This window comes from Peromyscus maniculatus, chromosome 11, assembly GCF_049852395.1.
Source record: "Peromyscus maniculatus bairdii isolate BWxNUB_F1_BW_parent chromosome 11, HU_Pman_BW_mat_3.1, whole genome shotgun sequence".
NCBI lineage: Eukaryota > Metazoa > Chordata > Mammalia > Rodentia > Cricetidae > Peromyscus > Peromyscus maniculatus.
In genome coordinates this window covers 69,002,473-70,120,812 of record NC_134862.1, presented here as the reverse complement: position 1 = coordinate 70,120,812, position 1,118,340 = coordinate 69,002,473, and the positions used below count along the sequence as shown (strand labels likewise).

Here is a 1,118,340-nt window from a genome sequence, read left to right as displayed (position 1 = left end):
TATCAGCACTCCATCCAAGGTCAGCCACCAACATCTTGAATGGGGTAGAGGTTGCTGTATTCATGTGGAGGTGTTAGGCATGTTTGGGGGGTCCCCCTCTGTTTTCACTCATTTCTAATAGGTTTTTTACTGTATTGATACTGTGAATAGAGTGCTTCCGGTCCTAGGACCACATCAGCACAATCTTCTCTGCTGGTCTCTCCTCTAATTGGCCTAGCCAGAGCCATGAAAGTCATGAGACTTCTAGCCAGGCTACCTTTGAAACAAAGTTTTCAAAAATAATCATCTGCTTTAGTTAGAAGTGATACCATTCTAAATATCCAGGATTCTTATCCAGATTCACTGTGACATTGTCCTACTTCTTTGCTAGCATCACTGTAGGGTCATAAGGGTTAGTAGTGTACTATCTATGTTAATGAATACGGTGTGTACAAGGAGTATGCTCATTAAGGGTGTACTAAATGAACTTTAGCTGATGCTGAAACTTACTACCAAATCTTGACTTGCACACGTCACCTTGTAAGGGGAACTGCATTAGCAGTGAGAGCTAAATCAGTAGATAACCTAATGCCGTGAAATTGCAGTATCAGGACTATTATGATTGAGAGGCACTTAGCAGAGGGGCTATCCAATATTGTCATAGAAAGCAGAGAGTTGACCACATGTGTGTATCTATTTTCACTCTAAATAGACTTATTCTCTCTGAATTCTGATACTGATATAAACTGTGGCATTAACATGGCAGTACACTGTATTTACTCAGAAAGGCTCTTCCTAATGAATTCTCTTTTTACTCAGAACCATAATTACCTCTAAACTGAGTTGAATTTTATTTTATGTAAATTCCAAGCAATTCCATAGTTTGGGGGGGGTTTTGCTTTGTTTTTGGTATTTGAGGCAGAGTCTTTGCTATGTAGCCCCTTGCTGTCCTGGTTTTCACTCTATAGCTCAGCGGGGCCTTGAACTCATAGGAATCCTTCTGCCTCAGCCTCATAAGTACTGAAGATTACAAGCATATTCCACCACATCTGGCCCTCATTCCTTTTTTTTTTTCTACTAAAGAACTAAATCTCATCTTGACCACATAAAACTGAAATAGTTTGTAAAAGACAAAGAAGAAAGAAAGCAGTTAAGAAAAGTTTTCTTGTATTTTTGCGTTCTTTCGGTTTCCAGTTCCCTTGATATCAGTGAAACAAAGATGGTATGAGAGTAAACAGAGACTGTCCGGGCTTCTTCATAGTGGAAATACAGCTTTGGTTGGAATTGTCTGGTGCAAGAGTGATGTTTGGAACTTCGTTTCCAATAGCTGAGTAGTCCTTTGTCCAAGAATTAGCTTTTACACAGTCTTACTACCAACTCACACTAGTTGTTTATTTTAACTGGTGTAATTACTTTTTGTTTAACACGGAGGTCTACTTTAAAGAATAGAAACAGTAGAAAATGGAAAAGGAAAGACTTTGTTTTGTTTTGTTTTCCTCTCTCTTCTTTTTAGTTTTTGAGACAGGGTTTCTCAGTGTAGTCCTGGCTGTCCTAGAACTCACTCTGAAAACCAGGCTGGCCTGGAATTCAGAGATCCGCCTGCCTCTTCTGGGGCTAAAGGTGTTCACCATCACTGCCTGGCAAGGGAAGACTTCTTAATGTAGTAGAAAAGCTCTTAATCAGAAAGATTTGAAATCCTATCCATAAGCAGATATAATTTATTTTTCACTTCCAAATATGCCCTTTTCCTTATTTGTACACTTATTTATTCAAGGAATATTGGATGAGTCATTATTGAGCAGTCTTTGGAAATGGAGCTTTTTACATAGGACCACAGTGGAAAAGAACTTAAAATACTAAAATATTCTCATAGCTGAGTTAGGAAAGGAACAGCAAGCTATTGCCAGGTTAAATCACTGACTTTGAGAGAAGCCCTCAGCAAAGCAGACCCTAGAGCTTATGAGTTAGATCAGGGTTCAGCAAACCATGGCCCTGGTTAGATCAGGGTTCAGCAAACCATGGCCCTGAAGTCAAATATGAATATTTGCCTGCTGTCTATATGAAGACACTTATACCCTAACATCTGTTTGCTTGGTTATTATTTACTGTTTCTTTGTACTGTAATGATAAAGTTGAGTACATAGCCAGCAGGGCCTAAAAACACTGTGTCTGAAGGTGTCAAAAGGTTGGCATCTTCTGCCTTACTTCAGAAGTTAACTCCAAACAACTACGCCTACCATTTCACCTTTAGCATAGTGTGACAGAGGCTTTAAATTCCGAGTCACATCTGCATTAGATACTTTGAGAAGAGTTGCGTCATCTTTTTCCACCTCCACATAAACCTCTTGGCTTTTCTTCTGCTTCATTCCCATTCCAAAAGGGGCAGTTAAAATGAGTAATAAGCCAAAAGGAAACAGGATTATGTTTTGCCCTTGCCCAAAGATTTAAGTTTAGAATAGTAATTGTAACAAGATACCTCTTATAAGAAAAATTCCCACACTTTTAACAATGTGGAGTTCAAAAGTTCATGCTTTTGTAAGTTTTGTCATTTCTCATCTTGCTTAAAATGATTTGTATAATAATGACAAATGAATTTAATCTCCCTAGAATTAAAGAGTAATTTCTGTTATGTATAGTTATTACTGGTTGTGGTGACTCTTGCCTGTATCCCAGCACTTAGGAAGGAAGGTGAAGGTAAGGATCAGGAGTTCAGAGTTATCCTTGGCTACATAGAGTTTGAGGGTAGCCAAGGCTACATGAGACTCTGTCTCAAAGAAACAAAACAGGCATTTTGATTCTTATCAGATATACTGTTTTTCTAGATTAGACACCCATACTTTTCCCTTCATTTTAATCTTAAATAAATTCACTCTATCCGCATTTGGACTAAAAAATGTCCAATCTTTTTCTTTTGGATGTTTTGAAACAGTAAAACATCAGGATTTCAATTTTTTCTTAGGCCCATTCTTGCATATCTATTATTGTTAACATGTTGGACCAGTATATATTTGTTTTGTGAACATTCAATCTTAGTGTTACATAAGATGTGGAGAAATGTGAAATGTTAAATGTATTCATAGAAATCCTTGCAAGAGAAGATATGATTTCTCTCCATTTGGAAATAATACACAGGCTTCAGAGTTTCATTTGGACAGTTTTCTAGGTTATGCTAATGCAGTACAGTTAGTTTGATTTGTTGTTATAAATCCTATCGTCATAGAGAAAGGTGGGATGAGTCACTAGTCCATGTAAGACATGTCTTTGGTTCTTTTGGTTTGGTTTAGTTTTGTTTTGTGACAGGGTCTCACTATGTAACTCTAGCTGGCCTAGAACTCCCTGTGTAGGTCAGACAGGCCTGAAACTCACAGAGATCTCTCTGCCTCTGCCTCCGAAGTGCTGGGACTAAAGGCGTTTGTCACCTCAGCTGACCATCTCTTTGTTCTTAAAGCTGCCTTCTAGTAAGATATTGCTGGGGTTTATGTGACATAGCCTCTGAAGAATAGATAATCCTCATTGTGAAGTTTCAGGATGTTCATCTAAGTTAAATCTACTTGTCTCAGAGCACATTACACATAGTCATATGGGCTTTCTATTGATCTGGGCCGTGCTACTTGAGAGAGAACTTGGCTGCAGATAACTGAATCATCCAGCTATGCTGTGTTTGAGGTCTTGCTAATAGATGTCATTTAAGTAGGAATTGATTGAAAGCATTGGAGTTTGCCAAGCATCATGACTAATTCTCAGTGGTTTTGCTTCTCTGCTTTCTAGTGTTTTTCCTGGTTTTCAGACCAGGACTTTTTTTGTTGTTGTTTTTGTTTTTGTTTTTCGAGACAGGGTTTCTCTGCGTAGCTTTGAGCCTTTCCCGGAGCTCACTTGGTAGCCCAGGCTGGCCTCGAACTCACAGAGATCCACCTGGCTCTGCCTCCCGAGTGCTGGGATTAAAGGCATGCGCCACCACCGCCCAGGCAGGCTGGTATTTTTACTTAGATAGTAAGTGGGCTTTCTTCCTCAGGACAGGCCAAAGTTAAATAGTGTGAGTATGTTAGAACACCTGAGCTTGTTGCATTACAAAGAAAGTAATTATTGCTAGGGACAGTGACCTCAAGCCCTTAGAGAAGTCTGTACAGATCATCCATTTCTAGTGTGTTAGAAGATCATCTTTTCTCAAATGACACACAGCAATGCTAGAAAGACACATAATTACCTGAAATCCACATTATCTTTACAGAGGCTACAAAAATAACTTTTATAAATAATTTCTAATCTCATATCCTTCCCCTTATATATCAGAAACACTTCTTAACGCAGTTAAAAGAACTCCAGTAGCTCAAATAGTGGAAGCTTTAAATAGCAAAGCTAACTTACAAAGGCAGAGCATGGGGTGGGGACAGGGGCTTTTCTAATGCTTGTTATCTGTGTCTGCTCAGTAGGCCCTGTGGAGGGACTCTCAAGTGCACCACCCAGTTAAGGTAGTCTTAGTTTGAGCATCTCATGTGACCAACACCATAAGTTAATGCCATGCATCTTAGGATGTGAATTATACTATAATGCCAGAAGTTAAATTAGCTCATGGAAACATGCAATTACTTATCTTCACTGGTAGGTAATATATAGGAAACTATGTCCATTAAATAAATGTTAAATACCTTTTGGTACCAGACAATGTGGTTGTCTCCCCTACTAGCATAACTGCAATCATATTGAAATAATCCTGAGGTGATAAAAGTAATAATAAAAACAGCCCACTTTTTTTTTAGTGTTTATGTGCCAGACACAGTTCTATTAATTTATCTGCTCCTCATGTCAGTCTGTTGTGGTTATTGTTTCCTTCATTTTAGAGAGAAGGACAACCTTTGTCTTTACATAGGCAGCCTACCACCAGATTCTCTGGATAGCTTCTAGTGCCTTTAGTGAGTATAATTATGGCACATGTTATAGATAAGGACACTGCTGAGCCCAAGGGTACATAACAGCTCGTATTTACCAGTCCAGTTCCAAAGTCCAGACTACCTCCACTCTGTCACATTTATTTTCTGTGCAGTGGCTAATGCTCTTCCTACTCTTACTGAACTTGCAATAAAGAGTAGAGGCTGGAGAGATGGTTAAGGCTCAGTGGTTAAGAGCACTGGCTCTTCTTCCTGAGGACCTAGATTTTGTTTCCTTAGCACCTACATGACAGGTCACAACTGTAACCCAAGAGTAAGTTACTAGCAGATTTCTTCAAAGGGTCGTGCAGTTGGTCTCATGCAGACTTGAGTAGGAACATCGCCCACTTAAGGAGAATTGCCCCTTTGGTATGTCTGATTTTAAGTTGAGTGAGTTACTATTGAAAAGTGAAATGTTTTCTGGTTATCTATTGCTGTGTAACAAAGTACCCTAAAGTTTAACTCTAAAGTGGCTTAACAACCATTTTATAAATCTTACTTTGCAAAAAGTTAGAAGTTAAGGAAGGGGCAGTTGGTTGAACTGGTCTAGAAGGTCCAAGATTACATGCATGCCTAGTGTAGGGAGACCTGAAAAGCTGGTTTAATCTTTCCATTGAAGGACTTTCGGGGGAGGGGGGATGAGGGTGGCAGGGTTTCGAGACAGGGTTTCTCTGTATAGCCCTAGAACTAGCTCTGTAGACCAGGCTGGGCTCAAACTCAGCGATATACCTGTTTCAGCCTTCCAAGTACTGGTATTAAAGGCATGAACCACCACTGGCTGGCAGGTAGTTGGGCTTCTTAATATGCAACTCAGGCTACTAAAAGCTGGGCAAACAATCTGGTCTTCTTAAAGGCCAGGCCTACAGTCATCATGGGTTCACTGCCATACTTTAGTCAGTGGTGAGCCCAGATCTAGGGAAGAGGAAATACCCTAACACTTTATGAAAAACATGAAGAGATCTGAGACCATGTTTAATTGTTTACAGGTAACATTAGGTTCTCAATTTTTTTCCCTGAGCTTTTTGTGGTCAGTTATTAGTGTTGTTTAAGCCATTATTACATCTACTGTGGGACAGTCAAAGATCTAGAAGGAGAATTAGACAAATACTTGAGGCTGTTTTATTAGTTGCCTGCCTTCCCTCAAGTTGTGCCTGTTTGAAAGCAGCAGCCATTCCTTTTCTTCTCTGTACTTGGGTCCAGGTTCCGAGCTTCGGCTGTACTGTGAGACCATGATATCTACACAGCCTGAGCCAGAAATGCTCTCGAGGAAATGAGAAGCTTACTGTTTACAATTCTGACTTCTTGGAGACAGCTGTAAGTTTATAAATAGGTGGAAAACTCCCATGATATGGCTGCTAAATCATTTTCAGGAATTTCTGTTGTGTGACTTCATATCATATTATTGAGACCATAAGAAGTTCTTGTGCTGAGGTTTTACAATGGCAGGGAAGTGCTCTAACCACTGAGCTACACCTCCAGCTTATGATAGTAAACATCTCATCTCATCTCTCTTTACCACTTCTGTCATATAATTTCGTGCTTAAAGATGAATTGGCTGATACCATTCTTACTGCTTTTCTTACAGGAAAATCAATTTTGTGTATCATTAGTCTCTTAGGAAGTATACCAGCCTCTCTCATTCAGTCATAGATCATTGAAGTTTTTTGAGGCTGGAGTTGCCAGTTTTATAATGCTTTATTTAAACTCCTTAAAATAATTAGACTAAAAAACTTAAATAGTCCTCCATTGAGAAGATAACAGAGAAAGAACTGTACTAATTTTCCCCAGATCAATACCCTTCCAAGAGAAGAAAGGTCTGAGATACCACGTCAGTAGATTCCCAGAGAAGTAGCTGTAAAGGCTTCTGACTCATCATCCCTAGTTCTTATGCAGTGTAATGATCTCTGCCTAGGGAAATGAGGGGTACTAGGAGCCAGGCACTTACAGCGTGGATAGATATCCAAAGGTACAGTGGAGATGAATTAGATTTTTATCATGTAAAGATTGGGGGAAGTTTGTAGTGAATAAAAAGAATAGAATTTAATTTAAAACTTTTTTTAAATACTCATTTCCACCATGATATACTCTCTCTTCCTCCCCCCCCACCCCCCCCTTTTTTTTTTTTTTTTTTGATATTTTGAGACAGGGTTTTTCTTTGTGTAGACCAAGCTGGCCTTGAACTCACAGAGCTCCACCTGCCTCTGCCTCCCTAGTGCTGGGATTAAAGGCGTGCCCAGCAAACTCTTCCCTTCTTGACAGAGAAACTTTGAAATTACAGTCCCAGGAAATGACAGTTTTGCTGTGATAACCTGTGTTTCAACTCGAATGTTGTTTTTTGGCTCATTGGGAACTTCTCTGGAATTCTGTGGTCTCAAGTCTGGAGTCATTGGTTGTTTGCGTAGAAAAAGAGAACAGGATGAGAAGAGAGAATCATATAGATTGACAATCTTTCCTTTCCTTTCAGCGTCACAAATCTAAACGGTTTCAGCCAGTCGTGACAGCCCGAGTGAGTAGACGCTACCTGAAGGTTAGAGTTCTACCCTTAGCCTCCTCTTGAAGCAGATGCTGATGATATTTGAGAACGGTCTGTTTCCTATAAGTCAGAGAAACCCAACTGTAGTGGTTAAGAACCACTCAAAACCAGAGATGCTATGCAGGAAACAAAGCTTAAATGTGTTTCCTCTGGAAGCCAAATTACTAAATAGGTCACTAAAAGTGTGCTGAAAGTACCCTCTGAAATGCTATCAGATGGCAGACATACTTAGAATTTATATGGAGTTTCTAGTATTTTTACAAAAATGACTTTAAGTCCGGTAATGAGTTTTGTTGTTGTTTTTTAATGAGCCCGTTTTCTTTTTGGAAAAATGGCTCAATAAAAATATCACTAAAGAATTCAATTGTATATGCATGTGCGTTAAACACAGAATGGTATACTAAAGATAGTTCATGCAAATAACTTTTATGGAAAGTTTAGCTATTTTCTTAATGTCATTTTCATAAATGTATGTTTATAAATCTATTTACTCACCACCATGATCTTGGTAGCATAGAAGCATTTCATTAGTTGTGTTGTACTAAAAATTAAATTCTTGGCATAGTAGGCTATGAGAGCTTTAGTTAACTTTGTATTGGGGCTGAAAAAAAATTTCTTGCACTTTCTGTTTATAAAGATGTTATAACACATCTAACAGTACAGCTGCTTTTTTTAGAGCTGGCAGATGTAGGTATTAAAGTGATATATATGCTTAAAGCCCTCGAAAGAGAAAATATGCTTATAGCTACCTGAGAAGGGTTAGGGATCAGTACACAGAATACATCCTGAAAGTAGTTGTTGGGATAAACATACTGTCGCTGTGAATTGCAATATATCGCTGAGTTGTCAGGTATATGTGTGCAAATTATGTGTATGTAAGGAAAAGATGTTTAATGAAGGCAGATAAGTCAATGTAAACTATCCTACCTCCCGCTAAATACTGAGCATAGTCAAGATTGTCCTGTAGCCCTTGGCCATGAGCCTGATTCCTTAGCCTCTCTACCCCCATCCTTTTCTATATACATTTCAGCTCCTCTACCTCTGAGCATTTGCCTGAAAAAGTAGGGTGTAGCTTTCTATAGCAAGCAGAGGAAAGCTAGACTCAAAATACAGAGGTTACCATGCAGATGTTAATGTTTGATCTGTCTGGTAGAAGTGTCTAGTGCAGGTAGAGAGAGGCTTTCTTGGTTTTGCTCTTCTGTGTGTGCTGCACATGTGCAGAGTTTTACTGTTACCCAGATGAGCCTCAAACTCTCCATCCTCCTGACTCACTCTCTGTTTTTGCTGTTTGCTTGTGATGTTCCCAAGGACAGAACCCCAGGCCTTGCTTTGTAGCTCAGGCTGGCCTTGAACTCTTACTGTTCCTGCCTTGGCCTCTTGAGTGCTGCCACTTCCAGCATGTGTCACCATACCCACTCTTTGTGTTTGTTCTTAAAGATGTCCCAACTCCTCTAAATGATGTGAAACATCACTGTTCTTCCATTGCCAGTCCCAGTTCTTTTTTTTCTTTCTTTCTTTCTTTTTTTTTTTTTTTTTTTTTTTTTTTGGTTTTTCAGGACAGGGTTTCTCTGTGTAGTTTTGGTGTCTGTCCTGGATCTCGCTCTGTAGATCAGGCTGGCCTCGAACTCACAGAGAGCTGCCTGGCTCTGCCTCCCGAGTGCTAGGATTAAAGGCATGCGCTACCACCACCCATCTCCCCAGTTCATTTTGTGGGTACTGGAATATTAACTACATTTTCCTGATAATGATCCTGCTACCAATATCTTACATGGGTGTACATGATAAGGATTTTTTGGAAGATCTGTTTTGCTTTTGATTATTCCAAAGAGAGATATGTTTTTTTAAATGCCAATTACTGTTGTAATAGTCAGGATTTGGATTTCTACATGGCAGAAAAGTTCATTTCAACAGGAAAATGCCACCTGATTAGAACTGATTTCTCCTTGAGGTAGTAGTTCTGTAGCCAAGTTGGCTTACCTACCTTTTAACCATTTGTTACTGCTGAGGAGTAACTATTGGCTCTAACAGCTATCTTGGGAAGCTTTCCACCTTTTCATTCGAATGCTCTGTCTGGGTTATAATGTCTAAAAACAGGAATTCTCTGGTTAGAAATGAAAACTAGCAAATTATCTATTTTCAGATCTCTAGGGTTGCCACTGTTTTTCTGGGTACTGTTTTCTTTTCTTGTGACATTAGGTAATGTGAAATTCCCAATAGAAAGAGAAGCATTCCATGTAAGTGACTGAGCAGTTTGTGAATAAATCCATATGAGGTCCTCCAGGGAGAAAGATGGGCTGTTTCCTTGCTAAACCATAGAGTGGTTCTCAGTCTTTTAGCCGTGCTAGTATTTCAGACTTGGGAATTAAATTGTGCTTAGGAAAGTATCTTCCTGTAGCTTGCTGTTTGTGCACAGTCTTGTCCTAGGCCTGCCCTCAATGTCTGACTATAAACTGTACTTTAAAACAGATGCTTAATTAAGTCTCAATAATACTTTATTGTCAGTGTTGTTGCCTTTTTGGCCAGACTGATCTATTTGGAAAGAAAAAAAAAAAAGAGTAAAGAAGTGCCCAGGTTAATTAAATTCATGAATCTAGAAGGAAACAGATTCTTACCCTCTTCCTCTGGCTTGAATGAGCATTGACTTTATGTTGTCTATTTAAAATCAGACCAGGTTGACTGGTCTGTTGTGCAATCTGGGCTTAGAAAGATCCCTAGGAATGGAGCGGGAGTGCAGTGTGGCTTTGGTGGAAAGCTCCTCCTTAGCATGCACAAGACCCTGGGTTCACTTCCCTGGACGACAACATGCCCAGACGATTCCGATGTGCAGCCAGGGTTGGAAATCACTCTGTGGGTAGTCATTCGTACTCTTGGGCAGGAAAACCTGAAGCTAGTATTATTTCTTTCCCCAACTCCTCAAGCAAAATGAAGGTGGGTTTGTAGTTGCAGATTGAAAAGAGAAAGAATTCCTTGGAGTGGAAGGGACTCCAGGAGAGAAATGCCTAAAGCTAGATTTCTTGACCCAGGTACCTTTGCTGCTATCCCAGGCATGGCTCTTGGCTTAAAGCTGACAATGAGCCAGAGCTCAGACTCATCTGTTTCTTCTCAGAGTAGGTCTGGAGGGAAATGTTACAATCAATCCAGTATCCTCTGTTACAAATACAGGGTGTGCGTAAGTAAATGAAAGCAGTTTTCAAGGCCTGTTCTCTAGAGTCCTTTTCCTCTGCACGTGTGATTTAAGTGAAGATTGTTCAGTTCATAGGGAAAGTAGAACAGTACTTCAGTGTACTGTAAAAATGCAGAACCAAGCCCAAGCTGTCTACAGCTACTTTTCTTTGTAAATCAAGCAAGCAGTGTTGCTACTTTATAGAGGAAAGAATAATCCTGCCTTGGGTGATTATAACACTTCTGATTATTTGTCCCTTAGCCTAGTAGGATTTCTTTGTCAAGTGACTCTTGCTTTTTCTTAGCTGTTTCTTTCTGAATGAAATAACTATCCAAGGCTTAAATATTCTGACTAGTATGTGAAATTTTAACATCTTTGTTTTAGGATGTTAAAAAGACCTAAACCAATAATTCCCGAATAAGATTCCATAGCTTCCATTCTTACCCTTAGTAGAAGAGATGCATAATAGCCATGACAGTTTATTACCTGCCTGTGGCAACCTTCCACATGATAATAGAAAACCACTTTTCAAAGCAGCTCCTAAGCAGCTTCTAGCTGCTGGAAGAAATGTGTGCTTCAAGAGCAAGTTGAGTGTAGCAGACTCTCGAGTATCCTGGACATATAGAAAAGTCCCTTCATATATTGCCCATAAGTCATTGATAATGTGGATTTCAGAAATAGATTGTGGAAGAAAAGATGGACTAAGGGAAAAGTTGATGAGAGCAGAGGACTAAGTAGCATCAGAATATGGACATGTGTTCTGAGCAGCATTAAGGCCTTGGTGTTGATTGGCTGTAAATGCTGCAGGTCAGAGAGCCAACTGGCTCCCTAGCCTTAGGAAGCTCGCCGAACACCTGCTGATAGTGAGTGGGAGAGGAAAGCAGTTCCTGTTGAAAACCCTCAGGCTGCCATGCTAGAGAAAAGAACTTTATGCAGATGATACCACACTGCTCTTTAAGATTTGGAAGAGACAAAAAAGTGGGGAAGTGTTAGTAAAAGGTAAATGTGTCAGCTTTTGGTATTTTGAGCAAGGGATAAAAGAAATTTCTACCACAACTGTGAAGTCAGATCATCTTCTGCCCTGATGCCTTGTCTTGCTCATCCACTCATTCATTCTGCCTCCCTTGCGCTCGCTCTCGCTCTCTCTCTCTCTCTGTCTCTCTCTCTCTCTCTTTCTTTCTTTTTCTTTTAGTACTGGGTATTGAACCCAAGAATCTGGAGCATGCTGGGCAAGCATTCTGCCACTGAACTATATAGTTCCAGATCCAAATCCTTTCTGAAACAGCTAAGCAACTGCTGGCCTGATCCCAGTGTGACCTTGCTCCATCTGGCAAAAGTCATTACCAAAAGCAAGTGTGCTCTCAGAGTCCGTTAGCTGTTCAACTACTGTGGTCTCTTCACAGCTTCAGCCTGTTGCATTGTTTTGTGTTCTAATGGATTGATTACTCAGGGCCCAGTGGCTTCCTTTCCCTTTAAGACATCTTAAGAACAGCACTCCAGACTTGGGCTTGTTGCCTACCTACGTGAGGGAAAAGCACATTGGCAGAGCACTTAGATTTCCGGGTTTCTGTCTTTTAGGATGGGGCCCGCTCAGGCACTGCCTCTGAAAGGCTGAGGGTTGAAAGAGGAAAGTCAGTGAGGCAGAAATCTGATTCCTTCAGTGGACCTATTCTGAAGGAACTCTAACTCTCCTCTATGGTGCTTATTTAACGGGTGACAGCTGTCTCCCATCTACCTGTCCCTGGCACTGTGCCTTCCCACTGGTCACTGTGAAAAGTAGATCACACTGGACTCAGAGGCAGAATCCAGGACAAGATCCCTCTTCTTGAGCCCATTACTTCTTCATGCAGCTTATAATGTAGCATTAACTTCTCTTGGAGAATTTCCAGGGTTTTCTTGCCAAGAAACAGTAAAACATTTACAAGAAACCAGAAAAGTAGATTTGGGTTAGAGCTGTCACAATAAGAAATCACAGAAAGATTTCATTTCAGCTGCTACTGAGTGACAGCAAGAATCAAACTGTGGTCTCGTCCTGTTTCTGAAGCTGACACAGTAGCGTTTGTAAGCAGCAGACTCACCTAGACGGTTTCCATAGCTGTTCATCAAGGAGAATTTGTACTGAAACAGACAATCACTTTCTAAAACGTTTAGTCCTGCACGGGAACGGGGTAGAGTATTTTTAACTATAAGAACTTAGCAGTCTGTTTTCTCCCTATGAGAAAAGTCTTAACATTTGAGGTTTGTGTCTTTCATCTGTAACAATTACTCCGTTAATGGTAAAGATGCCTCAAAAAAGAGTGCCCCCAGGAAGCTTCCACACCGCTGAGAGCGCCGGGCTGGCTGTGTGCATCTTACCTCCTAAGACTTTTGTTTTTGTTGTGACCTTGATTATAAGGATCTATATGTAGGAGTAGGATTTTCTCTCCCCGGCCCTCCTTCAGTCATCACTTAAGTGTAAACCCTTCCCCTTTACTGAGAAGACAAAATATGCACTTTAATTCCTAAGGAGTGTGGCTGTCGTGGGCCTGAAGCCAGAACTCAGGAGGAGAGCTGAAGAGGGAAACTTGCCAGACCCTGTAAGATTGAACCAAATCTCTGCCCTACCCCCTAGTGCTGGGGATTGAGCCAGGGCCTGCCTTCCACATGCTAGGCAACTGCTGTCCAGTATCTTAATGTGAACACGAATTACCACCTATTTAAGCTGCCCCCAAGCACTCCTTGCCAAAGGGGCAAAGAACCACTAAACAAAGGAGTTCAGAATACCTACCCTGATTTTGGAATTTTTCCTGGGGGAAATTTTATTTTTATTGAATTACTTTTTAGCTACCAAATTAAAAAAAAAATCTGTGTTGTTTTGTGATAAGCTTTTTTTTTCTTTTTTTTTTGATTAAAAATCAAGTAAAACTACAAGAGCACTAGAACATCATTCAGAAGTGTATCACATCTAAGGACCGGGTTCATTCCCCTTAATTTGACAGGTGTCCTCAGACTCTCCTCCTGTCGACTGACTCTGTCTTCCCCTGGTGAAAAGCCAATCGTTCTTGGAGGGATAGCATGTCTCCTAGAGCCCTGTTGTGTCGGGGAGGGGGGAGGGCAGGAGGGTCAGGGGAGGGGAACTCGAAGAAGAGTTCAGATGTGGGTTTATATAAACATATTTAAAGCAGTTAGCAAAAGCTTTCTTGTTGAACAGCTTTAAGAACAATGTGAATGAAACCTTAGCAACTTGGTTAGTAATCTGAAAAGTCTATTAATGTATACTTGAAATTCTGTTTGTATAAAAATGCATTTCCTCTTTATTTTGACACTGTGTATAAGAACATTATGCATGTGAGTGGTTTGAGAAATAAAAGGTTTAATACTCATTTGAGTCTCTGTCTTTTCTATATAAAGATTATTTAATTTGTTTATACTCTTTTGGAGTTTTGTAGTATGGTAGGAATACTGAGAATGTAAGGGCCCTCTACCCTTTCAAGATGCCTGCTATCCTCCAAGATGAAATAGTAACATATTTACCTCTTTTTTTTTTTTTATGGTTTTCTTTTCTACTTTGGGGGGAGAGGGAAGTCATCTTGAGACAGGGTCTCTCACTTTGCAGCCCAGCCTCAACTGGCCTCAATTCCTAATCCTCCTGCTTCTGTCTTCCAAAGTACTAGGATCTAGGTGTGTGCCGCCATGGCTGGACTCTTCCCAGTTGTTACTGGGTAGAGAAGAATTGGAGGTCATTTTACCAGATGCCCCAACAGCATCTTGTCTGTGCCTCAGTCTCTTGTCTTCAAGTGGAAAAGTCCATTCTTGTGAGGAGGCAGTCGTGTTTATTTTTACTTCTATGACAAACACCAGAATGGGGAAAGGTGCAAAGATTAAGAACGTTTTAGTTCCCCCGTACAAGGATTAGCCACTCTCCCCATGAATATAATGGTGTTCAGAGCAACTTCCCTTATGAGAACCAGGAAGGGCCTGTTGGCCTTGAAGGTCACCCTGTTGGGGTTCAGTGAACGGCCAGCAATCACGACAGCAGTGCTCGCTGCTGCCTCGCTGCCCTCCTCATTCACCTGCGGGTCACACAGGAAACAAGCATTAGCTACCCACAGTCCATCACAGGCCTGTAAATCACACACACACACACACACATACACACACACACACACACACACACACACACACACACACACACACACACACACACAGCCTGCAGCTCCCCGCACTGATGCTCTCCACACAAGCGGCTCCTTCCAGACACCTACTCATTCTTACACCCAGTGGATGTCATGCACTGGGCTCATCCAAAGCCTTATAAGAGTTCCACAAATGTAATTCCTGAACTAGAAGTCACATTCTGGTAGCATGGTTGAACACAATCACAGAGCATTGGTTTGAACCAACTGCTAAGAGAAATTCGGGATTTAAGATCGGAGATCTGTACTTGAAATAGATTCACTCTTGAAGCTTAAAAAAAAAAAAATCCCGGGTATATCTACCCCAAACAGCTACGCAGAACCTGAGGCTTATGAAAAGACAGTCCTTCAGCTGGATGAGATGTTTTTCTTGGAGTAATAACCTGAGACAACGGTATTTAAATGACACGTCTGAAGAGCTGCCTTCAGAAAATGTCTGACACTTGGTAACGTTACTGGTACTTACCTCTACTCTGCGGTAGGATCTTGCTGTTTTTCTGTTTCTAGTAGCTGAGGCTAGTCTGTTGTTCATGATCCTCCAGTGTCAGCCACCTACTCTGGTTTCTTTTAACAGTCTCACTATGTACCCTCCTGGCTGGCTTTTAGCTTTCTTTTTAGACCAGGCTGGCCTGGAACTTACGGCAGTCCTCCTGTCTCTGCCTACTCTCCGTGACTCTTAATAAAGCACCTGTGTGTGATCTCTGTGCTTTGTGGGGCTGGCTAATGTTTTTTTCCCTTCCCTTTGGCTGTCCCACATCTATTTCATGCTCATTCGCGAGCTAAACTTCCAAGTAGTGTGAAGATAAGATATAGCCAGCTCCAACCTCCCGTCTCCTCATCCTCTGCTTCCCTCAGATTCCACTAAGCTTGGATCTTACAGTTAGTTCTCTGGCACTGTACTCTGAACCTTTCCCTCTGATTGCAACCTTTCTTGGCAAACTCAAGTCCTGTAAACTGTAATGCTGGCCCATCTCCTGCTCAGTCTTAGCATCCATGAAGAACAGCCTACACCTTTGGGTCTCAAACCCGAGTGTATGTGGAAATCCCCTGAGGATCTGTGTAAAGACACAGATTGTCAGGCTCCACCCCTCGATCTCCAAGGGTAAAGATCTCCACCTAATGCTATGGATCCACACTTCGGCATCTGAGAACCAGCACTTCCACAAGGTGTCACGACTTACTCTAACACAGTTCTGTACTCACCTCAGTTGGGGGAAGACAGGCTGAGTAATACTCCGCCATTTTCCTCACTGGGAGTCTCAGATCCCAGCACACCATTGTGGGTAGTTAGTCTCTCAAGATCAACATGTGCCCACCTAACTAGGCTTCCTGAAATGCTGTATATCTATGGCATCTAGTTCTCCTAGAACACGCCTGAGGACACTAAGGTGACCCCTTTCTTTTGTCCCCCCACTTCACTTAAGCATATGCCTTTCCCCATTCTGTCCAGATTAGGTTTCAGTCTTTCCCCCCATGCTTTGGATATTCTTGGAACATCTCAAAATTCTCAGTGACCTTTGCTGGCTCCTTTGCCTTGGGCTACTCACTAACTCTGCTTCTCTAACAGGAGAGGTCAAGCCTCGGAAGCTGGAATGCCACACAGAGGCGTCACACTTCTCCATGCGCTGCACACGATTAAAGGAAAACTGCAAGCTTGCCTCTTCACAGTTCTTTCTGTCCTGCTGCTAACAGACCTGCTGTCTCTATCCTAGAGCCCAGCAGAAAACTCCAGACACTCATGCAGACTGATAAAATGCAGAAAAGACAGAGGGTCAGGGGAGATGGACTCACCTCAAGAAATGCTTTGTGGAAGGCATCAGACACATAGAGGTCATTCCTGCCTTCTGCAACAATTCCTGGAAGGACAAACAGGGAGGGGATGCTGTGATTTGGCTTCAGGCCACACACGAGATCGGTCTGAATGAAGACATCCTTTTGGGTGGTGTGAGAAATAGAAGCTAAACCTCCTCTAGTAATAACCTCCACCCCCTCGGTGGATACCTCTTACAAACAGGGAGTTACGTGGGCTTCTTTGGTCTGGATCTTGTGAATTTAATTTCATGTCAGCTTCTTGGGGAAGGTGGAAAGATGGGACTCTGTTCTTAAAGAAAAACCCAACTATGTCTAGTAAAAATGTTTTTCCATATATTAAAAATGTTCCAAAAATGGTAATATTTCTGAACAGTTTGGCTTTCAAAGCTAGTTTAAAGGTAACCAGTAAAGATAAATCTAATTACCTGATTGAACTCTTTTTAGACAGAATCTCTTTGTGTAGCCTGGGCTGGCCTTCAACTGTCACCCTGCCTCAGCCTTGACTGCTGAGGTTAGAATCGTGTGCCACCATGCCCAGCTCTGGGCTTCTTTTTGACAAAGATATGTGGGTGCCAGTGAGACTGCTCATCAGGGTAAGGGCACTTGGCACCAACCCTGACAACCTGAGTTCACTCCCTGGGATCCACATGGCTTTGAACTCCTGAAAGTTGTCCTCTGACCTACACACACACACACACATACACACACACACACACACACACACACACACACACACACACACTGTGGCACTTGTGCATCCCCCTATACACATCATATATAACAGTAAATAAGTGTATGGATAAGCAAACGATAATGCCAGATATGGTGGCACACACCTATAATCCCAGCACTCAGGGTGGAGACAGCACAATCAGTTCAAAGCCAGTCTTAGCTGCACAGTGGGTTCCAGGCTAACCCTAACCTGGGCTACATAAGATCCTGTCTCAACCAAAAATGGGAAAAATGAAAAAGGTGTTTTAAGGTCCATTTTTTAACTTTAATTGACTATCATATTTCATTTTACTTTATTCAAGATTTATTTTCTTATTTCTAAGTGTGTGCATGGGTGTGTGCGTGCATGTGTGTACACGTGTGTGTGTGTGTGTGTGTGTGTGTGTGTGTGTGTGTGTGTGTGTGCACGCACGCGCATGAGTACAGGCACCTACCGAGTCAGATGCCCTGGAGCTGGAGTAACAGGAGGTTGTATTGTCTGCCTTGGATGCTGGAAACTGATTATGTGTTTTCTGCAATAACGGTCCATGCTCTTAACTGCTAAGCCATCTCTCTAGCTCCTGTTTTATTTCACTTTTGAGACAAGGTCTTGTTAAATAGCCCAGGCTGACTTGGAACACTATCTTCTGCCCCACTTCCCAAGTGCTGGAATTATAGGCATGTCCCAGCATGCCTTGCTTTTAATGTCTGTCTCTTTGAATTCCGATGCTTTTTCAGATCCTTCTCCACCTGGTTTCATCTCCTCTATTAGAAACAGATCCATAGGACGATAGTACTGACTTGACGCCTAGAAACAAGAAACCTTTCGCAGCGGGGGGGGGGGGGGGGGGGGTAGGGAGACAGGGGGCTGGGAGGGGGCTGAGAAGGACAAGGGATCACCACAGCTTATCACAGAGCAGCATCAGAACCCAGGTATCCTGACTCGACACTCTCTATGCTTTCCTCCACTCTCCCACATTTGGTCAAACCTTTATCTTGGAGTAGAGAGGAGGCGCTTCTCTCCTATACCAACCTGGGAGTTGGGACTTCTCAGGGCTGAACAGATCGATGAGGCCCATGTCTTGCAGCTGCTCCTTCAGACTGAAGCTATCCTCAATGCGGAAACGGGGCATGTGGACCACAAGCAGCGTCTCCGTCAGCTCGTCTAGCCACTCCTGCAGCACCTCTGGGGTGAGTTCCCGCTCCACCTTGTCCAGGCTCTTTTCAGGCTTGGGAAGGATGAGCACCATGGTGATGTCATCCCCCTTGAAGGGCAGCTCCAGCACCTGGGTGCCTTCTGCCACACGCCGGTACTTGAATTTGCCTTCCTGGTACATCATAGATACTAGGCATGACTGCCCGTCAGCCTTGTAGAAGGACTCCTCCCTTGTGTTCTCAGGGCTAAATTTTGACTTCCACAGGCCCTGAAAGATGTCAGATTGGAGAATCATAAAGCAAAAAACAAAAACATCAGTTGGGCAGTGGTGGTGCACGCCTTTAATCCCAGCACTCAGAAGGCAGAGGCAGGTGGATCTCTGTGAGTTCAAGGCCAGCTTGGTCTACAGAGCAAATCCCAGGATAACCAGGGCTACACAGAGAAACCCTGTCTCAAGAACCCAAAATCACAACCAAAAATATCCTAGCAGAATATTTACTCATCTGGGACATAATCATATTATCTGATTACATCAACATATAAATGTAGTTATTAGAAAAACTAGATATATGTTAAAAGGCTAATAATTATGCCTGAGTGGTACAGTTATTTCTGTGTGTTTCATTCTGTGTTTTTTTCTATATTTTTCAGATTTCCAGCAATAATAATAATAATAATAATAATAAATTATTATTATTTACATTTGAGATGAAGGGTGTACCACTGTGAGTGTGACATCAAAGGACAACTTATCAACATGGAGGAACTGGTTCTCTCCTCCCACCATGTGGGCTCCATGATGGAGCTCGGGTTGCCAGGCATGCCGATGAGCACCTTCATCAGCCGAGCCATCTTGCCAACCTGGTATCGTTTTCTTCTTTTTAAATCAGAAAAGTCTAGATCCAAGAATAACCTGCAGTCTTCTTTGCAAGTTTGTTCTGTCTGGTGTTGTCTGTTGTCCACCCCCCTTTCCCCAACAACAGCCTTGGGCTCTGTGCTCTGTCCCCGGTGAATCAGAGGCCAGACTCAGACAGCAATCCCAGGAATTTGTCTGGAAGTCCCGCCAGGCAGAGAATTCATCCTGGCTGGCCCCCCACACCATCCCTTATCATTTTTGGCTCTTTGCTCTTGTGATCAGTCATTGAACTCTTTTTGAGTGGCGGTTTCTCACCAGCCAGTTAGGCATTGGAAAGAGCCGATGACTTAAGAATGTTAACTGTGTACTCTGAGGATGTACAAACACCTCACTGAGCAGTTCACCTGTGTTCACCTACTCTGTCCCTTTGATAATCCTAAAAGTAAGTGGATCCTCATTACCATTCAATAGATACAGAAATGAGGCCATAGCAAAGTCTCCAGTAACTCCCAAGAATTTGTACACTTTCAGACAAGGAGTCAAGCTTTGCAACAAAGAAATCATACTGCATAAATGGCCCAAGGTCTCACTTGCAGTGATATGAGGCTCAAGAGTGCTAATAAATAGCAAGTTGCTCCATCAACTGTAAAGGGTAACACACTATGGAAATTCAGTCTGCTGCTCTGGAGGAGAGGGAAGCTCCGAGAGGCAGAGTGATTGACACTAGCAGTGACTGCCTACGTCGCTGGGCCACAGGGAGCAAGGGGGAATGCCAACGACACGTATTTAAGGATAAAATACATATGTCACAATTCCAGCAGCTCTGCAGGATGCTCCTCCAGAGTGTCCATGGTGTCTGTTCCCATTGTCCTCTCCCTCTCCTCAAATGTAATCAAACTGAAGCAGTCCTTAGAGCCCTGGACTCTGAGGAAAACAAGCCATTTACATGGTCACATCACAGGCCCCTTCTTAGTCTGAGGTGAGCCCAGCACCTGGAGCTTCAGAACCCCAAGAAGCTATATATGATAGAAGTTGCTCCAGGCCGTGGGAAATTCATCAGTAAAGTCACTTTGTTTCAAATTTTAAATACACTAACTGAGCTTAGTGTGATAGCATGCACTTTTTATCCCAGTACTCAGGAGGAAGAGGCAAGTGCATCTCTGGAGGCCAGCCTGGTCTACTTAGCAAGTCCAGCACAGCCAGAGCTCTGTCTCAAAATTAAAAAAAAAAAAAGAAAGAAAGAAAGAAAGAAAGAAAGAAGGAAGGAAGGAAGGAAGGAGAGAGAGAGAGAGAGAGAGAGAGAGAGAGAGAGAGAAAGAAAGAAAGAAAGAAAGAAAGAAAGAAAGAAAGAAAGAAAGAAAGAAAGAAAGAAAGAAAGAAAGAAAGAAAGAAAGAAGGAAAGAAAGAAGAAAATAAAATAAAACATTAATTGGATGACAGAAATTATCACACAAGTGCAGAAGTTTTATCACCATTCATACCTTGAAGGATGGTGGGTTGGCTGTAAGCCCCTGGACCTCTGGGCTCCTCAGAAATTTATATGGTTGCCTAGACCACGCATGAACCATTTCTCAGAAGGGATCTGACTACACATGCCCAAAGATGTGGAAGAGGGTGAGCTTAATAGCGAGGGGAAGACCCTGGGGTCTGTCTAGGACCAGTGGAGTACCTTGAAGTAAATGGTGTTAACCAGCACCAGGGCTGTGAGCTCATCGATGGCTCCCTGGGGGATGACGTCTTTGATGCGGCCTTCAGTCTTATTAGCTATCCAGTTGTTGATGGTCAGTCTGGACTGCTCTGGATTTTCCTAAAGAAAAACAGGAATAGCCCTGTCACCTGTGCACCTCAATGAGCCTTGAGTTTCAGTTTCCACCTGCAGACTGTATTATAGCTTGTGTGCTTCAGGAATCTCCAAGGGAATGTGACATGTACCATGCACCAACGACATATTTGAGCATGGTAGATGAAGTGAAAAAGGAATTCCTTATACAACTTCTTTGTAGTACCATCTATAACAGAAGTTACCGTCTATAACATTGCTCTCTGAAGTTTTAAGTAAGGGTTAGTGTGCCAAGGGTTTTGATTTGTCCCCGGCCTCCATCAACCATTGATGAGTACGGGAGTGTTAATTTGGATCCTGTCTCTCTCCCTTCTCAGGATGAGTGGAGAGGACTCTGACATCTACAACTCACCTTGAAGTCCAGGGGCTTGAGCTTGGCTCCATAGACAACCTCACTAATGTCCTGGTAGGTCTCGTTGAAGGTAAGGGACTTGTCTCCAAACAGGCGGTTGGCCGCTACCAAGTTGGAGGACTTATTGGCTTTGCGATAGAGTCGACAGTTCAGTTTGGCAAAGAAGAAGTGGATCTGATCTGATGTTTTCTCCGAGATGGTATCAAATTTAAAAACCTACAGATGACAAAAGCCAACAGTGGGAGGTGTGATCGGGCAGCCCAGTCACCGTGGGTGCCAAGTACAAGGCTGGACCAACAGCTGTCTCAGCGGCTAGTTCCCTCCAGTACAAGGCTGGACCAATGACTAGTTCCCTCCAGTACAAGGCTGGACCAATGACTAGTTCCCTCCAGTACAAGGCTGGACCAATGACTAGTTCCCTCCAGTACAAGGCTGGACCAATGACTAGTTCCCTCCAGTACAAGGCTGGACCAGTGATTAGTTCCCTCCAGTACAGTGCCCAGTGTAGCTTAAACACTCAGCTCGTGTTTGGAAAATGACTATGCAAGAAAAAGAAGAAAGGGCAGGAAATGTGATGGGGAAAGAGCAAGAGAGAGGAATGCCACCTGCTCTCTAAGGGACTATAGAAGAGTACAGGGAACTTTCTGACTGTGAAGGGAGAAGGCATCTTGGTAATTCTCGACAGATAAAGGGACCGAGATGGCATATCTCATGGTAACAAGCATTTCCACAGCATCTGCTTGGGTCAGCACCTCTTGAGGGCTCTGGAATACCGGTTATAGAAGAGCTGAGAAAGCCAAAGATTGTGTCAGCAAGGAAATAAATGAACCCAGAATCAGAGTCTCGGGTTAAAAGGGACTTAAAAGTTCCCCCGTACCAGTCAGAGCTATAGACGCTGTCACAGACCCACACACCCACCTTCTCGCCAGCACGCATGGTGAGGCTGCCCACCCCCGTTCTATGCTCTGTCCTCGATGGGAAAAGGCTTTTTGGTTTTATTTATTCTGATTCAAGTTTTCCTGATTTTGTTCTAATGTGTACTCTGTGCTTGTGTGTGTGCTGTGTGCGCATGGGTATGTATGCACAGGCATGTAGAGGTAGAGGACAGCCTTGAGTGTTGTTACTCAGGCACCATGTGCCTTTTTCTCTTCCTTAAAAACATGTCTATTTGGGGTGGTGAATGAATGCCTCATGTGTGGGGGTACCTAAAGACTCCAGAAGGAGGCACTGGATCTTCCGTAGCTGGAATTACAGGAGGTTATGAGCTGCCGGATGTGGATGCTGGGAATCTAACTTGAGTCCTCTGGAAGAGAAGGAAGCTCTTTTAACCACTGCGCTATTATCTCCAGCCCCATCTTTTCCCCTTTGTGAGACAGGGTCTCTCACTGGCCTGGAGCTGGCTGATTAGGGTAAAATGGCTGGCTGCAAGGAATCTGCCGGTCTCTACCTCCACAGTTCTGGAATTACAAGCATGTGCACAATCCCAGCTTTCTGTACATGGTGTCTGGACTCATGCATGCAAGGCAAGCATTTTACCCCTCTCCCCAGGTTCCCTTTTATCACTCTTTTGATGAAAAGCTCTGTGTGTTTCTTTGAGAGAGAGAGAAATCTGTTCTTCTATATTTCCATCACGTGTTTGGAAGATCTGGAGAAGAGACTCAGAGGACATATTAGGATTAGAAGTGATGTTCTATCTCTGGGTCTTTTCTTTTTGTTTTTATTTTGTACCAATAGAAGCTAAACCAAGAGCTCTGCACATGACTAGTCAAGGGCTCTACCACTGAGACTCCAGCTCTTGTGTCTTTTTATAGGAAGGGTCACATTTACGCTCACATTTGGGGACAGACACGGAATATTAGGAAATGCTTGAGACTGATGCCAGTGTGGATGAAGCTTACTGATGGGCCTCAGGAGGCGGCATTGGTGACGGGAGTTTCTGATGTGCCACCGGCTGTCATTCACAAGAGCATCAGGAACACACCAAGGACAGGACAGTCTCTTATGCACTGTGCTGGCGACATGGAAGAGGCAGAGTAGAGCCTCTAGAAGCCCAGCCCTCTTCTGTGGAGTGGAGGTGTGCATTACCTCATCCCTGAGTCTGAACAAATGAGTCAAGTGTGGTGGGAACTAGCCACTTGTGCAGAGGTAAACCTTCCTAACTTGCAGAATTCGGTGTTGGATTCACAGGACCACTGTATGCCATGCTGGAGGCTCTGCTGCCTCCCTGCCATTTGTCCTTGTTTCCAGAGTGAGGTTCAGCCTGAGGAAGCCAGCAGTCGCTGAAGCCACTGGCAGAGCAAGGGGCTACTCCATTCATGGCACTTCTTAGCTTACTCCACTTTCATCTCCCCTGCCCTGCCCAAAGGGGAAGTCACTGCCCCGAAATGATCAGTACTGCCCATAGCTCCAAAGTGTTCTTTATGTTCGAGATTTCGAGGCTTCATGGGACCTAGGTCTCAGTACAGAGCCCTAAAACCTACCCCAAGAGCCAATCTGCTTGAGCTCACCAGATGGCAAATTGTTTTTCCCTAGGACAGGAACTAGAGTCTTCATAGAGTCTTCACCCAGCATATGACCCACCATAGAAGTAATGCTTGAGATATATATATCTTTTATATATATAAAATCAGGTAAATGAACATACAAATAACTGGACATAGTAGTACACACCTGTAATCCCAGTACTTGGGAAGTAGAGACAGGAGGACCACAAGTTCAAAGACAACATGAGTGAGACATTGTCTCAAAAAATGAATGAATGAGAGAGAGCGAGAATGGCTAAAAAGAGAAGTTGTGACACCAGCCTTCTCCCATTCATGAATGGCATGGAACATGGGCCGGCAAGAGGAGTGAGCAGACACAAGCCCTTCTCAACCCTGACAACCTGCATTTGACCCCAGAGCCCATGAAATCCGCACGGAGTAGCTTCCCTCTGTAACCCCAACACGCCTATAATAGCACTATGGGGAGGAGAGACAGGAGAACCGCCTGGAAGCTTACAGGGCAGCTAGCCTGGACTATGCAGAAGGTAGAAGGAGAGAACCGACTCCTGAAAGTTGACCTTGGACCTACACACACATGCCACAGCACATGTGTGCTCCCCCTCAAATACTTACAAGTAAAATAATTTTTAAATAGGAGAGACTAGGAAACATTTATAAAGAAGACATCCAGGTAGTAACTCATTGACTACTTAAAAAAATAATTAGCCACATGGTATCTAATACTTGTTATTCTTCTATTCATGAGACTGAGGCCAGGTGATCATCACAAGTTCAAGGCCAGCCAGAGCTACCTATAGTAAGTGTGGGGTCAACCTACGCTACATAGTAAAAGCCTTCTTCAAAAACCCAAGAGTCATTTTAAAAATAGTCCTGGGCTGGAGAGATTGCTGAGCAGTTAAGAGCACTAACTGCTCTTTCCAGAGGACCCAGGTTCAATTCCCAGCACCCACATGGCAGCTCACAACTGTCTGTAATTCCAGTTCCAGGGGATTGACAGACACATGCACGGGGTGGGGTGGGGGGACCCAATGCACATAAAATAAAAAATAAGTCATTTAAAAAAAGAAAAATAGGGGGCTGGAGAAATGGCTTAGAGGTTAAAAGCACTGAGTGCTCTTCCAGAGGTCCTGAGTTCAATTCCCAGCAACCACATGGTGGCTCATAACCATCTGTAATAAGGTCTGGTACTTTCTTCTGGTCATACATGCTGTATACATAATAAATAAATAAATCTTTAAAAAAAAAAAAAAAGAAAAATAATCCCAACCCATGAAGTAGTGATTCAAAGAGAACCATAACGCACAGTGGATTCACCACACAGCCTGATGCGTTGTTTTAGGCTCATTAGACATAAAGAAGTCCAAGAGATGTTCCCCATCCAGGAAAGAGAGAGGGCTTTTCACTGTACCTCCATCAGCTGCTTGAGGGTGTCATTACAGGCACCCAGCTTGGTCATAGCAAAAGCCGTGGAGATGCTCAAGGGTGACAAGAAAATGTTGTCATTGTCATTCTTGGAGTCTGCGAGGTGCTGATAGAAGGTGGTGGCGAATTGAGAATTAGCCTTGGACAGTTCCCAGACCCGACGGTTGGTGGCCTCCGGGATTTTCGGGACCTTTGACTCTTGGCCATCCTCCTCAGTTGCCTTCTTGCTTGGAGAGCGGTAAATGCACATGGGATTCACAGGGATGTCCCGGGGCTTCGCTATGCAGATGTCATCCACAGGATTTCCATGACAGATCACACAGCCCCAGGCACTGATGAGCAGCAGGGAGAGGAGTCGTACCTTCCTAAAAGGGGACAGAACCGTGACTACCCATCCCCACTGGACGCCACTTATCCCTGAGAAGCATAGGAGTGTAGCCTTCTTTGCATTTGAGCTAAGCATCATTGTCCAGGATAAGACCAGTCCTAGGCTCCTTGCCTGAACACTTATATACTAGAAATAGGTGTGTGTTCGTGCTCAGAGAAGAAGAATGCAGTTTCCTTTGGAGAGTGCCCTGTGGAGAGTCAGAGAATAAAGGGAGCCACTGAAGGTGTTGAGAAGACCCCCAGACACAGATGGAATACAGCCCCAATCTTAAAGGCCAGAAAGCCTTTGGACAAGAGGGGTGAGAATGAACGCAGCAAAGGGAGCAGCTGCTTGCTCAAGAGTCGGAGATCTGTGGCTCAGGCTGAACTCGAACCTCCAGACTGACTATCGGCCGCCGGACAGTCCCGTCTGGAAGGCCTGCCACTTCCATAGTGAGATGGGACCTGCGGAGCTGGTATTCCCAACACACACCTGCTCTTCCATCCTTCGACCCATGGATCCTGACAGCAGGCCAGAAACCTGGAAGTCACCCTGGGTCCCTCCCTCCTCATTTAATCTGACCCCAGACTCAGTTAACGCTTCTTCCTTACCCTCTGACCCTCCCTGCCTCCACCTTAGTTCTGCCTCCGCCTTAGTTCTGCCCTCCTTCTTTTCTGTCCCCTCAGGTTTTTTCCAAAGCTTCTAACAGGGGTCACTACAAGTAAAGATAAGCTCATTTTGAAGGTGTTAGGGATTCAGATAGGGTCTCAGTGACCTAGTGCCTCATTCTCACTCTGTAGCTAAGGATGACCTTGAACTTCTGATTATCCTGTCTCCCAATCCCCAATGCTAGGATTATAGGCATATGCTACCATGTGCAGTTTGATATCTTTCTAAAAAATGAGATAGTAGCCAGGTGTGGTGGGGTATATACCCTTAATCTCAACATTTGGGAGGCTGAGGCAGGAGGATCGTGAGCACGAGGGCAGCCTGGGCTACATAATACCTCAATTTCAAACAGGAGGTAATGAGATTGGCAAGAGAATCTGGACACTCAATAAAGTAAAGCAAGAAATATTCTCCAGAATATATGCGTAGCTAAGAGAGTGGGCCAGGCTACCCCCAGTTGCTCTGGGGAACCTGAGTCTAGAGAAAGGAGTCTGTGTCTGGGCCCTGAGCCTTTCCAGTCCCCTTCTGGAAGAAAAAGTCAGGCAGAGTGCAGAAAACACTTGCCAAGGTAGTCTGCTCGGTGAGAAGAAGGGCTGACGAGGTTGAGGACAGGTGAAGGGTACGTGGATTGTGTGGTCGGAAACCAATTCTACCGCTCCAGAAGTGGACACTGAAGGGCAAGGAGGAGGGTAGGGTGACAGGAGGGAGGAGGGGGAGGGAGGGAGGGAGGGAGGGAGGACCACCGCCCATCTCCATTGTCTTGTGTTTCCCATTTTGTTCTTCTGGCCGTGTGGAAATGAGACCTGGAAGCTGGAGGGGCCCTGGAGCTCAGTTGGCATAAATAGAAACCACCGTGGCCAGGCTGCCTCGCTTCCAGCTCCTTCAGCCCTTACATCAAGAAGGGTGTGGAATCCAGAAGGGAGTCTCTCTGCAAAGGGAACAGGGCTCTGGGAGTTAGTCAGAGGTCCCCGAGGCAAGGGGCGATTGAGTAGGAGAGGGGCGTAAAGCAAATGAGGAGGCTACCCTGGCCATGTCCTCTGGGTTGCCCATCTCTTCCCCCGGGAAGGCACCCCCTTGCTTGGGGAGCTGAGAACCTAAGATGTGGCTTTGGTGAAACGAGATCTTCCAAATAGGCCTTTGACTTAACTACCAGAGAGAGGGCCTGGTCTTCTCAAAAGCGTCAGAGGTCATCCCTGTGAGTCCTTCGGAGGTCAGAAAACGCAGCAAGAGCTGGCCGAGGGATAGCCCACCCTTACCTCTCTCCCGCAGCCACACTCGCCTTCCCATTGGGATCCATGGCCGATGCGCTTCTACAGAGACAGGCAGGAGGGGACGGAGCTGTCTGAGACAGGAACTCCGAGAACTGCTTCTTTCCTCTAAATCTGACAGAGGTCCAGAGGCCAGGTGGGGGAGGGGGAGGGAGCAGGTCAGGAGAGGAGGGCTGAGGTCAAAGGCCGATGACCACTTCCCAGGGTTAAGCAAAGTACAGCAGCCAGTGTTGTTTAGTTAGCAGAGAAGCTAGAGTTCAGTCGGGCCGAGGGAAAGTGTGGCCTCCCTTTCCTGCCCACAGCCCCATTCTCCTGTCACCTTTAGAAGGAAAAAAAGGAGACCGTGGAGAATTCAGACCTGCTCAGGAGGTACCTGACTCAGGAGGGCTCTGCAGGAAAAAGTTCTGATGAATCAAATCAGGAGATAGCAGAGTGGAGGGCCACCATTGGGAACAACTGCTTTTATTATTCTCGCCCCAGTGGGCAGGCCTCACCTTTGTTAGGAAGCCAAAGTTGACCTTGAACTCCTGATCTTCCTGTCTTTACTTTCCAAGTGCTGGGATTACAGGTGTGATCCCCCACGCCTGTTTCCTTTACTGTGAGCAAGGGCAGCAACCATTGAAATATTTCTGTCTTTTTTGTTTTCAATCACAAAAGCTTATGTAGCAAAAAAGTGTCATGACAATGTACACGACCCAATTCTACACCACAGTCAACAGGCCCTTTGGGGAGGGATGTGGACTCCTCTGCTGACCAGCCGTTGTGTAGACTCTTTCCAAGCCTTCTAACCTGATGATGCTCTTTCCTCTTATGACCGCGGTTCCGATGTCATTCTGTCGCCCACTGGTTGCCATCTCCACACACTCATCAATCACAAGATTCATAAAGGGATCAGAGCCCCATAGTCTTCCTTGTACGTGTCGGCCACCATTTAACTTCAACGATAACTTCTTGTCCAGACCTTTCTTCAGTTTTGGTGGGGAGGGGCCTTGCTAATGGTGACTCCTCAGTAGGATCTGCACGACTCAAAAAATGTTTCGCTTTGTTTGCTTTGTTTTTCAAGACAAGGTTTCTCTGTGTAGCCCTGGTTGTCCTGGAACTCACTCTGTAGACCAGGCTGGCCTCGAACTCAGAGATCCGCCTGCGTCTGCCTTCCAAGAGCTCTGCCCACACCATTGCCCGACTTTGAAATATTTCTTAAAGACCAAACAAGCCAAGTTATGTCTCTGTGTATTATTGCTAATATTTTTAGGAGTTTGGGGGGGAGCTATTTATTTCTGTTTTCCTCTTCTAAATAGCCCCAAATCCTATCACCAGGATGGCTGTTCCTGTGTTCAACATTCTATGATGTGAGGACTTGAGTTGTCTGGAATGAGAGAAACTGTAGGGAATGCTTCACTATCTGGACAGGAAAGTATCAGGACTGAAGCCATGTTGAGTTCTTTCCTGATGGAGCAGGATACTTCAAGGGCAGATGCTGGAGTTTGTTTCTCAATGGCTCCCCATCACCCTTCACTAAAGACAACTAAAAAGTCGCCTGTTTGGCAAGTAGAGGGGTGTGACCCAGCACAGGCATGTGCTAGAGACCTCATGAGGTTCTCCTCAAGGTCAGGGAGTAGTCATGAACAGAACCAATAGACACGAAGTGGGTATAGGGCCAGCGAGATGGCTCAGTGGGTAAAGGCACCTGCCACCAACCCAGTGACCTGAGTTTGGTCTCTAGGACCCACATGGTGGAAGAAGAGAGCTGACTCCCACGAGTGTCCCTTGACCTCCATACGCACTGTGGCATGTTTGTAAGAACGCACACACAACAAATAAATATATAAATATTTTAGAGTGTGTGTGTGTGTGTGTGTGTGTGTGTGTGTGTGTGTGTGAGAGAGAGAGAGAGAGAGAGAGAGAGAGAGAGAGAGACTATAGGTACACATGTGCAAAGCATGTGTGCGGGCAGAGGGCAGCTTTGTGGTGCTTTCTCTGCGCCCTTATGTGGTTCCTGGGGATTAAACTTGGGTTACTAGGCTTTCTGTAAGAGCCGGCTCCCTACCGTCCAGCTCTGTACTCTGTCCATCGTGAGTGGTGTTTTTGAAGTGTATAGGCCAGTCAATTTTGAAGAAAATCCCTGTTTGTGTGCAGTAGATAGCCTCACAATTAGGTTCCCATGATCCTTTGGAGGACAGGATGACTGTGACCTGAGCCTGTCACTTTGGAAGGCACACAGACCATCTTCCCAAACTGCTGCCGCTGGTCGCCATTCCTTGGCTGAGAGAGCTATCAGCCACATTTCTCTGCCGTAAAACCAGTTCTCTCCTTTTGTTAAATAGCATTTTGGAAGCTTATAAGTAGCATACAAAACAACATTATTAATCTATGTATAACATTAGTTCTGTTTTTTATCAGCTTTTCATCTGTTAAGCAACTTTCAATAGTATCCCCCCCCCACACCCCCCTTTGGGTTTTTGAGACAGGGTTTTCTCTGTGTAGCTTTGGAGCATGTCCTGGAACTCGCTCTGTAGACCAGGCTGGCATCGAATGAACTCTCAGAGCTCTGCTTGCCTCTGCATCCTGAGTGCTGGGATTAAAGGCTTGCGCCGCTGCTGCTGCTGCTGCTGCTGCTGCCGCCGCCGCCGCCGCCGCCGCCGCCGCCGCCGCCGCCACCTGGTGATTCAATAGTATTTTTGCATGCTATTTTAAGCACTATTTCTCCTCTGTTTTTTTCTATCACCCTAAAAGGGGTTCTCTCTCTCTCTCTCTCTCTCTCTCACACACAACACCCAGGAGACTGAGACAGGATTTGAGAGTTGGGAGACCAGCCTGGGCTACACAGTGGCCACCCTGTTTCTAAAAGAAAAAGGAAAAAATTCAAAGAGTTCAAACTAGAGGACACAAAGCTAAAGCTATGAGGAAGCAGGCCCTTTCACAGATTGCTTTGGGGAATGCAAATGGCTGGAACTCCTTGATAGGAAATTTGCCCTTCAAGCTGCCATGCCACATCGGGAATCCAACCTACACAGAGGCATAAACACCATCACCAACTGGAACCCGATTTGTTGTTGGTTTCGAGACAGAGTTTCTCACTGTAACAACCCTGGAACCCGATTTGTAATAGAAAAGACTGGAAATGATTCCCAGTTGGAGGGGACCAGTTTGGCTGCGTCCCTACAATGGACAACTACCATCCTGTGATAACAGTGGGGGTTCTCTCTCTGGGCAGATGAAAGATCTCTAGAGCATCTAAGTGGGAAGACTGCAGAGTGTTATATATAGTGCTGCACCTTTGTAACAGAAGGGTGAAGAAGAAAAGGGTGTAAGACCCAATAATATGTAAGCACCCCTTATTTCTTTGAGACAGGGTCTGCTCTATCTCAGGTTGGCCTTGGCTGACCTTGAAGTGTGCCATACCCAGCTTACACAGTGCTGAAGATCAACACCAGTGTTTCCTGCATGTCTAGGCAAACACTCTACCAACTGGGCTTTCTATTTTTGTTGTTGACGTCTGTCTCGGTTAGGGTTCTATTGCTGTGATAAGACACCATGAAAGCAACCCAAGGAGGAAAGGATTCACTTCAACTCACGTGTCCCAACCCCAGTCCCTCATCCAAGGAAGTCAGAGCAAGGACTCCAAGTAGGAACCTGGAGGCAGAAACTAAGGCAGAGCCTAGAGGGATGCCCCTCCTGGCTTGCTCAGCCTGCTACCTTATAGCAGGCTGATATAGCATCTTCCATCCATGACCACCAGCTTAGGGGTGGCTACTGCCTGCCCACAGTGAGCTGGGCTCTCCCACATCAATCAGCAGTCAAGAAAATGGACCACAGGCTGCCCACAGGCCAATCTAGTGGAGGCATCGTCTCAATTTTGATATAATAGTATATTATACTTCCAAAATAGTAGTTTATCTCAAGTTGATAGAATACTAGCCAGCACAGCGTTCACTTGTTTTCAAGACAGAATCTCTAACATGGTCCAATCTAGGCTTGACTTCATGATCCACCTGCCTCAGCCTCTTGAGTGCCGGGATGACAGGCAGATACCCACCATGCCTGACTTAGTTTTCTAATTTTTTTTAACCCATCAATTTGTCACTGATGCAAAAAAGGTTTTGACTTGATGAGCAACAAGGGTGTCAATGCTGTGCCACAGAGGCTTGAGGAGAGGGGTCCTAGTGCAGGATGAGGGCGGCAGCACCTAGGAGGAGGTGGTGGGAGGGGAGAGTAGAAGCCCACCTCAGTGTCTGCTGGCCAAAGAGAGGTGTTTAGGTGCCTGCCTGCAAAATAATTCCGATTAGCTGATAATGTTCTGTTGCCTGTAATTAACCATTACTTGCTGTTGGCAATTGGATCTTATCAAATTCCCGATATTCAAGGGTGATAGGTGCCATTTCAAATACTATGTGTACCAGAATCTCTGCTGGCTGCTTTCCAGACACTGCCTCTGCTCTACTGGGATGTTACTGTCTCTGCTTACAGACGGGAAAAGAGCTGTTTACTTGTTTTGAGTGCTTGCCCCCATCAGTTAGGGGAGGTAAGGGGAGGTATGATACAAGCCCCTCTTTAAATACCAGTTTTCCTTTTTTTTTTTTTTTTTTTTTTGTTGTTGTTGAGACAGGGTTTCTCTGTGTATCTCTTTGGCTGTCCTGGAACTCAATCTGTACATGAGACTGGCCTTGAACTCACAGATTCACCTGCCTCCCAAGTGCTGGGAATAACCACCACCACCCAGCTCCGAGATCTTTTTACTGTGTGCTCTTAGCCATGGAGCCATGTCTCCAACCCCTTTTCTGTGTGTTACTAAGGAATTGTCCACATCTTACCTGGCTACAATTCAGGGTCCACTTGATTTTCTTTCCCCTCTTCCTGCACTTTGAGACAAGGCTGTACTTGATATGTAGCCCAGGCTAGTATCAAAACCCTCCATCTTTTTGCCTCCCACTGGCTGTTTTCTTCATGCAAAGCTTAGAACTTCACCCACCACCACCCGGTCACAAGTTTGTTCATAATATTCTCAAAATCAGGTCCCAGAAGTGAATGCAGAGGCTTTTTCTTTGGCTCCATGTATTGTATTAGAGCATCCTTGTCTCCAGTATGCATCCCAGAGGGGCACAGCCACACACAGCCTCTGCGTTCCTGTAACCAATTCTTTTTAGCAGCTCAGCTTCCTGCTGCACGATGAAGCTCTAACTACTTCAAAGGCCTGGAATTTACCAGCCCAAACATTCCCTGACTCTCAGCTCTTGAACCCAACATTTTTGGGATCTGCTACTGGGATTCCACTCCTGAAAGAAAAGAACCTGACCATGTTTCTTGACCAATCAGGGAGACAACATGGCCAGGAGACAGTCCTGCCTTTTTTTTTTTTTTTTTTTTTTTTTTGGTTTTTCTAGACAGGGTTTCTTGTGTAGCTTTGCGCCTTTCCTGCTAGCCCAGGCTGGCCTCGAACTCACAGAGATCCGCCTGGCTCTGCCTCCTGAGTGCTGGGATTAAAGGCGTGAGCCACCACTGCCCAGCGACAGTCCTGCTTTTTATGAAGTTCCAGGAATGGAATTCGGGCTAAGTGTGCATGGCAAGCACTTTTATCTACTAGACCATCTTGCTGGCTTCTGAAATACCTGTATCAGGTGAAAATGTGGGAGAGAATCCCCCCACACACACTTTTCTCATTCTAAGTGGAAACAAGATTGGAAAGCACACATGAGGTCTTCTGGTTCTTTGCTGCTAGGGTTGGCTTGACAATCCATTGAGAGAAAAGAATATCACATTTGGGTCCCCTCTCATTTTTCTATCTCTTTCGGGTCAGTAGTTCCTTTCTTCACCAGCCTCCAGTGTGAATAGTAACTCCTGTGGGGAGGTAATTTATGTGGCCTTTGCCTGTTGCCTCATTTCCTGGGCTATGTGTTCATCATGTCTTTGGCCCCCACAGTAATACCTTGGCAAGGAGCAAACAGTAGCCGGATTCCCCTGTGGTTAGTTACTGAGTAACTCAAGGTTTGGCCTTCCATGGAGCTTTGGCACAACACATTGCACAAACGCAAGGGCTTCTCCAGCTCCTCTGGAGTGTCCAAAACGGTGTAGGGTAAGGATAGCATCTTAGGGTGATAGTTAAGGTGGGACAGAGCTTATCAAAAACAAACGGTGCATTATCTCGTTGGTCCTTTTCACAGGATCTTGAAGTGTCTTCTTACTGGAATTTGCCTCAATCCTCAGAACAGTTAGAAAGTTCAGTTTGAGTTTCAGGGAAATCAAACCAAACAGCAAATATTTATTGAACACGTCCAGTGCACACAGCTGTGGGCCTTGAGGTATTAGGACTCAATAAACACATTTGAAGAGGTGCAGATTCTGAACTTTTGCTGAATTATCGGATAGTGCTTCCTTGATGGAAAGATTATCAAGACTTTTTTTTTTTATTTTTTATTTATTTATTTTTTTTAAAGGGGCTTTCCCCCTCCTTAAGGACCGGAGTACTAAGCGAGGTTGGGAGTTTGCACAAGAGAGTTGCCTAGGGTCAAAGCTCACTGCATGCATTAGTTCAGAGTTGCAGGTGGTAAGAGAAGCCACAGAGAAGAGGAAAAGCAGAGCCAAAGGTAGTGGGAGTGAAAGAAAGTCTCCAGAGACACTGGGTGATCTACTCTGCCCTGGAAGCCGCAGGAAGAAACACGGTAAAGCTGGGGCTGGTGTCCTGTGATGACTGCAGACCAGTTCCAGGACTCTCTTAGGCAAGTCTTCCAAGTCTTGCTCTAGAAAATCTCACCAAGTTCATCTAAGGGACAAGCAGGACCTGAGGGTATGTGAAGGAATGCATCCTGGCAGCTTGGATCCTATTAGAACTCAGTTAAAGATCTGAGGCCCAGGGCTAGAGATGGCTCAGCAGTTAAGACCACTGACTACCCTTCCAGAGGATCCAGGTTCAATTCCCAGTACCTACATGGCAGCTCTAACTCCACTTCCAGAGGATCTGATGCCTTCTTTTGGCTTCACTGGGTACTGTATGCACGTGGTTCAGTCACACATGTATGCAAACAAAACAAAAAAAAACTCAGATTTAAAAAAAAAAAAAAGAGAGAGAGACGGGCGCTGGAGGCACAGGCCTTTAATCCCAGCACTCGGGAGGCAGAGGCAGGCGGATCTCTGTGAGTTCGAGGCCAGCCTAGGCTACCAAGTGAGTTCCAGGAAAGGCGCAAAGCTACAGAGAAACCCTGTCTCAAAAAACAAAAACAAAAACAAACAAACAAACAAAAAAAAACAAAACAAAACAAAAAAGGAGGCAGACACGCCTTGAGTCTAGGTACATCCTAACTATCCAGGGAGTTAAAGGTCTAGTAGACATTTGACAGGCGTGTGTAGAGACAAAGGGGTACAAGAGGGGCACCCTCAGGGTTTAACTGGACTTGGAAGGTTTTGGAGTATGGCAGACCGAGAAAGCTATAGGTTTTCTCTGCAACTATTTCAAAGGTCTTTGATGTCACGAGAGTGATCTGCTTGGAATGTGCCATATGTCTTCAAGTTACCACGCAGATCTGCCAGTCTCTCAAACCCTTTCCTCCCACTTCATCCCTCTGCCGGTTCAGGTCTTCCCTCCTTGTAAATTATTTACAACTGGGAACCATGCCTCACTTTAAACAGATTAATCACATCAAGCCCCAGCCTGATATCTGTATTGGTATTTAATTGTTCAAGGACAAAACTCAAATGACTCAATAATTTTAATCCAGCCTCTTGAAACTGTGCTCAACTCTGGGTAGAGAGCAGGCTCAGTAGTTAGGTCCACTTGTTCTTGAAGGGAATTCAGGTTTCATTTCCAGCATCCACATGGTGGTTCACAACCATCTGTAATTCCAGTTCCAGGTGATTCAACACCTTGATTTCCATAGGCACCAGGCACACACATGTACATGTATAATAAATCTTTTTTTTAAAAAGACCCACAACAAACAACAAACAAAACTACCTAAACTCCTGAAAACCTAAGCGAGACTCATTCCTTGTTGCATCCACTTGCTCTTCCCATTTATCCCCCCCCCCTTTATTTCTGTTTTTTTCGACACAGGGTTTCTCTGTGTAGCTTTGCGCCTTTCCTGGGACTTACTTAGCCCAGGCTGGCCTCGAACTCACAGAGATCCGCCTGGCTCTGCCTCCTGAGTGCTGGGATTAAAGGTGTGCACCACAACCGCCCGGCCTTTTATCCCTTTCTTAAGATGTAAACCCAGCCCCCGCTTCCCCTTAAAGTCTCCAGGTAGACATAATCTTCTTCCCAAGTCTTACACCTCACCATGTCACTAAAATCTACGTCTCGGATAGCCAGAATAGGATGGTTCTAAAGTCACCGGTCATGCTGAGCCTTACACATGCTCTTGGACCAAACAACACCAGCATCACCTGTGACCGTGTTCCTCCAGGCCCACCTGCGACCAGCTGAAAGGGGCTGAACCAGGCCACACTGAACGCCATGCATGTGTTGCATCGTTTGTTCAGGAATGGTGAATAAAGAGGCACAAACCTAGATCTTTTATTCCCTGCATTTTACCTTCTGCTTATATTTTCTTTACTTCAGAACAAGCCCATTTTATTTTTTGTTTTGATTTTATTTTATTTATTTTTTTGGTTTTTCAAGATAGGTTTATCTGTATAGCTTTGTACCTTTCCTGGAACTCACTCTGTAGCCCAGGCTGCCCTCGAACTCACAGAGATCCACCTGGCTCTGCCTCCCGAGTGCTGGGATTAAAGGGACCACCGCTATTTTTTGTTTTGAGACAGGTTCCCATATAGCTCAGGGTCTTCAACTTGCCATGTAGCTGAAGCTGGCTGGCCTTGAACTTGATCTTCCCAAGCACTAACCTGAATTGTAGAATAGTGCCACCACACTTTGGCATGGTCTGCTCTCCAGCCGCCCTCTCAAGAGTTGACTGTCCCTGTTTCAATTCAGTCTGTTCCCTCAGAATTCACATACCTTACTTTTCTCTTACTGGGAATCTCCATCTCTAATATCCATTCCTCTCTCCATGCTCCACACCTCACCTTGACTGCAGTTGCCTCAGGAAATCTTCACCAGCCACGCTGTGTAAATTATTATAATTTTTGGCTTTTGTCTTTTGGGATTGTGCTAGGATTCAAACCTAGGGCCTTGTACAACGAAGTTAAGTCTTGTTTAGTCTCACAGCTTCTTGTTCTGAAGATAGTTGCCATTCTTTGATAATTCTGTTTACTGTTGTTATTTTATTGAATCAAAGTCTCACTATGTAGCTCTGGCTGGCCTAGCATTGAACTCTCTATGTAGACCAGGCTGCCCTTGAGACTCACCTGCCTCTGCCTCCTAACAGCTGGGAATAAAGGTGTGTACCATCATACCCAGCAAGCTGACGCTATTTAAAAAGCCTGTCAAGTTCTGTTATCAGAGCTCATTGAGAGCAGATGGCACTTTGCTCGTCTGCCATTTTGTTAAAGCATAATAAACTATAGGAATGGTTTAGTAGTTGGTAAATTCACTTTTTGTTTTGAGACAGGGTGTAGCCCAGCCTCACCTGGAATTTAACTATGGAATGTAAATTGGCTTCCAACTCTTGTCTCTGGAGTGCTTCATTTGTGGGTGTATGCCACCATCTCCAGCCTACTTGTTTGGGGAAGGGGCAGGGAAACAGGGTCTCTCTATGTAGTCTTAGCTGTCCTGGAACTTGCTATGTAGACCAGGCTGGCCATGAACTCAGAGATCTGCCTGCTTGTCTCCTGAGCGCTGGGATTAAAGGCATGTGTCACCACAGCCTAGCACCTATTTCTTTCCTTCTTTCTTTCTTCCTTTCTTTCTTTCTTTCTTTTTTTTTTTTTTTTTTAAGATTTATTTATTATGTACACAGTGTTCTGCCTGCATCCCAGAAAAGGGCACCGGATCTCATTATAGATGATTGTGAGCCACCATGTGGTTGCTGGGAATTGAACTCAGGACCTCTGGAAGAACAGCCAGTGCTCTTAACCTCTGAGGCAGCCCAGCACCTATTTCTTATATGTTAAGTGTTCAAAACAAAAAGAGGTTGGTATGCATTTTTTAATAGCCAACCAGGTTGCAAAACATGATTGAACTAGCTGACCATCTCAGATTAGCTAGTCACAGGGATAAAACATTTATGCACACAAGACAAATTCCCTTTAGTCTATGTGAGTTTCAGCCCAACAGGTCAAACAGTGACTTTTATAAGCAGGGCAGGTCTAGTTGAAGTGGCAGACAGGCCTGGTTTTGGAATTTCCTCTCTAGATTTCGTCCTCTTTCAAGGATGGCTCCAGCACTATCTCATACCTTCTGAACTCCCTTTACTAGGGCTCCTCCTGTTGAGGTTCAATAGCGGTGGTCCCCGAATTTAGTAATTTGTTGACAGGAGGTATTACAACTCCTCCATTGCTGGCGATGACTATTAATTTCATTAGGAAGTATTTTAAAGTAAATTCCAAACACGATCAATTTATGCATCTTAAAAAATATGGGGCTGGAAAGACAGCGGTTAAGAGCACATGCCATTCATCCAGAGGACCCAGGTTCTAGTCTCAGCACTCATAGTGGCTCACAACTGTCTGTAACTCAAATTCCAGGAAATCTGATGCCTTCTTTTGGCCTCCACAGGCACTCCCTGTGCATATGGTATACAGACATACATATAAGCAAAACACTGGTACATATAAAAACAAACCTCTAAAAGGTATTGTCTTACGTAACTGTGTTGTTACTATCAACTGAACAAAAAGATTCCCTTGGTTTTACCATCTAATATCCAACACATGAACATTCTTAATTATAGAAATGTATCTGTGAAATTGATTTCATCAATGTTTTGAAATGTGTAATAACTCATTTCCCCGTTTTAGACCTTAAATATGTGCGTGTGCTCCTGAGGAGAGAGAGCAGTGCTGGATCCCTGGAGCTAGAACTACAGGTAGTCCAGAGCTGCCTGATGGGAGTGCTGGGAACGGAATCCTGGTCCTCTGGGAAAGCAGCCAGCACTTTCAACTGCCGAGTCCTCTCCAGCTAGTCACTCCCTTCATGCCATAACTGTTAACTAATGCATGGCCTATAAGAGACCATATAACTTAGGTCTATTCCCTGCCAGAAGTGACCAACAAGGCTTCAGCATAACTGGGAGTCAGTAAATAGACAGACAGGTGTTTTGTCTGGAAGACCATTTTGCTTCAGCAGAAAGATGCTCTTGGCTTGATGAGAAGCCATAAACTCAAGCCGTGACAGCTTACTGAGTGCTGGCCCTCGCAATCTCAGAGCACAGCATACTGAGGTGCACACTAATTCCTACGTTAGAGAAACTGGTGACTCCCAGTATTGGTACTTGCACAAATTAGCTTTTTTAAATTTTCATCAACAGTCCCCAGGAAGAGAGTAAGATGACAGACTCCTTTACAAGAAAAAGACTACACATTGTTCCTCCTCATTAATTATCATTTAATATAAATGCGGACAGAAAGCAGATAAAGACCTTGTAGACACTTTCATATATTTACAATCCAAAGGTGAATCACCTCCTTCTACTTGTTAAAATGAATCCTTTTATCTGCAACTCACAAGAGCCTTAAACCCTAGTTAGGAGCAACGAGAGGCTGAGTCAGTTCCCAAGGTAATAAAGGAAATAACATTTTAACAAAATGTGGCATCTTTAATAGAAACAACATGCACACAAATACAAAATTGAGAAAGAAGGCCTTAATCTTCTCAAAAATATGCAACAAGTGGAACATGTACTCATTCAGACCCAGAGTCCTGTAGCCCTAAACACACTCCTATTTCTTTTCTTCCACCTCATTGTTTTGAAGGCTGTTTAAAAGAAATGGAAATATTAAACAGATTAAACACGAAAGGGAATGTTCCATTTCAAGCAAGGCTTTTTTATCCTATTCAAAAAGAACTTGCAGAAGATAATACTCCAAATAAAATCTCAGGTTGGCCAGCTGCTAAGTAGTCACGGGTTGGTGAGTTTCAACCCATCCTTTGTTCTCTCTCAATTGGAAACATTTGGAAAACGTAAATTTCACAAACTTCATTAATTTAAGTCAGCTGTTACTTTAAGGCTCAATTAAAAACAGTTCTGAGCAGGTGGGTAGAGAATGACATGCAAAGAATAGGGAACTGAGGCAATGGGAAAACACAGGATGTGGCACTGATTCTGAGATGGGAATTCACACTATCCAGAACTGCAATTCCATAGTCATTTCTATTCTGACTCCAATCTCATGGGCTCCTTTACTAACTTAGATTACTTTTGTTAAGTATACCTCTGCAGGGCGCAACCACATACAATCAATACGATTGGTAAATTACACAAGCTCTATCCCAAGCAAATATGAACCAATGTTAAAGTCATTTTTTAAAAACAAAACAAAAGAACGAAGTAAAATCCACCCAAAAAGGTGATAATGACTGCAGAATGTCTCAGGAGACTGGTATGAGCCAAGAGACCAACTGACCAAAGTCAGGGAAGGGTGGCGGGGGTAGAAGGGGAGGCACACACCAAGAGAACCTCACAACTGGAAAACGTTAGGTGGGTGAAAGGTCTGTTCAGAACCTGCTCTCTGTCTGCATTACTCTGGAAAGTCACAGAGTACGTTACTGAGGCCCGTGACCAGCGAATGCAATTTTCTCATTCAGTTCTTTGACATCCACATGGTGGGAAAACAAAGAGTGGAAAGCTGGCAAAAATACGTATGGGGGAAAATCTCTCAGGACTGTCTTGGCTAAATAGGGAATGTAGAGCTGAAGAGCAAAGGCCCGTCAGTAGAGAAAAAAAATTTTATGGGGTATAGTAGGTACCTGTTCCCACTACAATGGGGTGTTTGGATATGACTGTGAAATGCCAGCCAACCAACAGATAGGCTATACCAATAAATTATAGAAATGACAATTGTTAAAAGGAAAACAAACAAAAACCCCAGACCATTATCCACCCAGTATTTGTTTGCATCCATTTCTCAACCTTTCACGCCCTCATTGGAGTGGGACCACCTGACAGTTTCCAGTTATAAGATGACTCTGTGTGTGCGCACACACACCCTAACTCGGGAGCCAAAGACTTGTGATCTGTCTACTCAGCATTAAAAGACAAAACACAAAACCAAATAAAGAGTCACCAGAAAGTGAGTCTTCAATACAAAATAAAAAGTCATCTTATCTACTAAATAACATACATCAAGATAACAAACTCCACAGGATTTCATTTTTCTAAATACACATTTTTTTTCTGACGCAGTATTGTCTTTCAGTTTAAGTTTTCCACCTTGGCTTACTTTCTTGTGAAAATGAAAGTTATTTTGCTCAAGGCTAAGTTCAGAGAAATTCAGTGTCTGGAACCAGAGGCTCAAAGAACAATCCCAGTGCTAAGGGAGGTCCCTTTATCACAGTGGGGTTCCCAGAGCGCTTTCCCACTTCATTCAGTGTAGCAGTGAAAACCTGCCCACTGAGAACAGACCTAGTAGAAGGTACTCCTAGGCTGGCAGTTTCCTCTTCTTTATTAATGTAACTACTATTACTAATCAATTAGAATATGTTACTTAGGAAAACACTGTTAGCAATTACACAAATAGAATCTTAAAATTTCAAGTAACAAAAAGGTTTTATTTGAAATTTTACCTTTTGAAAAAACAAACAAACAAAAAAACCCCAAACCAGCTCTCTCTGAAGAGGCTCAGAAAAGCTGAATAAGAACTTAAAATTTACCAAAAACTCCCAGCAAGTCATTTCAGCAGTTAATTTTAAAAAGCTGAGCTGGAGAAATAAATATAAAAGCCTTAGCTGTCCAAGGTAGACATGGACGTGTTTCTGCAAAACAAGCATGCAGATAAAATGGTGACAGTTGTAGACTCCTGCTGTGTTCAACTCCATGGAGGAGACTAAATTGTCTCAGTGAAGTCGGTTAATCTGAGCTCTATTTTCAGGGGATGAGATCCCTTTGCAACACTAGAAATATGTATTAACAATTAAGGTTTTAACACACTTGAACCTTTTATAGGGCAAGAATGTAATAGTGTGTAATACTGCAGTTTATTTGCAAGGTCATTGATTCCTCCTTAAAACTAATTAGGCCATATCTTTTAATAAAATATAAATCATTACAGATGATTTTTTACACCAAGATTTTACATATTGAACTTTACTTGATTTTTAAAAGCCCAAATGGAGAATATGGTGAAATTGAATTCTGTCACCATTTGTGCACATAAATAATAGCACATGAATCTCATTTAGTGAAAGTAAGCTGTCCCTGAACACAGCTGAACAGGTATTAACTACAGTTAATTATGTCTCACAAGCCTCAGGCTCAGGAAAAATCCTTAGGCCCATGACTTGACCATAGTGAAAGTACATTGTCCTGTAGGCACAAGTGAAAGCACAGAAAAACACAGAAGATGCTATTACATCAAGATAATCCCCAAAAGGGAGAGTGAGTTGCTTAAACAAATATTGTCAAGGATGATATTTACTGGTCTAGAGAAACTGATGAATTTTCATTACTTTTACATTTTATAAGGCCAGCTAACCTTACAGTTAACTTTAGACATCTACACAGTACAATCAACTTACAAATACTACCAGATTTCATAATCAAAATGGCTACTATTTCCCCTAAAACCAAAACAGAGTAAAGCACAAGTCTTTGGCGCTCCTTAAAGAAATAGCAGGTTATCATTCTTTACCAGACCTTTGCTTGCCTGCCAGTAGGGCAAATACCACATCTGTGCATCACTGAGTAATAACGCCATTAGAAAAGGCAACTTCACAGAAGTCATTGGCTAAGCGAATTCATTTGAATGCTCTGTTTAGAGGCAGCAAACTGTCACTGTTACAGATTGGGTAAGTCAAGGGGAAACTGCAGAATGGCAAGGGGTCAGGAAGAAAAGAAAAAAGACAATCATGGGAAACTTAGGAACTAAATTTCAAGCTTCCACATCGAAGCTCATGGGAGTCTGATGGGATCATGTATCCAAGTAGCAAGTGAGAATTGCATCAATCTTCTGCTTTTAGGCAAAAGAATAAATACATGGAGGAAAAAACAACAACAGAAGGGAAGGAAGATGAGAGAAGGGACTAACCCACATTAATGCCATATCAAACGAGTTCTTACACATTCTGAGTAGTTGAATATTTGTAACTGATATTAATAATAGTGTCTGTCACTTGAACATTACTATCAAAAACCTATGCTACAAGTTCTGTTTAATTAGAAAAGTAGTAAGGATGGCTCTTTGGTCACATCAGACTCTGTAAGTTATCCGGGTGAGGGGAGCTATTAGACTAATCTTGTGACTATAATTAGGGAAGTGAGTCCAGATATTTCATTCTCAGTTCTTTTATCATTTTCCAGAGACTCACTGAAAACAGAAGGAAGCAAAGTACTTTTCTATATTCACTACAATAACACACTGGCTTTGTTTCTGAACAAGTATAATGCTCCTTAACCCTTCCAGAATTGTCCATGTTCATCTTAGATGGTTCTTGCTTTTAAATACAGTAAAAAGCAAATAGTCATCTTCAGAAGAAACCATTGAAGTAAAAAAAACATACATATTGCTAAGCATGGTAGCACATGCCTGACATCCCAGGGCTCAGGAGACTGAAGGATCTTGAGTTCAGAACCAGCTTGGGCTACATGGTAAAACTCTGTCTCAAAAAGGGGTGCTGCTGCTGTAAAAGTTCTATTTTCTATTTGACGAGTTCATTTTTTAATGTCTCTAAAGACACAAATAAAAATCAACGCTTTCCAGATTCTGACAAAAACAGCAGTTAAGAGTCACGAAGTTATGCTTCAATTTATTGTTGCCTCATAACACAAGATTTGTTAAAGGGAGAAAACATCCCCAAAGTTGTGGGGGTTTTATTGATTCCCTAAATCTGCCAGTGGGCACAAACAACCCCCGCCCCCAACACACAAAACACACCTAAGAACTGTAAGGGAAATGACCAATTACTAAAACAGCAAAATTGTAGGCACAGCATCTTCCGATTTCGAGCCCACCCACTGGTTATAGAGAGCGGGGCTTGGGGAACTTAGGCTACCATTTAAGAGACCAATTTTCTCCCTACATGAAAATAACATCTGAAGAGATACTAGTGCACTGCAGCAGAGTGCATGTGGGGGTTTCACATACACCACAAAGGAAATTTACTTTTATTCTCAACTCCAACAAAACCAATATGAAGATATCCCCCCCTAGTCATTCCAATTTCCAAAACAAACCACTTGCTTCTAAGACTTAGGAATTATCTGACATGTCCAAAAGACCTTATGGTCTGCCCAAATCTTGTCTACTGAAGGCAAGAGGCCAATAATGTGGCATTTTATAGACGTGCAGAAAAATAAAAATCCTGTCAGACATAACATTTTTCCTTCTCTCAATAAATAATGAGTATTTAAAGTATCTAAAGTATAAATGTAAGAGATGTTTTATCTTAAAAAAAAAAAAAGGCCAAAAAAGCAAATGTACAAATGTATATTTAAAATTAAAAGGAAAATGTATGCATCAACTGAAAAATGCCTCACCGTCATTCAGTGCTTCTACCTCCCAATCAGTCATTTTATTGCAACAGCTGCGCTCATGCGAAGAAATCTTTAAAACATACCCAATATATATACAGATATAGCCATGTATATATGTATATATATATAATATATATATAAATTTTTATTTAAATAAAAAAGAAAGCTCGAATCCCAAGCCAATATGTGTATATCAAATCCTTGACCAGCCAGGTCTGTAGGGCATAATCAAATTCAATGTGAAATAGTATATAAACACGGTGCCTTGACTGGGCAAATTAAATAATCGCTACTCAAATGAGTGTTCTGTTTGGATTTCCTACTGGTAGGCAATGGCAGGACTATTTTACCCTTCCCACCCCACCCCCACCCACTTGTTTCCATTAACAACATGACAGACATAGAGCATAGACTGAGGTGGCTCTGACCTCAGCAGGAGTTAATGGGTAAGAATATAAGAAAAATATAAACTTTTGCTTTTACCCAACCAAAGCAATGCAGTAACTTATTACATAACCAGTGCTTTCTTGTTTAGTAGTATTATCTAGAAAGGGAAACTGGATGTCAGGCGATCGGAGGGACAGAGTGACTATGAACTAGTCCCCCAATGAACTCATTTTACAGGGGCTTAGTAAATTAAGCATACAGTGGTAGCATTAGAATATGTGCAGCAGAACTAAGCAAAAAATCCCTCCTTACTCTTTCATAACATTTTCATAAATATTTTTAATGTCAGAAAGCCAAGTCTAAAAGTCCATTTCAAGTTATTTAGTTATGCTAGTAATTCTGAGCAGCACAAGTAATCAACGCATAAACTATCTTCAAGACTCAGTTTTTATCTGCCAAATCTTTTTTGCTTTTGAATGGAAAAACAAAAATTCCATTGAAATAATGTGTCCCCATTTATTGAAGTTCCTATCAAATGTTAAGTTTAATTTTAACATTGTATGTATTTTATGTTTGTGTATGTACATGGACCCATGTGTGCCTGGTGCCCACAAGGTCAGAAGAGAGTGTCAGATCCCTTGGAACCAGAGTCACTGGCAGTTGTGAGCCACCTTGTGGGTGCTGGGAAGAACCTGGGTCCTCTGGGAGAACAGCCAGTGATCCTCTGCTGAGCCATCTCTCCAAGTTTTAGAACTCGGTTCACTGTCCTGACTTTTTGAGCATTCTAGGGTTCCAATAGAAGTTTAATTTGTAAGCACAGCTTCAATTTTCCAATGTGAGTTCAACACAGGAGAACAGGAATTGTCTGTTTTCACAATTGAGTTGAAGCTCCTTTTTTTTTTTTTCTTCTCTTTATTTTGGTTGTCTCCTGCCTCAGCATCTTGAGTCCTGGGATTACAGGAATGAGCCACCATGCTCACTTTAGAGTTCATTCTTAAGGTAATCTACATTCAAATCTAATGAAGCAATGTAAACACCAAATAGGCTTTCAGATTTTATGGAGAGAATGCAAGGAATTCTCAACATGGAACTGTGTAGCTCTAACAATCAACTGCCTGTTGAAATCGCTGCAAAGTGGAAACTAAAACCCTATCTTACTCAAAAAGTCATGAAGCTAGTGATCCAGAAACGGGTGGGTGTGGGTGTGGGGGCACTGAAGAATAGCTCTAAGAAAATTAGTTTGCTGCACAGTTTCTAATAACCCAATCTAATATCACAGAATTCTTGGAAACAGTGCTTTTAGTTTACAGGGTTGTGAGAGTTGGAAAGGACTGGGAGAAAAGAATTATACACTGGGTATGTAATAATACCAAAATACAAGAAAAACCTACTTCATTAAGATCATACAATTAATCAAACAGAGTGTATATATAATATCTTCTTTTTTTTTTAAAGCCCTGGATCCAAGGCGTCCAAAGTTATTAAAATAAAGTTCATTCACAGAACAAAAACAAATTTAATCTGAATTGCTTGCAGATACTGCTAATTTTCTTTTTCTTTAAATTAAAAAAAAATGCATTAATGTGAACTATGTGCAGGGTTTGTTTAGTAGTGGTGTTGTGCACATTGCCTCCGGTGCTCTTCCTGGATTTCACTGACCACTCAGAGAAAAAGTTAGAAGTTGTCCATTCTTCTATCCTATGTCCCATGAGCTGATGAGGAGCAGAAGGTAGAAGCAGGGCACCCATGTTCTAGGGGGCAGAACTGGAAGTAACTCCTGATCTCTGGGAATCATTGTTATGGCCTCCTCCCTCAGGGTCTTCTGATAGGTTCAAAGAGCTGGTCTGGTTTGATAGGAGGCTGAGATTCTCTTGTGTCAAAGCCGATCCATTCGGTACATCACTATTAATTACATGAAAAAAAGTTGGAATTTTTAAAAGGAGAAAAGCAAACACTCTGAATAAAATCGAGTCAACAAGGGCTTATCATTTAGTATTGTACCAAAAATTTGAGTCACGAGTGGTTAACACATGCATTTAGTCCAAGCAGGAGCCAGAATCAGACTGATCTCTACCAACTTTAGGCTAGTTTGGTTCCAGGCCAACCAAGGCCACACAACAACTCCGTCTCAAATAACCCAAACAAACAAACAAACAAAAACTAGAAATAGCTTCCAAATTTTGATTATAATTCCTCTTCCACATTGTAGCATATAGTTGATAAACTAAAGCTGGCAAGCTCCTGTTCATATTCCTATTCAAAACCTATAAATACAGGTTTTGTCAGAACACAACCTGCCTATTTGCTTATGTATCTATTACCACTTACACATTAGAGGACAAACAGGCATGATGATACGAGACTCCCTCTCAACCTTCAACATCAAGACCGACAACCTTAAAATAGTTGCTGCTGGGCATTTAAAAAAAAAGTGCTGACCTCTGATTTACCAAGCTTATTTGTATAGGAATTTATTTATTTAAAAAAAATTTTTTAATTCATTTTACATACCAACCACAGATCCTTCTCTCATCCCTCCTCTGGCTCCCTTTCCTTTCTACCCACTAACAAGGTAAGTTCTCCCATGGGGGGACAGCTAAGCCTGGGACATTCAGTTGAGGCAGGGCCAAGCCAAGCCCATTCCCTATGGAAATTTATTTTTAACCTAGGACAGCATATAAATTTAAAATAGCTGAAACCCAAGAAGAGAGCAAGAGGACAACTAGAAATTCTTTGTGTTTGTTGTTGTTGATTTTGGGACAGGGTCTCTACATAGCCCTGGGTCTCTTGAAACACACTATGTTGAGCAGGCTGGCCTCAAACTCACACAGTGAGTGCCAGAATTAAAGGCATGTGCCACCACATCTGGCAACATTAGGAATTCATGTTATAGGTCATGGGGGGGGGGCGACACAGGACTATGCATTCAAATGCCTCAAAGATGCCAAAGAAAATAAATAAGGATAAAAAGCAAATTAATTAGCATGTTATGAGAGATCAAATTAAAGACATGGCTAGGAATGGCCTAGAGATAGTGGTGCACACCCTTGATCCTGCCTTGTTTCAAAAGACCAACAAAAACCAAATCTACCCACAACACTAAGCAAGGCTAATTCATTGCTAAATGCCATTAAAAGACAGGCAAGATAACGATGGGAGGTAGAATTACAGGTGCTTTGAAAAACCTGTATCCTGTTAAAAAGTCTATCCCCCATGGCTTATTTGTTGTGACATAACTAAGCTGGGGAGGAGGAGACCCTGGAATAGAGCCTAGTGGTAAAATGTGCTGAGAATTTCTGAGGCTCTGAGTTCAACACCCAGCATGAAAACAAGATAAAAACAATACCAAAGTGGGGGATGTGTGGGCTTTTATTTATTACATTTATTACATTTCAATTTTTACAGTGAGCCTATATTTTGTTTTTTTAATTCAAAAGCTATACTTAAACGAGAAGGAAATATAACCAGAAAACATATTTGTTAGGAATTAACAGATAATTCAACCCTGGTTAGTGCTAAGTTTTAATGTGCATGTGTGAGACAGTCTCAAATGACTGTCTTCCTACCTCAGCCTCTCTAGGGCCCACAGTTACATTCCACCCCAGCTCCCAAGGTAAGTTTTATGATTTCTAGATTTAGTAAAAACATGTTCTCTTTTCCTGTTGGGAGGTGGTGGCACACACCTTTAATCCCAGCACTCAGGAGGCAGAGGCAGGAGGATGGATCTCTGTGAGGAGGAGGCCAGCCTGGTCTATAAAGCTAGTTCCAAGACAGCCAGGGCTACCCTGTCTTCAGAGAGAAGACAGAAGAGAAACCCTGTCTTCAAAAACCAATATATTCATATTCTTTACTCACTATACAAAAAAATAGTTTCTAAAAATCGTAACGTACTTTGGGTATGGTCAGATAATATAACTATTCTCTTTCATATATGGTTAATAGGACTATAGAGGGATCCTCTTACCTGAATGTCAATGTAAGGTCTTCAGCTGGGACTTTGTTGTGTGGCTCTGGCTGTCCATTCTCTGCTTGCTTACTTGTGCCCAGTTTGCTTTTCATGTCCAAAGAACACTGGCTCTCCTTGAAAAGAAGAGGAGTGAAGTCAGTAATCTGTGTGTAACAGGATAGTGCAGACACAGACAACACAAAGTGATGACCAAAGAACAAATCATTCTTAAGTGTTATTAACAAAAACAAACAGGCAGATGACAGAGTATACACAAAAGCGTAACAGTACAACCTACCTTGTCACTATCTTAGAAACATGCCATAAACTAATACTGAAAAACACCACAGAGAACAGTGTATAAGCTATAACTCCTTTATAAAACTAGGTCATCAATACCTTAAAGGCCATGAAAACTAGCATTTTAGTGTGTGTGTGTGTGTGTGTCTGTCTGTCTGTCTGTGTGTGTGTGTCTGTGTATACACACACACACATAAATTTTTTTTGGTTTTTCAAGACAGGGTTTCTCTGTGTAGTTTTGGTGCCTGTCCTGGATCTCATTTTGTATACTAGGCTGACTTCGAACTCACAAAGATCCGCCTGGTTCTGCCTCCCGACTGCTGGGATTAAAGGCGTGTGCCACCGTCGCCCAGTGTATAAATATATCTTAATAGTACACAAAAGTGCAAAAGATTTAACATCATCTCATCTGCTTCTCTAATGTGTATGTTAAACAGAAACTTTAAGATTTCCAATTAATTGCCTTGTTTTCCCCAAATGTGACTAGAGAATCAAGTCTATGACAAAGGACAAACCCAAAACAACAGGAACTAAGAGAGGAATGATGCAACCAGTTGACAACTCATCTTTTTGAGAATCACCCTAAGTATTAGTTATTCTTCATGGTATCTGGATGATTCTAAATTCTGGAGTCATACAGAATTCACTTCAGCTGCCCACCCCCCGACCCCAACCCGACAGCAGCACATACCATACTCAGTTCCCGGGTTCTCTTGCCAATTTCCCTCTCCACCTGATGTAGTTCCAAGCTTAGCTGCTCACTTGAGATCATTCCAGGCCATTTTGGAGGCAGTGGAGGGGGCTGTGGCTGGCCTGCCAGGGTGTTCACCTCCCTCTGTAACACCAGTCGGTTATTGATAGCCTAGTGCACAAAGCCAAGCACACACAACACAGAACACTTCATGACATACAGAGAATGCAGCATCCCAAGTATTCACATTAAACTAGCCATATGTTCACAATAAAAATGATCCAACTATAAATACAATCTCTTTTTAGTAGCATTTGAATGAAAATGGCTTTATTTTTAAGAGATGTATTTTATTTATTTATTTTTTTGTTTTGTTTTTTTGAGACAGGGTTTCTCTGTGTAGTTTTTGGTGCCTGTCCTGGTGTGCCACTACTGCCTGGTGATATATTTTATTTTTTAAAAAAAAATCAGTGTGTGTGTACTTAAGTGCAAGTGCCTATGGATGCTCAAAGAGGGTGCTGGATCCCCAGGAACTGGAGTAACAGGCAGTTGTGAAACAGGAACCAAACTTAGATCCTCTGCAAGAACATTAGCCATTGCTGGGTGTGGTAGTGCACCCCTTTCATCCCAGCATTCAGAAGGCAGAGGCAGGTGGATCTCTCTGAGTTCGAGGCCAGCCTGGTCTACATAGTGAGTTCCAGGACCACCAGGGCTGTTACACAGAGAAACCCTGTCTTGAAAAACCAAACAAAAAGCCCAGTGCTCTAGCACCTGTATTCACATGCACGTACCACTCCACCAAACACATATAAATTCAATTTAAACTTTTTGGTAACCCTTCAAAACTGAGGTACCAAACAGTTGCAGTGCTGAACCTCTGTAATCACTCTAAGAACTAAGGACGGCCAACACAGGAAGACCATGAGTTTAAGGCCACTAGGGCTGCACAGTGATCCTTGACATCCAAACTCCCAACACAAAAGTGTCTGTAGGCCTGTACCTCTAGTCCACGGAGCTGGGTCTGCTGGCTGATCTGATGGTTCAGCTGCTGCAACTCTAGCCGCAGCTGTTCTCTTTCAGCAGAGAGAAGGGGTTTTCCATGACTGGCCACTTCTGCCATGGACATTTTCTCCCTTTGGTAAGAAAGAAATCACGAGGCAAAATTTTGAAGTTTTATTCTGTGAAATCATTACCGACTAGAAAAATAAAGTAAGGAAAGCTGTATGCTTTTAAGTATTTATAACAAGTAAAAAGAACAACTTTTACCTCTCGATGAAGTGTCCCTGAGGAGGTATGTTTGGATGAGGTGAGTATGGAGAATCTCCCCAGCCACCATGAGCTCCATATGGACTATAATCTGTAAGGGAACAGTTTATGGTGGTAAGATGTAATTCACAAGTTTGATTCATCTTCTATGGCACTATAATCAAAAAAGCAAAGGCATACTGTATTTATATCTCTCTGTCTAGAAAATTATCTGCCAAAATGATAATCATGTTGTTTCTTCCCCCACTGAACCTAGTTTTCATATATGTTCTTCTCAGTGTGTGCATGTGAGTGTTTGAATGTAGAGGTGATGGTTGATGTCAGGTTACCTTCCTAAAGCACTGGGATTATAGATACATGCCCACACAAGTCTGATTTTATATGGGTACTGGGGATCCAAACTCAGATCCTCCATTCTATCAGTCACCTCCTCACACTCCAAGAATCTGTTATTTTAATAAAGCAAGGAAGTATTTAAAGATAAAAACCACAGGCTTATTTTTTTTTTTTTTTTTTTTTTAGACAGGGCTTCTAGCCCAAAATAGCCTCAAACTCACTATATACCCAAGGATAAACTTGAACATTCTGATACCTTGTCTCCATCTCCCCAGTGCCGGGATTACTGGCATGTGCCATAACACCTGGTTTATGTGATTCTGGTTTCATATATATTAGGCACACACTGTACCAACTGAGCTATAAATACTCCAGCCCCTCAGGCAATCTTAATATATAGGCAGTTAATTTTAGTTTATATTCCCAAAACTTCCCTAGGTGTAATTGCTTTCTTACAAGGAAAAGTTTAAAAACCATTGTCTTGAAGAGTCCTAAAAGCACTGACAGAATTACACCGAGAGTCATGACTTCTAGTCTGGGATTCTTACCTGAAATGCTAATAGGTTTTGTGGGTGCTCCCTGAGGTGCCATGGCCTGCATTGGGCCAGCACCCTGATACAGTGTTTTGGATGTTCGAGAGATGGCACCAAACCGAGATACTGTTGGTCGGTCTCCGAATGGGATGAGGTCATCATCACTAGTTTCCACTGCTCTTCTCTGAAGATCCAATCTCTGGTCTCTCATTCCTTTACTTTCTACATTCTGACAAAAAGCAAAAATAAGATGCTATCTAGCATCATTTCCACTAGCTCTGTAGAGAGGTTAATAGGAGTATGATGCTCTTATTAGTAAGAATAAGTCATTAGTTGTCTTTGGCTGTCATAGAACATTGCTTTTAGATCACAGTAAGAAGAAATACATGTGTAAGTACAGACAGATGATAGAAAATGAGAGATCCATCTATTTCTAAGTACTATGAACAAACATTCATTTGTCAGGCAAGTACTTTACCACTAAGCTATATGCTTAGCCCACACATCAATGCTTGAGAAGCACTGTTACAACTTCTTCTTTCACATATTTGGAAAAACTTTTAATGGCATCTACACGGGTTAGTAATTTTGTTATTGTTTACTGATGTAAGGACATTCATTTTTTTTTTTGCTAATGTTACTGCAGTGTGATAGCCCTCTGGAAAGCACCTTATATTACGATTCTACTTCCGTGCATTCCAGTGAAGGACTCCTGTGGTGCAGAAACATCTATTTTGCTAGTCATAGCCCACAGAAAGGCGTTATGCTTAAATTTAATCTCATCTCATTTGGTGCTGGGGACTGAGCCCAGGGCCTGGCTGTGTTACTCTCCCAGTCCCCTTGAAGTTTCTTTTCTTTTCTTTTCTCTCTCTGGCCTGCCATCAATTGGTTTTATCTTAGCCAGCTAGGTAAATATTATCTATGAAAACCTCTATAAATCAGTAGGGAACCATTTTAGAATTAACAGGGAAAATGATGTTAAGGGTACCTTTCAAGCCAGTAATACCACACTTTTTTTTGGAGACAGGATCTCACTATTGTCACCATGGGTAGAATAGAACTCATGATGGAGACCAAGTTAGCCTTGGACTCAGAGATCCACCCATCTCTGGGATTAAAGGTGTGCAACATCACATCGAGCTTTTTTTTTTTTTTTGTAAATATAGTTCCAGCTGACTCTGACCTTGCCACCCTTCTGCCTCAGTCTCTTAAGTGTTGGAATTATAGGCATGAGTTATCTGTCCAAGAATACCATGTCTAAGCATAACTTTCATGGATGTGCACAGGGAGACTCTAGAAAGTGTCCATTACATTATATATAAGGGGCTGGAGAACTAGCTTAGCAGTTAAGAACACTTGTTCTTGCAGAGGACCCCAGTCTGAATCCCAGCAACCACATGGCAGCTCACATCACCCCTAACTCTAGTTCCAGGGTACCCAATGTCCTTTGACCTCTGAGGACATCAGAACACTTGTGAAACACTGACATACATGTGAGTAAAACACTTATGCATAAAACATATAAATAAATCTAAAGAAGTCTCTTAAAATATGAAAAGCTAAAAATCATCCACAACAGTAAGATTCAGTAGCACAGATCTGTAATTATAGCTATTAGGAAGGCAAGAGTACCACAGTCTGAAATTATGAAATTAGCTTGTGCTATGTACAATGAGTTCCAAGCCAACCTGAAAATTCAGTGAGGTTCTGTCTCAAAAAGAAAAAAAGGAACAGTTGAGCTTAGTGGCACCTGCCTATAGTTCCAGCTACTCACTGACAGACAGAGGGGAATACTTTATGCAAGGTTATCCTGGGCAAAACAGGAAAATCCAGTGAAAGGAAGGAAGGGAGGGAGGGAGGGAGGGAGGGAGGGAGGGAGGGAGGGAAGGAAGAGAGAGAGAGAGAGAGAGAGAGAGGGAGGGAGGGAGGGAGGGAGGGAGGGAGGGAGGGAGGGGGAGAGGGAGAGGGAGAGGGAGAGGGAGAGGGAGAGAGAAGGCTGTGTATGTATGTGTCAAAAAATAAGAATTAAAATCAGGGCAAGAGGCTATTTACTGACAGGGAGGAGTAAAGAAAAACTGAAATTAGGGAGATTAACTACTTTTGCAAAGTTTTATTTCTATTAAGGGACGAAGGGCAATTAATATGTAAAACACTGATACATAAGATACATTAAACCTTCACTTATTAGCTACACAGCTACATTATTTCTCATTAAAAAAAAATCCAAAAAGCTAAATATAATGAATTTCAGGATCTTATAAGCTCACATCAACAATTATAAGTCAAGCAACTATTCTGACTCAATTACAATTTTTTCTTTAACCAAAAATAAAAAGTACTTTTCATGCATAAATTAAGGAATTCCCAACTATGTATATATTCCTAAAAAAGAAAAATTAACATGCTTTTAGAAAGCATTGATTTATTTTATTTATTTATTTATTGTGCAGATGCATATACCCTCATGCCATAGTACATGTGCAGAGTGCATGCCAGAAGACAATTTTCCCAAGTTTGTCCTCTCCTTCCATTGTATGAGTTCTGGGGACAGCACTGAGACATCTCTCCAGCACTCAATGTGATTTTCAGATTTTATTTTACAAACAGGGAGGGATCTATATTGAGGTCAATATTTCTACTACTTTTCCCCAACTGATTGTTGAAGATAGTGTCTCTCACTGACCATGGAGCTTACTGATTGGTTGGACTGGCTAGCAAGCAAACCCCTGGGGTCTTCTCTGCTCCCCAGTGCCAGGATGACAGACACCCACCATCATGCCCAGTTTTGTTTTGTTTTTTTAAATTTATTATGTTTACAGTATTCTGTTTGCATGTATGCCTGCATGCCAGAAGAGGGCACCACATCTTATTACAGATGGTTGTGAGCCACCATGTGGTTGCTGGGAATTGATCTCAGGACCTCTGGAAGAGCAGCCATTGCTCTTAACCTCTGAGCCATCTCTCCAGCCCCTGTCCAGCTTTTGATGTGGATTCTGAGGACCCAAACTCAGGTCCTCATGCTTGTATGGCAAGTACTTTAACCACTGGGCCTTTAAAGTTACATTCTGCTAAAGGTGACCCCTTTACCTAGAAAATCCCTCAGAAAGATTCTTTTTCTGTGAGCAAAGTTTTTATAGAAATGAGAAACTCGGGGCATAACAGTTCATGCTGGTAATCTCAATGACTAAGGAGCATTCAAAGTTTAAGGCCTGCCTGGACTACAGAAGTGAGGACTCAAAACAACTGAATTTTTAAGACTCTAAAACATCAACCCCAACACTCTTACAGTCTGACACTACCACAGGCTATCTCTCAGTGTCATAAAGTTGGGGCACCTTACCACGCTGTCATTCACATTTATGGGGTCCGTGGAAGGAACGCTCCAGACTCTTCAAGTTTACTGGTCATTTTACTCCCACACTCTTCAGACCTGACACTGTCTTTTTGTTTAAAGACATAATGATGGTGACAGGAATACAAGTCATGGTGATGTGTGAGCTCAAGGCTTTTGCAGTATCCCCATATAGCAGGAAAAGTAGGTTTTTAAACCAAGAAAAGAGCTTAACCTTACTTTCTGACCCAAGTTGATTCAAGTTAGTTGTTTAAACTACTGACTTGGAAAACGAGTTTTAATTTATTTGGTGAATAGATCTAAATTTTTGTTTTTGTTTTTTTGAGACAGGGTTTCTCTGTAAACTTTTTGGAGCCTGTCCTGGAACTCATTTTGTAGACCAGGCTGGCCTCGAACTCACAGAGATTCACTTGCCTCTGCCTCCTGAGTGCTGGTATTAAAGGCGTGTGCCACCACCACCCAGCCTAAAATATTTTTAAAAATTATTATTATTTTTATTGATTGATTTGATTGATTGAGATAGGGTCTCTTTATACAGCCCTGGCTGTCCTAAAAATATGTAGACCAGGCTGGCCTTAAACTCACAGAGACCTGCCAGCCTCTGGATGCCTGGTGCTGAGATTAAAGTATCACAATACCATGGCTGGCAAATTATTTTAATATGTGTCTTTGTACATCTGTGTGTGGGTATGTGCACTGAGTGCAGGTGCCCACAAAGCCCAGAGGATATTGGGTCATCTGGAGCTGGAATTACAGGTGGTTGTGGACTGCTCAACTTGGGGGCTGGGAACAAGACTCAGGTCCTCTGCAATAGCAATACAATCTCTTAACCACTGAATCATCTCTCCACCCTGAAACCTAGGATCTTGTTTAAATACCTAAAAATTATTTAACTTATGTTTATTTGGGAACAATTGCTGGGAAATTGCCCCCTAAAATGATATACAATATTCTTCTTTGTCGAATAATAAAATAATTTATACTTAAATGAAACAAAGCAAAACTCAATTATTTGTCCCTAGCCTTCAATAGATGAGAATTTATGCATCTAGATTTGTATTAATTATGGCTTAGCCATTATACATACCATCATTTCCACACTCCCTGCTGCCACATCTTTGGGTTTTGCATCTTTGGTTCCAATGTAGGAGCCGATGGTATCACATGACCAAGGAGAATATTGGCTATAATCATTTGCTTTGTATTTCCCAGCTACCTTGAATTCTTCATCCAAAAACTATAGATGGAAAGGAGGAAAAAAAGAAAATAGGAAATGGGTCTATGAGTTAATAAAACAGGGAAAGCAGGGACCTTCTTAAAACATCAAATTGAAGCAATATAATGACAGTTATTTGATTATTAAGTGTCAGAATAGATTTTTATAGACTGAAAAATATGAAATTATTTTAGCCTTCATAATTGTTATTAGCAGAAAAAAAAAAGAAGTATTTCAATATCCTTCAGTGAATCAAGCTAGGATCTTGAGAGGTTTAGTTAGCATTTTACCCACTATCTTAGATGCAGTCAACATTTAAGTGTATACCATGCTACACATTTGCTAGATTGTCCCCAAGGAGCCTTAGTAACATCTCAGGTAAACAAGAACATTCTAAGCATCTCATATGCTCTATGAGGTGGGTGGTGATGCAACAAAGCTTTGCTGATGTTCTTCAACAGCTGTGTTCCCTGTCTTGAATACATTCTGGCCCTGGGGTTGATTAAGTAAAAGGGTAAGATGCCTCATTTTTACCTTTTTGACTGAAGTGCTATAGTTAACCAATAACAATACCCATTCCAAGGCCAATGCATTTTTTTTTTTTTTTTTTATTAAATTACAACATTTATACTATCCCCCTCCCCCGTCTTTCGAGATAGGGTTTCTCTGTGTAGCTTTGCACCTTTCCTGGATCTCCCTCTGTAGACCAGGCTGGCCTCGAACTCACAGAGATCCGCCTGGCTCTGCCTCCCGAGTGCTGGGATTAAAGGCGTGCACCACCACCGCCTGACATTTATACTTTTGTAATGCTTAACATTTTTAAAGTCCTTTCATATACACTCTCTCATGTAGAACAGATAACTTTTAGAATATATTACCACCTAACAAGTATGCTCTTCCACCTGAATGTTATATATCATGCAGCTACAAAGAAGAATGAGATAAATGCACATTAATATGTACATCCAAGTTAAGCAAAAGAAAAAAAAATCCACACAAACACTAAATGTGTTCAAGCACATAGAAAAGTTGAAATACGTAACAAAACCTTCAGTCATTACAGGAAATGGGAGTTTGAAGAAAGTATTCTTTCTATATCATGCATTCCTGTAATGTATAAATTTAGTACAACTATATGTAGGCTGTTCATAATCAGAATGGAAGTTTAAATATAGAGCAAACCAGGCATGATGATGCACGCCATTAACCTAGCACTCTGGAGAGACAGTGTTAGCATAAATGTCACGAGATTACCTCTATACATTAAAAAAGTTACTATTTGTTGTGCACAGTAACCTTCACTTTACTGACTTTTTTTAAAAAATGGAATCTTGCCATATGTAGCTCAGAGCATCCTTGAACTCATGGTGATCCTCCTGCCCCAACTTCCTGGGTGCGGAGATTATAGGCATGCACCACCACACTTAGTTTTCACTTTCCAACTTTCATTGTTTATTATGCATAGTTTTTCAGTTAGCAATATTGTTTAGACTCATAATTCTACATATAAAGAATGCAAAACATATTATTTTTATTGGTTTGTTTTTCGAGACAGGGTTTCTCTTTGTAACGGCCCTAGCTGTCCCTTTGTACAGCAGGCTGGCCTCGAACTCAGAGATCCAACGGTCTCTGCCTCCTGGGTGCTGGGATTAAAGGCATGAGCTACCATGTCTGGCATAAAACATATTCTTTAAACATACTATTTGACTTGGAAAAAAAACCCGATACTCTAATTAGATACATTATGTATAACATAACATATTCATTATGAATGAAGTATGAGATGAGGTTTCATGTCTCCCAGGTTGCCTTCACACTTGTTATCTAGCCAAGGATGACCTAGAACTTTTGATCCTCTTGCCTCTTTGCCCAGTTTATAAGGTGTTATGGATTGAACCCAGAGATCTGTGCACACAAGGCAAATACTCTACCAATTGAGCTACATTTTCAGCTTAAATTGTCTAATTAAAAGGCATACAATTGATAAATTCCTAGCAAGACTAACCAATGGAAAAAATATTAATATCAGAAACAGGAAAATGAGGACAACACACACTCATGACAACTATCAGCCATGTTTTGCTGGACAGAGTTGGTTTCGCCTGTAATCCCAGCATTCCAGCTGAGGCAGGAGACCATGAGTTTGAGGCCAGCTTATGCTACAAAGTGAATTTAAGGTGAATCCAGGCTACAGTATGAGATTCTGTTTCAAAAAAACCCAAACTCAAACAAATCTATTAACACTATTTTATAGAAACATTAAATGCAATGCTCAAAACTGTAGCACTATGGTAAATAAACCAAGCATCCCCTCCTAAGTTTTACTGTCTATGCTAATTTGCACATCTTTCCTAATTGTTTTTTTTTAATTTATTTATTTATTATGTATACAGTGCTCTGTCTGCATGTGTCCCTTCAGGCCAGAAGAGGGAGCCAGATCTCATTACAGATGGTTGTGAGCCACCATGTGGTTGCTGGAAATTGAACTCAGGACCTCTGGAAGAACAGCCAGTGCTCTTAACCTCTGAGCCATCTCTCCAGCCCCTCCTAATTGTTTTTAACCACACTGTTGGTTTATTGCCAAATTAAAATACATCTTAATTTATGCTTCAATTATTTAAAAATTATGGAAATAGAAACAGAGACTTTTTGCTTTCTCTACACAAAGACTAAAAATGAGTCAGGAATACCTATTACCACTCTTAATTCAACATCATACTGTAGAGCAACAAGATAAGAAAACGTGTAATTCTGAAAAGGAAAAAAAAGGTGATTATATACTAGGACACAACAAATACTAGAATTAAGAAGGAAATTTAGCAAACCTGTTGAATAGAAGAGTCACTAAACAAAAATCTAATTCTTTTAAAAAATGTAATTATATTCACTGTGTAAGATCTGTGTGTACACTTAAAGTCTATTTCTTTTAAATAAAAAACCGAAATTGTGGGTTAGCAAGATGGCTCAGCACATCAAGGCACTTATCAAGAAGCCTGATGACTTGAGTTTGGGCCCCAGGACCCACAGTAGGAAGAAGATCTATTCCTAACAACTGTTCTCAGACCTCTAGACACGACTCCCTAGCCCCCAAATAAGTAAGTATAGTTTAAAAAGAGAATTTTCAAAAAGAATTACATTTAAAGTAGTTTTTAAAAGTCAGTTATATGACCAGGAAGTGGTGGCGCATGTCTTTAATCCCAGCACTTGGGAGGCAGAGGCAGGTGAATCTCTGTGAGTTTGAGGCCAGCCTGGTCTACAAAATGAGTTACAGGACAAGCTCCAAAAACTTTACAGAGAAACCCTGTCTTGAATACACAAAAAAACAACCAAAAAAAAAAAAAAGAAAAAAGAAAAGAAAAAAAGAAGTTAGTTATGCAAAAAAAATTAAGGGTACATCATGCTGACAGAAAGGTGTAGTTTCTTTGAATACTGATTTAGAGCAACACTGTCCAACAGAAATAGAATGTGGTCCATATATGTAATTTTAAAATTTCTAGCAGTCATACTTAGAAAAGTAGAAGAAGCACTAAGGTCTGTAATCCCAACACTTGGTAAGCTGTAGCAGGACTGCTGTGAGTTTGAGGTCAGCCTAAACTGGCCGAACTCCAAAAAAGACCCCAACTTCAAAACAAGCCAGCAAGCAAGCAAACAAGGAAAAAAACCTAGTGAAATTTAATTTAATTAATATATCTAAGATATTAAAAACATGAACTGTGGTGGTATTCTAATTGTACTGAAATGTGATTTTGATTGTATGTTAATAAATAAAGTTGCCCGGGGGTCAGAGCTATTAGAGCCATAGACAGAGTGTGGCGGTGGTGGCACACGCCTTTAACCCCATAGATCTCTGTGTGTTCAGGGATACAGCCAGCATTGGAGACATACTCCTTTAAGACCTGGAGGGCTGTACATACAGACAGTGACGAGGCAGTCATGTGTTTGGGTTTACAACCAATGAGAAGGCAGAATGACTATGAAACGACTTACACACAGGGAAACAGCTCTCTTTCGGGAAGCTGGGACACCGCAGGAGGAAGGGTGAGATTTTAGCTCTGAGCTCTGACCTCTCGGCTTTCTCCTTTACATTGGTTCTGTGTTTCTTATTTAATAAGACGGTTGGATACATCTACATCTGGCGCCCAAAGCCAGCCTGTCTTGGTCTACTCTTGCAAGATTCCTGAAAGTTGCTTGCATCCATCTACCATTTCTCAGGTACCATTATGTTCCTTCTCAGGTCTTTGATGTGGTTGAAAACTAGATAGTTGTAATTTCCTCAGTTATGATAAAAGATAAGTTAAATATAAAACCTTAAACTCACAAATATAAGATAGATAGGACATCTTCTTTAATATTGTAACTGTAATTCTTGCTTGATAATTGTTTTGTTATATGTAATTTTACTATGTTAAAATTAAAACCTTCCTTTTTAAAAAAAGAAGAAAAGGGGAAGTGCTATGGATATCACTCTATATAAATAAAACACTGATGGCCAGTGACCAGGCAGGAAGTATAGGCGGGACAAAGAGAGAGGAGAATTGGGGAAACAGGAAGAAGGAGGAGAGACACTGAAGCCACCACCAGGAGAAGCAGCATGTAAAGATGCCGGTAAGCCACCAGCCACGTGGCAAGGTGTAGATTTATAAAAATGGGTTAATTTAAGATAAAAGAACAGTTAGCAAGAAGCCTGCCACGGCCATACAGTTTATAAATAATATAAGCATCTGAGTGATTATTTTATATGTGGATTGTGGGACTGCGGGGCTTGGTGGAGGCTGGAGAGAAGCCTTCCAGCAACAATGAACAAAGGCCAGGTTTGGTCATGCTGTTAATCCAAGCACTCAGGAGACAGAGGGAGGCGAATCTCTGTAAATTATGGCCAACTATATAAGTTAGTTTCAAGCCAGCCAAGGACTGTAGTGACACCTAATCTCAAAAAGCAAAACAAAACAAAACAAAATTAACATACGATTTTAGTTTGGGGTATTGAATCTTTATATCTAGTGTATATTTTATGTTTATAGAGATTCAGTATATGTTTTATGTTTACAGCATATCATATCTGGATTTGAATCAGCCACATAATTATGTACTCAACAACCACATGTGGCTAGTGACTACCATATTGGCCAGCATCAATCCATCTAGAGTCAATAAATCCTAATAGAAATGGAGGCAGGTATTTTTATGGAAATCAACATGCTGATTCTTTTGTGGGTTTCTGTTTTGCTTTAAAAGTGCTGAGAACTGAACCTCAGGCCACACACATGCTGGTCAAACGACATTAATGTTGAACTAACCCCCTACCTCCTAACATGTTTATTCACTTTGAGTTCAATACTGAAAATCCTATGTCAGTAAGTCAAGACTTAAGTAAAACTCTATCCTTAGAATGAAGGGTCAGCCAAGTGCTCAAGTAAAGCATGTGCTATGCACACTGACAACCCAAGTCTGGATCCTTGGAACCAAAGAACTGACTCCTACAAGCCATCCTCTCATCTTCACACTTTATTTTACCCCCCAAATGAATGAATAAACAGAAATAGGTCAATGAGACAGAGCCTCTTTCTATGTAGACCAGGCTGCCTCAAACATATAACCCTTCTGATTCGGTATCCCGCTGTGCTAAATAGAATGACAGATATGTGCTATCATACCTACTCTAATAAAGTAATCATGCCAAAGCTGACTGCAAGACATTGAAAAAACAATGCTCAAATCATTAAATGGTATAGGGCCAATGAGCTATCCCTATAGAGAAAAAATAGACCCTGATTCTAACTCAATTCTAAATGGGTTATGGATCTAAATGTAAAATGAAACAAAAAATCTCTGGAAGAAAAAAGAAAAATAGCCTCATAATTTTGAAACTTGACAAACATCTCCTCGTGAACAGATAATTTCTATCTTTCTTTTTTTTCCAAGACGGTTTTTCTGTGTAGTCCTGGTCATCCTGGAACTCACTCTGTAGACCAAGTTGGCCTCAAACTCAGAGATTTGTCTGCCTCTGCCTCCTGGTATTAAAGATGTGCATCACCACCAACCACCCTGCTCTCATTTCTTAAACAGGCTACATTACCATTAAAAATGATAATGGCAAAATTAACACACAGGATTAAAAATGACATGCTTACTTCTTCTTGATGGAATGTGGGAGGCAATGTTGGTGAAGGCGCAAAAGGAGGTGGAGAGATAACCTTTCTTTCCTCGAGCTGGGCCATTATTTCCTTCCGTCTGCGATGTAGCTCATCCAGGCTAGGATGAGGTTGGGGAGGAGGAAGCCGACTGTAAGGAGACTCCTGAAAATTGAAAGATTATTTAAAGTTGACAAAGAATTCCAGCACATATTAATTAAGCATACATATTTAAATCAGAAGAATATATAAGCATCTTAACATCCAGAAACATCAACACTAAAGAGAATAAAGAAAAAGAAAAAGAAAAAAGAAAGCCAACCCAAACTCTCAAGATTTTCTAACTTTCCTAGCTGATCTAGACTTAGTACACAAACTACCAATGTTTAGACTGGTGAAGCTTCCATTATGTTTTTGCTTTTTTTTTTTTTAAAAAAAAAAAAATACCACATTTCAGGACCAGGGAGATGGTCTAACAGGTAAAGCACTGGCTGATACTGCCTAACAATCCCAAGTTTGAGCTCTAGAACCTCTGAGGAGAGTCAGATGTGGCGGGGCACACGTGTAATCCCAGTCCGCTATGGTGATATGGGAGGAATAGACGGAAGAATCAGCTGGAAGCTTACAGACAAGCTAACCTGGGGTATGCTGAGCAGCAGCAAGAACAAGAGAGACCGTACTGAACAAGGTGGAAAGGAAGAACTTACTGTCAAGAGTTGTCCTCTGACCCAAGTGTGCAGTGACACACATGCACCTGTGTTCTCACAAATACACCAATTACACACACATGCATACATATACAAAAAATAAGAAAGTTTAAAAAAGTATTTAAGAAATAAATTTTGGGGGAACTGGAGAGATGGCCAGAGGTTAAGAGTACTGGCTGCTCTTAAAGAGGTTTAGAGTTCAATTCCTAGCAACCACATGGTGGCTCACACAACCATCTATATATAATGAGATCTGGTGCCTTCTTCTGGCCTGCAGAACACTGTATACATAATAGATAGATAGATAGATAGATAGATAGATAGATAGATAGATAGATAGATAGATAGATCTTTAAAAAAAGATAAGAAATAGATGTTTTCATATAAAGAGAACCAATTAAAAAGGTTATTACCATAGCACAGTAAGAATCCTCATAAATATAAATTAAGTCTATGTAATAAGTAAAAAAAATACAGCATACCCTAGGGTATGAAGGTCTGATCTGAGCTGGATGAGGAGCCACTGGATAGTAACCCTCTACCTGTTGGTATCGTTCTCTGGACTCGGGCATGTAGGATGGTACTGCTGCAGATGGAATCTCAATAGGTATAGGGCTTTCCCGGAAAATCTCCTCTCTTGTATAAGACTGAGCAGGGTACACACGGCGGCCATCATAGTGAGGTGGGTACATAGGTGGGTATTGTGGCTGTGTGCCATACTGAGAGTTTATAACACGATCTTGGAGGTAGGGTGGATAATGATCCAAGTATGGAGGACCAGGTTCAGGAGCAGATGGTGCAGGTCGAACAAAGCGGGACACACATGGTGGTGGAGTATAGTACATACCTGTACAATATAAAAGAGGAACCATACAAAACAATAGTGAGCACATCTGCTTTTTATATAAGCTTTTGTTTTTCCTTTTAAAACACTAAAATGCCTAAGTGTTATAACCTACTTATTTCTTTATAAACTTTCACAATACTTGTACAGTTTAAGCTAGCTTTATGAAAATTAGCAAGCAAATACTATCCTTAGGGGCAAGAGTGCAGCTCAGTGGTAGTGTTTGCTTGGAACTCATAAGGCCCTGAATTTAATCCCAGAGAAACTTCCTCTTCCAATAACAAATAACTATTAAAAATAAATAGAAAAGATCAATCTACATATAATCTAAAACAGTAAATTGATCCTTCCTTCTGGTTTGTCCTAATGCAACAGTCACTGGAAAATTTTCACAAGCCATCCTTGACACTCAGGGTCTACTTTAGTTTCTCAAACTCTGTACACTTTTATATCCAAGACTGCATGAATACTGGTCCAGCACTTTATTACTGAGCAAGATTTTTAGCTCCTTTTTAAATATTTCATTTTGAGATGGTCTTCTGAAATTGCCCAGACCAGCACTGAACTCACTTTGTAGCCCAGGCATGCCTCAAACTTGAGATCCTCCTGCCTCAGGCTCCTTAGTAGCTGCAATTATAGTCCTGTTCTAGCAGGCTCTGCTATTGCAGTGTTTCAACTTCAAAACTATTATGTGCTAGATGTGACATGCTACAGGTTCACTTTTCATGATATAGCATGCACAAGACCTGCACCAGCTCCAGCCAGTCCCAGCATAGAGGGGAAGGTGGACATGCAATTCTCCCAGTGGCTCAGGAACTGTTAGCGTTTGAAGCTGCTGAGAGGGAGAGTCAGTTCTCCTTATTGATATGACCTCTGGTAGGCTGACTACTACCAAGCAAGTCCCACTCTCAAGATTAGCTGAGCAACATATCCTGAACTTGATGGGGAAAGAAAAGAAACAACAACAAAGAGGCAACCTCAAAGTTGGGTAGGAAGGGATGGGAGGGTGGTAAGGGGAGGCACCGACAGAAGTGTGTTCAAACAGCCGGGCGGTGGTGGCGCACGCCTTTAATCCCAGCACTCGGGAGGCAGAGCCAGGCGGATCTCTGTGAGTTCGAGGCCAGCCTGGGCTACCAAGTGAGCTCCAGGAAAGGCGCAAAGCTACACAGAGAAACCCTGTCTCGAAAAACCAAAAAAAAAAAAAAAAAAAAAAAAAAAAGAAGTGTGTTCAAACATATTGCATCAAACAAACACTCCATAATTGTTTTTAAAAAGGTCCAGTTTGCTGTATACATACATCTAATGGCTCCTCTGACTCTAGAGTTCTTAAGACAGCAACTGTGGCAGTAGACTTTCACCTGGAACCACCAGCTAAGACCAAAGCTTTTACTTCTGCTCTCTACACCAGCCATGTAGTGCTTTTCTAGGACTCCTTTTCTAAAGACCTAGTTTAAGCCCGCTTCCCTAGTACTTCCACCAATTTGAAAGAAGCCCATTACTCCACTAAACCTTTTTATGCTTAATACAGCTACGAAGATTTCTGTTCTCTGTAACTGAACCCTTCCTGATAAAGTATAACGCTATAAACTGGCTGCCTCAACAAAAACAGTTAGTTTTTCAGAAGATAAAAATCAAGTCAGATTCTTTTATATAGATATATAATCTGTATCAGTCATGTGTAGAGACCCACAAAGGTTTCATACTGAGAACTTACGCAGGGTCCGAGAATCTGAGCTTGCTTTACCCAGCAGAGCTACATAAGGGGATGATTTGACTACAGGCATGGTTACCAGGTATTTGGAAAGGTCTACACTTGGCTGTGCAGTGTGTTTTGATCTAACAAGGGAGAGGTCTTTTGCCCCTTGGCATTGCTATAAAAAGCTCTTTTGCATAAATGGAAAAGGCTGTTGGGTATTGACCCAGAACCTCCTGAAGCTATCCTGTGTTTTTCTTCTCGTCAACTAGGCTCTCTTTCTAATATTTTCTTATCCCTCTCTCCTCCTCATAGGAACCCTGGAAAAGGTGGGAGCTGGCTCCTACAGTCATGTTATAGCAATCAAAATCTATTCTTATGCTAGGTGCCTGCAATCTTGGCACTTAGGAGGGTGAGGCAGAGGCCAGTCTGGGCTACAGTAAGTTCAAGGCAAGCCTGGTATACACACTGCAAGCAAACTGCGTCTCAGAAAACCAACCAACCTTCCAATAAATAAGCAATAACAAAACTATAAAAATTCACTAGTTTTGAATGTAGAGGTGACATGTGACTTAAAGGTGAAAGCCTACAGGAAAAAAGAGGACAAGAAAGATACTTTATTACCATTAAAACAAAGCTAAACCGTCTCTGACAGAACCAATCAACACTTCCGTTTGAAATATCAGCATCCCCTTTAATCTTTTCTGCCTCTGCTTCAGGAGTGCTGGGATCAAAGGCATGCAGCAACACATTGAGCTAGTCTTTACTATTAAGCTGACTCTGTACTATAGAACTTTTAGATCAGTGGATCTCAACCCTCCTAATGCTGTGACCCTTTAATACAGGTTCCTCATGGTGTGACCCCAATCATAAAATTATTTTTGTTGTTACTTCATAACTGTAATTTTGTCCCATTTATGAATCGTAATGTAAATATTTTTAGAGATAGAAGGTTGCCAAAGGGGTCACAATCCACAGGTTGAGAACTGCAGCTCTAAAGACTTGTATTACAAAGCCAATGTGGAAACTGTGCCAGCTAGTCTTATGTCAACTTGACACATAAACCAGAGGGATATGAAAGGAGGGAACCTTAACTGAGAAAATGCCTCCACAAGATCTGGCTGTAAGGCATTTTCTTTCTTTTCTTTTTCTTTTTGGTTTTTCAAGACCAAGTTTCTCTGTATAATAGCCCTGGCTGTCCTGGAACATACTTTGTAGACCAGGCTGGCCTCAAACTCACAGAGATCCACCTGCCTCTTCCTCTCAAGTGCTGGGATTAAAGGTGTGCACCACCACACGAGGTTGTAAGGCATTTTCTCAATTAGTGATTAATGGGGGAGGGCCCAAGCCACTGTGGGTGGTTCCATCTCTGGGCTGGTGGTCCTGGGTTCTAATGAAGAGCAGGTTGAGGAAGCCATAGAGAGTAGGCTAGTAAGCAGTACCCCTCCATGGCCTTTGCATCAGCTCCTGCCTCCAGGTTCCTGCCCTGTTTGAGTTCTTGTCCTGACTTCCTTCAGTGATGAACAGCAATGTGGAAGTGTAACTCAAATAAATCCTTTCCTCCTCAACTTACTTTTGGGTCATGGAGTTTGGTTGCATTAACAGTAACCCTAACTAAGATAGAAACCATAATGTAAATTTAGCTTGCATTCACTACATGTTGGTTTTTTTTTTTTTTTTTCCCATTCTTGGTCAGCTTTACACAGTCTGCTTGCTCAGCAAATGCTAATCAGTCTATAAAATTGATAGACTTGATCCTTTTTACCAATATGATAAATCTGGGTGACTTAAATGAAAGACATTACCCTGCTGATAAGGTGCTGGCTCAAATGCTGGGGCAGTTCCTCGAGGGTCCTGATAATAAACATCCGCTTGTGGTGTTGGATATAACTGAGAACCTCGAGGTACCATCTGAATTGGTTTGGTGACAGGCATGGGAGGCAGATCTGTTGGTCCCCTTGGAGGTACAGGATGTGAATTCACAGGTAAGGCAGAAATACTCTTAGGGGCAGATTCCAGCCTAAGGAAGCAAAATTATAGAAGACAAATTTAAAGTCTTTAAACTATACTTTTAATGTACATTAAATGTTTCACATTAAAAGACTGCCAGTACTTTGAAAACTGATATATTTGAATGTTAATCTCTCCTACAAATAAAAAAAAAAAATTAACCCCCCCTTAAAAAAAATCCTTAGTGCAGGAAAAAGAAGTACAAAGGCAAACAATTTATTTTGGGGGGCCAGGCTTTAGCTCAGTTGTTGGGTTCAATCCTCAGCATAACATAGCTAGGCGCGGCGCTACACGCCTGCAATCCCAGTATCTGGGAGTGAGAGCAGGAAGATCAGATCTACAAGGTCATCTTTGGCTATGCAGTGAGTTAAAGGACAGACTTTGACTCAAAACAGAAGAAAAAACAATGAAACCCAGTAAGCATATCTTTAGAACCAAACATTTTTTCCCTCTACTCAGTTTACAAGGAAGAAATGTGATACGTACAGGTCTGGAGGAGACCCAGGAGCACTACTGCTCAGATGGTCTAGCTTTCCTGGCTTCAGACTAGAGTCAAAGCCGGGGTCTGTCCCACGGGGAACCAGCTGTGTCACCGTGCTCCCTGCCGATACAATTCCATTTGGTAGTGCAGGCGGCTTCCTGCTGGACAAATCCACTGCACCTTCTTCAGGAAGTATAGGTGCCGAAGGCAGCCCCACCTCATTAAGTTGACCCAAAGAGGCACTCAGGGGTCTTCTGGGAACCAGACGTTTGTTCATTTTACGAAATCTATATGAAAAGCAAATGTTTCAACCAAAATTAGTAAATTTTTTAGCAATTAGTAAAAATCAGTTAAAATTGTTAAAAAGTACTCAAACTTTGTGTGGAAATGACTCATTTTGATATTTAGTTAATGATAAAATAGCTTCCCATAGAAACAATGCAATAAAAACTTTAAAAAACTTAAGAAATGTACTTAATTCATAAAGATTTCTTATGCACTGACGAGAATTCAGTGATTCTTTTTGTATTTCTTAAAGCCAACAAATTATTCCTTATCCCAAAGTCTGCATCCCATGATTCTCACACTTACTTTTCCAGTTCTTCTTGTGAGTGTGCAAACGTACAGCTGGCCCCACGAGGGCATCCTCCTCTCTGCTTCATATCTCGACACATGTATGTTTTGTATTTGCTATGCTGTGGAGGCTAAGACCAAGACCAAAATATCACACAGTAACAAATGTAATTTTTATGTTTTACAGTTTAGGATTCTGATAGCACGAAATAATTTAAGCTAATTCCCATATTTATCTACTATCTACAAAGCAAAAGTACGTGGAGGGGGAATCACAGAGTTTAAAATTAAATTTTAATTATTATTTGGGGGGTGGGGAACACAGTGGGGTGGTGGGACACCACTGGAGATCTAAGGACAATTTTGTGGAGTTAGTTCTTTCCTTACACTTTTACCTGGGTTCCAGGTGTTGAACTTAGTTTCTTAAAAGCTTTTGCCTGATAAGAGACCTTTTCAGGTCCAAAATTAAAATTAAAAAATAGTATAGGAGCTCAGAGTTAGGGCTGCTCTTCCAGAGGATCTGGGTTCAATTCCCAGTGCCCACACAGCAGCTCACAACCATCTAGAACTCCAGTTCCAGGGAATTAGACACTTCTAGCCTTCACAGGCACCAAGCACATACATGTACATGCAGACAAAACACCCATACACATTGAAAATAAAAGTGCTTCTACTAAAACAACACAGCCCGAGGGGTGGAGCAATCCTGAACTGGGGTCAGTACAGCTCTCAGCCCGCATCAGAGAAGCTTCTCTGTGCAGTGGATGAGGTTAACACAGAAACTCGCAACTGCTCACAGTGCAGAGAATAGGTGACTATGGTGGATATGGATAGTACAAATTGCAGTTGATGGGCCATCAACTTTAAATTTTAAAAAAGAGGATATAAGTTGGAGGTGTGGGTAAGTCTGGGGAATGAGCAAGATCATCACTGTATAAACTTCTCAAAGAAAAAGAAAAAAGTTTTTAAAGTCCTCATTTTTTCTAACATGCTGATATTCTCAAATATATGTATTATCAGAAATTAATAATGAGCTAGATATGACTCGGTGGTTAAGAGCACTGTGTAGAGGACTGGGATTCAGTTCAGTTCCCTGCACCCACACAGTGACTTACAGCCATTTGTAACTTGAGTTAAAGGAGATCCAGTGCCCTCTTCTGACTTATGGCACCAGGCTCAAACATGGTGCACGCACATACACAGAAAAAAAAAACACACACACATACATAAAATATTAAACATTTTTCCTCAATAAATTTCAAGGTTCTCTTTCCAAAGAGTTGAAGACTTTAAAATGTATATGCCAGACACAGTGGTACACACCAGCAGTCCCAGCATTTAGGGGTAGAGGCAAGAATATCAAGGAGTTCAAAGTCTTTCTCAACTATACAATGAGCTCATAGCTAGGATGGCGATGGACCAGCCTGACCCCATCTTGTCACAAGGTCAAAATAAATTCACTCCTATTTTCTGTAAAACTTGGGTTTGACCATGTCTTGAGCCATTTTCTGGAATTTGACAGGTTCCATACCCTATACCCTGATCTCCACCCTGATAAGATGTTCTGACAAAAAAATATTTGAGATGTTCTGCCAAGTTCCTATGTAACTGAAACCCACCTAGCCTTGCAGTTTAGTGGCTAATATAAACCCCACTTAAGGAAGATAACCCCAACAAAAAAATAAAGCTTGCATAATTTGACCAAAGAATTTAGTTAATGGTCTTCACACTCATTCAGTGGGATTAACAGTGGGCTATGTGAGACCCTGTCTCACAAAATAAGACCAAAAAGACTTCCAAAATGTATACCCTTGTAACATTTGTGTAGTGATCATGTAACATATAACTGTCTACTAACAAAAACCACAAGATGGTTCAGTGGGTGATGCTGCCAAGTTTGATCTTTAGGACCCACAAGGTTGTCCTCTCACCTCCACATGTATACTACTCACACATATACACAAATAAGTGTAAAAAGATACTTTTTTAAATTTGAAGATGCTTTGGCAAACTAGTGTAATAAACATTATTAATGAAATTTCTTAAAATACTAACATTAAAAAAAATCTACAAATATATGATAAGTACTAGTGGTACAGCATTGGTACCCAAAAGGTGACATTATCAAACCGAAATGTAATATGAAGTGAAGAGAGTAAGCATTTTTGAATGGAATAAGCTTTACCAAAGAATCTATTCCCTCCCCACCCCACCCCCCCATACAGGGTTTCTCCGTGTAGTTTTGGTGCCTTTCCTGGATCTCGCTCTGTAGACCAGGCTGGCCTCGAACTCACAGAGATCCGTCTGGCTCTGCCTCCCGAGTGCTGGGATTAAAGGCGTGCGCCACCACTGCCTGGCTCAAAAGAATCTACTTTTAATCCATCAAATGTTTCTATATCTGATGTGAAATGATCCCAGAACAACGACCAATAAGAATTAGTGTTAGATAAAATTATTTGAACAAAACTGACACACTAATTACTAACCAGGCTAACTTAAAATTTCTACAGTCAGAGTCTTTTTGTTAAACAATTTTAACAATTTTAAAAATTATTTTATATGTATGGGTGTTTTGCCTACATATATATCTATGAACCAGTGCATGCCTGGTACCCACAGAGGCCAGAGCAGGACATCTGATTACCTTGGAACTGGAGTGACAGGAGGTTGTGAAACACAATGTGGATACTGGGACTTGAACCTGGGTTCTCTGGAAAAGCAGCCAGTACTCTTAACCACTAAGCCTCTCTCCAGCCCCTACAGTCTTAAAATATTCATATCATTATTTCATATCATTATTTTCTTCCGCTCTGTATCTCTACCTACACTGACCAGTTTCTAGATATACCCAGAGTGGCTGATATGCAGATTTCAAACAGCAACTCCTTACCTGTTGTTGGTCTGCTCCTTTTTTGCTGTGGTTCTGAATATAATCAACCAGTCCATGTACTACTGTACGTACAGCAACAAGGCCATTTTCTAGCTGTTCCCATGTTGGAGGAGGAGCATCTATAAAATTAAAAATTAAACAAAACCTATAATCTTAAGCAATGTTTTATCCAATATTAAACCAATGAAGGAAACAGTAGCATTTTGATGAAACCAAGTTAATCATTACAGAGCTTTCAGACACTTATTCATCTTAAAGGGTATCAACTTAAAAGGACCTAGAATCACCTGTGAGATTAGTCTCTGGGTGTGCCTGTGAGGTATTATCTTAATTATGTTAACTTCTCTAGAAAGACCCATCTTAACCGTGCCAAGACCATTCCCTAGGCAGAAGATCATGGATTATATAAAATGGAGAAAGCAAGCTAAGCAATAGTTTGCATTCATCCCTGTTTCCTGATTGTGGATATGATATAAGCAGCTGCTTCAAGCTCCTACTGCCTTGACTTCCCTGCCATAGTAGACAGTACCTTGAGCTGTGAGAAAAAATAAACCCTTTCTCTCTTAAACTGCCTCCAAACACAAGCATGCACGTGCGCGCGTGCGCGCGCACACACACACACACACACACACACACACACACACACACACAACACATAACACATTAACACATACTAACAAACACAAAATGAAGTGAGAAGACATTTTCATAGATGAATTCTATATAAGACTACTATTGATGGTATTTGTACTGGGTTTTAAAACACAGATGGCATTTCAACTCTGGGAGGGAGAATCAGGTTTGAAAACAAAGGAAAAGTCAGCAGTTACTCAAAAAGACCACTTTTTTTGGAATGGCCTTGAAAGGGCGGGCCCAGGCAATCTGCTGATGAATCATACATACATTATGAGAAAATGAAGAGCAGGGTTTCTCTAAGGATTCTGGGCCAACAAATGGAAGAACAGAGTAGCCACTAGGAGGACAAGGTTTAAGGTCTCACATTTGGACAGATGAAGTCTGAAATGTTTACTAGACATTCAAGAGGACTGCTAGACTGGGCCAGCAACATGATGGATACAAACAAAACACAGTGCTGGGGAAAAGGGTCTGGACCTAAAAGACCAATTGACACACATGCCGTTATATTCTGTGTCACCAAAATTGGGGAAAAAGATAAATTTATACCACTGTACAAAGTACAAATTTATTTAAGTTTTAGAAAAACTAAATTGAAAAACTAAACTAACTGGCAAGCAAGCAAACAAACCCAACAACATAGTGGCTCACAACCATCTTTAACTCTAATTCCAGGAAATCTGACACCCTCTTTGACCTCCAAAGATACCAGGCATGAAGACACACAGTCACACACATGCAAGCAAAACCCTAATATACAGAAAATAAAAATAATAAATCTAAAATCAACTTTTAAAAAGATCCCAGAACTGAAGAAATGTGGCAAATTTGTTCAATAATGATATTTAAAGATATAGGATAATCTTGGCTGGGCGTTGGTGGCACACGCCTTTAATCCCAGCACCCGGGAGGCAGAGGCAGGCGGATCTCTGTGAGTTCGAAGCCAGCCTGGGCTACCAAGTGAGCTCCAGGAAAGGCGCAAAGCTACACAGAGAAACCCTGTCTTGAAAAACAAAAAAAAAAAGATATAAGATAATCTTGGGGATGAGTATAACTCATTCAAAAGGTCAGAGATTATGGAAATGTAAAATCAGCAGATGGTACTGACAAGTGAAATTAAGAGAATGGGGTGGCCTGGAAGTCGAGAAAACTAATTCAAAGACAAAGAGTAACAAGCCACATTGTGGGGCTAGAGAAACAGTCAAAATGAGACTGCACTTCCGGAAGACCCAGATTCAGTTGCCAGCATCCACACAGGGCAGCTCACAACCAGCGGTAACTCTCCTGCTCCAGGGGATCCAATGCTTTCTTTTGGCCTCAGAAGGGCTTAGCAAAGAAGAACAGATAAACCCTATGTCTCAAAGGGTATGTAGAACAAGTGAAAGAACTAACATTCAGATGACAAAAGAAACAGCTAGAAGGGTGGGCACAAAGATGAACTCACTCTGAAACACGAAACAGATGACAATGAACATCAGGAACTTTTGAGAAATGGCTCTGAAGTGATAACACCAGCATTGACAGAGCTCTTTGGAAATCTATTTTATACAGAGGTAACACTTGATGCCAAGGATGCAGAGGAAACAGCTCTAACGGTACAGACACCACTTTTGTGGATGGGGTAGTGTGTGGTGATACATATAAAAATAAAGCAGCAGAAGCTTTTCTGTATCAAAGAGGCATCCAATATTAGTAAGTACTGAAAATATAGGAAGTAGCTTAAGGATTTGACGTCATCTCTGGAAGTAGTGATTAGCAAACCGTAGTAGCAGTATGGAGTGTTAGCTCTGCGTTCGAAGTAAACCCTGAGAAGACAGAAGCTAAAATATTGTTCAGCTAACAGGTCATTGGGTACATTTTCAGGTCAAGGAGGGGTGAGAAAGGAATGCCCAAGTAAAGGTATAGAGAATAATTAATGGAACAAGGTATTATGAGAAGAAGGGATAATGGGTATGCAGCTAAAGGAAAACTGAGAAAAGGAGTTGTGACAGATGTCACAAGAGGAAGATGTCAAAAGAGGAAAATACAGCATGCTGTGGCAGGAGAGTTATGAAGGAGAGCTATTTTCTTAGTGAGGTAAGTAGTACATTATAAAGTACCATTATAAACTACTGAATGAATTTTAGTTAAGGTGAACTAATGAGATAAAGAGGATATTATCTGGGGCAAAACCTAAAATACTGCTGAAAATATCTGGGAAAATGACTCTGGGAAACTTGAGATGAATGTAACAAAAGATAACTGAAGAATCACCAAGCAGTACTGAGGTACACATAAATAGCCCATTAATTTCTCTTGGCTTTACCTGGACTAGGGTCAATGTTTGCTAGTAACTCCAAGTGGGGTCTTAGTCGGTTCAAGTTTGCCGGGTCTCCAGTCCGCTGGAGAGCAATTGTTAGCTCCTGAACACTCTGTGCAAAAGAGGCAGGGGTCTGCAACTTAAAAGAAAAAGGACAACATTAATTTCCCTTTTCAAACACAGTTTATTTACACCTGCATTTTTGCAATTTATTAATTTTAGTTTGTGTCTATCCACCTAATCTATGCTTTGGCCAGATTGATTACCCTGCTACCTAAACAAGATTTCTCTATCCACAGCTTGGTACATTGTGTACAATACTGTTTTCTCTGCTATCACATACTTCAAATGTGAGGCCTTTCTTCCGATACCACCTTTTTGTTGGGTTCTTGGTAATCCTTCCAAATAACTGAATTTTGGAAGTATAATCTAGAAATCATATCAGATGATAGAATAATACTACTGAATACAGTCATACAGAATGAGTTGAAGTTCTTAAGACCAAAGATCATGACACTAAATATATATTTATTTATTATACAAACAGTGTTCTGTCTGCATGTGTCCTTGCAGGCCAGAAGAGGGCACCAGATCTCATTACAGGTGGTTGTGAGCCACCATGTGGTTGCTGGGAATTGAACTCAGGACCTCTGGAAGAGCAGTTAGTGCTCTTAACCTCTGAGCCATCTCTCCAGACCGACACTAAATATATAAACCATACAAACTGAATTTCATTTATTAAATAGTCTAAATAATTTCAAATGTCTAGACAGCTGAAAAAATCCTATTATATTTTGATTGCAGGAAGGAGAAATCAAACTGGAAAGCTAGCCAAAGGAGGTAAGATCCACGTCAGTTCCAGTTTGATTTCTCCTTCCTGCAATCAAAATATAATAGGATTTTTTCAGCTGTCTAGACATTTGAAATTATTTAGACTCACAACCACCTGTAATGAGATCTGGTGCCCTCTTTGCTTCATTTGAAGTAGGAAGATCTACTTCTAATCCAGATTTTTGAGGTAGGAAGACAGACCTTTAACCCAGATCTTTAAGGAAGGAAGACAAACCTCTAATCTGAACCACATCTACTGCTGGAAGCCTATATAAGGTACATGGAAGAAAGAGGGAAGCTTTTGCTTTTTGTCTGCTTGTTCTCTCCTTTGTAGCAAGAACTTTCCTTCACTGGCATTAGAGCTGACTTCTTCGGGATTCTAGCATATACTGAAGACCAGCTAAGACATCCAGCCTCATGGACTGAGCAATTATTGGATTACTGGACTTTCAATTCATAGCCAGCCATTGTTGGATTAGCTGGACTTAGGCCTTTAGGTCATTCTAATAAAACCCCGCCCCATGTATGTATGTATGTATGTATGTATGTATGTATGTATCTATCTATCTATCTATCTATCTATCTATCTATCTATCTATCTCTACATATATATATGTATATGTATATGTGTATATATATATATATATATATATATATATATATATATAGAGAGAGAGAGAGAGAGAGAGAGAGAGAGAGAGAGAGAGATTCATTCTTTAAGTTGTTACTCTAGAGAACCTTGACTAACACAAAGGTATTCAAGAAAGAGTTACAAACTGAAAGTTACAGACCAAGCAGAAAAAATAAAACTCATTTCTCCATTCTCAATCAATCTACTAGTTATTCAAAAAGTGTCATGTTTGGGGTCAAGGAAAGAGACAAAGTCTAGGTGAGAAGAGGTCTAGTAGTCAAGAATTCATTCTAAAGCCAGCACACCAAGATTCAAATGACCTTTAACATTCATAACTGTGGTGGTTTCAATAGGAATGGCCCCCAAAGGCTCACATATTTGAATGCTTGGTCATTTGGGAGTGCAATACTTGACAGAGATTAGGAGGGGTGGCCTTGCTGGAAGAAGTATGTCACTAGGGGTGGGTTTTGGGGTTTCAGAAGCCCAAGCCAGGTCCAATGGCTCATTCTCTCTTCCTGATGCCTGCAGATACAGATGTAGAACTCTCAACTACCATGTCTGCCTGTGTGCCACTATGCTCCTCACCATAAGGACGATGGACTAAGCCTCTCAAACTATAAGCCAGCCCCAATTAAATGCCTTCCTTTTACAATCATGATGTTTCTGCACAGCAATACAACACTGACTAAGACAATAACCTAGGTGATTTGCAAAGCATACAAACTTCTCTGACTCTATATAGAAGGGATAATATAAGTTTGCTTAAGGGAAACAATGAATTACTTAAGATCATCCAGACACACTGCATTTAGTGAATGCTAAATATTTTTAAAATACTCTTAGGTTTTGATTCTATCTCTAAATTAAATGTACTGTGGACTCTTAAGCTGGCAGTTATTTCTGAAATTCTAAGTATTTAAGGAAATAGCAAAAACTAAATACTATGATTTAGCATAATACAACATAATATTGTACAGCCTGTTAAGACTTTCTGTACCACATTCATACATTTTAGGTTGACATGCAACAACTCTTAAAATTATCACTGCAGTTTAAGAGAAATACTTATTTCTGCATTAGATATAAATAATAGAGCTAGACCTAACAGTCACTTCTAGTGGTCTTTACATCAAACAGACAAGTAGATAAAATGAGGTTCACTGAAAATTTCAAATTCACCGTGGGAGGTAGTAACTTTAGTACATGTAAAATTATTCTGAGTGAGAATCATGAAGCCTCAAGTAATACATTCAACAGATCATTCATTAAAAGGCATTAGATAAAGGCATTTGGAAATGGTTTGGGGGCTGGAGAGACGGCTCAGTGGTTAAAAGTACCAGCTGCTCTCCCAGATATTGTTCGATTCCCAGCACCCATGTGGTAGCTCACAACTATCTTTAACTCCAGTTCCAGGAAATCCAAAGCCCTTTTCTGGCTTCTTCAGGCACCATGTGAAGCACAGACACACATGTATGCAAACAGCAATACACATAAAATAAAAATAAACACATCCAGAAATATGCTGTAACTATTACAGAGATCAAAATTCAAAGAGAACAATAAAGGAAAAGGGGCAGTGAGAAGGGACATGGGAGAGCACTGGCTGAGGCACTGCACACTAACCAAATGTTTACAATGTCATTCTGATGGTCTAGCTATGACATAATACCCAGCCACACTGAATCTCATTTACAGAAGCCTGACAGACACCAGTCACAGTAATGTTCAATACAAAATAATAACTTATCAAGACTCCAAAATTATTTATGAAGTAAGGAACAATAAAGACCCTACCTTGTCAATAATGGACTGCATATGAGATTTATGAGACTGGTCTCCATAAAGCAAAGAGGACCACTGGTCTGGTGCAATCCTTAAGCCTGCTTCCATAGCAATTTGCACTATCTGGGAGTCATGTTCTCGTCGCAGAGCTTCGTAAGTCCTAAATTCTTCTTTCAGCTGCATCAAAGAAGAGTCTTCATCACGTTTGGTGACCTAAAAAGACATACACAAAAAAAAATCTAATAACACGAGTCTCATACTTTATATAAACACATACAGACAAAAAAATGTAATGTAGAATAATTCATTTTCCATGTCTTAGTTTGATGTGCGCAAGCACTGTATGTATGTGGCAGACATACAGAGGACAGACAACTCCCAGGAATCAGTTCTCTTCTTTATGTGGGTCTCAAGATTACTAATGACCCACTGTCCCAACAAAAAATATCAAAATAACAACTTTCTTTTAGCAGCAATAGCAAGATTAAAATGGGTTACACTATCCTGCCTGCAAAATATCTCCCAGTATAGATGTCAAAAATCATACCCCCTTTTTTGAGACAGGTTTTCACTATGTAGTTCTGGCTGGCCTGGAACTCAAAGATCTGCCTGCCTTTGCTCTCCAAGTGATGGGATTAAAGACTTGCAACACCACACCCAGCCATAGATGTCAAAATTTTCTTATAGAAACTATAGAATTTATCATGCATGTACAGGGGCTTTTTTAAAAATAAGAAAATATTTAATTATTGTAATTTTAAAAAACTATGTGTTTCTTCTTCATAAAGAGATGACAACTTTAGGGCTTACCTAGTAGTAAGTTATCTGACACTAATAACAGAGCTTTCAATGAGTGTGATTTTAAATATGACTAATTTTAACTATCTTAATTTCTCCATAGTTTTGTGAAACAGGCCATAACCAGAAGGTGTAGAGTATGAAATGCTGGACAAAAACAACGATAATAATAACTTTTAATCATAAAACTTGCAGCTGTATATGGTTAATACTCAGGGGTGAAGGCAAGACCACAAGGAGTTAAAGGCCTACCTTAATCTACAAAACAAGTTCAAGACCAGGGAACGCTACAGAACCCTGTTGCAAAAAAACAAACAAAGAGTTCGAGGCCAGCCTGGGCTACCAAGTGAGTTCCAGGAAAAGGTGCAAAGCTACACAGAGAAACCCTGTCTCGAAAAACCAAAAAAAAAAACCAAAAAACAAAAACCTACTCTGTTTAAAAACAAAAACCAGGCCGGGCGGTGGTGGCACACGCCTTTAATCCCAGCACTCGGGAGGCAGAGGCAGGCGGATCTCTGTGAGTTCAAGGCTAGCCTGGTCTCCAAAGCGAGTTCCAGGAAAGGCGCAAAGCTACACAGAGAAACCCTGTCTCGAAAAACCAAAAAAAAAAAAACAACTTAAAAAAAAAAAAAAGAAAGGCAGGGAGGGAGCTGGAGAGATGGCTCAGATGGTAACTGGGGGAGGGGAGGAGCCAGGCCTAACTTTAGTGCCATGTCTATAAAGAGCACTGTACAGACAGACAGAATCCCTTAGGATCACACCCAGCTACCTCAATCAGTAAGCCCCAGGTTCAATGAGACCCTCATAAAAATTGAAGTAGGGAGCGACTGGGGAAGACGCCTCTTGTTGGCCTCCAGCCTCTACGTGTATCTGCACTACACATACATATTTACATATATATGGTTTACCGAGACAGGGTTTCTCTGTGTAGCCCTGGCTACCCTGGAACTCACTTTGTAGACCAGGTTAGCCCCAAACTCAGAGATATGCCTGCCTCTGCTTCCTGAGTGCTGAGATAAAAGGTATGTGCCACCACCGCTCGGCTCAAAAACATTCTTTTTAAAAAGCCACTTTTATTAGACACTTGGTACGTGCTAGTTGGTATGTTAAGTTACCTAATGAAACCATTATACTACTATATTAATTCACTTTAATTTCTGCAGCACATCTAATATTCATGCTATTGTTATCCTAGTAGCTTATACTTTAAGTCGGGGGGGGGGGGGGGGGGGGGGGGGGGGGGCGCGCCGCAAGATTTAGGCCAAAGGCCTAAAACTTAAAATAATTCTAGCCTAGAATTACCAATTCCTTACGACATTTTAGAACGTATTTGGAGGTTGGAACTGTAACTTGTGGCAGAGTGGTTTTCCCCATACTGCCAAAAATAAGATTGTATTCTATTAACCTTTTATTCCCATAAGGACCCATATTATAATAGTAGAAAATTCTCTTTTTTGAACTTTTTACCAAAAAACACTCCAGACTACAGTCAGAAATTATAGATCACACTTAAAAGGTTTAAAAAATGTATTCCTATTTTTTTTTCTAAAGCAATACTGGGTGTTATTAAACAAAAAGTAGAGTCTCAGAGAAAGACTCACGTGTGGGTTAAAAGAAACAACAAAACTTCATCCTTGTAGCAAAGTAAGGTCTAACTAAAGCTTTCATTAGGATGTCAGGTGAACAAACACAAAATCAAGTACTGTAGTCAGAAAAACTTAACTATGCCATTTTCCAAAAACAAATTAAAAGCCCAAATAAACATGGACATGTATAAAAATATTTCTTCAACATAGGCTAACCCTCTTTAAAAGGCAGAATAAGCTTTCTACATGATACACTGATTCCCTGGACATTTTATTTGGATTGTGGGTACTGAGGACAGAACCCAGAGCTTTGGATATTTTATAAGCACTCTATCACTGAGTTATATCCCCAACACCTTCATCATTCTAAAAAATAATCAAGAACTTTCAAGACATTCCATATAACACTGGAGCTGCAGTGTACTGAGAGAGGTCAACTAGGAGAGCAAGATGGGCCAGGCAGTGGTGGCGCACGCCTTTAATCCCAGCACTGGGGAGGCAGAGCCAGGCAGATCTCTGTGAGTTCGATGCCAACCTGGGCTAGAGAGAGAGTTTCAGGAAAGGCATCAAAAACTACACAGAGAAACCCTGTCTCGAAAAGCCAAAAAGGACAGCAAGATGGCTCAGCAGGTAAAGGCACTTGCTGCATAAGCCTGACAACTGAGTTCAATCCCCAGAACCCACATAAAAGTGGAAGGAGAAAACCAAGTCCACAAAATTGTCCTGTGACTGCCATGGCATAAGAGTCCCTATGCACGCACGCACGCACGCACGCAAACACAGACGCATGCATGCACGCACGCAGGCATATACACAGTAAACTTTTTAAATTTTAACTTTTTTTAAAGGTCAGGGGCTGGAGAGATGGCTCAGAGGGTAAGAGCAGTTGCTAGTCTTTTAGAGACCCATGTTTGGTTCCCAGCATCCTTTCTTGTCAAGTGGCTCACAAACACCGGTAACTCCAGCTTCAAGGAATCTGATGAAATATGGCATGCACTCACACATATATGTACATATTGAAAGTAATAACTAGGGTCTGGAGAGATGGCTCAGAGGTTAAGAGTACCGATTGTTCTTCCAGAGGTCCTGAGTTCAATTCCCAGCACCCACATAGTGGCTCATAACCATCTGTAATGAGATCTGGCACCCTCTTCTGTATGCATAATAAATAAATAAATAAATGAATGAATGAATGAATGAATGAATAAATAAATAAATAAATAAATAAATAAATAAATAAATAGTTTTTTTTAAAAAGAAAGTAATAACTAAATGAATAACATGAAACTTTAAATTTTTCTAGGGCCAACAATATGGGTAGTGGGTAAAGATACCTGCTGCCAAGCCTGATGACTTGTTGATCTATTGACCTGATGATAGACCTGATGAAATTCCTGGGATCCACATGGTGAAAAGAGAGAACCAACATCCACAAGCTGTCCTCTTTTCTCCATATGCACACAGTAACACATGCATAAACACCTACCCCCGACCCCCCACATTATACAAAATAAGTAAAATTTAGTATACATATAATTTTTAAAATCTTATAGCTAGATACAGTGGCATACAACCATAATTCTGAGACAGAAAGATAACTGAGTTACCTAAAGCCAGCCAAACTACACAGTGAGTCTGTCTCAAGAAACAATAGTGACAACAAAATTCCATTTAAAAACTTGTTAATGCTTTAGTAGTTGACTGTAATAATAGCTCATCCAAGGAAAATAATAGCTCATGCTAGGAAAAGACTCCAGCTAATTAACTTCTTATAATTTGTATCTGTCTTTTTCTGTTGATAGAGAGAGAACATATAACATGGAAAGCATACAGATATTCTGAAATAGTCTAAATTATATTCACTGATGAACTACATTATTCTTTCTAACCATTACAATAAATGTGAAATACTTATTTAGATACAATCTGGACTGGAGACAGTAGTTTTGGTTACAAGTCCATACAAAAAACTGAGACCCCTATTCAGTAGAATGAAAATTGAAGAATTATGGTAATTTCAGGAATAGATTTCCTCATAGTTAGCTATATCAGAAGAAAGGAAACTTTACTAAGAAGAAAGGAAAATAAAACAGATGAACAATAAGTGACACATGGTGGACATCAATGTTTGAGAGTGAAGATTCAACCTGGAATACAAGACAGTACATCCAGCATTATCATTTATACTAAAGCCAAATGGTAACTGGATGTCTGGAACTGTACAAGCACAATTACATGAGGAACAGCCTCCACCCCTTGTTTTTGAGACAGGGTTTCACTCTGTAGCCCTGGCTGTCCCTGACCTCACTCTGTAGACTAGGCTGGCCTCAAACTCAGAAAGATCCGCCTACCTCTGCCTCCTGAGTGCTGGGATTCCTGGGATTAAAGGCACATGTCACCACCGCCTAGCTAGGAACAAACTCTTACATTCTTGGTGGATGTACTGGCTAGTTTTATGTTAACTAGACACAAGATAGTCATTTGGGAAGATAGAACTTCACTAGAAAAAAAAAAATGCTCCCACTAGACTGGTGTGTAGGCAAACCTGTGGTGCATTCTTTTGAATGACTGATGTGAGCAGGCCCAACTCACTGTGAGCTGTGTCACCTCTGGTCTGGTGGTCTTGGGTGCTATAAGGTAGCAGGCTGAGTAAACATGGACTCTGCTTCAATTCCTGCCTTGAATTTCTTCAATGATGGACTGTGGTGTGGAAGTATATGAAAAATAAGCCCTTTCCTCCTAAGTTGCTTTTGGTCATGGTGTTTTATCATTGCAGTAGAAATCCTAACTAACACAGTGGGAAATAACAGATGAGTAGAATCTTCATTTAAATTTAAGGGTTGAGGCTGTACTTCAGTAACAGAGTATTTGTCTAACATATGTAAGGCTCTGGGTTCAATCCCTATCAGTGCAAACTGACAAACCAAAACCAAGCAAAAGAAATACAATAATACGATAGGATTTAAGTACAGTATTATACAATCTGCCTTCTTTAAAAAAAAGCACAGCAAATTTCATTGAAGTCCAAGTTCAATGTTTAAGTTTGGAGGAAGGGCAATGTTCCAAGCTGAACTCGAGCTTAGGTTCATACCTTGAAGCAGGAGGCTCTGTAAAGGAGCTGAACAACATGCCCAATGCTAGTTTTAGAGGCTTGAGGAAAACGTGGCTCCAGTCTTTGCACCACAAACAGAACCAACACTTTCCGTGACAACGCAGAACCATCCTCCAAGGCCAGCAAGACAAGCTTCAGAGCTTCCTCCTGCATCGCTAGGAGGAAAATGGTACAATCAAAGTATATCATGAGCAAAGATGACATAAATCCATTATCTGAAGAGCAACATAATACCATGCAATTAACAAGCAATACAATGAGCTGGGCATGGTGGTGCACATCAATCCCAGCACTCTCTGGGCTCGATGCCAGCCAAATCTACAGACTGAGTTCCAGGACAGCCAGGGCTACACAACAAAATCCTGTCTCAAACAAAAACAAAAACCCAAGCAATGCAATGTATTTAAAATTACATGTTAAAGCCATGCTTGTGGAGAATTCCATCTTATTATGTATTTTATTAAGTAGATAAGTGATTAATATAGAGGAAAACATTTCAAAAAGAATAAACTTTTGTTATCGAAAAAAATCTGAATTCTCTGAAAAATTAACATCAAACTAGGATTATAATAGAATGGTAATTTATAACAGAATTTAACAAAAGATAAGGGTTTGTACATTACACAAGGGTTTTTATCCTATACTTTTAGAATACCTTGTAAGGGTGGGGGTGGGCAGCCAACAGCAACAAACAAACTTTAATTACATACCTGGTCCAAGGAACTGGCAGCCCCTAGCTCTGACTGCTGCCCAGAGATTAGAGGAAAGCTGCTGAGGATTTTGGTGCTGGAGAATGAGCTCTGTAACTGTGCGTTCCCCTAAAGATCGAGCAGCCCTCATAGCACGGATCCTGCCTTCTTCTTCCACTAGCTGGCAGTGGACTAAAGTCACAAGCTTCCTCTGCATTGGGCGACTCAGAACACTCTGAGTAGTGCTATTCAGACCCACTCCTGCAAAGGAAAACAAAGAAGCAAGCTATTTCTAGGTTTACCAGGCAATTTTATGATCCAGGACCATTTCCTCTAGAATGACTGATTTGCTGACATGTGACTAGTTCCTGGGCCTATTAAGAGTATTTAAAGTAAACAATAAGCCAACAGTTTGGTGTCCCACACCTTTAATCCCAGCACTTGGGAGGCAGAGGCAGGCGGATCTTTATGCATTAGAGGCCAGCCTGGACTATAGGGAGAGTTCTAGAGTAGCCAGGGCTACATAGAGAAACCCTGTCTTAAAAAAAAAAAAAAAAAAAAAAAAACAACAACAACTAAGTAAATGAATAATTAACCCATACAAGACTGTCATTTAAAAGAAAAACAAATGAGTGTGTGTGTGTATCATTCATTATGACATTCAAAATACTATCATTCATTTTAATCAAAGAAGAAAACTGACAGAAAACATTAGACCCAAATACTGATTCCTAACAGTGAAGTATATTATTTCATAGTGGTTAATCTTACTGAATAGTTAAACAGTAAGCAGGCCCTTTCTGGAAGGTAATGACAACTTCCATTTTCTCACCACATTTCCTATAAATACAACCTAAAACTAGACAAAGATGGACTATTGAGAGTTATCAATAAGAGCTGGAGATGTAGCTTCTAGTGTGCTTTACACCTGGGCTTAATTCCCAGTCCTCCATAAACTAGTAATTTTAGCACTTGGGAGGTAGAAACAGGAGGGTCAGAAGTTCAAAGTCATCCTTGGCTACAAAGCAACTTTAAAACCAATCTGGGCTAAATGAGATCCTGTCTCCAAAGGAAAAACAAAACTGTCAACTGATGCAAAACCCTTCCAAATCACTATTATATACAGTCATTTCCAGTCATTACTATTTCTAACATCACATAAACCCCTAGATTTAGTACTATTTTATTTGATGTTTTTTATAATACTATTTAGCATGAGGAAGGCTTGGTTTACAATGAATAAATTAATTCCATTAGCATTCAGTAGGGCGGACAATATAGACAACTCAGTGGTAGAATTCATGCCTAGTGCTGAACACTAAGTAGGGCAAAGAGTGCAAGAGGAGGAGAGGGAGTGAGGAAGGGAGAGAGAGAACAGGCTTTCATACCTTAGTATTCATTTACAGCAATAGAAATATCCTTAACAGATACTTGGCCAGGTGTGGTGGGGTCAACTTTAATCCCAGCATTTGAGAAGCAGAGGCAGGTGGATCTCTGTGAATGAGGCCAGCCTGGTCTATATAAAGTGTTCCAGGCCAACCAGGACTACATAGTAAAACCCTGTTTCAAAAAACAAACCATTGTTTGTTTAGCATTGGTTTATAATGACATTTACCTCTAGCGCTGCTGAGTGGTTTCAGGTACAGTGCTAATTCTTCTACGCATTTCTTGGCTTCCTCATAATGCTTTGTATCTTCAACCCCACTACACAAAGTAATGGGCTGCTGCTCAGGGATCTGGAGGCCAAAAGAAAAGTTTTGAGTATTTCATTAATTTATTAAATGCTTTATTGAATACAATTTATCTGCCGATAGTCCTGGTGCTCCCAACATTAAAACTTCTAAATTTGCTAAATGCTTCAAAAATTTTTTCTTGTACATACACATCCATTATTTTTCCATAGCAGCCTTATTAAAAGAGAATTCAAATACTATATAATTCACAGTGTCTGCTATGGCAGGCTCATGCCCACACATAAATAAACAAATGTCCAAAAACAAAACAAAACAACCCCTAAAGTATAAGCACCACTCTGTGGCATATAAAAAAAACCATCTGACACAACTTGAGCTTGTTCTAGCAAAAATGTCTAACCTATTCCAGTGTTCTCTTCCCTACAAAACAAGCTACCATATAGGCTCAAACAATATTGAAGAAAAAAAATTTTTTAGTTGTTATGGACTTGAGGCAACAGCCAGAGGTGTATGGGGAAGAAATCAAATTTTAGGCTAGTCATGACTGGAATTAGAGAAGATGGCCATGCTTCGTGGAAAGGCTTTTCTCTGATCCACCTTTGGAACTTCTTGTACTCTGTATTTGACTGGAGGACAAGTCCAGTTGAGGCTAGATGCCACTAGCATTAGTGCCACTAGGTGCTTGCATTCGTCACACCCAACTCTTACTAAACTATGATTCTAGAGAATCAAAGACTCAGCATTTTCAACTTCATGTCACATTAACAATTGGAGTTAATATCTTCTAGTGCTTAAACAGTCTCCCATTAGACTTACAATCATCTAGTCCAGAACTTTTACATTTTATCTGTGAATACTAATTTTTCAGTATCTTGTGCATTTGCCATTATTTAATTTGCTATTTCCCATATGGTTCTGAGTCAAACCACCCACTCAGTATACAGCCCTCTGAGCCCATCTTGTGAGAGACTATGTGACTACTGAAGAATAAAAATGTAACAGCTGCCGGGCGGTGGTGGCACACGCCTTTAATCCCAGCACTCGGGAGGCAGAGCCAGGCGGATCTCTGTGAGTTCGAGGCCAGCCTGGGCTACCAAGTGAGTTCCAGGAAAGGCACAAAGCTACACAGAGAAACCTTGTCTCGAAAAACCAAAAAAAAAAACCAAAAAAAAAAGTAACAGCTAATACTGAGCATGTGAAATGTTGGGGGGGGGGGGGGTTTGTACACCCTCTTCTAGAATCTGCAGGCACTTGCAAACACACTTAATTTTTTTTTTTAAGATTTCTGTGTATGAGTGTTTTATTTGCAGATATGTTTGTATATCACGTGCATGCCTGGTGCCCATGGAGGTCAGAAGAGGGTATTGGATCCCCTGGAACTGGAGTTAAAAGATGGCTTCAACCCACCTAGATGGCTGTGACCCACCATGTGGGTGATAGAAACCAAACCTGGGTCATCTGTAAGAATAAGGGCTCCTAGCTAGGTGGTGGCACACACCTTTAATCCCAGCACATAGGAGGCAGAGGAAGGTGGATCTCTGTGAGTTTGAGGCCAGCCAGGTCTACAAAGCAAGTTCCAGGACAGCCAAGGCTATTACACAGAGACACCCTATCTTGAAAAAGACAAAAAGAATAAGAGCTCTTAAATGATAAGCCATTTCTCCAGCACAGAGATTTATTTATTTTATCTGTATGAGTGTTTTGCTTGTATGCATGTAAGTGCACCATGAGCATGCCTGGTGTCCAAAGAGGCCAGATGCAGGTGTTGGATCACAAGGAACTGCAGATCGTTGTGAGTGACTTATGTAGGTACTCAGAACTGAACCTGGGTCCTCTGCCAGAGCAGCAAGTTCTCTTAACCACCAAGCCATCTCTCCAGCCTTGCTTTAATAATAATAATAATAATAATAATAATAATAATAATAATGATAATAAAGTATGTATATATATATGTAAGAAATGTTTTGAGACTTGCTAAATGTACTTGTACTTAATCCTCTGACAACCTGACATGATTTTACAGATGGTATACAGGATGAAGAGGTTAGAATCAGCGATGAAATAGAACACAAAATACTTAAACTAAAACATGCAGGTGGCAAAACCAAAGCTGAAAACACTTGATATTGTAGACAATACCAAAGCGAATATCTTGGATTAAACTGTATATATTTTAACCTTCATTAGAGCTTTATTATAAAGAACTTCCAAATAAGCATCACACATAAAAATGAACAAGCTAATTTTTTGTTTGTTTGTTTTTCGAGACAGGGTTTCTCTATGTAGCTTTTGAAGCCTATCCTGAAACTTGCTCTGTAGACCAGGCTGACCTAGAACTCACAGAGACCGCTTGTTTCTGCCTCCCGAGTGCTGGGATTAAAGATGTGTGCTACCACTGCCTAGCCGAACAAGTTAATTTTTTAAAGATTTAAACTTTGTTTTTCCTTATGTGTTGTGTCTACATGTGAGTATGCAGGCCAGATGAGCTGCCTGTTGTGGAAGCTAGGCACTCAGTTCGGCAGCAAGCACTCTTAACTATGAACTCTCTCTCCAGTCCCTAATCTGTAAAATGTGATGGATTGCCCGCAAGCCTTTGTTTCTCATGAAGCTCATGTGTGTTGTGTGAATTGAATCATTTAAGGAGTGGAGACGTTTTTGTGCCACTAGAGGGAGCTTACACAACAAAGAAGTAGAAATAGCTAAGGAAGGTCTATGCAATCCTTATTGCTTATCCTTAGGTAAAAGTTACTGAGGTTATAGCAAAATGGTAGCTACGCAGACAATCCACTTCACAATAGGGTATATTTAGTAACTTTTTAAAGGGTTGGAGAGATGGCTCAGCAGCCAAGAGCACTTGTTGCTCTTCCAGGACACAAATTCAATTACTAGCACCCACAATAGGTGGCTCACAATCACCTGTAACTCCAACATCAAGGGATCCAATAACCTCTTCTGGCTTCCAAGGGTACCTGGACACACAGTGCACACACACAGTTACATAAATTACAATAAAATATTTTTGTTTGTTTTGGTTTTTAGACAAGGTCTCACTATTGTAACCCTGCTGCCCTGGAACTAATCAAGAGATTCACCTGCCTGTCTCCCCAGTGTTATGAATAAAGGCATGCAGCACAACGCCCAGTGAAAATAAGCTTTTTAAAAAATAATCCTTTCAAAATGAGGCTTAAAAAAAAAAAGCCAAGAAAAGAAAACAAAAAAAATCAGGGCTCTGGGACAATGACCTTAAATTTCCTAAATAAAATTAAATGATAGGCATAAAGGAAGGAAGGGAGGGAGGGAGGAAGGGAGGGAGGGAGGGAGGGAGGGAGGGAGGGAGGGAGGGAGGGAGGGAGGGAGGGAGGAAGAGAAAGGGAAGGACAGAAGGAGGGAGGGAGGGAGGGAGGGAGGAAGGAAGGAAAGAGAATAATGAACATCTATAATTTTATCTGCATAGAGCCTTTGATTCTTTTTTAAACTCTGTTACAATTCAACGCATGACTATTTATTTTACTCAAACCCTTCCAGCTTTGGCCACTGGGAGCTCTTTCAACCAGATCTAGTATGCCTTTGACATGGTCCCATCATTTTGAATACTTGCACAAGGTACTCTAGACTTGTTTGAGTACTTGTCCTAGCCCTAGAACTGACCATTTCTCCCAAGAGTTCTGGTTCCTTTTATTAGAGAACTGTTTAGAAACCAACATCTAAACATGAGGTATGTACATTGCTATTGGAACTGTGGTGCCCTTAAGATTACCTTGGCTGCCGGGCAGTGGTAGTACATGCTTTTAATCCCAGCACTCAAGGAGGCAGAGGCAAGTGGATCTCTATGAATTTGAGGCCAACCTGGTCTACAGAGTTCCAGGACAGCTAGGGCTGTTACACAGAGAAACCAAACCAAACAAGACAAACAAAAAAGATTATCTTGTCTAATGGGGTAAGGAAATATGCAAATAATCAAGGTATATACATGTCTACAAATATTTCTGTATGCAACCATCTGTATCTACATTAAAATAAACACACCCAAACATAGACACACACTAAGTCAATTAAAGACAATAACCAGCTGGGCGGTGGTGGCACACGCCTTTAATCCCAGCACTCGGGAGGCAGAGCCAGGCGGATCTCTGTGAGTTCGAGGCCAGCCTGGGCTACCAAGTGAGTTCCAGGAAAGGAGGGAGGGAGGGAGGGAGGGAGGGAGGGAGGGAGGGAGGGAGGGAGGGAGAAAAGAAAGAAAGAAGGAAGGAAGGAAGGAAGGAAGGAAGGAAGGAAGGAAGGAAGGAAGGAAGGAAGGAAGGAAGGAAGGAAGAAAGAAAGAAAGAAAGAAAGAAAGAAAGAAAGAAAGAAAGAAAGAAAGAAAGAAAGAAAGAAAGAAAGAAAGAAAGAAAGAAAGAAAGAAAGAAAGAAAGAAAGAAAGCAGACCATAACCAGTATTAAGTTACTATCTTACCTGAGCACCCACTAGCTGCAGTAATGCTGAGTTCACAGGAAGGAGCTCAATGTCTGTGTTGATAGTGGTCTGGTCAAATGGGCAAGCCTTACGGTGGAGTTTATTCAGGCACATTTTGCAGACAGTATGGCCACAGCCCAAACTGATGGGCTTTCGAATTGTTTCGTCGAAAGTCTGAGTGCAAATTGGGCAGGAAAGGAAATCCGTCCATTGTGGAGCTTGTACAGGCATTGCTTCTGGAGTTACAATTCACTAACATACACACACACACACACACACACACACACACACACACACAAAATCTAAAGCAAAGATTCCACTGGAATCAAAATCTTGGAAAAAAGTTTATCTTTTTTTTAAATATCTTCTGTAGATACAGTCAGCACATAGTGTGAAATATAACCTGGAAAACAGAGAAAGGAAAAAATTAGAATGATCTATTTTTTTATTTCAATTAACCTGTTGAAATGAAATTGTAAGTCCAATTTTGACTCTACAGCTTTCCATATCACTTTAATATCACAATAACCTTTTTACATTTTTACAAAATAAAAACTATGATAATCAGTTCTATGTTCCATTTTAGAGGGGAACATATTTCCAAGAAGGATGAATTAGCTTGCCCAAAGGCATGACCTTTGAAGTCTATAGGAGGTTGGAATTAAGAACTCATTCTCTTAGAGACACAAATGACAAAAACAGTCGGAGCACAAAACAAATCTCTCTATAGTCTTGGTTGGCCTTTAACTTGCTGCGAAGAAGAGAATGACTTGCCTCTGTCTCCCGAGTGCCAAGATTAAAGACTGTCACAACACCTGGACCTCATTCCTTTTTAAGGAAACTAATAATTATGCATTTCTTGATCTACAAGGGTCTGTTGTGAGAATTTATTGAACTTTCAGGTGCATGCTTTTATGTAAGTTATGCATCAACAAAGAAGGTTTGTTTTTTTTTTTTCTAATTTACCCAGGATGCACAAAGCTCTTCAATCCCTAGCACTGGACAAGTTAAAGAGCATCCTTAGCTCCTAACAAATTTGAGGTAAGTCTCACACTTACCTCAAACAAACAAACTTTAACCAAAAACCTCCACTACTTTTAAATACTTTATCAAAGCTGGTGGGAGTAATAAGATAAAGGAGACTGTATGCAGTTTTTAATTTTTTTTTTTAAGTTTTAGACATTGCTAAAAGTTTTATATCCTGATAGAAAAAAATTTTCATTGTATGACCTACACTTCTTTGCTACATAGTGTATTGTTAGAACAGGATGGTTAAAACGTCTACTTCAAAAGATTTTTTTAAATCCTCAAATTTACAAACCAGAAAATTACAATTAGCTAGACCGCACACATAGCTAAATTTCCTCACGTATTCTTTGTTTTTTGGTTGAAGATAAAAGCTAAATATCAGAAATATTTACATTTTTAAAATTACATCTCATTTATCCATGGGAGAAGGGCACACACACTATGGAAAAGGTGTGGAAGTCAGAACACAACTTGTAGGAATCAGTTCTTTTCTAATGCATGGGTCCCAAGGATTAAACTATGGTTGTCAGTCTTGGCAGTAAGCCTCTGCCCTCTGAGCTACCTTACCCACCCTATTAGAAAATTTAAAATAAAACCCAACCTAAAACCTTTAATACATGTCTTTTCTTTTATTTTAAAGAGGTTAAGTCAGGATCTTACACATGCTAGGCAAGTGCCCCAACCAACCGGCTATACCTCCAGTCTTCCAAACACCTTAAATGTTACTTATTTTTTTTACCAATAATTTTAGGTTTTTATTTTGGGGGAGGGTAAAGCAATGTTGGTGATCAAGGTCTTGCTATGTGCCCAGATTGGCCTGGAATTCACCATAGTCCACACTGGCCTCAGACTTGCAGGACAACCCTTGCCTCTATCTCCTCAGTGCTGGGGTTAAACCTGTGTCACCACATCTGGTATGCCAGGTGTTTTTATGAATGAGAAAAGTGACTAATAATATAATATTACACATTATTAATGATTTGATTATGCTCAGTAGTATGCTTACAAATATGAAAACAAATATTATTTCAACTTGTAATTAAACAGAAAATTATCCACTACATCTTATTTTTAAAGTAATTACAAGTAATTCACATTTTACTGAACGTTCTCAATACTGCTAAGTATGGTGGCTCAGAATTGTAAGCCCAGCACTTGCGAGACTGAGGCAGGAGGACTGTTGCAACTATGAGGCCACTGCAAAGTACATGGTGAGTTCTAGGCCAGACGGGGCTATAGTGTGAGACCTGTCTCAATAAAACAAAAACAAAAAGAAAGAAAAAAGAAATTACTCAACCGCAAACACAAGCCCACTGTTGATGAGAGAGAAGTTTCTATTACTCGGTATGCTAAAAACCTTATCCACTCACTCAACAAATATTTACAAATCATATTGTGTACCAGATTCTTAATTAACTGTAGAGAACATAACAAAACATCACAATCACAGCATGTGCTTCATGTAGTCATCAGCCTATCAAAATGAAAATCTGGTTTTAAAAAATATGCTGCTAGATAATTCAAATGAAAAATGAAAAATTATTAATAGCTTACTAGGCCATTAACAAATTAACTTTTTTTTAATACAAGGTATGTAGCCTGAACAACTCACTGTGTGATGGGCCTCTAGCTAGCAGTGATTCGTTTATACCTCTGCAGGTGTTTACTTCCACACTGGACTCACATTTTTAAAAAATTTTATAAACACTATTTTAAAAAAAACTTGCAAACAAAACATCACACACTGAAATCAGTTATTTGCATGTGTTCAGATGGCTTTCATAAACACAAAATGGTAAATCGTGAAATTGCCTACATTTTAATCTTTGTAACATAATTACTTTAAATAAAACTCAACTATAAATAATGAGTACCTAACAGGTTTGTGTTAAATTATTACCACTTACTATTTGAGACGTCATCTGGATGTTAAAATAGACAGAACTATTAAGAGTCAAATGCCGCCGCTGGGTGGCGGTGGCACACGCCTTTAATCCCAGCACTGGGAGGCAGAACCAGGTGAATCTCTGTGAGTTCGAGGCCAGCCCGGTCTACAGAGTGAGATCCAGGACAGGCACCAAAAGTACACTGAGAAAGCCTGTCTCTAAAAACCAAAAAAGAGCCAAATGCCACAATGAAACATGTTTATAGCACGTTCCAAGATAAGAACAAGAAGGTGAGTGTTTAGAAGACGAGCTATTCAAGGTAAGTGCTGGGCATTAAAAAATGGTGGGCCAGAGGTGGCTCAGCAAGTAAAGGTGCTTCCCACCAGGTCTGACAGCCTGACTTTAATCAGCAGAACATACAGAGTGGAAGGAGTTAATCAACTCCTTAGAGTTGTCTTGACTTCCACACATAAACCATGGTACTTGCACACTCATATATTCACACACAAACAAATGTTACAATGTTTTTAAATAAAATGATTGCTAAAGTTCATTAAATTAATAAAGTATCTTCTATATTACCTTTTCTAAGAATTTAATCCCATGCAGATATTCCACACAAAGTTAGTTCGTGCCTTTTTGCTGGTATGGATTTTGTAGCTAACAGTACTTTACTCCCTTAAACACCCTCCATATCCAAATACAACATACCTCATGACACATCACTTAATTATTATTTATTCAGCCATGTGCTAAATTGTACTAAATGCTTCACACTGAGCAAATGTATGAAAGTACATATTATCAAGTATATCCCACTTGATAAAAGAAATGGAAATTTAGGGAGGCTGCTGAAGCTTTAAAAAAAAAAAAAGATTGAGTAAAACTGAAATTTATTATATGCCACAGTCGTCCTACGGACCTCCATGCTATATATATATAGCCTCTATGGTTCTATGGGTTGTGGTCTGATTGTTCATTTTATATCTAGAATCCACCAATGAGTGAGTACATACCATAACTGTCTTTCTGGGTTTGGGTTACCTCACTCAGGATGATATTTTCTAGTTCCATCCATTTGCCTGCAAATTTCATGCTTTCATTGTTTTTCTCTGCTGAGTAGTACTCCATTGTGTATATGTACCACATTTTTTTCATCCATTCTTCCGTTGATGGGCATCTAGGTTGTTTCCAGGTTCTGGCTATTACAAATAGTGCTGCTATGAACATAGCTGAGCATGTATCTTTATGGTACGTAGGACGACTGTGGCATATAATAAATTTCAGTTTTACTCAATTATTGAAAAAAAAATAGCCAAATGAATGGAAACACATGAACTATGAACCAAAGACTGAGGGCCTCCCAGCTGGATCAGGCCCTCTGAATAGGTGAGACAGTTGATTGGCTTGATCAGTTTGGGAGGCATTTAGGCAGTGGGACCAAGTCCTGTGCTCATTCCATGAGTTGGCTGTTTGAAACCAGGAACTTATGCAGGGACACCTGGCTCAGTCTGGGAGGAAGGGACTGGACCTCCCTGGACTGAGTCTACCAAGTCGATCACAGTCCTCGGGGGAGGACTTGTCCTGGAGGAGATGGGAATGGAGGGTGGGCTGGGGGTAAGGGAAGGGGGTGGGAGGGGGGAGAACAGGGGAACCCGTGGCTGATATGTAGAACTGAATGGTATTGTAAAATAAAAAATATATATCACAAAAAAAAAAAAAAAAAAAAAAAGATTAAGAGATCGAGATTAAACAAAACCATCTAGCTCAAACCCCAAATTCTTTTCCTCTTATTCCTATCATCACAGACACAAGGAGGACTAAAGGAGAAGGGAGCTCTACTTGCAATCTCATTCAAAAGCGGCATAACAGATAAAGCTGCATTCTGACAGTAAACCTCACTGCCATTGTGTATAACAAATCTATCAGGCCCATGCTCCAACCTACAGAGAGGAAGCAAACAACTCTACTCTTCCCTCCCTCCCCACGATGTCATTCAGGCTTATCTTGAAGTAACAATTCTGACATCATCTCAACCAATCTTTGTGTATATACTGGGGATAGTAGAATCTAGGGCTTGTGCATGCTAGGCAAGTGTGCCACCAATGTGCTATACTGTCATCCCTCAACTCTCTTATAAAAAATTTCCAAGTAACATTCGAGTCAAAATGTTTTAAAAATGTTTACAGTAAAATGATCTCCCTCTTACCCTATCACTCATCTCTTCAATTCTATTTTTGCTCTAAATCCATAAATAAAACACCTCATGACTTCTGTTTCTTTATGCATGTAAATATACAATATATTAATTGGAAAGAAATTATCTTACATGTTATTTACAACTCTTCTCTTTTTTTATAATTTATTTTTATTTTATGTGCATTGATGTTTTGCCTGTGTGTATGTCTGTGTGAGGGTATCAGGTCCCCTGGAACTGGAGTTACAGACAGTTGTGAGCTGCCATGTGGGTGCTGGGAAATTGAACCCGGGTCTTCTGGAAGAGCACTGAGTCATCTCTCTTCTGGCTCTTAAGTCAGTTTTTTTTTTTTTTTCTTAAAAAGTATAACTAGAGAGAATAAATGACTATCGAGTGAAATCCTAACTAAGACATTTATTTTTATCAACTCCTCCAGGCTCGGAGGAAATGTCAAGATGTTAGAATGGGTTGGGTCTTTGTTGTTGTTTAAGGATAGCCTAAAAAGCTCAGTAAATAAACAAAAACAAAAAATGAAACTTGGATTACATCAATTAAAAAGCTTTGAGGATGTGCCTGGAGAGATGGCTCAGGAGTTAAGAGAACTTGCTCTTCCAGAGGACCTGAGTTTGATTCTCAGTGCCCAAGCAGGCCAGCTCACAACAACCTCTAACTCTTGAGGTTAGATTTCAGAGACCTGACTCCCTCTTCTGTCCTCTGTGGACAGCTCCATAGACATGCTCATAAACACACACACACAAAAAGTGGAGACAGAGGTTAGATGGTGCTTGCTGGTCACCAGCCTAGCTCCAGGTTCAACAAGAAACCCTATCTCAAAGGAATCAGACAGCGAGTGATAGAGCAGGCGACCCTAAGTCCTCCTGTGGCCTCAAAGCTCAAATGCACAGGCACTTGCGCTCATAAACCATAGTCACTCATATTTTTCTCTCTCCCTAATTAAATTAAAAATTAATTAAAAAAAAACCTGTAAGTCACTCTTAGATATTCTATTGCAAGAATGATAAACTACAAAACAAAAATTTTTTAGGGACTCAGTTTGAATTAATTGTAGAGAATGACCCAAGAATTACTACATTCTCATTTTTTAAGTTTCTTTCTCCAACTTAATCTTTTCAAATATTCAAAGCTTATCAAATATAGTTGTTCATATCATCTTTAACATATATACGATAATACACACACATATACACACACACACATATATATATATACACATACACACCACACAGGATATATGATTTAATGAATGTAATAAACATTCTTCTATGTGGGCTAAGAGTAAACACATAAAATATTCCAGACAGTTTTACTACCCGTAACTTACCAGAAGAATATGAGTTGAAATCTACTAGAAAGGGCTGTAAACGATACTGGACCAAAACAATTGAGAAGAAATTAGCTAATCTTATAAATGCTGAAGAACGTAGGGACACATCTTTGAAGGACTGCATGAGGCGGCTATTCTATAACTTTGATAAAAATTACAAGGACTGGCAGTCTGCTGTAGAGTGCATTGCAGTGTTGGATGTCTTACTGTGCCTGGCTAACTATAGTCAAGGAGGTGATGGTCCTATGTGTCGACCAGTAATTGTGTTACCAAGAGAAGACACACACCCTTTCCTAGAGCTTAAAGGGTCAAGGCATCCCTGCATTACAAAGACCTTTTTTGGAGATGATTTTATTCCTAATGACATTCTAATAGGCTGTGAGGAAGAAGTGGAAGAAAATGGCAAAGCCTATTGTGTGCTTGTTACCGGACCAAATATGGGGGGCAAATCTACACTCATAAGACAGGCTGGTCTGTTGGCTGTGATGGCCCAGATGGGTTGTTATGTACCTGCTGAAGTGTGTCGGCTCACACCAGTAGACAGAGTGTTTACTAGACTTGGGGCCTCAGATCGGATAATGTCAGGTGAAAGTACGTTTTTTGTTGAGTTGAGCGAAACCGCTAGCATACTTAGGCACGCAACAGCACATTCTTTGGTGCTTGTGGATGAATTAGGAAGAGGTACTGCAACTTTTGATGGGACAGCGATAGCCAATGCAGTTGTTAAAGAACTGGCTGAAACAATCAAGTGTCGAACATTGTTCTCCACACACTATCATTCATTAGTAGAAGACTATTCTAAAAATGTTTCTGTGCGCCTAGGACACATGGCTTGCATGGTAGAAAATGAATGTGAGGATCCCAGCCAGGAGACTATTACCTTCCTCTATAAGTTCATTGAGGGAGCTTGTCCCAAGAGTTACGGCTTTAACGCAGCAAGGCTTGCAAATCTTCCGGAGGAAGTTATTCAAAAGGGACACAGAAAAGCAAGAGAATTTGAGAAGATGAATCAGTCATTAAGACTATTTCGGGAAGTTTGTATGGCTAGTGAAAGGCCGACTGTAGATGCTGAAGCCATCCATAGGCTGCTGGCTTTGATTGAGGAATTGTAGACTACATTGGACTTTGACAAAGGTGGTAGATTCAGACAACATTATGATCTAATAAACTTTATTTTTTAAAAATGAAAAAAAAAAAATAAAAAATAAAATTATTAAAATACCAACATCCTGATTCTTGGACAAAGTGATGACTCATCTCCCAGATGGCACAAAATTCCATCATGTTACTCAGAATAGAGTATAATTTAAAATTTATAACTTATTTCTGGAATTCTCGTTTAATATATTTTGAACTGCTGCTGATTTATATTGTATATGCTACCTGCTCATTACTTAATAGCCATCTTGGTTGTCAGATCCCTGATTCAGATTCAGAGAAAGATCAAATTTAAAATTTATCAAATATCTGATTTAAATTAGTTGTTCTCCTGAGGCACCATGATAGCTATTTATAAATAAACTCTTGGTGTTGGGCAAGGGTCTGACTATGTAGCCTTTGCTAGCCTGGAACTCATTATGTACCCATTTGTGTTGAATAACCTCTCAATAAATGGCCCTGAAGTACAAAATCAATGATGCAAAGGAGGTATCAGGGTATGAACCACATTAAGACAGACTATGTACTATGCTCTATCCATAGAGTAGCATTACCTATGATTCAAAGCATCTGCTGAGGGTCTTGAAAAGTATCCCCCGAGAATAAGGGGACTGTAATGAAATGCTATCAGTGCTGTAAGATAGTTATTAGCCAATTTAAAATTTTAAAAGGCTACATACAGAGAGGTACTCAAAGTAAATGGCAGAACTATGATTCAAGGAAGTCAAACTCCTAAGTCGCTACATTTAAACCTATAATTTGTGTTATCTTACAGATGGAAGTTAATAGTGGTTAACATTAGGAAACTTTTGTGAGTCATAGGAAATCTAAAAGCAGATTAACTGTGACAGCTGCACAGCTCTATAAATTAAAGTCAATGAATTCTACACTTAAGTGAACTTTATTTTCTGTAAATTATACATCAATAAACCTGCTAAAATCACTAAAAATCTTTTTATAGCTTTGTTTCTCCAAAGTTTATAATTTTAAATTGTCCACTGGTCAGATTCTATGACCACAGCAACAGCCCTAATGGACAGCTAAATTATACTGCTGTAAAATGTTAAATATTACAACCATATTACCATCTCTTACCATAAAAATACAGGTTAATTTTATATGTCCCTGATTTAGAGAAAAACAGAAACTAAAATTCATAATTATCTGTTGTAAGTGAGTTCTTCTCCAGACATAAGTATATCTGTTTATGGATGATAAACACTTGATAGTGGGCAGCATTTTCAGCCCAGGGCTAATTAACTCGAGTTAGGACTAAAACACAGGTTTTAGTTTCGTTTAGGTTTAGGCTGCCTTAGAAAACTGTTTAAAGAAAAAAAAAGCCTTATTTATGCAAAGAAAAATTCTTAGATCACTTCTCATCCTACCCCACATGGCAACTGTGGTGGTTTGAAAGAAAATGGCCCCCAAAGAGCGACACTATTAGGAGGTGTGGCCTTGTTGGAGTAGGTGTGGTTTTGCTGGAGGAAGTATAACTCTGTAGAGGCAGGCTTTGAGGTCTCACATATGCTCAAGGTATCACCCAGAGTCTCAGACCACTTCCTGTTCCCTGCAATATGTAGGACTCTCAACTACTTCTCCAGCACCATGTCTGCCTGCACACCAGCACGTCCCACTATGATGATAATGAACTGTGAACTCTGAACTGTAAGCAAGCCACTCCAATTAAATGTTTTCCTTTTATAAGAGTTCCCATGCTGGGTTACCTCGTCCAGCCTTGATGCAGGGGGAAGAGCTTGGACCAATCTTAACTTGATGTGCCAGGCTTTGTTCAAGCCCATGAGAGGCCTGCCCCTTCCTGACGGGGGAGGTATGATGAGGGAAGGGACATATGGGAGTCGAGGGGGAGGGAACGAGAGGAGAAGAGGGAGGGGAAATAGTGGTCGATATGCAAAATAAATGAAAAAAGTTAATAAAAAATGGAATATGAGCTTATTTCTTATGCAAGTATATATATTACTGAATCCCAGAGCTAATAAAAATGCTTTTAATACTTCTAACTTAAAAAAAAAAAAAAGAGTTGCCATGGTCATAGTATCTCTTCACAGCAATAGAAATTCTAACTAAGACAACAACTTTTTTAAAATCACTATTCTTGACCTTAACCTAATTGGCCACTTCTCTGGAAAGAACATTTCTATAGCAACCAGCATGAAGGGACCACATCAGAGAAGAGAAAATTTGTAACTGTCCTGAAAACTGAAGCTAAGTAAGAAATAACACAAAGAAAATTAAAGGCTTATTATTACATTTAAGTGTTGTAAATCCCAGTGGAGCATCGGTAACTTACAGAGGAAATTATAGTCTAGGATTTGAAGATTAGAAGTTTCTAGTAATGATACCCTTTTGAGGAAAGACACAATTATGATTGTAACAATATCCCTTAATAAAATATATGGATTGAGTTCTAACTGTATAGTACACAATACACTAGATATAATTTCATATGCTAACGTTTCTATAAATGTACAACTACCCAAGACATACGTGAAGTGAAATGTACTGAGTCAGAGGGTTAAAAGCCTGACAACTGGAACTTGCTTTATCAGCCCCCTTAAGGGAAAAAGCTAATGGGACTGATTCAAGTGGGTTTTGCTTTTGAGGCAGGGTCTGTACCTTGAACTCACAGAGATCCACCTGGCTCTGCCTCCCAAGTGCTGGGATTAAAGGTGTGCGCCACCTCTGCCCCCAGTATTTTTTAAGCTTTCTATGTTAACATTCTATTAAATATTACCTATACTATACTGACAAGTACATAAAACAATGTTCTCTAAATTTAATGGTAAGCCAGTGAGAATTGATTACTAAAATCAGTAATATTTTAAAAACACATTCACTATGAATTTTATTTAAAATCTTTGTCACTGCTTTTAAATAAAACATGAATTTCCAAAATTGGTTTTCTTTGTGAAAACTGTTGTCATCTTTTCAATTTTTAAAAAATTTATTTTTAAATTATGTCTCTGTGTGTGTCTGTGGGGGTATGTATGTATGTGTACGTTGCAAGTGCCCACAGAGGCCAGAAGAGGGTGTTGGAACCCATGGCACTGGAGCTAACTGACATGGATGCTGGAAACTGATCTCGGGTCCTCGCAGAGCAACATAAACTCGTTTACTTATTTATTTTGGTTTTTGTAGACCAAGTTTCTCTGTGTAGCCCTGACTATCCTGGAACTCACTTTGTAGACCAGGCTAGCTTCCTCTATCTCCACAACCGGTTAATTAACTCTTGATAACCAAGCTCCCCAGCACTTTGCTACTTCTTAATTACAAAGCTTTTCTAAATCATAATATTCCAAAGTAAAAGATTCGTGAAAGCTTGGAGATTTCAACAGATTTTTAGTAGTTCAAGTCACCTTTTAAAATCAGCCCTTCTCTGCAAAATATGTTTTTTTCTTAGGCAAGGTCTCATTATGTAGCCCAGGCTAGCCTCAAATTCATATTCTTCCTTCCTTTGCTTAAGATAAGATTTAGACATATGCCATCATGTCTGGCTCTAAAATGGTAAGTTTTTGTTTGTTTGTTTTTAAGAGTCCTCCAGTCCCAAAAGTTATTTTGAGTCACAATAACAAATCTGATTGGAAAATGATAACTCTGAATGTAGAAACAAATGTTCACGATAAAAAGAAAAATCTACTTATGCCCAGTTCATTTTTCAGGTTGAAAAACATCAGCTTTTAATTCTGTAGTGTTTGTCTCTCATTACTAGATCTTGTCCCAACAGTGTATATAAATGACTGCTCAGAATGACTGGGGGTGGGAGAATATCTCCAACCTTATTTTAAAAAACAAAAATGTCCTTGGGCACAGGTCTTTCTTTCAACCTTGACCTGGCTGAAATTTAATGATTACCCTTCAATTCTTAACTGTTTCTAGAATGCATTTAATGTCAGTTACTCCTACAAATGCTGCCCAAGTAGTTACTAAATGCCAAGCCGCTCCTTGACTCTTAAACGCTGCTTCTCTTCCCCACATCGGATTGATTGTTGGTGGTTCCCCTAATTTCTTCAATTCTCTTTTCTAAGTTTCCTATGGTGATTTAGTCTATTTTTATGCTTTCTACTACCAACGGTCCTGCTAACTTTGAAAACGGTATCTCAAGTTCAGATATTTCTTTTGAATGCCAGGACTATAGTATATATAAACAAATGAGGTCCAGCTAGGGTCTCAACCTTCCTAAATCTAAAACCACCTCAGTCACTAATCTCCAATAAACCTGCTTTTTGTTTGTTTAATTTTTAAGACAAGGCTTCTCTGTGTAACAGTCTTGGTTGTCCTGGAACTCTCTCTGTAGACCAGACTGGCCTCAAACTCACAGAGATCCACCTGCCTCTGCCTCCTGAATGCTGGGATTAAGGCTGTCCTGGAATTCAGAGATTTACCTGCCTCTGCCTCTGGGGTTAAAGGTGTGCACCACCAGCACCAGGCTCAATGAACTTTTATAATAAAAAATGCCAAAGAACTTGTCAAAAGAAGGGAATTCCCTCGATTTTTATTTTAAAAATCCAGTCAACATCATACTCAACAGGGAAAGATTTAAAGAATCCCCTTTAAACAGATCAAGCCAATCAAACTGTCTCACCTATTCAGAGGTGAGACAGCTGGGGGCCCCTCAGCCTTTGGTTCATAGTTCATGTGTTTCCATTCGTTTGGCTATTTTTTTTTTCAATAATTGAGTAAAACCGAAATTTATTATAAGCCACAGTCGTCCTAGGGACCTCCATGCTATATATATAGCCTCCATGGTTCTATGGGTTGTGGTCTGATTGTTCTCTGTTTGGGAGGCAACTAGGCAGTTGCTCATTGCACGAGTTGGCTGTTTGAAACCTGGAGCTTATGCAGGGACGCTTGGCTCAGTCTGGGAGGAGGAGACTGGACCTGCCTGAACTGAGTCTACCAGGTTGATCGCAGTCCTTCGGGGAGGCTTTGCCCTGGAGGAGGTGGGGATGAAGGGGTGAGCTGGGGGTAAGGGGAGGGGGTGGGAGGGGGGAGAACAGGGGAACCCGTGGCTGATATGTAGAACTGAATGGTATTGTAAAATAAAATAAAAGAAAAAAAAAAAAAAAGAATCCCCTTTAAGATTATGAACCAGCAGGGCCAGGCGGTAGTGGCGCATGCCTTTGATCCCAGCATTTGGGAGGCAAAGGCAGGTGGACCTCTCTGAGTTTGAGGCCAGCCTGGTCTACAGAGCAAGTTCCAGGACAGCCAAGACTGTTTCACAGAGAAACTCTGTCTTAAAAAAATAAATTAAAAAAAAAAAAAAAAGGGTTAGGAACCAGTGGTTAGAAAGATAGCTCAGCAGTTAAGAGCACTGACTGCTCTTCTAAAGGACCTGAATTCAATTCCCAGCACTCACACGGTGGCTCACAACTGTCTAATTCCAATCCTAGAGGATCTGACACCCTCCTCTGTAGGCACTGCATGTATGGGCAAAACTTCCACACAAATAGAAATATATGAACACTTTTAAAAAGGATTAAGAACCAAGTAAGGAAGCCTGCTTTCGTCACTACTACACAATGTATTTAAACTAGAACTATCAAAAAAATAAAAGGCTCTCTTCTCACAGATGTCATTATCCTCGAGAAAAAACAAGAACTAATAATTTGACAAAGTGCAAAGTACAAGATCAACACTCAAAAACAATGTTTCTATACATAAACAGTGAACATCTGAAAAGAAAATGTCTAAAGCCATACCAGGCAGAGGTGGTGCATACCTTTAGTCCCAGCACTCAGGAGGCAGAGGCAGGTAGATCTCTCTGAGCCCAGCAAGAGAGTTCCAGAACAGCCAGGGCTACACAGAGAAACTCTGTCTGGGGCTGGGAGGTGGGGAGAGAAAGAAAAAGAAAAAAAAAAATTATATGCATTATCTAACTTAATCCTCACAATGACCCTGAAAGCATTATTATATTAATTTCACAGATAAGGAAACTGAAGCAAAGGTAATATGTTAAGGCATTTTAACATTTAAAAGCTCTATGGTAACCAAACATGCATACTTTTACTTATTTCTTTGGCTTTTGTTTTTTGGGTTTTTTTTTAGTTTTTCAAGACAGAGTTTATCTGTTTAACAGCCCTAGTTGTCCTGGAACTCACTCTGTAGACCAGGCTGGCCTGGAATTCACAGAGATCCACCTGCCTCTGTCTCTCAAGTTCTGGGATTAAAGGTGTGTGCTGCCGCCGCTGCTGCCACCACCATCCAGCTTCTTTGGCTTTTTGAGACAGGGTCTCTTGTAGCCCTGGATGACCATAAACTCCTGATCCTTCTGCCTCCACCTCCCAAGACCTGGAATGACAGGCATGTGTTAACACATTCAGCTATTTTCCTTATTTTGAAAAGGAAATTCCTTCTTTGCTGATAACACTAGCCAGCTTATCAATGTACATAATATGATAATCATTTCTCTTTCTTAGAGGAAAGGAGGGGATATTATCTATTACAGCAACATCCTTTCCCATCCCTACTTCAAGACTGATGCTCTTACCCATTAACAAACAAAAAACTTGAGTATTTACTATGTCCCAGACAGTGTGCCAGAAATGATACATCCCTGGAATTCTCTGCCCTCAGAGTATAAGTATCACCTGAATTTATCAACCTATTAATTGATCTGTCTTCAATCTAAAAAAAAAAAAAAAGAATTTATTGGATTTATTTTTCAAACAATTAAAATATAAGACATATTTATAGTTCCAGGCCCTAAAAAGCAATCATGGTAGTTAAGAACAAAGTTTTAAGTCATTACAATAGAGGCCAACTTGAAAAACATCTCTAGTGAGATGATATTCAGAAAGTGGCATGAGAACCTCAGACAACCACCCTCAAAGTGTTGCAATCTTTTTCACATAGAGGAAGCAGGCTGGCACAGAGGAGTGGCCTCAGCATGGTCAGGAAGACAGCTCCCCATAGCTGCACTCCTGTTCTCTTGGGCTGCCACCGCCTGGCCTCAAGCCTATATTTCACTACAATTCTGTCCATTTCAAACACAAGAATGCAATTTAGTTTACATGCCACTTTCTTCAAGAACCTGACATTTTAGATACAAATAATTTGAGGATCCTGTTAAAAAGAAGTTTCAACTTTCTCATAATCAACTACTTTATGTGGAAATGGCGTTATTAAAATGGCTCAAAACCATTCTTGAACACATATGACAGATTCAGTCCAGCTTCTAACTAGCAAATGTCTTGCCCAAGTCCTCCTTCCTTTTGTATCTCCTCTTTCTCTAATCATGTGCTTTATTTGCCTCTTCATTGTAATACAGAAATGCATGATGAAGTCTATCACCAGGATTGGCCAGAAGGTTGTTGTGGCATATTTGTACACTGTGAAGATGTACTGCTCTGATTGGTGTAATAAAAAGCTGATAGGCCAATAGCTAGGCAGGAAGGGTAGGTGGGATTTCCAGGGAGAGAGAGGAAGAGGAGGAGGAATCTAGGGGTACAACTTATACCAGCAAGCCGCCAATGAGACACAGAGGGAGTTGGACATACAGAATGAAAGAAAGTAAAAAGCCACACGATAAAGTGTAGATTAATAGAAGCAAGTTAATTTAAGTTATAAGAGCTAGTGGGACAAGCCTAAGCTAAGGCCAAGCTTTCATAATTAATAATAAATCTCTGTGTCAGCTTAAAGAAAAATTCAACTACACAAGGTAAAGACCATAGCCACAGAATGCCTTTCGCAGCTGCATGGCAAAATTAGAATTCTTATGTAAGCCTTTGAATGAAAGGACAAAACTCCTCACTCTGGTTGGTAATGAAGAGCCGTTGTATGAGTCTTCCATCAAAGAAGGATCCACTTTGAGAGAAAGGAACACTATGAAAAGATTTAGGTGGTACATTCCCAAGGGAGGGAAAAAAAGTACCAACCCGGTAACATGTAAACTCTAATCATGGAGACAAAATCAGGCCCAGTGTCACGACCCACTGGACTGCTGTGAAAAGGGTAGAGTTGTCCAGCCATGTGAAAAATTAGCACACCACTGAGGGTTTCCCATGGACACAGTCTCCAATAGTGTCCCCTTTAGACATTCTGGGACTCTCAGCTCCCTGCAGAGCCACAGTCTCTCACAGGGCTTCAGGATGGCAGGTTGGGCAGGAACCTGAACAGGCATTTCCGATTTGACCTGCAGCACCACCTCCAGCTGCCAAGATCAAATTGATTGATTGACTGATTTTTATGTGTAAGAATGTTTTGCTGGGCTGGAGAGATGGCTCAGGGGTTAAGAACCCTGGTTGCTCTTCCAGAGGTCGAGTTCAATTCCCAGCAACCACATGGTGGCTCACAACCATCTGTAACGTGATCTGGTGCCCTTTCCTGGCCTGCAGGCAGAACACTGTGTACATAATAAAGAAATAAATCTTATATATATAAAAAAGAATGTTTTGCATTCTATGTATGTATCTACGTGCACCATGTGTGTGCCTGGTACACCAGAGGCCAAAAGAATGTGTATGACCCCCTGAAACTAGAATTACAGGTGTTTGTTGAGTCTTCTTGTGAATGCTGGGAATTGAACGCGGGTATTCTAGAAGAGCAGTCAGTTCTCTTAACTGCCAATAGTGCTCTATCCTCAACCTTGTTTTCTGAGACAGGGTCTCTGTAGTACATAATAAGTCCCAGAGCCAGAGCAATGACTCACCAAGTTAAAAGCACCTACCTTCTTAAGTTTGACAACCTGAGTTCAGTCCCTGGAATCCACATGGAAGGAGAGAACCAACTACTCCAAGCTGTCCTATGACCACCACACATGCACCATGTAACACATGCAAACACATATGCCAAATGTCGGGGAGAACACTGAGTTAGTCCAGATGGCACACACCTTAACCCTTAACTCTGGAGGCTGAGATGAGAGAATTGTGTATTCTAGGCCAGCCTCAGCTACACGGTGACAATTGATCACAAAACAAAATAAAGTATTACAGAGGACTGAGAACATTTCCTCTAAAATCAAGAATAAGACAGGGTTGTCCACTCTCCCTTTTCTTATTTGATATAGTGCCCCAAGTCTTAGCTATAGCAATTAGACAAGTGCAAGACAGAAAATGGATAACAGGAAAGGGAAGAAGTGAAACTACCCCCATTTGTAGATGACATGGTTCTCTACTTAAAAGACCCTATTGGGTCTACCAGAAAGCTCTCAGACTAACAAACACAGTAAAGTTGCAGTATACAAAGTCAATGAAAATAAGAAACGTAGCCTTCTCTATACCAACAGTGTACTCACAGAGAAAGAAGTCAGGAAAAAAAATTTTATTCAAAATAACTCCCACGCCACAAAAAAAAAGTATTTAGGAATACATCTAACCAAAGAAGTGAAAGACCCCCCATAACAAACTTCAAGATACCAGACATTCCATGCTCCTGGATTGGCAGAATTAATATTATGGAAATAGCTATACTATACTACCAAAATTAATTCAGGTTTAATGCAACACCAACCAAAATTCTGATATATTTCACAAGTTTAGCAAAAACAAAACAAAACAAAAAACAATACAAGAATACATATGAAACCACAAAAGACCATGTGTCTTAATCAGGGTTTTATTGCTGTGAATAGACACCATGACCATGACAACTCTTGTAAAGGAAAACAGTTAATTGGGGCTGGCTTACAGTTCAGAGGTTTAGTCCATTATTGCCATGGCAGGAAGCATGGCAGTATGCAGGCAGACTTAGTGCTGAGGAAGAGTTTTACATCTCAATCCATAGGCAGCAGGAAGAAGAATGAGCCACACTAGGTCTAGCTTGAGCATCTGAGACCTCCAAGCTCACCCACACCGTGACACACTTCCTCACACAAGGCCACACCTACTCCAACAAAGCCACACCTCCCAATAGTGCCACTCCCACTGGGCCAAGCATTCAAACAAGAGTCTAAGAGGGCCATTATTCCTATTCAAACAACCACATCACGAACAGCCAAAGAAGGAACAAAGAGCAAGGTTTTTTTGTTTGTTTGTTTGTTTTTGTTTTATGGGACAGGGTTTCTCTGTGTAGCTTTGTGCCTTTCCTGGAACTCACTTGGTAGTCCAGGCGGGCCTCAAAATCACAAAGATCTGCCTGCCTCTGCCTCCCAAGTGCTGGGATTAAAGGCGTGAGCCACCACTGCCCGGCTTTGTTTTTTGTTTTTTAGAGACAGGTTTTCTCTATGTAACAGTCCTGGCTTTCCTGGAATTCACTCTGTAGATCAGACTGGCCTTGAACTCACTGAGATCCACCTGCCTCTGCCTCCCAGGTGTTGGGATTAAAGGCATGCACCACAACAGCCCAGCAGAGCACTTTTTTTTTAAAGATTCCTTTTTATTTTTTAAAACTGTCTGTGTGTATCACATGTGTATAGGTGCACTAGGAGGCCAGAAGGTAAGATCCCTTGGAGTTGGAGTTATAGGCAGTTATGAGCACCAACCTGGGTCCCAGGATCCAAATTGGGATCCTCTGAGAAAGCAGTACACATTTTTAACCACTGAGCCATCTCTCCAGCTCCATGAGCAGACTTTTATCAACAGAAGACCTAGAGAATAAAATGGCATTTCCTAAAACACTCAAAGAACCCATAACTTTTTTTTATGTTTTTTACTTTTGGATTTTTATTTTCTCACTGTGTAGCCCTGGTTGACCTGAACTCTCCATGTAGACTTGACTGGTTTTGAACTCACATGTCTGCCTCTGCTTCTGGAGTGCTGGGACTAAAGGCATGACTAGCTCAAAGCAGCAGCCACTATCTATGCATGGTTATTAGTTCTCTGAAATACGCTGATGCAACTGAGGAACTACATTTTAAATTTTATTTAATTGATACTTAAGTTGATGCAAGCAAAAGTATTATTCAATAGTAAATGGATGAGCATTGAGTCATGAAAAGACATGAAGGAACCTTAAACACAACGTACAGTGTAAGGCAGTCTAAAATGCTACATACTCTAAGATTCCAACCACCTGGCATTCAGGGAGAGGAAAAACTATGATGACAGTGAAAGGAGCAGTTGTTCCCTGAGGCACAGAGGAATGGGAAGGAAATACATAAGTGCAACACATACACAGATACAGGGTATACACACAGGATATTTAGCATTATGTAGTTGGTAAAACAAGTTACTGCAAAAATTTATCTTTTTGTACAATATTTCTATAAATTCAAACTTCTCTAACAGAAATCTATATAAAGGCTTAGTGAGATGGGTCACTGGGTAAAAACCTTTGCTGCCAAGCCCAATGACCCTGTGACACATACATATAAACTAAACATAATAAAAGATTTCTTAAAAATAAAATCTATTGCCAGGTGTAGTGGCACACATCATTATTCCAGCACTCAGCAGGCAGAAGCAAGTGAATCTGAGTTTGAGGCCCACCTGGTCACATAGTGAGTTCCAGGACAGCCAGCCTTACTACATAGTAAGACCCTGCTCAAAATGGATGGATGGATGGATGGATGGATGGATGGACGGACGGACGGACGGACGGACAAAGAGACAGAGACAGAATCTATTTAAAAGTTTACATTCAAGATGCTGGAGAGATGGCTTATTTGGTATGAACACTTGCTGTAAGCAGAAGTTTAAATCCTCAGTTCCAACATTTAAAAAAATAAAACAAGCCAATGCCTTTAGTACCTGCACTCGGAAGAGAGGCAGAAGGATCTCTGTGAGTTTGAGGCCAGCCAGGTCTACAAAGTGAGTTCCAGGACAGCCAGAGCTACACAGAGAAACCCTTTCTCGAAAAGCAAAATAAAACAAAAAATCCACAAAAACTGAGCATTGGCTACACCTGTCTATAAGCCCAGTATTCCCAGCCAGCCAGCCCGCCAGCCCAAAGCAGCCAGTCAGGTTCACCGAGAGATTCTGTCTCAAGGACATCAATGGGCACAGAATCATAGAACACCCAACATCATCCTCTGGCTACACATTCTGTAGGGTGCATGTATCACAGACATCACATACCTTGAGCCAGCACCCCAAACTTCATGTTTCTAGCAGCTAATATCAAACAACAAATTCCAAAATAAAATTCAAAGACTGGGGGCTGGAGAGATATCAGGAGCTAAGATCACTGGCTGCTCTTCCAGAGGACCCAGGTTTGATTTGCAGCACCCACACAGTGGCTCACAACCTTCTATAATTCCAGTTCCAGAGAATCTGACATCCTCTTAGTGGCCTCAAGGGCACTAAGCACACAAGACAAATAAATAAATAAATAACAAATAATTAGACTGAAATGGGAAGAAAATGAGAATGGCAATACTAAAAATTACTTCTTTTTGACCATTACTCCCTGAGACAGTTAATCCTAAACTCTAAGATTTTTTAAGTTTAATTTTTAAAGATTATGTGTTTATGTTTATCTCTGCAAGAATATATACACATGAATGTGGGGCCTGCAGAGATCAGAAGATCCCCTGGAGTTTTAATTACAGATAGTTGTGAGTCACCCAATATGGGTGCTAGAGAACTCATGTCCTCTGCAATAGTGTGCACTTGGATTTCTTTGATTTTTTTAGACTGGACCTAGGTAGTGCCAGCAGTCCTGGAACTTGCTACGTTCACCAGGCTGGCTTCACACAGATCCACCTGCCTCTACCTCCCAGTACCCTTAACCACTCACTAAGCCATCTCTCTAGCCCCTATACAAAGATTTTTAAAATGTAGTTTGAATATTAATGTTTACAGAACTTTCTAGCTAGACTATCTGCGAAAGTTCTGTAAACATTAATCTTCCCCTCTTCATTCCGATAACAGTCTAAAATTATTCTGTTAACGGAATGAAGAAGGAATATAACATTTATTGAATGGGACTGGGTATGAGGTATATTCTAAAGATAGACTTATGCCATCTAAACTTCTAAATAATCTTTAGAAAAATGTATTACCACTTCTGCTTTTAAGGATGAGGGATTATACTGGGTGGTGGTGGTGGTGGTGGTGGTGGTGGTGGTGGCGGCAGCAGTGGCGGTGGCGCACGCCTTTAATCCCAGCTCTTGGAAGGCAGAGGCAGGTGGATCTCTCTGTGAGTGTGAGTTTAGCCTGGTCTACAGAGAGTTCCAGGACAGCCATGACTGTTACACAGAGAAACCCTGTCTCTAGAAACTTAAAAAGGATGAGGGATTATAAAATGTAAATCTTAAAAAGAACTCCAACTCTAGAGGATCCAGCTCCTTCTTCTGGCCTCCATAGCCACCTGCACCCATGTAGTATGCATCACACACACATACACATGAAAATTTTTGAAATCATTGAAAAGAACACTCGGACAATTTTCACTTGAAAGTTTATGTTCTAACATCTTTCTCTTACTTATGTTAGAGATGTGGCCTAGCATGCATAAGGCCTGGAATTCCAGACCTAGCATAAACTATAGCTCTTCTACTCTCACACTTAATTTACAACTTTTATTCTGCTTTAGAACTATACAAAAGGTAGTCGAGATTTGTATAATTATGAGTAAGGCATATCCAAAGAAGCTCAAGTAAGTCCTTTGGTCCAGACTGGCCTGGAACTATCTATATACCCTAGACTGACTTCAAATGTGTCATCCTTCTGACTCAGCTCCTCCAGTGCTGAAATTATAGGAATTTACCACCAGGTCTGACTTCTTTGTTCACATTTCAAGATTCCTGTATTCATTAAGAAATACTAAAGAGGGGGCTGGTAACATGGCTCAGCACTTAGGAGCTAGTTCCTCTTCCAGATGACCTGAGTTTGGTTCCCAGCACCCATATTGGGTGGTTCAGAGCAGTCCATAACTCCAACTCCTGGGGATCTGACACCCTCTCCTGGACTCTTTGGGCACCTACAGTATACACACACACACACACACACACACAGAGAGAGAGACAGAGAGAGAGAGAGAGAGAGAGAGAGAGAGAGAGAGAGAGAGAGAGACTGACTTACTTTTAAAATACATCTTTAAAAAAGACAGACAAGGAGCTTGAGGAAATGACTCAAGCCAGTAAGTGCTCGCCATGCAAGCATGAGAACCTGAATTCAGATCCCTAGAACCCGAGGGCACAGTGGCATGTATGTGCCTGTAGTCACAGTGTTGGTGGCATGAATCTCACTGGCCAGCCAGTCCAGCTAATAATAGATGAGCTTCAAGTTCACTAAGAGACCCTGTCTCAAAAATTAAAGGTGGACAGGCCTGAGAGATGACGGCTCAGTGGGTAAAGGCACTTGCCACCAAGCCTGACAACCTGAGTTCAACCTCTAAAGTAGAAGAGAACCAACTCTTTCAAGTTGTCCTCTGACCTCCACATGCATGCTGTGGCATGCACACACCCACACATGTGAAGGTTATAGTAATATCGGAAAGATTCTCAGCACCTTCCTCTGGCTTTCCCCTGCATGCACACACTCACACCAACAGGTAAATGCACACACACAAACATATACACACAAGAAAATACTAAAGGGCTAAAGAGTTTATATGGCAACACTGCTGCAGACTGATAAATCTCATGCCTGAAAATACAAAAAATATCTTAAACTCTGAAGTAAAACAATTCCTTTATATAAATGTCTGACAAAACTCTTCCTACACTCTAACGTCCAAAGATAATTCAAATCCAGCCTTGACCAGGAGATATTAAACTGAACCCTAGGAAGCATACTGATTTTGAAATCTCTGAGTGTTCTGGTACAGGCCAATCTGAGAAGAGAAGTCTTTCTGAACCCAATCCTGAAGAATACCTGACCCCTGAGCATAAATATAGTCAGAGCCAAAGCTAAACCAGGTCAGAAAACCCTGCCAAGGAACATCCTGACCTCAGACAGTCACCAAACAGGGATCACTTAACAGTTTATTCATTTTGTGGGAGACTGACCACTGACAGATGAAAAAACAGACTAATCAAGCCCTATCAAATCCCTATTAAGCCCCTAAGGTCTTGAAGACATTGCAATATTCTAAATGAGTTATGGCATAAAGAGGGGAGAAAAACGTTATCAATGAAGAAGCTCAAGTATCAAATGACCTAGCTTAATATCACTGACTATTTATTATAAAAAATATTTTTAATTTTTCATGAAGTAATTCAAAGGTACAATTTAGTAATTTAGTAATACTATAGCAATAGTAATACTATAGCCAAAATATAATATAGTAATATAGTAATACTATAGCCAAAAATCTGTCTTGCTAAAAATGTGAGTTTCTAAGTGCTGGAGGAGATGACTCAGGTTTAGGGCACCCATTGCTTTTGCAGAGAACCTGAGTTTGGTTCCCAGCACCCATATGGTGGCTCACAACCATCTGGGAGGTCTATATCCTTTTCTGACTTCTGCAGGAACAAGAATGGTGTACACACATACACTCATACATATAAAATAAAAATTGGAGGATAAAAAAAATGTCCATATTTTATAGCATTTGGACCTGCTATAAAGAAAATTAAGCATTTTTTTTAAGAATTCAAATTTATACCTTCTTGATCTTATAAGTATTTGGCAGTGTATAAATAACAGAAAGTTAGGGGTCAAGTACAATATTATAAACATAATTCACAGTAGGGAAAAGGTATTTGTCAATACAGAAGATGCTTCTAGGTTTAATAATGACACATAGGGTGGCTGTGGTAAAACAGCTAATCTGTGTCACAAGACCTAGGTGTGAGTTCATTCTTATTATTAATTACGGGATCTTTTCGATATTTACTTAGCTGCTTCGAACCTCAGATTCTGTGTGAAATATGGATAACAATGCAACCACTAAGGCACCATAACTAGGACTAAATAAATGGTTTTAATGACTATGCTCTCAAAAACTACAAACACACACACACACACACACACACACACATACACACACACACACAGCTTTGTTTGTTTTCTTGAGGCAGGCCTCATTCTAGTCCAGACTTATCTGGAATTTACTCTGTAGCCTAGAGTTTCAAATTTGCAGTGATCCTCTTGCCTCTGCCTCTAAGAGTGATTACCCACAGCTTTGGGGATTTTCTGATTTGTCCTGGAACTCTGTAGACCAGGCTGACCACGAACTCACAGAGATCTGCCTGGTGCTGGTATTAAAGGCTGGTTTGGGTTTTTTGTTTTTTGTTTTTTGTTTTTGTTATTGATGACAATGTTTTGTGCTGGGGCTAGAACCCAAGCCCACATGAATGCTAGGCAAGCACAGAGTCACACATCCCCTGACGCTATAATTTTTTTTAAATGATATACAATATTCTCTTTTCCAGTCTCTTCATAGAATTCAACAGATTTTTTTAACTCTTAATATTTCTAAGAAAACGCAAATCTAATGGCTAGACATAGTACAAGCCTTTAATTCCAGCACTCAGGAGGCAGAAGCAGACGATCTCTGGTCTACATAGCAAGCTCCAGGAAAGTCAACACTTACATAGTAAGACCCCGCCCTAAAAAATTAATTAATTAATTAAGCTGGGCAGTGTGGTACACACCCGTAATCACAGCACTTGGGAGGCAGAAGCAAGTAGAACTATGTGAGTTTAAGACCTGCCTGATCTATACAGCAAGTTCTAGGACAGCCAGGACTGTCACACAGAGAAACTCTGTCTCAAAAAACCAAAATAAATAAATAAACAAAAATTTTAAAACTATTTTTTTCCTTTGTATTTATTTTATTTTTTGAGACAAGCTCTCACCTTGTAGCCCAGGGTAGTTTCAAACTTGTGACAACCCTCCTGCCTTTGTATCTTAAGTGCTGGAGCGATAGGCACAGGCCATCACACTCAACTGTAATTTAATCCTTCAGTTAGTCTCAAAGCTTCATACAGGAAATGCTTAAATATTTCTTGAGAAAAATCTGAACTAAAATAGTAAGACTACACTGATACTGAAGATAAGAATACTAAGGAATCATATCTTAAAACAGTTTTGACAAAAAAAAAATGCCCTGAGACAATTTAATGTTTAATAAAAATAAGTATGCTGACTCTAAAAAACAAAACAAAACAAAAAGAAAAACAAAAGATGCTGACTCTGTCCACAGATGGTCAATACCCAATTTCAGATTAAGAAAAGAAAAATTTACCATTTAATGATTTTTAAAAAGATTTTAGCCAGGTGGTGGTGGTGGTACATGCCTTTAATTCCAGCACTTGGAAGGCAAAGGCAGGCGGATCTGTGAGTTCAAGGCCAGCCTGGTCTACAAAGCAAGTTCTAAGACAGCCAGGGCTACAGAGAAACCCTGTCTCTAAAAATAAAAAAACAGATTTTAGTGTGTGTGTGGTTAATATGTGCATGTGTATATGCAGATACACAACGCACAGCCAAGTGCTCATCGGGAAGCCACAGAAGGTCTCTGGGTAGGTAGCCTGCTGCTCTAGCACTCTGCCTTATTCCTTTAAGACAGGGTCTCTCACCAAACCTGGAGCTAGGCTGGTGACCAGTAAACCTCACTGATTCTCCTGTCCTGCCCCCATCACAAAGAGAGGTTACAAACATGCACACCAACTACACCCTGTGTTTTACATGAGTGCTAGGGATTTGAACTTACATCCTCACACCTGCTACCCACTGAGCCATCTCTCCCTGGTTCCCTAGTTGAAGACTTTTGTTTTCAGAAAAACTGTATCAAATGAAATTAGCAAGTCCTTGATGAAACAATGTTGTTGTTTTTTTCATAACTTAAAATCTACAAACTCATCAATTAGTATTATGTAACTGTTATAATATGTTTAGGGCCACAAATGAATATAAGTATCATTACAATACACATGATAGTCTATCTGTGCCTATCAAAATTCAGTATGAAAAGAAAAACCACCAATTTGAGTCTTTCAACAACAACAAAAAAAAAGTGTTCTGAAATTCTTAGCCACCCCCTCTAAGAGTCACAAGTCACATTAGCAGGAACCATGTAATGTAAAAGTTGTTTCTTCATTATTCCAAAGATCAAATCATCCATGACAATGCTGTGCCAAGGTATAAAATAAGGTTACTGACATGAATCTGCTATACTATACCTCAAATCCTAAAAAAGATGGCTTAATTTACATATTTTATAATTATTCACCACCAATTCTTGCAGCAGAACAACAAACTAGTACTGCTAATTAAATTTCATATTACTGAACAATGCTTTTAACAATGACAAAGACAAATTCTAATTAGGAATTTACCCTAGAAATTGGCAAAAGCTATCAATCAGTATTTTCTTTGTATAGGTCAACCTTCCTTTTAAGAATGGTAACTCAGCTGGGTGGTGGTAGCGAACACCTTTAATTCCAGCAACTATACTAGAACTCAGGAGGCAGGGGGAGGTGGATCTCTGTGAGTTTGAGGCCAGTCTGGTCTACAAAATGAGTTCCAGAGCAGCCAAGGCTACACAGAGAGACCCTGTCTCAAAAAAAGCAAAAAGAAAAAAAAGAAAAAAAAAAAAAAGAAAAGAAAGTTAACTCAGCCCAGCATTCAGGATGCTGAGACAGGAAGATTGTTAATTCCTGCCCAGCCTGAGCTACAGCAAGACCCTGTCTCCAAAACAATAAAAGAAATACAAAGCCCCTAATAGATCCTGCAAGTGAATATTAAGCAGTCTTCTTGAATGCATTCAAGCTTTTTAATATACTTTTCTGCATACACAGGAGAAACTGGAATAGAACTCACTTCTCTTTACTTGAAAATACATGTGGTAAAAGACTTGAAAAATTACGGAGAAAAAGTTAACTTTATGTTTTAAGATATTACTGCAGTACAATATACTAATATAAAAGAAGAGCTGTCTCACCCTAAGCCTAGCTACTTAAAACAGAAAGAACACAACTGTTTCTTGTTTTTGAAAATTATCAGTAAAAGTTTCTACTGTTTAGTGTTTGGTTGGTTGATTTGGTTTTTTGAGACTGAACTCAGAATCCGGAGTGCTACAATTACAGGCATGCATCATAACGCCATGCTAAAAGTTTCTGAAATCTTAGAAAGTAGGCTTTAAATGTGAAATTTCAGAGAAAAAGGTTCCTCTCCAGTGATTTTTAGGGCAAACTGGCGAAAATATAAGAACATGGATGGGACCGACACAAAAAATCCTAAGGGGACAGATGAACCACTTCTCTCCTGAGTAAGTGCTTCCAGAAGATAGGTACTGTACCAGAATGGTTAATGCTATTTCCTCTGCCCTACACAATTCAAAACGGCTAGTTGGAAAAGTTCTGCTCAAACCTTAACAATCTGTCTCCGCGTTGCCAGTAAGTGGCTTTGTTTCCAGTTTCACAGACTATTCTGGGATGTCCAGAGTTATATTATTGCTGCTTCAAAAGAGCCCTTGTTTCAGTTCACTGACCAGGGATGTGAGTACAGGGATGTTTACAGAGACCTCATGTTTAGAACGATGTTGGGAAAGGTCCACCCCTTACCCCTCCATCCTTTACCAACAACCGTATTTTGTGTATTTTTGTTGTTGTTGTGGCACTTAAGTCTTTTTGAAAAAGGCACCTGCACATGGTTTCTCCTCGGCCAATAGGGTTTATCTACAAGGAACTCCAGGGAAACCGACACCCTAAAACCCATTTGGCCCAGGAAGGGGGCTGGGGAGGGAGCAGCCACGCCTGGCAGCCAGGCAGGAGCGGCGGCTGTTTACAGGCGCCTTCTCCCTCCCCCACCGCACAGACAGGGGTCCAAACAACATTTCCTGCGAGCAACTCTCCGCCCGCCGGCTGTCCTCCGAGGGACCGCGGAACCGGCCAGCCTCGGACCCCCACCTCTCCCGCCCCAGCCTCCCCAGCCCTCCTTTCGTCCAGGGCGGTGTCTGCACCGCCCCTCGGCCTACCTACCCCGGCAGGCCCTCCGGGCGGCACGCGGAAGCCTGAGGCCTAAAGGACGCCGGCCACTGACAAGCCCCGGGGCCGGTCCCGAGCGCAGGGCGGGTGAGGACAGCCCCATCCCCGCCGCCGCTGCCTATTGTTCTCGGCCGCGGCCGCCCCGCTCCCCACGCTGCCGCCCGCCACTTGCTCACCGCGCTGGTCCGAGCAGCAGCTCCTCTCAGCTCCGAGTCCCTACGGCCGTCGTCACCGTCGCGGCAGCCGCCGCCGCCACCGCTGCCACCATCGACTCTGACTCTGTCCCAGGCCGCGGGAGCACGGCCGTAGCCGCCACCGCCAGCGCCGCCTCCAGCCCCCCACCTGCTGCTGCTGAGGCTGCTCCTGCAGCAGGGGCCATCTTGTTGGTCGGCCTCCCCTTCCTCCTCCGCGTCCTCCACCGCCCGTCGCTCGTTGTCCTCGTCCCCTTCCTCTTCCTCAGACTCCGGCCCGCCCCGGAGTCTGGGGCGGAGATGAAGGCGAGGCTCCTCCTCACGGGGTGGGGCCAACGGAGTGGAGGGCGTGGTTAACGGCGCGGGGCGTGGCCGGCGAAGGGCGTGGCCCGGAGGAAAGCTCTGAGTCACCAGCCCCAACGCCCTGCCCGAAGCCGGCGACGCGCCCCGCCCGTGTCCCGAGCGCTGTCGCGCCCTGAGCTGAGAAACTGGTCCCACCTCCTCCCCCGCCGCCCGCCGGGCCCGTGGCCACAGTGCCTGCGGTCCCGGCAGGGAAGTGGCCAGGCGGTGCCGGTACGCTCGCTCCTCCGGAGTCTCGCGCTGCCTCGGAACTTGTCACTTTCTCAGCTCTGGACCCTTCTACTCTTGCATCTTTTTCCGCTTGCATCCCACCTTTCCCCAGCCGTGTGTGTGTGTGTGTGTGTGTGTGTGTGTGTGTGTGTGTGTGTGTGTGTGTGTGTGTGTGTGTGTGTGTGTGTGTGTGTGTCTGTGTCTGTCTGTGTCTGTCTCTGAGTGTGTGTGTGTGTGTGTGTGTGTGTGTGTGTGTCTGTGTCTGTCTGTGTCTGTCTCTGAGTTCCCCAGCCGTGTGTGTGTGTGTGTCTGTGTGTGTGTCTGTGTCTGTGTGTGTGTCTGTGTCTGTGTGTCTGTCTCTGAGTTCCCCAGCCGTGTGTGTGTATGTGTGTGTGTGTCTGTGTGTGTGTGTCTGTCTGTCTGTCTGTCTGTCTCTGTCTGAGTCCCCAAAGAGCTGTACGAGATTGCTCCGAAATGTCTTAAACTGTATGAACAATGAAGTACTCTGTACCGAAAGGAGAGAAAAAGACTTGGAGGAAAGAACTACTAAACTCTGGGGCTTTCTGCAGACGGTTTTGACACTTGCTGGAATAAAGATGCTGGTTTAGTTTGAGAAAATAGACAAATCTTTGACAGAATTGAGTTTAGCCAAACACTTGTTCTGGAGAACTGAAAGCAATGGAACTCTAATACAATGCAGTACTAATTTCTCATTGGAACAATCCTCAGATCAACACCTGTTTAAGACTCCCCACACTGCACTCTGCTTTTTGCTTCCGGCTTTGGCTATGAAAGCAGAGAATTTGTGGTCCTTTCTTTTTTGTTTTGTTTCTGTTTTTTTGTTTGTTTGTTTGTCTTTAGAGAGAAGATCTCTCTATTATGTAGCCTTGACTGTCTTGGAACTTTGCTCTGTAGACTAGGCTGACCTCCAACTCAGAGATCCTCCTGCTTTTGCCCGGGATTAAAACCATGTGCCCGGTGTCCAACCTGTCCTGCCTTCCCTGTGAAATCGCCAACATTAATTAAAAAACAAAACAAAAATAAATTAACAAACAACTTCTAACTCACTCAATAAACAATTACTGGGTGGTTATTGGTTGGTTGGTTGGTTTGGTTGGTTTGGTTTTGGTTTGGCTGGGTTGCTTTTTTTTTTTTTTGGTTTTTTGAGACAGGGTTTCTCTGTTGGCTGGGTTACTTTTGTTTTTGTAACAAGGTATCCTGTAGCCCAGACTGGCCTAGAAGTCCCAATCCTCTGCCTCGTGAGAGCTGAGATAAGAGGTGTATGTCCCCATGGCTGGCTAGGCTTTGGTTCTTGAGACAGGCTCTTACCCTGTAGCCCAGGCTAGCCTGGAACACACAATGTAGCTCACGGGGCTAGCCTCCCTCTTAACTTCGGGGTACTATAGGTGTGAGCCAGCACATCCAGCCCAGGTAGTTTTTATAATTATTTCTAAAATAGCACATACTTTCCTAAACATCTAGGAAAAGTTCTTTGTAGTTGAATATAACTTCATGGTGGTAAAATTTCAGCTTATTTTTAGACTTAGTAGTGTCTTTTTTTTTTTTTTTTTTTTTTTTTTTTTTTTTTTGGTTTTTCGAGACAGGGTTTCTCTGTGTAGCTTTGCGCCTTTCCTGGAGCTCACTTGGTAGCCCAGGCTGGCCTCGAACTCACAGAGATCCGCCTGGCTCTGCCTCCCGAGTGCTGGGATTAAAGGCGTGCGCCACCACCGCCCGGCTCTTAGTAGTGTCTTTATTGATTGTGTTTGCTGCTTTTTTTTTTTTTTTTTTTTGGTTTTTCGAGACAGGGTTTCTCTGTGTAGCTTTGCGCCTTTCCTGGAACTCACTTGGTAGCCCAGGCTGGCCTCGAACTCACAGAGATCCGCCTGCCTCTGCCTCCCTAGTGCTGGGATTAAAGGCGTGCGCCACCACCGCCCGGCGTGTTTGCTGCTTTTGAAGTGAGCTAAATCTGTAATCTCTTTACTGAATACAGTAGTTCCCACTTAATATGGAATTTCTATGATTCCAGTAACCTCTGGACAACTGCAAACCAAAAATGTTAAATGAAAAATCCCAGAAATAATTCACCAGTTTCCAATGGATTGCTATAATATATTGTTATAATTGTTCTACTTATCATTAGCGGCTAACTATGTCCAACTTGTAAATTAAACCTAATTGATCTTATGTATAGGTAAACACATAGAGGATTCTATACTATTTTCCTTCAGTTCAGTCATCTGCTGAACTCCTGGGAACCCATCTCCCAGATAAGAGTCTGGCTCTTGCAGCAAACCTAGGCCTAATTTCTAGCAGTCATAGGGATTAGGCCTGCAAGGATTTATCTAAAAGCTATCTCTTGGAAAACCTTGCCCTCCTCAAACAGCCAGGCCTCTGTCCCCTACTAGAAAAATCAGATTAATCTATCCCTCCTGCTTCTCCTCCTCCTCCCTTCTCACTCCTAGGGAACCTTCCACAACAGAAGGCTTTTAGCTGCTGTTGCTAGGCAGACATGCCAACTTCTCTGTTTAGGTGAAAGCAAGCAACTCAGCTTCCATTACAAACAACCTAGATAGGAAAGTCCCTTAAAATAGGAATAGGGATACCTCAGTTGGCAAGAGTCCTTCAAAGTGCCCTATAAAATATGATTTTTTTAAAAGTTAATTTTGTTTCAATATTTCAACTAAAAATAAGTTAAAAACAGAGGTTGCTCAAAGTTCATTTTAACTATATAATTAAGCAAATACTTGACAGAAAAAGAAGGCCATCGCTGAGGAAACAACTGTTTATAATAAAACTAACCTCGTTTATGTTTTGAATTCCACAATTAGCTAGAAGTGAGATATGGAAGATAATATGTCCCTTGAGACCAAGTCTATTTCAAAGAGATGTGGTAATACACCAAGGGGAAAAAACAGATAGTGTGAGTTTTATTCCCAAATTAATAACTATTTATGAATTTTAGCCAGTAAATTAATCTCTCTTCCTAATTTCACTGTTAAGTTTTAAAAAAACATTACTAAGGTCTTGAAATTAGTTAGAAATTGATTAAAAGATTGAATTAGATAGTATGTTGAAGTTTCTATGTGTATATAATTTAAATTTCAAGTTTAAAAATTGGAGCCAGGAAGTGGTGCCGCATGCCCTTAATCCCAGCACTCAGAAGGCAGAGGCAGCGAATCTCAGTGAGTTCGAGGCCAGCCTGGTCTACAAAGCAAGTTCGAAGACAGCCAGAACTGTTACACAGAGAAACTCTGTCTCAAAAAACAAACAAACAAACAAACAAACAAAAACTTTAGAAATTGAAGCCAGATGTGGTGGTTCTCACCTTCAATCTAGCACTCAGGAGGCAGAGGCAATTATATCTTTGTGAGCTGGAGGCTACCTTATTCTACATATTGCACTCCAGGCCACCAAAGACTATCTAATGAGACTTTGTCTCAAAAATAAGTAGTCAGGCAGTGGTGGCGCACACTTTTAATCCCAGCACTCAGGAGGCAGAGGCAGGCGGATCTCTGTGAGTTCAAGGCCAGACTAGTGACATAAAAAGTTCTAGGCTACAGAGTGAGAAGGCTTCAAAACTGTTACTTAAGGCAAACAATTTAAATGTTTTATAGTCATGTGCTTAGAAATCTAAGACACTTAGTTTTATTTACTTTTGGGAGGGCTGGGAGTTCAAGGCAGGGTTTCTCTGCACCTCTGGCTACCCACTCTGTAGACCAGACTGGCCTCAAACTCAGAAATCCACCTATCTCTGCCTCTAGTACGGGGATTAAAGGCGTGTGCCACCACACTCGGCTTACTAGTTTATTTATCTTTAATGTGGAATGGCCAGAAATTTAAATTCTGCCTGTTTCTCCACCACTAATATACTACTAAAATGAATCACTTTGTGTAAAATCATTGGTTCGCAGCATACAGTAAATACTCTAGCAAATTCCTCCATCTCTATTTTCCTCTGTGATTTTTGTGCAGTGAGATAGGGTCTCACTATGCATCCCTCACCGGCCTGGCACTTACTTTGTAGACCCAGCAAGTCTCTAGTTTGCAACAATTCTCCTGCCTCTACCTCCTAAATGCTAGGACTGCACGTGTGTACCACTGTCTTAGTTGGGGATTTTATTGCTGTGAAGAGACACCATGATCACGGCAACTCTTATAAGGAAAACATATAATCGAGGGAGCTTGCTTACAGTTTCAGAGGTTCAGTCCATTATCATTATGGCTGGGAGCACGGCAGACATGGCGCTAGAGAGGTAGCAGAGAGTCCTACATCTTCCAGGCCACAGGAAATCAACTGAAACAATGGGTGGTATCCTGAGCATAGGCAATCTCAAAACCCGCCCCCACAATGACATACTTCCTCCAACAAGGCCACACCTCCTAATAGTGCTACTCCCTATGAGATTATGGAAGCCAATTACATTCAAACTACCACAATCACCACCTGCAGCTCAATAAACACTTCAAAATTCATTTTTTTTTTCTGATGCAAAACACACAGGGGTTTATTGATAACAAGCAAGCTCGGGCTTGGTCCATGCCCAACATCCAACATACCAGGTGGAGGAGGACAGCCCTGGCTTTTTTTAAATTTTTTAATTTTTCTATTATCAGCTTGATAAAATATAAATTCTTATCCTAATAGTGAAATGTTTCATTGAGGCTTGCCCAGTAATTAAGTAAAACCAAAACTTACTATAAGCCACAGTCATCCTAGGGTCCCCCCTGCTATGTAGCCTCTCTGGTTCTGTGAGTTGCAGTCTGATTGTTCCTTGTTTTATATCTAGTATCCACTTATGAGTGAGTACATACCATGTTTGTCCTTCCAGTATGTGTATCATTAAAATCATTATTTTTCTGATTATGCCAAGCAGAGTGGATAATACCTTTAGTACTTGGAAGACTGAGGCAAGAGAATTGCCCCAAGTTTGAGGCCAGCCTAGGCTATAGAGTAGGATTCTGTCTCGACAACAACAACAAAAAAGCAAATAATGATGATAAATTGAGTGGTGGCACATCCTTGTAATCCAAGGACTCAGGAGCAGAGGCAGGAGGATCTCTAACTGAAGCCTGGCCCAGGCTATCTACACAGCAAGACTGTCTAAAACAAACAGAAATCAACCAAACAACTGAAAGCAAAGTAAAACAAAAATCAATGACAAGGCCTTACCTACAGTTAGTACTTATTGCTGTTCTTAATAGGGTCTTGTATGACCAAGGCTGGCCTAAAGCTCACCATAACACCCGAGTCCCCTGCCCCCACCTCTCAAGTACCATTTTATAGGTCTGCAGCACCACACTTATTGACAATTTTGTTCTTACCTTGAACTCTAAAAGAGACCAATGCTATATTTAGATATGCACAAATCTGTTAATGCCTTGTGAGTTTTTCAACATGTTTTCTAATATACGTGTGCTATACTGTGTACTGTCTTTGGTTTAAAGACTAAAAATGAAAAATTAATTTTGGACTGCTAGTGGGAATGCAAGATGATACAGAGGCCATGAAAATCAGTGTGAAAGTGTGATTATTCAATGGGAAATATTCCCCATAGGCTGGACTTGAACACTTCATCCTCAGTTGGTGCTGCTCCTTGGGGAGGTGTAGATCACAGGAGGGGGACCTTGAGGATAAGAAACCACAGGCCAGTCTCCATCCTTTCTCTCCCTCTCCCTTACGCCCTCACCTTACCCCACCTCTGCCATATCTGCTCACCCACCATTACAAACTCTTCATTCTTCTGGAACCCTAAGCTAAAACCAGGTCATGGTGTTTTAGCACAGCAACAGAAAGCAGATCAATCCAGGAGGTTACAAAGGAAACAAAACTAAACAAAAACCTAAAAATAGAACTACTTGTATGATCCAGCTTTAATAACATAGTTAGAGAGATACAAGGTACACATTTGAACAATCAAAGTATGGAATGTAACAGGGGTGTGGGTGGTCATCAAGGAGGGGTACCAAACTCATCCCCTTGAACGGACAAAGAATGGAATGTCTGGGAAAGATCCGAAAAGGGAAAACAACCTTTTTTCCCCTTCAGATAGGAGGGTTCTAAGTCTGGGACTCCAGTTGGATATTTTACAGCCCCCTCCCATTCCCGGACTCTCCCATTTCCCTATTGGGCTAGGTTAGATACTGGCCCGTGCCTTCCCACCCTCTCTCCTCACAATGGCTTCTGGGAACAAGAAGCTGCCATCTGGGAGACGAGGGGAGCACTTTGACTTTGTCTACCTGTGTCCTTCTAATTCTCCTTTATAGAGTGCAAAGAAACCGTAAAGTTTTTCTAGAGTTAAACATCTTCTCTTTAATGTTTTAGAATGTTCTGACATGTGAGAATACTTTGGCAGGTCTCAGTTTGAGGCATCAAGGGGATGAAAGAAGATCATTGAAATAATGCTTCAGGGAGATATCCTAAGCAATTACACTAAGGACATATGAAACTGATGGTGTCTGTCACACCCTTCACCTCTGAGTCCAGTCCAAAGCCAGGCACAAATCAAATGTGTAAGTGATGCCTAAAGGGTGGCCTTAGGTTTAGCATAACAATCTTTAACAGACGCAGCCCAAGTAGAATTTCTAGAGCCATATCCTTGTAGATGTAATTTCGAAAGAGTTATTAAAACAAACAAACAAAAAGGTTTCTGAGCCATACATGAAACTGTTGCTAAACTGACTGTCCTGCCTTTCTTGAAAGTCTCCAGCCCCACACGGAGCAGTCTGAACTTCAACTGACCCCTCTGAGAGTTATCTCTTGGTGAGAGTAAACAGACTGCCTTAATGAAAGCGTCATTAGTCAACGGCCAGCATTCTAGGCACTTCCCTAAACAGTGTCAAAGAGAAAGCATTTCCACTTCCCCAGGCCAAATGCACTGGAATGTCCTGGCCTTTTCCTTGTGCTAGTTTGCTGGGTCAGCCTTACTCAACATCTCTACAGCTAGACAACATAAACAGTTTTCTTACATGTTGGAGGCCAGACTTGCAAAGTCAAGGTCAGCAGCTTAGACCTTCAGAGGCCACTCTCCTTGGCTTGCAGATAGCCACTAACTCACGTCTCACTCACAGGTCTGTGGGATCTGTCCTAATCTCTTCTTTTGGATTAGGGCCCACCCACATGACCTCATTTTACCTTAACTATTTATTTATTTTGGTTTTTTGAGACTGGGTTGCTCTGTGTAGCCAGGGCTGTCCTGGAACTTGTTCTGTAGACCAGGCTGGGCTTGAACTCAAGAGATCCATCTGCCTCTGCCTCCTGAGTGCTGGGATTAAAGGTTTGCATTACCACCACCTGGCTGCCTTAATTATTTTTTTAAAGGTCCTATCTCCAACTACCTTGTCTGAGATACTGGGAGTTAGAGCCTCAACATATTGATGGAGGGTGTATTTCATTCCACAGCAACTACATTATCTCACCTTAAGGCCTCTGTCATGTAAGTGTCTACTGAGGGGACCCTTAGGAGATTTGAATAAACATGGATTTTTGTTGTTGTTGTTGTTGTTGTTTCCTCGAGACAGGGTTTCTCTGTGTAGTTTTGGTGCCTGTCCTGGATCTTGCTCTGTAGCCCAGGTTGGCCTCAAATTCACAGAGATCCGCCTGCCACTGCCTCCTGAGTGCTGGGATTAAAGGCGTGTGCCACCACCGCCCAGCAAGATTTTCTTTTTATTTTATGTGTACATATGTATCTATGTGAATGTATATATCTGGGTGCCCAAGAGACAAAAAAAAAAAAAAAAAAAAAAAAAAAAAAAAAAAAAAGGCACCTAGAGTTACAGGCCATGGCTGGGAACCAGATTCTTGAAGAACAGGAATGCTTTTTATAGATGAGCCATCTCTCCAGCCCCTCTACTTCTTTATTATGATCCCCATCTCTTCAAAGCTTGTCATGAGCCCGGTGGGAAAATATGCCTCCAGTAGAAGCCTATCGAATATTCAGCTTGTGCTTGCTACTTCCATTTATTCCTCTCTGTTTCCCTTGAGGTTTGGATCAAGTCTTCTTTAAATGTCCCCATCTTCTCCCACCTGTGCTGTCTGTTCTGCAAACGTACTAGGCCAGTCACTTTCCCACAGGCCAGAGAAGCAATGGTGACAGGATATATCTCTAACACCCCCAGAGGCACACACTTCACAAAAAGAACCCGAGTCCTCATGCATCTTGTTTGTGGTTTTTCCGTTGTCAATCTCAACAGACAAAAGGACTGAATCCAAATCCTTGTTCCCCTACCTACCTCATAAGTTCTCATTCCTATGGCTATGTAATTTTACTTTTATTTAAGATTTTTCTTTCATGCTTATATGTATGCAGGGGAGATATATGTGCATGTACCTGCGCATCCTTGGAAGCCAGAAGAGAGTGTCAGATCCACATGGCTCTGGGGTTGAAAGTTGTCTCAGGGAGGTGCTGAGGATGGAACTCTGGTCCTCTGCAATAGCTGTACATAATCTTTACTGCTGAGCCATCTCTCCAGCCCCGCTATATGATCCTGTTACTTAGAAATGTGATTAAAAGTTAACTTTAGAAAAGTTGAATTCAAGCCAGGCAGTGGTGGCACACATCTTTAACCCCAGCACTTGGGATGCCGAGGCAGGCAGATCTCTGTGAGTTTGAGGTCAGCCTGGTCTGGAACCGAATGAGTTCCAGGACAGCCAGCATTACATAGAGAAACCCTGTCTCGAAAAATAAAACAAGCTGGGTGGTGGTGGCCCACGCCTGTAATCCCAGCACTCGGGAGGCAGAGGCAGGTGGATCTCTGTGACTTCAAGGCCAGCCTGCTCTACAGAGCTAGTCCAGGACAGGCTCCAAAGCTACAGAGAAACCCTGTCTTGAAAAACCAAAAAAACAAAAACAAAAAAGTTGAATTTTTTTTATAATAAAACAAGTATTATAATATGTATTTCATGAATATTAAAATGAGAAAATACATGTAATACAATGTCTGATATCTGTTAGGTACTTGATTGGGAGTTATTAAAATAATATAGTATCTTTACTTTTTTTTAGATTTAGTGAGTGATCTCATCTGATTTTCTTAGGTAAGACCCACAGACATAAGTGGTCAGCAAGCCTTTGTGCTACATGACTAGAAAGCAAATATTTTAGTCTTTCCAGGCCATATGGTCTCTATCAGAGATACTCAATTCATCATTGTACAGCGGGAGCAGTGTAGATAGTATGGGAATAATGGAGAATGACTGTTTCCCAATAAGACTTTGTTAATAAAAATAGTTGTGTGCTGTATTTGGACCCCAGATCACTGTTTACTAATCTTATCTTATGTGAAGAAAGATTTTTTTTTTTGTTTTGTTTTGTTTGTTTTTTGAGACAGGGTTTCTCTGTATAGTTTTAGTGCCTGTCCTGGATCTCACTCTGTAGACCAGGCTGGCCTCAAACTAGCAGAGATACTCCTGGCTGGGATTAAAGGCAGAGTAAAGGTGGATAATTATCATATGAATGGATGTCCATGTAAGACCAAAGGTGAAATTGAGTTCAGAGGTAGACAGATTTTTCTAATGTTCTTGGTTTACAAATACTAGATAAAATTTTAAAAAAAAAAGGTAAAATAAAAAAAGCCTAAGAGATTAACCACGATTATATGTGAAGAACAGAATAAAGTCTTAGCTTTTAAAAAAAATCTTTTTAAGTGGCCTTATGGAGCATCTCACAGCAGCTAGGTACTGAAGTTCCCTCACTTCTTGACTTTCAAAAGAGGGCTAAATTTGCCTTCTCTCAATCCTAATTTCTTCTCAAATGCATTTGCATGTAGGTGGAGTTTTCCTGTCCCAACAGATCGCCTGCTCCCAAATAACCAGCAGCTGCTCCCCAAATAGCTGACTTGGAGACTTAATATAAATTATAAATCCGCTGCTAATAGCTCAGGCTTGTTACTAGCCAACGCTTACATTTAAATTAACCCACATTTCTTATCTATACTTTGCCACGTGACTCATGGCTTGTTACCTCATTTTCTACATTTCCTGCTTCCTCAGTGGCTGGCTGGTGTCTCCCGTGACTCCACCATTCCTCATCCCATCATTCTCAGTTTGGCTTTCCTGCCTAACTTTATCCTGTTCAGCTACTGGCCAATCAGCTTGTTTATTAAACCAACCATGGTGACATATTTCACACAGTGTACAGAAGGATTATGCATAGTGTTGGTATTAGTTTTTTCTCTTGAGTTTAGGGGTTACGTTATGATTGGCTTTAATGATACCAGTAACACAGCCTTCTTTAGTCTAGAACAATGAAGTGTCTCCTTTTTTCAACAGGAGTAGCAGAATTAGGAGAAAAGTCAGTGGATCTGTTAGTGTAGGTGTATGTACCTATATGCATGATTATGCCTGGAAATTTACAAACTAGCAATTTAGTGACCTATTTCCTACTGTTATAGAAATGAAGCAATGTTTCTCTGTTGGAAAGATGTAAAGATGTAAACATTCGTAAATTTGGGACTATCCAGATTCTGACTCCTTCTTCCTTCCACTAAGAACTCTCTACTTGGGAAATGCAAGGGGTAGTAAGATGTCATCTTCCATCACAGGGGTCAGAAGTCCAGACACTTGTCTGGCTTTCTCCAGTCACCTATTTAATACCCAATACACTCTCAGGCCAGTGTAAGAGAAAGTGATAGGAGCTTGGTTAACTATATGTCCTTGGTTTGAACTTTGAACTTGCAGTGAGTTACAGGAAAGTAAATAGAATTCATCCCACAGCAGATACGTACCCAGAGACTAGCAAGAAGGACACCACTGGCCAATGGCTGTAATGTCTGGAGTCATGCTCAGTATCATTTCAAGGCTGACTTTGGTTCCCTCTCTTCTTAACTTTAAAAACCACTTGTTACTCAATCTTTTTCCAGTAAATTCCCCTTTTGATTACATTAGGCACTGGGATGGTTTAACATATACAAGGAAAAGGGCAGAAACCAAGGAGCTACAGAAATAATGTATTTTTCCATTTCTTATAGAGTTACCTTTTTCTCAGCTTAATGGAATCATCTATATTTTCCTATCTGTGCTCTGATTTTCATGACCATAGTCATCAGCCTCAAAACTTAAAGCTCCACCTGGATTCATTTCACTGTAACTGAAATGAAGGTATCCCAAATTACATGTTTCCCCCTGTGAACTTAGCTGATTGATTATCTCCAAATATAATAAGCACTCCTCTCACAATTTGATTTGAATTTTTAATTCATCAGGCAAGATTATTTAGTGTTTAATTTAAAAACCAATATTGCAGATTTCTCACAGGGAGAAGAGCCGTCAGAATCTCTCTTTGCTGAAGATCATTACAAGCACAATGTGCTTCCTATTCCTTTTGCCAACAAGAAATTTCTTAATCAAGCACTTCATCTGGGGCAATCAAATGTTCTTCATTAAAATTACATGAAAAAGATTCGTTTTTAAGTTTTTGCAAAAATATTTAAATTGCCAAATTGAAATGTTTGTCTATAGTTCTTTTGTGCAGAGAGTTGAAATCTTGTTTCTGTAGCATCTAATCAAAGCCATGGCTGTTCTCTAGTGAGCACGTTAAAAAAAATCATAGAAATTGATTTTTAAGACATGGCCTTGCTATGCAGCCCAGGCTGGTCTAGGACTCACTCCTACCTCAGACTCCAAAGTGCTGACATTACATGCTTATGTCACCATATGCCTTAGTTACTTCCCTACTGACCTGACAAAACACCATGACCAAGGCAACTTTGCTATGGGATGTCTTTATGTATGCTGTGAATATGTATTGCCCTGATTGGTTGATAAATAAAGCAGTATGGCCAATAGGGAGGCAGAATAAGGTTAGATGGTACATTCCAACTGGAGGGAGAGGAAGAAGAAAAGAGAAGCAGAGAAGACACTGCAAGCTGCCAGCAGGAGAAGCAAGATGTGAAAATACTAGTAAGCCACCGCCATGTGGCAACTTATAGATTAATAGAAATGGGTTAATTTAAGATATAAGAGCTAGCTAGCAAGAAGCTTGAGCCATAGGCCATCCAGTTCATAATTGATATAAGCCTCCGTGTGTTTACTTGGGTCTGAGCAGGCTGCAGGACCAGGCCAGACACAGGAAAACTTCCTGCTATACAACTTATTAAAGAAAGCATTTAATTTGGGGATCACAGTACCAGAGGGCTAGAGACCATGACCTTCATGACCCTTGTGGCAGCAGGCAGGCAAGAACAGTGCTGGAGTATTTTTGTTTAAGATTTATTTATTTGTATTTTATGCATATGAGTGCCCTATTTGCATGTATTCCTGCATGACAGAAAGGGACATCAGATAGAAGAGGGTAGACAAATTGCTAAACGGTCTTATTAATAAAAAACCCAGAGCCAGATATTGGGGTTAAAACCTGAGAGATCAGAGGAATAGGAAAAGCCACACCAACCTCACCTTACCAGCCCTCAGTCTCCAAAGAGACTGTATACCCATGCCTATATGCCTTTCTGTTTCTGCCATATCACTTCCTCCCTCCACCCAGCTATATCACTTCCTCTCCTGCCCAGCTCTGTCACTTCCTGTCTGTCTGTACAGACAGACCTCCAGACCTCTGTGGTTAACCAGTGTTTGAATTTAAGGCATGTGCCACCATGCCTGGCTCTGTTCCCAGTGTGGCTTTAGACTCACAGAGATCCACATGGATCTCTGCCTCCCAAATGCTAGGATTAAAGGTGTGTGCTATCATTGCCTGACTTCTATGTTTAATATAGTGGCTGGCTTTTTATTCTGATCTTCAGATAAGCTTTATTGGGGTGCACAAATAAAATATCACCACAGAAGAGGGCATCAGATCCCATTATAAATGGTTGTGAGCCACCATACAGTTGCTGGGAATTGAACTCAGGACCTCTGGAAGATTAGCCAGTGTCCTTAACCACTGACCCATCTCTTAGCTCCCAGCAGCTGAAGTCTTATATCTTGATCCACAAGTGCAAGGTACAGAGAGTTAACTTAAATGGCTTTTGAAATCCCAATGCCCACCTCCAGTGACACATATCTTCCAATAAGAAGCCACACCCCCTAATCATTCCCGACAGCCACAGTGAGGTCTGAGAGACAAAAGAGGGATGAGATTTGCTTGTTGAGGAAATAATTTTGTAACTAGAGAGTAATAGAAAGTATATTGGGCTGGGCAGTGGTGGCACACGCCTTTAATCCCAGCACTTGGGAGGCAGAGGCAGGCAGATCTCTGTGAATTTGAGGCCAGCCTGGGCTACAGAGTGAGTTCCAGGAAAGGCACAAAGCTATACAGGGAAACCCTGTCTCAAAAAACCAAAATAAATAAATAAACAAACAAACAAACAAACAAATGTATTGGAAGCAAACGAGTATGTGAGAAGATCTTTATCACTCCATTTCTTGAAAATCTCTCTTCCTTTCACTCAGGAAATTGCAGCTGGTTTTTGTCCTACACTTGGTGTGTGTGTGTGTGTGTGTGTGTGTGTGTGTGTGTGTGTGTGTGTGTTGTTGTTCCTGTTGTTGTTTTGAGACAGGATTTCTCTGTGTATCCCAGCTGTCCTGGAACTCACTTTGTAGACTAGGCTGGCCTCGAACTCACAGAGATCAGCCTGCCTCTGCCTCCTGAGTGCTGGGATTAAAGGCGTGCGTCACCATCACACAGCTTCTCACTACTTTTCTTTAAGTGATCTATCTCAATTAGACATTTAAATGTTGCTGTTCTAAGACTGGCCACACATGAAGTCTGCAGGGATATGGGGTAACTAGCTCTCTTAGGCATTGTCAGTGGGGGTGTGAAATGCTTTGAAAAAGTCTTGTGGCAGGACTTTGCTTTGTTTTGATTTTTGACTTTGCTATTTTATTGTTGCTACTGTAGGATTCCTATGATGTGCAGTCTCTCAAGTAGTCAGACTCCTGGAAGTTGAAAGTAGAACCGTGGTTACAGGAACTAGGGGTTTAGGGAAGTTGGGTAATGAGTATGGAGTTTCTAAGACAAATAGCTCAGGAGATTAGAACAACACAAATATAGTTAATACAACTGAACGATACACTTAAAATGATTAGGATGATGAGTTTATTTATTTGTTTGCTTATTTATTTACTGGAAACAGGGCCTCGCTATGTAGTCCTGGCTGGCCTGGACCTCTCTCTTAGACCAGGTTCGCTGTGAACTCACAGAAATCCATCTGTCTCTGCCTCCTGAGTGTTGAGATTAAAGATATGTTGCCACCGTGTCCAGCAGGATGGTGAATTTTGTTATGTGAGTTGTTATTGCTAATATTAAAGATATTATAAAGTATCTGAGTTTGAGGCCAGCCTGGTCTACACAGAGAATTTCACATTAGCCTAGTCTATAAAAAAAGGTCCAGGCTAGCCTTAGTCCCATATGGTGACACCCTGACTCAAACAAACAAATGAAAAAACCAAACCAAAGATCCCGTTGTTGAATGATCCCCAAATGCTGTCTACACAAGGGACTTCCTTGATTCTTTTAGCCTTGATCTCCATGTCATAGGGAGCACCTTCCTGTGTCAGTTGTCTCCTGGAATGAGTTTAGAGCCAACAACAAAAAAGCATCCAGGTTCCTCCCTATCAGATCCCTCCCTCCCACTCAGGTGTTATCAGGACACCAGCTACACCCCCCACGGCCATAGGTGCAGCAGCAGGTAAACGTAGACCTTGAGCTCTTTCTGCTCTTCTTCCCTTTGTCCCTTTAGCCTGGTGGTGTTTGTGGCTCATCTCTGGGTTGCCTTTTCTAACTGGATGAAAACTGATTGTTTTAAATACTTAAGTACTCTTCTACATCTGATGGGGTTCTACCTGGTACAGACATTACATTGGCCAGCAACACAGACAGGATATTGCTAGTCTGAGCTGAAGGTCTCCTCACCCTGCTGGTGAGATGATAACATTATTCTTATCACTGCTACTTGTGTGTATATGTAGTGTGTGTCTGTGTTCTGATGTACTTTGTCTGTTTATCTATCTATCTATCTATCTATCTATCTATCTATCTATCTATCTATCCACCTACCTACCTACCTACCTACCTACCTACCTACCTACCTACCTACCTACCTATCTACTGAAGCAGAATCCCTTACTAGCCTGGAGCTCAGCAAGTGGGCTCAGCTGATTGGCCAGCAAGCCCCAGAACTCTGCCCATGTATAGATTGACATGACCTCTCCATGGAATTGTTAAGGGGGAGGTTTTTTTTGTTTGTTTGTTTGTTTCTTTCTTTCATTTTTCTTTATTAAGAAATTTTCTACTCACTCCACACACTATCCACAGATCCCCTCTCTTCCCTCCTTCCATTCCCCAGCCCTCTTTCCCAAGCCACCCCACATACCTATATCCCCCAAATCAAGGTCTCCCATGGGGAGTCAACAGAGCCCAGCACATTGAGCCTAGGCAGGTCCAAGCCCCTTCCCACTGCACCAAGGCTGTGCAAAGTGTCACACCACAGGCACCGGATTCCAGAAGCCTGCCCGTGCACCAGGGACAGATCCTGATCCACCTGCCTGGGTGCCCAGGGGGAGGTTTTTATTGTAAATATGAGTGAGAGAGAAAGAACAGCCAGAGGCATCTGGAAGAGTCCAGAGCAGAGAAAGTAGACTAGACCTGCCAGGATGAGAAGCAAGGGTAGACAGAGAGACGGAGAGACAGCGACAGAGAGACAGAGAGGAGAGGAACATGGTGGGGCAAAGAAAGAGGGCAAGAAAGATAGAAAGAGAGAGAGAGGGAGCCCGTATATGGAGGAAAAACAGAGTTATAAGGAGAATGAGTAGCCGTGGGGAGTAGCTGATAGCTGAGGAAAGCCCCTGAGCTGGAGGGAGTGAGAAGGGCTAGGATGCTAACTTTGAAATGGGTACCTGGTACTTGTGATACTGAGGGAGCCTGGAGGCCAGCATGCACTTTGGTACACACTACCATGACTGGCTCTGTTACTTAGGTTCTTTCTGGGGATCAAACTCTCATCCTTATGCTTACAAAGCAAGCTCTTTACTGGTTGAGCTATCTCCCTATCCTTATCGCTATTATCTTTTTAGCTTAAAGCTTGGAATTCTGAGTCGGGCAGTGGTGGTACACGCCTTTAATCCCAGCACTTAGGAGGCAGAGGCAGGTGGATCTGAGTTTGAGGCCAGCCTGGTCTACAGAGTGAGTTCCAGGACAGCCAGGCTACCCAGAGAAACCCTGTCTTGAAAAAAAGAAGAAAAAAAAAAAAGCTTTGTATTCTGTCATTAACAGTAATACCACTCAACACTATTTTTAAATGTGCATACATGGTGTGGTAGTTTGAAAGAAAATGGTGCCAAAGAGAGGGGCACCATTAGGAGGTATGGCTTTGTTGGAGTTAGACATGGCCTTATTAGAGGAAATGTGTCACTGTGGAGATGGGCTTTGAGGACTCATATATGCTCAAGATACCTTAGCCCAGTGCTTCAGATCACTTCCTGTTGCCTGCAAGATGTAGAACTCTCAGCTCCTTCTCTAGCACCATGCCCTAGCCATGATGATAATAGACTGAATCTCTGAAACTATAAGCCACCACCTCAATAAAATGTTTCATAAGAGTTTATAATAACTTTATAAGAGTTGCCATGGTCATGGGTCTCTTCATGGCAATAAAAACCCTAACTGAAACATGTGGTTTTCCTGCATGAATGTCCATGTACCGTGTGCATGTACTGTCCACAGAGGCCCGAGAGGGTGTCATATCCCCTGGAACTGGAGGGATAGATAGTTTGTGAGCCACCATGTAGGTGCTGGGAATTGAACCCAGGTTCTCTGGAAGAGGAGTCAGTGCTCTTAACCATTGAGTCATCCATCTAGCCTTGCATCAAATTATTTTTACACATTCCAAATATACTGAAGAACAACCAGTTTCACTTGAAATATAAGTTGTACCCATAGTCAGCCTGTCTGCCTGCCTGCCAGCCAGCCTCTCTCTCTCTCTCTTAAGATTCCTTCCTTCCTCCCTCCCTCCCTCCCTCCCTCCCTACCTACCTACCTACCTCCTTCTTTATTTCTTTTCTTTCCGAGACAGGGTTTCTCTGTGTAACAGCCCTAGCTGTCCTGGAACTAGACTTCTTATTTTATCTTTATGTGTATGCCTGTTTTGCCTGTATGTAAGTCTATGCACCATATACATGCGTGGTGCTCTTGGAGACTAGAAGAGGGCTTCAGATCCCCTAGATCTGGAGTTACAGCTGGTTGTGAGCCTTCATGGGGGTGGGCTGGAAATCAAACCTGGGTCCTTTGGAAGAGCAGCCATTGCTACTGAGCCACCTCTCCAGGTCCATCCTAATCTCTTTCTTTCTTTCTTTCTTTCTTTCTTTCTTTCTTTCTTTCTTTCTTTCTTTCTTTCTTTCTTTCTTTCTTTCTTTCTTTCTTTTTCTTTTTTTTTTTTTCCCTCGAGACAGGGTTTCTCTGTGTAGCTTTGCGTCAGTAGCTGAGCATTCAAGAAAATAGAGACCAATGGCTAGAGTAGAGTTTATGTGTGCTGAACCTTAAAGAAATTTTAGTTCAGGACTACATTACAGACTATTTGGTTAGCTGTACTCAGGTTTGTTTGTTTGTTTGTTTTAATTATTTCATTTTCTTATTTTCTGTCTGTTGATATTTTGTTTGCCTAAATAGGTGTATGTCTGAGCACCACATATATGCCTGGTGCCTATGGAGACCAGAAGAGGCCATCAGATCCCCTGGAAGTGGAGTTACAGAGGGCTGTGAGCTCCCACGTGTGTACTGGGACTTAAACCGGGATCCCCTGAAAGAGCAGCCAGTGCTCTTAACTACTGAGCCGCCTTTCAGCCCCAGGACTCAGGGTGTGGCCATTCTTTCCGCATGATCAGGGAACTTGCCATTTTCTGTTTTCCTGGTTGTCTGAAACTTGTGGCTAAGACTTTTCTTGTGAAATTTTCCATGTAGCTTAATAACTTTCACAACGTCACTAAGTGTTAGGCGGCAAGACAGGAAGGCAGGGAAACACAGGGTACAGGAATAGAAAGAAGTCCCCATTCTGGAATCTGGCTGGAAGCCAGAAACTTCTGTACAAATGACAACATTGAAATTGCCTACGGGGGTAATGTGGTCTTCCTCAAGACATTTCAAACCAGGGCACGAAGCAATTAAGTGTGCTTTCAAAGGGCCAGAGTGTGGATGGCCCTGAGTTCCAGGGATTAACATTCCTCTCTCCTCACTAAATCTAGATAATTCACCTCATAAAATCTTACAGTTTCATTTACAAAAGCAAATCCTTAAGATTAAAAAAAAAAAAACTGCACCAACCCCTCCACGGTTAGCATTTTAAAGTGTAATTGTAAAATGTAATTTAAAGTGTAATCTTTATTTATTTATTTATTTATTTTGGTTTTTGAGACAGGGTCTCTCTATGTAGCCCTGGAGGTCCTGGGACTCTTTATGTAGACCAAGCTGGCCTTGAAGTCATAGAGACTTGTCTACCTCTGCCTCCTGAGTTCTGAGAATAAAGATGTGTGTCACTACCCCTGGCTTTTTCATTTTTTTTAATTAAAAATCTTTTTTCATACAATGTATTTGGATCAGATTCTTTTCTTTCTCTCAACTTCTTCATTTTTAAGCTTTGTTTTTGCATGGCATCCTTTGAGCAATGTAGCATAAAAAGCCACAGAAATATGTGTGTATGTATGCATGTGTTTGTGTGTGTGTGTGTGCACAAATACTGTGAAGACACCTAAGTGTGTGTTTGTTGTTAAGACACCTGATTGCATGTCATTCTTTAAATGCCCAATTTACCCCTATCTGAAACATCTCTACTTAATTAACTATTAGCTTTGCTTCCCTCTGACTCATTCTGAATTTCTTTTCTTCAGGGCAGTCAAACATCTGACTTTACCTGAATGGAGTCCCCTGAGGTGGCAATGCTAGGCTGCGTCTTCCTGTTGCCACTGACAGAACTGCAGTCCAGATGTTTTGCTACTCATCTGTAATTCCCATGAGCATACAAGCCATCTATGGTTTGCATAGTAGGAAAACAGATGTTCAGATACACTAAATATCAGATGTAAACAACTGAGTATTCAAGTATCTTCTGAAATCATGGGAAATCTACATTTCTAGACATCTTTTTTTTTTTATGATAATGACTTTCTTGTTGTTGAACAGAAGATCAAGTTGAGTTAGATGTTCTACCAGTGGGCCACGTGCATCTATTGAATCTATTTCAGAAACATTTATTGGAAAAAGACTCTGTGGTAAGGATTCACTAAGAGTTGAGGATACAGAGATGAATAAAACATCCTTGTCCACACGAATTTTCATCCCAAAGCAGGAGACAGAGAGAGGTAGCAAATATGTATTAGCATATCATAAAAAGGGAACAGAATCACAGACAAAGCACGGATACACACAGACTAGATGAAGGTGTGTGAGCTCTGTGAGAGAAGAATGCAGGAAAGGCTTTCTTGGGGAAATAATGTTTGACATAGACTGTGAATGGAATGTAGAATGTCCTCCAAAAGCTGTGTCAGGTGCTGGTCACTGTTTGTGGTGACATTTAGAATGCTGTGGTACTTAGGGAGGTGGGCTCTAACTGGAGGAAGTAGATCACGGGGGTCAGGCCTTCATTCCCACTTAGAATGTTTTGCTTCCTGGTTCATTTTTTGTGAGCTGCTGCTGAAGTCACTCTGTCAAACTTTCCCCACTGTGATGGGTGGAGGCTTGAGTGAGAATGGCCTCCGTACGTTCTTATATTTGAATGTTTGGTCCCCACTTGGTGGAACTGTTTAGGAAGGATAAGGAGGTGAGGCTTTGTTGGAGGAGGGGTGTCACTGGAGGTAGGCTTTGAGCTTCCAAAAGCCCACACCATTTCCAGTTAGCTCTCTCTTTCTCTTTCTGCCTCATGCTTGTGGATCAGATAAATATAAGATCTCAGATGCTATTCCAGTGCCATGCCTGCCTGCCACCATGGTCCTGGTTATGATGGTCATGGATGCTAACAATCTCAAACTGTGAACCCCAAATTAAATGCCTTCTTTAATAAATTGCCTCGGTCTTGGTGTTTTGTCAAAGCAGTAGAAAAGTAAATAAGACAGATGGGTTGAATCCCTGTAGATCATCATCAACAACTGATATAGAAATATAAGATAAATATTTTATATTGCTATAGATTTTAGTTTATTGATACAAATTTAAAGTTAATTTTGTTATACTTTATGTGTGTGTGTGTATACACACACACACACACACACACACACATCTCTACTCTTGTTTAAGGTATTATGTTTATGTAACTCTTTTAAATTGTAATGGATAATTAAGAAATACAATTAATAATTAGTTTTCTATGATAGTCAAACTTATAGTCATGTTAAGTTTTCTTTTTTTTTTTTTGGTTTTGTGAGACAGGGTTTCTCTGTGTAGCTTTGCACCTTTCCTGGATCTCGTTCTGTAGACCAGGCTGGCCTCCAACTCACAAAGATCTGCCTGGCTCTGCCTCCCAAGTGCTGGGATTAAAGGTGTGTACCACCACCGCCCAGCTCATGTTAAGTTTTCTAGGTATACATAGATATATTTCAATTAGGTAGGTAATCTTCAAACACTTCAAAGACCTACAAAATATGGCATCTAAAATGTTTTAAAAACTTAAGACTTTCTGGACAGTGAGACATGTCTGCTCCTGGCAGCACCAATTTACTTCAAAGACAAAGATGAGCATCGAAGACACTTCATATGGAGTTTATCTTCTTCTTGGCAAAAATAGACATTTGGGCAAAAAACTGTTCTTGAAAAAAATGTTGTATTGACTGGATATGCAGGACCCATAGGAAGGTAACCACTGAACTTTGCAAGACAAAATGGTCCTTCAGGTTCCTGCTTCACAGAGGAAACTGCCAGACATTCTGCAGGACACAGAGAAAAGTGACTGAGAAACTCTAGGCCTATGGGCTGAAGATGGATGCCCCAATGTTGCAGAGGAACTTTGAATGACTGTCCAGACAGACAGCTGTCTCTGCCATTCTAGAGATTTGGAAATTGTTTACAATGCTCTTCCTATTTACTTAGGTAATATTATATCCTTTTGAGGTCTTTGATGTAGTTGAAGACTAGATAGTTATAATTTTCCTTGGTTATGATAAAAGATAAATTAGATATGAAACTTTAGTCTTTATAGGATAGATAGAATATTTTCTTTAATTTTGCCAAATACAAATACAAGTACAAGACTAGATTTTGTAACTGTAATTCTTGCTTGATAATTGTTCTATTATACATAATTTTACTATGTTGAAGTTAAAAGCTTCCTTTTGAATAGAAAGAAAAGGGGAAATGATGATGATATGGTTCTGTATGCTGTGAATATGTGTTGCTCTGATTGGTTGATAAATAAAGCTGTTTGGCCAATGGTGAGGCAGAATAAGGTTAGGCGGGACATTCTAACTAGAGAAAGAGGAAGGAGAAAGAGAGCAGAGGAGACGTTCCAAGCCACTGTCAGGAGAAGCAAGATGTAAAGGTACTGGTAAGCCAGGAGCCATGTGGCAAAGTATAGATTTATAGAATGGGTTAACTAAAGATGTAAGGGCCAGCTATGGAGAAGCCTAAGCCATTAGGCCATATCATTTGTAAATAATATAAGCCTCTGTGTATTTATTCAGGTCTGAGTGTCTGTGGGACCACAGGGCTGAGGGAGCCAGGAGAGACCAGGAAAACTTCAGCTACAAAAAACAAAAACTCGCCGGGCGGTGGTGGCGCACGCCTTTAATCCCAGCACTCGGGAGGCAGAGCCAGGTGGATCTCTGTGAGTTCGAGGCCAGCCTGGACTACCAAGTGAGTCCCAGGAAAGGCGCAAAGCTACACAGAGAAACCCTGTCTCGAAAAACAAAAAAAAAAAAAAAAAAAAAAAAAACAAAAAAAAAACCAAAAACTCAGGCCGGGCGGTGGTGGCGCATGCCTTTAATCCCAGCACTCGGGAGGCAGAGCCAGGTGGATCTTTGTGAGTTCTAGGCCAGCCTGGTCTACAGAGTGAGATCCAGGAAAGGCACAAAGCTACACAGAGAAACCCTGTCTCGAAAAACCAAAAAAAAAAAAAACCAAAAAAACCCTCCCTCAAACAAACTAAAACAAACACCCAGACAGATGATTTCCATGACCAGGGGAGATGGTTTCTGGCAAAACTGTGTGATATGTAAATAGAAATACACACATACACACACACACACACACACACACACACACACACACACACACACACATATATATATATTCATATTTATTAAGATAGGAATAATTGACACGGCAAATAGGAGATCCTTAACAAATTCCAAGGTGTTTTCAAAACAAGGAAGAAGAATCAATTAATCCAGAATGCCATAGGATACCAAATAAAGAGGATGGGTATAGCAGAGGTACTATATAGGAATTGTGTTCCAGGAATCTCAGAGATGATGGATATGTGCCAGGGCTCTTTCCCAAAGTTGGTAAATGGTCAGAAAATATTTAAAAAAACACAGAGGCTGGGCAGTGGTGGCAAACGCCTTTAATCCCAGCCCTCGGGAGGCAGAGCCAGGTGGAGCTTTGTGAGTTCAAGGCCATCCTGGTCTATAGAGCAAGATCCAGGACAGGCACCAAAACTACACAGCAAAACCCTGTCTCAAAAAAGCCAAAAACAAAAACAAAAACAAAAACAAAACAAAACAAAACACACACACCAAAAACAAACAAACAAACAAAACAAACACGGAGAATGAGAGACATTTGAAAGAATATCTAAGAAACCAATGTACACTGGAGAACCTTTGATTATTATAGTTTTCCAATATGTGCTTTGTTTAGTAGACAGGACTACATTGGCCTACTTGTCTTTTCCTTTTTCCTACCCTCAAATTAGTACACATTTATTGTATGAGACACTTTCTATCTTATTCTTAGTGTTAACTATGGAGAGTGTATAAAAAATAAATTTAAAAAAGTCTCATACAAATTGGAAAGGTCTAAGGAAGTAATTTGAGGTATGAAAAATGTTTCGGTTTTCTTTCCCTCTTTATGCCATTGTTATACCAAGACTTCAAAAGTTCAGAGTTTTAACATTAATCAATGATGTTCTGATAAGCTATTAACTTAGCCCTGGTAAAACACTGCTATTATTATCATAGTGACTGCTCCTAGGTATGGTTGGGGAGAAGGTTCGTTGTAGATATGAGGGAGAAAACAGCTGGAGGCATCTGGAAGGGTCTGGACTGAACACGACCATGAGAGGAGAAGTGATGGGGGAGAGAAAGAGTGGAAGAGAAGAGAGAGGGTAGCAAAGAGAGTACCTGGGAAGCCAGAGACCAAGAGGTAAAAAGGATCGGTAGCCAAATTGCTGAGGTTTTATAGGGATCAGAGGTCAGAGAATTTAGGGTAGGGAACAGGGTATGCCAGCCAGGATGACCCTGTAACAGGTAGGGATTAAGAGAGACTGGCCGTGAGGGGCCGCTTTGATTATGTTAACAGGCACCACAGTTAGCCATTTGTCCAGAGTTTGAGACCTAAAAGACTGTAATCTACCAACGTCTATGGTCAATGACCACTTGACAGATGGCTAGGCACAGAGAGAGCAGACTTTGGATTCTCGTTTCAAATCCTGGCTCTACCTGTGTGGTCTTGCACAAAAACACAATCTGGTTTTTTTTTTTTTCACTCCCTCATCTATAAAACAAAGATAATACAGTATTACTCACTGCTGTGGTCAGTCTTCATTTCCAACTTGATTAGTTTTAGAATCACCATGGAAACACATCTTTGTGTGTGTCTGTTGAAGTGCATCCAGAAAGATTTAATTAAATAAGGGAGACCGATTCTGAACGTTGGCAGCAACCATGCAATGGGCTGAAGTTCCAGACTGAATAAAAAGGCGGAAGAGCCCTGGACCGGCATTCATCTCTCTCTGCTTCCTGACTGTAGATGGGCTGTGACCTCATGTTCCAGCTGCCATGTCTTCCCCACCGTGGTGGACTGTATCCTTTCTCATCCTAAGCTGAAAGAAACCCTTCCTCCTTGAGTTATTTAGTTATTTATATTGAATATTTGTATCTCTCTCTCTCTCTCTCTCTCTCTCTCTCTCTCTCTCTCTCTCTCTCTCTTCTCTCTCTCTCTCTCTTTTTCTCTCTCTCTCTCCAAGACGGGGTTTCTCTGTGTAGCTTTGTCCACCTTTCCTGGAACTCACTTTGGAGACCAGGCTGGCCTCGAACTCACAGAGATCTGCCTGCCTCTGCCTCCCGAGTGCTGGGATTAAAGGCGTGGGCCACCACCGCCCGGCTTTGTATCTCTTATTAGATATTTGCTCATGGCAATGAGAAAAGGAACCAATACACTTAAATTTTAGGGTTGCTAAAACTGAAGATGAATTCCTGGCACATGATACACATGACAGTTGTTTATTAGTACTGATATTACCTGCAGAAACAGTAAAACAATGTTTTTAAAATTGGAATCACATTCAGAAGTCTAGAACTGGATTTTCCAATTCCCTGTTGTAACTAGTTTAAGGCAAAGAGTGAATGTCTTGGCACATGCTGATTGGAGATGAACATTGTTCTGTCTGGATCGTAAGACTGTCACTCTTAGTCTGATGGCATTATTCTCTTTGGTAATAAAATAGAGAGCAATAATATGGCTGGCAGTCCCAGTCTTAAATGATTATAGATCATACTTCACGCCTTTAATCCCAGCACCCGGGAGGCAGTGGCAGGCGGATCTCTGTGAGTTTGAGGCCAGCCTGGTCTACAGAGCGAGTTCCAGGAAAGGTGCAAAGCTACGCAGAGAAACCCTGTCTCGAAAAACAAAAAAACAAACAAACAAAAAAAAGATTATAGATCATACTTCAAAGGCAATGGGGGTCTCACTTCTCCCGCCCCAGCCTCAACACAGCAAGAAGGACAGGAAGGGACAGGCCTCAGTTGTGTTATGCACCCATCCTAATAGCTAGAGAAATGGGAACCTTATTAGTAATTATGCCAAGACCGCAGAAAGGCAAATGGACCAAAGCAGATAAATACGATTTTTGTCACATGAGATAGTGTCTCTCAGAACCACATGCTCATGTACTTTGCATCTTATGAAAATTATATTAAAATTTATTTTTAGAAAGTTCTACAAAACAAGGATAGAAGTATCAATAGTGACTACTCTTTTTTTCCCCTTTTCTTAGTATTGGGGATTGAATTTCGAGCTTGGTACAGGTTAGCGATGACTTCACTACTGACCTATATTCCCCACTCTCATCCCTATTTTTCCCACTTTTTGTTTTGAGACAGGGTTGCACTAAATTGTCCATTGTGGCCTTGAATTTGCTCCGTAGCCTCATTGAACTTTTAATCTTTCTGTCTCAGCCTTCTAAGTACCTGAGATTACAGGCCCCCATTACTGACTGACCCTTCTTTTCATTGAGTGTCTACTATATGTCACATATAGGTTTGGTTTTTTGTTTGTTTGGTTTTTGGTTTTGTTTTTGAGACAGGGTTTTTCTGTGCAGCTCTGGCTGTCCTGGAACTCACTCTGGAGACCAACTAGCCTCACTCATAGAAATCTGCCTGCCTCTGTGTCCTGAGTGCTGGGATTAAAGGCCTGAGCCACCACCACCCAGTATCACATACAGTTCTTAGTGTACTAACTCATTTAAACTCCTTTTTTCTTAAATTATTTTTTTGCTTTTTAAAGTTTTATTTATTTTATTTTATGTGTATGTGTGAGTGTTTGCCTACATGTGTGTATGTATACCATGTGCAAGCCTCATGCTCACAAAGGCTAGAAGCCAATTTCAACTGCCCTTGGAGCCGCAGTTACAGAGAGTTGTGAGCTGCCATGTGGGTGCTGGCCTCTGAGGAACAGCCAGTGTCTTCACTTTGTAGCTACCTATCTAGCCCTTAATAAAAAGTTTACAACGGCCATTATAAATGGGGAGCATAATTGTTTTAGTTTGGTTTTCTGTTGCTGTGATAAAACCCTGTGACCCAAAGCAACCTGGGGAAGAAAGGGTTTATTTAGCTTCTATTTAATTATTTAGGTCACAGTCCATCACTGAGGGAGGTCACAGTAGGAACTTACGAAGGAACTGAAGCAGACTTTATGGAGGAAAGCTGCTTGCTGGTTCAATCTCTTGTTCACTCAGCTTTTCTTTTCTTTAAGAAAATATGTTCATTAATTCTTTGAGAACTTTGTATAATATATTTTGATTATATTTACCCAACTCTTCAGATCCACCCTACCTCACTGCCCTAACTCGAGCTTCACATCTTATTTTATTATCTACTAGTAGATTATTTATTATCTACTAATTTTTTTTTGTTTTTTTGTTTTGTTTTGTTTTGTTTTGTTTTTCGGTTTTTCGAGACAGGGTTTCTCTGTGTAGCTTTGCACCTTTCCTGGAACTCACTCTGTAGCCCAGGCTGGCCTCGAACTCACAGAGATCTGCCTGCCTCTGCCTCCTGAGTGCTGGGATTAAAGGTATGCGCCACCACCGCCTGGCCTATCTGCTCAAATTTGTTCTGTCCATATGCTCTGGGTATTGGGCCATCCACTGAAGTGTGGTTGATTTAACAGAAGCCTTAAAAAAAAAATCCTGACTCAAGCTGGGTGGGGTGATGGGCACTTTTTTTTTTCTTTTTTCTTTTTCTTTTTCTTTTCTCTCTCTCTCTCTCTCTCTCTTTTTTTTTTTTTTGGTTTTTCAAGACAGGGTTTCTCTGTAGCTTTGGAGCCTGTCCTGGAACTCACTCTGTAGACCAGGCTGGACTCGAACTCACAGAGATCTGCCTGCCTCTGGGATTAAAATCGTCCATTACACCAGGGCAGTGGTGGCGCACGCCTTTAATCCCAGCACTCAGGAGGCAGGTGAATATCTGTAAATTCAAGGCCAGCGTGGTCTACAAAGTGAGTTCCAGGACAGTCTGTTATAAAAAAAAAAAAACCTGTCTTGAAAAACCAAAACCCTGACTCTCCAAACCCCAGAATCCATGAACTGTCCATAGCACCCTCCTTAGGGATGAAGGTTTATAAACTTTTCTGCTCTGTGCTAACCTGTTGACTGGCTTGATTTTGTGTAGGTCTTGTACAGACCCGCTGTGCCTTCATGAATGCAGAAGATGCTTTTGCTCCGATCCTCTCTGGACTCTGGCTCTTACTGTCTTTCTGCTCTCTGAGCGTTGGGAAGGGGTTGTGCTGCAGATGTCCCAGTTGTGACTGAGCATTCCACACTCATTCATTCTCTTCACTTTGACAAGTGGTGAGTTTCTGCATTAACAACATCCACTGCACAAAGAAACTTCTCTGATGAGGTCGGAGAGCTGCATGAATCCTGGTGCAGAGCAGCCCACCCCTGGATATATGGAAACTGCTGGAGCTGCTGGGAGATGTGCAATCTCCTGAGTGCCTATGGGTCTAAACAAGAGCCACATCTAGCCCTTAGCCCTGATCTGCAACATCTAGCTTTCTTTTATAGCTTGAGCCAGTTTTTCTAGGGATGGTGCCACCCACAGTGGGCTGGGACTTCCCACATCGAATCATCAATCAAAACAATCTCTAGGTATTGCAGAGATAGCTCAGAGGTTAACAGTACTGAGTCTTCTTCCAGAAGACCAGGTTTGATTATGAGCACCCACATGGCAGTTCACAACCATTTGTAACTCCACTTCCAGGGTATCCAATGCCTTCTTCTGGTTCCCACAGGCACCAGGCGCTCACATGGATAAACACACATGCAGACAAAACACCCATACATATAAACTAATTCTTTTTTCAAATGTTCTTTAAAACAAACAAAAGGTCTCTCGCTGACATGGCCACAGGCCAATTTGATGAGGGCCATTCTTCAACTGAGACTTCTTGCCCGGTGACTCCAGGTTGTGTCAAGTTGACAAAAGCTAAGCAGCACCATTATTATCCCCAGATTAAAAACAAGGACGTGGAGGAAATAGAGAGGTTGTTACTTGCCCAGAGGTCATACATCAAAAAAAAAAAAAAAAAAAATGTGGCAGAGCTGGTAACTGAGTCTTGGTAATGGCATTCAGAATCTGGACTCTCAGTGTAGGAGCCAAAATACCCAATGATACTGGATATGGGGGGGGGGGAGAGAAGAAGAGGAAAAGAAAAAGAAAAAATATATACTTAATGGAGATTTTGAATCTAAACCAATAGACCAATTTGATTTTGGATGCTCAGAAGATGTTGAAGACTTAGAAGTATTTGCTGAAGGACAATCAGACTGCAACCCATAGATCCAGGGAGGCTACCTAGCAGGGGGGACCCTAGGATGGCTGGGGCTTATAATAAGTTTTGGTTTTGCCCAATCACTGGGCAAGCTTTAGTGAAACATTTCACTATTAGGATAAGAATATGTACTGTATCAAGCTGATGAAAGAATATGCTGGCTGTACTTTCAGGAAGGAAGGCTAAAATCTTTTTAGATTATGAATTAGCCTATAGAAAAATATCTGCCGTAAATCAAACAGTGAAGGGGAAGATGAATAGGAATCTTACTTACACAACTTAAGTAAAACATAGCTCTCTGAACAGATGAAGATAGGTTTCTTCTGTATCCCAGAATCTAATCAATATTTATATGTATAATTCAGCTATTATTTGACTTAAAAGGGCTTATTGGGAAATGTTACCATTTTTACTATTTTCTACATAGAAAATATTTTCCAGTTTCAAATAACCCTGGACTTTTGAATTATAACCTGTTTTTATGTTTAAAAACAAAACAAAACAAAACAAAAGAAGTGTTTGCTGATGGCCAGGGTGCATTTGACAAAGATCTATCAATGTTCTAAATCACCCAGAGAATGCATTTGACATGATGTATTTTAATACCCTAGGGAAGTGTTCACAAAAAGCACATTTTTGGGTATTAATCAAGAGTTCACTTGTATTATAAAAAATTTTTATCAGCTAAAGGTTTAGAAACTATTCAAAATGTAGAAGCTGAGCACGAAAGCAAGCTTTGGGCCCGTCTTTAGTCAAAACATAAGTTGTTGTTCATAAGGATGTTGTGAAATATTTCTGAAGGTTCAGTGACCCCTCTGGACACCTGGACACCTCTCTTTTCTCTGGGGTCTGTGGCATTCATCCTGCATTCCTGTGTCTTCATAATTGCCATTCACCTGTTTATGCATCATTTCCTTACAAGACTATCTGATGGACTTCACTCTAGCCTTCTCTAGCTATTCTTAATTACTTCAAAAGACCCTTTTCTTTGAAGGAATTGGTTCTAATTTATGGGAAAATACATTTACAGTAAAAAGAAATTGACAAAAGAAATGAGGAAGTAGCAAATCTTCACCAAATTTTAACAAGTTTGACAAGCCATGCCCTTCCATTTTACCAAAATGAGTCAGTCGGCTGACACTAAGGTAGTTTTTGTCATCATAATTTTTCTTGGAGCTTGCCTTTTTTCATGACCAGTATTTATTAGCTTTTAGATGCTGGGCACTGTATGAGTCAGTCACCTTACATATACTAACTCCTTGGAATCCTATTTCACATGATACAGATACAGAAAGGTTGGCTATTAGACCAATGTGGTTGTTGCTGTTTATGTCTTCAATATCCCCCCAAAGGCCCATGCTTTGGAAGATACTAGTGGGAGCTTGTGCAAACTGGAGGGGCTGAGAAGCCTTCAGGTCACTTGTAGTATTCCCTTGAAAGGAACTGGTGGAGCGGACCCCCTTTCCTTTCCCCTCCCCTTGCTCCTCGGCATGTGAGGACACGAATGTTTTGCTTTTGTTATGCATTCGAGCATTATGCTACTGCCTTACCACAGGCCCCCAAAACAGTAGGGACAGCCAATCATAAGCTGAAATCTCTACAAATAGGAGCCAGAATCAATCTTTGTTCTAAGTTGATTATCTCAGGCATTTGCTTTGGTGACGGAACTCTGACTAACGCTGTGACTTACTAAATCACGGTGATCTATGAGTCACAGTTTGTGAGGCTGCCTGGCTCTTAAAGCCTGTGGCCTATCTGGAGTAGCCCACGCCAGGACAGAAGCTTTGACAAGTCTTGTATAATATTAGAGGGACCAGCCTTAATATTATACATCCCAGGGGCTCAGGAGAGAGAACTACTAACGGCGAGAACTATTATCAGGAAATATAATCTCAGCACACCGAGTTCCATAGTCCACTTGCTTTAATTCCTCTGGCATAACATCCTTTATACACAGCTTCAGTTCTGTTCTTATGTCTAGCTCCTTTCTTGTCTGATTTCTCTCTATATTTATCTACTGTCCCCTCTAGGTTCTATCTTAATTCCTTCATCTAGTTCTGCCCCTTCTAGGTTCTCATCCATCTTGTTCCTTCCCATATCATCTCCTCTCCCGTCTCCTTCTCCCTCATCTGGCTCTTCCTCATCTTCCATCTCGTTCCTCTAGTACTCTCCTGTAGCCCTTCAATCTATTTCTTCCCCATCTCAGTTTGTTCCTCTCAAGTTCTTACCCATCTCGTTCTTCCATTCTCTTCTCCCTTCCTCTCTTCCTGTCCTCTGCTTTACAGTTATATATCTCCCCAAAATCACAATCCTCCCCTCCACCCAGGACACTCAGCCTGAACTTCCTCAGGCAGTGATTGTCCGCTATCAGGATCAAATGGAGGGTTGATAAGAATTACAAAGAGGGGCACAAGTTGTTAATTACCATTTGTGACCCAAAGGGGAAGTGACTAATGAATTAACTAAAGGCTAAATATGGGTAACATCTAAGAAGAGGGATCTTACGTGCACAGCTATAACCTTAAATGTGTTTGGTAAAGGATGTTAAAAATCTATAAGTTGCTAGGTCAATGGGAGAAAATAAAACTGTCTTCTTTTTTCCTGTGGCTCCTATCTGTCCAAGCTGTCTGCCGTTTTTCTGCAGGGTGGGGGAAAGTGTGCTCAGTCTCTAGGCAACCTGTGTACAGCTAGATGCCTCTGGTGATAGCTAAAGGGAGATCTGGAACTGGAGGTAAGGTTTGGGAAAGGAGGAAGTTAAGCTTAATTAGCACATCCACCAGGCCTTTTCAAACAGGTGGCCTGGATGCTTAAGTCTGTTCTTAGAAAGTACAGAGGTATCTCTGATAAGGTACTTTCCTCCATCCGGTGATGGACCTGGCTGGATGCTACCAATAATGATAATTACAGGGAAGCCTGAACTGGGAGTTCTGGCTGAGCATAGCTGTTAGCATAGAAGGTTATCTAAATATTCCTAGAAGTGGTTAAGTAAGTAATTAGGGATCTATAAAGTTAGTAAGGCTGTAAGAAAGGAGGGGTCTGAGCTAAATTGTGTAAAGCTATTACTTAATGTCTACCTGACCCAGGCGGTGTCCCCTTGTGGATTTTACCTTAAGTCAGGAGACTCACCTGTGGGTTGCTATCACTGTTAATCCTCGGAAATTGGGTGACCACCTGGGTGATGTCTCCTTGTGGAATTTATCTTAAGTCAGGAGACTCACCTGTGGGTTGCTATCACTGTTAATCCTCGGAAATTGGGTGACCACCTGGGTGATGTTTCCTGTAGTCCTTGAAAGTGGCTAAGGGAGATAACTGGTTCCAGAGAAAGCCTTTCCTGAGGCTGTTCTCAAAATGCCTGGAATATGTATGTCCAGAGAGTGATCAGGCCACACTGTTAGCTCTTCTTGGGGAAAAGTCAATTGGGAAAGCTATGAAGGCACACATGATTTTCATAACAGAATACAGCTGATATATAACAAGCCAAGTAACACCAAAAACTCCTTGGGATTTGGCTTCCTCTGGAGGAATTCCCTGATCCCTCCAGGTAGTGACTTTGCCATAACCAGCTGAGTTCTTATGATATATTTCTGCGGCCCGCAGCAGTTCCCCTTTTTTCATTTAGTTAAAAAAAATTTTTTTTGTAGGACAGTGAATATGTAGATAAACTTAAGTTTGGAGATTTCTGAAAAATGATAGTAATGATTAACATTGATATTTAATCAATATTGTACCTATGATATATATATTTATAACCAATAGTCTATATAGATGGCAGGCTGAGGATTAGTTTAACCATCTAATTGGCATAGCTGTATATAATTAGAATAGCTCTGTCTCAAAAAGGGAGCAGAGGAATAACATAAAAATCTATCCTTAGCAAGTATTGCATGATGTGGTCAAAAGTGTCTGAATACTATGATTGTGACTTATCAAAAAGAAATGGTTAGTTTGGAATATTAACTCTATCTATTATTCTTTGGTTAGTGGTATTAATTTGGCTAACCTGTATTTTAAGGAGGCATAGTTAACAAGTTACCTGAGTCATGGGCACCTGTGGGACTAAGGCTGCAGCTGAAGCTTACCTAGTTAAATTTGTAATCGATGCAATGTTAAACCACTAGTTATGAGAAAACAGTAATAACCTGTGTCAGGGTATAAATGGCAAGAGTTACATACAGAACAATTGTCATAAGTACATGAGGAGAATATCTGGTAGTACATACATTTCAGGATCATGGGCAGAACTTATACAATTAACAATAGAGCATTTTTAAGGGCAGTCCAGCCCCTGGGCTGGAAAGTTCAGTTCACAAAGAGGGGTACGTGACAAAGGGGGCTGTAGAAATCTCTCATGGTTACTTTCTGCGGATATGGGGGCGAAGCTGGGGGTCTTGAGGCCTGGGATGCAGTGGAAACCCACGAAGCGCAGGCTGTTTCAGGCTCTGTGAGACAGGCAGTGTAGCAGAATTTTCTGTCTTGTGGGCTGGAGGGCGTGACGCAGGGTTGGGCTGGACAGCACATCGGTGTGGCCTGGAGGGTGGGATGCAGACCTGCAGCTATACAGCATGTCCATGGGCCAGAGGATGACAACCTGTAACTCTTTAAATGGTTAGAATTTCTGCTGGAGACAAATATGTGTATTAATGGTAGAACATGCAGCCGAAGAGTTTTAAAGATGAGGAGTTTTAAAGAGGAAACTTTTTCTCTTAGGCATACCTATGGGACATTAAATGCATGGTTAGCAGATAAGAGAAGGGGATACCAGGCCAGGGAGAGGCAAGGCTCCTCCTCCACCCAGAGGAGAAAAAGAAATTTTGTAAGCGGGAGATAAGAACTGTAGTTAGGTTGCATTCCTCCCAGTCCTTCTTGGTTTGTGAGCATTGGCAAATTTTGATTTCCTGAAGCTTGTGAGAACCTTCTTAATGGATAAAATCTTAAGACATGTTAGCAATATAACAGTGGTAAATTTTGTAGAAGAGAATTATTATTTCTAATCATATTTAACACTCAATATTTAAGAATCTAGAGGTAAATAACAGTCTGTATTCAGTCTGGCAGCTTTAGAGTGCCTTTGTCCTGCAGTGGCCTAGTATATGGTGTGACCAGGCGATCCAGGATTCATAAAGGCAGGTCAATGTCCTGTGAAGACATGTAGGCATATCCTCCTCCTGACAGTATGAAAACATCAGGACTTTTTTAAATACCAGTGAGAAGATCACAGAGGCTTAGGTGTGACTTTGTGGCTTGGCCTGGGAGTAATAAGGAATGCCTGTAGTGGGACATATGAAAAATCTAAGCGCCAATTCTTAAGAGTTCTTGAAGTATAAGTAAGTCTATTGTCTATATATGAGTTCTAGGCATTCCTAAAATTGAAAAGCAGTAAAATAAATGGTGTATTACTTCTTATATCATAACCATAAATCATAAGTAAGCCTCATGGTGAGCTTCCATAGGGAAAGAATTTGTAATTGTTGGACAGACATAAGAAAAGGTGCCAGTATATCCTGTAGAGTTATTTGCCATTCTATAGACTCATAAGTTTCATAGTTTGGCATCATCTGTGCAATAAAATTATTGTAACACACACACACACACACACACACACACACACACACACACACATACATATAATTATTAGGTTGGGGGACCGTGAGGAAGCTATAACTGACCGTTAGTTCTGAAAGTTAATCTGTATGGATAAAATGAGGAATTCTGTTCAAAGAATGAGTCCTGGATAAACAGAACTCGCATTTATGTCGGCTTTGGCCTCCATCATGGCAGGGTGAGTAGCAAGCTACAAGTATTTGAAATGCTGACAATCTTTAGGGTGAGGAGGCATGGTAAAGAAGCAATCTTGTACATCTATGACAATTATTTTTTGGTTTCTGGGGATGGCTGTGTTAGATGGGAAGCCAGGCTGTGAGGTTCCCCTTGGCTTTAATAAATTATATTTAATTTCTTAAGGTCTTGTAACAGTCTATAATCCTGATATTCCTAAATAAAAAGATATTGGGGTGATTTAAAGGCTGGTGGGGGGCTTTATATGCCCAATATTTAAGTTTTTCCTCCACCCGGCAGGTAGCAATTACAATTCTCTCAGCATTTAAAGGTCACTGCTTAACCCAGATAGGAGCATCAGATTTACAAGTAACAGAGTCAACAGTGGACAGTGGCCCCTAGGATAAATTTTGATACCTTAGGCTATGTCTGTCATGTATGATTTCTGGAATAAAGGGCCCAATTATGCCTTGAGCTTGTATACTCAAGTTCCTTTAAGTTTAAAACCCATATAATGCATTTGAGATGATATTAGTTCATAGCAGAAATTAATGGTATATCCATTTGTTACAGTATGTCTCTTTCCCATAGTGTGTTAGGTATGGTGGATGACATATGGTCAGAATATGTCATAATTTTATCTATCTGACCATCTTAATATTTTTGAGTTGCTAACAATAATATTAGGTTGACCTAGGCCTATAAGAGACCAAAGAGTAGTAGTCATCTTAAGTACTTGGCAAATCTTTTCCTGAAATATAAGAAACAACCGTGCTTATGTCTAGCAAGCCAATTATTTTTCCCCCTGTATTTTAAGTGTTTAGTTGATTTGGAATATTTAATTTCCTGAATCCAGAAGGCCATATCAGTGGAATTCACACCAGTAGCTCCCTTAGGCTCTGCCCTGCATGAATCTGAATTGTTTTTGTAGAGGGTTGTACAATAATCTTAATTTCTTTAGTAAAGTCAGGATCAACCTTTACTGGGACAATTTTTATACCTTGTACAGCAGAGGAGCTACAGCCTATATTTAGCCCCAGTGTCCCTTCTGGGGAGGTCCACAGACTCTTGTATTAAGACATAAAAGTCCATTCCTAAAGCTTATATATCTCAGACCTCAATAAAAACTTTATCCACAGATCTAACTTAAGCATACCTCTTCAGTATCTCTAGGTTATTACTGAGATTCATATATCATTAATAACATCTAGATGTTTATGTGTTACATTGATCTATCCTAATAACTGGCAATTCATATATCATAAATTATTTTTTAACTTTCCTAAACATTCTCTAAATCTAAACCTCTATATCCCTTTATAAAAACTTTACATCCAAAAGCATCTATGTCATTTTGAAATCTGTTAGGTGAGCTGTCTTTCACTTGAAATTGGATAGTAAGGCAAATTATCTTTAAACCTGATAAATGGAAATATAATCTAAATTATCTCAAAGCATAGTTTGGAAAAAACCCTGGCAATAAAGGGTACGACAGTTTTGTCCAAAGCTTAAACATTTTAAATGCTAGGGGCTAAGTAATGAATTGATTATATGAAATTTAGCATACATAGCATGTACATAAATATGATTTTGTATACGTTAGGGAATTTGATCATTTATGATGATCAAGTTTTAATTTGTATCCTGAAAATTACCTTTAATAGCTTATAGCTTAAATACAACTTATCCTTAACAGTTCACAGTTTAGGTCGGCCAAACAATCAACAAGTTTTATTTCTTAATTATCTTTAATTAAAGTAAACATATTCTTAACAATTTATAAGTTAGTTGCCCTTATAAGCTTAGAACTTTGGTTTTATACCTGTCAGTTTAGCCTTAAAAATATTAAGTTTGTACTGAAATTTTTTTAATATAGAAACAGGAACTCTTATTCAAAAATATAGTATATGAGGAGAGTAACAATTTAATAAATCCTTTAAGGTGTATCATGAAATGAGATAAGCACAGTAAATTTACAGGCCCAAACTAAAACAAAGGAGGAGGAATTTTTTTTTTTTTTTTGTAGCAGTTGCAGCCTGTTTGTCCAGTCTGTATCAAGCCAGATAGCCACGCCACCGGGAACGGCAAGGTGAGGAGAAGGGTGGAGCCCAAGTGAGCTGAGATGCAGATAGCAGATACTTAGGTTCAGAGAGAAGAAGGCAGATGTTTAGGATTCCGACCCCCAAACGTCTTCAGGGGTCTGATGAATCCATACAGGTCGTAGTAGGGCGTCCCCTAACCAGGACCTGTTTTTTTTTTTTGAAATGGGTTAACTAAAGTTCTTGTACTTGGCCAAGATTTTTGTAAATTACCAAGAACTTAATAGTCAACCCAGAAAAAGGAAAGAGAGAGAAAGAGACACTTTTTTAGGAGAGCTGGGAGTTGCCATTAGTTTTTAAATCGGCACTGGCTGTGAGGCTTGCATTAATTTAAATGAAGGCTGCTGGAGCGGAGCTCCTAGTTAGCTGCAGGGCAAGTTTAGGGCTCAAGTTAACCCTTAGATTCCAGTAGTTTTAGCAAAAAAGGCTGCTTGTAGCAGGACGCTGCTGCTACTATGGAAAACATAGTGAACTTCATCAGCTCTGGTTTATGCTCTCAGGAGGTCTGGTAGTGTGAGAATATTGTGTTACCTCCTTGTAAGACCCTGAATGAAGTAACGGCAGGTTTCTCCCTAAAAGAGAGGGGTTAGAATCTCTGCCGCTTATCATATTCTGATGGTAAATCAATTTCATAAGGTTGGTGGCTTTTAGGGGTCTCCTAAATCTTTCCTTACATTTTTTAGGGGGGGGCTTTATGGAATTAAGATAGTCTTTGCTTCCTTATCTAAGCCTGTAAACAGACTAGAGCTGACTGAAATGCCTTTCGTCGTAAGCCTGTGTCCTGTAATTTCTATCAAAAACTGATTCTCTTTTGACTCGTTCTGACTCATGGTGCAAGAAGGATGATTTTTTTTTTTTTTTTTTTTGAGACAGGGTTTCTTTGTGTAGCTTTGCGCCTTTCCTGGATCGCACTCTGTAGACCAGGCTAGCCTCGAACTCACAGAGATCCTCACAGATCCTGTGGCTCTGCCTCCAGAGTGCTGGGATTAAAGGCATGCGCCACCACCGCCCGTCTGCAAGAAGGATTCTTAATAGGGAAGGGAGATATTTAACTATTCACCTACTCACCACAAAGAGGCCTGGGGTTCCTCCCGGTCTGCAGCACCTTTGGTGAGGTCCGTCGGTAGCCGGCACTTCAGGGGTCACCTTTACGACTCCCCGGAGAGACTGCCTCGTCTCTGGACAGCCTCCGCCAAGCACACCACTGCTTTTTGAGTGTGCTTGGTAGATTACTCTTCCTGAGACTGGGTACCCAAGGGCGCCAGGTCTTGTATAATATTAGAGGGACCAGCCTTAATATTATACATCCCAGGGGCTCAGGAGAGAGAACTACTAACGGCGAGAACTATTATCAGGAAATATAATCTCAGCACACCGAGTTCCATAGTCCACTTGCTTTAATTCCTCTGGCATAACATCCTTTATACACAGCTTCAGTTCTGTTCTTATGTCTAGCTCCTTTCTTGTCTGATTTCTCTCTATATTTATCTACTGTCCCCTCTAGGTTCTATCTTAATTCCTTCATCTAGTTCTGCCCCTTCTAGGTTCTCATCCATCTTGTTCCTTCCCATATCATCTCCTCTCCCGTCTCCTTCTCCCTCATCTGGCTCTTCCTCATCTTCCATCTCGTTCCTCTAGTACTCTCCTGTAGCCCTTCAATCTATTTCTTCCCCATCTCAGTTTGTTCCTCTCAAGTTCTTACCCATCTCGTTCTTCCATTCTCTTCTCCCTTCCTCTCTTCCTGTCCTCTGCTTTACAGTTATATATCTCCCCAAAATCACAATCCTCCCCTCCACCCAGGACACTCAGCCTGAACTTCCTCAGGCAGTGATTGTCCGCTATCAGGATCAAATGGAGGGTTGATAAGAATTACAAAGAGGGGCACAAGTTGTTAATTACCATTTGTGACCCAAAGGGGAAGTGACTAATGAATTAACTAAAGGCTAAATATGGGTAACATCTAAGAAGAGGGATCTTACGTGCACAGCTATAACCTTAAATGTGTTTGGTAAAGGATGTTAAAAATCTATAAGTTGCTAGGTCAATGGGAGAAAATAAAACTGTCTTCTTTTTTCCTGTGGCTCCTATCTGTCCAAGCTGTCTGCCGTTTTTCTGCAGGGTGGGGGAAAGTGTGCTCAGTCTCTAGGCAACCTGTGTACAGCTAGATGCCTCTGGTGATAGCTAAAGGGAGATCTGGAACTGGAGGTAAGGTTTGGGAAAGGAGGAAGTTAAGCTTAATTAGCACATCCACCAGGCCTTTTCAAACAGGTGGCCTGGATGCTTAAGTCTGTTCTTAGAAAGTACAGAGGTATCTCTGATAAGGTACTTTCCTCCATCCGGTGATGGACCTGGCTGGATGCTACCAATAATGATAATTACAGGGAAGCCTGAACTGGGAGTTCTGGCTGAGCATAGCTGTTAGCATAGAAGGTTATCTAAATATTCCTAGAAGTGGTTAAGTAAGTAATTAGGGATCTATAAAGTTAGTAAGGCTGTAAGAAAGGAGGGGTCTGAGCTAAATTGTGTAAAGCTATTACTTAATGTCTACCTGACCCAGGCGGTGTCCCCTTGTGGATTTTACCTTAAGTCAGGAGACTCACCTGTGGGTTGCTATCACTGTTAATCCTCGGAAATTGGGTGACCACCTGGGTGATGTCTCCTTGTGGAATTTATCTTAAGTCAGGAGACTCACCTGTGGGTTGCTATCACTGTTAATCCTCGGAAATTGGGTGACCACCTGGGTGATGTTTCCTGTAGTCCTTGAAAGTGGCTAAGGGAGATAACTGGTTCCAGAGAAAGCCTTTCCTGAGGCTGTTCTCAAAATGCCTGGAATATGTATGTCCAGAGAGTGATCAGGCCACACTGTTAGCTCTTCTTGGGGAAAAGTCAATTGGGAAAGCTATGAAGGCACACATGATTTTCATAACAGAATACAGCTGATATATAACAAGCCAAGTAACACCAAAAACTCCTTGGGATTTGGCTTCCTCTGGAGGAATTCCCTGATCCCTCCAGGTAGTGACTTTGCCATAACCAGCTGAGTTCTTATGATATATTTCTGCGGCCCGCAGCAGTTCCCCTTTTTTCATTTAGTTAAAAAAAATTTTTTTTGTAGGACAGTGAATATGTAGATAAACTTAAGTTTGGAGATTTCTGAAAAATGATAGTAATGATTAACATTGATATTTAATCAATATTGTACCTATGATATATATATTTATAACCAATAGTCTATATAGATGGCAGGCTGAGGATTAGTTTAACCATCTAATTGGCATAGCTGTATATAATTAGAATAGCTCTGTCTCAAAAAGGAGCAGAGGAATAACATAAAAATCTATCCTTAGCAAGTATTGCATGATGTGGTCAAAAGTGTCTGAATACTATGATTGTGACTTATCAAAAAGAAATGGTTAGTTTGGAATATTAACTCTATCTATTATTCTTTGGTTAGTGGTATTAATTTGGCTAACCTGTATTTTAAGGAGGCATAGTTAACAAGTTACCTGAGTCATGGGCACCTGTGGGACTAAGGCTGCAGCTGAAGCTTACCTAGTTAAATTTGTAATCGATGCAATGTTAAACCACTAGTTATGAGAAAACAGTAATAACCTGTGTCAGGGTATAAATGGCAAGAGTTACATACAGAACAATTGTCATAAGTACATGAGGAGAATATCTGGTAGTACATACATTTCAGGATCATGGGCAGAACTTATACAATTAACAATAGAGCATTTTTAAGGGCAGTCCAGCCCCTGGGCTGGAAAGTTCAGTTCACAAAGAGGGGTACGTGACAAAGGGGGCTGTAGAAATCTCTCATGGTTACTTTCTGCGGATATGGGGGCGAAGCTGGGGGTCTTGAGGCCTGGGATGCAGTGGAAACCCACGAAGCGCAGGCTGTTTCAGGCTCTGTGAGACAGGCAGTGTAGCAGAATTTTCTGTCTTGTGGGCTGGAGGGCGTGACGCAGGGTTGGGCTGGACAGCACATCGGTGTGGCCTGGAGGGTGGGATGCAGACCTGCAGCTATACAGCATGTCCATGGGCCAGAGGATGACAACCTGTAACTCTTTAAATGGTTAGAATTTCTGCTGGAGACAAATATGTGTATTAATGGTAGAACATGCAGCCGAAGAGTTTTAAAGATGAGGAGTTTTAAAGAGGAAACTTTTTCTCTTAGGCATACCTATGGGACATTAAATGCATGGTTAGCAGATAAGAGAAGGGGATACCAGGCCAGGGAGAGGCAAGGCTCCTCCTCCACCCAGAGGAGAAAAAGAAATTTTGTAAGCGGGAGATAAGAACTGTAGTTAGGTTGCATTCCTCCCAGTCCTTCTTGGTTTGTGAGCATTGGCAAATTTTGATTTCCTGAAGCTTGTGAGAACCTTCTTAATGGATAAAATCTTAAGACATGTTAGCAATATAACAGTGGTAAATTTTGTAGAAGAGAATTATTATTTCTAATCATATTTAACACTCAATATTTAAGAATCTAGAGGTAAATAACAGTCTGTATTCAGTCTGGCAGCTTTAGAGTGCCTTTGTCCTGCAGTGGCCTAGTATATGGTGTGACCAGGCGATCCAGGATTCATAAAGGCAGGTCAATGTCCTGTGAAGACATGTAGGCATATCCTCCTCCTGACAGTATGAAAACATCAGGACTTTTTTAAATACCAGTGAGAAGATCACAGAGGCTTAGGTGTGACTTTGTGGCTTGGCCTGGGAGTAATAAGGAATGCCTGTAGTGGGACATATGAAAAATCTAAGCGCCAATTCTTAAGAGTTCTTGAAGTATAAGTAAGTCTATTGTCTATATATGAGTTCTAGGCATTCCTAAAATTGAAAAGCAGTAAAATAAATGGTGTATTACTTCTTATATCATAACCATAAATCATAAGTAAGCCTCATGGTGAGCTTCCATAGGGAAAGAATTTGTAATTGTTGGACAGACATAAGAAAAGGTGCCAGTATATCCTGTAGAGTTATTTGCCATTCTATAGACTCATAAGTTTCATAGTTTGGCATCATCTGTGCAATAAAATTATTGTAACACACACACACACACACACACACACACACACACACACACATACATATAATTATTAGGTTGGGGGACCGTGAGGAAGCTATAACTGACCGTTAGTTCTGAAAGTTAATCTGTATGGATAAAATGAGGAATTCTGTTCAAAGAATGAGTCCTGGATAAACAGAACTCGCATTTATGTCGGCTTTGGCCTCCATCATGGCAGGGTGAGTAGCAAGCTACAAGTATTTGAAATGCTGACAATCTTTAGGGTGAGGAGGCATGGTAAAGAAGCAATCTTGTACATCTATGACAATTATTTTTTGGTTTCTGGGGATGGCTGTGTTAGATGGGAAGCCAGGCTGTGAGGTTCCCCTTGGCTTTAATAAATTATATTTAATTTCTTAAGGTCTTGTAACAGTCTATAATCCTGATATTCCTAAATAAAAAGATATTGGGGTGATTTAAAGGCTGGTGGGGGGCTTTATATGCCCAATATTTAAGTTTTTCCTCCACCCGGCAGGTAGCAATTACAATTCTCTCAGCATTTAAAGGTCACTGCTTAACCCAGATAGGAGCATCAGATTTACAAGTAACAGAGTCAACAGTGGACAGTGGCCCCTAGGATAAATTTTGATACCTTAGGCTATGTCTGTCATGTATGATTTCTGGAATAAAGGGCCCAATTATGCCTTGAGCTTGTATACTCAAGTTCCTTTAAGTTTAAAACCCATATAATGCATTTGAGATGATATTAGTTCATAGCAGAAATTAATGGTATATCCATTTGTTACAGTATGTCTCTTTCCCATAGTGTGTTAGGTATGGTGGATGACATATGGTCAGAATATGTCATAATTTTATCTATCTGACCATCTTAATATTTTTGAGTTGCTAACAATAATATTAGGTTGACCTAGGCCTATAAGAGACCAAAGAGTAGTAGTCATCTTAAGTACTTGGCAAATCTTTTCCTGAAATATAAGAAACAACCGTGCTTATGTCTAGCAAGCCAATTATTTTTCCCCCTGTATTTTAAGTGTTTAGTTGATTTGGAATATTTAATTTCCTGAATCCAGAAGGCCATATCAGTGGAATTCACACCAGTAGCTCCCTTAGGCTCTGCCCTGCATGAATCTGAATTGTTTTTGTAGAGGGTTGTACAATAATCTTAATTTCTTTAGTAAAGTCAGGATCAACCTTTACTGGGACAATTTTTATACCTTGTACAGCAGAGGAGCTACAGCCTATATTTAGCCCCAGTGTCCCTTCTGGGGAGGTCCACAGACTCTTGTATTAAGACATAAAAGTCCATTCCTAAAGCTTATATATCTCAGACCTCAATAAAAACTTTATCCACAGATCTAACTTAAGCATACCTCTTCAGTATCTCTAGGTTATTACTGAGATTCATATATCATTAATAACATCTAGATGTTTATGTGTTACATTGATCTATCCTAATAACTGGCAATTCATATATCATAAATTATTTTTTAACTTTCCTAAACATTCTCTAAATCTAAACCTCTATATCCCTTTATAAAAACTTTACATCCAAAAGCATCTATGTCATTTTGAAATCTGTTAGGTGAGCTGTCTTTCACTTGAAATTGGATAGTAAGGCAAATTATCTTTAAACCTGATAAATGGAAATATAATCTAAATTATCTCAAAGCATAGTTTGGAAAAAACCCTGGCAATAAAGGGTACGACAGTTTTGTCCAAAGCTTAAACATTTTAAATGCTAGGGGCTAAGTAATGAATTGATTATATGAAATTTAGCATACATAGCATGTACATAAATATGATTTTGTATACGTTAGGGAATTTGATCATTTATGATGATCAAGTTTTAATTTGTATCCTGAAAATTACCTTTAATAGCTTATAGCTTAAATACAACTTATCCTTAACAGTTCACAGTTTAGGTCGGCCAAACAATCAACAAGTTTTATTTCTTAATTATCTTTAATTAAAGTAAACATATTCTTAACAATTTATAAGTTAGTTGCCCTTATAAGCTTAGAACTTTGGTTTTATACCTGTCAGTTTAGCCTTAAAAATATTAAGTTTGTACTGAAATTTTTTTAATATAGAAACAGGAACTCTTATTCAAAAATATAGTATATGAGGAGAGTAACAATTTAATAAATCCTTTAAGGTGTATCATGAAATGAGATAAGCACAGTAAATTTACAGGCCCAAACTAAAACAAAGGAGGAGGAATTTTTTTTTTTTTTTTGTAGCAGTTGCAGCCTGTTTGTCCAGTCTGTATCAAGCCAGATAGCCACGCCACCGGGAACGGCAAGGTGAGGAGAAGGGTGGAGCCCAAGTGAGCTGAGATGCAGATAGCAGATACTTAGGTTCAGAGAGAAGAAGGCAGATGTTTAGGATTCCGACCCCCAAACGTCTTCAGGGGTCTGATGAATCCATACAGGTCGTAGTAGGGCGTCCCCTAACCAGGACCTGTTTTTTTTTTTTGAAATGGGTTAACTAAAGTTCTTGTACTTGGCCAAGATTTTTGTAAATTACCAAGAACTTAATAGTCAACCCAGAAAAAGGAAAGAGAGAGAAAGAGACACTTTTTTAGGAGAGCTGGGAGTTGCCATTAGTTTTTAAATCGGCACTGGCTGTGAGGCTTGCATTAATTTAAATGAAGGCTGCTGGAGCGGAGCTCCTAGTTAGCTGCAGGGCAAGTTTAGGGCTCAAGTTAACCCTTAGATTCCAGTAGTTTTAGCAAAAAAGGCTGCTTGTAGCAGGACGCTGCTGCTACTATGGAAAACATAGTGAACTTCATCAGCTCTGGTTTATGCTCTCAGGAGGTCTGGTAGTGTGAGAATATTGTGTTACCTCCTTGTAAGACCCTGAATGAAGTAACGGCAGGTTTCTCCCTAAAAGAGAGGGGTTAGAATCTCTGCCGCTTATCATATTCTGATGGTAAATCAATTTCATAAGGTTGGTGGCTTTTAGGGGTCTCCTAAATCTTTCCTTACATTTTTTAGGGGGGGGCTTTATGGAATTAAGATAGTCTTTGCTTCCTTATCTAAGCCTGTAAACAGACTAGAGCTGACTGAAATGCCTTTCGTCGTAAGCCTGTGTCCTGTAATTTCTATCAAAAACTGATTCTCTTTTGACTCGTTCTGACTCATGGTGCAAGAAGGATGATTTTTTTTTTTTTTTTTTTTTGAGACAGGGTTTCTTTGTGTAGCTTTGCGCCTTTCCTGGATCGCACTCTGTAGACCAGGCTAGCCTCGAACTCACAGAGATCCTCACAGATCCTGTGGCTCTGCCTCCAGAGTGCTGGGATTAAAGGCATGCGCCACCACCGCCCGTCTGCAAGAAGGATTCTTAATAGGGAAGGGAGATATTTAACTATTCACCTACTCACCACAAAGAGGCCTGGGGTTCCTCCCGGTCTGCAGCACCTTTGGTGAGGTCCGTCGGTAGCCGGCACTTCAGGGGTCACCTTTACGACTCCCCGGAGAGACTGCCTCGTCTCTGGACAGCCTCCGCCAAGCACACCACTGCTTTTTGAGTGTGCTTGGTAGATTACTCTTCCTGAGACTGGGTACCCAAGGGCGCCAGGTCTTGTATAATATTAGAGGGACCAGCCTTAATATTATACATCCCAGGGGCTCAGGAGAGAGAACTACTAACGGCGAGAACTATTATCAGGAAATATAATCTCAGCACACCGAGTTCCATAGTCCACTTGCTTTAATTCCTCTGGCATAACATCCTTTATACACAGCTTCAGTTCTGTTCTTATGTCTAGCTCCTTTCTTGTCTGATTTCTCTCTATATTTATCTACTGTCCCCTCTAGGTTCTATCTTAATTCCTTCATCTAGTTCTGCCCCTTCTAGGTTCTCATCCATCTTGTTCCTTCCCATATCATCTCCTCTCCCGTCTCCTTCTCCCTCATCTGGCTCTTCCTCATCTTCCATCTCGTTCCTCTAGTACTCTCCTGTAGCCCTTCAATCTATTTCTTCCCCATCTCAGTTTGTTCCTCTCAAGTTCTTACCCATCTCGTTCTTCCATTCTCTTCTCCCTTCCTCTCTTCCTGTCCTCTGCTTTACAGTTATATATCTCCCCAAAATCACAATCCTCCCCTCCACCCAGGACACTCAGCCTGAACTTCCTCAGGCAGTGATTGTCCGCTATCAGGATCAAATGGAGGGTTGATAAGAATTACAAAGAGGGGCACAAGTTGTTAATTACCATTTGTGACCCAAAGGGGAAGTGACTAATGAATTAACTAAAGGCTAAATATGGGTAACATCTAAGAAGAGGGATCTTACGTGCACAGCTATAACCTTAAATGTGTTTGGTAAAGGATGTTAAAAATCTATAAGTTGCTAGGTCAATGGGAGAAAATAAAACTGTCTTCTTTTTTCCTGTGGCTCCTATCTGTCCAAGCTGTCTGCCGTTTTTCTGCAGGGTGGGGGAAAGTGTGCTCAGTCTCTAGGCAACCTGTGTACAGCTAGATGCCTCTGGTGATAGCTAAAGGGAGATCTGGAACTGGAGGTAAGGTTTGGGAAAGGAGGAAGTTAAGCTTAATTAGCACATCCACCAGGCCTTTTCAAACAGGTGGCCTGGATGCTTAAGTCTGTTCTTAGAAAGTACAGAGGTATCTCTGATAAGGTACTTTCCTCCATCCGGTGATGGACCTGGCTGGATGCTACCAATAATGATAATTACAGGGAAGCCTGAACTGGGAGTTCTGGCTGAGCATAGCTGTTAGCATAGAAGGTTATCTAAATATTCCTAGAAGTGGTTAAGTAAGTAATTAGGGATCTATAAAGTTAGTAAGGCTGTAAGAAAGGAGGGGTCTGAGCTAAATTGTGTAAAGCTATTACTTAATGTCTACCTGACCCAGGCGGTGTCCCCTTGTGGATTTTACCTTAAGTCAGGAGACTCACCTGTGGGTTGCTATCACTGTTAATCCTCGGAAATTGGGTGACCACCTGGGTGATGTCTCCTTGTGGAATTTATCTTAAGTCAGGAGACTCACCTGTGGGTTGCTATCACTGTTAATCCTCGGAAATTGGGTGACCACCTGGGTGATGTTTCCTGTAGTCCTTGAAAGTGGCTAAGGGAGATAACTGGTTCCAGAGAAAGCCTTTCCTGAGGCTGTTCTCAAAATGCCTGGAATATGTATGTCCAGAGAGTGATCAGGCCACACTGTTAGCTCTTCTTGGGGAAAAGTCAATTGGGAAAGCTATGAAGGCACACATGATTTTCATAACAGAATACAGCTGATATATAACAAGCCAAGTAACACCAAAAACTCCTTGGGATTTGGCTTCCTCTGGAGGAATTCCCTGATCCCTCCAGGTAGTGACTTTGCCATAACCAGCTGAGTTCTTATGATATATTTCTGCGGCCCGCAGCAGACAAGCAGAACTGTGGGACAGGTTTGCTTGTTTGCCCTCTGTTTTGGTGGAGGTGGTTGCTGCCGTCGTGAAGTGAGCTGTAAACACTGCTCTGGCAGCCTCTCTTGACCAGAATACTTGGCAAGGTCACCATTGCCTTGGTGATGGCTCCTCGGCTTTGGAGATTCATCAACTTGATTTTCTCAGTTAACCAGAGATGACATATGTCTTGAAGGAAAGCCACTCTGACAAAATGCACAGGGTGCTACTGTCATAATCTCACAAAGGCATGTTTTTCCAGTCCGAAAATAATTTCTCCTATCTGGGACTCAGTCTTCTTGCTTTCAGGGAACTTGAAAAGCCTGCAAAGGAATTTGTGTTATTTGTTTGTTTGTTTATCTATTCATCTATTTATTTTGTTTTTTGAAACAGGGTTTCCCTGTGCTGCCCTGGTTGTCCTGGAACTCACTCTGTAGACCAGGCTGGCCTCAAACTCAGAGATCTGCCTGCCTCTGCTGCTCAAATGCTGGGATTAAAGGTGTGTGCCACCACTATTGGGCTACCTGGGAGTTTATTAATGAGAGTGGAACTAGCAAGAGAAATAGAAAATTTTAGGGGTAATCTTTCCCTTAGTGTTAAGCATGATAAATAAAACATTCCTTCTGTGCCAGAAAACACAGCCAATGGTCTATATTTTCAGGTTTGAAGTCTTTCTTCATGAGTCAGAAACTGAGGTGGGCATGCCCAGTACTTGTCAAAATATTTGTCCAGTTTTTTAAAATAAGGACCTTATCCACACTGATGATTCTCTGTAAGTCTTTAAACTCCAGGGCATGCTACCATGTGTATAAAGAATGGTCCTTGCAACCAGGAAGTTACAGCTTCACCACATAATTTTACATATGTAAAATTAACAAACAGGAAAGCCTGTGGTATGAACCCTAGGTGTCCAAAAGCCAACTAGGACAGAAAAGAAAGATGACCGAGAGCTAGAGTAATCATGGAAAGCTTTAAAAATTGACAGGAAACCACAGGAATGAGTTAAATTTAGACTAGTGAAGGAGAAATATGGGACACCCTGATGACATGAAAGTTATGAATGAGGCCATTCTTCCCAGGAGAACAATGTCAATGAGTAGATGGTCACTGTGGGATTGGTAGAATGGGCTTGATAATAGCAGGCCTTCTAAGGCAGAAAGGCATTTCGACACAATTAGTTGGGAATGCTGGCTTAAAATAAGGTCCGGTGTGTAGCCAGGAAACTATTGTGGTGGTCCCTACCTGAGATGCCAAGGGACCCAGCTGAGGTTGATGGGAGTGCATGGACAGAACAAACAGCTACTTAGAAGGTCTTATCATTAGGGGAATAAAATAGGAGAACACTCACGTTTGGGCCTGGAGAGATGGCTCAGCAGTTAAGAGTGTTTTATTTGCTGTCTTGTGAAGAACACAAGTTTGGTTCCCAGCATCCACGTTAGGTGGCTCATAACTGCTTATAACTCCAGCTTCAGAGAACCTAATCTCCTCACCCCCAGCACATGGCACACATGCACATGGGGATACATACATATAAACATAAATAAAAATTAAAAATAAATCTTAAAAAAAGAATGGGTTAAAAAAATAAATGGTGGGGCTGGAGAGATGGCTCAGAGGTTAAGAGCACCGACTGCTCTTCCAGAGGTCCTGAGTTCAATTCCCAGCACCCACATGGTGGCTCACAACCATCTGTGATGAGATCTGGCAACCTCTTCTGTATAGATAATAAATAAATAAATAAATCTTAAATAAATAAATAAATAAATGGTTTCTCACTGGGTGGTGGCAGGTAGATCTTCGAGTTCAAGGCCAGCCTGGTCTACATAGCGAGTTCCAGGACACCGGGGCTACCCAGAGAAAACCTGCCTTGAACAACCAAAGAAACAAACAACAACAAAACACAAAAAGCCAACTGGTTTCTCCTATGTCCACTGATATTTATATTTACACAGTTTTCCTCCCCCTTTTCTCTGTCCTGTTTCTTTAAATCTTTTTCCCACCTACATGTAAAACAATGAGGAATAAAAGATTTGTGACAAACTAGTTCCTGACAGTTTATAAATAAATGTTTATCTCAGTGAGGAAAGTCTTAAGAATCAGTTTTGTTTTATCATCTATCTATCTATCTATCTATCTATCTATCTATCTATCTATCTATCTATCTATCTGTCTGTCTATCTACCTAATCTATCCATCTATCTTTTTGAGACAAGGTCTCATGTAGCTCAACGTTGTCTTTGAACTCACTCGGTAGCTGGGTAAGGTTTGGAGCTGTTGGTTGATTCCCCTGTCTCCCTTCCCTCAAGGGCTGGGATTCCAGGTGTGCGCCCTGACTCTGGGTGATGGATCTTCATTATTGCTCACTAGCTGTCTTCTTTCATCATTGCTTACATGCTCCCCCCTTCGTTTCTTTCTTTCTGTCTTTTTTCTTTTTGATATTTACTATACAAAAGCTAAGGTCTATAATACCTTTTTGATCAATTGTATATTCACCTGAAGAATCTCTTGAGTTTCATGGTGTTCCTTCAATACTGTTTCATTCTATTTTAAACAATAAGAAAGACAATGTAGTTAATACTCAGTACAATTCTTTGTTCAGAAAGATTCCTCTCATTCTTTATAATGTGTCCCAGTGTTATTATTTTATGTAGACATACTGCATTTCATCTTGTGCCTTTCATCTGAAGATCATAAAGCATGCAGCAAACATTAATTAATTCTTACAACAACCTTCTGAACTATAATTTGTATGCATACAGTGTAGATGAATCACCCCAAAGACCAGCAAAACATAGCTTTTATGGGGAAGAATAGGCTTGGCACGACTTAGTGCATAAGCAACCTAGTCAAATACTTTAGGGCAGGGAAGGATGCATCAGTTTTTAATTTAAAATAGAAAAGAGTCTGGGTGTGGTGAGTACTAAACTTTCAGCACTCAAGAGATTGAGGTGAGAGAATCTTGAGTACTAGGCCAGCCTGGACTAGGTAGGGAGTGGGGGCAGGGGAGGGATGAAGCAAAGAAGGAAAGAAAAAACGAACAATGGGATTTAAGTAATAAAATACCTAAATAATGACTTCTCTAGGTTTCCACAAGCAACAAACAATTGAACTTCTTGCAACAAATATCATCAATAAAACAAAGAAGTGTTAGAGGCTATTAATGCCTATCCCTTCAATCTTATTGTCACTCCCGAGACAAGCTCTTTAGAAACAAAGAAAGCCTTGTCAGTAGCTGAATCTTTGATTTAGGACCACGCAGAGAAAGTGTGCCATGGGCTGACTCATCAACCCTGCTTCCCGCACAGATTTCCCTGGAGTGTCTCTCTTTTGGGTGTGCAGCAGCAGGCCAAGAGCAATTTAGCTGAAGAGAGAGAAAGATCTTCATTACTGTTTTAGGATACTCTCTTTAATAAAAAACAAACAAACACCCCCCCCCCAAAAAAAAAAAAAACAATAATAGGAGACCGGAGAGATGGCTCAGTGGTTAAAAAAATGCTTCCTGCTTTTTCCAACAACCTGAATTCAGATCCCAGCACCCAAGTCAGGTGGCCCACAAATGCCTGGAGCTCCAGCTCCAAAATCTGATGTCCCCTTCTGGCATCTTCAGGCACAGACACATGTAGTACAAACAAACACATGAATAGAAAGAAATCTTAAAAAAAAAGCAAACAAGTCAAGTGTGGTGGTACATGTCTTTAATTCCAAAACCTGAGAGGCAGAGGTTAGATCTCTGTGAGTTTGAGGCCAGCCTGGTCTATATAGCAAGTTTCAGGACAGCCAGGGCTGTATAACAGAGAGACCCCTGTCTCAAAAACAAAGAGAAAACAATAAAACAAAACAAACAAAAAAAAAAACTCACCAAAAACTAATATATTTTATTTTTATTTTTAAGTGTGTGTGTGTGTGTGTGTGTGTGTGTGTGTGCTATATGCTTATGAACACAGGTGCCCTAGGAGGCCAGAAGAGAGTGTTGGATTTCCTGGAGCTGGAATTATAGGTACCTGTGAGCCATGTGATGTGAACTTAGGTCCTCTGCAAGGGCAGTATGCACTCTTAACCACTGAGCCATTTCTCCAAATTTATAGAATTTATAAAGAAAAATATTTATGAGAAAATAGGCTCTCACTTTGTAACTCATTGAACAATACAGACTATGTACCAATAATTGCTTTAGTCATGAAATGGAGTTAATAACTTTTCCTTTTGAGGGAAGCTCATCTTCATTCTAGCTTTCTAATATGGAAAAAATTAAATTTATTAAATTTTTTTTTGTTTTTTTGTTTTTTTGTTTTTTGTTTTTTTGAGACAGGGTTTCTCTGTGTAGCTTTGCGCCTTTCCTGGAACTTCACTTTGGAGACCAGGCTGGCCTCGAACTCACAGAGATCCGCCTGCCTCTGCCTCCCAAGTGCTGGGATTAAAGGCGTGCGCCACCACAGCCCGGCTAAATTTATTAAAATTTATCAACATAAAATATATAGAAGAATATCATAAGACCCTAAATATCATCTTTTAAATATAACTATTATCTCCTTGGCCCCTTAGTCAAGCATAATGGCTAAGAAATGAGTATTTTGCAGAAATCCCCAATTCCTTGCTTTGTTAACAGCTTAACCTTCTGAATGCTAGAATTATAGGTATGTGTATAAGCAGCCTCAAGTGGAAATCTTGAAAGCCAAAATTTAATTTATTGAAATTGAGTTTATAAAATAAATATACATATACATCCCATAGTCAATTTATTTATTTGCTTGTTTATTTATTTATTTTGAGATAGGATTTCTCTGTGTAGCCCTGGCTGTCCTGGATCTCACTCTGTATATCAGGCTGGCCTCAAACTCAGAGATCTGTCTGCCTCTGCCTCCTGAGTGCTGGGATTAAAGGCATGTGCCACCACCACCCTGCTCTCCATAGGCAATTGATAAGATGAGAAACATTGCTATACACTGAGACAAAAGGTCCAAACTCTTAAGTAGCACGATTACTTTTTACCTGTCATCTATTAGATCAGTTGCCAGATATTTGAGTAGGCATTTACTCAACATGCTTGCCTTTTGTTTAACTTGTTCAACAATATTATATGGTAAATATTAATATCCCTGTGTAAAAGGTGAGGACTCAGAGGTTAAGAGAAGTTAAGTGACCTAAAGTCATCAAGCTAATGGTAGTAGAATTCATCGCTAAAGTATCGAATTTCCAGGTTCTGTCTTTGTTTTACAAACTGAAGATCCACTAGGGCACAATCCAAAAAAAAAAAAAAAAAAAAAAAAAAAGAGTTACTGTTAAGAGGAGAAAGAAAGTGGTTACTTAACACAGGGGTGGGGGGGGTGGGGAAGGGGGAGTGGAGGGTGTGTGTGTGTGTGTGAGAAACTCATAAAAGTTGTCATAATGAATCATTAAAGCTAAGTTAAAGGAATGAATCAAGTCTTCCTTACTTCAAAACTACATAGCTTAACATGACCTAATGAATGCTCAAATTGCTCATTAATACAATTTAAAATGTCCATATTTGCATAATAAAGTACAATCTAATCTTGCTCACTGTCACCATGCTGTCAGAAGTTATATAAAATAAACCATGAATTACTTAGTTCTCTGAACTCTTTGCCTATGCTGTTCCAGCTCAGGGCTTTAGAACCAGCTCAGTGCTTTAGAAGGTGAGTTTTATTGGCTTCGTCATCCTTATCTTTCCTAAGATAAACTGTCAATGTTCCAGTAAGCAGGATTTTGTTTGCCTCATTTTTTTTTCAATTTAATTTTTGAGAACTTCATACATGAGCACTGCACATATCATTCCTTCCCTTCCTGCTCTCCCCTCTAACTCCACTCATGTCCCCCAATTCAAAATCTTCTCTTTAATATTATTGTTACATATATAAGCATACACACACACACACACACACACACACTTCTATATAACCTATTGAATCCATTTAGCTTTACCCATATGTACATGTGTCCAGGGCTGACTTCTTGGGACTGGACCACCTATGTGGGAGCTCATACCCTCATTCCCTTTCTCAGTGGGTATTGACCACCTAGAGCTCTTTATCCAAGGGTAGGACTAGGTAGACTTTCCCTTGTCCACACTGGCATGTGCTGTTGTCATTATGCCGGTCTTGTTCGGGCAGCCGTATTGGTGAGAGTTCATGGTGCAGTTTGCCTGTCTTACGTAGAAGACACTATCTCATTCAGACGTCCCAGTCTTCCGGCTCTTACAATCTTTCTGTACCCTCTTCCCAGAGCCTTAAGTCTACTGGTTGTGTTGCAGCTGTATCAGTTGGAGCTGGGTGTTGTGTTATTTTTTTATTTTTGTCAGCTTGACACAAATGAGAGTCATTTGGGAAGAGGGACCTTGGTTGAGAAAATTATTCCATCAGATTGGCTTATAGGCAAGTGTGTAGGGGCATATTCTTCTTACTATTCTTTTTTTTTTAAATTATTTTTGTTTGTTTGTTTATTTGTTTTTGAGACAGGGTTTCTCTGTGTAGTCCTGGCTGTCCTGGAACTCACTCTGTAGACCAGGGCTAGTCTCAAACTCAGAGATCTACCTGCCTCTGCTTCCCGAATGCTTGGATTAAAGATGTGTGCCACCAGGCCTGACTTTGGAGGCATGTTCTTCATTATGATTGATATGGGTGGGCCAAGCCCACTGTGGGCAGTGCCACCTCTGCTTAGAAAGTCCTGAGTTGTATAATAAATGTCATAGCCATCTGCAATTCCAGGACCAGGGGATCCATTACCCTTTTGGGGCCTCTACTTGGTAACTGTATACACATGGTGCCCAGACATACATGCAGGCAAAAATACCCATACACATAAATATAAAGAAATAAAAATTTAAAAAGAATATTTAAGTAAAAGTAAATAAATAAAAGCAGCTGGGGCAAGCCATGGGGAGCAGGCCAGCATCATTCCTCCATGGCTTCTGTTTCAGTTCCTGACTCCACATTCCTGCCATGAGCTCCTGCCATGACTTCTTTTTATGATAGACTCAACCTTCCTAGTGCTGTGGCCCTTTAATACAGTTCCTCATGTTGTGGTGACCCCCAGGCACACAATTATTTCATTGCTACTTCATAACTGTAATCTTGCTCCTGTTATGAATCACAATATAAACATCTGACGTGCAGGATACCTGATAGATGACCCCCAAAGGGGTCATGACCCATAGGTTGAGAACCAATGGACTATAAACTGTAAGATGAAATGAAATCTTTTCTCCCCAAGTTGCCTTTGGTCATAGTGTTTATCATAGCAATAGAAAGCAGACTAACACTGTCACCCCACAGTCACATATTTTCTGCCTTGACCATTTGTGGGTCTCTGCAATAGTCTCCATCTATCGCAGGAAGATGTTTCTTTGATGACGGGTGAAAGCTACACCCATTCGTGAGTTTAAAGATAAGTATTTAGAATGCAGTTAGAAATGTATTGGCTTGGAAAAATGGTAGTGGTAGGCTTAGATGCTCCTCTTGGAACCTCTTTCATAGTTTTTCTTTTTCTTTTTCCTGAGCTGAGGACCAAACCCAGGGCCTTGCACTTGCTAGGCAAGTGCTCTATCACTGAGCTGAATCCCCAACCCCATATTTTTTTCTTAATGAGGGATCCACTACCATTTTGTATAGTTTCTATTGCAAAGAATTTTTTTTTATAAATATGTTGTTAGAGCAAAATAATTTTCTTGACTTAATCTCATGTTGTTTTTGTATTTTTCAAGACAGGATTTTTCTGTGTAGCTTTGGAACCTGTCCTGGAACTCATTTTGTAGACCAGTGTAGCTGTAATTCTGAACGATCTTATTAAATAAGAAACACAGAGCCAAATGCAGAGTTAAAAGCCCAAGAGTTCAGAGCACTATCGAATAGCCTTTAGCTTACCAGCCGCTGCTGTCCTTCCCCTAAGAGACCTACTTCCTGTGTGTCTGTATTTTTATTGACTTTCTGTTCTGCCTTCTCATTGGTTGTAAACCCAACCACATAACCTCCTTGTCACTGCCTGTCTATACAGACCTCCAGGTCTCTGTAGTTGATATTGAGATTAAACGTGTGTGTCTCCATGCTGGCTGTGTCCTTGAACACACAGATTCTGCCTGTCATGTGATTCGGATTAAGGGCGTGTGCTACCACTGCCAGACTTCTGCTATGGCTTGCTATTAGCTCTGACCCCCAGGCAACTTTATTTATTAACATACAAATAAAATCACATTTCAGCACAAATAAAATATCACCATAGACCAGGCTGGCCTTGAACTCACAGAGCTCCAATTGCCTCTGCCTCCCGAGTGCTGAGATTAAAAGCGTGTTCCAGTGTGCCACCACCGCCCGGCTTCTCATGTTGTTTTATTCACTATGGTCCTTGGACCAATAGGCTAAATCATAAATATATGATGTAGCCTAGGTTTGTGTAAGTACACTAATGTACGATGTTCACACAATGGCATTGCCTCATGGACTTCTCAGGCTATAGCACATGGTTATGTGACACATTGTTATAAAATAACTTTTAGTTAAGCTTCTCATCTGATCAGGTACACATTACCCCTACAGCATTTCAGATTATTCTTAATTATGGTTCTTCCCTCAACTCTTTAACATTTTTTTTTTTTTTTTTTACAAAACAATTTTGAAGTTTTTAGGCCTTTGTGCTGTTCTGACTAAATATCCTTGCCTGGGGAGCTTATGAACATGGAAATTTATTTTTCCACTTCTGAGACTGGAAAATCTAAGATCAGGTCACCGATACCGATCACCTGGTGAAGGCCATTCATGCTGTCTCCTCTCGCAGCAGGAGTGGCCAAAAAGCGATGAATTTTTTCTTCCCGTCAGACAGAGTTCACTCTGGTTTCCATGCTTTCTCGAACTCACCGGGTAGCTCAAGGTTGGATCTCATAGAAATCCTTTCGCCTCAGCCTCCTGAGTGTTGGGATGACAGCGTTGCCACTATACTGGGCTCTGCAGGTGTTGGTTCTGTTTACAAGGAAGGAGTCGTGATGACCTAACTGCTTCCTGAAGGCACCACTATTTAATACTGTTGCATTTGAGAGTAAATTCAACCTGAGTCTGCGGGACACCATCAGACCGTAGCGTGCAGTCCACTGCTCAGTTACCATCATCGCGAGCCGGGTTTCTGTCTGACTTCCTATTTCCCTGGAGACACAGTTTTATTTCTTCGCGCCTCTGGCTCTCCCAGGCTGCTTCTTCCGTGCTGCATTGCACTGTTCCTTGACTTTATGTCTTTTGTCTTGTCTCTATCCCTTTCTTGTTGGAGTACATCCTCAGGAAAATCTAGAGAAGGATAGATGTAAAACAAATTTCCCGAGTCCTTGAATACAAGATAATGTCTTTATCTTTGGATCTGAAAGATACCCGGCCCCCTCAGGTTTCCGAAAAAAATGTTGCTTCACTATATTTTGGCATCTAGTATTGGTAATACAATCCTGGCAACATTTCCTGTTTTACTCTTTTAAGTGTGACTCACTTTTCCCCCCCAGTGGAAGTCTCTAGAATCTTTCCTTATTTCTCACGTTTCTGAAATAGTTTAAAATTTCACAACGACAGCTGGGGGTGGCAATGTGCACCTTCTAGAAACCCTGGAGGCAAAAGCAGACAGATCTCTTTGAGGTCCAGGCCATCTTGGTCTATGTAGAGAGTTCCAGGCTAGGCAGAGCAACACAGTGAGAACATGTCCCCCAAAAAGGGTGTGTAGGGGCAGCTTGGGAGATGTCTCAGAGGTTAAGAGTGCCGGCTGCTCTACCAGAGGACTCTGGTTCAGTTCCTAGCATCCATACGGTGCCTCACAAGGTTTTGTTACTCCAGTTGCAGGGGATGTGATGCCTTCTTCTGGCCTCCATGGAAACCAGGCATGCAAGCAGTATACAGACACACATGCAGGCAAAACACCCATTCAGATTTTAAGAAAATCGTGAGCTGAAATACTGGTTCTTTCTTTCATTTCTGTTAGATATCAGTGAGGAGAAAATGAGCGATTCTGTGGCAAAAGTGAAAACTATATTTAGAGTGGAGAGGAGCAAAGAACCAGGAAATAATGAATGGAATAAACGTTACAGGGGGTTGGCTATTTTATTCCATTTTTTCTTTCTTTTTTTCTAAGACAGGGTGTTATTTATCCCATCTATTTGTAGATGAGGATGACTTTGAACTCCCAGTCTTCCTATCTCTACCTCCCAAGTACTAAGATTACAGTGAATGCTACCATGCTTAGCTATTAAGGACTCCCCCCCCCCCCCAAGACAGGGTTTCTCTGTGTAGTTTTGGTGCCTGTCCTGGATCTCGCTCTGTAGACCAGGCTGGCCTTGAACTCACAGAGATCCGCCTGGCTCTACCTCCCAGTGCTGGGATTAAAGGCGTGTGCTACCACCACTGGGTTTATCAAGGACTTCTTAAAGTTGGTTAGGCCAATCCTATTTAAAAGTCAACAGTGAGCCAGGTGTGATGACTCATGTATTTAACCCAGCACTCGGGAGGCAGAAGTAGGTGGATCTCTGAGTTGGAGCCCAGCATGGTCTATGGAGCGAGTTCTAAGACAGCCAGGACTACATAGAGAAACCCTGTCTAGAAAAGTAAAAAAACAAGCAAAATAACAAAACAAAATCCCACAAAAGTGAACTGTGCTATGATATAATTACTGCAATGAAGTATAACATGTTCAGAGTGCTTCTGTAGGGGATGAAGAATTTGTTAGGCCGTCCCAGGATTCTGCCTGCTACAGGAGTGTAGAAGTGTTCTAATTTGTGATCCATATTACACATCCTATTTTAACCTCTGGAAGCTTATGAAATTTTCCACTGTCCTCGGTTTCTGAGATTTCATGACATGACTTTGTATGGGTCTATTTTTATCGATTGCAGTGCATACTATATGAGCCATTCCAATATGGAAATTCACATCCTTCAATTTGAAAATTTCCATTCAGTATTTCCTCTCATTTTCTCGTTTCTGGAACCATGATTATTTGGTCTCTTTGGATTAGTGCTCTAATTTTGGCCACCTCTTCTGTAGACTTTTTTTTTGTCTCTGCTTTTTTGTTTTACTTATTTTTCCCAACATCATCTTCTATATATTGCGTTTCTTCATTTGGGTACTCAACATGTTAATTTACAAGACTTGATTTCCTTTTTTTAACAATTATTCTATTATTTTTGTGTTTGTGTGTCCATTGCACATCAAGTCTAGAAGAGGGTGTTGGGTCTCCTGGAGCTGGACATGGGTGCTGGGAACTGAACGAGGTCCATTTGGAAGAGCAGCACAAACTCCTAACTGCTGAGCTCATATGCATGGATTTTCTTGGTTCTATTTTATATTTACATCATGAATGTTTTATGACATGAGAGTTTTTTGTTGTTGTTTGTTTTTTATTTTTTATTTTTTTTTGTTTTTCAAGATGGGGTTTCTCCCAGTAAGCAATTCTCTTCTGTGGCCCCTACATCAGCTCCTGCCTCCAGGTTCCTGCCCTGTCTTCCTTCAGTGACAGATCACAATGTAGAAGTGTAAGCCCAATAAAGCCTTTCCTCCCCCCCCCCCAAAAAAAAAAAGAAAGAAAAAAAGATGGGGTTTCTCTGTGGCTCTAGTTGTCCTGGAATTCACTCTGCAGACCAGGGTGGCCTCCAACTCAGAATTACATAGAATTACATAGAATTATGAATCTCTATAATTCAAGGCAGGTTATGATTACCGTGCTATGAATCACGTTTTGAGCAATTGCAAAGGTGGAAAGGATTAGGTGTAAGCAAGACCACTGGGCAAGCTCTCCAGCCCCAGGTTTCTAGTTTTACACTGGGGTGAACACTTGGAACGGATCCTTGGCTTTTCTTTGTATACCGATCTTTTCATCATTGTTATTGGGAGGGGGTGGAGGCAGGCTCTTGCTATGCAGTCCAGATTGGGCTCAAACTCAGAATCCTTCTACCCGAGTCTCCCAAGTACTGGCATTACAGGCATGTGCCACCACGCCCAGAAATAGTCTACTGAATTTTGACCTGCTTAGAACTAATCCTTTCCATCTTTACAACTGCATGAAATGTGAATCATAGCGCTGTAATCACAACCTGACTTGAATTATATAGATTTTCTTTTTATTAGGACAGAATGAGAGCCTCAGCTGTTTCAATCATGGGCTTTCCCAATGTTCTGTGCTGTAACGTGGCCTGTAACGAATACCTGTTGTCTGAATGTCAGAGCAGATAGTGATTACAAACATTACATTATTATTCTCTAAGATACCCGAGGAATTACATCTCTGTGTATCTCCATCTGTCTGTTGTCTGTGTATGCATGTGTGCAGGGTGGCATGTGTGTGCCATGGCACACACGTGTGAAGGTCAGGGGACAACTTTCCGGAAGTGGTTCCTTCCTTCCACCTTGTCAAGCTAGCGCCTTTCGTGACTGTCACTGTGTGCTCCAGGCTGGCTGCCTTGAAAACTCTGTAAATTTAGGAACGAATAATAGAGTCTGTTCCCGAGAGAGGAAGGAAGAGCTATGGAAATGAAGAGGCGGTGGGACAGTAGGACAGTGTGGAGAGTGAGAAAGGCAGCGTGGCCTAAAGCTGTCAGCAGCGCACAGCTCAGGAGAAAGGCAACAGGAAGCCTCATCGAAGGCTAGCTGTCCAGACTAACCCAGCTGGGATCTAGCCCAGGGGTAAAGCACTCGCTTAGCATTCACGAGGCCTAGGTTCGGTCCTTTCGTATGTCCTCAGAGACATACGCACAGATGGGGGAAGCTGGTGTTCCAGAGTAGAGAGAGCCTTTGGAGGGCATTAGAATTAGGTAGGGCCATCTGGGTAGCGTCCCCGTGATGACTTTGTTAGGAGAGGGATGAGCTCGGAAGGAGCAGGGGTACACACATGCTTCTCCCGTCTCTAATCCTGTTCCTGTCTGCACATAAAGACTGTGCCAACAAGAAGGATTTCCCAAAATGTGATCCCTATGAACCTTATCCCTCCAGGACCATGAACTAAAGATTAAATTGAACTATCCTACTGACCTGGGAAGAAGGAACAGTTAGGCTGAAATCAATGTGTACCAGTCCCAGGTGAGAGGCCATTATGGGAGGTCAAGGCCGGTCAGACACAGAGAACCCTAAAAGTGTAGTGGCGGGAGGCTTGGCTCAGGCAGTGAAGTGTACAGGGAAGAGGTAGCCCTCTCTTGGTGGCTAGGAGCTGAACTTATAACCTGAGAATAAATACGGAGATGCCAAATTTGCTAGTTCTGAGCCTCGAGTCAGCTAGTAGATCATTTCTACAGAGACTTTGCTGCCAGGAGACTGACTGCTCTAGAAACTGAAAATTCTGAAGATCTAATTGGCTATTTGATATCTACAGATGTAGTTCTGCAGCAGGACAATAAACGCTTACCAGGTTTTCTTCCTTTCCTTCTCTCTCTCTCTTTCTCTCTCCTTTCTTCCTTCCTTTCTTTCTTCCCTCCTTCCTTCCTTCCTTCTGTCCTTTTGTTTGTTTGTTTGTTTTTTATTTTGAGACAAGATTTCTCTGTGTAGCCCTGTCTATCCTGGAACTCACTCTGTAGACTGGGCTGGCCTTGAACTCAGAGATCTGCCTGCCTCTACCTCCCGAGTGCCAGGATTAAAGGCGTGCACCTCCATCACCTGGCTGGTTACCAAGTTTTCAGAGCAGAGAGAGAACTCTGTCAATCTAAGGGCTCTGTCTGCTTTTCCTTCTCTCCAGATAGAAATTAGCCATCTTAGATAGGAATCTCTTGATTCCTCTCCCCAGATAGAAAACTAGCCATCTTAGAGCATGTGAACTAGTGTGTGTGTGTGTGTCTGTGTGTCTGTGTGTGTGTGTGTGTGTGTGTGTGTGTGTGTGTGTGTGTGTGTGTGTGTGTGTGTTTCAGGAAGGTAAGAGAATCTGGCAGGGGAACTGCAGACCTAAGTGTTAACAGCAGAGGGAAGTAGAAACTAAGGTGAAGCCACTCTGATATCCAGTGCTTGCCCAGTCCAGGCTCAGCACCAGCACAAACCCAGGGAAAGACAAGAGCACACAGACAGAAGGAACACCACCCCGCCCCCGGCCCCGCCCCCAGTTTTACAGAAAACTGTTCTTTTCCCTTGTAATTCCTTTCCTTCCCTCCCTCCCTCCCTCCCTCCCTCCTTCCTTCCTTCCTTCTTTTCTTCCTTTTTGTTTTGTTTTTAAGACAGGGTTTCTCTGTGTAGCCCTGGCTGTCCTGGAACTCACTCTGTAGACCAGGCTGGCTTTGGTAGTTTCTTTTCTTTTCACTATACTTTCCATAGCACTTTTATTTTACTGAAACTTTAATATTCTCATAATATTCTTTTGTTTTGTTGTTTTGGTTATTCCCCTCCATTTATAGAATTTCGTTTATTTATTTTTCATTATTGGGTAGTGTTTTTAATTTTATTTCTTTTTGGCCCCTTGTATTTTTGTCCTTATTCCGTCTTCTCTATGTTTGGTAGTATTTTGGTTTAATTCTATTGGTTTTCTTTTAAGAATAATTTTTACTTTGTATTTCCTTAGGCTTATCTAATTTTCTTTTTGGACCTTTTCATTGTTGTTCTCTCTCTCTCTCTCTCTCTCTCTCTCTCTCTCTCTCTCTCTCTCTCTCTCTTCTTGTGCTTGTGCATATGTGTGCATGAAGGTGAAGGCCACAGACTGAGGCTGAGTTTTGTGGCTCACTATCCAGCTTTATCTGCGTAGTTGCCCACTGTCTTAGTCACTGTTCTATTGCTGTGAAGAGACACCACAACCAAGGCAACTTACAGAAGAAAGCATTGAATTGTGAGTTTACTTACAAATTTAGAGGGTTAGTCCATCATCATTATGGTGGGAAACAGGCAGGCAGGCATGGTGCTGGAAAAGTAGCTGAGAGCTTCACATCCTGATCCAAAGGCAGCAGGCAGTGAACAGAGAGATACTAGCCCTGGTGTACACACCTCTTCTAATAAGTTTACACTTCCTCTACCAAGGCCATACTTCCAATCACCACATCTACACATGAGTTGAAAAGACAATTTTCTCCTTATATCATGTCAGGTCCCAAGGGGAGACCTCAGGTCATCAGTCTTGGTGGCAAGTATCCTTACCTGCTGGATCATTTCATTGACCTGAGAAATCTCCTTTTAAAAACATTATAGAAGTAGAGGTTGGAGAGATGGCTCAAGGGTTAAGAATACTTTTTGCTCTTGGAGAGGACCTGGGTTCAGTTCCCAGTGCCCACAGTGTGGCTCACACTCCCCCATGTAACTACAGTCCCAGGGGAATATGATATCCTCTCCTGGCCTCTGTGGATACTAGGCATGCATGCAGTACATGTATATATACATGAAGGTGAAACAGTCATACACATAAAATAAAAATAAATAATTCAAAATAAAAATGAAAAGAAATACATAATGCCAACAAAAGAGGCATTTAGAACCTCAAATAGACCTGACCAGAGAAGAAACTCTCCTCTACTTTGTCCAGATGTCAAAAATACAAAGCAAAGAAACAATACAAGACCTGTGAGAGAGACAGGTGTAATGGTGCATGCCTATAATCCCAAACTACCGGAAGCTGAGGCAGGCCAAGGATTACAATATGAGTTCAAGGCCAGCTTGCCTGACCTCAAAATGAATGAATGAATGAATGATGTAAGAGAAAAATGTCAATTCACTTTCAAGGAAGAAACACCAAAATACTCACCAGCAACTCAAAAAGATAAAAGGGAAAATTGCTTATGCAACAACTTAAAAATAAGATACACAGGCCGGGTGGTGGTGGCGCACGCCTTTAATCCCAGCACTCGGGAGGCAGAGCCAGGTGGATCTCTGTGAGTTCGAGGCCAGCCTGGACTACCAAGTGAGTCCCAGGAAAGGCGCAAAGCTACACAGAGAAACCCTGTCTCGAAAAACAAAAAAAAAAAAAAAACAAAAAAAAACAAAAAAAAACAAAAAAAAAAAATCTATTAAAAAAAAAAAATAAGATACACAGAAATAAATTAAAGAGACAAAAGAGCTCTACAAATTAAAATGTTAAAACTCCAAAAAAGAGAGCTGGGTGGTGGCGGCGGTGTAGCCGCCGCCGCCGCCACACACCTTTAATCCCAGTACTTGGGAGGCAGAGCCAGAAGGATCTCTGTGAGTTCAAATCCAGCCTGGTCTACGGAGTAAGATCCAGGACAGGCACCAAAACTACACAGAGAAACCCTGTCTCGAAAAAATAAACAAAACAAAACAAAAACTCCAAAATGAGAAATTGAACAATACACCAGAAGATGGAAAGGCCTCCCATGCTCATGGATTTGTAGAATTAAATATTTGGAAATGGCTATAGTATCAGACTCCATCTACATATTCAATGCAACCACCATAAAATATTATGTATTTCCTTTCATGTGTGGAATACTGTTTTAACTATGCACAACACATACAGCATGAAAATGAAAAGAATTATGTGTATGAAGATAGAGAACCAGTAAGAATAAAAGGGGAAGGTCAGGGAAGGGTGGTTGGGGGCAACGCACGCATACTAAGCTGATTTTCCTCGTGTCTCCTTTCTATATACTAAATCTCCAGGTGCTGGATCCCAGGCATGTGCCACCATGCCTGGGCTTTGAGGAATCTTTGTGGTACCAGAAGGAGAGAATCTTCTTGGGCTTTAAATGGAGGAGGATCAGAAGTTCAATGTCATCCTCAGCTACATAATGAGTTTAATGCCAACCTGGGCTATGAGACAACCCCTGCCACCAATTTGCTGGTAGCCCAAATTTTTATCATATACTTTCCCCTCTGTCCTTAGTAAAAATTATTTTCTGCTTTATACAATTTGTATTACATTAAAAAGTAAGGTAGTTATTTTCAAATTGCTTTATTCAGGAAGGTTTTTGTTTGTTTGTTTGTTGTTTTTTTATTTTTTTTTGTTTTTAGTTTCTTGAGACAGGTTTTCACTGTGTAACCACTGTGGATGTCCTGAAACTCACTTTGTAGACCAGGCTGACCTTGAATTTACAGAGATCCACCTGCCTCTGCCTCCTGAGAGCTGGGATTAAAGGTGTGTGCTACCACTGCTTGGTTCAGGAAGATTTTTGTTTCCAAATTGGTTTGCATTTTAAAGAAGAGAGATACTTTTCATTTTTTTTATGATTTTATTTTTATTATTTTTAATTATATATATGTATGTGTCTGTGGAGGTGTCAGATACACTAGAGCGGGAGTTGTAGGTGATTATGAGCTGCTGATGTGGATGCTGAGAACTCAGGTCTTCTGGAAGAGCCGTGAGTGCTCTTAACCACTGAACCATCTTTCCTGCCCTCAAGTTTCATTTTTATAGACTTAGAGGGTAATTCAATTACTCTACAATAAATTGATTAAAATATAATTTTTAAACATATATCTGTTTGTGTGTGTGCGTATGTATATGTGCAGGTATGTGCAACAGTGAATGTGTGGAGGTATGCCACGAACCTTGGAGCTTAGTTCATGAAACAAGACTTGGAATCTGGAATGTGAATTTTCAGCAAAGGAGGCTGGGGACCCGTAGAGCATTCGAGAAGCTCTCAAGATACAGATTAAGACCAAGTAGATATAAAGATGCTATACAGTCGTTAAACCATGTTTACAGGGAATAGAAGGTTTTGCTTAATAGATCACCAAGGAGAACAAAGACAAGGAAGTGTGGTCAAGAAATACTCTGGACGTAAGAAGCCTGTACTTCTTAAGGGACTAGCACACTCCGGCTTCCTGAACTGGAAAGCCATTGTACACAGTTTCCTTCTGTCTCTGCTGTGCCAAAGGTCAAAATACTCTCAAACATAGAATGTATTTCTTTCTCAGACAAAGGTGTTGCCAACAAGGTCAGAGGTCAACTTCCAGGAGTCGGTTCTCTCCTTTCACCATGTGGGTTCTGGAAATTGAGTTTAAGTCATCAGGTGTGGGGAGGCAAACACCTTTACCTGCCGAGCCTCGCCAGACCCTTCACTTTATTTTTTGAAAGTGGGTCTCTTACTGAACTTGAACACCGATTGTCTAGACTGGGTGGTGTCCTGAGAGCTCCAGGGATCAGAAGAACCAGCCTGTCTCCATCACAGGCTTAAAAGCCACCTTGTAGTGAAGACTAGGTTCATTGCTGTTTATGATGAAACCTCTGTTTCTCAAGGACTGGGCTATGGCCCACCTGTAACCCTAACTACAAATGGTTCCGCACTGCCTGTTTCAGGAACGACAACCATGTTTTCCGTTTCAAAAAGTTGTTTATAACCATCTTGCAACCCTACCTTTGTTTCAAAAGGGTTGTTATGGCTATCTTATTATGACTACCTTATTATACCCATCTTGCAGCCATGTTTTTGTTTCAGGAGGGGCTAATTTGCTATGCTTATGTTCTGCTCCTGTAACCCCACCTATTTTGCCCACCAAATCCCCCTTTTGGAAACCCCCTACCTCTGATCTATAAAAGCCTTGTCTTCCTCACATCCTTTGCTTGAACCCTGCCTTAGGGGGAGGCAGCCCATGTGCATGAATACAAAAGCTTGCTTTAATTAATTGCTTACTTTAATTAATTTGGCCATGATGATTTGGGTCGGTGGCCTTTCTCCTCCCATCTTTGGGATTAACAGAACCTCTTGCTGATGTCTTGCTGCATCCAGCTCCACTGTTACAGATGTGCAGCTCTGCCGTTACAGATGTGCACTCCTGTGCCCGGCTTTACATGATCCAAACCTGGCCCTTATGCTTATGCATTAAGCACTTTCCCCCATTGATCCATATCTTCCTATTTTTACTCGGAATAAATTCTAAACTCTTAGTGTAGCTTACAAAACCCACTTTGAAACCAAGTGTGGTGGCACAGACCCGTAATCTCAGCGCACAGGCAAGAGGGTTACAAGTTTGAGACCAGCCTTGGGTAAATAGTGATCTGATAATAACAATAGCAACCACATTAAAAACAACAATAAAAGTCCACTATGATGTGAGTTCAATTGTACTCCTCATCCTCCTCTCAAGCCATTCATTCTTCTCTGGTGTGCTGTACACTCTCTACTTTTCTTTCAGGGTCCCAGGAGTGTAAACCTTCATCTCCTAAAACACTGAGTTTCAGGCCAGCCTGGCTATATAATGAGTTCCAGACCAATCTGGGCTACAGAGTGATACCACTATGCCCAAACAACAGCAGTGGCAGCAGCAGCAGCAGATGACAACACCAGATTAAGAAGAAACTGGAGAAGGTATCCTGGAATTGGTACCATAGTTTTTTATGGATCTTTGCCTCAACCGGCACGATACATGTGACGGCTGGTGTGACCAGCCAGCTGTCTGGGTGTTCTTTTGCTCTCTCTGGGTGGGACTGTGCTCAGTGAGATGTGCTTCCAAAGGCCCTGCTTTGGTCCTTGAGTGTTCAAAGTCTGGGCTGGGCTGGAGGAACCAGAGATTTATAGCTCCAAGCTCTGAGAGCTAGTGGCCTAGTCTTTAGAAGCTAGAGGCTTATACCCCTAGATGCTTAGCTAGGGAGCTTATTGCCCTGACTTTTAATCATTAATAGCATAGAACTTGGCAACTTTTGTAATTCTCAGTTTCCAAAACAGTGCCCTAGCCACAAAAAGCCACATCGGTGGCAGCAGTGGCAGGTGATGGTGACTTCTAATATTACAGTGCTCATGGGGCTAGAGAGATGGCTCAGTGGTTAAGAACTAGCAGTTCTTCCAGAGGACCCGAGTTCAATTCCTAGCACCCACATGGCAGCTCACAACTGTAACTCCAGTTCCAGGGCATCCAATACCCTCGCACAGACATGCATGTAGGCAAAACACCAAATGCACATAGAATTAAAAATAAATAAATTAAATATATATTATAGTGCTCCTATGGGCTTTGTCTGTGGGAACCCTTAGCATCACAGTAACAAGTGTGACAACTCTACATCACGGTCCCCATCTGCCACCTTTCTAGTGACCAGAGCCCATAATTCTTCACCCTTATTGTCATCTCTACTCCAGCAGACATGACTGTTAGTTCTCAAGCATATCAAAGCTGACACTGCCTGCCAGGTTCTCCCAGCATCCCTCGGTTCCTATCTGTTACAGGGTCCTCGTGACTAGCATATCCTACCCCCTACCCTGAACTTCTACAGCCTAGGGACTGGGCTGGGCCATCCCTTCTCCCAGCTTCTCCATTTTGGTTACACAGTCCTTTCTGCCCTCTTGGCCAGTCTCTTGGCCCAGGCTGCCCTTCCTGGTCGGCAGCTCCTCTCTTGCTCTCCCGCCCCCTCTCTTCACATGGCCAGTCTCAGTCTGGTCAGGTTCACTCTAGACTCTTGCAGCTACCTCTGCCTCTGTCTACTAAGCCTCTGGCTGTGCTCTCCCTCATATCTACAATAAACCTTCTCCTCCACCATTCCTAGGGACAGTCATGTCCTCCTTTTATTTTTATTTTTCATTCTATGACCTCTCAAGCTATGCTTCTTATTATTTTTTTTCACATTTACAGATTTTTTTATTGTTTTAAATTATGTGTTGGTATGTGTGTCTGCCTATGGGTATGTTCATATGAACTCAGGTGCCCAAGGAGGCCAGAAGCATTAGCTTCCTCAGAGCTGGAGTTACAGATGCTTGTGAGTTGCCTGATGTGGGTGCTGGGAACCAAATTCCAGTCCTCTGAAAGAGCAGCACGTGCTCTTAACTGCCAAGCCATCTCTCCAGACCCAGGTTAAGCTTTTTATTGGCACTGCTGTTGCAATATCAGGGGCTGGGTTGCTCACAAAGTATGCTGGCCAGCCTGCCTAGAGAGCCAGAGGGGTGTGTGGAAAGGATATCTGCACCAATCACAAGAAAGACTGCATTAGCTTCAGCCATAGCAGAGTCCCTGAGCATTGACCAATCACAACAGTTCCTCATACAAATGAAGGACTTGGTTCATAGCAGTTACAGGCCTTTTGCTAGGCCATCAAGTGAAGCCCTCCAGATTTAGTTTGGATGAAAATGTCTTTCTGGTGAGCAGGGTCATCTAGAATTCATGGTGGCTTGTGATTGTACAAAGTCTGGTCTGAGCAGTTTGAAACAGTTGTGGCTGGCACAACCTCAGTGCCTTCCTAGGTTAGAGCTTGGCTTCAAGCGGAAGCAGCTCTGATTGTAGTGAAGGCAAATGTCCTGAAGGTGTCTGTGGACTGTTCAAAACAGCTGCTGTTGGCATGGTCACAGTCCAGCTGGCTGCTTGGATAACAGTGCTTTGTTCAAGGCAGCCAGGGAACAAGGGGACCGGAGATGGTTCTAACAGCTCTCATTTAGGAAGCCAGATCACCCTGCTGCCAACATCCTAGCTTATCTAAAATAAATATTAAGAGGGTTGTTTACAACAAAAGCTTAGCATTAAAAAGTGCTTTGACAGTGTGTAACTGTGCTTAATTCCTGCCCCCATATCACCAGAAAAGATGACAGGTCCTTTGGCCTGTCTCTTTAAAAGCCACCTCTAAGCCTGGAATCCAAAGATCATATGTAAGACTGCATTTTGTTTCTGGGATTTCTTTTTCTGTTCTTTTGTATTTATTTAGTTATTGTGTGTGTATGTGCACATGTGCTCACACCCATGTGGAAGCCATAGGACAACTGGCAGAGTTAGTTCTTCTCTTTCTACCATATGGTTCTGGAGATCAAACCCAGGCTGTCATAGCTAAGTGGCAAGCACCCTTGCCCCTGAGCCATCTTGCCAGCTCTGGGATTTCTTTTTCTAACAGCATGGCTTTTCACAGATTTAATAATTTCTTAGGGGAGCAGGTGTGGTGGAATACACCTATAATCCAAGCTCTTTGGAGATGGAGGCAGGAGACTTATGAATTCAGTGCCAGTCTTAACTAGATACTGAATTCAAGGCTAGCCTGGGCTACATGAGAGCCTGTGTCAAAATGCGCACACACATGCACCACAAAACAGCAATACCCCAAAGGATGGACAGACAGACAGACAGACAGACAGACAGACACACACACACACACACACACACACACCTCAAAACTAACAACAGAAAACATAATATTGTGTGCATTTCTCAATTTACAACACATTTTCACATTAATAAGCAGGAGAGAAATTGACATCACTTTTTATTATTGTTTTCTTGAGACAGGATCTCATCATGTAGACCAGGCTGGCCTCAAACTCATGGAAATCTACCTGCTTCTGCCTCCAGAGAACTGGGGTCAGAGGTGTGTGCTACCACACCCATCTTGGTATCATTTTTTTAGATACAGAAAAGGAGATTAACTAATTTTCCTTGCCTTATATCCTTAGTAAATGGAAAAGACAAGGAGAGGGAAAATGGCCCTCAAACTCTCCTACCTATTTTTAGCCTCTAGTTCAGGGTTTATTCCAGCAGCCACGCCATCAGTCTTTCAAGTGCTAGATGCTATCTTGACATAGTCTGTCAATCCGTGTAGACGTTTGCAAGCAAATAACAGGAAGCATTTCATAAGCAGAGCAACTTGTGAAACATCTAGAGGGTTGACGTGAGTGATCTTGCCAATGTTCACATTTCGAATTTCCTCTCATTCACGGGTCGTTCTAGTTTGGGGACATTTGATGCTTCGAAGGTGGCTGTGCAGCTTAGGAGGATGATTCTCTTAATTGTGCTGCCACCTGAAGTTCTAGATCACCTAGTGCCCTCTGCTGTAGCAAGCACAGTAAAGCAAATGACTAACTGCTCCAGGATCCAATTTCTACTAAGAAGCTCATCATTGGCATTACACCCCAGGATTGCAAAGGGATCCCAATTTTGTAGTAACTCTTCATTTATAGCCATGTTATATTATAAATGGAATTTTTATTGTTAATACTTAATTCACTGGCCAACTCAGAGGACATTAAAAATTTGGTCATTTATGTGTGCTTTTATTCTAGTACTCATGTGAAATCTATTGTGGTATTCTATGATGCTTTTCATTGGCTCTCAGTGATAGTCTCTTCTTCTAGAGCAAGGGTTCTCAATCTTCTTAATGCTGCGACCTTTTAATACAGCTCCTCATGTTGTGGTGATCCCCAACCATAAAATTATTTCATTTCTACTTCATGTCTGTAATTTTGCTACTGTTAGGAATCATAATATAAATATCTGATATGTGACCCCATAGTGGGATCACAACCCTTAGGTTGAGAACCATTGTTCTTGAGCCTTTCTTCAGGACTTGGCAGCACAATAAATGTATCTGCTCCCCTTCAGATTCTTATTTTTGGTTTTACTCAAAATATGTTGGAAGTTTGTAAGAGCTTATATGTTTCAGTAAGGTAAGAGTTCAAATCCAGGCTCTGTGCTTCAAGTTACTTTTTTTTTTTTTTTTTTTTTTTAAAGATTTATTTATTATGTATACAGCATATGTGACTGCAAGCCAGAAGAGGGCACCAGATCTCATTACAGATGGTTATGAGCCACCATGTGGTTGCTAGGAATTGGACTCAGGACCTCTGGAAGAGCAGTCAGTGCTCTTAACCTCTGACCCATCTCTCCAATCCCCACCCCCCTTTTTTTTTCTTGAGACAGGGTTTCTCTATGTAGCCTGGCTGTCCTGAACTCACTCTGTAACCTGGCTGTCCTGAACTCACAGAGATCCTATGGCCTCTGCCTTTCAACACTGGGCTGTTACTCATTTTTTTAAAGGTTAGTTAGGGTTTCTCTTGCTGTGATGAAATACTATGACCAAAGCAACTTGGGGAGGAAAGTGTTTATTTGGCTTACCCTTCATATTGCTGCTCCTCATTGAAGGAACTCAAACAGGGCAGGATCCTGGAGGCAGGAGCTGATGCAGAGGCCATGGAGGGGTGCTGCTTACTGGCTTGCTCCTCATGGCTTGCTCAGCTTGCTTTCTTATAGAACCCGGGACCACCAGCCCAGGGATGGCAGCACCCACGATGGGCTGGGCCCTCCCCCATCAATCACTAATCAAGGAAATGCCCTTTAGCCTTGCCTACAGCCCAATCTTATGGAGGCAATTTCTCAATTGAGGTCCCCTCGTTTCTGATGACTCTAGATTGTGTCAAGTTGACATGAAACTAGTCAGCACACAGGGAATCCTGTGGAAGAGGGGAGGAAGGATTGCAGGAGCCACAGGGATCAAGGACACAAGAAAATACACAGAATCAACCAACCTGGGCTCATAGGGGCTCTCAGAGGCCGAACCGACCACCAGGGAGCCTGCGTGGGACTGACCTAGGCCCTCTGCATATATGTTACAGTTGTGTACCTTGGTCTACTGGTGGGACTCCAAATAGTGGGGGCAGGGGCTCTCACTGACTCTTTTGACAGCTTTTGGGACCCTATTCCTGATACTGGGTTGCCCTGTCTGGCCTTAATATAATGGGAGGTGCCTAGTCTTACTGAAACTTGATATGTATGCCATGTTTGGTTGATATCCATGGGAGGCCTGCCTTTTTATGAATAGAAATGGAGGAGGAGGAGTGAATGAGGGGTTCAGAGGGGAAACTATAGTTGGGATGTAATAATAATAATAAAACTTTTTTTTTTAAACAACTAGTCAGTACAAGGCTTCTATCTGTCAGATGCAGTAAAGAATCCATCCCAGGGCTGGAGAGATGACTCAGTGGTTATAAGAGCACCGACTGCTCTTCCAGAGGTCCTGAGTTCAATTCCCAGCAACCACATGGTGGCTCACAACCATCTGTAATGAGATCTGGTGCCCTCTTCTGGCCTGCAGGGACACACGCAGGCAGAACACTGTATACATAACAAATAAATAAATCTTAAAAAAAAAAAAGAATCCACCCCAACATATAAAATCACTATAAGGATTTCAACGGCATAACACAGAGGGCTCAGCACAGTACTTATGACCAATTGCTCAATTGGTATTAGCTTTATTGTTTTTAGCATATGTTGACCTAGGTAGGTTCTGTCTTGCGTATTGTGTTTTCTGACTGAGTGAATGCTCTGGAGGACCACTCTGGTTCTTGCTGTACTTGATAGAATTTTCAAATTGTATTTTTAAAATAAAAATCTGTTTCCCAATAGCTGTGCAATGCTGTGTTCTGGGCATGGCACAGCCAATCTAATCATGATTTTCAAGTTACTGTAGCTGCCTGCAATGGGCCTGCCATCAGTTAAGCATTAATCAGGGAGGGTCCCACAGGGCATTACCTCTTGTTGATGGCCTACTACTAGCTACTGATAGGCTCTGGGGAAAGGGTAGTCATTGTCTACAGTTGTGCACCCAATAACAAGCCCGCCAGGCTCCAATGCGTAGTCTCAAACCATGTTTACACAGAGTGTCCTGGCTAAACTCAGATGGTCTCAAAACAAAACAATAAGATGTGAATGTAGCAAAAGGTCGTTTAGGGAGCAAAGGCTTAATTGCAGTAGAAGGGAGGCAAGTGTGGGTGTGTGTTGGGTTGCAATAAACCAGGATGTACTGCATATATGTATGAAATTGTAGAAGAGCAAATTCAATAAAAGTTATTTTAAAAAAGATTTGTGGATGAAAAAAAAAATCTATCTCCAAGAAGGAAATTTCTGAATTAAACCCCCTACATTCTATAATTCATTTTTAGAACTCATGCGCTAATAATTTTCAGCTAAAAGATACGCCCTAGGTTGCTCACCCTGACAAGCCTCTTTATACTTATCATTCATTCTTTTATTAGTTCTTCCTCCTTCCTTGGGAAGACTGTAAAATAATCTTCACTTAATTGAGTACAAGGGACCTGGAACACAGAGAAGAAAAAAACTTGTGATTCACAGAATTGGAACAAGCCAGGAACAAGCCAGTCTTACTGCTTATTCCCCTGCACTGGTCTAAAGGAGTTGTCTGAATTTTAATTCAATATTACTTTAGCAAAAGGAAAAGCTTCAGTTTGCTGCGGTATTTATTTAATTTTACAATGTCAGCCAGCTGTCATGGTGCATGCCTGAAATCCCAACACCTGGGAGGTAGAGGCAGGAAGATGAGGTGTTCAGGTCATCTTGGGCTATGTAGAGAACTCGAAGCCAGACTGGACTATGAGAAGAAATCCTATCTCAAAACTCCCTCCTTCCAAAATTTAACATTAATGCTAGAATATAGTTTAAGAAGCCAAATAGTGTTATAATATTTGTTATGAAAAATGTGATCTTTAATTCCATCCACACTTTTCATTACTTCATCTCTCAGAGATTGGTATTTTATGTCTTTTAATTAGGCAAGATATCTATATGTCACCATAAGATATGTCTACAAACACATTTATATGTCTCTATGTAGAGATTTGATGTAAAGAATTAACTCATGTAACTGTGAAAACTAAGTCCTGCAGCTAGCCATGTCCGCTGGAGTCCCAAGAGAGCTTATGAGATACTGCGAAGGCCTACTAGAGTCCAGTGGGGTTTGAAGGCCTGCCTGAGAACCAGGAGTGCCAAGTGCAGATTATCTCCATTTGCAAGTTCAGCAGCCAATCAGTGTTAATCAACTTTTTTTCACCGTTTGTTCTACTCAGGCCCTTAGCAGATTAGATGCTGCTCACACACGTGGGGAGAGGTACGTTTTATAGAGTCCACCAATACAATGGCTTATTTCTTACAGAGACATCATCAAAGGCACACCCTGAAGTTAGGCTTAGCAGATATCTGGGCACACTGAAGTCCAGTCAAGTGGATGCAAAATTAACCACCACAGCATTTGAACTGTATTTCTAAGTAACATACTCATACTGCTGTGTTTTTGTTGTTGTTGTTGTTATTTTGGTTTTAAATATCACTCATTTGCTATCATTTAGCACCTTCCACATCTGTTGTTATATGTCCATGCTCTACATCTCAGTATCTAATCACATTAGTGGACAGTATTTGTTAGGATTTTTTTCAAAAATTACTAAAAGATTTAAAATATTTTGTTTTGTGTATATAGGTGTTTCACCTGTACACATGTCTGTGCGCCTTACACATGCCTGATGTCCACAGAGGCCAAAAGGAGGTATTGGAGCCCCTGAAATTAGAGTTGCAGAGGTTGTGAAGCCACCATGTGGGTGCTTGGAATTGAATCCGAATGCTCTGGAAGAGCAGCCAGTGCTCTTGGACACTGAGTCACCTTTCCAGCCTTTGTTAGGATTTTTATCTCTGCATTATTAATTGAATGGAACTTGGAATTTGAAGACTGTTTTTTTTTTTTTTTTTTTTTTTTTTTTTTTTTTTTTTTTTTTTTGCTTTCTGGTGCTAATTTTATTTCAGTTGATAGTGTCCTACAGCCTCAGCTGAGTTGGCACGACCACTAGGTAGCTGGTTATTCTCCAAACTCAGAATGAACTGTACACATTCATTCAGAATGTCGGCTATGTCATGAATCAACTGGCTGCCCTGTGCAGTTTTTCCAATTTTAAGATATTCATCATGCAATTCTCCAATCTCTTGTTCCAATTTGGATTCTACTATGCAACAGTCACCCAGGACCTTGCTTCATCTTCAGGTGGAGAAATCGCTTTGCTTTGGTGGTTTACTGGATTTACCCCCCTCTGAACCAGCGTCTGCTTTCCTTGTTCCTTTTCCCCAGCCTCTCTGTGGCATTCTTCATTCTGCCATGTAAGTTCCCTAACAGCCTCATGTGAATGAATCCTTTTGATTTTTGACATGATCGGTCATTGGGAAGAGCAGCAGCAGATTTGGGGGAAGAAGAAAAGTAAAGATGAGAATTTGTGTGGAGGTGTGTGTGTGTGTGTGTGTGTGTGTGTGTGTGTGTGTGTGTGTGTGAGAGAGAGAGAGAGAGAGAAAGAGAGAGAGAGAGAGAGAGACAGAGAGAGAGACTGTGAGAGAGAGAGAGGGTGTGTGTGTGAGAGAGAGAGTGAGTGCATGATAGTGTGTGTGCGTGTGTGTGTGTGTGTGTGTGTGTGTATGCTTTCTTTTTGAGGTAGGGTCTCACCATGTAGCCCAGGCTGTCCTCAAACACATAGAGATCCATCCAGCTCTGCCTTCTGGGTGCTAGGATTTAAGGTGTACAACTCTATGCCTGGCTTGTTTGGCTTTTTGAGACAGGTTTCACACTGAAACCCAGGCTTGCCTTGGATTCACAGTTCTCTTGCCTTAGCCACCTAACTGCTGAGACTACAGATGTGTGCCACCATGTCCACCAATATGAGGTGCTGATGCCCTTGACTGTCTTATTTATCAAAAGTCAGGTCTCCTATCAGCTTATTCTCTTCATATAGTGCTGTTTCTGCCTTTAGTAATAAATTCTTTCCCTTGGTTGTTAATAAGCCCAGGATGTTCCCTGCTCCCGGTTGCTTTTCCTAAACCCTACAAACAGTACAAATCTGTGTAAAACTCTCATTCTCAAGATAATGTGCTAGTGTCTTCATTTTTTCCTTATAGTGATGCATAGCCTTCACTGCTTTCTGAGGAAGAATATCTATCAGGGCCTGGAAAGATGACTACGTGGTTAAGAGCACTTGTTCTTGCAGAGGGCCTGGGATTGAGTCTCAGCATCCACATGGTGGCTTATAGCCACCCATAGCTCCAGTTCAAGCTTATAGCCACCCATAGCTCCAATTCCAGGGGATCCAGCACCCTCTTCTGACCTCCGTGGGCACTGAGCACACATGTGGTAAATAGATATACATGTAGGTAGGCAAAACACTTATAAACATAAAATAAAATACATTTTAAAATATTTTTAAAAGCATACATAGAAAGTTTTCTTTTCACTCTTTTTGGTTTTCTGAGACAAAGTCTAACTCTCTAGCTCAAGTTGGCCTGGAATTCACTATGTCGTCCAAGCTGATCTCAAAGTCATGGCAATATTTTCATCTCAGCCTCCTAGATCCTAGGGTTACGGGTATGTGCCATCACACAAGTAATTTTTAAACTATGTGACCATGTCTCAAAACTCCCAACAAGCAAATAAATAAACGTAACGTAACCTCTGTCGCGTGTCTAAGGGAACAGTGAGAGCAGAACACAAGTGGGAAAGGAGAGTGATGGGACAGGAGGGTTAAATGGGGGTGTGAGGTGGGAAGACAGGGTGGAAAGGGAGATCCGAGGAGTGGTAACTAACACTAAAAACCTTTGAAAAAGCCATATTGAACCCCACTGATATAGAAGCATATAAAAATGGAATTAACTACAGTACATAGGTGAATAGTACACCTTCCAGATGTCAGAGGCTATTGAACAAAAGTCCCAGTGCCAAGTACAAGTTACCTCCCTTCAAACTGTTGGTCAGTAAGGCCCCATTGATCCGAAAACAATCCAGGCTACTGTCATTGCTCTTGGTTACCCTCCAGAACTTGATGTAAGACCCCATTGCTGAATACCCCATATTCTTGAGTCAAAGGACATGTGAAAATCAAGCTGGAGCTGAGCTGGAAGCTTTATTGCTAGTGGCTAACTTCCATAATGCTTTGCATGCTACAGAGGGAGAAAAGTGATCGACAGGCTTACCTAGCTGTGACTCCTACAAGCCACAACAACGACAAGCCCGGAAAGACATACCCATTGGTGCAATTGTGACATGAATGTTTTGGGAGTAGCCAACCCTTTCTGATTGAATTTAAGGTCCTCACCATAAGACAGAATTCATACTTAGTACTATTCACTGGGCCAAGAATCTGTGGCTAGGTAGGTAACAGGCCTTCGGAGAGAACATACTACTGCTGTTCTGCTCACTAGACGCAGTATCAAGTTGCACCCCCACACTTATTTCTATAGCCACAGATTTGTGCAGCTCTTCACTCTGATCGAAGAAGCATCTTCTTGCAAAGATGTTGATTAATTCACAGACTCACAATTGGTCAAGGTCAAGGTCAATGAGACCTGGAGTGCTCAGCCATAAAAGGGACATTTATATCATACCTCTCCTCCCAAGTATTGTCACAAAAGATGGGGGAGGAAAGATTGTAAGAGCTAGAGGTGGCTAAGGACTGCTGTGAAAGGATGTGACAGGGCTGTTGTACGCATGGATAGCTGTGACTGCATGCACAGGACTTGCACCAGTCCAAGCCAGCCAAACCTCTGCATGGATAGAAGAGGGGTCCATGAATTCCTCCTCCAGCTGAGGAACTCTTGGAAACTGATGGCTGCTGCAGAACAGCTAAGCAGTTCTCTTCAGATGTGGCCTATCAGGGGCCCATAAGCTGCCCATGCTCCAGTAGATGCCCCTACATCCATGCCTATACTGGCAGCACTAGGTGGACTCAGATTTAAAAAAAGAGTACGTCAGATTGGGAAGGAAAAGTGCTGTGGTATTTAGGCGGAGTTGGAGAGGAGCGAGTGTGGAGTAGATTTGGTAAAAACACATTATTTTCAAGTATGAAATTGACAATAAAAATTAAATATGTTGTCTAAAAAGTCTATTTATTTTAAAAAATTGTGTGTGTGTGTGTGTGTGTGTGTGTGTGTGTGTGTGTGTGTGTGTGTACATAAATATTTGTAGGTGACCTCAGCTGTGTGTTCTGTGTAATGAGGCCAAAGGTTGATGTTGGATGTTTTCCCCCATCACTCTGTGCAATATTTTTTGAGATAGGGTCTCTCACTGAACCTGAAACTTGTCATTTTTGCTAGACTAGATGAACAGCAAGTCTCCAGGATCTGTGTGTTCCTGCCCCAGCTCTCCAGCCCTGAGTTACAGATGCACACCTCACCCTGTGTCTCCAGAGAACATATTACATTCAAACGATAACAGCATGGAAAGCATTTTAGGCTAGAAATAGTATTTCCCCATCTTTTTGTTTCTTCATTCTTTTACAATTTAAAATATTGTGGTTATTAACCCTATGGTGGTATTTTATTTGTACTGAAATGTGATTTTATTTGTATGTTAATAAATAAAGTTGCCTGGGGATCAGAGCTAATAGCAAGCCATAGCAGAGCTGGATGTTCGTGGCGCACGCCTTTAATCCCAGCACTTGGTAGGCAGAGCTAAGCGGATCTCTGTGTGTTCAAGGATACAGCCAGCATTGGAGACACATGCCTTTAATCTCAATACCAACCATAGAAGACCTGGAAGTCTCTACAGACAGGCAGTGATGAGGCAGTCATGTGTTTGGGTTTACAACCAATGAGAAGGCAGAACAGAAAGACTATATAAAGACAAACACACAGGAAATAGGTCCTTTTTGGAGAGGTCTCTTGGTTGAAGAGGCTAGCTGCAGGGTAAGGCTCTTAGCTCTGACCTCTTGGCTTTCTTCTTTGCATTGGCTCTGTGTTTCTTATTTAATAAGACGGTTGGTTACATCTACACAACCCTTTGCATGTAACTTTTTTTCCACTTTAAAGGTCCTTAAATTTTTTTAGCATCAGGTCTGAAATTCAATAATAATGTGTCATTTACTGTGCAATCCGCTCAATAGATTTTATTCAGTCTGAAAATTGTCTTTCAGCAACCAGTAGCTTAGTTATAAAAGTTTTCCAGTTATTTTTTTTTCTGTGTATTTTCCCCCCTCAAATTTGGGCATTAGAATTCAACTCATCCTTGAATTTTTTCTTTTTCTTTTTTTTTTTTTAACTTTTTTTTTTCTTTCCACATAGTGTCTCTTTATGTAGCGCTGGCTGTCCTGAAACTCTCTGTGTAGACTAGGCTGGCTTCCTACTCAGATCTGCCTGTCTCTGCCACCCAAGTGCTGGGATTAAGGGCATGCATCACCATGTCCGGCCCTTTTTCTTATTTTTAATCTCTCATTTTTTTGTGTGATGTGATATGATGATGATGGTGATGATGATGATGATGATGATGTGTGTGTGTGTGTGTGTGTGTGTGTGTGTGTGAGAGAGAGAGAGAGAGAGAGAGAGAGAGAGAGAGAGAGAGAGAGAGAGAGACTTTCTGGGAGGTTTCCCCAACCCTGTCTTCTAACTCTTCTACTTGATTAAAAATTTCTCCTGCATTTTCCATTTTCAAAAATAACTTTCTTGTTCTCTAAATGTAATGACTTTTTAAGGTATATTTTTTAAAAAATTTATTTATTTTATGTGTATGGGTGTTCTGTCTTCATGTTTGTCTGTGTACCCCATTTGTACCTCGTACTCAAGAAGGTCAGAAGAGAGCATCCGATCTCCTGGAACTGGAGTTACAGATGGTTGTGAGCCACCATATAGATACTGGAAAACAAACTCAGATTCTCCGGAAGACCAGCCTGTGCTCTTAATCTCTGAGCCATTTTTCCAGACCTAAGATTTATTTTATTTTATGTGTATAAGTATTGTTTTGTGGGCTGGAGAGATGGCTCAGCGGTTAAGAGAATTGGCTGCTCTTCAAGAGGACCAGGGTTCAATTCCCAGCACCCACATGGCAGCTCACAACTGTCTGTAACTCCAGTTCCAGTGTATCTGACACCCTCACACAGACATACATATGCAGGTCAAATACCAATACACATAAATTTTTTTAAAAAATAATTTATTTTTATTTTATGTGCATTAGTGTTTTGCCTGCAGGCATTTCTGTGTGAGGGTGTCAGATATTGGAGTTATAGACAGTTCTTAGTTGCCATGTAGGTGCTGGGAATTGAACCCGAGTCCTCTGGAAGAGCAGCTAGTGCTTCCAACTGCTGAGCCATCTCTCCAGCCCCATAATTTTTTTTAATTGCAAGAAAAGAAGTTTGCCTGCATGTATGTGATGTGTATCACAAACTTGCCTGGTACCAGGATCTGAAGACCGTGTCAGGTCCTGTAGGATTGGAGTTACAAATGATTGTGAGCCACCATGTGGGTGCTGGGCACCAACTGCAGGTCCTCTGCAAGAGCAGCAAGTGCCTTTAACAGCTATGGCATCTCTCCAGCCCTTGTCTTTTTATTTTTTATTTTTATTGGTTTTTCAAGACAGGGTTTCTCTGTGTAGCTTTGCGCCTTTCCTGGAACTCACTTGGTAGTCCAGGCTGGCCTTGAACTCACAGAGATCCACCTGGCTCTGCCTCCCGAGTGCTGGGATTAAAGGCATGAGCCACCACCGCCCGGCACTGTCTTTTTATTTTTAAACATTATTTATTCAGTGCTGGGATAGAACCCCATCCAGGACCTTGTACCAGGGCCAGGGACTTGGTGCTTCCCACATCCCAGGCTAATCTCCACCACAGTACACTAATAGTATTTAAAAACCGGTGACGTCAGTTGTGTGGGACTGTGTAGGCCTGGAGTTCCTGTACTCAAGGGGCAGAAGTTCAAGAATCTGAGCTGTGTAGTGAGACCCTGCCTCCCTGCCACCCCCCCAACCACAAACCAACCAACAAACCAGGTTTGTTATTTTACTTCATCAATGCTATTATTCTTTTATCTCTCGGATGATTTTTGTTACTTGTAAAAATAAATTCTTTTTCCCCCCTGTTACCTAATTGCCCAGCTTCCTTAAGTTCATTTTGTTTTTTTCTTTTGGCCCCCATCACGAGAATTTCTTAAAGGTCTTATGGTTTTTGTACTTTCATTGACATTTAAATTTTTGAAATGAAAGATGTTCACCAGATCTTGCCATGTTTGGAGCTTGTCAAACTGGGAGGCTTCACTGAAAGGACCTCAGGTGGCTGGTTAATTTCCTCAGTGGTAAGTCTTCTAATGCAGTTTTAACCAAGGGACTGTCCACACTGAGATGAGATGTTCATATTGGAATGTAAACCAATGTATCATTGTATCAATACTGGCTTCCCTCATTTAGAAAATCTTGCTACAGAAACCAAACAAAAACAAAACAAACCCCAAAGCTGAACTCCACAGACAGGACATTTGTACTGCTGTGGTTTGAACCTGAAATGTCGCCCTAAGTAAGGCTCATGTGATTACCTCATCGGGTGATGCTGTTTGGAAAGGTCGTAGGACCCTTGGAGGTAGAGCCTCTCAGGACATGGGTCACTCAGGGAAGGGCACAAGGCTTTGTACTCCAGCTGTACTTCCTGTCCACTTTCTGCTTCCTGAGTGTGACCTAAACTTACCAAGTTCATGAAGTTGTTTTTGTTTTGCTTTTTTGAGACAGCATTTCTCTCCATAACCTTAGCTATCCTAGAGCTCATTATGTAGACCAGGCTGACCTCACACTCACAGAGACCTGCCTGCCTCTGCTCCCTGAATGCTGGGATTAAAGGCGTGTAGCACCACACCCGGGAAGAAATTTTATTTCTCCTGCTAAGGTATTTTTTTTTTAATTCTTTTTTTCTTTCTTCCTTTTCTTTTTTTTTTTTAGCTGAGGATCGAACCCAGGGCCTTGTGCTTGCTAGGCAAGCGCTCTACCACTGAGCTAAATCCCCAACCCAGGTATTTTTAAATATGAATGGATATTAGATTCCTTTCTTCACCTACTGAGGAACATACACAGTTTTTATCATTTTTGTGTTTTATAACACATAAGTAGTCAGCACACACGTACCCACATAAACACACTACAGACACACACACACACACACACACACACCCCAAAACAAATATGGCAAAGGGTTATAAATTTACCTAATATTTATTTATTCTGTTAATATAATATAATAATTCATTGTTAAAATAATCAATGAATTACATTGATTTCCAGCTGTTGACACAATCTGACATTTCTGGGAAATGTCATTAGATAATATCATTCTCATATAATTTTTTTGGTATAGCTTTGTTAGGAATGTTTACATTTATGTTCCTAGGAGATGCTGGCTCCCATTTTTTGTCTTTGTGTGTTTTTGTTGGTATATTGTAACATCGTTTTTCAGGATGTGGTTTCTGAGTAATGTTAGTCTCAGAATAAGTTGATGAGTAATTCATTCTTTTAAGTTTTGGAAGAATTTGATAGTGCTGATATTATTTGTTTTATAAATGGTACAATTTCCCAAAGACTTAACATGGATTCAAGCAGTTTTATTTAAATAGAAAAACTTTTAACTACAAGTGAAATTTCTTTAATAGAAGTAGTGTTATTTGAATGCCTTTTTTGGTGAGCTCTTAGTTTATATTTTGATCAGTGAACTTTGGTCAATTTTTAAAAATTGTTTTGCTTAGTTTTAAGTTGCTTTATTTTGGTAAATCAAGTCTATTGTTCAGTTTTGGTTAAAACCAAAAATTATTTATAGTCTCTCTCTCTCTCTCTCTATATATATATATATATATATACCCCCCCACCCCCCCACCCCGCCCCCCCCCACCCCGGAGCTGGGGACCGAACCCAGGGCCTTGCGCTTGTTGTACCACTGAGCTAAATCCCCAACCCCTATGCTCTATTTATATAACATGATAATATATTATTATCTATCAAATATATATTTAACAGGATATAAATCATATCACAGTGCCTGAATCATATTATGGTGCCGTTATATGTCACAATTTCTTCAACAATCTTTTATACTGATTATATTCAAGTTGTATGTGTAGCTTTATTTTCCTTTTTGGGGGGAGTCTTTCCTTGGTCACAAAATAGGCTAGACTAGCTAGTGAGCAGCCTCGTGGATATCTACCTTCTCAGCATTGGGATTACAATGGATACAACCATGGGGCTTTTTGGATCAAATTCAGATCCTCAAGCTTATGCAGTGTTTTAATATTTGTTGGTGTTGTTTCCAAATTCCCAATAAAAGAAATATAAAAAAAGAAGGAAAGGTTCATTGTGGCTCAGAGTTTGAGGGCCTAGTACAGAGTCCATAGCAGAGATGTCATGGACGCAGAAGCTGAGGTGCCGGTCACATGTATCCACAGTCAGGAGGCAGAGGATGATAAATGCTGTCTCAGCTCACCATTCTTTTTATTTAGTCCCAGATCCCAGCCCATGGAATGATACCGTCCACTTTTGGGAGAAGCTTCCGTTTCAGTTAACCCAATGTAGGTAGTCCCTCACAGATCGGCTGAGATTTATTTTCATGGGGATTTTAAATCTCTGCAAGTTGATAATGAAGATTAATCATAATACAAGGGCATTACTTTACCAACTGAACTATCTCCCCAGCTCTCATCTTTAGATGTTCAAAATATTTTTACAGTACAATTTTAAACTAAAAACTTTAAAATATTTAACACTTGTAATACTATACCTAATTAGTACAGGTTTAGCAAACCTTCTTACAAATGTGTATTTTTTTTAATGATTAGAGAAACTGCATTCTTTTTTGCATAGACTTTTTCTAAAGCAAAATTTTGATAAGCTGCCCATTAATCTATCTCATTGCCAGGGATCTTGTAATTGTTAATTACTGCCAGAAATCTCTTGAGTTAAGACACTTGATTAACATTCCTCAGTGAAGTTTAATGTGGTAATTGCATCTCTCTTGTCTCTAATGATTAAAATGGTGCCACTTGGCTTCCTTCTCTTGGAGCCTATTATTTTGAAATCAAGGATTTTCAATTTCATGGCAAACTTTCCTACCATAATTGCTGACTACAAAGGAAAGCTAACCCAGGGTTTTTCAAATCCTTCCTCATAGACCAGGTAAACTATTAGCATTTTTTCCCCATATTTTTAATTTAGTAATGGCTTGATGAAAGGAGGGAGCCTCTCAGCCACCATGAATTATACTTTATATATCTGCTCTAGCGTGGCCATTTTCTTCTGTATATTTCATTCAAATGGCAAAGAAATTTTGGCATCTCAGTTCCATTAATATACATCAAGTTGTAGGCAGACACACACACACACACACACACACACACACACACACACACACACACATAAAATCCAAGAAATTTGTTTAAAGTCAGACTAGAAAAAGTCATTAAATCTCCATGTTTGTATTGATGGAGTTTGTCAGATCCAAACTCACATTTTTTTTTTTCTTTCTGGAGTGATTCCCTTAGAATATACTATCAACATGCTCTCTATACCTCTGTTTTCTGTGTATACAGTACTTTCTCCCTTCAGTAGACCTTGCCTTTTTCTCTTTGAGCTACTTTTCTGTTGCTGTGATAAAATACCACCATCAAAAGTAATTTCTGGAAGAAAGCGTTTATTTTGGTTTACAGTTCCAGAGGGACAAGACTCTGTCATGGTGGGAAGGCCTGACCAAGGCAGGAAGTGAGATCACACCTTCAACCACAAACATAAAGCAGAGAGAGCCAACTGCATGTGAGTTGAGGCTATGAACTCAATCTAGACATCCATAGCAACCCCGCCCCCCATGACATCCATGCCACCTCTCCAAACAGCACCATCAACTGGGACCAAATAGTCAAACACCTGGGTCTATGGGAATATTCTATGTACTCGAACATATCCATTGCTGTGAGGTTAAAGTTTTGATTAGATTCTTTTTTTTTTAAAGACTTATTTTATTTATTTATGTATATGAGTGCTCTATTTGCATGTATACCTGGATGACAGAAGAGGGCACCAGATCCCATTATAGGTGGTTATTAGTCACCATGTGGGTGCTGGGAATCGAACTCAGGACTTCTGGAGGAGCAACCAGTACTCTTAACCTCTGCGCCATCTCTCCAGCCCCTTGATTAGATTCTTTAAAAAAAGGTATTTATTTACTTTGTGAGTGTGTGTGTGTGTGTGTGTGTGATTGTGTCTTTTTTAAAAATGATTTATTTTAAATGTATTTTATGTGCACTGGTGTGAAGGTGGCAGATTCCCTGGAAATGAAGTTATAGAGCTGCCATGTGGGTGCTGGGAATTGAACCTGGGTCCTCTGGAAGAGCAGCCAGTGCTCTTAACCACTGAATCACCTCTCCAGCCCTGAGACTGTGTCTTAATATATAGCTTTGACTGGTCTGGAACTTGATTTGTAGACCAAGCTGACCTTGACTTCATAGAGCTCTGCTTGTCTTGCCTCCCCGTGCTGGGATTAAAGGCATGTGCCACCACACCCTGCATTAGTGGGATTCTTAAGGTAGGTCTTAAAGAGATCGACATTTTTAGCATATAGATTATATTTAGATTAGAGCCTTAGTTGTAATCACAGAGAGTGAGATAAGAGAGAAAAGATGTGCAAGGGCCAGACCCAACATTTTGAGATCAGGTTGAGCAAGATGACCCAGGAAGGAAGATCAGCCAATGAGGTCAGGAGAAATCACGACTGCTGGCTGCACATGAGGAAAAAGGCGAGGTCAGTGGACTGAGAATTAGCCATTGGGTACGGCCACATAGAGGTTATTGGTGACCTTGACAGGTAGCTTGAGTTGAATGATGGAGCAAAACATTGCTTGGAGCGTATTTAGAGGACACATGGGTAGGACTTGGAGAGAGAGAGAGAGAGAGAGAGAGAGAGAGAGAGAGAGAGAGAGAGAGAGAGAGAGAGAGAGAGAGAGAGAGAATATAAACAAAATTGATGAAGAATTCTGTCAAAAAAAAGAGAGAAAAAGAGCACAAGCTGGAGGAGGGGGTGAGCTAGTGGGAAAATACCCGGCATTTAGGGGCACAGTCAGTTTGTTTTTATAAATATAAGGAAAGACAATATCCGGCACAGATATGGGGAAGAATAGACGTGACTTAAGAAAATACTGTCCTAGGTGCTTTCATTTTCTTGGTTAATTTGTAAGTAAGTAATTTTTTTTTATTTAGTTTGTCATTGGTTTACTATTACTCCTGTCCAATTTCTTCTGAATTGTTCCTGACACAACCATAAGTCTCAGCTTAGGTTTTATTTCATCTTCTTTTCTCTTCTTCTTTTGCTTCATTTTGCATCTGCTGTAACTTCATGTTTTCTTACTGACAATGTCAATTTTCCAGAAAGAAGAATCTATTTCCTTCGAAAATCATTTTCAGAGAGAAGCAAATCTTAATGCTCTTCATTATCTTCCTTTTGCTTTCTGATATTATTTTTTGTATTGTTCTTGGGACAAGGAGGGGGCTTGGTATATGTCTTAGTTAACGTTTCTATTGCTATGAAGAGACACCATGACCACAGCAACTCTTATAAAGTAAAACTTTTAACTGAGGTGGCTTGCTTACAGTTAAGAGGTTTAGTCCATTATCATCATGGCAGGAAGCAAGGGGCGGCAGGCAGGCAGACATGGAGCCAGAGAAGGATCTGAGACTTCTTACATCTTGATTCACAGGCAACAGGAAGTAGTCTGAGACACTGGGTGGAGACTTCAAAGCCTACCCCCAAAGTGACATGCTTCCTCCAACAAGGCCACACCCACTTCAATAAGGCCATGCCTCCTACGAGCTTATGGGAGGGGTGGTCAATTACATTCAAACTTCCACAGTATATATTATGGTTCTAAGGAATTGTGGTGGGTTATATGCAAGTAAGCAGGACTGGCCATCAGCTATGGACAGGACACAAAGGGAATTGAACTCTAAGCACCTTGCCAAGAGGCCCTGAGAGAGAAGCAAACAATAATTGAAAACATAAAGTCTGTGTGGGGTGATCAATTTAAGAAGTGGACCTTTTGCAAAGGTTGCCAGGCATGACTGACTTAGGTAGCTGGAGCTAGAGACAGTGCCAGAAATGTCAACCTCAGGAAATAAACCATGAGTGTGTATGACAGTTTTTCAGTGTTAAATATGAAGGGGAATAATTAAGAACTAAGATAGTTTGGGCCGTCTTAAATGCCTCCTTATTTTTCTTATCTTTATCCAATGTAGCCATCATATATTCAAATAGGAAATGTAGGTTTCCTTTGGCTCCACTTTTAGATCTGATGACTGGCCAAATTAATATGATGCCCAAGGCAGAACACTTTCAGTGTCTTCTATTTCCTAACTTAGATACACTATGGCAAGACATTACCATTGTCAAGTCACAGCCTGAGGAATGGGAACTAACAGACTCTGTGACAACAGAGCCAATGGAATCCAAGAGCTGCTGTCACCTTAGAAGGCACCAAGATCCGCACTCTGCCTGCGGATAGTCATAGGACCAGTTTTGCTAGAGCAAATGGAAAATACTGTCTCTCCATCTATCCCATCCTTCTCCACTGAGGTTCGGAAGTCCCAGTCTCCAGGTATAGAAAGATGACAGCCACCAATGGACTATACGGTCATCAGGTCTCAAAGCAGAATTTCAGGATTTGGGAGCAAAAGAGTGCCAACAGTGTGGCTTGTAGCTCTGGAAGGACCCTGTCTTTGTTCAGTAAGCGGACCATGGCGGGAGGAGGCTTAGCCTTCCACTTTCCATTATATGGCCGGTTATGTTCTTTACCATAAAGCGGAGTATGGATAGCCCACTAATTCAGTTTCTCTAAATCCAACTTCATTAGCTTGACAATTTAGGGTAATTCCTCCTAGCAATTAACAATGAACAGCTTGCCAACTTTTGTGCTCTGTATTGGCATGGATTTTTTCATATTTTTTTTTCAATCTTTTTATGTGCTTCAGGCAGCATTTGAGACAGGCTGAGTCAGAGGTGTTAGCCAAATGCCATTTACAACTAGAAACGCCTCATTGATTTTTATGATTTTTGTGATTCCATCAGTTGATTCTCATTTCTCCAGCCTCTGACTCTGGGGTGCCTGAGTGTAGTCTTTGGCTGGGTGTTCTGCCTGTACTCTTCTTCTTCAGAGCAATAACTGAAATCCCACAGATTTCCCAAAAGAAAAACAAACAAACAAACAAACAAACAAACAAACAAGCAAAAACCAGGTCTCTTACAAAGAAGCAAGGACCAGAATGGATTTGGTCTTTATAACAGCAATATCAGAATGCAGAAAGCGTTGGAGAAATGGCCTAAAAATTCTGAAGGAAAATGATTTCCAACTTTCTTTATGCACTATATATGAGACAAAAGGAGGGGATATTTTTCAGGCAAGCATGTTCTTTAGAAAAAATTTCCTATGCATCCTTTTTTGAGGAAGTGATTGAAGGTCACACATAGTATGGAAACAGGAGATCTGCAGTAGACAGAAGTGAAAGAATTCTTCAAGCATTTATCAGGGAGGGTTCTAGGAAAAGAGATGTGCAACAAATTGAAATATTCAGAGATGAAACTCATACAAGGCTTAATGTGTCTGGTACAGCGTTTGGATTAGTTAGGAGTTATAAAATTGAGTACATTAGTTACACAGATTATCATCTCTAGGAAAAGCAAAAATATTTTGCAGGAAATGAAAGTAACCATAATTGACATTGCCTTGTCCTGGAAGCATATGTGTAATGCCTCCAACAAAGGAATATGAAATAGAAATATAAGTATACTATTTAGAGTGTGTAAGTATGTATGAAGAGAACCATGCAGAGTTGAAAATAATTGCCTTTGAAGATAGGGAAATGATGGGCAAAATGACTGAGCATCATCATCATCATCATCATTTTTGTTTTTCAAGATAGGGTTTCTCTGTGTAGCTGTGGCTGTCCTGGAACTGACTCTGTAGACTAGGCTGGCCTTGAACTCACAGAGATTCAATTGCCTCTGCCAGTATTAAAAGTGTGCACCACCACCTCCCAACTTATTTTTTATTTTAACGTATTTCATAAAAGTTGCTGATGTAGAACTAGTAGAAAGTTAATTTATAGTCATACGATTTCAGAGGCATTGTTTAAGATGCTACAGATACTACAGTTAGAGGTTTTTTTTTGTTTTTTTTTGTTTTTGTTTTTGTTTTTTTTTGCTTGTACCACATTTTATATATTGCAAGGACTTACTTGCTTGTGAAGTGAATCTTTTAAAATATGTCAGAAATTATAAGGTGTTACTAGTCATAAGCTCCTTGAGCTCAGGGATCATTCCACCTACATATTTATAGTCATATAATTAAATCATTTCTTTATTTTTAAGATTTTTCACTGTTCCTTATGTGTCTGTGTGAGTGTATGCTGCATGTGTGTGGGTCCAAGGACACCAGAAGTAGGATGCCCTGGAGCTGGAGTGAGAGGCACTTGTGATTCTGACATGTATTGGGGAAAATTATAAAGGCCACTCCACGTAGTTAAAAGGAAGATTTATTTAGTGGATGACTTACAAATGAAGGAATGGATAGGTCGCGGGGGTCTGGGGAAGACGTATCGCAATCCAGCGGTGTTCTCTGGAGCTCTGCACAGTCAACCTCCACCCTCCAGGGTCCAGGCGCAGAGAGCGCGCCCAGAGCGAGCGCTTGCCCATACAGCTCTCAGGTTTCCGGCACCCCCCCTCGCCCCACCTCGTAGGCGTGACAGTTGGCAGAGTCTCAATGGGGGTTGGAGCTTCCAGATCCAAGCTGGAATGGCTACCCACTACAGACATGGGTGCTAGAAACTGAACTTAGGTCTCAAGAGCAGCAACCCCTGAGTCATCGTCTTTCCCCTGTTAATTTTCCTAAGATAGATGTTTGGGATTCTGCATGTTTAAGTCTCAAGGAGAATTAAGTCAAGCTTTTTTTGTTTGTTTGTTTGTTTGTTTGTTTTGAGACAGGGTTTCTCGGTGTAACAGCCCTCGCTGTTCTGGAACTCTATCTGTAGAACAGGCTGGCCTCGAATTCATAGAGATCAACCTGCCTCTGCCTCCTGTGGGCGGATTAAAGACATGTACCACCACCACTGGCTCTTTTCTTAGACTTACTTAATATATAAATAATACTGCGTGGAGTGATTATTTCACTTTATTAGTGAGATCTGCTCCTTTTAGTGCCAAAAACCTAAACTCTGCCAATACCCTCAACCTCCAATCAAAAACAAAACAAAACAAACAAACAAAAAACTGAATTATATTGACTGGGCATGGTGGCTGGTGCATGCCTGTAATCTTTGTGCTTGGGAGGCAGAAGCAGGATGATCAACAAAAATTCAAGTTTGCTTTTGTCTACAAAGCAAATTCCTCGTCATTTTGAGCTACACAGTAAACCTGTATCTCAACAAACAAAAGTAAGAAACAAACTAACAAGCAAAGTTTAGCTGGCAACAGTTACTAAAAAAGAAAGAAAAAGGAAAGGGTGGAAGAAACAATCAAAATGCAAAGAAAGAATCAAGTGAATTCTGCCACCGTTTAAACGCATCACCTCCCAAATTCAGATGTCCATGTGGTATTGGGAGGTGGTGCCTGTCTTTATACGGTGATTGAGTCACATTTTCTCTTGGGAGGGTTGGGTGTTTTTGCTAAAGGGTTTTGATGGAGAGAGGCATTTCTTTGGTCCTCCCACCTTTCACTATGTGAAGATACTATGTTCTCCCTTATAAGAGTTAGCATTCATTTAAGACTCAGCAAAGCTACCACTTTGCAAGCAGAGACTGGATCCTAGCACATAATGAGCCCATCAGTTCCTTGATCTGTACTTTTAGCCTTCAGTAAGAAACTTTTATTGTTCATAAATTATGTAGTCTGTGCTATATCATCATAGCATCTCTAGGCAGACTAAGGCAAAAAATACTTTAGAGAACTTAATTTGGACAAGATAGATTACCTAGTTCTTATTTATTATATTGCACATTATTCTGTAATAACCATATTATATATTTATTAGCTATATTACATCCTCTAGGAAAAGAATGTGAGAGATTGTCAAGGTCAGCCAGAGAATCAGGCATCACCATGTCCTCAGATTGTTTGCCATAATCCAAACTTCTGTGATACACATGTGCTGAAGAGGCGTGAGGAAGAAGTCAAGAGGTCTTATCCCACTTAAATTAGCCAGTAGTGTAGATTGTCTGCAAATAAAGTGTTGACGGGTAAAAGACAAAGATTGGTGTGTAAATTCAGCTTTTACTTTGTTGAGAGAAGTTTCAAAAATAGAAAGGAGTTCTATTTAGGTTTAGACAGTTAAAGTTGAGAAATAGAATTTCTGTAAAAGGGTAGGCTTGAGATTTTTTTTTCTACTCAGGAGCTCATATTGTGGAGCTGCCAAAATAAACACCCAGCCCGTCTGCTTGTGCTTCTGGTATCACAATTCATCACAAGGCTGTTCTGCATCAGCAATTTTCAATTTATAAATTCACGGCTCCAGAGAGTTATTAGGAGATTATCCAGACGCTGAAGTGCTAGAGGGGAACATCCAAAGGAGCCTCTTCAGGGTGGATATTTTAGGACTCTTCTGGGTCTCAGGCACTTGGCGATTTCACAAAGTAGATATGGAGTATTTGTCAAGTAAATCTCTTTCATCACATTGTCTTCTCCATGCTTCTAACGGGGACAGGGGTTATTTTAAGTGGACCGATTCTCCTACCTCCTATTGGATCTTTGTTTGGTTGTCCCCTGTATGGAGTCTCATTTTCAGTGTCAGAGCTTAGAACAAACAAACGGTAAACCTTGAAAGAACACCTCCAGGGCTCAAAGGAACATAAATGTTATTCAGAAAACTTTTGAAAAAAAATAGAGTCCTCGAGACAGTCATTGCAAGAAAACATTAATAACTGCTATTTGAAAATCTGTCCAGGGGATGGAGAGAGGGCTCTGTGGTAAAGAGTGCTTGTGGCTCTTGTGGAGGACTGGCGTTCAGTCCCCAGGACAAAGTGGGTGGCTAACAACCACTGCAACTTCAGTTTAGGAGATGGCCCCCTCTTCTGGCCTCTGTGGGTACTTCCATGCTGTTCCCAAACCATACACAGATACACACACACACACACACACACACACACACACACACACACACACACACACACATAATAAAACAAATCTTTACTGTCCTGGAACTTGCTCTGTAGACCAGGCTGGCCTCAAACTCACAGAAATCTGCCTGCCTCTGTCTTCCAAGTGCTGGGATTAAAGGCATTTGCCACCACTCTTCACTTGTTTTATAATCTTACAAATATTTGCACATACATCATTGGAGTTACTTGATGCAGACATTAAAATTATTTATAACTGAGGAAACTGAGTTGTGAGATTGTTCAGTGACATGGCCAAGGCCTGACTCTACACCATGAAAGGCAAAACCAGAATTCTTGTTTTAGTGTTTTGTTATTTTTTTTATCTTCCATTAATAAAAACTATATATTTGGTTAGTTATCAGCATTCTCATTTTATAGTTCAATATATAAAGACAAAACAAAAAAGTCTTAACGTATTTGTTCAAAAACATGGTGCAAGAGAAATAAGAGCAAAGAAAAATAAATGCAAACCCTGACTCAAAATTCTTTGCCTTCAAATCACTTAGCCACAATAAATGCGGGTGAAGCCTGAAGAGTTAGTTGTTCAGCGCACACTGTCCATTACTGCTCTTATTAAGGTTTGTGCTACTTAAAAGATTTCCATTAAAATCCATTTCTTCCTGGCAAACATCGGAGTCTTTGAATAATTACTTTTCTCCTTGGGAAATATTACAAGCAACTGAAAAAAATTCTAGGTAAGTAATAGAAACGGATAATGTTTTAAAATGATGATAAAGCCAGGAAGTATAAAACTGTAATGTATAAGAGGGTTACTTCCATCACAGAGTTGTGTAGTCTAACTATTATGTGGCCAATCATTATGTTATTTTAGACCATTCTGTTAGCATCACACAGTTTCACAGTTTTTTTTTTTTTCTGTCTCCCTTCAGGGAGAGACTTTGGCATTTCAAGCAGATATTTGTTCTAGAATTTTGACTCACAAGGACAAGCAATGTCCTCTGTGGGACCAAGTCTGTAGTTTTGGCCTTGTCCTTCTCTTCTGTCTTCCTGGCTTCTTCCTCCCTTTCTCCTAATGGCAGACTTGCTGCTGCAAACTCGAGTCCCAGGTGTAGAAGTGGTCAAAGGCAGATTGCGCTTCCTGGTACTTGGTATTTGTGATGCCAGCTGTTGGCTAACCACTTTCCAAGACACTTTCGATGTTTTAGCAAGAATTTCTCAAATTCTTGGAAACCCCTCAGACCTAGGAAAACCCGAAAGGGATTGGTCCTGTCACTCAACTTCCTTTCCATCAGATGAACCCTGTAGCTCTGTGGGTAGCTTATTCTTACTACTGTCTTCAATCCTCCCCACCAGCCCCTTCAGCAATACTCAATACCTTAAAAAAAAAAGAAAGACGCACAACAATCTCTGTAACAGTCTGAATGCTTGTGCGTTTGTCCTTCTTTCACCCCTCAACTCGTGAGTTAAAACATAATCACCAATGTGAAGGTGTCAGGAGATGGCACTCAAGAGAGGGATTTTTGCTCTTGTATGAGAGGCTACAGAAAGTGCCCTTGCCTTTTCCACCATGTGAGGTAGAAACTCCCTATGAACAACACTCCCTATGAACCAGGGAACAGTCCTTCACTCCATGCTAAACTACTGGTCCTTTGTCTTGAAGTGAGAGGGTTTTTTTTTTTTTAAGTCATCTAGTCTATGGTATTTTGTTATAGCAGCTCAAATAATATTTCCTTCCTTCCTTCCTTCCTTCCTTCCTTCCTCCCTCCCTCCCTTCCTTCCTCCATCCCTCCCTTCCTTCCTCCATCCTCCTCTTCCTCTACACCTTCCCCTTAGTTGTAGTATTTTGTTTCAAGTCCGGGCTTCCTTTGGTAGCCTAGCCTGCCTTCAAATTTGTACCAGTGCCTCCAGCCTGCCTTAACCTCCAAAATGCTGAGTTGGCAGCTGTATGCCATCACGATTGCCTTGACAATATCCTTCAATCAGCTAATGGTTTACTTAAATCAGAGAGAGCTGATCTCTATTGTTCCTGCCAATAACCTTGACCACAACAGGTACCTGTGTTTGGGAACCCTTGCCTCACCATGGTCCTTGACTCATAAGGACACAACTCAGCATCCAGTCATTACAGACTGCCCTTAAAGATAGTGAGCGTTTTGGCATCTTGAAAGTTCTGAAAAAGCATCAGTAATGGTTGTTTTTGTTATATCTTTGAAGTCCTGAGAAGTAATAAGATAAACAAATGTTACAGAGTATAAAATCATTTAGAAGTAAAGTTGTTACATTTCCCCCCAATCTGTGTTACTTTGTTGTTACTGTGACCTCTTCCTAACTAATTGGAACCTAGACTATCTCCAAACTCAAAATCCTCCTACCTCAATCTCCTGAATGCTGGGATTACAGATGTGTGCTACCATACTTGGCTCAGCTTCACCTTTATGACATCTGTACTTTGATTTTCTGTACTTTGGAAAGAAAGCCTTCAATTAAGATATAGTTACATCTGTAACTATGTAATTTATAAATGTTAGGGGTCAAGCTGTGCATATTATTTCAGAATCTGCTTGATTAGGAGTACTGTGAATTTCTTTCCAGATACATATTATCACTTTACCTGATTGCACATTTTTGTAGTGTGAAGAAGTATCATGCTGTCAGTAATAGATTTTGCTGGATATTTTAGTTTTAATAGGTGACTTAGGGTTTCTGTTATTGCGATGAAATACCATGACCAAAAGCAAGTTAGGGAGGGAAGGGTTTATTGGGCTTACACTTCCAGAACGTAGTTCATCACTGAAGGAAGTCAGGATAAGAACTCAAACAGGGCAGGATCCTGGAGGCAGGAGCTAATTAATGCAGAGGCCATGAAGGAGTGCTGATTACTGGCTTACTTCCCCTGGCTTGCTCAGCCTGCTTTCTTATAGAACCCAGGACCACCAGCCTAGGGATGGCACCACCCACAATGGTCTGGGCCCTCCCTCATTGATCACTAATTAAGAAAATGCCCTACAACTGGATCTTATGGAGGCGTTTTCTCAGTTGAGGTTCCCTCCTTTCAGATAACTGGGTTGTGTGTCAAATTGACACAGACCAGCCAGCACAATAGATAATACTGTTTAAAACTGAATATTCAATCACTGCATACTTCTGATTATTTCTCAAAAGTAAATATTAGCGATGGAATTTTTGAAACAGAAGGTATGTTTATTTCTAAGCCTTTCTCCTATTTTCCCATCTTGCTTTCCAGTTGTTACCTCTGAGACTGCCTACTTCCACCCTCAACTCCTTGTCAATCTTTATTGACAACTAACGAGATATCCCCTTCATTGGCTACCAATGAGGTTACACATTTTAATTTATCTTTGGATTTGTGTTCTCCTTTTGTGAGTTTCTTGCTCCAAAATGCGCTCATTTTTCTCCTATGTGGATGTGACATTAAACGCTTGCATGCTGAAATGCACAGAAGCAAACTCCAATTCTGAAAGCAATTATCACCTCCCGCCTCTCCCAGAATTGTCATCATTTGGTTTGCTGTTCTCATCCAACTATTTGGATTTTTACAAATTACTTCCCTTCTTCAGTAGCTTCCTAGGCGATAATTATTCTTTCATTTCCCTCCTCAAGAATATTTTAGATTTTCAAAATGTAGTTTGTTTTTTTGCCAAGAAATGCTTTACTCAGATTGAGTTATTTATTTTAAATATGGAAGCCTGGAAATTTATAACTATATAGGAAAAATTAGGCAAGCAGTACCAAAACATAATCTATCTTCCCAGCTTCCCCTGTAGGTTAAGGTTATTACCTTTTAAAAATTGTATTGTAGGATGGTTTCTATTTAAAGAACATATAACACATTAAAGTAAAAGAGTTATGACATGGCCATTTGTCACAAAGTAGAAATGCAGAGGAAGTAGAATCAATATTGTTGCCCCAGCGCTTACCGCCTGTTCTCTAAACACTTTGCTGTTGTTTGTTTTTGCTGTTTTCTTATTAGAAAGGGTCTCCCTGTGTGGTTCTGCCTAGACTGGAGCTTGCTGTGTAGACCAGACTGGGCTCAAACTTGCCCCAGTCTTCCCGCTTCTACCTTTGGGAAGCTGGGGTTACAGGGGTGTGTTACCACATTCGGCTGGGCTTTGCTGTTTTATTGCTGACCTTAAACTCTGATATGACTGCCAAATCCATCATCACCCACTCCAACAGCCTACTCACTGGGTGTTGCTGGGGGTTGTTGCTATCAGCCACACCAGAGAAGAAGCTCTTCGGGGCTTTGCTGGTGCTCGTATCTCCACTTTATTTTTAGGACTCTTAAGCAACGTTAGGACGTTAGACATTCCTTCACTTTTAGTGGCTCAGAGAATCCAGTCACCCTTTGTTTGGCTCATGCCATCCACATCTTGGAACCTTTCACCCAGCTATTCCCTGTGCCTCCACTGACCATATGTTCTCTGCTTTTTTTTGTTTTGTTTTGTTTTTTTCAGAGAGTCCTAATTTCAGGTATCCTGTCCTGTTGCCAAATTAAATGCCAGACCATATGCTTCATATTTATTTCGGGGAAATGTATTAATTTACCTATACTTCAGTTCCCTGCACTCTGCTTATCAAGATTTCCATTTGTTAGACAGTTGATGAATTTTTTTTCTTTTAAAATGCAGTTTAGATGTCTTCTTCCCTGGGAAGCTTTCCTTCACAGCCTTCCTCTCTTAAATGCCGCTCATACCTGTGATGATGGACTGTCCTAGTATATTTGGGAAAAATGAAAGAGCTTGTACCACATGTATTCTGGCTTTATCCACCTCTGCTCTGCTGTTCAGGAGGGCATCCTCTGCCTAGGTAGGAGACACCTTCATTTTACTGCTCCTAATTGTTTGAATGAGTCCTTCTCCCTTCTAGTAGCCTATAGATATGAATATTCTCAACAGCACATTTCCCAATCTTGCATGTTTCAGTCTAGAATACTTCAAGGAAGTTCCAGGGATCCCAGGTAGTTTTTCCACTCTTAAGTTCAGATGTGTAGTTTAGAAACTTGATGGTGTGTGTGTGTGCGCGCTGCCAAATAGGTGCTAGGAATCCAACCCAGGTCCTCTGGAAGAGCAGCAGCAGCTAGTGTTCTTAACTGAGCCATCTCTCCAGGCCCCTGTCCCATAATGTTTTAATTTCATTGTGTGCCAGGGCTTTGTTATATAAAATAGCCTAGAAAAATATTTCGTTTCCTTCTAATTGATACCAGAAGTTTCACGTGTGGACATGTGCCTAAATGTCTCTAGAGTCTTAGAATGCTGAATTTACACATTCATGGTCACCTGCACTTAAGTACACTCACACATATACAAACACGGGGATGGGGAGGGGGGGGGCAGGGGAGATGTAAGTGGTTTTCGTTGGAGCCATTGCTCCAACCCATTAATCTTCATCCTCTCCCCAACCCCTCTTCTTCCCCTGCCTTTCCCCCTCCTCCTTCTTCTACCCACCTCCACCTTTCCCCTTCTCACTCCTTGACCCATACCATCCTTCTGACTTATTTATTTATTTATTTATTTATTTATTTATTTATTTATTTATTTATTTATTTATTTATTTTGCTGAAGAAATGATTCAGTGTGAAGCCGGGCGGTGGTGGCACACGCCTTTAATCCCAGCACTCGGGAGGCAGAGCCAGGTGGATCTCTGTGAGTTCGAGGCCAGCCTGGACTACCAAGTGAGTTCCAGGAAAGGCACAAAGCTACACAGAGAAACCCTGTCTCGAAAAAAAGAAATGGTTCAGTGTGTAAAGACTCTCTGTGCAAATGTGAGCATTTGTGTACAGCTCTCTAGAATCCATCTAAAGCTGGGTGTGGAAAGTGGAGTCTGCAACCCCAGTGCTCCTGTGATGAGATGGGGGATGGAGACAAGAGATTCACTACACACACAGGCTTGAACTATGCAGTGGCTAACAACACAGAGACCCTGTTTCAAATAAGGTGGAAGGTGAGGACCAACACCCGAGGTTGTCCTCTGACTAGTACACACACACACACACACACACACACACACACACACACACACACACACAATTGCTTTTAAACAAATTCTTTTTCTACTAGTACATTCTTTTAAAAGAAAGATTTCCTTTTTAAATTTTGTGAGTATGTCTGTGTGTGAGTGTGTGCATATGTAAGCACAGGTGACAATGTAATCCAGAAGGATCTGGATTGCTGTGGGATGTTCTGTATGGCAAATGTGTTGCTCTGATTGGTCAATAAATAAAACACTGATTGGCCAGTGGCTAGGCAGGAAGTATAGACGAGACTAACAGAGAGGCCAGCCGCCGCCATGACAAGCAGCATTTGAAGATGCCGGTAAGCCATGAGCCACATGGCAAGGTATAGATTTATGGAAATGGATTAATTTAAGCTATAAGAACAGTTAGCAAGAAGCCTGCCATGGCCATACAGTTTGTAAGCAATATACGTCTCTGTGTTTACTTGGTTGGGTCTGAGCAGCTGTGGGACTGGCGGGTGACAAAGATTTGTCCTGACTGTGGGCCAGACAGGAAAACTCTAGCTACACTGTATCCTCTGGCCAGGGCTACATTATATGCTATGATAATAAAGAAGAGATCATGAATTTGAAAGGGAGTAGGGGCATGGGAGGAGTTAGGAGGAGGACAGGAGGTACAAATGATGTAAACATAGTACTCATGGATAATATTCTCAAAATGTTCTTTAAATTAAAAATTCCTACAAGGAAAATATAGATGGTATTATTATCCCTTTTTTTAAACCTTGGAAAAATTATCTTATTTATAAGTCATGTAATTAGGCAACATTAACCTAGGCCTAGAATTCAGTTATTGCTGAGTATTTAGACTCAGGATTTGCCCTGTATGTTACATATGTATAAAAGAATACCTATAGGAAAAGTACATTAGTAAAGTCAAGAGATTTTAATGAAAATATGATTTATAAAACAAAGCAAAAAAACCCAAACAAACAAATAAAACTTGAGCCTGGCTTGCCAGATTTATACATCTACTCCTCACTTTATAAGACCTTGTAATTTTTTTTTTTTTTTTTTTTTTTTTTTTTTGGTTTTTCGAGACAGGGTTTCTCTGTGTAGCTTTGCGCCTTTCCTGGAACTCACTTTGGAGACCAGGCTGGCCTCGAACTCACAGAGATCCGCCTGGCTCTGCCTCCCGAGTGCTGGGATTAAAGGCGTGCGCCACCACCGCCGGCTAAGACCTTGTAATTTTTAAGTTTTATATTTTGTATGTTGCTCAAAATTTTTTTTTCAGATATATTCTCTCGGTATGCTGTCCAGGCGAGGCTGCCAACGACAAACCTTCCTCTTTGGCTAGGAGTATAGATGTGTGCCTGGCTCACACTGCTCAACTCTTACATTCCCACTGTCTGTATCTCCCAGATGAGGCAACAGCACAGACCGAGGGTGAGGAGGCAGCTCTGAGGAAAGTCACAAAGGAAAAGCTTGAGTCTCTCTTCTGGTGCTCTTTGTACACCCCCTCTGTTTATCTTCTTCATGAAGCACATGTCTCTTCCAGCTCTCCTGGTAGAATGGGCCTAGTTTCCACAGGAATGCATATTATACTAGGTAAAAGTCAATTTGACTGAGTATCAATATTTTAGCCCAAATGTGCCATTCAGGGGTTTTGAAACAGAGCAGAGAGATTCTGATGATTTTTGAGGACCTGAAGAATGACATCCAAGGCTCCAAATACAAATATACTCATATGTACACACATAACCTAAGGATTTGGGGTCGCCCATTGGTAGAATGCTTGCCTACCATGCCCTGGGTTTAATCCCCAGTACCTAACTAACTAACTAACTAACTAACCAAATAAATAAATAAATAAATAAATAAATAAATAAATAAATAAATAAATGAATAAATGAGTGAATAATGTTTTACCTACATTTGATTGAATGGATGTTTTTTTTTTTGCTATTGTCGCCAAATGATTTTTGAAGTGTGTTATTCTTGTCCCCCACTCCCCCCGCCTTTTACCACCGTTGGTTTTGCTCTTGTTCCTTCTGTCAAGTGTATCTTATTCCAATCTTTATCTGTCACATTTCTGCCATTTCAAATCCCAATGCCTTCTCCATATAACAGAATTCCATTTTGTGCAACTACAGCATCCGTTTGTATCAACAGCAATTCTCACATACATTTCATCACAGAGCTGTTTGAATGCATGCCTCTTGTGGCCAACTGTTCAGGAGACTTCTGAGGATAGAAAGTACAGCATACCAATTTTCATGTCTGTCCACTGAGACAGCACATGGCCTTTTTTTTTTTTCATACTTGTCACAGAATGAATGAATATGGAAAGCCTTGGTCAGCCTAGTAAGCAGACAGACGCCTTAAGAACATCTAGATGTCAAGAGTGGCGCCATCTTTGATATACTTATAGCTGTTCTCTCATAGTCTGTATTTATGTATTTCCCTGTTGGCTTAGTTACACTGTCTTGCAGTGAGATAACAAAAATAATGAACTAATGGTGTCTAAGAGTGGAACAGAAGGCTGAAGACAAAGATCTACATTAATGGACCCTAGATATTCAGCCCAGAAATTCCTAAACTGCATTCCATTCTTTATAAGAGCTACAGCATTTATTAAGGATCCCACAATTATATCACATAATAATAATATTGATGATGATGATGATGATGATGCCCATGGTGACTTGGACTTCCAAACAACTAGTATTTGCTTATTAAGCAAACAATATCATTTCTGAATGTGATTGGAAATTGTAGTTAAGAAGATATTAGTGTTTTTTCATGCTCTTAAAAATATATCTTTGAATATATGCATGTCATAATGATGAATCTACAGTTATTCTAAGTTGTTTTTTTTTTTTTTGAGACAGAGTCTCATCACACAGCAGTGGCATGCCTGAACTCACTGTGTACCCCAGGCTAGCCTCAGAATCACAGGGATCTCACTGCCTCTGCCACCCAAGTGCTGAGATTAAAGGTGTGTGCCACCACAGCCAGTTAAATTTTTGTCTAAGTGTGTTAACCTTATGTGGTTAACACTTACAAACTCTTCCATGAAACGGTTTATATCATGAGCAGTCAGGCCCTCAATACACTTGCCCTTTTCTCTTTTGGCATTTGATTGGTGAAATCCCTAGCTGGTGAAACACAGCTTCCCCTCTATTCAGTGCTTAAACATCTGGAGAAAACAAATTCTCATGCTGATTGAACTAAACTTTAAATGACGACTTCAAGCCTCAACTCAATACTCAGTATTGCCCAGTAGTTCTTTGCCTGTCCTTAAGTCATTTGATCCTTGCACTCTTCCAGGAAACACTGTTAACCTTCAAGCCTCTTTTCCCCATATTCCATCTCAGCTGATGACCTTGCTTCTTATTTCGGTGAGAAAGAAGAGAAAAATCCCACCCTCTGACTGCTTCTGCTCTACCTACTTACTACGTCTTATCTGCCCTTATGTCATGAAAGCTGAACTGTTCCTGTTTTGTCTGAGACATAGACATAACTCTCTTCCTGTGCTCTGGGCCTTAATTCTCTTTTGCTCTTAAAATGATCCCATATCTTTCATTGACCAATTTGTTTCTTTCTTATAGGGTAATTAATAGATAAATAGAATTAACATCTCTTATTTAATAAAGTCTTTTAAGCTCACATCTCTCCCTAGCTGCTGCTTCATTTCTTCACTCCTTTTAATAGCAAAAGTCACAAGAATTATCTGTATTTCACATCCCCATGTTAGCATCTCTAATGCCATCTTACGTCTACTCCAGTAAAGGTATCGGAATTCACTGTTCCGCTAGTGATGCAGCAAGCCTACCACTTACCTTACATCACTAAATCCAGTGCTGACCTCTGTCTTTATCATGCTTGACTTAATAGGAGTAGCTAATACAAATGATCTTTTTGGAACACATTGGCTTCCAAGAAAACTTCTCTTGGTTTTCCCCGCTATGTTTTTGGTCACTTCACAGTTTACTTGGTTGGTTCCTCCTTACAACTCTGAGAAACGTCAAAGCTTGGCGTGTCCTGAGACTCAGTACTCAGTTCTCTTTTCTCTCTTTATCACCCAGGGGCTCCCAGACAAGTTTACAATACACACACACACACACACACACACACACACACACACACACACACACACACACAGATTTTCTTTTTCTTTTTCTTTTCATATATAACAGAATTTTTTATTGATTCTTTAGAAATTTCACATCATGCATCCCAATCCCACTCACCTTCCATTCTCCCATATCTGCCCCTTACCCCTGCAGCATCATCCCCCAAAGAACACCCCCCCAAATTAATTAAAAACAAAACAAAAAATTCACCTTGCTTCTCCGCCTTTCCAATCTCTCCAACACCTCTTCATTCATCCTAGTGGCATTGGAGCTACAGTGTGTCACACAGTAGACCCTTTTGTCCAGTCAGGCCCGCCCTCAAATGTTCACTTCAATGAGTCATTGATCTGGTTCAATCATCTGTCACACCATTATCACTAGACCCTCATCAAAACCCTTCTTGGATATCCTGCTGTTTCCTTGAGTCATGGAGGTCCTGCGGAATGAGTCCCTTCACGAGCTCCAGCAGGTCATAGATGGGGTAGATGTTACGGTGGGCCAACCCAAGGCCCAGGTTGTGAGTCTGGGTGATGGTAACCGAGTGGGCCAGTCCCGGCCATTGGGGCTGCCCTCCTCAGGCCAAGGGCAGAGCCAGCTCTCCTAGGCATATAACAGCGGAGCCAGCTCTCCCATGAGGGTGATAGGGGGTGGGACCAGCTCTCCTGAGTAGGGGGTGGGGACCAGCTCTCCTGCTGCATTGTCCAGCGAGGGGCAAAGTCAGCTATCTTGGGACCAGTGAAGGGTGGGGCCAGCTTACCCCTTGTGGTAACACGGGCCATGGCCATCAACACAGACCCCATCTGCAGCAGGAACATGGACTCAGACATGGCCTTCAGCAACAGCTCAGGCCTGGATGTCACCATGGCCCCAGTGGCAGTGCAGGCCACCCAGATCAGTATGGCCCTGGCGCAGCATGATCTTTAGACACCAACATGGTCTCACGTGGCTGACCAGACCCCAGACATCGGCATGTCCCTCAGTGGTAACAGGAGCCATAGACATCAATTCAATTCCTGACTGCTGTAGGAACATGGACATCACACAGATTTTTCTCATGTCATATATATACATATATATGGAGTTTATGTTTCTCTTTATCTTTATTCTGTCCCCAAATTCCCCCTCTGGGATTTGATCTGGCAGACATCAGGTGTACCAAGCTGAGGTTGGTATTGGGCCTGGCTTGAAGACTGCTACAGAAGCTCAGAGTAGGGTTTTGGAACCCACTGTAGGAAAGGACAGCATTTAAAAAAGATGTCTGCCTAGCATATAACCATAGCCTGAGCAGAAGGCAACCTGGCATAGCCTGGTAGGCACCCGTAGAGAAAAGTTGCAGCGTGGGAGGTACCAAGCCTAGGGCAGGTCCAGGCATGGTGGCAAATGCTTGTAAGCTCAGCGTGATTTTGAGACTAGTCTGGGCTACATCGTAGGACCTTGTCTCAAAAGAGACAGACAGACAGACAGACACATTAAATGGGCCAAGGAGGGCATTCACCTAGGAGGGATAGGGCAGGACTGGGGCCAGAGGCTGGCTGAGTGGGGCGAAGCAGGTGTCAGTTCAGGGAGGGAAGTAGTGACAATGGAAAAATCATTGCTTAGAAAGGAGTTAATTACAAACACAACTCTATTAAAAACATGAATCCAGCTTCCCCACCATGAGATGGGAAAGAAGACAAGTACAACAGTCCTTGAGATGCTAAATTAGAAGGTATTTGTGTGAATTCATGTTTAGTGCCATCCAGATAGAAAAAGTGACACTGACACATTAAATGTGTGCACCTTGCATTCCATCTTGATATTCCTTGGCCCTGTCCTCTGAGAGGCCCCAGAACCAGCAACCTCTTGTTGACAAATGAGCATATCACTTTTGGGCTCACCAATGTGATCCTCCATAAAGGCAGACAGGGCTCTTAGAGAAACAGTTGATTCCGGTGCTGGGGCAGGAAAAGCATAAGATAAGCCTAGAATACAAAAAAGAAAAGTGCACCAAGAATAGGGGAATAAAAGGAGAGCAAACAAAAATCCAAAAAGTCAGTATGCAGGAGTTTCCAGTGGCCAAAACCTTCGGACAATTTGAGCATTAAACTAAATAACAATAGAAGCAGATTAGAGCAAGGCATGATGTACATCCCTGTCAAGAGGCTGAAGAAGGAGGACCCCAAGTTTGAGGCAACCTGAGCTACATTGTGAGATCTTATTTCAAAACCAGAAAAAAAAAACAACAAAAACAAAAACAGATTGGAAACCATTAAGTAAAATAATAAATCATGAGTCAATACACACAAAAGTTAATAAAAGAATATGATGTAAGTTTGAGTGGAAGAATAATACATATAGTTTCAAAAGATCTTTACATAAAATACTTATGACAAAGAAGGAACAGAAAAACTTCAAAGTGAAGAAGCTTGTAAAATATCACTTTCATCAAAGGGTTCAAATAAATATCAGCAAAACTGAAACGATTTTGAAGCTGTACATCTACCAGCTGATAGGATATAGCCTAAGGAGTACAGGATCTGTATGTGATATACCCAGCAGAAGTTTTTAATCTGAAGCTAAGTATAGTGGAGCTTTGGAAGTACAAATTGTGAGATGTATCTTAAGATAAAAGGCTTGTGGGTGTCCCAAGAGTCAAGGTAATGAAATCAGAGACAGTGTAAGAAACTGCAAGCCGGGCGTTGGTGGCGCACGCCTTTAATCCCAGCACTCGGGAGGCAGAGACAGGCGGATCTCTGTGAGTTCGAGGCCAGCCTGGGCTACCAAGTGAGCTCCAGGAAAGGCGCAAAGCTACATAGAGAAACCCTGTCTCGAAAAACCAAAAAAAAAAAAAAAAAAAAGAAACTGCTCCTGGGTGAAGGAGACTAAAGAGATGTAATGGCTAAAAGCAATCCATGATTCCTAACTGAATCATTTACACGTAAAGGTCACTCCAACTTCAATAAAGCCGTAGGTTTGCATGATGCTAATATATCAGTCTTTTTTTTTTCCTGTCTAGTTTTGTTTTTTGCATTTAAAAAAAATGATGGTGAAATGAGATCTCACTATATAGGGAGGGGAAAGACAAAGTGTAGAAAAAAAAAAGTCAACAGGATAAGCCTCAAAAGGAGGGGTGAGGAATGTCATTGAGGCTTAAAATATTTTTGGTACAAAGTTGGAAAATCTTCATGGCTCCAGAGGAAGGGTGTTGTAGAATATTATTTTAAAGTGTGTTACTTTTGTTTATATTGCATTTGTTTAACTCTGTGAAGCCGTGTTACTGTGCCTGTCTAAAACACCTGATGGTCTAATAAAGAGTGAGGTAGGAGAAAGGATAGGTGGGGCTGGCAGGCAGAAAGAATTAATAGGAGAAATCTGGAAGAGGAGAGATCTAGGAGTGAGAGGAGGAGGACATCAGGGGCCAGCCACCCAGCTACATAACCAGCAATGGAGTAAGAAAGAAAGGTATACAAAAATAGAGAAAGGTAAAAGCCCAGAGGCAAAAGACAAGTGGGTTAATTTAAGACAAGCTGGCAAGAAACAAACCAAGCTATGGCCAGGCATTTATAAGTAAGAATAAGCCTCTGTGTGTGTGTGATTTATTGGGGAGCAAAGAGTAAAAACAAACAAAAGAAGGGAGTGGTCTTCTCAGCAGGATTCTCACCACTCAAGTGCGCAGAAGGGGTAAAGGGAGCCAGTCTACTGTTCCTTCCTGATCACCCACTGGCTTCCTTGTGTAGGTAAGAGCTCTGCAGGACTCAGACGGTTGTTAAAAGTCAGCATGTCTGTGCTCCAGACTCCTCTACCTCTGTGCCACCGACTGCACTGGCTAAATTCCTCTGGGGGAAAACACCACTTGGGTAGTGGTTCATCTTCAGGCCGGCAGTTTTCTGTAGGCAGTCCAAGCAGACAGAAGGTTTTTCCCAAGTGGTCAGAATCGGACAGCTTTACCACCCCACCTCTAATAACCAGAGTGTCCTCTGGTTTTGGGTGTCAAGGAGCAATGTGATACACATGAAGAAAAGCTTAGGCTTCTTAGAAACTGAGGCATCAGATCCTTGATGGCCTGGGCTGCCTTGTCTAGATATGTCTTTAGGTCTTGGTATGCTAAAATACTAGGGTCATCTGGATCTTTCATAAGTTTAGGAGGTGGAATAAACAGCCTCCAGCCGGACAACATTGGGGTACTCAAAAGCCTCCAAACTCCTCAGTAGGGCCACCTCAGGAGTTGGGCTGATGGAAGGCCCTCTCTAGCTCCTCTTCCATTGGGAAATCACACACCCCTGAGGGTCACAAAATGACCACTGCATGTATCATGGGCCTTGTATACCATCCCATAGGCATCTACACCAATTTCAGTCATTGGCTCATCTTGAGTAGCAGCAGCCCTTCTCTGTCAGAGGACACCCTTACTCAAGGCCAAAAGCTGGGAGGGCTGCTGATTATCACCACTCACACCTGATTCCTGCTCTGTGTACCCAGGCTTGGTCCCAGCCAGCTGGACTATAGGCCAGACATAGACCCAGGTCAGTCTAGAGAAGCCCCCTCAAACATACCCCGACCACATGACACACTGGCAAAGATGCAACTTGGAATCACTGGGAGTAGGTTGGGTGTCTCTTGATCTTTACACATCATCTCCACCCATGTGCAGAGGAGCAGTGCCCCTCCCCTGCTGTGTCCACCCTGCCTTTGGGAATGCCGAGGACGGCCTTGCCTTTCAAGTGCTAGAATTAAAAGCATGTATGCTAGGCAAGCACTTTACCAACTGAGGTAAATCTTCAGGCCCTAAAATTCTGAATTTTGATGTTGAGCATGTGTGTGCATGTGTGTTTGTGTATGTGTTTACAAAGAAAAATGCTCTTCCTCATTTGTCCAATGAACACTAGAGTCAACATTCTTATTATGTTGTTGGACTGACCTTGGTTATTGCTTTTTTATTGTTTTATTTTTAAAATGAATATTTATTTTTATGTGTGTGGATGTTTTGTCTCCATGTATGAAGCACAGCTAGTACCCACTGAAGCCAGGGAGGGCATCAGATTCCCTGGACCTGAAGTTACAAATGGTTGTGAGCTGCCATGTGGGTACTAGGAGTTGAATCCAGGTCCTCTGGAAGAGCAGCCAGTACTCTTAACTGCTGAGCCTCCTCCCCAGCACTTGGTTATTACTCTTAAATATCTAAGGGAAAAACTTGATTTTACAACTTTCCTGTAACATTTAAGATTTATTTACTTATTTATTTTATTTTATTTTTCAATACAGGATTTCTCTGTGTAGCCTTGCCTGCCCTGGAACTCTGTAGACCAGGTTGGCCTTGAACTCAGAGGTCTGCCTGTCTCTGCCTCCTGAGTGGCAGGATTACAGGTGTGTGGAACCACACCGTTACGGCTTTAAGCTACCACAATGTTTTATCCAGTCATTTAAATTAGCTTTCTAACTCATGTCCTTGCTTCTAGCTTTGCTTCTGCACTATAAATCCCAACACTGCAGAAACATTGGCCTTTTCAAAGCGTAGAACTAATTTCATTACTTCTATACTCAGAAGGGCCTTCCATCAACTTAGAATAGAATTTGAGCTCTTTTCTCAGTCTTCTAGGCCCCCTCTATCACCTTGGCTTTCAACTATTTCCCCAAACCGTTTCCTGTCACTTTGCCTTTCATTTTGGTCTCAGCCATATGGGGCTTCCTGATGTTTTTCAAGAGCATTAAGTGCTGTCATCTTGGGGCATTTGTTATTAAGTAGCCCTCACCCCAGTATCTGCCCAGACTCTTCCAAGAGAGGTCTTCCCTGACTACCCTATCTACAATGACACTTTATATTCCTTTGCACTGCTGACTTCATTGTATTGACCATTGCCAGACATTAGAAGGCCTAATTTTTATTTATTTGTTGATGGTATTTGCCACAAATATCTGAGGGCCTAGACTTTTTCTGTCATATTTATTGCTGTATTCCTAATGTTTAAATTGTACCTCTTAACTAAGAAGTACTTAATAAATATGTGTTCAATTCAACCACTGTGACCAAATGAAAATTATACAGTAAGCTTTGACCAGGAGAGGAGGGCAGGACTTTGAATAAATATCATTCAAAAGGCAGAATTTTGATGGGCAAGAAAAGATGAGTAAAGGCTGACACACACACACACACACACACACACAGTATTTTAGTGTGTGCATATGTGTGCAAGTCATGTCTGCATGTGTTCACATGAGTGTGTATATTCATTTAAATATATTTTTGTTGTGGGGAGAGACACAAGCACACCACAGCCACTTTTATGTGGGTTCCAGGAATCAAACTCAGCTCATCAAAGCTTGCACAGAAAACACCTTATCTGCTGAGCCATCTCGCCAGACCCTCCATCTTTATTTTGAGAAAAGGTCTCTCATTGAACCTCGAGCTCACTTGGCTGGCTAGATTGGCTGGCCAACAAGCTCAGGGACCTGCCTATCTCTGCCCCTTAGCACTGGGATTACAAATGTGCACCAGATTGGTGGGCTTTGCATGTGTGTGCTGGGGATCTGAACTCAGTTCTTTATGCAGCAAGCTCTTTAACCTTGAGCCATCTCCCCAGTCCCAAGGTTGTTATGTTTTTTCTGATAGGAGGGGGAGTTAGAAGAGCATCAGAGCGGGAGGGATGAGTGTTGATAATACCTGTATTTCCATTCCTTTTCTCTGCTTAGCTATTTTGAAGGAAACCAAAGCCTTTGGACAAAGATAAAGAATTCAAAAGTTGAACTCAGTTGTAAGCTGCATAAAATATTCAATGGGATTATTCTACAAATTGAAGGAAATAGTCATATATAGAGAGGGATATCTGTTAACAAAGTGTTTGATTTTAGAGAGGATAGTCAAAAATATATATTCTGAAAAAATAGATTTTGTTTTGAGATGGAGACTTCAGATTCTGTTAGAGGGAGGTTTCTTGTAGCTGCAGGAATTTGAGGTTGAGTGGAGAAGAGGATGCAGGGATGAACTGAAGAAACAGTTGGTAGCATCAGTGGGTTAGAGAGGAAAACACCTACGTTTACTTTGTATATTAAGCAGTGCTCTGTTATGGTTTAATGATGTTTGCAGTCCTCTTGTTCCAAGAACAGGTTCTAATTAAATAATTAAAATATGGTGTTTTGGAAATTGTGCTATTCTAGGTTAAACATGTCTCTGTAAGTAAGCTTGGCTATTTGAACCTTAGAGCTTTAAGAAGAGTAGCAGAAGGCTGAATAGGAAATGTTGACCTAAGCATGCTGCAGAAGGTGTGATATTCAAAGTGAAGAGCCAGACCACCAAGCAGAAATTCAAAACAAGTTTCCATTGGTTAGGTGGTTCTTAAAAACCACAAAGGTCAGTCAGTGGAAATACAGAGTGCATGTGTGGCAGGTGCTCTTTAGAGAGCGTCTTACTCTGCATTCCTCTGCCCCCGAGGAGGCTGAAGAGCAGGTGTTTGCCCTTTCAGTTAGGCCTTCTTACTCAATCATAGAGAACTATAATTGTAAGCCTTCTCAGGAGAATTTTGAGGGCCAGAAAGTGAATGCCTAGCAGCCCTGTACTTGTTCTGTAGACCAGGCTGGCTTCAAACTCACAAAGATCCACCTGCCTCTGCCTCCTGAGTGCTGGGAGGTTGCCTTTTTCTTATTGGGGGAGGATCTACCCAATTATATTAGGATCAGAAAGCCCCTTCTGTTGGTCAAGAGAAAGGATGCATAATGCATTTGATGGGCCAGATATAGGCTACAAAGGAGGGAAAGCCAATGTGGAGATCCTTTATAGTCTTGCCCAAGAAAACTGCCCAGGATGTCAATTGGGCTGTAAAAAAAAAAACAAAAAACAAAAAACAAAAAAACAAAAACAAAACAAAACAAAAAAAAACCCATATGGCATAGATGAAAAGCAAACAAACAAACACCCCTTTCCAGACAAAACAAAGTCATCATGGTAATGGAGAAGTGACAGCAAGAAAAATAAAATATATGGCCCATATCACAGAAAGTAAAGGAGTTGTACTTTTCAGTAATCAAGCACTGAGACACTCACATGAATGCCCACAAGAAAGAGTCAGCATCAAACAGCCATCAGTCCCAGAGAACACAAAGCTACGGCACTGCCATCCACCCAATAAGCACCTATCTGTATCAGTCTTTTTCTTTTGAGCCACCAACAAGCTTCCAAATCATGACACAGAAACTTATTAGTTTTGAATGCTCGGTTTAGTTTAGGCACTTTTCTGGCTAGCTCTTTTAACTTAACCTGTTTCTCTTTATCTACTCTTTGCCTTGGGTCTTCTTACCTTTCTTCTGTATATCTTACTTTCACTGCTTCTCCATGTCTGTCTGTCTGTCGTCTGTCTGGTTTCTTGCCCTAGGTGTGTCCCTCCCTCATTCATTCTCTCTCTCTCTCTCTCTCTCTCTCTCTCTCTCTCTCTCTCTCTCTCTCTCTCTCTCTCTCTCTCTCTCTCTCTCTCTAAGACAGGGTTTCTCTGTGTAGTTTTGGTGCCTGTCCTGGATCTCACTGTGTAGACCAGGCTGGCCTCGAACTCACAGAGATCCTCCTGGCTCTGCCTCCCGAGTGAGTGCTGGGATTAAAGGTGTGTGCCACCACCGCCCCGCGTGCTCCTTTTTTCTTTTTCCCCTCTCTCTGAACTCTAACCCTGAATCTCTAACATAAGCCACTGAGAAGGGAAGAACTTGAGGAGGAAAGCAAAAGGAAAAGAAAACTGCTTGCATTCCTTTCCTCTAAAGCTTTTCCTCTGTCAACTGAGGTTGAATTTTTGTGATTGAAAAATGCAAGACTTTCTATTTTCTACAAGCAAGCAGAAAAGTCATGAGATTTGCTGGAATTTGCACCAGAGGGCAGGGGGAAATCCTCGCCCACTGAGATAATTCAAGAATACAGTTATGTTTTGACTAGTCTCCCAGCTCATACTAGCCTAATTGGAAGGTGGGGACCTTCCAGAATCTTTAAAGTGTCCTAACTCCACATTTATAAAACGAAAGTCTTACACCAGTCAGTGGTGGCACATGAGTTCCAGGACAGTCAGGGATACACAGATAAACTCTGTCTTGAAAATAAAAAACAAACAAACAAAAACCCAAAAGCCTTATAATTCCTGTACTAGTTCTATTCACCACCAACTACAAGAGACTCCTGAAATAAATGAAATGCAGAGTACTCAATTTTTATGGAAGAAATAAACACTTGATCCCTGGCATTGTAAAAACAACCAACCTCTCCAAACAAAAATCAAATCTTACATTTCATGTGAAAAAGTCATAATGGAAATCCATTGATCTTCAAAATTAATATATGCTGATAAAAAGAGAAATAAAGATTGTGATGAAAAAGTTCAATCAAATGGCATGGAAAATGCAAGCACTTGTGAAGAACCAGCCTGCCTCCATCTTAGGCTTAAAAGCCATCTTATAGTAAACACAAACCAAGTTCATTCTTGTTTGTGATTAAACCTCTGTTTCTCAAGCACTGTAGCCCTAACAACAAATGGTTCTGTACTGTCTGTTCGGGAATGGCAATCATGTTTTTGTTTCCAAAACTTAATAACCATCTTGCAATCCTACCTTTGTTTGAAAGGGATTGCTATAGCTATCTTATTATGACTACCTGTTGTTATGCCAACCTTGCAACTGTGTCTTTGTTTCTGGAAGTTGTTCGGACTAACTTGTTATGCTTTTATTCTGCTCCTGTAACCCTGCCTATTTTGCCCATCAAATCCCCCATTAGGACATCCCCTACCCTTAGCTATATAAGCCTTCTTCACATCCAATGCTGACCTTTAAAACTCTGCTTTAGGGGGAGGCATCCCTTGTACATAAAATAAAAAAAAGCTTGCTTTAATTAATTTGACCATGATGATTTGAGTTGGTGTCTTTCTCTTCCCATCTTTGGGATTAACACTTGTAATAAAAGGAATATCAAACCAGCAATTTTTATTTAGTAAATTTTATTTATTGTAAAAATATTATTATAATACATTATATATAATATTATATATTATTATTTTGTGTGTGTGTGTGTGTGCGCGCGCGCATGCGCGCGCGCGCACGCACCATAACAGGATGATCTTTTGGCAGTCTCTTCTTCCACTGTCTGTTCCTGGGAATGAACCTAAGACAGCAGGCTTGTGCAGCAAGTACATTACTTGATGGGCAATCTCACTCACTGGTCCAGTCATGGTTATTGAGATTTAAAAAAATTACTGAAATTCTCATGAAAACTTATTTTTTATAACATTTACTTTATATGTGTGTGAGCATTTTGTCTATGCGTATTGGTGCACAATGTACATGTTTGGTGGCCAAAGAGGCTGTAAGCTACCATTCAGGTGCTGGGAGCCCTGCTCAGATCCTTTGGAAGAACAGTAAGCACTCTCTACTGTTCAGTCATCTTTGCAGCCCAAACTTACATTTTATTTATTCATTATTTTTAAAGAAAATATTTATTTTTATTTTACGTATACATGACTTTGTGTGCATCACATGTGTGTGTGTGCAGGAGCCTGAGGAAGTGAGAAGACAGTGTTAGAGCCTGTGGAATTGGAGTTACAAATGATTAGCTACCATGGGGGTGCTGGGAGCTGAATCCAGGTTCTCTGCAAGAACAGTCTAGTGCTTTACTGCTGAGCCAGCTCTCCAGCTCTTCTTTCAAAGTTTTCATATTTGCTATCATTCCAGATGGGCTAAATCTACATGGAGAATTTCAATTTTAAAGGAAATGTATTATTACGAAACTCCTTTAACTCTTAGGGTGGTCCGTTCTCTAGTTTTAGATGGTTGTTAGATTATACCATTACATCTATTTTCTAGGCAGTAGGAGGGAAGAAAGAGAGAAAGAAGAGCCCAGTTTCTCTCGTTGAAGGAAAGTCCCCCAATTTTCTCATTTCATGGCTGCAAGGGATGGGGAGGGGGCAAGGACCATGTAGTTTATCTTTGTTCCTTTAATCTTGAATAAATTTGGAGTCCTGTTACTTACGTGGAAGGAGTACATGAATACTGAGGCAAGTATTTAGGAGTCACTTGAGACAAAAGAAAGAAATGTTTAGCCACATGTAAGGAACCTCAGTAACCTGCTATCTTATTTAAGCTCCACAGGTTTGTGAATCTGTTTCCTCATTCTACCGTTCACACAATAACAACTTAGGAGTACCTTGAAAAAAGACATGATTTTTGTTTTTCCAGTGAAGTCATCATCTGGGGAAGAAAAATCGTCATGAACGAAAAAAGGGCCATAGGTGGGCAAAACTGGATGTCTTAGTTCTTGTGGGACACAGAAGAGAAATATCAGTTCTACTGGGACGGGTGAAGGTATGTATTCAAAGTGAGTGGTGGAATTCAATTAAAATGAGTACATGGGGGTTGGGGATTTAGCTCAGTGGTAGAGTGCTTGCCTAGCAAGTGCAAGGCCCTGGGTTCAGTTCTCATCTCTGAATTAAAAAAAAAAAAAAGATTACATAGTTTAAAATATACCAAAAGGTATAAAGAATAGGGACTATAGCTCAGTTGGTGGAATGCTTGTGTAGCATGCATAAAGCCTTGGGTTCTATTCTTGGTGCTGTATAAAACACCATGCCTGGTCTGAAATCTCAGCACTCAAGAGGTACAGGCAGAGGGATCAGAAGTTTAAGTTCATTCTTGGCCACATAGAGAGTTTAATGTTAGCCTGGGATACTCATGATGCTGTCTCAAAAACCAAACAACAAAAATATCATAGAGAATGACCTAGTTAGCCTCCATTTATTTGTCATGAAATTGATAACATAATACATTTCCACTATAATTATACCAGATGGTCCTGGTTAATAAGAATTCTAAAACCTGATTATTCATATGAAGTTTGACATTAGTAACAGTACTGCATATAGCTATTACTATAAACTCACTGTTTTCTATAGAGGTTATTACCAACAAATCAGATAATTAAAGAGTAGTAAGAGTCTTCCTAAAATTGGAGAAGTATTACACCAAGTGTTAAGAATCTTTTAAGACATTCTAAATCATTTGTTGTTTAATTATCACAACATTTATTTATTTATTTACTTTTTTGTAGACAGGGTCTCTCTCTCTCTATATATATATGTATATATATGTACATACATACATATATATTTAAAGAAACACCTTGGAGGAGGGTCATAGGGAGGAGGCAGATTTCCCTTGATGTAGAAGAGGAATGTGGCTTTTTTTTTTTTTTTTTTTACTGTGAAGACATTTGTAATTTTTGAAGTTACTTTTCTTCAAAACATATGCACTTAAGGAATATATCTATTTTTAAATGTCCCAACCCTAGAATTTACTAGGTCTGTTGCAAACACTTCAAGGGATTTTTGATTTTACTGCCAAAGCAGTGCTTGGACAAACTGATGTAGGGAAACCACCAGAAGGGACTGCCCTGCTGAAATGGCTGGTGCCACATCCACACAGTCGCAAGCCACCTTGGTGACTACAGAGCTTCTTCTCGCAATGAAACAGAGCGCTGCTCCGCATTCAGTGCTGGTGGGAGTGTCAACTGATGCAGCCACTATGGAAATCACTATGGAGGTTTCTTTAAAAAACTAAAAATAAATCTACCATATGACCCAGCTATGTCCCTCCTGGGCACTTACCCAAAGGATTCTAAGTCCTACCACAGAGATACTGCACATCCATGTTTATGCACATTAGCCAGGAAATATAACCAGGAATGGATAAAATATCTCTCTCTCTCTCTCTCTCTCTCTCTCTCTCTCTCTCTCTCTCTCTCTCTCTCTCTCTCTCTCACACACACACACACACACACACACACACACACACACACACACACACACTGGAATTTAATTGAGCTGTAAAGAAAAATGAAATTATGACATTTGCAGCAAAGTGGACAAAACTGGAAATCACTAAGTGAAGTAACCCAAACTCAAAAGACAAATGCTACATGTTTTTTTCACATTAGAATTCTAGTTTTTAATTTTTTATGTGGTTATTTATGTGTGTGTAGGTCATGAATCTAGAAAGGGGGCTGTAGGGAGTAAATGAAGTCCTGAGATTATGCGTATGGTTGACATGGGCACGGTCTTGTTAAGGATCCCAATGCCTTGGCCCCGATAGAACTGGCAAAGCCTTCTCCAGGGAGGCTCAGAGGGATGGCAAAGCCTTTCTTGGGTACAAACGCAAAGGCGGATAGTGTGTGGGTAAAATGCCCACTGTAGCTTTCCTCCCCCAGATGTTTACAGCCTGAAGGCTGCTCCCATACAGAGACTCTTTGTTCCTAATGAGATTAGCTACATTCTTGTTTACCTGTATATAATAACCCTGGAGTGGGGGGCAGTGGGGAGGGCTGTAGCCTTTCCATCAGAGAGCCCAGACCACCTCATCCCTGCTTTTCAGGGTCCATCTCTCTGTATTTGTGCTTTCCTCATGTCTCTGCTGCCCCAATCAGGTCTGTCCCTGAAGCCATGCAGAACATGGAAAGGAAAAAGAAGTCTTAAGGAAGAGGGGCAAAGAGTAACAGGATTTAAGTGACATGAAAGCAGATTAGGGTTTATTGTGGAGGAGAGACCAGCAGGAAGCTGGTAGGGAAAGGGATAGTGGGGTCGGGGAGGAAGACCCAACAAAGTATGTATGCCATAAGGAAACCCATTACTTAGTATGCTAATTAAGAAAAATGTTTGAAAAGATTCCTTTTCTATGTGGGCACCGGCTCAACCTCTCCACTTTCAATGAGTTGTGTGGGTATTTGTCTTCAGCAATCGGCCCTTGCTGTCAGTTTGTTGAGCAACCTCTAGTCTTGGGAACAAGTCTGGATTGTTTGGGGATTTCCTTGAAATCCCTTTGGCCAACAACTCAACTGGATGTTACCCAGTCCCGGAACTGGAAGCTTCATTGGGTGACAAGAGATGGCCAGTTGGAACTCCACCTCCCTCATTATCTGGAAGAGTCATTAGGATTGCCTTCATAGATTCTAGGAAGTTCCCATTGCACTAGGTTTCCATATTGACCCTCAAATCCAGGTGTCTCCCCCCACGTTTCCTCCCTCAACCCCATCTCCCCTTCAGTCCTACATTCTAGTGTCTTTGGTATAGAAAGGTACTCTGCAGACTACTGAGAGAGAAATGTAAACATCAGTCCAGCCACAAATCCTTTGATCTATAATGCTGTCCTATCGGCATAATATGCTAGGGCAATGGAGGCCCAAAGCTTGTGGGAGTCGCCAACCAATGTCTGATTTGACTTAAGGCCCACTCCCCAAGATGGAACCCCTATCCAACACTGCTTGGGTGACCAAGAACCCAGGACTAGATAGGCTAGGGACCTAGGGTAAAACCAAATAATACTGGTCCTAAAAGAAAAAAAAAGTACTGATAAAATGACCCCTAGTGACATTCTGCTATACTCATAGATCAGTTCCTTCCTCAGTCACCATCAGAGAAGCTTCCTCCTGAAGCAGATGGGAACAAAGACAGACACCCACAGCCAGACATCATGCAGAGAAAGAGACCTTTGAACACTTAGCTCTAAATGGTATGTCTCCATCTAATCTCTCCCTTTAGAGCTCAGGGAATCCTGCAGAAGAGGATGCAGAGAGAGTGTGAGAGTCAGAGGGGATAGATGACACCAGAACAAGGCCCTCGAAATCAATTAAGCAAAGCTCCATGAAGTCATAGAGACTGAGGCAGCAAGCACCGGACCTACACGGGTCTGCACCAGGTCTTCTGTGTATATGTTATAGCTTTCTGTTTAGTAGTTTTATTGGGACTCCTGAGTGTGTGCGTAAATGGGTCTCTGATTCTTGTGCCTTCTCTTGGGGCTCTTTTCCTGCTGTTGGTTTACCTTGTCCAACTTTGATGTCATGGTTTTTGTTTTCTTTTATTATATTTACTTTGTTAAAAAATTAATCTAAGTCAGACATGTGTGTTAAACTAGACTGACAAGAGAAGACCCTATATTTTCCCAAAATTATATAAATGCTAGGATACTTTAAAAGTCTAAGAGCCAGGCGGTGGTGGCACACACCTTTAATCCTAGCACTTGGGAAGCAGAGGCAGGTGGATCTCTGAATTTGAAGCCAGCTCGGTCTACAGAGTGAGTTCCAGAACAGCCAGGGCTACACAGAGAAACCCTGTCTTGAAAAAACAAAACAAAACAAAACAAAAACCCCCCAAAAGTTGAAAAAATACTTTGCCAAACTTGAAAAAAAAAAGGGTTATTTCCACATTCTAGATAAGAGAGAACAGAGGCAGAGCATGGCAGGGAACTTGAGCATAAGCTAAAGATCAATGGCTCCCTTGAATAGGATTAAACACATGCTGTGAGATGGAGAGACTAAAAGGAAATACAAAATAACAACATGGGTAAATTTTAAATTACAATAAACACAATAATTATGAGTAGAAAAAGCAACATAAAGAAATATATTTTATAATTCCATTTATGGAAAATTTTCTTATTTTTGAGATAGGGTTTCACCCCAGGGTGATTTCAAACTCTCTTTGTAGCTGAGGATGATCCTGAATTTCTTACATCATCTGATCCTCCAGCCTTGAACTCCATCTAGGTCCTGGGTATGTTGGTGTACCTGTACCTGGTTTATGTGGTGCTGGAATTCAAACAAGGGCTTTGTGTGTGCTAGGTAAATGCTCTAACAACTGTGTTAGCTCCCCAGCCCTAGAAGACTTTAAATGCAAACTAATCTATAGTAACAGCAGATTAATGGCTTCCTGAGGATGTGGGAGATAGGGCTAAATGGAACGGAATAATCTTTTTGGGACGGTAGCTATGCTTATTGTCTTGATTGTGGTGATGTTTTTAGATATGTATATATGTCAAAATTTGTCAAGTTTTACATTTCAAAAATGTATAGCTAATTGTCAATTATACCTTATAATCTGCAAAAAAGAAATGAAAAAAATATATATAAAAAAATCTAAATCACTATCCAAGTAAACCTAACATCTCCTCTTTCCTACCTTTTATACAACTTAACTTTATACAATCTATTTTTTTTGAAGGAATTGCTTATCTATTCTGCAAAGACAGATAAGCATCTATCTTTTAGCTTAGGCTTGTCCACTAGCTCTTATAACTTAAATTAACACATAATTTTATTACTCTACATTCTACCACATGGCTTTTACCTCTCTCCCATTCTGTGTGTCTGACTTGTTCTGAGTCTCGATGGTGTCTCCCTGCCTTTCTCTGTCAGGAAGTCCTGCTTATCTCTCCTGTCTAGCTAATGGCTATTCAGCCTATTACATCAATCATAGCAACACATCTTTACACAGTGTACAAATATTCTGCAACACTTACCATACTATTTTCTCTACTTTTTATATACGGAAACATTTTTATGATACAAAAGAAGCCCTAGTCACTGTCTCAGAGGTTGGCTATCTCTTAGGGGCTGAGTAGACATATACTACCCCTCCCCCACCCCCTTTCTTCCAAGGTAGTTTTGTTATTCACTAAAGAGGGTCACTGCCTTGGACAAAGAAAAGGAGTCTTGACAGTGAGATGAATTTTGGGCACCTCTACCAGGTATTGGTAAGTGTCAGTTTTATTTCTTACTAAATTCTATAAATAGTGAGTCAACTATTCGTCAAGAGACATTTACAGTCTGCCGGTCTCGCTAATGACTGAGAACATTTTCTGATTCTCATAAATATATTGCTTGACCCAAGTTGGGGTTGCCATTGTTGATGGTGGTGGTCAATGTCTTCCTCCTCATCCTTCTCTTCCTCTTCTTCAAGACAGGCTCTTACAGTGTAGCCCAAGCTGTCCTGGAACTCACTATGTATCCCAGGCTGGTTGTGAATTTGTAGTGATCTTCCTGCCTCTGCCTTCCAAGTACTGGGATTACAGGCAGGAGCCACCATGACTGGCTGGTTGAATGTGTTCCTATTCAGCCTTAAAGGATGACTTTAATATCAACTTAGTTTGATGATTGTCTAGATTTCTTTGATTTTCAGCTCTAAAGTAAATGGAAGGAGGAAAGTTTTTCTTCCTATATTGTATCTTTTGCTACCTCTCCTTTCTTCAGGTAGCCAGTGTAATTTTTCTTCCTTTTTTTTTTTTTTTCCTGTTTTTTTGTTTTTGTTTTCTTGAGACATGGTTTCTCTGTGTAGCCCTGGCTATCCTGGAACTTACTCCGTAGACCAGGCTGGCCTTGAACTCAGAGATTCATCTGCCTCTGCCTCCCAAGTGCTGGAATTAAAGGCAAAAGCCATCACTGTTCATCTTACTTGTGTCATTTTTCTAATCTTTCCAGTATCTCCCCGACCCCAAAGCAATAAAACAAAAATGTGGCCATGTATGCCTGTAATCCCAGTGCTGGAAGAAATGGAGACGGGAAGTTTGCTGGAGCTTGCTGGTTGCCAGCCTAGCCAAGAAAATCAAGAGCTATAGGTTCAGTAAGAGACTGTCAAGAAACAAGGTAGACCTGGGCAGTGGTGGCACACACTTTTAATTCCAGCACCTGGGAGCAAAGCCAGGCAGATCTCTGTGAGTTCCAGGCCAGCCTGGTCTACAGAGCGAGATCCAGGACAGGCACCAAAACTACACAGAGAAACCCTGTCTCAAAACAAACAGAAAGGAAGAAAGAAAGAAAGGAAGGAAGGAAGAAAGAAAGAAAAAGAAACAAGATAGAGAGCAATAGAAGAAGATGCTCAGCATCCTCTTTTGGCTTCTGAGTGTACACGTAAGCATATAACACACACACACACACACAAAAATATAAAATGTCTCACATATTAAACACACATACATGGTTACAAAAGCTTGTGCTACCACCGCCTGGCTCATGAAGTGCTTTTATTAGGGCAAGTTGATTTAAATAGAGCACATAACTTAAATAAAGTTTTTTAAAAGTGCAGTGATGTGTTCTCAGACATTATATAAACTAGTTTGGGAAAGGTTTGGGGCATGGACAGCTTCCTTTGAAGGCCATCTAAAGTCTTATCAAATACAGTATATTCATTCCATTGAGAAAAACAGCCTTGGAAGAGTCATATCATACATAACTTTCCCTTCAATAATATATAATGAAAAATTTAGCCTTGACTGCAAGTAATAAAAAGCTAAACTCATTTTTAAAATTTAAAATAGCTAAGAAAGCGTCTTGACTCAGAAGAATGACTAAATCTAGAGGAAGGCTTTAGGCTTAGTTCGAACTCTTTCACAATGTGTCAGCTTCACCTTCAGGCCAGTTTCCTTCATAGGAGCAGAGTGGTTGCAGTAACTATATCCACTCATCACGGCAGGTGGAGTGAGAAAGACTTCCTTCCATTCTCCTCCAAACACAAGCCGTGCCTGGCCTTCTTCAGTGGCTAATATTGTCAGTTTGACAGGATACAGAGTTATCTGGGAGACAAGACGCTGGGTGTGCCTGTGAAGGATAATCCAGATTAGCTTAACTGAAGTGAGAAGACAGACTTGAATTGTGAAGTGGCACCCTGCTTTGGCCTGCCTAAGGTCTTGGACTGATTAAAAAGGAGAAAGTGAACTAGCATTCATTGTTCTCTTTGTCAAATAACTTTGCTCCATTTAGAAGATACCAGAAGGCAAAAACTATGGCTTTCTCGTGGTGTTGATTTTCTCATAGAGCCTGGCTCAGTATCTACTTCTTGCATATTTACAAAGAGACTCTGAAAGCTCGGAAATCAACAGATGATTTGTGTTATTTAAATCCTAACTTTATTAGGTATCAAAACTTAAAGCAGTCATTGAGTCAGGTCCAGGGTTAGGAAGGCTCTCAGGGTACAGAACTTAACAAAAATACCTTCTGGAAAGGACCCAACAGGGAGGGAAAACCCAAATTAGTTGGAACACTATTGCTGTGACCAAGCATCTGTAGGCATTAACATTAAGAAAAAGGAGAAAAGAAACTTGGGTTTGAAAGCCTTTTGACAAAGGTTACATTTCTCAGGGTAGCTTTTGGATCTGGGTGGACAATAAGGACAGGGCAATAGAAGTATAACAATAGAGAATTTTCAACACAAGAATCCGTTCTAGAGCTCAAATCGCTTGATACATTTAACTCAAACAGTAACATTTACTAAATACTTCCTGTTAGCGCGGTAGAGGTCACCGTAAAAGACACATAAATGAATGAAGTAGGTCTTTCTGGAATCTCTAAAATATTTCACACGTTAAGTTTACATATTTAGGCGCCATAAACCGGAGGAAAAATGTCCTAGGAGTTTCAGGGAATATACAGGTCATTTCTGGCTGCTTGATCTAGAAAGGAAGATAGTCACAGTTCCAAGATCAGTACAACATTTGTGGCAGAAAATAGATACTTCTCTAGCTTATCTGTCCTCCAAAATCTATTCTCTGAAAGCATAAAAAGGTGAGAGACCCTGCTGCCTTCACCCCAGTGTTCAGCGCTTTCCCATGTGCTCATCTGAGTCTGGAGGATCCAATCAGGGGGGGTGCTTCGGGGCACAGAGACACCTTCAAAGGACGAAGAGTGAGAGTCCCGGGGAAGTTAGTCCTCCGAGGTGACTTACAGGCTGCACAGAATGGATATATGTAAAACAGGTTTGTAAGGAAAGAATCTCCTCAAAAGGGAATAATTATCTTAGAACTCAGTCACTCTCGGGGCTGATTGGCAGGCGACCGCGCGCCTGCAGGAGGGTCTCGCGCGCCTCCGCTCCTTTTTTTTTTTTTTTTTTTTTTTTTTTTTTCGGTCAGGTTTGTACTCGGCGCTCTCGGGGCCGAGCGGGGTCAGGCGGGGCTGGGTACGCGCGTGCGCGCCGCCGCCTTCGGCCGAGAAGGCGCCTCCGCCCTCGGGAGCGCGCACGCCGCGCCGAGGGGGGGGGAAACGGGCGCGCGCGCTCCCGCCGGCCGCCTCCTCCTCAGTCCGCCCCCTCCCTCGCCTCTTCCTGCCGGGCGGTCCTCTCCCCTCCTCAGCCCGCTCCCTCCGCCCCGCTCCCTCCGCCCTCCCTGGGCTTCGGCAGCGGCGGCGGCGGAGTGAACGGGACGGGCCCGCCCGACCGCAGAGCTCTGGGCGGCGGGTGGGACTCGGACGCCTGACAGAGTTGTTGTTCCGGCAGCGGCCGCGGAGACGTGAGGTGAGGCGAAGGCGGCCTTCGAGGGGCCCGAGGGCGGCCTGACGGCGGGGAGCCGCGGTCCGGTGGGTCTGGGGGTTCCGGGCTGGTCTAGAGAGGGTCCGGGTGCGAGGCCCGGCCCTGGACCGGGATGCTGGGGGACCAGGGCGGAAGGCATCCGGCTGGCTCAGCGCCGTCGGCCGCCTCCGGGACACCCGGGTTCTCCGGGGGGCTGCTCGTCGCGGCGGGGCCGCCGGGCGGGAGGCGGGGTTGGCGCCCCTCACCTGGGGCGGGGTGGTGGCTCCGGCGGCCGCCGCCTCCCACTGTGCCCTCCTGACATTGCCGCCGCCCCCGCCGCCGGCTGCCGGGATGAGGCTGCTGCCGAGTTCTCGGTCCCAGCAACCCCGAGTCGGGGGGCGTGTGGACAGGGTTATTTTCTTACCTACTTGAAAGCGTCTGTTGGATCCCGTGCCCTTCCCCTTCCTCCGCCCCGCGCACTTTGCTCCGTTCCTGCTGGCGATGCTTGTGGTTTTACTGTCTGGGATAGACTGTTTTTTGGGCAGATCTCTACCTGCAAGAAATGCCCTGCTTCAAAGTTGACCGGGTGGGCCGTGACAGACACCCCTCCACACCCCCGCGCATGTTGTGGGTGCTCCGTGTCTTGATAACTGAGTCAAAGTTTCTGAGACTGGCTTAGTACTTTGCTCTGATCGCCAACGGTACAAGGCTGGGCAGTGCGTCAGCGTGTGGAAAGGGGCCACTGGCCATCAGGGGTGGTGGCCATGGAGCAAGGGGGCTGAACTGACAAGAGTTCGTTTCTGATCTCAAGACAGTTTCCTTCAGGTGCTTGTGTATTCCCTTTGGACTTTTCAGAGTTCGTTATACCAGAAAAAGACTCAAATTTAGCCGATCCTTTTTCAGAATTGATGGTATTATGCAAATAAAATGAATCGCCAACCTTTCGTTGATGGTAAGGATTTGATTGACATGTTTAGTGCTGTTTGAAAACTGTTTTCAAAGTCAAGCCTGCATTTTTGTCACTGGAAGATTTAGATAATTTTAATGCATTTGAATTTTCTTGTGTATGAGAAGAGGTAGATAGTTGATTGTTACAATTCAGAGAACACAATTTCATGAGAAAACCTTTAGACTTTTCTGCTAGTAGTGTTTACATTTGACATGTGCTGCACTTTTGTAGAATAGCCAGTAGTTAGGATCAGAAGATCCAGGCATGAAGTTTGTGGTTAAATTGGAAGTGGATTTTGCTCGTGGAAAATATTAGTTCACAAGCTGCTAAGAAAGGGAAATTGGCTTGTGATTAATTGTCTTGGTTGAGTGCTCTATATGAAACTGACACTGAGGCTGCAAAGAAGAAAGGCTAGATGAATGCAATGTACACATTATTACAAAACTGTACTGCTTGGGAAGCTAGCTAAGACTTTGAGTTAGATTGATGCCCATACTAAATTAGTCCAAGATGTACTCTAATATTACTAAATCATCTGGGGGAGAAAATAGATGTAGTTGTGCATGGCTTATCTGTGAGATATTGCGCAGCTTAATTTGTGCCCTGGGAAGCTGCAAACAAGGTGGTAAGTTCCAGTACTGTTGAGCTCTTGAGGGGCATAGTAAACAATACAAACCAAGTGCAAAAGATAGGACTGTAGACCTGTGAACTTTCTTTCCTTCTCTTTTTAAACATTTCATGAAAAGTTCTGTATATGATGCTTGTGCAGTTCTGAGAATTTTTGGTTGTTTGATCATTGCTTCATGATTTATAACTTTTTTTTTATTATTTGAGAGGCTAGGCAGTTTTTGTTGGTTTATTTATTTATTATTTAATTTTATGTGTATGAGTGTTTTGTCTCCATGTATGTTGGTGCACCCCTTCTGTGCCTGGTGCCAGAGGAGGCCAGAAGAGGGCATCAGATTCCCTGGAACTGGAGTTACAGACCATTTTTAGCACCATGTGGGTCCTAGAATTGAATGCAGGTCCTCTGGAGGATCAGCTAGTGCTCTTAAACTGCTGAGCTGTCTCTCCAGCCTTATTTACTTATTTTTTGAGACAGTCTTAGATGGTAGCTCTGACTGGCCTGAAACTCATTATGTAGCCCACACTGACCTTAACTAAACTCATAGCACTCCTTCTCTCTCAGCTTCCTAAGTGTTGGGATTATGGACATGGACCACCAAGCCCAGCTGTATTTATCTTTGACTGACAAAATATTATTAAGCTTGAGAAACAAGAGTTTTCATTTCTCCCAGCTCATCAGTTCTGAATTTGTTACTTCTGGAAACTCTTTTCTTTGCCTTCCCGGAAACTTGATTTGCTATGTATTTGTTTGAATTCTCAAATACTGTAGTGAAGCTGAAAACCCTAAGACTGGGGGAGTAGTGAAAAGAGGAAATTCTGTTGTTCCAAGTACAAATATTATGGGGGAGAGATTAACAGCCTTCTAGATACTGACTTTGAAGAAAGGAGCAGTTAGGTATCAAAAATCTCTTGTGCAGGAGGTGTAGAACTGGGACTTAGCCTACCATTTTCTTTTTGAAAATTCTTTTGAGATTTCTTCCCCCCTCCTTCTCCTTCCTTCTTTCTTTTTCTTTCTTTTCTTCTTTGTATGAGTGCTTTGCCTGCAAGTATGTACACTGTGTGTGTGTGTGTGTGTGTGTGTGTGTGTGTGTGTGTGTGTGTGTGTGTGTGTGTACCCTGTAGGTGCTGGGACCTCTGTAAGAGCAACATGTGCTCTTAACTGTTGAGCCAACTTTCTAGTCCTCAGCCACCATTCTTTAAGTGGTATGGCGATGAGGATGTTAGGAGATTGAAGTCAATACTGTAGCCTTTGGGAGTCCCAAAACAGAGAGCCCGTCATCCTTATTTTACAAGTTTCAATCAGTTTTTGCATGTTTATAACATCTTTTAAACATTATTTTAAACTTTACTATAAAATACACTGCCAAAACCAAACCAAAACAAGAAAAACATCAGACATTGAGATTAACCAGACCCAAAGTGTAACTTCTTATCTCATATAAATGAATCAGCCTTGGAGTTTGAGGATGATTGTCAGCCAAAGACTGAAGATAGGACTTTTTTTCCATATATATATATATATATATATATATATATATATATATATATATAATATATATATTTTGAGACAGGGTCTTGCTGTATAATCCATTGCAGGCCCCAGTTTACTATGTAACCTAGTCTGGGTTTGAGTCCTAGGATTTCACCACTGCCTGGCCAACCCAGGGATTTCTCCATAGATAATCTTATAGTCATTTGCCACAACAAATGGAAACAGGAAAAACAGTTGAACCTGAGTAATGAAGACATTCTCATTAAAATTTTATTTAAAAAGATTTATTTATATGTATGAGTGTTTTGCTCACATGTCTGTCTGTGCACCACATGTGTGCCTGGTGCCCTTGGAGTTCAGAAGAGGGAATTGTAGTTAAGGATGGTTGTGAACTACCACATGGGTGTTGGGAATCAAACCTGGATTCTCTGCAAGGACAACAAGTGTTCTGAACTGCTGAGCCATCTCTCCAGCCTGATATACTAATTTTTTTGACTTGACTGCTTAGTTTTGACTCTGGAACTAATATTTGAATTGGGTGTAAGTATTCGGACATTAGTGGATCTTAGTAAATAACAGTTAATAGAGTTAAGCAGACTTATGTCTCAACATTTTCTTTTTTTGTATTTTATTTACTTTCATATTCTTATTCAGCCAACAAAATGTCACAATTGTTTGAATATAGCAAGTTCATGCTCACACTGACTCATTTTTGATTATCTTTGGATTTTTAAAATATAGTGTTGGGGGATTTTCCTAGGAAACCTGTAGGCATATTTTTTGTTCATTTATAGTTAGATTTGGGCTAAGATTATTAATGTGCTTGAAACTTTGAGCCTTCTTATTTTATAAATAGTCTTAAAAATAGAAAACACACTTTTTATAAATACTCATGAAAAATCTGGCTACTGGCAGTGTTGTTGTGATAGACATAGTACAGCCAAAAATACATTTAGGAAACTTCTTTGCTCTTTATCCAGTTTAGTAAGCTTAAGTAAAAAGTCAGAAAAGTATTTCAACAAAACTTGCTTTTCTCAGAGTATGAAGTCTAAACAGTAGTTTGTGAATTATGATTTCGTTTGCTTGTTTTAAGCTCAACAAGTACTACATGTCTTTAAGAGTAAATTAAGTAAAATGCTAATTCTAATAGAGGATCTTAGTAATAGAAGTCCCATTGGAAGATGTGAGCTTGTGTTGAAAATTTGGGGAAAATTAGGAATGAATTTTTTTTTTCCTGCACTGGTTTTTCTCTGTAAGCTTCTCAAGTGGTTGGGGGCATTGATACCAGTACCAGAATCATTTTTGTTTTTCATAATATAGGACACTTGGCAAAGGGAGTCATTGGTGTTAGTAGTAGTACCGTGTTAGTGTATTATGTCCTTCAGGCATATGGATCTGAACAAAGGCAGAGAACCTTGACCTTAGCTGATAATTTCTAAACCACACGCCTACTTCCCATAACTCATTTGTCTTACAGTGATATCAATAGGTGTCTGTTATTTTCCTTTTTGAAGAGAGCTATGAATTGCGATGAAGAGACCATGTAACTAAGAATAAGATTTATTGTTTTGTATACATGAAGGATACTGGAGATTGTTATGCTGAGCATTTATTAAACTGTTTTCACTATACTCCAGGGGATAAAATATTGAATATCTTGCTTCTGCGCGCGCGCGCGCACACACACACACACACACACACACACACACACACACACACACACAGACACATACTTGAAAGAACAGTTTGGTGAAATACTCCTTATCTTTTCAGGGCTGTGCTAATTGGCTACTGAAACTTGGAACAGAAATTGTGCATATCTCTTTTTACCTAGTTTTGTGTTTAGTGATATTGTCATAGTCTTGCTTGACTGGTCCTAGTGGAGTTGTTTATACCAGGGACAACCAGCAAATAGTATAAGTTGGACCCCCTGCCATAGCTAATTGTAAAATGTAAAGCACATTACTGGCTGTAAAACACTTGAAATATTCTTTTCATGTCATTTATGAAAAGTTGCCAGTATTTAACTTTCTAATTAATTTTACACTCAAGTAAGGATTACCAGCCTCATTTAAAATAAGCAACACCCCCATGAACATTCCAAATAAATGAACAAATGGATGGACTGACAGACATACAAACTAGTTTAGCATACTTTTCTAATCTGCAGTTGAGCATAAAAAAAAAGTCACTGGGCGGCGGTCGCACACCTTTAATTCCAGCACTCGGGAGGCAGAGCCAGGCGGATCTTTGTGAGTTCGAGGCCAGCCTGGTCTACAGAGCGAGATGCAGGACAGGCACCAAATCTACATGGAGAAACCCTGTCTCAAAAACAAAACAAAACAAAACAAAACAAACAAACAAACAAACAAACAAAAAACTAAAACCCAAGATTGTATGGGTGGTTATTGGTAAAGTCAGGGTTCTGGATTGGTTCTCAGTACCTCTGTTTTTGTCTGCCTCAAAAAGACAGACTTTCACATAGCCAAAAGTTACCTCAAATTCCCCTTGAGATGATCTTGAACTCCCAGTGCTTTTACTTCTACCTCTCAAGTGTGAGGATTACAGACACGCATCAGCTAATAGTGGGCTTCTGTCCTTTCCTAACCCAAGCATTTATTGATTTCAGCTCCAGGACTCTGTTAAGCAGTAAGCAGTTTGAATAGAGATGAATAAGGTGTGATCCTTGACCTTGGAGCCTTCATGCTTATGTGGGGGATTAAATATAGGAATACAGGTATAATGTAAGCCAGAAAGTAACGGGTAGTAAAGAGAAAGTAATACAATAGTTTAGAGAGATGGGAAAAATGACCATAGTTGTAGGGATAGGGAAAGAGGACATTTTCACTGCTTAGAAGAATGGGTAGAATTTTGAACTTGTGAAAATAAAATGACTAGTTTGGAGGGAAACTTACTGGGCCATGAACTTGGGTGATCAGAGGCTTAGAGGCATGGGCAGGGCAGAGTAGTGAAAGAGCTAGGTGACCCTAGTCACCCTCAGATGGTTAAGAGCCTAGAATGTGTTTTTCTTCTGCTTTAGGCTTATCTTTTGTTTTATATCTAGAGTCATCTAGTACTTCTTAGCATTAAGCATGCTTTATATGCTGTGCTCCTGATTAAAACGTGACCTTGAGAGTGGTTAAGTATATTTACAGTAAAAGTTGAAGAGAAAAATTGAAGTGTTAGAGAGAGAGAGAAAAAAAACCAATAACTGGCATTCATTGGTTTTCAATGTGTTTGAAAGACAAAATCTTTTTGAAGATATTAGTGTTTTTCTTTCATTTTGGTTTGTTCAGTAGACAGCATCAAATTGACTATACCAGAGCAGGAAGTAATTTTGTTTTCAAAGATCTTCTAAAATGTGGTTTCTAAATGACTGGGTCTCACATTTTTGAGGCTGTTTCTGGTTCAGGCAGAAAGGTAGTTTTTGAACTACTGGCTTTAGGATTTAGGGCAGCAAGACAGAATTTCATATCAAATCCAGATGGGAGAGATTGAGTGAGTAAGGGTGTTTTGTGTGTTTGTGTATGTGCATGTCTATGTTTCCATGTGTGTATATGTCTTTTAATGTGTTCATATGGGTGGGGATGTGTGTGTAGAGGTCAGAGGTCCTGTATCTTCCCTGATGGCTTGCTTTCCACCTTATGTATTGAGGCAGGGTCTCTTGAACTGAGAACTTGTTGATTGTGCTAGTCTAGCTTTCCAGATTGTTCCAAGGATTATTCCTTGCCTCCATATCTGACCTCTGGGGTTACAGATGTGCTTGACATTTACTTGGGTTCTGGGGACCTCATGTTTTTGTAGCAAATATATTACCCACTGAACTATCTTCTCAGTCCTGAGGGATTGATTCTTAACTCCAAAAGATTTCTGTATTAATTATTGACAGTTAGTATGATTGACCATGTTTTAAAGTATTGTATGGAGTATACCTTGTTATGCAGGGGCACTGGGTGGCTAGAAATGAAGATATCAGACTGAAGCACTGGGGGCAGGTCTCAAGCTTTTCTGTCTGCTGATTTCACACTTAGTGCTTCTAACTAAAACCATGCATAGTTTGAAGGAAGGTTGCTTCTCTTTGACCCTCAAGTTCTGTGAAGGTAAAAGTCTTCTTTAGTGTTGCCCAGGTAACAGCACACACAGGCTTTGATAGCTCATCACTGAAGTGTGTGGAAATTTTTGGAAATCTTGGAATGAAGTTGCTATAGTAAATAACTGCTTGATTGGTAAAACACAGAGTTTTGGGTATGAGCCTTGGTTCCAAAATAAATAAGAATTGTGTCATTGCTAAACTGTTTTTCTCATTTATTTAAGCTTCTGATATGTTAACTATTTTGTTATGTCATTTTAGACAGTTGCAGCTGTCTCATGAACTGTTCTACAAGACAGACAGACAGCACACCCAAAAAAGCTGAGTTTAGATGCAACATGCCACCATACTTTATATAAATTGAGTAGCTGCTTATGTCACCACAGGTTTTTTTCTTTCTTTTTGAGACATAGTTGTAGATGTAACTGTCTTGTTAAATAAACACAGAGCCAATGCATAGATGAAAGCCCAAGAGGTCAGAGCAATAGCTAAGTGCTAAAAACCTTACCCTTCACTGCTGCTGCTGTCCTCCTCAAGGATAAGGTTTTTAGCTCTCTGTGTTTCTTACTTAACAAGACGGTTACATCTACACATAGTAGGTTTTACCAATTTAGATTCTTAAAATTCCTTCAAATTTTCTATCATTTTTTAAAAATAAAATGTGATGTTGATATCCTTAATTTAAATGGTGCTCAGTTCTAAGGTTGTTCACATGATATTAGTTGTTGAAATTTGTGGTGAAAATATGGGCTGCTTGGTGAATGACTGAAAATGTGCATGCAGTTTGGCTCCTTGAAAACTGTTGTACGAAAGTAAGGTAAAACCCAAATAGAGTTTTTGTATTCCAAATTCCTGGGGAAGAAACACATTTTACAGGGCAAGTGTAGAATTCATTAATGTATCAGTGAAAAATTTCTTGATGTCTGTCATACCTTCAATTCAGACTTATTTTTGCATATTATACAAACATACTTTTTAAAACTTTTATTGATCTCTCTTTCTCTACAAGACAGGTCTCTGTGTAACAGCCTTGGCTGTCCTTGAACTTGCTCTGTAGACTAGGCTGGCCTTGAACTCACAGAGACCCACATGCCTCTGCCTCCTGAGTGCTGAGATTAGAAGTGTGCACCATCACTGCCTGCTTTTATTGATTCTTTGTGGATTTCATATCATGTATTCCAATCCCACTTACCTCCCTGTCCCCTTGAGTCTCCTCTTAGCCCTTGCCATCTTCTCCTCCAAAACAACACCAAATTTAGAAGAAAAGCAAACAAACAAACAAAAAACCCCAAACAAAACAAAGAAACAAACAAACAAAAAAAAAAACCAAAAAGAAAAAAGAGAAATCTTGTCGTGGAAGCTGTAGTGTGACCCAATGAGTCACACAGTTTACCCTTTAGTCCACTCATCCTTACTTGCAAGTGTTCATTGCCACGAGTCATTGGTTTCGCTTGAGGCTTCTGGCTTCTACTATACCACAGTTAATGGGTTCTCACTGGGGCAAACAGACTTATTTTTACACATTATACAAGCAGCAAACATTTTTTTTTTTTTCCCTGAGACAGGGTTTCTCTGTGTAGCTCTGGCTGTCCTGGAACTCACTTTGTAGACCAGACTGGCCTTGAACATAGAGACCCACCTGCCTCTGCCTCCCAAGTGCTGGGATTAAATTCATGTGCCATCATCACTTGGCTCAACAATTTTGTAAAAAATTTAGACCAGTGGTTTTCAGTTTTAAGGTTTAAGAGGCATATAACCCCAACTTTTTTTTTTTTTTTTTTTTTGGTTTTTCAAGACAGGGTTTCTCTGTGTAGCTTTGCGCCTTTCCTGGAACTCACTTGGTAGCCCAGGCTGGCCTTGAACTCACAGAGATCCGCCTGGCTCTGCCTCCTGAGTGCTGGGATTAAAGGCGTGCACCACCACCGCCCGGCTTAACCCCAACTTTTAATAAGCCATGTTGTAGAGTGTTTATCCTATACTTTAAGATGAATTTATTAAGAACTTTAAAAAAGTGTAAATGGTTCTGAGAACGGTTACTAGATGTATGTGTGTTGTATTTCAAGACAGCAACTTACTGTGTAGCCCGGACTGGTTTCAGAGTCTTTAACCTTCTTTCTGCCCCAGCCTCTTGTGTATTGTGATTACAGGTGTATACCATGACTCTTGGCTCCGTGTTACTTTCAATGGTTTTTGTTGCTGTAATTGAGTAGGTTATTTTTCTTGGTATACTGTGATTAGAGTGTATTCATAAATCAATGAAAAATTAACTGTTGCATGGGGCCCTATACATATGTTGGCAGACAATATGATTTCTGAGGCTCCTTTAGAGCAGTCGTTCTCAACCTTCCAAATGCTGTGACCCTGTAATACAGTTCCTCATGTTGTGTTGACCCTCAACCATAACATTTTTTTTGTTTCTATGTCATAACTGTTATTTTGCTTCTGTTGTGAATCGTTAATATTTTTGGAGATAGAGGTTTGCCAAAGGGGTTGCCACCCACAGGTTGAGAACTGCAGCTTTAGTGTTGTTTAGTGACTTAGCAGCTATTTGCCAATAGACTTCATCAATCTTTCCTCATGAAAAGATATATAGTCTATCATTTTAAATCCTTGTTTTATCTTTGTTCCACTATCACTAGTCGTGTTTGGAATCATGTTTTCCTTTGCTTCTGATCTATTACAAAGAAACATTATCAAGTCACAGTGAAGAGTAATTTAGTCAAATGTCTTACTTTCTCCAACCTTTTACACTGCCATACCTCAACACTACCCTTGATCATAGCTAAAAGGCTGAGAAGCAATCCACCTTCATATTGAGAGTCTACTTTAACAATAACTAAGACTAACATTAGCTTCCTAGCAAGGCTAATGGAAAAATAGAATTAGATATCATTATTATTTAAATCTTAGGTTCACTTATTTGCTATACTGGTTAGTTTTCATTTAGACACAAACTAGTCATTTGAGAAGAGAGAACCTCTAATTGAGGAATTACCTCCATGAAATTGGCCTGTGGCTTGTCTGTGGGCCATTTGATTAATGATTGATGTGGGAGAGCCCAGCCCACTGTGGGCAGTGCAGCCATTGTGCATGTGGTCCTGGGTTGTGTAAGAAAGCTGGTTGAGCATAAGTGAAAGAGCAAGCCAGTAGGCAACTTTCCTCCATGGTTTCTGGTTTAGGATCCTCTCTTGATTTCCTGTCTGGGCTTCCCTCCATGATGAATTTTGACTTCTAAGATGCAATAAATTCTTTTTTCTCCACATCGCTTTTGGCCACAGAAAAGTAACCAGAACATTTGCTAATAAGAAGTGATTCTGAAGAAACTTACTGCATGGGTTCTGCAACTTAGTTTTCGTTGACTCTAGGTATCTTAGTTTTCTTTTAAGTTTCTGACACATATATTTCTTGTCAACATTGTCATTAGTTTTGATAGGTGAAATAGGTTTTACCTGTCAATTTCCCTTTTTAGGTATGGATTTCATTAGATTTTGGGCTTTGTTCCATTGAGGTTTATTTTTTTTTTAAACCTTAGCAATTTTTCTGCTTTTTGGTATTTTTGCTTTGACAAAGATAAAAATAGTACCTTTTACTGACAGGTGTCATAGCAGATGTTTTTTAAACCTAGCACTAAGGAGGCAGAGGCAAGAGAACTGCTTCAAGTTTGGGGACAGTGTGATTTCGAGTGAGATCTAGACTAGCAAGGGACACATAGCAAGACCATATCTCAAAAGAGAAAAGCAAAGGAAACAAAACAAAACAAAAACTTCAGAAAAAAAGGAGAAATTATTAGTTGTTCATTATGGAGGGAGAGGAATAGTTGTTAAGGTATAAATAGCTAAGAGCATTTTTGGTTTTGTGGAAGACAATGTAAGTGGAATTCAGGACCTTAATTCTTGGTGTAGTGCTGCTGTGAGATTCAGACAGAATAAATTTTAGGTCAAAGTTTCTTTTTTGTTCTGTGTATAAAAATAACAAGCCAGCATTATTTATATCAGAGTAGTTATTATATAAGATGATATACATTATACAGTTAATCTTTTTTCCTTAGATTTATTTATTTTATGAGTATGAGTGCTTTTCCTGCATGTATGTATGTACACCATGTGTGTGCCTGGTGACAACAGAGGTCAGAAGAGGGTGCCAGATCCCCTGGATCTGGAATTACAGATGGTTGTGAGCCTCCATATGGGTACTGGGAACCAAACCCAGGTCCTCTGCAAGAGCAATAAGTGCTCTGAACCTCTGAGCTATCCTATAAGTAAGTGTATGAAGTAGGAACTACTACTTCAACACTACTACTATGTGTTGCTAGTTTGCAAATCAGAAAGTGGTCTTAAAGAATTCTAGCAACTTACCTAAGATCACATAGATCATTATAGAGCTTTCTTACTCCTAAATTTGTCCCATATTGACTGTAAGCAACTTCTCTGTATTGATTACTTGTAAACAATCTTGATAATACTTGTGGTAGTTTGAATGTAATTGGTCCGCATAAGCTCATAGGCAGTGGCATTATTAGGAAGTGTAGCTTTTTTGGAGTAGATGTTGTCTTGTTGGAGAAAATGTGCCACTGTGGGTTTGGGCTTTGAGGTCTCCTTTGCTCAAGCTGGGCTCAGTGTGACACTTAGACCACTTCCTGTTACACGTGTCAAGATGTAGAATTCTCAGCTCCTTCTCCAGCATCATATCTGCCTGCATTCCGCCATGTCACACCATGATGATAATGTACTAAATCTCTGAAAATGTAAGCCACCTCAGTTAAATGCTTTTTCTTTATAAGAGTTGCCATGGTCATGGTGTCCCTTCACAGCAATAGAACACTAAGACACATGCCTTTACCTATTTTATAAGGAGTGGCCATATTCATTTTATTAGATCTTATCTGAAATTTTGTATTGTGTTAAGTTTTAATTAATGATCAATAGTACCATAGGATAACAAATGAAAATTTGAATGACTCTGAGATATAGAAGACATATTTTCTGTTTGTGTAGAGGATCAGTGAATAAAATGAAGAGGAAGACAGAAATATAAGGGTGTATCAGACAAACATGAATTAGATGATTTATAATATTTTGAGTTCCTTCTTTTCTAAATCAAGAGTATTATATCTAAGTGATATTAGGTGGCCTATAAAATTCTTTCATCATCAATAGTTCATGAGTCAAAAAAGAGAAAATAATATAGATAAAGAAGGACAACATTTATGAGTCTGTCTCCACCTTCCTCTTCTCTATTTTTTTTTTTTTTTTTTTTTGGTTTTCCGAGACAGGGTTTCTCTGTGTAGCTTTGTTCCTTTCCTGGAACTCACTTGGTAGCCCAGGCTGGCCTCGAACTCACAGAGATCCGCCTGGCTCTGCCTCCCAAGTGCTGGGATTAAAGGCGTGCGCCACCACCGCCGCCGCCCGGCCCTCTTCTCTATTTTGTATGCATGTCTGATTACATTTGTTACTGTTAGAAACCACTATGACTTTTTGGTTTTTCAAGACAGGGTTTCTCTGTGTAGCCCTGGCTGTCCTGTAGACCAGGCCAGCCTGGAACTCAGAGGTTCATCTGCCTCTGCCTCCCAAGTGCTGGCATCAAAGGTGTGCACCACTGCCATCTGGCAACCTTTGATTTTCTTAAAAACAATCCCTCTATTCCAGATATACAAAGTTAGAATAAGTGCAGAGACAAGATGATGTTAGTCACATGAGTCTTCAGTCCTGATATTGTGTGAATTGATAAGCCACTTTTGATAACAAGTGATAGATTGTGATTGTAAAATTTGTTAATGTTTTTCCATTTTTAAGCCATCCTTAAAGGAAATCGCATATGAGGGTGCCTCCTGGTAGCCCAGCAGAACCATTTAAATGGATTTGTGTTTTCGCCAACAGAGAACTGGTAACTTTTGAGATTAGTAGACATGTACTTGATTTGTTCTCCAATTCCTGGCAGAAGGAGTTTGCTTTTTCTTGTCTCTGTTGCTCAAGTTTGTCATTGATTGGCTTCATGTAATATTTGATTAATATCTCATAGGCTTCTTCTTCTTTTTTTTTTTTTCCTAGATAGGGTTTCTCTATGTAGCTTTGGAGCCTGTCCTAGAATTCACTCTGTAGCCCAGGCTGGCCTCGAACTCACAGAGATCCGCCCGCCTCTGTCTTTGGAATGCTGGGATCAAAGGTGTGGCCCTCCCCCCCAGGCTTCTTTTGTGAAACTGGTTTCATGCAAGTTCATTATAATATCAATGCCAGTGATTATTGTACTTTGGGCTTCAGGGCCTTCATTGAAGGCATTTCTACCAATGAAAGCCATCAGTGCTGCCTTCTTCCAGCAGATTGACTTCTCCATCTCCAGGCATATCCTGTTGGCCATCTCTAGGTTCTCATTTCAGAGGTCATCTGACTGTGTTGGATGAGGCCTAGGAGGTGACAGCAATACTAACTTGGACCTCAGAACTCAAAGCTGCCTAGTGCTTCCTGAGCATGGCTGGGGGATGAGTTGGGTAAGGTGAGGAGGAAAAAGGACTCCTTTTAATGTTTAGTGCTATGTAGAGATGTACATGTAAACAAAGTTTTTGGATACCTTTTTACTAATTTGGTTCTTTGGCAGTTTTATACACATATATAATGCATTGTGATTATTTTCTCCACTACTCTATCTTTTCTCCCTCATATTTCTTTTTTTTAAAGATTTATTTATTTATTATGTATACAGTGTTCTGCCTGCATGTATGCCTACACGCCAGAAGAGGGCACCAAATCTCATTATAAATGGTTGTGAACCACCATGTGGTTGCTGGGAATTGAACTCAGGATCTCTGGAAGAGCAGCCAGTGCTCTTAACTTCTGAACTATCTCTCTAGCCCTTCTCCCTCATATTTCTGTCACCCTCACCCCCTACAAATTTTACAATCACGGAGTTGGGGATTTAGCTCAATGGTAGAGCGCTTGGGTTTGGTTCTCAGCTCTGGAAAAAAATTTTTTCTACAATCACTGTCATTGATTGGCTTTCAGATTTATGACTTTTGGTTTTGTTTTTGACCCATTTAGTTTATCCAAAGCCATCTGTATGACCATTGGGTTGAGCCCGTTGGAGTCTGGTGAGACCATCAGTGGATGCACAACAGAACACAGTGGTTCCCCTTCTTTCAAAATCCGTTAGTAGCAAATAGTTCATCAGTGAGGGATAGGGTGCCTTGATCCTTTTCTCTATCCATGGCTGGCTGTTGACAGGCCTATTCATCATGTGCAGCTGTAGTACAGCAATCCACAGTTGCTGTGAATTCATGACTATAATGGTTGTGTTGTGCTTAGAAACTGGCATTTTGCTGCAGCTTGTCTTTGTGTTCTTGATCTTATATTATTTCTACTCCCTTGTGCTGATTAGTTTTTGGCAACTTGACACAAACTAGATTCAACCAAGAAAGAACCTCAGTTGATGAATTCCTTCATTAGATTGGCCTGTGTGCACATCTGTGGGGCATCGGGAATACCCAGCCTACTGGTGGGTGGTGCCACCCTGTGGGCAGGTGGTTCTGGGTTGTATGAGAAAGCAGGCTGAGCAAGCATGAAAAACAAGCTAGTAAACAGTATTCCTCCATTGTTCTGCTTCAGCTCTTGCTTCCAGGTTTCTGCCTTGAGTCCCTGCCTTGACTTACTCCAATGATGGACTATAGCTTGTAAAGTGAAATAAACCCTTTCCTCCAGAAGTTGCTTTTGGTCAGTGTTTTATCACAACAATGGGAAGCAAACCAGAACACCCCTCTTCCAGAATGTTCTTCAGCCTTAGAGAGGAATATATAACTGTCATGTTTCAGGCTAAGTCCTCAATCTTCACTTAATCTCAGCACCTTGTACAGCTGGAAGTCTCTGCATTCACTACTGTTCAATGGAAAGAGAGGCTTCTCTGATCAAGGCTTAGAATAGCATTTTTTTTTGTATAAACATAAATATGTGGAAGGTGGTTGGATGCAATGCCAATATAGCTAAATGTGGCGGTTTTAATAGGCTCATATATTTCAATGCTTAGTCACTAGGGAGTGGCACTATTTGAAAGGATTATAAGGATTAGGAGGTGTGGCTTTGTTGGAGGAAGTGTTTCACTGAGGGTGGGCTCTGAGGTTTCAAAAGCTCATGCCAAGCCTAGTGACTCTTTTTGCTTGTGGACAGAATCTCTCTCAGTTACTTCTCCATCATCATACCTGCCTTGCCATCATGCTCCCTGCTGCCATGTTCCCTGTCATGATGATAATGAATTAAGCTTCTGAAACTGTAAGCAAATCTCCAGTAAATGCTTTATTTATTTATCCATCTATTTATTTGTTTATTTTAAATAAGACTTGCTGTGGTCATGGTATCTCTTCACAGCAATGGCACAGTGACTAAGACACTAAATAACAGTATTAAGTTAACATGCTAGGGTCTATCTATGACCTCCCTCACCATGGGATTTTGACTGGGGTTTACAGTATAGACAAGAGTTCCCTCCTTTTGAGCAGACCTCAAGTCCAGTCAGAGGGTGGTTGGTTATCCTTATGACTTCCATGCACTGTTACAAAAATGGCCAAAACCTGGCGGGTTGATATTGTAATTCATAGGGTTCACAGCTGGGTAAGACATTGATGGACTTTGTTCTCCAGCAGCCTGCATAGGTAGGCTTTCTTTCTTTTCTTTCTTTCTTTTTTTTTTTTTTTCCCGAGACAGGGTTTCTCTGTGCAGCTTTTCGCCTTTCCTAGATCTCGCTCTGTAGACCAGGCTGACCTTGAACTCACAAAGATCCGCCTGCCTCTGTCTCCCGAGTGCTGGGATTAAAGGTGTGCGCCACCACCGCCCGGCAGGAGGAAGCTTTTCAGCTCAGTTGAATTTCTGTAGGCTATGCAATCAAGGTATATGTTATATTCAATAGTTTTAGCGTCTGGGTTTTTTTTTTTTTTTTTTTTTTTTTTAAGAGACAGAGTTTCTCTGTGTACCTTTGGCACCTTTCCTTGAACTAACTCTGTAGCCCAGGCTGGCCTAGAACTCACAGAGATCTGCCTGCCTCTCTGCTTCTGGAGTGCTGGGATTCAAGCAAGGCATGCGCCACCACTGCCTGGCCTAGTTATTTTTTAAATTATATTTTTTCTTTGTTCTTGAGAATTTCATACTTTTATACAATGAAATATCATACGTACCACCATTTCCCTTTCCCAGCTCTCTCCATATCCTTCCAACATGTCCCTTCCCAACTTTATGCCTCTTCACCACTTTTTTTTTTTTTTTTTTTAAAGATTTATTTATTTATTATGTATACAGAGGAGGGTGCCAGATCTCATTACAGATGGCTGTGAGCCACCATGTGGTTGCTGGGAATTGAACTCAGGACCTCTGGAAGAGCAGTCGGTGCTCTTAACCTCTGAGCCATCTCTCCAGCCCTCTTCACCACTTTTTGATAACTCATTAAGTCCAGTTACTCTTGTCAATATGTGCATGGATATGAGGTCATCCACTGGAGCATGGGAGACCTACCAATGGAAGAATATCCTCAAAAAAGGATGATTCTTTCTCCAAGAACTAATTGGCTGCTGGGAGCACTTTGTTAAGGATTAGGGCTTGTAGAATACCTTCCCCATTCATGTTAGAATTTAAGATGGCTTTATTTTGTGCATGTTATCAACAAATGTTGGAGTTGAGGAGTGTAATAGCCATGTGTTCTCCAAAAGACAGCATTTCACTGCATTTCTCCTCATTCTCTGGCACTTAACATTCTTTCTACCTCCTCTTCCATGCTATTCTTTAAGCCTTTGTGGGTTGGAGTAGAGGGAGGTGTTATAGATACGTTCCCATTTAGGGCTGAGCCCTTAGTCTCTTACTCTTAGCACTTTGACCAGTTATGCATCTGTTTTAGTTAGTGTTTCTATTGCTGAAACACTGTGACCAAAAGTAACTTGGGGAGGAAAGGGCCTATTTCATTCACTCTTCCATATAACAACAATTTGTCATAGTCAGGGTTACTATTGCTGTGATGAAACACCATGAACAAAACCTAGTTGGAGAGGAAAGGGTTTATTTGACTTACACATTACTGTTCAACATTGAAGGAGATCAGGACAGGAACTCAAACAGGGCTAGAACATGGAAGCAGGAGCTGATGCAGAGGCCATGGAGGAGTGCTGCTTCCCCATGGCTTGCTCAGCCTGCTTTCTTTGGTGCCTCCCACATCAATAATTAAAAAAATGCCCTACAGGCTTGCCTACAACCTTATCTTATGGAAGCATTGAGGTTCCCTTCTATTAGATGACAATAGTTTGTTTCAAGTTGGCATAAAACTAGCCAGCAGCACACAGTTCATTGTAGAAAGTAGGTAGTGTGGGAAATCAGACAGGGTGGGAAGCTGGACCTGATGCAGAGGCCATGGAGGAGTGCTGCTTACTGGCTTGCTCCTTATGGTTTGCTCAGCCTGCTTTCTTATAGCCCCCAGGGCCACCAGCCCAGGGTGATACCACCTTCAATGGGCTGGGTACTCTCACATAATCACTAAGAAAATGCTTTACAGGCATATCTAAAGCTAGATCTTATGGAGATATTTTCTCAATTGAGGTTCTTTCTTGGGTGACTGGTAGCTTTGCGTCAAGTTGACATAAAAACCAGTCAGCACAGCATCTCTGCACTGATTGCTGGCCATTGCAAAGAAAAAAAAACTTTCTCTAACCAAGGGTAAAAACAACATAGGTCTATTATAGTGAATATAAACATCAATATTTAGAAGGTGATTTGATAACATGTCCATTTAGAAAAATAACAACAGCAGGCTTTACCTTAGGGCCTGTGACCTCCTCAGCCATTGGCTTTTGAGTAGGATTTCAATACCAGCGATGAAATTCCCTTTTATGCAGTGGGTCTCAAATCCAATCAGAAATTAGTTAGGTACCTTGAACAGTCAGGCCACTATTGGAACAGTAGATACATGTTGCTTAGAAGGTCAGCATTATAAGATGAAGAGTTCATTGACAGCTAATATCACTGATGTCTTTTCTTCCCTAACAGCCTCTATAGCACCTTCTAACACCATGAAAGCTAGCCAGCAGGGAGGAAGTTTCCTGGTCAGTTTGAGAATGATTTCTCTGTCTTATAGCCAGAGAGACACCAAAACTTTCATTCATTTATCTATTGATAGATGCCTTTAGGTTGTTTCTACTTTGAGAATAATGTTGCAGTGTGAATGCAGATCTCTCTAGGATGTTCTAATTTCATTTCACTTGGCTGTATACCAGGAGAGGGATTCCTAGGCTAGATGATGTTTCTGTTTTATCTTCCTGTATTGTTTTCCATATTGTCTGTACCAACTTATATTCTACCCATAGTACTCAAAGGCCCCTTTTCTTTTATACCCTTACTAATGCTGTTTTGACAATACAGCTATCCTAGTAGGGGTGAGGTAATAACATATTGTGGTTTTGATTTAATTTCCCAAGCAATTAGTGATATTTAGCAACTTTATACATACCTGTTGTCCATTTTTGTGTTCTTTAGAAAATATCTATTTAGGTTTTTCATCTATTTTTAAATTGGCTTTTAAAAAAAGTTGTGTTATAAACATTTTAGATTTTAACTCCTGTATATATAATATTTGGTTTACAAATATTTCTTTCCTTTCCATAGGCTGCCTTTTTATTTGTTGGTGTAGAAGCTTTTTAGTTTGATGTGGCCCCTTGTTTACTTTTTGTCTTCTTTGCCTGAGCTTTAGCTGTGCTATTCATCATCGTTGATGTCTATGCCAGTGGAAGAAGCTTTTCTTTTGTGTTTTTTTTCCCCTCAAAGAATTTTACAGTTTTAGTGCATATTTTTAGTTCCTTAATCTATTTTAAACAGTTATTCTTTAAATGCCAGTTTTCTTGCACTTATATTGAATGAAAGCATATAGTTGCCTAAGTAAAATGCATGCACGCCCCCGCTTCCCCCCCCCCCCCCCCCCCCCCCCCCCCCCCCCCGCAAGGTTTTCTCTGTATAGCTTTGCGCCTTTCCTGGAACTCGCTTTGGAGACCAGGCTGGCCTCCAACTCACAGAGATCTGCCTGGCTCTGCCTCCTGAGTGCTGGGATTAAAATCGTGCATCACCACCGCCCGGCTGCATGCCTTTTTCTTTCCTCTACCTTTACTTAAAGATATATTTTGAGAGCTGTACAGATGGTTCAGTGGTTAAGAATACTGGTTACTTTTCTACATAACAAGGTTTAACTCCTAGCACCTACAATGTGGTTCACAACCTTCTAACTCTATACACAGGAGAGCCAGTGCCCTTTCCTGGCCTCTGCAGGCAACAGGTACATGTGTGGTACATAGACATACATTTAGACAAAACACTGACACGTGTAAAATAAAAAATAAATAAATAAGGCAAGATACAATATGTTTTTGGGTGCAGGTGGGTAAAAGAGCTTAGTAACATGTTGCTATATGTTTGGTACTTAATACTTTTCTTATGAGCTTCTCCTTAAGTTTGGATTTCCTGAGTGTGCATTTTCAGAAGAAAGTTAATATTATTATGAATTTGAAAGGTCATTGTAGTTTTATGGAGTCTTAGAGCTTTATGGATTTTTATGCAGTTGATTTCATTCTCTGTCATTGTTTTATTCCATAAACATTTATTAATAAGACAATATATGGATTTTGTGGTAGGGAAGCAGAGATGAAAGATTGACGACAAGCTGACAGTCATGTTGGGGAAACTGCTGTGTAACAAGGGTGAAGTGTCTTTCAATAAAATTTCAGAGGAGCATGCATCCTTATCTGTGTTCTAGTTAAGGTTCCTTGCAGTATTGGAGTTGAGTTTAGAGAAGGCAGGAGGAATTACTTTGGCAGTTATATGGAAATTTGAAGTAGTATTCTGTTCATCTAAACCTGGTGGTAGCTCTTCATCTTTCAGAAACAGTGCAAAAGCTTCAAAAAGGTATTTAAAAAATGGATATGAATGAAATCCTTAGGCCTTTCCCTGAGACTTTGCTTATTTTTATTTTATCTATGATGCTTGCTGTTTTTAAGGTAGTAGGTTAGAAAGAAGGCTAATTTAGAAGCAGTGAGATGTTGCCTTAAAGATTGCACAAAATTTGTTTTTGTGATGGGTACTAGTAGCACAATCTCATTTCATTTCAGGAGTAACAGAAGTAGTGATTTTAAATCTTGCATCTAGACTATTGATGTGGATGGTATAGACCATGGCATCTGTGTCAATACAGCATCAATACAGCAGTTGTAGTGATATAACTGGGCACGTTGAAACGTGATTTTGGGCATGTTTTTGTCTATATGGCTTTTATGATTCTGGTTCCTTGCCTTTCTGGTGATTTAAAAAATAGTGCTTATAGTTTTTCTAAATAACAAAGAACTCTGACTGAGGAACCCACTTTAGAAGGATTATATAATTTTTTATATTTTTACTATTATTATTATTATTATTATTATTATTACTATTATTATTTTCTTTGTGCATACACCAGGATCTTCATGTGGAGGTCAGAGGACAACTTGCAGTAGTCAGTTCTCTGATTCCAGTATATGGATCCCAAGTATTGAACTCATATATCAGCTTGAAAAAAGATGTCTTTACCTATTAAGCCATCTCACTAGCCTCTGGAGGGATGATTTAGATCAGACGTTGGACTCAGTAACTTTTAAGGACCTCTTTAATTTTGCAATCATATTAGTCTATTCATTCTTTTTTTAACATTGAAAACAGATTCTTTTCTCATACAAAAATTCCTAATTATAGTTTCTCTTCTTTCTACTCCTCCCAGTTCCTCCCTGTCTTCTCTCCTCCCCTCTGGATCCACTTCCTTTTTGCCTCTCATTAGAAAACAACAGGCAGCGGCGGCGGTGGCGGCGGCAGCGGCTGCTGCTGCTGCTGCTGCTGCTGCTTCTCCTCCTCCTCCTCCTCCTCCTTCTTCTTTGGTTTTTTTTGAGACAGGGTTTCTCTTTGAAGTTTTGGTGCCTGTCCTGGATCTCGCTCTGTAGACCAGGCTGGCCTCAAACTCACAGAGATCCACCTGGCTCTGTCTCCCAAGTGCTGGGATTAAAGGCATACAGCACCACCACCCAGCAAGAACAGGCTTCTAAGAGATAACAACCAAATATGACAAAAATAAAACTTAATAAGATGAAGCAAAAACTATCATATCAAAGTTGGACATGACAACCCAACAAGAGGAAAAGGGTCCCAAGGGCAGACACAAGGCCTACTTGTTCTCACAGTAAGGAGTATAAAAATACTAAGCTAAGGGCGTTGGAGAGATATCTCAGTGGTTAAGAGCACTGGTTGTTCTTCCTGAGGACCCAGGTTCAATTCCCAGCACCTACATGACAGCTCACAACTGTATACAGTTCTAATTCCAGGGAATCTGACACCTCACACAGACGTACATGCAGGCAAAACACAAATGCACATAAAAAACTAATAGCTATAATAAATATGCAGAGGGCCTGATGTAGACCCATGTAGGCCCTGTGTTTGCTGGTTTAGTCTCTATGACCTCATATGTTCCTTGCTTAGTTGATTCAGAGTGCCTTGTTCTTCTCATGTCCAGATGTAAGAGCACCTGGCTTTTACAGTCTTTCTGCCTCCTCTTTGGCAGGATTCTCTGAACATTGAGAGGAGGGATTTGATGGACACCTCCAATTTAGACTCTCTCCACATAATATCTGCTTGTGGGTCTCTGCATCTGTTCCCATCTGCTGCCAGAGGAAACCTCTGTGATGACGACTGGACAAGGCACAGATCTATGAGTGTAGCAGAATATAATTAGGAATCATTTTATTGAATTTTTTTTAAGACCAGTAGTATTTGATTTTACCCTATGTCCCTGGGCTATCTAGTCTCTGGTTCTTGGTTACCCCAGCAGTGTTGGATATAGGTTCCTTCTTGTAGAGTGAGCCCTTAAGTCAGACATTGGTTGGCTACTCCTGAAAGTTCTGTGCCACCATTGCTCTAGCATACTTTGCAGGGAGGACAGAGTATAAGTCAAAGGTTTTGTGGCTGGATTGGTGTCTACATTTCTCTTTTGGCTACCCTATTTTTAAAATTGAATTATTTGGGTTTTTTTTTTGATATCTAGTTTCTTGAATTCTTTATATGTTTTGGATAGTAGTCCTCTGGCGGATGTAGAGTTGTCAATAATCTTTCCCATTCTGTAGGCTGCCAATTTATCCAATTAATGGTGTTCTTTGCTTTATAGAAGCTTTTTAGTTTCATAAGATCCCACTCATTATTGATCATACTGCCTGTGTCTATTGGTGTTCTGTTCAGAAAGTTGTCTCCTGTGCCAACATGTTCATGGCTATTCCCACTTTCTCTTCTATCAGGTTCAGTGTTTTTGGTTTTATGTTGAAGTCTTTGATCCATTGTTGAGTTTTGTTCATGGTCAAGTAACCACACTACCACTGTGTTAGTTATTTTTCTCATTGCTATGACAACATAACTGACAAAATTGACTTAAATAAGGAAGGGTTTATCTTGGCTTCATACAGTCGTCATGACAGGGAAGGTATGGTGGCAGGTTAGGAGGCAGCTTGGTCACATTGCATTTATAGTCAGGCAGCAGAGTGTCATGGGTGAATGCTTTACTGCTCAGCTCTCTTTCTCCTTTTTTATTCACTTCAATATCTCAACCCATGGAATGGTACTCCTCATGTTTAGGGTGGGTCTTCCCACCTCAGTGAACCTAATTTGGGTAACCCCCACAGGTACACACAGAAGTTTGTTTCATGATACTCTAAATCTCATCATGTTGGTAGTTTAACTACCACAAACATCTACTTTATTACCCCTTCAATTTGTGGTAACCAAAGATAACTGTCTTTAAATTTTGGCACTCAAATGGTAAAAATGTCTGCTTTAAGATGTTCAACCAGAGGGGTATGCCTTTAATCCCAGCACTTGGGAGGCAGAGGCATGTGGATCTCTGAGTGCAAGGCCAGCCTGGTCTACAAAGTGAGTTCCAGGACATCCAGGACTGTTACACAGAGAAACTCTGTTTCAGCTCCCTCCCCCCTAAAAAAAGATAGTCTCTTGTAGCTCCGGGAGGGTTGGGGTAAAGTAGGACGATAGCCTTTCTCTCTTTAGCCTCCTCTTCTTTGTTATATTTTACCATGATTGCTTTCTTTGAGCTCATAGACTCCTCTGCTAGTTTTTCTAGGAATGAGAAACCTAGCCTCAAAGTTGAACTTGCTGCGTAGCTGGGGCTGATCTTGAACTTCCAATTTCTCTTGACTCATTCTCCCAAGTGTTGGGATTACTGTGTACATGCAAATCTCTTTTTCTGTAGAGAGTTCTAGAAGACAAATTCTCCTGTCTTCTACTATATTCATACTACTGCAATATGTTGTTTGAGTTGAAATGTGTAAAGAAAAGCTGGCTCATAAGTAGTTTAAAGGAGGAGTATTTTACTAGCTATGATAATGTTGATATTTTTCTTTGTTACCACATGAGAATTCTACAGTGGATTGTTTTTTTTAAAACTGTTTAAAGATTTATTTATTTTGTGTACATGAGTGTTTTGCCTGCAGGTATGTATGTGTACCACCTGTGTGCTTTATAGCCTCATAAGTCAGAAGAGGCAATCAGATGGTCTGGAACTGGAGTTAGGGATGGTTGTGAGTCACCATGTGGTGTCCTCTACAAGAGAACTCTTTATCATTGAGCCATTTCTCAGCCCTACTTGTTTGTTATATAATGGTTAGTTACTATGTGGAATTTGATATCTTACTAATAAACTGTTTTTAAGACTTATTTTATTTTGAACTTTGTATAACTGTGTGTGGGCAGATGCCCTTGGAGAGTAGAGGTATTAGATCATCCTGGAGCTAGAGTTACAGATGCCTAGGAGCTGCCTGATGTGGGTGCTGGGAATCAAATCCAGGTCTCCTGGAAGAGCAGCCAGTGCTCTTAACTGCTGAACCATCTCTCCAGCCCCTTAATAAACTTTTGTAACAAGTTATAGTTAAAGTTCACTGTTTCATCTTGCATTTTAAATGGATCTTTTAGTTCTGCATGATTTTGAAAAATGTTGGTTCACTGAATTATGTAAGCTTTTTCTAATGTTGATATATTTATTACACAATGTAAACAAGTCACACTTAAAAATATTATCACTGATCTTTTTTTTTTGACATGGTTTTACTATGTAGCTCTGGCTGTCTTAGAACTCACTATGTAGACCAGGCTGGCCTCAAACTCATATTTACCCATTTGCCTCTGCCTCTCTAGTGCTGAGATTAAGGGTGTGTGCTACCTCACCCAGGTTAGAAAAATTAATTTTTAATGAAAGCTTTGATTTTATCATTGGCCACTGATATTGCCAGTTCTTTTCCTTGAATTGACAGTTTTTATTTTTATCTTTGAAAAACCAGCGCGGGTACTAGGGAGATGTGTGAACAGGTAAAATGCTTGTTGTGTGAGTGGGAGGAGCTGAGTGCAAGCCTCAGAGCTCATCTTAAATCTGGACACAGTAGTGCTCAGGTCTGTAATATAAGCACTCCTGAAGGGGCAGAGACAGAATTCCAGAAGATCCTCTGCTCAAACTGATACTTGAGATTGACATCATATACACAAACATGTGCACACACAGACAATAACAAAATTTCAGGTATTGTTGTCCTCATAATTATAGTTTGTCAGTTGTTCTTTGAAGTCTAAATGATATTCTTTGAAGAAGTTTGTTAGTTCAACTTCTAACTTAAACACTTGCAGAATTCCTTTTGAAAATGTAGTACTTCAGTGTGAAACAAAAATTTGTCACAGAAACTGTGTGTGTAGTGGTGTACACTTTTAATCCCAGTACTTGGGAGGCAAAGACAGGTGGATCTCTGTGAGTTGGAGGCCAGCCTGGTCTGCAGAGAGAGTTCCTGGACAGGTAGGGCTATGTAGAGAAACCCTGTCTAAAGAAAGTCATAGAGAATGTTAAGATATGAGACTTACTTAAATTAATTACTTTTACTGCTTCATTAGAGATAGTTAAGTGAAATATACTTATACTGTTTGTTAATTTCTTTCCTGATACAACATCTTATGTAGCTCATGCTGGCCTTGAATTTCATGTGTGTATCTGAGTATGACCTTGGACTATTTACCTTTCTGTTCCACCTCTTCAGTGATAGGCTTATAGGTATGTACTACCATGTGAGATACATCCTCTCCTATTAATGGAGCATCATGGAGGTGAATACAGTGGGTACCAGTGTACTTTAGTATTACTGCTTCACTGTGCTAAGACACCAGCAGTTTTACTTACTATTGCGTTTGTATAATAATATCAACATGGTAAAACAGGCAAATGATATTTTAATATCATTAATTGTTGTTAATTATTAACATTAATGTCAAAACAGCTTTGATTATGTAGGCTCTCTGAAAAGGTCTTGAGAAATTGTAGGGTATATATGGTCCACACTTTGAAAGTTGAAGTGTAGCTCCATGATGGAGTACTTGCCTGGCCTACTCAAGGCTCAAAGGTCCGGAAAAAAAGAAAAGATGGTGTATCTGGTATAGCATAAACCTTATATGATCCTAGCATTTATTGCTTAACAAAGGCTTTTATTTTTTTTATGTCTGTATTTTATGGAGAAAATATATATATTAATGGTGTCAAGAATGTGGGTATTTCCAAAAAAAAAAAAAAAAAAGAAAAAGAAAAAAAAAAAAGCCAGGCGGTGGTCTCCTGGCTGTTCTTGGATAGTCTGTTTATTAATAGAGAAGCATCATAGAACTGCAGTACTGCATGTGTTTTCCACAGGGCTTAGCAGGTCAAGTAACCAAACTACCACTGTGTTAGTTATTTTTCTCATTGCTATGACAATATAACTGACAAAATTGACTTAAATAAGGAAGGGTTTATCTTGGCTTCATAGAGTCATCATGACAGGGAAGGTATGGTGGCAGGTGTAGGAGGCAGCTTGGTCACATTGCATTTATAGTCAGGCAGCAGAGTGTCATGGGTGAATGCTTTACTGCTCAGCTCTCTTTCTCCTTTTTTATTCACTTCAATATCTCAACCCATGGAATGGTACTCCTCATGTTTAGGGTGGGTCTTCCCACCTCAGTGAACCTAATTTGGGTAACCCCCACAGGTACACACAGAAGTTTGTTTCATGATACTCTAAATCTCATCATGTTGGTAGTTTAACTACCACAAACATCTACTTTATTACCCCTTCAATTTGTGGTAACCAAAGATAACTGTCTTTAAATTTTGGCACTCAAATGGTAAAAATGTCTGCTTTAAGATGTTCAACCAGAGGGGTATGCCTTTAATCCCAGCACTTGGGAGGCAGAGGCATGTGGATCTCTGAGTGCAAGGCCAGCCTGGTCTACAAAGTGAGTTCCAGGACATCCAGGACTGTTACACAGAGAAACTCTGTTTCAACTCCCTCCCCCCCAAAAAAGATAGTCTCTTGTAGCTCCGGGAGGGTTGGGGGTAAAGTAGGACGATAGCCTTTCTCTCTTTAGCCTCCTCTTCTTTGTTATATTTTACCATGATTGCTTTCTTTGAGCTCATAGACTCCTCTGCTCGTTTTTCTAGGAATGAGAAACCTGGGAGGGACTTCTCAATATTGCCTGCCCTCTTGTTACCCATGACAGTGTCTGAGAAATATGAGGAGACTTGGAGATGCCTTATAGGCTTGAGGTGTAACTTGAGGAGCTAGTGTTAAAGATTATTCAGTAAATAAGTGTAGTGAATAAGTGTAATGATGGAGAAAATTATAGGCAGCCGGCTTAAAAACTACAGAGCTTTAAGGGGATTAAAAATTTATTTCTTTGAGAAACATTGACATCAGTATTTTCATTTAAAATAATACATTTTTGGCTGGTGAAGTGGCTCAGGAGGTAAGGGTGCTTGCCCACAAGCCTGATAATCTGAGTTCATTTCCTGGAACTAACATGATTGAAAGAGAGCTGTCTTCTGTAAGTTGCACTCTGACCTCCACACATACACCATTGTATCTATAAACACACACACACACAGACACACACACACACACTAATATAAATGTAATTAAAAAATTAAAAATGTGAAAAATAATACATGTGGTTATACTATCAACCATTCACAGGTTTCTGCATGATCTTGTTCTCTCGACGGTGTCGGTCATCTTGGTTATTCAGAGGCTCACTTTGTAATTTGTCATTACCTGTGTTCTTTTATTTTTCTTTGTATTTGGTCGTTTTACTGCCCAGTTGTACCTCTGCTAATGTAGACATGTACAGGTAAGAGAAGAAATTGTTTTATATTTTTGTTGGTTAAAATACTTGTTTAAAGTAGGAAATGTAACATATATACATACGTGCATGTGTTTATGTGTGTGCACATTTGTATAGATGTAAATTTTAAGCATTGAAATTTAGGTGTACCTCTCAAAAAAAATCTAGGCTTTGATATTGGGCCAAGGCTTACTACCGTCTGATATTTTGGTCTTATGTACTCAGTTATATTTGTCATTGTGACAAAACACCTGTGAACAGTGACATGCATCAGGAAGGAAAGGTCATTGAAGAGTACAGTCTATCATGTCTGGGATTTATGGGAGGATGAGTGCAGGAGGCTGGTCACACTGTCAGGAAACCGAGAAATGAATGCTGTGCTCAGTTCTTCACCTTATTTTTCTTATTATAGTTTTTGAAATTATTCCATTATTTTCCGTTTCCTTTCTCCAGCTCCTCCCATGTACCTCTGTTGCTCTCATTCAATCTCATGGCCTCTTTTTGTTTAATTTCGTGTGTATGTGTGTGTTCCTAAATATATAAATACAACCTACTCAGTCCATATAATGTTACTTGATATGTATATGTTTTCAAAGCTGACCGTGTATATTCAATAACCAGTTGGGTATGCTCTTGACTGGGGAAGACTATTCTGCTGCTCTCAGCATCCCTCGTTGCCTGTAGCTCTTTGTTTGGGGTTGAGGCCTTGTGAGCGTTCCCCCTTCCACCTCAGCATGTTTATTGGTGTCATTCCAAATTTCATTTAAACTTTGTGTATATATATATATATATATACACACACAGACCTACATGTATTATAGGTATTTTTAGGTAGATAGTTAATAGTATGATTCCTTGTGAATTTCAGACATCTTTACTGTTATTTTATCCCCCTCCCTCCTCCTGTGTTTATTTTTCCCCTACCTAATTAAAACCCCCTCACGTTTCCTATTTTCCCCATCAGATCACTTGTACCCTGATATTCCTCTCTCTATTTCTTCTTACATCTACCATCCATGCAGTGGTCCCTTTTTACTTTCCCGGTTTCTGCAGTTAATCCAGGTTAAATACTCAGTCTGAAGATTCGGGGCCAGGAACTCAGATATGAGATGACATGTAAAGTTTGTTTTTCTTGTTCTGAGTTACCTGATTCAACCTGATCTTTTCTCATTCTATCCATTTACCTGCAAGTAACAGAATTTCATTTTTTGTTAGAGCTAAATAGTATTCTATAGCGTATATGTATCACATTCTCATTATCCATTGCTAATTGAAGGACTTTTAGGTTGCTATTTGAATAGAATAGCAATGAACATGGCTGAGCAAGTATCTGGAATAGGATGTTGAGTTCTTTGGGCATATGTTGAGGCGTAGTATAGATGAGTCATACGGTAGGTTTATTTTAAGATTTTTGAAGATTTTCCATATTTATTTTCAGAGTGGTTGGACTAGTTTACTGTCCCATGACAATCTGATGCCCTGTTTTGGCCTCCATGGGCACCCATATACATATGCACACACTAACACACACAAACAACTTTTAAAAAAGCATAAGTTTATAAATACTTATTAACCACAAATAATGTTTCAAGCATTATGAGGGTATTAATTAAAGTTCAAGTAAAATTAGTCATGTTATTGGCAGCCTATAGAATATTTTAAGATGGAAATGTGTATATTCAACTATACATTATATTTAGTAAAATATGGAATGTTAAGAATTTCATATGCTAATATTGGAGTGAACACAAATTTTATACTGAAATTAACAGAAACTTAAAATGGGGTAAATGTTTATCTTTTAAAACTATTCATACATTTTAAATTAATACTTCGTTGAGAATTCTGATCATCTTATGATCTAGGAAGGTCAGAGGTAATTAATAATCTTAGATTCCCCAAATGTAATTAAAGTTTTTTTTGAATGTTTTTTTTGAGACAGGGTTTCTCTGTGTAGCTTTGGAGCCTATCCTGGAACTCACTCTGTAGACCAGGCTGGCCTCGAACTCACAGAGATCTGCCTGCCTCTGCCTCCCGAGTGCTGGGATTAAAAGCATGCACCACCACGTCCAGCATATTAAAGTTGTTTTTAATGACTACAAAATGTAATGCTTTATTGTTCTCTGGAGAACCAGATAGTATAAACCTAGAACCAGATAATCAAAACTATACTCATTCTGCAATTCTGTTTTGTTAAATCTTAAGATCTGTTATTAGTGAGGTGTGTTGGAGGACAGAATCAAAGACATTATTAATAAAAGTTTTTCTTTTAATCAGTGTGTTTTTGAATGATCATATATTCTGACTAGTCAGGGTATACTTTTTATAAAAAATTGTGTGCAGTAAGAGTTTAGTATTTATCATTATGTTAAGTCTGTGTAATGCATCTCTACTATGGTTGAAGGAATTAGTCTTTCAAATCCTGTTAGCTATAAAGTACATTGGGTTTGGTATTTATTTGTAGGGGTTATCCAATGTAACTCAAACCTTTTTAATTGGAGTAATCTTACTAGACAGTAACTAAATTTGTCTTTGAAATGTCCATGTTTAATCCATTCTTTCAACAGATCTCATCATGCTGTTTTATATTCCTTATCCTTTTATTTTTTATTTTTTGTGTTTTGAGATAAGGTTTCTCTGTGTAGTTTTGGTGCCTGTTCTGGATCTCACTCTGTAGACCAGACTGGCCTCGAACTCACAGAGATCTATCTGGCTCTGCCTCCAGAGTGCTGGGATTAAAGGTGTGCACCACTGCCGCCTGGCTCTTTATACTTTTTATAATACCTTTTAGAGAACCGAATAAAATGTTTGTTGTCCTATGGGAAATAGTTGTTATTGAAATAAACATAAATAATTATGTGACATGTTCAGTTCTAGAGTAGGAATAGAAATTAAACAAATGTGTGTACATACTATAAAGGAAATGATGAATGTTGGGAAAGTTGGAGAAGGTTCCAGTGTAGCAGACTTTCTTTGGGCCACCAAACAGCTCCCAAATAAGACACAGAGACTTAGTATTAGTTATGAATGCTCGGCCATATCTTATGCTTGTCCCACTAGCTCTTAGAACTTAAACTAACCTGTTTCTTTCCATCTGTGTTTTACCTCAGGGCTTTTAACCTTCCTTTTATTCTGTATGTCCTGCTCTGTGCCTATTTGTCTGGCAGCTGATGGGCTGGCTGACCCCGGGCATCTTTTTTCTCTCCTATATCAAACCTAGATTCTTCCTTCTACTTATTCTTTCTGCCTGCCAGCCCTGCCTGTCCATCTACTCCTAGCTATTGGCCATTCAACTTTTTATTAGACCAATCAGGTGCCTTAGGCAGACAAAGCAACCCATATTTACATAGTTAAACAAATGCAGCATAAACAAATATAACACATCCTTGCTTAGTTAAAGTAATAATCCACAACATTCCAGATTTTTTTTTTTTCTGCTCCAAGACAGGATTTCTCTGTTGTAGCCTTGGCTGCCCTGGATCTCGCTCAGTAGACCAGGCTGGCACCGAACTCACAGAGATCCACTTCTGCCTCCCAAGTGCTGGATTAAAGGCGTGCGCCACCCAAACATATAATTACTGCATTTTGCACCTACTCTCAGTTTCTGTACAGTACTTCTTAAACTACGAGTAAAGAATGAGTAAGGCAAGGGAGAGTAGGCATACATTTTGGGGTGTACCTTATAACAGCTTGAAAATGTCTTAAATTTTTTGTTTTAAGAATTTATGTGAATTTTATATTTGTTTTGTATTGTTTATATAAGTACAGAAATATTACAGTTACTGAAAGAAAAAAAATACACTGCTTGTCTATCAGTTTTGGAACAAGAATGAATGCAGAGATCTGAAACTAAATGGCAGATTTAGCATCCACTTTCTCTTTCTTATTGTCCCCAGTTTGTTTCATTTTGTGCATGGGGATATATGTAGCTGGTTTGAGAAAAAACAAACTGGCCATTCATATCATGGAACTTTACATTCTTGGTCTCTGTTATGTAACAATGTGCAAAATTAGTGTTTGCTGTTCTTGTTAATAGAGTTAGTACTGAGTACCTATATTATTTGGGTGGAGATAACGTAGTGGCTGCTCATAAATACTGATTTTCTGCTTTCACCATTCTCTCTCATGTTCCTTTTACTTCTTTTCTCCTTGGTGTTAGCCCTGGTCTTATGTTTGGTCTCACTGGTGCGTCATGGCCAGCTTACTTTCTGTCTTCCTTACTTTATTTTTTTATTTTTCTTTATTAAGAAATTTTCTACTCACTCTACATACCACCCACAGATTCCCCCTCCTCCCTCCTCTCACCTTCCAGCCCTGCCTCTCAAGCCACCCCACATCCCCACATCCCCCAAATCAAGGTCTCCCATGGGGAGCCAGCAGAGTCCGGCACACTGAGCCTAGGCAGGTCCAAGCTCCTTCCCACTCACCAAGGCTGCGCAAGGCGTCACACCACAGGCACTGGGCTCCCAAAAGCCTGCCCATGCACCAGGGATGGATCCCAATCGCCCTGCCTGGGTACCCCCCCCCCCCAAACAGTTCGAGCCAAACAACTGTCTTCCATATCGAGAGGATATGGCTCACAACCATCTCTACCTCCAGTGCTCGAGGATCTGGCCTCCAAGGGTATTCCTTGTATGTAGACATACATTCAGGCAAAACACCCATACTTTGTGGTTGCTATATTGGGCACCCCAGTAAACTTATTTGGGGGTCAGAGAACAGAACAGCCACTATATTAAACATAGGTATAGTCAGTAGTAGCACACACATTTAATCCTAGCATTCAGGAGGCAGAGATCTGTCTGCATCTCTGAGTTCAAAGCCACACTGGAAATAGCCAGGCATGGTGACACATGCCTTTAATCCCCGGAAGTGATGGCAGGAAGCAGAAAGGTATATAAGGCGTGAGGACCAGGAACTAAAGCCTTTTTTAAGCTTTTAGCAGCAGTTCAGCTGAGATCCATTCAGATGAGGACACAGAGGTTTCCTGTTTTAGGAAACAAGATCAGCTGAGGAATTGGCAAGGTGAGATTGGACATGGCTTGTTTTGTTTCTCTGATCTTTCAGTGTTCATCCCAACACCTGGCTCCGGGTTTGTTTTTATTAATAAGACCTTTTAGGATTCATGTTAAAATACTGAAAAAAAAAAACCATGTAAACAAGAACAGATTTATAATGAAACCTTGAAAATAAACATAAAAATTATGTTACTTATTTTTTTTTTTTTTGGTTTTTCGAGACAGGGTTTCTCTGTGTAGCTTTGCGCCTTTCCTGGAACTTACTTGGTAGCCCAGGCTGGCCTCAAACTCACAGAGATCCACCTGGCTCTGCCTCCTGAGTGCTGGGATTAAAGGCGTGCGCCACCACCGCCCGGCTGTTACTTATTTTTTAAATGACAATATCTATTCTTTTTCATGTTTAAAGTGTGTTTCATTAGGGACAGCCACTTCATTTTAGACACCATCTCTCTATAACCATACTGTCAGTTGGAGGTTGGGAAGGCCAATTAATCATTTCTTCACCCTTGAAGTTCTTAACTAAGATCAGACACAGGAAGCTGCTATAATGTATCAGACATTGATTGATTAATAAAGAGAAGAGATTTCTGTGATTCACAGTTTTAGTGTCTCGAATGTCCAGGATGGAGTGACCTTATCTGGTGAGGGCTGCCTTCTTCCATCATAAAATGGCAGAAGGTGTTACATGGATTAAGCACAGGGGGATGGAGAAGAAAAAGGACTCCAGTCTCTCCTACGTTATAACTCACCCACTCTTAAGGTAACTAGCCCACTCCTGAGATAATGGCATTTAACCTATCTGTGAAGGCTGAATCCTCATGATCTAATTAAGGTCTTATCCCTTAATATCATTAAAGTAGCAATTGATATTTGACATAATTTGGAGGGGACATTCAAGTCACAGAATATGCCAAATGTGGGGTAAAGGTGAGTAGGAAAATGTGGTGAGGATGCCAATACTACATTCCTCCCAACAAATGGGAACCCCACATAGGAACAGGGCAGCAGAGAATAGAGGTTCTCGATGCGGTGAGTCCCGATGCCTTTATTGTTGCCATCATGCCAGTTGAAAGTCTTGGGCTGGGAGCTGGGCAGACATGTTTAAAACCACTTGTGCAAGTCTCTCCCCAGGCAACAATTAGGCCTGAGATAGACACTTGTCCAGTGGGCAGCATTGCAGGAGGCAGATGACTACAAGTGAAAGTGATTTGTCTGTTTTAAATCTGGACTCAATTTTTACTTAGCTTTGGTAACCTAGAACAAATTATTTACTCTTTTGAATATATCCTTTCATTTGTACCCTCAGAATAAAGTTGGTTAAGTAACTGTTGTAAATCTAAACTGAAAGATATTTACAATTACCAGTATTACTAGGTTAGTAGAAATAATTAAGTAAATAGTAGTAATAAAATAGTAATTAGTAAATATGGATTGGGGGGACCTACTTTTAATCAGTTGCTATTGAATGTTTAAATCTTTAGAAATTAGAGGTGCGACATCTCAACACATAGTTGTGACAATTGTTATAGTTCTAAATTATGCCATTTAAATGGAAAATATTTATTTCCTCAAAATTGATATTGTTTCTTTGAGCTAATCATTCAATGAAATCAAAAGGCTATAATTGCCTTTATAGCATGCTGTTACATAAGCCCGTATGTTACAGATTTAAAAAAATGAACGCAACATGGAGTGCTAACTGTAGGGTTTGATTTTCTTGTGATAATGAAATCATAGGAATACTCTTCATAGTTTGGAGAAAGGGAGTATGTGAGACAACCACGTATTAGTCTAGATGTTCTGTTTTGCCATTTGAAATACAAGTTTTAAGGTAAACAACATTAAGTTTTGATACATGCAATGCAGTAAATAGTATGGTATCTTCTGTTTGAGCTTGTGGATATTTTTTTTTTGTGAAAAAAGGGTTATTAATAGCAGGATGTAGCAAAATTACAAACATTGATCTGATAAATATTTCCCAGGATGCTTACTGTCTAGTACATAGTTGTTCACTAGCCTCTTGCTGTGCATTCATTTACCCAGGTGCATTAGCAAAGATCCTGTGGTGCTTCATTAAGAATTTCATATGTAGGCTGGGCGGTGGTGGCACAGGTCTTTAATCCCAGCACCTGGGAGACAGAGCCAGGCGGATCTCTATGAGTTCGAGGCCAGCCTAGTCTACAGAGTGAGATCCAGGACAGGCACCAAAAGTACACAGAGAAACCCTGTATTGAAACAACAACAAAAAAGAGTTGTGTATGCATAATAGACAACCTCTAGCTTAGGAATAAAGAACATCTAAACACATACATTTAGTTATGTCTAGTTTGTTTGATTCTAGAAGTCCTAAGAGTCTGTGATTTCTGGTAGTAATGTATTGTTGTTTAGGAAAATAACTCTGGATTTCTTTTTGGAATAGTTACAATTTCCTGATTTGGTCCTAAAACGTGCACGATAAAAATCATTTAATGTGTGGCTTCCCAAGTTTTTTAGGTTGTCTGTATTAAACCTCCTGTTGTTATTTTCATCATTCTCTCAAAGGAGGAAATTGAAATGTGTTCTTGGTTTATAGAAGTTTGACATGTTTTGACAAGAGTATGAAAAGTTGAAAAAGCTTCATCTTTTGCTTTTCACAAAACCTTATTTTCTGTTACTGATTCTCTACACTAGGTGTTATTAAAGTGTTGTACTTGGGTTATAATGGAAGGTTGATAATATCTAGCATTTTATGCACAAATTGCTAGATGACACATATAAGTAAACAGTTTAAGGTGTTGAGAGAGGCATAGACTGGAGGGAGGGAAGTTACTTACTGATATTTAAAAAGGGAAGTTTACTCGAAGAGTTTACTGTGCTGGTTTCTGTGTTTTTATCTTGAGAACAGTTTCCTGTTGAAGAAAAAATGGTGATTTTGTAATAGTAAAATGTCACATCTATGTATAATTTTTATGTGTTAAAGAAAATAGGGGAAAAACTACTTAACAAGAAAGGTAATTTTGATATGAAATACATGAAATTTTACTCCAGTTCCTTTGTTCAGCAGTAGGAGAGAGGCCTGGTACAGGATATCTAACACGTACATCGGTGATATATGTATATATCTAGTGTTTGTGAGGCTCTGGGTTTCAACCCTAGCACTGTGGATAAAGTTGGTGAGTCTGAAGCAGAAGGGAATCTCTGCTTTATTTATTGCTTTTAGGAGAAAAGGACAATAACAATAATTTTCCTGTCTCTTTGGAAGATAATTAGGAATTTAGTTGGAAAATGCCTCTTACTTTGTGCTTAGGTGTTGGTTTATCATTGTAAAATTCTCAGGTATACACTTGAGAAAAGGTGTTACTTATGAAGCATCATTACTATGTGGCTATACATTTACTATCTGGGTTTATTACCTATTATGAGGAATCACTTATTTTGTACTTATAACCTGTTTTATGTTTCTTATGGCAGAGGTAAGTATTTACTGTGGTATTATCTCTCTGTAACTAACTACTAAAAGAAATGCCTTTGGTTAAACTGAATATGAAATCTAAACAATGGCTTGGGACAAACAGCATTTATCTTTCTAGCATAAATACATGAAAGTAACATGAGATAATTTATAGTAACCTTGAATTTATTAAATGATATTTGTATATTTGCAACTTAAAGCTTTTAGACTTAAGTGCTTTATAATATTTTAAGTTTTAACTATTATTTTATTACTTTACTTTTATTTATTTATTTACATGATACTAGAAATCAAAACCTGAATCTTGCATGTGCTAGGCAAGTGTGCTACCTCTGAGCTGGTTTCCAGCTAGGTAACTGTGACCTTAAGTGTGATGTTAATTACAGAGGGAAATAACTATGTTACTTTACTTATATTATTTTAAATGTTTTATAAGTATTGTAATGGGATTTGTTTTCAAAGTAAGAATAGAGCTTAATATAACTAGATTTTCTTACACCTTCCTTTCATCTTATGTTTATAAAATCCACTTAAGTACTGAATAAAAATTGTTATTATGATGGTTGTTGTGAAAGCCTTGAGATAAGATCATATTGTTTCCTATTTTGATCAGGTGTGAAATTCATCAGACTGTAGCGGTTCTTTCCTGAGAGATTGGAATTATTTTATTTTGTTATTATTTATTTTACAATACTATTCAGTTCTACATACTAGCCACAGATTCCCTTGTTCTCTCCCTTCCTGCCCCCCTCCCCTTCCCCCCAGCACACCTCCTATTCCCACCTCCTCCAGATCAAGGTCTCCCCTGACTGGGATCGACCTGATAGACTCAGTCCAGGCAGGTCCAGTCCTCTCCTCCCAGATTGAGCCAAGCGTCCCTGCATATGTCCGAGGTTTCAAACAGCCAACTCATGCAACGAGCCCAGGACCTGGTACCACTGCCTAGATGCCTCCCAAACAGATCAAGCCAATCAACTGTCTCACCTATTCCGAGGGCCTGATCCAGTTGGGGGCCCCTCAGCCTTTGGTTCATAGTTCATGTGTTTCCATTCATTTGGTTATTTGTCCCTGTGCTTTATCCAACCTTGGTTTCAACAATTCTTGCTCATATAAACCCTCCTCTTTCTCACTAATTAGACTCCCAGCACTCCACCCGGTCCTAGCCGTGGATGTTTATTTTATTTTTTTAAGAGACAGAGTCTCCTTTTGCTCTAGTTGACCTTAAAACCCCTATGTTTTTGAGCATGACCTAACTCCTGATCCTACTGCCTCTGTCCCCGAAATGCTAGAACAGGTATGTGCTACCATGCCTGCCTTGAAAGTGGTTATAAACTGAATGTTACATGCAAAATTTTCTTGCATTTATGTAACCGCATATAGAAGATGCATGATTTATAACTTGCAGTACAAGTTAAAGAACTCATTAGGGAGTTCTGTTCAACTTCTCACAGATGGGTACTTTTCTGTGTATACTGCATTTTTTATTTTCAGTTCTGTTTTGGGAGAGAGTCTTGTTTTATTTTTATTTATTTATATTTATTTTTGAGATATTCCCCACCCCCCACCCCTTGTGTGTGTAGCCCTGGTTGTGCTGAATACTAGGTAGACAAGGCTGAGTTTTATGTTATATTCATGTTCAGTAACAGACCAAGACAAAGGGTTTGCTCTATATGGCTTAACATTTGTGGAGAGTTGGAGGAGAATGTTTTGGAAGTTCCAAAAGTGTTTTTCTTTATTTTTTAAAAAGATAACCCACAAGGTATATTTGATGATTTGTTGTAGGTACTATGACCTGAAGAGCCTATAGGATGATTCCTGTTTATATTCCTAGCTTATAGTATTATGTAGTATACATGGTTGACACAGTAAATATTTGAATGAATGAATTCATGGTATATACATTAAAAATTCTTTGGTGCTTTTTGGGTGAGTATTTTTCTTCCATTTGAGATCACACTTATAAATTATGATACATCATAGTTATTCACCCCACTACCTCATAGTTATTTATTCCATTATCTCAAGGTTGGAAAGATGTAATTAGCCATTTACAGAAATTTTTACTTTATCTGGTGTTCCATATTCTTGCACTTTTCCTTTTTAAACAATCATTTAAGGGTTACTCAGATGTTTCAAAGATGAAGTGACTAGTTTCTCATTTCCAAGTCATTCCTACTTTAAACCTCAATATAGGTATTTTCTGTCTTCATTCTCACCTTCAGGCTATTAACATCTCATCATAATTCAGTAGATTTGAAAATAGAACATGATACAAAGAATGCCACTTTGTAATAGACCTAGATTTCTGTTTTTCTTAGGTGAGTCAGTCCTTTTGTCCTTCCTTCCTTCCTCTCTGCCTATCTGAAATGTACTGGAGAATGAACCTAGGGCCTTGTGTTTGTTAGGCCAGTGTTCTATTACTGAGCATTATCCCATGCTTTTATTTTAACAGTTAAACCAATGCTGAAATAGGAAGCTCCTGGATGAGCAACTGACATATAGTAAGATGGTAACTTGAATAACAGCAACTACAGTGGCTGACTATGTTTACTAATGGGAAAGCAGAGTTAATCCAGATACATTTGCACTCAAAGATCAAGGAAGATTACACAATTGTTAAGAGTGTGGAACATAGTAATTTTCTATTTTAAGATATTGGAGGCTACTTGTTTTCTTGATGTAGGCTACTTTTTCTTTTTAACTATCTTAAAAAGTTGTTGAGCCGGGTGGTGGTGGCTCACGCCTTTAATCCCAGCACTCGGGAGGCAGAGCCAGGCGGATCTCTGTGAGTTCGAGGCCAGCCTGGTCTCCAAAGGAGTTCCAGGAAAGACGCAAAGCTACACAGAGAAACCCTGTCTCGAAAAACACACAGGCAGGAGAACAGACCATAAATTCTAGGTCAGCCTGGACTAGCTGGGCCCCTGTTTACAAAATAATAGTATTAAGCTATTGTTATTATTTTCTTTCTTAAATAGCTAGGAGGAAATGGTGACTATTTCTAATGGGAAAGAACTAAATATAAAGCAAAGGAAGACAAAATATCAAAAAGAGACTAATAAATTTAACTGCAGAAAAATTTAAAATTTATATATATCAAATTGTAAGGAACAAAATTCAAAAAGTATTGAAACATTGATATGTGACAAATTAGTAGTATGCTAATTATGTAATATATGCTGTTAACAGTAAAAAGAGTAATAGTCCAATCAAAATGAAATAAAGGATATGAAAGATGAATACCCAATAAACATACCGTTTTCTAACAAGCGTTCTATACTTCTCTCAATCAGTAGGGATTGGGCTGGAGGGGAGGTTCCTCAATGAACTCTGAGCCAGCTAACCTAACAGTCTTTAGTGTTTAGTTCCAAGAGCCACAGACTCTTATGCCAATTAACATTGTTTTCCTGCCAAGAGTCCAGCAAAGAGTAACAGAAATAACTTCTCGTTGGAGAATCTAAGGAGAAGGCAGCAGCACTACCTCTGGATAGCATGACATATAGACATGAGGCCTACAGGAAGGGAAGTATCAAAAAAGACTTTTTTTAAAAAAAGACTTCATTTCAGAAGATGCTAAAGAACCATAAAAGACATGCATTGTAGTTAGTGGGGTAATTACAGATTAGTATGGATCAAGAGAAATAAACAGTAAACTGGCAAATAACACAAAATACTAAGATATAAAAGTACAAAGTGTCAATTAAGTTCTATGCTTATTATTTATATTTGGATATAGAAAGTTATACCTGTGATATTTTGCTGTCCAAAGAAAGTAAATGATAACCCTCCACAAATCTTAACAGAAAATATTTAGATGAGTAAAAATGTCCAATTTCTATACAAATGAAGATAACTATTTAGGAAATAAACATCAGTGTATAAAATGCTTGCATTACTGTGAGCTGGTAAGGAAAATGGCCATCTTCACTCTATAAAAAAATGAATGAGTTTTATAATAAAATCTAATAAGTCATACAAGAGATAGAAGTTTATCAAGAAATATTCCACTATCTCAGGTATCATCACAAAAGAGGGGGAAGAAAGACTAAGTATAGCCATCAGCAGTGGAAATCTTCAGCAAGACAGTATTTACCAGACATGGCAAACAGCTTTGCATGCATGACACACAGAAAGGCTGTGATAGCATGCAGAAAACCTGCACAAAATCAAGCCAGCCAAAATCCCAGCATGGACAGAAAGGGAAAAGTCTGACCACTAGCTGAGGAGCTACTGATAACTCAACTGAAGGAAGGTAGAGCTGTTTGTTTTCTGAGCTGCAGCCACAGAGAGGCCACCCATGCTCCACTAGAGGGTCCGAGTCACACATACAGGCAGCACTAAGTGAACTTAATCTAAGAAAGGGGGGGAGAGAGGGAGGGAGGGAGGGAGGAAGGGGGAGAGAGGAAGAGGGGGAGAGGGAGAGGGAGAGGGAGAGGGAGAGGGAGAGGGGGAGAGGGAGAGGGAGAGAGAGAGAGAGAGAGAGAGAGAGAGAGAGAGAGAGAGAGAGAGAGAGAGAGAGAGAGAGAATGTGTGCACATAAAATTGGAAAACAAAAGTAGTAGGTGGGATAAAAGAACTGGAAGGAAGGAAATGCAGGGGGTGGATTTGATCAAAAAACATAATATATGTATTAAGAAATTCTCAAACAATATAAATATTAAGAAAAGAAATATTTCACTGAACAACATTCATCCTATGGCAAAGTCATGCAAAATCATATTTTCTACCTTCTCAAGTTCCAGAATAGAATAAAAGTTAAATTTATACAGAAAGATATGCTTAAGAATTTACTGAAACTGGTAAGGCAGCTTCTCAAAAGATTCCACAATTAAAATACATGCTAAACACAGTAACTAAAGTAAAATCAATAAATAACTAGATGATCTACCACAGTAAAATGAAACTATAGCAAACTCCAAACTTCTAATTAGGAGTCAAAGGAAAACCAAAGACAAAAATCAATTTTCTCAAAAGAGAAAAGAAAATGAGAGCTAAGTTAAATAAAATATATGCCTTTCTACAAAATACATACTCTAGAAGCAGGTATGTGGCACATAACTTTAATTTCAGGACTTCAAAGGTTAAGGCAGAAAGGTTACAAGTTTGAAGAAGCCAGTCTCAACAACACCCACGACCTGGGTATAAAACATAAAATAAAACAAGATAAAATAAAATAATTTCTCTATCTACTGTTAGAGAGTGGCAAACAATTTTCTGAATCTACTAGAAACGAACCTCTTCCAAGGTAAATTTCATGTTTTGTGAATTATATTAGTAACTGGATTGGGAAAGATGGCTCAGTAGTTAAAAGCTAAGTGGCTATAGTGGCCCACAACCATCTGTAACTCCAGTTCTGACTTTCATGGGCACGTGGCATACATATACACATTCAGGTAAAACATTTGTACACATACAATAAAATAAATCTTTTAAAATTAAAAAAGATATATTAGTAACTAACACATGACCAATCTTCCAAAAAGTGAATGAAAACATAGGTTAAATGGATACTATTCACCAGAAATGCTGTGGTTAGCAAGAATATGCTATCAAATCTAAGTTTCAGTGTATACTTAGTTTCTTTCCAAATAAATAAATAAATAAATAAATAAATAAATAAATAAATAAATAAATAGAAGAACACAGAAGCACATACTTTGTCTCTGTGACAAACCATGACAGTTGACTATCTGAATGGACACACAAACCTTTTGCTAACATTCTTCTTAAACACATCTCTACTACATCAGAAAACTTTGTGAGAACCAACTACATTTCAGTTAGAGATCTTAGGGTTTTTATTACTGTTTGTTTTGTTGTTGTTGTTTTGTTTTGTTTTTTAATGTTGTTTTTAATTTACTGTTTAGTAAATTCTAAAAGATGAATCCTCTCTAGAGGTTTTGAAAACTGCTCATGTTTTTGCATACCTATGCTGGGAGCTGAGCAATATGATCCCCACTGACAGCTTGTTCACAGCACACTATGAAAAGAATAATTCACTTAATATGATTATTTCCAGTTACAACCATATTCCTGTAAACAAAGTAACTTCTGTTGTGTATATAGACCATATTTTTTTTTTATCCATTTCCTCTATGGAAATGTGGATAGTGCTGACAAATACCACATTCTCTCATTTATGGGTCCTAGATAGTTACATATCTACACACATAAAATCATGTATGTACAGGTGACATGAAAGAAGCGAATCTGTATGGAGTCTGGAAGACAATGGGAAGGGGAAAGGGGAGGTTAGGGTGCATTGGAGGGAGTATACATGAAAATGGTTTTATGTAACCAAGCCGAATAAAATTCAAAATAATTTTTTTAAAGTTACTTGCCAATTTGATTAGGGGTTTTGTGTTATCAAGGCAAGTTCACCTCAAGAAATCAGATGGCTATGACTGTTCCATTACATGCTAACGCCTAGAGATAACCTCCAATAAACCAGGACAGAAGGCAACCTAAGGAATTAAAATAGCATTTTGTTATCCTGAGAACAAACTAATGTTATTTTTACATGATTTCACAGAAATAAATAAAAGAACATAAAAAGTACACTCTAAGTTTTACTTTAGGGTCCGTGAGATGACTCAGTTGATAGAGGCACTTTCCAGCAGGCCTAGCACCTGAGTTTGATCCCTGGAACCCACAAGATGGCAGGAGAGAATTCCTCAGAATTGTCTCTATAAGCCATGTGCCTGACTGTATGAACATACACACTAATTTTTACATTTTATTTCATATTAAAATATTTTAAATAAGAAAATGTTACCAGGTTGGTTTTAGCTTTTCTGTTTTGTTTTTTCAGGTACTAGCAATTAAACCCAATTAAACTTGCCTCATGCATGGTAGGCAAGTGCTCTTGTACTGAACTAATACTTTTTATCTTTTTCTATTTTGTTGTTCAGATCTGGACTGGTCTAGTTTATTTTGTTTTGTTTTACAAGTTCCAGGAAAGGCGCAAAGCTACACAGAGAAACCAAAAAAAAAAAAAAAAAAAAAAAAATTGTTGAAATGGCAAACAAGAAATATGCTTTAATTGAAAGACATTTTTGATGAAAATTCTTGGAAAGAAGTTATATCTACAAAGACTGATTAGAATTGCAGTGATGTGGAGAGATTGGGATGTTGCAAGTCCAGAGCTAATTACCTTATCTTGGGCTAGCTTTAGCCCCCTGAATCATTCTTTACCCCCTCTGTGTTGGGACCTAACATTCTGTGACTAATAGATAAAACCCTTTTGAAATCTGTTAACTTAGCAGGCTACTAGAGTCTATCAACCCAGAAGCTAAGAATGTCATCAGAGCATCTAAAGCCTACAGAAAAGCTCCCCCCATTTTGCTGTGACCATCTTGTCAGTGTGCCCACCAATGTTTTTTGAGCTTGCTGGAACTAATACCCTGTGACAAATAGATAAAACCTCTTTGAAATCTATTAACTTAGCAGAGCACTAGCCTCTACCTAGAGGCTAAGAATATCATCAGATAGCGTCAGAGGCCTACAGAAAAGCTTTCCCCATTTTGCTGTGACTGTCTCACTGATATTTACATCAGTATATTTTGAATTTGCCTTGATTCATGACTTTCTTTTTTTTTTTTTTTTTTTTAAATAATTTATTTTTTATTTTATTTGCATTGGTGCTTTGCCTGCATGCATGTCTATGTGAGGGTGTCAGATCTTGGAGTTACAGACAGTTGTGAGCTGCCATGTGGGTGCTGGGAATTGAACCCGGGTCCTCTGGAAGAGCAGTCGGTGCCCTTCACCACTGAGCCATCTCTCCAGCCCCATTGATTCATGACTTTCTTTGTTCTGTAAAACTATAAAACTTCATGAAACTGCTTCCATGTTGGAACATTGTATTTGGAGTAACCTAAATCTGTGTTTCCTGTCCATGATAACTCAGAATGGCACTAGTAAAGTATCTTTTACTTCCTTTAAGGTGAGAGCTGTGTTTTCTTTGTAAACATTGGACATGTAAAATTCTGCAGTTCATCTAGTTGATGATTGCTCAGCCATCTCTCTAGGCTTATGGGTCTGTGCACCTGTGTCTGTGTGTTTGATGGTTAAACTAATTTTCCTTACTATTATTACCTTGATTTTATCTTTTTAAAACCTGCCTGGCAAATTTTGAAGCACACAAAGAGTTAGGGGGAGTGATGGTGACCGATTCTTTGTTTACCTTCTTTTTTACTCAAGGCTATATAAAGAAAATATCAGGCAAGTGGTCTTGGTCCAAAATAGATTGCCATAAATAAAGACAAGTTAATATTTTGGTTCAACAAATTGCTGTGTAATAGTAGGCAGTAAATTATATTTGAAATGGCTTATTGGAATGCAGGTCAGGAACTAAATGGATATTGGATAGAAGAGAATGTTAAGAATAATTTACTTTAGAAATAATCTAATCCGCCTGGCGGTGGTGGCGCACGCCTTTAATCCCAGCACTCGGGAGGCAGAGGCAGGCGGATCTCTGTGAGTTCGAGGCCAGCCTGGGCTACCAAGTGAGTTCCAGGAAAGGCGCAAAGCTGCACAGAGAAACCCTGTCTCGAAAAACCAAAAAAAAAAAAAAAAAAAAAAAAAAAGAAAAGAAATAATCTAATCCAACTTTCTATCTGATGCTGGAGTCTGTCCTTCTCTTTCAAAACAATTCATTTGTCCATTAAAGAAATATTTATTGAGCCCTTGCTGCTTTTAGTTATTGTGCTAAGACTGTGTTGGTGAAAAAAGTAGGAGTAGACACAGTCCCTGCCCTCTTGCAGATAGTTGTCTGTCTTATATTTAAGTGTTTAGTGAGTATCAGCAATCTATTTATTTATTTATTTATTTAGATATTTCAGGCCTGTAAGATGGCTTAGCAGTAAAGGTGCTTGCCACCAAGCCTGACAACCTGAGTTTGATCTTAGGACCCATGTGGTGAAGAGAACCAACTTTTACAAGTTGTCCTTTGATTTTTAATTGTGCATGGTGGCATACATACACACCATGTATAAATAATGTAATAGTTAAAAATTTTTTCCTTAGTGTTTTTTAAGTTTCCACATATCGATTCTGTACGTGTTTTTTTTTTTCCAGATTATACCCTTTTTTTTTTTCAGATTATTTTTAGGAAGCAATGCTGTGCGCTGTCCCCCCCCCCCCCCCAGCGTTTGTGCGTGCGTTTGTATATTTGGAGGCCAGAGGTCAGTGTTGTGTGTCTTCGTCAATCACTTTCTACCTCATTATATTTTTTTTTTTAAATTTTTGGTTTTTTGATACAGTATTTCTCTGTGTAGCCCTGCTGTCCTGGTATTCACTCTGTTGACCAGACTGGACTTGAACTCAGAGATCCACCTGTCTCTCCCTCCTGAGTCCTGGGATTAAAGGCATTTGTCACCATGCTCAGCTTCCACATAATTTTTTGAGACAGGTGAGCCTGGAGTTCACTGATTGGTCTAGACCGGCTGGCCCCGTGAGCTCCAGGGCTCCCCTTCTCTGCCTCCACAGTGTTGGAAGTACATATACATGGCATGTGTCTGGCCCTTTTTCTAGGTTGTGGAGATCACATTTTCTAGGTTGTGGAGATGCTTGTGGGGCAAGCATTTTACTGACTGTGCCATCTCCCCAACCACAGTGTTGTCTTATGAATTTCATATTCTACTTGCTGTGTTAGGGAAGACATTTGCTTTTGTATGTTTCTATACTTGCCCTTTCTATATTTGCTCATTAGTTCTAGAAGACTGATTTGTCTGTCTGTCTGTCTGTTGGTCTGTCTGTCTACCTACCTACCCACCCACCTACCTATTTATTTATGGTAGGTTCTTCAAGGATTTTTGCTTTGTCATTCAGGTGATATGTGAGTAAAGACAGTTTACTTTCTTGATTTCCAGTCTGTCTGCCTTTTATTTCTTAGGATATTAAGTCAGAATGTAAGAGAGGGCAACTTTGCATTGTCCCAATTTGGGAGGTAATATGGCTAAGTTTTTGCTAGTTGTAGAATTTTTTGATTTATCAAATAGAGAAAATTCTCTTCAGTAATTGTTTTGGTGAGAATTTTATTCATAAATAGGTATTGAATTTTGTCAGTTATATATTATTAGCTGACCTAGCCATGATTTTCTTTTTTAGTTTTTTGATACATTTGATTACACTGATTGTATTTTTGTGGGTGTATGTGTATGTAGTGTGAGTGTTGGTATGTGTGTGTACACTTTGTTGCACATGCATGTGGAAGCTAGAGGTTGATGCTGGATATTTTCCTTAGTCACTTTGCACCTTAAATTTTGACATAGATTCTCTTGATGAACCTGGAGCTTATCGATTTTGCTAGTCTGGTTGCCCATTGTGAACTGTAGGGATCTCCTTGTCTCTGGACCTCCAGCACCTCAATTATAGATGCACACTGCTGTGCCTGACTTTAGTGGGTCAGGATCCAGACTCTGGTCCTAATGTTTACATGTCACCCACAGAGCCATCTCTATAGCTCCCATTGATGGATTTTGAATGGTGAACCAATCTTGTATACCTCATGTACAATTTGTGTGCATTGTTAGGTATGGTTTTCTACTATGTTGAGAATTTTTTTTAATTTGGATATATTGGTTTATAGTTTTCTTGTAATCTAGTTTTATTATTAATATAATGCCATAATACCAGGTCTCTTCAAAACTTTTGTTTTTGTTTTTATTTTTGTTTTTGTTTTTCGAGACAGGGTTTCTCTGTGTAGCTTTGGAGCCTATCCTGGAACTCACTCTGTAGACTAGGCTGGCCTTGAACTCACAGAGATCTGCCTGCCTCTGCCTCTTGAGTGCTGGGATTTAAGGTGTGTACTGCCACCGCCTGTCGTCTCTACCAAACTTTTAAGAGATAATGTTAATTCTCTATGATCTCTTCCATGGTGTTGTAGTTCTTATTTTTTCTTTATTGATGTTTGAATGTAGGAGTTCCTCAACCCTGTCCTCCATTCCTGGTGCTATTTTTTCTTCTGCTTGGTTGACTTGATTGGTGATGCTTTCCACTGTTATTATTATTATTATTATTACTACTACTATTTTTGCTTTCTTTCTTATTATTTCCATGAACTGTGCCCTTGTGGAAGTCAGAGGACAGTATGCAGGAGTTGGGCCTCCCCTTCCACTGTGTGTGTTTTGGATCAAACTCTGGTTGTCAGTCTCTGTAGCAGTTGCCATTTCCTGCTGAAGCATTTTGCATTTGTGCTTTTTATTTGATTCTTTGAGTTTTCCACTTTTAACATTTATTTACATATGTATTTTTAAATCTCAGTGTCTAGGTTGAATTTTTAACATGTCGCTTACTGTTTCTTGTAGCTAGAGTTTTCCTGCCTTGCCCACAGTCAGGACAAATCTTTGTCACCTGCCAGTGCCACAGCCGCTCAGACCCAACCAAGTAAACACAGAGACTTATATTGCTTACAAACTGTATGGCCGTGGCAGGCTTCTTGCTAACTGTTCTTATAGCTTAAATTAATCCATTTCCATAAATCTGTACCTTGCCACGTGGCTCGTGGCTTACCAGCATCTTCACATGTTGCTTGTCATGGTGGCAGCTGGCAGTGACCCCTCCCGCCTCCCTGTTCTTTCTTTTCTCCTCTCTACTAGTCTCACCTGTATTTCCTGCCTAACCACTGGCCAATCAGTGTTTTATTTATTGACCAATCAGAGTAATTTGACATACAGACCATCCCACAGTAGTTTCTTACTGTTTTACTTATATTGCTTGTATTTTCATCCATTTGGTTCAGCTCTGCCCCCATGTTGCTTATTTTTCTTAGCCTTTTACCCATTTTAGTATCTTTAAATCCAGTAGCTCAATTATTTTAGAGCTGTGTCCGTCCGTCCGTCCGTTTGTGATTTGCATGTATGTAGGCATCAGTAGCTCTTTTGGCTTAATTTGGGAACTTTCTTACCAAGGGGCTTACTCTTGAGGCGTCATTCTTTAGTACCACTTAGGGAGAAGGAAACAAACATTTGTAACAGCAATAGTGTCCAACTATACAAGATACAGAAATACACTTAATGTCCATTAAAGCCACTTATACATCACTAGTGACCACAACCCCAGGGAATACTAATGTGGAATAGTGTTCTAGTTTTTTTTTTTTTTTTTTTTTTTTTCTGTTGCTGTTATTAAAAAAACGTTCTGAGAAAAAGCAACTTAGAGGAGGAAAGAGTTTATTTGGTTTGTATTTCTAGGTCATAGCCCATCATGGAGGGAAATCAGGGCAGGAACTCAAGTAAGAAATTGAAGGAGAATCCATGGAAACAAATCTGTTTGCTGGCTTGCTTATAGATAGGTGCATGCTTAGCTAGCTTCCTTATCAGCCCACGATCATCTCCAAAGGTATGGTATGGCCCACAGTGCCTGGATTCTCCTCTATCAAGTAACAGTGAAGACAGGCCCTCACAGACATGTCTCCGGGCTAGTCTGATCTGCGTAACTCAAGGGTTCTTCTCCGATGGTTCTAGGCTGTGCCAGGATTACAATTAAAACCAACTAGGAAAAATGTTTTCTGATGTTCAAAATTGTTTAAGATTGTGTAAGAAGGAAATGAATGAGATGAAGAAAGGGAAAGGAAAACAGAGAAGCAAGTTAAATAAACAAAACTTAGACAAGGGATGGAGAATGATGTTTTAGAGTGGAAGGGAAAAGAGCAAGAGGTTAGAAAAGATGAAAATGAAAAAAAAAAACAACAAAACAACAAACCAAAAAGATTTTTATTTTTATTTTTATTTTTTTATTTTTTTATTATTTTTTTTTTTTTTGGTTTTTCGAGACAGGGTTTCTCTGCGTAGCTTTGCGCCTTTCCTGGAACTCACTTGGTAGCCCAGGCTGGCCTCGAACTCACAGAGATCTGCCTGGCTCTGCCTCCCGAGTGCTGGGATTAAAGGCGTGCGCCACCACCGCCCGGCACCAAAAAGATTTTTAAATAATAAGATCGTTTAGGAAAAAATTAGACAAATGTAAGAAAGGGAATAAAGATAAAGAGGTTTACTGTTTGTTTTGGGAAAACAATAGTAGCAATTACTGAAAGTGTAGAGAGAAGAATAAACATGGTGGATGGGGAAAAGAAAAGCACAAGGATGGCCCAATAATGAAAAATATGTAAATGAAACATTGTTAATACTGTAAAGAAGCAAAACTACTGTTAAAAATCTAGTAGAAAGAGAAAGGGGAAACACCAGGGGGTGGGGTGGGGAACAAGGAAGGGAAGATGAGGTGGTGGAGCAGCTTCCTGTGGGTTGGTGGCTCTGTGTACTTGAGGCACTAGGGAGCACCTCTTGAGTTTGTGGGCTCTTGTATTCCCTTTGTTTATGCTGGTGTTGAGCTTTTTGGAGGATTTTCCTGTTTTCCATCTTCCTGCCAGGGAGCTGTGTTCATTTTGGCTTCTTTTCTGTGAGCACCTGCCTGTTTTTCCTGAACTTTTCAAGTGTCCTATGGTTACCTTTGTGAATTTCTGACACTCTTCTCTGTCTCTGTTTGGAATAGAGTGGTTTTTTAATATTATTATTATTATTATTATTATTATTATTATTATTATTATTATTACGATAAGTCTTCTCTTTCATTTGATCACATGGTGGTAGCTTCTGGTCCAATATCTGGCACAGAGATTGGGAGGCCACTTCTTACAGTGTATGCAGTTTCTTGCAGAGACAAATTGCTCGCATGAAGATGATTAGTTCGTACTCACAGAAGGCTGCTGTGAAGTTGTTCAGGCTTACAGTGTGTGCTTCAGTTCATTTTATACACTTAGGATACTGAACCTTTACATTCTATACATGTCTCTTGAAATGGTATTGTGTATGGTCTGTTAGTATTTGTGTGTCTATGTTTTGATAAATTTTAACTTTTTATAGGTTTATTTGTATTCCTGACAGTCTTTTTTTTTTTTTTTAGCTGTTACTGCTTAAAATTGTGATAAAACAGGTTAAAGTTGTGATATATGGGGAGAAAGTTTATTTTCACAGACTTAGAGACTTCATGTGAAAAACATGGAGCCACTGAAATATAGCAATGTAAAAAAAACCCTGCTTTTAAAATTAATTTCTAATTAGCATACAAATTATTATGTTTCCTTATGGCATTTTTATACACTTACCACCTTTTGTAGTACTTATAATAGGGTGTGATATTGATTTGTTTTTTTCTAGACTGTCTGTATCTTAAATGAGAATGTTAGCTTTAGGAAGACAGAGACAACAATGATTTTACTAATGAGTATAGTTTTTGGTGCATAGTAGGGACCCATGGAGTATGTGTTAAATGCATGAGTGAAAAATGAACCCTAGAAGGTGTAGTAGTCCTGAGAGTCAAGTCTGTAACATGGGAAAGAATTTGATTTAATTAAAGTGTTCTAATGAGAGAGTGTATTGTGCCTATTAAGGCATGGCAAATAGGCTGGCTTCCATTTGAATATAGCAAAAATGATTTTAGTCTCGTTTTAAGTTGAATCTGATTTTTATGTATTCTCTTCTATATCCTGTTTTTTTCTGCTGAAAGTATTTCCCTGGAAGTAGATAGAGGAGGGGCTGATTTTGGAGGGAATGAACATAACCTGCTGGCGTGGAGTGGAGTAGTAAGGTGGCATCTAGTTTCCTTTGATTAAGGTGGTAGAAATACTTAGTTACTAAAATGAGAAATATGGGCGAGAAATGGTTATGGAAAGTTCATTTGAAATTCTGTTTGGTGGGCTGGAGAGATGGTTCAGTGGTTAAGAGCACTGGCTGCTCTTCCAGAGGACTCGAGTTCAATTCCTAGCAACTACATAGTGGCTCACAAATGTCTGTAACTTCAGTCCCAGAGGATCTGACACCCTCACACAGACACACATGCAGGCAAAACACCAATGCACATGAAAAAAAGAAATTCTGTTTGGTCACGTTTGACTTAAGACACTGATAAAACTTCTTTGGAAATGACAAGAAAGGGTTTGGATTCCAAGTTAGGAAATTAGAGGAAACATTTGTGTTGGGATAGAAATCAGGGTAACTGTGAACATAGAGACACATAGGAGCTTCCAACACAGTGAGATGGTGCCTCTGGTGAGTGTGGCAAGGGGAAGGAACTTCCAACATTTAGAAATCAGGTAGAAAAAAATGTAACAGTTAACAGTGACTTGGAGTAGGATGGAGCCCAGAACGATATTTGGATTGTATGATGCTTTGGCAAGTAAGGATTCAAAGTGCAGCTTAAAAGAGGAAAAGACATGACTTGCTAATTCATGCTGGAAATTCATAAACACAGAACATATAAAGTGGTAAAGTAACTACAAGATAAATGAAGGGTTTTACGAAGAAAAGTGGTTTACTTACCTAGCAGCAATAAATAAATGACAGATAGATGAGTAGTTGATTCCTTTTTGTTTGGGTATTCTTGAGAATTTTGATTTTTTTGAAAAAGTTGAAAAGTAAATTTTGAAAGTGCAATTTGAACGTGGATTTTTTTCTTCCCTCCCTCCCTCCCTCCCTTCCCTCCCTCCCTCCCTCCCTTCCCTCCTCCCCTCCCTCCCTTCCCTCCTCCCCTCCCTCCCTCCCTTTCTTTCTTCCTCTTTTTTTGGTCAAGATAATGGTTTTAGTGCCACCTAATGGCAAAGTGGAACATTGCAGCTGCGATTATATGTCCTGCGAAAAGAAGGATGTATTTGAAAGAACATTTCTGGGTATTTTTGTTTATGGACTTCTGTCCATAGATTGCAGGGTCCTGTGTTCTTTAGGTCAGCCTGCCTATCCTGCCCTTGTCACATTACCCATTTATTCAATTCGATTTCATTTAAGGTTCTTTTTTGTCTTTTAGGTTTAGCTCATGTATTTCTCTCTAAGAGTTCTCTTTTCCACAACCTTACTTAAAATTACTCTTACACTCTGCACCATTTCCTCTTTCATTTGCTGTTTTACTTTCTTTATTACTTTTAGATTGGGAATGATCTCTTGCTCCCTCCCTCTCTCACCCTCTCCCCCTCCCTCCCCCTCCCATCTCTTCCTCCCTCTCTCCTGCCACCCCCTTCTAGTATTTAAGCTTTGGGACAGCGCCTACCTGTCCAGCCTTCTTCAGGCATGTAACCCAGGATTGGGTCCAATGTCTGATATGTATAATATCCTCAGTCAAAATTAGTTGTGTGAATGAATATATGAACTTCTAGAAATTTTAAGTTTCTGTAAGACTATAAATCTGTCAAGAAAATGGAATTTCATTGTATTTGATTATTGAGACTTAACTTGGTATATGAATACCATGTATGAAAGCTTTCTTTTTTGAGTGTTGCTAAATATTATTATCTCTGGAAAAGAAAGTCACATGTCTTAGGGTCTTGAATTTTATATTAACTTGTCAATTTCAGCAATCTCCTAAATATTTCAAAGTATAGTACTTTTTTTGAAAGCATTTGTATTTAATAAAGTAGTTGAATATCTATATTTTATGAGACAAAGTTTTGCTATGTTTTTCTTTTTTGCTGTGTTGAACTTCTGGGCTTAAAGGCTTTTGCTATCTCAGACCTGGGTAGCTGAGACTAAGGCATGTACGTGTGTGTGTGTGTGTGTGTGTGTGTGTGTGTGTGTGTGTGTGTGAATTTTCTAATTTTTCTAATCACATGCTTATTTTCTCTCTCTGTTTAAACAAATGAATAAAATCTCCAGTATTTCTTAACAGAATAGTTAAGCAGAAGTAAATTTATTTGTTGAGGTAAGACTGGTGTGTGTTTTAGGTAACAGTATCCTTTTAGTCTGAAAGTTAAGAGTGGAAAGAACACATTTCCACCATGTGGCCTCATCCAAGAAGACAGCCCCTCTAATTTGTAGATAATCTGAATGCCAGGATTCTTTTTCATTTGAGCCATTTTATAAAGTTTTCTTAGTTCATTTTTAAACTAGTTTGTTATTAATCAAGTTTTACTTTTTTTTATACTCTTTAGTTTTGCCAGGTGGATGTGGGAAGAGAAGTTTGCAGAACTGAAATGGAGGTCAGAGCTTCATTACAGAAGGTTAGTGGGTCATCTGATTCTGTGGCCACAGAGAACAGTGAAGAATTTGTTTTGGTTCCTCAGCACACAGATGATACTTCTACAAAGGATGACGGAAAGCCGCAGCTGAAGGTATTTTTTTTTTTTCTAATATGGTACTATTTTTCATTAATTTGCTTTGGAGCTCATCTGAGGATGAAAACTGAAGGGTTTCTTAAAGTACTGACCTGGATAATAAAAATCAGTGTTTGATTGATTTTTTTTTTAGATATTCTTGATAATAATAAAAATATTTTAGTGCTTTACCACCCAGGGGCTAATTATTTGGTTTAATTTTTAAGTTTTTTTTTTTAAATTCTCTTTTGGTCATTTACTTTCTATTAAGAAATTCTAGGAGGAAGAGATAGAAGGGAAATTAGAGAATAAGTAATATGTGAATTAAACTACTGGTTAAATCTTACATAAATTTATTTGATTGTTTTTGTTTCTCTTCTGAGTTTTAATTGAAAGATTTTTCTGTTGCGGATTTTATGCTTTAAATCATGTGGTGAGAATTTGGTAGATGGTTTAGCATTGACTTATTAGTTTAAAAGTGTATATCTTATATTTTTGGCAGTTGAATTTTTATTTGAATATTTTCCTTCTCTTTTTTTCTTAAATTTTGGTTTGCCTTTTGTAAGCCAAAGATTCGAAAGCAAACCTGGGTATATGTGTGTAGGAACTGGTAACCATTCTTTGTAAGCAGGAATGGAAATAATCAAGTACTATTGATGATTTTTTTTTCCAAGATGGGGTTTCTCTGTGTAGTTTTGGAGCCTGTCCTGGATCTCACTCTGTAGACCAGGTTTGTCTTGAAGTCACAGAGGTCCGCCTGGCTCTGCCTCCCAAATGCTTGGATTAAAGAAGTGTGCCACTGCTGCCTGGCTGTGATTGTTCTTAATATTAATTATGGCATCAGAATATATCAATGAGTCAGAAATACATTGTAAAAGAGATTTTTAAATACTTTAATTATGTCTGGTACATAGTTCTATTTAAGTAATCTCAGTGCCTTTTTTTTTGGACAACTGTATTAGCATTATTGTTCTTAAGATATTAGACTTGTGCCTCATCTACTTTTCAGAAAAAATATGACTTTAAGAAAATTAGTAGCACTCTGGTATCTAATGAAGAATTTATAAAGAAATTAAAAATGTTTATAGGATGATACTAAGAAATATGATTGTTTAAATGATATTTACAATGTACCATATTTAAACATTCATTTTCCCCTTAAAACACATAAAATTAAGTCTGATTTTGTGTGTGTGTATGTAGCATGTGTGTGATACAGTATATTGTGTGAAGGTCCAAGGACAATTTTCTCGAGTTGGTTCTCTCCTTTGACCATAAGGGATCTGGATTGTAGGTAGCAATTGCTTTTACCCACTGAGTCACCACACTGGTGTTGTATCAGTAGGATCTTGTATCAGTGTAGTTTGAAGGTACCTACAATGTTTTATGAAGAATCCTTTTGTGAAACTAATAAGCCCCCTTTCATTCAGTTGATTTTATTATTCAGGATTACAGTGTGTTATGGGTATGTGAAATTAGGTATCACTGGGTAAATTCTTAGTATTTACTGACTATATATTTGAAATTTTAGATCTTAGTTTCTCAAAATGAAATGTTTTAAATAAATTAAGCCCCACAGTTAAGAGGATTAAAAAAGAAATGTCTTGTTCTACCTATAGATAGCTTCCAATGGTGATGAACAGTTGGAAAAAGCCATGGAAGAGATTTTGAGAGATTCTGAGAAAGGACAAAGCAGCCTACTTGTTGATTGTCAGGGTTCCAATGATATTTCAGACTACTCCTTTGGAGATGTTCCAGCCAGCCAAACAAATAAGCCATCTCTTCAGTTAATTTTGGATCCATCAAACACAGGTAATGTACCAAATACTTAAAGATGATATGAGGGAATAGAATAAAGAAACAAACCAAAATTGCTGGGCTATGGTGGCTCAAGCCTTCAATCCCAGCACTTGGGAGGCAGAAGCAGGCTGATCTCTGTGAGTTTGAGGCCGGCCTGGTCTACAAAGGGAGTTCCAGCACAGCCAAGGCTACACTGAGAACTAAGAAACCATGTCTCGAAAAACAAAAGAAAACAAACCAAAATTTAAGACAAAGACTAGAAAAAAATTTAGTTTAACATTGCCTTTAATACTGACAAAAAGATTTGTGTGTGTGTATATGTACCTGTGTCAGTATATGCACATGGCACATGCCTATGCATCCACAAATGTCAGGGAGTGTTGGCAAGAAAAAAAGACTATTTTCTTTTGGTGTTTGAGATGGCATTTCTCTGTATAGCCCTGCCTGTCCTGGCACTCTGTCTGTAGACCAGGCTGGCCTTGAACTCACAGAGATCCGCCTGACTCTGCCTTCCAAGTGCTGTGATTAAAGGCTAATCATTGAAATTCTTGAATATAGACACTTACACATTTAACCTCTTGGCAATTAACCCTCCTTCTTCTCCACATTAATTCTCTTTTATTTTTGGAATTTACTTAATAAAGTGTTAGGCATTTGCATACTGTCTCCTGCCTGAGTAGTCTTTCTTGGGTACTTTCAGTTCCTTCTCATGTCATTTTTCTAAAGCTGAAGGAACTTATTGCAACATTTTTTTCTTCTTTGAAAAAAAATCTCCTGCTTAATAACCTTCCAGAGAATATTTCATTTTTAGATCCTATTTGCTCCACTTTAGAATATTTTAGTTACTCCTTTTATTTCTCTATTTACCTTGTTAAAAATAATAAAAATTCTTATTCATATTTGTAATAATTTAAGTTTTGCCTACTAATTTTATTGTCTATAATTTTTAGATCCATTTACCTGCATTGTTTTGTGTTTAGAATCTACAGTTAGGAATTATTTTTACACAGATTTGTAGAATATTTATATTTTTACAAAAAAAATCCCCTCTTCAGTTTTAGAAACCCAATTACAGGACTGCCAGTAAGTTTTCCTATGTATGATGTTTGCTAGCCACTGATGCGTGATTTTACTATAGGACCTTGCTTAATGCTTCCCATGTTTTAGTTGACAGAAATGCATAACAACATATGTGCATGTAATACTAATACTAAAATAATATAAATATTGATATTGTTTAAATAAATAAACTTAATGGCTTAAATGTTTTATAGTTTTTAAAAATGAATTTTGCTATCTTTTTTATATGCAGGTAGATATTCTCTAAGAATGATGAGTTTTTAAAAAATGTGTATAGAATTATATATGTACTCCCCCATATTATATAGAGAGGAAAATTGGATGAATGAGTTTTTTAAAAATGTGTATAGAATTATATATGTACTCCCCCCACTATTATATCGAGAGGAAAATTGGGTGAAGCAATCATCAAAATCAATTGTAAGAAAAGCAACTCATTAGAATACTTAATAGTTCACACAAGCTATGGAGCCAGTGATAAGGAAAATGAAGAAATGACTGTTGTTTTTGGAATATGTACTAGAGACTTGATTGTTTTCATTTTTTTTTTTCAGAAATTTCCAAACCCAGACCGTCTTCTCCAAGTGGACTTTCTGAAGAAGACAGTGTTCTATTTAACAAATTGACTTACTTAGGATGTATGAAGGTTTCTTCCCCACGTAGCGAAGTAGAGGCTTTACGAGCAATGGCAACCATGAAAGCCTCCAGTCAGTACCCCTTTGCTGTTACACTGTATGTGCCCAATGTTCCAGAAGGTTCTGTGAGGTAAGCTTTCTTTTTCTTAAGGTATGATTAAGTGTTCTGAGTGGTGGTGAGTATGTCACATCATGAAACAGATGTAGAACTGAACTGTGAGTTCACTTATGCTCTCTAGACTTACAATGCAAATTAAAAATTACATTTAGACTTAGAACTTGTTACTCTTTGCAGAGGATATTTTCAAATTATTAATCTAGTAAGTTAAGTACTACGTATCTACTAAAAGCATTGTAAATTTACAATTTTTAAAAAAGATTTATTTATTTTTATTTTATTTGCATTGGTGTTTTGACTGCATGTATGCCTGTGTGATAGTGCCAGGTCCCCTTGAACTGGAGTTACAGACAATTGTGAGCTGCCATGTGGGTGCTGGGAATTGAACCTGGGTCCTCTGGAAGAGCAGCCAGTGCTCTTAACCTCTGAGTCATCTCCTCATCCCCTAGATTTACAAACTATTGATAAAAATAGCCTTTAATGTTTTAGGAAAACATGGTGCTACTGTATTCTTTATGTGGAATATGTGTGGGGACATGTAGGTGTGTGTGGAGGCAGATGACAGCCACTGGTGGTATTCCGTAGTTGCTGCCCACCTTTTAAAAATTTAAATAAAATTTTGGAGCCAAAGTTTCTTAGTGGTCTGGAATTTGCCAAGTTTCCTAGGCTGGCTTGCTGGCAGCCTGTGGGAGCTTCTGGGTCTACTTGTCGACCTCCCTAGAACTAGCATTACACCCACAGGCGGCCACACTCAGGTCTAACTCAGGAGCTCTTACTTGTATAGCAAGCACTTTCCTTTGTCTCCCGAGCCTTCCAAAGGAGAGGTAGTGACAGTCAGATCCCTGGGGTTGGTGTGTGCCAGTTTAGCCACAGGTCCCAGTGAGAGATTCTGTCTCAAAAAACAAGGTGAACAAGAACACTTACTGTACAAAGCAGAGGACCTGAGTTTGGGGTACTACCACTCAAGTTAAAGGAAAAAAAAATCATGGTGTGGCTACGTGCCTGTAACCCTGATGTTGAGGGACAGGATTGATGGGACTTGCTGGCTGCCACTCTAGCTGTGAAAGATCATAGCAACAACAAAGAAAACAAGATGGGGTGTCTTTAAGGATTGATAACTGAGGTTGACCTTTGACCTCCTCATATATTGTACATGCACTTACACCTGTACACACTAACATCTACAAGCCCTCTAGGACAGATGCATACAGAGAAAAAGAAAAGAATAAAAAAGAAATGGACTTTCTAGGAATGATCTCTGCTATTCCTTCTCTCTTATTTTTCTCCCGTGGTGGTGGTGAATATCCCAGGCAGAGGCAGGTGTATCTCTGATTCAACGCTAGCCTGGTCTACATAGTGAGTTTTAGGACAGCCATAGCTATGTAATAGAGAAACTTTATCTTGAAAACAAACAAACAAACAAACAAAACCAACCAAACAAAAAAAAACCCAACAAAAATATTCTTTGACAATTTGATGGGTGTATGTGCTGAGTGTTGGATATTTTCACCCACTCTTTATTATCCTTGTCTAGCCTCCTCCTTTCTTTTGCTGAAACTTTTTTTTTTCAAAAATCCTCCTCCTGCCGGGCGGTGGTGGCGCACGCCTTTAATCCCAGCACTCGGGAGGCAGAGCCAGGCGGATCGCTGTGAGTTCGAGGCCAACCTGGGCTACCAAGTGAGCTCCAGGAAAGGCGCAAAGCTACACAGAGAAACCCTGTCTCGAAAAAACCAAAAAAAAAAAAAAAAAAAAAAAAAAAAATCCTCCTCCTACTTTGATGTCTTTTTCCCCCTTTACTGGCATGGCTTTTAACAAAACAACATAAAGTCTGTTGGTATGATTTTATATATATCTATATCTATATATATACACACACACACATACACATACATATACACACATATACATATATATGATATGGTATGGTATGGAATAGCTATATGATATATATATATAGTTATAATTTTATATATATATAATTGACTGGAGAGTATGAGTTGGCTCATAGGAAATAAGAATGAAGAAATTGTTAAAATGAAATGTTTTTTTTGTGTGTTTATATGTATAAGATTTTCAGTAACATGAAGATAATTCATTTACTTGTATTAATAACCATTTTGTGATTTTAACAGTTATATTATGTCATATTGCCATGATTTGCTTTCATAGCTGATATTTCAGTCTCATTTTTTTATTATTGCAGAATTATAGACCAGTCAAGCAGTGTGGAGATAGCATCCTTCCCAATTTATAAGGTGTTATTCTGTGCACGTGGGCATGATGGGACAACAGAGAGCAATTGCTTTGCATTTACAGAGAGTTCTCATGGTTCAGAAGAATTTCAGATACATGTTTTCTCCTGTGAAATTAAAGAGGCAGTAAGTACGATACAATGTAGCAATTTTCTACAGAGGTTAATTAGGATATATTTTTGAACTCTTTGATTTTCTTTTCTTAGAAAGACATATGTAAACTAGATATTATGTAAACTTGGAGACTATAGCAACCATGTTAATATTTGCAGTGGCAAGGCACTGAATATAGAAAGCTAACTAAGTCTGATATGTTGTACATGAACATGATATTGTAGGTAGAGCAGGTATAATACAAAATGCCATTTGGGAAATTGTCCTTCTACCCTACCATTGTAATATTTGCTTATGCTCAGAAAGGATGAGTATTTTTGTGACTCTTATTATTTTGTTCAAGCTCAGTAGTCCAAATGTTTTTTTAAAAATGCATCTTACAATGCCTGATTTTCTGCTGGGCTTGATAGTTGTATATTGCTTTCACTTACATACTATACTAACCTTGTTTCTTAGATCTTTGTTGATTTTACTGGTGATGACTTTTTATCACTTTAAGTCTTGAGTTCATTCTTCAGTTGGCCAGTTAAAAATACAGATGCTCTTATAGAATTAGGGGAACTTGTAGTCCTTTGAAGATGTCAGTATATTCTTAGCAATTATTATTTATTCTTGTGGTTTATTCTTGTATTGGAATAATAGTTCAGAAACAAATGCTGTAAATGCATTTTTTTCTGAGTTTATCTACTTGTCCCCCCACTCCAAATTGTATTAGTTTATTACTTGAAGCCTTTTCAAAGGCTTTGATAAGTAGGTTTGTGTGGGCAAGTTTTCAGGTATGCTCGCTTTTGAAAATTTAAATTGCCAACAGAAAATGCTAAAAGCAGCACCATTCTAGTCTTTATTTACCATACAGCATGGACACATAATTTTAATTATAGACACTTTTATGACCATAACACAAGAATTCATAGAAATGTAGATCTTTGTGAGTTTAATATGAAATATGATTGGAATGCTATTTCTTATGTCATGGTAATTATTTTGCTTTACACTAAAATAAGTGTGTGGAAACACATAATTTATATTGTACCTATAGAAATTCTCTTCTAGAATTCATGCCTTAATCAAACTTCAAATTGTTAGCATTGCTTTTTCAGGTAAAGCCTTATTCTGTTTCATCCCAAAGTTATATATATATATATATATATATATATATATATATATATATACTCACTTCTTTCTGAAAAGCTGTGATTGGCAAGAGTGATTGGGTCCAAGTGTGCTGATAGTGTATCTGGCATGTAGTAGATATGAATGTAAGAATGTTAAAAGAATAAATGGGTTTTTGTGAATGAGAGGCCTATTTGTGATTCTTACACACTCCACTGCAGAGGTGGGGAAACAGATTGGTAGAGTCCTGGCATTTCATGTTGACAGCTGTCACTTAATACACCTGTATGGTTACTGGATCACTGGAACTGAACAACAAGGGGATAAACTGAAGAATTCAAGAACCTGCTGCTTGAGAGATGGAAATGATGCCCTAGGAAGAAACTGAGAGGGAACCTGATGCATGCATTTCTATAACTGATGGTATGCAATCTCTTTTAGGATTATAGTATCTATTTATTTATTTACGAATTGAAGAGCCTTTAATAGTGGGTAATGAATGGGAAAAAAGTGGGAAATTCTTGACTTGATAATTTTGGAGATACTACTATTACATTTCTAGACAGTGTATTGCTGGCTGTGATTTTCATGTTTTAATTTTTAAAAAACACACTTTTGAAAGTTTTATTGTCAATCATTGACGAATAAAACATATTGTTTGAAAAAGGAGGTACAGGACTATGGCCATTAAATCTTATTGGGAGAGAACATTTGTAAATATTGAGTAACCCAGTGTATATAGAGAGCTTATGTCAGCCATTGTGTGAAGCATCTGCTTGATTGATGCTCCTAACATCCCATGGATGGGTAGGATTTTTTTAGACAACTGACATTATATTTGCCTGGAACAACCTTAATTTATGCCTGTTGTCCAGGTATATTACTAATACCCTTACATTTACTTTAAAAAATGTTCTGGTTTAGATGATAATTTGTGTGGTTACCTTTTGCTTGACCCAAGACAAAGAGAATGGGTAAAAGAGCTGGGCTTCAAATTGATGCCTTTAGCTCAGAAGAACTATATATTTATTTTCAGCAAATAAATAAATGTTGTTGTTTAAATATTGTAAAAAGTAGGGGCCAATGAGATAGTTCAGTGGATAAGGGTGCTTGCTGTCAAGGCTGACAACTTCAGTTTGATCTCTGGCACCTATAAAGTGGACCTATCCTCTGCCTTCTACCCACATGTGCAACACCACACACACATATGCGCACACACACACACACACAGAGAGAGAGAGAGAGAGAGAGAGAGAGAGAGAGAGAGAGAGAGAGAATGTAACAAAAGAGAAAATTAAAAAAATTATAAAAAATAAATGTAAGCCTTTGCTTTTTGTTTTGTTTTGGAAGTGAATTTATCAGCTGCATAGCTTGCATTTCTCTTATGTCAGTGGTGTACTCAAGTCTTTATGGAGTCCGTCAACATCTTCCTCACTTATTAAAAAAATAATATAATTACAATTTGAGTTAATCTGAAATCTTCTAGTTATATTTACTGGTCATCTAGTTGTCTGCTTCCCAGGAGTTACCTGTTTTGTGGTAAAGGGACAAATACTATTTGAGTCCTTTTTGGTGGACACAAGGAGCTTAAAGAATAAAGGACAGATGACAGTCTTATTATTTATGCATGATGTGCAGCAATGCCATTAATTAATTTCTTTTCCCTTTTTTTCTCCCTAAGGTTTCTGCATGATACCTGAAGGTTTTCCTACTAAAGGGAAGAAGATGCTTCCTCAAACAGTAACAGCATGGTTGCTACCCTGTGATGCTCTTATTTCACCATGAATCTCCTCAGGCAGCAGATGCCAACAGTGGAGAAGGGAAGCCTACTGAGGGTGATGACTCTCTTGGACAATGTGCTACCAGGATACATTTGACTTATTGTCCTGGGTAGTCTTCTGTAGGACCCTATTGGACTGGATCTTCATGATATTTGGCAAAATAATTTGACAGTCCAACCAAATGTATCTTAATGTCTGTGATCTTTGTATAGGGAGAATGATGCAAGCTTTCTGCTGAGGTACTGCAGACAAATCAAAATGTCAGAAGTAGTAAAAAAAAGATAAGGAGGTACTCATGCTTCTTGTGTCTTTGTGGATTTGCTACACAAAGCTTTAAAAGAATACTTTAAAGGGCTCAGTTAATGCTAAGATACACTCCCTCTCTATTTGTGAGTATGGTATATGCACCTGTAAGTATTCATTTGTGTGTATATATGAAGGTGTGCATACACCTATGGTTTCAGTTTTCCTAGTTCTAGGATTTACAAGTATCTATGCTCAGCTGGATAGTAATTTATTTTCTAAAACTTCATTTTGGCAATTCTTTTTTTTTTTGTTTTTTTTCGAGACAGGGTTTCTCTGTGTAGCTTTGCGCCTTTCCTGGGACTCACTTGGTAGCCCAGGCTGGCCTTGAATTCACAGAGATCCGCCTGGCTCTGCCTCCCGAGTGCTGGGATTAAAGGTGTGCGCCACCACCGCCCGGCTCTCCATTTTGGCAATTCTTAATGATAATGCATTCAAGCAAGTTGTTAAATTGAAAAAAAAAAAAAAGGAAAAATCATTTCATTTCTTTTCTTTTTTAGATAGGGTCTATGTAGCCCATAGAGATCTGCCTGCCTCTACCTCCCAAGTACTGGGATTAAAAGGACGTGCTACCATGCCTGGTCACATGCTTGTGTCATATTTTTATGTTTATTTTTTGGATGAACATTTTCTTTTTTCTTTTCTTTTTTCTTTCTTTTTTCTTTTTTTTTGAGACAGGGTTTCTCTGTGTATCCTTGGCTGTCCTGGAACTACCTCTGTAGACCAGGCTGTCCTCAAACTCACAGAGATCCTCCTGCCTTTGCCTCTTGAGTACTGGGAGTAAAGGCATGTGCCACTACTGCCAGACTCAAATGAACATTTTTTGCTAGTATTTCTAAAGAGTAGATTATGTTACATGAATATTAATGGAAAAATTTTATATTTGAAAAAGCAGCTATATTTAAGTAAGTACCATTGTCATTTAATAGCATCATTTGAACTTCAACTGTGTAATATTTACCAATTTGGAAAGTACTGAAATAAAGAAAATAAAGTTACCAAAACTCCATAGTAGTTAAGATTGTAGTGTATCTCTGGTTTCAGATGTGTGTGTACACTCCACCTCCAGTAGCAGCAGTCAGAAGCTCAGTTTTGTGTGTAATGTTTTCTGTAGATACTTTGTGTGGAAACAGTTCTACTGTACTGTTTGTTAATAAACCTTTGCCTCCCGCAGAAAAGTGCCTATTTTAGATTTTTTTTGTGTGTATATGTTTGAACAATGTGCTATGTATTGAGGTGTTTGTCATGGTATGGATTTTTAATTTACTTTATGTAATTGGTTATATAACCAGTTACATAGTGCTCTAAGAACTGATGTTGATAATCACTGTCTCTGAACTTTACCTTACTAATCCTTGCATCACTTCTGTTCTGTTCACCGACTCTAGAATTCACACATAATTTTAACCTTTTTGGTGGAAATAGCAATTTGTAAGATATGCCATTTAAATTAATGGGCTATATTATAGTTAAATTTGAAACTTAATCTGACATTTTTGATTTTGGCTCACCTAATGATTTTTTCTGGGTCAACTTAAACACATTTTATTTATATTCATTTGAATATAAGTTTTATGTTCTCCAATGTGTTCATAGCACCTAGAATGTTACTTTGTGCACAGAAAATGCTCAAAAAATTTGTTTAATGAGTAAGTTTATTGTGAAAGACTTGAGGGCTCTACTTCTTATTAATACTAGTTCTTTACTGCTTTTATTATTTTCACTTGTTTATACAAGAACATGAGAGACAACTAAGATACTGCATCATTATGAATGTTGTGCTATAAATATGGTTCTACTGCTAATATTAACTATATGTGTGTGCAGAGCTATTTCTATAGAGCTGTTAGTGTTACAATGTTAAGTAGTTGATTTAAGAATTGATTTGATATTGGAAAAGTAGTTTACGGTAATGAATAATTGGTGAAAGTGCGACTATAAGAGTTTGAGGACAACTCGTTTTAAAATGTAGGATGCAGATATATATGTATATGTATATGTATATGTATGTATGTATATATGCAGGAAAACGTTAATTCCAGAATGTATAAATTAGACAGAAACAAAAAAATGAAGTAGCATATTCCATTTGAGGTAACAGATTCCATGTTTTTAAGTGCTGAGGTCAATTGTAGCACCTTGTTTACACTCAAGTCACCACTGAGTGTAAATCACAGCTCAACAATTTCTTCTATTGAAAGGAATAGTTTGGCTTTAAGAAAATTAAAAAAAACAGTGTTTCCTAGATTAATATGTTCATTGATAATTTGACTTTCAAACTGAGAAATTTGTTAATAATATTCAGTAAAATCTTACTTGTATATCCTAGCATGAAGTATTGAAAACAGTACCCTTGTTTAATTTTTCTCACCATATTTTTATTATTGTGGACCCAGGGATAAGAATAGCTTCTGGGGGTTGGGGATTTAGCTCAGTGGTAGTGCACTTGCCTAGCAAGCTCAAGGCCCTGGGTTCGGTCCTCAGCTCCGACAAAAACAAAAACAAAAACAAACAAACAAAAAAATAGCTTCTGAAAAGTGTTATATTTATAGTTCTTTGCCACTTTGGGAAAAATTCTGAGTAATAAATAAATATGAAAATACAAAAATAATTTCATAGTTACTAGAGTGACCTAATGCTAATAGAATAGATTCAAATATTTTCATTATTTATCCTGGAAATCTTTTATACTCCAAAACCTTGAGTGAAAACACTGAAAACTTTTCAAATCTTGTTACCATAAATACTGTATGTTCAAAGGTTGTAGCTTCAGTGCTGTAGCTCAGTATCTAGCTTGTTGAAGCTAAGGGAGGCCCACAGAGAAACGGAGGACTTTAGCTAAAACCTTGTTTGTGAATGTTCACTGGGACGATGTAGCTACCACCCTCATTTTTGCTTTCATTGCAATATTTTGTAGCCTAGATACATTTACAAATGAATACAGCTTCTTTTGTGAACTTAAATTAGTTCAGTTTTATGTTTTTTTTTTTTTTTTTTTTTCTGACACAGGTTTCTGTAGCCAAATTAGCCTTGAACTAGTGATAGTCCTTCTGTTTCAGCCCTTCTAATGCTGGGAGTACAGGTGTGATCAACCTGGCTTTAAAAAAATACTAATTTAAGCTGGGCAGTGGTGGCACACGTCTTTAACCCCAGCACTTGGGAGGCAGAGGCAGGTAAGGCAGGCAGAACTCTGTGAGTTCAAAGCTAGCTTGGTCTACAGAGTGAGTTCTAGGACAGCCAGCCTATGCAGAGAAACCCTGTCTCAGAAACCCAATGTATGTGCATCTGTGCACTATATGCATGCAGGAGCCTGCAGATGTCAGATGAGGTCTTGGATCCCCTGGAACTGGGATTATAGACAGATGTAATCTGGGAATGAAATTTGAGTTCTCTGCAAGAGCAAGTGCTCTTAATCACTGGACCATCCTGGATTTTTGTTTTAAAAGTTCATGTTTATTAACTTTTTAAATATCAGAGTTTAAAGAAACAGCAAGAATATTTGAAAGACGTCTATTAAGTTAATAATTCTTTCTTAGTGAGGCTAGTATTGTTTCTACAATACTAGTAGACTACATTTGGGCATATTTATGTAGTCTAGGTACTCACATAGGCATTAATTCGTTGAGCCTGAGTCTCTTCTTTACTACTCTGTGAAAACAAGTCATTGATAACAGAGAACTAATCAAAACAATGCAACTTCCTTTAAAGGTCCTCAGATCAGCACTCTAGACTCTACCCAGTCACTTTACTTGTTTGCAGAAAGAATTGCAAATACCTGTTGGCTTGTTTTGTAAGGTTATTCAAACTATTAAGTGGAGTAGTATGTATAAACTGAGTTGGTCAACAAACTCATTGTATCCGAAGCTGTATATATAAGAGATTTGTATTGATTGATGATAGCAAATAATATCTGTTTCCCCTGACAGAGCAATCTTTCATGTATCTGGCACCCAAAAGATCCCTGTTGTTGATATTGGGGAGAAGTTGCTTTGATAATAAAATAATGTGATACATCCCCCCCCCCCACAAATGGTATGTGTAGTACAGTTAAGCAGTTTCTTTGAAGGGAATGTTCCATTGTCTTAATTAGATATCAACTGGGAAAACCTTTTCAAAGAAAATATTCCCTAATAATGAAATGCTTTTTGGTTCTCAAGGTATTTTTTTTTCTGGTTATGTATTTTGTGCATCTTGTTAGTGAGAGAGGTTATGAATCATAGTTAACAGTGCCGACTCACTGTCATTCCTGAGTGGACCTGAACCTGCTGCTGGTCTTCATTCTCAGATCTCAGTTTCTAGCTGCAGCTCTTTAATACTAGTTCCCCTCTCGTCTCTTTTTATATTGACAGTGTTTACTATGAATCTTAACTGTGTAGGTGTAAAAATACTCATCATACTTGAACTTAAGTTTGTGAAGTGATGCATTACTGTTGACTTCATGTTCTTAAACATTCTCTGGAATTAGTGTGCTATTTGAGGGATACTCTGGCAATATTTTTTTCTTGGATTTCTTGCTAATGATGGTCTTCATATATAATAATTTAGAATTAGGATGATCTGCACTTACTATATATGGTTATTTACCTGCCACTTTTTAATGCATAATTGATGAAAATGTTTTTATATACTGTTCAAATGGTTGATAGATTCTTACACTATATTTACTTTCTGTACTAAAGAAAACTGTGGGTATGGAAAGTTAGACTTGCAAAATGGGTGAGAAGGATATCATGGTTCATTTAGTGCTTTGGTCTAATTACATTTCCATTTTCACTTTTTAGGTAAGCAGAATTTTATATAGTTTCTGTACTGCATTCAAACGTTCTTCCAGACAAGTGGCTGATGTTAAAGATTCAATCATCCCAACCCCGGACAGTGATGTGTTTACCTTTAGTGTCTCCTTGGAGGTCAAAGAAGATGATGGAAAAGGAAACTTTAGGTGAGACTATCTGAGAAGAATAATCTGAAAAGAAAGTTAGCATTGTGCCTGGAATACAGTATTTGCTAACATGCTTTCTAGACACTAGATCCTGTTTGTATAAAGCTTTAGATAGGTCAAGAAACATTTGCATTGTGAATAATTACAGTTCAATATTCTCACACTTCTCAGATAGTCAAACATTTTTCTTAGTGATTAAAAGAATCCGATGCTATAGAATTATTAATATAAAAACAGGGCACAGGCTGTAATTTTGTGAGCCATGGAGCATCACTTTTTTTTTTTTAAAAAAAGTGTTAATTTATTCTCCATTTACTTATTTGTTTTGATTTATTTATTAATTTTTTTTGAGATGAGGTCTCATTGTAGCATGGACTGGACTTGAACTCTCTATGTAGCTGAAGCTGGTTTTGAATTCCTGATTTTCCTGAGTCTACCCCTGAGTCCTGGGATTATATGTGTCACTCCCCACCTCCAGCTAGTTAATTTTTTGCCTTTGTTGTATTTTTAGGGAAAAATTTACAGCTATTTATATACTTCAAAATAATTTTTTCTCCTTCAAAATAATTTTCATTAAATTATTTTTTTAAATTAAATCTTTAAAAATGTATTTATTTTATGTGTATCATTACTTTGCTTTTGTGTATGTTTGTAAAATGTACATGCCTGGTGCCTGGAGGTAAGGAGAAGGCATTGGATTCTGTGGGACTTGAGTTACAGATGGTTGTGAGCTGTCATGTCAGAGTTGAACCTGGGTCCTCTGCAAGAGCAACAAGTGCTCTTAACTGCTTATCCAACCCTCTATCCTTTTATTGAAATATTTTTCACCAAAATTAGTTTTAGTGGTTGCTGTTAGCATACCACATGGTTTGGCCATCATTTAACCACTTCCTTCTATTATACATTAAAATGTTTTTTTCCAGTTCAAAAATGAGCAGTTAATAGGAAGTGGCTATTCTATTTAACAACCACCTATATACCTTAACAGTGTATTTAATTTTTTATTTTTTAACCTTTTTTTTTTTTTAATTTAGTTTTTCGAGACAGGGTTTCTCTGTGTAGTTTTTGGTGCCTGTCCTGGATCAGACCAGGCTGGCCTTGAATGCACAGAGATCCGCCTGGCTCTGCCTCTTGAGTGCTGGGATTAAAGGCGTGCGCCACCACCGCTCCACTTATTTTTTTATTTTTTGAGACAGTGTCTCACTCTATAGCCCTTGGCTGGCCTTGAACTCAAACTCGTAGAGATCAGCCTGGCCCTGCCTTTTAAGTGCTGTGATTAAAGAGAAAGACTATCACACTCCGCCTTTAGTGTCTTTATTTATAACAATAATTTCTAGATAGTTATTTGTATTTTTGCCAGTAAAAAAGTGAATGTCAGATTGAATAAGTTGCTGGAAGTATTTTTCTTTTTCTGAGAAGAGAACCTGTATTTTAAGTTTTATTTGTTCATCATGAGAATATCTACTTTATCTTTTGTTAGACTTTTATTAACTTGCTATGTATGATCTGTATCTTTTTGTCCATCTTTTACTAATATTTACTTAGATATGTAAGAGTAGTCTTAAATTCTTGATGTTTAGAAGAGTAAGGTATTCCTTACTGGTATTTTCTTGGTTTAATTATGGTACAGGTGCTCATGACCATCCAGCAGCTGAACCAGAATGTGACAATCTTTAAAAATTAAATAAGCAGTATTTGAAAATTTGTTATAATTTAAAATCTAAATTTGAAATGATACTGTGTTGTCATAGTTTTAGATACTACATTTAACCCTGATTGAAAGATAAAAATATAAGGCTGTTGTAATCCATTTTCAAACTTTCTAGAAGTTTTATATTACTAGTTATGAAATTTACTGTTTTCTGCTTATAGTGAAGAGATTCAGCATGACTTAAGAATATAGTATTCTTGCTGGGTGATGATGGCACACACTTGTAATCCCAGCATTTGTGTTGTAGAGGCAGGCATAATTCTGAGTTCAGGGCCAGTCTGGTTTATACAGTGAGTTTCAGGACAGCCAGGGCTATACAGAGAAACCCTGTCTGGAGATACAAACAAATAAACCAACAAAAAATATATAGTGTTCTTGCCATAATACTTTGTTGTTTTGTTTTCATTTTAGAATGTATTATCTTATTTTGTTCTACTATTATATTGCTAATTTTTTTTCTTTTTGAATATTTCAGTCCTGTGCCTAAGGATAGAGATAAATTTTATTTCAAAATAAAGCAAGGAATAGAGAAGAAGGTTGTGATTACAGTTCAGCAACTTTCTAACAAAGAATTAGCTATTGAGAGGTAAGCAGCTTGTTCTTATGTCCTAGCTCAGACTGGGATTGCCATTGTTAATGTGTTTCAGATGCCTGGTATTGAATCTCAGCTGTACTGCTCACTGTGGCTTTTAAATGTATCTTATTTCTAACCATCCTGCCCCTCCCACCTCACCCTCCTTCTTACCTTCTACTTCCCTAAGTAACCCCTCTTACTCTTTAAACCCATTTTGTTCATATCCTTTTCATTTTGTTAACACTTACTTACATTGAGGGAAAATCAGTTATTTTTATTTTCTATATTTTAAAGCTTTTGAAATTCCAGTAACTTAATGGAAAAATGTGTATGTATCCATTCATAGGAATGCTTTTAAGTAAATAAATGTTTTAGAGGGCCAAAAAATTGTATATAAAGTCACTAACATAATCATTTCTCCCAAAAATTTCATTTTATTATGTACACAGAAAAGGGCGCCAGATTTCGTAGATGGTTGTGAGCCACCATGTGGTTGCTGGGAATTGAACTCAGGATCTCTGGAAGAACAGTCGGTGCTCTTAATCTCTGAGTCATCTCTCCAGCCCCCAAAATTTCATTTTAGATGGCAATTATTATGTAATATAGTTTTAGTGGTTGACAGATAACACAAAAAAATGGACAAGATTACAAATAGAGAAATTGCTGGAAAATTATTCAAATGGTTAGCAAACATCTAAAAATCTCAATTTACAAATATATAAGATGCAAATTAAAGGATCCATGTGATATTCAATTACAGTATGAAGTAAAGGTGAGGATAGGAGATAAAAATATTCTTATATTGTTAATGGGATTATCAGGCGTTGTATACACTCAAAAAACCAAACCAAGCCAGGCAGTGGTGGCATACTCCTTTAATCCCAGCACTTGGGAGGCATAGGCAGGTGGATCACCAAGTTTAAGGCCAGCCTGGTATACAGACTGAGTTCCAGGACAGCCAAGGATACACAGAGAAACCCTGTTTTGAAAAAGAAAAAAAAAAAAAACAAAAAAAAAAAACCGAAAAAACAAAAACAAAAAAAAAACCAACCAACCAAACAAAACACAACAAAGCAAAACAAACACCCCCAAAACCCTACAATGAAACAAAAGCAAAAAAACTAAAAACCAAACCAATCTGGTAATACAGTGATAAAAAAGACCTATAGTTACATATAGGAGTTTCATTCTCAGGGAAATTATAGTATTGAGTACCACTGTCCACGGATATATATTTGTTTAATGTGTGTGTGTGTGTGTGTGTGTGTGTGTAGTTCACAGTCTCAGATGTTGTTCCTACTCAGGTGCTGTTTACCTTTGTCTTTGAAACAGGGTCTCTCGTTGGCCCGGGCTGTTGGTTAGGTTAGGATAGCTGACCAGTGAGCCCTAAGGATCTGCCTCTCTCTGTCTCCCCAGGCTTCGTATTACTGGTAGACATTACCACACTTTTTTTTTTTTTTTTCAAGACAGGGTTTCTCTGTGTCATTTTGGTGCCTGTCCTGGATCTTGCTCTGTAGACCAGGCTGGCCTTGAACTCACAGAGATCCTCCTGGCTCTATCTCCTGAGTGCTGGGATTAAAGGCATGTACCATCACTGCCCAGTTCCATACTTTCTGTTTTTTAAAAAAATTTTAAATGATTTATTTTTATTCCATATGCATTAGTGTTTAGCTTGCATGTATATTTATATACATGCAAGTGGGTGTTTGATCCTCTGGAACTGAAGCTACAGACAGTTGTGAGCTGCCATGTGGGTGCTGGGATTTAAACCCAGGTCATCTGGAAGAGCAGCTGATACTCTTAACCACTGAGCTATCTCTCTAGCTCCCCTCCTCATTTATTTTTTAACCATGGTTTTGGGGCTCAAACTCAGGTCTTATACATATGTGCTATAAGCACTTTACTGACTAAGCTATCTCCCCAGTCCCAAGGATATGGATATATGTTACTGTATATATTAATGATATTAATATACATTAAACATTTTTTACTCATACAAGTGTTGTGCCTGCCTTTATGTCCTTGCACCATATATGGCAGTATCCAAAGAAGTCAAAAGAAAGCATCAGATCTGGAGCTTTAGTTAAAGAGGTTGTGAGACACTACATAAGTCCTGGGACCTGAATCCAGGTCCTCTTTAAGAGCAATAAGTACTCTTAACTGCTGAGTGATCTCTCCAGCACCAAAGATATATAATTAAAACATGATTATTAATAAAATTGTTTGCAGTGGCAAAACTTGAAAGTTCTAATGTGGTCTCAAAGAGTGGGAAATCAGAGATGATCAGGAGAAGGAAAATTCTGTTCATCAAGACTATACTAGGACCACTCCCTCAGTTTCCCCTTCTCATTCTCTACACTGGGATGAGGGTAGAGAGCAGTTGAGGTGCTGGCTTTTGGCACTTTAACCACCTCTGTTCTAAATCTTAGAAAAGGTGTCTGGCCAGAGTTATTTACGGCTTTCTCTCGAAGGGACTTAGCTCCATTTTATTCCCATCTTTGTAGCCTATCACTAATTTCAGGTAACAGAAAAATGTCTATTTCTCATTTTGATACATGGATTTGTATGTTTTTTAATTGTTTAGATAGTTTGGCCAGCTATAAAAATGTGTTTCATCAATTTTAATGCATATGGTTTCATATTTAACATATTTGATATTGTGTGTGTTTTACAGTTGGTAGCATTTTATATTTATCACCCTTTGGTTGTGGTATTAAAAAATAGCAATGAAGCCAGGCGCCTTTAGTCCCAGCACTCCCGAGGCAGAGCCAGGCGGATCTCTGTGAGTTCGAGGCCAGCCTGGTCTCCAAAGCGAGTTCCAGGAATGGCGCAAAACTGCACAGAGAAACCCTGTCTCGAAAAACCAAAAAAAATAAATAAATAAAAAAAAAAATAAAAAAAAATAAAAAATAAAAAAATAAAAAAATAGCATTGAGTCTTAAAATTGATGAAAAATAGCTGAAGAGAAAAAGTACTTTAATATTTAACATTACAACCCTAAAAGAATATGATATGAATTTATATGTAACAGCCTTTAATTAAAAATTTTGGATTAGCATTATTAGATGCAGCAGTGTTTTAATTTTTTCATTTGAAAGTAAGTTCAAACTTAGAGAATAATAAAAAAGAAAGTACCTGCAGAGAACATTTAAACTTTGTAGTCAGATTTACATATTGGTAGAAAACCATTTGCCTTTTACCTCCTCCTTTCTTTTCCCTCTCTTCTCTTACTTAATTCTTCCCATGTACCCATGTGTACACACACACACACACACACACACACACACACACACACACACACTTGTGCAAGCACAGGGAACAAATTGTTTTTCTGACAAACTTGGACTAAGTTATATATAATATGGCTTCATATCCCTAAATATTTAATAGTGCATTTCTTAAGAATACAGGTATCTGTTACATACATAATCCAAGTATGCTTGTCAGCTTCTATGAAGTTAGCATTCATACAGTACTTCTTATATCATCTACCATGTGTTGTTTAATTTTGCCAAATAACACAGTAGCATCCTGTTTTCCAGTTTTGGATTAATTCTAGGGTCAGATGTTGCATTGAGTTGCCATATATCTTGAACTTTCTTTAATCTGGGTCATTTACACAGTCTTTCACTATCTTTAACATGTGAAATAACTGAAAAATATAATCATTTACTCCCTCATCCCCTTTTTGAGGCTGGGTCTCTTTAATCAAAGCTGGTCTTGAACTTACTATGTATCAGATGACCTTAAACTCCTGATTCTATGCCTGTAATCTTTCCAATTTGGTATTATAGGCACATGCCAGCAATTCTGGCTTCTTTACCTATTTGGTGCTGGGAGTTGAACCCAGGGCTCCATGTGTGCTAAGCAAGTATTTTGCTACTGAGATATATTCCAGGCTCCCCTCGTTTTTTAAAATTAAAATATTTTAGTATTAAATTTATTTGTTTATTGTGTGTGTCTTTGCATGTGTGCACTCACACACATGTATATTTGTGCACTTGAGCGTGCGATAGTGTGTGTGTGTCAGCTTGACTTGGTTCTTCTCTTCCACATGTGGCACCCAGGGATTGAACTCAGGGCAGTTGGTGGCAAACACTTCTATCCCTGAGCCTTCATACTTGAGCTTCCCTCTTAATATAACATTGTTTCTTTTGGGTTTGCCTAATACTTCCTTGTGATCAGAATCAGACTGTATATGAGTGGTACTGTGTGCTTCTCAAAGTACTGTGTGTGGAGATACTTGATAGTGAGCTATTCTTCTCTGGTCATGGGAATTTTGATTCCAGTCAAGATGTCTGATTTCTTCCCTTACTTTTCCTCACTTCTAACTTGTAGCAGTCTGCAGCAAAGGGACATTTTAAGACTTCAAAACAAAACAACCCCCAAACCAAACCAAACCAAACCAACCAACCAACCAACAAACAAACAAAAAACCACAAAAAACTCCCCCAAAAAGCCAACCCCCCCAAACTCCCAAACACTGCTACTCATTAAATTGTTTTCTTTGACTTAGCATTCATTTATGACTCTTTTCTGTTTTAGTCAGCTTGAATATTACTAACCTTGATGAATATGTGTGTGGAATAGTTGAGTGCCTAATTTTCTTTACTAACTTGGTTAAACATTTACATATGCATTTTTAAAAGAGAGAGAAAATAATTTATGAATGTTACTTTTGCCTATTCTTTTTTTTTTTTGTTTGTTTGTTTTTCGAGACAGGGTTTCTCTGTGTAGCTTTGTACCTTTCCTGGATCTCGCTCTGTGGACCATGCTGGCCTCGAACTCATAGAGATCCGCCTGGCTCTGCCTCCCGAATGCTAGGATTAAAGTTGTGTGCCACCACCACCCGGCAATATTCATAAAGTAATTTTATTCACTCTCCTCAGAAATGTTCAATGTTAGTGTCTTTGTCATCTTATAGGCTACTTAGAGCACAAATATTTTTTCCTAGAGCATATCATCTCAACTTCTGCTGCTTAAATTGCTTGAGAGAAACCTTTTGTATTACCATGTTATTATCAGTAGACATTTTCCAAAGATATTTATCCATGTCAGGATAATTGTTTTTAAAAGTAATTGTATATATTACTACCTAATATATTGCTTTTATTCTATTTCCTTTTCTTTTTCTTCCTCTTTTTGTAATAAAGATTGAAGCCAGAACCTTGAAAATGCTAGACAAGTACTACCCATGAACTGTATCTCCAGCCCTCATTATTTATTTATTTATTTGTTTATTATTTATTTATTTGTTTATTTATTTATTTATTTATTTATTTATTTATTTATTTATTTTTGAGGCAGGATCCCACGTACCCCAGACTGATTGTGAACTCTGAACATAGTTAAACATGACCTTGAATTTGTTGCTCTTCCTGCCTCCACCTTAATAAGTGCTGGGATTACTGGCAGGTGGCACCATCGCAGGCTACCTCTATTTATTATTTTTTTTAATTAAATTTTTTTTTTTCGAGACAGGGTTTCTCTGTGTAGCTTTGTGCCTTTCCTGGAACTCACTTGGTAGCCCAGGCTGGCCTTGAACTCAAAGAGATCCGCCTGGCTCTGCCTCCTGAGTGCTGGGATTAAAGGCGTGCGCCACCACCGCCCGGCCTAAAATTTATTTTTATTTAAGTTATGTGTATGAGTGTTTTACCTGCATCTATGTATATGTACCATGTGTGTATGGTACCACAGCTGAAGGTATCTGATCCACCTGGAATTGGAGCTGCAGAAGGTTGTGAGCTGTCATGTGGGAATTGAATCCAGGACCTTTGGAAGATCATCCAGTGTTCTTAACTGCTGAGCTATCTCTCCAGATCCCCTATTTTTTTTTAGATATACTTACTTTTATTTTATTTATATGAATGTTTTATCTTCATGTATGTCTTTTTACCTTGTGCATGCAGTGCTTGAGGATGCCAGAAGAGGGTACTGGATCCGTTTGGAACTGGAGTTACTTATACTTGTTAGTGGCTGTGTGGGTGCTGGGGATTGAACCCACATACTCTGGAAGAGCAGTTTATTCTCATAACCATTGAGCCATCTCTCCAGGCCTCTATTTCCTCCTACACCGAAAAAGAGAAATTGTATATGTTAGAGACTGTACAAATTTTATCACAGAATGATTATATTATTTCATTTTACTATAGCAATATTTTCTCAACTTCCTAGATAACTTTTATTAGTGTGTATTATGTGTATAATGTTTCATTTATTTACACAGTATACTTCTACCATATTCCCTCTTCATTCCCTTTTCCTGCTGCCCTCCCATCTTGTTTTCTCCCTTCTTCCAAATGGTTCCCGTTATACTTTTATGCCACTCCCACTATAGATTACGTTTTCCTGAAGATGATGTATTTTTAATGGTTGAATAAGACTCCATTATGTACACTTTCTTTATCCATTCATCCATTACAGGCGCCTAGGCTTTTTCTATGACGTGGTTATTAGAAGTAGTGTTGCAGTGAGCATGGGTATGCAGGTATCCCTATCATGTCCTTCATTTCTTTCCAGTTCTACACTAGAGTGGTGCAATAAGAGCAGATGGTAGTTCTGTTTCCAGTTTTGTGAGGCACTGCCATAGTGATTACCATAATGGTCGCACTAATTTGCATCCCCAAATGTGAATGAGGAATTTACACCTCAACCCTCTCATCCTTGCTAGCATTTGTTTGTCTTCTTGATGCTAGCGATTCATTTTAGCTGGAGTGAGATGGAATCTCAGTGTAGTTTTGTTTGATCAGTCATTTGTACTTCCTTTGAGGATCATTCATTGACTGGATTATTTGTTCTGTTTTTTAAGTTTTAATTTTTATATGTTTTGAAAAATAATCACTTAACAGATGGATAGCTGGTAAAACTTTGTTCCATTCTGTGAGTGTCTCTTCATGCCAATGCTTGTCATCATTGCAGAATCTTTTTAATGCGTGCAGTCTCATTAGTTAATTCTTGCTATTATATTCTGGCCTATTAGAGTTCTGTTTGAGGAAGCCATTGCCCATTCTTATATCTAGAAATGTTTTCTGCATGTTTTTTTTTCCTGATAGCCCAAAATTATAAGATCTTTGATCCATTTTGAGTTGATTTTTCTATGAGGTGAGATAACTATCTTGATGATAACCTCATACTTTTAACTATGGGTTATATTTAGCAATGGTTAATAAATTCATGCTAAATTATTTGGTTCCTTTTTCATTCTTTTTGTTAGCTGATCTCTGTAGTATGAAAATGGGAATTGGCTTGGAATTGCTTTAGGTTTACCCAAACAATGCTTCCTTTGACAGAGTTAATTATCTGTGATATGGTAGATTTTGTAAATACTTAGTTTAATCTGTTTTGAAAAGAAACAAACCTTGCCATTTATTATGCTAAATGTATTTAATGCCTTTAAATCACAAATTGTAAATGGTAGAATTTAATTATCCAGTAGGTGGCAGTCTCATCAAGAGAATTGTTAACACTTTTGAATCTTTACTATACAGCTACTAACAAAGTTACTTTGTAGTAGAGAGACAATTGATGTGAAAGAATATACTTCAGATTACATAATTTGAGCATGTCTTTTTAAGGAGAAAATAAAATTTATTTAAAAAATAAAAATAAAAATATAAAGTTTCCATCAAACCTCAAAGTTGAAACAATAATATATTGAACTCTAGGTGCACTCAGCACCCATCTGGAATTCTGATTATTAAGTTTTTTTTGAAAGACTTCAGTTTTTATTAGGAAACAAGTCACTAATTTATTTCTTTGCACTCACGGCCCCTCATATATTGATATTTCATATATTGATATTGATATTCTGCAGGTGTCTCTCTCAACCCTTATCAGAAAGTACTATGTTTATCTCAGCTCCTGGAAGAGTTCCTGAAACAAAGAATTTTAGAGTTAGTTACCCTTATTTAACACTTTCTCCTCTGAGCACTGTTGTAGGCACTGTGACCTATGAGTGTAGGTACTACTATGTTGTTTCACAGTTGAGGAAAGTGAGGTGTGGAGGTTTAATACCTTTTCTATGGTCAGACAGATAATTTTGAGTTGAGTCTGCCTACTACTATAATTCATATTTCTACTTTTCCACGTCTGTTTATGAATTCAGATAAATAAATGAAGTGTTTAATTTTTATTGCCTTAAACCTATTGCAATATGAAATACATTATTTAATCCTGTATGTAATTAAATACTGTATTTAAGAGATATGAGAACTACTCCCTGTCTCAAGAATTTCTACTATTTTTTACTTTTCTGACTTACCCATGTTAAATGTGACATATAAAGCTTTAAGAACTGGACACAAGATAGAGAACACAAATAGTAATTGTTACATTTGTTCTTAGTTTTTGATAGTCATGAGACAGTTCAATTGTTTTGACAGCACAGGAGAAAGAAAGATGCTATTATGATTACTACATTTGTGTATGTGATGGAACAGAGGCTTAACAGTGGTATCTCAGATTACCTGGCCAGAAACTAGAGCCAGAATTTAACCGAGGCCATCTGGTTTCTGAGTATTGTATTCTTAAGGATGGAACGTAATTAGATCTTGATTATATACTAGGCTTAAAATTAATCAAAGAAATGAGAAGATAAATAAATTGGCCATCTTTTGGTGAATTTCAGAACAAATTGAAACTGAGACCATAAATGTTGGGGCACTCAAATAATTTTTGAGTGATTTCAAATCTACCATGCTCTGAGAGAAAAGCCAAGTGATTTATGGAACAGAAAACTAACAGTAACAACTGAGGCAGGAAAAACAAGGTGATTGTTGACTTATATGAGGTACTGAAGGGCTGCATGTTAAAACACCTTGTCAGTGATCAGGTCAAGCTCTTCCATTGCTTCCAAAGCAGAAATGATCATTTCTATTCGTGATCAGCTGACCTTTCCTCAGGTTTAAGTATTACCACATGTAGAAATATGGTGGCATGTTTTCCTGGACTCTTCACATTTCTGGGGATTTCAAAGATTGTATTTAGCATTTAAAAATATTATTACTAATGTACTAAGATATTATTATTATTATGATATAACAATATTACATAAAATAATATATACTATATTTATAAAATATTATTGTAACACGATTTGTTAGAAGGTCTTATTAGTAAAACCAAACATGGAACCAGGCATTGGGGTGAACGCTGAAAGATCAGAGAGACAGAACAGGCCACAGCTAACCTCACCTTACCAACTTCTCATCCGATCCTGTTTCCTGAAACTGGAAGCCTCTGAGTCCTCATCTGGAATGAATCTCAGCTGAACTGCTGCTAAAAGCCTAAAAGCATAACCAGGCTCTATTTCCTGGTTCTCATGCCTTATATACCTTTCTGCTTCCTGCTATCACTTTCTGGGATTAAAGGCATGTGTCACCATGCCTGGCTGGTTCCAGTGTGACATTGAACTCACAGAGATCCAGATGGATCTCTGCCTTCACAATGTTAGGATTAAAGGTGTGTGTGATACCATTTTCTAGCCTCTATATCTAGTGGCTGTTCTGTTCTCTGACCCCAGGTAAGTTTATTAGGGTACACAATATTTTGGGGAACACAATATCACCACACATTATAATCACTATAGTGTTAATTATCACCTACTTGGATGCTTTGAGTAGATTTTTCAGTTTATGCTCCATGAGAAAGGCTTTTTTTTTTTTTTTTTTTTGGTTTTTCGAGATAGGGTTTCTCTGTGTAGCTTTGCGCCTTTCCTGGGACTCACTTGGTTGCCCAGGCTGGCCTCGAACTCACAGAGATCCGCCTGGCTCTGCCTCCCGAGTGCTGGGATTAAAGGCATGTACCATCTCCGCCTGGCCCTGAAAAGGCTTTTTTTATATTTTTTTTGCCATATTAGTTTTTGAAGAGTTGTTTTTTGTTAAGCATTACTCTTTATTTTGCATGAAATAGTTCAGACAAACAATGCTCCATACATTAGTAGATGGGATGCTTTATAATTTCCTAACAACAAGAAGTATCTAATGATGGTAATTTTAGGCTATGTGGAAGGATATTTGGGAAGAGATTTTAATTTAGGATATTACTACTCCATTCTGTTCCTAGGGTTATCCTCTTGTTTGGTGTGCTAGCTAAAATGAATGAATTCTTCAGCATCCTGAGTACAATGATTAGCTTTGCTGCAAGCTCACAGTTCAGTTTGCACTAAGAGCTGACATTGCTAGAAAAGGACGATTTATCTGAGTTACTTTTTAAAATTAACATTTAACTTACCATTTTGACAAAGTACACATGATGGGGGATACTGGGATATTCCTGTACATGTATAAATTTTGTATCATAGTGCCCATCCACCTTTGTTCTATCTAGCACCTTCCCCATTCCGTTGTTTTGTGTTAGTGAGTCTGTATTCCCATTGCATCCCCTAATAAATTGAGATAGAGACTTTTGTGGACTCGCGTATCATTTTTGTGGACTCTCGTATCACTTCTACCTTATTTTTTGTGATGTGGTCTGTCATTGAATCTGAACCTCTTGAGTTTGGCTAGGTTGGCTGAGCAGTGATCCAGTTTGTCTCTACCATTGGGGATTACCCTCCAGCACTGGGATTACAGATAGGCTGTCATATTTAGTTTTTACAACTCAGGTTCTCAATGCTTGCATGGGAGGCATTTTGCTAACTGAACTATCTCCCCAACTCTTGTCTTGTCTGTCTCTGTCTCTCTGTCTCTCTCTTTTTAAATATACTGTCTTTCACCAATCTCGGAGTTGCTGATTAGGGTAGCAAGGCTGCTACAAGATATTTGCCAGTCTATATTTCCTAACTCTGGGATTATATGTTTGAGCAACCATGACACACACACACACACACACACACACACACACACACACACACACACACACTTGCATGCACGTTTAGGGTGAGTTCTTGGGGTTGAACACAGGTCTTAATTCTTGCACAAAGTATTTTACCAATTGAGTTATTTTCCTAGCTTTTGTACTTTAATTTTAATGGTAGATTAATATTCCATGTGTAAATATGCCACATTTTCTTCACTCATTCACTGAAGCGCATCTGGGTTGGTTAGTTCCTTATTCTTGGCTATTGTGAATAGTGCTACAATAATCTAGAGGTGAGAGAGCATTTTTAGTATAAAGATTTAATCTTCTTTGGCTATTCATTCATACTTTCCTAAACCTCTCATATATCTCCATTGGTGGAATTGTGGGATCATATGGTAGTTCTAGAACAACTGCACTAATTAATATATATATATATATATATTAATATATATGTCTGTTATATGTGTATATATATAGTAAGCAGTTATACATATTTAAATAAATATGAGTTCCCATGTGCCTACATCCTCACCAGGATTTGTTATTTTGTTATTACTTTTTCATTAGCTTATATTAATTGTACAAAATAATAAGATTCCTTGTCTTGTTTTAGAAATGCATGTGTAGTGTGTTTTAAAAAATATTTTTATTTCACAGTCCCTTTATCTAGTCAACCTTCCTGCCCTCCTTCCCCTCTGGTTCTCAGATAGTCCTCTATTACTTTGATTTCTTCTTCTTCCTTTCAGTTTATAGTCTACATGTGAGAATATGCTATATTTGTATTTTTTATTATATTTTATTAATTATTTGTGTGTATGCACACGAAGGCACATGCCTTGCCACAGTGCATGTGTGGAGGTCAGAGAACAACCTGTGGGGAGTCCAGTCTCTCCTCTTACTCTGTGGGTTCCAGGGATTGAACTCATATTGTTAGGTTCGTGGCAAGCACCAGTACTCACTGAGCCCACTTGCCAGCCTCTGTATTTGTCTTTCCAACTCTGGCTTATTCACTTACCATAACATCTGTTATTTTGCTATATGGCACACTTTCCATTTATCATTGTGCTTGAATACAACTATATTATGTGTATGTGCCATATTTTCTCCTTAAAAATTTTAATAAGTTAATTTAAATTGACTATTTATTTGATGTGCATTGGTGTTTTGCTGGCATATGTCTGTGAAGGTGTTGGATCCTCTGCAACTGGAGTTAGAGACAGTTGTGAGGTGCCATGTGGTTGCTGGGAATTAAACCCGCGTCCTTTGGAAGAGCAGACCAGTGCTCTTAACTGCTGAGCCATTGCTCTAGCCCCTGTATTTTCTTCATTCATCCATCCATCAGTGGAGACAAAGGCTGATTTTATAATTGGTTATAGTGAATAATAACTTGAATGTGCAGGTATCTCTATTGTGTCTTGATTTAGGTTTTTTTTTTCTTCTGTATATACTCAGGAATGGTACAGTTGGATCAGATGATAGTTTTATTTTTAGTATTTTGAGTAGTCTCCACACTGATTTGCATAGTGGCTGTACTAATTTGAATTCCTACGACAGATTCTGAGAGTTATTTCTCCTTCTGCATTCTTCCTAGCATTTGTTGTTTGATTTCTTCATAATAACCATCTGGCCGGAGGGAGATGGAATCTCAATTTATTTTGATTTGCATTTCTGTAATAGCTAAGCGTGTTGATTATTTTTCATGTAATTATTGGTTATTGGCACTGCTTACTTTATTTTCCAATTTATTGATTGGGTTACTTTCCATTTTTAGGTGCTTGATTTTTTTTGATGTTGTTTATATATTCTGTATATTTTCTCTGGCAGATGAACATCTGGCAAAGGTTTTCTTACAACTTGTAGGCAATCTCTTTATGCTGGTAATTATTTCCTTTGCTATGCAGAAACCTTTTAAATTTAATTTTGATGTCTCATGTACAATCCATACTTTTAGGTGTCAAGCTGTTAGAGTCATATTCAGGAAATTTTTGCCTCTACCTATATCACTTTTTTTGTTTGTGTTTAGAACACATTATTTCACTTTCTGTAGTGCTGCCTGGATAGCCTTAAACTCACTGCAGTTCTCTTGTCTCCGCCTTCTGAATGCTGGGATTATAGGCATGTTCCTTTGTGCCCAGATGTATATCTATAATTTTACTTGGTTTCTGTGTTTTTTTCAGTGCAAGTTTCAAGCTTTCAAATTTTACATTAAGGCCCTTGGTCCTTTTTGACTTGTATAACTTCTGTACTTGGGGATTTATAATTTTAATTAATTGTCTGGGACAGTCATACATTTTAAATTTTTAAAAATTTATTGAGATTTGTTTGGTAACCTGATATATGGTCAGTCCAGGAGAATGTTTCATGTGCTGATAAAAACTGTATATTCAGCAGCTATTGGATGAAATGTTTTCATATATCTTCATTAAGTCTGTTTGCCTTGTATGTGATCCAGTTTACATGTTTGCTTGTTGACTTTCTGTTTAGCTCATCTGATCACATAGAAAGAAAAGTGGGAGCCAAAGTCTGGCACATAGCTATACTTGAGTATCTCTCTCCCTTTGTATTTAATAGTTCTTGCTTTATGCTTTGGAGGGTTTCATGTTTGGAAAATATAAATATATACTTGATGAATATTGTTGAACTGTACCTTTTATTAATTGCCACGGACTGGCCCATCGAGAGTACCACGACCGTAGGGGGACCAGGGCTTGGGTAGTCAGGAAGGCAAGGATTCAGCGAATGACAGACAGACAACACACTCAGAAGTGGTTTGAATCTGCTGCAATGTTACTTCTGCAAATCAGTAGTTTACATACAGAAAAGAAAACTATCAAGTCATACAAGGAACAAGAGCTTGACAATAATTCAATTACATCATCTTTAAAAAAACAGCAAGCACACAATTATTAATCGGCGCTAGACATATCCCTTCACCCATAAGAACTTTATGACCCAAAGAGTAGTCTGTGTTTTTTAAACTTAGTACAGTCCCTAGACTTGTGCAGACTTCTTGTGGTTGCAGCTGTGTCCTTCATCTTTTCTAGTTTATTATGCACTTCTACTTTTCTGGTTCTCATGACCCACTTAGCCAGTTTGGATGCTGCAGATCCTCCCTAAGTCTTTCTTCAGTTCTTTTATCACATATCTCTTTTAATATAAAACCTTTTTACCTGCTGGAATATGGACTCTTACACTTTTATGCCTGTAAGGGGAAGGGGTTCTGCTGTAGTCCTTAAGTTTCCCAGGCTGAACTTCCTCAACAGAGGGGCCAACCATCTGCCTCCTATGAGATAACTTTTCTGCCATAAATCACTTTAGTTGGGATTCCTAAAGGATTTTTAGTGGGTAAGTGTTCATTCCCTAGAAGTGCCTGAACCTTTTTACTTTATCTAGCGGCTTGGGGTCTTTAAAAAAATAGCTCATTCTGCTATATCTGATTAAGATCCATGTCCAGCTTCCCCTTTCCTCCATAGTTCACAACCCAAGCATTCATTAATTTTGGCTGTGCTTTATAGATTAATTAGAATATTATCAGAAAAGCAGTTATACAGAGCCCATAGCCCAGGGAGCTCATGATCCGTGAAGCACATCTTCTTTGAGAAGGAGGCATAACGCAGGCACTCTGCCAGGGACCTCCAGGGAGCTTAGTCCCATGGGACACGTATCTCCCATCTGATATTATAGACATAATTGTTTATGTCACATGGACGGCACTGGAGTTGGTGTGGCAATTAATAAATAACAAGCTTCATTATCTCTTCACATTTCCTTAATGTTTATCTGATATTGTTGCTATTCCCGCTCATTTTTTCTATTTTCATTAGCATGCCTTTTTCTAGCTCTTTACTCTTTTCTTTTTTTTATTTTATTTTACAATACTATTCAGTTCTACATAACAGCCAAAGATTCCCTTGTTCTCTCCCTTCCTGCCCCCCTTCCCTTCCCCCCAGCACACCCCCATTCCTACCTCCTCCAGATCAAGGTCTCCCCCCGGACTGAGATTGACCTGATAGATTCAGTCCAGGCAGGTCCAGTCCCCTCCTCCCAGATTGAGCCAAGCGTCCCTGCATAAGTCCCAGGTTTCAAACAGCTAACTCATGCAACCAGCCCAGGACCTGGTACCACAACCTAGATGCCTCCCAAACATATCAAGCCAATCGACTGTCTCACCTATTCACAGGGCCTGATCCAGTTGGGGGCCCCTCAGCCTTTGGTTCATAGTTCATGTGTTTCCATTCGTTTGGCTATATGTCTCTGTGCTTTATCCAACTTTGATTTCAACAATTCTCGCTCATAAAAACCCTCCTCTTTCTCAATAATTAGACTCCCAGCGCTCCACCCGGGGCCTAGCCGTGGATGTCTGCATCCAGATTCCTCAGTCCTTGGATGGGGTTTCTGGCACAACTATTAGGGTGTTTGGCCATCCCATCACCAGAGTAGGTCAGTCCCGGCTGTCTCTCGGCCATTGCCAGCAGTCTTTTGTGGGGATATCTTTGTGGATTTCTGTGGGCCTTTTTAGCTCTTTGTTTCTTCCTTTTCTCATGTGGTCTTCATTTACCATGGTCTCCTATTCCTTGTTCTCCCTCTCTGTTCTTGATCCAGCTGGGATCTCCCACTCTCTTTCCCTCGACCCTCGCCCTTCATTGCTCCCACTCATGTCCAGGCTGTTCATGTAGATCTCAGCCATTTCTCCGTCATTGGGCAATCCTCGTGTCTGTCTTGGGGTCCTGTTTTCCAGGAAGCCTCACTGGTGATGTGAGTAGCAGTCCAGTCATCCTTGTTCCACATCTAGTATCCTCCTATGAGTGAGTACATGCCATATTTGTCTTTCTGAGTCTGGGTTACCTCAGGATGATTTTTTTCTAGATCCATCCATTTGCCTGCAAACCTCATGATGTTATTGTTTTTCTATGCTGAGTAGTATTCCATTGTGTATATGTGCCACAATTTATTTATCCATTCTTCAGTTGAAGGGCATCTAGGTTGTTTCCAGGTCTTGGCTATTACAAACAATGCTGATATAAACATAGCTGAGCAAGTGCTCTTGTGGTATGATTGAGCATTTCTTGAGTATATGCCCAAGAGTGGTATAGCTGGATCTTGGGGGAGATTGATTCCCAATTTTCTAAGAAAGTGCCATATTGATTTCCAAAGTGGTTGTACAAGCTTGCATTCCCACCAACAGCGTAGGAGAGTTCCCCTAGTTCCACATCCTCTCCAGCATAAGGTGTCTTCAGTGTTTTTGATCTTAGCCATTCTGACAGGCGTAAGGTGGTATCTCAGAGTTGTTTTGATTTGCATTTCCCTGATAATTAGCGATGTTGAGCAATTCCTTAAATGTCTTTCAGCCATTTGAGTTTCCTCTGTTGAGAATTCTCTGTTTAGTTCTATAGCCCATTTCTTAATTGGACTGTTGGTCATTTTGATGTCTAATTTCTTGAGTTCCTTATATATTCTGGATATCAGTCCTCTGTCAGATGTGGGGTTGGTGAAGATCTTTTCCCATTCTGTAGGCTGTCGCTGCTTTGCCTTGTTGACTGTATCCTTTGCTCTACAAAAGCTTCTCAGTTTCAAGAGGTCCCATTGATTGATTGTTTCTCTCAGTGTCTATGCTACTGGTGTTATATTTAGGAAGTGATCTCCTATGCCAATGCGTTCAAGACTACTTCCTACTTTCTCTTCTAGCAGGTTCAGAGTAGCTGGATTTATGTTGAGGTCCTTGATCCACTTGGACTTAAGTTTTGTGCACGGTGACAGATGTGGATCTATTTGCAGCCTTCTACACGTTGATATCCAGTTATGCCAGCCCATTTGTTGAAGATGCTTTCGTTTTTCAATTGTACACTTTGGCTTCTTTGTCAAAAATTATATGTTCATAGGTGTGCGGGTTAATGTCAGGGTCTTCAATTCGATTCCATTGGTCCACATGTCGGTTTTTATGCCAATACCAAGCTGTTTTTATTACTGTAGCTCTATAGTAGAGCTTGAAGTCAGGGATTGTGATGCCTCCAGAGGTTGTTTTATTGTACAGGATTCTTTTGGCTATCCTGGGTTTTTTGTTTTTCCATATGAAGTTGAGTATTATTCTTTCCAGGTCTGTGAAGAATTGTGTTGGTATTTTGATGGGGATTGCATTGAATCTGTAGATTGCTTTTGGTAAGATTGCCATTTTTACTATGTTAATCTTGCCTATCCATGAGCATGGGAGATCTTTCCATTATTTGACATCTTCAATTTCTTTTTTTCAGGGACTTAAAGTTCTTGTCATATAGGTCCTTCACTTGCTTGGTTAGTGTTACCCCAAGGTATTTTATATCATTTGTGGCTATTGTAAAGGGTGATGTATCTCTAATTTCCTTCTCAGCCTGTTTGTCAATTGTATATAGGAGGGCTACTGATTTTTATGAGTTGATCTTGTATCCTGCTATGTTGCTCAAGGTGTTTATAAACTGTATCAGTTCCTTGGTTGAATCTTTGGGGTCACTCAAGTATACTATCATGTCATCTGTAAATAGGGAAAGCTTGACTTCTTCCTTTCCAATTTGTATCCCCTTAATCTCCTTGTGTTGTCTTATTGCTCTGGCTAGAACTTTAAGTACTATATTGAATAAGTATGGGGACAGCGGACAGCCTTGCCTCGTTCCTGATTTTGGTGGAATTACTTTGAGTTTCTCTCCATTTAATTTGATATTGGCTGTTGGCTTGCTGTAAATTGCCTTTATTATGTTTAGGTATGTTCCCTGTATTCCTGATTGCTCCGAGACCTTTACCATGAAGGGTGTTGGATTTTGTCAAATGCCTTTTCTGCATCTAGTGAGATGATCATGTGGTTTTTTTCTTTGAGTTTGTTTATATGGTGTATTACATTGACGGACTTTCATATGTTGAACCACTCTTGCATCCCTGGGATGAAGCCTACTTGATCATGGTGGATAAATGTTTTGATGTGTTCTTGGAGTCTGTTTGCCAGTATTTTATTGAGTATTTTTGCATCAGTGTTCATGAGGGAGATCGGTCTGTAGTTCTCTTTCTTTGTTGTATCCTTGTTTGGTTTAGGAATCAGGGTAATTGTAGCCTCATAGAAGGAGTTTGGTAATGTTCCCTCTGTTCCTATTGTGTGAAACAATTTAAAGGGTATTGGTATTAACTCTTCTTTGAAGATCTGGTGGAATTCTGTGCTGAAACCATCTGGTCCTGTTTTTTTTTTTTTTGGTTGGGAGACTTTTAATGACTGTTTCTATTTCCTTAGGGGTTATTTGACTATTTAAATAGTTTATCTGGTCTTGATTTAACTTGGGTATGTGGTACCTATCCAGAAAATTATCCATTTCTTTTAGATTTTCCAGTTTTGTGGAGTAGAGGTTTTTGAAGTATGAACTGATGATTCTCTGGATTTCCTCAATGTCTGTTGTTATGTCTCCCTTTTCATTTCTGATTTTGTGAATTTGGATGCTCTCTCTCTGTCTTTTGGTTAGTTTGGATAAGGGTTTGTCTGTCTTGTTGATTTTCTCAAAGAACCAACTCTTCGTTTCATTAATTTTTTGTATTGTTCTCTTTGTTTCTATTTTAGTGATTTCAGCTCTCACTTTGATAATTTCCTGGCATCTATTCTTCCTGGGAGACTTTGCTTCTTCTTGTTCTAGAGCTTTCAGGTGTGCTCTTAAGTCACTAGTGTGAGATTTCTCCAATTTCTTTATGTAGGCATTTAGTGCTATGAATTTCCCTCTTAGTACTGCTTTCATAGTGTCCCATAATTGGTTATGTGTTGTCTTTATTTTTGTTGATCTCTAGGAAGTCTTCAATTTCTTTCTTTATTTCTTCCTTAACCCATTGGTGATTCAGTTGGGCATTATTCAGTTTTTATGAGATTGTAGGTTTTCTGTAGTTTTTGTTGTTGTTGAAATCTAACTTTAAACCATGGTGGTCTTATAGAACGCAGGAGGTTATTCCAATTGTTTGAGATTTGCTTTGTGGCCAAGTATGTAGTTGATTTTAGAGAAGGTTCCATGGGGTGCTGAGAAGAAGGTATATTCTTTTTTATTAGGATGGAATGTTCTGTAGATATCTATTAAGTCCATTTGAGTCATAACATCAGTTAAGTCCTTTATTTCTCTGTTAAGTTTCGATGTGCGAGATCTGTCCAGTGGTGAGAATTGGGTGTTGAAGTCTCCCACTATTAATGTGTGGGGTTTTGTATGTGGTTTAAGCTTTACTAATGTTTTTTTTACATATGTAGGTGCCCTTATATTTGGGGCATAAATGTTCAGAATTGAAACTTCATTTTGGTGGATCTTCCCAGTGATGAGTATGTAATGCCCTTCTTGATTTCTTTTGATTGATTTTAGTTTGAAGTCTATTTTGCTGGATATTAGGATGGCAACACCCGCTTGTTTCTTAAGACTGTTTGATTGGAAAGTCTTTCCCTAGCCTTTTATTCTTAGGTAGTGTCTATCTTTGAATTTGAGGTGTGTTTCTTGTATGCAGCAGAAAGATGGGTCCGGCTTTCGTATCCATTCTGTAAGCCTGTGTCTTTTTATAGGTGAATTAAGTCCATTGATATTAAGGGATATTAATGACCAGTGATTGTTCATTCCCGTTATTTTTTGGTGATAGTGTGTCTGTACTTCTCTTCTTTGTGGTTTACTGCTGTGGCTTTATCTATTGCCTGTGTTTTCGAGGGTGTATCTGACTTCCTTAGGTTGGAATTTTCCTTCTAGTGCTTTCTGTAGGGCTGGGTTTATGAATAAGTATTGTTTAAACCTGGCTTTGTCTTGGAATGTCTTGTTCACTCCGTCTATGATGATTGAAAGTTTTGCTGGGTATATTAGTCTAGGCTGGCATCCATGGTCTCTTAGTGTCTGCATTACATCTATCAATGTCTTTCTGGCTTTCAAAGTCCCCATTGAGAAATTGGGTGTTACTCTGATGGGTTTTCCTTTATAAGTCACTTTGCCTTTTTCCTTTGCTGTTCTTAATATTCTTTCTTTATTCTGTACATTTAATTGTTTAATTATTATGTGGTGAGGGGACTTTTTTTCGGGGACTAGTCTGTTTGGTGTTCTATAGGCTTCTTGTATCTTCATAGGCATTTCCTTCTTTAAGTTGGGAAAGTTTTCTTCTATGATTTTGTTGAATATATTTTCTGTGCCTTTGAGTTGATATTCTCCTTCCTCTATCCCTATTATTCGTAGGTTTGGTCTTTTCATGGTATCCCAAATTTCTTGGACATTTTGGGTCATTACTTTGTTGGCTTTAGTGTTTTCTTTGACTGATGAATCTATTTCTTCTACCGTATCTTCAACGCCAGAGATCCTCTCTTCCATCTCTTGCATTCTGTTGGTTATACTTGCATCTGAAGTTTTTGTTCGTCTACTCAGATTTTCTATTTCCAGCATTCCCTCTGTTTGTGTCTTCTTCATTTTTTCTATTCCCTTTTCAGGTCTTGGACTGTTTCATTTGTTTCATTGCTTTTTCATGATTTTCTTTCAGGGCTTTATTGTTTTCTTCTAGGACTTTATTGTTTTCTCCTGCTTTATTTGTCCTTTCCTCTAGTTTTTTTTTTTTAATAGCGTTCTTCCCATTTTTTGTTTGTCTCTTCCTTAATTTCATTTGTAATTCCTTCCATATAAGCCTCTACCTTCTTCATGATGGTATTCATAAGGCTGTTTTCTTCTGCTTCTTCCATTTTTTGATGTTCAAGTCTAGAGGGCTAGGTTCTGATGATGCTGTATTGCTCTTCATTTTGTTGTATGTACTTCTGCCTTGACGTCTGCCTATCTCCTTGTGGTTTCGTTCTTGGTGTTACTAGCGCACTTGGTCCAGACAGAGCTGACAGATTCAGGAAGTCTCTCTCTCTCTTGTCCATATGGGAGCTCCTGTCCAGATGGGAGGTCCAGGCAGGATGGGAGCTGCGGGCTGGTCTCTAAGTCTCAGGAAGTGGCTGGGGTCTCGGGCGATGATGAGCGTGGGGGCAGGGCATGGAGTTTGCAGGGTCTGCCGGGGGGGGGGTCTTGGAGAAGGGGAGCCTTGCCAGTGGGGGTTGAAGGGGTCCTGCTGGATGGCCAGAATCTGGGGCCATGTTGGGCAGGTCTTTCCCAGAATGGCTGGTGCCCAGGGATGGGATCTAGGCTGAGCCAGGCACTCACCTCTTGTCCAGATGGGAAGTCCGGGGCAGGATGGGAGCTGGGGGCCGGTGTCCTGCTTTCCCTTTTTAATAGTCTCTTTCAGCACTCTTCCGCTACATTCCCCCTCCCAATCTGATTGCTCATGTTACCATCCCCACCCACCCTCAGTCCACCCACAAAATCTCTTCTATTTCCCCTTCCATGGGAGATCCGGGCATCCCCCCCCCCCCATAAGCCCTCTTTGTTCCCTAGTCTCTTTGGGTTGTGAATTGTAGCATAGTTATCCTTCACTTTACAGCTAATATCCACGTATGAGTGAGTACATACCATGTTTGTCTTTCTTGGTCTGGGTTACCTCACTTAGAATGATTTTTTTTTTTCTAGTTCCATCCATTTGCCTTCAAATTTCCTTGTATCCTTGTTTTTAACAGCTGAGTAACACTCTATTGTGTAAATGTACTACATTTTCTTTATCCATTTCTTGGTAGAGGGACATCTAGGTTGTTTCCAGGTTCTGGCTATTACAAATAAAGCCGCTATGAGCATAGTTGAGCAAATGTCCTTGTGGTATGATTGAGTATCCTCTGAGGTAGATTGATTTCCAGTTTTCTGAGGTACCACCACACTGACTTCCAAAGTGGCTGTACAAGTTTGTACTCCCACAAGCAATTGAGGAGTGTTCCCCTTGCTGCACATTCTTTCCAGTATGAGCTATTACTTGTGTTTTTGATCTTAGCCATTCTGACAGATATAAGGTGGAAGAAATCTCAAAGTTGTTTTGATTTGCATTTTACTGATGATTATTGCTTGTTGAACACTTTTTAAAAAGTGTTTCTTGGCCATTTGAGATTCTTTTTTTCTTTATATATATAATATTCTTTATTAATATTCTATACAATGGTAAATACTTAGAAAGGTCTGAATTCTAACATGCTGATCCAGCTAACCTGCTTGCTTGAGCATCTTTTCAGTTCCTCTGTGAGTCACACTGATGTTTTTGGTCCATTGGTCCAGTCTAGAGAGAGTTCTATTTCTTTTTCCTCTTTGATGGCTCATCATCAGAGCTGCTCTCTGTACTGTAACTGCTGCTACTGGAGGAGCTGGAGTCTGAGTCTGAGTCTGAGGAGGAGGAAGAGGAGGAGGAGTAAACTGAGGAGGAGGAGGAGCTAGAGGGGCTGTCTTCAGAGTCACTGTCCTCTGAGAAGGATGAGGCAGATGTCTCACTCTCTGATGAAGACTCACTGGCCGAACTGTCACTATTAGAGGTACTGGAACTCGTGACACTCTTCGACCTTTTCTTCTTCTTGATCTTTTTCTCTATGTTAGTCTCTCCCATGCTTTGCTGCAATAATCTATTTTCCTTTTCTTTTAAAGCTTTTTTCAGTTCTGCAGTTCTTGAAGGCCTGTGTGGGTACTTTCTTTTTCCTGTGCATTCATAAGTCCAATGTCCAAATTCCAAGCATTTCTGACATCTTACATGTTGCTTATTGGTTTCGGCCTGTCTCTGTGCTATAAGTCGATGCATGGGAGTTGCCATCTTTGAGCTGCCGGAGACCCAAGATTCTTTTGTTGAAAATTCTGTTTCCATCTGTACCCCATTTTTTAATTGGATTATTTGCTTTTTGATATCTAATTTTTTTAATTTATTTTACAATACTATTCAGTTCTACATAATAGCCACAGATTCCCTTGTTCTCTCCCTTCCTGCCCCCCTCCCCTTCCCCCCAGCACACTCCCCATTCCCACCTCCTCCAGATCAAGGTCTCCCCTGAGGACTGGGATCGACCTGATAGACTCAGTCCAGGCAGGTCCAGTCCCCTCCTCCCAGATTGAGCCAAGCATCCCTGCATAAGTCCCAGGTTTCAAACAGCCAACTCATGCAACGAGCCCAGGACCTGGTACCACTGCCTAGATGCCTCCCAAACATATCAAGCCAATCGACTGTCTCACCTATTCAGAGGGCCTGATCCAGTTGGGGGCCCCTCAGCCTTTGGTTCATAGTTCATGTGTTTCCATTCATTTGGTTATTTGGATGTCTAGTTTCTTGAGTTCTTTATATATTTTGAAGATCAGCCCTTTGTTGGTTGTGGGGTTGGTGAAGATCTTTTCCCATTTTGTAGGCTTCCATTTTCTCTTATTGACAGTGTCCTTTTTTTGAGTAAAAGATTCTTAGTCATTGAGTACTAAAGAAAAATTACCTGTGATTTTTTCTTTTAACAAAATAGTTCTCTGTTATGGTTTGATATTATTAAAGTCAGTGGATAGTCGAATTTAAACTATTATGTTTTTGCCTTGGCTAATTTGATTTTAGGGTGCTAAGGATGTGTCTTCATGGGTGAGGACCTCACTACCAAGTCTCTAGGTTTGATCTTTAGCATCAAAAAAAGAAAAAAAAAACAAAGAAAACAATATCCCCTTCTGCTAAGCTGATGTTAGGTCTTTTACTGAATTTTCTCCTTACTTGTTTTTACCTTAGATTGCAAGTCATTATAGTTTTATTTAGAAAGAAGCTCAAGTCACTGACATGAAGTTGCCTAGATTTTAATTTCTTAGCTTGTTTTATTTTATGTCAGTTTATATATTCATAAACACTTTTAGCAAATCGAGTATTTTAGAAATCCTAATAAATAAAAAAAAGGAATAGTCCATACTCTGCATAATATTTTAAGTGCAGTTCTATAAACTTATTTGTCCTCTGTGGTTTTTATTCAAGGCAGCATGATTTAAATCCTGTTTTTTCTTTTCTTTCTGTTTTAGAAAATAGAATATTGTTTGCATAAAAGTACTTACAGTGTTCTTTCACAGTGATTTTAAGTGATAATTGGTAGAGAGCAGTTGGCATTATTAAGTAATTTGTGTGGTAGATTATTGGAAACTCCTATTTACCTCTCACCTTTTGGACTAGAATTTTCCTAGTGGTGATACTATATCTTGTAGAAGGATGTGGCACCATGGAGTAAGCATTAATTATGTGATAGTAATATGGTTACTCTTCAGGACTTTATTTTAAGGAATACTTTTCCCTATATACTAGTTAGGGTTTCTGTTGGTGTTATACAACACAATGACCAGCTTGGCATGGTGGTTCATGCCTTTATCCCCAGCTCTCAGGAGGCAGAGGCAGGTGGATCTCTATGAGTTCAAGGCCAGCCTGGTCAACAGAGCGAGCTCCAGGACAGCCAGGACTGTTACAAAGAGAAACCCTGTCTTGAAAAACCAAAAACTAAACCCAACCAAAACAACCCACCATGACCAAAAGCAGGTTGGAGAGGAAAGGGTTTATTTGTTTTACATATCCTAGGTCATAGTTCATTGAAAGAAGGCAGGAACCTGGAGGCAGGAACTGAAGCAGAAGCCACAGATGAGTGCTGCTTATTAGCTTGCTTCCTTGGCTTGCTTAGTTACTTTCTTAGACAACCCAGGACCACCTGCCCAGTTGTGGCACTACCCAAGGAAGCCTGGACGATATTCCATCAGCTATTAATCAATGAAATGTCCCATAGACTTGCCTACAGGACAATCTGATGGAACCATTTTCCGTTAATCTTCCCAGAAATTTCTAGGTTTGAGTCAAATTGACAAAGACAACTAGTACACCATATAAGTAACGAAACATACATTTTCTATAATGTATTCTTATATGTTGATTGATATCTTAGAATTCATTTTGTTGTTGTTATTGATTTATTTGTTTGTTTTGGATTGCCATTTGAAAAAGACTTACTATGTAATCCTGGTTGGCTAGGAGCTTATATGTAGACCAGGTTGGCCTTGAACTGATAGAGATTCATCTGCCTCTGCCTTATGACTGCTGGGATTAAAGGTATGTGCTCCCCTGCGTGGTGGAGTTAATTTAAAAAAATTCTTAGTTTGTAAAACTATAGACTCAGAAGAAATTGTATCAGTATTACAGAGAGGTTTCATATACACATATTCAGTTTTCTCAAATGGTAACCCTCTTACACAGCTATAGTTCAATATCGCAAGTAGGAAATTGACATTAATAAAATCTACATACCTCTGTAGTGATGTTTCTCCAGTTTTGCCTAGCCCTGTGGCCCTGAAGCTGCTTATAAAATAATCACCCAGAGGCTTAGTATTATTTACAAACTGTGCGGTCTATGGCAGGCCTCTTGCTAGCTAGCTCTTATATCTTAAATAAACTCATTTCTGTTTATCTATGTTTTGCCATGTGTTCCTTGGCTCACTTACCTGTCTGTTGTTATGTTGTTCCTTGGGCAGCAGGCTGGCATCTCTCTAGACTCTGCCTTTCTCTTGCCTGTCTCTCTCCTTGGATTTCCCGCCTGCCTCTAAGCTGCCTTGCCATAGGCCAAAACAGCTTTATTTATTCGCCAGTAGGAGCAACACATATTCACAGCTACAGAAAGACATCCCACAGCAGACCTCAGACCTCTTTGGTACTCTTTTAGTCATTTTTTTTGGGGGGGTAAATAATATACTCCTATGTTATAGTACAAATTTCACAATTTATTGTTTAAAATATTTGTATAAACTGTGGAATATTTATAATATTCTGTATGTCAGTTTTTGTCTCCAAATCTCATACCTGATCCCTGGAGCTTTAGACAGTTCTCCATTTTCAACAAACACAATATTCAACAGTGACAGTAGAGGGTGCTGAAGGGATACTTCAGGAAGAAGATATTTTGCCTTCTGATGTGCTATGTTTATTTTTCTCGTTTTTTCCACAGATCTGGGAATGATGTAATATGCTAACTGCACATCCATATAGTCTGTCCATGATCTCATACCTTTGGTTTGGTCACAGTGAGGCACCCATGCCAACCTCTCAGTGGAGACATAGTGTGCTCCAGGCTCTGTACCACCTTGCTTCTGTGTTGGCATCAGGAATTTTGATTTTCTTTGCTCTTTTGCCTGCCACACTTAGCTGCCTGCTTACTGACTTTGCCTGGAGAGTCCAGCAAACTTTGCTTTCCAAAAGGCTGCAATCACTTCTGCCTTTATAGGAAGATCTGAATGTCAGGGAAAAGATATTCCCCACCCTTTCCAAATTTGCTCTTACTTTGGGTACTTTCCTTTTTTTTTTTTCTTTTCTTTTCTTTTTTTTTTTTTTATAATTATCCACCTATTACAGTAAAAGATTTTTTTTTTAAATTTTAAAATCATTTTAAATTATGTCTATATGTTTGTGTCTGTATGTAGGTATGTGCATATGAGTGTAGGTCCCCGCAGAGGCTGGAGAAGTTGGTTTTGGAGCTGGCATTCCAGGAGGTTATGGATGGTGGGAGTCAAACTTGGGTGCACTGGAAAACAGTATGTGCTGTTAACTGCTAAGCCATCTCTCCAGTCCCCTAAGTATTTCTTTAGAGTAAACTTTTCCTGTTGAAATTATTATGTGCTCTATCCCCTTATTGGATCTCAATTGACAGTTTAATTGAACTAGTTTTTAATGAAATTAGTTAGTTCCACAGATCAAGTTTGGAAGCAAAACAAACAAGCCAACAAAACACAAATAATCATTTTAAATAGCCCTGCCATGATAAGATAATAACTGATAAGATAATAACTACCATGTGATATTTTTTAGCCATGTGTTTATCTTATTCCAGGTGTCTCATACAGAGACTTTTTCATACCTTTTTTAGCCTTTGTAAGAAATACAGCTTGTTAATATGAGGCAGCACAGTGAGGAACTGAATGAGAGCATTTTGCTCTTCTTTCCAAAGCCTTTCCATTGGACATCTTTGGGGCCTTTTGAGGCAGATAAATTTAGGGATAAGTTTATATGTTTATAGTAAAATTATTTTTATTTTACTAATAAAATATTACCTAGTTGATAACAGTTTATCTTTATTTTTAATGGAAGCATTTAAAAGGGATTTACTTTATGTGTCTGTCCATGTGTTTGTGTGAGTGTATGTCATGTGTGTCCCAGTACCTTTGGGGAGTTACAGGTGATTGTGAGCCATCTGAAGTGGGTGCTGGGAACTGAACTCAGCTTGGCTGGAAGGAGCAGCAAGTGCTCTTAATCGCTGAACCATCTCTTCAGCTACTTTAATGGAAGCATTGGAAAAGAAAAAAATAATTTACAAAGATTTTTGGAACCTTTGAAGGGAAGAAGAAGGAAAACTTAATATTATTTAATTTAGTAGAGCTTTAAGACAACCTCTTAACAAAGTTAGGTGAATCTTTAAGTAATTTTAGAATTTGGTTTTAAGTTGTGCTTGTGTGTTTACACCAGTGTAGTAGTTACTTCTCTATTGCTGAGATAAAACACCACGACTAAAGAGACCTATACAAGAAAGTGTTTAATTGGGCCTATGGAGGGTTCTGGAGGGTTGGAATGCGTGATGGTGGAGTGAAGGCAGGTGCGAGTGCACATCTCCAACCTCACATAGAAGGCAGAGAGCTCACTGTGAATGGCAGGAGTGTCTGGAAACCTCAGAGCTTGTGTCCCTAGTGACAAACCTCTTCAATGAAGCAATACCTTCTAACCCTTCTCGAAGAGTTTCAGCAAATGGGACCAAGTATTAAAATGCCCCAGACTTATGGGGCACATTTTATTCAAACCACCACAATCAAGGTGCCCTTTTGAGATTCAGATTGTAATATAGGGTTATTATGCTAAGATAATGTAAAAATTATAGTTTTGCCATTTAGGTCCAAATTATTGAGAAGTTAGATTATGATACTTTATATTTTCCAAAACAGTCAAAAGAAGAGAGGATATATTAAAAAATGTTGGTATTGGTTTATTCAGAGCCTTGAGAAATAGATTTTTTTAAAAAAATTTACAGTACTTTCATGTTTGTAACTTAAGAAAAAACTTAAAATCTAGGAGCTCATTCTTAAAGAACCCAAGGAGATGTTGGAGAGAGCAGAGCAGGCAGGAGAGTATGAGATAAACCCACCCTGATTGACCTTAGGACACAAACTGTACATATGAACAACTACATTATTAATTATTATTAGCAAGAGATAAAGTAACAGTAGAAGAACTAATACAGCAAATCATATAATTAAATTTAAAGGAGATAGTGTAATTTAAAATTTTGACTGCTAGAACAAATTGTTTTTTACTTTGTTTTCAGTGGTACAAGAATGTGTTTGGAAAATTATTTTCTGAGTTTATAAGCTTTAGATTGGCTATAGGCATGGTCTTTGCTGGACACTAAAAGGAAGCCTTTCAAGGCATTTCCTGTGCTTGCAGCAAGTATAATCACTACTTACTGGAGTCATTTTGTGTAGAAATGTGCCGCTAGGAAAGCAAAGCAAGCCTTTGCATAACAGGAATGAGCAAATGAAGCGTTGACTGTCAGCTGCCAGTATAAAAACCAACACATTATTTTTTAAATGTTGTTAGGGATCAAACCCAGGACCTTATGTATGCCAGACAGTCTCCATACTTCTGAGCTATATGTCCAACTCCTTGCACTATTTTGAAATTTTAAAAAGTTTATCTTTTATTTAGTTACATTCTTTACTCCCCATATACAATTCTGCATGGCATATTTTTATATTTTAGTATTGCTGTGGTTAAAATAACTATTAAGTGTTAGTATGATTGGCAGAATGACACTTTGGATAGGTAACAGTGCTTATTGAGTTATGAGACCTATTTAATAGCAATATAAATTGAGTACATTGTTTAACTGATCTGGACATGGCTTTGCTTACCTAGTGGAGCTATTAGTAGCCTAGCAATTATAAAAAAAAAGTTGATTTTTAGAGCTTATGAAAACTTTTTCCAAATACAGTAGTATTGATGGGATTCCTAAAGCAATGTTAGCACCAGGAAGCATGGATAGTAGATAATAATTATTAATCAGGTATTGGATAATATTGTTACCAGTATGATAGAACAGTTAGTAATGAGGTTATGTAATTGGTTTTTCTCTGAATTGAGTATATAATGTTAACATGCTACATGGTCAACATGAATCTTAAGGGCCAAAATTTTATTTTGTTAATCTGCCTTGATACAGAGAGAGCACAGTATCTTTTTCTTATTTTAAAAGTACTTTCTTTTTTACTTACCTGGGTTAATTAATTATTACCTATAGATTTGGAATAACTATAAGGCAGATAAAATCTTTTATTTTTCTAGGATTTAATTTATATCCCACCATATTATTAATGCATTAATTTTTAATGAATTATTTAATTGTACTTTTAGGGCAATTTCTGATCTTGGTTATTTTTACTTGTAAAATAAAGACCTAAGAATCTTGACAACTTATTTTTCTGATTTGAATATAATTTTTTTTGTGTATCCTGCGTTTTTATTTATTATGTTCCAGGAAAAACAAGCAAAGCTATTTGTGAGTATAAATAAAACTTAGATTGTATAGTTATTATGAAAAGGCTTTTGCTCACTGGGCTTCTGTGTTCTTTTTGATACCTTATTTTTCCTTTCTTTTCCCCCAACATTTTCAGATGTTTTGGAATGTTATTAAGCCCAGGTCGAAACGTGAAGAACAGTGACATGCATTTACTGGATATGGTAATGACAACCTTAAGCATTCTAATCAAGTACAGAAGATAGTTATTTTATATTTAAAAAAGTTTTCTGTTTTAAAAGTTTGTCATATTGTCAGGGTTTTTTATTTTACTTTTGTCATAGCAATAATTAAATTTGGATACTCAAAATTACTTATGAAGGGAAGAGTAGGAAAATTTCTATCCAACAATCTGCTGTAGGATGAAAGTACATAAAAGGAACCTGTTGTGAGAGTGCCATTTACTTTGCCTGTTTGGCTTCTTAAAGAAGGAAGATGCTGGGCTGGAGAGATGGCTCAGAGGTTAAGAGCACTGACTGCTCTTTCAGAGGTCCTGAGTTCAATTCCCAGCACCCACATGGTAGCTCACAACCAACTGTAATGAGATCTGGCACCCTCTTCTGTATAAATAATAAATAAATAAATCTTAAAAAAAAAAAAAAGAAGGAAGATGCCTTTTCTTTGAGCCTAAAATAACAAACATGGTTATAACAAACATCTGCCATGTGCACCTTGTACCTTTCACTTATTAATGCATTGACAACTCAGGACTGTGATGATGCTTGTTTTCCTCGAAGCATCTCTCTTTCTGAGTTTGTACTTAGCAGTGAATATTTACTGTATTTCTTTAAGGAATGCCATTAAGGGATTAATGGTAAATGTTCAGAGGTTGGTGTTTGTTGTGAAGGCAGCAAGGTATCTTACCTCTTAAACCCAACTACCTCCTGATGTTGCTGTTAATAAAAACATTAATTTTAGATTTATAACGTTATGGAAATATGTCAAAGTAAGCAGAAAATTCCTTTGTAAGTATAGCTTTTTATATAATTTATATATTTTATATATTTCAACTGTGTCTCATAAATTTAAATCACAGTGGGAAGCTTTTCTTTTGATTATGTCATAGTAATTATATCAGCATTAATTTTCTAGCATTATTGGAATGCTTTGTTCAAAGTTTTGGGCACTCATTTGTATGCCAAACGTTGTATGAAGTATTGGGGTTTTAGATTTGTGCAAAATACAGCTCTTAGCAGCTGCGGGCTCTTAGTGTTGTTTTGAAATCAGACCCTTTAAGAGTGTAATTACAGCAGTGGGTTAAGGGCTTTCTCAAGTGTATAGTGTGCTGTCTTCGGGTTTCTATTGCTGTGAAGAGATACCATGACCATGGCAAGTATTATAAAGGAAAACATTTAATTTGGGTGGCTACAGTTCAGAGGTTTAGTTCATTATTGTCATGGCAGGAAACAAGGCAGTATGCAGACAGACATGGTGCTGGAGAAGGAGCTGAGTGTTTTTTTCATCTTGATCCTGCAGGCAATAAGAAGTGATCCACCTCACTGGGTGTGGCTTGGGCATATATGACACCTCAAGTTCACCCCCACAGTGACACACTTCCTCCAACAAGACCACACCTCCTAATAGTGCTACTTTCTTTGGGGGCCATTTTCTTACAAACCACCACATGTACCATGGACATAGAGAGATGATGTGCTGCCTAGATAGGTCAGGCAAGGACAACCAGTTATATGTATAAGCATCAATTAGTTATTGATCCATCTCTTTTACCCTCCTCAACAACTCATTGGTAATGAATGATGGTTTTTGAAAAGCAAGCCATAGCATTTTGGAGCGATGAGAATTCCATGGCGGGGGGTGGGGTGTCATTTTGAGAGTAAAGGATTAAGATAAATCATCGCTAGAGATTTTCATCATGAAACCTAAAATCAGATTAGAGTTATAAAACTGGTGTGAACTTCTGAGACTCCGTAGTTACTTCAGTATTTGACCCCATCTTTTAGTCATTGTGATCAAAGGCCCTGACAGTGTTCATTTTCCTGGAAGAGAAGTGGGCTTACCTGCACAACAAATAGTCGGGCAGTGCTAGGCTTTGCATTTTTAGTATATGTGCTGCCGAAGTGAGCACAGGCTTTGCCTTTTTAATTATCAGTACTCATTATTTACTGTTACCTGGTGTTATTAATCTTCATGATATCTTAATAGGTGGACGCTGACCCTTAGCTAGATTCTGTCTAGTAACAAGGAACTCAGTATCTTATATTGAAACTGAGGAGGTGGTTCTGGTTACTGACAAGTTATTTGGAAAGCACAAATTACACTTTTTGCAATTTTGCCTAAATACTTTTGATTTTGTTCCTTATAGTGAGATGTTAATACCTTTGCTCCTATGACATACCCAAATGTCATGTGAAACTGAAAACAAGTTTTCTGCCACTTTATTTTAATAGACTTTGAGAGGCATGCAAATTACATTGAACAATTAGTGAAACTTTTATTCATAGTGAACTATTTTTTATGATTGAAAGTTTCATTTTTAGATTTTTATGCTTGAGTAAACCAAATTTACACAATTTCTACTCGATTGCTCCCCTTTCTTCCACTCTTTCTTGGATTCATGACCTCTTCTATAGTTGTTATTGTTACATACATACGTACACACTTGTATATATTCACAGCTTCCTGAGTTGTTTAGTGTTACATTTAGTGTTGATGGTATGTACATACTTTTAGAGATGATCACCTGATGTTTGATAATGTATCAGGAGGTTCATCTCTGGAAAATAGTGATTTTTCTATCTCATGGCAAGCATTGGTTGTGTATTATTCTTCATCTAGGAATAGAGTCTTACAAAACTTCCTCCATCTCCAATGGTTGTCCGGTGGTGTGGTCATTATTAAAGTCATTTTTAGGCAACCATAGTGTTGAGTTTTCATGGATGTAGCATATTTGTCATGCCTAGTGATCCTCTGGCTCTTAAAATCTGTTCTCTCCATTTTCCCTGATGTTGTCTGAGCCTTAGGAGTAGGGGTTATGTTGTTGATATCCCAAATGGGGCTGGGCATTCCATGGCCATTTATTCTCTTATTTTGACCAGATGTGGATATTTGCAGTAGTCTCTGCTACAAAAAGAAGCTTCTTTAATGAGGATTGAGAGTTATACTTATCTGTAGGTATAACAATAAATGCTTAGAATACCTTTAGATGTTATATTGATTAGAAAATTGATAGTAATAATTCCTCCTTTAGGATCTGTGACTTCTTCACTCATAGGTGGATAGCGAGGTTTATGGTACCAGGCTTGAATTCTCTTGCATTACGTGGGTCTTAAGTCCAATTATGTAAGGTGCCAGAGGAGAAAAGTATTTCATAGTCTTACCCAGCTGCTGAACTGACAAACCACAACAATAAGCCACCCAGCAAGATATTTCCAATGGTGCAGTAGTGGTACTTACCTCTTGGGTGTGTTGAACACTTTTTAAGTAATAATAACTTTTCTTTCCTATGTGTATTTTCTAATTAGGTGAGTTGAGACTTTTATAGTTTATTAAGCCTATTATTGTGGCTTAAGATCTTCACAAATTGGGCAAGTCATACTTAAAAATGACACTGTATTTGTTACTTTTCTCATTGCTGTGACAGAATACAAGATGAAAAACAATGTAAAGGAAGAAGGATTTATTGATTCATAGTTGAAGAGGGTATAGTCTTCTCATAGAAGGGAAGGCATGACAGGCAGAGTTCAAGGTGGAAAAAACATTCGGGTGGGATTCCCTCCCTTCCGGAAGACCAGGAAGCAAAGGCAGGACATGCTGGTACTCTTCCTCCCTCTTTCATTCAGTCCTGGCCTCCAGGGCATGCAATATGTCTCACACATTCAGAGTGGGTGCTTCTCACTTGAGTTTCTTTGGAATCACCCTTCCAGATGATTACAAATCATCCAGAGACTTGTCTCCCAGGTGATTCTAAGTCCTGTTAATGTAACATTAAGATCACACACACAGTTTCCTTTGTATTTGTATACTTATATATAAATCTATATATGTACACACACATATATGTATATGCACACACATAAATAAAATCACATGCAATAGAATTTTAGTTTTTTGGGGGGAATGAAGAGTACAAGTAACAGAGACTCAATATTTTGCTACTAATGAGAATAGTTTTAGTCAGGGAAGTTGTAGGGTAGGAATTAAGTAAGGGGTTCTAACCATAACTATTGATAACTTAGGAAAAGCCTAACAGCAAAATACCACAAAAGACAGAAAATACAGTAAATCTAGGTTCTATGGAACTGGACCACAATTTAAAATTCCAGTCTTAGAGATGATCCAGAGTATGTGGATCTTTATAATTAACCATATGTTGGCAATAAATTAAAAAGGCACATTTTAATATTGTGATCCAGTATATTTGGAATGTATATGTATGTGGAAAACATGGAGGTAAAGTTTCTTGAAGCAGTTCTGTATGTGAGTGATAGTCTACCCCCCACTCCACGCCATCTTTGGTGGATCTCATTCTCTTTGCTTGTCTTTGTCTCCTCCTCTTTCTTTCATCTGCCTCTGTTTTTTTTTTTTTGGTGTGGATGATATATTATTTTAAAGGTTTTTGTTGTTTTGAGAGTATCTTGCTATTTAGCCTAAGCTTGGCTGTAGCTAAGAATTCCTCCTTAGCTTCCTGAATACTGGGGTTGTAGTTCTACACAAGCACATCTGGTTTAAAAGTGGGTTTTAGTGTTTCTCTCTTGTCTCTTTAACAGTTTCCTAGTGCACCTGAAGCTATTCTTTATAGTTTCACTTCATAGTTTTTTGCTACTTTTATGTGGCTTTTTCTTACTGAAATCTTTAAGCTTCCATGGCTAACTGCCCAATTTCTGTGTTTGTTAGTTGAAAGGAAGATTATGATTACTCTAATTTTTTTGTACTCAAGCACGGCAAACATTCAAGCATACAGAAATAGATTGCAACTTGTAGGTAATAAGCTCATACCTGTTCTGAATGAAGACTAGGTAGTGTGGATAGTGAAGAGCTAGAGGAGTGTGTGTGTGTGTGTGTGTGTGTGTGTGTGTGTGTGTGTGTGTGTATCTGATGTGATGTATGAGGGAGAGGAAGAGTAAAGTTACGAATATTTAGGGTGAATTTGCTTAGTGGTTTCCTTTACAAATGTCCTTCAGTTACTTCATGTCTGGAATGCAGGATTCTTGGCCTTATACAACTTGGCTATCAAATTTATAGTTATATACTAGAAGAATATAATAATCAAGTGACTGACACGATTTTATAGGAATTCAGAGAAATGTCTATGAGAAATGGAAAAAAGTTTCTTTGTTTTGGTCTGCTTCTTTTTTTCATTGTTTGTAATACAAGGAAATACAATAATGGAAAGTTCTGTAGATAGCATTCATTCAATATTTGCATGTTACCATGCTTCTTTGGTGTTCTTCTACAAGGTTCCATTTTGTCTTGCTTTCTCTGAAATATATATGCACAACTCATTTATGGCCTTGCTTTCAATAGTCAAGAGCTGGCTAAATAAAAACATTAAATGGGAGGAGATAAGAAGAGAAGAGAAAAAAAGTAATTTGGAAGGAAGGTCAGAGGAAGGAAAAAGGGGTGAAGAGAGCCTGATTGAGGAGGAGGAAGTCAGAGTGATAGAAGAAGAGGAAAGAGATTATATTTGTTGATTATAGTTTCTCCATTGTGATTTCTTATTGAATTATAGATTCTAGAAAAGTATTAAGTTTGAAGTTCAAAGATACTGCCATAAAGTAAAGTAACATTACCACTTTCCCCTTCTGTGGTTAGGTATTTCTGTGTGTGTGTGTGTGTGTGTGTGTGTGTGTGTGTGTTTTCTTTTTTTGATTCTGGAAATTGAACTTAGTGAAGGTAATTTTATATTGTGGTCTTTTGTATATGGATATTTTGGCAGCAAGCAAAAAATCACATTTAATATACCTTTACAACTTTATGTTTTCATCACTCAGAATGAATGGGTGTGCCTCTTTTCATGCAAGAAGTACATGTATTTATACTGAACCTGTGTTTGAAGATAGCTAGGATATAATAATACTCAAAGAAATGTTTTTATAGGGGAAACTTTACAGTAAAATATAGGCCCCTGTTTGGGTCTAGATACACATTTTAATAAATTAAAATGATGAAGGGCATAATTTTAAATTGTGATGATTTCTCTTGTTCATAGTATCTGTAATTCCTGTTTGAACTTTTCTAGGAATCCATGGGAAAGAGCTATGATGGCAGAGCGTATGTCATCACAGGCATGTGGAACCCCAATGCACCAATATTTCTGGCACTCAATGAAGAAACCCCAAAAGGTGACTTTCCTTAAAATGTTTTTTATTACTTCAAAATTTAATTGTGAGTAGTCTTGTTTTATTACACTTTTAGTGTACTGATGCCTATTTAAATTGAAGATATTCTTTTTTAAAATACTGATGAATATTTATGAAGTTCCTTTTCATATTTTTCATGCTTTTCTGGGGAAAACTTTCATTAGTTAAAACAATTACTTTAATAGCCATGTTGATTAGTTGTTTTAGATTATGTGGAAGGCATATGACCTTGTGCTTTTTATATTGCTGTAAAGTTAGTTGTTTTATTTGGATGAGAGTGATGGAGGAAGATGAACAATGTAAGCAAACAAATTTTGGAAATTTGCATATCTTTGTTTACCATTTTAACTAAGTATTGTAGATTACTTACATTTTTATTAATTACTCAGTCAAGGTTTTATATCTTTGATCTGCTTAAACTAAATTTAAAGTTTTGCTTGATTTATAGTTTTACTGAAAATGTGTTATTTTCATTCAATTAAATATGTATGTTCAGAATATAATGCATCAACTTGTTTCATCTTTAATTTTATGTTATTTAGCTTATGCCCATATTTGACTTTTGGCTAAAGACAAGAAGCATCAGTGATAACTAATAGGAAAATAAGCTCTTCTCGTGAAGAATATTAAAATGATAGCTATTCTCTGTTGTCTGTAAAGAGAGTGGGTGTTCACTAGTTCCGTAAAGTCCATGCATTTGATTACATACTATATTATCTAAAAGTGAGGGTTAAAATAGCAAAAAATGTTTATGTAAATCTGAGCCTTGGGCTTGGAAGATATCTCATCAGTTGAAGCATTTACTTGCTAAGCAAACAAGGGGTCAGTAATTCATATCAACAGTATCCAAGTAAGTCCTCGATGGGCATGGGAACCCACCTGTAATTCCAGCCTTGAAAGGAGGAGACAGGATCCCTGGAGGAAACTAGCTAGCTAGACTTGCTGTGTTGAAGATCTAGGTCTGATTGAGGGGCTATGCCTCAAAACAAAAACCAAAACAAAAACAAAGATAACACCAACAAAAAAGAGGATTCCCAGATTCCTAGCATCAACCTTTGGCTTCCATGCTTATGGCAAATGTGCATGCACACCTGCACATACTTCTTGCATGTAAATATGCACACAGATGTACACATGTTTCCTTCTTCACACACATGTAAATATGCATATACATGTACATATAAACTCCATATAAAATATAAAATGTTGAATTTGAAGCTAACAATATAACTGTAGTTAATGAATAATTTTAAAATGTTATGGAATATTTCTCTCAATGATAGCTTTGGTTATTTGTATTTTCTTTTAATTGAGAATTACAAACTGATGGACAAGACAAATTTTAAAGATATTTAAGAAGGCCGGTCATAGTGGAATATTCCTTAAATCCTAGCATTTGGAAGGCAGAGTCAGGCAGATCTCTGTGAGTTCAGGCTAGCCACGGCTACATAGTGAGACCCTGTTTCAAACAGATTTAAGAATCAAAGAATAAATTATTCATTTGTATGGTACGACTAAGTCATAAGTCCAAAATTCTTAGTAAGTATCAAGCAGGAAATAAAATAAAATGAAATTCACATTTAAGTCTATCATGATGGAAAAAATATATACTGGCTTAGAATATTCTACATTTAAATGCGAATTTTGTGACAAATTAAATATTTTAAATAGTAAGTAGAAATGTGGCTGATAACACTTTATCATCCCTTAAAACACTTTTGTGTTTTAACAGGTGTAATAGTTTGTATACATGTACACACACACACACACACACACACACACACACACACACACACACACACACGTGAAAGCTACATGTTGTATTTATTTCACTGAAGTTTTAATAATGACATTTTTGCTGTGTGAGTATATGCATAACTACTTATGTGGTACAAGTGTGAATGGGGCAGTGCTCATACCTGTGTGCCCATGTGGAGGCCAGAAAAGGATGTCTGGTGTCCTTCTATCATGCTCTGCTGTATTCCCTTGAGACAGAGTTTCTCACTGAATCTGTAGCTGGGCTGGCAGCCAACAAGCCCCAGTGATCTTCTTGTTTCTGCCCTACCATAGTACTAGGACTGTAGGTATGCCCAACTGTGTCTGGCTTTTTATATGCTTTTGAGGATTTTTCTTACACCCAAGTGTACAAGTGTTCTTACAAACAGAGCCATCTCTCCAGCTCAATTTATTATTTTTTCAAGGGTAAATATATATATATATATATGTACACACACACACACACATTATGAACAGTGAAAGGACTGAAAATTTTCAGAGGTGTTTTTTTCTTAGTTCATATCACATGGAGATGTTTATATCAGCAGTGCTGTACTGTAACAGGTTTAAAATGAGAGGCCTAAGCACTAAGCAGCTCCTCTAGTTTGCAGTCACCAAACAGACCTATTAGTTTCTGTTGTTTCTGTTTTAGCTTGAAAGATTACATCTGATTTTCTAGTGATTGTCTAATAAACCCCATAATTTTAGAGTAAAAGTTATCTTCAACATTCTATTTACTTTTATTTTTTTGTTGCTGGGAATTCAACGCAGGGCATTTCCAATTTCTCCATAGTCTTTATTTTTTGTATTAAAGATCTGATTTAGAGAATGGAAAAAGACATCTGCCAGAAAATTTAGATACTTGATTATTATAGAATAATCAGTGACTGAGAAACATTCTTGGAATACTTGATTACTTATTTAGTGAATAGTTAGAAAATATTTTAAATAAATATATAGAAGGTAATAAGCTTGTCTAGAACTTGAATTTTTATATAAGCAAGGAGATTTTATTTTCTTCACTAATCAAGGAATAATAAAACCCAGAAATTTTCTGTTGCAGATAAGCGGGTGTACATGACTGTGGCAGTGGACATGGTGGTCACAGAGGTGGTGGAGCCAGTCCGCTTTCTCCTGGAGACAGTGGTTCGTGTGTACCCTGCAAATGAAAGATTTTGGTACTTCAGCAGAAAGACTTTTACAGAGACTTTCTTCATGAGGTTGAAGCAGGTAGGATCTTTTTGTTATTTTGTTTAGTAATGTTGCTTTCTCTCAATCAATCTTTTTTCTTTTCTTTCTTTCTTTCTTCCTTTCTTTTTTTTCATTTTTGACAGTATCTCATGTATCTCAGGGTGGTTTCACACTGACTAAATAGCTGAGGATGATCTTCATCTTCCCTCCACCTCCCAAGTACTATGATTATAGATGATGCCACCACAACCTTTGCATTGCTAGAGCTCAAACCTAGGCCCCTGAGCATGCCAGGGAAGTCCTCTACCTACCAACTGTATTATATCCTTAGTCACCTACTTTTCATTTGTAATGCATATACACTCCCTTACACCACAACAAAAGCAGTGAAATTCCTTTAAAAAAAATCAAATGATCGTCTTTCTGAGTCTGGGTTACCTCACTCAGGATGATATTTTCTAGTTCCATTCATTTGCCTGCAAACCTCATGATGTTATTGTTTTTCTCTGCTGAGTAGTACTCCATTGTGTATATGTACCACATTTTATTTATCCATTCTTCAGTTGAAGGGCATCTAGGTTGTTTCCAGGTTCTGGCTATTACAAATAATATTGCTATGAACATAGTTGAGCAAGTGCTCTTGTGGTATGATTGAGCATTCCTTGGGTATATGCCCAAGAGTGGTATAGCTGGGTCTTGAGGGAGGTTGATTCCCAATTTTCTAAGAAAGTGCCATATTGATTTCCAAAGTGACTGTACAGGTTTGCACTCTCACCAACAGTGGAGGAGTATTCCTCTTGCTCCACATCCTCTCCAACATAAGCTGTCTTCAGTGTTTTGATCTTAGCCATTCTGATGGATGTAAGATGGCATCTCAGAGTCCTTTTGATTTGCATTTCCCTGATGATTAAGGATGTTGAGCAATCCCTTAAATGTTTTTCAGTCATTTGAGCTTCTTCTGTTGAGAATTCTCTGTTTAGCTCTATAGCCCATTTTTTTTTTTTTTTTTTTTTTTGGTTTTTCGAGACAGGGTTTCTCTGTGGAGCTTTGCGCCTTTCCTGGGACTCACTTGGTAGTCCAGGCTGGCCTCGAACTCACAGAGATCCGCCTGGCTCTGCCTCCCGAGTGCTGGGATTAAAGGCGTGCGCCACCAACGCCCGGCCGATATAGCCCATTTTTTAATTGGACTGTTGGGTATTTTGATGTCTAATTTCTTGAGTTCTTTATGTATTTTGGAGATCAGCCCTTTGTTAGATGTGGGGTTGGTGAAGATCTTTTCCCATTCTGTATGCTGTCGTTTTGTCTTTTTGACTGTGTCCTTTGCCCTACAAAAGCTTCTCAGTTTCAAAAGATCCCATTTATTAATGGTTTCTCTCAGTGTCTTGCTACTGGTGTTATATTTAGGAAGTGATCTCCAGTGCCAATGCATTCAAGACTACTTCATACTTTCTCTTCTATCAAGTTTAGAGTAACTGAATTTATGTTGAGGTCTTTGATCCACTTGGACTTAAGTTTTGTGCACGGTGACAGATGTGGATCTATTTGTAGTCTTCTACATGTTGACATCCAGTTATGCCAGCACCATTTGTTGAAGATGCTTTCTTTTTTCCATTGTACAGTTTTGGCTTCTTTGTCAAAAATCATATGTTCATAGGTATGTGGATTAATGTCAGGGTTTTCAGTTCACTTCCAGGGAGGCTACCTAGTAAAGAGGACCCTAAGAAAGACAGGGATCACCCAGTGACAGAGAAATGGATGAGGTCTACATGAGCAACCTGGGGGTGAGGGGGGGGGTAATGGAGGGCAAGGGTTGGGGGAAATCGAGCTTAGGGGAGCGAGAGGTCTCAGCTGGATGAGGAATAGAGTGGGAGAACAAGGAAAGAGACACCATGATAAATGATGACCCCATGGGAATAGGAAGAAGCAGAGTGCTCGAAGTCCCCAGAAATCCGCAAAGTTACTTAGACTATTGGCAATGGTCGAGATAGTGCCTGAGCTGACCTACTCTGGTGATCGGATGGCCAAACACCCTAACTGTCTTGATAGAACTCTCATCCAGTGACTGGTGGAAGCAGATGCAGAGATCCATGGCCAAGCCCCAGGTGGAGCTCCCGGAGTCCAACCAGCATGAGAGAGGAGGGATTATATGAGCGAGAGATATTGAGACCATGATTGGAAAAAGCACAGGGACAAATAGCCAAACTAGTGGAAACACATGAACTATGAACCAATAGCTGAGGGACCCCCATGGAACTGGACCAGGTCCTCTGGTTAAATGAGACAGTTGATGAGCTTGAACTGTTTAGGAGGCCCCAGGCAGTGGGACTGGGACCTGTCCTTGGTGCATGAGCTGGCTTTTTGGAACCTAGGGTCTATGCTGAGACACTTTGCTCAGCCTTGGTGCAGGAAGGAGGGGACTGGACCTGCCTCAAATGAATCTACCAGGCTGGGCTGAATCCCCAGGGAGAGTTTGCCTTGGAGGAGGTGGGAATGGGTGGTGGATTGCGGGGAAAGGCTGGGGGGTGGGTGGAGGGAGGACAGGGAAATCCGTGGTGATATGTAAAATTAATTATAAAATAAAATATTTATTAAAAAAATCAAGTGATATTTGAAGTCAACCAATAGAATGTGTGAAACTGTACATTTAGGTAATGTACAAGTTATTATGTGTCTAAATAAACCTGAACTCAAGTGCCTGTAAAGTATGATCATATTTAATAGAAGTACTGATCAGTAAAAAAAACAGTTTTGTGCTTTTATCTACAATTACTAGAAATATTAACCCCAAACAAAACAAAACATAGAACAATAAAAACCCGACAGCATTTTCCGAAAATAAACACACAGAAATATTCTATGCTTATAAAGTTAAAATAAAATGCAAGTATATCTAATGGTGGTGTCTATTTGCAATATTAAGTAATCCATATCATCTAACTTCTTACTTACTTGCGAATGTCTTTTAATATTTTTTGGGATTTCCCCCTCTTTTTCCTTCCCATCTGCTCATCTTTCTTACCTTCTTTTCTTTTTGATAGCTTATTAGCACTGTCAGGGAATTCATTATTTTCAAAGGATTATTCAAAGTTGTATAAAGGAACTATATAGAAAATTGTTGTCATTTGTTAGTGACAGTCAGTAATTATGATATGAATTCTGACTCCTGGAGAGCTAGGAAAAATTGCTTTTACTGTTCACTAAAAGTCTGTGTCTCTGCCTGCCTGTCTGCCTGCCCTCTTTCCCTCTCTCCCTCCCCCTTCTCTGTATGAATGTATATATACAAATTAGAGTATTTCTAAATATTTTTTCATTAAAAATTGCTAATGTTGCCGGGCGGTGGTGGCGCACGCCTTTAATCCCAGCACTCGGGAGGCAGAGCCAGGTGGATCTCTGTGAGTTCGAGGCCAGCCTGGACTACCAAGTGAGTCCCAGGAAAGGCGCAAAGCTACACAGAGAAACCCTGTCTCGAAAAACCAAAAAAAAAAAAAAAAAAAAAAAAAAAAAAAAAAAAAAATTGCTAATGTTATGTGACTATGGTAAGTTCTATTAGAGTTTTCTTAGTAATAACACAAGACTGTTTCACGTGAAGTGAAAAGATTAGGTTCCTTATAACATTCAGCTATTTTAAATGTGAAACTGATTTAAATGCATCTTAAATATTAAGAAAGTGGTTTCTAACTTTAGTACTGTAATCTGTATTAAAGAAAACATATGGAAAGCTGTGGAAAATAGATTATTGTTTAGTCAACAGAAATACCTGTTTTGAACAGAAATAATAAAAACATAACATTGGAATATAGAGAACTTGAGTAATTAATAAAATCGATGTGATTAGTCATAGTAAGAGCTGAGATTATTATTATCCTCATGTCAAGCCAGACTGCTCCAAAGAAGGCCAGATTATCTTCTCCTTGTAACTTCAGACATGGGTAATTTGTGTCTGTGGGTTGTAACTAGGGGATTTTTGTATAGATTGGACAGCAGTGGTAGAACAGAGGAATTAGGTGAACATCTGATGTAGTTAAGATTGCCTTTGAAAATCTATATATAGGCATGAAAATCCTTTGAAAATCTGGATGCAGGCATGAAAAGTATTCATAGGAAAATTATTTTATTTTGAGTTTCAGAGAGATGCCTAGAACTCCTTTTATTCGAAGAACATTAGAGTTTTTGGATGGTCTCAGAAATAGTTCTATCCTCAAATAGGTTTACTTCAGACTCTTGGGGAGGACACCAAATTACATGGGATGTCCCTCCACAAGTTATTTTTCCTCATATTCTCTCCAATATTAGATGAAATTCAGATCTGTTCAGTTTATACTCCAGCACACTGTGCTGTGCATCTCTCTTATCTGTATAACATTAGGTAAGTTTTCTTTCATCCCTGAAATGAGGACTGTAATTATACCACCTCAAAGAGATGTCAGAATGAACAGAGGTTAATCATGCAACGTCCTTAGAACAGGGATTATCACTTGATAACTGCTTAGTTGATGGTAGCTATTATTGTTTTTGTTTTTGCAGTTCTAGGAATTCAATTCAGAGCTTCACACATTCTAGGCAAGGACTCTTCTATTGAACTGTGTTTATAGCCTCACTGCTAATAATATCAACTGACTACCCATTTTTTGTTTGTTTTCTATCTAGTCTATTATCTATGGGTGGAGATTTTCCTTAATCTTTAATGTAATATACATGAATGCATGAATGGATTAAAAACGTGTAACCAACTTTTGAAAAAGTCAAGGATTTGAAATTTGGCATTGCAGTGAAAGCTGTTTCAGTCAGAGGCAATATGGATAAATTCATAATCTGATGCAACATGCTATGCTCAGGATTTATAGGGAATCAGACTGTCTCCAAACATTACTCTGAATTAGTAGGTTTTGATCATGCTTTAGAACTTAGTGCTGCCATCCTCAGGTGGGGAGGAGCCACTGAAGGATCAATTCCAGGTGACTTGGTGACTGTTGATCCCTCTTCACTGACAGGGTTTCTGGGAGAAAAAGTGGGAGCTAATGAAGGATAGTAGAGTTTTGGATATATTGAATTTAATAGCTGTGGGACCTCCAGGTGGAGATGTTTGTGTCACCAGCAATAGGGACAGAGGTATAGATCCATTCTGTTCCCCTCCTCTCCACCATAGCAGCCTGGAATTCCCTTTTCACTTAGGGATTTCCATTCTGGCAAAACTGGGATTTGTGGCTTCACCACAGAAAAGAATTCCAGGATGAGCCAGTATGTGCCATCTTGAACTTCTTAAGCATAAGGAGAAGGAGGAACTCAGGAAATAATGAAGTCATTCTCAGTTGTGAGGATGGCTTTTCCAGGGAGAGTTACAATTAGGATTCTCTATAGTGACTCTATATAAGACTTCAGTGGCTCTTGTTACATCTCTAAAGGCTACTGTAACTTCCATTTTGCTTTCAACACAGAGGTACACAGCCATGGACACAGACGGACAGACAGACACCAAATATGCAATACTTCACCTAGTTTTTTTTTCTTTATCTTCTATTACCCTTCTTTTTTCTTCTTTCTGTTGTTGAATTTAAGAAAACACTACCAAGCGACCTACAACAGAGTTGCTGTCTCCTCTGTCCCCTGTCTAACAAATAGATTCTTTCAGTGGATTGGGAATTTGACAAATGAATCCAAGAGGTTTATTACTTCTAAAAGAGCACATGACAGAAAGTCTGTTTGAATATAATGAGCAAGGGAGTAATATAAATGATGTTTAATGATGGAATTTTGCCTTTCTTATTGCTGTTCAATATTTTGTTGAGAATATGCATGCATATATGTGTATGTTCATGCATGTGGGATATACATATGTGTGTATGTTAAGGCCAGAGGTCAAATTCAGGTGTTGTCTTTAGGTACTCTACCTCTATTTTTGAGACACAGTTACAAGCTGAATTTGGAGCTTGCCAATTCAGTAGGTTGGCCAGCTAGCATTCTCCAGGGAGCCTCCTATCTCCATCTCCACAGGATTGGGATTACATGTGGACAGAATCCTGACCACCTTTTTAATGTGGGTGCTGGAGATCAGACCAAGGTCCTAATGATTTTGTGGTAGTAATTTACCAATTGAATTATTTTCCCAGTTCCTAGCACATTGCTCAACATTTGGAAATCTGTTCTTTATAAAAATAATTGCTCTCTATTAAAAGGACTGATACTTTTTCTAGTGTCAAATGTATAGAAGTGTTGTTTGTTTTTTAGCCAAGATTTGGAAGCTCATTTTGGCCTCAGACTCACTATGTAGATGAAGAGTCCTTAGATTTTTGATCCTTCTGCCTCTATTCTACAGATACTGGAGTTGCAGGTGTGTGGTATCATATCCGGTTTTATGTGATGATGGAGATAGAGTCCAAGGCTTTGGATACAGTATACAACAAGCATTGTGAAATGCAGTAAAATTGATGGAAACAGGCTTGTGTTTAGGCATGAAGGAATAGGCACGTAGAGATAGGAACTGGGAAATGCAACATTCACTTCAGTGAATTAATTGGTTTTTTTTTCATAGTCAGGCACCTTTGAGATTACAGTCTGCTAGGAAAATAGGTGATTTGGGTGATTTTGTGAGGTTTCTATAAAATAGTTTAATTCTTAAAAAGTCAGCTGAATCTGCAGCACTGAAAATGTGGATGACTTTTGAATTCTTTCTTTTTCTCTGGATATGTGATAAATTACAAAGAACAATCTGAGGCAGGTAAGACAAAGTCAAACAAAAATTAGCAAAAAGCAGAAAAACCAGTGTTATAAAAGAAATATATATTAACTTTAAAGTACTAGCAATGTTATCTTTATGAAATAACATTGATACCAGAATAACATATATAAAATAAATGCAGATTTCTCCCCACCTTTGCCTCTCTGTATCTTCCTGTTTTGTGAGAGAGGATTTTTTACTCTGTAGCTCCAGCTGACTTGGAACTCATTTTGTAGCCCTGACTGCCCTCAAATGATGGCAGTCTGCCTGCCTCAGCCTCCAAAAGGCTGAGGTTAAAGGCACGAGCCACTATTCTCAGCTCTAGTTTGGCATTTCATAAATAAAATTAATAAGGTTTGAATCATTGAAATAATATCTGTTAGCATATCTGATGTCATGTTGAACAAATGTTCTGAAAACTTATTGCTGCTTATTATGAACTTTCAACTCTAATAATAAATGAATTATGTTTATTTATTGGAACATCTGTTCTGAAGCAATTCTGAATTTTATACTGACTGTAAAAAGAATCACCTCTCATTTATATGTATTGTTAGATATCATATATTTTGGATTTAAACAGATGGAATAAGCACTTAGAACTTATATATAAAGTAAGTTTGTCAGATGGGTTGCTCCTCAATAGACAGTAAAAACTAAGCCCTGACAGGAATCCTCTCTCTCTAACACTCAGTTTCCTTACTTTAAACTTAGAGTGTGGTTTGATAATATTACTGAAGACCTTTATGACATTGGGATTAGTCAGCTACAGTGAAGATAATTTAGTGATTGTCACAGTCAGATTAACTGAAGGACAGATTACTTTTGTTATATGTGGTGTGTAGTGTCTACAATAATGGTATAGTGTTTAAACTCCCAAACTCCAATGGATCTCTGTTATAATCAATAAGGAAATATATAGAAAGTATATATAACTCTGCATTGCTACATGCCAACTGAAAAGAATGTCCAGTACTGTGTTGTTTAAGATGTAGGGAACCACAGCAGTAAAATAACATAGGTGACAGAAGAAAGTTCCTTTGAGAAAATATATGCCATTTTCTATAAGGCTTGTAGAATCTGAGAGTAGAACCTGTGTTCACATTTAAGATAATGTGTATATTGGTGGTTTTGGGGTTTAATTTTTAGTTTTTTTTAAAAGATTTTGAAATAGATGACTTGCTAAGATGTCTAGACTAGCCTCAAACATTGCAATTCTCTTGCATTATAATGCCTCCTGAATAGCTGGAATTGCAGCTGTATTCTACCTCACTGAACTGTGCCATTGTGACCAAGCAAAGACTCTTTCCAAAATGAATAGAAGGCATACTATGATGCTGGGTTTCTTTTAAATTAAAATTTTTATCAGGCAGTCAGTGATTGCTGTGAAAGGCAGATACATTTTTCTTTAGGAATGAGACCCTGGTGTGTTATCCAATCCCAAGTGGTCAGCCCTGAACACATGGATATATAAACAACACTAAATGCATCCAGTTGCTTCTGTGAATATATATTTTTGAGTTGGAGGGAGAGGAGGCAGGTGTGGAAGTGATGTCAATGTAGCACTTTGTATAATATTCTGAAGAAAATAAAAACTTAAATTAAAAAATGTTAAAGTAAAAGTTTTATCACACACTTAACCATCATCAAGACCGAGGGCTGGCTATAAGTTCAAGATGGCCTGCCCTATCTGTATCTGGGGAATTATGGCAAAGGAGAAGTGTCTTGTTGATTGATAGGGTGCCTCTATACAGAAGGCATGTTTCTTTCTAGGTGTAGTACATGCTCTGGGGATTTTGAGCTTGCAATATCATTGGCAGGAGAAGCTGGCTTCATTTCCTCATATCCCTTCTTGAAAAGCCAGTTCACAATGCTAAGAATTAAGAATCATCAGCAGATGGTCTGGGCTTTTCCTGACAGTCATCTTTGTTATTGAAGGAATTTGTGTCTTGGTGGTGATTCCAGGGTCTAGCTGATTTCATCATTACTTTTTAGATTATAATATGACAATAAGTGGACATACTAATGACTTGATACTAGGTATGAAGCTAGTTCCCTATTTTGCCATTTGGTTGTGTTTATGAACTATTACTTCTTTATTTGTAAAGTGAAGATAATATCTACCACATAGTGTTGCTTGTCTGTCCGTCCATCTATCCATCCATTCAGCAAACAATAAGTGTCTCCTTGATGACATTAATTGATATAGGCTCTGTCCTAAGTGTAGGTTTAATGTTAAAATATCATGTATTTTCTTGATACCTTTATCTATTTGCTGCCATATTGGCTGAGGGTTCTTTGGCTCAATTTAATTTAGAGATCATGAGAAGGAAAAAGTAGTATTATAGCCCTGACCAGAGGCTCTCAGCAGCTGGTGGGCATTAACAGTTTGCCTAGCTGCTCTTGGCAGGACCTCCAAACACACACTCAGTAGCTTGAGTCAGTGGCTGCCAGAAGCTTTGGCAGCTCTCCATTGCTGGATTAGCAACCACTGGCAGTTCTGGAGCTTCTCCAGCAGCTTTTCTTGAGCACTCCCAGGCATCTCAGATTTTGGTTGCTCTAGAAGGTCTTTGGATGCTAGGCATTTTCTAGGCCTATAGCTCTTGATAGTAATGTTATCAGATCAGCTCATTCATTTAGGAACAAATGATGAATGGTGGATTGGATATAACTTAAATAAGTAGAGCCCTTGATAGCATGCCAGAAGCCATGGGTTTGAGCCATCACATCATTTAAACCAAGTATGATCCCAGAACTCAGGAGGTAGATGCAAGAGGGAGTATCAGGAGTTCAAGGTCATTCTTTGCTACATAGCAAGTTTGAGGCCAGACTGGGCAGTGTGAGACTCTAGCACAAACAAACAAACAGTTGGCAATAAAACGTCCCAGGAAGGCTTTATATAGAGCCTATGCTGTACATGGCACAGAACAGGGCATAGATCTTCTAGACTGGCCTGAAAAGGATGTGAAGGATGCTGTGTATATAGCTGAAAAGGGCAGGCCTGCATATATGTCGTCTTCTGACTGGTAACACAGACTTTCTGTATTGCTTGTCAGTCTGCACAGGCATACTGAACTTATCTGTCCCGATTCTCATTGGTGAGAGAGATGTTTCTCAGAAACTGGAATGGAGACATCTAAAGTGGTTGCAGCATTGGGGTGGGAGGTGTTGTCTGGAGTAGTCATCGTAGTACCTCATTGAAGTATTCTCATTGACCATGCCAGCTGTGGCAGTGGAGCAAAGTTTTCTCAGCAACTGTTATAGAGGTTACATCAGTGGGTGGGTGCAACCTCCAAACTCAGCTATTATAATTTCTAAGGCTTCCAGTGGGGCTTTAGTGATGCTGGCAGCTAGATTTAGACCTCTGCTAGTGTCTTGACATAGCCTCCAATTGATAGCCCCCCATGGCATTTGTGGAGATTATGATGTTAATATTCTGGCTTCCAATACCTCTGAGGGACTGTGGAGAAGCAGTAATGATGATCACAGTTGTATTAGAAGGCCACAGGGATAGTAGCTCCAGCTTCCAGTCTAGCTAGCATACATCTCAGCGTTACCTGGTGGATCTGCCAGGCTGTGCTTCAGAGCAGACTGTCAGTGGAATAGTCACAAACAAGCACAGTACTTGTCAGGCTAACTATGGCAGCTATTGCTATCTTCCTTGATTCTTCTTGGTTGGCTACAATTAGCCTCTAGTGTTACAAGTGGTGTGGCCCCAGCTCTCATCCTCATTCTTCCTCTGCCCTGCATTGTAGGCTTGGTCTGACTGATTGGCTGTACCTTATGGTGGTGGCAGCTGCAACTGAGCAGTGGCTATATGAAAGGGGCCTTGACAGCTGTCAGCTAAGCATCTGTGCATTTGACACTTGCTCCTAACAGTCCCTAACCCCTCTGGCCATTTAAGATGGAAAAGTGTTTTAAAACAGTCAAGGGAATGGAGAATATCCCCTGAAGATCTGAATGTAGTGTTCACTTGATATGGGGTACTCCAGAGGACATAACCCTTGATTCTCTGAAGGGAACCGGAGTTCAATATAACCTTAGCATTCTTCAGTAAACAGTCCAGAATGTACTCCTGGTTAATTTGACTTTGTGGATGGTGCCATTCTATGGGCTTGGGTCTCATACTGAATTAAAGGGAGAAATTGTGCCAAACATAAGCATCTGTCAGTCTGTTTGGTGACTGGCTGCAGTGTGACCAGCTATCTCACTTTTCTGTCACCATGCCTTCCCTATTTGATGGGTTGTGCCCTCAAACTGTGAGGTCCCTGTTCTGGGTCTCCTTCGCAAGCCATGCTTAAGTTGTATTGATATTTCTTTGTAGCTACAAGGAAAGTAACTAATATATATTTTCTAGCTATTACCTTATAAAGAAAAATATCACATTGGAGTTGGGGGTGAAGGTTGAGGCAACCTAATTACTAAAAAATAACTCTTCTCTTTTGGGTGTCCGACTTTTCCTTAGGTTGGAAACAAAGAACTTCTAGTATTAAAATGGGTAAACAGGAATGAAACATATGTGGCATGAAATTAGAAGAGAGGAATGTTTTGAAAGGGAGGGGACCAGCAAGAGGAATGAGCAAGGATAGGGGAATGCATTGTAAGAGGAACATGAATAGGAACAGAGTGTGGTGGCATATGTTAAAATGCCATAATAAAACATTACTTTCTGTGTGAGCTTAAGGATAATAAAAATAAATTTAAAATGAGTAAAAGGAAAATTACCATTGAAGATGCTTTTTGATTTATACCTATTTAAATAAATATACTCAATAGCCAAGAGAAACTGAATAATAATGATAATAACAATTATTCTTTCTGCAGAAAGCTGAAAATTAGTAAGTTATGGAGTAACATTGTGTAAATATAGGATATAGGATGTATTTTTGTTTGTTTTGCTAACTTAGCACTTCTGTTTATATTGTCATTCTTGTTTGTCCTGTGCAGAGGCATATAAAGCCTGCTTGGAAACAAGTTCTCTTATATGATTTATATAGAAAATTTTGTTAAAAATAAGAGATCTTATATATCAGAGTTTCTTAACCTTTTCCCACTCAGTATTCCTTTTTGCATGAGAAATTTATATAGTAAACCAGGTATATAGATACATAAAGTAAGTACAGAAATAAAACCTTTACTGATAATAAATCATTCATAAATTTATTGCATAACAATTCTTTGGAATATAAATAATTTACATGTTAATGAGATGCATATGCTTATTTTTTATATAAAGAATGAAATCTTGGCTGAATATTTTGATACTGTAGAATGTGGAACATCTTCAGAGTCTTTCAAAATTTGATTTTATGATCAATTCTGAGAATTGATCATAAAATCATTTGCATCATAAAGTACAAAATGGCCAAAGTATAGTTAAGGCCATTTTAGAAATTTTTGTAAGTTCTGTCTAATACTAAGCAAAATTCATTGATCTTTAAAAAATAAAATTTAATTATTTACTCAAAGACTAATTTTAAAATAAAATGTTGTAATAATATAATCCAAAGTATACTCATTTGATACACGAACATACTGAGGAATGATGGTAGGAAAATGTGAAAAATCCTTGTTTTTCTGTAAACTATGTTTCTAAACATATGTGTGAAAAATGCTGTTCCTAATATTTAACAGTCACAAATCTGAGCCACTGTGTTTCAGGCAATAGTTGACATGTATGACATGTTATGTACAATGCAAAATATACATGTTATGTTCAGAGCCAGGGCTTCAGTGAAGTCATGTGATGCAATGGTGGGGGGTTTGCTGCTAGAAAAACTTGAATTCCACTGCATGTTTGATTTTGAATTAAGTTTTGGTTATTGCACATTTGGAAACCTTCCACTATTGCCAAGTTTTTCATGACCTAGACATACAGTTATATGATTCTGTGTGGGATAGTGACTCACAGGTTAGGAGGCTGATCATGACCAAAGATATTAGTGTTTAGATATAAAGAAATCCATAGTCTGTTGTCCTTACTTTATAGCCAGTTTTGTGATGTGTGGCTTCTGGAGATTTGTGTATTAATAGAGATATTAATCACCATAATGTCCTTTGTATTTGTATTTTTCATACTGAAAAAGCTTTTTAGAGTTAATTTGCATAACTAGTGAGTATAAGTTAACCTGTACTTGTTGAGTACTTATTATGTATTTAAATGCTGCTAATATGAACCTGATAGTCCATTTCATAAATACAGATTGATTTTTAGTTGTCTAATAATGTGTGAGTATTGAAAACAAAATCATATTAGTAGAAGTACTTTATTTGAAACTTAGTTGCTGAGTACAATATTTAGGTTCAAAGCAGTAGATTTATATAGGAAACTGAGTGCAGGTGAAATAACACTTCCCCATACAGCAGAGTTGGGCAGTTGCAACTGAGACCATCTGGCTTGCAAAACCCAAAATATTTCTTGTATGGCCCTTTGTAGAAAAAGTTTGTTGATGTCTAAGAAGGATAATTATAGTGTTTACATCTATCTGATGAAGTCCTAGTCAGGGTTTTATTTTTTTTTTTTCTTCAAACAAGATTCTAAGGAGTGGTGAATATGAGCATTCTTATTTTGTTCTCTAACTCAATAGGAAAGCACTTAATCCCTTACTGTTAAGGGTAAAGTTAGTTGTAGGCCTTTTACTGGTTTTCTTTAATAAAATGAGAAGACTTCATTATATCTCTAGTTTGTTGAAGGTTTTTTTAAAACATGAATGAATTCTAAATTTCCATATTTTGCCTCAATGGATGTGATCCTGGGGTCTTTCCTTTTAATCTATTAATATTATGGACTACATTGACTTCTTTTTTTCTCTCAATGTTGAACTAACTTTGCATTCCCCAGATAATCCCCATTGGTTGTTATGTACCATTTTCATCTAATATATATATATAAAATTAGTGATTTGATTTTATGTATTTGATTATAATATATTTAATTACAATTGCTATATTTATATATGTGAAGAGATAGATTTGCCTAATATGTATTTATATGTATAAGTAGCATCTAAAACATTTAATTATCATACTAATAGTTAATATTACTAGTATATAATTATATAATAATAGTATATGTATTTATTGGCATACATAATGGTGAATTTCAATATGACATTTTCATACATGTACATACTGTATTTTGATCATAATGATAACCCCACCCCCATTATCCTCTCTTGTCCTCTTCTTACTCTCATTAATCTATTTTCTCTTCTCAACTAGCTCCACTTTTTCTTGGGGGCTTGTTTGCTGGTATATGGATACCTCACTGGTGACTAAATTATTGAAAATATCTCTCCCTCCCCATCACTCTTTAAATGCATATAAATTCTTAGGGATGCATGAGGCCCCATGGTCCCCTGACCATTCTATCACAGAGTGTTTTCTGGTTCAGTCTTGTACAAGTAATCACAGCTGCTGTGAGTTCAGGGATACTATAGCCATGTCATGCCCGAAAGTCAGTGTTCCATTCCATACCCTAACCCTGGCTCTTAATTTTTTTCTGTCCCTTCTTCTATGCTGTTCCTGAGCCTTGGATGGATGATACAGTTGTTGCGTTTATGGCTGGGCATTCAAAAGTCATTTATTCTCAGTACTTTGAACACTTAATGAGACTCTAAAGTCACACCTGACTAAGGCATAAAGCTATTCTTACCACAGCTGACAGTAGTACTAGTTTGTGGGTACAGTTATTTAGAAAGCAATTTGAGAGTCATATCATGTGCATTTGTCAAAAGAGTTGCATCAGCTTCCCTGCTATGGCCTATGACCATCTCAGTTGTAAACTTTTGACCTGGTTTATGGGACCAGATTTGAATTTCTTTCTGTGGACCAGGTCACAAATGTAATCAGAAAGTGGTTGGCTACCCTCCTAACAGACTTGCCACTACTTGGATTCATTTGGCCAACTGGTCAGTATTATTGCACATGGCATCCGTAGCTGAGTCAGACTGTTGATGACAATTTTCTTTCAGTAAACTGGCAAATAGCTGATTTTGATTTGCTAATGTAGATATATTGTTGTGTGGTGCTGGAAATTGATCCCAGGGCCTTGTGGATGCTGGACAGGTAGGGTACTTTGCCACTGAATTGCAATCCTCTCCAAGTTTTGATAATACATAGTTGAGATTTTTGTATATTTTTATGAAGTATATTAGTCTGTGGTTTAGGCATTGAAGGATTGGCCCCAGATGGTGATAGAATTTATCTTGTCCCTCATCCATTCCTGTATTGCTGTTTCTCTGTCTCATATCTGACATGAGGTGAGCCACTTTGCTCTATCATGTGTTTCACAGTAACCATGATGATCTTCTATGAATATTCATAACTGTAGTAAATATCCTTGTTTACCGTGTTTAGATGTTACTCTTAGTATGACTTGCTTTGTTTTCAGTTTTAGTTCAGTTTGAAATGTGTTCTAATGTAAACATTCCTCTTTGGTTTTTATTTTATTTTTTTCTTTCTTTTAATGACAACTGAGCCTGGCTTTGAACTTGAACTCCTGATCACCGTGTCTCCACTTCCCAAGTGCTAGGATTACAGATGTACACCACTATGGTGCAGTTGGTATTGTGCTTTCTGGGCAAGCATGCAACCTGAGTTTAGATCCCAAGCCTAGACTCAGAAAAGAAAATAGAAATAGAGTTCAAGCCATTAGCGAGTCTAGCTGTTATTTCTTTCTCAGTATGAAATAGCCAATAAAGAATCAACCATCATCTGCTATCTTTCCTAAAACTTGTGATGTTTTGAAGAATAATTGAATTGTGTCAAAATGGTTAGTAAGTTGAATTTGTTAATATAATGCTAGAAGCTTACTGACATGTACGCATCTCAGCACTGGAAAAAATGGTAGGTAAATTGTTCATTTAAAATATGCCAAGGATGATGTACTTAAAAATTTCTCAAATTCAGATATGCTCTAGATAAATGTGATATGTTGCTCTTCATTTTAGCTGTTTTTAGTGAAGCATTATTATACCACTTTATTATTTATTTATTTATTTATTTATTTATTTATTTATTTATTTATTTATTTATTTTTATTCCCTCTCCCCTAACTCCTCCCAGGTCTATCTCACTTATATTTATATTTCTAACATTCAAATATATAATTTTATCTTTCTCAGTCTGAGGGAAAAGGCCATAGCAGTACTGGAGATGCAATATATGAAGTGGTGAGTCTGCAGAGAGAGTCTGACAAGGAAGAGCCAGTCACTCCTACTAGTGGAGGGGGGCCAATGTCACCCCAGGAGGATGAAGCGGAAGAGGGTAAGAACTTGAATGTATTCAAAAGTGGTATATGTGTGTGTGTGTGTGTGTGTGTGTGTGTGTGTGTGTGTGTGTGTGTGCTTGTGTGTGCGCACACCCTCACTCTGAGGGGTTAGTGATAGTTATTCCTAGTCCCTGATACACTTATGTTAGATTCTTTGACATGCAGAAGGAGATTTGGTTCGTTTGGTTCTTTCTTTGGCTGCACAGTCCCCAGTGCCTAAACACTATTAAGCAGCTGTTTAAACTTGGTAATATTGCCGTACTAGTTTGCTTCCTATTTGATTTCAAGTATTTCTGAAGTATTTAATTAGAAGTTTCAAATTCTCTGAAGTATGTTTAGAATTTCAGTGATACACTTTGCTTATCTTTGACACTTCAATTTCAGCTCATTTTTGTGGTTCCTATATTCTTTACCTCTTACTTCTCTGAAATAGCACACTATCTGTTCTCTTTACTACATGAATGCTAGTGAGCGATGCTCAGAAGACCCTTACATCATCTGGCTAGGGGCACAGTACTCTCCATAGCAACTAGGGCTAAACTGACAGGCCTCAGCTTTAGCTCTTACATGATTGCTTCCAATATGGGTTTGTTAACAGTACAGTTCTTTTTCCCTTTTTTTCCCCAAATATTTTTATTTTACGTTTATATATTTATGTGTGTGCATACATGTGTGTATCCATGGAGGCCCGAAGAGGGTGATAGATCCCTTGGAACTAGAGTCATAGGTGGTTGTAAGCTACCTGAAGTGGTTGGTGGGTGCTTCTCTGCAAGAGGAGTCAGAGGTCTTAACTGCTGATGCATCTCTGCTGCTCGACCAGATTTCTATATTAATATCATGTTTGAAAAAAATTTTAAAATTCTGTTTCTTTATGTATTTATATCATTTTGACAGTCATAGAATTATTTTTTATTACTTATTATTGACTAGTAATTATTTTTTTTACTTGTGAAACATCATTCTGTTTCTAATGTGTCAACTAATTTCATTGTTTTTTAATTGTACACATGCTTTTATTAAGTTGGCTTTAGGGATGGAACTAAGGCACAGAGAACATGAGCTACTGGCTTGTGCCACTTGCCTGCAAGGGGCAGTGCTGATGTCTGAACCCGGGCTCTTTGATTCTACTAAACTCTTTTGTCACATTAGACAAGTCACTGAAATTTGTAAGTAACTGTTTAGAACTAAGGCAAATGTCCATAACAAAATTAGCCATCTAAAAGCATATAATATAGTAACATTGTTAAAAATCTTTTTACTTTTAAAAATTTCCATTACCCAAGAAATGAAAACTATTATCTAAGAAGTCACTCCTTGTTTTTCCTTACCCTAGCCCCTGACAACCACTAATTTGCATTTTTATTTGTTCTTTTTCTTGTCTGGGAGATTAATGTAAATAGAATCATAAAAATACTAAATATCATATGTGGCTTCCTTTACTTGGCCTAATAATTTTGATGTAGTCCTCATTAATATACATTACAGCATGTATTATTATTTCATACTTTTCATGTCTGAATAATAGTGATGTAGTTGTACCTCATATTATCCAGTTATCAGTTGAGGCAATTTGAGTTATTGGACCAGTTAGATTTTATAAAGAATTTGATAAATATTTATATAAAATTATTTTTATTTGTGTGAAATCATTGTGCATCAAAAGACAACACAGAGAAAACATAACAGCATGTGAATGATTATGTGAAAGACATATTGTCCTCAATATTTTAGTAAATTTGACAACTCAACAAAAAAGGTACAGAATGTAATTTTTTATGGTGAATTTGTATCCTATAATTTTTATTAGGTTCCTTTATTCATTTTAACAGTGTTTTGGTGGTATCTAGAATTTCTTTTAAGATCATGTGGTATATAAACAGGAGCTATTTAACTCCCCGCCCTTTCCTGTATTACTTGGATTACTTTACCTAATATATTTAGCCCAGAATTCTAGTCCTGTGTTATATAGAAGTGGCAAGAGCGAGTGTATTCCTTCCAGAATCTAGAAGTGATTTCAGGTTTTCTCATTTAGCAGATTACTTTTGAATTTGTCATATACAGCCTTTATTGTGTTGGTGCACATTTCTTCTATAGCTAATGTGTTGAAAGGTTTTAGTGTAAGGCATACAGAATTTTTCATTGTGTTTCATGTATCTGTTAAAATGATCATGCATTTTTGTTTATTCTGTTAATGTGACACACACATACTGAGTTTTCACTCACCAGGTAGTCTTTAGTTCTGGAGATGTGTTCCACTTGATTGTAGTCAGTTACCTTTTCAATGTACTACTAAGTTGGCTGTGCTATTCTTTTCTTAAAGGTTTGTCATCTGTCTTTGTCAAGGGTATTGAATTCTGTTTGTTTTATAATGTTTGAATGGCTTTTGTGTCAAGGCAATTCTGTCCTCATAGCTTGAGTTTGAAAATGTATTCTTTCAATTTTGGGAGTAGTTTAAGTAGAGTTGGGATTGGCTTTTGGTTTTTCTGTAAAGGCTTAGTAAAACTCAGCACCGAACCTCTAGGTCTTGGCTTTCTTTCTTAGGATATGTTTTATTATTCATTCAATTTCATTATATCTTATTGATCTGGTCAGCTTTTCTGTTTCTTAGGATCTTTTTGTTGTTATTTTTTTTAACTTCACTTTGGTTTTATGGTCCCACTTTACAGAAATCTAAAATTATGTACATATATATGGATTTTATGCTGCAGCTGCTGCTGCTGCTGATTAATTTTTTTGAGACAGCATTTCTCAATGTAGTCCCGGCTGCCCTCTGTAGATCAGGTTGGCCTCCAACTCAGAGATCTGCCTGCATTTGTTTCCTGAGTGCTGAGACTAAAAGCATATACCACCACTGCCATCTTATTTGTTTTTTAAGTAATTTTTTTTATTAATTCTTTGATAATTTCTGAAGTATATTTTGGCCATATTTATTCCCCCTCCCCTAACTGCTCCCAGGTCTATCTCACTTCCCTATTCATCCAACTTCATGTCGTCTCCCCCTCTTTTTAATTTAAAGCCTATTTACTTTTGGATATAGGGTCACCCCCTAGAATGGTCCACCTACCAGAGGTTACACTCTTAAGGAAAACTGACTCTCTTCTTCCAAAAGCTATTACTGTCAGAACTTCTCAGCTAGATATTGATGTGATGGGTTATTAATTATTGAATGTTTCACTGTGGTTATTAGTTACCACCATGTGGTTTCTTATGCCTTTCACTTTATCAGTTTTCTAAATTGAATCTTAGGTCATTGTCTTAGTTAGGGTTTCTATTGCTGTGAAGAGACACCATGACCATGGCACCTCTTATAAAGGAAAACATTTAATTGAGGTGGCTTACAGTTCAAAGGTTCAGTCTGTTATCATCGTGGTGGGGAGCATGATGGCATGTATGCAGGCAGACTTGGTGCTGGAGAAGTCAGGCAACAGGCAGTTGACTGAGACACTGGGTGGTATCCTGAGCATAGGAAACCTCAAAGCCTGCCCCCACAGTGACACACTTGCTCCAACAAGGCCATACCCATTCCAACAAAGCCACACCTCCTAATAGTGCCACTTCCTATAATACTATTGGGGCCAATTACATTCAAGCTGTCACAATCACTATATGTCTTCTCTCCAAATGTAGGAGCCCTCATAAATAATCCCTTCTTCAGTTGTCTATATCTTCAAAGCAGGGCACATATCTGATTTGTTTTTTTACTAAAAAATTCAACATGGCTCTTAAAAAGAGATTTATTTTTACTTTAATTATGTATATATGTGTGTGTGTCTCTGGGTATGTGAGTACCAGTGGCCATTAAAATAACTGCATCAAGATAAAATTTACTTATTTTAATGAACCTGTTTTGAGTGCTCATTGGAGTTTGAAAAATAGATGCATCTAGATGAATATTGGTATAATTATCAGCTTTTAAATATTCTTTGATAATTTCACATATGTATGTGGAGTTTGGGTATTTTTATCCCTGTTACTCTTCCTCTCCCTCCTGCTGAAAGCTTTTTCTTACCCTAACTCCCCTTCTAGTTTCTTTTTTCTAATCCATCTCTCTCTTTTTTTAATCCACTGAGTTAATTTTAGTTGCTTCCTAGAGTATGAATCTGGGTTTATTTTTTGGGAAATGGACATCTTATCAGTGGCTACATTGATAAGAAAATAACTCCTGGAGCTGGAGAGACTGCTCAGTGGTTAAGAATGTGAACTGCTCTTTTAGAGGATCCAAGTCCAGTTCCCATGTGCGGTGACAAACTACTACCTGTAAAGTTAGCTCCAGAAGATGCAATGAATTTTTCAGTCATTAGAAATAGTATTATACTGTGAGAGACCTTTTATAGTTAGGTAATAAGACGGCCTGAAGTGATCTTAGTGGCTATGTGGAGAAGGTAGGTTCAAATCAGACATTAGATTACTGATATTTTAGCAATAGGTCCAGGAAGAAAGCCCTAGCTGAAGGGTCTGCAGAAAAATAAACTGAGCAACCAAGGGAAAGAAAGGCAGTGTAGTGCAGGTGCAGGGGTTGAAATTCTGAATCAGATAGTACTCTGCCCTGTCATATGGGGCAGGAGCCTTGGGATAAGAACTCAAACCTGAGCATTGGATTTGGGTATTTGAGAAGTCCCCTGGTCTCTTTGATAGTGATGCTACTAAAGTGAAAACAGGCCTTGTTTTGTATTGAGACTAGAGGTGAGGAGAACAGTGTTTGAATTACTCTTCGAAGAAATTTGATGAGTAGATTGAACTAAAAATACTAGGTTATTCTGGCCAACTGAGGGCATTTTTAGGATACAAGAGATTTGACTGTCTTTGTAGTTGGATAGGGAAAGCTAAAAATAGAAAGGAATTCACACACCCAATTCTTAAACATAGGCTTCCTGACTTGCTTCTGTGTCTTTACAAATGTTGCTTGCTCTGCTTAGCAGGTTTCTTCCACTTAAGTCCACCTGAGTAAGCCTTTTCAACCAAGGCATGTTAACAGCTAAAAGAAAAACAGTAATTTTAGTATAGCAGCAGTTTCTATACTTAGAAATGTTTCAAAATATTTTCTATGACATTTTTTAATATGTTCCTCAGGCAAATGATATTTAAATATAGTAAGTGAAGAAGGTTAAGAAAGAGCTTTGCAAACCCATGTATCATAGTTTAATGATAGAACAGATAATATTGTCAGAAAGAACCATTTCAGGACTTCAGAAAGTGACCAAAATCTGACAGATGAAGATCAGTCTATTGAGTAGAAAAACTACTGAAATTTGCTTGTAGAATTTTTTTTATACTGGATTCAATGATAATTTAGCCCCAAAGAATCCTCGTTCCTAATACTGATTTATCCTTATGATAATGTGAAAACAAAACTCCAAACCTGCATTACTTTTGATACTGGAAGGGATTTTCTTCATGGGAAGAGACTATGGAAAAACATTATTTCTGAAGCATTGCTGAGAATAGTAGTTGTAATTTTTTTTTTTCACGACAGGATTTCTCTGTGTAGCTTTGGTGCCTGTCCTGGATCTCGCTCTGTAGACCAGGCTGGCCTTGAACTCACAGAGATCCACCTGGCTCTGCCTCCCGAGTGCAGGGATTAAAGGCATGCTGCACACCCCCCCCCCCCCCCCCCGCCAGTAGTTGTAATTTTTTTTTTTTGGTTTTCGAGACAGGGTTTCTCTTGTGTAGCTTTGCGCCTTTCCTGGAACTCACTTGGTAGCCCAGGCTGGCCTCGAACTCACAGAGATCCACCTGGCTCTGCATCCCAAGTGCTGGGATTAAAGGCGTGCGCCACCACCGCCCGGCCAGTAGTTGTAATTTTTATAGCAACAAAATGGGAATGAATTCTGGTTGAAAAACCATAGATTTGCCAACATCTCAGAAGTAAGTGGAACTTCATAAAATTTTATTTAGAAAGTTTATAAAGCTGTCTACATGTGCAAGACAATATACTCCTGGTAGATACCAGAGAGGGTTTTGACAAAATCAATTTTAAAGATTTATCAATTTATTATGTATACAGTGTTCTGCCTGCATATATGGCTGCAGGCCAGAAGAGGGCACCAGATCTCATTACAGATGGTTGTGAGCCACTATGTGGTTGCTGGGAATTGAACTCAGGACCTTTGGAAGAGCAAGCAGTGCTCTTAACCTCTGAGCTGTCTCTCCAGGTTTTGACTCCTTACACATCTCCATGCTGAACATGAACAATAGAGTGCTGTTTCCAGAACCATGTCTCATAAATGGGTTGTAGTGAGTACCCTTTGTCCAAGTACTGTAAACGACTGGTTATCGTGCAGCCAATTCTTCAGTCTTCCCTTCAACAGGTGGAACTCTTAGACCCAAGATTGGGGAGTCAAGAATCTCAGCACTGCTTGGCCCCATCGGATTTCTTTTTACTCTTATCTTCTTCAGTCCGTTTTCCTCACATCAACTATCGTTTTGAAATAGGTTGTAGTACTTCTCTTAGAAGTATTGGTGCTTCTAGGCTTGGCATAGTGGCACACTCCTTAAATCCTAGAACTTAAGAGGCAGAGGCAATTGGATTTCTGTGAGATCAAGGCCAGCCTGGTTCCAGAAAATTCCAGGCCATCCAGGGCTACATAGTGAGACCCTTTCTGAGGGTGAATGGGAAATGTAGGTATTTCTCACTTTATTTAGCACAGACTCTTTTATCATGGCTCTCAATCATATTTTACCTTTCTGATTTAATTTTCCACCATTCTGTGCCTCTGAAATTCTACACTTGTCCCTTTGCTATTTTACTTTATTATTTTTTAATTAATTCATTCTCTGTCTTTGTCTCTGTCCTTCTCCCTTCCTTTCTCTCTCCATCCCCCTCTCTGTTTCTCTATCTCTCTGTCTGTCTGTCTGTCTGTCTGTCTTTCTCTTTCCATATTTGTGCATGGACACTTATGTGTTGTGGAATGGAAGATAAGTTGTAGGAGTTGGTTCTTTTTCCTTCATGTGGTTTCCAGCGATTAAACAGATTGTTAGCTTCAAGCACAGCAGACACCTATGCCTGTGGCCTGTGGAACTTGCCTTTGCTTGGCTTGGCTTTCTTTTTAGCCCAGATGTTCTCTCTCTGCTCCTTCTCTTGCCAGTCTTTCCATGAATGATACTTTTTTCAATGAGATCTTGCCTTCTCAGTACTATAAGTAATAAAATTAAAAAAAAAAAAGAATGGATAATTAATAGTTATGTCTTCATAGTGTCTCAGATTATTCAGTACTAGGAAAGAAAAAGATAGCACTTGTAGAATTGAATTGAAAAGTATGAAAAACATACATTGAAAATTCTAATTTCTCATGTTCATATACTATTAGAGTACAAGCAAGACATCAAATTTCTATTTTTCTTTAAGGTTTTCCTCTCCTGTTCTTGACAGTTTTTGACTATTTGAGATGTTACCTTCTATCAGCCATCACCTCTGTAAAACTACAGAAACCACAGAGTAGGAAGTAATAGTTTCTTTTCTTTTATAGATAGGCATTCATGCATTTTCAATACACTGTATTATTAGTTCAGTAATTGACATTCCTGTCATTGCACACATCAAAAGTTAGAACTGGAGGTGGCATAGAAATGTCTGCCTGCTGGGGGGAATTGGAGTATTCTTTTATTTAATTATTTTCAACAATTTGCCTGTCAAAGCAGAAGTGGAAGTTCAAGTCATTCTAAATTGTCTTACTTTAGTCTGTAATTTAACTAAAAGGGGAATACAGATTCAAAATGACTGAAATTTCTTTTCATTTTCTGGGAAAGATCGAAAGTTAAGTGAATTAAGGTATCTTTGCATATTTTTCAGATGCTTTTCAAAAAATGTGTTAAAGGGCATTAATTTAAACGCAAGGTATCTTAGCAGAAAGTTAAGTCCATCACAGCAATATTATAGGGATCACTGTAAAATTACCTCTTCATTGCTCTACATTCCCTCATATTCTAAATTGCCCAGTTGTTGAGACTCAGGGTACTCTTGCCATTTCCTCATGAATTTTGAACTGGTTGTTGGTTAGCTTCATATTTGCATTTAGTTACATGTTATATGTAAGTGACAAGAAATTACAAATGATTGGCAAATATTAGTATGCTGTCCTTTAAGACACATATCCAAGACTAACAAGATGGATCAGGTAGTAAAGGCACTTGTTGCCAAGCCTGATGACCTGAGTTTGACTCTAGGATTCACATGGTAGAAAGAAACAACTCAAGAATAACAACCAAATTGTTCTCCAACCTCCACATACGTGCTGTGATGTGTGTGTAAACACAATAGTTAAGTGTGGTAAAACTTTAGAAATGACGTATATCACTTACTTTTAATTGACCTGGTTCACAGTCACATTAAATAACCTTTTTAATTTATCATGACCTGTGTTTGGGTTTGTTTTTGTATTTGGCTGACTAAATGCATATTTTTAAGAAAAACATTACATCCCTATTTGGCCTTCAACTTGTAGTCTTCTGCCTTTGCTTCCTAAGTGCTGGGATTCCACATCTGTGCCACTAACCCTAGATTAAAATTATTATCTTTTAAAAAGTTTCCCTGTACTGTTTGGGACTAGAAGTAAGGGTGAGGGCAGAAAAGAGAGGATAATGGGACTGGGAGGGGATAAATGTGGTAAAACTACATGATAGACACATGATGGTGCTATAATGATATCTAATATTTTGTACAATGGATATGTGCTAGTGAAAATTAAAAATAAATTTCCCTTGACTTTAATGTCTATTAGTTGTTAAATACTATTCCTGATTCACAATCAGAGAGCAAAATAGTCTCAAACACTTGATGCTTATTTTCTTGTAGCCTCTTAATTCTTAGTCTCATTAGACAGAAGGCAGTTACAAGCAGCAGTTACCATACAAGCCATTTCACAAACAAAAATTGCTTCTGTTTGGCAGCTGCTTAGGGAGCCACAGCCACACAGCTATTACGTCACCCTGATTTTTTGAATTAGTCAGAAAAGTGTAACTTTTTCTGTTTCTTTTTCCAGAGCCTGGGCATGCATTTCCTGTCACTTTGGGCTTTCTCACTTTTTTTTCTGAGGTACCCCTACATCCCTTCTGCCATGTGGCTGCTTGGCTGCCATGTGTCTGCTTGCTGAACATGCTGGACTCCAACTTAAAAGGCATGGCTTTCTCTTCCTCTTCTCTATTGCCAAGAGTTACCACTTGTCTGTTCTATTTTTTTTCCCTCTCTTCAACTTTAATAAAATTGTCCTTGAGTTTCAAAAATAAAATCCTTTATATTCAAATGGAGAACATAGAGAAGACATTAAAAAACAAGCTGTTTATAAAAGTGATAGCCATACACTACTTAGTGGTGTAGCTGGACTTTAAACAGTGTTTCTTGAAAATGTAGGTGTGTGTGTGTGCATGCTTTCCTGGAGGTTTTTTTTTTTATATTATTAATGATGCCTCATTCTTTAGCTCTCACCTGGAACCTGATGAACATAAACAATCTCCTACCTGGTACCACTACTCTTGTTATTTTAGTCTTCTAGCAAGGGCTTACATTGTTCACTCATTTAGTTGCTCCTATCTCAAGCACATTAAGGTAGAGTAGGTACGTTTATATTCATTTTATGGTTGGAGTCTTTAAAATTGGTAGAAAATTCTGTAGAATGTAGTGTTTATTTAAGTAACAAGATTTTTAATTTGGTAGATTGAGATCTGATTCAGATGCAAGCAGAATTTGAAGTATATCTTCGAGGCCGAGTGAGGTTGGAGAGTCAAGTTGACAGTAGTAGATGAAGAGACTTGTAGAAACATGGACTGTGTAGGCTTCTGTCACAACCTTCTCAAGGCTTTCAGCTAGGTCATACCATCAGCAAAGGAAAGTTTGAGGTAGAGTGGTCCAGCCAGAAGCAAGATATATAAAGTACACTAATTGAATAGCCTGTGATAATGTACATCTAATTTGAGTAGATATAAGGCTAAATTAGTATAATGGCCCTGGAAATTAGCAAAGACTGATTTTAGGGCAGTGATTGACAGGAAAAGGTGACTGAGTTATACTTGTCTCTACTGGCCATAATTAAACTAGGTTAGATTGTCTTGGAAGAGTGACATATTTATGTATTAATTAATTTCATTAAGTTTTCAAACATTTGTATATCTACTATATTTTGATTCTAAGTTTCTGTAAGATAATAATGATTTTATTGCTGTTTATATTTCAGGTTGGGATAAACATTTTAAATCATGGTAGAAGCTCATGAATACTATGAAATTTCTGTTTGTATTGCATTTGACCCAGGTCAAGTGCCAATGTGTCACTTAAATCCTAAATATGTTGAGTCAGTTTATTAAGAGTATCTTTTGGGTTTTTGACTTTCTCTTCAGATTATCATGCATGTTTTAGAAAACAACTGATTTAACCAGTGGATAGTTGAGTGTGATTAAATCCTGTATCAACTTATTCATGTATTCAATATTAATTTCCCACCTGTGTTTTTTATTTTTAAAAATTGTAAATAAAAATAGCAATGTTAAATTACAGAATACGATTTGTTAAGGTCCAACCTTACTCTGTTTTAAGGCATACTAATCTTTATATATCACTTGAATAGAATAATTTTTTATATATAATTTTAGGTAAATATAAAATAATGTGATTTCAGGACTGGAGAGATGGCTCAGCAGTGAAGAGAGCTCACTGCTCTTCTAGAGGACCTGGGTTCAGTTTCTAGCACCCACATGGTGGCTCACAATCCTCTGTAACTCCAGTTCTAGGCATTTCCATGCTGTCTGTGATCTCCTTAAGCACTGCACTTACCCCCCACCCCCCATGAATCAATAATAACTTAAAAAGTAATGTGATTCCTTGAGGCTTTATCGAGCAGCCTTAGAGTTATTGGTCTCCCTCCCTCCCTCCCTCCCTCCCTCCCTCCCTCCCTCCCTCCCTCCCTCCCTCCCTCCCTCCCTTCTCTTTTTGTTTTGATCTCCCTCCCTCTTCCTTCCTAATTAGAGCTCCTTCCTCATTTTTCTCATTCTCCTTCCTCATATCATCTGTATTCAGCTATTCCTCTCTCAATCCACCTAACCACCATGGTCCCTTTATATTCTACTGGTTTCTGTGGTTATTCCATGTTATATACTCATATCTTAAGATATGGAGCTAGGACCCATGGATGAGAGAGATCATGTAGCATTTCTCTTTCTGGGTCTGGGTTACCTCACACAATATAATATTTTTTAGATACTTCTATTTATTAGACACTTTCATTTTTTAAAGCTGTGTAGTATTCCATTGTGTGTATGTACCACATTTTCATTATCCATTCATTGCTGAAGGACATTTAGATTGTTTCCATTTTCTAGCTATTGTGAATAGGGAGATGATGAATATTGCTGAGCAAGTATCTTTGTCGTAGGATGTTGAGCCCTTTAGGCATATGCCAAGGAGTGGGTATAGCTGGTTTGTGTAATGTATTTTTAGTTGTTTTGAGGATTCCTCTGTTGATTTTCAGAGTGGCTGTACCAGTTGCATTCTCACCAACAGTGAAGGAGGGGTTCCCTTTCCCCATATCCTTGCTAGCACTTGTTGTCAGTTTTGTTGCTCTTAGCCATTCTCACTATTGTGGGATGAAATCTCAAAGTTGTTTTAATTTGCATTTCCCTAGAATGATGAATAATGTTAGAGACATTTCAAAACATTTTAATTTTTTCTGTTGAGAATTCTCTACTTATCCAATTTTTAAAAATAAAAAATTCCAATTTAAAATTTCTCTCTCTCTCTCTCTCTCTCTCTCTCTATATATATATATATATATATATATATATATATATATATATATATATATATATATATATTTGAGAGACAGGGTTTCTTTGTGTAGTTCTAGCTGTCCTGGAGCTCACTGTATGAGTTCTAGCCTTGAATTCAGAATTCTGCCTGCCTCTGCCTCCTGAGTGCTGGATTTAAAGCATGCATCAACACTGTTCTGCAAAATTTTCCATTTATTTTTTAATGTTATTACTTGCAATAGAATTATATCACTTTTCTCCTTCGATTTCCTTCCTCTAGACCCTCCCAGCTACCCTCTCTTGAACCCCTCCAATGTCCTCCCAAGTTGATAGCCTCTTTTTCTTTGATTATTATTGTTATACACACACATATGTGTATGTATATATATATGTCATACACACAAGTATGTATAAATACAACTTGCTGAGTTGTTTTTGTTGGTGGTATGTATATGGTTTCAAAGCTCACCACTATGCATTGGAAAGCCAATCAGGGATACGTCCTTGTGAGAGGCTAATTCTCCTTCTCCCTACAGTCAATAGTTGTCTGTAGTTCTTTGTTTTGGGGTGGGATCCTGTGAAATTTTGCCCCTTTCACATTGACATGTCCATCAAACAATTCTGATCTTGTTTATGCAACCATTTCTAGGAGAGACAGTTTTATAGCAGACTTCATAGTCCTCTAGCTCTTTTCTCATCCTGTCTGAGATGTTCCCTGAGCTGTAATGTAAGTGTGTCCATGGGGTCTGGGCTCCCCGCAGTCTGTAGATCTCTACATTGTGTCTACTTGTGGTTTTCTGTGATGGTCTTCCTATGCTGTAAAAAGGGAATTCTGGAACCATGGATACTAGACTACAGATAGGAGGCTTTCAGATCAGATCCAGCTTGAAACATGAGAGTCCTGTGTCCTAAATGTTGTGTTTTTAGTAATGGGACAACTGAGGGCTACATCGATAATCCGTATTGTGTGAGCCACTAGGACTACTCTGACCAACTATTCAAAAGGAATTTTCTTGCTCCTGGAATTGGGTTTTTGTTAGTCTGTGGTTCTTGGTGGTGGTGGGTGGTGGGGGTCGGGGGGCATTGTAAACCCAATTGGCTTAACTTCCTTTAAGCTCTGTGTGTGTGTGTGTGTGTGTGTGTGTGTGTGTGTGTGTGTGTCTGTGTGTGTGTACGTACCCCCACACTTACATGTATTGTGTATAATTTTAGGGAAATATAAAATAATACAATGCCTTGAGGTTTTATCAAATAATCTTGGTACTACTTGTCCCTCATCCCTCACTCTCCTTCTGTATTGAACTCCCTCCCCATTTCCCAGTTGAAGCCCTCTCCCCATTATTCCATTTTCCACTTTATATTATCTGTGCCTCACTAGTGTCCTCCCATTCTTCTCTCCTCCACCTATGGTCCCTTTATACTTTCTTAGTTTCTGTGGTTACTCCAAGTTGTATATGTACATCTGAGTATTTGGAGCCAAAGCTTTTTTTTTTTTTTTTTTTTTTTTAAATGACAGTGTTTTACTGTGTAGTTCTGCCTTGCAACTCTCTGTGTAGACCAGGCTGGCCTTGAACTCACAGAGATCTTCCTGCCTCTGCCTCTCAAGTGCTGGGATTAAAGGTGTGAGTCGCGCTGCCATAGCCATAGCCCATTTTTTAAAAATTGTGTCATTTATTTACTTGACTTTGTTTTTTGAGTTCTTTGCATACTCTGGATATTATCCTGTGTCAAATGTGTAGCTAACAAAGATTTTTCTCCCTCTCTGTGGGTTTCTTATTTACTAGATTATCTTCTTAGCTGTACAGAAACTTTACAGTTTTATGAGATCCAACTTGTCCTTGGTTGGTCTTAATTCCTGGGCATATTGAATTATATTGAAAATTTTTTTTCATGTACTTAATAGCTTGCAGTATACTGTATATGTGTGTTTTCTTTTTTAATTTAAAAATTATAAATTTATGTATATAGGTTGTTTGTCTGTATGTATGACTGCATACCATGTAGATGCCTGGTACCTACAAAGACCAGAAGATGGTATCAGATCCCTTGGAATTTATTGAGCACTGTGGGAGGCCCTCTTTCCCTCTTGGCCTCTCAGCCACCTGGTCGAGAGGACAAGTGGAAGTAGTGGCAACAGAAATCTTTTTTTTAAAATAGTATTTTTATTTTATAATTAACTTAATTTCACATATCAGCCAGCCACGGATTCCCCTGTCCTCCCTCCTCCCACCCTTCAGCTCTCTACCCTCCAATCCACCCCCCACTCCACCCCCCACTCCCACCTCCTCCAAGGCAAGAGGGGACTGTACCTGCCTTGCCTGAGTCTGCCAGGCTGGGCTGACAGGAATTTTTGTATTCGTGGTCCATGAGCACGAACAGAGACAGCCCTCTATGAGATGAGATTTCAGTGAATCAGCTCCACTTTATCCTAGAGTATAAGGAATATATAGGATTGGGGAGCCTGGGGACAAACCCTAATTTGCATTAAGTGGCAAGCTCTTATCACAAGTTTTGTATGTGGCAGTAGGGTCCTATCAAAATGGCTAGAGCACTTGCCTAATAAGCATGTGAATCATCAGGGGAAGAGTATTTGCAGGGAACTGTGTCATGGGTCACCCTTGATAAAAGTCAGGCATTCTGGGCCTAGAGACATCCTCCTGATAAGGTTGGATAGAGAGCAGGAAGCTTTGCTGGGGAGGGAGGGCATTTCCATATTCCTGAGCTTAGAGAAAGCTGCCAGGCTATGGTAGATTGCGACCTCGACCTCTACCAGCTAGCAATGTCTTCCAACAGAACACCATGTGGGTGCTGGCAACCCAACCTAGGTCCTCTAGAAGAGCATTCAGTGCTCATAACTGTTGAGCCATTCTTCAACATTTTCAAAGATCTTTTAAAATATAAACGCACTGCTTAACTTTATAGTTAAATTGTGAATATAATTAGTTTTTATATTGTATATATTTTGGAAAGAACTTAAAAAGTAATTTTTAAGTTATGTGTTTGAGAGAGAAAGAAGAGAGAGAGACGAGAGGAGAGAGAGGAGGAGGAAAGGAGAGAGAAGTGTGTATAGGCCCATGTGCCATAGTATTGATGTTGAGGTGAGAGGACAGCTCTGTAGAGTTGGTTCTATCCTTCCACGTTGGGCTTGAAGGATCTAAGTCTATCAGCTTTGTGTTACAACCATGTTTACATGTTGATCTATGTTGCCAGCCCTCAAAAAAATTTTTGGTTTTTTTTTTGAGACAGGGTTTCTCTGTGTAGTTTTGATGCCAGTCCTGGATCTCACTCTGTAGATCAGTCTGGCCTTGAACTTACAGAGATCAACCTGGCTCTGCCTCCTAAGTGCTGGTATTAAATGCATGCACCACCACTGCCCAGCTCTCAAAAAATTTTTAAATATCATTTGATTGTGGTGATATATTGTGTACCCTAATAAACTTGCCTGAGGATCAGAGGACAGAGCTAGACACTAGATTAGACATAGAGGTCAGTCAGTGGTGGCACACACCTTTAATCCAAGCACTTAAGAACCTATACCATTGCTTAGGAAGCACACATGCCTTTAATCCCAGGAAGTAAAATGGAAGGCAGAGAAAGGTATATAAGGCCTGAGGAAACAGGAACTCACTCTCTTTAGGCTGAAGATTTCAAAGAGGTAAGAACTAGTGCCTGGCTGTTCTGCTTCTCTGATCCTCAGGCAAATTTATTAGGGTACACAATTTATCACCACATTGATTATTTAACTTAAGGTGATTTGATTTTCCTTGATGTCTTCTCCCATTACTTTTAGTGTTAATTTGTGTAAATTTTATGTTCTATAATTTGCATGCAGGTACACATGTTTTTTCTGCTTCAGTTTGATGAATATCTTACTTCTGAATTTCTTCCTTCATTATCCTTTATGCTAGTTAATACATTTTTTTAGTATAAAAGTTTCCTTTTTATTACATTTATTAATTGACTTGTATATGTATTTGTGATATGTATATGATTGTGCCCATTTTAAAAGTGAGGTCAAAATCAATTTATCTTAGACATATTGTAATTACCTTATCAACACTTTTAATGACTATTGTAGAAAACGATGAAGATCAGATTGATGAAATATGAGATGTAAGAGAAAAGTCAAATTTAGTAGTTTGGGTATGCATATTTTTATATGTGGCAGCAGAGCTAGTGCTTCAAGTTTAAAAGAGAAGATGATCACATATGCACATTTCTTACATTATTCAGAGAACATGCTATATAGCACTCTATTTATTAGAAATCTTTGAGTAGAAATGTCAGTGGAAATAATAATGTGGAAAAATGGAAGATTTCTGTGGGTCCCAATCCTGGACAGAGAACTACAGGTAACTATGCACTGCTGGGAGAATGATAATTAACCTCTTCCAGGGATGAGCCTACTATTGGTTTTACAATTCAGAGTGGTCAGTCTTGAAACTATACACACACAAACACCAAATGCAGACTCAACAGGTTATATTTATATACATTTGTGCATCCACATACATATGTGCATGCATATGTATGTAACAAGTATCATAAAAGAAAATAGAAAAAAAAGAAAAATCTACTTGAGCGGGCCAGGGGAGAGGTAGAGGGTTGAGGAATACTAACTAGGAGGGACTGGAGGAGGCAAGGATGAAGTTATTTAATTCTATTTAAATTAAAAATATTAAAAATAAGTATCACAATGACAGAAAAATTAAAATTATCATTTAGTTAAACAAGAAATCTTTGAATTTTGAACTGAAATGAAACATTTATTAAAATAAATCCTCTTTCTACTTACTTTATAAGGCAGTTTTAATGGGGGGTTGCTAAAGTTTTAAGTTCATATTAAAATTCACTTGTTGCTTGTTTGTTTATTTATTTATTTGAGACAGTCTCTGATATAGCCAAGCCTGGCCTTGAACTTTCTATGTAGTTGAGTTTGGCCTTCATTTCATGATACTTCTGCCTCCATCTTCCTAGTGCTGGGCTGTGCTCTATCATGCCCTGCTTAAAATTTTGTTTTTCATTGTCATTTATTTTTCTTTTTTTTTTTCTTTTTGGTTTTTCGAGACAGGGTTTCTCTGTGTAGCTTTGCGCCTTTCCTGGAGCTCACTTGGTAGCCCATCCTGGCCTCTAACTCACAGAGATCCACTTGGCTCTGCCTCCCGAGTGCTGGGATTAAAGGCGTGCGCCACCAATGCCTGGCTTGTCATTTATTTTTCAAAGAAAATAATTATATTATGACTTCAGGATTTCTGTTTTACTTTTGTAAAGTATGTTTCCTGTGGACAGAAATTTATCTTATCCTTTAATTGTTTAGTATTCTGTGACATGGATATAGCATAAATTATTTCTCCAGTTATCTTTTGAGGGTTCTATAAACAACTTATACGCTTTTCTTTTTTGCTATTACAAATGTATAAATATTTTTCAAAAGTGGCCTTCTTTGTTAATAGTATTCAGGCCAACCTGACTTTTGATAGGCAATAACAAATTTATCTCTCAAAAGATTGCCAACTTATATCTCTTCCAATAAATTAATTTCATAGGTAACCTTTGTAAATGTGAAAAGTCTTAAGACCTGATCTGTCAGAAATGTAGTATTTGACTGTATCTGTAGTTGAATTAGACATAGTTTATTTTATAGATCTACATTCATGCTAGTTTTAAAGAAAGCCAGGGAAGGGAAGTGATGAGAAAACAATTCTGTCTCCTCTTACACCCACTCCATAGTTGTTTATCAGATAAACATACTGTTTTGATTTCATAGACATATTGTTACATACCATAGGTATACATATCAAAACTACTAGGAAGCCCAGAGGTAATCTATCATTCTAGAGGGAAGGGGGTTGATTATCGCCTTTCCTCAGGAAGGTTTTCTTTCTGCCAGGTGTTTGAGTGCTTGCCCTGCTGACTCAGTCACATAGGCCTGCTTCATGCTTCATTAGCATTAGCCTTACTTGATGTGGTGTAATAAGTTAAAATGTATTTATGTTTGACAGACTTTTTTTTTTTTTTGGAGATCATAATTTTTCATCTTGGCACAAGGTCTGGTGATACTTCCTCGGAGACCGCTGAAGTGAGCCCTTCTTTCTTAGGCAGTCTTCCCTTACACAGGGAGACAGGGTTAATCCTTCCACCATCTTGCTCTAATCATTCTTTAAATATACCAAGGTAATGATTTTTAAAATACTGTGTTATAAATACAGCCTTTGTTTATTCATCTTTCTCTAGAGTATAGGTTCTTTTTTTTTTTTTGTTTCCTGGAAATCACTTTGTAGACTAGGCTGGCCTCGAACTCACAGAGATCCACCTGCCTCTGCCTCCCGAGTGCTGGGATTAAAGGCATGCACCACCACTGCCCGGCGAGTATAAGTTAAGGCGCAGAATACAAATGTTTTTAAAAGTTAGACTTAGAAAACAGAAACTTTTTTTTTTTTTTTTTTTTTTTTTTTTTTTACTGTGTTGATCTGCTAGGTGCAGCAGTGATGAGTAAATGTTCATAAAGGAGTTAATATATCAGATTTCAGACTGCTGTTCTTGGGGATGCCTGCTTGCAAAATTAGCCTTTGACTGGTATCAGAGAATCTTGATTTTAGGAGGATTCTCATTAGTTCGTAAGTGCTCCACTGAAATCTGAACTGAAAACATTTGAGCTAACAGTATGGTTAATACCAAACACCTTCCTTTCCCTGTTTGTGGCATGTTGATATGTGCTGGCAGAGGTACTCACATGACCAACTCCAATAGAACCCGTAGACACTGGGGCTGGAGAGATGGCTCATCAGTTAAGATGCTTGCTGCTCTTCCCTTTTGCTCATGTGTGTGAGTACTGAGAAGGGAAGTGGACATACCACTCCTAACCAAGAAGCTGTCTGCAATTGTCTGCTGGCAAAGGGAAACATCAGATTTCTCCAGTGGACTGTCAATGGGTATACCAACCATGCTCCAGGGTATGCTTATATCCAAAAATAGTTGGCCAGCACAAAGTGAACTCAGTTGTATTTTTGTGAACTTTTTGCTTCATTTTGCTTTGTTTGGTCATTTTTTGTCCTATTGGTCTTTTGCCTGTTTGTTTTGATTTTTCATATTTGTGGAGTTTGTGTGTGTGTGTGTGTGTGTGTGTGTGTGTGTGTGTGTGTGTGTATGTGTGTGTGTCTTGCTTTTTGTTTTTGTTTTGAAAAGTATGTGAGAGAGAAAGAACATAAAATTCAATGGATAGAGAAGTAAGAGAATCTTGAAGCAGTTGGGGTAGGGGGAAATACCATATTGTATATATATATATTTTTTTTAAATTAAAACATGCCTGCTGCTCTTAGGACTGAATTTCTGTTCTCAGCATTGACACAAGGTATCTCACCACCACCTGTAATCTCCATCTCTATGGGATCTGACACGCTCTTTTGGCTTCTTTTGGCACCTGCATGCATGTGCAGATAAACACACACACACACACACACACACACACACACACACACACACACACACACAAATAATAAAATAAATCTTAAAAATACTGCAGACATGGATTTATCATGGACTTTAGTAGTAGATAATGCATTATACATGTCAGTTTTTCAATGTTTGTTTAAGTATGTTCTGTGTGACTGTATTGGGAGTGGATTCTTAGAGGCTTATGTGTGCTTTTCTTCATGACCTCACCTCTTGAACCTACTACTGTGGTGGGTTTGCTCTGTATCCTTTCACTGTAATAAATCTTAGCTTGCATATGACTGTATTCAGAATCCTTTGAGCCCTTGCAGAAGTCTCTGAACTCTGGGGATAGTATTGAATCTGCTGACACAAATAATTCTCCCTGTTTTTAGTTAAGGTGGAGATGATATATATCAGAAATATCAAGAACTCATGTTCCATTTAGACAATTAAAAGTAGTTTTTTGGTAGTGTGTCTCACTATCTACTTTAGCCTTGATTTTCATCAAAAAGTTTCTTGGAGGAGGTGGAATTTCAATTGAGATCTGAGTGACAGGAGGAAGCCATATATAAAAGGGTGAGAGAACATTCCAGGAGAGATAGTGCCGAGGCTCAAAGGCTTAGGAATTTTGTCTTTAAATTAGGAGTTTCTAAGTGGAAATATCAAGAAGGCAATTGACGTAGACTATTATAGCTAAAAATATTGAGCATTTTATTTTATCCATTAGACATCATTCAGTGCTTACCAGTTGCCAAATATTTTCATAGACTGAAGAATTCAGTGAGGACTGGAAGGCAGTCCCTTAGATAAGGAACTTGGTCTACAGATGAAAGCAGGCAGATTTACAGACCATTACACAGAGAGCAGAGCTTTTTTTTTCTGATTTATTTTTTTCAGTTCAAATTTTAGTATCTTTTTAATTTTTTTGAGATTTTCATACTTGAGAATTATATTCATATTATTTCCAATCTCACTCTTCCTCCTTATACTCTCAAGTTCATGAACTTTTCTTAAATTATTGTAACACACACACACACACACACACACACACACACACACACACATAAATATAGTTTCCTGAGTCCATTTAGTGTTGTTCATATGTGTATTTGTTTAGGGCTGACCACTTGGGATCGGATAATTTGTCAGGGTGTAGTTGGAGTTTTCTCTGCTCAGACCCAAATAAACACATAGATGCTATATTAATTAAAACTGATTGGCCTAATGGCTCAGGCTTCTTGCTAGCTAGATCTTACACTTAAATTAACCCATAATTCTTATTTATGTTTAGCCATGTGGCTTGGTGCCTTTTCCCAGTTCTGCCTTCACATCTTGCTTCCTCTGTGTTTGGCTGGAGAATCCTGACTCAGCCTTCCTGTTCCTAGAATTCTCCTCTCTCTTTGTCCTGACTATACTTCTTGCCTGGTTACTGGCCAATCAGCATTTTATTTATTAACCAATCAGAGAAACACAGTCACAGCATACAGAGGATATCCACAGCAGTCAGGGGGCTTGTCCCTAGAGAAAATTGACTTGTCCTTTCTGAGAAGCCATAAATTGCCTATATCTGTTCATGCAGGGTAGGGCCTTGTGAGATTTTTTCCCCCCGATTCATGTTGACATGCCAACTGTTATCATTGTGTAGTTCTTATTTAAGCAGCCGTATTGTTGAGATTTCATATGTGCAACTTCCTTGTCATATATAAAAAGCTACCTGTGGTCCTTTGGCTATACATTTTTTCTGCCCTCTCTTACATGATGTTCCCTGAGCCTTAGGTATGGGGGGTTGTAATGTAGATGTGTCATTTGGGATTGAACACCCCATGGTCAGTTGTTTTCTGTAATGTTTCTGTTTGCTGCAGAAAGAAGCTTCTTTGGTGAGAGGAAAGAACTATTCTCATTGTGGGTATAAGGATAAGTATTTAGAATGCAGTTAGGAATTACACTGGGTTAGGAAAGTGGCAATGGTGAATTCTCATCTAGGGTCTGTGACCTTAGCAGGCATGGGTAGCTAGCTAGATTTATGGTACTCCTTCCTATGGAGTTGTGTTAAGTTCAATTAGGGAGCTATTGGTTGTTCCAAAGATATGTGTCATCATTGCATCCTTGGGGATATCTTGTTTTGCTAGTCATTGCTGTGCTTCATAGGCTTTACAGCCAGGCAGAACTGTTGATAATCTTTTTCCCTTGGAAGCTTGTATAGAACCTTCATGAGAGCCAGTTCTAGCTCCATTCTTCCAAGTCCTATGGCTAAAATATGTGGGGTGTTCAACAATAGGTTCTTACCTTCAAGTTCTGGGAGGCAACCAAAGGCAGCAGCAATAGCCTATATTATAGAGAGATTTCCCTTGACTGGCATTAGGGCTTCTGTTGGACTGTCTGTTGCCTCTTGTGAGGAGATGAATGTGGGGCTATTCACTGGAGTGTGGTAGACCTACCAGGGGACACACCATTAAAGAAAACTAGTCTTCCCTCCCATAGTAGCCATCAAATGTCCATAACTTCTCAGTTAGAAGGATGCTTGTGAACCCCTTCCTTCTTCTTGCTATAATGTTGACTAGCTTGATCTTGTGTTGATCTTGTGTGGGCAACCACAGCTGCTTTGAGTTTATGAGCACAGTCATCCTGTCATGTCCCGAGGACTTTTTCATTTCATTTTCTTCAACCTCTGGGCATTAAAATCTTTCTACTCCTGAACATTAGGAAGAATTGTGATATAGATGTCCCATTCATGGCTTGAACATTCCACTTAACACTTACTTTCTGCATTTTGACAAGTTGTGAATTTCTGTGTTAACCACTGTCACTGCACAATAAAACCTATGATAAGGTCTGAGACCTGCACTAATCTATAGGTAGAAAGCTGTGCATTTAGAGGTCAGTATGATACTATGTCCGTTTGACAGAAATATAATATGTTTACTTTTGGGGCCTGTGAGTTCCTCAACTGTGGTTTCATGACAAGATGTACAGTATCAAGAATAGGTTTTGCTTCTTTGTAGTGGATTTAAATCCAAGCAGAAATAGGTTGGTTACCCTGATAACATTTGTGCCAGTATTGCACCAGTGGGTAAATCTTGCTACACCAGTCATTATGGCAATTCACAGGCTTCACATTTGAGTAAGACTGCAGCCTGCATAACATCTTCTACCATTTATACATCTCTCCTTTTTGACTACCTTCCCTCTCCTTGTATGTATACAGATGGATCTGGGTAATTAGTTTTTCTTTATCATTTTAATTGTCTAATTTGTGTAGTAATTCAGTATTATTTCTATTTAACAGTGTGCTTTGGAACAGAATTGTATAAAAGTCTGAATGTAGATGCTAGCCTGATCATTGTTACTCTTTTGATGGCCTGATTTTATACAGCTGTCTTAACTTATGTAGGCACTTCCCTTTCTTACTGCTTTGTGGGTGTTTTCTCTAAAACAGAGTTCCATGCCTGATTCAAGAGCGTGATTTTTAGAAATCTCCAGCCTTTTAGTCTATAGATGCTGGTGGTTAAATTTGAGCAGCTGCTCTCTGCTCTGACATCTCGTTGCTTCTGATTATCTCCAACTTATTTTTTTCTAATTAATTTGCTACATTAAAGAAGTCTTAGCCGGGTGGTGGTGGCTCACGCCTTTAATTCCAGCACTCAGGAGGCAGAGCCAGGCGGATCTCTGTGAGTTCGAGGCCAGCCTGGACTACCAAGTGAGTTCCAGGAAAGGCGCAAAGCTACACAGAGAAACCCTGTCTTGAAAAACCAAAAAAAAAAAAAAAAAAAAAAAAGAAGTCTTTCCTTGAATGACATGTCTGAAAATAATCTTTTCTTATAGCTGTTTATATATGTTCATTCTATTAATATTCTAGGAGCACCTTTTCTTTACTCTTCAATTTGTTGTGAAAATAGGCATGAGCAATAAATTCAAATAGACGTTTTTGAATTTTAAAAAGTTTTAAAAATTTATATACAAGATTTATGATTAAGAAGCAGGTTACTTAATGTTGTTAATTGTCCTTCTGGCAGGGTATATTGGCTGCCCTAGTTCTCTTGAGTATCATTGGCACTTTTCATTGATTAATAACACATTTTTTGTTAATCACTTATGCTTAGCAATTATAGAGGTTATTAATTAGAAACTTGTAACTAGATTCAGAATGAAAATGGTGATAATTTACTTGGAAAAGAAAATTCAGACTGTGGTTTCCTATGCTTTGAACATATTATTTCTCATAAGTCACCTTGGTTTTGATAGTGAGGAATGTTATAATAGTTTGGAAATTGAAGAAAATCTTTTCATGTTAACCTTAATGATTTTTTTCAAGTATGTCAGCTTTCACGTAGATCAAGTATATTCTCACTCTGTTATGCTTGGCATTAAACCTTACATTATATGTAAGGTCATACGTATTCAGCCTTAGTTTTGGGTTGTCCTAATGATATTGTTTATGTTAACATAATCAAAATAAACAACTTTGCTACTGGGCCAGAGAGGTGGCTTTGGTAAGGGTGCTTGCCGCACAACCCTAGTCACCGAGTTCAGTCCCTGGATCCCATGGTAGAAGGAAGGAACTACTCCTAAAAGTTGTCCTCTGCCCTGTTCACAACATACACAGTGGCATATGCCCACCACAGTTAATAATAAATGAAAATAACTTTGATTTTATTCTAGATTGACAGGTGTCATAATTAAATTTTCAGATTTGTATACTGTACATGATTTATAAGCTTCTTTGCTACCTTCAAATTATGTAGTTAGAATACTTTATAGTTTTAAGTAATTACTATTTTTTCAGCAAGAATTTATTTACTCAAAATTAAAAGAAAAAAATCTCTGAAAACTCACAGTTGCCACATTTTTTCTATGTTTCTTTTTTTATGTCATTTTTATGTTATAAGTTAAGTTATAAGTTTATGTTATTTGGTTTATATAATCCAAGTACTTGGAAGGCTCAAGAAGGGTAGTTATTAGTTTAGAGGTTAGTCTCGGCTGTGTAACAAGAGACTTCAACTTAGGACAAAGAAAAAGGTGACATTTTTATACTCCTTTTATCCTAACATAATTTATTTTCAATTAATAAGATTTGTATTTTGTGTGTTAGTGCTTATATATGTTATATATATTATATATATATTATATTTGTTACATATACTCCTTTTATAGTATCTAGTTCTGAAATTTCCCTTTCATGAGTAGGATGGAAGCCTTGCTGACAGGAATACTTTCTTTTTTTCTTCTTTCCCCAAAGCAGACTGGCCAGACTTGGGAGAGGATGCTTAATTAGCTCAATTGAAGTATCATACATATTTATTTTGTTGGATCTAAAAATTTAATTTGATCTCTTCCTTCTCTTGGTGCTGCACAATTGGCAACTGTGCTTTCATGTTAAAATCTGTGAATAATAAGAGTTAAAGAAACTTGGAATATTTTTCTAGTTACTTTGAAGTGATAGGCAGAAAAGTAGAAATTCAGTTGTAGTGGTAATGAAGATGTGTAGCTAACACTTAAGTGCAATGGTATACCAGGCTGTGGATAGTACTTTGTAAATATTTTCACTTCATTATTTTTCTGTTTTGAAACTAAGACGTTGTTTTAGATAGGCTTAGATTTAAGAAAATAGTTTTTTGGTTGCATGGGCCTGATGCTACCCAGAGTACACTATTTTACTCTGCTTTTTTGAAGTAGATAGATACACTGAAAAGAAACTGAAGAATGTGTTTATGGAAAGGTGTGAAGTTAAGTATGTTGTATCCTACTTCCTAAATTAAGCATATCCTCTCAGAAGGCTCCTCTAACTCTGCAGAGGACTTTGAGACTGTTTTCAAAGTCACCTAACTCCATCTAAAATCTTTGATGGATCCTTAAACCACACATATAGTCAAAAGATAAAATGCTCATCTGATGAGTTACAGTCCTCAAACTTGGGTGCTTGCATGTTTTTAGGGAAATGATCTAGTTCCTCGCCTTTCTCTTTGCAGTGTTTTTCTCCCAGTTATTTCATATTTATGAGCTGTCAATGATGCTATCAATCTACTTCCCCTTCTGTGTCTGCATACAGGTGCTTGTATACTCAAGGTCACTGATTTTAAAATTATGTTTTGTTAAAATTAATTTTATTAATATAATTAAAATACTTTATTGATAAAACACTAAGATTGTAGAAGTGAAGGTCTTGGATCAAATATATTTTGATTATATTCACTTTCATCCTTATTTCTATCCTCTAGTTCCTCCCAGATCCACTACAACTTTAGGTATACCTTTCAATCCCCACAACTTTGTGTTTCTGTTTTTCTTTTTAAAATGAAGCCAGCAAGTTCGATTGTGCCTCCTGGTGGGCCTGGGCTGTATAAGAGAGTTGTAGTGGGTAGCCGCCCTGGCCTTTGGAATTTACCCCACGTGAGCGCCAGATATTGGTGAAATTATTAAGGCCACTCCACGTAGTTAAAAGGATATTTATTTAATGGCGTAACTCACAAATTAACTGATAGGTAGGTCGCAGGGTCTGGGGAAGGTGTATCGCAGTCCAGCGGTGTTCCCCCGGAGCTCTGCTTGGTCCACCTCCAACGTTCAGGGTCCTGGCACAGAGAGAGCACTGGCCCATCCAGCCCTTGGTCTCCAGGCGCCTCCCCTGGCCCCGCCTCGTAGGCGTGACAGTTGCCAGAGTCTCAATGGGGGTTGGAACTTGCAGATCCAAGCTGGAATGGCTACTGAATATAACCCTGGGAGTGAGCCTGCAAGCAGGGTTTCTGCATGGCCTCTGCTTCAGTTTCTACTTCCAGGTTTCTACATTGAGTTTTCTGTCTGGCTATTATCTGGAAGTATAAGATGAAATAAGTCCTTTTCTTCCCAACTTGCATTTGGTCATAATATTACCACAGCAACAAAGCAGCAAACCAGGACCCATGTCTTCTTGGATTAAATTCTTTTTTCCTTTCAAATACTTGACTTGCTAATTTACTGCCACTTATTCTGTAATTGCTTCTCAGGAATCAGGTTTTATTTAAAACTATGTTTATTTCTTGTCATCTTTTTGTGTTTTTCTTCTGCCAGTCTGAATTTTTAAGGTTCTGATTTCCTGTTTGTCATGGAAAGTAATGGGAGATTGCCAGAAAGAAAATACATTACTGTTATCAGTAATAATTTTATGACTCATTAGTAAGGGTTTATAGTAATATATTTTAAAATATATGGCAATAGAGAATATTCAAAAGATAAAAATCCCTGTCTCATAATTATCTTTACTTTCAAAGTATTAGATTATGTTAGAACTATAACATTAGAAAGTGAAAACTAGCCGGGCGGTGGTGGCTCACGCCTTTAATCCCAGCACTCGGGAGGAAGAGCCAGGCGGATCTCTGTGAGTTCGAGGCCAGCCTGGGCTACCAAGTGAGTTCCAGGAAAGGCGCAAAGCTACACAGAGAAACCCTGTCTCGAAAAACCCAAAAAAAAAAAAAAAAAAAAAAAAAAAGTGAAAACTATATTCTGTAAATATTTCCTTAGTGCTTACTATGTAGGAAGAGAAATGCTGCTACATAGTTACTGTTAAATGTATATTTTCACCAATTTATAAAGGTCTTTGGCATCATATCATGTCAATCCCAAACTTGCTTCTCATCACTAAGTAGCATATTTAAATGGTTTTAGATGTTATTACATACACATAAAATGTTCTTTATATAATGCTTCAACCTGAAGTGTTTAAGGTTGTGTGGAGTTGTTAGGATCTGGCGGGTATTTGTCTAGGCTTCATTGGTTATCCATCCCAAATCTGGAAATCCAAAATATTTGAAATGCTTTCAAATGAGAAATTTTGAGTGCCATAATCCAGAAGCATTTGGATTGCAGATGTTTGTATTAGCAGAATTGACCTGTGTAGAATCTTTTAAGCTACTTGGTATGATTACTTTGAACAGATATACTGTACTATATTTAATAAAACTTGTGTTAATAGATTGTCATTAATTTTCAATTTCTTATTATTACAAGCATTATCACAACAAAAATCCTTTTACATAGATCTTTCTGGTGTGTGTATATGTATTTCTGTAAGGTAAGATTCTAGAAGAGTTCCTGGATCAAATATAATATATGGATTAAGAATTTTAATAAACACTTGCCTTTTATTTCATTATTATTAATTAAATTTATTTTTTGACAGTTTCATAACAGTATAGTTCTTTTCTTTTTTTTCAAGACAGCGTTTCTCTTTCACCTTAACTGTCCTGGAGCTTGCTCTGTAGACCTGTCTGGCCTCGAACTCAGATATCTGTCTACCTCTGCCTCCTGAGTGCTGGCATTAAAGACATGTACACCACTGCCCAGCTTTTCTAGATTTTCTTTATATTTCTAGCAACACCTCTCCTACTTACAAATCCATTTCCCGTATCTGTGGGGCGTTTACCCACCAACCCCACAGCTCCCCAGAGTTTTCTTGAGTGTGAGCAGCAGGAAATATTAGATAGAAGGATTTATTGTGGAGAATATTGGAGAGATAAACAGAAAATAAAGGATGACCTGGAACCTTTTCTAACGGGCCCCGACTGTCTCTGCCCCAGGGTATTTATAGAGACACCAAGGGGTGGAGCAAAAGACCTCCTCCCCCAGCACAGCCAAGTGCAGACCATCTCAGACACCTGCACTCAAGCCCGTGGTCCTAATCACCCTCTATGTGGACCTGCTGGGTAAAGCCACGAGGAACCTGAAAATGGGCTCCCACACATATCCATGTCTATTGTTTTGCTTTGTGACCCAATGAGTTTAACCTGGGCTATCTGTGTAGCCATGGGTGTGGTATTCATTGGATCCTGGTGGGTTCACTAGTGGATATGCGACTAAAGGCAACAACTTCTCTATCCCAGAATATATCTGTAGCCAGTAGTTCAGCTGCTAGGGGGAGGGCCCCTTGAGCTCCTCCTTCATCCATGTCGGGCTATTGGCAGGCCTATTTGTGTGGAAGTCAGTGTAGGCAATTGCAGCTCCTGTGAGTTTGTGGTTGTGATGGCTGTACCATATCCAGAAGGTAGGATTTCCCATTCCTTCTTCCTGTCTTCCTGCTTTTACATTCCTTTTGATCCCTATTCTGTAATGTCCCCTGAGCCTTAGAGGGGTTTGGTATAGATGTCTTGTTCAGTGCTGATTATTCAATATCCACATCACTTGGAACAGCCATGGGTATATGCATTCACCCATAAAGGAATGCTATTGCTTGACATTAGTCCCTTTCCCTCCTTTCCCCCATTCCTCACTTTCCTCTTTCCCTTCCCCTCCTCCCTCTTTCCTCCTTTCTACTCTCCCTTACTTCTCTCTGTTGTTCTCCTCTCTCACTCACCTCCCCTGCGGTTTTCATAGTGCTGGGGATTGAACGCAGGGCTTTGTACTTGTTGGGCAAACCATCTATCACTAAGCTACATCCCATTTCCATTGATCTTCTTTTCTATTCTTCTATGCTTTTGTTTATACTTGGCCAATTTAACTAGTCAATATGTTTTGTTTCATTTTGCATTTAAAATTACAATAGAGTTTTCTTGATTATCTTCATTGGGTGCTTATATTTTATGTATTATGACCTGTACTATGTTCTTGTCTTGGCTCAATTTCTAGTGGTTTATACTTTATTTATTAGTAAAATTGTAGTATATTGGAGAAAATAACCCCTTGTTATATGTTGGAAACTTTTTGCATTAGTTAATTGAAAATTTTCATTTATAGGTAGACGTATTCCTTATTTTTATTGCATCTTGTTTTGTTTCATGCTTAGGTATTCTTTTACCACCAAGATTAATAAGAATTCAAATGATTCTTTTATCACAGTACTTTGATTTTTATTATACTGAAGGCTTAAGATGTCCATGAATGTTTGTTTTTTCCCCTTTCTTAGGTTCTGAATTTAGCATGTACATGATCATCAAATACTTTGAAACCTCCACATACTATTTACTATGTATCAGAATAGAGTATAAGATGGTGTCTTCCATACTGCTTAATTGAATACCAGGTTATGAGTACTTAGACTTGATATAAATCTATCAAGTAGGGTAACTTCTGTTTGTTTACCTCAGATAATCTAATTATAATCTGTTTTTCACTCTAATTTTTTTTTTATTTTTTCGAGACAGGGTTTCTCTGCGTAGTTTTGCGCCTTTCCTGGAGCTCACTTGGTAGCCCAGGCTGGCCTCGAACTCACAGCGATCCACCTGGCTCTGCCTCCCGAGTGCTGGGATTAAAGGCGTGCGCCACCACCGCCCGGCTATTTCACTCTAATTTTTAATAGCCTCTTTTCACAAAAGTGTCTAATTTTCTGTGAGAGTACAGGATTATATGGGATAACTGTTTACTGGGCTGGTTCTTTAGGGTTCTGTAGTATTGAGTCTTCACTGGATTGTGTTAGCACTTGCTGTTCCCCGATACCAGCGAAACTTTATTTGCTTTAGCTTCAGAACAAAACCTCTCATTTCTGTTTGTTGTGTTGAGTTTGTTACTAACTTCAGAGTTGCTTATATGAGCTATTTACAGAGTAGGTCACACTTTTGTCTTCATTCCATTGTCCAGAGCAATGCTCAGATTTTAAATAAAATGCCCCAATTCTTATCTGTTATTACTCTAAAATAGTTAAGCATTTTTCTCTGTGTGTACATGTGTTTTGATTTTTCTGAATTTGTGAATGGTTATGACCAAGTCTTTTAGCCTGCCCAAACAAACCTTTATTAGTTAAATGAATGTTTGTTTAGTATATCCCAGATGTGAATTATTTTATGTTGGATTATTGCCTTTTGTAGTGTCTTAAGAAGCTCTGTTCTTCACATAGATCCTTGTGTGGGAGCTGTTTACCAGTTTGGAACAGCATTGATAAGTCTTGGTACTTGTGCTCTGATAGACAAAATTTTAAACTATCTTGTATTATTGAGACATTGCTTTGCTAGCCTTTCTTCCTTAGTTCTATGCCGAATCCCCTTTTATAATTTAGATAAATTGTGTCCTTATATTGTCTTTCTCTATCTCATGTAACCTTTCCCATCCTTGATGAAATGTTGATGGGTTCAGTTTTATTCAGGCCTTCTGTAGGTAGCTACAGCTGCTATGAGTTCACTTGCACAACAGCCTCATCACATCCAGAAAACAGCCTTTCTCAGCATTCTTTCACCTCTTGCAGCTCTTCCATTCTTTTCTCCCCTTTTTCCTCACCCATGTTTCCTTAGCCAGGCTTGAGGTATGTGTGATAGCTTCCATTAGGACTGGGCACTCAACAGTCGCTTATTCTCAGCACTTCATCAGGTGTAAATTTTTACAAAATCTTTAGCTTCTTAAAATGTTTATTTTGTTTTAATTTATACTTAATATATTTACAGGGCACAGTGTTGGCTGTTGTCTCTCATAAAAGTGTCACAGATGGCAGGAACAAGAGTACCATCATGATCTATGCACTGTTTTTCATTTCTTTGTATGCATCAGGTGGCCAAGCCATGCCATTCTTCTAGTAAATTGTAACCAGTAAGCCGCTGAACATATTGTGATGCTCAGGAAGCTGGCTGGCTGGCTGCCTTCTTTTTCTCTGCAGAAACTGTGGGCACTGGGAAGCCCTCTCCAACCCTGTGTGCTCATGTGGAAAAGGGAGAAAGGAAGTACTGATGGAGTGAGACTGTCCCCAATACCCTTGTCATTTGGGTTTTGTTTAGTTCTTTTTGCTAGATGGGCATCTCTAGCTTTTCCCTCAAGTTTTCTTACGTGTGGATAGATGGTAGATGAACTGTTTGTAGGAAGGAATTAGACCAAGCTCTCTTACTCTACCATCTGCTGATATCACAACCAGCTTTAAACTATTATCTTTGGGTAAAGTTATTTAATACAGCTGTTTGTAGAGTCTTATCTGCAGATGAGAATTTTCATAAAATTATTTGACAATTTTATCCAGGCACTAGTGTTTATTTTTGGTAGATACATAGCCATGTCTTATGTTTTATGATTTGGAAAATACTTATATAATGTCTGTTTTTTTTCCCTGTAGAGAGTGATAACGAACTCTCAAGTGGAACAGGTGATGTGTCAAAAGACTGTCCTGAGAAGATCCTCTATTCTTGGGGAGAATTGTTAGGAAGATGGTAAGAATTTATTTTTCTTATTCAAAAATTTACATTTACATATTTAGTGTTAATTTTTATACTGACTAAAAATCTGTCAATAAATAAAATTTAAACTGTAATATTAAAAGCTATCTTAATATCTGAGTATACTTTAAATTAATTTTTTAATGTGTTTTGTATGCATGATATGTGTGTGTGACGGTGTGTGTATGGTGCTCAGAGGACAACACTGTGGATCAGTCCTCTCCTTTTACCTTTATGTGTGTTTCACGTACCAAACTCAGTCTCCAGGCTTGTACAGCAAGGGCCTTTACTAACTGAATACACAGGCCCTTGATATACTTAATAACATAAAATTAAAAGTGATTTATAGAAACCCTTTATGTTTGTCTGTCTAGATCTTCACCCAGTGTGGGTTCTAGTTAAGTTCCTTTCAGAAGTCATTTCTCCCACCCAAACTTTGAAAGCTAGGTTAAATGAAAAAATTCTGGGAAAGGTCTGAAGTGCCATAGTATTCTCGAAATGAAATAACCTGAATGGTTAGGTATCATTAAATTCATTTTTTTTATTAAAATAATTTTCCTTCTTACCTTTTGTGTTTTATTTTTGAGAAAGTATTTCACCTAGCCAAGCTGATCTTGAATTTTGCCAAGGATAACATGAATTCCTGATGCCCCTTCTTCCACTTCCCAAGTGCTAGCATTACAGCATTCCCCCAATTGAGTTAAATGCTCACTGCTACTTAAACATTTTTTTTTCTTAACAAAGAAAGCTTGAAACCTAATCAGAAAATTCTACCAAATATTTATAAAAGGCGAACTGTTAAGTGTGGTGATATTGTGTTCCCCCAAATTTTGTGCACCCTAATAAACTTATCTGGGGTCAGAGAACAGAACAGCCACTAGATATAGAGGCCAGAAAATGGTGACACACATGCCTTTAATCCTAGCATTCCAGAAGCAGAGATCTGTCTAGATCTCTGTGAGTTCAAGGCCACACTGGAAATAGCCAGGTGTTGTAACAAGAGCCTTTAATCCCAGGAAGTGATGGCAGGAAACAGAAAGGTATAAAAGGTGTGAAAACCAGGAACTAGCCTGGTTAAGCTTTTAGGCTTTTGAGCAGCAATTCAACTGAGATGCATTTGGATGATGACTCAGGCTTCCAGTCTGAGGAAACAGGATCAGCTGAGGAATTGGTGAGGCGAAGTGGCTTCCTTCCTTCCTTCCTTCCTTCCTTCCTTCCTTCCTTCCTTCCTTCCTTCCTTCCTTCCTTCCTTCCTTCCTTCCTTCCTTCCTTCCTTCCTTCCTCCCTCCCTCCCTCCCTCCCTCCCTCCCTCCCTCCCTCCCTCCCTCCCTCCCTTCCTTCCTTCCTTCCCTCCTACTTCCTCTCTCCCTTTCTCCTTTCCTCCTTCCCTCCCTTCCTTTCCCTTACCCTCCCTCATTCATTCATTCATTCATTCATTCATTCATTCATTCATTCATTCATTCATTCATTTATATGTCTAGTTTTTAGACCAGTATTACTTAGTTTTATTCTAAGTCCCTGGGAAAGTCTCAGGTTCTTGATCATCCAAGCAGTGTCAGGTATGGGTTCCATCTCATGGAGTGGGCCTTAAGTCAAATCAGTTATTGATTGGTTACTCTTATCTTTTATCGTATAATTTTTTTTTTAAAAAGGAAGAGACAAATAAGATTTGAAAAAAAATATAAAATGGTATCTTATTTTCAGAGACATAATTTTCACTTTCAAAAAACTCAAAAAGTTTGTATAAAACAAGCAGACAAACAAAACCTAACTTTTGTTTTATATACTTTTTTTTTCTTTTTTTGAGCTAAATTCTCACCATTATAGCTTTGGCTACCCTGGAACTTGCCATGTAGATAAGGCTGGCCTAGAACTCAAAAAGATCTGCCTGCCTCTGCTTCTTGAGTGCTGGGATTAACGCCATGCGTCACCACTCCTGGCCTTATTTTACAGTTTTACAGAATACAAATACACTAATTCTACATGACTGTACTAGCAATGAAAAGTCAGATGGAGGACATAAAACATATAAAACAAAAAACCATGAAACACTTGTGTAGAAATCTAGCAAACTGCTGTCCTTATGCTTTGAAACAATGGAAAACAGCAATGAAAGAACTCATGGACTGAAAGAACCAATATTACTGAGATTACTGCTGTTTCCTAAGTAACCTGTCTTCTTAGGTAAACTTCAGTAAAATCTCCAGCAGAATATTTCATAGCTACTAAGCTGATCACTAAATTTTTTTTTTTTTCGAGACAGGGTTTCTCTGTGTAGCTTTGCGCCTTTCTTGGAACTCACTTGGTAGCCCAGGCTGGCCTCGAACTCACAGAGATCCACCTGGCTCTGCCTCCCGAGTGCTGGGATTAAAGGCGTGCGCCACCACTGCCCGGCCAATCCCTAAAATTTATATGAAATGCACATTGGTTGTAACATTCATTGTTTCTCTCTGCTGAGTAGTATTCCATTGTGTATATGTGCCACAATTTATTTATCCATTCTTCAGTTGAAGGGCATCTAGGTTGTTTCCAGGTCTTGGCTATTACAAACAATGCTGATATGAACATAGCTGAGCAAGTGCTCTTGTGGTATGATTGAGCATTTCTTAGGTATATGCCCAGGAGTGGTATAGCTGGATCTTGGGGGAGATTGATTCCCAATTTTCTAAGAAAGCACCATATTGATTTCCAAAGTGGTTGTACAAGCTTGCATTCCCACCAGCAGTGGAGGAGAGTTCCCCTAGTTCCACATCCTCTCCAGCATAAAGTGTCTTCAGTGTTTTTAGTCTTAGCCATTCTGACAGACGTAAGGTGGTATCTCAGAGTAGTTTTGATTTGCATTTCCCTGATGATTAGGGATGTTGAGCAATTCCTTAAATGTCTTTCGCCATTTGAGTTTCCTCTGTTGAGAATTCTCTGTTTAGTTCTAAAGCCCATTTCTCAGTTGGACTGTTGGTCGTTTTGATGTCTAATTTCTTGAGTTCCTTATATATTCTGGATATCAGTCCTCTGTCAGATTTGGGGTTGGTGAAGATCTTTTCCCATTCTGTAGGCTGTTGCTTTGCCTTGTTGACTGTATCCTTTGCTCTACAAAAGCTTCTCAGTTTCAAGAGGTCCCATTGATTGATTGTTTCTCTCAGTGTCTGTGCTACTGGTGTTATATTTAGGAAGTGATCTCCTATGCCAATGCGTTCAAGACTCCTTTCTACTTTCTCTTCTAGCAGGTTCAGAGTAGCTGGATTTATGTTGAGGTCCTTGATCCACTTGGACTTAAGTTTTGTGCACGGTGACAGATATGGATCTATTTGCAGCCTTCTACACATTGATATCCAATTATGCCAGTAACATTCAAAACAGTTTTGAAAATAAAGAATAAAGTAGGAAGACACAGTATCTGTTTCAGTGTTTGTATATTAATTGTCAGAACTTGCAATGTAAAGGTAGACATATAGCTCCCTGGCACAAAATGAAGAACTAAGAAGTAGAGGCAAAATTTCTAAATATTTCCAGATAAGACATATGAATAGCCAAGTTTAAAAAAAATTCAACTTAGCCATCAGAGAAATGAAAATAAAAACTATTTATTGAGTATTGATTAAAGTACCCATGCATGAAATATTTTTCTTACAAGTTCCTGTTGATTCAACTCCATGAGCACTTTATGTATCTGCAGTTTTCATTTTTGTCTGGCTCTTACTTTAATTTCTATTTTATAAAACCATTAACAATTGACTCATTCATCTAATGTCTTTTTTGTTTAATCATCTTTTGTTAGGAACTCTAGTGGCCACTGACAATTGAGAGATGGCATGTGAGCTAGATTTTACTCTCAATCTTTATCAAATTATAAAGGCAAACATATTTTAACAGATAGTTGTGTTATAATTGATAAGTGCTTATTGCAGATATTATAGACCCAGTGGAAAGTTTGAATATATACACAATAGAAAAATGACAATAATTAATCATATTCCCACCCATCCAGTTTTAGTAGGCACTGAAATAAAAAAACACCCACAAATTCCTTTAAGATGATATTGTTAGTATTTTTAATAATTACTTTTCGATATTAAATTTTTTGGTAGTGATGATTAAATTCATGTCTTTAAACATGACAGACAAGCATTCTACCCTTGAGTTCATTTAAAAAACAATTGAAAAAAATTGAGATAGGATTTATGTTTGGCTTGAACTCTTGTCTGTCAGTTTTAGCTACTCCAGGTGCTAGGACTACAAGTGTGCTTTACTATATATGGTAATGCTTTTACTTTTTTAGTACTGTAACCTGGAGGAAGGGACAAATTGATTAATAAAGATGTTTGATTGTATGCATTGATCAGGTTCTTATCAAACTGATGAACCTTACGTATGGAGAACAATTTCTAAACTGAAGACTTCTGAGGTAGAATTGAGAAGATTTCTCAGCTAAAATTCAGTTATCATATGTTTTTAAAGAAATAAGACACAGTATTTTTGACTTGTATTTAATTAATATTACTTTAGATATTGATAAACATTAATACCAATATTATATTAATAACATATATTTTAATTCAAGAAACTCATTAGAAGAATACAAGGGAACTGTATTGAGGAACTAAGACAACTGATTTTTAACCCCTTACAAAGCTTGCTAGATGTTTTTCATTTCATATCCTTTATTTCATAATTGTTTGCTCCCAGGGTTCGCGGAAGAGTCTACCAACCAGCTGAGGATTCAAATCTTAGGAATATTCAATGAATCTAAACACACTGAGTTCTTTAGTTCATCCACTTTATTCTTATATGGCTATTCTATCTGCATTGTTTCTTTTCTGCTCTCTTACTTAGGTCCTCTCAGTCCCTCCTGCTCTCAGTCCCTCCTGCTCTCGGTCCCTTCTGTTGTTCTCTCATCATTCTACCTAGTTCTTTCCATCTCCGTCCTCATCTTTGTTCTTCTCCATCCATCCTCTTCGTGCTCTCAGAGAACCAGTATATATACCCACACAGTAATTCTTTGGTAAAGCAGTGTGAGGCTTCAAGTTTTCAGGGTCTCAGAAAGAGGTGATAAGGACCCACACATAAAGCAGTTAATTGTCAGCTTCCAATTACAACCCCAAAGGGGAGTGGCTAAAGGGGAGTTCTCTGGTAGGGTCAACTAAAGGCTAAGATCATTAGGGAATTTATGTGCTCAAACTATAATCTAGAAATGGCTAGGTAAAATGTTAGGGGTCAGTAAGTCACAAGAAAGTAAACTGTCTTTGGTGCCACTTTTCCCACTCATCCCAGCTGCAGCTGCTTTCTGATAGGGAGGGGGACATATGTTAGGTGGCTAAGCACCCTATGTCATAGCATGTAGCATTTGGTTAGTAAAAGCACTTTCACTCAGAGTAATTGCTGAGGAGAAAATTTAGGAAAAGCACCTGGCTGAGGAGGAATAAAAACTTAATTTGCACAAGTAAGTAGCATGGTACCTATTGCCTGCCTGGCCTGGAGGCAATCTCCTTGAGTCAGTGGGAAGTAACTGCCTTAACTCAGTATCTAGCAAATGGCTAAAACTTCATCCCAGGAATGGGAGCAGTAAATCTCTTAAGTTAGGGTCTTAGGTAAATAACCGGGGTGAAGGTAAGGAGTTGAGGATTTAATTGTTAGTGGTTCTTTTCTCTATCTGTGAGTGAGATGAGCTAATGTTTATCTAAGTGCAGTTTTGGAAAACTTGGAAAAAGGTATCTTTGCTGAAATCCTTTTGTCCGGGGAATGGCCCTAGCCAGATATATGTTAGGGGTAAACACAGCTGGGGCAGTTGTCCAATTACCCCAAATGTATAGGAAAAGCTGTGCCCAAGATTGAAATGCAGTCATGAGATTACATGTACACATAACATGGAAAAAAACACAGTAAATGGGGAGAATCATTGCTGTTATTGCACAAGAAGTTTACAACAAGAGACAGCCAGTTCATTCAAAAGGCAGTAATTCCATAACGCCTGTGTGATGGTTTCCTCTAACAGAACCCTTAGTTCTGATAGGTTGACCTTCTGAACACTAGTTGTCACTGCTGTATATTCCCATGGACTTTGGCTACCAGCGGCTCTCAATAATTTCATTTGAATTATTAAACCTCAGTCATGGCAATAGATACTAAAAAGCATAAAATTTACCTAGAGAAATTGTGTCTGTTATAGAAGATTAGTAATTTAAAAATGATCATTCTCAGAATTTCTGTTTTAAACATTTGTCTTTTTTAGGTTTAGAAATGTTAAAATTCTTGGGAATGATAGGTTCACATGAAGTTTTCTTTTTCTTTTTTGATTTATTAAGGTAAAGCACCATTTGCATGGAGTTCTATAGTTTATGGTTTTGGAAATCCCCTCTTTATCCTTCCCTTCTCTCTTGCTTTCCTTCCTTTGTTTATTTTTTATAAATATTAATTGCATAATTATATTTGTATCAATGTAGTTATACATTTATATACATGTTATATAATTATAAAATATATAATTAAAATTACCTTTATATATTTAAATAAATTTAAATTTAATTAGTTGGAGCAAATGTGTTTAATATGCATTCCACAAAATATGACCACAGAAAAGTACTAATTGTTCATGAGAAGAACTGAATAAACTATTTGATACCTGGAACTTCCTAGAAGCTCTCTTGTTCATTATCCAACTGAGTCTAAGACTACTTAAAACTATTAGCATCACTGTAATTAATTTAAAAATAATATAAAAATTAAAAATTAAAGGACTTTCTTAATTTTATTACATACATATGTACTTTATATATGTTCTTCCAAATTCTTTTCATATGTATGTTTAAAAGCAGGTTAAAATAGTATGTATCTAAAATAATAACTGTATACTATTTTGAATCCTGTCCCTTAACAGCATAATCATCTTCTTTAATAATGATAATTCTGTTATCTTTTAACTCTTTCTACTTCATTTTGACTTGCGTCCATCAGTTTTTACCAGTATCCATTGTCTAATTGTCCCAATCCTCTCCACACGGAAATGTAGCTGAATGAAAGCAGGATGGTCATAAATGTGATGATTTACACAAAATCCTGATGTGATAAGTTTACTTGAACTTATTATGTAAGTTTGGAACATTATGATTTTCTCCAAAGATATGTAGATTATGACAATATGAAGGGGGAAAAAAACCTTTGAACACATTTTTAGAAGTAGATGCCAAAACTTGGGTCTGGGCTGGCGATAGAAGAGTGTGCATAATTTGGAGAAGTATGTGGGATACCAATTATGTAAAACAGACATATGGATTCCATGACTTTTCAATTTTAAAACTGAAATTAGAGCCTGGTGTGTTAGTTCAAACTGGGATACATTATCAAGTTTTAGAATTGGGCGGTTGCATCAGGGTCAGCTCTATGACATAGTGAGCAAGAACTGAGAAATGTCTGAGCAGAAAAGGCCTGGACTATAGCTTTTAGGTCAGGAAAGAGGTAAAGAATGGACTTGCATTCATGAGACTGGAACTGTAGTTCAATTTCTTGACCAGATGGCTGTTGACATTATAACATAACTACTATGTGATCATTGGCTTTAGACAGCAGATGTTTGCCTTTGCTCTGGTTCTAAACAGCCCTTGAGAAAAGGATAAGACTGATAAACAGAAGCTATCCCTCTAGCAAGGTGTAGTTGTGTAAGTTTTGGTTTTTGTAGGAAAGACTAAAGTCCACAGTTTAGGAAGTGCTTGTAGTTGAAATAGGCCAGCAAGACAAATCTAGAATTGACAGCAATGAGGATCTCTTCTTGGCATAAGGCTCCCCTTAGGTATTTTAAATCCAGATGGTCCTTTGTGCTTAAGTTTAAACTGAAACAGTGTTCCAAATTAGGTGAACAAGACAAGTAGCTTCCCAGGCAATCCTTGGGTCAAGATGTGGGACTGTAAGAAGCTGAAGTGTGCATATTTCATTACTATAGTAGGACTACTTTCTGCATTTGGCCCAGCTTTGACTGTTAAGAAGTGGGTATTGTTAAGGTATGAGAGGTTCCTACATCTCAGCTCATTCTCTGGCAAAATACTCTAGTGCTGTACAACTCTCTCAGGGGATTTAAATGGTTCTTTTTTATGTTGTAATATGTTGGATCTAAACAAAAACTAATACATATGTTAATACATAATCATGATAGAAAAATTAAAAAATATAAATGATAGGGTGAAAAAAAAACCCCTTTGCCTAAAGATGGAATAACATGGCTCATCAAAATATAGGATGAAATAAAGAAAAAAATAAAGATGTCACTGAGGTTTAGGCTCTACTTTTGTTTAGTGCTCCCAGTCAATTTTCTTTTGATCCAGGCTTATCCTTTTTACATAAACTAATAAATATTCTTTCCATAACAGCAGCAGTTCAGAACATGGGTTGTGAATGGTTTATTTTCTTCTTTCTTCAGGCACAATAATCTTGGTGGCCGACCAAAAGGGCTATTCACTTTGGTAAAGAGTGGTGTTCCTGAGGCATTAAGGGCAGAAGTATGGCAGCTTTTAGCAGGATGCCATGACAACCAGGCAATGCTGGATAGATACCGAATTCTTATCACAAAGGTAGGAAATTCTTTTAATAATATTTTGATGAAGAAACATCAAATCATGTTTTTCAGAGCTCCAATAACTCATCAGTACCTTGAACGCCTTTAAAAATATATAACTGGTATGTGTTGTCAGTATTTTATTCTGTTTTGAACATTTGCAGGGTAGTGGTAAACAGTGCCTATAGTTTTGAACACTTGATTTCATTTTAAAATTCTGTTGAAGAAGAAACTTGAAGCAATAAAATTGATGTTGTAAAGGATTTGCTAATAAACTTGCTTAGGAAATACTAAGTTACACAAAGCTGATTTTCAGTAAAGGCGCAGTGCCTCCAGTATGCATGTAAGATAGTGTACTAACCAAGCCTGTGGAAGCTGCAGGAATGAAAATTTGGTATCCTAATTGAAGTTTAGGCTTGTGGACAAAGTTTCTGCTTATGGTTGTTCACCTAGGTTATCCTCCAGTTAGGTTCCATTCCCATAACAAAAGGAGACAGCCCTGACTTACAACCAGCCATTAGGCCCATCCCCAAATGAAACAACATGCCTCTACAGTGTAGTTCAGGGAGGCAGTGTAGGGGTTACACACATCAGTAAGTTCTTGTCTTCCATTAAGTCCCTTGTACTTTTATCAGGAAAAGCATAATTTTGTCAGGTGGACAAAATAAACCAGGGTAGTAACTATTCAAAATGAAGTACACTGATGGCAATATCTTTGCTGTGGAAATCTCCCACCTGCCCAAGTGGCCAGACTGGTGGTCTCCTGCCTTGTTCAAAGTGTATCCTGGGGCCATGACCTGAAAGAGATTTAAGGATGGCAGTCTGTGTAGAATGCATAAGGCTAAGGTATATATAAAGTTAGTAAAATCTTCTACTTGTGGTCACTCTTACTTAGTAGCTGGTGTCATAAGTCTTAATACAACTTAGCAAGATGGAGTAGTATGTTCTTTGTTTCAAGTTTGGCCAACTAAGTATTTCTTCCTCTGTCTCTTTCTCTTTCAAATATAACACTAGACATAGAATAGAAACCTTGTGGCAAGGTGACATATGACAAGTACATCAAAGAGAGTGTAGTCAGGAAAACAAGCATTTCGAAGCGTATTTATTGAAGGATCTAAGTTACTTGATCATTGGAAGCACCGAAAGAGTAAAATGGTGATCTAACTTTTAGCTTGCCGTTAGCTGGTCCAGAGAAACAAGAGGCTGCCATTTCTGCCGGGGAAAAAAACAAAAGAAAACAACAACAAAAACCAAAATCACAAGAAGATGATTCCACAGAATTCAGTCAAGTGATTGAGAGTGACATGCCCAAAGACAAAGCTAAAGCAAACCCTTAGTGAAGCTCTTGCCAGAGAGAAATCATGTGGTTTTCAGCTCCTTCCTACAATCTTCTCTGTAGAAAGTAGCTCACAGCCAGAACTCCAAGGGAAATGTAGCTCCTCTGCTTCCAAATACCTTTCACACATTATATTCAATAAGAATTTCTTTTTGCTACTCAGTCTCTTGATCTAAAAATTTCTCTGTATTCAAAGGCACCATTTTATTACACTGTGGACGGACGTATATCATCAGGATGTCATAAATAATATTGTGATACAATATCTTACATTCATGTCAGAGTTTGAAATCTTAAAAAGTATGAATTTAGAAAGCTTCTTAGTGGAGGAAGGGGTGTGGCTGTACCTGCTACCCCATGAAAAGTCATCAGAAGTACATAATGTGCTACTTAGACACAAATATGTAGTATTATATCATTGTGTCTAGACATGTATGATTAACAAAATTTTTTGAAAGAATAAACTTCTAATATACATATATATATTATTTACTATGCATAAGTGCTACTATACTAAAATATTATGGATAATTCATAAAGTATAGAAATTTAGACTTGTTTTAAAGGACAAAACAGATAATATTTGCTTCAAAATATACCACAAAGTATTATTCAATACTGAATATGGATCTTTTTACTTTTGTAATTTATTTAGTGAATTAACTGTCATATAATGTAAAATTTGTCATTTAAAAATAAATAGTTCAGTAGCTTTTATTATATTCATTGTGTTGATTAAGTTTCAGTACTCCATAATTTCAGAATATTTCTGGGGTTGTTAGGATCAAAGCCTGGGCTCTGACATCCCTAATAACATAGGCTCAGCCACTCATTCTCAACAGGCCAAGTAAAAAAGCATGTAATAGTGAAAAGAAGAGAAGGAAGATAGATTTAATGTGACTACACTGGAGAAGGTACAAAGAAGTCCACTGACCTCTCAGAGTCCATCTTCAGGACCCTGACATGAAACCTGGGTTCAAACAGAGAAGCCATTTAAACTAAATAGTCTGTCAGGGTGTTGTTCTGGTGACCCACCATTCTCTCACTCCTTGTTCTTGTGAGGTGGTCTGACAAATTGTTAGAACTGCATGACATCTCTTCCTGGGAGATCTCACTCTCTCATGAAGAGTTTTCTCTCTGGTTTTCATCAGTGCACCAGTCTTTTCCTTCTCCAAGCTCCTGAGCAAATTCCAATGTATGTCTCTTTAGAATCGCTTCATGGTGGCCAGGAAGACTACAAATATTTCTGTATTCCCCAAATAAACACTATACCTGTTAGGAGTAGCTGATAGCTCCCTTCTTCCCTCTTTCCTGAAAACCATTTATCTATATTCTATAGCTATAGACCTTCCCATTCTATTTTTCTATACAGTTCTATATGGAGAGTCATCAACATGGGCCATTATTTTAATATGTTTTAGCATATTATGAAACAGCAATTTGCAAATTTGTTTCTAAATCATTTTTTAATGGTTTTCATTTTTATTGTATCTGTAAAAGACCGGTAAAACCAAGTAGAAATGTATCATTCTTTTCAGCCCTACCATCAAGTGTGTTGCTGAATTTAGGTTAGAATATTACCTGTTCTCCCTATGCTAGTCAGTTCTCTCTCTCTCTGTCTCTTTCTCTGTCACTCACTCACTCAGTCTTTTTTTCTTCTTTCTCTTAGGGGTGTGTGGGTAATAAATGAGTCTACCATTCATCTTTATTTCCAGCCTTTTTGGTTATTTTTTTAATGATTTATTTATTTTTATTTTTTTCTGTGCATTGTTATTTTGCCTGCATATATGTCTGTGTGAGAGTGTTGGATCCCCTGGAACTGGAGTTTCACGTAGTTGTGAGCTGCCATGTTGGGTGCTGTAATTGAACCCAGGTACTCTGGAAGAACAGCTAATGCTCTTAACCACTGACCCATCTCTCCAGTCACTTTAAATATTTTTAATGGATGTATCAGAAGTTGAAACATATTTATACTTTTATCATTTTATTCCACAATCTCTGTAACTTTCTGTACAAGTTTTAAATGTACAGTTTCTCATTTCAAGTTACTAAGTGTGACAATATAAGAAGGTGTGTGTGTGTGTGTGTGTGTGTGTGTGTGTGTGTGTGTGTGTATTAAGGAGGACTGTATATGTGTAAATTCAGGAGAGTACTTCCCTGTGTGATGTGCAGAGGCCAGAAATTGACATCAGGAACCTATCTATTGCTCTCCACCTTATATTTTGAGACAGGATCTCTCATTGTACTGGCAAGTTTTATGTCAACTTGACACAGGCTAGAGTCATCAGAGAGGAGATTAGTCTCAGTTGAGAAATGCTTCCATAAAATACAGCTGTAGACAAGCCTGTAGGACATTTTCTTGAGGGATCCGGATGCAGAGATCCATGGCCAGGCCCCGGGTGGAGCTCTGGGAGTCCAATTAGAGAGAAAGAGGAGGGTTTATATGAGCAAGAATTGTTGAAACTAAGGTTGGATAAAGCACAGGGACAAATAGCCAAACGAATGGAAGCACATGAACTATGAACCAATGGCTGAGGGGCTCCCAACTGGATCAGGCCCTCTAAATAGGTGAGACAGTTGATTGACTTGATCTGTTTGGGAGGCATCCAGGCAGTGGGACCACGTCCTGTGCTTATTGCATGAGTTGGCTGTTTGAAACCTGGGGCTTATGCAGTGTCCTTAGCTCAGCCTGGGAGGAGGGGACTGGACCTGCCTGGACTGAGTCTACCAGGTTGATCTCATTCCTCAGGGGAGGCTTTGCTCTGGAGGAGATGGGAATGGGGGTGGGCTGGGGGGAAGGGGAGAGGGGCGGGAAGGGGGAGAACAAGGGAATCCGTGGCTGATATGTAGAACTGAATTGTATTGTAAAATAAAATAAATAAATAAAAGAAAAAAGAAAACAAACAAACAAAATAATATTTAGTGTTTTTCAACAACTATCTTGAGCCACTCAGCTATTTTATGAGGGTTAAATGAAAACTACTAGAGAGCATAGAGACTACTAATCTTTTAAAAAATAATTTATTTTTACTAATTTTAAATAAATTTATTTATTTTTAAATCTTTTTGTAAGATTTATTTTTATTATTTTTAATTATGTATACATGTATAGAGCTGTATGTGGCTATGTGCATATGAATGCAGGTGCCTATACAGGCCAAATGTCATTGAATCCTCTGGAGTTGGAATTACAGGCAGTTGTGAGCCACTTAGTGTGGCTCTGGTCTTTTGGAGGATTGGAATCTGCTCTTTTAACTACTGAACCATCTCTCCTGTCCTGCAATTTGACTTTTAATGAAAAAGAAAGATGGAAAAGATGCGGGTAGGTTACCTCCCTGCTTAATACTGCTTGTTATTGGTGGCATTATTTCAAACCTGTTATAGAATATTTTATTAAAAATATACATGATATTTATGGCTTATTTTATAATGATAAATGTTTACTAGTTGCTACTTGACTGACGAGCAATATATAATTAAAATCATAACAAATATTTTCATATTCCATTTATAAATAAATGACAAAATTTTAATGTTATTCCAGTTATAAAAAGGACACTGTCAAAAACATTTTTTTGTACAAAGAGTATAGAAATCTGTTGCTCTTAGTCAAGCTTTCAAGTCATAACACTTTTGTGACAGGAAGTACAATAGTATTTTGATTTTATTGTCTTCTCTGCATCATTGCTAAGGATAATAAAAAGATGGATAATGACTTATTTCTAAAAATGTCTGCCTTGTTTTCCTTTGCTAGAAGTAGAAATGAGACAGCAAGTTTTTGTACACAAGAATGTATTTATGTGCTTTGGTGCTGAGTGTATCTGAATTTACCATCACTCAGCTAGAAGAACATAAACACCCAGAGGGTTTTCATAAGAAGTGCTACATGTTTGGTGCTTCTTTGTCTTGATTTAGCATGTTAATCTCTTATTTTGGTCCAGTTAAAATTTCCACTCTATTAAGGGAATGGTAAGATTTCTAAAATCAACTAATCAAATAATTACATTTGAACAGAATTTCTTTATAGAAAACTTCAGAGACCATAGATTGCATAGGAAAGAAGGAGTATGATGAAGATTTACTCAAGACATGGCTTTTAAGAAAAAGTTGCCTGTCATTTAATTCTGTAGAATTAGAATTTAAAGACACAGATTATATTTGGAGGTATTCCCACAAGGGATAGCATTCTTTTTTGTTGTGCTTTGTGAAACCACCATTAAAATATAGGATTGACTGTTTTACCATACACTTACCTCTCGTTGCTCTATAGCCTTCCAAATTATATCCTTCAAAGAAGCTTTGTTTTGTGATTCCTTTGTTTCAGAAAACGAGGCTAAGAAGTAGTTTGCTTTTAGTTCCTTTCTGAGCATAGGGAGGAGTCAAAACCCAGGGCTTTGCATATATGGGGCAAGAACACTGCCATTGAGCCATACCTCTAGTCTTTAATTTTTGTGTGTACTTCTCCAGCAGATAGAAAGGACTTGGGATTACAGTGTAGAACAAACATTTTATGGTTTGTTGTTTTTATAATGTATCTAAGAAGGAACATGATTTTTTTTAGGGGGGGTTTGATAATGGTTGACTGTTTTCAACTGTTTTTAAAAAGTACTGAACTAGATTCAAGTGAGGATGAACAAGATTGATAATTGTAGATCATCCATAGACTAATTTTCTTGTTGAGTCCATGACCAAAGATCAGTTCAAAATTGCTGGTAAGTCTACATTTATGGAGAATTACGTTGCATTCATGCAGCCTCAGTAGGAGTTCAGGCTATGGGAAAAGTGTTAGTAGCTTCACTTGAGAGGCGCATACCTATGATGGTGTGAAAAATTGGGTCCATATTTCTTACTCTGTTAATCATTTATGATTCTGAGTAATTTCCTTAACTGCTCTGTCTTAGTTCCCTCCTTATAAAATGGGCTTAATAACTGATATTTTACAGGATTGTTAGGATTCAGTGAAATAATATTTATACAGCAGCTAGTGCAGGCATTAGTGAGGACCCATGAATCATAGGGAATAGAGAAAATTATAAAGCAGTATGTGATTAAAGTTAACTAAGAAGCATAGAGAAGAAATACACAGGATATACAGAGATTTCCATGAATTTATATGAGTTTTGCTCAGTTGATTAAGAGGGCCTTGTTCTCCTGGTGTCCTCCATCCCCTCTGACTCTTACATTCTTTCTGTCTCCTCTTCTGTGGGGTTCCCTGATCTCTGAGGAGAGGGATTTAATGGAGACATCCCTTTAGAGCTGTGTGTATCAAGGTCTCTCTATCTGTGTGACGTCTATGTGTGTCTCTGTATTTGCTCCCTTCTGCAGTTGGAGGAAGCTTCTCTGATGCTGGTGGAATAAGGCACTGATTTGTATATAGCAGAATATTATCAGTAGTCATTTATTGTTACTTTTTAAACTTGTTTTAAAGACCATTAGTATTTGGTTTTACCTTATGTCTCTGAGCTATCTAGTCTCTGGTTCATGGTCATCCAAATTGTATTAGGTATGGGTTCCATCTCATGGAGTGGCCCTTACGTCATATTAGTTATTGGTTGGTCACTCCCGCAAACTTTGTGCCACCATTCCACTAGCATATCTTTCAGGCAGGACACTATTGTTTATCAAAGGGTTCATGCTTATATTTTTCCTTTGGTAGTGTACAGAATACCTTCCTCTATCAAAGATGCTAGCATGTAAGTGTGAAGGCTTTATGTAGGCATTGGCTTGACTTCTCCATGTTCAATGAGCTGCATAGGTGCTGTCTTCAGCAATGGGGCCTTGCTGTCAGTTTTTGGAGAGCAACCTTTATCTTGGCAATAGCCTGGGTGTTTGGGGATTTCCATGGGACTCCTTTGGTCAGCAAGTCAATTGGATGCAAACTAGTCCCAGTTATAGGAAGCTTCATTTGGTAATAAGAGATAGCCAATTGGGACTCTGTTTCCCTCATTTTTTGGAAAGTTCATAAGGATTGCCTTCATATACTGTAGAAAGTTTTTACTGCACTATGTTTCCATTCTATCTCTCAAATACCCCTTAATTTAGCTGTCTCTCTCCACATTCCTTCCTTCAACCCCATCCTCCTCCCCCATCCTCCTATTCCCATTCCCCCCCCACCCCTCGTAAAATCTATTCTATTTCCTGCTCCTAGAGAGATACTTTTGTCATCCCCCTCAACCCCCAAGTCCCTTCCTTTATACCTGACCTCTCTTTGTCTACAGAATGTAGTTTGGTTGTCATTTATTTAATGGCTAATATCCACATATAAGTGAATACATACCACATTTATCTTTCTGGGTCTGAGTTACCTCACTTTTTTGCCTGCAAATTTAATGATGTCATTTTTTTTTAAACAGTTAATACTCTGTTGTATAAATGTACCATATTTTCTTTATCTTCTGTTGAGGACATATAGCTTGTTTCCAGTTTCAAGCTATTATGAATAGAGCAGCAATAAACATGGTTGATCCTTGTGGTAGGATGAAGCATCCTTTGGATATATGCCTAAGAGTAGAATACTTGAATCTTGAGGTAGATAGATTCTCAACTTTCTGAGGAATCAACATATTGATTTCCATAGTGGCTATACAAGTTTGCACTCCTACCGTCAATGGAGGTGTCTTCCCCTTACTCCACAGGGGATGTGGTCCAGCATGAGCTATCACTTGTGTTATTGATCTTAGCTACTCTGACAGGTATAAGGTGGAATCTCAAAGTAATTTTGATTTTTATTTTCTTGATGGCTAAGGAGTTGAACATTTCTTTAAGTATTTCTCATATATCTTGAGTTTCCTCTATTGAGAATTCTGTTTAGCTGTGTACCACATTTTTAATCGAATTATTTGATTTTTTACATTTATTTTCTTGAGTTCTTTATATCCTCTATCAGTTGTGGACTTGGCAAAAATCTTTTCCCATTCTGTAGTCTGTTGCTATGTCTGATTAATGGTGTTCTTTGCCTTGCAGAATCTTTTTGGTTTCATGAGGTCCCATTTATTAATTGTTGATCTTAGTGCCTGCACTAATGGTGTTCTGTTCACAATGTTGTCTCCTGTGCTAATGCATTCAAGGCAGCTCCCCACTTTCTTTTCTTTCAGCTTCAGTGTTTCTGGTTTTATGTTGAGGTCTTTGATCCATTTGGAATGGAGTTTTGTGCAGCAGCAAGTACCAGCTGACATGAGTTTGCACTAGATCCTCTGTGTATATATTATAGCTTTCATTTTAGTATTTTTTTATGGGACTCCTGGATGTGTGAATGAGTGAGTCTGATTCTTGGGGTTTCTTTTGGGCTCTTTTTCTTCTGTTGGTTTGCCTTGTCTAGTTTTGATATGATGGCATTTAAATCTTACTATATTTTATTATGTTTGGTTGTTTTATCTCTTAGAAGATTGTTCTTACACAATGAGGGACAGAAAGGGAGTGGATGCAGATGGGGAGGAGATGGGGAGGAGTAGAGGGAAAGGAAACTGTAATCAGGATATATTGCATGAGAAAGAGTGTGTGTGTGTGTGTGTGTGTGTGTGTGTGTGTGTGTGTGCACTGTTTTCTCTTTTTTTCTTTCTCTCTCTCTTTCTCTTCCTCTCTCCCTCCCTCCCTCCCTCTCTCTCTCTTTCTCTTCTTCCTTCCTTCTTTCTTTCTCTTCTTCTTATTCCTCCTGCTCCTCCTTCTTTGTCTCCTCCTCCTCCCCCCCCCCCCAAAATCAGGGTTTCTCTGTGTAGTCCTGGGTGTCCTGGAACTTGCTTTGTAGACCAGGCTGGCCTCAAACTCACATAGATCTGCCTTCTGCCTCCCAAGTGCTGGGACTAGAGGTATGTGCCACTATGCCTGGCTGAGAAAAGAATGTTTTTAATAAAAGAGGAAATTTTAAAAAAATTAAAAAATTAAGAAGTACAGAGATTTCTATCTATAGACTCTTGAACCCACAGAAGAATTGTTCACTATGAATAACAAAAATATCAATATTAATGAAGAAATATTTCAAATGTAGAAGAAAAATTCTGCCAGTTCAAGGATAATCAGCTGAAAATGCACAGATAACAAAGAGAACCAGGTTTGTCTGATACTCTGTTACCTACTATGCTACTAATTTATTACACCTCATTCATTAAGTTTATGGAGCAGTAAGTACTTCTTTTGTTTCAGATATTGTGCCAAGCTGTGTTGACAATAAAGTCTAGTAATGCCTATATCCTACTCTTGAGGGGTTAACAGGCCAGTGGGCACACAGTCAAAGAGAAAGATTATCATGATTAGCTGCTATGGCTTGGTGTGAGCCAAGTGACAGGAAAGCACAGAGACTGACTTGGCCAACTCTTTAGGATGCCGGACATGGTGAGGAAATAGTTGGGCACTGTGTCTAGTGCTTTCGTATGTCCCCTTTAGTGACTCTCACAGCTTCATTGATTTGATTCTTCTCTTTCTTGAGAGGAGCTCATTGTAGCCCTGGCTGGTCTGCAATTCCTTATGTAGGTCAGACTGGCCCTGAACTTAGAGAGTTCTGCTTTTTTTTTTTTTTTTTTTTTTTTTTTTTTTTTTTTTTTTTTGCCTCCCAGTTTCTAAGATAAAGGCATATACCACTATGCCTGGTCAGTGATATGATTAATATTTTTACCATTAAAGAAACAGGAGTCATATTTGAACCCATTAAGTTGAAAACTCTGAAAAGGTATAGGGCATTAACATTTTCTTTTATTTATAATAATTTTTTTGAAATTATAATTACATCGTTTGCCTCTTTTCTTTTCTCCCTCAAACCCTTCCCATGCATGTCTGCTCCCCCGTGGCCTCTTTTTCTTTAATTGCTGTCACATACACACACCTAAATATCTAAATACAACCTGCTTAGTAATATAGTGTTACCTGTATATATATGATCTCGGGGCTGACCCCTTGATATTGGGGGGCTCTTCGCTCTTCCCTGAGGAAGACCATTTCTTTCACTCAGCATTCTCCAGTTGTCTGTTATTCTTTGTCTACAATTGAGAATCCCATGAGCTTTCTCCTGTCCATGTTAGTTAGCATGTCCAATGGTGCCATGATGTTCAGGTCTTGTTAGGCAGCAATGTTGATGAGACTTCAGAGGTATAGCCTCTCTGACATTTTTAGGAGATACAGTCTCACAGAAAACTTCCTGTCCCTCTGACTCTTATCATCTTTCTGCCTTCCTCTTCCATAATGATTGAGCATTAAGTGCAGGAATTATGTTGAAGATTTTTCCGTTATGACTGAGGACCACATGATCTCTTTTTCTCTCTTACTGTTTGTGTTTTCTGTAATGGTCTCCATCTGTTGCAAAGCCAAATTTCCCTTATGAGGCTTGGAAACTACACTCATCTGTGGATATAGGAATATATATTTAGAATGTAGTTATGAATTTTGCTGGTTTAATACAGTGGTATTGTAGGTTCTCTTCCGAGATCCATGACTTGGCTAGCCCAAGGTGGTTGGCTATGGTTCAAGTACCAGGCATGTTTTTCATTTTATTAAGCAGGCATTGCTGCCATTTGTCTGGTATAAAGATTCTTCAGAAATAAATAAATTATTAATTGTTAAAAGAAATATGAGGTCAAGGAAAAAAATCAGGTTATCTCTTCTTCCTACTGTACAGGTGTTTATGAAGATTTGTAATTGATGTGGGCCTGTTCTGTTCCTATTGGGAAGTGTACATAAACTTTCTGAGTAAACCACAGTAGATCAGAGCTGAAGTGTGCATGGACCTTCTGAGTGAACCACAGTAGATCAGAGCTGAAGTGTGCATGGACCTTCTGAGTGAACCACAGTAGATCAGAGCTGAAGTGTGCATGGACCTTCTGAGTGAACCACAGTAGATCAGAGCTGAAGTGTGCATGGACCTTCTGAGTGAACCACAGGAGAGTTGAAGCTCCTTACTCCATGCTTCTTTTAAGATGGGTGTGCCTGTTGTCTTTTAGAGTAGGCTTGAATTTCCACAGTGGTCGAATGTGATTTGCCATTCCTATCTGTGATTGCCAGCCTGCTTCTGAAGGGATCCTCTGAAGGTCTTCACCATCTGTGTCTGAAAATGTTCTTCAGAACCTCTTTATCATTGAGACTGTTTTTGCTACTTAACTAGCATTCTTCATAATTTTTGAGGTGATCTCAGAGGATGTCTACCCTTTACCCTTAAAGAAAAAAGCAAATAGAATTCAAAGCTTCTGGAATGAAGATGAAGTCTTAATTACTGGCATGAGGAGCCACTGAGTAGTAGTCACGTTTTTACATAGTCAGAACCATTTGTTACGGAGGAGGCTGTGAATATTTTAGGGCAATTTGAATGTTATGTCTTATTGCAGAATTGTATGTGCAGTTTCTGTAATTATATGACATGTATGATACAGTTGATAAAATCCACTAATTAGTTCTTATGCAACAATAAATACTAGGTTGTGGGTTCCAGCTCTTGCAAAAGTGATCAAATCTGTAACATTCGTACCATGTGATTCATTAAAACCACAACACAGCTAACCAATCATCTTTCAGAAATGACAGGTATTATCTTTTCTCCTACCACTTGAATTCTTGTCCTTTACTCTCAAATGAATATTTTGTTCTAAAAGTACATGTGTATAAATATACAGGTACCTTTTCTGTTTAAAGAATTTATATTTTATTTTTTGATAGGACTGAATTTGAGTCACATACCTCATTGAAACATATTTTTGATCTTTGGGCTTCTGGTATTTGTAGATTATGCATGATGATAGCTGTTACTGGGGTTGTGCAAATTAAAATGGTGAACTGTTTGTCACATAGTAAGTGCTGCTCTGGAAACATGCACAACCATACCCAGAGGTATTTTTCCATGGTGATTCTAAATCCAGTCAAGTTGATAATGATGATTAACTGTCTATGATGCATCCTCCCTTCCTCTCTCCTGCCCTCCCTCTCCCTCACTCTTTCTTTTTATTCTTTCCTTTCTTTCTACCATTTATTTTTTTCCCTTTTCCTTTTTTTTGTCATAGTAGGGCTTGTACCCACAATACTATGCATTCTATATTAACATCACCACTCATTTTTACTTTACTTATAAGTATGATCTCACTTTGTTTTCCATGCTGGTCTCGAACTTGTCATTGTCCTGCTTTAGCCTCCAAAGTAGTTGGAATCAGAAACGTGCTTCGATATGCCTGGCTCTCAGTCCTTTGTTCCCTATGGTTAGTGTCTTGTCTGTGTGGAATACAGAGAATAGAGTGACTTTACTACATGAGTGTACCAGGGATAACCCCACAGATGAGGGAATGTCCGTGATAGGAACCTGAGTATTATATCTGAGCAGGATAGGAGGAGGGGTGCACTATAAGGAGTGGCTTATATAATAATTTGGCTACCTTTTAGTGACTTAACCTGGGCTATCTAGAGAGCCTTAGAAAATAAAACACCAGGTTCTTTCCTTCCCCCATGACCACTCAAATTGGCCAGTTACATCCTTTATTCATGGATCAATACTTGTCCCTTCTTTTTTTCTCCCGTCCTATCTTCCATTCTTTACTAAATGTGCATAATGTAATCAAGAAAAAAGGTTTTCATTATTTTTGTCTTTTGTTTTTATGTGTGTATGACGGATGCATGTGATGTATGTATATGCATGTGTGTGCACATGTACATTCGTTAGTGTTTGTAAGAGCATGTCGAACATGTGGAAGAGACAACATTGGATTGGACTTTGCCTTCATCCTTGTTAGAGACTGGGGTCTCTGTTGTTGTTTGCTGCTTTATATACTCTGCTTGCTGTCCCACAAACTTCTAGCAATTTTTTGTCTTCACCCACCATTTCACCATAGGAGTACTGCTATTACAGATGCAGCCTTCCAGTGCCAGCTTTTATATGGATTCAGAGGGTTCTTCCTACCTCAGGTACTCCTGAGGCAAGTGCTTTTCTCAGGAAGCCTTCTCTATAGCTCTATTTATAGTCTTACATTTGCAGAATTTCCTATTTTCTCTGCATTTCTCTTTTTAGTTGCAAGGCTTCCTGTTGATTTTTGAGCTGTCAAGATAGGCTGTGCCATCATGAATAAGTGTCCCTATCTTTTTTTTTGTACTCTATATCCCTAGAGCCTAGCATTAGCCCTTGATAAGTGTGTTGAAGGACAAAGTGAATTAAACTTGATAGGTCAGTTCTTCATGATTAATAACAAAATAACAAAGCCACAACAGAAAAAAATAAGAGTCCAGAAATAAAAGGAATTGGATTTTTTTTGCTTTTGTTTATTTTTATTTTTATTCATTTTCTCTCATATATTATATCCTGACTACAATTTTACCTCCCCCCTTCCCCTGACTCCCCCAGTCTCCCCTCTAACCCAGATCCACCCTCCCTTCGTCTCCCCTCAGAAAAGAGCAGGCTTCCCAGGGACAGCAACCAAACACGACATAATATGCTACAATAAGACCAGGCACATAACCATCAAGGTAGGACGAGGCAACCCAGTAGGAGGAAAAGGGTCCCATAAGTAGGCAAGAGTTAGCAACTGCCCCTGTTCCCACTGTTAGGAATCCCACAAGAACCCTAAACTACTCAGTCATAACATATGTTCAGAGGACCTAGCTCCGTCTCTTAAAGGCCCCCTGATTTCTGTGAGCCCCTATGAGTCCCAGTCAGTTGATTCTATGGGCCATAAACTCATGTTGTCTCTGATCCCTCCAGTGAGGAATTGCATTTGAACTTACAAATTTTAAGTTGTTTTGTAGAAGACTTCCAAGTTACAGAACATAGCTGATTGATTGAAGTCTCATAGACACAAAACTGCTCATTGAAAATTGACTTTTTCTATGAAACTAGATAGGTCACCAGAGGGGAACAAAAAGTGTTGAGAAAGATGAGGAAGACAAAATGTGATGTGACATGAAAATAGAAATGAGGCAGATGAAGGTGGGATGGCATAAGACAGGGAAGAAGGAGGGGAAGAAGCAGGAGAGAGAAACAAATGAGCAAAATTTGTTTGACAATTCCATAGTTAGGCTTAATTCTTTGTAAGCTGATACAGTACTAAAAAAGAAAAAAGTATCTTTTTAATTTGTTCAGTGTTTCCCATTAGAATCCATTTCACTGATTACATAATTGTTCATGTATACACACTCCACAATATGAACTTCTTTTATAACTATTTTTATGTTGTTTCCTTTTTCCAATGAAGAGAAAAATAAAATAAATGAAAATCTAAAATGCTAATAAATAAATTTAGCATGATTTGAAACTTAGAAAAATGTTCCTCTGTGAAATTTCTTAAGCTCCTTCAAAAAGATGCTCTATAAATGTTACATTTGGCCATGATTTATTTTACATTTTTAAAAATTTTAAAGCTTTATTCCAAAAAACTGGCTTTTGAATGAACTAAAATGTTCTTTATCTAGTTTTGCTAGATTGATTTAAATCAGATATTATAATAAATTCAATAGAAAAATTTAAATAATATTTATACCATAAGCATTTATTAGTATTCTTGGGACAGTAAGGTGACTTAGTGGGTAAAGATTCTTGCTGTCAAGCCTGATGACCCAAGTTCAGTCCATGGGTTCTACATGGTTCAAAGAGAGAGCTGACTCTTAACAGTTCTCATTTGACCTCCAAATGTGTGCCCCCACAAAATAAAATATAATAATAACAATTATTGGAAAAATTGGCCATGAATTTGAAAGAGAGTAAGGAAGACTATAGGGGAGGGTTTGAAGTGAGCAAAGGGAAGGGGGAAATGCGATTATAGTGTAATCTCAAAAATACAAAAACTAAAAGCAAACCCTCAAAAGTGCTTATTAGTATTTTTTATTTAGTTCCTTTCTCCTGGTTATCTAGACCCACAGCTTATTTATCAGTGATATTTCTATTAGGCACATGTAGATTTCCACTTTGACACATAAGCATTTTTATTTCTGAGTGAACAAAAGACAAGGTAGAAATTGTTCAGAACTTTTTATTCCTGAGTTAGAATGTCATGGGTATGCATACTTCTTCCCTAAGAGAGAACTTTAATTGTTACTCGTGTCAGAATTTCAGTCACTTTTACCCTTTGAGAAGCTGATCTTTGACATGTTTATGAAAACTGCTTAATCTTTTAATAGATGACTAATTTTTTTGAAGACAGCATCGTGAAGCTTTTATCTTGATATCTGCAAAACTGATGTTAAAAAGGGAACAATTTTTATTTGACTCTTAAAAACTTTCCAGTCAGGTATGTAAAAGTAGAACTGAGATTGTGGATGGAAAGCTTCTACTAATTATTCTATCTGTGTAGTTCATATTTAGGTATTCTAAATAAGTTTTTATTTTATAGTGATTAATTAATTGTTACATTTTGACTTTACAAGGCCTTCAGATTTTCTTTTCTTTAAAGGGTTTCAAAGTTCACTGTTTGCAGAGTACTTGAGTAGGTTTGTAAAATGTGAGTTTCATTCAGTTCCTGGATCTGGCCCTGTGTTCAGAGGAGTGATTGGGGACTGGAGACAGGAGTGGTAGAAATGCTTCTCTGGCATGTGCCTTGAAGGCCCTGGGTTCAATTTGAGCATTGCAAAAGCAAAAACTTAACCTGACCAAACAAAGAATCAGAACTACAAATCTGAAAAGAGATGATCTTTTACTACATAGTTTTAAAATTAAGGTTTTTTTTTTTTCTGAGTGAACTATATTACAACCTAACAGTAAGAATTGAAAGATTTTCCCGTGTAATGCACATATTTCCTTTCTGTGCTGTGGCTGAAAAGCACCTCTTGCTGTTGGGCTTTGGATGTTCAAGTCAATTCCATGAAAAGAGATTTTCCCATTTAAGGCAGAAATAGACTGAGCTTCATCCTGGGGAAGAGATGGTGTTTATTACCATGAGGAGAATCAGTGCTGGGTCCCAGTGGCACAGTGGAGACTTGCGTTAAGTATTCTGGGATTAATTAATCAGGAAATGATTCTAATTAAAAAGGAAGCTGCTCATCAGCTGCCTACTCAGGGTATTTCACAGACTGGAATTGTAAACGTGTGTATTTACACTTCTGTTTCTAGCACCATTCTTTTAACTGTATCTGTTTCTGTTGAAATAGAAAATGAGAATATTCTCGTAGCAGACTTTATTTTATAGTAATAAACTTGGATATCAAAGTGACTTCTTTCAGTTGTAAATTTACATTAAAGCAGTAATTTTGGAGTTAGACAAGTGTGGTTGATCTGAAAGGCTTTTTAACTTTTAAATTTACTATTTTTTTTAAAAGTCCTGGAAAAATTCCTATTATTGAGAAAATTTAAAAGGAAACAGTTGGATATGTTTGTGAATATAAATACCTGTAAACAAATATATAAATTAATCATGTAAGAACAAAGTTCAAAATCTGGTAACTACTAGTGAATTAGTTTATTTACATAATTTTGACATTTATGATGGTATAATAGTGAGGACTTGATGATTATTATGTGAGAAAGAATGTTTTGATTTCACATGAGTGTATGTGCTACATGTGTTGTATGTATTATTTCCCAGGCAGATTTCTTTCTATGGTCATATATATATGCTCTTAACTTACCAGATGATAATAGACATGATCAACTCATCACAAATTTGTAGTTGTTCTAAATATTGCTTTTGTCAATTTTATCTCTTATCTTTTGAAGATTTATCCTAATCAGATATAATTTTTAATGAGCAAGTGGTTTAATGAAATAGAAAGGCAAGAACTAAAAAGCTTACTATCAACATAGGCTGTAACTCTGTATTTACCCCAGCTGTGCATCCACTCAGTGGTTTTTAATATATTCTAAGCATATTTTTTATGAAAGGAATCTGAATTATGGCCCTCTGGGGGATCTGTATTTTGTGTAATTATTTCAAATTAGTTGTCATTTGAGGTGGTAATTCTTGTACAAATGATTGCTGTTATGACACAGTGTGTTGTTTACAAACTTTATAACATGCTTAGCCATTGCAATATTGTGACTGATGTGGTAGTTGCTCTAATTAAGTACATATAAATCTATTAAAATTATAGTTTGTTTAAACAAAGGAAAGTTATTAACACAAATATTAGTCTTTTACATAGCACACATGTGTTGGAAACAAGATGCTAAATTGAATCACAGTCCTACAACCACAATTCTTACTCAACTTTTATATCTCCAGGCTTATTTTTATTTCCTTTGAACAGTAGGCTTGTGAATTTTTGCTCTTTTGTGTAACTTAATTACACAGGTATTTGCTTTATTTGAAGTTGTAGTGCGTGTTTAAAGTATTTTTTTATTTAGTCACTATTGGGACTTATTTATGAGATGCACTGATTTCCATAAGGTTGTCTGATTTACTTTGCAACAAGTTTGTAGTATGATTTGTGATTGCTGTGAAAAGATGGACGATGAAGTAATGTAGTTTAAAAGTTATAAAAGTGCAAATAGAAAGTGCATGTCAGAACTGAAAATAGAAACCAGAGTTATTGATACTTTATTTGATCCCCAGCCTGTCTTTTAATGTTCTACATTGAATATCACTTAGGGAATATTTTCTTGTATTGTCATAAAAGTATAGGCTAATCAGAATTTCCTTCAGTAAGTAGTATTTTCAGAAACTAAACCCTAAGAGGTGACTTTCTGGCTTTCCATGCATGATCATTCAAGTGCTGTGGACAGCTAGCACAGAGGCATCACTTCTTTGCCTATTGTCTGGGTTGCTCACAGATGCTTAGTGCTTGCTCTCCTTATTGCAATCAGGCATTGGATTGGTGCAGGGTAATGCTCCTAAATGATGTTCAGCTAATTCAAATTTGATACTAATTTTCTAAGGCAATATGCCATGTTCTGAGTCAGCAAGGTTATAAAAATTATTCCCTGGTATGTTAAATCATTTTTATAATTTTTGGATATTATGAGTCCTCTGATGGCATAATAGTTTTAGAGAATGGTTATGATTAAGTCACAACTATGTATTTGTATTCTGGAGATAGAAACCTGTGAGAATCCCTGTATTAGTGAAGTATGCTTGAAAAATGAGACAAACTTGTTCTTACATTGATGAGCTTAACATTCTTTAGGGATTACATAATGCTTCAGGAACACTAAAGGAATTCTCTAGTCCCATGAAAATATAGTAGTATAACATGTGCCAGCCATTATACTAATTTGATATGGTGTAGTATTTCAGCTTTGAACACAGACTAAGGTACCTTTCTTCACTAACTGATAGCACTCTTAGTTCTAGAGAGTCTATTAGTCTTGGGTTGCTTATATTGAGTTTTAATCATTACTGTGCTTTATTTGTCAGAAGCATGATCGAGACAGACCTTGGTATTTAATGTATGTTCATACTACCAGTAGAGCTTGTTAAAAACTGAGATTTGTAATGTGTGGGATAGAGTTTGAAACTGTAATTTTTAACAGTCATGCAATCACTCCTATTAGTTTATTGATCATGCTTTGAAACAAGAATCTTGATCCTAGCTTCTAAACTATGAAATATTCCTCAAGTATTTTGCAAATAATTTAGTCAATGAATGCATGTGATGTGGTCATTTCTAGGTTACTTTGGTTTTAAGAAAGATATGTATGTTAAAAGACATAAGGTGTGCCAGCAAGATGGCTCAGTGGGTAAAGGTATGTACTACAAAGCCTGATGACTTGAGTTTGTTCACAAGGACCCATGTAGCATGAATCTTAAACAGTCTTACTAATAAAAACAAACCCAGAGCAAGGTATTGGGGTGAACACTTTAAGATCAGAAAGATAGAACAGGCCACAGATAACCTCACCTCTCCAACTTCTCAGCCAATCCTGTTTCCTCAAAGTGGAAGCCTCTGAGTCTTCATCCGGAATGAATCTCAGCTGAACTGCTGGTAAAAGCCTAAAAGCTTAACAGATTCTACTTCCTGGTTTTCATGCCTTATTTACATTTCTGCTTCCTCTCATTACTTCGTGGGATTAAAGGTGTGTGGCACTATGCCTGGCTGTTTCCAGTGTGTCTTTGAACTCACAGAGATCTGGATGGATCTCTGCCTCCAGAATGTTAGGATTAAAGTATGTGTGCCACCATTTTCTGGCCTCTATATCTATCTAGCAGCTGTTATGTTCTCTGACCCCAGATAAGTTAATTAAGGTGCACAATATATTGGGGGACACAATATCACCACAGACCCACATAGTGGAAGGAGAGAACTGACTTCCTCCAGTTGTCCTGTGACCTTCATGTGATGCCATACTACACCCTCACAAATGAGAATTAAAAAAAAAATTTTAAAAGTCATAATGTATCTTACTACAGTATGTCCAACTTTTGGGTAATCATGATTTTTTCCTTATTGTAATAGGGAGCTTCCATTACAATTTGTGATTTTTGTGAAAAGATAGATGAGATAGTACATCTTACAAACTTAAACATATAAATTTCCTTAGACAAAGAATATCATGTAAACTTGTGGTTGATATATTATACACCCCAATGAACTTATCTGGGGGTCAGAGAACAGAACAGCCACTATATTAAACATAGAGGTTACGCAGTGGTAGCACATGCCTTTAATTCTGGAGGCAGAGATCCATCTGGATCTCTGTGAGTTCAAGGCCACACTGGAAACAGCCAGGCATGGTGACACACACCTTTAATTCCAGGATTTGAGATCTCATGTCTTGCTTGGGAAAGACATATGCCTTTAATCCCAGGAAGTGATGGCAGGAAACAGAAAGGTATACAAGGCATGAGGACCAGGAACTAGAGGCTTTTAAGCTTTTAGGCTTTCAGCAGCAGTTTAGCTGAGATCCATTCATTTGGGTGAGGACTCAGAAGCTTCCAGTTTGTGGAAACAGGATCGGCTGAGAAGTTGGTGAGGTGATGTTAGATGTGGCTTGTTCTGTATCTCTGATCTTTCAGCGTTCACCCCAATATCTGGCTATAACTCGAGTTTTCCTGCCTTGCCCACAGTCAGGACAAATCTTTGTCATCCACCAGTGCCACAGCCGCTCAGACCCAACCAAGTAAACACAGAGACTTATATTGTTTACAAACTGTATGGCCATGGCAGGCTTCTTGCTAACTGTTCTTATAGCTTAAATTAATCGATTTATATAAATCTATACCTTGCCACGTGGCTCATGGCTTACCGGCATCTTCACATGCTGCTTGTCATGGCGGCGGCTGGCAGTGACACTTTCCACCTTCCTGTTCTTTCTTTTCTCCTCTCTGTTAGTCCTGCCTATACTTCCTGCCTAGCCACTGGCCAATTCATGTTTTATTTATTGACCAATCAGAGTAATTTGACATAAAGACCATCCCACAGCATCTGGCTCCTGAGTTCTTTATTAATATGACTGTTTAAGATTCGTGCTACATAAACCGGGTACATAATGATGTGCATGCAGTCCCAGAATTTAGGAGGCTAAGGTAACAGGTTTATGAGTGGAGGCCCAGCCTGAACCAATATTTCAAGACCCTGTCCCCAAAATGTATTATGTAAGTTAATGTAAACTGATAACCATAAAAACAGGTCAAAGACTGTTGTTTTGTAAGGTCTAAGTTATGATTCTTAAATTTATGTTTTATGTAACACATGAGTCACCTGATACTTTTTAGCTGTAGACAGTCAGGAGAAAAGTCAGAGAATCAAAGAGAAAAAAAGGTGGTCTGTGGAATTATTTTCTCTTCTGGGTTTTGGCTGTCTACATTCATTTTGCTTCAGGCTCCTCCTTTAGCTCTCAAAATGTATGGAGGCTTTTAGGAATCCAAGTAACAAGGCTTTTATATAGCTCAGAGTAACTTTTCCTTCCGTTAATCTTCATTGGTATATTGCTCAACACATCACATTTAAAACCATAGTGTAAGTTCTTTCCCAAAAGATAAGTCTTCTTTCCATTTCTCCTGTCACAGTATATTGAGAGAAGAAGCCTTTAGCACAAAAGACAGCCACATTAATTTAACATAGTCTATGATGGCAACAGTAGCTTAACACAGAGTTTAAGGTTTATTGGAGCCCTATCTCTGAGCCCCTGAAAATGGAAAATAGGTCAGAATGTGCACAGAAAGATATCGTGACAAGCAGTACTCTAGGAAAACCTGACCAATGCTTTTGCCATGGAAATGAATTGTCACATAACAAATACATGCACTTAAGCAGTGTCTTTATTTGTATTTTTAGAAACTACTCTCAAGAAGAAAATGAGCTCAGATTTTATGATCTTTTTGATCACTGTCATAAGCATAATGGTTTGAGTATTGAATATGTATACTAATCTACACTGTTGGTTTAGAGGAGACAAGGCTTGATGTAATCTGGAGGAGTGCTCAGAAGTGCATCTTATCCTTCAGAAAACCACTAATATTCTAAATGCACAAGATAATTTAGAAAGTAGAGTTAAGGCTTAATTCCAAGTAAACATTTCATCATTTTATGTTACTTAGTTTTGTTTGAGTATCCAGTGTGGGTTTGGGTTTGTGGACTTGAATCTTACATAATTTTTAGGGAGGAGTTCTTTATTGAAAAGAATCATTTTTTTTATGTGTGAATTAGGCCAGTTAATGATGTAAAATATTTTTAGGTAGCATATTTCTTTTAGAACAAAATGGATATTAATACAAGTTTCATCTTCTGTAGTACCACACAAGAAAATACTTTCTGCTTTTCTTTTTTTTTTTTTATTTGAAATGTAATGATATATTTGGAAAGAGTATGGATTTTGTGTTACACCTGAGATTCATCATGACCTTTCTCTGTTATGGTTGCTGCTGCTAGAAGTCTAGACAAGAGCCTTCTACGTGAAGGATCTAAATGGTCTTTCATCCCATGATGACCTCCTTTCTTATGGTATGTTTTTAATATTGCAACTGAAGAACTCTTTTTTTTTTTTTTTTTTTTTTTTTTTTTTTTTTTTTTTGGTTTTTCGAGACAGGGTTTCTCTGTGTAGCTTTGCGCCTTTCCTGGAACTCGCTTTAGAGACCAGGCTGGCCTCGAACTCACAGAGATCCGCCTGCCTCTGCCTCCCGAGTGCTGGGATTAAAGGCGTGCGCCACCACCGCCCGGCGCAACTGAAGAACTCTTTAGAAAACTTTTATTGTTTCAGATTAAGAACAAGATCCAGACTTCCATTTGACTGGTCTTGATGCTCTGCATCCATTCCTGAAGATCCTTTCCTCTGCTATCATTGCCCTTGAGCTTGAAGCACTTCTTGTATGCTTCGCATGGTTCAGGTCCATTCATCCATACCTTATATCTGCTTTTCTTTATTTGAAATGTCTGTTCTTACAGGGCATTTTTGCTGGACAGAAACTAATAGGTTCACAGTTTTTCTTGCAGCATTCTGAAGATGATTTTTCTATTGCCTTCTAGCTTTCTTTAAGGTTGTAGAAGCGTGTTATCATTCCAGAATTGGTATTGTGGGTATGTACCCTATACAGATGCATGAGTTCCACACTTAGAAGGACTCTGCATTTGCTTAGCTGTGCTGTTTCTATCTAGAAAATTTTAATAGCCTTGTAGCAAAAACCTTCTATTTTTATTTTGCAATGTATTTTTTTGATGTTTCTTCCAACTTGGGGACTTTATGTTATAAATGTTGCTTATTGAATACCTTTCCTCTATGTTGGGTGAGAGCTAAGTTCCTTGTACTAGAATAATAGGGACCAATAATATTCATACAAATGGTTTTAAACATTTGGCCAATGTTCAAAATTTTTAAGGAAGGAAATAAAAGTAATAATAGTTATTTATAGCTATAGTTGTCATAGTTTATAAAGCTATTCCATATGTTTTCATTTCAAAATTATTTTATTGTTTTCCTTTTACTGAAAATAGATTTTTTCTTACATAATATATTAGGATTAAATTTTTCTCCTCCCTCTACTCCCAGTTTTTTCCGATGTTGTTCATCCTGATCCAACCCTTTTCTGTCTCACTTTAGAAAACAAATAATCTGTATGGAATAATAATAAAATAAAATATAAGATAAAACAAAAATTAATGTATCAGAATTGGACAAAACAAACAAGGAAGGAAAAGGACCCAAGAGAAATGGAGTCCCACTTGTCTGCACACTTAGAAATACCATAAAAACACTAAACTGGAAAACAGTATGTATATATATGCCTCCTCTTCATGAGGTTCCCTGAGTCCTGAGAGGATGGATTTGATGGAGACATCCCATTTAGGACTGACTGTTTCAGATTCTCTTTCTCTCTGCATAATGTCTGGCTGTGGGTGTCTGTATTTGTTCCCATTTACTGGAGGAAGAAGCTTTTCTGATAATGCCTAGGCAAGACACTGATCTATGAGTATAGCAGAATGTCAGTAGGAGTCCCTTTATTGCAAATTCTTTTTCTTTCTTTAGACTAGTATTGTTTGGTTTTATCCTAGGGCCCATGGCTCTCTCTGACTCTCTGGTTCTTGGTCACCCAAGCAGTATTGGGTATGGGTTCCATCTTGTAGAGTGGGCCTTAAGTCAAATCAGATATTGGGTAGTCATTCCCACAAACTTTGTGCTACTGTTGCACTAGCATATCCTACAGGCAGAACACCATTGTGTACCAAAAAATGCTTGCATGGAGGTGTGAGGGCTCTATGTAGGCACCATCTTGATTTCTCCATGTTTAATGAGTGATGTAGGTGTTGTCATTAGCAGTGAGGTCTTGCTGTCTGTTTTGTGGACAACAACCTATTGTCTTGGAAACAGCCTAGGTTATTTGGAGGTTCTCGATGTATTCTCTCTACATAACCTTTGTGGTTCTATGGATTGTAGCTTGGTTATCATTGATTAACAGCTAGCTACATAGAAGTGAATACATAATATATTTTTCTTTCTGAGTCTGTGATACCTCATTCAGGGCAGTTTTTTCTAGTTCTGTTTATTTACCTGCAAATTTCATGATTTAATTTTTTTAAGGTTGAGTAATAATACTGCATTGTATAAATGTATCATTCTTTATACATCGTTCTGTTGAGGGACATTTAAGTTTTTTCCAGTTACTGGCTATTATGAATATAATAGCAATAAACATGGTTGAACAAGTATCTCTGTGGTAGGATGAAACTTCCTTTGGGAATATATCCAAAAGTGGATATAGATGGATCTTGAAGTAGATTAATTCCCATCTTTCCGAGGAACTACTACACTGATTTTCATAGTGGCTATACAAGTTTGCACTCCCACCAGCAATTGGTGAGTGTTCCTTTTAACTCCACATCCTTTGTCAGGCGTTGTTTTATTTATCTTAACCAGTCTGATAGGTGTAAGATGAAATCTCAAAGTAGTTTTGATTTGTTTCCCTGATGTCTAATGATGTTGACCACTTTTCTAAGTGTTTCTCAGCCATTTTAATTTCCTGTTTTGACAATTACACATTTCACTTTGTAACCAAACTAAACAATCAAACAAAAACATTTACAAGTCTTCTGAATCAAAAGGGTTATTTAGATACTGGGTAATGTGTTTTGGGATGAAAAATGCACCATGAACACATATAGTCAATAATTCATATAACCATTTTGAAGTCTTCTCAAGGAGTATTTATTTATTGCTTACACCTCTTCTTCCCTCTTCTCCTCTCCACCTACCCGCTTTACATTGCTCTTTTCTAGTCTAGATTGCTGTTCATTAAAAGTTACAATATGTCTTCTGCTACATTCTTCAAACTAATTTCAGAACAACTACTTCTGTAGGTAGTTTGAATAAAGATAATGATGGAATGTTGGTATAACGTTTGATTTGTGTGTGGCATATGCTTCGAACCCAACTTTCTGTCTTTTCAGAAAAGGGAAAAATATGTTTTAGTAGTTAAACTAAACCCTGAGCTCTAACAAATCAGCCACCAGGTTTTGAGAAATATCAGCATGTTTTGTCAGAAAAGCATGTATTTGTCCAGGATAACATATTATAGGTTTTCAAGAAAGGCTTTACTGATAAATGAAAAAAATGCATGTCCAATTTTTGGAGCCTACTTAAAATATGAAATTATATATATATATTATACTTACATACATATGTATGTATATAATATGTATTTCTTGATGTGCTACCAATGAGATAAATGTATTATTGGATTTAGTGTTGTTCTAAAACAAGGTTTCCTACATGATGAGTGTCTTAGTATTGTCTGTTGTTGTGAAGGGACACCATGACCATGGCAACTCTTATGAAAGAAAAGATTTAATGGAGGCTTGATTACATATTCAGAGGCTTTAGTCCATTGTCATCATGGCAGTGAGAATGGTGGCACAAAATGTGCTGCTGGAGCAGTGGCTGAGAGCTACATCCTGATCTATAGGGAGATGACTGGGGGAAGGCTGGTCCTGGCATGGACTTTTGAAACCTCAAAGCTCACCCCCAGTGATATACTTCCTCCAAGAAGGCTCGCTTCCTAATCCTTTTTATATAGTGCCACTCCATGATGACTAAGCATTCAAATATATGAGCCTATGGGGAACATTCTTACTCAAACCACCACCTGAGAGTATAGCTTTTATTATAGTTGGAGGCTATTTGTTAGATCGAGGGCGAGAGAGAGAGAGAGAGAGAGAGAGAGAGAGAGAGAGAGAGAGAGAGAGAGAGAGAGAGAGAACACTAATAGGTTACAGGTTTAAACTTTGCTTTTTTCCCATTGTCTACATGAAATTTAAATTAGCAAAACTCAAGCCTTCATTTCTTCCCATGAAGCAAATTCATTTCTGTACTTTTCTACTTAGTTTTTGTCAATATGACAAAATATATTTTATTAAGTTTTGATGGTACTTTTATTATTTGTGTGTGTATATAACATGTTCATATGTGCATTTGTATGTAAGGTAGGCAGAAGTCCAGAAGTCAACATTGAATATCTTCCTTGATTACGTATCAACCTTAGTTTTTGAGACAGAGTGTCCCTCTGACCCTGGAGCTTGCCAATTAGCTAGACAAGCAGGCCGGCAAACCCTAGCCACCTACCTATGTTTCCCTTCTCAGCGCTGGGGTTATAGAAGCGCACCATGCTTGGCTTCTCACACAGTTTCTGGAGATTTAAGGTTTACATGCTCCCATATCACCAACAGAACTCTCTCCAGCCCCTACCATAAACATAAAAAACTTTAATGTAGGCCACTTAAGCTATGTATACCCTCACAACAATTATAGTTCAAGCCAGTGCTGGGTAGCAGATGGCTTTTGTTTCCTTTATAGAACATAAAAATATACATTAGAAAGGTGCTGAGTAATTTTAAGAATGTGCAGTGCAGTGATCATCTTGAAATATTATTGTTATTATGAAATAAAACAATTCTGATCTTTAACCCATTTTATTGACTTATATGGCACATATTTGTATCCTAGTTGTGTGCATCACTAATACTTTGTTGGTATTAGTGTCATGAAATTATAGTGTATAATTGGAATTTAAGTTTTTATAGAATTAAAATATCCAGAAATAGTATTAAGCACTGGAAAAATGGTTAAATCATTCTTGTTATAAAGAAGAGGATTTCTACAGTTTTCACTGGTATGGCACATTGTTATTTGCTGAGTCTTGTTTGAGATGTATAGGTTATGAATCACTGCTTTGGGAATGTTTTTGTGATGATGAGTTTCTTCTATACTTCTTCATACTGTTCTATGTGAGATTTGGCTGGCCTAACATGCAGATAATGTATGTTGTTTTTTCACAACATAATATTTTTTATTGAATATTTGGAAATTTCACACAGTGCATCCCAGTCACACTCACTTCCCAGTCTTCCTAGGTCCAGATCCCTACCTTTGTGCCCTCCCCACAAATAAGCAAGAAAAAGAAAAAAGATATCAAGTTCAGTTTATGTTACCCATATACTCATTGGGGTATGGTTAAACTCCCAGTGGTCTGCCTCTTAAAGAAAACTGACCCCTCCCACCAGAAGCCATCAGTTGTGAAGACCTCCATTTCAGCATCCCTATCACATTTTTTAAGGGCTTTCTTCAATGGCTTTCTGTCTAGACTGTTTGTTGTTCTTAATCAATAGTTTTCTGCAGCTGTCTATGTTATAGTCTTTGTTTTCTCCAAAGATCACAATCACACCTATTACTCTTGTGAATGAAAAATTTCCATGGCCTTTAGAAATTTTTATTTTTAAACTCTTTATTCAATTATTCATTAAAAAAAAAAAGACTTGGTACCCGCAGATGGCCACAATGATACTTGCTGTATATAGGTCCTAAGATTGTTTTATGCATTCCAGGCTGGTCTTAAACTTTCAATCCTCCTTTTGAGAATTTCGTACCTGAGTACTGTAGTTATATCATTTCCACTTTTTCTCCCCCACCAACTTCTCCTGTCTCCCCTCAAATTCATGATTCTTCTCTATTATATAGATACACACACACACACACACACACACACACACACACACACACACACACACACACACAGCCTGCTGAGTTCATTTAGTGCTGCTAATGTGTATCTATGTTTAGGGATGACTATTTGGAATTGGATAACCTATCAGGGGTGTTTTCATTCCTGGGGAAGATTGATTATGCCTCTCTTGGAGGCATAATCATTGCTTATACCTACTTTTCTGTGGGTATAAGTCTAAGTATTTCAAACACAGAAATTTTACTGGTTTGGAAAGTGGCAGTGGTAGGTTCTCCTCTAAGGTCCATGACCTTACCAGCTATGGGTACTTGGCTAGGTTTATTGTATCAGGCATGATGTCCTTCCTGTTGAATAGGTATTAAGTCCAATTAGACATACTGGTCACCCCCAGGATATAAGTGCCACCTGCTATTGTCCCTTTGGGGATATCTTGCTGTACCAATCATTGTTGTGGTGCATAGCTTTCCAGTTGGGTAGGACTATTGATAACCTTCCTCCCCTTTAGCTTGCACCTTCCATATTTATCTTTCACATGCTTCTCATAGCATCTTCCAGTGCCACGAGGACCCGTTTTCAGAAAGTGAACCTGTACTCCTCCTGCTTTATTCTCCCAAGTGTGAAGAAGTTTAAGAAGGCATGTCATGTACACTTGTATTGCTGTATCTGGCTTCAGATGGTTAGCATCTCCTCCATGAAGTACATAGGCAGTGAGGACTGGGAGAAGCTGTGACTTCTTCTTTTCATCCACTAGTAAGTGAACTGGAACTTTCCTCTTGCAGTTCTAGTGATATTTGGCTGAGGTGTGAAAAATACTTCCTACAGACATATTTAGGATTCTGTGTCAATTTATATTCTTATGAAAATCTCCCAAAATATTAGGAACAAGTTGGGCAGATGCGGTAGTTTTCTTCTAATAGATTTTTGTAATCTTCAGCACAATAAAATAAGAACAGATGGCCTGCCTACTGTCTTTCCTTAACAGTGGGGTTTAGATAAGTATTTTCTACAAACACAGCACATGCAACCATTACTTGATGATTTACCATTTATCTAGACTCTTCATGTTATTTAAATCCATGTTGTATGAAGTTAAAGTTTAAATATATAAAGATATTCCAGGGTTACTGGGCAAATGGGTTCTCTAAATATTTCTGAAAAACATTTTAATACCTATTTTGCATACAAATAAAAATTTCAATTGCAATACTATATATTCTTAATAAACTAACAAATTAATTTAAGAAGTTCTAAAGATTAGAATTATTTTTATAATTAAGTTTTATCTACGTAGAGGAAATTATTGATTGAATGTTTATTGTAATTATTATTGCCTGAATGACATAATTTTACTGAGTATTTCAGTCATTTAGCCAATATATTCTCATGAAGCTCTCTTAAGAAATACTGCTTGTTTAATACCTTTGCTCTTGAACAACACCAGTAATTTCATTTTCCTTTGGGGCATACAGCTGTTCCCAGCCTACTCAGTGGCATGTCAGGGCATAAAATCATCTTGACAGAAAGCTCTAAATTATAAATAGTCACACAATGACATTCAGCTTGGGCGGTGCATTTATAAAAGGAGTTATTAAGCAAAATGTCATTCCAACCCCTTACTAGAGCTAGAATGCCTTACATTTTTGCAACCACTTTTTTCTACCGAGATAGTATTTGTAAATGTGAGCATTTAAGTGATCAGGATTGTGAAATGTACAAGTATAAAGTAATAGCAAAGCTATTAGAAAAATAATTTCTAGATTTTTCTTCCATTATTATTATATTTTAATTCATATCTTTGTCTCAAGAAGTCCACTGAAAATTTAGGGTAAAGAAGGCAAAATTATAATAAATTTGTTTTTGATACTTTAGTTAGCTTTTATTTGTGGTTATAGCATCGTGCAACTCCTCACAGTTTATATATAGTGTGCATTCTGATTTGCTGAGCCTAGGAGTTTGGCCTTGTAGAGACCAAAGTGCTGAAGAGTATAGAAACAGAGAGCAGAAAGTGGCTTATTTATTTATTTATTTTTAACAAACACTTTCCTTATAAAAGATAGAGCAGATTTCTTTATTGTGTCAATAAAACTGGTTTCTTAGAAGATCATCTAATGATTTTTTTAGTTCTGTTAACTTATAACTTTAGCATGAGATACTCCAGTTTAATTAGGTCTGCTGGGCCCTGTGCAGAACCTTAGTCTATACTAAGACCTTGCTACAATTTTTATTACCAACTCTATTATCCTGATAATTTCCATACATATAGTACTACAAACAAAAGAGCCACAGTTGATTTATGTCATTTTAATATTCCTTTAGAATGTTGGGTATTGAATAGATTTTGGGTATTTTTTCCTGTTGTAGATGTTAGTTATATGTGACTTAATATTAGTGTTTGATCTTTGAATACACAATTCTTATTACACATCTATTTTATAAGTCCTATAAGAAGCATGGAAAATCTGCTTTTAACCCAAGGTACTTTTCTTTGAACAAAATTATGTACCATTTTAAAAAAAGATTTAACATTTTAATAGTTTGTTGCCATAGATCATCTTGTATTTTATAATACTTGTGTACCTGGTTAGTTTGCACATGAATGAAGGTATAGCAATGTAAACAAGGAAATCAGAGGATGGTAACGTTTTGTATAAGCATTATGCCAGAAAATTTAGAGCATGGCATGGTTGAAGTTGGCATTGTGAAAGGTTAGATAATAGAAACATCTAACCCTCTGGCTATGCATGCATGCATGTGTTTATGCATATGTGTGTGATGACTTATTTAAGTCCTTAGGCCCTTACCTAGTCATTCTGTTTGTTTACAATTTTCTATTTAGTGGGCCAAAAAGTACATGAATGTTGTTGGTTCCTGTATCATTTCTGAGTCGGCTTTTGATCACATTGTCTTCTTTGATCACAAACTTTTCAGAATAGAGGTGTTTTTTCACTGGGCCTTTTCCAGTTTAGCAACCTTCATTCCTCTTTCAGACATGTCTTGAAACAGCATCATAAGTTTATTCTTTCCCTTCTCAATTTCTGTTTCTTCAAAGTGATTTCTGTCAAAGGTTCAGTGTTCTGAGTTGTTCTCTGTGCTACCTAATCACTTTAGCCACTTAGCTTTGAAAGTGCCTGGTGAGAAAGAAAGAGACTTGTCCTGGCAGATGTAGGTCATTTCAGTTGACTCGTCACTTTCTCAGTCCCTCATAACATGGCTCAGAAATGGTGGAAAAAATACAATATTTTTTAGCTTTTTCTTAAAAAGCTTCAAATTCAGAGTCATTTTAAGCTACTGTTGCTTTTTATACTTATTTAGGCCCATTCTTTATAAAATCTCTCTCTGTGTCTGTCTCTGTCTGTGTATCTTTGTCTCTGTTTCTCTCTGTCTCTCTGTTTCTCTCTGTCTCTCTGTCTGTCTCTCTCTCTGTCTGTCTCTCTCTCTCTGTCTCTCTCTGTCTCTCTCTCTCTGTCTCTCTCTCTCTCTCTCTCTCTCTCTCTCTCTCTCTCTCTCTCTCTCTCTCTCTCTCTCTCTCTCTCTCTCTCTGTTGATAGTTAACCAGAAAGGAACACAAAACCTGTTAACCTTTTATCAAATATTACCATATTCTATTATGTGTTAGGTACAGTGCTTGCAATTGATGATATCAATTAAAAGACATCAGAAAACTCTACGTTTAATGAAAATAGGTCAATTACTATGCTAGGTCTTTTGGTTGATGTATTTATTTACCTAACTAATTATTTTATGCCTGGTACTTAGAACATCTCTGGGGTTTATATGGTCAGAAGTAGTCATGTTATTGTTTCTGTTTCATCCCATCATATGTTAAATATGAACATGAGTAGGCCAAGTACAATGCTTATAAAGCTGGTAAATGAAAGCTTTGTCCTTCAAACAATGAGTATGAAGTATTTATGAAGCACTGTGTGTTGAATTCCAGTAGAAATAAAAAAATGAATGAGACAACTGGATAGGTCTGGGAGCTGTTTGTGTGGCATAGACAGAAGACATGAAAACATTTGAGGGAGAGAGAAAGAAGTACCAGTGAAGATATTCTTTTAAACCAAGCATGATGGTGCATGACTATAATCCCAGCATTCAGGAGACAGAAGCTAGAGGATTGCTGCAGAATGGAGGCCATCCTGGTTAGCAGTTTCTTCCAGTCCAGTCATGATTATGCAATGAGACACTGTTTTAATCTCTTAACACCACTTTCTTTAAACAAACAAAACTGAAGTGAGTTGGCATGATAATGTGTATTTGAAGGACCATCTTGTGATTTTTAAACTATGTTTTTCCTTAAATTTTTTTCTATCTTTTCATTATGAATATAATTGCATAGAAGCTGAGTGGGACATGACAGACTCAAAATTATATTAGTTTCTTTAATTACATTCTTCTTGTCAGTGGTGCTTTCACCTTTAACTTGCTGGAATGTTTAGTCATCACTATCAGAAATCATCTACTGAATATCAATTATATGTGACCGAATTTCCAACCTTGATTAATAAACAAACCATTGTTGACTATTTCAGCATTGTGTAAATTTTTCAAGACAGAAATTTAATATAAAACTCCATATTTTTAACTGTCATGTCCACAGTGAAATTAATACACACAGATTATAAAAATTAAAGTATGTATTTACAATAGTAGCTTCATGTTATGAATAACTTCCATGGTGAAAATGATTCTTATTGCTACCTTGTATGGTTAATTTATTTTGTTTGTTTGCTTGTTTGTGTTTGCTTTGGAATGTTTATGAGGCCATGTGTCTTCAGACGGCTCAGTTTCCCAACATACGTTTCCATTCCATTCCAAAAACTTGATATACAGTATGATGGTAGACAATATAACCTCATCTTTATGCAATATTTATATATTTGATCTCTATGTTCTGTTTTCAAATTAAGAACTACTTGGTTCTAAACATAATGGTAAATATTTCTACAAATGGTGGCATCACCATTGCATAATATTACTTCTGCTCTAATCAAGAAATTTCTATAAAAATTTAGTATCTGCATATAAAGAGGCAGTTTATATATGGCATTGATAAGCAGTAAAAAGATCCAGCGACTGTTATAGCATTAATCACTCAAGCACTACATGAATATAAATTAATATAGTTAAAAATAATGATCAAATTAATTATTGAATAATTCATTCTCATTTTTTGAAACAATTTCAGCACTTAATACAATTATAATAAAATTTTATTACATTCTCTCTGGTAATTTTGAATGATCTTAATTCTTTACAAAAGTTAGGAAAGGTAATATTTTTGTATTATTCTAACAAACGGGTTAAGAATATACGAAGGTGGACAGTAATTAATACAGAGACTAATAGCTGGTCAAAGTGCTGAAAATGTGTAACTTAGGCTTAAATGGGAAATTAATATTCTTTACCAACCCAAGATTTAAGGAATATTGTGGGAGAGGGAGCAGAAAGTACATAAGAGTGTCTGGCTGAAAAAGAATTGTATGAAATTCTATCTTCAGGAAATACAGGTCATTTCATTCATGAATTCAAAGCAACTATGGCTACCTGCTCAAGGGTCTGCAAAAATCAAATTGCAGCACTGACTGTGGAGGAGCTCAGGTGGCTGCACATGTAGTTGAGCTGATGATAGTTGGTAGCTGCAAGGGGAGCATCACTTTTCCTTTTTGGTATGGACACTACTAAATTTCCCATGCTGCAGTGGATGGCCCCATACCCATGTGAGTTCTGACAGTAGAACTGCTTTGACTCAACCAATTATTAAGAGGTAAATGAAAAGATTGTTGGAGAGATTGGTCAATGGTTAAGAGATTTGACTGCTCTTCAGATTAAACTGACTAGTTTACCTCACCCAGATGGCAACTCACAACTACTGTAACTCTAGTTCCGGAAGATTCAATGTCTTCTGGCCTCTGCAGGCTGTGAATGCTTGTGGTGCACCTAAACTAGCCAGCTAAGTAACTAAGTAGCTAGCTAGCTAACCAACTCTGTCTCACACACACTCATGTACATGAAAATAATGAATTAAAAGAACAGTACATGGAGTTGTAAAAGGATTTTTGTTGGATAGGGAGTTAGTAAAGAGGAGTGGACATTATCTAAATACATTGTATACATGAATGAAGTTCTCAAAGAATAAATATAAATTGCTTTAAAATAACAAAAGAGAATACTGCAACATTTTGAAATCATTGCTCTGAAGGACAGCATATAGTCATTTTATGAAGATAGTAGGATTATAATGATAGTGGTCATGGCTAGTGCTATTAATTACTGGGTAAGGTATTGAGGGAAGTGAATTTGTATTTTTGAAGGAATTATCACTTTCCAAATCGCCAAGATTTATGGTATTTGCAGCAGGAGGCTGTTGCCAAGTGCTGCAGCCTTTCATGCCTAGATGTGAGGAAAAACGTGTGTGTTTCTCAAGTTTCTTTACTAACTCATAAGATAAACCAGTTATTTGAATGGGGGACACTCAAAACAAGCAAGCCAACAAACAAAAACTCCAAAGTGTTAAAGGGTATAAACAACACAGAAGGATGTGGAATGATATTGATAGAAGTCTGCTCTAGAGAGCTGGTGTCGGTTCCTGAAATGTGCTATGGTAGTGACATGTATTACTACATTTGTTGACAAATCTTGGTTATTTGATTAGGAAGGAACAATTGAAACTTAAGGCTTTTGATGATGTAACAAATATGTAAATCTGTTTTTATTTCCCAGTATGGCCATCTCTAGGAAAAGACATTAATTCCTGTTACTACCCAGTTTAAATCCTTCAGAGGTCTTATCAGTGCTTATGAAACTCTTATGAATGTTCCCCTTGTGAGTCAAGCAGGATGCCAGAACATTGAACAATGCCTAGTATTTGGTAAACTATTTCATAATCTAACAGACCTCTAATTAGATGAATCTGGGCTCGGCTTTGCAGGAAGTAGTATTTTTTTCTTATTTATTAATTTTTTTCATTTTACATACCAACCACGGTTCCCTGTCCCATACCTCCTCCTATCCCCCTCACCGCCTTCCTTCCTGATGTTCTCCCCCCCGCCCCCCCACACAAAAGGGTAAGAAGGCCTCCCCTAAGGAGTCACCAAAACCTAGTACATTCAGTTGAGGCAGGACCAAGCCCCAACCCCTGCATCAAGGCTGAGCAAGGCATCCCACCATAGGAAATGGGCTGCAAAAAGCCAGCTTTGCACCAGGGATAGATCCTGAAACCACTGCCAGAGGCCCTTCAAACAGACCAAGCTACACAACTGTCTCCCACATGCAGAGGACCTAGTTCAGTCCCATGTAGGGGAAATCTACACAGTCAACTGAACCAAACTCGTGTGAACTCACGAACTCTAGATAGCTGTGAACAATTATGTTCAGTTATTGGACCTTGACTCCATGATCTTCTCCTGCTGTTCATGGAGTTTGATAGTATGTTGGATTGTTAAAGCCACCTTGATGGATGCATGTACAGTATTGCTGATTTAAGTAATGTAGAAATGATACTTCAATTCATATCTGAGGATTTTGTTTGTTTGTTTTTTTAAAATTCATTTCCAGAAACAAGTTGCAAAGACAAGATCATGAAAATTTCAAGTTTTCTTTTCAAACCTGAGTCATAGATGTTTCATTTCAAGCCAAGTTAAGGTTTGATTATTCTACACTTCATGGCTCTTTAAAATTCTAGTTGCTATAACAACTTTGATATTTCTTTATTATTTTTAGCACATCAGTTGCCATAACAATAAGATATCTCAAAAATAGCAATTTTTCTTTTATAGTGGAAAACTTCCTTTCAATTAAAAATGAGTTTAAATTAACATTCCTTTCTTTTAATGTGAACCTGTTATTTAAAATGTGGTGTTTGCACTTCTGTTAGCATACAGTTATATAGACTGTTTTCAAGTGATGTCTTAAAGTTAAACTTTACCACTATGGTTTTACTGTACAAAATTTGAAGGAAAATGAACATTTAATGTCCTTTCTGTGAGCTAATATTTAAGATTTCATTGATACAAAATTGTATTAAATAATTTAATTTCCAGATGGAAATTCCTTAATATAAGAAAAACTCTTAGCTATGAGATTTAAGAAAGCTTGACATTTTTCTCCTATGTTATTTTGAAATGCACTTCCAATGTTTTAGTCATACTAAAAATGGTGCCATTTCACTTATCCAGAAATAACTGGCAGTCTAGGACTAAACTGTGACACTTTCCTGGTAGAGGAGTAATTTTATGTAGTCTTTGAGAAAAAAATTGTCAGAAGCTTTGTTTCAGGTTTTAAGCCTCTAGGAAATTGCAAATAGGAAATTGAAAGAGGAAGTAAAAGATACTGTTCTGTGTTATGGATAGAAAGCCAGTGTGGTGGGAGCTGTGTATTACTTTTAGTACCTGGTCACTTATAGAATGAAACAGATCTATCGATCTCCCCTGTTGTTCCTCTTGTCTCTAATACACACACACTCATGGTCCACAGTTGCAAAGGTATGTTATGTTATGAGACAATGTTCCTATTGTTGTTAACAGTGATGATCACAAACTGTTTGACAAATATTAAATGAACATTCATTGTACACAAGTGAATTCACAGGTTCATGGTTATCTTTGGTAATAATTTACCCAAAGCTTACGTGTATTATTTCATCATTTTCCCATGTATACATGCACATGATCCATACATTTTTTACATAAGAATGTTTCCATCATTCCTGAAATTTCTTTTATATTCTTGACAGTCATTGAATTTGTGTCAGTGCCCATGCATGCACACACTTGTATACACATGTTCAAATGTGTGCACACAAATACACTATTGAGCCAACTGTTATAATTCAGCAAAAATTCATTTTTTTATGTTTTAGAACTTCATGTCAAGTGTGCTCCTTGAGGCATGACTTTTTCCCCTTAGTGTTTAGGTTCATCTGTGTTGTTTGTGCTATTTTCATTCCTTTTTGTTGCTAAGCACCAAGCCACAGTAGGTACATATCACAGTTTCTTCATGTATATACCTGTTGGTGGATGTGTATGTTGTTTCCAGTTTGGGCTGTTTAGTTTTGTACATATTACCAGGAACATTGTGTGTGTGTGTGTGTGTGTGTGTGTGTGTGTGTGTGTGTGTGTGTGTGTGTGCGCGCGCGCAAGACTTGATATCTAATGGTTATTTCGTGGATATGTTTGCATGTCTTTTGGAATGAGCTGGTGGGCCATAGTGTAGATTTGTTTAATACAATAAGGATTTCCAAAAATGTTTGTCACATTTCCTGAATTTGGGTTATTTTATACCACCACAGTTTTTACAATCTTGCCAATTTTTTTATTGCAAGTCTTAATTCTAGCCATTGTAGTAAATACATTGGTATGTTATTATTGTTGATTTTTGCCTTGAACTAGTGACTTGATACTGAGCACTTTTCACTTCTCCCCCTAACAGTTGTACATACTGATGGGTTCTATGTGGTGTTTTGAGTCATGTATAATTATGTAGTCTAACTCAACTTGAGCATATATATCTCATGAAAATTTGGCCTTTCTGGGTTGTGCATGAATTTAAAAATGATTTTTTCTAATTAAAAATTAAATAGCAAAGTACATTTCAGTAATCTGTAGTCAGTTTGGGAGGCAACAGCACATCAAAACTTAGTTCTTCTATTGAGTTATCACTTAGTATTCATTGACTAACATCTTCTCATCTCCCTATTACTGTTGCTAGTCTCTGGTAGCCACAATTGAACTCTCAGTCTCTATTATTATCATTTTTGATTATTTGTATTTTTATTTTTTTATTTTTTTTTTTGGTTTTTCGAGACAGGGTTTCTCTGTGTAGCTTTGCGCCTTTCCTGGAGCTCACTTGGTAGCCCAGGCTGGCCTCGAACTCACAGAGATCCGCCTGGCTCTGCCTCCCGAGTGCTGGGATTAAAGGCGTGCGCCACCAACGCCCGGCTATTTGTATTTTTATTAATTTATAGTGTCAGTAACAGTATTGTAGTCACAGTTTGCATAAAAATTTCTTTGTTAGGTGTGTGTTTTGCTAATGACTTTTTTCAGCCTTTTGGCTTGCTGATTTTCTTAATGATGTCTTTTGGTAAGAATTTTGGCATATAAATTAAAATTTAGCTTATTATTTTTATTATCTTACAAACTTTGCTTCTGTGCCATGAAGTTATCCCTGTAATGTGTTTTCTTTTAGAAGCTATCTGTTTATTTTCTTTTTTTGTTTTTAAGATTTATTTATTTATTATCTATATAGTGTTCTGCTGGCATGTATCCCTGCAGGCCAGAAGAAGGCACTAAATCTCATTACAGATGGTTGTGAGCCACCATGTGGTTGCTGGGAATTTATCTCAGGACCTTTGGAAGAGCAGCCAGTTCTCTTAACCTCTAAGGTATTTCTCCACCCCCTGTTTATATTTTCAACCTTTATATTTTGATATATCATTTATTACAAGTAAATTTTTATGTGTAGTATGAGGAAGTGCCCTTAGTTCATATTTTCCCATTGGGTGTCCACATTTTTCTAGTACTATTTATTGAAAAGATTTCCTTAAGATCCAGGTTTGTTTTAGAGATCCTACTGAATTTCAATTGGCCAATAACTCTGGCCTCATTTTTGTAGCTTTTACTGTTCTACGGGTCTATAGGAGGCTAGTCTCTTGTACCATGGTCTTACAGTAGGTCTTGAAACCAGGTTGTGTCAGTCTTCCAATTGTGTTTTTATTTTCTTTTAGAAGATGGTTTTACAATAACTATTCAAATTCTTCGTGTTTACATATAGATTTTATAATCAGCAGTTGCTTGTTTTACAGAAAAACCTGTCTAGATTTTAATGTGAGTATGTAATCGATAAACTGGTGAGAATCTGGTCTTATATTTTTGGTTGTGAGCCTAGCCTTTAACGGCTGAGCCATCTCTCCAGCCCGAGAATCTGGTCTTCTTAATGATAGCAAGTCTTCAAAAACATAAAGATGGTATATCTGTCCATTTCCTTAAGCCTTTAGCGTTGTCTCAGTGGCTTTCTGTAGTTCTCAAAATAGAGATATACAGGTTTTATTAGATATATCTTTGTTTTCTGCTGTATGAGCCTATTGTAAAGGGTTTACTGTTTAAAATTTTATTTCCATTTTTGTTGCATGTATATAGCAACGAAATACCTCATATTCTGACAAAGTGTATTCATTTTATATTTTAATGTATGTAGGAGTAGTTTTAATATTTTTGCATATATAGTTATGCTTTTCTTGAATGGCTTTTAATTTTCTTGTTTATTATATAGACTGAAACTGTCAGTATAGGGTGCATGGAAGTAGTAAGACCCACATGCTTATATATTCCCATTCTTAGGGAAGAATCATTAATATTTCATTGTGAAATACTCTAGTAGATATATATTTCCCAATTATATGTCTTTATCAGGTTGAGAAAGTTCTTTCTATGTAACTTTATAACTAAAATTTTGTTGGTATTTTTAATTAATTAAATATTTAATTTTTTTGATTTACAGTAGAGCAAGGTAAGAAAATAAACTTACGCTGTACCTTTCAGTCACTAAGTCAGTAGGTTGTTATATGTATCATTTCAGTGTTTGCTTTCCAGCACTCAGCTCATGTTACCTTAGTACTATGCTTAGTCGTCCATTACAAGTTATTTGGTACTGCATTTAATAGCAGTTGGCATTCTTAAAATAAGTAATTAATCATTATTGTTTTCTAAAAAATCAAGTTTCTTTCCATTAATTTTCACTTCACGTTTTAACATATTTACTGACTTCAATATGGTGTTTTAATTCACGTACATGACAAAGTCAAGGTAATGATTCTGTCCATCATCAGCTTGCAATATAAAAATGTTTAATATAAGTACATTCATGAAATCCAATAGTTTTGAGATGTATAAAAAATTATTGTCCTGCCTGCTGCATACTTTAGAACTTAAAGATTTATATCTTCAGTCACCAAAAGATTGTTGACATTATTTTTATTTAAAAAATTTATTATTATTGTGTTGCATGTATATGAGAGAGAGACAGACAGACGGAGACAGAGAGAGAGAGACAGAAAGAGACAGACACACACAGAGAGAGACAGAGATGTGTGGATGGATAGTGTATGCCACAACACATGTTGGGAAGTCAGAGGACAACTTTGTATAATCATTTTCTCCTCCCACCTTTAGGTAGGATCCAAAGTGAATTTCAGTTCACCAAGCTTGCTCAACCAAGTGCCCTATTGGGATATATACCATCATTTTCCTGGGGTGATTATTCATAGTCTATGTAATATTTTCAGTTATCATACACAAAGTCCAGGTGATAAAAATGCATGAATGATGACCAGTCTAGAGACTCTCTGGTGTCTAGGTGTGATAGCATTACACATTAATACACATTAATGTGTATTAATCTTAATACACAATGGTATGTGCATTAAGATTAGAGAACCGAGAAACATCAGAATTGTATCTCTGTGAGCTCCCACTCGCTCAGGTCAACTGTCTTTTTGGTTTTCTCCATCATGATCTTGACTCCCCTTGCTCATATGATCCCTCCTCTATCTTTTCAATCGATCTCCAGGAGTTCAGCCCAGTGCTTGCTGTGGATCACTGCATCTGCTTCCATCAGTTACTGAATGAAGGTTCTATGATGACAATTAGGGTAGTCACTAATCTGATTACAGAAGAATGCTGGTTCAAGCACCTTGTCTGTTGCAAGGAGTCTTAGCTGGAGGTCATCCTTGTAAAAAACAAGCTATTTGTTGTATTTTTAACATTTTGCATTTAATTATACTTGATGATTGTTGTGGATTATGTTGTCAGTAACAGCAGGCAGGCTTACAGGCATCCTTTTCTCTATTTCCATGATGATAACACATCATAGAATTATAGTACAGTATCACACCCACAATGGTAACAACTGCACCGGTCAAAACACAGAACAATGCTATTATTCCAACATCACTAGTGTTGTCCTTAAAGGACACATCAACCTTCCTTATTTCCTAGGTCTAAAAATCAAAGATTTTTTTCAAATGTTGATATGGACTTGGATTTAAGTAGATGTATAAATTACTAATACTTATCTAATATTTGAATATATGAAGAGATTAACTTTTCTCTGTTGCAGTTTGGTCATATTTCTTACTTCCTCCTGGAAGTCTTTGTTAAACAAGGGATTGATTGTAAGGGACTTTGTTTTAATGTTACAGTTTCTGTTGTACTAGTTGTCTTACATAAAAATTAATTATGTTAGCCGGGCGTTGGTGGCGCACGCCTTTAGTCCCAGCACTCGGGAGGCAGAGCCAGGCGGATCTCTGTGAGTTCGAGGCCAGCCTGGGCTACCAAGTGAGCTCCAGGAAAGGCGCAAAGCTACACAGAGAAACCCTGTCTCGAAAAACCAAAAAAAAAAAAAAAAAAAAAAAAAAAAAAAAAAAAAAAATTAATTATGTTAGACATTTGTTTGTTAAACTCCTATTCAATGCCCAGCAGTATAATATCAGCACTTTAGATATGATGGTAAGCAAAGCAAGTATTTGCTCCCCCTATGAGGCTTCAGCTTAGTAAGAAAATAAAGTGAATAAAATAAATAATTACAGATGATGGTAGGTGTAGAATCTGGTACTTTGTGGGAACTCAGGTAAGATTTCCCAGAGGAAGAAGTTCTTGGACGAAGGTGGAAGCTTGTGTCTGAATTGAATGTGGTAGCTCATTGAGCAGCTGATGTGAGCACTCTGCAGCAGAAGAGAACACAGCAAGTTAATGTGGGGCCGAGGCTTACAGTGACGAGGGGTGGAGAATTTGTCTAACATGGATAACCCAAGGAAAATGAGATTAGGCCAGATTTATAGGACCTTTTATAAAATGCAGAATAAAACTCAAGTATTTTAAGGAAGGAAGTGACATGATTTGTTTTGAATTTTGGAAAATATACTCATTTTTGTGCATAATAGTGTAGACAAATTGCTAAACGGTCTTATTAAATAAAAAAACACAGAGCCAGATATAGTGGTTAAAACCTGAGAGATCAGGGGAATAGGAAAAGCCACAGGCTAACTTTACTTCACCAACCCTGCAGTTTCCAAAGAGAGCTACTTCCTGTATACCCATGCCTATATGCCTTTATGTTCTGCTCCCTCATTTGCTCTCTCAGCCCAGCTACATCACTTCCTTTTCCTGCCCAGCTCTGTCACTTCCTGTCTGTACAGACCTCCAGACCTCTATGATTAGTGTGGTGATATTTTATTTGTGCTAAATATGGTGATATTTTATTTGTGTGTTAATAAATAAAGCTTGCCTGGAGATCAGGGGGAAAAGGCCAGCCATTTTAAGTAAACAAAGAAGTCAGGCAGCATACACCCTTAATCCCTTAGCAGTGAGGATCTCTGTGTGTTCAAGGCCACACTAAGGAATAGAGCTAAGTGTGGTGACAAACGCCTTTAATCCCAGTACCAACCCTAGAGACCTGGAGGTCTGTACAGGCAGGCAGACAGTGACAGAGCTGTGTTAGGAGGAGAAAGGGATGTAGCTGGGCTAAGCTAGCCAATGGGAGGGCAGAAAAGCAAGGCATATAAGCCTGGGTAGATAGGAAGTCGTGCTCTTTGGAAGCTGTGGAGTTGGTGAGGTAAGGTTAACTAGTGGCTTTCCATATTTCCCTGATCTCTCTAAGGCTTCAAATTTCTGGCTCTGTTTTTTTACTTAATACGACCATTTTAAGATTCATGCTACAAGTTAGTGCTAGAATTAAAGGCTCTGTTCCGAGTGTGGCCTTGAACTCACAGAGATCCAGACAGATCCCTGCCACCCAAGTGATAGGATTAAAGACGTGTACTACCATTGCCTGACTTCTATATAATGGCTGGCTTTTTCCTCTGATCTCTGGGCAGGTTTTATTGGGGGACACAGTATATTGGGGAACACAATACATCACCAATAATAGATTGAAGAGAAGCTATGATCAACACAGACCAGATTAGAAGCCACTGCTGTCATCTAAATAGAAAGTGATGCTGACTTTTCTAAGGTCATGATGGTCGAGACAGTGAAATTGGATAGTTGTGGAACTAAAGTCTGAATGCACACCTCTTTTGCTTCCTTTTCAAATATCTTAAGAGACAAGCTTCTCCAGTGCTTTGTAATGTTACTGTAACTCTCATTGCAGTCATCGTCCATTATTTATCCTACTTGGCATTTATAGCTAATGTCTTGCCTTTACTGTTATATTTCTCTTGCTGTGGTAAGACACTATGACCAAGGCAACTTATAGAAGATAGAATTTTGCTGATGGGTGGTGGTGGGGAACATAGTTTCAGAGGTTGAGTCCATGAGCATCATGGTGGGGAGCATGATAGCAGGTAGGCAGACATGGTAATAGATCAGTAGATGAGAGCTTGCATCTTGATCTACAAGTACAAGGCAAAGAGAGCTAACAGGGAGTGGGTTGGGCTTTTGATACATCAAAGCCCAACCCCAGTGATACACCTCTTCCAACAAGGCCATAGCTCTTAATTGTTCCCAAACAATTCCACCAACTATGGACTGAGTATTCAAATATATGGGCTTATGGGGACCATTCTCATTCAAACTACTGCACTTACTTTGCTGTCTAGGACATGGTTTGGATTTTTAATAATGAGATAACATATAATATAATATATGATATACTAAATAATATATAAATACTAAATGATATTTCCTCTAATAAATTACAGTTTGGGCTTTTTCCTGGTTAGCTCTCATCAATTGAAAGGAGAGGGAAGTAGTTGGTAATGATGATGGAAAGACTAGCAGTGACACCCATACCCGTAAAATGAGAAGAATGATTTTTGATTTAAAAAGAAAAAATGGTATATGTGATGAGCTATGTAATATAACTATGGTGATATATTGTGTACCCTAGCCAACTACTAGATTAGACATAGAGATCAGGCAGTGGTGGCACACACCCTTAATCCTATCACTCAGGAGGCACAGATCTGTCTGGATCTCCGAGTTCAAGTTAACACTGGAAACAGAGCCAGGCAGTGGTGGCACATACCTTTAATCCCAATCCTGGGAAGCACACATGCTTTTAATCCCAGTACCAACCATAGAGTTCTGGAGGCCTGTACAGACAGGAAGTGACAGAGCTGGCCAGGAAGAGGAAGTGATGTAGCTAGACAGAGAGCAAATCAGGTGGCAGAACAGCAAGGCATATAATCCTGGGTAGACAGGAAGTCACCCTTTTTGGAAGCTGTAGAGTTGGTGAGGTGAGGTTAACTAGTAGTTTGTCCTATCCCTCCCTCTGATCTTGCTCTCCGGCTTTAACCCAAATTTCTGGTTCCGTTTATTTATTAAGATCATTTAGAAATTATTCTACAAAGGAGAGAAAGAAAGGAGGGAGAGGGAGGCAAAGGGAGGAGGAGGAAAGAGGGAAGGAAGGAGAGGGGAGGAGATCACACTGTGGACATGTTTATGCTAGGTCACACATATGGATGTCAGAAGAAAACTTGTGGGAATCTGTACTGTCCTTCCAATGTCATGGGTGTGAATTAAACTTGAGTTGTCAGGGTTGTTGGTGACAAGTGCCTTATATCTGCTGAGCCATCTCAGGCCTGAGATTTAAGAATTTTATGAAGAAGGAGGTATAAAAGCACATAGCTCAAATTTTGGCATATAAGACATGTTTTCAATAATTATTACCTTTTATTTGCATCTTTCTTTTACTAAATTGCTTTACTCCTGTAACAATTACAAATTTTGTTATGATAGGTTTTTTTTAATGTTTAAGGTTTAAAATAAACAAATGTTTAAGGTTTAAGGTTTAAAATAAATGAATGATTGAAGTAAACCTAAATAAAAATGTTTTAATATACACCAAATTCTTGAGCAAATATTTATTGTGCTTCTACTAACATACACACATACACACACACACACACACACACACACACACACACACACACACACACACACACACCCCTTGAAAACTGTGGGGTGAATTTCTTTAGCTCTTGACACATTTGATATAGTAGGATAACTGTGGACTAAGTGCTTCTATTTATTCGGATTCCCCCTATCCTTTTATATCACATTGACCCAGGTATTTATCCAGACAGCTTTCACTTTCACAGTCCTTAACTGGTATTTTGTTGTGTAGGTCAGTGTGCCAAGCTCAGCACATTCATGTGGGCGTGGCAGGTACTGGAGAGATGAGTAAATGACTTTTAATTTCTAATCAAAATACGACCATTTACCTCATAGTAAAAAAAAAAAAACAAAATAGTAATTTTATCAATTTAGTTCTGAGGACTTAAATGATTTTTAATAATTCATAAGTTTTTTTAGCCAAAGAGTATTAGATTACTGCTGACTTTTTAGTGTCATAGTACCTTGTGGTACTTGCTCTACAACGTTTAAAGGTATATACCAGTTTTGTTTCCATACTGCTATTCATAAGAAATAATTACTACAAATGCTATAAGGAGAATGCCTCCAGAAGCCTTTACATGCCGTTTACATACTATAAAGATTGGTCAGTTTCATTGTCTTCCTTTGTCAATTTTGATCGGAGCTCACAGACTAAGTCTGTAAGCCTGCATGTGCCTGGCAACTGTTACCTAGTGACAGTTTCAGCTGCAGTAGCCATTGGCTGTGCTGTTGATTGGGGCAGGAGGACCGAGTCACCTTTCTGATGGTGAGTTCTTCTGCATCAGCTCGGGATGAAGAGGAGGAGCAGCAGACTCTGGTTCAGGTGGAGGCAGCAAGATTGAGAAACTGTAAAGAATCTCCCGGCAGCATCCTGATAACTGCATCACAGTAAATTGGACTTCTGAATCAAGCAGCCTAGCTTCACAGCTGATAGGAGTGAATGTACACGAGAAACATTACCTTATTCCTATAACAAGAGAACTATTTTGTTATAAATGAAACTCAGCATGTCCAAGAAGGAATATCCTGTGGCTGACATAAAAGAAGGACTTCCCTGAATGATGTGTTGCTGCACAAGAAAATAACTTTGAGAAGAATGCTTTCTACTGAGCTGCTACATTGTTCCTGAAGGAAATGTTTTCATTTCTAGTGCATGCTATTTCTTCAAAAGCTATGACAACAAAGAGTGACAAGAGACTTTCTGAATTGCTTGTACTTGGGGAAAAGACTTTGGTAAATGTTAACCCGGTGCCAGAATGACCTTGGAAGCCTTTTGGATGGATTCTGCCCTGCCAGAATCTCAGCATGTTAAAGTCCAGGATTTAAACCCATCTTGATGTTTTGAGATATTTTAAAACAAGACTATTTCCCAGCCTACCTGATGGCCCTGCTTTAATTGAGCTTTTGCTTAAAATAAAATACAGAAACAGAAGAGGCATTTTCTTAACATATGGCTGCTAATAACTGCAAATATAATAAACAAGGTAAATTTCCATTTTCAAATATTTAGTTCAAATAGTGATTTGATGTGTTAATCATCTAATGGGAATAGGAAATCTGTAACAAATTAGAATATGATGCCTACTAGAAAGACTTAATTAATAGATACCAGCAGCATCTAGTGAAATGTGCTCAGTATACAGGGACATTTCCATTACTGTCTAAATTTCATCTATTTTTATGACATTTGGGCATTGTTGCAAATGTGAGGAATTACTTCAAGCTATATATTTTATTATGCTTTTTTATAATGAGGTATCATACCAAATAATGAAAGTTATTTTCTATTATAGAAACTGAAGTTAATAACAAAGATTTTATTTTGAAATAGAAGAGATATAAATTACATTGCTGTCAGCAGTGTCAGCAACTGAAGTGGTCTAAAGCTGTTTTCATATCAACATTTAAAGAATAACTAGAGAGTTAGGACTTCTGACATTTATTCTAGTTTTCAGTTTTGGGTGTTGTCACACTATTCATTGTGTAATATCTTCCTTATGAAAATTACCTTGTATTCTCATAAGCAATCTAGAGCCTGAGTTTTACCCCCAGCAAACCTCATTATGCTCACATAAATTATTCTTTTGGAATTAGCCTTGATAGAATTATTGTTCTTACCTTTTAAAAATGAAAGAGAAATGGGTCCTAAAGTTTTCTCCTCAGCATCAGATGTGAACTGAGGCCAAGGACACTCTTTGTCACATGAACTTTTTCTTGGCTTTTCATCTAAAACTAAGATCTTAATTATTTAAATTCTAAAATATGAATGCATTTTTCATCATAGTTCATCATAGTTGAAGCAGGAAACCTCAGTTTAAGACTGTTTCTTTTATTTTTTTTCTAGTTGATCTCTAAGAAACTCTATCCTGAGAGAAACCTTTCTTCCCTTGACAGTTTGTTTTTTTTTTTTTTACAGATTTAATTTTTCATAGTATTAGCTAATAAATCCATATTCTCTAGAAGTGCCTGTATCTGCAAAAGTTGCTTGAAAGCATGGGAGGGAGCTAACCAGAGACCTCTTTTCACCTTTCTAGCTCACCCTCCTCCTTTCTCCCCCAAAGCTGAGCTGTGTCACTAGTGAACTAAGGCTGATGAAGAGACCTGAGCACACTGTGAGATGCTCAGCTGTAATACAGGCACTGGCATTTTCTACTGAAGCAGGTTCTGAGACACTGACTTGCAGAGTTTAACAGATGCTGGCAGGGCACCTGCTTGCTGGAGCCAAAGCTACAAATTCCCTTAATTCCAAGCCATGAATGAATCCAGGTGGACTGAATGGAGGATCCTGAACATGAGCAGTAGCATTGTGAATGTGTCCGAGCATCATTCCTGCCCACTTGGATTTGGTCACTACAGTGTGGAGGATGTCTGCATCTTTGAGACAGTTGTTATTGTCTTACTGACATTTCTAATCATCGCTGGGAATTTAACAGTCATCTTTGTCTTTCATTGTGCTCCACTGTTACACCATTATACTACCAGCTACTTCATACAGACAATGGCATATGCTGACCTCTTCGTTGGAGTTACCTGCTTGGTTCCTACTCTGTCCCTTCTCCATTACTCTACAGGTGTTCACGAGTCATTGACTTGCCAAGTGTTTGGATATATTATCTCAGTTCTAAAAAGTGTTTCTATGGCCTGTCTTGCTTGCATCAGTGTGGATCGCTATCTTGCAATAACCAAGCCTCTTTCCTACAATCAACTGGTCACCCCTTGTCGCTTGAGAATTTGCATTATTATGATTTGGATTTACTCCTGCCTAATTTTTTTGCCTTCCTTTTTTGGCTGGGGCAAACCTGGTTACCACGGTGACATTTTTGAATGGTGTGCCACATCTTGGCTCACCAGTGCCTATTTTACATGCTTTATTGTTTGTTTACTTTATGCTCCTGCTGCCTTGGTTGTCTGCTTCACTTACTTTCACATTTTCAAAATTTGCCGGCAGCACACCAAAGAGATAAATGACCGGAGGGCCCGATTCCCTAGCCATGAAGTAGATGCCTCTCGAGAGGCAGGACACAGCCCTGATCGTCGCTATGCCATGGTTTTATTTAGGATAACCAGCGTGTTTTATATGTTATGGCTTCCGTATATTATTTACTTTCTTCTAGAAAGTTCTCGTGTCTTGGATAATCCTACACTGTCCTTCTTAACCACTTGGCTTGCCATAAGCAATAGTTTTTGTAACTGTGTAATATACAGTCTCTCCAACAGTGTTTTCCGCCTTGGCCTCCGAAGGCTTTCTGAAACAATGTGCACATCTTGTGTGTGTGTGAAAGATCAGGAAGCACGAGATCCCAAACCCAGGAGACGGGCAAATTCCTGTTCCATTTGAAGAGAACTGCACAGGAAATAAAATGTAATGTGACAGTGATTTTGGACTGTATTCTTGATTCACTTGGAAATTTGCCCTAGAGAAATATTTATGTGAATAGTTGACTATGAAGTGAAGAATGAGATTAAAGGTCTCTTTTATTTCCTTTTGTGCAAGAAAAAAAGTAAAAGGAAAGGATGTATGGAGAATAATCTCATAAGAGAATTACAGCTTGTGAATATGTGTTCAGTGTTTGATCCTCATTACTGAGGATCGAAGAGGTACTTCAAATTTACAAAACCTGAGTGCTCCTTGACATCACTTTCTGTGTCCTCTCTGCCTATGTCTCTACCTTTTATTTAGTCTTATTCTGTGTTTTTACTCTGTACTTGTCGAGTTTATTATTTGCTAAACTGCCCTTTATGAAAAATGCAAGTACATATATGAGGCCAAGTATGACCTTTCCATCAGAGCATTGAGACATGCCAATCTATATTAATTGTGTTGTCTTTAGGGAGGGTGCACAGTGTTACATTTTATTATTGTTCACACAACACCTGTATTTATGCTCTTGACACGTTCTCCACAGCATAGATTTTCCACTACAACAAGAAAGGAGCAGTATTTTTTTTCTCCTGTAAAAGGACTTTTGGTTTCTCCTCCCTTTTCCCAACACCTCCTATTGCTTTTTCATTGTTTCTTCATCTGAGTCCTGTGGGACACATTCTAGAAGTGTCTTAGCTAATGAAAGACTCCTCTATATAAGAGAGTCAAGATGTTAAACAAGGTATTCTTTCTAACAAAGCAGTCTGTTAGTTGGGAAGTTGTGTTTAATGCTTTAATGGATTTTTGAAACATTTTAATCTGATTTTTTTTTGAGGTTAGTTCATGTGCCTAAAGTAAAGTCCTTTTTACTATAGTAAAGCTTTTTTTTCTCTATAAAGCCCACAATAATCCTAATGCAGTTGCAGAATACTCACATGTAATGAAGTATCACTCTTTGTGCTACTCATAATGCCCTTTAGAAAATGTCAAACACTGAAATTGTGCGTTGGGTCTGCAGCAACTTACTGTCACGTCCACTACTCATTTGTATGGTATATTTGCATATTCTATATTTTTTACAAAAAATATAAATTATATTATGTGGCCTGTGCCTAATTCTTAGCACAATACATATATCAATGTTGTTTAAGTTGTTAGCATTGGAACCATATATATGGACTTATTTTAAAAGGAAAATACTTTTGTGTAGTTGTTATTTAGGTATTTATATTAGAGGAAGCTGCATTCTTAGTGCTGCTGGTGATGCAGCATGCTTATAAAAAGCAGTTCAGATATTCTGTTTTATAATGGTCTGTTTTCAAATGTAGAGATGAACCATTTTTTTTTAGTGTGCTACCTGAGAGTACATAATAAGTTGTTGGGAGTTTAGGGTCTGCCATAGTAAAGCAGATGTGAATGGAGCAGCTTACGTTTTTACCCTAAGTTCTTGCCTGGAAAAAGATTAAAAATTTCTTTTACACTGCTGAGGAAGTTTCTTCTTAGCACTTAAGACTTTTGTTTGTATTTTTGTTTTATGAAAAGCATTTAATGAAGCGTGCCTATGACTCTAACTTAGAAGCCAACCATGTCTGCACACTGGTGTTTTGACTTCAGAAGTCTGTTAAAGAAATGTTATCACTTTATTGAGGTTGTTCTGAACCCCTGTATATTTTTAAATATGTAAGAAAGGTTTAAAATAAAGAATAAAATAGTATTCTATATATCAAATCAAGACTTTGTATCAGTTTACTAAAACAAACACCAGGAACAAGATTTACTTGTTGGGGGATTGGAACCTGATGGTTGTTCTATACTTCCGTAGCTGGGGTTTGTGTGGATTCCTGTTTCCTGTTTGCAAGTAGTATGAATTAGATGAATTGAAGTATGCCTTTTTAAACAATATTTCTAACTCTTTAAATATGATAAATAAATTCTCCAATATTATACATATTACCCAGGAATTCATTTTTGATTTGTTTAGCATAATTTAGAGGGGTTGGAAAGATGGCTCAGTGGTTGAGAGCACTTACCACTCTTATAGAGACTTGAGTTCCATTCCCAGCACTCAGTGGGGCAGCTTACAACCATCTGTAACTCCAGCTCTGGTGGCTCTGATACCTTCTTCAGGCCTCTGTAGGCACCCACACTCCCATACAGACATATATACATAAGAAAAAAGTAAATGTTTTTAGGAATTAAGAGGACTGGACAGAAATCCTGGAGGTATTCCCTCTCCTGAAGTTTCCTCCTAATGTTAAACAGTTTCATGCTAGGTTCAATGTTAAATTTTATGTATATTGTAATTTTTAATCTTCTCTATAGCCCTTGTTCATATTACAGTTATTTCCAGTTTAGAGCTGAGGAAAAGTGATTCACTCGAGATCACTTATCCAATTATGGAGCCTTCTGCACACTCCTCTGGCCTGATGTGAAAGCCTGTGTCCTCTGCCAGTGTACGACACAGTTGTCTACACCTGACTTGGCTGAATAACACTCTGTACTGCTGTTTAGACAAGCCTTCGGACCTCTGCACCTCTCACTGGTGCTTTTCCCTTCTAGTGTTTTTCTGGGCATCTTTGATTTTTTCAGTGCTGTCTTTTGCCTCAGTTTTTCCCCATGGAGTATCATTTTCTTTGATCTCTTACACTTCTTTTCTTAAAACCTCGGCCTGCTAAGCCCAATCGTACCAGCGTATTTTGTAATCAAACTGAAACTCTGGAGCATGCTAGCTCCTTGATTTTTGATCATTTGTGGTAGCTTTTCTTTGAATAGCACTTTCAAAGCCCTTTTAACTTTTCTTAAAAAAAGAGATTCTTTTGAAGGAGAAGGGTGAAAAGACTTTTTCTTTTACTAAAGAGGATGCTATCTTGCAGCAGACATCCTGCTCCTCTGGCTCTTAAGATAGTTTGCTCCTTCTTCTGAGGTGTCTCCCCAGTCTTCCTTGTAGGGATCGTGTTGTATATGGCCCAGGTGGAGACGCATCACAGTCAGCTGGTCTCTGTATTTTGACTGATTGTGACTCTACAGTGTCTGTCTGTTGCAAAAAGAAACATTTTTGATGAGATGTGAGAGTTACAGTTACCTTTGGATATAAGGGTCTGGGAGGAGTTGGGGAGGAAGGGGAGTGTGAATATGATTAAAATATGTTGTATAAAATTCCTCAAGTATTATAAAAATATTATATTAAAGTTTGTTACAGAGTGAAAGAGACTGAGTAAGGAATATTATAGATTCTGCAGTTTACTTCTTTTTGGTATATTTCAACATATATTTACATAACATGATAATTCAAGACTCTTAGTATTTTAAGAATGGGTAGAACAATATATGTTTCCTATCATGCCATTGTATTTTGCAGTCCTTACCTGGTTTGGTTATAAGTGAGAGTCAGAAATTATGCTGTATTCTATTACTCAGGGATTCTATTATGTGAATAGTTGTTTCTACAGCTGTGTGGTGTTGAAGGACTTTGGACCTCATTAACATATGAAACCTGGGTTGAAATCTTAGTCCTATGGTCTTGGATATATACTGAATGTTTCAAAACCTCAGTTTTCTCATTGACAAAATCAGAGACTGGTTTCTTCTGTTACAAAGTGTGAGGACTAAATAGCTCATGTAGACTGTGTCCTCAGCATGGCTTCTTTACATAGAAGTATTTAGGAAGTTTGAGTTGCTGTTGGATTAACTTATGCTCCCATATTTATTACCACCACAACTTAAAGCTAACCAATTACAACTGAAGCAGAATCAATATATTCAGAATTAGGCTTAAAAGATAACATCTTTTCCTGCTTAAAGGTGTTTAAAACCCAGATTTTGGATTAGACTTAGATGTTTTTAATTACAGAAAAGTCCACAACATCTTAAGACATATTTCCCAGGAATAGTTATTTGTGGTTAAAGATATCCCAAAAGCAGTTGTTAGGACAGTCAGGTATGAGTCAGAGATACTTTCTTATTTCTGTATATTAAATAATGTTTAAACCATTCTTTTCTCAACAGGGTTACAGTGGTAAATAAGGTTTTATTATTTTTCTTTGCAGTATGAATTCTGTCATTTATTAAAATGGAGTTTGAAATATTTGTCACATATATTTTCCAATTATTAGCAAGCTGGTTTAATCTTCAGATATCATAAATTGTTTAAGTTTAAAAATAAGTGAGATTGTTGGCTTAAAGGAATTTTCTCAGATCCTCCCCATTCCCTAATCATTAGGTGTGAGAAAGATGCAACATGTAATAAGCAGATTAAAAAAAAGAGCAAAATATGAAGAATCTGACAGTTGACATTCTGAGCAAAGTATCACCTATTCTCAGATAGGCCTCTCACTGGGCACAGTGGTGTACACTGCTGGGTCATTGCTGTGCAGTTCTGTGTAGTTTCCTGTGAGTGCTTTTCTTCTCTGGGTAAAGCTATTTTAGAGCTAGGGATGTAGTTCAGTTGGTAGAATGCTTGCCTACCAAGTGCAGAGTCCTGGATTCAAATCCACAGGACAGCATAAACCAGAGTGGTTGGTAGTAAATATTTACAAACTCCAGTTCCAGTGATCCATCGCCCTCTTCTGGACTCCTTGGGCATTGCGTGCATGTAATGCAGGCAGAACAGCAATACCCATTTAAAAAAATAAATCTTTCAAAAAACAACTTTATTTTAGGATTAAGAAAAATAAGTAGCCGGGCGTTGGTGGCGCACGCCTTTAATCCCAGCACTCGGGAGGCAGAGCCAGGCGGATCTCTGTGAGTTCGAGGCCAGCCTGGGCTACCAAGTGAGCTCCAGGAAAGGCGCAAAGCTACACAGAGAAACCCTGTCTCGAAAAAACCAAAAAAAAAAAAAAAAAAAAAAAAAGAAAAATAAGTAACTACTGAGGAAAATGAAATAATTATAATGGAAATATTGATTCCTTTCAATATATTCCAAAATGAATGTTTTATCTAATGCTAGTTTTGCTTCATAATAGTGAATATTAACACCTTGTAATACTAGATGTTCTTAATGTATTTTTGCTTTACCCTAAATGATTTGGGGTTGTCACTGAATCTGAAATGATTTCAATCTCTGTTTTTAGTGAACTATTGAATGTACCTTTCTGCATTTTTCATATTTTTAACAATAAATAATTCTGCACTAGGGAAATAGAATCTCTTGACTTCATTAACTGTGCTTTCTAGATAATAGAATTCTACTTTTAGTTTCCCTTTTCTGAAAACCATATTTCTATTTTTAATAACAGTGCATTTTTATATATGATTTTCTATCAGTTAAGGTAAAGAAAGTCACAATAGAAGATTCGCTCACATTGTAGCACAGACTGAGCTGGAATTCACTCTGTGGTCCAGCTGACCTTGTACTCTTGGTTGCCCTGTGTCTAAGCATCTTGAGTATTTTGGGATCAAAGACATAATCCACCATTCCTGGATTTTAGGATCGAGAAAAGTAAGTATACACTGAGGAGTTCATTATTACGAGAAAACTTTTTTCCATTTTTGTAAATCATAAAATATATCTTAATAAAGTACCCATGCTTCCAAAACCAAGATATATATATATATATATATATGTATATATATGTATATATAATGAACTTTAGTGAATAGAGAAAGCAAACCTGTTAAGATAAATAATTGTAGTATTTAGATTATTTAGATTATCTTAAAAAGGAAATCAACTTGAAAAGATCAATTGAAGAAATGATGGCTAGGAGGAGTGAAGATAGCTCTACCCATCAGAGTTACTTACATTCAAGGCAAGCATGATGTGTGACAGAGCACAGAGGGAGTGTAGTGTGCTGAGAACTGCATGCTGTGGAGTTAGGCTGCCTGGGTTGCATTATCACTCTGTAGTTACCAGGTGGGTTGTTAATTTTGAGCCTTCATTCCTTGTCTCAAATATGGATAATAATAACACTTCTTATAAGACTGATAAATTGAAATGTCTAGGCATAAAACGAAGCTACACCAATGAAAGTCCAACAAGATGGTCAAATAAACAAGACCTGCATATGACAACACTGCATATGACATATAAAGAAAGATAGCTTTCATCTTTATATAGTTTATCTGCACACACTGTGTGTGTAGATTTGTATTGGGCTAAATGTTTTGCTTATGAAAGTTCCTATTAAACTTGATATAACAGTTTAAATATGAAATCATTACAACATTGTTACAAGGTTACATCAGAAGTGTTAGGCTTTCATTGGTAAATGAAACTGTTATAGCCTTAAACAGCTGACTTGCTTATAGACAAGCCTTTTTTTTGCAGTACCTCATTAAATAATGAAACAGAAAAGAAACAGAAAATTGAGCACTATTAAGTATCAGACTTTTGTGCAGTTCTAAAATGTGTGTGACTTAATAGAGTTTGTTATTCTACACAGATACACAACATTAGTAGGTTCTTGGCAGATTGTAAGTAGAAAATAAATATATATACTCCTAAACATGAGTAATATTTCTATAGAACCGTCAATCAAATAAATTCTGATGTTACTAATGAGGGAGAATATAAAGAAATTTCAAGTGAGCCATAATTAATTTTTACTCAAAATTATACAGTTTAAAATTCTTCGTAATTTTGTTAATCACTGCTATTTGACACATTTTCTCTCTCTCTTTCTATCTCTCTGTGTTTGGTTAGCAATATAGTTTTAAGATAACTCATCAAAATTTTTGATTTTCTTCAAGTTTAGTAAATGGCTGATAAAATGAATAAATGATGTGGATAATTATTTTTATAGTATTCTTAATTTGGTACATTGTAATGAAAGCAAACATCTCTATGTGGTTTTATGCAATAATTACTATTTCAAGTCACACAAGTAGTGGGATCATTATTTGAACCATGTAAATTTCAGTGGATATGTTAATACCTGTGCTGGCTAGTTTTAGAATCCTTTTAGAAAGAGGGAGCCTCAATTGAGAAAATACTCCCACCAGGCTGTCCTGTGGGGAAGCCTGAGGCACATTTTCTTGATTGATGATTGATTTGAGAGGGTCCAGCTCACTGAGCAATGCTACCTCTGGACTTGTGGTCCTGGTTGCTATAAGGAAGCAGGCTGAGCAAGTCATGAGGAGCAAGACAGTAAGCAGCACTCCTTTATTGCTTCTGCATCAGTTTCTGCCCTGACTTCCCTAGATGATGGGCTACAAGCTGTAAGATGAAATAAATCCTTCCCTTCACAAGTTGCTTTTGGTTATGTGTTTAATCACAGTAATAAAAAAATAACTAAGACAATCATGCGTTTTCTTAAAAAAAAAATAGAAAAATGATTAGGAGCCTGAGCATGGTGGTGCATGCCTATAGTCCTATCCACTAAGGTAGACTGATGGGAGCAAGGGTAAGGAAAGAGCCTTCTTACAGTCCATGATTTAAGACATGCCATGATGGTCATGGGCAACATAGCAATAGAAAGTTTCACCTCAAAAGAAAGTTTCATTTATAAATATGTATTTAAATAGAAGTAAAAGATAGAAAATGGTCAATTTTTATTTTATATTTTTAAAGATGTATATTATATTTTATGTAACTGTTAGTCTGCATGCATGTATATGCACTCTGCACAATGCTCAGAAGTTGTCTAGTACCCTGAAACTGGATCTGATGCCACTGTGTAGGTTCATGAATGAAACCTATGTCTTTTGCATGAGCAACGTTTTCTTACCCTTAAGCCAGCTCCTCAGTGACCCTTCCCTTAGTTTATCTTTAAATAAAAGAGTTCAGAGAATCATTGAGTCATCCTACCTTTTCCATATCAGCCAAGGTGTAGTGTTTTAAGAGAAAACTAGCAATTGCTTGTAGAGGTGAATTGGGTAAAATTCTATTTTCTTCTCCCCCCCCCCATGTACCTGCTAGCTTGCCCTTTTATAAGCAACCCATTTTAGTTCCTCACAACTCTGTAACAGTTTGAGTTGTTCTTAATCCCTGTAAACTGACCCTTAGATTCTAATGCCCATTCCTTCCACAAAACTATCTTCTTTTTTCTCTTTAGCTGAGATTCTTTTTCATTTTTGTTTCTGATCTTTAAAGAAATGTCACTTCAGAAGAAAGATCTGGGATATTTTAAATAGAATAGTAGAGAATAAATCATATAACGTTCCCTCACCTGATACAATTAGGTAGGGAAATAACCTCTGATTCTGGTTTTCTTTTGTTCCACACCCCCTATGAAGTAGGAGTTTTGAAATGCAAACATTTTAAGATAGTTATTTATATCTTAAACATTCATTCATCTTATGGCATATTCTTCATGAAAATCTTAATAAATAAAACTTTATCCATATGTAATATTTTTGTAATTTTAACAGAGGAATACTATGTGAAGTTGTAATTATTTTCCATTTTGCTAATTTTTTTTCCAAAAAGAACCGAATTTGTTTATCCTCCCAATAAGGGATAAAGCTTTGAGATTCTGCAGAAGCCTCACCCTCAGCAGTTCTGTAGAACAAATCCATTAAAACTCCTGAGTTCTCAGTGCACACTTCCCTGCTCCTATGAGAAATTCCTTTTTGATATTTTTGTTTCACAACTCAAAACAAAAACAAAACAAATACTTTGCTACAAATAATTTTTCAAAAATTGTTGAACTGAGGTCATCTTCCCACTTTAATTAGCTTTTCTTGTACTCAGTGTTGCTACTTTGGTGATTAAAACTTTATATTCTTCTGAGACATTGAATTCAGCTCATACCATGCTTCCAGTATTAATTTAGTCTTCATTGTTGGCTAGTTAATTACACATCAGGTGTGTGCCACACTTTGATAAAGGCTAGCATTTTTCTTTTGGTATGCTGCCTCTGCCATAGCAGTGATAACTTATAAAGATGTGTGTGTGTGTGTTTATGTTGGGGTGTGTGTTTCACTTAAGCAAAATGAACTGAACAAAACCACCAGAAGCTTTGAGGCCTGTGTGTGGACACAAAGACTTCAGCTGTTGAGGACTGTGGATCCCAGGCCTAGTTTGGGACTTAGGATTTCTCTAACATGAAGACCATATGTGCAGATCTTACAGTGGCCCTCAGAATGCTTTGTCTATAGTGACTACTACATTAATTTCAAGCTTTGTACATGGTGATCTGTGTATTGTAAGTAGTTCATTTGTTGAGCTGAAGTGAATTTATTTAGAGGTATTAATCATGATTTTTGAGTCTCTTCCCTACAGTGTGTTCTGCCAACTTATTTAAGAGTGGGGTTTGACTTCACTATCCTTTTCTCCTCTGCTTTCTGGTTATACTGTATAAGTAGAAAACTGTTTGCAAAGAGTATTTTAGGAGAGTTGAATGATTACTTAAGATAGCTGTCCATCTTAATTGAATTTTTCCTTCCACAGTTCACATTTAGTGGACTTGGAAGCTGTTCTTAAATATGCATCTTAAAGGAAGGGAAGTAATCATTGGACTGGCTGTGGCTTTCAAGTAATTTTTCTTATATTCAGCTGAAATGAACATCTGAGTTCTATGATTATATGGGAATTTTATATTTCTATTTACTGAGCTTTCTGGGTACTTTAGTAGATCCATTGTTTTGTCAAGTATTTGTTATGTCTTGAACCATTCTTTTTTTTTAATTAAGAAATTTTTTTTTCAACCAATAGCTGAGGAGCCCCCAACTGGATCAGGCCCTCTGGATAAGTGAGACAGTTGATTAGCTTGATCTGTTTGGGAGGCATCCAGGCAGTCGGACTGGGTCCTGTACTCAGTGCATGAGTTGGCTGTTTGAAACCTGGGGCTTATGCAGGGACACTTGGCTCAGCCTGGGAGGAGGGGACTGGACCTACCTGGACTGAATCTACCAACTTGAACTCAATCCTCAGGGGAGTCTTTGCCCTGGAGGAGATGGGAATGGGGCGTGGACTGGGGGAAAGGTGGGGGTGGGTGGGAGGGGGGAAAACAAGTGAATCTGTGGCTGATATGGCTGATATGTAAAATTTAATTATGTTATAAAATAAATAAATAAATAAGAAAAAGAAAACTTTTTTTCATTTTACATACTAATCACAGATCCCCCTCTCTTCCCTCCTCTCACCTCCCCCCCCCAAGCATTCCCTCTAGCCCACTTCCCATTCCCTCCCCTGAAAAGGTGAGGCCTTCCATGGGGAGTCAGCAGAGCCTGATACATTCAGTTGAGGCAGGTCCAAGCCCCTCCCCCAGCATCAAGGCTGTGCGAGGTGGCCCACCATAGGTAATGGGCTCCACAAAGCTAGCTCATGCACCAGGGATGGATCTTCATCCTACTGCCAGGGGGCCCCTTAGGCATATCAAGCTATACAACTGTCTCACTTATGCAGAGGGCCTAGTCCAGTCCGATGCAGGTTCCACAGCTGTTGGTCTATAGTTCATGAGTTCCCATTAGCTTAGTTTGATTGTCCCTGTAGATTTCCCCCATCATAATCTTGATGTCCCTTGCTCATAGAATCCCTCTTTTCTCTCTTCAACTGGACTCCTGGAGCTCAGCCTGGTGTTTGGCTGTGGATCTCTGCATGTGCTTCCATCAGTTACTGGATGAAGGCTCTATGATGATAGTTAGGGTATTCACTGATCTGATTACTGAGGGTAAGCCATCTCAGGCACCCTCTCCACTATTGTTAGTAGTCTAAACTGGAATTATCCTTGAGGATTACTGGGAACTTCCCTAGCACCAGGTTTCTCTCTATCCCCATAATGTTTCCTTCTATCAAGGTATCTTTTTCTTTGCTCTCCCACTCTGTCCCTGTTCCAGCTTGACCATTCTGTTCCCTTATGTTCTCATCCCCCATTCTTTACCCTCTATTGCTTCCCCTCATCCCCAGTTTACTCATGGAGATCTTATCTATTTTCCCTTTCCAGGCAATCTATATGTTTTTCTTAGGGTCTTCCTTGTTTCCTAGCTTCTCTGGAGCTGTGGGTTGCAGTCTGATTATCATTTGTTTTACATCTAGTATCTACTTACCAGTGAGTATATACCATGTTTGTCTTTCTGAGTCTAGGTTACCTTGGTCAGGATGATATTTTCTAGGTCCACCCATTTGCCTGCAAATTTCATGATGTCATTGTTTTTTTTACTGCTGAGTAGTACTCCATTGTGTATATGTACCATATTTTCTTTATCCATTCTTCAGTTGAGGGGCATCTGGGTTGTTTTCAGGATCTGGCTATTATGATTAATGCTGCTATAAACATAGTTGAGCAAGTGTTCTTATGATATGATTGAGCATCCCTTGGGTATATGCCCAAGAATGGTATCACTGGGTCTTGAGGTAGATTGATTCCCAATTTTCTGAGTAACCACCATACTAGTTTTCAAAGTGGCTGTACAAGTTTGCACTTCCACCAACAGTGGAGGAATATTTGTCTTGCTCCACATCCTCTCCAACATGAGCTGTCATCACTGTTTTTAATCTTAGCCGTTCTGACAGGTGTAAGATGGTATCTCAGAGTCATTTTGATTTGCATTTCCATGATGACTAAGGATATTGAGCAATTCCTTAAATGTCTTTCAGCCATTTGAGATTCTTCTGTTGAGAATTCTCTGTTTAGCTGTGTAGTCCATTTTTTTAAATTCGATGGTTAGGTATTTTGTTAGGTATTTTGATGTCTAGTTTCTTGAGTTCTTTATATATTTTGGAGATCAGCCTCCTGTCAGATGTGGGGTTGGTGAAGATCTTTTCCCATTCTGTAGGCTGTCGTTTTGTCTTATTTACTGTGTCCTTTGCCTTACAGAAGCTTCTCAGTTTCAGTAGGTCCCATTATTTATTTCTCTCAGTATCTGTGCTACTGGTGTTATATTTAGGAAGTGGTCTCCTGTGCCAATGTGGCCTTGAACCATTCTTAAAACATTTGATTTAGAAGATTCTCACCAGCTTTTCTCTGAATAAACTCCTAATATATTCTTATTTAAATGCCTCAGAGCTGAATATAATGTTTTTGAATATGTATGCCCAGTAATAGATGAATATGGATCTATTATTTTTCTTGGTTTATATATTCTACTATTGTTTATTCAGCCAAGAGAGTAAATCAGATTTAAAGTTATATATATATATTAAAGTTATATATATATATATCCATTTTAACATGTTGAATTTATTTTCAATAAATAAATTTAAACAGATATTTAATTTTATTTTTCTATATGTATGACTTTTATGTTTTCAAAAAATTCAATTATACTTTGGGACATGGAGGCAGGACAGCCAGAAATTTGAGGCTAGGCTAGACTCCATAGTGAGACTCTGTTTCTAATAAACAAAAGCAAACAAAAAATAAAAATATCTAAACATGCAGTTCTACATCATTCTATAGTTGGATCAAAGTCAAAGCTGGTTTCCTTGAGAAGTGGTGGGAACTTGGAGAATTTTGGTCTAGTAGGAGGTCTTAGGTCTATGAACATTCTTCTTTAAAGGGATTTTAGGACCCTGTCCCTTTTCCGTTGCTTCCTGGACATCATGAGATGAGCGGCTTCCTTTAGCCATGTATACTCACTGTGATGTCTTGACTTGTCTCAGACCCGAAACAATAAGGTTGATAGACTGTGTACCAAAACTTTGCAAGTGAGCTGTTCTTTTATGTTTGTAGAAATTACTTTGAATGAAGAATTTTATCAAAACATTATATCTCTTGTTTTTATAGCAGTAAACTTTTCATTTATGATGTACCTTAATCTTGCCTTACCTTCTGTTGTTGTATTCCTCTAACAATAGTTTCAGTTATTGCCACTCTCTTCCTCATTATGATTAATAGCAAAAATATTTTTAAGTAGCCAATTGGAAAAATGTTATACAACTTACAAAACCTAGTTTTCTTCTAATGCTTGATTGTTACTTTTGACTTTATGATTTTTTTTAATGTTAAGGGGAAATTTTACTTGGAGAAAATACAATTTAAAAAGTGAAACAAGCTAAATCTTCATAATTTGACTTTCATGAATTAAGTTTTAATTAGTTTATTGGAAGATACTGCTTATTTTACAACATTTTATTTAATGTAATCCAAAAGGTATTTTAGAGTTGTTAGAAGATAGCATACTCTCTTCCAAACTTATAATATTGAATTACAGATTTTTTAAAAGATAAAACCAAGCCCTTTTATTTATTTATTCAGCAAATCAAAGTATAATTTATTATATGATCATTTGTCCTCCATAACTACGTTTTAAATATAGAAAGCTTTTTTTAATATGGATGTCTTTAGCATTTGAAATTTAGTTTGCAAGACGATTTTCAAGAATGCCTTCCAGTGGAGATTTTGAAAGTGAAAGATAATGACTGTTAGGGCTTTTATTTAAGTGCAGTACAGCCCAAGTACAAATGAATGGGTGACTGACTTTTCAGAATGATCTTTGCAAAGTTATGTTTGCAAGTTCTTTCTCATTGCCGATTTCCTTGTTTTCTTTAAATATTTCCACATAAAGCCTACCCGTGCTCAGAAATTGCCATTCTTCTGCCAAGTATTCCAAAGCAGATCTCACCAAATCTGGCCTTCAGCCTTTCCTCTGGTCACATGTAGATCACTCCAGATCTGGCCTTCAGCCTTTCCTCTGGTCACACAGTCTTGCTGCTTCAGCCCTCATGCTATAGATTGCTGATAAAAATGGGTTGTAACAGTTACAAAGAGAATTTATCCATGCCAACTTTTGGTTTTGTTTTCTTGTTAATGTTTTTAGTGCCAAGATTTAACTAGACTTCCAATTGACAGTTTTGTGTGTTCATGGATGATTACTGAAAAAAGCTGTGGGGGACCTTGTGTCTCCCTTACTCCTAATTCTGCAATTTGTATAATTCTTTCTTTGCTGCCTTGACTCCTCTGAATAGCCACTTAGTTAGCACCCCGCCCCCCCGCAGGAAAGAGTTCTTTCATTTTATTCAATCCTCATATCTCTTCTCTCTGTGCCCTCCCTTCCCCCGCCACAAAGCTGAGAGGGATCCTCCCGAGTCTGGGATTATAGGTATAAGCCTCCATGCATGACTCATCATATCCTCCTACCCCTTACTCGTGTGTGTGTGTGTGTGTGTGTGTGTGTGTGTGTGTGTGTGTGTGTGAGAGAGAGAGAGAGAGAGAGAGAGAGAGACTGCCCCTTTGTGTGTGTGTGTGTGTGTGTGTGTGTGTGTGTGTGAGAGAGAGAGAGAGAGAGAGAGAGAGGGGATGTGCTTGTAGGTCTCACATATGCGAGGAGAGTAGGAGAGTACTCTACTACTAGGCTATAATCCCAGCTGGTTTATTACATTCTTTATGTGACTTTTTTTATCACTGCTTTAGAATAACTGATAATTTAAATATTGCCTCCCATCCTAAAATATACTTTTGTTAGTACTAAGGTAGTTTCATCAATTATTGTTCAGCTCTGTGACTATGAACTCAGCTCTTAATCCTTAACATGGCTACCATTTGATTGCATGTCAGATATTGGTAGAAACAGAAATCTCTCTCTCTCTCTATTATAGTTCTGACATATAAAAACTACTTTTACTGTATACTTTAATGAGGAGTTTACAACACTTCATTCATCCCATGAGTAAACATTTACGGACTAATTTGTAGGAGAAATCTACTAAGGTTCTTAGATTGTGGTAAAATTAAGAATGATAAGCTCTTAATTTTGATAAGGGTGAGAAGCTACTTCATGTAATTTATTGTGCAGATCTCTCATTGTTGTGACTGCCCTTCATACAATATTAGATGCTTCTTCATTTTAGAATCTGTAAACAAAGAACTTCTGAACAGCTGATGGTAGAGGAAGGTAGAGGTTTCTTACTAATGAGATGAAGATATTTGGCTTATTATATCAACAGAGCCACTATTTCACAAAAAGAAGACCCAATTGAGACCCACATAGATGTCATTGATCTTGAACACAGTCTTCTCCAGGGTGCTCTCATTGGGGGTAACTGGAAGCCACAGCTGGATGTGCTTCCCTACTGCAGCCCCAGGCATGCTTAGTTCTTTCTGCAGCACGCACACACATACAATTCTCTCTCACACATGTCACAATAAGACAGATGGGCAATAGGAACAACTCTCCTATGGTCACAGTTTCAGGGCTGGCTCTCGCACACCTACTCTAACAGTGCTGTCTCAATTGTGCTGCTCTGGTGGGGTGCAGGGCCTGCTCTCCCAAGTGTTGCAACTGGTGAGGATTAGGGACAGTTTTTCCACTCTTATGACCTAGGTCCTCTGTATATGGGTGTCAGTTGTATAGCTTGGTCTGTGTGTGGGGCCCCTAGCAATGGGACTAGGATCTGTCCCTGGTGCATGAGCTGGCATTTTGGAACCTATTCCCTATGGTGTGATGCCTTCCTCAGTCTTGATGCAGTGGGCAGGAGCTTAATCCTGCCTCATCTTGATATGCCATACTTTGTTGATTCCAATGGGAGGCCTTACCTTTTCTGAAGAGTGGATGGGGGAGTAGAAAGGAGGTGGTGGGGGAGGGAACAGGAAGAGAGGTTGGAGGGGAAACTGTGGTTGTTATGTAAAATATATAAAAAAATTAATAGAAAAGAATTATGATGTGGAAAGAGTATATTACATTACAAATATTTGGCCTAGACTCAGGGTGTTTGTTGTTCATGTTGTTTCCTTTGTTATATAGAAACTTTTCAAATAATTGGAGGCAGGTACTTTTTCATAGTTTCCAAAACAGTGCTAAGAACTGAAGTTTTCCTAACAGAGGTGCTAATACTAGCAAATTTAGCCCCTCTGCCTTATTCTAAAAAAATCAAGAGCAGTAACAGAATTGGCCATTTGTGTATCCCTTCACAGCTCCCAACGAGGCTCTCGATCTTCTACATAAGAAAATATCTCACCTATTATAGATTTCTAATTTTGTATATTCTGAATTTGGTTTAACTTTGGAACATTTTTACTGATTAAGTGGATATCTTAGACATGTCCAGAAAGTCCAAATACATGTTTATAAAAACAGAAGTTAAGATAACTTAAAAATTTTTAAATTGCAGAATTTGAGGGTTTTTTTAAGTAAAAGGCAAAACACAATAAATATATGAATTCTTTATTATAGAACGCTTGCCAGATACTATCTATAGCTCTTACAAGTTCTGTTTTAATATCTGTCAATACGTCCATAATCACAAGTTAAAACATAAAGTGGGTAATGGATTGTGGGCACTGCTGGTAACTTGTTTATAGGCAGGGGATACTCACTGATGACATCTGAGAAGAGGAGCCTGGCAAGTGAGTGGGTGTGTCTCTTTTTTACAAAAATGCTTTTATCACTAAGTCCTCTGAAATTCCATTGCAGTGTCCATCTGTCCTCAGTAGCAGTAGTAGACTTCTTACATTCTGATGTTTAGTCTCTTTATCTTTAAGGCTACCAAGTAAGGGATGTGGAGCATTTCCTTGGCATGGCGCTGGCATAGTATTACTTATCAAAGGAGATGAATTATGTTTCAGGTTCCATAGTTCTAGTTTAAGATCCAGATCTCATTGTCAGAAGGCACTCCACATATTTTTGAATAAATTAATAGGGTTACTTTTAGTGTGAAGCCCCCTGAATTATATGATCTGTAGCATTGTTTCCTTGTTGTCGAACTTAACAATTGGTACTGCTTGATATCATAGCTCCAGGAACAGAACCGGATATATCAGAATGTCCTGGCTATATGTAAATCTTAGCTAAATTCTAATTATCTGGATATGGCATAAAGTACCAAAATATATTACCATGAATGCTAGTTTGGGTTAACAATGTTATTAGACTGATACAGGAAATGTGATACTGAATTCAAAATTGTTATGCATTCATTATATTTTATAAAAGGAACTTTTCAGGGGGCTGGAGAGATGGCTCAGCAGTTAAGAGCACTGGCTGCTTTTCCAGAGGACCCAGGTTTAATTCCCAGCACCCAGATGGCAGTTCACAATTGTCTGTAACTAAAGTTCCAGTGGATCCAACTCTCTCACAAAAACATGCAGGTCAAACACCAATGCATTTTAAAAAATTAAAAAAAAAAATACATTTTCAAAAAGGACTTTTCAACAGAATTCTTAAAATATTTTAATTTTGTTCTGAGCATGTAGATTTTGTAACCCCAAAATTTGCCCTTTATCCTCTGTTTAAAACTATCAAATTGGGTTTGGAGAGTTTGCTCAGTTGTTAAGAATGCATGCTGTCTTTGCATAGGGCCCAAGCTCAAAACCTCCTGTAACTCTGATGCTCTCTTCTGGCCCCTGTGGGCACTTGCACAAATGTACAGAACACATCCCACACTCACATACATAAAATTAAGAATAAATCTTTAAAAATGGTATCAAATCATTATATTCCAGTGTTATTTAATATGTAAGTTGTATTGCTTTCCATAAAGCAATGTGTTTTAAAGATTGCATTGATAATCTTCTGATCTTTAGCATTAGCTCTCACAAATCTCTGTAGCTAATCTGTATCTTGAATAGCAGTCACATTATTATTGTATATGGACAAATATCATTGCAACTTAAAATCATACATTTCAAAAGCAGATGTTGTGCCTCTGTACATCGAGATCACTGTTTTCTTGGTTATAGCCACTGTATGGTGCTGACACACAGGATGCAGGATGGAGAGAAAGAGGAGCATTTATTCATAGCTTGTAAGGGTGAAAACTGGTAGAATCATTGTGGAAATCAGTCTGGAGTTTCCTTAAAAAGTTGTAAATTTGCCTACCACAATATTCATCTTTACCATCGTTAGTCATATACTCTATAACTTACTAGAGAGATACTTGCTAATCTGTATTCACTGAGGCTCTATTCATAATAGCCAGAAATTGGAAATAGCCTATATGTCCATCAATTGATAAATGGATAACAAAATGGTGGTTAGTTTATACAATATTAGTCAGATATTAAGAAAAATGAAATTATGAAATTGTCAGTAAATGGATAGAGCTAGAAACAGTCATCCTAATTTTGGTAACCCAGTTCCTCAAAAGAGAAATACTGAATGTTTTATGTTATATGCAGATGTTAACTTTTAAGCTTAAGATATGTATTTTTCAATTAGAATTGCAACAAGGGTTAGGTAGCTAGTATGGGATCAAGGGAGAGGCATAGATCTTTCTTGAAAAGGTAAGTAGGATATAGTATTGTAGAGGGATAAAGGGAGACTAGAATAGGAAGATTAAATGAGGAGGAGGATGGAGGTGCAGGGTAAATTAGGGGATATGGGAAGGGACAACTGTCACTAAAGTCGTTAGAAAAGCCATATGGAAACCTACTACTTTAGAAACTTCCTACAATATAAATGAAGAATACATACATAACAAGAATTTAAATGGAGTCACCATATAATGAGGATACAGTGCCCCAGCTAGATATCTTATGCCACCAAGTAAAACTTCAGGCACAAGGTATAGGTTACATCTTATTGAATTCTTGGCCAAAGGGGTCCCATAGACCCCTCCAAATATCACAGGTTATTACCAAAGCTATTGGTTACTCACCACAACAATATGGTAAGGTCCTTATTGTCCAAAACCACTTACTTAGGTCATTAAACGTGGAGAAATTTGAGCTAGCTCCCAACTAGAAGCTTCCTCCCTACAGACTAGCATTCATGATGCTAGGAAAGTATTCATCAATTTCATCCACCTACAAACCCTGCTGTCTACAACAATGATCTGCCTAAAAGATGTACAAATTTTATGGGAAGCAACCAACCACTTTTTGATTGGGTTTAAGGCCTGTTCTATGAGATGGAATCCACATCTGACACTGCTAAAGTGACCAAGAACTTGAGACTAGGTAGGTATAGGCATTAGTAGAAAAACCTACTGCTAAGCTTTCTAGTAAAGGAACATGGTAATAAAATACTCCTAATCACATATTGTTATACCCTTTTTTTTTTTTTTTTTTTGGTTTTTCGAGACAGGGTTTCTCAGTGTAGCTTTGCGCCTTTCCTGAAACTCCCTTTGGAGACCAGGCTGGCCTCAAACTCACAGAGATCCGCCTGGCTCTGCCTCCCGAGTGCTGGGATTAAAGGCGTGTGCCACCACCGCCCGGCTCTTTTGCAGTAGATAATTAACACAGTAATCCACAACTAGACAAGATGCGAACAGTGAGAGACTCTGGAGCATTCAGCCCTAACTGGGGTCCTTATCAATCATCTATGTTCAAGGCTCAGGAATTTATGGGGAAGATGTGGAAACAATGTCAGAAACAGAGGTGATGGATGACTCCAAGGAAACTGTCTTGCAGACACAGTAGGACTGATACACAAATGATCTCACATAGACTGACAGCATACACAAGACTTTCAGAAATTCAAACCAGACAAAAGACCAGCACAGAGAAGTGGAAGTGGACACAAAGTCCCACCTGGAACCAAGAAGCTAGTTGTAGGTGTTACCTACTGGGAAAGGGAAAATCAGTTTTCTCCAATGCAGAAACACTGAGTATATCAACCACACACACTTTTTTAAAAAAAGAAGTTCATGGGGGCTGTCTCTTTGCTTTGTTACCTATATTCAAGTTGGTTTTTTTAAAAAAATATATTTTATGGAATGTCTTAATATATCATTACCTCAAAAGTGTGGATACATGGGATGGTCTCACTGTTAGATTATGCTGAAATAACAAATAAAATCTTGGATTTCATATATTAAGTAAATTTTAAATTATAGACTAAATTAACTCAGACCCATTACTGTCTATGAAACTTCTCTGTGTAACTTTGCCCATTCTTGGTTTGTCCATTTTGAATAGCTTCTTCCCTTCATTATTAATGTAATACTTGCTAGAATAAAACAGAAATGGTATTACCATGAGTGTTCTTAAATGAACCAGAAGGAACTCAGAACGCTCCTTCCATTTCTCAGCAGATACTTGACTTTTCTTGTCTTGCTACAATGTGTATGCCAGTTATTGGCCACAACAGTCATACTAATCTTTGATCTTTGATGTCAGTAAGATCGTACCCTAGGAAAATCTGCACCTAAGAGTAGCTGATCTAGACCAGTGGATCTCAAGCTTTGATGAAAATACAAATCTTCTGAAGCACTTGTTGAAATAGAAATTTTGGTTTAGCAAGGTTAGAATGAGTCCAAGGTTCTTCATTTCTGAGAAGTTCCTTTGTGATACCACTGTCCAGGGTCTTGGTGCCGTTATCTTGGATAGAAGTTTGGATTACATATATCTAGTGCTTTTTATCCAATTTACTAAGTGTTTTAGATTAATATCTTGCTCTTCCACTGGCTCATGCTCTGCTAGCTTTTGCATTCACTAGACTCATACAAGATAAAGTTTACTAAAAGTGGACATTCCTGGGTTCTGATCCATGGAATGTGTTTTGGTGGGACTTAGGAACACAGGAATCTGTACTTCAACATTTTAAATTTCTATACAGGTAAGCTATACATGATAGGTTACAAAGAATACTTTAAATTTTGACGTTGCTATGTGAATTCATGGTTCCTTTTGTATAGCAATCTTATTTAAAGTCAAAGATACAGTGTAAATTCTGACAGGTGATTGCTTTGGATGCTAGTATGGGTTAATGGAGAAGCTGTGGACTATTTCTGCATGCTTTGCTTCTCTGTACTATTGCCACAGGCAGACTGCAGAATTTGTTGTAATATATCAGTGGCAGAGACCATGGCTTCCTTTGCTACCTAATTAACCCCAAAGGGTCTTAACTGCATAATTGGTTGGGAGGAATAGATGTGTAGGTATTTGAAATTCTGGTGAATGGATAATCAATATTGATTCTTCTCTTGGTGATGACCAGATTATTCATTCTGTCTTTGGGAAACATTTAAATTCCTAATATTACTTGGTTATATTCACCAAGTGTCCCATACAAGTGTATTCCTCATGTAAAAAATAGAATTGGGTCTTGCATTTTAAAAAAATTAGAAATTCAGATAATAGATGAACTATTTGTCATTTTAGTTTGACACTAATTTTTACAAGTATGTCATTCAAAGTAATTTTTAAAAATTATATTTCTTAACTTTCTAATTTATTCTTCATTTGGCAATTTCTTCTGATTTATGAATATGAGTGGTATTTACTTAATACCTAATTGATTCTATATAAATTATTTAAAAAAGAAAGGATATACAAAGGTTGCATTTATTAGATAATCTTATCAGAAACAGCATGTGCTCTTTTGACTACATGGCTCAGCAAATTATAATGTCAGTCAGAGTGATTTAAAAGCTTTATTTAGGATTAATCAATCATTTGCTTAAATTTATTACCTTATTTATTTGCCAATTTGCATATGATTTTGAAATTCAGAAATATTAAGCAAACAGTAATGTGTCCAGAAATGGATTACAGAATAAATTGAATTAAAACAGTGTCCTAGTTTGCTTTTATGTTGCTATAATAAACACCATGATCAAAAGTAACAGAGGGGAGAAAAGAGTTTTTTTGGCTTATACTTCCATTGTCAAAAGTTCATCAACAAGATAAGACAGGCCTGAAGGCAGGAACCTGGAATGGAGTCCATAGAGAAAGGGTGCTTAGTAGCTGGCTCTGCCAATGGCTCAAGCTCAGCTAGTTCTTATATAGCCCAGATCCACTGTTCTAGTGATATACAGCCTCCAATGATTGGGTCCTCCTAAATCAGCAATCAAAAAATGCCCCACAGATATGCCTGCAGGTCAGTCTGATTGTGACAGATCTTCAGCCAAGCTTCCAACATCTAGGTTATGTCAAGTTGACAATAAAAACTAACCAGGAAAAACCTATTGTAGTCAAGCCAACCCTGGACAGAAATAGGAAGTTAGTGATCTGGTGTGATGTTTCTCTGCTGCTCTACCCTGAAGAACAGTTTGATTCTGCTATCTCTGCATGCCTTTATTCTTGTGCCACAGTACTTCCTATAGTAACGACCGTTACGAAGAACATCATAACCAAGCGTAGTAAATTCTGTGTGAGAATCATCTCTGTGACACAAAAGGCTTTGTGCTCACAGAGAGAAGTTTTGGTAAGGGAAAGGGAAGTCCAATAGACACATCAGAGACAATAAAAAATAGCATGATCTTTTCTTGAGTAGGATTCTCAGGCCAGATGACCTTTTACAGGTGACTGCTCAGAATGGTTTATTAATAACCTAAGAACCATTCTTTATAATGCATGATGTTTATAACTTTCATAACACTGGTGGTCAGTATTAGAGACAGCTTCTACTAATCTTTAAAAAACAAACTTAAATGATTCATTATGCATGTTAGGAAGTTATTAATACAAATAACCATTTTACTTTGACATTCTCTAGCATAATAGGCCAGTTTTTGACAATATAAAATTTCATCGAGTTTTTCTAGGCATTTCTTTCAATATTTCACCTGCTTTAAGAGACTACTCAAATGGATAGCCATTTGCTAGTGAAAACTTAGTTTTCTCCAAAGGAAACAAACCTCTCTTAAGAGTAGACCCCATTCTCAGTGGTAGATGGCCAACACAAAATTAACTCAACAGCCTCCTTGGAGGTTCTTTGTATCATATGTTAAGTCAGGATGGTTTTTGTTTGTTTTGTTTATACTTACTGGTTCTGTGCATATATATCATGGCTTCTGGTTTTGGTTTTTTATGGGATTCCTGTGTGTGATGAATGTGTTTCTCTGTCTACATATGTTTCTTGTGCTTTTCCTTTGGCTCTTTTTCTTGTTTGGTTGTATTGACCTATTCTGGCTTGTTTGTTTTTGATTTATCTTAATATTATTTCTTAGATGTCTGTTTGTTTTCTAAGAAGATATGGAAAGGATGTGGATCTGAATGGGAGGGAAAGTGGGAAATTACTGGGAGGAGGAATGGGAGGGAGAGACATAGTCAGAATATATTATATGAAAAAAATCTATTTTCAGTAGAAGAAAAAAGGAATAGAAATGTCAAAAAGTTTACATTTATTTAAATATTTAAAATCTGTTCAGTTTTTAATAATACTGGGTTTATATGTAAGTAGAAAATCAGGTACTTTTTTGTACTATATAGAAATGTTTGTTATAGATGCCCTAAGTTTTTTTCATTTTCAAAGTTAACGAGAAACATTATCTGAGTTTGTGAAGGTATTGCTTGACATGCTCATTTAATAAAATTAGTTTAATAAAATATGATTATAGGCATGTCTCCTGAAAATGGAAATAATGTTTGGAATTTGACAGTATTGTTACATGTAAAGTAAAGTAGAATTTTATCTCACTGTAAACTAATCACAGTTTTGGTGTCTTGTGATAGCAATAACCACGAGCTACAAATTGTTATTTAAATTTATTTAGATTAAATAAAACTTGAGAACCTATTTAACATATTTAAGAATATTTTCAGTGCTACATTGGACAGCAAACATTCAGAATATTTCCATCCTCATTGAAGGTTCTGTTGGTGTAAAGCCTAGGCCTTCAAATATACCAGGTGTATAATTACTGGGATATGCACATAGAATTCATTAAGAGTAAGTTTATTATAAAATCCCAGATACTCTAAGGAAAAATGACTGAGTGTAAAAGAAGTACAAGTTATTTTCTTCCCATGGGAGTGAAGACTTGGTGTTGGTGCTCCAAGCCTGTAGGTGGCTCCATGGTGTAGAGAACGGAACTCACTCGTTTCTTGTTGCTGCCCTGTGAGTAGTGTCTATCTTAGGTTTAAGCTGGCTGCTAATGCTCAAGTGTTCCAGGATGAAAGAAGGGGAAAGTTAAGAGAAATCCCTCACGTTAAACTTGATGCTCATTTCACTGCAACAGTCATATTCATTGCTATTTCCCTTTCAGAGGTATATATGGAAGCTTTTTAACTAATATATAGAAATAGACATATTTAAGGCATACAGTGTGATATTTTGGATAAGTGTAAACATTACACAGTAAAACATTAAAATTTTCTTCTAGCTTAAAAAATGTTTATAGTGTATTGTCATTTATGTATCTCTGTTCTAGGAAGCACAAGAACTTTTCTCCTAGCTTTAATTTAGTGCTCCTTAACTAACTTTCTGAGTCTCTTGTCATATCCTTCCCTCTCCTGAACCTGTGGCACCTACCCTTCTACCTTCAACTTTTACATTTTTATTCTTGAGACAGAGTTTTAATTTGTAGCTCAAGTTGTTTTTGATTCCACAGTGTAGCCCAGACTGACCTTGAACTCTTGCCAACCTTCCTGCCTCAGCCCCCTACATGCTGAATGGCAGGTGTATGCTACCATGTCTAGCTACTCTTAACTTAAAAGATTGAAATATTTTTTTGAAGATTCCACATATGAATGAGACCTTTCATTGTTACCCTTTGAGGTTGGCTTTTTCATTAGATTTTTTAATATTTTGAGGTCAGTGACCAAGCTGTTTGTAGCTCACCATTGTATCCTCAGAGCTACACATAATTCATTTTTTTAAATAAATATTTATTGAATGAAATCATGAAATGTAGTAGTAAAGTGTGTTGTGCCAGGCATTGGGGATTGTAACCTCAGACTTGGGAGGCAGAGGCAGGCAGATCTCTGAGTTCAAGGCCAGCCTAGTATAGAGAGTGAGTCCCAGGACAACCAGAGCTACACAGAAACCCTGTCCCAAAAACATGTGTTGAAACATTATATTCCATTTAGCTAGACAAAAAAATTATTTTTCAGGATTGCATTTTTTGTCTCTGTGTGTGGACATTTTAACCCTAGCTGGTATTAAAATTAATAGTTTAAAGACAGAATGTAATTCTGGACTGCTACTCACATCACCAGTGAGGCTACCTGGAAAACAGGACCCCAAGAAAGACACGAGGATCGCCCAATGATGGAGAAATGACTGAGATCTACATGAACAACCTGATCATGAGTGGGAGCAATGAAGGGCGAGGGTCGAGGGAAAGAGAGCGGGAGATCCCAGCTGGATCAAGAACAGAGAGGGAGAACAAGGAATAGGAGACCATGGTAAATGAAGACCACATGAGAAAAGGAAGAAACAAAGTGCTAAAGAGGCCCACAGAAATCCACAAAGATACCCCCACAAAAGACCGCTGGCAATGGCTGAGAGACAGCTGGGACTGACCTACTCTGGTGATGGGATGGCCAAACACCCTAATAGTTGTGCCAGAAACCCCATCCAAGGACTGAGGAATCTGGATGCAGACATCCACGGCTAGGCCCCGGGTGGAACGTTGGGAGTTTAATTAGCGAGAAAGGGGAGGGTTTATATGAGCAAGAATTGATGAAACCAAGGTTGGATAAAGCACAGGGACAAATAGCCAAACGAATGGAAAAACATGAACTATGAACCAAAGGCTGAGGGGCCCTCAACTGGACCAGGCCCTCTGAATAGGTGAGACAGTTGATTGGCTTGATCTGTTTGGGAGGCATCTAGGCAGTGGTACCAGGTCCTGGGCTCATTGCATGAGTTAGCTGTTTGAAACCTGGGCCTTATGCAGGGACGCTTGGCTCAATCTGGGAGGAGGGACTGGACCTGCCTGGCCTGAGTCTATCAGGTTGATCTCAGTCCTTGGGGGAGGCCTTGCTCTGGAGGAGATGGGAAAGGGGGGTGTGCTGGGGGGAAGGGGAGGGGTGCAGGAAGGGGGAGAACAAGGGAATCTGTGGCTATTATGTAGAACTGAATAGTATTGTAAAATAAAATAATAATAATAATAATAAACAAAAAAAAAAACAAAACTATTTTTGCTTTTAAATAAATTATTTGAAATTTATCCAGGGTTCAAAGTTGGCATTTAATATCTAGACTTACTGTCTTACTTTTGTGTTTGAACATGCATCCTCTTTGGCAGTTTCTATTTCACAGTTAGATACTATTTTTCAAGGAAAATAATTTTTTATGCCTTTTCTTCTTTGGATTCTGGTATTTTTTAGAGCCTATATTTAGAACATTGACTTGTATAATTTCTTAAGAGAGAAAGTGGCATTGATCTGTTTCTTCCCTTTTGAAAATACTCTGTTGGTGACTTGGATGGGTTTATGTAGAATTAAGTGGGCTTATGTCTGTAGATGGACTCCTGCAGATAAAGCCACAGCCATCTTCAGCCAGTCAGCTTTTGTGTTGATGTACTGTTTTTCCCTTGGGCCGATAGATGCTGTTTCTTATAAGATAAAAGCATGGCAGGGAAGGAAATTTGTTCTTTTTTGCTGCTATTTTAAGCACTATGGAAGTGGTTGGTAGACCTAGACACTCTTCATCGAATCCTCAAGTGAGTGCCATTTCTGAGATAATGTTTTGCAAAGCAGCTATAGTTTCCAAGTGGTTTCATGCTTTCCATGTGAAATGAAATGGTTCTCTGAGGATTCTGCACTATTAATGTCTGGTTTTAGAATTTCAATCACTGGATTGTTTCCTCCTCCCATTTAGATGATGAAAATTTAATAAAGCTAATTTATTTCCTCTGTTTTCATTACTAAGCTGATTGTAAAAAGAATTGTTAACAGCCTAACTGTTTGTGTTTTAGAATTAAACTAGTTTCTCCTGTTTTTCTTCTGACATTGTTTATTGTTATCCCTCTGTTTGCTTTTTTCCTTTACCCCAGAAGCTAGGTTCCCATGAGTTGCATGATATACTTGGTGGCCACCCCCACCTCCAAATGCTGAGGAAGAAAGGTGGGCGGATTTTAGTGTATGTGCAGGTATGTCAGCTTGGGAGTCCAGCCTGCTAAGAGACACTCAAACTCTGCAGGGCAAACATTCCTGGTTAGAAAGTAGCACTTGGAGCAGTCTTCATCCTTGTACTACTGATGAGAAGAGTTGAAGCTCTTAGAAGCTTCTCACTGCCATGAAATATATTCCCTGCAGCCTGAGTTTCAAAGGCTTTTCACGAATGTTTGCTATAGCCCAAGGACTCTGTAACTCTTGTATTTGATAGAAACTGCCTTCCTCTGAGGGATGTGGTTCTTAATATCTCCTGTGCACTTTCTTCAGGTCCCCCGAAGTTGTGGGATTAATTAAATAAGTCAGAGTGTGAAGCTTTGCTTATGTTCTGTGGAGTGAGTAAAGTGCCAAGAACTTTAAAACAGTAAACTTTTGCTCCTGTTGCTAAAGGGTATCTTCTTCCCCATCCATGGGATTTTAGTGTTCCTTATTTCAAAGCTAAGATCCATATGACATCTGGATCATTAATAAACTCTGGGCTGTTTGTTTGTTTATTTATTTATTTGTGTGTGTAATGATTCTTTGGGAATTTCCCATCATGTACCCCATTTCTACTCAATTTCCAGTACCTCAATATCCACCATTCACCTTGCAGCATTTCCCCAAAAAAGAAATAATAATAACAATAATAATGATAATGATGATGATAATAATAATAATAATAATAATAATAATAATAATAACCCAGCACTTAGCTCCTCCAACATTCCTACCTCTCCTTCACCTCTTCACTCATCTTAGTGACATTGGGAGCTGCGGTGTATCATGAAATAAACCCTTACAGCTTTACTTGTAAGTGTTCATTGCAGTGAGTTGTTGGTCTGGCTCAAGGACTGTGACTTCCAGTACACCATCAAAACTGGCCCCTTACTGAAACTCTTCCTGGACGTCCTGCTATTGCTCTGAGTCATGGAGATCCTGCAGGTATGGTTCCATAGGACCAGTCCCTTCACATGCTCCAGCAGATCATAGATGGGGGAGATGTTGGGGCAGGCCAACTCAAAGCCCTGGATGTGTGTCAGGGACAAGGACAGAATCTCTAGTTAGTGCAAAAAGACAGACCCCCAATAAAGACAGGGAACTAGATCATCTTATAGTTAGGTTGCCTAGCAACAGGACATTGAGTCAGAGCCCTTGACACCCTGTAAACATCTTATACAAACATCCTGTTAGCTTGCCCCACCTTATGCAGATGACAGCTTCTTGCTCCCCCCACCCTGTGGAGCTATATAAACCTTTGTGGAAGAGAAATAAAGTGCACCTTGATCAGAATCCAGACTTGGTGTCTTTCCTTTGTATCTCCTGTCCCTACATTCCCTCCTTATGGTGGTTGAGAACCCGTTGAAGCCCTGCAGGCGGGGCAGATGTGGACCTAGTTGGTAGCTGAGTTGGTCAGTCTGGACCTCTGCTGGGACCACCCCCTCAGGTGAGGGGCAAAGGCAGCTCTCCTGCCCTCACCATCATCAGGGTCAGCTCTCCTAGTGCCTTACGTGAGGGATGGGGCCAGCTCTCCTGATTGCGGGGCCAGCTCTCCCAGGGCCTTATACTGTTTTATTTTCTGTAATAAATTATCTTAGTGTAAAATGCAAGTAAAGAAACAAAAGATATGAAAGAACATAAAGATACAGAGCTCCACCCCCTTTCTTCTCACCTTTTTCCAGCTCTGTATATGGAGGAGATACATAGTTTACACATTTGTACCCATTCCTTTTTTATATGGCTTTGCTGTAGTTTTCTATCGACAGAAGCAAAACTTCTCCATTCCTTCACCTCACCACAACCATATTCTCTTGGTGGATATATCAGTTCCTAATCTTGTGATTTAACAAATAATAATGATGGGGATAACACTGGCTACACATCATTTTACAGACATCCTGGGTTTGTTAGAACACATTCTTAGAAGTAGAATTGCTGCATCAAAGATTAGTATTTCTTACTCTAAGTTTGAAGGTAGATCATTGATTAATGTCTTGCTTTCCCTATACATGTTTTCAGGTGTTGAATCTCAAAAATAGGTGACAGGTAGATGTTGGTAAGGATAGTGATAGAGGGAAAGAACCGCTGAAGTCTAAGAGAGATGGATGACATCTACAATAACACAGAGCTCCTGGGAGAACTGAAATCCTAAGAGTGTTGGTGGGCTGGTCAAAGGCCATAGCTAGGATCAAGAGGCTGCATAAATCTCAGAAGCAGAGGCTACAGTCAGATTCAACTCAGGACACTAGTGACTAGAGTGAAAGGCAAATGTCTCTGGTGAGGCTAACCTGGTCTTTAGTGAATTAACTAATATAGTGTCTTCTCTATAACCACAAGACAATGACCATATAATTGCCTATAAATCACTTCCTTCCACCTGGTTATCATCCTGTGAGAAGGGATAGAGAGATTCCTTAATCCTTAAAAACGAAAGAGACTATTTTAAACTGTGACAGAGTTAGCTCCACTTACTAAATTTGTAACGACTTCCAACTCTGCTTATCACTATTAGAGTAAATGGATACTTGAAAACAAAATGACAGAAAGTATAGAAAACTTTATGTTGTACATTTGCTTTGTTTTTCATTGGGTTTAAATTGTATCATCCTTCTTCAGTATAACAGAGACACACAAAATAGAGAAAAAGTATCTTTCAGGTTACAGCTGTACACAAGTAAAACATACCCCAAAATGATCCATGAAGTATAACTCAAACTTCAGTTTCCATATGACTTTTATTAGCTTTAATAGAATTGTTTGAGTGTGAATATAGAAACTTTTAAATTCAGTGTTATCATAATTATAAATGAATTGCTTCTCCTTTTATCAAGTATATGGCTAGGTAACATCGTGTGTATGATGTGCTCAACACTGCTTGTGGATTGTACTCTGTAATGATAACCTCATTGTTTATGCGAAAATTTGTGCCAGGAAGTTTAAGAACTTACATGTGAGCTTAGGTATGGTGGTACACGCCTTTCTTTCCAGCAGGCAGATCTTTAGGAGTTTGAGGCCAGCCTGATTTTCTTTTTTTTTTCCATTTTATAATTTAATTTAATTTTACATATCAGCCACGGATTCCCCTGTCCTCCCTCCTCCTGCCCACCCCACCCTCCCCTCATCTCACCCCCCATTCCCATCTCCTCCAGGGCAAGGACTCCCCTGGGGATTTAGCTCAGCCTGATAGATTCAGTGGAGGCAGATCCAGTCCCCTCCTCCCTTCACCCAGGCTGAGCAAAGTGTCCCTGCAGAGGCCCCAGGCTCTAAACAGCCAGCTCATACACTAAGGACAGGTCCTGGTCCCACTGCCTGTGTGTCTCCCAAACAGTTCAAGCTAGTCAACTGCCTCACTTATGCAGAGGGCCTGATCCAGTTGGGGGCTTCTCAGCTATTGGTTCGTAGTTCATGTGTTTCCACTAGTTTGGCTATTTGTCCTTGTGCTTTTTCCAACCATGGTCTCAACAATTCTTGCTCATACAATCCCTCCTCTTTCTCGCCAGTTGGACTCCCGGAGCTCCACCTGGGGCCTGGCCATGGATCTCTGCATCCGCTTCCATCAGTCATTGGATGAGATTTCTAGCACTACAGTTAGGGTGTTTGGCCATCCGATCACCAGAGTAGGTCAGTTCGGACTGTCTCTCGACCATTGCCAGCAGTCTATTGTTGGGGTATTTGATTTTCATTACAAGTTTCAGGCGAGCCAAGGCTACATAGTGAGACCCTGTCTCATAAAACAAAACCACAAAAAAAGAACTTCCACGTGGAAATTGAAGTTGGTATTCATATTCTTTCTATATTTTAATTAAAACTTTTTATGTGTGACATGATCTCATATGCCTAGGCTTGCCACAAACTTATTTTGTGACTGAGGCTGACCTTGAGTCCTGATCTGCTGCCTGCATTTATGAAGTGCTGAGGTTACAGGTGTGCACTACACTGCCCGGCTTTGGTATTCATATTCATTTTTTTAAAAATAGAACTTTGTTTTTTTTTTTTAAATTAAGTGTGTGTGTGTGTGTGTGTGTGTGTGTGTGTGTGTGTGTGTGTGTGTGTGTCTGTCTGTGTCTATGTCTGGAGATACATGTGCATAGCTGCACGTGCTTGTGCAGGCCAGAAGAGGGTGTCAGATCCCTCATAGCTGGAGCTATGAGCATCTGCAAACCATCCAGTATGAGTGCTGGGGACTGTGCTAGAATAGGGTCCTCTGGAAGAATAGTAAGTGATTGTAACTGCTGAGCCATCTCTCCAGCACCTGGAATCCATATTCATAACAAGAAAATTTTTACATCTCATCACCTTGCTCTCCTATCCCTACCCCTTTCCCCAATTTGGTTTTCTGCTACTGCTGTGCTGTATGGGTTCTATTTGCTTCCTTTTATATCTCAGCTCTTCCTGGCGCTGAATCCTGTTCCTCTGCTCCTGTTCCTTATGCTTCTCTCTCCTCCTACTCCTCGCCCTTTTGTCATTGGCAGCTCCTTGCAGATTTTCTTGCTCTTTCTTTTCTCTCTGTTAGTCCAACAAAGACTGCTTAGAAAGAGCAGCAGCCTTGTCATTTGAACAAAAGATTCTGACAACCTTTTGTAGGTGTGCTGTTGCTTTGCTTAACTAAAATATGATTAGCCTCTTCATCTCTTGTTGAATATCTCTATTAATGTCAGGGAGTTACATGCTGCAGTATCACTGTCTATGACAGTGACTGCTTTTAAATTAATCTTGCATACTGAATTCTGTCTTAGAGTTCTTAACTATACAGTGATTACTATAACATCATTCAGTTTAGTGTTTATTGATTAATCCTACATACAGTAATTTGGAAAGTAGGAATATTTGTTCAGTTGAGGAGTAAAGTAATATATGAATGCGTATTTACTTCTAACTATTAAGATATGCATGTGTGTCTCTAAATTTCAATTATGTGGTGATTATTCATATACTATGTATGTTAAAATATATGACTTTGTTAAAATAAAATGTTTTATAATCTTCCTTGCAATGATTTCCCGTCATTCCTGGCAGGCATTGACAGATCTAATCAGTAAGATTTATTGAATGCCATTGGGATGAGATTCTGGAAGGTGCACATTTTATTTCAAAAGAAACTTGTTTATTTAGCATGTTGCTGTAATAAAATGAAGCCTAAAACCCCCTTTTTTACTTGTTAACTTTTTTCTAAATCACACCTAAGAGAGAGCATCTTTATGATATTGTTTTATAAAACAGTCTTTTGTTACAGCTCAGGTATGTGTTTAGTAAATTTATTATGTGCTTCTGTTTCATGGTCTTATGCTTTTTTCTAGACCAATACAGTTATGCTATTTACTTTTCATTGAATCACAGAATTACTTTCTCATTTATTAATACCATTTTTCATCATTTCTGCCATGTTTGCTTTGGAGGAATCTTAATTATTTTGTAACTAAATGATACCACAGCCTGAGAGAAGTGGTTAAGCTCTGATGACATTTGATGAATTGGCATGTCACTTGTAATTGTGTTTTCTACCCACTTCTGTATTTGAGAGTGATATTTTCCACTGGGAGTGCTGGAAAATTGTTACAGCATCGTTCCTCAGAAAAATTATTAACAGTAATATGTCCATGGGACATACCTAGACAAAGGTGATAGGATGGTAATAATTGGCCTTTCTGAACAATACTACACATTTTCTTTTGGAAACTAGTTTTCTTCTCATCTTGGAAATAAGTATATGAACAAATTCTGTGGCTCTGATGACCTTCAGCTCTCATGTGAAAACAATGAATGTTTATTCCTATATATTACTCAAGTCTTGTTTAGTTCTCTTCACTTTGCTAGGAATGAACAAAGCAGCACGTTTGCACGTAATTAAATTAGGGCAGTATACTATTATACCGTATTTCACTTGTCCAGAGCACTATGTAAATAGAATTCAGGGCAAGGTAGGTAGTGTTTCTTTTTTTTTTTTTTAAAGATTTATTTATTTATTATGTATACAGAGGAGGGCGCCAGATCTCATTACAGATGGTTGTGAGCCACCATATGGTTGCTGGGAATTGAACTCAGGACCTCTGGAAGAGCAGTCGGTGCTCTTAACCTCTGAGCCATCTCTCCAGCCCAGGGTAGTGTTTCTTTAGCTAAAAGGTCTCTGGTAAAAATAGCTGTTCTCCACAGTGTTGGACTAAGGTAATTAAGGCTTGAAGAAGAATGATGACAACCTTGAGCTCAGATACCTTTTGTTTATTTTAGGTTTAATGCCTTAAATTCAAAATAATTAATCCTAACTTGGGAATCTCTGTGTAGCCAGAACTGGTCCAGGGAGTACTATGAGTGAGGTAAATTTTAGTTCTTCATTCTCTTCCTTGCTGAAGAAAGGCAGTATGTGTTGTCTAGTAACATGACTGCTTACAAGTTAAAAACATTAATCTTAAAAAAAGCATTAATCTTGTCTCTTTTAACTCATTTCAGCTTTGCATTTATACACTTAATGCCCTAACACCCTGCTTGACTTTCCTCTTTCCCAGATAGTATATGGGGATGTATTTTGGTAACCTAAATTGAGATTGTGGCATTTTTAAATTTTTTCTCTTAACTCTGACAAATAATTAACCATTTTTTAAAAAGGGTGAGAATATAGGTAGCCTTCAATTAGCTGTATTTACCCCTCCCCCTCTTCGTCCCTTTTTTCTCTCCCCTTTCCTTTCTCTTCTTCCTCCCATTCCTTAAGAATGTTGCATTTCTACCACCACTCTGTGCAACAACTCTTAAATATACATTTCTGTTCTTTACATTTCCTAGACCCTCAAACTATACTTCTAGCTACTACCTGGACTTTTATACCTGACATATACTGGCATCTTCATCTTAATGACTTCAAAGTCAAAAGACACTCTCTAGTATTTCTCACCTTCCTACCTCTACTACACATTAGCCTTTGCTATTTTAATTCATAGCAACTTGCATAAAAGAACTTAGTTTTGGAGACCTTTTGCTAATAGAGACTAGTGACTCCTTTAATCTTTGCTTTGTCATTTATAAAGCACAAACAGCCACCCCAAGTTCCTGTCTTGTGTCCAATTATTTGGTGAATGAGGGAACATCCTGATCTCAATGGAAGTACTCACTAAATAGATACAAGGTCACTCCATGACCATGCTTTTGGTTCCATGTAACAAAGAAGTTTAATGAGAGTCATGTATTAGTTAGGTAGCTTTTCATAGCCAAATAGACTTTTTACTCTAAGATCCTAATTTATTTCACTAATTAATAAACTTTCAAGGTTCTATGCTGACATCTATTTTCTTAATAAGTTACCAAAACTTTAGGCAAGAAGAAAAGGAGTTGTGATGAAATTTTTATGTCAAAACTCATTAGAGTTTTTGCTGGTAGATATGTTTAATAAAGACTCAAGACCCAAGAATGGGGATTGCAAGTTCCTCTCTTGATAAAGAATTTATTATATAGGTATATAAAATACTGCTATATGGTAACCAACCATATGGCTTCAGTAATAAAGTACAGCTTTTCAAGCAGAAGCTACATGTAAATATTCTTATAATATACCCAACGCCACACATTAAAAAGCATGAGAGAGTTTTCCCCCCTAACAAAACACTTAGGTAGAAATGTATGTTTTCACTGAACATTAGTGGTAAGAACATAATTTCTTTGATTATAGAATACTCTTAGCAAGTGCTTGCCTTATATTTAAGGCAACTTTTATAGCGCAGTTCGTACATCGGTTCGCATCGAGAGAATACTCTTGGAAGGTCCATGTATAATACTAGAGTTGTAGTGAATTAAGTTTGCACTAAACATATGTTTTTAGAACACTGGAACTAAGATAAATTAAGGAATAATGTATACCTAAAAAGAAGTAAAATTTCATGATTGTTACCTATAGCTACTAGAATAACTGTATGGACAGTGATCATGCTCCTTCCATTTGATTAAATTTCCTGACTTCCATCAGATCCTTTGGTTAATTTCTTTTCTGATGAGATTTTCAATAGTTTTGACTTCATACAACTTATATTGTGAATATTTTAGATGCCCTTTTAAAGGAAAAACAAGCCAATCTAATTAGTTGGGGGAAAACAAAGAGTGTTTTCATTGTACTTTCTCAAAGTAAAAGCATGCTCATCAGGAGACACAGAACAAACTATTTCCATTCTGGTATTTTCTTCATAGTGAAGGCTAATAGCTTATATGTTCTCAGGGACAGTGGTAGAAATAGTGAGACCATGTTTATGGCTTCTCCTCTAATCACTGCCTTCCATTGAACTTCTTTTCATTATGAATTTTCCTACTAACACTTCATATAACTCCTGAATTGTATTGTGGCAAATGTTTCATCCACCTTTACTGTAAGATAGACAATAAGATAAACATACATTAAAACTCTGATGAGGATAACTCTAGAAATTACATGTCGTTCTCTGACACATGTTAGAAGTGCCAAAAAAAACACCAAGCAATTGGAATTCATAATCTCTCAAAGCATTAAAAAGCTTTGATTTTAAATTTCAAGATGGGATGGAGACCAAGAATCCAGAATGGCTTAGGTGGGAAAAGCATCTTTAGATATTTTGATTTGTGTGTCTCACATGTGAGTTAAAAGGCTACATTGACAGGGGTGTCAACTGTCCTGTTTGAATCTACAGAGTCTAAAGATATTGTTTTCAGTTGTGTTGTTCTGCTTAAAGAAGCCTGGACATTTAAATAAGCGTACATAGGAAACAGAGTATTGAAATTAGACAACCTTTAAGTTCAGATATGTTCTAGCTCTTCCTTACTGTGCTGTTCTAGTGCTACAGTGCTGTGGCCTTTGGCCTTTCTGATGCCTTCTCTTGGGGGATTCCTCTCTTGACACTATCATGCTGCAGGGTCATAGGTACACATTAAGAAAAGCCTCTATGAGAGTTGTTACTTTGGAACATTGCATTTATTTCCATTTAGTTATTTATGCAAAACCCAGTTAATACCCATTGATCACTTACACTGATTTTTAATTTTTCCTCATAAGTGCATTTAAAATGATGGTTTTATAGCATTTCTCAGTTATAATTGTTCAGTAAAATTTTAAATATCATTTATTTTTATTTCATTTGAAATTTGGTACATGGTATTCAATAGACTATTTGCTAGGTAAAGAAAAAAACTTTGAGCCTAGGAAGTATTTGTTATTAGTTACTGCTTTTCTAGGACCTCTTTGTTTTTTATTATAGTCTAAAAGATATTATTGGAATCATGTTTTGACTAAAGCAGCAAATAGTTTAAAACTTATATTTATTCATAAGATATCATTTTTTTGTGGAATGTATACTAATGGAATCTTGAAGTTATCTGATATTAATTTTATTCTGATAAGATCCTGCATCTAAATATAAAGGACAGGTAATAGATTTTTGCTAGCTCTGTAACAAAAACATATTACATTTGAAGAAATATCTTTTGTATGAAAAATGATGAAACCAAACTAACAAATGAGTTTTTTTGCATTTATATGGTTTGATGATTTGTTTGGAGAATGACATGTAGTAACAATGAAAATCAAAGGAGGTGAGGATGTTGAGAAATAAAATGTGATGAAGTGAATGTGGTTATTCATTTAAAGCTGACCCTTGTGTAATCAGAGCAGGTATACTTCAGATAAATGTAAAAAGAATGAATGGAGGAAGTAGTGTAAACAATATGTATTTAGATGTAGTGTTAATTATTGTTAGAAAATCATTACTTTGTAGTAGAGGGATTATGACTAAAAAGTGGCAACATGGGCTGTTTTGTACCACCTGATTTTTAAACAATGAATTGTGCTCTATTTTAAGCCAAACAAGCAGTGTAGAGAATCTTTGAACAGGTGGGATGCATTTAACTTTTTCAAAAGGCTTAAAAGTGAAGAGGATTAAATAGTAGTCATATTACAAAACTGTAAGTAATGGAGACCAACTGGAAAAATGACCATAGATCATTCCTTTAAGAAGCTTCATCTTAAAGTTACAAAGGAGGGTACTTTGCTATAAATTAAAAGTAATATATTGGATATATATGTATTATATAACTTTTATTGCTGATCTTGCAGCTTTTACAACTTTTTGGTCCCCCTTTTCCATGATGTTTCCTGAGTTTTAAAGGGGGTGGTACAGGTGTCCTGCGTAGAGCTGGCCACTCAGTTATCACTTATTTTCAGTGCCTTGAGCAGATGAAAGTCTCTGCATTGACTTATTCTCTCACCTTTTGGCACAATGAAAGGTAGCTAACAGGAATAAGGTTTGCAGCTCAATGCCAGCTTGAATTCTCTATATTTTGCATTGAAGGTGTGTGGCGTCTTCAACAATAGGATCTTATCAACAAATTCTGGTGGTAATTCACCAGAGGAATAATGAGAGACTATATTGTTTTGGGGCTTCTGGAGCCCCTATGATCCACAACTCATAAGGAAGTGCCCACACCTGTGCTGAATCTTTTTAAATAACCTCTTGTTTTTAGAAGCAGCATGACCCAGCTATGTATGACATCTCCTTTCTAAATATTTTAAACTTATTTTTTAAATTGGCTTATTCTCACTTGTTTAAATGTTACAGTGGCATTCAGCATTAGTTAAGTAACCTGGAACTGGGAATATTCTGTGCTTGAGTGTATAGAGAACTAGAAGCAGAAACTATAGTCCCAGCAGTCCCAGAGTTTGCAAGTGGTGTTGATTTTCTTTCTTCTTCTTTCTTCTTCTTTCTCCATGACTTTTACTTTTCCTCATTCTTTTATATTAGCCAACCTTGGTTTCTAGACCAAGATGATTTTCCTTATTTGTCCTCACAGTGCATTTCCAATCACACCACACTCTTTAATCACAATTCTTCCTGACAGGTTTTTGATTGGATCCAAATTTGCAGTCTGTGCCCTGAGAATCTAATTTATGTGTCTGTTACAGTGGCTTTCAAACATTTTCACCCCAGAACTGTTTTATATCTCAGAATTTTATTGAATATCCTTAACATTTTTTGATTATATGGATTTTATTTATTCATATTTTCCAAATTAGAAACCCAAACTGAAGAATTTTTAAAAATTTTCAATCATTTAAAGCAACATTTAAAACTCCATGATATTTCAACATTGTTTAAAAAATAACTTCTGTATAAAAATCAATGAGAAGTGTCATGTATCTTCTTCAGATATATTTACTGTTTTTTTTAAGCAATTGTGGAATATACTGCTTTTTTACCATTGTCCCCATGTTATTCAACCAATGCACAGCTAATGAATTATTCTAGGAAAAAAACTAATTGGAAATCCCTAAAGTTTTGCTAATGGGAGTGTCTAGAGCCAGATATGAATAATGTGTCACTGAGGTATAACGTTTTTATCATTAATGATGTATTATGGGGATGATTTTAGCATATAATATTTAAAATATTAAATTACATCACCAAGTTAACCATGAGATGGGGAACATTTTGTTCTAAGCATGTTTTGTAGAAGGAAATTGAGATGCAGAGTTTTATTGGTTTTGAGGATGCAATTTGAGAAACACCCTAAGATTTTTTTTTTTTTTTTTTTTTTTTTTTTTTTTTTTTTGGTTTTTCGAGACAGGGTTTCTCTGTGTAGCTTTGCGCCTGTCCTGGAACTCACTTGGTAGCCCAGGCTGGCCTCGAACTCACAGAGATCCACCTGGCTCTGCCTCCCGAGTGCTGGGATTAAAGGCGTGCGCCACCACTGCCCGGCTAACACCCTAAGATATTGTGTGACAAATTTATCCTTGAAAATCCATGCAGTGGACTCTGCCTTTATTTCCAAGATAGCCAAAAGTGATCTCCTAGCAATTTGACTAGACAGGAGCTACAATATTATAAACTTGGAGTAAACAAGTTACAGCACTACAATTCTAGATGCTTCTGACACAGCTGGTGTGTCCATATGAATAGATACTATGAGAATAAGCCATAGGAGTCAGAGCTGTGCTCATTAAACTCCCTTTTAAAAATGCTGTGATAAATTAGCTACAGCTGCTGGGTGTATTTTTGGTTATAGTTGGTTCTTCCATAGGTTACTGCACTGGATTAGCAAATCTGTTTTTCTCGAAAAGCAGTGGCATTCACTCCCATTGAATATTTCACAATCATCATTTGATGTACATGGTCATCAGTATATTATTATCGAAGCCTGTATTTTGCATATGTTTCATAATTTTACAAATGTGGCATTATTTTAGATGTCATTTTAGATTGACTTAATTCTTTATATTGATTCCTGGTGACATTTATTAGTTGAGTTTTTTGATATGTTTTTTGATACTGTCACATAAAATATTTTAATTCCCAGTGGATGCAGAAAGTTAAATAGTTTGTCTTCATTTTGAAAGACAGTATCTTAAACATTATGAGATTTGTGGTGGTTTCAACTCTGGTTGTCCATTAGCATTACACAAAGAAGTTAAAAATAAACAACAAAACCCGCATTATACAACCCAAACAAAAAATAATGCCAGGACCTGAGATTCTGATTTAACAGTTAAATAACTTGGCAGGTACTCCTGATATGTGGCCAGGGTTGGCAGTCTCAGCATAGAACTCTCTGTATTGCCTGCTCTCTTCTCATCCTGGCCATTATGTATACAACTGTGCCCTGTGTGGAAGGTGTTCCTCCAGGAGTGATCAGAGCCACCCACAGCTGGTGATCTCTTATGGAAATAAGCAGCTTCAGTAATCACTGATACAGAAATAGACTACCATGGTAGTAGCCTTCTATGCATTCCTCCTCAGTTCCAAAGCATCACTGACAGCTTTGATAGTCACTCTTCCTTAAATAGATGAGATGTGTGTAATAGCACAACTGGGAGAAGGGAGAGAGGTCTGAACATTACAGTAGGTGAAGATTCACATAGCCTAAGGGATAATGGAAACTGTATGTGACATTAAATTTTGCTTGAACTTTCATAACTAAAAGAATGTGAGGTCAGGTGTAGCAGAAGGGCATTCTTACATTTCCTGATTATAGAAGTGTTGCAGCAAGCATATCTTTTAAAAACAGAACAGGAAAATAAAAATACTCGTGATTATATAAAGAAATGTCTTATCAAATAGCACAGAATAAAGAATACATGCTGTATTTGTTGCATCTTTTTCTAACATGACCAACATATTATTGTGTTAGGTTTATTACATGTTAGTTAATCTTCATTGATGTAAAATCAGTGGGCTTTAACACTTTGATTTCAAATCTGTTTATGAGACTAAGAGGAAACATGGCTGTAGGCTCTCAGTACCCTTGTGTATGCTTTTATTGTGGTGAATATCAAAGCAGCAGTTAATTATAGTACTACCATTTCTGTTCTTCACCTCATTATCTCTGTCTTGCACTATTATTTTCTGTTGCTGCTGGCTATACAGCATCAGGCCTGGCACCAGTGAAGTGTGAACACAATGCCAGCACTGCATTCAGCACAAGAATAGAAAGGCAGATGGCAGATTTTACTATTTATAGTTGGAGCCAATCTGCCTGAGGTGAGCCCTGCTGAAATGGTTTTTATCAAGATGTTTTCATTTATTAAAGGGATGAGGAAATGAAAGCCAAGGGAAAAAAACCCTAGTCCTCTGGACTCTGAGAGTCAAAATCTTGCAATAGATTACAAAGCAACTACAAGTATTGATTAAATATTTATAAACTGGAAAATTTATATGTTTTCCTTCATAGTCTCTAAATAAAGACTTCAGGCCTGCAGCATCCTTCATGGCAGAGTGTTGCAAAATTCTAAATGGTCTTATAATAAAAAATAAATAAAAAAAAACTGGAGCCAGATATTGGGGTAAATGCTGAAAGATCAGAGAGACCAAGGAACAAGCCACTAGAGAAACTTCTCACTACTACCGAATTTCAGGCCGAATGGAAGGTGAGATCCTATCTCCATGAATCCTCTGACTGAAAGCCTCTGTGTCCTCAGCTGAAAAGGCTTCTAGTTCCTGTCTCCTCAAGCCTTATATGCCTTTCTCTGCCCAGCCATTTTACTTCCTTCCTAGTGCTGAGATTAATGGCGAGTGTGATTCCCAAATACTGGTAGCAAAGGCCTGAGATCTCAAGTGCTGGCATTAAAGGTGTGTGACTCCCAAGTACTAGGATTAAGGGTGCGTGCCACCACTGCCTGGTTCTTTGTTTAATCTGGTGGCTGGCTCTGTCCCCTGATCCTCAGGCAAGCTTTATTTGATACACTATATATCACCACAGCAGAAGTTAAAGGATTTATTGTTCAGTGCCATTGTGCTGCCACAGCAACTGACATGGTGAGAATTTTAATTATTGGAAACAAAATGAGAATATGATAACTAATTATTTAGGACCATTAACTATATCACATAAACTCAGACTAGTTTTTACTTTCTTGCTAGTCACCTCTTGACTCCATGGGAAGAACACAAAAGGACTCTATATCAAATTTGACTATATATATATTTCAAAACTGGTAAATATTTTATGGTATCAGTTAGTAGATTGATATAGACTTGCTTTCAAAATTAAAACTGTAATTAGATATCTAAGCTTTCTTATTCTTTAGACATCTTGGTCTAAAATCTGATTCAGTCTCAAGAATTACAGTGAGCTGGTGATTAAAATGCTCTAGTAAAGAACCTAGGTGGTCCAGATAGTAGAAAATCCAGTAACCAATAAGGAATGACAGTTAAGAAAACTTACATTTCATTCATAATAAATAACTATAACATAGGCTGGAGAAATTGATTTGATCCAATCATAGTAATAATATAAAATATTTTTATTGTATTTATTGGAATTTAGCAGATTACTTTGTCATATTCTAAAATATGCCACAACTTCTGTTCATTTTAAGTCATGATTAAATATCTATTATATGAAATTTATTGGTTTTATTTAGAGGGTGAGCTGATTTGAATTTTCACTTCTTATTCTTTGATAGATAAGGGAAAGTTTATGGAAAGCTAGATTTAGAACAGGACAGTTACGGCCTAGGCTTCTCACTTTGTTAACTTCATATTCATGATTAAATACAGGCAATGATAGTAGTGACTTGGTTAGGTACAGCTGATCATTCCCAAACCATCTCCAAATGGAAAACTAAGGATTTTTAAATGTACTAATTTATAAAAATAGAAAAAAATGCAGGGTCTGAAGCTAAAAGGCAGATGGAGAAAACTCAGCTCCATTTGCTAAGGAAAATGGGAAAAGCCAGCATCACATAATACTCAGAAATTAAATACTAGTGACTGCTAGATCCTCCTCCTTCTTGTCATCCTCCCCCATCTCCCCATCCCCTTTCTGTATGTATGCTCCCACACACATCCATGCATATGTGCACAAGCATGTGAATGCAAGAAGCTGACAGCTGGTGTTTTACCTAATTGCTCTAAATCTTTTTTTTTTTTTTTTTTTGGACACAGTCTTTCACTGAATGTAGAACTCATTGATTGGACTAAACTGGCTGATCCACCTATTTCCATCTCCCCAGTTCTGGAGTTATAGGCGTGTGGTGCCATGCTCATCTTTATGTTTGTGTGCTAGTTTGTGTTCAGGTCCTCATGCTTGTATGCCAAACACTTTACTGACTGAGCCATCATTGTTGTCATTACACATAACAACGTCTTTTTTTTTAATTTAATTAAAAATTATTTTTTTCATTTCATATGTAAACCACAGTTTCTTCTCCCTCCCCTTCTCATGCCCCCCCTATCCACTCCTCATAGGGGGTAAGGCCTCTCTTAGGGAGTCAACACAGGCTGGCATACCAAGTTGGGGCAGGACCAAGCCCCTCCCCACTGCATCAAGGCTGAGCAAGGCATCCCATTATAGGGAATGAGCTCTAAAAAGCCAGTTCATGTACCCAGGATAAGTCCTGATCCCATTGCAAAGTGCTACATGGTAGCCAGCCTGTGAAGATGTACAGTTAGTTGGGGATTGGTTTGCCAGAGAGAGTTTGTCTGCAGTCTTTACTTTGAGAGAACAGTAGGAAAGGCAGTTCGTGTGCATTAGATGTTCAGAACTCTTTGGCTGGACGGTGGTGGCGCATGCCTTTAATCCCAGCACTCAGGAGGCAGAGCCAGGTGGATCTCTGTGAGTTCAAGGCCAGCCTGGTCTACAGGCTCCAAAACTGCACAGAGAAACCCTGTCTGTGGGGGAGGGGGGAGGGCGAAGAGCTCTTTTTGAAAACTAAGTGTTCAGTGGGAACAGTTTGGGGGGGGGGGCGAAGAGCTCTTTTTGAAAACTAAGTGTTCAGTGGGAACAGCTTGGTTCTTTCATTTTGATGAATACAGATTTCCAATTCCCAATGTCTTCAGTCTTCTTCCTGAAAGTCATGTTTTCCTTATTTAGGGAAAATAATTACTTTTGTAATACACTCAATTCCTAAAAGATTAAGGATTAATTCCAGAGGGTAAAATTGATTATGAATAATACTTTGGCTGCAGGCTTTCCAGCCACATGTAGAATTGCTTCCCAGGGGGGGGAAAAGCAGCTCTATTCCTGTGTGTGTCTGGGTCATAGTGTGTGCGTGTGCATTTGTGTGAGAGCGTATGTGTGTAACTCAGAGGACAACTTGGGGGATTGTTCTTCAGTAGCTGTCGTTGATTTTTGATGCGGGATCTCCGGTATGGGGTATGCAAGGCTAGGCTGGCCGGCCAGTGAGCCCAAGTGTCTTTCTCTCTCTATCTCCTCACAAATGAATGTGTAGATGTACACACCATTGTGGGCACATGGATATTAAAGAAGGACTTCAGATGTCCTGATTTATTACTTCTCTGCCTTACTATACTTTTGAGAAAGGGTCTCTTATTGACCCTGGAGCTGGACTGCAGCCAGTAAGCCACAACGATTCTCCTGCCTCTGCTCTCCAAGGGTGCAGGGCACATAGGTGCATGCATTCAATGACTAGCTTTCTCCTTGAGTATTGGGGATTTGAATTCAGGACCTTAGGCCTGGGCAGCAGGCCTCTTACCCACTGAGCCATGCCCCTCACCACATCACTTAGATTATTTTCGTGTGGGCTCTGGAGATCAAACTCAATTCCTGCGATTGTACAGCAAGTATAGCTATTTTCCTAGCCACACAAGACTTTTCCTGTATTTTTTTTCCTCTAGAACAGTTCCTTCGTGTACTAGGCACTTTGCAAACATTTATTAAACAAATAGTGGCCAGTCGGTGGTTACACATGCCTTTAATCCCAGCACTTGAGAGGCAGAGGCAGGCAGATCTCTGTGAGTTCAAGGTTACCCAGGTCTACAGAGCAAAATCCAGGACAGCTAGGGCTGTTACACAGAGAAACCCTGTCTTGAAATAACAAACAAAAATTTATTAAAGAAATAGTAAGTATCATATTGATAGAATTCATAAAATAATATGGGTAATTATATTCCATAGGAAATCTTAACCTTGTATTGCCTCATGTTTTTACCATAATAACTTTTCTTTTTCCTTTTAATCTTATTAACGAAGTCTGCACTTGGGGGAATGTATTTATAATGAATATTTCCAGTATTGGGGCAAAGGGTATTACTTAAGAAATTTAATGTTTGGTCTTTTTTCAGTTTGGGGTTTAAAAAAATCCAGAGAAAATAATTTTATTAACAATATTTTGTAGTTGGCAAGATGGCTTTGTAAGTAAAAATGTTTGGCACCAAGCCTGAGAACCCAAGTTTGATTCTTAGAACTTACATAGTGGAATGTAGTTAGGACTTCAGTAAGTTGTCTTCTGACCTCCAAGTTGTGTGATAAATAAGAGGCTGGAGACTGGCTCAATGGTAAAGAGTTCTTTCTGCTCTTCCAGAGGACCTGAGTTTTGTTCCCAGCACCCATGTCAGGCTGCTCACATCCTTCGGTAACTTCAGTTGGAAGGGCTCTGATGCCTCTGGGCTACTGCATTCACATACACATACTCAGCCATAAACACACATAATTACATAGTAGCAATAATAAATTTTAAAAATAAATGTTAAAATTTATTTTATTGGCATACATTCTTACACTTGATATTAGGTTTCATAAGGATATTTTCATGGAAGAATATAGCATACTTTGAGCATGTACCTCCCATACCTCCCTCCCCATACTTTTTCAGTCCCCTTATATCCTGGAGGTTTATATCTAGTTTCATATGGCAGGGAGATTATAAGAGAGAGAAGCATGATTTCTATGAAATTGTAAAAGATTGAGAGTGATTAAGAAGAAAAATAAATATTTTTCTTTTATATTTGTATATTCCATTTTTATGTCTAAAATAGATTTTCATTAAAAGACAATAGGAGTATTAACAATACTTCGGTCACACTAATGGTTGCTTTTCAATAATAGTCTGAGTCACATTCAAGGATAAAATCTATCTTTTGGAAGAGAATGTATACTATGTTGCAATAAAATATTTCATAGTCACTTTAATTTTCTTAACACTTTAGAAAATAAATATTTTTTTTAGAAAAAGGCAAAGTATATGTGTTATTGCTCAATATGTTTACATCATAGACCTCTTAATATTTTTTAATTATAGTAGACAATATATTGAGATAGTTAATTTTTCATTCTAAGGAGATTTTCTTTGGAAATGTGTAAAACTAATTTTAAACCTAAGAGATTTTTTAAGGTGCACAATATACACAGATATTGTAACTTTCTATTTTTACTTCTAAATCTATTTTTTGGTTTTTCGAGACAGGGTTTCTCTGTGTAGCTTTGCGCCTCTCCTGGAACTCACTTGGTAGCCCAGGCTGGCCTCGAACTCACAGAGATCCGCCTGGCTCTGCCTCCCGAGTGTTGGGATTAAAGGTGTGCGCCACCACCGCCCGGCTTTTTTTTTTTTTTTAAATCTGTTTTTATAACTTCAGAGGCTATCAGACTCATTTATTGTTCCATTAAAAAGTGCCTTTTTGCTCTCCCTCACTCACTATAGTTTCATAAATGTCTTTCCATTTGAACTTTGGTATTTTGTCAGGTTTTCAACAACTTAGAAGAAGTTTCAATTAAAAATAGATTATAAATTTACATGTGGGTGGCGGTTGAATGAGTTGCTATGACAGTTCATATTAAGAGGTTGAATCAAGTGCAAAGTAGCTTAACAAAATTTGAGAACTATAGAGCTATATTAGTCCTAATGACGGCTGTATGCTAAGTAGCTCACCTTCCTCTTGGAGAACAAGTTCTACATGAGGAAAAGGATCAAGATTGGAGCCATTAATTCACTGCTCCTAAGAACCCACCTTCCTAAGAAATATTTTCTTTGCCATGTGTGGTTATGGGTAGAAGATATTAAGGACACTGAGGCTTATTTGTATCTCCCTACTTTGCCAGTCCTTGGGGAAAAAGTTGCTTAATAAACACTACAGATCATCATCCTAGTCTTAAACTTCCTGCTTATTAAAGAAAATTAAGAATTCCCCTTTTAGGAGGCCTTACCCCCTATGAGGAGGAAATGGGATAGAAATGGGGGGGGGGATGGAGAGAGTGGGAAAAGGGGAGGGAGAACAAGGGTTGGTATGTAAAATGAAAAAAAATTGTTTAAATAAAAAATTATATAAAAAAAGAATTCCCCCTTTAGCTGGGGAGTGGTGGCGCATGCCTTTAATCCCAGCACTTGTGTGTAGCTGGAGAGTTTTTTTTCCCAGCTCCTGCCAAGCCCCAGCAGTCCCTCAGCCCACTTATGAAATAAACACACAGACTCTTATTTTATTTAAACTGTTTGGCCTATGGCTCAGGCTTCTAGCTATCTAGTTCTTACATCTTAAATTAACCCATTTCTATAAATCTATACCTTGCCACATGGCTCATGGCTTGCAAGTATCTTACATGTTGGTACTCATGGTGGTGGCTGTCAGTGTCTCCTCACTCAGCCTTCCTGTTCCCAGAATTCTGCTTGTCCTGCCTATACTTCCTGCCTGGCTACTGGCCAATCAGAATTTTATTTATACAGAGCGATATCCACAGCACTTGGGAGGCAGAGGCAGGTAGATCTCTGAGTTTTAGGCTAGCCTGGTCTACAGAGTGAGTTCCAGGATAGCCAAGGCTACACAGAGAAACCCTGTCTCAGCAAAAGAAAGCATGTCCCCCTTTATAGAATTTGTAAATCTCTACCATTTCCTCTACTCCTCATTTTAATGGAATTATAGATTATTGTAAATCAGATATGTGTGTAAACCATTTTAACATTTTATTATTAAAAGGCTGTTATACATTAACTTACCTACTAAACATGAATGAAAACATCACTTTAACTGGTTTCATTTTTTATTTTGTTTTGAGATAGCTTCTTCATTTATTTATTTATTTATTTATTTATTTATTTATTTATTTATTTATTTATTTATTTATTTATTTATTTATTTAGCTCAGGTTGGTCCTAAATGCTTAGACTTCAGCAATCCTCCTGCATCAACCTTTCAAAGGCTAAGACTTTAAATATACACTACCATTCTTAGCTTAAGAGGTCTCAATTTTCAGAAAACATTCTAGTTCCTAACCCTGGAAACAGAAAACGGGAAGAAATGAACAAAAAGGAATTTTGCTTGGTCTAGTTTTTAATGTTTTAATATACAAGTGGCACGTAAAAATTGTATCTATATTCAGAGTATGCTGGAATGTTTTGATAAATATCAACACTGAGTAATGTTCAAATCAGAGTCAGCAAATTTACTTCCACATATAATTGTCACTTCTTCATGGTGAAAATATTCAAAATCATTTCTTCTGATTTTCAAAAACAATTGTATGTTGCCATCATCTATAGTTGCCCTGTTGTAGAAAAGAATAGTAGAATTCTGTCTCCCATCTATTTGTAGCTCGGGCTTTGCTGATCGGTCTTTTCTCCCTGCTGCCTGCTCTCTCTAGCTCTTGGTAGTTATTTGTGTTTACTTTCACATTCAGTGAGTTCCAGTACTTTTAGACACCACACGGATGAGGCAGTGCAGGACTAGGGCTTTTGCTGCCTGAGTTATTTGACTTCACGACACAAAATGTTAGTGTTTTAAATCTATAAGACCTACAGTAAAGTTACTTCCAAGGACGTTCTCCCACAAATAATCCAGTGAGTTCTCATGCCTCATATGCAGTATCATTAATAATTACTCATCCACCTAATTGCTCCTTTCCATAGTCAATCTGCTAAAAATGTTCCCAGAACAATCTCTTTGAAGTGCACAGTGTGTTATGTAATTTTCTTGATTTTTTTTTAAAGAAAACTTGAAATTACTTAAATTGTCTGGATATCCTCTGCCATCTACATTGATCCAGGCTCTCCAGTCTTTCCCTTGCTGCCCCCTCCTCATGTATGTATAATGGAGCCACATCTGTATTATTCTTTGAGGAAACCAGTTATTTGTTTGTGTTGGCTCTTCTTTTTGGAATTCACACTTCTATTATGAGCATTATATCTGTTCTTTTTTATTATTATTTTTAATTTTATAATTTAATTTTACATATCAGCCACGGATTCCCCTGTCCTACCCCCTGCCCTCCTCCCAATCTACCCCCCCCCATTCCCATCTCCTCCAGGGCAAGGACTCCCCTGGGGATTCAGCTCAGCCTGGTAGATTCAGTCTAGGCAGGCCCAGTCCCCTCCTCCCTTCACCCAGGCTGAGCAAAGTGTCCCAGCACAGGCCCCAGGCTCCAAAAAGCCAGATCATACACTAAGGACAGGTCCTGGTCCCACTGCCTGGGGGCCTCCCCAACAGTTCAAGCTAATCAACTGTCTCACTTATGCAGAGGGCCTGATCCAGTTGGGGGCTCCTCAGCTATTGGTTCATAGTTCATGTGTTTCCACTAGTTTGGCTATTTGTGCTTTTTCCAGTCACGGTCTCAACAATTCTCGCTCATACAATCCCTCCTCTTTCTCGCCAGTTAGACTCCCGGAGCTCCACCTGGGGCCTGGCCATGGATCTCTGCATCCACTTCCATCAGTCATTGGATGAGATTTCTAGCACTACAGTTAGGGTGTTTGGCCATCCGATCACCAGAGTAGGTCAGTTTGGGCTGTCTCTCAACCATTGCCAGTAGTCTATTGTGGAGATATCTTTGTGGATTTCTGGGGACCTCTCTATGACTTTGCTTCTTCCTATTTTCATGGGGTCTTCATTTATCATGGTCTCTCTTTCCTTGTTCTCCCTCTCTGTTCTTGATCCAGCTGGGATCTCTCGCTTCCCTAAGCTCTCTTTCCCTCGACCCTTGCCCTTCATTCCCCTCCCCCTCATGTCCAGTTTGCTTATGTAGATCTCATCCATTTCTCTGTCGTTGGGTGATCCCTGTGTCTTTTTTAGGGTCCTCTTTACTAGGTAGCCTCCCTAGAGTTGTCAGCAGCAGTCTAATCATCCTTTGTTTTACATCTAGTATCCATCTATGAGTGAGTACATACCATGTTTGTCTTTCTGAGTCTGGGTTACCTCACTCAGGATGATTTTTTTCTAGATCCATCTATTTGCCTGCAAACCTCATGATGTCATTGTTTTTCTCTGCTGAGTAGTACTCCATTGTGTATATGTACCACATTTTATTTATCCATTCTTCAGTTGAAGGGCATCTAGGTTGTTTTCAGGTTCTGGCTATTACAAACAATGCTGCTATGAACATAGCATATCTGTTCTTAATGGCCGAGTCAGATATGAGTTTTCTAAACCTTTGGTTTTTCAACCTGAAAGTAATTTTTCAGTGTTTTTGGTTTCTTTGGTAACTTTTCCACAATACTAACTAACTTCATTCTTTCCTATGATTCCTTATGCATCTACTGTTTCTCTTTCTGCTACATTAAGAACTAGTTAAACACATGAGACTAGAGAGATGGCAGAGTGGTTAAAAGCACTTACTGCCCTTCCAGAAGACACAGATTAATTTCCCACCACCTACAAGGGTCTGTCAACAATCTGGGACCCTAGTTCCAGGGACTCTGGTACTGTCTTTTAGTTCAGGCAGACCTCAGGCATACATGTGGTACATGCAGACAAATATACACATAAAATAAACATAAATGAATACTGAATGAAAAAATAAATATATAACCATGAGATTTTAATTTAACATCTGCCCTATATCCTATATAGTTTGAACTCCGTAAATGTGTGCTGTATTGAACTTAAACATTCAAGTATAGCCTCATGGACACACTACTTATCTAGAGACATGTGTATTCTATTCCTAGTGCTACCATTTACTCTTTGAATTTCATCTTGACATTTCATTTTTCTATGACTTAGTTGGTGTTTTTACTTACAAAGTGGGTGTAATGATATTTCACTCTACATTATAAAATTATTGTGTTATTTACTGAAGAACTTCTCTGAACTCGTGAGAGGAAAATGGTCATATTTATAGGAAAGTAATAAGATTTTTTTGCCTCTCAGGCATGAAAAATTTGGGTACAATTTTTAAAGATAATTTTTGTTTAAATGCCAAATAGCCAGAAATTATATTATGGCACACATGCATATTAATACATATGTATGTTTATAATGCTTGAAGTTTGTATAGTTATTTTCTAATGTTGGAGTAGGTCAGGGTTCATATTTTTACTAAATTATAAGAGACAAAAAATTGATATATAAAAGCAGATTACACTTGTGCAGTCATTGTGAGTCTAGACTTTGGAGATAGATTACTAGGTTGGATCTTGGTCCATTTTTTGTGATCATGGATAGTCATTTTTTAATGTTTTATTTCCACATGTATAAATTAGAATAATAGAATTCCTACTTACAGGATAGTTTTTAAGAACAGTATGTTTCAAATGACATAGAATAATTATATATTAGTTCTTATTATACTAACTATTCTTTGGAAAAATTCTGTATAGTTGGGCTTAATCAAAAGTCAAATCTAGTGATTAATCATTTAGCTTTAGGTTAACCTGAGTTTTTATTTAAAATAAATTTGTTCATACAATATATTCTGATTACTGTTTCTCCCCACCTCCCAACTCACCCAACTCCATGATTTCTTTCTTTCTCTCTTTAGAAAACAGACTTGCAAACAAACAAAAGAATAAAAAAAAATTTAAAGCACAAGAAACACATATAAACACACACACACACACACACACACACACACACACACACACACACTCCATGAAAACTCAAAATTGGAAACCATAATATAAAATCAAAAGGACAGTAAGACAAAAATTGTCCAAACAAAGCAGTATGAAACAAAAAGTCTACAAAAATTTTGATCATTTTGTGTTGGCCACTTACTGCTGGGCATGGGGCCTACCCTTAAGTGTGGTTAATATGCCCAGTGAGATACCATGGGAGAAAATGAATTTTTCCTTTGCAAATGGATGTCAGTTGGGGATAGTTTCTTAATTAGGGATGGGAGCTTGTGTCTTCTTCTCACTGCCAGTGCTGGCACCCCATCTAGCTTGAACCTATGAAAGCTCTGTGCATGCTGCCACAGTCTCTTTGAGTCAATACGTGCTTCAGTCCCTTTGTGTTAGGACATCACTGTTTCCTTGGTGTCATCTAGCCCCTCTGGTTCTTAGAGTCTTTCTTCTTCTTGTGACTAGCTCCCTGGCCATTAAGAGGAGATATTTGATGAAGACATCCATTTAGGACTAAGTGTTCTATAGCCTTTCACTGTCTGCATATTGTCCAGTTGTGGTTCTCTATCTTAGTCCCCATATACTGAAAGAGGAAGCTTCTCTGATGATGATTGAGTGAGGCACTGACCTATGGGTATAGCAGAATGTCATTAGGAGTCATTTTATTACTATATTCCTTCAACAGAACAATAGTAATTAGTTTTCTCCAAGGTCCACGGCCTATTCAGTCTCAGGTTCTGGGGCACTAGAGCAGAGTCAGCAAAGGTTCCATATAGTGGAGTGGGCCTTAAATCCAGGTGGATAATGGTTGGTTACTACTGTAGCATTTGTGCCATTATTGTACCTGCAAATCATGCAGCTGGGTCACTATTGTAGATCACAGGGTTTGAAGCTCTCAACCTTGAGTTTTAATTCTCACCATTTATAATGCTACATATATATAATTTTTTGGTATTTTTCCCTTTTATTTTATTTTAAAATATCATTCAGTTCTACATATCAGCCACGGATTTACTTGTTCTCCCCCCTCCTGTCCCCCTCCCCTTCCCCCCAGCACTCCCCGCTAGTCCTACCTCCTCCAGGGCAAAGCGTCCCCCAGGACTGAGATCCACCTGGTAGACTCAGTCCAGGCAGGTCCAGTCCCCTCCTCCCAGATTGAGCCAAGCGTCCCTGCATAAGGCCCAGGTTTCAAACAGCCAACTCATGCAATGAGCACAGGACTCAGTACCACTGCCTAGATGCCTCCCAAACAGATCAAGCCAATCAACTGTCTCACCTATTCAGAGGGCCTGATCCAGTTGGGGGCCCCTCAGCCTTTGGTTCATAGTTCATATGTTTCCATTCGTTTGGCTATTTGTCCCTGTGCTTTATCCAACCTTGGTTTCAACAATTCTCGCTCATATAAACCCTCCTCTTTCTCACTAATTAGACTGCCGGCGTTCCACCCGGAGCCTAGCATCCAGATCCCTCAGTCGTTGGATGGGGTTTCTGGCACAACTATTAGGGTATTTGGCCATCCCATCACCAGAGTAGGTCAGTCCCGGCTGTCTCTCGGCCACTGCCAGCAGTCTTTTGTGGAGGTATCTTTGTGGATTTCTGTGGGCCTCTCTAGCACTTTGTTTCTTCCTTTTCTCATGTGGTCTTCATTTACCATGGTCTCCTATTCCTTTTTCTCCCTCTCTGTTCTTGATCCAGCTGGGATCTCCCGCTCCCACAGGCTCTCTTTCCCTCAACCCTCACCTTTCATTACTCCCACTCATGTCCAGGTTGTTCATGTACATCTCAGCCATTTATCCGTCATTGGGCCATTCTCGTGTCTTTCCTGGGGTCCTGTTTTCCAGGTAGTCTCCCTGGTGATGTGAGTAGCAGTCCAGTCATCCTTGTTCTACCTCTAGTATCCTCCTATGAGTGAGTACATTCCATATTTGTCTTTCTGAGTCTGGGCTACCTCACTCAGGATGATTTTTTCTAGATCCATCCATTTGCCTGCAAACCTCGTGATGTCATTGTTTTTCTCTGCTGAGTAGTATTCCATTGTGTATATGTGCCACAATTTATCCATTCTCCAGTTGAAGGGCATCTAGGTTGTTTCTAGGTTTTGGCTATTACAAACAATGCTGATATAAACATAGCTGAGCAAGTGCTCTTGTCGTATGATTGAGCATTTCTTGGGTATATGCCCAAGAGTGGTATAGCTGGATCTTGGGGGAGATTGATTCCCAATTTTCTAAGAAAGTGCCATATTGATTTCCAATGTGGTTGTACAAGCTTGCATTCCCACCAGCAGTGGAGGAGAGTTCCCCTAGTTCCACATCCTCTCCAGCATAAAGTGTCTTCAGTGTTTTTTATCTTAGCCATTCTGACAGGCATAAAGTGGTATCTCAGAGTTGTTTTGATTTGCATTTCCCTGATGATTAGGGTGTTATTCTGATGGGTTTGCCTTTATATGTCACTTGGCCTTTTTCCTTTACTGCTCTTAATATTCTTTCTTTATTCTGTACATTTAGTTGTTTAATTATTATTTGGCTAGGGGACTTTTTTGGGGGTCTAGTCTGTTTGGTGTTCTATAGGCTTCTTGTATCTTCATAGGCATTTCCTTCTTTAAGTTGGGAAAGTTTTCTTCTATGATTTTGTTGAATATATTTTCTGTGCCTTTGAGTTGGTATTCTTCTCCTTCTATCCCTATTATTCATAGGTTTGGTCTTTTCTCCGTGTCCCAAATTTCTTGGACATTTTGGTTCATGACTTTGTTGGCTTTAGTGTTTTCTTTGACTGATGAATCTATTTCTTCTACTGTATCTTCAACGCCAGAGATCCTCTCTTCCATCTTTTGCATTCTGTTGGTTATACCTGCATCTGAATTTCCCGATAGTTTACTCAGATTTTCTATTTCCAGCATTCCCTCTGTTTGTGTCTTCTTCATTTTTTCTATTTCCCTTTTCAGGTCTTGGACTGTTTCCTTTATTTGTTTCCTTGCTTTTTCATGATTTTATTTTCAGTACTTTATTGTTTTCTTCCAGGACTTGATTGTTTTCTTCTAATTTGTTTGCCCTTTCCTCTAGTTGTTTATAGCGTTCTTCCCATTTTTTTTTGTTTGTCTTTTCCTCTACACAAGCCTCTACCTTCTTCATGATGTTATTCATAAGGCTGTTTTCTTCTATTTTTTTAATTTTTGATGTTCAGGTCTAGATGTTAGAGGTGGGCTAGGTTCTGGTGATGCTGTATTGCTCTTCATTTTGTTGTATATACTTCTGCCTTGACGTCTGCCCATCTCCTTATGGTTCGTTCTTGGTCTTATCAGTGCACTTAGTTCAGACAGAGCTGACAGATGCAGGAAGTCTCTCTGTCTTGTCCAGATGGGAGCTCTCTTGTCCAAATGGGAACTCTGGGGCAGGATGGAAGCTCTTATCTAGACGGGAAGTCCGGGTCAGGATGGGAAGTTTTTGTCCAGACAGGAAGTCCTGGTCAGGATGGGTGCACTTGTCTAGAAGGGAAGTCCTGGTCAGGATGGGCGCTCTTGTCCAGAAGGGAAGTCCGGGTCAGGATGGGTGCTCTTGTCCAGAAGGGAAGTCCGGGGCAGGATGGGAGCTTCTGGTCCAGAATGGAAGTCCGGGCCAGGATGGGAGCTCTCTCTCTCTCTCTCTGGTCCAGAAGGGAAGTCTGGGGCAGGATTGGAGCTCTCTCTCTCTCTGGTCCAGAAGGGAAGTCCGGGGCAGGATGGGACCTGGGGGCAGGTCTCTTAAGTCTCAGGAAGTGGCTGGGGTCTTGGGTGGATGGGCGTGGAGGCAGGTCATGGAGATTGCAGGGTCTGCCGGGGGTCTTGCAGAAGGGGATCCTTCCTGGTGGGGCTAGAAGGAAACCTGCCCGGTGGCCAGAACCTCGGTCCAAGTTGGGCAGGTCTTCCCTGGAGTGGCTGGTGCCCTGGGATTGGGTCCGGGCTGAGCCAGGACACTCACCTCTCTACATATATAATTTTGTAGAAGTTACCTAAATGTTTTCTAGACTTCATTGGATTTAAAATTTCTTTTAGAACTAAATAATATAGTACATATAAAAAGTCTAAACTTGGTGATGTTATTTATTTATTTTTTTTTCGAGATAGGATTTCTCCGTGTAGTTTTTTTGTACCTGTTCTGGATCTTGCTGTGTAGACTAGACTGGCCTCGAACTTACAGAGATCCACCTGGCCCTGCCTCCTGAGTGCTGGGATTAAAGGCGTGCGCTACTGCCCTGCAAGTGATATTAATATTTAATGCATATTAGTGATTTTATTATACTTGGGATGTGTCTTTTCTTCACACAAACTGATTCAATTCTATGTAACATTTTAGTATCAAAGTGGAATGTTTTAATACAAAGGAATTTTACTATATAGTTTTATCCCTTGGGACTGGTCTCCAAAATTCTACATTTTGATCAGTTGTGGTTTTCTGCATGGTATCTGTCTGTTTCAAAGAGAAGCTCATTGATGAGATGTGAGGACTACACTTTTCTATGGATATGACATATGGTTATATCATTGGTTCTCAACCTTCCTAATGCTGCGATCTTTTAATACAGTTCCTCATGTGGTGACCCTCAACTATGAAATTGTTTTATTGCTACTTCATGACTAATTTTGCTACTGTTATGAATTGTAATGTAAATATTTCATATGCAACCCCTATAAAAATATCATTCTGAACCCCAAAGGGGTCATGACCCACAGGTTGAGAACTGCTCTAATTGTTAGGGATTATGCTGGTTCAGTAAAGCAGTGGTTGTAGGTTTTCCTCCAAGATCTACAACTTCACTAGCACTGAGTAGTTGGCTAGATTTCCAGTACCAGATAAGTATTTATTCTGCTGAGCAGGTCTTAAGTTCAATTAGAAAGTTGTTAGTACCACCGAGGTATGCATGCCATTACTATGCCCTTAGGATTATCATGACATGCTGGTCTTTGTTGTGGTTCCCATAGTCAATGGAGTCAGTTAGCAAGCAGGCAGTCAGTGAATACCAACAGTTATTATTCTTAGGGTAGTCAATGGAGTGAAAAAAGCAAGTATTTCTTAATAGCAGGTATCTTGATTGACTTTGTGAGAGTGTCCATTGAACCTAATCCTAAATTCTTTCAGGGACAAGGAATTTCTTCATGAAGTTTTTATGTGTATTAGTATTAATATATAAGCTGACATCATATGTCCATTTATTGCTGTTATATTTGGAAAGAAATACAGTTAATTTGACTATTTCTTAGTCATGGGTGACTGTAAGATATAGCTAGGCTGTATAGTGATCTGTATGGCATTCTGTCAGCAGCTGAGATTTAACACTGGATTCGATGTTCTGATTTCTTACACATTTTGTTCTAGTTTCTTTTATGAACCTTAAATGTACAAGTATGCCTCCCAATCCCCAAGTCAATAGGAAGTTAAATGCCTGTTAAATTTGTCACTGTACTCACTGGCTTGTTGTGGGCTCTTCTGGATGGGAGGTTATTTTTAGAAGCCACTTCAATGGATCTGTTTTTAGGTAAATATCACATAGGTTTACAGTTGAGTCTTCATGTAAAACTTTCAGATTGATGCCTGGCTCCACTGACTCCCCATGGGAGACCTTGATTTGGGGGATGTGGGGTTGCAGGGTGCCTTGTGAAAGAGGGCTGGGGGGTGGGAGGAGGGAGGAGGGGGGAATCTATGGATAGTATGTGGAGTGAATAGAAAATTTATTAATAAAGAAAAATGAAAAAAATCATATAAATAAAATCACATTTCAGCACAAATAAAATATCACCATATTTCAACTGAAGAATATCCTGACGTTTATAGATTTTTTTCAATTAAATTAGATGATTAAAAATGAAAAAAAACCTTTCAGATTGAAAGTATTTAAGTCAAAGAATGATCTGTAGAGTGAAATTAAATAATTTAAGATTATTTTTCTAAATTCTTTGTATCATTAGTTTACCTTCTTAATTAATTATTTTAAAATACAGTTAGATAGTACTTTAACAGAAAGTACTCTGTTAAAGGTCCTCACCCCTGAATATAGAAAATGAAGAAATTCTGTATTTGTTTGTATATGGCTTTCTCATAATTACTGCCTAACCTGGAGATAAATAACAATAATAATCAGTGCGATTTCCCCATAGAAGTTTGCAAATGAAATTATTCTGTGCTTTCTAGAACAGTAAAACATCCATTTCTAATGTGTTTCTGAGATCTACTTTTCATTTCCATGTTAATTTGCAAAGGACTTATATATGCCAGCTACTTTCCAGTATCCAGTCCTTGGCTAGGTCCTGCATATTTTGCTTAACTGATTCATTTGGTTGGAAGGTGTTACTATGCAGGAACTTCAGACCCTGTTTCCTTGCCATTTTGCAGGTTTTTACATTTTACATTCGGTGTTCACTTGGTGTTATTTCAGCTGTGTATATTCTAGTTACACTGAAGCTATACCTGAATCTCTAACCAGTAAATTCCAATCTTAGATACAGGTGCCCTGAAGCATTTTTTAAATAGTTCAAAGCTATGATTATTACTTAAGTTGAAAAGAAAAATCTCACAACTCCAAATTTCTTACTACTGTGCTTACCCCATAAAGATTTAATAATCCAGTGTCTGATACCTGAATTACTATAGGTAGACATACAGATATATGCTGTCATCTTCCATAGCTCTGAAGCTCTGTCCTGGAGTGCGAACATGTAAGTGGAATTCGAAAACAAGATTATTAGTCTCCAGTCTGTTGTGACAGTCAACTCTAGCACAATAGTAAAGCTGAAGACTGTTCTCTGGAGAGCTTATGCTGATAGTTTTAATTCTGTATCTTGTTCTTCTTAGGGGAGAAAGACAGCTTCAGTGTACCAAGTAATTATTAAAATGAAATAGAAGAAGCAGGCTTATCTCTGCAAAGTGGACTATTATTTTGACTGTTCCTATTTTCTCAATAATGAAAATTATAGATAATAAAGTCTCACAATTTCCTCAGCTTATGAAGGATAAGAAGAGTGGGTTCTGTGGGTACTTGAAAGATAGAATACAAAAACATTGAAGGAGGCAGCTGGATTTTAAATATTGAGATGTTGTCCTGTATAAGTATACAAACAATTCTGATTAATAAAGACCACTTTGAATCTGCAAGAAGTTGATTTCCATCCTAGGCTACAGTGCAGAGGTGTGCAAAGATGAAATGAAAGCTGGTGGTAATAGCTCTTGAAATCTCAAGGAGTGAAACAAGATGAGGAGCTAAAACTGTTGAGAAGCCAGGCCAACTTGTTCCTGAATCCCTCAAACTAAGAATAATTCCAGAAGCTTAGGTTTTCCCTATAAATAGTGTAGGTGGGTCAGCTTTACCTTTAAATAGTTGAGAGTTATTCTAGTCTGAAGCTCTGAAGATTAAAAGTAGCTGGAAGACAGGCACTATTTTAGTTTATTGTCTTTTCTTCAGCCTTTCCCCCTTAGTTTAATTATAATTTAAAAATACATATTTAATTTAAATATAACTATGAGGAATCTTTTTTGTCAATACTATCATAAATTTATTTATTTATTTTTACATCCTGGCCACAGTTTCCCATCCCTTCTCTCTTCCTAGTCCTTTCACCAACTCACCACACCACACCACACCACTCCACACTCCCTATTCCCATCCCCCAATCTACTCCTCCTTCAGTTCTGTTCAGGAAAAGGCAAGTCTTCCATAAGTATCAACAAAACATGGTATGTCAAGTTGCAGTAAGACTGTGCACCTCCCCATTTATGAAGGATGGGCAAGGCGACCCAGTATGAGGAGTAGGATCCCAAAAGCCAGTAATAGAGTCAGAGACAGCCCCTGCTCCCACTGTTAGGAATCCCACAAGAAGACCAAGCTACATAACTATAATATATATGCAGAGTGCCTAAGTCAGTCCCATGCAGGCTCCCCAGTTGTAGGGTCAGTCTTTGTGAGCCCCTTGAGCCCAGGTTAGTTGGTTCTGTGACTTGTCTTGTGTTGTCCTTAACCCCACTGGCTCCTACATTCCTTTCTCCTCCTCCTCTTCTTCACCTAATGTTTGGCTCTGGATCTGCATCTGTTTCCATCAATTGTTAGATGACGCCTCTCTGATGACAATTTGGGCTGTGCACCAGTCTGGTCACAGGAGATGGCCAGTTGAGGCTGTGTGTCTGCTATTGCCAGGTGTCTTAGCTGGAGTCATCCTTGTAGATTCCTGGAAGATTCCCTTTTGCCAGGTTTTACCTGACCCCAAAATGCCCCCCTTTCCAGTAGTCTCTTTCAGTAGTACCCCCAACCCCACCCTATTGGAACTTAACTATTTTCTTCCTTTAATTTATAATCGTTCAGGCCACTACTCTCTTCATTTCGAAGACATTAATCTACTTGTATCTATCTCTAATTTTAAAAACTATCCATAGCTCTTAACATTTGAAGTATAAGCCAGAACTGTGGCATACCTATTCCTTGACAATTTTTATTTTTTGTTTGTTCTTTATTTAGTGATTTCAATATGAATCTTATATTGGCCCTTTTAGACTGCATTGACTATCTGGTAGTTAAAATTTATATCAAATTACAAAAAAACAACTTTTTAGAGCTATCTTGGTGTACATGTGTTCATGTGTACACACATATGTGCATATGGAGATTAGAGGTCAACACTGGGTGTTCAATTACTCTCCTCATTTATTGAGTCTTGGTCTCACTCTGAACCTGGAATTCACTGACTGAATAAGGCTAGTTGACTCTGAGCTTCATGGATCATACTTTACTTACTCAGTACTAGGATTATAGGCATGTGATACAATTCCTAACTTTTATGTGGGGCTAGGGATACAAATCCAGGTCCTCATGCTCACATAGCACATACTTTATAGATAGAGTAATCTCCCTAGTCTTAGAGTCTATATTCTTGCTAAGATAATTGGCATTTAAATCACTGTAATGGTATCACTAGTTCAAACCTATTCCTCTAGGCTGGAGAAATGATTCAGCTGTAGATGGCTAGGCTCACAACCAAAAAGATGAAAACTGTTCATCTGCAGCTACATACCTGGACAGCCTCTTATGGTCTCTCCTACAGGGTTTTCTGAGGGAAAATCAAAGGGAGAACTGAGAACTAAAACATTAATTTTAAAGAAAGGAAAAATTCTTTTCCCAGTGTCCCAAATCATGAAAAAGTATCTGTCAATAATTATAAATAACCAATATACGTGCTATGAACACCAGCGTATCAGTGATATAATAGCCACATTTCAGTGGTTATGCTTCTAAGAAAGTGAAGAATGACAGTACGAGGTCTGAAAGTCACTCAGTCAATAATTGCTATTCTATGCACAGAATCCAGGCTCTCCATTTAGTACCAAATGTTCAGAGAACAAAAGAACAAAGTAAATCTGATGTGGTCATGATAGAGGCTATGTCAAAATGAAAATACAGTGAAGATTCCCACCTTAGACTGATAGTACTCCTAGGCAGAAAACCAGTAAGAACATGAGAGATCTGAATGGCACAATCAACCTGCATGTTTTAGTTAACACATGCAAAGCATTCTGTATAAGAAGATTACACAGAGAACAATTGTCATAGGAGGGCCTGTCCATGAAACAAACCCAGAAGATTTTAGACTTGGAGCCATCCAGAGTCATGTTCTCTGACCACATTAGTTTTAAAATGGAAATTAGCAGAAATACTGCAGAAGGGATCTCTCTGGGTTTTGTTGTTGTTTTGTTTTTTAAGAAAAAGGAAAGCTGAACAGTTTGTACACAGTGGAATGAAAATAAAAACACCTAAAATTTGAGAGGAAATTTGTAATGAACTATAGAAATGATCCCTAAAAGTATAGTCTTTTGAGAGGAAATTTGTAACATAAAATATTACATTAGAAGTGAGGCATTAACTCCATTTGTATAAGACTGACTCCAGCAAATAGGAGGGACTACTTCCTAACTCATTTTATGAAGCTAATATTAACACTGAAACCTGAGATGCTTCAGAAAAATAATTCTAACCACCTTATTTCTCAAGAGTTTACATGCAGGGCTCAGTAGCATAAAATGCAAAGGGATTAACAGCTGTGTTCTTGTGTGTGATCAGTAGCATCTTGCTGCTCACAGTACTGGGCTCAATGCTCTTGCTGCTGCTGCTGCCGCCGCCGCCGCCGCCGCCGCTGCCACCGCCGCCGCTTCACAGGGGAATGGCTCAGTCATACTCAGGAGATTTTAGAGTTCATTTTTATCACTACTTTCTAAAGTAGTTTGCAAAAAAAGTTTATATTTTAAATTTTCTATCATTTTATGTTTTATTTTCCTTTTTAAAAGAAATACCATGCGGTTTTCTTCTTATTTTCTTATTTTTCTTTTTATTTTCTTAAGTGTTGCAGATGCTTAACATGAAGTTGTCTGTTTTAAAGAAGGTATCTAAAAACATTTCTTACAATGTGTTCCGATTTGATTAATATTCTTCTTTATGACCAGGTGGCTATAAGGCTAGAGTCAGTTCAAAGCACTCAGCTCTACCTGGGTCCCTTAGCATTTATAGTGGATCTGTTGAAATCCTACTCTGTTGGACTTTCACTTCACAGTGAAATATGGCATAATGTGTTTCTTTTGAGGAAATATTCCTCTTATTCCACTATAATTCCATGTCATGTTCCCTTCTTTAAAAAGAAATCTTGTATTTGTTCAAAATAATTTAGTTTGGGGCAGAGTACATTCTTAGAAGTTTAAAGCTAGCATTTCACCCTCTAAATTAAAGAGATAATTTTCTGTAGAAATGAAATATCTACAAGGCTCTTGAGTAAGAAGTGTCACAAATCTTACTAAAGTTCATATTTTTTTAAGAGAAGAAAATAAAAATCCTCTTTTAATTTTTTGGTAGCATGTCATATTTACTTTTTGGTATTAATTAATCAAAGTAATAATAAATTGTAATAGCCATTTTTGGGGCATAGTTTATACTAGAGATTCCAAGGCCAGCATTCAGGGGATTATTTATTGCTCCATAATTAGGTTTCCAACAGTTAGAATAAATAGGAAGTTGCCTGGTACATGATGTGGTATGTCCTGTTGATAAATAAATAAATAAATAAATAAATAAATTCACAATTCATTCACAATTATATTTTCTATATAAATGAGATTTCTTCATTTAGAGTTAAACATTAAAACTAATAATGTCACATTAACTAAATGCAGCATGTGTACTTCTTAACCCTTTGAAAAGACTAGCCAGAGTTAGTAGGTTATGTATGACTGGTTTGCAGATGCATTGGTTGAGATTGAGTTGCATTCACAGTGTCTGTCTACTAGAAACAAGTATCACTTCTGTCAGCTTGATAGGTATGTTTGTCTCTTGCTATCAAACACTAAATCATCTATGGTAGTTCTTCTTACTCTTCTTTTCACTTCCTCTTTGGAGACCTGAGCCCCCATCATGGCTTTTCGGAACAACTGCTAGCATCCTACTGAGGAGTTTCTACCCATCACACTATACCCAAGTCACTATAGCCTACCTAACCAACCTCATAGTCAAATGTGAGGACAGCCAATCCAGGAGAGAGTCCTAGTATTTCATGAAGTTTTAGGACAACCTTGTGATGCCCATGGCAAGCTAGTCTTAGCTGAAGATGTTGCCTAAGAATTCAAAGCCTGTGGAGGGTGTGCTTCCTGTCTAAATTCATAAAACAGTATGGAACCATTCCTAGGGGCTGGAGTGTCACTTCCTTTGGGACATACACTGCAGAGGGGTGATTGCTGAATAGAAGGGGCCATTGTTTCCAGAGTGAGTAGGTGTGATGGGATCTGAGTGATCATAAGGCAGGCCTTCTAGTGCTGTCACCTTAGTCCTTTCAATCAGTTGTTCTGAGTTCCAACAACTATAACGAAGCCCTTTATGCCATTTCTAAACCTTCTCCTTTTCCTGTAGTTTTTCCCAAAAGTCGAAGGGAGAGATTGTTTTTAGTTTCTCTGATAAAGGCAAGAGCAGTTCATCCCAATTACTCTTTGAGGCACCAATATGTCTAAATCAAAAACTGCGTTAATCTTTCTACAGTTCAGTTGTGTTGACCTCCTTTTTCACATAAAAGGTCTGCCCTGGAGCTGCTTGCCAGCCACCTTGGTACTTTCTATAAAGTCCATGATGTGTTATTTCAGCCTGAGGGAACTCATGCTGTTTTATAGTTTCACTGCCAAAGTGAGTTAACATTTCCACTGCGTGCACACACACACATACGTGTGTGTGTGTGTGTGTGTGTGTGTGTGTGTGTGTGTGTGTATATATACCCTTAATACATTTTCTGCTTTACCCAATTTAACTTTGCCTCACTTTCAGAATTTGCCAAATGTTAACCTAGAGAAATAGCAACTTCTTCTCTGACATCTGACATTCTCTTGATCCCTATGTTGATTTTGCTTATCTTTAAAAACAAAACAGGATTGGTTATTAAGGGAAGAAATACCAGGATTTTTATTTTCACAGTTTAATTAGATTTGCTTTCATGAGCATTGGTGGAAGGTGATTTACTAGAGCATGGGCAACTAATCAGGGGCTCTCCCACTGAAGAAAATGACCCCCACCTAGCAAACATGAACTGCCAGTAGACCTTCAGGAAGGGATGAAGCTCATGAGTCCCTCCTTTGTCTATAATGAAGTGCTGAGGGGCCCAGTCTTATGGAGATAACCAAAGCTGCTGTCAGTTCACTAGTGGAATAGTTATGTCATGTCCAGAAGACATATTTTTTTTTATATTTACCTATCCTCTGACTCTTACATTCTTTCTGCCCCCTTTTCCATGATGTTCCCCAAGTCTTGGAGGAGATAATATAAATATCCTGCTATGGATGATCACTTATTATCAGCATTTTGACCAATATGGGTTCCTGCATTAACTACTGCCTGCTGCAATAAGATTTTCTGATGAAGACTGAATACAGCCTTAATAGGTGAGAATAAACATGAGTCTTTAGAATGCAGTGTGGCATCATGAGTATTTTACAAAACAGTTGGAGAGTTCCTCCTATGGCCTGTGACTTCCTCAGCCAAAGGCTTTTAACTAGAAGTGTAGATCAGATACGATTTCCTTCTTGTGAAGCTGGCCTCAAATCCAATTAGAAAGTAGTGAAAACAAAATCTTAGATAAAGTATAAGCATTATAAGTATTAGGTAAAAATCCTATGAAGTCAATATAGACTGTAAAGCATTAAGACCAGATTTGTGTTTTAGCTGCTTCATGGTTTGCTTTCTGAACTCATGTACACCTCTGCATATTCTTCTGTTTTCTGTAGGAAATGAGATAACCTTGCCCACTTCCTACTCTTTATAGATGGCAAATGAGTAAACAGAGAACATGGGGTTATTCTACTTCAGGATTACAAGAGAAAGCTCTTTTAAGAGGGATAGTAGGAGACTCAGACAGGATGATAACTGTGAGTTTGGGGCCATCCTGTGGTACAGAGGTAGACCCTGTCTCAAGTACCTCCCTGCAAAAGGCATAGATTAAAAGGATCCACTAAATAACTTGCCATTTTTTAAACAAGATTTTTTTCAGTGTTGACACACTTGGTATTTCATGTATATCATTTTTTTTTGTGGAGGGTTGTTCTTTATATTTAGTATATGTATAGGAATATACTTGGATTGTATATGCTTAATACTATAAGCATCCCTTTGTCAGGACAATAAAAATGTTTCTAGGACTGGTGATATGATTCAGTGGACAAAGGCATCTGTTGTCAAGCCTGATGGCCAGAATTCCCTCCCTCCCTCCCTCCCTCCCTCCCTCCCTCCCTCCCTCCCTCCCTCCCTCCCTCCCTCCCTCTCTCCCTCTTTCTCTCCCTCCCTCCTTCCCTGCCCTCTCCCCAATGTCTGTCTGTCTGTCTGTCTGTCTGTCTGTCTGTCTGTCTGTCTGTCTCTCTCTCTCTCTCTCTCTCTCTCTCTCTCTCTCTCTCTCTCACACACACACACACACACACACACACACACACACTAAAATGAATAAAAATGTCTTTCAAAACTAAACTTGCCTCCAAAAATGTCTCTAGACATTTGTGGGTGGCCAAATTGCTGCCTGTTGAGAAGCAGTGCTTTAAACCACATATTGCATGCACAACAACTTTAAGTGATGCAGTTAGTCTTATCTCACAACACTGGAGTTTGTATTGTGTGAATCTCACCTTCACTTAGAGCATGAATGTACAAACCAAGCCCTTGGGTAAAATTCATTTGACTTTGTTTAGTAATTAATAACATTTGCACATTATCTGTGGCTGCTAGGTCTAAAACTAATTTTTAAAAAAGTTATCAAGGGGCTGGAAAAATGGCTCAGCTCTTAAGAGCTGCTTCTGCTCAATCACAAACAGTAGAATTTGGATCCTAGCACCTATGTTGGGTGGCTTGCAAATGCCTTTAACTCCAGCTCTAAGGGATCCAAACTCGCTTCTGGCCTCCTTAAATGCTCCTCAAACATGTGTGCATATATACACATAGAAACATGCATGCATGTATGAACACACACATTCACACAGATAAACAAAAAAATCTTGAAAATAAAAAGGTCTTAGAATACTTTTCACATATATCTGTGCTGACTACCATATAAATCATCAATTCTTTTTTTTTTTTTTTTTTTTTTGGTTTTTCGAGACAGGGTTTCTCTGTGTAGCTTTGCGCCTTTCCTGGAGCTCACTTGGTAGCCCAGGCTGGCCTCGAACTCACAGAGATCCGCCTGCCTCCGCCTCCCGAGTGCTGGGATTAAAGGCGTGCGCCACCAACGCCCGGCATAAATCATCAATTCTAAAAGCATAAACTTAGGAAGCAGATTTCTGTGGTTCATATCCCATCTGCATGTTTGAGTTTCCTCATCTCTAAGATGAGGAAAAGATTCTGACTTCTGAGGATGAACCCATTAGTATGTAGAACAGTGACATCAGATAAACTCTGTTATGATCAGTATGTTAACTATAGAGTGTCAAAAATCAACTCAGCTCTACCTACAATTCATTATGTAGGAAAGCTGTACAAATATGTGAGTGTATAAAAGCTGTTTTTACAGTAAAAGGAGGACAAATCATTTCATTTAATTTGTTTCTTCCCTTAATGCCAGCATCCTTAGGGGCATTTCTGTTTTGTTCTGATAGTGCAGAAATGGATGAAAAAGCAGAAAGTTGCTCAGTTGACTTCTAACCAAGCTACTTGCTTAATTCAACAGATTAATTTTAAGATACACACAGACATAGGCACACACACACACACACACACACACACACACACACACACACACCATATGTTACCTCGGATTTTTGCAGAAAACTCATTACTGAGAAAATCAGTAAAATAAAACAAACTGAAACAATCTGTGATGTTTTCAAAATATAAAAACACTTTCTTTGACCTCTGGCTAGATACTCCAGCTTGAGGGAAGCTTGGCCATGCAGAAGTAAAGGGTTTAAGCTACTCTGGTACTCACCTCTCCTTGATTCCTGGAAACGTGTGTTTTCATGTGATTTCCTATTCATGGAGTATGATTTTGCATAAAGTAAAGATGATTCACAGCAATTACATTGCTCTCTTGTATAACAATAATGGTATGTTTTCCCTATTTTTGTACAAGTGAATCTGCCATATTAAATTAGGCATTTTGCATGGATTGATTTAATTCTCACAGTAACCCCTGAGATAGTACTCTTATCATTATTTACAGATGAGGATAATGAAACAGAACAGATAAATACTTGCCTAGAGTCCCATACCTGGCAGAGTCAGTTGTCTGAGTAACACCCATCTGTGTCTGATTTTGAAATTTGTAGTCACTCTGCTGTTTGCCTTTTCTTCATTCTTTCTTGCTTGGTTGAAACATTCTAGAGCCTTGGTTGGGGAGACCTGTGTAATTCCAGGACTGACTGCATTCTATGCAGCTCAGGTATCTTGGAAAGCTTTTTGCTTGCTTAGAAATGTTAGATTATGGAGGTTAAATCAATATGAAACTGGAGAAAACTCTTATTTAATGTATGTTCAGAACTGTTTAGATTTTATAGATAGGAAACTTGTTTTAAAAGTAGTGGGCATAAAATAAGATGGGCTACTTTGAACACATGCCAGGAATTAGCTGCCTTCCTATTCCCAAAATATACAACCTCCTCTCTGCTAAGTTACTTTTAATGGGCATATTATTCATCTCTTTGCACACTGCAGTCATTTTACCCTAGAATAGCAAATATTATCATAGCTTTGATGTAATGATTCTATTTCAGAAGACAGAGAGCTTGTGTTGTAGCATTTGAAGAAGGCAGTGCGGGCAAGAGAAAGGTCACACTTGGGGAGGGATTAGAAATTTAATTGATTATCAGGTAGGATTATGGGAAGGGGATGTGTTTGTGGAGTTTGTGACCAATATATTCTTTGTGAGAATTACTCACTTATGTTTAGTAACACAAAAACACAGAAAGTATGTAAATGATCATCAAGCTTGATTGAGAAACCAGTGACAGGCCAGTTTTGACTGAATGCTATACTCAGGCAACCATAGCACAAAAGACTTGGGGCTATCTGTCATGTCCTTTGGACATGGTGTGAGTGTGTCACCCAAAGTTCCTGTGGTGAAACCTTGAATCTCATGGTGGTGATATTGAGAGGTGGTGGATCCTGTAAGTAAAGATGACCCTAGGAAGGGACTGTTAGAATTCTTTGAGGACCTTGGTTAGTTTTTGAGAGTAAATTCTAAATGGTGAGGTGATCTTGGATTTCTCTGGCTTCCTATTTTGTTGTAATTTTTTTCCACCCCTGTTCCAGTCCTATCATTGCTACTGCTGTGCTGTCCTTTCCAGAAGCTAAACGGATGTGGGTACAGCCACTGATTTGGAATTCAGCCTCTGAAACTGTAAACTACCAAGATGGGTGTGGTGGTGCACACCTGTAATACCAGTATTCAGGGAGCAGATGAGGGTGGACCACTGCAAGGTCTACACAGCCAGTTCCAGGCCAGCCAGAGCTACATAGTGAGGCTAAATCAAAAACAAAACAAAACCTTACAGAGTTAATAAAATAGTATACATTAAAAATATTCTTCTCTCATATATTACATCCTGACCATGGTTTCTCCTCTCTCCCCTCTTCCAGTCTCTTATCCCCATATCCCCTCTCCCCCAGATTCACCCTCACTTTGCCTCCCCTTAGAAAAGAGCATGCCTCCCAGGGACATGAACCAAAAGTGACATGGCCATCTACAGTAAGACATGCACATACCATCATATGAAAGTTGGATAAGGCAACCCAGTAGAAGGAAAAGGGTCCCACAAGTAGGCAAAAGATTCAGAGTCAGCCCCCTGCTCCCACTGTTAATAATCCCACAAGAATACCAAGCTACTCAGCCATAACATACATGGAGAGGTCTTAGGTCAGACACCTACAGGCTCCCTGATCTCTGCGAGACCCCATGAGTCCTGGTCAGTTGATTCTGTGGGTCATGGTCTTGTGGTGTCCCTGAGTTTCCCTGGTTCCTCTGATCCTTCCTCCCCCTCCTCCACAGGAATCTTGGATTGTGGGATGTGGTACTCCTTATCTGTTCCCATCAGTTGCTGGATGATGTCCCTCTGGTCTCTCTGTTGACTATAATGCTAGGTTCTGGACCCACAACACTGCAGGCCGGACAAACTGTCGGTTGAAGGTTTTGTGGCTGGGTTGATGTGTCAGTCCCTCCATGTGAGGCCTTGCCTGATTGCAGAAGATAGCTGGTTCAGGCTCCATGTCTGCCATTACTAGGAGTCTTTTCTAGGCTTACTTTAATGGAGTATCACACAGCTGTTAAAAACAATGACATCATGAAATTTGCAGGCAAATTGATGGAACTAGAAAAAATTATTCTGAGTGAAGTAACCCAGATCCAGAAAGACAAACATGATATGTACACACTTATAAGTGGATATTAGTTGTAAAGTATAACATAATCATGCAGACCCAGAGAGGCTATGTTGTTGGTTGTTTTTGCTCTTTTAGGAGGCCCGCCACCCAGTTCCCAATAAATCACACATGGAGGCTTATTCTTAATTATAAATGTCCAGCGTTAGCTTGGCTTGTTGCTAGCCAGCTTTTCTTAAATTATCCCATCTATCTTCTGTCTCTGGGCTTTTGCCTTTCTCTTATTGCTGTATATCTTGCTTTCACTTTTACTCTGTGGCTAGCTGTGTGGCTGGGTGACTGGACCCTGGTGTCCTCCTCTCCTTGTTCTCTTATTATATCTTCTCCGGCTATTTCTTTTTTCCTCCCAAATTTCTCCTTCTATATTTTCTCTCTGCCTGCCAGCCCCACGCATCCCCTGTCCTGCCCTGCCATTGACCATTCAGTTCTTTATTAGACCATCAGGTGTTGTAGACAGATAAAGTATCACAACTTCAGAGTTAAGCAAATGCAACATAAACAAAGCAACACACTTTAAAATAATGTTGCCCAAGAAAGCTAAGTAACAAGGAGGGCTTAAGGGAGGATGCAAGAATCTCACTGGGAAGGGGAAATAGAATAGATGTCACAGGTGGACTGGGGGTAGGTGGGGCTGTAAACAGGAGGGATCAGGTGGAAATAGAGGGAGAAAATACTGGGAGAAACGAATGGAATTGAGGGGCATTTCAGGGGTGATGTGGAAACGTGGTACAATGGAAAACATTATATATGTTTTTTAAATTAAATTAATTAATTTATTTTATATCCTGACCACTGTTTCCCCTCCCTCCTCTCCTCCCATTCCCTCCCCTCCCCTCCCCTCCCCTCCCCTCCCTCCAATCCATTCCTCCATTTCTGCTCAGAAAAAGGCAGGCCTCCCAAGGATGTCAACAAAACATGGCATATCAGTTTGCAGTAGGACTAAGCACCTTCTTTTGTATTAATGCTGGACAAGGCAACCCAGTATGGGGAATAGGTTCCCCAAAGCTAGCCAAAGCATTAGGGACAGCCCCTGCTCCCACTGTTGGGAGTCTCACAGAAGACCAAGCTACACAAGCAACTGTCACATATATGCAGAGGGCCTAGGTCAGTCTCATGCATCTAGCATGACTCTTAAAGGGTCTTATTAAATAAAAAACATGGGAGCCAGATGTTGGGGTGAATGAATGCTGAAAGATCAGAGGAACAGAACAGGCCACAGCTAACCTCACCTTGCCAACTTCTCAACTGATCCTGTTTCCTTAAACTCGAAGCCTCTGAGTCCTCACCTGAATGGATTTCAGCTGAAGCCTAAAAGCTTAACCAGACTCTAGTTCCTGGTCCTTATGCCTTATATACCTTTCTGCTTCCTGCCATCACTTCCCAGGATTAAAAGCATGTGCCACCATGCCTGACTGTTTCCAGTGTGCTTTGAACTCACAAAGATCCAGACGGATCTCTGCCTCCTGAATGCTAGGATTAAAGGTGTCTATGTGCCATCATTTTCTGGCCTCTATGTATATCTAGCAACTGTTCTGTTCTATGACCCTAGATAAGTTTATTAAGGTGCTCAATATATTGGGGGATGCAATATCACCACACATGCAGGTTCACTGTCAGTTCAAACTTCGTGAGTTCTTATGTGCCCAAGTTAGTTGTTTCTGTGGGTTTTATTGTGATGTCCTTGACCCCTCTGGCTCATATAATCTTTCCTTCCTCTCTTTAACAGGATTCCCCGAGCTCAACCTTAAAACATATATATGGTTTTTTTTTTTTTTTTTTTTTTTGGTTTTTCGAGGCAGGGTTTCTCTGTGTAGCTTTGTGCCTTTCCTGGAACTCACTTGGTAGCCCAGGCTGGCCTCGAACTCACAGAGATCCGCCTGCCTCTGCCTCCCGAGTGCTGGGATTAAAGGCGTGCGCCACCACCGCCCAGCCATATATATGTTTTTTAAAGCACGAAATCTAAACAAATCTCTTTACTCAGTCTCTGGGTATTTTTTATAGCAATTGAAAATAGTAATTTTATAAAACCTAGTTTATATCTTCCATAGTCTTACTTGTTCATTTTTATTTTTGTATATGTGCTTGTGTCTGTGTGTCTGTCACACATGTGTAAGTACCATGGAGTTGAAGTTACAGAAGGCTATGGGCTACTACAAAGGGGTGCTGGAAACTGAACTCAGGTCGTCTGGAACAGCAGCAAGTGTTTGTAACTGCTGAGCTGTCTTCCAGCCCTTGTACCTTCTGCTCTTGAGACATACGAAAGTGTGACTTTTCCTGATACTTGCCATTTTCACTCTTCTTAATGACTGTTTCTCCCTGTACAACAACATACTATAGCACTTCCTTTGATGGGGGCTGGGGCTTTTGCCTCCTTAGATTTAAATGATCCCTAACCTCCTTGCAGAATTTTCTGATTTCTAGCCAGTTGCCTGTACTTTCATGTGTTTTTAAGTAGTTGCCTTCTGTTGTAACCCCTCTAGCTCTGTTTAGTTTCTAATTTCTCCACTGTTCTCCCCTGAATTCCTTTGTATATACTAATATTAATCTGATTATCATAATATTTGTAAGGTGTTAATTGTCTGGAATGACAAGATCTGGAATTTTCCTAGCACATCTGAAATTAAAATTTTAATACCAAACAAAACAATGCTCTTAAAATACTCATTCCCATGCTGAAGAAATTCTGCCTGTGGTTTATTTTCTTACATACTTGTTTCTTCATGTAAGAAACTTGGGCACAACTCTTTTAGTAGTTGGAGAAGGTGCTATGTTGTATGTGCCACGGGGAACTTCAAAAAAAGCTGGTAGAGTGTGAGGAACAATAGTACATCTGATATTTTTAATATGGCAAAATATAGCATATTGTGTATCATTTTAGCTTTTTATAAATGTTTGTTATCATTAATTGCATTCACAGAGTACTATAAACATCATCACTACCTATACTCCATATTGCATTATTATCCCCAACCAGAACCCTGTACTCTTAAAATATTAATTCCCTGTAACAACCATAGTTCCTGGTAACATCTGCCTTTCCGTCTCTATGAGTTTGTCTATTCTATGTATTTAATTTAAGTGGGACAGTACATTATTTGTCCTTTTGTTTCACTACTCTGGTTATGTAATGCATGTCAAAACTTCATTCCTTTTCATGGGTAAATTATTCCATTGTATGTATATATTATATTTTGCTTATCTTTGTATCCTATATCCATTATTTTAATATATAAGATAACATTGTTGAGCTATTATTTTTTTATAATATATATATATATATGTATATATATATTTTGGTTTTTCGAGACAGGGTTTCTCTATGTAGCTTTGCACCTTTCTTGGAACTCACTTGGTAGCCCAGGCTGGCCTCGAACTCACAGAGATCCGCCTGCCTCTGTCTCCCAAGTGCTGGGATTAAAGGCGTGCGCCACCACTGCCCGGCTGTTTTTTTATTTTATATTTTTTTATTTTACAATACTATTCAGTTCTACATAATAGCCACAGATTCCCTTGTTCTCTCCCTTCCTGCCCCGCTCCCCTTCCCCCCAGCCCACCCTCCATTCCCACCTCCTCCAGATCAAGGTCTCCCCCAAGGACTGGGATTGACGTGATAGACTCAGTCCAGGCAGGTCCAGTCCCCTCCTCCCAGATTGGGACGCTTGGCTCAGTCTGGGAGCTATTATTTTACAGTCCTAAGTATTGCTATTCTTCTTGCTATAAATGACTATTTTCATATTTTTTAAAATGTTTAAAGAATAAAAACATGAAAATTGTATTTTGATAGAAAGCAGGTGAATTGTAGAAGGTAATGAATAACAGCGTGATTTCCTGCTACACACCTAAGCTCCAAATCCATACCACCTAAATTAGAGACCTGGGTTCAACATTTATCAATTGTGCCAACTTGGGAAAGCCATTGAGTTTGTTTCCTTTTCCTCAGTGTAAAATGTGGATAATTGTAGCTAAAATTACAAAGATTATCATAAAAAATAAAACAAATTGTTATATGTGTAATACTTAGAATAATGTAGTATTTTTGTTACATTGGACTAAAGTTACTTTACCATTTGCTGTCAGTGCCCATTATATTTCTGTTCAATTATAGCCTTGCTGTGTTGTAGCTGGAGTTTTCTCCAGTCCTGCCTAGGCCTGCAGCTGTTCAGACCCAAATAAACACACAGAGGCTTATGTTAATTAAAACTGTATGGCCTAATGGCTCAGACTTCTTGCTAACTAGATCTTACATCTTAAATTAACCTATTTCTATAAAACTATACCTTGCCACATGGCTCATGGCTTAACAGTATCTTTACATCTTGCTTCCTCTGTGTCTGGCTGGTGAGTCCTGACTCAGCCTTCCTGTTCCCAGAATTCTCCTCTCTCTTTGTCCCGCCTATACTTCCTGCCTGGTTACTGGCCAATCAGCACTTTATTTATTAACCAATCAGAGCAACACATTCACAGCATACAGAGTGATATCCACAGCACTTCCCCTTTTCTTTTTTTCAAAAAGGAAGGTTTTAACTTTAACAGTAAAATTACATATAACCAAACAGTTATCAAGCAAGAATTACAGTTACAATATCTAGTCTATTTATAATATCTAGTCTATTTGTATTTGGCAAAATAAAAGAAGATATTCTATCCTATATTTGTGAGTCCAATATATTTCTGTTCAATTATAGCCTTGCTGCGTAGTCACTGTGTGACTTTGAATGTATTCTTTATATGCTTTAGCTATAATATTTAATGTGCAAGTAAGTAATAATGGTGATAACCTCACAAAATTATCATGAGGATTGAAAGGAAGGGTGTAACTCTAATTGCTAATTGGTCTTTCACTAAAAAACCTGAAGCTTGATATTGGGGTAAATGCTGAAAGATCAGAGATACAAAGGAACAAGCCACTGCCACATCTCACCTCAACTCCATGAATCTTCTGACTGAAATCCTCTGAGTCCTTACCCAAAAGGCTCCAGCTGAAAAGCCTCTCACTGAAAGGGATGCCTCTGCCAAAAAGCCTTTAGTTCCTGTTTCCTCACACCTTATATACCTTTCTCCACCCAGTCATCACTTCTTGGGATTAAAGGTGTATGTACTTCTCAGTACTGGGATTAAAGGTGTGTGCTACCACTGCCTGGCTCTGTTTTCTCTCCTAGACTGAGTCAATTTCATATGTTCCAGGGTGGCTTTGAATTTACAGAGATCCAGACAGATCTCTGCCTCCTGAGTGCTAGGATTAAAGGTGTGTGCCATCACTTCCTGGCCTCTATGTTTAATCTAATGGCTTGTTCTGTTCTCTGATCTTCAGGCAAATTTTATTAGGGTTCACAATATATCACCACAGCAGGGTTCAGTGTAAGATGCTTAACATACTACCTAGCAACACAATGCCTCAAACAGTGATATCCTCTATCAATTTAGTGCTTTCAGCTGTGATCACTTTCATCAATGGGATTGTTTATGTTAGCTCATAGCCATATCCCTGGGAAGGTGTTATTAGCAAAGTAAAGAAAAGGAAGCTGTGGTGATTATGACATACCTCTAACATATGAACTTGAATTTGAATTTAGACTTTGGAATACAGTAAGTTTTCTTTGTGAGAAAGGGAATAAAATTAAGCGCGCGCGCGCGCGCGCGCGCGCGCGTGTGTGTGTGTGTGTGTGTGTGTGTGCCCTGTGGTTATATATGTACATGTGTCGTATGTATGTGTGAATATACGTTTGTGCATGTATATTAGCAAGTATGTGTGCATGGGTTTGTTGTATGTGTGTGTGTATGTACTTGTCAATGTGTATGTTTGTGTTTTCTTTGTGGTTGTATAGGTACTGTCTGCATGTGTGCTTTGTGTGTGTATTATAAGGGGATTGAGAAGAGGATTGTCCTTGCTGAAAGCAGTGGTTTGAGAACATAGATCTATTTATATTATGCAGATAATTTGGAGTTGGGAAAGAATAGATATGAAAAACTTCCATTATTTTTTAAACAGCTGATAAAAATAATGCAAAATATATGTAAAGAAAATGTTTACATTAATTATCTATTTATTTTATATCAGGGACTTTGTTAATTTCACTATTTTGGTTTTTATCAGGTCAAATTCACAGTAGCTTCATTATAAGATTCTATTGTAGTTCAGAAGTCACAGACATGAAATGGTTAAGGTCATGTAGCTAGTGGTGGTGGAGACATTGAAAAACATAAATCCTTTTTTTGCCTTTCTCTGTGGTAATCACATTTTCAGCTAGGCAGATTTGGTTTCTGAAAATTAATGTCACACTTCCTAACCTTTCTTGTGCCTAAGTTGCAGCCAAATAAAAATAAATTATTAATAACTTGGGAGAACTGTCTTAAAAAAGAGTTGATTATGCTCTACCTTACCCCTTCTTCTGTTCACTATTCCTCCTGTTGTGGACATGTGGCCTGTGGAGACAAGGGTGTGTTAGACCTTGAAGATCAGCAATGCACACTGTTAGGCAGAAAGGAGCTGAGTCTGTGTAGCTAGAGGGATGGAGCCTCCATAGCAGCTTTAGATTGCCAACTGTTGAACACTTGCACCAGAAGGAAGATGAACTTCTCTCTGAATTGCCTCTAAATTTTGGAGCATCTTGAATACCCACAAACCAAAGCAGTGGGATACTGATCTGCAGCCTTTCGTTGCCTTGGTGTTTACAGCTTTGCTGAATTCTACCATGATAACTGATTTTTTAATTTAAATTTTTTGTGAAAATTGTTTTAAAAACACAAACAAAACTCTGCTATTGCTGCTTATGAAGCCAGATTTGTTGAGTTTGAGCATGTGTACAGAAATTGCTCAAAACAAGAAAAATCTGGTGTGTATTTTCTTATCTTTCTTAAGCAAAAATCTCTCACCTAGAAAAACCTGGTAAGCTCTGTGCCTCTTATCCCCTGCTAGATAAGACTTCTGACATTTATTTTTCCTTTGCACAAATGTCCCTTATGCTGAGGAAGTATCTCTGTCACATAAAGGAAGAAGTTGAAAGATAATTTGTTTGTTTCATTCATGAGCAGTAACATATGAAAAAGGAACCTGTGTTATTATGGGAATAAAGTAAATTCCAGAAAGCCATTGATGGAAGTGAATGTTTAGATGCAATGGAACTATTATTCTATTAGTTATTTTGACCAGAAACTAAAATGTGTTTAAATTATATGAACTAATCAATTGCTGGTGAGCAGTATTAAAGCACCAACCAAAAAGAATAAGAACTTACTTCTGGTACATATGCCAGACATTCTCAACTGGAAACACCTTCTAAAGCAAACAGTCTTATCATCATTGCCTCTGATGAGGGTAGCACAGGGACAAAGTGTGCATACCTTTGGTCTGCTCATGGTATAAGTGAAGTTTTATGTGCCTTCGTGTTAGGCTGAACAACCTAGGAGCTTTATAGCTCAGTGACTAGTGGGTAACAGTGTTTAAAATGTTTAAACAATGTTTATGTTTAAAAAGCAATGGTATATGTATTTGATACAAATGCTTGTTTCTAGAGTATTTCAAGTCATGTAGCCTTTCTAAGTCACACTCTGTACCAGAGCTCTTTAGAGAAGAAATTCTTGTGCAGTCTTAATTTTAATAGTGCAGAATTTTAAAAGGCCAGTACAATTTTGAAACAGTTAAACCCAAATTCATTTAGAATTATATAATACCAGTGCTGGAGACTGAATGAATTAGACATTGATTCAACATCATGGTTTCCATTTTAGATACAAACAGGAATCCTCACCTTTCTTTACAAAAAGCTAGCCTTGCTTATTTGTATTATCATGAACTTTTTTTTTTAGGAACTATATACAAAATTTTAAAAGATACCTTGATGTAGTACTCTGAGGAAAGTTTTGTTTTCTTTTCCTAACTTGATGTACTGTGACATTTTACAGTTAACATTCTCAAAAACCCTTTCCTGCTTATCAAATTGATGAAATCTGGGGAGTTGTGTATGCATTTGAGTTAGTGTAGTATAATGGGTGGAGCACAGACTTTCAAGTAGACTTAAATAGATTGTCTTGGCACTTGACCTTTGTAAAGTGAGAGACAGATGAGATCCTGATTATTTGTGTGTGTGTGTGTGTGTGTGTGTGTGTGTGTGTGTGTGTGTGTGTGTGTGTAAGGAGGGGATTTCATGGATGTGCATAGGGTGGGGCAGAGAATAACTTCCTATATAGTTTCTCTGGTATCATCCACATGCCCTGCCCCACCAATACCATGTCTCTCACTGTCTTGCAGTTGCTAAATAGGTGAGGGTGGCTGGCAGAACCATGAATGTATTTTGTCTCTGCTTTCCGAGTGTTGAAATTATAAGTGTTCTCCATTACACATGGCTTTTATCATTTGGGTTTGAAATCAGATCTACCTTCTATCAAGACAAGCTCTGTACTGAGCTATCTCCACAACCCTTTCTCTTCATTTTTTTGAGAAGATTAAATGAAAGAACACCCTGAGCATACGTCAGATACTATTTTTGGCCTGCTTTCATGTGATATTTTATACTTTTCTTTAAAGTCTCTAAACATTGTTTCTTAATGTGTTAAAGCCCTTGCACGTGCATGTAAAAGGATTTATTTGGTTGTGAGCCTGGCCTTTACTGCTGAGCCATCTTTCTAGCCCAATATGATTCAAGAAAAAGAGGATATCACCTTGGGGGTGGGTGAAAGGAATTTGAAGGAGGGTAACAGGGAGGGGCTGGAGAGACAAAGGAAGAGAGGAAGTGAATTCTATTTCAATTAAAAACGTTTTTAAAAAGATAAAATAGATAAATACAAGGCTTTATTTTTCAAATCAAAAATTGGCAACTCCAGCACATGAGTTGAAACTGTCTTAAACTTTGTGTACTGTTTGGACAGCAAAATTTGCAGCAGAAAAATGACTTGAATATCTTGATGTCTCTAAGTAGAAACCAGTTATTTTTCTGCCAGAATCAGCAGGCTTAACACTGGAAGATGGTGGTGATTAGTTCAGCCAGTTGCATTATTTTGCAGTAAAGTTTCTGTGTTAGGGTTAACTTTACCCTCACAGCAATTAAGTCATAGTTTTCTTCTTAATCATATTTTTTGCTTGGTTTTGAAATGTGCAGTGTATGGGTAGAAATTGAAATCAACATCCACTTTCGGGGATCCAGGTTTATCTATCTTCTGTTTCATAATATACTAGTATACAACACGAAGTTGCTGAGAGTAGTAAGTGACGAATAGAGCAGGCTCAGCACAAGGTTGAACTGAATCCAATAACGATCTTATTAAAACCTTTATTAAGGAAGAGTTATGAATACCGTATGAACTGAAATTTACTTTAGCATCTAGAATTCTATTTTTCAATGCCTGTGAAAAATAATGTGAGCAAGATTGCAAAGGGAATGTTTTAAATGGTTAAAAGAGCAAAATGTCTAAGTGCCCAACTTACAGGAGTTGAAAATACTGATGAATATATATAAGATAATCCTTATCTAGTCATTAAAGCGGGTCCATCAGGACCTTTCTCTTGCTGCATAGAACTTGAAAGTAATAACTTTAATTTTTTTATAATTATTTTGTCATTGGAAATTTCACAGATTTGAATCCTTTTCTCATTGGTTTCCCTGGGATAAACCATTGACTTTATGTGTTAACTATGTGTTTCCTTACATATAAATTGAATGGTGGTTATTACTGTGTTAAGCAGTTCTTTCTGAGTTTCTTCACTGTCATTTTAGACCATTTAAAGTCTTTCTTATTGGTCTGAATCTCAGATTGATCTTGTCATTAATTTAATGGAAGTTTGCAGCCGTCTTAGATTTCAGGAGTGATCTTTTCATTCTTGGTGAAATAAGTTATAAAGAAGTCTGTTTCTTCTCTTGATGTAAAGATTGAAGTCTTAGAAAGAAGATATCAATCCCATCTTTGAAGTAATATAGTCCATATTTAACTACTGACATTTATTTTTTTCCATGCTTATGGTAACCAGATATTAAATACCATGACAATTTTGTTGCTAGAGAAACAGGACTTTTTTATAAGTATTGATGTGACATCTTTTCTTAACCAATTCTTGAACTATCTTCATGTACAAATAACACATTTGAGTTGGGGATATAGCTCAGTGATAGACTACTTGCCTAGCATGTGCACCCTGGTTTCCATACATAGTATAACAAAAGGAAAAAGATGGGGAGGGGAAAAGGAGGGGAGGGGGAGAGAGAGGGGGGGAGAGAGAGAGGGAGAGAGAGAGAGAGAGAGAGAGAGAGAGAGAGAGAGAGAGAGAGAGAGAGAGAGAGAGAGAAATAGCACAAAAGAAATTAAAACAGCTATGGTTCAGACGTCATTGTTGGTGCCTAAGAAACTTCAAACTTTTTATTATGTGGAAGAAAGAGTGGCATGGATTTTCTCTTGGGTTTTTCTACAAAGTGTTTCTTTTTATATAATATTGTCTGGATTAGGTAACTGTTGTAGTCACTGTTCTATTGCTGTGAAGAGACACCATGATCACATCAACTCATAAAAGAAAGCATTTAATTGGGGCTGGCTTACAGTTCAGAAGTTTAGTCCATTATCTGCATGACAGAGAGCATGGCAGCACACAGGAATCCTGGTAGCTGAGAGTTCTATATCCAAATCCCTAGGCAGCAGGAAGAGAGAGAGATAGGGGGCCTAGCTTGATCTTCTAAAACCCCAAAGCCCACTCTCAGTGACACACCTCCTCCAGCCAGGCCACATCTATTCCAATAAGGCCATACCTCCTAATCCTTTTGAATGGTACCTCTCCCTAGTGACCAAGCATTTGAATCTATGAGGCTATGGGGTCATCCTTATTCAAGCCACCGCAGAAACTTTCATTAATCATATATGTGGTACTTGGCTTGTTTTGTTTCTTCCTCATCTTTTGTAGATAATAAAGAAATATATTTTAAGGGCTCTTTTCAAAATATTTGTATGTGTGCCCATGCCAAAGTGCACACGTGGAGGTTAGAGGACAAATTGTAGGAATACATTCTCTCCTTCCACTATATGGGTTCCCAAAAGTGAACTGAGGTTGTCAGCCTTGGTATTAAGCACTTTTACACACTGAGCCATCTCCTTGGCCCCTATGGACTCAGTTTTTCCTAGAACAAAATTCTTTACTCTGAAGGAGCTAAAAATTTTAGTTGTAGAACATTGACACTGCTTCTTTACTCCATTACCCCAAGGGAAGTGAAAACTCCCTCCTTACAATACTCAATATGTAGAGTCTGTTTTAGTTCTTACCTAGAATGACAGTTCATATCATTAAACTTTTCTTTCATTTGATTTTATGTTTATGGGTTTTATCTGGATTTATGTCTGTGCATGCACAGAAGCTGAGGCCAGAAGATGTCAGATCTCCTGGGACTGGAGTTACAGTAGAATTTGAGTCCTCTGGAAGAGGAGTCAGTGTTTTGTTTTGTTTTTTATTTAATTTTTTTTCATTTTACATACCAACCACAGATCCCCCTCTCATCCCTTCTCCCACTTTGCACCCACCAGCCCCCCCCCAACCCCCATCCCCTCTCTCAAGTGGGGACAGCTAAGCCTGGTTCATTCAGTTGTGGCAGGACCAAGCCCCTCATCACTTCATCAGGGTTGAGCAAAGTATCTGACCATAGGTAATGGGATCTAGAAAGCCAGCTCATGCACCAGGGATAGATCCTATTCACACTGCCAGGGGCCCCTCAAACCGACCCAGCTACACAACTGTCTCCCATATGCAGAGGGTCTAGTCCTATCCATGCAGGTTCCATAGCTGTTGGACTAGAGTTTGTGGATTCCTATGAGCTTGGTTCAGTTGTCTCTGTAGATTTCCCCATCATGATCTTGACCCCCCTTGCTCATATAATCCCTCTTCCCTCTCTTTGACTGGACTCCTGGAGCTCTGCCCAGTGTTTGCTTGTGGATCTCTGCATCTGCTTCCATCAGTTACTCGATGAAGGCTCTATGATGGCAGTTAGGGTATTCACCAATCTGATTACCAGGGTAGGCCAGTTCAGGCACCCTCTCCACTATTGCTAGTAGTTTAATCTGGGGTCATCCTTGTGGGTTCCTGGGAATTTCCCTAGCTCCAGGTTTTTCCCTTACCCCATAATGTCTCCCTCTATTAAGGTATTTCTTTCATTGCTCTGCCACTCTGTCCCTCCCCCAGCTTGACCATTCTGTTTCCTTATGTTCTCATCCCCCATCCCCTCCTTTTTATTGCCCCCACCCCCAGTTTACTCATGGAGATCTCTTCTGTTTCCCCTTCCCAAGGTGATCCATACATACCTCTTAGGGTCCTCCTTATTTCCTAGCTTCTCTGGAGCTGTGGTCTGTAGTCTGATTATCCTTTGTTTTACATCTAAGTATCCACTTGTGAGTGAGTACATACCATGTTTGTCTTTCTGAATCTGGGTTACCTCACTCAGGATATTTTTTAGGTCCATCCGTTTGCCTTCAAATTTCATGATGTCATTGTTTTTTTACTGCTGAGTAATAAATACTCCATTGTGTGTATGTACCACATTTTCTTTATCCATTCTTTAGTTGAGGGGCATCTAGGTTTTTACTGGTTCTGGTTATTACGAATAATGCTGCTATGAACATAGTTTGAGCAAGTGTCCTTGTGGTATGATTGAGCATCCCTTGGGTATATGCCCAAGAGTGGTGTCTTTGGATCTTGAGGTAGATTGATTCCCAGTTTTCTGAGAAGTCATCATATTGATTTCCAGAGTGCATCCAGTGTTCTTAACTTCTGAGCCATCTCTCCAGCCTCTAATTTTCTTTCTTAACACTATCTCCAACTTTATGTTCTGAACACTATTCTGTACTGCTTTCTATATTCTTTCGTTATTTGGGCACCAAATATTTATGATGCTATATACTAGGTCTTGGAGGTTTCTATGGTGAGCAGAAGACTCATTCCTTGCTCTCAGAGAGTATTAAGGAAAGCTATATTTCATGTTCTCATGGGCTATCTTCATCCCAGCCTTCTGTCTGGAATTGTCACTGTAATCACTATTGCTTACTCTCTTTCTTACATGAGCACTCCTTTTGTACTCCTGGGCTTTTTGAGAACTGGTGCTGAGATTCCTGCCTCTCAGCTAGTGGAAGTCTTTAACCGGAGTCCAGGCTGACAGGCCGCTTCTACCTTCCCAGTTCTCTCTCAGATATTTTCCTTTACTTTCTGTCTTGACTTGGTGCTGTGCATCGAGTGCTGACAAGGTCATTAGTTAATTTCCTTCAGTTTGCTCTGTTCTTTCCCTTATTTCTTCTTTTGTTACCTTCATTTCCACTTTCTTTACTTCATCTTTTGTTTCTCCTTCTGCCTGACTTATAACTTTGTGTAAATGGAAATAGATAGTATGAACTCTTGTGCTTCTCTCACCTCATGGAGTGTCTCTAGATAGGTGAATTGGTGGTGTTTGTTAAACAGGGCACTATTCTGTTCTTTGTATCATGCTTACTATATTATCTCTGACTTCTACCTCTGACTTCTACCTGTGACAGTTCCTTTCCGTAGTTTTTGACTATCAACAATGTCTTTAGATATTGCCAGTTGTCCTCCCAGAGACAAGTCACCTTGTTCAGAACAAAGTAGTTTTATATTTCTAGGATTAGTTTGGATTATTTTATGACTGAGTGATATTCATTCATATAGAGATACTTCTATTTTCCTGACAGTAACTGAAGGGCAGTTCTTTGGACTGTTTCTAACATGATCACAGCTGCTATGTGTATTCTCATACAGACGTTTTGAGGGTCTGTTTATTTTTATTTTCGTTAACTATGTATGAGTAGAATATGTTTTAGTTTTTTGAGAGAGGGTTTCTCTGTGTAGCTTTGCGCCTTTCCTGGGACTCACTTGGTAGCCCAAGTTGGCCTCGAACTCACAGAGATCCTCCTGGCTCTGCCTCCCGATTGCTGGGATTAAAGGCATGCGCCACCACCGCCCGGCGAATGTGTTATGTTTAATACTCACCTCCAGTATTTTTCTGAAGAATTTTCAAGAATATAAAAAAGTTGAAATGTTATTTTAGGGAGTATGAATATAGTCAACATCTAGATAAGTTGTTATCAGCCTGTGGGTCATGACCCCTTGGTGCAAACAAACTTTCACAGGGGTTGCATGTCAGATATCCTGCATACCAGATATTTATATTACGGTTAATAATAGTAGCACAATTACATTTATGAAGTAGCAATGAAAATAATTTTATGGTTTGAAGTCACCACAACATGAACTATATTAAAGGATCACAGCATAAGGAAGGTTGTGAACCACTGGTCCAGATTCTTAATGTTTTTACTATATTTGCTTTATTTCATCTGTTTATTACTCTGTCAATCCTTTTACTATTTTGTCATATTTCAGAGTAGGTTAAAGTCTATATGGAGATGTCTGATTATTCTTAAAAGGGGCTATCAGCTTTCTAAAATTATTTTAGCATTTGCCCTTATCCTTATAGTTATCAATTATGTCTTTGAGAACAACTGTGGGAAATCTTTAATTTTGCCTACTCCACAGAAGGTAGACAATAAGAGCAATTACTAGTAGGAAATATCCTTCCATCCCAGACCTGTATGTCTATAAGAGATCCAAAAAGTTAAAATCATAATATTAAGCAAGGCCACATATATCAACTTTATGTATGAGAACACTTGGGCCACTAGAGTGGTTCAGTAGATGAAGGCAGCTGTCACCAAGCCTGATGACCTGATGAGTTTAATCACCTGGATCCATGCAAGGGGAAAACTGACTGCCCAAAGGTGTCTTTTGACTTCAACATGCATGCTGCGGTGTATATGCCCCCAAGAAAGATGAGGGGTAGGGAGACAGACACACAAACATAATGAGAATAGTATAAATGTAAAAATTGAAAAAAAAGCTTTATTTTAGAAAAAAATACAATAAATATCTATTTTTATTGTTGGTAACCAAGGAAAACAATTGCAGTGTTCACTTTATGATCTGTAAACATGGATATATTAAATACTTAAAAGACATTTTATTTGACTACCAAAGTACTCGTAAATGATTTGTTGGATTGATAAATTTCTGCAGTTTTTAAGTGCCTTTGTATTTAGGTTTGGCTCTCTAGCCTACCTGACCTATACCTCAGTGTTGGGTTTAACTAGATCTCTAAAGCCTTTTCTGGATTTAACATCCTAGGGCTCAGGGCCCATGAGAATTTAGTTTTATATTTTCAGTACTGACATCAAATCCAGGGCCTTATATGTGCTAGGTAAATGCTCTACCTCTGAGATACATCCCCAACCCATGTGAATTAATCCTAACCATTGATATTGAAGACATGTAACCTTCTTGTGGATCTATGGATGTTGTGTATAAATGTCTGGTCATTTTATAGAAGTTCTGTCTCCCATAGTAAAAACTGGTAAAGAGCATTGTCATTGTAAGAACTTACATACAGGGCTGAAAAGATAGCTCAATTAGTAAGGATTTGCTGCTCTTGCATAGGACTTGGGTTTGATTATAAGCCCTCAAATGGCAACTAACAACCATCTGTAGTTGTTACAAATGTAACAGAAATCCTGTTCCAGATGATCAGTTTTCTGACCTCCATGGGCCCTACTTGCAAGTGGCACATATACTTACATGTAAGCACACAACTTACAGAATCATTGAAATTATCTTTTAAAATATCAGCATATATAAAGCTCCAATGAAGTGCATGTCAATCTGTTATGTGTTTATTGTCACCAGTACCAATATGAATTCAGTTGAAGGCCCTGTGGTCAGTTGTCTTTATCTTAAAAATATTATCCTCCTAGAGTGATGGCAGGAAATATAGTGGATAGTCAGACCATGAAATTCAGTTACTTAGTTTCTGTGAACTGTTTTGAAGTCTTTCTAAACCACCTATTACAACTGGAGTTCAGTCTACTTAAAACATAGTGCAAGCTGCTTCATAAGATTCAGAAACTGATTTATAAAATGAAAATGCTGTGGCATCAAATATTAATATTTTGTTAGCAGCAGGCAGTCCAAATGTTAATGGCTAGTGTGCATTTGAAAGCCTACTTAACTGTGAATTTTATTAGGACCGTTTCTCAGTGCTGGAGTTATAAATGGCCTTATAAATGAGAAATTAGCCACCCCTCTAGGGAGTAGCAGTTTCTTTGAAATCTTAATTAACTGATCATACTGATCTTCTCTTCCCTCATTTGCCAACACTTTGTTAAATGCTGAAGAAAACACCATCCAGCTGGAAACAGCTTATGTGAGCACCATTCTGCTATATATTGAAATGATAGTTGTAAGATGAGAAAGAACTTTGAAATGGTTTATATTTGCTTGTTTTAAGTTTGTTTTTTGTTTTTTTGTTTTTGTTTTTTTTTTTTTTTGAAATAGGGGTTCTTTGTGTAGCCTTGGCTGTCCTAGAACTAGCTCAGTAGACCAGGCTGGCCTCAAATTCTCAGAGATCACCTGCCTCTGTCCCACAAGTGTTGGGATTAAAGTTTGATTTTTTTAAGGGTATTGTTTGTTGTGGAATAGTATATTTGTTTAATTATGTAAAGATGTGTTGGATTTGTTTGTGTTGCAGAATAATTGTTTAACCATGTAAAGATGTGTTGCTTTTTTTCTTTCTTTCTTTCTTTCTTTCTTTCTTTCTTTCTTTCTTTCTTTCTTTCTTTCTTTCTTTCTTTCTTTCTCTCTCTCTCTCTCTCTCTCTCTCTCTCTCTCTTCTTTTCTTTCTTTCTTTCTTTCTTTCTTTCTTTCTTTCTTTCTTTCTTTCTTTCTTACTTTCTTTCTTTCTTTCTTTCTTTCTTTCTTTCTTTCTTTCTTTCTTTCTTTCTTTCTTTCTTTCTTTCTTTCTTTCTTTCTTTCTTTCTTCCTTCCTTCCTTCCTTCCTTCCTTCCTTCCTTCCTTCCTTCTTCCTTCCTTCCTTCCTTCCTTCTCCTCTCTCTCTCTCTCTCTCTCTCTCTCTCTCTCTCTCTCTCTCTCTCACACCTTACCTGCCTAAGGCACCTGATTGGTCAAATAAAAAGCTGAATGGCCAATAGGTAGGCAGAGGAAGGTTAGTAGGGTTAGTAGGGGCTGGCCAGTCAGCTGGGGGCCAGCCAGCCAGACATGGAGGAAGCGGGAAAGCAGGATGGACAGTATGTAGATGAGGTAAATGAGCCACAGGCAGAATATAGATGAATAGAAATGACTCAATTTAAGTTAATAAAAAAAAGCTAGCTAGAAATAAGTCTAAAGCTAAGGCTGAGATTTCATAACAATAAGTCTCTGTGTCATGATTTGGGGTTTGGTGGCCCAAAGAAAACGTCAACTCCAGTTGTTTGTTTTTGTTGTTGTTGTTTGTTTTCATCCATTGTGCCTTCAAACAGTTATGCCAAGGTTTTTGACAGATAGATCAGCATTTAAAAGCCTTGACTGTTTTTCCACAGGTTCTAGGTTCTATTCCCAGCACTGACATGGTGGCTCAGAACTATCTGTAATTTCAGTTTCAGGGGATTTGATATCCTCTTTTAGTGTCTGCAGGTACTAGGCACATTTATGGTGCACTGATATACCTGCAGGGAAAACACCTATACACATAACATTTAAAAATTTTTTCAAAGAAATTGCACGATAAGACTAGGAATTTTTAAAAGGTCAAGCACAGGTATAAGAAGTATAGAATATTAGTTATAGTAGAATTTTTGAATAAAATTAAGGCAATATGTTTGTTAAGAAGTGAGTTTGTTTGTAATCCACTGTGAAGTGATACCCAGAAAAGATCAGAGTGGTGCAATGAAAATATAAAGGTGAAAATGTAGCAGTTCTGTTAATTACACAACTTTTGTGAAGGTACATTCTACATTCTGACATAAACTGTTGTGAGGTGGCTTACCAATTGCTGCCAGACGTTATGACCTGCATTTTATCCCTGGTAAGTAGGAAAGACTCTGTTGCCACAAGTTGTCCTCTGATTTCCATACACATGATACACTTCACACAACAACAACAACAACAAAACACTTGAAGATATAAAATAAATCAAAAAATCTTTTAAAAAGATTACATTAGTTTTGGTAGTGATGGCAGAAGGTGTGTGTGTGTGTGTGTGTGTGTGTGTGTGTGTGTGTGTGTGTGATATATGTATGATATGTGTATGCCTGGTTCTCACAGAGAGCAAAAGAGGGCATCACATTCCTTGGAACTGTAGTTGTGGATGGTTGTGAGCCACCATCTGGGTGCTAGGAATTAAACCTGGGTCTCCTGCAAGAGCAAATGCTCTTACCAATTGAGTCATCTCTCCAGCTTCTGATGTATTCTTTAAAAAAAAAAAAAAAAAAAAAAAAAAAAAAAACTTACAAGAACTTTTAAAAGTGTGGTGGTTTTAGGTCAGTTTGCTTTTGACTTTAAAATTGTTTTACTTATGCTGTATAATTGTCAGACATACAAATGAATGTTTTCAATATTAACTATTTAATACAAAGTATAGATAAAGTAGTTACTAAACTCAGTTTTCTAGAAATAAAATGCACAAATCTGACTTCAGATATATTTGCTATCTTTTTTTCAGATGCTGTATCATGCCTTTTTAAAAGTCATGCAAATTTACATAGTTGTCATAGCTCATAAGTGCAGAACTATCTTTTAGGTGGGTGGGATAGAGTCTATGTATAAAGGCATATTAAATGTAATGTGTTGGAGGTAAGTCTTTATGACCTTGTATTTGACAGTGACTCTTTTTATATGAAGGCAAAGGCAGAAACAACAAAAGAAAAATGTTAGACTTTATTAAAACTTTCAAATTTTGAATCAGTAGATAGCAGAAAGAAAATGAAAAGCAATCACAAAGATTAGTACAGTTCTAGAATCCAGAATATATAGGGCTGTTATAAATCAATAAAAAGTCAACCCAACTGAAAATATGAGAGGAAATATTTTTCTAAATAAAATCTTAAATATCCAACTAACCTATGAAAAGATGCTTAATGGCAATAGCCATCAGAGAAATGGAGGTCAAAAGTGAAGTGATGTATCCTCTTCATTCCCTTATCTGTCTCTTATATACTGCTGTTCAGGACCAGAAAATACTGCAGCTGCTTTGAATATCATAGAGTTCTTGTGAGGCATAGTAATGCCGTTCACATATATGTATCTATAAAAACTAAAAGCATATACTTATGTATAGGTATTTGTAGCAACATTGCTCATAACAACAAAAAAGTAGAAATATCCGAAATATCCACAGTATAAACAGAATGTGCTAAAGCCATACAATTTAGTATAATTGAACAATAAAAAGAATGGAAAATTGCTTCATGGTATAACATAGAAGTTTTTTTAAGGTGTTATGTTAAATGGAATAATCATTAGACATGAATGGATTTTTAAAGGGATATGTTAAAGTAACCAATCTCTGAAGACCACATGTTATAATGATTCTGTGTATGTGAATGCTGGGAGTAGTTGAATTTAAAGAAGCACAAAATAGAGGCCTGCCAAGGGCTGGAGGAGATGAGAATTTTGGGGTGAATGATGACAGGATGGTATGAGGTCTAGCTGGGGTCTATGAGAGTGTTATAACCTATATTTATGACAGATGCATAGCTCTGGCTGCTCAAAGCCTAACAGTGGGAAGAAGGAAGTATATGTGAAGAGAGTGAGCCACAGTGGGGCATGAAATGAAAGGAAAGAATGCTTCAAGGAGATGGCTTTGACTTTTTGGACACTCAGTTTGATGTTCCCGTGAAGCAACTGTGTGGAGAGGATCGGTAGGCAATTTAAAATGTAGGTCAGGAGCCTGGAGAAATAATTTGAGAATCATTACTAAATGACATAAAAGTAAGTGATTGTGTATCTAAAAAAGACTCTTGGTTCAAAAGAAAAGGAGACAAGAACTCATGAGAATTTTATAGAAATGAACTGCTAGCAAAAGAGACAAGCTACAAAGAGGAGAGAGGAAACCAAGCCAGATGTGCTCAGGAACCCACAGAGGAAATGGTTAACTTTTACAGCTCTCTATATCACATGATACACACATGGGAAAATGCCCTTTGTGCTTGATACTTTTGTGGTCACTGCAACCCTAGCTAGGAGTTACAGTGTTACTTTGAAAGTAGAAGTAACAAGGCTTCCCAAGAGGTTTTTTTCAAGATGGCATTGAATTAGATTTGTGAAAGAGAAATCTGTTCTCTTTAATTATTAATGCCAGAACTTTCCCCTTTAATCCATGCATTTCAATTCCATGGCACTTCATTGTTTAAAAATCACATGTGCTTTAATCCAGGTTGCTTTTTCTTTTCACAACCAAAAATAGCAATGCAAACTATAGCATCTGTACTATACACATTATTAAGACTCTCAAATTATGTAAATCTCTAACTCCACACAAAAAAGGATTTCTATGGGATTCTATTTATGCAGACAGGAAAATTCCTCTCACCAGAGCCTTAACTCTTATGTTTCCAAGTGCTGTTATAACCATGTAGCAAAAAGCTAGGGGATTGAGAGGAAACAAATTTGTTACCCCCCATCCCCATCCCGTAAAGATTTTCTATTATCTAGCTAATCAGAAGCACTTTCTCATATAGTCAATTAGGGTGGTTGGACTTGTGACTATTCTATCCTTATCCCACACCTATATTAAGAGCCCATTTTAAACAAATTCATTTCAAAATTGCCTTTAAAAAGTTCTTTCCAAGGAAGACAGATGCTGTATTCTTTCCTGTTCTGCATTTCCTAGGAAGTAAGATGTTTCAAGAGTCTTTGAAATTCTACTGTATGCTAATACAGTGGTGTACAATCTGTCACTACTTTCCTTCTATATTATAGTTTAGTTATGAAGGTTATCCCATAAGAATCATGGGTTGAAGGCTTGGTCCCCAATGTAGCAGTATTCACAGGAGGGGCAATTAATAGGTTGTTAGATGAGTTCATGCCTTTAATGAGTTCTTTAGGAGTGGGACATAGTTAGAGGAAGTAGGTCATTGTGTGTTGATAGATCTTGTATCTGTCCCCTTTATTATTTTCTTTGTTTCCTTGATATCATTAAGTGAGCATCTTTGCTTTCCTTAATACTATTCTGCATTGTCACAGGCAAAAAATAACAGGGCAATTTGACTGTGGACCAAACCATGAGCCAAAATGAACCTTGTCTGTTTTAAATTGACATTGTCAGGAGTGGCAGTGATAAAGCTAACATACCATATATCATTTGTGAATACTTATTAATCACAAGCAATTTTTTAGGAAATGACTATAGGAGCTGCACTTTGGTAATAACTATCTCCTTTTTCCTTCTATTTCTGATTATTTCCAACAGCGTTGAGCAGTAAATCATAACCATGAAACAATGACAAAGATTTAGAGTTCCCACAGTTTGCGAGAAGTACCAGTGATGGCTATATATTGCTAACCTTCAATCCTTTCACCATGGTACACCCTTAAAAGGTTAGAGTATGGATCTTGGTAGCACCAGAAAACTTTAGAAGTCCCCCAACTGCTATGTGGTAGAATTGCTGCCCTCATGCTATAAAATTAATGCAAAAGATTTTCAGACTTAGTATCCACTGTGAGTTAAAGGATGCTTACTATGTGTCAGGGACTCCAGCTGTCAACGATTAGCTTCATCTTCTTACTAAGTAGAAGAAACAGAAAACAAAGCTTAGGAACATTAGGAACTTGTTTAAGAAAGCACTTGGTTTTTTGCTTTGTTATATTCATTCATTCACTCATTAACTCACTCATTTCATTCATTCATTCATCCATGCATGCAATTATTTATTCATTCATTCATGGCAGGGTTTTATGTAGAACAGGCTGGCCTCAAACTTGCTGCATAACCAAAGGTGGCCTTGAACTCCTGATGCTGGGATTTTAGCCTTGTGCCAGCACACCTACTTCTGGTGTTAGCCCATTTTTTTCAGTCTGCCTTCTAAAATGAGCATTCCATTTTGACAGTCATCTTTCTTGCTCTTCCTCATAGTGATGAATGCGGATTCAAAGATCTGGAGTGAACAGACTCCAGATAGGGCTTGGATACCCTAATCAGTATTCATACTACCTTACAGGAACTCAGAAAAAATAATTTGTTCTCCTTAGTAAAGATTAAGCATATTTTTTTCTGTAGTATTTTATGGTCACTAGAGCAAAAGTTATTATAGACATCTGCACACCATGGAGTTTTTAGAAGCCAGTCTAGAGAAAATATTGAAGCATGCCCCATTGTGCTTTTTCACTGGTGTTTGTCTATTAGCCCAGATTGATAGGGTAAAACATTGTGTATTCTATTCTGTATGACACTTGAGTGAGAAATAGCAATCTTAATTATGAGTTTGGCCACTCTGGCAGACTTGGGCATCTTGGAGTACAGGAGGAAGAAATGGGAGCCCAAGCAGCTCTTCTCTGTGAAACTCCAGAAGACAGATTTTAAGAACTTCATTTCCATTCTTCTCATGTCTGCTTGTCAAAAGACATGTCTCTCTCCCCTCCCCAGAATTCCATAAACAGAGTAAAGTTTGTAACCAAATGATGGAAGGAAGATAATGTTGCTTCCCTGATAAGTTCTAGATTTATACTGCACAGTACAGCAGCCTGCAGCCACAGTTCTGTGAAGCACTATGTGGCAGATCAGAACAAAGTGCAAGTGTAAAAACACTTCATATCACTTTTTATAAACTTCAGTGAGATGAGAATACAAAATATTTTAAGAGTTTTAATTATTGACTACAAGTTAAGGTGATTGTTTTGTTTTGTTTGTTTGTTATTCAAGACAGGGTTTCTCTATGTAGCCCTGGCAGTCCTGGAACTCGATTTGTAGATCAGGCTGACCTCAAACTCACAGAGAACCACCTATCTCTGCCTCCCTAGTGCTGAGATTAAAGGTGTGCACCACCACAACCCAGCTTAGAGGTGAAATTTCAGGTACCTTTGGTTATTTAAAATGGCATTAAATGAATCTGTTGTATGTGATGGCATAGGAAGAATGATGCAGTGAAATGCAAATTCAAAACCAGCCTGGGCTACACAGCAAATCCCAGGCCATTATAAACTTAGTGGAGAGACTTTGTCTTTTATTTTTTATACTAGTATATTAGTTACATTTTTATTAAATATTTTTTATTTTTGAGATTTCATTTTCCTCTTCCTTCCCTCCCTCCAAACCCTCCCATGTATTTCTTCTTGTGCTCTCAAATGATGCTTTATGTTCCAAGTGAAAAGGAAAATATTTTTTCCTGCCTCCCCTTTTTTTTGAGGCCTACACAGTCTCCTGCCTCAGCTTGAAGGAGTATTTTGTTCTTTTATTTATTTATTTATTGGTTTTTCAAGACATGGTTTCTCTGTGTAGTTTTGGTACCTGTCCTAGATCTTGCTCTGTAGACCAGGCTGGCCTCGAACTCACAGAGATCTACCTGGCTCTGCCTCCTGAGGGCTGGGATTAAAGGCATGTGCCACTGCTACTCAGAGAGTATTTTGTTCTTTACAGGGCAGTTAGAAAAAAAAATTAAGTTTGTCCCAATTAAGTAGGACAGGGTTCAATGGATTTGCTAGAAGTTGCATAAAGCAAGGTTCAGGAAATCCAGCAAACTCGCTTTACACTCTGACTACCTAAATGTATTGTTGTTGCTTCATTAGCGCTATCAAATTGTGGTGAAAAAAGACTTTGTCCTTATTTTTCATTGTTTTCATTTTGCTAGTAGCCTAAGTACATGCTTGTTGGAACATGGTCCAAGAGTGTAGTTGTGCAAAGGGAATTCTGTGTGTTTGTGGGAAAACTCGAAGAAACCAAGAGTCTTGTGACCTCAGTTTCCTCAGAAACACAGAATTGTTTTTCGAATGTGTTTTCATGCCTCTCCTTGTTATACTGGATAGGAGTGAGTTTGCTTTGTATTATTCATAACACTGGCTATTGTTAGTTATGTATATGCTTTTGACATGTGTGGCTTGTCCTTATAATTATATACAGCTTGAACTCATGAGAATCTTACTCATGAGACCTTTCTTAACCCTCAGGGTATAAATTGTCTGATGCTCTGAGTAAAGTTGGCCATTGCTTTTGTCCACCTTACTTTTAGGCTCCATTCTCCCAGGTTCACACCAGCTTTAGAGTGGTAAACCCATGCTGCATCAGACTCATTGCAGTATACCTCCAAAGACCTTGCTCCCCAACCTGGGGAGTCCATCTTTGAAGAGTGAGATGTCAAGTTAAGAGGCCTGGAGCCCTGGGAGGAAAGCAGTTGGCCAGTTTCAAACAAAAAGATAGACGTTGCTGGTGGAAATTGTTTTAGTGAATGTGTCCTAGTGCGTGTGTAGAATACATCCACACAAGGTAATGAAGTCTCTGCTAAAATTATTTTCATTTTAAGATTCTGAACTTTAAAATGTACAATTTGAGAAAAAATATTTTCAGCTAAATAATTTATCATTTAAAGAGACAATTTGTTCAAATGTTTACAATTATAATCAGATAGAGTGCCTGCCATAAAATTAAATGAGTTAAAACCACTGGGCATTGTGGTACATGCCTTTGACACCAGCATGGTGGAGGCAGGAGGATCTCTGTGAGTTCAAGGCCAGCCTAGTCTACTTAGCAAGCCCCAGGCTAGCCCAGGCTACATAGAGAGACCCTGTCTCAAAAAGAAAAGAGAAGGGGAGAGAAAAGAAAAAAGTTTTTAACTCTTCAGAAAAATAATGAAGAATATTTAAGTGTAACAGCATTGAGAAAAAAATTGAAGGATAAATGTTAACATTCATTATTTAAATATAATTACTGAAAATATATAGCCTATGAATTATTTGCCTTAAGCAATTTCTTCTTTTTCCCCAATCCATGAATTCCACTGTCTTTCAGATTGTTTCCTAATAATTCTTTATGTACATATTTCAGTTTGAATACCAGGAAAACAACCTGACATCTGTTAAGGCACTAAAATCTCAAGTGTAGGTTTGTGTCATGTACTAATTTCAAAATATCTTTCTTAGATGACTAGGGAAATTTTCAAATGTGAATTGATTAATCTCCTTTGTTTGGCTTTTGATTTTGTCATTCCTTCATTGGAGAAATCTTTGTCTGCTCCCTGCTTCCTTGTGTTCTGGGACTTCAGAAGAGTTCTGTATCTTAATGTGATCTCGCTTTCTGGGTGATCAATTCAGTTTTTCTGGACTTCTCATTAACGATGTCTGTCCATTGTTATCTAGATGTCCTTGTTTTCCTCCCAATCTTTGAGTTTAGATCACATCTTTGTGATTCTTATTTATTTATTTATTTTTTATTTATTTATTTATTTATTTATTTATTTATTTATTTATTTATTTATTTATTTATTTTACAATACTATTCAGTTCTACATAACAGCCACAGATTCCCTTGTTCTCCCCCTTCCTGCCCCACTCCCCTTCCCCCCCAGCCTACCCCCCTTTCCCACCTCCTCCAGGTCAAAGCCTCCCCCGAGGACTGAGATCCACCTGGTAGACTCAGTCCAGGCAGGTCCAGTCCCCTCCTCCCAGATTGAGCCAAGCGTCCCTGCATAAGGCCCAGGTTTCAAACAGCCAACTCATGCAATGAGCAGGGGACCCGGTACCACTGCCTAGATGCCTCCCAAACAGATCAAGCCAATCAACTGTCTCACCTATTCAGAGGGCCTGATCCAGTTGGGGGCCCCTCAGCCTTTGGTTCATAGTTCATGTGTTTCCATTTGTTTGGCTATTTGTCCCTGTGCTTTATCCAACCTTGGTTTCAACAATTCTCGCTCATATAAACCCTCCTTTTTCTCGCTAATTAGACTCCTGGAGCTCCACCCAGGGCCTAGCTGTGGATCTCTGCATCCAGATTCCTCAGTACTTGGATGGGGTTTCTGGCACGACTATTAGGGTGTTTGGCCATCCCATCACCAGAGTAGGTCAGTTCCAGCTGTCTCTTGACCACTGTCAGCAGTCTATTGTGGGGGTATCTTTGTGGATTTCAGTGGGCCTCTCTAGCACTTTGTTTCTTCCTTTTCTCATGTGGCCTTCATTTACCATGGTCTCCTATTCCTTGTTCTCCCCCTCTCTGTTCTTGATCCAGCTGGGATCTCCCGCTCCCACAGGCTCTCTTTCCCTCAACCCTCGCCTTTCATTACTCCCACTCATGTCCAGGTTGTTCATGTAGATCTCAGCCATCATCAGGGAGGCTACCTGGAAAACGGGACCCCAAGAAAAACATGAGGATAGTCCAATGACAGAGAAATGGCTGAGACCTACATGAACACAATTTGTATTTTCATTAGACTATCATTCAGGTCACCAAGGATGTATCCCTTGCCTGAACTATTGCCCGGCTCAGAATTTTATTTACCACTTTATGTCTAGAGAATTTCAACAGCTAATATATCATCACATCTTTACACAGATTTACGAAGCAGACATTTTGCTCGAATCAACTCAGATTAGGCTAAACTGCTTATGAAGACAGTTTAAGTGTAGCACCTTACCTAAGAAACAAACCAAAAGAAGTGAATATTTCTAGATGCCAATCATGGATGTGATATTGTATCAAGATCATAATGTAAATGAAGCTCTTCAAGGCAACTGGGCTACTGTGGAACACAGTACACTTTTCTTTCTTTCTTTTTTTTAATGCAGCAAATGTAAGAACTACAGGGACAGAGAAAGAATGGTGGCTGGCTTTCTTTATAGAAGAAAAAGGATGTAGGATGTAATTTTGAGTAATAACCAAGAAGACACCTCTGTTTCTGCACCTAAGGAAATTCCCATAGGAAGCTAGGGACAGACAGAGAAACCTGGCAGGGAAACATACCAAAGGAGTACCTCTGGACCACTGTCCATGAAGAAAATTGAGGAAATTAGCAGCCTGTAAGAGGGAAAGAGTGGCATGAGGGGCATGGCAATAGTGCACAGTGGAAGGACTTTAACTTACTAGCTTTCTGCTTGTGGATGCTGAAGTGAGAGCTCAATAGAGCAACTGTTAAAGAACCAGTGTCCTATGAGGAAAACCAATTGAGTCACATATGCTGAAATATATAGACTTTGTCTTCTATATCCATGGGATTAAAAGCCTCTGTTTTTGTCCCAGCTTTAGGGTTGTCACATAAAATACTATGTTTTGAGAAATTATACACAAGAAATACATTTAGATTTTAGTTGTTGATTATTATTAACTGACAGTTAAGTGGTATTTTGTATTTTTATTCAATAAATCCTGCAGTCATGCTCACATTGCTGTGTCAGGAAAATAAATTCTGAATATATTCAGATGTTACTTTAACTCTGTTTAAACTGAAGGTCTGAAAGGTACCTTGTTTGATATTAAAATACTGCACTGGATTACTAAGCAAGCTGTGTCAATTTACTTGGTGAAAGTCGGGAGACACTTGGTAAAGTTACAGAAACCACGATGAATAGAATCACAAAGATGTCCTCAGTGTTTTTGATCTTAGCCATTCTGACAGGCATAAGGTGGTATCTCAGAGTTGTTTTGATTTGCATTTCCCTGATGATTAGGGATGTTGAGCAATTCTTTAAATGTCTTTCAGCCATTTGAGTTTCCTCTGTTGAGAATTCTATGTTTAGTTCTATAGCCCATTTCTTAATTGGACTGTTGGTCATTTTGATGTCTAATTTCTTGAGTTCCTTATATATTCTGGATATCAGTCCTCTGTCAGATGTGGGGTTGGTGAAGATCTTTTCCTATTCTGTAGTTCACGTTTCAGCAGTTTGAACCTATTAACTATGTGACTTGTTCCTTATTAAAGTAATTACTTACTTTAAAATGATACATTGGGACTGGGTAGATGGCTCCATAGGTAAAGCAATTGCTACCTAAGTATGAGGACCTGAGTTTGAATCCCCAGAACCCAGGTAAAGCCAGGTGCCATAGTGTATGTCTGTAATTCAGTACTCCTCTGATGAGATGGGAGGCAGGGACATAAGAGTGCCTTGAAGCTGATGGGCCAGCTGTCTTGGTTTGAACATTGGTGAGCAACCAACAGAACCTCTTTCAAACAAGGTAGAAAGTGCAGCACACCACCAAGGGTTGTCCTCTGACCTTTACACCATTGCCATGGCTCATGTGTATGTGCCTTCACATGAATGTGCACATAGATAGCACACACATGCACCATATACATGTGTACACATCCACATACAGAGAGCCTTTTAAAAAATGATGGAAAATTTTAATGCATCAATCTTTTTATTATTTACATGTGTAAATATTTTTTTCTGGGGCTAGGGATTGAACGCAGGGCCTCATGCATGCTATGCAGATGCTTTGCCTTTAAATTATATCCCAGACCTCCCTCTCCTGCCCCGTCTCTCCTTTTTAAATTACTTCTAGTTTGAAATAGAAGCTTTAATAAGAAAACTCCAAACAGCATTTTGAGTATTGGAGGAAACACAAAAGGGTAGGTAGGAGTCCTCATTTCTGTTTTAGGAGACAAACATCTTATTTTTTTAAAATTATTTTTATGTGTCTTTTTTAGTATTGGAATTGCAGAGCTGTTGGTATATATTTTGCTGTGAAATTTTGTAAGTCATTGCTTATTTCCATAATAAGCAAATACATGCTTACCCTGTCTGCTTTTCTTATTCTCATTTATTCAGTACTTATTTACGAACTGCCTACTAAAGTCTGAGGTACCAGGAAAACAAAAGCAAGAACTGATCATGGCTCACTTGAAGGTGGCAAACAAAAGGGAGCATCCAATTATGAATTCCAGTTAATTAACTGCACAGTGAGGTTCAGAGAACCAAATGGTTATCAGGGTAAAGGGGAGAAGAAACAGTCATCCTGTGTGTCTCATCAGAAGTGGGAATGAAGACCTATGGGGAAACTCTTAAGTGAGATTTGGACTCAAGTTTTAACTGTAGAATGACAGCTCTGTTGGACATGTAGTTCCTAGAAAACAGTTTTTGCACATTTGCTGGTGGGTTACATAGATGCTTGTTAAAAATACAGATTGGTTGCAAGTGCCATAGGGATTTCGGGAGTGCAAATCTAAGTAAGATCTTGGAAAATGTGCTGTGAAGCAGCTCCTCACATAATACTGATAGTCAAAACGGTTTGCCATCTGCTTTAGTAAAGATCTAGGAGAAGAAAGTTAGTTGTTGATGTCAGAGGCAGTCATGTCCCTTCCTAAGGAGAGCTTTAAGATGAGGAGTGAATCGAGGAAAGAACAAAGGACTACAAAATGATAGACTTTTTCCTGGAGCTAGAATGCACACTTATCTAAGTATGAGTGACAACCTGTTTTGGACCCACACAGAAAAAAAGAAGTGTTGAATAAAAAAAAAAAAAAAAGTAAGGCTGGAGCGATAGTTCAGTTCCTCTAGAGGACCTAAATTCAGTTCCAAGACCTACATGGTGACACTAATAACTATCCATAAGTCTAGTTCCAGGGGGATCCACAGACACCTCTTGCATGTAGTGCACAGGCATACATGCAGGGAAAGCACTGATATACATAAAATATAAATAACTCCTTTTTATGTGTATTTTTCTTGTGTCTACTCTGTCCTATCTTCATGATTCCTTCTGCTTCCAAAAGTAGAGTAAGTGAAGCTTTGAAGAAACTGCAATTGACTTTCTTGGATGGGAAGAATGAAAAAAGTACATTATATGGAAAGAAACATGAAACATTAACTAGAATTTACAAAGGCAAAAAGGCCTCATTACTAGATATGATTAAGACATTTAACTAACTGAAGTGGGCTTTATGATTGAGGATGAGAACTCATATAGTCTCTTAGGAACAAAGCTGTTCATTCTTAGATATTCCTGTTTCTTTTAGTATTAACATAATTGTACATTTTCTATTCTTAGACAAGTAACAACTTATGTCAGTGGAAATGTACCATCATAAAAAGGGATAAAATGGGAATTATATAAGTTGATTTGGTAAAAAAATCAATTGCTTGTTTTAAAACCCATATTCCAGGATACAGGAATGGTTGACTCTAATGTAGTTTTCACATATATATGGTGCCTCATTTAGATCTTTTAGCATGCAAAAAACTGAACTAGTCAGGTTTTTTTTCTTTAAATGGATAAACAAGGCTAGAATACAGTGACTCTGTTTAGATATTTCAGGTGATCTATCATACAAGTGAATGAGCAAGATTATTTCAATAATTGCAAGGTCTGCTTTTCAGTTTATGTGCTTCAATTCATTAATAAGGTATAAGTGTTTCCTTAAACAAATGATCAAATGGTTAACAGTAGTTCTGTTATATTTAATCTCTGAGGATTTACAGTAAAAGCTCTCTCTCTCTCTCTCTCTCTCTCTCTCTCTCTCTCTCTCTCTCTCTCTCTCTCTCTCTCTGTGTGTGTGTGTGTGTGTGTGTGTGTGTGTGTGTGTGTGTGTGTACTACAATGATGTTAGAAACCAATGCTCATGACCTCGGTGGGCCCATCTAGCTATGTCAATATATCAGTGTGTGGTATACATATGTACAATGATGTCAGAAATAAATGCCCATGACTCTAGTGAGCCCATCTAGGTTTGTCAATGTGTCAATATATTACATGTTTGTGTTTGCATTTGCAGTTATTCATGGAGACCAGGGATGTTGAGTTTTTCAGTTGTTCTCAACTTATTCTTTTTGAGCCATGGTCTCTCACTGAACCTGGAGCGGACTAGTTGTTTAGACTGTCTGGCCAATGAGTCCCTGAGAATTGCCTTTCTGTACCATCAGCCTTAGGATTACAGAGGGTACCTGGTATTTACATGGCACTAGAGGTCCAAATGCAAGTTCTCATGTTGCACAACTACCATCAGATTTTTTTTTTTTGAGCTGAGGATCGAACCCAGGGCCTTGCGCTTGCTAGGCAAGTGCTCTGCCACTGAGCTAAATCCCCAACCCCCACCAGATTTTTAAATACACAGATTTTAAAAAAGTTATCTGAAATAAAATCAAAAGAAACTTTTGTATTGAATATCTTGTTGTAGACAGGAAAATGTTTGTAGTGATAACTTTGAACTCAGCAGATTTATTTATGAGAATACCACAATGAAGTCTTCAGATTTGTTGATTTTACTGGGCACAGTGGAACAGAGTGGTCATCTAAACACTTGGGAAGCTGTGGAAGGATTGTGAGGGAGAGATCAGATCAGCCCAGCCTATGTAACAGCTTTGACTTTAAGAAGAAAAATGTTGGGTGATTTATGAGTCTAACCAACTGCAGAGTTAGAGTCCACACCAAATTGCCCTGACCTGTCATCAGACGCAAATGCAAACCCTCATCTGGTGTATAATTCACTAGAGGCAGCCCCACATCTCAGGGAAAGCTGTAATGGTCCCAGTTAGAAATTTTCATGTGTAAAGGAAATAGAATAAAGCCAGCCAAGAGAAGTGTATAAAGGCAGCACCCAAGAGAAGCACTAACCAAGGCATCCTGTCTTCCCCCACTGGAGTCATGGACATTTATTTCCTGACATCAGTGTATGACAATATACATGGCTAAGGAAGCCAAGCCAGTATGCTGAGCTGAGTTTTTGTTGGGGTTCAGTCACATGCAGCCAGTGTGACCTTCCTTTAGTCTCCACACCTCTCTATAACCATGGGGCTCAAAGCCTTCATCCTTGGTCACATTATGACCAAGACCCCCATGATATTATATGACCTTAGTGATCCCTTCTAAATATCCAGTGCCAAAGGCCAGTTCTCTTTGGGGATAATGTTCTTTCTTCATTACCTGCCTACATTTTTCAAATAGTAAAAGCACACATGGCCAAACTGAAAGAGTGGTTCCTAAAACTAAATCAGATGAAATAGCTCTTCATTACCTACTGGATTAAATTAAAATGTTTTTTTTTTAATTCCAGATCACCTTTCCATAACCTCTATCTACTCAATGTCTTCTTTTATGTATTCCCTTCTTAGCCATTTAAAATCTTATCTTCTGAGAGTTCCAAGTGCTCTCCTGATTTGGAGCCTCTGCACACACCATTGTTGCTGTTAGTGTCACAGACTTTCCGTTTTGAGCCCATCTAGCTATCTGCAGTGCCCATCACAACCTGCTTGTATCTCATGTGAAAGGCCACTATTCCACCTGAATACTTTTGGAGCCACATTTTCCATTGAACTCCTGCAGTTAGCATTGCCTATATGAATTATTTGTCTGTTAGCATATCTTTGCTTTCATCATCATTTGTTCCCACTCATCTTTTTGAGTAGATGTTAAGCCTTCTGCTGTTCAGAAACCATGCAGACTCTCTCCTATACTTTTTTAATTCTCTCAGATACTATTGCAGTGCCTTCTTGCACATTGGCACATGTTAAATAAAACTATAAATGACAAGCTTTCATAGGTATATGTGTAACTAGGAGTATATTATCAAACATATAAATTGAGGTATTTTGTAAAATCATCTAACTTATATTTTAGAAGTTTTTGAGATAATATTAATCAAGAAAGTAGAATAAATTTTGAGCTGTTTAAGACATTTTGCAAATAATGACCACAGAATGCTTTAAAACATGAAAGTATGTCACCCACTCCTACTTCTTTTCTCTGATGTTCATGTTCATTCTCTAAATATTTGTGTTTTCACTCAGAAGCAAAGGCATTCTACTTAAAGTGCTAGCCTCTCCTCACTGTCCATGCATGTTTCATTTCTTCCTAGCACTTTTCACGAACCAGCCACTGCTGCATATTTATGTAATGCCTTCACTCTTTCTTCAAAGACATATTCTCATCGAGGTGGAGACTGTCTTGCTAACAGCTATGTTCTTTACACCAAGAAATGGTCTGATTGTTAGAGAAAGCTTGGAAAAGTATTTGCTGAATACACAAATGGTTTGAAACTGTTTAGCAGATTGAAAGTTTACTTTATATACTTTTAACTTTTTGTCACCCTATCTGAGGTATAACTGAGGTTGAAGAGCTTCAGAAAGGAGAATCTAGAATGATTGGAGGAGTAATTAAAATGCTTTAAAAATTTCATTCAACCAGTAAAAAGGTGTATGGAGAGTTAAAGATCTGTAAAGCAATGATTAATTTAAAGTAGGCACATTTACCAAATTGTGTCTTTATCAGAGAGATTTTTTGCAAAAAGCAAAATAATGTTACTTTTTATTCTTTACATGATACATATGGAGCTATTTTGTAAAATGTTATTTCAAGAGTTTAAAGGAACAATTTTATCATAATTTAATAATATAAGAACTAATATAAAACTAGGAATATGTTTAACTTAACAAATAAGAGCATGGAGCTCAGATTTTTACCCTTTATTCTGAAAGAAGAATATTCCCTGCTGACAGAGGCTTGACATCACCATGTGCCTCATTTGAATCTTTAATTTGGAATAATGAACTCTTGGAAGCCCAGAGATTGAATAAAGAGCCGAGTGTAGCTTTAGTGTATTTGAGATATTTATCTTGAGTCTAAAAGTAACCTCAGATGTGTTGTCCATACTCTGCAGTGCTATAATATCAATGAGGTGCTTTGTTCTATTCCCATGCTTCTGATCCCATCTTGGCGCTTGGTACCTGTGGTGGTTTGAATAGCTATGGCCCCCATAGACTTATGTATTTGAATACTTGGTCCATAGGGAGTGGCACTATTAGGAGGTGTGGCCTTGTTGGATTGAGTGTGGCCTTTTTGGAGGAAGTATGTCACTATAGAGCTGGGCTTTGAGGTTGCATATATGCTTAAGCTATGCCCAGTATGATAGTTCACTTCCTGTTGCCTGTGGATCAAGATGTAGTTAGTACTCTTGATTTCTTCTCTAGCACCATGACTGCCTGCATGCTGCATGCTGCCGTGCTTCTTGCCATGGTAATAATGGACTGAACCTCTGAAACTGTAAGCCAGTCCCAATTAAATGCTTTCCTTTATAAGAGTTGCCATGGTCGGGCTGGAGAGATGGCTCAGAGGTTAAGAGCACCAACTGCTCTTCCAGAGGTCCTGAGTTCAATTCCCAGCAACCACATGGTGGCTCACAACCATCTGTAATGAGATCTGGCGCCCTCCTCTGTATACATAATAAATAAATAAATCGTTTAAAAAAAAAAAAAAAGAGTTGCCATGGTCATGGTGCTTCTTCACAGAAATAGAAACCCTAAGACAGTACCCATCATAAATATTGACTGTATATAAGACCACTTCCTCCTCACCTTCCCATCTCTGTGCCTCTCATTCTTTCTTTCTTTTTTTAAATTTTAATTGTAATTTTTGAGAAATGAAGTTCTGATGTAGTTCTGGCTCTCCTAGAACTCAATATGTAGACCAGGCTGGCTTCTAATTCAGAGACACACCTGCCTCTCCCTCCCCAAGTGCTGGGATTAAAGGTGTGTTTTACTACACCCACCTGCCTTTAGTTCTTATAGTTGCCACATTCCCCTGAGAGATTTATTTTCATTTATTGGCAGAATATGTATTATATATTACCTTAATGTCAGGCTTTTAGACATTAAGAAGCATGTGTGTGTTGCTTATAAAAAGCAACTTATGTATTTATTTATCTGTTTACTTTAAATATATTTACTCTTTTTATATATGTGAGTAACTGTCTCCAAACACACCAGAAGAGGGAATCAGATCCCATTAGATGGTTGTGAGCCACCATGTGGTTGCTGGGAATTGAATTCAGGACCTCTGGAAGAGCAGCCAGTGCTCGTAACAGCTGAGCCATCTCTCCAGCCCCAGCTTATTTATAATATGATTGTTTGATTTTATCTTTTGCCTATATATGGAGACTCCTCTCCATATTCAAGATATAAAATTGGTAATGATTCAGCATTTTGCTACTGTTTGTTGCTCATGATTTTAGCAGCACATTTTAAACTAGAATACACTAAACTTTCTCGCTTCATCTCTGACTCTTTGGATTTTTGGCATACATCAAGGCCGATAAATGAGACCCACCACTGCAAACCCATCTGCTTTCAGGGACACATAAGCAGACCAGTTTGTGATGGTTTACCATCCAACATAAAACTGAAGGAAGGTCCCTGTAGGATAAGAATAGAAGACACATTCTAAGGTCAAAATTTTTTTTAGCTGTGAATCATTTATCTTCCTACTGATTGTGGCTAGTGATAGTTCACACTGGCATTTTTAATATCTCTGGTAGATTGAAATGATGCTCATAAAGTTGGATTGATTTTGTTGTAGATATGAAGTGACAGCACAGTTTATGCTTTAGGGTTTGACATAGGGACTAATAAGAAAAGCTTCTGTCATGATGCTAGGAATATGAAAAATCAAGGTGTTGTCAGGTGTTTCATACACCTGTTAAGGCCATGTGTGGAAATAGTCACCCTCACTATAATGCCGTTTTAGTTCTTGGCAGTTCAAAAATTGTTTCATAAAAAAATAATAGGATGCAGTTCTTCCAAGCCTGTCTTCCTAATGCTTCTTGACAGTTGAGTGCTGTATTGCCTTTTTTACTACAAGAAACAAGTAAACGACGATTCTCTTCTGGTAGGAATTATGAGAATCACAAGAATGCCAGGAATGTAGGTGGTACGGATGAATATCTCATGCAATATTCTTGATAGGAAACTGTAGTTTGAATGTACTTTCAGATAAAACAAACTCTTTATCATGTCTCTTTGGGTTGGTTTTAAACCGATACTCAGCAAATTGTATGGTACCTCTGTTGGACCATGGGTTTTATCTACTAGAGATTGTTACCTTTTTTGAGAATAGGTTCAGTCTTAGGACTTAAAAATTTGGAAAAAAGTGAAAATTTGACAGGTAGGTTTCCATTTCTATATGGTAATAGAGTTGGGCATGCAGGATAAAAATGAACCTTTCAGACTTTGTTACAAACTTCTTCTTGCTTTGCGGTCCAAAGACAGCTTGGAGTATGGTCTTAACCTAAGAAGGCGAGAGAAAGGAGGCCCTGTAGGACTTTGTAGGTAAAGTTCTTGGTGATGTTCCAAAGGGAGACGTGCAATTATTGCAGTGCCACGGTCCTCTTCAAGATGGGTACTTCAACTCTTCTGTTCTTTAGAATCTGATTTTGAAAGTAGAAACGGTGACTGCCTTGCCAAATTTTGCCACAACTTTACCATTTTTCTCATCCTCCTTCTTAGTATATTTGGCTATAAATTTCTTTGTTGGGTGGGTTATATGGAACCTGAAACCAATAATTTCTCATTTTAATTTTGTTAGTAGATTAATAGAAACAGTCATAATATAGGACATGTATGTGTGTAAGTAGTTAAGAGTATAGTATGTATAGATTAATAAATCATATATAAATTCCAGAGAATGGACTTCATAATCATGATGTTTATGCTACTCAAAGATAGTAATTTATTTTATTAAAGTATGGAAGGTCTTTAGAATGTCTGAAGTATATACTCATCAAAAAATTTAAACAGTTAAATATTGCATGCTCAATGTATAATAGTCAAAGTGTTAAACACTCTTACTTGCATTATTTCATTCTAAATAATACTACGTATTTGATGTTAACCTATTTCATAGAGAAATTGATATTCCATTAGAACAAATAATTTGTTTCAAATTCTGTTGATATAGTAAGGAAAACAGAAGGAATATCAGAGTCTAGCTGCTGAGCCACTACAGTGGATTCTGAAGAGCAGAATAGACACTGTGTCTCCTGAGAAGTAACCTATGGGTCATGTTGGGGATCTGGACAGCGATGAAGCAGATGTCCATAGAGGGGTGATTTCTGTATTCTCACAGTGGAGGCAAATGCCATGACTTAGACAACTTCTGCTTTGAGGTCTTTTAAGAAAATAACTTCATACCAGTAGGAAGGTTTCTAGAAATATAAAAATAACTTTTTTACCTGAAACACTTTACACATATTAATCTGGTGAATTATTTGACCCTTCTTCATCTGGATGTTTCCTAAAAAAAAAAAAAAAAAAAAAAAAGAGAGAGAGAGAGAGAGAGAAGTAGAAGTATGATGTTATAGGATGGGTAGAGTAACTATAGCTTGCAGTAATAAATTAGTATATAAAATGAGTAGTAGAGAAGATATTTACTTATTTATTTATTCTATGTGTTTTTCACATTGTGTATCTTGAACCCATTTACTTACACACACACACACACACACACACACACACACACACACACACACACTCGCAATGGTAATTGATTTGCTAAGTACCTTTATTTTGAACATTGCACATTATCTTATTCTGCCTATTCTTATAACAAAATACCCAAGGTTGGGTAATTTTGAACACCCCAGATGGGTGGCCTTATGGTGGTGAAAGCATGTGTGAAGAGGGAGAGATGACTTAGGACAGGAAAGAAGAGTGGGAAGGAGCTATTACTTCCTTTTTCAAACAATTTTCTCCCAAGACTTAGCTGAGATCCACAAAAACTACAGTAATTCTTTTTAAGGACTGTGCTCCACCCACTGAAGTAACCACCATACACCAGGACCCACCTTTTAAAGGTTTTACCATCTCCTGTTATCCCTCAATTAGAACCAAACTTCCAATGTGTGAACCCTTAGGTGATGTACTGAAACCCCATCCAAATTATAGCACATTATACTTTGTGTCTATATTTATATACCATTTCAAATTAGATGCATTTAAAATTGTAAACACAGTAGAGTAGTTGTCCAGTTGAGGCCCTGTAATGGGTGAACTTAAAAAAATCTCAGGAAAGGAAAAGTTATGGAAAAGTGTTGGTTTTATTTTCCTTCAGTTTTGACTATTTGTTTTGTAAATAAGGCAGATCAAGCATGCATAGACAAAATTATGCTTAGTGTTATACTAATATACTTGTTAGAAATTTTTGACCAATTCCTCTTAATCAGACTGTTTGGTACCATGTAAAGATTCAATGATGTAAGCAGTTTCTAAGAAACATGGGTCTACTGATTTTTTCCCCATAAGTATCCTGCAAAATCCAAAGAGTTATCCTGTAGGCCAGCGGCACGTGTTTGTCCCTGAAGTTATCACTATGGCAGTGTTGTTTTATTCGTCATCTTTTCACATAGTTTACAAGTGAAATGGAAAGAGAAACCCTCCATCAGTAAAAACCTGGGAAGTGCACATTTCAGTCTGTGTGGTTATTGGGTTTTCATATCTAGAATTCCACATGCTAAACAAGTGCTCCACCACTGAGATACATATCCTTAGCTCTGTAATATAACTTTTTATATATAGCATTCTGCTCACCCTTTTTCAGACCTCTCCTAAGTCTTCACTATGTTAGAAAATTCATTTATTTGTCAAGTGTCAATTTTCTATATATCTATTCCTTTTACTTAAACTTAAAAAAAAAAAATAAAGTTCCATGTTTGTTCAGCTTCAGTTTTCCATTCCTGTAAGCCATCAAAATGTTCTCTGAACTGCCTTATCAAATGTGTGCTAGCAAATTTGGAACTTGTCATTTTGCTTCCTTTCTTTCTCTACATGATGTAAGATCTAATTACCACCCAGCATGAAGTAGCAGCTGAAGTAAAAAAGGCAGCAAGAGAAGGTCCTGACTTCACTGGGCTGATCAGCTGCCTGCTCCTTGTATACTTCTCAGCTAAAAGGAGAAGGATCCAGCATCGTTAAAGCAACTCACGTTTTAAACATTCTTCCCTTTCTGATATGAGGTGGAAAGGGGTTTTGTTCAATCTTTGAGGAAGCAAGACATTAAATAATACATTTAGTTTGCAATTAGCAGTCTTTGATGCTTCTATGAATGAACAGAGTATTTTTGTCATTAAAGTTATTCCAAGTGTTTATCCTATTTTCTTGACATTTAAATAGAGATAAAACAAACCTTTCCAGGATTAAAATAAAATCAAGGTAATAATCAGTCCTTTTTAACAAGGATTCAGATTTTTACACAATGTTGAGCTTTCATTTTCCAAATGTCTATAAAAAACAGTTCTAAAATTATGTTTTAAAACATAAGCTTCTATATTGTGGTTGGAGGATTCTTATTTGTAGAATGAATGAGTTTTGTAATTAGTCTCATATATGACTTGGGGGTGCTGGGGGACAGTTAATAGTCTTTAAAGGACTGTGTTCAAAGTTTTATTCACCATATTGTCCATGATTAAAAAATAGAAAACATATTATTTAGCATGTAAAGCAATATGTGCTCTATTATTATTTGAAGTACATGTCATTATGGCAGCTCTAGAGGGAAATATCTGTATCAAACCTGAAAGTACAACTAGGTATAGTGATCCATACTACATCCATCCATTCTCATACTCTGGAGATAGAGGCAGGAGAATCCAGTCTAGTGCTAGCCTTGACTTCATGAGTACCTGTCCTGAAAACAACCCAAAAGGCAAAACAACCTTAAAAATATATACATGACCTAGCTGTTGAACTTTAGGAATTTATCCTTGAAAATCACACACACACACACACACACACACACACACACACACACACACACACACACGCACGCACGCACACAAGTGTAGGGGGCTGAAGGGATGGCTTATGGTTAAAAGAGTTGCACTTCCAGAGGACCTGAGTTCAATTCTCAACACCAATGTCTTATGGCTCACAACGAAGTGTAACTCCAATTTCAGGGACTCTGTTGCCTGCCTTCTTTTACCCTCTGTGGATACCTTCACACACATGACATAATTTCACAGAAACACACACATAAACATAAATAAAACAATAAATTGGAAATCTTTAAAACAACACACACACACACACACACACACACACACACACACACACACACACACATATCCAAAAGTGTTCTTTATGAAATGGCAAAATAGAAAAATGTTATAGTATACATGAAAACAGATGTATTTCCTTCTTTTTAGAAACTGGTTCTGTCTTGATAAGGAACAGTCTGTAATTGACCTCAGTAAGTGAAAGAAACATACAGTTTGTCTCTGGAAATATGTGTGTACAAGTTTCTTCTCTCAGCCATCCTATATAAACACACACACATACATACACCCTTGTAGAAAGACATATGAAAGGACGTAAGTGGTGGTGCACTTAGCTTAGATAAGTGTTAGAAGGAGAGATTTTTATTTTATTTTATTTTATTTTGTGTGGGCACAAATAATTTGTGTGTGTATATGTATGTGTGTGGATATGTCCATGCCATGGCATGCATGTGGAGTTTAGAAGACTTGCAATGGTTGGTTCTTTCCTACCACCGTGTGAGTCCTGGAGATCAAATTCAGGTCATCAGATTTGGTTACAAGAGCCTTTACTTCCTGTCTCTTTACCTGATGGCTTTTTTATTTTTATTTTGAAAGGCTAGTTTTTTAGGTACACTTTTTTATGTACCTTAAATTTTTATGTATATGTATTATTTTACATAATTTTTGCATGAATAATCAACTCTGTTTTTTTTTTCTTTTTTTAGGACTCTGCACAGGAGAGTGTTATTACTCGAGATATTCATCGTACATTTCCTGCACATGATTACTTTAAAGACACTGGAGGAGACGGACAGGAATCCCTCTACAAGATCTGCAAGGTAGGGCTGTGCCCTCCCTTTTTCTAATTTGTTGTTCAGGGACCTCTGGTAAAGTTTGATATATTTTGTAACTGTTTCCGTGTTTTATTTGCACTGTGTTCTCTACTTATCCATACACCACCAGATGCTTTACACTGAGCCTGGAAGGTGACCTTCTTGCTTCCTGTTCTGAAGGAGGCACAGCACAATCCCAGTTTGGCTCACTCACTAGCAGGAAAAGAACAGAAGGTCCTTTCAGATGATATAATGTGAGAATTGTCTCCACTTTTTGATGATAGGCAAGCGTGAGAACTGGTGTGGGCTGCTTGTTGAGTACTGGCAAGTTCCTACGTCTTTTGTGTGGTTTTTACATTTCATTTTGAAACCCTTCATCTTCTTTGTCATTAGTAGACCTAGAAAAAAAGCTGCTCCATTGTTTGCAGTCAAAGATTCTGTCAGGGGAGAAGAGCCAATAACTTGTGATTTCTTGGGTTAAGTCAGAAATACAGAGTGAGGCACACTGGGCCTAAGTACTGTTCTCACCTGCCATTCCCATAGAGACTGTAAGTGAACAGTGGGTGACAAACACTGACATCTGATGATGCCAAGAAAAAGCAAATGCCAAGTTTGATGACAGTGCTTAGTGACCAGTTTAGCCTTTCTAGTGGGTAGCAGAGAACCAGTAGCTGTTCTGAAGTATTCACAAACCCATTTCATTTGGTAGTTGCTGTTGTTTTGTTAGCACTCACAGAAATACTTGCCTGCGTTGTTAACCAAGAATAGTTGTTAAACTTTGTTGTTAAACCTTGGACATTGAATTGACAATGCCGTAGCTGTCAGTGAAATGCTTCTTGCATGTTATTTTTTTTCCTGTTCTTCTTTTCATTCCTTCCTTCCTTTCTCTTCTATTCTTCCTCCTTCCTCCCTTTCCCTCTTCCCTTCCTTCTATCCCTTTTCTGCCCTACCTCTGTTTCTCTTTCTCATTTTCCTCATCTTCTCCTTCTCTCCTTTCTAGCTCTCTACCTCTCCTGATCTAGCTATTCCAGGATATTACACAGAACAGAGAGAGGGCTGTGAGTATGGTTCAGCAGTGTGCTACCTGTCTAGCACAAACAGGGCTCTGGCCTTGACCTTGAGCACCAAATTGAAACAATAAAGTTAAATAAGTAAATAAATTAATCCATTTTACATAAGCCTTTCTTTTTGAACCAGAAATATGTAAAATGGGTGTATACTAATCTCTGCAAAATCTAGTTTAAAAAGTTTAAATTTTTAAAATTTTAAAGTCATCTAGTTTAAAAATTATAAAAAATGTGGCATATTCATTATGCTTATAAAAAGGTAAAAGTAATTATGACAGTTTTTTCTATAAGCTTAAAAATTCTATAAGCAAATTAGCTTCTGGTTCATATAAAAAGTGCAGGAAATTTTATAAAGTTTCTAAGTTGACTTGGAAGAATCTAGCTTGTGACATATGGAGTAACATTTCCCCCTGGCACTTAGTATATTTTCAGCCAGTCATTGGCTTTTCCCTCACTTTTTCTCTGCTTATACTACTTTTTTCATATGACTAAAACATATGGCTCTATATTCTTTCAGTTCTGGCTTACTATTTGGATCCATTGTAGTAAAAATAGTATTTGCTTCATTATATAATATTTAAAAGAGAAATCTAGAATAATAGCTGAACACAAAGATATAGGTTCACTGATGATCATTTGTAACTTTTTGGTATCCTTTGCTTTGTTGTTATGATGAATAATCCATCTCTGATCTTTTATAAAATAGTCATCAATGCATTTATATACACATTACCTAGTCATCTTAGACTCTCCGTGTATTTTGCCACATAAATAGAAAGTGGCAAAGCTCTTTATGAATGAAGAATGTTACAAAATATGGATCTAAGACACTTATTGATGAGTAGCATAAATTGTACTAAATTTTTGAATATATGAAAAATAAATATGGAAAATCAAATTCAAGTTATCAAAACTTATTCAGGAATCTAATCTTATTATATATATATAAAATACTTTTACAGTATGTTTTATGATACTGTTAGCAGAGGTACATTGGGGAAAAATATTATAGAACCTAAAGTTTGCTAGAATTCTATTGCATGGATCATTTAGCTTGTGACTGACCTGTGTTTTTTCCTCGGCTTGCTGTTCTTTAGTTGTCTGGGCTTATCAGGAAACCTTAGTTGGTAGTATAATATAAAATAGTTTTGCATAATTAATATATATATTATATAGTATTTACATAACTAGTATTAGACTAAATAATCATTTTCAAGCTTCTTTCTCCACTTCTCTTGCTTGTTAACAATTAATTTATTTATTCTGTGTGTGGGTGTGCTGGAGGGTATGTGTGTACATGTGACGGTCAGGAGACCACTCACAGGAGTCAAATCTCTTCCACTATGTGAGTCCCAGGGATCAAAGTCAGGTTGTCAGGCTGCTTGGCAGCAGATGAACTTACCTGCTGAGCCTGCTTGCTCACCTTGATTTGCTTTTTGAATCCAATGGAAGTCACCTTCCTTTCTTTGTAATAATCTTATTCCATATCTATATAAGCTATTCATGTAAGCTAAAGAATGGAACTTATCTCCTTTTGTTTTTTATTGATAGGGTAATATTCAGCAATATGCCTTTAAGTTTTATTTGTGCATATCTTTCATAGAACCAAGTAAACATGAATCATTCTTTGTTCTTAATAAGTTACTTTTTTTGTATAATCTATAATAGAGTAATTACACTACACCTTCTTTTTCTTATCTTACTGAACTCCCCACCACCTCTAATTTAGTGGTAAAATGAAATAGTCTGGTACCAATCCTTGTATTTTTTCTAACTTTAACAGAAAGAATGATTTTTGCATACAAGCAACTGAGTTATAGGCCTTTTACAAAGCTACAGTGTTTCCTATATAGTGACAACTATAGTACTTTCACATTTGCATGGTGTTTATATACATATTACCTCATTTCTTTGTGATAATTTCTTATCAGTGGATATTTTCTTCAGGTGTAATATGTTTGGCCTTCAAATTGAGCAGACATTACTAGTACTCTTTCAATTATTGTAAACTTAGAAACCAACTCTAAGTTTAAGGATATCCTAGTCTGACCTTGTAGTTGAGAAGTTTACTATGGCTGTAGTGAACCGAGAACTGGTCTGAATCTTCAGATTACAGGACACTGCTGAACACTTCCTGTCAGCTTTTAATGGGTCTGTCAATTCCAGTTTCACCTCTTTAAATCTCTTTTCAGAGTAGGAAGAAATTGAAATGATTCAGAGCTTCATCTGTTGTCATAAATTTGTTTGGAGAGAGTTGTGATGAGTTTAATATTGGAACTTAGAGATTTCTGCAAATGAAAATGTTTGGTCCCCCCTTAACCCCTGCCACCCACTGTCGTTTCTATTCAGCATCATGTTTTCAGAATGTACTTGAGGGGATGCTGACTGTGCTGTTGAACCAGTAGCTATTTTTCAATTACATATGATGTAAATATGTTTTAAGCTGTCATACAACTTGGTATAATTTATAATTTATAATTCTTGGGCATCAAGAATCCTGGATCTGGTTTTGATTCTCACATAAAGCAATGGCAAGTCTCAATCTGGAAAAGAACAAGTTAAAAACTTCAGGTAAACTTCTTTCTTGGGTTTCTTCCTCAGTAAAGGTGTGGCCTCCCAAAAGACTGTTTTACTTCTAATTTGCTGTGATTCTAAATGCAGTTTATATTTTATTCTTTAAAATGTGACAGATAAATGCAAACTTTAACAGTTAAGCCCTATGTCATTCATTAACTATCTATATCAATGCTATTAAGCTCTAGTGTGAGTACTTTGCCTGGCTTTCTGTGTGGTGTTTGTATCACCACACGGAGTCTGTATAGATTTCCTTTTAGACATACATCTCTTTATAAGACCTAAGATCAATCAGTCATAATAATCAGTAAAAACATTACTCACAACAGTATAGATTAAAGTGACTTTGGGCATTCCATTTAATTTGTGCATACTGCTTTTTCCTAATGTTTTGATTAGTGCTAGTACTTTCTGAAAAAGAGGCTACTGCTGTGAATCTAATGAGAGAAATTGAATGTATAACAGAGATCAATACTCTTGCTTGTGCGGGTTAATAATTTGGTAATAAAATATTTTGTGGAAAAACAAATAAATACAACTTCCATTATATTAAGTAGTTCACATCAAAACGCTCTTGGATTCATTTTAAAGGCTAGAGTATTTAAGGTTTTGTTTTTGGTATTAGTGAAACATACAATATTGAGAAGGCAAACAATACCAATTTATGAATGAAATGCAATATTATTAATATTGTCTTCTAGACTTAGTGAAGGTATTTATGGTTGAGAATCAATTACTTTTCACCAAGTTAATGACATTTTTAATAGAATTTTTCTAGCTATTTTACTTCTTTTAATTAAATTATCTTCTTTGGGTGCCTGAATAAACTTTAATTCAAATGCAAGCATTTATCAAACAGATGATAATCTACTTTGTGTAGCTTCATATCTTAAGATTTTCTTTTATATGACAGAGTTAGAAACAAAGGGAGAGAAAATTCATTTTCATATCAGAGGTTTCTATCCTGGTTCTATTTCTGTGGGTCTGAAGTGAGGTAGCATATTGTGGTCATGCATGCTTTGTGGATCACAGCAGATCACTTGCTTTATTGCAGACTGGATGGCAAGAAGACAAGTAGCAAGTACTTAGAGCAAGATGTAAAATGAAAGACATGCTTCTAGTGGTCTACTTTTGTAATGCTGTACATCCTAAGGTTTCCATTGCTACCAGCTGAGAATAAGTATTGAACATGTAGACATTTCAAACCACAGCACCACATTTGTCTGAGCAACCCCTAAGGGTCTCATTCTTGAGATAACCAGCTTCAAAGACCTGAGAGCCCTTTGGTTTGGAGGGAGGTGCTCTTGGATCAAAGTGTATCCAAAGAATTTAATTCAGAATAAGTTATGTAATTGGGTTCACGGCTTGTGTCCAGGCTAGATTCAACCACATGTCCTCAATAAGCCAATAAAGAGTCAAATAAATAGTGGCAAACAGATAAAGGAGATTGATTTAATGTGGGTACATTGGGAAAGGGACAAAGAGATTCTGTGAACCTCCCAAGGCTATCTTGATGGGAGGTGGTCTTGAAGTGAAATTAAAGCTTAAATAGAGTCCTAAGGATGTGAAGGGTATGAACATCTAACCAGTCCTTAGGACTATGTGAAATCTTTTTCCATGAGACAAGTGCCCCTTCTGGCTGGAACCTTTTCCTTCTCCTAGCATGAGATTCTTGAGTAAATTCCTATATGGGGAGGTGGGGGCATTGTTTCCTTAGTCTGATTGAGAGACATATGTCTCTTTAGAATATCTGCATTTCTGCCAGGTGAGTTACAAGTAACACCTTGGAGAGTTCAGGAATCCCTTAGAGAACTAAGCAGACTTTTCAATTCTGTGCAGATCACCTCTCTTCCTCTTGAGTTCTGGTTGGGTCTTTGAGTTAGGATGTTATTTCTACGGTAGATCTAAATATTGGCTGCTGAGAAGTTCTTTGAACCCCTGGGGCTACCTGCTTTGTTGACACATCTTTAAAAGCACTCTATTAAGTGTTTTCAGTAGACCTTAAGGGACAGTATTATAGTCTCAAGAAAATTAACTTTCCTAAGGAAAATAAATTGTTTCAAATCTTCTTAATGTTGAGCAACACAAACACACTAGAAACCAACCTGGGAAACTTTGTGGTTTAGAAAGCACTTCTGAACTCTTCTTATTTGACATCTGTTGTTATCCATAGGGAAAATAGAATTTCCTGCATTTCACAAATGATATGCAGAGAAGTTAACTGAGTCCTAAAATTGTATACCACTACATGGCCCAGAGTAACATTAACTCAGTTTAAAATTCTATAGTACTACTTTGATTATATATGTTTAATGAAAAATACTTATGAAATAACACACTTCAGGGACCATTTATAAAGAGTATGTAATGCATGCCATTCTGATATTAGGTTAACTAATCCTCAGGAAGGCTGTATATTGTCCCTTGATGTCTAGGCTGTTCTAGCTGACTCTAGAAACCATGTTTATATCCTGACCTTTTTCTTAATTTTGTAGTTATAGCATTAAACAAGTGAATCTTAGCATCAGCATCATAAATGAAAGTTGGAAGACTTAAAATAATACTAAAATGCAAAGTAAAAACAACTTAGTTGTCTAAGTACATGCAAATGTGTTACTGGAGGACAGTAAAAACAAGATTGTGTGTGTTGTGTTCACCACTGTACTTAAAGTTGCTCAATCTTCTAGATAAGTTAACGTTTCAGTTATTTTTTGTTGTTGTGGGATAGCCAAAGTATCATTGAACCCAGGACATGCATAGAAATATCACACAGAAGAATGAGTTTATCGTCAATGTTTCCAAACAGAATTTTATAATTCAAACTCATATTAAAAAACATACTTGAATTTCAGCATGCATATACGTTTTAACCCCTTTTACAAATGATTATTGGAAGTACTTGTCGGGGGTTGGCACCATAATCTCTTTGGTGCTTAGGGCCTTTAAAGGTTTTAGTAAAAACCAGTGATATCTCATAATGGTAGGAGAAATATGTAGTACTCACACACTTTGTCCTATATTAGAGCCAATTTTAAGAATGTAGAACCATTATTTTTAATTAAAACCTTCAGGTTTATAAAGAGTAATTTCTCTATGATCATCCTATGTCTTCTCATAACATTAGTGAAACCTTTATTAAGCTATATTATAAAATATATAACATAAAATTATATTATAAAATGCACATATAATACAATGCACAAATATTTGGGTTACGTAACTCAGTGAACTTTTATTAAGTAAGCCTTCCTGTCTAAACACCTTGAGATAAAGAAAGAACTTTACCAGCCTCCTGTCTTTCTCTTTTGGTCAATGCCCCACAAAGGTAACTAGCACTCTGGACTTTAAAGAATTACTCAAACAACATGAACTCTGTTGTGTTTTTCTTTTTTTAATTCATAAGATTGTGATACTTATCTGTGTTGACTATGATCCATCCATTTTACCACAGGTAGTACTAGTTTGTTATGCCTATCATTGTTTAATATGCCACAGTATGAATGTACCATTCTATATTATCCATTCTATTATTGGTAGACATTTGAGTTGCTTTCAGTTTCTAGATATTATGAATAATGTAACTGTATGTGCTTGCATCACAAATGCTTTAGTGTGCACACATGCACACATTTCTGTTAACTATATGCCAGGGAGGGAATGTCTGGAACAAGAAGTTCTCATCTTTTCAGGTTAACTACATACTACTGAACATATTTTCAAAGATTTTTCTATTTAATTTAAAATTGAAGCTGTATCTAAAGCTTTCATATCTATCTATCTATCTATCTATCTATCTATCTATCTATCTATCTATCTATCTATCTATCTATCTATTTATCTATCTATCATCTACCTACCTACCTACCTACCTACCTCTACTTTCTAATCACTGGACAGTTTTAACAACACTTGGCAAATTTCTAAACTTAAATCATTTTGGTGATTGTATTGTGGTATCTCGTTTGGTTTCCAATGTTTCTGTAACTAACTGAGGATAAGCATCCTTACACATGCTACTGGCCGGGAGTATATCTCTTATCACAACAAAACATTGTCTTTTATTTGTTTCAACAACTGAGTTTTCTCTTATAATTTTGTAAGCGTGTTTTATATGCTCTGGTTCAATTTTTTTAACTATATGTCACAGTTTTTTTTGTGTGGCTTGTTGTTTTGCTGTTTTAATGGGATCTTTTGGTATCAGCTATTACTTTCAGGGGGATCTAATTTATTATCTTTTATGTTTAATGTTTTTGTCCCTAGTTTATAAGAAATTATACAATTATTATTATAAATTATTATACACACATTATATAATATAATTTGTATTGAAATCACAGGTTATAGTCTATCACTGAAGAGAAGTCAAGCTAGGAACTAAAGCAGCTAATCAAAGCACAACCACAATCAAGAGCAGAGGGCAATAAATGCATATAGGCCTACATGCTTGATTTCCTGCTTTCAGCTATTTTTTTCCTCTTATACTGCTCATGAACCCCTTTGTTATTTTCAAGACTGGCTGTCACTATGAAGCTGTGGCTGTCCTAGAACTCATTATGTAGACCCGGCTGGCCTCAAACTCCCAGAGTTCTGCCTGTCTCTGCCTCCTGAGTTCTGGGATTAAAGGTGTGAGCCACTATACCTGGCTGTAAAGTACTTAAAGTATAGAAGATACATAAAAATAAAAAAAAAATATTTGGCTAACTTAGAGTTCTGAAATGATACTTTGGAAATCTTATGAATTTGCTTTTTACATTAAAGAGTGTGATCAGCCACAGTTTACTTGTTGTGATGTAGGTCCAGGTTCATTTCTCCCCATCCATATTTCTAGGGGATCTAGCATTCTCATTAAGTAGTCATATTTTCCTGACTGACGAACTGCATCAAGTTTGAGTCCTATGCATGTGCACATGCTTCTGGATCATTGTGGACTGTTGATCTCTGAATATGTCTTCGTTGCCAGTGCTTCATGATTACTGTGGTTTTATTTCCTCTACTAGGAAGTTTATTACCTGATAGTTTTAAGCCTCCTGTTTTACTCTGCTTCACAGTTGTTTTTGCTACCTTGGACCTTTGTAGTTTCATGTATTGTAATCAGCTTATCAGTTTTTGAAAACAAACAAACAATGTCTTCCAAGATTTTAATTGGGTTCTTGGGACCATGTTGAATCAATAGTATATCTGTTTTTGTATGTGTATGCTTTACAAAGAACCAACCATGACTTGATGGCATTTACATGTTATATATTTGTTATTTATTTCTAACTTTATCAATATATGGCCTCTGGTTTTTATTTACTTTTATTTTCTTTAAGTTTAACTTACATTTTTAAAAAAGATTTTTCAGACAGATATTTGTATCAATGTATTTGTGTCTTTCTTACATCTTGTTAAAAATCTCACAGCCTACAGATTATTCCTAAATACTTTTAGTTATGATTTTTATTGCTGCAATGAAACACCATGATCAAAGTAACTTGAGGAAAAAAGGGTTTGTTTGTCTTAGGCTTCCCCAGTTCATCATCAAAGGAAGTCAGAACAGAAACTCAAGCAGGGCAGGAACCAGGAGGCAAGAGATGATGCAGAGGCCACAGAGGAGTGCTGCTTCCTGTCTTGCTTATCGTGGCTTGTTCAGTTGGCTTTCTTGTAGATACTAGGACCATCGGCCCAGGGTTTGTCTCCACTCACAATGTTCTGGGCCCTCCCCTATCATAAGAAAATGCCTTACAGTCAGATTTTTAAAAAAATTTTTTCATTTTACATGCCAACCACAGTTCCCCTTCCAGTCCCTTGTCCAGCTCCCCCTCCCTCACCTCTCCCACTGACCCCACCACCATCCATACCTCCAAAAGGGTAAGGCCTCCCATGGGGAGTCACCAAAGAATGGCATATCAAGTTGAGGCAGGACCAAGCCCCTCCCCCCTGCCTGAAGACTAAGCAAGGCATTCTACCATAGGAAAGGGGCCCCAAAAAGCTAGCTCACTCACCAGGGAAAGATCCTGATCACACTGCCAGGGGCCCCTCAAACAGACCAAGCTACAAAACTGTCTCCCATATGCAGAGGGCCTAGTTCTGTTCCATGTAGGCTCCACAGCTGTAGTTGGTGAGTTCCCACAAGCTTGGTTCAGTTGTCTCTGTAGATTTCCCCATCATTATCTTGACCCCCCTCCCCTTGCTCATATAATCCCTCTTCCTTGTCTTCGACCAGACTCCTGGAGCTCAGCCTGGTGCTTGCCTGGTGGATCTCTGCATCTGCTTCCATCAGTTGCTGGATGAAGTTACAGCCAGATCTTATGGAGCCATTTTGTCAATTGAGGCTCCCTCCTTTGCATTGATTCTAACTGTGTCAAGTTTACATAAAACTAGCCAGCACACTTGTTAAGTGCATCTTTACAAAGCATATTCTGTTTTCCTGAGTGAATCTGTAATTTTTAAAACCACCCATATTCATTTTAAGTATATAACTTGTTGATTGACAAATGTCCACATCTGCACAATCACAATATAACAGTGTCTACATTCCAAGGATTCATATCATTCCAAAGAACTCTTTCCTAACCCATGGCTGACCCAATATATTTATTCTCTATCACTATATATAAGCTTCCTGTATAGAATTTAATATAAATATACTATTTGGTATATACTGTACTACTTTTGGTAATTTTTCATGCAACATGATGCTTTTTCAGATTTGTCCATGTAGCTGAGTTTCAGTAGTGATTTTTTTTGTATTTTATTGTAATCATCAATTTTGATACATAATATATGTCAAAGTACTTTAAGCTTCTACTCTGGTGACATGTAATATCTGATAATTTATATTTTTTGTCTATTATTCTATTTTTTCTTGTTCCTTCATTCTTTATCATTTTGAATAGACTGGTAGATCATGTGGATAAAAAAATAATGAAGGGTCTGGGTGATACTATTTTTCTCCAGAGTAAATTTGCATTTTGTTAGGAATATAGAAGTATCTTGGGTTGCTTTGACCTTTATTTTTTTTTTTCTGAGGGTTTCATGCTAGGACTTTATCATGCTCATCATATACTCTACTACTGAGTTGCACTCTAGCCCCTATGGTTTGACTAATTTTAGACTGATGTTTCTTGTATGGAAAATTATAGTCTTCCAAAATCTCAGCTAAAAACCTGAGTTAACTTCCTGAAACTTTGCTATGCAGATAATGAGAGACAATGAAATCTTTGTTCTTTCTCAGCATTCTTGCTGTATGGTTTTCTCAAGAGTTTCCTTTCTACAAGATACATTTATCATTAGTGAAGAAATGTGAGTGATCGTTTTTTTGTAAGTTATTGGTTAATAGTTTCACATTTTCTAAAGGAGAAGAGAATTTGTACTGATCCTCTTGTCTGTAGTAGGGTAGAGAAGGTACCAGGTTTGCATATTGATATATCTCATGATTATGAGTTTGTAATTTTAACACTCTAAATGATTTTGCAGTATCTGTTCTTGAAGAAGTGTCTAATTCTGCTTCATTGCCAGGGACAGTTTTTTTAAAAATATATTTTATTTTTATTTATTTTATAGATCTCTTTTATATATGCACAAATATGTGTGGGTATGCTTGGAAGCCCGAAGAGGGCTTTGGATACTCTTGAGCTGTAGTTACAGGCATTTGTGAGTTGCCTGACATAGGTGCTAAAAACTTAACTTGGGTCTTCTAGAAAAGTAGCAAGCAATAATAACCATTGAGCCATCTCTTTGGCAACAGTTTTTAATAACTATTCATCATTTCATTACAGAGTCAGTCTCTCTCTCTCTCTCTCTCTCTCTCTCTCTCTCTCTCTCTCTCTCTCTCTCTCTCTCTCCCTCCCTCCCTCCCTCCCTCCCTCCCTCCCTCCCTCCCCTGTATCCATCCCCATTCTTTCATATGTCCTGGTTAGTTTTTTGTCAACACAAGGTAGAAGCAAATGGAAAGAGGAATCTCAAATAAGAAAGTGGCTCTATCAGCATGCTGTTGACACCTTAGGGTCATTTTCTTGATTGCTAAATGATAGAGGAGGGTCAAGCCTTGCAAGGACAATACTGCCCCTGGGATTGTTGTCTTGGATGGTGTAAGCAAACAAGCCATGAGGAGCCAGTCTGTAAGAAGCCTTCCATATGGCTTTAGTTTCTGCCTTGAGGTTCCTGCTCTGACTTACCCTGATGAAGGGCTGTAAGCTGTAAGGTGAAATAAACCCTTTTCTCTTCAATTTGCTTCTGGTCATGGTGTTTATCACAATGATAGAAACCAAACTAGGACAGCATATAAATAATATAAGAATTATAAGTTGGAAATCTGTGTGTGTGTGTGTGTGTGTTTGTGTTTGTGTGTGTGCACACACATAAAAGAGAGAGAAAAATATATGTATTTGTGTATATATGTGTGATTTTGAGAGTTAACTTCTTATCAGGTAAAAACTATTTGTTATATCTGTTAATATCACTGTAGACTTTCTGTAAGAGTTCAACTTAGAAGGTGTAAATTTATTTTAAATATAAATTTTCTTTTGAGATCTAATAAGGAAGAGGTCAATTTAGTGAAGCTGGTATACTGGAAAGAGAATGAATGACTTGCAGTGCTCTTGAGAGGCCTGAAGACATTTAGGATTATTTTTCATGTGCATGGTCTCAGAAGAGCTCTTCTGGAAATAGCTTTGTACTTTCTATGCAGTGCAGTATCTTACCTTCCTATTGTGATATAGAAAAGGGAAGGCTAATGAGGATGACTTAAGTGGGAGGGAGTAGAAGGAGAATAAAGGTATTTGTTTGGATATAGTCTCTCTTTAGAAGACAATGTTGCTGTTTGATGAGGAAAGTGAGATATTTTTTATAAAAGAGGATGACATTAAAGAATGGCTAACCTACAAAGACAAAGCACAAAGATTCTTCAAATAAAATAATGCTTCCTATTGAGTTTATTACTTTTCTCCCAATTGAGAGCTATTCCTATACTAGGTTGAAATGCCTTAAATGTCCTCGACAGCAAACTGTGAGTGAATTTTTTATGGCACAGAATTATAGGGTTTGTTTTCTGCTTACTAATTGTATGCAGTTGCCAGTATCTTTATAACTTTTGAAGCCTCCTCCTTACTCAGACCTCTTCCTCACTTCTCCCCTAGGAAGAATGAATCTGAATTGCCCTACTCCTCCTTCCCATCTGCCTGGATCTTAGTAGCCCATCTCTTCTGGGAAACTTATCCTACCCACTCTACCCACAGTGATGTACATATTAACCCAAAGCTGGCAATCTTATGTGTTACATGAACCCTCAAGTTAGTAAAATTATATTACCTTGGGATTTTATTACCATTTTTCCTGTTCCTTTTTTTAAGAAAAAAATTAATTTGATGAATACATTGAATAAGGGAAGCTGGATAGTCAGTAACTAGAGTACCTCAGCCTGTCATTCCTTTCATATAAAAAGACAAGAGATTGTTCAGTGAAATGATGTTTTTATTCTCATGTTTATCACTGTAGCAACCATGTCGCTATCTACACATGCCCAATGACATCATTCTGTAAAACTCAAAAAGGCACAGTATAATCCTTGGGTGTGAATGCTTCTGCATGTGTGTTCATGTGTATACAAGTGTACATGTATGTTTGGATATTTGTGTGTGTAAGTGTGTGTACACATTGTGCACATGCATGTGAAGACCATAGGACAACCTCAGGTGTCATCCTCAGGAATGCTATCCACCTCCTTCGAGACAGAGCATCTCATTAGAAATCATCAGTTAAGCTAGATTGGTTGCCAGCAAACCCCAGGGATCCTCCCGTGTCTGCCTCCCCTGGGATTACAAGCATGCTTGAGATTTTTAAATGGATTCTAGGTGGTTCATCTCAGATCCTTGTGCCACAAAGGCAAGTACTTTAATTACAGAGCCATCCTCCCAGGTCTACAACAAAATTAATTTAATTTTTTTTCAATGAAGCCAGGTATGGTAGTATATGCCTGTAATCCTCCCCCTTGGGAGGCTGAGGTAGGAGGATTGAGTTCAAAGGCAGTCTGTTCTACATAATGAATTCCAATCCAGGCTTGTTAAATGCCATGGCACTTTCTCAAAATACAAAATCTAAAACAAAGCAAACCATTGCTCTTTAGATTTATTATAAATGATAATTTGAACACAGTCTTTCTCCATTGGGGCCTATCTTAGCACCAAAATGTTATCTATGATATATTCTGTTTCCTGTTTCGTCACTCTGAGTACTAATCACCTCTTGTTGATAAAGTTAACTTTACATATTTGAGATGAGAAAACAGATTGTGTGTTTTATATACTGTGAGAAACCTGTCAATAAGACAGGACTTAATGTTTAAGAAATATATTAGGGAATGGGGGGCGGCGAGGGAGTTGGGTAATGCTAGAAGAGACATTAGGCCACAATGTAATAGCACCTGCATGGAAGAGAGGTTAGTTGAAATCTCTCAGTTTACTGTGTATTTATAAGGAGAGAAGATCAAAGGCAGACCTCAGCTGAAGTGAATCTCCATCACATTTCCCACAGCAGCTTCCTAGCATATGAGGTTGCAGTGCACACAAAAACTCATAAAAGGGGTTCTTGTTTCTACCTGCTCCTTCCTCTGTGAAGTACTTCATATTCCCAAAGTCTTTGTAGAGCTCCTGAGTGGTTGGTATTCTTCTGTAGTATACACTTTACAAAGTCGTGAGTCTGAGAAGAGAAACTAAATACAGTAAAGAACTTCCCATAATCATGTAGCAGTTTACTTTTGTAGGAACGTTCAAAAATGTTAAGGATGTGGGAGCCTAGCTTTTTGTTTGTTTGTTTGTTCTTATACTTACTGCTTATAAAAGAGTCAGCATAGTTTTAAATTATTGCCAAGGGCTTCCTTTAAAATCTACATAAAAAGAAGCCTACATCTAGGAATTATGCCAGTTATGTTAGATAAGAAAGTTGCTTTGTGAGTGAATATTTGTGAATACATCTAGCCTAGTTTAGAGTATTTCATATTAGTGAATCTATTTTTAGAGTTTCTATTCATACTCTTCTTATTACCAGCATATAAGACAAACTTAACCTTTTAAGCTAACTTTTTAAAATTACATTTGGTAAATAAAATACTATGGAATTTGTGTAGACATGTACATATATTTACTTATACATGTACGTATATTACTTAGTCTCAAACTTACAGGAAAGTTGCATGGTCAGAATTGGTTTTACTAAAGTATTTTGAATGTGCTTTGCTAGCATGATACCTCATTGCCCCCAAATCCTGTAAGATGCTTTTCTTATAAGCATGGGCATTGTCCCACATGATCATAACCCAGCTCCTAGTCAGTCACATAGCACTGAGGCATTGAAGCTACTGAGCAGCAGACATCACCCATGTTTCATTGATGGTCAGGTTGGTGGATCAAGTTCAAATCATATGTTTTATTTAATTGTCACTGACTTTTGGATTTCATCAGGTCTGGAATACTTTTTCATTGTTTCCTTCACTTTATTGGTCTTAAAGTTTTTAATGATTATAGGCCAGTTGTTTTTTAGATTGCTGTGTTCAGTCTCATCTGATGTACTCTTATGGTTAGATTTGAGCTATACATCTTTGACAAGAATTACACAGAAGAGATTGACTGGACCTGTTTCTTCCTCTTAGTTCCTATACAGTTTCACTTTTCCCATTTTTGGTTACCTTCACTTTGATTACATAAACAAGTTTTTGTCTACCAGGTCTATCCACTATGCTATTTATTCATATTCCTTTTAGTTATTCCTTATAGTTAATAGTTATTTTGTGGAGATATTTTGTGACTAAATTCAACATTTTGAATCAGATTTTTGATATATTAATTCATTTATTTATTGTCATATCCATGTGTGCTTAAGGATTACTTCTTTCAAAATAATATTTTGTTAATTGTTTTATAATTTCATACATGCATGCAATGTATTTCATCCATATTCACTCTATACTTCTTTCCCTATCTTCTCCAAGATCCATCTCTACTCTTCCCTTCCTAACTTTAAATCTCCCCTTTTTAAAGTAACCCAGCGGGTCCAATTGACTAGCATCCTTGTTTTCTTCATTCTAGTGTATATTATGGTCTGTCATTACTGTCACTGTCATTCTAGTGTATATTATGTTCTGTCATTACTGTCACTGTCATTCTATTGTATATTATGTTCTGTCATTACTGTCACTGTCATTCTATTGTATATTATGTTCTGTCATTACTGTCACTGTCATTCTATTGTATATTATGTTCTGTCATTACTGTCACTGTCATTCTATTGTATATTATGTTCTGTCATTACTGTCACTAATCTGATGCTCAGGTTGTCTCAAATTACCAGCGGGATACCTTCAAGCTGCCTTCTGTGTCCTTTTGGAAATTCTCTGTCTTTGTGAACATGGCCTTTTGTTTTTGTTCAAAAATATGTTCCAGGCTTATTTCTTATTTCTTTGCTCAGCTTAATCTTATCCATTTCTACAGAAGACTGTTCTTTCAATAAAATGGTAAAAAACTAAGATCTGGATGTGAAGAATAATGACTGTTCTTGGGTGTCTTTGCTTGAAAAAACAATAGGATATATGTATGTATACATATATGTACATGTGTACTTCTAAGCATGCCTTTTCATTACATTTTTTATCATTGATAGAGCTCATATAACATATAATTCAGTACAGTTCGTTGGTTTTAGTGTAATCTCCACTATTCAATTTGGAACAGTTTCATCAGTCCAAACAGAAAGCCTATGCTCCTTAGAAACCACTTCCTGTTACCTCTGGTGGTCTTTATACTGTGTCTCTGCTCATGTGCCCCATGTTGTTGTTTACAATGGTTTGTTTGGCTGGTACCTTTGGTGAACTAATCCCATTAGTCTTCTGTCTGACTCAGTCTCTGAAATCTCTCCTTGGTGCTTGGTTGTAAGGAGAATTGATAAATGGTCTTGTTAATAAAAAACTCCAGAGCTAGATATTGGGATTAAAACCGAAAGATCAGAAAAGCAGAAAGAAGGCAGCCGTGTTCTCACTACTTGGAGATCCTCAGTCAAAGAGACTTACTTCCTGTGTACCCACATCTATATGCATTTCTATTCTGCCATCTCATTTCCTCTTCGGCCCAGCTACATCACTTCCTCTTTCTGCCCAGCTCTGTCACTTCCTGTCTTTCTGTATAGACCTCCAGACCTTTATGGTTAGTGCTGGGATTCAAGGAATGTACCACCACGCCTGGCTTTTTGTTCCCATTGTGGCCTTGAACTCACAGAGATCCAGTGGGATCTCTGCCTTCGGAGTGATGGGATTAAAGACGTGTGCTACCATTGACTGAATTCTGTTTACTATAGTGGCTGGCTTTTTCCTGGCATCCTCAGATAAACTTTATTGGGGTATACAGATAAAATATCACCACAATTCCCCTTTTTTTTGTCTAATATAAAAAATTGTTTTAAAGTTATAAGAAAAACTATATGCAATAAGTACAATAAATATATACAATATATACAGTTAAGAATTACATTAACAATGTCTAGTCCATTAACATTCGACAGATTCAGACAAAAAAACTCCATTATATATATTAACAATGTCCAATCCATTAACATTTGACAAATTCAGACAAACATTGCATTATTTATCCTATTTTGGTGACTTCAATACAGGATTTGTATACAATATACAAAAATCCAATCCAATGTAAAATATTTAAAACAAGTAGTTTCTTTTTAAAAGTAGATTCAATAGTCTTATCATATTCATATTCTCTTTTTTTGGAGTACATTCAATAATTTATCTTTTATCATTTCTATATCTTCCCTTTTTTCAGAGTAGGTTCAATAATCTACTCTTTTATCTTATTATTTCTATATCTCTTTTTTTCTCTTCAGAGTAGATGCAGCAATCTACCCTTTTATCCTATCATTTCTATACTTTTCTTAGAGTAGATTCAATAATCTACCTCTTATCTATAGCCTCTTTTTCTGCAGGAGCTCTAACTGGACTTTGTCCCCTGGACTGCGGCCAGGCCTGCTGTCCCTCAACATGTAGGCTGTTGGTTTCAGGGTTATTGAAAGGCCGAGGGATGACACTTTCCAGGCAACTCAAAAATTCAATTGCTTTGATGAAATAATTATTTCCCTTTGCTAACGTTTAGAGTTCTGAAAATGTTGCTTAGACAATTTTCTCCTGCTAGGGAAGAGCAAACTTTTGGAACTCCGTGTTCCTCCTTTCAAAAACCTCCACGGCTCTCTTTGTTTCTGTATCTACCTGTGTGTGTCGCAAAGTTACAGATTCATAGCAATCTTTCAGATTCCATTCCCACCCCAGAGGTTTGGTTTTAGTATTCTTTCTTTCCATACCACACTTTCAATCCATCAAAAAATCTTAATTGCTTACCAGCTAATTTCTTACCAGCTTCACTGTTGTTATCCTGGTTTAAATTAGCATCATTTCTTCCCTGATCTTCCTGCTTGCAGTAGCTTTTTATTTTACTCAGCATAAAGACAAAAGACCTTACAGAGGTTTACCAGGCTGTAAAAGTCTTAACTGAATATTCTTTCAACCATTCTGGCTTGGCCACATGTACAGACAAGCTCATACTCAGAACCCTTGTGTTAAACTGACTTCTTTTTACCAAGAACACTACCCAACAGATTTACACTGCTTACTCTTTAGCCTACCTCAGTTCTCTGCTCAAGGGTTCTTTTTCATGGGCAGTATAGCTTATATTAGCCACTATTAAAAATTAAGTCTCTCCTGTGTCTCCTTACTAATGTCAGAAGCTACCCTTATGGAGTCTCACCAACACGACTGCCTAAATATTAGCTGGATAAGGACAGCAGCAATAACCATGCCAGAGTGGACAGGGGAAAGGGGACAGCGGAACCATGAGGTCTCAACCCTACACAAAGAACTAAGGAGTGCTGAAAGTGAGAGAAATCATCATTCCCAGGGAATAGCCCACAAATTGGTTATCCAAATGGTGAGCCCTGAAAACATAGATACAAGTAGTATTACATAGACTGATCAGGTTATATGTAGGAATATGTATGCATGTACATATGCATATATTCATGTAATAACAATTAATTAAAAATAGGCCGTGAATTCGAAAGAGATAAAGGAGGGCTTTGGGAGGGTTTGGTGGAGGAAGAGAAAGAGCAAGTGATGTAGTTATAATCTTCAAAATAAAAGAAAAACAGTTTAAAAATTAAGTCCCCTTTTAGTCCATTTCTCTTTCATTTTTCACTATTATTCTTAGTACTTCAAACATAATATATAAATTATTTAGTATGACTATTGTAATCTTTTCGTGTTAGGAAAATGAACTTCACTACAGCAATTGACTTATCCATTTTGCTCACTGTCTGTACTGGTCTTCTATATTTTACCTCAATGGAAGAAGTTAGCTTAGGGAAGTTAAGTAATTCTGGGAAGTGGCAGAGGTAAAATCTGAGATGCTTAACATTCAGAGACATTTAATAGGAAACTTCTAAATAGAATTTGGAACTGGAGTCTTAGAATATTATACTAGCAAATTGCTCTTCCAGGCACTAGAGTGGTGGAGGCTAACTTGAGGTCGTCATAACTGTATTGTTTTTAATGGGAAAACACATGATGATTTTCAAAAGAAATAAAGGTAAATGAACTTTTATAAAATTACCTTTTTATCATTGTGGACTGATTGTTCTAAGTATTGAATGGATATGGAAATATTGTTCATGATTCTAAAAGCTTGGGTGGGGGAAACAGTATGAGTGATATTAGGCACTGAAAATTTTTATTTAGAATATTCATCTAGAAACAAATTTCACTTGTAACACTGTACTCTGGGAATAGACCTATGCTGATGTTGTACATGAGTTTTCCACTTTCCTAAAACTAATAATTCATTAATATAATTAATTGCAATTTTGCTTTTATTAAAAACATGTATTTTTTAGGCTAGTAGCTGAGATAAGCTATTTCAATTTAATTTTGAGTATGTAATAATAAGTATATGCACATACTCATGCGTATTTACAATCAATCATTTTTATGGGTTCTATACTTATAGATTCATCTTACTTAGTAAAATTTACTTGCAGCCTCAAAACCAGCACTCTTAAATCATTAATTTGTTTTTTTCTTGTTATTGTTGTTATTGCTTGTTTGTTTCTTCCAGACATTCACAGGCATTCACAGAGTCAAACAATTTAAATATTTTGATGCTGAGCTCTCATACTGTAAACAGGCATCACATTATATTTATTGCTATAGGATTTCCTTTTTCTTGGTGATTTTGGTGTGTACAGTGGTTCCATGGGTAGTATTGAAGCACTGGCTAGCGCTGCTAGCTGCTGAGAGGCTGTAATGTGCCTATGTTGTGCATACATCTTACTGAGGCATGAATTCATTCAATAATAAACCGACAGTATGTGTTAAATATGTTGCCTTAAAACAGAATCACAATTACAACCAAGTTTTGCTGTGGTTGTTTGCTAAAAATGCTGAAAAAGCCTAACCCTTTTCTTCCCTGAGGAAAATAATTCAGAATTATAGATTCTGATGTTCTGACAACTGCATAGAATATAGCTACCATGAACATTAAGAAGTTACTGTGTGTATATATAATTGTTTATTAAACTCCAGTGAAATCTACTTTTGTGCCTTTTATATATTTGTTTTCTGGAGGTGATATCCAAGTTCAAATCTAAATATAAACTATTGAATGAATGCTTACTGATGAGTACTTTTTAAATATTTAAATTATAATTTTAAATGATTAGCTGTATTGAACATATTTAATTTGCATTTATGATTTAAAAAATAAGTAATATTCTTATACTTACAAATTTTAAGAAATATTGCCAGTACTTTTTTTAACCCCTATACTTCCTTTGGATCAAGTCTTCCCCACACAAGTCAACCACTCTTTGGAATTTTGTGATTATTATTCCTCTACATTTCCTAGAGGCAATCATATTTGTGAATAGCTTTTTGAATAGTCTCTGAGTATATATCAAAGAGAAAAAATTGTGCTTGAGAGTTAAGTTTTATAATCCCTTTCTGAACTTGTTTGGGCAGGTCAATGAATCTTCAGATCTAGAGATCCACAAAGCAGATAGAGACAACAGCAGAGAGCCTGGGCTCTGGGGCTGGAACATGTCAGTGTGATTGTGGCCTTCACTCTTTCCTTTTATTTTAGAGGAATCCAAAGAAATAGTTTTATTTATATTCATATAAACCAAGAAAGCAACACTTTAATTTTGAATTTCTCAATTGTTTATAAATCAAATAATGTCTTCTTGATATTCCCTTATCTGTAAGGAATTAGAACCAAATGCATTACTCAAATACTTGTGTATCAAACACTACCAAGTGAGGCAGCTCTAGAGGTGAAGACAGTTCATGGAAGAAATCAGTATATACAATGAAAGGAAACTGTCTGTAGTGTTGGCAGATGTATGGAAGTTCAGAGGAAATGAGTGGGCAAGCAGCTCAGGGCACAGAGCACAGTTAAAGGCAAAGAAGAAATTGGAGACAGGTACTGCTCTCTTTATTTCGGGGTTGGGGGAACCGTATATTCGAGGCTGGTCTCTAGTTCAAGATGATCCTCTTGTCTCAGCCTAGGAGTGCTATGATAAGTCATGTGAAGCTGAGGTGAGCACAGATACAAAGTAAGAAGGAAAGGGAAATCAAAAGATGTTTCTTCTATTTCAGGAATCTATACATGAACCATGACCCACAAAGCCTGCTTTTGTACTTCCTTTGATTTAGGAATGTCATTTGAACTTAGACAGATACTATGGTTATCCCTCAAAATCTCAAATGTTAGCCATCTTGACTTTCACAGAAGTCTTTCTAACCTCTTTCTTGTCTTCCCTTTTTAATCAGCACACTCTCTTTGCTGATTCAGCCACCTAAAAATAGGTGTATAGTGTCTTCAAGTGTTTGAACTACTAGTTAGCAAATATTAAGCAAACAACTTTATTTCCTTTCCTCTGAAGACAAAGAGGCAAGTGTCAAGCTGAAACATATTTGTTACTTTTCTGGAGTGTTGTATTTTCTATCAGTGGGCCTCTTTTGCCATCTTCCAGCTGGCATAGCTAAAATGATGGGAATAATATGGAATAGCCAGAGTACCTACAATAGTGGGTGTATGTTCTTAGCATGTGGTACCTTTGGACATTCTGCAAAACATACAGGACAATGTTAAATGTTTCTGCCTTGTTCAACAATATACATAAGAAGTGCCGTTTTTACTCTTCAGCATTTAGAAAATGGAGAGCAGTTTGAAATCATTAAGAGCTTACAGCATGTATATGCAACCTTTTGACTTTGCAATGTTGTTTTTTAATCTAAATCTCAATTGTCCAATTTTCTCAGTAAAGACTCTAGTGCCAGATGATGGGATGAAAGTCTGCTAGCTCAGAGAGACAGAGAAAGCACCCAGCTGCTTCCTCCTCTTCTGTTGTCCTAGAAAGAGAGTTTTTTCCAATGCCATCTGAAACAAAAACTCCTCCAACAGGATGTCCCTCCCTTCTACTTCCTGTGCATCTCTCTCTCCATCCTCCTGACTTCCTCCCACTCTCTATGGCTTTTTTTGTCAACTGATTGCTTGCTCTGCCTCTCAACCTATGGTTGATTTTGTTTAATTCTGTTTTAGGAAGAAAGATCTTGGATTAAAGGTGTACTAGGGCTGAGCCACACCACAGCTAGAAGCAGGTTCTTCCATTAAAAAAACGAAATCTCAGAGTTCACAGTGTGATCAAATATCTCACAACATTGTAAGGCAATGTTATTTGTAAGCTTGCATTCTACCTCACACACAAAAGAATCATGAATTGTTTACAGTTTTGTGTTGGGTCATATTGATAGTGGTTGCCAGCATTGGCCACAGGTTGAACAACCTGTTTGGGAGTTTTAGTGGTTAATCGTTTTTGTTTTCCAGAATGGGGGATCTGTACTATGGTTTTGAGAAAACTTTGAGATGTTCTGTTGTAGTGCAATAGAACTCTCATATCAGCCTTATAGCCTTTTACTCCCCATCATTTGCCCAGGCTTTCCAGAAGCTCGTGTACCTTGCCTTAACATTAATAATTTAGGTGATCTGAGTATCTGTTTATTTTCATGTATTGAGGGTGAATCTATGATAATGGGACACATTAGAAGGGCTACATTAGAAGGGATATCTTAGAGGAACCCCACTACTTTAGTGGCATATGGGCTCAAATGGAAAAATCAGTGAAAATGTGACAGAAAGGTCAAGGACAGGCCAAGCAGGCACCTGATGTGAATCAACACTTAAGTTAAATTTGATGAGTCTTCTTACTATGACTTTTTCATTGTCTTTCTCTAGGCCTACTCTGTGCATGATGAAGACATTGGGTACTGTCAAGGACAGTCTTTTCTTGCTGCTGTATTGCTCTTGCATGTAAGTAATTTTCCATGTACTAAATAGCATATTGTTACTAAGTTCATTTCCTACAGAGTTTTGATATTCCTGCTGATTGCCTATTTGAGGAAGAATATACATAGCATGTCTGTTTAAATTATACCTTGGGTGATAAATTAAAAGACCTAATATCCAAGACAGGATAGTTTTTCAGTTAGTTTTGCTGACTAGAAGCAAATAAATTACTTATTTGGAGTTAATTTTAGCTCAACTATCCTGAATAAAGAAGTCAGCACAAGCACAAATATCAGAACTCAGACCACTATGAACTACTATACTATAACAATGAAATCTGCTAGATTTTCTGTGATTTATTTTTAATACACTCCTCCTTCCTATCAGTTACTTTCATTTAGCATCAATTGACAGGTTCTGGGCTTCAAAGTGGGATTAGAGATGAATCATTTGTAATTTTTGTCCAGGATGATACACAAATCATGTACATACAAATTTATTTTTATTCTCCTTTCTGTGTCTTCATTGATTTTTCTGATGAGAGAAGGAATGCATGCTTACTGAGAAATTAGTGTGCTCATCAAAGTGAAACACTGGGCGAGATGGTAGACAGGAGACTTGCTCAGCCAACTTCTGCCAGAACTGTTAGAAAAGCTTTCTGAAGCAGGTGGCTATTTTGGCAAGAAATGATAATTAAAGTTGAAGAATTGTAGACAAAAGAACAAGTGTATGAAATGTGTACTATATTTAGAGAGAAACCGCATGAAATCACACTTTATTACATGTAGGGAGTAATATGGGATAAGATGTTAAAACAAGAAGCCATGTGGTAAGTACTACAGAATCATTTCATTAAAGTGACTTTCTTCTCACACAAATGAGCTGTCACTGAGAAAGAGTAGACATTCATATTCTTGTTGTATTTGTTTTTGTTTAGAGGTTAGAGCTGGAGAGAACAAATAGCTATGGAGAGACTAGCTAAAAAACATTAGTCTCCACGAAATATGTTGGGACTGTGAAAAAGAAGAAAGTGAGAGAAACATTAGAAGGAAAAATTAGCAGGTTCTGGATTAGCGAAGGAAAAGTCAAAGATGACATGCACAGTTTTCTAGCTTGGTGGCTGGTGGGTATAATACTTTTAGCTGAAAGAACTATATTAGATTGGATGGAAGAAATTTGGGGTTAATGATTAATTTTGTTTCAAATTCTTTGAATTTGTTATTTCCGAGACAAGTTTAAAGTAAAGCATTACTTTGATTCTAGCCCTCTGAAAATGAGCATTTGTAGTAGATTCATTGTCTTAATGTGGATGACTTCATTCTAGCAAAAGTGATGCTCATGGTTCTGTTGTCCTGATTCTCTGTGCCTCACTTGAGGTTAATCCTCCTCTTGGTGCATCATCTTATACTTACAATCCTGTTCTTGCTTTCCTTCTCTTTTTGATACCTTCACATCCTGCCTTCTTGGGATGCCCTGTGTTAGCAAACCCTTTATAATTACAATTCTTTGGGGCCCTTCTTCCAGCACTGAATGCAAGTAGTGTATAAAATGGTTAGGTCCCTTGAGACAGGACAGTGTGTGCAGTGATACATACTCTTCATGACTCAGAGCCAACTTTCTTCTAAAGGAACCCTTGTACTCACTGAGACAAAAAAACCAACAACAACAACAAAACTGAGATTCAAGGCAAGAGCAGTACTGCTTTGTTTTGCACAAAAGAATCTTTGAATATCCATCCATTATCCATTTTTACCTCTGTCTATTGTGTGTCACATTTTGAGGGGAGATCTGAACAAGATAGGTAGCAATGACAGACCAGAGTCCAGGTCTAGGAGAACAGATGAGTTTATTGGGATTGCTTGCTGGAGTATGAGAGCAGGGAATGTCTCAGAGGCAGCTGCATCACCAAAAAGTCCACTGCCACCTAAATGACAATTCACAAAAGGTGAATCTATGAAAATCCCAACACAATTTGCAGCTGCTGGGAGAGCCTTCTTTTCTAGCAATTATTATTGTTTAATAACCTGGGGGAAGGGACTTGTGAACTTTCTAACATTTAGGAGTTTCTTGAGACTTCTAAATTTATTTCATTCCTGAGCCTTGTAAGGCTTCTAAGTTTCATTTACTCCCTGGATCTTAAAGAGCCTCTCTCCAAGATGAATTGCTTGAAATTAGAAGAAATCACTACACAACAGAGCCCTTTCTTTAATCATTTAATCACATAATACATTGAGTAAAGTTGAGTGATAACATAGTGCTAAGAAATATGTCATGAGGTTTCTGGGAGGCTTAACTTATTTTCAGATTTGTAACTATTTAGAAATGTACTCAAATCATTGTTCTTACCTCCTAATGAGAGCAAGAATGAGTCAAATAACTAGAAAAGTCAAATACTCTGAATTTTTATGTGCTACCTATTTATACTAATGAAAGCCATATAACAAGTCAGCCTTTGTGAACTTTGTCACTAAAACATCTCCTAAGACAGATATCATTAATGTCTCTCATACTCCAAATTAATTGATGTAGTTGTTGCCATGGATTTTAAAAATAACTTGAAAGATAGAAATGCTTTCAGGATCCTTAAGAAAAGATTAACTGATATTCAGCATTAAACTAATGAAAATGTATTCTAATTTGTAATTTGTATTATTTTGTAAATTAACCAGTATATTTTGTTAACCTGTCAGCCTGTCAGCTAGTTTGACTAAGAGAAAGACTTTTTCCTGTGTCATTGTTCCCTGTTGTCTAAGCCAGTAGAAGACCACAGGCTACCCTAAAGAATTCATCGAACACACTATCTCAGGTCTAGAGAGATATGTTATTAGGGTCTTGCTGACTAATAACTTTATTATTACATAACCTGCTCCTTATTAGAGAAAATACTGTATTATCTATCTTTGTGACTCTAAAATTTTATACCTAATTTATGTTTTATCAGAACTAAGGAAAACTATAAATTTAATTACTTAGTCTTTAACTCTCTCAAAGACTCCATGAGTGTGTAATGTTACCTGACAACAGGGACATCAGGCTGTCTGTGTTTTCTGTGTCTTGCTGTCTTTTTTATCCCTCCTGCCTACCTCCCAGCTAGCCAGCTCTTTTATTAAACCAATCAGAAGGCGCCTTGGCAAAGACACATCTTCACGGTATACAAAAAGATTACTCTAAACATTGGAGTAATTTTGGAAGTGTGCTATACCATTAGTTCATTTACTCTTTTTCCTGGGACATTTTCTCTGGATGATTCATCTTCTGATGTCTCATTTGTCTAATGGTCTTCAGATTCCTTAGTTGTATGCTTTTATTCTCTTGGAATGACAAAAACAAAACCCTGCCCCAACCCTATTTTGGGGGAATTTCCCTTTCTGGCATGTTACATCTAATCAAATGAAAGGCATTTGTTAGTCTTATAAGTTAGTTTATATCAAATGGCCATGCTGTTTGATGAACTATCACATTGCCTAATCAAGAGGTCTCTCATGTTTGAATCTAATCTTTGTCAGTCTTGATGGTATCCATAGCTTTTCTTGTACTATGGAAGCAAAAGCAAAACCTCTCCCCCAACATAACACATATCCTGGTTTCCATTCTGTAGTCAACACATCTTTGAAATATACAGGCTGTTTTAGTTGAGCAGTTTTTTTTCTGCTATCCACTGTCTTTCTGCAGCTGTCATTCCTTTCTCATTAGCATTTTAAAAGTGTAAAGTTAATAAAACATTGTATAGTCTATTTCTGGTGGTTGTTGTTACCCCTTTCTGTTTATAAAGCATATCTTTTAAAGTACAATTAGATCTTTCTATAACTGCTTGTCCTGTAGGATTGTGTGTTATACCTGTAATATGCTTTATGTTGTAATATGCAAAAAAAACTGTTTCATTTTACTAGAGACATAGGATGGAGCATTGTCAATCTTAATTTGTACAGGTATCCCCATGATGGCCATAACTTCTGAAAAGGCTGTAATGACACATTTATTAGAATTCAAAGCATTTGCCCATTGAAATCCTGAATACATATCTATGGTATGGTGCACATACTTTAATTTTCCAAACTATGCCAAGTGATAGAAAAAAACTTTCTTCAAACCCTCATTGTTAACATGGTGTTTCTTATGAAATTCTGAGGACTCCAGCACATTTCCTATCAAGAACTGATCAGTTTTGTCATTATCTTGTACAAAAGAACCTGGTAGACCCATATGGGGTCTGATATGTGTTATATACATGGGATAATTTCTATTTCTGATTACTTGTTGTGGTTGAATAAATAACAAAGTTAATTCTGAATCATCTGGAATAAGTTCAATGGTTTCAATATGTAAAACAACTCTTTTTGCATATTGAGAGTCAGTAACTATATTAAGAGGTTCTGGAAAATCTAATAATACTGTGAGAATAGCATATAATCCTGACTTTTAAATGTATTCATAAGGGTTTTGAGCCACTTTACTTATTTTTCCTGACTTATAACCTGCCCTTTGCTGATTTATTTGCATCAGTATACAATGTAGGGGATCCAGAAATTGGTGTTCCTCATACATTATGAGGAAGAATCCAATTAGTTCTTTTTATAAACTGAAGTATCTTCCTTTTGGGATATCTGTTGCTAATTTCTTCCAAAAAAAATTATGGCAAGCTCTTCATCAATGTTCATTTTCTGACCATAATGAGGAAATTTCATCATTAGTAAAAGATACTATAATTTCTGTTAATCGATGAAGTCTCCATTTTCCTTTCAAAACCAATCCAGAAACCTTTTCTACATAGATCTTTATTTTTTTACTCTATTTGTGTGGCAAAAGTACCCATTCTAAAATATTATCTTTTCTCTGCATAATAATTCCTATGGAAGAATGCATAGAAGGTAAAATAACCAGAATGCAGTCAAGCTCTGGATCTAAATGTGCATCCTCTAATTTCTTTTCTACAAAAGCCAATTATCTTTTAGCCTCAGCTGACAATTTTCTGGGACTATTTAAGCCCTTATCATATTGTAAAGTTTGAAATAAATTACTTAGTTCTTGAGTTGTCAATCTGATTGTGGGCCATACCCAGTTAATATCTCCCATCAGTTTTTGAAAACCATTAAGAATTTGTAATTGAGCTCTCATTAGTACTTTCTGTGGTTGAATCTTCTATAAACATATTTTATATCCTAGAAAATTAATAGAATCTCCTCTTTGTATTTTTTAGGAGCAATTTGTAATCCCCAAACAAGGCAAAATTGTCTTTACTTCATCAAACATTTTTTTCTAAGGTATCTGTGTCTGAATCAGATAGTAAGATATCATACTTACAATGGTAAAGTATAGGTTGAGGGAACTGTTTATGAAATATTTCTAATGGATGTTGTACAAAATATTGACACAAGGTGTTCATCCCTTGTGGAAGAACTTTCTAGTGATGATACCTTTTAACAGGCTGGGAATTATTATGGTAGGCACTGTGAAGGCAAATTTTTCTCTATCCTATTCTTGTAAAGGTATAGTAAAAAAAAAAAAAAGCAGTCTTTTAAATCAATCACTATAATACATCATCTTTTAGGTACTAAAGAAGGCAAAGGAATTCCAGACTGTAAAGAGCCCATTTGTTTGATCACTCTCAAATCTGGTACCATTCTCCATTTCCCAAATTTCTTTTTAATGTCAAATATAGGAGAATTCCAAGGAATGGTCAATTCTTCAATATGTTGAGCATTTAGCTTCTCTTGTATCAGCTGTTCAAGTGCCTGTAATTTTTCTGATGTCCAAGGCCATTGTTCTACCCAGTAGGTTTATTAGTTAACTATTTTAAAGGTAGGGCTGTTGGTACCCTGGAAAGATCAACAGCTTTTGTGCCCTGCATATGTACAACCTGAAGGATTGGTGACTGTTCTTGATAATACTTTTAATATTTCTCTCAGAAACATTCTTTATTTTAGGGTTTGTTTCTGAGATTGGAGGAATATTAATCTGTGTTTTCCATTGCTGTAACAAATCATGTCCCTGTAAATTCATTGCTGTTAGCCACAGATGGCTTTAACTTACCTGTCTGTCTTCTGGCCATATACATTCAACCCACCTTGTACTTTGTTTTACCTGAGATAAAGTTCCAATCCCCAGAAGCTGAATATTTACCTCCTGAAGAGGCCATTCTGGATGCCAAGATTTAGGTGAAATTATTGTTACATCCATTCTTGTGTCAACCAAACCTTCAATTACAGTGCCATTTATTCACACTTTTAGCTTTGTTCTTTGATCATTTATAGAAATTTGCCAAAATACTTGTTTTATGATCTCTTCCTGAAAATGTTCTAAAGAAAATTTTTTTCTGGAGAAAATTTTCTGAAGCTGTTCTGTTATCCAGAGCAGTATAGTTTTTCACAACAGGTAGTCTTTTAATTGCTCTGTGGATGAGTTTCTCCAGTATTGACAGGGAATGATTGAACCAATTTGATATCGTTGCCTGGAAGAGGCCCCCAAAAGGCATTTGCAGATGGCAAAGGGTTACCTTGCCTGTCCCTCGTTGATCTGCACTCATTAGTCCAATGCCAGCCTTTGCCACAGCTTCTACATACTCCAGAAGGCTTGGGCCTTCTGTTTGGATTATCTCTTGAAAAACATTGTTTTTAGGAAAGTCTTCCTACAATCCCTTTTCGGATTACCTTGTTTACCACAATTAAAGCATATAACATTTTAATTTTTCTTAAAATTTTTAGAAATCACTTCTCCTATGACAGTATCATCATAAATGTGAGATCCAATATCAGCTGTATTTCAGATCCATTCTTCTATGGATGCTGATCTTGCCTTTAAAGGACTAATTACCCTTTTGCATTCTGAATTCACATTTTCAAAAGCCAAAGATTCAATTAATATTTGTCTGACTTCTGGATCTGGTATCACACTATTTACAGCTGAAGTTAATCTTTGAAAAAAATCAGTAAAGGCTTAACACCTATAACCCTAGAACTTGGGAGGGTTAGGCAGTACATAACGAGCCCTTGTTTAAAAAAACCAAGCAGCAAATCAACAAAAATACATTTATTATTTGTCAGTCTAATCCTTCTTTTGTGACTATACCTTACCATAGCCCATTCCTATGTCAAAGGTGATGTGTAGACAAAGTTGCTTCTTGAAGCTATTGGTGATACAAAATTAACAGTACCTCAGTTATCCATTCACAGGAAGCTGATTAGATTAATTCTGGAATATTCACACAGTGGAATACTCTGCAGCTATTATAAAAATAAAGATGCAACTGTTTATATAACAAGAGGGAAATAATTTCAATATGTTAATAGGAGAAAAGCAGGCTATGGTATACATGTATGTGATATATATGTATGTATATGTATATATATATATAGTATAGGAAAGGGGAAAGTAAAATAGAATGTAATTATTTTATATAGAAAAATTATATGTAATCTTTTTTTATGCAGGAACACTGGCAGGAATTATTGATTAGTTAGTAGATTTTTCCCCAAAGACCAGGGGGCAGGTGGTAAGACTAATGTCACAACAGGCCTTCAGCCATTTTTGTGGAGGACTTGAAAGACCTTTTCATGTATTCTGAACAAATGGCATTCATTCATATTTCATATGTGTGTTTCCTGTAGATGCCAGAGGAGCAAGCATTCTGTGTTTTGGTGAAAATCATGCATGACTATAAATTGCGAGACCTGTACAAAAACAATTTTGAAGATCTTCATTGCAAATTCTATCAACTTGAGAAACTAATGCAGGTAAGGAAAAGTGGGAAATTCTATCCTCAAAATTGTTATAAAAATACTAATATAATTGAGCAATAATTATGAAGGTTTAATGAACACAACTGAAAATGTAAATAGATTTATTTTATTGCTTTTGATTTTTTGACATAAAAAGTTACTTTTATTTTTCAAAAGTCAGTGTTGCTTTTGGGCTTTAAAAGTCAAATAACTATATCTAATAAATCAACTAGTTGGGCTTGATAACCATTTAGATACCTTATTTAAATTATCACATAGATACATTTGGGTCCTTTTCAAAGTGGTCATTTTGTACAATAAATGGTTTTTTGTGTGTGTGTGTGTGTGTGTGTGTGTGTGTGTGTGTGTGTGATCTGTTTATAGAGGAAAATGAACCTGAGCTTTTCTGTGTCTTTGTTTCTGTCCTTCACTTATGGGAAGGCTTGTGCTTGGGCTCTCATGCCTTGGAAAAGCATTTGCATTTTTAACTAGTGAAAGAGTAAAGGTAGCATAAAGGCATTATTAAGAGCTAGTTATCTTTATCACATTCTTGTGCAATTTTACTTTGTCATTTTTCATATGATCAAGATTGGGTTTTAAAATATATATTTTATTATTTTTTATTTTTGTGTATGTGTATGTTTATTTGCATATGCATTTGTGTTTGGGTGCCCATTGTTGCCAGAAGAGGGCAGCAGATCTCCTGGGGCTAGAGCTGCAGCTAGATGGGATCTACCTTACCTTGAGTGCAGGGAACCAAACTCAGGTCCTCTGGAAGATCAGCAAGAGCTCTGAACTGCTGAATCATCTCTCCAGCCCCTAGATAGGTTTTAATATCTGGTCATGCTTTGTAGTTCTCCAAGTGCTCAAGAATATTCTAAAATCATACTATATACCTCAGAGAATGTTGTTTGATGATTTATAAGGTGAAGATAGATTTTGTTTCTAGGTAGGTAGGAGGTGAATCCTGTGTCTTCCCTTGGGGTGAGGATTTTCATTAGAATGAAGATGTTCTGAGAGAACAAGATTTTCCCAGGAAGCAAGAATACTTGTATTAGCAAGGATAATCTTTCATATAAGAAGTCTTTGCTGTCTATACTTACCTGTCATCTGTTCAATATTCATCTTCTGTCATCACTTCTGTACCCTGACATAAAGTCAACCAGTGCTGGAATATAATTCTAGTACAACAGAGAGCTTGATAGAAATTGCAGCTTTTGCAAGAAATAAAGCTTCTTTGGCAATCATCTTCCTAAATCTTTCATTTTGACTTTTAGGAACAGCTGCCGGACCTGTACAACCATTTTTGTGATCTGAACCTAGAAGCTCATATGTACGCGTCCCAGTGGTTCCTCACTCTTTTTACTGCCAAGTTTCCTCTCTGCATGGTGTTCCACATCATTGACCTACTGCTGTGTGAGGTACAGTGGCCAGCTTTCATACCTGTGGCAAACTAGAAAAGTCCACTTAGAACCAGTCCTTTTCTTTTTTTTCCCATACTCTTCTTTTTATCCCATTCTCGCAAACCAAAATTTCATTTGAATTTTTAATAGAGATTATGTAATTTTATTATTTGTCAGTAATAAAAATATTAAGGCTTATGTAATTCCCACAAAATAAAATTAGATGGTTAAATTTGTGTAATTATATTCCTAATAAGCCTGTATCTGTGAATAATATATCACCAATGTAACTTTTAAAAAGATTAAATAAATGCATTTAGAGTCAGGGATTTTTACTATTGATGCACTTATATTACATTAGGGAATGTGATTGAGCCTCCCTATCCCTTACTCCTGCACACACACACAGTAATTCATTCCTTCATTTGTTAGCACCCTTTGTGTATGTGGTATTTTTGGTTCCTCCAAGAGAGAAAAATGATAAAAATTTTAGATCATGTAATCTTCCTTTGTTTCCCTTTCCTCCTTCACTTCCTCTTTCCTTTTTGCAGTTATAGGATTCAAACCTTTGGCCTTATGCATTCCAGACAAGTGTTCTGCCACTGAATCACAGCCTCATCCCATTTCTATTTTTAGGCAGTGGAATGTGTCAGGAATTAATTTTTAAAAATTTGTTTGATATTTGTCTTTGTTTACTTTATTCTTTTTAGTTCCCTTAAGTGACTGTAGTCATGTTTTCTGTTTTCTTTTGGGGTGACGGTGTGAGGGTTGAACCCTGCCTTATCCATGCATATATTCTACCACTGGTATATAAACCCATATCTACTTTTTCCTTTTAAATAATTTATTATAATACATATATCTTATATTCTATTGTCTATCAAAATGCCTGACAATTATCTTGAAAGGTAGTTTGATGAGCCAGGCATGGTGGTGCACACCTTTAATCCTGGTGCTCAGGAGGCAGAGCCAGTAGAATCTCCATGAGTTCCAGGCCAGCTGGAGCTACATAGTGAGATGCTGTCTTAAAAGAGGGGAGGAGGAGGGCTGGAGAGATGGCTCAGCCATTGAAGGCTAGGCTCACAACCAAAAAAAAAAAAAAAGAGGGGGGGGGAAGGAGGTAGCTTGCTTGATGAAAAGCACCCATTGTAGCTGGGCGGTGGTGGCGCATGCCTTTAATCCCAGCACGTAGGAGGCAGAGGCAGGTGGATCTTTGTGAGTTCGAGGCCAGCCTGGTCTACAAAGCAAGTTCCAGGAAAGGTGCAAAGCTACACAGAGAAGCCCTGTCTCGAAAAGCCAATATATATATATATATATATATATATATATACACACACACACACACACACGCAAATGTAAATGTAAGACTATCCATTTTAATCATCCTAGACATTAGTAATTTGACTTTAAAAATAGTATTTGAAGGTGTATAAGCTGTATAAAGCCTAAGTGTTATTTCTCAGCCTAATGAGAAACATCATTTTATAAGCAAATATTGCTGGCCTTTTGTTCTCAAAGGCTCTTGTTATTAGTTGCATAGCATCTGAAATTGGAAAGCATTTTGTAGGCAAAGGAGGTTTTTGAATCATTTGTGAAATACTTTGTTAAGGAAGATCTGAGTGCTTTGCTAGATTAACAAAAAGAGATCTTGACTCTTAATTATGTAACAGCTGTTGATGCTGATTGATAATATATTCATTGTCCTATTCATTGTACTTATAAATTTGTCTATAAAATGCCATTTTAAATGTAACAAGTGGGAGAACACAAAGAAGCTAAAACCTTCTTCAATATGTATGATAAATCACAATATACACAAAGAAAACTTGAGCATTTATGCAAAAATCCTACTCTGCCTGATTATCTTGAATGGTTCTGACTTCCTTTTAAGTATAGTACTTTTAAAAAATGTTTTAGTTCTATAATCCTAAAACCAGCTATAATTAAAATTAATTTTGATAAATAAATCTTCATAGGCTATCCCACTGAGTTAAGGATAGTGTTTCATGAAATGAGGAAAGTGACTTGTGATATGTTAATGGTTTTTGCATTACATACAATATGAGCTTGGAATTACTTACCATCACTTCATATTGTTTTCTTAAAGAGGTTATCTATGTTCGAACTAGATTAATTTGTGATTTTCATTACAGAGTTTAGTGTGCTTAATTGTTCTGCTAAATGGATTTCTCTACTGTTTGTGATAGAAAAGCAGGGCGGTAGTGTAGTTTGCTGGATGGCTGACTTGCTAAAATTGTCTCCTGAACCATGATACCTGGCACTGTTGTCGGTCTTCTGGAACCTGGATTCACGGTTTCTTGGGAAATTTAATCAGGAAGATACTTGAATTTGTAATGTACTAAGTACTAAGAAAATCAACCAAATATGTAGTAAAGAAATGTAAACAAAAAGACTTCCTGTTCTTTGTCATCTGTGATCACAGTGGGTAAAAGATCACAGTGTTCATCACAATTAATAAAACCACCATATGTTTCATTCTTTCACCTTCAGCCTATAACTCTGCAGCTGCTTTTTGTTTTTAATTATCATACACATTAACTTTTTCATTATTGCATTTTAATTTTTTTTTTTTAATTTTCACTGTTCTTTAAAAATTTTTCTTTTCTCCCCTCTCAAGGACCCCTTTCTTTCTGGGACTGGGTTACCTCACATTAATTTCCAAATCCATTAATATTACCAAAAGTTTCACTTTTCCTTATGGTTGAATAAAAGTTCATTGTGTGTATGTACGTACAAGATTTTCATTATTCATTCTTCTGTTGGTGGACATCTAGGTGGGATACATTTCCTGGCTATTGTGAACAGTGCATCAGTGAACATGGATGCGCAAGTATCCATGGTACTATTTAGAGCTTTTAGGATGTACCCAATAGCAGTAGAGCTGGATCATATGAAAGTTTAGTTTAGGTTATTAGGAAGCCTCCTGTCCAAATTTGCTTCTCTGTTGTTGTGATAAACACCTTGACCAACAGCAACTTGTTACGTGGCTTACTTCCATCACTGAGGATAGTCAGGTCAGGAACTCAAGCAGGAGCAGAGGCAGGAACTGACTTGCTCCCCTGGTTTTGCTCAGGGGTGGCACTGCCCACAGGAAAATGCCCAACTGCTGACATTCCCTAAGACCAATCATGGAGGCACTTCCTCAATTGAGGTTTCCTCTTGCCAGGTGACTCTATTTGGTGCCGGACTGACAAAAAACCCAACCCGCACATCTCCACTGTTTGCCATGGTGGCAGCACTAGTTTACATCCCACCAGCTGTGAATAAGGGTTTTGTTTTTGTCTCCAGATCCTTGCCAGCATTTGTTTTGTTCATGATGGCTATTCTAACTGTAGTAGGGGGGAATCCTAAAGGAGTTTAAATTTGCATTTCCAGGATAGATAAGGATGTTGAGTATGCTTTATAATTCTATTGACCATTTGTGTTTCCTCTTTTAAGAAGGGTCTTTTTGTGCCCATTTATTATTTATTGACCAGCATTTTTAAGTTTTGCCTGTTTAATTTTTGCAGCTCTTTATATATTTTAGATACTATTACTGTAGCCAAATCTGCCAAAGATTTTTCTCCCATTCTGTGGCCTATGTTTTCCCTTTCCTATGCAGAAGCTTTTCGATTTCATGTAATCCCATATGTCAGTATTTCTTATACTGTTGGAATCCTTTTTATAATGTTCTTGCCTTACCTTTGTCCTAAATTATATTTCCTGTAGCAGGATTTAAATTAAGGCCTTTAATCCATCTTTGTTTTTGTGTGTGATAGGTAGGAGATATGGATCTAATTTCATTCTTTTGTTGTGATAACCCATATTACCAGCACTATTTATTGAATGGGGTACTTTTTATCTAATGTATTTTTAACACCTCTGTAGAGGACATTAGGTGGTCAGAGATGTACATTGATTTCTGGATCTTCTGTTTTTTTCCCACTGGCCCACACACGTTTTTATGTCAGTGCTGTGCTTTCTTTGTCTGTGTATATTTCTGTGTATAAATTAGAGGTCAGGGATTGTCATAGCTCCAGCAGTGTTCTTTTTGTTTAGAATAGCATTCACTATCTGTGTCTTTTGTTTATCTGTGAATTTTAGAATTATCTTCTCTAGTTCTATGAAGAATGTCTTTGTGAAAATGCATTTGAATCTGTAGATGAATTATTTTTGGTAACACAGCCATTCTTACCCAATTGATTCTGGGAGCATGGAAGGTCTCTCTGCTATGTAGTGTGTTCTTCAGTTTCTTTTTTCAGAGTCTGAAAATTTTTACTGAAGAGATCTTTCATCTCATTGGTTAGGCTTATTTCTGTACCTGTGTAGCTTTCCAAAATGTGGGGTAGGCTCTAGTCATAGCATCATGATTCCTAAGGAAGGAACAGACTAAAGTAGCTCTTCAAAATAAACTCCATGAAGAACAGTATTGTAGTGTGCCTCAGGATGTTCATTCTTTCCGCTAACTCATCTTTGTCATCTTTGTCAGGGATTATTTTGCAAAGGAGCTTTTGAGTAAACCTTGACTTCCTGCCTGTCTGCTTTTTCTCCTTGCCACTTTCCTTCTTCTAGTTAATAAAATATTTATATCAAATGCTATTCTCTTCTGTGTACTAAATATTCTAGTGGAAGAAATGGTTTTAAATAAACTGTATACTGTGTCTTTTTTCGTGTCTTTTTCTAAGAAAACAGTACAGATCTTGATATTTGTCAATTAATATTGGTTGCAAATGAAAGGCTAGGAAATTCTTCAAAAAATTTTGGTTTTTCAAAGTCATTCTAACTAAAAAAATATTTGTCACTAAAGTGTTTTACTCAAAAATCCTATTATAAAGTAAAAAAGAAACACATTGAGTTTGTCTTTACTCTTAAGTGGCAGATCATTATGTCATACATTCCTTCTTTCATTCTGAAGTTAGAACTACAAAGTTAATTTAGCAAAGGGAATAATTCTGTCGTTTTGGCAGTACAGCTTGAATTTTAAAAACCTCCTAATTATTAATAATTGTTATTTAAAATACTTAAACTGGATGGTGGCCTGTGCAGGTTCTCTAATTTGTTTGAAGATTTGTGGCAACAGGGTATAAATAAAGAGTTCTAAAACATACTTCTTCTGCTAAAATGAATGCACTATCTCTAAACTTTTAGCCAGTAATTGAAAGGAAAATCATTTTAACACCCTGTATTGATGTCTGTTTTTGAGATAGGAAGCCTACACGTATTAATATTATAGTGCAAATATTGTGCTATTAACCCACCAAGAATAAAATACTGTACTTTTTGAAATAACATTTTGTTAGTGTAACAAAAATTAACATTAATTAAGAATAATTGATGTTTTCTCACAGAAGGAACATGCCTAAGGTAGTCAGCACCAAGGTCACAAAAAATAGCATCTCATGTGCATTTCAGACTTGCTTTAGGATCTCCTCAAGTGTGTCCTGATAGTCAGCACCATACCTTTTTCTTATGTGTTTCTGTACTTCATGTAAACATACACAACAAAATTCCTGTATAATTTCTTTTATCATCATCATATTTATAAGATTCATCTACATTTTTCCATCTAAACATGGTTTATCTTCTTCATTGTAGCTACACTGCAGCTTATCTATTCTTTTTCATTGTTGATAGCCTTAGAGTTGTTTCCACAGTAAGGCTGTTAAATGTGACTGTGAGTGATCCTATATTTGTTTTCTGGTGAATAGGCACATATTTCTGTGGATATACTCCTAGAAAAGAAATTGCCTGGTTTGAGTGTATGTACCCTCGATATGAGTAGATACTGCCAAATGCATTCTAAACCACTATAGCCATTGCCTTTTGAGTTGTTTTATTCAGTATAAGTATTCCTTGTAACCAAGGGAAAGAGATTTGTTGTACTTTTAGATAGCTAATCCTAGGTCGGATTATAGTTCACAAAAATGCAGCAAAATGGAACTCATTTGGAGATTGAAGAGATTGACGTGACTTCTGAAATTCCATAGAGATAGGGACCAAGGGCAAGAACTAAAAGCTGAAGCACCTCATCCCATTTTCTTGGAAAAAGGATATTTTCACATAATATATCCTGATTACAGTTTACCCTAACTCCTTCCAGTCTCTCCCCATCCTCCCATCATCTTGATCAACTCCTTTTCTGTTTCTCATTAGAAAACAAATGGACTTCTAAGGGGTAGTAATCAAATAAGGTAAGGTAAAACAAAAACTAATACGTCAGAATTCAATAAAACAAGCAGAAAGAATATAGCCCAAGAGAGAGCACAAGAAATAGAGATCCACTCATTCCCACACTAAGAAATAACATGAAAACACTACATTGGAAGCCATAATATATACACAGAAGACCTGGTGCTGACCTTTGCAAGCCATATTCATGCTACTTCAGTCTCTGTGAGTTCATATATGCTTTGATCATATTGATTTAAAAAGCTTTGTTTCTTGGTGTCATCCATCCCCTGTGGCTCTTACATTCTTTCTACCTCCTCTTTCTTAGGATTCCTTGATAGAAACTTAACCATTTAGGGCTGAGTGTTCCAAGGTCTCTCACTTTCTGCATAATGTCTAGCTGTGGGTCTCTGTATTTGTTCCCATCTGCTGCAGGAGGAAACTTCTCTGATGATAGCTGAATAAGGCACTGATCTGTGAGCATAGCAGAATGTCATTAGGAGTCATTTTATTGCTACCTTTTTTTTTTAGAATGATAGTATTTGTTTTTACCCTAAGTCCCTGGGTTATCTAGATTCTTGGTCACCCAAGCAGTGCTGGGTATGGGTTCCATCTCGTGGAGTGGTGGGCCTTAAGTCAAATCAGACATTGGTTGGTTACTCCTACAAGCATAGTGTCACCATTGCCCTAGCATATCTTGCATGCAGGACAGTATTGTAGATCAAAGCATTTGTGGCTGGGTTGGTGTTTCTTTTTTGATATCAGGCAGCATACCTTCCTACACCAATGACACTAGAACATAGGGGTGAGTCTCTATGTAGGCACCAGCTCAACTTCTCCATGTTCAATGGGTTATATTGGTGTTGTCTTCAGGAATGGGGCCTTGCTGTTAGTTTGTGGAGAGCAACCTATAGTCTTGGCAACAGCCTGGGTTGTTTGGGGATTCCCATGGGACCTCTTTGGCCAATAGCTCAATTAAATGTAACCCAGTCCCAGGACTAGAATCCCTTTTGTGCCTATATGACACAAGTTACCCTGATGGGGAAAAGTCTGAAAGGATTCACTATTACGAGAAGGAACAAAGAGACAGTGTAAGATTAGTTAACAGTTAAGATCTTGATTCTTTCTAGATACCTTGCTCATGTTAGTTAACCTTTATAAAGCTCTGTAGCTTCAGTTGTAAAATAAGATTCTCAGGTCAAATAAGATTGGGACAATGTATTTAGCACTAAATATCACATTAAGTATAAAATTCCCTTATACTGTGCTCTACTGATCTATATAGCCCTTTTAGTTACTTCTCAGTTTTTAAGTGAACCTGGCTTCTTAATCTCATCCCCAACACACCTACTTGAGATACTTTTTGGTAAAAGCAAAATTTTAGCCAGTGGCCTTAATAGAAGTTTCTTTTTATCTTTTTTCCTGTTAATGATTCAAGTAGTTCTCCCAAGTTTTCTTTCCCTCTCTGTCTTGTCACATTTTTCCAAAAGAAGTAAGGAAAACTGCAACATTTCTCTTGGTCTTGACAAGGTAACTGACAGCAGGTGTTTAAGTTGACTCTTCCTAGATAGTTCAGTTTTAAAATACGAAATATATTCAGCTTTATATAGTAACTTGATATTTCATGAAATTTAAGGAAATCATTGACCCTTTGAATTAGAGTATGTCTTTAAGTGCCTCCTTTCTTATAAGAATGATGAGAAAATGACAGTTCTATATTATCTGATGAAATACCACCAAGGGTAATTCCCCTTTCAAGGAAGTCTTCTGACAAGATTTGAATGGGCTCATTATATAACATTGTCCCCTTTTAGCCCCAACACCTCCCACCCCAGAAAAAAACCTCTTCAGAATAAGATGATCTAAGGATAGTTAAGAGCTCTGGAAAGAGTAAATGTTTCTGAAAATCCTCAAGAGTTGTTGGTGTATCCATAAGAATACAGAAAACAAGTGTTTTGTGTAAATCAACAACAAAAAAATCTGTATAGGCTACTTAAAGTTTTATTTACCAATGGAAGTTTTGAGACCAAAAAAACATTCTCTCTAAAATCTCATTCCTGAATCATGGCAGCATCCTCTTTCACAGTTAGCACCCCCATACATGCATACAAGCACACAATACCTTAGGAATAAATTTAAATACAGAACTAAAATAACTTTACAATGAAAATTATAAAACAAACCTGCAAAGACCTCCCATATTCATGCATTAGACTATTTAGTATTATTAAACTCACAGATTCAATTCAGCCTTCATCAAAGCATCAAGATTTTCTTACCCAAAATGGAAAAGTAATCTCAAAAAGGAAAAACAATATAAAACAAAAGAAAACAAAAACAAAGCCATAATACCACAATACCTGATTTCAAACTACTGCAGGAACCATAATAACAGAAATGTAAAACCAGATACATAGGCCAATAGAACGCAGTATGAAACCCAGAATTCAATAAAGCCTTGTAACTGCTGTCCCTTAACAAAGGTGCCAAAAACACATTTGAAGAATGACAACCTCTTCAATAAATGGTTCTGAAACCATTGTGTCTTTCCCTGGTCAAAACTCAATTCAAAACAGATCAACGGCCATAATATAAAACCTGAAATTCTAAGAAGGAAATATGGATAAAGCACTGAAGATATTGGTGTAGTCAATAATCTTCTGGGTAAGTGCAAGAAAAAAAAATTGACATTATATATTAACCTAATAAACTTTTGTACAGAAAACAGAGAGACAACCTACAGAAAAGAAGAGAATAGGATATAGGATAGGAAGAATACTAAATAGCTGTTCATTGGTGGTAGACTAATATCCAGAGCTATAAAGAACCACAAAACTGTATTTATGTGGCAGGAGTCACCACGAGGATGAAAGTGGTTTTCCCAGGTGAGGGTTAACTGCTGCACTCTGGGTGTGCTGACTTCTGTGATTTCCCCAAATGTGGGAGATGCTGACTGGAGTTTACAGTAGTGGGAGACGGTTTTTGCATTCTACCCTGAAGTATATTGTAGCAGGAATCTTAAAAGTTCTTATTAATGAAATCAAACCTGAGCCAGGTATTGGCGTGAACACTGGAAGATCAGAGAGACAGAACAAGCCACAGCTAACCTCACCCGGCCAACTTCTCAGCTGGTCTTGTTTCCTCAGACTGGAAGCCTATGTGTCCTCATCCCAATGGCTCTCAGCTGAACTGCTGCTCGAAAGCCTGAAGCTTAACCAGCCAAATGCTGCTAGTTTCTGGTCTTCACGCCTTATATATCTTTTCTTTCTACCATCACTCCCTGGGATTAAAGGCTTGCTTTCTGGGATTAAAGGCGTGTGCCACCATGCCTGGCTGTTTCCAATGTGGCCTTGAACTCACAGAGATCCAGATGGATTTCTACCTCCGAAATGCTAGGATTAAAGGCGTGAGTGCCACCATTTTCTAGCCTTTATATCTAGTGGCTGTTCTGTCTCTGACCCCAGATAAGTTTATTAGGGTGCACAATATTTTGGGGAACATAATACCACCACAGTATATGAACTAAAAATCTTAACAGTTACCAAAAAGCTTCAATTAAAAGGGAGACATGAATTAATAGGTCATAAAGGAAGAAATATAGTGGCAAATGAGTATATGAGAAAATACCCTGTGTCTTTAGCCCTTAGAGTAATGCCAAAAGTGATACTATCTCACTGTGTTTAGAAGGAATGTTATGAGAAACAATGTTAGAATATAGAGGAAAAAGAACTTGTATACATCATTGGTCAGGATGTAATTGTGGTGGTTTGAACAAGAATGCCCCAAATAAGCTTACATATTTGCATGTTTAGTCCCCAGTTGATGAATTATTTGGAATGATTAGGAGGTGTGGCCTTGTTGGAGGAGGTATGTTGCTGGGGGTGGGCTTTGAGGTTCAAAAGCCCACTCTAGGCCCAGTTTATATCTCTCTCTGCCTGCTGCCTGTGAATCAGGATGAGAAGCTGCTTGCCCAGTGCCATACCTGTATGTTTCCCACCATGATGAGAGTGGATTAGCCCTTTAAAATCTGTAAGCAAAGGCAGGAGAGATGGCTCAGCCGATAAGAGCACTGACTGCTCTTCCAGAGAACCAGGTTCAATTTCTAGCACCCACATGGCAGCTCACAACGGTCTGTAACTCCGGTTCCAGGGAACCAGTACCCATGGCAAAACACCAATGCACATAAAATAAAAATAAAAGCATTTTTAAAAACCCAAAAAAACTGTAAACAAGTTCCCCTAAAATGCTTTCTTTTATGAGTTTGTCAGCAACAGAGCAGTAATTAAGACATTATGAAGAAGAATATGAAGTCTTTCTAAAAATCTAAAAGTAGAAGTTCTACACGGCTCAGCTCTTCTCCTTGACATATATTCAGTGGAATGAAATCAGCACACTAAGGAGATACCTGTTTGCACATTTTTATTGCAGACATATTTACAGTAGCTAAGATATAGGATCACCAACATGTCTGTCAAATAAATTGGTAAGTGAAATAGAGTGTACACATAACAAGGCATTGTTCAACCATAAAAAATAAAGAAATCCTGCCATTTGCAGCAGAATGGGTGGAAGTAGAAGTCATCGTGTTAACCATATAGGCCAGACATAGACATGTTCTTTCACATGTGGGAACTTTAAAAAAAATCACCTATGAGTAGAATAGTAGTGACTAGTGACTGGGAAAGGTACTAGATATGTGGGAGTCAGGGTTAAAGAAGGGTGATTAGATATGACCAGTGTACACTATGCACATGTGGAAATATCACACTGGCTCCTATTGAATGTGTATAATATATGTGTTATAAAAGTGAAAGTGATCCCATTACTGAGCCTCACCTAACTCCTCCCCATATGCAAGGATCTTGATGGTTCTCAAATCAGATAACTACTCCTTTCTTATGTTTTCATTACTTTTGACATTAGAGAGGGGAACAGAAATCACAAGATTTGACAGAGGAAACCATTTCTAGTGTTACATAGCTCATAGAGCAAAATCCTAGTATTGATTACATTAGAAAGTGGCATTTGATAGCTATATTTGTTAAGTAAATTCTCTTGTATCACAAAGACAAGCTATATTTATATAGGGAGTGGAACAATTACAAAACAGGATTTAATCTTTACAATTATTGTTTGATCCTTAGAGTTAAACTGTTTACTGTATTCTAAGACATTCCATTTATAGGTAGCATTTTTAATAAAGACAACATGCAAGCTTGACCTGTACTAGTCATTTTAATGACAACCTGCAAAGCTATGTGGAGTATTTGAGTGCTTCCTATTCTCAGGAAGTTGGGTTTTAAAAATACTTTTTAACTAGTTCTTACTGAAAGATTTCCAATGCAGTTGTTAGTAGTAATATCCTCTTATTTATAGATTAATTATATTGTGTCATGTAGTAGCAACAATATGTATTTCTAAATGAGACTGTGTGAGAGAAGCTACTTGTATTTATTATTCTGTTTTATACATAGCCAAGTTTAGCTGATAAATTCCTGGACTCTTCTTTTTAAGTCTTGAAGAACAACAGTATGTTAGCAGGTGGGCTTCATTGGAGTGTGTTTGTGGATGACAAACCCTCCTAAAAACTGCATACCTTGTTCTCATCCACATAGAGTACTGTCTTATACATCCCTTATCTATTTGGCCAATTTAGAAATAGATTTTTGCATTTAAAAATTTTTAAAGAAATTCTGATTATTTTTGTCCTTTATCTCCACAGAAATAAACAGGTTCTTTTTTTCTTTCTTAAGACAAAAGTAACTTAAGTTACTAAAATAAATCATTATTTACTCTCCTACTAAGGTTGAGGTCTTAACAATTCACAGTCCAGTGGTATCTCATTTTGCAGTGCTATTAATTTCATATCACAGATGTGTCTCACTGCTCTGTCAGGACTTCTCTATGATAAATCACTTTTGGGGCTGCATTGTTTGACATTTTAACCAAATAAAGACTTGATCTTTACTAACATGCTGTCAGCTAGTTATCCAGCTGCCTGTACTAAGGTTGCCATTGTGTTGGGAAGAAGAGGCATAAAAGACCTTCTGGCCTCCTATGTTTTAGATTGTCTCACTCGAGTGTTCAAAAGCGCTGATGTTTTAGATGTCCACTTGACATTTTACCTCTTGTCCATGTCCTAGTAGTGTAACCCATTTTGCTCTTCATTTCTGAGGACTAATGCAGGAAAATTCTTACATAATGGAATAAAACAATTTTCTCTTTGCACAGTACTTCCTTGACCTAAGAATTGGAGCTTGGGACATGCCATAGTCTGGTTGATGTTCTTTAAGCTATCTAATTGTTTCTTATGTAAGACACTTAAAGTATTTGGAAGTGCAATTACTTAAAGCATATCTAGTTCCTCCAGTATCCCAGTGAAGTAGGTACATACTACTTTAGATGGGGATTTTAATTTGATTGTTAACAAATACACAAGTTTCCATTTTGTTCATAAGAATTCTTAATACAAAGAAAAATTAGTGCCTTCTTATTGTACAGGTTGTTTTTGAGTGGAGAGACTAGGGATTGAGCCTTGCCTTAAACATGTTAAACAAGCATGCTACCACTGAGCTAAATTGGGTGTAACTAACTTTTATTTTACTTCTACTCTTAAGACAGGGTAGCTTTGACACAGGCTAGCCTTGATTCATTCTTTAGCTCAGGTAGGCTTTGAAATTGTGGTCCTTCTGCTTCAGACTTCTGAGTAGTGGGGATTATAGGACTGCATCACCAGGCCCAGCTTCCAAATCTCTTTTACCCTGCAGCATCTTCTTAAGTCATTGTTTATTAGTAGTAACAAAATCTCCATGAAAAGATGAACGATAGAACCCTGATAGTATTTAAACCTGTAGTTTTTGAGCCCTTTCTTTTCTTACTAAATAGAACCAAAATACATTTTATTCAACAGTTTTCAACTTGAAAATTAAATAAATTACAATGAGCTGAAACTAATGTTCAATGGAACATATTTAAGTGAGTTAGCATTGAAATACACTTAAGTTTCCAGGGATCTTAAAAACAACCTTTAGAACCTTGGGTTACTCTGCCTGCTTACCTATCCGGTGATGTGCTAACTCTTGCTCCTGATCTTTCCCCACCCCTCTTAATCGTAGTTTCTTCATGTTTACATCTGGTAGTGAATTACATGGATATTTTAGAAATGCAGGTTTTGAGATATCTTAATGTCAGATACAGTCCAAGCCTGAAAGCAACGGCACAGTCCCCACTGGTGGTAGACTAGTCATACTATTGAGTCCTAAAGATGAAGGGAATGACTGTTCTCTGAGCTCTACTTACACAGTAGACTCTGCAGGAACCCCTCTCGGGTGGGGATCGTTGGGATGGGACTTCTCTACATGTTGCTCTTGGGCAACACTAGACTCTGCTCACCTACTCCTTTCTTGGCACTTGAGGTGCTTCTCTGTAGAGCCTCTGTCTCTTGTCCTTCCACAGTATCTTCTTTCTCCCTTCTGTTTTTAGTCTTTTCTTTTCTGGTCTTCCTTTTCTAAGGTTCTCAGCCTGATTTTCAGTTATGTAGTTTGACATAATTTTATACTGGAAAGTGTTTCATCTCTAACTGGAATAAAGCAGATGAAAGGAAAGCTTTTGCATTGGTCTTAGGATATACCATAAACAAGTCAAAAAGACATTCTTAATTGCCAAGGTGTCAGCTCTGTTTGGAGAATCTCTGATTGGAGCTATTTTGTAATGATTTCTTTTATCCTTGTTAGGGAGTGTCTAGACCTAAAGGGAGAGAAGGAGGAACTTTAATTCTTCAAGAACGGATTGATAAAGGAGGGAAAAAACCCAGTCTTGACTTACCTGATGTTACAGTCGGCTTTCTCTCTTCTCTTAATATCTAATTACCTCATCCATTTTTGAGACCCTTGGTAACATACACTATTTTACTGAGAATCAAACATTTGTTCAGGTAGATCAGGCTTAGTGTGAGGAGAGTGGTGATGCAGCACAGTCTCCTGAAACCCTCTGGGGAGTAGGAACAGCAAAAGAAAGAGCCATGCTGAAACTTTAGCCACAGCTACAACAGTGGGCTGCTGACAGATCCTTCAGGCAGGGGCAGCACCTTCCTCATAGTGACTTTGAATCTCTGAAGCTTTCTTCATGCAAGTGTTTAAAGTGACTTTTAATGTCATGATGAGGAACATTTTTATCTATGTATTTTTCTCCAACACATGCAAACCACTTTTAAATATCTTTGGTAAGGATAATTCAGAATTTTATTTGAAGTTAACCAACAAACTTGAATTATATTTTGCCTACTTTATTATCTTCAGGTTTCAAATCTCCAGAGATTTGATACCAGATAATACTTTGAGCCAAGTGGAGTTTCACCCATTTACTATAATCTTGCAAGCTATAGAATTACACCAAGTCAGTACATATCCATTAAATATTCTTCAGTTCAGGAAGGGTTTTTGAACTTAGTCATTTTGATAACATCATTGAAATAATTGGCACTTGCTTACAACAAAAAAATTAGCACTGTTTTCCATTTGTCTTTAATAGGATTATACTAAGGATTTTAGATCAGACAAGAACATTTCAAATACACAAAAGAGAATAAAGTAGGTTAGGTACAGAACAATGCAGAACACCTGGAACTATAGCTCAAACTCACATTATTTGGCCAAAGAGAATACATCATCAATCCAGATTCAGCTAGAGCCTGCAGAGTCTGGCCTTTGACTTAGAGAGAACAAGGACATATAATTTCGTGGAGGGTTATTTGGAAATGAGGAGATGACTTAATCATGATAAATTGCTATGTTTGTGTTTTAGAAGTCCATATTGCAAAAGCTGCATTTCTGATGATTACAGAAACAAGACTCTGCTGGAAGAGTGTAATTACACTTGAAAGCATCAGATGGCATTTTTCCAAGCATAGTCCATAGACAGTTTTCATCAGAATAATTTGGGGCAGGGAGCAATCTCAAAACTTATTAGAAAGCTACAGAAATAAAAACTATGAGATGGCCAGATGTGGTAGCACATGCCTATAATCCAATAATGGGAACTGAGGCAAGATGACCTCTAGTTTGAGTCTAACCTGGACTATATAGAAAGGTCCTATCTCAAAACAAAAAGCAGATAAGAAAAACAAACAACAACTTGTGAGCTAATAACATACACATATAACTATATATTACTGAGATGAGGAATTGAAAGGTTAGAAATAAACCCATGTAGTTGAGAGCAGTTGATTTTAAACCAAGGTGCCAAGGCAATTAAATAAGAAAATATTAGTCTCAAAGAAAGATTGTTGGATAACTGGATATTGACATATAAATGAGTAAAATTGCACCTGTGCCTCATAGTATACATACAAATGAATTCAAAATAGAGTGAGCAGAGATGTAAATGTAAAAAATAAATCTATTATAAATCTTAGTAGCTATAGGTGAGCTAATGAGTTCATTTATAAGATATTCATGGTGGCTAGAGAGATGGCCTAGCAGTTAAGAGCACTTGTTGCTCTTCCAAATGACCTGGGCTCAATCCCAGCACCAGCATGGCAGATCACAGCAGTCTGTAACTCAGTTCCCAGAGATCTGGCACCCTCTTCTGGCCTCTGTGGGCACCAGGCAAGCACGTGGTGCACAGACATTCATGCAGGCAAAACACTCACACATAATTAAAAAAAAAAGACATCCATAGTAGCAAAAGAAAGAAAGAGCAATAAATAAGCTGGAAATATATAGTGTGGTGGGTAGAGTACCTGCCTAGTATGTGTGAGGCCCCTAGGGCTCTGAAATTGCTTCCTAGTTTCTCAAGAAACCTGTCTGACAGGAAAGAGTCTTTCAAAATGCAGTTCTAGAGTACCTGTTTCATAAAACCCTCATTTGTTCAGTTACTAAAGTTTGAAGAAATAAGAATTAGCAGCTCTATGTATGCACACATTGAACCATTGAACTGTATTTGAACTAATGAATCCATGCTTTGGTATAATTTCTGTCAAATGCAAGTACTGCCAAGGATAACTGGGGTAAATGTTCTGTTCCACACAGGAGTTACTGAGCTGTATGGATGTGATCCTCTCTGTGGAGGAAAGTGAAGAACAAGATGGAGAAGCAGGGTAGTTGCTAAGCTATACAGGTGTCATCCTCTTCATGGAGGAGAGGCAAGAAACTGTACTCCTTTCAATTCTTTGAATTCATTAGTGTGTCACATTCTAAGAATTAAGATAACTTTCAAAGGAAATGAATTCAGAGAAATGGAAATGTTACAGGAGTATCTAGCAGGGTTTCTTTGGTTGTGGCATTTTTAGTGTTGATTGTAGGGTAAAAATCATAGTGTGCTGACTTTTTTTCAATGCTTTTTTTGGTCAGATGTTACCATGAGCATATCAACAAAGCCAAGTTGACAGAGAACAGACACACATTTTAACAGCAGAACTTCCTCAGCAATTGTATCTGGATCTGATTTGTTTCACACCAATGCAGGAACAAGTGTGATTGAAAACAGGCATGAGGATTTAGAACAAGTAGAAACCTTTTAGAGTTAGCAGTTTCCAACCCTAGTGAAGGTGGGCCTGCATTTCCCCATTGCAAAGTCTTGGGGAGCTTATTCAAATGTTCACTTCCATTGAGTTAAAAAATAGTTTATAGTCTTTCATCATGTCCTATTAATATTAATCAAAACATCTCCTTAGTCTAAAACTGCTCTTTTCCCAAATTAACACAAGTTTTAAAAAACCTCTAATTTCAGATATCTTTCTTTGGGTTAGTATCTCATGACCAGACTGGCCTTGAACTTGCAGCGATATTCCACATTCTGTATACCAAGTTGCTGGGATTACAGGAGTGAGCCACCATACCTGGCTTCACAAATAACCATTTTCAAAAGAAGTAGGGCCAGTTATGAGATGGCTAAGTAAGTAAAGGCATTTGACACCAAGCCTGATGACCTCAGGTTGATCCTCAGGATCCACATGATAGGAGAGAATTTACTTATGCAAGTTGTCCTTTGACCTTCTCACATGGGCTGTGGTACCCCTCCCTTCCAAAAACACATGAATGAATTAATGTAAACATTTTTTAGTATATGTGCTGCCAAAGTGAGCATGTAAAACAAATTTAAAGAGTATTACAGTTTGATACACAATAAGTCTGTATGATTAATACCCTCTTACTTTAAGTCTATTTCTTTGTTGACAACAAAAATAGATAACCAGGCTTAAAAGGTTTTACACTTAGGTATATTAGAATGGTTTTGGTAAATATAAATGCACTCATATAAGACAGGTGTTTTGTTCAGTTTGGGTCTTGGATTAGAATGGGACTACCTCTTCTCCCTTTCTTAAAATACACATTTTTAATTAAAATATAATTATCATTTCTTCCCTTCCTTTCCCCCTTCATGCCCTCTCAAATTGATGACCTCCCTTTCTTTGATTATTATTGTTACATATATACTTGTATATGTACAAATGTATAAACACAACTTGCTAAATCTGTTTTTTTGTTGTTGTTGTTGTTTTTTGGTGTTGTGTGTGTACAATATTTTCAGGGCTGACTACTTTGTGAGGGATAACCAATCTAGGGCTCATCCCTAGGAGAGACTAATTGTCCCTCTCTCAGCAGCCTATAGGTCTTTGTCTAGGAGTTGGATTTTCCCCCTTCCCCAGCATGTCTTTTGATGTTGGCATTGTTCAGATCACTTCTCCATTTGATATGAGCTTCTGTCCATGCTGCTTTGTGTCTAATGGGATCCTCTGTGCCTGGCTCTGAAGCACAGGAATCTATTTCAATCTTCTTTCAGTCAAATTTTGAGACTTTGGATGCTCTTTCATCTTTTGGGTACATTGGACCAGGCTCAACCCTCCAGCATTATTTTTTGTGCTCTATTTTAGGCCAGTAACATTACTTAGTGGTGGAGACACAGAATTAATAGAATTAATAGACATTTTTAGAAGGACTCAAGTTGGAGTGACCAGCTATAAATAAATAGATACTATGCTGGACTATAGGAGTTTGCATATAGATTCTTGGATGATATGGGCTTTTTGAGGAAAAATGCCATGATGTAGCTTAGGTTGGCCTGGGACTTGATATCTAGCTCAGCCTGGCCTTAAACTCATAACTTCTCTCTCCCATTCCTGAATGCTGGGTTATGGCTGTCTATCACCATGCCTGCCTGGGGATTTGCTGTTTTGTAAGTCTAAAATAACTAAACATTGGCATTTCCCTGTGTTTCAGTATTTGAGAACAGTGATGTGTTAGGGATAAGACCCTAAGAACAAGCAATCTGTGATCCATACTGAGGACTGTATGCTATTGAGTCTCAGTGTTGCTGACTGAGACTGTCACTACATGACGCATGAATAAAATCCTCTGACACAGTTATTGAGTGTATATGATATATCTGAAAAGCAATGGCCCCAAACTCAGAACTGCTCTGAATTGTAAATCACTCTGTTCTTGAAGACCTGCATGCTTACATTTTGGTGCCCAGTGGAGCCATAGCTGTCTTTGTGTTGTTTAGTCACGTGTTCACATGTTCCAGGAAAAGTTGTCTTCCAAAGAGATGTAGCATGTTAGCCCTGGCTTCCTCTCCTCACACCTAGCTTTCTCTACCTGAGGGTTTTGAAAGCCCAGTTTGGGAACTACAGTTACATGAGTGGGAAGCCATTGAAAATGTAAATGTGGCAATCACAGGGAGACACTGATGGTTCTATAAAGGTATCTGAGACAGCCAAAATTGTGGTGGTATAGCATCAATGACCATGTGTATCTTAAAAAAAAAAATGCTGAACTGAGCCTGTTAGTACATGTCCATAATCTCAGCACTGGGGCTGAGGCAGGAGGATGGTGAATTTAAGGCTTCCTTGAGCTACATAGCTAGTTCAAGACTGTTCTGGGCTACATAGTGAGTTCATGTCACAAAAACAAAACAATGAAATGTTGAAATGATTTATTGCTTGCTTTTATGAATTTGTCCTTTAGCTTTTGTGTTTTTTAAAAAATATACATTTACTTTTGAGGAGGGTGCGTGTGCCAAGGTATATGTGAGGAGGTCAGTTCTCTCCTTCCACTATGTGCTTGAACTGAGGTGAGTGCTTGAGCAGCACGTGCCTTTACCTGTGGAGCCATATCTCCATTAATAGCAGTTATTTCTTTTATCTTCTGTATTAAGTGTACGTTCCAAAGTATGTTATATAATACCGAATTGTCTAGCAGTAGTTTATTTCTGCAGAATTGTGGGGGAAGAAACATGTTATGTAATATATGCAGAGTTTGCAGACTAGATTTTCTGGCTAGTTCTCTGATGTGGTTTCTTACACTTGGTGAAAATAATTCATAGAAAACATTTGTGTGTTATATTCATCATGGTAACATGACTTTTAAAGGTTAGCTTGCTAAATCTTCATATTAGAATCTCTGAAGGTTTAAAGACATTGAAAGGAGTGAAAACTGATGACTGTTTAATTTAGGATACCAATATGAGACAGGCTAAGACTCACAGCAAGGAGTAGGAAACCAGGAAAGCCCAGAGTAGCTTGAAGTAAGCCTTGGTCTTTGTCTCCAGAAAATACCCAATAGTTCATCAATTCAGCATCTAGGATACTAGAAAAGAATTAAATTAATATTGGATACAATATATGCTGATATTGAGATAATCTTAAGAGATACCATGGCTAATAGAATAGATAATATTCTTACATTCATGGCACAAACTGACTAATAGACATATAGATAATAAATACAAAAAATGTGTGCAATTATAGAAAGTGCTATGAAGGAAAAGTTCAAATTGCCTAAAATTTTTATAATAAGGAAACTTATTTTAGACTAGAGGTTCAAGAATGGCTTAAATAAGTAGTAATTGGAGCTGAGATCTGAGGGATGAGTAGGAGAAATTCCACTGATGGGTGGTGGAGGTGCACACTGAAGTTCTTGGGTGTAAGTCTCTTAAAGTAGGAACTTGAGAACACAGAGAGCAGTAGGCCAGAGGTAAGTAGGAACTACTGCAATGCTTCCCTGAATCTATGGGGTTCATCCCAACTTCATCGAAAATCTCTTCAAAATCAATCTCTCTCTCTCTCTCTCTCTCTCTCTCTCTCTCTCTCTCTCTCTCTCTCTCTCTCTGTGTGTGTGTATGATGTATGTGTGAAGGTATGGGCACATGTAAGGAACATGTGTGGTGGTAAGGATTATTTACAGGAGTCTGTATTTCCTTCCACCTCTATATGGGTCTGAGGATCAAACTCAGATTACCAAGCTTGTTTGCCAATCACCTTTACCCACTGAGCCATCTCATTGCCCATTCCTTCTCCATGGAAGATCTTAAATGTCCAAGTAGTTTCAAGGTGTGTTTTTAATGGTTCTGAGATGAATGTGGCTATAGTGAACTCAATGAATGGGATAATGAGACCAGGAAGACACTACTGCTTGGGAAGAGCTGATGGTGGTGATTGGCTTAAAATGGTGGTAAGTTAAGCTTAAAAGCTTAACTTGTTTTTTAAAAAATAGATTTGTAGTTGTGCTTAATGAAGTATGTGAGCTGAGTCTTTAATTTAAAACGAACATGGCAGATAATAAAACAAACATGGTAGCTATATAAATGACATGTTGTATAGGAATTAGAGTAGTAACTGAATGCCTGAAAAAATACTAGTTATGACAAGTCAAACCTGTGAGAGATTAGGGGCATGGGAGGAGTTGGATGTGAGAAAGGGGGGGGGGTGGAAATGATGGAAATAAAAGACTCATGTATGAAATTCTCAGGAGAATTTTAGATGTTGAAAGAGGAAGAAAAGAGAAGGAGAGAAATACTGTTTCTGTCTAGGTCCCTGCATGGGTGGATAATCTACTGTTGCTTGGAAACACCTTGACAAAGGCTTTCCAGATTTGGGGGACTTTGTACTAGGTATAATGGGGTTCAGCACTAGGGGAAATCTGTCATCCCAGCACCTGGAAGGCAGAGGCAAGATCAATAGTCCAAGTCCAACCTCAGCTATATAGCAAGTTTCAGACCAGTCTGGATTTCATGACACCCTTCCTTTATATATTTTTTTTGCTGGCTATTACATAGAAAAAATACTTGTATAGGACAGTGGAAAAGTGTTATGTCCCAAAACTCTGCATGTATAACAGGTTGGGATAGTGCAACGGACATTTTTGTGAGACTTGCTTATTGTTGTTATTTATTTTCTGAAACACTGTTTCCATTTTTTATTTCCAATAAGTTTTCCATTTGGGAAGAAGGATTTAGTGGAGTTTAGAGCTAAAATTCGATACAGCCAAAATGTATAATCTTCCCCCCATTTTACCTTATATTTTCATTTTAATCTCTGAAGTTTTAATTTATAACTTTTATAAGAAGTTGAATTTATGATGTGCCGCCTTTGTGTTTTGGAAGGAAATGGTACAGCATTTTATGTTTCCAGGAATGAAGTAGCCTTTGACACAGTGTCTGCTGGCTTGCTGGGCCATGTGGAGGGGCTCATACTCAACAGTGTTTGATTTAGCTTGCCTCTAGAATCCTGTGATAGTTTGGGGGAGCTTCTGGAATCAAGGAGTTACAATGTAGTGACAATAAAAATGTAATTCCTCATGAGCTGTAATGGACAGTACCATGAATTACCTTTGTTTATTGGCGTCTTTGATTGTTGAATTTTTTATCACATTCCAGTTGTTTTATGGTTAATTTGCATTTGTGCAATAATTAAGTTGTTTGAGTTTTCTCTTTAAATATTTATTCTTCTAGTAATCTTTGCCAGACTGTGCTTTCTTAGGATTTTTGAGTGAATACCTCTATGGTGATATTTTATTTGTGGGGAAGGACGGTAGTGGGTGGTAAGAAGGTGATCTCAGCTTTTGGCTACTGCTCTCTGATCTCTGGGCTTTTAACTCTGCATTTGGCTCTGTGTTTCTTATTTAATAAAACTGTTCAGAATTATATCTACATACCTTTATTGAAAAATTTCTTCTTGCAAATGTGTTTTCACCAGAATTTTCCAGTTAAAGGGAAGTCTTATTGGCTGTTTCTTGTCTCCTCATGTAATCTCTCATCAATAATGAGTCAAAAGTAACATGTCTTCGTTTTTTAGAGAATTACCAAGAAGAGATCTTCTAAATTACCTGTTGTTATTATAAAGCTAGCTCTTTTTGCACAAAATAAACAAATGAATTTTAATATGACAGTATGTTCATATTACAGTTTCTAATTGGGTATGATGATGTATGTTTTTTGAAGAATATGAGTCATCTTCTAAAAGATACATATTTTGGCTGCTTAGCTTTTATCCCGTTTTCCCATTTCTTCACTGATGAGTAGTGCCATCTGCTGTTTGTGGAAAGTAGGTTATATTTTGAACCACTATGTAGGATAGCTATATGATACCTATGAAAGTTCAAAAATAGATTAAATAGAAAAGGCAGCCAGGCGGGAGTGGCACACACCTTTAGTCCCAGCACTTGAGAGGCAGAGGCAGGCGGATCTCTGTGAGTTCAAGGCCAGGCTGGTCTACAGAGCGAGACCCAGGACAGGCACCAAAACTACACAGAGAAACCCTGTCTTGAAAAACCAAAAGAGAAAAAGAAAGAAAGAAAGAAAGAAAGAAAGAAAGAAAGAAAGAAAGAAAGAAAGAAAGAAAGAAAGAAAGAAAGAAAGAAAGAAAGAAAGAAAGAAAGAAAGAAAGAGGAGGGAGGAGGGAGGGAGGGAGGGAGGGAGGAAGGGAGGGAGGGAGGGAGGGAGGGAGGGAGGAAGAAAGAAAGAAAGAAAGAAAGAAAGAAAGAAAGAAAGAAAGAAAGAAAGAAAGAAAGAAAAGAAAAGAAAAGGCAGACATATGGCTGGAAAGATGGCTCAGTAGGTAAAGGTTTCTGTGGCCAAACCTGATGATCTGAGGGGGAACCCAGGGACCCAAATGGTACAAGGAAAGAACTGGCTCCCATTGCCTGTTCTCTAACCTCCACACTTATATTTCCATGGCTACATGAGCACCTACATATACCCCAAATAAATAAATTATTAATTTTTTTTGAGACAGGGTTTCTCTGCGTAGTCATGGCTCTCCTGGAACTCACTCTGTAGACTAGACTGGCCTCAAACTCACAGAAATCTTCCTAGCTCTGCCTCCAGAGTGCTTGGATTAAAGGCACAGAGGAATCCTGTCTCAAAAAAACAAAAACAAAATAAAGCAGCGTCTCTGTAAGGATCAGATGGGATAATACTTGTCGTATGCCTAAAACAGTTCCTTTTCTTTCACAAAATTTGTTATTATTTTAGTAAAACTTTGTTTTCTGTGAATTTCCTTTTTGTATCATTTCAAAAACACCCATTATTTATGAATCAGATTTGAGTCAAGTGAGGTGGAACACACTTATAGTCACAGCATTTCGGAGGCAGAGGTGGGTGGATCACTGTAAATGGGTTCAAGTTAGCCAGGTCTATGTTTAAAAAATGGAGGGAGGGAGGGAAGTAGAGAATCAGAGTTTGCTGCTTTGGGATCACAGACTCTTCCAGCACACAAGGCTTCTGAGAAAGTGAGCTAGAACCAACTAGTCCAGACCCTTGCTCCAGGCAAGTGATGTCATACAGTCACTGAAACTGCATTCCCCAACAACTTCTTGGACTTTACTACCAGCACTGATTTTATTCTCAGCAGTAGTGTTTTTCTCTTGGTAACAGTGTTAATTTCCAGCAACATTGCTAAAGGATGTTGCGAAGAAAATTGCATGCAAGACCCAGTTATTGGTATATAAGCACTGTCAGCCCCCCAGCACTGTTAACTTTTTTTTTTTTTTCAAGTTTTTTGAGACAAGGATTCTCTGTGTAGTTTTGGAGCCTGTCCTGGATCTCGCCCTGTAGACCAGGCTGGCTTCTCACTGTAACTTGTAAATACTTCATGGGAAAGAATGACAATTTACTACAGATGTTATTACTATTGCCATTTTTATTTGTTTCCCAGACTTGGTATTGTAAGAACCATGGCTGCTGTGAAGCTGAAAGCAGCAGTAGGTACAACGTTGTTTAGTAGCAGTCTGCACCATGCACGCTTACACTACAGAATTCCCCTAATTAAAAAAAAAAAGTGATCATTTATTCATTGCCCTGGGATTACAATGGTTTTGAGGAGAATTCACAGGTGATCAAGAAAACAATTGATAATTAATATGTATGAGGACAAGTTGAAGGAATTAAGAATATTTAACCTGAGCAAGGATATGGTCAAAAGTATTCTGGATAATGTAAAAATTGTGACCAGATCTTCTTCATTTTCTGAAACCAGAACAAAAGAAAGTAAATTTATACTCTAGAAAAAGGGATGGGGGCATTAGATGTGAAGCCAGCCCACTCAGTAAAGCTGAAAACACAGACAATGGGCAGCTTTTGGGTGTCTGGCTGCTCTCCTCAAACTCTTCTTAGAATCAATATCTGTTTCTTGTAGTTGAGATTTGACATCTGAAAACACAAATGGATGCTTGTCCCATGAGCCTGTCTAGCTTAGGAACAGAGAGACACCTGCTAATGTTGAACTACAGTGCAGCTAGACCATGGGAGTCATTTCTGTTACCAGCTAGAAATGAAGGAATAAATACCAAGGACAGCATTCATCAGCTTTCATCTTTCTTAGAAGGAAAAGCTATGAACTCTTATCTCTATTCATTTTTAAATGTTTTATCCTTTGGCTTGTTTCTTGTAAGGTGCTAGTGACCCAAGCTTGTTTGGAAAAAGGGTCTCGTGTAGCCCAGATTGGCACCAAACCCACTGCATAGCTGAGAATGGCTGATCCGTTGCCCTCCTGCTCCACCTAAGTGTCAGGAATACATGCCTCACCATGCCTGGTGAGTGATTCTGGGCATTGAACTCAGGTCTTACTCATGCTAGGCAAACAGTGTACAAACTCAGCTCCACTCTAAGGTATTCCTTTTAACACTAAATTACAGACAAGATTATATTGATTACCTGGGGAAAGGGAATAACTGTTCTCAAAAAGTTAGAGAAGAAATGTACACATCAACTTTCATCAAAATACATAGCAGATTCCTTGGGTCCTTTGATAGCTGCAATTCCACATGAAAATTCTGAGTTCACCTTTGGGAACTTTGACACAATGATTGCTAGGACATGTAGTGCTTACCTGTGTGTCAGACAATGTTCTGTATGCCTTGTATATAGTTACCAATGTAGTACTCACAATGGCCATGTTAGATAGCTGCACCTTATGATGAACGTGAAGTGTGGGGAGTGTGAGTCCTATAGTTAGAAGGAAATGAAAAATTGATTCAGAAGTAGGAAGCCAGGTTCCTTAGCCCACCTCATAACTACCTCTTCTTTCCCAAAGGAGATAAGAAAGACAAGAAGTAAATAAGATTTACTTCTGAAGAAAATGTCTGTGGCATTGCCCAGTTAGCTCTAGAACAATTACAAACTGGGAACAAGGTAAGAAAAATTGTTAGGACACCAGGAGCCAGTGAGCAGTGGAGCACTTTCCTCCACAGCCTGGTCCCTCCTGTGCAGTCTGTGTTGCAGCCTCTCTGCGCAAGAGTGTACAGGCTGCCCTTCTCTCTTCTTATCAGTGCAGTTCTCAGTTTACACTGCTTTCCTTCTTGTACTGTAGCTGGAACTACAGGTACTTGCCACTGTGTACAGTTTTTTTTTTTTATTTTAAGGGGCTAACCCAGACTATTCCCCATACTATAGTATGGCTAGTGAATGTGAGGTTCCAAGAACAGAAACAAGGAGGCTAAGGGGCCTTTTGTATTAACCAAGGTCAAGAAGTGATGGTGGGGGGCTGGAGATGCATCAGTGGGTATGAGTGCTTCCTGATTTTTGATCCCAGCATTCACTTAAAAAGCTCGCAATGGCTGTGTGTATCTGTAACTCTAGCACTGTGGGGTCAGGAGGATCACTAGGTTTGCTGGCCACCAGCCCAGGTCCAGGTTCAGTAAGAAACCAGTCTCAAAGGAATAAAGCAGAGTGCTACAGAGCAGGACACCCATATCCCCCTCAGACTTCTGCACATATGTGCATAGCCATAGGCACCTATGCACACATGGCATGTACAGTCATCTCAAGCATAGACACACATGATTGTGTCTTGCATAGATTGGGAAATTAGAGATAATAAGTAGTTGAATATGCAATATATTCAGTTAAATAGAGCTTCCAAGATTTATTGATGAATGAGTGTGGGTTGTTTTTGGTAGAACATCTAGAAAAATAGAAGTATATGTTAAAGCTGACTGGGAAAGATTGTAGGAAAAACATATTTATGCTGGAAATAAACAATGTGGAATTATAGATGTCTCAAATTCCTGTTAATATGATAGGAAGAGATCTTTAGCTTGATCTCTACTGATGTTTCTAACTTTTTTCTTCTTTAAGTTTTCTTAATTCAAAAATTAAGAAATGAGGCTTATCGCAATAGGGGTTTATCTCAGGGACAGAGTATCTATCTGACATGCAAAAAGCCCTGGGTTCAGTCTCCAGTAACACACACACACACACACACACACACACACACACACACACACACACACACACACACACACACACACCAAATGTTTTGTAGATCTCAGACTAATTAACTGAACTAATTCTTTCTTTCTTAAAAAGGAACATCTTCTCCATGCTCTAGAAGGCAGACCTGTGATTTCCAGTATAATTTCTTGATGTGAGAACAGCATTTCTTGGAAAAGAACTTTCAGTATGAGTGATTTAATTACCCTCCCCTTTTCCATGGATGCCATCCTCTTGCCAGTTCCTATAAAAGAACGACCTCTTCTTTCATTTTATGCTATCAGTGTGAGTAAGTTAAACTATATCCAGAAGCTATCAAATGACCACCCATATGTCATGGAACCAGAAGTCATGTTTGCCCCTAAAATTATATTACTTAACAGAAAACATCCACAAAGTCATGTTTGTTTTGGCCATCTGAAAGTGGAGTAGGTAATTATTACCAGAGATTACAAATTTCAGATATCCCTGCTATGTATGGATGGACAGAAATTGGAAAAGCATGATGGTCTTACATCACTGTGTTTACTATGATTTTGCCTGGCTAGAACATGTAAACCTGTAGCGATAAAAACTTTGCCAATTTAGATGTTTTTCCTCCAGGAAAGCCAGCTGCTCATCAGAGTACTGTGTTACATTTAGAAGCTTTTGCCATTTCTTTTTTTATGCATAAATAATTTTTGTTTCATTAAAACTTCACATTGAAGTGTGTGTTACTAGTTTAAAAGCATGTATGTGTTTGGCTCTCCTGGTAAGGAATGTGATTCCCCGGGAATCAAGTAAAATGTATTTGCTTTAAAATTTGATAACACATGATGAGCAAAATTTTCAACAGAATTTTTAAGGTAATGAAATTAATGGCTCGTTTTCTCTAAAATTTCTATTAGTTTCATAAAATTTAACTGCTGGTTTGAAATTTTGTTGCATTACTTTCATTGTTTGCCCTTTTCGTCTCACTGTTAGCCTCTCAGTATTTTGGCATGTTCAAGCTGTTACAGTTTATTAACACTCTAAAGCACTTGCCTAATGTGGGAAGGTTTGTGTTCCATCTATAGCACCAGAAAAATTATGTACACATTCCAGTTTTTTCATTTAAGTTTGTGTTTTATTAAGCTTAACTTGTGTTCGTTTCCTGTAGATTTATTTAGGCACGGGATCTTGTTGGGTAGCCTTGGCTGGCCTGGAACTTGCTATGTAGACTATGTTGCCCTCAAACTCACAGAGATCTCTCTGCCTCTGCCTTTGGAATGCTGGGAATAAAAGTTGTGTACCACCATGCCAGACCCATTCCTGTAGATTTTAAAGTGGCCAATAAATAGCTTCCTGTTAAAGTAGAAGACTGGTTAGCACCTCAGTACCAGAATATACTCAGGTACAAATCACTGAACAAACATTTGTGAGATTTAATAGAAATTACATGTCCTCAATGCCTTTCCAAATGATGTCATACATTTTCTTACTGCTGCAAATCATCGAAAGGAGCACAGTGAAAACTGCATTTTCATGTTTCCATTAACATTTTTTTCTGGTAGAATAACATATGTTCATTTTAAAATGTTTTTATTTATTATTTTCATTATTTTATTTTATGTGTGTGAGTGTTTTACCCCAGGCTAGCCAGCCTGCAAGCTTCCAGGAGATTCTTCTCTTGCTGAAAGAATACCAGGATTGCATATGCATGTCACTACCTCCACACTTTTTACATTGGGTTCCAGAATTAAATCTAGCTCCTCAGGCCGGTACTGCAAGTACTATGCCACCTCATAAGTCCTGTTGTTACAGCCCAATGAAGCAACATGCTTACAGTTCCTACAATAAAGTCCTGTAAATTGGTAGCAATTAAATCTTATAATGTGAAGAAAGATCTGTTCAGGCACCTGTTCAAGCCTTTTATACTTGGAGGAAAAAGATTTTAGATCTCCAAAGCACAAGTGACTTGGGGTCATTGACTGAGCTCAAGGTATGTCCTGATTCTTAGAGTTTTCACTACACTTTTTTTTTTTTTTTTTTTGTAGACCAGGCTACTAGTGGCTATAGGTGGCAGGAAATCAACAGAGGATAGAAGAAAAAGTGGAGTTGCTCTAAGAGGGCAATTTGAAAAGAAAAGAAAAAGAATGCAGGCTGGGAATATAGCTCAGTAGTAGAGTTATTGCTCAGCATATGCCAAGTCCTGGGTTCAGGAGAGAGAGTGTCAGGGGAGGGGTGGCAAGCCATATAATTAGAACAACCTTTCTCCATCTTACTCATTTCCTTACATTCATTCAGTTAACATTGAACATCTTTATTCCAGGTAGTGTCCTGCTGACTGGAATGTACCACTAAAGACACGGGCAGGTTCCGTCCTCCATAACATATAGGGAACTACTGATAGGTGAATGGGTGGTCAACCAATGAAATCCTGTGTGCAGCAGGGGAACGGTGCTAGTTTCATGCATCTCTCTTCTTACTCACTAATCATTTGGGGGAAATAATAAAGACATTTTATTAAATGTGAAAATATCGTGAAACTGGGGGAAAGGGAGAGTAAGAATAACCCTATGCTTGTATATTTTATACTGTATTAGTCATCACTAGTAACATAGGGAAGACTTGGCCATGAGGGTTTTTAAGTAGCTCTTGTGAGAGTCTGTAAAATCAGTCACATGAAACAGTTACTTGATTTTCCATGCTCCCATCCTGACCTCTAGTGGTTGCCCATGGAAAAATCCCCGGAACCAAATCACTTCTTTTGCTGTGATTACCCTTCAAATTCCAATTTAGCTATCCTGAAAGATTGGACCTTTAAAGAGTTTAAAGAGAGGCAGAGTAAAGCAATGGACTTTTTCCTAACATGCTGCAGTATTCTTGCCGAAGGTCTTATGTTTAAGGCAGCTAGTGCCTCTTTACTTTTGTGTGCTAATTATCTATCACTTTCTCCCTTCTTGGAGGAAGTGGAAGACATTACTATACCGAACATAGAAGAGAAAAATATGAAAGAAAGTCAAACTGAATTCTGCTCTGATTGTGTGTGGCTTGTTGTATGGTACAAGCTACACCAGAACTAACTGGGTTGAAAGCCAGTTTTGTGTTGGGACACTGCTGTCATATAGCCTGATGGTGGTATGTACTGAGAAAAGCTCATTGTCACTTCTGTGATATTTGTGCAAAAACATAACCTAAATTTAATCGTAGCAGAAATCAAATTGAGGAACATTCTACACAACCACTGGCCAGTAGTCTTTAGAAGTGCCAGGGCGGTGGAAATGAGGGTGAAATCTGTCCTAGATGAAAGACCAGGCAGATCGGACATAGAATTTCAAAGTGTGGCCCAGAGTTATATCCTAGATCAGGAAAAAGACATTTGTGGGGCATTTGACAAAGCTTTCCTCCTTATTTCCTGGTTTGGTTCATTGTGTATAATATGATTATGTAACATATTGTCATTTGATAAAACAGTAAAAGGGATGCAGAGATTCTTGAAACTTTTTTCAGATATTTTCTTAAATTATTTCAATAAACGTTTTAAAAAGTTAAAATCTCTTATTAATTTTGCTTATGTTCTCATGGGCTACCAATTTGGGAAAGGCTCAGCTGTTATGACCATTTTTTTTGGTCCACGTGGCATGAACTAGACCAGTCTAATTGACTTCCAAGATGGCTTCTCTCATGTATCAGCATCTTAGTAATCATTGGTCTTTACCAGTGACAGTGTCTGGTCCATCATACCCTCTCATTGTTCACCTTCTTAGAACATAAAGGTCTAAGTGTCTTTGTGCTTCTTATATGATACTGGATTCCAAGAGTGACAACTCTAAGAGATGGGCAAAGAATCAGTTGGTCCCTAAAAGCCAGGGCTCAGAGACCAACGTTACATCACTCATATTCTATCCCACCATATTCTATCATCAGAGCAGTGGCACACTTACCCCGATTCAGAGGAGGGTCATGATGCCCTACAACTCAATGGGAGAAGTGTCAAAGAGTTGTAGCTGTTATTAAGCCACCACAGATACCTATCTCAAGTTTTACTAAATAAGCACCTGAGATGAAATTAATGAAAACACCAAGGGCCCGTGTCATTCTGACGATCCTAAGCTCTGTCCCTGGCTTTAAGAGCTAGCAACAATGTGATGTCTCTGAGATTCAATTTTCTTGGCTCAAAAATGGTAACAATAACAAATATGCCATGGATTTTTTGAGGAAAATTCATTGAAAAAAAAAAAGCCATAAAGTGCTGAAGATGTTAAGTACATACATGACCTAATAGCAATTGCTAGCATTTATGAGATACCAAATAGCCCCTCACTTGATAGGCTTTTTGCATGCTGTTGGCTGTTGCTGTTTCTTTTGGTCAGGACACCTTCCTTGAGTGGTATATCCTTTTTTTTTTGGATTTAACAGAGGACCAGCGCCCCTTCCTCTTACTGCCTGTGGTACTCATGTGTTTTGGCCTACAGATCTGTTGACTTGCACTCCCTTGTTAACTTTTCCATTCCCACATGCTCTTACATACTTTAATTCTGACAAATGACTGAGGAGCTCATGCATAGGTGGCCCTCTTCTGACATTATCTTTTCAGCATTTATCCTCAGTGCGGTCAGCATAGTTTTGACAGCGTCTCTCACAAGCTGCCAGCTTTTCTGAACCCCTGGTTGCCTGCTCATCACAGCCAAATGTTGAGTCTTTCTTCAGTGAGTGCTCAACCGGCAGCCTTTATTTATGAAGGATTGTGGCTGCTCAGTGGTTAGCCTATCCAACACCACCATGATCTGTACTTTACAGCAATTACTCACTTTGAGGCAATTAGTTGTAGGTGTTCTTAAAGGCAGAGATGTTGTCAAACATGTGATATGAAACATCAGTGTCCAGACCAGTTAGGGAACCATTTCTTTATGTACACAAGGCTGACATCAATCTACTGTCACCAGAGGAAAGTGGTGACCCCTTCTTTCTGCAGCACACTGGGTTTTTATTGTCTCATATCCTGAGAGCAGTCAGCCACTTTTTGTGTGCGAATGTTTTCAATGTAGAAACAAATAACAGAATCTTGTTTGGATAGACTCCTCCTATTTCTACTTTCTGCTCTGTAATTTTACTTGTATTTAAACAGGAGGAATTACTTTAATCCTTTGAATTTAGAGGATACATTAAATAATACTGAAATAAGGGAGTCATTTAATTGTACGCCGAGCTTTAGACTGTTGTAACACATACCCTAAATAATCAATTTGTAAAGAGAAAATGGTTATTTTGACTCACAGTTTATAAGTTTCACTATGTGGTTAGATGACCCCATTCCTTTGTACCTATGGTGAGTAGCACTTTATGGCAAGATATCAGAACAAAACCTCTTGCCTCATAGCCAGAAAGTAAAAGGGGGTTGGGGGAGCCAAAGTTCCACAATCCTGTTTAAGGGCATCCTCCCAGGGACCTAAAGAAATCTACTCAGCCCCACTTTTAAGGGCTCTGTCTCTCTGTCTCTCTGTCTCTCTCTCTGTCTCTCTGTCTCTGTCTCTCTCTCTCTGTCTCTGTCTCTGTCTCTCTCTCTCTCTGTCTCTCTCTCTCTCTCTGTCTCTCTCTCTCTCTCTCTCTCTCTCTCTCTCTCTCTCTCTCTCTCACACACACACACACACACACACACACACACACACACACACACCAAGGAAGCAAACCTTTATCACATAGATTGTGGGTCTTTTGAGATCTAAGCTGTAATATTCATATGTCACTTTTTTCTCTAACTTAGTGGTATAGAGAATGACTTTCATAATTATCCTGCTTAAGTTAACATGCTTGGTCTGTTTTTTGAACTGTGCAGCCCTAAAAAATTCAGTGATTTCTATAAAGATTTTTTTAAAAAAATTTTAAATAATGCTTTCTTATTATTAATGGTGTCTTTGACCTTACCATCCTCCTGCTTCATTCTCCTGATTTCTGGTAAATGCACTACAACTCCTAGCTCATTTTGTAAATCATAATTTCTTTTTGTGAAAGATTAGGATTGATATGTGAGGAATAAGAATATGCTTTTCATGTAATTAACTCATATATTGACACATTTAAATACTAATGTGTGTGTGTGTGTGTGTACGTACTCCTTTTGTTTATCTGTTTTGTTTCGAGACAAAGTTTTCTGGAACTGCTATGTAGACCAAACTGGTCTTGAATTCATAGATATCCCTCTGCCTCCCAATAAAAGCTGTGTATCATTATGCCCGGCTCGGCTTATATCCTCTTGTTTATTATTTTGCTCTTATAGTAAAACATAGTAGTTAGACTTAATATTGTAATTAAGTAGTCATAACAACATATTTATTTGATTTTACTCTTAATAATCCCCTGTTCTTGTTTATTGAGTAGTGCATAAACAATGGACATTTGTTTTCAAGCTTTCTTTCAACCTACTGCTTCCAGAGAATGATTACACTATTCTTTTGTTTTGTTTTGCTTGTTTTGTTTTTTTTTGGTTTTTCGAGACAGGGTTTCTCTGTGTTGTTTTGGTGCCTGTCCTGGATCTCACTCTGTAGACCAGGCTGGCCTCGAACTCACAGAGATCCATCTGGCTCTGCCTCTCGAATGCTGGGATTAAAGGCGCGTGCCACCCCCACCCAGCGCTGGGTCAGGGGAATTGAAGAGTCACAGAGGAACAAAGGGGACATAGTTTAAAGCTGTGAGTTTAGTTTAGCTTGGAAAAGTGGATTACACGTGGTATCTAAGGCACAGTAAGATTGGTACATTATAAAGGCAGGTTAAATGAAAACAGGCTGAGCAGCAGTAGGGAAACAGATTGAGCACAGAGTTTTAAATGCTGTCAATGCATAATATTAACTTGGTTGTAAAGCTGGGCAAAAGTCGAGTTTCTGAAGATAAGAGGTGTTTCCAGAAACTTATTCCCATACCTACTAATAAGTTGCTAGTCATAACTTCTTCCTGAACAGTGGAAACATTTTGGGAATGCCCCTTTTCTTGTTTGCTTTTTAGAGCTATTTTGGCTATTTAGAGATTTAAAGATTTTTTTTTTTAACATTTCTCTGTTCTTATTTTTCATAGCTTTGTTGCTTCAACATTTGGTTTTAATACAATTCAAGAAAAGAGGTTTTACCATAATATGAAGATGATTCTGTAAATAAGTCTAGTTGAATACGTAGTGGGAAAGAGTCAACTATAAAGAATTAGGATGGCTAATGTAGATCACTAAGTGAGCATGTACTATGTGTATTCCTGCACCATTCAGTGAAAGGTCATTCCATTAAACACCATGAAACTTAGGCTGGAATTGATCTAATCCTGCTACTAAACATGTGTATAAGCTTGGGCTAGTCACATTCATACTCCGAAACCTGAGAATTATAGCCCACATTATTATGAGAATCAGTTAGATTTCCCTATTGTGTGAAAACAGGGAGATAGGGCCATTGTTTGACACTGATGCTGTGACTAACAGCCATGATGGTTAAATATGCAGTGGAGTTTTCAATGAAATCCTGAAAGGATTTGAGAAGGAGAGGAGTGGGGGCTGATGTAAGAGAAAGTACTCAAGTGTTATGCATTTGAGGGAACCAGAGAAATGGAAGTGGTACTTAATTTTAAGTGTGGATTGGACATGTTGAATTTAGTCTAATGGCAAGCACTCAGTTGGTAAGCTCTCAATTATGAGAGTTCATTGGACCTAGTAGCTATGATGGGGTGCATAGTGTTAAGATTTTTTTGTTTTATTATTTATTTATTTATTTATTTATTTATTTATTTATTTATTTATTTATTTATCTATCTATCTATCTATTTATTTATTTTAATGATGGCATACAAACTTTGGCAGGTAGTCAGTAACTAGTTGATTTGGTAAGAATACAAATTTAGATTGTGAAAACAATTGTAATTTTAGCCTACATTTAAAAATATCTGAGATAGTCTTCTTATCTTTTTCTAACTGATAAGTTAAAAATCGCAGTTAGTCTAGAATCATCTCTTTGGATGGGTAATGTCAATCTGTTTTTGTTTCTAATCCCAGTTATACTTAACTTCTGACTTTGGAATTAACCAAGTAAGCCAAAAACCAAAATATTTGGTTCATAGTTTATATTTTAGTCTGCCAAATATTTTGTGTTTATCATTCATTTTCCCTCTTTTGTAATTTTGGTACCTGGCTGTAGAAGGTTGCTTAGTATGTCATTACAGAAACACTTGGTATCTAGTCCTAATCATTACAGGACACTTGGTATCTAGTCCTAATCATTACAGAAACTAGATATGTAGTCCTAATCACAACTTCTGATTTTGGAGAGAGAAATTAGCAGATTCTCTGAAGTGGGAGCATTAACAGAGCCTGAGCTTATGAGAGAAGTCAATTGAAATATCTTTCTTCTCACATAGGAAAACTTGCATGGAAAGAAACCAGCATGTTCTTTGGAGACATTGTTTCTGTTTCTGATATCTTGAGCACATAAGATTCTATATCTCTTGAATTTAGTTGTGCAACAACTCTTGAGTCACTGGGCTGAGCTCAGAATTTAATTTCAGCTCCAGTATGGCTTCCACAGAACTAGCTTATCTCTAATGAAAATTTATATGGTTTTCAAGTAAATGGGCAGAGGAAGTCCCTCAGAGACACTGCAGGTTACCACTTACACTACACAAATAATACTCCCCCCACCCACCAGGGGAGCACTAAGCATGCAGACTAAAGCAGCCAATGGGAATCCCATGTGATGAGGTCAGGTTCTTTTGTGTGATCTACCAACTCAGCAAGAGTTTCTCTCTTGTTTTGTCTGCCTCTGACAGGATATCCATATCACCCAGAAGTTCAGAGTAGGCTTAGAAAATTCAGTCAATAATTTTAAAAATCACCATCATTTTTCCATCTTGATCAAGGAACTTGATTTTTGTAAGCCTTAGACATAGGGAATTAAGCCACAGGTGGATAGAATAAACAGGCCTCACACATGGAGAAATAACCCAGAAATGGATAGAAATAACCCAGAAATTTATAAAAGACTAATTTTATGTATTAAATAGGACTTTGAATTTTAGTAAGTATTTCAGAGGAACAAAATGCCTTTTGAGAAGTTTTAATTGGTATTTATATTGGCACTACTACTACACTACTACTATAGAATACCTAACAGCAGCAGGCTAAGGGAAGAAGTGACAGGGACGGTGTCATCCGGCAGGGAAGGCATAGCCACACCTGGAACGGCAGGGGCATGAGGCCACTTACTCAGTTTAAGCAGGCGAAGAAACAGATCTCCCTCTGGCTGGAAGTGGAGCTGGCCTAGAACCTTCATGTTCTGTCCTACACCTACTGGCTAGGCCCTGTGTGAAGCAGGTCCCATTATCTACTAAAACAGCACCGCCAGCTAGGCCTGTAGCAAATATTTCACATCCAACCATAGAACCATAAGTAAAAATGAGAGACATTTGGAGTTTGGTTAATAATGTATGAAGCCTTGGGAAAATAGTCAATAAAACAGTGGTAGGAGGTGTGATCCTGTTGATACTCACTTTATTTATCTATTTATTTTCTGTTTCAGGGTTTGAACATAATCTTTCATGTAGCCTTGGCTCTCCTAAAGGTATGTCCATTTTCGTCTTAAGTTATCAAATATGTTACTTCTTTTGCTTGGTACTAAAATCATTCCGTTTACAGCCTGTGACTCATTTTAGACTCTAAAGATTTTATTATTTGGATGTTAGTGTGTGTGTGTGTGCGCGCGCATGCGCGCGCGCCCATACGACTGCATGCCATAGCATGCATGTGGAGGTCAGAGGACATCCCTCAGGAGTCAGTTCTCTCCTTCTACTGTGAGATCCAAAGATTGAACGCAGGCCATCAGAGTTGCACAGCCATCATGCTAAACTAGTCTGCTTGGCACAGAGAAAGATGACATCTCTGAGAAAGTCTGATCCTCTCCCTGTCATCCTTTTAAGTTATCATTTATTTGGTATTTGTTTTTCCTAAAAGCCATTTCATCTTGCTAACACTTACTCCAAAAACATAAAAAATACTTTCATTCATAAGAGCTGTATAATAAGAGACAAAGTTGAAACCTACTTTCTGTTGAAATGAACCCATTTTTTTTCTAAAAATACTTCTTATCATAATAACATCCCTGGAGGTACCTAAACATATAATTGAATTATTTAAAAGCTTCTATAATATACTAAAAAAGAAACTAATACATTTCAATTTCTTGTTCTTTCCCTGATAGCTGGAAATATATGACACTTTAGAATTCAATTATAATTACCTTCCTGAATTTTATATCAACATATCAATATAGCTCTAACAGTATAGTAACAGTAAGACATTTGTTACAGAGTTGGTTAAAAAAAAAAAAAACAAACCCAAAGAAGACATTCTGCTACTGAAGATGAAAATTGCCTTTCTTTTCCCTAATAAGTTTGTGGTTAAAGCACAGACCTTGGGCCTGAACTCTTCTGTTTTCAGCCTGTTTATGTGCTTTGAACTTCAGTTTTGAGATAATAATAAAATTAATTTATGGTATTATAATTAAATAATATTGTATATTAAATTTCTTAGTAACTGTCTAGATATTTACTACCTAATTGGCATTAGCTGTTATTATTATGGTCATGTCTCTGGTCCTGATGACTGGATCAGGTGCTCTTAATCCTGGAGCCCGTTCTCCAGTCCCCCACTTAAAGGTTTTCATAAAATGGCATACATATATTTACTTAATCCCTTCATAAAATTGTGGGTCTTGACTTTGATTTTTTCCTGATATTAAAATAAAATCAAAACTTTACCACATGCTCTCTCAGCAAGGCTAGAATAAAGCTTAATAATGACTAGTCAGGGAAAGTATTATGTGGTTGACACTAAAAATACCATCAAATCATAAGTATGTACAAGGAAGTTCAACAAGGTTCTAATTTTTTCTATAATTTCTAATTTTCCTTTTCACTCTCAGGCATTTTATGTTTTCCAAAAGTCTTTTTCCTATATATTGGTATCTCATTTCCTAATATTTAGTTTGTCTTTATGGAACCCAGTGCTATCCCTCTAGATAAGACCTTTTCTGTGTACCAGCTTAATACTGTAGCTATTGACTAATTAGTTAGCAAAGATACAGGAGGAACCACTGGTAAAGAGGGAGCAATGCTTGAAACTACCTTGTATGAATCCTGAAACTGACTCCACACAGAGATGGAAAATACATGGGACTCCATTGAAGTGAATGCCATCGATCTGATTATTCTACCTGGTGGAAGGGACATTCAGCCATACACAATAATGACTGACTTCTCATTTCTCATATGCCAGAAAAAAGGAATGTGCATCTGTTTATATAAAAGTTAAAACTTGGATAACTTAGTAGTTCTGAGCCTGACTGAATTTGAAGTAGAACCTGTGTCTGTGTTAGCAGTGATTTCTTGTGCATCTTCTGAGCTGAGTGCTAACATAAGCACAGCCCAGGTGATAACTGAAGACGTGCCTAAAGTTGTCTGAAATGTTATATCTCATAATGACAAAGCTCGAGTTAGTTGCTTTCTTTTTTATATACTACTGGTACATACTAACTGAACTCCATAATAGAATTCTTTGTAGTATTTTATATATGTGCATAATATACTTTGATCAGGTTTATCCAGCTATGCTTGCCTCCCTCCCCCATGCTACTATTCCCTTCCTCTACTCTAATAGTCCCCATTCTTTCCTGTCTTTTTCTTAACAGCTGCATTTGTCATGTGGAAGAAAATATGCAATGTTTGTCTTTCTGGGTTTGACACATTTTGCTTAGCACAGTGACCTTCAGTTCCATTTATTTTCTGGAAAATTACATAAATCCATTCTTTATAGCCAACAAGTCTGTCATGGGTATTTACTGCATTTTCTTTATTGTCTGTTGGTGAACACCCAGACTGATTATGTATCTTGACTATTGTGAATAGTGTCACTGTAAACATAGATGTGCAAGTGTCTGTAATATGCTGGCCTAGATTTCTTCAGGTATATATCCCTTAAGAATGGTACAGCTGGATTGTATGGAAGTTCTATTTTTAGTTTGTGAAAAATTTTCATATTGATGCCCAGAATGACTGCATGAGTTGATACACCTAACCAATGGTATGTTAGGGTTCATTTTCCCCTTGACATCACCAGTGATTTTGTTTTGTTTGTGTATGTTTGTTTGAGGTAGGGTCTCACATATGCATACAGTAGTTAAGATCATGTGGACACTGGAGCCAGACTATTCACCTTCAAGTTTCATCTCCAATGATGCATTTAGTTCATACCCAAGAGTCTGCAAACTCTTTACTGCCCCAACACTGTTTGAAAATCCAATCTAAAGCCTCCTTAGACTGCAACAAACTAAACTCTCAGTGCCTTAAAAGGAAAAAGTCACGATAAAAGTTACATGCTTCCAAGATAGAGTGTGGACAGGCACATGCAAACATTTATATTCCAAAGGCAGGAATAGAAAAATAGTCAGAAATCATCCCAAAATAAGAGGAAAACCAAATAAAGCCTGCGTTAAAGCTTAAATCTCTGTATTAGTTGATCTACACTGGTGGCCTGTAAGCAGCTGTGGACATGGCAGCGCCATCCTGCAGCCTGGCTGATGGGGCCTCTCTCAGGCTGGCTCTGCTCTCTACCTACAACTCTCCTCAGCAAGTTCTGCTCACTGCTGCCCTCTCTGCCATCCCGGAGTCTCTTCTGCAGCTTTACCTTCCATCCTTGAAGGGACTGCCTACAGGGATTCTCTCCCTGTAACACACTGTCTGCACTTCCAGGCTCTCCTTTGACTTCTCAGTGAAAGCCTCCATGACCCCACAGTTCTTACATTCTTCATGACTGCAGAACCAGCATTACTTGGGTGTTGCCAAAGTCATCTGCCAACACAAGCTATTCTTGGGCCCACTTAAAGCATGACTGGCCTTCCAGCTAAGTATGGGAAGTGAGTCTCTAGGTTCTTTGGTTGTACAGAACACCCCAGATCTTATCTCAAGTGTTGGAATCAAATTTTTATTTCTACATCCATGAGCCCTTGACAGATGGGATGGTCTTACAGAATGCTGAGATGTTCTTGTCCAGGCATATAGCACTTGGCTTTTTTATATGATAGCAACTTCATATTCCTTGCCCCACATTTTACACATCCTCTGCTTCTGACTAAACTGCAAATTAAAAAGAAAAAAGGTCTACTCTTCTCCTTTCCTTCCCATTTATTACTATAAATCTGGCTAAATTAGCAGTCTGAATGTTTTGCCACCTTGAATGTCCGTCGAGGATACTATACACCACTTTGGTGATAGCTAACTTTTGGTGATAAATATTTGAGAGGAACTTTTTTTAGAAGGCAGAATTTAGGCAAAAATAAGTTTAGCAGTTGATTGCCACCAAGCCTGATGGCCTGGATTCAATCTCTGGGAACCTGTGGTAGAAGGAGAGAACCAACTCTGGCAACTTGTTCTGTGACCTCTACAAGCATGCTGTGTCATACATACAAGTTGCCCCCCCCACCATATAAAAAGTAATAAAAGAAACTTTTTGAAGAGGAACAATTTATTTTGGTTCATGATTTTAGTTTCAAGTTTAGATTCAAGTTTCCTCCAAGATTGATTGGATAGTTTGCTTTGAGACTGCAGTGAGGTGAAGCTTCCTGGTGGTCTAAGCACATGGCAAAGTCTCCTCACCCAAGAATGGCCAGAAAGAAGAAAAAGATGAGACAGGTTCTGCAGGAGATACCATCCCAACCAATCTACTTTTCCAAGCAGGCCTCACTGATGAGAATTTCCACCTCTCTCAGAGGCAGGATAGAAAGAAAAACTTTGGTGACATGAGAAGGGAACGGAGCTCCTCACCCAGAGTCCAGTTGAAGCCTCTCCCCAGTAAAAGCAACAAGGATTCCAGCACAGTGACCAACTGCTTAAGGCCTGTCTCCCTGTGCAGCTGTAAACCTGCCATAACTCCTTCAAGGCATCTCCTAAGCAACCCTATAATCTCACTTTCAAGAGAGAATAAAGAGGATTTCTTAAAAGCCTTTTGAGATGTAACTCAGCAGTCACCAGAATGGTATATATAGCTAATTGTAACTCTTGTGGAGCCTGTACCCACAAATGGGTATGTTTTACCTACACCCATGTGAATCAGTGTAATTTCCTTTCTTTCCTGAGAGCCTCTTTTCCTCCTAACCCTCATGCCTAAGCCTGTATTAAAATACCTCTAATAAAGTCTCCAACTCTGCTTAGTTTTAAAGTGGATAATCCTGAAATTCTCAACATTAATACTACAAATCCTAGTTTGGCTTGAGTTCAGATCCCTAAAAGCTTAGGGGAACTCGGAGCAGCTGAGGATGACAATATAGATCTATGTTTCTGTAACCTTCCTACTAATAGTCCCAATAGTAGCATCAAGTTATGTATAAATCCATCAGTGGGTTGATCCATTAATTAATTAATGGTCAGAGCCATCATATTCTAGTCTCAGTGAAAACACAGGCTTCTACATGAACCTTTTGTGGGGATACTTCATATCCAAACAAATGATAATCTTTATTGTCTACCTCCTACAAAGTATCAGGACATGGACCACATGGAGCTAAGTGTGGCCTCTCTCTGATTTGGAAGAGAATTCCCATTTCTGTTTGGTAAAACTGAAACTTTTACTGCCCACATTTCTATCAGTTTTCTGGTCTTTCAGACCCTGACTTGAGCCACTCAGTAAGCTGTGCTCACGTCATTCTAACTCTCTGTAGCTCTCTTCTCCAAAATTTTCCAGATTTTTCCTGAAAACTAATTCCAAAGGCTTCTCACATTGTCTGTCATATAAGAATGGCAATGGCCCTTGGAAACAATTTTCTGCTAGCCAGCCTCCAGGCATTATACCAAATACTTGAGATGACCAACCTTATAAAGAGAAAGAATTTATTTTTGATTATGATGTCACAGGTTTCAGTCCAAGACTGATTGGCCCTGTTTCTTTTGAGCCTGTGCTGAGGCATCATTTTACAGTCATAGCATATAACAGCAAAACTGCTCCCCACAGAGCCAGGGAGGAAAAGGAGAGGAAAGGGAGCAGACTCCCATAGTCTACTTTAATTGCAGATCTTTGGTGTCCTAAATACTCTAGTAGGCTCTGTCTCTTAAAAATACTATAATATTTGGCTGACAACCAAATCTTTAGCATATGCTCCTTTGGAGGACATTCTGAACACAAACAATATCAATAAGGCACAATGCATTCTCTGTTAGTGTCTTCATATGGCCAAAGGAGGAGTAAAGAAAATGGACTTAATAGAGAACCAAGAATTCCAGAATTAGGAGCTGTTTGTGAGAGGTGTGGGAACACACACCTCAATTATTTAGCACGGGGCTGATGAGTTCAGTATTCCTTCGACTTTGCAAAAGATGATTCCCACTTCCTTTTCTGCTGCCCTTGGGAAGGACTAACATGCTCCTGAGGCTCTGCCTGTGCTGTGGAAGACCTTGCTTGAATGCCATATGTGCTAGGGAGGAAAACATGCTCAACCTGGACAGTGAGTTTTTGGTCCTCTTAGCATTTGACACAGCACTTTTGAGTTCACAGTTTTTGTTTCTATGCTCAAAGATAGGAGAATAAGAAAAACTGAAGGTTCAGATGTGGTTTTTTTTTTTTTTTTTTTTTTTTTTTCAATTTGCTTTCAAGTTAGAAGTGGAAAGACCTGGGGTTGGAGAGGAAACCGGTCCTCTCAGATTTGCAGTGGTTTTTGCTTGTAGGAAGGGTTTTTTCATTGCTGAAGGAACGCTGACTCTCCTGCTGGTGGCGGTAGAGCTCTACTCATAGATGTGGGGATGCTTTAACAGCAAGGCACCGAATTCTGTGGCCTTGACCCTGCCTCTAGTTTGTGTCGCATTTGTGAAACTTATTCCAACATCTCTCTTTATTTGAACTGTTTGCTTTTTTTATGTTAGTCTAATGTATCCTCTATCTTATGATAGATTAATGCTAAAACAAACCAATAAATACATATACAGGATTTCTGCTTATTGTAGAATGCTCAGGTAATTTTGTAAAATTTAATCAGGTAAAATGCTCAGAAATAATGCATTTTATGAAGTAGGGATCTATATTGGGGGGGGAGTCCATTATCACAGTGCATTGCACATATCAAATCTTATTTTAAATTTATTGAGGCAATCTTTCATTGTTTATCTCTCAGGAGGCAGTCTAAAGTGCCAGGAATCAAGGATAGTTTAGTAAGCATGTCATTGTCCCAAGCATCCAGTAATTAATTTGATCTCATAGTACCATAAGAAATATGAGATCATTTGGCAGAGACAGAATAAAATCTCCCTGCCCCATTTTTATGAGCAAAGTACGTTCTCAGCATAAATTCACGCAAGTTTTCAACCCCCTTAAAAAATCTTTCTTTATATTTATCCTCCACTGCTTTGCTTCCTTCTGCCTTTTAGTATGGGTATGTTCAACATTCATTCCATGGCCAGCTTCCCATCCATATTCTTGATCCCATCTTTCTTGCCTCACTTCCTGTCACAGTAGTTTGGCCTGTTTTTTTTTTTTTCCTCCAGGTCCTGAGTTATGTGTGCATGGTGAGGAGAAATAGAGATAATATTTGATATCCTAAAGTTGTCATGGTTGTAGTAGGAAAAGCTAATGAGTGTACAATTAAAATTGCCCTGTCTTTTAGGGAACTTTGGGGCCAGGCATAATGGCATACTCCTTTAATCTCAGCACTCCAACCTGATCTATATAGTGAGTTACAGGCCACTAGGGCTACATATAATGAAAGACTCTGCCTCAAAAAAGTAAAAATGGGGGAGGGTTGGCAACCTAAAGATGGGGTGCCAGCTTTATTCTGGGAAAACTAGGAAAAATTTTTTAAAGATCATAACTAAACTCAGAACAGAAAATTTTTGTTTGTGTTTTGTTTTTTGAGACAGGGTTTCTCTGTGTAACTTTGGAGCCTTTCCTGGAACTCACTCTGTAGACCTGGCAGAACTCAAACTCACAGAGATCTGCCTGCTTCTGCCTCTGCTGCTATTAAAGGCATGCGCCACCACTGCCCGCCCGGCAAGAACAGAGAATTTTAGGCAGGGCTAGCAGCATGCAGATGTTTACAAAAGGAGAAATTCAAGTGTTGAGTAAGTATTCAGCATCTCTAGCCATCAGGGAAATTAAAATTAAAACTACTTTGAGATTCCATTCCATCCCAGTCAGAATGGCCATCATCAAGAAAACAAATGAAGAGCTGGAGAGATGGCTCAGCAGTTAGAGCACAGGCTGCTCTGCCAGAAGATCCAGATTCAACTCACAGTACCCACATGGTGGTTCATAGCCATCCTTAACTACAGTTCCAGGGGGTCCAACTCCCTCTTCTGATTTCCAAGGGCATTAGGCATATATGCACGGCACATACATGCATACAAGATTTCATAAAATAAAATACATACAAAAGATTTTTTTTTAAGAAAATAGTAACAAATGCTGGAAGGATATGGGGAAAGAACAACCTATATCCACTGTTGCAGCCATTATGGAAATCAGTGTGAAGGCTACTCAAAAAAACTAAAAATAAAACTACTATAAGTCGTAGCTATACCATTCCTGGGCATATACTCAAAGGACTCTACATCCTGTTACAGAGATATGTGCACATCCTTGTTTATCATTGCTGCCTTCACAGTAGCAAGGAAATGAAATAGGTTAGATATCCATCAACAGAATGGATTATGAAAATATGGTATGTAAATACAATGGAATTTTATTCCGCCTTAAAGGAAATTGAAGTTATTAAAATTACAGGAAAATGAATGGAAATGGAAAATACTATATTCACTCAGATAATTCAGACTCAGAAAGACAAATGCCATATGTTCTCTCTTTGTTTTGTTTTTGTTTTTTGAGACAAGGTTTTTCTGTATAGCCCAGGCTGTCCTGGAACTCGCTCTGTAGACCAGGCTGGCCTTAAACTCACAGAGATCTACATGCCTCTGCCTCCCAAGTGCTGGGATTAAAGGCATGCACCACTACCACCCAGCATGGATGTTCTCTCTTATATGAAGAGCCCAGCCTTTATCTGTTAAATATGTGTGTCCAAGAGAATGTAAATGAGTAGACGCCAAGAAATAGAAAGGGGCCCATTAGATTGGGGAAAGTAACAGGGAGGACTTAAGGGAGAACATGAGGAAGACAACAGAACAGAGTGAGTGGGGGGGGGTGCAGGGGCAAATAGCACAGCAGGGAAGAGGACGGACGGACGGACGGAGAGTGAAAGAACCAACTAAGGGAAATATGAAAAATCACATATGCAAATGTGCTATTTTTAAGCTAATTTAAGTAAAATGTAAAAAGATAAATAAGTTGTTAGTGAACTGTCTAGCCTGGGTCCTTTGCTGTGAGGTTCTAAAGACCACAGCAAAGGACTGTTTGTGCATTTTCACCTGAAGCTAGATTTTTTTTTTAAAGATTTTATTTTATGTGTATGAACACCCTGGGTACACATATGTCTGTACACCGCATGTATACAGTGCCCGTGGAAGGCAGGAAATGGCACTGAATCTCTGGAACTGGGGTTGTGAATGTCTTTAAGCTACTATGTGGGTGCTGGGAATTGAACCCAGGCCCTCTGGAAGAGCAGCAAATGCTCTTAACTCCTGAGCCATCTCTCCAGTCCCTGAAACTAGATATTAATCAAAGTAGATAACCTTCTGACAATTTACTCCTTTATAAAGTGAAGGCACAAGAAAATACAATTTGTAAGGCTCTAAATTTCTTTCATAGACACTATCTCAATCTGTGCTACACACATATGTGTGTTTGTGCATGTGTATATATACTTCTATGCATGTAGATTTGAGTACATACATGTGTATATGTCTGTATATGTCTCATACAGCTTAATCATTTAATGAATTGATGGCAATCATCTTAAAATTAGGACATTTGTTAAGGTGCTTGACTAAATTTATGTGTCTATATTACTTAAGGAATTGGCACAGGGGCTGGAGAGACGGCTCAGCAGTTTGAGTGCATACTGTTCTTGCAGAGAAGTTGAATTTAGTTCCCCTCACCCACATCACGGAGTTCACAACCACCTGTAACTCCAGCTCCAAGGGATCTGATACCTCAGCACCTGTGCTCACATATACACACCCACATGCCTATACATAATTAAAATAAAATAAATCTTTTTTTAGTGACAGGATAATATAAAATTAGGAGAATATTCTATTTATTATTGTATTTAAAAGTGAATAATAGTAGTTTCTAGTCTACCTTGAAATCTGTTTTAGAAGCATGTTTGAGTGTTACTAGTATGCTGTTGTATCTCTAGTGCACACCTCTGGACTATGTTCATCCTATCATATTTATACATACTTAAGTAACATGTTGAAGCTATGCAGAAAAACAGCTGACTTCTGTTATAAAATTTTTTGACTGATTTTACTACTGTGATATCAATGGGTTTTCAAAGTGAATCATCAAATCATCAACACTTTAGTGAGCAAAATTAGTCTATTTTCTGCTGAATAGCAATGCTAGCAACCTACACAGATAAAGTCATAAAAACTTATTGATCACTGACCATGTCTAACCAAAGCCCTAACTATGTAATAACAATGTAACTGTATAACATTTACAAGTTGTGAGGTGCACTTAAATGTCTTTTTTTTTTTTAATTTTTTGAGACAGGATTTCTCTGTGTAGCCTTGGCTGTCCCGAAACTCACTCTGTAGAACAGGCTGGCCTCAAACTATCAGAGATCCACATGCCTCTGCCTCCTTAGTGCCTGGATTAAGGGTATGCATCACCACTGCCTGGCCCTAAATACCCTTTTAAGAAATTTATAAATAATAGCAAGGCACTTGTCTTTTACTATGTCCTTGAAATGTACCAGATGCAGTGTTAAGAACTTTTGAAATAATCTTCATGATCTTTAAATTTTTCTCTTTGTTATAGTCAAATACATACAACATAAAATTCACCATTTTAACCATTTTTTCAACTGTGCATCTTGTATATTTGAAGGTGTTCCCATTATTGTACAATAATAACAACCATCTCCAGACTTCTTCATCGTCCCCAGCAGAAGCTGTTTACTTCTCATTGTCCTCCCAACCACCATTCTATGTTCAGTCTTACAAATTTGACTGTTGTAGGAACCTGATATAAGTGTAATGACAGCATTTGTCCCCTTCACTTAGCATAATGTGTAGCCCTTAATCTAGGCAAGCTTATTACTGTTATAGTGCACTGACTCCCTGCTTAGGACCTTTGGCTCAAGTCCTCCATGTAGACAAGTGATGCAATAGAGTCCCAGTTGTTCTTTCTCCCTGTGGAGTGAATGTTTGCCACCCTTAAGCTATGGTATGTATGCATGTTTTAAACCTTACGAATACTCTGCAAAGAAGGGACTTTTTATAACCCACATGCTAGTCACACCTAGTAACTCTCAGTCAGAGTTCCCTGCTTTTTCATCTTGTACAGCAGGGGATTTTTAGATTGTAGTTAAATCAGTCTCTATTTCACAAGTATTGCTTTTGTACGACAAGTAAAAAGAAAGCTTTTTAGTGAAATTATTTAAAGACTGTGTGTTTAAGATAGTTGTCCTAATTTTGTAAAATGTTACTGGTTGAATAAGACAGAGGTAGAAAAACCCAGAGACATTATATGAACAAATAATTGAATTTAGACTGCTGAACTCACTGCCATAAATGATCATAAAATTAAAATATTCTCTGCTCTTGACTGGCTAGAATAATTGATTCCTGAGTTTGGCTAATTCAGTGTTCTTTTATCGTCTTTCAGATGTATGAAGTCATTCAGAATGGCATGGAATGCTGTAGTCAAACTCCATTTTACGGCAACCAGCCACTGTGTGTGAGCTCATCATAGGGAGATATTATCAGAAGCTTTTTGTCAGAGGCTGTCACTGCTCAATAAGTTCTTATGACACTTTTTATCTGTGTGAGTTGCTAGTATTGCTTTTCAACATGAAATAGACTAATTCTGTTCATTAAGGTGTTGACAATTTGATGAGTTGCTTTGAGAATCAATTGCCGTCATCACAATGGTATAAACCAGTCAGAGAAAATGTAACTGAAACTTAAATTTATTTGATACTCAGTTTTTGCATGTTGAAAAAGACTTAAATACTCACCTTTTTGCTAGAAATCTAGCAACTAGTACTGTGTCTGGCTGATTCTCTCCTCTTACTTTTCTTTGACTGTAAGAATTTAGTTTGAGGAAAGTTAAATTAATTTAGAGCAAAATCATTCATCTGTAGCATTTATAACATTGAGAGGTATGTTTTTAATTTCTATTTCAAAAGATAAAGAGGTACATGAGGGAGGAACTATAAAAAGGTAGTTTCAATAGATAGAATGTTCCTCTCCCAGGTCCCAGTGCAGAGGATTTGCCTAAAAGGTAGATGTCCGACTCCCTGCCATCTTTCAGATTCCAGTGTCTCTGTCTCTCTGTCTCTCTGTCTCTCTGTCTCTCTGTCTCTCTGTCTCTCTGTCTCTCTCTCTCTCTCTCTCTCTCTCTCTCTCTGTGTGTGTGTGTGTGTGTGTGTGTGTTTCCACAGCCCCCTAGGGCATTGTCTTCATGTGCAAGTTAAAGCTAGGTCATCCCTACATCCACATCCCATTCACAGGAAGAGGAGAGGAGCAGAGAGTAGTGGAGAACAGGAAGCTTCTTTTTAAGCAAATAAATTACATATTACACTTTTATTTGAACAAAAGTTTCGTTGATGGCCACACAACTATGGAAGAGCTAAGAAATAGTCTGTTCCTCAGCAGTCAGTCATATGCCCTGCTACAATTCTAATCTGTACAGCAGGAGGAGCACATTTTCTTAGAGAATAATTACAATCTGTCAGTCTGCTGCACTAACCATTCAGTATCTGTGACTGCTTCATTCACACACAGACACTTCCTCCAATGGAGACATTCCAAGGCTCTATTTAATTACTTCAAAACCACAGGGTTTTGGTAACCTGTATGTCTGTGTTATAAATAATGGGGTGCTCTAAAGGGCTTAGAGTCCTATGAACAAGGAGCCACAGAATTACATTAAAGTTCCAGTTAAGAACAACCACCTGGGACTTGGAGCTATGCTATTACCAACAATGAAAACCACTGGATTACTCATCAGAGTATCTTAAACCAGTTTCTGATGAAACTGAATATTTAACATGAGCAGGAAATAGCAGACTCCACAGACAAGGACAAGAGATAATTGAGCATTGAAGAAAAGTTCAAAATTAGCCAGGTGGTGGTAATGGCACACAACTTTGATCCCAGCACTTGGGAGGCAGAGGCAAGTGGATCTCTGTGAGTTCAAGGCCACCCTGGTTTACAGAGTAAGTTCCAGGACAGCCAGAGCTGTTAACACAGAGAAACCCTGTCTCAAAACAATGCAAAAAACAAACAAACAAACAAAAAAAGAGAAAGAAAGAAAAGAAACAAAATAAAAACTACATAAAAAAGAAACAAAAATTAAAATATGTGGAGAATTGTCCTCAACCCAAATGCCAAGTAGCTTCAAAAGAAGAAATATGAGGAAGAAGAGAGCTAGCAGTTTGTGGCCAAGAAGAACCAAAGAGGAGGGGCAGCCTAGAGGCCCCTGTGAAGAAGAATGTTCTGTGTATCAACCTGATACCAGGAGCAGCAATAGATGCTATGCTAGATGAAGAACCTAAGGGAGAGGAGAAAAGAAATGAGATGAATTCTTGCCAGCTGGGGCTTGTTGATCACTCAGCTGTGAGAGCATTGAGGGCAAACTGTCGCCAGAAATTGGAGGGAATTGAGGCCAAGAGGTTTGGTCACTGTGTTTTGTTGTTGTTGAGACAGGTTCTTATTCACCCTAGGCTAGCCTCCAACTTCAAATGTAGCTGAAGATGACTTGAATTTCTGATTCACCTCCTAGCCTGCTGTAAGTGATATGGAGGATCAACTCAGAACGTTGTACATGCTAGACACATACTTTACCATTTGAGCTGTGTTCTGAATCTGGACACATCTCTTGACTTGTCTTTGGACTGCTAAATCTTGCCTACTCATAGCATCTTTCCCAAATTACCTTCCTTGGAGAACTGATTTGAATATTACAGATCATAGCACTCAGAAACAGCTAAATTCCTTTTAAAATTCTGCCTTGCTGCCTGGGAAGTTCTGTATATTCTTTACTGATTGAGCTGGCTGCATTTTAAAGGATCAGCATTGGAAAGGAAGCCACCAACCATTTCTGCTTAATCTTTAAATTATAAGTGACTCTCCCTTAATCATGGAATGATGGAAAGTGATATATTTCAGATATGACCTATTGTGTTTTCATTGTCTACATAAGCTCTTCAGACATTCCTTATGGGAGTCTGTGGGAGACTAGCTCTGACCTATTCCCACATTTCGAAGGATCCTTAGGTGGAGGAGAGAGGGATAAGAAAATACCAGATAGAAAGAGAGACCTAGACAACAAGAAGAAAGACAGAAACACAGGATAGCTTCAGGAGGGCCTGAGTGAATACCCAACAGCCTCTTTGTCTATTCAAAAGGGCTTTTTATAATATGCCAAGGGGAGAGGCAAAAGACCTCCTCCTTGCAAGATCAAAGCACATTATACAGCTAAGTAAGTGTAAATCCTTCCAAACACCTGGTAACCATGCTGGTGACCAAATCATCTCTTATGCAAGCTCAGATTCTCTGACCCTTAGTAATTTGGGCCTCCACAATTGCTATCTTTTTTTATATTTTGGAGGTTGAAAATATGTCATAGTATTTCTAAGTACAGTATTGCCCTCTCAGTGATTTCAGTGTAGAGAATTAAGTTTTGTCCTTAAGTTAAGGCTAGTTTATCATTCAATTACCTAAGTAAAATCAACAATTTCAATATATTTCAATAAAGAAATTGCAAGTATAATTACAGTAATCTGGACTTGGTATTTTATTTTATATAGGCAACTACAAGTTAAAGAGAAGAAGTCAAACTTCTTTCTCAACACTATTTTTGCTTGGATGATAATTTGTTTTAATTTCAGAGCAAAGACAGTAAAGCTGTTTCTAGTCTTTGAAGAACTAAAAAAAGTAATGCTCAGGGCCAGCTGAGCTCTGTGGGAGCTATGAACTCTTACATTCACACGCTGTCTGTCATGCATGTGCATCTGTACCACTTCTCCACATTTGTGCAGACCATGAGCTGTGCAGTGGTGGCAGATGCTCTGAGGCCCCATTGCCTTTCCAGCAGAGTGCTCTGTAGAACCTAGCAGGACTGTGTAGCATAGTAGCAAAGCAAGAGACCAGGGTGCAAACGAGAGCAAAAAAAGGGACCCTCTTGAAGGTCATATAACCAATGACTAGACCTTTCACTAGGCTCCACTTCTCAAAGGTCCTGCCACCAGCCATAGGGCCATTGCTGATGCAGACTACAACTCTTGAGTTCATTTATTCCTCTCTTACTATCTTAGTCTAAGAGCTGCTTCTAAGGGTTTTATGTGGCTGATTTCCTCTTCTTTCCTAAACTAATTGACAGTAACGTGTTATCCAAAGCTCACAGAACACTTTAAACAGCAACCTTATGGTAACTTTATTGTTAAATTTAGAAACATTTCTGTTCTTTACCAAAACCCACAGTGACTCGGCTATTTCTATGTCAAAATTGGTCTTTTCATTTTTCAGTGGCTAGTCCTTATGATGGTTATAAGGTTAATAATAGCCTTTTGGGAAGTGTACTATTTGGTATCAGTTGTTACATTCTCAAAGAACCAGTGCACTTAATTGAGTTAGGTCAACTAAGTTATTTAGTCTGTGTAAATATGGATTCCAGGGAGGAAAACAACAACAACAAAAACCATTCAAGAAGGATACGTTTCAAAATACTTTTAACTTTTCTGTTTCTTTATATTGCTATGACTTTTTAAATCAGTTTCTTTATTTATGAAATTAAAACAAAGTAACTGCCTTGCTATAAGAACATTTAGTAATTGCAAAGGGCAGAAACTGTAATTGAAGCATACTCACCATCTGCTACACAGAAATAACTCAATTCATTCCCAAGTAAACCCACAGTTTACAGTGTTATTTCCCTGTGGAGTGTCTGAGGGAAAGTAGAACAATAAATACTAAATTTATGAATGTCAAGGGGTCATTTTAGTTGATTCTTTTGTGCTAAATGAAAAAAGTTCATAGACCATGTGAACTTACAATACTTTAAAAGTAAAAATAAGTCAATGACTAGAATCTGCTAAGGCAAGAATCTTAGTCATATGTTCTTCATATGTTCTTCTCTTCCATTATTGTGCCAGAAAGTGATCTTTTGTTTGTTCTTTTTTTTTTTTTTTTTGGCTTTTCAAGACGGTTTCTCTGTGTAACAACTTTGGCTGTTCCAGAACTGGCTTTGTAGACCAGGCTGGCCTCGAACTCACAGAGATCTGCCTGCCTCTGTATCCTGAGTGCTGGGATTATAGGTGTGCACCACTAATGTCCCTTCTTTCTACTGGAACCTCACTGATAGCCCAGTATTCTCTAGGCAGATAGATAATATATAAGAAAGAAGAGAAAGTCATGAATAATGATGAATATCATGAACTAATACAAGAAAATTTATTGGGTTGCTATCCTTCCGAAGGTAAGAGAAGGCCTCTGTTAGCCAAGCAACACTGAAGCTGAATAGTACTCTAAAGCTAATTATATAAAGGCCAAGGCAATAATAAGTACCAAGCTCTGAGGTGGGAAAGGTTTTATATGTTTAAGAAGGCCAGTGTGACTGGCATTTATTGACCTAGTAAGAAGTAGGAGAGAAGAATTGTGGTCAAAAGCCAAGTCTTTAAGAACATATAAGCAAAGTATGGTGTGTATGTTTAGATTCAGCAGAAAACCATTATAAGTTTTAAGCAAGTACAAGTTTTACCTGAGTTTGGGGTTTAGGACATCATTTTGATTGAGCAGTGCTGGTGTATAGAATGTAGATTGAAAAGGATGGCCATAGAAACATGGAATCTAGTTGTCTTAGGTGTCTATTGATACCATGACCATGACAACTTTTCTTGTTTGTTTGGTTTTGGTTTTGGTTTTCGAGACAGGGTTTCTCTGTGTAGTTTTGGTGCCTGTCCTGGATCTCACTCTGTAGACCAGGCTGACCTCAAACTCACAGAGATCTGCCACAGCAACTCTTATAAAGGAAAACATTTAATTGGATTTGCTGCTTATAGTTCAGAGTTCAGTCCATTATCATCATGGTAGGACATGGTGGCATGCAAGCAGATATGGTACTGGAGAGGTAGCTGAGAGTCCTACATCTTGCAGGCAACAGGAAGCAGTCTGAGACACTGGGTGGTATCTTGAGCATTTATGAGACCTCAAAGCCCTCCTCCACAGTGACACACTTCATCCAGTAAGACCACACTTCCTCCAACAAGGCCACATATCCTAACAGTATCACTCCTTTTGGGGGCCATTTTCTTTTAAACCACCACACTAGTTAAGATGTTATTTCAGCACAACAAACATAAAATAATGCTCTCTTGGGCTAAGGTAATAACTGTGAATATGGAAAAAGAGGGATGATTCAAGATACTTTTTGAAAATAGGAATGGCAAGACTTGTAGATGATTTGGAAGGCCAAGATAAAGTGAGGAATGAAAGGTATCCTAGTCCATCTGTGTCACAGTAACACAATATCTAAGGCTGAATTATTTGAAAGTGGAGTGAATGATAATTATGGTAGCTGGAGGGTTCAAAGAGCATAGTGCAGTCATTCTGGCTGCCTTGGCAGGGTCACAACATAGCAGAAAAGTAGCAATTGGACAGGTGAGATGGAACATAGAAGAAAGTGAGCCAAGACAACTGAGTACACTTTATGACAGCCCATTGTAGCTGGAACCAATGCACTACTGCAGTCACAATTCATCCCCCAAAACCAGTTTCAATCCTCCTGAGACGAGGGACCCAGGACTCAGTTATGTCTCACTTCTTAAATGTTCTATGGTTTTAGTGCTAGCTACAGACTAAGCATTAGCACATGAATCTTCATGAGATAAGGCATATGTGAACTGTAGCAAAGGATGCTATGGAGATAACACTGATTGATGTTTGCAAGTGTAGGGAAATCCACTGAGTCTTTTGAAATAAATGGAAAATTGACATTAACAGGATAAAAACATGAATTTATTAATATTCTTGTGCCTATGAGAACCCTAAACTAAAAAGAATTTTAGATTGCTGAAGCTTAAATACTTCCCTAAAACAGATTTATTTTATTTGTTCATATGTATGTGTTTATGAAGCCCAGACTTCTGACATTAAATTCCTAATCCACCTATCTCCACCTCCCAAGTGCTGGGGTCATAGGCATGCATATGCCACCAGGCCTCGCTTTGGTTCTGATATTCTATTCTCAACTCCTTTGAGAATAGTATTTTGGCTTCTGTATATACATGAGGACATGTTGTATTTGTCTCTCTGTGCTTGACTTACTTCATAACCTCTAGTACTTCAATCACATTGCTGTAGATGATAGAATTCATTTTTTAGGGCCAAATATTATATTGGAGGGGTGTGTGTGTGTGTGTGTGTGTGTGTGTGTGTGTGTGTGTGTGTGACATTTTCTTTAGATACTAATCATTTGATATACCTCTAGGTTGATGCCATCTCTTGACTACTGTGAACAGTTCTACAAAAAACATTGTAGTGCAGATGTCTCTTCAGCATGCAGATTTCTATTCTTTTGACTATATACCAATACTGGATCATATGGTAGTTCTATTTTTAGTTAAGTTTTTGTTTTTGAGACCCTGCATAGTGTTTCCCATAATGGACACACAGATTTACATTTCTGCCAACAGTTCCACTTTTTCCACAGCTGCACCATCATTTGTTACATTTTTAAATGATTTATTTTTAACTTTAAACTCAATGTCTAGAAGTGTGTGTACATGAATACAGGTGCATTTGGAGGCTAGAAAAGGGCTTCAGATCACCTAGAGCTGGTGTTATAGAAAGCTGTGTGCTATCCAGCATGAGTGTTGAGATGGGAACTCCAGTCTTCTGAAAGAACAGCAAGCAATCTTAATTATTGTTTATTTTTGTCTGTTTCATAGTTTCCATTTTAACTGGTAAGGTGACATCTTACTGTGGCCTGATTTTTTATTTCTCCAGTGACTAGTGATGTCGAACTTTTCCATATATCTTTGGTTGTTTATGTGTGTTCTTATGATAAATGTCTATTTATGCCATTTGCCCATCTTTAATTGAATTATTTGGTTTTATTGATGTTGAGTTGTATATGTTCTTTATGTATCGTGGAGATTAATCCCTGTCAGATAGTTTCACAGTATTTGTTTTTCCATTCTGTAGGCTCTCCTTTCTCTCTTGTTTCTTTGGTTGTTCAGAAGCATTTTAACTTGATAGGATATCCTTTGTCAGTTTTGGGTCTGTTGCCTATATATGAGGCCATTAAAAAAAAAAAATCCTTGTCCAAACCAGTGTCCTAAAGATTATCCCTTTTGTTCCCTCAGGTGATTTCAGAGTTTCTGGTGTTATGTATAAGTTTTTGATATAGTTTGAGTTTATTTCTTTCATATGGTTAGACATAAGAAGTCCTGTTTCTTTCTTCTTTATCTAGATATTCAAGTTTTCACAGCACTGTGTGTATGTGTGTGTGTGAGTGTGTGTGTGTGTGTGTGTGTGTGTGTGTGTGTGTGTGTGTGTGTGTACACATGTGTATACGTGAGTGTATATACATATGTTTGGGCACATGTGGAGGTCAGAGGTTAACTTAAGGAGTGATTCACCTCGCTTTATAAGACAGGGTCTATCACTGATCTGGAGCTCACCAGTCAGGCTGTAAGACCCAAGGATCTGCCCATGTCCTCCCTGCACTGGGTTGGTTGCATTCTCAGCTCTTGTGTGTGTGCTCTAGGTGACTGAACTCATGTCCTCACCTTCACATGGCAAGCACTGTCTTAATTAGGGTTTTTATTGCTGTGAAGAGATGCCATGACCATGGCAACTCTTAGAAAGGAAAACATTTCATTGAGGCTGGCTTACAGTTCAGAGATTTAGTCCATTGTCATCATGTTGGGAAACATGGTGGCACAGAGGCAGACATGGTACTGGAGAAATAGCTGAGAGTTCTATATCCTGATCTAGAGCCAACAGGAAGAGAGACATTGGGCTTGGCTAAGGCATTGAAACTCCAAGCCTACCTCCAGTGACACACCTCCTCCAACAAAGCCACATCTACTCCAACAAGGCCACACCTCCTATTCTCTTTTCCTAAGCATTCAAATTCAGGAGTCTATGGGGGCCATTCTTATTCAAACTACCCCTCTAACTGAGCTGTCTCTTCAGCTTGACAGCACCATTTATTGAAGAGACTCTTCTCAAGTGTATGTTCTTTCTGTCTTTGTTAAAATCTCTTGGCTCAGATGTGAATTTATTTCTTGATAGTTGGGTTCTTTTTTTTTTTTTTTCCTTTTTTTTGAGCTGAGGCCCAAACCCAGGGCCTTGTGCTTGCTTAGGCAAGTGCTCTACTGCTGAGCTAAATCCTCAACGCTGCTGGGTTCTCTTCATTGGTCTGTTTTTCTGCTTTTATTTCAGTACTCTAATTGCTTTGGCTATTAGTGCTATGTAATGTATATTAAAGTTAGATGTGATAAATGCTTCCAGCTTTGTTCTTGCTGAAGATGTTTTAGTTATTTCAGATCTTTTGTGCCCCCATATTAATTTTGTAATTTTTTTTCTAAATCTATGAAGAATGTCATTGGCATTTGATAGGAATTTCCTTGGATAGTATGGACATTTTGACATTATTATTCCAGTCTATGGACATCTTCTCATTTTTGCATGTGTGTTTCTCCTTATTTTTTTCATCAGTGTTTTATAGTTTGCATTGTAGAGACCATCTAGATCCTGAATTAAATTTATGCCTAGGTTTGTGGTTTTGTTAACTATTATAAATGAGATTGTTTTCTTTATTTCTCCATAGTTTTGTTATTGGTTTATAAAAATTACTGAGCTTTATATGGTAAATTTTAAACTCTGTGACTTTTCCCAACTTTTTACATATTTTAATAGCTTTTTGGTAGAGTCCTTAGGGTTTTCTATGTATAAAATCTTGTCATCTATAAGCAAGGACCATTCCTCCTCTCCTGTTTGAATGCTCTGTTTCTTTCACTTGTCTTTTTGTTATGACTAATGCTTTTAACATTTTATTTAATAAGAGTGGTAAAGTGGACATCTATGTCTTGTTCTTGATCTTAGTGGGTCAATATCCTCTTCCAATTCAAATGATGCAAGTTATAAGTTTGTCACAGATAGCTCTTATTGTGTCAAGATACATTCCTTCTATACTGAATTTTTGGAGAGTTTACATCATGAATCATTATTAAATTTTATCAAATGTTTTTCTTGTGTTCTCTGAAATCATAACATGACTTCCGTCCTTCATTCTATTGCTATAATATATTACATTTCTCTACTTGTATATATTGAAACACATTTATATCCTTGGGATAAATCAACTTCACAGTTATTTATAATCTCATTAGATGCTATTAAATTTACTGATTTTGCCAGGCGGTGGTGGCGCACACCTTTAATCCCAGCACTTGGGAGGCAGAGCCAGGTGGATCTTTGTGAGTTTGAGGCCAGCCTGGGCTACCAAGTGAGTTCCAAGAAACGCGCAAAGCTACACAGAGAAACCCTGTCTTGAAAAACAAAACAAAACAAAAATTTTTACTGATTTTGTTTTGATAATATTTTCTTGAGAATTTCTGCATGTGTATCCAGCAAAGATGATTGTCTATATTTTTCTTTTATATCATATTTTTATCTGGCTTGGGTATGGTGTATGCTGACCTTGTAGAATGAATTAGGATTCTCTTCCTTTTTATTCTTTTTCTCACCTCAGAACCCTTTTATAGGAATTTTATATACTTACTTTACTATTTTCTTGACAAATTTAAATCAAATGACTAGAAAGCTTGTGTGTGAATATTGTATGAGGTTCTGTTATTAATTAGCTTAATAAATGTTTGCTGGATATGAAGAAACCCTACTGAAAGGCACTTGCGACTGGATTGACATTACTCTTGAATTGAGCCTTATTTGTATTTCCATCATTTAATGTATGATGGGAAAGATGACATCAAGGCATGAAAAAATGAGTATTTAATGCTCTGTCAAGCACGTCAGTGGTTCTATATTACCTTACAGACCATTATGACATTTCTGTGTGAGGTTTTGGATGAGGCAGGATGTTCAAGAGGACACTAAAATGGATTACTGGGAAACAAAAACGTTATTAGAAGAGTTATTGACACTGTGTACATATAGACAATGGATCAACAGCATGGTAAGTAGCTCAGAGGGTAGTTCAGGTCCAAGTACCAGACACAGCATGATGGGGCCTCCAAAGAGAACCAGAGCCTACAAGGCATCAGTGCTAGTGCTGTTATACAGAGAAACCCTGTCCTGAAAAACAAAACAAAACAAAACAAAAAAAAAAAAAAGGAACCCACTGAGGGGAGTGTTAGCTTGCTCCAAGACATGGTGGCAAAACATCTTCCATATGTCTCATAACACTTCAGTCTAAAATGTCATATTTTAGGGTAACATAACCTGAACCCCATCACTACCTGCATGACCTCAGTCAAATCATTTAATGTTTCTAAGCTCAGATATTCCCTGAGTGAAATGGGCACAATTAATATTAAATGTATTGATACATATTGAGTCCTTAGCATAGTTCATGAACATTAATAATCCCCCATAGGGAAAAATTATTCATACTTTTAGCTACTTGATGCACAAGTTTCTACATTAAGCCCTCCTTGTGGTGGGGAGCCTGTCATAAGTAAAAGAGCCTATCAAGTAGGGAAGACCCACATGTCCTTTGTAGTCACGTATTGCTATCCTCATGTGACACAGGCTGTGTCAGTATTGAATGTGGGCAGCTGCTATACTCACAAGGGAGGGGAAAGGAGTAATCACCATCATAAAAATAAAGGAAAATTCACCTCTACTCTTACCATATTTTTTTTTGTCTTTTTGCTAGCTCTGAATTCTAGTGACTCCATTGTAAACTGTGAGTGAATGAGTGTGTGTTGGTAGGGTGGAGTATAAAGGGGCTGTACACTCTATTACAACTTGGACTTGTCCACTTTAAAAAATGAAGGTCTCCATCTTGACATGTTCATTTTGCAGAAACAAATTCACTTGTAATACAGGAGTTGACCCATATAACTCCTTTACAGAAAATATTATTTTTCATTGTGACAGCTGTTAAACTAGCTCCAACATTCTATGCAGCATGAAAGATGTCAGAGATTGCCAGTTTAATGGATACTTGGATGAACCCGAGAAGGGTGAGGCAATTAACAAATTTCAAGATTAGTACAATAGTCATTATTTTTCACAGTTACAGAACACATGCATAAAAATAAGAATGAAATGCTAGTCTATCTTAGGTCACAGATTAGCCTAGATTAGCCTGTGCCATTCATTATTTTATTCTGATCAATTTTAATTTTAAAAACCTCTTATAACATATGTTTGTACCTTATACTCAAGCATGAAAATAAATATGAGCTTTATATACACTTCCCAGGTAAGATGATAAAAACCTGAGATGGTGTTCTATTTCTAAATTATGTCAGGAGGATAGCTTCAAGAAAGAAACACTTGTGTGAATGGACTTTGGCAGAGTTTCCAAGACTATAGACTATGGAGACTGTCACTTAAAACTTAGATGTGCTGTATTATCAAAAGTATATATTTAAAATGACTATTCTGAGGCAGACAGTGGATCTCCTCCATCAAGGCTCCTCCTACCACCCAACCATTATGAATCTTAGATTCTTTTTGAGTAGATGGCAGGTACAAATCCTGGACCAATTCTATGCAGATACAAGGGTAAAGTATAATTGTAATAAAATAGTTTTTAAAATAAGCTAATTGAAAGATAGCAAATGCAGGAAATGCTGAATTCCCGGCTGCATATATGTACTCTTGGATCTTGACTTCCTGCAGGTTTCATGGCTGTGACCAGTCACTTATCTGTTGTCTTGAATATTTCATCAATAGGACATACAAGTTATTAGGTCTTGATATCTTCTAGAGCCTAAGACCTCATATTTTACAACTCTGTTGTAAGATCTATAATAATTTTTTTTTTCATTGTGGGCAGCCCTGTATTGAAAGACATTATTTAAACACCTATATACCTGAAACAGCAGGAAAGATGGTCACAATAATGGTCACAAAATCAGCCCACATGAGACCCAGTGAGAATTAGGGAAAATTAACTTAGAGAAAATAAATTAGGTCTGTCTTCAAATAGTTTAATTAATGACACATGGTGAGTGGGGTAGACTTATCCTCTCTTACTATAAGATACTTTACTCCAATAGATATATTAAGGGCTCTAACAAAAAGGAAAGTGGTACAAAAAGTAATTTTGAGAGATGGGTATGTTTATAATGTTGACAATGATAATTGTTTTATGGATATATAGTTATCCCTAGATGCATTATATTCCTTCAGATTTCTTTTTCTTTTCTTTTCTTTTCTTTTCTTTTCTTTTCTTTTCTTTTCTTTTTCTTTTTCTTTTTCTTTTTCTTTTTCTTTTTCTTTTTTTTCGAGACAGGGTTTCTCTGTGTAGCTTTGCTCCTTTCCTGGATCTCACTCTGTAGACCAGGCTGGCCTCAAACTCACAGAGATCTACCTGGCTCTGCCTCCTGAGTGCTGGGATTAAAGGCGTGTGCCACCACCGCCCGGCTTCCTTCAGATTTCTAATGCTGTGGTAAAACATCATGACCAAAAGCATGGGGAGGAAAGGATTTATTTCTCTTATTCTTGCACTTCACAGTCCATTATTTAAGAAAGTCAGGGCAGGAACTCAAACAGGGCAAAACCCTGAAGACAGGAGCTGATGCAGAGGCCGTGGAAGAATGCTGCTTACTGGCTTGCTTCTTATGGCTTGCTCAGGCTGCTTTCTTGTAGCACCCATGGCCACTTGCATCACGGTGGCACCATCGGCTGAACCCTTTGCACATCAGTTGTCAATCAAGAAAATGCACCACAATCTTATCCATAAACCAATCTTGTGTAGACATTTTTTTTTAGTTGAGGTTCTCTGTTCCAAAATGACTCTAGCTTATGTCAACTTGACATAAAACTATCATGCACATCAAGTTGTATACATTATCTATCTATAGTTTTGTGTATGCCATTCATATCTATATCTATTATCTATATCTATATCTATATGACTACTGACTACAAGTTTCAGATTTCTGACTGTACAGTGCTCTTTTAACAAATGAAATGTACAGCAATAAAATGGCTGCCTCCTGAGCTACCTGTCAGTGCAGATTTTGGAAGCAGAGACTAAGTATCTTACAAAAAAAAAAAAAAAGCTGTAAGGCAGTTCTTCCATTAATCAAGTCATCGCACTGAAGATGGATGTGCCAAGTCCATCCAGAGCATTCTCAAGTTGCTTTGGGAGGGGACCATTCTTTTCTGCTTAAAACAAGCAAAAATAATAACAATATAATTGCATCCTTTGTCAGTTTTGCCCTGTCTCACAAGACGTCAGAGATTCCTGAAAAATAAAACAAACACACATATACAAGCCATGTGCACTTGAACACACACAGAACCACAAAGACAAGTCTACAAAATTTCTCAGGGATCTTATTTTCCTCCTTTAAATCCCTGTGGATTTGTAACTTGAATCATCTACCACAGTGCCAGTTAATTATGTTGTATCATTTATTTTATACTCTATTTCTTTGATCTATGAGTTATAAGTGTAAAATAATGAGACTCATTTCCCTGTGAGATGACTTGTAATCTCAGTCTCATTACATTTAATTTTCACCTTTTTGTCAAGTACTTGAATAATCCATACCATTCGAAGCAGCATATGATCTGCCTTCTTAGATCAGAAGCATATAGCACAGTGTTGGGTGGAATTAAGACTTGAATGGAAGAACAGTGTTGATTGTGTGGGCTTTTACAGGGTTGAGAGACCAGGACTACTCAGGGTGTTGTCTTTGAACTTTGACCCAATTTTTGAATCTTAGAAAATTGTCGAATTTTAAATAATTCATCTTTTCAAAAGCAGTCAGACAAAAGAGAACTAGCTAGAGAATAATGCTATGGCACCTCTACTTCCTCTAGTGTAGAAAAGCATGGATGCTCAATCTGTGAGCCAAAGGCACTGGTAGCCTGGCAAAATTTTATCAGTCTTTTGCTGGCTCTTTTTCTACTGTTAATATGCCCAGAGTTCTCTTTACCTTTCCTAATCCTAATCCAAATAAACACAACACTTGAAACATTTTCCCTTCTTTTACATGACTCCCAGGTAAGAATGAAGAAAACTACTAGCTATTGAGTATTTCCCATGTGCTAGGCTCTATAAAAGTTTCTTTTATATCTACAACTTAATACATTTTTATAGCATTTTGGTAGGTAGGTAGTATTGCCATTTTATTGAGACTAAGAGAATGTTAAATAACATATATATAATGCTAGTAAATATAACTAAGGGTTGGAGAGATGGCTGTGTTGATAGAGACTTGACTAGCTCTGGGTTTTATGCCCTGTACTGCAATAAAGTGGAGGTGGTGGCGGTGGCGGTGGCGGCGGTGGCGGCAGCGATATAAATATAAGTTAAAGATGGTTTAATAATCAGTACCTTATTGTGTTCTTAGAGATGTATTTAATTCTCAATACTCACATCTGAAGGATTAGGCCAGTCCCACTAGCCTACTTCTTTCTCCCTCTGTTGTAGAAAACAAAGGCATGCCTACAAGATAGCATACAGTGTTTTTTTTTTTTTTTAATTGATATTTGAGAAACTCTATTGTATCTTCCTCTTTGGATACCTGAAAGTTGGAGAGTATTTTTTTTTCATTTTTGTAATTAATAAAGTAACAACCTAACATTTTCTCTTTGTACAACCTAACATTTTTTAAAATGTCATGCTCACAATTGTAGACCTGTGAATTCAGTCAAATAAGCCTTTTATTTTATAAAGTAAACCTTTTTATATCCTGAGCATGTCTGGCAGTCATGACATAGTAGAATGGTTCATATAGAGCACTCTCAAGTACAAGACTCCAGTTAAGACTTTACCACTTATCTCAGTTTTATTGCTGTGAAGAGACACCATGACTCTTACAAAGGAAAACGTTTAATCAAGGCTGCCTTGCAGTTCAGAGGTTTAGTCCATTATCATCATGGCAGGAAGCATAGTGGCATGCAGGCAGGCCTGGTATTGGAGAAGTAGCTGAGAGTTCTGCATCTGGATCGGTAGGCAGCAGGAGGAGAGAGTGGGCTACTGGGCCTGGCTTGAGCTTCTGAAACCTCAAAGCCCATCCCCAGTGATATACTTCCTCCAACAAGCCACACCTACTCCAACAAGGCCACACCTCCAATAATGCCACTCCCTATGAGCCTATGGGGGCCGTTTTCATTCACACCACCATACCACTGATCACTTGCTTTCCAGCAGACCAGAAAATAACACTTCTAATTATTGCACTGTGGCTTTGGGACCATTGCTGGCCCTTTCCCTTATTCCACTCTCAGTGCAAGTGAGTTAGAGAGTACCATACTCAAACATAAGATTCTGACAGAAGGGTTCTTTTGAGCTAGTTGTGAAAGGCAGACATAAGACAAACTCTTTACCTAAAAGTAGAGCATAAATGCCTCTTGTGAAGCTGTTCTTTCCATTCCCCATACCAGGAAGAAGCTAGCAGCCTTAGGGATGGAGATGAGAATGACATGGACCATCTACAATATGGAGTGTATTCGGAGGCCTTTTAAGTAATACTTATCTACATTAGTTTTTCCATTTATTTGTTGTCCTGCAATTTGTCACCCTAGAAGCTCAATGTGCTTTTTCTTTGCCGTGTTATTTCTCTGAACAAATATTGCTCTTTATTAAAGTGCTATGCAAGTGAGGACCTGCCACTTCTCCAAATGCCTTATTCCTCGGTGCCTCCATGTGTGGGCACTCTGTAGGTGTTGAACTTGGATTATTGTCCTGCCTGTGGTCAGATTTATTTGCAGAACTCCAGCAGAGAAGCTAGGTAGATAAAGAAAGATTGTCCTCTTTTGTGGATGATTTATCCAAACTCCCTTGTTATCATGAAGATATTTCTTAGAATTAAAAAAAAGAAGAAAAACCCCTCTATTATGGTAATGTAAGAAAATTTGAGAAATCATGTATTATGAACTAGTTAACACAGAAGTTGCTGTTCCAATTTTTTGAACATCTATATAAGTCAAATCTTTTTCTTAAGAAAATGTTCTTTGTTTTGTTACTGGCTTACTTGAGCAGTAAGTAAAGTATTGTGAGCTTGGAAGACAGAAGAAGAAATTCTGAGATGACTGTAGCTCTTCTATTGCTTTAAAAATTCCCAGAATCCATGCTTCCACTTCCCTGAATGACATCCTAGAATAGTTATTTTTCTTAATATGGCAAAGATTCAGTCTGAAAGGACAACTGAAAATGGGAATGAGACAAAATATAAGCTGAAGGCATGCACAGGAGCAGCATGGTAGGGAAATTGGGGAAACTGATATCTATGACTATCTGTTATAATGACTCTTACATAGTTGTTATCAAATGTACCAAAATATTTTAACTACTTTTCTTGCTGATACTAAATTTTAATTATTGAATTTACTACTTAAAATTTACTTTGTAAGCATCAGAGCCAAACCATAGAGTTCTGCAATGACTTGATTAATTTTTGCTTTTTTTTTTTTTTAACCAGAATCCTTTTGGGAAAGAAGTTTATCATTTCTAGTTTATATGGGAAAAACTTAAATGTCTGAAGTGTTCTTTGATACTAAGTCATTTGAATTGAAATATCTCTGTACCCTTTATAAAAAAGATTAGATGAATTGTTATAAACTGGCATGTGGCATACATCTATAATTCTAGAACATGAAGGCAGAGGCAAGAGGACCAGAAGGTCAAGGCCAGCATACACACAGAGAGCATTCAAATTTAATCTGGGATATGTAAGTCCCTCTTTGCACTGGGCAGTGGTGGCACACGCCTTTAATCCCAGCACTCAGGAGGCAGAGCCAGGTGGATCTCTGTGAGTTCGAGGCCAGCATGGTCTACAGAGTGAGATCCAGTACAGGCACCAAAACTACACAGAGAAACCCTGTCTCAAAAAAACTAAAAACTTTAAAAAAAAAAAAAAAAAAAAAGACCCTTTTTGCAAGAAAATTCCTGTAAGCTAATAAGTCACTAAATTCTTCTTTCCTCTGCAAGCCTGAATGTTCTGAGTTCTGAATTATGACAGTGTTTTTCACGGTCACGTTAAGTAGCACTGTCTTACTTTTTTTCAGGTACATGGGTGTAGACATGGTAAAAATAAGACACCCGTGTGTGTGTGTGTGTGTGTGTGTGTGTGTGTGTGTGTGTGTGTGTGTAGAATAAAAGACTAAGAACTTCTTCCTTAGTCTGTCCCATTCTAAGGCAGCCTAATAAAAGTTTCCTCTAAACCTTAGGAACTAAAATACACACACACAGCACACAAGCACACCACACACACACACACACACACACATACACCACATACACTAGATCCAATAATTTTTATGGTAAAAATTGTACTTTATAAAAGTTTTTCTGTTTTTTAATCTGTATTTTTATTATTTAATTTTTGAGATTATAGTTTAATTATACCATTTCCCATTTCCTTTTCCTTCCCATATACCTCTCCTTCCTCTCTTTCAAATTCATGGTATCTTTTTTTCATTAATTGTTACATACATATATGATTATGTTTAAAAAAAAAAAAGAACCTTGTAAATGTCAGGCAAATGTTCTACCACAGAACTACATCCTCAGCCCTTTGTTTTTGAGTCAAGAGTTTTGCTATGTAGCTCAGGCTGGCCTTGAATTTGTGATCCTCCTGCTTCTCAAGTGCTAGAATTATATATACGTGTGTATCACCATTCCAGATGGAATCTTAAGGTTTGTTTTCTTTTTTGTTTGTTTTTATGTTTTTAGTTTTCTTTGCTGATATTCTGGGAATTAAATAAAACAACATTCTGTTGAAGGAGGCAATAGATCCCTTCTTATTTCCCTATAATCCCATTACTATATTTATTCTCTCTCTTTTGTTTGGATTGCAAGTACATGTCAGTAAGTAAATTTGCATTTGATTGCTTCCGTATTTGCAGCTCTTTTGTGATAGGCTGGCCTCAAACTCAGAGATCTGCCTGTCTCTGCTTCCTGAGTGCTAGGATTACAGGCCTGGCTTGGAGATTTACAAATTTTAAACCATGGTTAAACCTAATGTTAGCAGCCTCTTTAGGGGAGAATTTATTTCATCAGAGATGGTCAAAACTATATTTTGTTTTGTCTAATAAAACATAAGAATTAAATTACTGTTTTAAGCTTCTGTTTATCAGGTCTGTGGCATATGAAAGCTGTTTTAAGAATTTCAACTTTAATAGTTTCTAAATAGTACTCTTAGTATTTACTTACACTGTAGGTTTTTGTGTTTTAGCATATTACATGTATGTAAATGTGATCAGCCTTCCCAGTGTGTTGTATTGTAACACTGCAATTACAAAAAGTCACAGCGTTTTCCTAAACTCTTCAGCTTGAGGGTGTGTCACTAACTGAATGCTGGTGCATGCTCCTCTGTTCATAGTCTGTCATTTTACCCCAACACTGATCTTGTCTGGAGATTTGGGTAACATGACAGGACTGGAGCTTCCCATTTCAAACACACAGAATAAGATCAGATTTCTATCTGTTCTTGCTAGAAAGCAAAAGTGAATAGGAAGGGCCAGCCTTTTGGCTGTCTGTCTGTCTGTGAGCACCACATGTAAGGAGAAGCTAGTTTATCTGTCTGTGCATTTGGGATTCAACAGCATAAACTGTCAGACTAACACTGATTGAAGGTAGACTGGGAAGGGGAAGCCTATCTGTCCAGTGGCTCGCCATTGGCTTCTTATTACAGCATTCTCCCCTGAGACTCACTCTGCATGCTCATTCACCTACCTCCCCCTTCTGCTCGCTCCCCTTCCTTTCTTACCCCTTCATTACTGATTCACAGCTAGAGGCAGCGCGGTGGCAGCAGCAGCAGTAACCGGGCAGCAGCAGCGACAGCCACAGCAGCAGGGCTGCTTGTCAGGAATCACGGATTGCAATGAGCTCATCCTTTTCTCCTTGCAGCTTCACAACTGCCCTGGCTTCCTGGCTATTGCTACTGCCGCCTGCTCATACACAGATCTCTCTCTCGTTCTCTCTCTCTCTCTCTCTCTCTCTCTCTCTCTCTCTCTCTCTCTCTCTCTCTCTCTCACACACACACACACACACACACACACACACACACACACACACACCCTGAGTCACACAGTCACACATGCTAGAGCCCTCTGAGCAGCTTGTCCATCTTTACACATGCATCTGAACTCTTCCTGCTCCGCTCCTGGCCATTTTTCCAGGATTCAGTTGTTTTTGCCATTTTTTATTTACATCAGCCTTTGATTTCATTCTCCAATCTACTCCAGGGCTTATGCATAGTTGATAATTTAGCCAAAATGTTTTTCTTGTGGCGACATTAGCTGACAGTTCCCATCGTAGACCATCTTGTGCATCCTCCTGGGGAGACGTAGCCTGGCTCCCCTCTCTCTGCAGTTGTTAGGATTGTGGATGAGAGATCCAGCTTCCTCATTCTGGATACCTATTTATTGCTCATGGAAGAAGGGGTACCCTGCCCAGCCCCAGCTGCTAAGCTTACACCTCCTGTCAGAAAGTCCCAGGACATGCACGACGAGAGGAGCAAGCTGGTGAATGAGTATGCATGCCGAGTGCTGGAACTTCTGGGGATGGGGCATCGGCTGTTTGTGCCCAGGCTTCTGGCGGTGAGACTGTTTTTTCATTGAACTTAATTTGTAGAGAATTTATGTAGTCCTCTGTGAGAATGTCACTCTGGAGGCTTGTGTTCCTGTTTTCTTCCCTTTCAACCTTTTCTACTGAGAAGGAAGGGCTGAGTGGCCACTGATGTGTAGCTTCCTTGAAGCCTGGACCATGCCACTCCTTAATTGGCTATAGGAAATTATGGCTATTTTCTCAGAGTCGGGGGTCATATCAGTGGCATTATCTCTGTGGCAAGGGGAACAAATAGATTTTCAGGCTGCTAGGCTTAGCAATGAAGCAGAAATTTCCAAAACTCGATGTGGGTATTCTGTTATCTGTGTCCCCAAAGGGTTAAATTTTACAACAGAAATAGCCATCTATCCAGACTCTGTGTGGCTGGCTTCCCCTCTCCTCGCCCCCGCCCCACCAACATGATTGCCAATTAGATTTGGGCAATGGGGATTTATTACCTAAAAATCCTTGTGTAGGAAATTGCAGGTTTCTCTCCTGGGGTGATTGAACTGTGTGTCTATAAAACAGCATACAGCTACTGGATCTGTACTGTGAGTCGGAGAAGTCGAGCTGGTTTGTTATTTGATTTCCTGAACAAGAGAAAAAAAATCATCCTTCCTTATTTCCTACCAAGGGTTAAAATTAAATACCCACAAACGCTGTGGCATGGTTTCTCTTCAGTGGTTCCAGAGCTGTGCCTAGCAACTGTTGGGTGATATAATTGGTCCACAATAGTCCTATACCATCATTTGATAATTGAAAAAAATATCTCAGCTTTGTCTGTTTTATAGGATGGAGTTTTAATGCTATTCCAGATTCATAAGATTCTCTAGATGCATATCTTTTCGGTACAGGATTTATTAAACTGTATTTAATTCTCACTTCTCTTCCTCCATTTCTTCTGTCTGATCACAACAGACATTCTGTAGCTATGTGTATAAGAAATTTCCCACCATGAAAAAAGTCTGTTCATTGCAAGATGAAGTTAGGTATGATGAGCAGTATGCAATTATAGGGAGGTTATTTGAAAAATTTAACAATTACTTTTCCATATAGGGCAGAATTTTTGCAAAGCTGAATACATATGTTTTAATGCTTAGGTGAAACCATTGCTTTCCTAATTCAGTTTAATTTACAAGAGAGAAAACTGAAAGATCATAATTCTGTTAGAAATGAGTTTTGTTTTATTTTTAAGTTCAGAAATTTTGACACTAGGAATTGCTAATATACATTTAAACCAATTCCTCTTTTCTCTGAATGTAACAAATTTCCATATCTTAAAGACTACTTCACCACCACTTGAGGGCTTCTATTGGTGACTTCACAGTCATCTGGTGTAGCCTGTTTGACATTTACATTTTCCGTGTTTTGAAGTAAAACAAGAATTGGTAGCTACGAAGATGTCTCACATTCATATCTGTACTAGAGATAAATTTAATGTTCTAGTTAAAAACATTTAATTATCAATAAAATCCACAGGGAGTTGGGCTCCCAAACTTGAGATCTTAGTGAGGTTACATATGTCACAACTGGACAAATCTGATTGCCACATGAGGTATCTGAAGTGCTTCCCTCAGGATTGTTTGGACTGTACATTTTAGAGCCTAGACAATAATGCTAGCTGTATGGCATGTGACCAGCATATGCTGAGCTGTGTCTGTAGCCATTTGGAAATCTCTGCCCTTATTGTACACTGTTATCCTTGAAAGACTGTTGATAGAATCTTGGTTATATGTGGTTTATATTTGGGAAGTCCTTTAATTAATGTAACATGGTGGCTGTGAATTGGGATCTACTATCCAAGGAGTTACCACTAGCTTATATACTGGGGAATGGGTGAGTGGGTTCAGGTCTTCAACATATGTTATGGGACTGACTGATGGTTCAGGATTGATGGCTGGTCAGCATGGGGTTGTCCCAAGAGGGATTCTGCCACATGCAGTATCTTTATCTTTCCATTTCCAGTCAAGAGGACAAGATTGAAGTTTAAAACATGACTGCTTTTTTAGTCATGTTTTAAACATGAATACATATAAACATTACAGATCCCCTATTTTACTTTAAAATTTCACTAAATTTCTTCATTATAAATAAGTTTTTTTTTTGTTTTTTTTTTTTAAGTCAATGCTAGACATGACTATGCTTGCCTGTGATCCTGGCACTCAGGAGACTGAGGCCAAAGGTCAGCTTGTGCTATATAGTGAGCTCCAGGCCAACCTATGCTGCAAAGTGTCTCATTTAAAAACAGAAACAAAACCAAGCAAGTATGATGATTCATCCAATCAGAGTTGTTGATTTGAGCACTAAGCTTTATTTATTGTTCCTAATTCACAGAGAGACCATCCGAGAATTAGAGCATGAAGCTTGTGTAAGAGACCATTGATTGAACAGGGGATACACATTTAGAATCTGTTTCTTGCCTTCAAAGGTACAGACTGTAAAGAACAATTCCCCTTGATAGATCAGATACAAGTACTTTGTTTTAGATATTAACACAATGCATCAGCTCCATGTGATGACTTAGCAAACATGTTTCTTTATTGGAATTAAAATACCCAAACAGCTGTAAACACCTTATACATAACTAAACATTTTCCTCTTCTAAAGACTCTTAGAAGGGGGAGGGTAAATAGAAATGCTAGTGGACATCATAACTAAAAGAAAAAAAAAAGATTATTTAGAGTAAAAATAGTGCAGATGAGAAAAGAACCATGAAAGTTTTCCCCCTAAATACTCACCTAGAATTTGTGACTAAGTAGAGACCCTGAGTAAAATTTACTCATCCAAGAGTACTTAGAAGTTTAGAATAGAAACACCTGGAACTAAAACTCAGATGTTCAAACTATTTCCAACCAATTTGCTTCTTTAAAAAAGAAAAAAAAAGCCGGGCGGTGGTGGCGCACGCCTTTAATCCCAGCACTCGGGAGGCAGAGCCAGGCGGATCTCTGTGAGTTCGAGGCCAGCCTGGGCTACCAAGCGAGCTCCAGGAAAAGGCGCAAAGCTACACAGAGAAACCCTGTCTCGAAAAACCAAAAAAAAAAAAAAAAAAAAAAAAAAAAAAAAAAAGAAAAAAAAAAAGAAAGGAAAGAAAGAAAGAAAAGTCACTTGAAAATGTGTTATTCTAACACTGAATTTTTCAGTGGGAAAACACATTCAAAGTGGTGTCAGCATTGGCTCATGGCCAGAGGTTGTGTGCTGCAAGTGAACTTTGGCAGGGAGAAGAAACGCTTTTACTCTCTTCACAGTCAGAATTCTTTTCTCTCTAGGGTTTGTCTTTTTGCAATCATGTGACATGAGAAGTTATAATCATGTCATTATATATTAAAATTACTGTCAACTGTAGTGTTAATACTGATATCATGAGTATTTCCACAGTGAGTTCAAAGGACTACGAGTAAGATTGAGAGGTGTGTGTGTGTGCGCGCGCGCGTCTTAAAGAAAATATTCTAGATGCCTATTTAGTTACCATTGCAATATTTCATTTTGATGAAATTTCTTATGGTCTCAAAATATGCCTTAGTATGTTCTTAGTTTGTGGGCTTTTCTGAAATATTTGTTTTAAGCAAAAGTAAGAGACTACTAGAGACAGGATGTCTCCTTTTTTACCTCTATCTCTGTGGTCAGAAGCCAGGATATCTTTTGAGGGGTACTTGGTTTGATTACAGAAGTGTCAGTCTTCCTATTAGGGGTACATTTTAAAATTATTTGTTTATTTTTAGTGTGCATTGGTGTTTTGTTTTGCCTGTGGAAAGGTATTGGGTCTCCTGGAATTGTAGTTATGGACGGTTGTGAGCTGCCATGTGGATACTGGGAATTGAACCCGGTCCTCTGTAAGAGCAGCCAGTGCTGTTAACTGCTGAGCCATCTCCCCAGCCCCTAGGGGAACATTTTTAAAGCTTAAAACTTATCATCATGAAATCCTAAGCCTCTCTTCACTGTCAGGGATTAATATTCATACAACTATAAGCCTAATTATACCCATCATTATCATCATCATAGCCAGGTAATTATTAATTCGTGTGTATTAGAACTAGTAATCCTGGCTGACACATGTTTTATTTTCATAGAAAGCACTTCTCCTTGTGTTTTAGATTAGCAATAATATTAGTGTTTGACATCTGTGAAGCATATGCATTTAATAAAACAAGTTCAGTGCTACTCAGAATCTGAATATATAAAGTTTTTCATGTATGTAGTATATATTTAAGGGATGTGGGGAGGATGGAGCAAGAGAACAAGCAAAGTAACAAAATGCCAGGAAGTTTGTTTCTGAGTTGTGAAGCTTTGTGTTAAACTTTCAAAACTTGTCTTCCTTGGGCTGAGGAGTTGTATCAGTGGGTCAAGAGCTTGGGAGAAGGAAAATGTGAATTCTAATCCCCAGCACCCACGTGAAAGCCTTGTGTGATGGTGTGTGCCTGTAACCTCAGCACCATGGAAGAGAGTTGGGATCCATGAGTTCATGGGCCACAGCCTAGCTGAAGTGATAAACTTCAGGTTCAAGGAGAGACCTTGACTGAAAACATCAGGTGGAGAGGCAATTGAGGAAGGCATCTTGTTGTCAGCCTTGGGCTCTATAAGCATGCATACATGGGCAAGTTTACCACCCCTCCATTTTGCTTTTACATGAGGAGCCATGACTGTGTAATCCAAAACCAAAAACAAGCATAGAGTGAACCTTCTACGTACACATATACACACATAGATAAATTACTATTTTTTAAAATTATTTTATAAAGCAAACTATATATATATATAGCTTGAGGGTAGAGCATATGGTTACTATGGGTGAGGTCCCAGTTCTGTTCCCAGCACCAAAAACAATAATAAAACATATTTTCTGTTAAATTCTTAGTGAAACATCCAAATCTTTGCAAAGTATAGTGTCTATACCTCATTTGTAGAGGGAAAACCTCTTAGATACAGTTGTCAGAAAAGGGAGAGTTATCCCTATAAGCTTATAATCTGCTTATGGCATTACAAAGGTATTTCAGGTGACACTTAATGGTTATCGAGGTCTCTTAAAGATAGAACTTTGGAAGAAAACCCCTTTGGAATCAAAGTAGGACTGCAGGTTGTCTTTAAAACACACAGAAACAAGTTTTTTTTTATTTCTAATTTTATTACTTTATTTTATGTGTGTGGGTTTTCTGCATGTATGTATGTCTGTGTGCCATGCGCATGCAGTGCTGGCAGATCCGAGCTGGCAGAAGCCATTGGATCCTCTGGAACTTGAATTGCAGGTGGTTGTGAGCTACCGTATAGGTGCTAGGAACAGAACCTAAGTCCTCTGCAAGAGCAACAAGTACTCAACCACTGACCCATCTCTTTGGCCCCCAACAGAGGTTTTTAAGTGCCCTTTGCCTAGTGGCATATGTTTTTATCATCACAGTGAAACTAGTTATATTGAAATCCACAAGAAAAAATATGAATTATTAGAGTAGAGACTATAGAATGCTTTATTTTTTATAATGAATGAATGGGAGAGAGAGGTGCATGCTCACATGTGTGCAGATGTGCTCTCTTAGGCATGTGCACAGATACTGGAGGAGAACACCTGGGTGTCCCCCTCTATCATTCTCTGTCTTATTTCAGCTCACTGAACCTGGAGCTAGGCTGGCTGGCCAGCAAGCTGTAGCAGTTCTTCTGTATTTACCCCTCATAGCACTGTAGTTGCAGATGTGAGAGCCATTACACCCTGCTTTTCACATGGGTGCAAAGATTCAGCCTCAAGTCTTTATGCTTGCACTCTCAGTGTTCTTACCACTAAACAACCTTCTCTAGCCCTAGACATCTCTCTTTGTGGAATTAAGAATATCAGTGAGTGTAAGCACTGTTTTTAACCACAAAGTATCATTATCTAGGAATATTTGAGTAAAGCAAAGGTAACTTACCAAATCATTATCTATCCCTTATGTTTGTTTTGGACTTAACAAAGTGGATTCCTATACCTTAGCTTACTTCATTTTCAAGATGGAAAAATGTGTGCAACATCATAAGCTAGGCAGAGTTGAAATTATAATGAACTTATTTCAATGTTTGCAATCATATTTGACTCCCTTTATGTCCTAAGTACCTTCCAGAGATTGAGGTGCCAATTCTAAATTTCCAATCTTAGGCATCCTTGTTATGTGGTTGCCATTGCTCATTTACTTCTTGGGTTCAACTGAGTTCCACAAGCCAAAGCTAATAGTGTTTTCTTATTATTACCATCACCATCATCATCATCATGATCATCATCATCATCAATGTGTGTGTGTGTGTGTGTGTGTGTGTGTGTGTGTGTGTGGTGGGAACATACCCAGGCACAGGTTGACATTAGAGAATAATTTTGTGAAGTGTGTTCTCTCCTTCCACCTTTACATGAATGCTACAGATTAAACTCAGGTTGTCAGGCTTACACAGTGTCCTAGTTAGGATTACGATTGCTATGATGAAACATCATGACCAAAAAGGAAGTTGGGGAGGACAGGGTTTATTTGGCTTACATTTCCACATTGCTGTTCATCATCCAAGGAAGTCAGGACAGGAACTCACAACAGAGCAGGGACCTGGAGGCAGGAGCTGATGCAGAGCCCATGGAGGCTTACTGGCTTTCTCATCATGACTTGCCCAACCTGCTTTCTTACAAACTCAGACCACCAGCCCAAGGATGGCACTACCCACAGTGGGCTGGGCTCTCCTCCATCAATCACTAAGAAATGCCCTATAGCCATATCTTATAGAGACATTTTTTCAGTTGAGATTTTCTCCTTTCAAATAACTCTATCTTGTGTCAAGTTGATATAAAACTAACCAGTACATCTAGCAAGTGATTTAGCCATAGGGATATCTTGCCAGCCTGCCCACAGTGTCTTGAAGCGGACAGCCACCAGGTGATTTGACTTCTGCTATACAGAGACTCAACCTGTGATGGCTTCAGCAGAGCCCTCATAGGGAGACCTACAAAGCACTGCCTTTGAAACTGTGGCTTCCTCCCAAGAACCACCTTGGTCTACATTTCCATTCCCACCGGACTAAATTTAATTCAGTGTGTGAAGAGAAAGTATTCTTCATTCTTCATCCCTTTGTCCATTTATGTGAGCTCAATGCCCAGGCTTGATATCGGGTCTTCAGTGGATTTAGAAAATCTGGTCGTAGCCAGGCAGTGGTGGCACACGCCTTTAATCCCAGCACTCGGGAGGCAGAGCCAGGCAGATCTCTGTGAGTTTGAGGCCAGCTTGGTTTGCAGCAAGACAGGACAGGCACCAAAACTACACAGAGGAAACCCTGTCTCAGAAAAGAGAGAGAGAGAGAGAGAGAGAGAGAGAGAGAGAGAGAGAGAGAGAGAGAGAGAGAGAGAGAGAGAAAGATAATCAGGTAGCCAAGCTAACAGATCAGAACCCACTTGATTTCTCCAGCTTTTACGACTCAATTATATGGTGTCTTCAGCATTAGGATCTTACTCTCAAGTTCTGAAGGGTAACCAAGAGCAATAACAATACCCTGTAATGTTTGTGGGTCTGTGGGACCACACTGGACAACAACACAAAAAGTGATGACCCATTCCTGGTACTGGGGGTTTTGTTCACTATCATGTGGCACCTAATTGGGGCATTGTCCCCTCATCCTAGTGTGACTCCATTTAAACTTTTTAAATAGCTGTAAAGTATTCATTTTAGGATGCTTCTGCAGTACTAAGTTTCCATACGGCTTTTTCAAAGGGCCTTTAGTGCTAGGCATCCCTCCTTTACCCTGCCCTCCCACCTTTCCCTGTTTGACCCTTCCTGTTCCATTACTTTCCTTTCTCCCTTTATATTACTGTATTCTATCTCCTTCCCTTAAAAGATCCCCTCCTCCTCCAGGAGCCCATAGAGTTTTCTAACCTCTATGGCTGTTCCAGTTAAAACATACATCTCTAAAGGTTGGAAGTTAACATTCACATACGGGAGAAAACATGTCAATTAAGTGATATCTTTAAAACATTTCATTGCATGCGTGTTTGTATGTTTTGAGATAAGTGTACTGGGACTCACTACACAACCTCAGCTGGCCTCAAACTCATGGTGATTTACCTATCTCAGCCTCCTTAGTGTTGAAATGTCAAGCCTGTGCCATTTTTCCTGGCTGAAATATTTAATTTTCATTTTTACTTATTTTTACGTACCCTTCTACCTAAATTCTTAGTGTGTATCAGAGATTTTGCCACAGCTGTTTTTAATTTTTTACTAGAACATTGCAGAAAGTACTGCAAAATCTAGAAAAAAAATCACTCATGATCCTTTTATCTAGGCAAACATTTTGTTTTGTTTCCTTTCCATCATTTTTGTATGTGCAGATATTCTTACTGATTTCCACATGGTGACTTTTAAAACAGTGGATTTTGCTAACAAGCTTTTAGTAAGAAGTCAGTAGTTAAGTGGTTTGCTCTGATTACCTGTCCATGGCATTCTTTAGATGTCAGATCAATTTCTTGTTTTCTTCACTTGAGTTGCGGTTGTCATTAGTTGAAAAGTGATCTTCCCATTAGGTGTTTATTATGTAACTCTGATGAGCTTTGATTGCTTTATTTGTGTTGTCAATGAGATTTCTAATAATCTTTAAAATCCTCATCAAGGTAAAGTCACAGATTAATCTAGAGTTTACTCATTTTCTTTTTTCTTTTTCGTTTTCTTTCTTTCTTTCTTTTTTTTGCTTTGTTTTTTGTGTATTTGTTTGCTTTTTCTTCAAGCTCAATAAACTTTGCTGGGATCCACTATTATAATTTCCATATAATATGAATTAAAAGTTAATATGTTAATAATTGTCTCTTACATTGCTTTATGATTGATAATTTCAGCAGGTAACATAGCAATATGTTCTGAATAGTAGAAATACTAAAAGCATCTTCTAAAAGTATATTCATGAAAATCAACATTCTTTTTTGTAATACATTTATTCATATAATGCGCACAGGCTGAAGTGTGGTGATGTGTCTTGGTGATTGTTTTTCAGACCTCAAAGGAAGACCTCCTGCAGGCTGATTTCGAAGGTGCTTTGAAGTTCTTCAGAGTTCAGCTTCCAAAAAGATACCGGGCAGAAGAGAATGCAAGAAGATTGATGGAGCAGGCTTGCAATATTAAAGTAAGATCCATGAACTTACATGATAACAGTATAATTTGCATGTAGAATAACATAAACACAGAAAATAATGTTAAATTTTTGTGTCTGTTGTTGCTGGTTTCTGAGTGTGTTTTAGAGTCTTTGTGTACAAACTAGTCTCTCCTAGACTTTTGTGTCATCCAGGATATTGATAGTTGTTCTAAACCTTTTAGTAGGACTTAAAGCGAAAGGTCAGTGGCTCAAATTGTAATAAAAGGGAGGCAAACATTTATCTTCTAGGTGGGGCTCTGGAATGGGCTGCTATAATAGTGGTTTCCATGGCAGCAGACTTGGTATTTTAGCTTTTGCCATCTGTTTTAAGATTATTTAGGACAGAGCAGGAAAAACATGCCAAGCAGGTCTTTCCCTTTTTCTAAGGTACGTCGGCAGCTTGAGTCCTGATCTGTCCAGAAGCCACCTCACATCTACCAGATATCTGTAGATATATTGGTCTGTGTCATGTGTCTGATTAAACAAATCTTATAAATTAACTTAAAGTTGAAAGCTGTATCCAGACAAATGAAAATTAAGGTGGGAGAGTGTATTTTCTCTAAAAGATTTTGAACCAGTTTGCTAATATCAATACTTATGCCTCCAGAATATATTTACCTAACCATGACAGAAATATAAATGTGTTTATTAGACAGATAGACTAGTGTTATGGACCTTATATTATTGAAGAAGAAAACTGACCATAAATAATAAACATACATTATTTATGTTAGAAGACGATTAAGTAGATGTAGAAAAAGAAGAAAGAAAAAGGAAAAAGGTGAGTTGTGATGTTTTACTAATGTATGTAGACCCCAATGGGAAATGAATGAGACAAAGGATAACTTATGGACATGTCCTGGGGAATAATGTTTCAGGCAGGGAATAACTAGTTCAAACATCCTGACACCAGCTCAGGCCTTGTGAATTTAAAGAATAACATGTAGGCCAGTGGAGCTAGAGAGGAGTGTATGAAATCAGAGTAGAAGTTAGAGTGCCCACAAGGAGCCAAGAGTTGTCAGTTGTTATATTTAGATTTACTTTGAAGTGGGGGTCCTGGCAGGGAAGAATACTTTGTTCAGGGTTCTGAGAAGTAAGATGGGTAAGAAGGAGAGAGAGCACACAGAACCTGAAGTTATCCCATGGACAGATATGAGCGGCTGAACCAGGATAGTAGCAGTGGAGAAGAAACAAATTGATAGTAGTAAAAACCTGACCAAACCTTGAAATTTTCAGTATGTGTAAATATAGTTGTGAGAGGACAAGGCAAGCTCATTCTAGATGTTGAAATGAGCAAATAAAACAAGTTTCTATTAATTTAATGGGCTTATTACTTAAGATATAATTATATGAGCCTAATAAATAATTGATTTGGAGTTCTTCTAGGTACTATTCCCACTGTAACACTTAAACAAAACAAAATAGGGTCTCACTATGTAAGCTTGGCTGGCTACTATATAAACCAGGCTGGCTTCAAGCTCACGGAGGTCCTCCTGCCTCTTCCTCCTGAGTTCTGGGATTAAAGGTGTGTAACATGATGCCCAGATTATAGGATTGTAAAACTTTTCTCAATAACAATTTTGATTTTTAATCCTAACTTATTTAAGAATAAATTATTATAAATGTCCCAAAGTGCAAGTCAATGCTGAAAGTAAATAACTGAATAGGAAATTATTTTGTCTTTCAAATGAATTCCATATTTTAAAAGATCATTTTCTAAGTACACTCCCTCAAAAAAAAAAAAAAACACCTCACAAATCTTTATCCTGAATGCAAAGTTGCTAAAGCCTTCAAGACTAATGATTTGAGTTGAGCATAGTAGCATATGCCTATTATCTCAACGCTTAGGAGGTTGAGGCAGGAGGATTGATTCCATTTGTTTGAAGCCCAGGCTAGACACTATTGGAATACCATTTATTTAAAAATACAAACCAGAAAGACAGACAAGACAGATTGATGGACACACAAACACACACACACACACACACACACACACACACACACACACACACACACACGGACTGGTTGGCTGGACTAAATGTCTTAGTCAAAAATTATATTTACTCATAGATTTTGAAGGTGTATTCCAAAGGGCTGGGGACTGTTAACAATTTTGTAGGAAGTAAATTTGAAATACATTTTAGCTGCTAATTGTTCAGAGAATTACAGTTACCTAGGTTACATTGAGATTACAGTTACTTTAGAAGTCTTTCAAAGTAAAATATTCAGTTCTAAAATACAAATGTAACACCAGGCCTGGTGACACATGCTTTTAATCTTGGTCCTTGAGAGTCAGATGCAGGTGGATCTCTGTGAGTTCAAGGGCAGCCTGATCTACCTACCAAGGCCAGCCAGGGCTACATAGTGAGACTCTGTTTCAAAAAAATGATTAAAAAAAAATACAAAAGGCAACATTAACCTGAAAGAAGAAGGAAGTTAGGGAGGGAAGATAAGGTATTGGGTGCCTATTTTACACCAGGAACTATGCAAGAGATCTCAGGAAATAAGGATTAAAATGAGGCTTGGGGGATTAAAAGAAGTAAGCAGGCTTGGAAAGGATACAGAAACCCATAGGTGAGGAGAAAGCACAGATATCCAAGATTTAAATGTGGTTCCTGATCAGAGGTCAGGGTGAGAGAAGGGCGGGGGCAGGCTCTGGGATGAGGGGTTAGGAGACTGGCGAGGTTAAGGGGAAGCCATGGGAAGCAGTCTGGGTTTTAAACTGAGGACTCTGGTAGGCACTGAGAGGTTTTGAATAAAAGACAGAAATGGGGGCTGGAGAGATCGCTCAGTGGGTAGGAGCACTGACTGCTCTTCCAGAGGACCAGGGTTCAACTCCCAGCACCCACATGGCTGCTCACACCTGTCTGTAACTCCAGTTCCAGGGGATCTGGCACCCTCACACAGACATGCAGGAAAAACACGAATGCACATAAATTTTTTTTTTAAAAAAAAAAGACAGAAGTGACCAGATTTATGTTTTAAAAAATGTCATTCTAGCTGCTGTGTGGAAAATGCATTGACAGATGCCTTATTAGATGTTGGTGACAGCACTTTTCAGGCACCATTGCAGTAATCAAGTGAGGAGTGACTACATTGATTGCTGTGGTCTGGAGAGAATGGCCAGATTTTAAAGACAATCAGCAGGCAGACTTGTCAGAGGAACACTAGGGCAGGGGAAGAGACCCAGTAAAGGTACTCAGCATTGTACCAGTGGGTGATAATGAGTTCAGACGTGTTATGTTGCCTACATTTGTGTCCACATAAGCACTATATCCAGTAGTCAGATGGGTATTGAAGTAAGAGCTGAGCTAAAAGTTGGTATTTGGAAGTCATAGCACTAAAACCATGGAGTAAGTGACTTCTCATAAAGGGGGATACAAAGTGTTCAGAGAATAAAGTTGATGACCAATGCATAAACATAAAAAGTGAACTGTGGCTGGTGCATGTCTTTAATCCCAGCACTCAGGAGGCAGAAGAAGGCAGATGCTAGCCTAGTTCCAGACAGCAAAGTTCAAGGACAGCCAAGGCTACACTGAGAAACCCTGTCTTGACAAACAAGCAAGCAAACAAACAAACACACAAAAAGAACTGGATAGAAGCAGGCAAAACTAAAAAGGAGGAGAACTCAGAAGAATATGACATATGAATGTTAAGGGAAAGGGCATTGTTATCAAAAATATATTTGAGCCCCTGGGTTCTGTTCTTAGCACAAGAGGAGGAAGATGATGAGTACAAGATAAACAAGTATCAGTGGTGCCTGGAAGTCATGTAAGTGACTGAGGACTGGAAAATGGACTTTGTACAATACTTGATGATCAGTACATTAAAGGATGGCCTTAGAGGGAGCAGTTTCAGTGGAGTGAAGTATAAGAGCCATCATTAAAAGGATAAATAAGGAGTGAATAAATTGAGGAACAAAGATGAGAAGCTTTTTCTAAATGGTTATAGAGGACAGGAGATGGGAGAGATGGCCAGCAAGTTATTTAGAGGATAAATATGAGAGCAAAAGAGAAGATGTGTATAAGATGAATTTGTAGAGCGGGAATGTTGAGTCTTTAAATGCTTAAAACCTTAATGAATCTTAATTTTTACACTGAGCATCTGCAATATGCCAGGTACTATGCTAAATCCAAAAAATATGAGACTGAGCAAAAACAAGTATGCCCTCTAAACTCATAGAGCTTTCCGTGTTGTAAGGAAGGTGTTAATAAGATGACCATGTTAGTAATAAAATTATAGGGATGGGAATGTAACTGTAGAGTGCTTGCCATTGTCTTAGTTACTTCCTCATATTTATGATAGAACACTTAAGCAAAAGTGACTTAAAGAAGAAAGGGATAGCTTCTAGTCTCAGAGAGATATAGTCTGCCCTGACATAGCAGCAAGAAGGAAAGGCATGGAGGTAGAAAACAGAAGGATGAGTGGTCACACTTCATCCATACTCAAGAAGCACAGCGAGAACAGGAAGTGGAGCCATGGTATAAAGTCTGAAGGCCCATGACCAGTGACCTACTTCCTCCAGCAAGACTTCATTTCCTAAAAGTTCACAACCTTCTCAAACATTACCACTAGCTTAGTGCCAAATATTCAGACACACAAGCCTATAAGGGACATTTCACATTCAAACCACCTCTAGCATGCACTAAGACCTGAGTTCAAGCCCTAGTATGTATCTGTAACCCAGAACTCATAATATGAAGGTAGAGGCAGAATGATCAGTCAAAAGGCTATCTGCAACTCCAGAGTGATTTCTAGGCTATCCTGTGATACATGGGTCCCTATCCCAAAAACAAAGCAAACAAAAAATGAAATGTATTTACAAGTAAGACTTCTGTTCAGTAGAACAATAACAAAGGTATATGAGAGCAAAGAAAACAAAACTGACAAGACAGGGCTTCCCTCTGGAGCCTTGGCTGTCTTAGAACTACCTCTGTAGACCAGGCTGGCCTTGAACTCACAGAGATTTGCCTGCCTGTGCCTCCTGAGTGCTGGGATTAAAGGCATGTTCCACCACTACCAGTCCACAAACTGTTTTTTTTTTTTTTTGTTTTTGTTTTTTTTTTTTTTTACTTTACTGAAATGGGAAGATTCACCCTAAAGGCTGACAGTAGCATTCCATGGGCTGGGATCTGGGACTAAATGAAAAGAATGGTGAGCTGAGACAGCATTTATCATCCTCTGCTTCCTGACTGTGGATACATGTGACCGGCACCTCAGCTTCTGCAACCACTACATCTTTGCCCTGGACTCTGCACTAGGCCCTCAAACTCTGAGCCACAATGAACCCTTTCCTCCTCCTCCTCCTCCTCCTCCTCCTCCTCCTCCTCCTCCTTCTCCTCCTCCTCCTCCTTCTCCTCCTCCTCCTCTTTTTTGAGACAGGGTTTCTCTGTGTAGTTTTGCTCCTGTCCTGGAGCTTGCTCTGTAGACCAGGCTGGCCTCGAACTCACAAAGATCTACCTGCCTGGGCCTCCGAATGCCGGGATTAAAGGCATGCACCACCACCGCCCGGCCCACAAACCTGTTTTTTAACTCAATAATTCTGGGAAAGTTTTCTAGAACTGAGATGATAGGGGCATTCCAGAGTGGGAGAATCTTGTGTACAAAGCCTGTCAAAGGGGAGTGTATCATAGTTTTCAGAAACTAAGAGGGGGGCCAATGGGACTGTAGTGCAGAGAGTTAGGAGGATATAAGAGATCTCTCTCTACCTGCCAATAGAGAGAACCACAGAAAGAGAAAAGCTGAAGATTCACTAAGGAAAAAGAAATGCATCAACAGTGAAGGGGCCTTCAAGGAAGTAGAGATTCATCTCAGAAAAACAGGTCTTTCTTCCATTACAGCAGGGGAAGATAAGCAAGTGATAAGGAGTAAAGGCCATTTTACAGCTTAGTGAGGAGGAAAAGGAGCCATTCCATCAGAAGCTCTGTTATTTCTCTTCAGTGCATCCAGAATAAAGGGACTGGAGTAGAGTTAGAAGTCTGAAACACATGAAAAAGCAAAGTTTTAGTCATGGTAGAAAAACAAAGGAATTGCTGGACTGTATGATTAAAGAGCACAAATCTGTAATAGCAAAAAATCTAAATGTTTTCTGGTTTCTCTAGAAACCTTCAGCAGTATAAATGTATATTTGAAGAAAGGAGAAAGTTATTTCCACCTTAGTTGAGGTTTGCCAGCATGAGAAAAGAAATGGTGATGATATGTGAGTAAGATGTATCTTGGGTAAGAGGACAAGAGCAAAGAGAAAAGGAAGCATCCCTGATTTGCAGCTCCTGCCAATTTTCATGGCGTAAAATACTCCTGCTCCGGCCAATTTTAATCTACCAGTGACTTAGTAGCCATATCACTTCATTTCTAAATATTGATAGTCATTCTTCTATGCTGGTAGCTGCTGCCTCCAGCTCATCCAAGGGTCAAGAAGATGAGGCTAGTGGCAGGAGAGTGGTCACCATAATGGATACTGAAGTCTCATTAGAAAGAAAGTAACAACAGATTGGGATGAAATACCTAGGAAAGGAAGAGTACAACAACAAAGAACTGTTGAACTCCATGAATAGACAGAATAGTAAAAGAGGTGATTAAATGACTTATTTGTAGTTACTCAAGGGATAAAACTTTTTTTTTTTTCAAAAATTCTTAAAGGTAGTTTTCTGATACCATGGTCAAAATCATTTGGTTTTCAGGTCAGGTTAATTGGTTGCAGTAAAACCATGCTAGTTGCTATTGGCATTCTTAGTCAGCTGCTATTATATGCTTCTCTTTTTTCTAACAATGGGGCGCTCATGGCTTCTGGTTTGTGCTGATCACATGTCTAAAACTTTGAACTATGCAGGGAAGAATACACAAAAATGACAGAGGCAAGTGAGTGTATGGAGAGTGAATGGGGAGACCCCTCTTGGCTAACTGGAAAATCCTAACCTGCCCTGTGGCTTATATACCAGAATTATCATCCTAGTCCATTCTGAAAAAGCAGCTACCAGTGGCAAGATGTTACCATAGTAACTGATTGCCTCAGAAAATTCTGAACTATGTTCTAGTTACTTAACTATGTGCTGGGCTAGTCAATTTCCAATTTTCCAAAATAGATGAATACAATTTGATCTTACCCTTCATAAACCATTATTTTAATGATAGTGATGAATTCCTTTACTTTCCCCCCACAGAACTCCATCCATATTTGTAACCATGGATTTTAATTCATTTGAGACTTAAACAATTTCACTCTAGAGCAAAACTATAAAGAACATTAATATTTAAATCAATTTGCTTCTAATTTCTTCATGCTGTTTGCTATTTATGGCTAGCCCCAGTTGTTGTGTGTGAATAAAAATGTACTCTCCCAAATAGAGGTTTCCTTTGAATTATCAGAAGCCACACACACACACACACACACACACACACACACACACACACACACGCTTTTGTTAATTCCATGGGTCCACATTCTCTGCCCTTGTGTGCAATATTGAAGAGGTTCTTTTTTTTTTCTTTTATTTTTTTATTTCATGAAACTGTGTCTTGTGCTCCTCTCATAAAGACCTCTCTGTAACATGGACAAACACCCTTGGGACATTTTGTTTAAATATCAAAATCCCTTGCTAGAGAAAAAATGTTCATTACATTTTAGGGTACAGCAATGTGATAATTAGTAACTGATAATGAAGCAATTTATCAACACATTTCCTTTTTTCCTTTCCCATCTTTTGAGACTTCCAAAAGCATTCCTAATCCTCAGTGCACCTCAGATGTGAGGCATTATTTTGTTTTCTCCCAAGAAGCAAGGAGCAGGGAAATGTTGGGTGTTGTCTGAAACAATTGATTGCAGGTGTGGAAGACAAACCCTAGCTGCGTAGGCACCAGGCACCTTGTACACCCAGGCAGCTCGGGCTCTCTGCTGTCCTGAAGTGACCACCAGGCATGGGCTCCTTTGGTTGATGCTGCATTTCATTTTTACCCTTGTATCCATTTCGCCAGTTCACTAAGAAGAAAGCCATGTAGACATTGAAATTTTAACTTGATGGGTGAACTGGGCCTTCTGCCATGAATAATTCTTTCTACATACACATCTTTAAATGCTCTTTCCCTACAGAAAAAAAGAGACACAAAAATTGGTTTTTATATGGATGTTTCTTTCGTAGAAGAAAAAATAGTAAACCACAGTACCCTAATGTACAAATCCAAATTGGTACTGTGTTCTCCCTGCACATAATTAACAAGAAAAAGGAATGCCAGAATTGCTTTCTTGTCTAGTAGTTTCTCTCTCTCTAGAAACTTTATTTTCCCCTATCTTATTCTCTCCTAGCAATCTTTGAAAGCCTTAGTAAGATTAATGGTTGTGCTTTAAAGGGGAGTTTTCATATTTCTTCATATACCATTCTGAAATGTTTAGCCAGTTGTTATGATTTATATTTACCAATGTTGGAGAATAGACTTAGGTCTTTTCTTTAATTGAGAACAGCACATAACTTCCCCATAACTATTTATGATGAAATGCACATTTCTTTGAGTTATGTATTTATTCTCCTATTTTATTTAATATTAAGATTATATTTTAATTTTGTTTAATAATTTGGTTTGGGAATCTGATTTTACAGGAAAATAAATGTAGTATTCTTCTGTCTCCTGTAGCTTGCCGATTGTAAATAATTTGATTGTGTTCTTTTATTTAGAAATAAAAATAAAATGAAATGTCTTATGTATTTAGACTAAGTTAGTTTAAGAAGGCAGTGACAAAAAAAAAAAGGCAGTGACTCTGGTTCCTGGGAGCTCAGAAAGATGTTCCGCAGCCTTAGATATATGCATGTGAGTCCATCACAGGGTTGCAAATACCATTAAATGAAAAAAGACCAATCTAGAATGCCGAATGCACTGAAACAAGCATAGCTTAGCAACACACTACACTGTAGAATATTGCTTGTTTGCCCTTTGATTCTCTGGCTAGCTGCAAAATGCATCATGAGAATTTAACACATACTACTCACAAGAGTAAAGGTCAAATTTAAAATTCAAAATTGCAAGCATGGTTTCTACTGAGTGTGTGTCACTTGTATGCCACAGTACAATTGAAAAGTACTTTAAGTTCAGTCATTCTAAATTGGGGACTGTCTATAGTCCAAACACTTAGCCATAGCAGTTTCAGATACCAGTGCCTCTACTTAGAACAAAACATAATCACATTGTATTTACTATGCTGTTATTTATATTTTCATTTCTCTAAGCCTTCAATCCATTTGCCATTTGCAAGCAACTGAATCTAGTACCCTGAATAGCTACTTATTTTACTATTGTGTCTTCTTTTCTTCCTCCTGTTTACATCACTCATTAAACATTTGCTTTCATACTTGATATGGTGGAAAAAATAAACATATGAGCACAGCACCCCAAAAAGAAAATGTGTGCCATTTACATATCTCAGATAGTTGCTTGTCAAATTTTATAAAGTTCCACTCAAAGACAAACCACTAAGAGAAAAAATTCTGTCCCTCAAAGGGCACAATCAAATGGAGAATTGTTTTTCCCTGACAAGTCCTCTGGCTTGGGGACTTTCTATTGCTACCATCTATGGAAACAGAGCCATCTCTTTCATCTAGAATGTCTATCCTTGGTGTTTTCTCTTTCCTCCACCTGTGATAGTTATCCTTATTTGTGAACATGCTCAGTAAGGCACACCCCTGAGCATGTCTGTGCCTCGGTTTCCTGAGGTGATTAAATTGTAGAGTCCTGACCTAATGAATGGACCACTCCCCTGATTGCTTCATTTAAGATAGAATTATTGGGAGATGGTAGAAAGTAAGGAGGTGGGCCTGAAGAGATGGCTCGGTAGTTTAAAGCACTTGTCGCAGAGGATCTGTAGGAAGCGTAGAGGTCCTTGTGCTCACAGATAAGTACTAGGGAAACTAGGAATGTTAAACATGCAGGGTTGTCTCTTCAAACCTTTTTTCTGCTCAGAAGGCTGAGAGTGGAGATGGCTAATGGCCTGATGACATTTGCCCTGTGTGGCCCACACCATACCAGAACTTCCCCTAGAGTCTAGAGAGAAGGCCTAGACTCTTATAGTGAGCTTCTTTTTCTCAATCTGTAGAACTTATCTTTATAGAAGATGTTACATGTAGTCAATCTATAGAACCCATCTTTGTGGAAGATGTCACATGATGTCAGCACCAGCTACTAAGTCATATTGACCCAAACTTCCTTCTTATCTCACATGGATAGTTACTCTGCTAGACTTGCTTATCACAGAGACCCCCCCCACACACACACACACACATACAATTCCCAGCTCCCACATGGTGACTCACAAACATCTGTAACTACAGATCTGATTCCCTCTTCTGAACTGCACATGTGTTGCATAGACATACATTCAGGTAAAACATTCATACACATAAAAAAAAATCTAAAATTTTTTTTTAATTAAAAAGAAAATAGGAGGTGGGACCTGGTTGGGGTAAGCATGTAACCAGGGGCAGGCCCTGGGAAGATGTGTCTTGTCCCTGCCCATTTTCTCTGGCTGCTTCCTGGCTTCTGAGAGGTGGGAAGTTCTATTCCACCATGCTTCTGCTGCCATAATCTGCTGCTGCAGAACCAGCCAAGAATGAACAGAACCAAGGATTATGGACAAGCATCTTCAAAACTACAAACTATCATAACATCCCTCTCATGTTGTTTTCAAGTGTTTGCTCATAGAAAGATAAAACCAAACTATTGCTTACGGGATTGCCTGCCCCAATCATAGTATGGAGCTCACTCAGTCTCTTTCAGATACTTACAGGGGAGCTGGAGGTTGATTATTGTAAAGGAATCTTAGGATATAAACCACACAAAGAGTTATCACAGCTAACTAATGGAATCTTCTGTTACTCAGTTTGGCCCAAGCTCAACACATGTCTCAGTGTTGTCTGTGTGTATTTTATGCTCTGCCCAGGCACAGCATTATACGCTGTTATTCCTTACCTGAGGATCACTGTGCTTTGACCACCTCTTGACACTTTTGTCCTAAAAAGTTTAGGCTAAAGTTTCTCACATGTATTTGTCAAGTTTTATAAAGTTCCACTTAAGAGCAAATAGACCACTAAAGAGAAAAGTTCTCCCCTCCCTTTCTCTCTTTTCCTCCCTCCTCTGTACCTTTTCTTTCTCTCTCTTTTCACTTCCCTCCATCTCTCCATCTCTCCCTCAGTTTCTGATGTCTGACAGCTACCATTTTTGTGTCTGTAGCCTTTGCTTTTGCTATGATGGCCATAACAAGAATTTTACGCAGCCTGGGAGTCTCAGGCAACAGAAGTTTATTTTCCTAAAGCCCTGGAGACTAGATGCCTAAGATCAAGGGATCATCAGAATTGGTTTTGGAGAGGACTCTCTCAGTGGCACACAGTGGTCACCTTTTTGAACTTTCACATGATCTCCTCTTGTCTGTGTGTCCTGTGTCCTAACCTCTTTTTACCAGAACACTTTAAAGTAGGAAACACCTTGTTTGAATTTAATTCCTCGGTAAAGACTTTATGTTCAAATACATTCAGACACCCTGGGGAGTTATGGCTTCAACACATAAATTTGCCTGTAGTCGTCTTCTTTTCATAGTCAGTTGAATATAAATGCCTTCTTGGTTTTGCTGAATGTATTCTCTGTATCTGAGCATGAGTCTTACTTAACAGCTCTCAGCTGTACTTCCAATATCTGCTAACACGTGGAAGTTAACTATTTTTGTCAGCATACACAAGTTCTCCAATTTTCTCTCATACCCTCAGATTATCTGAAAGATCCTACATTTTTTAACAACTCTACCCCCACTCCTCTCAGCCCACTTGTTTGGCAAAGAATTTCAGCTGGTGTACGTGTTAGCTGAAAGTTCTAATTTACCTCAGTGCCCTGTACTAGTGCGACTTTCCTACATAAACTTACAGTACAGAATACCTCATACAAACTCACCCCCCCCATTCCATTCTTTGCCTAAAAGAGAGGCAATGAATTGTACAAGTAAATGTCTTCACATAATGTCCAGTGGAAGAAGAAAGCGTATTTTAACAGGATGGGTACTTTAAGCAAGAACATGGTTTGAATAAAATGTTTTGCCCATTTTTAGGATAGCCATTGTTTTTTAAAAGTTTGTGGCAGATATTATCCACAGAAGGGGAGGTTTTGAAGAAGGCTGTCTGACGGAGTGAGATTATTTGGGAACATTCAGAATTTATCATTTCAGGCTGCTGACATTTTTGTCTGGACTCTGTTAGCTGTCTTGTACTCATCTTTGCCTTTACTTCCTGTGTCCTCCAGTTTTCTCTACATACTACCTCCTGTGTGCACATTAGGCAGGTTCTCTCCAACTAAGGGGTACCCCCAGCCCAAGGTGGGAAACTCATCTAATCACTCCTCAGGGCAGAGAAAACTTGAGTCCCATTGTCTGAAGGATATCTCCTCACACCATTCTGCTCAGCATGTTTACTCTCAGTCCATACCATGATGCCCTGCTCTTGTCACACACTGGCTCTTCTGCCTAGAATGCTTCCTTCTGCAGAGTTCTTGGAGACAGACCCATCAAGGTTTGATGCTGTCTCTAGTTCTTACTGACTAAGGGATCCCGAGGAAGTTACTGAATCTCCTTGAACATGATGAGCTCCTAATTGTGAAATAAGGCCAATGCCAGACACACAGGAGGTTGTTAGAATTAATTAAGCTAAGCAGATATGTGAAGTGCTGGCTCAATTATTTTTCTATTTCTTCCCAAAGCCATGTGGTCAAGTAAACCCATTTATTTTTTAAGACCAGATCATGTGCTGTTCCCTCTGGGAACCCAGACTGTTATTTATTCTGACTGCAGTTCTCCATGAAACCCCATGAGGGTTTAGAATGTATTTTTCTAAAGCCATATTAGTGGAATTCAAGTCTTAGTTTTCCCATTTACCAGCTCTGACAGATCTCTTAGGCTCACCATTTCAGTTTTCTCTTCTGTAAAAATGGAGATGATAAAGAAGATTGCTGTGAAAATTACATAAGAGTTGTATAGGCAAGAAGCATTGCAGAAGGAAATATATAGAATTTAGCATCTAATATTTCTATAATGGTTTTGAGTCAGTCTGTCTTGTTGCAAGGGATTGCAGTTCTATCTTGCCTTTCTTAGATTGTATGTCTGATCTAACATCTACCATAGTAGATATGTAAAGGAAGCCCACCTACTACGTGTTTATACTTATTTACTTAACAAATCCTGTTTGTAAGATATGAAGAATCTTGAGCTTCAAATTTTCCCTGAAACGATAGATTGTTTGCCTTTTAGTAAGATCGGGGTAATTTTTTTCTGAAAATCCTGATGGAAATAATCATAAAAACCTTCATGTGCAATACTGAATAGCATCCTAGCCTTGTATGCTATAGAAAAGTGAAATAAAAATGAAATTAGGGCCTATAGATGTAACTCATTTGATAGATGATTTAGCCTAGTATGCATGAAGCCCTAGGCTAGATCCCTACCACTACATAAATCAGGAGTAGTGGTGCATGCCTGTGATCCCAGCACATGGGAATAGAGGCAGAAGAAGTTTAACTTGGTCATTCTTGGCTTCATGGTGAACTTGAGAATAGCCTGGTTATTTTAGTGACTTTTGTTTCTTGAGTATATATGTATGTATGCATATATGTGTGCATGTGTGGTTATGCATGCTTGCATATGTATGCATGTGCAAGCTAGAGGACAACCTTGGGTATTATTCCGCAGGAGCTAGCCACCTTGTTTTTTGAAACAGAATGTGTCATTGGCCTGGAACTCACCAATTAGACTAGTCTGTTTGGCTAAAAAGTACACTTGCCTCCTCCTCCCCCCCCCCGCCACCCCCCAGCCCTCAGATTACAAACATACAGCAGCTAACCAGCTTTTCACATGGATTCGGGGTGTCAAACTCAGGTCCTCATGTTTGCACATGAGACATGTTACCAACTGAGCTGTCTCTCTAGTCCCTGATGATTTTTACCTTAAACTAATCCAGGGCCTGGTGTAGGAGAATGAGGAGTTGGAGTGGACACATGAGAGTGTCTAATGTATTTTTAGTTTGGAGATGAATACAGTTGGCAATAGGAAACAACGGTTGTTTTTGTTGAAGGTACTGTATTATTTAGCACTAACTTTGTAATGAGAACACATCAGTTATATCCTGCTTTTTTGGAAGCCTAATATATTTATCATGTAATCACCAAAATAATGTCCTAAAGTGGGTAGTCTCACTGACACAGTTTTATAGATTGGCATGGAATGTTAAATCCCTAGCAAAAGCTACTTGACTAATAAATAACAGAGCCAAATTTTAGTTCTAGGCCATGTAGTTCCAGCATCTGATTCAAGCCTCTCTCAGACTTTTGTTTGTATTTATCTAAGTCTGCAGTGCATAATTGTAGAAAAAAGTCAGTTTTTCATATTTGTTTAATATTACCAGTGTTTATCAATCACTTAATGTATTTAAAACTACTCTAATGCAGCAAGGTTGTGTTGTTATATAACTTATTCTTCATTAGTTAGTATTTAATGTTTATTATATCCTACTACTCCAGTTGGCATTCTGCTTGGCAATGATCATAACAGAAGACATTCCCGTTTTCCTGAAGTTTGCAGGGTAACAAAAAGGACATATAACACAAAAACAGCGTGTACTATTACAAATCATGATAGACAGAAGGGAAAGAGGAGGTTGTTAACAGAGAAAAAGAATAATGTAATCTAATTTAGATTAAGAAATGAAGAAAAAAACTTTTCTGAAAAGGTGGCATTTTAAAGTTAAGTCCCAAAAGGTTAATAGGGCCTCCCTAGCTGAGGATGAGTTAAGAATGTACTAGAGGTCCAGGTAGATGGCTCAGTGGCTGAAGGCCTTGCCTTACTACCGAGCCTGATGGCTGAGGTCCATGCCAGGAACCCACATGATTACAGGAGAGAATTGAGTTCTATAAATTGTCCTCTGGCCTCCACACATACGAATAGATAGGCATGGTAGGTGTGGATGTGCCTACCTTACCACCCCCATACACACAAAATGAATGAATAAATAAATAAATAAATAAATAAATAAATAAATAAATAAATAAATAAATAAATGGAGAAAAATTAAACTCATTACTAGAGTAGTTTTTTTTTCCTTGTAAATAAAACTTCTTGGAGTCAGCTTGGTTCTTTTGTCTAGATGGATGAATGCTTTTAGGCAGACCAAGCTATAGAAGGAGAAAAAGGTATCATAGATAAGAGTATGAAATAATTTGAAAGGAACAGTTTAGAAACTGCCTTCCTTAGCTGCTGGGCTAGATATGTCCACCATACTAGCCTTTGGGAGGTTGAGGCAGGAATATCATAACTTCAAGGCCAACCTGAGGTATACAAAAGAAACTGCTGGACTGGTGAGATGGGTCAGCGGGTAAAGGCACTTGCTACCAAACCTGACAACCCTAGTTTGAATCCCCAGGACCCACATAATGGAAGGAAAGAACCAACTTACACAAGCTGTCCTTTGATAGCCATACTCATGTCCTGATGCACACATGGATGCACACATACACAATGAATAAATAAATGTGATTTTAAAATTTCAAAAAAGAAACTACCTTCCTTATTTTGAATACTAAGGATTAGAATATATTGTTATCAAGCATATCAGCAGGGTACAGAAGAGCCCACCCTTCAGTCAAAGAGGGTAATGTAAGATTGTGAGGCGACTTGCCAGAAACAAATTCCAGCTTCTGATTTCTAAGTGGCAAAAAATGGAACATCATTCTTCTCCCTTCAGAATCATGTAGCATGAATCTTAAAAGTTCTTATTAATAAAATCAAACCCGAGGCCAGTTATTGGGGTGTGAATACTGGAAGGTCAGAGAGACAGAACAAGCCACAGCTATCTCACCTCACCAGTTCCTCAGCTGGTCCTGTTTCCTCAGACTGAAGCCTCTGAGTCCTCATCCAGAATGAATCCCAACTGAATTGTGCTGCTTCAAAGCCTGAAAGCTTAACCAGCTGAATGCTTAACCAGCCAAATGCTTCTAGTTTCTGGTCCTCACGCCTTATATACCTTTCTGCTTTCTACCACCACTCCCTGGGATTAAAGGTTTGCTTCCTGGGATTAAAGGCGTGAGTCACCATGCCTGGCTGTTTCTAATGTGGCCTTGAACTCACAGAGATCCAGAGGGATTTCTATCTCTGGAATGCTAGGATTAAAGGTGTGAGTGCCACCATTTTCTAGCCTTTGTATCTAGTGGTGTCTGTTCTCTGACCTCAGATAAATTTATTAGGGTACACAATATTTTGGGGAACACAATACCACCACAAAATCACACAGATGTGCTAGGAGAACAAAACAGAAAGAATATAGTCCTCATTTGTCTTCAAAGAGAGTAGGAGATATATACAGCCCCAGACTTCATAATGTGTCAAAGGGCAGAGAAGTGCAGTTGAGAAAGATGCTCATAGCTGTGTATCTCAGGCAAAGATGACAAAATTCTCAGAGAAGCAAAACCAATAGTGTCCACAGGAACGTCCCAAGTCTTGAGTATGTATACTTAAAGAAGAAGCCTGGCATAGGGCTCAATGAAGACTCATTCAAATAACATTAAAACTAAGAACAAAAAAAAGCATAGATTGTATCTTTAATGTTAAACAAGATCCAATCTGGGAAATAAAACTTAAAGGTGAAGATTGCTTCAAAGCTATAGTAAAAAGTGAAGACTACACAAAATATAGAAATAGTAAAATAATAGTGACAGTGTTAATTCACTAACAGTATCATGGATAATTCTGTTGTAGATTGAGACATTTACAGTAGTAAAGGTTATCTTAATGCTGTATGCCAACACATAAAATGTCTTTATCACTAATTGAGATCGCAGTATGAAAGGGCAATAATTTATATTATATAAGAATGCTACTTGAAAGAAAGACAGCTGGTGTTTAAAGACCAGTAATCATTTTATCTGTCATACTCTACCTTGCACTGATCTGTGTCTTCTGTTTAGGTCATGCTTTGTAGATAATGGCTTAAAAGAAATTAAACCCAGTGGGTTCAGTTTCAAAAATAGGGGTGTCTCCTTGGATAGGTGTGTGAAGTGAGCTCCTGAGAGTTGTGTTCCTAAGACCATTCAAAGGCCAGCGTTGCTCCAGTGCCCAGCCCTGGCTCTGGTAGATAGTTTCCAGGGGTGCCAGTTGAACTTTGCTGAGCAGAGGGGGGTGATATTGATGACTCCCTGTGATACTTGGTACCCAGCCACATTTGGAATTTTCCTCTCGCATGTCTGTCTTCTGAATGGTGTTTTTCCTAGGTCAACTACAAAGCCAGGTGCTATCTGAACCCCCCAGCCTATCTCAGATGTGTTGGGTTTGCTACTCCGTGACATGCAGTCACCAAAGATAGTCTTGGGGATAAGACCCTGGAAAGGACAGTGACTGTCGTGTTGTAGTTGAATTTTTCACAGAAGCCTGTGCTTTGGGGCAGTATTATAAAAAGGAGGCACATTATACATCCTGTCTCTCTGTGTGTGTCATATATGTACACATGCATATGCATATGGAAGCCAGAAGTGGATGTCAGGTGTCCTCCTTTATCATTCTGCATGTTTAGGATAGGGAATCTCAGGTGATGGTGGCAGTGGCTGTGCCATTAATCCCAGCACTTGGGAGGCAGAGGTAGGTGGATCTCTGAGTTCGAGGACAGCCAGGGCTACACAGAGAAACCCTGTCTCAAAACAACAACAACAACAACAACAACAACAACAACAACAACAACAACAAAAATATAGAGAATCTCAAAGCTGTTTCAGCACAACTAGATGACCAGTAAGCCTTCAGGATTCTCCTGCCTGCCACACATGCCCTGACACTCACTCAGTGATACCTCCTATGACATGCTTTTTACATGGATACTGTGACTCAAACTCAGGTCCTCATGCCTATTTAGCAAGTCTTTACACACTGAGCCATTTCTCCTGCCCCATATTTCCATCCCACATCAATCTCAGGGTTTGTCATGGTTCAGACATGGACCACGTGCTCCCTCCCTGCCATTGACTCATGAATGAATTGCTTGTTGGGAAAGAAACAGTATACTTGTAGGGAAGCTAAACAACCTTACATAAGAGTACTCTTATTGCTAAAACACTAGGGGAAGGGAGCTACCATGTTTTATTAAGCAGGGACCTTTCATTGTTAAAAGTAAGATGATTCCTTTAGAAGCCATATACACTGCCAAAGGGAATTATGACCAAGGCATGTTTTGGGGGAATAGATGCCAAATGCCCATCTCACCTGATGATTACTGTTCTAATATTTTCCATTAGCTACTTTCAGCTCAGGAAATAGATTAGACCCTTAATGGCCTATGCAACCAGGAAATGAGCAACATATTCATAGATTCCACCAGTGATTTGAAATAAAACTTCCTGCCTTTTAAAAATGAAGGCTTCTGCCTGGAGAGATGGCCCATTGTTTAAGCGCACTTGCTGCTTTTTCAGAAAACCCACCTAATTCAGTTTCCAGCACCCACAAGAGACAGCTCACAACCATCTGTAGCAACTCCAGCCCCAGGGGATCCAACACCTCTGGCCTCCACACATGCAGGAGCATACACACCTACATAAAATTAAAAGAATTTTAATAAAAAGAAGCCTTTTAAAAAATTGACAAAAGTATTACTTTAGCAGACTCAGTGTAAGGGCACCCCTCACCTCAACATCCTATAAAATCATTTATTTTCCTTTCTTAGTTCAGCCTTTTTTTTTCTAGAATATTTTACCTGCAATATTTTCAATAAGAGAATATAAATATAAAATCATATTTTTAAAAGAAGCCTGATTTTATGTATTCAGTATAAGGTCTCAGTTACCATTAAGCCTAGACCTTATGTTCTGTGGTAGTAGAGAACAGCCATATCTTGCTTCATTCTGCAGTGTACAGGAAGAATGACCCAGGATAGCTATGTGTACACACTCTGATGGCCCCACTAGTCTCTCCTCACCAGGAGTTTAGCTGTGCTCTATGGAGTGACTGTAGGAACAACATTAAGAATAACTGTCAAGGCGGGCAGTGGTGGTGCACGACTTTAATCCCAGCACTTGGAGGCGGAGCCAGGCAGATCTCTGTGAGTTCGAGGCCAGCCTGGTCTACAGAGTGAGTTCCTGGACAGGTACCATAACTACACAGAGAAATCCTGTCTCAAAAAAATAAATAAATAAATAAATAAATAACTATCCTATACACAATCCAAAAGCAAGTCATGCTGTTTTAGCTTTCCTTGGGGCCTTAAGAGTCAACAAGGCTGGCCGGCTCCCATCTGAAGTTTGCCACAGCAGCTCTGTGATTTGGAAACTGTGATATAAGCAGTTGAGTTAGAGGATGTCAGAGAACTTGTCCAGTTCTTTTATCACATGAATCTAAACTTCATCAGTCATTTCTTCAATTCCCAAATTCTACCTCTGCAGCTTTGTTTTTTATACTTAAGACAAAACTCTTGAGAGAGAGATTTAAATGACATAAGGCTTTGAAAAGAAAGGTTCAAGTCAAAATCCTTAAAAACATATGATTGAAAAGGAGATTTTTTGAAAAGGTGTTTGGGATTTCCCTCCCACCCCCATATATGTAGACAAATTACATGTATTTTCATGATATAAATAAATTTTATATTATTGCTATAGCTCATTGATAAAAATTGTGATAGGTTGTGAAAATAAGGATCAATAAAACCTTGTACCTATATGTATGTCATTATTACTGCTTGTTGACTCTGACTTTCACTCTTACCCAGACAATTAGACCTTCACAACAAAATTTGCTTTGGTCAGAGGCATGATTACTATGGGAAAACAAAGTAGAAAAGCACCTAGAACATCCTTCCATCTGCTAACAAGTGTCCCATCTAAGCAGTTCACTTGGAATAATTTGAGTATGGCTGGTGACATAGCTCTGTAGATGAGAAGTTGCCCAGAACATGTGAAGCGCCAAATTTGATTCCCAGCACCATACACACAGATTGAGTAATTTTTATCATAAATAGAAATTTCCTACATAGCAGTGCATTTTAAAGTAGTGTCAAAGTAAGTGTAAGTAGATTTGGCTTCTCTACTATGCTGCTGTCTTAAAGTAAGAGGCTCACATGGCATATTGATTATAGAACACAAGCCCAATTACATGCCAGAAACAAAACACTCTTTCCCGTGAGGATGCTTTTCATGTAAGACATCTCTGCGATCATTTGTAAAAGCTGGCTTCAGCTAGTTTTCCATTACATTTTATTCAGTGTAGACTTTAAAAAATACTTGAGGAAAGCTGGCCCTGGTTGCTCATACCTGTAACCCCAACTGCTCTAGAGGCTGAGGCAGAAGGATGGTGTAACCTCAGGGCCAACCTAGGAAACTCAGTGATACCATGTCTTAAAATCTTAAGAAAAAAAAAAGTTTGAGGATATAGCTCAATGCTTGTCTGCTATGCATAGTACCCTGGGTTCAATCCCCACTATTTGTATGGAGGTAGGGGAACATGAGGAGGAATTCATTTAGTGAATAAGGTGGCTGGGAATTGTTCCCTGGTACCATACAATACAATAATAAAAAGTGAAATAGCTAGGCATAGTGGCATATGCCTATAATTCCATCATGAGGGAGGCTGAGTTAGGAGGATTGTGAGGTCAAGGCCAGACAACCTGGCATATGGAGCTTCATACCAGCTTGGGGGTGGTCCAAAGCAAGACCCTGTCTCAAAAAGAGGAAGAGGAAGGCTGGGAAGGTAGCTCCTGGGATAAAGCACTTGTCATTAAAGGATGAGGACCTGAGTTCAGATCCTTGGAACTCACATAAAGCGGGACAGTAGCACTGTAATCTCAGTGCTCCTCTGGTGGGGTAGGAGGCCAAGGCAGGAGAACTCCAGAAGCTCACAGGCAGCTTGCCTGGTGCACTCAGCACTGATCATGAGATCTCATTCAGAAGACTGACACCCAGGGTTTTTTGATCCTCATACATTTGCTGTAGCATTCCTGTACTCAGGCACATAAACACACACGCATGCATACATGGTAAAAAAAAAAAAAAAAACAGTATCTGTTCTGACAATTTCAATATACAATGTAGTTCCATTGATAATCACCATACTGTACTTTACATCCTCAGAATTTAACCATTCAGACTAGCATGATGGCACATGCCTATAATCTCAGCACTTGGGATGTAGGAGAAGACTAGGTCATAACTGAGAGTTTGTGCCCTTTGACCAACATCTCCCTATTGACTCCTGCCCTCAAAACCTGGCAACCAGACTTCTATGAATTTGACATTCTTACATTATACATGTAACTGATATCAGATAGTATTTTTTCTTTGTGGTAGCTTACTTCATTTAGCATAATGTCCTCCAGGGTCATCTAGTTTTTTTCAAATGGCAGTTTTCTTTTTTAATGGATTAATATTCCATTTACATATATAAACAAATACCACATGTCCTACATGCAGCCACCCATTAACTGACAATCAACTTGATTCTTGGCTATTGTGAATAATGTTTCAATGAACTTAGAAGTGTGGATATCCCTTCAAGATACTGAGCTCATGGGGCACAGATGGGGAGCATGTCTTTAATGCTAGCACTGGGGAGGTAGATCTTTGTGAGAGTTCAAGTCCAGCCTAGTCTACATAGTAAGTGGTAGGCTAGCCAATGCTAAATAGTGAGACTTTGTCTCAAAAATAAATAAATAAATAAAATGACAAAAACAAAACCCTACCAAGTAAAGGATGCTGACTTCCTCAGGGATGGGATTGCGAGACCAAAGAACATTTCTCTTAATAGCTTTTTTTGAGGAACCTTCATGCTGTTTTCCATGATTGTGAAGATGTACATCCCAGCAGTGGATAAGGCTCATTTTCCCCATACCCTCACCACTACTTGTCATTTTTTGTTGTTTTTTGAGACTTCACCATGTAGCTTTGACTGTCCTAGACCTCAGAAGTTTTCCTGTCTCTGTCTCTGAGTGTTGGGAGATGCACTGGCTATCCTTTTTTTTTTTTTTTTTTTCCCATAGAAGCTGTTTTAATTTTAACAACAGTAGTTGTAGATTTTTGACTTCCATTTCTCTGGTGATCCACTGTTCTTTTGGAAGGTTTCCATGTAGATTATTTGCCATTTTTCCATTTGAGTCATTCTGTTTGTTTGCTTGTTGACTATTGAATTATACACATTTCTAACGTATTTTGATTAATAACCTCCCATTAGATACATGATTTGAAAATATTTTTCCCATTCCCTTACTTCCTTTCATCTTGTTAATTATTTCTCTTGCTGTGTAGAAACTTTCTAGTTGGGTGTGGTCTGATTATTATTATTGTTGTTGTTGTTGTTGTTATTATTTTTACTTTGTGTTATCTAAAAAAGGGGGGGGAGCAGAACCAGTATGAAGAACTTCATCACATTGTTTTCTGTCACAAGCTTTGTGACTCACAAGTTTTACTATAACCTTTAATCCATTTCAAACTAGTTTTTATGGATTATTTTATTTTATGTATATGGGCATTTTGCCTACATATATGTATGTGTACCATCTATGTGTTTGATGCCCGGAGAGTTCAGAAGAAGGTGTCAGATTCCCTGGAACTGGAGATACAGACAGTTGTTAGATACCATGTGCATGGTGGGAATTGAGCCTTTTCCTCTGCAAAAGCAGCAATGTTCTTGACCAGTGAGCCATCTCTCCATCACCTCAAGTTAATTTTTATGATGGAATGCAAGTCTGCATTTAGTCTCTTACACATGTGTAAGTGTCCAGTTTTCCCAGTAGTTATTGGAAGGAACTGTCCTTCCCCATTGTGTACTCTTTGTGCTCTTATCAAAGACTAAAGATACAGTAGTTTGTGTGCTATATTATGGAGCTATAGCTGGATCTTCATTTACAATAGTATTTTTAGTTTATTTATTTATTTTACATGTGTGGTTTTGTTGCTGCTGTTGTTGTTGCCTTGCCTATATGTATTTCTGTATACCACATGTCTGTTGCCCAAACAGGCCAGAAGAGGATGTCACATATCCTGGGACTGCAGTTATTGACAGTTATAAGTCACCATGTGGGTGCTAGGAATCAAACCTGGGTGCCCTGGAATAGCAGGCAGTGCTCTTAACTGCTGAGTCATTCCTACAGACCCAGTATTTTTTTAAGTACAAACCAAGCCTGTAGCATACACTGAAACTTATACATTTGAGAAGCGATCCGTGGAGATGGTGGTCAGTAGTAGTAATTATAGTGTCTTGATCTCAGTTAGTTTGAGGTATTCAATATAACCAGGCTTTGAGAATAAGGTGTTATGATCACTGTTTCAATAAAATTATAATCTTGATTTGCTGAAGAAGCATCTCATTTGCTACCAGCAGAAAACCTCATGCTTAGCTATTCTAGCTAAAGCCACTAAACTTACAACCTAATTTCTAAGTTAATGCTTTGTTCTTTTCTGCTATTCCTTACCTTTTCATTCAACTTGTCTTTTCTGGGAAGCCTGATAATTCCATGCACTTTAGTCCTATAGAAGGGAATGTTGCTTACCAACCACTAAAATGACTAATAGATCTGTACCATTGGTAGAGTCTTAGAAGACTTCTTTACATGAAATTTATATATTTACTGTGTGTTAAACATCAAAACCAAGAGGAAATCATTTGACTTTTAATTTCTTCTAATTTCTGATTTTTATTAGTAGCTAATTTATAGGTAGATTATTTCTATCAAACCAAAACAAACCAAAAGGAAGCATATAAAATGTGAGCATCTCTTTTCTCCCTTCAGCCTTGCTTTCCATCATTCCTAAGAGTATAGCCTCAGTGGCAATATGCTGAGTAAGGAAACACTAATTCATTATGAATAGGATTCTGTAGTTTTTCCTTCAAGTGCTAAGCTGCTTTGTTGTTAGAAGACATATATGAAGGTATTAGGAGAAGGAATTAGTGACTACATTGAAGTAATGGTTGTTCCTTGTAATGGCTGTTTTGGAGTATTTGATTTAACAGAAGTATCTTAGTGTTTAGAGCTTAGGCAGAGGTGATGCTATTACTGCATATTCTTTCAGGCCCCAAAGAGCCAGAGCATGTTTACCTGTCAAAGAATCAGGTCCTCCTACTGTTTCCTACAAAGCATAAGCATTATCTAAATCTTAATTCTGTTTTCCTCATTCTGTTTCTATTCAGTTGCCCAGCAGTAAAAACAAGATCTTATCAAGTTTGCTCACTGCTCCCTTTGTCTTCTTCGATTTTTGTGAAGTTAAATATGGCTAGTATGGAAATATTAAATAGACCTATTAAATATTAAATAGGGCTAGTATCGAAATATTAAGTAGAGTGCAATCTCTATCCATAGTGCTAAGAGGTCTCCTCAAAAGACACGAGTCTGTGTTTGCAAAGAGAACTTTTGATTTGAAATGAAGCTCCTTCACAGAATGGCTGCTTCACAATTGTATTTTACAATTCAGGTGATTGTATTCAAGTGATTCAAGTATTTATACCTTATTTTCTTTAATAGGCAAAGCTCCTGGGATATCATTTTGCATAGTAGTTAATTACCCTCAACACATATCAGAGGTGTGGTTTTTGTTGTTGTTGTTGTTGTTGTTGTTGTTGTTGTTAATGGAATGTCTTCAGTAAGACATTATCCTAACACACAAAAAAATATGTGCTTTTTAAAGCAATATTAAATTATTGGTAGCTCTAGTAATTTTAAATAATAGAATAGTTTATCTACAATTAGCTAGTATAGGACTCATTTATAAACTGCAATCTTTAAGACCATAAAACTGTGTACACATCTCATTTATATTGTCAACCTTGTATAAAAGAATAATGTAGGATAGTTGGAGTTAATTTTAAAGACATATTATCTGATAGAAATGCAATATATGAGCTGGGAGTGTAGCTCAGTGATAGAATGTTTGCCTAGTGTGCATGAAGTCTTTGGTATGATACCCAGCCCTGCAAAAAATAAAGAAAAGAAAAGAAGAATGCATATGTGCCCAAGAGTTTACAACAAAAATAATCTTTTAGGGGATATTTATGTTTAAAAGAGAGGGACAAAGATATACTTATTAAAAGATAAATAGATGTGTTAACCTACTAGGGTTCAAACAGTTTAAACTTCCTTTTTCTCATCTTTTTATATATCTGTATATGTTCCAGCATTGGGTATCATGGATTATAATCCCAGTACTTGGGAAATGGAGGTAGGAGAACCAGAAATTCAAAGCCAGCCTTAGGTACTTTGGGTACTTGTGTACATGTAGTGCATGTACTCAGGCAGGCACGCGCACATGCGCGCGCGCGCACACACACACACACACACACACACACACACACACACACACACACACAAACAAACAAACAAATAAATGCTAAAAATAAATCTTTAAACAATATATATATCTTTTTCCTTAGGCAATTGACTGACTTTTTTGTTGTTTGTTTTGTTTTTTTTATTTTGTTTTTTTTTGAGACAGAGTTTTTCTGTGTAGTCCTGGCTGGCCTGGAACTAGTTCTGGGCCTGGAGAGATGGCTCAGAGGTTAAGAACACTGGCTGCTCTTCCAGAAGTTCTGAGTTCAATTCCCAGCAGCCACATGGTGGCTCTCAACCATCCATAATGAGATCTGGTGCCCTCTTCTGGCATGTAGGCATACATGCAGGCAGAACACTGTATACATAATTAATCAATATTTAAAAAGGGCGGGGGGGGGGGGGGAGTAGCTCTGTAAACCAGGCTGGCCTTGAACTCAGAGATCTGCCTGCCTTTTGTTTGTTTGTTTTGTTTTTGCTTTGTTCTGTTTTAACACTACCAACAGTCCATTCAGAGAATCCACTGCAATCAAAACACTTTCTACTACAACAGACTGACGGCATATGTTCATCAGTAACTTGAGAGGAAATGGATAGCTTGTCTGCTGCCTTTTTTTTGTACTTGGCAATGCCATATAAATAACACTATTGGACAGGTGTTTTCAGTTCACATTTTAAGTATATAATGATATAGTAAGAGCAAAATAATAAGAGAAGAGAAATAGACAAATGCAGTTTTGGAAATGCAAACATTTGTTTCAAGAAGTATACTATTGAAAAATGAACTGAGGGCAGAAGAGCTGGTTCAGCAGTTAAGTGCACCTGTTGCTCTTGCAGAGGGCCCAGGTTCAGTTCCCAGTACCCAGTGGTTCCAGTGCTATCCATAATTCCAGTTCCAGGGGATCCAGTGCCATCTTCTGACCTCTGCATGCACCAAGCACACATGTAGTGCACATGCATATATGCAGGCAAAATGCTTATATATAAAATAAAAGGAACAAATATTAATTTTTTTTCTGAAACAGGATTTCTTTATGTAATAGCCCTGGGCTGTCCTGGAACTCACTTTGTAGACCAGTTTGGCAGAGATCTGCCTGCCTCTGCCTCCTCAAGTGCTGTGATTAAATGCATGTGCCACCATACCCAGCTTAAAAATTATTTTTAAATTAATTGAAACAAACAGTAGGAGCTGGAGAGATGGCTTAGTAATTAAGAGCACTAGCTGCTCTTCCAGTGGATCTGGGTTCGATTCCCAGTACCCACATAGCAGCTCACAGCCATCTGTAACTCTGGTTTCAGGGGATCTGTCACCTTCTTCTGGCCTCTGTGGGCACTAGACATGTATGTGATGCACATACATGCAGGCAATACACACACACAAATCACATTCAAAAACTTTGATTTTTAAAGAGAAATTTAATAATAATAACAATAAAAAAGACAAAAAATAAAACATGCAAACAAAAAAATCTGGCATGATGGTGTGTGCTGTTAATACCTGCACTCTGTAGGCAGTGGCAGGAAGCCTGCCAGCTGATCTATATAGCAAGTTCTAGGCCAAGGCTACATGGTGAAACCCTGTCTCAAGAACAAAACAAAATGAAACAAAAAAAGAACAAACAAAAAACAAGTACAAATTAAATGTACCTGTCTTCTTCCATCTTGTGATGAACCTGATATAGACAGGAAAAATCCTTGAGCTTTTCTGTCATACTTCAGTTTTCGTCCTGACTTACTAATGATATGACCTCAAACGCCTCTTAAAGTGAGGATAATGAAACCAGCCTCATGTATTGTGTGACAGTGAGCAGAGTTCATGTCACTGGATTTCGCCAGGCCCACAGTTAAGTATGTTTTTCTTCTCCCTTCCCTCTAGCTACCTACCCCTAACCCAAACTCCTTGTTGTCTCAGAAAAGGAGTGAATTAATAGTTTTGTTATTCTGTTAGGCTTCAGGATAAGTTGAGGTGCTAAACTATCTCACAGGATGTTTCTTCTGACTCTGAGATACAAATGAACAGTGGAAAGCCTTATTACAATACAATTATAAAGAAGGATGATTTATTTCCACATGATAGCCCATAGTAATGGTGTTTTGTTGATCAGGTTATAACAGATGAATATCATTATGCAGCAGATGCTTTCTTTGTTCCCTGTTCTTGTCACAATTGCTCAATTTAATAAAAAGTAATTGATTAAACTCTGTTAGCTTGTAGGCAGGAAACTAGAGAAGATAAGGAACAATGGGAGACTGATTCTCACTGCGCTGTTACCTTCCATCACCTCTTATGTGTGTCAGTCATTGCTAACAGGGTTCATGTCAGTTATCAGAATGCTCTCTAATACTGCAGTGGCTACAAGAGTACGTTTCCCAAGGAGAACTGGTATAGGATTGCTATACAACACCTTTTTTTTTTTTTTATTCTTTGTGTCTTTCACATCATGCCTCCCGATTCTACCCATAACCCCCTCCCCCTCCAAAAACTAAAACAAAATAAAATTTAAGAGAAAAAAGGGGTGGGGAGGAACAAGGGGAAAATCTCATCATGGAAGCTGCAGTATGACACAGTGAGTCACACAGTAAACCCGTTTATCCATACATCTTTATGTGCAGGCATTCATGGCAAAGAATCATTGGGGCCTTGGTAGTTGCAGGATTGGTCAGCCCGCCAGCTCTCCTGTCTTTGGCACCAGGGTAGGCTCTCCAGCGTTTCCCTGGATAGTTCACCCCTTGCAGCAGTGAGCAAGGGGTGGGGCCAATTCTCCTGACTTTCACATCCTCATGGTTGGATTTCCTACACCTACACCTTCAGGGCCAGCTCTACTGTTTTGCCCAGTCGAGGTGTAGGGGCCACTCTGAAGTGCTGCAGCTGATGAGGGGCAAGAACAGCTCTCCTGTTCTTAGGACCTCCTGGGCAGCTCTTCTACCTGCCTCAGGTGTTGATGCAAGGAGGCATCTCTCCCCTATCCATGCCACCATAAGAAAGATGCATAATAATAGCTCTGCCATGCTTACAGCTTCAGGGCTGGCTCATCCACACCTCTACCAACAGGATTGACTTTATTGTACTGCCCAGGTGAAGTGTATACAACATTTTTTTTTTGTCTTCTTGGATGTTTTTCTTTAAGTTTTAAAATTAATTTCTAAAAATTATATTAATTGTATTAATTGTAAAATGTGATGTTTCGATACACATATACATTGAATGTTGTTTTTATTTTGTTTTGAAATTCTAGTCTCACTATAGCTGGTCTGGCTTTGATTCCAGATCCAGCTAACCTGGAACTCACTAGGTAGACCAGAATGGTCTTGAACTCATGGAGCTAGGTCTACCTGCTTCTGCTCCCTGGGTGATGAGATTAAAGGGGTGCACCACTATAGCCAGATACATTGTATAATTTCTAAATCAGGTTAAATATGTGATCTTAAATATTTATCATTTCTTTTTTAAATTTTATTTTATTTTTTATGTATATGGGTATTTTGATTGCATGCTACCTACACAGAGGCCAAAGAAAGGCGTTGGATCCCCAGGAACTAGAGTTACAGATAGCTGTGAACCTCCATGTGGATGCTGGGGATTGAACCCAGGCTCTTTGGAGGAGTAACCAGTGGTAACTGCTGAACCATCTCTCCGGTCTCCATTTATCACTCTTTTATGGTGATAATATTTGAAATCTTGACTCTAGCTTTTTGAAATACATGGTAGATAATTATCTATTGTCACCTGTTGTATAGTAGCACCCAGTACCTCTACATTTTACCTTACTTAGTGCCCATTGAACAACCTTTCCCAAACCCTCTTGACTCCTGTCCCCAGTCTAATAACCACCATTCTCCTCTCAGCTTTCATGAGATCAGATTTTGTAAATTCAACATTCAAGTAAAATCACATGGTACTTTGTCTTTCTGTGCCTGGCTTATTTATTTAGCCTGCTGATATCTAGTTCCTGCTTTGTGATCACAAATAACAGATTTATTTCTTTTTATGGCTGATTAGTATTCCATTGTGCCTATGTTCTCCATTTTGTTTATTCACTCATCAGTTGATGGACACTTAAGTTGATTAGTTGATTCCATTCTTGGTTATTGTGAATAGTGCTGTGGTAAGCGTCCTTGTTTGCTCTTTTCTCTCAAAATTGCTTTTGCTATTCAGGAGTGTGTGTGTGTGTGTGTGTGTGTGTGTGTGTGTGTGTGTGTGTGTGTGTATTTGCATACACATCTAGAATTGTTTTTGTCTAGTTCTTTATAGAATGCCATTTGTATCTTCATAGGAATTATGAACATTGAATCTGGAAATCTCTTTGAGTAGTATGAACATTTAACAATGTTATTCTTCTAACTTAAGAGAGCTAGATGCCTTCAATTTTTTTCATCAGTGTTTTAGAGTTTTCATTATAGAGCTCTTTCCTTCTTTGGTTAACTTTATTCCTAGATGTTTTATTTTATTGTATTGTATAATAGTATCCTGGCAGAATGTCTGTTTCTGTGATAAAAACATGTGACCAAAAGCAACTTGGTTAGGAAAAGATTTATTTCAACTTCACTGCAAGGCCACAATCCATTACAAAGGGAGGTCAGGGAAGGGACTCAAGGCAGGAACCCAGAAGCAGAAACTGAAGCCCAGGCCATGGAGGAATGCTGCTTACTGGCTTGCTCCTTCATGTCATACTTGGTCTTATTTCTCATACAGCCCAGGACTACCTGCTTGGGGTAGCACCTTCCACAATGGTCTGGGCTCTCCTACATCAATCATTAATCAAGAAAATGACCAACAGGCTTTGCCTTCAGGCCAGTCTTGTGGAGGGCATTCTCTCATTTGAGGTTCTCTTTTCCCAGAAGTCTCTAACTTGTGTCCATTTGACAAAAAACTAGCCAGCACATGTAGTTACCATAAATGAAATAACTTTCTTAATTTCTACTGAGCATAACTCACTATTGGTATTTATAGCAATACTATTAATTTATATATTTTGTTTGTCTTGGGGTTTTTGTTTAGAAAGGGAGACATCCAGGCTGCAAGAAAGCCAGAGACCAGTGAGCACCCAATGAAGCCCATGTCCCCTAGCCCAACCCCTTCCAGTCTTCCAGTCTTGTGGGAAAAAACTGATGCAGTACAACACTGAAAGTGGTTTGTTTTGGCTGCTAGTAAAGCATATTAAGTCATTGAATGCTTTAGAAACTAAGGTAAGTCATTTGTAAGTAGAAATCAGTTGTCAAAGGGCTATGGTGGGTCTGAAATAACCTTCATTTGGAATAATAGCAATAATAGCAAATATCAGTGAATGCCTAGGGTCACTTAGCAAGTGTAACTACACTTAGCAAGGTAACTTGTCATGGTTAGGTCAAGTTTAATTTGGATGTATTTGCTGTGGATTTTAGTGTTTTAATTGGTTAGGGACATTCTTTCCTCCTCTGGACTCACCCTTTCATTGTGGTAAGATGCAAACGAGGCAGTAGAGTATCCAGTGAGCTTGTCAGGCAGGTATTTATGTCCCCTGGTTTTCTTTTCTCACTAATGCCATGGAGTTGGTTTTCTATGTTTGCTGAGGTTTTAGATTTGCTTAGCAGTTGCTAGCAAAGATAGGAAAGATAATGAGCTGAATGGCTGGAATTCAACACAAGAATAATGGTTTTCTTTATCTTTGAATAATGTTAAAGGGAACTAAGGTTTCTCTTCCCTTTGTCCTTGTAGTTTTCCACTGGTGTCAGCGGACTATTTGAAATTTTTAGTACTCAAGGAAGCTCTCTTGTTTCTTTCTAGCATTTCTCATTCACATTGTTTGTATCTTTTGTTCTAGACTTGCAGCACTTGGGATGTGCAATGTGCGCTCCTAAGTATAGATAGAAATACTGGGTTTTGGTGATTAACAAAAGAACTCATCATTTTACCTCTCTTTCTATATCAGCCCTGTGGCATTTTGTGTTGGGAGATCCTTAACATTTAATCCTGAACACCTAATCCCTGTTGAAACCAAGTGTGGGGGTGTGCTTGAAAGTGGGGTGAGGGTCACTAGGCAGGAGCAGCGGTTCCTTCAGGGCTTTGCTTGTGCGCATGAGCACTCAAACCTCTGCCCTCTGGGCTGTATTTCTGCCTGGATGATTTTGCTCTCCTTTCCATTGGACCTGACTTTATGGCTGTCATGATGAGCGTGTTCAGCAGGTAGAACCTGAGACACAGAAGTCTTTGCAGCCACTCTCATGAGGTGAGAGGACTTCCTTGTGAGGTGGGATCATTTTTAATGCGTTTGCTTCTTGGTGGATAACAAAGAGCTGTTTTCACAATAGAACTCTTGCTGGGCTGTGTTTGGAGAGAACACAGACTAGAAAAGGGTCATCATATTCAGGTTTCTCCTAATTTTCATTTTGGCTGTTCCTGATTCTAAATGGGACATTTCAGAATAGATGTTCTTGGAGGCCAGGATATGTTATTCAACTCAAACTTATTTAGTAGGAAACACGTGTGGCTTTGTTTAAAAAGTATAGTTTTAGAAAGATGACTTGGTGATAACCACCCCTAGAACAAATTATCCCCCTCAGTGTACCATCTTCAAACAGCATTTAAAACCATGGCAGGAAACCATTCCAGATTGAAATCTGTGTATATGCATGTGCATGTAGAAACATCTGTACATACATGTGGGCAAGTGATTATGAAAGTAGAAAGGACTGTGAGGAGGAGGGAGATTTTAAGGGAGAGGGAAGAAAGGAGAAAAAGGATAATGGAATAGTGTGATATGAAAGCAAACAGTGGGAAGAAAAGAGACCAGCAAAAGCTGGGCAGGAGTGGTGTGGTTGGCAGTGGGGGAGGGGCGTGATAAAAAAAAACATAATGATATGTGTATTGAAAGCCATAATGAAAACCATTTTTTTGTGTGTTAATTTTTTTTTAAAAAAGTTTGGTGATTAAATTTTAATCTTTTAAAAAATATCAAAACATCTGGAAAAACTTTCAAATTATATTTTAGTTACTCTGGTTCTGAGCAGAAAGACTCTGAACATGTCAAAATTGTTTTTTCATTAAATCTCCTTTTCATGGTAAGAAGACTTGATATTAGAAAATCTCAAGTTAGCTGCAAAGTAGACTGCATTAATTGAAACACATAGCAACTCTGGGGACTTTCTTAAAACCTAGATTTCATGTTACCCTTCACTTTTTACTCTGATACAGATTAAAAGGGCATTCTCTCTTGAAATCCCCCACTTAGCCCATTTAGTGGAAGGAAACAAGACACAGTGCTTTTGCTTTCCTTTGCTGGGGAAACCACTAATCTAGTCTGTCCCTCTCACTTTACATGACCAAGAGGAAACTGAAACCTAGCTAAGTTTAAATGACTTGTGCTGGGACAGACAGCTAGCTGGCTCCAGTTTGAACTGGGGACTTGGGTTTGCCTGGAGAGCCTTGGTTTCTGCTCCCTGTAGATACACAGCGTTGCTAAGCGGTGGTGTCCTCCGTACTTGCCGTAGCCTTTGGTCACAGGTAATTCTCTACCCCACTGCATTTCTCCCAGTGCATTTCTGCTGTGACGTTCAGAACTGTAGGAACTCGGGAGAGGATCCAGTGGATTTCAGTCCCCAGTGGGCAGGTGGATGTGTGACAAGGATGTCTTGTGAAAGTAAAAGGCTAGATAGAAACATGACAGTGAACAAAGGCTACTGAAGTTTGGGAGGGTGTTAGCAGAACTCTTTAGAGACAGTAGAAAATGTATGGGAAAAGAGAACAAAATCAGTATAGGAACGTGTTTTTTCTAGCATCATTGGTTCTTGAAGAGAATGCTTTTTGTTTATGTAAAGAAAAACTTAGTTTCCTCCCAAGATCCGGAATGTGTATTTTAAGAAATATTTAAGAACAGCAAAATAAAATAAAGAAGAAGGAGGAGGGGGAAGAGGAGGTTAGAAATCCTAGTTAGTTGTTGCTCAAGCAAATCTAAGCACTAAGGTGGAAATGGAGGAAATTTTTGATTTAGAAATGAAATGTCAATAATACTCTAGCCTTTGTAGCTATTAGAAGATTCTTCAAGGAAGTAAGTTAAGACCTTATTGAATTGTTTATCTGAGAAAACCACCTTTCATTTCTGTAAAGTTAAAACTATTTTACAACCTTTGGTTGTTTTTCTAAATCTGTTTTTGAATGCATATTGATACCCTGGATCTTATTGATTTAATATGCAGCACCTTTAAGGTGCTGTGCTCTGTTGTTTTCCCTGTGTGCTTTTTTTCTTGGGATTTAAGTGTTCTTACCCAAGAAGATTACCTATTGTTTCTCTAAAAGAGCTCTCGCTGGGCACAGAAGGGACTGCTCAAATGAGGTTATAATTCCTGTTTGCCCCTGGGCGGTTGCCAGCAGGAAGAAAGGCATGATGGGAAGTAGTTTGGTTACCTTTCACAACAGGTGTCTTTGTCAGCGCACCTATTCAGATATCAGAGGGTGGAAGCACTGAGTCACTGCAGAAAGGAAAGTACGAAAGCAATTGCTCAGGCTTTCACATCTAGAGAGCCGCACTGCAAGCAGATAAATCTCAAGTCTTCTGGCGCCAATGAATATATGAAGAGGTTCACAGTAGCTTTCAAAATACTACTGAAAAGATAAAAAGGAATTTAAAAGGTATGAACTGCCCAGATAATTTATGATGCCTTGAGTCCTGATTATCATTTAATTTTTACTTGGCTAGTCATCTTTAAGATAAATATACTGGGAAATTCTTAATGAAAATAATGCTCTAAATACAAAGCTGCATTGTGGGGGGGAAATGAAGTAGAAATGCTTTACCGGCTCCTGTAAGGGTCAAACACAGCTTGAAGCTTTTTAATCATGAGAATTTATTTAAGATATTGCATTTTCTATGTAAGTAAGCCTATTAGACTCGGTCGTTTCCTATCCAGGGAAGTTTGCCCCTCTGTGAACAAGAGCTTTTAATACAGAATGCTGACAAAAGTTGCAGAACTTCCTAGTCATATTTAAATGGCACAATATACCAGTAATCATGCTAATCTATGGAAGATGAAAATTTTTAGGGAAAATAGACATTATATTTCATTCTGAGTTATATTTACCCAATTTCTCACAAGCCAGTGAATTTAAATAACATAATCCTGGTATTGGTGATGAAACTTAAAGACTCCAACACAGAGCAGTATTTCGTTATTTTAAAGAGACATCACCAAACTGATGTCCAATACTAACAAAAATACTTCTCAGTATTGTAGTGCCATTAACAGTTGGCAGCTACAGGAATCAGGTAGCGGGTTTTGGAGGAACTGTACCTGTCGTCTTTGTCCAGTACATGGAATAAGCATGTGTTAAACATCTTGGGGCTTTAGGGAACTTTTCTTCTTGACACATAAAGCCTGTCTTTTTTACTATCTCCAGCTGTCCTCAAAAAACCACTTGTGGTAACTAAGGAACAGATAGATTGTAACTGTCAGCTGGTTTGAGTAATTAAAAGAAACCTCTAACTTTATATATAAAAAGAAGAAGAATATTTATTAAGGGGGATAAAAACAGTTTATAAATGAGAGACCCTCATGTTTCTTTCAGAATTACATCAGATATTTGTATTTTTTAGTGGGAGAAAGGAAAAGTATTATCAGTTGGTATTATTGTCCCAAATGAATTGTTGCATTTTTATATTTTGGTACTTTTTTATTCTTTTTAACAGAAATACTCAGGAGAAAAGGATTCTTTATTCCCTCTTCAGACTTCAGGAGATAAATTTTTACTGCACCAAGAGTTCTATAAATTCTGAGAAATAATAATAGTCATTTTTATATTTTCTAAGAATAAGAAAAAATAAGCACTGATTTCTTTAAGAAAAATCTTTTTTCCATGAAGAATCTTCATGTAAATAACAATGAAGTAAGAAGATTAAGTATTTGAAAATATTTTAATTACCAAGGACCTAACATAAACTTTTGTTTTGGGGGAGTTTCATATAGGATATTTCTAGTTAGGAAACTTCTTTTTATTTCTGTTTTTTGAAGTTTAAAGATTTCCCAAACCCGAATTTCTCCATGTGCTGTGTTGAGAATGCAGAAGGTGTTTATGGTGTATACTTCCTGCATAGATAAGAGACCATCTCGAGTTTTCCACTAGGGGTAAATTGCTAGGCAAGCCTGCGATAGCAGCTGCCTGTTCTTTTTTTCTTTCTCTCTTTTTCTCTCTGGATTTTGACACTCAGCCCCTGGATCTCAGGTGGGTGTGTGCACTGGCACTGAGCTGCCGTAGGAGTTTTTCCCTGGATAGTCTGGTCTGGAGCTGTAAGGAGCAGCAGCTGGCAAGATGATGGAAGAAATCTCCATTATGGTAGCCTATGACGCCCATGTTTTCAGCCAGCTGCATGATGAAGACTTCCTCACTAGCCTGGTGGCCATCAGCAAACCCAGGTCCATGGTAGGTGGCTCCTTGCACACTACACTGGGGCTCCTCTTTCTGTAACATGATGGTCACATTCCATAGTGAGAGAGGGGTAGGTTCCTGTGAAGTAGAGAGAAGCACCACTGTTGACTTTGTGTTACAGGCTACAGTAAGGTCTACAGGCTTTCGGGGGGGGGGGGGGGGGTTTCGTTGAATAAATAAACACTGTTGTTATATGTCAATAGTCTGTTAGCTTTCAGGTCTTAATTACCTCCAAGGAGAAGTAGAACAAATTGACTTCTTGGAGAAGTTTATTGTGATTTAATATTTGTAACAAGGTTTTATTTTTTATCTTTCTGTTTATTGTCTTAGTGTGTGCATTCTGGCATGATAGAAAAATATGTTTTTATAGTGTTTGCTGTTCCGTCTTTTCGGTGGGCAGTGAGGCTCACTCAGGGATTTGTGTCTCGCAAGCAGATTCTCCTAACTGTGCCTGTGCCTGCTTTCTTTACTATGTTTAGCAATGTATGGCAGCAACAGAATGAAAAGTTAGATCTAACAGTTAGATCTCGCCAGTGTGAAAACCCACTTCTCTGTTTTAAGGCACAAGAATACTAAAAGTTTGCTTGTTTTTCCAAGTAGTAAATTACCATGAAAAAGATAATGGGTCAAATTCTGGATTGATTCCAAGAGACTTAAAGGCCTTATCAACCAGATGCAATGTTTCAACGTTGTTTAGCCGCTGATCTAAGTATTTAAAAAAAAAATAGAATAATGGAGGAGGAGGGAAGAATTGGCCATTGATTAGTTATTTAATGATATTAATGGGTTTATTTAATTTTTGTAAGACAATATGATTATTTTAAAATAGTAACTTAGACATAATTGAAGAATCATGAAAAAATTCTAGAGGACCCAGTAGAGGGATTGGTGTTATAGAAGAAAGCTGGCGTTGTTGATAATAGCATCTAGGTGAGAGTGCATAGAGCTTCTCTAGACTCTCCTTGTCCATCATGTTTTCTAGCTGCATCTTAAAAAGTAGGTGGATGAAAGCAAAAACAAAATCATAATATACTTCTGGGGGATGTTTATGAAGAGAATGATCTGGCCAATTGCTTGTTTTATTTATTAATTTTATTTTAAATATTTATTAATTTTCTTTTTATATTATTTTATTTTATGTAAGTGTTCTGTCCGCATGTATGTCTGTATACCATGTACGTGCCTGGTGCTCAGGGAAGTCAGAAGAAGGTACTGGACTCCCTGGAACTATGGACAGCTGTGAGCAAACATGTGGGTGCTGGGAATCAAGCCTGGGTCCTTAGAAAAAACAGCAAATGCTCTTAACCATTGAGCCATCTCTCCAGCCCCACAATTTCTCTTTTTATAATTATATACATTTTGTGAACTTCATTGCCTACTGAAATATATATGCCGAGTCAAGATAAAGTCCTAGAGCCAGGCAGTGGTGGCGCACGCCTTTAATCTCAGCACTCAGGAGGCAGAGCCAGGCAGATCTGTGAGTTTGAGGCTAGCCTGGTCTACAGAGCGAGATCCAGGACAGGCACCAAACCTACACAGAGAAACCCTGTCTCGAAACAACAACAACAAAAAGACTCTTTAAAAACTTAAAGAAGTTCTCCAGACCAAAGGGGAGAAGAAACAAAAACAGATGTGAGCAGTGCGTGTAGCTCAGCCACAGAGTACCTGCTGGTCATGTTAACCACTTTGGCTTTGATCCTTAGCATCACAAAGACAAGCAAGGAAACAGTCCAGCAGAGTGTAAGTGGAGAGGACAGAGGAGCTGAAGAGATAACAGCTCCTGAGTCATAGGGAGCATCTCACTGCTCAACAAAACTGGACATTGTAATCATGTGTTTGGAGGGAGGGCAGGATATGCAGGGAGAGTAAAAATGCAAATGTGAATGACTGCATGATTGAATCTAAATGCACTTTTCAAGAATCACTTCCACGTGTAGGGAATTTATGGATATTTGATGTAGAATTTGGTCACTGATACAGAAAACTTGATATAAAAGGCATAGAATATTGCTTTCTATATCAAAATCTTAAATAAAAATTCCGTGTAGGGAATTTATGGATATTTGATGTAGAATTTGGTCACTGATACAGAAAACTTCATATAAAAGGCATAGAATATTGCTTTCTATATCAAAATCTTAAATAAAAATTCCATTTTAACCAGACATGTTAGCACATGACTTTAATGCCAGTACTCAGGAGGCAGAGACAGGCTTCAGTGTAAGTTCAAGGCCAGCTTCATATACACAGGAGGTTCTAGTACAGCAGGGCTACACAGTGAGACCCTGTCTCAAAAATAAAAATTACATTTAATTTATTTTGTGTGTGTGTGTGGGGGGGTGCTGGGATGCATGTAAAGATCAGAGGACCACTTTGGGAAGCCCCTTTTCTCCCTCTTCCCTGTAGGCTCTGGGGATCTAAGTCAGGTCATCAGATTTGCAGGCAAGTGACTTGACACACTGAGCATTTTGCCAGCCCCATACTAAACTTTTAAATAGTTTAGATATTGAGGTACTTGTTATGTAACTTCTTGAAGACATTTAGATTCCTTTTTCAGATGTGGAATTTAAGATAATCTTTTGGAGGTAATGGCTGATTTTGGTTTGTCTGGAAAACCTAGAATAAAATTACTCTGGGACACACTGTTCACCATTTGATCTGGTTTACATTCCATATTGATTTTTTGTTTGTTTGTTTGTTTGAGATGAACCTTCAAAATCATATGGAAGAAGTCGTTAGACTTTCTATAATATGAAGCAAAATGCCTCCAGTTTGAGTCACTACTGCACTGGGAGGAGGAGGAGAGACTCTCCAGCTGGGCTGACCTTTGAAAGAGATTTAGATACTTAATACAGGATCAGGGCTTTCTCTTTGGTTGGGTTTTGTTTCATAAGGGGAGATATGTTGATTCCTTGAATGGTAAAAACATATGATTCTAAGGTCTGGACACTGAACTTTTATTTAGAAGGGTGCACACACACACATGTGGAGGTCAGAAGGTAACCTACACTAGTCAGCTTTCTTCTTTCATTATGTGGGTCCCAAGAATCAAACACAAGCTGTCAGGAGTTGGCGACAGGCACCTTCACCCACTGAGCCATCTTACTAGCCATGAAGGGTTTTTTTTTTTCTTTTAATAAAAATATAAATAAATTGATATGTGGGATGAAAATTGGAAGTTAACTGGTGTGTACTTAGAGACAAAAACCATACCACTGCTACCCCTCATGTGTATACATACAAGTCGTAACTTAGCAGGGATGCTCACAGAAACACTTGAGGGACTCTGAAGGCTGCCCAGGCTCTTCCACCTCTGCCTTTTTTAGTTCTTTTGCAGGCTTTTCCTTTTTGATTCGGTCTTGCTGTATTGCCAGGTTGCCCTTGAACTCTTGGGCTCAAGTAGGTTAGTTAGCCTCTCAGTAGCTGGAACTGCCTATGTGTACCACTACTGTGTCCAGCCTCAGCAATTTATAACTGCCTATGTAACTGTAAATGAAGAGGAAAGCTACCCCTGGTATACTTATTGTATTACAGGGAAGGCTTTGAAGATACATTTAAATTCAAAATGCACGATCTCATGTTTAAACAGTGAATAAGCCTAATAACTAATGCATACCCAGCAGGCACAAATATTTCAGGTTAAGTGCCAATTTATATTCTGCTCAATTATTTCAACTTCCTAATTTATTGAGTGGCCATGAAAGGAATATTGCTTTCAGATGTATGTTAATAAGAGCTAATATGTAGAGTGGTTTAATGTTTGGTTTTTTATTTTTGTTGTTGTTGTTGTTGTTGTTGTTGTTGTTTTGCTTTTTGGTTTTTCAAGACATGGTTTCTCTGTGTCATTTTGGGGCCTGTCCTGGATCTCACTCTGTAGACCAGGCTGGCCTCAAACTCACAGATCTGCCTGGCTCTGCCTCCTGAGTGCTGGGATTAAAAGCATGCACCACCGCCTGGCTTAATGTTTGTTTTAATATAATGTTCTAGGCACAAGTAGACTGTCCACCCTTCAAAGTTCCCTTCCCCGAGTCTTAAAAGAGAAGGGATCAAAGTCAATATTTATGAGACTACTATTAGATTCTATAGATGGAATCAACTAGAGCAGTGGTTCTCAACATATCAGATATCCTGCATTTCAGATATTTACATTAAAATCCATAATAGTAGCAAAATTATAGTTATGAAGCAGCAAAAAATAATTTTATGGTTGGGGGTCACCACAACATGAGGAACTGTATTAAAGGGTCACAACATTAGGTTGAGAACCACTGACCTAGAGAATAATTGCCACCTTTGAGCAGTGAGGAAGAAGCCTCCAAAAGAAGGCTGGAACAGTAGGTTTGGATGTGGAGGCAGACCAGATGTGTGCTAGGCAAGGAAGGGCTAGTACCTTTGTGAACAAGGGGCAGCTTGTGCAAAGTCTGAAAGGATGGTGACTGCATACGGTACTTTATTTTGAGGGAAGATGGAGATGAAGCTCAAGATGCCCTGGAGCTCTCTGTGTTATGTAGGCTGACATTGAACTTGCAGCAATCCTCCCACTCCAGCCTCCTGAGTGCTGGGATTACAGGTGTGAGCCACCATAACTGACTTGGTTAAGGTACTTTGAGGTTACATGATCTTTTGGGCTGAGGAGTTAACTTAGCCAGTAAAGGATCTGCTATACAAGCAAGAGGACCTGAGTTCAGTCCCAAGCAATTATATAAAAAGGTAAGCATGATGGGATACACTTAAAATCCCAGCACTGGGGGCAGATAAGAGGATCTTGTCTAATTGACAAGAACCTAACTTGCAAGCTCCAGGTCCTAGTGAGAGACCTTGTCTCAAAAGACAAGTGGACAGCTCCTGTGGCACAACACCTGGGCTTGACATTGACCTCTGGACTCTATTTGAACCCTCATATAGGAGCACACACATAGTTTAAAAAAATTTTTTAAAGTTACTTGGGAGCCAGGTGGTGGTGGCCCAGACCTTTAATCCCAGCTCTAGGGAGGCAAAGGCAGACTAATCTCTGAATTTGAGACAAGCCTGGTCTATTGAGCGAGTTCCAGATTAGCCAGGGATACACAGAGAAACCCTGTCACCAAAAAAAAAAAAAAAAAAAGAAAGAAAAGAAAAGAAAAAAAGAAAAGAAAGAAAGAAAGTACAGTTACTGGGTGTCAGTTCAAGATTTAGATCTGCTACTTACCAGGAATATACTGAATTTCTCTAAGCCTCAGTTTCCTTATGGGAGAAATGGGGAACATCCTCACTGGATTTCTGTGAAAATCAAAGAAGAACACTTGTAAAGAACTCAGCACAGTGAGAGCTCTTGCCAGTTACCCCCTTCTGGAAGATGATGTTATTCTGAGTTTCTGAAGGAGGTCTAAAGTTGGAGTGAGCTGAACACAAGAGGTGCCTTGGGGAAGTAGAAGGAGAAGGCGCGTATGATGGGGGAAGGGACTGGTGCTTTGCCCTGCTTGACTAGGGTATCAGTTCTACAGGAAAATTGAAGCTTTCTACCCTAAAGATTGCATAGAAGGTCTGATACTTGAACTCAGAATGGTTGGAAGGCAATGTGGAACCAATAGTGGGGAGTGTGTATGAGCCCTTGTCTGCTGAGCAGATAGGCTTACTTATATAAGCAATAAGGTGGCAAAAATGAGCAGGAAAGGCCATATGGCCCGAGGGGGGGAATGCAAAGGGTGATAGAAAAATGCAGGTGAAAATTGTTGGCAAATGTCTGGAGCATTCTTGACCATGGCAGCATGAGTCAGGAATAAGTCTGCACTTATTCACTAGTTCCTGCAGTGGATAGATAGTCATATAACTACTTAGGAAGATGTAATTGCTCCATATGAGAAGAGTAACTGGTTGGAATAGGTAGAAATTACTACAAGATTTCCATGGTGTTAGAATAGGAAAGTTAGGTATTGTCCTAGTTTGTTTTCTATTGCGAAAAACACCATGACCAAAAGCAAATTGTGAAGAAAAGGTCTTATTTCAGCTTACAGTAACACTCCATCATTGAGGAAAGCCAGGCAGGAGCTCAAGGCAGAAACCTGCAGGCAAGAACTGGAGCAGAAGCCATGGAAGAATTTTCCTTACTGGCTTGTTTCCAAGGCCTTGCTCAGCCTGGTTTTTTTTTTGTTTTGTTTTGTTTTGTTTTTTGTTTGTTTGTTTGTTTGTTTTGTTTTTTAATACTAACTGGGACCACCTGCCCAGAAGTGGCTCTCCACACAGTGGCCTAGGCCTTCCCTCCTCCATCATTAATCAAGGATATGCTGCATATACTTGCCTACCAACCATTCTGATGGAGGCATTTTCTCAATTGAGGTTCTCTTCCTGGGTGACCTAGCTTGTGTCAAGGTGAAAAACAAAACAAAACAAAACAAAAAAACCAAAAAACTAACCAACACAGATATCAAGAATATCAAAAGGAAAAGGTGACCCATTTTGGCTTTACCACATCCCACATCTTGAAATTTAATATCATTCTGTCTCTGAAGGAGACTTGATTGACCAGTGGTTAACCTTGACCTTTAAAAAAAGCCACTTAACCATGTAACACAGGCTATTCTGTCTTGGCACTGGATAGATATTCTTAACTGACAGTTACCAAAATAGTACAGGACCAGCAACGGAAGGGGCCTCTTTTGGGGAACTAAAGTTTCTCTGTTCTATAGATGGAAGATGAGGGTAAGCATTCTGCAGTTTCTTCCCCCTTCGTGGTTTGGCACATGGATTACATCAAGCAAGCCAAATTAAAAAAAAAAAAAAGTCATAGTAATTCCATATGCCAGAGATGAGTAAAATAATAAAATCAATGCAGTTGCTTCTAAATCATCACTGAATAAACATCTCAAATGTTGACTAGAATCAAACATTATAAAGCCAATTAAGGTTCTTCTATACTTAAATTATTTATTGAACATGCTCTATTCTTATTATCATTTAGCATATTCTTGACTTGGCACCTTTTATCAATTTCAAATTAGTCTAAGGAACCAAATCTTTCTTCATTTGATTTATCAATTTTGATGAGTTAAGGTTCTTAGGATTCTAACAGTAGAATCGTGTATTATTTGAAACAAGAAAGTTAATTTATTGCATGGACACTAGGGTGTGTCCTTGAAATGCAAGGGCAAACTTTGAGCTAGGCAGCAAAGCTGGGCCCGGTCTCATGCTGGCAGGCATTCTGCATCTCTTGCCATCTAATTAACTTCTTCCTTTGCATCCCCTTTATTTATTCTCCGTCCCTGGGTTTTCTAGCTTCCTCATTCCTGGGGCATAATACTGCTGTCATGCAGCACCTAGATTTATAATTCCATCATAGACTGTGAGTAATGTTCCTGCCTTTGGCTCACAGATCTATCTATGTATTTTGGGAGAGAAACCAATTCAGTAGCTTTAGGTAAATTGAGGTGATACAGATTTGAACCCATGAATGCATGATTGGACATAGCAGTATTATTCCCAATAGCTCCAGTCTAGACACAATCCAAAGATCCATCATGTGGTGAATGTCTAAACACAGTGGTATATCCATACAGTGGACTATAAATAACAATTATAAGAAAATGAAATAATGATACTTGCTATAATATGGATGAAATTGACAAACATGAAACTAATAAAAGGATCCAGTTGCAAAGGACTAAATATTGGATGAATGCTGACATTGGACATGAGATTTTGAAAATAGCTAGTGAAGGTATATGGTGGACTATTCTGTATATTTTGTGTATATTTAAAATTCTTCATCATAATTTTTTAAAAGTTCCTAGTTACTTTTGTTGATATTTCCACAACACGGACTCTATTTCAGCTTTTACCCGCCATTAATCATTTTGCTGCATATGACTTTCTTAGCTATTTTCTTTCTCCTTTTCCTTGACCTGGCCTATAACATCCTCACAAGCACATACGCAGAGTGTGCTGTGCTCCCGTCTCAGCAAAGGAGACATTCCTGCCCTGCCAGCTCACTTTCTTTTTCTCAACATTGGCTTCCCTCAGCTTCCTCTTTTACTGACCATCTACTCCCCCTTAGTCCAGACAAGGCTAGCTTGTAGTTTGGTTGTCTGTTTACATCTGTTTAGGAGCTCTGCGGTTTTCCTTTGTGTTCCTTCCTGGGCACAATGAAACCAGGCTTTCTTTTTATATGCATATACTTTTTATATGCATATACTTTTTATATGTTTGTACTTTGGAGGAGTGTCTATTTATTTATTTAGTAGGATTTTTATTATTTTATTTTAATTTGAGATAGAGTCTAACTGTATAGTCCTGGCTGGACAGGAACTCACTTTGTAGATCAGACTGGACTCTAACTCACAGACATCTGCCCAGTTCGGCCTCCCGAGTGCCAGGATTAAAGATGTGCACCGCCATACCCTGTTCTAGTAGGATTTTATAGACATCTAGTTCACTGTGCACATATGAACAAACCTCATAGTTTTGATCCCTTCACTCCTTGTGCTCAGTTACCCTAACAGTCTGTGGTAGGTGCTTTAGGTGACAATTCTTATTTATGTTTGATAACCACCAGAGAGAGAGAGTTGTCATCACTGCCTAGTGGATAAGATGGAGACTTTGGGAAGTTAAATAACTTTCCTCCAAGATCCCATAGGGAGGAGGAAGTAGCTGAGACTGGAGAAGAGCCTGGCTTGTTACACTCTGTAACTCTGTAGACAGCCCTAAACTTGCTTGCTTTCTTCTTGACCCTAAGTCAAGAATTTTCTCTTGACAGTGGGGATTGGAAGCAGGCAGGAAACAGAAACACTAGAAGTGTCATCTTCACTGCTATTTTCTTGGCTGGCTATGACTGACGTACCTGGGGAAGGTTTCTAGGGAGTGGACTGCCAACACCACCGAGATTGGCATTGGAAGGAAGATTCCATAACTTTAAAACTAGCTGTCATTCTGATATGGAGTGAATTAAAATAGGAATGGCAGACGTTAAACATGGAGTCAGAAGACATTGTTGGAAGTTACTGTGTAAAGACTGCTTGCCTGCAGGGCAAGATGATTTCCTTTAGGGAGTTTTCATTGGGAGTATCTTAATCTGCTCAGTCTGCAGCCAGAGTACCTTAGACTGGGTGAGGGTGACTTCCCTCAGTTCTAGAGTCTGAAAGTTGAGGTCAGGGTGCTGGCCCTATGGGACTCTGAGTGCGGACCCTCCTCCTGTTCACAAATGGTTGTTTTCCTGTAGTTTAGCATGGCAGAGGGCACCGAAAGAGCAAGCCTGCTTATGATTCTTCCTGTGAGAGAATAACCACCCTCTTAGGACTTAATTATCTCCCAAAGGCCCCATGACCAAATCCTGTGAAGAATAGAATATCTGCATAGGAATTGGTGGGGCATATTTGGTCCACAGTGCACATTCTTATGAAATTTCAGAGCAGTAAGGGATACACTGTCTTGAAGACTTAGGAACATGGATGAAGGGTTACTTACAGGAGTATGGATGACCTGAAAACAGTTATCACCACGAAGTCTCACCCCGTTATAGATGATGACCTCATGGAAGTTACATCATGGAATCCCTAAACTATCTCCTATTACAATGGAACGGTTATTTACTGCTGTCTTGGATACTGAGAAATGGTCTTTATGTACTTACAAAAGGGATGAGGTGAATTTGTAAGTTAATTCCAAATATCCTCTCATAGAGGGATATGTTACAGGAATAGTTCATGTGAAATATGCAGTGCACTTATTTTTATTAATCTATTTCATAAGTTTGTACTTCCAATGGGTGAAAACACTCTAGGATTTTTATTGTGCATTGGCCACTGACATTTTTGTTTAGTTTGTTCATCAACTAAACATTCATTGATCTATTACTGTGTGCTAGCTACATTATGTTCTTGGCACAGAAGATCTAGATATGCAAAACAGTGCATGGTAACTATTGTAAATCTTACAGTGGGAAAGGCAAGACACAAACATGAGCCAGTAATACTGTTCACCAGGCTTCACGTTGAGTAGTGTCAGTAAGGGAGGGTCCTGCTCCTGCCATCTGAGATCTGAACGACATCTATGGGAAAATTAGGAAAATGTATCTCAAATAGGGGGAACTTGGAGATAGCCCTATAAGTGGTAGAACCAGGAAGTCAGTGTGATTAGAGCATGAGTCAGGGGCAGCCTGGTAAGAAATGAAGGTGGGTAGGAAATAAAAGGTCAGGCTGTAATGGTAGGGCTGTGTAAACTAGATGGAGTAGTCAGGTTTTATTTCTTATATGACACATTGTATTTTAAAACCAAATGACTCAGATTTTATGGGTGGTTAACAGAAATTTAAAATTATGGTTAAATTATTAGAGAAGACAGTATTGTGTCAAAAACTCACTGCAGAGCTCAAGCTCAATATCAAATTGCACTATTAAAAGTCAATGCAAGGATTGTATGCTGCCTTAAAAATAGGATTCTCAGCACAACAAAGATAACTCTGTGCCACTGATTGTAATGTCTACATTCAGATTTCTTACAGGCTGAAAATGTGGTAGAAGCCCGCTTTTATTTTTTAATTCTTCATTTTTTTTTAAATTAAATTATCTGGGGCCTGGAGAGATGCTTTTTAAAAAAAAAAATAAATTACCTGGGGGCCTGGAGAGATACTAAGTGCTAAGATGCTCAGCAGCTAAGAGCACTCCTGTTCTTCCAGAGCTCGCTTCTCAGTACTCATGTAGGGAGGCCCCAAGAACTCTAGTTCCAGGGCACCTAACCCCTTCTCTGACCTCTGAGGGTAGCTGCTGGCACATAGCATATACTCACACAAACCTGCTGTGGTGGTTTGAATGAGAATGGCCCCCACAGGCTCAGATATTTGACTACTTAGCCCAAATTGGTGGACCAGTTTAGGAAGGATAAGGAGGTGTGATCTTGTTGGAGGAGGTGTATTGCTGAGGGCCCACACCTACTTTTGATGTTTCAAAAGCCCATATCATTGCCAGTTAGCTCTCTCTGCCTCCTGCTTGTTGATAAGGTTGCCAGCTTTCAGCTGCAGCTCCAACATGGTGCCTGCCTGCTTGTTGCCATTTTCTCTACCATGATAGTCATGGACTCCAACCCTCTAAACTGTAAACAAAGGCCCCAATAAACTATTCCTTTTATAAGTTGCCTTGATTATGGTGTCTCTTCATAGCAAGAGAAAATTAACTACGACACACATATATACATATAAAAAACAAGTAAATATTTAAATTAAGTTATTTTTAAGTGGTGCATTAAAACAAAATATGCATATTTTTGGGGTATCATGCAATGTTTTGATACATACAAATGTTGTGAATGCCTAAATTGATTAAACATATCTGTTTCCTTAAGAATTTATCATTTCTTTGTGGTACATTCAAAAGTCCTTTATTTTAGCTCTTAAGATAAAACAAACAAACACAGAGACTTAAGTAGTCCTGGTTTATCCTGAACTCTACATAGCAGAGTATGGATTTGAACTACTGATTCTCCTACATGCATATTCCAAGTACTGGGATTATAGTTCTGACCCAGCTTTTCTACCTTAAAAAATATGTATAATACATTGTTATTCTCTGTAATCACCATACTAGACAATAGCGCCCAGAATTTGTTTTCCTAACTATAAAACAGTTGCCATTGATCAACTATTCCCCATTCTTCTCTACCCTGTTAGTTTCCCCAGTCTGTGGTAACTAGTTCTGGCTGACCTGGAACTCACTATGTAAACCAGGCTGCCTTGACCTCACAGAGATACACCTGCCTCTGCCTCCCAAGTGCTGGTATTAAAGGCATGCACTATTATGCCCTGTGGAAAGTCAGGCAGAGCTGTGGTGGTGCACGCCTTTAATCCCAGCACTGGGGAGGCAGATCCAGGCAGATCTCGATGAGTTCCAGGCCAGCCTGGGCTACCAAGTGAGTTCCAGGAAAGGCGCAAAGCTACACAGAGAAACCCTGTGTCTCAAAAAAACTAAAAAAAGAAAAAAGAAAAGAAAGTCAGCAGTTTCAGATTCTCCCTATGAATGCAATAGTGACTGCTTTTATTTTGGCAGAGTCCAGTTCCATCTCTATTGTCATAAATTACAGGATTTCTTTCCTCCCCTTTTTTTGTTGTTTTTTTTTGTTAATGAGTGAATACATTCCTTTGGCATATAATCTGCATTTTCTTTATCCATTTTGATGTTGGTGGACACCTAGGTTGTTTTCATTCCTTAGTTCTCAGAACAGCTATCTCTGGAGATGATTTTACCTTGAATATATATCCAGTATATAACCAGTAGTGGGATTGCTGAATCATATAGGAGTTCTAATTTTTATCTTTTGAAGAATTTTAATATTACTTTCCACAGAGCCTGTGCCAGCCTACATTCTACCAGCAGTAAGGGTTCTATTTACTCAACTTCTTCTTCAGTATTTGTTCCTATATTTTCTTGTAATGGCCATTCTTCCCAAAGCAAGGTTGATATCTTACTGTGACTTTAATATCAACTTCCCTGATGATTTAACAATATTTAGTATATTTTCATGTAACTGTTGTAGAACAGAACCTCTCATCCTACACAGTCTGGACTATAGTTGTTTGGTCTAAAGCAGTGGTTCTCAACCTTCCTAATTCTGCCGTCTTTTAATACAGTTCCTCATGTAGTGACACCCCCCCCCCAAGCATAAAATTATTTTTGTTGCTGCTTCATAATTATAAATTTGCTACTGTTACTAATTGTAATGTAAATACTTTTGGAGATAGAGGTTGGGCAGAGGGGTTGCAACCCACAGGTTGAGAACCTCTGGTCTAAAGAAAAAGTTGAGTATAAAGTAGTACACACTATATCTATTTTTTTTTTTGGCTGGGGGTCAGGGGGCTTCTTGACAGGGTTTCTCCGTGTTCTGGAACTCACTTTGTAGGCCATGCTGGCCTTGAACCCAGAGATCTGTCTGCTTCTGCCTCCTAAGTGTTGGGATTAAAGGCCTGTGCCACCACTACCTGGCCATACTATCATTTTTATTAAAAAAATTTATGGTAAGTTTTGTCATAGGACCTAATAACTTTCCTTCTATAGAAATTCTGTGCCTTTTATTTCTAGGTTTTTTGAGGGTCAGTATGTTTTGTATGTTTTAGTTCATATTTTTTTGTTTGTTTGCTTGTTTGAGGTAGGATCTCATGAAGCCCTGGCTGGCCTCAAACTTGTTTTGACTGCTTAAGAATTCATGGTCCTTCTAGTCTACCTCCCAAGTGCTGGGTTGCAGGCACATGCCACTGTCACTTGGCAACACAATTAATAAATTTATGAAGCAATCCAATGGCCAAAGCTTAAAGAATTTTAAAACCTTTTTATCTTTTAATGGTAGCATTTCTACTATCTGATATGACAGTACCTTTGCCTTTTACCCTTGGCTTTGTTGAGTCTTTACAAACTACTCAACATACCTTTTATAGAAGTAATAATTCATTTCTGCTCATGTCTTTTTATGTATAAACATAAACAGGTTTGGGAACAAATGCAGTTACCATTTATGAGAATAGAGTAATACCCTCAAGAGTTTAGTACTTTCAGAGGACTAGATTTCCTTACACAAGGAATAGAGAACATTAATCAAGCAAGAATATAGGGATCTTTTTTTTTTAATTGCATGTGGCTTCAGAGTAGACAACCATCAATTACAGTGGTACATAACAATATATGTATCATTCCTTTGTGGATGGCTAGAGTTTGAGTAGCTGACCATGGCTGAGAGCTGCTAGGCATTGCTGGATTTTATTGTCTCTGCTCTCATTGTATGATATGGATGAACTTGAAAGTTCATAGATACATCAGTGGAAAGCATTTGATGCCTCTTAAATGGTTGGGCTTGTTGGTGGGGTAGCTCAGAGACCCTGGGCTCCAGCCTCAATACCAGTTACTTTTCAGTTAATCAAACCTAGACCTTGATGTAGCACACTGATTTTTTTGGTGCATGTTCCATTGACCAAAGCAAAGTAAAAGGCTACTTCCAACATGATGTACTCCACCATAGATGATAGAGAAAGAAGGATACTATTTGCAGATGCATATATTTGTATATTGTACACACATAAATGTGTGTGTGTTTATTGACTTGTCATGGCTTGGTTAGCTGTATAAAACAACACCATTTTTTCATCATTACACAGTTTGTATTCATAAAATTTGTGTTTCCATGTCATCAGGACATCATACACACACATACACATATTCATTGGAAAATGTAATAAATTCTAATTGGATTTCATTTTTACCAACACATTACTTTTTGGGAGGAATTTTTTATAATTACTAACATGACTAGATCTAATCATGGATTCACCAATACTGTTTCACATTAAACACCATCACTTCAACTATATATTTTAAAAATGATTTGTTTATTTTGTATATGTGTGCCTGAGTGTATGTATGTGTGCCATGAACATGTAGGTTCTTATGAAAGATAGAAGAGGGCATCAGATTCCCTAGGAACTAAAGTTAGAAGTGGTTCTTAGCTGACCTGTGTGGGTGTTAGGAACTGAATCTGTGTCCTCTACAAGAACAGCAAGTACTCTTAGTTGCTGAACCATCTCTCTAGATTTTTATAATACTACCTATTTGTATCCATGTAAAATGTTATTAGATAATTTATTCTGAATCACGTGTGTTATTTGCATAATAGTAGGAAAGTTCCTTTTGGTTCATCCTGTTAGTGTGGACTATGTCTCTTAGAAAAAAAGTTTGGAGATAGGGTCTCATGTAGCCCTGCATGGCCTTTGACCTTGAACTCTGATCCTCTTGCCTTTACTTATAGCCAATACTGAGGTTATCAGTACGGAGCACCATATCAGGTTTATAAGGTGCTAGGGAAGAAACCCAGAGCTTTGTGCACATTAGGCAAGTATTCTACTAAGTTTGTTATGTCCCCCAGTCCTTGAAATGGGACATAATGTAATAACTTGTAAATTGCTTTTAGAATCATTTTTAAAAGCTTTTTTTAATAATTTATTTTATGTACATTGGTGTTTTGCCTGTGTGTATGTCTGTGTGAATGTGTCAGGTCCCTTGGAACTAGTTACAGGCAGTTGTAAGCAGCCATGTGGTTGCTGGGAATTTAACCCAGGTCCTGGAAGAGCAGTCCGTGCTCTTAACTGCTGAGCTATCTCTCCAGTCAAATGTGTTTGTGAAAACATAGCCCTAATAATAGTACTGATATATGTGCTAAATTTTCTACTAACTTCTATTTTGTATTTATATATTTATTGTTTGTTTCATTCCCCATTCCTTGTAGAATGTGTATCTTTTTATTTTGAGGTTTTTTCATATATACATATCATTGTATTTCCACTCACACTCCCTCCACTCCCATTCCCTTTTCTTTTCTGACCCCTGAGTATCCCCTCTTCTGCTTTTTTTAAAATCTAGATTCTGCATTGGGTGCGGGATGTTTGTCTTCCCAAGTCTGGTTTATTTCTTCTACCACGACGATACCCAGTTCCATCCATTTTCCTGTCATTTTTTCCTGAAATTTTTAAGTGAATTGGCACTTTTCTTCCCTGTTCCTTCCAAAAGTAATTATGAACAGAAATCGTGCCAATGAAGCTCAGGGTACCAACGCTGTTATTCCAGCCTGGTCTGTCTCTGTAGTCCAGGGCTTCTCAGTAGTTTTGGAGTCACAGAGTTCTTTGGCAGTCTCATTGAGTCTACCAGCCTTGAGCAGGAAAATACTTTTCAGTGTAGAAAGTACACAAGGCTACATAGGACAGTAATGGTATTGGAATACACTGGTCAAGGCAAATAAAAACCACATTTCAGATACTGTAGCATGTGCTTCTTTATTATATTATTATAGTAGATAGCAAGATATGCTAGTAAGTCTGATAACTGCTGCATGCCAAAAATGTAAAATATAAGCAGTATTTTGAGATGCATTCATTGCCTGTAGAGTGACTTAACATATTTGTAGTACTTATTGGAGCACTTACAAATAATGCAATAAATTCTTACCTACATTTATAACTGAAAGCTGATAAATTCAATTAGAGGTTCAGAGAAATAGATTTTTTTTTTCTATCTATCTTAGCTCAAGCATAGTGAATTCTCTCAATGTCTTAAGCACACATTCATGGTGTGGTTTCTCTGAGTTTCTTTGGCAAATAATTCTGTGTGTGTGTGTGTGTGTGTGTGTGTGTGTGTGTGTGTGTGTGTGTGTGTGTGATTATTGTTAATCTCTCACTAACTCTTAACCTCTATAAGAGCAAGAGTTATGTTTGGTTTTATTTACCATTTTCCCTCCAGCCGAGCATTCTGAGCACTGGACGCCATACATAACTAGTAAATAATACTGGAAACCAATAATGAACCATGCACGCATAATTATTGGTCTACTGTGTGTTTGTGAGAAATACATTCATCAGTATTTATGCATATAAGAAGTGGAAGTTAATTAATTTAGTTGTGCTGAGGATTGAACCCTAGGCCTTGTACTTTCTGGGCAAGCACTGCACTGTTATACCTGCAAAATTATTTCTGGGCAAGCACTGTACTATTATACCTGCAAAATTATTTTTAAATAACTTTTTCTATTTTTCTATTCTTAAATCTATGTACCAAAGTCTTATAAAACCCATTGTAGACTCACATTAGAGTGTAGCTGTGTGCTTAGCTCTTAGCTGTTTAATAGGTAATGCAGCAGTTATTTGTATTACACATTTGCTTTGTTAGTGGTTCATTTAAACTTCCTCCTATGTAGAATGTGGCACTGCATTGAGCGTTCAAAGACCTTCAAGCAAATAGCAGTGTAGCTGGGAAGACAGCAGTGTAAGCAGCTGAGCTGATGATGTGAACAGTATTAGATATGTAGGTGACACCACCCATTTGCTCCTGTCATACTCTGTACCTTCAGGCCCTCCCTGAAATGGGATATTCTTTCTGCTTGCTAAGTTATGTGCTGAAATTTATTTTCCATGTGGGTTGTTTTTTATTTCCCCACTCTGTCTAGAGTAGTTCCTGGCACTGTCAGCAGGCAGTGTTTCTAGTGAATGAATAAAGAGATGATGGGCTGTGTAGTAAAACCCTGTGCCAAATAAACAACATTTATTAAATTCATTAGACTAAATTGTTCTGCATCAAAGTTGCAGTATTGACTATATCCACCAGTAATGTTTCTCCATGCCTACTTTAGTTGTGAGCATTATTTATTTTTTACTTATTTAAAAAAAATTTTTTTTTTGTTATTCAAGACAGGGTTTCTCTGTGTAGCCCTAGCTGCTGGAACTTGATCTGTAGACCAGGCTGTTGTCAAACTCAGAGAGCCTCCTGCCTCTGGGATTAAAGGCATGCACCACTAGCCAGCCTTTTTTATAGAAAAAATTTAAAAGAACATTATTTTAAAGAAAAAATCAGGATTTGTCAGGATGTTGGGAAGAAAAGTATTCTAGACAGAAAGAATAGAATTTCCAGGAGCATGTGTGAGAATTTTAACATCTTCCAACTGCAGATGGGGAAGGCTAGAAAGAAGTAAGAAAGTGGGCATTAGTCATGAGAATTTTTGAGTCTAGCACTGAGTTAAGCTCACTTGAGACTGGCTTCAAAATCATGGCAGACCTCTTATCTCAGCCTCCTGAGTGATGGGATTATAGGTGTGAGTCACTGTTAAAAACAATTATTTGTAAAGAGATAGTTGTGATTCTTTCTAGAAAGAAGAGCTGATCCATATGCCTCTATAAACCTTGACGTAGTTGGTCATGGAGGTCTGTACAATGAGGGACTTCTCTTACACATGCAGATGCCTTTCAGAGACATAAAAGGATGGTTCCCTTTTAGTTGTCTTTAAGAACCTACTGCACACCCTTTGCAGGTTTCATTGTGTTTGCCTTTTGTTTTGGAAACACTTCCCTAGCAAAACACTTCCTAATTGGGACAACACGGGATGCAGAGAAGGATGTGCAGTTTCATGGAGTTAGACTTTGTTGTTCACACTCAAAAGTCCTTTTCTGGAATAATCCTAATATTGTTAACATCCAAGGGCTCCACTTGCAGTCTGTTGGAACAGTTGGTGGCACATCCTTCACAAGGCTGTTCTTAGAGTGTAGGAGTTAAAAATATGTCCACAGCAGTAATGTCCTGGCTGAACATATGCATCCCACTGTTAGAGAAGTGCATTGAGGTACCTGCCAATCATTCCCTCTTACCTTTTTATCCTAAGAATTGCATTGAGGGGAGGATTGGTGTGAAGCAAAGGTCTTTGGTGCACATTCTCAGCTATCTATTACTGTACTACTCTGAGGTAATAGATGGTAGCAGTTTTAATGATTTCATATATCCAAGGTGGTGTCAGAACTATGCAGTATGTAATAAATGTAAAGAATCAGGATAGCTCTTCTAAATAGCCAAAGTGTGACTTCCAAACTCTCTGGAGGGTGCTCCAGCCCAATAGTCACAATTACATTAATTCAGTTCCTTCATGTAAAAGGATCATTTTTATCACTACTTTCTGAAAGGTGCAAATTGCTTTTGGTCTTGAATATAGGCTGCTCAGCTTCCTTCTTTTAAATACATGTCTCACTTAAAGCATTAATATCACCTGTAAATGTGTAGTACAAATTGTCATTGACTTGAACTCTTCAAAGATCTGAGCAATAATGTATAACCTTGAGAAATAAGGTATAACTTGTCATTGAAGATTGGTACACGAGTACTAACTGCTTTAATGAACAGCTTTCACAGTGATGAGAACAGTACATAGAAGAGAATACGAGAGTGGGCTAGGAAAGATCTGAATCTATTTTATTGATGACTGAGTTGGCTGAACTCTCTGACGTTAATTTTCTCCCGAGACTTACCTTAGAGTGTAATCACCTTCTTCCTGATTGTTGTTAAGACGGAAGCTAGGGGGCTAGAGAGATGGGTCAGTGGGTAAAAGTGCTTGCCACCAAGCCTGATGGTCTGAATTCAATCCCATGGTGGAAGCAGAGAACCAGTTTGCACAGGTTGTCCTCCTGTCTCAGTGCAGAGAGCATGTACTCACACATGTGTGCATGTATGTGAGCACACACATACAATAAATATGTAATAATACTTTTTGTTCAAGAAAGAGGGAGACTTAGAGTACTACATTAGATGCAAATGAGGGCTGTTGAGACTAGACCCAGGTTGTCTAACAGACTCCTGCCAAAAGACAAGGGCTTTTTCTCCATCCTTATCAGGGTCAAACATGACAGACATTCTACTAAAATTGGGCAAATAAGTAATTGAGATAAGTGAGAGAAAATTATTTATTTTGTTGTTTCTGTTAATTTTTTTCTGTCAACTCTCAATGGGAATTACAAAATACTGAAAATACTTGAATTTCAGTATTTTCTTTTGGCCAAGTGGTAATATATATATGTATATATATACATATATATATTATGTGTGTGTGTGTATATATGTATACACACACACACACACAGACACACACACACACACACACACACACATATATATATATATATATATATATATATATATATATAATTTATCCCCTGAAAAGCCTCTAGATTAATTTCATATTTTGACTATTGTGACTAATGCTGTAATATATATGGTTTACAAGTGTCTTTTGGTTATTTCTATAAATATTTCCCCTCTTTTGGGTATATACTCAGTAGTAGAATTGCTGGATCATATGGTAGTTCCATCTTTAGTTTTTGGGAAATTTCGATACTTTTTCCATAATGACTGCACCAATCTACATGCCTAGCAGCAGTGTGTTCCTATTCCTCTAGGTCCTTGCCTGAATTTGTTATTTCTTGACTTTTTGATAATAGCCCTTCTCACTGGGGTGAGGTGATGTTTCACTGAGGTTTTCACCTGCGTTTCTCTGATGATTGGTGAGATTGGGCACCTTGACAGCAAGTACTGCATGGATACAGAATGAAAAGAGAAGCACATTCTGTGTATTTACTCCTTATACTAACTTCATGATGGGGGCCTTTATTCTTTTAAGGTTTATTAAGTAACTTCAAGGTCACAGTGCTGGAAAGTAGTGGGAGCAGGATGTGGGCACAGACCGTTGGCTGTGGATCTGTGCTGCTTATTCTTATTCCCAATGCATAGCAGTTGTGCTTTGCACTCATGTAGTAGATATTATATTGAATATTCCTTTGATTATATATCACTTTGATATTCAGAATCTGGACTTTTTTACTCTTCAGCAGTTTCACAAAAGGTGATAAGTTAGATGTCAAACCTATGATTATAATTTCCTGAATTATTGAAGCATGGATCTTGAAGGTGAATGTTGCTTTAACAATGATTGGCATTGTTTTCAGGTTTTTTTATTCACTTTCTTTAGGGCATTTAAATAGCAAAATAGCTATGCTTGTCTAAACTCCAAAAGCTCCGTGTGTGAGAAAGAGAAGTTTTGTTCCATAGCAAACTTAACTATAGTGACTGTGATATGGCCTGTTTCCTTTTCAGTCTTAAAAGCTAACTTAAGCTCTTTAATAATAAAATATTGATTATTTACTTTGCTCAGTGATGTGTTAATACTAAGAGTAAAGAAAATAGGTCCATTTGTTTCCTGCCTTCCTGAGGTTTATGGTTTTAGAGCTCTTGATGTTGAGAAACTCGTGTTTTCTTGTGACACAACTTTCCAGTTCTGTTGTGTATTTGAGTAGTCACTGACGAGTGTTATAAGTACAGCTAGAAAAGGAAATGTACATGGAAGAAATGGAGGGAGAGTTCTGAGCAACTGATTAGCTTTCAGATGAGCATTCCTAAACCAAAAATCTAAAGTCCAAATGCTCCAAAATTCAAAAATTTTCAAATACTTACATGTCGTTAAAAGTGGAAGATTCCATTCCTGGCCTAATGTAGTGGGTAACAGTAAAAACAGTTATATTTTTAAAATGTATTATAAATTTATTTTTAGTCCATATGTAAAGTATATGTAAAATATAAGTGAATATTATGTTTAGGCTTGGGCCCTATCCCTAAGATATCTTTTTTGTACCTAACTATTCCAAAAGAAAAAGAAAAATCCCAAATCTGAAATTCTTCTGGTCCCAAGCACTTTTGGATAAAAGATACTCAGTTTGTATTATTATGCGAAGCAATATAGTAGTGGATGTAGGTAGATTAAAATAAAGGACAAGCCGGGCGGTGGTGGCGCACGCCTTTAATCCCAGCACTCGGGAGGCAGAGACAGGCGGATCTCTGTGAGTTCGAGGCCAGCCTGGTCTCCAAAGCGAGTTCCAGGAAAGGCGCAAAGCTACACAGAGAAACCCTGTCTCGAAAAACCAAAAAAAAAAAAATAAAATAAAATAAAATAAAATAAAATAAAATAAAATAAAGGACACAAACAGTTCCTATAGCTAAGGCCTTTGGGCTGATATCATACTGATAGAAGAGTCTGCTATTATAGGGATGGTATCTGTATAGAAATTGTCATTTCAGAGAAAGTGGTCCCAAAGTTCATTTGGGAGGCAACTCTAAATTCTTTCCTTAATGGGGGTAGTTTAAAGGTTGTCATTATAGGAGATTTGAGATGATAAAAAGCAAAGCAATTTTGATCAGGTATATAACATACCATTTCAGAAGGTACTAAGATAGGATATTGCAATATATAAAGCATTTGATGTTTCCACACAGTCACAGTTTGGATGGATAAGGGTAAAGCTATACTATCACCTAAAGATTCACTTGCATTTGAGAAAATCTGGGTTCAAATTTATATATCAAGTTAAGAAACATTAATGAATCACATAACATATTATTAAATAATATTGCTGTGATAATTTATGTTGGAGATTGTGGATTTTAATAAAAAACCAAAGCATTGTTCATGTTAAGTGAGCTACACCCCCAGCTTTTTTATTTTTATTTATTTATTTATTTTTATTTTTTATTTATTTTTTGGTTTTTCGAGACAGGGTTTCTCTGTGTAGCTTTGTGCCTCGCCTGGAACTCACTCTGTAGCCCAAGCTGGCCTGGAACTCACAGAGATCCGCCTGGCTCTGCCTTCTGAGTGCTGGGATTAAAGGTGTGCACCACCACTGCCCGGCCCCAGCTTTTTTTATTTTCAGTTTGCCATTCTAGTGGGTGTGGCAGTACTTAATTGTGTTTTTCTTTCATTTTAAAATTTTACTTTCTACCCTTAAGTGGCATTAATTATGTCCACATTAGGTGTCTCAGCAGTGCAGTAGGTGTCATGTCAGTCTCATGTATTGACAATGTTATAGAAGTATCATCAAACAGTTTTCAAAACCATTTCACACTCCCAAGATAGAATCTCTGTGCTCATTAAGCATTTCCCTCATTCCTCTCCAAGCCCTAGAACTTTGAATTTATTTTCTGTCCCTATAAAGTTTTCTAAGTATTTCACACAAAGAAATTACAAATATTTGTCTTTACCCCGTAATTAAGGATATTGAGATCTTTCCTTGAAACATATAAAAACCTGACAACATGCTCACAACAGCCACAATGTATTTTGTGAGTGAGTATATTATCTACTTAGTAATGGTATTTGCCTTTTATATTTCAAGGTGTTGAAATAGCCTGTTCAAATAGTCTTATGATGGAATTGAATCATCATTTATTGCTATTAAAACCAAAGTCTCCTCATTTACTATGATTCTGCTATGGTGCTATGTATAGGGATACACAACTGAGCAATGTGAGATGCTTTATGCTCCCCAGTATGGACTGTGCTTGTCTTGATGATATAGAAAAGAGATAAAGATGACTGTGAAGACAGTTGTTTTCAAACACCTCCCAGACCAGGACTGATTTTATTCCAGATACTCCAGTTTCCCCCAGGAGCTTCAGTGATGTGCTAACAAGGCTCAGGCAAACTCACTCTTCTTGTTTTGTTTCTGGTGCTGCTGCTCTTCACATTGGCTCCTGCTCTCTGCAGCCTCTTTTCGTTTGTAGGTCGAGACAGGCAATAATAAGATTTGGGGTGTGTGTGTGTGTGTGTGTGTGTGTGTGTGTGTGTGTGTGTGTGTGTGTGTTTCATCTTTGAAAGTGCACCGCATAAACTGAGTTGGGTGAGTGTTTCTGCTTTTGTGAACTCATTGTTTAGATAAAATCAAAGCCATGAAAGATTGGTCAAAGGCAGTTTGTGTGGCAGGCAGGTGTTAATGAGATACACCATATGTTCTGTATCCAAATGAAACAGATGATTGTGTTCTGTTCTGTGGATTTTACTACTTTCCATGCCAACTGCCATTCAAATTTGTCTCACAAAAGGTACCAGACAAGAAATACAGACAGATCATCTCACATCCATAGCTTGGAAAAATCATTTAAAGATATGTCCAAGACACCTGAGTCATACTGCACAAGCTGGTCTTACACTGAGAAGTGGCCGGAACACACATCTTATTAGAAGAGATGGCAGCGAAAGTCAGGTTCATGCTCTGTGGTCTTGAGAAGCTTCAGTGTTCTTGGAAGAAAGCCTTCAAATCTGGAAATGTCTGTGACTTCAGAGCAGGTTATAAGCAAGAACAGATTGTAGGGCACAGACTGAAACTGTTTGGAACAGTGCCAGCTGTATCTAATTAGTTAAGTTTAGTTAATATGGAAAATGTGTATCGTCCAAGAAAGAAGGTGTGCCAGTTAGTTGAAAGTAGCTGAATTCTTATTCCTCTAGATTGTCAGAAAATGATCCATAATAAAATTTATTTTGGTTATATATAGTCTATATGTCTTAGGAGTTTTTGAACTCAGTAGCTAGTGACAGTAATTGAAATACATACCATTTTAGAAGGTTTTTCAATTTTTATTTTATGTATACAAGTGCTTTGCTTGAATTTATGTATGCATATACACCATGTGAGTGTCTGGTACTTGTGAAGGTCAGAAGAGGGCATTGGACCCTCTGCACTTGGAGTTAAGGGTGGTTGTGAGCCATCATGTGAGTGCTGGGAATTGAACCCAGGTCCTATGCCAGAGCAACAAGTTCACTTAACTATTAAGCCATCTCTACAGCCCCCGAACTTTTTGTTCCTTTCTGTGTTTTGTTTTTTTGAGACAGGGTCTCATTCTATACTCCTAGCTAGCCTGGAACTCTCTATGTAGACCAGGCTGGCCTTGAACTCACAGAGATCCACCTGTAATATATGCCATTTTAGTGGTGTCAGCTGCTGATTGCTTTCATATCTGTCCCATTAAGTAGCATTAGTATTCAAATTTTAATTATTGCCTAGCACTGTGGGAAAATGTGCCCTTTTATTTTGTATGACACAGACTGTCTCATCGGGTCTCAGTGGAGTTGTCCAACATAGGCTGCTCTCTACAGATCTTAGAAGAGCTATGTAATAAAACCATCCAGCTCAAAGGATTTTGATGGTTTCCCTGGAGGTTTGACTTGCACATAGTTGCTGTATGATCAAGGTAACAACAGTGTTTCCAGAGATGCTCTTTTTGTACCTGTGGGCAATCAGGTAGGACATGTTGTTTCTCTTATTTTGCCTGAAGAACAGCATCCTTCCCACACCCTTGATTGAATTCTCTTGATAAAGCAAACATGTTTAGTAAAATCTTCCATCCTGCAGATTTGATGAGACTTAACTCTGCATTACCTGAGGCAAAGAAAAGGGCCCTCTGACTTCTGTCTCTCCTGGTAATTGCCTGCCTGTTCTATTCTATTCTATTTATATATTTTATTTTTTATTTATTTTTTTCGAGACAAGGTTTCTCTGTGTAGCTTTGCGCCTCTCCTTGAACTCACTTGGTAGCCCAAGCTGGCCTCGAACTCACAGAGATCCACCTGGCTCTGCCTCCCAAGTGCTGGGATTAAAGGCGTGCGCCACCACCGCCCAGCCTATTTTTTAATTTTTAAAGTGTTTTATTTTGTATGTGTGGGAGTGGGCACATGTGAAGATTAAAAAACAGCATACGTGGTCTATTCTCTCCTACCATGTGGGTCCCAGCGATTGGCAGCAGCAGGCACCTTTGTTCACTGAGTTGTCTCAGCCAATTCTGGTTCTGTTTTAAATAGTATGGCAAGTAGGTAAACTAGCTCTTTACTGTAAGTGGGTTGTCTGAAATAAAACTTCTAAAATGCCAGATAGCTGTCTTAAAGGCTCATTGGAGGACTTGGGTGGCGGTGGCGTACACCTTAAATCCCAGCACTCAGGAGGCAGAGCCAGGCGGATCTCTGTGAGTTTGACAAGGTCAGCCTGGTCTACAGAGCGAGATCCAGGACAGGCACCAAAACTATACGGAGAAACCCTGTCTCAAAAAAAAAAAAGGCTCATTGGAGTAACTGCAGCAGAATGGGGCAACTTTTCACATACTGCAGTATTAAAGCCAGTGTTCATTGACATGAAAATGTTTGGCAATTCTTTGCTTCAGTAAAGAAGTCTCAATACCCAAGAGATGAAAGCAAGTTACAAAGCTTTGTTAACTTTCTGTAACACTCTTTAAATATATACACTTTAGACACATTCTAGTGTCCAGGGTAGATTTCCCAGCATATTTATCTACAACAGATCTTAAATATTGAAAGCCAACAGAAGTTGATGCATACATTTTTCTGTAATTAGATAAGGACATACTTATTGCAAATCTGAAAGTGGTTCATAAAAACTGCCACAGACCCCGTGCAGATGACAAATGTTGAGGGATGAGCTACATTTTTTCATGTTTTAAAATGTTATAGTATCCTAAATTCTAGTGGTGTTTCTCAGAGACACTCCACATTTGGAAGGGCCAAGGCCAGGTGGTGCCTTTGTAGTTCTTACAAATGCTTCTATCAAAGGGTTCTGGGTGGAATCGTAGCTCTTGCCATCTTCTTGCCTAAGTGGAAGGAAATGAGGACACAGCCTTTCCTTTTAGGAATGTAACTAGAAAGTGCACATAATACCTTTGGCTCACAGCCACACCCAGTCATATGGTCTCCCCAAGCCTTCTAGCTGGTTAACCTGGAGTGCAGTGAAACTCAACCCAGTGAAAATGATGGGGCAGAGCAGTGACTGGATGCTGAGTGACGCTTTCTCGGTCGTCTCTTCCCACAGCCATAACTTGCACTGCACACAGGACTCTGTCATAGGCACAGACTGGAAACGGCGGGAGAGGATAGTAAAGCTTTGTGCGAGCAGTATGGTGGTCTCCATCTTCTGCCTTCAGAAAGACTCCACTAGATTGTTCACACTTGAGAACAGATTTATAAAGAGAGAATTTATGTATCTCCTATTCACCTGCTTGCACTGTTCAGTGACATAGAGAGCTATGTGTTATTCATTGTCTCATCCCAGAACACTCCCTCCTGCTCATTTGCAGCCATCAAGTTTTCCATCAATCTACTTTCTGTCTATGCTTTTGCCTCCTCTGAAAATATTACACAAATACAATATTATGATGGGTAGTATTTTTGTACCTGACTTCTCTCATTTAGCATACTGATTTTTGAGATTCATCTGCTATGGTGTGTATGAATAGTTTCTTCCTTTTTATTGCGTAGTAGTATTTCAAAGTATGAGTGTCTCAGTTTTGTTTATCTGTTGGCTACTGATGAACTTTTGTTTTGTTCTTTTTTTAAAAAAAATTGAGACAGTAATATAATTACATTTCTCCCTTCCTTTTTCTCCTTCCAAGCCCTCCCATACACCCCTCCGTGTTCTTTTTCAAATTCATAGCCTCTCGAGATTTTCATTGTTATTGCATGTATATATGTTTATACATATATATTCCTAAATATAACCTGCTCAGTCTGTATAATGTCCCATGTAGGTATGTGTTCAGGGCTGACCATTTGGTATGGATAACCAATTGGTATGCTCTTCCCTGGGGAAAACTATTTCTCCCACTCTCAACATTGCTTAGTTGCTTGCACGAACTCCTTGTTTCTAGTTTGTGACTGCTACAAGTAATGTTGCCATGAACATTCCCACTCGAGTTTCATTTCTCTTGTCCCTACAAGTAAAATTGCTGAGTCATATATAAATTTAACTCCCAAGAAATTCACTTTTTTTTAAATCACATTCTGTTTTCCCAGAAGCCTTGTAAAGGCATTTTCCGTTATCCATGTCCTCTGTATTCGGTGTTAGTCTCTTTCTTTCTTTATGGCCTAGATAACTAAGTGAATATATAGTACGTAGTTTCTCTTTTGAAATTTCATTTTAAGTTTATTTACTTTTACTTCTATGTCAGAGGCATGTGAGTACAGACCAGAGGCATCCTATCCTTTTGGAGCTGGAGACACAGGCAACTGTGAAACACCCAAGCAAGGATGCTGGGAACCAAACTCGGTTTCTCTGCAAGAGCAGTATGCACTTGTGTTCTCTGAGCCATCTCTCCAGCTTGCTATGGAAATTTGAATTGTAGTTTTAAATAATGTTGAACATCATTTTTTGTTTGTTTGTTTTTCAAGCAAGGTTTCTCTTTGTTGTCCTGGTCGTTCTGGAACTTTCTCTGTAGACAGGCTGGCCTCGAACTCAGAGATCCACCTGCTTTTGCCTCTGGAATGCTGGGATTAAAGGTGTGTACCACCACCACCTGGCTATTGTTGAACACCTTTTAATGTATTTTATTGGCAACCTTTTGTTTTCTCTAGAATAATCACTTTTCAAAGTGCCTATTTTAAATTGAATTGCCTTGCTAGTGCATTATGAGAGTTCCTTATATACTATATATATATACTGTGTTCTGGACACAGGCCCTTTATCAAATTTGTAAATATTTTTCTCAGTCTGGAGCTTTTCTTGTATTAATGAAGTGGCTGCCCATGGAAGCCAGAAATATCAGATCCTGCTGGAGCTGGAGTTAAGGTCATGAGCTGCTTGATGTGGGTACTGGGAACTGAACTTGTGTCCTCTGCAAGAGCAGTGCATGCTTTTGACTGCTGAGACATCTCTCCAGCCCCCTATTTATTTTTATTATAATTTCTTTATTTTTGATAATTTCATACATATGTACAATGAAATATGATCATATCCACCCCCATTTCCTCCTCCAACTCCCCTGTATATCCCTCCCCCAAACAGTGTCTCCTTTCCAACTCTGTATCTTCAGAGGTTGCCCTTTCTGCCCTTTTCTTGGTTTAGTTTTGTTTGTTTGATTTTGTTTTTGATAACCCACTAAGTCTAATTAGTGTTGCTCATATGTACTTGAGTATGGATCCATTCACTGGAGAATAGGAAATAGAACAGTGGGAACACCCTCAAGGAAGAATGAGTTTTCTTTCCTAGTATCTGTCATCTGCTAGTAGCTCCTCAATAAGGTAGGAGGCCTGCTATGCTGTCTTCGGTGATGTTGCCTTAACCTTTGGGATCAAATATGCCTACTACACATGTTCTAGGTTTATATTCCAGTTAGAAAAAATAGACAGAATGGGGAAGGAGGTTTCACATCCCACTTTATCTATTGCTATGAAAAACACCATGACCAAAAATAATCTGGGGAGGTTTATTTCATCTTATGCTTCCGTGTAGGCGTCTATCACTATGAGAAAGTGAGGGCAGGAACTGCACCAGAGACCACAGAGTAACAATGGCCCTCATGGCTTACTCAATTACATCACCCAGCTGCCCAGGAGGAGCATCACCTCCAGTATGTTGGATCCCTATCAATTAAAAATCAAGAAAATGCCCTATACTTGCCTATAGTCAATATGATGGAGGCATTATCTTAACTGTGGTTTCTCTTCCCAGATAACACCAGTTGTGTCAAGTTGAGAAAAAAGAGTAAGGCACAGTTCTATTCATTCCATTGGTGAAAACTTGTCACTGATGGTTATAGATTAAAAGAAAACTTGGATGTGCACTTTGTAGCTGAAGGCTCCATCAACTGGAACATTTTAGTAAGTCTAGACTGCCATAGCAAATATCAAAGACTGAATGGACAGTTACCTCTCACTGTTCTGAAGTCTAGGGCATTCAAGAACAAAGTGCCAGCAGATTGTGGTGAGGGCCTTGTTCATGGTCTATAGGTAGCTGCCTCTCACCTGTTCCTTCATGGCAGAGATGAAGAACCATTTCTATATCAGAATGTTAATCATATTATGGATACTCTGCCTTTGTGAGCTCTTCTGGACTTAATTAACTCCCAAGAAGCCTCCTCAAAATATTATATTGCTGGTTAGTGCTTCAGCATGTCACTGTGGCTGGGAGGGGAGGGTGCACATAAACATTCAGTCCATGTCAAGGGAATATACATGTACAGGCAATTCTCAGATTATGCCTCCAATTATATTAAAATCATACCTACCTGTACTATCATGCTCTGCTTAGTGATATTTCAGTTGGTGATGGACTATATGGGCTGAATGGGTCCCTTAAGAACACAGTGATATTGTAACAGTCTTTCTTTGTGTAAGTATATGCACTGATACTTGTATAATGCCAAAATTACCTGAGGTCACACTTATCAGAATATATCCCTATGGTTAAAAACACATTCTTGTATAATATTAAAAGGATCAGTCTTAATATTATACTTCCCATGGGTTCAGAAGAGAAAACTACAAACAGCAAGAATTATTTTAGGGAAATGAATCTAAGCACACCAAGCTCTTTGTCCGTTTACTTTATTCCTCTGAGATAAAATCCTATCTACACAGTTTAAGTTCTGTTCTCCTCCTGCCTAGCTCCTTTCTTGCCTGATTTCCCTCTACCTTTATCTACTGTTCCCTCTAAGTTCTATCTTAATTCTGCCTCATCTAGGTCCTTATCTCGTTCTTACCCAGCTAGTCCTTCCCCATCTGACTCTTCCTCACCTTCCATCTCATCCACACGTTCTCTCTGATCAAAATCGTCCTTATCCCTCTCAGTTCTCTGTTCTCAAGTTCTTCACTCCTCTCTTCCATTCCATCTCCTTGTAACTCTAGGTCCTTCCAAGTCTCTGAGGTGTTCAGTTATAAACTCAAGCCATAGCAATCCTCCCCCTCCAGCTAGGTCACCAGGCTTGAATTCCTGCAAGGTCATAAAGTAGGTAAGAGTTTCCTCAGGCAGTGATTGTCAGGCTTTCTGTTACAACTGGAAAATGGAGTGGTTAAGGGAGGAGGTCAGCTGAGAGCTAATATCAGTTAGTATATCAAAAAGGGAATTTATGTGCTCAATCCACATTCCTAGGAGTGGCTAGGTAAGAAGTTAGAGGTCTGTAAAGTTAGTAAGGCCGTAAGAAAGGAGGGTCTGAACAAAATTGTGCGAAGCTATTACTTAAGGTCCACCTAACCTAGGCAGTGTTACCTTGTGGAATTTACCTTAAATCAGGAGACTAGCATGTGGTGGTCTGTACTGTTATTCCTGTTAGTCCTTGAATGTGGCTAAGGGAGATATCTGATTCTAGCACTAAAAGGAGAAGAAATGGATGGGCCTGAGGGAAGGAAGTCTTTCCTGAGGTTGCTCTCCAAATACTTCGAAAATATATGTACAAATAGTGATCAGTCCACACTGTTAGCAATCTTAGGAAAAAATCAATTGGGAAAGCTATGAAGGCACACATGATTTTCATTACAGAAGACAACTGATATATAACAAGCCAAATAACCCCAAAAGCTCCTTGGACTTTGGCTTCCTCTGAAGGAATTACTTGATCCCTTCAGGTAGGGGCTTTGCCATAACCAACTGAGTTCTTATAATATATTCCAGTGGCCTGTAGAAACACATGGCTATATTTATGAGTCTTCATAGATAAAATATATAGTTCATCAAAAGAAAGAAAGAAAGAAAGAAAGAAGGAAGGAAGGAAGGAAGGAAGGAAGGAAGGAAGGAAAGAAAGAAAGAAAGAAAGAAAGAAAGAAAGAAAGAAAGAAAGAAAGAAAGAAAGAAAGAAAGAAAGAAACCAAACCATTGGCAGCTATCATGGTGTTACACACATAATCCTGGCACTTCAGAGATGAGGCAAGAGGATCAGCAACTCAAGTCCAGTCTTAGCTACACAGTAAGTTGAAGCTAGCCTAGGCTATATGAGACTTTGTCTCAGATGATGTTGAGCTTGGAGCATTTACTGTAGAGGCACTGTTGTGCAAAAAGCAGTGACTGCTGTCAGTGGGATTTTCACAGTTGAATAATTGGTGAGTTGTAGCGGAAGTAATCACGGTGTTCTAATAGATTTTATTTCAAAACGGAAATAGCTGGTTTTATTTGTCAGATATAATCACTATAGATATAAAACTTTACCATGTACAGTTTTGTTTTTTTTTTTAAAGATTTATTTATTTATTATGTATACAATGTTCTGTTTGCATGTATTTCTGCAGGCCAGAAGAGGGAGCCAGATCTCATTACAGATGGTTGTGAGCCACCATGTGGGTACTGGGAATTGAACTCAGGACCTCTGGAAGAACAGCCAGTGTTCTTAACCTCTGAGCCATCTCTCCAGCCCTTGGGTTGTTTTTTGTTTTTTGTTTTTTGTTTTTTCTGTCTTTATATAGTAATTCTTCAGTTCAAAAACATGGGCTTGTCATGTGCCAGGGTTACTAGAATATTTTGTCTATACTAGAAAGGAAATTATTTGTCTTTGAATACAAAGTAGTCCTGTTATCCTAAAATATTGTAATTTGAATGAATACTACTAAGAGGCCTCTGCAGTTTAGAATTGTATTTTGTAAAGAGCTCAGAACAGGAAGTGAAAGAAACTTAACACATATCCCAGATCTGTGGCTGATTAGGCTGGCTGCAGTTTCCTTTACTTTAAAATGGGGACAGAAAGGCTGGAGAAAGTTGTTTTCTTTTCCCTGTGTGCTCTTTCCAGGTCAGCAACTGGGGGATAGTGCTGTTCACATTAGATCAGGCCTTCACCCCTAGTTCATTTCTCTGAAAAGAAAGTAGACTAATCTCTGATTCTTCCCAACCCAACCAAGTTGGCAAACAAGACTGTCACAAAGAAGTACCCTTCAAAGTCACTCCATCATTGTCCTCCTTTAAGACAGACTGAACGAGCAAGTGATGTGGATGCTCTTAGTGCATAACTTTATTGATCTTTTAGAGAACTTCACATCATTCTTGTACCTTCTCCAAGTGAGTGCTGGGTAGTGGTGGTGGTAATGAATATATGTGTCTGACAAAATTTAGTTTGTTATATGATGAATATTTCCCATTTGTTTTATAAGGAAAGATGAACTGGTATGTGGTGGTATTGTGTTCCCCAAAATATTGTGTACCCTAATAAACTTATCTAGGGTCAGAGAATGGAACAGCCACTAGATACAGAGGCTAGAAAATGGTGGCACTCACACCTTTAATCCTAGCCTTTTGGAGGCGTGGAAATCGGTAAGTTCAAGGCCACACTGGAAACAGCCAGGCATGGTGCACACGCCTTTAATCCCAAGAAGTGAGCCTTTAATCCCAGAGAGTGATGGCAAAAACAGAAAGATATATAAGGCGTGGAGTCCAGAAACTAGCAGCATTTGGCTGGTTAAGCTTTCAGGCTTCTAGCAGCAGTTCAGCTGAGAGCCATTAAGATGAGGACTCAAAGGCTTCCAGTCTGAGGAAACAGGATCAGCTGAGAAACTGGCAAGGTGAGATGGCTGTGGCTTGTTCTGCTTCTCTGATCTTCCAGCATTCACCCCAATAACTGGCCTCAAGTTTGATTTTATTAATAAGAACTTCTAAGATTTGTGCTACACTGGTGTCTTTTGTGTTACATTCTGAAATAAAATTCATAATCTTTGCTGCTAATAGTGAGATTGATATTCTAGTACTCTATTTCTAAGCTGGCCTTGAGTGCTTGAATAAGGGAAGTCATTTCTCATACTGTCCAACAGGTGATCTTTTTCCATTGATCTTTCTGGGCTTTCTTTGTGAGACCTTTGAAGCTGAATAGAAGCCAGTACTCTTTAGCCAAAACAAAGCTTGCTCTGGCTCTGTAAGATTTAGATGCTTTTGTACAAAGAGAATAGAGACATAGCAGATATTGGCACATGTTACACTAGGCTACACCCACTCTAAAGTAGTCACTTTCACCAGTTGGGACACAAGAGAGGAAGAAGAAAGGCAGGGAGCTTTTGTTTCTGTAGGACACAGGGTACTGGGTAGAACTCATGAACAGGGATGGGCTTACAAGGAGCATCTAGTTATTTTCCTTATTCTAATAGGATTGTATTTCATTTGTAATCCATGCAGATTTGTGCTTGCCTATTTTATCAGTGTTCAATTGTTCCTATTAATGATCCCAATGCTGCAATTATCCCTCATTTGCTTTCATTATTGGAACATTTTTTTTTGTCTAGAGATTTTTTAAGGATTCTAACTAATTGATAGGCAGTAGATCTCTAAAGTTAAAGTAAACCAATAATCCTTTACTGTAGCGCAAATAATGAAGTGCTCTTTAATCAGCCAATTTCCAGTTATAACCAAAGCCATGGAAACAGTTCAGGGTGGCCTAGAGGGAGGGTCACCATGCAGGAGGGTAATGCTGTGCAGTATACCATTTTCCCCATCAGTCTGTTAGTAACTATAGAGAGTAAAAAGAAGGCTTTATTGATAGTTAACTTTGAAAATGCCCATGTATTGCTTTTTATTACTTCCTGCAGTTACATGGCAGAAATACTGTGTGAGAGACTGTATATGCTGGCCTCTTGGTTGATAATGTTGGCTGCCTCCTGTTTCAGATATAGACATGGATTTTGAGACTAGCTTTCTTACCATTAAAATAAGAATTTAGTTACAAAACAGATTTTCCTAGATTGTTTGTGTATTTGGTTATGTGTTTGTGGGTTTGGGGGTTCTCTTTTGTTTTTGCTTTGTCTGATTAGTAAACTTTTAAACTACACTTGTTCAAACCCTTTCTGTGCAGTGAGCTCTGGATTATAAGGATGCTTACAGTAAACATAGTAGAGTGATTGAAGTGGGGAGGCCCTTGAGGTAACATCTGAAATTTTCCTTCCCTGTGTAGGATTATAGCAGAACCACTCCACAGAGTTGGTCCTTTAAGTTTTCAAAGGAAGAGATTTATTAATCAATTGAAAGAATTTAATAAAGAGCTATGTAGCAGCACTCGTGTCAACTTTCTTTCGCTATCACCATTCTGAAACAATTTCTTGATCTTTGACTTTTTGTTTGTTTGTTTGTTTCCAGACAAGGTTTCTCTGTGTAGCCCTGGCAGTCCTGGGACTCACTCTGTAGACCAGGCTGACCTCAAACTCACAGAGGTCCTCCTACCTCTGTCTCTGGAGTGCTGAGCTTAAAGGCATGTGGCACCACTGCCTGGCTATTTTTTACTTCTTTTTAGGTTTGTATATGGTGTATGTACACTCATGGAGGCCAGAGGAAGTCACTGAGCACTCTGTCTTATTCCCTTCAGACAGAGTTGAGGGCTAGTGCCCCTCAGTCATGTTGTCCTCAAACCACACTGGAGCCCACTGCAGGTTGCACCTGGCTTTTTCCATGGGTGCTGGGGTTCTGAACTCAGATCCTCGTGCTTGTGGGTAGTGCTCTCATCCATGGAACTGTCTTCCAGCCTCTCTGTTATTGTTTGAATGTAACTCGCTTTTAGAACCTCAGAGCATTCAAGATCTTTTTGTATTGTCCAAGTAGCCCTGGCTCTTTGTAATAAGGCAGCAGTAGTTAGAAACCAAGATATGGGCTGGAGAGATGGCTTAGTGGTTAAGAGCATTGATTGCTCTTCTAGAGGACCTGAGTTCAATTCCCAGAAACCACATGGTGGCTCACAACCATCTATAATGGGGGTCAGATTCCTTATTTTGGTGTATATATAAAATACATGAATAAATAAATCTTTAAAAAAAACTAAGATATATGCAATATGTTTATTGCTTCTGGGCTCCATATTATTGTTTCTGGGTTACCTCAGCAGACAGTGCTAGATGTCAAAGACACACACACACACACACACACACACACTCACACACTCAAACTCTCTCTCACACACACATACACACACACACTCATACATACACACAGACTCACATATACACACATACTCATACTCTCACACGTGCATACACAGATTCATATACACACTTGCACTTATACTTTTCTAATCTTATGCTTGAAAATTGACTTTGCACTATTACTTACTCTTACAACTCAGTACGATCGAGCTCATTCCAGTGTTCTCGCTGCTATAATTCCTCTGACGGCACTAAGTCTAGATCTATAACTTATTTGCTAAGTCTCCCTAGATGTGCCAAATTACCATTCCTGCTGTCACCCCTGAATTGTGCAGCTGTCTTCCCCACCCTGCTGGAAGTCTTCATGCCAGATTGTGCACGCCCATGGATGCTTTCCTCATTCGTCCTGGGCTCCTGCACACTCCTGCCAGACTGCCGTTCTCTGTAAATGCTCTTGTCCTCCTTGCTATGCTCCAGCACGGCACACTGGACCATCTGTTTGCATGTTCACCCTCTCATGTCATGGACCCAATTCCCTTCCGCTAGGTTACTCCAGACTGAATATATTCTTCAGTTGTCTAATTTTTTTAAACAAACCTATGAAAACAGAGTTTATTTAATTAATTTAGATATTTTAGACTCTTTAATCATCCAGATTTTTTTTTTAGCATGTCCATGAAAGCAGAGTTAAATTAATTCAGATGTTTTGAGATAGGCTCTCTCACAACACAGCTCAGGCTGGCCTCACTATGTAGTTCTCTCTAGCCTCCTATCTCAGCCTTCCAAGTACTAGGATTGCAGCCACATGCCACCTCTCTTGGCTCCTTATTTCTTTTTCTTAAGTGGTATGAATACATAATGAAAAAATTATGTGTTTTTGTTTGTTTTGTTGTTCTGTGTAGCCCTGGCTGACCAGGCTGGCCTTGAATTCAGAGATCCACCTGCCTCTGCCTCCCAAGTGCCAGGATTAAAGGAGTGCACCACCACCCCCTGGCATAAAGTCATTATGTTCTTAATAGAATCAAATTCTGTATCAGATGTTTACCTCATCTGGATTAGCTAGGGAACATGTACTTCGTTTAGATTCTTGAGTCATGTATGTCCTATATCCTTTCGCTTTTCTGTCAGCAAACCACCCAAATGCCAGAAAGACTTTCCATTCAGGTTTAGGTTCCCCTGAATGGAAGCTGATTGATTTCTCCTTTGCAAAGGCGGTTGATGGCAGAGAGATGGCTCAGTGGTATGGTACTTGCAATGAAAGTGTGTGTGTGTGTGTGTGTGTGTGTGTGTGTGTGTGTGTGTGTGTGTGTGTGTCTTTGACATCTAGCACTGTCTGCTGAGGTAACCCAGAAACAAACCACAAACTTTGATATATATGAAGGCTATTCTGAAATGATTTGGGGAAATACCCCTTATAATATAATATACAATTTAAGCTATAAAATGCAAGTTCATGCTTGAAAAAAGTGCAAGTAATTTCTTGGGCCCAAAGGTGACGCTATAAACACAGGACATAAGTAAATGATAAATTCTGGTTCTTCTTAACTCTCAGCAAAAATTGTCTTTCTCTTTCTAAAAGCAAACTGTTCCTGGCTAACATAACAATTAAGTTAGCTTTTAGAAGCACTTTGTTGTCTCTATAAAGTTTATAGTAATTTAGGTTCATTAACACAAAATGTGCCAAGTTAAAGAATGCTTAAATTTAATCTTTTCTCATTAAAAGCCATCATTTCCTTGGACTCCATCAATTTACTCCCAGAACTATTGGTTGGCTTAATTTTTGGAGATATTTTCCACTAAGAAACAAAGTTAATTTTAAATCTAAAAACTGAAAAGACAGTTAACTGGGCTCATCAAGACTTATTCCTTACTAATACTCAAGATTTTTATACAATTACAAAATGTTAGTGTTATGACCTACAGGAACCTAACAAAACATTGAAATCTCAAATAATAAATTCATTCATTTAAAAATATATTCAAAAACATTCAGAATTCTACATTTTCCATATTTCTCTTTTCAATGCTAAGTAATTTTCTGAGGCATAGTTTAAAAGATTATGGATAAGTGAAAATACATAAGGACCTGAAAAAGTTAAGCCAAAGTCCACATTAAGAATTCATTTAAAAAAAAAAGAATTCATTTTTTACCCTTGACCTCCTAAGTATGTGTACACATGTTTGTATGCTATTTTTAATCTGGAAAGCCAAAGACTAGGCCTCCATTATCTCAAAACAACCTATTTATATAATACAGAAACTGAGAATCCAAAAATATTCATAAAACTTTGTGGAGAAAAACTGTAATAAGGGACTTCTATGAAAATATAGAATTAATCAATTACCTCTGTATGTTATGTACACATGTTCATGTGCTATGTGCATGTGTGTGAAGATGCATGTGGAGACCAGAAGTGAATGTTGCCTATGTTTCTCAGTCATTTTCTACCTTAACTTTTGAGACATGGTCTCTGACTGAAGCTCCAGCCTGTTGATTCGTCTACACTGAAGAGCCAGAAAGACAGGGAGGTCCTTCTAGCTCTGCCTCCCCAACACTAGAAGCTGTGCTTGGATGTTTTTCTTTTCTTTTTAAACTCAGGTGCTGGGCATCAAATTTGGGTTCTATATGCCTTATTTCTTACATAAGATTAATTTTGAAACAGTGTCTTAGTTAGGGTTTCACTGCTGTGAAGAGACACCATGACCATGGCAACTCCTACAAAGGAAAGCATTTAATTGGGACTAGTTTACAGTTTAGAGATTTAGTCCATTATCATCATGACAGGGAGCATGGGAGCATGCAGGCAGACATGGTGCTAGAGAAATAGCTGAGAGTTCTATGTCCAGATCTGCAGGCATCAGGAAGAGAGAATGAACCACTAGACCTAGCTTGAGCTTCTGAAACCTCAAAGCCCACTCCCAGTGACACACCTCCTCCAATAAGGCCACACCTATTCTAACAAGGCCACATCTCCAATAATGCCACTCCCTGTGAGTCTATGGGGGCCATTTTCATTCAAACCACCACAACAGCAACACTATATTTAAATATACATATGCATATATGTGCATGTGTATGTATATGTAATACACACACAAAAAAAATCAAAGAGTTGTAAACTCAGTCATAAATGTTGGTATTAATAAATTACCAACACAAATTAATAAGTGTTGATCTTAAATATATGCTCCTTGAAATAAAAAGAATTTTACTTCACTGACAGCAACAGTGAGAACCAGACTTGTGAGGGCTCCTCCTTGGATTAGTTTTGTATTCTTGCCTTAGAAATTTCACCACAGAGATTGTGGTAAGTGTAGGAAGCCCATTTAGACCCCAACTGTGTACTAAATACTTCCTCCTTCAGTTAGTTCTCTTGACATCCATTCTATTGAATTGTATTAGAAAATCAAAAGACTTTTTGTTTTCCAGAGCCTCCTCTGAGAAGAGGCTGAGTTTCTGGAATCAGTTTGTGACAGCAGCCTCTTCAAAAAGAGTGAAAAAATACCTTAAAGAGAAAATTGAACTGTGGAAATGTAAAACAAAAATAATTAGGTTGTTTTTCTTTTCAGCTTTCCCATGTATTTCAAATGATGGCATTTATTTCAGGTTATCAGTGAGAAGCTTATCCTTGAGCTAAAGTCTTGTTATGCAAATTTCCATAAGAAATTATTTATGTATATATTCTAAACCCTTGAATATCCAGAGGAAATGGGTAATCATTAGTGATACCTGCCTTGTACTTTTCAATGACAGTAGCTAAGGAAATACAGGTACAGCTCACTGTGCAAGGAGTGTGGGTAGCAATACCATGTTTGTAGAATTACTATAAAAGCTGAACTGTAGGTCTTTCACCTAGTTCAGTATTCTGTCTTTGGGCGTAGCTGACAATTACCACGTAGTTTCTTGCAGTAAATATAATGAAATAGCATTTAAATGTTAAATCAGATCTCTCCCTTTTCTCCGCTCTTCTACATCCACACATCCTCTGCTTGTGACAGCAGAATGACTTAGTCAGTGGCTTGTCATTTCACTGTTTCTTACTGCACAGGCATTCCCTTGAAAGTGGTATGTGATAGGTGAACTATGAAAGATACCGGCAAACTAAGCCTCACAAATCTTAGCTTCTTGTAGTTATGCAGTCATTGTCCTCTGATAAATTATTAAGTGGGGAATTTATTAGGGAAAACATGATTTAAGAATTGTAACAGTAGCTACAAACTGTCATTTGTGGGTCTCAGCTGACGTTCAAACAGCTGCATTCTTAGTGAGCTTTCCCCCCAGCTGCTGGGTAGCTCCTTCTACTTGGTTCCCATGGAAATGTGGGAAGGCTGGAGGGTTAAAGGGAATTGAGGACTGAAATATACATTTCTCCATACTTTCTTTTTCCTGCCATCTTCCAGTCTCCCCAGGAAGGGGGATCTGAACACCATTGTACCCCAGACTCTGAAGAACTGTTGTTCATGTGTATACTACAGTGTATACACCCCAAAGAAGCACTCAGACCGGTTGATCTTAGGCCTCTCTTTTACTTGGGTATAGAGGAAAGCATGATTTAAATATGTTTTTATTTTTATCTTGTCTACAGATGAAAAGTATTCAGTACTATTTCCAGTCAATTTTTAGAATTACTTTTGTTATGCCCAAATCACAGGGACTCCCAAAAAACCACTATGGAGACCAAATCCCATATGTAAAAACAAAGAGCCTTTATTTTCAAGCTCAGAGCTTGATCTCTCTGTCTGTCTCATGAAGATGTAAGAGTAGAGAGGGCCCTGAGCCCAGGCGGGATGGGGTTTTTATCATAGCAGAGGTTGGGGTGAGGGAATTTCCAGGGTTCAGGACCCTGATTGGCTGGCATTTGTCTAGGGGTGTCTGTAAAACAGAAATAGGTGTGTGCTAGACTCAGGGACATCTGGCCATCTTATCTAACCTTATCTAATGGTTAGAATGTTTGAGATGTCAGATACTTCCCCTTAGGGTCAGCTTATGGCTTTTCCTGGGTTAGAAGCAATGTCTGGGCCTCAAAGCCTGTCATGGCACCTGTGTGGTCAAGCTGTTTTGCCCCCCCCCCATTTTGATAGTATCTTTTTTTTCCAAAATGAGATGTTTTGGGGGTGTAGAAATAGAGGATCTCATTATGTTGTATTTATTCTTCACATGCTGAGTTTATCATGCACAGTGTTTTCACTTCATCCTTAGTTTTGCTTCCTCCATGATTAAAGAAATGAATTCTGGTAGAATATTCCCACAGCACAGCATACAAAATCTCAATAGTCTCATTCTTATGTATTATTTTAGAAATTACTCCACAGAGTAGACATAATTATTGGCTCTGTCAAACATATCAGGGAAAACTGCCATTTTAATTGGTTATCACAATTTCCTCATCTAGGTAACAGAAATATCCTCTGTTAAGCAGGTTTCTATGTCTCTTCATTTACCATCCTGTGTCATCACACCTCTCCTAATCCCCAGACTCAGGACATAGGTACGGCACAGCCTCCGTCTGTCCATCCTAGTGCTCTAATTAACAGATTCCCTTTGAACCCCTAGACATTTAGAGTATACTTACCTGAAGAAATCTGCCCTAGGCCTTAAGGGATCCCAGTAAGTATAGGAAAATTTCATATCCCATGAAAAGCTTATCATAGTTGGAAGTGCTATTTTTTTAAATAATTTATTTTTATTGTATGTACACTGGTGTTCTGCCCACATGTCTTTGTGTGTGAGGGTGTCAGATCTTGGAGTTACAGAAAGTTACGAACTGCCATGTGGGTGCTGGGAATTGAACCTGGGACCTTTGGAAGAGCAGTCAGTGCTCTTAACTTCTGAGCCATCTCTCCAGCCCCTAGAAGTGCTTATTAAATGAGTGGTTTAGACTCACGTTAGAGAAATTCAAGGAGGCATGGGATGGTTTGGCCTGAACCTCTCTTATTGGTTCCTTCCTTTTCTGTTTTCTCCTGTCACCTTCTTCACGGAGGCCTTTCTCCTGGCCTGGTTTTCTAACTTTCTGTATCTTCTTTCAGTTGCTGCCCTTTCTTTTCCTTTGTTCTTCTAGTTTAACACACAGGTCAATAGGAGGCACAGCTTAGAGAAAGCATCGGAGGATCTAGAATTGTTAAACATGAAGGCCTGTTTTCTTTAAGGGAAGGAAATGATACCTTTTCACTTAGAAGGCTGGAGTGGATGTTGTCTAACAACCTGGTGATCTTTTTGCTATTCTATGGTGCCAGCCTTCACCCAAATCTCCCAAAATCCTGAGCACTGTGTAGGCCCTAATTCTGAGCTTTGTCTCTCAGTGAATAGAACCTTTCCTTATGAAAGAGGCCCCATGTACTCCGTATTCTCCATCAATAGAATCTATCCTTATGCTTCTTACAGATCCTTCTTCCCTAGGTCCTTATCCTAGGTACTGTTTATCAGTCAGTAGAACTCACTCTTATTGTAAAGGTCATGGGTCCTTTGCTATAGAGGTGCACTTTGCAAGAAGTTTCACTGTAGCCACTCCTAAATCTTTGTTGTGATAACTGTCATGTGAAGATTTTTTTTTTTTACTGTGCTTAAATGTGTAAGAAAAATAAACCCAAGAGGTCAGACTCTGGAAGTTTTCGATCCAGCATCTACTAACGTGGTGCTGACCCAAGTTTCATTCTTCACCTCACATGGATCATTTCCCTGCCTGCCATGATGCTTACAGAGACCCCAACACACACACCTTTTCCAGATTAACATTATTTTAAAGAATTGTTTTATGTATATGTGTGTATGCATATATGTAGGTGACTCTATGAGTATATGCATATGTATACACAGAGGCCAGAAAGGGAGTTGGACCCTTTGGAGCTGAAGTTACAGGTATTTTCAGGATACCAGACTTATTACGTGTGTACTAGAAACAGAACTCTGTAGATGTAACCAACTGTCTTATTAAATAAGAAACACAGAAACAATGTAAAAGAGAAAGCCAAGAGGTCAGAGCTCAGAGCTAAAATCTCACCCTTCCTCCTGCGGTGTCCCAGCTTCCCGAAAGAGAACTATTTCCCTGTGTGTAAGTCGTTTCATAGTCATTCTGCCTTCTCATTGGTTGTAAACCCAAACACGTGACTGCCTCGTCACTGTCTGTATGTACAGCCCCCCAGGTCTTAAAGGCATATGTCTCCAATGCTGGTTGTATCTCTGAACACACAGAGATCTATGGGATTAAAGGCGTGCGCCACCACTGCCACACTCTGTCTATGGCTCTAATAGCTCTGACCCCTGAGCAACTTTATTTATTAACATACAATTAAAATCACATTTCAGTACAATTAGAATACCACCACAGAACTCTGGTCCTCATGTTTGACAAACCATATCTCCAGCCTCTAAATTAACGGCAGTGGTGGCGCACATCTTTAATCCCAGCACTCAAGAGGCAGAGGCAGGTGCATCTCTGTGAGTTTGAGGCCAGCCTGGGCTACCAAGTGAGTTCCAGGAAAGGCGCAAAGCTACACAGAGAAACCCTGCCTCGAAAAACAAAACAAAAACAAAACAAAACAAAAAAACTCAAAATACATGGTTTGATTCTTTTATTTCTTCACTTTGTATTAACTTATTTTTTCCCAGTACTGGGAATCAAAAGACCCTAAGGTCTCTTACATGCTAGGCAAGGGTTCCTCCTCAAAACTATATCCTCAACCCTACCATTCTATTTTAAACCTCAGTGACTTCCTAACAATAATGTCACTTTTCTTACTGCTGTGACCAAGTACCTAACAAGAAGCAACTTATTGCCGGAAGGTTTTATTCAGGCTCACAGTTAGAAGGAATACAGTCCATCAAGGCAGGGAAGGCATAGCAGCAGGAGTGTGCGGTCCCTGGTCACATTATCTCACAGTGCAGAAATAGAGAGATGATGACTGGTGCTCAGCTGCCCTCCTCCTTTCCCTCTTTCATTCAATCTGGGATCTCAGTCCAGTTAATTATGCAGCCCACATTCAGCATGAGTCCTCTCTCTTCAGATAAACCTGCCTGGGAATACCCCCAAGACATGCCCAGGAGCTGTGCTTCATAGGTGATTCCAACTCCAGTAAAGTTGACAATGACGATTCACCATCACATATTTTTGTTTTCTGAGAGAAGGTCTCATGTAGCCCACAATGGCCTTAAACTTGCCGTGAAGCCAAGGAGAAGCTTGAGCACCTACTTGAGCACGTGACCCTCCTGCTTCCACTTCCCAAGTACTGAGATTACAGGCATTTGTTACCAGGCCTGGCTCACAATTACTTAAAAAAATTTAAAAGATTTATTTATTTTATATGTATAACTATTTTGCCTGTATGTATGCATGTGTACCATGTACATGCTTGGTGCCTGCAGAGGTCAAAAGAATAAATTAGATACTCTGGAACTGGATTTTAAAATGGTTGTGAATCACCGTGTGGGTGCTGGTAACAAAATTTGTGTCCTCTGGAAGAGCAGCAAGTGTTCTTAACCATATATATATCATATAGAGTTTCTGACCCTGCATGAATTTTATGTTAAGACTCTGCCTATCCAGCTGGTCTACAATGTCTGGGTCTATTTGTTACTACTATTTAACAGAAAATGCCTTCTACCTGGCAATGACAGTGTGTGTAACAGACCTATGGTGTACCTGTTTCTAGTGCTTAGTAACTACAGATGCCTCCACTACCCTACCAAAATCCTGAGACTTACATGGTAGTAACAAAACCTTCATGTATGACAGTCCTCACATCCTGTCTCCTTCCACTCTGTCCCAAAATTCTTCATGAATTTGTAAAAGTATGCTATCCTGTAGCCCACGATAACATGGGGTTAGTATTTCTGTTCGAACATCTAAGTTTCTTGATGAAAGAATTGTTTCAAACCATCTTTGTTTATAGTATTTGGCAGAGTGCCTTGCAGACAGTAGATACCTATTGACTTGATGAGCATGTGCATATTTTTCCCAAGAAGCAGGTGCAACACTGGGTCATGCAGATCTTGGAGCCAATGTGTGAGTCTCCAGAGTTGCATCAATTCAGTGCTCATAGTTCTTATAGGCAACAGAAAGTCTGTAGCTACATGATCTCTAGTTGAGCACCATAAAAGATATACCCTGGAATTGCCATCAATAATAGCATATTGTCCATGTCATCTTTCAGAAATTCAGACCTCAGTTTATTTATAAGGCTTATACAACTGCTAAGTCAGCCTCTAGATCAGTGATTCTCAGTCTGTAGGTCACAACCCCACCAGGGGATGCATATCAGATATCTTTTTTTATTTTTAAGAAATTTTTTATTCATTTTTACATACCAACCATGGATTCCCCTCTCCTCCCTCCTCCTGCCTCCCAGCCTCCCCCTCCAACCTGCCCCCCACCCCCACCTCCTCCAAGGCAAGGTCTCCCATGGGGAGTCAGCAGATCCTGGTACATTCAGTCAAGGCAGATCCAAGCCCCTGCACTCTGCACCAAAGCTGCGCAAGGTGTCCCACCTTAGCACTGGGCTCCAGAAAGCCCGCTTATGTACCAAGGATAGATCCTGATCCCACTGCCTAGGGGTCACCTAACTAGTTCAAGCTAAACAACTGTCTTGCCTATCCAGAGGGCCTAGTCCAGTCCCATGGGCTCCACAGCTATTGGTCCATAGTTCATGAGTTTCCACTAGTTTGGCTGGCCGTCTCTGTGCATTTTCCCATCATGATCTTGATGTCCCTTGCTCATAGAATCCCTCCTCTCTCTCATCAATTGCACTCCTGGAGCTTGGCCTGGAGCCCAGCCGTGGATCTCTGCATCTGCTTCCATCAGTTACTGGATAAAGGCTCTATGATGACATTTAGGGTATTCACTGATCTGATTACTGGAGTAGGCCAGTTCAGGCACCCTCTAGATTATTGCTAGTAGTCTAAGGTGGGGTCATCCTTTTGGATTCTTGGAAATTTCCCTAGCACTCTGTTTCTCCCAATTCCCATATGTCTTCATTTTTATAGTATCTCTTTCTCGCTCTCCCATTCTGTCCCTGTTCCAGCTCAAACCTGCCATTCCCTTATGTTCTCATCCCCCACCCCTTGCCCTCCATTGTCCCCCCACCGCCAGTTTGCTCATGTAGATCTTATCTATTTCTCTTTTGCTGGGTGATCTGAGTCCCTCTTAGGATCCTACTTGTTAGCAAGCTTCTCTGGAGCTGTGGGTGTGGTTGATATATTATGCACCCCAATAAACTTATCTGGGGTCAAAGAGCAGAACAGCCACATAGAGGATAGGCAGTGGTAGCACATGCCTTTAATCCTAGCATTCTTGAGGCAGAGATCCATGTGAATCTCTGGGAGTTCAAGGCCACCCTGGGAATAGCCAGGCATGGTGAAACACACCTTTAATCCCAGCACTTGAGATCTCATGTCTTGCTTGGGAAAGACACATGCCTTTAATCCCAGGAAGTGATGGCAGGCAGGAATCAGAAAGGTATATAAGGCATGAAGACCAGGAACTTTAGCTTTTTAAGCTTTTAGGCTTTTAGCAGCAGTTCAGCTGAGATCTATTTGGATTAGGACTCAGAGGCTTCCAGTCTGAGGAAACAAAATCAGCTGAGAAGTTGGCAAGGTGAGGTTGGTGGATGTGGCTTGTTCTGTTTCTCTGATCTTTCAGCATTCACCCCAATACCTGGCTCTGGGTTTGTTTTTATTAATAAGACATTTTATGATTCATGCTACATGTAAGTTGTAGTCTGGTTATCCTTTTCTTTACATCTAGTATCCACTTATGAGTGAGTACATACCATGTTTATCCTTCTGAGTCTGGATTACCTCACTCAGGATGATCTTTTCTAGGTCCATCTATTTGTCTGCAAATTTCATGATGTCATTGTTTTTTACTGCTGAGTAGTACTCCATGGTGTATATGTGCCACAATTTCTTTGTCTATTCTTTGGTTGAGGGGCATCTAGGTTGTTTCCAGGTTCTGGCTATTACGAATAATACTGCTATGAATATAGTTGAGCATGTGTTCCTGTGGTATGATTAAGCATTCCTTGAGTATATGCCCAAGAATGGTATAGCTGGGTCTTGAGGTAGATTGATTCCCAATTTTCTGAGAAACCACCATGCTGATTTCCAAGGTGGCTGTACAAGTTTGCATTCCCACCAACAGTGGAGGAGTGTTCTCCTTGCTCCACATCCTCTCCAACATAAGCTGTCACCAATGTTTTTGATCTTAGCCATTCTGACAGGTGTAAGATGATATCTCAGAGTCGTGTTTTGATTTGCATTTCCCTGATGACTAAGGATACTGAGCAATTCCTTAAATGTCTTTCAATCATTTGAGATTCTTCTGTTGAGAATTCTTTGTTTAGCTCTTTTACCCATTTTTTAATTGGATTGTTTGGTATTTTGATGTCTAGTTTCTTGAATTCTTTATATATTTTGGAGATCAGCCCTCTGTCAGATGTGGGGTTGGTGAAGATCTTTTCTTCTGTAGGCTGTCGTTTTGTCTTATTGACCATGTCCTTTGCCCTACTAAAGCTTCCCAGTTCCCAGTTGCCCTACAATAGCTTCTCAGTCAGAAATCTTACATAATATATATATATATATATATATATATATATAAAAAACAGATATTTACATAACAATTCATAACAGTAGCAAAATTGTAGTTACAAAGTAGCAACAAAATAATTTTATTTTTGGCGTCACCACAGCATGAGGAACTCTATTAAAGGGTCACATAATTAGGAAGGCTGAGAACCACTGCTCTAGATCATAAAAATGGATGAAGTTTGAGAGCTATTATTTTTCTGTTTGTCAAAAATATTTATTTTATTATTTATCTATGTGTGTTTTTGCCTTTGTGTGTATGGGTGTGTGGGTCCCTGCAGAAGCTGGAAGAGGATGTTGGATCACCTGAAACTGGAGTTACAGGTTACTGTGAGTCACCAAAAAGTGGTGCTGGGAACCACTGTTATTTGTTGCAACAGCAACAGGCACTCCTAACCACTAAGATACCTCTCTAGTTCCCTGCACTATTTTTTGTTGTTATTGTTGTTGTTGCATATCTTCTACATAACTTAAGGTAATATATACGATTCAATAGCCAAGTACATGGAAAAGTTAAGTGACAGAAGACTGAGAAGAAAAATAAGAGGCACAGTTACAGAATTTACATTTTATTTGTTTAAGATTTATTTATTGTTTGCCTATATGTGTATGTGCCTTTGTGAGTTTATGTTCACCACATGTGTACAAGTGCCCAGGGAGGCCAGAAGAAGGTGTCAGGACCCCAGGAACTAGAGTTACTAATGGTTGTGAGCCAACTCTTGGGTTCTAAGAACCAAATCTGGGTCCTCTACAAGAATAGTAAGCCCTCAGAGGCTGGAGAGATGGCTCAGAGGTTAAGAGCACTGACTGCTCTTCCGGAAGTCCTGAGTTCAATTCCTAACAACCACTTGGTGGCTCACAACCATCTGTAATGAGATCTTGTTCCCTCTTCTGGTGTGCAGACAGAACACTGCATACATAATAAGTAAGGAAATAAATAAATAAATAAATAAATAAATAAATAAATAAATCTTAATTTTTAAAAAAAGTGAGTAGCCAGGCGGTGGTGGCACATGCCTTTATCCCAGCACTCGAGAGGCAGAGGCAGGCAGATCTCTGTGAGTTTGAGGGCCAACCTGGGCTACAGAGTGAGTTCCAGAAAAGGCTTCAAAGTTACACAGAGAAACCCTGTCTGGGGCGGGGGAGAATAGTAAGCCCTCTTAACCACTGAGCGACATCTCTAGCCCCAGCATAAAGATTTTAAATAAACAAAACAGAATCAAACATACAATGATATTGAAATGGTAGGTAGCAATTCAGGGCCAGAACTTTGGACCTATATTGCCTAGATTTAAATGAAGCCCTAACCTGCTAGCTATATAGCCTTGGGTAAAAATTACTCAGTCACTCTGTGCCTGTTTCTTCATCTGTACAATCAGGATAATAATAGGGTCTGCCTCATTAATGACAAGCTCACATGAATTGAATCATACAAGGTATACAGCAATCAGTGCCTGGTGCCGAGGAGTACTGGCCATGCCCTCCTGTAGAGGTGTGGTGGAATCACTGCTATCACAGCAGACAAATGCCAATTTCAGTCTGTTTGCAGTTCTCCTGCATGTTTGCTTTGCTGCTTTCCACTCCAAGTGAGTAATCTTTATGTCTTAACTCCTCTATAAGTGGTGCTTATACTTTCCTTGTAGAACCCAGCATTCTGGACCCTAAATTAAAGAATTATCTGTAAGCTCTTTAAAAGCAGAGACCTCCTTTGTCTTACTCAGCACAGACAACCTGATTGTATAAGCCCAGCTTGCACAATAGCTCTTAGTAACTGTTGTGGGGAATGTAGTCAGTAGCAGGCACTCTGTGGTTTGGGTTCCTGGAACTCCTCTCCTCTCCAGACTAGTGCCTGTATACTTCAGACCCTATGGCCTTGGCTAGCAATTCCTCTATTCTTTATGATCCAAACTGACCTGCAGCCCCTCAAACAGCTATCCTTCTGTGGATATGTGACCTGTGCAGCTGCATGGCTCTCCACACTTGGTTTCCTGCTCCATCTTGAGCAGTAGTCTTCGTCCTACATTGCATTGGTAACTATGTAGCCCCTCCTAGCTGTGTTTATTGTCCCTATAACCTGGACACTCTTCCTGCCCACTTGTCATTGGCTGGTTAACTCTGAGTTGTAGATGTAACCTGTTCCTTGTTAAATAAGAAACAGAGCCAATGCAGAGATGAAAGCCCAAGAGGTCAGAGTAATAGCTAAGTGCTAAAAACCTTACCCTTCACTGCCACTGCTGTCTTCCTCAGCAAGAGAGCTACTTCCTGTGTATCTGTCTTCTTATAGACTTTCTGTTCTGCCTTCTCATTGGTTGTAAACCCAAACACATGATCTCCTCGTCACTGCCCATCTATACAGACCTCCAGGTCTTCTATGGTTGGTATTGAGATTAAAGGCGTGTGTCTCCATGCTGGTGGTATCCTTGAACACACAGAGATCTGCCTGTCATATGATCGGGATTAAGGGCATGTGCTACCACTGCCAGACTTCTGCTAAGGGTCTGCTAATAAGCTATGACCCCCAGGCAACTTTATTTATTAACATACAAATAAAATCACATTTCAGTACAAATAAAATATCACCATACTGAGTTCAGTTTCATTCCTGTTCCTCAGAGAAGGAGTCAAAAGGAGACTCATGCACTGCCCCTCCACCCTTATTCCCCCTTGGGGCACTATACTAACTTTGTAAATAAATACAGTATACATCTTAATTGTATGATTATAGGGAAGACTAGGCCTAGAGTACAGTCGACAGACAGTAAATGCTGCTGTAACAAGTGAGTGGAGAGATGATTGGAGGGTATGTGTTTTGTTGTCTTTGTTGTTTCTTTAAGACATGTCCTGTTGACCTGATACTTGTTATGGAGTCTGTGCTGGCCTAAAATTCTCAGTCATCCTCCTGCCTCAGCCTCGCAGGTTCTAGGATTACTGGTGTGTGCCCCCATAACTAGCATGAAGAATTTTTAATAGAGATATCGAGATAAATTTTTCTTTCCATGTTAAAAAGCGTGTGTGTGTGTGTGTGTGTGTGTGTGTGTGTGTGCGCGTGTGTTTATAATTTTATTTTTGAAAGGCAGACATAAGAATTGATGGGAGTTCAAGGCCAGCCTGATAGCAGGTTTCAGGCCAGCCAAGGTTACATAGACTCTATCTCAAAAAAAAAAAAATAAAAAATAAAAAAACACCCCAAAAGGTTGTTGTATAAAAACAGCAATACTCTCTTGGGGCAGTTTACTACTACTGCTGGTGATGACTTTACCAGCTCTACTTCCTTTAAAATAGATGGAGCAGGTAAAGGTACTTAGTTTTCTTTCCAGCTGTTTATCTAGGTCAGGCTGGTATAGTAAAATTGTATATATTGTCCTCAGTTAAGTTTTCATAGCATAAACGTCTGTAGCCTTCAGCCTACTTGTAGATATTTTGAACAAGAGATAGATGTCTCCTTGATCCAATTACCAATAATGACTGATGTAGAAGTGCTACTTCAGGTTTCTTAGCTTGTTTTATTTATGTACAGAATGAGTACAGTGCTGTTACAGTGCTTGTAGTGTTGGACTTGAATAGAGAAGTGTCTCCCTTGGATCCCTGTCCATTCTTTGTCTCTTCTCATTCTCTAGTTTCATGTACACTTGATTAGCTTGCTAGTGATGTGCAGCTATACTGGATTCCTCTAACCAAGATTTAGAACCATATCTGATTAATCTAATTCCTAGAATCAAACCAGTACTATACCAGTACAACATGTATTCAGATTTAATGCAATATAAACTAGCTTATAATCTTAATTTCTAGAACTTGATAGTCATTCTGTTACTCTCCAAACAATATACTAAAATTTCTAAGTGACAAATTTCTAACCCAGAAGTCCTTTTAAAGATAGAATTTTACTTGAGAGGTTATAGTAGATTTTGAGTACTTCTCCTAAAAAAGAAATCAAAACATTCAGTATGGTGTACTAGCTTAAGATATTACTGCTTCTTAATTTTTGCAAAGTAAAAAAGAGTTATAATTTTAATAATTTAGCTCCAGATTGAGGATAGCAATATAGTCATGGAATTTTTATTGCTTAATTTAAAAGCAGGCTAAATGGCTTCTTCCTCTTTTATAAGTGCAAAGAATCCAAAAAAGAGATTTAAAAACAATAAAAATTCCATAGCAACTATTGCCTCCTGGGAGTGAAGAAAAGAGCCCAGCATTATTTGTATAAATCAATACAGGATGCAGTGGAAACAGAAAAAAATGAGTGTAGGACATAATACACAAAGAAGAGAATTCTCCAGGAACATGCCGGCTTCAAAAGCTGTTCCATCTCAGTGCTAACAGATCCCAGTACCTGAAGGTGATTTGCTTTAAGCTATAAATCTTTTGAGTCATTTATGCTCTGAATGCTTCCCCCCCAGAAGACTGTGAAAGAAAGAAAATATATTGTTTCAGCTTGCCTTCTCTTAAGACTTTATGGAATTTTAAACACATTTCTCTCAGAATTAAATTCCTGACTGACCCACTCCAGAGACTTTTTGACCTTCTTTTTTCAAGCTTGCCCAGAAAAATCAGGGTAAAAGTGTCATTGTGTATTTTATGCCATATATTGACAAGTATATGTGGTTCATTATCTTCTAGTCAGGAGTTAAAATAACTGCATGTCCATCCGTACATAGATACACACACACACACACACACACACACACACACACACACACACACACGAGCAGAAATTGTCTCTAAACTCTTGAACTGAATATCCTTGTCAGTAAAAAAAAATAATTTTACTCCAAATTTTCAGTGTATATATTCACTTTATAATAAATTATGCTCCTCTATTATAATAAAATAGATATTAATATAGATAAACATTGGTTAGAAAATTCACAGGACAAATTGTCATGCTCACCTTTTTTTTTTTTTTTTTTTTTTTTTTTTTGCAAAATAGCATAGAAAATTACAGATCAAAATTCAGTGAACCAGCATACCCTTGCCAAATATTTTTCCTAAGTGTAGTGGGAAGCAATTGAAATTTTTAGGAAGCATAATGACTTATTTGCTTCTGAGACAAATTACAGTGAAAATATTTCTTGCAGAGCACCAGGACACCAAAACTAGTTTGTATGTTATACTGTAGGCTGATAGAAGAAATAAGGAGTTGAACCCAGTAGAGTCTTGTCAGTGAGGCTCAAAGAGCGAAACAAGCATAAACTATCACATAGTTGAGTACTAGTGAGAGAAGAAGTCAAGGATCACTCTGGGCTACTGACATGAGCTTCCAGATGGAATGAGTAGTGAAAGAAAAGCATGCTGAGGATAGGGGTAGGGAGTGTGTACCGGTCTCAAATGGGAGCCACCCAAATAATGGTGTAGACTTTTAGCTTTTGGATATGTGGTTGAGTGCAGTGGAAGTTCTAGACCAATGTCTTAGTTGGGGCTACTATTGCTATGAAACCCTATGACCAAAGCAACTTGAAGAGGATAGGATTTGTTTGGCTTACACTTCTCTGTAACTGTTCATCATTGAAGGAAGTCAGGAATGGGAAAGGGCAGGAACCTGGAGGCAGGAGCTAATGCAAAGGTCATGGAGGGTTGCTGCTTACTGGTTTTCTCATCATGACTTGCTCAGCCTGCTTTCTTATAGAACCCAGGACTACCAACCCAGGGGTGGCACTACCCACAATGGGCTACACCATCCCCCATTAATCACTAATTAAGAAAATGCCCTATATTTTTTATGGAGGCATTTTCTCCATTGAGGTTCCCTCATTTCAGATGACTCTAGCTTGTGTCAAGTTGGAATAAAACTAGCCAACACAACCATAAACTATAAATCTGGACATTTTCAAAATATAGATAATACAAAAATTACTTTGGTTCCAGACATTATTTATTGATAAGAAAGTTTTATAATAGAAGTGCCAAGGAGTTCCACAAAAATAGTTTGCTAAATCTAAAATGACAGAAAGAAGATTAGAAATGGACATGTAAGCAGATCCTATAAAGTGTACATCTCCTAAAGCTGTTGTAGCCTCAGGACTAGACAGCTTATATTTAAAAGGGGCAAAGAAAGCTGAAATCAATATTTCAGGAGCTTTCATGTATACTTTGAGTATGCCACATTCTGGAAAAAGCAATGAACACCCCAAAATGGTTCACATACAATTAGTTATTAACAAGTCTAGGAGCTTATCACAGGTATGTATCATTAGGCATGAGTATTAGGAAAACAGACATGTCAGAAGAGTCGGAAGCAAGTTCAGTGTCATAGGTTGTTTGTTACTATAAATGGAAGAGGAGGACACTTAGCAAGTTGATTACTGTTGCCTTGTGAGTTAGAGTTATAGTAAGAAATGAGTGCATTCCTTTTCCACCCTCTTACGATTGTAATCCTTACATTTAGAAGCTATCTAACAGTCTTTTATAGGCTCCGATGTTTTGTTAATTTTTTTCTTAATTTATGGATAAAATGTCATTGACTAATGCCCCCTTTCTCTTACTGTTAAAGGCTCAGAGTCAAATTATTTTGTGTTGCTATGTAATATGAAGGGCTCCAAGGAGAAACCCCTGGGACAAGATCTCTTTTTGGACATCTCTTGGCTCCTGTCCATTTCCTCTCCAGTCTTTTAATTTACAAAGTGTTGCAAATTGACTATTGCAACTGTGATTACTACTGACCCACTTAATATCTAGATGGGTAAATTCTTGCAGAAGTGACTGAGACCCTATCTTAGAAACCCTCTCAGGTCACTTAAAATTTCCAAAGACTGTGACTATAGTTTATGGCTATTCTCTTTATCCAGTGATTAATATACGAAATGGAATGGTTTGTATTCATCCTAAGAAATGATCTGGTATGTACAAAGCAGTAGATAATGGTTAGTAGCTTTGCTCTGTCATATTAATTTTTTAACACTTGGGCTTATGACCACCAAGAACATTTGCTTTGAAGAATATTAACCTAGGTCTGTGGTGATTTGAATGAGAATGGTTCCCATAGGCTCATATGTTTGAATGCTTTTTCATGAGGGAATAGAACTCTTTAAAAGGATTAGAAGGATTAGGAGGTGTGGCTTTGTAAGGAAGTGTATCCCTGGGAGTGGGTTTTGAGGTTTCAAAAGCCCATGCCAGGCCCAATGAGTAACCCTCTGTCTCTGCCTGTGGATCAGGATGTAGCTCCTAGCTGATGTTCTGGTGCCATGTGTGCCACCGTGCTCCTGTCATGTTCCACCATGACAATAATATACTCATCCTTTGAAACTGTAAGCAAGCCCCTAATTAAATGTTTTCTTTCATATGAGTTCCTTGGTCATGGCATCTCTTTACAGTGATAGAACGGTGACTAAGACGGGGTCATATTGGCTTTTTAATTTACTAAGCAGGGATTTATCTCACCATCTTTTACATACATGTTGCTTTTGAGCACAGGAAAAATGGCATCTTCTCATTGAAGAAGGAAGGGTTCCAAAGCAAGCACAGTGAGACTCCTCCTCATTGGGTACTCCTCCCTTGCTGCCTCTCACACCACAAATTTTCTTTTGATCTGCCTTGTACCTTTTCATCATCTGTTGATGTGTGGTAATTAGACAGGTGTGTGGTCTTTGGTCTAGTCCTTCAGCCTCCTAAGTAGCCCTGTCTTACGTTAGAGGAAAGTTAAAGAGGGCAGGCTGCTGAGGACTACTCTCTGCCCACTTCTGACTGTTTACCCATTGCATAACCTCACGCTGCCTCTCTTCATTTTTCTCATTTGTAAATTCTAAATAACTTGCCTCAGAGTCCTTAAGAGGATTACGTGCTGGCATTTCTAAGTTATCACTCTAAAGCTGTTAGGAAAATTTTTGACCTGAAATAATTCCATACATTTTTAATGCTAGTTACTGCTGATCAAAAACAACAGAGCAGGCGACTAGCATGGTGGTTCAGCATTTAAAGGCACTTGCCACTAAGTCTAATGGCTTTTGATCCCCAAGACCCATATGATGGAAGGAAGGAAAGAACCAATTCCTGCAAGTTTTCCTCTGACCTCATATGTGTGCCTTCCCTCCCTCCCCCATCTCTCTCTCTCTCTCTCTCTCTCTCTCTCTCTCTCTCTCTCTCTCTCTCTCTCTCTCTCTCTCTCTAAATAAGTAGAAATAATGTTCAAAGGCAGAGGTAAAAAAACAGGATGTGGTAGCACTCGTGTAATTCCAGCACCCTAGAGTATCGGGGATCAAGGCCATCCTTGGTCACATAGTGTCTTTGAATACAGCCTGGGTTACATGGTGAGCCCCTATCTCTAACATACACACCAACACTAATAGAAGGAAACAGACCCCAGAATATACCAATGCTGTACTGAAAACCTTGCAGGCATCCTTTATTTATTGGCAGGCTAGCTAAGTAATTTTCAGTGCAGATCCCTGTTGATCATAGACCCCTGTAACCTGCTAGCTCCTGTTTGAAAATGTTGCTAATTTTTCTAAGTGACATTAGGGGAGTCAGGGATGACAGAGGGTTGGGTGGACTATGCACAAACAAAGCTCACCTCCCAGTTTGGGCATGTAGCACAGAGATAGAGTGCTCGCCTAGTGTGGGCAAGGCCTTGAGTCCCATCCTCAGCACACAGACACAAGAGCAAACAAAAATTGTCTGACCCAGTGCCATTAGGGCCATACCTTGAGGTACACTGCTAATTCCTGGGTGCTTTTCTTCACTTAAATTCCAAACATAAGTTTTAAAAATATATATTATTCAATAAAGCCCATATAAACAAGTGATCATGCCATTTATACTGTATATACCAGGCTGAAAATCTTCACATGTGTATTTTATCATATGTTGTTTCATTTTCTGTGTTAAGAAGTTGTCTTTAAGTTAATATAGCAGATGCATTTTTGTTACTTAAGAATTCTGTTGTTGGGGCTAGAGAGAAGGCTCTGGAGAGAGTACTAGTTGCTCTTCCAGAGGACCTGGGATAGATTGCCAGCACCAAGATAGAGTTCAGGACTCTGAGGGGACCAGGCACATTTGGGCATTAGCCCAAATTTAAAATCTTTGGTGTTGGGAAGCACTGGAACTCCTAAACACGCAAAGATTGATTGCATTTGTTCCTAGGGAAACCCAACTAAATCACAATAAGAGAAATACATCTTTAAATTTTTTGAATTGTGAGATGTTAGTGTGTGTGCCACCACTCTGATGTGGACTGTGATATAGTCAGTTCTTTATGTGGCCTCTGGGAGTTGAACTTACCTTACCAGGCTTACCCAAGCACTTTTACCCACTGGGCCATCTTGCTGGCCTGAGAAATAGATTTCATTCAAAATAATGTAAGTCAAATTTGGGCCAGCTAATGACTCAGAAATTTGGGCTGGTGAATGACTTGGTGGGTAAAGGTGTTTGCCTGACAACTTGAGTTTGATCCCTGGGACCCACACATGGTGGAAGGAGAGGACCAGCTCCCACATTTTATCCTCTGACAGCATGTATACTGGGGCACACATGTGTATGCACACACACACACACACACACACACACACACTAAATAAACTGTAATAGAATTTATAGGAGCTATATGCATGTGAAGTTCGAGTATTACTAAGTATTCACAATAGATAATAAAGCAAGAAGACAAAATAAGGTGATAACTGATATGTTTGATTAGTAAGGTTAAGACCATTACAACAAGGTCATTTGAAATTAATATAAAACAATTTATGACAGTCAAACTATTTGACTACACCTAAAAATGAGTTATATATATTTTAGGTGACTACACCTAAAAATGAGTCTTTTTGTACCCTAGTATGAGTATCCACACTCATGCATGTGCATATGGAGAGCACAGGTTGGCCTCAGTTGCTCTCCACTTTACTTTTTGAGATAGTGTCTTTCACTGAACCTGGAGCTCCATGATTGGCTGGACTGGCTGTCTTAGCAGGTCCCTGGGACCCTCCTATCCCCACCTCCCAGTTTTGGGATGTTGGCCACCACACCTGGCTTTTATTTCTCTGTTATTTATTTTAGTAAGTGTTGGTCATACAGGCTCAAGTCCCATACTTAAGCAACAAGCACTTTACCTACTGAATCATCTGTCCAGCCCCATGAAATACATTCTTTAAATGACAGTAAGAGAGAGAATGTGGGGAATGAAGAAAGTTGAGTGTACATATTAAACATTCCTAATCTGAAATGCTCCAAAATCTGAAGCATTGTGAGTACTAACTACCAGAAGTAGAAAATTCCGTACCTGATTTCATACAGCAAGACTCAGTCAAAACACAGGTATGAGGTTTATGCAAAGGGAGTTCAGTGTGTAAGAGAACTCTTAGTGAAAACAGGAGGACCTGAGTTAGGATCCTTTGTTTGTTTGTTTTTTGTTTTTGTTTTTCAGGATAGGGTTTCTCTATGTAACAGTTCTGGCAGTCTTGGAACTCACTTTGTAGATCAAGCTGGCCTTGAACTCACAAAGATCTGCCTGACTCTGCCTCCTGAGTGCTGGGACTAAAGGCGTGCGCTGCTGCCAACGTCCCCTGAGTTAGGATCTTAGCACCCACTTAAAAGCTGGTCATGGTTGTGCATCACCTGTAACTCCAGCACCATTGGGGGTAGAGAAAGGAGGACGCCCAGGTCTTCTGTCCACCAGCCTAACTCCAGGTTCAGTAAAAGGCTGTCTTAAAGGAATAAGGCCAAAAGTGACAGAACAAGATGCTTGATAACCTCCCCTGTCCTTCATGAGTAGTTGCACCAGTATGCACACTCTCATGCACACACACATGCTCACTAAACACTACACATGCACTAAAACTGTTTAAATCACCTTCTAGTTATTATATAAGGTATATATGGAACATAAATGAATTTAGTGGTTACACTTGGATCCCATCTCCAAGGTACTTCATTACATATTTGCAAATATTCCAGATTACAAAATCCAAAGCATTTCCCTACACATTTCCTGTAAGGAACACTCAAGCTGTATTCTTTTGCTATCTTCTCTCTGGTATCTCTGACTAGGCTAGGGTGATTGGTGTGAAGAAAAGCAAGGCAACTGAGTAATGACAGCTTTCTCCTCTCCTGTTATTAAAGGTTACTGTTCTACGACCCCCCCCCCCACCTTAAACTTATTAGACTCTTTTTTTATTATTTCCTGATAACAGTGGAATATGACTTAATCTCATCAGTAAGTGGCAGGTGAAAGCATTATGCCAGCAGTGGAGTTAATAAAGGTTTGTCAGTGATTTTGAATTGATACCTACTAGGTTTTATCATCTGGGAAATAAAAGGACTATTTGATTTAGTGCAGTGTCCTTCAAAATACTGGTCATCATTATCACTTTAGAGGGGCCAAAAGGTTACTTAAAAAATGTAATGCATTGAAACCATAATGAAAATACCTGTGGATGCTGACTAGTTCTTTAGCAAGGCCTGGATACAACTTCAGAAATACCACAGCCAGTGTGATTAGTGATTTAAAAGAGAAAGCCCAAAGGGATCACATGAGTTTGTACTTCAGATGGAGCTACATGGCCATTACTTGTCACTTACTGTATCCAGTTTTGTATCCTGGTTTTTGTAACATGAGGCATAACCATTTATAGTTTATTTTATAATGGCCTTCTTAGTTACATGAAGAGGAGGGGAGGGTTTCTCTTCAGTGTTTAAGTTAGCATAGACAGTAGTAGATTTAATTCTGGCATTGTCATACATGTATGCCATTATTGATTTTGGCAAACATATAAAGACTTTTGATTGACTTCTATTTGTAAACATTTAACATCACGCCGGGCAGTGGTGGCGCACGCCTTTAATCCCAGCACTCGGGAGGCAGAGCCAGGTGGAGCTCTGTGAGTTCGAGGCCAGCCTGGGCTACCTAGTGAGTTCCAGGAAAGGCGAAAAGCTACACAGAGAAACCCTGTCTCAAAAAACCAAAAAAAAAAAAACATTTAACATCACAACTATAGCAATTATTATTTGTAATACATTGTTTTGGTTCCCTCTTAGTACCATAGTAAATCCCTATGAGTTGGGTGATTGTAAGGACGTGTAGTACTGTATAGATTTGTAGGTTGGAAGAAGACATGGATCCCACTGAACAAAAATGATGGTGTTGTCAGAACCATATTCCTTTGTGGAGGTCCATTTCCTTGCTTTTTCTAGCATGAAAAGACTGCTCACATTCCTTTACTGAGGAAATTCTGTTTCCCAAAGGCAGCAGCAGCAACAGTAGCCGTGGATTGGCCCTTTGCCAATAGTCACACCTCAGTGAAGTCAGAAAAATTCTTCTATTTTAACAATTCATGTAATTTCACAGGATTTACCCAATAGTCTAAAATATTTCTATCTCGGATTTCTTAGGCTTAGTCACATTTGAAAATCCATTTTGCACTGTACTGTAAAACAGCATAGTCACTGGTTCTGGGGATTAACCTGAAGGCGGTTTTGAGTGACTATTTTTCTACTTTGACTTCAAGTTAATTGTTTTCTTATAAAAATAAGTGCGTATTTTTTAAAGTTGAATAAGAGAAAATCAGTAAATAAAATGTGTATGAATATGGCAAAAAAGTTGCACCAGTGTCAGTAACATTGGGTAGCATTTCATCTGCAAGAGGGCCCACTCTCTGCAAGTAGGAATCTGGAAGAGGTCAGGGAGTGTGAAACTGCAGCAGTTCCATCCAGAATTTGGCCACAGTTGTTCAGCTTCTTCATCCTAAAGAAAAGGTTGAATCTCCAAAGGTCCCTCCCCCTCTGTTTAACTAATTCTGTGTAAGGGGATGTTTATTTCATGAGTCTCCATGTCAGGGCCAAGTACTGTGTCATATGTTTCTAACATGAATGATTCAAAGCACTGGTTCTGTCTGAAGATGCTGTCACCCCAGAGTATAGCTGTCATCCGGCATGCCAGCCCTTAGCTGCTGTAGTTCTGTCAGAGTTGGAATCCAGTTTGATTTTTCTATTTGGTTGGTTGGTTAAAATTAAAAAATAGGTTAGAAAACTAAATTCCAGGTCTTTTGCTAGGCAGAGCACTCTACAGAGGAGCTGTATCGCTGCCTTTTCTAAAGTGACATTTTGAAATATTGAGTGCTTGTTGTCAGTTGTCCTCATTTCCTGAATTCAGCCAGACGGGAAGTTCTGGAAAGGTAGAGGGTACTCAGCTGGTGAAAGAACCCACACACCACATCCATTCAGTGCTTAAAAGGAATGCTAGCTAATCTTTAACACATTCTTCAAGTGCATACCTCTGTTAAATTGATTTTTCTTAAGGGATAAACACCTATACTTGAGGTAATAGATTCTTTCAATTTTAATAATTTTCAGTTGACCTTTTGTTCTTTTAATGAAAATTAAATGAATTTAATGAAAACTACATACTGAACAGGTTTTCTGTAATTCCTTTCTTCAGTAAGAAAAATTGCAAATTTCCATATTCTCTAAAATATCATATAATTTGTATTTATTCCTGAACTGTAATGTTAGAATATGAAGACTCCATTTTCCTGATTACCTCATCCATACCAAGAATCTAAAAACGGCCCCACTTGCTCTCCCCCAGTCTTTCTCCTTTTGCATTGTTCCAATTACAGGTGGATGCTTGGTATCGCCCCATAGCACAAGATAAATAAGCTTGGAAGGTTTCCTAGCAACACATTGCTCTGGGAACCTGTTCTGTTTCCCCGAAGAAGATGAAGCCAAGCATTACAGAGTCTCAGCCAGATGGGAAGGATTCACTTACTGAGGGTGCTGAGTGCATTTAAATAATAATTATTTTATATATATATATATATGTATATGTATATATATATATATGAAAGTGTTAAATACCTTTTTTTCACATTGAAATGAGCTTGAGTTTTACATGTCAAAAGAATCTTAGTTAATAGTTTGAAGATTTTCAGGGAATAAGCTTGCTATAAGTTATTGATGAATAGATCCACTGCAGAACTATCTATAAAATACTTCCACATGGGACTGATGCTCAGCCTAAGTCCTGGTGGTATAGCAGTCCAGTGACAAAAACACTGAAATATTCTGGTCCCCTGGGAATGCTAGGGGACTCCATTCCCTTTCCCAGTACCCTTAGCGCCCTCCTCCCCTTGGATGTAGGTCATAGGTATATGTAAGCACCACTAGAAAGAAAAAAAGAAATTATATAGTTTTTATTATACAACAATGAAAGTGGACTTGATCATTCTCATAGAACAGAATAGATTCCTATACATTAATTTTTACTGAATATTTTTTATTAAAAATTTCTACAGACCAGGCAGCATTTTTGATAAATTATCTGTTTCATCATTTAATTCTCCTAGAATTTACCAGGTAGAAACTTATTTGCAATTTTGTAAGTAAAGAAACTGTGCTGGGCAGCTAAGTGTCTAGTTGTTGAAATATTACCATTCATAGATCGTGGTCATTCAAACACTAGTTTCTTTACTGAGAGTTCTGTAGCCCATATCCTGTGTTTATTCTTAGAATTCTAATATTGAAAAATTATGGTCTTTAGAGAAAAATGAACAACTATCTTTTTTGTTTTGTTTTGTTTTGTTTTGTTTTGTTTTGTTTTGTTTTGTTTTGTAACAGGCTCTCACTTGTAGCCTGGCTAGCCTGGAACTTGCTGTGGTAGACCAAGCCATCCTCCGAGTCACAGAGTTCTACCTGCCTCTGCTTCCTGAGTGTGCCTCCACGCCCAGTTTAACAGCTGTCTTTTGAAGATGGCATAATCTTAGCAGGAAATAGATGATTTGTTCCATTTTTATTGTTTTATTCAGCATAATCATTATTTCACATCCTCAGGTTTCAGTGTCAGACTTTACAGACTTTTTGCTTTATGATATTGCTATTTATTTATTTATTTATTTATTTATTTATTTATTTATTTATTTATTTATTTATTTATTTATTTATTTATTTATTTATTTGAGACAGGGTTTTGCTGTAGCATTGGAACCTGTCCTGGAACTCTCTCTATAGACCAGGCTGGCCTCAAACTCACAGAGATCCTCCTGCCTCTGCCTCCCCTGTGCTGGGGTTAAAGGCATGTGCCACCACTGCCTGGCTTAATTTTATATTTTTATAAAAAAAAGAAATGTTCACTTTTCAATATAATAGAGTAAATTATACCTAACAATAACTAAAATTAATAATATTAAATTTATTCACAAACTATGTTGTGACATCAGAAGTGTGGTAGAACAGGAACAAACTGATTATTTTTATAATATTGGAACAGAGCCATGCACATTTGCTTATCTACTGCCCATGGCACCTTTGGTCACAGTAGAGTTGAATGGTTATAACATCAGTGTTATGGCTTACAAAGTCTTCAGTGTACACTACCCTCTCCTTCACAGGAAAAGTCTATTAGACTCTATTCTAGAATCTGATTTTTACCCCACCTTTGAGTTGGAAATGTTGCTTTAGAATACCAGCAATATAATTGCAAAACATTTTAAAAGTGGTGGTTTTTTTTTAACAATATAAGGTTCTTATCTAACATGTTGTTCTCCAAACACTGCAGGTACCAACCAAAAAGCTGAAGAAATATGAAAAAGAATATCAGGCAATGCGGGAGAATCAGCTGCAACAGGAAGACCCAATGGATAGATACAAGGTATGAGAGACACTTGCTTGGCACTTAACAGGGCAGAAAGGACTTTATGTACCCTAATTCAGCAGTTGTGGTGAGTTCTGTTCCCTCTGCTCCACCCTGAACTATTCAGTTAGTGACATGCTGACTATGCCTGTGTCTTCATTTTCAACTGACTCCCAAGTATTCAACCATAATATTTCTTTTCTTTCAGTTTGTATATTTATAGGTAACTCCAGCTGTTGCATGTATACTGGGAATCTTCATGAGAAGCTGAGAGAAAGGGAAAAAGAAAGTGGCTTTCTGCTTTCAAAAATGAGGAAAATAAAACAGAAAATGCCAAAAAAGTACTGTCTTAGCTGTGCATGATCACTTCCACAGAGACTCTTAGATGTGACCATTCCAAGACTGACTCAAGGATGTTGCAAACTTGTCCCTGTCTGTAGCAGATGTTCAAAATCCAAACTCAGAAGGAAAAATAAAAACCACAAAAATATATCAAGCACAGTAATGTGTTTGTTGCAATGTTTCATTTTCACAAATCATAGGTAACATGACATTTGCATGCAGTTTCAGAATCAAAATTATTTCATTTGTATCTTCATTAGTTTGGTTATTTAAAAAATTGTGTCATCACAAAGATAGATCTTTTTAGTGGCAATTAACAGCATTGGCTACAGCATGCAGTGTTGGGAAACAGTGATTTGCAATTTATTTTTTAACCTTCTGAAATGTATTGTCTTCCTTTAGCTGTTTTAATTCTTGAGACTCATACAGATATATCAAAGTTCCTCTCGATACATCAATATCCAACTGATGCCTAAATACCATTCCAAAAAAAAAGTATGGTGGCAATCTTAATGGAATCGTTCACACTGAGATTGTTTTTATTTCCATAACCAGAGCTGCCTTTGTGGTTGGAAAAGTGTATGTTGACAGCAGTCACACTGTTGACTGAATAGAACAGCAAGAAATACTCACAGAGGAACATGGTGGACAGGGTCTATGGGTTTCATAGTCAAACCAACTTGAGTTAAAATCCTGGCTCACTGGAAAAGGCAAAAGGATTTGAAACCATAGATGAGGATTTTGATCCCTATGTTACTGGTCAGCATTTTGAGTCAGTCATTAACCCTTTCCTTGTTTGTAAAATGCATGGGCATGCATGATTTTGTGGTGGATTACTGTGAGATTGAAAGATGTCATATGTTAAGTACTCAGAGCATAATTGGTGTTTAATAAATGGTTATTGGTTTTTAAACGCCACTACCATAAGCATGACTAGAATAATATAACCTTGCTTGGCTCTGCCTCTCCAGTCCTTCACTGATCATCTTCATATTTTGTGTAACTATTACTACCCTATAGTCTTATCAGTCATACGTCTTCCTTTCCTCTAGAACTGACTTGAGAAATAAAAATAATTCCACATATGGTTATGATAGATAACAATGATCAGATTATATGCTCTTAGAGAAAGTTTGATGACTATCCACTATTATCTTCTCAGTAAATCCAGTTTTAATGCCGGACCTATGGTACAGAAAGGCTTGAATGGACTCATGATGAACTGTTAAAGATCAAATGAAAGCCCTTTAATTGTTTGATCATTCATATCTTCAGAATATTATGAATAAAGTGATATCAGATAAAAGAGAAGGAAATAATGGCTCAAACTTACATAATTACAGTCAAAAGCTGAGCACAGTTGTATGCACATATATAGCTCTCTGTGACAAGAGGATCATTCAGGTCCAGGAGTTTGAAACCAGCAGCCTAGTGAGACCCCATCTAAAAACACAAACTAAAACAACAAATGCCTCACTGAACCCAAAGAGGCTGTAAAACAGCTCAACTGTAACAGTGTCTTACATCCTTTTTGTCAAAGCAGATGTGTATAAACATCATGTATAAACTGTAAGATTATTTGTACAGTTTTATTGATATAAAATCAACTGTTTTAAAAGTAGATATTTTAGATTCAAGTACTGTGGGGCTTGGTTTTTTTGTTTGGTTGGTTGGTTTTACTTTGAGAGACTCTTACTGTGTATTCCAGGCTGATCTTCATCCCATTGTAGCCTTTTATTTGAACATGTCACACACCCTCTATCACTATTTCTTTGTTATGATTTTAGTGGCTTTCTAGTATATTGTGTAATCAATATTTCTATACCTTTTAAATAATGTTTAGGTATTAGCCCCAATGATCTACTTGGTGAAATTATAATCAAGTTGTAATTATATTTCAAGCTAGTAATTGCCAACTATTTTAGTTCTAGCTATCAACAGATTTGGTCCTTGAGGTACACAAAAATCTGGTTTAAGAATTAAATTAAGGTCAGCTGGAGAGATGACTCTTCCAGGTAAAACCTCCTGTTTCCAAGCCTGATGGCCTGATTGAATTTCCTGGACCCACAGGTTGAGGAGAAAACTGACTCCCTAAATTTGTCCTCTGATCTTTACACTCATACTGTGGCATATGTGTGCCTACACATATAACACACAGATAAGTAACAGCTTGGTATAGTGGTTCATGCCTTTGATCTCAGTACTCCTGTGACAGAGGTAAGTGGATCTCCAAGTTCAAGGCCAGTCTTGTCTACAGAGCAAGTTCCAGGACAGCCAGGGCTACACAGAGAAACCTTGTCTCCAAAAAATGGAAAAAGAAAGGAAGAAAGAAAGAAAGAAAGAAAGAAGGAAGGAAGGAAGGAAGGAAGGAAGGAAGGAAGGAAAGAAGGAAGGAAATAAATACATTTAAGGAAATAAATTGTAATTATCTTAATATAACAAAGTATCTTAAAAATACATTTGGCATCTTCTGATCTCTTTGGGGGAACAGGCACTTTTCATTATTAGGGAAGATCTTGAAAACATTGAGAACTCACACCTGTTCAGGAACAATTTCTCCTTCACCATTGGAACCCATCTTGCATAAATTGCCATGTCAACCTCCAGCTTGCCATATGGCAAGAGAGTTGGAAAGACTGAGTTTTTAAAAACAAAAACAAAACCCAGAAATGTCATACCATAAACTGTTCCAATTTAGTGCTATTATTTCTCCCATACTTGATGGCACTGAAAAAGGGCTTTTGCATAAGTGAGAGCTGGCAAATGTTGCTCTTTACAGTCACACTTTTTGCTGTACCAATCTAAACATGTGGCCTAGGGGTATACCTCAAGGGTAAAGCACTTGCCTAGCACGTGTGAGCCCATTGGTTCAATGAACAGTTGCATCCCCCTTCATGCCCTCCCATCTAACTGTGCTCTTTGTGCCTATTATATTGTCAGTTTATATTACTGGATTAATTACATGCTACACCTCAGTCCCAACCATGAATAAAGAGAAGGAATGGTGTTGGTATAATTTTAAAGTTATAAGCATGATGAAATGTTGAGCAATTCGGTAGTGGTGATGGCTATACAGTTTCATGTAACTGAATTGTATACTAAAGCATCGTTTTGTTACATGTGATGAACAGCTGCAGTCCCAGAACAGAAGAGGCTGAGGCAGAGAGAGGGTCAAGAGTCTGAAGCCAGTTTACGCTACATAGTGAGACCATAGCTCAACAATCCCTTTTCAAAAAGCACATAATTTTATGGTGTGCAAATTAAATCTATACCCTCATCCAAGACAAATGTTCCAGAATATTGACTTTTAGACTACCCTCTTTCTTTTCTACTTTCTCTTTTTTCTTTATTTTTGGTATGTGTGTGTATGTGTGCATATGCATATGCAAGTGCATATACAAGTATGTGCAAATGGGCATGGAGGCTAAATGTCAGTGTCCAGTGTCTTCCTCAGTTATTCTCGGCCTTATTTTTTGAGATGGGATTTCTCACAGAACCTGAAGCTCACTAATTTGGGTACTCAATGAGCTCACACACAGCTACACTGTTTGTTTGTTTGTTTGTTGCTTTCTTGTTTGCCTTTAATGTGGGTGCTAAAGACCTAAACTCAGGCCTTAATGCTTGCATGACAAGCACTTTACCAACTAAGTCCTTTCCCCAACTACTGTATTTTCTGTGAGATAGTGTTTCCCATGTCCTAGGCTGGACTTGAACTCACTGTGTAGTTCAAGCTGAAGATGACTGTCAAAGTTCTGAGCCTCTTGCCTCTACTTCCTGAGTGCTGAGATTACAGGTAAAAGCCACCATTCCTTGTTCATGTGATGCTTCGAACTGGACTTTGAGCCCAGGACTTCTTGCACACTAGGCAAACATTCTACGAATCAGCTACATCCCCAATCCACCCACCATTTCTTCTGTGAGCCCCAAGTTGCTTCTGTCAAAAGAGAGTACTTATATAGATGTCATACTTGTGCAGAGGAGATCTTTCGTCAAAATTTGAGCTAATTAATGACTGTTGAACAATATAAATGGTGCATTCATTTTTAGTGTTGCTCAGTAATTTCTAAGTAGGATATGTGGTGTTCCTATCCATATATTTACACATAGAGTAATAAGCACAAACATTCACACTACCTAATCTGGCATCAAATTTGTATTGAGACCCAGGGAACCCTCAAAAAACTGCTTACAGCCTTTATTGGTGCCTTTCTGTTTAACTCCATAAGACTCCAAAAGAGAAAGATTTTTTTTTCTTGAGAGTAAATATACAGCATTAATTCTAAACCTCTTTTTTCCTGCTTCTTAACCTGATTAAATAATGTCATGTTTGTTTATATATTCTGACCTTTTGATTTGTAAATTTGATTGAGTTCAAATGGAGAAAATGTGAGTTATGGATATGGCTAATGATGTCCCCAGAAAATACACATTTATAGATAGATATATCTTGTTTTAAAACATTTTAAAATTAGTAATCAAACCCACCAAACAGATAACAATGTTAGAAAGCAAGATTCTTTATCCCACACGGAGGGCTGGTTGCTTTCATTGTGGGGAAAGAATTTCAGTAATAGAGTCAACTGGTGAAGCTTCTAGAGAACTACAGCCATCATCCACCTTTAAGGAAAAAAGATACACTTTTTCTTGTTTAATTAAGAGCTGCTGATAGCAATGTGGGTCAGGTCTGTAAAAACACAAGTAATTAATTAAATTCAGTGAATTTCCCAAAGCATAGGAAGGGCTGCCTGTTCTGTAGAGGGAGATCCTGGGAAGAATGTAGACTATTTAAACTGTTGGGTTTAAGATATGCATAATAACATAAACGTATAATTTACAGGTTAAATATATAGCCCTGTTCAGTATAGTTAAGCATAGACTGTTTAACTGCCTTCACAAGCTTAGTTAGACATAGTAAATTTTGTAAAGTCGAAATGAAATTCATACAGCATAGGTAGTGGGTAAGAGCATGCCTAGCATGGGGACACCTCTGGATTTGATCCCTAGAACCTACCAAACCAATACAAAGCTAAACAAAATATAATTCAAATAGAAATGGTTCTCCTTTTTTTTTTTCACTTTTTGATGACTTCTTTATTGCTTATTATTTCTTATTACTCAATGGTTTTTGTACATATTTATCTTTGGAATGACGCCCATGGTTACTCTCAAGAGCATAGCACAGATTTTTAATTATTTTTGTATTCTTTTTTATCTATTCTTTGTGTCTTTCACATCATGCATGATGGATTGTGGGGGGGTTGGATTATTTATTTTGTTTTTAGAGACATTGTTTCCTTTTTTAAATTTTTGTTTATTTATATTTTATGTATGAGTGTTCTGCATGTATACCTGCATGCTAGAAGAGGGCATCAGATCCTGTTATAGATGGTTATGATCCACCATGTGGTGGCTGGGAATTAAACTCAGGGCCTCTGGAAGAGCACCCAGTGCTCTTAACTGCTGAGGCATCTCTCCAGTCCCAGAAATGATTCTTTTAATGAGTTCTGTAAATCATACTAAATTTTTCTTTCTTACCTGCAAAAGAGAAGGTGGTGATTTTATTTCTATTTATTTATTTATTTAACTTATTTAACATTAGTGTTTTGGGCCTTTACTTAATGGATGTCAAGAGAAGTAAATTTATCCTTGAAAAATGTTCTACCAATGAAAATAAGTATATGTGTTATTTCTTTCATATCATAGAAACTGTTGTTGGCTTTGGGGAATACATACCCTATAAATTAAGGTGTTTTTAATGAGTAGTAATGGACATGAGGATGGTTCCTGTTTGCTTGTGATAAACAGAATTTATTTATCACTGTGTTAAACTTGAGAAGGTTCCATATTCTTCTGAGCCTGGATAACACTGTTACCTATTGTAGCTGCTGAAGAATATAGCTAAGGAGGAGCAGATGGCTTTGAATGGTGCTGCCCCTGACTCAGTCACGTTTCACATGTGGAGCTATAAAAATATTAAGCATAAGAGAATTTTTTACTGGGTCTATCATCGATCTCTAGCACCCTCCAATGTTTTTCTTGTATTGTTAGAAACTTTTGGGGGTTGGGGATTTAGCTCAGTGGTAGAGCACTAAGGCCCTGGGTTCAGTCCTCAGCTCCAGAAAAAAAAGAAAAAGAAAAAAAAAAGAAACTTTTTATTCCTGTTATTGTTGAGAAAACTATATGACAATAATTTGTTTCTATATCATGTGTAACTATTTACTTTTTGTGTGCCATTTTTGAAGACAGGGTCTCTCACTAACACAGACTGGCCTGGGAACTCACTATATAACCCACTTTATCTGTGTGCTAGAATAGAAAGCCACAATGGCTTGTGGGCCACATCTGGATGACTGGTGTGTTGTTTTTGTTCTACACAGTGACAGTCATTTCAGCGTGGAAATGTGGCCTGTGGTGCTGAAATGTTTACTCTCCATTGCTAGAGTACCACCTGAGTTTGCAGGGGCTGTTGTTTGTTTGTTTGTAGTGCCTAAAGAAATACAGTGTTTTGCCTCCTGTAGTTACTTCTGCAAAGTTTTATTTTTAGTTTGACACTTGAAATGTTTAAATTTCTGTAAGAAAGATGAAATTGAATGTGATGAGAAAAGGAAGAAAGCATTAAGTATTTTCCAATATCCAGAGGTTTCTCTTGAATTTTCATTTATAGGTGAAATAGATATCTAAGCATTTCATCTTTGTTGATAAAAAAAACTGACTTTTGAAAATCTAAGTTTGATGATTAACTCTTTTAAATGTCCAAAGGCTAGAGAGTTGGCTCAGTGGTTAAGAGCACTGGTTGCCCCTCCAGAGGACCCTGGTTCAATTCCCATCACCTACATGGCAGTTCACAACTGTCTGTAACTCCAGTTCCAGAGGATCTGACACCCTCACACAGACATACACGCAGGCAAAATACCAATGCACATAAAAAATAAAAATTAAAAGAAGCATTTTTTTAAAGAAAACTTTCAAGAGTGAATGGTTTTCTTGCTAATAAAATTGTGCTGGATCTGTGAGAGAAACATTTTCTCCTGACCCTTAAATATTTTTAAAGCCTGTGCCAAGAATTCATCATAGCAGCAGACAACACACCCAAAATATTGTGTGGTTTACATAGCCACTGCCTTCCGCATCACTTTTTCCTGAAAGCTGAGTTCATTTTCTTTTCCTGCCAGTTATCATTTCTCTGGTTTCTCCTCACCATCCCTTAAATGGCTTCTCAAAAACTTCAGCATCCAGAAATAAACAGGCAGTTTCCCATTTGCTTTTCCCTGCTTAACAGTTTCAAAGAGGAACTATTCTGCAAGCCTTCTGATCTTGTCCTATGAGGAATTTCCTCCCACCCAGCATTAACACAAAATCAACAAGTCATCTGTAGTTGCTAATATTTCCACACACGGCATTTTCATTTTCATAAGTCATGCAAACTACAAATAGCAGTGTTGGAGAGGGAGGAGTTTTCAAGCCTGAGTCCTCCTGAGTTGAGACTTGCCCACTGGCTGCCTCGAGTATACTTTTCCATTGAATGTTTGCAGTCACAGAGAGAACTTCACTATATGGCGTTCTGAACAAACAGTGAGAATATTAACAAGTGTCTGTTTCTGTTACTGCCATTTCCTACATGTATTAGTAGGTGTGCAATTTCACTGGATATTCCTCTTTTTTTTTTTTCAATTGTCTTTGTACCTATGGTTGAAAACGGTAGTTGGTCTATGACCTTTGAGGAGGTAAGTTGTTTTTTTTTTCAATCTGTGTGTGTCTGTATTAGTGTCTGTCTCTGAAAAAAATGCAGTATCGTCCTCCTAAAAGTTACTAACCAAACTTTCCCAGTTGTGCAAGTCCTGTGCAAGAGGGAGGGAGGGGGGAGGGAGGGAGGGAGGCACTGAGGAAAGCTGTATGGTTTTTGTTCAAATGGTGTCAGCTGTGTGAGATGGAGCATGTTTCAGAAGTGTGATGTGCAGGTTACATAAGCTATGCCTCCTGTAATCTTTTCTGAAAGGCAAGAGGAACCATCTGCCTGATTTGTTTCCAGGCTCTGGGATATTGACACATCTGTCCTTACTAACATCCACTGTGTGGATATCTGCGCTGGCTGAAATTACTCAGCTGACTACATGGTCTCTCCCTTGGGCAGATCCTTGGTTTAAAATGAACCGAGACTGTCAAACCCAACTTTGTCCCTAGTTTTAAGAAAAATTTTGTTTTCAAAGTGGTCAGTTCTGAAAATAGTTTTAGCTCCTTAGGGAAGACTAACAAAGACACCTAAGCGGTTATATTATGTTTTAATCCTTTGTGTGTTTGGGCATGTTCGTCACAGGAAATCCCTGTCCCCGCAGCAGACTCTCACAGTTGTACTCAGTCGCATTCCATGCCTCTGGCTACCCAGGATTGCCCTCTGGAGGATGATACTGCATTTTTGGCCCCATAGCTTGCTTTCCCTCGTCTGTGAGTGCAGAGCAGGCACCTGACACTTCCCACTGTGCTGCTTGCTTTGCAGACACCACACTGAAGCTGCTTGCTAAAGCAAAAGCCAATAGGCATGCCTCATGAGCCAGTCTGCTTCCCAGGGACTCTCAGACACTTCTTCAGAGCCCCCCTTGTTCTTACCCCTTTGGTTGTGTGACTGTGATGAAGGGTTCAAGTTTCATCAGTTAGGAGAAGTTTCTAGTCAGAATTTCCGCTGTGCTCACTCACAGCTTGCTTCTGTAATACATAATCCATCAGACCTGTGCTTTATTGAGAGTGGAGTTGCTACCTGGTACTACTTTTAAATACTTGAGTAAGTAACTTTCCCATGGACATCATATGACTACCTGGAGGTTAACACATTCTGAACACAATAGCAGCAACCTGAAAAACTGGTAATATAGCAATATGATGTAAATAATAGTTGAGAAAGCACTTTCTATCTTCGTGTTCTGGGAGCACAGTCTCAGTAGAAACAGGACGTGGAACTCAGGAACAGGTGGTGGAGAAGTCTTATCTTGGCCTCTTGAAAGGATTTATCAAGAAATGAGAAAAATCTCTTCTCCACCCAAGCAGTCTGCCTTGTGAAATATGTGATGTGGAAATCATACTGCGTTACTGTTGTTTCCTGGCAAAGAGATATTTATTGAAAAAGTTTCTGAAATATGTTTTAAAAATCTGAGTTTTCTGTAAGCACATGAGTCATGTCTGCAAAGAATTCATAGACATCTCAGAAATACAAACTCTCCAGCCCCTGGTAGAAATTGGGTTCCATCAGCAGAGGTTCTGCCTCAGAAGCCTTTTCATATCTATTACCCGTGTACTTCAGTGGGCAAGTGGAGCTGTGGGAACACAGATTTTTAACAAATACAAGATCCCCTACCTATCCAGGGAACACTGTCTTTTCAGGAACATAAAGGGCAAAGAACTTCTCAGGTGTTACATTGTGTCTTGGTCACTAGAAAAGGTCCAGTGTGGTTTATGTAGAAAATGACCTTGTTTAGCAATAGACTTAAATCTTCTTCTTCTTCTTCTTCTTCTTCTTCTTCTTCTTCTTCTTCTTCTTCTTCTTCTTCTTCTTCTTCTTCTTCTTCTTCTTCTTCTTCTTCTCTTCCTCTCCTCCTCCTCCTCCTCCTCCTTCACATTTTAGTGTTTTAGCCCCTCTAGTAGAATTGAAATTCTGAATTGAAGGAGTTTAACAAAAGTTTTTTAAATCCTATTTTAATTGTATTATAGTCATTCTAGAAAACTTGGGGACATTTCAAGAAGAGAAAGATAATACTAAAACTAACCTACTGCCTACAGCTGATATCTGTTGATCATATTGTTATAAAAATTGGATTTTCTAGCTATTTTTAGAAAATTTTGTCTAGTATGTATTAATATATGGAATTCAATCATGAATTTTCTTTAAAGTATTGAGTAATTTAGAATTTCTCTTTTGCTTTTAGTAGATATGTTTTGTAAGAGGCTGTTTATATCCCCCAGCTGTCTCTGTCCATTTTTTCCAAATGAAAAGACGTCATCAAAGTGTAGGTCTACCATTCAACTTCTCTGCTGACCTTCCTGTTTATGGGTCCTCAGTCTCCATGAAAGACTCAGGACTTGCTCTTACTGTCTGTTTTATAGACCGGATTCAGAAGAGGGCAGTGGGTTATTAAGGATTAGTTTCTCTGTTTAAGAAACACCATGTTGTTCTGCAACAGGTGATTAATCCCCACCTCTAGTGTGCCATGCCATACCATCTTCAGAACATACACGTGTCTTCTGTTTTTGCAATGCTTTGCCTGGGTTTGCCACTCTTTTAGAAAACACTGACAGAGCTGTAAATCTAAAACCAGAAAGAGCTTGTTACACTGAAGCTCTTCCTGTCAGTCCCCTTTGGAGTCTCCTGCAATCAACAGTAACAAAGAAAACATTTTGGATAGTGTGTGATATAAGGCACCAAGCTGCTATTCTGAAATAGACATGCATACTCGGTTCACAGCTAGTAGAGAGGTGCCTTGCTTCCTAAAAGTCACTTAATTCATTCATCATAACAAACTTTTCCTGAGAGTTCAAAGTAGGAGAAAAACAACTCAATATTGTATTTTATCCAGAATCATTTAGAATCATTATCCAGAATAAACATTTAGTAAGTACTTTTCAGGGCCCATTGCTCTCGGTAACACAAAAACAGGTATGTGAAGAAGTAAATATATCTTAAATAAAGAATACAACAATCAGCTGGTAGAGAATCACAAACTCACATGTCTTCTTTTTTCCTTTTGAACCCACATATTTTGATTTTGGGTTTACTGTTTTTAAGCAGCTTCAATTCATTTGGCTCCTCATCTTAGAGAAGCAATTTGGAAAAAAAAAAAAAAAAAAAAAAAAAGACCAGCGTCATTTCTGTGTGTCCTGTAGACTATTTTCTCTAGATGTCAAACTGTGCATGCTTCAAATAAGAATTGTTTGTGTCTGTGTTCTAGGTCTATATGAAAAGCTCCCATAATTGGGAGCATATTTCCAACTGTGCTCTGTGTGGAGCATCTTACCTAATGAAGTTCTGTCTGGAGGTTTTAGGGGGTGGTTGTTAAACTTCACTGGTAGAGAACCGCATCCGCACTGCTGGCTAAACTCACTGTTGTTTCCCTGACAGCATCCTGCCTTCCTGTGCCACTGCGCCTTCTCTCTTACACCTTTGAGAGTTCACTTTGTTGCTGTCGCTTGCCCCACCCCCACCCCCACCCCCGCCAGTATCTACTCGTATGTGCAGGCACTGATATGTACTTCTGGCTGTTGCTCTTTTTCTTCAGAGGGAGAACCGAAGATTACAGGAAGCCAGCATGAGGCTGGAACAAGAGAATGATGACCTTGCCCATGAACTAGTGACAAGCAAAATTGCTCTTCGGAATGACTTGGATCAGGTAAGTTTGTCCTTCACTGAATAAAAAAATACTATAACAGCTTCTTTGAGGTTGAGGACCAAGGTGCCCCGGAAGTATTCCCTAAAGCTTGCCCTGTTCTTTTGCTTTGGTTTGGTTTTTTGTTTGTTTTGTTTTGTTTTGAGACAGGGTTTCACTATGTTGCTCTGGCTATCCTGGAACTCACTCTGTAGACCAGGCTGGCCTGGAAGTCATAGAGATCCACCTGCCTCTGCCTCCCAAATGCTGGGGGAGTTAAAGGTGAGCACCACCTCCCCTGTGCTTGCTCTACTCTTGACATGAGTGAGCTGTGGGATAGATGACTGAGTGGGGGCAGGTAGGAAAGGACGGCCTGCGTTCATTACAGAGAGTGGAAATGCAAGTCCTAGAGAAAGGTTATTTCCAAACAACTTCTGTGACGACATACTCTTTAAATCCTATAGCAAGTCTTTCCTCTGCCAGTACTTTCCCTAAACCAAGAGCTGCCAGTATAATTACCCCAAAATATTAGTCAGCAAGAGTATACTAATGCCACTTTGACATTTAGAGACCTCTTTCTGCTATAGTAGTAGTTCTCCTCTGTGACATGTAGAATCAGATGTGGAGAACGTACATTAAGAGATAGGCCAGGTGTGCCAATACTGTCTTTAATCCTAGGAATCAAGAGGTGGAAGGAGGAGGATCAGGAGTTCAGCTTCAAGGTTAGCCTGAGTTACATAGGAGACTATCTCATCAAACAAAACAAGAAGGAAAAACAAAGGGCACTGTTCAAGAAGAGCTGAACTGTTGAGTTGACAGGCATCTTAGTGGCTAAAGACAGACTGCCTCTGGGAATCTTCCTAACTGTATACCCTGGGCAGTCTAGAGGTATGAAAAGTGTCTACCTCATAGGGGTGATGTAAGAATTCAGAACACCCTTCAGTTGTGTGCTGGCTAGTTGTATGTCAGCTTGACACAAGCCAGAGTCATTTAAGAAGAGGGAACCTCAATTACAAAAAAGCCTACAGACCCACTGTGGGCAAGCCTATGTTATATTTTTCTTGATGGGAATGGGAGGGCTCAGCTCACCGTGGGTGGTCCTGCACAGGTGGTCCTGAATTGTATAAGAAATCAGGCTGAGCAAGCCAGTATGTAGTAGCACTTCTTTATGGCCTTTGCATCAGCTCCTGTGTCCAGGTCCTGCCCTGTTTGAGTTCCTGCCCAGAACTTCCTCAGTGGTAAACCATTACCTGAAAGTGTAAGATGAAATAAACCCTTTCCTCCCTAAGTTGCTTTTGGTTGCTGTGTTCTATCACAGCAATAGAAACCTAACTAAGACAAGTAGTGTGTGTTCATTACCTGGTAGCTGTTGCCAGGAAACCCTTTGATTGTTGGGCTTCCCTTGTTCCTCGCTGACAGTCTTTGGACTTCCTGTTTTCTTTTGCAAGCATTTTCAGAATGATTGCTAAGATGGAAGAATTCATGTACAGTTTTAAATTTCTGCTGTTTTCCACCTTCTAAAATGAAAATATTCAAAATAGACCAATGTCAGAAAAATTGAGACTTTTGAATCTGAAAGATTATTATTGCCTGTATGGTGACTGGATAGTTATAGGATTTAAACACAAATTCACTAATAATGTACTCTGCTTAAAATTAAAGGATAGCTTAAAATGGTCTCTGGCACAACTTTTTTTTTAAATCTCCCATCTTAAACATCTAATTTTGTGACTCATTTTTTTTTAATTTTTTAAATGTTTTGTAAGATGTGTGCATGGTGCTTGAGGAGGCCAAAAGAAAAAGTTGGATACCCTGGAACTATAGTTAGGGACCTTTGTGAGCTGCCATGTAGGTGCTGGGAATTAAACTTGGGTCCTCTGCAAAAGCAGTATGTGCTCCTAATACAGAGCCATCTCTCCAGCCCCAACTCAGAAGTTTTTATATGGGAGGTAAAACCTAACTATTAAGGCAAATAATAATAAGAGGGCAGGATGAAGCTGGGCAGAACCAGCATTAAATCTGAATTTTTTTTTTCTGCCCAAAGCTAGAGATTGAACCACAGGATTCGGGTATGCTGGGCAAGTACTTTACCATTGAACTGCATTTCCAACCCCTAAATTGACTTTGAAAATAAAACAAACAAACAAAAACAAATTGTTGTAGCTAGAGTTTTCCGCCTTGCCCACAGTCAGGACAAATCTTTGTCACCCGCCAGTCCCACAGCCGCTCAGACCCAACCAAGTAAACACAAAGACTTATATTGCTTACAAACTGTATGGCCGTGGCAGGCTTCTTGCTAACTGTGCTTATAGCTTAAATTAGTCCATTTCCATAAATCTATACCTTGCCACGTGGCTGGTGGCCCACCGGCATCTTCACATGCTGCTGGTCATGGCGGCATCTGGCAGTCAGTCCTTCTGCCTTCCTGTCCTTTGATTTCTCCTCTCTGTTAGTCCCGCCTATCCTTCCTGCCTAGCCACAGCCGATCAGGTTTTATTTATTGATCAATCAGAACAACTTGACATACAGACCATCCCCCAGCACAGCCAAGTGCAGACCATCTCAGACACCTGCACTCAGGCCCACGGTCCTAATCATCCTCTATGCGGACCTGCTGGGTAACGCCACAAAGAACCCAAGAAGGGCTCCCACAGGACATACAGAACATCCCACAGCAAATTGTGCTACTTGGAGAACAGGGACTAGAAGGTAGAAGAAGAGGACCATTTCATTCCTTTAACAACAAATTCTATTCCTCCTAGTCCATTTGGAAGTTGATAGAAGTCAGGAAAGAAGGATGTGGCTAAGGGCCAGAGCTGAGGAAGGCCTCCAATCACTTAGGGCCAGTTCAGCATGACCTCAGGAATGCAGGGTTAAAGGGAAAGTCTCTGTTTACATACTCGCTTCCTGGGTACATGTACTCGCCCCCTGGTTCTACCATTTTGAATCATTTGTTCTCTATTAATTTTCTTAAGATGGTTAACTAAGTAAAGAAAATGGAAGGTTTGTGCTCAGTGGGGATACAGTGAAATGAACTAGAAAGAAAATGAAAGTTATTTGGTAGTTTGTAGTAAACCTACATAATGCTTAAGCAAATAGTTATATTTTAGTGATTACTTTCTGTATGCTAAGCACTGTGCATATTAACTTATAAGTATTGTCTCCATTAATCTTCCTGATAATCCCATGAAGCAAATACTTTTTAATATATATGATAGTAGGGACATTAATTTCAAACCTCTGAGATTTTGCCCTGCCTGATCACTCAGTATAAGAATGAAAACCACCATACTTGACCCACCAGTCTCTCTGGTAACCAGAGAGGTGATCAGACATCTGTGCAACATGGATACCTGCTTCTGAAACAACGATTCCAGTTTAGCAATAACAAAAATGGACAAATCAGCTGTGCCTAACAAGCAGATGTCTAGTGAATTCCTTCCTCTGTCTCCCAGTCAGCGAGTCTCTCTCTTGAGGTCATTTATGTCTTTTCTTTCTCTGCCTGGCCTTGAACCTCTCTCTGATGTCTGTATATTCTTACTGTGTCTGTCATTGCTTTTTCACTAAGACAGAATAGAGAACAAATTGGAAGGTGAATGTAGTCCTCAGTACAAGAAAAACTAAAGCTTCAGGGATACCAAAGTCCATGGATTGCCTAGAGAAGGGGCCTCAGTTTTACATTTCAGTGTGACTCTGAGGCCTCTAATTCAGATTATTTATCAGTTTCACTCCTTTGGAAAGCTGTCTTTTTTGCTGGCTGTGCCACAGCTTTTGGTGGGGGTGTCACTTTCCTGGTTCTCCCCTCGCCCTCTCTCCTCTCTCTCCTCTCTCTCGTGGTTTTTTTGAAACAAGGTTTCTCTGTGTAGTCCTGGCTATCCTGTAACTCACTCTGTAGACCAGGCTGACCTCAACCTGAGAGAGATATGCCTGCCTCTGCCCCTCAAGTGCTGGGAACAAAGTGTGCGCCACCACTGCCTGGCAATTTTCAGTCTCTTTGTTGGTGTTTTATTTTATTTATTTGTTTTTTAATGAATTTTGGTACAAAATGAGTTCACTGTTTTTCCCGCAATAACAGACGTCTTTTTAAAATTTTTTTTTTAATTTTATTCATTTTATTTTTTTCAGACAGGTTTCTCTGTGTAGCCCTGGCTGTCCTGGAACTTGCTCTGTAGACCAGACTGTCCTTAAACTCACAGATATCTGTCTGCCTCTGCCTCCCAAGTGCTGGGATTAAAGGTGTGGGCCACCATGCCCAACTTTGTTAGGGTTTTAGCTGCTCTTTCATGCTAGGCCTCAGGTCTTTTCAAAGTGTTCTGCTGTAGCACCAATTGTTAGAAGGTCTTATTAATAAAAACAAACCCCCCCCCCCAAAAAAAAAAATAAAAACAAACCCAGAGCCAGGTATTGGGGTGAACGCTGGAAGATCAGAGAAGCAGAACCAGCCACAGCTAACCTTACCTCGCCAATTCCTCACCTGATCTCAAGTTTCCTCAGACTGGAAGCCTCTGTGTCCTCATCAGAATGGATCTCAGCTGAACTGCTGCTCAAAAGCCTAAAAGCTTAGCAGACTTTAGTTCCTGGTTTTCGCATCTTATATACCTTTCTGCTTCCTGCTATCACTTCCTGGGATTAAAGGCATGTGTTACCATGCCTGGCTGTTTCCAGTGTAGTTTTGAACTCACAGAGATCTGGATGGATCTCTGCCTCCGGAATGCTAGGATTAAAGGTGTGTGTGCCACCATTTTCTGGCCTCTATATCTATCTAGCAGCTGTTCTGTTCTCTGACCCCAGATAAGTTTATTAAGGTGCACAGTATATTGGGGGACACAATATCACCACATTCTCCCTCACTGGACCCACTGGGATAAGGCTTCATATTTTGTCTTTGTGTCTGGAAACCCACACACATCATTAATCTTGTGGAATGGTTATTTCTGCTTGGTGCTAATTCAACTTTTGAGGCAAGCATTATTTTAGAGCCCTCACTTTACAAATGAGAAAGCTGATATACTTCAACTTGAAAAGTTATCCTTTAAAAGTAGAGATTTAAAGAATGAATATGAAAGTTTACTTACTAAAATATTACTTATAAGAAATAAAATATAGAAATGATATAATGATAGTACTTCTATAAAACATGTTTTTGGAATTTTTTTAAAATAATGAGGCTAGAAAAATAATATACATTTCATATAAGAATGTATAACTTTATAAACAAGAGAATATTACTTGAAAAGTCATCTTATCTGCAAGAGAATCCCTTTTGTGGGTTAGTCTGAAATGATTGAAACTGAGTATTGAGTACCTCTGTACTTCTTGTGGACATTAAAATCAGTTCCTTTGGGAAGGGTTCTAGGGGCAAGTGATGTGGTCTGGTAGGTATAGTGTTTGCTATGCGAGCAGGAGAACCTGAGTTTGAGTCCTCAGTACCAACCAGGATAGTGTGCATCTGTAACCCAGCACTGAGGGAAGGGAAACAGGCAAATCTGGAATTTGTTGGCTAGCCCTCCTAGACAAATTGTTAAGCTCTGAGGAAGACACAAGGGATTAACCTTTGGCCTCTATACATACGCATATGTGTATACACACACACACACACACACACACACACACACACACACACACACACACGTCCATCATGCCTTTATTTCTCCCTTCCTGCTTTGCTATATATATCCATGGCTCTCTCTGCCTTTTAAAACAGTGGTATCCTAGAACCTTTGTTTTGTAGCTAATTATATAGAAGAAAGAATCAAAACTGCTGTTTCATGCATCTCTCCGAACTTCTGATTTTGCAGTTTCTGCCTCTGCAGAAGGTTTTTTCTTGTCACACGGACTTCTGGTCTACTGCTCTTCAGGGAAGGGTATTAGCCTAGGAGTGAGAAGACTGGCTTTACCTGCTCCTCCTGTATGCCCAGGACCTTTGCTTTCAGTAGATCAGAATCCAGTGCTGTAATCAAAATAGCAAACATTACTACATGTGAAAGTGGGTTGTATGTGAGATGATGTGTAAAGTAAATAAATGCTGGCTAGGTACTTTTTTCAAAATAAGTAATTCCTTATCCTTGTCACTGTACTGCTGGGCTAGGTGTCTGGGATACCCTGGGCAGCAGAGGTACCTCAGCTTTTCTCTCGGACAAAGGACTCTTTTCTTCTGACAACTCAGCCTTAGACTACTTATTAAATAAGGATTCCTCAGGGATTAGAAACGATTAAAGAAACATCTTCATTTCAGTCGTTTCAGGCCCTTTTTGTTCTCCTGTGCTCTTAAGGAACAAGAAAGAAGAGATAAAATTAGTGCTTTCCCATGGAGATATGTCTGAGTTCCTTCTGACCACGGGCCAGAAGCTCAGGTCTTGAGAGTGTGTGCATTCTTTTGTTTTGTTCTAAATTGGACAGTTGGCCTGATGAGTTTGATCAAAAATCCTTTTATAAGATCCTCATCCCAGGGGCTTGGGGATTTAGCTCAGTGGTAGAGCGCTTGCCTAGCAAGCACAAGGCCCTGGGTTCAGTCCTCAACTCTGAAAAAAAAAAAAAAGATCCTCATCCCAGTTTACTCAAGCATTGGTTTGGGTCACTGGTTGATTTGTGACTAAGTAGGCATTGCAGTCACTGTTTCTCTCCTGTATTTATGTCACAGAAGCCATCAACTGTGATTTAAACTTCAAATATCAATAATCATTATAACTAAAGACTTGATAATGTTCTATTCAGACTATCAAATTATGATGAAGGTTTTATAATTTGGGTTCACAGGTAGTGTTTGAGTAAATCTCTGTTTAATATTATGCATGTTAAATATTTTAGACAATGCCTGCTTGAACAAGGAATAGAATTAATGGGTATATAGAAATCCAGAAACCTATTTTTACAGGTGGAGTCAGATCATTTGTGATCTGGTCTTATTTTGATAGGCAGGAGAATGACTTCTACTTCACTGTTTAACATAGAGTAGATCCTTGGAATAAAGTTTCCTAGAAGACTGTGGAACTCCACACACGCAGGGCTCATGGACACTTGCCCAGTCAATTATATAAAGCCACCTATCATGGCCTAACAATGACTATCCAATAGAAAACATATATAAAAAATTATAGGGTCTTCAGCATAAATATTTAAATGTTTTTTTAATATTTCACAAGGAAGGGCTTCTGTTCCTTATAGTTTCCAAAACTAGAAAATGGCTGGATATGCTACAAGACTTAAACTTCCCACTGAAGTCTGCATAGCATTACTGTTCACGTTGACAGAATGCTAAGGTATCTCTCTTGAAGACATCAGATTTTTTTTTTTTTTTTTGGTTTTTCGAGACAGGGTTTCTCTGTGTAGCTTTGTGCCTTTCCTGAAACTCACTTGGTAGCCCAGGCTGGCCTCGAACTCACAGAGATCCGCCTGGCTCTGCCTCCCAAGTGCTGGGATTAAAGGCGTGCGCCACCATCGCCCGGCGAAGACATCAGATTTTTAGAACATTATTTCAGAGTTTATACTGTGCATATATTAGGATTGTCCTCTTTGCAAATGAACATTTGCTGAGTTGTGACAAAAAGGAGCTGTTGCCATCTCTTTTTATCGGCAGAACTCTGATATTCTCAGGTAGAGCTGGACCCAGTAGGAGGCATATTTTGATTTCTTCTGATTGGTCATGCTGTGACCACCTATCAGGCACTTTGAGGATGGTCTGCTTGGTGAGTCACCTGAGATGTCTGGATAGCAGCTTGTAGAATTTATTATTGAATTCCTGTAATCTCTGAGATTCCCACAATTCATGAATTACAGTTTTTGCAAGTTGCATTTTGGGGTCTACCTGTAATTCTGATTTTTTTCCACTAAACTTGAAAATATTTTTTATAATTATTCATTGATTTATGTTGAAATAGGGGTGTGCATGTGCCACAGCATGTATGTGGAAGGCAGAAGACTTCTTGTGGGGGTGCTTTCTCTTCTTTTGCCGTGTGGGTTCCAGGAATAGAACTCAAGTTGTCAGGATTAGTGGCCAGTGCCTTTACCTACTGGGCCAATCACTGTTGCCTCCCCACCTAAAATTTAATGCATCAGAATAAATTTTAGAGTCTTTAAGAGGTGGGGAGGGGGGAGGGTGGTGGTGGTGGTGGTGTGTGTGGTGTGTGTGGTGTGTGTATCTCATGTAGCCATCTTGGCCTCTGATTCACTGTGCAGTCAAGGATAACATTGAACTTCTGGTCCTCCTTCTTCCACCTGCTGAGTGTTGAGATTACTGGCATGCCCCACTAAGTCCCACTTCTGTAGCAATAGGAACTGAAGTCAGGGCCTCTGCATGCCTAACAGGCATACCGTCTAAGAGCCCCACACCCCACTCAACCCTGCTGCCCTGAGTCTGTAAGATGCCTAAGGAAATTTTTCACCTTAAATACCCAGTGGTTCTTTCTGAATGCTCTGAAAACAGTCTGGCCCCTAGAGCATAGGGTGTTGGGACTAGAAGGCAGTGAAAACTGAGAATCTGGGTCGAAGTTCTCTGCCAGTTTCCAGCAAACTTTTGGCTCAACCATCTAGACCTGTGGAAAAGATGGCGAAACACAAACAGAAGCCACCTGGCCAACGTGCATGATTACTTAGATGACATTTGGCCACTGTCAGCTAAGGACAGTTTCTTCAGATAGTTGCCTCTCCTCTGCCTCAGGGTCTTCTCTGCTAAACTCATCCTGTGGCCTTTTGCCACCTCCTCTGCAAGCAGTCTCCTTCTCCAGTTCCTTAGAAAGCCACATCCATTCAGTCACTAACCACTTAAGAGATTGCTCCTGTCCCCAGGGTGGCTGTGGTGCCAGCGACAATAAAGAGCAAAATAGATATGGTTTCTCCTGGTGTTTAAAGCATAGTGGCAAGACATGTAAGTCCCACGCATATTTATTACAGTGCTGTGGAGTGTAACAGAAGAGAGAAAGCAGCAGAGGCAATTTAGATGGGAGCCAGTAGGGCAGGCTTGGGTTATGTTCGCCGTGATGTGAATGTGTGGCTAGAACCAAAGAGTGAAGTTAGGACCTCAGAGTATAAAAACAGACAAAGCTAGCTATATGAAATATACATGGGGAATTTTAGTTAATTTTGGTTCTGTATTCAAGTTAACAAAAAAGTACTCTCTAAGCTTCTCCTGCGTATTCTAGAAGTGCAGTCTTAGCTGCCTGGATTTCTGGTACAAACTGCAGCTTTTCATAGCCTCTCATATTGGTTCTCTGTCACAGTTTCTTATTTTGCTCACAGACCTATATAAATGACCCCATGGGCCTGTTTACATCAACTAGTTTTCAAATTTTTCTACCAAAATATGTCCATGGATCAGTCTGTTTACTTGTCCTCTCTGTGTCTGCCCCGTATGTTTCCAAAACTTGTGTGTGAAAGGCTCTTCCTCCTCATCAGGCCCATGTCTTCAGAGTATATGCTCGTGGGACATATAGAAATATTCAAGAAGTGTTTAGAAAGAACACAGACTTCAATGTCATTCACATCCAAATCAAAGTCATGCTTGTTATATTTGCTGTTTAACCCAAGATTGATCTCTCCGAGCCTTAGTGTTATTAGCTATAAATTATTGTTCTGTAAAGATTAGAATGATGTGAGCCAAGTGGCCACATAAAATTGGTTAGAGAAAAAAAATCCACCCTCAAGGTAAGCTGGAAGAGAGGAGAATAACCTGAAGTAATCAAAAGCATGCACATGATTCCATCCCTTTCTTTATGGCTTGCCTTTTTTTTTTTTTTTTTTTTCACTTGCAGGCAGAGGACAAGGCTGACGTGCTGAACAAGGAGCTCCTCTTGACCAAGCAGAGGTTGGTGGAGACTGAGGAAGAGAAGAGGAAGCAAGAGGAGGAGACTGCCCAGGTAAAAGGCACAGTCAGGCTTTCTGTGTATGGATAGACTTACAGGAAGTTCCCTAATATTATAGAAATAAATAAATGTAAACATTTATTTTCCCCCTAAATGAAGGGGAATGTTAAGTAATAATTCTCCCTTTAAACATCTTTAAGGAGTTTGCCTTCACTGAGATGTCCAGCGAGAATGTTGTTTTTTCTAGATCTAGTGACTTTTAGTTATGATCCGAGAGCTTTGATGAATCTGGAAATTTTCTGCCTTATCTTCAAGATCGTTGACTCTTCTGAAGTAGCTGTGAACACTGCTGACTTGGAGACCTGTGGTGGTTTCTGCCCGACTGACAGAGCCCTGGTCTCCATCATTGGCTTCATTCTCCTGAATCACAGCACAGTGCTGGACATGACATTGTAGAATTACTCAGCCAACATCTCCTGCTCAGGACATGAGTAACTTCCCGAGGGAGAAGCCTTCTGAAATCATGAGTTTCCTCCTGAGGAAAATTCAGTCATGCTAAATATAAACTGAATTTATTCTCAAGAATTTCAAAGGCCTTCATCCAAGCAACCAGAGAAAGTGTCAGTGAAGACACATATGGGGAGATGTGTCATTAGCACCTTCCAAGGTCTACAAAAAAAGTTCTGTGATTTTTTTCCATTGAAATATGTTTAAAAATGAATTCTTCATATCAGCTCTCAAATTATGAATTGGAAGAATTCATCTTTGGGGGTTTCTTTTTAGAGATTTGTCTTACCTTCATTTATGTATATATGTGTGTGTCTTTATATGCCATGTATGTGTGGGTACCCACAGAGGTCAAAAGAGGGCATTGGATCCCCTGGATCCAAAGTTACAGACAGTAATGAGCCTCCTGATACGAGTGCTAGGAACTGAATTCAGGTTTTCTACAAGATCTTTATGCCCTCTTACCTGCTGAGCCATCTCTTCAGCCCCAGTAATTTTGGTTTTAGTCTGTGTATGTATTGAAAGACTCACTAGAGCAGGTGTTTGCTTGCTTGCTTGCTTGCTTGTTTGTTTGCATTTCTGTTTGGCCAACAACTTGGCAGAATCCTGGTATCTGAGCATTTTCATCACTTAACCTTCCTGTATCCTAGAATTCTATGGCTGCTGCTATAATATTTATAATTTAGCAATCACTAACTACAACAAATACCCCTATGCTGTGTCATTTTTTCCTTCTGTCCAGTTTCCTGAACCTTCAGTCCCTCTTAAGAGCTCTTATCATCCATCCCTTCCTGACTCCAGACCTCTTACCCCTGCAACAACAATGGCAGTGGGGACTGTAGACAGGGAGGCCAAAATATAGCCCAGCATTAAGAGTAACATACTTGGAACACAGTCTTGCCCTGCTATTTTGTTGTAGACTCACAAGAAAGACAGCTTCTGAGCTGACACTTAGCATTTATCAAGTACCTGGAAAGCAGAAGCAGTTCTATTATAGGACTACTGGTATGTCTTCTACTTTATAGAAAAGAAAGCCTTCTCCATCTCTGTAAGTGGTAGGTTTTGAATTATGCAAATCAGGGAGACTTGAATGTAGATGTTTATGGAAATTGATTAACATTTTGATTGAAGGGCTAGAGACATGGCTCAGCAGCTAAGAGCACTTGCTGCTCATGCAGAGGACCAGAGTTCTTCGCATCCAAGTTGAGCAGCCCACGACCAGCTGTAACTCCAGGTCTAGGGAATCCAGCACCCTCTTCTGACCTTCACTGGCACCGGCACACATATGCATACCCACATACACATGTACAAAATTAAAAATAAAATCTTTAAAAAGAAAACCAAATTTGACTGTCCTGATGTTTCTCTCTCCCTTTTTCTTTTTCCTTTTTTAAGCTAAAAGAAGTCTTCAGGAAACAGCTAGAAAAGGCAGAATATGAGATAAAGAAGACTACAGCTATCATTGCTGAGTATAAACAGGTAATGTGCCATGTGGGTTTTTAATTATTTTGTATAAAAGCAATTGCTTTTGTTTGTTGTTTCCAGAGATTTCTAGATTGACTGCAGTGTCTTTCTTACTCTCTACTCTGGAATAGGCAGCAGTTGCATTTGCTTGCTGGTAACTTGAGAAGCCTAGTTAACCAATACAGTCTGCTGGCTTTTTTTTTTTTTTTTTAAACTGTCAGATAGCTCCTGTGGGGTAGGAAACAGTCCCATTGGGACTCTTTTCTAGTAGGTCACACTGGTAACATTTGCCTCATTGCAAAGCTTAGTAACTCTATTAAATGGCAGTAGCCAGGGGAATATGTTATCATCTGCTCTCGTGGTTCAAAATAGTGCTTTTCTCTCAGGCTGGTTATGTAAACTTGCCCTCTGTAAGGCAGGACTGGCAGAAACTCTTCTGTGGGTCTTAAAATGTTTATTTTAATAGAGAGCTGTCTCTACCTGAAGGTATTCCTGGCTCCATCACCCAGGTGGTTCTAGAAAGCCTTCACTCTGGTTCCTGTTGTGTCTTCTTGTCCTTCTTCTTCTTGTTAGCTAGACATGGGAAGGACCCCCTCATCCTGAGAGACTTTGAATTGAATACTTACATTCCAGGCTTTCAGAACGTACAGTGCTACATGCTGTTTTCTGATTAGGGGATTTCCTTGGATGGCAATATATAAAGGATGTTGATATCTGATATGTGCATTTTTATAAAGTCTTTTTTATGTGTATAAGTGAAATTTATGTTTTGTAGTAAGTTAGTTACATACAGAAAAATATAAAACAAGCCTCCTTTAATTATACTAACTAGAGATACCACTGTATTCAGTATGCATCATTGTATATGTAAAGGAGGATCCAGTCATATATTAGGAACATCTTTTCATAAGGCTGCCTCAAGGCTGAGGCTATAGATCTGTGGTAATAAATGCATAAACATACACACAAATACACACATACTTACATAAACACACACATACAAACATAAACATACATACATACATACATATATACATATGTGTCTGTGTGTAAATATCCTTTCTGTTCATGGAATATGTATTAGAAATGAGCTCTCTTCCACCTTTTGTGATAGCAGCATGTTTATTTAACGCTTTCTGATGGTGAAGCTTGAAACTTCAGGGGATCATAATATGAATTAATCTACTTTTTCTCCTTTAGGAAGTATTTTTTTTTATTCTTTTATTTTGAAGCAAAGTCTAATGCAGCCCAAATGACCTGAACCCTTAATTCTCCTGCTTCCTAGGGCTAGTACTACAAATATGTACTCTCACACCACCCTCTAGCTTGTCTTAATGGGAGGCTAATTCCTGCGCATAGACATAAGGAACTCACTCTATGTGGGGAGTGAGGAAGTATCTTTTTTCCTATCAGTACATGTGCTCCCAGAGCAGGCACAGGAAACCTCTTTTATGAACATGTTACGATTTGAACTGCACTTCAAAGACTAGGAAAGACTTGGAGTGTGCATTTGAATGAATGCTGGATGGAAAATGTTGGAGAGGTGTCATGGAGGTAGATTAGTGAACAGAAAAGCATTTCAAATACAGAAATGACACAGAAGTCCACAGGGCCACGTCTGTGCTAAAGAGTTGGGGTTTGTATTGGTTTGAAACAGGAATTTCTGAGCAGAAAGTGGCTGCTGGTGGATGTACTATTGCACTATTCAGATCTAGTGAGGAATATGGAGCCAGCGGGAGAGATACACAGGCAAGAACACAGTCTACATTAAAAACGAGAAGAAATAGTGCCGAAAGCCAAAATAAGTGTCTTAAGGTTTCTGTTGCTGTGAAGAAACACCATGACCACAGCAACTTTTACAAAGGAAAACATTTAATTGGGGCTGGCTTACAGTTTCAGAGGTTTATTCCATTATTATCATGGCGGGAAGCATGGCACCACGCAGGCAGACATGGTGCTGGAGAAAGAGCTGAGAGTTCTACACATGGATCAGCAGGCAGCAGGAAGAGAATGCCACACTGGGCCTAGCTTGAGCATCTGGGATGCTTCCCCCAAAAAGGCCTCAGTAGTCCAATAAGGACACACCTCCTAATAGTGTCACTCCCTGGTGACCAAGCATTCAAACACATAGGTCTGTGGGGGACATTCCTAGTCAAACTACCACAATGAGTAATAGTTAAAACAGAGGAGACACAAGGGTTTGTTTGGGGTTGGTTGGTTTGTTTTGTTAGAAAGGACAAAGGTAATTCTAAGATTTTTGTGGGGAAATTAGATGCAAATCAGCACAGGAAACATTAAGACTGTGAGCCCTGGAACCTGTCACCACATGCAAATACATTTTTAATTGCTATATTATACTACAGGTGGCTACTATATTTCAGATGCACAGCCTTACAAGGCTTTTAACATGGGTTCTGAATTCAGGGCCTCATGCTTGCTTAGCAATCCCTCTTGCTCACTGACCATCCCTCCAGCCCTTAATTTTTTAAAAATATTAACTAGAAGTTTTTAAATGTTTTCTTTTTGGAGGGGTTAGAGAGATGGCTCAGCAGTTAAGAACATGTGTTGCTCTTACAAAAGGCCTGGGTTCATTTTCCAGCATCCACATGGTGACTCACAACCATCTGTAACTCCAGTTCTAGAGGATCCAATGCTTTCTTGTGACTTCTGTGGACACTGGGCACACATGAGATGTACACACATACACTCAGGCAAAATAAATAAAATAAATAAAATAAATCTTGATAGGTTTTATATGTTGCAGCCAGTGTACACTTTAAAATTTGATATTCCTTGCTTTTCATTCATGTTTCTATTTTGTCAGATGTTTTAAGACTTGTTTTCATTCATTTTTGTAAAAGGAAAGATTCTTATTTCAGTCAATAGATTTGAACATTCTACTTTTTAAGTATTTTCACCCTGGAAAGCATTTCTTTCTACTTGTTCCCAGTACTTACTAACATCTTATTTCAGAACCAACCATCAAATAGATTTTTATTAAATGTGTGCTTTTTACTGGTCAGGTGCTAAATAGTTCTAGACCCTGCACATCCATTGTTTTTGTTTGATTACTATAGCATAGCCCTGTTTAGTCAGGAAGGAGCTAAGTGATACTTAAGGAAACTTTTATGATTGAAAAGAGATATTCTGAAGCCCATTGGGAATTGTTGCTGGTTCAGAGTTCTTTTCACTGAATTCCCAGTATAACACCTTCTACAGAGTAGATTCTCAATAGAGATTCTACAGGTGATTCTACAGAGAGACTATGATTCAGAAAGCCACAGAAAGCTAGTGACAAGAAGATGCTCATCTGTCCCATAATACGTCTCTCCTGATTAAGTCATGCTTCACACATGGAGCTCACAGGCCTTCTGCTTGTTTCAGAAATGACTAGGTTTGCAGTGCTGCTTATTTGCAAAATGTCCCCTAGGATCAGGCATGCTAGTGTGCTTTGTGAGTTGATAGACAGTTGTGTCACTGGTCATTCTGTTTTCTAGTAAAGAAACTCTCTTTTCTGCCTTTAGATATGTTCTCAGTTAAGTACCAGGCTGGAAAAACAGCAAGCAGCCAGCAAGGAGGAGCTGGAAGCAGTAAAGGTAAGAAGTGGGCTACTTCTGTGATGTAATTTCTTCCAAATCCATCCCCAGATACCCCCTCTCCATCTTGTGTAATTCAGACGCTATGCAGAGTCTCAGTCCTTTTCCCTGCCACAGGTATGTCTTTCCTGACATTTATGTTCCTATAGATGGCATGGGACTTCGGAGGCAGGTAGTAGGAAAGAAAAGACTATAGAAGCCCGGAATCTTGAGGCTTTCTTGGGTGGTAAGAACCTGAGATGTTCATCAGCTCACACCTGACTATTGCCTGAATTGACTGGCTTCCATTTGGAATTCTGCGAGATCATCCTGACACTCTTTGGAACAGCCAACACTATTGGCTGGAAAAACACTTGTTAGTAACCAATTGATTCAACAATTTTTTTAATAATTAAAAAAAAGTAAAATATAATAAAACAAAAACTACCACCTTGGAGTTGGAGAAGACAAACAGAAGGAAAAGAGCCCAAAAGAAGGCACAAGAATCAGAGATTCACTCGTTCTCACACGCAGGAAGCCATGAAAATGTTCTTCAAGAGAATGTACACCAGTTGTTTTTATGCTGCCCCCTGGTGGGTCAAACTCCTTATATCATTTTGGTACTTGAGAAAAGCCATTGATTGCTCTTGTTTTTGTTTGTTTGTTTGCTTGCTTGCTTGTTTTGTTTTGATTTTTTAAAATTTTCTCTTGGGGGGGCGCTGCAGGGATGAGGGGAAGATATGGAGGGACTGGGAGGTAAGTGGAATTAGGGTGCATGATGTGAAATTCCCAAAAATATCAATAAAGAAATTGTTTAAACTTTTTAAAAGGAACAAAAGTAATGGGAAAAGTGAATATGATCAATCTGTACAAAACTCTTAAAGAACTAATAAAATTATACCACATGGATTGTTATTCCTAATAATATCAATATATAATATATCCTTAAGAATACCAACACTAATACAGTGTTAGTTTACCAGATGTCTTTCTCTTTGAAGATACTCTGGTTTCATAAGTGTTTCCTAGGAAACTTAGCATTTAATAGAGTTGAAAAGTTAACTTAATCTTTTTTTTTTCAAAATAAAACATCACCTGTGTAGATGTAACCGTCTTGTTAAATAAGAAACACAGAGCCAATGCAGAGATGAAAGCCCAAGAGGTCAGAGCTAAGAGCTAAAAACCTTACCCTTCACTGTTGCTGCTGTCCTCTTCAGCCAAGAGAGCTACTTCCTGTGTGTTTGTCTTTTTTATAGACTTTCTATTCTGCCTTCTCATTGGTTGTAAACCCAACCACATGACCTCCGCGTCACTGCCTATCTGTACAGACCTCCAGGTCTTCTATGGTTGGTATTGAGATTAAAGGCATGTGTCTCCATGCTGGCTGTATCCTTGAACACACAGAGATCCGCTTAGCTCTGCCTCCCAAGAGCTGGGATTAAAGGCGTGTACCACCACCACCCAACTTCTGCAATGGCTTGCTATTAGCTCTGACCCCAGGCAACTTTATTAATTAATGTGCAAATAAAATCACATTTCAGTACAAATAAAATATCACCATACACCTGTGTCATAAGATTATTTTAGATGTTAAATAAGATAATGTATATAAAGTACTTAGATTAATTTGGAAGATGATATATTTTATATATCCTACAAGGCAAGTTACACACATAAACAGCATTTAGGAAATAGAGGACAGTTCTGTGTTCGATCACACTGACAATCAGAGCTATAGAGAAGACAAAATCTAAGAACTACAGGACAGAGGGCTTTGGGATAATACAGGGCTCATAGAATTCAGTTAGAGAGAAGGATGTAAAAGAATACTCTGGAAAAACAGTGTGAATGAAGACACAGAGTCAGCATTTTCGTTATTCATTAGAGGAGACAGTTGTGAGTAGGATAAGTAGTAACTAGGAATGGGGAAAAACAAGAAGGTAAGATGAGCTAAAGAAAAGTGATGGTATCCTAAGAGAAAGGTGAACTTGTATCAGAAGAGTGACTAGCATCTGTAGCACCTGCTGTGCACAGCACTCAGGGCTGTCCTAAAGCTTCCTATGCATCTTCCCTTTAGCCCCATGCCTATCCTAGGAGACACACGTGACTGTCTTCCAGTGGTTGAGGGGAGGCCCCAAATAGGGGTTCATTGATTAAATTACAGTGCTAGTAAGCAGTAGAAATAGGATTTGAACCCAGAGTCAGACTAATCCATATTCTTGGTCATTAGCCTCCAGTGCTGCTTCTGCATCTCATTTGGTATGGTGTGTAAGTTTGATTCTCCAGTGTCCTATAATACTGTGACAGTTCTAGTTCATCCTCTATACTATAATCACAATGGTCATGCCCATATACAAATTTTACTACTCACTCTGTGTATGTTTATACTTAAAGACATATAACCAACTCAAAAGAACACTGGCTTAAACACAAAAGATATATTTTAAAAAAAAAAAAAAAAGCCTAGGACTAGAGAAGTAGATCCTTGTCCACATTATCCTAATGTAATGTAAACAATAACACCATTTTCTTGAAAAGGAGCTCCTCTTGTTCACTGTAACCCCAGGGCTTCCATCAGCAAGGTCACATAAAGACCAAATTACTGACTGAAACTTACACCAACATTCCTACACTCCAAAGCTTTAAGCCAGTGGAGATGCAAAGATCTAACAGCCTTATTCTGGCAGAGCAAGATCTTTCTAAGCAGGCTTAGAAGCCTTCTGAACTACATTTCTGCTTATATTATCAGAACTTAATTCATGGTTACACTTAACTGCAAAGGAGTCTAAGAAATATCACCATTTGTCTGGACATGCTGCCAGAGCAAATCAAATCAAGGGTCTATTACAAGAAAGGAGAGGATATTGGTAGGAATCAGCACAATCCGCCACACTTATCTACCGGATAGCGGCTCCATAGAGTGGGCAAATCTATCTTCAGCATGTAGCATGGGGCTGATGGGATGAATCCATCATGGTATATAAGGCCCTTACACCAGGCCACAGAGAACTCTGATTTCTCATTTCTAGCTGCTGTGTCTGCCTGCCCATTTCAGGTTCCTTGAGTTCTGTGAAGGTGCTCTCTGTGTTCTTTTCTCTGACAAAAGTATTATCCTTCTTTTGTGACCTCAGTCTATTTTATTTTGTTCAGTTAATGAAATGGTTTATCTAAGAGTAGATACTCCCTGTTGTAGACCAGTTACCTAGCATGCCCAAGGCCCCTTGTCCAATATCAAGTAACACCCCTCCCCCACATCCTAAGACACATAAAGAGGCTGGGTAGGTTGCTTACCCAGCTTAGTAATTTTTCATCATTTATAATGTAATAAAAACTCAGTATGCGTCTTACTTAGGCACCAAGTATTTAGTCAACAATAATAACCAAGTACTTAGTCAACATTAAAAGTATGGCAGATATTTAGTGTGTTTTATTTTGTGCCAGAACTGAGCTAATTATTGCCATAGGTTAAGTAGGAGGTTGAAAAGTGCTGTGTTTTTCAATGTGTCCAGTGAATATTACTCAACAATAATGTGAAGAGTGGAGTATGGACAAAATGAGAGACAAGCTGTTGGGGACTGGAGAGGTGAGACTTGAAGACAGAGCTGAAATGAGAAGTGCCAGAACATGTCAAATCAAGACTCTAATGATCGAGTGACCGGATGTTGGAGTAGCTAATGAAGAGAGAGCACCAAAGTTGCCAGATCTAAGTGGTGGAGTCACACCGACAGACGTGTAGTGAAGTTCCTTTATGCACATGTGAAAAGACTGTGGTTAACATTACAGACACATTGAGCCTCTTGTAACAGTAGGGCATCAAAATAGAAAGCATTATATGCCTGATGTGTAAATCATTTTGTAATATTTAGTGAAGCAAGAGCAGTGCTGTCTCAAAAAGAATTGCTTGTTTGGTGTGGTGCTCATGACTAACAATAGGAGCCTGCAGTCATGTCACCTCCATTCCCTTAACCAGTCAAACAAAAGGACATGCACACGGAGTACCTGTACTGGGACCATCTGGTGAGAGCACAGGTCCAACAGCGTCTTCAGAAACAGAACAGTGTTTGAAGACAGTGTGCCATCTTTGAAAGTCATGTACTTTCAATGTTTGAAGACAGTGTGCTATCTCTTTTATTATTTTATTTACTTATTTATTTATTTATTTATTTTGGTTTTTCAAGACATGGTTTCTCTGGGTAGCTTTGCACCTTTCCTGAAACTCACTCTGTAGCCCAGGCTGGCCTTCAACTCACCGAGATCTGCCTGTCTCTGCACCACCACCACCTGGCCCAATGCGCCATCTTTAAATGTCATGTATTTTGGGAAGTTGTTTAGCCTGTAGAATACAGTTTGATGTTGGGTGTCTCTTTTGTGTATTCAGGGTAAGATGATGGCGTGCAAACACTGCAGTGACATTTTCAGCAAGGAAGGAGCTTTAAAGCCAGCAGCCGTAAGTAGAGAGGACCAGGGAATTGAAGCCGATGACGAGAAGGATTCACTGAGGAAGCAGCTGAGGGAGATGGAGCTGGAGCTGGCACAGACCAAACTGCAGCTGGTGGAGGCCAAGTGCAAGATTCAGGTTGGTGATTTGATGAGAGGTCAAAAGACACAACCCAGACAACCCCATTACACAGCACAGACGACCCCTTTACACAACCATGGGTAGAGAAGATAGGTCTACAAATCCAACATGTATTGACAGTAAGTCATGAAAAGTTTTGTTTTTAAAGAGTTCTAATGTACAGATAGTTTACCATTGATACAGAGGAAAGTGAATTTGGTTCATAAGATGGCATACTCATTTTGATAAAATAATTAAAAAGACAGAGATATTCTCAATGTTTCAGAGTTGATCCATACTTTAATTTTGTAATTGTCAATTCTAAGTGCCATTTCACATAAATACATATACCAAGATGTCAGAGATAGTTCCAGGCCATTTCAGAAACTGTAAATTCTGTCCTAATTTCAAGACAAAATTCATTTTGTGGCTTATTTTTAAAGAAAGTTTCCAGCAACTCAAACAGTGGTTTGTGTGTGTGTGTGTGTGTGTGTGTGTGTGTGTGTGTGTGTGTGTGTGTGTGTGTATGTTTTGCCTGCATGCATGTCTGTGTACCACATGTGTGCAGTGCCTATGGAGGATAGAAAAGGGCATTGGATCTCCTGGAAATGGAATTTTACAGGTTTTACTCTTCCTCGAGAAGAGCAGCCAGTGGTCTTTCCTGCTGAGCCATCTCACCAGCCCTCAAACAACATTCTTTTGAAATCAAACACGTCTACTACAATAGAATCCAAAGATGTGTCAATTTACGTGCTGAGGAATGATGGAAAATAGTAAAAATTGTTCCTATAAATATATCACTACTATGTTTCTTCTCTCTCCTCTCTCTCTCTCTCTCTCTCTCTCTCTCTCTCTCTCTCTCTCTCTCTCTCTCTCTCTCTCTCTTTCTCTCTTCAAGACAGGCTCTGTGTGGCTCTGGCTGTACTGGAACTTGCTCTGTAGACCAGAATGGCCCTGAACTCAGAGATCCGCCTGCCTCTGCCTCCCGAGTGCTGGGATTAAAGGTGTGCGCCACCACTGTCCAGCAGATCACAATGCTTCCATAAAAACAGCAAGTTTTGTATGTAGAATAAAAAACACAGTAACATATAACATATAGTTGTCTAAACTCTGAGCCAGTGTCTGAAGTAGCTAGTGTTGGTTGGTGCTGCCTGACTCGATGTCCTGCCCAATGCAGCATGGACATGCTGTGTTCAGAACCAAGGCTGACGTGAAGTCACGTGATGGAATATGGACGAGTACAGACAGAAACATCTCAGATTCATTATGCATTTGGCCTTGAATTAGTTTTCTAACATTGCCAAATTTTTGTCATGACCTTCCCTACCTTCGGTTACATGACCCCATGTGGTGGAAGGCCTCACCCATACTTCAAGAAGCTGGACTGAGACCAACATTAAGGCATTCACCTTTAATCCCAGCACTCGGGAGGTGGAGGAAGGTGCATTTCTGAGAACTTGAGGTCAGCCTGGGCTATATAGTGAGAACTTGTCCTTTAAAAAGCAGCTGGGCTTTAGAACACTGTCCTGGGTTAGAGTCATGATGACCCTGCAAGTGGTACATTTCCTATCCCTAATGTGTCCTGTACCATCACATCTTATAGCATGTATTCACAGACACAAACATTAATAACTAAAGTTATATTTTGTGAGAACTTAATAGTGTGCCTTTTCCCCCAGTTTACCCTGAAATGTTTTCTCGGGTCCTTCACTTGGTCACTTTGGTTGGCTGATCTAAAAATGACAGACCAAACTCCTCTGTTGGTCTTACCTTCACAAGACACACTAATCCCACTCTTCCCTTTGGAGTTCTTTTAGGTCTCAGCTGATTGGCCAGATTCCTTTCTCCATTCTCTCCAAATTGGATAATAGCAATTAGAAGAATGGGCCTGGCTTCCTTGTGGACTTATCTGCTTTTTATCAGTAACCCACCCCGATGCTGCATTCAGGATCCTCAGCAGTGTGTCTAGTCTGGACCCTGACTGTTCTCAAAGGCAGTTTTTTAATTGAAACTCATTTGTACTCATATTCATTTGTGGTTTTAAACATGTAGTCTCCAATTGCAACCTAAACCTATATTTGGACCTGAATGGCAGGGAGGTAGAGAAAATAAAATGTGGTTAATTTCACTGTTCATAGAAAGCATGGATTCTCATTTTCATTGGTAACTATTTTAGCTCTCAACTTTTCTCTTCCATTAGGAAGCCAACTGAATGTCTCCTGGGCTTTGAGGGCGGGCGGGCTGCAAAGGCCTGGTGAATCTAAACAGTGTCTCTTCATTTATTCTGGCATTTATGTAACCTGTGATCTTCTTCTTCTTCTTCCATTAGGAACTTGAGCATCAGAGAGGCGCACTTATGAATGAAATACAAGCTGCAAAAAACTCTTGGTTTAGTAAAACCCTGAACTCTATCAAAACAGCCACAGGCACTCAGCCACTACAGCCACCACCGGCTCCCCAGCCACCCAAGGAGAGCACATAGCTCCACCGCCGCCGCCGCCGCAGCCAGTCACAAGAGCACAGTGATCAAAACAGAAACCAAGAATCCTCCCTGCTGTCCCCTTGAAGGAAAGGAAAGGAGACCAGAAAGCAAGTTAGAACCTTTAGTAGCTCTGCCTTTCGTGTATGCCATTTTCAAAGGGATGATATTTAAACTGACCTGATTTATGTTGCATATCTGTTTCCCAGCTTCTTCATGGAAAGCCACATTCAGATCCATCATAGTGTTACACACTGTTTTATAGGCCTGAAATTTAGTTGGAAATAAGTAACCTAGAACTAAATGCTTTTGTTTAGAATTATTTATTCATAATCATTTTTTTATCTCACATAAAAATGGAGACATGCTTTTCCAAGGTTAAAATGGTAAGACCTTTGTCATGGAATTCTGTTTTTAAAGGAAAATTAACCCTCTTTAACTTTCCAGGATTATTTAGATAAAGCACACTGTGGGGCCGCACATAACCACTGACAGGTTTCACACTGAAAGTGACTTCCAGAGTAGTGCTACTCCTGTCCCAAGAAAACAGACCAGGAGTTGGCTTGAAAGTCCCCCCAAATTCTTTTGAGTTGGCTACATTTGGAAATGGAGTGCCAAGAGCTGTGGAGTAGCTGGGCTACTGCACTCTAGGTAAATAGAGACTTCCAGTAAATGTGCAATCAAGTCGTTGGTCAGGCATTCTAGCAGATTCTTTGAAGGACTCCACATGGGGCTCATTCTCCTGATGTGCCTTTGTATGAACACAGAGGTGACTTGTGGCAAATGCAGCCTCAAAGATGGATATTTTCAGTGGCCGACTTGGGGACCCTCACTGGAGAAGTCTAAAAAGGTCCGTGTTCAGGCACTGTAGTTTTGAGTGGAACAGGATGATTTAGTGGATGCTGACACACTAGTTAAGGCAAACACTGATGTTCCGTACTTTACTAAAGGCTGTGATATTGCCAAGGAAGTTGAAGAGAGCTTCCTAGCACCTTAGTGTTAGGAAACTTTTCTAACTTCTCCCTAACCCCGAAACAGTGCCCTACACACCTGGGAATAAAGAAAAACAAGGGCATTTTTCACATTTTTGATTGACTAAACCTTTATAGAACTACTTAACTCATGGAAAGGTAAGGTTACTGTTTAAAAAAATTGGTGCAAATATTTTTTCAATTATATTTGACATGCCTGTATAAATAGCCCTTACAAGAAATTCTTTGGTAACAACAAAACTAATTTTTCCATTTCTAAGCTACTATAGAAGTCTCTGGTCCCTTTACAGCATCCAAACTACTGTCAGTCATGTATAGTAACATTTCTTCATATTCATCTTAGGCTTCATTGTTAAGCATACTGTTTCCAAAGTATCTCAGACTATTTAGTCCAGAGGGCTCTCCTCTGTGCCATATGTTGTAACTGTAATAACACACTCTAGAGGTAAGCCTCAGCAGAGCCCTCCCACCCCCAACTTCAAGTTGCTCATGATAGAGCCTTTCCTCTAAAATCATTTTTGAGTTCTAGTATGTGAAATTTCTTTAATCTCTAAATGTCTCTATTATCTACAGGCCATAAAACTAATATGGTTGTTTGATATGTTACACTTATCAAACAATACCTCCCATATAGAAGTTTCTGTTTTTTCTGGTGTCTTTCATCAGAAGATTCACTTCTTTTTACCAAAAGACAATAACCCAGAACTCCAGATGTCTCTGTTGATTTAACATTCCCTGAATCTCTGATAAGCTATTTTTTCTATTAAATATAATGGCAAGCATATTACATCATTTCTGTCAGTCATTTAGTGCAACCAATTAACTTTATTGGTCCTGGGCACTTGGACTCCAGAAAGCCCTGGACAAGTCACTTTTTCAAATGGCCAGCTAAATTAAGGTGCATTTCTGTGAACTTCTAATACCATTTCCAGCTCTTTCTAACTTCTGAAAATAAATACATTCCACAGAATACCGAAGTTGAATAATTTTCATAAGTGGTAAATGAGGGAAACAAAATGGCTCTTGATCAAGTATCTGTTCAGACTCATGGCCCCTTTTTCTCTTTAAACAAAATCACCAGGACCATATATTTTAAGAGTTAAATATATCTTTTGAGTTTTCATCTAGCTCTTATAAAAGACATAATGGCAATACATAATCTCTTTTGTTCTCTGGTATCATATGATACTTGGGCGTGTATATTGGTATTTTGGTATTATGTTTAAACTTCCCTGCATTATACCATCTTTTCAAGAGATAATATGTGATTTCTTGTTCACTATTTCACGATAGCAATGCCTCAAACCATACATTCCTCACTATTGCTTGAGAACTCCAGAATGCCAACATAAAGCAACTACTCATCAGTTTCACTTACTACTTTATATATATATTTGAGAATTGAAACTTTTTTTTCTTGAAACAGGTTCTACTTATGTAGTCTAGGCTAGCCTTGAACTTAGAACCTTCCTACTTCAGCCTTCCAAGTGCTGAGATTATAGGTAGGCACCACAAGAGCTAAAATTACTCTCTTGAATTCCTTATAGAAAAAAGATAAACCATCCAAGTATCCAAGATATTTTTCAAACATGGTACTTTCTTTCATCCTTTCCTAAGATTTACATGATAGTAAACACTCCTCTAAAATGCTAATATTTGTAGCATCTGGGAAGTGATCATTTCTCTTTTCATTGAGTTCTATAGAATAAATGAAGATTCAACTCATTCATTGGCTTTTATAACTTAGTCTCATTTAGTATATTCTCAAAAGACACCATGCTGGATTTTGGAGTGCCTATGTTTGGTACACATCCTGAGCCAAGTCACAGTGGTTATTTTTAGTACATATAATTTAATGTAAAGAAATTCTTGGTTTCCTGCACTTCAGTATAGGAGTTCCTATCAGAAACAGTAATGGGAATGCCAATAAGCCTGTACCCTGGATTTTCATGAAGTATCTGCTGTCCCCTCACCATCTGTTAAATTAGTCATTTCTTTTCCTTTGGCTTTCTAGAATGTACCTGATAGAGTTAAAAAGACCCTTTGTAATGATGATGAGAGTTTAGTTTTTGTTTCATTTGCTTTAAAAATGTTCACCGTTTCCTACATTATATATTTATTTTTCTCCAGCTCCTACTCTGTTTCAGCTATTTTCCAGTTAGTAGCTAGTGGTTTCATTTCTTAGTTAAAGTAAGAAAACTGAAACAATATACAGGTCAGAGGGCACAGCAGATAAAAAATGATTCCTTTACATTTGTAGTCTCTTAGGTTAGGTCTCAGTGTTGGTTGTGGTGGTACATACCCACAATCCCTGCACTCAGGAGGCTGAGGCACAGGCGTACCTGTGAGGTCAAGGCAAGCATGGGGCTACACAGTGAGTGCCAAGCTAGCCAGGATTACATAGCCAGGCCCTGTTTCAAACAACACACAAAAGATCAGATGTGCAGCTAATATCAGGACTGAGCTTTGCTGTGCCTCAAGGAAATTGACTCTGCTAATGAATTCACCGACCCTGTGCATCCAACACTAAGGTAGTTGTCTGTATTTTAGGACTCCTATAAGTGGACAGAAAGGAAATTTTAAAAAGACTTAGTTTTCTCTTCTAAGAATGACACTAAAAAATGATTGTATTACATAACTTATTCTTTATAATATTCTACAATAGATGATTCTCTTCTCTTGCTTTAATATCTAGTAAATGAGATAATGAACAATTCTGTTGTATGGTTTGAATATTTGGAGATGCGTTTGCATGTGTGCACAGTGAGTGTGTGTGTGTGTGTGTGTGTGTGTGTGTGTGGTGAAATTTTATAGGGTATCCCTTTTTCTTTTGTTTACCTAGATACATTGCAACCAAATGCACATTAGATTTCAAGACACAGTGATCAAAACTGGAAGCCCAGACAGCAGCTCTGTGGCCTGTTTCCAATGACCAAGCATAAAATTCTGTTGGTCTTTGTGCTGAGGGTCACACTGAGCATTCTTTCTTCCCTATGGTGGCTTATATGTAATACATGCAAGGCACTTTATGTTATCTATTTCCTTAACTTTCAAATCTGTAAAAAATGAGGACCCCCATTTGGACTATACCTCAACAGGTGACGCTGATCTTGAATTATAAGAAAAGTAGATGCTTGTTCAAGTGACGAGTCAGCTATCTGCGTATCATTCTCAATTTCCTCTTAAACAAACAAAACCCTACAGCTTGAGCTTGCCTCCAGTGAAACACACCACCTGCTATAAAACAGTCTCCATCAATATATCCCCCTCATTCTGCCCTCACCTCTGGTTTATCATTAACTGTATTTGAAAAGTTTGAGAAAAATGAATCACTGAAAAGAAAATGAACATTATTTTTATTGGCAATTGATAAACATGACTTTCCACTAAACTACAACTCTGAATAACTATATTACATATAGAAAAAGATCAAAAAAACTGATTTATGAGACTATAAATGCATCAAAAGACTAATGTCATGAAAGCACAAGAATAAAGCTGGAGATGATCCCAGAATCCAAGATGTCCCAATAGCCTTCTACATTGGTTTCACTATTCTTGGCATTTTGCATAATGCATGGATTCTTAGTTCAAATTAGGGAAAAGGTTTTTGTCAGCCCCATTCCTTTCTTTCCAACTCCTACCTTTGCCTTACTGAGGAGGTAGTACAAACCTTATGCTGTCTGTCTTTGTGAGACATGGTTTTCCCCAGCATCTACAGTGAAAACAGGTTAGAATAAAGGAGTTGATTAGTCTGGGAGTGCTAATTGACTATAAAACCAACATTAGCCATCAATCTCTTCCTCTATAAACACTGACCAATTAGTTGTTTCCATAATGCCATGTATTATGTATAGTACACTCTATTAATGTAAATGTGATGCTCGTTAAGAAAGTGCAATTTATTGTACATTGTCTCAATAAATGTTTACTTTTATAATCGTTATGAACTTGAAGTGGATTGGTATCTTGTGTAGATGTGTGAATGAAACCTTGTGAATAAACTAATGTGACCAAGAAGGTAACCAGGTGGCTGTTTTTGTGAGCCAGTGATGTTTTCAATGCTTTGTGTTGCCCCTTCGGTCCCATTAAACAGTAATAAACATTTGTTTTAAAGTCCATGTGTCTGAATTTTTTCCAGTTGACTTTATTTGACCACAGTGTTTATATAACACTTATTGATGTTAGTCAACTTAGAAAGAAAACATACGTGGAAGTTTGCTCCAGGATGAACACAGCTGAATGATAGTCAATATAGTACCAGTGCCAATGGCCTATGAGGACAAGAAGTTCCTTGAATACAAGTAAAGGAGATCATCTTGAGCTAGTTTAATAACCTTTAGAGGCAATGAATTCAAATGAAATTGGCATATCTGTAGCAAGGCTCCCTATGGCTAAACAGACCTGCCTGAAGAGGCACTAAAACCCAAGCAACTGGCTCCAAAAATCACTTTTGCTTGGCTTTCCAAGTGATGATTAATTATCTAATGCTTTTTTCTCCAAAAACATGTTTTCTAGCTTCTAAGTGCACAACCACTAAGTTCTCACGCCCTATGACTAGTGCTGATTTGGACTTGGCATGTAGTCACCATCCTACAGAGTTTTGCTCCTATATGGTGTACATAGGGACTTTTGTCTACAACTAAAGAAGCCAAATTGAGTTTGTTTTGTTTATTCCCTTACAATGTGAGACTAAAATGGCTGCTAAAAGAAGTAAGGGCTTAAGAAATGGCCCAGTGGTTGTATTACTGCTCTTGCAGAGAATCATGATTTGTTTCCCAGCACCCATCTAAGTGGCTCCCAACCATCTGTAACTCCAGTTCTAGGACATCTGATGTCCTCTTCTGGCCTCCACAGGCACTACCCTCATATAGCACACATACATACGTGCAGGTGGTACTGCACATAAATAAATACATATTAATCTCACATAAATAAAAATAAGTCTTAAAAAAGAAAGAAAATGAAATAGAAGAGAATGGGAATAATTACCAGTATTGTTTGGAGAAACTATGGTTCATATCTTGCTAAGTAGATGAAGTAAATAATTCAGGGTCTAGAAACTGGCCTAGTGGTTAAGAAAGTGGTAAAACTGATGGACATAAATCTATATCTATAGGCCAATACAAAGAGAAAAGATGTCATAGGACTGCAGAATTGATATAGCAATAATTAGGGAGTTGAGGGTGCTAAGAAAACAGAACTGTCTCCAGAGCATGAGTTTTTAGAATGTTAGAATTTAGAAATAGGTATTTCTCTAACAAGAGGTCTAAGGTACAGTCATGTATATCTGAATAAAAACCAGAACTATTTATGGCATATATGCAGATACATGTTTATAGGAAATGTGTCCCTTTTTTGCATCTTTAGTTTCCAAGCACTGTTATTAGTTAGGTATTCTAGTCCCTGCTTAAACATGAGAGAACTCTGAGAACTCAAATAAGACCTTAAAATTGGATCTGAAACAAAGAATGTAAAAACCTTTCTTCAATATCTAGGACTTGAATTCCAAACTTCCTGGAAAAGAACATTTTTGGTTTCCTTTCCTGTTGCTGTGAGTATATTAAAAATAAAGGGAGAAAGAGGGTTTACTTGACCCGTAATTCCAGGTTACAGTCCATTGCTGTAGGGAAGTCAAGGTGGCTTCTTTGTATGAGATGAGCAAAATATCTACAACTGCTCCCAAGCAAGAAAAACTGTTGTAGCAGGAAAAAGACTAATAAACTTTAAGTAGCAAAAAGAAGAGCAGAGTGTGAAGGTGGGGACGGCATGAGACTGGGGTGGGTGAAATGGATAGTTGGTTGTATAGTTTCTGATGTGTGAACTTGGTTTGCCTATACTCCTTAGTTTTCAAACACTGTTGCCATGAAGTCATAATTAAAGCCCTAAATAGTTCACTTTGTGTAGGAGAGAGTTTGAATAATCCAGGTGGGCCTAGCTCTATAATTGTATTGTTTTAAAAACAGTCAAGGCTGTTGCTTCCAGAAGAATAGAGTCCCAACCAGGTCATGTATTGGGGGTCTTGGAGGGGTGGGTGGGTATGGGGGGGTAGTCTGATATAGGGTTTCTCTGTGTAGCCCTAGCTGTCCTGGAACTTGCTCTGTAGACCAGGCTGGCCTCAAACTCAGAGATCTGCCTATCTGTGCCTTCCAGGTGCTGGGATTAAAAATGTGCACCACCACACCCAGCTCTAGCTCATGTTTACTCCCCCAGCTTATTGATAAATCTGGAGCATAGTCTACCTGTGATCTTCCATTCCTGTCTGCCTGTCCTACAGAATTTGGATTTGCTTAGCCAATTTCTAATGTGTACATCAATTCCTTCGAGATGAGAGCAGATAACAGTAAAGGGTATGAGAAGTGTTTGAGTCTCCACACATTTTAAAGATTAAGCTTGCAGAACTTGCTACAGACCATGATGTAAGGCCTTAGATAGAAGATTCAATATGCTCTTGATCCTAAGCAAATAAAACAAATAAGATAACCAGGTGACACTACCATGTAGTACAATGGAGTATTTGTTCCTATTTCAGTCCTCATTTCTGTTTACTGTCTGGACACTTGAAAAATTAAAATATAATAATAAAACATACATCTGTTAGTTCATTTCACTTCCTATAGAATCTGCTACTCTGTGTAGGCTGGCCTAGAACTGGAGTTCAAGTGATCCTTATACACCTCCACTAGCCAACTAGTAATGTGACAGGGCAAAACAGTACAGAGGTTCCTCCATCTTGTATTCTTGCTGAGGCCATTTTATGTTTAACTAGAATTTGATTGCTGTGGTGGTTGAATAGCAATGGCTCCCATAGGGAATGGCACTATTAGGAGGTATGGCCTTATTGGAGTAGATGTGGCCTTGTTGGAGGAAGTGTCACTGTGAAGGCGGGCTTTGAAGTCTTATGTGCTTAAGCTAAGCCCAGCACAGCTCACAGTCTCCTGTTGCCTGTGGATCAGGACGTAGAACTCTCAGCTCCTTCTCTAGCACCATGTCTGCCTGGGTGCCACTATGCTTCCCACCGTGATGATAATGGACTAAACCTCTGAACTGTAAGCCAGCCCCAATGAAATGTTTTCCTGTATAAGAGTTGCCATGGTCATGGTGTTATGCAGGTCTTTTGGCCTAGGCCGATTGGAGGCACCCCCTAGCTGGTTTAGTCTGCTGGCCATGTTCAGCAGGAACTCCTGCCTGCCTTCTTCCTCATCTGGCATTCTGGCCAGCCCCTTGGGAACCGGCCCTGTGTCCTGATGTAAAGCCCTCTTTAAGAGGAAAAAACTCCTCCCCTCCTCTCCCCTCCTTCTTCCCCTGTTAGTATTCTGAACCGCCCCTTGGGGCCTCTCTGTGTCCTGACTTAAAAAAACTCATTTAAGGGGGGAAAATGCTCCCTTCTCTCTTTCTCTCTCCATTTCCATGAGGTGTGTACCCTCGACCCCTCTCCCTCTCTCCTTCCTATCTTTATAGATCAAATAAATTCTCCAGGTGGATGCAGTGCCTGGGGTGTGAGTGACTGACTCCACGTGCCTGCAGCGCATCTGCCCCACCTCACGCATGGGACACCTGGCCGGGCCAGCCAGGGTCTCCCTCGTGCAGTATCATAACACCTCTTCTCCACGAGGCTGCATGCATCTCCGCTTTCCTTTCTCTCCTTCTCTCTCTCCCCCTCGGTGTAACTTCCAGTGCCCACACCTCTGCAGGCACCTTGGCCCAACCCACCAAGGCCTTCCTTGCCATATCATTACAGTATCTACAATAAAAATCTCCCCATACTTTAGTAGTTGTCATGTCCTCCTTTTACTTCATTAAAAAAATTTTTTTTGCAAATACCCGAACCTCAGAAGGTGGTACTATTTTGTTATTGTCTTCTCTCCAAAAAGATTGCTTTCATTTTTTTGTTTCTTTTCTTTTTTGTTTTTCGAGACAGGGTTTCTCTGTGTAGTTTTGGTGCCTGTCCTGGATCTTGCTCTGTAGACCAAGCTGGCCTCGAACTCACAGAGATCTGCCTGGATTGCACCACCACTGCCCGGCTTTTGTTTTGTTTTCATTTTTAATGCTACAGGCCATGGGAGTGGTGGTTTGAGGCTTTTAAATATAACTAAACACTATGTACTTTCCTGCCTGACTTAGGTCATTTTGTGCAAGTTTGCCTGAGTTCACGCATATTGCAATGTAATTACATTAGTGTAGTGTTTTGACTTGTTGATTCTAATCACTCCCCTAGGCGTCTATAAAGCTGACAGATTGCTTGACCTCCCAATTTTGGGGGGTACTATTTGTTTTCAACTGTGTTACAGATGTCTCTATGCTGTTAGAAATTAAAATAATTTTATAATAGATAGTAAAAGCTGGGGCTTTACTAATCCAGGCTGCTATAACCAGAATATAGCTCTAAGAATTTCTTACCTGGGACCACTTAATCCAAACCCTGCTGAAAACTACAATAACTGAACCGTTAGTAAAGAGCGAAGGCACTGGAAATCTTGTTTCAATAGCTCATAAAGGAAAGGCAGAATCAAAAATTCAGCCACCGAAGAAGAGGTGCCGTCTTCCCACCATGGCGCCTAGGAGCCTGTCACATGGCCCGTGCAACCCAAAGGTCCTGCGAGATGGCGCCACGTCCAGGGTGCTAGACGCAGGACGAATCCCGAATTCCAATGCCCACTTAAAAACCAGTGTTCTCCTCGGGAAACTTCCTCCCTAAACAAAGCCGTCCTTTTCGGACCTAACCGTGCTGCTCTGGGGGCGCGCCTTTGTTCTCGTCTCCCAACATCTCACAATCGCCAACGTCAAGATGGCGGCCGGGCGACCCCGCGTCCTAGCGGCCGAAGCAGCCCTTCCCTAAACACTTCCCCCTGGGCCCCCAAACCGCTGTGCGTCAGTTCCCCGGCTAGACTCGGACCGCGGTTCCGAGCTGCGACTGCGCACCCAGGTTACGCCTTAGCGGAATGACGTCTAGGTTGCTGGGGCGGAAGGAAGAGGCGTGGCGCTTCTTGAGCATTCGATCGCTCGCGAGAATTGAGCGTTGCTAGGAGACCCGGCTGGAGGGCGGACCCGGACGCGGCGGGGCGGAGCTGGGCGGGGCCTCAAGGGCCGGCGGCGGAGCCTCGCGAAGGTTCCAGAGTCGTCGCGTGCGGAGGGCGGGACGCGGAGTCGCGCCGGGTCGGTGTAGTTCGCTGCTGGCGCTGCGTCGCTCTCGGGTGGCGTGTTCCGCGTTTCCTGTCGGCTCCGGTGCACCGGTGCAGCTCCGGCCTCGGGCCCGTCCGCCGCACCATGGCTTCCACTTTGGAGGAGGTAGGGGTCGGCCTCGACCTACAGGCTGGCGCCGCCGGGCGGCCGCGCCTTTCCCCGGGCTCGTGTCCCCAGCTCGACCACTGTCACGGGCCCGCGGCCTCCGCGCCGCCACCTGCCTGGGCCCTGGACGCCCGGCCGCGGTTGGAAGGTCGGGGGTGTGTCAGGAGCCCAGCTGCTGGCGCGGGTCGTGGTCCCCCTCGATTGCCTGAGGTCCCCTCGGCTCCCGGTTTTTACCGGCTAGGGAACAGGAGCCTCGTTAAATCAAAGCTCACTGCAAAAGCTGGTAGCTCTGGGCGGAGGGCAGTTGGAAGGAATTCTGTGCCTCCACGGCTAGCCAGGGTACTTTGGGCACCGCATTCATTCCACGGGGTGGTTATACATTCTGTGTGTGGTTTCTAAACGCCTAGGGCAGTGTTTACGACTCACTTTATTTAGCAGTGCCAGTAGCGGACCTGCAGGCCTTGCACATGCTAGGCAAGCGCGCTATCATTGCGTTATTTCCCCAATCTTTATGTAATAAATGCATTTAAAGAAATTAGAAATTTAGTTGTAGGTAATGGTAGGAAATTGCGTGGTGTCTGTTTTTAGATCAGTAAACTATGAACGTGGGTGACTTGACTTTTTTGGAACCTCAAGTTTTACTCAGCTACAAAATGTGAATGATAATTGAATTGCTCCATTTCTGGCCTATATAGGTTTTATGTGATTGATATATTGTGTTTACAGAAGCGTTGGCTGTCTGTTAAGATTTGCTTTTCGGAAAATTTTCCCTCACTTTGAAAAGCAAGACATTGGCTTTAAAGGCAGAAAAACTATGAAGTTATGTTAAAGTATTAATCCGGGTATCTTGCCACAGATAAGTAGCCTCGGGCACCATGTGCTCACAGGGAGAGCCTCGGGTGGCTTAACAGTTGTGCATACAGGTAGTTCAGTAGTGAGTGTGGTACCACCTTATGAATTTGTTGTGTCTCCCTAGATGTGGTACATCTGTGTGTGTGTGTGTACACACACATGTACGTGTGTGTACGTACATGTACCTGGTATCCAGTTCCATGTCTTTAGGGGGAAAGTTGAGTTCTTTTCCCATTTTGAGCAGTTTTTGTTTGCAGGAGTAGGTCACACTAAATAGTCCTGGCTTGGAACTTGATATGGTAATCAGACTCAGAGATCCACCTACCTCTGCCTCCAGAGTGGTAAGACTTTAGGCATGTGCCACCAGGCCAGGCCAAGCACATTGGTTTTAAGGCTCCTAGTGAACAACTAGGAGGTAGATTCAAAGGAAGATGATCCAAGTTTACATACAGAAAACATGCATGCCAAGAAAAATTGGGAGACAAAGTGAATAAGGAGACTGCTTTATCTATTTCGGTCACCTTAAAGTTTGGATGCAGAACCTGCACTATTGTTGGTTTCAGGGCTGCAAATACAAAGCCAAGCAATGATTCTTCTTAAGTCACTTCAGTTGACACCTTACTCTAAAGAGTACTTTAGAGCTAAAACTAGCCATAAAGAGGGCCTGGGAATTCTGCCATGAGTGTGCTAGAAAAAGATTTCCAGGGATGGAGAGATGGCTCAGCAGTTAGGAGTATTATTGGCTATTCTTCCAGAGGTCGTGAGTTCAATTTGCAGCACCCACATGGTGGCTCACAACCATCCGTAATGAGATCTGGCGCCCTCTTCTGGCTTGCAGGCATACATGCAGACAGAGCACTGTATACATAATAAATAAATAAATCTTTTTTTAAAAAAAAAAGGGGGTTCCCATTCCAGTCTAAAGCAAAACCTCTTAGGTTTGATAGATTTCCTTTCTTCTTTTGTTAAGTAAATCCCTATTCTGGGACTAAGTACTTGCATTACTTTTAGTGTTTTTATTATGTTGATACTAGAATCTACATGAATTTTGAAACCACTGAAAGATTACTTTGAATGAAATACCTTGATTCTAAATTGAAGAGATGAGTGTGCAGTTTTGGATCTTAGAATCAATATTTCTTGAGATTGTGGACAGGAGCATCACTGCTGTGCTTTTTATAAACTGTTAGAAGTAAGTACAGCCAATGAGATCATAAAGGCCATTTAAAAGATTTTTAAAATTCTTTTTATTTCCTGAGAATATAACACATTGCATCTTTCCCCTTCCTCCCTCCAAGCCTCCCATTTGCTCTCTCTTCAGTTTCATGGCCTCTCTTTCATAAATTGTTACATGCCTGCTCATATCTGTCTTCTTCCTTGGGGAAGATTATTTCTCATGCCTTAGCCTTTCTTGATTGCCTGTATTTCTTTGTATAGGGTTGGGGCATCATGGGCTTCCCTTGTTCACCTTAGCATGCCTCTTGTTGTCCTTATTCCGCTCATGTTTAGATTGTCATGCTGGCGAGATTTGAATGTGGTTTTCTGTTATGGACTCTAAATTGTAAATAGGTCATTTAAAGACTTAACATTAAGCCTTTTACTTACTATGAAGGTACAAAGTAAGGTCGTTTTTATGGTCAGGTTACCTAGTATGAAGGTACTAAGTACCTAGTACCAAGGCAGAAAATCCTAAGCATTTACTCACAGTTATGTCAGAGGGTGATTGGGCAAAATATTTAAGCCTATTGATTTTTGTGTCTATCTGCCTGTATATACCACGTGGATGCAGGTGCCCATGGAGGGCATCAGATACCCTGGAGGTGGAATTACAAAGATTTGTGAGCTGCTAATGTGGGAGCTGGGAACTAAACAGCTATTCTTGGAAGAACAGCATGGGTTCTTAACTACTGAGCCATCTCTCCAGCCCCTGCCCATTGATTTTCTAGCATTGTCTTTAATGAAGTTCCACAGCATCATAAATGTCTTTCTAGAAACTAGACGACTTATCTGATGTATTGGCATGACAAGAAAACAGCACATTTACCAATTTCCACGAGTCACAGGGGTTAGATATCCAGGGTTTCCTTTCTTGGTTTCAGATTATAACCAAAAGATGGATACAAGATGGACTTGGTGTTAGAAGGTCATCTATGAACAGTCCTATTTTTGTACTTTTCTACAACTGGCAGGTAACAGCCTACCATGCTAGAAAATAAACAGTTACTATTGATTTAAGATTATTTTCTTTAAAAAAAAAAAAAAAAAAGGAAGTGTGAGTTATTTACAATTCAGTGAACAAGAAGAAATAAATTTGCAACTCTTAAAAAAATGAAATGAACTTAATTTTTAGTTCTTCAGTAAGTTGAATTGGGTGAAGCCTTATTTATCCTAATGTCCTTCTACCATAACACAGTTGCAGAAAGACCTAGAAGAGGTCAAAGTGTTGCTGGACAAGACCACTAGGAAGAGAGTGCGTGATACTCTTACAAGTGAAAAATCCAAGATTGAGACAGAAATGAAGAACAAGATGCAGCAGAAATCACAGAAGAAACCAGAACTTGACAATGAAAAGCCAGCTGCTGTGGTTGCTCCTCTTACAACAGGATACACTGTGAAAATCAGTAATTATGGTATGGCCCGTTCCTCTATATCTAGTGTTCTGCCAAGCAGAAATAACTACTCCATAAAATATTCATGTTACATATACATTTTTTGTGTGAAGTTTGTGCTCTTTTTTTAAATGTTGACATTTGGTGTGGGTTAGATACTATTATGTAGTATAACAGTATATACCAAAATGGCATTAGATGCTATACTTACTGGGTGGCCTTGAACTGTGGAGATCCTCCTGCCTTCCCTCCTGAGTGGTAGTGTCACAGTTGTGTGCCCCCAGGCTCATTCTGTTGTATTTTGAGGCCAGGCATCTTGATATGTTGTCTAGACTGTTTTCAAGAGATCCTTCCACTTATGCCTTCCAAGTCGCTGAGAGCCTAGCTGTGCATCAGGATGCTTTGCTTAGGAAATGGAATCTTTTTGGTTTTTCAAGACAGGGTTTCTCTGTGTAGTTTTGGTACCTATCCTGGATCTCTCTGTAGACCAGGTTGACCTTGAACTCACAGACATCTGCCTGGCTTTGCCTCCCGAGTGCTGGGATTAAAGGCGTGCGCCACCACTGCCCAGCTAGGAAATGGAATCTTAAACTTACATTCTATGTCTTGAAATGGCTAGGGTTGCAGTTTTTTATAGACTGTTAGAATAGTCGAAATGGTTATTGAATTAGTATTGATGTTTATTCAGCTTAGTGGAGAGTTGTTAATTTCCCAGAGACAGGGTCTTAATATGTGGCCTAGGCTGGCCTTGAACTCACTGTTTAATTGATGATGACTTTGAACTCCTGGTTCTCCTGCTTCCACCTCACAAAGTGCTGGGATTATAAGTATGTGCCACCATGGAAAGATCTATGAAGTTTTAGATGGAGGACAAAATTATTTAACAAAATAAGTAAGTAAGCTAATCTTCCTGTATTTGCTGGACATAGTGGCACATGCCTATAATCTTTGCTGCTTGGGAGGTTATGGTAGGATGATTGCAAGTTTGAGGCCAGCTTTGGCAGTTTAGGCCTTTCTTAAAATAGAAAAGAAAAATTCGTGCTGGGATGAAACTTGTAGAGGGCTTGTCTGGTGTTCACAAGGCGAAGAAGGGTTTGGGCGATGGTGGGGAAGATAACTTTTTTTAAAAGAAAGATGAAATGCATTAAATGATCCTAGTTTTACTCTAATAAATAAAAAGATTGTGGGCTTTGCATTTAGAAACTGAATTTTACTCTTGATTCTCCCTCTTGTTGGAGGCCTGTCTTTAGGAATAGTACTGTTTTCAGGGTACTGTTTTGAGACATAGCTTCTCCATATTGAGAGGCTTTTTAAATGATTCCTTTTTATTTTTATGTGCATTGGTGTTTGGCCTGTATATACATCTGTGAGGGTGTCAGATCTCCTGGAACTGGAGTTACAGATAGTTGCCATCTCTCTATCTCTCCCCTCCCCCCCCCCCCCCCCCCCCCCCCCCGGTCTTGAGAATTTTTAGCTTTTAATTTTTTCATGTCTCTGTTACTGTGTTTTATTTATGTGTATGGGTGTTTTGTTTACATGTATGTCTGAGCATTACCTGCATGCCTCAGAGTCGAGAAGAGGATGTCTGATGCCCTGGGACTAGAGTTGCAGATGCTGTGACTGCCACGTTGGTGCTAGGCTCTGAACTCTGTCTGGGTCTCTGGGGAGAACAGCCAGTGCTTTTAACTGCTGAGCCATCTTTCAGCTCCTGTAACTGAGTTTTATGATAAGCATAAATAGTTTCTGATATGCCTGTCCATCTTTTTTGTTTTGCTAGGATGGGATCAGTCAGATAAGTTTGTGAAAATCTACATTACCTTAACTGGAGTTCATCAGGTTCCCACTGAGAATGTGCAGGTACACTTCACAGAGAGGTAAGTTCTTGTTACTGGAAAGTACAACAAACATTGCCTTACCATGGGAATCTCGTCTTCTGGATGGCTTCCAAAATGCTGCTGAAATTTAGCATTAACTATAACCTTACATGAAAGAAGTGGAACAATCAAGTCTACATACCAATCTAGGAGTTATCATTCCGTGGGTTATGACCTCTTTGGAAGGTCAAATGACCCTCTCACAGGAGTTGCATATCAGATATCCCACATATCAGATATCCCACATAGCATATATTTTCATTGTGATTCTTAACAGCAAAATTACAGTAATGTGGCAGTGAAAATTATGTTTTGGTTGGGGGTCACCACAGCATGAAGAACTGTGTTGAAGGGTCACAGTGTTAAGAAGATTGAGAACCACTGCCCTAAACTAAAGCTGGTGACTTACTCTCTCAAAACATAGAGTGCCTGTCATAGAACCAGAGAGATAATGCATTCCCTGTTGTGTTGTAGGTCATTTGATCTTTTGGTAAAAAATCTCAATGGCAAGAATTACTCCATGATTGTGAACAATCTTTTGAAACCCATCTCTGTGGAAAGCAGCTCAAAAAAAGTGAGTATTGCGGGGGGGGGTGTCAAAATATTGTAAAAACTTCATTTAATTGAATCTGGTTGATTTAGGGTAGAGGTGAACTAAAAATTTTCTGCTGTATCTGATATCGGTAAGTGCAGTTCACTGCCTGATCTGTAAGTAGTCTGTTACTGGAATAACCATTCTTAAGTACTTTTGGTGTCTGCTTCTCCACTAGAGTGGCAAAATAGATCATTTAGCCCATGAAACATAAAATAAATAATTTACCATTTGGCCCTTCGAAGAAAGCTTGCCAACTGATTGCAGAATATATTCTAAGAAAATTGCATTAAAATGAAGGAGAAATGTTTTAGGTGGGTAAGAATTGAGTTTTAATGCCAGCTTTGTTCATCACTTAGCTGTTACCCCTGGCGGCTCTTTGCCTCACTTTCCCCATGTGTACAAAGTAGGACTGATACACTGATAAATAGGATAGCATTAGGTGTATTATATGTAAATTTGTGATGCATATAAGGACCGCTAAGTACTTAGCTTAGTTGAAGCTGTAAAAAACAAGGGAGTTTTCATTAAAAAAAAAAAAAAAAACCTGTTGCTCCAACCCCACTTTTTTTTTTTTCCAGTTTAAAAAGTGATGCTTAATATATCAGATGTAGGCCAGGCGGTGGTGGCACACACTCTTGATCCCCAGCACTCGGGAGGCAGAGCCAGAAGGATCTCTATGAGTTTGAGACCAGCCTGGTCTACAGAGTGAGATCCAGGACAGGCACCAAAACTACACAGAGAAACCCTGTCTCAAAAAAAACCACAAAAAGAAAAGAAAAAAAAAAAAGTGATGCTTAGTATATCAGATGTATAGACATGTAATTCTTCCATGTTAGATATTTGTTTAAAAATAGTAATAAAAGCAGTGTGTTAAGTAGCCAGTTCTCACTGCGGTAATCTCATTTGTTAGTCTCATAGCAAAGGAATAATCAAGGCATCAATTACACTGATCACTGTTGAGTTAAAAGTTGTTTCCCTTCCTTGCTCTCCCTTCAGACACTTCACCTCGATTTTTCCTTAAATCACCGAGATCCACCCAGTCCTTTGAACACACCACAACTGTTTCATTGAGGAGCTATTCTTTTTGCTATGCTAGCTGTCTGTGGTGTCCTCCTTTCAGTTCTTAGGTTTTACTTGGCTCACATTGTGTCCCAGAGAAGCCCCTCTAATGAGGTTCTTCCCATTAACATTCTCTTTAAGTCTTTGTGTGTGCACACGCATGTACGCTTGTATACACACAACATGGTGCGCATGTGGAGATGAGAAGACACTCATGTCAGTCCTCACCTTCCACCTTGTTTGGGACAGTCTCTTGTTAGTTCACCACTATATGCACCAGGCTACCTGGCCCACAAGCTTCTTGGATTTCCTGTCTCCATCTCGCCATAGGAGTGCTTGGACAACAGTTGTGTATGACCATGCCTGGCTTTTTTACTTGGGTCTGGATATCTGAATTCAGGTCCTCATGTTTGCATGACATGCTGTCCTAGTTAAGTTTCTGTTGCTGTGATAAAACACCAAGACCAAAAGTAACATGTCTAGATCATAGTCAGTCATGAAGGGAACTCAAGGCAGGAACAGAAGCAGAGGCCATGGAGGAAAGGCCATGGAGTAAGCATACTGGCTGCTGCTTTGGGGCTTGCTTAGCCTTGTTTCTTATGAAACCCAAGACTATCTGCCTAGGGCTTATACTTCCTGTCAATCAAGAAAATGCCTTACAGACTTGCCAACAGGCAATCTGATGGAGGCACTTTCTCAATTGAGGTTCCTCTTTCAAGATATTCTAGCTTGTGTCAAGTTGACACAAACAAAAATCAATCGGGACACGTACGTACGTGCACATGAGTTTTACTCATTGAACCAAGGTAGATTCAGCCCAAGAGTCTTTTCAAATAGGGTCTCAGGTAGCCCAGACAGTACTCCATTCCACTAAGTAGCTAAAGATGACCTTGAACTGATAATCCTACCTCTATCTCCAAAGTGCTAGGGTTACAGGTGTGTGCCACAATGCCGTTTTATGTGATATAGTAGGAATCAGACTCTGGGCTTCATGAATTCTGAGCAAGTCTCTACCAGCTGAACCATATCCCCAACCCTATCTTCAGGTCTTAACGGCATTGGCATTGAAGGTATTCAGGTTTCACTTGTTTGTATTCTGGCCTATAAAAGTATTACTAGCACCAAGAATGAGTATCAATGTACTGGGCACTTGAATGGGTAAATTACTGTTTTCTGAATAGTTATGCTTATTTCTGTTACAAGTTCCCACTCCTTTTCTTCCAGGTCAAGACTGATACAGTAATCATCTTATGTAGAAAGAAAGCAGAAAACACACGATGGGACTACTTAACTCAGGTGGAAAAAGAATGCAAAGAGAAAGAGTAAGTTTACTTGAATAATTTTACTAACTTTTATCTGGGGTTCTGGTTTCATTTTATGGATAATAGTTGTACAAGCATTATCTCCTGATGTTTCTGGACAACCTGTTTGACTTACATCTGCTTTCACCTATCAGAATTTTTCTTTTTTGAGACAGGTTCTCTCTGGTATGTAGTTTGGCTGTCCTAGAACTTGTCAGGCTGGCCTTGAACTAACAGAGATCCACCTGCTTGTGCCTCCTGAGTGCTGGGATTAAAGGTGTGCGCTACTACACCCAGCCTGTCAGAGCCTATTGAGGAGGGCAAGGGCCAGTTCAAGACAATCATTGTATAGCTTGTTCTTTAGCATTATGTTATTCCTGGGCATATTGGTGTGTCTGTAGGTACTGTGGCCTGATGTCAGATAATTTTGCTCTAAGAATTTGCAGAGTTCAGCCACCCGAATCATGTGATTCCTGAGATGTGAGGTGTAGTTGGTTTCACTATCATTGATTTTATGTGACAAGGATACCTTTTCTCTCTTTTTTTAAAAGTCCTGCTATGTAGCTCAGAATTCTTTTGTGTCTCAAGTGATGAGATTATATGCATTTACTACCACATCCGGTTTTATTTTTATCCTCCTAAATGACTTGAAAAACCTTCCCAGATGACTTGCACTGTGGATGGGTTTAAAGTGTGCTCCTATACTTGGTAGTTTTTGTCGTTCCTCACCTGGTAGCCAGAATGCAGTAGAGAAGTGGTAGGCTCTAGTTAGTAATATTTGACTACTTGGGGAGTTGATTTAAGCCTGAGCTTAAATAATGAGACCTAGTTCAAAAAGTAAATGGAAAGCTAATTGGCTGTTTGGACATTCATTGAATTAGAATTGCTTACCATATAGACTTGTAACCTCAACACTAGGCCAAGTTCCATGGATCTCATGTATCCATACCATGATGCATGTTTGTGGTGTTTTCCTCAATAGTTTTTGTTTTTTTGTGTGTTTGCTTTGTTTTGTTTTTTGAGACAAGGTTTCTCTGGGTAACAGGCCGGTTTGTACTGGAACTTTGTAGACCAGGCTGGCCTCGTACTCAGAGATCTGTCTGGCTCTGCCTCCCAAGTGCTAGGATTAAAGGCGTGGGCCACCACCGCCTGGCTCTCATTAGTTTTTTTAATGTGAAAAAACATGCTTGTAAAAATCAACAAGCTGGAAAAGGTATTCACATTTATGTATTTCCTCTTGAAATCTCACTGCCTCATTGTCAGTCCTTGCCACGTTGTTTTCTCTCCTTTGTGTACCATGCACATGTGGTATGAAGTTTTACCAGGATGAACCTAGACAAGATATTCTGGTGTACACTCTAGCAACCTTTCTCTCTGCTCTTCTCCTTCCTATCAGTTACAATCTAAGAATGTCTTTCCATGCTGCAATTTTTCATTGTACATTGTTTTCTTTTTCATAGAAAGCCTTCCTACGACGCTGAAACAGATCCCAGTGAGGGATTAATGAATGTTCTAAAGAAAATTTATGAAGATGGAGATGATGACATGAAGCGAACCATTAATAAAGCGTGGGTGGAATCTAGAGAGAAGCAAGCCAGAGAAGACACGGAATTTTGAGACTTTTAAGTCCCTTGGGAACTGTGATGTGGAACGCTCATGTTCCCAGTAAGGGAATATTGTTGAATTGCACATAAAATGACAGATAACTATTTACACAGCCTTCTAAGTAAAGACAGCAAATTCTCCATTTCTTACTGGAGGATTTGATTTAAGTAAATATGCTTATTAAACATTTCCTTCATTAGCATCATTGTCATTTTGTTTAAGAAAAGGTTTTACATTTACTGAAATGTAAAAAAGAAATTTACATAATGAAAATGTTACTTTTGTTCTGGCTGAGAGGTAAAAACCAAAATATTGGCCTATAACTTACATCATCTCCCACTACTGTAAAAATAAAACCAAACTTTTGCATAAGATTCAAATTTGTACACAAACTTGCAAGTTACAATATACCTGTTACCCGTTATTACCAGCTTAAACAATGAGTGCCATGCGCTACCATGTATACTAATTGGTTTAAGTACACTTATGAATATAAAATTTAAACAAAATACAAATGACAAAAACAGACAAACATCTTACGTTGTAAGTACTGCCGTGGAGCAGCTGGCTTATAAAAATAAAACCATGATGCAACAGTTTGAAAATTCATCTATTCCTTTGTTCAATAAAGTTCAAGTTTTACGTAAAAGATCAGTTTTGCTATCTTTTATAGTGTATTTGAAAAATTAGGCTGTCCCTGCATTTACTGCAGTAACATGTAGAAAGCAAGAAGAGCTGGATCGATGGCTCAGCTGTTGAAGGCTAATAAGCTCACCACCAGAAAGAAAGCAATTAGATGCCTGGAAGAAAAAGCTTCTAGAGTTCCAGAACCACTACAACTACAATTAAGAATTAGGTAAAAGGCAAGAACTTAAAATTAACATACAGAAAGGGTGGTTGGGACTATAATGCCTCCAGAACTGTGGTATTGAAACATGAAATAAACAAACCTGTGAAACAAACTAGTTTGCATATTATAAGATTTAGAATACACTAAGAGTGGTATTTTGGTAGGGGAAGATGAGTTGATATTGATAGAACTTAAAACAGCCATACTGTCCACATTTATGTCATCAAAAATGTAAATGTAAAAAATGAAGTATGCAAGTACCAGAAGAGAGGAATTCCATTATGATCTAAGTGAAGGAAAAGTCATGATTTAAAAGTATAAAAGGAGGCTGGGCTGTGGTGGCACACGCCTTTAATCCCAGCACTCGGGAGGCAGAGACAGGTGAATCTCTTGTGAGTTCGAGGTCAGCCTGGTCTACAAAGTGAGTTCCTGGACAGGCTCCAAAAGCTACACAGAGAAACATTGTCTTGGAAAAAAAAAAAAGTATAAAAGGGAAATACATGGGAAAACACACACAACCAAAAACTGATGACATACTGACATTCCAATAATTATGAATAAATTGTTCAGAGATAAAAACTAGGAGTGAGGAAAGTGACAGAGTTGAGAAGAGGATCAGTGGATCTGGATGAGAAGATAAGATGTATGAATAGCTCAAACCATTATGTATGCTGTTCATGCTACTTGGAAGTACAATGAAAATATGCTTACTCTATTCTAGAAAGGACTAATAAAAACTATACCACCCTTAGGGTAAACTCCACTGCATTTTATATAAGAACATTAAATTTCATGTTTAGATTATGAAAAACAGATGCCTAGATGGGAAAAGAATGAAAAGGTTAAGCTCATATTGCTAATACCTGTCATAATTAGATGTCTGGTGTTTTTGTTTTTGTTTTTGTTTTTGTTTTTTTGAGACAGGGTTTCTCTGTGCAGTCCTGGCTAGCCTTGAACTCACATAGATCTGCCTGTCTCTGCCTCCTGAGTGCTGGGATTAAAGGTGTGTGCCACCACTACCTGGCTGGAGTCTACCTTAACTTGAAAAATTCTAGGAATTATGGGACAGAAAAACAAAATTAGAATGATGTATACAAAGAGTTGGGAACAAATATTAACAGGGACTAATTTTATTATGGTAGATTATATTATAGCAGAAATGGACAATGTTGACCTTAGAACCATTGAAAATAGTTGAAAAACAAAGCCCAACTCACCTTGGTCCATTTCTGCTATGTAATTTATGGAAATAATAGAAACATTTCTCACCATTCTGGAGACTAGCAAGTCCAGATCAAAGGGCCAATCTATTTGGTGGTTGGTTAATAAGGGCTTTGTCAGAGGATGCAAAAGGGATGAATTCAGTTCTCCAGGAGCTCCTGGGGCACTGATCTCATTCACGAAGGTGAAGCTATGGCCTTACTTCCTAAAGGCCCTACCTCTTCATACCATGGACTGGGCATTAAGTTTCAATATACACTTTGGAGACACAACTATTTAAACAATAGTATGTACACTGAGTTGAGTACAAGTTATTCTCAAGCATCTTTAGAATATTATCATTTGTCCATCACTAGTGAGATGGATTCTAAATAATTTTGTGCCACAATTAGTGGTACTAGTAATATACTAGAATTTTTATATATTGTGATAAAAGTAAACAAGCTGGTGACATTAAGAGTTGATTTTTTAAAGGTTATTTTATTATTTTTGAATTATGTTTACATGTGTGGGTATTTACATGTCAGTGTGGTTGTCTGAGGCTGCCAGGAATATTGGATTCCGCAGGGAGCTGAATTATAAGTGGTTATGAGCTGTCCAATGTGGGTGCTAGGAACTTAACTCTGGTCCCCTGGAAGAGCAGTAAGTGTTCTCTATTGAGCCATCCCTCCAGTTCCCCCCTCCCCGCCCCTATTTCTAGGGTTGGATGGGTGGCTCAACGTGAACAACTGTCATAGAACCACAGTTCAGTTTCCAATACAAAGTGGCTTGCAAGACTTAACCCCAGCTCCAGTGGTATCTGACACCTCTGGCCTCCCCAGGCACTTAGCACTCCCCATTCATACATATACACATAATTAAAAATAAATCTTGAAAACAAAACAAAAAGTCCTAGTAGTGACAACTTAGTAGCTATGAGTTAACTAGTGCATCTTGTGGTCTCTAAACATTCCTTTAAGAACCAGGGATCCCTAAAGACAAATGTCTGAATCAGGAAATAGACAATCTAAATAGTGTGGTGAAATTTTATTTGTACTGAAATGTGATTTTATTTGTATGTTAATAAATCAAGTTGCCTGGGGGTCAGAGCTAATAGTAAGCCAGAGTGGAACTGAGCGTTCGTGGTGCATGCCTTTAATCCCAGCACTTGGTAGGCAGAGCTAGGTAGATCTCTGTGTGGTCAAGGATACAGCCAGCATTGGAGACACGCCTTTAATCTCAATACCAACCATAGAAGACCTGGAGGTTTGTACAGACAGGCAGTGACAAGGCCGTCATGTGGTTGGGTTTACAACCAAGGAGAAGGCAGAACAGAAAGCCTATATAAAGACAAACACACAGGAAGTAGGTCTCTCTTGGCTGAAGAGAATCGCTGAAGCAGGAAGGGTAAGGCTCTTAGCTCTGACCTCTTGGGCTTTTATCTTTACATTGGCTCTGTGTTTCTTATTTAATAAGACAGTTACTTCTACAAAATAGGCTTTTATGCCAGTAAGTAAAGACATAATAAATAACCTTATTTGCAGGGTACAGATGTCAAGGGACTTCCACTGGTAATAAGACAATGAGCATGAGTAAGAATGAGCAGAGTGAACTGAAGCACCACTATATACAAATTTCAAAGTTCACAGGAATGAAGAATGAATTTGTTTCCATTTTTATTAGTATGTGTACCAACTTGTTTACTCTGAAAATTTATTACACATTAAGAAATGCATTTTTACTAATTCTTGATAGGGAAAGTTCTCTACAAAGAAAAAGAGAAGCTGATGGAGCAAAGACAGAATTAGAAAATCTAATGAGAAGATCGGGGTAAACAGTCATCAGTGAAATGTGTAAGCTGCTGGCAACAGGTGAGTTTTAAATGCAAAGATCAGGCTAGCCCTATCTGAACTCACTGATTAATATAACCATTAAAAGTTGAACAACTAGGGGCTAGAGTGTTCTCAGTGGTCAAGAATACTGGCTACTCTTCCAGAGGACCCGAGTTCAATTCCGAACACAACTGTTTGTAATTTGGGATCCAACGCCCTCATCTGGCCTCTTGAGTACCAGGTACACACGAAACACAGATTTACATGCAGATAAATAAACACTTTAAAAAGATGAAACAAAAAGCTATTTAGCAGTTATTTACTGTCACAAAAAGTTGACACTAAATGTAATCTAAAATATCCTCTTTAACTTGCCATCTACTCTTATTCCAAAAGTGGTATTAACTGCTGGCCAGGGAAGCTAGCCCAGGGGTACAATGCCATAGAAAAGCAACTTGTCAATTAGCTGGGATGTCTATAACTGTTTTGTGAAATCTCTATTAAAAAACATGTTACTTTGTTACTAAACATCAAACTTGAAGGAAAACACCATACTTCCACAGAAAACATTTTTATTCCACTCATCCCTTGTAATATGCCTATTGTAAAATTAAAGAGAAAAGACAATTCAATGACAAATCACCACATTTCGTTATTTAAAAATCTAAAAGTAATTTAACTGTCAACAGTATCAGGTAGACTAAACATACTAGACCCGATAAAAACTTCAGTCTATTAGTAAAGTCTCTTTTGCCAGGATTGGCTTCCCGGGCAGCTGCGTAAGTTCTGAAACCGATTTACCATATTGCTCGCTGAACTCCAGAAAGTAGCCCATGGTCAGCTAAGTGGCGGAAGACAATGCGACTCAGCCTCCAGCGACGCTTTACACCACGTGGACGGGATGTCATAACACACCGATTTCTGATTCTCACAGGACAGCTATCCCGTGGAAGGGCAGCAATTTCTTCACTGGCCATTTCCTAGGGGGAAATCACAACACAGATCACAACTCAGTACCTAACGCAAAGGAAGGATGGGCTAGAATCTTAGCCAAACACTGGATGTAGTAGTAAGCCTTAACCTTTGAGTAGAAACAAAACAGAAATGTTTGATGTTTTTCCAATATGATTTTAAAGATTAAAGCAATAAGAAGAATCTATAAACCATAATGACAGTTCAGTATATTTTTTATAAACAACATATACTGTGTAGCTAGCATTGAATTACAAAATAACATTATCAGCACCCAAGACTTTATCTGTGTTTCCCTTCTAAGGGTACTGGCTAATAGCTAACATGCTCACTAACACCTAAGTACACATTTCCCTATTGTAAATTGCATGTAATATGCTCATATAGCCTTTTCTCTTTCTATTCATTTGTTTGGATTTTTTATTCAACAGTATGCTTGTGAGACCACCTACACTGTTCCAAGTGTCACTAATATGCTCAGTCTCCTTGGTGCTAGTTTTGTTGGGGAGCTAGAATTCCTTTATCTATTCTATTGCTGCTGGAAATCTGAGTAGCTTCCAGTTTTGAGCTATTGTGAATAGTGCTGCTCCATACATCCATGTTTAGGTCATTTAGAAAAAAATATGTGAATTCATTTATTGCCCCCATATAGACACACATTAAGTTTTTGAACTATTAAAGCTTGAAACCACTGAGCTGATGAAACAGTAGGAAAGACCATGGCTTGAGACGAGTACAAAGTTGGATTCCCAAGAGCCTCAAAGTCTTAAGATAAAGATTCTGACTACTGCAGAAATAAAGGTGATCAGACAAGATTTACATGAAAAAAAAATATTTGCAATGTCCATGAATCTTGTACATGCAATGCCTATGATACTGGTAAGTAATTGAGAGGACAAAGTATGGCAGATTAGGCCCAGGTTGTCAGTAAATATTTATTCTTACCTAAGAGTTTGTTAATATGTATACTTATACCACTTTGTCAGATGTATTGGCATATACCACTGACCCTGTGACAAACTGTGGAAGACACAAAAAAAGTACAGTAACATTTAAAAGGACAAAAATTGAAATGATACCTAGGAAAACCATTAAATTAAATAATTGAGCATTCAAAGCTTCTGATGTCCAAAAGCTTATGCACTCACTGATATGAAATATGTGGAGAATCACATAAAACAACACAAGGTCAATGAATGTGCTATAAAAATGTGCACTTACCTATGCATACCCTTCTTTTCCTCAAAAATAAAAGGTAGTTTACAGATGATACTTGGACAAGGAAAATGAAAGCAGAAAAGAAAGTTGGGAAAACCTGCTGGAACTGGACATAAATTTAACTTGTAAGCATCAAATGGCCCTGATCAGTTTGGATGGCTCAGTCTCTGCACTGCTATTGCTGGTACTAACACTAGAGGCATTTATTTTTGGTGTGTGTGTGGGGGGGTGGGGGGGGGCAGCACGGTGTTCTTCACAAAGAGCTCACTCATTTACCCTATGGCTTAATAGACAATTTGTATATATTTAATTATTATATACTGGCACAAGTATATTGTGAGATGGTTACCACAATCAAGCTAATCACTGTCATTGGGCTCGTATTTTTTGTGTGTATTATCTGTCGACTCTTGGCAAATTTCAAGTTTAGAATATAGTACTGACGACTAGTAAGCTATATTTTAGGTAGTAGCATTTATTCACCTTAATACCCCAAGTGTGTCCCTGCTGACGAACTGAGTTTGACCCTACTGACTCCCAGCTCTTGGCAGCCACCATTTTACTCATGCTTCTGTGATCAATGGTGTCTTAGCTGAGTTGTCAAGGCCCTCTTCTTTACTGTCTTAAGTGGAAGTGTAATGCCACTGTAGTAAAAGCCACAGCAGAGTGCTCCTGGGAACTCGGTTTTCTGGTGATTTAATTTAAACCACATGAGATTTAACAATATAATACAACAGCCAGGCATTGATGACACACCTTTAACCCCATCAATCAGGAAGCAGAGGCAGTCAGATCTCTTCAGTTCAAGGTCAGCCTGGTCTACAGATCAAGTTCCAGGACAGCCAGGGTTACACAGAGAAACCCTGTCTGGAAAAACCAAAGGGGGGAGAAAAGAATACGAAACAGACTAAATCATTCTGCCTATTTGTAGAAACATTTTTTTCTATGAACTTTCAGTAAGGTAAATAGCCTTGAGTTTATAATTTCCTACAAGCCTCTTCAGTACATGTACTCTGTCACCACTTAAGTGTAAAACCATATGCCACAGGAAGCCAAACAGGGTCAACGCCCTTTTATTTCACCAGAAGTACATGACAAGAGAGAAAGGCTAAATCGAAGACTACCTAACCACGGACATGGAAGGGGCAAGAGTTCAGGAAGGCAGGTCCCAAGTAAGGACCACAGGTCATGTGTTCTGCACACAGCCCATGCATCAGCAATACCTTCAAATGCCTTGAAGGTTCCAACACTGGGCTTCTCAGTTTCTATGTGGCTACCACTCACTAGTACCTGCTAGGGATTGTATAATGAAATGGCTGAAGAACCAGGAAGAAATGAATTGTTGTCCTTTATCCTAAACTCACCAAAGTTGGTTTTAAGACTGTTTATGTTGACTTGAGCATTTGATCTTATTTATTCTCCAGAAATTACAGTAATACTAAGTTGCAATAAAACAGTATCACAAAGAATCTGAAATGATGTCAATTAATGATTTTGTGAAAGAAAGGGACTCAACTGGCTAACCTGAAGGTCTTTTGGCAAAATGGTGTTCTTTCTGAGAGAATTGATCCGAAGTCTCTCATCTGCATACTCAGAAGCCATTTTTCGTCTCTTCACATCACGCAACATTTTCCAGTCTACATAGTAACCTCGAACCTGACTTGATGCAGATGGAGGAACCGCCTAAAAGACAAACCAGACCATGGGTACTGCAAGTGTTTTTCCAATCCATAAAGTTCTTTCAGTCACTACTTATGACTTTTAGCAATGATGTAAATTATACTTATTTGACACATATGCACGCACACATGCTTGTGTATGGATGGGCATTGTGTGTGGAGATCAGAGGACAACTTTTGTGAGTCAGTTCTCTCCTCCACCACATGGATTGAACTATGCAGGCTTGATGGCAAGTATTTTACCCACTGAGCCATCTTATCAACCCAAGACTTAGTATTTAAAAAAAAAACAAAACTGATTTATTACATTTATTTGTGTGTGCTTGTGCATACTACAACACATGTGGAAATCAGGACAATTTGCAGGAATGTCCTTCTTTCTTAAATCATTGTCCTCTGCCCCACACCCTCATGTTCTGATGACTTCAATGTTCCTTAGCTATAAAATCAGAAACAATCTAAAGAGACTTTCCAAACTCTCACTACCGTATCTCTCCACTCAGCAGCATTTGCACTACACTCTACACCCTCTCTGGTTACGTCAACTCTGTCCATTACAGTAACTTCTAACCATGGATAGGGCTGTAAGCAGTACAACTGGGGACATGATTCTTGCTATTAATTCACTTCAATTTTCAAATATCAAGCAACTTTGTGTTTGGTACAACTGTATTTTCCACTATGATGACGCAAAATTTAGCATCCCAACTGTGATATGCTTTATAGTACGATGCAAATAAGATTTTGAAAACCTGTTTCCAACAGAGGAATGTCAATGTCTCATAAATCATTCTAATTTTGACTTGTTAGAATATGGATATACCTGGCTTAAAAAAAAAATCTATCAAAATTAACTGCACCTACTTTCTAATTTCAATGTAACTACTAGAAAAAATAAAAATCACCCCTGTGGCTGGCATTATATTTCTATGGACAAAACTGCTACACGTGACTTGTCCACGTCCCTGCGATCAAATTTCATACACAAGACCCTGTTACCTCCTGCCTGCTGAAAGGCAGAGCTCCAACGATTCTTCCCTGTCCTCTCTATCATCAATGTTTCCCACTCTAGTGGATCTCCCCCTCTAACATGATGTTGTTTTGTCACGATAAAGGAAAAACAACTCAGGTCTCCCTCTCGTTGACACCCCTCCCTAGCAAAACTCTCTCGAAGACTTCTCCAATTTCCTTTGCTATTGCTCCCAGTTTCTGTCCGCATCACAACACTGCCACTCCTCACATCTACAGCCAATTCCCAGTCCTTTAACCTTTCTGTTTTAGCGGAATGGCCTGCTCCGTCTTCGAAGTTCTGTCACCACCGGCTTCCAAGCCACCCCATGTCTTTGGTTGTCCTCCCTGACAGCTGGCTCCCTTGCACAGTCGGAGCCTCGGAGGCCTCAACCCTCCGACCCCCTTTCTTCTCCATTCACACGGAGTTCCATGTAACCGGAGTCAACCTCTTAGCTTTCCAATCGCGGCTCCACACTTGAACGCCAAATTCCCGTTGGCCCCTTAGGCCTCTCCTAGCCCAGCCGGAAGGGGAAAGCAGGTGGACGGAGCCCTGGGATTGGTCCTCCGTGCGCATTACAGCTGACAGGGTACGGGGGAACCCACAGGACACGGGATTCAGGGGTGAAAAGTGGGCTGGCGAGAAAGGCAAGGGCCTGACCTGCCGGAAAGTCCGCAGCAGCGAGCCCAGCACGGACGCCGCCATGTTCTCCGCCTGGCCAGCCAACCAGCGCCGCGTTACAACGCCGGAAACGCGTTGCCCGGGAGGCGGGGCCTGCGCCTCCAAGGGCGGGCCCAGGGCAGGACTTAGCCTATAAGGAGGGAGGGGCTAGGTACGGGATTTGCACTCTCGCGGTATTTGACGGAACCTGGGCAAACCCATTCGGACCGCCCACTCTGGCCGAGGTGGCGCATTGAGGCTGCGCACTGCTCAGGGTCTCTCTTTCCCGGTGCCCGGCTGTTGAGGCCCCGCCCAACCTGCTCTTGTATTCTTAGCGTTGGCGCCACGAGGTGGCGCTTGCCAGCGTCTGCCGCTCATCCTGCAGAACTGGCACGTGTCACATTTCTGCGGTAATGCTAATGGCGATGATGATGGCAGTGGCGCTCATAGTTTCTCTTTGCGTGTCTAGGGTTCTCATACACAGTATATCAGTATTTAGGTGGTATACGTTTTACTTTTTATTTGTCACTGAGTATATATGTGTGTTGGGTGATGGTGGTGGTGTGTGTGCATGTGCCATTTAAAACTGCTGTTTTCAGTCTAGTACAGGGTACTTTTCTGTCGTCCAAGTCTTGTGTCTTAGATATGTTGGTTCGAAGAGGAGCTGCCCATCGGGCTATTTACACAGGAACACCCCAGGACGAAGGAGAGCCTTTTCTCTAGAAGTTCCAGTTCACTGAACATTTCTAACGGACTAGGGAGAGTCTGACTGAAACCATTGGACAGGAAAAGACAACAGGAACCCCTGCCGTCACACTTAAGATCTAAAGATTCCTAGACCAGCAGCAGCAAGGAGCATCTGTCTCAAACCCTTCTTAACACCTTTCCCTCCCCACAACTGGGCATCATCTATAGTCATCTCTAGATGTGGGTACGCGGCAGACTCTCTTATTACCTTGTTTGTTGTTTTAAGATGTCTGTTTTTTAAGGGGAGAAAGCGTGGGATTAGATGAGTGGGGAGATAGGAAGATCTGGGAGGTGAGGGAGGGGAAACCGTGATTAGAATATATTGTATAAAAATATATATTTTCAATTTTAAAAAGTTTAAATAATGTGTTACTGTTTCAGCAAAGTTTTTGGAAGGGGCTTAAAAGTCAGACAGACACACTTATAAGCTGTAGAGTAATAAATGGGTTTTATACAATTAAATTAATGCACAGATCTAAGGGATTTATTGAATTCCTAAAAGGCTGAGAAAGCAAATCTGAAAGATCAGTATCTCTGGAAGTTAAACTTTTAACTGCTTCATTTTCCATAATACATTTCTTAATTTTCTCCCAAATACAGTGCTTTCAAAACCTCTAAGAATGAAGGGCATAAGGAGAGATAAAGCAAGAGTTGGAAATATTGACTGGAACTTGCAGATTTAACACAGAAGCTACAACTTTACAAACTAATCCTAAGGTGTTGTGCATTGAATATGGTGTGTGTAGAGTCTGTGAATTGTAGTCTGCCTGTATAGTTAAATTATGCTTATAGCAAAACTATAGTTAAAATGTTTACTACCTGCTTATTACGTATCAGGCAGAGTGGGCATATGCATGTCTTTAATGGCTGACCACCCACTTACTGGGTTTACTTACTTGTCCAATGAACACACACTATATCTGCCAACAATTTGAGGTAATTCACGATAACAAAAAAAATCTCCAAAGAAAATCACTGGGAATTGCATTAAATACTCCTTTAGTTAAGAATAAGTCTAATAATAAATCACAGTATACATTATTTTTTTAGTGACCTTTCAGTTTGAGAAACTAAATAGTAGAACTAAAGATTTTCTTTCATGATAAAATTGGCAATTCATTGAAAACTAGGAGATTCCTTAGTAAAATCACAAACAATACATCCTTCCTCCAGAGAAAAGCCTTTTGGTAATTTGGGGGAGTCGCTGAGATACCATATGACTTAGAGTCTAAAGGCACCTAGGAAACTGGCCCAGTGGGTGAAGGGAAGCAATGGCTGGTGGCAAGTGTGAAATAAAAGTCGGACTAACCAACTGCATACTTTTCCAATGCCTTTGGAATGTTTTAAAGTGAAATGCATCATTGTGATTTCTTAGAAATGAACCAGAAGGTCCCAGAGTCCTGCTAAACTTGGAGACACAAAGTGAATGCTGAGTGATGAGCAGTCACTCTGGATGTAGAACTGTAGACAGGCAGTCCTTGGAGTAAAAGGCACGGTGGCTCTGGCAGCAGACGCAAGGGGCTGGTGCTCTGGGAAGGAGGCAGGGACACATTTGATCCGTGGAGAGACAAAGATCACGACTGAAGTGAGCTCTTTAATTCTTTAGTTTCCTTTCTGCTCACACTTCCATCTTCTCTGTGGCAGTTTCAACAGCTCCAAAGTCTATTTGTGGGTGTGTCAGCAGGAGGCCTTGGGGAGAATGCATCTTCTCCCTCTGTTCTTTCAGTGTGTTTGGAGACGTTCTTTGGCATGGGTCTTCTCATAGAGAGTTTCCCTGCGCAGGAAGATAGTATATGCTGCGAAACAAGCCAAAAACCTTCAAGATAAAACTGGCCCTCAAGTTTCCTTGCTTCCCCATTAAAGGTTATTTAGAGATTAAACTTTCTTCAAACAGTTGCCTATCAATATTGTTCTCTGGAAGTCCCCCCCTGCCACCCCCCCACGCCCCCCCTGCCCCTCAGGACCTTGGTCTGGAGCTGGCTGTAGATAGCACTGCTGTAGTCTTACTGAATGAATACCTTCCTGGACAGCAGTGCCTGCTGCAGCCGTTTGGAGAGGACTTGCTGAGCGTCCCCTCTGCCCTCCAACTGCTATCACACAACCTTAATCAGCTTTCTTTTTGTGGAACTAGTTTTAAAAACATCCTTCCCCGTTGGTAGGCTATGTTTTCATCCTGCATTATGGTATCACAAGGAACATGGCCAAGAATTCATATCCACAGTGTCCTAAGAACAGTCAGGAGGATTAAATCTGTCTGGAGTTGGGCACAGGAACTTGGCCAGATCTTCCTGGTAAGTGGCCAGAAAGACATCAAGCCTTAGGAACCATGTAGATCGGATCGGTTTCCTTGTTAAAAAACAGCAGAATAAACTAAGAGTGATAGTGCACAGCTGTAATCCCAGCTCTTGGGAGATAGAGGTAGAAGGATCAGGGGTTCGAGGTTAGCCATCACGGGCTACAATGAGGCCCAGTCGAAAAGAACAAAAACATAAGCAAACAACAACAACAGAAGACAGTGGCTAATTGGTGGAAAATGGAAAGGTGTCCTAGGATCTGGTGCTCTCATGACCTACAAGCTTTTGGTACTGTGTATCAGTTATTATAAGGGATGCAGATAGATGGACAGATGGGGGAAATGTATAAGGCATGACATAGGACAAGAGAAGAGAACTTCATGCCCTTTCTGCTCTCCAGGGAACCATGCTCCTTCATCCCAAACTCCAGAGAGCTGCTTTAAACATCCTTAGTAACTATAAAAGTATTGTAAAATATACATAATGTTTAGCCCATTTCATACTTCTGTGATATCTATAGGGTATCTAACTTTGGGTAATTCATAAAGAACAGAGATTTGGGATAGGGATGTAGCTCAGTTGGTTGAGAACATGCTGTATGAGGATATATGAGGAATCAATCCCTGGTTAGATTCCTAACACTAGATAAACTGTACCTGTCATACCTGTCATCCTGGCACTTGGGAGATGAAGTTCAGTTACACAGAGTCTGAGGTCAGCCTGGACTATGTGAGACTGTCTCAGAAACGACAAACACAAGTGCCTTGCACAGAGGCTGGAAGAGGGCATCAGATCCCCCAGAACTAGAGGAACAGACCCTTGTGAGCCATAATATGGGTGCTGGGAATTGAACTCAGATTCTTTGGGAGAGTAGCTATCTTAACACCTGAGCCATTTCTCCAGCTCCATGGGGGGACGGACCTTCTTGTTACATCATCACCACAGCAAGAGAGTGAGTGAGCGACAGAAGAAGCAGATTCACTTGAATCACAAACACACTTTCAAGGCAGCAAGGCACCTCCCTCATGTGATAGTAGTCTATTAGACTATGACCTAATCACTTCGTACGGTCTGGCCTCTGATGCATTGAGGGAAACTTCAACACATAACATAAAGTTATCCATCTTAGCCATTTCATAAATACAGGTCATGCCACTAGCTGCCTCCATATTATTTTGCAGCTGTTGCTACCATTTACTTCCCCACCATTTACTTACACCCTCTTCTGGCCCGTGTGGCACTTATTTCATGCATGTGGTGAACAGACATCCATGCAGGCAGAACACCCATACACATAAAATAAGAATAAAAAAGAAGGCCCTTGTCAGATCTGGGCCCCTTCATGTTATACTTTTGAGCTTCCAGAACATTAGGAAATAAATCTCTGGGATTTGAGTTTGTTTGTTTTCATTTTTTGAGACACTGTCTTGTGTAGCCTGGGCTGGCTTCAAACTTGCTGTGACTTTGAAGTTTTGATTCTCCTAACTATCTTCTATAAAGGAAACTATTCCAAACAGTGACTTCCCTATTTCCCTACCCCCAGCCACTGCCCACTGCCACTTTCTTTACAGTTTTGAGTACTTCAGGAACCTGATATAAGTGGAGTCACCCAATGTTTGTCCCTTTGTGACTGGCTTTGTTGTTTTGAGACAGGTTTCACTGTGTAGCCCAAGTTGGCCTCAAACATGCATGTTCCAGCTTCCTTAGTGTGACTGGCTTCTTTGATAATGCCTTCAAGTTTCATCCAGACTGCAGCACGTCTCAGTACTTTATTGGTTTTCTAGGGCTGGATGCCATTCTGTTGTGTGGTCATACCACACTTTACTTCTCTCAATTGAAACTTTATTGACTTCTACCTTTTGGCAATCATGAATAATCCTCTGTGTGCAATATGAACCTATGTGTGCAAATATCTTAAACAGTGATAGTTTAAACACCTTGTAGAGTGTTTATCATTTTGGGAGGGTACTAAAGCGATGTTGCTTTTGAGACAGAAGTCTCTGGGGTAATGTGATCAGATTCCAGGACCTCCTTTAATCAATTTGCTTTGTAAAACAGCCTAAGACCCCCACCCCCACCTCGGTGCACTCCCCTCTCTGTTTTTATTTTAGGGGAGCTTAGGGAGGTCTCAAGATGAGTTCATTTGAGTTCTCTTGATGAGTTATTTTTTCTTTTTTTAAATATTTATTATGTGTATAGTATTCTGCCTGCATGTATGCGTGCAGGCCAGAAGATGGCACCAGATCTCATTACAGATGGTTGTGAGCTACCATGTGGTTGCTGGAAATTGAACTTGGGACCTCTGGAAGAGCAGCCAGTGCTCTTAACCTCTAAGCCACCTCTCCAGCCCAAGTTATTTTTCTTGACCATTCAAGAGAACACAAATAAATCTGTTGTCCTTAGTATCCTGACATATTAGAACCAAGGGAACCATCTTTGGTCATTCATTTACTCAGTCAATGTTCATAGTTATTCATATTTATCAAGTGCTTATTGTGTATCAATATGTGAATTAGGTATGTTTGTGATGGAGACCGAAAATCTCTGCCCTTCTGATGAGGTTGGAGATTATCCCTTCAGATGGTTGTGGAGATACTCATTATTGTCAAATACATTACTTTTGCTTTGCCTTATAGTCTTCCTATAAAGTACCCTTTGTTTGAACAGTAAAATTTGTGAATTAAATATCTTGAAATCTAGTTGCAAGCGTGTAATCCAGTATCATATTAGGGTTGGGGTTGAATAAAACTGTAAGGATGACATCATAGAGGATGAAAGTGAGATGCAGAACTGTTTCAGTAACTCACTAAGCCCACAGAGCTGGTCCTGGTCCACAGCCTATGTTCTTGTCTGTATTTGTCCTCTGGAGATGTGATGGTTCAGGGATAAAGGCCTGTCTGTTGTAGTGGAATACTTTGCCTATACAATGGATTTAACTTCTACCATTTTAGTCAATCAACAAGCCAGTGAGATTTTTCTCCAAAAAATAATTCTAATACAGACAGACAGACAGACAGACAGACAGACACACACACACACACACACACACACAGAGAGAGAGAGAGAGAGAGAGAGAGAGAGAGAGAGAGAGAGAGAGAGAGAGAATGTAAAGGAAATGAGTAGCATTGTTTTTGAAGAAGAAAAATAATGCATAGTCTTGCCTCATCAGGCATTGACATAAGATATATTATATAGCCATAAAGTAGAGCAACTATAGTGCTCATAATAAAAGCAACAGATGACAAATGAACTACAATAAATATGGAAGACATTAAAGCTTGATAATGTATTAAAGACAGTGTAAGCTCAGTGAAAAATAAAGTGTCTGGAAAAACTGAGGAAACTTGAAGTATTGTCCTCATTTCTTACCAGATATCAAAGTACACTTCAGGTGAAGAGGTTAAAAGTGGGGTGGGAGCCGGGCAGTGGTGGCACATGCCTTTAATCCCAGCATGCCGGAGGCAGAGGCAGGTGGATCTCTGTGAGTTTGAGGCCAGCCTGGGCTACAGAGTGAGATCCAGGAAAGGTGCCAAAGCTGCACAGAGAAACCCTGTCTCGAAAAAAAAAAAAAAAGTGGGGTGGGGTAGCTGAAGCCATGGGTCAGTGCTTACATGCATTGTATTGGTCTTGTAGAGGACCCAAGTTTGATCCCCAGTACTTATGTCATGTGGCTCACAACCTGTAACTCCAACTCCAGGGGGATCTGGCCTCTACAGAGCTTCACTCATGTGCACATACCCCCTTACAAACACACATGTATATACATAATTTGAAATTGAGAATAAAAATAAATCTATTTTAAAAAAGAAAATACAGATGGGCACACTTTTTAAACAGTTAAATTCCAATAGACAATTCTCAGGATGTCCAATAACATTAAAAGTATTCAGCCTCACTAATTTCCAAGGGAATGCAAGTTAAATTAAAGAGATTGAGATAAGCTAGCAAGTCAGTTTTTTTCCTTTTAATTTAATGTTCTCCTAGGTGTGGGAAAATGAGGAACTTTATACGCTGTTGTGGGACTCCAAATGCTCTAGCTTGCCTACAGAGAAGCTCAGACAGAGTTTTTCCAAAATGTATACCAAGTTACGTTACTTTTGTTGTGGAGTATTCACCAGAGAAGACTGCTTGGACATGGGTTTTAACCAAGAGAAAGTCTTTCTTAACCAGCCAGCAACCACATTGGGTATTCGCAATCCCCGTGTACCCCCAAGCCTTTCTCAGAGTGAGCGTTAAAGCATAAAAACCATGTTCTGGGTTGACATACTTCAGTTAACAAGAACAGTTAGCCAGAAGCAGAACTACAGAAGTCAAAAAGCAAGGTTAGTACATTTGCATTTTGAGACTTTCTCAGAACTATATGGACTTCGGTGGATTAGACCTTTGTTTGGCAAGTGGTGCTATCTATGTGCCGAGTTTTACAGCCTGAATGGTACTTCCACCAGGAAGTCAGTTGTGCTAAGGTCTGAGGCCTCCTAAGTCTGGGGCCCTGCTACACTTTGAGGAATGTATTCTGAGGAAAAACTGAAACAGTGTAAAGTTATACATAATTACACTTACAAGTGATAAATTACACTTATTTATCATCAGAGAAAATTAGTAAGTCCACAGTGCGGAATGAGTTAAATGGATTAAAACATAACATATCATAATTCTAACTGTAAAACAATAATAATGGAAGGGACTAGAGGAATGGCTTACCCTATCCTCTGTCAAAGGGCCAGGTTTGATTCCTAGAACCCACACAACAGCTCACAACCATCTAACTCCAGTCCCAGAGATCCAACGCTCTCTTCTGGCCTTCATGGGCACTAGACACACATGTGATGAACATACATACATGAAGGCAAAATACCCCCACACATAGAATGAAATAAAATAAAATAAAAGCAATATGATGGGGCTACCAAGATGACTGAGCAGGTAGACACTGGCCACTAACACTGATGACCTGAGTTTGAGCCTCAGGACCCACATGGTGGAAGGAGATCATCTGTTTCTACAAATTGTCCTCAGATTTCTATAAGTACACCGTGGAATGCATAGCCCCCCCAATAAATCAGCATAATAAAAATGTTTACAAATCTGCTGCTTGCTGTGTGTAATAGTTCACACTTGTATCCTGGCACTAAAGAAACAGAGACAAGAGGATCACCATGAGATTCAGGTCTGTCTGGGCAACATAGAAAAACACACTTCATAAAAAAAAAAAAAAGCCTAATGTTTTTCAAATATATACACATATATGCATATTACTGGCAATTTTATGATGTAAATTTTTCCAGATTCTTTATAATTTACATATATTACTTTAATACTTACATATATACAGTGGTTAATTTATAAAATACTAACTAGTTCTTATCTTCCAAATCCATCATTTCCATATATTTTTAAAAATCATTTTATCACTATATTTTATGTGTATGAATGTTTTGCCTGCATTTATGTGTGCCTGGTGCCCATGGCGGCCAGAAGAGGACAATCAGCTCTCCAGGGACTGGGGTTACAGATGGTTAGGAACCACCATGTGGGTGCTGGGAATCAAATCTGGTTGTCTGGACATGCTCTCACCCGCTGAGCCATCTCGCCAGCCCCCCAGATATTTTTCAAGTGTGTTTTTCAGTGGTGAAGGAAAGGGTCACTCCCAGTGCTCATCAGTATCCTTTGTTTATCCCCAGGGACCAGGCTGTCAGAGCTCTGACCAAGGCAGCAAGACGTCAAGACTTCAAGGATGTTTGCTTCACGTTTATTATCAGTGCAGAACCACCATCCACTCCCTTCATTCTTTGGCTCCATCAAACACTCAAAGGGTTGGTTTGTAATTTACACCCTCATACAGGATCAATGGTTTCCTGAGTGTCTCCGGTTAGGGAGGATTAAGTCATTGTTCCTTTTTCTTATCTTGTAACCAGGAAGTAACAGAATGAACTTGGCACCAGCCTCAGTTCCACAGCAGGAGGCTCGCATGGCCTGTTCTTGAGTCGCCAGCATCCTTGGCTCTGGCCCATTCCCCATCCGCACCTGCAGTGCTTCACGGTGACACTGTTGTCAGAGGGGCTGCGACCAGGCCTTTCACACGAGAAAAACAAAGCCGGCTGTGTTTGAACTCAGGAGAACCAGACTCCTTGGACAAATAGGGGACTTCGAAGAAGAGGATAGTGGGAATGAAGGAGAACATGTGGAGGGAAACAGAAAGGCAACACACACACACACACACACACACACACACACACACACAGAAAGGCAACACACACACACACACAGACACACACACAGACACACACACACACACACACACACACACACACACACACACACACCCCACACACACAATTCCAGCTCTGAAATGGTGTATACAGACCATGAATAAAACCACTATTCTCATTACAAATCTGCCTTCATTTAGACTCCACCAAATAATAATTCTATTGGGGCTGAGAGATGGCTCAGCCGTTAAAGGCTAGCTCAGAACCAATAATAACAACAGCAATAACATTAATAATTCTATTGGTTTACTAGCTTGGCTGCAGTGGGTGGGTAGGTTTAGTGTAGTCTGGGGGCCCTCTCTTCCTTTCTTGCCTGGGAGCCTCCTCCTGGAGTTAAGTGCTATGAGCTGTTTGGACACACGATGGCAGTCACACTACATCTGAAGTCTAACGGCCAGGGTCTCCTGGCAGACTCCGCAGGTCTCGCCTGGGTATGTGCCCCCAACCCTAGCTGCGCTCCCAATCAAATGATAACACCTTGTCTATCATTAGATGGGACTCTTGTCTGGGATTAATTTGCCTCCTTTGCAAGCCAAAGAGGCCACGCATTGTGTAGGGAACCGCACAATAAAAACAGCAAGGCAAATACTGTCAGAGGAAGTTAAACATGAAGCATTTTCCTTGCTTTCCCAGACTCTCAGCTTGTCACAGATTTTTATTTGCTATTTAATAAAGAAAAATGAAATCATTAAATTCAATTTTAAACCATTAGCAAGAACTGAACCCACTCATTTCTAGATTATGCCATGCCAGTTCACAATGCAAAGTATGAGCATTTTAATTGCATGCAGAATCACTGAGATTACACAATCCATATTTTATAATGTGTGATTGCCTATGCATCTCATTTTTACCAGAACAGTATGAATGTTGCATAAAACCAACTCGGTGGCTTTTCTTTCTTTTCCTGATAGGTGTAAGCCCCCATTTATATTCTATTGAGGAGAGGGAGGAGCCAATTCACAAATCCGCCTGACCTGTGTCAGGTTGAGATGTGCTGTGGAGAGTGAAACAGGAAAGGAGGAGAATTCCGGTGGCAGTCTCTGTTGGAGGATAGAATAAGAGCAGGACTTTTGATGACATTTAAATGGCGATCTGAAGGATGTGAGGGATTGAGCCCAGAGGTTTCCAGAGGAAAAAACATTCCAGGCTTCAGAGAGAGTAACACATAAAAATATAAAGGCTGTGAAGTGGGAGAGGCCTTAACTGGAGTTAAATAAGATAGAGAAAGCAGAAGGGGTCAGAACAGTGGGGCTCCTGGTATCCCACAGAGGGCTTTGAACTCCCAACATGAACTTCAGTAGAGATCAACACTTGCAAATTGCACCAGGAACAGCAGGAGCTTTGGCTTCCTTCCTTTCACAAGGTACTGGCCACCACTGTGACCTCTCAGTGTCACTACTTAGCCTAGCAACTGCCTGGGTGACAAGTTTTAAGCAGGCAATTACTGGCTTAGTTCACTTGTATTCAAAGGCACCTTGTGTTTAGATCGGGTGCCCCGGAGTTCTTGTCCATGGATTTCTCTGATGCTGGTTTGGACATCCAAAGAACCAGAAGCCTGTTTGTCACTCACTTATGCACAGCTCCTGTGTCCAGTGAGCTAACGCTGGAGAGATACCCTAAACCAATGGTATGGGGTGCCTCCGAAGGTCTCCAAGAGATACTGAGCAGTGATGACCTAATTTGCCATGGCTCGTTTGGTGGGAATGGCACTTTTTGTTTTGCTTCTCCATGCTTTCTCTTCCCACTCTCCTAATCTCTTACTTACATTTGTACCAGGTTGATCCCCAAAATTACTTGCACACAAACCTTTATTTCGGATTCCACTTTGAGAATGGATTGGGAAATGTAGGTGAAAGTGGAAAAACACCCCATCCAAAGGACCATCTACATCTTGTTGATTATGCTTCAGGTCTTCAATATCCTTTATTCCTATTCTTGGTCCTGAATTCAGAAAGTCTTCACCTCTTATCTGTACTACGATTAACCGGATTTTAAACTTCTCTTTTAGCCTCTCCTACTTCTTTATTGTTTTGTTTTTGAGGCAGGATCTTACTTTGTATTGGCCTCAAACTCTCAATGTAGGCCAGACTGGCCTCAAACTTGTGGTGAATTTCCTCCCCCTGCCTCTCAAGCATTACAGATGTGTGCCACCATACCAGTACAGATGTGTGCCACCATACCAGTACAGATGTGTGCCATTATACCAGTACAGATGTGTGCCATTATACCAGTACAGATGTGTGTCACCATAGTAGCACCCCCTTTTACTTGACCCATTATTTCCCCAACATTAGCACCTACCTTTTTCCACTGCCAGAGTGACCATCTCAAAACACTACTTGCTTTGAGTAGATAGCTGCTCCATATAAAATCCAAGGACCTTAGTGTACTATTCATGATCACAGTAAAACTCTGACTTCCCAGCCTTCTCCCAAATACCTCTGACCACACTGGGGTTTTCATTTCTCCACTCTTCCCTCAAGTGGTTTCCCCAAAAGCTATTCTTTCAACCAACCTTTCCATTCAGACCAGTTTAATTCACACTAGTTTCTTTTGACCAAGAGGGTGAGGAGCAGATGGCAAGGTTGAGAGAAGAGTACATTGTACAGGACATGTCCTGTGTGAACATAGTTCCATTTTTGTGTTTTTAGCTAACCTGCTACAGTGTAGGGTTCTGAAGCATTTTCCTCAGGGTAGAGTACTGCTTTGAGTTTGATAAAGAAAAAAAGAAAATTTGCTTTTGCAGAACTTGAGGTTATCTTGTGGTAAAATAAAGTTCTGAGTGGAGCGAATGCGTGAAAAGCCTTTTAATTGTTATGTTATTCATAATGGCTAATGTCTAGGTAAAGAGAAAGCAGTACACACTGGGACATTTTAAAGTGATAGTAGTGGATAAAAGAGTCAATTTCCATTTAACATTCCCAACTAAAATAGAAGCATTCAGTTTTCTTCCCAGTAGCTTCAAGGAGGAGTTTGTGTGCTTGTTTTCACTGATTACAGATAATATGCACGCGAAGAGGTTTTTCTTCCTGAGTCTCATTTTCCATCCACGTTGTCAATATCTTCTTGACTTGGGGCCTTGGAATTCTTTCTACCTCTCTGGTTGTGCCTCCAGGACCACTGGACACAGCATGCAAGTTGGCCATGTAAGACAGGGCCAGATGCATGGGCACACGGGACTGACATACAGTCCATGACATTCGGCAACTTGGCCTCCCTGGCTCACAGTTGCAGCACTTGATTTTATTTGCTTATTTTTGTGTCAAGCATCAAGCACACGCTAGGCAAGTGCTTTGTCACTTGGTAGAACTGAGCTATACCCTCAGGCCACATTTTTAATTCATTTATTTATTTATTTATTTTTGTTGTTGTTGTTGTTGTTATAATTCTGCTGTGATTCAGATAGGCCAAGTAAGTGGCTGCTTGAGGTAGAAATGGTTTTAGGATGATCCTGTTTAACTAATGAGGCATAGCTAAGCATTATGGTAATTCTAAACCCTTCTGTCCAGCTCCCAGGGATTGTAATCTCAGCCATCCTGGGTATCACATGTCGTCTGTTCTCAGGGTGAGCAACTCCTTCCTCTTCGACTGCTTCTCCACTCTAAGGCTTTTCTCTATTTCTCCTCATTAAATAACTTTCTTATCGTTCCATAAAAAGTTGTCACAACCTCAACAGCTCAACACAACAGAAATATATCCTCGCACGGTCTGGAGGCCAGATGCCCCAAATCAAGACACCAGCAGGGCTGTGCCCCCTTCGGGGCTCCTGGGGAGACTTCCCTCTTGCCTCTTCATTTGCATCTTCTGGGCATCCCTGCCAGTTCTCATCCTCTGGCTCCTTGCTCTATGTGTGAGTCTCTGGTTTTTGTTTTTGTTTTGTTTTTTTCTCCCTTTGATTAGAACACTCTTATTTGGATTAAGGGCCCATCCTCATCAAAACCATCTCGTTTCAACCTTTACGTTGATTATACCCAAGAAGACTTTTCATATGAGCTCACCTTCTGAGGTTGAGGAAAGGGAAGCAAACACACCACACTTACCTCGATTTCAGTGTAAGCACCTTAACTTCTCTTGTCAGCTGTTTTTACCTCGTGTACAGCTCCCCCGTTCCTCTTTTCTTAATTAACTCCCTTAGGGCTGATTCATAATTTATGTGCACAAGACCTGGCAATTTTAAAAGCATATGCAAAGTAAGCACATAAAGATTAGAATTTCTCACAGAGGTAATGCAAAGTCAGGGAAGGAGGATGGAGGAACCGGCATAGTTGCACACACTCTGATAGTGTGCATTATTTCCCCCAGCTCATTGGAAAGTTTCTAAAGATGGCATATTGCTTTCAAGTTCTTAGCAAAGGGTCTGGTATACCAGAGGTGTTCAGAAATAGTTCTGGATTGATGATTGAAATTCTTAACTGTCCTGATGTCCTAACCAGACCATTAGCCTTAGTAAAAATAGACCAGATTAATACCAAAGTCTATCTTCATTGCTCTTGGACTTTCTCCTCAATTCCAGCTTATATGGATACAATCTGCTAGCCTGATATTTTAAAAGTGCCCTTCTGTCTCTTTGCCCAGTGGCAAAAATCCAGAATGATAATGGGGCAACCTAGATGTTTTGTCTCTTTCAGAGAAAGACTGGAACAAAAGTATCCTCAGGAGGAGAGCAGGGAGACTGAGGCTTTCATGACCAACCCCCACCCCAAACGGAGCCTCAAGATCTATAGCTGTCCCTCCGAGAACACCGAGTCCAGAAGTCAGAGAAGAGACTCAAATTGGTGGTTCAAAGATCAGGTGCTCTGGCCTGTCCAGAACTAGCACCAACAAGTCTTACGTGGCGGTAACAGTAGTGATGTTCACAGGACATATTCACCAGCTGGCTGAAAGCCAAGTAGACACGCTCACTCTCAAATCCTCTGGAGTGGTGGTTCTCAACCTTCCTAATGCTGTGACCTTTTAATATAGTTCCTCATGTTGTGGTGACCCCCAACCATAACATTATTTTCATTGCTATTTCATAAGTTGCTACTCCTATGAATCGTAATGTAAATATTTGTGGGTTTTGATGAGCTTAGGCGACTCCTGTGCCTTTGACCCCCAATGTAGTCACAACTCCCAAGTTGAGAACTATTGCTTTAGAATATGTGAGAGAGCTTTGCCTGCTCCCTAGAGAGACAGGGACACCAGGGCTTCTTGGCCTTTGTGAATTTCAGATCAGTCTCAGTGGAGTTGCCGAGGGCCACAGTGTTCCCTCTGCTGCCCCTGTGCCTGAGACTGACCTGATTGTCAGGCTGGTTTCAGCGCTCACATCTGCCTCTGCAGATGTGTGGGTGACTCTGCTTACCAGAAGAACGTTGACATTTGGAGGTTTTGAATCTGACTCAGTGTCCTTTCAGGCACTCTCTTCCAGCTGCTTGTGGCTCAGTCTGAACAGAATGTTTTGTGTGGTTTCAGAGAGAAGGCCACACCCATTTCCTTTTGCAATGTCCATAATGGATTTTCACTTGAAGGAATAAACACCAGATAGGAAAGCAGCTTTTTCTTTCTTCCACATTGTCTCTCCCCTGCCTCCTCTTCTTTCTCTGCTTCCCAGTTCTTCTAATTCCAAACCCAACCAATGAAAAGGCAAATTATTAGGATTTAACGTAATGCATTACTTTTGGTAACTTTGAAGACAAAACTACCAAAGAGCCATAAGTTAATGAGATCTGAAGGTAGAAAACATCTGCAAGCCACCGGGAGATGTCCCCATTCCTGCACTCAAAAGTACAAATCCATGTGACCTTCAGCCCCAGAGCAGATACAGAACAGCATATCACGTCATCATGCCCAGGGCACACACTAGAGCCTGGGAAAGAGCAAGAGGACAGAATGTTTACTTTACATTTCATGTTTACCTTACATTTACATTTCACTTTACATTTCATGTTTATCAAAGATCCTCTCTCCACAGCTTTCTCTCAGGACTCTCTAAAAACATCCGAAGAAATCCTTGAGTGGCTACCCTCCCCATCTCTAGGCTGGTTCCTGTTGGGGTAATAGAAATATTCCAGGGCTGTGGGTCTCTGCTACATTTATCAATTGTCAATAAAACCAGGTGAATCTGCATCTCGACTTATTTTAGAAAAGGAAACTGAATTGTATGTGGAGACATTTTCATTATTGGCTCTGTGCCGCTGTAAAGATCTAACATGACCTTTTGGTGTCTCTCACTGGCTGTTTTCTCTCTCATCTCTAAGAATAGACCTATTCCAGGTCTCACAGGTCACCGCACAGGCCTTAGTCATGTGGGAGCCTCGAGCCTTCCATGAAGTTCTTGTGATCAAATCTTCCATGGAGCCCTTGTGATTAAATAGGTTACAAGTCTGAGCTCTCCTCACTGGAGATCTGCTGTGAGGCTTCCATTTGGGAGTCTGCTTTCTCTTCTTTGGTTGCAATCCATCATGTGCTGGTACTCTCAGCATCTCTGGTATACAGAAGGAAGGGAGGCAGGAAAAACAACAGTAACTACTTAAATGGTTCCGGCACAATAGGATACAAGTTATAGGATCCTGTCTTCTCAGTATTCATTAATATTCCATACAGTCTTGAGAAATGGACAGTGTGTTCCTTAAAAGATACATGGAGATGGCAAGCAGTCATTAATTCATTGATTCCTTTCATGAAGCATGCTTCATTAATTTTCACTCCTTTCTATAAGAGTGCTGTTTTGTCTTGTCTTCTAGAATGTGAAGTCTATAAGAGCTGGGCTGCTGGTGATAATGGGTTTATCTTGTCCAATTCTGTACCCCCCACACCTGATAGAACAAGGTAATACCATGTAATAAGCGCTTAAGTAATCTTTGGAAATAAAGTTCGGATTATATTTGCTATAATCTTATACATTATTCTGGTCACTGAAGTAGAAATCGTCATCTTTTTATACATTGGGAGTCTCTCTTTGAGGTTTGATGTCAGACTGTCTCCCACTCTAGTTTGATTTGGGATGGTGTAGAAAGCCTCACTCTCATATTTGAGGAAACCAAAGGGTCTGCTTCCGGCAGAAGAACATTTGCCATATGAAGCAGGATGATGACCCAGCTGGAAAAGCTGATGTCATGAAAATGAGAGACCAGGCCCACCCACGAGGTTCTTCCCTGCTGAGCCCATCTGTCTGGGTGGGCCATCCATGTCTACTATGAAGGATAAACTTTATCCCTCTATAGTAATGGACTGGGGTCTGATTAAGGTTGATCTGAATACTGGGAAAAGTCGAAGAAGGTTGGCATCAGTCCTTACTAATGATCTTATTTGGATAAATAGATGGTGGTAATGTTTGTTTCCTCTAAGAAAATCAGACTGTGCAGATTATAGACATTGGCTTGTTAATCTTGCTGTGCCCCAATATGGCCAAATTTTTATCAGCTCTGTTTTCCAGATGCTGAGACCAAAGTAAACATGTTAACTTGATGCCAAGAAAGCTAATCCTGACATTACAGGGTTACTCCCTGGGCCTGTCAGCGTGTACTTACTGTCTGATGGGGAAAATGATTAGTTCTGTGGTTCTAATATTATTTTCTTAACAACATATATTCGTTTTGGAAACAGTGATCTAGAAGAAACACTTTTGAATTTAGGACTCATCAGTTTCTACTAAGAAACAGAGGAAAGTTGGTGGGAAATGAACTGGTAAAATTATGGAGCTTAAAGTGGCATTTAATTTTAATACTTTTTAATAATTTTAATACTGCTGATCTTTGACCTGCACACTGGGGCAAAGTTCAAGGCACCTTTGCCCTTAGATTTCAGCCTTAAGTGTGGGATGTAGTTTGAGCGGCAGGCTCTGAAGCCAGACTATCTTAGTTTTACCGTTTACTCAGCCTGCACATTGAGTCCTCAGCTGAAACACTCCCCACCATGATGGGATATTGTGAGGATTGATTGGACGATCGAGCACATTTCATACTTAGAGGACCTGGTGTCCAGTGAGTGTCCAGTAAATGATCTAGAATGACCACAAGAACAACGATTTCCCTTTAGCTGGGGGGTCACAGGATCCTTTCTAAAAATGTTGTCTCATGTCATAAGATGGCAATTCCTATGTCTAATTGATGTCTCATTTACCAGATATTATTTAAAAATGAAACTCTCTGGGCATTTCCAGAGAAGAAGAGTAAGATTTAGGAGGAGTGGTCAAGAGAGAGAAGCAATAACTAGTTCTTGAATTAACTCAAAAACCTTTATTATGTGTCTGTCATATGCAAACCACTGTCCAGGGAACATATGCTATGCACCTGTGCATATACACGTGCAAACAATATTGTTCTCTGACCTCAGCACACTCACTTATTGCTGTCTTAGCCAGGAGGCTTTCCCTGGTCACCCAGGCAGAGTTAGTGTTCTCTTAGAATACTCTGGCACTAATCATACTCATAGACTTCGTAAGAATTTTCTTTTTTTTAATGTGTGTGTATATGTGTATACATCTGTGTGTTTGTATGGGTGCGTACACATGTATGTAGAGGCTGGAAGACAATGTCTGGCTATCTTCAGAATGCTGTCCACCTCTTTGAAACAAAGTCACTCACTAGTCAAGAACTTGCCAATTGGGCTGGCTGGCTAGAGCACAGAGATCCTCCTGACTCCTCCTCCCAGAGATGGGATTGTAAGCACGCACCACCACATTAAGTATTTTCACTTGGGTTTAGGGCCTTGGACTCAGGTCCTCATATTTGTTTGGCAGTTCTTTATCAACTGTGCCTTCCCTTCAGCCCATATCCTGGACAGCAAACGATGAGCCCTGGGGCTTGGGGTCAGTTCTTTCTCATCTGTAGAACTCACTAGCTTTCTTAGCTAAGACAGTGATAACATCTGTTTCATACTCCCCTTTCTCCGTGGTACTGGTACCCTAGCCTGAGATCTTACTTTTGGATTCATTGTTAAACTTGACTCCTTCATGAGTCCTGTCCCTCATGACCTTCCTATGGGTAGTTTTGCCTCTTTCATGCCATTGAACACACTGGGCATCACCAGTGAGCTAGGAGAAAGAAGAGGCCTTTTTTGTTTAATAGGGGGCTTCTTGAGGAAGTCTAAAGGGCTAAGCTCAGGCTTCCTGTGCTTTCAAAATCTAGAATTGGTCTCTCTCCTCTCCAAAAGACTCCCCTACCTATTAATGCAGCCTCCATGGTGAAGAATCATCCAGCACAAAGTGAAACTGGGGTCTAGAGGAAAAGGTTAGAGTCTAGATTTAAGAACTTTTTGTTTGTTTGTTTGTTTTGTTTTTTCAATACAGGATTTCTCTGTGTATCCCTGGCTGTTCTGGAACTCTCTCTATAGACAAGGCTAGTCTTGAACTCAGAGATCTGCCTCCCGAGTGTTGGGATTAACAATGTGCACCACTATCTGATGATCAAAGAACTTCTTGATCAACTACATTTATCTTCCCTTTTTTTTCCTCCAAGTTCCCGGGGCCAGTCATTTCCTGAGCATGGCAGGAAATGGGCACCTGCCCATCTCATCTCTCAGTTGAGTCTCTGTCGCCTCTGATTTGAAGATTTTCTGAAAGTAACCATACACGACATGCCATCGAAGTGTTTGAGCTAGGGCAATCTCCTGTGGATGTTCATGAATACCCTGCTGCTTGTTACAGGAATACAAGTAGTTATTAGGTTGTATAGATTCTATACCATATGCCAGCCACCTGTCTGTCTGTCAGCCTGCATCACTGTCCATCCCCTAGACTACACAGGGCAGATCATCCTGCTGTGACAGGCACACTCCCAAACACATGCCATCTACCAAGACGTCACTGCATGCTTTGCTCCACAGTCGGGCTCACATAGTCACCATAGCCCCCAGGCCTCCTGCAAGGACGCAGCTCATCTCTCCCCCCCTGCTGTGGTCACGCTTAGCCAGAGCCCTCATTTATAATTACTTTTGAAGCGCAGCTTTCAACTTCTCCCAAAACCACAGTGCATGGTAGAAGGTAGGGCTGCCAAAATTTAAAAGAGTCAGGATGTCTGCTCTCCCTATGCCTCGGGCCATTTTCTTTGTTTGTGGGACATTGTAATGGAAAGGTGAACGGCCATGTTTCTGCTCTTGTCTGATGGCTCCTCTGGAATATAAACCAAAAGTCCCAGGGTTCATGTGGCGCCAGGACTCCATGACAGAGGCTCCTCATAGAGGCTGTTGGATAAGCTGAAGTTGGTTTTGGACTTGGCTAGACCAGCAAGATTCTTGGGGAGTTCGTCACTGTCACTGCTATAAGGACGAAGCAAAAGTAATGACAGCCCTTGAAATCCTGGGTTTCCCTCTCCAGCTTCTTCAAGTCAGTGATGATTTGGTTTAAATGACGTATGTCAAAGAGAAATATATTCATTCTTTTCAAAGATTTTTATTTATTTATTTTTATGTGTTGTAAATGTTTTGCCTACTTGTATGTTTGTGCACCATGTGTGCCTGGTGCCCACAGAAGCCAGAAGAGGGTGTTGAGTCCCTTGAAACTGGATTTATGGATGGTTCTGACCTGCCTTGTGGGTGCTGGGAATTGAACCTGAGTCTTCTGGAAGAACATCAAGTACCCTTCACTGCTGAACCACCTCTCCAGCCTCAGGTTCTGGACTCTGACCTGGTCTGCTTCTAAATTTTCCTATCTACTTAGGAAGCTCAGTTCACAAAACCAGCACATGTATAGATAGGTATTTTTACCACTGATCACAGAGGGGTTGACTTCCGGAATCTGGCTCCTATTTACCATTTCAACATACCACTTCCGCCTTTGAACTCTTGCTTTGATCAAAAGGCCTCCTTTTCCCATAATTTCCCACATTGTCGTCTTTCTAACAGGCTCTGTTAGGATCCCTCTTCTTTCCGAAGTGTCGGTCTCCCAAAGACTTGGGTGCTCTGCTTGGGTCTGCTCTTCTTACTTTACAGCTGTTCCTATGCATTCCAACAGTGTCAGCTGCGGCCACTCTGGTCCCGCGTCTGTCTCCATTCACACATCTCCTCTGAATTTCAGACCCTTAGCATCTCATTGGGTATTTTTGAGTGTCTCAGTGGACACGCCAAACTGAAATCCAAAACTGGACTGATTCTTTTCCTGGAGCCTCGTCTACTATCTGTTCTTCCAGCTCGAGTGAATAAGCGCTAAGGTAGAGCCTAGGATTCACCATGCCTTTCTTCTTGTACCTTCTCACCCCAAAGAGGAGCTACTGATTTCTCCCCTCACCCCTGTTTGCATATCTCAGGAAATGCTATTATGTGCCTGGCTATCTAAAAAACAAACAAACAAAAACAACTCTCTACCATGCCTGCATTTAATCCATTAACAATCCCTACCAGTTCTCCTTGAGAATGTTCCCCCGACTCTTAATTCTTTTAATGTTTATTAAAAGAATACAAGTAGTTATTAGGTTATATAGATTCTATACCATATCATTTCCATGCTCTTTTCTCTCGTCTATCACTCTTCCCTCTCTTCAATTTGGCCACCTCCCCTCCCCAGTCCATATAACTGTTATCACCTCCTTATTGATGTGTGTATCTCCAGACTTAATGTCCTTTAAAGGCAGTGTTAATTCATTCCAACAGTGTTTGTGTGGTGACAGCTGTGAACTGCCTGCCCTTGTGAGGCTTACATTCTGAGAAGAATGATGGCCATCGTGTTAGAAGAATGGCAGCTGGGAAGAGAGGCTTAGCTGAGGGAAAGGACAGGGAATCTTGATTGAGGGAGAGGCTACATCATAAATCGGAGCATGAACTTCCTACATACGGCTGTGAGTTTGACCTCCTGCCTTCTTTCTTGAGACTTTCTCCCCACTGAGAAATGTAATGTACACTCACTGTGGGGTATTTGAAAACACCGAGATACAAAAGAAACATGTACTAGAGCCTCATCATCTCTTCACACTGAAGTATCGACCATTTCAGCGCAGTCGACACATTTTCAAAATGATCTTCCCCATCATGTAAGTGAACTAAACCAGACTGAGAAGACACATACTGCATACTTCCCTTCATATGTGGAAAATATGTGTCTGAATATGTATATGTGTGTGTGTTCATCTTTGTGGATGTGTGTGTATCTGTGTCCTGTATATGTGTGTCTGTATATGTGTATGTGTGTATGTATGTGTGTCTCTCTCTGTGTGTATTTATGTATGTGTATGTCTCTCTGTGTGTGTGTGTGTGTATGTGTGTGTGTGTGTGTATGTGTGTGTGTGTGTGTGTTTGATGTGAAAGTAGAAGGGATCCTATAAGAGGGACAAGAAGCCTAAAAGGAAGGGAGGAGAGAAGGGGGAGGAAAAGATAAATATTACACTTACTCTTATAAACAGAATCTATATTTTAAATATGACAAAAGCACAAGGGGACTTTAGAGGGAGAGGGAGGCTACTGAGAGGGGAGAGCAGGGATGGGGTGGGATGAATATAAGCAAAGTGCAATGATATATGTGTATGGAATGTCATAATGAAAACTAATATTTTCTGTGCTGATTAAAAATTAATTTAAAAATCTTCCTACAGTAAAAGTCTAATATGATTTTCCTTGTAAAGAATCTTTAGTAGTTTCTTACTATCTAAAATCCCATGTGCCCAGCCCAATGCCTAGCAGTAGATATTAAATAGGACACTAAAGGCTCCAAATCATATGCAACATCTGTATTTAAGCACAGATTATATTGCTTAAGTCCTCAGCAAAGATGAGCTGCTTTGGAATGTTGTCTTCCTATGTTTACACTTAAAATCTGTGATGCTAAATTATCTACTGACAACATCATGTCATCGTCTCTCTATGCTATCTTTTATTTATTTTAACTACATTATTATTATTATTATTATTATTATTATTATTATTATTATTGTGTGTGTGTGTGTGTGTGTGTGTGTGTGTGTGTGTGTGTGTGTGTACATACCACTGAATGTGTGTAGAGGTCAGAGGACAACCTGCAGGAATCTTTTTCCTGGACTTGAATTTGGAATTCAGGTGGTCAGGGTTGGCAGCCTTTCCCTACTTAGGAGCCTTCTCACCGTCTCTACTCTTACTTGGGTGGCTGACAGCCAGAGAACTACATTTCCCAAGTCCTTTGCTGCAGTGCTCCCCGTTTGAAGCTGGCTAGTAAAAGCTGCTTTTGCTGAGAAGCCTCAACTCCACACTCAGACCCCTTCCCTTGGCTCTCGGCCTATCACCTTTTCTTCACTTGCAAAATGAATGTGTTTAACAGGAATGTGGAGTCTGGATCTTGTTGAAGCTGGCCTCTAAAGAAAGAAATGAAAGGCTTGTACTATGCACCTATATGAAGAATGGAATTATGGATTTTGGCCAGTTGTGGCTTCCTGTAATGGTCTCCATCTGCTGCAAAAAGAAGCTTCTTCAATAAGGGGTAAGAGCTACAGTTACTTGTGGATATAGAGCTAAGTACTTAGAATACAGTTAGAAACTACATTGGTTTAGCTAAGTGGCTCTGGTTGGTTCTCCTCTAGGGTCCTTGGTCTCACCAGCCACATGTATTAGGCTGTGTTTACCATGCCTGTAATGAATTCCCTCCTATTGAGTGGGCCTTAAGTGCAACCAGGATGGCTGTTGGTTACCCCCAGGATTTGAGTGCCACTACTGTACGTTTTAGGACACCTTGCCACTCTGGCCATTGTTGATGTTCACAAAGATTGTAACTGAGGAGGACTATTGATTGCTTTTCTCCCTTGGCAGCTTGCATAGCTCTTTCTGGTACTCTGAGAGCTTATCCTCAGGGAGAAGGCTTCCATGTCAGCTCCAGCTCAATTCTTTCCAAGTCCTCTGTCCAAAGTAACAGGGTTTTACCTTCAATTTCTGGGTGGCAACCAGGGGCCATGGCAATAGCCTACCTTGTTTTTAGGGTCTCTTGGACTCCTCTGACCAACAGTTTAAAGGAGGCTGGGCCCAGTCCCAGCTGTTCGATCTATAACACAACCTCTCTACCCAAGGCTGACGGAAGCTTGTCGAAGAGGAACACAAAGCCTATAAGATCCAGAAGACCAGGATAGGAGGTCTGCTGAGAGGGAGTGTCTTCTGCAGATGACGGGGAAGCCACACACAGGAGGGCTCAACAATATGGGTGTCTAAACAAGCTTAAAATGTGACACCACCAGCTGACATGCCAGTGTTGATGGGGAAGTCTCACAGCACTTCACCTCCGGAAGAAGTGGTTTCTAAGAGAGGAAGAATCAATCTTCTCTGTGGATGAACCTCCTAATGGTTTAGCCAAGGTTATCCCAAGAGGTCAACCTTCAATACACATGAACAACACTAAGTGATCTCAGCAGGCTGTATTTAGGAATTTATATATATAGTAACAGCTGCAAGGAACAGATAAGAGATCAATAATTTGAGGAGGAGGAGGGGCACAGGAGGAAGTTGAGGAAGGAGTAGAGAAGGATGTAAACACAGTACTCAATGTAGAGTCCTCAAAAATAAATTAAAAATTTGAATTATGGACAAAGAACTTTCCCAGGCCCAGAATGGATGGGAATCCTACATTATCAACTCATCTACACCAATTATTTTCTCTTAGAATGGGAGAATTTTTAAACAATGTTTTTCTCTTCCCAGACTTAAGTTTAAAAACAAATCAACCAAAGAAAAAACCTGTTGGCGACAACCTGGTGCCCAGGTCTCAATCCTTCCCCCTACTCTCTCTCCATCCCTAAAAAGACCAGTTGGCTCATCTTACTGTTTACAGTTACATTTACATGTATTCTGGTCTTTGTAAGAGGACAGTGAATTCCGTGGGAGAGTAAACTAGATAACCCTTCCTTTGGCTAAATCGTATGTAAATCCAATTTTCTTTGATTAATGTCTGTTTCTTAATTTTTTTTTAAATACAAAACCATGCCATGTGCTTAATGACTCTAAAGGTCCAGTAACACTTCTACCAAGGAGAAACACTTGTCTGAGCTTTGGAGTGAGGTAGGAGGCAGGAGTGTCATTGGTCCCCTGGCTTTGGAGATACATGTGAGGCACGGTGTTCCTCTGAAAAACTCGCTGCTTTGATGCCCCATACATGTGAGGCACGGTGTTCCTCTGAAAAACTTGCTGCTTTGATGCCCCAGGCCGCTGGGATCCTCAGTGCTTGCCTGTAACTCCGGAAGCTCAGGATTTTCTCAGAGGTGGAGGCAGGTCTGAGCGCTGACCTTTGGACCCTGTTGTCTTAGACCTTTGTACTACTGTTTCCTTCGGGGCTTCTCTACATCCCTTCTGAGGTAGGGTTGTGTCTTCCACTTCTCACACCTTTGCACCTGGCTTAGTTCCTGGATCTACAGCTGCTCAGACAGACAGTAGCATCGGATGCTTCATGACTTCAGGCAAGACATCTTATTCAGTGAACAGAGAGTAATTTTTAGCGATTTAACTTTCTCCTGCAGAGTAGTTGATTGGGGATGTGTGTGGTGACACAAATACTAGAGAGGATTTCAAGGCAGGAGAGTAGCTGGCAGTAACTCAGCATCCTCTCCAGGAGAGGAATTCCCAGAGTCTCTGGTGTCTATTAACCATCCATTGTGTCTGGAGCTGCATTAAGCCTTGATGGAGTCACGCTTAGATGAGGCTTTTCTCGCTCCGTATTCTGTAAAATGATGGTTTTTTTGTTGTTGTTGTTTTTTTGTTTTTTTTTTCCGAGCTGTATCTTGTCCCAAGAGACTCCTTTTAACAAGCAAGTTTTTAAAATTATTTTGTTTTGTGTGTATGAATGTTCTGTCTGAGTGTATGTCTGTGCACCACATGCATGCCTGGTGCCCACAGAAATCAGAAAAGGATGTCAGGTACCCTGGAACTGGAGTTATGGATGGTTGTGAGCCATCATGTGGGTGATGGGAATTAAACTCAGGTCCTCTGCAAGAGCAACAAGTGCTTCTCACTGCTGAGCCAACTCTCCAGCCGTACAAACAGCTTTCAACTCCAGCTGGAGGACAAATACAGAGATAGGAAGACTCTGGATGTTGATGGGCACACAAACAGGACAGGCACTACCTGCGTGGCACGTAATGATAAACAATTTATTCCTAACAATAACGAGTGCCACGGTATAAATTTATCGAGGTAAACTGGGACCACATGAGCACATGAGTATTTTGAAATAATTGCAGGAAAATGGTGCCTAAGAGCTTACAAACATACCAGATTACAGGAAGGGTGCAAGTCTCTCATCTAGACCCCATGAAGAGGAGGACATCTCTGTGAAAGCAACACCACTGGTGTACACATCAAGAGTCTGGAAGTTCTGATTGTCCCAGGGTCTTCAGCCCAGCGTAGACCCCGCTGTTGACACTGCCTAGTCAAATTACCACCTACCCATGCACCCGCTCATCCATCTGGACCCTACTGTGTGTTCATTTGCCCACTCATCTATCTATAGTTTTCTTAGTCCTGCACATGTTTCTGTTGCTTGACCCAACCTGGGGAGTAAAATACTGTATTTGTAGATTTAAAAGGAAAAAAAAAATAAACAACCTTAATACTGTTGCTACATCAACATTTCCTGATTTCAGCTTCAGATTTGGGAATATTTCAGATTTGTGACTTTACGATGAGGGATGCTCACCCAGTGATAGCTCTGGTAACATTCCAAATTCAAAGAAAATTCTGAAGCCCTCCTATTCCGAGCATTTCAGAAAGGGACACTTAGTCTGCACCTCAGGCCAAATAGCTTACACAACAGGAGTTGGTTTTCCCACAGATTTAGAGGCTTGAGGGTCACAATCTAGGTATTAGCAGGGTTAGTTTCTGCTGAGGCTCTTCAGATTCCCGATGGCCAGCTGCCTTCTTGTGTCTTTGCACAGCCTTCCCTATGTGTTACCTGCCTCTTACTTTCCTTTTCTTAGAAGGATACCAGTTAGGTTTGGTCAGAACCTACCCCAATGACTTATTTAAAATTTATTATCTCTTTGAAGACCTTTTCTCCAACTACAGTGACATTCTGAGGTATTTAGAGTTGGGACTTCAAGATACAGATCTGGGGAGTACTGGGCAGCCCATGACATTATCTGAATTGAACTACAAATAGAGAACTACTTCCATCAAGTCCAAGTAAGGGTTTTCATAGACTTGGCAACCTGAAGATTGAGATGGTGTGTTGTGGAATATTATTTTAACTAGGCAAAGATGTGTTACATTTGTTTTTGCTGCAAAATATTTGAACTGTGTAAAGATATATTACATTTATTTATGCTGCATTTGTGTAACGGTGTAAGAATGTGTGTTTAATTATGTAAAGATGTGTTGTATTTGTTCAACTGGCCTGCCTAAGGCACCTGGTTGGCCCAATAAAGAGCTGAACGGCCAATAACTAGACAGAGAAAGGATAGGCCGGGCTGGCAGGCAGAGAGAATAAGTAGGAGGAGAAATCTAGGCTGGAGAGAAAAGAAGAAAATGAGAAGAGAATGAGGAGAAAAGGAGGGACATGCCCAGGGCCAGAAACCAGAGAGCTGCCAGCCAGTCATAGAGATAGCAGGAAAAGTAGGACATAGAGAAAGAAAAGGTAAAAATCCCCAAGGCAAAACAGTGGATAAAGAGAAACAAGATAATTTAAGTTAAAGGAAAAGAGCTAGCCAGAAATGAGCCTGAGCTAGGCCGGGCACTCATAACTAATAAGAAGTCTCCTAGTCATGATTTGGGAGCTGGTTGGTGGCCCCAAAGAAAAGGCATGGTACAATGGTGGGACACACTTAGTAGAATATATAGACTTATTATAGAACAGAATAATGTCGGCATTGTTGGAAGCTAGCCAAATAGACCATCAGGCCAGAGCGGAGAATGGAGAGTCAAAGCTATGTGTGAATGGACCCTTGGAAAAAGAAAGGGGACCTGGAATACCGGAGGAGCAAATACATGTTTCTCTTCACTGATGTCCAGTTATTTCAGCATCATTTATGGCCTTTAGATATCCATTTAGAAAAAGTATTGACTACTTTCTTTACCCTGGACAAAAAGACATTTCAGGTGTATGATAGACCTACATGTGTTAAAATGCAATTTAAAAGCCTCTGTAGAACAATATAGCTGACTATTTTCATGACCTAAGGATAGGAAAATGCTTCTTAAATAAGCCACAAACAGAGCAAACCGTAAAGGGAAAGGATGATAAAGTTAAGCAAATTAAAATGAAAAACATCTGCATAATAAAATACCAGACAGAAAGGGACGGAGAAGTACAAATAAGGAGAAAATGCCAGTAATGTGAGAATATACTGTGTGCTATGCAAACAAATTAGCACGAGATGACACAGTAACCACCTTAAAACAGTCATTCGTTTGTTAGCACTGGATATATGGGTTTTAAATACCAGTTCAGCATGCTGAGGAAAATCATTTCAAACTTGTTATTTTCAAAATTAAAATGGTAGAGTATATGGAAATAAAATGTACACCAGAAGAGAGGTTGTATTTAAGCTCCATATAGACATGTAATAAAAATATAAAGATAGCCAGGCATGGTGGCTCATGTCTGTAATCCTAACATGCTTGAGGCTAAGGCTGGAGCATTGCCTTGAGTTCAAAGCCAGCATGGGACAGTGAATTCCAGCCATCTAGGGCTACAAAGTGAGACCCTGTGGGGACAAAAAAAAGAGAGATGCATTCAAATAATAATCCTATTTTCAAAGATGTTTCTGCATCTGATTGTTCCAAAGGGTGTTTGTGCATGTGTGTGGAGGCCTGAGGTCAACTTCAGGGGTCATTCCTTAGGCGCTGTCCACGTCATTTTTTTTTTTTTTTTTTTTTTTTAACACAAGATCTTTCATTCACAGGCCTAGAATTCCCTGTGTTCATTGGCTGACTGGCCAACAAATCTCTTCCTGTCTCTGCTCCTCCAGCATTGGGATTATAAGTAGGTGGCACCAAACCTGACTTTTTTTTTTCCCCACAGGGGTTCTGAGGATTGAACTCAAGCATGGCAATACTTTATGGGAGGAGCCGCCTTCCAGCCAAAGGGCCTCTCTCGGAGGGAGGGAAGTGTGATGGGTCAGACAGCATAAGTAGAAACTTTAATAGTCTTTGTATTTTACTTCCGAATCGAGGCAGGGACACCCGTGCTTTTGTGTTCTTCTCAACACCTTTTCATATGTTTGAGAGAGCTCATATTTTTTAAAGAGACCATCTTCAATTTCAAGCTCTAATGGGAATAACAACACTCATTGACAATGAATTGTCTACTTTTCAACATTCCACAAGTTTATGTTTAGTAAAAGTTTTGATCTCTGAAGGCAAGGGTGAGTAGGGGACAAACTGGAGCTAGAGGCAGATGAGAGGAGGCAAGACTGGAGGGCTGTCAGTCTGCAGAGGGACCTGTGGGGCTCCTGTCCCTTAGTCACACAGGGAACTGCCCCTGGGACCACAGATGGCCTCAGATGGTGACCTCAGCAGTTCCACAGGAAAACCACGTCATTACCGTGGCTTTCCCCTTATGTGGAATGGAACAGTTGCTACAGTGTGGCCTAGCTGTACAAAAGAAAATGCTGAACACTGACTATTAGGGAGAATTTTCAAAAGCATGAACAGCATGGCCTTGGGAGGGGCTGAGACTCTGCATAAGAAGATTGATGGAATTTCCCATTGTCACAGATGTTAGTCATCTTAAGGAGAGGATAGTACATTCTCTCACCTTTTTAATTTACATCCTTGAGGTTTTATAGGTATCGCCATACTTTGGTATAAAGGATTTTTTTATCCGTAGAACTAACTTTGAGGGTATGTTCAGTGATATTCAAATAATGATAAACTGCCAGCATTGCCCAAGAAGGGAAAAGACCCTTTGCTGAATCCCACATTGTAAATATTCTCACCATGGCCTGATTTTTATGTGACATCTCTGAATGTGGAATTGGGAAGGGACAGGCACAGTTGGCTTTTGAAATCCCCACCAGGCTGGCTTTGACACACTACTTCAAAGGTCTTTTCTAGCAGAATGGTGAGCAAGTGTCTCAGCCATAGAGAAGAAGACTTGTTCTGAGATGTTAGATTACAGTGTGGAGATATATCACTGAGATTGGTTTAATAAAAAGCTGAATAGCTAGGCAGGAGGTATAGTTGGGACTTCTGGGTAGAGAAAGCTCTGGGGAGAAGAGAGGTGGAGTTGCCAGCTGGATGCAGAAGGAGCGAGACAAGCAGGAGGAGAGGTAAGAGTCATGAGTCACGTGGCAACACCTAGATAAATAGAAGTGGGTTAACTTAAGTTATAAGCACCAGGGGGACAAGCCTAAGCTATAGGCCAAGCTTTTATAATTAATAATAAGTCTCTGTGTTGTTTTTGTGAGCTGGCAGCTCAAATAAAAATCCAACTACAAAGATTACCAGGGCAGGGGAGAGAGAGACTCCCACTCCCTCTCAGCTTGAAATGCTGAGATTTCATTGTTACGGTTAGGATATCAAAGCACTTCTTTCATAGCCCAACATTTTTACAGGATACCTAAACTCAATTTCCAGCTTAGAAAAGAAATAGAGATGTATTGTCCTTCCTGAAGATATCAAAGACCAGAACTGGTAATGAAGTTCGATTTACATACAGCTCTTTGCAAATCATCACCAGCCAAGAGGACAGGTATCTTTATAGCTCTTGGAGAAGTTTCTAATGGTCTGTGTTGGTTGAAATGATCTGAGTACCATTAACAAACACCCTGGAGCAATTTTCTTGCTAAGCAAAGACATAAGTGACAGTAGGTAATGAGACCTTAAGGTAGTGAAACATCTAGACTGATTAATTCAGAAGATCAAGAATGCCATAAAGAATTCAGGATCTCCCATATTTCTGCCAGTTCATCACCCTTTGTCCTGTTTACGATTTCCCATAGCTGAGGATGACAGCCATGTTTCAGGTAACCATGACAACTCTGATCTAATGAAAGAGCTAAATCCATTTAAAAAAAGAAAGAGAGAAAGAAATTAGAACTCATAAAATAAAATAAAAAAAAAAAACTTTATGCGCAAAAGAATGTTGTCAAGACAGTGAAAAGACAATCCAATACACGAGAGGAGACATTTGCAAATTAATTTTCTTTCTTTCTTTTTTTTTTGGGGGGGGGGGTTTCGAGACAGGGTTTCTCTGTGTAGCTTTGCGCCTTTCCTGGGACTCACTTGGTAGCCCAGGCTGGCCTCGAACTCACAGAGATCTGCCTGGCTCTGCCTCCCGAGTGCTGGTATTAAAGGCATGCGCCACCACCGCCCAGCCGCAAATTAATTTTCTATTAAGAGTTTAGTAAGCCGTGGTGGAGGTGCACGCCTTTAATCCCAGCACTCGGGAGGCAGAGCCAGGCGGATCTCTGTGAGTTCGAGGCCAGCCTGGGCTACCAAGTGAGTTCCAGGAAAGGTGCAAAGCTACACAGAGAAACCCTGTCTCGAAAAAAAAAAAAAAAAAAAAAAGAGTTTAGTAGCCAGGTGTAGTAGCACCCAGGACTTGAAAGGCTGAGGCAGGAATATATTGAGTTCAAGGTCAGCCTGGGCTGTATAGCAAAACCATGAAAACAAAAGGCCAAAACAAACCCCTAAATATTTAAAGAGGTTTTGGAATTCAACAATGAAAATACAAACAGCAGTATAAAAATAGGCAAAGGATTTAAAACATTTCTGTAAAGAAAATACATGGATGTCTAATAATTACATAAGTAATGTTCAGTATCATTAATCATTACACAATGAAAATGAAAACTGCAATATTCCATTTAACACCCTCTGGAGTGGCTATAATAAATAAAGACAGAAAGTAGTGAGTGCTGATAGGTCTTGGAAAAATTGAAATACTGGTATGTTGCTTGTTGAATTGTAGAATGGTATACCTACTTTGGAATACATAGAATTAACATACAGTCCAGTATGTTATACTCCAAGGTAAATAACCAAAATAGACAAAAATACATATCCTCACAAAACTTTATATACAAATGTTCACATTTACATTATTTATAATAACCTCAAATTGGAATGAGCACAAGTATGCACTGATTAACTAACAAATAAAATATGGTGTGATGTAATATAGTATACAGTATATAATAAATAACAATATTATTCAAATATCAAAAGATATGAAATTCTGATGTATGCTACAACAAGGCTGAAGCTTAACAACTCTGCTAAATGAAAGAAGCCAGTCATAAAATAAACATGTACTTCATGATTCCATTTATATGAAGTTTCCAGAATAGGCAAATTCATAGAGACAGAACAGACTAGGAGCTGTCACAGGCAACTTGGGGAGGAAAAGAACACAACTGCTAATTTGTGTGTGGGGGTTTCTTCTGGGGTTCCTGACATGTTCTCAAATAAGCTAATGGTAGTGGCTGTGTGACTGTATGAAAGCACAATTGCTTTAAACCACTTAGAGCATAATAACATGTGAATTGAACCTCAGTTAAAAAAACCAAAACATTTATATGACTATTGCTTCGCTTTAGGGGAAGCAGGACCAAAATGCCAATGGGATAATAAAAATTTTGTTTTGTTGAATTTGTGATTGTACAACTTGCTCATTTCATTTTATCCCCTCCTGACCCTTTGTCTTTCTACTGACTTAGCTGTGTCTGGTGATTCTCAACCCAAAGGGTACATTCTAGTGCACCAGGGGAGCTTTGACAGAGCATAGTGCTTGATTTCCATCCAAGCCCATCTAGATCAGAGTATCTGCTTTGCTACCCACAATGTTGCTGTCTAACTTGGTTAAAATCTCCCAGTGAGAGGGCTGGGCATAGAGCTCAGCAGTAAAATGTTTGTTGTGCCCATGCTTATAATGCTAGTGCAAGGGAGGCAGAGACAGATGGATCCCTGGAGCTTGCTGGCCAGCCAGCCCTGGGGTCCTAGTGAGAGACCTTGTTCCAAAAAACTAAGTGTTTCGCTCTTGAGGAATGAAGACCTCTGGCTTCCACACACATACATACATGGACACACATGCCCATGCTCATACACACCCACACAACCCACACCCACACCCACCCTTCCAGCTATTCATGTATGTTGGCAAGACCGAGATAATGAAAGAGTAGCCCAGAGTGTAGGCAACCCTGGGGCAAATTGTATGGCAATCCTTTAAAGAACTCTTCGCTTTTTAAGTCAGATGTGAGGTACAATTTATATGTGGCAAACTTTACCTTTTTAAAGTATTTATTTAAAAATACTTATTTTCATTCGTGTGTGTGTGTGTGTGTGTGTGTGTGTGTATGTGTGTGTGAACGGAGACCAGAGGCCAGAAAAGGGTATAGGATCCCCTGGTGCTGGAGTTACAGGTGACTGTGAACCACCCATTATTGGTGTTGGTATCAAAATTGTGGTCCTCTGGGAAGAACAGCAACTCTTCTTGTATACATAGCCATCTTTCTAGCCCTTCAAGGATGCATTTTGGTGAGTCTTGACAGATGAATATAGTAACTTCTGTAACAAGTTCTATAACAGCTTCTATGGTCAATACACAGAGCATTTCTATACCTCACCCACAATTTTTGTGTCTTTTGTAATCATCTCTTTCCGCTATGTATTAAATATGCATTTGAGAATGTTAGGCAACATTATAAAGCAAGCCTTGAAAATATAGGTAAGAAAACAGAGGACAGAATTACTATATAAAGAGTAAAAAGAAGCAAAAGTTTCCATATAATGCAGTCTTAATTTGCCCAGTCTTTATTGAGCATGTGCAGAGAGCTATGCATATTTCTCCATGCATGTATTCATTTGCAGGAAAAACAGTGATTATCTCCAAAGTTGAGAATTATAGGAAATACTAATTTTCTTCTTTATATTTTTTCTGCGTTCCCTATTTAGACTCTAATAGTAAATTGCTTTTATAATGAAAATAATATTTAGTAAATAGCAACCACTGTGCAAGTGATACATAAAGAGCTTCCTAAAGAAAGCTGCCATCCCCACTAGGTTCCAGGCTCCTAGCTATAAATCCAGCTCTCTGGCCCCACATACCTCAGGCAGCTGGCTTGTAGCAAGTGTTATTGCCAAAAGAGAATAATAAGAAGATATTGACTTCCAGTGAGGTGGGTATCAAAAAATATTGACCCAAGAGAAGAAAATATTGATGGAAAAAGAATCAAGGTCTTTCACTGCCTTGAAAGGAATAATAAACCTTCCACTTTGCTGAGTTCCACATTCTGTTCATTTTTACAGGCAATTGCACATTTCAAGTCAAAGACGGCACATCCTGGTAAGCACTGTTAGAAGCTTGAATTTAGAGTTTACTAGAAAGGAAATAAGTGGGGGAAGAGGGGACAATCCTGTAGGTACAGAATAAGCATAATTTTCAGGATGGGAGATAGAATGTGTGCCAAGATACCCTGACAATAACATCTGTTCAGGTTTGTCTTCAGCTCCTTCAGAGCTATTCGGTAGCATCCTAGTTAGAGACTTTATAGGAGAACATAGCAACCACCTCAGACAGACCAGCTTCAGCTCTCCAAGGGAGACAAAACTGATTTAGTCTCCTTCAGAGCCAGCACATCAGTCTGTTGTGTTTCTGGTGATTTCTTAGGACAAATACAACGGGAGATGACGATAACTGGAATGCTTTCTTCTACATTTTTCTCAAATAAAAGAAGATGATATAATAACATGTTGGTTGAGTCATTGAGCCAGACACTTTTTTCTGGGTTGTTCTGGAGTGGGTTGTTTTTCAGTACTGCTATATAAAATGATGAGTTGGAATTTGTTTCATGTTAAATTTGTCCACTGGTTGTATATGTTGTTACAGTAGTAGTTTTGTGTTGTTATTTTGTGTTGTGTTGTAGTGTTGTTGTTTGAGACAGGGACTCATTATGTAGTCCATGATGGCTTTCATTGTGCAATCCCCCGGCTTAAGCCTTCTAAATGCTGGGATCACAAGTATGTGTCCCCAAGTCCAGTTCTCAGTATAGGTTCTGATGTCATTTTTCCATTGTTACATTGAAGACATTTCTGAGATATAGTAACTTCAAATAATCATTGATTTTTCACTGTTCCATGTTTGGTAGTTTAGATTATGGGTTGTCCTGCAGATACTGACTGAGCTTCCTCAAATGCCCGGTGTCTCCAATCAGGATGCTCAGGTGAGCCATCTCATTTTTTTTTTTTCTTTCATTCTCCAGAGGCAATGTAATCCAGCAGGAGATACCTGAACCTACAGGGCCCCGGGAGGACAAATCTTAGAGTCATAATTTCTATCCTTTAGCTTTATTATACTTGGAAAGAGAAGGAAACAGGGCTAGTTCTGGTCCAAGCAGTGGGTAAATAGACTCATTCTGTGCAGTGGAGGGCAGGCAGCAGAGAATCCATTTTTAGCCTTTGTAGTCTTAACTTACAGACAACACAGCGGACCTAAAAGAACAATAAACTTTGGAATTGGACTTTCCTGTAGCCAAACTATGGCCTGCTACTGGATGTGACTTTGTCTTCTTCTGAAGTCTTACATAAGTCTGTATTCTTTGCAGCACATTAATAAATCCAGTTGCTACCAAAAATGTGTTGTTTTTTGTAATTCTTAGAATAATTCTAGCTCTAAGAAACAAAATTATGAATTCAGAAAGTTCTGATCCAAGAAAACACCAGGGGTTGTTCACTCAGTAGTTTGGTAATGTCATTAAACCCAGATTCCCTCCATTTATTTCCTCCCTTTCTTCCTTCTCTTCCTCCCTCCTTCATCTCTTTCTCCCTCCCTCCCTCCCTCCCTCCTTCTCTCCCTCCCTCCCTCCCTTCCTTCCATTCCATCTTTCACAGTATCTCATGTCCTTGAACTCTTGATTCTTCTTCATTACCTTCCAACTGCTGCTGTGGTTCCCAGAGTTTCTCCCATTTTCTGTCAAGTCATCCTCAATCCTTTTCCTTAGTCTTTGGCCAGTGCTCTTTCTGGGGAGTCACAAGGTGTCATAGATGCCACGACTTTAGGCATTCTATACAGATGGGACAATACTCATCTCTTATTTGGTGTGTGTGTAGTTTTCGTTGAGTCTTTGCAAAATATATTCTCCTTTATGTCTCATTTGCTCTGAGTGCATTTCATGTTCTTGACTGAATTGGTTGCTAGTAACTGCTATGGAATTATCCTGGTTGGCTTAGAAGAGTCAAAAACAACTTCCTAGTCTGCCTGTGCCTACATCAAATACTTCATATATTCCAGCCACATGTGCCCACAGTCACGGACCCTGCTATCCTCCTTGCCCACAGTGCTGGACCACACCCTCTCAACCCTGAGCCAAAATAAACCGTCCTCCCCAAGTTCATCTTGTCAGGCAATCAGTCACCACAAAGAGAACTAATACTAATATAGAAAATTGGTACTGAGAAGTGGAGACACTTAAGTGACAAACTTTTACCAGGCAATTCACAGCTATTCTGAACTCTTTCACGGAAGGAATGTTGAAGAGTTTGGAACTGTGGGATTGAGAAATTCTGGAATGCAATAAGCTGAACTCAATGCGTCAGTCATGGAAGTTTGAAGGAGCAGAATGCTAATAGAAATGCAGACACTAAAGATGTTGTTCCTGTGGTTCCAGGCGACAGAAAGGACTCTACTGGGCTACCGACCGTTCGTGTTATATTTGGCAAATAATTTGGCTATGCTTTGTGTCCTGAAAACATGAATGACACTAAAGTTGTTTGGTGGAAGAAGTGTTAAGACAATAGGACACCCAGGCTGTGGAGTAGTTGCTGCTTGCTTTATTTACCAAGATATACCGTGAGAGGGAGAAAGAGTAGAAAATGGGACAGAAAAATATGCAAAATGTGCATCTTAGCAAAGAAAAAAAAGCACAAAGCCAGTTTAAGTTGTGAACAGCATTTGTTTGGCTAGTGTCTATACTTTTGAAGAGATTCATGCCAAGAAGGAGAAACTTTGGGCTTTGCTCTGGGAAAATAAGAAAGGTGTCTTGAAGGCCAGACTCCACCCATTGAGAAGGTTCAGAGGTATAATCATGTAAATTCATTTGAAAGAAGGGTATCTGAAATCATAGAGCCTTCAAGGTACTCCCCCTGGAAAATAGTTGTTCAGGGGAATATTTTCCAAGGTTTACTCTCAAAGGCATGCAAAGCACCATGGTCCAAGTTGCCTATAGAACCTGGAGTCATTCAGGCAGTATTGGATTTTATAGGCATGCAAAATGTAGGTGTTATGGGGTCATGGAGGCTTGCACTGAGGTTTCAAAAGAAGCTGCTTAGGCCAGGCAGTATGGCACAGGTATAGCTTCTTTGAATGGAACTCCCAAGTAAGGTTGTATGTGAAACTTTGAAGATGAAGCCTATATTGTATTGCAGACCTCAGAATATTGATGATGCTACAAACATGGGTCCTCTTCCAAGGAAAGCAGGAAGCACCAAGTGGAGAAACAGAATTGGAGGGAAGAGGCAATGATGATGTCATCATGAGTACCAGATGCTGGACATGGAGCTATAGGGTTTGGTGGGTGTTTGGCCTTCTGGCCCGATCTTTCCTTGTTATCTTCCTGTTACTGTCTTTTGGAATGACAATGTTTACTCTGTATCATTATATGTTGGAAGTATGTAAATCCCCTTCTTCAGTGTTATTATTATTATTGTTGTTGTTTTGTTTTACAGAGTCTTGTAGTTAAGATATTGCCTTCAAGCTTCGAAGAAACTTTGGACTTTTGAACAATGTTGAAAATGTGAAGACTATGTGAACCTTTGAAGTCTGACTGAATGTGTTTTGCATTATGAGATGGTCCTGAGCCTAGGAAGGCCAGAGATGAATGTTATAGTTTGAGTGCAAATGCCTCCCCATGGGCTCATGTGCTCAAATCTTGGTCACACGCTGGTGGTGCTGTTCTGGGAGAACGTGGAACCCTTAAGAGGTGGAGCCTCACTTGAGGAAATGGATCTTCAGGATGAGGGCCTTGGAGTTTCATAGCACAGACCAGCTTCCTTTTCCATCCCAGACAATGTGTGAGGGCCCTAGCTGTATGCTCCCAACACCACAAACTCTGCCATGCCTCACCATTGTGGACTACAGGCTTTAAATTTGTGAGCCAAGAAAAAGGAAGAAGGGGAGGAGGGGGATGTGGAGAAGGAGGAGGAGGACCAGGAGATGGAGGAGCAGAAGGAGGAGGAGGAGCAAGAGGAGGAGGAGGGGGAAGACCAGGAGAATGGGAAGCAGCAGCAGCAGCTATAATCCATTTCCTGGAAAACAGGCTCAGACTTACTTCCCTGTAGCAGATTAAGAGGACATAAGTAGATCCTGAAATAAAATTGGGATTTTTTAGGTAGGAGCAGTAGTTCACATCTATTATTCCAATATTTGGGAGACTGAGGCAGGAAGATTGCTACAAGTTCAAGGCTAGCCTGAGCTACATAGTAAATATTCTACACCCTTTCTTTTATTTTTAAAAATGATCCTCTCATTTAATAGGAAATTCTCTCAGGTAATAGGAAAGACAGGGCTGCTGGGGAATTGGCTAACAGTGCCTACCCCCCAGGGCTTTGGCTCAGTTTGTTTGGTGTTTGAATACTTCGCTTTGTCCTTGGTGTCTTGAGGAACAAATCTGTGATTATAAGTAACTTAATACATGCTTTGGATAAATGTTAAAGCAGTAAAGGAAAATGGTTCCCTCCCTCTCTAGGACTCACACTGAAGTGAAGAACTCTGCATGCTGGACAGACTCATCTATGAGCCCATAAGCACAGAATGTATCAACATGCGATTCTGAGAAGAAATCCTCCAATGCAGAGGCCAATCAAGGTTAAATGAAATCAGCCCCAACCTCAGTCTTACAGCCTGTGAGAAACCAAAGAATCTGCTGCTCCTGCCCCCATAGCCAACTTTTGTGACTTCGATCCCGGGCAGGGCAAAGGGCCTGAATTCTTGCTGCCTCTGAGTTCTGTCACAGTGTGTCCTACATCCCTTAGTCACCTCCTGCTCTTAGCCAGTGCTGACCATGATGGGACCCAATTCCTATCTTTCGTTTATTTCCATTCCTGGAAGCAGTTGGAAAGTGTTGGTGTGTGTAGAAAGCAACCAAAGACTGGGGTGATGGAGAGCAACTTACATAAATGTAATAGTAATCTAACACTGTATAGACATTCGTGTTCTTAAACTTAATTTGACTTGCGTTTTGGTTGTGAATTTTTTTCCCAGACAGGGTTTCTCTGTGTAGCCCTGGTTGTCATGAAACTCAATCTGTAGACCAGGCTGGCCTTGAACTCAGACATTGCCTGACTCTGCCTCTAGAGTGTTAGGTGTTAAAGGCATGTGCCACCACTGCCCAGCAAGTAATTTGACTTTTAAGGACTCTGATTTTATTTCTTCCCAGGCTCTGGCCTTGCCACCTCAATCCATCATAGCCCAAAGGAACACTACCAGCCATAGGACAGCTTGAGACCAGTGCCCTCTGACAGGACAGGGTGAAGAGAACTCCCAGCATCCTGCCAAAACCACAACCTAATTCTATTCATGAAGCAACATTGGATAAGAGCCAACTGTGGGTGTTCTGCAGAGTGACTGACCCCCACTCCCCAAAGCTGTTGAGGCTGTAATAGATGAAGGCTGAAGAACTACTCTAGGCTAAGACAGATGAATGTCATGAATTATCCTGGATTGGGGCCTGGGACAATGTGTGTGTGTGTGTGTGTGTGTGTGTGTGTGTGTGTGTGTGTGTGTGTAAAAGACATTAGAGAGACAATTGATCTGGTTTGAACGCAATCTATAAGCCAGGCAATCAACAGTATTATGATGTCAGTATCAATTCCTGCTTTCTATCATCATGTGGAAGTTGTGGAAGAGTTTATTTCTGCTTTGGGGGAACTACTACGCACTGAAGTCATTTAGGATGAAGAAGCTACAAAGGCAAATCACATCCTTAACATAGGCTCAAAAGTTTTAGGAGAAGGTGGGTAGGTGGGAATTCTTTAGAATATTTTTGCAGTTTTTCTCTAAGTCTGAAATGACTAGAAGATAAAGTAGTTTCATTCATGCGAGAAACAGTTTGTACTCTCCTCTGCTCTTGCACCTTCCCCTGTCGCCTTGGCTGAGCGATGGTTCTGGAGAGCCCTGTGATGGTAGCTCCCTGTCTAAACTGCCTTCTTGTTAAGCTACTGCCATGGGGGCACCAAGGAGCTTCTTCCACTGGTTTACATCTGCTGAAGGTGTAGAAAGTAGAGTAGTACAGAGCATAGGCAAAGACTGCTCGTGTGGGGAGAACTGGCATCGGGCAGCTCCTGATGGCGCCTGACAAAGTTGAGAGGCAGAAAAGGATATCCAAGGGGGAGTGAAGGATATAGTTACCTTTCCTAGAATTTGACAATTAACCTAAAATTTTTCTTTCAGGATAAAGAAAACTTCACCCATACCCAGCAGGAAGCAATTTTAAGAATACGACGCCCACATTCCCAAAGAGGTGGTGTGGGGCGGGTGGTTTTTTGGTCTTTTTTATGGGTTTTGGGTCTGGGATAATTTTCAGTGTTTAGGGGGGTTGGTTACAAGTTGTTGTCAAGGGTTAGGAAAAAGGCTAAGCAAAGGAGATTAGATTTAAGGTTCTTGTTTAAAAAAAAAGGAAGGAAAGGAAAAGAAAGAAAGAAAAGAAAAAGACAATTACTAGTTTTAAATACTTTACATTGCATTGGATTGTTTTATATTGTATACAAATTTGAAATTGATATTGTTAGAAAATGCTATATGTATATTTCTAATTGTATTCATACCATTCATTTAACAATGTAATGCAAATTTCTGATCCTTGAATGTTATTATTACCAACTATTAGGATATAAAGAAATGAAAGTTAGTAGTTAGACATTACAATAGAACTTGTAGTCATATTAGATATGTTTTAAAAATTGAGCAGAGACGTTTCAGACAGGTCATCTTCAAACCCTTCAGAGATCTACAGAATATGGCATTTAAAATGTTTTAATAACTTAGAAAATTTTTCTTTTTTGAGACATGTCGGCTCCTGGCAGTACCAATCTACTTCAGAGAAAATATGGGCATTGAAGAAACTGCATATGGAGTCAACTTTCATTGTGGCAAAAGTTAGCCACTGGACAACAAAGTATCCTCGAATCAACAGGACAAAATGGACAGACAGGACACGAAACAAAGGACTACTGATTCTTGCCAAAACAAGTGTGGTTATGACTTTATCAAAAGGCATCTTCTGAGGCCAGGACAACATGGCCCCATCCCTGAAGTGGCCTTTGCATCCGGAAAAGGTACGGTGCCCTTTTCTTCGAAGGCAGCTTAACAGGCAGAGGGCCGATGGCTTCTGTTGTGCAATGGAACAGCAGCTGAAAGCTCACACCTCTCGATAGTAGACTGGCATTTAATAGAGGGATGTGGAGAAGAAGGAGATGTTGAGATGAAGCCATATATACATAGCCAAGAAAAATGGACAGCTGAATTCAAAAATGGTCAACAATTTCCAGAATTTAAAATCCTGAATCATGACAGGACACTAATGGAATTCAGGTGTTTCTGATACGTGGACTGCTCTCACCCAATGTGAGGTTGAACTGTTGACCTTGTGTACATCCTACTTCACAAATGAGTCTGTCAGATACACTAAGCCTATAGGCCGAAGATGATGCCCCAACACTGCGGAGAAACCTCAGGTGACTGCCCAGGCAGCTGACTGTTTCTGTCAACTCACAAATTTTTTGGAAGTTGCTTGCATGCACTTCCTGTTTTTATTTTTGTTAGCTAATATTATTCCCTTCTTGGGTCTCTGAGGGAGTTGAAGATTAGTTAGTTATGGTTGAAGATTAGTTAGTTATAGTTGAAAATTAATTAGGATAGAAAGTGCAATAGATACATCTTGGATTTACCAAAATAGGATAGATAATGGAATTATTTTCTCTGATTTGTCAAATACCTGTTTAGGTATTTATTATTTGTATATATTGTATATAGTTATTGTACTTTTGTGTATAGTTTTTCTTTTGTTAGTTATAACCTTTTGCTTTTTTTTCTTTTTATTAAAATAGAAGAGGGGAAATGTGGTGGTAATCTAATTGTACTGAAATGTGATTTTGATTGTATGTTAATAAATAAAGTTGCTCAGGGGTCAGAGCTATTGGAGCCATAGACAGAGTGTGGCAGTGGTGGCACACGCCTTTAATCCCATAGATCTCTGTGTGTTCAGGGATACAGCCAGCATTGGAGACATATGCCTTTAAGACCTAGGGGGCTGTACATTCAGACAGTGATGAGGCAGTCATGTGTTTGGGTTTACAACCAATGAGAAGGCAGAACAAAATACTATAAAATGACGAACAGACAGGATATAGCTCTCTTTCGGGAAGCTGGGACACAGAAGGAGGAAGGGTGAGATTTTAGCTCTGAGCTCTGACCTCTTGGCTTTCTCTTTTACATTGCTTCTGTGTTTCTTATTTAATAAGACGGTTGGTTACATCTACAGGGGAGGAAAGATATTTGGGGCTGTGGAGCTTCCTGGCCATTTGCAGCTTCCCCACCCTGGACACTTTTGTGACTCTCTTGTCCTGATTCCTGGGGCAGGTAGCAGAACTGTTCGTGGTTGTAAGTGAAGCCGATGGGGAACTATGAAAACCTCTGGACTGAGATGGGGATTATCAAGTATTATTTAGTGGGACATACAAGAATCAAAAGGGATAATAATCAGAGCAAAAAAAGCAGCTGCTACTGGATCCTCATCTTGTCCTTTGGAGTATTCTAAGATCTAATGTATTTCAACTTGTTCAAGCTGCACAATATGTATAAGGCTCCTGTTTCAGAGAGGAGTGAAATGAGACATGAAGAGGTGAAGCCAAAGGTCACCTGCCAGTTATAGACACAAGCTTTCGACTTGAGCACTTTGACCCTGGGCTCATCTCTAAACTGAAACCAGGGGGAATCTTGAGTAACCCCTTTAGACTGAACACTTGACTGCTACTCACTTTAGTTACCAGCTTTTATGACCAAGTTCAGAGATCACGTAGCTAAGGGATATATTAGTATCCATCACCTTTGCTGTCACTGACCTTTGCTATGTGAGTCATAAGAGAAAACCTGCCTACGTTTTTTATTTTAGAATTTGGAGGTCACTTTTGCTACCTCAACTCAGTTGAAACTACTGGACCCCTCCACCCGGGCCTGTGCAAAGTGTAAGACCCTTTGACATCTGCTTTTTGATCCCGCTAACACCACCATTTTCTGAACACATGTCCTGTGAAGAGCTCGGATGTCTGGTTAGACATATGCTGACCCCTGACTACCTCACCTTTCCTCACTTCCAACACCTTTCGCCATGCCTCTTGACAACCCTGCTTCTTTATCCCCTAAGTATCCTGGAATCCTGTTTTCAGGGAGATGGATTTGAGCCTTCCTTTTGCACCTTCATCCTTAGCTGCTGCATTCGTTATTTTCTCACTTCTATAAAAAAACCTGAGGGAGGAAGAGTTGATTTTGGCTCACAGTTTACATCAAGTCCACCACAGGAAGCGAGGCGTGGCGGCAGGGGTGTACGGAGTCTGGCCATGTTGAATCTGTGACCAGGAAGCAGAGAAAGACAGATGCTCCTGTTGCCCTCCCTCTTTTTTCATTCAGTCTGGGACCCAAGTCCCTGGGATGGTGCCACTCACGTCCAGGGTGGGCCTTCCCACCTCAGTTAAACCTTTGGAAACGCCCTCAGGGACACACTCAGGAGCCTGTCTCCAGGGTGACTCTAAACCCCATCAGGATTAAGCATCACAACTGACTTGTGCATAAGCCGTTTTTCCCTTTTGAAAAATGTTGCTTCAGTATAGCGCCTGATGAGCGGAACGGGCCTGGCTCTGTAAAGCTGGAGAGAACTCGTTCCCGCTGTCCTCATCCATCTCTGTTCCCTCTAACAGTCTTTGACGGACGGCAGTGGAGATGTACCGGAAAGCTGTGGGCTCTCTCCATCGTGCTGTGGATCTGCCCTCCAGAATCCGCTTTGGGCAGGGCCGGGAGGAGTGGTGAGGGAGGGTGATGCAGGTTGGCCCGTGACCCACAGAAACACCATAGGAAGGATGAAGGTCTGTACGTGGCAAGAGAAAAACGGAGTCTGGGATGGGTGATGCTCTCCTTCCTCGGTTAGAGTTCTCATGGAGCCAGCGTGTGGGAGGCACCTGGGAAGGTGTGTGGCAGAGTGCACCCCAAAGTCCCCGGACTGCTCTTCTTGTACTCAGTCCTCTCCAGGGCCCTGCCTCTCACAGGTGTGAGGTGATAGAGGTGTGAGGTCAAAGCGGGGTCTACCCCTGGAAGTTTCTGCTGACTTCTTTCTATTCTAAAGGATTTTTTCTTATTTTAAGAGTAGTAAGTTCTGGAATGTCTGAAACGTGGAAAAGAGACTTAATAAATATACTTTCAAACCCGAGACTCAGTTCCTGGCCAGGAGACACGCAAACTTTTTAATATCCTTGTTCTGCATCTGCTTAAATGGAAACAGCCCGTGGTATTTTTAGCTGCTGTGTAATCAAAGTAAGAAGGAAAGGGGGGATGTATATTTTTTTTCCTCTCCTAGTTAGAATAGGAGAATGAATTGCTCAATCCTTAACAGAGTCCGGGATGGGAGGAAAATCCCGGAGTCTCCACTGATTGGCTCCTCCTCTGTCCCGGCCATGATTTAAACCCAGGGAGGGAAGAAGAGAGAGGAGACATCGAGGGATAGGCCAGCCTTGAGGTCTGCAGTACACGGACCAGCGCGCGGGAGGCAGGAGGGTTGGAAGTGGTGTCCGGCAACCTCCCAGGTAAGAATGCCAGCTGCTGAGGCTTTACCTGTGACTGGGAAGAGGATGATGGCTGGTGTGGAATGACTGTAGGCTGAAGTGTACTGCTGAAAATCCAGGAAAGGCAATACAGACTAAGTTCAAACACTCTCTCCCAGTGTTTGAACCTGTGAACCATGTCTTCATTGTTGGCATTAGACCTTGTCCTCCCCTTGTGGGGAGGTACCACGCCCTCACCTGTCAAGTGCAGTGTGTAGGGCACCAGATTTTACCTGAAGCAATGTATTTTGATGGAATGTTTTCGAAGTCTATTCATGTTACTTCTTCTCTCTGTGTAATTTCTTATGTGGTATAGCTCGTTGTTCTCTTAAAACAGAATTTTCATTTCAGTTGTGATTAGGAAACTATTATAACTTTTCTGTCTTTGAGATTTTTGTGTGAACCAATGAGAATGATGCTTACAAACTTACATGAAGGGGCCCACTTAGTTGTATGTGTTTTAATTATTATTTATGAGAAGAGAATTTCTTTCCCCTCAATTCTCATATAGTTACCCTTATAGTGCCCCAAAGCAGGCATGTTGAAACACTTCAAGAGTGATGTGGTGGACTCACTTTTGGAGATCTGACTTTATGTTTATAATTTTTGAGGGTGGGAGAGGGCCAGGATAAGAGGAGGGGAAGAAGACCAAATGAGAAAAGACAGCATTTCACTCTTAAGGACCAGATTTGCTTAAATAAGCATTCATAGAAGAATAAGCTCAACATAAAAGTAACAGAGTATCCACATCTGCGCACAGGTAAGCCATGGCTCTGTGTCTGTTATAGACCCAGTGATGGTGACAGTGTCAAGAGAAGAGACACAGGAGGAAACAGGGATTATCAATCCTGGTGTCCTTCCCCTGGGACCAAAGTGGAAAAGCACCTGGCTTTCTTGCATGCTACTTTGAATTCTTTTATTGTTTGCAAGTGTGTTGGTTCCCAAAGCAAGGAATCTAGGGCAGATGATTTCCAGTCCATCTTGTGGCTCTTGGCTTCCATTCCAATGCTGTGACGTGGTTTGACACGTAGGGTAGACCAGCTCTTTTCTGAGGTGATGCCTGAGGAAATCACGCCCAGGCCCATGGAAACTCTACCCCTCCATCACTCACTCGGGGGCCCTGGTTCCCATAGGATCTGACTGCAGACATGAGATCATGGTTTAGGTTCTGTTGGAGCATTTGGAACCACCAGTCTGTAAGTGGATGATGCTAGGCTATCAGACCTGATTCCTGATGGTCAGCAGCTTGGCCTGGCTCCACCACAGAGGACTCAGGCAGAGGCCAACAGCGGCTGTCTAAATACGTGCCTAGCCAATGTGGGTAGAACAGTGTGCATTCTTGGAAATCAGCATTGCCCCTTCAGCTTGATGGGAGGCTGCAACTTCAAAGTTGTTTCAGTGTGTGGAAAAACACATTTGAGCTAAAGAGAGAAATTGTAACTTTTCATTATGTGTTATTAGCATTCACCTGAAGGACAAGTGTCATCAGGTGCCCATCACTGCCATGGAAAATAGGGAAAATTGTAGATCAACTGACAGTTGATCATCCTGGGGACTGGGTTGGTAAAAGCAGGTTCCCGAGTTTAGATCTCGTGTCTATTTTATCTCCCCATTGTGAATGAGATTGGTCCATGGAGACTAACAGAAAGCCTTCCTGTGAGAAATTAATCCATTCCCACAGGGATAAATGACTGTCTTTGCCCATTGTTCACAGACAGCTTTTAAAGCTCTTAGCGTAGAGACTGCTGTATAAGAAGTATTTAGGAAAAAATGGTAGCTACCATTATCATCATTCATTGGACCCTTTGCAAGAGGCAGATTAAGATTTAGTTGATAAAAGAAAATGAGCCTGTTGAAACTCCTGAAAAAGTAGTTGAGCTCCAGGGATGGGCTGGGTGCATCATCCATTGTCTTTTCCGTCCTGGGTGGGTAGGAAACAGGTATAGATGAAGGGTTGTTGCATAAGATGTGAGAGCCCTTACAAACACTTCCTGGGGACTCGTCAGGTGGACCCACTGAACTAGGAGTACAGAAGCACACCATCTGGGATGTGATATGACATAAAGCCACGTCTTCATTCTTGACTGGTCTCTCATCCTGTATGGAGGGCCTGTTCAGAGAGTTCAGAGTCACATATAAAAACACCTGTGTGAGGTTGGCTCAGCTGGAGGCTGGCTGGCAGAATCAGTGCCGCCTCATATACCAGATTCTCTTGCATACTGAAGAATGGCAAATGGGGACATTGGTTGTCTGAGGTCTCACGTCCAGGATGGGTCAGGCCACAGTAGGTTGTTCAGCTCCCTGAGAACTTGATTTCCTAGACCAAATACTGTTGTCACAAGACACAGCACCATGCAGGGCCCAGGCTGGAGACCACTGGCAAACTCTGCTCAAGAAGAGTAGAGGGAGGAGTGAAGTCTGCCAATGACATTTGTGACACCAGGACGTCCTTGGCCACCCACTCCTTCATTTTCCTTCATAGTTCAATGAGGTCCACCCTATTATTTGGGGAGAGAATATCTTCTTAGTGACTCTACTGGAAATCCATGATAATACAGCTCTTCTAAGACCCAAAGCAGTGCACTCATTTGCTTGTGGTTAACCGTTAGGCAGGATGAGGTCATGCAGGCGCAGAGAAAGCCTCGAATTTAAGTACAAAGCTCTTTGCCAGTGGCCAGAAGCTGGCAAGTGCCTATTTGATGTAAGCAGTATTTCCTGTTCCCGACTCAGAGTATGTGTCGTTCTCTGGAGAGAATGAGGTGACACAAAGGCCACTCATCCCTAAGGAGAAGAGCTTGGAAACTGAGAGGCCATGCTCTCCTGCTAAGGCTTGCTTGACATGAGCCCAGTGGAGAGAGGTCTTGGTATTCTCTGCTGCTTCCCACCTTCTTCTGGGAGGTGCTGGGACCTAAGCTCCCTTCGAGGGAAGCATAATTCATCACTTCTAGCATCAGCATGCACTGGTTACAGGCCAAGCAGGCTCAGGCTTCCGCTACTGATTTATTGATGTTTTGCTGAATACCTGGTATGTCTTGGCTTTCCTTTCCTTTCGGAGCCCATCTCCCGAAGGAAATATGGCAGGAAAGAGGATATTTTGTGTTTTTCTTTCCACATCTACAGTATATATTGCAGAAAGATGAAGAATCCAGACATGAGGAATGGATAGACCTGGTGTGTGAGTCCAGCTCTGATGCTTGGCTAGTTGAGTGTCCTGACAATTATTTAACATTTTGAGTGCTCAGGACAAAGAATATTGTTGATTGACTATCATCATTTTGAGCACTAATTAAAGCTCATGTTTTAAAATTGTTTGGCCCGGTACCCAACATCCAATAAACACACACAAATTTAGTGTTGCTATTATTTAATTCACAAAATACTGGGCCAAAGCTATGCTATGTGGCTAGGAAAACAGGAAGGACCTGTATCGTTCTAGCAATTGCCATCCCTGAACTAACAGGCAATCTGGGCTGGGAATAGACCTTCAGATTTGGACGTGGTCCACTTGGGCTAGAAACTAAAGGCACAGGAGTAGCTGCAGCTACCAAGAAGAAAGAGCATGCAAACATCGAACCCTGTGACATCAGTGTGTCTCAAGGCAGATCCAGGGGACCATCCATCCACTTAGGTCATGGTGAGCAGTAAACTCTGTGAGAGAATGGCCACAGTGGCAGCCTTTGCTCCTACCACTGTCTCTTACCTTCTCACACCACTCAAATGCCCCTCCCGCAATGATGCTCAGCTTCAATGAGACCGTAGTTCCTGGGGGGTGGGGGGCTTGGTTTCCATGGTTTCCAATGTATAAAAGCCCTTTGCCTCATGAATTCCTCCAGCATCTTCCCCACTTTCCATCAGAATCTACCTCCCCATAGAGTCATCTTTACTCGGAAATGTATCATCTATGGTTTTTCTTGGTGAAATTTGCTGTCCCGCTCTACCCCCTACAGAGAGCTGTCTGTGGTGTGCTATGCATATTAATACAGAGGATGAAGTCATGCCTTCCTCATGATGGTCAGCAGGGGAAGGCTCTCTCCTGCCGCGCCTTGGAGCCAGAGGCAGCCGCTTCCCTGCTTGCTCACACTTGACAGTGTCGGATTGAGGACTTGTCCTGCTCATCTTCTTTCGAGCAATCCCTCTGCCCAGGAAAAGCTGAGCTCAACATGTGCAATCTGAGAGGCTGTGATTAGCAAGGACATCTTGTTACAATTCAGGCCAGGCGACACAGGAGGCTCCTGCAAGAGCTTCTGGGGTTTCTCATGTTCCAGGCTTCAAAAACAAACACTGTGAGACGGGGTTTTGGACAGCCTTGCTGTGGTTTATGGCAGGAGTTCCCTATTTTTTTGTTGGGAACTTCTCAGAAAAAAAAACATCTGCATTCCATTTAGGACTCAGGAATAGTGAGCATTAGCCTGGAGGGTGGCGCTGGATGGTAAGAGCGAGCAGAGAAGTTGATTTTGTTGGCTCTAATGTTGCCCAGAGGGGATTTTGGAGAGTATAGATTATGTCTTGCTACATCCACAGTAGACACTTGAGTGAGCCCAGGAGCACATGGAAGTGAAGGTTCCATTCTTACCTGGGTCTAAATCTATGGCCTTGCACTTAGTGGTCACATATGGTCAGCAGCAAGTTGTTATGGCCACTGCTCCTCGGCCTCCAGCTGGAGACTTCCGTGGACAGTTTGTGTTTGGTTGCTTTATCACTGGGACGAACTTTTCAATGAATCTCTACTCCATGTTTCTATTCCACACCTACCCTCCAGCTCATTGTGCTGGCTCTCCCAATTCCACCTTCTCACAGAGGTCTCAAGCAGATCCCCAAGCTTTTCTCCTTGCTTTGGTATGAAATCACTTTCATGAACTCAAATCGTTTCTCTTGTCCGAACCTCAGTCTCCTCAGTGCACGGCTTTTCTTTTCTCCTGGTTCAGGTTGCTGATATCCACACAGTGTGTGTGTGTGTGTGTGTGTGTGTGTGTGTGTGTGTACCTGGATGTTGTTTGTATTCTCACAACTTGTTCAACTGTTCTGTCTTTCCCAACTTGCTTTCTGAGGTGTGGTGTGATGTGGGGAACAGACACCTTTATTAGTTAGTTCTTTCCAGTTATTGCTATGGTAAAGGTCTGCAGTACTGGACCCACACCACTTTGTAGGAACTGTTTGTGAGTGCTTCAGAGACTCCCATTTTTCCTGCTGGCCTCTGCCCACGGGGGCAGAGAATCCCTGCTGAGCCTTGGGCCATGTCTCAGTGGCAACTTCAGTTGCCCTGTTGGGGGGCTTTTATGAGCCTTGTTCTATAGCATCAGCCTGATCTCACCAAACTGTAGGATGGAGTTTTTGTGGAGCTTCACCCACACCTCTGCCAAGGGCAGATCCCTGCTTTGCTCCTGGCTAGTCAGGCGTCCATCTCTTTTCCTGCCATGCCCTTCTATTCACCCTGGCTTCGCCAGCCCTCCTAACTTTTGGAAGGAGTATAGATGCTTGCTACCTATTTATTAATGGAATCCTGACAGTAAGAGATGTCCCCTGACCATTCCATTCCATCTGGAGAGTGTTCCAGAGCCTAAAATTCAGAAAGAGCTTGGAACAGGTGAGCTATTTTCACTGCTATTAATAACACATGCCTCAAATGACAGGCAGAGCTAAGGACTGAATAGCACAAATGGGTAATATGAAGAGCTCTCTCTTGCAAAATAACTAAATGAATACCAAACCCCCGAGACACAAAATAGCTAAAGTTTAAAGCTATGGAAGTGCTTATTACCCTGATTTGATCATTACACAATGTACACATGTGTTGGATTACCACACTGTGCCCCACGAAGAAGCACAAATGTGACAAAGAGCCAGCTTGGTGCCGTTTTGGTTAGTTCTCTGTGGTGACACATCCCTTCAGTTCCAAGAACAGTCAATCTGATCAAATGAGGGAATTGCATGGGGACAAAGGTATTTGCATCAATGCTCCATTTGAATGTAGGCCAAACACATGAGTGTACTCCAGCTGGGGTAAGAGAGGGCAACAGACAAGGCTTGAGGATAGGTGATCTTGTTTGAAATCCTCATTCCCTGTGGGTTCATGTGAAGGAGGCTTGAGCAGGAGTCTTGGAGGCAGTGGACTTGGGTCTGAGCACTCTCTGCCCTTTCTGGCTGTGGTACCCAGGACAACTTGCTCAACCTTTCCAGCATCTACCTCCTTATTGGTGCACAAAAGCATGGCGTGGTGATGAGCTTGGACCTGAGAATCAGATTGCCCAGTTTCAAATCCTCCTCCTGGGCTGGGGGTAAGTGTAACTTAGTGGTAGAAATGTGCACAGTAAGCAAGACATCCTCCCCTAAGCACTGAAAGAAAACAAAACAAAATAACAACAACAACAAAAACCCATGACTCTTAGCTGTGTTTGCAAATGTGTTTCAGTTGCCTATCAGTAAATATATATCAGTATAGTTCAACATGAGAGCACTTGTCTAGCATGTGCAAGGTCAAGCTCGATTCTAAGACATGTGAAGAAGTAATGGGGTTAACAATAGGGCTGTTGCAATGACTGAATGAGTTAGTAAATGTGAATACACAGAATAGTTGCTGTCGGGGAATAGCAAGCATTCTGTGTGCAGCTGCCACTGTTGATGGAAGAAGTGGTCAACATTCAGGCTGCTATAAACACCAGGAATTAGGGAGATGAAAGGCTGGCTTAGGTGAATGTGAAGAGAAGTCCTTCTTGGTACTGTGAACAGTGTATGGACTCAGAATCTGCTAAAAAAGGGCAATTTCCTCCCAGCAAGCCTCACAGCTTTCCTTGTGTTCTTCTCCTGGATCTAGGCCTCTTGGAGTGTCTGATCCCTTTCTCCAAGAATGCGTTTCTGGGGGATCTTTGCCTTTCCTCTGGGACTCCTGCTTGCTTCTGTGCTCCTGGTGTCTTCAGCCCCAGCTTCTCCGGAGTCTCCTGGCTGCAGCGACAAGGAGCAACAGGTCACTGTCAGCCACACCTACAAGATTGACGTGCCCAAGTCGGCTCTGGTTCAAGTAGAGACTGACCCGCAGTCTCTCAGTGATGATGGGACATCACTCTTGGCAGCCGGGGAGGCTGGAGAGGAGCAGAACATCATCTTTAGGCACAACATCCGTCTCCAGACACCGCAGAAGAACTGTGACTTGGCAGACAGTGTCCAGGACCTGCTGGCCCGGGTGAAGAAGCTGGAGGAAGAGATGGCAGAGATGAGGGAGCGATGTGGTGCCAACCGCTGCTGCCAGGGAGCTACTGGTGAGATTACCGCCTGGTATTCACTCTGCAAACATTTAGTGAGTGTCTGCTATGTGCCAGGTGCTCCACTAGCCTCATGGGTACTGTGAGATCCTGGTGCAGGCCCCTCTCACACTCAGCTTTTGTCAGGGTGCAGGCCACGCCATGCTGTTGATTTACTTATGCAGCTCAGGGGACATCTGGACGCCTAGGCAGGGAGGGTTCAGCAGGCTGGCCTCCTGGGCTAACGGCACCAGAAGGGAATGATCCCAGGGCTGTCTTACTGACAAGCCCAATCGCTATTTGAGGGATAAGTATAGAAAAGAGAGAAAGAGGATTGGAGATTTAGCTCAGTGGTAGAGTGCTTGCCTAGCAAGCGCAAGGCCCTGGGTTTGATCCTCAGCTAAAAAAAAAAAAAAAAAAAAAGAGAGAAAGGAAGCCGAATGTGATGTTGAGAAATTTCAACTGTCCAAAGAGGCTGATTTTATCAGCTAGTCCAGTTCTGAGACTAGAAGGTGTGTCTTGGCCCATAGTAAGTGTTCAGAAAACTAAACATTTTATTAGTAATAAAGTACCCTGTGTGATGTTTCCCCAGCTTCATGTTCTGTTTCGTTTTTAATTTATTTAATTTTATGTACATTGTTGTGAGGGTATCAGATCCCCTGGAACTGGAGTTACAGACAGTTGTGAGCTGCCATGTGGGTGCTGGGAATTGAACCCAGGTCCTCTGAAAGAGCAACCAGTGCTCCTAACCACTGAGCCATCTCTCCAGCCCCTTAGCTTCATATTTTAAGAACATAAGCTGCCCAAGTGACAGTGAGTGGTGCTGTTTATTGTTTTGGTTAAGAGCATCTCCTAAATGCCAGGAACAAAATGAGAGGCCAGGGACACACCACTGTGAAAAAAGCATGATACCCCTCCTCCCTCCCCCGACTCTCCTTCCCACCAGGAGCCCCACTTTGGAAGTTTCCTAAGAAGGGAAGATAGACCAAGAAGCAGAAGGTATTGCCTTGACTGGCCTGACCTCCAGCTTCCCCTAGCTGTGTGGGAGGGCCCTGGCCAAATGCCCTGGCTCACCCATCATTGGGCCTGGGCTAGGTTGCAGTTTTCTGTGTTCACAACCAGCCTCGCTGGGTCCAACTCCATCCACCAGCATCTGGAGCCATAAGGAGCCCTGCTCCTTGAGGCTAGAGCCCGACCACCAATGTGGACCCCTTGAAGTCCCTTTATGGAAAAACGCTATTCAGAGAGGAAGGGACCCAGTGAATTCACCGGAGGAGCAGCTTTTTAAGCAAACAAACGAGAAACTGAGATTTGCCTCCTGTGAAAAGCGTTTTCCTCACAGAGCCCTCACAGGATCCGGAAAATGTCAGCCATCTCTAACCAGTGACCCCCCCCCCCCCCATCACCCGTTTCTCCCCTTCCTGGCAGATCTGAGCCGCCACTGCAGTGGCCACGGGACCTTCTTCCCGGAGACCTGCAGCTGCCAGTGTGAGCAGGGCTGGGAAGGCGCCGACTGTGAGCTGCCCACCTGTCCCGGAGCTTGCAGCGGCCACGGACGCTGCGTGGACGGGCGCTGCGTGTGCGACCAGCCCTACGTGGGGGTCGACTGCGCCTACGCCGCCTGCCCCCAGGACTGCAGTGGGCATGGCGTGTGCGTGCATGGCGTCTGCCAGTGCTATGAGGACTTCACCGCGGAGGACTGCAGTGAGCAGCGCTGTCCTGGCGACTGCAGTGGCCACGGCTTCTGTGACACCGGCGAGTGTTACTGCGAGATGGGCTTTACTGGCCCTGACTGTTCCCAGGGTGAGAGCCAGAGAGGGACGCTTTGCGGGCCACCCTTCCCACCATCCGTGGTCTCAGTGGCACTTACCTGTCTTACTGGGGAATCTCGCCCTTTACTCTAAATAATGATCGATCGCCTTGGAGGGCTGAACAGTGGAGTTGGCTGGTGGGGGAGGGGATCCCAGGTCGCTCCCCTACTTGAGGAGTTTATACAACTGATGGCTGTTGGGTGTGGCCTCTAGTAGCTTGGTGAGGACTACACCCAAGTGCACATAGGAAGCACTGACTGGACTCAGCCAGTTATACACAAAAAGAAAGGACGGGAAGGAGAAAGAGAAGAGGGAGGGAGGGACACGAAGGTGGGAAGGAGTATGTTAAGGGGGAGGAAGTGATAGATATGCTCAAGATACAATGTATCTTTGTCTGAAATTTTCAATGAATGAAACAAAAAAAGAATAAAGTGCTGGGCCCATTGCCTAGCTTGCCACATGGAAGTTCCTGGGAGAGGTCTGAGAATATGCAGTTGCACAAATAAAATCCCCAGGGACTTGCTCCCGGTGCTGGTGGTGTGCAACCAGGCAGTAACCTCCTGGGGGAATGGTGTCAAGCATGGTCTGCATCCCGCAGGCCTACCACCATAGCGTTAAATGGGCAGTAGGCGCCATGAATATTCCCTTGGCCACCAAGTACCACCCTCTCCACCTTCACCTCTCCTTCCTTTTCTGCCCCCAGTGGTGGCGCCTCAGGGCCTGCAGCTGCTCAAGAGCACGGAGAATTCCCTGCTGGTGAGCTGGGAGCCCTCCAGTGAGGTGGACCACTATCTGCTCAGCTACTACCCCCTGGGGAAGGAGCATGATACAAAGCAGGTCCAGGTGCCCAAGGAACAGCACACCTACGATATCACCGGCTTGCTGCCTGGCACCAAGTACATAGTCACCCTGCGCAACGTGAAGAAAGACATTTCCAGCACTCCTCAGCATCTGCTTGCCACCACAGGTGAGGAACAGCCAGACACCCCAGGTTTCCAGGACAGGCTCCATTTAAAATGTTTCCCCCACAAATACTCTTCTATTGATCGCCCTAAACTGGAGTCTGGAAAACAGCAGCTGAGGCCCTAGGTGCTAGAGAAGCGATCCAGTTCTCTCTTGCCCTCTTCCAGATTCCTGGGTCCTTCAAGCCAGCAATGGAAACCCACCGGATGAACCCAGTTTCACTCAAGAGGTCTCCTGTTTCCATGAGACCAGGAAGGTCTAGCTACCCCACACTCCCACACAAGTAGTCGAGGAGTGAATTGCCAGCTCCTCACCGAGCTTCCAAGGCCATTCAGCAGGTTCAAGCAGGGATGGGCGAGAAGTGGTTGAAGTGCCCTGTAGTGGTAGATTCAGGTCACCAGGGAAGAGAGAACAGAAATGGGACAACTGAAGGTTTACAAAGTTGTTTACACAGGCAGGGACAGTATCTGGGTAGGCGAACACTCAAGGACTAGCAGCAATCGTTCTAGCTTGAAGGACAGGATGGGCATTGGTACACTGACCCAGGGGAAGCTGTAGGAGAGACTGTCTGCATAGGTGGTGTTGGTAGAGGGATACAGGCAGTCTACTGTACTCCTATAGGGAGAGTAAAAAGTCATTCCTTTATTCCTGGACTCCTTCCTGCTTTCCGATCTATTGGTGATTCCTTCTGGCTGAACCCAAGCTGAAGGGCCTGGAAGACTTAATTCACAAAGGCAAAAACCTAGGACACAGGACAGGCTGGAGGGTGCAGGGGACCGGCTGGCTTGAAGGGCGTAGTCTCCACTGCATCACCAAACAACACCACAATGATAGGAGGGATGAACATCACTGCTTCTGTCACTAAATGCAACAGGTGCATCTCTTGGTGAACATCCAGGAATGAAAAGAGTAGAGAGGGGTTTATTACCCGCAGCAAGTAAGAAAAGCACTGGCAATAACTCTCAAAGAGCTTTTGGGAAACTCTTTGTTTGGAAAAAGTTCTTTACCAAACAAAGAAAGCAGAGCAAGGGTGGGGGTCTCTATTCAGAAATGTACTGATAAAGGAAAAATTACCATCCCATGTAAAGATGAGCACATTCCTGAGCATGCTAAAACAAACAAACAAACAAACAAACAAACAAGGCCAGGACCTTGAGTTCAGTCTTTAGAAACCATGTTAAAAAGGTGGCACAAAAAGTACTTATAATTCTCACGCTGGGGAGGGGGAGCCAGGTGGATCACTAGCCAGTCAGCCCAGCCTACCCAGTGAGCTCCAGACCAATGAGAGAGCCTGTCTCAAAAAAACAAGGTGGGCAGTCCTTGAGAAACAACCCCTGAGGTTGTTCCTGACCTCCACATGCATGTGTAAATGCACACACACACACACACACACACACACACACACACACACACACACATCATGAACATACACAACGGCTTCCAAGCAAAGAATTTAGTATTATAACTCAAATGAATGACTCAGTGTCTGGACCTTTCTGATTGGTTCCTTATTAGTTGCTCTAAAGGCCTTGAGTTGCAAAACCACCACCTGCACCATCATCACCAACACCAGCACCAATACCACCACAGTGACTCCGAGCCAGCTGTAATGGCACATGTCTGTAATCCTAGCTCTCAGGAGGCAGATGCAGAAGGATCACAGGTTTCAGGTCAGCTTGAGCTATGCAGGAAGACCCTGTTTCAAAACAAAACAACTTTGAAAGCATAATAAGTCATTTAAAAAGGTGGCTATTTTCCTGTAAGTGTGGGTAGGAACTACACTACGTGGCTGCCTGGCAGCTAACACTTCAGAAATCCAGTTTTTCATGAATATTCTTAAAGCAGCATTGACTTTCAAGAGTGTAACATGAATTGTTAAATAGTCTTATTAATAAAAAAAAAACCTGGAGCCAGATATTGGGGTGAAAGCTGAAGGATCAGAGGGATAAAACAAGCCAGCCACAAGTTCTTACCACTAGGAAATTCTCAACCCAAGAGAGAGCTACTTCCTGTATACTCACGCCTATATACTTTTCTGTGCCCTGCCATCTTACTTCCTTTCTCTGCCCAGCTACATCCTCTTTCTGCCCAGCTCTATCACTTCTTGTCTGTCTGTACAGGCCTCCAGACCTCTATGGTTAACTAGCACTGGTATTAAAAGCATGTGGCACCCATGTGTTCCCAGTGTAGTCTTGAACTCACAGAGATCTGGATGAATCTCTGCCACCCGAATGCTAGGATTAAAGGCGGGTGCTACCACTGCACTGCCTGACCTCTATGTTTAATATAGTGGCTGGCTTTGTTCTCGGATCCCCAGTCAAGCTTTCTCTATTAGAGCACAAATAAATGATCACCACACGAGAGTTTGGATCAATTTAGTTGTCTGAGTGACTGATTCATTCCTTTTTTTTTTTTTTTGGTTTTTCGAGACAGGGTTTCTCTGTGTAGCTTTGCGCCTTTCCTGGGGCTCACTTGGTAGCCCAGGCTGGCCTCGAACTCACAGAGATCCGCCTGGCTCTGCCTCCCGAGTGCTGGGATTAAAGGCGTGCGCCACCAACGCCCGGCCTTGATTCATTCCTTTATTCAACCCTCATTCACTGAGGAGCCACCATGTACCAGGTGCTGTTCTTGGTGCTGATAAAATGTACTGCCATCACCCTACTCTAAACTCCTGGAGAAATAGCCGGATGGGTTGGGTGTTGGCACATAGGCATCTCTGTGGAACAAGAAGGCTGTCTGCCCTGTTTTGGCGGAACACCCCTGTAGTTGAACAAGTTGGAGCGTGTTGTTCATTTTATCCTAAGAAAATATTCATCATGGGAAACTTCAGGAGTGTCTCAATGAGAATGTAAGGAAGAACTGGTTCTAGAATATGGGGTTGAATTAGGTAACTGGGGAAGCAGGGATTTGCTGTGGTGGGGATACTGTTAAGAAGTGGGAGCAATTCTGTGCTTGAGCATCTTAGGGAATTTTTTCTAGAGACAGCCGAAGCTGTGACTGGGAAGAAGTAGCTGCTTTGCCTGTAGGCAGGAGGGGGCACATTTTGTCATTTCTGTGGGCACCAGTCTTGCTTTTGTCTGTGTTTAGACACAGCTATAGGATGGTTGTTTTTTTTTTTTTTTTTTTTTTTTTTTTTTTTTTTTGTCTCAAGCTTGCATGCTTACAGAGTATCCTTGACTAATTCTAACGCTCTGTGAAATGGTTTACGAGAACAGTAAGCACAACTGTGAGAGCCAGGCCAGCTTCTGACAGCAGGGGCATTGCCTGTAGCTGCGTCTGCTCTGGGTAGGACAGTGCTGAGACTCCCAGGGAAGGGCAGGAACATCTGGGGGAAGCCTTAGTGACCCTTCTTAAAGTCTTCCTCCGAGGATTTGTAGAATCTTGCTACTGTGAAGTCTGTCTTTCTGCGAAACTGATTCAAGTTCAAATCTATCTTTCCTGCCCCTCAGGGAGCATTAGACCTTCTAAACATGTATTCCCATCTTGAACATTCTCCTTAAGTCCTTGGTTTTTTTTTCTTTTAAATTCGTAAATCTCTCCCAATTCTCTTAAGCCATGTAGGATGTCTTTCACAATGCTTGAGTCACCTTAATTACTTTCCTGTTGACCTTCTACTATGGGAATTCCTTCTTTGAAAGAAGTCTCAGAACAGAACCCGAGGTTGGCAGGTAGGAGCTTCAGGTGAGAAGAAAGGCTCTGAGAGGTTCTTTGTCTATAGAAGAGAGAATCATAGATACTCAGATACTCAGAGCTGAGGGATCTTGAGATAACTGAGTTCATACTCTGCCTATAATGAAAGTTTCTTGTCACACATCCTTGACAAGTGGTCAGTCAGAATGATAAAACTGCCTCCAAAGTAAAGGTGATGTGACCTTGGAAGGGGGCAAAGCTGGGAGTCTTAGAAATTGTTTTTCCCTGTCTCAGACATTAAGAGCAATCTCTATCAGCCTGGGATACAGCTGTTACAATTCTGCATCTTCACAAAAGTCCTTAGTTGCCCTTCTCCAAAGGTCTTCCCTTAGAGTGTTATTCCTTTGTATTATAATTTCATGATTTTCTTTCCAAGTGGCAGGGGAAATGTTTAATTCTATGTACTTTACTGTGAACAAAGGCATACGATGAGTGTCCTTTACAGGATAGGGTGATATGGCATCATGAGCACACTGGAGACCTTGTGAAAGTATTATAATTTGATAGAAGGTTCAGGAAAGATACAGAGACAGACCTAGTTAAAAATCTGCTGCTTTGTAGTTTTGCCTTGGGTTAATCTATAGCACATCTGAGCACCATGGGCTCTAATTTGGGAGCTAGAGGAAGGATCTAGTTGTATTAGAAATGATATATATTGAAAAATTGGAATGCATCACCCCAGCTTTACATGTCTGTTCCCGTAGCTATTGCTAAGGACAGGGACTCAGTAGCCACAGGGAGAACACCAATTCAGAGCAGCTGAACTCCAGTCTGGGCATTGTGGATGCTGGTCTCAAAGGAGGAGCAGCTCCAACTTGGTCAGAGTCTGTGTGGGAGGGTGACATGCGTGATACATAGTGTGATGAGGTGTGGCCTCTTTCTAGGAAGAGTCTGCCTTCTGTGGAAAATCTCAAGACCAACAGCTGGCCCTTACCTGGGGAGCTCTAAGACCCCTGTTAAAGACCATGTCCTGGGACTGAAGCCACCTCTCATTGTGTCAAGGAAGGGAGGTGACTTAGTGGCCAATGACTGTTTCGGACCTTTGTGACCTCTGTACTCAACTGTTGTCTCTTGTCTTCTCTGATCTCTGTCCTAGATCTTGCTGTGGTGGGCACTGCCTGGGTAAATGAAGAGACGGAGACATCCCTTGATGTGGAGTGGGAGAACCCTCTGACTGAGGTGGACTATTACAAGCTTCGGTACGGCCCCTTAACAGGGCAGGAAGTAGCTGAGGTCACTGTGCCCAGGAGTCGTGATCCCAAGAGTAGATATGATATCACTGGTAAGAGTCTATACTGGGAGATTCTAGGTGCTGGCTGCAGAAGCCACAGTGGAGGGAGACAGTGGACACTGGGCCTTAGGGACCACGCTTGATTCTAGATACCTAGAAACAAGCCCACTCCCAAGGCCTGCTCCCTCTGTGCCAGTGTTTCAGGGCTGGCATCCCAGGACACTTCATTAACAGTGTCCTTCCAAGTCAGCAGAAGTTTTGAGATCCTGTGTATATTTTAGGATGTATTTGATGGTGTATGAATACTTCTTTTGGAGGAATGTTGCAGGGGAGTAGGGTGGGGAAGGTTATATATATATATATATATATATATATATATATATATATATAAATCTACCTACCATCTATTTATCTTTCTATCTCTATCCATCCATCTATTTATCTGTATATATATATATATATATATATATATATATATACACACACACACTCATACACACACACACACACATATATATGGAAAGAGAGAAAGAGAGGATGATGACGATGATGATAACGATGATGACGACGATGATTTGCTGAGTACCATGCCAAGAAGGGTTGTGCTAGGCAAAGGATGGGAGTCCCTTTGTTAATGACTGAACTATTGATACTAAGACCTGGATCTCAGGAAATGGAATTCAGGGATGTACCAAGTTTTATAATACTTTTAAGTTTCTACACTTTTCAAAGCCTTTCTAGAAAAGTTATATTTGTGACACAGTCATGAATACCAAGATAGGCACAGGTCGTTAGAAAAAGCCAATCTAAGTGAAGGATGCCCAGGATTCTTAGCCTCACAGTCTATCCTTGGGGTTCTCACTCTGCTGTCTACTTCCTCAGTTCCTTTTTGAGGGAATAGCTGGCAGGTCTCCATGCTTCTGAAGAGGAGAATGAGCGTGTGGGCTTCATACAAGCAACTGTTGGTTTTCATTTTGCCAATGGAGTCTGAATAGTTGTGTCATGAGGAACAACCGCTCAAGTTGTTTCCACAGGGCGATAACTTAGGCCAGATTTCCCCTTTTTCTTCTATTATAAGAGTTTTGAGGAGTCTGGTTGTTAGGAGCTGGAAAACATTTGGACTATAAATAGAAGTAAGTACTCACTAACCAACAAAAAACAGGAACCCCAAGGACTTATGCCGTCTGTTCCCCACTCCTTCACATTCTGCTGGTCTTGGGCTTGTTATTTACCTCTACTGTTAGATTTGGGGGTCAGCGTAAATCTTGTGTGAAGGACAAGAGAATACTCGTAGAATCTATGTGAGAGTGGGGTCTGGAGCCTGTTTTCACACCCATGTTGGCTGCTTGCTCTTTTCTAGGTCTGCAGCCTGGAACAGAATATAAAATCACAGTTGTCCCCATAAGAGGCGATCTGGAGGGAAAGCCGATTCTCTTGAATGGCAGGACAGGTATGGAGGTTTAATCATCTTCACATTCTCAGATTTTTCTTGTTTCTGGGTTACAATTCCAGGATTTCCATGGAGAGATACTCTGGCTTTCTGGATGGGCATCTACACTGAGGGGCAGAAGAACAGCAGCAAATTTCTCCTGTTTCACTTTTTTTCTTGCCATAGGAAAGCCTTCCTGGGATCTTGAAGTTCAGGGGAGATATGATTCCTGACACTTGTCTTCTGATTTCAGTTGTTTCAACCGCTGAATTGTTCTTAATAGGTGTACTAAACTGTGTTTCCCCAAGGACAGGTGGTCTAGGCTATTTTTCATTTTATATTTGTAGTTTTTCCTAATGTCCACATTCAAGCAATCTGCTTTGAAATGGGAAATGATGGTTAAGATCCTCACATGGGAATCATGGTATAGTTAGTATTTCTCTATTGAGAACATTTATAAGATGTTATGCAGCAGTAATTTGTCATTTATCAGCCAGAATGGAACTTGAAAACATTGTAGGCTTCAGTACATATTGAACTGTGAGCCTCCTGCAATGATTGTACTCCTGCCTGTGCAGATTGGGCTCTGGAAGAGACTGATGATTGGAGCCTGCAAAGAAGGAATCTTTAAATTTTGAGTTTTCCTTTAGAAGTGGCTTAGTTCTTTCCAGTTCAGTCTTAGAAGTAGCTAGGTGGGGTGATACAGTGTGAGGATGAGACAGTGTGAGGGTTGAACGAACTATTTCTGCTCCCTATGAATTGGTTGGAGTATGGAAGAGGTAGGGAGCTCGGTAATTATAAAGGAAGAGATATAATTTGTTTTATGATCCAGACAAGATGGACTAGGTAGTCTGCCCAAATGGTTGCTGAGATATCTGAGTGAGTCAGAAAATGGCAAGTACTTCCCTTGCTTCTGAAACTTTCTCTCTGGTTTGATTAAGAAGTTATAGTTCAATTGAAAGTTTGCTATGTGCCAGGCAGCAAATTTCCTGAGCATTTTTCATGAGTTTTGTCATTTAGTTAGCAAGTCAGTCTATGGATGAGCTACTACTATTATTTCTAGATCACATGCATAAGAAAACCGAGACTCGAAGGAGTGAAGACCAGGATCATCCAGCTAGGAAATGGCAGAGCTGGATTTGAATGCAGGATGTTCCCATCTAAGCCTTGGAGCTTAGCCACAGAGGCAAAGTGCTTCCTAGTTGACCCTTCTGTGAGAGATTAATAAATTTTCTCCTCTTGTACAATCAACACAACACACAACACTCAGTCACTAAAGTGTGTGTGTGTGTGTGTGTGTGTGTGTGTGTGTGTGTGTGTGTATTACTCCTCATACACCAAGCAATTCTCCATCAGACACCAACTGGGTGTTGTACAAAGTAATTCAGTTCTGATAGTAGCTACTAGAAATAGTGTTAGATCCCAAGGCTGGGGGCTGGAGAGATGGCTCAGAGGTTAAGAGCACTTGTTGCTCTTGCAGAGACCTGGGTTCAATTCCCCATATCCACATGGTGGCTCACAACCATCGGGAACTCCATTTCTAGATCCAACACCCTCTTCTGACTTCCTTGGCCACCAAGCACACATGTGGTGCACATAGGCATGCAAGAAAAATGCTCATACACATAAAGTAAAATGAATAAATTGTTAAAAAATAATAAAGCTCCCCAGGACTGATGGGTCAGAATTTACAAATGGGTTCAGAAGGAAACTGGAGGACTGCCTTATTAGAATTTGAAACAAAAACCTCAGCAGCTGTGGCAGGAGATGGATGGAGAAGAGGAGGAGATGTGAGTTAGGGTCTAAAAGAGCTGGCATGCTCAGCAGTGTAGGTTGGCAAGCAGCTGCATGGTCGAGGGGGAGGGGTGCTTCAGAGAAAGAGTGAGAAAGCCCAGAATGTTGGGAAAAGCACACTTTAGATTTTAGTTAGTACTCAAAAATTAAAAAAAAAAAAAAAAGAAAAGGAAGAAAAAGGAAAAGTATTTCTGTTTTCAGTCTGAACTCAAAAAAGCAAGCAGGCTTAGTAGAGCTGATAAGTACATTATCTCATTAAAGGGATAATTATTCCTCTCATCACCCTATCATGTGTTCAGGTGAATCAGCTTTTCTGTGGGTAAACTCTTGGTCTCCAGTGGATCAATTTTTAGGGGAGAGACAATAGCATAGTCTAATCTTTCCAGTAGATCAGAATGGCAGTGTCTCCACCCAGAACACCCAGGAAGAGAGGTGAAACTCAGCTTCCATCCTTTTGACCAGTGGGAGGTTGCTTTCCTTTCATGGATGTAAGGAAGCCCTGATACCCCATCTTTTCATGAGTTCTTTCAAACCCTAAGGAAGTCAGTTGTGAAGCTTCCTTTCCTAATGTTACCAGGGTGGGTGTGGGGGATGTCCACACAGGATGTAGAGTCTAAAGCAGGATCAGGGGGGAAGATCCACTCTCACTGGCCTACAAGTCAACTAATCCTGGTAGCAAAACTTGTACTTCTTGACTAAAGCCTTTTATAGTCACACTAAATGTCACAGCCTCTGAGTTCTTACAGCAATTAATTGTATATGCCATTGAACTGGTAGTTAACCTTTCAAGTGTATTATCCCAACTAGACTATTAGCATCCGAGAAGTGTTTTTATTGTCAATTATATCCTAAAATCGGGATGAGATGCTTTATTGGATTGCAAATAAATCTATGGTGTGTGCCCTACTAAAATAAAAAAAAAAAAGATACTATGGTTTCTGAGGTCAGGAAATAATCTCAGACCTGGTTGAGACTATCAGTTAATTTAAGAGACAAACAAATTTGTTTTCTTCAAATGTCTTGTATCTCACAAGATGAAAAAGAGTACCAGAATTTAAGAACAGCATATGCGTATGTAGGGAGGGATGAATGTAGTTCAGTTATTTTCCGTTTAACAAGTCAACCAGTGGAACTTGTTAAACCGAAACTCATAAAACTGAAGGGTCTCCAAATAGAAGAGTCTATTGAGCTGCTTGACAGAAAGAAACAAAAACACAACCCTGACCAGGTTCTGGGACAACTTCCTTTGACTTATTAGCAACAAGGCTAAGTAGCAATCAAAAACATGCGAGTGGGCTGTACAGCCAAGACTATGTTTATAAAATTCTGGGAAGGAAAGCGTATGTGCTTGACACCGAGTCTGCGCTGAGGGCAGGTAAGAGAGATTGGATTATCCTTGGCAGCAGGAAATGTGACTCCTCAGACAGCTGTGCCACCTGGGGAGTTTTTCCAGGGACCGCTGCTCTGCCACAGTCAGGACCTTGGGTGCAGAAAAGAATTCAAGGACAAAGCAATGGAGCAAAATTTGTTAAGGAAACGGTGGTGCACACTCTAGGGATAGGTGTAGGCTTCCCCAAGGGACAGAGAGTAACAAGGATTTGACACCATCTGCAAGGGATTTTGAAGTCAGCTTGGTCAAAGGACAAGATCTGTATCTACATTCAAAAATCTAAAATTGAAAGTAAATTAAAGTGTTTTATTTGTCAGTGAGATTAAAAGGTGGTTTATGAGTATAGTCTTCAGATTCATGAATGGGCAAAGGGAGTGCTGAGAAGAAAAGTTTAGGCCAAAAAGGCCAAGGAAATTCTTACTATACCTAGACCAAAAGAAAATCAAGACCTCTTTATCAAGACCTTTTTGACTGTAAACTCAGTTCACAACATTTTTTGAGTTTTTTTCCCCCTCTTCAGAAAAGTACAGGTCTGCAGATAAAAATCGTGATACGGTTGAACTCAAAGGCCACTACCATTTTGTTCTTAAACATGGTTAATTAGTTGTTTTGTGTTCTGTTTCATATAGCTCTCAGGAAAAGTGATGCTGTTTCTATGTAGTCTTGACAATGGGGGTATGTGGTTTTAGAACCTTTCCCTTCCCACACCCCCTAAATTTTCCCTGTCTTCCTATCCTGCTTCAGGCTTAGGCAGAGTGGAGAATATTTTTGGTGGTAAGAGAGCAGTGTCTGTCGCTCTGGTTTAGTCTACTTTAATTACAGGTAGACAGGGATGGTGGCCCTGGGCAGTGACTAGATTTCAGTCAAGGTTTCTATGTGGCGTTGAAGAAAGGGGGAAGGTCTTGTGGTTAGTTTCACCCAAAGTTGTTAACTGTTTCTCTTCCTTTACCATCTTCTTTCTTCCTCTTCTGCCATTCCTTCATCAAGCTAATATCATGAGAAGGACAAGGCTGGCGGTGGTTGGTGAGGACCCCCAGTGTCCAGCGGGTGGGAAGCTGTCGCTGGAGGAGGACACTGGGGCCAGGTCGGAGAGATCCTGATTTGTAGAGGAGGCTACAGCTGTAACTCATCTGTGATTTGGCCCACACTGCAGCTACTGGAAGGTTTTGCTGTGTGGAAAAATGGTTTAATGAGTCCCACATCCCCTCTTGGCAGACAGGGAGGTTTTAGTCTTGTGGCACCGGCTTCATGCAATGTGACATTTTGTGAGTGTGTGGGGTCCGTCCATGAGGTCTACCTCTCATTCTCTGATGTCAGCATCTGATTGCTATCCTTGTTCCATCCTGTAAATAATTAGGAACCACAGCTTTGTGAGGATCCCCCTTCAGGTTTATATTGTTAAAGAGTTAAGAGAAAGGGGAGGGGAAGGAGGCAGAAATCAGTGAGTTCTACTCTGGTCCTATCTCTAGCTGGACTTCTGAGGTTCAACGTATAGATCTAAAGAGGTTCTATATATAGAACTAGACTGATTTTTCTTTCCTGTATTCATAACAAAGATTTATTTATTTGGCTTTTGGCTCAATTGTTACCTAACCCAGGTCTTATCCTAAAGAAAAACCAATGTTAGGAAGATGAGTACTACAGAGAAGGAAGTGCTTTATTCAGTGACTGGAGAATGAAGAAATTGAAGCTTTTCCTTGAAAAACACCCTGGTGTAATAGACACAGGATAAGAACGATGAAGGAGAGAGACCCCCCTAATGAAGAGGAAGGATGCTATTGTCTTTGACCAGGCAGAGCTCTTTCAGAAACTCTGGTTCCCCCTCTTTCCATGGTCTGTGTGTCCATGCAGCATCTGGTAGAGTGTTTAAACCTTGGAGGAGGAAGAGAGACTTAGCAAGGTCTAGGTCAAGTTATAATCCTGCATATAAGTTTAGACAAAGCATTTCTCAAGTGATCAACATGTCTACATGCACGGCGGAGTAGAATCTGACCCAAAGGGCACAGCAGCAAAGACGATAGGCACACAAAGGTAGCAAGCCTCCCCATCCCACTTCAGTGGCTCATCAGACACATGCGCATAAAAGCAGAGAGTCTGTGTTCCTAGCAAAGTGTTCTTACAGTCCTCCAAAAGCAGCCTAGGCAACTCTCACCGTTACACCCTCACACGGGATGTTTTCACAGCAAAGCCAGCGGAAAACTACAGTGTATTTAGCTTGCTTGTGTGACCTACCATGTTTGTGATTTTTAAGTGAAGGGCAGATGAGTTTAGAGGGTTTGTTTAGGGTTTTTCTTGGCAGCTACTCTATCTCTTCAGTGTTCTGAGGCTCCTGAGGGAAAATGAGCTCCAGCGCTGGCCATGTTGGATCTCTCAGTGCTCATAGACAGTTCCGATCCTACCAACCACTGCCCAGTACAGGGTGTCCAGAAGCTATGGGCTAAGTACTGACTGGGGCAAGGTAGAGAAGTGAGCAGCACTGCTGGGGTCCTGGGTTCTATAGATGTGGTGGGTCCCTTTGGAGAGGGTGAGGGTCGGGGACTTCAGGAGCAGGACTGCACTCCAGTCTCTATGTCCTCACCCTATTCCCATTTCATCACTATTGCCCCAGACAGAGATATGGCCTTGGTAGATTGTCGCCGTCCCTTCCTAGCAAGCACAGAATCATTTTAGATAGGGAGGGAATCCTCTGTTATGTGCATGCTTTCTTCTGAACAGCCTCTTAGAGCCCCCTGAGGTTGGGATTGGGATCCTGTAGGCTCTCCCCGTCTCTCACTTGCTTTCTCTGCCAGTGAGACACATCTAGTGCTCCAACAGCCCAAGCCATTTTCTCTCTGTAGTATTCTCCCCAAGTTCTAAGCTACTACTACTTGTAATTCCAGGTTACCATAGCCTTTCAGAGCATATTTTATTTTACCTACAATTTGTTATTAGTGGTTATTCCATGTGGATTGACGAGATAGATATCAGTCATACTGGATTGGGTCTGCCCAGATGACCCCATTTTAACTTTATTATCCCTGAAAAGATTGTTTAAAAACAATAAGCTTCCACACCGAGGTACAAGGCACAGCACTTCAGCATGTTGAATTGGAGCAGGAGGAGGACTAGCCGCAATTTAACCCATGCCAGCACTGATCCTCAGCTCATGTAGGCATTCAAAGATTGTTAGTGGAGTGACAGCCATGAATATTCACTACTATTATCTTAGACAGGTTAGATAACCTGTCTAAGTATGTACCTAGTATAAGTATATGCCTAGCATATACTTACTGTTCTAAGAGTGGAAGACTTCATTAGTTTTCTAAACTAGTGAGGCACCTAGTAAATGCCTCTGTTTTCCCTTTGAGATTTGATAACTAATGTATGAAAAGCACATGACCCCTGGTGTGTGCTTAGTAAATGGCGGTTGACTTACTAAATGAAATATGAACTGCCTCTGGTAATGGAACACATTTCATCTTTTCATGCAAATAAAACACTGCCCTTATGTTTGATAAAGGTGTACTGTAGCTGAGGTTGAAAAATGGGATGGTGTGAAGTTGTAACTTCTCTCCGGAAAACCCCTTGCTAAGAGACCAAGAGTAGATTGGGGGTCAAGGAAAAGAGTTTAGCTGCCTTAGACTAAGAAATTATTCTGTGGCTTTTTACCTAAAAAGATGTAGATCTGTATGCAGAGGACATCCTAGTGTTATGCCTGAGCTTTGTTCTGTTCAGTATCTTTATCAGTAGCCGTGATGGATGTGTATAGATGACTTACTTATAAAATTCTGTAATGGCAGGAAGCTGGACAGAAAGGTGAGCATGTTGGATAAAAGACTAAATTATGAATGGAACTCAGAAGGTAAAAGTAATAAGTAGAAATGTTGGGTCAGGACATTGTTACACATTGCATAGAATGGGGGTGATGGGGCTTAACATGGAAGACCTCATTCTTTGATGTACGTCAGAATCACTTAAAAGTGTTTACTAATTATATATGTGTATACACACACACATACACACACACACACACACACACACACACACACACACACACACATATATATATATATTTGAGGTAAGGTTTTGCTCTGTGGTTCAGTCTTGTGTTGAACTTCATATATAGCCCAGGTTTACCTTGAACTCATGATTTTTCTGTTTCAGGCTCCCAAGTGCAGGGATTACAGGCATGGACCACCACCACCACCAGGGAGCTATGTGTATATGTGGTGGTACTTGTCTCTAACCCCAGCATTCAGGAGGCTGAGGCAGAGGATTGTGAGTTCATGGCCCAGCCAGGCTATATAGTAAGAATCCATAAAAAAAGAACTATTCCACCCCCACCCCTACCAAAACCCAAAAACAAGCAAGCAAGCAAGCAAGCAAAAAACCTGAAAAAAAAAAAAAAGCACTAAAAATAGAGATGCTAGGGCTCATTCTAAACTTTCTCATGGTGGCACTTGGCAGGGACCTAGTGCTAACAAAATGTGAGGACCCCAAAGCTTGGTAAAGGTTAGTAAGCACTGTTATGAAAAGACTGGGAACTTTCTGAGGCCATAGAAACATACAGGGTGTGTTATTGAGAAGTATGTGTGTGTCCAGGATACAGCTGACAAATTGTTCTGAACATAACCGACCTCAGCATAGACTCCTGGCTGTTTGATTTATTGGTAACTGCCGAGTGCCATCACATCCCCTGCCATACACACTGCTGTGAGGTAAATGAACTAAATTGTTGGCACTTATATTTGGGAAAGAAAGAAGAAAGGAACATTGTATAGATAGATGATAAATGCCAGGTCTAGAAACTTTAATTTGGAAGAAGCAGATGGAAGAAGCCAGTTGTTTCGATTTCAGGAGACTTGAGATGAGGAAGGATAACTGTTCTCGAACACTTGCTGAGCGGTCTCCTGAAAAGGGACTTAGAGGCATCCCATCTGTACCCATGGGAGATACTTCAAAGGAGTTATATTTCATAGAAACTACCATGTTAGTGATAGCGTTGATTACTTCTTAAGGTACTTATCAGCTACACCTAATGGAGTTTACTCAATGTGTTCAGTGATCTGAACCTAGAATAGCTTTTTTTTTTTTTTCCAATTTACTAGGGACCTATTCTCAGTTTAAGGTTAAAGCCGATGTTAGATGTCCCCCTGTCACAGTTGAAGGAGAGACCCCCCTGCATTGTGGAGACCACTGACGTGGCCCCTAAAGCGACTGTGGATTTTTACTAGGCAAGTAGTTTCTCTAACTTTTTTTCTTGTGTATTTTTATGAAGAAATTGACGGACCAACCAATGTGGTCACTAATCAGGTGACAGAAGACACGGCATCCGTCTCCTGGGATCCAGTGAGGGCTGACATAGACAAGTACGTGGTGCGATATATCGCCCCTGATGGGGAGACCAAGGAGAAGGCGGTACCCAAGGACCAGAGCAGCACTGTTCTGACGGGCCTGAAGCCAGGAGAGGCGTACAAAGTCTTTGTGTGGGCTGAGAGGGGCAACCAGGGAAGCAAGAAAGCGGACACCAAGGCCCTTACAGGTAATGGGAGACTGGGAGTTGGGTAGGCTTCTTCCGGGTATGGGGGAGGTTGCTTCGGATTTTGAAGATCGTTGTCACTTTGCATCAGCTCCTTTGTTTGTGGGGTTGAGGATATTTACAAAAGCAATTTTAGAAAAATCTCTATTATTTTTTGTATAATGTATTTTGATTATATTCTTTTCTCTCTCCCAACTACTCCCAGATTCCCCATCTCACTTCCCTACTCACCCAACTTCACGTTCTTTTTCTATCTCAAAAAAGACCCCAAGAAAAATAATAAAACAAAACAAAACCCAAAGAACATATCAGAGCAAGTGGAGAAGATCATTGAAATAAACTTGCCTTCAGGTACAAGGGGTTAGGGAACTGCAAGAGAGTGCTATGTAATCTACAGTAAAGGGAAACTTTGTATGTAAAAGCCATTATTGATCTATATATATATTGGCATGGTCTGAAGACCCATCCATTTATACTTGTAGTTTGTTCTGATCACTTATCCACTTAAAGCCTTAAGCTCTCTCAATCACCAGCGTATAGCTGACTCGAATTAATTGACATCGTTATTTTGGCTATGCCTTTGGCCTTTTAGAAACTAGAGAGTAATAAGACCTGCCTTCTTGTTTTGTATCTTCCTTCAAGAAATTGACAGCCCGGAAAACCTGGTGACTGACCGGGTGACAGAGAACACTCTCTCTGTCTCGTGGGACCCAGTGGAGGCTGACATCGACAGGTATGTGGTAAGCTACACTTCCGTGGATGGTGAGACGAAGCAGTTTCCGGTGAGGAAGGATCAGAGCAGTACAGTCCTGACTGGCCTGAGTCCAGGTGTGGAGTACAAAGTTTACGTGTGGGCTGAGAAAGGCGATCGAGAGAGCAAGAAGGCCGACACGAAGGCTCCCACAGGTAAGCTGAGAGAGATGGGCTGTTGGAATGAAATGTGAACTTATGGATTTGTGTGCCCGTGGTACCACAGGTTGGGGGTCAGAGATGAGACACTACAACCGGAATGTGGAGATTCGTGATACTAGGGGTAGGGTGGGGGTGTAGAGATAGGTCAGACGGTAGAGTTCTTGCTGCACCATCTGAGTCTGATCCTTAGCGCCTGTGTGAAAAGCTGGATGTGGTAGCACACGCTTGTAATTCCAGCACTGGGCAGGCAGACAGGTGGATCCCTGGGGCTCACAGGCCGGCCAGCCTAGCCCAATCAGCAAGCCTCAGGACACAGAGAAGTACAGCTGCATAGTAGTAATGCTTTTATCAGACTCGGTGGATCTGTGTGGAGGGTCTGCTTATGGAAACATCTGTGACAGTACTTTCAGAGTTCTCACCGGTGAAGCAGCCCTTGATAAAATGATAAATTAGGTATCCCAACAGTGTGGCAGGTGTTTAATTGGCTGTCTTGATGTGCCATATGTTGCTATGAAGATATTGTTCCTTCTACATTTTAGGGAGCCGAAAGCCAAGGAAAGATGTTAAGTGCATAGCTAGCCTGACTTTGAAATTGAGACCCAGAAACTGCATTCTCCCTTGACTCCCAGCAGAGACTTGGTGTGGTAACCCATCACCTGCTGAGTGTTCTGGGAGATAAAAAAAGCAGGACAATGGGGGTTGTGTTTTCCACTGCTACAGCTTAAACTTTCAAACATTTTCTTTTCAGACATCGACAGCCCCAAAAACTTGGTGACTGACCAGGTGACAGAGAACACTCTCAGTGTCTCCTGGGACCCTGTTGTGGCCAACATTGACAGGTACATAGTGAGCTACACCTCTGCTGATGGCGAGACCAGGGAGGTGCCGGTGTCTAAGGAGAAGAGCAGTACTGTCCTGACGGGCCTGAGGCCAGGCATGGAGTACAAGGTCCATGTGTGGGCCCAGAAGGGGACCCAGGAGAGCAGGAAGGCCAACACCAAGGCCCCCACAGGTGAGGGAGCATGCATTACCTCTATGCCATTGCTAAGCTTCTAAGATGTCTAAGTTGATTTTTCTTTCTCTGACCTTGGCAGTCAGGATGATTTCATTGATTGGAGGTGATAGTGCTCCCTAGCAAATTGTATACCTCCTTCTCTCAGAATGCAAGTCTCCTATTGTATTCTCTTTAAAGACTGATGCTTATTGCTCACAACCTCCACCCTTCTTCTGCCTGCGTCCCTTATTTGTTAGTAAGGATAAATGTTTCACTTTGGCAAGAAGCAAATATGAAGGAAGCACAAATAACTGTCACCCCAAGAGAGCCAGACTTGTAGGTCGTGAGCTACAAACTGCTTCTTCCTTTTAAAAATTTCTCACTTGTTTAAACCCTTCCAATGAAGTTTGTTCCTGTTTCTGCCCTTTGGATGAATATTTTAGGCAGAAATAATTGCAGTGTTTTGTTATCTAAAAATAAGCCAGTGTCTAGTCCCCCCAGTGTTGATTTTTTTAGTAATGAAAATGTCCGTTTCCATGTAAGAGCCCATCCTTCATTTGCTGTTAGCTGTTTGCATGCTCACTGCCTGCCATGGGCAGGGGCATTGCCCAGCTTCTCTTCCGTCTTCCTCCTAGTACTTGGAGTCCTGTTCTTTCAGCTGGCTAACTACAAATTTTTCCATCCTGACCCGTGACCTCTCTTCCCTCCTAACCCCCTAGCACACTTCCTCTACTTCCTCTAATGGTTGGTTGACCAAGATTGGCCAGCTGAGGATCTGATGGACTCATCTCACACCTCTAGGTAGTCCCCCAGAACAGCTCTTGACAGAACCCCCAGGCACACCCCACTTGTTCAACTGATATGTAGTCCATGGGAACCACACACACATCCTATGTCCCTTCAAATAACATAGAGTCTGTGTGAAATGCTGAAGTCCCTCTTGGTCTGTGTGAGAGCAGCCAGCCATTTTCTCGTGGATGAAGTATTTTAGCTACACCAGCTCATTGCTCCCCATGCTTTAGAAAGAGTTTCTCAATCTCATCACTTTTGACATTTGAGCAGGACACTCCTTTATTTCAGGAGTGTGTGTGTGTGTGTGTGTGTGTGTGTGTGTGTGTGTGTGTGTGATTAGCTCTATCAACTAAAATAAAAACAATGTTTATCAATCTGAGATTCAAAATTTAACCAAGGGCATTCCAGCCCTTGTCCCTCAACTTCTTCCACAGAGGAAACAAAACACAGGAGAAGAGAGATATTAATTTATATCTTGTAGATTTTTACATCATAGTGTTACATCATATGAGTTAATAACATGTTATGACTGCTCTTAGCACTGAGTAGATGCCCAATATTTCAACCATCATTATTAATGATAAAATCAATTCATTGACACTTTATAAATCCAAGAGATTATTTTCCTCCATACTACATAGCAGAAGGTAAAAAAAAATACATTTTATCAATAAACTAGTAATATTACCTTCTTCCAAACAGTTCATTGCAAAAGCCATTTTCCTAAGGTCATTTGCACAAAGAATCTACTTCATATGTTGCTTTGGGCTATGGCCACAAGAAAATTGGTATCTAAATTCCTACTTCCCACAAGTAAGGCAGGATCAACAGTTTTAGGATCCTTGGCTGACCAACCATGTCCAGACTGTTAAGGAAGTTGGAAAGGCCAGTATGCTAGGACTTAGAGAACGGAATTATTTAAAAAGCCTGTGTGTGCCTTGGGTGAAGTCTGAACTCAATACGTTTCACCAGTATCCCTGGTAGAGCTTATTGTGTTGGCTATGGAGCAAAAGATCTCAGCAAGAGTAATTAGCAATGCCTAAGACATTCTGATTGCCACAACTCAGTATAGGGAAGGGGGGCACAGGGGTGTGCTAAACATCCTTCAACACACACACACACACACACACACACACACACACACACACTCCTGAAATAAGGAGTGTCCTGCTCAAATGTCAAAAGTGATGACACGCACCACCACCACCACCACCACCACCACCACCACCACCACCACCACCACCACCACCAAAAAAATTCCATTTTACAAATGCAGAATACAGTGAAGCAACTTGCCCAAGTAATAAAACAAAGTTAATAATCGATGAAAGTGATACAAATGTTGAAGATCAGTTCCTGAAAGAACCAGAATTCGACATGGCAGTCTGTATATAATTTTAGAGGTGAGGAAGAGGAGCTTAGAGACAAGGCTGAGGCTGGCTGATGGCAGAGCTGGGATGAGGTTCTTAGTCTGCTGATTGGAACCTAAGGTGCTTCCTGGTCCTCAGCTCTGCCTCTTAAGGTAGAACCCAGTCCCTTTGGATGCACTGCTCATTCCACTGTCCTGTGCTGCCCCCTTGAGGCTCTGAGTTCAGCTGTGGAGACAAGGTCTCTGTCCATGAAACACTGGAAATGTACATTAGGTATTGGGGAACCTTAAGAACTGGAAACTCTCCCAGCCAAGGCCAAATGGTCTCATTCTTTGGTGTCTGTGACGAGTATCTATTGATCAGCTCTTTTCCTTTTAGATATTGATGGTCCCAAAAACCTGGTGACTGACCAGGTGACAGAGACCACTCTCAGTGTGTCCTGGGAGCCAGTGGAGGCTGACATTGATAGGTACATGGTGCGCTACACTTCTGCTGATGGAGAGACCAGGGAGGTTCCTGTGTCTAAGGAGAAGAGCAGTACTGTCCTGACGGGCCTGAGGCCGGGTGTGGAGTACAAGGTTGATGTGTGGGCCCAGAAGGGGGCCCAGGATAGCAGGAAGGCCAACACCAAGGCCCCCACAGGTATGAACATTGTGGATTGAGGCTGTGACATGTTTCATGGTAAGCCTTAGAGGGGGGGACATTTGCTATTCCTGCTCTAGCCTTGGAAGAAACCAATGATTGTAGAGGACAGAGTGGCAGGCTTTTGTTATATGCCCCACACCATCCCTGTACATCCTTTACACTTAATCCAGAAATATAGACTTCATATTTTGGTCTTAAGAAGATTAATGATTGCTCAAATCTATACACTGTTCTTCTAATTGTGTGTTTCCCTCACTGTCAATCACCGAATTATTACTTCTTGAAGATGAAATGACATAAAGAAAGCATATGCTTTAGGATCTGGGAGCCAAGTGCTTTAGGGAAATAGCCTTTGCTGGGATATTCTTGGAACGGGAGGATTTATTGTTCTGTTAGTGAGAAGATCCTCTTTTGAGGACTATGTGTTCCATTTTGACAATCATAGACTTGCAGTCATGCACAACAGCAGTGGTTAATTTTAAGGCTTTCCCATCCTTTCATTTGCAAAGAATAGCCTTATTAAGATGTGTTTACGTATAAAATTCAGTCTTCAGAGTATACAGCTCAGCATTTACTATTACATAGTCACACAATTGCCCAACTATTAGCCTGCATGTTTAGAAGATTTTCATCACAATAAGGAACGTGATATGCATTACCAGGTATTGCCTATCCTCATTCCCTCCCCACAGGTAGCAATTGCTACCTATTCTAGATTTGTCTGTTCTGGACAGTTCTAATACATGGATTAACACAGTATGTGGCATTTTGTGGTTTACTTCTTTCATAAAACATAGTTTTAGGTTCATCTGTATTATAATATATGGATACTTATTTTTTATTAATACTTGCTTGTATGGATATACACATTTATTTGCCAGTTTGTCTTTGTGGCTATTTGGTTTGTTTCCATGTTTGGACTATCATGAATAATGATACTGGGGCATTCATTTCTCTTAGGTAGATGTATTAGAACTGAATTTTTAATCCTATATATTTAATTTTTGAGTTCCTGCCAAACTAATCTCCAAAGTGGTTGTGCCCTTTTACATACCCACAAGCAAAAATGAGAGTAATTTTTTTTTCATTTACTTGTCCCCAAGAAGAATTTGTTGTGTTGGTAGAGCAGGAAACCATGTTTCCATTAACAGTTGAGAATCCTCAATCTACTGGAGTACATTATCTTTGCAGTTCACATAGTTAGTGGGTAATTCACAGCATCTTATCATGCACGTATTTAGGATCTACTTTCATAGGTGAGGAGACTGAGGTTTAGCTAAATGCTGAGGTCTCTGAGGCCACTGGGCTGGGACTGCAACCCAGCCTCCCTAATTCTGAGTATGTTACTGTTTTCACTGTCCTGGGCTACTGCCTTGAGGATTCAAGTAGTTGTGGGGAGAAGGTCTCTGTCCACGAATCAAATGAACACCAGTATAGGATATGGGAAAAGTGTAAGAATAGGAACGTCCAGCCTAGGCTTAATGATGCCTGATGTGTGTGTGTGTGTGTGTGTGTGTGTGTGTGTGTGTGTGTGTGTGTGTGTGCCTGTGTTTAGACAAAATCTTTTTGAATAGCCTATATTAATCTCAAATTCATAATCTCATGATTCCCTGCCTCAGCCTTCTGAGTAACAGGACTGTAGAATTGAGCCATCACACTCAATTTACTAGTGGTTATTAATCAAGCTTTTCCTTTTAGATATTGATAGTCCTAAAAACCTGGTGACTGAGCAGGTGACAGAGAACACTGCCACTGTGTCCTGGGACCCAGTAGAGGCTGACATTGACAGATACGTGGTGCGTTACACCTCTGCTGATGGAGAGACCAGGGAGCTCCTTGTTGGGAAGGAGGAGAGGAGCACCATTCTGACGGGCATGAGACCAGGTGTGGAGTATCAGGTCGAAGTGTGGGCCCAGAAAGGGACACGGGAGAGCAGGAAGACCAGCACCAAAGCCCCCACAGGTAATGGACGTTGTTCCTTGAGACTGTAACTGATATCATCCTATGCAAATGGGGGGGGTCACATTTGGATTTTTTTTTTACTGCTATTGGCCCAAATCAATGATTTGGAGAGAATCAGGATGGCAGGACATTGTCATGCATCATCTCTCAGTGTTGGTGACACATTCTCTCTCTTTTTTTGAAATAATAAAAAGGGTTTAATTAAAAAATATTCTTGCCGGGCGGTGGTGGCGCACGCCTTTAATCCCAGCACTCGGGAGGCAGAGCCAGGCGGATCTCTGTGAGTTCGAGGCCAGCCTGGGCTACCAAGTGAGTTCCAGGAAAGGCGCAAAGCTACACAGAGAAACTCTGTCTCAAAAAACCAAAAAAAAAAAAAAAAAAAAAAATTCTGGTAGGAAGGAGGTGATAGGCATCATCCTTCCGCAATACATGATTAGAATGTTTTCAACTTTCTGCTACTTATAGCCACCATGGTGTGATTTTGTAAAGTTCAGTTCCAGGGTACAAATGAGTTTCTGAGCTACAGAGGTATCTCAGGTTTGCATGATGTTGGGCCAGTGAAGAGGGCAGATGCCATGCCAACATTAAATTATTCTTTAACATTGAAAAAAAATCAATAAATGTTGCTTCTCTTCTTTTTTATTATCATCATTTTTTATTAAATACATTTTTTTTCATTTATTTTACATCCTGACAACAGTTCCCCCCTCCTCTCTTTTGTTTCCTCCTCTTCCCCCTCTGCCCCTCCCCCTTCCGCTCTTCCTCTGTTTCTATTGAGAAAGGAGCAGGTCTCCCATGAGTGTCCACCAAACATGGCATATCAAGTTGAAGTAGGACTAAGCTCCTCCCTTTGTATTAAGGCTAGGCTAGGCAACCCAGTATGGGGAACAGGTTCCCAAAAGCCAGCTCAAGCATTAGGGACAGGCCCTGATCCTACTGCTAGGAGTCCCACAAGTAGATCAAGCTACACGAGTGTCACACATATATAGAGGGCATAGGTCGGTCCCATGCAGGCTCCCTAGCTGTCAGTCCATAGTCTGTGATCTCCTATGAGCCCAGGTTAGCTGTTTCTGTGGGTTCCCTTGTGATGACCTTGACCCCCCTGGCTCGTACAAACCTTCCTCCCTCTCTTCAACAAGATTTCCTGGAGCTTGGCCCGTATTTGGCTATGGATCTCTGCATTTGTTTCCATCAGTTACTAGATGAAGGCTCTCTGATGACAATTAGGGTATTCACCAACCTGATTATAAGAGATGGCCAGTTCAGATACCCTCTCCACTATTGCTAGGAGTCTTAGCTGGGGTCATCCTGTAGATTCCTGGGAATTTCCCTGGCACCAGGTTTCTCTCTGACCATGAAATGCCTTGCCATATCAAGACATCTCTTTTATTACTCTCTCTCTCTCCATCCCACCCACCCTGATCCCTCATGATCCCATCATCCCTCCTTCCACCCTTATTTTACCCAGGAGATCTTTTCTATTTCCCCTTCCCAGGGAAATCCATGTGTCCCTCTTTGGGCTCTCCTTGTTACCTAAACTCTCTGGGGTTGTGGATTGTAGCATGGTTATCCTTTACAGTTAATATCCACTTATGAGTGAATACATACCATGTTTGTCTTTCTGGGTCTGGTTTATCTAACTCAGGGTGATTTTTTTTTCTAGTTCCATCCATTTGCCTGCAAATTTCATGATGTCATTGTTTTTTACTGCTGAGTAATAATACTCCATTGTGTAAATGTACCACATTTTTTAAAAATCCATTTTTTGGGTTAAGGGGGAATCTAGGTTGTTTCCAGGTTCTGGCTATTATGAATAATACTGCTATGAACGTAGTTGAGCAAGTGTCCTTGTGGTGTAATTACAACCTTTGGGTATATGCCTAAGATTGGTATAGCTAGGTCTTGATGTAAATTGATTCCCAACTTTCTGAGAAACTGCCATATTGATTTCCAAGTGGCTGTACAAGTTTGTGCTCCCACCAGTAGTGAGGAGTGTTCCCCTTATTTCACATTCTCTCCAACATAAGCTGACTTAGTGGCTTTGATCTTAGCCATTATGACAGGTGTAAGATGGTATCTCAGAGTTGTTTTGATTTGCATTTCCCTGATGGCTAAGAATGTTAAACAATTCTTTAAGTGCATCTTGGCCATTTGAGATTCTTCTGTTGAGAATTCTGTTTAGCTCTGTAGCCCATATTTTAAGTGGATTATTTGGTAATTTGATGTCTAGTTTCTTGAGTTCTTTATATATTTTAGAGATCGGCCCTCTGTCAGATATAGAGTTGGTGAAGATCTTTTCCCATTCTGTGGGCTGTTGTTTTGTCTTATTGACCATGTTCTTTGCCCTACAGAAGCTTCAGTTTCAGGAGGTCTTATTTATTAATTGTCGATCTCAGTGTCTATGCTACTGGCGTAATATTCAGGAAGTGGCCTCCTGTGTCAGTGCATTCAAAGTTACTTCCTACTTTCTTTTCTATCAGGTCCATTGTAACTGGATTTATGTTGAGGTCTTTGATCCACTTGGACTTGAGTTTTGTGCAGGCTGATAGATAGGTATCTATTTGCATTCTTCTACATGCTGACATCCAGTAATGCCAGCACCATTTGTTTAAGATGCTTTCTTTTTTCCATTGTATAATTTTGCCTTCTTTGTAAAAAAACCAGGTGTTCATAGGGACACATTATCTCTTAATGAGGACCTCATATGCAGCCTTATACGTCAGCCTCATAGAGATTGGTGGTGAGCTCAGTAATACAGTCCTGTGTAGCATGAACAAGTCCCTGGGTGTGATCTTCTACATGAAAGTAAAAGGACCAATGTGGTGGGTGACTTCTCTCCAGTATTCTTCCAACTGTGTATCAATATCAAAATATTTCTCTTAGTGAAGTGATAGAAAGGAGATATATATATGTTAGGGTCTGTGAGGTAAGTACTCTAGGAAGATGACTTTCTCTGTGGTCACTTTGGAGTAAGGAGAGGATGTTACTTTCTTAGTAGTAAATCCCCTTCTGAGTGCTGTGTTCCATTCTGAGGATTGTACCATTGGTATTTCACATGACATTTGGTAATTGTAAGGCCTTTTCGTTTCTGCTCACACATTTGGTAAGAACAGCCACATTAAGAGACATTTACATATAAAATTCACCCTTTAAAATGTGCACTTCAGTGACTTTAGTATTCTCACAGTTCTGTAACTATTGTAGTCTATTCTCACTACCAAAAGGAACAGAGCTCAAGCTCACATCCCTTGCCAGTCACTTTCAACCCCGCTGCCTCCAAGTCTGTTAACAACCGCTGTCTGTCTTTATAGAGTTCTCTGTTCTGGACATTGTTTATATGGGGATTTATAATCTGTGTGCCTCTGAGGAGATGCCTTTCATTTTCCAGGTTTATTTGTTTTATAACATCTATCAGTATGCAAATTAGTATTTCTCAGCACATGTCAGCGCATTTGCTTTACAGTTTCTTAGTTGTTTGACATTTGGATTATTTTAACTTTTCAAAGTCTATTATGAGTAATGTTATTAAACATTTGTATATAAATGATTTTGTGTGTGTGATGCTGAGGATCAAACCTAGGGCCTGGTACATGCTAGGCCGGTGCTTCACTATATCCCTCCCCCCACCCTTTTCTGTGCACCAGCGTTTTGCATACATATGCCATCACTTTCCTTAGTTGTGCAGGTAAGAGTGGAACTGCAGGATCATTTGGTAGTTCTCACTGTAACTTATTAGGAAAACAATGTGATAGGACTTGACACGTCCACTAGCAACAGATGAGGGTTATTTCGTCCTCAGAGTGTTTGCTGACATGGCAGAGCAGGAGCCAATGTCTCCATCTCACATTTGAGAATCCCCTGATTCTGTGAAGTGAGTGGTTTCCAGCAGCCACATGGCTGATATCACATGGGTTTGATTTCAGAAATACTCATGTAATACTGAAGTATCTTATAATGTATTAACCTCGGCTCACATTTAAAAAATGAGGAAAGTAGACAGGTACCAGTTGCCCAGGCTGATGGCAGAGCTGGGATGAGGTTCTTAGTCTGCTGTTTGGAACCTAAGGTGCTTCCTGGCCCTCAGCTCTGCCTCTTAAGGTAGAACGCAGTCCCTTTGGATGCACTGCTCATTCCACTGTCCTGTGCTGCCCCCTTGAGGCTCTGAGTTCAGCTGTGGAGACAAGGTCCATGAAACACTGGAAATGTACATTAGGTATTGGGGAACCTTAAGAACTGGAAACTCTCCCAGCCAAGGCCAAATGGTCTCATTCTTTGGTGTCTGTGACGAGTATCTATTGATCAGCTCTTTTCCTTTTAGATATTGATGGTCCCAAAAACCTGGTGACTGACCAGGTGACAGAGACCACTCTCAGTGTGTCCTGGGAGCCAGTGGAGGCTGACATTGATAGGTACATGGTGCGCTACACTTCTGCTGATGGAGAGACCAGGGAGGTTCCTGTGTCTAAGGAGAAGAGCAGTACTGTCCTGACGGGCCTGAGGCCGGGTGTGGAGTACAAGGTTGATGTGTGGGCCCAGAAGGGGGCCCAGGATAGCAGGAAGGCCAACACCAAGGCCCCCACAGGTATGAACATTGTGGATTGAGGCTGTGACATGTTTCATGGTAAGCTTTGCTATTCCTTCTCTGGCCTTGGAATAAACTAATGATTGTAGAAGACCAGAGTGACAGGTTTTTGTCATATTACCCACAGCATCCTTCCATGCTATTTAACACATTAGTTCAAAAGAAGGACCTCATATTCTACTCTTCATTTGTCTCCTAAAGGTTAATCACGTCCACCCACTGTTTATCAAAATAGGTGTTTCCTTTGTGGTCAGTTTCTTTCTTGAAAAGAAACAGTATTGCTAGAATCTGTAAGTTATATACTTTATTGAAATGAATGGATTTTTCTGTCCTCACTTTGGGACAGGGGAGGACACTGCTTTCTTAGAAAAGAACCCCTCTTGAATACTGTGTTTTCTACTCTGAAGATCCTGTGACTAATTATATATAAGGACAGTTGATAATTCTAAGGTTTTTCCATCTGTGTTTCCTCTTCAACAAGAACAACCTTCCCAAGATGCATTTTCACACTAAAGTTCACCCTCTTGAAGAGTCCAGTTCAAGGGACTTAGCATGTTCTTGACATAGTCATAGGGCTGCACAACAGCTACCATTATTTCAGTGACATCATCAGCAAAAGGAGCCTCATAGCCATCACCCACAACTTCCTATTCTCTTTCCCTGCAGCCTTAAGTAATAAGTGCTGTCTGTTTCTATAGGTTTCTTTGCGCTGGACATTTCTTTTTAAACGAAAGCACATTTTTGCTAATTCTTGAGAATTTCATAATGTACACAATGTATTTTGATCCTTCCCCACTCTTCCCCCAACTCATCCCGGATGCAACCCCCACTCCCCACCTCCTCCCAACTTTGGATTGTTGTCTCCTCCTCCTCCTTTTTCATAATCCACCAAGTCCAATTTATACTGCTCACATACTCATAGGTCTGGGGCCATCCATAGTTGACCTAGGCCACAAACTTAAAGACCCTTTCCTAGAACCCATCAACTGTCAATAACTCCTCAACTGGGGATCAGGTTCCATGAGTCTATTTCCTGTTCAGACTGGAATGTTGACTGTCTTCATGTTGTGCATATCTTATGCAGACACAGCCACACAATTATAGTGGTCTTGTTGTGTCCAGAAGACACTGTTTCTCTTCAGGTCCTCTTCAACTTCTGACTCTTACAGTCTTTCTGTCCCTTCTTCCTTAATGGCCCCTAAGCCAGGATGTGTATGATATAGACGTCGCAGTTGTGGCTGAGCACTACACAGACATTTATTCTCTGTACTGTGACCAGTTTTGAGTGTCTACATTAACGTCTGTCCATATACAAAGAAACTTCTTTGATTAGGCTGAACATTTGTTATACATGGATTCATATATCATGTGGCCTTTAGCAATTTACTTTTTTTATTTAATAGTATTCCTCAGGATCTTCTGCATTGTAGCATTAATCCATTCTTAATTTTGGTATTGGATATTTCATTGTATGGCTACATAATATTTTGTTTATCTATTTGTCATTTGTGAATATGTGAATTGTTTTCTTTTCTACTCTTGTGAATAATGATACGATAGCATTTGTGTGCTAGTTTGTTTTCAAAGATATATACCTAGAATAGAATTTCTGGATCATTTTCTTCTTTAGTCCTTTAATTTTCAGTATATTATATATGCCAGTATAATTATATAGTGTTTATACCACTTTATATACCCACTAGGAATAAATAAGGTCTTTTTTCTCTCCTTAGAGGAATTTGTTGAGTTGATAGTCACCCCCCCCCCGTTTTACCTTTAGAAAAAACAAAAACAAAAACAAAACAAAAATCACAAAACCCTCAAATCCAGTGAAATCTTTGATTTCTACAAGACATATAGATACTTAATGAAGGTGGGATTTGACTCATGAGGTATTCATGGAATATTGACCTACCTTATTACCTAGTTCAAGTTCCACATTTATGGAAAAGGAAACTGAGGCACACTCAGAGCAGCTGAGCTGTCCAAGTTTATAGCTGGTCAATGGCAGAACTGGCATGAGATTGTTTACTGACTATAACCTAATGCATTTTCTGTCCTTCAGCTGTTCTTCTGGGGTTGGGACTGGAGCACAGCCCCTCTAACTCTGGATATGGTGGCCATTCCATTGTCCCCTGTAGCAAGCTTTCTTGTTGGACTATCTTTGGGCCTCCAGCCTGCAAATAATGCCTCAGAGACTTACTATTAATTATGAAAGTTTGGCCTTAGCTTAGTCTTTTTCCCAACCACCTCTTATAACTTAATTAGCCCACATTTTTTAAATCTATGTTCTGCCACAGGCTTGGTTACCTCTTCTTAGTATGGCATATCTAACTTGCTCTGAGTCTGATGGCGAAATTGCATGCCTAGATTCCTCCTCCTCTTCCCTTCCTCTCCCTGGAATTACTACCTATCTCTCCTGCCTAGCTATTGGCCATTTAGCTCTTTATTAAACCAATCAGAAGGCATCTTAGGCAGAGACATGTCTTTATAGTGTAAACAAATATTCCACAACAGTCCTGTTCTTCCTCTTTGAGGACCCAAGAGTCCAATTGTGGTTTCTGTCTGTGAAAACTGAAAATACGCTTATGACATGGGACCTAAGAACAGGAAACTCAGCCTAAACAAAATGGCCTCCATTTTTGGTGTCTATTCTAGTGTTTATTGACTAGCGCTTTTCTTTTCAGATATTGATAGTCCCAAAAACCTGGTGGCCAACCAGGTGACAGAGACCACTCTCAGTGTCTCCTGGGACCCGGTACAGGCTGACATTGACAGGTACGTGGTGCGCTACACCTCTGCTGATGGAGAATCCAAAGAATTTCTGATTGGGAAGGAACAGAGGAGCACTGTCTTGACAGGCCTGAGGCCGGGTGTGGAGTACAAGGTTGAAGTGTGGGCCCAGAAAGGAGCCCGGGAGAGCAAGAAAGCCAACACCGAAGCTCACACAGGTAACCAACAGCCCAGTTTAGAGGGACAAGTTTGGGGGAAGTCAGGTTTTAATTTTTCCCTCTGATACTGATGATTATTGATGATTTTTGAAATGATGGGTGATTTCTCCCATAATCAGCTTCACACACCATCTTTTACTTCCTTTCACGTGGTTTTCTTATGTGCTAGACTTTCCAAACAGCCTCCAAACTGTCTGGACGACTGTGTGTACAGTTCCTCTTTAGGTGCATGAATCTTTCCCTAGAGATGTTGTTTTTGGAGTCTTTGTGAAGGATACCAGAACATTTTAAAAAATTAAATTTTACTTTAAGATTCTAGATTTTAGGACTGCTGTTGCAAGTAAAGGTTTGCTTTTCAATATCCAAGTCATATTTTAATTAAAAAACAAATTTGCCTCTGGAAATGACAAGTCCTCTGAGAGGTCTTGACTGTCATGCTAATGGACACAAACTTGTTTGTTCTTTTTTGTTTGCAAAAACCTTGATATTCCTTACCAAATGAGTAAGAAATCCGTTTTGCCCAACTTCTAGTAGAAGACATACCCTAGATTTTCAGATTCTGGTTGGTTGGGTTTCTACTTGAATTGGGCAGTGTTCCTGGGAAGAGGTGTGCACACGTGGAGCAGAAATAAAAGACAAATAACAGACACTAAAGAACAAACCCCCACCCAAATGGGAGTGTATGAGATAGAAAACCACAGGAAATTAAAACTCTCACCAGTCAACATGGCTGGCAATTTCTGCATCCTGGGCCTGTTAATGGTGCATTTTGATTTATTATCATCATCATCATCAGAGAGAGAGAGAGAGAGAGAGAGAGAGAGAGAGAGAGAGAGAGAGAGAGAGAGTAGGCACACAGGCCATGGCACATGTGTGGAGGTCAGAGGATAATGTTCTAGAATTAGTCCTCTCCTTCTCCATTTCCATCAGTTTGGGGATCATACTCAGGCTGCCACACTTCTGGACAAGAGCCTTTACTGACTTGCTGACCCAATAGCACATACTGACTAAGACTTTTCCTTGTAGACATTGACAGTCCCAAAAACCTGGTGACCAATCAGGTGACAGAAAATACAGCCACCATCTCCTGGGACCCGGTGCAGGCTGATATTGACAGGTACATGGTGCGCTACACATCTGCTGATGGAGAGACCAGGGAGATTCCAGTGAGGAAGGAGAAGAGCAGTACTGTCCTCACAGGCCTGAGACCGGGTGTGGAGTACACCGTCCAAGTATGGGCCCAGAAGGGGGCCCGAGAGAGCAAGAAGGCCAGAACCAAGGCCCCCACAGGTAATGAACGTTATTCATTGGGATGTCAAGCCTGCCCTGGAAGATAAGGCATCCTTTTCCTTTTCTTACATGGATGTGGAATAGGTGGTAGGGGGTGAGCAAACTGGGTTAGTAAATAGAGGGTCATCTACTACTGCTGAATGATGGCTCTGGTGTTTTGGGGTCTGTGACCTCGGAGACTGGATTGTTTTAGGAGGGTAACTTAATCCGTTTCCTCTGACATGCAGAGTGCCTGTCAGAGACAAGGTAAAATTGTTAACAACGAAAGGTTTTTCGGTTTATAGTTGTAGAGTCTGTAAAGTCCAAGACAAGAGTTTCAGTGTCTGTTGACTGTTGTCCTCTATCCTAACACGCATAGACAAGTGAACAGATGTAAGACAAAGAGAAGGCAGGAAGGTCTACCTTAGGCCTAGACCTGAGCGGACTTGTCTGCTCCTGTGGAACGACATTAGTCTTTTCATGAGAGCAGACCTAATTACGAACTAATCATCTCTCAAAAGTTCTACTTCTTAAAACTTTACTGAGGGTTTTGATGTATAAAGAAAAAGGAAGAAAGAAAAACACCAAAAGAAAAACAACAAAACTTCCATTCACTTTTAAAGAGAAAAAACCAAATACTATAATAGACCCTCTGCTGAGCGGCCCTACTAATGCCTTGAAACTTTTTCTGTAGCATATGTCCTCAACTGTTACTGTTTCCTAGCTACTGAATATTGTATGAGCTAATGTAAAATGAATATAGAAGTTCTAAAATTATTGGGTTAAAGGACTGTTTTGAGACAAGCTGTTCCATTAGAGTTGACAGTAGAAACTGTGTGGTATAAAGTTACTCTCATCACCCTGGGAAGTGGGGGCCCTGTGTCTAGTATGAAGCCGACTTTACATCATCATTTTTTAAAGTGCCAGGTCTAGGGACAGAGTGATAAACAACAAAAAAAAGTATGATCTCTGCTCTCCTGACGTGCAGTGGGAGAGACAGGCAATAAACACAAGGAAAGCTTCTAACTGTAAATTATGATAAGCCCTATGAAGGACATGAAAATGGTGTGGGTCTGGAGAGCAGTGGGTTGTGAGGCGCAGTGTTTAGATGGCGTGAGTGTGTAGTCATGGGATATGCATTGTCAGATACACCAAAGAAATGGCTAAGCAAGAATGGAGTTTCTATAGAACAGTATAAGTGCTTAGAGCTGACCTGGTAGCTCCCTCTGCAGGAGACCGGGCTCCTTGGCTGTTGCATATCAGTCACCCTTAGGGAACCATGTTCATTTACTTGGTAAACATACATCTGTATTTCAGTGGGACAGGGCCTTGGAAAGGGCAGGGCATGACTTGGACACTGTACACATCAGTTTTCAGATGTTCTCTCTCAGATTCGAGATATAGTGCCAGGACTCACTGCTAGGCAGTCTAGGGAATGTGGACCTCAGATGGATGGCCATGTGCTTAGCTTTGACTCTGCTATACGGTCCTGTTAAAGTGTCCTCTAAAACTAAAAAAAAAAAAAAAATCCTAATATAATTAGTTAAACATAAGTAAAACAAATTGTTTATTCAGTCAGACTAAACACATTTCAAGTTGTCCGTAGCCACCGGACTAATGGCTATGTGTTGGACAATACTGAGGAGAAGCTGGCCAAGTCTGGCTTAAGTAAGAGCATATGTTAGGAGTCTGATCTGCAGTGAGAGGATCAAGGAATGGAAAGAGGTGGGTATATTGGAGCAATTGTCCTGAGATGAGGTGGGAAGGAGCAGCATTGTGAGGTTACACAGGAGCACTGGGTGCCTGAAGGAACAACTGTGCCCTGTCTATGGACTAGAGACACAACACAGTATCCATTTCAAAACAGTTCTCAGGACACAGTGAGAATAAGTTGAAGAAATGACAAAGAAGGAAAAGAAGTTGCTGTTAAAATCTGGGTGAACAGTGATGTTTGGATAAGGGTGATGGCGCCAGAAGTAGGGAAAAGGGGTTGGCTGACAGCATATTTTGGAGATACAAACAATAGTACTTGTTGACCAATAAGACATGGAATATGGAACAAATAAGTAATCAAGTATAACCATGTCTGATTTGAGCAACATGGAAGATTTCTATTTTTTTTAAAGAAGATAATATGTTTGGAGATAAGAGGCCAAGAGATATTTGTCTCTTTAGGGAGACAATCAAGACTGAAATATTTAAATTTGAGATACAGGTGAGGGTTTTTTTTTTTGGCTAAATGAATGGTTAGTTTTTATTAGTTCCACAAATATGTACTGAGTGTGTGAGATGATCCAGGCATTGTAGTGGGTATGCAATAGTACGTGCAAACCAGGGGCTAACAACTGATCTCCTGTTCCACAAAGACAGCCAGTAAGTATTTCAAGCCACAGACATGGTAGGATCATAGTAGTGAGAAATGGGGTGGGAGATAAGAAGAGAGGCAAGGAAGAAGGAAGGGTGAGAGAGAAAGAGAGGGAAAGGAGAGAGAGAGAAAGAGAGAGAGAGAGAGAGAGAGAGAGAGAGAGAGAGAGAGAGAGAGAGAGAGAGAGAGAGAGAGAAAGAGAATATCCAATCCAATATTTAGATGCTCCAACATATGAAGATTGCAAGCAAAGAGCTGAAGAACAAGCAAGGCAGAGGGACCAACAAATTTAAAAGAACATTGGAAGAGTGTGAAATTATAAAAGGCAAGAGCTAAGAGTGGTCCAAGAATGGAATGGATCTATTCTATAAAATGCTACTCAAAGATTGAGTAAAGGCTGGGCATGGTGGCACACGTCTTTAATCCCAGCACTTGGGAGGCAGAGGCAGGCGGATCTCTGTGAGTTCGAGGCCAGCCTGGACTACAGAGTGAGTTCCAGGACAGGCTCCAAAGCTACACAGAGAAACCTTGTCTCGAAAAACCAAAACCAAAACCAAAACCAAAGATTGAGTAAACTGAGGATGTCAAGTGTCCCTTAGAGAGTTGTCCATACAGAAATTTTCAGTGACCTATACTAGCAGAGTTGGTGCAGGGCCATGTTGGAGTTGAGGCTTGAATGAAAGGTGAGTGATGCTGAGATAGACAGATCCTCCTTTGGTTTGTTGGTTGAGAGGTACAGAGAAATGGCATGAAGTATGTAGAGAAGGGAGCTCCTGGAGCTTGATTTTCTGAGACGGATGGTAGAGAAGAAAATATTAGTATTCAAGAGACAGAGAGAGGAAAAGAAGAAAGCCCTGGAGATGGTGGGAGAAGACCTCACAATTCAGAACAGAGAGGTCTTGGTTTGAAGACAAGCAATGGGGATGAGAGTCTTCATTTCTCTTCTTTTATGAGTCAAGGGAGCTGGAGGGTAGTTGGTGCACAGAGTAGGTGCAATGGGGGAGCCTATAGGAGGTTGTTCCAACTGCAGTTTCAGTGGCTTAGCTAGTTCAGGTTTTCACTGTGATGCTGGTGAAAACTGGGTGGACAGAATTTCCAGACTGTCAAATAGAGAAAGGATCTGGTTCCTTCCCTTGTGATATCTAGTATCTTGTGTTCCCTGGAAAATGGAAACTGGGGGACTCTTATGGGCCCACCTCTCTCTCTCTCTCTCTCTCTCTCTCTCTCTCTCTCTCTCTCTCTCTCTCTCTCTCTCTCCTTCCTTCCTTCCTTCCTTCCTTCCTTCCTTCCTTCCTTCCTTCCTTCCTTCCTTCCTTCCTTCCTTCCTTCCTTTATTCCTTCCTTCTTTCCTTTATTCCTTCCTTCCTTCCTCCCTCCCCCTTTTCTCATTCATTTATTTTTAAAAACAGAGCCCCACCATGCAGCCCTGGCTGAGCTTGAATCTGTGCTCTTCTTGCCTCTGAACTGTTGAGATTGCAGGAGTGGACACTAGATCTGCTTTACTCCTGTATTCATGAGAATTATACAATATTAGTGATAAAATTGTACCGGTAATAATTATACTGTTATTAGTTAGCTCTCTTGAATGGAGGGAAACTCTTGTGGAAGGGGTGGTGAGATGCCTTTCATGGTTCTGAAATCAGCCTTTTCTAAACCTTAAAAAAAAGAAATTGACAGCCCCAAGAACTTGGTGACCAACCGGGTGACCGAGAATACAGCCACCATCTCCTGGGACCCTGTGCGAGCCACCATTGACAGGTACATGGTACGCTACACCTCTGCGGATGGAGAGACCAAGGAGATTCCGGTGTCAAAGGACCAGAGTAGCACTGTCTTGACGGGTCTGAAGCCAGGCATGGAATATACCATCCATGTGTGGGCCCAGAAGGGGGCCCGGGAGAGCAAGAAGGCTGACACTAAGGCCCTAACAGGTACTGCGACACTTCACTCTTGCCAAGAGTGAATCTTCCTCTATAAATAGGGTGAGAAGGGGGAAGCAGGGGGGGGGGGGGAGGGATGATGATGATTGCTTTATCTGAAGATGTTTTCCAAGTGGTTCCCCGATGACTTTGTTTGTATGTTTATGTGTCCATGGGTTCATGTGTACGTATGCATGTGTGCATGTGCATGGAGGTCAGGGGTTGACATGGGGTGTCAATTGCTCTCCACATTATTTTTTGAGATGGTTTCTCTTTGATTTGGCTAGGCTGTCTGGACAGTGAAGTTCAAGGGATCTACCTGTCTCTACCTCCTCTACCTTGAAATTACAGACATGTGCTGTTGTCCCTGGCTTTTTATATAGATAGTAGGGATCTGAACTTAGATGCTCATGCATGCATGTGAAGTGCTTTACCCACTGAGCCTTCTCTTCAGCCTCAGAGTTATCTTTTTGAGGTAGTACTTTGACAGGTCAGGTAGGATGGAGGTCACACGGAGTGTAGGTTGTGTGAGTTATTCTTCCTCAGACCTATCTGCTGAGCCCAGATGCCAGGATCTCTGTCCCTGCTTTGTATTAGAAACGGAGTTGGGTCTCAGTTCCTGCTGGGAGGAGAAGGAAACAGGAAGCTAGTTTCAGTCTTTCAAGGTGGAGATGGAGGTGATGGTGGAGCATCCTCCTCCATGTCATCATCTGTGGATGACCAAAGGTGTCTGGGTTGCAAGTGAATGTGTGTGATGGGGCGTCTGGGCACAGACGAGCATTGTGGAACTGGGCCTCCGTGGGACCCAAAGTCTGTGAGCCCTTCAGGCATTCTGAACAAGGTCCATTTACCTCCTCAGTAGAGAAACCCTAAATTTCTTGATGGTTTTTATTAATTAAAATTAGCTAGCATTAAAAAATCCACATCAAAATACAAGAACAAAAGAAATTCACATTAGAAAATATGTATAAAACAAACCCAAAACAAACCCCAATTTATCTTTTTCCCTCATCCCAGACTCTCTAGACTCCTGTGTGGCTCTAGCAATGGATGACTATTGTCTTTCTTCCTCTGCTCTGTGACTCTCATCCTCTCTCCTACCCATCCCCTCGTCCTCCTTTATCTTCTCTTTGCTTCTCTCCTTCCCTCCTCCCTCCTTCTTCCCTCCCCTTCTCTCCCTCCCTCCTTCCCTCCTTGTCCCTCTCTTCCTCTGTCTTCCTCCTCCTTCTCCTCCTCCTCCTCCTCCTCCTCCTCCTCCTTCTTCTCTCTCTCTCTCTCTCTCTCTCTCTCTCTCTCTCTCTCTCTCTCTCTCTCTCTCTCTCTCTCTCTCTGTATGTCTGTGTGGACATGAGCATCCATAGCACACATGTGGGTCAGAGAACAACTTGCAGGAGTTGGTTCTCTCCTTGCTTCATGCAGGTTCTGGGATTGAACTCAGGTTGTCAGGCTTGGTGGCAAGCACCTGCTGGCAGAGCCATTTTGTCAGCCCTGCTTTTCCCAATTTTAAAGACAATAATGATATTTTTATCTTCCTGCTTCATAGAAATATGAAAGTAACCAAATCAGACATCTCAAGTCCACAGCCAGGGGACAGTTGTGAATCAAAGAGGAGGCAGAAACTACCTTAAAATATTTAAATAGCTATGCCCTCCTTTGATTCTGAAGGAATTTCAGTCTCTCTATGTGATGGATAAAGTATGATCCATGCCAGATGCTATGCTTTAGAAAATCAAACCAAGCTGATATTACAGAGACTCAAAATTTGTCAAAACAACCTAATTCAAAACAACAGCTGTCTGATTTCTATTAAAATACTGCAATTCAGTTCTCAGCTGAAATGCTACTGGGCAGAAAATAGCCTGGAGATGTCTTTTTGGGAAGTTCTAAATTAAAATTGCCTTTCATGATATTTTTTAAAATGGAAATTTCCATTCATATCTTGTTTGCTTAAAAAATATGAGCATTCTAACCAGCTTTGGTGAGAATTAGTATTTTTGCTGAGCTTTTGTTTTCCTGGTCTACATGTGCATGCTCACAAACCCATGCATGCTCTCTGGTACATACTTGCATACCTGTGCATGCCCTCTGGTACATACTCACATACATGTGTATGCCCTCTGGCATTTAAGTAGGCAAGGTGTCTGCACCTTCATAGCTAACAACCCTACCACCTTTCTTCCTGAGTCCCGGAAGTCCACTCTAAAGTCCAGGAAGGCCTCTGGCCTCATGCTCTCTGAAATCCTCCTGGTTCAGCCTCTTGAATCCTGGAATGATAGGTATGCATGACCACACCCAGTTTCTTTCTGTTTTAACATATAATATTATCTCTTATTTCTGTACTGGGTATGAATTGAAGGGCACACACTTAGGTGTTTAAGAAATAGAATTTTGTATTTTTATGCTAATTTAATTTTATCCCAAATCTCCTTACACATTATGGCTCCTAATTTCAGCATGTAAGTTTGGGGGATTTCTCAGTGCTGGACATTAGAGGCACACTCACTTTTCATTACCTCTCCATACAATGTTCTCTGGGCAATCCCTAGGTTCTGTGTGCAGGGCCCTTTCTAACCTGCAGCTGTCATCCTTCCAAACCGCACAGGGAGCTCCGCCTGTGTGCCAAATTACACTCTTCATATTCACCACTCTGGGAATCCATGAGGGAAACAAGGCCCAGGGTCCCTCCCTCTAGAGACTACTCAAAGCCATATTCCTAAATCCTCTTGACTTCCACAGGTCTGACTTTTAGAAACAAAGGTTGGGAGGGCTCTGAGCAAGAACAGGACTACCAACTGCTTAAAGGCAGGGAGAGAAATGGAAAAATACATAGAAAAAAAAAAAGAAAACAAATCACTCAAAATTATGTATATTTTAAGAGTAATTATTACCTGGCTTCTCATTTACAGAAATTGACCCTCCCAAAAATCTTCGTCCATTTGGTGTAACACATTATGGTGGGGTGTTAACCTGGATGCCTCCCTCTGCTCAAATTGATGGCTACATTTTGACCTACCAGTTCCCAAATGGCACAGTGAAGGTATGAGGGTTGCTTCTATTTCTCTTGGTGCCTTCTCTTCACAGCCTCCTTGTAGAACAAGTTGGCTTGACTTGTTGATTCCCCATTGCTAAGGGATGTTATTTGTGAATACTATGTTCTCATTGTAAGGACTAACCTCTGTGCCTGTTCCTAGCTGACTGCTACACATTTGGGGGCTGTGCATAGACTCCATTTCATTGTTCACTTGTTCATCGCTTATTCTGCTGTTCTAGGGGCTCAAACTCAGGATGGTGTGCACACTAGATACGCTCTGTGTCACAGAGCTCTACTGTCAGCCCTGATATTGCTGCTAGTTCCTCCTCCTCCTGCTTCTCCTGCTCCTCCTCTTCCTGCTCCTCCTCCTCCTGCTCCTCCTGCTCCCCTCCTCCTCCTCTTCCTGCTCCTCTTGCTTCTCCTGTTCCTCCTCCTCCTGTTCCTCCTCCTACTTCTCCTCCTCTTGCTCCTCCCCCTGCTCCTCCTGCTCCAGCTCTTCCTCCTCCTGCTCTTCCTTCTCTTGCTCCTCTTCTTTCTCCCTCCTCCCTTTCTATAAATTGCTGGGTCTGCTTAATACATTTAAGTTCCAGGAGGACTGAGAATTTTTTTGTCTGTTTTGTTTATTTTTTTTTATATCTAAAGCATTTAGGATAGTGCTTAGCATGCAGTTGGTATGAATATTTTCTTTTCTTTCTTTCTTTCTTTCTTTCTTTCTTTCTTTCTTTCTTTCTTTCTTTCTTTCTTTCTTTCTTTCTTTCTTTCTTTCTTTTTTCCTTCTTTTTTTTTTGGTGATAGTGAGGATTTTATCGCAGGGGCCTTATATGTGTTAGGCAAATACTCTAACCCTGAACTATGTCCCTAGCTCTTTTTAATATTTTTATTTTGAGACAAGGTCTCACTAAATTGCCAAGGCTGACTTCAAACTTGAACTCTTTCTGCTTCAGTCTTGAAAGCAGCTAGGATCAGAGGTGTGTGTCACCATTCCTGGGGCCATCAGTAAATACTCACTGAATAAATAGATGACCATTATTTCAAGGGCTAGCCTTCCTCATGAACCTCTGAAGTCCAGAAAAGTTTCCAAACTTGGCCAAATAGAAAATTGTCATTATCTCTCTTTGTCAATAAATAAGCAAACAGATAAATAAGAAATAAGAAGTTAAAAAAAGGATGCTTTGATTTATTCATTATTACAATGAGTACATTCATTATTGTAATGAGAGTCAGTCCAATGTTTATAGAGTGAGTAAGACATATTCAGAAGGATTTCTTGAAATACCAACTACTTCTGTGTCTCACAGATATGATGGCCAGTTTTGCCCTCTTTTTAAAAACATGTTCTTAGTCCATCATTGTCAGGCTGCTGCTGATAGCATTGGCTAGAGTCAGTGTCTCAACGAGTATCCAAAGGCACAAATCTGTAGGCAACCTGGCGTCTTCTCCAGTGGTGGCCATGCAAGGCTTGGCTCTTAGCTAAGCCCTTCTAGCAGGGCTGACTCTCCATGGCATGGCCCTCCAGGGGAGTGACTGAGACTCACCAGGATTCTGGGCTGCCACTGGGCACTTGGAGAGCTGCTGACATTGAGTTTAGTAAATGCTGATGATGCCCAGGGTGCTGGGAAGAGACACTGAATTGCCTACTGTCTGCTACCCCCTTTGTCTGTAGGAAGTACAGCTTCAAAGAGGCCAGCAGAGGTTTGAACTGCAAGACCTGGAACAGGGTGTCACCTACCCTATTTCCTTGGTTGCCTTTAAGGGTGACCGCAGGAGCCGGAGTGTGTCCACCACCCTTTCTACAGGTAATGTGGAATTCAGCCTTTTAAATGACAGTAAGTAGAGACAGGCATTGGAGAGGCCTGGGAGGAGCATGGAGTTATGGAGAAATAAAAATGGGGTTGTGGATTCCAAACAAATTCACCCCATAGTGAAGAGACTAAAAACTGAGTGTTGCACCTGGGAGAGCTAACCTAGGCCATCGAGTGACACAAACCTAACTTAACGGTGCCTTTGCAGAATTGATGGGAGCAGAGAGAGTGAGAAAACTAATACACGAGGCAACAATTGGAAGAGGCAAAATAGTGTAGGATGCTATGAAGTAATTTCTGAGCAAAGTGAATTGCCTTGTGACGAGGAAAGCTGTGTTGTCTCTCCTTCCTTCCCTTCTGACAACGCTGTTCTTCTGCTTGCTCTCAGTGGACGCCCGTTTTCCACACCCCTCAGACTGCAGTCAGGTTCAGCAGAACACCAATGCTGCCAGTGGCCTCTACACAATCTACCTAAATGGCGACGCCAGCCGGCCCATGCAGGTGTATTGTGACATGGACACGGATGGAGGCGGCTGGATTGTGAGTCCTAACTAACAGTGCCCAGAGGAGCTCCGTGGAATCCCTTCTTTCTCAGCCTAGGGAGATGGTCACAGCTGCCCCATGGAGGTTCTCTTTCTTCTCTGCCCATGGGGGAAGGAGCTTTAATGGCTTGCAATTGTTTGGAGAGAGATTTTTATCCCCTTGTAAGGAGAGAACTTAGGGCTTAACACTGGTCACAGAACCGCCATGGTTAAACCAAAACTAAGGATTATGAGTTTATCATCATCTAATAATGCCTGGTCTGTATATTATTCCTATATCCTACCCTCTTCAAAGCTTTTTTAAAAAACTAGATCCTCACTTGATGCTTCAGTGTGAGAGGACATTGCTAGAACCACATTCCAGTAGATTCCAGTCACGTCTACTAGATCCTTGGTCTTTCTGATGGCTCATCTTAGGTCAACCAAGATGTAAATTCATGGCCTCTTTGATGGATCAGTCCTCTGAAATGGGACCTGGTCTGGGGTCTAGACTTTGGCTCTATAGGACAGAAACATGATTCTAGGGCTTTGAATTGAAAGATCGAGGCCAGAGTCAGGGAAGCATGGGTTGTGTCTAGCTATCTCCTTCTATGGGGAGGTTTTATTCTCTTGGGCCATTGCCTGCTTATATTACATCACTTCTCTCATTGCTTATTGATTCAGTTCTATGATGAACCTTTGAAGATTGCAGGTAGATCATTCTTTCTCCCTCTCTTGGCTTCTCCCTGTGTCTGAACTGACAGTGGCTCTTATTTTCTCAAATGATAGGTAGCCTTCACTTACTGTGCATTGTTACCTATTGTGGGAAAGAGAAAGCCTGGTCTCACAGTACCCAACTATGTTCATTTACACGTTTGCTCAGGGCTCTGGGAAGCCAGACATTTGAGCAGCCACAGGTGAAATGATATCATCTGAGAGTAGCAATGAAGAAAACTTAATATCTGTACAGTGGCAAAGAATAGTTGAATGTCTGTTTCATCCAACAATTGGATGGATGGCAGAGACATTTGATTTATAAACTAACACAACAGATTGTAACGTGGAGGTCTCCCACCTGAGCAGGCCCATAGGCCTGTGGTTGCAGCTTTTCATCAGCACCATTGTAACTCCAAGCATCACTTTGCTCCGGCCTACAGCCCCATTTCCTGCCATTGTGCCTGTAATTGACCAGTGGCAGGATGTCTGCACTGCTCAGTGTGGCCTTTTTGAAAGCCAAGCTCATACAGGGAAGGAATCATTTATCTAAGGCAGAGAGAGAGAGAGAGAGAGAGAGAGAGAGAGAGAGAGAGAGAGAGAGAGAGAGAGAGAGAGAGAGAAGAGAAGAGAAGAGAAGAGAAGAGAAGAGAAGAGAAGAGAAGAGAAGAGAGATATTTGTCTTTCTGCTTGCACAACCCACGAGATGTTGCACAGATATTTATTTAGTGAGTACCTACTATGTGTCAGATGCTGTTTCATAGACTAATGACCCAGCAGTGAACAAACCAGATGGGTTCCTGACTTCAAGGAACTTACCTTCTGTATACCATGCAGATGAGTCTGACTCAAACATAGTCAGTTATAGGACCACTGAATCCACTCGGCCTGGGTTTTATTTGGTTCAAGGGTCTTCTGTCCCTGAAAGATGACCTAGGCTTCTTTTGAGCTTTTAAAATCCTTTTATGGAAGTTGTTCTCTGTCCCAGGCAGCAGGAGCCTAATTCAATGAACAGGCAGAAGGACTTTGCCCTGAGGCGACCCAGGCTGCCAGGAGGAGGCTGGAAAGAACATCAGGGAACACTTAAGAGTCTCAAATCTTTCCATCTTGGAGTCTGAGGCTGCATCAGAGGCTCTTTCCACAGGCATTTAAGTGCAATCTTGACTTCACCTCTTGATTTAGTCACTCAGGACAGTGAGTAATGTCTCCAGCACAATGACAGTGCTGGATTGTAGAACTCTCTAAAGATATTTTACCACCTCTTAAGACTTATTTCCTTCCACTATTCTTACGTAGTTCATTCCAGCACACGCGAATCTCTGAATAGATTGAAAGCCTCAATCAAAGCCACCTGATCAAGATGTATAAGTTATCTGTGTGGTTACTACACTTAAATATGATATGATAAAATGCAAACTAACAATTATTGAGATATAATAGCAACTTATTGTTACCTGTTTGTGCCAGGCTCTGCTCTTTCATGATCTGCTGACCTTACTGAAGCCTCCATGTAAGCTCTTAGGTGATAGGGCTTAGTTATACCTTGACCTGACGGCTGGGAGAAGTGAAGCGTGGGCTGTGGTTGTGACTCAGTTGGTAAAGTGCTTGCCTAGCGTGTGTGCAGCCCCGGGACTGTTCCCTGGCACCACAGAAGACTGGATGGGATGGTCACATGGGAGGCAGAGGCAAAGGGAGTGGGATTAGAAGTTCAAGATCATCCTTGGCTACATGTGAGTTTGAGACCAGCCTGGGCTATACTGAGACCTTGTATTTGGGGAGAAAAATGAAATTACCTAACTTAAAAATGAAATTAGCCAGCTTAGCCAAGGACACATCTACTAAGTGTGGAGGTTCCAGAGTCAGCTTCCTGGATATACTGGGGCATTATTAAAAACAAAACAAAAAAGCCCAAACCCAAAGCATGCTCATTGATTGGAGATAGAGACATTGGCAATGCATCTGTCCTTAGAAGGGTAGGCTCAGAATCAATCCCAGCCTTGGAGTGGGAATGCTATTCACACAATGGCTAAACATGTAAGGAAGTGTCAGGACCACATCCAGCCTAGGATTCAGTTGTCTGTGGTGCAAGAAGAATCTGAGAATGGGGTTGACATAGGCCCCTCACCAGGAAACAAGTCTTCTAAGTCTTTAGAAATGCTACTGAGGAAATAGACCGAAAGGTGGGACTGTATGTTATCCTTGTTTGAGCTGCTAAATGGTTGTGTGAAAATATGACTAATTTTCTGAGCTTTGCCATCTGTGAAATGGCATTGTTACTTTTTACTGAGAGTCAACACTGAATAGATGTCCAGGAAATGGTTTAAATGGTTGCTATATAAGTAAGTGAATGAAAAATGAAAGAAGCCAAAAAAAAAAAAAAAAAAAAAAAAAAAAAAGGAAATGGGGAAGCTTTAATGAATGGGCAACTGAGCAAAGAAGAGTAAGAACAGCTGTGTTGATTGACAGTGTTAATTCTGTGTGTAATAGCTTGCTGTGATTTTTCCTAAATTCTGCTATCAGCTCATTCCCATTCATAGGACATATTTGGAGGACACATACCATCTCATCTAGTTTTCCCAGAAATGGTGTGGTGGACTTCTCTTTCCCACTTGAATCTCTGCTTTACAGCAAGCTGGCTGAGATCAGAAACCAAAATGATGACTGACTCACTATCCCCTTGCCAGGAAGTGTCTGTGGCTGACTTGGAGTCTGGAACATTCTTTTCCCATGGATGTCTTTGTTCAGCACCTCCTAGGCCACAAAGCTGTACTTGTTGCTACAAAGGGAGCTAATGTGAGTGCCCATGTGGGACCTCTGCAGGGTTATGATTCTCTCCTCTCTCACTTACTCCTCCTAGCGAAAAATGTAAAGATCACACAACCATTAGGCTTACTTCACGAAATTTAAGATCATGGATAGTAGACTTTTGTGTTGGGACTTCTTCATTTAGATGAGTACAAGGGAAAAATTGGTAGAGATACAATTCTGGTCTTTGGTAAGTGGTGGCTAATTTTTACTGAATGGGCTAGGATGGCTTTTAGCTTGGCTCTCAAGTTCAAGTGGAATAATAGGTGTTATTTTCAATACTGTGTGCAGGTGTGTTTGGGTTTAGGAACTTTTCAAGTTCATTTCATATAAAGAGTCTGATTTACTCCAAGGGGAACTGACCTTCATTTTCCGAATAGAGATCTTTTTGTAAAGAAAGCAACCTATTTGTCTGAAATAGAACCAAGATCAGTCTCCATTTTCTCGTTTTCCATTCACTCCTCAGCCCATCCCAGCCTGGCTTCTTGTCTCTAACACAACCCTTGCTGAAGTAGCTGGTGACTTCCATGTCTCTAAATCCCAGGGAGCTTTGTTCTTACATTCCTTTACCTCTCCTCAGTATTGGACACTACTGACCATTATTTCTCTTTGTGGCTTTTGTGATTACACATTTTTCTAGTTTTCTTTCTGTGTTCCTAGTTGCTTCTTCTCTCCTGAATGAGATCATCCATGCCCATGAGCATATTGGAGGTCTCTCTTAGTTCTGATTTGCTTTCTAGAGGGCAATGCCCTCCCCTGTGCCTTCATTCCCACCCCATACCCCCACTCTCAGTGGATCTCTAAATCCATTAGGACAGAAAGGTTACCCTGTAGTGACAAAGCACTCTCCATTCCTGTGCTCTAACCTGTGAGCTGTTTTGCTCATATGTGCGATGCTTTCTGTAGGTTTGGCAGCCACCACTCAGAGTGGTGGCTCAGTGGTTCAGGCTACTTCCATTTTGTGGCTGGGCCATTTCAACATGTGGCTTCTTCCATGGGACATGACAGTGGAAGACAGCATGGAGAACTCTACCTACTCTGGCCCTCTTAAGAGTCTTTTTGGCTAGAAATAGTCACATTGCTTTTACTTAACTGGAAAGAAAGCTGAAAAAGGTACTCTGTTCTTGGAACATAAAAAAGTGAAATGACTTGGTGAATTCCTACCATTCTCCCCTACACACACCCCCACCTTAGAAATCAAGTCTAGGTCTCTCTTCAGTACCCTAATCCCTTTAACCGATTACATGAGACCTTTCTTCACCAGGAAACCTCAGAAAGAATTCATACTGGACCAGAGATGTAGCTCAGTGGTAGAGCACTTGCCTAGCACTCACAAGACCCTAGGTTTGATTCCCAGTACAGCTGAAAAAGAATGGAAAACAAACCCCTGGCTCACAGTGTCCCCAAATGAGCTTAAGATATCCTCTCAAAAGCTGCCCCTCTCAGAATCTCCCTTCCACAAGAACAGCTGAGCAATACTTACCCAGTTCTGCGATCAAAACTCCTGTAGCACAGGCGTGCCTGTGGTGGGATCGTGTAGTTGATCAGGTCAGAAAAACATGGACTGGAATTCCAATAACCAATCAGTTTGTGTGTGTGAGCGCTCAAGTTGACTCTCTTCTTCCAGTTCCACATTCTGTCTGCCACCACGCCTGTCAAGTGTTCCTTCTGTGGACTTCTGTCTTTTCTCAGGGTAGCTTCTTGTCTAAGTCACTGTCCTCTGTCAACAGCACACTGCAGTGGTCTCCAGACTGGTCACCTTTCTTCTACTCTCGACCTCAGCCAGGCTCTTTTCTACAGTCAGAAGGATCTGGGGAAGATCCTATTTCCTGCTTAGAATCCTCCAAAATTACCATTGCTTTTTTACAATGGGTCATCATCTTCAACCAAATTGAATCCCACCAGGGCTGACTTGCTCACCCTGTAGCCCTCAGGGGAGTGTTCTTGGCTCTTACTTAGGTTCAGTCCACTGTCTTTCCTTTATAGCTCTTATCATTGATTGAATTGAGTTCTTATCTGTTGGATCATTTAATTCATGTCTATCTTATTTACTGGATTGTTTGATCCATTTGGACAGGAACCATTTCTCTTTTATTCATTTTGCCTATCACCTTGCATGGTTTCCACTATATAGTAGATGCTCAATAAATATTTGTTGGGCGAACTTCTGTTGGTCCATAAATCCTAAATACTTGTGAATTAAAATAATTCCTCCTTTTAAGCTGTTTAAGTGGAAGATAAAAGACAGCCTATAAATATATCATGCTTCAATTGAGTCAAATGCTTAAAGGCTGTATGTCAGAGACAGCAAAGATCTGGAATATTCTGTCCTACACAACCAACTACTGATTCTCTCAAGTTTTTCTGTGCTCTATGATCGAAATTTCTTGAGGACAGGAATGTTCCCTGTTAGGTACTAGACATTTTCATACCTGGAATACATATTTCTCCTAAAATTCTTATTAATGTAATAGACAGTATAGTCAATATACTAATATATAAATAAAATTTGTTTCTAAAAAATGAAGATGTACCATTTTAGGAAACCAGTGCATGTACAGGTTCATAGTTTCCACTCGCCTCCCAGAACCACCTGGAAAACACGACCACTGTTTCCCTACCCTTCAGTTATGTCTGTTCAGTAGCAAAGCAAAGCATTCATTTCCTTTCTCAGGTCTTCCAGAGGCGGAACACTGGACAGCTGGATTTCTTCAAGCGTTGGCGGAGTTATGTAGAAGGTTTTGGGGACCCCATGAAGGAGTTCTGGCTTGGTATGATCTCTGAGAATCAGGAAGGTGGGGTTGTGAGATGATAACATCCCTCTTGATGATCTGGACAGGCCATTTAAGGAAGGTACCCAGTTTCAAGGAGAGGTCCAAGGGATAGGGAGACTGTGTGGTGTGGCCATGCTGATGGGAAGGCTCTTGCACACTAGGGCTGGGTGAAGAGATGGGATGTCCGGAAGTGGCTTTTATGCTGTAGCTGAGCTCTCCAGAATCTTTGCAGAGCCTGAATTTCATACAGCCACAGTAGAAAGACAGTTGATTGATTTGGATCCTGGGCTCTCGTTAAGACGATGTACTAGCAGTTCCTGTAATTCTGCTAGTGCAGCCAGACATTATGGGCAGTAGTTTTGCCCATTTTCCCTCTGCTCTCTTTTGGAGCAGATGTTCACAGAGAGTTAAATAGCCAATAAAAACATCTACTGGGAAAGACGAAATTAAAAAGATTGAATCTGGGCATTCGGTGTCTAATAGAGTAGATAATATTTGTAGTTTGCTTAGTACAGTCTCCTCTGAGTTCTGAGGATGAGTAGCTGATCTGTTCTTCTACTTGTGAGCTGTGTAGATAGAAAGAAGGTCTTCTTCTGCTTTAGAGAGGTGGATCCAGGGGGCAGATTACCCCAATACTACACACCCTCTCTTACATGATGGCCTTCCATGAAGTCAACAGCATTGTCATGCTAAAGAAATAACAGAATGGGAGTATTAACACCCCAGAAGAAAGTGTTGGGAAAACCCTTTATTAACAGAAAAGATGAATACTAAGATGATCTTTAGCTCTGAATGTCTCAGATGCACATAGTGAGAGCTCACATACAAGAGTTGATTGGTCATTAGAATTCCATTCCATGTTTTTAGGACTTGATAAACTACACAATCTCACCACTGGCACCCCTACTCGATATGAGGTGAGGGCAGACTTACAGACTGCCAACGAGTCCGCCTACGCTGTGTATGACTTCTTCCAAGTGGCGTCCAGCAAAGAGCGGTACAAGCTGTCAGTTGGGAAGTACAGAGGCACAGCAGGTAAGAGGCCTTTCTCTCGCCAGGAGTCTCTCACTCCAGTCATCTGAGGGTTGGTTTGCCATGTGCCATGGATGTGGGTTGTGGAATACTGGTATGGAGCGGTTAGTTGTCCTCACTAACAGTGGAGGTCATGCTCTCTGAAGATGCTTGAGGGGAAAGGAAGTCAGAACAGTCTTTAGCCATAAAACCAGAAGTTTTGTACGTTCCCTCCCCCAAACTCCCCCAGACGCCCCCAGACCCTCCTTTTGTGCCGCTCTGGTTTTTGGATATTGTACATTAGCCTGTTGAAGCAATTTCATTCTGCCTATCGGTAGACTTCCACACACAGTGTGACTGTTAGGTTTGTGTGTGCGTGTGCGTGTGCGTGTGCGTGTGCGTGTGCGTGTGCGTGTGCGTGTGTGTGTGTGTGTGTGTTTTCAACATCTTGTGGTATTTTGCTGTAAATTAAAGTAGAAAAATGAAAGTGCTGAGTCAAGTGGTAAGAACTTAGGCCTCATTAGTCTACACAACAGGGAGGACACAAACTGAGTCGTTTAGCCCAAAGCAGGGACTTTTAGCCTCCATTAGCTGCTCGCTGGATTTTGGCCAGTGGGCGGTGTATTCGGTTCTATAGGGAAAGGAATGCCATTAAGCAGCATGACTGAAATACTGGGATTATACTGACAGATATTTTGAGAGATGGTGTGGTTATGGTTGTTGCTTTAATACCGATATTTTAAAAAATGGTACTTATGCCCTTTAAACCAAGTTTGTCCTCTGCCTTTATCATCCTACTTTGGTATAATCACCTAGGAATGTGTTACCGGCCAAATTGGCTGACTGCATAGGACACAGTCTCTCCTCTCTAAAGCACACGGAAAGAAGAGACTAAAAGCACAAAGTACCGTTTGCGGACCAAGTGGTATGGAAAATAAGGAGCTCAGGGGTGGAGATGGTAGGAACATCAGGGACCTGAGTGGCTGGGGAAGCTTTCTGTAGGAGGGGGGTGGAGTTGGCTCGGACAGAGGGCTGAACACAGGGGGAGGGAAGGAGGGGCCCCCACATCTGAGGGAGCCTGGGGGAATAGAGACTGCTGTGTACTCCGGAAGATTTGTAGGGCACCTCAGAATTATGTCCTCAAGGATCTCTGAGGTCTGGGGCCATGATCTGAAGTGGTCAACCATGAATGGAAAATTTCTGAGTTCTATAATTTCATTTCTTAAATAACAATAATATGAATTTTGCTCTTGTTTCTTAGTCACTAGCATCAAGTAAGGTACAGAATTGATGAGTTTTAAAAAATGAAATTTCTAGCAGGATTTCTTTGTCTAATCTCATGAGTGCTTAATATAGTAGTAGGAATAGCCCCTGAGTTTGGTGACATGGTCGTGTGGGAGCAGGTGGGTACCTATCACCAAGGAGTTCGCACTTGGTCGAGTGTGAATAGTCAAGGAGTCTAAGCAGGGATTTGAAGGGGAGGGAGTGTGCAAAGAATTGTTTCTGGGAGAAATAATTGCAGAAACAGATACTCCAGCTACAAAGGCCCAGCCTGGTTTGGACTCTCCTTGTCCTTCCTCAGACCATTTTCATCTCTCTGGGCTAGAGATGCGCTGTATACTGTATACACTCTAAGTGGAATATAAAACATGGGAGGCAGCCCTGGAAGTCAGGCTATTGGGACAGTGAGTTGAAGGAGTCAACATATTCTAAACTAATTGGCTCTCCCCCAGGGACAATATTTGCATTTTAACTCTGATGAGGGGATAACTCCTGTTCTAAAGTTGCTCAGGCCAACAAGGCCAGTCAGCAAGGATTTTTTTTTCTTTTAATTCAAGGAGGAAAAGGCAGCTTGGATACAACTGGGAAACATACATGGACCTTTGTTCATGTAATTATCAGCCTAGTTACAGAATGATTTAAATGATCATAATTATTATTTTTTTAAAGACAGGCTCTTATTATGTATCGGGCTAGCATACAACTTTTAATCGTTCTGCCTTTGCCTCTTGAGTGCTGGGATTAATGAATATACTACTGTACATGGTGATTATAATAATTTAATACTAAAATAATTTAAATTCACTGTCTTGGAGGACTGAGCATGTTACATAACTCTTATCTCATCTGAAAAAAAGGTCAGGTTGAATTCCTGATGGCTTCTTCAAGTCTCTCCCACCATTTGGAATAATAAAGACTTGAGGGCCAGTCCTCAGTTCCCCACGTGGGCCTCCTCCTGCTCTGGTCTGTCTCCGGTAGTCTATCTGGCTATTCTTCATACTTTCAGCTAGACTTAGCCTTTTCTTCTCAGCTTAGAGTCTCAGTTTTTATACACCTCATTCCTGAGAGCTTCCTGGACAAGTTTTGAAATGAGGTGCTTCTCCTTGGCTCCCTGCCTTCCCGTCTCCCCCAAACCTGGCACCCTTCCTGGCCTCTTGGTCGAGACTCCATTCAGATCCATCTTTTCAGTTCGTCCCTTTCTTTCCCTTTCCTTTCTTGGACCATTAAACCTTGCCTTTTCTGAGCCTAGTTAACATAATCCAGCAAATGAACTGATGCTAATGGGAAAGGGAGTCAACATATTCTTAAATTAATGTGATTCTCCTCCCAGGTACCCTATTTGCATTTTAACTGTGACTAGGGGATAATTCCCATTCTAAGGTTGTTCAGGCCAACAGGGCCAGTTAGTGGAGGATGTCTTTTTAAATAGGAAGCCTTGGGAGACTCTCAAATCACATAGCGTTTAGGCAGCCATCTAGTCTACCTGTGTGTACCATCACTCCTCCCTTTATGTTCGGTATTACAGTGGTGGGGTCAGTGGCATTTAGCTTTCCTTGAATAAGCTTCTGGGTTCGGATGAGGGTTTTACAATCTAGGAAGTGTCTGGCTACTCATGCCTTAAATGATGAGGTATAGTGTAGAGGACAGGCATTCAAGTGGAAGGTGAAGGTCTCGCTATCTCTGTGTGCACGACCTAGCCCTGTGTCTAGCCTTATCAGTGCTTTTATTACAGTTGAAATGCACAGCCTTGGTGGAAAGGTGAGGTGAATCTCAGACTCTCCAGCTGGGCTCATGGCTTCTGACTTCCACTGAAGTTGTGTCTTGTAGGCCTATTATTATTACTATTATTACTATTATTGCAAAGGAAACTTCAGCAAGGCCACAGAATGCTTAGTTTCTGATTCTGAGTCTTAGAGGCTTTCTTATGAGTCCTACCATTGAGATGTTGTTCATTTATGTGGAGATAACAATGCAAACATAAATAGACTCTGCCTCGCAGTTTCCATTGGGCTATCCAACTACTTACAGCTTGTTTCATGTCCCTCTTATATGGGGCTCAGTCAGCTGGGGTACTCAAGGGATGGGACCACCTCCTGGGGACACTTGGGAATGTGACTGGGGATCTCTAACAGCACGTAATGGTCCAGAAATGACGATGTACACACAGGGTTGTTTTAACCCAAAGCCAGTGCTTCCTATATTTTTAAATGGATTTTAAAGGGTGGCATTTGAGAAAGAAAAGTAAGTAATAGATTCATGGAGAAAAGGGAAAGCTAAACATTCACCACCACTCTTTACTTGCTACCCCACTCTCAGGGACAACACATTCAAGGTCTACACTCGCAGCCCTGGGTCTGAAGGTGACTTGCAGGGATTTGATGTTCATGACTTCTCCTGGTCTTAGGTCTTAGGTGGTAGCCACAGAGTCATTTTTCCTGCACCACAAGGCTCTGGAGGAGGAGAGTGGATCTTGAGTGACGTTTTGATGGGATGGACAGTGACCAACCTCAGTGGCCACACCTTGAGTGTGGGTTTAGACTTTCTATGAGTCTGCTATAACCCTCCCGTCCACACCCAAGAAGAACCAGTTTCCCCTAAAGCCAGTGGAATAGGGCCCTTAGAATAGGGCTCATCAGCAGTTTCTCCTAATACTAATACGAGGGACTCTAAACACCATCGGCCTAACTACTTTTTAAATTTGTTATTTTTGAACTGATATGTAGTTCAGGCTGGCCTCAAACTTGCAATCCTCATGCCTTTGCTTCCAGAGTTCTGAGGTTAAGAAGTGCCCATCACACCCAGATTGGCTTGGTTTTGCTTAGGAAGATAAACTCATCGAATCATAATACTCCCTCACCCGAGGCCAGTTATTTTCTGATTCATTTTCTTCACTCTGAACGAGAGGGTGGCTTCAGTTTCTTGACGGTAGAAAACCCATATGCAGAAAAAAAAAATCCCATTCTGACCGAAGCTCTCTTCCTTTTTCCAGTCCAGGGACCACAGTAAGATAACTAAAGATACCTTCGAGGAAGTGCTTGTCTGGATTCATGGAAAATAAGCTCTGGGAACTTCATATTCCAGGCAGGAAAGCTGCGCTTATTAAAAGGATGTTACTAGGGGAGCCATTGTGTGTTATTTCACACCGTAGTTAACTGTCTGCAAGAATCTGGAGGGAGGAGGGACGGGCCACACAGAAAGTGACAGCCTGCCTTTCTTTGACCAGAAGGAAGCCATGGAGGCCTGGCCGTCTTGGTGTCAGAGGAGTGGACTCCCTTGCTCTATTGTTACTGTTCCTGCCTTTGCTGGGTGGGGCATGAGGAAGGGACCATTGTTGAGTTTACAGACTTGGAGGGACGAATTGGGACATGGAGCTATTCACGTTTTAAGGGACAGGGCATGCTGGAGATTGAACCAGGGCCCTTGAACTTCCTAAGTGTACATTGCCTCTGCTTACACACCCCGCCCTTATGAACTCTTTCCCAACTGAGTTTTCAAGAACAAGAAACTCTTCTTCTTCGTATTTCCAGAGCCTAGCATGAGGCTCACCCATTGCAGGTGATCTGTACGTCCTCTGAATAAGTGTGTGGATGAAGCTGAGGCTGTGTTGGGACCATAGGCAGGGCTGTTGAAGTACAGATAGCATGCTCTCACCTCATGTGTGAGCCTGAGAATTTGCACTTTTAGTAGGTTCTCAGGTGATGTCTGTGATTTAGGTCTTGGTGACCCCCTCCAGAACCATTGTTGAAGGCTGTCAGTGATAGAATGCACTTACTAACAGGAATGAAGCCCACTGTGGGAGTGAGAGGGGCCCCCAGGTTGAGTCTTGGCACTTTCATTTGTGAACTTGGGGACCTTAGGTTGCTACAGACTAATCCCCAGGCATTGATTTCCTTGCGGGATCCAGAAGGGTCCTGCCCACCTTGTAGGCCCAAAGTGAGAGTCACAGCAATTAGATGTAAATGTGGCTGTCATTGTTGCAGGAGGGGAACTTGATTAAGCCTGTGATTGATATGGGCTCTTATTGCCTTTTATGAGCTGAAAAAGAAAGTAAACTTATAAGTGGATGACAAATGTGGTCAGAAAGTAGGTGCAGAATGAGTGAAGTAATTAAAGCGGATTCCAGACAGGATGTAATGAAGCATTAAATTGTACGAACATCCCCAGAAGGGCTCTAGAAGTTCAGGTGTGTGTGTGTGTGTGTGTGTGTGTGTGTGTGTGTGTGTGTGTGTGTGTGTGTGTTTTGGGGTGGAGAAGGGGGATCAATGAGGAATCTTCTTCAGTAGTAGAGTTGAGCTGCTTTAAGGGAGGTTAGGGATTCACTAATGAAGGGCAGAGGGCAAATGGGCCTGTTCACCTCCTTAGTGGAGACAGGGATTGGAGGCGCCACAGGAGGCAGCTCAGTGGCAAACCTGCTCAGCAAGGAGGATGAACCATCTTTGGGATAGGAGGTAGGGTGGTAGGCTTGAGACCTTGACGTGGGTCTTTTCCCAGGGGCTGGGAGGTGGACTGTGAGAGGGAAGGCTGCTGGGTGAACACAGGCCCTCAGAGATGAGAAGAGGCCTGGGTGGCAGCTGTGCAGAGGTGGGGAGGGTGATTTGAGCAAGCTGGGCTAAGTCAAGGGATGAAAGGCTTATCAAGCAAGGCGCATGCGTTTTGGATCCGGGGCAGCAGGGAGCATGATCCCCCACCGAGGCAAATGCAGAAGAAGAGAGAGCGGTTTCTTGAGGGAAGGGTGGTTAGTCACTTGATGTGATGGGAGATCTTCCAAGTGAAAAGCCTGTTGAGGTTGATGGAGAAATAGGCCTGGGGTTTGAGCGACAGGCCAGCAAGGAAGAGCTGTTTATCTTAATCATGTTCTCACATTAGTCAGCCATTCTGAGAGAATTGTGACTACCTGTGATATACAGCTGGATCCTTGGTGTTTTCCTGCCCAGATATTTCCTGCTGGGTTCTTCTTTCCTCATGACTCTTACCCCGGCCCCCACAGTTCCTTTTTTGAGGTGTGAGAACAAGGTTTAATGCTAGACCCATCCTTAAGGGAGCTCTAGTGTCCATCAACACGGAGGTTCCCAACTGGCAATGTGGGTTTCCTCAGCGTTCCACACTTTCAGCATCCTCCTCGGGCTAAGGTGTTTTTGAGGCAGCAGGATGTGACACCAGGGAGGCTTGTGGTGGGTTGTTGTTGTTGTTATTGGTGGTGGTGGTGGTGGTGGTGGTGGGGGAGTGGGGTGACTGCCTAATCATCCTTCTTAAGTTTGCATTGATATAAGGCACCCAGTCCAGGATCAGCCTCCGGTCCACAGCCACACTAGCCCCACAGCACCCATGGTGCCCCACATGCTGGCTGTGGGGATCCAGTTCTTGGCTAGTTCCCAGTAGTGATGGCCCAGAAACCTGCTCATCACCACTTCATGGTCTCAACACTCAGGGTCATCCTGTTCTACTGCACTACCCTGGAGCATCAGAACATGCCTTGACTCCCTTCTTATCTCTCCCGCAGGGGATGCTCTTACTTACCACAATGGATGGAAGTTCACAACTTTTGACAGAGACAATGACATTGCCCTCAGCAACTGTGCGCTGACACATCATGGTGGCTGGTGGTATAAGAACTGCCACTTGGCCAATCCTAATGGCAAATATGGGGAGACCAAGCACAGCGAGGTAAGTGACAGGTGGATGTCTTTTCTATCACAAGCTTTGTCTGTCTATACTCCCAAAGCAACGCTGTCCAGGTAGCAACACCATCCAGGTAGTGTGGTAGCCTCTCTCTATCTCTGAAGCTTTCAGGCAGGGCAGGCAAATGTGATTCAGGCATTGTGGTGTCCCCAGACCACGGATACTATGAGGTCTGCGTTGCACCACCGCACACTGTCTTAGCTGCAGGTGGGTGATTTGCTGCCACAGATATATAAAGACCAATGACATGAGTCACATGCCATCTCACTTCACTTTTAAGTTTCTTTTGTAGAATTTTATGAGACAGGGTGGGTCTCATGTAGCCCAGGTTTGCCCCTGCAAGAGCCGAGCAACACCAGGAAAACGTCAACTACACATGTTGACCATACACTTGCCTCATAGCTGAGGCTAATCATAAACCCGTGGTCCTCTTGCTTCTACCTTGTAAATTCTGGGATTATTGGCATTTATCACCACATCTGGCTAAGTTTTTGTTGTTTATTTGTGTACACAGACTCTTGCTATGTAGCCTAGGCTGGCCTTGGACTCTGAATCCTCCTATCTTAGCCTCCTGAGGGCTGGGGTTACAGGTGTGTGCCACCACACCCAGCTATCAGTGTACCTTAGTAATCCACAGACAGCCCCTGTTATAGATCAGGTCACTTCAACAAGCTACTGCAGGTGAGGTGGTTTAAAAACATATATGCTCCTGGTGGTGTCGGCGGCGGTGGCGGACACCTTTGATCCCAGCACTCTACTTGGGAGGCAGAGGCAGGGGGATCTCAGTGAGTTTGAGGCCAGCCTGGTTTACAAAGTGAGTTCCAGGACAGCCAGAGCTGTTACACAGAGAAACTTTGTCTTGAAAAACAAAAACAAACAAACAAACAAAAAGAAAAGAAAGTAGACATGCATATTTCACAGTTCTAAAGGATGCCTAATCCAGGATCAGAGTGCCAGCATTCATTCTTGATGGAGCCTTGCTTTTTGGCTTAGAAATAGACACCTTCTAGCTATATCTTTACATGATATAGAGAGAGGCATTCTGACCTCTTTCTCTTCTATGGTGGGAGCATCTAAAAATGACCTCCCAGAGAGCTGCCTCTGAATATTACCAAACTGGGACAAGAAAACTTCAACATGCACAATTTGGGGAGCGCACAAACATTCTGTCCCAAATCGGACAGTTCACTGTCTTTCCCTGCTGTCTCCTTACAGCAGAGCTGTTTCTTCTGTCCTTGGTCACTGGCTGAGCAGGTTCTACTTTAGCTCAGACTCATCCTTGGCTCCACTTCAACCCCAGTCACCAAGAGTCTGCTGCGAGCATCCTGTTCTTGTCCCTCTGTCTTGACTGTGTTCCAGGCTGGGTGTATGTGAGGGCTCCTCTCTTGCAAACTTTCCTGTCAGTACTTTCTGGGACCTGCATGATCCTTGTATATCATTGTGACTCTTGGCCAGCTACAGGACATCTGCCGACCCCTCATGGCTTCTTGAAAATTGGAAAGCACTTTCCTATGCTCATTATCAATCTCTGTCCTTCATAAACCTGTCCCGGGTCTCTAATTTCCAACCAAGTCCTGATCCTGGCCTTTATGAAAGCACCTCTCCCAAGAACTTGCACACAGCAATATTACTGTAAATATTAGCACTTCTCAAATCCAGGTACATTTTTATTACTTTGGTCCTTACCAGGCAGCCAGGATTCCCAATCCTTATGTGATTTTTTTTTTCAAAGGGAAGAAGAAATTTGCCCCCAGGGCAATGAGGAGGGTTGGCTCATGAATCACAGTGGCAGCATGTGGGCCGACCAGGGGAAGCCTATGATCAGAGATCAAATATTTGAAATGAGCAGCCAGCATGCCCTAAACCGTCCCTGCATTTGCTAATAAAAGACATTCATCTGGTTAATGTGCTTTTCTTGGTCTGCAAGGCATTTAGCTTCTTGTTTATTATTTACCTCACAAATTAAAATACATAAAATTGGTCACTTGGGCTCTTTATTGGCCAGGTTGCAAGGTTATTAAGTGAATTAAATATTATTGTGCTCACCAGTCAAAAGACATAAAATGAAATTTAGTTTTCAGCAGGCCATTTGTTACCCTAGCGCTAATATCTAAACAGTCTAAATTGAAAATGATTTTACACAATTGGCTAATTAATATGTTTATTTTTGCCTCTTAGTTTTTTGAAAAGAACAGAGTGAGGCAGTAGCTGGTTTGCTGATCTCTGCCTAGATTGACCTCCTTGTCATCCTTGTGCTCTGGTCTCTCCCACATCCATCTTCCCACCATGGAGGCTTCCTTCTCTGTCCACTCAGTTTGTCAAATTCCAGGAGGGGGTGCGTGACCTGGCCCTCTTGGCCCTCTTGTCTTGGTTCATAACCCATTCTTACCTGAACTTCCTCTTCCTTTTCCTCCTCCTTCAGAGAAGGAGTGACTTCACGCTTTAGGATCCCCTCTGCCATCAACCACCTTACTTTTCTCCCAAATACCTTTTCCTAATGTAGATTTGTTTGTTTGTTTGTTTTGTAGGGAGTGAACTGGGAGCCGTGGAAAGGACATGAGTTCTCCATTCCTTATGTGGAGCTGAAAATCCGTCCCTTTGGTTACAGCAGAGACCGTTTCTCCGGCAGGAAGAAGCGGTCCATAGGAGGAGGAAAGGCGAGAATGTTCTGAAGGCCCATTTGAGCCGGGTTCACAGAAGACGAGACAAGCTTAGGGCGGGGTGGGTGGTGGTGGTGGTGACTAGGAAGCTGACATTTGACGGATGCTCATAGCCTCTAACTTCTCAGATTGCCGGGTACCCACAGTGCTAATGATGCCATCACACCTCAGGTTTTAGAGGTTCCTACCATGTCACTTGCATGTTTGCCGGTCCCCACTGAGGGCCCAGAAAGCCAGCAATGTTGTCACTGAACAGTACACACAGACAGGACGCAGTGTTGGAACCACAGGGTTTTTCAGTCCATACTTAATGACAGATGTATTGGATTAGGTTGAAAAAAATGAATCACCCAGTAGATCACCAACTGGAAATCTTTAGAAATTGGTGGCGATCTATATATACATCTGATAATATATATCTTTCTAGAAGAAAAACCAAAAGTGAGGTTCTGATCCCTCAGGGGTCAGAGCTGAGGCAATCTGCTGCTCGTTGTCTCTGGTTCCCCCTGATTTTTGAGGGAAAAGTATAAATCTCACCCCTTTTACATTTCGTGTGTGATGAAGAATGGAGAGAGTACAGAGGACCCATGATGCATTCATATTTAGCTAAGTTCTGACTGATCTCTAGCATGCTGGAGACCAAAGCTCCCATTTTACTGCTATTTTTAACCTCCCCTTTCAGACATTTGCATAATCTCTTTCCTAGATCTGCATATGTTGTAAATAAATTTGCAGTCATTTCAACTTTAAATAATCTGACTCTCTAAATAACTGGTACCCCCCCAGTCTTCCCCGCCCCCTCCCTCAGGCCCATCAGCCCTCAGCCCCCCTCCTTCCCTCCCTGCTCCCCACACTGGAAGCTTCCTCATCTCATCCTTCTTGAGTGTCTGGTATTATTTTGGAAGGTTTTCTGTAGCCAAGTCATTGACCATTGAAGTAACTTAAATTCCTATTCAAGAAAAAAAAGTAAACAAATCATTTGATTTTTCAAAATTGCCTTGTGTTATTTTCTTCACTTAAGTGCACTTGAATTCTAAATTTAACTTAAGTACAAGTGAAGGGACAATTTGAGCATTATACTGGAATGTGGTGGACTGCAGTATCGCCTGTGTGATGAAAAATCATGCTCTTTGGAAGGCAGCAGAAGAATGTGAGTGGGGAGGAAAGCAAATGTTCTAGAAGCTTCGCCCCCCTTCTAGTCTAGGGCATACATTGTTATGTTATGTTAGCTTTCTCAGGTTTGACCTCAGGGTCAATGCCAAGCCACACACCGGAAGTCACTTTTGTCAAGCTTTCATGTTTTCAGTCTCCCCATCCTGTCGTCAGGCCACAGCAACAGCTAGCTCTCCTAATGAGTGGGCCAAACGAAGCTCACTAAGGATTAGGGCTAATCATTAAAAAGGTGCATGCACATTGTCCGTTGACTCAAGAATCTAGTAAGTGGTGGCCTGTAGGGAAACAGATGAGCAAGTTACATCTAGTCCTTATGCTGACGGAGGAGCTCTTATGCTGTCTTTATTCATTTTGCTCATTTATTCAACGCTCACTGCTTAAATCTGAAACTGTACCAGGTTCTGTCCTAAGTGCCAAACCTATCCAAATAAACAAAGTATTCAGGAACATATTTTGTTCTACATATTCTAGGCAAAGGTTGACAATAGACAAATCATGCTCTACTCCAGCGGTGGCGGTTGACAGTAAGCAACCAATCATCTCTAGCATTGGAGACTGGCAACAAAACCCAAGTCAGTTTGTGACTTCGAGAAGTGACCACTGCTAGGGGAGCCACAGAGGTGGAAGTGATGGAGGTGGGGACTTTGAAGATTTCCCTGGAGGGGAGATATTTTCAGGGACCGGTTCTTAGGTCTTGATGTACCTTTGTTGGGGCTTAAGCCCAAGGTGACTTCCTTCTCTGTCTTGGGTCCCTCCGTAGAGCCTCCAAGCTTCACTCCTGTCCTCTCCTCAGACTCCCTTCTGCAGCATTCTGGGCTTGTTTGCACAAACGGGCCTCATCTCTGCAAATCAGAGTCCTTGGGCTCATCCTGGTCAGCTCAAACCTTCAAGCAAGAAACTGCTGCCTTCACAAAGTGGAATCAATTCCCAGCACTGGCCCAGAGACAGAGATGGCAACACCCTCAACCTTTAACAGGCTTCTTGCATGTGCTTGTTAAAACATTGTCTGGTCAGTGTCCTGTTGCTGTGAAGAGACACCATGACCACAGCAACTGGTATAAAAGAAAGCATTTAACTGGGGCTGGCTTACAGTTTCAGAGGTTTAGTTCATTATCATCTCAGTGGGAAGCATGGCGGCACACAGGCAGACATAGAGAGGCAGCTTAGAGTTTTACATCCAGATCCATAGGCAGCAGAAAAAGAGAAAGAGGCACTGGGCCTGATTTGGGCTTTTGAAATGTCAAAGCCCACCCCTTAATGACACATGTCTTCAACAAGGCCACACCTTCTAATCCCTCTCAAGTAGTGCCACTCCCTCATGATCAAGCATTCAAATATATGAGCCTATGGGGCCATTCTTATTTAAACCACCACAGATATAGATTATTGGATTTCCTCCTCAGATATTATGGCTCATTAAAACTACTGCTAGGATTGGTGGCCTCTCTGTGTAGTTCTGCTATGAAAGCCTTTGCTCTGGAGGAGGCTTTGATGGCACCAGATGATAACATGTACATCCCAGGTTCACTGACCCCAGGGTTGCTCCACTGCTGGCTACTGAAGTGATGTGTGGGAGACTGGAGCTGTTTTAGCATCTTTTGTGTATATAACAAAGTCCTATGTTGCTATGGAGAACTCTTTAGATGACCATGGTGGTTTGAAAGGAAATGGTCCCCTAATGGCACTATTAGGAGGTATGGCTTGTAGGAGGTGTGGTCTTGTAAGAGGAAGTGTGTCACTGTATGGGTGGGCTTTGAGGTCTCCTTTGCTCAAGCTACACTCAGTGTGGCTCACAGTAGCTTCCTGTTGCCTTTGGATCAAGATGTAGAACTTTCAGCTCCTCCAGCACCATGTCTGCCTGCATGCTGCCATGTCCCACCACAATGATAATGAGCTAAACCTCTAAAACTGTAAGCCAGGCCCAATGAAATGTTTCCTGTATAAGAGTTGCTGTGGAAGCCGGGCGGTGGTGGCGCACGCCTTTAATCCCAGCACTCGGGAGGCAGAGGCAGGCGGATCTCTGTGAGTTCGAGGCCAGCCTGGACTACCAAGTGAGTCCCAGGAAAGGTGCAAAGCTACACAGAGAAACCCTGTCTTGAAAAACCAAAAAAAAAAAAAAAAAGAGTTGCTGTGGTCATGGTGTCTCTTCACAGCAACAGAACCCTAACTAAGACACTGACCTTCAGAGATTCTACTGTGAGCAGGGAAGGAAATTCATTTTCAAAGAGTGTTTATAGAGTGGGCCACACCCCAGCCCCAACCTTCCTCCACGTTGCCTCTTGCTTTAACATGGCCAGCCCAGCAGTTCAGTTCAGTAACTGAATATGGGCCTATGAAATGGGTTTCTGGTAGATCTGCTTTTCAGAGAGGTTCAAACACTTTTCTTAGAGCCAGGTTATGGATCCTCAAAGTTTTGAAGCTTAAAGGAAGCCATTCCATGCTTTGTGGGGGGCCTGCCCCTACATTTCCCCCCAGAGTACTCTTGAGGAGGGAGAAGTGAGAAATATTCTGATAGAAATATAGAGGAGAGAGACAGAAACAGGATAGTCTCAGGAGGGCCTGGGTCAAAAACCACCAGCTCCTTCTGGCTCTGCTAAAGGGCTTTGAAAGGAATGCCAAGGGGTGGAGCAAAAGACCTCCCCGCAGCCCAGCTAAGTGCAGACCATCCCAGACACCTGGTAACCATGCATGTGATCAAGCCATCTCCTAATGCAGCCCTGCTGTGTAAAGCAAGCTCGGATCTCACTAGAAAAGCTTCATGGGTTCCCACAATGCTTCAAGATGACCCAAAGTGAACAGAGGCTTGAGGAGCGAGGGGTACATGAGAAGCCAGGAGCAGAGCACGGGCCAGGACATCTGTCCCACAAACTCCGGTACAGTTTCCAGAGTGTTGTCTGTTCTGGACATGCACAAGGTGGAGAAGAGCAAGACTGCTGCCCCTGATTAACAACCAGAAGTGCAGGAAGATGGCTTGGAAACTGATCAGGTTGGTGTGGTGGCTTGAGGAGAAAGCGGGTCACTAGGAGTGTGGTTGGCACTGTGTGTGTGTGTGTGTGTGTGTGTGTGTGTGTGTGTGTGTGTGTGTGTGTATGTGTAATTCTAACAAAATTATCCGAGAAGCTTTAGGAGGCTGTCACGATAACATCAGGTCTAGAAAGATAGACCGAATCAGTAAGGGGAGCAGCCAGACACCTGGGAGAGTAAGGCTATGCCTGAGGGAGGCAAAGTGGCTTCTCAGTGGGTGAGACGCCCAGGGAGCCAGTGGGAAGGACAGGCAGCGATTCACTGCTGCTACACCACACTGTCTGTCAGTTCACGTTGCCAAGCAGAGCCAGTGCGAGCTTTGATGTGTGTCCTTTTACTCACTGTCCCTCCAGAGATCCCACTTCAGTGGGTCTCAGGTGACTTCTGTGCACCCGCGCCTTTCAGAGTTCCCCAGGGGACTCTAACATGGCCCCAGGCGTGAGAGCCGCTGTCCCCATGAAAGCATTTGAACAGTGGGGAGCGGTCAGAGGTTTTGAAACCTTGAAGTGATGTATGTGGCAGGCTTGTATTCAGAAAATATTAGTTCGGTGAGAGGATGGTGAAGGTGACATAGTGGGATTTTTGAAAACTATTTAAAATTGTGTGTGTGTGTGTGTGTGTGTGTGTGTGTGTGTGTGTGTGTGTGTACATGAGTGGGCATGTGTGTGTGTGTGGAGGCCAGAGGTTTACCCTGCATTTCCCTTAGTTACCTTCTACTTCATTTACTCAGTAAGACAGGCTCTCTTTCTGAACCCAGAACTCACAGATTTGGCCAGTCTAGCCAGCCAACTTGTTTTGTGGAAAGATTTCCTTCTGGTGGGCTGCCACACCTAACCACATTTACTTCAAGACCTCACACCTGAGAAGCAATTGATTTATCCACTGAGCTAGCTCCCCAGTCTTCCTGTTATTTTTAATCGACACATATTGATGGGGAAAAGTGTGACATTTCAATATGCATATACGATGTGACATCAGATCAGGGTGACTGACATATGCATCACCTCAGACATTTATCATATCTTAGTGTTGAGAACAAGCAAAATCCTCTCTGCTAGTTACTTTGAAATATACAGCTAATCTTTGCCAGCCAGCTGCTCCACTGTGATATAGAACACAAGAAGTCATTCCTCCTATCTGATGGCACCCTGTGCCCCTTAACCATCTGTAAGGGGGGGAGGGCATAGGGAAAGGATGGAGGCTCCCAGACCAGCTCACAGCTGCCATAATAGTGCAGGCAAGGGGTAATGATTCCCTTGGTCCGTGTCAGGGAGAGATCTGTAGAATCAGCAGGATTTAAGGTAGACCGCCTTCAAAGGGTAGCCAGTGAACCACAGAGCTTGGAACTAGTTGTGTGTCATGGCTGCTTGCTCTGGAAAAGTGCGCCATTTATGTTTGTCAAGTGAGTTCAAGCACTCTGTTTGATAACTTAGAATTATCAGGGATTCAAGGATTACAAAAGCCAGAAAATACTTCAGGGTAGAGGGAGGGAGAGAGAGGGGAAGGAAGAGAGAGGAGAGGAGTGGAGAGAGGAAGGGAGGGAGAGAGGGGGAGAGAGAGGGAGAGAGGGGGAGAGAGGGGGAGAGAGGAGGAGAGGGAGAGAGAGAGAGAGAAAGAGAGAGAGAGGTTTTCAAAGAACTGTAATCAAGGAAAAAAAAGCAGGTGTGGGCTGTGCAAATGGAGAGTATATGGACATGAAAACAAGCAAAGAATTGGAAGAAAAAGAAAAGATGATGAAAAGCTGCTGGTGAAACTTAGCTCCTAGGAAAGGTCCCCTATTCCACTAAAAAAAAACTATTATAAGTCACTCGCTACTTTAAGCCTTTCACCAGGGTCATGGAGAGGATCAACAGACTTCATGTCAACGGGAGCCCTCAACATGGTTGGAGCTTGCAGCCTGGGGCAAGAGGCCTCCTATACCCAGTCTTGCCAGGAGATGGCAGTGTTGCCTTATCAGGTGCCTCTCAGTTCAAGGGAAACTTTCCTCCACAAAGGGACCGTCCTGGAGGGGTCTCCACTTTTCTTCCTTCTCCAGTAACATTCTCTGGAGAGTTGGCCAGTTGAGTCCAGTCAGCATCCACCCTGAACTTAGTAGTTGCTCAGGTAGTGTTTTTCCTAGACCAGCACAACAGATAAGCAGGCAATCCCTGGAAGGGGTTGCCTAGTCTGCCCTTGACTCTGTTTACCCCCAACCCATCTACCACCACTCACTGGGCTGGGCAGTGGGTAGACAGTTTCAGGGGTATTTCCAAACCCAAATGCCTCTGTAAGTGGATTGTTTCTGTGGATGCTTTGGGTTCCAATTCCAGTGTTATGTAAATAATGTTCTCAGGCTAGCTCACAGAACCCTGACCATTACAGAAATAGGTGAGCTTCTTTATAAAATTATAAGGGCAAAGATAGAAAAGAATACTTCTGAAGTAGTACTGTAAATCTTAAGTTATAATTCACTTGGCTTGTCAGCTTTTTAATTTTTAAAATGATTTGTTTTAGACTTTATTTTATTTTGTATGCACATGTGTTTTGCCTTCGTATATGTGCATGCACCAGTACATGCCTGGTACCTATAGAGGCCAGAAGAGAACATTGGATGCCCTGAAACTGAAGTTACAGATGGTTGTGAGCTGCCATGTGGGGCTGGGAGCCAAACCCGGGTCCTCTGCAAGAACAGCAAGTGTTCCTGACCCTTGAGCCATCTCTCCAGGCCAGTATTGTAAGTTGAAACAAAAATAAACTAATACAGTTCTTTGTTTTGGCTAGTAAAGAGCTTTAGGTTTAATTAGGGGAGGCCAAGGAGGCGGGGCTTGCTGTGGAACACATGAAAAAGACATTTGGAGACTTACAGACTGATGACCAGACCCATGAAGCTCCTGGACAATGACTGTGCTCTCCATTCTGAGCCTGGGTACGCTGGCTTCTTTTCTTAGGGTCTCATTTTCCTTATTTATGAAGCAGGAATCAAATGTGACCATGAGTGCCCCTTACGTGCTACAAGGCCCTTTGGAGTGGTGGGTGGGGTGTTTGGATCTTGAGGCTTTGTATTGTCATCCCAAACTTTTGACTCATCTTTTTTCTCAATAGGTGTCTAGAACTAGCCAGTTTCAAGGCTGGTTTTCAATGAATGGTCAACGGGATGATGAATGGAAGAAAGACAAAGGGGAGTGAAAGCCAAGCGCATAATTTGATTCTCTCCTACTGAGGTTTGATTTCTAGAACACAACCCATGTTTTTCCTTCTAGTCACATTAACAACGCTTAACTTGAGCACTTTCCATAAGCCGGGCCCTGTGCTAAATGTTTTATGTGCATTTTTCTGTTTAATTTTTGAAGATGAGTCTTAATAGGGAGGTTACAGCACTCAGTAACAACTTGTGTGGGCATCAGGATCTGGACCATCCTAGTCTTGAATCCTAGCCCACGATGCCCAGGGACTCTCATCCTTTCTATCAGTCATGGCCTCCCTCCTCAGTTCACCCCAGTACAACTAACTCTTTGTTAGCCTGACCTGATGCCAGCCTTGATATGTGCGTCCCTCTGGGACAGCAAGGAACACACTGTATTGTAGTGGTCTGTTCCTTTAGGCAGGTTGTGACCCCTCAGGACAGATTCTCATAACTGGGGATCGGTGGACATGGTAAACGCTGAAATACTTTCATGTGTATGCCCTGCCATTACTGAATAAAGTGTGATACTTGTCCCCATGGAAATCTGAAAACATCTCAATAAGTTGAACCTATGGCTGTTGTTCAGTCTTGTTTGCCTGTGACTTTGAATTCTAGAATAATCCTAAGGCCAAAGGGCAAGCAGCCAGCAGAGTACTCCAATGAGCTGAGAATGCTAATGGATGATTGCATTGTGTAACTCCATCTTCTCACCTGGAGTATTGGGCGGGCCCGGGCAGGTAGAGCTGAGGGGTCTGGCAGGTAAGCTGTGGCCCTCTGGGCAACCCCTCCTCTGCACTGGAAAGTTTTGCAATGTCCTGGAGGAATGAATAGTGGGCTGACTCAAGACTCTGCTCCCTGGTTGTTGTGGGTGTGTGGAGACAGGAGAAGGAGCTCACCAATCACCCGACACTGTGAAAGAGCCTGCCTTGGGCAAGACAGCAAACGCACAGCTGTGCTGTGGGTCTTCCTTCTTGAGCTGGCATTAAGACAGCACAGCTGTTCACCAACATTTGACTACTCTTCCCACAAGATGCTAGCCCCATGCTGTTGAGGGTGGTGCTCCTACCCATGGGGTGGCTATTGAGCACTTGAAATATGGCTGGCATAATCGAGCTCCGGACTTCAATTTGATTTAATTTTAGTGGCTGGTAGCAGTAGACCGGGCAGTGTTGATAGAGAACATTTGCAATATCTTGCTTCTGTTGGCCAGTACTCTAGGTGGCTCCTATTTCAATGACAAGCTAAGCATGGTTGAGAGAGGAATCAGGAGCATCTAGATCACTTCATTTCTTAACTAGTGCAAAGTTGTGGTAGGGGTCCTTGATCCTTAGTTTCCCAGCACCAGATTAACCCAGAAGTCCTATTTTTTTTACATCTTTAATATTTCTTCCTTTTCCTATAAGAAGATACTGGTCAACTTCACTGGAGAAGCATTTTCTAAGTGTCTCCAGGGAACATTAGTATGTTTTTCTGCAGCCATCACGGCCCAGTTCAGTCTCCAAGGTTGCCTGCTTTGCACAGCGGGGAGAGATGCTGCATTCCTGGTCCTTGGACCTGAGATCCTAGGAGAGCATTGACCAATCAGGGAGAACCTCTCCATCCATCATTTCTGAGTGAGAATAATATCTCAGGGACATGACAGCAGGAACTCACTCCAACATGCAAGGAGGGTTTCCGTTTCAAAATATTTACTTCAATAAACTTTACATGTTTGAATTTTATAGAAAAAGCCACTGACACATACTGTACAACTTTGATCATTTATATGTTCTTCTCAAAAAGTGACTGCCCTTTCTTTACATTTTCCTGTTCTTTTTCCTCTTCCCAGGAACTCAAGAGAATCCATTGAACAAAAGAATCCATTGAACCTCTCTGACTGTAGCTGAGTGTGATCAAGGTAAACCAGAAGTCCAGGATGGGGGGGACCCCCCTCCCCAAGCCTGTACCCGTTTAGAAGACCTCTTCTTTATGAAAAATTTTAGATTTGTTTTATGAGTGTTTTGCCTGCATGTATACATGTGCACCACGTGTGTGTCTGGCACCCGGATCTTCTACAAGAGTAGCGGGTGCTCTTGACTACTGAACCATCCCTCCAGTCCCCCCTCCCCCGAAGCCTTTTATGTTCTCCATTAATTTACCCTGAGCACCCTGCCCCCACCCCTTGGCTGTATCTCTGGGATAGACTGTGAGGGGGAGAACGTGGAGTGTCATGAAGGAGTGATGAAGGGAGAGGAAGCAGTAAGAGAAGAACAGAAAAGACTGAAGCAGGGATACAGGACACCAAGGTCTGCTTTGGGCTGCTGCTCCCCAGCATCCATGTGAGGGCCTATCACACCACGGGCCCTGCCCCATCCCAGTGTTCTAGAAAGGCTGTCAGAGAGGTTATGACAGGAAGGGGTCAGGAAGCAGCGATCCAATCGGGCTTGGGACTCCTGGATTCCAGGGAATGGAAGCAACTGAGAATTGACTTTCTGGGTGTTTCGTGACAGGAACTGGCTCAAGTCCATTCGATTAGAACACTGTAGATACACTGTGCCTGGAGACAGAGGCCTTGTTATGGCGTCAGTGACAATTGACTGCTGTCTTAATTCAAACTGGCAGCCAGTTGTCACGGAAACCATGTTATTTGTGTGGTCTCTGATCCTGGTGATCCATTCTTGAGGACTGTTATCTGACATCCCGTCTCTGCTGTCTGGCTCCACCTCTACCCCAAGTCTTTTGTCTTAGGGTGACCGAGAGCTAGAGGTGGGAAGGGCATCTGGTGGATAGCAATTGGCAGAGAGGGGAGTGTGGCATGGGGAGAAGCCTGGCCATCCTGTGACATGTGAAGGCCAGTCAGGGGCACCACAGCAAGCTTTCCATGAGACAAAGGGGCAAAGAATCAGGAAGTGCTGCTCTGGTCAGCGGCCTGTGGATGGAAGGCCTGTTTGCCTAGTGACACCAGGGTTTTGTAGGATGGCAGAGCGAATATGACTGCTCTGTCTGTTAGAAGACCCAGGTGTAAGAGCCACCACTAGACTGCCACCCTCTGATGGCATGGAGTAGAATCTTGAGCACCAGGTAACCCACGTGAGCAAGCAGACCTCAGCTTCCATGCAGTCTCATCACATTCAGGGATTGTTCTCACCACTGTAATGTCATAATTTGGCCATGGCATTAATTAGATGGTGATTTGCCACTTTCTATAATGGTCTCCATGGGGGAAATATTTAAAGAGCTCCCCAGTAGATGTACAAATGAGCTGTTAGAGTACAATCCACTTCCAAGTTGGGAATTCTCTGCCTTCATAACATGGTGACAGTATAATCAAAACACCAAGCAGTTCATTCTCTTAGCTGTAGCCTGGAGAGGAACGGCTCTCCCCGACTCAGAACAGATCTTATGGGCATGTCCTCAGGTACCACAGGGCACATATGGCAACACAACCCTGGTCTCAATACCTAGTCTCATCTTTTGTAGCAGTTAGTGGGGGTATCTTAAAAGAGCAGGTCACTTGGTGGGGAACCATGAGGTATTACAAGTTTATTCCTAACATGATTGTACATCCATCCACAGTTATGAGTACCTACTGTGCACAAGATACTTGCCTGAGCATCAACATAAATAACAACGAACACCTTTACAGTTTAATCATTCATTTAAACCATGGCTTCTATATCCCACCTCCAACACACCATGCACTGCTATAAAGCTCAGGGGATTGCTTCCTGGGTGTGTGCTGCCTTTGAGACCGGACGTGTGATGACCTCACATCTTTCCGTTTGGAAAAACCTTCATCCACACAGAACATAGCTAGCTTATGTGGGGCATCTCCTTACCCTTTCTGTCTGTGTCTACTTTGCATGGGCACGTAACTGCAGCCCATGGAAGAGATCACATGAGTTTCCATAGCTTTCTAGTAGTTACTGCCAAGAGCTGTTCATCGCTGCTTAGAAGAGGGCACCTTGCTGAGTAGTAATGGGGTAATGTCCCCGAGAGGTCTTGGACCACATTAGACACCTGCCAGTGGTAATGAGGACCTTGTTGTGAGTTGCAAGCAAAGAGCTTTGAATGGATTTGGAACCATACTTTAAACTTTTAGGTACAGGTAGAAGTTCAGAAGCATATAGGAACCACTATCTATGTCTGTATTAATAAACACTGGGGTGTAAGACTGTACCAGGTTCCTGGAATGTCCAAATGTATTCCCGGTAAAATACTATGTAGGTATAGGAAGAGGAAAGCACCCATCTCCAACCTGAATGGCATATAGATAGTGCATAGAGCCTTGCATGGATATTTAATTATGCCTATGTGCCTAAATCTGGACATAGCTTCCCATAAGACATTTCTGCAAGTATGTACATTTGTGCAAAGTACATATTAAATGGCCACATGATAAACAGAATATACTGTTCCATGTACCTGTTGTCCAAATATACATACATACAATGGCCATGTGCATCTACTCGGACTCCATCTAAAGTGCATGTATACATGTTTTCTGTGCTTTTGTGATGGAGTATACCAGAGACAGTGTAATACATGCTTGAGACTACAACAGAGAGCACTGTTACTGGACACGTAGCTGCCAAGACAGTGTAAAATTGTCCATACGCTCCTATCCAATGGGATGCTCAGTCTGACATTTGTTCCTTGGTTGAAGTAATCTGTAGGCATGAGTGCATCACTGTTAAGGCTCCTCCTGAGTCTCTGTGGTTGGAAGGAGGCTGGGCCCCAGAGGGGAGGACACTGAGCTTCCCATCACTAGATAGGCAGTGATGGCCGCTTCTCCATCTGGAGGAGCTTGGGCTGAGCAGAGATCCAGAGGTCTTCATCCTTCTTCTTTTTCTTCTTCTTTTTCTTCTTCTTGTTTGGGTCTGGCTGTTGGCCGCTCTTGGGTGGCCGGCTGCAGCAGCAATGGCAGCAGACGAAGAGGAGTGTAAGGACCACCACTAAGGGCAGCCCCAGGAGGACAGCCAGGCAGACGGTGTTGAAGACGCCCCTTTCGTGTCTGGTCCGGATGGTTTCCCAGATAGAGTTGAAGAAGGAACTGTTTCTCTCCATGGTGCTGGGCTAGTGCGGGGCCAGAGGATCCCAGTTACCTAACAAGCCCCAGACTCCACAGAACACAGTGCTGGCCGCTTGCAATTGATTCCTCTTTTGGCTTCGGGTTTGGGCATGCCACCAGGAGCACCTGGAGAGAGTAAAACAGACAATTCAAGGGAAGTGCAAAGGAATGGTCCACCATTTTCACAGTGTCAGTGGCTTTAATGCTTAGAAAGGAGAAGGAATCAACAGTTTGCAGAATTTATTGAAATTACATTGACTCAATAAACAAAGTGCATGTAATGAGTCAATAACCATTAACCTGTTCTCATAATGTACACACATGCTATTGGGCTTAGGATAAAAGAATTAATACTATAGCAGACCTGGTACACACTAGGTGCTCAGCAGTTGTTGGATAAATTAATCAGTGTGTATACCATGTGTTTTCTGGTTAATTCTCACCTTATGCCCTCTAAAGTGACAAGCCTCATTCTTTTGTCAACTGTCATTCACCTGGCAGGTGATGAACGTGCATTTCCCATATGATAGCTTTGTGCGTAACTCCCTAGGAACACAGCTTATCATTTTAGATGCTCCCTAAAGCTTAAACACATGATGAGATTTCCTCTACCTGGCTAAGAGGTCATCGGTTGCAACTTCCAAGCAAACCTTCTCAATCTCCTCCCTACCTGTTCCTTTTTTTCTGCACAGAGAGAAACCTAACAGCCCCCTGAGAAATGATGCTTGGGAACAGGCATGGGGTCCATGTTCCAAACTTAAGAGACAGGGACCATCCTCCTATTCTTAGATAAGTAGATTCCCTTTCTTCATGCCTCTACATCTCCACACATATCTTAGGGAGCAGCTCTCAGGTGTAGACTCTCAGAGGGTCCCATGGATTCTGGAATCCACAGGTTCCTGTGTTTAGAGGTGACTTTGGGAACAGACATGATTCAGAAAAATTGGGGAGACACCTTGCTGTATAACACATTACCCTGGACTCGAATATCAACAATAACTGACTTTCAGGCTGGAAACTTCTGGCTAGTTCTTTCACTTAAGGATGACAGATGTGAGTGAGGTCTGGAGTGGTGAAGAAGATGTCTGCTGTGGGATGGTCTGTATGTCAAATTGCTCTGATTGGTCAATAAATAAAACACTGATTGGCCAGTGGCTAGGCAGGAAGTATAGGCGGGACTAACAGAGAGGAGAAAAGAAAGAACAGGAAGGCGGAAGGAGTCACTGCCAGCCGCCGCCATGACAAGCAGTATGTGAAGATGCTGGTAAGCCACGAGCCACGTGGCAAGGTATAAATTTATAGAAATGGATTAATTTAAGCTATAAGAACAGTTAGCAAGAAGCCTGCCACGGCCATACGGTCTGTAAGCAATATAAGTCTTTGTGTTTACTTGGTCGGGTCTGAGAGATTCCTGTGGGACTGGTGGGTTAGAGAGATTTGTCCTGACTGTGGGCCAGGCAGGACCAGAAAAACTCTAGCTACAGATGTCTGAGGCTACATGGAGTTGTAGGGAATGTCCAGAATTTTGGATAATGAACCCAGCACCCTCCCAAGGATGCTGACAAGCAGAGGATGATAATGATGTAAATTGTACAGCATTTTACCTGACACTTTGCTGACCAGCAGGGTTTCCACATGTCAGCCACTATAGGCTTGAACTTATAATCATCCAGCCATAGACTCCTGAGTGGTTGGGGCATGTTGTCTTTTAAGTGAGTAGTAGGATGGTGCTGTGACTGTGGACAGGTATACCAGAAGGCCTGTGTGTATCCTGAGCTCCAAATTCCAGGTTAGTTCAGATTTGGTTCTGCTGCCTGGAGGCTAAAGATGTGCTCCACACACAGTGGTAGGTTACAAGGTGCCCTGGAGGTTGTCCTAGAGGAGGTTTAATTCCTTGGATAACATGCTTTATAATTGTCCCATATACTCAGGGGCCATATGCCCATCTCACCTCCACCTGGCCTGGTCTGCTGACATTTGGCCTCAACCCAAGTGGTATTATTTGCACAGTTTTTGCAGTTGCACAGATTGGCACCTATTACTGTACCCCATGGCCCACAGGAACTGCAGTAATGCTATAAAAGTACGACAATGATTTTAGCCTATGTTTTCAAAGAACTTATTATGTGCCAGGCATTGTTCTAGGCACATTCTACCCATTAATTCACTTCACACTCACTGACTCATTATTACCTTATGCAGCAGATGTGATCATTCTCCATCCTTCAGCTAGAGATGGAGGCACAAGTCACAAGATACATGAGTGGCAGAGCTGGACTTACTCATTCTGGGAAGTTTGGCTCCAGCTCTCCAAAGAGTGAACTATTCACAGGCATTGCTCTGGGCCTCCTAGTCCTTTGTATGGAATTAACCCATTTTTGGCAAGCAGCCCAGGATTTGTAGAATCTTAGAATCCTTGGCTATTCCTCAGACTGACTTAAGCATTTATCCCATTCTACTGTCTGCAAAGAGATTGATTTCTCAGTGTGAGACACTTCCCCAAAGCACAAAGAGACCCAGAACAAAACCCAACTCCTTCCTAAGTGCAGGTTTACAGAAAGTGTAAGCCCAAATTAAAATTCAATATGCAACCAAGTAAAAAGTACTCTAGAAAGCCATGTCCTCTCACTGGAGGCATTGCCTGAGCCCCTGGGAGGGCTGGAGACACCCCATGATGTGGGTCTGCCAATACACCATTGCATTCCAAGATTCCAGGCTCCCTGGAGAGAAAAGCAACCACCGATGCAGCTGTAACTCCATAGGTGCCCCCCTACCCACATGCCATAACTCCACAGCGCCCCCCCCAGCCACACACATATAAGCCATAACTCTATAGGTAACCCCTAGCCACACAGACAAGCCATAACTCCACAGCCCCCCAGCACCCCCCCTACATAAGCCATAACTCTACAGGACCACCCACCAGTAACACACACAAAAACTCCATAGGACGCCCCCCCCAACCACACACATAACACACACATGCTAACTCCACAACCCTCTCCTGACACACACACACACACACACACACACACACACACACACACACACACACGCCCTAACTCCATAGCCCCACCTTCTGCCACACACACACATAAGTCATAACTCCATAACACCCCCAGGCTCCCCCCACATAAACCATAACTCCACACCCTCAAGCCCCTCACATACATAACGCATAATGCCACAGCCCCCTGACCTCCCCACAGAAGCCATAACTCCACACACACCCCCACTTCTGCCATACACACACATAAGGATTTCTCCTCCTCTTAATTTCCATTATATTTTCCCCATGGCCCTTTGCTTTGCCTCAGTCTTGTATATCCAGTATTTTTTGGTTCACCTAGAGCAGTGGTTCTCAACCTTCCTAATGCTGAGACCCTCTAATACAGTTCCTCATGTTGTGGCAACCGCCTCAACCATAAAATTATTTTGTTGATACGTCATAACTGTAATTTGCTATGGTTATAAATCATAATCTAACATCTGATATAGGATGTGGGACTCCCAAGGGGGCTCAACCACAGGTTGAGAACCACTGACTTAGAGCAAATGTTCTGTTCTGTTGTGGGAGGATTCAACTGGTCTCCTCTCACTTGATCCCACACATAGCCATCCTGGGACCAAGGGCTCCTTGCATAGTATCTGTGATTCAACAGTGACACCAAGACTATACTTCCTCATAACCTATTCTGCATCGGGTGGTGCTGGACTCTTCAAGAAGCAGGGCATCAGCAAGACGAAAGGTCCTGAGCCATGGAATAGTAGGGCAGTCTCCAGCCACTTACAGATTCTCTCAAAGATAAATAAGATTTTAATCGAGAACTTTGGGCACAAAGGACATTTAAACATCTCAGGCAGAGAGCAATGTCTAGAACATGAACGGAAGAACAAACTGCTGCCCAATGAGTCTGAAGCTCAGCGTAGGAGAGGAGGAGACCGGAAGAGGAGGGAGAAGGGCGAGCGGTGGCTGGGGCAGAGAACTGGTCTCATGTGGAACTTTGTAGCAGTCACTGAGATCCGAGCTGACATTTAGGAAAAGATCACAGATCTGAAAAGCTCTGTAAAATATTGTAAGAGAGCCCTTTATCCAATTCACAAACATTTATTGGACATTTGATTTGTGCCAGAGTCTGTGCTGGGCATAATAGATTCAGCAATGAATGACAAAGTTATGGTTTCTGACACCAGCTTTTAGAGCCCAGGGCAATTATTATTATTGAAGGATTGTGACATAAAAGACAAATATAATAAACAAATTCCAACTTAGATTGCTTAGTTGGCTGAAATAGAAGCATGCATTTGAATTATGTGTTTATCTCAACATCCCAGACTCTCCTACCCCCCACCTCTGTCTTAAACATGTCCATCCCGTGGCACCTAAAATAGCCTTTGAATAAATAGATTTCTTTTCAACTAAAGCTAAGTCAATAATTCACTTCTGCATTCTTAAAGGTACTTGTTAAGAGTCAGCTCTCCACACAGGCAGAGAGAGTACTCATTAACATTTGGGAACCCAGTCTGGGGAAAATTGGATTAAAAGGTATTCTTTATATTTTTTAATCTAAGAATTCTTGTCTAGGCTCCCCAGGTTACTTGCGAAGCACTGCTAATCTATAACATTTCATTAGTATTTATGAGCTTTGTGCTATTAGCATTTTCAAGAAACAATCAAATATCTCCTCAGTGGGATGAATGAAAAGTTAGGGCTTCCATGGGACAGTATGCAAAAGAAGTCACACATTGAGCCAAATGTACTCTGGAAGAGCCTATCTTTTTTGTTACTTTCAAGTATCACTGACATAGAAATGTCATTCATCTATTCTTGTAACGTGAACAATGGGTGCCAATCAATCTTCATGTGTGTGCTTGTGGGGGTGAGCTTGAAAGAGGGAGAGAATGGGGGAAGTTTCCTTCAGTTCCCTAGAAACAAAATATTATTAATCTCTACACTCCTCTGTAGTGTCTAGCCAGGGAAAGAGTCATTCATTCATCGTTGTTTGCCCACAAGCTTCTTTCTGCCTGAGTATGAGGTGACGGAGGGGAGAGTGGTACTCGAGTCAGAAGATCTGGGCTTGAGCCTCGGATTAACCCGTATGACCGTGGCAAGTTAGTGAACCTCAACTACAAAATGAAGCTAATAAGCATCTCTCTGATGCTGTGAGGATCCAAACAGCCCAGCCTATTTCATGCATTTTGTGAACTGTAAAATATACAAACATGATCCATAAAACTGCAGGTTACCTCTAATAATAACAGGGTAATTCCAGCTTTGATCTCTGGCTTCCCATTACCTCCAAGCCCGGTCCTCATTGTTAAAGAGGCACTACCCCAAAAGCTGGTTCTCACGGAGGAAGCTTTGAGTTCAGTTCCAGCTCAGGGACCTCTGGACCCCATGTCTGAAGTCCTCAGCAATAGGGACTTACCTTCCACCTCTGGGAAGTAACCAAGGGCAACAGCAATGGGCTGTATGTGTTGTAAATCTCTTGGCCAGCCTTGGCCGACAACTCAAAGAGGGCTTCTAATGCCTGGTATTGGGGTTTTTGTTAGGTGATCTTCAGCTCTTGGAGGGAACATTGTCAACCCAGATGAGAAAATTATATTTATTATGCATGTTTATATACAGCCATGTTTATTATAGGTTTTTTGTTTTTGTTTTGTTTTTTGGTAGATTGTTACTAGTATGATTCCTCATGACTTTTTCAGACATTGTTACTGTTACATTACCCTCCTTCTATATTTATCTCCCTCCTCTTTCCTAATTAGTGCTCCCTCCATTTTTCTCATTTTTTTCACCATCATATTATTTGTACCTTAATACACGCCCCCCCCCTCTTTATTGCTCCCACACTCCCAACCCAGAAATGGTCCCTTTTAACTTTCCTGGTTTCTGCAGTTACTCTGGGCTATGGACTCACATCTGAAGATTTGGATCCAGGGGCCTCAGATGAGAGAGAACACGTGGCGTTTGTCTGTCTGTGTCTGTGTTGCCCCACACAATATGATCTTTTCTAGTTCCATCCATTTCCTGCAAAGTCCATGATTTAGTTTTTCTTAACAGCACCACAGCACCAGAAGAAGCTTCCAAAGGAGGGGGGCATCAAAACCAACTGCCTTACCCAGCTATGCCCCCTATGAACGGCACAATGATCAGCATGACACAGTAAGCATATGGGTGTAGTAGTGGCACACATAGCTTGGTGGTAACCAACAGTTTCCTAAATTGGACTTAAGACCCACTCAACAAGAGGGAAACCAGGCCTGGTACTGGGAACCTAGCTAACTACCCAAGGCTAGTGAAGTCATGTCTCTTGGAGAACCCACAACTGCTACTTTACTAAAACCAGCATAATCCCCAACAGAAGAGTTAACGACCTCATAGCCTCAGGTGGGATGATAAACACTGGACAGGAAAGTTGACGTGAATGGGCTGTCAGGATCTGGAAGGCTCCTGATAAGGGAGTGTAAAGGATGCTGTGTCCTCTTAAACAAAGGAATTTCTTTCTCCAGAAAACATCCGCTCCTGATAAGATGAACATACCAGTGTACTTTGGTGATTGTCAGTTTGAGACTGCAGGGGAACTAAAGCCTGGTGGCAAGGCTTAGGCCAGCAAATGCCAGTCATTCTTCTTCAGCCTCACCTATGAGCTCCACAGTCCTCTGAACGCCATCAGGTTTCCCTCCGAAGACCGACCATTCTTCCCCGTCTCTGGATGCCCGAGTCTAGGATTAAAGCCATAGACCTGCAGGCTGGCTGCAAGCAGGCAGCCCTTCATGAAGCCCCTTTCACTTGGCAGGGTTAGGGCCTTCTTTTTGTACATTTTTGAAACTATAATTACATCATTGCCCCCTTTCTTCCCTCCAAATCCTCCCACCTCCTCTTCCCTGCTCTCTTTCAAATTCATGGCCTCATTTTTCATTGATTTTTACATAATACACAAATTTACAAATACACAAATATTTTATATAGTACATAAACACAACCTGCTCAGTCTGTAGATCTTAACAGTGGATCTTAACCTTTCTAATGCTGTGACACTTTAATACAGTTCCTCAGGTTGGTGACCCCCAAGCATAACATTATTTTTGTTGCTAGCTCATAATTGTGATTTTGTTACTGTTACAATTCATCATGTAAATAATATCTGTGTGTTCCAATGGTCTTAGGCGACCCCTGTGAAAGGGTTGTTCGACCCAAAGAGTCATGACCTACAGGTTGAGAGAACCCTGCTGAATGTTATCTGTATGTACGTTTTCAGGGCCGACCATTTGGTATTGGATAGCCAATTGGTATGCTCTTTTTTGGGGAAGACTATGTCTCCTGCTCTTAGATTTCTTAGTTGTCTGCAGGTCTTTATGTGGGGATGAGGCCTCATGGGCTTTCTCCATGCACTTTAGCATGTCTATTGTCGTTTTCCTTACTCAGCTCATTTTTAGGCTGTCATGTTGGTGAGACTTTATGTGTTTAGCTTCTGACATTCGTAAAGACATAGTCTCACAACAAACTCCCCGATCCCCTGGCTCTTACAGCCTTCCTGACCTCTCTTCCAAGTGATCCCTGAACATTAGGTGTGGGAGTTGTAGATGTGTCTGTTGGAACTCTGCATTCTGATTGGTTGTGGTATTCAGCAATGTTCTCCCCCTTTTGCAAAGAGCAGGATTTTATTTGTTTGTTTGATTGTTCTTTTTGTGAGAGTGAGTATACAGATGTGATTCATTCCTCAGGGAGGGAGAATTGAATCTCAGAGAGGCGAAAGTCGCTGCAGGGTTGTGCCCAGGGCTGTGCTCAGGCTGGTGCATGCTGTGAGAGCCTTGGGTTTTAGGCAGAGCAGGGTTATAATGAGTGTCTACTCCATAAAAAAGCTGTCATTCAGGTGTGAGAAAACAGACTGGAGAGGCGGAGGTGGGGAGGCCATTCCAGTTGTTTGGAGAGAGTGGCATCAGGACAGGGGATGGTAGTGGTGGAGATGGGGGGACACAAGGCCTAGCTCAGATGTTCTCTAGATGTGAGGTAGAGAACTTGCAAGACACGAGGAAGTGTTCCTGGGCTCTGCTTTCCTTCTAGCTCTGGTCTCCTAGGAGGAGTCTGTGTGTGTGTGTGTGTGTGTGTGTGTGTGTGTGTGTGTGTGTATGTGTGTGTGAGAGAGAGAGTAAATATGTAAATATACATTTTCTTTTAGTCACAAAGAAGGAAGAAGAATCCCATTGAACAGTTCCTGACCCCCACCATCTCTAATACCTTATCCAACCTTGGCTATCCAAACCTCACCCCAGTTCTCAAACCACCCACCTTACAAAATCCCTGTGGTTATGACAGCACCCAGTTCACAAAGCAAGCCTCTCTGGCTGTGAGGGCACAGAGTGGAGCCTTAGCCGGTGGTATTGACTTTGCTGACCTGAGCTGTATTTTAGTGGCAGCTCTTACCCTGCTAACCTGAAGCATATAGGTCCCCTCTAGTGCACGGAAGAACTGCATGGAACAAAACCTGTTGGATCATGGCAAATAATCTGCATGCAGAACATTGTTTTTGTTACTGAAACCCAGCGCTAGACATTAGAAAAATAAACATATTTCTCTAATGTAATGAACTGCTTCACATAACTAGTTCTAATAAAAGTTGGAGGCTTGTTCTTGCCCTAAAGCATACATATATGATATATGACTAGAAATTGATTGTTGAAAGAAAATAGATAGTATTTTCCTCCAGAATCAATGTTGCAATTATGGTTACAATTTGGACAAGAACACAAATAGATCATCAATATTGAAATGATTATGATAACCTAGAGTTCTTAAAAATGATCAAAGGTTACTTTATTATAATGTGCTTCCTGGATTAGAAGAGCCTTGAGATGGGCCACCGGGTGAGACTCCTTTAGATCGTTAGGAAGAAGTCTGGAGTTCATTGCTGGAGGGCAGCCATTAACAACTGGCACAGCCAGAACCAGAACCAGTATCTCCCTCTTCTCAGCTCACCTTGCCAGGCTTTCTCCAAAGAAATCCTTAGAAATGGGCGCCTAGGTGGTGTCTTATAAAAATGCACTACATGCTGCCTTTCTGGGTGCGGGCCAGAAGACCTTGCAGCCCCTTTATATCCCAAGGGGCCATGGGAATGATGCTGACCAAGGTCCCCTCCTTGTTCTGCTTACTCATATGGCCAGGGAAGGACAGCATGAACCGGGGACAGCGGAGATGAAGATGCTTCTGAATGAGCATAAGGTAGAACTTAACTGCTATGGGAAGCCACTGAGTGTTCCCTCCCCATCTCCTTCCCCCACCCCCACAGTTAGCTCATCCCAACCAATACAGCTGATGAACAGCTCACATTGATACTGCTTACAACATGTGCGATGAGTTCTACACTGCTCCTTGAGAGCAACTCTGACCCAAGAATGGGTCGCCTCAGTGACTGGCAGTTTTGAGACCAGATATCCTGGTCTAAATTCTGGCTCTTTCACTCACTAAGTGTGCCACATGGCAGGTCATCCTCTCTCTCTGGGGCTCAATTTTCTCACTTGTAAAATAGAGCTGAATACGGTAGTAGACTGTTAGAAATAACCTCGCCAGTTGGTAGAGTGTCTCCTAATCTAGCTAGGCAATAAATATGATGATTTGACCTCAAGCAAAAAGACTCGCTGGCTAAAATAAACAGCCCTCAGCTTCCCAGCTAATGATGATTTTGTTTGCCCTTTATAATTTCAGCATGTTTCTGATGTAATAATTTTGATATGCAAGCCTCTAAAAGAGACTCTCTCTTCTCTCTCTAGTTTTCCTGGAACAAGGGGGCTCTTTCTGAATAGCTCACTCACTGTTGTTTTTCTAACCATTGATTCCAGAACTGTGAATGGATATCACTTAGAGGCAGAAATACATCTCTTCATCCTCTTCTCATAGACCTCACCTGACTGTGTGGAGTGGTACCCAAGTCTGGTTTGTCACCTCCATGTGACACTATCCTTTATTGCCTCTTCCTCTCCCTTTTCCCTTCTTCCGGAGTACTTAATGAGCTGTTTGTACATGATAATTTGCATCCTAGGCACTGCTGATAGACTCATGAACAAGAGAGATGTGGCCAAACAACTTATTCTCCACAGGGAGAAGACAGTAGACAAGTGAGCAGAGAAATAAATGCAAATGTGTTTTCATTTCTATAAAGAAAATAATTACAGTGGTCTCTGCAGAGGTGACTCAGTGGGGGGGGGATGACAAAGATCCACTTATGCACAGAGACATGGACAAAGACCCCCCGAAGGCAGGAGCAGAAAAGGTGGGGCTCTTTGGGGAGAAGGAACAGGGATGCCCGGGAATGAGGGTGGTAGCCCATGTGACAAAGGCAGAGCAGGTCTTAGCAAGTGGGCTCAAGTCCTGTGGGTGGGAAAAGGAATGTTAGGGGAAGGGTCTTGAGATGTAGATGTGTGCTCTCTTCAAACCCAATTCTGCCGTATTCATCCAAGTGCTCAAACTGGTCTCTAGTATTTTTTTTTTCTTCCTTAAATCTCTCTAAACTCTAAATGTGACGTGTACCCACTGCTTAACCCTTGGTGATATGGAAATCACAACTACTTAGCATGGAGGACCAGTCTCCTGTGATCTCTTCCTCCTCCCATCCCAGCCTCATCTTCTACCCCATTGTCATCACCAAGTTTCCAAGATCGTTCCCAGCCTTCCCCACTTCATGCTCCGAGGTGTTTCATCTGCCCCACGTCTTTCCACCTCCCTCTCTCCATCCACTCCTCAGGGGGACTCCTTCCTGGTCATGCAGGCCTCTCCTTGAAGTGTGACTCCAGATCTCCTGACCCCCACAAAATGATTGCTTTTTCTTCTGAGTTCCCACCGAGGCAGTTACCTAGCAGAGACCAGATCTCAATGCACTATAAATGTGTTTTCTTTGAAAAATTACAAGAATTCAGGAAGATGCAAAGGGTTATGTAAGTCTCAAACACTCTTGTGTTTGCTGACTTATTTTTCATATTCACTTTTTTTAGGCTCCTCATTGAGGGATTCTCACTCCTCTGTATGGCTTGAAGATCTAGCTTTGTGCTTATCACATAACAGGTGATAATGAACATTTGCCACGGAAAGGGATTCTGTTAACATTTAAACCCAGTGGAAGAATGACCCCATCATCCGGATTCTAACTCTAAAATGCCTTTCAAATGCATCCACTTCTCTGCACTTCCAAGACTAGATCATTGCCCCTGTTAATTGGGTTCATGCAATGGCCTCCTTACCAATCTTTCTGGCTCTACTTTTCCCTTGCTGTGGTTTGTCCTCGCCACATGAACGGGCCACAGTGCCCCCATCCCTAGCTTATGCTCCATTACATCCCATCACGTGAAGTGTAAAAGATAAATACTATATCATATCCCACAAATTACCCCTCCTGCCTCCATCATCACCTGGTCCCTGACTTCATCATACATGCCCTGTCAACATCATCTGGTCCCTGTCTCCATCATTCAGCCCCATTTCTGTCTCTGACATTGCATAGCAACACTTTCTGCTTCATTCACTGTGTCCTATCCTGGGTTTCTCTACTCACTCAAAAAATTTATCTCTTTGCTTGGCACATGTAACCTCGGAACTTGATATGAATACTTTATAACACTCAGGTCTTAGCACAGAAGAATTTCAAATTTCCTGTAATGGTACCTCCACAAGGGGCTTCTCCTGCCATCTTGTCTTGTCATCTTTGCAGTATGACTCACTTTGAAATACTTCATTCACTCTGATGCCTTCCTCTCTCCTCCTCCTCCTCGTCCTCCTGCTCTTTGTCTTTCTCCTCCTTCTCCTCTCTCTTTCTCCCCTTTTCTCTTTCCTAACCACACGATTTCCTGCTCATGGAGACATACATGTTTAAAGCCTGTCTTTTTCCTCTGTAATACAAGCCACACGAGAACAGGGCCTTTGGCCTGGCTTTTCCCTTTGAATGTCCAGATTTGGGCAGGGAGCTCTATGAATGAACGAAGTTCACCCAGGGGTTCTGAAAAAGAAAGTGAGAGCCCTCCTGGATATGAGGTCACCGGGAGAAAGAACAGAATGGAGGGTAGAAAAGGGGAGCACTGATCATAACTGAACTTTGAGGATAATTGCCCATCCATCTAGCACTGTCCAGTCAGGTCCTCCAGCCACAGAATTCACTGGAGAGGGAAATAATGACCATGAAAATCCCATTATCAGGAAAGCAGTTGGGAGTGGTGTATGTCTTTATCAGCTTCTAAATAATCACCTACCTTCCCGGTGCTCAGTTACAAAGAGCCCATTGTAGCCGGGACTTCTAGATAACAAGGGGCCCTTCCTAATTACTATATGCTCTATTTCAGGTCCAGCAGAAAAGAAAATTAAAAAGCTCTATTTCACTTTGGGTTCAAATGAGTCAATCTCTCAATCAATCAAGTATTAATTAAGCCATGCTAGGACATACAGGGAGAGTCAGAGATACAGCTTCTTCTTAAAAATGATACCAGGGAAATAATTAGCAAATGACTTAGGAACAAAGGAAAGAGTTTAAAATGGGCTTTATTTTGACTTTCTTTGATTTTCTATTATGAAAAACACAGAAGGTCTGGAGTCTCCAATTCCTCTATTCGTCTTTATTTCTCACTGTCCTTTTTCCTTCCCTCTCTTTTCTCACCTTTGTCAGAGACCCCGAGAACAACTCATTCCACTTGGTCCGCTCTCAGGAGCACTCTCTGGCAAGCATGGCTCTCTCTGATTCCTTGAGACATCCAGCTGCACTCACGGTGAGCACAGCATCTCCAGCCCATAACAAGTCAGCAACTTCCTCAGATTTACCCCCCAGAGACTGTAAGGAAGATGTTTCCTAACCTTTCTTCTCATAAGCCAGAAATGTGTAGCCAAGAATTTTGTCCCTTCTGCCCACATGGTAGAGGGTCTGGGAGCATTCACACCCATGCTTTACGCTCAGCTTTTCCCTCTGGCTTGCAGGGTGGGGCATTTATATATTGTGCTGCAGCACTTGGCCCTGAGTCTGACACAGAGCCTGGTGGAATGTGGACTGACGTCTTCTGAGTCAGACTAACCAGAGAACACATTTCTAGGTGAGAGGAGTCAGAGCGTGTGCAAAGCATGTACTGCCCTTCACACGGCGGGTGCCTTAACATTCCCTTGAAGAGTGCAAAGCATCATAGTATTCTAGAACATCCTTTTAGTAACAAATCATTTCATTCTGATCCCTGCTTGATCAGTTTTTCACTGACTTGCTTTAACAGGTGCATTGACTGGCTCCCAGGAAATCAGGGCAGCTACAGTTGGCTCTTTCTCTCTGCTAACTTGCTGCCTTTCGTGACTCTGTCCCTACTCAGCCTGCCGCCTTGCCCCCAGGATTGAATTTCTAGGGGGTTTGTTTTGTACATCACTATCAGCCGTTCTCTTCTTAGTTTCAGCTAGAATACTCACTTGTTTTCATTTGTCCTGGCTTCTGACTTACTTCTGATACTTCAGAAGGCCAGAGCACAGGCAAAGGTCCTAGCACCTTCCACAAGAACAGGAGGTCTGTTGACTCAAAGGCCACCATTTGTTGAGGTCTTGCTAAGTGCACAAATATCCTCTCTCTCTCTCTCTCTCTCTCTCTCTCTCTCTCTCTCTCTCTCTCTCTCTCTCTCTCTCTCTCTCTCTCTCTCTCTCCCTCTCAAGCCTTTATATCAAGGTTGAATTAAACAGCTCAATGTAATCTTTTTTTTAAATCGCTACTGAGGAAACTGAAGCCATCAGAGATTTAAAAAATTCTGCCCAAGGCCGTGGAGCTGCCAAAGGGCAAAATCAGGTTTTGATCTAATCCCAGTGGAACACAGAGGTTCCGCTGTAGCTTCTCTGGTAGGTGATCTCCGTTCTCAGGAGTCTTTCTGTTAGGACGATGGTTTCTCACCTAGTAATCCCCTACAGCAGGTGAGAACTTCCACATGTGCCACATCCTATGGAAATACCCCGATGATATTTAGATTGTGATTTTAAAGGGCTCATATTTTCAACATTTAGTTTTATTTATGTAGATGTGTATCTACTTGCTTGTGTGCTACATGCATGCAGTGCCCATAAAGGCCAGAAGAGGGCATCAGATCCCTTGGAATAGGAGTCACAGATAATTGTGAGCTGCCTTATATAAGTGCTAGGAACTGAACTTGGGTTCTCTGCAAGAGAAGCCAGTGCTCTTAACCACTGCATCATCTCTCTATAACTGTACATCAGCAGGGGGAGCCTGGATTTGAGCCAGGGACCTCTTGATCTGCTGTCTAATGCTCTATCCTTGAGCTATACCTCCTGATGGGGCTCAAGTTTTAACAAGCCCACACATGGCAAGAGGGAAGCGCAATCCAACACCCTGTCAGAAGGTGATGGGCCTCTAAGGCATGAGCCTTCATGATGGGTACAATGCCCACTTGTATTCCAGGAGTTATACCCAACACACCCATGCTTTATTATGATGATGACTAATCCTTTTTCCTTTTCACTTATATAAAATCCTCAGTTTTTAGCTAATCCTAATATTGAGCTGTACTAACATCCTATGAATGCATAGTCTGTGGAGCTTTAAAAGGGCCCGAGTTCTCTCTGATCCCTGTTTCATCTAGTCCTGTTCACTACCTGGTCCCCGGAGGCGTTTAAAGCTTGCAGCCTGAATTACAAAATTCCTGGTGTAGGGACCACATCACACGTTCTCTGTGCTACCATCTGTGTAGAGAGAGCTACCCAGCAACGGGGAAAGCAGAAATGAGGACAAAGGGCCAGCCTGTCTGAGCAGCAGTCACCTCTTTGTTGACCGAGCTTCGTCTCTGGTTAACGCGAGGAATGATAAAGCTGACGGATGATTGTGGAGGAGCTAGTACATATGCAGATAGCCCTGGGCTCAGTGCAAAATGCTGGGAGAGGGGTGAGGGGCAAAGACTATGAAGCCAGGGGTCAGGGGAACCAGGTCTAGTTCCAGGTCAGTTGCCTTCCATGTCTTTGACCTTGGACAGCATCATTTAAACTTTCTGAGTCTTTTCCTTGTCTGAGAAATGAAGTTATTTCCTGCCCTGGCTCTCCCACGTGAAGAACAGACAAGACACGTGAAAGAACACCGAGGAGGGGGAAAATCACAATCAAAATGCCAGGGAGTGGCATTTTAAGGCAGAACACAAAAATGACGGCGTTAAACCTAGAATGGGAACCCCAGCTCTTCTTCCCAGGGCGGTGCTCCACCCACCCCACCACTCCTCCCTCCCAGGTCCCTTATGAATATCAGTCCTCAGGAGCTGGGTTTCCACGGCCGAGGGTCCATGAATGCACACGGCCACCACTCACACTCTGTACATCCCTCCCGATCACATCCCGGTCTTAGTCCTCACCAAGTCTGTAGCCATGGATATGGTTAAGGACCACAGTTACTCAGCCCTCATTTTCACTCTTTACAAGTGTCTGGTGAAAGTCTGGAGCCAAGTTTTGTGGGTGTGGTAAAGCAGCTAGGTGAGGTTTTATTTTTGGAAGGCTCGGGCCTCTGAGGTCATCTGTGAGTTAGGAGTGGCTTGGGTGGGGTGGCACCATTTCTGTTCCATAAATAAAGGGGGAGTTCAGCTCCTGGGGGACCCCAGCCGCTGCTGCTTAAGTCTTCCAACTCATATCCTTTAGGAGGGGAGAGTGGTGTTTTTTTTTTTTTTTTTCAAGAGGACAACCAACCACTTATGTGATTCAAGGGCTCCTACACAGGTGGTAATTAAAAAATAGACCTTAAATTAAAAGTTACATTTTTTTTTTTAATACCGGAGAAGGGTATTTAGAGTTCTTCGAACTGCAGCACTAACAGAATGGCGGATTTATTTCTCTTTCTCAGTGGTGACGGGGGGAAGGCTTTACAGGCTGGAAACTAGTGGTGTGGCAAAAATATACAATTATGCGACTTGAAAGCGGTACAGATAGGTTCTATTTTCCTTTCCATTTCCCCCTTCATTTAATGTTAACAGAAGTTCAAGGCAATTAAGAGTCAAATACTACCTTCTTACAGGGTTAAGGTTTAAAATGCCCATGCCAAATCGGGAAAGTGAGCGGAAACATCGTCCTTTCAACAATACCTCACCCTTGTGGAATGTATAGCATGGTGTGATGATTCAGAGTCACCAGGCTTTGGGTCACAGCCTCCTTTGTCCCAGAGCGTGAACAGTGTGGGGGATGAACCCTCACCTGCCCTCTGCATGGGTGTATCTGTATCTCTAAGAGTGCACGGAGACCTTTTCCTTTTGATCATTTGGATAAATAACAATTGATAGATGCACAGGACATATATTATTGAGCTAAGATATTAAGTACAAGCAAGCACCAGGCAAATAGCATCTTTTTGCCCTACTGTTCTAGTGCTCTCTCTCCCAGATATACGCCATTTCTTTGGTCTTGGATGCAGCTGTTCTTTTGTTAACTCTACCAGCTTCACCCCTTCCCTTCACCCCCTCCCTTCACTCCCTCCCTTTACCCCTCCCTTCACCCTCTCCCTTCACCCCTTCCCTTTAGCCCTTCCCTTTAACCCCTCCCTTCACCCCTTCCCTGATCTAGTCTGTATACCAAACATGTGCCTCCTCATGTCTGAAAAGCCTTTTCCAAAGGAAAACAGTTACAGAAGTCCTCCTTCACCCAAGGTTCCACTTTCTGCAGTTCTAATATCCTGCCATCAAAAAACATTACCGAGAAAACTCCAGAAATGCACAATTTACAAATCTTAAGCTGTGCACCATTCTGAGGATTGTCATGACCTCCTGGCCAGTGTGCACAGCTCAGAACATGAATCACTCATTTGCATCGTCCCCACACTGTATATACTACTCGTAGACGGAGGCATGATGAGCAGGCGTGACTTACTCAGTTTGTGTCTTGGGACAATCACTCAGTTGCTCTGGGCCCGTTTCTTTGTCTCCAACATGGGGATAATCTAGAATACACAAAAAACTTGCATGTATATATTGTTTAAACTGTATCTATAGAAGACAACTGGAGACACAGACTGGCTTTCCTCTCATCCATCCATGCAGTTCTAAGGAGAAACATTTGTACGCCCTAAAGACAGACATACTATCAGCTGACAATGTGAGGACCTTCTCACAGGGTCCTCAGGTGAAGCAGGTGGTACATGTGATGCACACCTAGGTTTCCAGCAACTGTCTGTACACTCAGTCAGAATTGGTATCATTCTGGTAGATGAAGGCACATGACAAGCAACAGCAATAATAACAACAACAACAGTCACTCCTTGGTTCTGCCCAGGGCCAGAACAGCCTAGAGTACCTGGGAAATTTATTCCAGTGATAGGAGATTTCCCCGGTTTCTTCCAGAATGGAAAGGTAGTCAGTCATCACTCTGCCTAATTCCAGAGAAGTTCTTCCTGCCACGGTAGTGGAGCTGAGGCCTACTTGATGTCTAAAGGTGCTGGAAATTTGAGTCCTTACGTGCACTCTGGGTTTTCAAGGACTAACAGCTTGTCCACCCCGTTGAGCAAGTTTGGACATGCACATTCCATCCATTTCCGAGAGGCAGTGAGGCTGCTCTGAGAGCTGTGGGAATACCTGCACTAGTGGCCGCCCTCTGGTTGTTCTGTCATGTCTGTGGGTTAGAGTCTCCCTTGACTGTTTACTGAGTCCCTGTAATAAAAATAACACTACAAGCACCACTCTTTACATTTAAAAAGGCTCGGAGCATGAACACATATTTGTATCAATGCAATATGCCATTTGAATTATTTCCTTGTAGATGCATGTGGATTTCATGTCAAGAAGTGTTAGCTAAGTATCTACTATGTGATTGGTATGTGCTAAGGGGCAGGAGGGGTAAGAGTGGTGACATGGTTTTTATCTCAAGGGAGTTGCCTTGGAACACTGCAAGTTCCTGTTTTGCTTAGCCAGAGGCCAGGTCAAGTCCTGCAGCCTCAGAAGCCTCAGGTTTCTTATCACTAGCAGGGAAGATAATAATAGCTGCACTCATCATCCAGTATTAATCCCAAAGCCCACAGTAATATACGTGTGAATTCTCTGTAATTTGAAAATGCCCGGCAGAGTAGGTTTTGTTGTTCTGAGGCTGCGAGTTCTGTATCCCAAGCTGGCCTCTAATTTATTACTTTGCTGAGGATGACCTTGAACTTCTGACCTTCCTGCCTCTTCTCTACCCCACCACCCTTCTAAAACCTAGTTTTTTAATCTATTCATTTTCCAAGCCTCATTTAAAGCCCTGTTCCTCTTGGGAAACTTCCTGGGACATATTAAAGACCTGAGTCCCAGCTCTATGCCCTTTACTGTCCCTGTATTCTGGCCACAGCCCGTGCCAACATTAGGGTAATTTCTTATTCCATCATCCTTCCTCCTTTCCACATGGGATCTACTCCCAACATGGGATCGCCCATTCTTGACCTTCCTGAGTGCTGGGATTACAGGTGTGTGCCATCATGCCAGGTTTTTTCCTTTCGGGGAATCGAACCTAAGGCTTTATGGATGCTAGGCAGGCACTCTGCTCATTGGACTACATCCTCAGTTCCCCCAAAGTAGTATCCAAATGCTAAACTAAGAGCCAGCAGGTGCCCCATGTGAGTTCTGTCAGACTAGAGAGGTAGATATGGGCTCTAAGGTAGGGTGGCAAGAGGAGGCGAGGCTGTCTGTGCTGGCCCGTGTTTGAATTTAGTCTACAGGAGGGTCAGACAAGCTAATAGGGAAAGGGGGTCTTTGAGGTGAATTAAGACTACATGGGAAAGACTTCAGAGGGACGGGGTGGGGGGGCAGCATGCATAGTCTGAGTATGAGCTAGCAGGGAGGAAGCCTTCTGAGGATGTACAAGAATCGACACTGGGGAGTCTCGGAGTGCCTGATACAGCTTCAGTGCAATGAATCCCACAGAGGTTCCAGAAGTTGTGGGCCGAGACCTGATAACGCCAACGTTTCAGTGGTCGGACCTAATCTCCCTCATAAATGAAAGGACACCTTGCCAGAATTCAGGATTACCCAGCTTTAGGCAACTATTCCTGGGGCCAATGGCATTCTGTAGGCAGAGTATTCATGGATATTACAATTAAAAATCTTAATTCATAGCATACTTTCTCCCTGAGATAAAAAATCTGATTATGATCTGAAATGAAATATCACCAAACAAATATTAAAGAGGCTGCTATTTATTGATCTCCTGATGCCTTGGGAAAGGAGTTGGGATCAAGAACGCCTGCGCACTCATGTCTCACCTTTGAACTGACAAGTGGGCCTGGCTTTATTTATGATTGAATTGAGTACTGTTACGACCTCACATTTACAACTTCTAGATTTAGGGGTGGTAGGGGAGAGGGTCTCCTCATGTAGCCCAGGCTGGCCTCAAACTGGAGCTCCTCTAGCCTCAGCCTCCTTAGTGCTAGAATTATAGGCCTACACTATTACACCCAGCTCAGGGGTTCGTTAATGGACTCTAAACATGTTTCCATTGATACAGAAAAGGGAGGGATCACTTGCCCTGTTTCACAGGCGGACAAAAAATAAGGATTTGGAGCCAGGCAGTGGTGGCGCATGCCTTTAATCCCAGTACTCAAGAGGCAGAGCCAGGTGGATCTCTGTGAGTTCGAGGCCAGCCTGGTCTCCAAAGCGAGTTCCAGGAAAGGCGCAAAACTACACAGAGAAACCCTGTCTTGAAAAACCAAAAAATAAAAAAATAAATAAAAAAAAAATAAAAAGAATAAGGATTCGTTCAGTTACAAGGCTGTTGTGCCGTCACGGGAAGACAGGTTGTGGTTTTTGTGTACCTATGTGATGCACCCCTCCCTACGATACTAACTCCTGAAAAGCTACAACAAGGGCACCAGGCAGCGGCCACCAACCACTTTGGAAGTTTATGAAGCCTTTTCTTTCTCACACTCTGAGACCCATGGTTCCCCTCTTCTTTGGAGGCCTACACAAGCTTCTCTAAGTGTACCCCATCATTGTTCCCAACACCATCGAGTTTCTTAGTCTACTCATCTTCTAGACCTCAGTTAAAACCTTGTTCCTCTTGGGAACACTTCCTGGGTCATGGTAAAGGTCAGAGTCCCGGCTCTGTGCCCCTCACTGTCTCGATGCTCTTACTGCAGCCCATGGCAGCATTAGGGTAATTTCATATCCCACCATCCTCCCTCCTGTCCACATGGGATCTACTCTCATCATGGGATCCCCAATATCTGAGACCTATTTTGTTTCTGAGAAACATTTACCAAGTTAATAAATGGACATCTTTTCTAGATGAGAAAACTTATTGAAATTAAGGCTTATTGAATAAAGGCTTATTGAAATTAAATGACTTGTCCAAGGTCTCACAGCTATCAAGATGCCATGGCAAAACTTTCTACCTGTGACTACCCAGCATTCTTGCCCAGGCACACTGATGTCTGGATTCACACACAACACTGCAGTCAAAGAAAAGATGTTTAGAGAAAGTGCACAAACTGGAATTTCAGTACTCCTCATCTGGAGAACTCTTTTAGCACGCCCACTGCTCAGATGCCGATGTTTCTGGGATTCCCAGAGTAGGCACACTCTGCAGGCCAAGGTGATAGGCCTCGGCGGACACTGGCCCTTTCGTGGGACACCATGTGGGATTTTAAGATGGCGTTACCTGAAAGAGGCTCCCCCATGTTGTTGGAAAGCCCTGCCTGCTCATGTTTTTGACATATCTATGTTCTTGGACTGATGACATGTCACATAGTGACACCAACTGTCACACAAACTGAGTCCAGGATGCTGTGTTAGTTCTATTCTTCCCAGAGGGACTCTCTTTGCTGTCTTCTTCTCTCCGTTATTGAGCCTGGGTTGTTGACATCACTGAGGCTGAGAAAATCAAGAGCTCCCGTTTCCGGTCCCTGCAGTACAGCAGTTTGCTTCTGTTTTGTCTTGCTACCCACTATATACACAAAGGACATCTCTCTTTTCTGAGACATCCCCCAAAATGCTGCACAACGAAAAATAAACACTCTCCCAGCTCCCTGGGTAAAAGATTCAAAACTGAACTGAAGACAGGCTATGTTTAGAAATTTGTTTCTTTTTGGGGAACTGGGTGAGCACAGGGGAGCACCATAAGGCAGGATTAGTTATGTGTCCCAAAGGTTAGGAGAGCATCAAGGCAGGCTGAGTTCATCTCTGTGAGGAGTGTGTGGAAGGATCCAGGCAGGCGAGCTTTGAGCGGGCATGTAAGATGAGGCAGCGTGGGAGGGAAAGAACCTGAGTGCAGCTTGGTAAAGGAGAGAGGTGGCCCTGAGGAAGGATCCAATTAAGGTGGCTCAGGCTCCAGCTCCGATCTGGAGGTTTCCAACCTCCCGGTTACTATGACAATACTCAACCAGCTTCCTCCTCCGACCCTCCCTCTTCCTGGACCTTTCTCCAGCTGCTTGAAATGCCAGGGCATTCCAGTGAGCAGCCTGGCACATGGCAGGGATTCCTCAGGGCCGTGGCCTATGGAGGAGACTATTGGGAAACTTTCTTTCTGCACGTATTTCATGAGGTATTCTGACTTGAAAGTCCAGGGATGAGGAGTCACTGCTGACACACCAGGCCTGAAAAACTTCAAGTATTTTTCATGTTTGATCAAGGATGTAGACTGTTGTATGAGTGACCACTGGTGGTTTTCCTGTCTCCTCCCATCCCCCACTCCAACCAGGCTTTAGCTCTTTGTACATCTTTATATTAGATGTGATCTTGATTTCAGATCTGTCACGAGGCCTTGGGCAACTGGAGCTGGTTGGGTTTAAAGCAATTCTCATTCTCTTTCTCTACACACACACACACACACACACACACACACACACACACACACACACTCACACACACACACTTCCGTACCCCCCACTGGGGGCGGGGACAAACAGACAGATAGACAAAAAGACAGATAGACACACACACACACTCACACATACATAGAGAGAGAGACAGACAGACAGACAGACAGACAGACAGATAGAGACAGACAGAGAGACACAGAGACAGACAGAGAGAGAGAGAGACGGGGCATAGAGGGAGAGACAGAGGGAAAGAGAAAGGGGAAGGGAAAGGGAAATGGAGAGAGGGGGAGGGAGAACGCTTTGCCTAGCAACACCGCCAACATTTAGAATAAGTTTGCGGAAACCAAATGAGGTTTTTGGGTAATACCTGACGCAGTCTGTGGGCGAGAGCTGAGAGATGGGAAGTGTGTAAGATGGGTGTGCCTAGTGAAGGGCATTTCTGTGACCTCACTTGCAGCTCTCCAGTTAGCAGAGTGCCCTGTGTGTGAGCCTACATGGCCCAAGTTTCTCTTTCAGAGAGGAGAGCTGGGGTCAGTCCTGCCTACCCCAGCTCTGGTTATCTGAACTTGGAACACCCATTGACACCCACCCCGCCCCGGCCACGTTTTTCAGCTACAAAAGGAAACTAAGGACAGATCTTCTGTCCTATTGTTGTGACAATCAGATAAGTTAAATACATGTACTGTAGTTAAAACTGCTGGTGAGGGTTAAATGTTCAGTGTTAGCTTTGCCCATCTGTTTCCCTGTAGGATTTGTTCTGTGATCTCGGCTGTGGTCCAGTGGCAGGGAACTGGGGTGGGGGGGGTCCTACAGAAGGGATCACAGTGGTGACTCCTGTGTGTGTCATGGAAAGATGGCTTTCATATTTCAGACCCAGGGAGGAATGTAAAACCGGAGCAAAGACTGACAACTTGTACAGCTCCCACCAGGTAGGGGTGAGATCAATACGATTTGATAGCTTGATTTTTCTTCTAGAATCTTGCATAACACAGGGACATGCTAGTTGAAATCCTCCTTGCGGCCACATCACCTCCCTAACAATGCACAGGAGACAGCTGTGTTCCTTGTCAGGGTGCTGCTCTTCTTTCTTCCCTGCTCGATACCGGCTTATTTCAGTGCCTTTTCCTCTAGGCATCTCATGTCCAGTTTGGTACTAGCGCAGGCAAGATGTTTACAAGTGTGTTGTTGTTGATGAATCTATTGACTGACCCCTTAGAGTTTGGGGAGACGGAAAACAACAACAACAACAACAACAACAGAGTTCAGTGTGTCTCTGTGAGGACGTTGCTGTCACCCACTGGGGCTAGGCTACTCACATTTGACGCCAGCAGCCTATCTATCTATATACACATCTCTGCAGGCCTCTGCAAGCCTAGGTCATGGGGTGAAAGAGAAGAGACTAGGGTCCGGGAGGAGCAGGAAAGCCTCCTTGGAGCACGTGGGCTCTGCTGTAGCCCAAAGCAGCAGCTATGGCCGAGTAAACTGGTTAGCCGTCTGGGGAGCTAGCCCAGCGGGAATAAGGAAGCTGGGGCCAGAAGTTCCCGAAAGGCGCCGCCCTGACCTGGACAGCGAGTGAAGATATGGCAGTGGCAGGAGCAGAGACAGACAATCCCTAGGGAAGACACTTCTCTCAGCTCTAGATGAAGAGGGGCCAGGCGATTGCAGGTGCCGGGGTGGCAGGTCCCTGAAGGCGCCCAGTCTGAGTCTGGTTTGTGTTTTGTTTTTAAAATCCCCCACACCCTCAGTGTCACACACACAGGTGTGAAAGAAATGCTTATGCATTAAAAAAAAATGCTACCCAAGTCATGTTGAGACAACCTTTGCCGTCTGAAGCAAGGCCACCAGGCTTCCTAAGAGTTTTATCATTTTCCCTTTTTCAAGAGGAGCCGAGGATGAGTAGTCAAGAGAAAGTGACATGCCCAGTCTCACCAATCCTGGGCAAGATGGGTAAGACTTAGTGTTATTATGGCTCACAGGGTATGATGGTGCATTTCTTTAATCCTGTAACTCCAGAGGTAGAGGCAGGTAGATCTAGGTGAGTTTGAGTCCAGCCTGGTCTACAGAGTGAGTTCTAGGACATCCAGGGTACATAGAGACATAGAGGGACCTTGTCCTAAACATCATGTCCCCACACTGTCCACAGGGTAGTGGGGAAGACAGGTTCTCACTAGGTAGCTCTGGCTGGCTGGGAACTCACTAGGTAGATTAGACTGGCTTTAAGCTTATAGAGAGGGATTCACCTGCCTCTGATTCCTAAATTCTAGGATTAAAGGTGTGTGCCACCAAGCCTAGTGAGACTTACTTCTGGGGGACACTCCAGATCTGCCAGAGTTGTCTCCTGTACCTGCTGGCTGAGGTGCATGTGCCTGTGTAGCCATAAAATACGAGTCCAGACCATTCTGAAATTTCTAAAACAATGGGTTCTAATATCTCTGGTTAAAATTTAAGCTCAAAGGCATTAAATAAGAGACCAGGCATTGAAAATTATGCTACGTATTATGGCATACTTTGGAGTATGGTGAATTTCTAAGTATTGTAGATAAAAATGTGGAGAAAAGGAAAATACCTTGACAATTCCTGAACAAGTTAAACACAGAATTATCATAGGACCCAGCCAGTCTACTCACTGGCATACATCCCAAAGGACTATAAACAGGTGTTTATACGTACATGTTGCCAACAGTATTATCCACAATAACTGAAAGGTGGAAACCCAAATGCCCATGAACAGATAGACAGATTAAACAAATGGTTCTATGTATAGATAATGGAACAAGATTGGGATATAAATGAAATGGAGTACGACTAGAAGCCACACCACAGCTGAATCTGAAGAACACGCTAAGTGAAAAATGCAGTCCCTAAATGTCACATGCTGCATAGTTTCATTGATAGGAGATTCCTGGAACAGGTCAGCTCACAGAGGTTAGAATATAGGTCAGTGGTTGTCAGAGACTGAGAGCATGAAGGAACAGGGAGAACTGCTTAATGGTTCATGTGGGGGCAGTAAAAATATTTTGGACCTAGATAGATGTGGTGGTTGATTGGTACTGACTGCCATTGAACTGCTCACTTTATAACAGTTCATTTTACATTATGTTCATTTCCTATCAATAAACGATACAGGAGATGACACAAAATTTCTTGAAAACAAATGATGGTGCAGCTCTCATTTTTACTCACCTGAGAAGTGTAAAGTGTAAAAGATCTCTAAATTTATTCACCCATGCCAATATCAGAGGTTTAATGGCCACACACACCAGTGATGTTTTCCCCTCACTCTCGGGCCCCATCTTGAAGGAATACTATTTTTCAAAACACTAAACTCTTGTTCCTGGAAAATGTCAGCCAGGAACATCTGACCTTCCCTGTGTGGCGCGTGTCCTATGACTGTTCTCCTCCCTTGGCCCAGACAGTCTGAAAGAGAGGTATTCTTTCCATGGGAAAGTGGCGCCATCCATCCATGGAAATTAAAATCTCCAGCTCTTTCCTCAGAGAGGCCAGTGAAATAATCCTCGTGCCCAGAAGAATGCAGTCATTGCACGTCAGCTTGTGTGTTGTGCCACCCAGCAGGGCATCGCTTTATTTCTGACCCAGAGAAGGCTTTGGTCCAAATACCCCACAGGGCAGAGTCTAACTTTTTAATTTGGAAGCCAGTAGATCTCCGAGCAGGCTGTGTCTAGGTGGGGTGGCAGGCTAATATGCCTGCTTTCCCAGTGAAGGCTTCATTTCTGGATGGTGGGGGTCACCCACGTGACCAGCCTGGAGGCTTTCATCTAGGCCACTCTGTGCTAAGCTGGCAACTCGTACTCAGCAGACTGCGGGGCCTCAGGCAGTAGGTAATGTTTTAGGTTTAGGAATGGAAAGTGGAGAGAGTAAAGGGTAGTGGGGGGTGCGTGGGGGTGGGAGGAGCTAGAAGCCAAGGCATCAGTCTGCAGGTCTAGATTTAAGAGTGATGCATTCTCCATTCCCTTTGAAATTTCTCCCTAGCGTAATGCTGAAGAACCAAAATATGTTGTCATGTGTTCATTAGGCAATCTGGAGGTAGGAGGCAGCGAGGGCTGTCATCTTTGACGGCCTCAAAGTCTTAACAGGACTCCTGAAGAAATTATTAAGAGGCTTGTATGCGCACAGAAGCTCTGTGGAGGCCTGAAAGGACGGATGAATATTTGTTTATTCTGGTTTCCATGGGAAGGTCACTTCGACTACAACTACTTCCTGTGTGGTTTCAGGCCGGTGTGTATGAGTGGCTGGCTGAAGCTTGCAGGCTACCACCAAGGCTCTGGGTGTCCGAGGACCACAGGCAGAAAGGTATTGAAAGCCTGCACTTTGTCTCGCTCATGGATGAGTCAAAGATGAGGAACCGTAGGAAGAGGGAGACAGACTCGGTGTGTTACTTGGGTTGTGGAAAAAATAAGGATGCTTCTAACTCAGACCGCTAAGCTCTCTTATTTACAGTTGCCGCTGTCACATGTCATTTAGGTTCATACCCAGCGTGGCCCTTGTGACATTCTGCTCCATTGTGCTAACACTGATGGACCTTGCCAGTTCCCACTGTTTCTCTTTCTGCCTTCAGGCCTAGCCTTCATCCCATCTCTATACCCATGACCACAGACCTTTGCCCCGTTAGAGTCATCTGAAGACTGAAAGCTCTCCAATAGGCAACTATCCTAGCAGAGTTGTTCAAATGTTTGTCTGTCTTCTGCCAACTTTCTTTTATCAATAGCAAAAACAAAACCCCAAACAAAAAAACTCTAAAAGGAATTGCTTATGGGCTTTCCTTAGACCTATTCGTCTTGAAATGAGGGTGTGGTGTTTTTGAGGAGAAAATAAACTCAGCTGAAAAATACTGCACAGAGGGGAGGTTACAGAGTTAAGAGAGAGGGCAAGCCTCGAGTGGGTTATAAGCACACTCCTTTCTTCAAGTTTGAGCCAAGAAACGTAGGAATGGTTATGGTTTCTTCCTTGTCTTAGAGAAACTCCAGGGGTAGCTTGCTTACAATAGTGGGAGCGAGTGCCTGGTTGGACAGGAGGACTGGGCCTCAACACTGCCATGGTCCCTTGAGACTGACCCCTGACAAAGACATGCCATGTTTGTGTGCATTCCTTTTAAAACTCAGCCCCTCTTTCCAGTCTCCACCGAACGTCTACTCCACAGCCCCGGATGATGATCTGTTCAGACAGCACTGGACAGAGTCGGGGAAAGGTTGGACACCTAAGCTGCCTGTGGCCCTAAGGATTGCTCTGCAAAGTCTGCTTTAGATTTTCCCTTGCTGCTTAGAGAGGCAAAAAGTCTCTCTTGTCTCCGTCCTTATCTCTCACTGTAACCATGACCAGTGTCATGTGGTCTGATTGTTTACCTGAAGTCTTTCTCATCAAACAAATGAGTTACACGGTGGTGTCTGGTGAGGAAGGGGAACTTCTTTCTGGTCTCTGAGCACATTCTAACCTCTGAGACTAGTTTCCATGGTTATTTGAGCCAACACCGAAAGAGCTTCAGTTACTTAAGGTACCCAGTATGTGGTCTCCCAGCTCCAACAGTGTTTGGGAACTCCTGAGGACAGTTAAAGATTGAAGTTGCAGAAACAGAAGAGACAGGGATGGTTTGGATATTGTCATAAAAGATGAGGTTTAGCTGAGTCTCTTCAAGATCTGGAGTTCGCCCCAGGAGCCACTCCAAGAAGATTCAGCCTTTACGTGTGATCTTTTCATTTTATGTCTGCCATCATTTAAGTACTGCATTTGTCCTTGTGTACAGACATCCGGGTGATACCAACCTTAGATGGAACTGGGTATACCCGCAAAGAAAGTAACGGTGCCTGGGTTCTAGTTCCTCCACAAACCGGCCGCATGGCTATGGCACTCACTTCCCCTCTCTGAACCCCAGTTTACTCATCTCTCAAGTGAGAGGGCAGGGCTGGTTCATCTCTAGAGGTTTTGTTTTTCCATTTGAAGTCTCTGAATCTACGGTTACTTCCTCTTCTTCATCAACAAACAGCCTTGGTTCACTTAAAAGTCTTGATGCTGGCATAATATTCAAACTCCACTATGCTGGAGTATGAGATGCACATGAATCTTTTCAGGATACAGGCTTCCATGGTCGGGATGAGAGAAAGCCACAAATATACTTTAGTTATAACTGATGTCCAGATTTAGAACTACCACCCACTAAACTGGTACCTTCATGAGGATTAGAAAAAAAGAGTCACCTGTGGGTTGACTCAGCTATAAGGCTGGTGGGTCAATGGCCTACCAGAATTCTGGCTACTTTTAGCTCCACGAGGTCTCAGAAATCCTTGTGCAGTGAACAACCTGCATGCACACATATTACCAGAACATTTCTTCTTTGGGCTCCGGCCCTTTTGGTTGAGCCATAGAAAAGGAGAAGGATGAGGTGAGGCTAAACTAATGCACATTACTGATAAGACACAGAGAGACTTTTGTCATTAGTGCCTGAAAATATTTCATGTGATTAAAAGAGCACCAAATCTAGTCCATGCTGCTGCTGTGTCCTGCACCAACACACCCCATCTGGTTTAGGTAGCTTCAAGAGATAATAATGATAAGCCCTTACATTTTATAGAGCCTTAAAATTTATGTAGCACATTAAATGTACTTACTTTTTCAATTGGATTCTGATCCTAACCATTGCCCTGGTGAGTAATAATTATCTCTGTTTTAAATACAAAGGAAATGAAGCTGAGTGAGCCAAGGACTTGTTCAAGGGCAGTTGATCAGTGATCCAGTCAGGTACTGAACACACATCTGTCTAAAAATGCCCATACAAGTTGCCTAAGATCTGGACCTGGGCACCGACATTCAGATCCAAAAGCAACTCTGCAAGGGTCTGGAATCAGTCTCATCGGCTCATCCTCTTCATTCTGATGAAGACAGGTCTCTCACACAGGTGAGGTGGCTATACATTCTGGAGCAGCGGTAGCAGATCATACAACCGAACTAAGTAGGTAGGCCTCCTCTTCCTCCTCCTTTATAATGAGGTGATGGTTCCGAGAGATGCACTCACTTAGTTACATGGATAGGTCATACTTGTGTGCCATTAATCCAGAGTTATTTCACCATTTTAGCTGTGAGGCATCTCAGGGAAGCCTTACCTCTGGGCTGTCTTCCTACCTTACATTCTTCGGTCTCCATTGTTCATATCTTCATACAAGACCCCTGCTTTTCTTCTTGGCAAGCCAGCCCTCATCTGGTCAATAACTCCAAACACAATATGAGGCTACCTAATGATGGCATAGTATGGCTGGAAAAAGGCATCTCACTCTTGGCAGCAGAGGATGCAATCCCCATTCCATGCTGTTCCTCCACCTGCCATCGAGTTTGTGACAGCTTTTTCCTTTGCCCACAGTACCTCTTCCGTGGGAAATGCTAGCCATTTTCAAGATCCTGCTCACACACTGCTTCTGGGGTGCTTACTTCCCAGGTGACCCCTGCTCATCCTTTGGATGGTTTCACCATTACTATTCATATGATGCACATAGTTCTGAGCTGTAGTTTGTTTCTCAGCACTGATTTGCCAGTCTGGGGCTCTTCGCAAGCAGAAACTATATCATCACCTTAGATTCCGGAGCTCTGGCACACTGCCAAACACACAGTAGGTGCGGTAAAGCTCAGTGGATGGATGGGATGTCCTTCCTCTATGATAAAATCAATAAAGTAGCTTGCTGAGTGTTTATTATGATCTTGGTTTTGATCTGAGGTTTTCGCCTCTTTTCATTCTATAGGCAGAATGTTGACAATGAAGGCCAGAGAAACATTTGTTTTGTAATGGGCCTCTTTGCTAGAACTGTGTTATGAGTAAAGAAGGGGAGGCAGAATTTCAGAAAAAGGGAGACACTGGGCCAAGGGAAGGCCTATCAGACTAAGTGGTTGATAGATCTGAATTAGTTCAAAGGTAGGAGAGAGAACCTTACAGAATTTTCCCACTCACACATAACTCTATAGAATATGAAGGTTTACTTTAAAAAAAAAATTACATTAAAAAAACCCTACAAAAACCAAAACCAGGACACACAGCTGTGCTTAATGTAGCAGTGCCTTTCAGTGCCTTGCAGGGTTCTTTAGGTAGCATTGGTAAACTTTGCAAAAGGGTTTTAAGGACAAGATGCACCCATGTAGCTTTTAAGTCTTGTTCTTGGTCCCCAACAGGACTTCAGAATGAAGGTGACTTACATGAGCTTTAGCTTCTTATGGATGCAGCACAGAGGCTTTGGAAGGCAGGTGTTCTGGATGGAGATGCTTAGGTGCCGCTTTCCTGTCCTTCCTTATTGAGCAGACTGGGAAGAGCAGGCCGGCAGGTTCCCAGTGGCAGACTGGCTGGCGTTCTCTGTTAAATTAGGGCAAGCACTCATCCCTGCTTCAGGTTCCCTTTAGTTAGGCAGGGCTGGTGTTCAACATCACGGCTATCTATTGGGCTATCATTTACTTAACTATTATTATACAAATCATTCCTACAAAGCCCTTTCAAAACACACATACACGGAATCAGGACCCGCTGTGTGCTCCGATCTACCTTCGCGGGTGGGAAGAAGATCAAGGACCATTTAGAGAGTTAGAAAAGTTCAGAAAAAAAATCTGTGTCACACAAATTCTCTGGGAACTCAGAATAGCACACAGGTCTCACTCCACCCCTTGGCTCCAGGCCGCGTTTTCAGTCTGGTCAGTTTCTTAGCCTCACTGAAATTCTAGTTTCTCTTAGAGTGATCAAGAAAAATGCAAACCGGTATGATTTTAGGAGCATCTCAAATACTGACTTCGTCCATGGAGACTGTTTATCTGCTCCGTTTCAAGTGGCTCCTACCGGCAGCTGGTGTCAACTGGAATTGAGAACTCCACCCCAAACTCCAGAGGAGCCCATGTGGCAGGCCAGGAGCGGGGAATAAAGTTGTAAGACCTCTAGGAGGAAAGTTAGCTAGAACGAAAGCAACCCGGCAAGAGGCTTCTTAGAAATAACCCTTTTTATCTCACTTCTTCTCTCCGGGGCTGATTTCACCCTTCTGCAGAAAGAAGTGAGTGGGAAGTCCCCTTCCACACCAGGGGCAGGTCCCAAATGTCTTCTGAAAGTAACAGCACAAAAGCACTATAGAAAGTTTTGAAACTCACCTTTGGGTCCGCTGGAGGGTTTCCTGCATGTGGGACGGCTGGGTCTGCTCGGGTGCTGTCTGGAGTGACTTAGGCACAAGGGTGAGGTCTCAATCCCTCCTCCAACTCCTCCCCGCCGCTGCCAGGTCCTGGGAGGGAGGTGGCGCTGCGGGTCAGTGGGTGCCACCCGTGCGGTGTGTAGAGGAAAGCACCCCCTGTGTTCCCCGCTGAGGCTTCGCGGCACCCAGTCCTGCTCCTGAGGTCAGGAACTCGACTTCCTGAATCTGACTGGCTGACTCCGCCGCTCCCCAGCCCAGCCCACGCCTTAAACTAGGGCGAGCACGCCACAGCCGCAGCCCAGTCCCCTTCCTCCGGGGCTCCGGGCCAGTGCCCCCCCTCCCGCCCTGCTGTGACGTACTTTTGCCCCTCCGCCCCGAGCACGCCTCCTTCAGGACGCTGCCCAGCTCCGCTCGACCTGACAGAGTCAGCTTTACTCACAGATGCCCTAGTGTTCCCTGAGACATGGGGTGTAAACAAACTCCCTATCCTGGTTAAGGGAACACAACAGCCCGGTGACCATCGTCTAGGAAAGGGGATGGAGCGTCTTAAGGGAGAGCAGGCTGCATTGCTTCATCCCCACGTGTGTGTGTGTGTGTGTGTGTGTGTGTGTGTGTGTGTGTGTGTTCCACGGCATCGCCTGGAAAATCTTCGGAGACACTGAGGAAAAGTGATAGGAGCCACCTGAAACTGTTAGGAGCACAAAAGGCAGGGACAACTAATTTCAAATAGTTCTCAGGAGTTCTCCCCTTTTACGACATTCATTCTTTGTGTGCTTTTATTTAGATCTCTGGGGTCTAACTCCATAAGGGCTCTGATGATATAGAGCGTGTTCAGTGTCTCCAAGTCTTCCGGAGGGAAGGTGGAAAGCGTCATGGCAGAAGCGGCTGTAGAGTATCCAGGAGCGTCCCGGAATCCCCTTAGGAGATTTTGTCATCAGAGGTGGGATTCTGCCCATTGGGTTGTAGGTGCCAGGTGCAGAGCGGGAGCCTGCTTTTCAGCGGCTGCACCTGAGCCATAGGGTCCCTTTGGCCTTGCGTGGCTGAATTAAAATGACTGGTAAAACCAGCTGTCACAACCGAGAAACAAGGGAGTTCTTCCTGTTTACTTAAGAGAAGCCAGCTGGCCCTGGGTCAACAGGCCAAAGAGAAGGCCCAGCACTCGTCCAGAAAAGCCAAGAAAGTTAGGTGATGGTGGTGGTGGGGTCTTTCAAAGGCACATTAATTAGGTTAATTAGAGATCTTCACAGAAATCCTGGCAGAGAGAACCTGATCAAGATCTGCTGTTGTTTGTTTGAAACCAAGTCTCACTATATAGCCCTGGCTGGCCTGGAACTCACCCTGTAGACCAGGCTGGCCTCACATTCCAGGTTGGCCTTACAAAGTTATGCCCAGCTATGCCTTCTGAGTGTTGGAACTAAAGGTGTATCCCATCATGCCCTGCATCCATCTAGATTTGAATAAGAAGAGGAAGAGTGGTCCCAGAGATCTGGGGTCCAGGAGTTAGTCTGGTTGAGTGGGTGGGGAGGGGAAGGTCAGGTTGTGAAAGAAGACAGGGTTCTTAGCAGGACGCAGCCATACACAGACTCCACCAACAGCTGGGGCAGGGGTGGGTGGGGGATGCCTAGATGGAGGGCTTTTCTGGTATGTCACATCTGAAACCCTGGTCTGGAGGAAGACTGCCTTGGGGAATGACAGGAAACCTTTGGCGCAAGCCTGGTGATTGGAGACTGAGTTTCTCCCAGGACCTACAGCTTTGAACAGTCTATCATTCTGCTGACACCCCACTATGACCCTCCCTTTGAGGATGGTAAGTTACTTTCTTCCCCCAGGTCATAGCTAATGTCCCCATCATCAGGAGAAGGAATGCTTCTGAGGACTGGGCTGATGTGTAAGTGTGTGTTGACACCTCCTGGGCGGGGGAAGACTGTGGAAAATACTTCCCTGAACAGCTTTATTGACGGGTTCAGGCTGAGGTAACAGTCACATTGCCTTTCAGGAAAACAAAAACAGCGTCACAGAGACATGGAATGAAGGAACTAGGGAAGGCAGCTCAGTGCTTTTTGAGTAGACTGTTAGATGTGGAAGACAAACCAGATGCTTAGCTCTAGGGTGGCATCTCAATGCTGTCTTAGTTCCCAGGGAGACCCGTCTAGTAAAAGGACAATTCAGAGACCTAATAGATGGCAAGATGGCAGGCTGTGCCGTCACTGAATTGCCAAGTCTACAGGGTCTGTTGTGGTTCAGACACCTTGAGGAAGATACATCTATGGCACGAGCAAAGGCGTGAACATTGGACCAGGGGGGTTTCATTCTGGATGGATGACGCATCCCTTAGGATAAAGGAAGTCAGAGCATCCACCTACTGTTTCACCCCTTTGGCAGTGAACTCCCAACTCTTACATGAACTCATGAATGGCCCTAGGCAACCACAGTGCTGTTCCGGCTTTTTAAAATCCTCATTAGTTTTCTTGCTTTTTGGTGTAGATCTTTGAAGGTGGTCAGAGGTTAGTGGGCTCCAAGTGGAGTGAATCGGAGCATTAAGACATTGAATTAAGAAACAAAAAGCCCCAAACAGCAGATCTGTGAACCAAGACTGGAAATTTAAACCCCCATTGTGGGTGACCACCCCTCACTAACTTTAGCACCCAGTGAGCTCTGGTTCCATATCATAGTGCTTCCGACAAAAACCGCTGGCTTCCTCCCAGATGTCCTGCTAACCAACAAGACATTAAACGTTGGATTTCAGTCTGCTTTGAAGGCAAAGACTGACCTCACTTGTTTCATCTTGGTAATGTCCTGTCTCAGATAGGTCAATGGCAGTGTTGGCCAGCATGGATTCATCTGTGCAAGCCATCAGGTCACACACTCAGAACGGTGCTGTATAACAACAACAACAACAACAACAACAACAACAACAACAACAGCAACAACAACAAAAAGGGTGTCTTCATCAGAGTGGGAAATATTAAATGGAGGCTATTACATCATTATCACCTGAAACTGGTGCATTCTTGCCTGCAACAGTGTATGATGCTCAGGCACGCCCAGCCTTATAATACAGTGACACAATAGTGTTATCTATAATATTCACACTTAAAAACCATGAAAACAGGATACAAAAAGATTGAAATAAACACACACACACACACACACACACACACACACACACACACACACACACACACACTTCACAGTGTTCCAGAGGCAGCTTATGATTTTGTGCTGGTCTGCATATAGAGCTATCTTTGGTTCCAGGTGGCTCTGGGGCAAATATTGAGCTGGACAGTCTCCGTAGAGGTGAGAGCAGTGCTATTAAAAGAAAGTGGAAGGGTTGCTGGCCAGACAGAGGGTGTTGGGGGAAATGATGAAACTGTAAGTGGTGTAGGTAAGATGAGCGCAGACTTGTCCCTCAGATCCTAAAATGCAGCTGCGGCTGAGAAGCTCCAGAAAGGCAAGTTCAGGACAAGTCTGTGGAAATACAACTTCACACAGTGGGTAATGAATCCGTGGAATGGATTATCTCCCAGAGGTGGCCGAAACTGGTACTGTAAGTGGATTCCAGGAAGCTTTGGACAGACATCTGAATGGCAGAGCTGTAACAGAGAGGCTAGGAAAGCTGAGAAGTACACCAAGTGGTTGGGAGTTCAAGGCGGCCCCACAGTATGGAGCTCTGGTCTTTGTAGCCAAAGGAGTCCTGGCCTCTGGGTGCTTAGATTTGAGCCAATGGGCAGCCCAACACTCCCTCCACATCTCACAGCGTCTGTAACCTCTGCTCCTACAGACAGCAAAGCTGTTCTTTTTACCTAAGCCTTACACGTTAAAACACGTTCCTCTTTCATCTTGGCTCTCAACTTCTGAAAAGATTTTGAATATGTCTTCAGACGGATTATTGTGTATATCTCTCACAATTAGATTTCTGTCAGACTTTCCTCCTAAATTATCAAATTGGAATATAAATGACTCTCATTTTGAAAGCTCCTCTGCAGAAAAGCACTAACAATACACTTTCCTTGGGAATACTTAGTGCGTCATCCAAAGTGTCCTCGCTGCTACATGAGGGATGCGGGGCAAAAATGTTGCTTTCACGGCCATTGTGCCAAATCTTGGCATTGGCAGTGGAGGGGAGATTAAGGAAACTCTTGGTCTTCTCTTCTAACAACCGACCTGTCTCTCCACCCCTCTGCTCCATGTACTCTAAGCCTTCTTTAGCGTTCGTAAATGTTGTTGGAAACAGCACGCTGGCCCACCTCCTTGAGTATAGGCATGACTCCGAGGGGGTAGTTTTTGTATTTCTGGGCACTAAGGGGCTCAGTTTTCATTTTCAGTCTCAGCCCCAGCACTGTTTTGAAAGCAGTTTCACATGAGATGGCCTGCCTTTGTGAACCAGCAACCCTGCTGCTTAGAGGCAGCCTCCCTTCCCTGGATTTGGCCTCGGCTTTGTCAATGTAAACAGTGGGCTTCTGGATTCCGTTCTTGTGGCGGCAGATCAGAGCAGGAGAGCCCACAGAGTTCTCATTTTGCCTCTTTCTGCGGTTTACTCTGTCACCTGCTCTTCGTGTGGGGATGGGTTTAATTATTGATTTACAGAGTGAGTCCACTCTACGGGGTCCCAAAGCCTACACCTAGCAGGTAGAACATTTCTTGTCACTGTGTTGGAGAGCTCCCTGGGAAACCTCTGCTTCCTCTGCCCACCTCATTCATTCGGGCGGCGGCAGGTTTTGTGAAGGTTGAAACTGTTCAGAGCCTCTTGCCCGGAGGGCCCATGAAATAACTGTGGCTTTGAAATTGGCTTCCTTGACTACTTTAGTGACTCAGAATATCAGTGTTACCACAAACAAACTTCCTGTCCCGGGGGTGGCTCTTTCATAACAGGTAAAAGGAAGGGCTTGAAAAGAAGAAAGAAAAAAAAAAAAGAAAGGAAGGAAGGAAGACGACGAGAGAGCCCTCATTTACCAGGTTGAGGGAGTGAGCTCTTTCTGGTTTAGCTAGTGAATGTATTGCTTTCTCTGGGCCAAGTTCTGTACTATGTGCCGGTAGAAAACTGTTGATAATGAAAGGTTACACTCTGTAATTTGGATTTAACGGCAGTAAGACTGGAACACTCAAAGAAATTTTCTTAATAAAGGTGGATTGACCAAAATATGGAGGTATAAAGGAATCTGAAAATACAGTGAGTGAGCGATTGATCTCTGGCTGGGTAGACCATGAACAAAGGTGTTAATATGGAACAAACATTGCAAGACTCCCCCCCCCCCCTCCCGCCCCCCTCTGACAGGTTCAAAATTGTGAAGGAAAGCATTATCCATAATTTTACTACTCCAAAATAACCACTGTAGCATTTTTGGTATGTGTTATTGTAGTCTCTCAAGGAGATTAGAGTTAGAATTTCTATGTAGGTAATTGATATCTCTTCAGATTTTTGATAATAAACTGACTACTTTAAAAAAGATGGAGGTAATTCTAGTGACTTTTTGTCGCATTTATTTGAGTAAAGAGAGACTCAATTCAGAAACTTCGATGGATGAAAAGAACATTATAATACTCTAGCTTCTGTGTTCATTGTGTATGTGTGTGTATGTATGTTTGTATATGGTGTGTCATGCCACAGCCTGGGCAGAGTCAAAGGATAAGTTGTGGGAGTCGTTTCTCTCTTTTCGCCATGTGGTCCTGGGGACAACTGCTGAGCTTTGCTGCCAGGACTAGTTTCTGGCCGTTAAGACCAAGTAATGAACACTAGTAAGTTCCTTGATCAGTCAGGGAGAAGCGCCCACCACTGAGGCTCTTCATCCAGAGCTGAATGAGCCCCTGGAGGACGCTGTAGAGGGACTGCTGTACTTCAAGGGAGGATTCAGTGTGGCTTTTCCCAAGTCCCCAAACCCGGATTTACACAGTTAGTTGTGGAAATTCACATTTACATAAATTATGATACCCTCTTCACTTAAGATTTGATAACAATTGACTTATTTAATATGCGTAATTGGGCAATGTGGTAAATGGGCAGCAGACATCAATTAACTATGAACTACCAAGGCTAAGTCCTTCCCTCTCTTCCTCTTTCTCCTCTCTCCATTTTCTTCTCCCTTCCTTTCTTCCTTTTGTTTTCGAGACAGTGTTTCATTCTGTAGCTCAGGCTGACCTTTAACTCGAAGCTATCCTCCTGCCCCAGTCTCTCAGTGGTGGGATTATCGACACAATTCGCCATGCCCAGCTTGCTAAATTCTTATACATCAACACTGCCATTTTAACACTGGAAGCCTACCCTTCCATGGGGGACATTCAGGAAAAATGCTGACCTTTATAGAGCCTCTGTCTTCCTGGCTCCATAATCTCATTGGTCCACAAGACTGAGGCAGAAGCAAGTCCTTTGTATTCCCATGGGCTCTGTGCTGGTCTACCATATAGCTGCCCCACACTCATGAAGTTGGCCATTTATATGTCCTCTACACTGGACTGTAAGCTCTGTAGGCAGGACAGTGCTCAGCAAATGGTAAGTTGCTTGGTAAATATTTGTCACTGAATGAAGACCCTTGGCCACAGGGTGGAATCCAGGAAGCTTCAGTGTCCTTCTATGCACAAGGGCAAGTGTGATAACCTTACCCGTGCACTTGGTGCCTAATACATTCCCAAAGCATGCATTTCTTTTCTTCCTCAGTATTGCTTTAGGGTCTGCATTTCTGTGTCTTTAGGAAGCACTGAGCACGGGAAGGATATAAGTGGGAAAAGGGAATAGCTAAAGGTGGTTCAGGGCTAGGGAGGCAGGGACAAGTTGAAAAGTCTCATCTGAAACCAGACATGGTACCCACTTTCCCTCAGACTGATGAACCATTAATGAGGGAAAACTCTCTGCCCCTCCCTCCCCCATGGGAGTATTGGAATGCCCTTCTTTCCAGCTAGTCTCCATCTCCACTCAGCATCACCCTGTCTTAGACTCCTGATGTTGCCAGCTGTCAGTGAGGGCTGGGTCAGAAGTGTCTGCATCTACTGTCCAGCTGTGATGATGCTGGATCCGGGTGTCTGTGAGATTCACACAGGTTCAAACCTAGAGTTTGAAGAGGGAGAACATCCATCAGCATATAGTCCACTTCTCTAATGGAATCACTAAGTAACCCAGTTTTCAGTGGCTCTAAAAAACATGTGGGTGAAAGATCACTTCTATATATGGCCAGAGAATAGCCCAGTCGCAGGGCTAGCTTCCTGGTGGACATGCTCCAGTTTTTTCCAGACCGGCAGACTCCAGAGACTTCCAGGCTGGACATTGGTTTCTGTGGTGTGCATATAATGAGATTCAGCAATGGAAAATTTGGCTCTCGGCATGACCGCCTCTACTTTCTTCATACCCCCCCACTGCCACACAGGCACACTCTTGCCTCTGCTCCCTTGGAATGCTGCGGCTTAAAAGCAAAGAATGACGCTCCCGCAGCTGTGGCCCTGATAAAAATAGAAAGTTTGTTTATTTTTATGTACATAAAACCTTTTTCCTGCTGCTGCTGCTGCTGCTGCTGTTGTTGTTATGAGTGGGACTCCCAGGCAGGAAGAGGACAGACTGACACACTGGTCACTTGCCAAATGGATTCTAGTGTGTGTGTGTGTGTGTGTATGTGTGTGTGTGTATGTGTGTGTTTGTGTCTGTGTATCAAATCTAGCCTACTATGGACCGAAGTACTAAGTAACTTATTTTCTTTTTTGAGCTCCTTGGTCAGTGGGCATCTGGACTTCAGATCTTGGGGGTCAGGAGTTCCTTGGTTTGAGGGCAATCTGCCTGAATGTACTTCACTTCTAGGAATGGCTGTCTCTTTCGTCATGGCCTGCCCATAGCAGAGGTGCGGCTAGAAGAAAGAGCCCTGAACTAAAAGGCAAGAACCTCGTTCTTCTCGGGATTCTGTTACTTTGCTATTAACAAGTGACCCCGAACAAACCATAACCCCCCTGAACCTCAGTTTCATTGTTTATGCAAGAGATGTAATGGTAGACGCCTAAGACTCCAATGAATGAATGAGAATGAGACAACTCTGAGAATTTCAAGCTCCAAAGCATGATGGATGGAGTCTACATGGGAGTGTATCTTCTGATCACATTTACTTTAAGATGTGCGAAACAAGAATTTGTATTGAAATACCTAAAAGATGGTGTTTTAGGGTTGCTATTGCTGTGATGAAACACAATAATAATAATAATAGTAGTAGTAGTAGTAGTAGTGGTAAAAACCTCAAAACTTGGGAAGTAAAGGGTGTATTTGGCTTACATATTCTGAATCACAGTCCTCTGAGGGAAGCCAAACAGGAACTCAAACTGAGCAGAAACCTGGAGGCAGGAGTTGATGCAGAGGCCATGGAAGAGTGCTGCTTACATAGCTTGCTCATCCTGCTTTCTTATAGAACCAGGACCACCAGCCTAGGGTGGTACCACCCACAATAGGCTGGGCCCTCCCACATCAATAATTAGGAAAGTGTCCTACAGGCTGGCCTGCAGTCTGGTTTTATGAAGCCATCTTCTCGGCTGAGGTTCCCTTCTCTCAGATGACTCTAGCTTGTGTCAAACTGACATAAACACTAGCGTGGAACAGATGTTCAAAGTGAAAGTAAAGAATCCTAGATTAGGATTTGGGACCTTGAAAAAGGGCAATGCTTGCCTTTCTGATAGTTTGACTCTAGAGGAAGGGTTATAGTGTGTGTCTTACCACTCTCTCAGAGTATTGAGCCATTATCAATAACTGATTATTCCAGCTGGAAGGGATCTCCACTTACTTAGCCATCTAGAACACTGAGCTCACACCATACACACACAGTGACTGATAAATGTTTTCCAGAGAGGGTTCTGGATGGTCATCAGTGATTCTTCCTCCCGGCTGAGAATGGGGCTATGCTAGATACCTTTGCTCTCTTCAAACCACTGTAACTGTTTTTTGCTCATCTTATTATTTATTATTTATTTATTTTTGTGAAGAACTGTCAGATATTTGGGGCTGGTTCTGACACATGGCTTGCATGAGGCCCCAGGATCGATAAGGTTTTGATCACAGAGTTTATTTAAAGGAAGACTCCTCACTTGTTTACCTTATTTAAAATGTATGGGATATGATTTTTAGGTGAATCCTTTCTTCCCTCTTAGTTGTCCCATTTCCTTTACCAGCTTGGTATTTGTTGTACGAATCCTAAATGGTCTTATAATAAAAACCCAGAGCCAGATATTGGAGTAAATGCTGAAAGATCAGAGAGACAAAGGAACAAGCCACAGCACCTTCTTACCTTACCAACTCCACGAATCCTCAGACTGAATGCTCCTGAGTCCTCAGCTGAAAGGGCTCTAGTTCCTGTCTCCTCACATCTTATATGCCTTTCTCTGCCCAGCCATTTCACTTCCTATCAAAACCTTCCTAGTGCTGGGATTAATGGCGTGTGTGCTTCCCAAATACTGGGGTTAAAGGTGTGTGCCACCACAGTATGGCTCTGTTTCTCTCCTAGGCTGGATCCATCTCATGAAGCCCAGTGTGGCCTTGAACTCATAGAGATCCAGATGGATCTCTGCCTCCCACGTGTGTGCTTCCCAAATACTGGGGTTAAAGGTGTATGCCACCACTGCCTGACCTCTATGTTTAACTCTGTGGCTGGTTCTGTCCTCTGATCTTCAGGCAAGATTTATTTCTTAAATTACAAATATCACCACAGGTATTTTCTTAAGTTATAAATGTCTGCAACAAACTAGGTATCTGTGACCTTATTGTACTAGGAAATTACAGATACTTACTTCTGAGACAGAACAGAAAGGGCCCTGGCCCACCACCAAAGCTTCCATCTCTGGCATAGGCCATTTTTACAAGACCTGTCTGCAGCAAGCCAGGTCCAGAAAGGACAAGATTCCCTCAAAGAAGTCAAAGAGACTTTCCTGCAAAAAAGCCTGGCTTACTCTGACTGCTACAGGACCTTCCTGGGATGCTGGAAATAAGACCTCTGTCACCTCTCCCCAAGCCAAGTGCAAACAGACTCAATGTACATGAGCGAATCATTGCACCAAATACAGGCCTCCCATGCAGAGAGTAAAGATCAGATGAGAGGTACCCCCAAATCCTGGACTATCCATGTGCTTATTTATCCATGTCTTCCTGTGCTCAAATTTAAGTGCACCAAACTCTGCTTTGATTGGTATGGCTTGGCTCTTCATGAATTCTGTCTTAGATTAAGCAGAATTAATCCTGGGATGATTGACAACATTATTGGTGACCCAGACGAGACCCTCTGTTTAGAAGGTCTCAGAGGGCTGAGAGCAGTGATGATTGGCACAGACCTGCATTGTTATCACCAAGTGGCGATTTGAACCTCTGCTTCGGTGTCACCACAACCGTCAGCTCCCGCTCTGGCCATTGCCTGCTGTGCGGTTCTTCCCACAATGCTCTCTTCTGCTTCCCCTACCTTTCATTCTGTAGTCAGTTTTTATCCCTTTCATTTTTATCTAACATTGATCACCATTTAAAAGTCGTTTCACTTTATTTAAAGTGTGTGAGTGTTTTGCCTGTGTGTATGTATGTATACACATGTATCTGCCTGGTGTACAGGGAGATTGGAAGAGGGAGCTGGATCCCCTGGAACTGGAGTTACTGATGGTTGCGAGCCTCCATGTCAGTGCTGAAGACTGAACCTGGACCTTCTGCAAGAGTGTTTTAGACCACCGAGCCCTCTCTCTAGCCCTTTGTTCACCATTTTGAGTCTGATGGTAATCTGTGGCGCCTTAGATATCTGTAGCAGGGATAGTGTGAGGCTGTGACAGGCCTGGCTTGGAGAGCCCTATGTTCTAGACTGACAAGCAGCTTGCAGTCTCTCCGCCAGTCTCTGTTTGGGTTTTGGAAGTTTTCTATGTGGTGTATTCCTTTTCTGTGATTGTCTTCCTTTAGTTCTTCCGCTTGTCGTTTTCGTGTTCTTCCTGGCCAGTCACAGCCTCTTCTGGACACCTTAGTGTTGTCTCTGTGTAGACTGTATCCAATACCCTGGGAAGTATCCCTTAATGACCCCAGGATTTCTACCTGCCTTTTTTTTAAAAAATTGCCCAATAAAGCACCTTCTCTTGCTTTTCAGCTATGATGAATCATGTGATCTTGAATTTAGTAGACTATGAACTTGGCATAAATTTGAGATTATTAAAGATTTCTTAAAAGTGTGAGGATACCACAAATATCCTGGTGAGAAATGTCTCCTCCTTCCCTTCTCTGCCCTTGATTGCTAATCTTTACCAGTATCTCTACTCCTGGGCCTTATGGGACCAGGCATGGTTATATACCCAACTAGGAGTCTTCTCATAAGCTTTATACCTATTACCCATATTTCAAATTGTCAGTTGCTACCTCTCTAGACACGAAGATTACTCCTAGTAGACTAAAAGATCCTCCAGTAGGGTATCTGATTGTTAATTGGTACCAGTTTAAGCTTGATGGTCTCAAGGAAAAAAAAATACTGATTTTCCTTTTATAATATTACCTTGCCTAAATATAGGCTGGAATATAAAGAGCATTGGCCAGAAAACTGGTCCCTAAAATCTGTTTAATGTCACTTTCCAACCCAACTTGACCTGGAAGAATGAGAACTGAGGAGAAAGCCTCCATTTCCATGAAGTTATATCAGGACCCTGGCCTGATGATCTTGAATTTAGTAGACTATGAACTTGGCATAAATTTGAGATTATTAAAGATTTCTTAAAAGTGTGAGGATACCACAAATATCCTGGTGAGAAATGTCTCCTCTTTCCCTTCTCTGCCCTTGATTGCTAATCTTCTGCTGAGCTGGTGTGTCAACAACCAGCTCTGAACCCAAGCATAGCACGGTCCTTGGAGAGAGAAAAATCACCACTGTCACATAGCAGAGCTTCAGGCACAGGAAAGCAGACACTGGATACTGGAGACGCCTTCTGTGTTTTCATCAGACTTGCTGGCCCTTTTTCCGGTGTTGACTGCACAGGTGTCAATGGATAACCTAAGGTCAGAAAATTTGCCTGTCTCCTTAGTTTTGAAATTAAGCTCACCACCACTACTCATTCCTGTAGGTTGCAAAATGGCCCGGGCTTCTATTAGTAAGAGGTGTCCTTAGCAAACTTGTCCTCAGTTCTCTTAAAAGAAGAACACGCAGAGGTCTTCATAAAGCCAGACCAAGAGACTCATTTGTTAGCTTTCCTTTGGTGTTTGTGGATACCTTCACAGGGTGGGGTTAAAGCAGGTGACTAAGGTCTGTAAGTAACTTTTTTTTTTCCAGACAGGATTTCTCTGTGTAGCTTTGGAGCCTGTCCTGGAACTCACTCTGTAGACCAGGCTGGCCTCAAACTCATAGAGGTCCGCCTGCTTCTGCCTCCCAAGTGTTGGGATTAAAGGCGTGTGCCACCACAGCCCTGCTGTAAGTGGCTTTTACAAGAGATGATTCCTAAGTCTGGATGTCTTAGATCTCTCCAGAGGGCTGTCTCTCATAACTAAAGTCACTCAGGGGTTGGCATTTAGCTTAGGAATTGAGTATTTACTACATGCTAAGAGAAAGACTAATAAGAAGGGGGAAGAAAGACAGAGAGTGCAGTCCTTTTACATGTGCAATCTGATTAAATATTTATTTTGAAGCAGGAGTAAGACTATTTAAGAGGACAAGATGAGCGTGAGAGGAGAGAGGGGACAGGTAGGGTGATAGCGAGTGAACGAACACGGGCAAAGCACAATGACATACATGTGTGAAAATGTCATAAGCCCATTATCTTGTATGCTTACTAAAAATTAATTTTAAAAAGTGGAACAAAAAGAATTTTGGCACCCAGAGCCTTTAAGAGAATTTCAAAGGGCAAGCCAAAATATCAAGGATGTTTGACTAAATTGTCAGGATATTCAAGAGTTCTTGGTTCAAATATTTCTCAGATTTCTCCATATTACAACAGCATCTACAGTGGGATTAAAATTAACCCCTTTGAGATAATGTATGGCAGGCCATTTGTCTCTAGAGATCTCTTAACAGATGATGCCAGGGGGTACTAAAATGCATAATTAGTCTGAACCAAGTACAAAAAGCAATATAAGAATATGGGAGCAAGCTACTCCTAGAAAGTAAATGTCAACATCCTCGTACTACATGCCTAGATCAGGTCTTGGGGCTCTGTGCATGGAAATGCCTCCCCAGGTCTGCCCCCAGGCTTTGACTTCATCTAAGAGTGTCAGCCCAGTAGTACTACTTGGCTTTCAGCCTCCTTCCTACTCATTGGGTCAAAACCCAGCAGCCCAAACCAGCATTCATTATGGATAATGGAGGAGAGGATTAAGTGGAGACTCAGCTGCCTCCGATGCCCTGCAGATTCCAGGGTGAGCACAGCATCTAAAGATTCATTGCTAAGAGGAAGGTCGTCTATCTCCACTGTCTGCCCAGCCTTTGTTTGGGTAAAGTCTCTGAGTAAAAGGTTCAATTCTTCAACTATCCTTTGGCTTGTGCACTCCTGGGATGTCTGTATCTTTGTGGCCACTCATTAACCTTATTACTCTATGAAAAGAACTCCAGTTTCATGTTTTTTACTCCCTACCAAGTATTAGCTTACCACTACATAAATAGCACAATTCCAGGAAAAATGCATTACTAATATGCTAGGATCTAGGCAACAGGTGTCACTTGTCCTGTGATAGGATCTAAGAGGGCAACTGGGTTAATTCTAGCAGGAGTGGGGTACATTTGCTGAAGGACATTGCTGGAGTAGCTTCATGTACTATTCTTACTCAGCTGCTCTAAGAACCTTAGTCTATAAGCTATCTGGCCCAGACACTGGAGAAACCATCACTGATTGCTTTGAGTTGCTAGCTGTGTTTGCCATGTGCTTGATAACCCTCTAGCATTAGACTTCCTCCTATCTGCACAGGGAAGAGCCCTTGTCCTCATTAATATGACCCACTACACTTAGATAAACCACATAGGGTGAAGGGAAGTAAGCAAATGGCTATGTACTTTTGGACAACACAACCCTATAGACACTTCCATGTGGGATACAGTAAGGTTTTCCCTACCCTGTTTATCATGATTTTTTACTTTCTTGGTTCCATTTGTAATTATACTGTTAATAATGTTTTGTTGTTGAATTTTTAGCATTTTGATAATGTCTGTGTCTTCAAGGCTATACTAGCTCCAAGCTAAATGAAAGGTTACACAATGCTTCCAACCAGTATCTTCCGGGGGAGAAAGTGGGCCCATATAAGTCCCTAGGGAAGTCAATGAGATTTTATTTTCAGATGTCTCCAAGAAACCATGAAGTCAATGTTTCTGATCAGCAGGACTCAGTTTCAAAACATGTAGACTCTTATCCATGATCCCTTGAAATTAAGGGCCTTTAAATATCATCTGGGGTATGAGACATTGTAGAGAGGGCCTTGCACCCCTGACAAAGTTTGCTTCCCTGATATAAACTGCTTTTACAGGATGTGTCCACAGGTAATCAGGCCCAGGAACTGGTAGCTTCTTCCAGTGCTTACAAAGAGACTTTCCCACAAGAGTCATATACACACGATGCCTAATTCAACCACTAGATGACTTCCCAGGGTGTTGTTAATGAGGCCTCTGTCATCTTTCTGTGACCCAAATATAAACAGGCTCAGTGCAATGAGAGACATGATGCTGAGGACAAAGATCAGATGAGGTGTGTGCAAATAATCTTGGACTGTGTGTGGCAACCACTACCGTGCCTGTGTAGGGATGACTATTAAACACCATGTCTGATGCCTCAGAGTGCCAATCAGAGAGCCATTATCCCTGCATGTCCCTCTTGTACTCAAGGGTAAAGTCCAGGAAAACCTTGTGTGGTCAGTGATGCTTGCATCTTTCTTAATTTCTCTCTTGCACTGAGCAAAAAGCCACAGGCTGATTGATAACACTTTGAGGCACATCTCAGTTGTAGCAGACATTCTGAATATCAGTTGTTCTCATCATTATTTCTGAATAACAGAATTTAGTAGGCTTGCCAATTTAGACGGCTCAAATGTCATGCTATCACATATTTGTTGTTTTAAAAAAATCAGTTGTACTTCAGTATAGTTTTCTCCCCTGTATCTTTTATTTTATACAATAAAAAATTCTTTCCTGACATTACTTGCTCACTGAAGGGCTTATCTGTATGAAAGGTTAGGGCCTTGGCCTGAGAAATATTAACTAGGTTGCAATGGAATTGACTGCATAATTTTCAGAGGTCAAACGAAATGAAAGTGCAAGGTCTCCTGTTCAAAGAGTCTCAGGAATTGCAAAATGGCAGCAGCAGAGCATTAAAACACATACAGAGCCCTGCTGAACCTGGGGCCTTGTGCGGCTGAACTGAGAGCACACAGCGAAGCTGGTCCTGCTTCATAGAATTTCCAGGAGCTCAAAGGGCCTGGCACAGTGGCTGTCCAATATTCAGATTGCAGTGAAGAACCGGCCCGGTGAATGCCCATGCTGCTCCTGCTGGGCACAGATGCCTCAACGCGTCCCTGTGCCACACTGACAGCAAACGCTGGACACCTCCCTTGAAGCTGCCTCCACCGGCACATTCAGTAGACTTCACAGAGCCATCCCCAGGGTCAGAATGAGTCCTGTGCAGCTGTAATCTTTTGAACCACTAGTTTCAAATCTAAACTTATGGGTTGTGTACTTTTGATTGATGAAGTCTGGTTCACAGCCAACCTGGCAACTGCTTCCATTATTGCCAGCTTGTATTGATGGAAATCAGCTTGGCCTCACCAGGAGAGGGAGTCCACACACACATGAAAGAGACTCAGCTGCTAAGTATCCTAGGTGTATGAGAAATATCTTTGATGGATACCACCATCTGAGGAGTCCTCAGACCACTTTTGAAGACTACGTGGCTCCCTTTAGGTCAACAGGGACATTTGAGAGCACACTTTCTGTATGTGTGGAAATATTTTTAATTTCTAGGACATTTGGATGATTTCTAAGAACACTGAGACTACTTAGAAAAGAGATTAAGAAAATTTACAAGCCGTGGAAGCAGGGCATTGAAACTTGATTTTTCTTTTTCCTTTCCCAAATCTCTATTCACAAGACCAGGCAGAACCAGGAAGAACGAATGAGCTCCACATTGTCACAAAGTGACAGGTCTAATTACTACAACTGTTTTCTTGAAGCGAAGAATGTCAAGTTAATGTTCGTGTTGGCAGTTTTGGCCGGCCAAAGAGAGCAAGGTTTGCTCTAGAAATGAGTAGTTCTTTTCTGTAGGGCTCTGTGGAGCAGAGGCTGGGCAGGCCTCTATACTCTGTTGGTGGCCCCAAGTTCCCCTGCACTTCAAAGCACTTGCAAAGAAAATCAGCCAGCATGGCACATGCTTCCCTCTCCCACAGTGGAGGGTAGGCAGTCCTTTAGAATGGGGTGCAAGGGTTGAGCTGCCAGCGGGTGGCCGGGCCGAGTGCAAGCTATCTTCTAAAAGTGGCGTGGAGAGGCTAGTGCTCACTGTCCAGGGCCTCAGTCACCCAAAATCTTCTGGAAAGCTGGAAACACAGGGAAGCTACCTGGAGAAGTCAGCAGAACACATGCTGTCCTCTGTAAAAGCTCCCATGGAGTCTTCTCAAAGGAGCTGACTGAGCCGCCTGTGGGGATGTCCTAGGAGAAGGAAACTACCACCTACCAGATGGGATCCTAAGACTCTGTCTCTTCTTCTCCACAGGAATGCTCAAGACAGGCATCTTCATTCTCGTCTTGTAGACTAGAGAGTGCAATTCCCAGTTCTCACTTTCTCAGCATATAATGCGATGGGAGAGGAGCTGGCCACCACCTTTTACTCAACTTCTCTCTCCTGGAAAGCTGGGAATGGTTGTTTTGTCATGTTCCTTTTACTGAGGAGAGAAAAGTAACAGTCACCCTCACCTGCCAAACAAAACCCCCTTCACCAACAGAAAAGCCCCACAAGAACTGTGACACATTATTTTTTGTTTTTCTAAAAAAAAAAAAAAAAAATCTGTAAATCTTTTAGATTTACAGAACAGCCACAAATGTAAGTAAAGCGACTCAGTGTATCCTTAATTCAGCTTCCCCAAACATCCGCAGTCAAGATAACCAATGTCACACTTGTCAACACTAACAGCATTGGTGTGTAACATCACTAATAAAGCCAGGCTTTTTATTCTTGGCCTGGCAAGGTGGCTCAGCAGATAACGGTGCATGCCACCAGATCTGACAAACCCAAGTTTCAGAGGCTGAGTCCATGGTGGGCATGGGCTCACCTCTGAAACTTGATTCTTGGGACTCACATGGTGGGGAGAAAAATTGACCTCCTCAAGTTGTCTTCTGACCCTACGTGCGCCATATTGTAGTATGCAAATCCCCCCTCCCCCGACCACAGAGACACAAAATGAACAAATACAAAGGTAATTTAAAAACCCCTATGAATTTTTTTTCCCCCACCGGTGTACCTACTAATGTCCTTTCCCCTTGTTTGTCTTAGATCTACTTAAGGATGCCACATTGCTCTGGGGGAAACCCTGAATTCTAGGAGAGTTTTCAGAGATCCAATGGAGGGTTCGAGGCAGGATTAAAAAGAGGCTTACTTATAATTTTTTCTTACCTTTCTTAGCAAGATGCATTCAACCTTAAGTGCTCTGTGAATTCTTGTGGCCTCAATGAACTCTTAGCCGGTTTGAAGGAATGTTAATGCCAGGCCAAGTTGAAAATGCTTTGAAGATCTATGAGTAAAGATATCGCAAAAACATAGAGTGTTATGGTTTTGGATTGCAACACGTACTTATTCAGGTATATTCCTCAGTCCAAATTCCATGTTCAAAAAACAGAATACTTTGCCCAGACAGACCCTCACATGCTTTTGTAAAACCACTTATATTTGGGCTTAGAGATTGGCTTTGAGATGAAAGTATGGTGGTTTGAATGAGACTGACCCCCATAGACTCAGAGAGTCAAATGTTGGGTTCCCTTTGGAACTGTTTGGGATGGATAAGGAAGTGTGGCCTTGTTGGAGGAGGTGTGTCATTGGGTGGGCTTTGAGGTTTCAAAATCTCATGCAATTCCGTGTCTCTCTCTTTCTCTCTCTCTCTCTCTCTCCCTCCTCTCTCTACCTCTTGTGGTTGTTATCTCAACATGTAAGCTCTCAGCTACTGCTCTAGGGCCATATCTGCCTGCCTACTGCCAAACTCCTGGCCATGGTGGGCATGGACTCACCCTCTGAAACTTGAAGCCCCAGTAAATTCTTTCTTCTCTAAGTTGCCTTAGTCATGGTGCCTCTTCACAACAATAGAAAAGTAACTAAAACAGGGTGACAAAAGACAATGAAAAGTGAGGTGTTAGGTGAAGTCAACTAGGCAGTTTGGTCTCCCTGAATTACTGGGTTCAGTGTACACAACACAGGGCTTCTCTGGGCCATGTTCCAAGGCGTGGGTGTCTAGCTGTAGCTGCCTGGGATTCTGCCTTTCCATTGGGCATCCTTGCCAATAGAGTTTGTTTTTTTCTTCAAACAGAATTAGAAATGGATTTATTATTAGGAATTTTTGTGCCTATGACAATTCCCTTTGGCAGTCTACTGACCTGGGCTCCTGTGGGAATCTGTAACATTTCAGGAGCCAGGATTCTAGGATTCCTTCTGGTGGTTCTGTGCAAAGGAGCTCTCCCAGGAAAATTCTAGCAAGCTTTCTTTAAAGAGGATGATTGGAAAAAGTCCAGCATATTTAACATGTTTGGCTGATCACTTTGGTCTGCATGCCCAACCTTTGTTTACTTTAGTAGAAAACTACAGGACTATTATAGAATCAGACACACAAATCTATCCCCCAACCCTTATAGTCCACCTAACCATTGGTGCTTACTTTTAGAATTGCTAATATTTATTGAACATTTACTATATGTGAGGCAGTCTGTTCTCTTGTATGTTTTTGTTTTATGTAATGCCTCATAGTTTTAGATACTTCTATGTATCTCTAGTTTTGTGTGTCAACTTGACCTAAGCTAGAGTCATCAGAAAGGAAGGAGCCTCCTTAGTTGAGGAAAGGCTTCCATGAGACCCAGCTGTAAGCATTTTCTCAATTAGTGATCAATGGGGGAGGGCCCAGCCCATGGTGGGTGGTGCTATTCTGGGCTGGTGGTCCTGGGTTCTATAAGAAAGTAGGCTGAGCAGGTCATGAGGAGCAAGCCAGTAAGCAGTACCCCTCCATGACCTCTATATCAGCTCCTGCTTCCAGGATCCTGCCCTGTTTGAGTTCCTGTCCTGACTTCCTTCAGTGATGAACAGCAATATGGAAGTGTAAGTCAAAGAAATCCTTTTGTCCCCCAACTTGCTTTTTGGTCATGGTGTTTTGTTGCAGCAACAGAAACCCTAACTAATACACTCTATTACATTCATAATTTCAATGAAGCAAATGACATTTACAACTCTATTTCATTCACAGTTACATGGCTAGGAAACAGTGAAGCCAGAAGTCAAACTCAAAGGCATCTGTCTTCAAATCCAGTAGTATTCTTTTGGTTACTGAGCCAGGATGTACAGGTGGTTAATAAATACACATATATTTTCCCAGGTAAGAATTCCCTATACCCCTTTAGACAAATATAACTCTAGTTTCAGAAACCAATGATCTATATCACTTATTGAAAATTTTTACATTAAAACTCTGTGCTTGATACAGAAGGGGATGGAGAGAAATAAAAGAAAATCAGAGTGCTGGAATGGAAAGAGCTCATGAGACCTGGAAAAACATTCTAGACCCATCTCCTCAATTTGGCCACATTGTATGACCTCTTTGGGCATCAAATGACTTATTTGTAAAGTGAGCAGGTGTGATTAGCGGAGCTCAAAGGCTTCTGCCAGTTCTTTGATTCACGATCCAAAGTTTTGTGTCAGAGATGGCACAGGATAAATGCCAGATGTCCTCTCTACCCTCTAGGATCATGAAACAAAACTTTCAAACACGTGAAGCAACAGGGAATGGTGGAATGGTAAATTATCTACTGTGGGCTATGGGCAAGCTGCAGGCAAGTACCTACTTGAACTTCTACACACTTGCCAGTTTTAAGGATAAAGACATATGTTACAATTTCTTTCATTAACGACTGTACAAATTAGTTGGAGAAACAGGACACAGGGGATTGGAACAATGACTAATATAAGATACTAGATAATGAAGGACTAGAGTGTATGGTGGCCTTTCTGTGGGTATGGTAAAAATGTTAGCAGCTGCTGGGCATGATGGGGCACATCTATAATTCCAGCACTCTGGAGGTGGAGGCAGAAGGATCAGGTGCTGCAGACCAGTCTGGGTTGTATGAGGCTCTTCCAAAAACGAACAAAAATTAGCACCTAATGTAATTACTGAGTCCCTCAGAAATCAAAATAATAAATTTCTTGCCTTTATTTATTTATTTATTTATTTATTTCTAGTGATAGGAATTGAACTTGGGGGCTTTGCTCAGACTAGCTGAATTTTCTAAGATTGAGCTATATCCCCAGACCATGTGCAATATATTTAAAAATCAGAATTAGTGGGGCTGGATAGACGCTCAGAGAGCACTGGCTGTTCTTCCCGAGGACTCATGCTCAATTCCCATGCTCAATTCCCAGAGACCACAGGGTGACTCACAACTCTGCAGTTCCAGGGGTGCCGACACCCTCTTCTGGACTCCTCTGGCACGACATGCACATGATGCACAGGTATACCTGTCGGCAAAACATCCACACGCATAAAAATTAATAAAAAATTAAAAGATCAGAATTAGTGAAGAAAAAAACCCACAGAGAAGCAATAATTAAATATATAAGTAAACACTGAATCATTATATTACAGATTTTCTCTTTGGTTTCAAGCTCCAGTAAGGCTCAGTGATGGAGGTGTGCCAGATGCTTTCCCTTAGTTTTTACATTATCTGATGGCCCTCTTGCCCGTCTTTGTGATGTGGGTCTATTGTTAGTGGGGTTTTTATGGATGAGGAAGCTGAGGCTTGGCAAGCTCAAGTCATTGGAGGGGCCAACAGCAAGGCCCACACTGGGTTCCCCAATCTGATGCATGCTTTTAAACTCTGCCCTGTATGCCCTTTACAAACACACACAAGAGGTCCCTGCTGGGAGAAGGTGGTCCCCAGGTGCTGCTGCTTTGCTCAGGGCAGCTCTGTTCCTTGCACCTGTGGCCAGCTGGCTCACTCCCCACCCCCTGGATTCCACTGAGGCTTAACCCGCAGCTGGGGCCCCACCCAAACCACAGCTCTAGGGTGCTCATCACATCCTTGAGCAAGCACTACATTGATCTCATCTAGAGCTAGGGCTCTCCAGTGGAGAACATCCCAGCACACACACACACACACACAGAGAGAGAGAGAGAGAGAGAGAGAGAGAGAGAGAGAGAGAGAGAGAGAGAGAGAAGAAAAACCCACCCAGAAACTCCGTGGTGTTTACTGATATCTCTCAGCAAAAAGGAAACTGTACTGAACTCGATACAAGTGTTTGCTGTCCTGGGCCCCATTTTCAGCCTCAAGCTCTATTTCCGGCAGGAAACAAAACCACAGAGAGCAAAAGGGATCTTGATTTTCAAGTCACTTCATTGTCTTGGCAGCAGTACATCTAGCAAAGTTAATATGGAGACATGCTATTTGGACTGGCAACCCACTAGTGTGCTTTGGGAGACTGGGACTTAGATTTCTGAAGCCCAAGACAATTGATTATTAGTCAGAATAGGTGCTTGTGATAACTAGACATTTTTAAAAAAGAAATTAAAACATAATTACAAACAGTCAGAATAAGAACTGATCCTGGAGTTCACTGAGTCATTTCTTCATTTTATAGAAGAAACATTAGAAGCCTAGAGAAATTGTGTGATCCCAGGAAGGGACATATAACCACTTTGTGGCAAACATGAGACAGGAAACTGAGAAGATAACGTTATGAAGTGGTCATTTTAGCTCAGCCACCGGCAATTTCAATAACACCACAAACACATGCTTATTCTATCACTGTTCCTATTATTGTGTATTATTTTATAGAACAGTGAGTTTCATCAGGACACTTCACATATGTTGTACTGGCTAGTTTTTGTGTTAACCTGACACAGGCTGGAGTCACTGGGAGGGAGGTACCTTCAGTTGAGAAAGTACCTTTCACCAAACTGGTGGGTGAGAAAGTGCCTTCGCCAAACCGGTGGGTGGGAAAAGCGTGGAGTGGAGTTCATTTTCTTGATTGATGATTAAAGTAGGGAGGGGGGCAGCTTACCTTGAGTGGTGCTACCTTTGAGTCGGTGGTCCTGGCTGCTATAGGAAAGCAGGCTAAGCAATGTCATGGGGAGCAAGCCACTAAGCAGCACTCCTCTATGGCCTCTGCATCAGCTCCTGCCTCCAGATTCCTGCCTTGTTGGAGTTCCTGTCCTGGCTTCCCTCAGCAATGGAATGTGATCTGGAAGTTGTAAGCTGAAATAAACCTGTTCATCCTCAAGTATTTATGGTCATGGTGTACTACCACAGCACTAGAAACCCTAATTAAGATATGTGTGTAACATATTTGGTCAGATTTGTCCCTGAATTCTCCCCTTCCCTACTACTGATGGCTTCCTTCCCCAAAAGTCCTCCTCCTTCCATGATTGTTTGCTTTTAAAACTGAGCTTTTATTTTAGAGAAAACATGCTGTATTTGTCTCTCTGAGTCTGGCTTGTTTCACATATGATGAACTACAGTTCTGTCCATTTTCTTGCAAGCAACAAGAATTAACTCTTTATGGCTGAACAGTACTCCACTGTGTATGTAAACAACATTTTCTTTATCTATGCATCTGTTGATAGGTACCTAGGCTGACTTGGTCCACTTAGTCACAATAACTTGGTTATTGTGGACAGTGTTGTAATAAATATGGCTGTTCAGGTATCTCTGTGAAATTAAAGAACATTATTTTTAAGAGGACAGTGAGTTTCATTTTTTTCTTTGGTTTTGCTTATTTTCTCCTGGGTTCACTGGGAAAATATTGTGATCCCCTAGTAATGCCTTTTGTGGAAGCCTGTGTGTGGTGTAATGACTATTTTCATGTCATAAGAAAACCTATGGTATTGTGGATCTTTGCCTGAGTTGGCACATACTGCCTTTTTGTTTTATCTTCATGAGAAAATTTCCTTTCTCACACTGTGGAAAAGGGAAGCTATTTCTTAGGCTTCAAACATGCATCACCAATTCACATACCATTTGCAGAACACATGTTTTCTGACAGTTTCAAAGGCTTTATTCTTCCAGTATGCTGGCTCTTTTTTCTGGGCCACCAAGATGCTCATGATGGGAGGTTGAGCTCCTTGCTCTGTTAGCTGCTCTTCCATCTCATTCATCTCCAAGATCTGTGTAATCTGGATGTCCTGTTTCATAAGAATTGAAGAACCTATATGGAGCAAGGAATTGATGATAGAGGCCTATTTAGTGACCTATAACCAATATCAATCTTGGGTATTTGATTAAAAAATATTAGGTGAATCTGATAAACTCACAGAATAGGGATGGAAGGTTATAGGACTCCTGGGTCATGTATCAACCCAGTTGTAATAACTGTTTGCCATCAACTGCACAGGGAGTGTATAGTATATTTATGCTACCCAGTGTATACATTATACATCCTTTGAAAACATTTCAGTTCTTACAGATTGCTCTGATTTCATCCCATTGTTTGAGCCCGTGGCACAGCTGTTCTCCTGCATGATCTGCTATTACTGCTTTTAGGTTTCATTAGCTTATTAAGGTCCAGCTTGATTGTTACTACTTCTGAGAAGTATTTCCTTGGTGCTTCAGGGAACTGTTGTAGAATATTATTTTAAGATGTGTTGCTTTTGTTGATGTTGCATTTGCTTAACTCTGTGAAGCTGTGTTACTGTGCCTGTCTAAAACACCTGATGGTCTAATAAAGAACTGAATGGCCAATAGCAAGGCAGGAGAAATGATAGGCAGGGCTGGTAGGCAGAGAGTATAAACAGAAGGAGAAATCTGGGAAGAGAGTTTTTGAAAATCTAGCAGCCAGAGAAGGAGGAGGACTCCAGGGGCCAGCCACCTAGCTACACAGCCAGCCACAGAGTAAGAGTAAGATTTACAGAAGTAAGAGAATAGGAAAATCCCAGAGGCAAAAGGTAGATGGGACAATTTAAAGTTAAGAAAATCTGGAAAGAAACAAGCCAAGCTAAGGCCAGGCATTCCCAATTAAGAATAAGCCTCTGTGTGTGATTTATCTGGGAGCTGGTTGGTGGGCCCCCCAAAAGAGCAAAAACAACATTTGGGAACTAGACCATTCTCTTTGCCACCAGATGTCTGTGTACATAACTCTGATATGGCTAAACATTCCTTGTTTGTATCTTGTTACGCGAGGACAGGATCACACTGCATCTGGCTGGCTGTCCCAGAGCCTCACGCAGGACCTGGAAGTTGAGCAGGTATTCATAAGGTGAACTCTTTCTTCAGAATGCTGGTGCTCTACAAAGTGTTTCATTGGGGTCTTCAATTATGGGCTCATCATTCATAGGTTACAGGCTCAGAGGTCATAGGTTATGGGGTCATAGTTCATAGGTTATGGACTCAGGCCTCTTTCTCCCTGTCATTTGGAAGGCGGTAGTTGCAGACATCACAAGCAGATTACAGACATACACACATCTCTTGATATGCATAACACCTTTGCTTCTAATTTAGAAAAATTGCCGGCAAGACACCAGCACTTTGGACACTGCACTTCTTTGCCTATAGGCATTCATATCAACTTGCAGTTGCAAAAGAAAACTTGATTTAAAAAAAATGATTTCCAGTTTCCTTTACTACTGCTTCAAAAAAGTAAAATACTTATTGAAGTGTAATCATTATCCCGTGTGGGCTCCAAATTACCTTTTTATACAGTTATCCCTTTCTATCTATATGATTTTATGCTCTGACAACACATTTGTCAGTCCACAAGTATTTAGTGAGAGCCCTGCAGGGTGTCTAACGTAACATTTTTCATGCATATCATACTTTCCGTAGGTATTCTCCTGGTATTATAACTCTGCTTCTAATGCAGTTTGAGAAAGAAGAGTATTTCACATGAAAGTGTTTTGAAGTTTATAACCCAAAGATTGGTGACTTTGATGAGGAAAGGGATGGCTATCATTTATTTGCCTACTGCATGCCAGGCATTATACCCTGAAATTGACAGGCATCAATCTCATTCCTTTCTTAGACACCCTACAGGTGCATGCTCTTAGGACACACTTTAAAGATTTATTTCTCTATTATTTTTTAAAGCTTGCATGTATGTGTATATCTGTGTGTGGGTATGCACATGTGTGTACAGGGGCCCATGGAGATGGCTCCCCAGAAACTGGAGTCAAGGTGGGTGTGAGCCTCCTAATGTGCGTTCTGGGAATTGAACTACGGTCATCTGCAAGAGCAGTGTGTACTCTTAACTGTCAGGTTATCCCTCCAGCCCCTGATACTGTAGTTTACAGCCAAGGAAAGAGATTCAGAGCTTACAGTATCCTATGACCTCAGAGGGTCAGGTCAGGGCTTGAACTCAGGCCCATATAGCAAAAGTTTACATTCTTCACTTTGTATTAGCATCTCATTTTGTTGAACTACTCATAAAGGCAAATCTCTGGGTTGATTACAATTGAAGGTATGGTATCAGTTTCTCAAGGGTTGGATTTCATAAAGCTGCAATGTACCATTTGATGATTTTGACATGTCTTTGTGTCTCTATTTTTCTGTATTCGTGAGAAACAGGACTCACACTGGGATCCTCCCCTGGGCAGCTGGAAATTGTGTAAAGATTTCACACCCTTCCTCCTTCTATCAGTCACAAAGAACAATTTGCAGGACTGAATTTGCAGACTCAAAAGCTGCCCAAGGACCTTCATGATTTCAGCCACATACTCATTCTTTGTGCTCTTGCTTCATGGAGTTCTTCTTTGTGTTTTGTATTTTATTCTTCTCTCTTTGTGTTTTATGGGAGTTCTTTGTCTCCCTGTCTCAGCATCTGTCTTTATTTTTCATAGGTCCTAGAGAAAAACAAACAATGGCTTTTATGTAATATCTGGGGTCTGTTGTGGTCATTCATTCATTTGTTCATTCACTCATCAATCAGTTCTGAGTCCTTCCATGCATCCAAAGGAGGTGTGAAACTGTACACTGCCCACCCCTGGGGGCCTAGAAGACAACTATGCATACGGCTGACTGCAACAAGATATTTATTCTACATTAGTGCTGTGAAGGAATCTGAGAGACTAGGAGAGTTAAAGAGTAATTAAATAGGAGGATGGCAAGAAAGAAAACAATGAAATCGACAGACTAAGGAATCTTAAGCTGGAATCCAGCCATGCAGAAGCATTTATTAATCCCTTCATATGGCTCATTTGAAATGTTCGAAGTGCAAAGATGGGAAACACATTTCTGCACCTCAAAGCACTCATAGGCATGAAGATGGAGAAAAGACACGCAAGTAACTGAGGGGTGGCCACCAAGATCAAAGGGTAACACCACAGCTACAGAGTCAAGGCCAAGGCTCTTTGAGTTGGACTTTTGGGAAGGGACAGATTATGAACTCTCAGGGGAGGTGGGTTTAGAGTGATAAGAAGTTGCTTTCAGGGTGTTTGTTTGTGAGGTAGAGTCAATTGGCAGAGAAGCTTGAATGAGCAAGGTATATTAAGCAAGTTCAAAGGTCAAGGGATGGAGAGTGGTATGTGTACATGTGGGCCGTGGTGAAGGAGGAGTTGGGCTGGTGTGCATGGCTATGGAACACGATTAACATTTGAGTATATTTTCATCCAAGACATACATAGAAGTAAAGACTAACAATTGAAAATTTGACATTGTTTTCATGTTGGGATTTGGACAGGAGTTGTGCAAAATCTGTATATTTGGGAGAAATTGGTGTTTTTATTTTTCTGAGAGTTCTAAACCATGAGTGTGGTATATCAATTTATTTAGATTTTCTTAGATTAATCAGTATTGTTTAAGATTTAGGACACAAATCATGTACATGTTTTATTCCATTGACATCTGATTACCACTAAATGATTTGGGGGCTAGAAGAAATGGTATGCTATTTTAAATTAAGGTATCCATGTGTTCATTTCTAGGAAATGTAATGAGGTTTATCATGAGTCCTGTGGCATTTAAAAGCATTTGTTAGTTCTAGGATGCTTGTGTTTATTTGTTTTTATAGTTTCCATGGAATAGCCTATGTAGACAATGATGTAATTAACAAATGGAGACAGTTTTATTTCACATTTCATCATTTTTTTCTCTGTGAGCCTTTTATTTCCTTTGTCTTCTTACTCTATCTAGTACTTTCAACAGCTTATTGAATAAGCACTGTGAGCAGACATACTAGTCTTGCGTGATATCTTAAAGGGAGAGCAGCTGTTTTTCATCACTGAATAGTGTTAGCTGTAGGGTTTTTGGTAAGTGTTCTTACTGAGTTGGGGTAGTGATTCTTTCTTCCTATTTTCCTGAGAATGATTATATGTGATTTTCCATGGTCAACAGATTGGTGGATTTAGTTGATTATTTTTTCTTTATTTAAAATTAAAATATAATTATGCAATTTTATTCTATTCCCTTTTCTTCCTCCAACACCTCCCATGCCCCTCCCACCCTCCCACCCCCGCCTCAAGTTGTTCCTGGCCCCTTCTTAATTGTTACTGTTACACACACACACACACACACACACACACACACACACACACACACACACACACCATATATATATATACCATATATACATATATTCACACAACATACACATACCACATGTATATACACATATATATTAATATATAAATACAGCCCACTGAGTTAGTTCATTGTCTTTTGCATGCACATGATTTCAGGGAAGACTATTTGATATTGGATAACCAATTAGGGGACTCCTTCCTGGGGGAAGACTACTTCTCATGCTCCCAGTATTCTTTAGTTTCTGTAGTTCTTTAGTTACTGTAGTAGGGCTGGGTAAGATTTCCCCCTTCCATGATAACAAATCTGGTGGTATTGTCCTTGTTCAGGTCTTGCTTAGGCAGCCATATTGTTGAAGTATCACAGGTGTAGCATCCCTGTCATGGCCAGACAACACAAACAGATTCCCTGGTGCTCTGGCTCTTAAAATCTTTCTGCCCCACCTTCCATGAGCTTCTCTGACCCTTAGGTGCTGGAGTTGCATTGTAGATGTATCCACTGGGGTCACAGATTCCACCATCTATTGTTCTCCACAGTTTGACCAGTTGTGTTTTTTCTTCAGTGGTCTCTGTTGCAAAGAGAAGTGTCTTTGGTAAGGGTTGCGAGCTACACTTAGCTGTGGGTATGAAGTAAGTGTTTAGAAAATAGTTAGGAATTATGCAGGCTAAATAAAATGGTAGTTGTATTACTTTTTAAAATATGGACAAAGGCTTGTTTCCTCGGAATAAACTCTACTTGGTTACAGTGTACAATGGATTGTTATCTATTCATGAATTCTATTTTTTCAAGGGTTCTGTGTTTGTATCCACGAGGGACAGTGGTTTGCCATTTCCCCTTTCTCATTTTTTGTGCTATCTTTATCTGGTGTTGGAATCAGGCTGTACTAGCTTCAGGGAATGAGTTGGGAAAGGCTTGCTTTTCTTCTATTTTCTGTGTAGAATTGGTATTGATCTGTTATCAAGTACCTGGTACAGTTCTCCTGTGAATGCTATGGGCATGGAAATTCCTCTTTTGGAAATTTTAAAATTACAGATTCAACTTGTGATAGTTCATAGATATGAAACGATCTGCTTCATGTAGGGTGGGTGATGGCAGGCTGGGTTTGAAGAGTTGGTTCATTTGTTAAATGTAAGCATATAGAATTATTTATGGGATTTACTTATGATTTTTAATGTCTTCTGTGTCGGTAACAATATTGTATATCACCCAGACACTGGTAGTTTATTTCTTTTCTCATTTTTACTTTTGTTGTTGCTGGTTTTACTCGAGTTTTGTCAGTTTCAAGGAACTTTAACTTTCACTGACTTTTCTATTTTTGTTTCATTTATTTCTGTTAGCCTGATTATTTCCTCCCTCTACCTGACTTTAGGCTATTTCACTTTTTTTTTTTAAGTAGGCTAAAGAGCTTTGAGTGAGATTATTGATTTATGACCTCTTCTCCTTTCTGATGTGTTGTCTGTGGTATACGTGCACTCCTCAACATCCCTCTTTATGATTTGAAATGTTATATTACAATTTTCATTTATGTAAATGTATTAAAAATTTCCCTTCAAATTTCATTGACCCACCAACTATTTAAAAGTATCTGGTTTAATTTCCAAGTGTTCAGAAAAAATTTCCCATCACTTTTCTGTGATTAAAGTCCATTTAGAGACCACTGTGGTCAGGAATTCTGTGTGATTTGAATTCTTTGATGAGGTTTGTTTTTTTGGCTCAGGACATAATTTATGTTGTTGTGTGTTCTGTACACATTAGGGAAGAGTTGTTGGGTGAAGTGTTTGATCATTTTCAATTAAATTCTGTTGGTTGATGGTCTAGATAAGCCTATATATGCTTGATGATTTTCTATGAGTTATTTAAACATTGCTGAGAGGGGAATATGGACTCTAATTATGATGAAAGGTTGGTCTGTTTTCCTTTTGTTCCATCAGTTTTTGTTTCCCATATTTTGCAGCTCTCTTGTTTAGTGAATATATGTTCAGGATTGTTCAGTCTTCTTAGAGAAATAACCCTTTTATAATTGTGTAGTGCCCTCCTCTGAATCTTAAATTTGCGTTTGTACTCTGAAGTCTTCTTTATTGGGTACTAACACAGGCACCCCCACTTTCCTTTGGTTAATATTTGCATAGCAGAACTTTCCCTATACTTTTACATTTCTGCCTGTATTGTGAAATTTGAAGTTTTATGTACTCACCACATACTTGGGTCACTCTTAGTTATCTTTCCCAATATTTGTCTTTTTACTTAGTATTTTGGCTATTTACACTTAATGTAATTATTGATAGTACTGAAGTACGATGTTACTTTCTATTTCTCTCTATTGTATTTTAAAGATTTTTCTGTTTTCCTTTTCCTGACTTCTGTGAATTAATTGAATAATTTAAACATTCCATTTTATTTATTTATTGTGTATTTGAGTACATAATTTTGTGTAGCTTTAAAAATAGTTGTTCCAGGATTTACATTATATACACTAGTCCTCTTTTCCAAGCCTTTATTTTTTGAGGTTTCAGTTATTTGTAATCAACCACATCTGAAAATACCATATGGAAAAATTCCAGAAGTAAACACTTGATAAGCTTTAAGGTACATGCCATTCTTGATATCATGGTGAGATCTTGTGCATCTTTCTTTGTCATACTCAGTGTATGTGAGTGTATTTATGCTGTGTTACATGAATACATCTAGTGTATTTATGTGTGTGCTCCTGGTCAGTCACCTAGTAGGGCATCAGATTGTTGGTTGCTATATTTTAATGCTTGTACTCAAGAAACTGTTATTTTGCTCGCTCAATAGTGGCCCCCAACATGATGCTGGCAGTTGCACTGTTCCTCCTTTAAGTGAAAATTCTTGACTTAATAAGGGTAGAAAAAAAGTTTTGGGGTTAAGATGTGCAATAAAAATAAATATTCCAGCTGGGCGGTGGTGGCGCATGCCTTTAATCCCAGCACTCGGGAGGCAGAGCCAGGCGGATCTCTGTGAGTTCGAGGCCAGCCTGGGCTACCAAGTGAGCTCCAGGAAAGACGCAAAGCTACACAGAGAAACCCTGTCTCGAAAAACCAAAAATAAATAAATAAATAAATAAATAAATAAATAAATAAATATTCCATGAAATATTAATGGGGTGGGGTGGGGGGGAAATGTGTGCTAGCTTTGCTGTTGTACCCCAAACTGCAAATGTTATGGCTGAAACACATCAGAAGTCAGGATGGAAAAGTCAATGAAGTATTGTCTAACTGATGGCAATGTATTTCACTCAGAAACATACAAAAACTTCGGAAATGGATCCTCTGAAATGAGTGGTACCAATGCACTTAATGCACATATGGGGTAGTCACACAGATCAGAAATAAGTTTGGACTGAAAAATGAAAATTACTGGAAAAGCTATATCTGCCAATGAACAAGCTGCCACCACATTTCTGGCAATGTTGAAATTAATTAAGGAAAACAACATCATCCAAAGCCAGCCTTTAATTATGATTAAACTGGATTTCTCCAAAAGAAGATATGCAATAGATCTACATTCATTAAACTGCAAAAGAGGCACCAGGGAATTAAACTGGGAGAGACAGGCTGACAGTGGTATGTAGCAGCATTTCAGGACACAGCAAAAGCAGACAAAATATGTAGAGAAGAATATACATACACATGCACACGCACACACATATTCTCTCTAAAACAGAAATAAAGTGAAACAAAACCCCATAAAATTTATTTTCCTATGTTCTGGAGCCATAATTGGATAACGGTGGGTGATAGACATTTTCCTTGTGGGATGATTTCTAACAGTACTTCATTCCAGATGTGGGAAAAAATACCTAGAAGTCCTAGGAGGAGCTGGAATTTAAATTCTTATTCATAATGAACGATGCATTTTTCATTTGTGAAAATGAAAATATAGAAGTTGTATTTTGTATCTCCAAGCAGAACGTCATGGATTCATCTCCTTAACTAGGATATCAATTGGTTTACCAAGGTTATATATATCTTCTGGGTACTTGAGAAAATTTGATACAGACCCCTTGTCTGGATATATTGCAGTTCTGAAAACTGTTCACTGTTTCTCACCCAATCACATTCATTAAATGGGTGAGTTAAAACCAGAAGTAGTAAATGCCTTTTGGGAAGACCTATGAAGTGGAGTCAAGAATGCTTTAAAAGCTTCCTAGGGATCGATGGAAAAGTGAAGAAAATCATTCATGCAGCAAGACAAGTTGGTAGGGAAGGATTTGCTGACATGCTTGATGAAGTGGAAGGACACATTGATGGCCATCAAAAATTGTTAAGAAATGAGGGATTGGGGAACTGGCAGAGTCATCTGCAGAGAAAGAGGAAAATAATGATGAAAAAGAAATTAGAGAAAGTAGAGCCAGTAATATAAATGTCATTGAACATTAAAGAACAGAATGATGAAACATGGTTCTTGGATAGATGGTAGCATTGAAGTCACCTGTATGGTCTCTGAAGGACTACACCCTCTGCAGCAGCATTCCAGTGAGTTACCAAGAGACGGCTTCTCATTATCATATTCTTCTAGTAGATTTTAGGGACAAGCAGGCAATCGAGCAAAACAACAAAAACCTTCAACTAACAATTATCCCAAACTATTGCCATCATCTTTCTTGATTTCTAGCCTTTGGCATCATCTTGGCTCAGTGATAAAGGATCAATAGAAACAGATAACCCTTCTAACAGGTCATCAGGAGCTCAACATGCCTAACATTGCCTCACAATGCACGCAATACTCTTCCAACTTGAACTCATCATGTAGGCATTGTATCATCTCCGAATCATCACAAGAAGGATGAGTACAGTACAATAAGGTATTTGGAGAGACCACACTTGCATAGTTTTCCAGTAAATTGTGATAACTGTTCTATTTTATTATGATTGTTGTTACTCTTCTACTGTATCTAACTTATAAATGAAAGTAGGTATGTACATATAGAGAAAAAACATGTTGTAAATAGGGCTTAGTCCTATTCACAATTTCAGGCATTTCTGGAAATGTTTTCTTTGCAGGTCAGAATGGGTCTAGTGTTTATACAGCTTACTGAAGTCAGTTAACTCACTAGTTTGCCTGAAAAGTACATGCGTCACCTTCTCCTGATCCCTACTTACAATGGTCTTGAGCATCCTCCTACCCATATGTACATTTAAAGTCACAGGAGAGTAACAATCTTTGCTGTGACCAACAAAATTAATTTAGAAATTCAACAATAGGAAGAAAGCTTATTCTATTATATGTTCTCTGGAACCTTTCAACAGTTCTGTGTCCAGTTATCAGAGCTTAATTACAATGACTTGAAACCAAGTCGTTTGGGTGTATCCTGTTTGAGGCTACTCAGTTTCTCAAGTATATAGATTTATGTCTCTTTCCAAACTTAGGAAGTTGCCAGCCAGTATTTTTTTTTTGCATACTCCCTTAGGCTCATCATCTTTCTCCTATCTATTCTATTGATAAAATATTAGACCTTAGCTGGTGGCATACTTTTAAGGCTGAGGCTGGCAGATCTCTGAGTTTAAGGCCAGCCTGATCTGCATAAAGCGTTCCAGGCCATCCAGAGCTACAAAGCGAGAACTTCTCTCAAAGAAACAAAGAAAAAAGTTAAAAATAAATTATATATTTTGTTATAGTCCCACAGGTTTCTACACCATTGTTTTCCTCCTTAATTTCTTTTCTCCTTATTGCTCAGTTTGGGTAATTCCTGTTGTTCTATTTCCTGCTTTAATATTTGTTCATTTACTGAACATTTAATTTGAGTTACTGTGTTTTTTCAAAAATTATTATTATTATTTTCTGAGATGGAGGGGTCCATATGCCATAGCATAGATGTAGAAGTCAGGGGACAACCCGAGGCCTCTTTCCTCGGCCATGAGGGTTCTGGGCATTGAACCTAGGTTGTCAAGTTCAACAGGGACATTGCTCTGGCCCATTTTTATTTTGAGTCCTATACTTTGATTATTCTTTTTCAATCTTTTATTTATTTAAAGATACTTTTGGTATTTTTGTTTGATGTGTGTTTGTAGTTGCCCATGAGCATTTTTGTCATAGCTGCTTTAAGATCCCTGTCAGGCTATTGTAATATCTCTTTCACCTCAGTGTGAGCTTCTATTGATTGTCATTTTTCATTCAGTAGGAGATCTTCTTGGTTGTATGATGAGTGATTTTTTTTCTATCAAAAGCTGAACATTTTTTTGGTTTGTTTATTTTTATTTTGTTTGAACTTTCTGTTTGCTGTTTTGGGACCAGCATGGTAGCAGCGATGGAGTGACATTTCATCCCTTCAAGGTAAAGGTGAGGACAAGGTGCTTCCCTTACCCTTTGCTGGTAAGGGACATCTGAGAGGACTGCTGACAGGTTGCAGTGGCACTCCAGTCCCCAAACGGTTTCCATTGACTTTGCAGAAGAGTGGCCTTGTTATAGCTAGTGATGATCTAGGGCCAGACTTTCACTGGCCTCTACTGTTCCCATCCCAGAGCATACAGAGAGAGGCCTCTAGTTTCTCCTGGATGAAGGTGGAAGTCTAGGGTCCCAGTCTAGTACCCATTAACATCATGATCAGGAGGCATAGGAGATTTAGTACTGGCCAGCTAGGATGAAAGTACAGGCCACCTCTTTGACTTTCCCTGATACTCCTTCATGGATGTGCGGGGCATCTTGTTACAATCTCTCAAATTTGGAGAACCAGGAACCTACTGGGCTTTTACTGCTCTGGCTGGAAATGAGACCACACCTTTCCCCCTAGTGTTTGACAGGAGCAGAGTGATTATTGTCTGAGGCAGCAATTCTGTGATTTCTACTGACTTGTTAAGTGGCTCCCCATTGGGTCTTTGGCTGGAAAGAGAGAAACTTTTTTTTTTTTTTTTTGTCAAGATTAGTTTGGTTGCCAGGCAGTGGTGGCTCCCGCCTTTAATCCCAGCACTCGGGAGGCAGAGCCAGGCGGATCTCTGTGAGGCCAGCCTGGTCTACAGAGCAAGATCCAAGACAGGCACCAAAACTACACAGAGAAACCCTGTCTCGAAAAGAACAACGACAACAACAACAACAACAACAACAAAGATTAGTTTGGTCTGAGACTGTCAGTGTTCCTGGTTGCTGATGTCTTCAGTCCCAACTGTGAGACCCAATGAAGCATAAAGAAACCCCAGGGGATTCCTTGTTGTCACTCCTTGAGTTTGGGCTTCTCCAACAACTCTGCTTTCTTTGTAGTGTTTCATCTTCATTTATGTATAATTCCCAAGGTCTGTAAGTTGCACTGGATGGGTAGATAAGTCTAAGCACACCTTCCCCATCACCCCACAAGGAGCAGTATTGAATGTACATATTTGATTCTTAATATGGTGCTGGGGATCAAATCAAGGGCCCTGCAAGTACCAGGCAAGCACTCTACCCTTAAGCTAGATCCCAGCCCTTACCTGCAAGGATTTAAAATCAAATTCTTGTGTCTAGTTGAATTTCATCTTAATTTTTTGGAAACTTAATTACATATTTGAGCATCTTGATAAAAATAAAATGATCCTTAGTTTCAGTCCTCAGTATTCGAGTTAGCAATAAAATGGGTATCTCACTTTACTCACATATATAAATGTAAGGATAATAGGTGTTGTTGAATATTGCAAAATGTTCTTCAGTTGTTATCTGCACCTGTTGTAAATATTATGATAACTTGTGACCATTTCTGGGACCTCATATTAGGATAGAAAGAGAAGAAAATAGACACTTCTTGGGAAACAGTCATTTAGCATGCAGAAATGGCTGCATTTACAAGGGAAGGAAGGATTTGACAAGTTAATTTGTCTTTTCTCTGACAGCCAGGTGCTGTCCTCCATGGCTTAATGTCAGTGGGTCAGAACCCGCAAACCTACATGGCCTTCAGATGTGGCTGCCTTCTGTTTCAAAGATGTGGGCAAAAGATGTAAAGTGTTTCCCAGGGAGTGTGGAATGGACTTAGAAACAAGAGTGGGTGGTCAGTCCAGAGCATGGTCCCGGGTGGCAGAGATGTTCACACCAGCTTCAAAAAAGAAGTGATGTCTGTGAAGCAGATGACACTTTCTAATGAATTGGTCCAGGCCAGGGTCCCTCTTGCCGGCAGCCTCAAGATGGAGTTCTTCTCTCCTGTGTGAGTTACTCAGCATATTTTTAAAGACCTTCTTTCTCATTTGTTTTCTTGTAATCTGGTATAAAACCATTAACAATGTAAATGAGGCAAAACTAAATATTTCCACATTCAATCGAGAATTAATATGAGGTAAACACAGCTCAGGAGATGCTGAGAGTTCTTTCTGCACAATTTATGATATGCATTTGTCGCCTGTGCACCGCTGGGTCTTTGTGTGGAGACACCATGTGGGCAGAAGGATATTTTCCCTCTGAATTATTGGGGGAAGGAGACTTTTTTTTTCATGGTCAATTTCATTTTTCTAACTAGAGTCAAATGCTTGATATGATAATTAAAAATACATCAAGTCACCCAGAGCAGTGCAGTTTTGAGTTTGGTTAGATGACAGGATAATTGCCAACCCTTATCTTCAATTTTCAGACTTAAATCTCTTTCCCATTTAGTTTTAATTGGCTCTGGGCTTCCATCCATCCTTAACTTCGGGTTCATTTGTCCCAATTGTTTTATATGAACGAAATCCTTTGCAATGGATTCAATAAATCTAGGTATCTGATTCATCTTTGTTTTTATGGTTAATATTTTAAAATGATAAAGTCAGACTCTTCAGAACGTGAATCCTAGGCATAAATGTCTATTTCAGAATGACTTTGCCATTGCCAATGCATTAGCTCCTAGGTATCAACATATAGAATCACATTTAAAAATCTCTCCTCTCTCTGAAAAGAAAGGATTTTATAGTTTTATTTTCTCTGCTCTTAAAACTCTTGTTGATTTTCACAACTCTCATAGCAGGTATTTTTGAACATTTAGGTCTTTTCACAATGATTTCTTCTATTTCCCAAACTGCCAATTACTTGATCTGGCTTAAGGCTAACTTGCCACCTTAGGCCATAATGTTGATGCAGAGCTCAGCATGGTCCTAGGAGTTGATTGGCTACCACACAGTAATTAAAATATTTTCAGGGGTGTGGGTGGGAGAGTTGGGAGGAAGTCAGACATGCCTATAAAAGTTGTATATGAGCCATAGGCCTTTTCAGAAAAATACACAAAGATGCAGGTAGTTGGGGGAGATTGACAGATAGCTTGCAGTGGCATGTAGCTTCTTTAGGTTAAACCTGCCTGGTTTAGACCACTCTGTGGCAGAGGCATTTGCAACAGCTATTGTGTGGTCGTGGGCTGGATGACCTCCAAGATGGTAGTATTGCCAGGGCTGCTTAGCAGCAAAGGTCCAGATGAGGCAATTTATGTGTTAACCAGGAATGTAAATGGAAGCTCACAGCCCAAAGGACAGCAAGGCAGAGCACAGGACAAATGAATAGATGGCCTTATGAATATACATGGAAGGCTCTTCCTCTGCTTTCTGATGAGTGAGCACTAGAGTTAGAACAGCAGCAGTGAGACAGTCACAGAGGACTGCCATCTAAAGCATCTGTCGTTGAAATCTAACGCCAAAGGATTCTGGTCCCACAGCACACCTAGATATGCAAAGCCGGAGAGAAAGATAAATGCTGTGGGGGAGAAGTGGAAAGAATTCCTGGGGGACAGTGGGAGAGAGAGAAGCCTTGCTGTTGGACATGAAGGCATGGCCAGTGAGAAATCCCCAGAGAATGTTCAAGAAATGGGACAGCCAGTATCAGATGTTAGGTTGTCTGCTGTGGGTGAGAAAATGTAACCCATCCTTCATGACCTAAAAACCATCAATAAAAATTCTGCTAACGCGCAATGCTTGTAAAAATGATTGCTTTTAGGAACGAGGATAAGGCCAGGTGACGAAGGTGCGGAATTATGGAGAGCGGAGAACGGGGATTCAGCGAGGGCAGGAAATTGGAGCCAGAGGTGAGAAGAGAATGCAGGTTCCCTAGCAATTTTGCAGAAATCTCAAGGCAGGCATTTGACTTTTTTCTTAGGACGTAAAATGGGAGTTTGTGCCAAACAGATGTATATTTCAAGGAGCAGAGTGCCCTGCACTGATCTCTGAGCGACTTCCACCTGAAGCACTTACCTTTCTGGAGCACTTTTCCTCTGCCCTCATGGCTGGCTTTCCCTTGGCTCTGGACACATAGGCACTGTGACCTTCAGAGCTGAAGAGTGCTGGCCTTCCTTTAGTCTTTGGAGACAGCAACTGCCCAAGGGAGGGGGAGGCTGGAGCGCATACTTGAAATAAAGGTGGGAAGGGAGGAATTCATGCAACATTAAGAGTAACATGGAGTCAAATAAAAATTCCGGCCATTTGAAAAGTGTTTACAAAACTTTATTATAAGTCTCCTACTTGGTCATATCTACTTCCTAGATATAGTGTGAGTTCTAATAGGTCTTAATAATAAAAACCCAGAGTCAGATATCGGGGTAAATGCTGAAAGATCAGAGAGACAAAGGAGCAAGCCACAGTCACCTCTAACCTGGACAACTCCTCAGCCGAAAGGGCTGAGCTCCTGTCTCCTCCCGCCTTATAGTCCCCTCTCCGCCCAGCCATATCACTTCCTGTTTCCGCCTCCCAAGTGCTGGGATTAAAGGTGTGTGCCACCACTGCCCGGCCTCTATGGTTAACTAGTGGCTAGCTCTGCCTTCTGATCTCCAGGCAGGCCTTATTTGTCAGAACACAAACAAAATATCACCACACCTAGGTATCTGGCCAAGAAGGTCCTATTACAGGTTGTTGGGGTGGGGAGTGGGGGCAGGCAGGGAGAGGCAGGGAGAGGAAGGGTTACTCAATGGGTACTAAGTTATAGTTGGATGGGAATGGAGAGTCCTTGTGTGCTATCGAGGGCTAAGTGGCTACCATAGCAGCAACATAATCTACATTTCAAAAAGCTAGAAGGGAGTATTGGAGATAGGTATGTAAGCTGCTTTGATCATCACGCACACACGAGGTATGCATGCATCAATACTACACATGGTAACTCACTGATATGTACAATTTTTGTTTGCATGCATCCGGTAAAGATAATTTTAAAAATATAAAATCTCAGTACTCAGGAGACTCAGACAGGAGAATCATGAGTTCGAGACCAGACTGGTATATGTTGTGAGACCATCTTAAAGTTAATTAATTAAAATTAAATTATTTTTTTTTAAATAAAGACTATCTTGAGCTGACCTGAGCCCTTGCTTTTCACAGGCATGTGGGACTCTGATTTTCAGAGAATGTGAAGTATTTCTTGGCCAACATTGTGCCTGGGCAGGGGTGGGACAAGCAATGGCACTCTGATACGCCCTTGCCTTCACTGTTGGCTATCTGGTTTTGGCCCTGGGATTTAGTGTGTGAAGTTGCAGTGTTAATTTGAGAGCAGGCCAAGTACACCCCAGCTCCCCTGGTTACTAAGTGTACCTTATGTGTGTTTGGACTCTGCACAGAAATTCCCTCCTGAGGAAGTCTTTGGTGCTTGTTGAAGGGACTCTGGGAGGGTGGGACGGGCAGGCTGATGCCGAGCCACAAAGTGAGGAGTCCTGGAGGGAAGGCCTGGAGATAAATAGACTCATTACTAGTTAAATTTGTTCATGTAGACCTACATTTCCAGACATGTTCTCTAAGAATTCGATATGAAGTAGACTCTGGAGGTATGTGATGTCTCCCTGTAAGGTGGGAGAAGATATACCTTTGAAGGCTGATCATACCAAGTCTTACATTTCATTGGAGGTCCCTCTAAGGCTGGAGGGGTCAGTGGGAGTGTATGAGAAGGGAAATAGTGTCTGAAGGTGATGACTGTGTGTTGTAGCATCCTAGTGGGAGCCTTTCACCCATAGTGATTCATCTACCAAGCATTTATAGGGTGTAGGTAATGCACTCGGTATTGTGAACACAAAGATGAAAGTATGAAGACCCTGCAGGGATAGTGATCACCACGATTTCTGTTCTGAGCCCTGGTGGATTACAAGTTCTGGCAATGCCTTTTGAAGTTCACATGACTTGGCTTTGTTACCTCTTCAGTTCATCTACTTTGTCCTGTGTTCCTCTGACAGCCACAGACACACTGGTCTCTTTGTTGCCATCAGAACACACCATCACATGCTCCCTTTGAGGATTTTGCTAAGAATAGTCTTCCTCAAGACTTCCATTTACTCAATTGTCACTTTCTTCTGTTCTTTCTATTAAAGGTGCCACTGGCCCTCTTCCAATATCCCTGATCTTTACCTTATGCTACATTTTCTATGCTATCTTTATTATCACCTGGTAGACTATAAGCTCCAAGAGCATAAGAACTTCTAGTGCATTGTAAGCACCTACCCCCACTAAAGCATCTGTGACAGTGACATTGAATAAGTGAATTGACCAAAGTTGGATTTGGCAAAATCATCTTACAGAGTCCTGCATTGCTACAACAGGCCTCTGTCAGGCTTTGCTTAAGTTGAACGATCTACCCTGGCACGCATATCACCCGTGGCTTTGCATCAGGAAGACCTGTTGGGTCCTTTAAGTGATTCTGCTGCATGAGGACCTTCCTTCCTGTGCTGCTGCAGGAAGCGCAGAGCGGCCAAGTAGGAGAGGGGACACATGGTCTTGGTAGCAAATGTTTCAGGAACTTGATGGTCCCAGCTTTGTCACGACATAGCAAAGGGAAGTTCTTAAGTGGAGCCTTTGTCTTTTGTTTGGGATCCTGTTTGTAGTCTTCCAAATATGACCCTGAATTCCACCCATCTGTTTATTTCTCCTCCTTCTTCGTTTCTAGACACATGTGGCCACCATCTGTACTAGCCAGCCATCTGGTCTCCCTGTCTTAATGGCTCAGGAATTCTGCCTCTTCCCTGGGAATCTCTGAAAGACCCCGTGAACACCTTTGTATTCCACATACCCCCAGCCTTTCCTGTCAGGTTTGATTTAGATTGCTCTGCTGATCCTCTCTGGCCTTGTCTTAATAATTTCTCCAGATTTCCTTTCAGTTGCCTGAAGAAACCACAGTCTGGATTTTCCTCAAATAGCTAATTCAGGACTATATGCATGTGAGAAATTTTACTGAGGACCTACGACCACAGGAAAATTACAACCTAAAAAGCAGCAGCTTAATACTTCAGGTCCATCGCCAGGGTCCCTAGGCTGTGCTTCATGGTGGGTGGTACCTTTAGTTGGTCACCTCTAATTCTGAGTCTTAGCCTGCTCCATTATTCTAGGAATGGTATATATTCTTCTCATATCTCATTACTATCTGAAAGGATCTTACTTTATTACTTTATCATCAATTCCTGTGTAGTTACATATCTCCCATGCCTCCAACATGCTTGCTTCAATCTCTCCAACATAACAAAAGTTGGAACCTTGTCAATCTATTGAATGTATGGTTCTAGAGCCTATATTATCATTGGCATATAACAGTTTACTAGTAGACACTGAAAAATGAGTGGATAGCCTGGATTCCATCTAAAGGACCCAGCTTTCTATGTTTTATGAGTTTTAAGAATTCAAGCCAGGTATGGTGGTGCATCTCTTTAATTCTAGCACCCAGGAAGCAGAGGCAGGTGGAGCTCTGTGAGTTTGGGCCTAGCCTGGTCTACATAGCAAATTCCAGGACAGGCAGACTCTGTCTAAAGAAAAAAAAAAAAAAGAAAATGAGTAACAAAAAACTCACAGAAAAACAACAAAACAGGAACCAAACCCAAACAAAATAAGAACACACAATATTTTTTTATTTTAAAGAATATCTCTCAATGTGGCAACTAATTAAAAAATTTTAAGATACTGTATTAATGATATCAAACATATCTGTTATTTGTGCTGTCAGCTTGCAGCCTGGGACCACCACTCTAGGTTCATTTCAGATACTATGCTAAGTCTTTTGAGGGGTAGAAAGAAAGAAGCTAAGACTTCTGAGGGCAAAGTGGTACACCAGGAGAGAGGGGAGATGCCTTTTGCTGAGTTCCCCTAAAGAGCTCCTCTCCTTGATAATGTCTTGGGAGACTCACCAAAACTTTAGGAGGGGATAGGGCACCCGGGAAGACAGAACCCTAAGCTCAAGGAACTAGGGCTATCATCCCCCTGTAACGTAAGAAGTTCTTTCAGAAAGGTTAGAACCAAGAGAACCTGTGGAGGACACAGTGCAGTAAGTTGGTACAGGCTAGGGGACCCCTGACGGATATTTGGGAGACGCATAAGCATCTCCAGGGCCCTAAGGGGAGGGTGTGCAGTGATGACTGGAGGGAGGGGACTTGTGGTCAAGATTACAAAGGAAGTGTATAAAGGTGTATTGCATTGTTTTGCTCTTTAGGAGTTTGCAACCACAGTACTTGGCACATACATTCCAACATCAAGATGAAGTTAAGGTGTCAGAGGCCTCCATGGGCCCCAGGAGGGATTAGCAATGCCCACCAGATAGATCCCTCAGCTGTGTCTTCAGTACTACCAATATTTGAAGGGAGATTCCTAAGATGTGGGCACAGCACTCTTTTGAGGAGAGAACAAACTCCAACTTGACCCCTTTGTGCTCTGTGTACCTTTTTCCCAGTCTTCCTCCTCTTCGGCCCCCCTTGGGGAGAAGGAAACCAGTTGGTTTAAGTTGGCAGACAAGTTGGGCCTTTCATAAAGAGCATGTCCCACAAATGGGAGCCACGAGCTGTATGTGAATCTCTGTTGCTGTCTAGGAGCAGTTTCTGGAGGATTGGAGGAGCAGTTGCAAATGTACCAGCCTTCTCACTTGTTCTCCAGCCGTCTGGTCATAACCATAAGAATATTGACTACTTATGCATGGGATTGCTCCATAGTGGATTACTGTCTTTTTCCCCAAGCGAGGTGAGTGCACACAAAAACAGGATAAAAAGAAAAAGTTCCCACCATTGTCTCATAACTAGCAAAATCTAAGACACATTATCTGCTTGAGCCGTGGAGGGGAAATATCCCCATGCTGGTTGGTGCTGGTCCCTTCTTCCACATTTCGCCCTCCTCACTGTACTTCCTCTTCTTGGAAAGACAAAATGAGAGGGAGATAGGAGGGAAAGAACCCAAGGACATGGAAACAGGTACGAGACTGTGAGGCCCTCTTTATTGAGAACACCTGTGTAGCTGCCCTTATGAGGACTTGAGACCTGATCATGCCAATCATTGTTTTTAATGTGAGATGTATTACAACTCAGACACTTCTGGGCATCTCCAGCATGTTGGTCCCATGAACAAGACAGGGACTTAGGAGCCCTAGAAGATTCCTCCCAAGGGAGCCCAAAGCAAGTGCCACCATCTTGGTCTGGAAGCCAGGCCAAGACTGGCGTGAAAGAGGGGTGGCCTGAGCCCAGTGTCTATAATAGGGTCTGCCCCTGTCCTGGCTTGGTGCCCAGGAGGAGAGGAAGAACTATAAAAATGCATGTAACATAACTGCACATGACATTAGGGACATGCTTTCTGCCTTAGCAGTCTGGAAACACTTCAGAATGTCACGTGGGGAAGGAGACCTTTTCCATATTTTGTCACCAGTGCCTGGGGGCAGGGGGTGGCATTGGGAGCAGCACCTGGTGCTGATTCTGGTGTTGGGGATGCATATAGGACAATTCCTGAGGACTCACAGTCCTCCACTTGGTGGATCTTAGTCAGGTGGGCTTCTGGGACCTTCCGTTCACACACTTACAAGAGCTGCAATGGTCTTCTCACTTCTCCTTTGTATGCAGGGATGGACTTTACAGAAGATTTGCTGTGCATGTTCTTATTTGCTCCTCCTAACCTTCCACAAACTGGAAGCAAGCACAGTGATGCTTTGCAGAACCAAGAGGGATTAGACTTGCCAACTTCAAGGCCACATCAGCTCTGTCATCCCAGGGTTTTGGGCTTAAAGGTCCACTGTGGGCCATTAGTTAGATGTGCTTCTCAAACTGGGAAGCCAAGATGCATACATGGCCTGGGGCCCTCTTCCCTACCTATGGTTCTGAATAGGAAATAAGACAGTAAATATGGAGAAGAAATCACCTTTATTATTTTGAGGTACACAGTCAGGCACATAGCTTATAGGGAGAGACAAACTGCCCTATTTTATGAGCACAGCATTGGGTAAGCTTACCTAACTCAAGATAGCAGGGCTGGACATTTTTCCAGATAAAACTAAGAGTATAAAAATGCAAAAGAAAAAACAAAGGCAAGAAGAAAATCCTGGTTGACTGTTACCAGGCAGGGGAGGTTTCATTGGGCAGTTTTTCATTTCTGTAACACAATACTTGAGACGGGCTAATTTTTTAAAGAAAGGAGAATTACTTGGCTCATAATTTGTGGGGTTAGAATTCCAAATGGTATCAAAGAGACTCTGACAAGGGCTCCCTCTTAACCACATCATCTCGTGGTGGACTGCATTTGTGGGTGAATGTGTATATGTGAGATGTTATCACAATGTGGAAAGAAAGTCAGAGAAAGATTTGTGTTTCTCTAAGTTAATTTTCTATTGCTGTGGTGAGACACCATGACCAAGGTAAATTATAAAAGAAATAATTTGAGGGCTCACAGTTCCAAGGGGTCAGAGTCCAAGCCCATCACAGCAGAGAGCTTGGCAGCAGGCAGGCAGGCATGGTGCTGGAGTGGTAGCTGAGAGTCTCTATAAGATCCAGACGGAGAGAGGCGGGGAAGTGGTGGGAGGAAGGAGAGTGAGAGAACCATAATTGGGAGGGCTTCAGCTTTTGAAACTTCAAAGGCCACCCCAAGTGACTCCTCCAATAAGACCACAGCACCTAATTCTTCCTAAACTGTTCTACCAACTGCAGAACAAAGCATTAAAATATGTGCACCTATGGGGGCCATTCTCTTTCAAACATCATAGTCTTGCAATTCCATGCTCTAAGGCACGCACTCAGTGACCTTAAAACCTAACTCACCAGGTGCATTTCTTAGAGACCCATGACCTCAGCACTACTACACTGAGGACTAAGTCTCTAAAAACTCTTGGGCATCCAATGAGCTGTATAAGGTATACAGTAGTCCCCTTTAGCCACAGTTTTACCTTCCATGGTTTCAGTTACCTACAGTTAACTGATACATGAAGATGCTAGATGGAAAATTCCCCAAATAAATGACTCATCAATTGTAACTAACTTATGTTACAGCATGCTTACCTATTTTATGATTAGTTACTATCGTTACCCTCTTCCTGTGCCTGACATGGCAATGCAACTTTATTGTGGGTGTTTATGTATATGAAAAACATAATATGTGTAGGGCTCAGTACTGTTCTCAGTTTCGGGTGTCAATAGGGGTCTAGGAATGGTATTCCGTGCAGATATGGGGGACTGCTGTACAAAGATGTGCATGTGTGGAGGGAGAGAAGGGGGAGAGAGGCAGAGAAAGAGACAGAGATACACACAGAGACAGAGACAGAGACACAGAGAGAGTTACATAGAGAAAGACATTATCAGTGTAAATATGTAACCTGAACAAAATTAAATTACAAATTTTCATTGGGTTGCCAATCTTTGGAGCAGATAGTACTTCACAGTCATATGGAAGTAGCTGTGAACCATTCTCTGAGCTCCGATGCTCCCTAAATGTGTGTGTGTGTGTGTGTGTGTGTGTGTGTGTGTGTGTGTGTGTGTGTGTGTATTGAAACCAAGACAAGGCTGACACAAACACAGTTCTGTATCGAGTAGCAGACAAGTATTCACCACTATGTGCAACAACCCATGTGTGAGGTGCACACAGGAAATAAAATGCAGCACTTGTTTTCTGCGAGCTTGAGGTTTATCTAGGGGACTGCAGAGCACAATGAGATGAATGCATTCAAGAAGATGTAAGCAAATGTTTCTGATCTGTGTTTGCAGAAGGCTCTATTCTGGCTGCTCCTTGAGGTTTAGCTTAAATATATTGAGTGAATAGAATTTTGACAAGCAGAGATTATGAAAAAGATATTCTAGGCTGCACTCTATTTGAGATGTGTTGATAAGTCTAGCCTTTCTAATGTTCTCTTTCGTCTCTGTCTGTCTCTCTTCCTCACCCCATCCCTCCCTTTTTCTCTTTGTGTGTGCATGTGCGTGTGTATGTGCGTTCTGAGTAGCAGATGCCTGTAAACCTTTCTGAGGACTAGGAGGAAAGAAAGATAAAAGAGACAGTTCAATTGAGCAAGATAGATTATAGTTACTTTGGGAGAGGCTTCTAATGCCAGGCTACAGAGTTAGGACTTCACACAGAAGACTATGGTAGATGACTGGTTTTACGGAAGGGAAGGGGAGCTTGGATTTTGAGAAACCCTTCTGGCAATGCATGGATAATGGACAGAAAGGTAGTCAGACACTTGTGAAGGAATCTTGGCTACTGCTGGATGAGGACTGAACCAATGACGAGGAGTTGGGAATGAATGTGAACAGATTCACTTAGGAGAGGCAGAACCTGATTCCAGGTAGCAGAAGTCATTTTGGCTAGGGAGGGAGGAAGTCCAGTGTGCATTTACTCACACAGCTCTATTTTAGCAGTAACTTCTCCACCAGGTTGAACTGTCCTCTGTGTTCTGCTCCCCTCTGGTTTGTTGAAGGCTGAGAGTCAGAGCTTTCATGTCTGTGTGCCTGCTGATTCAGCCCTGGTCGGTGAGGACAGTACTCAAACGTCTGTGACAAAGAGGTGATCCCCGGAGCATAGGCTGTGTTATACAAACTGCAGGAGAGAGGAACTGTCTGCTGCTGTGTGGTTCTGGCTAGTATGGAAGTCAAACTGCAGCATACAGGTTATGAGGCTAGAGAGCCATGTGGGAACCTCACCTGAGAGCAAGCTATGGGGGAGCGTCTCATTAGCGCCACCTACCTGCAGAGGGAATCCTGTTTGGTCCTGGGGTTAGGGAGGACAGGGAGCTCCTCTCTAGCTGAGGAAATGGGCTGTTAAAAGATTCCTGCTGAGGGTAGTACCCGCTTTATCTGCTGCCTAGCCCAGGACTCCTGTCACCACTGCCATCACAGGAGCTACAGCCGTATGGTATGTAGAATTTATCTTGGCCTGTAGGCTTCTATGGTTGTCAACAGGGGCACTTGTTTGACAGGGTAAGGGGTAAGGGCTAAATATTCTTTCCTTTTATATCGGATGTACTTCTTAGTTTTTATGAAAGGAATTCCATGTAAAAAATTATAGAATGTTTGAAAAATCCATGAGATTAAATTGATACATAAAAACAATTACCCTACCAGTAAAGGCAGCTGGTGACATATTTCATGCCTGATAGGCAGACTGTCTTTTGCATGCATGGAAGGTACTTCTTTCTCTCTGGCTCGTCAAGAAAGTGCCACTCTAGACAGCATACCAGGCTGCACCCATTGCCAAATGCAAAGTGCTTTGTGTTTCACCGGGTTGTTAGGATTCCCATCTGCATTCATTTCTAGAAGTTCAGAATTTTTCCCAGGGCCCTTTCATCTTCCAGCAGACCAGGACCAATAGAGCTCAGTCCAAAGGGAGCCAGACCTCTAACACAGCAGATGACAAAGGAGGGTCTGATCAGTCCGGGGAACTTGTTTCTCTAGTGGCCACATGCTGTCACTTCTCAGGTCTAGACGGTCTTCACGTCCCTTAGACAGCAGGCTTGGTCTCCAAAGGGACAGCTCTCTCTGTTCACACGTTGATTCTCAATTGTTTCCCGAACACTGCTGTGGTTCTTGTGGCTGTACTGGGAGGCCATTGCTGCTTCCTCCATGAGCTATTTGGTCCAGCTGTGCAAATCTCCGGCTCCAGTGAGGACGCAGGGACCTCCTCACAGCTGGTACATTCAGAATATTCTGTGGCAACAGAGTATGGTCAGGGATAATCTTATGTCCTATAATGCTTAGTTTCATCAACCTATTGAATGAAGAAACCCCTAGAGCATAAGGAATCACACCTTTGAGCATGTCTGTGAGGGTGTTTCCAGAGAGGATTAATTGAGGGAGGAAGACCTGTCCTCTAAGTGAATAGTGCCAATCTCCTGGGCTGGAATCCTGGTCTTAATAAAGAGTGGGGACAGCTGAATGTCCATGTTCCCCTTCTTTGATTACTGATCCATCAAGATGCGAGTAAGTGACCTCCTGCTACCATAGACAAGAGCTGGTTCCACTGACATGCCTTACCTTTCAATATGGACTGTATGCCATGAACTGTTAGACAAAATAAACCTTTCTTTCCTTTAATTGTTCTTTGGAAGGCCTTTGGTCACAGCACCAAGAAAAGTAACTAATATGTCTTAGTTGCTTTTGTGATAGCCAGGACAAAACACCATGCCAAAGCAACTTATAAAAAACCCATGTAACCTGGGGCACACAGTTCCAGAAGGTTAGAGGCCATGACCATCATGGTAGGAGCATGGCAGCAGGCAGTCATGGTGCTTGAGCAGTAGCTGAGAGCTTACATCTCCATCCATAAGCACAAAGCAGAGAGCTGACATGGGTTTTGTGAAACTTCAAAGCCCACCCTCAGTGATCCACCTCCTAATCATTCTCAAACAGTTATGAGGACGAAGCATTCAAATATATGAGCTTATGGGGGGCATTCTCGTTCAAACCACATAACACATGTTCCTTAGTTTAAATATTGGGAGAAAATGTATAGAAATCTATGTTATTTCCTTCCCAGGAGAGAGTGTTTTTTTTTTTTTTTCATGAGTTGGTTCTAGTTTTTGGTCTATATCTTCATAGAAAGTACTATGTGTCAGCTTACAAAAAGCTTGATCACATTGCTTTTCAAAGAACAGAGCAGAAAATCAGGACCTTCTGTAAGATGTCGAGATGGACAAACCCTGCAGAGAACTGTTTGGATGACTAAAGTTACTGGGTCTGTCCATCTGGGTGGAGAAATGAGAGGCAGATTTGAAATGCTAAACATTACCTCACAGGGCATTGGTGAAGACCCCAGCTTAGCTCTTTGAATCATCCATTTAAAAAGTGAAATGTTTCCAAATCTCAGAGGTGAGGACTGGATCTGAATAATGATTTTGTGTATGCAGTTGAGACATTTTCCTTTCAAATACATCTTTCAGCCTATCACTTCTTGCCACCCGGGGTCCAGGTTACTGGCATCACTCATCTGGACAATTGCAATCACCTCTCAACTATTTTTTCTCTGCTTCCACCCTTTCTCCTCTAGAGAGTCTCATCCTCATACAGCATCCAGAGCCAGTTGCTCACAGTATTCCAATGCCATCTGACAGCACACCACAGCAAAGTCCACGCTCCCTTCTGTGGATCTGAGGCCTCTGCCCTGACCCCTGTGTGTGTCTCCCATTTCACCCTCCCCTCTCCACTTCAACTACACTGCAATTCTTGGTCTTCTTCAAATGGCCTGCTTCTTCCTCAGGATCTTCACACAAGCTCTCCCCTCTGTCTGGAATGTCTCTCCTCCATTTCTTCACAAATTCATTTGAGTCTTTTTTCAAAACCTACAATTTTAGAAAGCACTTAAGAAACAGAAACTGCTTTCTGCCCTCCCCTCCCCATCATACTTTATCCCTGAATCTTGCTAAGTTCTTCTATTACACTAAACATTTTATACATTATTTTTGGAGACTCTTTCTCACTATCTTGTGAGGCTGGCTTTGAACTCTCAATCCTCTTGCCCCAACTTTCCAGGGATTATGGATAAGTGTTGTCACTCCTCACTCCAAATTTTATACTTTGTTGAGTTGTTTCTTTGCGTGCTGTCTCTTCATAGCATCACTGCCTATCAAGGTGTTTTCAAATGCAACAGATGCATTTTGTATGCATGCATGAATGAACAAGTGAATGAATATGAGGTTGTTTTCCAAATTTATGGAGATGGAACATAATAAGAAAAATTGCTTTTTGTGCTGGATCTTTCCAGGATATTTCTTGGCTACCTCCTGAAGTTTCTAGCATTATCTGTTGATGAGACATTAGGTATATGTACACACACACACACACACACACACACACACACACACATATGTAAATACACACTTACATATACACACACATACACACATACCTACATACATGTGGTGATATATTGTTTACCCTAATAAAATTTGCCTGAATATCAGAGAACAGAACAAGCCACTAGATTAAACATAGATGCCAGGCAGTGGTGGTACACACCTTTAATCCTAGCACTTGGGAGGCAGAGATCCGTCTGGATCTCTGTGAGTTCAAAGCCACCCTGGACTACATGAGATTGACTCAGTCTAGAAGAGAAACAGAAACAGAGCCAGGCAGTGGTGGCACACACCTTTACCCCAGGGAATCACAGGCCTTTAATCCCAGCACTAGAGAGGTTGAGACAGGAAGTGATATGGCTGGGCAGAGAAAGGCATATAAGGTGGGAGGAGACAGGAACTAGAGGCTTTTCAGGATGAGGGTCCTAGAGGTAAGAAGTGGCTGTGGCTTGTTCCTTTGTCTCTCTGATCATTCAGCATTTACCCCAATATCAGGCTCTGGGTTTTTTATTATAAGACCATTTATAAATTCATGCATACACATATACATACATACATACACACCACATAAACACACACATATATACATGCCACATAAATACACATATACATATACACATGCATGGACTAAGAGACACAAGGTACATTATTTTTAATTTATTGCTTTTGAAAGTCATGATCTGGACTATTCATGGCCAGAATCTTTTTTACCTTTGAATGTTCCTTCTGCCCCTTTTCCAAGGGCTAGGTAATTTGTTGCCACAGTTAAGGTAAATTCTTCAGGAATAATTTGTTGGTAAAAAAGTCATCTGGTGTCCAAATGATCCATCTCCTTAGGGGAGATCACCCCATGGCCTCTAACTTTTTAGATTTAAATTTAGGAACAGTTAGCAATCCTAGCAGAGTTTGGCCAGATGGTTCTCTTCCCTGCGATATGGGCTGGGCTCATCCTCTCATCCACAGTCAGTAGGTACCTACAATAGGCTGAGACAGCCAAGGCTTCCCTCACAGGCCTGGTTCCTTGATGGCTTCTGCAGAGCATTCCAGCTCCATGGAGCTAACTGAGCTTCCTCACAGCATGGTGGCCTCAAGGTAGCTAGACTTTCTGCATGGAAGCTGGCTTCTGAGAGTGTCCTAGCCCAAGCCTTGAGTTCTAATCTTGACACTACAACTTGACCTTTGTGACATGGGGCAAATGATTTCAGTTCCTCAGGCTAGCCTTCACCACCTATAAAATGATGACAGTAATATATAATCCACAGTGTTGCGGTAAGGGTTTTAAGGGACTCCTATTTGAGCAGACAATGAAATTCCAGCTCATATGACCTGGGAGTGTGCCGGGGTCAGGGGGAGAGTAACTTTTTATTCCTTCCCTTCCCACTTACAGTGGAGAGGGATACCTGAAGAAAAATGTGTTATTGGAAAGGTGATGGAAAAATCACCATTTCAATGTTCAAAAGACATTTTGTATCATTAAGGGTTGAATCCACACTAGAAACTCAAGTGAAAGGGCCTTTAATGGTTGTTGAAGGTAAAACCCAGGACAAAGGGCTCTGAAAGTGTCCTGTATAATTAAGTGATAAAAAAGCACGTTCTTTAGCCCTGGAGCTTAGAAATGACAGAGGATGAGAGAAAGTGTATAGGGAGAAGGTATAATACTAGGTACACAGCAGCCTGGACTAGGATCTGAAAGAGGAAGGCCAGATGTTCTTTGTGTGGCAGGAAATAGCAGTCTGTTTTGCTGTGGGATGCTCTGTATGTCAAATTGCTCTGATTGGTCAATAAATAAAACACTGATTGGCCAATGGCCAGGCAGGAAGTAGGTGGGACAAGGAGAGAGGAGAAGTCTGGGAAGCAGAAGGCTGAGGCAGAGAGACACTGCCAGCCACCGCCATGACAAGAAGCATGTGAAGACACCGGTAAGCCACGAGCCACGTGGCAAGGTATAGATTTATTGAAATGGATTAATTTAAGCTATAAGAACAGTTAGCAAGAAGCCTGCCACGGCCATACAGTTTGTAAGCAATATAAGTCTCTGTGTTTACTTGGCTGAGTCTGAGCGACTGTGGGACTGGTGGGTGAGAGAGATTTGTCCTGACTGTGGGCAAGGCAGGAAAACTCTAGCTACACTGTTTCTTCTTCTGCTGTCACCAATCCGTTAGGAAAAGGTTTCCTGTTGGTGCTACAGGGAGGCCTAATTAGAAGGGGGCAGGATCGAACCTTCAGTGGAAGAGGGACGATGGCGTCTCAGGAGGAAGATGGAAAGAGGAGCCAAGATGTGAGAGGACCACAGGAACTTGAAGAACATTTGAACCTACCTTAGAAACACAACTTGTTGGGAGGCTGGAGAGACGGCTCAATGGTTGAAAGTACTCGTTGCTCTTGTAGAGGACCTGAGTACAATTCCCAGCGCTCACATAGTGGCTCAGAACCAATCATAATTCAGTTCCAGGAGATCCAACACCCTCTTCGGACCTCTGCAGGCATCAGGCACACACATGGTACACATCCATCCATTCAGGCAGCACATTCATACACATAAAATAAAATAAAATAAAATAAAATAAAATAAAATAAAATAAAATAAAATAAATCTGAAACAAAGTCCCATTTTAATGTAGTATGTTAGGTTAGGTAGGGGCTCCAATTATTCCATTGGGGAAAAGCAGACCCCAGGAAGTTGGTAAGATTGGGGCTTTTCTGGAGATGTGACTAAAGAAATCAACTCATTTACAGCTTCCTGTAAATGTTGAAGTCTACTGTTATTATTCAGAGTTCACACAACTTGTCAAGGGAAATTAAGCTTACCGTGGCAATTAGTTTTGGAGCTCAGATTTGCCGCACTAAGAATTAAGGTCTTTACTTTCCCACTACACCGCATTTCCTTCAAGGATGGTGTATTTGGTTCTAAAAGTTTGTTTAGAGTATTAAAGTCAAGCTGGTGGCAGCTTGCAGCCAAATTAAATGATGACACACCTTAGGGTAGTCAAAGCAAAGCAGGGGTAATCTTAGGGCTGTCTAAAGATTGCCCAAATGTTCTTTTCCTTGATTATTTTGGGGTCAAGTCTCTAGGCATTAGCTGGCCGTAAAGTCTTTTCCTGTCTCAGTTCTCTTTTAAAAAGCTGTTTATATGCTAATTGTACTCCACCCTCAGCCGAGGGTCTATCATCTCTCAAGTAAATAGTGACCATAATGAGAAAAGAAAGCGAAAATGCAAATGAGAGACAGCCAGGTCCGGGTGAGTGGGTGAGCAGGAGCCAGCTGAGCAGAAGCGTAAATTCCTGCTCAGAGCCACATGACCTCATATCTGAACTCACACCTTTATTTTTATTTGCTCTGGCATAAGACGCTTTCTTTGCATTAGTAATGACATTGTTAATGTTTTATCAAGCATGGAAGTCATGGTCACTTTGAAAGCCCTCCCTAGGTAGCTGGAAGACTTATCAGTATAGAAGCAAGCTCTGAGTTGGAGACAGGCTATCATCTGTTCTTGTCAAATGTGATGAGAATCCCTGGGTGTGTGTGTCAGTAAATGAGTTGGTGACACCCAGTCATGTGTGACCCCAGAGAGCAGAAAGTTCTCAATTCCTTTTTCTTTACTGATCTGGAAGTCTCCCCCTCCTCTGCTGTCCTCACTAACTTCCTTGACCATTCTTCCATGTTCCATGTGACACCACTTCCAGACCTTCAACAATCCTCATGGCAAAGCTCGTTGTCCCTCCAAGCCACGCTGCTCACTTATACCATGTGTTTTCCTTCTGGTCACAGACCTCTGCCCATTTCCTGCTTATTTCCCTCTCTCTGTTCCTTGTTGATTTTTGAGATCACCAACGTCAGTCATCATCTTTTATTTCAGACGCAATACTGGGATTTCTTAGCATTTGTCAGATACATAGTCCAATAACCTGGTCTTCAAATTCCTGAGGAGTGTCCTTCATTTCTGTCCCCTTCATTCAGCCCCTGATAGGACATTGCTCCAGCATCCTGGTCTCCGATGACAGTTTTCTGTCTTTATGCCACATCTCTCACAACACTTGGCCTCCTTGACATCTTGACTCTTGATCACTCATTTTTTTCATGCTTTATCAGTGCCTTTATGACTTTAATCTAGAGCCCAGGGGTTGTAGAGAGATCTGACACTCTTTTATGAGTGCCTCTGAGTCTCTAATCACCTGTTTCACCTCATGGTGAAGGCCCCTTCTAGAACGATGATGCTGTTCTTCTTCATCTTTGTTCCTTTGCCTGAATATAGGACTGTCCTAGGAAAACAGATTCTACAGATTGGCATGGGGAGAAGTGTATGGCTCCCCATCTTAGTTTGATTCTTATGCTAGCCAATAGTTTTTAAAGCCTGTTCTGGTCTCAAACTTACGATCATTTTGCTTCTGCTGTCCCAAGTACATGGACCACCATGCCCATCTCTGGCAGTTCTTTTATTTCTTTCAGTGACTCTCAATTCTTGTCTGTTTCTCCAACTCTACAATCAACCCCTGTTCCTTCCATTTCAAGATGTAGTGAAGAAAGTTAAGCATATTTTCTTTTTCTGCCTATAATTTGTGAATAACTGGGGTTATCACTTTTAGTGGCTCGCCTGACAACCACATCTACTGTCCTTTCACTCTCCTGTGTAAAACAACTCTGATTATGTAGCTTGCAGGTTCTTGCCTACTCCAGCGGATGTATCATAATTTTTTCCAGCCCACTTATAGCTGCTTCGTTTCCTTGTCAGGACCTGTCTTAGGCTTTCAAGGAAATCTTGACCATTGAATTAAGGTTCTCTTGAAGAACTTGAAGAAAGCATTTTTCCTTGACAAATCAGAGCCCTAAAAACTGGCTCTTTACTCTGTCTTCCAATATTGTCCTGTGTAGACTGGAGCTTCTCATCATGATGGGAGTAGATGGTTTGTTGAGGATGCCAGACATGGAATGAACCTTAGGGTGTGATTAAGCCATTGGATTACTCTTTGCTCTTTGACTTCTTGATACGTTAGATGACAGAGTCTCCTTATTGTTTAACTTCTTTGTATTACATTTTATGTTGTTATGACAAAAAGCATCTTCAATGTTTCAGCAAGCTTTCCTCTAGACCCCTGTGGACTCCCTCTTCTTTCAGCTCTGCTCTAGATCTTATTGCTCCTTACCTTCCTGGAGTTTGTTGAATATTGACCCCTCTCCATTCTGTGTCTTCTACCTCTCCTCCTTTAAGTCTGTGAATGTGTTCAGCTTGCCTCCAGTATTAGAAGCTTCCCACGAGCTTAAATTTTCCAGTGTTCAACAAATCTCCATTCCTCAAGTAAACTTTCTGAGCAGGCCTACTTTCTGATTGTACCTCTTTCTTTTCTTTTTCTTTTTAAGCCACTCCATTTAGTTTCTCTGGCCCATGATTGCTTAACCACTACGTCAACTGGGATGTTTAAATCTTATGTTGCCGTACCTCTGCTGCATGTGATGCAAATCACCCGACATCGTCAGTGAGTGAACGTCCATGCAGCAACCACAGTCTCCCTTTCCTTCATCTTTGTACCTCTTCTTCAGTTCTCCTGTGGGTGGATGTCCTGGTTGCTCTTCTCGTCTCTTAGATTTGGGCTTGATGAAGATTACGCCATGGGTTCAGTTTGCTTCTCATTCTGAATATTCACCTCACTGGTCTAAATTGCCCCTGCCTTTCTGATTATGCTCTCTGAATCCCAGGCCTTTGGCCTGACTTACAGGATCTCTGTGGGGTGACATGCTAAAACTTTACAATAGGAAGCCACCTGGTTTCCTTAAACATAGCACGGCTTCCTCGTCTTTCCCCCAAATTTTCTTCCTTATATTTCTCCAGTTAGATTTGTGGCCCCATCATCTACTGATCTCTTAAGGAAGACACTTAAGTGATGGAGGACCATCCTGAACATTAACTTTTCTTCCTATCTCTTCCTTCAATTCACTACCACACGCGATAGTTTTTCCTTGTATAGAATTCTCAATTCCACTTCCATCTCTTCATTTCAAAAGCTGCCTCTCCAGTGTCAGCCCCCTTACTTGTCTTGTCTCTTAACCACATAATAACTTCATTGTTACGTTCTCTGTTTCCATTTTCAAATGTCTCCAATGCATGCTCCGCAGTGGAGTAAACAATGGAGGGCTGCTTCTTCTTCACAACCAGGCTTGATGATGATCATTTCCTTGACTGAATTATGTCAGCATCTTCCCAGGTTTCTTGACCGAGTGAGTGAGTGTAAATTAGTATGGCATAAGAGTTTTTCACGAGCAACAACCCTTTTCTTCTAGTCTGAACCTTTGTTTCACAGAATTCATATGTTGGAAGCGTAATCCTCAAATTCATATTGCTCGTATTTGGAGGTGGAACCATTGGGAATTAGTTGAGCCAAGAGGTATTTGTCTTCCTGCATTGATTAATTAGTAGATTAATGAGTTATTGTGGGAGTGGCTCTCCCATAAAAATCAGTGCTTTGTGGCTTACTTCCTCTCTGTCTCACTATGCAATGCCTTTGCCGGGGTATAATACAGCAAGAAAGTCCTAGCCAAATACAAAACAAACTCTAGCACCATGCAAGAGAGTCTCAGCCTTCAGAATATCATTGGCCCTTTAGATGAGACTAAGTGAAGAACCATGAACTAAATAAACCTCTATTCTTTATAAATGATTGACTTTGTGGTATTCAGTACAACAACATACAATGAAGGAAGACATCCTGCTCGCTTACCTATGTTCATCTGCTGTAACCTGGTCTCACAGTGTATTCTTCAGCAAAAGTAGTTTCTTTTGCTTCCTATGCATTCCATATAATTCATTTATCAAGATATAACCGCACATATACACACTACTTGGTCAATCTAATTCTCCAAGTTGAATGCCATTTCTTAATTCTATCATATTTCTCTGTCTTTTGAGAGATGTCTTATTACTATCTGGCTGCCAGTTATTAGGTCACAGTAGGTGTGTGTGTGTGTGTGTGTGTGTGTGTGTGTGTGTGTGTGTGTGTCCTTGAGTGCTTGTGCCTGAGGAGGCTAGTAGAGACCATTGGTTCTTCTGGAACTGAAGTTATAGGGGGTTCTGAGCTGTGTGATGTGCGAACAGATCTTAAATCTTCTGCAAGAGCAATAAGTAAACTCTTAACCACTGAACCTTCACTAATCTCTCCATCAAATGAATGAATGGATAGATAAACATTTTCTCAAGGGCATTCAGGACCCTGGATTCATCTGTGAATTCGGCCTCCTTAAAGTTTGAAGAGGTGCCAGTGACTTATGCCTACAAAGCTTTGATAATCTGATACTGTATTTCCCATCCTGCCATCCTTTACATTTGTTTTTGTCACTTTTCTGGTGTGAATGAAAGTTTCTGGTAAGAACCATACCTCACACTGAACCTTTTGTAAGGTTGGTTACGTGACTAGAACTCTGGTGATTGTGGGGAGTTTGGAATGTTGCATGTCAAGAGTCAGGTTCCTTGGGTCACCTTTGGTTCCCTTAACAGTTGTTTACTCTCCTCCTCTGTATGTAAGCTAACATCTTTATGACTATTGGGCAAATCCTTTGGAATGCACGGACACAGCTTCCACCAACCAAAAGGCTAAGAATGCAGCCAGATAGCATCCAAAGCCCTGGACTGGTCTTCAGGAACCTCGTTATCTGATGTTTCCACTGATGTATTTGAAAGGTATCTTGATTTTGTTCTTTTTCTCTTATGTTAGAAACTTGATGAAACTATTACTAAGTTGGAACATGAAATTTAAGATAATGTGAATCTGTACTCCCAGGCCATGGGCATATCTCTGGCTTAAGAATAAACTGTCTTTTATCCTCTTTGAGGTGAAAGCTGTGTTGACACTGTCATGGGAGCCTAGACAGATTTCTTCACATATCCACACAGAGGAGATAGTGTAAGCAATTTGTGATTCTTAAATTATTTGCAGAAAACCAAATGTGCAAATAAATAGATTTGTTCTATTTATTTTCAGGCCACCATGAATGTTGTTCCGGTTGTCTTTTGTCTCCCTATATTACTCATTCTCCCTCTCTTATTACCCATGGCTGCTGGATGAGAAGTGATCACTCATCAAGAGAAAGAAGTGTTTGGATCTGCAGGAGACTGTGAGACAAAGGAGTCACTGTGAACTTCGCTTCTTCTTGGACTTCAAGGGTCCTGCATAAGGATAGAGTCTTGTCTAGTCTGGAGATGTCCCTGCCTCTGTGCTACTTCCCTTTACCACATACAGCCTTAGAGCTCTCAGGCACAACTAGGACCTTCTCTATCCTTCTAAACACATGTGAAAAATGGAGAGTAAGTTTTGTTCTTGGCAAAGTGGAGTACCTGGATTCACGTGCATGGTCTCATGCCCTTCCCATCCTCCCTGAAACAAGAAAGAGGAGGAATCTTTTTTTATTATTATTATTTTCCTTTTGTTTTATTTTACAATATCATTCAGTTCTACATATCAGCCACAGATTTCTTTCTTCTCCCCCCTCCTGCCCCCCTCTCCTTCCCCCCAACCTACTCCCCATTCCCACCTCCTCCAGGGCAAAGCCTCCCCCAAGGACTGAGATCAACCTGATAGACTCAGTCCAGGCAGGTCCAGTCCCCGAGGAGGAATCTTTTACCAGTAAATTAGCTGCGGAATTTCAGATAGAGAAGTGGGAAATATATGGGAAAGAGGGACTTTTGTTTGTTAATGACTTCAGGCTACATTAGAAGCGATTTTCTACCAATCTGTTTATTAGGAAAGGGAGAATTTGTCTCTGAGAAGTAAGTTTTAAGTGTTTCCTGACTTCTTGAATATTTCTTCTCTTTTTCCTAATCATAAAAATTTCTCAACGCAACCAGAGATGGATGGAGTAGTAGTGGAAAAAAATATCAGGGGTTTTGCTTGTTTGTTTCAGAAACTTTCAAATGTAGGCTGCATATGAAGTGAAGGAATAATTTTAAACTGGAAATGACAGTGTGAGGACAGGAACACTTGCTAACCAGGGACAGAGGTTTCTTCCCCTTATTTGCCGCAGACACATGAATCACGACTGTGTCTTTCCAGATTAGGGAGCGCCTCAGAGTCACCTGTTGATGTTTCCATGTGTGCTTTGTCAGGTGGCCTGACAGAGTGTCACTGTGAGCTGTCCATCTCCTTTCTCCCTACTTTTGGGATATTGAAGTGGAAATGCCCAAGAATGTACTGTTGTAGATGTTGGGGCTCCTAGGCCAGGTTCTCTTAGCTATAGGGTAAAAGAATTAGAAAAAAATGCTAATGGAGACTTCATAGGTAGAGACAATGGGTAGAAGAGCAGCATCCAAGATATAAAGGGCTGTGGACTTCAGAATGGAGCAATGGGGCAGGGAGTGGGGCTGGTGGGGGTCTGAAAGAGCTATTTCTCTCTTCCTACACTTTCTTTACCTCATTTCTCTCAAGAAGCATTGGGAATTTCAAAGGTGAAAACATCATGTATTTTGCCTAATAAATTATTTTGTCTTTGAATGAAAGAAGTTATGATCATATAAAAGTATTCAAAATCAGTCAAAAGATGAGTCATAGGTAATAATCTCCTATATCCCTCACTTATGAGGTCCATAGGTTCTAAAACGGATTATCAAACTCTCTAACTTGTGAAGCAATTGTAATTTAAATCTCAATATTTTAGCCAAGAACTAAAATAAGTTTGGACTATTTTCACTCCATTCATTTATTCTGAATAAAATACTAATACAAAGAGAGACTGATTAATAATTAGCCAAGGGCATCTTAAAAGGGAAATGGGAGAGGAAATGAGACACTAAAGACAAGCTCTACTGAATTCATTACTTGTAGGTCCTAGTGAGAAAATTTAATCAAGGCATGAAAGGGAATACGGCTGCAAAAAATATGAAGCTATGTTGATAGATTGAGCTGGGCATAGTAGAGTACACCTCTAAAACCAAGACAAGAGACTTACAAGTTTGAGACCAGCCTGGGCTATGCAATGAGACCATAGTTAAAAAAAGAAAGAAAGAAAGAAAGAAATATCACAGTAGCTGAGACAAGTGAATGTGAAAACCAAATACTGGCATTCTTTGTGTTTCTGTCTACCAATTTACATGTAAGTGAAAGCTTGACAAATTAGTTAAGCATAAAAATGAATCAAGAATATTGAGGAGCTAAAGTTGTACAAAATTAAGTAATCAAGAGACCTGGTGTCTAGTCCATCTCAACCACTCACTGTAGCGAAGTGAATTTTACTTCTTTGTAAAATGAGGTGGTATTTCTAATAGCATCTACTTTCAAATTTTAAAATGCATGTGCATCACCCTAAGCTTTGCTGAAATATGGATTTTCATCTGGTGGATTGTGGGAGGCCAGCTCCCACCTTTTGAAGGGTTCTTATGAGAGAGGGACAAGAAAACAGTAGATAGAGAGACTGAGTTGACGAGATGAAAGACAGAAACACAGGATAGCTTCGGGAGGGCCTGGATCACTACCCAATGGCCTTTTCCATTTATTCAAAAGGGCTTTTTATAACAATACCAAGGGGAAGGACAAAAGATCTCCCCCTTGTTAGATCAAAGCACACTGTACAGCCAAGTGCAGACCCTTCCAAACACCCAGTAACCATATCTGTAGTCAAATCATCCCCTTATGCAGCCCTGCTAGGTAAAGCAAGCTTAGATTCTCTGACTCTGAGTAATTTGGGCTTCCACAGTGGATTTAGTGCTAACTTGAGAGGCATATTTCTTTCTGTTTTTTTAAATTGTTTATTTCTATTTTACTGGTGTTTTGTCTGTATGTATATCTGTGTGTGAGAGTGTTGGATTCTGGAGTTAAAGATAATTGTGAGCTGCCACATGAGTGCTAAGAATTGAACCCAGGTCCTCCGGAAGAGCAGCCAGTGATCTTAACCACTGAGCCATCTCACCAGCTCTAAGAGGCATATTTCTAATAAGCCTTTAAGGTTATGCCAATGTTACTAATCTACCAATCATATTGTGTTAGTTACTCTATATTGCTGTGAGAAGGAGTGGAGATTTATCTTGGCTTATAGTTTCAGAGGTTTTAATTCATGGTCATGTGGCTACATTGCTTCTGAGCCAATGGGGAGGCTGAGCATCATAGTGGGAGTGTGTGATAGAGCAGGGCAGCTCAGCTCACAGTGGACAGGAAACAGGGAGATAGGAAAGCACAAGAGACAAGTTAAAGCCTTCCAGGGTGTGGCCCCAGGGATCTCCTCCATCTAGGTGCCACTTCCTAATGGCCCCTTCAACTATGAACTAATTCCTTAGTGTGTGAACTCACAGAAGTCAGCATCTTCATGTCCCAATCACCTTTCACTAGCACCACTATCTGGGGACAAGGCCTTTAACACATGGACAGTTTTCTAGATCACTTCATATCCACACTATGCTACACACTTTGAGTAGTAATATCTAGATGATTTCTGCATCTCTTCCATTTCAATTGTATTTAGTTTCATAGAGAAGCAGTTAAAACACTGTGCTATAAGAACAAAGGTAAAGCAATTCCAAGAGCTTTGTAGTAATTAGGAAAAAAAGTTAACAGACATTGGGCATCCAGTAAAACAAATCTAGCAGTGACACACTGAGTAAGAAATGTAAGGGAGCAAAGCTTAGTCCAAAGAATGTGTCCAGGGAGAGGGAGACTCACGGGTCGGGGGAGATGACCAGGGACCCTGTGAGAGCAGCTGCACTTAAACATCTCATATACTACAAGGGAACACAAGGGGCCAGTGCACTGTTAGCCCTCTTTAAGTTTGCTTAGCTATCCCTGGCTTCATTTGGAGGACACGCTGTCACTGTGTCCCACAGCACCCCTTCACCGTTTACATTAAAAATGCAAACATAGGCAGTGGGCTCATGTGTCTCAGTTACAATTATTTCTGAAGAGGTCTACTGAGAGACACCTTCGTGTTGAGTTTAGGATTAGGCACAGAGTGAAGGTGATGCACAATACAGGTAGTAGGTCCATGAAAACTGGGGAAAGGAAAGAAATGATGGGGGGCAGCAAGATGAGCACTCAGGTAACCTTCAGAACCAATGGTGGTCCCATTTATTCAATGGAACACTGATTTCAGTTTCGTGCCAATATCTACTTAGTAAGCCATCTGATATTAAGAAAAAAACTGTGACGAGCATCACTGTTCAATGTGGTAAGAGAGGAACCAAAGTCAAGTGGGCTGAGATCACCTAGTGCGTTAGTGTTGGAGGTGAGATAAGAACTCAGTTCTCTCTGTTCCTTAGTCACTGGAGTCCCTGTTCTAGCGTTATGTTCCTAAGACCACATACATTTAATCATATTGAACCACGACCTTTTCCTCACACTTTTCATATCTGGTGGTATAATTATTAGATGCTTTGCTTCATTATTTCATAGTAAGATGCTTAGAAAATAAATAGCCTGCTGAATTGGCTGTGGTGAAAGTCGCTGCTACTTCTGGCACATTTATCCTTTCTTCTTTTGTGGTGGGTTTTATTTTCCTTCTTCTTGGAATCCATGTTCTTTTTTTTTTTTTTAAATCAGGGACTGGGTCCTTTGGGGGACTCTATCTTACACACTGAATCTTGGTTGGGGTAAACAAATTAAGACCTCTAGTACCTGCTGAGACGAGAGTACATGTTTAACTATGGCTTATAAGATAGAAGGTGAAGTTGCCGTTACTTTTACAGCATATACGTGACACAGATAATACCCTTTCTCCCACTAGTCTTTGTCAACTACAGGTGAACTGAGGCTTGAAACAGTGGTAACATCTTGGAATCATGAATATGATTATGAATATGACACAATAAGAGTAGTAGAGAAGGAAAGGAGAAAGAACCTCAACCACGATGAGGTTATTGAGGGTCAATGGAACTCTTCCTCTGAACCTTTATCTAGGGTTTCATTCAGAAACATTTCAGCGATACAGAGTGATCAGAATTCCTTCTGTCAGTGTCAAATAAGCAGAGCTGGAGTCTCAACTGTAGTACCAGCTAGCCCTGTGACCTTAGGAATATTATTCATTTCTGAGAGCCCACTTTCTTTTAAAAGTGGAGATAATAAAATGTCCATTTCACAAGGTGAAGTTCTAACACAGATCATGACGCTCCTGCAGATGTCACCAGCCCTGTTATATTTGTTAATATTATGTGCTATGTCTGGGGTAGTGCCATCATCAGGCTCCATGAACAGTGAGGACAATTTGCAATCTTCCTGTGCTTCCAGGAACATCACTACATCCTGAGACATTTGTTCCCCCCTTTCCTTAAGAGCACATATGGAAAAGCAAGACAGGTTATAATTCGGGGTGCAAAGTTTCTTGATGGAATAGGAAAGTAACATTTTTTTGATAAACAAATGGGAGTTTATCAAGTTGTTTCCAGGGCCAACATTCCATGAAAGTCTTTCTAGCATTCCAATGCCTATGTGGCTGCAACATGTACTGGGTAACTCCACTCTCCTTTGCACTGAGCCATGGGGCACCCCGCTGATTTCAGGGGAAAGGTCAGGGTTCTGATGTATTACTGACAGCCTTGGTTCCCCAAGCAGAGCTCTGTGAGGGGCCTTCATCTGTTCCACAGTGTTCATCCATCTCGGTGTCATGCAAAAGCAACCGTCTTAGTTTGAGTTTCTGTGAGAAGAATTATGGACTGGATGACTTCTACACAACAGGAATTTTTATTTGCTTGTTTGTAATTACTTTTAACCTTTTCAAGGTATAATCAATTTTCAGGGACTATGGGGGTCCAGCCTCTTGATAGTCCCCTCCAAGGGTCCAGGAAGAATCTACAACCAGCTGATAATTTAATCTTTGAGGATAAGAAATGAATCTATGTACATGAAACTCTTTAGTCCATACACTTTATTATTCTGTGTTAGTTCTCTCTCTAAACAGCTTCTATTCTGCTCGCATGCCTAGCTCCTTTCTTGCCTGACTTCTCTGTACATTTATCTGCTGTCCTCTAAGTTCTATCTTAATTCTCTCATCTTAGTTCCGCCTCATCTAGGTTCTCATCCATCCAGTTCTTTCCCATCTTAACTCCTCTCCCATCTCCTTCTTTCTCATCTTGTTCTTCCCCATCTGGTTCTTCCTCATCTTCCATCTCATTCCTCTAGTACTCTCTTCTAACCCTTCAATCTAGTTCTTCCCCATCTAGTACATTCCTATCCAGTTCTTACCCCTCTAGTTCTTCCATTCTCTTTTCTATTCTCCTTCTTGTCTTCTCTCAAAATAAAACTGCATTTTTATCCCCTTTGACCCTTATCTCTCCAATCTATCTCTGCTCCTGCCATTTCTGGCAAGTGTGCTTGGTCGCTAGGCAACTTGGCTAGGTAACTTCCATCACAGCTGGATGTACCTGTAAGTTGGAACCCTTAGTTATGAGTTAATTGTTAAGGGTGGATCTAAAACTAGAGATAAGACTTTGGAAAGGAGAAAGTTAAGCTTAATTGGCACATCTGCCAGGCCTTCTCAAACAGGTAGTCTGGACACTTGTCTGTTCTTAGAGAGTACAGAAGTATCTTTGATAAGGTACTTTCCTCCATCTGAGGATGGACCTGGCCAGATGCTGCCAATGCTGATAATTACAGGGAGGCTTGAACTGGGGTTCTGGCTGTGCATAGCTGTCAGCGCAGTTATCTAAATATTCCTAGAATTGGTTAGGTAAGGAGTTAGAGGTCTATAAAGTTAGTAAGGCTATAAGAAAAGGAGGGTCTGAGCTAAATCGTGCAAAGCTATTACTTAAGATCCACCTGACCTAGGCGGTGTCTTCATGTGGAATTTACCTTGATTCAGGAGACTTATTATGTGGTGGTTTGGACTGTTATTCCTGTTAGTCCTTGAATGTGGCTAAGGGAGATATCTGATTCCAGCTCTAAAAGGAGAAGAAATGGATGGGCCTGAGGGAAGGAAGTCTTTCCTGAGGTTGTTCTCCAAATACCTTGAACATATACATCCAAATAGTGATCAGTCCACACCGTTAGCAATTCTTAGGAAAAAAAAATCAATTAAGAAAGCTATGAAGGCACACATGATTTTCATAACAGAAGACAGCTGATATATAACAAGCCAAATAACACCAAATGCTTCCTGGAATTTGGCTTCCTCTGAGGGAATTCCTTGACCCCTTCAGGTATGGCTTTGCCATAACCAGCTGAGTTCTTATATATTCCTGCAGCCCATAACCAGCTGAGTTCTTATATATTCCTGTGGCCCAAAGCAATCAATGAGGGAAGAGTGGTTGTGAGATACTGTTTTTTAATCATTTCTCATGCAAACCCAAGTTTAAGTTCTTCTTTGGAATAATACAGGCAATAACTCTTTCTTCATTTCCCCTGTATTCTTCTATCCAATCTTGGCAGCTAAAGTCAGAAAGAAATCATTACGACACTTACCCCCACTCCTTGTCACACCCATAGTAGCAAACTTAGCATCAGACAGTAACTCAGGTGTCAGACATGTTAGACATCCACTTTTTATGGTTTCAAATCCCGGAGTCTTCTGCATGGAGATACTCCTCCCATTTACTGGGGCTACAGCTATTTCCCTCCCCAAAGATGCACTTCATGAAATCATCACATCGAGGGTTAGAGTTTCAGTGTATGTCTTTGGAGACACACAAACATTAAATCCTTTGCAACCACTTCTTAAGTCTCCTCTAAACACTGTGAGGCTTGCTTGATTTACAGCCACAGCTCATTTATACCCACCCCCCACTGCTGTTGCAATTACGAGGGCCAGAGGAGTTCTGTATTTTGCATGCATTTGTGGTAGAGATGCAGAATATAAAGATGTTGTGATCCTGATGAATGGGACCCCTCACGAGGGATCTCTCCTGGCTGTTTGTTGTGGAAGCTTTGGGAAGGACAGCTTTGGGCCTAGACTACATAAGGAGGAGGAGAAACTCAGGGGACTCTTGGTTGGCCCAGTTCCATCCCAGAGCTCACTAATTTTATGGAAGGTCAAGAAAGGAGGAGCTGAGCCCGTGGACATCTGCCTGGAGTAATATTTTCAAATTGGTCTTTCTCCTCTAGAGGTTCATTTTCAAATTTAATTAGCTAGCTAATGATGGTAAATTATCAAAATTAATTGATGGATGCTAAAGTGCTTTGAATATACAAAAAACACTATACATAATTTCTAGGGTAGTTAATGTCTGATCTAACTTTACAGACTAATCTAGGAAAAGATTTTTACAGTAGTAATAATAATAATACCTTTTTAATGGTTTAAAATGAAGTCTTCTATTGGCCAGGAACATTGCTCTAGGGGAGAATCTCATACAGTCTCTAGATTGCCACTTAGTGAAAACCTTCTCCTTTTGCCAGAGGCATCCCTGGAGGAAGAAGTCCAGTGAGAAAGCTGTGTGTCTTTATAGTCCAGAAAGACAGACAGAAAACTAAACAAGCATGTATGGTTATCTAGGAAGGTGGGTGCTGTGGGGAGATGCTGAGGGAGACGATTCTGGACACATCCTCATAGAGAAGGAACTGCGGGTGACAGAGCAAGAGTTCCTCAGGCAGAGATGGGGCTGCGGGAGATGAGAAGGGAAATCTGGGCCAATGGGGGAACAATAAACACACTATATGTGAGCTGCAGCAGTAAAAGAGACAGAGAGAATCAAATGCATTTTGTGAGATCAAATTTGCGAATGTTGTTGGGTCACAAGAGATGTAATTAAAACACCAGAGTGCTGTGTTTTAAAGAAGAAAAAAAAATGATCTGCCTCCTCCCTCTCAAAAGGATTGTAATAGGAATTTTATGACGATAAAAGCCATAAGAACAAGCAAGCAGAATGTAAAACAATAGTAAGTTTCTAGAAGTTATACCATAGGTGGAAGAATGGAAATTGGTTTCGCAGACTGAAGAAAGAATAAGTCTAATCTTAAGAATTTTAGTTGATTAATTTTTTTCTTTGACAACTTCATACATGTATGTAATGTACTTTCTCCCTACACCATGTCGTCTCTTTCTCTCATCCCTATCAATATCCCCCCCTTGAATGTCCCTAGAATCTCTTTCCCAAATTCACAACTTTTGGTTTTGTTTTGTGACCCATTTAGTTTAAGCAGGGCCATCTGAGGGATACTGAATTGAAACTATCCATTGGAGCCTGGTGGAGTCACCAGGGGATATACAACCAAATGACTTCACTCTTCGAACCTATCAGTAACAAATAGTTCTGTGTGTGTGTGTGTGTGTGTGTGTGTGTGTGTGTGTGTGTGTGTGTGTGTGTGTGTGTAGAGCTCCTTCAGCCCCTCCCCCATCTAGCCCTGACAATTGAGTAGGCCTAGAGCAGGTATCTGGAGCTGCTGTGAGTTCATGATTTCGATGGCTGTGTCTTGCCCAGAGGATGGCATTTCCCAGCCTTTCCCCTGTTTTCTGACTCTTACATTCTTCCTTCTGCAATGTTCCTTGAGCTGTAGAGGGAGTGGTACAAATGTCTTGGTTAGGGCTGGATGCTACGTTTTTTTCAGCACCTTTAAGCAGTCATAAGTCTCCCCATTTCCCACTGTTCAGTAGAGTGAGAGACTTCTCCGATTGAAGCTAAGAATAGCATTCGTCTATGAATATAAACATGAAATATAAGAAGGCAGTTTAATATTACGTCACCCTAATTTAAGAATAGTATTCATCTCTCCCCCAGGCTTATGATTTCCTTCAGGGTGAGCTTTTGATCAGGTGTATAGTGCCAGGTATGGAGTCCTTCCTGGGGAGTGGGAACAGCTCTCTGCCAGGTTAATCTTATAGCTGAAGGATTCATAGCTTTCAGCCACAAGTTATCTTGTTAAAGATATGTTTAATACCATTGAAGTTGAAAGTTTTAGAGACTTTTATGTCTAAAGACCAAATATGTATTTTTATAATATCATACTCCTGATAATAGAATTGAGATCAGGGTGCTTGGGTGAGGTGGTTTGAAAGGAAATGGCCCCCAAAGGGAGTGGCATTATTAGGAGGCATAGCCTTGATGGAGGAAATGTGTCACTGTGTTGGGGCAGGCTTTGAGGTCTCCTTTGCTCAAGCTTCCCTCAGTGTGACTTTGAGACCATTTCCTATTGCCTGTAAGGTGTAGGATTCTCAGCCACTTTGCCAGCACCATGTCTGCCTGCACACCGCCATGCTCCCTGTCATGATGATAATGAACTGAACCTCTGAAACTGTAAGCAAGCCACCCCAATGAAATGTTTTCCTTTATAAGAATTACTGTAGTCATAGTGTCTCTTCATAGAGATAGAAACCCTAACTAAGACAACAGGTGAGCTGATACTTTGCTTCACTGTGTGCTCCAATAGTGCATCAATTTGAGGAAGATTCCTCAACCTCTGTGATGTAAATGTCTATATCTACTCACTTGTAGATATGAAGATGAATTGGATTTACAGTAATACTCCAGACATCAATGCTTAGACCTCATTCATCTTTGACAGACAAGAGTCCCTTTGCTTCTAGGAGTTTCTTTCCTCAAATATTTCTAGGCATTCTCTCACAGATTTTGTTTGTGCATCTCAAATGTTCCCTTGGTCTTTGGGGATCACCCTAGGGAGGCAGCAGTTTCTCACAGTCATAATCAGGGCTTCTGCCAATAGTTCTGACAGGCAGGGTCACTAGCCCATGTGGAATGCTGTGCATTCCTCCAGCTCATCTGTGGCCTCTGGCCTGAGATGCCTGAGATCCTTGAGAATGCCTTTCTCTTCTGACCAGATCTTTTGGAACTGTTTCGCATGACTGAGCTACTGAGCCTCTCCTTTGCCCTATTCCCCATGCCTTCCAGTGTGGATATCATATCTCGGATGGGTTGCTGGGTGATGTCACATACTACATTCCACTCCTCTGAAACCTTTGCTTTTCTGAGTCCTAGGCTTTTTCCATCGCCGTGCTCTGTTAATGTTTAGCTCTGCTAAACATTAACAGAGCACCAGGCCGAGCTCTGGGAGTCCAGTCAAAGAGAGGGAAGAGGGATTATATGAGCAAGGGGGGGGGGTCAAGATCATGAAGGGGAAATCTACAGAGACAACTGAACTAAGCTCATAGGAACTCATGGACTTTAGATTGACAGCTGTGGAACTGCATGGGACTTGGACTAGACCCTCTGCATATGGGAGATAGTGGTGTAGCTGGGTCTGTTTGAGGGGCCCATGGCAGTGTGGTCAGGATCTATCCCTGTTCATGAGCTGGCTTTCTGGATCCCATTACCTATGGTTGGACACCTTGTTCACCCTTGAGGCAGAGGGGAGGGGCTGAGTCCTGCCTCAACTGAATGTACCAGGCTTAGATGTCCCCCCCCCCATGGGAGACCTTACCTTTTTGGAGGAGGAGATGGGAGGTAGGTGGTGGGGGAGGTTAGGCAGGGGTGAGAGGAACAGGAGGAAGGATGAGAGGGGGATCTGTGGTTGGTATATAAAATGAGTAAAACATTTTAAAAACATAAATAAAAAAATGTTTATCTCTGCTGATGAGCTCTAAATACACCAGCATTTCTCTAGGCAGCTACAGGAGCTCTCCTGAGGTGATTCTCCACCATGTAAATCCTCTCCTGATTGGATAGAAGACCCTCCACAAGAATGTTTCCCAATCCTTTAATCGTTTCCTAAAAAGTTTCCGAGCTAACTCAGAATACCAAGAACTTCTGGATGAAAATGTGGCCTAATATCACCAGTGTAGGTAGCTGTGTGTTCATGTTGGCTAGAAGTTAGGATAGGGGGATACATTTACATCTTTATTGATTGATATAAATAGAATATTTTTAAAATATTTGTTTATCCTCACCCACTCTATGAGATGGAATCTGTACCTGACACTGTTAAAATGGTTAAGAACTTGAGACTAGATAGGTCATGGACCCTAGGGGAAAACCTACTACCATTATTCTGCTAAGGGAACATAGCAATAAGATGACTCCTAATGACATATTTCTATGCCCTAAGACCAGTGCCTCACTCAACCCTCATCAGAGATGTGTCTTCTTTCAGTGGATGGCAATGAGCACAGAGACCCACAACTGGACAGTGTGAAAGGCTTTAGAGCTCTTAGTCCTCAATGGGATGTCTTCATCAAACCCTTCCCTTCAAGGCTCAGGGAACTATGCAGAAGAGAAGGCAGATGATTACAGGAGCTAGAAATGGTGGATGACTCCAAGGAAGCAGTATCTTCCAGACACAATAGGACTGATACACATGAACTCATGGAGACCATAACAGCATGCACAAGACCTGCATGGGTTCAAACCAGACAAAGTCTCAGCTCTGAGAAGGAGAGGTGGACACTAAGTCATATCCCTACCCAAGAAGCTATTTGCAGTTAATGTCTGCTAGAAAATGGAAAATCATTTTTCTCCGGTTAAGTGTCACTGGGTATATCAACCATACTTCAGGCAGGCCCCATGCTCAGGAGTAGTCGACCAACACAAAACAGACTCCGTGTGTGTGTGTGTGTGTGTGTGTGTGTGTGTGTGTGTGTGTGTGTGTGTGTTGGGGAAAGATTTGTAGGTTTTTTTTGTTTGTTTTTATTTCCACTTGTTTTTGTTTTGAGGGACAGAAAAAGAATCTGAAGTTGGGTGGGTAGGGAGATGGGGAGGATCTGGGAAGAGTTGAGAGATGGGAAAGAATATGGCCAAAATATATTGTATGAAAAAAGTTTTGAAAAAAAAAACTTCTAAAAAGACATTTATGTTTGGCTACATGTATATGTGTCTGTGTGAGTATATCAGCACATGTATGTGTGGGTGCACATGCGTGTGTGTGGTACAGAGAGACCAGAGCAAATTGTTGATTTCTCATTTATCACTCTCTACTTGTTCCTTTGAGGCAGGTCTTATCCCTGAACCCAGTGCTTGCAGTTTCTTGGCTAGGCTAGAATCTGGCAATCTCCAGTGATCCTCTTGTATCTGTCCTCTTTGGAGCTGGGGTTACTTACAGGTATTTGCAGGGACATTCAGCATTTTATACAGGTGCTAGGATCTGAACCCTGGTCCTCATGACTGTGAAGCAAGCAAGCACTCTCAACCTCTGAGCTATCTCTTCAACACAGATAATTTTCTTTTAGAATGTAAATGTGTACAGTATTGTCTAGAAGGGCAACTTGGGAGAGAAGATGGTAGAAAAGGGATATAGAGAAACATAGGAAGTTTACATCAGAGCTTTTCAACCTGAGCTATCATCAGTGGTAGCAGCACAACAGATTTTCATGCGTTTGGATTATTAAATAGCATGCTACTTCAGCTTGCTGGAGAGATTCAGCTGTGTGCGGATCTGCTGTGGAATAATGCTTTTGTACACTGGTTTAATAAAACACTGATTGGCCAGTAGCCAGGCAGGAAGTATAGGCGGGATAAGCAGACAATGAGAATTCTGGGAAGAGGAAGGCTGAGTGAGGAGACACCAGCCTGCCATCCAGGGAGCAGCATGTATTGGCACACAAGTAAAGCCATGGAAAACATGGCGACATACAGATTAACCAAAATGGGCTGAGTTTAAGTGTAAGAGCTAGTCAGTATTTAGCCTGAACTAATGGCCAAGCAGTTTTAAATAATATAAGCCTCTGTGTGTTTAGTTGGGTCTGAGCAGCTGCAGATCGGGCAGGGCATAGGAAAACTTCCAGCTACATGGATGTATGTCTGAAATGTGTCATACAGCTGCAAGATATGTACTAGGCAAAAGAGAGAGATGTATGCTATAGGGGTGAAGGAACAAAGTATATTTTAGTACAAAGAAGGAAGTTGGGAGGTAAAAAACTATTTGTGAGAAGAGGAAATATGGCATTATTTTTGACTTTCTACACAATTCCCTACTTGGGACTTGGGGACTTTCTTGTTTTGGCCCAGAACAGCCTTCTCTCTGTAGAAGCTAGATATTCCACATTCTGGCCTTTCTCACAGTTGGACCACAGACACAGATTCATGATGAGTCCAGTCTGCCAGGGTAGATTTTAATTTGGAACATAGGAGTAAAACACAGCTAAGGCTATGCAGAATCCATCTCGGGGAAGCCACAGGTACCAATGGTAGCTAAATGGATCTGTTTCAGATTGATTCTGACCCTTAAGAGACTCCATGAACAACTATAAAATGCAGTCACTCATATTACATCTCAGAACCTAGACACGCAAGCAAGCAAGCAAGCAAGCAAGCAAGCAAGCAAGCAAGCAAGCAAGCAAGTAAGCAAGTGAACAATTTAGAATGCAGCATCCTTGGAAAGGGAGGGCATTCATAGTATTCTTGTTTCTACAATAACAAAAAAAAGTGACCCTAAGTTTCCTTGATGACACAATTCTGAAGTATTTCCACTGAACTCTAGCTGTCATGTGGACAGAAGAAAAAAAAACCCTTATGAAATGATTTTTAGAAATTTGGGAAATATTCTGGGAAAAAATTAAAGTGGCTACATAACTTCTGAAAAATTCCTTTGAATGTTAATGCATTCAAAAAGCTTCAAGACAGAGATAAACAAATACATTTTCTCCTCTCTGAGAACATTTCAAGGGATCTGGAGGCACACATACTGATGCTTAGTGTTGCCTTATGCTCTCTCTGTCTATCCAAGGTGTCTACATAGTGATGAAGACAGAGGATGGGTAGTCATGTGCTTTGTATAGACTTCGCACAGAAGAATCTCGTTCCTTTGTGGTCTCTGCGTTAACCTGAGTTCTTCTGGCAAGGTAGTAGTCCCACCCTTTGCCAGCAGACCCCCTCATGGCATTTAGCCTTTGCTCATGTATAATTTCTGATAGAAGCTGAGTGTCAAAGCTTAAAATTAAGGTCAAGACCTCCAAATCTTGAAATGAACTTAATTTATTTGGACATTTCCAACTGACTACAAACTATATTCAACTTCCTATCCATTCCCTGGTTTAAGGGTGAGACCTCTCAGCATGATTTGACACAGACTATAAAGAAAGAAAGGAAAACTCGATTTCCTTCAAAGGAAGAAACTCAAACATGCCCAGCTGCAGCAGGGTTCGTCATGCAAATGGAGACCAAGTAGGCTTGTTGCTCCCAATTATGCCCAGTGTGGAAGGCCAGAGATTTAGAGAGACTTAACTCAAGGGAAAGAAAAATAATGGATCATCCATGGAGTACCGGCTGTTAAAGGAGAAATAAAACCTTTCCACTCTATTATTTTTTTCCACCTGCTGAGCTGGCCCCAGGAAATATGACACTTACTGATAGCCCTGTCCCAATTGTGCAGTGGAGCTGTATGACGTTGGCACCGAAAAGGCATTGATAGGAGTCTCTGCAAGGTATTTACATTTATACAACCAGTTTGTGATGTTCATATTCAACGAGGATGGGGGCTTTTGTTCACCTCTGTATCTGTAGATGTTCAGTAGTTGCACTATAACTGTTTGCTGAATTAATGAAATCTGACTGTAGAGAAGAGTTAGTGTGGCTGTGCCCCACACAGAGGCTGGGCCACTCTAATCTCTGCCAGCCTGAAATCTGATTTTTGTATGTACAGGCATGTAAAAGCAATTCCTGTCATATTTCCTTAAGTTCCTTGGGAGAAGTCAGACACTGATTTCTGCCTCCTGCTATTGAGTAGGAATTCACTCTGACTTCTCTGCAAATTCAGGAAATGAATAGCTCTGTTTCTTGTACTGGGTGGCTGGGTATCTAGAACAATTTTGCTAACAAAACAGCAAAAAAGCTAGTGAATGCATAGTCTTTAAAGTCTTAAGACATGGATGAATTGGTAAGGTATGGCAGCAAATGTTTACCAGTTCTTATCTAAAAAGGGACAGGAGCCAAAGACGGTACACTGAAGTCTGAAAAATTACTCAGGGTGGTTGTTGACAGGGTTAGACTTCATCTTTGATTTCCTTTCTCCCGCTCTCTTTCTTTCTTTCCTTCCTTTCTTCCTCCCTCCCTCCCTCCCTCCCTCCCTCCCTCCCTTCCTTCCTTCCTTCCTTTTTTCTTTCTTTCTTTCTTTCTTTCTTTCTTTCTTTCTTTCTTTCTTTCTTTCTTTCTTTCTTTCTTTCTTTCTTTCTTTCTTTCTTTCTGGTTAATAACTCTGTTGGAGAAAGAACAACACATAAACACATACACAATAACACACAGACACACAACACATACACTTGATACACACATAATAATACACACATAACATACACACATATATGAAACTAGACACACATAACACATATGCATACAGACATATATGATAGCACACATACCCACAAAATAACACACACACAACACATACATACAGGATAACACATACACACATAATAACACATACAGACACACATACATGATAACACAATACATGATAACACACACAGACACATACACACATGATAATACACATACACAACACTATACACACATACACACATGATAACACACATATACACATGATAACACATATACATGATAACACACATGACATTACACACACATATACACATGATAGCACACACACACGAAACTACAAAATATACACATGCATGATACTACACACACACACACACACACACACACACACACACACACACACACACAAACTATATCCCCACACGGAGCACTCAACACTTGTTCTAACTGTAAATGTGTACCAGAAAAGCACTGCTCTTTATTTCTTTCACACATAAATTAGGGCAATGTGTTTAAGCTCAAGGCAAATCAGGGGTTAAAAACTGGGAAAACAACTCTCCTGATAATTAAGAACTTACTCTGACCTCTGTGTGCACATTTAAGTCAAATTCATGTGGCCTGGGAAGTCCAAAATACTTCAAGTTTTAAAGTATTCCCAGAATAGCACTATTCCAAACATCTGGTGAAAATAAACTGGAATTTCTCCCTCCCCCTCAAAACCAAACCAAAACAAACACTTGCATTCATCCAAGGCCTCGAAGAGTTCTTCTAAGACGGGCAGCAGTTAGCGTTAGACCTATAGACAGAAGAAACATCTGCACAGACTTTAGGTACTATAATGACCAAGTTCATAATCCAAAATAAATATGATTACCATGTTTAAAGAGGAGCTTAAAATGTCTGTAGGGAACATAAAATTATAATGAGAGACTAAGCAGATTTGAAGAACCAAACGCAATTTCTAGGAATGAAATTATAATAAAAATTAAAAGCCCAGAGCGTGAAGAGACTTAATGTCAGTTAGAGAGAGGAAAAGAGAGCATGGGTGAACTGTAAGAGTCAGACACGTTATCCAGAGAGCACAGAGATGCAAAACAGTCCAAAAGGAGAGTGACATGGGGACACGTCTCCCTGGAGTTCAGGATAGGTGAAAATGCCACAGACAAATGTGGGAAGAGGTAATAACTGAGAATATTTTTGATAACCATTGAAGAATAAAAAGTTCAGGTTCAAACTTTCCACCAATCTCTAGAAAAATAAGTAGACATGCATGCACATCCAGGCATACTGTAATGAAATTTTAGGATGCAAACAACAAAGAAAGCATAAAAGTAATAGCTCATGGGTGGTGGTGTAAGACAGATTACCTTAATGAAAAAAACATTCAAATAGAAAGTAGGCTTTTAAATTTTTAATAGAAAATATTTTATTATTTTTCTGAGAATTTCATATATGAATATTGTATTCAAATAATTTCCCTTCCCTCTCCTTCCAACTTTTCCCATCTCCCACTTCACGCCTTCTCAAACTCATGATCTCTTACTCTTTCATTTTTAAAAAAGATTTATTTATTTATTATGTATGCAAGGTTCTGCCTGCATGTATGTCTGCAGGCCAGAAGAGGGCACCAGATCTCATTACAGATGGTTGTGAGCCACCATGTGGTTGCTAGGAATTGAACTCAGGATGTCTAGAAAAGCAGTCAGTGCTGTTAACTCTGAGCGATCTCTGATTATTCTTTCATTATTATTGTTAAACATATGTACATAAAATTCACAAATGCAACCTATTGAGCTCCTCTAGTTTGGCTCATATGTATATATGTTTCAGGTCGATCACTTGGGATTGGATCACCTGCCGGGGGGGGGGGGCGGCTGTCCCGGGGGGGGGGGGTTGTCCCTGGAGAATACTGATCCCTCTCTCAGAAGCCTGTTATTCTTCATCCAGGGTAGGGTCTTGCGCAACATCCCCACCCATTTGGCAGTCCAACAGTGTTGTCATTGTTCGGGTCCTGTGTCGCCCTCTCTTCACGTGCCCCAGTTGAGTCTCACCCACGTTTTTTAGTTTCCCTTTTCTTAGCGTCTGTGTCTTGCTATTTCCCTCGGGAGAACTGCTTCTCTCTCCTACCACCATGATTCCCTTTTTACATTCCTCATATCCTCAGTTACTCCGGGTTACATACTTACATATAAAGGGTCAGAGCTGGGATACACAAAGAAGAAAGAACATTATGTGTTTGTCTTTTTGGGTCTGTGTTCCATCATTCAGTATAATATTTTATGTAATTCTATTCATTTTCTTGTAGGTCTCATGATTTTATTTTTCTTAGTGCTGAGTTACATTCTATGCTGTGTATGGACCACGTTTATATATCCATTCATCAACTGAAGGACATTTAGGTTGTTTCTATTCCCCAGATCTTGTGGCTAGAACAGTAATGAATAGATGTGTGACCTTGCTGGAGGAAGTACCTCACTAGAGGTGGGCTCTAGGAGTCTAAAGCCTTAAATTGCTTCCAGTTTACTGTTTCTGCTTCATGCTTCTAGCTTCCTGTTCCAGCCACCATGCCTACCATATGATGCTATTCCTCCCTGTTATGGGGACTCTTAACCCTCTAGACCCATGACCCCAAATAAACTCTTTCTTTCACAAGTTTACTTGGTCATAGTGTTTTACCAGGAAACAGTTTTAACAGAAAAATAGTTAATACAATGAATTAGTGGCCAGCCTGCACTTCATAGTTAGACCCTGTCTTAAAAGGGAAAAGAAAAGAAAACAAGAGAAGAAAAAACAAATATAAAATAAAACCAAGTGAAACAAAACATAATTAAAAAATAATCTAAACCTGGAGGAAGATGAATGTTTGATTGTTAGGAAGTCTGTGTGTTGCCCAGACAGAAAGTATTCTTTAAATTTGTACTTTGATAATTAGTAGCATGTAACTGAAACAAGAAATAGGAAATAGTTATAATTTCCAAAGGAGTGGAAGAGAAAAGGATAGGGCTAAAAAAAGAATTCTCATTCAATTACAACAAGGTCAGAATGTGGAAGAAAAGAAACAGACCAAGTGGAACAAGAATAGAAAGCACAAGACAACTGGGGCCGGATGGCTTAGCGGTCAGGGAATTGTGCTGTTCATGCTGAGGACCTGAGTTCAGTTTCTAGCACTCATGTTGGGCAGCTGGCAACCATCTATAACTCTAGCTTCAGAGGATCTGACGACATCCTCTTCTGGCTTCTGTGGGTGCCTGAACTCACATGCACACACCCACACACAGACATACATATATGCATATACACATCATTACAAATAAATGGATGAATAAATGTTGAACTATGTCAGTAATTTCATTAAATGAAAAAGATTGAAGTTATTCAAAAGACTCAAAAACTTTAACAATAAGATATCAAATGAACCTCTGGTTTACATGTTCTGAATAATAGTAAAAAAATATAAAATGCACTAACTGAAAAGGAGCAAGATATATTATTTACGTTTCTCAATTCTGTGACATTACCAGACAAGAAGTAACTTAACCGAGGGAGGATCTATTTTTTTTCTCATAGTTCCAGAGGATACAGCCCACCATGGTGGGGAAGGCAAGGAACAGGAGGCAGCTGGCCACATTGTATTGTATCCCCAGTCAGGAAGCAGAGAGCAATGGATGCTCTTGCTTAGCCAGGCTTCATCTAGGCCAGTGGTTCTCAATCTGTCAGTCATGACCCTTTGGGGAGGGTCAATCCTTTCACAGGGGTCTCCTAAGACCAGCAGAAAAGACAAATATTTACATTATGATTCATAACAGTAGTGAAATTACAGTTGTGAAGTAGCAATGAGAATAATGTTATGGTTGGGGGTCACCATAACATGAGGAACTGTATTAGAGGGTCTCAGCATTAGGAAGGTTGAGAACCACTGCTCTAGGCAGTCCAGAGCCCCAGTTCACACACTGGTGCTTCCTACACTTAGGGTGGATCTTCCTCAACCTAACTTAGAGGATTTCTCAATTAATCTAACTTAGAGAATTTCTCATAGACATGTCCAGAGGTTTGGCGATTCTAGATTCTACCAAGCTGACAATCGACATTAACCTTCACAGGTACGAGCAGACACCTCACTGAAGAAAACAAGCAGATGATAAATGATGCCCAGCATCCTTTGTCATTAGAGAGTTGCAAATTAAAACAAGGTGATCCTGCTAGGCTCATATTAGCACCTCCAGAAACAAAAGAAAACACCACCAATGAAAAACCCCTCAGCCCCGCCCCCCCAAAACAACAAAATAAAACAATGCCTACAGTATACTATATAGTTAAGACTCAGAGTAGCAAGAATTTCATGCATTCATGAATTATTGATGGAAGTGTAAAATGGTACACCTGTATAGAAGAATTAGGAACTGTTTGTGGCAGTGTTCTTTCTAATCATCTCACACTAGATATAGCCAACATGTCCTTCAATAGGGAAGTGGATAAGCAAACCAGTAGTCCATGCAATGAACTTTTAATCAGTGATTTAAAAAAAAAAAAGAAACGAGTTATCTAGCCATGAAAAGACATGAGACACTTTACAAACATATACTAAAAGAATCCAGCCTTAAATGCTCTTTGATTATAATTATATGAAATTCATATAAAACTAGAGAAAGTAAGGCCAGTGGTTACCATGGAGAGAGTAGAGGGGACAGAGGATGAAGAGGATTTTCTAGGGTGGGGGTTAAACTGTTCTGTATGATGCTGTGATAGTGGACATGTGACTGGATGCTTTTATCAAAATTCACAGAACCTCACAGCACAGTGCATCTCAGTGCATGCAAACTAAGAAGAAAATCATTTAGGTGGTTGGGGGAATCCCAGGGAAAGATGTAAACTGTGGTGATGGGATCTCAGATTATATCATACTTATATTTTATTTCATTTATTTATTTTTTTGAGCTGATTTTAAACTGATTATGAAGCTCAGGATGATCTCGAACTTGTGGTTCTCCCACCCCCATCTCCAAACGCTGAGATTACAGGAATGTACCCCCGTATCTGGTTTTATGTGGTGCTAGGGGTCTACATTTTTTAAAAAATTGTTTGACAGTTTCATGCATTTTAGTTATTTTCAGTCTACTCCCCCCAGAACCCTTCATCACACTGTGTTCCTCCTATTTTCGTGTGTTCTTTTAGTGTGTGTGTTCCCCTGAGTTTGATTAGAGTCCCTTGCCAGATCATGGGTGGAAGGTTATTTTCTGGAACAAGGGAAACTTCTCAGTTGCTAAGCCACAGAAGAAAGTGATGCGTCCTCCCCTAACAACCATTAACTGGTGATATTCCTCAGGGAGGGTGAGGCCTCAGGGGTCCCTGCTCCATCCATAACGAAGTGTTGATGGGCCCCAGACTGAGTTCATCAGTGCGTTGGCTGTGTCATGTTAAGATGATGACTTTTGGGCTCTTGCTGGTATTGAGAATTGAACCCAGTGCTTTCTTCACAGTAGGCAAGTAACTATACTGAGTGATATTCCAAGCCCTCACAAATGTCCTCTAAAAGGCTTCACTGAAGAAAGTGGGAGAAGAGGTATAGGCCTAGTTGCTTTGGAAATGATAATGGCTGTCAAGACATTTGAAGATAACAGTAATTGAATGTAGGCAATGTACTCTAGTTGAAAATGCTTCCATGCAAGTATAAAGTATCAATTCTAATACTACTATGCACATATACTAGAGCACAGTGAGTGAATGGATGATGGATGGTAAAGATAGATTTCTCACTATTGGAATTGGACCTTACACTTAAGCAAGGAGAGGAGGATGAGGTGATTCATTAGGAATAGATTGGAGTTGGAAGCATTAGAAGAAGCAGATGCCTGGCTGAAACTAGATAAAAATGATTGCATATTAGGGCTCGAGAGATGGCTCACCACTCAAGAGCATGTACTGCTATTCTACAGGACCTAAGTTCAGTTCCAAGCAGCAATGTTAGGTGATTCACAATTGTCTACAACTTCAGCTCTAGGGGATCCCATCACTGTGGGTACCTGCATTCGTGTACATATATCCCTACACACACACACACACACACACACACACACACACACACACACACACACACACACACAGAGAGAGAGAGAGAGAGAGAGAGAGAGAGAGAGAGAGAGAGAGAGAGAGAGAGAGAGAGAAATGTAAAAGGAAATCTTAGAAATGATTGCTTATGAGTCACTACAAATGGATTTCTTTGTTAGTTGAGAGTGTCTAGAAGAAGTGACACCCTGGTAACAATGGACAAATCTTAGCTTGTACTGCCTTCATCCTAGAGCAGGCAGCAAATAATTTGGACAAATGGCTGATTCTAAGACTGGAAATATGTAGGACGAGTGTGGAACATCTCTAGTTCCAGAAAGTGTTCAGAATGTACAAAACAGGCGGCAAGTGTTCAAAGAGGGAATGCACACAAATGAAAGCTCCTCAGGCGTGTAGGCAGACCCGACTGGTGTAGAGGCGAGGCAGAACTCCCAACACCCAAAGACAGCAATTTGAGTAAGAAAGTTAAAAATAATATTGGTTTATAACCCAAAGTACAAAATAAATGCCCACAAGCCTGTAAACATATAAATAAATTATTGAATGAATAAATAGATGAGAGATAAAGACAATTTTCTCATGCAGAAACATTTCAAATAATTTATATGATATTTTTCCTTCAGGGAGGTGAGTCATAAATCTCTATTGCCTAAATGTAGTCTGCACACGGTATCTTTCCTTTCAAAGAATGTGGTATGGATATAGAGGAAAAAAAGAGTCATCAAGTAGTGGGAAAACTTGATACACAGTATTTCAGCCAACTGAGTAAGGTCAACATCAATGAATGAATGCCTCTGTGGCTTTCTGATCCCAGACAATTGATCCAATTCTAATTATGGGAAAAGCAGCTGGTAAATCCCGACTCTGAGATAGCTTGAAAAATACTTGACTCTTAATCCTCAAAACTGTGAAGGCAATCAAAAACAAAGGAAACCAAGGAATCACCACAGCCAGTAGGAACCAGAGAAGACGTTATGGTTTAGTTGGGAGGTGGCTCACTAGATAAAGCACTGCTTTGAAGCTCCAGGACTGAAATTCACTCCCCTGAACCCATGTTCAAAGCCAGGCAAGAACCAGGATGTGGTGCCAGCCAGTGTCGTGGAGAGAGAGACAGCGGATCCTTGCAGCTCACTGGCCAGACAGTTTAGTCTACTTGAGGAGTTCCAGGCAAGTGAGAGACCCTGTCTCAAACAAACAAACAAACAAACAAACAAACAAAACCAAAACCAAAACCAAAAACCAAGGCTACTCGGTTCCTAAGGAACAACACCTAAGGTTATCCTCTGGGTCATATGCACTCACGCACACATGCACGCACACATCCCCCCCTCTTGCACAGAAATGTGCACATGAACATGCAGTAACAGAATTTTTTGTTGAAAGATGTAGACATTGCTATTAAATGTAATATGGTATCTCAGCTTGTATCTTCTTATAGGAAGGGGGATTAGGTGAAAAGTAAGAATATCTGACTTTAATAAGTAACGAGACTGCATCCACATTGCTTCAGTAAATTCGTGTCAGATGTAAATAATAAGGGAAACTGGGTGTGGGAATATGGGGATTCTACTGTTTTTGCAACTTTTCTCTAAACCTGACACTTTTAAAATAAAATAAATATAATTTCCAAAAGAAATGAATGTTATGTTATAGATAAGAGAAAAAATGTAGTACATTTGAATAAAGTACAAAAATCCAAATATATTTTAGTTATAAAAGAAACATTTAAAATATAATAGTATTGCAAGGATGCAATAAAAAAGAGTGAAATGATATATCAGGCAAAATCTAACCCAAATGAAACTGGTACAGTTATTTTAAGATTAGAAAAGCCAAAATCCTGACTGCAGATAAAGGGGTTCACTTCATAAAAATGGTAAGTTCAGAAGAGAGAGAGGAAGAGAGAGGGAGAGAGAGAGACCAAGAGATATTAAAATTACGCATACCTTAATAGAAGGATTTTTAAATGGTCAAGAAAATGGGACTTCAAGGAGAAATAGATACAACCATAAATCATAGTTGGTCATTTAACAACCTTCCCCATAATTTACTAACAAACTGATAAGATCATGGAAGCTTTGACTTAATACATGTATATTATCTTGACTAGCATAGTATATGTAGTCTTTCAAAATATATGAAATATTTACCAACAGTAGTTATGTTATGAGCCATTAAGCCTTAACAAAATTTTATAGGACAGTCTTTTATTTATTTATTTATTTATTTATTTTAGATAGGGTCTCACTGTGTAGACCAGACTGGTCTTGACTCACAGAGCTCTACCCACCTACCCCTCCAGAGTGCTGAGATTAAAGGCATGCACTACCATGCTTGATTAACAACATTTTAAAAATTGAAAAATATAGAGTGAGTCTTCTGAGTGCTAGTCAGATAAGCTAGACAACAACAAAGAAAGTGATAACCAAAAGATTTATCATCTAGTTAGAATCAGAAAGTGCTTCTGTGTAATCCAGGTCTTTATAGAAATTAGAAAGCTTTTAGCTGAACTATAATAAAAATACCACAACCCAAGATGTGCAAGGATTGTGTAGCTAAATTTTTTACATCGTTAAAAAGAAAGGTGAATCAAACTTAGCAGTGTGAAAGTGCCAGCCCACCATGGTGTTTTAATCTCAAGAATACAGTGTTTTAATGTAGAAAATATAATATAGTTTTCCATTACTAGATGTATGGAGGGAAATTATGTAGTAGTCTCAACTGGAGTAAGAAACAAATGTTATTTACTTACTGTAAACTTTTAGCAACCAACTAGTAAGGAACTATTTTTAATATAATAAGGAGAATCTTCAGCAAGAAAAGGAGTAGAGAAAATATCATTCATGATGGTCAAACTTCAAAAACTTTGTCTTTGAAGTAAACAATGAGAGAAGAAGATATGATGGGAAAGGGCAGTGGGAATGGATAAGAATACAGTATAATGATGTATATTTATTGACATGTCATAATGAAACCTGTTTCTGTATATGCTTACCCCCAAATTAATGGAAAATAAAATAACCTATAAAAGATAAGAATGCTATCTCTTAGCACTTTTTAAAGTTTACCCTAAAGCCTAAAGAGTTCAGCCAATGAAATAAAGTCAAATATATATAGATAAGGTAGGACCAAAACTCTAACACTGCATTATTCAAAAAATATAAATAATATAGAGTTCTATAGAATCTCAGTATAAATGATCAGAATTAATGAGCTGAGTAACATTGCTAAACAGAGAATTAATATAAAAAGTTCTATTATATTTTTGTGTGCCAGCAACAGTTAGAAAATAAAAAATTTACACCCAAGATTATGTGAAGTACTGTTTGAATAATTTACAATATTATGAAGCACTGTGTAGAAGGGAGTAATTTACAAGGCTGTGGGAAATACCAGGTCTGTCTTCCAGTGGATGTACTAAGAATTCAAGACCCAGAGAAGTCTTCACATGGGCCATGTCTTAGGGTTGCATTTTTTACAGTGAAACCTTAGATGAGATGCCTTCTTCTGGGAAAGGCTTCAAGCATATCACTTGTAATAGACTGGTGGGTTTCCCAAGATTGTTGTTCCTGGGCTGTAAAGTAAACCCACTGTGTGAATAACATCCAGCAGCCAGACCTGGGAAAGCTAGTGCGCAGGTTGCTTGCTATGCATGAGTAATAAATAGCACTTTCATCTCCTCAGGAGCCTCATGTCTCCTGCCAGCATCATAGAGCAAAAATAGCCAAACTTATTAGCTTGCAAGTAGTGTAAAATCAAATCTCAATCCCAAAAAGTACCCAGCAGTTAATCCAATAAAAGATGTATAAAATCTCTTAGAGGAAAACTATAATCCTTCATTGGGGCACATAAAAGAAGACAGAATAAGCTGAGAGATCCTCGTTGATTGGAGGATTGACCATGGTGAGGAGGCCTGCGCTTCTGAGTTGATGTATAGATTCAATGCAATTCCATTAAAATATTCTTACGGATTTTTGGTAGATTAGATCATTAATTTGGAAATGCACAGTCATGAATAGTCAAGCTTACATAAAGAAAAAGGACAAGGTAGGAAGTCCCGTCATGCACATACCAGTAATTATCTTCAAACCATAATAGCTACAATGGTGTGGTATTGAGACAAGGTTGGCCGAAAGACTACACTAGAAAGTGACATTGAAGATCAGTGGGTAAGGATAGATTTTCAAATAAATCATAATGGGATAATGTCCTGGGCATATGAAAAGGAGTGAAAAACCAGACTCAGAATGAAGCTGGGAGTCATATATTATATTGCGCTGTATAGAATTGTATGCTTCTGTAGGTTAAGACAGGCAAATAGAGGTGAAATCACATAAGCTTCTCAATAAAAAAAAAATACCCAGGTAGATTAAAAACCCCGGATGTGACAGACAAACCCACAAATCTGCTGCAAGTGGGAGACTAGATTCATGTTTCAGGTTTAAAGCAAGAGTAACAAAGAATCGCTATTTGAGTACACTGGAACAAAAAACTTGTTTTTGTTAAAGACACTGTCAAGAAGGCAGAGAGGCAGGCACAGGCTGCAAGGAGGTCTTCCACTGCACACGACTGACAAGCATTTCCTATGCAGATGTTCAAAAATAACTCACGTCAACAAGGAAGCTACGAGCAACCCAGTAGAAAATGCCTTAATGAGTTACCTAGATCTTCTGAATTTGACGTATTTTATTATACAATATCAAGAAGCCACATTTTCAACATCACACTGATTTTATCAGAAAGTTCTTAAGCAGTAGGAAGTTCTCAAGCCTACTGTGGCAGATAGACGTTTTTCAACATTCTAATTTTCTCCAGAGAGCTCGGATTTCTATCACTGGCGACAAAATCAAATACTGTTGATTATTCCCCTTGAAGTGACAGGCTCAGTTGGCTCGTTTTTGAAGAAATGTCTGCCAAATACCCAATCTAAAACACCGTAGTTTGCCTGTCACTGGTCCTTTCAAGTGAAAATGGTGTTTCTTTCAGACACCTTAGCTAGCATTGCTGCTGACTCCGACACAGGTTCTTTTCCCTGAGATGGCCATTCTGCTTGGGTAGGCTGCAGAAGGGCTTTAACGTTCTTCCATTGCCCTCTGAGTTACAATGTAATCATTTTACTTCTTCATTAAGGTCTTTGTTTGTTTGCTGTCTGAGACAGAGTCTCTATTATGTCGCTCTGACTGTCCTGGAACTCACTATGTAGAGGAGATTGGCCTCGAACTGGCAGAGATCTGCCTGCCCCTGCCTCTTAAGTGCTGGGACCAAAGGCATGTACCACTATGCCTGGCTCCAGGTTGTTCTTAAATAAAACTAACATTTGTATTTCCTTCAAGTAAAGAACCTAATCATTTTAGGTTTGTTGCTTGATCTGCCCTAAGAGTCCTGCTGTTTGGCCCACTGCAGTACAAATGTCAAAGCAGTGAAATCATATCTTAAATTGCTGTAAACATAGTTTATGGTTTGTGGGCTTCCTGAGGGACTCGACACTTGCGGCCCTAGGTGGGTGATTTCCCCAGCATCCACAACACAGTGGTAAGAAAAGCCCCTGAAATGCAGGTCTTCTTTGGCTCAGCTTTCTGCAGTGGAATGACCCAAAACTATTCTGGCTGACCTGGTCATATGGGCACTTTTCTATTTTTATTTTTTGAGACAGGGTCTTTTTTTTTCAGACTTGTCAGGTTTAGAACTTGCTTTGTAGACCAGGCTGACCTGCAACTCACAGAAATCCACCTACCTCAGACTCTTAAGCAGGGGTTCTCAACCTGTGGGTTGTGACCCCTTTGGGAGTCCAAAGACCCTTTCACAGGGATCACTTACGGCCATCAGAAAACACAGATATTTGTATTACAATTCACAACAGTAGCAAAATTACAGTTATGAAGTAGCAACAAAAATGATGGTATGGTTGGGGGTCACCACAACATGAGGAGCTGTATTAAAGGGTTGCAGTATTAGGAAGGTTGGGAAGCAGTGGTCTTAAGTGCTGGGAATAAAATCATGCACCACCATGCCTGGGTAATGTGAGCCTTTAAATGGAGCTTTCTTAATATATTTTATTTGAATACACGATAGACAAGACTTTAGGGATGAGCGGAGTGAGGTCAGAAAATGGGGGAAAAACAGCCAGTTTTCAACTTTTCCTTACCTCCCCCACTTAAAATTTCCTGGCCAAAATATCATTAACCTGCTTTTTGTACTATATAATATATTTCATAGATTAAAATGCTTTTAGTGTTTTAAGCTAAATTTGGCCTGAGGATGTCTCAGAACTTTGAATCTGTGTATAACAGACTGTATTTTAATCCAGAACGTGAATTAATTGAAGACTTTGTTCAGAAGGATTCTTCAGGAAGATGGCAGAGCTTTAGCCAATCCACGCAGTGGAGATTCAGCCCATCACTGGTGGCTGACTCATCAGACCAGGTTCAAAGACGGCAGGGTCTGAGCGCTACGCAGGCCAGCTGTTTCTGACGCTCACTTCTGGCTTTCGTCCATAAATACGGCTGCCCATGCTTGCCGCACAGTTCTCTGAACCTCCTCTGGTTCCGAGAGCTGCCTAATTCGTGAGTCATCCTTTATTCAAATTCCGTTACACTTTTATGTATTTGGACTTCTTCTCTCGAAAATTTTCTGTAACAGAAACTCCACAGAAACTGGCTTTAACAAGCAAACAACAAAAATGGTGAGCACATATTCAAAATCTAGGTGAGACCTGATCCGGCCGCTAACAATGTAATCAGAGCCTGGCTTCTTTGCAGTCTCGGTTTAGCCTCAGGTGGTGCCAACTTCGTCCTGGGCTTGTTTTGTTTTTGTTTTTCTTTGAGAGAAAATGTATGCCCTTGGTTCTGAGGGTTTTGTCCACACACCACAAAATTCATAGGTAGGTAGAATTTCATTTCTTGAGGTCAACCAAAGACATTTGTTGTAAATGTCTTGGACTGAACTGGGACATGTGGTTATTGCTGAACTGGAAACTGTGGTCCAAAATGGGATCAAGCTGATTGGCTTTGGACTGGGCAACTGTGCCCCTGGGCCATGTTTGTAAAGGAGGCATGGGCTTTCCTCGAGGGGATTTCTTGGTTTTAACTGGAGGGGGTACATGCTACTGGCATCTAGTTGGTAGAATCCAGAGGTAATATGAAACACTCCACAGTTCACAGTACCACCTGTCCTGTTGTTCATAAACGCCACTCAGTAAGCACTATGTGATCACAGAGATTGTCTTGTTCAGTAATGCCAAAAATGAGAAATGCTGCCCCAGAGGAAGATGTGGAATTCAGAACAAAACTGGAGAATCCAGAAAAAAGGAGAGAGAGAGAGAAAGAGAAAGAAAGAGAGAGAGAGAGAGAGAGAGAGAGAGAGAGAGAGAGAGAGAGAGAGAGAGAGAGAGAGAAATGGACATGGGGAGACAAGTATAAGTCTGCACATGCATATCTCTCCCCAGTTCTGGGCCACTGGAAATTCTTTCCTTTGGAAACCTAAGTGTCATTTCTCTGGTCTCAAATCCCACTTGGGTAACCAGAAATCATTTTTTCCTTTTCATTAGAAATATGAAGAGTATTGAAACGTTGTTGATTGCCTCTGAATAGTAAAATATTATCTGAAGTAGGAGTTTACACAAATTTACCTTGGGTAAACACCAAAGAATTATGATTTGCTGAATTAGTAGGTAGTTTCTGGTCTTCTTGCCTCCCAGCTAGATATGTAGCAAGCCAACTTCATACTCACACCACATTTTCTTCTAATACTAGGTTCTGTGAGATGAAATGCCCACAAGGTTTTCAGAATTCTGCATGAAACTTTCTAGAAAAGTGAGATAGGACCCAGACAGTTATCTCTGCATATGATGCCCTGCCATATCTAGCCCAGGCCTCTCCTTTGAACTCCATCCCTACACATGCAGCTGCCACTCTGTCTCTTCCTGGCAGTGCTGAGTCTCGAACCCTGGCCCTTATACATGCTAGGCAAGCACTCTACCAATGAACTACGTTCCCAGGCCCTGTCATAATGTCTCTTGCTAACATATCTAAAGGTGTCTACAGTTGATAGAATGAGTTCTTCCTCACCTTATCCCTCCTCCTTGGCTAGGTGATCAAAATCTACTCAGGATGCTATTCAGGGATCATATTTCATTCTTGTGATTTTATTGCCTCTCAAATTCTGTCTATTTATCTTCTAAACACCTTCTGAAAAATCTACTTTGGAACTGTACTAAGATCACTTGAGTCCAAGCTCCTGAACCACTTGAGAATTTCCTCCAGAATCTTTTTTATCCCCTCACCATTTATATATCTGAAGAGAATATTTCCATGTATAACACGGTAATCTCACTCTCCTGCTTGGAACCCTACTGTGACCCTCCATTCCATTGAAAAACCATCAAAATTCATGTGTGAATGGCAGGGTTCTGAGTAGAACTGACCTCTTTTTCAGCTGCATCTTTGGACCAATCCCTACCCATCGGTGCTCATACTTCATTCCCCTCCCCCCCACCTCCCCATGCAGTACCAACCGACAGGGAGGGTTTCCGATGGCTTTTCTGGTCAGTGAACAACCTATGACATGGACAAGGGAGGGAAGGAATGAATTTTCCAGGTTGGGAGAATTTAGCTCAGGCAAGATGCTGCATTTGGAGGACATGGTTTTCTTCCTTGCCCTGCCAGAACTCTCTTTGGCAGATGTTCTGCATGAGGTAGCGCTCTCCCACTTTGAGCATGTAAATCTCAATAGGGCGAACTGTAGCAGTGAGCCTTAGTGTCTCTGTGCATCTGTTACAGTGGCTGGGAGACAAGCAGGGTGAAAACAATGGACACAGCAAGCCTCAAACACATCGGTGCTTCCTGGTGCAAGCAGGAGTGAGGACGGATACAATAGGTTCTGTTCTTTTTCTTTGTACAGTTAGCACTTAGCACAGATGAGTGTCTGTAGATGACAGTCAAAGATACAGATGAGAAGTGAGCCATTTCCAAGATGCCTACACTGCATTTTTGTGGCTGTTAGCCTTGGGCCTCTGTACAGCACTGGACAGAATGAGGACGGCTCATGGCTGGTGTATGTGACAATTGTCTCCTGATCCAAGCATCTCGGAGCAAGGAGAGAGACAAAGGTGAGTGCCCAGCACCTGGGTCACCCACAATGAGGCAGAAATGGGAGCAAGGTTGAAATAGTCTTATGACACTACACTTCTACTAGTGGGAAGTTTTGTGTCTCTTCTGGGGTGTAGGAACACGTTTTTCCTATGTGAGATTTCTGTACAGACTGAGGGCAAGTGTGGTGATATTGTGTCCTCCAATATATTGTGCACCCTAATAAATTTATCTGAGGGTCAGAGAACAGAACAGCCACTAAATTAGACATAGAGGTCAGAAAATGGTGGTACACATCCATGCCTTTAATCCTAGCATTCCAGAGGCAGAGATCCATCCAGATCTCTGTGAGTTCAAAGCCACACTGGGAACAGAGCCAGGCATGGTGGCACACACCTTTAATCCCAGGACTTGAGATCTCATGTCTTTGCTTGAGAAAGACATGTGCCTTTAATCCCAGGAAGTGATGGCAGGAAGCAGAAAGGTATATAAGGCCTGAGGACCAGGAACTAGAGGCTTTTAAGCTTTTAGGCTTTTAGCAGCAGTTCAGCTGAGATCCATTCAGATGAGGACTCAGAGGCTTCCAGTTTGAGGAAACAGGTCGGCTGAGAAGTTGTTAAGGTGAGGTTAGCTGTGGTTTGTTCTGCTTCTCTGAACTTTCAGAATTCAGGATCTACTGAGTTTTTATTTAATAAAGCCATTTAGAAATTCATGTTCCAGGCAAGACTCTGTGGAGGCATGAGAGAATCCAGAATAACTTCATAAGTGAAGATTCTTAAACATCTGGTTCATATTTATGTAGAAGTGGGACTAAGACTATAAGCTCATTGTGGGAGTGGGTGGGTAGGATGGTACTCTCTGCCACTCGAGCAATACAGTGCTAACTCTAGACACTCCACCCAACACATCAGAAACCCACAGCTCCTCAGAAGCCATCCCATCCAGAATCCCTTTCCCAGAAGTGCTCTGTTGTGGAATATTATTTTAACTAGGCAAAGATGTGTTACATTTATTTATGCTGTGGAATATTACTTTAACTGTGTAAAGGTGTGTTACATTTGTTTATGCTGCATTTGTTTAACTACGTAAAGATGTGTTGCATTTGTTTCACCTTACCTGTCTAAGGCACCTGATTGGCCTAATGAAAAACTAAATGGTCAATAGCGAGGCAGAGAAAGGGATGGGCGGGGCTGGCTGGCAGAGAGAGTAAGTAGGAGGAGAAGTCTAGGCACAAAAAGAGAGGAATGAGAGAAGAAGGAGAAGACCAGGGAGACACCGCCAGCTAGACATGAGAAGCAGTGAAAGTAAGATATAAAGAACTGAGAAAGGTAATAAGCCCTAAGGCAAAGGGTAGATAAAGAGAAACAGGCCAGAAATGAGCCTAAGTGAGGCTGAGCATTCATAACTAATAAGTCTCCATGTCATGATTTGGGAGCTGGTTGGTGGCCTAAAAGAAAGAGCCTGGTACAGTCCTCAGCCGTGCTGTAGAAGCGTACACTTCAATAGGTTCCTGGTATTGGAAACTCTTGGGCCTTTCCACCTGTGTAGGCTCCTGTGCATTTTCATAGATGCTGCCACCTCTCTGAATGGCTCACTTCTCATCTCCATCACTTCCTCCACTCCCACCCCTTCCTGTTCTCAAGGAACTATCAGCTAACTACTGACAGCAAGCACTTTCTTTAAGCACATCTTTAACTGGCCGGCAAGCTTTGGGGAAATTCTCTTTCCTCTGCCACCATCTCAACTAGGAATGCTGGTATTACAGCTATACATCACAATATTTGACTTTTGTTTTTTGACGTGCGTTCCAGAACACAGGTTGTCAGGTTGCTATGGCAAACTCTTTTACCCACTGAGCCATTTCACTGGCCCTCATTTGGCCTTTTCTTATTGTTGTTTGTTTCTTTTGGGTGTTGTTTTTGATACAGGGTCTCATGTATCCTATGCTGGCTTTGAACTTACAATGTAGCAGAGGATGACTTCGAATTCCTGATCACATTGCCTCAAATGTTAACCCAAGTGCTGGGGTTGCAAGCCTGTGCTACCGTGGCTGGTTTTATGTGATTCTGGGGACTGAATCTAGGGCCTTGTGCATGCTAGGCAAGTACTTTACCAATTGTCTACAACCCTAGGCCATGAGGCTGGCTTATGATATCTTTTAATTTCTACCAAATCATCACATTCTCAGAATAAATGCTCTTTGCAAAATGCTTCCTGTGTATGACAGGGCTTGCCACCTCTGAAAGTCTGTGGGTGGCTACCTTTATTCATTTTACAGAGAAAGGTCCTGCCTTTCAGGGAGTCGGGAGGACCCACCCTGGACACACTACCAGCAGCAGTGGTTTAGCCAGAAGCCCTTTGACCTTAAGTCCAGTATCTTTCCTTTGATGCTCAGGGAATCTCAAGCTAAGCATTTCCTGAATATTTTAGCGATCTACCCTAATTTTTTTTTAAGCACAATTAAAGCTGTCAAATGTCTTTCAGAAGCTAAAATACCAATAAATTCAATTCAATTTATGTAGACTTTTGTGCAACTGGCATAGAGTTCTAGGCTAAATATTGAGATTAGAAGTGGGAAAATCCAAGCTCTACCTTCTTTGAACTCATACATGAGGGAAATTTTCTTCTCAATGATGTCTTCCCAACCCTTTCCCAATGCACTTCAGCCCTTTAGAAAGAAAATAAATGATTTCTTTTGCCAAGCTGGAGGTCTTGCCTCCTCAGACTGGCTTGATCTGGGAAGAAAAAAAAAATGCTTCTGGAAATCTGGGAATGGGCTTCAGCCAGACCCTGACAGGAGTGAGCTGCTTCAGTAGCTATCCATCTGAGCCAAGAGCGTATGGCAACACAGTGTGATGAGAGACAGCATACCTGTCTCCTGTAGCACCAAGATGTAGACCCCCAATTTTCCATGCCTTGAACTCTGTGGCTATATACACCACAGCAGGAAGAGACACCATCATGCTCTCTTGGGATCTAGATCTGCCTGTGTAATTAGGAGAAACAATGGGCATTGCCTCCGGTCAAAATGCTGGCATTTTGACTGTGTCCCAATTACATAAAACCTTCACAGCTAGCTCAACATCATGGAGAACTGCCACAACCAGACATAATAGAGCAAACCTGTAGTCCCTGCTGTGGTAGAGGCAGGACGATCATGAGTTCAAGGTCAGCCTTGTGTACATAGTAAATTCAAGGCTAGGCTGAGCCTTGTGGGACCTTACATGAAAATGTAAGTAGATAGATAGATAGATAGATAGATGATAGATGATAGATAGATAGATAGATAGATAGATAGATAGATAGATAGATAGATAGATAAAGAGAAGGGGAAAGAAAGAAAAAAGACAGGGGAGCTGTTGTGGAGATGACTTTTCCAAAACACAACGCTGCACCCAAGCAGCCCTGAAGGTATGGCTGAGTCAATAGGAAGAAAATATCTCAAATTCCTAAAAAATCCGCAAGTGAAAATGATGCCTTTTCCCCAGTGCGCCACAGGACTTGCAGGGAGGCTGAGTTGGGAAAGCGGATCTGTGTGGGAAGAGTCTCTACCTGATGCTGAGCGGCAGTGGATTGTTTACACGGTCAGTGACTTTATTACCCTTTTTGATCCATCTCCATTCTTGCGACACAATGAATAGCTTTCCTGACTGTTCCCTGGTAATCCTTCACTTTCTCCTGTTATTATGGAGCCATTTCTAGGAACCTTACTGAGATGAGGATCCCTTCTGAGATGTATACTGCTGGGCCTTCCTGACTCACCTGAGCAGGATCTTGGATGTGGGTCCCATTTTTAGGTAAAATTTTGAGATTTTTAAGAAAGAAAAGCAATCTTTTCTTCTAACTTTAGTGTGGTGATATTGTATTTCCCAGTATGTTGTACACCTTAATAAACTTATCTGGGGTCAGAGAACAGAACAGCCACTAGATAGACATAGAGGCCAGAAAATGGTGGCACACACACCTTTAATCCTAGATTCTGGAGGCAGAGTTCCATCCAGATCTCTGTGAGTTCAAAGCCACACTGGAAACAGCCAGGCATGGTGACACACGCCTTTAATCCCAGGAAGTGATGGCAGGAAGCAGAAAGGTATAAAAGGCGTGAAAATCAGGAACTAGCCTGGTTAAGCTTTTAGGCTTTTAGCAGCAGTTCAGCTGAGATTCATTCCGGATGAGGACACAGAGGCTTCCAGTTTGAGGATACAGGATCAGCTGAGAAGTTGGTGAGGTGAGGTCAGCTGTGGCTGGTTCTGCTTCTTTGATCTTTCAGTGTTCACCCCAATACCTGGCTCTGAACTTCATACTACTTTTTCTTTTAAAGAAACAGTGCTTAAGGGATTGTGAGGTATTTGGGGCCCTCAGACAATCTCTCCCATTTATTGTTGTCCATCAGGTAAAACAAAGGAGCCAAAGGTCTACTTTACAAGTAACTCTTGGTTTGAAACCCAATTGACTCCAGGAGAACCATGGTAAATTGAAGGAGCCTGAGTCAAACTCACATTCTGTAAGCACCATCTTCTAAATTCCATCCCCAACCCTGAAATCTAATCTTGGACCATAAAAATACCCAGAGTAATTCCCAAAAAGGGTAGTAAAAATAAACTAAATAAAACACAGCTATATATTTTTCAAACATTTATAAACTATATAAAACAAACTTAATAGAAAAACTGTAACAATGTTCCGCTGGGGGATACCTTTTGTGTTTTGAGCTGTAGTAGATTGACTGATGCTTCCTAACATCTTGCTTCCATAGAGTCTGGAATAGAGTTATTTTCTTTCCTTCATAAATGCTGTATAATAGTCTCTCCATAGAGGGTGTGATCTGGGGACATTTGGCCATGGCAGATTTTGTTGTTACTGTTTGGTGGGATGGGGATAGTCTTACCAGAACTTGGTGAGTAGATGCCTGGGATGCTGCTAAACACCTTATAATACAGGGCAGTTCCCCCACAACAAAGAAATATATGCCAGAAACATCAACAACATCAGCTCAGTGAATATCAACTCTCTGATAAGCTATGGGCATTTAAAACTGAGTTATTATTTGAATCTTGTTTTTTATAAAAGGGACATGAATTTAGAATACATTTACTCAACTATTTCATATTTTAAATGGGCTGTGATGGGGTCTGGGAATGGGGTAGGAGGGCAGTAGTGGTTCTATGTGGACTTCCTTAATGACTCCTCCTAACAATAGGCCCACCAAGCTGCCTTTAAGAACTTAGATTGCCATTGTTGCCAAGACTTTCAAGGTGGCAACTCTGAGTTTTATTTAAGTCATAAAAAGTAAGCCTGTGGGTCCCAAATCAAACAAGGTACTGCCTGAATCTATATGTAATATCCACATTACCTCTACCAGTTCTTACCTTTTTTTTTTTTTAAATCTTAACATTTCCTGTACAGCTAGCAAATTGAATTTTCATAATTGCTACTGCATTTCTGGTAATTTCTATTTGTTTCCCACAAGCCTCTAAGGAGCTGATTGTCATGAAGAGCGGACCTAAAGACTTCACACAGCTATGAAGGGACACTTGACAACACCCTCTGATGACAGCATTTTTAATTTAAAGCTTTAAAAGCCATCAACATTAACGGTGCCATCACCTTTCAGGACACCCCCTCTCTCCCCTCAGGAGGATGTGGGAGTAATCAGTCCTTTGAGAAGGTTCTGTTGGCTCTCAGAGACAAGGAGCTCCTTAATTGCCACTTTTCTTAGTGTTTGAAATGTTTGAAATGTGTCTGAGTTTAAAAAAGAAATTTCAATATTGAGATGACAACGCTTATCCTAATTAGTTGAGCTCTTTTGCTGCATGTCTCTCTCCAGTTCCTTGTGAACACATAAACAGAAGTTTGGAAATTTTGCTCTATTTTATTTGACAAGCTTTGAGCGAGGGGACTTACATACGTGTGAAATATCTGGGTTGGAAAGAGATTTCAGGAAAAATGAGCAGGAAAGGGAAGAGGCAAAAAGAGAGTAAGTGTTTGACCTGCAAACCAGCCTGCTAAAACTTTAGTTTGCACTAGGATGTCCCCATGAGAGGGACATCTATGGGAAAGGAGCCATTCCCATGTGGTTTACTACCAGCCAGTAGTGTGATGGTTACTTTTGTGGGGATCATACTGGATTATGCCATGTAGTACCTAGATTAAAGGTTATTTCCACGTGTCTGTGAGGGTGCTACTCCAGGAGACAGACATGGATTGGCAGGTTGGGTAGGTAGACTGGGTAAGTTCCCAGTGTGGGTGGGTACCATCTCATCAGTGGGGCATAGGAATAGGTCAGGAAAGCTGAGAAAGGGCATTGCTTTCTGTTTCTTCCTGCTTGTCTGCTGACCTGAGACCCAGGGATTTTCCTGTCCTTAGACTGGGATTGTCCTTGGCTTTCCTGGTTCTTTGGCCTTCAGGCTTGAACTAAACTACACCCACTGGCTTTCCTGGGTTTCCAGCTTGTGGATGGCAGATCATGATACTTGTTAACTTTTGTGGTCACATAGGCCAATTCTTATGTTTGTCTGTATTCTATCATTATCACCATACTCTATCACATTAGTGTTGTTTCTCAGGAGAATTTTAACACACTGGTACCAAAGTCCCAGCACTTAATATGGACTAAATCAGTATATAGTGAGGGGATAAATAAAAGAAATTTTCACTGAAAAAAGGAGAGACAGAGAGAGAAAGAGAACAAATTTCTTCAAGGAGGTAGAGACGGGAGGCCTTTTGAAGTCACCAGGAATTTGCATAAACAATGGTTTATTTTTAATTATGTGAGTGTAAATGCATGTGTATGTGTGTGTGCATTCAAGGGTTCAGAGACTAGAAAAGGGCATTGAGTTTCCTGAGTCTGGAGTTATACAGGTAGTTGTGAGCTGCCCAATATGAGTGCTGGGTAACTTAAAGTGCTCTTAACTATTGAGTATTGGAGGATTTATTAAGGCAAATCCACGTAGTTAAAAGGGAGGTTTATTTTGGGTTAATTTACAACAAGTAAAGGGATAGGTTACATGATACAGGAGAGGGGAGGTGCAGTCCAGCGGTGTTCTCTGGAGAACTCTGCTCAGTCTACATCCAGCATCCAGGATCACCAGAAACCAAGAGCACCGGCACATCCAGATCTTGGGTCTTAAGGGCTCCCTTCTCGGCCTGCCTCAGGGGCAGTCCATAGGTGGGTGTGACAGTTACTGGAAGCCTCACTGGGGTTAGCACTTCCAGGTCAAAGCTGGAACAGCTGCCCACTACAATTGAGGTGCCTCCCCAGCCCATAGTCTCCATCTGTTTAACTAAAGTCAGCATTGGGTTTGCTATGTAATTGGTAGTCATTGAATGAGAGAGTTAACATGAGTGAAAAAGAACAAGATGCACATTTACATGTGTGTCTGAGAGTGCAATGAACATTCATTTTTCAATTCCTTGCAAACCAAGGCAGTGAGGTACATTCTAATCCAGTGATTCTCAATCTTCCTAATGCTGTAACCCTTTAAGACAGTTCCTCACATATGGTGACCCCCAACCACAAAATTATTTCATCACTACTTTATAACTGTAATTTTTATACTGTTATGAATCCCAATGTAAATATCTGATATGCAGGATATCTGATATATGATTCCCCCAAAGGGCCATGACCCATAGGTTGAGAACTGCTGTTTTACTTGTTACAGGAAAGGGGAGATGCAGGCCTGGAGGCCCCTCATTTTGTGATGATGTCTTATTGCTGACTGGCAGAAGGACCACTGCTGAAGCACAGGTCCCCAGGGCCACTCAGGGCATTATGGGGAAGAAGATGATACAGGGTAATTGCACTGATTACTAATGCTGTGAACATTTCTCTTGCTTAATAATCCACTTTTAATTTTACCCGTGGCAGTTTGTAGTTCCCACAACACAGCAATAATTAAATCTGTGTTCAGATGGTTGTAAATGTACCCAGAGGTCTTAAGCAATGGGTGAATTATACCCATTTAAGTTAGAACATAATGCTAGCATTCAGCCCTCCCAGAATAAATACTAATTACTGAAGTTCCTTTAAATTCCACCAGATCCCTTTAGTTTCTACTTCTGTTTCCAGAGAGCAAGGGAGATGAGATTCAAATGGCGGGTTTTCATCTCAGTATTATAGTTACCACTCCTCTGGTACGAAATTCTGAGGTCTGCCTATCCAGGTGGTTTACTCAAAGCAGGGCCAGGAAATATGGCTGCTTTTAAAGGCCTTCCTTGAGTGACATTCCAGAATTTGGGTGGGTAAGGGGAGTGGGTAGTGTTAAGAAATAGCAAACAGGACACAGGGAAAAGGCCAGGAAAGTGCCCCTACAACCACATCTCCTGTTCATAAAGGGCTCCTTCAGTGGCCTCAGCAGATGGCCCAGATGTGTGAAGAAGCCTGTTGGCACAAGAAAAAAAAAGTAATCCTTTTTTTTGTGGCTTATTCTTAGGAATGTAATTTAGTCCCTTCTTTCAAATACTTACTATTTCTTCATTTTAACAAGGGATATGAAGAAAGTTTACTCTTCCTTGGGGGTTTGGGGATTTCACAAGGCTTGGCCTGTGGTAGCTGCTTGTGAGGAGCTATGGCTTCATGCTCTCTCGTGTGGTCCCAGGGAGTCAGCAAACATTTATACTAAACGCCTTCTGGCTTAGTGTCTATACACTGCCTCGTGCCCCTTGGAATTTTCCCACTTTGATAATTTGTATTCTCATGGGACCTGGCCACCACCCTCCCCTCCCCTAGCTAGGCTCCTATGAACCTCCTTTATTCTCAGTGGGGTAGAGCTCTTCTTCTTTACTGCGTTGAGTGCAGTCTACTGCTCAGGTACCCCAAGACTGTCTGTCTTTGTGACCTTATGGAACTAAACAGGATGAAAGTTTCTCTTGTCCTCTTCTTGGGGGCTATTCCCAGCTGGGGTCTTGCCTAGTGTAACCTAGGAGGTTAGAGTCAATCTTACACTGTACATTAACAGAAAGACAAAGGGAGAAGGCCTTCATGGGTGACCAAGTTGAGGAAGAGTTGACCTCCAGAGACACCATTAGAATGGCTGCTGGTAAATTAGCTGAACTAGTTCTAAGCTGGGGTGGTAAGGCCTGGCCAGGCCAGGGTAGTGACTAAGGGAAGGCAGGAAGGTTTAGAATGTTGGGGCTGTCAAATAGTCTCAGTCAACACCCATAGGTGGCACTAGAGATTTGGAGATGTAGCTGTCACAGGGCACTCCAGGGTTGAGGGTGCCCAGAGAGAAGGAGGAGGGGGGCAGACTGGACCACTGTCATGGGAGCTGATCCAGGACATCAAACCATAGATAAAGACCAGAGTCTGCCACTTGCTAGTCACCTACTGTGAAGGTAAAGCAAAGAGGGAGATTAAGAATTCTGGGGAGATGGAGAGAAAGGAAGAGGTGTGAGAAGAAAGGAGACAAGAGGCACAAGGCACAAGAGAGTGGAAGGATGGGGGTCAGGGAGAGATAGCAAGGCTGTACTGGCAGGATGGGAACAGCAGGGCACAGGGACACGAGGAACACGCTCATTTGAAAGGGTGATGCAGAGGAATCATGTGGGTAGAAGTAGGCTGGTAACTGCTGAGGAGAGGGGACCCAGAGAAATCAGGGTTAAAAAGGCACCCCTCCACAATTCCCCTAAGAATGGAGAAGACACATACCTTTCCTTCAGGATCTTTTATTAACGTATAGAAAATGTGTTTAAAAAAGGAACTATACAGAGGCTAAAAGCAACCGGGACTAAAAATACTAGTTAACAATGGTTAACAAGCAGATTCCAGTCTTTGAGCTACGGTGCCATGAAAGGATGGGACAAGCTGGCTCTCCCTCTTTCTTCCTCTCTAGCTTCTTACTTTAGTTCATCAGAGTGCACATCGCCCAGTGAGCACATTCATATGACCCTTTTCTTCCTTTTGGCCTTTCTTTTAAGTAAGAGCCTTTTCAAGTACAGTGTAGCTACAAAGTCAGTAAATTGGTCTTTGTTATTTTTACCTGAAAAGGCTATTAAAGGTTAAGACCACAAATTCAAATTCGGAGGGATTGGAGGATTTGGTGCTTATGATTTCTCAGGATGACAACCGAGAGACCACCAGGTTGAGTTTCATCTGCTTGGAGCCCCAGCTAATGTCCCTCAGAGTCACAGTGACTTGTTTAGGGCACCTGGGAATTCCTACAGGCTTGAGGGTACTTGGGGTTGGAAGGCTGGAATAATTTGTGTGTGTGTGTGTGTGTGTGTGTGTGTGTGTGTGTGTGTGTGTGTATACAGCGGGGAAGTGCATGTATGTTAAGGAGAGCCAGGAGGGAATAGATTCTGACCCTTGTTTGTGAGTCCCCACAGTGGCCCTAGGCCTTGAAAGGGATAGAGAAGCTAGCAAAGGATTATTCCCCTGGAGGATGTTTTTGCAGGAAATGCAGCGCTTTCTGTATCTAATGTATGTCTGAGGTGCCACCCCAAGGAGCCACCACTCTGAGGGAACCTGAATTCCCTCTTGGGGAGATCTAGTCCTTTTAACATAAACTTCCAAGGAGGGGAAAAGGGGTTTTTGCCTGATAGTTGAAACCACCAAGTTTCTGAAATCTTTCTAAATCATCCTCCAAAGGAGCCAAGTTAGTCAGGGATGTAGCAAATCGTTCTCCCAGGCTTCTCAGTCACTGGGGTGAGAGCCAGGTACAGAGCAGGAGAAGGAAATGAGAATAAATACATAGAACTTGCCCCCTCTCTCCTTGTAGCTCCAGCCTTCACAAATGTCCTCTGATGGGTTCCTTCAGGGAGTCCTGGAGTCTGGGAGGGGGTTGTGGGAATTTTGCCCGCACCCTGCTGATCTCAGCCCAGACATTCATAGGGTGTGTGCTTCTGCTGCTGTCCGCAGTTTGTTTGAACACACTCATAACTCTTTACCAATTCTTGACACCCTAGGAACTTACACTGTGTTAACCTGTGGTCTCACCTTCCTTGATCCTGGTTCTGTCTCTTGCTTTAGTTAGAGAAGGGGTCTAGGTTAGAAAAGAGGGAGGCTGCTGTGCTGCTGCCTCTGGACTCGGGTGGGAAATCGCATTTGTGTCTTAGCCCCATCTTCAAAAAGTTAAACAAAAAGAGAATTGCTGCCAGGCTGTTTCTTACTACTTCTGACAACTTGGGTTGAGGGGCCCTTGGAGTGTGTAGCAAGGTGTGTGTGTGGGGGGGGGGGGGCGGGGGGAACAGCAAGAATTCCCATTTGTTGAAAGGAAAAGGAAAGAAGGATGGAGTTAGAAAACCTCCATGACAATGTTACTGAGATCCAAGATGGCGGCTGCATGGCTCACTGTGCCAGCAGCTTTATAAAGAAGAAAAATCAAGGACATTTATATTGGACAGAGATGATGGCTCTCCTCAGAAACTGTGTGACTTCAGGCATGTGACTTAACAATTCTGTACTTCCATTTCCCTCATTTGTAAAATGGTTAAAACTGACTCTGGATTGTGGGGAGAATTCAATAAAGTAATTGATGTAAAGGCCTTTGCACAGACTCTGATCAATAAGTGTACAATAAGTACTATTTTTTCTCAGTCTCTATTAAAGGAGAGAGAAAATAGAAAAAAAAAATATTGTACCAGGCCTACCCTGGTTGTATGCCTCATTGGCTGCGTGAACTAGGGCAAGCTGCTCACACATTTCTGCCTTGCTTTACTTGAGTATGAAGCGAGGGGGGGGCGTGTTAGGAGATTTCAGGTATTCCCTTTGGCTCCAAAGGAGTGTTTTTTAATATTTGCCTAGGAGACAGGGTTGAGCATGTTAGTGTTCAATGATGGATTGTTTAAAGGCAATAGATTTCTCTGGGGGCTGTGAAACTACTGACAGGAAGAAAACAGTTCCCATCCATGTATCTGGCCCCTAATACTACCCCCATCCCAGGCTTCCTCAGTGTGGTGTGCCTACATCTCAAAGATTCTTGTACTTTCCCTCCAGAGCAAGTGGCCAATGATCATACTCAGGAAAATGTCCATTAGGGGTCTTTGAAAGGGTTAAATATTTCTAAATTGGAAATTGAGCATTAGCCCAGCCTCACAGCTCAGATAATACGGTGCTGTTCTATAAAGTTAACAGAGGCGATCTTAGGAACAAGGGCTATGTTAAATGGATACTCTGCCTTAGCCTTCTTAAGCTGTGGAAGGAGGGAGAATTTCCTGTTTGGAAAACAACCTAACACTGTCCAAAGACTGTGTGGTTTGCCAAGGATATTTGGACAACGAAGCACTGCAGGTGTAGTGCAGTCCTGTTTGGGGCAAGGAGTGACCTTGAAAAATAAATCAGAAATGCTTGCGATGACGAAGCAGGCTGTGCGAACTGGGAAAGGAAAAGCGAGGTTGAGGCAAGACTGGCTGAGCAGCAAAGAAGGCCCCACTGCTTCTTGCTTCTGCACAGTAAGGCTTCCAGTGGCTTCCTGTCTCGGGCGAAGGATGGAATCTGTAGGAACTTTGTCTGGAGGCCAGAACTCGAGAAACCAGTGCCAATGCTGTTGCCTTCACCGTGGCTACTCACCGGGTTTGGTTTCTGTGTTTCCATGGTGGGGCCGTCTCTAAGTTTTGTTTTTGTTTTATAAGACTCCGTCAGCTTCTTTTATTTAACAAACATTTTTTTTTTCTTTCTTCTAGCTATTTTCTCAGAGCTTGAAGAAGACAAAACAGGCTTAATATAAATCCAGCATGGATTTAGTTAGGATGAACCAAAGCCACTCTTTCCAAAGGGACCCGAGTCTACATCAACACATCTTCTAAAAACGGGAGCTTTCCCTTATCCTGGTGATTTCCTACTGGTGTTGGTTTCCCTACTTAATTGGAGTAGTTTTCATTTGTTCTGTGAGCCCCCATTTGGCCTGGCAGTGCCAAAATACTGCAGTATTATCAGTAGAGATGCTACCACATATGGGAGACTTGGACTATGGAAGAAGCAAAGACTTAGGGAAACAGTTAGTCAAAGCACTTCTGAAATTTGTTCTGAGGACCCAGTGGTACAATGAAGAGAAGCCAGAAGCCACAGGCCAGAAGCCAGCTCTGTCCCTGTATCCCCAGAGGAGGGAACCTTGACTGCTTTGCTATCTGAATGAAAGCAGGCCATCTGGCTGAATAGATGAGAGGCTGAACCCCAGACATTAAAGATCCCAGTCTCTGGGGCCCCCATGCCCCTTCTTGTAGCTTGGGCAAGTTTAAGGTAAGCTAAGTATTCTCCCATCTCCTCTAGGACTGAAATTGGATTGAATCTTTCAGAGTCTTGCTATGGACATGTCAGAGTGGACAGTAGGATGTAAATAGAGGTGGCAGACCATCTCCACTCTCCCTCTTCGGAGGAAAAGAAACACCACCAAGGAATTGGATTGAATGGGAGTTTTGTGATTGGCAAGCAAGGGGGAAGTGCTTTGACCCTTCCAGAAAACCTGGGTGAAGCAAAGAGCGTCAGGCTATGCCTTTCAACTGTGGTCACTGATGGCTCTTTTCCAAGCTCTCTGCTTGGTGCATCCACTGTTCTCATAGGTCCCATTTTTTCTTTCTTCAGCTAAAAGGACAAAGAGGAACTCATCAAACCTTTCTCAACCGATGCTTTGAAAAAGCTCTTTGAAAAGGTTCAGTAATGACCTCTTGTCCCATAATCTATAGTTCTGTCCCGACACTAGTTTTTAAAGGTAAAAATGTGTTCAAGGTAGATTGTTTAGGCATCCTGCTCACTGGCAAGGCAACCTTGGTACTTCAGGTTCATCTGTGAAGTGAGAGTTTTCTATCCATGAGGAGCTGATTGGCTACCTAGTAAAAGGCAACAGGATATTAGGGGTGAATCTCCCCTCTTTAGAGAGAGGGTGTTGATAGCTGGGAGCAGGGGAAATTTAACTACCTGTAGAAGTTTGCGTCACATTTCTCTGCTGCCATGTTGCTGTTCTTTTACAAATCAATCTCCTGTACAAATGAGTTCTGGGTCCTGGTTTGGTCTGAGGTTACCTGGAACCAGAAGCAGCATACTGCAGAGCCAGAAGCATGCTGCATCATTTGCTACTTTTCATAAGCAGTTATGTAGGCATCTAGGTGCTGTGAACACCACCTTGTTGTCCCCTTACCAAGTCCCCTTTGCCCATTAGGTCTGGTCTGAAGGCTAGTACTTTCTACAGGTCTGTCATCCCTGACAAAGAGTCTTCACCGTCAGTCTCTTCACCTTCCAGAAGCAGCCCTGGGAAAACGTGGACTCAATATGCTGGAAACAATCGACAACAGGGCATGCAAAGGAGAAGAGGAGAGTAGCCTGGTTCTCGATTGTAGGCAGTGAACTGTGGCAGTCGCTAGTGACGGGTTGTTACTGTGTTATCGCATGGGTTTTCCTGGAAGTGTGTATTCTAAAGTGTCTGCAGTTATACCGTATTCTTGACAGGGCCCACTTCAAGTCATTCTGAGTCCCTTATAGGAAAACTGGGTGCTTGGAATGGGTGCTGAGTGTTGTTGCCTGCCTCCTCAGGGACAAAACCAGGTGTGGGAAGGAGCAAACGAAAGAGAGAATCCATTAAGAAGCCCAACACAGAGGTTAAGTCAGTCAAGTTCAGAAGCCTTGAGTCAAGCTTGCCATGGGTCTTGAGAAGACAGTAGAATGCATAGTCTCTTCAAAACATAGAGTTTGGGGTGGAGCTCTCTCTACTTAACAAAAGGGATCTATAAACCCTTTACCGAAGGTTGGATGAGCTGATCTTTGAAGTCCCTTCCTTACTTTAAAATTCCTTTAAGTGATTCTAGGTGATGCTGCCGATACTATTTATAAAAAATGTTCCACAGGATAAAACAGTTCCAGTGAAAGGCAGTTTTGGATTTCCATTGATATTTCTTGCTTTTCCCTGGAACTGATGACACACAGTCTTGTTCCATTTCAGCTCCCTTGATGAGGTGGGCTGTACGGGCACACCCAGGTCCTTGGCTCTCTACAGACCCAATGGCTTCAGCTTCTTTTGGCATTGGTGTCTCTCTCTCTCTCTCTCTCTCTCTCTCTCTCTCTCTCTCTCTCTCTCTCTCACTTTCTGTGTATGTGTGTGTGAAGGAGAGAGAGAGTTCTGAATTCATCTCCTTCCTCCTTCCTTTTTTCCTTCCCTTCTTCCATCTCCTCCTTGGAGATTCTGACATTTTCTTAATTGTGATGGCTCATCAAGGCCAACTTTGATCCTGCTTTTCCTATCACAGATTAGCATTATTGGCTGTTAAAACTGAAGGGATGTTAGAAATCCTTTTGGTCTAAGCGCCGATTCGATGGGTGAGGAACCTGAGGCCCAGAGAAGTGAGTAAACCCATCAAGGTCCTGTAGCTGGCATGGTGGCAGAGGTGACCCTATATCACAGCCCTCAAGTCCCTTATTGAGTGTGCTCACCTCCAACTCTGCATGATTGCTCTATATGTCGTTAAATCTCATGTAACTTGCAGGCTCCTCTCTATTCCTCCTTGTCTTGGCTGTTTGAAGTCCATGTTGGATTAAGAAGTGAAAACTCCACTTGTCATGTTTGGTCTTGGGTGTGGCAGTGAATCTATATCACAAAGATGGAGAAAGCTACAGAAAACAGCAAGATGACTCCAATGTCACACTGCTGGACATGTGATCATCAGTCAAGAGGACTGTTGCTTCTGGTTCAAAGCCTGGTTAGATGGTGGCTGATTCTATTACAAAATGTCTGCTCATCCTGTGACTGGTTGGCAAAGGTACAAGATGCCCCAGATGGCAACCATGGACCCTACAGTAGACACACTGGGGTCTCAGGGAGGAGTGAGGACAGGGAGAAATCAGCTGAGAGACTTGGCACGGTTTGGGCAGAGGCTGCAGGGAAGACTGGCTGGCTTTTGATTTGTGGAGAAGCTGAAAGGTCATGGCTTCTATAGCCTCCAGTTCCCCAGGGCTTAAAAATCAAATCATGCGGGGGTGGAGAGTTTGCTCCTCTCACCTTTGGAGTTCCAAATGCAATTTCCTCAGGCACTTTTCATCTTTCTTCTCAAAGCAGAATAATAAAGGGGATGGAAAATGTTTCCCATGATCCCACCTCATTGAGGGGTCGGTTCTGCTTATCACAGGATCAAAACAAACAAAAGACCAGAACATTCTATCTTCCCAAGGTTATCAGTTAGGGGAATGGCTGATGGTCATAAACTTCTTCCCCTGATTTCTGTTAAGCCACTTGCACTGAGGATAGCCTGGCTAAGGACAGAACTAGAGACCTTCAAATAGGATATCTGGGGAAGGAATCCATGGTAAATGTGACCAGAAATGCAAAAAAAGCAGCTCTAAGCAAGGTCAGTTTCCAATGGGACTTACAGACTTCCTGGAAGGTGCCCGGATTTCTACCCCAGTCCTTTCTCAGTGCCTAATGCAAACATGCCAGAAATAAAACCCTTCTCCCTGTCCCACTACCAAAGAAAATTATTCCATGTCAGTGGCTTATGACACCCAGGGCCAGGGGCAGACAGCTTTGGCAACTGGAGTTCTAAACAATGGTTGGGTTTGTAGGTCTATAGGGATACAACTAAGGAAGAGGTGGGGCTGGAAGAGGCCACTCCTCCTGAAAGTTAAATGTCAGAATGTGAGAATCTTTAGCCTGTTTCAATGAATGCGGGCTGTTGTGTTAGTGTGTGTGGGGGGTGTCTTCTCTCTTAAAAGGAGACTGGCCAAGCTTGCTGAAGCTTCTCTGGGCTGGTGTGGTCACCTGGCCATGGTCAGCTGTGGCCAGTTCACTATTACTTAGAAATTGGAAGGTATCTCAGAAGGAGGGTAGAGAAAGAAAGCGTGCGTGCCTGTCTCTGTAACAATCTGTACTTCATGGCCTGTTTGTGAATTGTACTCCAAACTCCCCAGTTTTCCTCCTCTGTGACGAAGGAGGGGGTGGGTAGGGAGAGGACTGATTAGCAGGGAGCATGTAGCCCGAGGGTCAGGCTCCAAGGCAGCAGAAACGATGAGCAGATGGTACCTAACTGATCCCTGCGTCCTTCAGAGACTCTGAATATGTTGTGAAGCACATTACTGTTGCCCCTCCCCCCTTGTCTCATATTATAAAATACAAACAAAATGACAGAAAAGATCGTCTGGCTGGTGGCTGGCTGCCCAGTGCTCAGAATTTCACGGCTCGCCGTTTCCTCCCGGCTGTGAGACGGTGGTTGTAGGGCCTCATCTTCATTTCTACAAAGGGGATGGAGAATTCATGGCCTTTCCAATGGTACCAGTTGATCCCCTGGGTGTGAGAAAGATGAACATGTCAGATCACCCTTCCCCCACGGCTTGAGAAGAGAATGACTGGATCGAGAGAGATCCGCTTGTGGACTTAGCTCTTCTCAGTCCACAAGCAGCTTATGGCGGAGTTCCCAGGATGATGAAGAGAACTGGGTCTCCTTCCAGCTTTCCCTTTAAACAGGCCTGGGTCTTTGTACAAGGCAAGTCGTGGGTCATTTCTTATTGCTAGTTTTATGTTTTTTGCCTTCAGGAGTTTCTTGTACTTGGGGACAGTGGTGAGTGTTGTGGGAGTCCACAAAGGTTTCCTAGTGAGATCCGAGCTTGCTTTACCCAGCCGGGCTGCATTAGGAGATGGCTTGACCACGTGCATGGTCACCAGGTGTCTGGGATGGTCTGCACTTAGCTGGGCTGGGGGGAGGTCTTTTGCTCCACCCCTTGGCATTCCTTTAAAAGCCCTTTAGCAGAGACAGAAGGGGCTGGTGGGTTTTGACCCAGGCCCTCCTGAGGCTATCCTGTTTCTTTCTCTCGCCTCTATATTTCTATTGAAATACTTCTCACTTCTCCCTCCTCAAGAGTACCCTAGAAGAAAAAGTGGGAGCTGGTCTCCCTCAGAGTGTCAAAATCCCAAGTAGGTGGAAGCATTTTGAATAGTGTAACCATGGACCGCTCATTCGTGATGCAGAGACTTGGTTGGTTTCCACCTGGGGTGAGCAACCTCTGGGGTTTGCCAAGGACTAAGGGGGCTTCTCTAAGTGTGTTCCCCTCCTTTGTTGTCACCCAGCCCAGACTGTGAACTTGTAGTCTCTTGGGGACATAACCCAGATCACTTAGGTTTCTGATTTCTGATCTCTTCCTTTGTGGGCCCATTCTTAGAGTGCCATTAAGCCCACGATGAATTGATAAGCTTCTCCCACAGAGAGAAGCTCTTTACATGGTCCTTTCTCAGCTTCAGAGTACTTCTTTTAAATGTGTTCTGTGCTCTGGACCAGCCTGACCACAGTCGGAACGTGACCTACCTGACTGTGCCTGGACTCCCCGTATTTCCCATTGAGGTTGGTCCGGTGGCAGTTCTTATACCACCAAGCACCCTTGTATGACATGGCACAGTTGGTGACTGCAACATCATTGTCTCTGTCCTCCGTGGAGAAAGGGCGTCCCTGGTGATAGCTGAGGGAGTCTCCTGCAAAAAAAAAAAAAAGAAAGAAAACAAAAAACAAAAGCATTTCAGGAGGCTGTCGCATTTGTTGTGGACAAAATCTGCTTTCCACATGGAACTCTGGCGTACCCCTCTTGCTCCTTCTGAGCACCAGCATGGCTATGCTGAGCTTTCCTTCCACATTACTCATGGGGCGGGGGTGGGGTGGGGTGGGGTGGGGTGGTCATTGTTTCCATGTTTCCCTCTCTAATCCACTTCTCCACTACTGAGATTTTGCTGGGAACTTTACCCACAGAGCTCAATCTTAACACCTCTATTTCTCCTAGGCCTTTCTGGGACACAGAACACTCATGTTCCCATTGTGTCCCTTGGAGACAGCAAGGAGCCTCGATGACACGGATCATTCTGGATCTGCACTGTGTGAGTTCACCCCGGCTTTCCTCTGCACTTGCTGGCCCTGATCAGACTTGCACCCAGTACCTCACCCTGAGAATTGGTTCCGCCTGTGAAGACAAACAATGGCAACCCGAGTTCTAGTCTATGAGAAACATCATAACCCTGTCAAAGGAGAAGTGAGTAGGGAAATGGGCTGTGTCTTAGGGAGAAGCAGGCTTAGATGGGGAGAAAGTGTCCATTGCCACAACTGCCAAATATATGATGAGCTGCTGAAAGTGAAGAATACACTTTGTGGGGAAATGGGAGGATGGAGATGTCGAGACTGCAAAGAGGAAAATTTTGGCTAAACAGGAAAAGAGAAATTACCTAATACTACCAGACAGGCTGTCTAACACTGTGGTGAGATTTTTCTCTCTCAGAGACAAATGGGGACTGGGTGTTCACTTGTCAGGGGTGCTGTGTGGTGGCTCAGGTGACCTGATTATTCAAGGTGAGTGATCAGACTATCATTTGCTTATCATGATTGGTAAAGCCTTTGGCAGGATTTGTGGCTAGAGATGCTGGGAAGGTAACTCACATTATTTATTTAATGAAAGTGATCTTAGATGTGTTTGAGGTTACTTTCCTCTAAGAGGGACACATTTCTGACTCTATGGCGTCCAAGATATGGCCCCGGTATCCACTTAGCACCTCCTTCTCTGCATTCACTGAATTCTTGGCCAGTCAATCTTGCAGGGAAGTCTTCGCCTCACAGGGGAGTTCCTGAGGCACCATGCTTCCTATCATTCTCATCTCCATATAATCTTGAAGGATTCAGATGTCGTGCCCATCCAGAGTACCAACTGAAACACTTTTTGCTATCTATTCCTGCTTGAAGAAGGCAGGAAGGATATCTTCATTTTCCCTCCTATATCCCATCTTTTTTTTTTTTTTTTTTTTTTGTGGTTTTTCGAGACAGGGTTTCTCTGTGTAGCTTTGCGCCTTTCCTGGAGCTCACTTGGTAGCCCAGGCTGTCGAACTCACAGAGATCCACCTGGCTCTGCCTCCCGAGTGCTGGGATTAAAGGCATGTGCCACCACAGCCCGGCCCTACATCCCATCTTTACCTCCTTTATTCCAAGTCATACTGATACCCATTACCTTAAATATTCTTGGTTCAATTTTACTCTCCAGCAACCCATTCCTGAATCATCAATTCATCAACTAGGTTGTGTCTACTCACGTTCCCATCATCTCACCTTCCGCAAGCTAGAACGCATCCTCATCATTCTCCAAATAGTTCTTTGGGGTTTCTACTTTCACGTTGCCAACCAATTGTTTCAGACCTGGTCCCCTTGGTCTTTGTCTCTTCCCTCCTCATTTCTGCCTCATACATCTGCCTCATATATTCGAGACATGAAGTCCTGGTTTTCTCTCTCAAGCCACTATTCAGATTCATACCTTTCTCATAGCTCTGATATTAGTGAGGGCTCCTGTTATCTCCCATCAGGATTAATACAGCAGCCACCAGTTGGTCTCTCTGTTCTTCACTCAGATTTACTTTATCCTGCTTGGGGCTGTCCTAGAGAGCTTTCTAAAACCCAAATCCCATTATGCCACTATAGACTTACAAGGCCTCCCTCCAAGTAAAGACTGAATTTCTCCTTCAGTGTCAAGACTTTCTGGAATTAATCTTTCTCTCTCCTTCCCTCTCTCCTCCATCCTTCTCCTTTCTTCCTCCACCCTTTACCTCCTCCTCTTCCTGCTTTCCTACCCCCCCCATTGCCTCTCCCTTTTTACTCCCTCTTTCTATATAACCCAGGCTAGCCTTAATGTTCAAGCTGTCCATCTTAGCCTTTCATATGCTGTAATTCTAGGTGTGCACTACTGTGCTCAGTTCCTGATCCTTCCAGGCATACAGCTGGCCCCAGGTTGTAACCCATCAAACATTCCCCCTCCACTGAAGCCACTATGGCTTCTTGTCCAGATGTTTTCTGGTAGTGATTTCAGATAACTAGGCGGATTTTAAACATCCTTCGTTTACCACCCAGACATCCTTCAATGAGTATCCTTAACCTAAGAGTACCATTTGCTGTGCAGAGAGCTACTTCCCAATGTTTTCTGTCTTAAACTAGAACAGTAAGAGTTGCTCTGCCCTTATGGATGACACAGTCTGGAAGTCTCAGTTTGAATCCCAGTAGAGTTTCACTTAGCTGGAGTCTTAGAGTTTGAGGGCCTTCAGAAATGGGGAGCAGGAGGGGGCTGCACTTGGACCTGAGGCCCTGGGGTGGCTAGTTGCCAGTGGGCTCAGCAGAAGTGGCAAGAGCCAGAGGACCTGGGAACTGTTACAAATGCCAGGAAGAAGGGGGCATGGTTTTCTAGCCCAATATGAACTGTGTGCAGCTGCCTAGAGATGGAGTAGCCTAAAGAAACCCAGGGCTTTGGCTATTGAAGATGAACTGAATATATAAGGTGAAAGATGAATCCTCATTCATTTCTATGATTGACCAGGCGAGCTTTAGGAAGGGGAGAGCTAGGCAGTCTAACAGTTCGGCCCTCTGTGGGGTGCAGCGGAGAGACGACTGAGCTTGGAAAGAGGTTTCCAGGGCTGGGCCCGAGGTAAACAGACAACATACAGGATTAGAAAGAGGAGGGATGAGGGGAGACAGAAACTGGGGTAGGTGGCTTGTTTCTCTTCCCATACAAGAAGCCTGAAAGGCTTCTCTGCAGGCACAATTCTAACTCTATGGAGGGAGTAGTATCCATTTAGTTTTTGAAATGATTTAGTCTGACATCTTGTTTAATGTCCATTTCAATGGCTGTTTTATGCTCAAAGTGTGGCAAATTGGACCTTTTGTTGGGGCTCTTCAGGCTGCTCTGATTGCCACTGTGAATGACTCAGCTGTGAACAATAGCAAAGGTAAGTGTGTCTTCTCTTTAGAATAACAATACCTGGCCGAGGAAGGAAATAATGGAGCAGATGCAGTAATTGGAAGGGTAACACCTTGATGTTCATTTTAATTCCAAGAGTCATAGGAAATGCTGCTAAAATTAAACACCTGCATTTAGCTCTAAAATAGAGAAATGAAACGCCCAATAACTCCATGTACCAAACAGTAGCATGCTGGGTACCACAGGCATCATGAAATGTACTGTAATAGAGCACATTAGGCTAAGGGATAGCGTGGGTGATGTGTTCTCGTGGACCTGAGTACAGAGAGCTGAAACAGATGGTTGTTCTGCTTGGTAAAAATGCCATAAAAATCAACACAGAAAACCCAACTGGGTAGACAGTTCACTTGGGAGAACAAAAGGCAATATGGCTAGTGAGACATTTAAGCAACGTCCTTTGCTCCTTCGTGGGGTGCTATGCTGACTGCTGATGTTTGGGTGAGGGGGAGTGTACTGGCTAGCTTGTGTCAAGTTGATACACAAAACCAGAGTCATCAGGGAGGAAGGAGCCTCAGTTGAGGAAATGCCTCATTGAGATCCAGCTGTAAGGTATTTTCACAATTAGTGATCAACGGGGAGGGCACAGCCCCTGGTGGGTGGTGACATCCTTGGGCTGGTGGTCCTGGATTCTATAGTAAAGCAGGCTGAGCAAGCCAGGGGAAGGAAGCAAGCCAGTAAGAAGCTCACCCCCATGGCTCCTGCATTAGCTCCTGCCTTCAAGTTCTAGCCCTGCTTGAGTTTCTGCTCTGACTTCCTCCATTGATAGACTGTGATCTGCAAGTGTAAGCCAAGTAAACCCTTTCCTCCCCAGTTTGCATTTTGGTCATGATGTTTCACTGCAGCAACAGAAACCCTAAGACAGGGACTCTGAATTGTTTCATTAGTTCAAAGGTCGTTTTCCTAGCTGCCATTGCAAGGAGATGTCTACTAAGATGAGAAATAGTTCTGCCCTCTTTAACTGGGAGCCCACAGAGATTAATCTAGATAAGACAGGCAACCCTTTGATCTGTCAGTACATCCTTTTCAAGGAAATTTTACAGACATACTTATTGTACTTCCAGCAGTTTTTCTGACTATTCTGTAAAGTGGGACAGACAGCACGATTATAATTTTCCAGATGATATTACCATTTTTTATAATTTTTCCAAGGGAGAAAACGAAAGTCCCAAGAAATTGATTCCAGGTCTCCTGAATGGATAGGAGGAATCAGAGCCAATGGCCCAGCTGTCTGTCTCCTTCATGGCTAGCAGATAGTTCATGAACTCAATGAGTTCTGTTGCTTCCTCTACAGCTCAGGATTGGAACACACAGCCACCATCTGTGGGGTCAGCAAGCTCCCTTCCCCCCACCTGGGTACCTGCAGTGCCATTGTAGCCTCCTATGCGGAGCTTGTACAGGCTTCTGCTGTCCTCCACAGCAAACTTGTCGTAGTAGGCAAAGGCTGCCTCCTGTCCATCCCGCATATCGACACGCAGCTCGTAGCGGCCCTGGGCTGTTATCCTGTGGATGTTGTCTAGCCCTGTGGAGAAGAACAGACTGTGTACTGAGTCTTGCCCTAGCAGCTTTAGTAATGGGAAGGAAACTCAGGCTATGGAGAAGGTGTCAGTCATCCACATTGTTCTGCCCTTCACCCTTCTCAGGTTGGTTTCAAACAGACCCTGCCAGATTCTGACTCTCCTCTTGTGAGAAGGTTACCCCAGGTCTGCTGAGGAGTGCCACCTCAGAGAACATTGTATCCTCCCATTCAGTCTTAACCTAGTAACTGTCAAGCCCCAGAAATTCTAGATTCTTGGCCCTGTTCCTCAAAAATCTTCTTTGTCAAATTAACAAGAAGTCTTGAACAGGTGTGATTCATTTGGTTTGAGTTGTAGGAAGCAACAGGTAGAAACTTGTGGTCAGAGAATCCAAGACACCCAGATACAGTAGATACAGCCTCAAGACACCCAGATACAGTAGAGTTTCCTAGCAACCTCAAGGCTCAGGCTTTGCATTGTGCTGCCCTTCCCTTCTGTCCAAGGTTCCTGGGGCTCCCAGACATGTCAGAGAAATGAAGAGTCCTGGGCTTGTGGTAATTGAATTTACGAATTTTCCCACCTCATGATGGCATTAAAGCTATCTGCATTTGTTAGAAACTGCACTTTGCATTTGAGTCTCTCTCTAGGCTGGAGATCTATATTCTCTCCTTAGGTTGGGCGTCAGCTCTGAGCACAGCTGCCAATCAATCTTGTGAACACAAGGGCAGATCGTCACACTCTGCAGAACACTGTGTAGCTAACCTATGATGTTTGCTAGGTTAGTGTATTAAACATCCTTTCAGCGCATCAGTGGTTTCCACTGAAGATGTGCTTATCAGGGTGTAACCCCTATTCGAAGTTGGGGAGCATCTCTGTTACAATTTGCCTCCTGGCTCCCTTCTTTTTGTATCAGATGCTCCATGTTTATCTACTGCAGCTGCCTCTCCACTGGTCTTTCTAAACTCCCACATGATTGCCTTCACAGCATCCCAGGTTTTGGGCTAAGAAGTTCTTATAAGGTACAAAACCCTATAAGTCAGAGTTCAGGCAGAGCCTAGACGCCCTTAGTGATATTTTCTCATATCCATTTTCTCTGATTTTTGATCTAGCTACCTAAACTTTGAACTATTGACCTTGTGGTGCGGAGGACTCTCAGCCTTCCAGATTTCTGTCTGCCCAGTGGAGCTGGGTCCTTTCGATTTGATGTGACATCAGCTATCTATCTTAGTGTACCATGATTTAGAAATAAAAAGTGGTATAGGTACAAGGAAATTTAGAGATGACTTGAACCTCCCTCTTTTGTGGGAGAGGGTTTGGAGAGCGAAGTGGTTGGCCAAGGGCCCAGGTCTTTGGTTCCTTTACCTGCTTAAGATTTTAAGCTTTACCTCGATTGCAAGCGGAAGCCTTTCAAATGTTGTTTGTGGAGCTGCTGACCTTGACGAGTACAGTTGTGCTGTTTGCTGGTGATGAGCCTGGATGCTCTTTATCAAGAGGGGAACCAACCCTTAGCTGCTAGACATGTTGGCTGCTGGCGACTCACAGAGGCCTCTTCTATGGTTAATTTCCTCTGGTCAAATGAAAGTCACTTCTTTCTTCTCCTCATACCTTGGAGCAGACTCGCCAATGACTTAAGTGGAGGTACAGAAGGCTAGCCTCCTTGGCCAATGGGAACCAACTTAGCAGAGTAATTCATGTTCCAGAGCATCTCTTGGATTCCATCTAGAGGGGGGCTGGGGGGGTGGGGGGTGGTCTTTCCATGAATGTTCAGTGTTAGATTTTCCTGGATCTCTCCTGTTTCTTTCAATCCTCTTCTCAGGTAATTCAACTCTAACTCACTTGAATAAGAACTCACCCCATTAAATAACTTGAACAGGAATTCCTATTTTAGGATCTGGTCCTAGGTAACCCAACTTAGAACATAAGCTGTGAGGTCATAGGGTTACTGGCCATAGAGTATTGCTGCTTAACTGCATGGCCTCAGGTCTCTGTTAGCAAACACCCATATCAGGGTTTAATATTCGTTGTCACCTTGACTGGACTTAGAAGCACCTAAGGACATAGTCCCTCTCAGACAGATCAAGAGGTTTATCTAGATGACACTAATTGTAGTAGAAAGACCCACCCTGAATGCAGGCTGGATAATCAATTGGGACGGGATCCTGAGCTGAATAAAAGGAGAAAGGGAGCTGAGTTCCAGCATTAGCCTATCTCTGCCTTTCTATTCCAGATGTAACATGGCTGACTGCCTCCTGCTCCCTCTGTCACGCCTGATGCCATGAAGGCCTGGATCTTCCAATTAGGAGCCAAAATAAAGTCTCCTTTAAGTTGCTTTTGTTGGTTACTTGGTTGCAGCAGTGGGAAAAATAACATGCCTCATTTACCTTACGTCAAGACTTCTCTTTCCAACTTGTGAGTTCTGTAACATGCCCCTCAGTCAGCCTAACTGACCACATTTTCTTCCTTCTCTGGCTTGTTCCTTCATCGGCTTGGAGGGTTTCCTCCCTGTCCCCATTTTTCATGTGTCAAAAGGATTCCTGCTCTCCCTCTTCCCATCCCTTCCTCTTTCCCATTCTCCTGATTTTTCCATGTCTTAGCTCTCTTGCATCTCTGATACCTGGGGCTTTTTATCAATAGTTCATCAGTTAGTCTGGGGTTCAAACGGCATCTCTGGTGATAGGAGACACATGCAGGAACAAAACACTGAATCACCTTGAACAAACAGGGATGGTTCCACATCCTAGTTCAGCTTTTCTTAAAAGATGGAAGTGAAACCCTAGTCTTAACTCCCAGGCTCAGTTTTATTCTAATATTTCATGGTTGGTTGGACATGGAGCACTTTCTGATCATCATTCAGCAGCAGCAGCAATAGACTTGGCATTCCTGAATGTAACTGTCATTTAATCATATTACTCTTGCTTTCTTTTTGTTTTCATTTTTAAATGATACTTTTTCTTTTGAGGCATCCTTTTATTTATGGCACACAACAACCAGCTTTCCATTTGGGCAATGGGTAAAGCTTCTTTAAAACATATATTTAATTAAATAGAAAGTGATATATAGAACATTTATGTGCTGAATAGTTCCCATGTTTCACAGAAATGATAGAAACTGTGAACCGGGTACACAGCGGCTTAGGTTTTTGTAGCCATGAGTCTTGACTACTTGCGTCTACATTGATTCATGTGTATTACTGACTCCTAAGCTGTTTGAAAATGTTTTAAATCAAAGCACATTTTTTCTGCTTGTTTGAATTCTCTCTTAGTGTGTTTATATATGGTTCTTACTGTATATTTTTATTTCCCATATTGGCAAACATAGGTTTGGCTATCTAACAAATACTCAATAAATTCTTATCATTAATTGATATCTACACTTGAGGTACATATATCTCAAGAAGTCTTAGGTAGTGATGTTTAAAGATGAATGATGAGATCCTAGCCCCCAAGAAACAGATAAAGTAAAATAGATAGCATGATTCGGGCCATATTGGAACATGGCCAATTATCCCACAGGCGATGGATGAGAAAAAGAGTCAGTAGGCTTCTATGGAGGAAGGGGTGCTTAACTGGGCCTTTGGGTACAGGCACGTAGACAGCAATGTGAAGAGACAATTGGCTGAAGGATGTTTCTTGCAGAGGAAACTTCCATGGTTGTGCAGGTTTGAAGGTGGGTACTGGGGAAGTGGAATGGAGGATCCAGAAGGAGAGCAGGAAATTTTGCACCTTGGTGAAAGAATTTGGTCTTTACTGGGTGATGATAGGAGTCACTGAAAGGCTTTACTGAGTTGTTACCCTTCACTCAGATGTGAGGCATGAGGAAGATATTCTAGGGCCATGTAGTCAATGGGGTTACCCTGAGACTAGGGAGCTCACAGGCTGTTACTTTGCCACCTGAGGGAAGATGGTGAGGCTTGAACAAGAATGTGGCAGGAGTGGGAGAGAGAAGAGTAAGTATCTAACCACACCATTTATTTGCCTTTCTCTCTGCCTCCCTTTATCAACCACTGTGGGCATTCACACTCTGACTGCTTTATGAGCCAGCATCAGCACCATCCATCTGGTATGCATGTGTTTATCTTCCTGTACCCACCCAAATCTCCATCTCAGCTTCCTGCTGTGTCAGACCTCTAGGAAATCACCTCTAATGTCACTCTCATTTCCCCCTTTCCCTCCCATGTCAGATAATAACACTCTCCCAGGAACCCAGCAGAGTCTCATTTCTCTCTCTCAACCTGCAGGCTGACTACCTGGTTGTCTAGCTTCCGAGACCAGGGCCAAGCTGCCCACTGCTTCCTCTGCCCTGTTCCCTACCAGGCAGATCCCTGCCTTTGTACTTGCCTCATGTCAAGATCCATCAGCATAAAAGACTATTAATGAGGATGGGAAGAGACAGAGCAAAGAGGAAAACACCACAGTCAGATAAAAACGGATCAATAGCGGAGCCAAACAGAGCAAGAGGCACAAAAGCAATTCACAAGCTGTCAGCTTCTCAATAGACACAGACTTCTGACAATCCCAGACAGACACAGGAAGGAGAGAGATGGACAGAAACCCAGGGCAGCCTGTCTGGGGAAAACACAAAGCGGATGTTACCTAGCCAAAACTCATCCTCCAGATTCCCAAAGCCAGCGCGATAATCAGCCCATTTCCGGAAAAAATCAGTTTGGCCATTTTGCCGCCTCTGGAATACCTGTGAAGAGAAAGAGAGGAGATGCTCCGTATGACTGGGTTCTGTATTGGCTAGGATCAGGACCATTTCAGAAGTGAGCTTAGTGTTTCCATGGTAGATTTTGCAGGGGATGCTCAGAGTCCTTTCCTTGAAGTACTGAGGCCTCTGACGAATAGGCCGGGGGTGCGATATCGACACTAATTTGCACCCTGGTAATATAGAAAAGATTCAGGATACATATCAAGCTCCAACGAGTCAGGGGAAATGGGCTTGATTCTGAAATTAATCTTTTTTCACCACAGAGAGTAGTAGAAAGCATTTCTCACCAAAGGACTGGGACCAACTTCAAATCATCTAGTCACTGTCATCATCTTATTGCAGGCAAAGCAATTGCATATCATTCACTTTCCAAGCTGTTTAAGTGCTAATTTCATTTAACCTCCAATACATCAGCCTTGGCTTCAATTTCCAATTATGCTTTAAGAAGGAGGCACAAATATGTCAGAAACATAAAAGAAAATGTCTCCCAAGAGTATTAGGAGTGCAGTCAACATTTAACTCTTTAAAACCTTCTGATTTGGGGGCATTCCAGCTCCGGTGCTGTGTCTGAGCAGAGCTAAGAAGGGTGTGGAGAGAAGGGTGGGTGGGTCTGTTTCCACTCATACTGATTCAACCCTTGCTGCTCAGTATAGAGCCAGCTTCCGGTACCTGCTCCTGTGTACAGTGGCTATCGCCTCCAGGCTGCCCTGTTTCTTCTGCTCTGTTCTAGCCTATCAGGTATGAGAGGAGGTGGTGTCAGCAAGTAGTGCCTCTCTCCCAACCACTGTTGCTCCTGGAAGGCTATGGCAGCTCTAGGGAAGAACTTGGGATCCAGAACAGGAGGAGGACACAAGCAGCTCTTGTAACTAGAGGGCCATCCATTCTGCCCCAGATCTGACCTACCATGTGCTACCCTCCGAGATAAGGAAGCTAACTGCCTCACCACGGGAGGCCCAAGTGCTTCTGTAAGGTGGCCGCCCCGTCTCCTCTTCATTTTAGCTTCAGCCCTTGGCAAGCAGGGATCCATGTGCCTCACTCCTTCCTTTCCCCAGCAACCCATGCAATCACTCTGCAGAAGGAGCCCAAAGCAAGGCCGTCATCTTACAGCCCTTGTTTGGGCCAGGCCATTGCATCCTTCATATGTGTCCTGGTTCGTTTTTGTTGTCAGTTTGACCCAGCACAGGGTCATCTTGGAAGAGGAGAGCTCAAGTGAAGAATTGCCTCCACTAGAGGCATGTGGCCATGTCTGTGAAGAATTGTCTTGACTGAAGTGGGAGGGCCCAGCTCATTGAGTACAGTACACCGTCCTGAGGAAGTTAGGTCTGGGCTGTATAAACAATCTAGCTGAGCATTCCTCCATACTTTCTGCTTTAGTTTCTGTTTGAGTTCCAGCCCTAACATCTCTTAATGATGGACTATGACCTGAAAGTGTGTAAGCCAAACAAACCCATTTCTCCCCATGTTGCTTTTGGTCATAGTGTTTATCAAAACAACACAATGAAACTTTAAAAAAAAAAAGATCATTCCTTTCTCTGCTTGTGAGTGGGCTACTGAATGAGGGCCTTGAAGGCAGTGAAGAAACCAAGATCTAAATGAAGGGGGTAGGTAAAAGGACAGTCCAAAGGGTGGTGACATTCTAATCCACAGGACCTCAGTCAGGTAGACTAGAAGCCTGAAGACACATGTCTACAGCTTGTACTTACAATCCAGCCGCCTCCATCTGTGGTCATGTCACAGTATACTTGCAACTTGTGGCTTAGCTCCCCATTGAGGAAGATGGTGTAAACTCCACTCAGAGTATCTCCATTCATCAAATGCTGGGCACAGTCTTGAGGGTGAGAGAACAGCCGGCCCCCTACAGAAGAAAAGCAATGGAAAAGTATGTATGTATTGTGTGCGTGTGTGCCACGTGCTTGCATTCAGGCCACAGCATCCATTTGGAATCAGAGGACAACTTGAGGGAACCAGTTCTTTCTTTCCACCATGGGGTCCTGAGGATGGAACTCAGATTGCTAAGCTTGGGCAGCAAATAACCTTTTGCCTGCTGGCCATCTTATAAGCCCCAAAGCAAGTTTTAGAAATGGTTCCTTTTTCCATTATGCACAAGAACCCTTGGGCCAGAGAATATTTGAAAGAGTCTTGTGGTTGGTACTTCATCATGAGTGTAATTCATGGGCTCTGAGGACCAAAGGCTGAGTTCGTGGTCTGGATTCTTTGCTTGACTAAAAGCTAAGGGTCTTGAGCCTCCACTTTCTTATCCATAAAACGGGGGTAATAAAGACTTCCCATTTGCAGTATGAAAACGAGCTAATGCCACTGGAGACTGTTCAGAGATGGGCCAGTAGACCCCTGTAGGGGCCATCTTTCAAAAGGACAAAAGGCATCTGAACAAAGTCTTTGTCATCCACATGGCAGACATTAAGGAAGGCTCCCCACAAGCTCAGCATTAGCATAGAGATGAATGTCTACTCCCTGTACAAAGCAATCTCTTGATTGTACTAAACAATCAAACAGCCATGTTTTACAGTTCAGTTTAAATTTAAGGAGAGGGCAGGGGAAGTAAATTGCAGCTCATCTTTCAGAAGGAACAACCCAATCTGTAAAACAATACCTAATTAGCTGTAAGAGAAGCTTAAATCCTGAAGCGCTTTTCTCTGAGTTAAGTTTTGTGCTTATCTGGCAGGCCAAGAAAAGTCTACTAAAGGGACTTTGCTGAGGGGGACACATTAGAGCACAGCCTGCCCTGTGAGGATGGTGGTTGGCCAAGATGTGGGCTTCTGGGTCAATGAAGAACATGGTCACATGATACAGCTCTGTGTTTCTGTGTGGAACTGAGATGGCAGGAAGAGAAACTGAGGCAAGACGGCAGGTGTCAGCCAACACAGTGCCTCCTGGCAGTGTTACTCATACTCAACAGATGTGGAAAGGCAGGATAGTGAATGATTGAAGCAGAGCATGTCACACAAGGAAGATGACGCACTAACATCTCTGGGAGTCCCCATATGTAAAGCATTCTGTGTTAGGAAGAGGCTACTGGTCTTCATGCAAGTCCCCCACGCCAGACCCAGCCACCTGACCCAGAGATATTTTAACTCTGAGGACCATACTCCAGATTGCTACCACAGGTTTGCCAAAGTAGCTTAGTGGAACATGGCACTTCAAGAATAGTCACACCAAGGACTGGTGATGTTTCTATAAACCTCGTACTTTACAAAGTGTGTTTGTATTTCTATTTAATTCTTATGAGAAATGTTAGAGGAAGGCAGGTTGATACAGATCTGAGACTTAGTTTAACAGAGAAAGAAACTGCTCAGGAAGATTATATGATTGGCTTATCCAGGAAGCTGCATTCAAAATTTCAGAGCCCAAGTCAAGTGTACTGTAAATCTATTAAAACAAGAAATACATTGAGGGATGGAGAGATGACTCAGTGTTTAAGAGCATTTGGTGCTCTTTCAAAGGACCCGAGTTTGGTTCCCAGCACCCACATCAGATGCCTCACAACTACCTGCAATTCCAGACCCAGGGGAATTAAAAGACCCTCTTCTGGTCTTTGTGGGTACCTGCACACATGTGGTATATGTACATACACAAATAAAAATATGAAATAAATCCTTGAAAAGCAAACCTTAAAGAAATATAACCTGTGCTCCAGCTTGTGAAGGATCTCCATCTATCTAACAGGTAACCCATTTTTGTATTTAACATAGACGTACAAAACTCCAGGAGTTAAAGTTACCCCAGAAAGCACGATGTTCCAATGAAATGCTTTCCCTTCAAAACTGACGTCTGTCGTCACTGCAGAAAAGCTATTGACTTTAATTTACAGCATGTCCTGGACCTCCTGAAAGCTCATGTCTCACCTATCCCTGAAGGTTAGTTTCATTTCAGGGGACAGCCATGAGTGGCTTCTGTCCTCTCTCGGTGTTGCTTTGGGAACACTGGCCTTATTTCCAGTCAGCGAGGCTATTCTTGACCCTGGTCTCTAGAGCAACCCTTCTGTCTACTTACCCTCCCCTGCCTGTGGTTCTCCTTTCCGATCAGCATATAACGTTCCTGGTCTCTAGCTCATTGCTGCTTTATACACTATTTCTCCCAAAGGAAGAGGTCTTCATTAAACCATCCCAGCCTCTGAGGGAGATAGGACTCTGTATTTCTCCATAGTACTCCATGGGTCCTCCACAAAAACCTCTTCCCCAAACTCAGCGGAGCGACTCATTCAAACACACATATAAAACCAAACCCACCTTGACTAGAGAAGCAAGCGGTTTTACATAAGCTCCTTCTCCTTCATTGATAACGACTAGGATTTATGTTATAGATACTTTAAGAGGGTTCAAATCCATTCTTAGTTATTCTAAAGTTAGACCTAATATAGGCACATGAAATACATTAAGATGGCTTGCTCTGAGGAAGGGGAATTTTAAGCAAGTAGCTGTCATAAGAGAGACATTCACTTATCTTTAAAGTTGGAAGATAAGAATAAGTTCAGATGAAGGAATAAGTGTCTAAGGGGTGCCAAAGATGGATGGGATTAAAGTCTCAGTTGATCCTTGGGAGAGGAAGGACCATATGCCCCTCCTTCTGAGCTCCTACAGTAAGCTGGCAGGTGGAGGCACTGTCCAAGTGTGTGGGAGGTTGATGCATGGTCGCTGGGTGCACTTGCCTTACCCTTGACAAATTACAAGGCCATCTGGTTGTTAATAGATTCGATTTACTGTAATTTAGTCTATGGCATTAGTGGAAAGGCAATCAAGAAGCATTTTGCTTTTATAGATGATCAGAAGCAGCAACCTGGGATTTCCATTCCCTGGGAACTTGGAGAAGATGCGACCTGAAGCTTCCTTCCATCCCACTCCAGCCTTGACAATCTCCCGAGTTCGTCTCAGACTGACTAGTCCTCGATCAACCTACCAGTCCCTTTAATCTCATAAGAGAAAGCAGAGGCTTGCTGAGAGCTCTCAAGTCATGTACTTTATTATCATGCAGATTCCTGTGTTCCATCCCTGCTCTACCACATCATAGTGTCCATTAGGGAGACAGGCTCGGAGGCCAGTATCTCACCAAAGTGCGTCAGATAGAGCTATTCATAGTTTGCATGTTTCTCTTCTCAGAAGCCGAGAGGTGGAAATGGTAAATGAGATGGTGCCTTGGAGGCCTCTAGGCCAGCCCTCCCTGCTTAGATCTGTGTGATTGTGTGGATAACAGAATTCATTTTTCTCTCCCTCTTCTCTCACACCCTCTTCCCTGTCTCCCCTTTTCCTTCTCATGTTCTTTCTTCCTCAGTCAGCATGTCCTGGGCACTCCAACTTTCAGTTTGGGTGGGATGAGGAAGAGAGGGGATATTTCACGTTGAGTTTAAGCCTGTGACCCAGACTTTACCATTTCACCCCGCTGCTTTGGAGGCATTGGACTTGGGCTCAGCTAACAATTACAAAAGCTCTCCCATGTTCTAATTGACCGGTCAACATTCATAAGCTGGACCTCGTATGCTTTAGAGGATTATCAGGGCCGATTACAGGTATCCTCAGCTCTCTAGATGCCATGCTATCTAATCAGAGACCTATCTTTAATCCTGAAACTGATCATCCTAATAATTTTTCTGACCAAGCGCCTAACCTAGGATGTTCTTCTTCTGTTTGGTGCGGTAACTTGAGCCTGGCTGAATAAGGTGGCATTTTCCCTAAAAGGACAGGCTATGGTAATTACCAAGTTAAAAGGAAAGTAATGCCAAGTGATCAGTACACCGAAATGTCTCCTGGTTAAGTATTTCCAGATGTAATTGTGAGAACCCCAGGCCCAGGGCATTCTCCGGAAGAATTGCTCCGAAATTGGTTTGCGTTGGGCAGCAGAGGCTGCATGCTGAGTGGAGAGCAGCTATCTTCACAACACACAGGGCAATCGGATGGCTCCGTGCCAGTGGGGAGCAGAAGAGCCTTCTCTGTCCCTTACTTGCTTTGTGTCCTTGGGTGCACACAATCTTTATAATGGTCAGATTTAATAGCTCTAGAGAGCCTCTGCCTGCTGCCCACTCGGATGGACTTAGTATAATAGTTCTAGGGAGCCTCTGCCTGTCATCAGTCTGATGGACTCAGCATCAGAACCAAAGCAGTGACAGCAGAGTGTTCCTCTGAGAACAGCTACAGGAGATTCCTTAGCAAATGCAGAACAAAGTATGTTTCTCCACAGAATCACCCACCATGTTAAAATTAACGATCCACATTTGCAAAGTAACTGATAAAACATTGGGGTACAGCCTGAGTCTGTGGACAGAGCCCAGCTGTCAATCAGTTCATATGAGCTTAATCTATCACTTCAGCTTTCTCAGAGAAACTTCAGATTTACCATCTTGTTGTCTTGTTAGCCACTTAACAAACATATGGGAAAGTGTCCCTTGATTTCTAAATACCAGCTAAGAGATGGGGATATACAGGAGGAGAGAAGACATCCTTCAGTTGGCTCATGGTTTTGTGGGAGAAACAAACAAAGAAGATCTCCAGTGCTCAGTGCTCAGAAACAGAGACAGACATGGGAAGACAGAAGGGTATCAAAGTGGGTATGCAGTGAAGCTGGGGACCGGCAGAGAGGGGCTGAGAAGTGAGGTTCTGGAGTGGAGTAGAATTTGACAAGTGCTGATTAGAAAGCTTTCTTACTGTAGGAACTGACAGAGATTGTCCATGAACTTGTGGAGAAGGCCATTCCAGCCTAGTAGAAAAGCACAGACCCCCTGGAAAACTGAAGATTTAGCTAACAAACAAAACAAGCACTAGTTGGATGGATGTGGTATACCAGTAACTGCATCGTGCTGTGTTAGGAGAGGAACCTTCTACTGAAGGCAAGAGATGCTCTCCTGTTAGATTTTTGCAGACATAGCATTACTTAAATTAGCAAGTTTCCTTTTGGAGATGGGGGTATATTCTTCTGGTGCCTCCACCCTTTGAGTAAGATTTTTATTTTTATTTTTATTTTGGTTTTTCGAGACAAGGTTTCTCTGTATAGTTTTGGTGTTTGTCCTGGATCTCGCTCTGTAGACCAGGCTGGCTTCAGACTCACAGAGATCCACCTGGCTCTGCCTCCTGAGTACTGAGTTTAAAGGCATTCGCCACTGCAGCCTGGCTTTGTGTAAGAATTTTATAAAGTTTCAACCTCTTCAGCGTGATATAGCCACTGTTGAACTACCTAGACTATAACATGGAAGCCAATATAACAATGTCTTTTTATTATTAAAAAGACCATAGGGATAGGCAACTGACATGTTGGTCACCATTTTGCCCTTAGCATTTAAAACAGAGCCTGACAAGAAGTGGGTACCCCATCAATATTTTTAGGTGCTTAGTGCCATGTAAGTGCTAACATCCATCCCTGTGATAACGAAAGAGGATACAAAATTAGATTTTCTGAAAACGTTTGTGATGATACGATTTAAAATGGGCCAAATCAAATCCTGGGACTGGTGATACATAAGCTCTCCCTGGAGCACTTATGAGGTCATTTTATAAGCTGCAGTAAATAGTAGTATTGTTCAACAAGACTCACTGCCTCCCCAAAGGGTGGCCACACGTCCCTCTTAGGTTCAGTAGTGCAACAACTCTATGTAAATGAGTTCAGCAACTCAGATGAAAGGGGCCATTCCTTGAACACCACCATCTCCAAGAGGTCCCCCAAGGTGAAATATGATAATGTATAGAGTATGACAACTGTTCTTCAAAGCTTGTTTTGTAGTTAAAAATCTCACATTGGAAAGACTTTCCAGGCCCAGGTGGCTTCATGAGTAAGAGCAAACTGAGAATTTGAAGATGAACTCTTATAAGTTTCATACAACCCCTCTCAGGAAACAGGAGGTAAAATCAAACAGATTTCTCAGTTTTCTCAGCAAGGGCAGAATTATTCTTATTAAAATTAACAGCTAGACAAAACAGTACTAAAAGGGATAGCACAGGTTGGATGACAGTTTTGAAATCTATTCTTCTCTATGTTGCCACAGAGAACTCATTGCCTGGCCAGTGTCTTCTGCATTGGGTCTTTCTTGGCCACATATACTACCAGAAGGAGGGTCTGATAGCCCCAAGGGGGCATGGCCTTACAGGACAGAGTATCCATGCACCGAGGAACAGGACTACTCTGAAAGAAAGGTCACAATTGATATGACATTGATTATCTAGTTCAGTTGATTAGAACAACATTTTAATTAGCTAAGCTAACTTTATTTAAAAGGGTAAGGAAAAATATCAACATCACAGAGAAAAATTGAGAAATTTAAACCCAGCTGAAATATTAAACTTGGAAAATAAGGTTTGAAATAACATGCCATAGAAAGGATAAATAAAGGATTTAGATACAGTTAAAATCTGAGCAATGAATTGGAATATATGATTGAGAACCTCTTTAAGAAGATAAGAGGAAAAGAATAAGGAGGAAGAAAACTAGGAGATTTGGAGTACAGCACACACATCCTAACATCTACTTAATAGAAGTCCTGAAAAGAAAAAAAAATTCAAATAGGAGGAAAGGCTTAAATGAATAATAAAGACAAATGTGTAAGAAGCACAGAAAAAATGCTACTGATTTAGAAGTTTCATTGAATGTCAAACTGAAGATAAAAAGATAAATGGAATCTGAGATAGAATGAACTGTAAGACTGTCAAAAAGAAATAAAAATATGGGGCTGGGGAGATGGCTCAGTGGCAAAACTGCTTGCCACACAGGCCTGAGGACCCAGTGACCACGTTTTCCTATGTCCACAATCTCAGCACTGCAGCGGGAGAGCCAGGCAGGTTCCCGGAGCTTATGGGACAGCCTTTTCAGACAAATTGGCAAGTTCTTCTGTGAGAAACCCTGTCTCAAAACATAAAGTGGTAGAGTAATCAAAGAAGATACCTGATGTTGACTTCTGGCCTCTATGTATACAGATGTGCACCTATATCTGCACAAGTACGCATGCCCCACCCCCCCCTCCATAAAAAAACATATTCTGAGAGATTCCAGTCACCTACAGAACAAAGTCAATGGACATTGGTCTTCTTGAAGGCAGTAGTGCAACTTGAAAAGACAACAGAAGCCAAGTGTGGTGGTGCACGCCTTTAATCCCAGCATTTGGGAGGCAGAGTCAGGTAGATCTCTGTGTTCGAGGTCAGCCAGGTCAAAACAGTGAGTTGTAGAATAATCAGGATACATAATGAGTCCCTGTCTCAGAAAAAATAAACAACAGTAGCACTACTGAACGATGGCCAGTTTTTTTTTTTTTTCATGAATTTGATGAAACATGGAGGTATAAACAAGAAAAATGGATAGGCCCATTTTCTTTGTAATTTTAGATACAAAATGTCTAAATAGAGTTAATGAAATCTGAATGTATTTAAAACTTATATTCAGGTGAAATTTTTTTCATTGATAGTACACATATGTTTAAAAGCCACTAATGTAAGTCATCTCATTAGTAAGCAGAAGCATAAAAACTATGACTTATTAAACTAACAATTGATAAAATTCATTGCAAAAACTCCTAACTTGAAGTAGATGAAAACTCTATAACTTGAGTGTTTTATACCACCAATCTTAGCGAGTACTATCTTTGTTTGTTCATGGTTAGTCAATTACGTATTTGCTTTATTTTAGAAAGCAATTACAGTCATAGAGAGGTTCAGTGAATGAGGAGTCAGGGAGGATTATGCATCCGAGGTTTTAATTGTGTTCCTTCCAAGAATGTGGACAAATCAAGGTCAGCTAACCTCACAGTCACAGATAGTTTTAGAGGTTCCAGTTAATGTGGAATATAGAAATGAAACTGTTACCCATAAATGAACAAACTACCTAAAATATTTGAGTGTGTGTATACATGCTCATGCTTGGGTATGTGGAGGCCAGAGGTCAGTATCAAACCCTGGCACCCTCTTCCTCCACCTCCCTGGTGATGGGATACAGGCTTGGGTTGCCACCCTCCATCCCCCTGTCAATGCCCTGGGTGCTGGGGATTGAAACTCAGGTCCTCATAGGCACACAGCAAGCATCACTTTACTTCTACTATCTCCCCAGCTCCACATTTACCTAAAATATTAATAGAAACAATAGATAATTACAATTAATAAGAAAGTCAGCAGGATTGCTAGATACTGGATCAATATATAAAATCAATAGTATTTTTCTGCATCAGCAATAATCAACTAGAAAATATTTTTTTAATTAGGTACAAGTCACAAAGCAATAAAAATAATAAAACTTCCAGAAATTAACCAAGAACACAGGAAAGCTATGGGAGAAGAATTTAACATTGTGAGAAACATAAGGATTATTTAAGTAAATGAAGATACCGTCTATGCATTTTCGAAGGGATAACTTACTACCATAAAAATGTCAGTTCTTCTCAATTAACTTATAACTACATTGCAATTCTAATCTAAATTTAATTTGGAGGACTTCATACCTAAATGGGATAACTCAGATGACATGACACCCATGGAAAATTAAATGCCATCAAATAACCAAGTGAACCTTGAAAACGGGAGCCAAGGAAACTTGTCTTACCATGTGCAAATGTATTAAAATTAACTCCAGATATAAACACACAATGTAGGCTTTGAGAAAAGAACCAGATGAATAAAGTGTGGAATAAAATAGATAATTCAGAGTTCAGAGACAGATTATGTGCATGTATGAACTTAATATACAGGAAAGCATCACAAATCAATGAACAGATGGCTTACTTAGTGCATGATGCTGGTAAGACTGGTTCACTTTATAAAGAAAAATGAAACAGTATCCCAACTGAATGCCACATATGAAATAGACTAAGTAAGATAATAAATCACAAAGTGAAGAGACAAGTATTGGAGAATGACTTCGGGTCTATTGGTGGGAAAAACCTTTTTACTAAGGATGTTAGAGGCTCAAGTAATACTCCCAGGAACTCTGACAGAACATGAGCAAATGACATGAACAGATAATTTATAATAAAAAGTCTAACGAACAGGGAGATATTTAAATTCAAACTTGCTGTTACTTAATGGAATTCACCAAGAACAATGAGAAATCAATCTTATTTGACTGTCAAAAATTCCAAGGGTGACCAGGCTGGATTGTGTCAAGTCATTGGGAATGATAAGTGCTCCCAGAAAACAGGGACATTCTTGTGTGTCCAGCCTATAAGCACTTAAAGTATATAGGCACATACCCTGTACCTAGCAATTCCTCTTATGGGTATACAACTTTTGCACACCTCACTGGTCCATAGATGGATACATTGAGGGTATATACTACAGCACCATTTGAGACTGTGAAAGGTTGGAGACAATTTGATGCCTGTCTTCAAGAGTGTGGAGAGGCAAATGTGATGGGTACACATCAAGTAATATTTTACAATAATTAGAAGTAAAAAGACTGATGATTCTAAAAGTGCCCAAACACAAAAATTTGTAACAAGTTATATAACCCCAAATACCTTACACACATTTAAATCACTCCATAATCAAATCAGTTCTATTAGAATATGTTTTTCAAAGGCAGGAACAAGAGGCTCCCCATTCGACATGTTGGGATGGCTGTGTATAGAAGTCAGAAAAAGAGCTGGGGCAAAAGGAAGTAAATGAGTGAATACCAAGAAGGACCTTGTTGGAGACTGATATTGATAACGCACAATAAAGTGGGCAGTTTGATTAATACAAACCTTTGGTCTGACATTTAGCTGTTCATTTGGACATGCTTGGTATGGTATATCCATAAGGTATGATTAGTGTGCTACTTCTCCATAGCCAGATCTCAGAGGAAGGCGAAGGCAGACCTCCCTCTGTGTGTGTGTGTGTGTGTGTGTGTGTGTGCCTGCCTGCCTGTCTCCCCCATTCTCTCTCCCATGCCATGATTGCTTGTTTCAGGGAAACAAAGCATCAGACTGTTTCTAAGTGGTAGAGCAGTGGGAAATCCCTCTAGCTCCTGTTTGGATAAAGGGGCACATGATGTCCTGATGTGTAGATAACTAGGTCCCCTTCCCACAGAAATTCTGTTAACCGCATGTTTTTCTAGAATCCACTGCTCATTGCATTGGAGTCTAGAATTTGCCAATTTTCATTCATTTTTTACAACCTAAAAAAAACCCTGAGTTTTATGTCAGAGGAGACCCCAGAGTTTTCCTGGAGAGCATCACAGAACAACCTGACCTGGAAGGGAGATAGCAGGGGGGCAGAGGCAGTAACAAAGAAGAAAAACACGAAAACAAAACAAACAAAACATCAGCCTCTGCATTACTCATCTCTAGCTACCTCTTCGCTTAACCTCAAGGTCAAGTCAACCCTTTTACAGTGTTCACGGTCTCCGAGGATGAGCTTTAGCACCAGTCTTGTTTGCCTTTTATAGTATTAAAAGAGACAATGAAACCGGCCTCTCAGAAGATCATTTCACCAAGTCCCTGTGGCTCTGCAGGGAATATATTTGTTTCCTCATTTAAATTCATGTCTCTAAAAGACAAGTAGACCTTGGATGAAATTTCAGGAGACAGCAAATTATAAATAATGTATCCATATTTTTTCTCTCCCATACGACTTGTATATAATTCCCCCTCGAGCCTTGTGCAAACACCAGAGACAAGAGGACAGGAAGCTATTAACATGATGGAAAGATTGGAATGGGCTCATGTTGTGTGGTATGAACATAAGAAAAGGCATCTTGATCAAAAGAGGTTTTGAGGCCAGATCTTTTCTACAATGATGATGGTGGGGAGGAACTGAGAGGAGCAGAGGAAGGGAAAACCATAATCAGGATATATTATATGAGGGAAAAAACCCCATTTTTAGTAAAAGGAAAAAATAAGAAAAATATCATTATTGTTTATTATTATTAGTTATTATTATTGGCATCTCAACTGTTTCCCAGACCATTAGATAAGCACCTGCTTGAGTGACTTTTTGATCTTGGTCACCCCAGGACAAGGTGAGTATTTGTCAGTGATGAAGGCTACTTTGAAGGTAAATTTTAAACTCTGATGTCCATCAGAGAAGGCATAGAAAACCCTCACACAGTCAGTACATCCTCAGAATAGGATGCTAAGTGGAAAATGCAGATACTGTCCATTAAGTTGAGAAGGATGCTGGGAGCATAAAGGAAATTAGCCTCTAACTCCTTCAGCCCTGGTGTACTGTCATGTAGACTTTCAGCTTTCCCCAGACTTGCTCAGCAGGATCAGTTCATGCCCATGGGGTCTAGACAAGCAGCCTTTTCATTCTTGGATTGGGTAAATATATCTGCTTCCCACTTTGGCTACTTTCCCTTTCTGGTACTTTCTCCACCCCCACCTTTAGAAAGCAAATGCACTTGTATTCTTCTTGGATAAAATTTCCTCTTGGCAAGGGGCAGGGACTGGGGCAAAAAGCAAGCAATTATTAATATGAACTGGCCAGTGACAATGCAGTCCAGTATAATATACCCAGGAAGATTTGTACTGTGGTGGCAAACAGAACCTGACATTAGAGAGAGACTTTGGCCTTGATACTCTGCAAGCTGTACATCTTTATAGCATCCCTGCATAGGGTATTAAGAATCTTAGTTCTCTTCTTCAGTTTTGTTTTATCACGAGACTTCAACTTCTGCACTCTGAACCTGAGATTTAACTCTTCAGTTCATCTATCATATCTGTATATACCAGGCTTTGTACATGGGACTTGGACATGCATTATTTCTTGCCCAAGAAATTTTTACTTAGCATCTAGTTGTTTCAGTGTGTTCTGATAAATCTCCAAAACAAAACCAGCAGGGTTTGAGATGCATCAGTGACTTAAATTTCAGCTTTCCATTAAAACTGTAACTTCCAAACATGGATACTCTTTTGCTATATATTAGGCGATAATGGTGAGTCCATTGCTGGTACCCTAAACTCTATATGGGGTGAGTAGCTCAGTTGGTAGTTATATTCATTGCATAGAAGTTGGGCTCTTCAGTTTCCTCCTTTTTTGTTTCTGAGTGGACACTGGCTATGTTTAAGGAGCCCATTGTCACCTGGAGTTGTGCAAAAATAACAAACCAACCTAAATAGATACCAACAGTCACCTGAACTGCCCATCAAACCAAGCCATCAGCCAGCTTCCTCTTCAGATTTCCAAGTCAGTTGTCAATTACCTAATTTAATCCTCCCAAGGTCTTGGCTAGATCTGGAGTCCCACATCCAAACTATTGCATCTAAGACAAGGCAGTGATGGTCACAGAAATGGTTATATTTCTCAGTCCAGAGGGATCTGGAAAGGAGCTGCAGCTGTAGATACCACAGAAATTTCAGACGTTTGACACACTGCTCACTACTGCCAGCTGTGACATTAGCAGGAGGGGAATGAAAAGCTCATACAACACTGAGCATTTTGGATGACAAAATGATTCCTTTAACCCAATAAACATGCAAAACGGGAGCTCTGTGCATCTGCTAGTTGCATTCTTTTTATGGCGAAAAAAATTCTTAATTCAGCAGAAAACTCTTCCCAATGGATCTTTAAGTGGAGGCTCAATAAGGGACCCTTTAATTAACCTATGAAAGTGCAGGATGAGTTTGAATAAGAGGTGACACCCTAGTTCTTAATAAGGTATCTTTGAAACAGCAAAATAAACTTCAGCCTCAGAAGAGACATCAAGTGTTCTCTAGGTTCCACTTGGTAAGGATATGTCACGGATTCATGTCTTGTTGTGTGATCAGTTCATTTCTATTTTCCCATTAAAATATTTGCTCTTGACTCATGAACTCATTGAAGACACTCTTTAAAGTATTGAAAAGTATAAACACAAGAGAAAGGGACTCATTCACTATTTCACTATCCAACAGTGACTTTGAAGTATTTGATCAACTCTTTGCTTTGTCATCTAGAATGAGTAGATTGAGAGAAGGGAAGGGGTGAAGGGGGTAGCACTTTCTGTTGCTTTTTTGAGAAGGAAGGGCAGACTCTGGGACATGGAGGAGGGCCCAGTCAACCTGGTACTCTGAAATTCAGGAAGCCTGTGTTTAGGGGTGAGTGATATGCTCATATTAGCCCCACTGATGGACACACCCTCATCCCTAAAAGGTGAGAGTCAAAAGTCTGGGCTGGGTGGGCAGGTACACATCACAAACTATAAAGGGATGCCATGGAGGTAGCAGAGAGGACTATTAACAGTTTAGATCCCAGGGCTGGACTATCTGGGGTCAAATCTCAGCTAACTTCAATGTCATAGGATCTTGGATGAGTTATCTCATCTCTATTGTACCCTACTTTCTTTGTCTAATATATATATATATATATATATATATAAAATCTATAGGACAGAGGCTATTATTGCGAAGGTGAAATTAAATACTGTTAAATAATGCATGTAATGTGTTTAGGACAGTGCTTGCCAGAAAGTCATGTAAGTCTTTGATTTCTAAAAGCCTTCTCTTTTTCTTTTCTGTGGAGCCAGGAATCAAACCTAGGACCATAACATATTAGGTAAAAGTATTCTATTAAGCCACACTCCTATTCCTAGGCTTTTCTTTTTATCTATCTATCTACCTACCTACCTATCTATCTATCTATCTATCTATCTATCTATCTATCTATCTATCTATCTATCTATCCATTCTTGTGGAGCTGGGGATTGAATCTGGGACTGCATACATGCTAAGAAAACATTCTGCCTCTGAGCTATCTACTAGCTTATATTCCTGCCCTTTAAAATGGTCTTTTCAGTGGTTTTAAAGATTGAGTGAATATGCAAAAGTACTTTGTGCTCTTGAAGGTGTGAGGGCTTATGAGGGTTCAGTACTGAAGGTTTCCTCTGTTATGTTTACTAGAAGTGTCGATGAGGACAGGCATCAGGGGAAGGAGAGAGAGAAAGAAGGAAGAATTTTTCTAGAAAAACAGGCAGGAAATGGAACAAGAAGCAACCTGGCGTCTCTGCTTGGTACCCTTAGTTGGTCCACATGGACCACAGATTTGGGCTGATGTTTCTGTGATAACCTCAGTGGTGGGGATTTTCTGGCAGGGTCTTGGGAAAGGGGTAGGAAAAAAGAAGAAGCTGAGAGCTTTTAATAGGTTCCTTCCAGGCTAAGGCTCAACAGAGGTGCTGAGGAGGCAGACGCCATGGAGGGAGAAGAAGGCATCAAAGTGACTCCTCCGAGTCCCTCACCTGTGGTGAAGACAGTAGAGGTGAGGCTGCTCCGTGTGGCATCCTGAGCTGCCTGCAGGAGCACTGTGTAGTCAGTGTTCTCTGACAGGCCCTCCAGTCGGATCCAGGTGTCCTCAGCATCCACAATCAGCTCCTGCAGAGAGCCAGAATAGAGGCAGCTGGAGAGAACAGGCAACTTGCAATCTGGGACAGTAGGGAAGCTGGGTCAGCAATGCTGTCCTCTCCATCCCACAGGAAGGAGAGAACTGGCCAGCTCCTATCTCACAAATGCACATGGGATAAATTTAGGTACCTGGATTATTGAGCCAGTGGCTTCGGACTTCACTGGGCTTGCTGTGGAGTAGAAGCAGCTGAGGAAGCAGAGATCCTAGGCCTCCCTACTACCATCAACTAGACCTGCTCTACTTAACACTTGTTCTCTGGATTTGGTGTCTATATACAACTTTTACTTTTAAAAGGGTCCTACCACAAGGGAAGGTTTGCCAACTAGTTCTTTGGTGGATTGTTTAGACCAATGACATAAAACCAAAATTGATTATCTCCTTACTGTAGGCTACATAGATGGTACTTTTATAATTCTTATCAAGGCATAAAGGCCTCCCGGGTTTATTATCTGGCTCATGTTTGCTTGGCTCTGGGAGCAAGAAATCATTCTGATAACACAGGATTAGGAGTTTGTCATGTTTTGCACCATGATACTCAGAGCACCACCACAGCTAGTGATGATCCAGAGAGGACACTGACCCTGAGAGAGGGCTAGTACTTTACTGCAGTGTGGGCAGAGAGCGATAGCAAAGCCACAACTTGATATTTCCTGGCCTGTAAACCTGGGCTCTCTCCTCAATTGCAGGCTGTGTATCCATCATCTGGAACCTCATTGGTTGCCTGTGAATTGGTTCCTTCTCCATCCCTGCAATTTCCATGGGTCATTCCACTGATCGGGTTCCACATGGCCTCACGTGGAAGTAATGGTTTTTCCCCTTTCCAGCTAATGCTTACCTTGCGGCTTCCGTCAGTGGACTTGTATGTCAAGACATAGTTTTCAATCTCTGCTCTGGGTGGCTGCCAGGAGATCAGTGCGCTTTGCCTGGTGACTTCGCTGGCTGTCAGGTTGGTGGGAGGATCCAGGACTGCAAAGAGAAAATGCTAGGGTGTCCCTATCTCTCCAGCTCTTCCTTGTTCAATTTTAGGCATGGTAGTCTTGCTCACGGGACTGTTCCCATGCTGACTCTAGTTCTGGCTTGGATGGGAGCATAAAGGGTGTTATTATCCTCTTCAAAGCTACTCCCACCCCCACAAGCAGGACTTTGAGCTGAGGCATGCATCTTCCAATACAATTCTTTATGCTTAGGCT

At 40.1% G+C, this 1,118,340-nt stretch overlaps 10 protein-coding genes, 1 non-coding gene and 3 pseudogenes across 35 annotated transcripts in view; 6 read left to right on the top strand and 8 right to left on the bottom strand.

Annotated features, from left to right (window-relative positions):
* Positions 1-14,389: 14,389 nt before the first annotated feature.
* Serpinc1 (serpin family C member 1) lies at positions 14,390-27,879 on the bottom strand. The gene is made up of 7 exons (XM_042258415.2): positions 27,721-27,879; positions 25,415-25,793; positions 21,503-21,718; positions 20,980-21,117; positions 18,332-18,722; positions 16,567-16,631; positions 14,390-14,652 (listed from the first exon to the last, which is right to left on the bottom strand). The coding sequence occupies exons 1-7, from the start codon at positions 27,759-27,761 to the stop codon at positions 14,461-14,463; spliced, it is 1,422 nt and encodes a 473-aa protein (XP_042114349.2). The 5' UTR covers positions 27,762-27,879; the 3' UTR covers positions 14,390-14,460.
* Positions 27,880-28,331: 452 nt separating this feature from the next.
* On the bottom strand, positions 28,332-29,803 carry LOC107401512 (small nuclear ribonucleoprotein G pseudogene; annotated as a pseudogene).
* A 15,722-nt stretch (positions 29,804-45,525) lies between these two features.
* On the bottom strand, positions 45,526-90,516 carry Rc3h1 (ring finger and CCCH-type domains 1). Its single transcript, XM_006979596.4, has 19 exons — positions 90,114-90,516; positions 85,582-85,702; positions 83,988-84,227; positions 83,257-83,432; positions 77,794-77,994; positions 74,544-74,676; positions 71,603-71,721; positions 68,731-68,843; positions 68,145-68,426; positions 67,454-67,668; positions 63,594-63,958; positions 62,405-62,569; positions 56,145-56,294; positions 51,721-51,934; positions 50,837-50,927; positions 50,571-50,703; positions 49,571-49,741; positions 48,598-48,713; positions 45,526-46,535 (listed from the first exon to the last, which is right to left on the bottom strand). Exons 1-19 carry the CDS (start codon positions 90,342-90,344, stop codon positions 46,385-46,387), a joined length of 3,387 nt encoding a protein of 1,128 aa, XP_006979658.1. The 5' UTR covers positions 90,345-90,516; the 3' UTR covers positions 45,526-46,384.
* Positions 85,989-86,114, top strand: LOC121821440 (small nucleolar RNA SNORA28). Its single transcript, XR_006062272.1, has one exon. It is a non-coding gene; the product is annotated as a small nucleolar RNA SNORA28 (small nucleolar RNA).
* LOC143267744 (uncharacterized) lies at positions 90,356-121,025 on the bottom strand. The gene is made up of 3 exons (XM_076547154.1): positions 121,005-121,025; positions 117,676-118,290; positions 90,356-90,516 (listed from the first exon to the last, which is right to left on the bottom strand). The coding sequence occupies exons 1-3, from the start codon at positions 121,023-121,025 to the stop codon at positions 90,493-90,495; spliced, it is 660 nt and encodes a 219-aa protein (XP_076403269.1). The 3' UTR covers positions 90,356-90,492.
* Positions 95,412-100,292, top strand: LOC143267816 (DNA mismatch repair protein Msh6 pseudogene; annotated as a pseudogene). The gene has a single exon (XR_013043357.1). The product of XR_013043357.1 is annotated as a DNA mismatch repair protein Msh6 pseudogene (transcript).
* Positions 104,775-105,914, bottom strand: LOC102912984 (protein RER1-like; annotated as a pseudogene).
* A 117,882-nt stretch (positions 121,026-238,907) lies between the features above and the next one.
* Positions 238,908-805,367, top strand: Rabgap1l (RAB GTPase activating protein 1 like). Of its 18 annotated transcripts, XM_042258404.2 has the most exons (27): positions 239,036-239,169; positions 291,901-291,948; positions 292,033-292,080; positions 293,682-293,874; positions 295,497-295,707; positions 297,899-298,073; positions 306,040-306,197; positions 308,384-308,494; positions 337,825-337,891; positions 343,927-344,029; positions 346,887-347,053; positions 362,855-362,996; positions 394,160-394,253; positions 402,664-402,814; positions 559,794-559,907; positions 582,859-582,933; positions 590,514-590,639; positions 591,902-592,045; positions 628,192-628,233; positions 668,511-668,639; positions 766,112-766,204; positions 777,790-777,900; positions 787,623-787,727; positions 789,576-789,659; positions 793,169-793,240; positions 797,598-797,795; positions 800,107-805,367. In XM_042258404.2, exons 2-27 carry the CDS (start codon positions 291,943-291,945, stop codon positions 800,257-800,259), a joined length of 3,072 nt encoding a protein of 1,023 aa, XP_042114338.1. In that variant the 5' UTR covers positions 239,036-239,169; positions 291,901-291,942; the 3' UTR covers positions 800,260-805,367. The 18 variants fall into 18 exon arrangements, with proteins under 18 accessions (XP_042114339.1, XP_076403915.1, XP_042114337.1 ...); XM_042258403.2 differs by having other exon boundaries at positions 238,922-239,169; positions 291,901-292,080; XM_076547797.1 differs by lacking the exon at positions 239,036-239,169 and adding an exon at positions 239,177-239,231 and having other exon boundaries at positions 291,901-292,080.
* Gpr52 (G protein-coupled receptor 52) lies at positions 448,665-455,965 on the top strand. The gene is made up of 2 exons (XM_015998252.3): positions 448,665-448,777; positions 449,828-455,965. Exon 2 carries the CDS (start codon positions 450,046-450,048, stop codon positions 451,129-451,131), a length of 1,086 nt encoding a protein of 361 aa, XP_015853738.1. The 5' UTR covers positions 448,665-448,777; positions 449,828-450,045; the 3' UTR covers positions 451,132-455,965.
* Positions 805,368-810,297: 4,930 nt separating the features above from the next.
* Cacybp (calcyclin binding protein) lies at positions 810,298-821,080 on the top strand. 3 transcript variants are annotated; one of them, XM_076547810.1, is made up of 6 exons: positions 810,298-810,536; positions 813,802-814,018; positions 815,775-815,871; positions 816,346-816,445; positions 818,750-818,847; positions 820,287-821,080. In XM_076547810.1, exons 1-6 carry the CDS (start codon positions 810,516-810,518, stop codon positions 820,441-820,443), a joined length of 690 nt encoding a protein of 229 aa, XP_076403925.1. In that variant the 5' UTR covers positions 810,298-810,515; the 3' UTR covers positions 820,444-821,080. The 3 variants fall into 3 exon arrangements, with proteins under 3 accessions (XP_076403925.1, XP_076403924.1, XP_076403923.1); XM_076547809.1 differs by lacking the exon at positions 810,298-810,536 and adding an exon at positions 810,839-810,875; XM_076547808.1 differs by lacking the exon at positions 810,298-810,536 and adding an exon at positions 813,493-813,577.
* Positions 821,081-824,133: 3,053 nt separating this feature from the next.
* Mrps14 (mitochondrial ribosomal protein S14) lies at positions 824,134-830,001 on the bottom strand. The gene is made up of 3 exons (XM_006973815.4): positions 829,852-830,001; positions 828,028-828,186; positions 824,134-825,293 (listed from the first exon to the last, which is right to left on the bottom strand). Exons 1-3 carry the CDS (start codon positions 829,894-829,896, stop codon positions 825,111-825,113), a joined length of 387 nt encoding a protein of 128 aa, XP_006973877.1. The 5' UTR covers positions 829,897-830,001; the 3' UTR covers positions 824,134-825,110.
* Positions 830,002-873,705: 43,704 nt separating this feature from the next.
* Positions 873,706-942,538, top strand: Tnn (tenascin N). 2 transcript variants are annotated; one of them, XM_006973813.4, is made up of 22 exons: positions 873,706-873,802; positions 880,632-881,073; positions 882,484-882,858; positions 883,570-883,833; positions 888,616-888,801; positions 890,111-890,200; positions 898,621-898,884; positions 899,524-899,787; positions 900,542-900,805; positions 903,328-903,591; positions 905,293-905,556; positions 909,875-910,138; positions 912,826-913,089; positions 914,116-914,379; positions 918,391-918,654; positions 921,549-921,679; positions 923,337-923,469; positions 923,864-924,015; positions 930,190-930,286; positions 931,157-931,324; positions 938,082-938,245; positions 940,789-942,538. In XM_006973813.4, the coding sequence occupies exons 2-22, from the start codon at positions 880,665-880,667 to the stop codon at positions 940,930-940,932; spliced, it is 4,689 nt and encodes a 1,562-aa protein (XP_006973875.2). In that variant the 5' UTR covers positions 873,706-873,802; positions 880,632-880,664; the 3' UTR covers positions 940,933-942,538. The 2 variants fall into 2 exon arrangements, with proteins under 2 accessions (XP_006973875.2, XP_042114333.1); XM_042258399.2 differs by lacking the exon at positions 905,293-905,556 and having other exon boundaries at positions 873,711-873,802.
* A 9,249-nt stretch (positions 942,539-951,787) lies between these two features.
* Kiaa0040 (KIAA0040 ortholog) lies at positions 951,788-984,571 on the bottom strand. Of its 2 annotated transcripts, XM_015992648.3 has the most exons (3): positions 984,209-984,571; positions 970,180-970,249; positions 951,788-953,456 (listed from the first exon to the last, which is right to left on the bottom strand). In XM_015992648.3, the coding sequence occupies exon 3, from the start codon at positions 953,324-953,326 to the stop codon at positions 953,027-953,029; it is 300 nt and encodes a 99-aa protein (XP_015848134.1). In that variant the 5' UTR covers positions 953,327-953,456; positions 970,180-970,249; positions 984,209-984,571; the 3' UTR covers positions 951,788-953,026. The 2 variants fall into 2 exon arrangements, with proteins under 2 accessions (XP_015848134.1, XP_076403910.1); XM_076547795.1 differs by lacking the exon at positions 970,180-970,249.
* A 103,360-nt stretch (positions 984,572-1,087,931) lies between these two features.
* Positions 1,087,932-1,118,340, bottom strand: part of Tnr (tenascin R) — a 407,740-nt gene continuing 377,331 nt past the window's right edge. For all 3 annotated transcript variants that reach the window (XM_042258389.2, XM_076547793.1, XM_042258395.2), the window contains 7 exons: positions 1,117,986-1,118,116; positions 1,116,987-1,117,119; positions 1,102,583-1,102,734; positions 1,100,765-1,100,861; positions 1,096,016-1,096,177; positions 1,091,193-1,091,356; positions 1,087,932-1,090,177 (listed from right to left, as the gene is read on the bottom strand). In XM_042258389.2, coding sequence (XP_042114323.2) covers positions 1,090,058-1,090,177; positions 1,091,193-1,091,356; positions 1,096,016-1,096,177; positions 1,100,765-1,100,861; positions 1,102,583-1,102,734; positions 1,116,987-1,117,119; positions 1,117,986-1,118,116 — 959 coding nt within the window. In that variant the 3' untranslated portion in view covers positions 1,087,932-1,090,057. The remainder of the gene's footprint in view (positions 1,090,178-1,091,192; positions 1,091,357-1,096,015; positions 1,096,178-1,100,764; positions 1,100,862-1,102,582; positions 1,102,735-1,116,986; positions 1,117,120-1,117,985; positions 1,118,117-1,118,340) is intronic.

Coding starts and splice junctions, on each gene's coding strand:
- Serpinc1 (XM_042258415.2), bottom strand. CDS start 27,761: ATGGATCCCAATGGGAAGGCGAGTGTGGCTGCGGGAGAGAG. Junction 21,719..25,414: donor CCCTCAAGCAGCTGATGGAG/GTACAGTGAAAA, acceptor TGTCATCTGTAG/GTTTTTAAATTTGATACCAT. Junction 21,118..21,502: donor TCAAGCCCCTGGACTTCAAG/GTGAGTTGTAGA, acceptor GTTTTTCTTTAG/GAAAATCCAGAGCAGTCCAG.
- Rc3h1 (XM_006979596.4), bottom strand. CDS start 90,344: ATGCCTGTACAAGCTCCACAATGGACGGATTTCCTTTCCTGCCCAATT. Junction 83,433..83,987: donor CTGCCAGTTCCTTGGACCAG/GTATGTAATTAA, acceptor TTTTCCTCCTAG/CGATGCAGGAGGAAGCTCTG. Junction 49,742..50,570: donor CCCAGCTCCGTGGACTAGAG/GTACAGGCCTAC, acceptor TTTGTGCACTAG/GCTATCAATAACCGACTGGT.
- LOC143267744 (XM_076547154.1), bottom strand. CDS start 121,025: ATGGCCTTCTTTTTCTGTCAA. Junction 118,291..121,004: donor TGGCCTTCTTTTTCTGTCAA/GTATTTGCTTAA, acceptor GTTCCGAGGCAG/CGCGAGACTCCGGAGGAGCG. Junction 90,517..117,675: donor CTGCTGCTCGGACCAGCGCG/GTGAGCAAGTGG, acceptor TCTGTTTTCCAG/GTTATATTTCACACTATGTG.
- Rabgap1l (XM_076547796.1), top strand. Junction 337,892..343,926: donor ACATGCATTTACTGGATATG/GTAATGACAACC, acceptor GAACTTTTCTAG/GAATCCATGGGAAAGAGCTA. Junction 793,241..797,597: donor AGGAGCTGGAAGCAGTAAAG/GTAAGAAGTGGG, acceptor TTGTGTATTCAG/GGTAAGATGATGGCGTGCAA.
- Gpr52 (XM_015998252.3), top strand. CDS start 450,046: ATGAATGAATCCAGGTGGACTGAATGGAGGATCCTGAACATGAGCAGT.
- Cacybp (XM_076547808.1), top strand. CDS start 813,539: ATGAACAGTCCTATTTTTGTACTTTTCTACAACTGGCAG. Junction 813,578..813,801: donor TACTTTTCTACAACTGGCAG/GTAACAGCCTAC, acceptor ACCATAACACAG/TTGCAGAAAGACCTAGAAGA. Junction 815,872..816,345: donor CAGGTACACTTCACAGAGAG/GTAAGTTCTTGT, acceptor GTTGTGTTGTAG/GTCATTTGATCTTTTGGTAA.
- Mrps14 (XM_006973815.4), bottom strand. CDS start 829,896: ATGGCGGCGTCCGTGCTGGGCTCGCTGCTGCGGACTTTCCGGCAG. Junction 828,187..829,851: donor TGCTGCGGACTTTCCGGCAG/GTCAGGCCCTTG, acceptor TTTGTCTTTTAG/GCGGTTCCTCCATCTGCATC. Junction 825,294..828,027: donor TTTTGCCAAAAGACCTTCAG/GTTAGCCAGTTG, acceptor ATTTCCCCCTAG/GAAATGGCCAGTGAAGAAAT.
- Tnn (XM_006973813.4), top strand. CDS start 880,665: ATGCGTTTCTGGGGGATCTTTGCCTTTCCTCTGGGACTCCTGCTTGCT. Junction 888,802..890,110: donor GAGTAGATATGATATCACTG/GTAAGAGTCTAT, acceptor GCTCTTTTCTAG/GTCTGCAGCCTGGAACAGAA. Junction 910,139..912,825: donor CAACACCAAGGCCCCCACAG/GTATGAACATTG, acceptor TTTTCTTTTCAG/ATATTGATAGTCCCAAAAAC.
- Kiaa0040 (XM_015992648.3), bottom strand. CDS start 953,326: ATGGAGAGAAACAGTTCCTTCTTCAACTCTATCTGGGAAACCATCCGG.